The 1153433-nt window shown below is 45.2% G+C and overlaps 11 protein-coding genes and 8 long non-coding RNA genes across 51 annotated transcripts in view; 5 read left to right on the top strand and 14 right to left on the bottom strand.

The window, feature by feature from the left end:
• TBX5 (T-box transcription factor 5) overlaps positions 1–51094 on the bottom strand; it is a 127218-nt gene extending 76124 nt beyond the window's left edge. The window contains exon 1 of the mRNA XM_027470061.3: positions 50999–51094. The gene's annotated coding sequence lies outside the window, so the exon portion shown is untranslated. The remainder of the gene's footprint in view (positions 1–50998) is intronic.
• Positions 51095–54196: 3102 nt separating this feature from the next.
• LOC113845355 (uncharacterized) lies at positions 54197–57924 on the bottom strand. The gene is made up of 2 exons (XR_003500919.3): positions 57236–57924; positions 54197–54766 (listed from the first exon to the last, which is right to left on the bottom strand). It is a non-coding gene; the product is annotated as an uncharacterized lncRNA (long non-coding RNA).
• A 2440-nt stretch (positions 57925–60364) lies between these two features.
• TBX3 (T-box transcription factor 3) lies at positions 60365–73557 on the bottom strand. Of its 3 annotated transcripts, XM_027469957.3 has the most exons (8): positions 73160–73557; positions 72097–72541; positions 69978–70245; positions 68529–68675; positions 66543–66619; positions 65068–65225; positions 63067–63764; positions 60365–62612 (listed from the first exon to the last, which is right to left on the bottom strand). In XM_027469957.3, exons 2-8 carry the CDS (start codon positions 72489–72491, stop codon positions 62166–62168), a joined length of 2190 nt encoding a protein of 729 aa, XP_027325758.1. In that variant the 5' UTR covers positions 72492–72541; positions 73160–73557; the 3' UTR covers positions 60365–62165. The 3 variants fall into 3 exon arrangements, with proteins under 3 accessions (XP_027325758.1, XP_027325759.1, XP_071880797.1); XM_027469958.3 differs by having other exon boundaries at positions 72097–73557; XM_072024696.1 differs by lacking the exons at positions 72097–72541; positions 73160–73557 and adding an exon at positions 70531–71001.
• A 96726-nt stretch (positions 73558–170283) lies between these two features.
• LOC119718486 (uncharacterized) lies at positions 170284–215664 on the bottom strand. Its single transcript, XR_011803858.1, has 2 exons — positions 214977–215664; positions 170284–173220 (listed from the first exon to the last, which is right to left on the bottom strand). It is a non-coding gene; the product is annotated as an uncharacterized lncRNA (long non-coding RNA).
• On the top strand, positions 200584–202397 carry LOC139998837 (uncharacterized). Its single transcript, XR_011803857.1, has 2 exons — positions 200584–200721; positions 201458–202397. It is a non-coding gene; the product is annotated as an uncharacterized lncRNA (long non-coding RNA).
• Positions 215665–216100: 436 nt separating the features above from the next.
• LOC101805192 (uncharacterized) lies at positions 216101–297352 on the bottom strand. 2 transcript variants are annotated; one of them, XR_011803855.1, is made up of 17 exons: positions 294318–297352; positions 265325–265533; positions 257865–264706; positions 254984–255138; positions 250485–250687; positions 243871–243975; positions 239032–242694; positions 238525–238698; positions 237843–237976; positions 236773–237025; positions 235842–235994; positions 232168–232414; positions 231569–231673; positions 230575–230673; positions 225806–225913; positions 225514–225672; positions 216101–219264 (listed from the first exon to the last, which is right to left on the bottom strand). It is a non-coding gene; the product is annotated as an uncharacterized lncRNA (long non-coding RNA). The 2 variants fall into 2 exon arrangements; XR_011803856.1 differs by lacking the exon at positions 216101–219264 and adding an exon at positions 221296–223869.
• Positions 297353–432838: 135486 nt separating this feature from the next.
• LOC106015783 (uncharacterized) lies at positions 432839–554815 on the bottom strand. Of its 2 annotated transcripts, XR_002400253.4 has the most exons (6): positions 554605–554814; positions 485740–485820; positions 482758–482853; positions 441676–441775; positions 441011–441106; positions 432839–433391 (listed from the first exon to the last, which is right to left on the bottom strand). It is a non-coding gene; the product is annotated as an uncharacterized lncRNA (long non-coding RNA). The 2 variants fall into 2 exon arrangements; XR_011803821.1 differs by lacking the exons at positions 432839–433391; positions 441011–441106; positions 441676–441775; positions 482758–482853; positions 485740–485820 and adding an exon at positions 553007–553506 and having other exon boundaries at positions 554605–554815.
• On the top strand, positions 498197–572933 carry LOC139998824 (uncharacterized). 3 transcript variants are annotated; one of them, XR_011803820.1, is made up of 11 exons: positions 498197–498685; positions 501598–501716; positions 543324–543424; positions 545331–545425; positions 545508–545668; positions 557218–560953; positions 562794–562901; positions 563116–563206; positions 571164–571293; positions 571742–571936; positions 572792–572933. It is a non-coding gene; the product is annotated as an uncharacterized lncRNA (long non-coding RNA). The 3 variants fall into 3 exon arrangements; XR_011803818.1 differs by lacking the exons at positions 498197–498685; positions 501598–501716 and adding an exon at positions 542783–542934; XR_011803819.1 differs by lacking the exons at positions 498197–498685; positions 501598–501716; positions 571164–571293 and adding an exon at positions 542783–542934.
• On the bottom strand, positions 565426–777002 carry MED13L (mediator complex subunit 13L). 5 transcript variants are annotated; one of them, XM_038187189.2, is made up of 35 exons: positions 776864–777002; positions 776050–776203; positions 762259–762333; positions 761884–761928; positions 760084–760157; positions 737709–737946; positions 663820–663904; positions 659021–659104; positions 618915–619060; positions 617447–617641; positions 616880–617071; positions 612416–612578; positions 611480–611584; positions 608284–609012; positions 606681–606903; positions 605862–605967; positions 605324–605448; positions 603773–603872; positions 600461–600681; positions 597141–597346; positions 593749–594695; positions 592994–593173; positions 591171–591394; positions 590248–590440; positions 588480–588918; positions 586800–587019; positions 584007–584195; positions 581045–581268; positions 580466–580608; positions 578683–578841; positions 577435–577611; positions 575033–575187; positions 571757–571918; positions 569501–569613; positions 565426–568294 (listed from the first exon to the last, which is right to left on the bottom strand). In XM_038187189.2, coding segments are annotated over exons 6-35 (6339 nt in total). In that variant the 5' UTR covers positions 737710–737946; positions 760084–760157; positions 761884–761928; positions 762259–762333; positions 776050–776203; positions 776864–777002; the 3' UTR covers positions 565426–568161. The 5 variants fall into 5 exon arrangements, with proteins under 5 accessions (XP_038043117.1, XP_027325839.1, XP_027325836.1 ...); XM_027470038.3 differs by lacking the exons at positions 760084–760157; positions 761884–761928; positions 762259–762333; positions 776050–776203; positions 776864–777002 and adding an exon at positions 756708–757327 and having other exon boundaries at positions 737709–737823; positions 737922–737946; XM_027470035.3 differs by lacking the exons at positions 760084–760157; positions 761884–761928; positions 762259–762333; positions 776050–776203; positions 776864–777002 and adding an exon at positions 756470–756504 and having other exon boundaries at positions 737709–737823; positions 737922–737946.
• Positions 777003–781412: 4410 nt separating this feature from the next.
• On the bottom strand, positions 781413–805417 carry LOC106015780 (uncharacterized). Its single transcript, XR_002400257.4, has 4 exons — positions 795131–805417; positions 792997–793104; positions 789100–789221; positions 781413–785517 (listed from the first exon to the last, which is right to left on the bottom strand). It is a non-coding gene; the product is annotated as an uncharacterized lncRNA (long non-coding RNA).
• Positions 805418–815495: 10078 nt separating this feature from the next.
• LOC119718601 (uncharacterized) lies at positions 815496–878122 on the bottom strand. 5 transcript variants are annotated; one of them, XR_005269707.2, is made up of 6 exons: positions 877653–878122; positions 831136–831268; positions 827547–827670; positions 825746–825912; positions 821270–821394; positions 815496–820081 (listed from the first exon to the last, which is right to left on the bottom strand). It is a non-coding gene; the product is annotated as an uncharacterized lncRNA (long non-coding RNA). The 5 variants fall into 5 exon arrangements; XR_005269706.2 differs by having other exon boundaries at positions 821270–821391; XR_005269708.2 differs by having other exon boundaries at positions 821270–821391; positions 825746–825876.
• A 2815-nt stretch (positions 878123–880937) lies between these two features.
• Positions 880938–886884, bottom strand: SPRING1 (SREBF pathway regulator in golgi 1). The gene is made up of 5 exons (XM_027469638.3): positions 886626–886884; positions 885962–886118; positions 884549–884700; positions 883907–884020; positions 880938–883281 (listed from the first exon to the last, which is right to left on the bottom strand). The coding sequence occupies exons 1-5, from the start codon at positions 886734–886736 to the stop codon at positions 883198–883200; spliced, it is 618 nt and encodes a 205-aa protein (XP_027325439.1). The 5' UTR covers positions 886737–886884; the 3' UTR covers positions 880938–883197.
• A 63-nt stretch (positions 886885–886947) lies between these two features.
• Positions 886948–926438, top strand: RNFT2 (ring finger protein, transmembrane 2). 7 transcript variants are annotated; one of them, XR_011803837.1, is made up of 13 exons: positions 886948–887095; positions 887460–887648; positions 889597–890086; positions 892906–893384; positions 894530–894606; positions 896153–896253; positions 898749–898902; positions 909920–910069; positions 914554–914619; positions 915612–915713; positions 917360–917657; positions 919719–919797; positions 923106–926438. XR_011803837.1 is itself a non-coding variant. In XM_027469637.3 (11 exons), the coding sequence occupies exons 3-11, from the start codon at positions 890004–890006 to the stop codon at positions 917492–917494; spliced, it is 1347 nt and encodes a 448-aa protein (XP_027325438.1). In that variant the 5' UTR covers positions 886948–887095; positions 887460–887648; positions 889597–890003; the 3' UTR covers positions 917495–920701. The 7 variants fall into 7 exon arrangements, 1 of the variants encoding a protein (XP_027325438.1); XR_011803833.1 differs by having other exon boundaries at positions 917360–917885; positions 919723–919797; XR_003500796.3 differs by having other exon boundaries at positions 917360–917885.
• An 11275-nt stretch (positions 926439–937713) lies between these two features.
• Positions 937714–989029, top strand: FBXW8 (F-box and WD repeat domain containing 8). The gene is made up of 12 exons (XM_027469921.3): positions 937714–938050; positions 940699–940803; positions 947600–947764; positions 948369–948457; positions 961540–961697; positions 968925–969121; positions 970392–970601; positions 980534–980661; positions 984341–984514; positions 986455–986571; positions 987299–987443; positions 987662–989029. The coding sequence occupies exons 1-11, from the start codon at positions 937748–937750 to the stop codon at positions 987441–987443; spliced, it is 1791 nt and encodes a 596-aa protein (XP_027325722.1). The 5' UTR covers positions 937714–937747; the 3' UTR covers positions 987662–989029.
• Positions 989030–992637: 3608 nt separating this feature from the next.
• Positions 992638–997361, bottom strand: TESC (tescalcin). 2 transcript variants are annotated; one of them, XM_038187250.2, is made up of 8 exons: positions 997202–997361; positions 994486–994555; positions 993976–994056; positions 993555–993616; positions 993407–993468; positions 993217–993324; positions 992992–993039; positions 992638–992922 (listed from the first exon to the last, which is right to left on the bottom strand). In XM_038187250.2, exons 1-8 carry the CDS (start codon positions 997257–997259, stop codon positions 992845–992847), a joined length of 567 nt encoding a protein of 188 aa, XP_038043178.1. In that variant the 5' UTR covers positions 997260–997361; the 3' UTR covers positions 992638–992844. The 2 variants fall into 2 exon arrangements, with proteins under 2 accessions (XP_038043178.1, XP_027325603.1); XM_027469802.3 differs by having other exon boundaries at positions 993555–993694; positions 997202–997360.
• Positions 997362–997826: 465 nt separating this feature from the next.
• FBXO21 (F-box protein 21) lies at positions 997827–1019881 on the bottom strand. 3 transcript variants are annotated; one of them, XM_027469797.3, is made up of 12 exons: positions 1019643–1019881; positions 1016697–1016832; positions 1014918–1015012; positions 1012800–1012921; positions 1011441–1011587; positions 1010474–1010607; positions 1010098–1010234; positions 1009159–1009335; positions 1008238–1008370; positions 1005507–1005697; positions 1004345–1004502; positions 997827–1000965 (listed from the first exon to the last, which is right to left on the bottom strand). In XM_027469797.3, the coding sequence occupies exons 1-12, from the start codon at positions 1019849–1019851 to the stop codon at positions 1000787–1000789; spliced, it is 1818 nt and encodes a 605-aa protein (XP_027325598.1). In that variant the 5' UTR covers positions 1019852–1019881; the 3' UTR covers positions 997827–1000786. The 3 variants fall into 3 exon arrangements, with proteins under 3 accessions (XP_027325598.1, XP_071880753.1, XP_071880754.1); XM_072024652.1 differs by lacking the exon at positions 1019643–1019881 and adding an exon at positions 1018380–1018921; XM_072024653.1 differs by lacking the exon at positions 1019643–1019881 and adding an exon at positions 1017365–1017396.
• Positions 1019882–1021536: 1655 nt separating this feature from the next.
• NOS1 (nitric oxide synthase 1) lies at positions 1021537–1075017 on the bottom strand. 7 transcript variants are annotated; one of them, XM_027469785.3, is made up of 29 exons: positions 1074932–1075017; positions 1060248–1061327; positions 1051444–1051576; positions 1047077–1047214; positions 1046477–1046622; positions 1046207–1046369; positions 1045114–1045205; positions 1044411–1044552; positions 1044159–1044298; positions 1043623–1043797; positions 1043046–1043147; positions 1042232–1042426; positions 1041152–1041237; positions 1039427–1039571; positions 1039203–1039307; positions 1038789–1038847; positions 1036554–1036670; positions 1036185–1036359; positions 1035869–1036007; positions 1035205–1035283; positions 1034533–1034726; positions 1033885–1034054; positions 1033045–1033255; positions 1032273–1032360; positions 1031869–1031990; positions 1031261–1031409; positions 1030750–1030944; positions 1029845–1029963; positions 1021537–1029255 (listed from the first exon to the last, which is right to left on the bottom strand). In XM_027469785.3, exons 2-29 carry the CDS (start codon positions 1060970–1060972, stop codon positions 1029240–1029242), a joined length of 4320 nt encoding a protein of 1439 aa, XP_027325586.1. In that variant the 5' UTR covers positions 1060973–1061327; positions 1074932–1075017; the 3' UTR covers positions 1021537–1029239. The 7 variants fall into 7 exon arrangements, with proteins under 7 accessions (XP_027325586.1, XP_027325592.1, XP_027325593.1 ...); XM_027469791.3 differs by having other exon boundaries at positions 1021537–1028965; XM_027469792.3 differs by having other exon boundaries at positions 1051444–1051570.
• Positions 1075018–1088910: 13893 nt separating this feature from the next.
• Positions 1088911–1145812, bottom strand: KSR2 (kinase suppressor of ras 2). Of its 4 annotated transcripts, none has more exons than XM_072024186.1 (21): positions 1145529–1145811; positions 1139887–1140027; positions 1139087–1139237; positions 1134780–1135284; positions 1126018–1126199; positions 1119153–1119222; positions 1118344–1118427; positions 1116649–1116716; positions 1116378–1116476; positions 1115435–1115553; positions 1113265–1113433; positions 1111366–1111407; positions 1110990–1111056; positions 1110421–1110469; positions 1109486–1109853; positions 1100725–1100821; positions 1097994–1098127; positions 1095065–1095196; positions 1093735–1093864; positions 1093299–1093432; positions 1088911–1092578 (listed from the first exon to the last, which is right to left on the bottom strand). In XM_072024186.1, exons 1-21 carry the CDS (start codon positions 1145706–1145708, stop codon positions 1092572–1092574), a joined length of 2928 nt encoding a protein of 975 aa, XP_071880287.1. In that variant the 5' UTR covers positions 1145709–1145811; the 3' UTR covers positions 1088911–1092571. The 4 variants fall into 4 exon arrangements, with proteins under 4 accessions (XP_071880287.1, XP_071880289.1, XP_071880288.1 ...); XM_072024188.1 differs by lacking the exon at positions 1145529–1145811 and adding an exon at positions 1140394–1145072; XM_072024187.1 differs by lacking the exon at positions 1116378–1116476.
• Positions 1145813–1150342: 4530 nt separating this feature from the next.
• Positions 1150343–1153205, top strand: RFC5 (replication factor C subunit 5). The gene is made up of 11 exons (XM_027469799.3): positions 1150343–1150433; positions 1150564–1150628; positions 1151214–1151350; positions 1151442–1151521; positions 1151680–1151753; positions 1151851–1152010; positions 1152124–1152205; positions 1152298–1152427; positions 1152628–1152705; positions 1152785–1152839; positions 1152923–1153205. Exons 1-11 carry the CDS (start codon positions 1150402–1150404, stop codon positions 1153017–1153019), a joined length of 990 nt encoding a protein of 329 aa, XP_027325600.2. The 5' UTR covers positions 1150343–1150401; the 3' UTR covers positions 1153020–1153205.
• The last annotated feature ends 228 nt before the right edge of the window (positions 1153206–1153433 follow it).

Below are 1153433 nucleotides of genomic sequence, written 5' to 3'. Positions count from 1 at the left end.
CAGTGCTACCTTGTGCTCCTTAAGCAAGCCATAAATTCAGTCACATGGGTTTTCTCTGTCCTCGATTTTTTTTTTTTTTTTTTTGACATCCATTTAATGACTTTTCTCTTTAATATATGGCAGGCATTTTCCTTCTAAAATACCTGAGGTTTAGGACAGGTAGTAAATGGAGACCTCTCACAGAACCACTGGCCCAGAACCCAGTCTTATTGGCGCTTAGAAAAGGAGATCCATTTTTCCTCTCTGCTCTTCAATTAGCTGTAATGTTTGCCTTTAAAACATAAAATTAGAAGCCTTTTTGGAGGCACAAAGCAATATTATACTGCAAAACACATTTTTATTCTCCCCTCCCCACTACAAGTTTAGCACAGCAGATATATTAGACAGCTGGTTTCTAGGCACTGCTCCCTTCTGAAGATTTAGGGTCCAACGCTCAGTTCCTGCAAAAATAATGACCTCCCTTACTTATGGTAGGTCTGTACTTGATCCTACACTTACTAGCAAGACCTTTCAGGTTACATACTACAGGATTTCGTGCTGGAAAGCAGTGGCATTGAGCAGAAAAGCATCTCAAAGTCCATCCAACTGAGCCAATCGTGGAATATATAGGTCACAAGCTCCCACTAAGTACTGTCAGGACTTCTCACATATCCTAGAACTACTTTCACAAGGAAAGGCACAACATACTCCTTCTCACAGCCCACACCCCCAGACACCTCTCTGCAGAGGAATCAAAAAGCCAGGATGGGGAAGGCTCTGGTGGGGCATACTGATGGGGATCCCAGGACTCCATCCTTGAGGAAGGTCATGCTGAATGTGAGGTGGGGCCTCATGCCAGCCCCTCCAGCCCAAACTCCTGCCCAGACCAGGCTTACAGAGCTAACCTCAGCCTCTCCATGACAAAGTCCTGACACAGGAGCCACCTTCAGAGTAGCCGAGAGCTGCCTGCAGCTCACGAATCACAGGTTGGCTGCTCTTGGTTAAAGAGACGAGACCACAATTTAACATTTCTGCTAAACCTGAGCGCACATAAAACCCTTCCCATATGAGTCCCCCGAAAGACACCTTTTGCACCCAGCCTGAAGAGGCTTTGACCCTATCCCCACTCCAGGTAGCATGAGCTACAACAGCTGATGCTTTTCTCTCTGGCAGTCTCTGCTTATATCACCACTGGGCTGTCCGACAGCCACGGCCACCCATATATTTCCACATCTCTCTTTGCGTGGTACAACAGCAAAGCTAACAAAACTCAGGGGAACAACTCAATCAGTTGTGCTTGGTGGGAGTATACAGCTGGCCCATGCCATTCTCTTCCTGGCATTAGTGTTACTGTCACAGATTCATAAACAAACACGTTTAACCAAAAAAAAAAAAAAATTGACATCCATATTTTCTTAAAGTGGTTCAAATCACCCACGCTGTATGAGAAAGAAAAACGCCCCAGGATGGGAGCTATTGATCTCAAAAGGCAGCGAATTGTGCTCCATGTTGGATCAAAGGGGAGTACAAAGCAGAGAATAGCCACTTTCTCCACCACACGCTGATGATTTTCCAGATGTCTTTTATGGAAAATAATGGCACTCAGAGCACTGTTAACAAAAAGCAGCCAAATCACAGGAAAGGGAGCCTTGACTCTTTTATCTCGCCAGTGTTGCTCATCCATCTCTAGAGCTAGCTGATAGCAGAATGATTGATTCAGAAATTACTTTCAGGGAAAAAAAAAAAAAAAAAGCACCAATGAAACCTCTAGAACATATTAGCAGATGTACCTGCCCCAAAAGTTCTACCTGTGCCCCCACCTCCCCTTCACCTTCTGTATCTTGTGGGACAGAGAACACACAGTTGGTGACAATCAGCTAAAAGGAGAGGGGGTTGGACAGGTTAAGGGAGTTTCAGCTGTTGCATATGGACCCCGTATTTTTAGAAAACCCACCAAACCCTAGAAAAAATCATGAGAAATCATGACATAAGTATGACAAGGGAATCCTCAATGTTTGCCAACTCTGAGTAACAGAAAAATCCCTCTTGCCCTTTCCTACAGAATTTGACAGTGAGGATGGAGAAAGAAGGTAGTTTTTCTTGCCTTTTCTCATTTTTACCAGAAATTTCGTTTCCCCACAGTTTTCTGGCCTCTTTAGCCTGAAAAGGTGGGAGGGGAACTTTGGAAAGACAAAATACTGAAACAAAACATACAAAAAAAATTGTGTACATTCAAAATGGCCGAGCCCAAGCTTCAGCAGTGATGCTGGCCCTTGGGGTCCCTGCTCTTGTCCTGGGGTCCTACACGCCTCGTCAGCCTGTCGGTCTGTCCCAGCAGCCCCAAAATGCTTGTTCCCTGCAGCAGAAGGTGTTTTGTGGGGCAACGGTTGTGGATGCTGGGGGAGCCCTTTTGGGGCCCGTTATGGGATTGCCTGGGAGTGCGGGGAAAGGGCTGAGTGGCCGAGGTGGTTGCCTCCAGCCCATCCACACGTCTAACATAAAGCAGGTGTGCTAGCCCCACCACTCTCAAACCTTTTGAAGTTCACCAAGCACTTCAAGTCCTTTATTTCTCTGAACGCAGAAGTACTTTTCCTGCTTCTCCAGGTCTTCTCTAAGAGGAAATGGTAAAGGCAGCTGAACTCAGCAGCCAGCCCGAGCGCCTGAAGTCGCGTTTGGGCAGCAACAGAAAAGGGGACTAGCTTTTAGCAGTGATGAACAAGAGCTGTCTTCCTTGTCTTCACCAAGATTTGTTAGAGCTCAGCACTCCCGAGAACGACTCCATTTATATTTCAATGCCTAAAACCGGCTGGAGATGCATAAATTTAGGTTTGCCCCTCGAAAGTCTTAGCACTAGCTCTACGTTCAAGAGCTCATTGAAAAAACATGGGGGCTTTTTGTGTGTGCGTGTGTGAACAGTGCTCATTGACATGTCTGAAGAGCTCCAAGTTTTCCACTCCCTCTGAGTTGTTTCAAAACTATGCGTTTTCACCAAAACCATTCACCCAAAACAAAACAAAACAAGTGGACTGTTTTCTGTCAAAGTTTCAAAAACACCAACCCTCACCGCTTACAAGACATGGCTTAAGAATAGTCCAATTAATGAAAATGTTAAATCGGAGGGAAAAGAAAAATCTTCAGGAAAACCGAAGAGAAGTTAAAAACAACTCCTTCAGGAAAGAGAATTTTAATTAAAAATAATATCCCCGTGGATAATTTATGATTCTACGTAGGGATTTAAATTGCAGAAGCAGCAAAGTGGATTTTTTTAAATGCCATCAGCATCCAAGAGTGGAAAACACGAGATTTCAAATTCATACATTCTATATTTGAACATCTTGTTTCTATTTAATAGAAAAGGCCTTCTTTCTCCGGGTTTTTCTCTCTCTCCCCCCACCCCCCCTTTTTTTTTTAAACATATAATTCATCCTAATATATTACAAATGGCACACTAAAAGAGCATGCCCGGAAAATATTAATAATTGAATTCAAATGAGTTTTTCCTTAGAGTTGTTCGAATCGAGGGGAGAAATTCCTGGTGCATTTGTGAGGGAAAAGAGGGGGAGAAAACTCGAGACAGTATTTTTATTTTTTTTTTCCAGGCGCTCCACGAAGCGGACCGTGTGCTGTGTGGAGTCTCTCCGAGCATGACAGAAAAGGGATTAAAGCAGGTGACACTTTGAACTTAGCTTAGATAAGTGACCCTCAAAATCAACAGTCCAAAAGTTTAGTACACAGATTCCGCGGACACGTCTAGTCGGGTCTTCGTCAAAACCTTCCCGACTTCAGTAAGGCAAATTAAAATAAAGCAGACAGGTTGCTCGGGTTATCTTCTAATATTGTTTTAGCCACTTATTAGCGCTAATGGACAATTAGTGGCCTGCGTAGATATTTTTTCTAATACGAAGCAGAGAGGAAAATTCTTTGTTTGCTTCTGTGTGCGGGAACCTCTTCTGCGGTTGGATGTATAAAAATAGCAGCCAGAAAAGAAGTGTGAAAGACACTAGTTAAGCAGTCCAATTTCCAAAGAAGAATATAGTTGAAAACAGATCCTTCTACAGAGTTAAGAAATCCTCCTGATGCACTTGAAGCATAAGGAAGTCTGCACTTTATAAACAACCAAATATATGCCCAGGATAAAAGGCGAGGCTTTTTGAACTCCTAGCTGGCGTGTTAGGAAGACCTTTAATGACATTAGCAGTTCTTCAAAACCAGAAAGGCCACGTTATTTCTGATCCTATATGGTCACCACATGTAGCTTTATAAAGAGGAGAAAAAAAAATCCTCTTTTCATGCCAATAAATAACTTGCCAGAAGAGAAAATATTTACCACTGCTTTTCAAAATTCTTTACGCATGCAGTAAAATCCTCCTTGGAGAAAATGAGCCCGTAAAGAAACCCAAGGCGTTTCCTACAGCACTACCGGCGGTGCGGGCCCGCTGCCCTCCGCGGGGCTCCGCATTCCCCGGCGCTAACCGCGCGCTACTTTGCGGGGAGGGTATTTTGCGGGCTTGAGACGGCTTCCCCCAAAGCCGGACCGAAAACCTAGAGAGGCACGGCGGTTCTCTCCCTTCCGAGGCGGGGGTTTGGGAGTTCAAATTTAAATTCCCCTGCCCTGACAGCGAGAGGAGCCCCCTTCCCAGCTCCCCACCCGGCCGGCGGAATAGAGCCGGAGCTCTCCGCAATTCGGGCCGGGGGGAACGGGCTCCGTCCTCGGTTCTCGCCCCTGCACCCTCCCGGCTCGTTGCTGGGCTTCCAGCCGCCTGCAAGAGTATAGAGCACGGCTTTAATTCCCCCAACCCTCCCTGCCGCCTTTGCCTTTCTTGCTCCAAAATGCATTTTCTAATAATTCCTATATTTTTTCCTCAACTAGAGAATATCTGTTCTTATAAAGCTAAAAAAAAATAAAAAGAAAATAAAGAAAAAATAGCCTAAAAGCAGTTTTCCCCCAGCCCCCGGATCGCATCTTTCCCGAGAAGCGCGGTAGTCTCAGGGCGCTCGCTGCCGCCGCACCAAAACACCGAGCCAGAGGTTTCTGGGGGGAAGGAGAACGACGAACAAACCCCAAGGAGGCAGAAAAAATTATCCTGGGGACAAGGCTGCTTCCCGCCTAGGAATTCACCGTATCATTTTAGCATGACTCAAAAAAAATATAAATATATAACGAATTAAGCTAAAGTTTAAGGTGAAGCATGGGATTTCTGTTCGTATAAATGAATGCGGAATGCAGAGAGGGTAACAGCTCAAGCAGAGCGAGCCGGTGCCCCCACGAGCCCTCAAACAACTGCATTTTTCTCTTTCTTTTTTCCCCCCTCAATCCAGCCATGGAGACGCAGCTCCGGTGAGGGGACCCAACGCCAAGGGGACGCAGAGGCGCTGGCACCCTCGGTGGGTGATAGCACCAAGGCGCACACGTCCACGAAAAAGCCTGTATTTTCGGCTTAGTTTGGCTTTTTTTTTTCCCTCCCTTTCCTTGAACTCTTATCCTGCAGTTTGGAAGGGACGGCGCTCTCCTGGCGGTTGGACGGACACAGGTCTGCCTTTAGCCTACGCGCTTTTGGCTCTGCCGTTCCTATAAAATAGGGAGCCGCGATTATTCCCTATCCCCTACTCCATCCAAGACAACTTCCCCCGGAGGAATCCACTTTTCCCGAGCGATTTAGAAATTAAAGCGACCTCTGTGCCGCTCGTTTTGGTTTAATATTAACGCGCCCTAGTCTAAAGAGGGGAATGCCCCAGAGCTTTGCATTGCAAACGCTGCAAGTGTTACATTCCCTAAAGCCGCTTGCAGAAGCACTAAACCGCCCAGATAATAAATACATCTTTTATCCTCACGGCCACCCCCCACGCCTAATTTTTAGGGCGTTCTCATTAATTTCCCGGCTGTGTGCAGGGCGAAAGGAAGAGTTTGTGCGGGGCTCGGGAGCGGGCAAGGGGCTCTCGCCCTCTCCTTCCCCAACACCCGACCCCATCCTGCCCGGCAAACTCTCTCAGCTACTTTCCAGGAACAGGAGGGAGAAAGCTCTTTGCCAAACTATTCGCGAGAGCACTTCAGAATAAATGAGTTGCCTACTAAAACTTAATGTTATACAAGATGTCCATTTGTCTATATTAGATTTTAAGCAGCTGTTCGCATGCTCAAATGCGCCGCCGCCGCCGCCCCCCTCCCGCGAAGGAAAAGTTTGAGCTGAAGAGGGGGAAAGCAAGGAGATAAAACAGGGCATTGTTTATTTTCCTGGCTCCTAGCGCCCCCCCACCCCCGCCCTCCGCGGTGCTGGAGCGGAGCCTCCGCGCTCAGCCTTGCGCGGAGCAGCGCAGCACAAACAACGCCAGCATTGGGCGGGGGGGGGCTGCTGCTTTCCCTACGGCCGGCTTTAAATTGTTCCTTTGTTCGCCGAAGTGCCCTAAAAATAAAAAAAAAAAAAAAAAAAAAACCCAGAGCTGGGATATGGGGAAAAAAAATAGGAGACAAAAGAGGAGAGCGGGGGTCCGCACACATTCTCCCCCCCCCCTCCCGGCTCAGCAGCCTGTGGCTGCGCAGCGCCCGGCCTTATCGGAGCCCAGTGCTAAGAGGAGATAATTTGGGCCGTGAGAAGGGAGGATGATCGGTTTTTTTTTATTTTTTTTCCTCCCCTTCTTCCCAAGCTGCTGCCCGCACGCCCGGAGGGGGGCTGCAGGGAGGCCCTGGCCCCGCATGCGGGCTCCTGCCGCCGCTCCCGGCTCAGGCCGGGAGGATCTGCCGCCAAAGGAGGGGAGAAAAAAAAAAAAAAACGGGGAAAAATAATCGGTAATGAAACAAGGGGAAACGAGTTTTCGCTGGTAGCAACACCGGGAAGCCGCGGCAAGCTGGGATCGGGGAAAGAGGCTCCCACCCCAAAAAAAGCTGTCCCAGAAGGCCGCCCCGGCCTCAGCCCCATCCCCATCCCAAGTCCTTTTCCAGCCCGCTTTCTTTCCCTGCTGCCCCGGCCCATTCCGTTTCTGTGGGACAAACCTCCTGGGAAAGAGCTCCCCAAACCAGACTCCAGCATCCCTCGCACAGCATCAGTGCGAGCCCTACATATTCCATACATCCCCGCCGCACATAGACACGCACACACACTTCCTGCCGCGCCGAGCTATTCCACTACGATTTACTTCACTGTCTACATCCCTCATTAATCTCGCTTGCCAATTTAAACCGTTTCCCTTCTGCTGCACGGATTTCTGCCTTTTTTTTTTTTTTTTTTTAGGGGGATATTTTCCAAACCTCTTGCGCACAAGACCCCGGTCTGGCCGCTCCCATCCCCTCTAGTTTTGCGGGCAGGAGGATGGACCCCAAAAATTCTTTCCCCGCATTGAGTGGCAATAGTTTTTATTAGACCAAATGACATCTCGATGGAGGGGAAGATAAACTCGCCGCCACACAAGCTCTTCTTCAAGTTTTAAATGCTTGCTCGAAGCCAAAATCCGTTGCTCTTTGCTCGAGGAAAAAAAAAAAAAATCTACAAGCAGGAGGTTAACAGCTTAAATGAGAGGCTCGGGCAAGGAATGCAGGATCGGCTCCCTCCCCCCATTAGTAGCCTTAAACGACTTTACGTTTTTATACCCGGAGTCGAGTGCTCAAGAACTCTGAGCGTGTTTGTAAGACTAGAAAGATCTATTGAGAGTCTTTCTTTTTAATAGCGCATTAATGTTTCCCAAGACTTCGTATTAACTCAAGAATCACTGAAGGTCGATTTGTAAGTGTCTGGACACTATAAAAGTGTTTGTAAAGCAAAGTCAGTTGCGTGCATTAAAATAAGGAGGTTCCTTTGTGAGATTTCATGCCAGGCCAGGAGCCCTTTTAAATGCTATTCAACTGCCTCATTAGAAGGAGCTAACAGGAGTCAGGCCTCCTCTTTAACCCCCCATCCCTCCCCCCTTGTCCTCCCCTCAAATCAGCCCTTTAATACATGGGCTGGCAGATTAGGGGCTTTTAAAGCTGGGTCTGTCCCGGATAGCCGGTTTCCTATCCTGCTATTGTGACAGCTCTTCCCTGCTATCAATTACATCCCACCCCACGCCAAACGCCCTCCCTTCCCTCCTAGGAGCACCTCCACCGGCAGGGCGAGGCCGTCCTCCCCTGTACAGGGAGGCTGGCACCGCGCTTGCCCTGGTTCCTGTCCCCAAAACGAAGCGCATCCCTTTCTCTCCCGTTCCAGCCAAAAAAATATACATCTATAATGCATATACGCGCCTGGACCCGAAAATCCGTTTCCGAATAGATTAACAACCCCTCCTGTGTTAACACCAGCTCTGTTCTTTTTCTTATTAGATCGCCGAGATGAATGGGTCGGTGGGGGGAGAAGGAGTGAAGCGGCGGGGGAAGGTTGGTCACCATTATCTGCGCTCCACATGTTCTCTGTGGGTATATATAAAATATAGGAATGGAGTCCCCTTTAAGTAGTTCTTTTATGACTTGTTTTAACAGAAAACACAGAATAAGCCAATGTTTGATATTACAATATAAAACACATTTGTGGTATGCTAGGGGCTGGCTTGTTCCTCCCTCCTTCCCCCAGTTCTGTTCCTCACCCAAATCTGGTCCAGCCCCCCACCCCTCAGAGGGGGGCACAGACCTTCCACCCCCCAAAACACAGCATCCTCCCAGCTCTGCACCCACACAGATTCAGGCCCTTGCAAGAGGATTTGGGCACACAGCTCTTATGAATATGAACCTCCAGTTCTTTACTGTTATTGCTACTAGGCATAATGTTAGAATCATAATTCTCCATTTATATGGGGGCCTGGATTCAAAAAGCCTATTGGAGCATGATAGAACAGAACAACATATAAATCTGAAATCAAAGCCAAGCATGTCTTAATAAAAGCCAAGCCAATGCAGAAATCTGTTGCAGAAACAGCAAGCCCATTCTCACTCCCATGCTCCAAGCCCCCAGTCCTTAAGTACATAACAATAATTAAAGAAAAACCCAAGCCCTCAAGCTGGCCACAAATACCATGCGCAATCTCGGTTGCGTGGGCTGAAACTCCAAGTGCCAACAGAAAAAGCACAATTGAAAACGCACTCAGGGCACTTGCTTCTGCAAGTGCTCACAGGGTCACTACCCAGAAACAGAAGCCATTGTGCCCAGGCTGAGGTCTCATCTCTGCCCCAAATTCAGCCTCCCTTGGAAAGTCTGCATGGTTCTGAATGATTTTAATCGGTACTGCAAGGTCTCCCCTTACACTAGGACTCCCCTTACACTGTGAGGACCTAAGTAGAGCCGATTGCAAGCCAACCCACTGTCATTGAAATGAAATAGGTTCATCTCGTACCATTCTGTGGGGTTAGAGCACAGTACCTCTTCAAGCAAGGGAGGAGGATTTGCTGGAGCTTGGTTCCATAAGGAAGCACTGGGAGGGTCAGCCACCAGAGAGGTAGGACAGAGGGCATCAGGACAAAAAGAAGCTGTGCTCACATTGATTCAGCCTTAAATTCGGACTGCTACTGTAGCAGCAGGGAACCCTGACGCAGGGCATGGCAAACTGTAGCCAACTCTTTAGGATATATACCTGGCTTCAAAAAATAGCATCTGTTATAATTCCCAGCCCTTACAGTGAAGGGATAAAAATATTTGATTTTCAGGGCAAATATTCCTTTCCAGGCGCATGAGCCCAGGCACCCAGCCCTGATGACAGTCATGTCTTAGCCTGGAAGGCCCCAATTTGGAAATGTACCCCATCAGCAAACCACTTCAGCACCTGCTTAACTTTGGGGCTGGATTAAATCGCCCTCCAGAACATGCTTTCAATTTATTAATAGCTTAAAGCAGCAGGAACAGATTGGGGGTGAGAGGGATACTTTAAAAGCCATGCTGTGTTAGGATTTCTGTGTAGAAAGAAACAAAAATAAAAAAATGATTTATTCAGGTGAGGCTAAGAAAAAGGATGAAAGTCTCCTCAAATAGATATATTTTAAAAGAAATGCCTCTGTCTACCCCCCTCCCCCTGCTCTGCTAGCATATTTCAAGCACTTTGGATGTTTGTGTCTGTCTTCCTTTCAAGAAACCCTGAGCACATGAATGGGCAGAGCAGCAGAATGAATGGGACACTTCAAAGAAAATGAAAACCATTACTGGGAAATCTGTTTATAGAGAGAATGAATGATTATGAGAGAAGATGCCAGTGGAGAGAGAACACAAGTGAGCACACTCTCTGCAAAGTGCACAACAAGATGCCGCAGAGGTAGTCAGAGCTTCCCTTAGCAGTTCCCTTGTATAAATTTGGAGTAAAAAGCCCCCCCCCCCCAACTCATCATGGTCAGAGCCCCCCCAATACCATGGGAATGGCAACATTCCCCACGACCCCCATGCACCTGCTCCCGAGCCCCAGGGGGGTGACTCCTCACTCCCTCCCAATGTCAAGATGGGATATTAAAAGAAATTATTTCTATTGCATGGTGTAGATGAGAAATGGATAAACAGCATGTCACTTGTCTTCCTAGTGGGTAAACTCCATTTACCCTTGACACCACCACATGGAGACCCTGCCCTGAGAACTGCTGATTTTATCTGAACCTTACAACATTCTCACAGAGTCTCATCCATCTCCACTCTTGCCTTGCACTCAGTCTGTAGAGAGCTCTCCATTGCACACGCGCTGCCTGGAGACCAGAAAATCTGCACTCGGTCCTCTAAATGCAGATGCATCCTGTCCTGAATCCATCCAACCCAGTTGTTGGCCACCAAACCATCAGCCTGCTATCTTGTAGGGAAATATCCCTTCTTCCCATTTCTTCCCTAACAAGCATTCCCCTCTTGGCACCAATTAGACAACCAACCAGTGCAATCTTCTGCACAGGGAGCCTAGGAGATTTCCATGCCTCCATTCAGCATCTAAAGCATCTAGGCAGATCTACCAAGGCAGAACAAATGGCCCCTTGTCACCCCCAACTCCATCAGCCTTGCTCAGCAGAGCATACATGCCCAGATGCCTGACAGATGGACAGATACATTGGTTACTCCCTAAATCAATGCCACGGCTGGCTCTTGCTTGCTGACAGACAGAAGAGAAAGGCAAGTTGTATGGACCACAGTAATGGTGCTATAAGGCCCTATTTAGGAACCACAGCCTTATGCTAAAGCAGGGAGGTGGCAGCAGAAAATAGCCCTCCAACACCCTTGTTGTTTTTGGCTTAAAGAGGCAGAAAATATTTGTGCTTCCTTAAATACTGGGAATATTTGTACCATGACCAGCATGGGTTTCACAGCACTCTCAGGAGATGCAGAGATGGATGCCGACATCCCTGGGGCCGGGCCAGTGGCATGCAATACTCCAGCACTGCAGCCCTCCAAGAGCTTGAGGAGTAATGCTGATGTAGCATCAGAGCACTTGCTAGTGGAGCTGCCAGTTTTTCCCATGCTGCTGACTTCAGGAGGAGACAAACCTTTCCTAGAAAATAGTAAAGCCACAAAGAAATTTGGTGATTTCACCATAGAAGGTCCCATATTCTCCAGTTACGCTCCATAACTTCAAAACAGCATCACTGTCATAGAAAGGCAGCCATCATGGGTCGCTGATGATTGCAGCTGGGAAACTGTCTTCTCAAGTCCTTCCTCATAGCCTCCACTGACTTGGCATCACTCCACTCCTTTCCTCTCCATAGGAGCTCACTGCCGGCCACCTTGGCAGTGAGCCACTCAGATCCACTGCCCACCCGGCTTCCCCAGCGCAGCCCTATGCTGCTCTGCACGTAGGTGGGCATCGTCAGCCCTTTGCCGCTCTAATCATCTCCCATTACAATTTGGACTTCAATAATCTGAAGTGAAACGTGAAAGTAGGCTGAGCTCCAGCAGAGCGTGAAGGCAGCAGCCGTGCCAACTAGCTTTCAGTGGCTTGCTTCATCCCCTCCTCTCAAGGGAGGGACAGGGAGCTCAAGCCAGTGACGGACCAGCACAGTGTCAGCGACCCAACACAGACACCCACTTTCTGTGCTCATATCTCCCACTTAATCCCCCCAGGATCTTGCCATGGTGACTATCTTTGTTGGCCACATCTATAAAGAGGGACCTGTTCTTACACATTTAACTCCCTGTAATTTAAGTTGCCCATTTCACATGTCAAGCAGGTAAAGCAACCTTCCTCTCTGAGCCTGGACATGGATAGGCACAAGAAAAACCCTACAGAATTAGGGTTTGTGATTGCCTAAAAACCTCTTCACAGCATCCTGATGGCCACTGTCCTCAATTCCTGCCTTAGGAAGCATCTCCAGCTTCTCACAGAGACCCATCAGGTGAACCAAACACTGGCACCCTCAGTGCTAAAGCCAGCTTGGAGGTGCTCCTGGAGAAGAGGGGAAAAAAGCACTTCCCGTTCCTCATTTTCAGGGCAACATCCCACCAGCTTCCCCCAGGGTGGGTGGGTGTCTGCAGGAGAGTAGGGATGTTGCCTGCCTCCTGCCTGATCTCCAGCCCAGCAACACTAGAAAGCACTCAGGCTTCACTCCCATGCTGTCACCAAGACCCCCATCCATGTATTTAAGAAGAATAAGTGACTGGGAACCATAAATTGCAAAGTTATATTGCATTCAGAGAGGTGATATAACAAATGAGACTAGAATAGAGCTCTAGTGACATAAGTCATCACAACCCCTGGATGCATACATACCCTTGGATACAATTTCACCTTTATTTTCTTGGGCTGATTGTGTGGCTTTTCAATTTTAAAGAACAAAAGGCTTCAGTCTTCTTTCTCCCCAGCATGCTTGCCTTCCCACCTGAGGCCCAGCTCTCCTATTTACTACACACATTGTGTTTCAGAGGTATCAAATCTTACCCCCAACACAGTACGCTCTCAAGAACTCAGTATCAATGATACCAGGTAACTATGGGTTGGCTGAGAACCAGAAAAGAATGAGGACATGGCAAAGTTATTAAGGCTTGTTCCAAAGCAGTTTGAAGAGATGGTGGAAGAATGAGAAGGGAAAAAACATTGTGTTAACCGCACATTTTATTTTGAACCTAGCTGACTTTCAGGGATGCTGAGCATCTCAGAGTTTCATTAATTTCCTAGAAGCAATGGGGAGTTCAGGATTACAGGTCACTCTTGAAACAGCAAGGATTGCAGGATAAGTTTCAAAAAACAAGTCCATGACAGATACCAAAGCACCACTGGAAGAAAAAAAAAAGTGGAATTTAGGCTTTGAAGTCACTTCAATTCCTGCAAATTTGCATTTACACCTGAACCTCATGGATAATGCTGAAGTCTCACCTACAACTTAGGTCTCAGAAAAGCAACTTCACAACAAAATTCAACAATATTTGGGGATGCTAAGGTCCATTCCCAGGAAATCCCAGCTCAAAGTCAGGTAAAGTACAACCAACACAGGAAGGGATCCAACAGTAAAATATGCATCAGCAGCAAGTGCCCATGAGCTGGGGCAATTCCTGAACAGGCTGCATGATCCCTGCCAAGCCCTGCAAGGACTTGTCCTGTTGCTTGACTCAGACGTGTTCCCCACAGGACACCTCACCATACTGGTGTACCAGCTCTGGGGTTTCCTCCCCATGCTTTGCACAGATGTTCTCTCAGCATATACAACAGCAGCAGCATCCCCAAGTGGAGATTGAAACTTAATCCCTCTCCCCTTCAAAGCTGGTGTAAGAGGCAGGAATAGGCCCACTGGGTAAAGCGAAGGCTTGAAAGCCTTTGCCCTAAGCTTTCCAAGTCAAAAGAATACAGCTGGATCCACACCGATGCTGGAAAGTGAATTTACTGACATAGGCTTTTGAATTTACTGACATGGGCTTTGCTTTCCCCCACCCCCTGACTGCAGAGCCAGTTCTGCAAGCCACATGCTGGCCCAGGTCTGCATAGGTAGGGAGAGCTATAGCATGGGCTAAACACTGCAGAGATTAACACAAGCCAGGCTCGAGACTGAGCAGCCAATGTGCATGAAAACTTGGAGATCTGCAGCGGGTTCCCGTTCCTCCAGCTGGACAGCACCAAACTTCAGCTCAGCCCTGGCCCAGGGCTTCCCAAACCTGTCACTGGCTCTGACCAGTCAAGGGTTCAAGCTCCTCCAAGCTTCAGCAAAGCCTTGCTCCAAGATGCAAGCACCAGGGCCCAGTTTTTGATGGTGCATTTACTGATGAGGTGAAATATGAATCTGGTTTTGACTTTAAAAAGCCAATTGTATTTTGGGGGCGGAGGGAGGGGGAAGGGGTGCTCTGACCTGACCTGCTAATCTCTTTTTCTTCCTTTAAAGTTGTCTTCTAAATCTGAACATTAAAGGTGATTAGATACCTAAGGGACTTCCCATGTCATTAGTTAATACTTTAGAGCTTGTTTTGGTTCCAGCTAGCAGTAATGCAGAGCCCTTTTGATAATACATCACCCTGCTCAAATATGCCTGCACAGTCTCCAGATGATATACCCCACCAGTGTCTGCCTCTGTACAGCTCGCAGATTGGAAGGGTCGGAGACGAGTTTAATTTAAAGATGAGCCGCCCTTGGGCTGCCAAAGGAAATGGCGTGTCAGCTACGTCAAAAATAGATACTGTTGTGCAGATATATGGAGGGAGAGATGGACGCTGCCAGTGCTATCAATTACCTGGATTGCCTTTAAATGTCAAAGCAAATCCTTACCCATTCCTTCTCTAAAACCTAAATCACTGAGAGAGACAAGGTCAACCCAAGCAGGCTGGAATGCTGGGAGAGGAAAACATGTACATAACGGTGCATGTGTGAGGGGGTAATTTGTGCGCACGCACTGATTGAGCTTTAAAAAGCATATCGACTCACGGATTCAAATTCCAAAATAGGGTTGCTGGGTTTTTCAGATATCATCCAAAACATCAGTCCCCAAAAGCAAGATCACTTCCAAGACAATAAGTGGCCTCCTGAACTAAATATACTTTAAATTCTCATGTCACTCCTATTTTGTATTGTTGCAGTATTTTTTTTCCATGGGGATATAGGTGTCTTTGACAGATTCAAAGGAAGCCACACAAATCTAAACTGCCTCTGGGAAAGACCAGAGTAAACTGCATCTCTGTATATACTTTTCCCTCTCACTGCAGGGCAACTAATATCAACAAAACATATGTGCACCTACACATCAGCATCCTTCAAGGCAGACCTCCTGGGAAACAGCATGAAGTGATCCCTTGGGAAGGGCCCCAGCCCTTTCGGGAACAGGATATGGGGAAATTGAGGAGTGGGGAAAAGGGGAAATCATCAAATCCTACAGGTGGGTAAATAAAAGGAGACAAAGTTTATTACAATAGCAAGGCAAACATAAGGTTTAAGCCTGGTCTCTTAAGCAATGAGGCTTATGCAATCAGTCTGCACGTGGGATACATATATAAAATATAAATAAAATAAACATACTCATCTCCCCTGCCTCCAATAACTTTTGGATTTTTTGGCCAGTTCCAACCCAGCTCAGTGGAGGGGGCAGAGGTCTTACAGTTCCTATAAGTTTTATGAAAATAGGACCCTCTCTCGTATCCTGAGACCTATTAATGCCCACACTGAAAGAAATTTTTGAGCTCACATTGCAGCCTATTAGCAATATTATTAGACACTGGAGAATCCACAGGGGAGGGAGAAATATTAAGAACGCCCCAATGGCAGGAAAAGCTTCAGTTGGAGTTTGCACCTTCTGGGACACTAGAGGATCTGACCACAAGACACCAGCCAGTTGAGACCCCCCCATTTCATTGCATCTCCTGCTAATAACCACTTCTACATAAAGATATTTTGTGTATTCCCAGCCTGGCCTCATAGCAAAACCCACGCCAGCCAATTAAGCCAGGCTGTAATTTACAGCTCCCTGCTTCCTTCGCCGCCTTCCTAGGAGGGATTAGTTAGCAAGGCTGAGACACGCAGAAGAGGAATGTAATCACAGGGGTACATTTATCACCTGCATTTGCACTGGGGACACTGAGCTGATTTCTATTCTCTCTTCTTCCTTCAACGGGATCGTCTCCTCTAGATAACTCCGCACCAGGCCAGTGACCAGATGTACATTAAGCACTGATTTCAGCACAGTGCATCCGAGAGCTCTGCCGCTTCCCATGCACGGGACAAGGGTAAAAATGTAAAGAATTTCAGATAAACGCATTTGGAAAGCCACTTAGGGCTACTGGACAGATGAAGGCGAAGAAGGCAGGGGAATATTTTTGCAATGAGGAGGCAAAGAGGGACACTGATCTTCTGAAACATGTTAGTGAACTGCTCTTAGTTATAGAGTTTTCAGGTTTTGGCTGGCCAGGTGAGCCTCAAGCACCAAAGACTTTTAAAAAAGGCACCCTGTAAAGAGGGGAAGGCAAAAAGGGATGGAATAGGTTTGTGTTAAGGCTGTCCTTGCTTTAGCTCCAGTAGTTTGGCAACACAGGGAAAATACTCAGCACAAGCAGGCACACAGCTGCCTTGGTGCTGTTCGATGTCACAGGTACTGCACAGAAAAAACAAACACCTTTGGTACCACCACAAACACATGAATGAAGACTGCCCCAAGGCAAAAAGCAATCCACCTGGAACATTTCCTTCCTTGATTTCTAAAAGAAAACTGAGAAAGGAGCTGTGGGGCTTTAGAAGGCAGCCCTACAGCACAACAGGGTACAGCACTGAACTGCTCCCAGCCCTACAAGTCCATCTCCAGCATCACTGGGCTTCTGCTGACAGCACATCAGCCTGCTTGTCCCCTTTCCTATCCATTCCTGTAGCGCAATGAAATTCCTACAGCTTCCTCCCTCCCATGGAGGTTTGTCCAGCTGCATCTGCATACAACAGGGAAGATTTTTAGGTTCAGTGCAAAATGAGAGAAAGTGGATGAAGTGATAAACAAAAAAAGTCAAGATAATGCAGGTGCCTGCAGGAACAAGCAAGAGGCACAGCGATGGCCTTAAGCACAGTGAGCAAAAGGCAAGAGCTGCCCACTACCGCTCCTTTACAGAGATCCTCCTCTTCCCCACAGAGTGGAGGATCAAAGGAGTTAGAGGAAGGAGAAACTTGTTACTAGACCAAAGCATCAGGCTGGGAGATACCATGGGAGCCAGGAAGCAATGCCTCTGATTTCCACAGGGCTGGGATCTGTCCTTACCTCAGAGTACACTGAAAAGCCTGGAAGCAACCGCAGCCCACCGGCTCTGCAGAGCAAGTGCCACGAACCCACCTGCCCTGAGCACCCTGGGCTCTGTTCCAGCTTCCAGAAACCAGTGTTGGGGTCAATGGGAAGTTCACCTTGGTCCTCAGGAGAGCAGAACTTGACCATCAATTAACAGCTAAAACACTGCTGCTTCTTATATGTGTAAAGTCCCAACGGTGTTGGGGTCTCTATGAATAATTGATGGCCAGATGGAGCTGTGGTTATCAGGATGACTGCAATACTGTGCTGGGAAGAAATTTCCAGTCCATAAGGAACAGAAAACACCCCATTTCCCCCTCATGCAGCAATGCTAGGGCCCACTGTCATGCTCTTTGCTTATTCAAGCCCACTTCCATGCACCCGACAGGCTCCTGTGATAGTCTACAAGCATCTCACCCGATATGGGCTCGATTCTGCAGCCTCAGAGTTGCAATTTCCCCAAGAATGCCTGGAATTTCCCCCTTTATGCAACACACATTTGGCAGGTTCTCGCTTTGATGAGTGAATATCTTCATTTACTGGTGGAAATATTCCCACACACGTGCTATCTCTTTGAAGAGCTCAAGCCACCAGCTTAAACCCAAGGCAGATGAATTACCCATCTTCTTCCTTTGGGCCTTTAAAAACTGGGATTTTTATTTTTAGGGGGGTGTATGTTTTGATTTAAACATCATATCTCTAACTTGACTCTGCCTTTTCTTCATTTGCTTGTTTGCCACCTTGCAGAAAGCTCTGGGTTTTGCCAACTGGAAAAGAAATCTTACATTACATTATCAAAGCTTCGCCAAACAGAAATCCTTATTTTGTAGGTGAGGTTCCTATTTCCCAGTTTATTATTTGAAAAGGGGGGTTGCTTTAATATTAGACTATTTGGTAAAAAGACTAGATCAAAGAGAGAAATTGCAAGTTGGAAATTGAAGATTTATACCTTGAAAAAAAGCTGAGCAGTACCTGTCCTTAGCATTTTACACAAATTGAATAGTTTGAAGATACAGTTTTATTTTAAAAAGGCACTTGGGTTAGAAGAGTTTAATTTTATTTGTGAATGAAGTCTCAGGGATGACAAAGCTCATTTCTCTCTCCTGGGGCACCCTCTCCTCCTTCCCCAAGCCCCTTAGGGAGGCACAAGCATGTGCTACAGGAATTCCCTTCTCTTTAGGCCCTACTGCTCTCCTGTGGTTTGCTGGTCTCAGGGGATTTTGATTTGAAAAATCTGAGGATCAAGCTCATCATGAAGGGAAATCCCTGGGCCAGATGCTCAGCTCAATCCAGCCACCTCTGCTGTGAAGCCCTTAGAAGTTGGGTGAAAAGGCCAGAAAAAAAAAAAAAGGTTTGTGAGGACAGAGCCACCAGCACCAATTTCATTCCCACAAAGTTCTCTACCAGCACTGCACTTACCTCAACATCAAGCCCTCACAGAAAATTACTGGTCTGAATAATCATCCAGGTAATTTTCCCCCTTTAAAGGTTTGTCCTGGACCATGTCTAAATCCCCAGGCACATCCAAGTCTGGTCCCTGGGCTGCAGAGTCCATCAGCACAGCACCGGGGTTCAGAGTCCGAGCACTGCCATCAGCAGGGGAAGGAGGAGAACTGCTGGGGACCACGCAGGGATTCAGAGTCCACACAGTGCTGGCTTTTTACCTTTTAGCTAGGTCTAGACTGCTATTTTGCTTGGAGAAATCCCCATTTCAGTGCACCTCTCAATACACTTACTGCAGATGTCAAAAATATTGTCTTTCCTTACTTGGACTTTCTGGGCATCATCCCTGCTCTAACCCCAGCTCTTAGGCTTCTTGTAAGAAAAAATGATGGCAGATTATAGCAGTGTCTCCTGAGAGACTTCCCATCTGCAGAACTCAAAGCATGGATTAACGTTCAGTGAGACTCAGATCTGCATCTGGGAGCTTTTGCTGTGACCTTAGTACTAAAAACCAGGCAGAGAACAGAAAGAAGCTGCTTGGGAGGGGGGGTCCCGGTACAGCAAAGCCTTCACCCTAGTTCAACATGCCAGCAAAAGCAGGGAGACAGCATCAGAAAGACCAGAAGACAAGAATTTGTTACCAAAAGATGCAAAGGTTTTGATTTCAGTTTCACTTGATTTTAAGGAGAAAGGAAAAATAGTGATCAAGATCCTGAGATATTTTCCAGAATGCTAACTCTGAAACATTCCAAGGTTGGGTTTTTGATTTTAGCATATGCTCCAAGAGTCAGAACAAACTTGAGTCAAAACAAAAAGTCAAAATAAAAAGTCAAAAGAAATAAACATTTCAATTTCATGTTGTCTGAATGTCTTCTGCAGGCTAGTTGAATTAGGGCAGGACCCCACACCACCTTCTTCTACAGGCACAGTATCTGCTTCATAGAAAAACCTCTTTGTCACTATTTTGGACCAAGAAATTAAGCATTTCCTGCTTGAAATACATTCAGAGAAGCCAGACAAGTTGCAGCCTCGCAACCATGACAAAACACACCTAAATCCTGTAGCAGAAGGATCCTTTTAGATTTGTGTATCCCTTTTCACTCAGCTAGGGGCCCCATCTCCAGCATTCAGGATACAGAAACCAGGATGCTCCCTCAAAGACCTGTACTGCTGCAGCTTAATAGGACTCCCAGACTCTCTGAAAATGACCGAATCCAGGAGGCCTGTGTAAGATGCCAACATTTGGGATGGAAGGAAAATATCCCCGGATGAAAGAAATCAGAACCAGGCAGTGACATTGGAGGATTTCTATTCTGACACGGTTTCGAGCTTCAGCTTGCTGAACTCTGATTTTTAAAATAGTGGGGAAGGGGGACCTTTTGCTCTGTAAATAGAGCCCTCGGAGGTGCTGGGGAAGGCGCAGCCGGCAGCATCGCCCCAAAATCCGCATCCTTTCAGTGCCCTCTCGTGGCCGCCGCCCGGCGCTGCATCCCCGGCCGGCCCTGGCACAGGAGGTGGCCAAGGGGAAAAGCGGAGCCGCAGGGTCATGGGGAGAGGGATTCCCCCCCCCCCATGTTGGTAGTTCCCGCGTGTTGTTTAGGGACAGCGAGATACATGGCTGTGTCCAGGCCGTTGTGTTTATTTGGGCATTTTTTCTGAGCACCCATCATCTCTCCCAGGCTGGGAGTTGGGTCTTCACACCTCCCAGAGCAGTGACTTTCCCATCTTATTAAATCTCCTCACATTTAAAATAAAGCCTCTTTTCCACCTGCTTTCTGCCAGCAGCACCAAGGAGCCAAAGCCCTCAGCATTAATCCCTTCCTGAACAGCAGCATCTTGCAGCAGGCACACAACAGGAGCCTCACCTGGCCTCTGCAGGCGAAACAAGCTGTTCCCTTCAAGAGCATCACCCTGGGGCTGTATCCTTTTGGGCTTGTCAAGTAGTGACATGGCACAGAGCACATCTGGAGCATCAGCTCTCCATCAGGGAGGGGTGCTGGATTGATGCTGAGGGCTGGGAGCATGCCTGGGTACAGAGCACACCCCAGTCCCTCCCCAGAGGTCAGCAGGCTGAGGACCACAAGAGGTGCTGCAGCCAAGTGCAGGCATTGTCATGGCTGTGGGGAGAGGCTTGGGATAGGAGGCAGTGGGGAAAGTCTCCCCACAGACCTGCCAGATCTGATAGCTTGGTGAGAAGCACAGCTTGTACGCGCAGTGGGGTGAATCAATACACAGCTCGAGATGCTTGCTCCAGGCAGGAGGAGGATGGCAGTAAGCACTCAGGACCTGCTTGTTCTGCAAAACCTCTTCCTAAGACCTCAAGACACCATTGTACCACTTTTTAGCAGCGATCTGGGTGCAGGTGGCTGGGTTTTAAACCCCCGGAGTGCTGACATGCCGGTATGACCTTGCCCTTTTTCCAGAGTTAGCAGCATTCAAAGCCTCCCGTGCTGTGCATGATCTTGCATGTTATTCCAGCCTATTTTGATGACTTGCTCTATTTCCACAGCAACAGGCCTGAAAATATACTTTCCCTTTGAATTCCCATGTAATTCTAATAACATCACTGTGTGGTCCCTGGTGAACTCTAAATGATCTGTCTGAAGAGTTTCATTCCTCCAGATTCAAGGCAGATGAATCTCCATGATTAGAAACTTCGGACTAAATTGCAAGAGGACTGAAATTAAATCCAAACCTAATCCCACTGTTGGTGGATGACTCAAGATTTAGCCCCAGGAAGGTCAGACCCATCCTGACCTAACAGGAATTAACACACAAAATCCATCCCATACAGTCCCTCCTGGACATGGCTTTTCACTTACACAAATTAAGATTCCTCTCTACAATTCAACTTTCGTATTCCCAGATACTTCTCATAATTCATGACAACTGCAAATTACTCTTCAAGATCAGTTGATCTAAAATACGTATTGCTGCTGTGTTTGTAAACAAGAGGGAGAGGGGGATGCTCTGGATCAGCTGTACAATGAGGCAGTTTCATCTTAACCTGAATATTCAGGCTTTCCCCTCTCAAATCTGTTAGAAGGATCATTCTTCTCCATTACTTCATTAAGTTTCCCATGAAAAACTATTACAAACAGTTGTGCAAAAAAACTGTGATCTATTTGGAAGATGAGGCAAAATGAGATGGCCTTGTAATTCCCACTTGAGAACAGAACCCTTTTAGGATTTTTATTTTGGATTTTCTTGTTTTAAGTTGTATTTTCTGCAACCCTCTTCACCTCTTTCTCATGAGGAAAGAAATGCTCCTTTTATTTATTTTTCACTTGCAGGGGAAAAAAGGATTCCCATTACACACTGTCAGTCAAGGAGTTTGCATTGCCTCTGAACAGGTGATTTACCAGAACAAAGTGTCCCTTTCCTCCCTCTCTGGCCCAAAGCTAGAACAGGGAAAGAATCACAACTTTGTCCTCTCACTTCACCTGCTGACACTTGGACATCCCCAAATCCTCCACATTCAGCCCAAATCTGGTTATCTGCACTCAGTGGTCAGCAGGGCTGGACAACCACCTTGTTTCATCTGTCCCAAGCATAAGACAAAGCAGGACTCTGGGCCAAAGCATGGCAAAGATTCAGGTTCCTCACCCTTTAAGCTGCTCTGGGGTTCAGAGCAAGCCCAAGAGCCAAGCACAGGTTTATTTCAGAGTGACGTGGGCAGGAGGACGCCCTGACACGAGCCTGTTGGCAGCCAGCAGCAAATCCACGTGGGGAGGAACAGGAGCGAGGAGGCCTTGCAGAGGCAGACCTGTAGCACCAGTTACACAGCGCCTATGCACAGAGCAGAGCCTCAGGCTACACTCTCGCTGCTCTGCAGATTTCCCACTTTTGTGCCTTTCTTCCAAACTTTGAAGAAGGAACTGCTCTTCCAATCCAAATCCCTGCCTGAGGCGTCACAGGACAGAGTGAAAGTTTCTCTCTGAGGATGGATTTCACTGTCTCCAGCCTGTTCCCACTGTCCCACCCACTCCCCAGCCCTTGCCAGGAAGATGGGTTTCTGCAAGCTCATTCATGCATGAGGCAGAGCCCTGGAAGTGTCAGAAAACATGCTTTGTTCCCAAGGTAAGGGCTGGAGGTGGAACAGGAGGATGCATCCAGGAAAACACAGCTTGGTGGAGCAGACCAGGTGCCAGCAGCCCTGCTAAGAGGGACTGAGCTGCCACCTTCTCCAGGCCCTTTCCAGCCACACAAGAGGAATAGGGAGGAGATGAGGTGCTCCCAGGCACTGCTTTAAGCCACCAACCACAGAGGATGATGCTGGGGGCAAGAGCAGGATCCTGGCTTTGCTCTCCTCTGCCACAAAGCCAGCTACGTGACCTCAGACAAGTCCCCACTGTGCCACCAAGCACACAGAGGGTGACAGCAGACCATGCCCTTCAGGACCAGGACTCTCAACTTGGGTTTAAACCAGATTTTAAACACCCCTGGGCCCATCTTGGGATCACTTCCCAGGTGTAACCATGCAAAGCCCAGCTGCACCATGAGCAGAAGCAGCATCCTTTAGGCCCAGAGTGAAGCAATGAGCCAGGGGGTGCTGGGGGTGCTCCCCAGTCTCTGCATCCATCTCTGGCAGCTCGCTGCCATCTGGCACCAGGAGGCTGAGGTGGTTTTCTCCCGCTCCACCCAGCGCTGGAGGAGAGCAGACACTTCCTCGCAGGCAGCACAGGGCCCCGGGCAGGCAGGCGGGTGGGCATGCCGAGCTCACCCACAGCCCTTCCAGCTACACAGCCAGAGACTTCCCAGGTGAGAGATGAAAAGCAGATGCCATAAACCAGCTTGGAATTTCAAGTCCTGTGAAACCAGAGCTCCCCCCCAAAAAAAAAAAGGAGGGCGTTGTGGAAAAGTGGGGGGAGTGCCTTAGGAAAAGCTCTGAGACCAGACATGCTCCCAGCCTCCCCTCAGACCTTGCCTCCAGGTCTCCGCCACTCACCTGGCATCTCTCCAACACAACTGTCCTGATCCCAACAGAGACAGCAAACACAGGTAACATTCTGGCAGAGGCAGCTCCCTGCTGCAGCTACTGCACTCCCTGCAGGCTACATGGTGACAAAGGACAGCCCCAGTAATGAACTGCATCCGAGAAAGAGGAAATCAGGTTGTCCATGGATATAGCCTGAGGAGTTCAAGCAGCAAGACATTGCAATTGAGTTCACATACCCAGCTATTTGAGGCTTCTTTGAACATCCCTTCCTTTAATTACAAGCTTTTCCATGCTTCTCTATTCTCCCCATGCTGTGCTGTGACTCATGGCTGAAGTCCTAAGGAGCCCAGGGATTCCCAGGACTGACTGGGCTGGCAGCAGCACCCCCAGTATCACAGGCCTTCAGCTGTACACCACGCTGGATAGACAGATTGCCTGGCAATGATACAAACACAGGGAGATACTTTCTTTAAAAGGATGGCTTGGATACAATCAGTACTACAATTTGTCTCAAGGCTCTGCTGATAACTCAAGCCACATGAGCTAATTCAGCTATTAAAGTCAGGTTTTTTTTTTTTTTTATTATTCTTCCTCAGTGCCTGGTGAGCACCCCAGCTTGGCAGCATGTTCCCATGCTTCTGAAACAGTTCCTTCTCCTCCTGACCCATCCATGGTACAGGTCCCAGGCTGTACACCACGTGCTGGGAGCCACACAGCACAAAAGCAGATGCACGCTCATCCAGACAGCAACAGCCAGAACCTGAGCTGTGATCTGAACTGGCCTGGCAGGCACTATTTCCAACTCCCAATAATGAGATTTCTTAATGAAGTGCCACTTTACCAGAGGATGCCCAAGAAGCAACATCCATCCCTCCTCTCACCCACTGCTGGGCTGCTCATGACACATTCCCATGTCCTGCAGGTTCCCAGATAGAGATGATGTCTGGCCCATTGATCATAACCTTGGACCTCTTCCCCTAACCACACAGCTTCAAAATAAGCTAAGAGGCAGAAATCCAAGCTATTTTCATTTCAAGCTTCAAAGAGGATGCTCAAAACAAAAGGGAACACTTAAGTAAAGCATGTATAAACAGGGAGCATCTGGTATTTTCCCTGGCAACACCGAGTCCTGAGATATGCATGAAAAAAGTTACCAATAAAGTCAGGTAACAAAAAGGGTGTCTCTTTACTGTTACCAGCTCATACAAGTCAGTGTCTGGGCTGATTCATGCTCTGAAATCCAATTCACATCCATGACCTTAAACAAGAGAAAAGTCAACACATTTCAGCCCACTCAAAGTTAACATCTCCGCTTCAAGTCTCAGTGGGGGGTACAGCCCTTTGGTAGAGCCTGTTGTGTGTTAACCTCCCTTTATAAAGCACCATACAGAGCAACGCACACCTGATTCCACTACTTGCATTTGTTTCAGCAGAGCAGCTCTTTGCTCTCCAGATCCTGTGCTCAGACAAAGGGGGCAGGCAACCATCTGCTTCTCCAGGGCTACGGATACTCAGCAAGATACCACGGCTTAATGCGAGTGTTCCTTTGGGTCAAGTGGCAGAGCTAACTGCTTCCTCCACACAGCAATCTTCACTTCAGAAGAAAAGAGATTCAATTAGCAGCCTGTGAGCAGGGGAAGTCTCCTGGTGAGCAGTCATATCTTCAAGATCATGTCCCACATATGCTCAGAGAGCACAGCTTTTCATGCACCTGGGCGGTCCTCCAAACCAATTTCTGCAAGGGAATCATCGCAGCCTCTGGCTGTATGCTGGAGAAACCAGAAAACTTCTTGGTGGAACTGTAGTCCCACAGAAACATTTACTAAACCAGCAGGAAAAAAAAAAAATAAAACCACTGTGACAAAACAGCCAGTAACAAGACTGTACCTACTATACAAGGATGGGCAACAACATACCCACAGGGTTCTTTCCTCTTTGGAAAAGGAGAGGAAAAAAATCCTATCCTGGATGAAAACTTTGAGTCTCATCACTGAAAGCCTCACTGATCCAGCTTGCTCCCCCCACAGTTCCCATTCCCTCGGCTCAGCTAAAAGCTAGGGAAGAGATGCCACTGCCCTGGTGTACTTGAAATCCTTAAGGGCAAAGCTGACCTGCAACCCAATTCATATTTTGAGGGGCTGTTTGGAAGCATCTTTAGAAATGAGATGCTCTGGCTTTGCTCAAGCCACCTAGAAACTCACTTAATATCTAATTAACCTTATTAGAATACTATAATATTAATTCCTCACAGGACCAGAAGCATTACTGCTTCAGCTCCATCTTAACCAGCAAGCAGTCTGGCCATGTATCTGCAGACTCGTGATTAGATTTCTTTTTAATATCAAGGAGCTTTTGTCCTACTGAAATAAGTTTGGAAACCAGAACATGGCCTGCAGGTCTAAGAGCTTGGGTAACACCTAGGAAATACCAATACACTCTCAACATTACCTTAATAAATAACGAACACAGTATAGGTAAGGTGATTATTACAGACAGTGAGACTTAACTACAGGTGTGTTAAGTACAGCAAACCTGTGAAGTATGATTAAAGGATTTAAAGTTCTGTCTTATTGCTCAAACAATTATTCCAGAGTAGAAGACAGCATCTGTTCAATAGCAGCTGTAGATGCCAGCCTCTTAAGATGAAAAAGACTCCAGCCAAATTGAAAACAAAAGAGTGTTGAATAAAGCAATTACAGATTGCCAACCTGAAGTAGGAAGACTGTTACAACCTCTTGTAAAAGTCAATAAGTGTCTAATTGTTCAGTGGATTCTAGAGTCAAGAAACAGACATCAATTCTGACAGGAATCTGAAGCCCAGGTTTGCCTTTTCCTTTACCTCCAGGAAGGGCCAGCTCAGAAACCTACGTTGATATTTCAGGGGACTCTGTGCAGAGTTGAATCCGTTTCACACATGTTGTGCAAGTATTTACTTCCAAGAAATGCCACTGATTTTAATGTTGCTAATGCCTGGCAAAACCTGACACCCATGGTATAAGGGACACCAACTTGCATTCAGTGCCTCAGATATGTTTTCTGATGCAAAGCTGTGATTATGGTTTTTGGGGTTGCTTTATTGTGGGTTCCCCCCACCAAGGTGAGAAGGGACAGGGAGAAAAGACTAGGCAGACAACAGTGTTTTTCTCTTCCAAGTCAACTACATAAGGATCCCTAAACTGACAGACTCTACCCAGCATGAGCCCCTGGAACAGCTCCCAACTGGGAGACATGGCAGTTCAGTCAGTTGGGCTAAGCTGGAGTCCAAGAGTACATGATCAAAAATTTCACTCATTTTGACTAAGACAGGAAGCACTCTCCACATTTTGGGGGTAAAAAGTAGACAGTCAAGCCTAAGCTGTGAACCAAAAGACATCTTGTTCTGCTGCCACATTAGCCCATGATACTACCCCCTGAAGCTGGAAATATTTCCAGGAGGATTTTCAAAAGCAGAAAAACTTCAATATGGGCAGCCCAGGCCCGTACAAGAGCCAGCAACTACACTGAGGAACAGGAGGCATGTTCCAAAAGACCTAGCCAGAAATCCCAATATACACTGGTGAGCTAGACTTCCACCACACTGCAACAACTGGAATTGTTTTCGTATCATAGCTTGTAGCTAAATTATCCATCCAGTGCATGGGAGACCCAAACCTAATTCCCTTCTAGGAGGCTCCCAGATACCTAGCTGCCAGCACAGAGCTGCAGCCACAGTGTAGGGTCTGGTGGGGAGTTACCCAGCTTATACTGTCCTTCACCCCACTAAAGTCAGCGAGCTTCCAAAGTGGAAAAAAGCTAAGCCAACACCTGTAATTTCAGATCCTGTCTTATGAATAAGCTTTCCTTAGTCTGTTTAAACCTTGTTTCTTTCCCTGTGAAATAACAAAAATACTTTAAAACACTGGAGTCTTGAGTGACAGCCAATGCCATCCAGCTATGGGTGAAAGATTGCTCAAGTCCATCTAAGCCCTATCTACCAGCAGTTTCTGCTGCCAACCTGCATTGCCATTACATGCCCACCACAATTCATCACAGATTTGTGCTTTCAGAAGTGCCAGCTTTCAGGAAGAAGCAGAAGGCTCTGAACCCCCTAGAGCATCTACAGCTGGCCTCAGCCCCTTCAAGGATGTTTTCATTAATCTAGATTAAGAAAATCATCAAATAATGGATTTGATCAGAAACACTGTTAAGCCTCGCCTTTTCTCAATCCCCCCAAGACACACACACAGGAGCAGGAACAGGCACCTTATTCCAACTCCTATTTCTGTTGAAAATGGTCATCAGTTTTGTTTCCACTAAAAATGGAAACCCAGACGTGGGTTTCAGAATAAGCAGCATGTAAAGAAGTCTACTTCTTGCCAGAACTCTGTGCTTCTCTAATAACTTCAAGAAAAGCAAAAATCTAATACAGAGCCAAAACATACCACTTGGTCTCACATGGGATCTGATCAAACATCTAAAGGCAGTCAAAATTCCAGGAAGGGAGAGCTTCCTCATTCTTAAGGAATATTACAGAATGTACAGAAGGAATGAATTTGTTTCATTGAAGTCCCTTATGATTTACCCCCTTGATCAATATAACCCAAAAGCTTTGAAATAGACTGAGTATTCCAAGCATTCACCTGCAGTCAGTGGGAGACACAGGACACCATTCAATTAAGAGATAATAAAACATGCTATGTTCAGCATTTGTTTGTTTGAAAGTCAGAAGGGTTTTCAGATCTGCCTGCTTAGCCTATCTCCTACAAAAGCCATAAATCTCCCTCTTCTCACTAAACCAAACCATATTCTTATGCTTAAATCATATGAACGAGCTCAAAGACCAGAGGAATTTGCAAGCACCAGCCCTTTTCTTCCTTCCCAACTTACCCTGTGGCCTTCAACAAGTCTCTCAAAATCCAACTTTCGGGAGCAGAGACCTCTCATCTTTCATTTGGGGAAATAGTCTCTTTGAAAGACACACACTCTACTGTTGACCTGCCAATATTTGCACAAGAGTGTGCTAGGACTGAGAAGGATATTTCTTGATCCCATAAATGTTATTCAAAGGCAGGGATATGTCATGCTTGCCTTGATGACTGCCAATATACATATGAAAGTCATCCTGAATACACAACTGGGTGGAAGAAAGGAGTCACTGATAAACAATCAACTAATGTGGAACAGACAACTGAGTATCAGATCATGGCAAGAAATATTGAGCATGGGCACAGTGGAAAAACAGGTGAAGCTCCGAACAGCATCGACAACAAGCAGCAGGTATCCATCCTGGCAGTAATTTCCCTGGGGACCCTAGAGCTCCATCATCCACTCTTCCTGGAAGAATACCTTGTGGCATATATATATATATATATATATATATATATATAATACCTTCCTGGAAGAATACAACAACGGTGGTCCCATAACACAGACCCCAACCTCGTGGTGAAGAAGTCTTCCAGAAAAATAAATCTTTCCGCTGCAGCAGGCACCTTTAGTCCTCACAGAAAGTCAAGGTGGAAAACCATGTTCAAACCCAGCAGGCTCAATCAATAACAAGGCCAGAAAGCATCCTTCCACAAGGAGCCTGAAATGTGTTTCATTACACATCTGGCCTGGAGTGCAGGGCTCAGAAGCAGGGCATGGGTTGTCCTGTTAGGGCTGCTGAATCCAATGACTCATCTTTATGTCTAGGAATTAGCTCTGTGAAACTTCATTGGTAACATTAGTCTTCTTATCTCACCTTTTAAAGGAGGGTAGTAACAGCCTTTGCTGTTTAGACTTTAAACATTGAGAGGAAGATAGGGCCTCCTTCTAGGCAATCAGATGCAATCTAAAGGGAGAAAATACCGTCTCCATGATGAAGGGAAGCCACTTGAGCTTGCTTTAGCAGTCTTTAAAACCTCATACCCCACACACTAAAGTAGAGGGGAAGAGAGGGAAAGCAAAGAACAAAGTTGAGAACAAGGCAAAAAAAAGGCCTGTGAACAATTTTGCAATCTTGAGATAGTCTTGCTTCCCTGGGGATTAGTCATACCTCTTCCAGAGGAGCAGCTGTTCACCAAACAAAACCCAGCCCTGAAGCTCAGCAGTGCCAGTGAGAGGTGGTCTCCCCCTTCAGAAAGCTTTGGATGATAACCAGCAAGAACCCTATTTTAAAGCACAGAGGACTGAGTGTTCCCACAGGACTCGTGGATGAGCACTGATGAGCCAGAAGGATGCATTTAACAGTTGCTTAAGTTCTGGCACCCACACATTTCCTTACAATAAAGCCCAACACAGGCAGCCTTCAGATGTTGTGTAAATATTGTCAGTACTCTGGCACAACTTCTTTAAATTTGTTTTGCACAATCCCCAGGAGTTTCATAAACACTAATTACATCTCCTGATTCCTCTAAATGAGCTGTGAGTGCTCTAAATATGAGGAAACTAAAATAGGGATCACTGCTTCCCACCAGTGCATGGGCAGAGGTGAGCAGGCTGAAGGAGCTTCAACCTCCTCCCATGGAAGAGCCCACTACCTGACTTGAGAAGGTGGCAATTTACCAAAAGTCAGTGCTGTTGCCAGTTCAGCTGCATTTCTAGGGTTGAGCAGCAGGCTAGCAGTTTGGTGTTATGAGCTTCTTAATGGCCATGCAATTTAAATCTTCATCTCCCCATAACACTGTAGAGATCTTCAGTTTCACCATCATGTCGTAAGCCGTACCATCTGCTGAACACTTCAAGCTGTTAATGGAGTTCCTAGAAAATGAAACCTATCTCCAACTCCCTAGATATATCTTGCAGATATCTTCAAAGCAGTAACAGTACTACCAGTTCAGTCATGGCACAGGTATTTCACTTTTGCATTTTGCCCCAACACAACCAAACAGGCTGAAGCTATCACCTGGGTCCGCATTTTCTCAAAGACTACTCTATCAATTTTTGTGTGCTTGCCAGGCACTTTTTAGTGCCAGAAAATATCAAAAGAACCAGGAGTACCACATAAATGAGGCTGGAGCCCAGAGAGTTTCCAGGTGAGTGCTACCTATGTGCAAAGTTTTTATGATTAATGGCTTTTGCAAAATAGGAGCAATAAGCCCCAGCACTGAAGATACATTTGACTGGAACTCACTTAGGTGCAGAGCACTCCTCTGTTTTCCATCATCTGCTGCTACTGAATCTACAGCTACGTGTTTTGCAAGGAATGATGGGCGTTAGAGATGAGCTGAGAGATTAAACTCAAAAGCATTTTATGGAAGATAACTGGACACGATATACCTGGCAAGGAGAGGGGCCTCAAGTCTTAACAGTGTTTTCTCATCACCTAGAGAAGGATATTTACACAGATGGAGATAAGTGGAACATGACCAGGTGCCTTTTTCTTCCCCTGTAGGGCAGAGACCATGCAGGGAGTCCTGCAAAGCCATCACATCTCAAACCATGACACACTGCCCAACAAAGGATGGATTTCAAAACCAACAGGGTACAGTTATAGTGCTGGAATCTCTGCATTTTAAATGGAAACCAGCCTTCAAGAGAGTTTTGGTTAGAGTCTCATACATTTTTTCTTTTGACAGAAGAACCTAACTATTGTTTTTTGCTAAGCCTTGGCAATTCCACAAGATTTACCCATCCCTATTCTAGACAATAAAACAGTAACAAGCTGTCACTGATTGGGAACACACCCACAGCTCACACCTCACAGGTGAGCTCCAGTGCCAACACTGCTGTATTTTAAACCAGCACTCTGAGAAAGTGCTCCCTTCAAGCTGAAACAATCCATGCACAAAAGGTTTCACACCAGCCTGGAGAAAGGTTGGGATATCACCTGGGCTCTGCTTTTGCAAAAAGCCTGCAATATACCTTCACAGCCCAAAAGAGAATTTGGGCTTAACCAAGGCTTCACATCTGAACTAATTGCTTTAGCTCTAAGGAAAATGCAATGAGAAATTTCCTGCCAACTCACTCACTCATTTGCACTCCTGATCCCTGTACTCTTGTGATCTCAGAGTTAGAGCAGCATTGCAAATGCTTTCAGCACCCACAGCCATCAGGCAGATATGTTTGTGCCACCGAAGGCTCCAAACAAGGCTGTGCAACAAAGCCAGCAGCTTGTTTGCAGTGTCTGGGACAGCCAGTCCTATTTCAGCAGGAATCTCCATTCTCCACTGTATTTACCAGGTGCCCACCACACAGCTACAGACACCAGCCCACAGCCTCCACAGCTACATTTCTCCACCAAGTGTGCATTTCAGCCTTTCTTCTTCACATAATGTGAAAACCCATGAAGGATCATCATTTATGGTCTTGCAATGTTAGTTAGGGATGTGTGTCTGCCATAACAGGTGGGTTTTGCACCATTATTCTGGGTTGTAAGCTCTTTAAAGAAGGGAGCATTGCCACAACTTCGAGGCGAAACATGCTGCCATGAAATACAAACAGTTCGGTTAATGGAGTGAGTTAAACATTCTAAAGCAAAGAGCAGTATGTAGCATTTCCACCTCTATTCCACACCATATAATTTGGCCTTTATAGAGGTCTTACACTGAGATAAATTCCTTTTCTTTACCGAACATGTTACACCTAATATTACACCTAAAATAAGCATGTGTAAAAGAAAGGGGATAAGCAGCTTCATCCTCATTGAAAGGCAAGCTGACAGTAGTTTAATACCCTGCACAATTTATTTGGGCATCAAAATTCTGCAAACATTAACTGTGCTCTGACATGAATGCAACAGGATTTGGGGCATGGGTCATGCATTTACTATGCCTGGCACAAAACCTCTGCTCTTCAACAGCACCAGAAAGACACAAGATCAAGAGGTCAGGACAGTTTGTATCAGATCCATCTCATAGGCACAATGAACCACTGAAGACAAAGATCTGCACCCTGGATTTATTGATCATTGCTTTATGATTTACCACTGCTGTGTTTGAGCACAGATTTCACTGCTGCTACCAGCACTACTCCAAAATAAAGCAGCCTGTGCCAATGCAGCAGGCAAATTTTGTCTAAGTTTGTGAAAAGCATGTGCATGCCAGTTTGTTTTGTAACTCAGGTGGTTTATTGCATTGCACCTTACATACGGATTAAACACCTAAATTCTGTACTCAGGCAGTTAGCAATCCTTACATGACTTGTGGCACACATTATACATGTCTCCACTCACATTTTACTCTGTGCTCCAGCATTAGCTGGATTTTGGAAAAGGCACCAAGAGGAAGGAAGCAAATCCTGATGCACTATTATACAATAATGCAGTATGGCCCAGAGGAGATCCAGCTACCATAGGAAAACTGAGTGTTCAGCTGTTCCAACCACACATCCAATCTTTCAGTGTTAGCAATACAAGCCGTGGGCTAAAAAACCCTGTTGCAGCTTTAGTCTGACACCTCAGGACATTGCTACATATTCTAGAGATGAACAAGACACATCATCCACTTATTTTCATCTTTGAACCATGTAACAGGAAAAATTTACACCATGTTAATTGAATTGTCTTAGAGATTAAATGGGAGAGGTGTTCAAGGCAGGCAAAACTGGACTTTGACACTCCCTGATCTGAGGGCTACATTGGAAAATCCTTAAGCTATAAAACATGACATCTTACTCTGAACCTAGCCCGACTGGCATGTTGGGCACCTAGATCTTGGTCCAGATGGGAATAAAAATGAAACAAAACCAAGGGAGAAAAACGTTAAGATGGAGGGAGGTGTTTCTAAGCATTTGTCCATTTGTCAAGGGTTACAATCTGAACAGACAATCCTGCAGAGCAGCAGCTAGGGAGCTCCTGACCTAGAGAAGCCACCAAACCCAATTGCATCTCAGAGCAGCATGCAATCAGAGTAATAGCAACCTTCTCAGAGAGGTGCAAGAGTCTACTTTTGCTTCATTCTTCACTCCCTGCAAGTGGTAGTACTTAGTGCTCAATGCTCACATGCAACCTGAGACGGCACCACAACCAGGGCTCAACCTGGGTACAGCGGGGAAAGGAGTCCTTCAGCAGCACAGACCCTAAAAAAAAGTCTTCCACAGCCCAGCTCCATGCTCTTGGTGCAGAGCTTCCAAACAAGCAGAGGGTGTTTTACACCTGCTGCTATTTTCCTCTCTGGAAATGCAAATGGCCATACAGGCTGGGAGGCAGGTCTCCCTCTTCAGAGCAATTTGAGATGCTATTTGTTTTATTTGCCTTTCCTGCAGGACACAAAGTGACATGTGGCTTGTAGCATTACACAGCCTTCAAAAGCTTCCCCACCATTGTAAATTAATCTCAAGGAGGGCAGAGCACACCAAAACAAAGCAGCTTCTAAGCAGAAATGCTGCCTCCGGGGAAGTTACCCTGCCTACTTCTCTCCTGCCTCCTCCATCTTACCCCTTCGTAAAACTCAAGTTCAAGTCTCAACAGGCACCACTTTTAATGCGGAGCTGCACAAAGGAGCAGGGTACACATGCTACTAAGCTTGCTGCCCCAACTCCTCCCACATGTGTACCTTCTGTGCACCTCTTCACCCCAATTTCCAAGACATCAAATTAATGAAGACTAATGGATACCCTCCAAACATGCCCCATAAGCTATTTGTGGAAAAGTATCACCTAATTTCCATATTAAAGGATCATTTTTCCCCACCCTGAGCACATGAAGTTTAAGCAGACAGCAGTGTGTCTGTTCCATTAAGTCATAGAAATCATCCCAAGCTCCAATTATAAATAGCACCAAACTGAGGCCCTGTTTTTCTTTCCCCTAAAAACAGCCAAATGTGCAAGATTGCTCTAGGTAGTCAGTTGTATAGCATCCAGAGGCTGCAAAGGCACAAATAACTTATCACAAATCACCAGTCTACTCAAACAGGGTAAGCACAGTGACTAAAGGACTGATGTTTATCTTTGGCAAGCATTTTATGACTAGCCGCATCATGAGATGGATGGAATCTGCTCCAAAGTCAGCTGATACTGCTCAAACTCAAATCCAAGGCATCCTCAGACATTTCTCTGCATATGGAATAGGGGGAAAAAGACAAAACAACCAAGGCTGATAAAGAAGAGCTGAAATAAATTAACATTTCTGTAAGTAGTAACACTTGTCTAAATAAATTCACATTTGTCTAAGTAGTAACCATTCCTGCACTGGTCACAGAAACAAAGCAGCTTATCTTTCCCTTGCTTAGGGTCTGGAGGGACTGACGCACAGCAGATTCTCACCCTTAAATAGCTGCTAGCACCACTTTTAGGACTATCCTTCCACTTCAGTATCATTTGGGGGTACTCACAGGGAACAAAACAGCTTGGTCATAGCCCTGCCTCCAACTTCAGCCCACTTCCAACAACCTCAAACTGCCCCTGACCTTGCACTAAGGCAGAACAAGACTGAAGCACAGGAGAGCCATTTCCTAGACTTTTCCTTAAATTACACACACTTCTCCTTGCCCTGAAGGCCCTCTGCTCTTTGGCTCATAGTCGCTGGCACAGGACTGGAATTAGCTGGCTGGTTCTGCCTCTTTCTGCTTGGAGTGGTGGGAATTTGCAATCTTACCACAGTTATGGATCAACTCCCTATCTAGCTATAGGAAAGGAGTCTTTGCAATCAGTAACGACCTCATGATTTAGTGCACAAAGCCTTGTTTGACTAACAACCATCACAGAGCAGCCCTGCATGCACCCTTTTGGGAACACGCCAGATTCATATTTCTGTCATTTTCCCCCCATCTTGCATGTCCATATATCTATTTATACTCATTTCATTAGCAAATCACCCCATCTATTTATTTAGCTATTTGTCAGTGTGGCTGTCACTTTAATTACCTCTGTCTACATGGATTGCTATTTATCTGTCTTGTTAGCAATGCACCATCCACCAAATACATTCTTCCCTTAACTATAAGCACTGATGTTATCTGTGAGCCTGACCTAGAGAGCAATGCTCTTAGAAAGACGAGCTGTTTCGAAGCACAGGTTTGTGAATTTTACTGTCTCGTTAAGAACTCACACTGACAGCACTCCAGGAAAGCCAGAGCCATCACCACTCCCCTGGACAAAGGAGCCCTACACCATGGGCATCACCCATCTCTACAGGGACACTGGGCTCGTGGCCACAATAAGAGGGTCTAGCAGAGCTGTGCAAGCCACAAATCTATCACTCATCTCAAGCAACACAGATGGTTGAAAACATGTGAAGTAGGCTAATTTTGGGTCTCCTCCTCCTGTGCATCCCCCTCTTGCTGCACGTTATCTCATGCATCTGCAGGATGGAGCAGGGCTGCACAGTTAACACTGCAAGGATGCCCCTTCCCTGCAGGGCATGGAACTACTCCCCTGCAGGGAATGTAGCAGCCCCTCCAAAATATCACCCTCCTGCACCTAGTCATAACCCCATCTGCTCTGTCTTCACTTTTTACCTAGCCCTTTTTGAAGGATTTTTGAAGCCTCAGACTTATTCCTTAAATGAATAGCTTTCTTGCTCCACTGCTTTTCCTTTTTCACCAAGCAGAAATCAAAGCCAACCAGCATTTGAATTTACCAAGCCCTCAAGTCCTAGAGCATCCAGCCGGAGTCAAGGAGAATAGTAGGCACCTTTTATTACTAAACTCACTGAAGGCCACCTTGCACATCTCCACTTCTCTGCTGCCTATCTCTCCTCAAAGGCTCTCATGAGGGAAGCACGATAGTAAGTGCCATGTGCCCGTGTGCAGATGCACACATCTAGATTCAGGGCACCAGTTGTGAAATCCTACTCCCCTCTCCAGGGAAGGGACCTCTTCCCATCCAGTTTTCATTTGTATGCATGCAAGATGTTCTATGGGAAAGCAGCCCACTGTCCACACAACCTATTCACCAGAATTTGCTTTAGAAGGTAAACCCATGCTTGTGCTGCCTGCCTGGAGTGCTTTTGTCTGCTTCTTTCCCAAATGTGGGCTGACAGACCTACTGGCCTTGGACACCAGCTAGAGAGATTTGTAGACAGGCAGTAGGAGAGCACAACTGCTTTCACCAGATCATCACAGCTGTGGCCAGCCCACATCCCAGCTCCTGCACACAGCTTCCACCCACAGAGCTGTGCACACAGCAGGTGAGCTCTGCAGACCTTGCCACAATCCACTTGGAAGCAGGCATCTCTGCAGAAACCAGTTCTTAACTCCTTGAAACACAGGTTATGAGACAGCACCCTTAAACCCAGCTCTAAGTCAGACTCGAGGTCCTGCCAGACAAGCACCCTGCCTCCAGCCAGGCCAACAGCCCACACCCAGGGGGCATAATGGGCCCACACATCTTTCCCAGTGTTTTCCCAGCCTCCAGCTGTCTGTGGTTACAGCCTTTGAGCTCACATGCACATCCCAGACATTTCAGCAGACCTATTGTTGAAGTTGAGTCAACCAGTTATTCCACCCACATTTTCTTGGTGGCAACAACCAGCTGGATCACTGCCTGCCGGTTTCCATACCAGCCTCACACTTGCAGGGCCATGCTATGAACCAAATTGCATTTTCTAAGCACCCTTTTCTCTTGCCAGGTTATTCCCCCAACCAGATCTGTCCCCTGATGTGCTCCACGACACAGACCCATGGACAGGGAGGTCAGCATGGGATGGACCCCTTCAGCTGCTGCTGCAATATCTCCTCGAATATCAGCAGGTATTGACTTCAAGCCTCTCCTTGTGATCTCCGGAAGGAAAATGCCCCAAACAGAAGGACTCCTAGAAATACCATCCTCTTCACAAGCCAACCCAACGCTCCAGGATAAGCTTAAGGGGTTAGAGGAGACACCAAAGGCCACAAGAACCAGTCTGCCATGGGGAAGGAGCTGCTGAGATCAAGGGCACAGCCAGTGTCTGAGGTCCTTCCGAAGGTGGGAAATTCTCAGTGAAATAAATGCTAACCATGAGCTTTAAGGTATGGAAAAGTGACAGTCTTCTCTAAGGAAGGCAGAGGAGTTAACATGATCTTTCCCTGAGAAGTTACATGCATGGGTGGAGGCTGAGAAAGAAAACCCTCAACCCTGGAACAGTGGAGCACTGCCAGCTGTGATGGGTTTACGATAAGCTCGAAAACATCCATAAGCATTCAACTTCAAAAGCAGGGAAAGGAGGACGGGAGCTGCACGGAGTCAAACGCCCGGGGCATCCCATTTTCAGTCAGCACAGGAGGCTATTTTTAGAAAACCTGCATACACCTACAGGAGTGCTAAGGCTAGAAAGGAATTCGTTTTAATGGTCCCCTTCTTCACACCCCTTGGAAGTGGTATTTCTACAAGAGCAGCCGCTTCACCCTTTATCCCCAAGTTGCCTGCGACATCCTCCCCCAGATCAAAATATCAAGAGAAAAGGCTTCAGCACCAAAAAGCCATTGCAAATGCAGACAGACTTCTAGCCAGGCCTCCACTTTCCTCTGTACACCAGACTCCTGCCCACCTTCCAGCTCCTGTGGCACTTTGCATTAGCCTGTGGGAAAAAACAGCCAGAATACCCAATGGAGACCTACAGCTATGGTCTGCCATGGGAGATGCAGAGCAGGTGGGAAACCTGTTCAAGGAAAGCAAGCACATGAGGCACCTGAACTGCAACTCCTGCACCGGTTGCTTCAGGGGCAGATGAGTATCGTAACCGAACTGACATATTCCAACACCTCATCGCATTAAATAACGGCCGACCCCAAGGGTTACAGCTTGAGAGCACACTGTGCTCATGCCAAAGACAGTACTACAGCTGTCTACGGGCTGAAGGGTATGAGGAGGGACATAGTTGGATTTTTGGAGGTTCAGCTGCTGCACTTTTTTTCCAACTCAGGACATGTCACTATTGAGAAAAAAAGTGGTAAAATATGAAGCCAGGTGATTTACCCCACATTATTTCCAAAGGTCTGAATGAGAAATGGCCAAAGATGAGGGGAGATCTGTAGGGCACATCTGAACTGCACAGACAGCAGCAATGCCCAGGAGTACCTACAGCCTCAGTGACAGATGCATCATCTCATGGTCTTATCATCCCCTCCCTCCTCCATGAGTTGTCCCCCAGAGAGCATGCAGCAAGTGTCCCTACACCTGGCCAGTAACACAGAGCAAACAGCAGGATGCTACAAGTTTACATGAGATGCCACCTTTCTCTCCAAGGAACCAAACACCTTACCTCCCAAAAACACATGCTTGGTTGGTCAATGATCCTTTTTTCTCCACTGCACATAACAACTGTTAGCTAAGTGATGGAGTCCCCCAAATACAAACATTTCCAAAAATGAACCAGTGCATACACTGAACTTGAAGGCCACACTTCCAACCCTTACATTTCTGCTAATCATGAGGTAGCTCAGGTTGGAAGGGACCTCAAAGACCACCTAGTTCCAACCCCCTGCCATGGGCAGAGATGCCACCCACTAAGCCAAGATGCTCTCATCCAACCTTGTCTTGAACACCTCCAGGGACAGGGCACCTGCAGCTTCTCTGGGCAACGTGTTCCAGTGCCTCACCTCTCCCTGAGTGAAGAATGTCCTAACATCTGATTTAAATCTCTACTTTTAGTTTTATACCCAGCCTTTAAGTACTGAAAGAACACAATGTCATCTTCCTGGAGCGTTCTCTTCTTCAGGCTGAACCACCCCAGCTCTCTCAGACTTTCTTCATACAAGTGTTCCAACCAAACATCTCATGGCCCTGTTCTAATCTCTTTGATATCAGGAGAAATCTCACTAGAGCCAGTAAAGCTGCACTCCACACCCCAAAACCAATCCCAACAGATATACTTTACACCTTCAATCTGTGGAATTGCTATGAGACCCCAAAATTTCCAGTTTCCCTACCAAGAAATTACTGTTACATGTTAATGAGCTTCAGAACACATGTAGGTAACTTATGTGAGTCCAGTAATACAGCAAGTTGCTCACAAGAACTACCCACCCCAAACGGTTTGGGTTTATAGCCACCACTTCAGATGCACAGGGAGGAGAATTTATTCAAGAGCTCTCACTGTGGCAGCTTTTTTCAAGGTAATTTATTATTTCTACAGCAGAAGAACCACCAGTTCCTCTGACCCTTGAAGTAGAGCAGTGCAAGGTGTCAGTGCTCCACCCCATGCCTTCAACATTTCTCCTTGTGTTTTTAGTTTCCACAATTTCTACTGTAAAAAACAAACTCACTGAAGAGCGAGTTATTGTTTTGTCCTTGCAGTCATTGAAGGTGTAGGTACAGTGAAAGTGGAGGAGATAAATGAGGAATAGAAACCCATCTCCTCCTCCCACATATCTACCATCATCCCTCAAAACTGATCTGGGACCAGCCCATCTTCCTCTCTCCACTGTCCCTTCCCACCAAAAAAGAAGCAGGCTAGTTTCTTCCCCTCCAAATGACCAGGGAAACACCCTTCAGAAATTCCTGTTTGAATGTTTTAAGACAGCAAAGCGAGCTTTTGTTAAAAAGTTTGGTAGCATCCCTTTAAGTGAGCCTTGTGGTTTCGGCTCAGTGTTTTCTTGTTTGCATGCTAGACACACACTTGGATGGCATCACATTTCCCAGCTGAACCCAACCACATCCCTGCACCTGCATAGCTAGCAGCAACGTGAGAAGTCTTCAGCACGCAATTCAGATAGGGATCTCTCCAAGCAGCTTTATTGATGTTAATGGAGTTACTTGGGATTTACACTCACGTAAATCAGAGCACAGGTGGATGATAAATACTTGCAACTGGCAACAATATAGGGAAGGCCAATTTCACTCCTGGTGTAATGCTGCTCATGTCAAAAGCCATGCACCAAGCAGCAGCTGTGTTCATCACACACCACCTTAATCATGCAAATCAGCTCATTGCAAATAAACCTATATATTCACACAGCATCCCTCACTAGCTCCAGCAGAGCTGCACAGGTTCAGGACTCCACCCAAACAGATTATGTTGCAAGTTTATTGCTTTAAAATATTTTAAAGTGTTTAAGATAACATTTTCAGCAGACTCAAGCAAGCAATAAGCAGCCAACATTTGCTCATAATTGTCTCATCCTTTGAGATGATGTCACCTTTGGTGATAGATAATTCTGCACTGCTTGTTCGAAGCTACAGAAGCTGTTGGGCAAGGTACAACCCTAGCTGGCCTTCAAAAAGGGCCTGACAGTCTGGCATGCAGGCATCATGATTGACATAAGTGCTTTCAATCTGAGGGACAGGTGAGGATGAGCAAAGAGTTGTGGCATTCCTGTGCACACCACTGCCCTTTCTGCTCACACCTTGCCACACAGCTGACCAGAAACAGGATGCTTTTGCATTGTAGTCCTCTGCCTTCTCACATTGGGTTGGCCACCCACCTCCCTGCGGTCCCTGAGGACCTGACAAGCCACTCAGCAGCAGTATTTCAGTTTCAGAGGCATGTAATAAAAACCCATTTTATTCCCTCTTCCCTGGACTTTCATATGACCAGAGCAGCAAGAAAAACACCTCTCAGTGGGAATCATTAGGACACACAAGGAGGTAAGCAGCAGCTAATCAAAGCCCTCCAAGCCATCAGGGCACCCTGAGGGTAGGTAGTGACCTTGGTAGCAGAGGCAGGAAGAGGTGAAGGTCAGATATATGGGGGAGATGGCAAGTGTCCAAACTGCATCTTCATCTCCCTGACACAAGTCTGAGCCTCACAGCAAGGGTCAGAACCACGAAAGTCAGTTGGGATCTGTCTGATTACATCTAACAGGGACAGCTAGGAACACATGTAGGAGCAGATTACAGATTATTGTGGTGGTTTTAGGCTATCAGCCCTCCCAAACACCAACAAATAAATGGGCAGGTGGCCTCACGTAAGGTGTCCTCCCTTCTCTGCCTGGCCACCGGGGTGTATTCACCCCTGAGGGGCCACTGCTCACGCTCCCAGGGCTTAACCTCCCACCCCATTAATTGTTTGCCACCCTGCCATGACTAATCTGGTTTTACAACCCGGAAAGCAGTAGGGAAAAGAATCTGATCAAAAGGACAATCCTCACAGCCAGAAAACAAGAAAGGGCTGTGTAGCCAGTTGTTCCAGGACACTTAATCCATCGAGCCTTTGCTTTTCTACCCTTGGGCTTAGGCTGAGTCAGTTGTGATTTGCTTAAAACCATGAGAATTCCCTCCTCCTCAAAAAAAAAAGAGCCAGTTGTAAAGTTTGACAAGAAAGGAAAACCAGGGGCTCACAGTACACTTGTACATTATGATTCAGTAGCTAATGATCAGCCAATTGGCAGTTTTCCATCTGCAGCATCTCCATGCCTCTGAATGCCAAAGCAAACACTTCATTTTACCTAAAAAGCTTTGCATTCAGCTAGATGTATTTGTTATGCCGACATTTACACTGCAGGTCTAGAACCAGTGTCCCACAAGAACATCCCACTATCTTTTGGAGCCAGCTACTGAAAAAGCACCAGAGTTGAGCCCTGTTGCAGTATCACTTGCCTACTGGGGGAAAAGGAGAGTATGGGGCCCAAATACTTCTTCCTTGAGAGGAAGAAATAGATCTATTGCAGGCCAGTAACAGAAGCCATGAAGCATCAGTCACTAAAGTCCTTTTTTTTTCCTTTTACCTTTGAGGATAAACCAAACCACCCAGAGGAAATGTCCCATTCATAAACTGAAGTACTCCCAGTAGATGAGGCTTTAATTTTCTTCCATCCCCTAAATCCCAACTTCTATCATTTTGGATCACCCTAGCACTAAGATCCAGACTTGCTGATTCTTCTGTACTCTCAGGAGCTGAGAGTTTCCCTTGGCTTCTAGATCTAACACAAGCTGAGCTCAACCTCTCTGCAGTGTTCTCCATGCTTTGGAAATGATCCAATATCCCCTGGACTCAGAGGTTTTCCATTGGTTTTAGTGAGTTCTGGAGAAGGGCCTTAAAGATGTTTTCTTTTTTCCTCCCCCCTGCAGCTTAGCAGAAGTCAGAGCCACTTTGCCTGCAGTTTTACAAGAGGCAGCTGGTGAAAGGTTAGATAACCAGACAACATAGCCAAGCCCAGGGGAGTCTAAAGAAACCCCTATTTGTGGGCTTTCATGCCAAGTTATTGCTTACAGCCTTTTTTTTCAGGAAAGGGTTGTCTATTAAGCCAGAAGTTCCTTTCCACTATATCTGATGATCAAGTACCTTTTACAAGGAAACTCAAAGACACCAACCAGATGTACAAACTATCTGCATCTTAACAGCAAGTTAGGGGGGGCAATAAACCACTTCAGAAACATCAAGTAGGAAAACTGCCTAGCTTGCAAAGTGGGATCGGTCTTTCTTCACTCGCAACCTTCAGGATCATGTTCATCTTGAGCCTGCTTTTTTGCTGAAGATTGGACAAGGATCTGAGATAAGTAGGTTGCATTCTCAGTTGAGATGCTTCCCTGGCTCAGCAGGAAACACGAACACCTCATAACCTCCCCCAGAAGCCCTTCATTCCTTTGCAATATAAGACAAAAAATGCACAGCACCTCTGTACACAGAGCAGGCAGAATTTTAGGATTCTCAAAGCAATTATGCCCACTAGCCTGAAGAGGTAATGTTTTCCAGCAGCTTCCTATAGGAAAAGCCCGTTTTCCCAAGAGGAAAAACTCTTATGGAACTAATTGAGGAGTCCACAAAGCAACAAATTATTTTGGATGCCTTTTCAGGGAAGACACTCAAAGCTCATTTCAAAAATTGGTTATAGAGTCTACATTTGGCACATTGTAGGACAAAAGGGGGGGGACTTCAAAGCCCTTACAGGCATCTCACACAGACACTGTCACAGAGAAAAACAGTAACAAAGAAAAATAAACAAAGTGGGATGAAATGCCAGGCAAGAGATCATCTCACATGACTTCTTTATCAAACTGAATCCTCTTTCTGGAGGACAGGATCTCAAATGGGACACCAGAGATAGTTAGCAAGGCCTTCTCTACAACTTCCTCCACCTTCTGGACAGGCTCACACTCTCCAGTGTAACAGGGAGAGATTTAGAAAACTTACTCTAGGAGTTACAGGCCACTTGAAAAACCTGCCCTAACACAAGTCTATTATTGTACACCCTGTTTACTTAAATTCATTCCACAGCCTGGGAGACTTTGCACAAGGAAATTTACAGCTCAACTTAATAGAGCAAAATGTAAAACTGCTGGCTTTTGGCTGAGGCTGTGAGCAAAGGACAGGCACAGGTTGTGACTGGGGGTGTTTTCACAGGGCCACTGACACAGAATGTGTTTTCAGGGAGTATTTATTTTAAATAAGGAAAGTTTATACAGCTTGAGAAAATTATTGGGAAGGAAATTAAATCTCGTTCTGTTGCTCTTCCGTCTCACCTTGACACTTGCTGTTCTCCTCCCTCCCCCAGGGCTTGGTTAGGGCAGGTTTCACTTGCAGAAAATTGCCTTGCTCGTGCATACTGATTTACAACCAACCCATGGACCAGCTTTCTACACATTTCAGGGAAGAAGGGGCAAGCAAGACCCATTCCTCCCCTACCTTGACCCTAGGCCGGGGTTCAGGAGGACAAGGATGTGTAGCATTAGGTGGAGGTTGCATCCCATCCTGAGCTATCCACAAAGACAGGACCCCTCCCAGGCAAAATTACCCTCAGTTCATGGAGTGGGAGGGGAAAAGCTTTCTCCCCAAGCTCCTCCAGAAGCTGAGCCAATGCTACCCCAGCTTGGGAAGCCACGGCCCCAGCAGTGCTGTTGGCAGAGATCAGCATTCCTTCTTCCAGCCCAGGCACAGCTCAGCCGCATGGGGCCAGCACAGCCTGTTCCTCTCCTGCCCCAGACCTCCCCACCCTGGTGAGCCAAACAAGAAACATCAGCACCAGCTGCACAAGCAGCCATGCAGCAGGGTCCTTTGGTGCAGCCAAGCCAGTATTTACAGGCAACTTTATTATTTTCCATCTTCGCAAGAGTTTCCTCCCTACCTCCCAGTGATATTTCCAAGGGCTCCCAGCAGAGGCTTGGACACTGGGCCCAGTTGCTGTCACGCTGGTTCTAGAAGGTGGGAATGACAAAGCAGAAGGCCACAAGAAGCCATCCAAGGCAACACCATTCCAGTTTCCTCCAGGCACAGACACCCATGCGACTCTCCATCCCAAAGGGCCCACAGAATACCCACTTTCCCCAACACACACCACATAATACTCAATTCCTTGCACTGCTTAGATCTTGAAATTCAAGAGCCTCAGGATGCACCCTACAATTGCAGCTTGGCACATTCATAGCACACATCCCCCTTAGCAAGCAGATCACAAGGATCCCAGCTGACCACCATTGCCACCTAATAAACTCAGCAATCAAGCTAAGAAAGCCTGAGTAAAGTCCTTGCAGCAATGCATTGGCAGGCTCACTTGCCTACTCCCACAAAACCAGGGGTCTAAGCAAACAGTGAAGTGCTGCAGCAGGACCTGCAGCCCACGGAGCAGGTTCAGCCAACCCCAAACACTCAAATCATTGCTCTTCTGCATTTTGCCTTCCAGAATTTCCTCCTCCCACAGGTAAAAATCCTGGCTGAGACCTTCAGCAGGTGGCAGGCAACAAATTTCCCTTCTCATCAACACAACAGCAGCAGGACATCGGTTCAGTAGGTATTTGTCATGGTTCCTTTAGAACTAAACATGCAAAACCCCAAAATAGCAGCTTCATAGGCTCCCTAGCCCCAAAAGGCCCAGTACCAGGTTTGCCTGTCAGAGGAAGTTTATTCAGTGAGCAGCCTTTTTTTTTTTTTAGGATGTTGTCAAGAAACTGCGAGGAAAACAGCCTTGTTGAGAGCAATGTCCTACTGCATTTATCCATGGTTACCCAGGATACTTTCCTTAGTGGGTGTTAATTCAGCTCACTTCTATACTGAGAACAAAAATAGGGCAGATATTTGCCCTGGGGATAAAACATCCCAAAAAGTAAGGGCACCCCTGTGCTTGAACCGGTGTGAATTTCACAGTGGGAAAAGCCATACTTCTCACCAAAAAGACCTGTGCTCTTAGTTTTTTCTACTGACAGCCCACAGCCACATTTGAAGCAGCAGCTTGTCCTGAGGTTTACATCTGAAGGCAGGTTTGCTGTTAGATTGAGCAAGAGGTCTTGTGGAGGAGTAATCATGCTTTCTCTGACCAACTCATAAAACAAACCACACTTACAAGCATAGCTACTCCCTCCTGTGCACCACCAGTTTCTGCTGGCATCAGCAGGTAGACAGCACTTAGGATCTTCTGATGGCCTCAGCTTGCGTCCTTCAACAAGCAAAGTCATTCAAGGTTTCTTGGTCTTTCAAGATTTGTCACTTCTCTGGAAGACAGGAGGCAGCAGCATCTTGGAGACTCAAACAATAGGTTATAGTTTTTTTCAGAGCACTTAAAACCCGGTGACTAATTAACTCTGACACCCTTAGGTGTTATTAATCCCACTAAACATGGGAGGAAACCTAAAAAGGAAACCAGACAAACCCTTGGACCCATTCCAGTTTGCCTCGGGAGCAAAGCTTGGCTTGGAAGAGCAGCACCACTCGCCTGGGGCCCCACAAGAAGTCCATATCAGAGGGAAGAGGGCTGCAACTTCCCTGTCTGCAAGACAGCAGGTACTTCCCCTGCCTGCAGCAAGGCAGGGATGGAGCCATGGCAGCCCCAAGGGGAGGCTGCCCTGCAGCCTTCAGCAGCAGCACCCAACCTGCCTGCAGCACTACAGAGCCTCCGAGAGCTCCTTTCAGTGCAAAATTTTGTGTCAGCACGTCCCAGAAAGCTGGGTTTGTTACAGGTAGACAGCTTATCCTCTGCCTATGCTTCCCCTCTTAAGGGAAGGAGACAGCAGCCCCGCTCTTCCCTGAAGGACCACCACCACCAGGCCAGACACAACAGCACACTCCATGGCAGGGTCCTTTTGCTATTTTATACCTCCCAGGTTCTCCATATCCCCCCTTCTCTCCACCACCAGTGAAGCTCCAGTCATTAAATCCTCAGAGCTCAGCTGTTAGCATTCACAGCTTCAAATCCTTCCTGGTCTCCAGAGGCTGAGGCCTGAAGTATGGACCACAAGCACATGGCAGGCACCACACTCCCCTCCTAGCCTCAGGAGAAGACTATTTGCTCCCTTTTAAATTAGCACAACTACCACCTTCCCCCTCCAGGTGACCTCTAAAACCCAGCCAGGTTCCTGGTCAAAGCAGCAGCCATAACCAGGATTTGGTATTTGGTATCCCCCCATAAGGCCAACCTCCAGCACACCCACACAGTACATGATGGTTTAGGAGCGAAGGACAGCTTACATCAGCATCCCATCTAGGAGACAGTCCCCTGGGCCCAAGCCCCAGCTCTCAGGCCAGCAGACACCAGCAGTTCACACACCACAAGGCTTTGTGCATCACTGACCCTCAAGTGGGATTTCACACAGCTTGTGTTTGAACAGCAGGTGCTGCCTGTGGGTTACTCCAAGAAACCTGGCTAATTCTCCAGCCTGTTTCAGTCTGTGGTGCTTGGATCCACAACCTCCAGGCAGGCTATAGAGACGCCTCACCAGGCAGCCACCCCTTCCACCGATGGCTACGGAGATAGGGCACCAGGCTAGAACAGGCAGCTCACACCATTCCTCTGGGGAAGCACCACACCTGCACGCTCCCGTGATGCAAGACCCAGCAGAAGGTGCTGTGAAAGATAAGGCCATGTGGGAGCCCTCAGCTTTCCTCTTGTTCTTTCCCACCACTCGTGTTTCAGCAATTGGACTCTGCTAGCCCCATCCCTCCCCTGGAGCAGGCCTGCAGCAAGGCCAGGTGCCTGCTTGGAGGCTGCCCTTGCCTTTCAGTCCCTTGGGCCCCGCAGCCTGAACGGGCTTCTTCCTGGGGCCATCTAGTGGCATATTTTAATATAGTTCTTCAAACACAAGCACGCTCACCTGGGGTTTATGCAAACACAGCTCTATGAGAGCCTGAGGTACATCCAAGAGCAAACCGGGCTCTCTGGCACAGCCACCACCTCAGGCTGCAGTGCCCCAGCTGCCTCACCAGCACCGCTGGCAGACCAGGAAGAGCACACACTCCCCATTTCTCCTCTGTTATCTCTAGAGAGGGAGCACACAAGGCTTCTTAGTCCAAAAGATGCTCCCACCAAGAAACGAGGCTGACAGATGAGGCCACCAGCATCACCAGGATTGGCACCACTCAGCCAAGTCAGAAGGACCAGGACTGCTAGCTCCAAGGTGTTGCCTCTTAAACATAAACACCTACAGCACTGAGCCTCTACATCCATTCTTCTGTTAAGGCAGAGATTTTTTCTCCAATTATATTTTGTACAATTCATAAATAGTTGTTTCTTTGCACTGAGCAAAGTGTCAGAAAATCTCCTTTTGCCTAAAGTGGATTTATATTGAACAAGAGATTCCTGCATAAGTCTAGGAAAAAAAAACATTTCCCTCATCCAGATGAGGCTACTCCGGTATGAGACATGAAATCCTGGTGGTTTTCCTCCACGCATCCACAAAGCAAAAGGCTGATGCCTCTAAACCCTGTCCCCAAGAGGAGCCAGGAGGGTGAAGGCAGCCCTGCCCCTGAGCCATGAGGGACCCCAGCAGCTCTTCCCCTGGTGAAGAGATGTCAGCAGGGACTGCAGGTTATTTGCAGAGTGCTGCTGGGCAGCTCTGCATCACTGAGCTCAGGAGACTGATTTCTGAGCCCCAAAGTAGCCAGGGCTGTGGTCTTGGCCTCCTCCCATTGCTCTGTTCCTTGCCTCAGTGCCATTGTTGAGGCCACAAGGCTAATTGCTCCTGGTAAACCATGCAGCTGGCTCTTCAACCTTCAGCTGTGAGACAAACTCCTTCCTCCCTACATGCTGTTCAACCAAATCAGGTGCCCTGATAGTTCACCAGTAAATCATCAGGAGGCCAGCATTTATACAAGGAGAGCAGGGGACATGTATGCTGTTCCCTCCTCATGCCCTTCTGGAGGCAAAACAGGCTTCCAGTGTGAATGTAACGCTAATTTTGCTTCTAGTTTCCACTGAATTGCAGAATTATACTATTGGGAACATTACACAAGCATTTTCCTAGAAGGCTGTTTCACTCCCACACACATCAGATTTTCTAACAAATGAAGAATTAATCCAGACCATTTGCTCCTTCTGGAAGACAGATATTTCCTCAGTGATCAAGGATCTGGTATTGCCATTGCCTTGTAGCAAAGATGAGACAGCTAGTTTTGAAGATTAAATTCTTAAATTTGAGACTGTTCCTGAAACAACACCAAGAACTGCATGTGGTTATAGAAGCCCTGATTTTCCCATGTTGTGTCCAAGTAGCTAATGTGAGCTACAGCAAGAGCTATAGCATGCACCATCCATGTACCTACCCACCAGTCCAACACTGACCTTTGAAGGGTTCCTACTCTTGATGAGGTTGATTTTACCCATCCCTTTCCAGTAAGGGACAACAGGTTAATTGGATGGAGCTGGGATCAGCTCGAAGATCTCTGGTTTGGGGCAGGCCTTCTCCCATTTCCAAGTGGCAGGAGAGGTTTGGTCTAGGCTGCGTGAACTGGGTCTTCCAGATAAAATAGACTTTGTGTTCCCCAATCAATACTATCTCAGTGATCCCCATACCCAAGACAATACAAGTCTGTATAACAGAGCCTAAAGAACAAGACCTGCCTTGTCCTGGAGTGCTGCAGGACATAGCCAAGGGGACAGAGCATATCCCACAGTGTTTCTGTTCATCTTGGACCCATTAAAGGCTAACACCCTCAAGATCTAGCAGGGAGGCCCCCAGATAAAGCCTTTGCCCTTCTATTTGCCATTCAGGCCTGCTTGCAGCTTAAAACTCATGCATTTGTGAAAGCTCCTGCAGCCAGACAGCCACACTGCCAGCAGGAAAGGCGACTTTCTGAAACTCCACAGCTCCTAACACAACCAGCAGCCTTCACAACACCAGTTTCCACTGGCAGGAGGAGAGCTGCCCACACTAAGTAATCTTATGCTCAGCACAGAGAGCTGAGCAAAAAAGCTTAGCCAAGGTCATGGAGACCAGTCTTCACTCCACTCCCTCCTGCTTTTCAACTGCCTAATCCTTAAAGATAAAAGCATTTTCACATTCACCACTGTTTTTCTGCAGTGCTAGAAGAGGAGAGCCTTATGGAGAAGTCAGGAGCTCTCGTGGTTAATTCCCCCATGTTCTGCAAAGCCAGGACAGGGAGCTGGCTGCCCAGTTTTGCAGGACATTGAGCACAGTACAATGAGAAGGAGCCACACCAGTGCAGTGACAATCCAAAATGAAAAGCACAAGCTTCAGTCCAGCTTTGGAGCCCTTGAATCATGTTTCTGTTCTCACACAACTTCCTCCAGCACAAGAGACTTACTGTGACTCAGTTCCCAACCCATTTTTTTAGTTAGCCCTCCTGTCACGGGACAGGTTGATGGCTGACCAAGCTGGACATGGGGAAACCCACCCATACAGAGGTGAACAAGGATATCCATCAACGGTTTGAAGCTACAATGGGGGAATAGCTGGGCGTAACAACATACACCATAAAAAACAGACAGATCCCTCCCACCTTTCTCTCCAAACTCCTCCAAGTTTTAAACACTCTGAAGTTAATTCTCTAGATAGGGCAAAAGGCTGCTTTGAAAATGAAAGAATACATGTTAAGAAGACTCTGTCCAGCACAGCTTCCTAGGAACAGATTTTCAAACTGAGTATTGTAATTGAGTGTTTCTACTCCATTTTAGATCAAATAATATCATAGCATTGATTAACACAAGCTCATGTCCCAACAGCTACCCTATTCCTACATGCTGGTTACTGACAATTGTCCTAGAGAACACGCAGCCCTAAGTGGCACTGGTTATCAGCAGACTGCTGTCCCAGACTGACTAGGTGTGCCTTGCCTGGAATAGAGATTTACATATTGATGCTTTACCTGACTGAGGTCCCTGAAAATAAGGAAACACCACAAGTAGTTTTGGGGCTTCTCACATAAGAAAGCAGGTGTTGAACAGACCAGCCAGGCTGGCAGATGAATGCAGGATGACAAAAGGCTGCCAGGCCAGCTAGAGGGAGCGTGGCACTTGTTTATCAAGTTCCTTCCCCTCCAGCTACACTCCTAACTCTCAGTCTTTGCCACACTCACCCCTAGGTTTCAACATCCTCCCCAAACGCAGGCCGCCCCGTTTGTTCCCCAGCCAAGGAACTCCAAAAATCAAAGAGTACAAGAGACTGATTTCACAGGACCCAACATACACCTCGAGACATTTCACATCTACTTTCAGGGCATTGCCCACAAGCTCTCTGCAAGGACACATTGGCACCTTGGGAACAAAAACCACATCGAGCTCACTCAGACCTACCTCAAATCCCACAGACACAGTGTTAGGTCTAGCAGAGCCCCAGCAGGGAGGGAATGACCTAGGTAGGTGCACATCCACCACAGCTACACACCTGCAAACCAAGGCCCCATTCTATTTTATCTGAAGGGTACTCACAGCCACAAGACAGAATCTAGCAGACACAATCCCTGAAGCCCTCCAAGGACTAAGGAATGCATTTTCAACACATGCTAGACTCCCTCCATGAAAAAAAAAACACCTCACAGCTCCCAAGGCACAGCCAAGAAGCTATACAGCATCTACCACCAGCACTACACCTACACCAAGTCCCTTTTTTTTCCCCCCACAGCCTCCTACCTGCATAGGGAATCCATCACAGGTCCTCTCAGCAGCCTCTTGCACCTTGTAGCTCCTCCAACACCACTGTCTTCAGGAAAAAGCCATTCCTTGGCCCAAGCTCATAAACCCTGCAGTCCCAGCTCTATCAGGCCCAGCTGGGTCCCTCAGATGGTGCTGGGTCACAGCTGGAACTTGTGTAAAGCCTGGGGTCTGCAGCACACAGGTGGCACTGGGCTGAGCAGGCAGCAATAGGTCCTGGGGAGAAGCAGGGTTTAGCCCCAAAATTAATTGTAATTTCCATTCCAGCTCATTTCAGAGCAAGAAAGTGGGGTGAGCCCATGTGCATGGTGTACCCAAGTCCCCAGGCCATTAAAACTTTTGGGAACCATCACCATCCATTGCTGTGTGCTCGGGGCAGGGGCATGAGGGTGCTCTCCCAACCCTAAATGACAAGGCCAAACCCAGCCCTGGCTGCTGTTCCTTCCATCTCCCACTGACACCTAGAAACCTTATGGAAATATTATTTGAAGGGAAAGCTCTGCTCTCAGAGTGGTCTCGCCCCCTGATTTCACCGGGGTGATGTGATTGAAAAGGAAGCAGAAAAAGCAGCGATTGATTACCCATGAAGCAGAGTTGTGATCCAATAAATAAATGATAAATCAACGTGCCTCCTCTCAGTGAGGCGCTGGAGACCCGAAGTTCCCCTGGAAGGATCTGGGCAGAATATCCATTATCCAAACTGATCTCAGCTACTCGAGTGGAAAGAGCAGCTGTGCCTTCATGTTTTTGACACTTTTTTTCTCGTGCATTACACCGTCCTCATTGGGAATTAAGTGATTTGGACTTGAGATAACTCATTAAGGAGTGGCAAGGACTACTGCTTTCCAGATTACCTAACCCCCATGCATCCAGCTCAGAACCCGACACCCAAGTAGCGCAGCGTGAACCCTTTGCTACTTCTCCACCAAATCCTTCCACAGCCAGCAAAACGGCTGCCCTTGGAGTTGTGAATTCCCCCAAAGCCCTGTTCACACAGCTTCACTAAGCGTTTGTGGCAAGACCAGCGCTTCTCTCGCACGACAATCAGCCCATCGCCCCTGCCTGCCGCTCCTGGAAGCATTAACACCAGGCTCCAAGGGTTTAACTCCTTCATAAATCTCCTTCATAAATCTTTCAGGCCGCTGGAACCCGGGAATTACCTTCCACAGAAACCCTGTGCATCACTTGCTGCAAAGCAGCTCTGACGCCTACATGCACATACACAATTCAGGGTCCCTAATGAGAGCGTGCACCGGCGTGGAAAGGGACAATGGGCATCTCTCATCGCTAATCAGAGACAGTCGGAAAGTAGGACAGCAGTTTATTTGGAAGCTCTGCTGGACCTGGAAGGCTCTTCCCTAAAGATCCCTCTGCTCTGGTTCAGAAGTTTCAGTGGATTTTGTCTGCTACCAGTTTCTTAAGAGGACGAGTGTCTTTTTTTTTTGTTTCCCTGGGAAGGCTTTCTTCCCCATTGTGTGACCGCCGCACATTAAAACGCAATCAATATCATTCCCATTGTTTACCCTGAAGTTTGATGCATGTCTTCCTGCTTTTACATCCTTGTTCTCACATTTTAGTGCCCCCAGTTCCACCAAAGCAAGTTGATCTCTCACCCGGAGAGAAGTGTTTCATGCGAAATGGCAGTTTCTGGTGCAGAATAGTTTTGTAATGAGGGAGGAGGCAGAAAACATAAATAAGGTTATAATAAGACAAACTGCTTATGAAGAACAGCTGCATGCGTGTGTAAGAGAGAGCAAAAAGTGTAAGGCAGGAAGAATATGAATCAAACTATGAAACAGAATGTAAAAAGATGTTTTCCGTGCGTGCGTGTTTGAATGTGTGTACAAGTGAGCAAAAGGCAAGGCTAGCACAAAAAAAAAAGATAACACAGAGGCAAAATAGCTCAGTATGTGCATGACACAGGGATATGTGAGGGCGGGCGGCAGAAATGCAAGGAGACGAAGCAAAGGAGGCCTTGTGCTGTGCAAACCAGGGCAGGGAGATGGCTCCTTTCTAGAGCCCTGTCTGCCCTCACCGCACAGCCACTCACACCTGTAAAGCTCTGGGAGGTTTTCTACCAAAATTCCAGGCCTGGTGCCACTTCCGTGGGGATGCCCAGCACTGGGATGCTCATTTGGAGTTCACTGAGATCACCAGGAGCCGTCACATCAGTGCTGATGGGCTCCTTGCACACATTCTCAGCCCCCACAAACACACACGATTACAAGAGCACAGAAGGAAGGCCGGCACGGAGGCTTTCCAGATGAGGCTCTCTTTCCTCGGGCTCCAAAAACGAAAAACCACCTTTTCCACTTTTTCACCTCCCCCCGGAGCAGCCCCGGGGAGCTTCGCGGCCGTGCTGCGGGGCTGCCCCCACCAGGTGGCGCTCCAGGAGCGGGAGAGCGGCGGCTCCGGCTCCGGGCACGGCGGCCCCGGCCACCGGCTCCGCTCCCGCTTTGTGCTCGGGTCCTGCCGCTGCCTCGATGCCCCAGCATTTGGGGATCTGGGGAATTAGGGACGAGGCGTGTGGCAGGGATGGAGCTTCCCCCACTCCTTGCTCTGTGCCCGGAGTCAGCAGGGAGCCGGGAATGAGGCTCTCACACCGCCCATCCCTCCTCCCGGCAGCAGAAATTTGGAGCCGCGGGATGCCGAGGACTCCTAAATTTATATTTTAGCACCCTAAAATAATACCTTTTATCCTCCCCCGACTAAAGATTTGGCAGACGGACCGAACCAGACACCCGGCTCTAAGAGGGCTGCGCGGAGCCAGGGGGGTCCCCAGGGATCTCCGCTCCCCACAAGGGGGTCCCGGCCCTATAGAGCCGGGGGGGGGGGGTCCAGGGGTGGGGGCCACAGAGGGGGAGCCCGGGACTGCTCGGCGAGCTGATGCTCGCAAGTGGCCGGCGGGGATGAATTCCCCCGGGACATGCGATAACGCGACTCTGAGCGAGGCATGGATGCTGAACCCGGCGGATTGAGCCCCCACCCCGGTCCTGGGCTGGGGGCACGGCGGTGCTCGGCCGGGAGGTGCCGAGCCGGGGTGCGCAGCAGCCTCCGGGGGAGCTGGCGCCGGCAGGGCTCGTGTGCGGGCTGCCGGGGCCGGGACACGCGGTGCCCGGTGTCTCGTAGCGTGCACGTCTCCATCAAAGCGAAATAAAGGCGTGCACAGCCCCCATCTCTTCCCAAAATCTTTATATACAAACGTGGATATTTATTTGAACTACGGAAATATTTGAAATACAGGCAGCACTTTATGGACGCCTTCCGTCCAGGGAGAGTTACAGCTAAATCAAGTCACATAAAGCCACGGAGCCGCTCCGGAGCTGTGCCCCGGGCTGGGAGCAGCACAACCCACCCCCAGGGGGGCTGCCCGGGTGCCCCCCGCCGGTTCCCTGCATGCTTCGCTCCGGGGCAGCTCGTCCTGCTCACGGCGGTCCTGCTCCTGCAGTTGGGTTTCTTTATATTTATTTTTCCCCTTCGTAATTGCTAAAAAAAAAAAGGCAAAAATCACCAGGTTCATTCAACAAAGTGTCTACTGGCCCGAGACGCAGCTTTTTCCAAGAGCAAACCCTTCGGGGTGCAAAGCAAAGCCCATTTTATCCAGAAAAAAAAAATAATAATAATAGTGAACCGCCGCATTTTTCTGGGAGGGGGTCCTCGTCGCTGGCTGTGCTCCCACGCGTGTCCCCTGTGTTTCACCTGGAATCCCTGCCGGGACAGGTCAGTGCTTCGCCTCTGGCCGGGTTCCTGTTGAGAAATCATATTTAAAACAAACCAAAGAGCCACAAGACCACCGCCAGCACCGTCGTGCGGCTCTCGGGTTAACCCCCCCCTAATGACTGACGGCTGGTGCCACTGAGACAAATAAATACATCGTAAGGAGGGCAATGGGTCGCGAGTCGTTTTGGCCCTAAGGTGAGATTTAGCAATGACCGCCCATTAAAACAAGCTTTTCACTTTTCCTAGGGGTAGCCCCTGCCCCCATCCGCTGCAGCATGCGAAGCGGGGGAGCCTCCTGACCTGCCTTACATCTATATGTAAGGTTTGGGGTGGGTTCTTGTTCGTTTGCTTGTTGTTGTTCTTTTCATTTTTATTTTTTCCTCTCTTTCTCTTCGTTTTTTAGCTCAAGCTTGGGAGAAATGGAAGCCGGCTAGAGTAGGGCTCGAGAGAGCAGGCGAATTTGAAAAAAAGCCTTTCAAAATCCGCGGGAAAGGGCCCGAATTGACAACGAGGAAGAGCTTAAAACTAGCATTTTTTAAAGAAACCCGTCGGAAAGCAATGCCCGAGCGGCTAGGCGAGGCTGCGCGGCAGAAGGGAACGAGCCCCGGCCAGAAGCGGTGGCGATGCCGCAGCTCCGGGGGCGAGCGAGCAGCAGCGGGGGGGATGCGGGGGCTGCCGGGCCGGGGCCGCTCCGAGCCCCTTCCCCGGGAGCGAACAGAAACGTGGCTCCACGTTTTGTACAAAAGCTTCCAGCTCCCTCCTTCTCCTGCACCTCTTCCCCAAGAAAAGCTCCGTAATTTCCCCGACCCCTCAAGCCGAAGCGGTGGGGGACCCCCCGGGTTTCCCTGGATGGAGCAGGTCGAAGGGAAAACGCACCGCTGTTTATTTTTATTATTTTTTCTCTCGGGCTAATTTCACCGATAATTTTATTTTACTTTATTTGCCAGCGGTGCTTTGGCGGCTTGCAAAGGAATAAACTTCGGAAAGGAGAAAAGAGGGGGGCTGCCCCCGAGGGGGGGTCCGGGTGCCCCTGGGGTCGGGCACTCCGCGGCTGCGTTGGAGCCCGGCGGGGCTCGGCACAGCCCAGCCCGCTCGCGATCGTTTGTTTGTTGCTTTTTTTTTTTTTTTTTTTTAAATGTGTTGAATAGGGTCTTTCGCTGGAAAGGGCTTTATCTGGGGGAGTGATGGAAGCTAAATGTAGTGAGAACACCGTGAGCTTCAGCAGGAATTACGGCCGCGGTTAGATGCGGCAATCTCTTTTTCGGCCGAGAGCTGAAAAATAAAAAATTAGCCTTTTCTCCCAAATCCTCAAATCGTGAAAAATAATTGCTAGGAATGGGAAAAGCCGAAGGTGGTGCCTTGCCCAGCGGTTGTGGGCTGAGCTCGCCGGGGAGGAGCGGTGGTGCCGGGGGGGCCCGCTCTGACCCCCGCGGCGTGGCGAGGAGCTGGAGCCACGAGTTGCAAAAGTGCCTTGAACGGCCACTTCAGGCTGAGGGCTTCGCCTCGCCGTGTTTTTACACGCCTTAATTGTTCCCGAATAATGCGGGGTTTGGGAGAAGCACGTGGGAAGTTTGGGTCTGGAAAAAAAAAAAATACAACAACAACAAAACCCCCCAAAGCATGCATCATCCTCCAGAGCTGCCTCCCTGCGAGCTGTTGGCTTTTCTCTGTGCCCGGAGTCAAAAGGCTTCAGGTGTAAAGGGGCGCTCTTTAAAAGTTCGGGAGATGGAAAAGGGTCTGGCTGCAGGGAGAGGTCGGCGGGTCAGGGAGATAAGGCGATGCCAGCCCCCAGCGCCAGGGGCTGGAATGTCCCTCTGCGGGGCTGCTGCCGTGTGCGGGATGGAAGGAGGCTCGGGGGGGCTTCTGGCAAGACGCCGGAGAGGGGAAATTCGGATTTCCCCGCTCCGGTTCGCCCCAACCCCGCCGTCGCGGCGCCTGCAGCACGAATCCGTCGTGGCCCTGGTGCGCCCAGGGTGCCCGGTCCGTGGTGCCAAAGCAGCAGCTCCCCAATAAGCAATCGCCCCATAAGAGCATCTTCCCCTCCCCGGGACAGCAAACAGCCCATCCGTCTGTCTGTCCGTCCGTCCGTCCCTCGGCAGCCAGGGCCGCTCGGGAGTGAAGCTGAGAGCTTCTTGCAGCCTCTCCCACGGGCACCCCGAGCCCCGCAGTAAAAACCCAGCTGTGGACCCCTGGGGGGGTCCCCCCAGCCCCGCACCCCACGGGGCGGCCGTCGGTGAGCTCCCACCCCGGCTCGGGTGCGCTTCACACGCACACGGCTGCTCGATTTTAAGCAACTCTTTTTTTTTTTTTTTTTCCCCTTTTTTTTCCCCTCTTGTTAATTTTTTTCCTCCTTCCCTTCTCCCGAGCCCTCTCCCTGCCTTCCCAAATGCGCTTCCCGGTGCAACCCCGCAGCCCGAGGCAAGGGCGGAGGCGGGCTCTGGTCCCCGCTTCCAAGACTTTTTTTTTTACGAACAATCGTTGAAAAGAAGGAAAAACCTTTTTCTCTTCCCCTCGTGCGGAGGACGGAGGAGCCGCTTTGATCTGCGAGGCCTGGCGTGCTGCGAGCCCGCACGACGGCGGGGGGCGAGAAGGGGGAGCGCCGTCCGCCGCGGGACCCCCCCAGGCAGGACATGAAAGGCCAAAAAAAAAAAAAAAAAGGGCGGCCAGGGTACAGGGGATCGACCGAAGGGCTTCAATATTTCATATTCCTGGAAGCTGTCGAGGCCAAAACCAACAACCCGCCTCCCTGCCTCCCTCCCGGTGTTTGCAGAGGGCAAGAGCGAGGGGGCCGGAGCGCGCCGTGCACCGCGGCCGGGAGGCGAGGGAAGGGCCGTGGGGGGGGGCAGAGGGAAGAGAAATAAATTTGCGCTTGTAATCAATCAATAATTAACTAATAGCGGAGCTTGGGCCAGGCAGGACGGCGGCGGAGCGGCCGCGCCGTCGGGCTCCGTAGAGGTGGCTCCTGTGCCCCTCCCCGGGCAGCACCAATTCCTTTGGGTCGTGTCCCCGTCCCCTGCCCCCCCGTGCTCCCCCCCTCCCCGCTGCCCCATCCCCGCTTTCCCAGAGACTTTGCACCGGCGGCCAAAGCTCCCCGGGGTGAAACCCAGCTCCGCTCCCAGGAAAGCCATCAGCGAGCTCCGCCCCCCCGGGGAATGGGGTGGGCACCTGTGTTTCTCCCCCCCATCCCCCCGTTTTTCCCCTTCTAGGAGCCCCCCCATCTCTCTGGGTGCCCCCCCTCCACCCCAAGCCCTGTGCCCCCCCGGGGGCCGCCCCGCTCTGCCCGCACTGCCCGAGAGGTGGCGCCGCCGCCCCGCCGGACCCCCCCCGCCGCCTCCCGGTTCCCCCCCCCCCACCCAGCGCCGGGTCGCCTGCATCAGCCATAAAACCATTGAGGATATCAAGACAGGCGCCAGGTGAGTAATAGACAGGATAATCCAGAGAGATTGCTCGCTGTTTACCTCCATCCACAAGCGCCACAAGAGTTACTCATTAACGTTACTATATACAAATAAGATACACAGGAGATAAAGCCATTTGCAAGGCAGAGTTACACCTGCGGTACACGGATTTCTTGCTAGGGCATGGGGAGGGGGAGGTCAGCGTTAGGCCCGTGGAAGGGAGGGGGGGAATCCAGCAGGCTGAGCCCCCAGCACCTAAAAACCAAGAGTGCCCTGCAAAAGCGGCTACCTGATCCCTGTGCCGGCGGGGGGGCTCTGGATCCGCAGTGAATTTCATCTCCTGATAGGAAATTCTCCCCCCAGCACCTTAACCGCCCTCCCTTTGCAGGAATTTTCGGGGGGCAAGCACCTAGGGAGCGAAAAAAAAAAACAGATGTTCCTGACCCCAAATAAGTGGCACCGACCTGGGGGGGGGGAGGGTCCTATGGCACCGAGAGGTGCCCCTGCTCCGGCTCCAAGGCCAGGGCTCGGCGGAGAGGAGAAAGTTGAGCCGGGAGGCTGTGGGGTGGCTTCACCGCCCCGACGGGGGGGCAGCGCCGCTCTGTTACCCCCCCTGCGAATGGCAAACAAGATCCTGCTGCGTGGGGATGCGGCCCGAAGCCCGCAGCTGCTGCCTGATCCTTTATTTTTTTCTTATTTTGGAGGTTTGATTTTTTGTTTTGTTTTGTTTTGCTTCGCTTTTGCCAGCCCCGACGCCAGCACCCCCCTCCACAAACACCCCCCCACACCCTCCGAGGAACATCAGCTTAACGCGACATTTCCAGCAGCCCTCACCTTGGGCCATCCAAGGCGGGGGGGGGGGGAGGCGGTCGGGAGGGGTGGGGAATACAAATCCTGCTCAGCCCAAACCTTCCCCCCCGGCAACCTGGCGGGCTGCATGCCCCGGCGTTTAAATACCCCCCACCCCCTCAGGCTGAAATGGGAAGGGCCCCCCCGACCCGTGAAAGGGCTGAAACCAGCAGGGAAAAGGGGTCGGTGTGCAGGGGGGGTCACTCCGGGGATGGAGGCGATGGGCAGCATCCCCCCAAAAATCTCTGCCCAACCCTGCGGGGCGCCGGGGCTCGGGCAGGAGGCAGCGCTCGGGTGTCCCCCCCCAGGACCCTCCCCAGAGATTGTCGCAGCCCCTCGGAGCCTCTCACAGCAAGCCCGGTGGAGGTGAAAGGCGATGTCCTCACTTTCGGGAGATTCCCCCCGAAAACGAGCGAGGCCCGAAAGTAGAGGCCGGCCGGGGGGACGCAGTCGGGAGCCCCCTGGCACGGCCAGCCCCGGCGGGGGCTGCTCTAAAAAGGGGAAAGTAATGCTCTAAAAAGGGGAAAGCAGCGCCCTAAAAAGGGGAAAGCAGCGCTGCGCCGGCACTTTCACCCACCGGCCCCCTTTATCTCGCTGGAGCAGGAGCCGGAGGCCACGGGCCGAGGGGCAGGCAGAGCATCAAACAGGATACGGGCTGGAAGCACATCCTTATAATATTTATTACTGGCGGAGGATGAATCGCTTTGCAATACATGGGCCGCTAACTGTTGAAGGGGGGAAGATGTCTGCGAGCAGGAGGAATATCCACGTCCCGCTAAAGGATGCGATCGGGTCCGTTCCCACCCAGCATCAGCCCAAGAGCAAGAAGGGGTGGAAAAAAAAACCCACGCGTGTCCATGGGGTCAGTGGGAAGAGGTGCTCTGCCCGGGCGGGAGGGACGAGCCCAGTAACACCATCACCTCTCGAGCACTCTACCTGGAAACTTTTGAGGAGGGCTGCGCATTAAATTTTAACCGATCTATTCTCCGATTCTTCACTTTTGCTTTATTAATTTATGACAGATAAAAGCATAGCTGAGCCATTCTCATTAACTTTTCAAATGCCACTTAATATCGTTCCATTAAAAGAGGTGACTTAGTAGCCTCTGGATCTGCTTGAAAAGAGAGAGGGAGGAAGACGCAAAAGGTGCATTAAACAGCTTGCTTAAAACCTGCACTTCCCAGCCGCAACCCAAAGCACCCGAGCCCGAGCCGACTGGTTCCTACCAGCTCCTTCCCCGAGAAAAAAGCTGAATATTGGGGAGGGGATGGGGTGGAGGAGCCAGGCAGGCGGGGGGAGACGGACCTGGCGGCCCCCCCTCCTGCCTCGCAGGCACTTTCGGGGAGGTTGGGGTGAAGGCATTTCACAGTACGCCCAAGACATTTCAATAAAAATTTATTGAAACTTCAGTGACTTTTAAAAGGGGGGAAAAAATACAGGAGAAAAAAAAAATCTCAACATTTATATAACACAAAATATACCTTCATTTTTTTTCTTTGAACCAGCTCTGAGCACCTGACTTTCAAGCCAAGAAAATATGCACTCACTCAAACAAAGACAACAATAAGCACAGTAGTAAAACTCCATCGTGGTACTATTTTCTTTCCTTTTTTTTCTCTTTTTTTTTCTTTTTTTTTTTTTTTCTTTTTTTGGACACACCAAAGAAATGGGAAAAAATAATACAAAGCAAAGAAAAATCCTAGAATCTTCATCTTTTTCTCTCAAGCTACTGGAGAAGCCTGTTGTCATGTATTAAAAGTATAGAACTTTTTTTTTTTTTTCCTTTTGTGGTTGAAATTTTAAACGGAAAGTAGCACTTTCAACACTGAAGAAATCGAGGATTAAAAGCTACCGTGGCACGTTGGGTTTTCATTTTCTTTTAATTATTTTTTTCAAGGTCTTTGATTATTTTTGTTTGTTTCTTCTTCTCCATTTGCAATCGGCTCCTTTAGAAAAGGACGAGGTCAGGTTTTCTGTGGGGAGCTCCAATTTAAAAAGTGAGCACTCCGAATGGAGGCATTTCTGCTCTCGGTTGTTCTGTGTGGGTCGGGGTAGATGCTTAAAAGAATTACGAACTTGAAATGAAAACGACTACAAATAAAAACAGAAGAAGAAAAAAAAAAAGACAGCTGCAGTCATATTTACAGAGATATGTACAATGTCAATAAATTAAAGTTTAATTTCGAGTATTCATATTCCACGTATTTACAAGAGTTATCAAATAATTACATAAATACTTTGTTTTAATAATAGTGTCCGCTTTTTTCTTCTTCTCAGTATGTTTAAACCTTGTTATTGCATATACAATTAAAGAGGGAAAGCTGTGATAAACCTACAGTCAAGCTACAGAGGTTTTTAGATAAAATAAATTCACTTTTTTTTCTTTCCAACTACACTTCTTATTGTTGTTGCTACAGGGAGGACGTTTAAGGTAGAGGGAAGAGGGTCTTATTTTTGTTTTTATTATTATTATTATTATTTTTCCCTGGGATTTGAAACGAGCATTAGAAATAAACAACAAAACCCCACCGAAATAAAAAAATACCCCCCCCAGAAAAGCAGACTACTATGGAACATGCAAAAAAAGCCACCAACTGGCTCTCAGACATCACAATAATATTTTAAACACACAGCTTCCCTTAATATAGACGAAGAGGGTTATCGTTCACAACCCGTCCAGGAAACAACTGTTGAACCGATATGCGAGTTACTTATACAGTTTTTTTTCGGAAAAAAAAAAATCACTTCTCTTATTTAATTTTTATTCATAAGTTTGTTTGGTGTTTTTTTTTTTTTTCTCTTTATTTCGTTTTTAGGTGTCGGTACTTTTTTTTTTTCTTTCTTTTTTTTTACACAGTGAAGAAAAGGCTGGCGGGAGGCCCCCCCCCAGCCTTGCCGGAGACCTGGCCCGGCCAGCCTCGATGCTGGCAGCCTCCAGCCCAGCGCTGCCTCATCCCAGCCCTCCCACCTCGCCCCCCCGGATACCTTTTTTTTTTTTTTTTTTTTTTTTTTTGCCGATAAACGCGCACGCAACGCCGGGGGATTTTATATTAATAATAAAAAAAAATAATAATAATTAAAAAAAAAAAGGGGGGGGGTTAAAAAGATTTCGCGGGACGGAGGCTGTGGTTTCTGTGGAACAAAGTGCACTGCGAGAGTGATTTGAAATGAGCTGGCGGCTACGGGGAGCCGCTGCGGGATCTGTCCTGCTTGGGGTCGAGGCCGCTGACCAGGCGCTGGATGTTTTGCAGTTCGCTGGTGGCAGCCTCCTTGTCGGCCCCCAGCTTGGGGGAGAGGGAGACGGAGCCGGACGAGAGGGTGGACGAGCGGCTGGTGAGGTCCGAGGCGGAGTCCAGAGGCCCGGCGCCGGGGCTGGAGGCCAAGCCGGCCGCTTTGGCCTCCCCGGAGGCGGAGGCGAGGCCGGGCAGGGCGGTGGTGAGGAGGCTGCTGCCGTCGGGCAGGGGCACGGGCAGCGGGTAGGGGCTGTAGCGCAGCCGGGGCCGCACGGCGTTGAGGAAGGGGTGCCGGTGCACCGAGCTGGAGGCTGCGCTGGAGGCTGCCGCCGCCGCGGCCATGTAGGTGTAGGGGTAGGGGAAGAGGCTGCCGAAAGGAGACATGGCCAGGCCCTGCGGGGTGGGGGGTGGGGGGTGGGAGGAAGGGGGAGAGAGAGGAGAGAAGTGAGAGGGGAGAAAAGTGTTAGCAGCGTGCGCCCCCCCCAACCTCGGACACATACACACAAAGGAGCACTGACACCATCTGTCCCCCAGGCTAAGCTGCAGGTAAAGCCCCCCCCCCCCGCTCCTTCTTGTTCCCCCCCAGCCCCACAGGGCAGCCCGGGGGCTGGGCATCCTCCCCCTATGTCCCCCCGACGGCTCTGCTCCACACCGGGACTGCCCCGGGGAAGCCACCAAGACCTGACAGGGGGGACTTAAGTACCTGAGCCACACCACAAAACTTTCCCAGCCCCCTTCCCAACCTCCCCCCCCCCCAAAAAAAAAAAAAAAAAAAAAAAAGCCCTGCTCCTCTTTGCCCCCTGCTCCTCTTTGCCCCCTGCTCAGGAGCAGCCCCGTCGGGGCGTACCTGCGAGGCCAGGACGTGCTGCTGCAGGTGGAAGGGCAGAGCAGATGCTCCCGAAAGTCCTTGAGCCGCTGCCGTGGCCATCACCGTGTTGTCCAGCCCCGAAACGCCGGCAGAAGCCCCCGAGACGGTAGCGAGCAGGGGGCCCATGCCCGCGGCCATGCCGGAGAAAGCCCCCCCCATGGCGAACTGCCCCGGGTGCAGCAGCAGCGGGTGCCCGTTCCCCAGCGGGTTGAAGAACTGCTGGCCGGCCAGGCCGGGGGGGAAGCCGAGGTTTTGCAAATGTCCCTGGCTCAGGTGAGCCGTGCTGTCGGTTTGCACCGTCAGGGGGGCGAAGGGCTCTTTGCCCAGCAGCCGGGGCTCGTCTCCTTTAGGGCCGTCCCGAAGGGGGCTTTTCAGCTCCTCGCCGCTCAGCCCCCCCCGGGTGCTGGACGAGATGGTGGCCGGGCTGTGGCGAGAGTCAGGGGGGGCTTTCTCCGTCCTCTCTCGGCTCCGGCTCGCCGCAGAGTCGCTGGGGAAGAAGTGGCTTTTAGGGGGGCTGCCCCCCTTCTCCCGGGGGTCGTCTCCCCCCGCGGCCGCGGCGGAGCTGGCGGGCGCTGGGGTGGGGGCCGTGGTCGTGCTGATTTTGCCCGACTCGCTCGCTTCCAGCAAGGGGTCGTCTTTGCTGTCCGCATCGCTGTCTCCCTCGCTGGGGCACAGATCTGCAACACAAAGGGGCTGGGATCCGGAGCAGCACGTCCCTAACCTGCCCCCCCCCAGCCCCGGGGCCGGGAGAGGGGGGCACAGACACCTCCTGGCCAGCCCGAAATTCAGCCCCAAAATAGCTGTTTTTTAGTGAATAACCACCGGCCCCCTCCCCGGCTCCCACCGTCCAGGCGAGCTGAGGTTTCCCAGCGCACCAAAACGGCTGCCACAAAAACTGAGCCCCCCCCAGCGGCTCCGCTCCCCCCCCCCCCCGGGGGCCTGGTCTCCGTCGGGATTTTGTGCCCTTTTCCAGACTTTTCAGCCCTTTCGACGGGCTTCGAAGTTTGAAATCCCCCCCCCACCCCCAGGCCTCCATCTCGCTGCGGACCCCCCCTTTCTCCTCCTCCTCCTCCCCGAAGCGTGCACGGCTTCGCTGGATTCCTCTGCACTTCATCTCCTAATTTCAGCGCCCCAGGTGCGAAGCTCTGGTTTGCTTTTCGGGTCCCCTCCCAGCTCCCCTCCCCTCGGCTCGGCAGGACTTTAAACAAACGAGTAAAGCAACAACAAAAAGAGGTTGTTTCCTCCTCCCTCTGCGCTTCCCCCCCCACCCCCCCCACTCCACCCCCCCCCCGTCCCTGGATGGATTAATACATGTGAAAGAGCTGCAGACAGCTTCCAACCCCGTACGGAGAGAAAGCGAGGGGGGACTTTTCTATAACAAAGTTCGGGATCGTATCCAGGGGAAAGATCCTTCCTCTAATAACAGAATCGGAGAGGAATATTAATGGAGTGACTCCAGTTCTGAACTTTTGCCCCGTGGTCTGTCTTTGCTCCCTTGACTCGGAGCTGGCTCCTTTCTGAGCCGCGGAGGGGGGGGGAACGAGAGGAGGAGAGGGGCCGGGGGGAGAGGGAAGGGGCAGGGGGGACAGGGAGAGAGGGAGAGAGAGAGGGAAGGAAAGGAAGTGTGAGGGGAGATAAGGAAAGAGGGGATGAGGGAAAGAGAGAAGGAAAGGAAGAAAAAAAAAAGAAAAAAAAAAGAAAAAAGGAGAAGAGGGAGAGGAGTGGAGAAGAAAAAAGGGAATGGGAGAAGAGAGAGGAGTGGGAGAAGAGAGTGGGAGAAAAGAGGGAGAAGTTGGAGAAGGGAGTGGGAGAAGAGAAAAAGGATACAGAAAAGAGAAAAAGGAGTAGGAGAAGAGATAAAGAAGTGGGAAAAGAGATAAAAGAGTGGGAGAAGAGAGCCCTGCGAGCAGCCAGGAGCGAGCAGGCAGGCCAGGAGGCAGGGAGGCAGGCTGGCTGGCTGCTCTCGGAGGCCGCTCTCACCTTTGAGGCTGGAGGTACCGACGGCGGGCACGGCGGGGCAGGAGGACTGCGCGAAGCACTTGAAGGCCGTCTGCTCGTTGGACGACTCGTCCGAGGTGGCGTTTTCCTTCTTCTGCCGCTCGTCGTAGACCCGCATGGACTGCAGGGTCAGCTGCTTCCTGCCGGCCACACGGAGCCGCTGGGCGAGCGGTGGGGGCTACGCCCGGCCGCCCCCCCCACACACCCCTCCCGGCGCCTCCAAAATCCATCCCCGGGGGTCTCCAAACCATCCCCGGGGCCTCCACCGCGGAGGCCGGCGCCCGGCTCGGTGCCTCCAGGAGGAGGCCGCCCGGGAGCTGTTAGCAGCGGGCCGGGCCGAGGGCAGATGTTCAAGAAAAAGGGGGGAGATGGGGGGGCTCGGGGAGCCAGGGCACCGTTCCCTGGGGATCAGCTTTTAAATGCGAGGATGTTGCAGAGCTCTGAGCGGTCCTAATGGTCGCTAAGATGGCGAGGAAGCGGTTATTTTGCTAGGCACTTTATGTAATCTTTTCACCAACAATTAACCCGGAGTAAAATCTATTTATATTTAGAGAGAAATTAGAAATCGTTTCCGTCCTGTGGCTCCAGCCTTGGCTTTATTTTCACGCTGACGGACAAGAGGAGCTGGCGTGTGTGTGTGTGTGTGTGTGTGTGTGCTGGGTTCAGTCCTGGGCACAGAGAAAGGCCTCTTGTTTTACATCACATTTCCCTTTTCTTTTTTTTTTCCTTTCAAAAAAATAAATAAATAAAAAGGAACTGACCCATTTATTCATTATCTAAAACCAAGTGCAAATGGCTAAAATATCGTGTCTCCTCTAACTAAACAAAACGAAGACTTAGTCCCCATCAAAGAAAAGAGATATCCCTTTCTCTATTTTATCCAATATTAAAAAAATAAAATTTTCGAGCCGCATTAAAACTAGTGCTGTCCATCCATCTACATTGACAGAAAACGTCCCGTGGCTTTTTGAAAAATAAAAAATTTTCTATCATTAATTACTTCCATATTCGCGGGACACCCCTGTCACAACAGTTTATTTATGTGCTTCTCGTCCACACTTTTCAGCAGTCCCCGGGAAAATGCATGGGGAGACTCAAGCAGCGATCAGCTCTGCCCTCACTTTGCCCCGTTTCCCTGTCCCGGATAGAAATTGTGATGGTGTAAAATATCTGCCTAAAAGAGGAACTTCTTTTTGGGGGATATTCGCCGTCTTTCCCCTAATCTGCCGACATGGCTTTCGCCAGCCATCCCGTGCGACGTAAAAAGTAAACGTGGGAAGCACGCAAGAATTCACATGCAATCAGTTTCGTGTTATTAACGACGAGATCCTTATTAATTTTGGCGGGGGGAAGTGTGGTTTGGAGGAAACGCGAGGTGATTTTGACCTCTGGTCATGTTCGGAGCTTTGCACACGAAAAGCAAACGAGGTGCCCATATATAATCCCTCCAGACTCACCTTTTTTCCCTCCTTCCATTCCCGGTGTCCCGAAAACCTTTGGCAAAGGGGTTGTTGTCAATTTTTAATTGAGTGATCTACAGGGAGGGAGAAAAAAAATAAAGAAAAAAAAAACGGAGGGTTGTTGGGGCAGAAATAAGGAGATTTCGTAGAACAACGAGCGACCCAACCCCTTCTCCCCGGATCCCGCAGCGCAAACAGGAGCAGCACCCCCGGGCATGGGGCAGGGGGCAGCGGGGGCTGGTTTTGGGGTGGATTCCGGCGTTTTCCCCAGCCGGCTCGGGGGCTGGCCGGTGACCCCGGCGGTGGTGGCAATGAAAGAGCCCCGTGTTGCTGCCACCGCATCGGAATGAATTTAGCCGTGCAATGCGATCCATGCGAGTTATGCCCGCGCTTAAACTCTTTAAATGCCATAATTAAACCGCAAAGGAATCATGCCCACCCCCTTGCTATAATAAAATACTTTATATAATCGCATTATGCCCCGCGTCTGTGTGTGCGTTGGGGCGCTGGGGGTGCCAGGAGCGACTTGATTTGGGGGGTGGGAGGGAGGGGAGAGTGGCTGCGTTTTTTGGAGTGGGCTCGGGGTTTTCCTCGGGATTCGGACTGGGGCTGGGAACGGCCGCTTCTCCCTGCCCCCGCGGCCGGAGGAGGGAAGGGCGGGGGATCACAGGGAGGCGGAGGGGGGCTCTCCCCACTGAAAGGATGCGGTGGGGCCGGGGATGCCCGAAGCACCATGACCCCCGACTGGAGAGGGGCAGCGGGACCCCCGCGGGCTGGCTGAGCCCTGCGCTGGGTCCCCGGGCGGCGCAGCTCCCTCGGGACCTCCCCGATCCCCCCCCCTCGGCGTGGGCAGGAGGCAGCGGGGAGAAAGCACGGCTGGAAAGCGGCAGGGCGGTCCCGGCTTTCGGCCCGATTTCATGGCAATGGGACAAACACGCTGCCTTCTGGCCGGCCGCGAGGCCAGAGCGGGGCGCGTAGCCCCGCCGGTAATCCCAAAGCAAAGTCTAACTCCCTGGGCGCGCGTTTTGCTTTCCGTTTCCTCGCCAACGGCCGGCCGCGGCCGCAGGGCAAAGCAGCCCGAGCCTTGTAGTCCCAAGATTTTGGGAGCCAAGGGCTCGGCCCCCCCCTCTCGACCCCTGATTTTGAGCCGCGGAGGAGGCTGCCGCGGCCGGGCGCTGCGCATCCAGAGCCCCTGCCCTTGGCGCACACGCACTCAAAGTTCAAATTTATAGGCAGAAAAATAAAAGGCCCTTCTTGGCTCTTTCGCTTCCTTCCACTTGACTTAATTATCGTAAATTCGCCATTTGCCAGTCTCCCAAATATACCACCTTCGTTGCGAGCGACAATAAACCCGCAGAAATGGGAACGCAGCGTCTGCAGCGCTGCAAACTTTCTCACACTGGCTCTTTTAGACCTTGCAGCTAAATTCAAGCGAGATACCCCTCTCTGATCAGAGCATATTTCTGCACCACAAAAAATAATAAAACACTGCAGGATACAAAAAAAAATCATAATATAATAATAATAGGAACCAGACGTGCGCTCCAGCCTTATTGCCAATTGCTGTTAAAGGAGCTAAAACAGCACAAAGGCCAGGAAGAATTACAAAATCTCCAGCCACGCTGCTCTCCCCCCTCTGTCTTTCGACACACGGATCCGATTCTTTTTCTGATGCGTCTTAGATTAAATCCACACTGAAAGCAGCGATCTCCACCCCATCCTGCCCCCTTTTCTTCCCGAAAGAAGCCCCCCCTGCTCCCCCCCCCCGACCCTCGACCCCCCCCAGCTCCATGCCCTGCCTGGGGGCGGCTGGAGCACAGCGTTAGCAGAGCCCCCGGCCCCCCCACCCGGGGGCTTGGGGGGAACCGAGTCAGGGGGGGAGAGGAGCGGGATGGGCTTCGTGATTTTGAAGGGAACACTGCAGAGTAAAAGCTCTCTTAAAAGCCAAAACACGTAAAACAAATCCTTTCTTAATCTCCTTACCTTATCATTCTGGTATGCGGTCACTGCGATGAATTCGGTCTCCGGGAAAACGTAGGTCCTGAACGTGCTGTAGGGCAGCTTGAGGATATCGTTCGCTCTGACGATGTGGAACCGGGGCTGGTACTTGTGCATGGAGTTTAGGATGGTCTGGAGCGGGGCAGCAGAGGGCGAGGAGGGGGGGGAACGACACAGTCAGAGCGGGCAGCACCCCCGCCTCGATTTTCTCCCCCCCCTCCCCTCCAGCCTCCGCTCCTCTCCCCCTGCTCGCCTCCCCTCCGCTGCCTCCTCCCTGCCGAGAGCATCTCTCCGGGCACCACGCAGCCGCCTCCAGCATCCAGCAAAAAGCACTGACAGCTCCAGCTCGGCGGGGGGAGACCGGCCGCCCGGCAGCGCTACGGGGACTGGGGAAAGCCCTGCAGTGATTTCCCTACGAGCGGAGAGCCGGGGGAGGGGGGAAGCTCGTCCGGGCTCCGGACAAAATGTCTCGTGATTTCAACGTGAAGTGAAATGAAATAAAATAAAATAATCGTAATAAGGAAAGAAAAAAAAAAAAGCAGCATCAGCTACAAAAGCAACAACAACACGAGAGCCTTGGCTAGGTCTAATTGCTCGCCCCAATCCACTTAAGGCCTTCTGCGAGAGGCAAAAATGTATCGTCTAATCAAATCACAGGCAGCAAATGCAATCTTCAGCACATTAGAGATCCCCCGACCGCGGCCACCACCAGCACCCCCGGCTCCGAGACAGAGGCTTTCCCAGGAACAGAAAGAAACGGCAAGGATCGCCAGAGCACTTATCAGCACGTTTGTTTGATTTCACTCTTAGGGGCAGCGTTTTATCTCTGCACACCCAGTAAATGTAAAGGAGTGGATAGACATGAATGGGCAACTTGACCTCTGATTTTGGTTCCTGTTTATTTTCACTCCGGCTTGCTTTACATTATCCAGATTAATATATATTTAAATGTTTGCGTACTTGGGCCTTTAAGCCCTTTCTACACACATGCATATCGTTTTCCTATGCCTAAAAAGTGTGACCGTCTTTATTAAAAAAATATTATATATATATATATTTATAAAGTCAACACAGCTCCGAGAAATATCGAGTTGCACTACGCTGGAAATATACCTCTCAAGTTAATACTGAATGGCACGGATTGGGCTTTGGAAAGGTTACAGAATAAACTCGATTGTTTAATCCTGACCTCGGCAAGAGAAAAAAATCAAGGAATATTAGAAACCGGACACACGCACGTCAGCCGCGAGCGTGGAGAGGGCTATTTATTCCTCATTTTCCACCCATTTATTCCGCCCGAGTTCAAACGCCTGGGAAAGCTCCGGGCCGGGCGGCTGCGCTGCGGGGACAGGGCTGGGGACAGGGCCCGGGGAGCCCCCGCGACACGGGCAGCGGAGGGGAGAGGGGGCTAAGGAAGGGGGAAAAGGCACTCACAAATCCGTGCTTGTCAGAGATATTGTTAGTGAGCTTCAGCTTGTGAAAGGTGACGACTTTGGACATCCATTGTTCTCCGGTGGCCGGGCTGTCCGGGTGGATGTACATTCTCTTTGGCATTTCAGGGTCAGCTTTGCCGGCTACCATCCACCGGGAATTATGGAATTTGTACCTACAATCATCAGCCGCCACAATATCCATCAATAAAATGTACTTGGCCTTTTTATCCAGTCCAGTGCATCTCACTTTAAATGGAGGAAACATTCTCCTAAGGGCAGAGAAGGGGAGAGGGAAGATAAAGACAAGACGAAAAAAAGAAAAAAAAATAAAATAATTACAGCGTTTAAGTAAGCTCCTGGAGCTTGGTAGCACGTCTACCAAAAGCTCATTCAGAAGCAGAAAACTCCCCCCCATTAACACAACATGAAGGTTTTCCCCCCGCCCCCAGCGAAAAGATTTTTCAAACGCTTTAAAAGTTCCAGGAAAAAATCGTCCCTCGGATAAGAGGCGGAGGGGAGCGGGGCGTATTCCCTGGAAGTCAGCAGGCACCTACCCTCTTCCATTCCTAAACAGCAAAGCCTAATTTGGGTCTCTCAGATCTCTCATTATTCTTATTATTTTGCCTGCTGAACAAAGAAATAGGAAGAGAACACGCTCCGGTTAAAAATACTCCTCGCTTCCATAACCCGCTCCATCTATAAAGAGCGGAGAGGGGATTTTTTTATTTTTTTTTTAATCAACAAAGGAGGAGAAAACCCCACGGTGGGGGAGCTGCCGTGGCTCCCGCAAGGCTGCAAGGTCCCAGCGCCTGATATTTGTGCAGAGGGCTCTCTGCAAAGCACGCTCCCCTCTGCTCCTAAGTCCAGCTCGAAACTGCAACAGGATACCACAAATTTGCTGTTTATTATATCGAGTGGTTGGCATTCAGCAATCGCAACTTAAAAGGAAACACATGACTTTGCAACATGTAAGAGCACCTAGCACTCGCCGAGGCTTTTCGCGCAAAACTTTTGACCACAATTAACAGAGAAAACTTAGGAAAGGCAGTAAAATGGGCCGGGGGATTTTTTTTTCCCCCTGCTGATGTATATTTTTTTTTTCCCTGAGCCTGTACCCTGCAAGTGGTGCACTGCGAGGACGTGAAGCTCCTGCAGGGCTGCTAAGGGCGACCTAGGAAGACTTTTCAGGAGTGGCTTCCTCGAGTAATTCTTCTGGCAAATTACACGCGAATTGTTTGCTACCTTTCTAGGGGTGCGTGTTAGAAAAACAGCCGAGTGCGAAGGGTTTGCTCGCTACGTGTCATCACATCAATAGGTAGAGTTGTAAAAGAGCACAGATGTCAATTAGTAGCGAATATAGAGAGGGGTTTCAGACGTGTAAACCTATAAAATGCAGAAATGCAGAGCGTGTACGCGCCGTGTATGTTCATTCATTCACACATGAAGGTTATATAAATACAGAGACACACAGCACGCTCCTGCAGGAGCTGCAAAACCTTTCCCTGCAGCTGAAGCAGCCCCTCTGCAGCCCGTGCGGGAGCGCCGGCTGTTTTTGTCAGCTTTTTGTGCATTTCCACATGTAATTAGTCAGCACAAATGCATGCCTGTATCGCTGCAGAGACAGAGGCACAAGCGAAGCAACTGATAAACTGAATATCTCAGCCCTCCTGCAGCTACCACCTCACCCGCAGAGATACGCCACTGCAAATATATATCTATAATTTTTGCTATATTTCCCCTCTCTCTGTCTTCAGGAAGAAAAACTCCAAGCAGTTAGGCTGCAATCAGGCCGGCGCCTTTTCCAGCCCCAAATTATTTTCCTCCTGCTACCAGAAAGTATTAAGCTGCTGAACCATGAAGAGCCCCCCTCGCCCCCTGCACACGCACCCACTGACCGAGGGGACGGGTCGTGTGGTTCAGCAGCTCAGCCTTTCCCTGCAGCGTGGTGCCCGGAGACAGGCTGAGCACCTCAGCTGCCTACAACTTTTCCTAATTTCAGAGGAACCGAGCTCCACCGAAGCAGCGCCGGAGAAAGAGCCTTGCTCTTGAGCAGGGTGCAGAGACCGAGGGGTGGGGGAGAGGGAAAGAAAAACAGCACGAGCCCCCCGACTCGGACCTACCTTCCCGATTTGGTGATCACCATCTCCGTGCCTCTTTTATGGAATTGTTCCCAAAGCTCTTTGGCCTCCAGATGCACTTTGGGGTCGTCTTCCACCTCTTCTTCTGGCTCCAGAGTTTTTAAAGGCCTCAGATGGGCTGCTGCCTGGTGGCCCAGGGAAGAAAAGGGGATCCCAGTCTCTGCGGCCCCCACTAACTGATCCATGATGGGTTTAGCCAGAGCCCCCGGCAGGGAGAGGGCGGCCGCCCCGTTGGGAGGCAAAGCCAGAGCGGGGAAGAAGGGGGGCTGATGTCCCAGCACAGCGCTCATGGCAAAGTCCGGTGCCCGGTGAGGTAAAAAAGGATGATAAGCCATGCTTGTCCCAGGGATTACTGGATCTCTCATCGGTATATTCATCCACTCCACTCCTCGGTCTTCCTACTGCTGGAGTAGTCCTGGAGTGGGTTCTAACAGCACATCATGAAGAAGAAAAATTAAGATAATAACAATAACAGCGATAAAGCACCAAAAAAATAAAAATAAAAAAAAATAGGGTGGGGGAAACAAGCTCTAGACAGCACAGTACATGGGGGAGAGGCAGAACTTCTACAGCCTACAACTTCCCGAGCCGGGGCACATCCCCAGCCCTCGGGACAGCGGATTAACAGGATTGTTCATTATTAGTCGTGCTCTTTTTTTGTTCTGTCTCTGCCAGTTTTTTTGTTTTGTTTTGGTTTGTTTTTTGTTTTGTTTTTTTCCTGAGTGGAAGTCCTTGCGCTCGAAAAGAAACGCCGAAGAAGGGAAAAAAAAAAAAAATCCACCGGGCTCGCAGGCTGCTCCTGTTGCCGCAGAAGGGCTGGACAAGCCGAGATCCTTTTTTTTCTTCTTCTTCTTTTTTCTCGTGCTCTCAGTCCCCCCTCTCTTCTTTCGTTGCGGAGGGTGACGGCTCCAAGCTGGCTTTTCTTTTTGGGTGGCTGGCTGTGCCCCCCCCCTCCCCCCCACCCCTCCACCTTTCCTCCGTACGGTCAGGCTGCAGAGCAGAGGCTGGCAAGGGAGGGAGAGCAGAAAGAAGCAAACAAACCCACCCCCCCTCGGCGACCGAGGACGGCTCCTCGGCAACCTTCAGGCAGCGGCAGCAGCAAAAACTTGGAGGAAAATCTCGTTTCCGCCTCGCCTTCCCCCCTCTCCGAGCAGGAGCTGGTCAGAGTGCCCTGATTTCCATCAGGATCTCTTCTTTCTTTCACCCTCCTCCTCCTTTTTTTTTTTTTCCCTTTCTCTTTAAAAAAAAAAAAAAAAAAAAAAGGAAATCGGGAAGAATTATACTCTTGTCTCCGCTCCAGCAAAAAGAGAGAGGGAGAAAGAGAGAGGGAAAGAGAGAGAAAGGAGGAGAAAGGGGGAAGGGGGGGGAGAAAGAGAGAAAGAGAAAGGGGGGGAGAGAGAGAGAGAGAGGGAGAGAGAGAGAAGGAGCCTCTCAGCTCTGAGAATTCCCTGTGAGTCTGTGCTCTGCGTGCACCAGATTGTATGGATGTGTTGTGGGTTACAAGGGAGCTGGAGCCTCCTTGATTGGCTCTTTGACGCTTTCGGACCAATTGTGTGGCTCCATAGGCGTGGTTTTGACAGGTCGAGTGGAAGGGGGACAGAGCCGAGTTATAAAAAGAAGGTGTCGGAAACTGTAACGCTGCAGCAAAGCATCACTAGTACTCCGTGCCGTGTGAATATGTCAACATGAGCACGGAGGGGAGGGGAGCAGGCGAGCCGGGAGCCGCCTCTAGGGGGGGTGCTCGGGGCCGCCTCGCCCCCCCCCACCCCCCCCCCCTCGGCCGGCCCCGGCGAGCTGGGCACCGCCGCTCGGCGGCCCCCCCCGGTAGGAGCTTCCACCGCTGCGGAGAGCGGGAGGAAAAGGGAGAGGAGGGGTGGGGGGCACATTGGGGAAAAGGGGGTGGGGGTCCGGCCCCGGGTGCCCCGACCGCAGCTCTGCCAGCACCCGTGGAGAGAGGATTTTTGGGGGTTGGATTGAAGGGAACGTGTCCGCAACCCCCCGTGCCACCCCGCCGCCGCTCAGCGGTGCCCCCCCTAAAATAAATAATTGGAAAAAAGTTGCTTTTTTTGATACGGGAAGCACCCCCCGGGGCTGGGCTCGGGCACTTTGCTCTCCCCAAACCCGCTGTTGTTGTCGTGGGCGGCTGCAGCCAGGCAGGGGCCGCCCGGCTCCGCTCAGCCCCGGCTCCGCTGCCGGTAAAGGCTCCGGGGAGGGGGGGGGGGGAAGGGTAAAAAGAAAACCATGATTTTTTTTTTTAAATTATTTATTATTATTTTATTTTTTTAATTATTTTTTCCCTTTTCTTGGCGGTGGGGAGGAGTGCGGCGGCTCGGCTGCCACCGGCGCCGAGAGGGTTACGCTCCCACACCCCTCCTCTTCCATGAGGTGTGCGGGGAGGAGACGGGAAGTGCGGCTTTCCCTGCGCCCGGCCCGACGGGGGGGCCCGGCCCCGGCCCCCTCCTGGCCCCGGCCCGTTGGGAGCCGCTTCCCCGCGGGAAAACCATCACGCGTGGGTCCCCGCCCGGCTCGGCCCCACGGAGAGGGAAGCTCCAGGCCAGGATGCGCCTGGGAAGTTTTTTTTTAATTTTTTGGAGACATGTTCCCGGGGGGGGTGACAGCGCAGGGCAGAGAGATGGGGGTTGTGAGTGTCAGATTGTGCCCCCCCTTCCTCTCCACACCCCACCCGAAAGCTGCTGCGTGTCCGTGGGTGCGCTCTTGCGGCGTGGGTGTGCGCGTCGGGGTGGGGGGGGGTCCGTGGCGCAGGGGGCGCGCAGGGCACGCGTGGGTCGGACGGGATGTCCCGGCACCGAATCACCCCCGCCCCAACCGGGGTTGGGGGGGCCCTGGTGGCTCCCCCCTCCTTGCTTTAGCGAGGGGCAGAGAATCCTCTGGGAGGGGAGCGGCGGAGCGGGGCCGCGGGGGCTCGGCGCTGACGGCGCGCAGATGGGAGCGGAACCTCTAAAGTGATTAGCTCTTCTAGCATTGCATTTTTGACGCACATGGCTAAGAGCGCTTGGCGCCAGCTTGGTGAAGTCCCTGTAGTAACCAGCGTCTAGGATCGCTTTGCATTCACCAAAATATCTCCCCTTTGGTCGGGGGTGGGGGTGGATGGAGAAAAGAGGAGGAGGGAGGAAAGGAAGCGGGAGTAATGCATTCAAAGAAAACGGGAAGAAAAAAAAAAAAAAAAAAGGAAAAAAAAAAAAGACAAGGGCGGGGGGGTGGGACTGATGTGTTTCAAGAAACCGGGAGCCTGGCTGCCCGCGCAGCGCTCGGCGAACTCTCACCGAAGGGACCGAGCCCCTCCAGCCCCCCTTGCTCCCAACCGAGACTCCGGCTCCTGCCTCCAGCCGCAACCCCGACACCTTCCCCGTAACGGAGCCCACAGCGAAGGCCGGGCGGCTCGGAGAACATCGCCGCGCTTCTCCCCAGCCGGGCCTTCGGGCCGTCGCGGGGAGCAGGAGGGTCTCCCCGGCTCTGGCAGGAGAAGCGCAGCCGCTGCCAGCGCCGCCGAGCCCCGAGCCCCGCAGCCGCCGGCCCGGTGCGCACCCCCGGGGCCGCGGCGGAGGCCGGAGCCGTCGCTGCCCTCCGCGCCCGCACCTTGCGCCGCTTGCTCCGCACCCACCCGCGCGTCGGCCTCGGAAGAAAAAAAAAAAAATAAAATAAAAACGTTTGCCGCTTATGATTCCCAATTTCAGCGTCTGGCTAATGGCGTGCAAACTTCCGCCAGTTCCGAGTGACCTCCCCGACGAAGCCCCCTGGAGACTCGTATTATGAAGGGAGGCTGCACTAATCTAAGATCAAAAGCGGGAAGGTGCGAACAGTCTTTGTCTCCCTTCGGCCGCCTCATTCCCCCTCCTGTGTGTGATAAATCTACCCTGGCGCCGACTGTGCGCTGGATGATTAATTTGCAAGCAAACAAAAGGGACCTGATGGCCAGCCATCTTAGTTAAATATTGGCCAGTGCTTCCAGCTACTTGTTAGCCGCCTCTTCGCCAGAAATAAATAAATAAGCGAGGCGCAGAAATAAATAAATAAGGAGGCCCGCAGAAATGAATAGCAAAGGGGAGGAAAGAGGGTAAGAAAAAAAAAAAAAAGAAAAAAGAAAGAAGAGGAGATCAGAGCGGCCGATGGCGAAGGGCCGGGAGCCCGGTGGAGGTGGGAATGGGGCTGGTGGCGGGGGGAGGCCGGGTGATAGCACGCGGAGATAGCCGGCTCCCCCGCGTCTCCCGGCCGGGCTGCACCAAGGCCGACACTATCTTGGCTCTTCAAAGAGGCATGAAAGGTCCCCGCTGTCTCCCCGGAGAGCGGCCAGGCCTTTGGCTCTCTAATCTCGGAGCGCAAAGAGCCAAAGGCCGGCCCGGGGGGGAGGCCCCCGCCAGCCTCCGCTCCCGGCTGCCTCCTTCGCCGGCTCCTCGCTGCTTTTTTTTCCCCGGTTCAACCCAGGCCGGAGGGAAAGCAGAGCTGGCCGGGCCCTGGGTCTGGCTGCCGAGCGGCTGGGAGAGCCCCGCTCGCTCAGATTTCGCCCTCCTAAGCAACTTTGAGCGTTTGCACGAGACAGCGGGGCGTGCAGCGAGCCTGCCCCGCGCGTGTGTGCTCGAGGTGTGGGAGGAGAGAGGCTCTCGCTCTCTCCCGGTGGCCTGAAGAGCCAGCTGGAGGAAGAAGGCAAGAGGAAAAGAAAGGCTTCCGAGCCCACACGTCCTCTCCCAAGCCTGCGGGAACAGCTCCGAGGCGTGCGTGCGTGCGTGGAGGGCTGGTGTGCGTGCTGCGACGCCCGTGTGCGTGTGCACGGGGAGGCTGTGGGGGTGGGTGAGACCAGGGGGGGCAATGGGGGAATTTGGGAGCTGGGGTACACCACAAAACCCTGCTCCAGCACCAAAACCTAACCGTAACCCTGCACAGCCCCTGTGCTGACACTGGACGGCAACAGGCCCTGCTGCACGGTGAGCAAGGCCAACGCTGCCCTGACACCACTTCAGGGGGGGCTCACACCCTAATCTCAGCCTCTTTTTATCCCACTGCATGTCCCAAGCACCCTGCCTCCTCGCTGCCCCGCACCCTGCAGGATTCACCCACCTCCTCCCTCCTTTCCCCCCCCCGTGCCGCAGCCTCTGCTCCGTCTCCAGCCCTGGGAAGGCGACATGCCGCCGTGGCTGAGCTGTGTTTATCCGAAATAAAACGCACTGGGGCTCGTTTACTTTGGCAGGTTTGCAGTAAATACACTCTCGAGCGCGGGGGGCGGCTGGCGAGCGGTGATTACACGCTTATTCCGAGGGAAACTCTCCCCCCCCCCCGCTTTCGTAGGCCCTTCCCCATCCCAGCAAAAGGTGTTGGAAAATGGGGGCCGGTGTTGACACAGCTCCATCCCGGAGTGGCACTGCAGGCCGCAGGCATAATGAAGTGGGTCCCTGAGGGAGCGAGTCTATATACTTGGACTACATAAACTGCTGCGGGGGAACGGGGAGGGGGGGCACTGCAACAGCTCTCGGCCTTCCCTGCACCACAGCTCTTCCTCCAACTGCTGGCTGAATTTTGCGGAAAGCACGGCCTGAAAAACTTTGCAAAGTAACCTGCCCAGGTCCAAAACAGCATGGTGAGGGATTAGAAATAGTAAGTAGGAAAAAAAAAATAACAGCAACATGTCTCTCTCTGACCAGGCTCGGCCCCACCATGTCCCACCACAATCACCCGGGCTGTGCCCGCGTCTGGGAACTGAAATAGAGGCAGGGAGGGGGGGGATCAGGCCCCTGGGGTTTGCAGGGCTGGGGGGAGCTGGTGGATGGTTTTACAGGCTTTACACACACCTCATTGGGACACCGGGAAATGAAAAGAAAAAAAAAAAAAGTGAAAGCTGTGTGAGGTGAAGGTTTCTCATCAGTCTTCCCTGGGATGTGTCTCTACGGGAAAAGCTGCTGGTGGGGCTGCTGAGCCTCCGGGGCCTGGCTCCTGCAGGTCCCACAACTGCTCAAAGCTCCAGCCCTGTGGCGAGCTCCCTTTTCCCCTATTCCCCCATCCCACTCTGACTCTCTCCAGTCCCAGCTGCTCGGCCATGGACTGGAGCTGGAACAAGCAAGCCCCCAGGTGAGCCCCCCAGGTGCCACCCTGCAGCTCCCTGCGCCCCAGCCAGGCTCTTTGGGGCCGGGGCACAGGAGCACCATGTTCCCTTTGGCCTTTTGGAGCCACTCTGGCCCCACTGGCTTCATCCTCTCCTTGAAGCATCACCACCACCAGGCAGCCCTTTCCCCCCCTGCCTCACTCCTCTCACCAGTGGATTTCCAGCAGAGGCGCAACGAAAGCCCTGCTCCCCCCGTGCTCCCCACCCTGATCCTTCTGCTTCCACCACCGCTAGCTAGGCTGAAATTGTAAATAGAGTTCACTATTTGGATAAGATTTTTTTTTTTTTTTTTTAAATAGCCAGGCGTATACATACAGTTTGCCGCTCAGGAAGTGGAGCTAATTGTCGTTTCCTATAGTCAAACAGATCTATCTTTTCAATGCTGTCTTTGTGCGTGTGTGTGTCTGCGTGCGAGAGAGCGAGCGGGAACGAGTGGCTACGTTTATTCAATTATTTAAACACACACACACCACAACAACAAGACAGAGGAGGGACCAGCCGGCCCGCAGGAGCCCTCCAGATGCGGCGTTGCCCCCCCCACACCCTCCCTCCCCCCGCCTCCAGCAGAACGAGGCACCGGGCGAAAGAAACCCATTTTATCTGCTTTGACCATCAGCCGTGTTCCTCAGCAGCCCAGCCCAGCCCAGCCCAGCAGCCTTTTTCCCCCCCTCCCTAGGGGTCTGCCCTGAGTCCCCCAGCCTGGGGGCGGGCAGGCGGCACCCCCGGGCCCCCGGCAGGCGCCGGGCTGTGGCAGAGCCCGGGGGGGGGAGAGCCAGGAGCCTCTGGCCCCGGCGCTGACACACTTTGCTCCCATTTTCCTCAAGATGCCACGAAGTCACCCGGCGATCGATTGATACCTCGGCCCGGGGGAGAAAAGGGAGGGGGGGGGGGGACCCAGCTGTTGCAAAAGGACATGGTAAATCTAATCGGGGCTACTGTCAATAGAGAAATGACAGGGAAGAAGAATTGGCTTCTTAAAGTCTGCTGAACTAACACTCATCATGGAGCCGCGGACACGTATTCTCAATCGGAGCCTGGTATCCATTACTATTTGCCTTACTAGGTTTCAATTAGGGAGAGATATAACCCCCGCACGGCCCCCCCGGGCAGGAGATAAATGAAAGGGACGAGGAGGCACCGGCCAGGTCCCATCTGAGCGCCACATTTGCCCCCAACGCCCGGCTCCTGCCGTCCCCAAGCCAACCCGCCCGGCCTGGCCCGGCTCCCGGCGGGGGTCCCGCTGCCTCCCCCCTTCTCTCTGCTCCTCGTTTGCCTTCTCCCGTTTTCCCCTATTATCGACCCCCCCCACCTTCCTACCCCCGTTGCTTTCCGTTTTTCTTTTTCTGTCCCCAATTCCCTCGCGGCAGCCCCCGCGCTGCGTGGATGCGGCATCCCGGAGCTGCAGCCGTCGGGGCTCCCCGACCAGCGCTCCCTCTGCTTTCCTGCAAGAGCTCACCCCCCGTTTCCCCTGAAACGCCCCCAGCCATGCAAGACGAGCTCTCCAGCTCGCTGCTACCCCCGCAGCAAGCGGCCACAGGGCTTCAGAGCCCCCAAAGGCAGATGATCGCGCCGCACTCATGCAGCGGAGGCGCTCCGGCGGCGGCCCGGGAAGCTGGGCACGGCTCAGGTGCAGCGGCCGGATGGAAGAGACCCCCCCTTAACCTCCCCACGAGGGTCCCAGCTCGTCGGCTGCGGGACAGACCCAGAGCAGGGGACCCTCGGGGTGACCTTGTGCGCAGAGATTTCATTTCTCTTTTTTCCCTCTCGTGTTAGAGCTCCAAGTGTTCCCAGAGTAGAGAATGAAATGCTAATAATTAAATAAAAATCAAAAGAAGCTGCTGATTGCTGGGGGAGAAGGGAAGAACTTCGCTTTTTCATGCCCCAGTTAGGAGGTTTTTGGGGTGCCTGGGAACGGATTTTTCCTCCCCTGCAATGTTTGACGCCCGGCATTTGCCCGCAGCCCCAGCGCAGGGCGAGGGAAAAACTTCACCCACCCCGCGGTCGAAGAGGGGCTGCAAAAAGCAGCGCAAAATGCCCTCTCGGCCCCAGGAAACTCCTCGGTGGGGGAGAAAATTCTTTGTAAAATGTGGCCACCGCGGCCAGCCTAAAGGTGACACCAGACGGGCGGGAGGGGGGAGCACCCCAAAAGGAGATGCTGGACGGGGAGAGCCCTCTCCTCCTTCCCCTCCGCTTTCCAACTCAAGGGGACGAGACCCCGGGGGCTGAGCCGTCCGGTGGGGCTGGGGGGGGGAGTGATCTGCCAGCACCCCCCAACATTTCGCTGTCCTTGGGGCTCCGGGCAGCCCTGCTGCCAACCCTTTTTCCTCCGGCACGTCGAGGCACCGGTGGGGCTAAGCGCATTTCTCCCCATCCCCATGGATGCATGGCCCAGCAACTTTCCCCCCGGGATAGTTTCCGTGGGGAGCAGCAGAAGCTGGGAACATTTTTTTTTTTTTTTTTTCAAAAGGGCTCTTCTCCGGCTCTAGGGCGTGGGAGGTTTTGCAGCAGCGCCGTTTTAGTTTAGTTTAGTATTTTTGAACAAACTTTAGCTTGATTTCCGGAAAGCGCAAATGCGCACACATGGGAAAAGTGAAAAAACCGGTCCTTCGGGGCCAGCCGAGAAGGGGAGATGAGATCTGAACCCCCCCACCAAAAAAAAAAAAAAAAAAAAAAGGGGGGGGGGGGAAGAAAGAGTAAGAGAGGGGGAAGGATCCCGTGCTTTTATAGTTTGAAACTACTTTGAATTATTTGCTTTTAATGGCACACGTGCCTGCAGAAAAAGACAGGCTCTGCTTTCGATCTTGCACTTGCTCCTGGCTTTTTTACACGCGTGTGTGTGTGTGTACACACGAGAACATTTTAGGGCCCCGCTCCACGGCCGGGTTTCTCTCTCCCCATCACCCCCACTTCCCTTTGGACCCAAACCAAGGCGCAGGCCACTCTTGCTCCTGCCCTCATTACTCCTCTGCTGAGCTTCAGAAACGCGGGCAGAGTGCTCCTCCGGAGCAGCAGGGGTGTTGTGTACATTTATTAAACCCAGATGAGCCGGGAGTTGGGGCATACGGAAAAGATTTCCAATTAAAGCCGAGAGGAGCAGGGCGCAGCCAGGCTCCGCGGCGCAGGTGTAAACAATATTTGGGCAGCTCTCGCTCCGCTTCCCGGAGCGGCTCCTTGCCCTCGCTGGGAGGAGAAGGGAAGGGGCTTTTTGCTCGCCCCCTGGAGCCGCCGGCCGGGGTCCCGCTTGCCCCTGCCCCGGCGCCGCGGAGCTGCCGCGGTCGATGCGCGCCTGGGCGCCTCGGTGCCTGCAGCACCCCCCCGGGGGCCGCCGGCAGCCCCCTACCCCCGAAGCGCCCCCCTCCTCCGCTCACCTGTTGCTGCAGCCGCTGCTTTAATGGCATGGACTTAGAGGAAAACTCAAATGCTGCGGGCTCGGGAAGCGCCGGAGGAAAATTATTACGGTGACACGGGGCAAGGAGAAAACCCCCCGGGGAGAGCGGGCATCGCTTCCGAGCTCCTAGGTAACGCGCTCCCGGCTGGAAGCGGCGCTTTCTGACAGCTTTGGTACCAAATTCGGGGGGATCTGGGATTGTACATGCAGCCGGGGACAGGCTGCCCGGTTCACCGGCTCCCAAATCACCTCGGGGGCCGGGGGAACCCCTCCAAGCACCCCTCGCCTCGTTGGTGAGGGTGGGCGCGCTGTGCGCACGGGGCACCCTCGCTGCTGGGGTTACGGGTTAAATAACGGAGCAAGCCTTCGTGTGTGCTTAAACCACGTTATTTTTTAATAATACCATTAAGGCGATCGTCCGGATCCCGGGTCAGGAGAAAACTGCTCGGTGGAGACAGGAAAGCGACGGGATGGCAGGCGGGGCAGGGGGGGGAGGGATTAAGAGCCACCAAGTGGGTACCCGGTGCAGGGAGCTCATCTCCTGCTAAGCCAAGGTGCGATTTTTGCCGGCCGCTTGCGGAGCCGTTTGCTCCTGCAAACGCCAGGACGGATCCTGCCGGCCCGTCCCCGAGCAGAGCGGAGCGGGAGGCTGTGTGCGCCAGCTGGGACGAGGAAGAGGGGGGAAAAAGGGAAAGAAAACACGAGAAAAGCCCGTCCCAAGAGCTGCAGCAGGCAGAGCATTACACGCACAAACATCCCACTAAGTTCGGAGCGGTACAAAGCGTCGGAAACTCCAGCGCAGCCACATGAAAAGAAAAGCTAAGTAGGAAGCGGTGTAAAAGAGTTGTCATTTAGTTTGCCTCCGCTCGCAGATGGTCCGCATAAAGCCCAAGCTCCTCGGCCGGGGGTCTCTCGCCGCCGGTGCCCCCGCCGGGCCCGGGGGGCGCTGCTCGGGGCTGCGGCCACCGGATGGCGCCGCCGCCGCCCGCAGCCACCTGCGGGAGCGGAGCTCACCTGCGGGATCGGCCGGGGATGGGGGCACAAAGTCCCCGGCACCCCCGGGGCAGGAGCCGGGGGATGGAGGCAGAGTGCGTCCCGCCGGGCAGCAGCACCTCCGCCTGACCCGGGAGGCAAAACAGGCACCGGTGGGGGGAGGATTTTAATTTTTTATTTTATTTTATTTTTTTCCCACGGAGAGGGAGGAGGCAGCCCTAAACTTCGAAGCTCGCCGAGGAATAACGCGGTGAAAGCAGGGAACCGCGGAGCAGAGGGTAGAGAGTGGAAAGACGGAGCCTTGCGAAGCTGCTACGCTAAAAGCACCCATCGTCACCCCGTGCGCTGTAGGTGTGCGAGCTCTGATATTTCAGGGGACAGAAGAAGGGAGCAAACACCCTGCCAAAAGCTTGTCTCGTCCCGCATCGCCCCCCCTTCCAGGCAGGCAGTAGCACCCTCTAATTCCCAAGCCCAAAAATCCCAAATCCAAGCTGCCAGCAAAGAAGAAAGGGAACAAATCACTGCCCGGCCCGACAGAAGCAGAAAAGCACCACCCGCCCCCCCTTTTGCCCCAGACAGGTGCCCTCAGGTGCAATCCCCCCCGGCCAGAAATCCGCAACTCCCCCGCAGACAAGCGCTAAGGACAGTAGCCGGGCTCGAGCAGAGAAAAGAGCCTGTTTGCTTCTTTATTAGTGTTGAGTCTACTCTAATTACGAGAAAAAAAAAATCGCTGCTTTCGGTCTGAAACGACGTGTTGTCTTGTGCTTGTAAAATACATTTCAAGTAACTCTTGTCTGTCTATAAAATACAGTGGGGGGAATATAAATAAACCGCTGTCCATTTGTTTAATGCTATTTTAGCCAAATTGACTGGCCGGATTGGAATTCGACATAAAAGCTTTAGTTTGCAAAACATCCGCACTGTAACGTCTGGGAGACAGGGCTTGCGCTCCAGCGCGACGGGCACGTTAACTGCATTAAAACCTCGCCATACATTTTCGAGCTTTTGCTTTTTTTGCTTTTTTTTTTTTCCCCCCTCTTTTGCAGCACATCCACCCGCTCTCCCCGCCTCCGGGCGCCCGCGCCTGTTTTTCTCCAAATGAAGTATTTTACGTGATCGATGGAAGGAGTCATTTGGCCCATAATTAGGTCAATAAAATCAATGTTTATTCCTCTGATGGCCTGAAAGCTAATAAATTCCTCTTTTATATTCGCTCCCTCCGAAGATTAGAAACGAGCTGCCCGGCCCCAGCGCCGGCGGTGCGGAGCCGGAGCCTGCCCCGGCCGGCAGCGATCGCTCCTCGCCCTCCCCGGCCCGGCGGCTCCCAAAAAGCTGAGTCCCCCCCTTTTCCTCCTGCCCTGTTTATTTTTTCGGCACGGGACATTTCCCAGCGAATCCAGATTTGCTCCCAAATCCCCTTCGAGGCGCCCTCCCCGCCTGCCTCGCAGATCGCTTCATTTCGCTCGGTTCCCTTTGCAGCCCCTAATAAAAAAAAAAAATAAAAAATTTTACAAAGCGAGGCTTCTTTTTTTTTTTTTTTTTTTTTTTTTTTTTTTTTTTCCGAACGCCGAGGGAGGCTTGAAGGCGACTTGAAGAAATCCTATTAGAGAGCGGGAAGGCAAAGCTTTTTTTTTTTTTTTTAAAAAAAAAAAAAGGGAGGGAAAAGAAAAGCCACGCTTTTCTTCTGCGCGCAGCACCAACGAGGAAAAAGCACCCCGGTCCTAATCAGATCAATATAGGGCCACGCAAATCTTTGCAAAGGTTCAGCAGTTTACAGTGGGTCCCAGACCTTTGACATACATTGCGGATTAATTGGGCACTGTCAAGAAGGGGGGGAGTCGGGCGCGGGAGGGAGGTGGGATTCCAGTTAATTAGTCGAGAAATGAATAAAAACTAAACATTATCGGAATTGTCTGCGGGTCCCGGTTTGTTAGTGGGGATTTGGGGATCAGCTTTTGTGCGCCGTAAATTGGATGTGAGTAGCGTGGTGCTGCCTTACACTGTCGTTTTGTGAACTGGCGACAGTTCGGGTCCCTGGGAAAACTTAAAGGGAACCTGGGGCCGGTCACGGAGCCTCATTATCTCATGTCGGACAGCATCTTTCGGGGAGAGCGTTTAATCAGCGGTGGCACACAACCAGCCCCCTGCAACCTGGGCGAAGCGCAGCACCTTTCCCTTCATCCTCCAACCCAAAACTGCGCGTTGGGAGGGCAGGATCCCCCCCCGGACCCTCCTTCTCCATCAAGGGCTGGGCTCCACGCTCCCTCCCTAGGCTCTCCCTTTCCCCAAAGCGGCTGTAGGGCGGCCCCGGCCCCACAGCCCGGCTGCTGCTCCTCGGTCGCCCCGTGCCCGCAGCCCCGCTGGCAGCGGGACCCTCTGGGCTGGGGGGTGGGGGGGGGGGCCTGGCGAGCTGTCCTCCTCGCTGCAGGGAGGGATTTTCCCTGAGCTCTCAGCAAGGTGAATTCCCAGGCACCCTCCCTTCCCTCCGCCCTAAAGGCAGGATGGGGGGAGAAGGGAAAAGGAGATGGGAAGGAGCGAGGCGGCCGGGAGCAGGAGGGGATTCCTTACAGGGGGAATCACTGTTAGCATAGAAGAATTCCCAGAGTAATTCTCCAGCCCCCTGGCCGTGTGGGTTTGGCAGGGACACCCCCTGCCCGTGTGGGTTTGGGGGAGCCGAAAGGCAAAAAGCCCCGTTAGCGGCCGGGCGGCTCTGCCCAGCGGGAGCATCCCCGAGCTGCCCGGAGCATCCCCGCCCCGTCCCAGCCCCGCTCCCCGGGGGGGGACAGAGCCACCCGGTGACACCCGGCCGGGCAGCAGCCTCCTCCGGGCCGGTAATTGCGGGTGCTTAAAATCAACCCCGCTAACAACAAGCCCGTTGTCCTCCTCACCCCACCCCCGCGTGTGAAACATTGTCATTAGGCGTCTAATATCTCCGGCGCTTCCAGGGGGGGAATGGGAAGAGGCTGCTCGGGAAAAAAAAAAAAAAAAAAAAAGAAAAAGGAAAAAAAAAACAACAAGGCGACACAATGGGAAGTGTGTGAACTCCCAGCGCCCGTACGCACAGCACAATGCAAAGCGGGTTAATATCAGTTAGCAGTTCTGCAGTGACCTGTAAAGTTGCCTCTCTGGAAAGATTCTTGATGTATTACTTAACATGGCTACACAGTTATCTGTCTCGGCATTAATGCGTCCATTAAATCACTGTTGAGTAGCATCAACCTACTCCCGAGCCTTTCCGTCCCCTGGGAATATGGTTTCTAAACAGGATCAAACATGTGATGCTGACAAGTCATGAGATAAGTTATAATTAATTAGAGTTTGCTACATCCACAGAACGGGTACTTGGGGGAGCGGGGATGGACCGGGCCATTAAGGACTTCAGCCGGGAGGGAGGATCTATAATATCGAGTTGGGAACCGGGAGAAGTAATAATCAAAGGTGGCCGAAGAAAACTGCAACCCCTTAGCTTTCAGAGCTCAGTCAAGATTAAAGTCGTTCTTGATGGGAAACACACCATCCCCTCCTTAATGAAAACCATGGCGAGCCCGATGCCGAGGATGGCTTCTTAAAAAGGGAGAGAAAAGCCTCGCTCCGGGTTTGAAGACAAAAAAATCCCCGGTGCGACCGGCCAGAGGAAGGGGAGAAGGAGCGGGGACCCGCAGACCCCCATGGGTCGCATCCCCCCAAGGGCCACTTTGGGGTCGTTTCCCAGATGCTCCACATCTCAGGGAGCCCCACAGCACCCTGTGCTGAGAGCAACCGCCGAAAATCGGCCTGCAACAAGTGGATTTGGGGCTGAGCTGCGAGAGCCCTTATTCGCTTTGCTCTAACAGCCGGGGGAGATGCGTAGAGGGGGGGCTGCTTTCAGGTTGGATGAGAAAACCCCAATCGGGTTGGAAAGGCTCAGAAGGCGCGAATATTCATGCCCCGGCTGGGCTTTTCTCCTCGCTTTCTGCAATAAACGGGAGCCCTGCAGGTGAGAAGATGCTGGCAGGGTAGAAGGAGAGGACAGATTTACACCTGTCCTTACAGCTTACTCCGACAACCCCTACAGCCTCCAGAAATGACCACTGGTGCCGCCTAGTCTGGCGAAGCCAGCAGGTTTGCTCTGCTTTTTTGTTGTTTCTTCTATTTTTTATATATTTTTTTTCTCACTTCTTTCTCCCTTTCCCCTTCTTTTTACAGCATGACACACAGCACGGGGACATCGCTCCACCACAGCCGACCCTTTCTCGGCACCTGCTCCTTGGCCGTGCTGGGGGCTCGCGCCCTGCGGCCACCACACCGTGGCCTCCCCTGATTCTCAGCTGTCCCCTCCCAGCCAAGAAAGCAGAGGGGAGATAACCCTCCTCATGTCCTCCCCGCAGCGCTCCCACCTCGATGACAGAGGCTGTCCAGATGCCTCTGGAATCTGGCTGGACCCTGCTGCCATCTTCATCCTTGGAGAGGGCAAAGGCTGCATTCCCCACCTCCCCACCAAGGGCCTGTTGCCACCTCCCGGTGCCTGCTGAAAACCCTCCTCAAAGGCAGCTCTCAAGTGGGGCGTCTGGTGGAGCCAGGACCACTCAGCCCCGCAGTCATCACTCCCGGATGAAGGGCTGGCTGCAGCCATCCAGGCTAAGGGCAACGGGGACGTTGCTGAGGGTCCCGTCCCCTCTTTAGAGAGGGGTGGAAGGAATTCTGATAGCCCCTAACCCAAAAACATCTTGAGGGCAAGTGCCGCAGCTTGACTTCTCATCATCTGACCTCATCCCAAGACCAAGCAGGAGCTTTATTTGCTCTCTTCCAGCTCAGGTGCCTTAAGTTATATCCAAAGAGCCAAACCCGAAGGTGAGGAGGTGGCACAGAGCTGAGCTATCCCAATGGACACCACCGTGCCCACATCAGGCACTGCATTCTCCATGGCAGAGCAGCTGGGCACCGTGGTGCTCAAGCACGGGCTGCACAAGACATAGGGTGCCACACACAGGACAAGCACCAAGCCCTGAGCTGCTCTAAGCATCTTCACCTCCAGTTCAATAGGGGCCAAATGCTGCATCTCTGGCTGTGACCCCTCTCCTGTACCAGGAAGCTGAGCCAAAGTTGCCCCTTTTCACATAAAACCCCCGAGGTTTCTCATCTCCCCGTGCCTCTTGCAGGGCTCATTCCACTGATGATTTCCCAATGACACAAAGTCAAACAATTTCAACAGAAAAGACCGGGAATGCTTCACAGGAGGACTCGCCTCCCCGGGGGCTAGGAAAGTACAGAAAACCTGACCCAAATGAGGCAAGCGTGGGGATTTGCAAACAGGTCCCTCTGCTCACGGCGACAGCCCTAAGCTCTGGGCTGGGGTTATGGCCAGAGGCAAGCACTCGAGATTCCTCTAAAATCTTTGAGAACATCTAAGGGTTCGGCACTTCTGAAAATCTCTTACGGCTTCTTCAGATGCCTGCAGACAGATTTCACAGCTCGCTTTCTCTTAATAGCTGAGTTTCAATTCTCTGGCCAGAAAAATAGGTGCATGACTTTGGCAAGACGTCCTCAGGACACACAGAGAGTTAACAGCTCACCACTCCACCTAGAATACACACCACTATTGCATAGGCATCGGGGGTAGTCTCCTCTTCCACAGAAGCACTCACCCCATGAAGAAAATGGACAAGGACATCAAGAGGGGCCATGGGGGTAGGGGATGGGGTTAAATCCTTTGTAATATGGAAGGAACAGGGGTGGCTCCCTGCTGCGCTCCCTTTTGGGAGAACTCTGCCAATGAAGACATTGCAGGAAGCAACCGGGCCAAGAACACCCTTTGGAAACTTTACGAAAATGGTTTGCGGACAATTTTTGTTTTTCCATTATGTTTTTTGGATGTGTTTTTTGCAGGCTAGGCACCATGAGCGAAACCGAGGCAGGAGTCTGTGCCCAGATAACAGGGCAGGGGGAGCAGCGGGGCAGGGACGTGGCTGGTTCATTCTCTGCAGCACAAATGCTTTGGCTCAGCAGTTTGCATGCGACTACCCTGCGGAGCAAATGCCTTTCAGAGAACAGGCAGAGATGTTCTTTGGGATTGAGGGGAGAGAAGAACAAAACGCTATTTTGAATAGTGGCTTTTCCAGCCACTGATGGGGAGACAGCCCAGGTGTGTGACCAGCCAGGGCTGGACACTGCAGCGCACCCACCTCTCCATGGAGGAGCTAACACAGCCATCGCTGGCCAGAATTTGAGGCAACGCATGCATTAGGCGTGTGTTCGGTGATCTCGGACACGCCACAAGGCCAAGCTCATTCTCTCCTCCTTTCCTGTCTCTGCTTTACGCGGTCTGGATCCTGCCTTTCAGCCAAACCCCTTCCCCCCGGCTGCTGGGATCGCTGGAGGTGCTGCACTTTGTACCGGGGGAGCTTGCTGACAGCAGGCTTTGCTCGGTGAGAGACCCTTAGCAGGACAACCCACTTCTCACCTCCAATTACCAAAGCCTGCATTTGGTTACCTCCTGGCGGAGACTCACTTTTTTCCACCGCAGGTTTCTGAGATGGGAACGCTTGCTCTGCCCCACCACCCCGGGCAAGACGCGCACGCTGGGTCCCAGACACGTTGTATGCCCTTCATCCTGCTGCTCCCCCTCTGCAGAGCACACACAGCACATCCGAGGCATCCCGCAAGTGCTGGGCTCGCTGCCTCTCGCCGAGACACAGCCTATCTGCATATATTCAATGGCCGTGTCTGGGAAGTCTGGAAGTGCTCTGCCTAGACATAATTTCCCGGCGCGGAAAAGGGTGTGCTCAGAAACCTCAGACGTTTTATAGGCCTACCCAAGACCTGCCACAATCAGAGAGTTCGTCCAGCCAAAGAAGCCCTGAAGATGGAGCACATGGCTGAGAAGAAGTGAGGGACATCCAGAAGACACTTCCAAATGTGCAGTTTTTCTTGCGTGACACACAGGGTCACTCTTGTCAACAAATATCCCATTTTAATATTTCATTAAACTTTCATGTTGTACTTGGAGTCCACGATACAGGCACAGTCAACAAAGCTAAAAATCAATTAATAAGTCCCTAAGCTAATACCCACGGAGAGAGTGAAAGGCTCCCATTAATTTCTCTAGACTTTGGGTCAAGCCCTAAGTGGACAAAGATCAAAAGATGTGGAGATTAGCGTCGAGCAAAGTCATCAGCAGTGGGATTTCCAAGGGCCGTGCGCAGCCCCTTGCAAGCAGCTGGGCACAAAATATTTTACCTGCAAGTTTTTGTTTCTTTTTTCTTTGCAGCAAAGCAACTCCCGTTTTTTTTTTTTTTTTCTTAAAGAAAGGGTGAAAGAAGTTGTTTGTACTGTCACTGCGAGTGACAGCTTTCCCAGAGGCACGGCGTGCCTTGCACACACACCTCCGTGCACACACATCACTCCTAAGCTCCCGGGAGGATGAGTGACAGCCCGACTGCCTTGCAGCCCGCGCTCTTTGCACGTTTCCCCTGCCAGGTTTGTGCTGCGAGCAGGTGGCTTTCACACCTAGCGCATACTTCTTGTGGCTGAGTGCTAGCAGTGAAATTAAATCCCTTCCTTTGACCCAGGAATTTTGATGGGAGAGGGAAGGGTGCCGTGTTTGAAGGGGTGTGGCACTTCTTTCCGCAGGAACATTTATCATCTCTCTGCTGAAAAAAAAAGACCAATAACCCATACCCCGTGCCTGTTATTACTCTGCAAATTCAAAGGTGTCTGCTTTTTAATGGGCCCTGAGCAATAACGCCGGCACCTCGCCATTTATCATCTCGCGCTGACATCTTCCTTGATGCAGGAAGCTCCTGAGTGGCACTTCTCAAAGAGCTTTCCGCAGAGTGAGCGAGCCGCCAGGGGTCTCGTAGCTTCCCCTGGAGAAGGAGGGGAAGCAACAGGGGGGCCTGGGGCACGTTTTATGCCTGGGGACGAGCGACAATATCAGAAAACCTCTGTTCCCCTCTCTAGTCTGTCTCCGGTGCCAGGCACAGCACCGGGGATGCAAACCGGCCTCCGAGGGCACCAGCTCCCTCTCCAGCAGTGGGAAGAGGGATGGGACACGGCAGCACCACTGAGACCCTGCTCCCACCTTGTTCCCCTGTCCTGCCACCACACCGTGGCCAGCCTGCAGTGGTGATGGCCCTGCTCAGCCCAGAAGCGACCCCAATTACTTTCCCTCTCTCCTTCAGCAATGGAGAAATGAAGGGGTGAATCACGGCCCTGCCCTACAATTCGGAGCCTGCTTTTTTTCCCAGGGCTTTAAGGAAATCTCATGTTAAATCCATAACCAAGTCCTAAGGGAGACAGGCAAAACATCCTCTGACACAGCTGACCTCCTTTCTCTCTCTCTCTCTCTCTCCGAGAAGATGTTTTTCAAGGAAAGGAGCCAAAAATTCAGCTTAGGGAAATGAGCAGCACTCGGCTGCCTTGGGAGCTCCGTGCTGGCTTCGTCCGGGTAAGGAGCTGCCTCTGAACCTGCTCCTATGCAAATCGCACCGCCACGACCAGCAGGCTCATTTTGCAAGGCTGCTCTCTCCTCCTGGTAGCCAGTTTTGTGCAAATGCAGTCTGGCCACAAATCCATTCGTAATGGCCTTAAATGACAACAGCTGATTTTGACGCTCGCGCACTAAATCTTCCATTTGCCCTCGGAGGGTTTGGCAGCGCAACGTTGATTTTCTTTTCAAAACCTTGCCTGGCAAACGTTTCCCTATCTCATAGCCTCATGCAAGCACAACACTCTGTAATTACCGGGTCCGGAGTCTTTCATTCAAGTGCCTTCAAGGACTTTGAAGCATGAAGAATTTTGACTCGGGGCCCCCTGAGGCAAGAACCCGAGGATTACTTTGCCCAATTTACTTATGAGTAAACTGAGGCACAGCAGAGAGGAACCTCTAATTTTCACGAGTCTGCTCATTCAGGGTTCCTCATTTTCCACACTCCCAACTCAAAAATGCCCTAAGGGCTTCAGTATTCAGGGCTGCTGAGCAGCCAAATATTTGGCAGGAGGATTTTGCAGCGCTCCAGAAAGTCAACTCCGTCATCTTCCAAACACCCACTCAGAAAAAAAAAAATCAGGGCATCCAAAACTGGTGGTTTGTTGCGCTCGGCTGATAATAGGGTGTGCTATTAATGAGCCCCAAATCTCAACCTTTCTGCATTTTCATTGCCGAGATATCTAGAGGGGAAAACAGGCGAGCAGGTAATATCTTCCCCCACTTGTGCCCGAGAGCTCAGTGCGTGGGCACGGGGCGGGAGGAAGGCAGGTGTTCCCAAACGGCTTCGCGGGACAGCAAGCGCCTGCGATGGCCCCGAGATATTCCTGTCGCAAGGAGCACGTAGTGCACCAGGACAGCACTGACGGGGTCTGGCTTCCAGCAGATGGGCATCCATGGCTGACTGCCCTTTCTAAGCATGTTACACGAAGGCTCCACCATGAGCTCGTTGCTTGTTTGTCACCCACGGGACCACACAAGGGGGAAGGACCCCCCAGGGGATGGCTGCTCCCATGTCCAGCAACACACGGACCCCAGTGGCACCCAGTATCACCCCTTCTGGGTGCTGTCCCCAGTGGGGATCCTCAGGCATCTAACCAGAAATGAGTGCTTGCTGTGATACCCACCTCAGTGGGAATTACTGTAGGCTCCTCCTCTATCCCACTGCCAGAAATTTTCACAAAAGTTTTAGGAAACTTCCACCCTTTGGTCAACTTTGACAGAAGCCACTGTTTCTGTTCAGGAGGTACCAGGGAAGAGGATGGAGGGGTAGGAAAAAATCACTCAAACCTCCTTTCCTTGACAACCGCCTGAAGAAAAAGGACAAATTGTGTATTATCCACATGCAGCCAGAAAAGAAGCTACAGGAAAGAATCAATCAAAGAGGAAAAGGAGATTCAGATATTCGAGGAAGAGATTTCAAAGCTGACTTGGGATTTTTCCTCCAGGTTCTCATTGCAATAGGCACTGCACAAACACACAGTGAGAGACAATTTCCTGCACTAGATGTATTAAAATCTAAGCCACTGAGACAGAACGAGTGTAGGAGGGAAAATAGGAGGGTTAAAGAGAATTGAACTGACTCACCCCGGGTTACTTATCTGGTCAAGAACAGAGACAGAAAAAAGCAGTCTGTGGCTCCAGAGTGCCAGTCCAATTCTCTGCCCTTCAGACAAGGTTGCCACCACCTACCCCTTTGATTTGCTCCTAACACCAGGGCACGAGGGCCACCTCGTATCAGCGTGAGAAGCTAGGAAGCAGCCCAAGAGCAGCAAATGGAGAAATACCAAGAAAGGGCTTCTGCTACCACCTGCAAATGCCAAATACTAGTGGAAATAAAGTGTCTGTTGCCAGAAAAAAAAAAAAAAAGTGTAATTTGTGGGCTAGAGTAAATCAGCACCATTCCCAGACCAGGGATCCGGATGTGTTGGGCAGGATGAGGGAGGGGTGATAAAAAGAGAGAATAATGCCAAAATAGCGAGGTAGATTAACCACCAGGAGTAAAGAAACAGAGAGGGGAATCCAGTCCTGCTAAAGGTGAATTAAACCTTCCTTACCCCTGCGACCCCCTGAAAGAGTTAACAAAATAGTAGGAAAAGGAGAACAGAGATTCTAATTTATGGAGAGGTTCAAAGGGCTTTTGATAAAGCCCTTCAGTAGAGTCTCTGAAGGAAATTTTATAATCATGGGGTTGGGAGATAAAGTGCTGTCATAGATTAAAAACTTGTTGAGACAGAAAACAGAGGAGAAGGAAATAAATGGCAAATGACCAGCATGGAAATAATTTAGGAGAGGTGTCCCCAGGATGAATTTGGAAAGTGGTTAACTGTAGAATGACTTTATGACTAATAGCAATTAGACCTGGTGGAATAATAAACAGAAGTGTACTAACAACCCCAGTCCTGCGCCCATTGCCAGCATGTGCTACAGAGAGGTTGATCTACATCAACCCATCAGTCTTTTTTTTTTTTTTTTTGAGGTGAAAACAAGTGTTATTATTCCCAGACGTTCCCCAGAAAAGTAAGACCAGGAACATTTCAGGGACACCCCTTCGTCCCCACGCTCCCTCTGCACGCAGGCGTCTCTGGAGTGCGCTGGCAGAGAATACCTGGCAGCGGGAAAGCAGAGGAGCAGGATTTTTTTTTGCTTTCGATTGCAATAAAGTTTTCGGTGACTCCCTCCCCCTCACTTCTCCTTTCCTTCACCGACTGCCTTCCAGGATCCTGCATGGGCCGTGACCCGCAGGAGTAAGCAAGCATCGCGCTTTGCTGGCAACCAAAAACTCTTTAGCCAAGTTGAGCCTAGGTGAAAATGCTTGCAAGTGCCAGGGGAGTATGGCTGGGTGGGGTAGCAGCAAATAAAGCAAGGAGATCCCCAAATATCAGCCTGAGCTGGAAGAAGAAGATTTTCTTAAGTCAGTCCCCTGAATTTGAAAGTCCTGCTGCTGGTTGCCTCTTGAGGGCAGATCCTGCTGCCCCAAGGAGCCCCCAACGCCCTTGCCCAGCCACAGGTAGCCAGCAAGGAGCCCTCCAGGGGTGAAGAGTGCTTTGTGAGGAGTGAGGAAGGGGATTTATTGGGCAGCAGCTCAGCCAGCTGGGTGCCTAAGCACTTCTCCTGCCTGCGGCGAGGAGGTGCGATGCTGCTGCGGCTGCACGAGGGGCACGAGCAAACATGATGCCTCTCGTGGCATCTTTCCCCAAAGCATGGGCGCAGAGCCGTGGCCATCCCCTTGTCCTCTGGTCACCCCCACTTCCCAAACAGAGGAAAAAGCCGACTACCTGGGATGCCTTTAATGTCGGACCCGGCTTGCTGGGTGCCCCCAGCTCGGCAGCCGCACGCCGCAAGCTTGGCAAAGATCCCGGGCACCTGGCGCAGCCCCTCGCCCTCCGTGGAAAAACACCCGGAGATGAACCAGATCGCACCGCTCAACCGACCTTTCATCGAGCCACGTGATCCCCGGGATAATTTGGAAACGGATGAAAATTGATATGTTTTAGTCACGCCGAGGGCAGGGAAAGGGAAAGGCTGGAGGCAGCCGCCACACGGGGCAGGGACGGCGGTGGGCGACATCGTGCAGGGAGGGGAGCATGGCCATCCCCGTGCCCCCCGGGGAGCAGCAGGGCGGCTGCTCCCAGCGAGATGGTGCTTGGCATTTGAAAAGGCCTGGGCTGGGGGTGAGGAAACAGTTGCAGGGATATGGATTGCGCAAGATGGCTGGGTGCCGGGCCCGTCTTTGCGAGCCTGCCTATTTTTTTTTTTTTGCCTTCCTTCCCCAGCGCACCCACAACGACAGCCCTTTTATGACAGAATGATTTCAGTGAGCCTAAACACAACGTGCCTTACAGCTGTAATTCTGGGACTCCTCGAGCATGAATCATATGATGCACGGAGCTGATAGTGGGGGCAGAGGCATTTGCTTCGTTTCCAGACAGAGGGATGGAGTCAGACTCCAGCCGGCAGAACCAGTGCTGCCACTGCTCCCGCACCTTCTCCCAGCCACCACCACGTCAAAGCAGGGCCAAGCTGCCTCTGCGAGCCCCGGTGCCTAAAAACGCCCTCCCGAGCCGCAGCGCGTCTGGGGAATCAAAGCGCAGCGCTGACGATGAGAGCTCGAGGCGATCCAGCCCCGTGCTCTGTTGCAAAATCTCATGACCTTGTGTGGGCAAGGCCACGAAATTCACTTGTTTGGCTTCATTCTCGGCCTTTTGTCACGCTGGAGGCAGGGGGTGGCGGTGGGGAACCCGCAAAAGTGTCGGGAACGAAAAAGGAGCAAAGGGAGCAGGGGTTTGCGGGGAGGGAAACACCACTGCCCTGTGGCCCGGGGCTGGCGGGGAGCTGGTGGCGGAGCGGCTGCAAACAGACACCACAAGCAGGGGAAAGCAGCAGGGCAGGATCAGGCCAGCCCCATGGAGGTGGGCAGGGGGCTGCAGGGCACTGGGGGCAGCAGGAGGGGGCAAAGTGGGGCTGAAGGCGGCTCACTGAGACCTGGACCTGCCCTTGGGCTTCAGCCAAGGGGCTGTGGTAGTGCAGGCAGCATCCTTCTCTTCTCTTCTCTTCTCTTCTCTTCTCTTCTCTTCTCTTCTCTTCTCTTCTCTTCTCTTCTCTTCTCTTCTCTTCTCTTCTCTTCTCTTCTCTTCTCTTCTCTTCTCTTCTCTTCTCTTCTCTTCTCTTCTCTTCTCTTCTCTTCTCTTCTCTTCTCTTCTCTTCTCTTCTCTTCTCTTCTCTTCTCTTCTCTTCTCTTCTCTTCTCTTCTCTTCTCTTCTCTTCTCTTCTCTTCTCTTCTCTTCTCTTCTCTTCTCTTCTCTTCTCTTCTCTTCTCTTCTCTTCTCTTCTCTTCTCTTCTCTTCTCTTTTCTCTTCTCTCTCCTCTTTTCTCCTCTCCTCCCCTCTCTCTCTTTTTTAAATTTCCACCCATTCTTCTACTCCTTTCTAAGCGTGCCAGCTCTGAACCTATCTACCCAAACCTCCCAGAGGAAAAACAGAGAAGGAACAGATGTGAGGAATGAGGAGCAAGCCCAGGAAAGATCTGCAAGCAGGCTCAGGTCCTTCCTGCTAGTTGGACACCGTGTGTCCTGGCATCCTACCGCCACCTTCATACAAACAATGCCACCTCAGGATCAGATTCATTTTCCCCAAGAAAATGCTCGTGACACTTTTTCCACCCTTGTCGGTGAGAAGCAGCACTGTCCCCACCACCACCCTCCTGTTACGTCTCCGACACTTCGCTTCTGTTTTATTTATGTAGCCTTGCTCAAAAGGTCACGGGCGCAAAAAAATACACAAATTTTACTATTTGTAGGTCATGGGATTTCACAGGTATGAGTGTCCTTTTATAGCATATAAGCAAACAGCTAGGAACATATTTTGATTACCCTTTAAAACTTGCAATAAAGGTGTTAAAAGGAAAGAGTGTTTTTATGTGCCATGTCAAGCTGTAATCTACTCCATATCTCACACGCACACTCTTCCAGCAGAGTGCAGTTGTTTCAAGTCTGTCTCCAATTTTTTTTTTCCTCTTTTCCCGAAACAGCGCTTGTATAACCAGCAAAGGAAAAGCAGAGACCCGTATCTGTGACCAGCTTTTCCAAGCAGCAGCTCAGTGGTGCTGCTCTCCTGCCCCGATGAGCTACGTGCCGTGTTGCTATTGCCTTCCCGGGGGGTGGTAAGGAATTTTGGGTTATTGGTACCAACAGAAACACGGGGCTGGTGACTGTGAACCTTCGTGTCTGGCTGCCAGGGAGCAGTCCTGAGCCCTGGCTGTGTGCTGGAGTCGGGGAGGGCTCAGCCACGGGTCTGCAGGTGGGATATGGGCCCTCATCCTCAGCCCCACGTACAGCACAGGAGGAGAATTAGGGGCCTCCAGCTGGCATTAGAGGGGCCAAAGAGGTGGTGGGAAATGCCTAGGAGATAAGCCCAGGCTTTGTCTCCCTTTCACTGCGAGCTGCAGCGACAGCAGTGCGGGGAAACAGAATACTTCTCTCCCCCTCAGCTATCTGCTGTCAAGTTCGGGGAGGAGGGCGCTGAAATACCACGAAAACACCCGCTAATCCCACTCCCACCGGCAGTGAGCATCCCCTGCCCTCCCAGCCTGCTGACAGCCCACGCGTGGCACCCCCAAGGCACGGTCACCACCAGCTGACATCTCCCAGTGACTCCCAGCATGGTCCTGTCCCCATGCCCACCGCAGCCCTGGTGTCCCCACACACCACCCCAAGGCTGCTCGGAGCCCCCCCGGGATGCTGCTGCCGCCGCCTCGTGAGCCCAGCTCGAAAGCCACAAAGCAAAGGGCTCAGAAAACAAACAAACGGCGACTCTCGGAAAACAGGAGAGCTCAAACAAATAATTATCGCCTCTCCCCCCTCCTCCTCGACTCTGGATACCAGCGCCACGGAAAGAGCCGGCTGCTCTTTCTGCTTCTGTGTGGTCTCCCTTATAGCCAGGCGAACATAAAGGACTAAGTCACTGAAACTTAACGAGTTAGTGCTCGTTAGCTGAACCGCATTAACTGCCTTGCGTGCGCACTCCCCACGGAGAGCTGGGGCAAACTCATTTCAGGAATGGGCTAGGACAGCATTTTCCAGCCCCGGAGTCTGAGGCTTGGTTTTAAGAGGTTTGGGGAAGGTAACTGGCAAACAAACCGCTTGTCACCAGCTAAACCACTGCTCCGGGATCCACGCCCCCGCGGAAAATCAGCGTTCGAGGGCTGGCAAGGCTGGGAAGCATGGGGCCGAGAGCGTGCCAAGAGCATGCCCTTAGCTGGTTACCGCAGCTCCGCTGATAAGTGGTAACTCACGGCGTTTAATTGCATGCAACTACCTGTCCGTGCTCCTGCTGCCCGGGTGTGACGAGCTCCTCGAGACGGAGCCGACTGCAGCAGCTGCTCACGGGGTGCCACGGGTGCAGAGCACAGCACAGGGGAACCCACAGCAAAAAGAAGCCACAGCAAATGACCCACAGCAAATAATGACCGAAATGCCCATTTCAGAAACATGGTCACACACCAGCAGAACCACCAAAGACCAAGGGTTTGTCTACTCTGGAGGAAACCCCCATCCCAGCTATTTTTATCCATCTCCTTCACTGTGCTGCACACCGCGATGCTTGTAAAGCATGTTTTTACATTTCTAGGAAGAGGAAACCAAAACAAATGAAGAGGAAAGGGAAGGAGAAGGATCTGCTGGGGCAATTTCCCTCTGGGATGGGGTAAGAGCCTGGACAGTTAGCGCTGAGCGGCCGGCAGGCTGCGGCTCGTCGGCGTGGCCCTGCCCCTGCGTCAGCAAAGCTGCAGCTGGGTTATTGTGCTGCTCACTCCGGACGTTTACACGGAGGCTAAGCTCGAGGCATAAACCCAAAGCAAGCTGCACGGTGGCATCTGCGTGCTAAGAAGATGCCTCGGTGCTTGTGAGCGTGAGAAATAAGCTGGCTGGGCTTTAAAGAGCAAGCGGCTGAGTACACGCACGACGAATGTTCCCCATCGCAGGGGTGTGCACGTCCAAAACTTTTGGAGAAGCTGCTTATCTGAGAGCATCTGAAAGCTTTGGGCTGCTGATTTCCTACGTAGCCTGCCTCGGTTTGGGTCTCTCGTCCTCTGTAAAATATTAAAGTTTTTTTTTTTTTTCAGGGTGGAAATATCACGTGAAGCCCAAACGCACTTTATGATTCATTTCTGTGGCCAGCTCTTTTATTTTTAATAACTTCAGAGATCAACAAAGCAGCGATGCTTTCTGGAAATGTTTCGTACAACCTGTCCAGATGTTCACATACTAATATAGAAGTATTCCAAGCAAAGAAGGCCCTATCTTCTGTCACTGCAAGAAATGTATTTGCTATGACATTATTGACAGATACCCCCCGTTGGTGATCACCAGGAGTAAATATCAATTTTTATTTGTATTTTCTGCAAGCCTTTCTGTAAGCCATCTGTCTAATGAACTCACCCCAACCAGCATTTCCAACTGCTGCCACACTATCATTTATACTGCCGGGCTAATAATTGAATTTCCAGCGGGGGCTGGGGGAGAAGATGGAGGGACAGAGACGATTTTACTAAATTGCTGCACTTCGGATAATGCCCATCCTCTGGCCGCTTCAGATTTATATCCGCCATTAACATTTCCCGGTCCTTGCAAATTAATTCCCCTGTTTGAAAGAAAAATACCCTGACCCAGGACTGGGTAGGGCTCGATCCAGAAGGCTCAGCAAAGCATCTCCTGAAGGCAGGATGCTCTGTCCCTACCTCAAAGGCACGTTTTGGGGTGCAAGCCCTGGCGGGAGGGCAAGGAGCCGACTGCTCCCCGTCCAGCCCTGCCCTGGGGAAAGGCTGGGAGCACCCTGTGGGGTGCCCGGGGCACAGCAGGGAAGGTCCTGCTGCTGGGGCCTGGCCCCAGGGCTCTTTCTCTTCATCAGCTCCTTGGGGATTGCTGGGGTGAGACCCCAAATCCCTCTCCCCCGTGGCCCAAGAGTGGGGGTGTTCCACCCAGCTGGCCGCGATGCGGTGCACGGGCAGGTAGCGCACTGCGCTCCGGCTCTGGGGGAAAGGAGGAGAGAGAAAAACCCAACCAAGGTGCCATTAAAGTTAATTGTTTTTATTGCTGGTTTAACAGTGTCTTGTAAATCTTTTTACGACCCAGCCCAAGAACACCAGCGAGGCCTAACCTGGAGCTGCAGCACCATGGGTGAAGGAGCAGCTCAGCCTCTCCTCTCCCCGTTTCCCTCGGGGCTGGACAGCCACGAGGCTTTGGGACATGATGCCCAGAAGAGGTTCACAGCGGTGCAGACGGGAGTGAAATAAATCCCCAATAATCAGCATCTCTTCCACACCCAGACAGGACCTGAACCCCCCCTTTTCACCCCAGCAGAAACCTCCCTGGGCGCACCAAAGGTCGCCTCCTGCTGAAACCCCGCAGGGAGGCTGCAGGAACCTACACGAGCCCCGTGCCTCGCAGGGCTGCCCTGAACACGGAGCAGGGACACCTCGATAAGGTCCCCGTAGAGCATGGAAAACCCCTTTGATCTTGTGTACTCGCAAGGAGAAAGCTAATCCCATGTTGCGATATAAGTACCAGATGCTTCTTGGAAGAATTATACTGGGGCACAGGGTTAATGCGTGAGCTTTTCTTTAAAGTGTCCTGTGGATTATTCCCTGATTAAAAGGATTGTTCTCCGACCGGCTGGAGTGTCAGCCCGACTGCTGCTGGTGGCGGGGCGTGGGGAGGGACAGGGGATGGCTGGGGAGCGGGGCGTTGGGATTTATTTTGGCCCCCACTAACCTCTCACCCCCCTCTGCCTGACCCCTCGCAACTCACCGGGGAGGGCACTGCAGGGGCTGCTCACCCGGGAGCGCGGGGATGGAGCTGGGCAAAAAAGATGTTGGGGGGAGTCCCCCCCCCCCCCTTTTTTTTTTCATTTCATTTCCTTTTTTTTTATTTTTTTTTTTTTATTTTTATTTTTTGCATTTGCAGTTTTTTGCATTTTCAAGCATCGTGCACCCACCTCCAACATCAGATGATGACACTTGGGTGCTGGGGCGGTGTTGGGGGGGCACAGGGTGGGTGCCTCTCATCAGGGCCACAAACAAAATCACCAAATCTTTACCGGGGGTGGGGGGGGGCAGCTTCCCCTTAAAGGCTCCCAGGGATCCAGGGGCCTGAACAGGGGAGAGGGCTCTGCCACCCCTGTCCCCCGGTTGTCCCTGCTGTCCCTGCTCCATGGTGGTTACCCTTCTATGGCCCCCCAGGATTGCTATAGCCCCCCCAGGATGAATAATCCCCCCCAAGGACGGCTATTTCCCCCCAGGGATGGTTATTCCCCCCTCCTGCCCCCATCGATAGCTATCGCCCTCCCCAGAGGATGCTATTCCCTCCTAAGGACGGCTATTTCCCCCCAGCCCCCCCCCGTGCCCCTTCTCGTTGATTTTCCGGGCCGAGCCGAGCCGGGCCAACCCCCGGCCCCCCCAGGCCCCCCCGGCCCGGCTCCTGAACCCGCCCCCGTCCGCGGCCGCATTTGGGATGCTCGGAGCCGCCCGGCCGCGCTCCGGGTTTCGCTCTCTGCCTGCTTTTTTGGGGGGGGTTGCGGCTACGAAAGCATCATCCGGGGAAGGGGGAGAGACGGCAAGGGGGGGGACAACGAGGCCTGATAAAAAAGGGAAAAACAAAACCCTAATACATCCTAGCAGAGCGCTTCAAAGGCGGTTTCTCCTCCAGCCGAGCGGGGAAAGGAGCCAGGGCTTCCACACCAGGCGTCGGGAAGGCAAATGCCGGGTCCGTAACTGGGCGATGAGGGAAGGGGATAAATCCTTTCCTGCAAGCCCCTGGAGGTAAATCCTCCCCTGCAAACCCCAGGGGATGCGACTGGAGGGGAGCGATGGGAAGACGCGAAATCAACGCACGGAGCGGGCAGGCGAAAGGGGAGAAATTAAAATAGTAATAATAATTAAAAAATCCCGGCAAATGCGCTTCTGGAAGGGCTCTGGGCAGGGAATAAAACCCGACAGCGAGCTTCTGGAGGGGGCAGTGCGGGCTGCTCGCTCCCCTGCAGCATCCCCGGGGGGTCAAAGGGAGGAGAAATGTCCCCCCCCTTCCTCCCTGCGAGCCCGATACGCGACGTTTCCTACCCAAAAAAAGCCCCTCGCCACCACTCCCGCCACAGGAATTACGGCAAAGCGGGCGTTTTACCCCAAATCTCCCCTCCAGCCGGGGTGCCAAAGGCTCCGGGCATCGGCGTGGGAATTTCTGTTGTAAAGACAGCGGGGAAAAACTGAAAGTACCCAGGTCCACAGGCAACATTTAGCCCCGTTTTCCCCGTTTTTTTATTTTTTATTTTTCGGGACGGAGGCAGGGGAGACAGGAAGGACTGGAGGGACAGGGGCGAAAACATTTGATGCGCTGAAATCCTTCCCCAAAGCCCCTTTTTTTTTTTTCGTAGTATTTATAGCCCAGCTCTGCAAACTTAGGGAAACTCCTTTCGTACCTGCGTTAATTTATTAGTACAGCCCCTAATTAACGCGTGCACACGCGCTGAGCCCTGCACGGCACAGATTTTTCGGCTCTTTCTTAAAAACAACGCATCTCTCGTCGGAATTTCTTATTTTCCCCGCTTCAGCTCATCAGCGTTTCCACCGGGGGAGAAAAACGTGTCAGGATCATCAGCGATTTTCAGCAGCGGCGATTTTTTTCGATTGGGGCAAAAATGAAGGGAAACGAGCAAAGGTACTTCCGAACAAGCAATTATATCACAAGACTTTTGCACAAATGAACTTAATGAGTGAAAAAACAATGCCGTAGTTAAGGGCTCTGCCCCCTCGCTGAACCAGATTAACAGTATTTGTTGCTTTTCTAACGACAACAAAACTGCAGTAATGAAAAATAATCTTGACATCGTGCAACTTCCTCAAGGTATCTTTCCCCCGCAGACGCTCTGAAAGCCATTAGGGAGATGAGACGAGGTTGTGCTCAACTCTTACGGCGCTCACTTTGATCAAAATTAGATGGAATCGCTTAAAATAATAATTAAGGCAAACTCCTTTTGTTTTAATTTTAATTTTTTTCCCTCTGCTTTAATTGGTTCGGAGCAAACTTGAGGGTTACCAGTTCCCCCAGCCCTCCCAGCACCGGGAGCTGGGCACGGGCAGGGGGAAACTGGGGGCCATGAAAGTTTCGAGCCCCCTTGAGGGGACAGCCGGGGGGCTGCAGGGTGCTCCCCCCCCCCAGCCACTGCTCACCCCCACCTTGTCGGATGGAGTAAAAGAGGCTTGGGGTCCGTGCAGGGGGGTGTTGCAGCATCCCACACCAGAGGATTTGCGTGAATTTGGGGAGGGGGTGATGGATGGAGCTGGAGGCAGACGGAGCACACAAACCTGGCTGAGCTCACAGGGGCAAGCCTCGGCTGAATGCTGAGCTCTGGGGGGTTGTCGGGGGTGTGTGGGGGTGGGTAATAGGGCTGGATGTGGAGTAGAGGAGCCCCCCACTGCCTCCCGAGGTGCCGGTGGGCATGGGTGGCAAAAAGGGAGGTGGCAAACCCAGGATGACGGTGAAAACCTCCTTCTGCACATCAAGCAAACAAACCAAAGAAATCCTCCCCTCTCACAGACTTCCCAGCCCTCTACCCATCCGCAGAAACACGGGGATGGAGCCGCCCCCACCCCCGCCGCCTCCTCCTCTGGGAGCAGAAACACAAGGCGAGGGGAGACGAGAGCGCCAGCGGTAACCGCAGCCAGGTCTGCCCCCCCCAGGACAGGCACAAGGTAGCAGTGGGGAGATGGATTTTTCCCTTCTGGGCCTCTGGAAGATGCAAAAGTGCCTTCAGATGAGTTTTGCACGCGTAGCCACCTCCTGCCAAGCACCCTGCCCGGGTACACGTTAGTGGTGTCCGGTGCAGTCCCCGAGGCACGTGTGCCCCAACAGAGCACCCAAGGCACCGAAAGAAATGTCAGCTCCCACTCGGAAAGCGATCTCCTTTCCCCTGGATCACACTTTTGATCTAATTTGTTGCTCTGTCCAAATGACTTGGCTCAGCCTCCCCCCTGAAAATTCGGTGTACGGTTGACATCAATCATGTCTCAGGCTAGGGAGGGATAAGGATAGAATATCAGAGAGGTGACCATGCATGCCACATGATTCAAATCATCTCAGCATTGATTAATTGGGTTCAATCTGAGTTTCAGAATCATAACAACTGTTGTTCCCCTTCACATAACATCAACAGGGCCTTTAAAGCAGAGTATCCATTTACTCCAAGGCATGTGATGCATTAAGACCATCATCTTCTATTAAACCTTAAAGCCTGGATGAATTTTAGACAAACTCAATTAGCTCAAGATGGTTCTGCAGTGATTAGACATTGTTGCCCCTTCCCCTTCATCAGGGGATTTTTCTACCCCCTCTCCTTTTTAATGTAAAGGGCAAAGTATTTTGACATATGAAAGATCAATGCATGCCTTGAGACTGTCCTGGTGCTGCTCTGATTGTGCAGGTAACCCACTGAAACAAAGGCAAATCCATCTAAAACTTGCCTAGGAAATACCTCGTACAGCATGACCTACTTTCCCCTGCATTTAAAGGAAAAATTCTGTAGTGGGGCATGAAGACAAAGCAGGAGCAGCCAGAAAACAGCACGGTTCAGAGGTGGCCAGAAGACTGGAGCCCAGGCTTAGCAGAAAGGAAAAGCCAGCCTTGATTCAACACCTTTAAGAGCCAAATGCCCAGTGCTTCTCTCTGCCTCGATGTTCAGAGAAGAGTTGAGGTTGGGTTAGATAATTGCTCATCAATTAACTACAGGACAGAAACACCGCCTCGGTGGACAGCGGGTGAGCAGGGTTTGAGATGGAGACTACTTCTGCAGTTCGGGTTTCCATATGTTGAGAAAGATGAGCCATATTTGTGTGTGTTTGATTCTTATCTACCAGCTGGGATCACTCATCCGGGTTGTAACTGAAATAATAATGATTAAAGAAAAGCATGCATGCCTTGTAACGTTGCAAGTATGGGCCTCCACATCACATATATTCAGCCACAATTGAGGAATGACCTATCACAAACGCAGCCCTGAGCAATCAGAGGAATATCATTTCTAATTACTGTTTTGCAAGCTGAACCCCTATTAAGTACTTCCCTGTTGTGCCTATTATGACCGGGTCTACACGTAGAACAAAAGCGTCCTTTTTTTAATCGTTCCGCTTTGCGTGGGAGCAACACCACTGCGGCTCCGCTTGGGGACTGCTTCCCTTTTTTCTCTTTATTCCTCAAGAAAAGCACCCCGTGTTTGGAGGCTCTAGCCGAGCGCAAGATGAGCACTGCATTAACGCTCCTCACAGCAGGGACAGTCACCCTTAAATCAGCCCCTCAGATATGAGGCACAAGTATTTTCAAGCAGGGAAGTTCCACAAACAGTTTTTGGAGAGTGTTAAGGTAACTTTACCTTAAAGCTTTATCCACACAAATCACCCTGCCACGAGTATGCCAGCCAGGAAAACAGATACGTGATTTTTTTCATGATATTAGTGGATGCCCCAGAGCAAAACGCACACAATGCAGAAGGGTCCTGCCAAGCTGAGCACCAGGATCACACCCCCAGCCACACTGCTAGCAGAGGTACATTGTCTGGAGCTGTATAGCTGATTTCCCATTTTTCCTGACTTTACCACTAGAAACGGTGCAGTGGAGAATAAAACAAAGCCAAACGAAATGCTGACACTAACTGCGAGACAGAAACATGTTTCGGTGGGGCAGCAGCAAACCCCAAAGGGACACCCAGGTGATGCTAACCCCTGGACCAGGAGCCTGCAGCAGTGGCTGTCTCTGCTCGCACCAATTAATAGCCCGGGAGCAGCCCGACTGCTGCAAGTCCTTGTGCTGACTTCAGACAGGATATCGAGTTGATTTGGTCAAACAACGGAAATTGTTGTCTGGACACTTATCAGGTGCACGTGCGGTTGGCTTGTCAGTCACTAAGGCAGAACCATTTCCCAGGGGAAAAAAAATAATAAAAAAAAGCCACCACACTTTTGCTCCTGTTGGTATTGCTGAAGGCTTTCATGTCTGAAAAGGAAAATTGTACTTCTGCCTTGTCCTGAGCCAGGGGACAAATGGACAAACACCTGAAGGCAGATTTGAAAGCAGCAGTGTATGGAGAGGAGACAAAGACAGACAACCCATAATTTCCAGGCCTTGTGACTTCCAGTTCAGCCAGAGCAGAAGTAGACTGTCTCCATCCCTATATTTGTAGGGATGGGACATCCCATGATTGAGCCCCAAGGGGGAAACCCAGCACAGATCCCTCCCTGACATGGGTCAGCAGCAAGCACTGATGTGAGCGGTGCTGGAAGATGTAAAGATGACAAGAAATGAATTGCTGTGAGAAATGCAGTGGGGTCGCTGTCAGTCATGGGGGGACAGGACCCATGCGGGATTGTAGCGGTAACCCCAAAGGATGTGGTATGGGGTCACGGAGCAGTGGCTCTTCGCTGTGGGGTTAAGTGTGGGGAGAAGGGTCTGCTCTCTCAGAGGGGAGGTGAGAATCAGCACTTTGCTGGCTCAGGGAAGAGGCCTCAGGTGCTGTCAGGACAAACCCCAACAGCAGGGCTTGCTACAAGGACATGCCAAAAAGCAAAACCTTTTTTATTTTCTGTTTTTCCCCCCTGAAACTCCACTTAGGAAGATTTCCAAGCACCGCTGCATGAAGTGGTTCCTCACCGCACTGTAACACAAACCAGCCGTCTGCGTGGAGTGGGTTCCTTGAGGGCTGTTTATTTTCTCTCGCTTCTTTTTCCTCATTTCACATGGGTCTCCCAGTCCCTCCCCCCGGGTCTTACGCAAGTCCTCGGATGGGAAACTGGAGATGGCTGCATCCCTGTGAGCACCGCCGCTACCTCGCCATGTGTGGCTGATAGCAGAGGGCTGGGAGCCGACCTGGGCATCTTGGCTTGGGCCAGCTCGTGGCAGGGACCCTCATGGTCCCCCCCATAAAGACCCCAACTTCCAGCCTCTCCCCCAGCCCCATGGGGATGAGAGAAGGGCTGTCGGCAGCTGAGTGTGGGGAGATGAAAAGAATGCACCGAACCAGCCCCGCACTTGAACTTTTAAGTCTCCTCTCGCCCAGCGTAACTTTTCACTTTGAATTTGCCCAATCCGGTAGCTACGAGCTGCAGAGAAAGAGTGCACATGTACAGACACCTCCATCCTCCAGACTTTATGGAAGCTCCAGGCTGGTGCTGCCCTAGGTTTATTCTGAGCCTGAATTCGGCTGGCGTTCCCTGAGTGAGCTATGCCAAGAATGCACCAGGATCAGTCCCCAAAAGAGCAGAGAGAGAAGGGGGAGGCTGTTCAGCTACACACCATCTCCCCCAGCTTTTTCGAGCACGTTTCTATTCCCTGCCTTCCAGCCAACTCCCCCTGGGTGACCCGAGAAGTTTCACTAATAAAAATATAGATGTAACCTTATCTAAAGTGAGCGCAGCAAATGTACTACGGATAATGCGTAATTAATAACAGAAAAATAATGTTTCCCCGGTTATTAAATCAAGGCCTCCCCTGCCCTTTCACCCCCATATAAGTGTCTCTGGTTTTATGACAGCGCCGGACGAAGTTATCGCGTGTCTGTGTGCGCACGCACATCCTCGCTGGCAAGCGGCTCACCTAGCTGTTGCTGGAGTTGGTTTAGGGATTTTCCTTCTTTAAGGTTAAAAAAAAAGAAAAAGAAAGAAACGTCTCCAGTAGTTTATATGACGCTTGGCCCCCGAATGAACTCAATCAGCGCATGAAACTAATCTGCTTCCACCGAGGACTGATCCTGCCTCCCAGCCCCAGCATAACCCTATCTATTTACACGCGCACATGCGTACACATGCTTCCCGTGGGCTCCCTAGTGCATTTCCAGGGTTAGATGGATGCTCGAGGAATGTATCAATATTTAGACATATATTTACAGCATGCAAGGAGAAAACAAAGAGCAGCCGAATTCCCTGGAAGGGCTCAGCTTTTTTTTTTTTTTTTTCCTTTGGTTGCAATGCTGTAAAATCTTCACTGCTTCCCTGGCTGCTTTTCTTGTTTCAGTACTTGCAGCCGCTCAGCCCCCAGCTATCCCTGCTAATGAAAATATATTTGTGGCCTGGGAGAGATGAACTAGGGAAAATCAGCAAGTTTGGACCTGAAAGTGCATCAAGCCTTCAAAGAAATTAATAAATATGAGTCCAGCCTGGCTTTCTCCATCATTCCCCCTTCCCCAGCGTGCTGACTGTCAGCAATGCTATCTAACTCCAGAGGTCACTGGGCTCGTCTGATGTGGAGGCTTCCCTCCTGATCCATTTTGTTTGATGCGTGCCTCTTCCAGGAATCTACTGGGCAAAACCCTTGGCTTAATGGAAGCCGCACCAGCCCCTAGTCCAGTAGCTTTGAATCTTTGTGTTGCATCGAGAGGCCAAGGCGCTGCGAGAAAGCCTGGTCTCTCCAGGTCAGAGAAGCCCCCGCTGAGCTGCAGCAGTGGGGATGTGAAGCCCCGGTCATGCTTTTTCCCCCAGTCCTCTCTGGGCTCATGCTCACACCAACCCCTGTCAGCCACTGTTGGGGACAGGACGATGTCCCCATCACCACCGAAAGCCACCTGGATGCCAGCCCCCTCCTGTCCCTGTGCCTTAGTCAAGGCGACTACTTCTCCGCTCAGCCCAGAGCCGTGCCTTTCCCCAAACCCCTTTTCTCCTTGTCATTTCCTGAAGTGCTAAAAGAAGCGGAAATATTGCATTTCTCCAACATTCTCAGCTCTATGCTTTTTTTTAAGGAGGTAGAAAACTGTTCACCTTACACACACAAACGTGAGCCAGACAGCATTTACCCACTCCCCTCCCCCCCCCCCCATGTTTTGAGTGTATAAATCTGAGCAGAGAGAAATGTTTTCTTACTGCAAGTACCTTCTAACAGCAGGCACACCAGCAAGTGCTCAGCAGTGCAGACTGCCATACGAGCAGGTACGACCCCATCCTTGCTCGCATGGATGGCTGCAGAAGGGTAAGCACGGACCCAAAAGTCAAGGAAATGCATGCAGAGGTAAGGGGCTTGCTCCTGGGAAGAGGGATGAGCAACATTCGGCTTTTGAGTGATGAGGGCATCTGCAGACAGCCCGTTTGAAGGGAAGCTTTCCCAAAAGGGAAAGAATGCAGATGCACGCGAAGGGTGAGGGAAAACAAGCCTTCCTCCTTTGCTCCATCCTTCCTGGGGGGTACGGGTATTTCAGGAGAATAAATGGCACTGGGGAGCCCCCAGAGACGGGGAGCACAGCGCTGTCCATCAGCAGCAAGAAGGCTTGGCACTGCTCGGGACCCTACCTGGCTCAGGGAGGATGAAATGGGGTCAAGGAGTTGGGGATGTTCCCCCAGATGGCATCGTGCAGGTCATGAAAACAGGTTAACGTGGGATGTACCCCCTCACATGTTGCCCCCCCAGTCAAAAATTGCCATTTATTCACTGCTTTAACAACTCTTCACAGAACTGAATGGCTGCGGCTGCTTTGAGAAAGGCAGAAATTGGAAAAATTTCTGACTTCCAAGTCACCATCAGGTCCCAAACATCTTAAAAATATTTTGTGGAGCAGCAAAACAAACCACACACACACACACACAGACTGAGCTAGCTTATTTCCAAGAACACAAATACTTTCAAGTTCAACAAAATGTTTCATCTCAGTAAGAGCAAGCCCTTTCATCTGGTTTCGGTGCCTCTTGTTCAATTATTTCTCTATGGATTCTCCTCCAAACTACTTCCAAAAATTAATAAAACGTAGCTTTCTCAATCTGAAAACATTCAAATAAGGTATTTTGCAATTCAAAGAAACTCTCTCTTTCTTTTAAAGAAGTTTTGCAAATAGCAGGGCGTTCTGTGAGGGAAGAACACTGCTTCCATCAAAATCGCATTTTCTGATAGCAAACCAATTCTGCTGTTTCCTCTGCTTTCTGCTACGGTGAGAGCAGGGAGCCTGGAACCCCTCCATCACTCCTACGCATCCCTGCCCAACAACTGCGCACAGACGCAGCCAACTCCATTGTAGAAAAAAAAAAACACACCCTACTGTGTTTACTGATAAATATTTATTCAGATTATTTACGGAGAAAACATGAAAGCCATCTGTATTTCTAGTATCAGTGACTGGGGCAGGGCTCCTCCGAGAGCACATCCACATACGAGCTGCAGCCGCTGCCAGCTACAAAATGCCCTCTGCTGCTTTTTTTCTGACTTTAGGTGAGCTCCTGATTTCTGATTTATGCCGGCTAGCAAGCGAGGAGCGTTTGTCTGCATGAGACTGCGCGGCGCTTTTTCATTTGCTAATATTATGGGCAGTTACTGGAAAACAAGAGGTCTAAATAGACCTTTGCTGCAGCTTATTGTATCAAAGCTGCGGTTTCATGTGTATGTAGGAAATCGGTTACAGCAGCAGTGCCCCAAAAACATTATAATGATGCAAATGCAAATTATAAAAGGAAGAAATGCTCCTGAACTAACTGCAGAAATGTTCCTAAGAAATAAAGTCCTGACAATTGCAAGCCTCAAGCCTGCAAAGCTTCATCCCTTCAGTTTAACATCACTTTTCCTATAGTAGAAAACAAATACACAAGCGCATAAAGAGGTAGATCAATAGAGTCAGAAGAAACTAATTCTTTGCTCCTCAAAAATCACTGCATGGGAGTAAGCAGGTATTCTGCTTAAAATTACATACATTTTTACAGGAAAGGGGTTTTGTTTGGTTATTTGTTTTTTTGCAACAAGCTGTAAAATTCTGGAAAACCCAAGTAGATACCCCTGAAGTAGAGGGAAAACTATTACCTTGGGGTTTCTCCGGTACTTTTGGGGGTTATGGAAAAAGAAAAAGAAAAGAAAATTATGAGGTGGCACCTGAAAACCTGCTCGGCTTTCAGCGCAGAGGAATGTAAACACGTTGTTTTGCTTACTTTCATCATTGATTTCAGGAAGCCGGGACGGCTGCTCAGAAAATGGTTCCCCAGCCTCGGCTTCAGCGCAGTTCCAATAATAGACAGCGTAGGCAGATACTTAATCATCTTCAAATCGTGCTTCGCTGTGCCAGATGTAAAGCTCTTGGCCCGCGCTAGGACACAGTTAAGCTCCCGTTCAGCCCGCGAGCTGCAGCAGCGCTGGAGCACGGCTGTCCCACCGCCGGCCCCGACCTCCACGCGCCGGGAGCGCGGGGCTGCCGTCAGCTTGCAGCCCAGGAGGTGTTTTCTGAGGGGGTTGTTAAATGACAAACACCACGCGGATTTGGAAATGTTTTTTTTTCCCCCCACTTTTTGCCTGATTTTTGAGCCTCGAAGTGCTCTGTTCCTACCTCTCCGTGCCCTTGCCACCTCCCCGCAGCACCCAGCTGCTCGGTGCCTCGTTTCTACCCGCTCCCACCTTGAGGCACAGACATGGGGACACCACTCACAGGACTTCCTTTCAGGTTCCCCTATTACATTTACAGTCCCTATCCCCTAATTCTTGCTACAGCTGAAGGAAGGGCTTTGTAGGGTCCAAAACCCACTATTCCTGGTGGAAACTGCACGAGCGAGGCAGAAGGGGTTACACAAGCTGTGGGTCTTGTTATTTAGCTGGAGGCTGGCTGGGAGGCAGGGGCTAACACTGCTCGATGAGGACATGTGCCATGGGATCCCACCTGACCATACAGGATCCCACTTATGGCCGTGGTCATGCATTTCACCCCAGCACAGTGGCCCCACGCCCCTAAGCTGATGTGGCACTGGCGTGTCCCACCGGTTACAAGCTTTGAACGCATCTGGTTGGGCTGAGGTCATTGCATTTTCTTCATGTTCTAGGCTAGCATGCATCTGCCTAGCTCAAAATAAATTTGGGGTAGCCTCAGCTTCGCTGCAAGCATCCCCTGCAGCAAACCCAAGCAAGCAGCAGGAGCAGTCATGCCACTTGGGGTTCGCCAACCCATCTGGGGCTCAGGAAGATGTTTTCAGCGAACAGGTTTTACCTTGTACTTGTCACCAGCCAGGAATACCCACGTGGCTGGTTAATGCGCAGCAGCTGAGCCCCAGTAACTCGATCGTGTGTCTGAACCCTGCTCACGGACTGTCCCATGAGACAGAAAATCCCACACTAACATCACAGCGGGGCGAGAGCACGAGGCTGCCGAGCTGCACACGAGCCCGGTGCTCCCACCCAGCCCTGGGGTCCGGGATTCCCTGACACCACTTTGGGGATGACTTTTGGGGCTTTTTCTAATGCACTTATTCCCAAATTACACCACAGTGGGCAAGGAGAGGGAGGCTTGACCTCGGCACTGGCCGCATCCACCCCTGCGGCAGCCCAAATCTCCGCAGAGCTCTCAGCATCGCAGCCGAGTAGGTGAACCACGGCTCTTCCCCTCCTAGCTCCGACCAGACTACCATAGCTCTGGATTTTCAACAGGCAGGATTTGTTCCAGGATCCGACAGCAGCGCCAAGCATTTCAAAAAGGTGAAAAATATGCGCCAAAAAACCCCGCTCATAAATACCTCCGCTCCGTGCCGCGCGAGCCAAGCAGACGGAAGCGTGACATCGGTGTAGCAAAATATTCTGGGAAACAATTAATGCGGGAGCAGGATCAAGAAAAATACGTTCGCCTAAGTCATTCAAGCGGCGTCCCAGCTGGCAGCCCGGCTTCCCGGCCGATGGCACTTGTCCACCAGGCTGTCAGAGCCGCTCCCAGCTCACCTGAACGGGTGCCAGCAGCCGGCGGGGGATGTGGGGGGGACGCGCGAGCTCTGCTAGAGCCATCGCGGGGCCGCCGGGCTCTTTTTCAGATGAGTGACGAGTGGTGGAAGGAGAGGCAAAACTAACAGGAGAGCAGAGAGGGAGGGGTTCAAGAGTTCAGGATCCTTCATCTATCTTTGGAGAAGGGGCACCGATAACCTCTCCTGTTCAAAACGGTCACCCCGCCAACCTGGAGAAACCGAGCGCGGCCCGGAATCGCCCACCCCGGGATTTCAAGGCTGTTTTGAGCAGTTGATGGAAGGCGCAGAAGTGCAAAGAAAAGCTTTCAGCATCACCAGCGTGGACGAGAAGGGCGCTCCATGCTCTCTGGCATCATGTGGAGAATTGCAAGAAAGCCAAGATCACCTCTGCCACTCTGCCCCTGCCTCCCTCCGGCTTCATTGTTAATATTTGAGATTTCTATGAAATTATTCATTGAGCTGCTTGGGGATTTCGCCTTCCAAGAGAAGCTGTAATAGGATTAGGCAGCCGCATTGCTCACGCCGAATTATTTGCCTGGCTCTTGGAAGGAAAACAGCCATGTTTATTCTGCTTCCTTTGCTTTCGGCGGACTTTGCAAACAGTGACAAGGCTCGCGCTGGCTTTTTGCTGGGAAGGGGGAAAGCAGGCATCACTGGCACGATTCGGAGAAGGGTTTCACCTCCTCTGAAACAAGTCGAAACCAACGCCTTTCGGCCTCTGCCCCCCCACCGGCTCCTCTGTGCCACGGCCGTTGAAGGCAAGCACAGACCGAGCAGCGGCTCCCTCGGGAGCGCGCAGGCGGCTCAACCCGCGCGCGCTTCCAGGGCCGACAAGACGCTACATGCAGCGAGGACGAGGTGTTCCGTGAATCACTTGCAAAGAGGGGGATTTTTAATACCAAAAAAAAAAAATTTTTTTTTTTTTACGTCCCTCTGCAACACCTACAAAACAAACAAACAGACCAAAGGATTTGGCTCGCTGCAGGTTCAAGTTCTGCATGGACTTGGCTCGCCGTGTAAGCACACGCCACTGCGCTCATATAAAACATTGCCTAAGTGGTGAGAACCCCTCGTTTAGTGCCTCGCTGCAATAAATTAGCAGGTGTCTTTATGAAGCGCCGTCTCCCCAAAGTTAATGCAGCCAATGGGTCTCACTTGCGGTCCTTCCCAAGGAGTTGTGGTTAAAACCAATAAAAGACCAAAATGGAAACATGGGCATTTTGCTAAGCTAAAGTAAAATACGCCCCAGTCACCAGCACATTTTCCTAGCATATATAAAAGAACAGGGCCTGAAAGTGGAAGACAAAAGTCACGAAATAAGCTTTAGTATGGGCCAACCTTATCAGATGTGGTAGAAAACCGCTTGAAGAAACAGCACTGGCGAAGGTGAAATAAAGACCAACTTGTGCACCCTTCCATCCCAAGCGACATTCATGGCACCAAACCCACTGAGGAAGGCATAAAACCATCCCTGAAAACTCCCCAAGCTTCTTTCTCAGCCAGTCAACATCGTTAAAGCGGGCCACATCTGCCTCCAGCTCCTTGGGTTGAGGGCAGGGAGGAATGAGTGGGAATTATCTCACTTAGCGTGGAGATAAAGAGGCAGCCGGGCCGCGCGAAGCCACCGCCAGGCGCTTCCCCCGCGGGGCCGCGCGGAGCAGCCCATGCCGCCTTTTAAACCTTTCCAAGTTCCAGCCAGCCCCGCAGATTTACGACGTGTTTCACTTTTTGAACACCCTTGGATCGCACTGGGGCGATGAAAGCCCTCTCGGTTTGCAGATAGCTCTTTTTTTTTTTTTTTTTTTTTTGGTGTGTGGACAAAACCTATAAGAGATGCTGCCCCCCTCCTGCATCCACATCCACGCGTGCGCTCCCCCTCCCACCCCCTCGCTCAAATGCATCTCCTCTACAAGCTTTGGCCAAGCCCATCCATGCCAAGAACCTTCCCACACTCCTCTACAGCCTCCAGCTTTACTTAAAACGAATTCAGAAACACAGTACCAGGGACCACAGCCTTTTTTTTTTTGGTCTTAATAAGACCGCAAGGAATGGGGGGGGGGGAATAAAAAGTTAAAAAAAAAAAGAGAAATTGCAGCAGTTCTTGTAACTAAATCTGTTGGAGTTGTAAGTGTGGTAAATGTGTGTTCCTGCACTCTCTGGACGCCTCTGCTTTGCCTTTAGCAGCTGCTGTAATAAACTTCCCAGAAAGTATTGGATTCACAGAAGTGTTACTAGAAACCCTAGCAGCAACCTAATGGAAAAGATACATCAACGCAGCAAACCAGGGAGATAAGCCCTGCTACAATAAAGAGAGATTTAAACCCGGTTTCCTTGGCTTGAGAGGAAAAATAAAAATTGCCCTCTGCATTTTGAGGGGGGAGGAAGGGGAAGGGGGGGGGGTGAGATCTAATTACAAGTGTCTTGAAATTCCTTCTACATAAAGTTTCCTTAAAGAGCTGCCAAAAAAGCAAACTCTTGGAAATTGCGTTTTAGGTGCCGTTTTCAGCTGAAGTGCATGCGGCTTTGCCCTGCGATGACAAAACATTTAATTACAACGATCCCAATGTCTTCCACATTTGGAAACTGGATTCTTGACACACATAATATACCCCATGCTGACATGACTATTTGGCAAAAGCCGAGCCTGTGATCTCACATTAATTGCTACACAAATATACTTATTGTGGGCATGGGTTTTATACGGCTGAAGCCTCCATTTGCACATGTTCACAATAAAAACACTTCCCCCCCCCCAACAGTAATGATTAACTTTTCTTGGGGAAGTTTTTTCCTTTTTTTTTTTCTCCTGAGATGCAGCTTTAATGGCATGAGAACTGTCTGTCGGCTTCCATTACCCCTTTGTTCTCTTCGTCTCTCACTTTATATGTATTTTTATAAGCCTTTTAAAACCAAGTCTCCCAGTTCTTAATTCTTCCCTCTCTTTACTTTTGTTTTTATTGTAGGGCATCAATAGAAACAGAAAGATTTCGCCGGATTAAAGACACTGCTGTCACTTGAAAGCCATTCCCCTGATAGAGATCTTATAGGATCTCACTATTTCTTCCATCTAAGGCCTTTTGCACGGAGCCGGGGGGACGGGGACACGTTTCCCTTCAGCTCAGCGGCGCTGGAGGTAAGAGATACCCATCAGCAGGCGCGAGCACGGCACCCAGCCCTCGGCGGCAGCGGCGGAGCCGAGCACAAGGCACGCAAGCGCCAGGGTGTCCGCAGCGATGGCTCCTCCGAGACATCACACGCCTGCGAGGTCACGGCTGCTCTGATCCCACGCGCAGGAACATGCAGCAAACAGATGCCGGGGGCCGGCGCTGGGAGAGATGCGAGCATGGTGCAGGATCCGGCCACTTGAGCAGATGCTGGGCGATGTGGTGCTGGGGCTGCGGGCTTGTTTCCATGAGCAGAGGGGCTGGGGAAGCTCGGGGGTATGCTTGTGGTCATGCTGCCCGCATGTATGTGCACGAGCAGCCCCGTCCCATGGGTCAGTGAGCATCCCGAAGCGCATGTTCAGAGGCGTCAGTGCGGTTCCACGTTTGGCACCTCAGCATGGAACGACCTGGGATCTCCACCTGGGTGCTCTGATCCAGTAGGAGAACCTACAGAGGGAACCCGGCTCTACCCTGGGCCAGCAACCTCACCAAAATGGTACCAAAGCATCAACATTTAATGCCCCCCCCCGAACATGGCAGCCACGCGGTGAGCTACCACCCCTGGCTCTGTTGCTGCTTCACGTGGGGACCTTGAGCCTCCTACCAAGTACCTGAGAGCCTTTCTAGACACAGAGGCAAGCCAACAGGTGAACAAAGCCATAAACCCATGTAAGATGGGGGAAAATCCCGATGTGCAGCAGGCTTGGAGAGCCAAAGCTTTTTTAGGCTTGGAGCTATGATTTCAATCAGGGCAGGAGTGCTGGGACACTGCCTTGGGAGCCCTGGCAGGTGGAGAAGCGATGCCCCTGCTTCCCCCAAACCTCTGCTGCCATGGGAGTAATCTCATTTTATTTTATTTTATGCCTTCCTGGTACAAAGAAAAGGTTTCGTCAGATCAGGGAACCCAAAACATGCACAAATCACTCTCTTCTGGTAAGGCAGCAAAGCATGCCCGGCCTCGCTCGTGTTTGCGTGGCTACGCCGTGCACGCCGGCCACAGCCTCCCTCTCTGCCTGCACTGCAACAGTTCTTTCCCTGCTTGTATACTGTCCATCAGCTCTTTCAAACAATGACCAATTTGTTCCCTGGGGTGGCGTTTCCTTGTGATTCATGCAGCGGGCGGGCGGGCGGGGATGCTCGCAGCAGGATCTGCTCACGTGCCAGCCTCCGTGCTGCAGCAAGAGCCACCACGGCCACCAGGTTTTTCTCTCCCAAGTCGCACTGAATGCGATACCCAGCCCTGTGTGGGTGCCGGGACCGCCTGCTCCACAAATTGGAGCTGTTTGTTTTTTTTTTTTCGGTGGAGAACCCGACGTTGCAAAACACAGATTTTGTTTGGGAGCGGAGGGGAGAGTCCCCACTGCAACGGCCTCTCGGAATGGGAATTGCGTAAAGCTGCTATTGGAAAGAAAGAGGAGAAAAAAAAAAAAGGTCGTTTCATTTCAACAAGGCAAAAGTGTCTCCCTTGAACAACAGGATGTCTTCTGTAAACACGAGGCGACCGCAGCTGTCAGAGATAGAAGTGCTGCGTTAAAACGTTTCATTTTGTCACGGCTGAAATGGAGTGAGAAAGCTGGAGCGGCCGGTTGGGCCCTTCCTCCGCCCCACGCTGCCAAAATCCCACCTAGAAGGGCGAAGCCTTTTTACTTTAATGGAAGTTCATTCTCCAAAGGGCAAGTATTCCTCTAAAAAGGTTGCAGGCACTTCCCCCCCACGCACATACACGGTGCTGCCAAGTCATAATTTTAACAGCAAATCTTTTTATTTGCCTTTTTTTTTTTTTTGTCTTAAATCACAAGCACTTGGGATTTATGCTGTGTATGGGAAGCAGCTTTCATGACGGGAGCGAGTTTTCACACGCGATGTTTGTGTGCTATGAGCTTCTCCCCACGAAGAAGCAGCCCGGCCACCAGCACGCAGGCAGGGTGAGCAACGTGAAATATTTTTTGGCCACTCCGATTATTTGGGATTTCATCACCTTTGGCTGGTGTTGGTAGCACGACATGCTTCGAGCGACCGGCGCAGCTCCGACAGCATCTGCAGCCTGGAACCTCACACTTCATCTGCAGCATCCACAGCCCACGAGCACAGGAATATGCTGGGATTTAGATCAAGGAATTATCTTTTGGTGATGGCTTTTTTTAGCCACGTTTATCTACACGAGGCAGACCGAAAACAGCCTCACGGGCTGGAGGTTCACGCGAGGGCATGCGCATTCGCAATTTGACCATACGGTTTTGGGGTTGCAAAGCCAGACGTGAAGCTGGCTGAAAGTCCAGCCCTGCGAAGCATTTGGAGCTGGCAAAGTTGTGCTACTGATTTATGTGGCGCAACAGCCCCGGCCCTGGGATGCGTCCATAACATTCGTTCCATCTGTCGTCAGCGCGGATTCTGCTCTGCACCACTCGCCTTGGCAGGGCTCGGTCCCAGCTCTGCTCAGCACGGGGGGCGAGGGGGGCACCTCCCTTTGGTGCTAACGGCTTCGCAGGAGGCCTCGAGTTCTTGAGATGCCTCCGAGCATTGTCACCGGCGTGATAATCTTTGGCAGCCTGTGTAGGAACGGAAGGGAAAGAGCCACCGTGCTCATTTTCTGTATGGTTTTCAGGATCGACGCTCACCAACAGCCTCATTTCATGCCCTCTCTCCCCACACATGCACTAAATAAAGGAGAAAGGTCCCTAAAACCACGCAGTCCTCTCGCTCTCCTATCATTCGTGCTTCTTCAAGGCAAATCTCTACGATCAATCTGCACCGACTCCTTTCCAAGCAGCTAAGAGCCCGGTAATTTGCGTTATCTTCCGAGGCGATGAGCACTTCAGTCCGAGAAGCAAAGGGCCTGTTTATCTTGGGCAGGACAGAGACATCCAAATCTGCTCTGGGGATCTCTTGGCACGTCCGGGACTCGCTGGAGTTGATGGTGGTGGAAACTCCACACGCGAAAAGCCAGCGCTGAGCCCCGCGCTGGGATTCACCCCGAGCCTTACGAGGCCTCTTCTGCAGATGAAGACAGCTGGAGCAGGAGCTCGGCTGCCAGCCAAGCTGCTCCTCCTCCCCAGAGCTCCCCAATGTTTTGGGAAGGCTGTGGACGGTTCCCCCGTGCCCGAGTGCAGCGCTCGGGGTGGGGCAGCCTCCCCTGGCGAGGTGCTGATGCTGCGATTCACCTCTGAACGTTGCCTTATGGCTCCTCGCCGTTCCAACGCCTCCTACATCTACAAAAAGCTGGAATTTCCTGCCAGCTCAGTGGTGCAATTTCAAATGCTTTTTGGTTTGAGACGGCGCTCTTTAATCTCCAGCCAGCTGGGCCCGTGCGTTAGCGTGAAGGCTGAAAGCTTCAGAGCTTTGGGCAGTTAGTTTTCCAAAGATCTCACCTGTGGGTGGAATGGTTTGCTGCAGCTCTGCATTAAATTAAAAAGGAACCCGCGTGTGTGTGCACACACTCACAAAACCACGTGCCTGAGCTGCCCTGTCCCCGCTGCAGTGTGAAGGGAAGCAGCAGGCCAGCTCTGGGATCTGACTGCTGCCACGGATGGAGAAATGGAGATGGAGAGCGCTGTGCCAAGAAGGGCAAGGGGCAAGCTGCAGGCACGGTGCCACAAAACCCCCCTGCCCTTCGAGCAAGGAAGGACGGAGCTCAAATCTCACTGACTTAACCTGCCTCGTGCAGGCATCCGGAGGATACCCTAAAAGACAACATCTACCACCTTGGCGTTCCTCCCATTAGACAAGTGGGCTTTATTCCCCACCGCTCCATGAGATCTGGGCAAGAAGCGGCCCATCAGGCTCCACCGTGCTGCTCGCAGCCCTTGGCATCACGGGCAGCTTGCAAAGAGGAGGCCAGGGCCCTGTGCTCCTGTGCAAGTCATTTCACAGCCCCAGAAACTGGGACCAGATCCTCAGCTGATGCAAGGAAACATCACTTCCACAATGTCAATAAACTGGGGCTGGTTCACATCAACTGAGCATCTGCTCAGGAAGCAACGACAACTAAAACCAGCACGTGCACCTGCTGGAGCCACAGTATCAGTATTTGAGAATTGATCTTACGCAGATAAGCCAAAAAGGTGTGGGGCAGAGAAGAGAGGGAGGCATGATGAAGTCCTGTTACCCTGCTCACTCCACTGTTTAAGCAAAAAATCTGTTTACACAAAGAGATCTGACAAGAATCACAGCAAATTGGACAAGGAGCTGAATACGTAAAAGGCAAAACCATCACTGAAAATAAATTCAATTACCCGGTTTTGCTTAGAGAAGCAACAAAGTTTTTGACGTGTTTGTTATTCGCTCTGTCATTAGAGCTGAAAGATGTCTCAATAATGTTGAAGTTACATTTTTAACATCCACTCTCCTCCGAGCAGTTTGCATATTTTCCACTACGTTAGCTGATCAAGCCATTAGTTACAGTTACTTAAAAATAAATGAGCTCTATATATTCCTTCCTCTACACTCCCCACTGTGTAGCTAAACAGCGGAGGGGGGGGGGCAGGGAAGAAAAGTATTCAGTTTGCAAGGAAACAACCCAAAAATAATGGCTAAATGCTTAAGTTCGACCGTGGAAAGCGGGTACATCTGAGGAGAAAAAGCAGAAGCTTCTCTCATCAGGCAGGGAACTGATAAGGTCCTAAACAGCGGCAAAACATGGAAAATGAAAAACATATTGGTAAAAGAAAATGCAGTTGGGAGGTTTACGGCATCTGAATAAATCCAGCAAGAACAGAGGCAGAGAGGAATTTTGTCGAGTGTGTTGATACGCATTTACTTGCCAAAATGAGTTTTAACTAGAGCTATTCTTTTTGCTCTTTACCCTAATCCTCCCTCCTCCCCATAAAAAAATACCATCAAGTCAGTCAATTTTCATGAAAAGATTTCTGCTTTCACCCATTAAAGAAGCAGGTAATATTCATTCTTCTATTCCCTCTCTCCCAAAATTCAGCCATAAAAGAAAACCCAAAGCAAGCCTGACAGTTTATGTTTTGACTGTTGGAAAACAGAATCTGAAAGCAATTTCACTTCGTTAATTAAGCTTACAAAACCTGCAGAAGATGAAGATATTTCCTTCCACGCAGAGAACGAAGGCAACACATTTTCCCAACTATCTGTGAACTGCTGAAAAGCACTGAAGAGCTTTCGGGGTAGAGAAAAAACCCGAGCATGCCAGGAAAAAAAAAGCACATTGTACTAATAGGTCATTGGGCAATTCTAACTCAATCCAGATTTGTTTGTGGGATCCAAACTCATCCAATATATTGACCACTGAGTCACAAGAGCAGCCTTCACAGCCAGCACAGAGCAAGTCTCCAACTGCTGCCCTTGGTGCATGGCAATGACCCACTGAGAGGCAGTCAGCAGCGGTGTGCTGCTCTCAGCAGTAGCTTTATCAGAGACATAAAGGAAAAAAAATCCTGCTGCAGTATGTAACCTTAATATTGGCCTCCCACGGTCCTGGTGTTTTAACAATCTATAGCTTTAGGTGATAGAGTAAAGCTCCAGATCCCACAGGGAAGAGTCTCACCTCTCTTCTGGTGATGCTCTCAGCTCTACTACGGTTCACTCAGGTCATTCTCTTGTCCTATCATTACCTGGGCTCCCCAAAATTCACAATCAGCACTGAACCCCAAGCTCCTCTGTCTACCAGTCACTTCCCCACCAGCCTCAACAAACAATTGCTTATGTGAAGAAACGGTACCGAGTGAAAAATCCAACCGCAGCTGCCAAAAGCCCCGCAGCCCCACCGCAGTCCAGACTAGGGCTCAGAGGTCACAGTGTGATGGGCTTCTCCCCGGCTCTGGAGCACGTGCTGCTGCCACGTGCTGCCCAGCTGGGGCCTTCCAGCTTGTTCTTTGCCAGCAAAGGTGATATGATGTCCACTGTAAGAGGCTGGAGGACTGGATCCTAACAGTGCTACGCTGCAAACCCTTTTTAAGATGTCTGAAGGTGCTCACGGACCTTGGAGAAGCCCTTACTTGTAGGGGGAGCTCTTGGCCTTTTCGAAAGTATCCCCCCCTGCAAGTTCTTCTACTGGAGTGCATTGTTCCTTGGACATTTGGCTTTCAGAGAAAAAAACATCCAGGTTTCTTCAGACCCTGCAACCCAGTGAGACGGGGAGGTCTGACAACACCCGCACATCACACGCTCGCCTCCATCCCAGCACAGCCAAACTCAGTCACCGAGCTTTCAGGGTGCCATGGGCACCCGTGGAAATCCGGGGCAGCCCAAAATGCCGTGCTGGGTCCTGACCGGGTGCCCCAATTCCAAAGGGACATTTTGGGGGGTCAGCCTGGCTTAGGCAGTGCACACGGATCCCACGCATGCGTCCTTCGCCTTAACCGCGCCCTCGATGCTGGGGTGTGAGAATGCTCAATCCCCTCCAGCTACAGGGGAATTCCCAAGCAGATGGTTAAACTGGATTTCCAGCTTCGCCGCAGCAGCGGCAGAATGGGGGGAACTCAGCAGGGTGGAGGAGCTGGCTCAGGGTGCCCGGTGCTGTGAGCAAGCCACAGGTCTGCCGGCCACTGGGGTTTCAAAGAGCCCAACCTGGGGCATCTGCAGGGCACCTCGAGACCTTCCTGCAAGCCTATGAGCTAGGCAGAAACGTCATAGAAATAACGAAACGCGTTATGGAAATGAAGGGTGTTTGGGGCTCACTTTTAGGAGCTGGAGATCTGAATTTCCCTCTGATCCCTGGGGAATCAGGCACCTAATTCTCTATGTCTGGCTGCCACTGCTGCGCTCCTGGAGCTTCTCCTTCTACCAGGCAGGAGCAGCAGGCAGTGAGCCGAATGCTGGCGGCTTAAAACAAAGGCCTGCAAGCCAATAAAGTTCAACAAAATCAAGTCCCTCGTTTCTTGCTGTCACTCACGGGCCACTGCAGTGTTGACTCTGAAGGGTGGGAGAAAGGAAGAGGGATGGAAAGGAGGTGAATAGGGAGAATCAGGCACCGGGGAGAGACGGCAGCAGCGAGCGCAGCCCAGCCCTGGCTGATGGGTGCAAAAGGTCGGGGATTTGGGAGTGTTTCCTGCACCAACGGTGTCAGCCAGGGAAAAAAGGATCCGGGACCTCCTGTCTGCCTGCCCCAGCCCTGTGAATCTGCTCCTCACATGCAGGTCTCCAGCAGCTGCTCCTTCCCGAGGCGGGAGGAAGGGGGAGAAAAGAAAATGGACACAGCTAAAGGCACCCAAACCAAAACCGTGCCATCAACATGGCTCTGCTTCAGCTCAGGCTTTTCTGCCAGAGTGCAGGAGCCCAGTTATGAGTGCTTTTCTCCCCGGGGTGGCTGCGTTTTCACAGCTTCATGGGCTTTGTGTAGCAGGACCCTGGGGTGGAGAACGAGGAGAACAGTCCTGGTGCTGTCACCAGCCTCGGTATGCAGGCCTGGGCCCAGCTCCTCCTCTCCCCCTGCACCTCCAAATCCATAACGTGAGACTGGATTTGTCCCTAGGGGGAGAGGGGGAAGCACTTCTGGGCACCTCAGTCTTCGTTCCAGCAGCAGCTCCCTTCCCATGGCCCTGTTCCTACACCTCGAGGCGACGATCCCAGGTAGCTTCTCAGGAGCACCCATCGCTGGAGCCAGCCACACTTTTCCAACTCTCCGCTACTTTTTTTTTGTAGGGACATCTGGAAAGACTATGGAAATATGTTCTCTTGAGCCCCCAGGGCTTTCTGCCTCTATTCTCAGCCCTAAATCCTGGCTCGGAAAGCTTTTCTCACAATATTTTCCATGTTCAGTGTGTAGAAGGGTATAAATATGTAGCACAGAGAGCAGCGATGTCTACAAGAATCCTCAAGGCTGTTTGGTTGGACAGCCGGGAGGCTTCCCACCTCCCCCAGGTCTGATTTGCCCAGGCCAGCCAACAGCAAACACCTCGACAAACCTCACAGCCCACGCCACGTTAAGATATTTACATCTGCTGAGAACAGCCCCCCCAGCTCACTGGGGGTGTCTGCATCTCAGGAGGATCAAACATCTGATTTACTCCTGTGCCGAACCCACGAGTGAGGAGAGATCTCGATCCGCCACCATACCTCGAGCCTAAATCCTCAGCTGGAGTCACTGCCCGATATTGGTTCCTATCAGCAGAGCTTTGCAGCTTTGGTCTAAGCTGAGAATCTGGCCACTTCTGACTTAACTAACTTTCTGAAATGCATCCAACAGGAAATCCTAAATCAAAAACACTCTGCATTTTGAGAAGATTCCTCTCCCTCGGATCCAAACCCAACTAAAAGTTTTGCAACTTTTTCCATTTTAGGAATGAGAGGCTTTCTTCTCATATCTTCCTCTCCTCCCAAACAAATAATCAAGTACACAGGAGCCCAAAATATTTTTCCCCTCTGTTCCCTTTATCCAGCAAGCTGACAGCGAAGCCAACGTGTTCCAAACTGGCCAGCTGTGTTCTGACCAGCTGACATTGGAGGCCACAGCTGGGACAGCCAAACGGGCAAGCCTCCAGCTGCAAACAAATGAGGCAACACCTTCAGAGAAGGGATCGAACTCGTGGAAATGGCCCCGATTCAATTTGGAGCTTCCCTGCTGCTTTTCCAGTGACAGCTGCTGGTGAAGGCCAGATTCTCAGCAGGAAGCAGCTGGCCACGCTGCTTCAGCTTCCCTGGGTCCGTGCCTATTTACACCAACTGAGAGCACGGGACAACCCCATTAATGTTTGCTCTGCCATCTCCCTCTTATCATCCTTCAAGTAGAAATAGATGTGTTATATGAGAGAGAGGAGAGAGAGGGAACAACCACCAAAAGTTGTCTTGTCCAGAAATGGTTTCCTGGAACTTAAGCCTTTTTTTTTTTTTTTTTTTTCCTGAAAGGAGATAAAGTTGTTCATTGTTTGTCTTGGCTGCCTATAAACTCATGCTGCTGAGAGCAGCCTTTGATCACAGGGCTATTGGGAGGCTGACCCTTGACAGCCCATCCACTCCCTGCTCTTTCAGCCTCACCAGCCCAGGCCTGATTTCCTTTTTCATAAAACGCCATGAAAAAAAAAATTATCCACACATTATCCAACAGCACTCGCAGCGGTTTAAGGATCCCAATATAACGAGCTCACAGGCAACTTTGCAATCAGCCTTCAGCTTCCCCAAGGGTTTCTGCGATGGGGATGGGGAGGGAGGTGGTCTGGGATCTCGGGTGTCCTGCCATGAGCAGCAGCAACCCCATCCAAGCCTGCGGTGCATCAAACGTGCACCGGAGCGTGTCTAGCAAATGTGCTCTTTGTAAGGGACAAATCACAGCCCTGCCAAACGCGGCTACAAGCCTGAGTTTATTTTGTGTCCTCCTTTCCCACCGAAAAGCTTTTGGACATTTGTGTAGGATTCGTGGGCTCCTGTGATCTGGTCAGAGCTCCCAGCCCTGGCTGGCTCGCCGCACATCCAGAACAGTTTTACTGCATGTGCTGCCCAACCACAGAGGCTAGAGGCACAAAGCACATTCTCCTCTGACACCTAGCAGGGATTTTTTCTATGTAAGGCAATCCGTGTGATGTGACTCACTGGTCCCATGCTTCATGGAAGTAGCAGGCTTAGTTCATTTGTGCGTTCCCAGGCAAGGACAGCCGTATTCCCAAAGCACTGGATTTACAAAGCTTGTGTAAACGATCTGAAGCGTGAGCACGGTCAGGTTGATGCTTCCCAGCTATCCTGCAGAGAGGTGTGATGGCTCAGGTCCTGCCGTCCTCCCCAGCACATCTGCTTAAGACATGCAAGAGCAGCACAGCGCACCCGTGGGACACAGGGGAGTAAGCAGGGATTTTTAAGAAATTAGAGGCACGCATCTCTAACAGCTTTCTTTCTACCAGTGTGGACAAGTGGGTTTTGTAATCTGGGGTGGAAGAACTGGCATTAGCTAGATGTATTAGACATCCCCTTCTAAAAAATCCAGAGGACTCAGAGGATATCCCTATCTCCTCAGGGTCCCTCCTACTTCTCATCTGGGAGAAAAGGTTCCACATTTTTTCCTCTCGAATTCCTGTATGACATTTAAGCTATTAACATCTCCAGCCCCAAATCAGTGCCACTCACATGTGCTGCAGCACTACTATGTTGGCTTAAAAATAAAATAAAATAAAAAATTCCTCTGGTATAGAAATACGTGACTGCCAAGCTACTGTTTAGACCAGACTCAGAAACAAGTCATATTCGTCTTGCACTCAAGTTGTCTGATATGTTAGCTATGAAAATTATCAGACAAAGCCAATGTTCAGACTAACATCTTGCTATTGCATCTGGCCACATACTTTAAAGTTAAGCTCCAGTTGGTTGTGGTCTGACCAGATGTGACTGTCAAAAAATGGCTAATTATTCCCAATTCACAAATAACAGTACCAGGGCAGAGCGGGGAACTATGCGACTGGTCTGTAGCCTCTCAGAAAACTTGTAGCAAGGCCAGGGAGAGAATCTAGTTCAGCTGTAGCCACAACGTTTTCCCTTCTGCTCCAAATTACCTATAAAACCGGGAAAGACAGGGGTAGGTCCCATTTTGGTTAGTATGAAACCATCGCTGGGGAGTAGGGGGGAGCACGGATAAACTTAGGTGAGCAGCTCAGCTGCTGTTTGAGCAACCTGCCCACAGAAACACATTGGACGGGCTCACATGTTCACAAACCCTGTTCCAGTGATCACAATCATGTATTTTTCCCATATACATCAAAAACTCTTCCCAGCCCACCTAAGACAACTATAAAAGCCACAAAAACTCCAAAATACTGTAGCAGAAATCTAAACCTATCAGTGTCCTAAAGCAGATGCAGAATTACATAAAAATGTCCAGAACGATGAAATACAAATGTAAACCCCTTTCCAGCTCTCCCTTTCCCCCAAAAACCAACGTTTTTTCCTCTATTCTAGGTTATCTACCCCACAGTCTGAGAAGGTCGAATGCCATCCACGGGTTACACATACAGTGTGAATCATTTGGACGTCACAGCCTCATTGCCACCTCTTGGACATCAAAATTAAGGTTTGCAATGCTGAATTTTGTCACTCTTTAACGCTGGGCGCACAGTTAAGAGCGAGACACACCCAAAATCCAGCAAAATAAACACACATGAAGGGTCTGGCTGTGGGGACACTGTGTCTGGAACTTTCATAAACACACGTTTTTCTTGTTAGACGCTTACCAACATATGAAAGGACACATTAAAAAAAGTGTAAATAACGCTCCTTGAAACTCTTCCAGGCTCACAGTGCTGTGACAAAGCACCCTTGGGCCACTCTGCCCATTTGCAATGTCATGGAAGTCCCCCCAAGTGACCACGAGGACAGAGACATAACGAACTGAGCTCTGATCCTTGAGTTCCCCGGCTCCATGTCCAGGACCAGGGGGATGCAGGAGCAGGGCTGCATCCCCCACCAGCTCTAGAGAGAGCTTGGGCTGTTGGCCAAGCTGCAGGGATGCCTTCAGACCCGTGGGATGGAGAGCTGGACCTGCAAGAGCTGGAGGGATAAGGTCCGCTGCAGGAGACCTCACAGCTCCAAAGGGCTAGACGTCAGCTCCCAAAGCAACAAGCATCAGAGCGAGGCACAAAAGCTCGCACACCAAGCTAGAAACTGCCTAAAATAGCCAAAAGGAAACTCAGAAATATTCACGTCAACCACACTGTCCTCTAGAAATTCACACACTACATGACTGTGCATATAAATTGCTCACACCCTAAGAGACTGGGGCTTTGAGCTCCCTTCAGCAGCTTTGGAAACTATTATTCCCTTCTGTCCATAGCAGGAGTTACTCACAGCTGCAACGTTAGTCAGATATTTGGCACCAGCTGGCTTCTCCTTATGAAAAAGAAAGCGGCTATGTTCAAAGCTACTAGAATATTTAACTTTGCCCCTCTGTTATTTAAAGATCATGGCCATGGACATCAGATGGGATGGCCCTGCAGGGGGCTGTGGGACATCCAAGGGACAGGTGGCATTGCTGTGTGGAGTTCAGCAGTTCCTCTACCATCAGTTGGCGGTAGGAAGCCCAAGAGCCAGAAGGATGTCTAATTGTGGGCAGAAATTGCGCAAGTCAAATAAATGTCCTCAAAGATCTGGACCTGGAGCCCATCTTTAGCATCCAACAGTTGGGTTTAGGCATCTTTCTGACAGAAGAATTTAACATTATGTTTACAAGACTGACTTCATTGGAGTCTCCTTCCCTGGAGATATTGAAGACCTGTCTCGATGCCTACCTGTGCAACCTGCCCTAGTGAACCTGCTTTGGCAGGGGAGTTGGACCCGATGATCTCTTGAGGTCCCTTCCGACCCCTACAATTCTGTGATTCATTCCTTCTCTCCAACTCCAAGGCACGGATTCATTGCAATTTTCACTATAAGGTCTCTGGGGCTCCTGCTGGGACAACCAGGATTAGAGGAGGCCATTCAAGGTGTATTTTCAGGATGCCCAAAATTTCAAGGGAGTTGCTTTGCGAAAGCCAGCCAACAATGGAGAGCTGACTGAAGGCACAGCGTGTACAAGCAACTGTAGCACCAACGCCTAAGGGCTTGTGGGCAAGGGCTCCCATGGCCAACTAGTCCAGAAATGCTGATGGAGCAGCTGCATCCCCCCAGCAGCTGACCACAACCTGGCTCTGCCACAGAGCTGCCAGAAGGAAATCACTGTGCTCTACGCTATGGTTTCCTAGTCTGAAAAAGAGGCACTGATCTCAAAATCCAAAAGAAAACCATGCCGCAAGCAGATGGAGAAGGAGATAGCAACGTAGCAGCGTTTTGAGATGCTACATAGTTGTGACACAGAGCAGCAGGATGTCAATGTGATTTTAAAGTGATGGAAAATACATTGACAGAAGCCTTTTAAAGTGTAACCAAGAAGAAAAAGGATAGAAAGTCCAACCAGTTTCACATGAGGGGAAAGCTGGGAATGCTCCCTCCTCCATACCCTCCCCTCTAAGCAAAACAAAACGAGAAGCCAACTACGAGAGGGACCTGTTGCTTCAAATCTGAATGGAAAAATCCACACAACTCTCCCATGGCATTCCCGGAGCAGAGGTTAAGAACGAGGGGCAAAGCAGAAAGGGGAGATGGACGATAAGCTGCTTAGATTCAGATCTCCCCATTTCCTCTGCTTCCTAAGAACTGGGTCATATTATAAACTTATGCAAATGTGTTTACTTTACATTTTATTTTGGTCTTAGCCATGCAGTTGTCAGCCTGTATCAACATGTCAGTCTGTTTGTGCAAACAATCATTCCTTCATGGAACCATTTCAGTAAAAACAGACAAAATGTTATGACATGCAAAAAAACTTCCTAAACATGACAATAAAGGCAAAGCCACTAGAAGAGGATATGTTTTCCCTGCAATTACACAGCTTAAAACAAAAGAAATCACTCGGTACGTTTACAGGGTGGGTGCGAGCAAAAGGAAGTGGAGCCCATCAGCACTGCCCACGTGCAACGCGAGCCACCCTACAAGAGCTTCTCCATCTCTTCTCCATTTAACATCCGTGGATATCAAGGAGCAGTGGAAATGCAGTGATCAGCAGAGGCCACCACGTTTGAAGAAATATTAGTGCCTTCCAGCCTCTCACAGAGAATGCAAGGAATGGGCAGGAGGGGACATGGGAAGGCTGAAGGTGGGCTGACAGTGGGACGGCAGCCACAGGGAGCGGGGGACAGGCTGGGCCAAGATGTCAACATTTTGTTTGCTCTGGGGACAGCTCTCAGCCACTCCGCTTCCCCACTGATGTGGCAACATCTGGCCTTGTGCTATTGTGTTTGCCTTTTGCAGTGTACCATGCAACACCCCTGTGAGCTGAGCTATCAGAATATTAAAAAAATAATAATTCAGGACTACCTTCTCATGCAGTTTGCCCAAACGAGACCAAGTCTGAGTTTTTGTAGGGAAGTGAATCTGTTTCTTCTTTTTTTTTTTTTTTTTTTTTTGTTTGTTTGTTTGTTTGCCTGCTTGGGAGCACTGGTTGGGTTTGCTGATACTTTCTTCCAGGGCAAGAGAAGCAGCAAAGACTCAGTCCCTGGACAAGTACTGACACTGAATGGCTCCCAAGCATCAGTGATTGCATTGTGCAACCAGGAATAACAGCACAGCACAGGGCTGTGGTCTCTGGCTCCACTTGGCAAGCCAAAGCCCTTCATTCCAGAGCTGCACTGCTGCCACCACAGCGGAGACCTCACACCTTCCCTGCAAGGCGAAGCGCATCATGCTGTCATAAGGCAAAACAAAAAGCACTTATTTAGGAGAAGCAGCCACTTGCGCTTGGTGCAAACCCCAACACGCCCAGAGCTGCCAGCCACCGCGACCAGAGCCACCAAGCACCCACCCAGGCACTTGGCACGAGCCCCACTCTCGACGCAAGGCTCACCTATGACTAAGGCAAGGCACCACACATCCATAGACACCTTCAGCTAGGAAAAGCTGACTGAGGCCCCTCCGTTACACCCTACGAGCTCTCACAATCTTTCAGCAAACAATTAAAAACGTTCTGAGTGGGAAAGCTCCCCTGTCTGAGGTAGAAAGCGCGCGGACGGCACCTCCAAGCTTACCTCTGCGCCGTGGAGCTGCCCCGGGTGGCTGGCACAGGCGAGATGGCTACAGGCCCAGCCGTGCTCCCCCTCACACTGGGAGCCTCCTGCTCTGTTCCTCGGGAGCCTACAGAGGGCATTGTGGGAAGGCAGTGGAGGATTCCCAAATTATTTGCGTCTGGGCTGGCGGCTGGGTAGGGTGGACAATGTGGGCGAGCTCCCTTGGCGCTGCCGTAGCCTTCGGGGGCAATTCCCCCGGGTGAGGAATCAGTGTGGGCAGGTGAGAGCTCTCTGCGGGGAGGTGGCCACGCAGAGGTGAGTGCCTGCGGCAAGTCTGTGGTGAAACAGACCCAAAAACATGAAGAGAAAGAGGTTTTATCCCTCCCCTGCTAGGCAGTCTGCGTCTTTGTTGCAAAGGATTTCAGCTAATGTAATGAGAGCGGTAAGGGCACGGAGTCTAGCTTATACAAAGGCTGCAATCTTGTTATTGTCAGCAGGCTGAAGCTGCCTGGGGTCAAGAATCACTAATTAATTACTAAATGAAATGTAGCTTTCGGGGCTCAGGCCTTGCTGCTCTGCACACACAGAACACGAGAGCAGGGATGGCTGGCTCAGGTGCACAGCAGCACCCGCTGAGCCTGGCTCCTCCTGGTGTTCCCTCCTGTCCCACCTGTGTCCCTGTCCTCTCAGCCATGGCACCGGCCCTTGTAGAAGTCACAGCACACGGTTTCTACCCCCTGCTACGGATATTCACATTCAGACACAACACAGATTGGGGTCTGCCTGAGGCTGACACATCCCCAAGGGCAGCTGTGCAGAAGTAAGTTGAACTGTGAGCTGTTCGTTCACTTCTCCACAACCTTATTTGAAACTTCTGCAAGCTTTTGTGAGCACACAAGGTGGGACCTGGTGGTTGACCACACTGCTCCAGGAGGAGAAGCACAGAGAGAGCTCCACAAGCCACAACGAAATGTCCAGGCTGGTGTGACAAGAGCCCAGCAGCAGAATGACAGCACCATGCTTTCAGTGACCAAAACCAAAATGTGGCTTCGCGCACTTGGCTCCAAGGGCCAGCTGGAATTTCAAGCAGTCCAAATTCTCAGAATTTCTCTCTGCAGAGTCCATGCGGCCGCTTTGTAATACCCGGCCTGTCTTCAAAACAGGAACCACTACTGGTGCTTGTGTTCCCAGCCTATTAGAGGGAGAAGGTCTTGGCTTTAGCCCGGGCCCTTGTGATGAGAGAATTTCTTATCACAAGAATCTAAATCAGAAAATTAGAAAAAGACTTAAAAGTTACTGATGAAAGGAATCCAGTGACCTAATGTCATTTGACTTTTCAGGCGATGCATTTCCACAGTCAGAACATCTTTTACATGTTTTGGGAGAAAAATTGTTCTTTTTTTTTTATTTTCCCAAATGAAGTTCTCAGAAGAATATTAACACTTCTCTTCTCGTAATACTCTTATCTCTTCAAGTGTAATTTCAAAATTTCCAGTGAAGTTAGGTGGAGTTTCTCATCAGGCTGGAGTTTCCAACCACTGAAGTCAATGGAAGTGCCTTCATGGGGCAGCTGGAACTAGGAATTGTTGCAACACCACCTCATTTCCCAGCAAGGGTTGGAAAAGTAACTGCAATCCTCATCATTCATCTTCCCACCTCGTTCTGCTCCCAGGGGCTCTGCTGTACCCCGAAGATGTGACAGAGACGAGATGTGAATATCTAGCCAACCTTGTTTCCATTTGCTTTAAAAGAGTCTCCCGTCCCCTTTCCATGCACTACCATCTGACTTTCCAGCCATTAAAAAGTTTGCCTGCTTCCTTAGAAACTAAACACGGTTTGTAGCTTGATCAACTCATCAACTAGGGGTTTGGGCAGACTTGTGAGGGGACAGGCAAACTGTGGGTGGTGCAGAACTGGGCTGGGACTGGACCCCTACAAGCCCACAGGTCCCGATGAAGGATGTACTTGTGTGTCTTTGCTGCAGGTAGGATCCACCTAATCCGTGGCTGGTATAGATTTGCCTTCAGTTCTTTTAGGAAATAAATCCTTAGATTCTGCTGCCAGCTCCCACACAGAAAGTTTCACGGTGCATTGCTCTAAAGGTCTAGATGCCATACATACATGCATAAATAAGGGCCCTTTTTCTCTCTATGGGTCTGTTTACAAACTGTCCCCCTCTGAGTGGCCACTGCAGCAGTCAGAGAGGAGGCTGTGATTAGCCATTAGCAGTTACAATGTCAGACTTGTCTCCTTGACCAAATGGAGTCATCAGGATTTTCTGAGCTGCCTCAGGCTGTGTAATTCCCACCCCTTTGGAAGAGCGAGCATCTTGTGTCTCTGAGTTACAACTGTTGCTTCACCCAAATTAAGGCAAGAGCAATTAAAGCTAACAGATATACCGTAAGGGTCCTGCATTCAGCTTGGCTACCTTTAAAACAAAACAAAACAAACAACAGAAACATCTCAGAATGATCTTACAAAATATTTTAAAAGCAGAGAGCAAAATGCAAGGTAACTCCTAAAAAATTCAGCCTTAGGCATGTTGGAAGAAGGATGCAGCCTGGTGTTTTCTGATATTAACTAGGGTAAGTCATGCATTGCTCCTGCTCCACTGCTTTCTCTAAGCCAGTAGATTATTTAATATCGAAGGGGAAGGCTTCAACCTAGCTGAGAAACTGCAGGAATTCAGAGTGACCTGCAGGGAATTACAAGAATGCTGCTTGCTGATCAGATTAAAGGGAGAAGTGGCGGGGCTCCCAAGGGTCTTCTTATTCAACCTTTGCTGCCTACAATAGCGTGCTTTGTCTCTGATTTCTGCTCTTTAAGATGATTCGGGTTACTGCACTGGAAACGTCTCTGCCTCGGGAGGCTCCTCTCCATCCCCGATTCACTGATTCACTGGGACGGCAGGAACACCTGGCCACAGGGAAACAGGGCTGGATACTCAAGTGCCAGCCCCAGCACATGTTTTTGCTTCCTGTTGCTCCTGATATGATCAAAACTCTGGCAGGCCCTTTTCTTAAAGAACATTTAACAACACTCATTCACCCTCCTCAGGGCCAAAGCTGCAAAACATGCTACAGAGAAGGAAGATAACTCCAATGGCAAAAGCCTGCAGGATTTTTGTACTTGCAACCTGGCTGGCTTCAAGGATGCATTTTAGCAAGAGTACAGATACACTACACTTCCCATTTGGCAGTTCTCCCTCTTTTCTGGGGGGTCAAAGCCTGATTTTGTGCCTCTCCACTGCTACCTGCCTCTCCAAAAGAGAATACTGTCTGTCTTGAGAGCTCCCTCCCAGAAAACTTCACTAAAAGATGCACTGCAATTAGAAAGTCAAAAACAAATCAGCTCAGTAGGTGTGAAGGCAGAGGAAAAGTGTTCCACCATGCAGTTAAAGAGAAATAGGAGACAGGCTGCTAACACAGCTACTGCTCATAAGCTAGATGCTCTGAGAAGAGCCCAGAACAGCAGAGGCTGGTTTGACAGAATAACACGTCTCACAGTTTGAACAATCCCCTCTGGCTTTCTCAGAACACCAAGGGCCATTTAACACACTTGACGGGACCAAATACAGATGTCCAACTGTTCAACCTCAATTGCAACCACCCCCAAAGCAGTTCCACCTCCTGTCCACAGGTCATCGCCTCTTGCTTGTCTCTCCAATGGAATAATTAATTAAAAAGACAACTACATGGTTCTGCTCATTTTCCTATTCAAGAACCAATCCCAGGATCCAAATATATCCCAATTTAAGGGAAACTCCTCAGATTCTCTCGACTGTCTGTGACTCACTCATACCCCTGAGCATCAATCAAAGGCAGGGTACATTCGGCCAAATCCATCTGTCAGCTCCAGTGGTGCTACTTCAGCAGGGTAAATCTGACTCACTCAGCTTGTTGCCAAAGGCAACAAAAATTTGGTGCCCTTTCTGCTCGCCCAAAGCTCCTGCACTGTGCCCAACGCATTTAGGTAGCAACTTTTGGTGGAGAGGCCTTTCATCTCTGAAATTTCTGCTCCGTTCCCGTGGCGACGAGCACAACCCAGGCAATCGTGAATGAAGCCTATTGTGTTCCTCCCATCGCCTTCTTCCCCAAATTACTCGTACCTGCTAGTGCTAGCGAAGTGAGGCCATCTGCACAGCTTCCACCTACCTTGAAAGGAAGATTAACTGTAGAAATCTACCTTCCCCCTCTGCTCCTGGAAAATGAAGTAACTTAATGACTCAGAACAATCCCCTGAAGGAGACCAGGTAATTCTAGGGTTCATCACCAGGACACCCAGGTTTGCCAGCCTCCCCCTCCTGCTGCAAATTAATTCTCGCAAACAAATAGAGGGAATATTTCCCTAATTTCTGTTTTGATCCCTGCGTTTGCACTGGTCCTGAGGCCTTGTTTCAACCATTAGTCTAACGAACAAAAATCAGCCTTGCTCCATCCCTTCCCTGCTCCCGAGAAGAGCTGCCAACGGGGATAAATTGGCACTGAAGCAGGGTGTAAACGGGCTTGAAACACAGAGAGATGAGAACCGCTGGAGAGAAGTGCTGGCTGAAGGGCTATGAGCTTGAGGGGGGCTTGGGGACGGCGCAGGCTCGCTGGCCCTACAGTTCCTGGGGAAGAGCCCTTGGCGAGCAGCACAGCAGGGCTTCATCATTACCCACCATGAAACTCTAGAGGGCTACGGGCAAAATCAAAGGAGAGCGGGAGGTGAAAAGGAGGCAAAAGGGTGCCTTCGGGGCGCCTTTCATGCACCTCCCTGCCCGACCCACCAGTCAAGGCTCCTAGGCAGGAACAGAGACGCCATTCAGGACAAATCTGGATGTTATCCCAGGGCACCAGGGACACCACTAAAGGGAAAGTTTTGACAGGTGAAATGACCTTAATATAATTAGCCCTGCCAGCCCCTCCTTCCTCTGCCTCCTTCACCTTGCCATGAAAACGGTAGTCTTTTAATGAGATCCTTTTTTCCCCCTGTAACGCAATACCGCGGTTTCTCCAATCTTCTGCTCGCACGTCCCAAACGGGACACGCATGATCTCCTCCGCCTTTGCTCCCCCTGCTCACGCGCGGCGAGATGGACATCTCGAGATATTGCCATTGATCCTTCTGCTGCTGATGGGGTCGGGTTTTTTTTTGTTAGAGAAAAGGCTGAAAGGAACCCCGGTAATAGAATGATTTGGCCTGCAAGTCAAATCCCTCTTGATGAACAATCAGACACAAATGTCAATAACAATTAGATTGGCTGAGGGCTCCAGTCACTTAGGACTTCAGTTTTCTGTCTACAGTGCTCGAAATGAAACCCTCAGTACTGTGATCTCCAAATCAGGTTTGGCATCAGGAATGAAAAGACATCAACAATAATATTATTAAAAGGCTGATGGCAGAATAAGAGCAAAAGACAGACAATGGGGTGTGTGTGCGCGCACATGCGCACATATGATGAGGAGGAAGGAAATAAAAAAGTGAGAGCTGATGTAAAAATCCATCAAGATATGAAATCAAGCCTGCCTAAAGAAAGACCGAAAGTGCCTCAGATTCACCTCCCCGACAAGTTTTGTTCCTCTGGGTTTTCAAATTTCCACCTCCCGCTGTCCAAAATATCAAGCACGGGAAGCAAACGAAGGGAAGAAAGCCCTTAAGTGCAGGCTGTATTTTTTCCTGTTCCTAAATTGTAAATATACAGTGGAGGCAAGAAGTGCCCAATCTAATTAGGAGCAGTTGAGAAGTATGGAGACAGGGTCCTCCCAACGGGAATGCTGCAGGTTAAAGAGGTTAAAAAGAGGAATGTTCTGCCTAATGAGGGAAGTTTAACGTTATGAGCACACTTCCCACTGGTGAGGCAGGCTGGGAAGAAGGCGATTAAAGGCATGGAAGGCACGGCTCCATGGCACGAGCAGGTGTGTGCTTAGCCCCGGTGACAACTGAAACGAGGAACAACGCGTGTTATGTTTGCAGCTTGGGGCAGCAGCTCCAAACACCTCTCATGGGGACCCAGGAGCTGCGCTGAAGCTACTGTCCTAAATTAAAAGCCGGCTTCTCCACAAGGCTGGGGCTGTGCCAAATGGGCCACCACACTCCCCACACTGCCTCTACAGGGGGGTCACTGCCCAGTTTGCTGTGTCACATCAGCACAAGCTGGGATGCAGGAGGGTTTACGCCAAGACCCCAAGCTGGGAACTAAAGCAGCTCACACCGAGGTACGTGGTGCTAACTCCGCTAGCAGAGGCTTTGCTGAGCAATATTTTGCTTCTTGGTTCACCATGCACAAGCTGGAGCACACCGTAGCTGAGGCTGGACCGATGGCCACCACGCTGCAAGGCAGGACTGACCCACAGCCCCACTATGTGCCCCAGCCATGAGGATGCTCCATCTTTGACCCCAAATACTGTTTTTTACCTAGGTACACAGGCAGGGAGGGAACCAGCAGGTCCCTCTGGATGGCTGGGGACATGCTCCACGGACTCCAGCTGCCTGCCATGCAGACTCCTGAGGGTGAGGGCAGGAGTGACAAGATACTGTGCGGTGAAAGGAAAAAAAACACACTGGGTGGAGGAAACAAGCTGCAGGCAAGGAGAAAAATTAAGGGCGAGATGCCCTCCAAGGGGATCTGAAGGGATGAAAGCCATCTCCACCAAGACGCATGCAGACTCTCACACAGCACATGGCCATTTCCTTGAAGGCAGTTTTTGGCGACGTGTATTTAGCCCCCGTCCTTGGTGATTTTCTGCACCAGGAAAACAAAGGTGTCCCCCTGCCTCGGCCATGCTTCAGCAGTCACTTACAAACAGGCACAACGCCAAACAGCATGGCTGCGAGGTGCAGCTCCGAGCTTTTGCAGCATCATTCTCCAATGAAACACTTGTCGAACCTTTTCTAACTGAAAGGATCCCTTCCCCTCTTGGTGGAAAACACCATCCATGCCCAAGTCGTAGCTCAGTATTCTTAGGTGGCAGCAAGGCATACAGAGAGAGATGGACTTCATTTACCCTTCTCTGAGCACGAATATTTTTCAATTTTCTAGGCTCATTCTTCCAATGTGACCACAGTAAGCTTTTTAACCCACCACCATGACCTCAAGGTTGGATTTGCCCTGCTCAGATGTCTGGGGCTCCAGATAACCCCGCTGTTGGAGAAGTTACCTGAAGCTGGTGTTTGCAGGGGGGCAAGGATGAGCCCTGCAAGCCAAATCATTTAACAGCTTGGCTGCAATTTCCCTGCACGGGCTTCACTACCAATTCTTCCAAACCATGAGGGGTGTCAGCCCATACTACAGCTGGTTAAAAGCAGAGAAAATGCCATTTATACTTATATTTACTGCTGGAATTAAAACTCTCAGTACTCTGAGGGACGTTCACCTCCTTCTCAAGGCACTGGGAGCGCAAGTTACCTGCCCGCTTGTTGGTTTCACACTAAAGGATTTTATTTGCTGAAGGCAAGGAAGATGGGCAGAGAGCCATGTGGGTTTTGTTCATTGTTTTTAGTTGTATAGCCACTAGGCGAAGAAAAAAAAAGAGGGAGAGAAAAGAAAAAGAGGAAAGCTTCCCCCCCCCTCACTTTTTAGTGGAATTTCATCTTTTTGGAGATCCCAAATCCCAGCTCCCTTTAGATGCTGCTGCCTTGAGCTGATGGAGTGCCCCCATCCCCAACCGCCCTGTATGTCAGAGCATGGACTGGGGGCAGCTGCTCTCCCGGCCACCCCCTGCACGGCCCCAATGTCGTGACTGCCCCTATTGCAGCTGTCCTGCTCCCCAGCACCATCCTGACCCAGCTGTCCTCATGGCCCCCATGACAGAGGCTCTGTCACTCGTCTTGCTCTAGAGATTGGGGATGCAAAGAGCACTGTTAAGCCAGACAGATTTTGGAGCTCCAGCTCGACATCAAATGGCACAATGCGCCTAAATCCCTGGGCCAAACATCCTGCCTAGGGTAATGTCGGAGCCTGTGGCAGCACACAGACCCCAGCCCTGTTCTCTCCTCCTTCCCACTTTGGCATCTCCTGTTATTTTGGCAGCAGCTGGGGACACGAAAGCCACCGGCCCAAGGCACTCTCCAGCCTCGCTAGCCATCATGGGGCTTGCTGGCCATCCCCAGCCCCTTGGCCCACAGTGGCAAAAAAGGGGAGCAGCTCGGCTGTAGGAGAACACCCTTCTGCTTACGGGACAGCTCTGCCCCCATCCCTTCCCCTAGATAATGGCCGCGGCCCAAGAAAGTCAGCGCTGAGTTCTGGGGAAGTGGCTGTTACTGCAAAAATAAAGCATTCGTTATTGCTAAAAACTTTTTTCATCTTTGAGGGGAAAACACATACCACATGATTTCCAAAAAGGAGCTGGTCTGGTTTACAAATACAGTACATTAATAGCTTTGTAAACATTTATTCAGTATGACAGCTGACTGCAACATGTGGCATTAATTAGAAGACTCAGCAATGTAGCATATTAAGAGCTAAGTTAAATCTGAATTAGCTGGGTTTGTTGAGACTAAACACCCGTGGGGGAAGTCCTCGGATCTAATACATTATGACTCACTTGACACGGGAGACCCACAGGCCCGATTCCCAATACACTGGGGGGCCCTTATTCATACTCCGTCTCCACACGAGAGCTGCAAACTCTCAAGATACCATAGATCAGAGGGTGTTGATGTTGGGACGTTGCGACAGAATGGGGCGCGTGAGTCCCTGGCTCCCGGCTGCCTCAACCTTCCCGAGGAGGTACAAGTGGAGAGCACGCAAGCTCGTCCCTCCTTTCCACACTCAAAAAAAAGAGAGCGCAGACAGGAAGGGAAAGGATTTTACAACCCTCTGGGCTGGAGGATCTTGCTCAACACTCCCAGGCGGCCACCTTCCTGGGCATGGGTGACACAGCCTCTGCAGAGGGTTCTGGTTTGATGATGCAGCAGCCCGGGGTGCTCGGTGTCAGCGGGTCCCCAGGGTGCTGTGTGTCAACAGGGCCCCAGGGTGCTGCCCAGCAGCACGATGCATGCCACTGCCGGGCGAGCTCAGATTTGGATCCCGAGCTCACCGCTCTGCTGCCAGCCGAGGGCTTGCATTTTAGCTCAGGGGATGGAGGCACCTCTTGGCTCTTCTCTGCCTTGGCAGGGTTTCAGGGCGGCATGTTTAGGAGCTTTAACAGAGGCTCAAGGAGCTGGGAAATCCTGCGTTGTTCTTGGTTCCTCCCCTAACCTCTCCTGCTGCTCTGGCTCCTGCTGACCTCCATCCCCTTGGTCACTCCATTGGAAAGCAGAAAGAAATCCCGGCCTTTCTATCATCGGGACTGATCACAACTGGCAAAGCATTGCAAAAAGCATGAAAGGTGCCATGCAAGCAAAGCAACATTGGTGAGGTTTTACTGCAGCTGCAAGGCACTGTGATGAGCCCAGCCAGCTTGTAACAGCCACAAAGGATAAAAACTACACTATTTCTACCTTTCAGTCCTATCTCTTATGCCATTTGCATTATTTCAAAACTGAGCAGCTCACAGACAGCCCCTGAACTTCATTCAGAGCAGAGCGGTGTTAATTCCAAGACGAGAAGCAAATTCTTGGTCCCCAATCAAAGCATGAACCAGTGGGGATTATGCAGACCCATAAAGAACAGGGACCAGCACAGCCCAGAGTGTGAGAGCTACCATGTCCCAGCTGGCCTGTGCTAACAAATATACCAAACCCTGGTGCAAATACACAGGCTATCATAGTGGGATGGATAGTTAGGACAAATGCAAGGACAAAAGCATCCTGGTTTGAGTTCAGGTCCCTGCAAGAAGATGTTTTGTGACTTAAGACATTACAGCCCTCAGCAGTCCTCTTCCCCCTTGTGAGTGCTTGGCAGAAGTGGCAAAGCCACTTGCAATCGTCCTGTGGGCAGGTGGAGCCTGAATTTTGCACCTGAGATAGGATTTGAAGTGACAGAGGCAGGGGGGGGGTCCCTTCTGCCAACCCTGAAAAAAGCAGCCAAGAAAGTGTGGGGTCAGGGAATGGGCTAACAAGTAAATGGACTTGAGGACTAAGGGGTTTTGAGTCCACAAGTAAAGTCTGGACAATTTAGCCCACAGGACCACATCCCAGTTACTGGTTCACAGAGGATGATAACAAGGAAAAGAGAGAGGCAATGACAGACAAGCTCATGTCTCACCAGCACCCCATGATTTGCTCTGGCAGTCCCACCAAAGCACAGACATCTTGAGCAATGCAGCTATGAAACATCCAGAGCGCGTCTGTTTTCACCTCGCAGCATTAAAGCAGACATTTCTTGCCCTGGGCTCCTTACGTTGGATTCCTAAAACTTATTTGGTTAGAAGCACCTATGAAGGCACCTTCAGAGGTGCTGAGTCCTCACATCCCCTATTGACTCAAGTCCATGGTATTAGAGCTGGAGAAACCATCTCAAAAGCAATAACATGATTATCTGTGGCAGTTCCAGCTTCCCAGATACAATATTACTGATGCTAATTGCCAAAAGCAAATAAAATAAATCTCTGCATGGATCTGTCTTCTTCATTATCCTGGATCGGATCCTACCACTCTTATCCAACTCTCTCCCCCTTCATCCTTTCACACACAATTTTATCCGCCATAGATCTGCCAAATGGAGAGCAAAGCTACTAACGTGTGACAGACGGCTATTTCTATAATTTAAGCCTCTTTGTTCTTATTAATGTTGCATCAAGGTATGCTCTCCATCGGCCTGCAACAACTGTTTTTGAAACAGGTCAAAAATAAGAGTGAAAAGCAGAGAACAAGAAAATAAAATACATTTATTACCAAATAAATCAGATCTTTGGGTCTCTACTGTCTTCATTTTAACATGAAATAGTAGACAGGGCTCGGCAAAAGTTGAATATTTGTATGGCAACAAAAAATCTGAGATTTCTACATTTCAAATAATTGGCTTGTTTTCAAATTGGCAAGAAATGCCCAAACCCTCAGACTCTGGGAGAGATGAAAACTAATGAAAATAGTTTGTTGTGATTTTTTTTTTTCAAAATCATTCTTTTCAATATGAACTGACTGTCTAATTTCCACTTCAGCTTTTCAAGCAGGGTTCAGATCTTTCATCCTTTATACTATAAATAACATGCAGTGTAATGGAAGACAGAATTAAGTCAAGAGGAAGCTTTTCAACTTTCAACCAAAAAGAAACATTCTGATATGTTCCTAATTTTTTCCAGTAAAACTTTTATCAGAAAAAAAGCTTCCAAGTGCTGCTATAATAGCTGTTAGCAGAACTAACAAACACCAGTGATAATACTCCTTGCGTGTCAATTTCAAAGCCATCTAGGTCTTGTACGTGAATAAAGTCTTCTCTAAAGTAAAATAAAACAGAGTCGCCAACTCATGACTTTAACAGGAATCTCTGGATACTTCGTATTTACTTAAAGGCCCCAACTCCAGGAAACAAGCAATTACATGAGAGTCTAAGCTCTCATTAAAATAAATAAATAAATAAAAAGAAGCAAGTTTCCTTGCCGTCGCAAGGAAAATCTTGAGTGTATGACCCATGCACATCCGAAACGCAGAAGCCAAATAAACATTTTTACTTTTAAAAATCTTATTAGTTTTTGATGCCTATCTCCTGTTTTTAGAGCATTTCACGTTAGCAGATGTGAATCTTAATACAACCCTTTAGATCATTTTCCTTCTCCTCCTCTTTCCTTTTTCCAGTACTTTTACAGAAATTGAGGTCTAAGGTGCAGTACCCGTTGAAAGGTATTTTTTCCAAAAGGAAATCCAATCTTTTACCCATGTTTTTTTTATGAACCAAGAAGAAAAAAATAAGAACATCAGGAGGATGAAGCAATTTCAAGGTCTTATCCAAGAGCTCAGAGCTGAAGACCAAATCCTCCAGTTGCAATTACACGCCTGATGAAGCTGTTCTGGTAATCCAAGGGGGCAGCAGCCGCATGGGACCATCACCTTTCGTCAAGAAGAACCAAACAGCTCTGGTGACTCATGGAAATACAGGGTGAGACGACAACACACCACACATACCTCCTTCCATACCAGGAATTAAACTCCATTTCCAGTCAGAGGAAACAGGCAATGCAGTTATGCAGTTGTTCTTATCCCAATGAAGCTATCTGAAATAAAGCAAATTCAGGCCCTAGAAGTGGCTGTTTCCTTGACCATGGAAGATGGGCTAAAACATCTCTACACCACCGAGGAGATGAAGAACACCTTGGAGGTGTAATCTCTGTGCTCATGTACATGGAGAGGAAACTTCTGAAGTTTGGGAATGTGAATCGTGCAAAAAGCTCCCCCAGTCCCTTAAGACTTGTGTGTGCCAATCTCTCTGCTAAATCTGGAAACTGACACCTATCCTGTAGCTTATGGTAAATGAAATTAAAGGTCTCAAAGTGACTACAAGTTTCATGTAAACAGACAAGTATGAAAAGGAAAACAGGATATGAATATTCACAATTTCCCCCCTAATAATGTTCAGTAGCCAAAGAGCAGAGCCACCAAAATACTCTGGAGGTGTAATACACCAATTGTCCCTTTGTGTAATATCAGATCACTTTAATTGCTGAGACTTTAAACTAAGAGATAACACTGCAAGGCTACCAGCAATAGTTATTGTGAGATCCTCCCTTTGCTGAACGATTTGCCAAGCCTGCTTTAGTTTTAGCCTTTGAGTCACAAAGGACACGTCAGTGCTTTGGAGCATCGCTAGCACAACCCGACCCTCATTCAAGTTTGACATCTTTCACCAAGACCGCTGCGCTATGAATATTCCTGCGGCGCAAGGACTGTTGTGCTAGCACAAAGGGGACTTGGGACATGCTCACATGCGTGTGCCACCCCATTCATTCAGTACATCCGTGTCCTGGGAGAGGAGCAAGTTCTGGGCGCAGCGCTATTCTAACAGCTTCTACATGTGGGAGCAAATATTCTCCGCTTAAATGTCCCCATATGCCATCTCCCTTCCCACTAAAGAAAGAAGCTTCAGTGCAGCCCGATACAATTCTTCTACCAGCCACCGAGCCCATTACTGATCCGTTGTTCTGGTTCTTATGATGTCCCGTAACCCTGCAGGTGATTAACCAGCATCCCAAACTTCCCAGCCCCTCTCCGTCTGCCATCGGCGCGAAGTACTAGCAAAAAACCAGCACAGCACAGAGGCTGTCCTTCCTCTGAAGGCATAGCTGCCCATCACAAATACAGCTCCCGCTCCTCCGTACTCAGAGGGGTAATAGATTCAATATTTCCTATTTGGATGGTCTTTAACACCGCAGTGTGAATCTAAAGATAGGAGCCAGAAGAATGTTACGATCCTCAGATCGCAGAAGACTCGAAACCTAGAGAGTCAGGAGGTCTGGTTCTAATCTTCAGTTTAACACCAGGGTGTAACTTCGGGCAAGCCTGGGTTTCTTTTTTATTCTTTGATTGTTTTCACTGTAAGCTCTTTGGGGCAGGAACTGTGTCCCATTGTGTTGTTACAGGGTGTAGAACAATGGGCCCCTGACCTCAGCTGGGGAATCAAGAGATTACAAGAATTATTTAGAGGAAATCTGCGGTTAAACAAGGAATTGGAATCAGACCTCGAGTCCCTGTCAAGTGCCAGTACCATATGACTATCCTTTTTTTACCCTTCATAAAAAAGAAGTCATAATCCACATTTATTGTTGTCCAACATTGGCCATTTTTCACACGTCTGCTTGCCTGCCTGACATCTAAGAGCCTCGCCTCGCCCGGCTCTGCTCCACGCTGGGGCAGAGCCTCGCGCCTTGACGGCGGCCGCAGTGGCATTGCAGCTCGCTCTGCTTCTGATAAAAAGTTGTATCTGGGGAAGGAAGCACAAAAAGGAAATCAAAAGGAAACGCGAGGGCTCGCTGCGCTTGTGTGTGTGTGCATGGGATTCTTCAGCTGTACATAGGAAATTAATTCCAGCCAGGGTGAGCTCTGTGTGGTCTCACTAGCCATCCAAGTCAAACTCCAGCTCACCCCGGCTGCCAAGCGGAGTTGGGGAAGAGAAAGAGGTTCAAGACGACGTGGAAAAGAAACAAAGCAGCCAAAAAGAGTGAGCTGTTGGTATTTTTCTCCAAGATTTTTCTTTTTTTTTTCCTCCTCCCCCCTCCTCTCTCTCTCTCTCTTTTTTTTTAAACAAACCACCTGGATTTTAAGATCTCCAGAATCCCATTAAAGGGCTTTTACTCCTTCATGAATTGGAGGCGTTTGATGAAAAGGGGCGAGGGGAGAGAAGTGTGTCTGCCTGTGGGAGGGGGAGAAGAGGGGGAGATAATGGGGCATGCGAGGCCTTAATTTCTCCTGTCTCCCCTGCCGGTAATAGCGCTGGATGTAAACACTGCTCTGGTGAATGTTGGAGAGTGATTACAGGATAGCTGGGGAAGGAGGAAGCATTTTGAAACCACAAGTAGGAAAGCAGCTCTTTGATGGAGGGTTAGTCATTGCTTTTTTCTTCGTGCCCTTCTCCCTTGCAGAGCAGCCCCCCTTTCCCTCCGTCCTCCACCTTCTGTAAACACAGGGGCAGGAGTTAGACGTAGGCCAATCTGTTAAACATTTCAAGGCAAAGTGGGCTCCGCAGTCGCTCTCCCTCGGCTGGATGCACAAGAAGAGGCTAGTAACGCTGCGACGGGCCCTCCTGGTCTTGCTCTGGAGTCAGCCTTCCCGGCTGCCAGAGAGGAGGGAAGCCACAGGCTGTGGATGGATGGAGAAACACCATCGAGAGGGATAAAAGTTGAGAAAACGCAGGCTGCACGTTCACTGCAGGCATCACCCAAGCATCCAGGTGCTGGCAGCTGAACAAAGAGCAGCTCCGGGTTGTCCACATACATTGAAGGTCCAGAGGTGACCTTCCTGGAACAGACCCGAAGTTCATCCAAGCTAGCAGCTGCTGTATGGGAATGTCACCAAAACCCTACACCCAGATGGGTTCCTGGAGTCTGATGCTCACTTCTGGCCTGAGAAATACATAGGCAAACCAATCGCCATGCTTGGCATTGCTTTTCCTCATGAGGAAAGAGGGAGGCAATTATTGCTCTGGAAAGTACTTCTGTTCAGTGGCTGAGAAAAGCTGGGAATTACTGATCTGGCTCTGTGTGAATGTACAGTCCTGGAACAAACTGCCCATGGGGGTCGTCTCTCAGCATCAACTAGTTAATCATTTGTCCTCACACACAGGGTTTCTGTCTTCCTAAATGCCAGAGACGTTCTTGCAACTCCTACCTGTTCCCCAGGGGAAGGGCAGACAGAAGAGGATGGATATAGTCTCTCTTTGCTAGAGCTATACAAGATTTGGGGCAAAACCCCCCTCCTTAGCCCTCTTAGTCTTGCTCACTGCTGCTCTGTGCCATGCTCCTCCAGAGCGGAGCCAGCAGGAGCTCGCTGTGCTTCCCAAATACAGTGCCTGCTTTCTAGCATTCATCAGAGAGCAGTTTTCCCTCCCGAGCCAAGTCTATTGCTGGCAAAGGGCAGTAATTTTACAAGATCAGGGATGAATTCAGCCTTCAGATTGATACTAAGCACTCCAGAGGCTTTCATGAGATTTAAATGCCCCCATTCCATAAAAATCCCATAGGTACTGGGTATCTAACTCTCCTAACCTCCACCAATATCTTTTTCATGAATCTCAGATGGTGATTCAGCTCTAATCAGTTTTTAACTGAATATATTCCTTAGCTGGAAGGGATCATGATGGTCCTTTAATTAAATCTCCTGCTTAATATATCCAACCCCCCGACACCTAATACTTTTTGCCCCAGGCTCGCAGCGCTGCTTTGCACGACAGCACCACCACGAAAGCCTTCATTTAAACAACTGTAAATGATGAAGAGTACACATCCTGTACTAAACACGCATGGTTTACAAGCTGGAATACACTAGACAGCTCTGTTGCATGTAACAGAGGAATATCTATAAAAACGTCATTATATTTCTATTGTTTATTCATGTAAGTTTGTTTTAACATATATATTATATATACACACACATAAATACTCACATACATAAATGCACATATATATATATGTATATATATATTAAAAGGTAGTCCAAAAGCAATTTATAAGCAAGTTGTGAGTACTCTTTTTTTTACATCTCCTTTAATGCAAAAGCTTGTGCATTAATTACAGGAAGTGACCAAAATAAAATGGAAACTGATACAGAAAATGAGCCTTTTGAACAAGGTGGCACAACCCAAATTCTTACAAACACCTACCCACTACTCTTCCTGCACACTATTTTCCTTCTCTAGAATTCTTCTGAAGCTCTTTGGTCCATACATCTCTGATAGTCGAGGTTCCAGGCTATAATTAGAGAGTTTCAGCTTCAGTGCAGCTACAACCCTCTTCTGTGACCATCACACAGCTACAGAGTTCAGCGCTGCCTTTGGGTGACTGCCATCCCATGAATAAATTAGCTACCATAAAAAGCATTCTTGAATAATTACTCTGAGACTTTGTTTCAGTTTTCATTTCTACAAAGCTCATTTATCAGTTGTAGGCTCAGCACTAACCTGACTAAATGATGAAGAAGCACAGACTTTTCCTTTCCTTTCAGTCCTTTACCCTCTCACCTCCCCCCTTCTTCTCTCCCTAAATGAAATAGTTCTGTTTCTCTGAATAAGATGGAAACAAAACTTATGGGCAGGTGGAAAATAATTTTTTTTTTTCTTCCCCCAACTGCCTACCTCTCTTTTTGGTTCCTGAATAAACCTCCAGAAGGCAGGAAAGGCAAACAGAAAATCTTATGTACAGTCTGTTCTCCCTGCAAGGCAAATTGACCATATTGCATTCTTTCGGGGGAGCAAGCTCCCTGTTAGACACATCTGAGGACAGATGAGCCCACCAGCCAGAAGCAGGCAGAAAAGGCACCCAGAGACTTGCAGCACCCTCAAGCAGGAAGGCACCACCTTCCAGGCATCAAGAGACCTCATCTACTACTCTTGCTCCAAGTGTTTTCTCGGCCTACAGCTATCTGGGACCAAAACCCAAGTCCTGAGGGTTGCTAATGTCATCTGAACCTCTCCCATCACCAACACCAGAAGAATCGTATCAGTGAGCACCATGGCAGGATCCTCTTCTGGACAGCGAACCAGAAGGGGCAGGGCTCTCCATCACCAGATGTTTTCCCAGCTCACAAGAAGGGCTGGGACCCGTTCCAACGAGTTCCACCTCCTGATGGACACCGGGACCTTCCTTCCCACCCCCAGTCAATGAATGTGGCATTTTCCACCCTGGGACCACCGACCCCATACACCAGAGTCCTTGCAGCTGGGCTGCAGGGGAGGCCACTCTGGAAGGCAGCAAATGATAAGACGGCCACATCGGCAAATGAACCAGCACAAAGTGGAGTGCAAAAGGTGATATGCAGCAGGGCAAAAGCCATTACAATATCAGAGCCTAATGACCAGGGAGTTGATCAAAGCCATGCCTCTTTAGAGTCACAGCATGCTGCGACACTGGCACTTCATTGCTCCTGATGCCAGAGCCCCGTACCAGAGATGCTCTTGCTCTGCCCCAGGTTTGGCAGCAGCAGCTACAGAGCACTGAGGCAGGAGCCAGTGGGATGTTTGCTGCCTGTGCCACCGCACGTACCACCCTCCATCATGCACCTTTTCCTCTGTCAAAAGTTAGCACATGGTCTAATGCTACTTTTGTTAATGAACAATCACGATTTAGCCATAAAACAATAAATGGCGCCATGAGCTCATTAGACATTAACAACACTCTGAAGTTCAAGCATGTTATCTCTACCAGAATATTACAGGGAGCGCTTATCATTTGGGGAAAGCTGAGCCGTGGGCTCCCGGGAGGGTTCAAATGTCATCCATGGATGAGGAGGGCGAGAGGCAGAGTAACTGGAGATGATCAATCTCGAAAAGGCAATAACTGAAATCTCAAGAAGATATGAAAGCGCATTAGTTCCCACAAACGGCTAAGGATTAAACCCAAGCACAGTTATAGCCAGCAGCATACAGTCAGCCAAGGTACTATAAAGGCGTGATGTTATTACTTCCAAGGGATGCCATTAAAATTCTGTTTACAAACCTAATGTGCCAGGGAATGGGTCAAGGAAAGAATTATTAGCAACAAAGCTATTTGATCTCTTTTATGATCCAATGAGTCATATCACTCCATACACAAGAAGGTGAATAATGAAAACCTCAAGCCTGTTGATTTATACATGTGTCCCGAATCCCTGTGTTCTTTAACCTCAGATGCCCTCTTAAGTGTGATTCATCCTAAATCAAATGGAAGATCGGGTGCTATCATCCACACACTCTTCTCCCACACACTAATTGAAATGGTGATTGACGCCCTGGTAGAATAAAATACCAGTGCCCAGTGATGGATGGCCAGGGCGGAGGACAGGGTCAAGACACAGGACTTGCAGCTATAACTGTCTTCCTCCCCATATGGGATGGTCCCAGTTTCACCTAACACTCCCTCTGGAATGCTAGAACACAGAGTCACTGAATAATTTAGGCTGGAAGGGACCTCTGGAGGTCATCTGTCCATCTGGACATACTTTAGTGCGGCAGATCTGAGCGGATAGAAGAGCCTTTCTTTTCGTGACTCCCTCAATGCTACAGCTTCACCAAAGGCATGTAACCACGGTACAAACTGGTCCAGAAATTGTATCGGAAAACTGCAGAACTCAAACATGTCAAACACAGAGATTCTCCTTAGAGACGTGCTAGTCTCAATAACATCCTGACATAAATCACGTGGGTTTCCAATCAAAATCCGTCTCATTATCCATCAGCTCATTCTTCCAGCTTCTCAGCTGTCCACTGCTGGACAAGTCTGGTTTTTAGGTTCCCAGATCCTAGCAGGCTTTATGGCTGTAAGAAAGGTAGATTGCTCTTCCACCAGAGCATCCTGGGTCCCCAGGGTAAGTCTAGAGCAGTAGTTGCAGAGAACTTCAAAGCTTAAATTAATTCCTAGAGTTCTGCAATGGCCCAGTTTCTTCCACAATGAACTGTCTTAACTCAAGACAACTTTGGGGGACATATACATACAACTGTGGGGAGCATCTGAAGTTCAAAATATAACTTAATTTCAGTAACAACAACAAAAAAAAAGGCGGGGGGGAGAATCCAGTTTGTGTGTATATAGATGTTTGGTAATCACTAAGTAAAAATATTTGATATAATGTTGTCATGCCCTTTCCACTGGTGAGTAAATACTGCCCAGCACCACGGCCGCTGTCTCACTAAACTTCCTGGCAGCTGCTACAGAGTTCAGAATTTGCACTTTGCACATACCATCTATTAGTGTCCAGCTAGGGTGCAAAAGAACCCTAGCTTTTTTCCTAGAAAAGCTATTTTGTCCACTTCAGCTATTCAGAATGAGGTTCAAAGAATATTTTTGTCATTGCCCTGGTCATGCAGTTAGAGCAGAGATCTTTCCAAGTTCAAACAGAAACCACTTAGGTCAAATTTCTACTCTTCTTCAGAGGTCAATGTCTCACTAAATGCAAACACGTTCAGAAAGAAGTTAGCTTTTACTCTGAACTACAGGGAAAAACACGCAGAATGTAAGAATCTGTTGTTGCTGTTAGGAAAGTAACTACTATGGCTCAAGGGCAGGAAAATGAACAAGCTGCTTTTCTATGAATATTCTCATTTTCTACCAATATACTATCAAAAAGTTAAATATTCTTGAAATGTTAGATTTTGCAAATTTTCTTCTTTTCCACTCATCCCCAAGATATCCAGGACAAGCCAAGAAAATACCACTGAAATGATCTGAGGGGAACCAAAGGCCTTCCATCTTCTAGCACATACGAATTCCATGCTCCCTCCCCTTCCTAATAGTTTCACAAATATCTGGAGGTGTGTCCAACCCTGGAGGTTTTGAAGGGGTTCCAAGAGGCACAGTGTAACATACCATGTATCCCTGGGCCTTGATCAACTGCTTTGCTGCCCAGCAGAGAAATGATTGCAGGTCATTTGTGGTTTTCTGTTCTGCCTTGCATTATTGTGTCCATTCTGCCAATTTATCACAGTGCTTACAGCTGGACGATGGGTGGGAGGCAGTTTGGGACACTGAGAAGGCTTCCTTCTGCAGACTTGAGTTCTTTGTATGGGATACCACTATGACCAACAATAAAAAAACATCAAACAAACCAACAAACAAACAAACAACCTTCCAGACCCATAGGGTTTGATGATACCCAAGCCCTGGTGCCTATCCAAGATGTAGACCACGATCATGTTTTTCTTGTGATGGGTGAATGCAATCAATCTTGATGTTATGAACATTATAATCTGCATTACAATGCAAAGTTTTATTGTTATTTTTTCCACAACTTATGCCAGGAAGAAAGAGAAGCTGGGCTGAAGGAGCAAGGCCATGTTTAAACTTCAGCAATTTGTTAAGAAAGCTGAGCAACTGAATTGAGAAATCTTTTGCCTTGCCAGTGCTTTTAGTTTCTTTTTCAAACCCTCATAGTCCTTGAAATTCCTCCCTTTGATAAGAAACTTTCACAAATGCAGAAGAACAGAACAAAAAATGTGGATTAGAGGGATGAGAGCTGTACTAAACACCACTTTCAAACAAAGGTGCAAACACAGAGAGATCAAAGAACTGAACTCAACGAACAGATCAGGAACAACGCACCACGTTCCATACTACACCCAGTTATGGCAGGATTGGAACAAATCTCATTTTTTCACTTTTAAAATTTTGATCAGGATCCAAAGTATATGTCTCCTTGAGCTCAACCCTGCCATATTCCATCAGAATGCTGAGGTCAATCTATTTCAATTCATGTTTCAAATACGTAAATCTGCATTTTAGACACACTGCATAAATATATTCCCTACTCATGAAACCATTTTACTGGTTTAGCTGGTCAGATACTGCATATGACCTTCACAGTTTCAAATGGTGCAGTGGGAAACGCATGCGTAGCAGAAATTCAGTCAACAATGAAGCTGGGATCTCAAAGATTTTTGGATTAAAGCTTACTCACAGATCACTTCTGGACAGGAATCCTGTGTTACAATTTAGACCAGACTTAGGGAACTGCAAGGGAAGCTAATCTCGTTCCAATGCTTATAGATAAAACTTTTCCCTAATATCTTGAAAATTAGGTCTTTTAGTTCTTGTCTAGTGCCAGACTTGGAAAATTAATGACTGCTCTCTGTAACACCTCTTAGAAGTTGGCAAGCCTTCACAGTGAGCAGTGGAACCCAGGAATTTCCACGTTCAGTGAGAACCAAAAGCCATGTAGTTCCATTTAAGAGTATTGGACATCAGCCTGCTATCTTCATTCTGTTTGGCAGGACCACACATACATGGGGTTTAAATATTTATTTTCACTTTTTGGCCATCTAACGTCAAACATAACTGCCACGTGTAGTAGTTAACAACTGTGTTGTAAGATATGAGCAAAACCATTCAAAACTGGGTTTTAGATTTAACCCACATACACCACTGATCACTGCAAGTCACAAATTATGTCATTTCAGCAACATAGCTACTGCCAGCAGAAGGATTAGCACCATCAGTTATAACGAGCCACTTCATTTTCAAGTAAAATTTAGAAATTTACAGTGCCTGGAACTGCAATGATTAAATGGAGAACAGAGTAGAATAAACCGGATATGGATCACTTCTGATTTTCCACTTATATCCAGTAACCCATCATAAACTATCCAAAGTCCTTTGGTCTTCATTTCTCTCGCACCAGAATATTTAAACAAAAAAAGATGCTCCGTCATTGAAGTTATAGTAGTGGAAAACCAACGAGAGATAAGAAGCTGGCCACAAATTCCCAGCCTTAGATGTCCTGTTTCCAATTCTGGCTACGTTGGGGAGAATTAAGAGAAATGCCTATGAAGTGACACAAAACTGAAAAATTAAACCAGACCTACAGAACATGAATCTACGACTTTTTCTGATTTAGACAGCCCATACTCACATATCCAGTTTCACAAAATTCATTAACCCCATTCCCATGAGAAAAAACTGGTCACATATCTACAGACCAAGACCTCAGACTGGGAACACGGCTGCTTTAAAATGGTTGAAACAGAGTAATTATCTTTACAGAGCAAAGATCTAAAGAGAAGTATTGATTTTGATGACTTTTTTTTCATGAAAACGTCAGAATGTTTGTTACATTTCCGTATTATATACCACAATAAAGAAGTTCAAGCAACTAATGCCACAGACAGAGTGTTTTGGTAATATTAAATCCATTTTTAAAGTTGGTATGCAGGACACAGTAAGTTTAGCATTTTATTCCAACTGGGAACAATCCCTTCCTCCCTCACAAACTACAGAATCTGAGGGAGTAGAAACCACTCTTCGGTATTTTCTATACTACGTACGGTTACAAGGAGGTCTTCCACATGATGTTCTAAGGTTTCTGTTGCTGATCAGGCCATTTAAGTAACTAAATTCTACTGCCTCTGCTTTTCTTTTTCAATTCCATGCAGAATGGAAGTCAGCAGTCCAGCTTTCATGCCCTTCCTCAAAAAGCTCTTCTTCTTTACCTTTACTTACAATACAGTTTAAATTTTACTTGCACCGAGTTTATTACTTACATCATAGCTCGGGTCAGTTTTAATCCAAATTCACCTACCATAAGTCATGACCTCCCCAAAACAGGCCAATCCACCTGGAAAAATTAATGCTTCTCTGTTTCTTTCCACATTAAAGCAATGAAATAAAATAATCAGATGCTGGAATGTGTCTTGGCATGAACAACAAACACAGGCAGCTAGCTTTATTAGCTGTTTCTCTGGAAGAAAGCTCCAAAGGCCCTACACATATTTACTAATATGCACTGTGAATGACCTCAGATCTTCCAGGCCAGGCCAGGGCAAAAGCTCCTTTAAACATCTTTATAACTGGCTTTATACTTTACTTCATTACTAGCAGGGAAGGACGGAAAAACCTTCCCATTGCCTGGGAAGCTTATGGAAGGAGGGATGATGTATTGCAAATGGGGATTTGGCATCGCGGTGCCTCACAGACCGCCTGCCATGGCGCGTGGGTTATTTTCAGCTGGTAGCATTTAACGGGCCATGCTATTTCAGGGACGGGGAACTGCCTGGGGTCCGTGCAGACGCCTCTGCAGAACTGGAGGCTTAACTGGGAGATAAAAGCATTGCTATAGCCTGCTCTGGGGATAGGGGTACTCCCTTGGGATAAGGTGTTCAGGGGTTTAGAAAGGGTGGCTTGATATTCCAGCAGTGGGAAGCTGCTGCCAATAGCTCAATGGCCTGGTGCAGCTGGGCCTCGCTGCATTGCAAAAGGGATTGTGCACATGAAATTAACTGGGGTTACTAAAAAGCAGAGAGGGTGTGAAATGGGCTGCTCCCATGGGAGTTGTTGTCAGCTCCGCTTTCAGGGTGTCCTGCCGGGGTGTGTTGAGCTGCAAGCAGGGATCTACACCACCACACTCAGGAGCAAAATCTGTTTTGTTCTGACCAGGAGAAGGCCCAGGTGGTGGTAACCTGCTTCCACCAGCCACGTGCTGCCTGATATCTGACCAGCCACAGCTCCATAATAAACTAAGGCAAGACCGAGGGAGGGAGGGATGCAGCAGCACAAAAGGAGGGGAGACAGACCAAGTTTGTATATAGTCCATGCAAAAGGGAGGAAAACAATGATCCGATGGTAAATGGAAGAGCTTGGTCATGGGAGACCATGTCAGCAATGCATCGCGTACACAGAGGCACAGATGAAGGAGGTAGGGTGCAGTTGGATTTTCTCTGCTGAGTTGGGGTCAGCTGCACTGTCCCTACCTAAATCAATCTCACCAAGAACCAATCTTCGTCAAGAACAGGCTCCAATGCCACAATGCTCCAAAGTAGGACCTGGAAAGCTTTCTGCTGGCCACCACGACAACAGACAGCTATCAGCTCTCTGTTTTCCCAGCCTACAGCATTCTTTACCACTAGATCTCAAAACCGCTTTGCAAAAGCAGGCAAATATTCCTGTCTCCACCGTAAAATGACATGGCTACCCCAATTTCCCCAGGTTCACCCCACGGACCCATGCAGAAAGAGCAAATCCAGTGTTCTGACCAAAGGAAACATCTCCTCTATCTCTGGGATGAGTCAGGCTGCTCTTGTTAAACTGCGCATGCTGGAGCATGGATGGCAACTACGGGGTCTTGGAGCAAGGGGTCACTTACCGAAGCAGCTCACTGAAAGACAAAGCCTGAAGAGGGCTTCTGACATTTCAGATGTGCACTTAAACCTTGAGAGCAAAACACTGCAGTCTGAACCTTGAAAGCTTCTCCCAAAGAAACACCACTGCCAGGGCCTGACGGACAGAGTGCCTTACAAAAGATTTATAACCCAGTAACTCCATTCAGTCAACGGCATGGCTCCCAGTGATGTCAGGACAAATAAGAGTAATGACAAGTCTCTCAGTCTCTGGAGAGAGGTTTAGAAGTCTCCTCTTTGAAGACTCCTCATAAATGAAGCCTCAAAGTTCCTTTTTCCCCTCAATTCTCAGTCTGCTGCATACACAATATTAAAAAAAAAATCCAACACTTGCATAAATAAAAATATAAATGGCATCCTGTGTTCTCTCCCACACCCCATTCTTCCTCCCTCCTCTTTCCTCATTGTTTGTTCAACAGGATGTTGGCTTTGCTGCGAGGTACACCAAGCCATCTGTCAAAAACATGGAAATAGTTAACAACGTGTGCGCACACACACAGAGGCTGGAACGACATGTTACGGAGCCTATTTAAGGTCAGAATTATAGACCGTGCCTTCGGAGAGCAATCCAAGCCCCAAAGCTGTGTCTGCTTAAACCAAATTATAGCTTTTCCCTTTTTACAAAGGGAATGGCACTTCGCTTAAGTGGTAGCTCATCTGGGATGCACAAGAGCTGGCAGTACAGTGTTCTGGGAAGAACGGACTATTCACAGGCAGAGCTGGCACACACAGGAGCAACTGAAGTACCGTGGTCTACTAGAACTCAGGAAGAGTCATTCTGCTACAAATGTAAAGATATGGAGGAATGGTAAAGATACAGGGATGATTTTTGGAAGTGTTTCTACTAAAAATAAAGAAGAATAAATTATTACATAATTTTAAATGTTGATCACCTTTTTAAAGCCTTCCCCCTAATATCAGACAGGCTTGTCACAACGTATTCCTCCTCAGCTGCTGCCTGTGAACACCAGGGACGCCTGGTTCAAGATCAAGAGATCTTGAACTGCTCCCAAGGTGGGGAAGACAGATCTGCCTGATTTTGAAATGTGTGGTTTGAAGCCACATCATGGTTCGCTGGACTCTACAAAGGATGGGGGAAAGGAAAAATATCTGGTTCAGAACTGGAATCTCGCAGTAGGTTGATTTGGTTGGCAGAACTTCCAACAGCTCTGTACTTCTCAACCCCAGGCTGAAATATCCCATCTAGAGAGGGACAAGAAGATCGCCCTGTAGTTTTTTCAGTCCTTGACCCCACTGAGGCCATCCAGCAGAGCTGCCAAGTCGCAGAAACAATTGTTCTCACTTTTCAGAAGTGACCCCCCACTCAGTCCGTGGTGGGAGAGAAGAGCCAGATGGCTGGGCCCAAGCAACGCGCATGACACTGGAGGTGGAGATCTAGAGGTGAAAGGTTCCAGAAACCGATTACCAGGAAAACACACAACTGGAAACAAATGCTAATAAAAATTGCAACATTCAAAGATCAAACGCCTTAAATCATCACATTTCTTTAATTTAAAAATGTGGGATAAAAGAAACTAAAAGGGCTCTGCAGCACATTTAAGTCAACTCAGTATTTTCCAAGCGTGTCCCTAATTTATTTCACAGCACAGGTCTGAGAAAGCAGTTATAAATTACCACTAAACACAGATGGAAGACTTGTTTTTATAAAACCACACCTAAAAAGTTGTTCTCTCTTAAAAATGCCGTCAACAAAGACCTTGCAGCGTTAGAAAACATACTTTACCCTAGAGCTTAACTTAAAGGTACTCAAGTTTGCTAGCACTGCCATTTACTTTCAGCAGGTTTCTATTGGCTTCAGACCTAGACATCGCTGAGAACCACCATAATCCTTTGAGTAAGGTGTCATGAAAGAAGCAAGGCCAAAAAATATCAGAAACAGGAACACCAAGTCACCAAGTACTAATCTTCAGGTCATTTTTTTTTTTTTTTTTAAATATCATTATTACAGTCAACACTGTAATAAAGAAAGTAAGCCTTTATGTTTCACTCAGCTTCAGAAAACACTTCTGAGCATTAGCAAGCCATGGAAGTGTTGAAACACCTTGGGCACCTCAGAGTCCCCTCAAGCCCAAGGGCTCTTGTTTTGGAGGCTTTACATGGATGCCCACACTCTGGTCGTACCCTCAGCACACAATGATCACGAACAAAACACCAAGGCAATGCTCTAAACACTAGCACTGAATAGAATTAGTTGAAACAGCTTAACAAACAAAAATACAACTAAATGTACAACAGCATGTGGGGACTTGGGGCTAATCAAAACCAGCTCCCCTTCACTTCCGGCTCCCACTCAGTTTTCAACCACCGAAAATGAAAACCTTTCCCTTTTTAAGAAGCTAGAGTGTTCTGACAACAATTTGACAAAAATCAAAGAGTTTGTTTTTGTTGATTAGTTCCCCCACAAAATTCCAGATTGCTCTTGACTGGTTTACAGAGCACTTCTGTATTCGGAGGAGGAAAAAGGCCCCAGTCAAACCTGATCCTAGCGGCTTCTCTGGTACCTGCAGGACATGGGGTTGGCACCACCTGCTCCAGCCCCATGCTCTCGTGTTCCTACTGGTGGGCTGAATCTAGAGCCCAATGCACGCTACCTGCACAACCTTTCTGTCCCTGCAACAAGACATGTGACAGCCCTTTTAGGATCCTGGAAATATATGGCAATGCCGTAAAGGTACATTTACCCAGAAACTGAGAAGCCAGATGAACCACATCCATAACATCTACTCTGCAGAAATGTATGCATTTGGGCCAGCATTAAGGAACAGATTATGGCCCATTTCTCTTCCCTGCATTTTTCAAGGAGCACACCAAGCCTAGCCTGGTCTTACATCCCCACAAGTCAACAGGAAACAGGGCCAGGTTCCAGCAAGGGCTCAGGTCTGCACTCTATGCACTGTAGATGTAGCTCATACCTTGTTCTGGAACCTATGCCTGGGCTCTCAATCTTTCCCTCTGCTTGTGAGGAGCATTAAGGGAATAGGAAAGGTCACAGTTTCAATATGACTGGAATGAAGGAGGCTCCGCATAACTGCCAAAACCTGCCCAGCTGGTAGCTGCCCGCCGTTATCTCGCCTGCTGGCCTTTGCTTGCAGATGGAGATGATACTTGAGGGCTTCCAAGATATGGTTTGCCAAACCAGTAAATCATTGTCTTTTTCACGTATCCTTCCAGGCCCTTCCACATGCCCCAAGAGGATGGCAGAAGTTACAGGACCCTCATTTGTCATTTTTGTCATTTGTTTTTTTCCTCCAATGGCTCCCCTGCCTCTATCTAATCAGGGGGACGTTTCCTGTCTTTGTTCTCAACCATTCATCCTGCAGGAGTGATTATTATCATCAAACGGTATTAAAATAGAAAGCCTGGAGACAGCACCCAATTAGCATGGAGTTATGGAGTCGCGGAAGGGAGCAACGGAAGGGACCAGGAGCAGCACAAATGGCAAAGATGGACAATGACTTAGGTGCCATTCAAACACAGAACCACCCCATCTTCAGAAATAAACCCGGGCTTCAAAACCAGCACGGGCCATGCTTAAAATCAATAAATGTCATGTACACTTGGCACATTACCAGTAGGCCTGGAGGATGACATGAGTGCCAGCCCATCCACCAATTTAAACCTTAGGCTGGCTGGAAGAGAACGGCTCCATGTCTCACAACCTGGGAAATTATTCAGCTTTCCTCCATGCATCAAACCTCTGCTGCCAGGAAGCGATGGCAATTCTTTCCTGAAGGAACAGCAAGATAACAGACGGGTCCTCAGGGTGGACAAGTTATTTTAAGCCTGGGATCCAAGTTAGGAAAAACTGCCAGTTGCCAGCTCAAGGGATGTCCCCCACACATATCCCATCCTTGTAGTTAGTTGGCGTTCATACTTGTACCGAATTCACAAACAAGTGAAGGACAAGTGACATAAATTGGAAGACCCTCACAGGCTATAGGGAATTATGGATAGTTATAACCCAAAATTGGGCTGACTAGTTAATTTTTCCTCCAAGAGTGTCCCCTTTGGATATATATAAAAAAAAAATCTTCCCGAGAGAATGAAAACCATCATTATGATTTTGCTTTTTGTTTTTGCAGCAAGACCTATCAACTCACCACAAACACTTGCATTGCCTCGATTTTCAGTTGGAAACCAGATTCAGCAAATTAAAGAAAAATATTATTTGAAGTAGGAAATGAACATTTTAAAAATGAGGCCAGGCTTTTAACCCTTTAAAAATAGATTTTTTTCCAACATTTCACCAAGCAGTTGTCATTTAACCCACGCAGAACAGCGCTAAGGAAGAGCTAGGAAAGCCCAGCAGGAGCAGAGTCCCTGCCTCCCTGCGGCCAGGTTATTTCACAGAATCACAGAATTTCTAGGTTGGAAGAGACCTCAAGATCATCGAGTCCAACCTCTAACCTAACACTAACAGTCCCCACTAAACCATATCCCTAAGCTCTACATCTAAACGTCTTTTGAAGACTTCCAGTGATGGTGACTCCACCACCTCCCTGGGCAGCCCGTTCCAGTGCCTAACAACCCTTTCAGTAAAGAAATTCTTCCTAACATCTAAAATGTTTCCTCACCCTGCAGGCACAAAACCACCCCTGGTGCAGCTGATGGGACACGATGCCCTACCTCCTCCCTTCGCATTAGCACAACCTGATCCGCAGCGCACTTGACACGTGCTCCGGGTCATGTACACAAGGACAGGTACAAGGTTGTGCCATCGCTCCTCATCTAAAGCAGCTCTGGTTTGAACTTGTCCCTGATCCCCATTTTCCTCACCTGTTCAATAAGAAAGATTTTTTTTATATATATGTTATAAAATCAGTGATTTTTTTACAAGCATGGCAGTGGTATTCCAGAGGAAGGCTGGAAGCATCAATCTGATGGAAAGAGCAGAGCAGCAGCATGAAAGCCGCCAGACAGGAACAGTTCAGAGTTGGGAATGTGCCCTGACTTTCTGCATTGCTTTGCCGTTAGTAATTTCTTTGTTAGACACCCTGCCTGTAAACCTAAACCCACTTCATACCAACTCATATTGAGGAGATGCTGCTACCTAAGCCTTGAGAACATGGAACACTGTTATAGTAGCCTTGGTTTAGCTGGTCCAATGATTTGCCTCCAAGCATAACATTTCAGACATTTACTGCAGAGATCCCAGGACCCACGGATCACAACTGAACCTTCAAAATACCTTTGGCAGAGACTAAAGCTTCTCCCAGAGTTCTTCATGTCAAAGGCAGTGCAACCTGTACAATCCTCTGCATCACCAGCTATTGGATCTGGACCCTGCATGCTGCTGAAGCTCATTGTAGGAGGAAAACTCCAACCTCTATGAAGTGGGAAATGCAGACCCAAGGGTTTGGCCCATCACATTACTGCTCATTGGAAAAGAACTCGGTTTAAAAATAAAAATATGGTCAGCATTGTAAAGTTTGATCTTGTGATTATGGTCAGCCTATGTGTTTTATTTTTCCATTCATTTCTTCTACTTACTAACTGTAGGATTGTAAGAAGAGCTTGCATGCTTTAAAGGACAAGTCTGCAAAATCAGTTTTCTTTTTTTTTTTCTTCTTGCGCATCTTTATACAGCCTGGCGCCAAACACTACATTGGTGTAAATCATGTAGTTGATGGGAACTTTGCTCATTTATATCCAATAAGCATCCAGTCTCCAGTATCTCCAGATAAGGATCTTGTTGTGTTTAATACTACATAAACACACAGGATGATGCGTTCCCTGTCTTTAAGAAGTTTGTTTAACTTTTTATGTCTCGTCTTCAGTTACAATAGCAAACATCGGGAGGGAAGGGTGGAGAGAGAGTGAGATAGCAGCAATGAGATCATGCAGCACAGAATCCGGTAAACTCAAGGGTGAGAAGTCTTTCAAACAAAACTATCTCTGCAAAATCAATGGGAGAAAAAAAAAAAAAAAGGCTAAATTAAGCCCTCATTCTATTTTAAACCCATATACAGCATCTCACATAATTGCATTATATAAATACAATTGTGTTATATTTACAGTTCAAAACCAAACAAAAACCCCTCGGTTGTAAGACAAAGTCCCACCCTGCTGCGGCATTTGCATGCTGCAAGAGCCCCATCCGTGCACAGGGAGCGGGCCAGAAGTGCCGCGCTGTGCCGGCCACCCAACTCGGCGGCACAGCACATCCAGCCTTCGGGGGCAGACGGCTCCAGCTCGTCGCATGGACCCGGCCATGTCCTGACACCCCTCTGGCACCCAGAGCCCCTCTGCAGGTGCAGCGAGCCCCATGCATTAGACACAAACAGAGTTAACTTGCTTCGAGGGGCCAAAAAAAACCCTGCACCCATCGGCAGCGTGGCACGGGGGAGCGCTAAATAAATACGAAGCACCAGCCTGCAAATGAAGTGCTGGATATGTCTTGCTCAAGCTACTCGGCAGCTTCCAGCCCTTCTGCAAACAGCGCTGGATGTTTCTACAGGAAAATCACCAACCACCCCCCGACAAAATGCTTTGCTGCCCGCCGAAACATCTGCTTGCCAGAGACGTCCGACCCCGCGTGTCCCAGCTTTCTGAGTCACACGGGAGGCCCGTACCAGTTTCTCTGCGTGGGTTGCACAGAATTCAAGCGTACAATGGGGTGGGAACATCCAATACCCAATAGCCTGTGGATGCTGAACCACAGCCAGGGCCCTTCAGATTCGGTGGCAGGGCTGGAGGTCAGCAGGCAAGGGCTTCCTGGCGCGGAGAAGGTTTTGGTTCTGCTGTTGTGCAAGCTGTCGAGCCACCCGCGGCTGTATCAAAATAAACCTTGACCAATGTGATGCAACAGTCTTGGCACGGATCTTGGTGTAAACGCTTGCCCTGCAGGCCACAGAAACATTAACCAGCTGAAGCAGGATCCCTTTTGGTAGAGGTGTACCAGGAAACCCACAAAGCCCTATTTCTCCATCCTGCTGTCCTGGTTTCCCTGCTCCAATTACCTCACGGATCAGGATTCCTCCGGATGCTCTTCTCACCTGCCTCACAGCTATAACTGCACTAAAACTGGAACAATTCAGATTTCGAGAGGATTTTACCTTCCTGCATAGGACAGGGAAGTTCCTCTCTCTGGATCACTGGCATGTGGACAATGGGCTCTTTGCCCTCACTCCTGCTTCTAAGAAGTTCGGCTGTGGCTGATCTATTTACCCAAAAGACTTAAATACGACCTTAACTGTGCAAACACCAAGAACAATTCGCTGCAAGCAGCATTTTGGCTCCCCGGTTGTTCCAAGAAGTAGTAAATAAGTCAGCCTTTCTTTTATTCTCAAGGAATTTGAAATTCTGTTCAGTCCCAGTCCTCTCCCTCTCTTGGAGCAGACAGGACCCCAAAGTCATGTTTACTTCTTTTCAGTTTGCCTCTGCGGTTCCCACTTGAACTAAGTATTTTGCAGCTGATGCTCAGCTCTACTCCAGCTGTTTGGAGGCATAAGAGGTGGCTAATGGGATCAGGGACCGACCTTGGCACGCCAGGCATGCAAGCATTTAATTCTGCCACCCGATTTATAACCTACCAGACACTCCTGTGGTGATACCACTTTGCAGTTGCACGGCAGCCACCGACACGGAGGTGATAGAGACTGCTTTTTAAAAAGACATCAGGTCTTCGGGGAAAAGCAGGAATCCAATTAGAAAGAAAATTAATTTCTTTTTTGCCATCATTAGCCTCAATCTGAAAGAAATCTCAGACAGAATGACTAACCAGGCTCCAGCCAACACAACCTCAGCGGCTGGAAGGGAAAAGCAGGTGGAAGCAAAGCCAAGCGGCCCGGATCCCCCCCGCCAAGCAGGGAGATGCTGCCAGCGCAGGGACTCTGTGCAAACCGCTGGGGGAAAGGGGAGGAACACTGAACCTCGCCCCAGAACACAGAAAAGCAGAATAATTACTGCTTCCACCAGTGGAGAGATCAAGGTAGAGGGTTCCTCGTAGTTACATCACCTTAGAAATACATTCTCCGAGGGGATCTGCATCAGCAGCTGGTGGAAGGCAGTGCGAGTACCAGTGAGGAGCAGGGCACGAGGAGCTGGGCTCAGCACGGGGGGCACAGACAGACAGATGGACAGCCAGAGCCCACGGGTGTTCGGCCACGCACGCGCTAAGTCAGTGAGCTTCGAGAAACGCTGCTCTCTCCTTGACTCGAGGCTCCGGTGAAATAAAGCTGCATTGTTTTGTATCAGGTTCTGCTCTCGCGGCCCCGCTGCGGCTGAGAAACAAAGGGGGCTTCATGCAGGACAAAAGGGGCCTGTTCTACCTAATGAGGACCAGTTGAGAGGTATGGAGACAGCACCCTCTCAGCATCGGCTCCAGGGCTGTGAATGAGCGCGATCCCGCAGCTAATGAAGAGCAGTTGAGAGGTGCCGAGCGGGAGCTGAACAGGGACGGCTCTCAGCAGAAAGGGGGCTGGTCCCCAGGGACCCCAGCTCGGCCACTGTGCGAGGAGCAGCCCCGGAGAGGGGAACACGGTGAGGTTCATCTGTCACCGTGATGGCTGCTGACCCCCCGGCCTCCCAGGCCCTGCTCCCTGACCTCCAAACGCGACCTCGCCGCGGAGGCGCTGGTGCTCGGCCAGAAGTCCCCTATTGACTACCTGTCAGAGGGCACCTGCTTAAGGATCCCCATAGAAATTAAAGTCACAAAATGAGTCACGAGGGACTGTTTGAGCTGGGAAGCTAGCATTAGTCCCTGGCTGGTAAACCAATCTCCCTAATTATCTGTCAGAGGAATCTCTCTTCTTTCTATTTTCCTTTCTTTCCCCTTTCCCCCCGCTGCCCCTTTCCCAGTTCCTCTCTTCTCTTTGCCTCATTATCTTAATTTCACATTAACCGAAGGGATTAAAAGCACCTTGTGAAGGGAATGGGGGCAGGGGGAGGCAGAAAAGTGAAAAAGACATCCAGGCTTCCACACTGAGCCCCTGGGTTTGGTCAGACCTGCTGCACTCGCTGCTCCCATCCCAGAGCATCGCCACATCCAGCCCCAGCGCGCCATCCGACCTTGGATAAAAGAAAACAAACCCTCAACAGAGCCGTGTAAAGCAAGCCCAGTCCGAGGGAGGACGTAAGGCTGTTCTTCATTTCCCCACCCTCCTCCCCTGCAGGGTAATTTTAAGCAGCTGCACCGGAGTGTCTCCGCAGCTCGCTGGTGCTCCTCGTCCTGGGCACGTCACGAAGCCAATGTCTGCTCCTAGGATTTCACTGAATGAAGATTTCTGATCTTTTGTTACTGCTGTTTTCCTCAGATAACAGCAGGAAAGGCACAGGAATGTTGGGATTCGCCAGGTTTGAATCCCTGTTTTTTTTTCTTTATGCAATTTTAACACCCCTCACAGCTTGATCTGTGCAGATAGGGACTGGTTTGTCCTCCCTCGCTTTAACGGGAGCAAACTGGGAGCATTGCTGCTCCCCAGCACACAGCGGGGCTGTAGATGGCAGAGAACAAGCCAAAGGTGGGCTTATCTTCTGCAGCTGCCTCCTACCCCAAGCACATGTAGCCCACTGACATGCAGAGAGCACATCAGCTGGCTAAGCTGGGGATCCTCCCCCCAAAACTCTAGGTCCAGCACCCCCACCCTCAATTAAGTGTTACGGCCTGAAGTTCATCCAACAGCACATTACCAAGATACCTTTGAGACCAATGATAACATTGCGCTTTTTCAAGCAACTATTTTTTCTTCATTTTTTTCCTCGAAGGGAAGGCAAAAAGTTAATGCTACTCCCCCACCCACTCTCCAAGAAGCCGTACTAAAACCCCCACATGGCTTTGGCTTCAGCAAACCCACACAGAATTTGACTGCAGACCTGAACAACGTTCTCCCACAAGTAACACAGCATCACTGTTTGATCCCAAATCCCTTCCTGGGAAGCAGAATCGCATCTCCCACTGCTGCGCCTTCAGCAACCCGTGGTGCCCAACACCAGGCAGCACATCCTGACGCATCCCATGGGCCAGCAATAAAAGTCCTTGCTCTGTAAAGACAACTGCTTATTATGCTCTGAAACACCTTAATTACCACAACAGCAACCAAACGAAACAAGCAAATAAAACCAAATCAATGCCCCCCCTTAACCTGGGATGCAATTTGCTCGGAACTCACCCAGTTGCTCTGAGAAGTGAGGCCAGGTGGGCTCGAGTGCCTCCCCCCGAGGATTACGTCCGAGGGTTTACAGCGGAGCCAGCTAGCAGGGAATTTTCACATGGGTCTAGGTTTCAACATGAAAAATTTTGCCCTGTACTACTCCTGACCCCTCTGACAGCCAGGACTGCATTTCAGTTGTGTTCACAAATCTGGCTGTAACCCATTACCCTGTTAAAAGGCCAAAGATTTAATAGTATATAACTCCACAGCTAGTCCCATTGGATTCCACAGGATTACTTTTGCAGCCAAGTACTAGCATTAAGTGTGAATAAAGACATCAAACTACAGCCTTAAGTGTCAATGATTCATCAGAATTCCTAGAAGAGAGGGAATCCACGCAACGGCCTCATAGCTGCGAAGTGACCTAACTAACATGTTGTCACACGGACAGGAAAGCTGCCTCCACCGAGAGAAGTGGGAAAATATATTACCTAGCAGGGAAGTCACTGAAAGTGAGAATGTTTCTTGCCTTGTTTCTATGTGAGATAGCTGCGGGCTGTCCTAAATCCCCCTGTATTCCTCTGCATGGCTGCCCAAAGACAGAGTCCTGTGGGGAGGTGAGAGCTGTGCTTCCCCATCCATGTGGGGACACGGAGGAGCTCGTGGCTGCTCCTCTCCTTTACCCATGAGCAGAGCTCACACATAGCAAGCAGCTCACCCCAGCAAAGCTGGTTAAAGCAGTAGAAACATGCCTCCCCTTATCCCCAAAATCAGCAGCAAGTAAATCAGTGCTGGCCTAACGCACCAGTCCAGGAGCCAACGCTCCCTTTGTACCTGAGGTTGGGTATCTCTGGCCACCCCATCCACCCTTTGGTGAACCCATGAGGGTTTGGAGTCTGTTTTATTGGGTGAAAACATTTGCTCATGGTCAAATGATAAGGGAAGCTTGATGCAATGGGCAACAAAGGACAAAGAGGAAAAAAAGCAGTGGTAAAAAGACATTTTTCACATATTTTCTTTCTGTCACCTTCCAGGAAACTGAAAAAACTGGTTTCAGATGTAGTTTTCATTCAAAATGCAACCACGTATCTTCTGATTGAATAAAACCAACCCTGTAGGACAGGAGCCGAGGGAAGGCAGCTTGCCTGCTTACTGGCCCCCAGCCAGGAGAAGCATTGCAGGCACGGCCAGCAGAGCGAGCAGCACAGCTCCCACCTCCTGTCCCCACCAGTACCTGTGAGGAAACGAAGCGTCTCCAAAGAACTCTCTGTCCTTGCAAGGGTCTGTGGTTTTACTAGAGGTACCTGCTGAGAACCATTGTTAGCTTGGCAGGAAACAAATGTAGGGAACTGAGGAGCAGGCAGAAGCCATTCAGTGGCATAAGTGGGAAAACCAACCTCTGAGCTGGAGGCTGGAAACCCCGATGGGGCTGAAAACCAAACACCGAGCAAAGACAACTCATCCCACCACAGTATAAAGACTCTTCACCTCCTCTCCACAGTTTAGTCTGATGTTTTTCCCCCACCAAGGACACAGGGGAAAGACTTTTTATCCTCCCATGGAAGCTTCAGGCGTTTAAACCAGTATAATTGAAAAGAAACCCCTTGAAGTGGAGCATTAGGCCAACAAGACAGGACATTGGCATTACTCAGGGTACACTGAACAGGCCCAAAACATCAGAAAGCAGGGAGGGAGCTGTGCTCCTCTAAGCCTTGGAAGTATCTTTCTTTCAAACACATCTCTGAGGATTAAAAACCAAACCAACGCCATTGGCAGCGGTCAAAGGCAGCTTTCCTGAGGCACATTTCCGAGTTTTCAACACCGCCTGTTCTTGGGCGCCGCAGCAGGGCACAAAGCAATGCTTCCTCACCACCTCGATTTCCAGGGGGACAAAACTCACTCACACTCCCATCTGGAGTGAAAAAGCCAAAATCTTAAAAGTTTTCTATGAAGCAAAAAGCCCCAGAGCGTTCCATTAGGGTGAAAACCATTGAGTGCATTCCTGGGAAGGAAACCACATTTATTTTGTTCTGGTAAAAGCCAAAGCCCTGCGATGGATGACAGCTCCTCAGCTGCTGAACCCTGGATGCTGGAACAGCAACCGGCTGGTCCTCCATCCTACAGTCACCGTGGTTGAAAGTCCTGCCTTACCTCCAGACACCCGGACTTGGGCTGTACAGTCCCTTTTGGGGGGGAGGCAGACAGGCATCACCCACTCCTGTTAAGTAAAGGCCTGTTACGCCTCGTATAGGGTCAGTAATCCATCTATTTATCATAACACCAACACGTTTATTAACTATAACCAAGGACTTGAAGTGAAGTGAAAGGGCAGTGCTGAATTTACAAGATTTTCATCCACTGAAGTTGCCCAAACAAAGCATGAAAGCCAAAACAAGCCATGCCAACTTCATCTGCTTGAAAATTTCATTGAAGCTGGCACAACCTTGGAAAACATTAATTTTACCCAAAACGTTTATATTTTTTTTATAGTGTAACCTTTTACACTGCGGACTGGGGGGAGAAGGTTGGACTGGTTTTACTGGGAACACGCAAGACACCTGCTATTGCGTGCTGTGCTGAATTTTGCCATACAAACACTGATACAAACACCTCAGGGGTGACTGCAGAAGAGACAGGGCAGCAGAGACCCAAGCGACACTTCTTCCCTGAATGCACAATAACGAGAAACAAATCCTTGCAGCCTGTTAGGGGTAAGAAAGCAGCTGAGGTGGACAACCTCACCAGCTGAAAGTTTCTGCCAAACCATCCACCCAGACTGGACGTACGTTTTTGGAGCAGGCTAGGTGACAGCTTGGTACAGAACAAAAGTCAGAAATAGCAAAGCTTTGAGTTTTACACGTAACAAGGAAAACAAGTGCAGCTGATACCACGTGTGAGCAAAGCAGCTGAATTAACGATGTCTCAGCCTACTTGCAATGTGAAGCTTCCAGACTATGTGGGTTGGGTTTCCTGGCCTTAATGTTGCAGCTAAACTACTTTTGCAAATGTAACAGGCCAGAACCATCTTCTGTGCTCATCAGAGGACATGCATCCAATTCAGCTTTTGGCTGCGCAGCCTGAGCTGTGAGCTCAAGCTGCAGAGAGAAGTGATCAGGGAAATCCCTGACACGGCACCAGGCGAGCAGAAACTCACTGGAGAGCTGAGCTGCTGAACTGCTGAGGAGCTCCAAGGCTTAAGGATGACCACTGTCCTCTGTCCAAGACCACAACGCTTGGTGCCTCCAGAGTCCTGATTTCTGGGAAAACCTTTAGCAGAGAGAAGTTTCCTGCCCCAGCCATACACTTGCACACACCGTGCTCTGGAGTCTCTTGACTCATGTTCAGCTCTACAACCAGACAGGCAAGTACCGTGTTAGCATCTTCATGGGGCCTTCCTAATCCCTGCTCAGAGGGCTGCAAAAGCAGCTCTCTGCTTCTGGTACCCCGAATAGGTGGAGAATCACATTGCCTTCCCTTCTCCTGGGCCAGGTGCCTCGCCTAGACGGACCCACTGGGGACACTGACCTGGCTCCACACAGGGCAGTGATGGCTCAGGTCAGAGGCGAAACCCCAGGGTATCACTGCAGGCCCCTTCTGCCAGCCACAGAGATGCAATGACACAGTAATGCAAGGAGGAAAAAGGTCCAGATCACCGAGTACTTCTGCTAAGAAACTACTGCTTAAGCACTTGAAGGATGCCACAAGCTGCTGAAGCCCTTAGCTCCAAGTTCTGCTACACGCGTTCCCTTCAGATGTTCATCTGCAACGCTTTTTCCACCCCCCCTCCCCGACTCCTCGGTCATCTCAGAAATGGAATGAATCATTCATGTTAAAACGCTGAACGGAGTTTAAAGCTAACTTGCAATGTAATGGATCCCCTTTCCCTCCTGGCTCGCTGCGCAGTGCTGGCGGCTGCTCCCGGGCTGCTGCTGAGCAGCTGCCGCGCTCCATCTGCGGGGCAGCGCTGCCGCGTCGGGCAAAGCCGTCCCGATGGTGTCCGTGCTTCGCCGGAGCACTCGAATGCATTTTCAGCTTGGGGCAAGCACTTAAATTCCTCCAAAGACTTGCTGAATCAAGGCCACGCAGGGTCCTGCGGCTATCTGCAGTGTGCACGCGGTAGCTAAGTACTGAAAAGGTAAATGGTTAAATGAAAATGTGATTTTTTTTTTTCCTGTGCTCAGTACTAAACGATCGCTGGGCTCCTTAGCAAAAGAAAGGGAAAAAAAACAAAAAAAAACAACCACCAAGAAACCACACCAGGACATGTTCCAAATCAGCCACAGAGCACAGCAAATAAATTCAGATGCACAGGACTACTCCCCCTGACACTATAAATAATAAAAACAATATACCTAGGCTACAGAAACAAAACCGAGAAAGAAACAAACACGCCTTGTGCCGTGGGTTGATCTATATATCTGGATATCTATCATCCCTCTGTTTCTCCCTCTGTCCGCTTTGGCATGTGGCATTAACCAGATTTTTAGAGACGACCTTTAATTTGTTCGCTCCAAAGCGAGCCTGTCTTGCCAGAGACTTAACAGATGATATACTCTGGCTCCAAGGAGTCAGCGCTCCAGAGTCTTTGAGCGTCCCACTGCAGATCCGGGACAAAGCAGGGCTAAGCGCGAGCACGTAATGCTGCCATCGCTTCCCTTTGGTCTCGTGGACTCGGGGGGTTATTTACTACCTGGGCTGGCTGCTGGCAAGTCTGGGGAGGACTTGGAGCCTCCCGCGAGTACCCTCTGGGTTTGTGGTATGCCCCGGGCTATCTCCCGGATTATGGAGTTTCCATTGTGTTTTCTGGGGGAGATTAAGAGGAAAATCGGTGTCGCAAATCTCAGTCGGTGCCGTATGACTCACTGCTTGGCTCAAGCCAGCCCCCGTGTCCCCCACCAAGGCACCAGCCCAGAGGCTCAGCACCGCGCTCTTTGCTGCAATGCTTTGAGATGCCGGGGACAGCCCAGGCTCCCCCAAACCCACCCTTCCTTCATCCCCCTGGCCAGCCCCGGAGGCTTTGTTCTGCCCGCTAGGTAGGAATGGAACTCCTCGCTCTGTCCCGAGACGGAGAGCAAGAACATGACGTCCACCCAAAAAACCCCAACCCTGGGAGTCATCTGTCCTGGCCCTGGATCAAAGGCTCCGTTCCATTTTTAACCGCTGCCCTGCCCCACCTTACTACAGCAGTGCATCCAAGCATGTTTTCCCATCATTTCATTGTGTGCCAAAGCATAAACAAAGCCACCCCCTCGGTCCGAGGGAAGGATGCGTTCTTGAGAACTGCGAACCGTCCTCTACAGATAAGTGCCTTTCCCACTGCGGGCTGCGACGGCTACTGTAAACCTTGACCGAGCCAGCTTTCCTGAGCTTACACGACACGCCGGCAGGCCACGGGAGATGGATGGCTTTATTTTTGTTAAGGACAAATCTACAGATGTTGGTTTTAACCAAAAGGGGGAAAAAAAACATTCCGCGAGTGATTGAGAAGCAGTGGGAGGGGGAAGAAAGAGCAGTCCAGAGATGCATACGGACAAGTAATATATACAAAGCGCTTAAAAATAACGCCAGTGGGAGCTGACATCATTTGTGTACTAACGGCCTGCTTGTGCGTGGCTTTGTGTAGCTGTAGGAGGGGCAGCAGCACACGCTGGTCCCCAGATCCTCACAGGGGAATGCTTTATGTTGGGCTGAACCTGATCCCCCCATCCTATGAGGACAGGATTGGAAATTCCCCCGGTGGGAAGGGTCGGAGGGATGCTCAGCCCGGCCCGGGGAGCGCAGCCAGCCCCGCTGCTCAAACATCTCTGGATCCAGCTTTCATCCCACCGCCACCACCCACCACGGCTTTGAACAGAACCAGCAAAATCCGCACTTGGACATCGTCATTAGGAGTTGCCTTGTTCCAAACTGTGTCCTAATTACAAGCTCTCCAGAGCTCAAAATGGTGCAATAGCAGATCCCGTAAGCAACAGCATTTTTCTATGGCTCCATCGGAGCGGCTGTTTTCAGATCCGTGATGGAAGGAGGCAGGGCAGATGTTCCAACTGAGGGAGAAGCGGAGAGCACTGCTGGTCTAACTCCATTACTGGACCTGGCTCCAGGCCATGATCCACAAACTCCTGAATTTTTCATTTTGGAATATGCACTCCAGTTGTTTCTTCTCTGTTCCTCAGTTTCCCCAGCTGGAAACGGAGACAACAGCGCAGCCCTACGCTAGAGTTGTGCTGCAGATGTGTTAGCAGAGTAACGCTTGCAAAATGCCTTCCAGATTGTACTTCAGACCGCTTGGGGGAAATAAGTGACCTCATTTTACACGGAGTCCCACTCCATAATGTCTTTGCTCTGGTTGCAAAATGCACGTCTGACGTCGCAGCTCTGATCACTGACGGCTGAGCCTCAGGCGAGGGGCTCCTTGCCACGAAGCACCATTCCTCACACATCCCAGCACAGAGGGAGGATGCCTACATAAAACCACCACTGCTCTCCCATCTCACAGGCTGCTCGCGTGCTGCAGACGCCAGCATCCTACCTGACGGAGCCCCCAAATAGACGTGGTGGTGCAGGGCGGCTCTCGCACCCTCCCGGACTCGCCCAGCCATCAGCAGGGGCTGCCAACGAGGCTGGCAAGCAGCCAGGCTCTCTGGTGTGTTTGTGTGCGTCAGCCGCAGATACCTGACTACCAGGAAATGGAGTGAGACCATCAACTCATTACACATAAGCCATCAGATGGTAACAACTTTCAGTCGCTGGTATCGACTTGAGCTGCAGTTGAAAAGGCACTGGTGAGATGAAAGGCTCTGTATCCCATTACTAATCCCCTGAGTTATCCAGTCCCCCAAATTTTGTGGAAGTTTTAAGTTTCACCATGAAATGTTCATAAAATGAAATGCACATTTGTTGCCAGCTCTGCTTATTCCTGTCCAAGCGTTTCCTCGAGCTCCCTCCCTGCAAGCGTTAGCAGCGGAGGCAGTGCCGCCGCTGGAGGCTGCTCCTCCGTGCCCACCTCCGGGGCTCCCCCGGAGCTCCCTCTGGCCTCCTCTTGGGAAACCTTGAGCATTGGGGTGCCCACAGTGACCCCTGTCAGCTTTCCAGAGAGGAGCAAACACTCCTCAAAGGGCTGTTGGAAAGTTAAGGTCTTCCTATATACATGCAAGGGGTCTGGGTCCGGGATCCGCAGAAGCCTGGGGGCCAGCCCCGCTGCCTCCCCACCAGCCCTATGCCCACGTGGTGGCCGTTGCCTCGGCCACGTAAGCTGCCAGCTACAGCTCTGTGCGTCATGTGTTTGGGAATCTTGCTTACATTTTGGAGGCCTGTGTCATACAGCTGGACCCCAGCAAAAAAGCTGGGAACAATGTGGGAACAGCGGCAGAAACATTCATGTCCCACTGGAAGGCCCTTTTTTATCCTTTCCCCAAATCTATCCCACCCCCAAAGAGGAAGGCAAACACAATGCTTATTAGCAGCGGGGAAATCTCTCACACATTTTCTCCAGCTACAGACTAGGGGGCAAAGCCCATTTACATTGCTCACATGGCGCGGAGCATCTTCACACCCATGCAAAGGCTGCTTCTAAATCAGAAACAGCCCCACTACATACGGACATGGCAGAAACCAAGCTAGCCTGGGATATTGTTGCTCAAGAGAACAACCTCTTCCCAGGGAGATAATGAAGAGCAAAACAGCCACAGGAAGAGCAGCAGTTGTACCAGGACCGGATGAGTGTCGCTGCATCCGCTGGGAGTCTTTTTTGGAAGCACAGCGTCCTCCCTCGAGGAAGGGTGAGAAGCCGTCTGACAGTTGCTCAGCGAAGCGTTGTGGTCATCCGGGGGAATTCTGCACATGCCCCAGCGGTGTGTCACTGCCCACAGCCACGTCCCAGCTCTCCAGCTTCTCCCTGCGGACTTGCAGCCGGCTGAGCGCTCACGTGGGGGTTTTCTACCAAGGGACCCCCTCGACAGCGCTCACCAACCAAAACAGCTCCTTGCTTTTCCTCCATCAGGCTTGTTTTTGGTCGTGTTGTGTCCAGAGACACCGATTTTATGGCTAGCACCACCACACCTGCAAATTACGATATTCTGGGTTGCCTGCATGCATGTGGGCAGAGCTGATGACAAGGCTGAGAGTGCTGGCAGGCCGACGGCTGGCACGGTTGTTAGAACGGGCCAGATTTCAGCCTCCTTTTCTTCACAGCTCTCTTGTGGCCTGTCACTCCTCTGGGGAAAGCTCACCAAGCTCACCCTGCAGCACAAAGAACAGGAGGAGGGAGGCAAGGGGAAGCAAGGGCAGGGCAGCTGCCCATGGGCACCCTAAATTGGATGAAGCGTGAAACCCAGTCCTTGGGGTGCCATCTCACCACCAACCAAAGGCAGTCTGCAATCCAGGCTTCTACCCCTCATTCCTCCCATCAGTGCTGCTTCATCGCCCCCTCTTCTTCTGTTGGCATGAGTATGCAACAGGCCTAGTGTCTGCGTGGACCCAGGGATGGATCCATCACCACCAAGAACGGCTGTCTCTCTTTAAAATGGATGGTTTTGGAGTAAAGTCCCAATCCTGTAACATTTTAGATATTTAATGGAGCCCTCTAAGATCTGGCTCAGCACCAAAGCAGCCAAGAGGGTTCTCTGTTTTGATAGCAGAGATGCTTAGGGAAGGGTTGTCCAACAGCTGGGGCTCGTGTCTCCTCCTGTTCAACAGCTCAGCTCCGGGCACGCACATCCATCCAAGGTCAAAGCCAAGCGCAAAGCAGCGCTATCAGCATCTGGCCCCGAGAGGGGAGTTTCACTCCTCCAGTGCTCGTGGCATTTCTCTGCTTCTCCGAGAGACGTGTGGCTCCTTGCGGAGAAGCCGTGGCTCCGCAAACATCTCGCTCAGCGGTAAGGCCAGCTTATCCCATCGCACTCCCCCTCCTTTCCCCGTCGGCAGCCACTCGCTCCCAAATCCCAGTCACCCCTCAATTATGCCAATCCAGCTGTTTACGGAGCCACAGGGTGAATCAGCCAAGGGAGCTGATCCTGCAAAAAATAACCTCGCAAAAAGAAACTAGAAAGAAAAAGAAAACCCATTGAGTAAGAAGGGGCCTTAACAAGAATTGTAAAAATCCATGGGGCAAGCTGGATTTTTAAAGGGTAACTCAGTATTGCAACTACTGCCCTCACATCTGTTTACTGTTATCCCAGCACAAGCGAGGTTCCGGATACCGGCACTACAGGGGCTGAGGCATAATAACACGTGGCACTTGGCTTTTCTGCTCCTATTAGAGCTGATTACCGCTGTCTGAGCTTCAGAGTTGTTGATCATATTGGGGGGTGGGAGGGAGAATAGAATAGAGAGGCTCTCAAATTGTAAAGGGAAAAGACTTGGGAGAGGTTTCCATAAGCAGCTTTCAAGCATCACCTTTTAAATACCTTGCAGCTACATTTTCTAACCCTGATTATCTTTATCTGGTTATCTTTAGGGAGAAGTGCTGTGTTCATGAAACCCTGAACACCCCTGTGTTAATCTTACAGGTAATGGGAGACATTTGGCACTAGAGCGGTGGGGGAAGCGAGGGGAGAAGAACAGAGCTCGTAGGCAAATCACTGAGACGAAGCCACTTAAAAAAATACATTTTTCTTTGCATGGAATAACTTGATATCAACACAAACCTCTGCCCCTCAGCCCCTCCTCTCCATTTCCCCAACACAGACATTACTTTTCTGAAATAAAAATAATGGATTTATGGAGGCATATGGCCAACAACAGCACAAGTTTGCATTTTAGAGGGTGAACTCTTCTCCTACTGAAGACAGTTTTGCTCAGGTGATGGTCCCATAATCACCGTCCCACCCATTCAGGGGGAACACAAGCAGCCCCTCTCCATCGTAGGCAAATCTGCCTTCTGCTCGCAGTTGGCAGCAGGAGTCTGGTTGTGGAAAGACGAGAGCAAAAAGGCGGAAGAAGTGGATTTCTGTGTTGTGGGACACTTTCAATTTACTTAGTTTGATCTCCAAGTTTTCGTGGTCGTGCTGAACAAGATCATGTTTGAGTTTCCCAAATGACTAGAAAGGGAAAGCTTGCTTGTTCTTTTGCTCTGTGCTCACAGGGTTTACCACGGAAATCTATGGCTACAACACAAACATCCAGCAGCCAGAGCAAAGGAACAAGCCGAAAACCACCACCACATATCATCTCCCACAACAAACACTGGTTAACAGGAAGCCACAACAACGGGAAGCAGAGAACAGCGGTGGTCTCCACGGTTACACGATAACCAAGAAATCAGAACATGAAAACACAATGACCACAACAAACAAGTAGCCGGAGACTTGACAAGCACGAAAACAAACCCAACAGGCAGAGAGGATGGCTACAGCCTGCAAGCAGCTCCATCGCTTACAAGCACGTCAAGCCGCAGCCAGCCAAATCCACAGCACATCCAGCACAAAACCCTCCCAATAACCAATCTCAATCCACCAGCTGAGAAGCCATCCAATCTTACGACAAAATTAAAACGAGACTCTAAGATATTTAAAGTCATTACCCTATAAAAGGGGACAAACACATGGCGTATGATAGCAAAGGACTTGATGCAATTGTCTGCATTTCACCAGGACCCTTAGCCATGATTGGCACTGGCTAGCCGAGGAAATTAAGGACACATCAGTCAGTAAGTGGAGGAATGCTCCTTGTTTTCAGCATACGTGCTTTGGATTTTGAGGGGAGCTGGGTGACAGAGGCAGCTGCAAAGCGGGGTCTGACTGCCCCATTTCCTCCTCTCCTTGGGGCTGGGGGGGTGAACACCTCAAGCCTCCCTCAGTCACCACAGGGCTTCCCTCTGCAGGAGACCATCACATGCAGCCACACCAGGTGAATCTGGGCTTCCCAGGGCAGCAGCTCGCTCACAAATCGAGAAAAGGCCACAGCAACCCCCTTGGGTTGTAGCTTGAAGGGAAAGCACAGGCCCCTTTCTGCAGATGAGCTGGGAAAGTTCTCAGCTCCCTTATTCTGCAGTGGTTAGCTTCAAAACAAATAAATCCTGAGTAGTTTAAAGATGAGATTGCATAAAGGCAGCGCCAACCCATGAGAGTTGCCTTCAGCTACTGGCATGGCCGCAGGCCCTCTTCTTAACAGAAGTTGGCCCTCACAGCAGGTCTTGGCTCTCCTGCTGTAAGGAACGGTAAATCTGATTTTCCTCTCATCTAGACAGCCAGGCAGGGCAACCTGGCCAAGACAAAATCCTAATCCAAGTTTATAAACCCAGCTTGGCATCAAGTGAGCCACATCTCGTGCTGCTACCATGTAGCTCGTCCAAGAAGGACGTGGGCTGCTGGAAGTCCAGAACTACAAATAAGAGGTAAAATTATTGCTTCTTCTGAATGACATTTCCAGACTGTAACAGGCTCAATTAGTTAACCAGATTTGTGTAAGTCATTCAAGGGAGGGAATTGGAGCAGGCGCGACAGGGTTTAGATACCTCTACACCTCTTCATAACCGGGACCTACCAACATGGTTGAGCCACACGTCCCAAGAGCTTGGGAAGAGATCCCAGCAAACCAGGGACAAGTCCTCAAAATGAGCAAAACCAGAGATCTGGGACCAAATTCAGTTTAAGGTCCCTGGTTGTTCCACCTCAAAACTGCATCAGAAAAGCCAGGATTACAAACCCTCAGAGGCCCTCTGTGCACAAGCACGGTGGGGCATTCCTACTCCAGGGAGACGCCAACATTGCAGAGCGATGCTTTTCCCTTTGAGGAAGGGGTGCCAGACAAGAACAGCCCACTTGACATGGATTACACACCCGCAGCCCACAGAACCCTGAACTGATCCCATTTCCTCAAGCCCGTAAGGGGAGCCCAGTATGGATCCCCCCAGGGACATGGCCCAGGGACCCTGGCCCAGGGACCTTTTTCAGTTGATTAAAGCTGGACACAAATGACATGACTACAGCATGCAGCACAGCTGTATACCACCTACTTGGGGGAGAACCTATTTCCTATTTCACCTCATTGGGGTTTTTCAGGTTAAATAATGATGCAGAATAAGAACAAGGGAGAAATCTCTCTTCCAGCATCTTTATCTGAACTTTTGGAATGTGCTATTTTTAGCTGTCCTCCTGCCACTTGCAGCTTCACAATATAAATGATTGCTCTGGGCATCTTGGACTAAAACAAATTAATTTTGTAAGGAAAAAAAGTGATTTCCAATGACTTAGTAACAGCATTTGACAGTCAAATAACTCAGGGCTTGGAGTCCCTGAGTGCCTATTGACACAGAAGTCAGAGCTGGCTTCCAGCGCATGAGAACTCTGAAAGGTACAGAATGCCATAAAAACATGTTTTTCAAACTAAATAAATGACATCCTGTAATGCAAAAAACAGTTTTAAAACTCGCACACATCTGTCCCATTCCTCCCCTTGCTCTCACACTCGCTCTCCCTTCCCCAGAATCTATTTATTTCTCCCACTGGTCTCAGGATGTTTTGTTTCTTGTTTATCTATAAGCATATCCACTAATAGCTCTGGGAGATGGTGTGATTAGACCTGTGTGAATTTCTTCGCACTGCTTTTGTGGAAAAGAAGTCTTTCAGAACTGCAATATATCACAAATGCCTGTTGATATTGCTGACTTAGTTTTTTTTTTTTTTCTTTTTTTTTTTTTTTTTCCCTTTTTCTAATTTTCATTTACTGGTAACTCCCAAACCAACAAATTGACAAGTTTCAACACTTCCAAAAATATCATTTCAATTTGAAGAGAGTGCTTCATCCTTTTTTTTTTCTTTTCTTTTCACAGTGTTAAGTAGCATTACAATGTTAATACTATTGCCACTGAACCAGACAAACGCAAATTTGTTCCTCTTTGGACCTTTTAAGCTTTCATTCTGTGTTAGATCACTGCCTTTTTTTTTTTCATCAACAACTTGCTTACTTTGTACAGGACTTCAACTTGCTTACTTTGTACAGAACAGCAGCTGAATGCATTGATGCTGAACTCTGAGTTTGTCTAAAATGGGCAGAAAAATGGAAATTAATGAAGAATGGAGGGCCACGTCCTGCCTTTTGTAAATTAGCTGCAAGCACCACGTCCCAGCAGAACCAGAACAGTCCCGTAAGCAAGAGGAAAACCTAGCCGGTAGCACTGAGCCCTGGTTCACTAAGTCAGTGTATTTAGCTGTGGCAGGCAGAGCTCAACACCCTGGCACAGCCCCACGCACCCGCACAGCAGCCTGCAGACATCAGCCTGAGCACAGCCGCACCGAGCAGGAGGTGAGGGTTGCAGGGGACGCCGGGCTGAACACGAGCCAGCACAACGCTCTCAGCACATCCGATGCAAACCATTTATCCAAAAAAAATGTGGCCAGCAGATCAAAGAAAATCATTATCCACCTCTACTTGGCTCTGGGGGGCCTGTATCTGGACTAGAGGCTTTGGGTCAGGTAGTGAGGAGCTGGAGGGGGCCCAGCCATGCAATGTCCTGGTGATTTCACCATCCTCTCGGACTGGCACAGCGGTGCTGTGCTCGCACAGAGCCCTGCAAGCAAAAGCAGCAACACAGCAAAGGGATGGAGGCCAGGCTCCAAATGTGGAAAGCAGGGGGCGTATGGGGGGGGGGGGAGAAGACACGAAAAAATAAAACACCAAAAAACAAAGAATGTACCATTGCAAACGATGTTTCAATTAGCACCAGTAACGAGGAACTGTGTGACATGCACGGAGCACATGGGCTCCGCACGCAGCTGCGATCGTGGCACACAGGGAGAGAGTCAAGACAACAAGCAGCGTGGCAAACAGCGTGGACCACGACCTCCTCGGGGACACGAGCTTCCCTGTTGCTCCCTGCTCGCACCTAGAGAGGCGAGGCGTGTGTCACTGCATGCCTGACTGCCAGCTGCAGCGAGAAACGGGGAGAAGCTCTCGGGTTTGATTCCTCTGCAGCCTCCCTGCTTGCCCCTTTCTGCAAGAAATCGGGAAATTTGGAAGCAAGAGGTTCTCAGTTGCTGGGCAGGCAATGCTTATTAGTCCTTTTGAATTCTGTCATACTCGTGGACTAGTCCCAAGTCAATACAAATCTTCCTTATTTAAATGCCAGTAGATCAGGGTGTTTGAGATCTTCTACCAGGCAACGTGTTGCTGGGGTGGGGGGGAAGAGCCAGACACAAGAGGGACAAATCATTAACTTTTTTTTTCTAATTTAAAATTGGGAAACTTCAATCAAAACCCAGCTGGTAGAAAAGGAGAGAAGTACACGTGCATTTTATCAAAGAGGTGTCTATTTTCCCTCGGCTTTCCAAATGTCATCAAAATAACAAAAACCCTTCCAATTCAAACCCTCCAGTCCTGCACGCCTTTGATGTAACTGTCCCTTCTGGCCTTACAAATCTGTGGCTTGCTACCTCGTACTTATCTGCCTATCAGTCTTGCTCCTGCATCCAGGTACATACAGATGTTATCTATCTGTCACATACCCTATGTGTCTAAATACATACGATATTCTCTTTCTTCTTTTTCCTTTTCACTGGGAAAGAGATAACAGGTAGACAGACAGACCAACACATGTAGAACATTAGCTATAGGTCCCGTAAAGCTTATCTTATCAGCTTAATTTAAATCTTGACTCACAGCCTTTTGCTCTGAATCACAGGCTAGGCAAAATCTTTAATTCAGAAAATGTGGCACTGCGAGGAGAGCCCTGACATTTGGCTAAAGAGCCGACCGGCAGTGCTATCAGCTCCCCGATGCCTCGCTGCTGAAACCACAGACGAAAGGAAAGCAGCCGTCTGTCCCCCGAAATCTAGAGGCAAAATAAAAGGTTGAAAGGGAAAAGAAACGGCTCGGGATAAAATGGGAAGTTTTAGATCTCACAGGAGGAATGCTGCCGAAAATGAGAACCATTTGAAAGCTCTGGGGGTTATAAAGTGGAATTCCCACTCATACAGTACACAAGAGTTATTAAGTGTGTATATGAGACTCCTGTTTTACTTCATGTACATGATTATTTTATACAGGGAAGTTTGGAAAGAATTATAGACTGAGCCTGAGGCCAAGCCAAGAAGCAAGATGAGCAGCAGCAGCAGCTAAAGGAGAAAGGTTGAGCTGGCAGTGGAGAAGCAGCCGGCCAGACAAGGGTTATTTATAGTGCCTGGAGCATGGGAATGTTAATTGAAATCAATCAGTGGCCATGAGGACACTAAGTTGGAGTGTCAAGCTAGAGCAATTAAAAAGCCCTTCTCAGGGGACAAGCATGTTCTGACTTTTTTTTTCCCCTTTCCATGGAACAGAGATTAACCAGCCATTTACTTCAGAGCGGGGAGGACACAAAGCGGGCGCACTGCACGCATCGAAGGCAGGAGCTGAACCGAGCTACTACTGCTGTGGTCACCCCTGGCAAAGCACAGCCCCTCGTCGGGTGTTTCCATCAGGGGAAATAGTGGGTAGAGGACTCAGTGAAGTAACACACAGGAAAATAGGTGACTTGCCAAAAAAAAAAAAAAAAAAAAAAAAGGGAGAAAAATGTTGATTTAAACATGTATTAAAGCCCCATCCCCTCCTCTTTGGTGACATTGACACTTGGCTGATACCTGACCCGTGGCAGCAAAAGGACAGCCAAGAGTTTCAGGCATCCTTCAGTCATCTGCTGCTGTAACTGAACTGTGTCATAATTAAGCAAAAAATGGATTAAAAAAAGTAGGGACACTGGAGTGCCCTTTGTTAGGCACAGGAGAACAATATTTTGCTGCTCAGGCAAAAGAACTGAAAGTGAAATCTGTTAAGAGGACAGCAAGGGGCTGTACCCCTGGTACTGCCAGCTGTCAGGCAAAGGAAGTAAAGGGAAGTAAAGGGAAAAAATCAGCACCTTCGGGCTCAACACCTTCCTCCTGGCTAAGCCAGCTGTCAAAAACGGCTTTGGTAGCAAGGGGACACGAAAATAGTGCAAGTGAAAAGGGAATCGATACGTATTTTAATTGCATTGTTCCCACTGTTGACAGAACGCTTCCCACGTCTTCGCCTTCAGCGAGGCAAGGAGAGCACTCTGTTAGCTCTCAGATAAGGCACGTGTGTGTTTTGTGTCCTTTTATTTATCCGGAAGATAAGCCCTGACTGAAGAGGTTACAAATATTGGGAAATCCACAAACTGTATTTTAAGTGCTGCTGGAAGAGGAGGCAGAGCTGCAGGTAGTTTGGAAGGAGCACGAGGGACTGCTCTCCCTCGGGAGGACCTGCCGAGCCAAGTGCCGCAGTCCAGAGGGAGGCTGGCCTCCAAACCAAGCCCTCTCCATGCCTCGGAGAGAAATCTCTGCCCACTCTGGCTGAAATACCAGCCATCCGTTATCCACTACAGGAGTCCTACAGTTGTAAAGCATCACCCATTCACACACTAATTAAGAACATTTTTTCCCTTTTTTTTTTTTTTAAAAAAAAAAAAAAAAAAGAATTTCTATACCCAGGAACGGCATTTTCAACCCTCGCACGGTGCTAGAAAGGAAGCAGATTATACCCATGAGGGCTCCAGCTCGGTTCCTGGGAGCACCAATCCCCTACATATATATATGACCTGGGTTCCTTTGAAGCTGGACCTCTGGCAGGAAGGAAAACTGCTCCCAGAGCCTGCCTGCTCGCCCTGCTTTCCCCGAGCTGGTGCTAGGATCGCAGCTGGCCCCGTGTCCCCGGGAACGTGCAAGCCTTGGCCATGACAATCACCTCTGGATCATCTCTCCAGCACAGCTGGGTCCGCACATGCCAGACCTCAGCCCTGGCCAACGCTTTGTACATAATTAACCCTCCTGATGTTGCAACTTTAAGGAAGTTCAGCTGACTGCTGGCAGTAAAACACCCAGAATCTGCTGACACCAACGAATTACACAGCGAAGAAAGCTTCAGGATTTTCGGTTCGGCAACAAAGGGTGATTCTTTTCTTCCACCCACACTTTGGAATTTGGATGATGCCGTTGACTCAGTTGCATTACTCCTGCTCATCAGAGGAGGCTCACACAGGGAGCACTTCCCAAGGTGCCTGCCTTACAAGCAGGTGCACTGACCATGAAATAAAGCAAACAGCAGCAGCAGCCACCAGGCTGGGGCTCAGCTTCTCAGCTCTCTGCTAGAAAAGCGCCATAACCGATTTTTTTTTTTTTTGTACTAAGCAGCGACCAAATCAAGAACAACGGAGTGCAGTTTGGCATCGCTCGTGCAAGGATTCCTAGGACTGAGTCAGCAAAATAGTTTGAGCAACAGGAATAACTCGTGTGCTGCAGCTCACCCTGCTCCTTAAGGAAAGTCTATTTGCCGGAGATAAGTACATGCACGTACATACGTGCATGAGAAAGGAAGAAAACCTCTTTGACAGAGGCTTCTGTAATTAAGCTGGGGTTTGTTTTACCATGGCACCCCCACCTGCTACCCCCGGCCACCCAAGTTGCTAACTGTTTTGTTGACTTTAGGCGTTTCCATTTTTTTTCATAAGCACGGTAAATTACAGAGGAATTTTCATATGAAAATCTTTTATTTGAAGAGATTTCCAGGACCGCAGGGACAGCAAAGTTTGCTGTTTACTGGCAGAACATGGGAGCACACGATTTTGAGGGCATATAAAATAAAAAGTGCATTATTCCCAATGTTTAAGAAGGGGCAGTGGAATTTAAAGGGGAGAAAAGCAACATGCAGCAAGATCAGGGCAGAAAAACTGCATGACTCACTGGGAGTAGTGAGATCACAACTGTGTTAATTTCAGGCCAATTTACTTTCTTGATTCCTTGAATTGCATTTATTTTGCATCAAAGACCACGGAACTGGCACAGAGGCAAAGGAGTGGTGCTGCCTCTGCGTTACTTCCCTGCGAGCATCCTGCAGATGTTCACCAGGGCATCATTTACCAGCAGCACATTTCGCTTTTCTCACTGGTGTTATGGTACAATGAAAAAGGCAAGCCAAAGGCTCTCATCACAGGTTCCTGGGATCATCTGATTAAAATTCTACTATCAAATGCTGGACATTGCCCTGGCCTTTCTGATGCTCCTCCAGCTCTGGACCGGGAGTTTAATTAAGGCCACCACACCACAGATGTCCTTGCACATGTCCTTTTTTTTTTTTTTCCCCAGAGAGAAAAATCAATCTCAGCAAAGAAAGGGGGGATCAGGATATTGGCTTGTGCAGCAGCTCTAACAAAGCACTGAGGTATCTGGAAACACCACAATGACCACCGAGCAGATCCACTCTTTGGCACTTGCCCGACTGCCAGATCCAGAGCACATGCGCCACGCTGTCAGCTCACGTCTGCAGCCAGTGGGTCTTAGTTGGATTTATTACATGCACACAGGCTGATGCATCTGCCTATATAATTCTGCCCAGGAAACCAAGGCAAAAATTTACAGGCGCTAGGGCTCATCACTGCTGCTCTCGGTGACTCAGTGCCAATGGATCAGGGTATGTGGGGAGATTCTACCAGGGGAATTCACCTGCTGGCAGCTGTTTTCTGAAGCTTACTTTCAGGGAAAGACATTACCTTGCAAACACACACAAAGTGACACTTAGAGACACACACTCCCGATTGCACAAGCTGAACTCTGTGCTGCACTATCAATACTCTGTGTGTTTTTCAGAAACAATGTATAAACATTTCCAGCAAAATAGCCTTCATTTCAGCTTGTTTTCCAGGTGACAGCCCCTCCTTCCTTGCATTGACTTCTGAGAAACCTGCATTTAAACAGAAGTTACAGATGCACTTCTCTCCTTCACTGGTGCAACCACCCAACTCGGGATTCGACACCCACTAACAGCAGGGGAATGGTACGAGTCCTTGTGAAAATTACAGGCTCAGAGAAAGGAGCCCGAGGCAGTTGTTCAACCTCTCGTTTATATGCACTTGTTCAGGGATGTCCTTCCTCTACCTTGGCACCAAAATAGGTCCTTTCAAAGCCTTTTTGACTACCGTGCTGATTTGATGCCGCATTTTTTCAAGTGCTTGGGTGCACTCCAGTATACTCATGCTGCGTTGTATCATAAAAAACTACCAGCAACCTTAGTGCAGAAAAGCAGCCTGCACACAGACTGCCTGCTGGCGCCCAGCCTGGACATAGCCTGTTTTGCTGCCCTGGAGGACGAGCTCAGGCCATGAGGAAGGCTGGTGTCAAGGTTTCCTCCTTGGCTGGAGCACCCCGAAGCTCAGCATTCCCCTGTTTTGGAGGGCTGGCTGTGCTCAGAGCACAGGCAGCAAGCTTCATCCACACACAGGTTTGGTCCTGCACACAACATAAACATCACATTCATCCTCAAAGCAATCAGAGGGATTTAACTCCATTATATACTCCTAGGGATGTTATTTAATGCAAATAAAGGGTCTGAACATGACCAAAACCTGCAGATCCTGACCCACATTCAGTTTTTTTTATATGCTCATCCCCTGATGCACAGGGTCAGGTCACGTGAGCCTTTCACTTGGATCACTCCTAAGCAGCACCTTGAAGGTCAAAAGGTTTCAAGCCAAAAAATCACCTTTTAGTACCATCATCTGCCCTGCCACAGACCTCTTTACCTAACTGCATCTCCTCAGTAAGGTGTAACACCCAGTCCTCCCGCCCCAGCTCTTAACTCTGGGCAACCAGTGCCATCACTGGAGTGATAATACTTCCAACAGCACAGATGGAGTAATTCAAATCCACAGCATCAGGCTGCCTGCATTCAACTCATGCTTCTCCACCTGCCATACCAAAACCAGCAGGCTCCCTCGCAGAAGTACATGGGACCACAGCAGAGCTATACCAAAGAAACTTTTGTTTGTTTAAGATCTAAATACAGTTCAGTAGCTACCAGCCCTCAAGTGAGAGGTCTCGTGAAAGTGGCACACCTCCTGCCACGAAAAGTGGCAGGCTTGTCCTTCTGGACTTGCTCCTTCTGCTTAGGAAGCTCTGGAAGGGCAATCAGCTCCCAAGCCTGGCGAGCTAGCATGTGACACCAGAGCATCAAAGGTTTACCTTTCCCACGAGGGCATTTATTGCCCTGTAAGGCTTTGGAAACAAGCCATGAAGCCATAGGTGAAAACTGATAGACTTCAACCATTCTTTTCTTGGGAAGCTCTGCCCCTTCAGCATGGAAAGAGCAGGAGCTGATAGAGACCACCACAGACTTGGTCCTGCAAGGCCACCAAGACCTGCCTGAGCTCTGAAGCAATTAAATGCCCAAGAACAGCACCAAGACAAGTGCAAAATAGGTTTAATAATCTTCTGCAAGGCATTGTTGGGAGCAGAAGGAGATTTCTAAGACTCCGAGCCCCTCCAGCCACTGCTCCCAGCAGCTCTCAGCCCTGCCACGACAGCAGAGGCCCAGCCCCATGCACATGCTGGCTCTCAGCTCCCACACCACAAGCCTGAATCATTACGCTGTTATCTGCCTGTAACTGAGGGTTGAAGGCCCTTTTCTGCCTCCTTTCTGTTAATGGGGCACCGATGGGAGGCACAAATGCATACAAACACACAAAACGTCCCCCCGTGACTGCCTCGGGTTTGTTTTGCTGAGACAGGCCCAGCAGTGCCCATGGCACAGCCCAGCCTACTTGTTAGCACAGACAAGTTTTTGGGACTGCTCTAGAAGCTGTCTAAAAGCAAGTTGGCTTGGGAACATGCTACCTGATGGGACATTCTCACGAGCAATGCTCACCACCAGAAATACCCAACAGGGACCAGGCAAAACGCTGCAAACCTTTCTCAGAGGACAGCCGAAAAGCAAACACAGGTCTTCCGTCCTGGCTGGGGGCCACTCCTGGGACGCTGAAGACTCCCAGAGACACACCGTTGGTCTGGTTGTGGAGTTATTACTTGATTGCAGAGGAGATTTTTTGCTCCAAACAGCACAAAGGCTCCAAGTCCCTTCCCCAGGCCTGCCCTGGCTTGGTCCAGTGGAGGCCAAGACCAGGCCCAGCCTCGGCCTCTCCCAAGCATTTCCCCCTCCTGCCTCCAAGCCAAGAGCAGGATTGAACCCCATGCTAGGAAACAACTGGGTGACCCTTTTGCGGGATAAATCCCTGAATTTTATGCCTGAAGGACAATTCCTTTCCCTCTCCCCACAGTTCCCTCCCACTTCCTCCCTCCTCCCTGAAAGAAAGATAAACGACTTTGCTGGAGGAAAGGGTGAAATTTCATCCCGGATCAAAACCCATGAGCAGAATACCCATGTGACTGCTCGCAGAATGTGTTTTGCATGCAAATATCATACATGCAAAGTGAAAATGAGTCATTTCACAGCAGCTCTGGCTCTAGGCACCGAGTGACTTCTCCTCGGTGACTCCTACACTTGTCTGCTTCCCCTCATTCACCAGCTCCATCCCTGTCATCCCCAGCTCCTGTGGTTTCCTCGGCCTGTTTGCCTGCTTAGGCTCCACTCACTTCAGATAGGATATTAAGTGGGAAGGAAAGAAGGCTTTTTTTTTTCTTTTCTGTTAGACTTGTTTTACATTCTGGTTTTTACAGCTTTGAGGTTTTTGCTCACTGCTTTCACCATCGGCCTCAGTCACTGTGTTGGCTCCCAAAATCCGGAGAGGCCAACAGAGTTTCCAAAACACAGCGGCGGTATTTGTATTGGCTGCTGAACTTGCTTGGGCATGGACATGGCTTGGCTTGCTCTCCCCGTGCACGAGCTGTTTTCTTTCGTTATGGCTCTTATTGTTTGCTTTTGAGCGCTAGACATGGGACAAATCCATTTATAGTAGGAGCAATCAAAACCAGGAGGAAAAAAGCTGAGTTCCCCACCAGGTTTGTCTTTAGCTCATCACACAGGCTTGGAGATCGAGGGGAGGATGAACCCTCTGCACTCTGCATCTGCACACAAGGGAGAGGGGAAGCTGGAGGTTTTGGCTGCCTGGATGGAAAAACAAATCTCCTCCCACCAATGAACTACTCTCACAGCCTCACAAAAGCCACCTAGGAGCAGCTTCAATGATGGCAAAGGGTCTGAAGAGATCAGAGCAGATCTCGGGGCCTCGAAGAAGATCCCTGCTGAAGGTTTGCACAAGATGAGATGCACAAGAGCCGTGGAGGAGATGGAGAAGCACAATGATGAAAAAGGCACATGCACACATTCCCCCTCCTCCCCAAACACCCAAAACCCACAAACCAACCCCAAATCCCACTTCTCTTAAATCAAACAGTAGCTAAAACAGCCAAAGGGAACCCAGGTTTCACTTGGAAAAGCAGAGCTTTAATATCACCCGGCCGTTTTTCTGGCAGCACCGCAAACCCCAAAGCCAGTAAATAGCACAAAGAACAAAAACCGACTGTGAAGAGGAGCGACAAGCCTCAGATCTCAAGCGGGCGCCCAGCCTGCCTGAACACACTGAGGGGTTCAGAGCAGCCATCGCGTTCAACCGAGAAGCTGAAACTACTCTGTCTGTTGTTTACCTCCATATCCCCCCCTTCCTTCCCAATCCTTCCCCACCGCTGACCTCCTCCTCCTGCCCTCGCCGCCAATCCGCCGAGCCTGCCAGCGCAGGGGTTACAGCATGACATAATTGCAACATGCATAAACAACATTTGCCATTAAGGGATACTTTTAATGAGAAACAGAGCTGCGAAGGGGAAGCATCAAAGTGGCTCACGGAAGGAAACCGCCTGGAACAAAATCCTACTTGATGCCCCAATTAATATGTTCCCTAATTCTATTTCCTGCACTTGTGGTCCCGCAGCCTCCTTGCTTTAATTTCTTTGGGAGGATGGAGAGGAAGGAACCTGGAAATGCAGCGTCTTCATGGCTGACTTGATGTGCAGGCAATGCGCATATTAGAACAAATTAGAGAATTAAAAAATAACCGACGACAGACTGAGGAAATGTCATCCCCAGCATAATAGTATTAATTGAGACCTGGGTTTTGCAGGCCAGGCCGGCTTTTGAAAAAAACAAAGCCGAAAGCTGGAGTAATATGACTGGATTAATTACACTGGGAGGTTTTTTTACTCTGCCCAGCTTCGATCTTTAACTCAGTAACACTGTTGTGTGTTTTAGCAGCCTCTTCTCGGCACAAAAGCAAACGTGTTATCGGCTCCCTGGCATGGCAGGGGAGAGGTCCGCAGGGCTTCTGTGCCGAAGGACGAGCAGCAGAGCCCGTCCATCCTGGAGCCTACCCAAACAAGTGCATCCTCAGTCACTCGGAGACATCTCCTGCAGATCCATCGTGTCGAGAACGAAGTGCAGCTGAGCACCTTATGTTCTCCTGACCTTGAGTTCGGCTCCAAAGAAAGGGGAGAATATAATGTTTACGTTAGTGCTTAACATATGTATTTGTACACAGCTGACAGACTCTCTAGTTAGAGATGAACTCTGTCTACACGTCAGACGTCACTACAGCAGATATGTCCAGTGATTCCCCAAACCCGCAGGGATATATTCAGAGTAAAAGAAAAAAATGAAAACAGTTCCTGTTGATTAAATGCTACACAGCTGAGCATGGAAGAGGGAGCAAAAGAAACAAATACCCTCATGAGCAGAGAGATACTTGGGAAGATGGACCATGTGGTGAACATCTCTGCTTAACCTTCACCAACAGCTTGAAGTTAAACAGAGGCAAGGCTCAGAAATGATGTAAGCTTTTTTTTTTTTTTTTGATTCTATAGAGACAAGACCAGTGCGATCAGAGTCTGTCCGCCCACAGTTACCTCATCATCTTTGAGCCCACAGATCTTTATTTAGTTGGAATACTCACTTTTTCAGTAGGGCAGAGAACTCAAGAGTTATGCTGTTCTGATAAGTGTTGTGCAAATAGGAAGCCAGGTGGAAAAGCACTCCCATAGCGGTTCAAAAGAAGGGAAAACCAAACCCTTAGCAGCCACCAGAGAATTCTACAAGGGAGAAATTCACAGCAATTCAGGCTTCATTACTTTGCTCATTGAACAATTCCTTTTACAAAAGCTCTTCCTTCCTCTCCAAGTCTAGGCTACAACGTAGACAAGAGCCGCCAAAATGATCCCAAAGATGATTATTGCCTTTGAAATTCTAGCAGAAAGGGGAAGGAAAATTTCTGAGAAATCTCACACAGAAGCTTGCCTTCTGCAGAATTTCAGTCATCAAAAGAGCTGCAAACAGGCTGAATGACTTCAACTTAAATCCCTATTTATGATCACAGAAACAAAGAACACTCTTCTACCTGTGCAACGCTGCACAAATGACAACCAGCTTGCAGGAGAGCCATAAATTATTTATCAGACAAAATAAGGAGTAATGTGACAGAGAAATTTGTATCTGAGCACGACAGACCAGAGGAGGAAGCTGTGTACAAGCTGTGTAAGCACAATGCAAAATCCTCATTAACATCTGCAGGCTTTGGTCTCAGCACTGTGAGGTAGAGGAGGTTACAGTGCCTCACATCCCAGGGATACCATCAGCTGGGGTAGGCTTCCAGGACTGAGAGCAGGGAGGAAAAAAAAAAAAACAAACATACACAAAGACAAAACACGAAACTTGGACAAAAGAGCTGGAGGAACAAGCTTCTCCTGGTTTCCAGCTGTTGAGAAGTTCCAACAAGACGTCAAAAGCTCTGCTCACACGTCGCAGGGCCCGGTGTCCTTCCCAGCTGGTGCTGTAAGCGCAGGAACTGAAATGTAAATCAGTGCCTGGGTATGGGAACACACCTGCCAGCCTGGCTCGTGCTCTTCAGGTCTAAAGCTGCATCTCCTCTCCCCCTGGATTTGATTCATGGGGTCTGACTTCGTCTCCCAGGCACTCTCGCCAGAGGTGCAGGAATGGAAAGGCTTTGGCAGCTTTCAGTACGTGCTAAGAATTTCACAGAAACAGCCCCAAATCTGCATCAGACTTGCTGACTGCTGGATGGCATATGCGCTGCAGACAAGCAGCCCTTATTTTTCGCATTCTGATTTTACTCATTTGAGATTTGTTAGGGAGACCAAAGCATTTGTTTATGGATACAAAAGACAATGACAGCTGGCTTAAATTCTTGGCATGGGAAGTGTTTTATGTTGAAACCAGTCTTTTCTCGTTTTCAAAAAACAAAATTTTTGGCCAAAATTTTCTTTACTGTCGGCATTTTCCAAAGTATGCTGGATTCTTTTGGTATCATTAATCAATATCTTTATTGAACTTAACAAAACTGTTGGCAAAGTAAGAGTATTTTTAACTCCTTACCCTAGCCACTGTTTTCATAAAATGAAGTTCACGATAGCGATACAGAAGCCGAATCCTAAAATTAGTTTGCCAAAGTGATTTAAGAAAGGTTCTAGCTCTTACAGCATTTCAAACCTTGTAAAGAAGAAACAATCAGAAGTGACAGCTTTTAAAATATTTTTGATAAAATCTGTCACCAGCTCTAACTGGAACTTGTTTCGCTATCAAGAGCTTTCTCCTCGTGGAGTTGCACGTTTTAATCTCTTCCACATTGAAATAGATGGAAATTAAATTTCAAGGTACATTCTACAATCTGAACTCGAGTCTTCGCAGGGAATCTTAGAATACAACACTGAGCATTAGATGTAAAGAAAAAAAGTTATAATACTACACTGAGCGTTAGATGTAAAGAAAAAAGGTATTTTCTGAACATTTGCAGACTCTGTTATCCAGAAATCATTTCAAAATGGCTTTATTATATATCAAGTTCACCAGAATCACTGGATTTCCCACTTACTGAGAAAATATTTAACATATGGGAAGCCATTAAAATGTCTCACGATGAAGCAAGAACCCGTGCAAGTTTTCCCCTTGGTTCAGGTTGAGCTCAGGACTGTTACAGCACACCGTGGATCACACCTGGGTGATCCAGGCTCCCCAGGGACAGCACCAACCAGCAGGCTTGGCTCTGCAGCGCCTTCTGCACCACCACTGTTTAAGATACTTAGGAAGCTTCCAGTCCCTGGTCAGTCTGTTAGGACTCAAGCCCCGAGCAAATTTTGAGAAGCCATCTATTGCTGGCCTGGACCCTGGCAAGGTCAGTTCAAACAGATTAGGGTGAGCTTTGACTTTAAGTAGACTCAAATTTGGAAGACATCAAGTGACATTTTTGCAGACCTCAAAGACCTAAGACAAGACCTGCTGTCATTCCGTCAGCCCCCCAAATCCACCCGTTCATCTAAGTAGAAACATCAGCAAGTTAAAGGCTTTGGATATAGGAAACCAGGTCATGAAGGAGAATAAAAATGTAGGTGCTTCTAACGCTACATCAGCATTTTCCTTAGGTGATTTTCCTGTACCTTGCCTATTGCTTGACACATCATTACCTGGTAATAGGTCTCTCAGCTCTGGGTGGGAACCGGGGTGGAAAGAGCTGCTGGGAACTTACGGACCATGGCAAGCCGTGTGCTTAATAAAACCAGAGATGCATGTCTGGAAAAGGTAGAGCAGACATATAGAATTGCAAAAGAGGCCCTTGCTCGCACAATCTGGGGCTCAGCCCTGCAAAACTGTTGAATACCTCCTGCAATGAGTGGGAGTTAGAGGTGCTCACATGACATTACTGGATCAGTCGCTCATTCAGTGCTTGACTCCTGGTTTTACTATTCTCCTTAATGGACTCAACTTCCTCTCTTTTCCCTCTATGTGTGCGTTAAAAGGATCGGACCTCCACATGTGCTGACTCTCAATTGAAAAACACTCCATATAATCACAGGGAACTTTATCTCATCTGCAGTCCGCGACACCTTCCCACAGAGGATGTGCTTTGTACTGTCCTGCATGGATAAAAAATATTGCAAAACAAAACAAGGACAATCATTTTCCTTGTTTAGATTTCACTGGAGCTGCCAGAAAATCCAGCTGCTTGAAACATACTACATGTGTTTTGCAACTATTTTCCTTAAAGTTTTCTTTTGTAAAGGCTCTTGAATGTTTCCTTTCCACAAACAAAGTCACCAATAATTCTTCAGAGAATTTTGGAAGTTCTTTCTTTCTAAACCTTTTCTTAAGAAAAGAAAATTCAAAAACTTAGAGCAATCCACGATTTACTTTCTTACGCAGATTTTTGCTTCCAGTGAAGGTCAGGGCCTTTTAAAGATTCTTATTCTTCAGGCGAACAAACTTCTAATACTAGCGTCCAGCCAAATATGAACAAATGAAACTGTTTCTTTTATCTGGGTTGAATTTTTTCCAAGATACCAAACCCTCAGTTGAAAAAAGGATGCATCTACCCTACCTCAGTTAGACCAAGCACTGGAGGTAGTGACCTTGGTTGGCTTGGCAGTTGGCAGGGAGAAAGGGACACCTGAGGGCACACAGAGAAATCACCCTCCTGAGCCACCTGCTTCTCTCCACGGGCACCTGTGGGAGCTGACATGACTGGGTGACACACAGCTGCCTACTACCAGAGAAGCCAAGCCTGTCAATCCCATTAAATGTTCCTGGCATGCAGACAACCCAATATTCAATGATTAAAGAGCCTGCCTTGTTCTTTCTTTCCTCAAGACAGAAATTAGCCATCTGAGGTTTCTACATTGCTTTTCACAATCCCCAAACAATCAGAAGGCAAATTTCTAACCTCACAGCGCAGACTTTGGGAGTCACTCCCTAATCTCCCCTATGTTATCAGCCACATCATGAGATGACATCATGGACTGGGCTCACCCAGCCTAGAGCCAGCCAGCAGGCAGCAACACCGCCATTTAGGATTGCTTGTTGCTCTGTTTCCAAGGAATAAATTGAGCCTCCAGCATATGTAGTGAAGCTGCATGATGGCTGGTTATTTTTTTTATTTTATTTTTTATTTTTTTAAATAACCAGCTCATATCTACCCCTCTCCGCCCCTCTTCTCCAGCATGGACTGACTGCTACATCAGCAGAGCTGCATCTTCTCCTGGTGCGTTCGCACTCAGGGCTGCAGCAGGGACTCACGCTGTGCTTCTCAGCCAGGGTTAGCGCTGTTTCATGAAAAGCATTAACATCACCAGCAGTGAACCCACAACATTCAGGTCCAACCAGTTTAATCTGGAAACGCATCAAGATGATGCAGGTTATCAGATTGTACTACATCTGAAGCACAACTCCTAGCACAGGAGCTTGGCTTCTCTATCCCAGTCCAATGGTTTGTAGGAAACACTGTGCTGCCTCCCCCCCAGTCCCCCTTTATCGGCAGTATTTATGCACAAGGTAAAATTGCATCTCAGAGGTACATTTTAGAAGACACTTCACCTGCAAGAGCTCAGCTGTTTTTCTCAGAGTCAAGCAGACCTGGCAAGTCAATGAAAGCACATTTCTGAAATCAACGGGCACAGCACAGACTCCTTCCTCGCTTGAAAGTGAGGGAACTCTTACGAGCTTCCTCCCAGTGCATGTCAAAATTACTTCCAAGTCGTAATGCCATGCCTGGAGATGCTAACAGATCCTTTTTGAATTTCCTGTCTCAGGCCTGGCCTCCCTTTCGGGCTGCCCTCATCACTTGTGGGTTTCAACTGCCAGCTGTTGGAGGCAAAGACTGGGAATACAACAAAAGCCTGAAAACGTGCAGGTGATCTAACCTCAGCTCACACACCTGCACACCTCAGTGAATCAGGAATAACAGGGAAACGAAAGGCTCAGTTCTACGTGACTCGGTTTTCCAATCTGAGCTCACTTTCTTCCTCCACCACTCTCATAAGACTCCATTGGGAAGAGGAGAGGGCTGTGAAGAAATTAAGCCATACGCACGCACACGTATGTTCCTTCACGGTGTTCTGCAGAGCTGAAAGACCCCAGAAAGCCGCCACACAAAGCAGAGCCCAGGGCTGGAGCCACCTCCCCGGCTCCGTGCCTGGCCAGGCCCGCGTGCAGCACAGGAACTTGGCTCCCCACCCGTTTCATTAGTTGTGAATGGCTTTTGCATTACCAGATATCAGGCCTGTTCCTCCACCCCCCCGCCCCCCCGACACCCCATGTACCACCCCTGTCACTTCCTGCAAGCAGCAGCACAAGCCCGGCTTCAACCCTCCAATTTGTCTGTTTAGTGTCTTCATAAAGGAGGTAGAGAATGAAAGAAAGAGGCTGGGGGAAGGGGACGGGATGACTAAATCAGTAACTTGTCTCTTTAATTTCTCTGCCCCCCCCCTCCCCTCCAGTCCCCCCCATACATCCCCTGGGGACACGGGCTTCAAAGTGAGCTACAAATATTTACTAATTCTATTAACAGGATACAAATTGTTTTCAGGGGAGCATCAACCACACAAACCCGTGTCAGCCCCCTCCTGATCACAGACCCCCAGCGCACCCCCCCGCCGCCTGCGCAGCCACATGGACTCCATAGCCAACCGTTCCCTTCCCGCCCCCCCAATTTTTCCTAAGTTCAAGATGAGTTGAAGGGTCAAAAAGGCAAAGGGTGTTTCAGAAGTTTAGCAGACAGCATTTGGTAAAGGGAAGGCAGCGAGGGGCGGGAGGGGGCGGGGGGAGAGGGGAGAGGAGGAATCTGGCATGCATTAGGCTGAGCAGTTCCAAACATCCATCCTCCACAGACTTGTTACTTTCTTTCTTTCTCACAAGAGGTTTTTTTCTTTTTCTTTTTTTGTAATTTGTGGTTTAAGATTTTTTTTTCCTATCAGCCAACAACTGTATTTTCATCTCCTTCCCCCACCCTCTCGTGCTGCCTGCTTGCCTCCAGAAGCACGCGCTCGCCTGCGATATTCAGACACATCCTCCGTGCTTCGCCGAGGAGCCGCTGCAGGGAGTTTGGCACAGTTGCTGGTACCCTCAAAGACAAATAAAATACTCTGTGGTGGATGAGAAAGGAGCCTGAGGTGCACTGTACCCACCGAAACACCAAGGAGGGACAGTGCTTGTACATGGGCCTGTCAAAAGCATCCCAGTGCTCAGCTGTAGGGGCAACGGGGAGCTTGCTAGGAAGGAGAATAAGATTCGTGGTCTTAGTCAAAGGCCACGGGTGCGGCTCCACAGCTCGGTGGAATATAATTAGAGTTAATACCAGCTAAGCCTTCGGCTCCACGAAGTCTTCCAGGATGTAATTTTCCACAGGACTTAAATGTTGACCCATATCTCGTTATGTTTTATGAGCCCAAAATAAGAGCAGTACAAGCGATGTGTTCGGAAGAAATAATACTTCCCAAATGTCCAGCTACCTAAAGAGAAGCCCTCTGGCTGACCAGACAGATGACCAAAGCACTCACAAGCATGTCAAGGTGACAGCAGGCCAGGTCCAACCTCTGGACGCTGCCTCCTCACCCTGAAGGACCACGGAAAACCATCCAGGCATGACAGTGGGATGGGCAGATGTGAAGTGACTTGGGGCATACGTGTCCTCTTACTGTCACCAGGTGGGACACAAGATTATTCTCCTCCCACTGAACAGATGCCATTGGGAGAAAGCAGCTGCACATCACTGTTTTTTAACCTTTTCTGGCATGCCAAATATTTTCACTTTTGTTCTGGGTCGAGGAACACTGAAGATGGAGCAGAGTGTTCAGCACATTGCGGAGGAGCTGCTGAAGGACCTGCCTTCTGCCAACCAGATGGGAGAGCTGGAAGTCGTGGTAGGTGGGGATTAGCACAACTACCCACCTGACCAGAGACCTTCAGTATCACTCCACATCTTCTTTGCTTCCAGTGCAGACAAAGCAGTCAGTCCACCAGAATACTTTCCGTGAACAAATAGATAAATTCCTATGTTTTAGGGGAAATCTCCCAACCTTCAAAAAAAAAAAAAAAAAGGGAATTCCCCCCACTTTTGGAGAGAGGAAAGGGCATGGGCACACAGGAGGGGCGAGCAGAGAGCGTTGATGAGGAACAGGAGAGCACTGCACCCTGCTGCACCTCGCCAGCTTCAGGCACTTCGCAGACACACGCGTTTGAAGTCACGTTGTCCCCCCATTATCAGTGAAAGAAATAGGCACCTCCAGAGGGCAATTCAAGTCTCAGGTGGATCGAAGTGCCCTTTGGCACTGAGCAGTTCAATAGTGTCTGAAATTAGCCCGGACGAATCTGGGCCTTAATCAGCAAATGGACTTTTCATGCCACAACAAGTGTCAAGATTGCAAATTGTTTTTCATTTCAAATAAGGACCAAAAAAACCCCACCACCATTTCATTTTTCCCATGATTTATTTTTAAATTAATTGGAGTTCATCAAAATATGCATTTTAAGTCCTTTTAGAAACATTCCCAGTTAATTTTACAGATCTTTAATTTGTCTAAATATAAACTACATTTTAAAAATTAATATTCCCCCCACACAAGGAAAAAGAACAAACTCCCTTAGCTTGGAACTACTGAAGTCAGACCCCTGACATGATTTCCCCTGTTACATTATTTAAAACAAGAAGTCCTGAAAACATATCCATTTGCACATAGAAAAATAATTAGTTTTCAACCAAGGTGATGACATTTTCCTAGAAGGAGCTGATACACCAGCATTTTCCAAATCACTTATGATTGGCATGACTTAATTACCCCATAGAGAAGGATAAGTCAAGGGCTGGACAGGGCTTTGGTGACTGCCAACTTCTCCCAGTCCACGATCCAGAGAAACTGAACGCTGCTTTTCCTAACAGCAAGTGACAAGGTTCCTAAATTCCTCCTAATATGAGCTATCATGTTTGACTATTCCTTGATATTCCTAACAGATCCACTTCATTCAATATACGACAGAAGTCTTCTAATGCACAGTTTAAGGGGGAAGGAGGGAGGAGAGGGAAAAAAAAAAAATCTACCACCAAATTAGTTCTCTGATAGTTTTCAAATGTTCAAAACGTCAATCTCCTGGCAACACCTGCACATGGCACATAGACCTTGGCTTTCTGGAGTCCCTGCAGCATCTTTTCAAGTAATCTACAGGAGAATAGAAGGATGTGGCCTTGGAAAAAAACTCCTAAGTGCATAAACAGCTGTGGCCACATTTCCTACGTCTGACATCTCAAGGTTGCTGCAGGAGGGGAGAATGAGGACAAACAAGGCTCTGTAACAGGCTCTCCAAAGAGAAGTATTCCCCATGTGTTAGTTATTCTTTAAAGAGTGCAGCAACTGAATTTGTAGGAAGATTTTAGTTGCTTTCTGGTAGCTGCTTCCTGCAATAGCTGTTGGGGAGAAGATTTCTGTGCTGCCTACCTACACATACCTGTGGGCACCTGAATATGCACGGCATACGGATGCTTGGGTAGATAAAGTTATAGATGTGGTAAAACACAGCAATAGAAACATCCTCCCTCATATGAGTGGACTTGCAAGGCTGATGAGCGTTAAAGTGACCACAACAGTCAAAATCATTACCGGAGCGTGGGCATTATGCAAACAGAAGATAATCCTGAGGATAACCTACAGCAGTTTTAGTTACGGTCATATCTACACCATCTGCCAACGCCTGACAACCTACCGCTATGACTGAGGCAGCAAATAATTCCCAAGCTGGGAACCCAACAGCCGCTCTCGGACAGCTCTGATGACACGGGCCTCACCTGCGGGATGGTGCAACGGATCCAAGTGGCTGCTGTAGCCATTAGTGCTTTCTGGTTAGCTCATCACAGCACAGGAGGACGTGAATGTCAATCTAAGGGGGGACGTCTGGGTAATGCGTGCTAGCACCAAATGCAAGTCCGCACGAGGGGCTGGGGGCTCATCTACACCAGGTGTGATCTCTGAAGCTGAAGTCACAGGCTGCAGGGATGGATATTGGCAGGAGGGCAGGGACAGCACTAGGAATAGTGCCTCTGGCTGAGGAAGAGATCTGCCTACTGAAAAGTGAGCTCAGAGTCACTGTATGCCAGGGACATTGCTCCTAAAATGTCTTGCTATGCCCCGTAGAAATCCAAACCCTGTTTTGCTCCCTGTGGGCTGTTTGACTAAACCCAGTGCTCCTCATGCTATCAAACACAGATAACGCTCAATCTAGGATGCAGATCAGAAGCACAAATGGGAATAAGCCATGCGAAGGAGGCATCTTTGAACACTGCTGAGCACTTGGTCAGGGAGCTGAAGAGCTGCTGGGCTGCGGCAGGTGAAGCCAGCTGTTGTGGAAAATGAGCAGAGCGCGAGAGGCTCAGCCTCCATCTATTCCCTTTGCTGAGCTCAACTCTCCATAATCCTTAAAAAGGGAGGAAACAAAGCAAAACAAAGCCCCTCTGCATCAGCCTGTTTTGGCCATACATCCTCCCTACTGCAATGGCACTCAGACCATCGCAGCAACCCAATGAAGTGTTGCTGTAATTAAGGTTTAATGGAGCTGCAAGGCTGTGTCATAGCAAAGAGCCTTATAACGGAGGTGGAATGCAATTTACTACCCACCAGGTATAGAGCAATAAATCTGCAATATTTATTGGCAAGAGAAAGAAATGTGATCCAGAATTCCATATGCTGGGTTGGGGGAGGAGATGAACACTACTTCCAAGGGGGAAAACTTCCTCCGCTGCTTGTAGCCTATTGCTGGTATGCCCTGAAACGGGGACAGCATTTATACGCTGCAGCCATTCCCAAGGATCCCAAAGCAACTTCCAGACTGCACCAACCTGGCTGCTTCAAGGGCAGGGAGTGGCAGCTGGTACCCCGTCAGTCGCGGAGGGGAGGGAATACTGCTGCTAGCACATCTGGCTAGCCCTGCATTCCTGCAATATGAGCCCCAGGATAATGTGAACAGAAAAACCTTGGGGCCAGCCCTACAGCTGGTGTAAGCCAGCAAAGGCATACTGATTTGCACCCACTGGTGCTGGCCTTGGGTCTCCCCCCCCCCACCTCGCCTCTCTTGCTTGAAACTTGTGGGCAAGCAGTAAACTGCATTTTATTCAATTTATTGCCCTCAGAAGGGGGAAAAGGCTGAGCAGGCTGCGGAGCTGAGCCTGCCGTTCCCGAGGAACGAAGGCATTCCTGGCCTGCTGCTCAAGGCCATTAGACCATCCCTTCTACTGAGACCGATTCCCAATGGGGAAGCATCTTTTGTACCCCATGTGCTCTGGCAAATTTGGGTCAAGTCTCATTGCAGTGGCACACTGAGCGCAACGACACCATGGAAGTAGTGGTGAGGGGATGCCACTGACCAGTCCTCGAGTACAGAAGCAGTAACTAGAGAAGTTCCACGTTTCTTAAAGTCTGAAACTGCACAAACATATTGTCAAAATACACATATGTACAAGTAGAGGAGACCATGCCTTCCAGCTTACACAACACACGTTTTATTCTATTAATTAGTTTTAAAGCTAAATGGAGTGCCTGCGTGGGAACGGGGTACAACATTCTTTGTTGTCCAGAAGTGGATGGTCAGATGTCAATAGCTGAGAAACTAATATTTTACTAAAATATTAGTAAAAGCACAATACAGAACTACTGCCAGGTGGAAAAACAACCAGAAAAAAAAGCCCCATTCCTGGGAGGTGCTGAGTACCTGTGCTGAGACAGTGGGAATGACAAACAGCTAGTCCCTCCCATGGGACTGGATTAGTTGTTTCCTATGTGTCCAATAGACGTTTTCTCTGAGAGAAACAACTAGCAGGTGGCTAGTTCTGCCTTCCGAACCGGCTGTGGCAGATGCAGGGCTGTGCTGAAGGGGAAGCTAGGGTTTCACGTCCTTTAATTCCCTGCTAGCTAACTGGGTTGTTGGAGGGTCACCGACATTTGTTTGTCTGCATGTGCGAGTGTCAGAGACTGAGCAATGGACAAGAGGGAGTTTTCCAGCAAGATTAAGCCTCTACCAGAACTGGCTCCGTCCCAAAAGCGACTCTCGGAAACACTGGCATAAATCGGCAACTGATACTACTTGCTTCAATGGAGTTCCTTGGGAAGCAACTGACAGCAGTGTTTGGCCCAGTGGGTGCTGATCCCACGGCTTATGCTCTCATTTTCCCTCTCTGAATTTCCCACATGGATTTCCTATTCATCTCCACAGTTCAAAGGTTTAGGACCACAGAACTACATAGTAGGAGCGATTCCCACTGAAGACCTCAGAGAAGATGCCTTGGCAGCTTGTACCTGGTACCATCTGTTGTAACTCTGCGGTGACGTTAGTGCTCTGGCTCCTCTCAGGCAGGAGGAGGGTGAGGTGACAGGGCCATGGGGCCCTTCATGTGGTTTCAGCATTTCAGCACGAGCGCGTTGTGGACTCTGGCAGCATTTCAAGATAGCGTCCGAGTTCACTGTAGACGTGCCAAGATGATAACCTTGGCCATATCTGCTGAGGCAAAGGTTTCAAAGGCTCCTCACGGGCCTGACTTCCAAGTTGAAAAAGCCCATCATTTATTGACTTAGGGAAAGAGCTTCGTTACCAGCTGGGAGTGCACTTGAGATGAATAACCCTGAGAAACTGTAAATCTACCCAGAATGCAGACTCTTGTCCTAAGAGGTGTTGCATTAGCAGGCAGCTTTTCAGTCCACTTGGCATGGCAGCAGGCCTCTGCGGTGTTGGCAGATGGACCCCAGCCTACAGGGGTAGGAAAACCCAGCAGCTTTCATCCTATGGCTCTTGGACATCTTCACAGAGAAAGAATTCCCCCCTCAGACTGCATGTCTAAAGGTTTCTTGTGGACTTAGTGCATTCACATAACAAATACCAACATGGGACACGGCTGGCCAGATGTCATACTGATGAGGTTCAAAGGGCATGAGTTTTTTTTTCCCTTTTTCTTTTTTTTCTTTTCAGTCTTTAGTTAAAACCATCCTTCTAAGATAGTGCCAGGTCCCATCCAAATGCCACGGTGTGCACCTCTAACCACCATGGGCTGAACCACGTACCTCTGGAAGCCTGAAGCCTTAGTTCTTTGGTATACAGGAAAGAAAGACACAAGGCAGGGAAGACCTATTTCTGCAACATTCTTTCCAAAAGTCTTTCTGATAGCCCCAAGCCTTCCATGGCAACAGGCCTCAGGCCACAGCAAGTGCCTCGGGGATCTCTCCCCAGTTCTCCAAGCTCTGGAGCAAACTGCAAGAAACAGGATTTGGCTTTGGCCTGTTATGCTGTGCTTGACTTCCTTCACACATGACAAGCCAGACACCCTTCTAGAAGGAAAGACCCTTTTTGGAAATGACAAAGGCCACAAGAAGCTAATTTGGGCTTCTCCAGTCTCTTCCCCCAGCCGCCCTGCATTTGCCTTGCTCTACACCATCCATCCCCGCTCTTCTCTTGCTGCCAGTGTTTAAGAGCTATTTTCAGCCTTCAAACCCCTACAACTACAAGGCTAACACCAGAGTGGCTGTATCCATCAGCCCAAAGCCTCAATTTTGTTGGTCTAGATGATGTCTGAGACCTGCTTCATGTGAAACCTTCTCCACCACCCACAGCTCCCACGCTAGGGCCTGGCAGTAAAGCACCAAGGGTTAATCCTCCCCAAACATGCCCTTTCTGCTCCGAGCAAAAACCCGTTTCTGGCTGAGGGCAAACACAGTTCCTCCTTCCCAAAGGCACTGTGAGGCTCTGTACGCTGCCTAAACACGGCAAAGATTGTTATTGGCTTTTTTTTCCACTCCTTCTCACTGCCTACAGAGCCAAAGGGCCTGTTTGCTTTCCTGTTACTTATCAGAAAGGTTTATTTGCAATTGCTTGAGAGGGGAAAAAACCCTCTGCAGCCACAGGCAGACAAGCTCAGTGCTCAGGAACGTAATGGCTGGAGCCCGTGGGCCCATATGCTCGCCATCCTGTGAGGTGGAAGGCCAGCTCTGATCATCTCCAGCTGCTCAGGATACAACTGATCAGGTATGGCTGGACGTCAAAAAACAGGGGTGGGCTGGCTGGGGGCTGTGGCAGGCAGGAGAATGGGCAAGGAGCTATTTAAAGCGTGTTGTAGCACTGGGAACGTTCCTGTTTGGAGACATCAGGGCTGCAAACACAAACACATGCACAGTCCCCGAAGGGAGGGAGGTTGTATTTTCCCTGTCAGCTGCTATAGCATCCTCTGAGCTCCATGAGAGAACGAACTAAGCTTTCATACCGCACTGAATAATTCCTGCATTTTTAGGTTCCTATTTCCTCCTCCCCAATGAATTAAGACCTAGGAATTCAGCTTGTTTGTTGTTGCTTTTGTTACTGAATATCCATGAAAAGCTCAATGTCCCTGGGAACTAATTAGGTATTAACCCTGCATTATTGCTGCCTATCAGCCATGGAAACATGCCATTCAGATAAATCTCCTTGAAACATGGAAATATTGAGTGATCAGGTGGAATGGCTGAAGTTAAAAAATAGAAGATATCTGACACAGGAAAGAAAATAAAGCAGGGAATATTTCAAGTGAAAGCAACTACATGGTATTCTTGTGTACCATTTTACCAAGTGATAAACAAAACTACCAGATAGGGACAAATCTGTGCGCAAAAGAACCGTAAGGTCTCAGCTACCGCTAGGAATTGTGTCTGTTGTGTGGGTGATGTTGGGAGCTATTCCAGGTCCGATTGCAGCCTAACCTGAACTTCTTCACTTGTTTTGTCCTTAGCACCTCACCACACCCTTAATGTTTTTGTGCAAGATAATTTTGGAAGACCACCTCAACCAGGTTGCATCTTCGAGGAGCAGGGCCTTTAGTGATGTTAGGCTCTCTGCAGGCAGTGATTTTGTATTTGGGAGGATCTCTGATGCACTGCAACCTTTCACAGCCCAGTATTGCCTGACACAGAAGCCCAGAACACTAATAGCATGAGATGAATAAGTGCGTGCATATCTACTTCATTTTTTATTACTCAAGCCATTTCAAGAATTCACAGATAATTAACTCTAAATGCTTTTTCATCTGTTTTCCCTCAAAAATCTTCTCATTTGACTTAAAACCCTCATTTGCGGTCCAGGCAGCAACACACTTAATCACACTGAACGGGGCCACAAAGCAGCTCCGAAGATGCCTTTAAGAATCTGAAGAATCTGAAACCAAGCCATAGAAAACAGGATTGCTCTCATCCAGCCTCTCCTTGCCACAACAAGCTATGTGCCCCCCTCCCAGGCCTTAGGAGAGACAGCAGAGATCCCAACGCCTCTGGTGGCAGGGATACAGCACCCTCCAACCTGGATGTTTCTACAACACTGTGGCAGCCTAGACAAACACTGACTCCAGTCAACACACCACTGAACCAAAATATTTTGATTTGATAAAACAAACTCAACAGCTGTTTAGACTTCAGCTGACCAGACTCACAATGGAAGTTTCCTTTCCAACTTCCCCTATTTATTCACACATCCCTGCCATCACGCAGTTTGGCGACAGCACCAAATCTATTCCCTTCTCCTCACCTCCAGATCCCCTCCTTGTCCCTTCAGACGACCAGTTCCCCTGGGTGATCTCCCACTGTTTGCTTGCAGCCAACACAACAGGACTCTGGATTTCTTCAGGGAACACTATGGCATGGCTATAACAATAAATTATTTTAGTTATTTGCTTTTAAGTAGTTGTACAAGCACTTCCCACAACCCACTGTGGAAGCAAAAAGCTTCATTTCAGTTGATAACAGATTTACAGAATGAAGATGTCCCCCCCAAAAATGTCCTCATCTCCCTGCCACAATAAAACAATCCTGCCCCTGATAACAACTACACCCAGCCTGCAAGTCCTCTTACACAAAACACTCTTGGGAGCTCACAGCCATATAGAATCAATTAAAGCAAAAAGGTTGGGGTCTGCCGAAACAACAGTAGGCATCTGGGGGCAAAGTCTCACACCTGAATGCAGGAGAGATGCCACAGCCCAGACTTTGTCTCCTTCATGAAAGCCAAGGCCCAGTAACACCTCTCCGGAGAATGGGAGACCGCCAGCCCTAACATTTTGTGGTGGGGCTCACAATGCTGAATCGCAGTGAAGACTAGAATCTGGGACACTAGAAATCAGATGAGGAGTTTCCTTCCATTACTCAGAGGCAACTAAATCCTGTGGGGGCCCTGAGACAAGAAAACCAAACTCAAAACATTCCCAACAGGTGAAGGTTTCATTCATCTGTAAGACTCATTCTCCACCATATACTCCTCTGCCATCACCAAAAGATCCAGCACACATTTACAGCTGTTCATATAGCCAGCCTCTCAAAAACATCCTCTGATGACCCAAGCCCTGCTTGCTGGGAATAGCAGAGCACTGCAGCCAGTGTCCTCAGGAACAGATGTTGGCTTTGTAATGCCAGCCCCCTTCAGGCCACCCCCCTCCTTCTCTCCCCATGTGGCACTTTCAGCCTGCATGCCATCCAATTTGTTACCTACAAGGCAGGTCAGGGTCCCGCTGGGTGCTGTACATCTCCTCTCAGCTTGGGGCACTTTGTTTCAAAATTCCTCCTCCCCAGCAAGGCTTTAGTTGGAGCAGAGAAAGAACAAGGCAAAGAAAAGACACTGACACAAGCCCTGATTAGTGAAGAAGGATTTTTCTGTGTTGCTCCCCCAGCTCCTCGTAAATTCCCCAGCGTCCTACTAACAGCTCCCTAATTCCCAGATTTCCTGGTGTGTGTCAAATGCCTCCCCAAGATCCTGAGATCTTCAGCTTCCATCGGGAGCAAGCGAGCAGCATTAGCTCTGCTGACTTTGCCTTACCAGGCTGATTTGTGGTGTGAACACACTCTAATTAGTCATTTAACTTAAGAACTAAGACTCCCAAGAGAATAAGATTTCAGAGGGGAATTCAGAGCTCTTCAGACTGAAATTATCATCAAGTGCCTAATGCAATTGTTCTGCTTCTCCTATTCAAGGCCTCTTTTTCTCCTTTTGACTCTTAAAATACACTGCATAAATTCTTCCACATCTTTACCAAACCACATCTTGTGTAGCCTCTCCTGAAGTCAGTTGGGTAAATGCACATCCCATTTTTGTCCTCTGGATTTGCCCTGGGGAAAGGGAAGTGTTTCTCTTCAAGAGTTAAGAGCCGGCCAGCAACAAGCGCTACTTCATGCCTCCCTTACACAGTGGATGGCAACTCACAGAAACCAGTCAAAAACTCCCAAGATTCCTACCATGTAAAGGGATTCTTAAACATTCAGGATGCTATGAACATTAGCCTTGATTTTTAAAGGTGATCAAATCTTAGTTTAAATCCTGATCTGAGCAAACCCGAGCCTGCATCTTGAAAGAAGTCTAGTGTTAGCTGAACATCCTCACTCCTCTGAGATTGTTCAAAAGCTCCTGTAAATAACCACGATGAAGTGCTATCATTTGCAACTTATGTACACCCAGAGGCTGGAGAACTTGTGCTTGTGGCATTCCCAACTCCAGTACTGTCATGCTGAGTAACCCAAACTCAGCACTATAGTTTCCCCAGCTTGTACTCCTCCTGATAGAAGAGACAAGCTGTTGACTTTGTGCACAGTTTGGAAAGTTTCCAACTAGTTTAGCAGGGCTCTGTTCAATGGCATAATCCTCTGAAAAGATGTAGGCTGTGCAATATTTTGGCTTCATATCAGATCATTGCCCAACTTGCTGGCTGTAAAGTAAAACTGACTTCTGGGCAGGCTAGCCTCCTGGAAAAAGCATTGGCCTGGGAAACTTGCAGCAGGGTTCAAATCACCCGATCAGGTACCTAAACCATGACTGTTGAAGCACGTAGAACATCTACTCTCAAACGTTGCCCCATCCAGAAGGGGCCCAAATCTCATCAACACCTACTTCAGACTGCAATACCCTCCCCTGCACCTGTGCAGAAGCTCCTCTAGGTAGATAAGCTGCATCCCTTATTCTGCTACAACCCACACTGTGATGCTCTTGGATGCTTCCAGCTCTGTTAACTCCACAAAGAGCCTGGACACACATATGCCGCTGTCTTTGGAGGAGCATCTATTTCAGCTGCCACAATGCCTAAGCCAGGTATACAAAGTAGGTATTAGGGTATTTGAGAGTGGATTTCCAATCCTGGATGTGCTACTGTCCCGCAAGATGGTTTTGAACCAAACACTTCACCTCTGAGTGCCTATCTCCGAAATGGTAATGCAGGTAACATATAAAGCACGTTGAAGGGAAGACAACAATTAATTCTATGAGCTTGTGAATATACTATGCTTTACTTGAGACACTAAAAGACCCAATACACAGTCTGCTAAATGAAACTGAAGGCTGGAAAGATACTGGATAACTTGGTTAAGCTGTACACTAATATTAGAAGATAAAAACCAAGCAAAAGTCTTGGTCACTATTGTGACACCTCAGAAGTAAATTCTTATTACCAGTAAACAATACCTCTTCCACCCAAACAAGGGAACTTACCTTTAGCCTGGCCCGCACACACAAAAAAACTGTTAAAATCTTTTTGATGTTGTAACAAGCAAAGTGTGAAAAACCTGCCATGGTGTCAGCTCTCCCTATCTTCTGAGCTCAGCTCTGCAGACAGCCAATATCATGTGCACCTACGTGTGATGGATCTGACTTGGGCATGAAATTTTCATTAGTTCTTGCACTGTGCACAGACACAGGGTTTCACTGATCTAATAAGCTTCACATACTACTGCCTGGCTGCCTATAGCTGCGTAAAAGAGGAATGTGATTAGACCTACATCTCTCTTTTTGTGTATTTCCAACCTTACCCCAAAATAGGATCACCAGACCTCCTTCCCAGTTCTTCTAGAATAGAAAATGTTGCAGTACAATACTTGAAAAAGATCTTAATTCCCCCCTATAACTTTTCTAATCACAATAAAAATGGTTTTATTGGTGAGAAGGGTCTGCAATTTCTTCAGCAGGACAGATTCTAAAGGAGCTCCTGCAAAGATGTAAAGCAAACTTGGTTTTGTTTTCTAAACAGAGACTGCCAGACAAGTCCTCAAGCTCTCTAGGTAATCTGTTCTTCCTGTTCAGTACAGTGCCTAAAAGAGCTGAACAGCTGAACTGTGAAAATAATACATTAAAACTAAGTTCTCAAAGCATTCTTCCCCCAAGCACAGCGCTGCATTTAGGGGGAAAAGATAACATCATCTTGCAAGTGGGTACAAAATCCCTTCATATCCTTTGAAACATTCTAATGTCATATTAACATCTCTTATTCTGAGCCCCGGATCCCCCAACATCACATGGAGCTCCTAATAGCAATTCACAAAACACAGAACATTGTTTAGCTCCTTTCACATCATAGCTCTGGACATGACAATTCCTGTTGTTTTCTGAGAAGTCCAGTGAAAAAAGTCACCACCACAAGATAGAATTTCAGCTGATACAGAGATCAAAGGAATCAGCAGATTGAAAAAGAGCAAGCTTTGTCTCCCTAACCTTCTAAGCAAGAATTCCTGTACTAGAACTATCTGAACTCAGAGCTAGGCTGCAGGTTTCCCAATGAGGAATCCTGTCTGTCACTGCTAACCAGGTCCAGGGCTTTCTCCCCCAAAGGTTAGGATAACATTCAGAAGATGATCCAATATATAACAGTCTGGTTTCACTGGACGAGCCTTCACAAAGCTGATACCAACAGCAAGCCACCGAACAAAAGGGGATGAGGCCCCCTAGTACTAGTGAAGACCCTGTGCAGCTCCTTACGGACTCCTCCTTGCTATTGCCATGTGTGCTGGCAAACACTGTATGCGATTTGCAGAAGTGACTCACATTGTTTTACCCATGTAAGAGTGGGAGGAAGTTGCACATTTCCCCAAGCCTGAACCACCTCCTTTGCAAAATCCCAATCTCCAGCGACAGCCACACAGGACCATGGACAGCAGTCCCATGCAAGACGTGCCACATGCTGGTTGTCCACCTTCCACGCTTCAGCAGCCTTGCAGAGCCTGCTGTACGTAACAGATTCCAGCAAGAGGCTTGCTTTTCTTAGTCACCCTGGACTAGAAGATGAAATCACTTGCATAATGTATCTTGAACCAGTTCTGCTCATCCGAAGGTACTGCAGTTCTCCAGTGAGCATGCATTAGTTCAAGGAACGCCACTGGCTCTGCTGAGCAGAAGTCTCTGGGGATCACCTCTGACAGAACTGTGCAGAGACCTTAAAGTTTCTCTGCTCCACTGCAAACAGGAGCCTGCTCCCCAGCCCACAGACTAGCAAGTAGGAGGCAATGACAGCATTTAGAGGAACACCTATTGGCTTTTCCTTAGCTCCCACTGTTACTTGGCTCCAGCTTCCAAGACACATCAAAAAAACCCTTTTGTGTAAAGGCCAAGTTGTTACACCCCCACATACCCCACATCTCCACTTACGCCATATGAATTCACCCAACAAGCAAGAGTGTGATAGCATCTCATTTGTTTATCAACCATTTTACACAGCTGAATTTACAGTTGTGCAACACCGGGCGTATAAATCCTTCCACAAGGAAAAAATAAACGGCACATTCATCTCTGCCATAGCACCGCTGCGAGTGATGTTAAATACCACTGCCTATTTATCACAACCTAATTATTAGTTCCCTCGTTCCCAAACCTACACAGCAGACTAAACATAAGCAGCCTATCAGCCAAGTTTAACTAGCTGCCAGCAGCCACTTTTACTTCAACAAAGAAGCACATCACTAAGACACTACAAGACCAGTGCTCCTATATGGAGGCTTCATTCTCATGCAGCGTCCAAAGTTCAGCTTGGAGGATGAGGAAAATGAGAGAAACGGCTAGTGACAGTAAGCCCTGATGGGGTCACGGGCTTCGCAACGGCTTCAGCGCACAGGCGGGTGAAAACATCACTCACAAAGTAAAGGGACAGAGGAAAGAAATGAAAAAGGGAGGAGGGGAGGGAAGGAAAGAAAAAGGGAAGGGTGATGGACAGTTGGACTTGTTGAGGGTGAAATCAATTAAAGTGCATCAAATCCAGAATTCATGCTTTTTCAAAGTGACAAATATGTGCTGGAAACTGAGAAAGACGAAGGGAAAATAATGTCTTTGACCTCCCAGAGACCGGCTGTTCCTTCCGTCAGAGAAGCCAAAAGTGAAGTGAGATGCGTTCATGATAAATTGTAACAGCCAGGCAGCCACCTTAAAAAAGAACGAGGTGAAAAGGTTACAGAAGGAACCCAAAATGCAAAGAATTCAACCAAACATCAAGATAAATCAACTCAGGCCCTTGTGTATGCGTGCCCAGCCTTCACAGAGCTGCTGCAGCTCATCTCAATTTGTTAGCCTTACTTAAAGTGCAAGAGACACACACAAACATCTTGTTTACAAGAGCTTTTGAAAACATTGTTCCAGTGCAGGCGGAAGCCTTACCAAGCTAAGGGATGCACTGACTGTATTACCTGCTGTCTTATCTGGGCCAACTGCTAAACAACTTGAGCATTTCTTCAGTGCACTCAAATAGCACTGCCACTCCTCTGCTTGGAACAATTCAGCCGTGTTTTAGGTAGAAGTTTCCAAAGAGAGAAATACCTCTTTCCAAAAAAACAGAATGTAAAACAGATACTCACATCTCAAAGATTCAGAAGGCAAAGTCTCAGGTATAACCTTATTTTCTCTTGCATTTAGATATCATTTTCTAGTTTTGAGCTTCAAATCACAATACAAATATTTGGATGCACTGCAGCTTTAGATCTTTTTCCCACTGACAACCAGAAAATATTAAATCTGATCATTACCCCATGCAGGATAGTTCAATGCAAAGCTAGAATATCAGAAAATCAGAAGGTACAAGATACCTGTTAATAGAATTTGTTTGAAACATTCCTCTAAGCATTGTGCCCTACTTGGAAACGTAACTTCACAACAACAGAACACCAATGCAATATGTTTTCAACATGTACTTTTTTAATATATTTTCCTTACATGCACAGCAAACATCAAGGCAAAACTGAACTAAATATTAAAAAAAAAAAAAAAAGATAAGGCTTCCTCAACATTGGCATTTTCCATGTAAAGGAAAACTTGACAGTGGTATGCACAGCCACTTTGGCTAAAGTTCTCCTGAATCAGCTCTAACAAAAAGCTTCCCCAGTGATGCATACAATGCTTTATGTGAACTGCAGCAAGCCAAAGCAGCATTTTAAGGGAACATCTAATGCAGTTCTGCATGCTCATTCACATCAGCAGGGTATGCCCAATACACCTCCCATTCCAATACTCTTGACTTCAGACTGACTCCCTGACATAGCCCATCAAGTTTTCAAACATCATACGATTTTGTGATGCCCATTTCTTCTTGAATTATTAATAGTAATGGATATTGCCATTTGGTCTTGGAGCAAGAGTGGCCCAAGCCATGCTGACTATTCATGACAACAGCAGACAGACCTTTAAAAGGTTACTGAAGAAGGCATGCCTGCTCTCCTCTCGAGCTATTAGTGGCACTGAAGGGACTACACCAGGTAATTCACAACAGTTCAGATATCATCAGCTGAATCTGTTCACACTGCTGACTGTCATGCGGACAGTCTTGCTCCTGTAGCCCTAAGCATGGGAGATGGGGGAGACTCCCAGCTGTGGTGGGGAATTTCTCATGCCTGGGATCCAAGCTGGCATCAAGAGTTTATTGTTGCAAATGCATTGAGGGGAGCGAAGTTCACATTGACATCGTGGCTGCAAGGAAGCACAACTATCAAGTCCTGGCTGGCATCCTCACAGCTCTGCCTTCAGAAAGCACTGGTGATCATCTCGCCAACTCCTCCTGACAGATGCCCACCCCGCTGCTGTTGCATTCTTCTTCACGACAACCTTCTCTGGACTGTCCCTTCCCCGAAACAGCATGATTCTCTCAGGGAGACACGAGTTCACATCAACAAATTCTTCCCGACACTGCCCTGAAGCACTTTCGCTATGATCAGCTATTCGGAGTGATGGGACACACTAGTTAGATCTCTCTGTGTGTTTATCAATCCCTTCTCAGCCATTTTCCTCTGTAAATCCGTCAAGTCTTTTTCTTCAAGCTCTGTGGGAACAGTTAGGAGCTATCTCCTCAGAGGTGCCTGCCCTGCCACTTGGATTTTGTCCCCCTCTTGGAGAAGTTGGCTGTCAGCAGTCAGAGGGCTGGCCTGCATGACACAAGCACAGCAGCAGCGCCGCCACTGCCAGTGCCCTTGGAGTGGAGAGGTCCATATAAGACACCTGTAAGATCTGTCCCTGTGCAGGGGACAGGGAGGAGAGCTGCCTACCTCCTCACAAAGAAGAAAGGGTGGGAAAAGCCCAGGGATGAAGCCAAGGAAGTCAAAATTCTGCAGTCCCCCACACCAGACACAAACACTGTGCCCTGAGCTGAACCAGGGCATGAATGGAGCTGCTGCATGGGACCACTGGATTTTAGAGGATTTGAGGGAGACGGGACATAAAAGCGCATTGGATTCTACATGCATGTCAATATTTTAGCTCTACTGCCATGATCCTTAACCAACATAAGGCAAGACATTTAAACAGCAACAAATCAAGAAACCAACCCATAACATCACTACGACAAGTGTAAATGAAGCCCTGTACACCACCAACAGATTCGGGCCTTATAAGTTTCCTTCTATTCCTGCAGGGAATTTGCTGCCTGAGAAAAGTCACGCATCTTCCCTTCCAAACAGGGAGTATCAGATGGCATTTGCCTTCTACTAACGCTCGCAGCCTTTCTGGATGGCAGTGAATTGCCAGCCAGTCTTAATCATCATAGATGCTGTCCTACGCAACTACAGTACGTAGCTTATATGCACTTTGATTGCACAGATCTAGGTCAGCATCCTGCATCCTGACAAATGTCAGATGAGAACACTTATTTCTCCTTTCACACTTGTCATCGGCCGAGCTGGTTATCAGCCCCATTTTGCAGCCGGGGGAATGAAGCACAAAGCAGCAAAGTGACTTGGCTCTGGCCATTTTGCAGGCCCGTGCCTCCAGGAGCAGCACCCCCAGAAGCAAGTCTTGGGTCCTCTAAGTCACCACCCAGGGCCACACCACATCCATAACACTCAAAATGGTGCTGGGAAGATATACATGTCAGGGGGGCAACAAAACTCACTTGTAGAGAACAGCAGTTAGGTTCCTCAATCATCTACCTGAGTTTACTGCAGTTTCAGGTGGCTCGTGCAGTTTTCCCCATGATGACAGACCGGAACTTAAGACAACACCCAGAGACTTCCAACAAGCTCCACCATATTCTTTCCTTGCTCACCAGCCAGAATAAGCACTTGAGGTTTTGGATCCTTTTCTTTAAGCCCTGCAGAACGGGTCAGGAATCTCACAGAACAACCCTTCATGCTCTGTTTCATCAAATCTGCCGGATGCTAGCAGAGAGACAAACATGAGATTAGATATACGAAACCAATGGAACATTTCACCATCCAAAAAAAGGGCTCTGTCACTATGATTGAATAGCTTCTGCTCCTGCTTCTGATGTCTCATGTCAGAAGGGGCAGATGAGAAAGGGCTGCGTGGCAGAAACAGCTTCACAGAGGAGTCTGGTAACTGGCAACCAGACAGCTCCGTATCAGACATCCACAAGGTTCCCAAGAGCCAGACAGCAACTGTTATCCTTTTAGGACTGAAATCTGTCTGTTTGTCCAAAAATATGTGCTGTCTGAACATCAGCACTTTTTATTTCAGTTTTGGAGTTTTTGTTGACTTTCACTAAATTGCCCTCATTATTCACTGCATGAGACCTTCCATCCACTCAGTGTTTCAGTTGTTTTTTTTTCCATCTCTTCTAAACTCTTTTTCCATTTTTGTGGATTTCAAAGTAATTTGGTGCTAAAATATTTTGGGTGAACTTAGAATAGAGATGATGCTTTTAATTTTGGAAAAAAAAATCTTTAAGCTACGGTTTCATTGCTGCTCATTATACACGTGAGCAAAATTTTAAACTTTTTTTTTTTTTAGAAGGAAAATGCAACCAAATAAAAGCTGCTCTTTGCTGATTCTTGGCATTTGTATTCCCCATAGCTGCTGCCATACAAAGCCAGACCACAGCACTGGGGTTTAGACCCCAGGAAAGGTGAAGTTATATTTTTAGAGGGACAGTACAACAAGAGGGAAGAACCACCCCATACCCCACTTTCCCACAAAGCCCAACAGCAAACCATCCTTTGGCTCTTTGGAGAAGGAACAGAGCTCAGACACCTACTGTCCAGAGCCCACAGCACACTGCTGACACACGCCACTCACCTCCACACATGGTGAGTGAGCATCCCTGGGTCGGAGCCGTGTTGCAGTGACCTTGCACAGTCCCCAAGAGCTGGCAGCTCAGGGTTCCTGCCTCCTGCAGCAGCGCGATAACCAAGTGGCCCTAAGGCACTGCCTGACCTGAGGGGCCTCCTGCCAGAGCTCTTCAAGATCACAGAATTGTGATCACTTGCCGCAAAAATTGTTGTCTTGCTCCAGATTCAAAATGATTTAAGACTTTCTTGGACGCCTTAAGTTCTCCTTTTCCTCCTATGTCATCCCTTTTTTAAGGACAAAGTAGTTATTTGTGTGGGGATGCAAGCAATGCTAGGATGCCAACACAGTCCTGAGACTGTACTACCCTGCTGATACTAACACCGCATGTGTGGCTTGTTGCTGTATTTGTTCCCTTTTGAGCACAGACTAGCTACAAGACCACATTAAACCTTCACCTTAGACCCTTCCACTGCAAGCAGTGGCTTGAGCACAGTATTCAGGTTGGAAGGAACTGGAGCTCTCCACATGTCCCCAGCCCAACACATACAGTGTTTGTACCCAGCACATGGCACAGAAGGGGCAAATCCAGCTCCCCCTTGAGATCCCAACAAACAATGTTTGTTGGTGACACAAACATTGATCTAATGAGATCCCAGAACAAGGTGGGGGAATAAGTGCACGTTGTAGTAAGGGATCACCAAGTGTTCTGTGCCATTAAGTCAGTGGAATCCATCAGTAACTGAAATGGGGCCATGTTGTCCAAAAGTAAATCCTAGAAGCGCTAGTAAAGGAGGGAATTCAGTAAAAATGCTATTACACAGTGCCACACATGCAACTCAGCTGGTTTAATTCACAGCTTTCCAGCCTTTGGAAGCCTTGACATGAACAGATTTGTGAAGGACCTGAAGCACTAACCACCCCCTTCTTCCCTCTGGTACAGCTTCCTACTCAAACCCTCTGGGACATTAAATCTTCCACTTGCCATATTCTCCTAGGCCAAGAGGATATGAATTTCATAACTCCTCAGCTGAGCTGCCATCAGGAGCCATGAAATACGACAGGAAGCCAACAGCATGGACCTGCTGCACTCCACGCACTCACACGAGCCGCAGGGCTGGACAAGCTATTAAAGACAGCACACAGCACAGCTGCCTCGAGCCCAGGGGCACGTACAGAAGGGCACGAGTACACTCGATCAAACTGGAGGAGGATCAGAGCAGGACAGAGCCAACACCTGAGTTGAGGCTGGACTTGCACAAGAAAGCCAGTGCTAGCCAGGAGTCACTCGTTATATTTCTGACTTCAGGGCTTATGCAGGTACCAGCTGACAGCTTGGAAGGGCTGAAGGAGGGAAACAAACCCTTAATTCAAACATTACAGCTACAAAATACTGCAGGTTTCATACTTGAACTTGCACCTCTCTGTTATAACCAAGTTATAGGTGATGTGAACTGGTGAATGGAGCAGACTTCACTGGGCAGGAGAGGTCTTGCTTCCCTCAGCAGGAGCTCTGCTCACGTAGCTGTTTCTCCAGAAAATCACCAAGTCCAAACAGCACAAATTTATTGCCCCCCCCCCCCCCCAAAGTCTATTACAAGCAAGAAGTTCATTCAGCTACCCTCTCTCACCCGAAGGACTGCATTTTGACCCTCCTTTCAGGATGTTCATAATCAACTAAAGTAAAAGCCAAGTATTCTTAATATGCAAAACAAACAAAAAAAATCATGCTTTACACTTACTGCAGCTTTCAGTCTTTTAAATGAAAAGCTTGAATAGGTAAATAAACCCCAGAAGGAAGCCAATCCTATTGCCAGACAGGCCCTTCTGCAGATACTGTAAAGCCCTAAGACAGACAGCAGAGCTCAGTGCTTCCCCTGGACATTTGGGAACAGAGGAGAGGGGGAGACACTTTGCAGCGGGTTACAGGGTTGGTGCTGCAAATACATCTGACACTGTGCAGTAGGCTTTAGATGCCCAATGCACACCACAACTGGAATAATCAGTAACTGGGGAAGCCCCTTAGGGCTTGGCAGGGGTCATGCAGAAGGGAGAGACCAGCACAAAGTCTTATTAACGCACCCTGTGTGGCAGAAGTCAAACCTACATGAAAGCATGCGCATAAAGGGAGCATTAAACAACCACATGAAGTCTTATGCTATGCAGGTGGACCATATCCGCGATACACTGTAAATCAACTGCTGCAAAGCATCTAGAAGGCCCTTAGTACCACAGATCCTGCCTGCTCTTCCAAATCAAGCTTCACCTACACAAAGGACAGTCAGTAGCATTACAGCCACCCATGTGTTCATGCCACACAATACAGAATTACCATAGAATAGTGATAACATTCATTAATCAACCTGTATCAAAAGCTTTTGGGTGCAACAGTAACTTTTTTATTCTCATAGAAATCCCAGCATTAAAACTGATATGCTTAGTTAAGGAGAAGGGAAGAGAAAAAAATAGACAGACTTGGATTTTTTTGCTCACTGCTTGCCCAAAGCCTCTAATTTGAGCAAGGTTGCAGTCAGCTCTCCATCTGAGCATGATTTGGTGCACTATCAAAAGAATCCCATCACATAAAAGCAGCTTTTAAGAACACAAGATTAACAGATGGACCTTGTGACACATGGCATTTTTCCAACCAGGAAAATACTTGAGCCACACGCTACATTTGTCCAGAAAAACACGCAATCAGGCAACTTCAAAACAAGACAAAACAAGCTCAGCAAAAACAAAATGGCTCCTCGCACGCTCCCTCTTCAGGTGCACTCCAACCGGGATTAGTTATACAGCTTTCAATATTTACAAACTCATTACCAAATTCCAACTTTTTTTTTTTTTTTCTCCCCAGAAGAGAACAGTATCTCAAAACAGCCAACTAACTCTTAACACACCCAGTGCTCCATCCTCCCGGGGAACTCGAACACCCCTCTGCAATCTTCCTATCCACCACAGACATTTCTTGTTACGCATACCATATTTCCAGCCACACATAAAGTTTGCTTACTCACAGTCAGGAGTAGATGGCTGCTTTCCTTCAGTCTCTTCTGGTTGGTCTTGTTTCCTCAGGGTCCTTCGCAGCACGGCTGACTTTGAAGCCTGCAGTTTATTTTAGCCAGTCAATCAGTAGACTCAAGTAAAAGCAACTTCGCCCCACAGCGAGTTTTCCTCATGGCACAAGAAATACTTTTCTCATCCTTTGAGGAGGGCCTGCAGTCACTTGCAAACTTCACATTTGCAATATTACATAGGAACTGAGAACAAAAAGGAGTTCACTTATCACAAATCAACTCAGGTCGCCTTTTCTCCTCTTCTCAGAACAGCACAGACACCAGGTAACACCTCATGTACAGAATGATAGGATTTGAGTCCCAGCACACAACTACTGAACTTGAATCCTCCAGGTAAGGCCCACAGGTAGCCCCAGGCTCAAAGAAGGGAAGATGGTGAGGGACTGAGCTGAAATGGAGCAGAGGGGTGGGGAGGGGACCCAGGTGAGGCTCATCAGAGCACTAAGGCTTCACTGGAGCACTCAGCACCCTGGTAATTTTTACTTAATTACTGCCCATAGAAGCCAGCTGGATATGGCCTTGCAACTTCTACCTAGAGAAGATTCTGGACTTCTCTAAGGGAATGGCCCTCTTGGAAAACCAGAGAGAAACAAGTGGATTTCTTTCACTTAAATCTTCAAACCCAGCCTAGGTGTCGTTCAGAAATATGGGGTTGTGATCAAGCCTTGCTGCTATCAGGAGTTCAAAACAGCTAACCAGCCTGGTTTTGAATTTGATGAAGCCTATGAACCAGCACAGCTGCTGGTAACATAAGATACCTCTGTCCCTGAAAGATCCTGACTGCTTTCCCTTCCAGTCAAAGTGTCCTTTGGACTTTTGGCCTTAACTCTGCAAGGTGAAGGGGACCCAGACAGGGGCTGACAAAATAGCCTGACAGAAGGCCCTTGTGTGAAAACCACCCAGGCCATGGCACAAAACCCAAAGGGAGCCACGTCCATGAGGATGAGGAGCACACAGGTTCCTCACCAAGGTGGCAGCTTTCTGAAGCTTTACTCAGCCAGCTCCACCTGGCTGGGATATCCCACTCAGCTGGGCTGTAACCTCGCTCTTCTTTCACTTGCTGTTTGTTTTTGCTTCTCCTCTGCCCTCTCGACTCCCTGGAGTTAAGGGGATGAGTTAAACACAAGTACAAGGAATTGTTTTCTTTTTTCTTTTCAATAGTCTTTTCCTTTCCTTCATGCTCTCCTTACCCCTTCCTGCACCCTGCCATCAGCTGCCTCCAGACAGCTTCTTGGCATGTTGTTCTCCTTGCTTTCCCTTCTAAGTCACCAGTAGCATGCTGCCCCCAACGCCGCTGCCTGCTGTGGCAGCGTTTCTGCACCAAGAAGATAATAAATACATCAAGCCTGTCAAAGCCACGCTGTTTTGGCTGGGAAGAGGTGCCCCCCTGCTGGGTGAGATCACTTCCCGCTGCGATGTATGGCTTTCCCCTCACTGACAGCTCTCCAACAGGGAGTAATCGGTGTCCAACAGAGAGGAGTAGCCAGCTAACGCTGCTAAATGGCACTTAGGGCTGATGAGGGCAAAGAGGAGAAGAAAAGGAACATCAGAGTGATACACACAGCCTCTCTCTTGCTGGTGTGGTATGTTGACAGAGAGACAAACTGGATCTCCTTGCTGGCCCTGCCTGCGGTTTCCCAGGCAGGAGGTGGCAAAGAGAAAGGGGAAACTGATATTCCTGCTTGAGTCTCAGGGCAAGTGTCAGCCTTAATCCTACAAGGGGATGACACCTGTAGGTCTTGGTGCCAAAATCCATTAGTTAATGTGAAATTAGGAGAGGAAGGACATGAAGCAGGACAGACAGACAACACCTGCACCCGTGTGCTTAGTGGAGGCCAGGCCCTCTGCCCCCCATGCAGCAAATGGCAAGGCTCAGCCCTGAGCTGTGCTCCTGGCACAGGACGGATTTCTGGGGCAGGAGCTAGCAGGGAAATGGATTTCCCATGGAAAAATTTCAGAAAGAATTAATTTGGCTTGTTTGCATTTCACAGACATCTAGGATGCTCTGCAGTACCCAGGTACAACAATGGGTTTCTCACCTCTGCGTCACCAGCTCACCTCAGAAAGCTGTCATCCTCACATTGTTTCTGATTAAGACAGATGAATTAGCTCTGTATTCATGGATTTTTTTTTTTTTTTTAATTAAAGAAATATAAAAGAGTAAAACAATGATTGAGACACTGTGGCCAGACTGTGAGATACTAAAATGAGTCATCTGGAGTTTCTTTACCCCTAGACCGGCCTCTTCAAAGACACTTAAGGGAATCAATTGCCCGTATCCCACTAAAATCCTCTCTGTATGTGGTTCATGAAGCTCTGAGACCCTTTCCCGCCCCCACAGCCTCCATCCCTCACCTCTGAAGTCTCTCTAGTCCATTATTCCTGAGGCTGATTTGTGAACAATGTGTTCACTTTCCGTACTGCCTAATGAAGATGTTCCTGTCCCTGAATATTGTATCTGCAGCATGCTTAATGGAAAAAAATAGCTATTATTATCATTGGTGGTTCAGATGAGTTTCTTGGCAGTGCGGGTGGTACAGTTATGTGGACAATCAAACAAGCCAGTGATTATTGCCAATGCATTTTTGAGGAAATCATTGCTGTTTAAACTCCAATCACAACAATACCTCATTTAAAAGCATAAAAGCTTTCACTCAGCAGACCTACCTTTTTTTTTAATAGCGAGACAATTAAATAAATCTCCTGACACTTAACCATCATTTACCCAACAGTAAGAAAATGGATTCAATGCCTTCACATTAGTTAGATTATGATATTAAAGCAAAAACTGAACAAGTACAAGCAGGTGAAGGAAGACCTTTGAGGAGTGCATGCAGCACTACAGGTATGGCATGTTTTTTTTGTGTTTTTTTTTTCTTCTTTTTTTTCAGGGGATAGGAGGGCAATTTTTTCTTTCCATGTTCAGATATCAACTAAATTCTTAGCATTATTACATTTCATAAATTTCACCTTTCTTGGGAAAACAAGGAAGTTGTCCCTCCATTTATAAACTGGAAACTCAACTATAGCACAAATGATGCCATCCTGAAATTCTTTGCCTAAACCAGGAACTGAATCTGGATGTGCTGGACTGTTCCGCACAGTAACCTTTCTACACTTAAAACTGATTCAAGCTTTGTTTTGCTAGCATTTCCATTAAAACTGGTACCTAGAAACTTGAGTGTAAGTATGGATTAAAGCTCAGGAGGCAAAAAAGTCCAGGATCTAGTGCATTTTTGCTAGCATCTTAGGAAAGAATGAATTATCTTAAAAGACAGCCCCCAAACTAACACTGAAGCAACTGTGACCGACCCTGCACTGGTACAAACATCAGCCATTGACAGATTATAGAGCTTTTATTACCCGTGATCCCAATGGTACCCTTAATCCCTGGCTCTAGCACTTTTCCCTCATTAGGCTCCTCGTGTGAAGAGCATGTTCTTCTGATACCATTATTCAGAAGCTGTTGCTAAATAGCTCCTGAATTTATTACCTTCTGCTGGCTGTCAGCTACAGCATCTGTAGTGGGAGTCCCTTTCTCCTCTCCGAGTAACAACAGCAATGGTACAAAATCCTTGTCTTTTAGGCAGTGTTTGAGTTTGACATGTATTATTACATACTCACAAACCTATGCTGAATTTTATGGTCTCCTTTATAATATGCTGTTCAGGAAAAAAAAAAAAAAAAGGAAGAATGGAAGGGTATCAAATTGATCCAGTCTCATTCCTGACTCTAAATAACTGACAACTGCATAGACAGCTAATTGTTTCCTGACCCCTGCTTATTCAATTTTTAAAGAGTTCCCATAGATAAATGTTATATAAGTGGACCTTTGCTTTTGCCTCCCTCCCAACCACCCTTTTTGACAGAAGACAATATCTGTGCTTCAAAAAGATGTTTATGATGGGCTGGAAAGAGTTAAAACCTCATCTTCCACTCCTCCCTCTTTATCGTTTTAATTGGCTGTTCTGATGACCTGACCACCTCTTTGATACGCATCAAATGCCGGCCCGTGAAATACAGAGCATGTCAGCCTGCCGAACAAGGGTCAACCCGATTGTCAATAAGGCCATCAATCAGACCTGGTGGCATGATGGATCCAATCCAGACCAAAAGTCCCAGCTGGAAACGAAAGAGCCTCCCCGCTGATAAGGCGGTGTGCAGCGCAAGGCCCGACAGCTCGCACCAGGGTCACCAGCCTGGAGGCCACGAGGCGGCAAACTTCAAACTGGAAAAAGGCAACAGTGAGCAAACAACAAACCCCCCAAAACCAACAAAAAAAAAGAAGCCCTCTCAGCCAAGCCAGCGGTGGTTCCGAATCAAAGAAGCTCAGTGAGGTGAGAGAGAGACAGGAGGCCATGCAGGGAGGCGACAAGGGAGGCAGCGTGGAGGTGACCTTCAAGGCCGAAATAGCACACGTCTTGGGTAATGCTTTGCACCCTCATGCTTCTCCTCTGGCCTGTCACCACAGATAGGAAAGGGTGGCACTGCCACAAATGAGTGCCACAATTGTACAAAAACGCCTTCACCCCTTCCTCACCCTCCCTCGTTCTCCAGTGAAGCAAATCAAGGAACAGATCCAAGGGAAAGCCAACCATAATGCCTTCTGGAGATTTTTTGGGGACCACCAGGGAGCTGTAAAAATGCCTGTGCTAGCAAGGAGAAAGCAAGAGTTTAGGAATACTGCTGCTTAACTTCCTGGGTGTGATGGCTCCACTAGCTGCAGTGGTGGCTTATTTCTCTCTGGACAGTCATCATCACTGCAATCTACTTAAGATCCTCTGCTTAGGGATGGGATGTAAAACAGGGGTGATATTCCAAATAACTCTGCAAGGAGAAGCATCTCTGAGATGTCAGTCATTCCAGAAGCAGGATGTTCAGGTGCCATGACCACACCATGGACACTGGGGAAAGGCATTCCCTCTTGCAAACCTGAGGAAAGACTTGTTCTTTCCAATGAGGAACTAAATGGCATAGAAAGGCCAAAAGACTTTTTGAGCTTTTTTCTGGCTCCATCATGTCTTGGCCTTCTTTGAAGAGAAAAGGTCTGACCTCTCAACAGATCTAAGGTGTGTCTGTAAGGGCAGAAAACTTGAGACAAAGTGCCTCAGCTCAGCACGTGTCACACGGGTAGTACACACACCCTGTACACCACCATGCCCGTTTCAAACCCACAGAAACACAGAAGCATGCACACATGCCATGTGCTGTATTGAAACACAGGAGCCTGGAAGCAAGATGGATAACGCCAGAAAATACCACTTGGCTTGGAGTACCATCCCTGCTGCTGTTCACGAGAACCTGCTGCCCACGTGCATTCACCAGATGACACCCACCACAGCACATATACAGCCCTTACCACAAACTCACACAGGCATGCACATTTACGCATACACCCCCAAAGACACATCCTCTTTTCCCTGGTGCCCCATCTTTGCTCTGAAGACCAGGCAGTCCCTTGCTAAGTGCTCCACGCCAACTGCCCCAGCTGCCGTGTGCTGGTTTCACACCCTCTGGCTTCCCACCCCTGCCCTCTGCTGCACCTCCTTGTGTGGCTGCTCACGTCTCGTGGCTCAGAGCCTGGTGTGGTGCAAATATTTGCATGCTCTCTGGGAGGAACACAGTGCACTGGCCTCCAGGGGCAGGCTGTCTGCATATTTATTCTGGAATAGCAAACAACGCGGAGAGCAAAGAAGAGAAAAAGCCAGATAAGATAAAAGCGTGTTACCAGGTCTAACATAAAATCAACAAAGACCACAGAGAAAAGTTATCTGCAAAGCCCAGTAAACCCAGCAGCAACTGATTCTAACAGAGGAGCCCTTTTGCAGGTTGGATAACTCAAAGGCTGGGGATACAGAGCTCTTTGTCTGTTGGAGTGCCCAGTATCAGGTCTTTGTAAATCACTGTGTCTTATGACAATTTACATTAAAAAATCTTTTTTGGTCTCTGTCCTGCTCATGCAATGAACCTGCAAATAGCACCTTCATAATGACAGAGCAGAAATAAAAGACTTTCACACATATTATTAGATATGATTGCTCCAGAGCAAGCCGCAGCCTAACATCTGACTGAAGAGTGCTGTGAAACACTGCAGCAGTTCATTTCCAGTATGGTGTGGTACAGGATATTTCTTCTAGAAGATAGATTCACCCAGCTGGAGGGTTTCCTCTGTCATTTAAAAAATATCCACAGTTGATGAAGTTTTAATTCATGTATGTGATTAATTTATAAAGTGAAACAAAGTGTAGTTGTTATACAAACTGCGCAATGATGAATCCACAGGGAAAAAATAGAAGGGAGGTACTAGGAGAACCACATGTGAAAACCATATGGAAGGGTGTTCCACCAGCTTGGAACCAGATGGAAGAAAACATTGTCCCTGGACACTGTACAGAGTCCTACTGATAACACATGATAAATCATTCACTGAGTGTAAGCAGGAGAGTGAACATCACCACATACCAAGCTGCGCAGGGACAACAGGACCACAGGCTGGAGGACGTTAGATAAAAGGCCAGCACTAAATGCTCAGATGTTACCCCTTGTGTAGATCCAATCTCTGCTATTATCAGCAGGGACAACCAGAATAGCTGTAGAAAGAAAAAGCACAGCAGCACGCTTTGAACGCACTGAAAAACCCACAACACAGCTGGGTTTGCAATAATTGGGAGTTGAACATGAATATTGTAGAATTGGGTTGATATTCACCCCTATAAAGAGGACATGAACTTAGCCCTGTACCAACTTCGCTGTATGACCTTTGGCAAGTCATTTAAGGACCTCTGAATTCAAAGGGCATCCTCCCATTTGCTCCAAAGCACTGCTCACCAGCTGCTTTCCAAGCCACACTTCATTTCCCAGGGAAGGAAAATCCTTTCTCCTACACTCCTGCCCACTTGAATTGAGGTTTCTCAGGTACATTGTCTCTCTTCTCAGGAATGACAACTGCTCCCAACAAAAGAGGACTCCAGGTCTGACTGGGTCAGACGAGAGGACAGTAAAAGACACTTAAGTGACACTCAGAGGTAGGTTAGACAGATAATGTGCCTAATATTCAGTAATTTATTTAGCTCATCACTATCAAAAAGCACAGACTTCTGCAGTGGTTCTGCTTGAGCTCAGCGGGCCATTACATTGACGTGGAGTTGCAGATTTCAGACTGACAACTAGTTAAAGCTTTACATCCAGCTCAACTTCCAAATTCTGTTTATGGCCAAGAAGGTCACTCCCGGCCGTCACTCCTCTTCTCTCGCCAGTCTTTCCATTTCTGTTTCGCAGGGAATTTTCTTATTGCGGGGGAGGGAGCCCCATGATAAATATGACTACTTCATGCTCTCAGTAGCTGCCATGTGCACAATTATCTGTATAAGCACCAAATGACTTCTTGCCCTAAGACGGGCCTGAAATTCTCTTCCAAATGCAGTGTTTCTGTTTTGTTTTGTTTTTTAACGGTACACGCCTGTGCAACAGACCCAAGAGCAGGATGGGTCATTGTGCACGGAGACATGCAGACAAGGGAGCTGACCAAAACACATGTAGTATGCGGGACCACCAAAGATGACCCTAAATTAGACCACCCAGTCACTTTGTTGGCTCTATTTTGAGGAGCCCGAATCTCAGAGCAGAAAGCAGTGTCCTCACCCGGGTTCCTTGGCCTGCGTTTTAGACCATCGCGTATCTCCAGTGACTTCCTGCTACTGACCTCTTATAATAAATCATCCTAGCCAGCCTCCCTCCCTCCTGGCAACATCCTGTTCCTTCATCAAAAAAAAACCACCTCCCACTCACAATTCCAAGGTTCGATATCAATCTTAAATAAATGCCTCTCCGGACTCAGCTGCATTCCCTAAGCCACCTTATCTCCTGCCTCTCTAGAATGGCTGCAAATTCAAGATGCATCTGCAGAAGCCTTTCGTGCTTTTTGCATTTCAATTCTACCCTGGTGTTTTCTTTCCTCTCCCCATTTTTTTTTCTTACAGTAAAGAAAATTATGTTCAGGAGAACGTAAACTGCAATATAAATGTGTGCTTATTTTTACTTCAGAAAGGGAAAAAATGGAAGTCCAAAAAGAGAGGGAGCTGGAGTTGTTTTTTTTTTATATATGAAATACAGTGAGAAGAGACCCCACAGGAGAGGTTCTGTTGCATTGTCTCCCTTGCCCTGGCTTCCCTCGCTTCATATCTCGGGTGCAAGAAAACCTGTCAATATATATCTGCCCATCAGAGTACCTTCTTCAGCATCCAGAAGCTGGGGACCAGCTGCGTCCATCACCGGTCTGCTTCCCAGCCAAAGCCTGGCTTGAACTAGGCTTTGCCAACCACAGTGGTGACTGGTTCACGTTGGACTGCATTTATTTTCACTCAGGACCTTTTTCCCTGTATTTTTCATTATTTTATCACTTTCATAACCATTTTTGTTAATAGATTTCCCTCCACCCTCAAAACTTTATGTCCAATCCTTCCAAATGGAAATTACTCAAAAGCAATGACATTTGCCTGCTTACATTTCACATCTGTATCAGGATCTGTGGATACTGGCGCTTACCTGCTCACCTAAGCTTCTCTTTACCTTCCTTTGCTCTTCCCTCATCCTTCCTTGCTTTTACAGACTTCCAAGATGTTTGTGACCAGCTAACCAGCTCCCTGGAGTCCATTTCAATCTTTTTCTCACTTGAGAGGAATTCCTTGGGTCTCCCCAGACTTGCATCTCTCTCTCTTTTTAAAATGTAAGAGTAATTGACTAATTCATTAGCAGTTCACTTGATTAATTAGCCAGTGATCACCTATAAGAAAAGCAGCCATGAGCTAGCAGGCTTCCCAGTTAGAGGAAAAAGCTGGAGAAGAAGCAAAGAAAATGGGCTTTAGTCAGAGAAACAAAAGGGGGTGAATAAGATGGCATGGCAGCCTCCTAAAATGCCCTCAGAGTTTATAAAGTAATCTTATTCCAGCACACACATCCCTCAGATGCCCTCCTTCTCCTTATCATCCAACTCACTCAACCATGTCACTGACATATGTACTTAGCAGCAGTTATCGTCAGTGGCACATAAATAAATGGCAGGTATCAAAGAATCAAGGTCGTCAACTCGTCATGAATATTTCAGAGAGAAGCAACATGAAAAGCTCAAGTGTCCCAGCCTCTCAGATTTCCAACAGAAGGAAAAAAACACAAACCACACGCACACAGGCACGCGCGCACACACATACGCTAGGTCTGCTGGCTTGGCCATCACATGCACGTAGTTCATTTCAAGGCAATACCACATATGTTCCAAGACAATCTGTCACATTTTAAAAATATATAAATATATATTATACATCTCCTCTGTATAATGTGCAAACTCTAAGCAGCTGGCAAGAGGGCAGTGGTGATTTAATGCAAGAAAACTGCACTTTGCTGAAGGGGCTAGGGACTAGATAGCTTGGGCTGTAACAAGAAGCCTCTTTGACAAAGGCACAGAGTGGCATCTTTTCACACAATTATATGTGGGTCACATTAACCTCTGCTGTGCAGGATTCCCTTGAGCTGCTTCTGTCTGCATGGCTCTGCAAAGAAATCAAAGCAGAAATTCCTCTCTCCCTCTCTTTCGCCGTGTAGGGTGATGCAGGGAAGTGATGGAGAGGGAGAAGGGGTTCCCAGCTCACCACACAAGGCAGAAGGCTGTGGGCAGGAGCATGGGCCAGGTCGGAAACACAACGAACTTCCTGGTGAACTCAGGGGCAAAAACTTCACACCTCAGGACCACACAGTTTCATTAATCAGATACATGAATCAGTGGACATATTTGAGATTTTGAGCTGTTTAGAGCGTTATAATATTGGGATATACATGTGTATACAGCTGAAGAAATGTTAAGTTTTGTTTTCAGCATATATGCCAGATGCTCTTTGGAAACTATTTGAATTTTGTTCTGTTGATGCGGAGACAGACAGAAGGAAGAAGGCAGGCAAGACATTTTTTCACAGACTGTGGAGATACAGATTTTCTCCTGTCAAATGAAACTCAGATTTGCAAACGGAAATTTCATCAAAGCCATGGGATTTATTAAACAAAGCAATGGTTTCTTTAACGAAATCATTTGGGCATTCCACTGTGTTCTGGATTATTATTATTTTTTTTGATTTATTTATCAAACAACTCCATTCCTGGGAATGTGTCAGCAAACTTTCAATGAGATTAGTTTTCCACTTTCTAGTGCCTTGAAAGTTTGTTCTTTTTATGTTTTTTTTTTTTTTTTTTTTTTCCTCAGGTACCTCACCATATTCTTCAGTGTACCTCTGTATTTAGATGGTTTGATGTGGTATACAGCAAGTGATCTTTATGTTCCGTGGCAAACTGAATTTAAATGACAAGATCTTCTAGATTTGACAAAGTCACCATGAAATTTGGCTTTCATTTATATTAAAATGGGATCTTTCTCAACAAACTCATTATGGAAATGAAAGATACATTCCTTGAAGTGACAATCAATACTTACACTGTCATTCAGCTCCAATTATTTTGTTAATTCCCACATTTTCAGTACCAGGATGCTGCAAGATTTTGAACTTGCAAAACACAAGAAGCTGGAAAAGTCTTTGAAGATGGCTGGACACTGTGAGATAAGGACACAGACTGGAAGTATCTGCCAAGACACCTAAAAGTGAAGATTAAGACCAACAATTTTAGAGGTATTTGAGCATTTTTTACATGCTGAGATCACTTCCAGATCATGATCTGATATTTTAAAGTGCACAGTCGCATTACCAGAATCTGTAATTACTGCTCACCTTTCACCCTCTGTTGCTCATTTCCCCTCTATGCCAAAGTGCTCTTTCCACTCATTTCTGCCAAAAAAACTGTGTGACCAGGCTCTGAACCAGACTGAGGAAATTTTCCTGCTTTAAACAAACAAACAAACACAACAACCTTTTATTTTATTTTATTTTATTTTATTTTATTTTATTTTATTTTATTTTATTTTATTTTATTTTATTTTATTTTATTTTATTTTATTTTATTTTTTGTGAGGTTGGCTTGCTCCTCCCATCTGGTTCCCAACCACATGAGTAGTTTTGCCAGCATAGCAGTATGAACAAGAGGCCAGGAGACAACATCTTAAACCAATGTTACCACCAAGCAATTTGTAATATCAAACCACAGGCTAAATCTCAACTAAGAGCTTTTTGGGTTTAGAGTGAACACCTCTATTAAGATGAATTAAGCACTTCACAGAGTTCAGAGCTGCAGTTTCAATGTACTTCAAATCTCTATTTTCAACGCTCAGCCCTGAAACAGAAATGGCCTGAAAGAAACCAGATAGGAAGACCATTAATTCCAGGTTTCTGTAGACAAGTGTTTTTGTGCATATGTTGTGTTTAATACAAAAGCACAACCCTGCGCTGCAGTCACTGCCACTGTCACTCCACTGTACAGTAGAGACATCAGAGCTACTTTAAAATTAGCTAGCACAGGTCCTGATAACCATCTAGTCTCAACAGCACAGGCTCAGCATGGGCTAATTTGTCCTGACAAGATTATTTGCAAATTAGGTGAGGAGGTCAGACGACTGCCCTATAACCGCATTAAAATGCAGTAAACATTGGCTCCAAGTTCATACCCTGCCTACATTTTAAATGTTTTTCATGGGGCATTCACTTCTTGTTCCCCCCTCAGTGCCAAGTTTCACCCACTCTCAGGCCTAGTTTCAGCCAAGAATACGTTTAAATGCTCTGCTCAGTCCGATACTACAGGTGTGTGTTGATGCACGTCAGGAGTCTTGTAGTTGAAGGGTATCAGATAGATCCTCAGCTGGGAAGACTCACGAGTGGTGATCTTAAACACCATGTGGAAACTGGATTGCTCGAGTTAAAGACATGTAAGACCAAGGAGGATGGGAACAGGTTTCATCCAGAAATATAAAAAAAAAAAAAAAAAGCCTTTTGGATATTTCTACTTCATATCTCTGCTAGACACATATCCTGCTCCATCTGGAGGGCTAAAGTAGTTGGATGATATTACTGTGAGAACAATTTTGGACTGCAAACAGAACATCCTCCTCTGTTATGCTTTGCAAAGGGTCTGTCTCTGTTTTGTCATGCGGAGGCATGAGCTGCCTGTCAGTGAAAGAAGCAGAGTACTGTGGGATTTCCCAAGCAAAATGATTCAAAACCCACAGACTCACATGAAGCCATCCAGATGTCTCAACAGTTTGTCCTGCCATACAACATGGGCATGCCCAGATGACAGTCTGAGTTGAAAGAGGGCTCACGCTTGTCTTTAATTCTCACCTTTGCAGCCTATTTGGAAAACACGTTTCTGAACTTGTATAGCATTTTTGGAAGGAAAAGACCCTTTGAGTATGAGGAGCCCTAAGAGAGCAAGACTGGCTGGCTGGAGCCATTGCATGTCCTGCAAAAAATAAGGTACAAGGGTAACAGCCCCTTAATCTTAATTGTATGTAGAAATGGTGTCTGACTACTCACACCTGGTCCCATTGCAGTCACGTCCTACATGTTGATATATGTTGACAGGCTGGACACAAAAGCAGGCATACACACTGGACTGACAAAAAACAGTGAAACCTTCCAGTGGAGTCATAAGGGCAGGAGGATGCAAGAAGCACTTAGAACAAGAATAAGAAATGCTGTATAGGGTCAGACCAAAAATCAACCTAGCTCAGTACATGATATATACCAGTAGGCAGGAGCAGACACTTAGAAAAATAAAATAAAACAAACAAACAAACAAACAACACAAAACAAACAAGGTCCACATGAACTGACCTTTCCCTGTTCTACCTGGGCATTGTTTTAATAATGCTTAAAGGCAGCCTACAACAAGTGACTAGTGCAGCCATCAATGGAGCCACCCTCCATTTACACATCTGAATGTGCTCTGGATGTATTTATGCCTTTGGCCATCGTGTAACTTGGCAATGACTTCCCCAATTTATGTAGCCACTAATGTCACAAATTATTTCCTTGTATTTGTTTTCAACTTATTACCTGAAGGGTTCTTTTGGTCCTTGTGACTCCAAAGCCTCCTTATGAGAGCTTCTGCCCTGTTAGTGCAGTGAAGTCACCCTTCCTCTAATCCTGACACCTGTTTTCTTTCCCTGACACACTGGGTGCAGTTCTGACGAAGGAAGATGAACGCTGTATAGATTCCTCCACCTGAGCCAGTATCAGTGGGAAACCTTTAGGGTCGATAATAAGAAATAGAGATTTCTAAGGCCTGATTCACATTATCCTGAAGTGAATCATTAAACAGGAATATGGATGACTAGATCATGTAAGCAACTGCAATGTAAACTCCTAAACTCAGTTAAAAGAAATCCCACCTTCTGTCTTTGCTAAGACTCCTCTTTGATTACAGCTCAGTGTCATGCACTCCAACTAGTTTCTTGTCATTTTGGGTGCTTCAACAGGAGCGAATACTCTCCTCACAATATCCTTACTTTCAATACCACTTTCTTCTCCTTATTTTCCTTCTTCCATCTCTTTTCAGTGGTCTTGTTTTCCACCAGTCACACCAGCTGGTGTGACTCACAAATGTACTTATTTCACAGACTTACTACCCAGCAGTCCTACTACTGAGAGCAATCCTTTTGTCCCCCCCAAAAGTAGTTTTCTAATGCTTCTAACCCTGTCCAGAAGACCTTTTGTGAAAGCCAGGTACGGATGTTCTCAGATAGCTCTGATGAACTAGGTTTAAATGACAAGTAGGGTTGTCTGTACAGAACAAAAGCTTCAGGTGTCCCAAAAATTCATTCAACATTTTAGCATAAACATGACCTCCCAGCACCAAAACATAATGACACACACACAGAAATTAACTTGGCTAGCTGCTACATCAAAGCTGTGAAAGAGCCTTTAACATCACGCAAGGAATAAGCCTCTCTTACAACCTTGTCATATAAATGCCTTTCATTACACTCCTGTTCACCAATTTGGGGCAGTTTCAAAAGGATGTGGGGAAAGAAACAGTGGTAAGATCCCAGTGTGCTCCTTGAGAATATCCCATGACCTTACCCCATCTCATGTATCTGAATAAGAACCTGAATCCCTAACTCATTACTCCGGTGTTAAAAGGGCCTGGGGATGGGGCAGTCCGTCAGGCAGGCAGATCTGAAGCCATTTAGGACTAAATTACAATTCTTAGAGTAGTTCTCCAAGCTTTTTAGGTAAAGTGCTGAATTGGTTTCTGTTTGTGAAAATCTGACATAGGAAGAGTTTGTCCCACCAGAAGGTGACATAACCCAGATGCCACACTGACTTGACACTGGGTTTACAGCACTTTACAGAGAGGAAGCAACTTCCCCTTGATCAGGCAACAGCCAGGACCTCTCCTGCATCACTGAACACTCAGAAGCTCCCCATCCCACTTACCTCCCCTTAGACAAAATGAAATGTTGTCCCTTATGCATCATTCATCAAAGCCATACCCCATAATTAATGGCATCATTTGTTCAGGGGATTTCAGTAGGTACTGAAATCCAAAGCATCAATTCAGCAGTCTCAACCCAGCCTGGGTAGATAAAAATATGCCAGGAAGACTTTCACAGACATGTGACACAGGAATCATTGTCCTTTGAAAAAGTGGTTTAAAGGTGTTTCAGAGCTATGAGATCCTGCAAACTGGGTTCTCAGCTCCAGCAAGATGATACTACAGAGGAATGTTACATGAGGGGGTCACCTTTATGGCATTTTGAGGCAACACCGTGGACTGGGATTATCTTCACAAGAATGGAAACAGCCACAGTTGCAGCAAATACCAAAGCTCCAAACAAGCAAGAAATTAGGAGTAGCCAGGTTCACTGCAGGCCTGGTCATGCTCCCTTTTCCTCTGGAACACCTCCCAGCCCAGCAGCAGAAACAACAGAGTGGCTCTTGTGAAGAGGTTGTTGTCCAAATCAGAGGTTCAACCCAGACCTCACCAAGCCAGTAACACAGGACTCAGCTGGAAACCCTTTCTCCCCAGCACTGCAGCACACAATGGCACCCCAGCGCAAGATCTCAGTCTCCTTCTTACAACTGTGCAGTTTCTCTGGAACAGTTTTTTGGGGCCTGTGGTTTTCAGCAAAGAGGAATTTAAAGAACAAAACCTTGGTTCATTACATCATGGCTCCAGTAATGTCTAGGAACATTTTACATTTGATAAAATCTCCCCAGATTACCTTCTGAAAGCCTGCGGTCAAGTCACATGGCTGGAAACACAAGAATGATGTAAGTAACCACTGAATAGCCCATAGATCAGTTCTCTCATGATGCTAGCACAGAAGCTTGGGAGAGGCATCACATCTCCTTCAAGGGAGCATGGTAATTAGCTGAAGTCAAGGAACTGCTATGTCTATGCAGAGACAGGAAAAATGGCCTGGAGTTATACATGCATAGGTCTCACTTTGCAGAAATATTGGGTCCAAGGTTGTTTGCTGTGCCTGCTCTCTGCACTAGTGTTGTCCATCCTTATCTATCCCTCTGTGTCCCATCTTCCTGGGGGTACATTGTCCCACCTCTTCTCAGTCCAATCCAGGTTCTTAAAACAAGGTCGAACCTACCTTAAAGGTGGGGACTCACATCTGAAGCTTGGATTTATGGGCGGATGAGTGGTCCATCAGAGCAGATGGTCAGAGGGCATCTCTTCCAGGCTGTTAAACCTGGACAAAAATGGCAGAGAAAACAGGGAGATGAAAAATGCCATGGGAAAACCTGAAGTAAACTTTTCCAATAAAGGATTACTCTAAAGGGGATCTCCGTTTCATCCTTGTGCATTCTGCCTTCGGGAGAAAAAACACTTGCACAATCTATTATTTACAGGATAAGCCTGTGCTTTGGTGAGTACTATCCTCTGCCTTTCAGAGACAAAGTGTGAACCTTCAATCTTCAAGTAAAGCCACGGAAGCACAATCTGTACAGTTAACAATGGAAGGGTGGGCAGGAGTCACCTTTAAATTCTGACCTCAGGTGACTTCTCTGATGTCAGAAAGTCAAAGACAAATTGAGGCATAATAATCAAGAATGTTGATTTCCAGACTGTACTTGCAACCACTAGTTCATGCTGCTTCTCATCAGAGCAATGTCACCATGAGACTTTTATTCATCTGAGAAAACAGAAGTGACAGCAGCTCTTTGTTGTGATTGGCCTCTAAGCTTCCCTTGTCACACCATAATTAGTTAGCAGGACTGCTTTATTGCAATTGGGGTATTTCATTTGCAAGTGCATTTGGATGGCTAATTCAAATATAAGTCTCAAAAGCAGAGAATAATACAATGTTACAAGCCCTACAAATGAGATATTTCTCTTAAATAGGTGGCTTATCCATTTTGCCTGCTTTCTGTTATGGACTTGGAGTCTTTATTTTTGCTCTGAAGATTCAAATCAGTTGGAGTTTTTATTGTAAGTGAAAGAGTCAAAGGACAGTACCTGTCCCAAAAAGCTATTCAAAACAGGTAATAGGTAAAAAAAAAAAAAAAAAAAATAAATCAACACTAATACCAGTTCCTCCTCTTTACAAATCAGGAGAAGAACCATGAGGAGATGAAATGACTTGCCTGCTCGCATTTCAGCTGAATCAGGTCTCACAGCTCTGGGTGATGACTCAGCCAGAAGACCACCCTTCCTCTTCAACAGTCACTGGAGGTCTAAATGCAAGTAGCCTGCCAAAGGAGGGAATATATTGTTTACAGAGCTGAAGATTTCTGGATACCCTGAGGCTTTGCCACAAACCACCCCTCCTCCCTGCCTTGGCACAGGATCTTTGTCAAAAGCAGCTAAAGATAAATGCTCGAGCCTGGTGTTGTTCCCAGTGGCCCATCTGCAAGCTTCAGTGCTAACTTCCTGGTAGGTGCCTCCCTTTCAAACTGGAATCCAATTTACAAAGCCTTTAATTTTAAACTTTCTCATCACTGACTTAATAAAACTAAATGACAGGTAATGGTCCCAGAAGCCAGGAACTATTAGATCCTTCTCAACACTAATAAGGGCTGATCAGACGCTTGTGCACTCTTTTTCCAGCTCACAAAAGCCCAGCTCCCCAAGGACTCTGCCACCGGGGGAGAAACAGGAAACCAACGCTCTAACAGGCAGGTGAAGAAGGGCAAGAAAAGAAAGAAGAAAAAAAAATCAGGAAAAAAAAGACGTCAACACGAACACTTTAAACTGGAAATGGGTAGCAGGATCACTGTGGATAATGCCTGCTCTCTTCCTGGAGTTCATTTGGGGCCCACGTGCTCGCTCCATTTCCCCACCAGGGCACTGGGGGCTCTCAGAGGCGCTACAGGCATCGTGGCTACGCAGAGGCATGGAGCAAACCGGCTCTGATTTCTGCCCAAAGGCATCAGTGTCATACCGGTCGGGATGTCAGCTTGGGAGAATGTCAAGGCAGCAGTCACGGTGTGCTGTCACAAAGAGAAATAGATATCATTTCAAACACACAGCTCTGGAGAGAGGAGGGAGAAGCAGAAAAGAGAATCCCATAATGCACTTTTAGGGGGGAAGAAATAGAGGAGGAGGCTTAACTCTGCTTTGGCCACACCAGAGGAGGCAGAAGATGCTCCATATCCTTACAGCCAGCGTGCCCCTAGGCTGGGAGGGGCAGGTGGGATGCTCCAGAATAGGCCTGATTCTTTGCTCTTTATTCACTTTTGGAAGGAAGGAGCTGGAATCAGCCTCTGAGGATTATTTCCTGCTTTGTGGTCTTCCTTGGCAAACTAGAAGCTGTGGGCTTAGCCTGTAGCACAAGGGAGATGGGTAGTGGTGTAGTGGCAATGAACAGGGCTCCAGTGGTTTTCTGTCCTCTTCAACTTACACCTCCACACCTCTGTGATAAAGGAGACTTAAACCCAACCTCATTCCTACTCCAATTGTTTTAGTAAGAATCCAACCATATAGTCTTCACATCCCAGGCCTAAGGCAGCCTTACATAAACTGTGTTACGGCCTTTCAAGGTGAGTGTTACAGTCACATCTTCCCCCATCACAGAAAACCAGCAAGGTTACGTGGGCTTAATTTGAAGACACTCCTCTTCACCTGCCATGAATAGACTACGCTGTTCCTGTAGCCATTAAGTTCTTAGGCCTTGCTTTGCAAAGGGGAAGGTAGAGAGAATCTTCACTTCAGTCCCCTTCCCAGACTACAGAGTATGTAACCCTATTTTCAAAGCAAGAAACGCTTTTGAAAGAAGACCTTTTGGTGCCACAAAAATGCCATCCAAGAGCACAAGTATTTTAACAAAAAGAGTGGATTGAATTACAGTTTGAGATAAACATGACATTTCCAAGACCTGATTATTCCTCCTTCCCCATAAAATATTTGCTTTCTGCCCATACGCACAAAGGGAACAGCACCAAGGAGTCTCAGGCTCCGTCTCTGAAGGCATCCTAGTGGAAGGCTTGGAGATGACACAATGAGCTTATCTTATTACAAACACACACACATGATATCTGTGTAACTTTTTTGATATACAAAGTCAGTATCACAGAAAGCCCTGGAGCCTGTTGCAATATAATTAATGTGATAGGAAATCTTGTACTGGAGCGCAGCCAGGATTTTCATCACACTCAAGCCTCACTCAGTAACCACTGGACTTTCCATTCCTCCCTCAGCCACCCACCTTATTTGTCTTTCCTTCCCAATTCCTCTGAAGCACCTTTTAAACCCTATTGACATGATTGTTAGCTATAGTAGCATGCTGAATCTATGAAGGACTCTGTCTGGAGCGAATTCCTTGCTTGCTGGCTCGTCTCTAGCCTAAATCAAGGCTCTCTTATCCTTGCACATGACACTAGCTCATATAGCCTTGAAACCTCTCACTTCCCTATTCCCAACAGACATTTTTATATTTAAAGTGGTTCCTCCTTCCTCACCCCTGTCCTTTTCCTCCCAGGTTTGGCTTTCCACATACGATTCTTCCAGCATTTCCAAACAGAGAGTAATCTCCCAAGACCCTGCGTTATGCTGGTTACCCTATACTTTGCCCTGTACTCTGGATCTCTCTCTGATAATAAGGTGCATACACTGTATATCACAGCTGTAGAAAGAAAGGGGATGTATACATGTGGCCTCTCCTAAGTGTAATACACAGGTCTGGATCCTCTCCCAACATCTGCTCTTAGTCTGGACAAAGGGAATGAAAGATGTTACAAGGTTTGTGGCTTGTGTAAGAAAGATCTCGTGAAGAATTGCAATAGCATACTCCTAACCCATGGGAAATGGGTATGGACAGGCTCTTGGAACGAGGTGTAACCTTGACAGGGATGCTTCATCTTGCAACACTAGCTTTTTCACGGCGCTTTTTAGTAGTAAATAGCAAATAGCATTTGTATTGCTTCTTACAACACTGCACTGCTGGACAGATGAAAATATCTGTAGCCCGTAACAGACAGGATTACTAAAGGGGCTTTCCACATCCACACAATAAATGGACAGTAGGGTGAAGAAAATAAGCTGGTCGTTGGAGTTACATTGTTTAAAACATTGTTTATCCAAATGTTTTTAATCTCTTGGGAAAACACGAACTATTTTTGCTCTATAACGATCCTATGATTCTATTTCTACCTTTCAGTCACCAGTGGGCTAAACCAAGCTGTCACTCTCATCAAGGTGCTGGTTCATATCATCCAAAATCTGCTTCCACAGCAGAACGTTAGTTACCCCTTGCTGGTAGTTTTGAGTTAACCGGGCTCTGAAGAAACGCAGCTCTTAACGCGAATTATTCTTCCTTGTCCCCTTTATAGGATTTCTGTTCCTAATTAGAATGTGAACATAACTGTAGCTTTTCTAACTGTCCATGTGAAGCCTGATACTTGGGTAAATTCATAGGATTGTATGAAACTGTTTGGAAACACTGAGCTTTATATCCCTGTTTTGGATATTTAAGGCTAGAACAAGGCACACGGTAAATTCCTAAAGCCTGTAAGTCAGCTTTTCACAGGACAAGATGGCAATACAAGGTTCACTGTAAGACCACCAGTTTCAAAACACCCAAATAAAATAAAATAAAAGTTCTAGATCTAGTTCCTACAGAAATTTTTAATATCAGACCTTTGAGGCCCCGGGGCAATGCCCCTAACCAGGGTTACTCTGAATCTGTAACTGAACACTTGGATAACTGTCTTACCCTGTTGGAGCTCTCTCTCCTCTAGCAATGAGCTCTACCCCAGGCTACCATACATCCCTGGATAAGTGCTTTTTATCCAGACCCCAGGTTTGTCTTTCTGGGGTTTCACCACTTCAGACACTCTCCTGGGATTCCATTTTGTTGGAGCTGTATCTGTGCTTGGAGCTGTATTAAAAGTGCAGGCAAACAACTCTCAAATATTAATCTGAGGTGCACTGAAGTTCCTGGGTAGAAAAATGTAAGTCTCCATCACACAATATAGACCATGCAGGAACAGAAGCAAGGCTGGCAGGTTTCCTTTCATTAATAACATTGATTAAAATTCAGGCTAGGTGTTCCACCTGTCATAGAAAATAACACCCTAAAAGGGTGTTTCTGACTTGAATGGAGAAGAGCTGAGTTGCTGTACTGATACTGCTCCCACCTCTTTTTTAGATTCAAGGCAAATTGTTCAAAACCCAGGCTTCAGTTCTGTATCTGCAAAAGGGACACAACAGCTACACATCTCTCTTGGTCTCCTCCTCACCATTTGCTGTCTTGTCTGTTCGAGCATTTCACAAGAAATGGCAAGGCCTAGTGCAGTGACTTCAGCTGGGGTCCAATAGGAGTGGCAAATAACAAATTCTAAGAGAGGAGCTTTTTGTCCCAATAAATTGAGAACAAAAGATGAGATACTGTAATTTGGACAAATACAGAATAACACTCACTTTTGTGCCGTGGGCGATTTGACTTCAGGAGAGCTGTGCAGCATATGCATGATGCAGCTGGATTCTGCTTTGTGAAGCAGGGCCCTGAAAAGTCTTGCAGAGAATATTAGCAGCAGAATCTCACTAGTTGTTACAAGCTGTGATCTCCTTAGACTATTATTTTATTAAGGAAAAGCACATCTCTTGGAAATCATCCTCCCTTCTTCCCTCCTGCGACTTTCCTTCTTCAGTTCCCAGGACTATTTAATAAGGCATAGCTTTCAAAGGAGCAGCAGCATGACCAGATGGTCTAGCGAAATACAGCTTGTAAAAAAACAAATTCTCCACGAGTAGAAAACTTGGGATGCACGTGTCCCCTTGAAACAGCTCTAAATGTGGATTTTGAGGCGCACCATGTAAGGAAACGATGAGGGCCTGGGCTGCTTTCTATCTGGTACCTACCCAGTCCCACATATGACACACACTTATCCTTTTCATTGCTCCTTGTCTTTTCAAACCACACAACAGTGTCATTGTTCAGATGGCAACTTCACAGCAAAAGGCAATCGTCACATCCCTCAGCTGGAATTGGCTGCAGTTCAGATTTCAAAGCCCAGAGCAAGGTTTTTTCACTGAAGCTTTTCTTCTGGGAGCATGCTGACAGGCCGAATGGCTTACCCTCAAATGTGCCAGGCCATAATAAAATCACCAGTCACCCAGGATCTTCTCCAGACCAGACAAAGGTACTGCAAGGGCAGAGAAAACAGATGCCCTGCAAATACCAGAAAATCATGTGGTGTTTACTAGGACTCTCAGCCTTGTTCCTGCCACTCTGCTGGAGCAGCTCCAGGCGTTCAGGGTTCACACTGGACTGACTCCAGATTAAACGACAATGTAATAATTTATGTGCATCTCTATGCTTTGGTTTTAAAACCTACAATTAAAAGGATACAAGGACACAGTAATTTCCTCCATGAATCAGACCTGTGGGCCCGTTAACGCAGGATCCTACTCATTACACTGGTAAGTGGAAAGCTGACAACATAGTTCTCTCTGTCCTAGTATTTGGGAAATTGGTGCTTTAAGAAGGATGACAAAGGAAACCAGCAGAGTCAGAAGTGACGAAAAAGAAAGCTTTGCTGAGAAGAACAGTGAGCTCCTCCTGCAGTACTTCCAGGATATCTGTAAAGCATGCATGGTTCAGCCTGTGGGGAGGAAAAGAATAAATTTCCATTCAATAAAAAATTTTGTATTTTCATTACTTACTTATGGTTTGCTTTGGAAAAGACCCCCAAAAGCTCAGTATTTCCTCCACAACTTTATTTTGAGCCCACTGAAATATGTTGTAAATATTTTATGCTCTACTACGTACTACCAGAAAAAGAAGCAAAAAACAAAACACCACTTGGAAAGAAAAAGAACAACTAAATAAAAACAATGGCTTCAACCCATTCAGGCTCATCTCTGAGCAACAATAATGTTGCCCTGAAGAGAAAAAAAAAAAAAGTCAAATCAATGTAATTTCTTCAACCATTTCATTTTTGCCAGAATGTCATTTTCCAATGGAAAACCACACTGTCAAAATGTTTCTGACCAATTCTATGTATAATAGTTCCTAGAGAGCATCTATGTGAGCAGTGATAATTAGGACAAGATTTTCAAAAAATTACATTGCCATGAGGAAATTCAATGCTTGCACATGGAATATAAGGCCATCCATACCATCGTTTTCACCTTGAGCTTTGGACAACTTCTATTTTACTGTCAACCAAGAGATGTAGCTTATTACAGAGAAAACATATATCAAATAGCATCTGCCATGCAAACCTTATTCTCGTTCTGTCTTGTTTAGTTGTTTTCTCTTAAAAAGTCATTAGACTGAAAGTAAATGGTCACTCTTTATGGACTGAAAACACTGTGTATCCTTAGTTCATCAGCACAAAGAACACAAAACATAATGGATGTTTATCTTGTCTAGATGCCAATTAAACTTCTATAAATGTGACCAGAAATTATTCTTACCAGCTCAGGAGAATCCTTTCTGGGGAAGATATTTCAGTGCTAACAGCTTTTGATTACATGAAAAATACTGTGCAGAAGTACTTTGTCAAGACATCTTGATAATCCAGCTGCCGATGCCAACCAGACAGAGGAATCTGAGAAGGGAATGAACAAATATGTAAGCATTTGTACAAGATGGCGAGCTCACGGACAGCTTGAAAAGCATAACTGTGCAGCTGCCCTGCCTTAGCAGGAGCTTCTCCACAAAATACATCTTCCACAGCTATTTCCTACCAGTGGCAAGTTATTCCTGGCCTACAAGAGCAGTGAATTGCTTCCTCCCTCCTGGCCCCACACTGGCTCAGCTTCTTGGCCAGAAAGCAGAGGCATGAGGCCATCCTCTGTCTCTCTTCACCCTTTTCCCACCCAGAAGCTCTTTTTGAGCATTCCCACCTGCTCCTCCATGCTCAGATACAAGGTTGAGGTAATATATGTAGCGACGTACTTGCTGTTCCAGCTCCCCAGGATAAATGCCCTGCTTGACTCAGGAGGGTGGTCCCAGAGTACAGGGAGATATTAACATAAAAATGTGCAATTCTCACCTCCTCCAACATACGTTTTTATGTCTTCCATGCCCTTTCAAGCCTCTTCAAACATTCAGTTCTGTTTATAACTTGGCTGAGAGATACTGTCAGCTGTTTACCTGCACCAACTCCGCCTGTCCATTCCTCTGTACAACGTGGGCAAACCCAATCCAGCTGCATGACACGTTCCTCTGCTGGGCTGGAAATGGCTTTCAGATATGACTGAAGGCTAGAAAGGTCCTTATCTCCACACTTCAAAGGGCCTCCTCCCATTTGACAAGTTGGTGTCTCCCCTGGATAATTTGAAAATCTTATTCTCAACGGTTTTAAGCCTTTTGATCTTCATAAAAGCCAGGTCACAGAACATCTTATACCGTATGCCTTGAGGAATGCCATAAACTGTGAGCTGTTGCCACATCCAGGCCTCAGTACCTCTAATCTCGCAGTATTTATGAGCTCATATTTTCTTTGAAGGGACACAATCTACTTGAAAATCTTGTATTAAAATCACAAATGTCTGTACCAGTGCCTGCATTTTACATTAGTAAAAGGGGAATAAAATACATAATCTACTCATTTTTCTCCCACCAGTCCAACCTTTAAGACACTTGCATTTACGTACTCACCAGTAACAAAAGCAGATGAGGAAATTTCCAGCCAGTTTTGTTCTCTGGGCAGCGCTGCACATGCCAGTTCCACAGACGTCACATTGTGAATATTGCAGGGGAGTATTTTAATCTCAATAAAGACAATGCCAATCTGGTGTCTTTAAACTACATGCACAAATCCATTTCTTTTAGAAACACTTTGTAAGGCTGTTAAAATTGCAGGATATAAGCTCATTGATGACGTATATTTAAAAAACGCAGAAGATCAAAAGCAGAATGAAAGGGATTTATTTCTACACTCTCTTACAACATCTTCTTTTATCCATCTGTCTATGTGTCAGTATTTCTGAAAGTGCTTTTCATCACCTTGTTATCTTAGGGCCTGATCTCCATCCCTAACACTGAACACCCCAGAGGTGCAGAGGGCCCTCACAACTTCACTCATTACATTCAGAACCAAGAGCATCAACCCTGAACTGATGTCAGCCTTGCCTGGTCTGGCCACAGCGTCATGAATACCGCCCACAGCTATCACCAAACGTACCCTTCTGCATTTTCCAGTCAGGACATGGAGCTAGGCTGGGTTGGAGAAAGTGGTAACATCCTGAACTCAGGACACTCCTGGATTCGCATGGTGCACTGAAGGAACATGCCACAGATATAAAATCAGGCCTCTAAAATCTCAAACATGAAATGGGTCTATCACCAAGCTACCATTTCCACTGCTGCTAGAAGAACTGAAAAACAAGCTTCTTTCCAGCTTTGTTATCAGCGTATTTCAGCATAGACAAAGACAAACTATTTATGTAGCCCTATTTTGAGATGTGGGAAAGCAAGCAAATATCCTTCCTTTTCTGGATCTGCCACCCACGCAAGATGTGTGAACAGTTAATTCCTATTCCTGTCTGCTTGAAGAGGAAGATCAAGCTCTGCCTCTCTTCCTCCCCAAAAGAACAGTGAATCATGACAACTTGTGGCTTTTTTACTATTTAAGTCAAGCACAACACAGATCTTTTTACAAACAATGCCATGGAGTTAGTTGCCTCCTTCCTGCTGTGTCAATACTTGTACAGAGACAGAAGGCTTGATCTGTTTTATGGTGATGCTTCACATGTCATGGAGTGTTCCCCATCCCTCCTCCAAAAAGTGACAACAAGCAAGTACATCCCAAATCATGGGGGAAAAGATGATGAATGTAAAGGGAATCTATTGGAATTATGTTGCATTACAGAGTAAGGGAGAAATGCTTCCAATATCATTAAATTTCTCATTTGTCTAGTGCATTTGTCTAGATCATAACATTGGGGAAAAAAAAATCAACACACAGTCAATAAGAAGGGAAGAAAGACTGATAAAAGTTACACTGCCCCAAAATTAAGAGCACCTCAGATTTTGACATCACCCATTTCTTCCCTGTTTAAGGGTGGGTTAAAGCAAGTAACAAAATTTTATACACACCGCAAAGAAAGATAGGGAAGGAAAATAAAAAAAAAAAAAAAAGGAAAGAAAAGAAAACACAGGGCCTATGGGATGAATTTAGAAATAAATAAATAAATAAATAAAAACAACAAAACAAAATAAAACATAAAAAGGGTATTCCCCCTGCCAGCTGTCAGAGACTTGAAGGCACCTGGTAGAACCTTCATCGATAAAGGCTCAGATCCGTATCATTAGGAGACAGCTCCACAGGTTTGAGGTCTAATTTATGATTTTCAGATTGCCAGCTGTGACATAATTCACTGGGCAGCAAGACTGAGGTCAATATACGTTTAAGTAAAAAGGTTTTTCGTAAGCCTGTGGGGTCAATCAGGAAAAGCTGTCGTTATTGCATGGGAGGGAAGCCGGGGAGAACGGATGGGCTGGCAGGGGGAGAAGTGACCAAGCAGTCAATTCCCGTTAAGTAACCGAGGCTGTTTTATTGCTAAATAGCAGTCTAGCAACAAAGCACATCCTGGAGCATCTGAGCCAAAGGATCTACTCCCTTGGAAAGAAATACTCCACCGAGTCTCCCATCGCTTCTTCCCTGTTACCCTCTAGGCAGCTTCTTCCCAGACACACAGAGGGAAGGTGCACGATTCAGGTAACTACTAAAGCACCTGGACAGAGCTCACTTCAAGCAATTTAAGGTCCCTCTGTATGAGAAAGGCATGATGCAGGCCCTGCCCGCCTCCTGCATCATGGATTCAGCAGCCTGTCCAACTTGAAAGGTAAGGGCTCCCAGACACTGAAGTTCCAGGTTTTGCTTACACCTACCTTACAGCCGCAGTGACGTCATTTATTGTAAGACAAAATGCTTCTGCTTAGTAACCACCTACATATTCATACTTAAGCTGCAAAATTCCTTGTGGACTGTTCTGGAGAAAAAATCATGGCATCTAGACGAACTGACATAGACTAGTTTATGTCCATTCCTTGAACGAGAACGCTCTCTGGTGAAGACAGGCTTAGCTAAGTGTTCCCTGGCCAAGTTTGAAACCTGCAATGCACATTACTGACCCAAGCCAGGCCTATATATGAGAAGAAAACTGGTCTTTGTGGTCAGTCCTCACTTCCTTAGAAAACTGTAGCACTAGCAGTGCATGCTCAAGTTGCCAAGATGAGATTTGGATCATTAAAGCCACACTGAACTGGAGTCCCTGTTCGTGTCTGCACCACTCCAAAGCAACACAACCCTTTTGTTTATCATGACAAACGTCAACAGGAATCAGGCATGGGGTACTGAAGGAAAAGTGCCCCGTTGGAGCACAGAGTGTTGGAAATGCTGCCAAGGTTGAGTAGGTAGTTTCAATAGCTTTTACTATTTGTACAGAAATGCAAAATGGCGAGAAGAGTTGAAACACAATGCCAATCCAGCCTGAAGTATTAATGGGGTGACTACAAACAGAGAAAGTAAGTATAGAAATTAATCTTCTTGTAGACTGTCTATGGTTAGACCTGGTAGCTGGAATCGTTCAACAGGCTCTTGGTAAGATCTTAGCTGGCTGACTGCTCAAAAAAGCCTGGGAAGCTGCTCTCCAGTCAAACTGGCTTGGAAAGCAGAGTTACTCACCAAGATTGTACCCGTGCTGTTCCAGAGAGCATGGATGTGGCCATGCAGTCCAGCTTGGTTTGGCACAAGAAGGTGGCTGCACAAACCATGGTCAGAATGAGGTCCAAAAACAAGACCGTTGCTCCCACAAGTGTAGATGGCATGACACAAAAAAGACAGGCCACCACAGGCAACTAACTGAGGCAGGGCATAACAAATTCAAGTTTGCTTTCTAGGTCCAGGCCATAACTGCTGACAGGGCTGGTATGTCCTAAGAAGTCACTAAAGAAGGAGGCCAGGTTTCACCCACGAGGAGAAATATTATGACTTTTCAGTTCTAATGCAAGACCTCACTCTGACTCACCACATGAGCTGGTTACTGTTCACACTCAGCTTCAAATTTACTTTCCCTTCAGTTTGCTGGAGGGAAAGTATGTTGGCATTCGTTTCTTCTCCTTCTTTGGCTGCTTGCATCCACGTTCTTACAGTACAGAACCGGCCTTTTTTTCCATACTTGGAAGGTTCTCTGCTGTGCATAGGACTTCGGGATGCTGAGAGTGCCTTCCAGAAAACCCCTTGCTGCCCACATTCAAAGGCTTCTGCAGCTCTTTTCTGAGACTCTGAGGTTTCTGTTCCAGGTAGCTGGGTCATTTCTGTTTAAAAACAAAAAAAACAAACAAAAAAAACAAACCAACCAAAAAAAAAAAACAACAGCCTGAAAGCAACACTTTTATAAAACCATTAGGCATATTAAAGAAAAATATGATAGCACATCCATTTCAGACATAAGCTCTCTTGAGAAACAGGTATGAGTTGTTGGTTCAGGCCTCTGCTTTGAATAACTGAAATGTAAAGGAGCACATGGGGGTTTAGAAGCATTTGATTTCAGCGTGGGACTCGGGAACTCAGCTCTTGCACAGCCATGACTGAAGATTAGGTACACCCACCATCTCTGGGCTGAGCACTTCCATTACATAGCATTTAGGATGGACTTTTGAGAACCTCAGTTGCAAGGTGCACACAATATTCAAGTATTTTCCTCATTATTATTGCAGAGGCCGTAAATGGCAAAAGCAGCTCATGTTTTCTCCTGGTTTCTAACTTGCGGGAAAGCTCGTTATCAGCAGGGCATCCTTGAAACAGCAACCAAGAGCATTAACTTTTAATATTTAATGTATTCCTCAGGCTCTGGGAGAGCAATGTGAGAAATATCCCGTAAAAATCTATTAGTGTTAATAAAATACCACCCAACAGGTTGTCCATTATCAGCAATTAAAGTTTTCAAAGCAGGTCAGATAACTCCCTGGAATGATTTGTGTGGCCTTTACATCCGTTCTTTTCCTTCTTCCATTTTTTTTTTTCTTTATTAAACTTTCTCAACTCTTTTTTCCTCCCTCCCACAGCACAGTCTGAGCCCTAACCAGTGAATTATAGCACTAATGAGGTGTTTATACTCTCTGCCCATCAATCACAGATGTGTGTGAGTGAAAGCGCCAGCCGATAGTCGGGAAGTGCTGCAGCCTTTGCTGCAGCCAAAAGAATATTAGACTGTAGCTAGATAAATCCCCTGCTCTTTTTCTTTGTTGCTCATGGCCACAGCGCAAGAGCAAATACACTCCATCTGATTTTCTACCCCCTGAAAAAGTGAGGACATCCCTGTAGTTCACATCTATAACATCCTCCCATCCCCATTTGCCTCACTTTACCCCTTAACCAGAGCAATGCACCCCTACAAAGTGAGAGCCTAACAACTAAAGGAGCAGCTAAATTATGGTGTGGTGAAATAAGGCAATAGCTACCCCCAGTTCCTGTGACCCAGCAGAGCTTACCATTGGCACACCTCTCCTATTTCAGTGCTTTTTTCATCTTTTCGTTGCTGATATCTGGCTAGGAGTTCCCAGAAAAAAATCTGCTAACACGCTGGTGGCAGCACCCTGAAAGATGAACATCAAAACCATAATTAGAAATCAGTTAATTTAAGATTTATGCTTTTTTAATTATTTCTTAAAGCACACTTGGATGTTTAATAGTGAGGCTTTGGCTTTCTCACTGTCTCATCTTACAGAAAATTAACAAATCTAAATGAATGAATACCCATGTTTGCAGAGAACTCAAATACCTCTACACCTACACAAATGAAGTAATGAAATGAGGTCTTTGTGGTCTCAATTTAGCATAAACTGGCAGAGAGTGGGCCAAACCCAGATGGGGTGTTCATGAAGAACTCAAGGTGTGTTTACTGCAGCCTTAGAGGTCCCAGAAGAAGACAAAGAGCTTCTGGCTGGTGCTCCCAGCAGTCTGGCACAGGAGCAGAAAATCTCCGACGTGATCTTTAAGAAAGGGAGTGGTGAGCAAAGAGAGTTCAAGGGATGATGCCATGGCTGCAGAACTAAAATCAGCTCCTCTAAAGCAGCTTTCTGTCCTGGTTTGAGAGTGGGACCCTCGCAAACCTGAGCCCCCCATGCTGCCAAAAAGGGGAGCCAGGAGGCGGGCAGCTGGGTGCCCCCACACTTTGGGAGCCCAGAGCAGGGTGTGCAGCACTGGCAGCCTTCTCCCAAGGAGCTGTGGCTTTAACCTCACCGTAGCTCCTGCGAGGGTGGAGCAAACAGTTTTCCTCATACTGTTGAACGATCAGCAGGTAGGGCTTGTCTATTATTCCTAAAGAAAATTGTATTTTCACTTGGATATGGTTGTTTTCTATGGTGCTTTTTGGAGCAGTATCCCCCAACCCGTGGATTTTACAAAAATAGCCATCAATCAGCCCATTTCCCCCCTTCCCACCATATTTCTCTCTTCCTCTTCTCCCCGGATCCTGTTCCTTCTCTTCTGGTGCATGCTCCATTCCTGTAAATAAAGCTCTCCCCATCTCCTGTACCCTCAGGTGCAGCCCCACACTTAAAGGCAGTCCCTAGGGTGCTGCTTCTCTCCCCTTGCTCTACAGCTGCTTGTCCATTGCTGCATCATCCTTTGGGGACATTTCACTTCATTTGTGACAGTTGGGGTTCTTGTCTTTCCCCAGGTTCATGTCTAGGGCAGAAGTTTTTAACTGTTTTCGATCTGTACCCCCCCAGCATTTTGTTAGGAAGTTACAGGTCCTTGTGCAGCCAACTCACACCTATGGACAGAAACCATATTCTCCTTAGCCACATTTCACAAACCTCTTCCCTGTTATCCACGCCAGGATCATGTTGGAAAACCTGGTGATGTATCCCAACAGGAATAAAAGCCTTACTGCTGGGCCAGACCCCCCCAGGAACCTGCTGCAGACTCTGGAGGGGCACTGCCCCCGCACTCAGGGATAGCTCACCTGGCCCCACAGACACACACATCAGTAAGCAACATCGACAACATCACCCTGGGGCCAAACTGCTTTCAGCACTCACACAAATGCATCTGAAAGTAGCTTGGGTGCCTCCCCTCTCGCTCTGCATGCTGTATGGGCATCTGGCTTTCTGCATTGGTGGCAGGGGGATGAGAAGGGTGGTGAGGGAGACAGACAGACACCGGGTTTGTGGTGAGCAGCGGGGAGGGGAGGCTTGGCAGCTCGTCGTAGCAGAGCAGGAAGCCTTAATACTTGGAGCCAGTTGAGTAACCTCGCTGATGACCTTCCATCATAGGCGCCAGTGCTCTCACACAGGGGGAAAAAAACAAGAGGAGAGAGAGAAACAGAAGCTGAGAGAACGTGGTGCAAACAGCGCAGCACACAGCCAGAAGGGACACCACGCTCCCCAGATGATACCTGCACGTATGGGGAGTGCTAGGAGGGGGGCAGCAGATCCCCTTCCCGGGTGCACCTGGTCAGAGATCTGCTTTCTGCTCTTAAGGGTTAAGTTTATATTTATGCACCAAAACAAGCGGTTGCATTTTCTCAAGAACTTGGTGTGTTGGGAAAATGTGGCTTTGAGCGTCCCAAGGGCTATATGCAAATCATGGGGTAGGTGTGTTGTGCGGTCTCAGCCCTGAATCATTCAGACTGGTGACACGACCAGAGCACGCTACAGCTCCCTGACTCACATGCCCAGGATTCCTTCCTACGGAAACCAGAGCGTGGGAGGGGAGCAAGCAGAAATGGTGCACAGCCACATCTCGCAGCTGGGAAGAGAGGAGACAGTCTTCAACGCAAGAGTTGGGAAACGCTGAATATCCCACAGTTTAGCTAAAGCCCCAGGGAGCTACTGGGTGAGAAGTTCCCCTAAGAACTCAAGTTCTTATAAATCTTGTCCTCTTCTGACATCCCAGGCAACAATAGGACAGAGGGAACAGGGATGCCCTACTTTATCAAGTCCATGAATGAAACAATCTCTTTGGGTACATTTCACATATTTTTCTGTTGCTGGAATTGAGTACTCAAAATATAATTTGTCCCCCAAATATTTTAAATACCTTTTTTTCTCCCACTTTGTCTGGTGTAATGAAGGGGTTTAACAGAGCTTAGCAAATCATTTCCTTCCATCACAGATATGAAGCCACCTCTAAGGAGGAATATAGTACCTGCTTAACGACACAACAGCTTCTACAGTGGAAGAATACATACAGGTGCAAGTGCCCACGTACATTTTGAGACAATGTGTGCAAGCACATGCAAGAGAGCCCCCAAATTCCTCTGGTGAATCCTCCTGCCCACAGCTCCCCACCCTACCTGCATGCCAGAGCATTCTACCTTGCAGCAGGGTCAGCAGAGAAGAACGTGCCGCCATGCACACGACGGAGCCTGGGAAAGAGGGGGGAGAGCGTGGGCAGCACTGTGGTTTATGGGTAAGAATTCCATGTTTAGGACAATACTAGAAGTCAGCTGAAAATCATTAAGTTTGGTCACTTGAGTGCTTTTGAAATCCATGCCCCAGACATGAGTCTGAGGCAGCCCTGCTGCAGGGTGACTCATGCGGTGAGCATGCGAGCATCATACATGCAAAAGGACCCATACAACAGAAGCAGCTGCGTAGGGTGTAAAACAACAACAACAACAAAATTCTAATTAAGGTCACCCTTAAATATGTCCCGGCTGACAGTGGCACTGCTACACTGCACATCAATTTTCCTTGCACTGTAGCCAGGATGGCAAAACACGCACCCTCCAAAGTCAACACAGGCAGTTTGGACAATGCCCAAGAACCCATATGTTGGGCTTACTCCAGCAAGGCTAGGCAGAAATGGCCAGCTCACAGCCAAAAGCTGTATTGCCACAACACGGATAAGCATGGAGCCAGCCTGGGCAAGCTGTTGTGAAAGGCATCGATTCTATGTCACCCATACAAATTCGGTGAGCAACGCTGAGTTTCCCCTGCCCGTAGGATTAGGCTGTATATGGAAATGAGAGCCAGCATGGGAGCAGGGAGAAGAGAACGAGGGGAAAGTCACACCCCATAATTTTAAGCCTCGAAAAGTAGGGATTCGGTCCAAGCTAATTGTTTAAGTTCACTTTATATTTAACAGAGAAAGAAACTCATTGCCAGAATGGAATTTCTCTCATCTTGAATTAGGTGGGATATGAGTTCCTCCCCATCTTTCTCTGTTAAAAAGAAAGGAAACCGAGAAAATTAGTTCAGTCCAAACACTTTGATTAATGCTAACATCAGGTAAGATGAATCCTACCCTAAATCTATCCAGGTGAGAGTGACAAAGCCAGGAGGAGAATGCAGGAGGGCAGCTTCATTTCCTCATGCCCTGACACACTGTCTCCTCTTTCTGCCACCTTTTCTCATGGTGATCATCACCCAGCGCCTCGAGGAACCAAACCAGCTCCTGACACCGGGATGACTGGGTAAGTGGCAAAGTCTGACTTGCAGGAATAAAGGCAGGAAATTTGGGAACACGGGGATGAGAGGTGGTTGGTTATTTCAAACAGCTCATAACAATTGCATGAGCTGGGGACAATTTCCCTTTAAACTGCCTACTTGACATATTTCTAAGCTAGATGAATTATCGGGCCCTGGCAATTCTCCCAGGGCACCGGAGCTTTCTTCCCAGCTTCCTCTCACTAATGGGCACAAGAGCTCAAGCCCCTGAACCCTTTTCTCTCCTCCACCTTCCTTTGCTCTCTGCGCCCCCAGCACACACCCAGACCCGCGCTGAGCACGGCTCAGCCTTTCTGTGATGGAAAACGAAGGCAGCTGCCAACACGCAGGGCTGCCGTCAATTCCTGAGTGCAAAGGAGGTGCAATTCACCTCCTCTGTGCCAGGTTACACCAACTCTGCTATCCGTGACATCCCTGGCCTCACTCAACAGCTCCAAGCAAACTGCACAGACTTGCGCTGATACAATTAGTCTGCCTCAGCCCCAGAAGAGGGGAACCCATAAAAATCTGCACTGAATCCTGCTTTTTCTGATGTTCACAGCTTCTTTCTTTCCCTCCTTTTTTCATTTTTATTTCTGTAATTATTTCCCCCCCTTCCTTTTTTTCCCTCTTCCCCCATTAACAGGGGAAAAACACAAGAAAGAAAACACAGGCAGCCAAAAGCTCATTAACATACTTGACCTTTTGAAAGAAAATTAATTCCAAATTCGCACATACCGGCTGTGTTGCTTGGTTTTGTCAAAACGGTGGCATCATTAGAGAGGAGAAGAGATGGCTCAAGGGGACGGGGTGTCTGCCACCTCAATGGAACTTGCACCGAGTTACTGAGTGCTGGCACAAATAAAGCAATGACATGGGCCATTCTGTCAGCTTTTCACATGAAATTAATCTTCGTTTCGTTGGCTGTGTAAATTTTTATCACCACGGAGTGGGGGGTGATGAATATACCAAAGCATCCTGACAGCTATGGCCTGAAAACTCGAGATTGTCTCTGCATCTTAACCGCAGTGGTGCTGGAACAATTCTCTGCCCCTGATGTTCTCCCTGCGTGTGTGCACGCGGGCGTGCCTGTGCGCGCGGGTGTGCGCCGCTGCCTGGGCGTGCGAGTGCTTCACTGACACTCTTTCGATTCGAATGTGCTGTGGCCTGGGAAATGCTTGGGGTTTGGATTTCCTGGCTTGAGGGCAATGGCAAACGAATTATTGCTTCTCTTTCACTCCCTGAGTCCCAGTCCAAAAGCTGGTTTCGATCCCGGTGTGCTTTGCTGGGGTTGGCATGGTTTCCTAACTGATGAGCAAAAAGAGCAGCTCTGCCTTCTCCTGTGGCTCTGGAGCTTGTTGGTGCTGCTGTTTTTACAGCATGTGTCATGTTGCAGGCCAGGTAGAGACGTGACATTGTTTGCTGCTAGCAAGGATGTGACAATAACACCCACCTCCATGGCGCTGCGTGCAACCTGCCTGTGCCCAGCCAGCTCCAAACAAACACTCGTGCATCCACAAAGGCACCGACACAAACACGCTCGCAGCCTCAGCCCTCCTAGCTGCACACCCACCCCAACACACAGGATAAGCATAAAAGCACCCTCAGTGTACACTTGGATGCACATACACAAACGCAGCACCACGTGAACCTGCAGACATCCTCAGGATTACAGCGCGCACTACGCTCCACATTTTATCTGAGACAGATGGCAGACTTAAACCTTCAGGTCTCTACAGAGCAGAAATACAAATTTCATGAAGAGGCTCATCTCTCCAGCAGTCTGATTGATAATGGCCAGGAACAAAACCGGGAGGGTTGGCTGAGATGAGTGACCAGGCCTGTGGCCACGATCAGACAGGCTGCGCCAGGCGGCGCTTGCTAGTCAAGGGCATCAGCTGCTCTTTTTCAGAGCAAATGAGAGCTAGGCCAACCAAAGTCATCCCTCTACATCCCAGCTGTCAGTCAGAGGCAATATGCTAACTAGGAACTGTGCTGCTGATACTTTTAGCTTCACCTGGAAAGTCAGGATTTGGCCCCTGGGTGTAAAGCATGCATCCCTTCCCGAACCAACCAATGCTTGTTCTGTCCTAAAATGTGCATGCATGAAGTCTGGACAAACCTGCAGCTGCTGGGCAATAATAAAAGCACATCCAGACATGCATGACCACAGCCTGCAACACACACCCTGAACATCCACACAGGACTGGCTGAGTGGAAGGATGCACACACCAAATAAGAAAGAAACCCATCTTGAAATGCGAATGGATGTTCTCAGATGCGTGCACACATGAACACAGAGATACACATTCCCATTCTTGTATATTTGAAGAATCCCCACAAATTACCATTACTAAGGTATTAACAGCAAATGTATGGGGAAACACTTAAAAGAGGCCAACCACTACTTGTAGGTAAGATGTTATCAATCTTAAACCATTCCAATGAATGCGTTACTCGAGCAAATCGTTGGAACCAGAGCTGAGCCTCCCTTACGCTGAGCCACAGGTAGCTAAAAAAAAGTTGTATTTAAATACACATCCACACACATTCATGTCTGAAAGCTTTCAGAGGTCACTTTTCCCTGAACCCCAGGTTAAACACCAATATTCCATGTGCTCGTACACACTGGTGGCCACTTCAATGTCACTTCAGCCTGCTGTGCATACCTTATACGTGGCGACAGCATTCCTGTGCTTTACATGCTTGTGGTGCAGACGAAAGTCTTAAAGCTTGAGCTTCTTCAGTAGCAGTGAAGAGTCCCAGGGGAAGCTCATCGCCCAAGCAGGCTGGCTCGTGGCCAACGAAAAAGAATCAGGAATAGCTGGCCAAGAGGAGTGGCCTGGTCTCCATCCACTATCCTGATTCCCATCTGAAAAATGAGAAAGAATCCCCCTCAGAAACACCAAAACCTACCCCCTGATCCAGACTTCCTCCCAACTTGAAGACAAACAATGTGACAGTCACAAGGCACATCACTAATGTCCACCTTGCAGGTGCTCTCAGTTTACCAGTTAGTGCTGCATGAAATTATCCTCAGAAACAGAACAGAACATGATGTTGGGTGAATTTTTAGCCTGACAAGTGTGAGAAAGAAAGTGGTGTTTTTGCGGTAGAGAATGACTTTTCTGTATTCCAAGGTAGTTGTGTAGTCATAATAAGGAGAAATGCTAAGTAGATAAGTGGACAATAGAAGGCCTCACTGTTCCAAAATAAGGTAGAAGCTTAAGAAAAAGAGGATGAGCAGTGTGTTGGGTGCTTCCACCTCTTCCCTGCTCTGAGTGGCACGGGGGTGGGGGGAGGGAAGGGAGGCAGAAGCGGGGCCTGCAGTCAGTCCCTGGTACTTCATTTCCACTGCTCCTTCACAGTCACTCTCCCCTCTACTCTGTTGTGGGGTGCTGACCTTCTTGGGCTATTCCTAAATGGGCTGCTCCACTGCGGTACACCATGGGCTGTGGGGGTCTGCCTTCCTCACCAGGGAACGCCTCTCTGTGGGCTGCAGGGGGGCTTTGGCTCCGGCGCCTGGAGCACCTCTACACTGCACTCCCCCTGCTCTGCACTCACCTTGGTGTCTGCAGCGAGGTTTCTTGCTCCTCACTCTCCCAGCTGCTGTTGTAGAGCAGTTTTTTTTTTTTTGTTTGTTTGTTTGTTTTTTCCTTTTCTTGGGGTGTGCTCTCAGAGATTTAAACTGCATTGCTCATGGCTTGGCTCATGGGCAGCGGTGGGCCCCTTTGGAGCCAGCTGAAACTGGCCCTTATCTAACATAGGGCAGCTGCTGGATTCTTCTCACAGGGGCTACCACTGCAGCCCCCTCTGCTACCAGAACCTTGCCATGTGAACCCAATACATTGAGGCAGCTAGGTCATTACTGCCATGTGAAATATCAAGGCTGAAATTAACTAATAAAACCCTAAATGTGATGGGGGTAGAAGGGACTGGGATAACAGTGCCACTTTTTGGGGACACCAAGCTGAGACCAGGGATAGAACGATCACTGGGCAATTATTGCATGCACCTGAGGCGGGGACTATCTTGGTAGGAAAGGATTTGATAATGAAATTGGGCATTCAAATAGTAAATTGTTACGCTGGAATAATGGTGTTATTAATGGGGTTTTCTCAGGCCCTGAGAGCAAAGATATATTTGCCTTTGAGTGGAAAGACCTTGAAATGGGGTGGAAGCAACAATCCAGATGGACAGTTTTACCTCAGGGGTTTACAGGGCCACCAGTTTATTTGGGCAAGTTCTAGAACAAATTTTCACCTCCCGAGGAGGTGTTACTGTTACAATATGTAGATGATCTTTTATTGTTAGGACAGGAGAAAACAGCTGTGAAGGAAGCCACTAACAAGCCAGTTGATTTTCTGGAAAAATAGGGCTTGAAAGCATCAGAAAATAAATTTTGTAGAAAGAGAAGTCAAATATTTAGAGCATCTAGTGTCTGAGGGGGAATGAAGAATAAATCCAGAGAGGATTCAGGGAATTGTTGAGCTACCCCTACCCAAAACTAAAAAGAACTTAAAAGTTTTAAGAGAAAGAGGTCTTTAAGGAATTAAGAGTCACGAAGTCCAAAGGAAAACAGATACTCCCTGATGGCAGAGAAATGCTGAAGAAAGTGCTAATGAGACAAATACTGTTTTACATCAAGAGGGTCATTGGGGAATTCAAGCAATGTGTGATGCAGTGCGATGGAAATATGTATGTGTAGGAATATATATATATATATATATATACACTCTGGCTGAACACATATGCAGGAGTTGTGTAGTATGTCAAAAGGTAAACAGGAAAATTAGCTGCAGTCAGCCCAAAGGGGGGCAAGAACCAGGAATTCAACGCTTCCAAAATGTACAGGTAGATTTTACGGAACTCCTTAGAGTAGGTAGATTTAAATACTTGTTAGTCTTGGTAGATCATTTGTCAGGGTGGGTGGAACCTTCCCTTCAGCATCTGCTACTGCGAACATAGTAACTAAAGTAATTCTAGAACAAATAACTCCCAGGTATGAAATTGTTGAAAATATTGACTCTGATCAAAGAAACCACTTTATGTCAGAAATATTGCAAGGGCTAATGTGGACTCTAGGAATTAACTGGAAATTTCACACTCCTTGGCATCCTTTCTCTTCTGGAAGGGTGGAGAGGATCAGACAGTAAGGAAGCAATTGACTAAGTTCTGGAAACTCGGCTTCCCCAGACGAAGTGCTTACCTTTGGCACTTCTCCAAATTCAAACTGCACCAAGAAAAGATGTGGGAGCTTCACCATATGAAATATGAAAAACTGATCTCAAAAATATTTGGGGGAAAAAACACACGAGATCCTACACAGAGTAGCTCAAGATGACACTTCCTGAGGATTTAGAAGCATTTAGGAGAACCTAATTTTGTGATTACCTGAATAGAATTGGCTCAAACAACTGTTTGTTGGTGTATTTGGTGGCTCTGCACAAAGCTGAGAAGTGTCAACAGGGATTCTCCTAATTGGGGTCTGAAAAGAAACTAAAAAAAATACCCCTTTCCCTTCAGTGCACGCCTTACAGGATAATAGGTAGGAGTCTCCGCAGAGTCTGAAGTTCTTCCCCGCATTAAGTACTGCAAGGTTTTTAACCTGTGATTTGTAGGTGATATGGATGAATCACACTGAGCAACCTCTCGGTGCTCAGCTATTTCCTGCACTGGAGGCTATGTCAGTGCAGAAGCACCAGTACTGTAAGAGCACTGTGAGCCCATCATTTGTCCTAGTGCTGTTCAGCAGAGCCAGTGATCATGGATGTCCTTCCCATATTACTTCTGAAAAATGGGACTTGGATGGGGCCTTGTGACCAGTGCAGATACCGGCCACCATGAGGACAGGACTGGAAGATGAGATTTCAAATGGCTGATTCCCTCCAAACAAGAGAAAGGTAAAATTTTTAGTGGATCATCAAGGCCAGAAAGAAGAGCATGGAAGGCCATGATCATGCAGTTATGGAATAGATCTTGTAGGTCATCTTACCCACCCTGTTCTACCCGCTAGCTGGATCAAGTACTGTGATCTCCTGAAGAGGGTCATGGAACTCTTTGAGGTCTCAGATCCACCAGATTTTAGCACAGACTAAGAAGCAAAGCACACTGCTTGGCTTTTGTATTTACTATTTTGTTATCAGTCCAGTTCCAGCCAAGAGCACATGGATACCCAGCTGACAGGTACCTGGCAGCAATGAAAGCTAACAGCATCCTGTGCTGTAACAGGAGCAAAGCCAGTAGCTCAAGGGAAATGACCATTCCTCTGTAAATATCTCTGTATCCAGCTGTGAGTCCACAAGCAGAAGGAAGATGCTGATGAGCAGAGAGCCACCGAGATGGTGAAGGGGCTGAAGCATGGGATCTATAAAGAGAAGTTGAGGGGAGTGAGTTTGTCCAAGCTGCAGAAGGCTTAGGGGACTCCTAACAAGAGCCTTCTGATACCTATGATGTTACAGAGAAGACAGATGCAGGCTCTTTGCTTGTGTGTGTGGCAGGGGAGCAAAAGACATAAATTAATTTCATAATAAAAGTAATAAATTGAAGGAGTAAAGGTTTTGCCTGGATATAAGGACAGAAAATTGCTTTATCAAAACTCTAACCCAGGAGGTTTTTAAACATCTGATAAAGCCCTGAGCCTGTTTGGATGAGGAGGTTGGACTAAATCTTAAGAGGTCCCTTCAGACCTGATTTATTCATCCCTCCCTCCGAATTCTGCAACTTCTTTGCAAGGTGCATAGATGTGCTTGCGTCCTCACATGCATGCTTGTGAGAGAGTGGGAGCGTGCGTACTGGTGGCATTAACATGCACAGCAGCACGTGATGGTGGCTGGGGTTTCCATGAGTGTGATTGTGTGCACAGATAAGAGAATTTCTGCCCGTATTTATGCACAAATACAACAAAGTATTTGTGCATGTGTAAGCAAGCATGTCTGTGTACTTTAACATCACTGAAATTGCTGCATGAGGGAATGTGCTTATGTGCACGCACGTGAGCTCAGGAGAGTGAGAGCATGTTTCCGGCTGCATGGAGTTTACAGAAAAGATCTCTGTGGAAAGCTGCACTAACAGAGCATCCCTCTCCCTCTTGCCAGACCGTTGTGGCTTGTTGAAGTAATGTACTTTTTGAGGAGGGAAGTCTTATATCTTGAGACAAACCACATACCTCCAGGGCGTGCATCCAGCCTGGGAGAGAGCAGAAGTGAGACAAGAGAACAGCCCAAGTCTCTCGGAGGTGTCACTGTGTGCACTCTGAATGCAATGACTCGGTCCCATTGGAGGCGATGGGGTGAGAAGAGTAAGCGAGCTTCCTTGGGAGGCCTTCAGAAATAGAAACAGGACAATCCAAACATGCATCCACTTGAAATCAATCCTCATGTACATTACCAGTGTCAGGGATCCTCTAGTACAATCGCAGTTGGAAAAGTTGTTCACAATCATGCTTAAAGAGAAATGTGAGGTGCAGTATTAAAGCATGGTGTCAGAATACTTGTGTAAAATGATGTGTGGCATCAAGTGCTCTCAGCCTAAATATTCACCAAAGGAGGTGCTGGTTAATCTCTAATGCTTTAATAACCCTTTTGCCAACCTGGGTAGGAGCAGAGAAGCAGCACTCCCAAATTCCAAAGAGATGAATCACTGGGTAACCTGGGGGACCCTGGTCAGGCCGAGGTGAAGGAGAATTGAAACAGACTGCCGAGGAGCAGGAAGGCACACTGCGGGAGGAGGGAGAAGCAGAGGGGATTGCAGCACGTTCAACAGCACACATCCTGCCGCAGCCTGCGACACGCGGTAACTCGAGAGAGAGAAAAACCCCTTCCAAAACCTCCAGCTCCAGCCACCCTGTTTGTCAGAGGAATTTGAATTTCAGCTCTGATTTGACTGAGGCTGCCCCTGACCGAGGAAGGTTACCAGGCAGCCCCGGGAGCCCTTCTGAAGTTCTGGGTTGTTGCAGTTCATCTGCTGGGTTATGAGCAGTGAGCTATGTACACAAGCCAGGGAGCTGTCTATCGAGCTCATTTCATCTGATAGGACGTGTGAGGGGAGACTCATAAGTAGGTGACCAGAATAAATGATTTACCAGGGCACTAAAAGATCAAGGCAGTTGTTTCTAAAGGGGCTTAGAACATCTAAAGCCAAAAGCGTTATGGTGCTTTTAGGTGTACCCTCAGGCTGTCAACCTTGCTCCAGCTTCTTGGAATAAATAATTTGAACTGTTCCCCATTAGCCAAGTAGTAGAAAACCTGTTACAAAAATTGCTTGCACTCTCTCCCAAGGAAGCAGGCATGTGATAAATATCTGCCTCTTAAGTACCCACTGCTGATAAAGAAGGATAAAATTTCAGATTCATATTTAAAATAAGATCCCATTTTGCAGCTCCAGCAGTACAAAAAGAAGAAAAAAGCTTCTGAAAATACCTTTTCAAAATTGACTAACTCTCACTCCACGTTTCATTGTAACTCAACAGCAGATGGTCCTTCTTGATACACCCTTCAATTCATGGCTGTTTCTTTGGGTAAGGGCAGCTGTAACACCAAAACCACCAAGCTTCCCTTAATGGACATGAACCTCTGGGCTTATAGGAGCATAACTGGGGCCATGCCACCACATTAAGATCAGTGTGGACTGTTCCACCCTTAATCCGTGTGAACAGTTTCTGACTGTAGGAAGTCCCAGCAAGTCAGTTACATGGTGCTCCCGAGCAGGTTGCGAGCAATGGGAACAAACTCAGTAGGTCAGGATTTTAAATAGCACTTCTAAATTTTAAGCCATATGTTGCTGGAGTGAAAATGGCTGCTTTGTTTGCTGAAAGGCTGTCTCTCACTCATAAACCTCTATGTGGCCAGTCACTAGAGGGGGCCAGAAAGCCACCTTGTAACAAGAGGGGCTGTAAAATCAATGGCATGGACAAGGACTTGACTTCTACTCCCCAGGTATTCCCCCTGGAACAAGTAAGGCAGGCTCCTGAGCCTTTGCTTACAACAGATGCCATTTACTCCATGTGTAGTTCCATGTAGATGAATGGACGTCTTCAAGGAGCCAAGTACTGGCCCCATGAGTAAATGTGACACAATTCGGCCTTTAAATAGCACTACCCTTTTGATGACCTTCCACAATGACAAAATTAAGTCTAGAAAGACCTGCAGGGTAAAATCAAACTGAATTTGTCAACATGTGTCAGAAAGAACATAGTATGTAGTCATCCTAGATGGAAACTTGTCTCCAAACCAGGAAAAGTTGGAGGTCACGAAGGAAACACAAGAAAAACGGCAGCCAAGTCAAGTCCATGGTGACGTGGGAAGCACACTTTGTAGGTCTTCTCGCTGCTCCCTTAGGGTTCAAGAAATGTATTTGTTTGGTTTCACAATGGCACTGAAAATCTTCAGCCTGACAAAGGGTCTTCCCACAGCAAGTACAAACACTGAGAACATGGCAACTCAAAGATCTGACAGGCCACAAACACAAAAGAAGAAAAAGAGACCAGCATGAGACCTACAAACCCACTGACTCTCCAGATACTGGCACACTGGAGGAAGGAGCATTGCTCTGCCTGCATTAAAGTCCATGAGGGCTTTGGCCAGCAACCTTTATGTTCCTCAACCTTTGGTCCACGCTGACAAAGGAGGCTCCTGGAGGACTTCTACGGCCCCTGTGAAAGGTGACCAAGAAATGCAAGTGTCCTCTGAGGGGCTCCTTAGACAACTTTTAAGAATCCACAAATAGAAAAACTGCTTAAAGGTAGCTCTGAAATCCCTGCTGTAAAGACGTATCTTGTGTTAGGAAAGAAGAGGCTCTTTGCTCTGCTGCTGGACAGCCCTTCAGTTTAGCCATTTATTTGCATAATACCCATCGTGCAAAGCTCTGCCAGAAAAAGGTCTGATTAAAGTTATGAAACGCTGTCAGTGATGAGAAAGGTAAGATTTGCTTTTCAACTCTTTTCTCTTAAACTGTCATTAGAAATGATTCATGATAAAGACAAAATCTAAGCAACTACATGGTTAGAACTGAGACCCTCCATAAATTAAAGCTTTTCTTTCTGTTCTTACCCTGTTGTGCTGGATCAGGTTACCAGAACAGAATAACCGTATGAATCCAGAGACAGCCAAGTCTGACGACTGAAACTCAACTGCTACTTGTTTGAAAGGTAAGCGATATCTCAAGAAACACATGTTGGTTGCATGGCTTAAAACAATGGATCCTTGTAGAAAATAATAAACCCCTAGTTAAAAAAAAAAAATTAAAAAGTTACATTGTAAAATGACATTGACCATAAGCAGCAGACTGTCAGGGCACTGACACCACACGCTGCAATACTTCTTTAGGGCTGCTCAGGGAGGGAAATGAGAAAAGAAGAGCAGAGCATTACAAGCATTCACAGGGTATTGAAAGAGGATGAACAGAGAATGTTTTTCCCCCTCGTTTCTTTCCCAAAGAGAAAATTAATGAAAATAGAAATTGGGAAAGCGTGGAGGAGTAAAGGAGCAGTGGGAGATGGAAAGAGAGATGAAAAGTCTATAGCTTACAGGATTATTTTTTTTTAAAGAAGAAAACAGAAAATCTGGGGCTTGAATAGAAACTTAAGAGTTGGAAAGCAAAACCTTCTTATAAATATGACTTCAGGAAAAAACAACAAATAATAAAAATAATATAATGTTCTATTATGACAACTGCATCACAGACACATACTAATTAAAATGCCAACTGCATGTCCACAACCACTAAACATGTTTGGATGACATTAAATAGTTTGGCAAAATGTATTTTGCCAAAAAGAAAGTTGTGTTTTGTTTTTAGCTTAAGGAACATTATGCCCCAGCAAGACTAAAACTCTAGCTCCTATGAGGCCTTTCAAGGAGGCAAGAGGCAAGAAGAGTTGAGACAGCTCAGCTAAAATAAGACATCTGCTTCTCTTGCCCATTGTACAACTGAATTCAAACCTTAGGTGTAGGAAGTTCAGAATCATTTGTTTCAAGTATCCACAGGTGTGATTTTTCCTACCTGAACTGGAAAAGGAAAAAATAAATAAATAAATGCAGAAGACTTTTTTTACTTAACATCTCTACAAAGAAGCCACGTGTTTTTCCAGAACATCTTTTTCCACAAATGACAGCCGCATTTCTGTAAAGGCGGGTAAAGTCTAGATCCACATCCTAATTTCACAGACTCCACATGACATCCAGTCGTGTACCTGTCTAGCAGTTAATGGATTTTTCTCCTCTTACAGTTCGTCCAGATCTGGCCCTCAGGTTCTCATCCCCCTGAGGCCGGTACACACGCCTTGCTCACTGCGTGCACGGGGCTAACAGCGCTCCTGGTCTGTCTGCATTAGCCACCACGACTGAATCCCTGTTGCCATAGATACTGCTACAGTAACATTATAGTTTCCACAAAGATGCTTCAGCAATTTACTCTGGTGATTAAACTGCAGCCATTTATTGCACAGAATAAATAACAGGGCAACGGTGAATTATGGGGCTACGACTCCATCGATGGGTCCCGGTGACATCATAAACCACAAGAACCAAGCTCGAGTCATCAGAACTCCCGAGATGGAATTATAAGCTCCATCATTCAAACTGTGCTCTTTAAAGATATTTGATATAATATATGGAGCCAACAAAATGAAAGAGAGAGAGGCAGAGACAGACCGTCAGGCTCTCAAGGCCAACCACGTACTCTCCTGGCCACCACGAGTCTGAAGCCAAGATTGGTAACAGCTGCAGCTGCCACCGCGGCCGGGAGCGACAGACTGCCAGGCACTCGGCACAGCCAGGTACGCGGCCGCGTGTTGGCAGAGCTACTTGAGATCGATGCTGCCTGTGGGACCGCATGGCTCAGCACGCAGGGCTCTGAACCCTGCAGCCCATCGGGATAATCTCGATCCCCAACAAAGCATCGGGCGCTGCAGATATAAAGAGAGGAATGAGCACGGATGAAGTATTGGCTTCATTTTCTTTGCTAGTTCCTTTTTGTTCTATTAGACGGAGTGGAGTCACCTTTCTCCTAAGGTCTGATGAACTCCAGAGTGAGTGGGCTCAGGTTTTAAGGAGTCAGAGCAATCTTACATCTAACCGTTGGAGTAGCGTAACGATGTTTGTCTTGTGGCTCTGCCTCCCGGTGGTATCAATGAAGCATCTTTTTTAGAACAGACCAAGACTATTTGCTGGCCAAGAATTTTCTTTTCTCTTAGAAGGGGACGGGGCCACATTCTGAGCCTATTGTAAACTGCTGACATTGATTTAAATGAGCCAAGGCTCTGGCTCCAAGCCTACTGTGCTAGGATAGCATATACCTGCAGCTGATGACTGTGGAAGTTGAAAAACATTGATTGCTTCGTACGTTCTGGCCCATTAGATGTTATTTAAAATACTGAAGTATCAGAGAACAGAACAATCTATAAGATTAGTGATAGCAGATGGATCTTCTCACTCATAAAAGTTGTTTGTTTGACTTCAGTGCTTACCAAAAGTTGTCTTTAGCAGCTAGCCAATGTGAAGATTTTTTTCCCTGTTGTTTTGAGAGCTTGGTGCAGCCAGCTATTCGTTTTTTGATGCATTCAATAACATGAAAGACGTAAAATAGTCATTGCCAGCTCACTTTCCTGCTTGAACAGGTCTTCAGATTACAAAAAGTCCCTGGTGGGAAATCACAAAAGAAATGCCAAAGCAGTACTGATCTGGGACAAATGAAAGGGGGGGGCTCTATCTACCTTTTTCTCCCTCTCATCACCATTTCTCAGACAGAATTTTAGGATCAGGGAACTTAGTCTCACTCTAGCAATTCCTCTTTAAATATATACTTAAGGGTAGTATTTTAAAAATCACTCATCGTTGACCTAAAATGTGATGCTATTTGAGGTCAATGTTATATTTTCCATTGGGGACACTTTGACCAATGTTGAGTACTTTCAAAATTTCCACCCATACACACACACATATATATAGAGAGAAGGGAAGAATGTAGAATGATACATGCATCTTAATGTACCATACTAGACATAGACACAAAACCACATTTTTAATAGCTTTCCATATTGATTTCAGAACTATTTATCATGTGCCTGCAGCAGCATACATTTGCAGACTTTAAAAACTAAAGCTAAGCTTCGAAATATTGGGTTTGATCCTAATCTCACTGTAAAATGACAATGTCTCTGGTGAAAATAATTACCCTAACATAAACACAATCAGAAACGGGTAATTTTGTCTCACTGTGTTTCTCTTTTCACCTTCTTTAGGATGGGAAGTTGTGTGGAGCATTTCAGAAGTGCCCATACCTTTTGCAATTTGGCTGTAATGACTCCTTGGAGCTGTATCTGCCTATACCCTCTCTTCTCTGCAAGGGACCCCACCTGCTTCCAACACTGCAGCTTATTTTTTCTTGGTTATCTTAGACATTGGCAAATTACAACAGGGGATTATTTATCATGTTGATATCCTGATCTTTTTTTTTTTTTTTTAACTCCACTTTCTATGGCTGTTGTAGAAAACAAAAGTGGGGAGGGGGGTGTAAAAAACAAAACAAACAAAAAAAGAAACCCACCACCACCAAAAAACAGAGCACCTCACCCTGCATCCTCCCCAGATAGTACCTGTTTCAGAGTGCTTGAAAAGATGTTAATGAAATGCCACATACTTCACCAGTTTTAACACAAATGTTCCCAAAACCTGAATGGAATAGCAACATTCCCTCTGCTGCTTAGAATGCTTAAGACAGGTGGGCGAAGAAACCAAAATGGTATCATGATACCACAACAGGAACTGTGAACACCAAAAGGTAACACCTGAAAAAAATGTCTGTGCTTGAAAAAACTCGTGTTACTCAGCTAGTAAGCAATCACTGTGCTCCGTAGATATTCGGATTATCAATGTATCTGTTACAATGAATGCATCAACTCCAATTAGCCAAAGATTATAAAGAACAATCTTCCTTTCCTCTGAAGAACTCAAGGGTAGTGAAATGCTTCTCCTATGGCAGAACACTTCTCCTGTGGCACCATCCCCATTAGCCAAAATGTTCCCACATAAGCAGTTTAAACTGACCTGAAGTGCAGGTTGCTGTTTTCAATCTTGCTCTAAGTTTATTTTTATTGCCTTAGAGAACTGGTAGGTTTCTCTAAAAATCTACACAGTAGAAGGATGATGAATTGCTACGGTTAATTAGTAATTTACTGATTGCATACTTAGCAACCAAACAGAATTTATACTCTATCACACCAATCACAGCATACTCTATCTGGGAAAGAAAATGAGGTAAAGAGATGGTATGAAGCAATGCGTTTCATGAAGACAGCACTCAGCTCTCTAACAGAGCTGCAGTGGGCAGTATCTCAGAAACACCACAAAAAGAGTAATTTTACGAATGGCATAAACGCAGATAGCATAATGATGACAAAGATGTTGCCAGTGGACATTTCCCCTTCACATTAGAATGACATAACCATGTGAGTAAGGTGAGACTGTTGTCCTTACCATCACAAAGCACAGACTTTGGAGACATTTCTAAAAAGACTAAAATTACAAAACAACAGTACAACAGCAAGACAATTAAGAGAGCAGCAGACTTTGGCCTTTTTAAGGATCTACTTGGAAGACAGAGAAGGATGTGGGATTTGAAAGATCTGGATCACCTTTCATTCATTCCAGGTAGAAGCAGACTAAAGCCAAGAATGGGTCTAACTGGGTACAAGCTGACGTGTGTGTTTGTACTCACGCACACATTGTGCACTGCAGTGGGAAAGGAAGCAGGAGAAGCTGTGAAATGTGGCATACTCTTTAAAACACAGGGCCTATTGTCTTACCTGATCAAATCTGCCCTAATCAGGTGCTGGCTCCATTTTAGCTCTTGAACACAAGCTTCTAGAGCTGCAAGGCACACAGTGCACTATAAAACCAAGCGAGTATAGGCCTAGCAGAGAAGGGTAAAAAACCAGACAAATACCATTTTGGTTTACCTGAGATCACTTTCACTTTAGTTCCTTTGCCCAGGTGAAAAGACGTTTTCACCTGACCAGAAAACAAAAGAACAGCAACAGAAAAATCAAATGGGAATAGCAGGAAGTGGGAGCAATGTAAACTGCCAGTTATTTTGTGCATGCTTTTTTTTTCTCCTTCTTTAATTTCAATTTGCAAAGACAGTGAAATGGAAAATGTGCCTCTAATTATTACCCCTCTGTGTTTCCTAAAAGCCTTTCTCTGAACTTTCAAGTCTCCTCAAGTTTCAGGTCCTCTCTCTCTCTCCCTGTCTTTTTCTCTCTCCCCCTTTTTTATTTAAACTAATCTAAAAAAGCTATAAAAAGCCTCTGACACTATAAATTTCCTTGTAAACCCTGGTTTTATAGGTTTAATTGCCTCATTTTACTGCCTTGCATGCTTTGTTCCTTCAGTATTTTAGAGAGCTGCCCCAGTATTTAGTATAAGCAGGCAACTTGGGGGAAAGAGAGGCCATCTCCAAGCCCTCTACTAGAATTTGGATGTGGTCAGAGATTTGGCATGGTTAGCACCCTATGGAGACTGAGCCTTGAAATGGCTCCACTCAGACTCACACATGTGGGAAGTTGACCTAGACAAAAATGGAGAAAAACCTCAGCACTGGGAAATTCAAGTGTCACTTGGCATGGGATAAAATCACGCTCACAAGCCTTGAGGGTATGAGAGAAACCACAAAGGATCTCTCACAGGGGAAGGGGTGCTGGGAAGGTTCCTTTTGGTATTTCTATTACATGAATAGTTATTTCTCAGAGTGTTTCCAAAGTATAATACGAGAATCCCAAGGAATCCTAAGCAAGTAGTAAGGGCACTCTTGTGCTAGGTGTTATACAAGCAAGGTAAAAAAATTGAGAACCTTGGCCAAAGAGCTCCCTGTCTCAACAACTATCCTCTTCAAAGAGAAAAAGGGGCGTGTATGAAAATCCTACCAAGATTTCCCCTTTGTTCTTCATAGTCAGCAGGCTGTCTCTTCATCACAATGTTGATCCTAAAGCCTTGATGCCCAAGCAACTGGCAAAATCCACTTTTGCTTCAAACATACACAGTTCCTAATTCTGTCACTATCTGCTAAACTGACTTCCACAGATCTTAACTAGACACCGTGACTGTCCTGTGTGGTGCATCTTAGGGACAATTAGTGGACAGAACAAGCTAGGGCTTATCCTATCCATGTTCCATCCTTAACCCATGTAAAAAAAGAAAAAGAAGTAATTCACTCCAGAGATGGACAGTAATTGCAGGGCACTAAATCACACCAGGAGACACAGTTTTGAATCTCTCCACTGTATGATTTTAGAGGATGAACTCAGTCTAGGTCTTCTAAAGACAAACCTCTCAAGAAATGTCGACACTTGATCTCTAAAATCTTTCTATGTCATAGGACTTCCTTAATATAATCTGCTCTTCTCTGTTCTCCTAATACCGTAACCTGTGGAATAGATGATCACTTTAAATACTACATCAGATTTCTGCTTAGATTTAAGAATAAAAAATTTGACTGATCTTCTATTTGCAGAATTTATCTTTCTGCAATTTGACAGAAGTCTGTCCTCTGCTATAGTATCCTGTAGGTCCCATGGGTTAGATGGACATACTACATGGTAACCCCAAGCTTCTCTGGAAAAGGCAATTTTTTCTCAGTAATGGAACTGTCAAATGGACTTGCACGTTTGTGATTTTTCTCATTAAAGTACAAATAAAGCACCTTTGTGTGTGGTTATTGCATAGGCACAGTCATCCTGCAGCGATGCTGTGGAAGCTTTTCTCACCAGCTTGAGCCTCAGATCCAAGATCTTAACATAAAGTAAAATCAAACAGCACGACCTAATGCAGACATTTCAGCAAAAGGGTAGGGCACTTTTCCCCTCAAGACAAAATCTTCAGAATCCATCTCATGGCTCCTGGAAAACATCAGATGACATCCTTTGTGTTACACCAAGGATTTATTTGATTATCACATCCAAGTGATCTACTAAGAACAACAGACTGTGCTGGATTTTCTTTCCAAACTCCTTCCTTTCTTTATCAGTTCTAGTTCAGGCATGGGAAACAGAAAATACTAGAAAGAAGGGAGAAATAAATGAAAGCCTAAAAGCTTTCAAACAATTTGGTTTTGGCTTAACTGAGGAAATGGTAAAGGGATCCAAATGTGGGTTTTATTGGCAAATGAAGGTTTTTATTTTTTCTGTGTTTCCCTAAAGAAACAAGGCTTGTGAATCATGATGTGTAGGCATCTGTCACTACTTTTTGGTTTACAGTAACTTTAGACAATATTGAGCATTCTTAACCAAGTATGTCAGAGAGAAAGAAGTCTCAAGATTATTAAGTGTGTGTAAGTTTCATAAATGCTGGTCAGCCAGTAAAGGAGCAAGAAACAAATTTGTTTCCCCATGCTTAATCTAAACCATATAGAAACTTAAATTTCTTTATGCTGTTCACCGAGTTAAGGTTCTCTAAAATGGTTCTCCTAGCTGTGGTATAGGGGAAAGAGACATGCACATTGTATGAGGAACTATTACCTTTGGTTTCTTCTGAAACTGCTTTTTCTGGTAACTGAAGTAAAAGAGTAGCAACCAATTCATTTTTCCAGGCCACTCACAATTTTATAGACCTCTACTGGATCCTTCCTCAGCTGCCTCGCAGGCTGAAGATCCCTGGTCTGTTTAATTCCTCGTCATAGCTACGATGCTTTTTCCCTCTCCTCAGGATTTCTTTTGTTAGCTAGCTCCTGTGAAGAAAAAAAAAAGAAACATTCCTTAGTCATGGAAGGGGAATTTAGCAGTGTGTGTTCATACACATGCTATTCCCTGTGAACAAGCAGATCCTGAAAAAATACACTGCTTGTTTTAGCCATTAAATTGCTGGCAGCAGGGCAGGCAAAGGGAACAACGATGGAAGCCTCAAAAGGGAAAGGAAGAGGAGGGAGAGGCACTTAGAGGATCAAAATCTGGAGGAAAAGTATGTTAAAAACAAATGAACTGAAGAAAGAACTTGTTGTTGGTGAAGTTGATCCTTCATGCTGCCCTGCTATCTTGTAAAAGGAGTTTTATTTGCCTTTTTGTGGGAGTCCTGGGAGGAAACTATTAAAGGAACAGGCTTTAGGCAGTTTGTGGGGATGTGTATATAGGCATATTCGTGAGTGTGTGTGCGTGTGTGTGCTTGTGCGTGCATGACTGTGTGTTTTCTCCCTCCCTTTTACAAGGGCCAGTTAGGTCGCAAGGTTAAAGCCAGGGGGGACTTAGTTTGCGTTGTAAGAATTTTTACAAAGTGTAAAGGATCAAAGTAATTAGCTAAGGGTGAGAGCCCAGGACTGTCAGAGAAGTAATGCAGCCCCTGCCCGGAGTCTTGATCGCAGCCGACCAGACTGAAACTCCAGATCCTGGGAATAAGGTAACCAACAGGTCTGAGCAGCACAGGGTGTGTTGCTAGATATGAGACTTGTAAGGAAGAGGAAAGGCAACATTTTGGATGGAGCGACTGGAAAATGTTCCAGGAGTGTGGCCGGATGAAGCACAGGAGCTTTTAGGTGCGAACATTTTAAAGCCAGCTGTCTGCTGCTGTGAGGGCTGCCAAACCACGCTGGCACTCTTCAGGGAGCAGGCCACTGCTTCCTGCTTCCAGCTGGCCTGCAAAGATTATCTGGAAGCGAGTCAGAGCTCTCTGTCCCGCAGCTTGGTCTTTCACAGCAAGGAGACAGGCCCATGGGGTGACGAAGCATCAAGAAAACAGTGGGTCCCAGGGAGCAGGTCACAGCTACCCACAAGTGGCAGCCAAGCTCCTTCACGCTGGACATCTTTATTGCCGTGCCAGCACTCCTGGCTGCCTGTTGCTCTCAGAATGCTCTCCTGATGCCGTCCAAGTCAACAGCACTGTCACCTACAGAAGCTGTGCCAGGGCAAGTCTCCGTAGTGCTGGAGCATGGAAATTTCTCCTATTACACCAGTCCTGAGCTTCCTTGCCAAAACGTATGAGCAAGAAGCAGCTGAGTCACTCTCTTCCAGCTCCCCACAGGAAGGAGCTTTGACTCTCTAAGCCCACATCGCTTTTCTTGAGAAAGAAACTTTGATGACACAGATCTTCTCTGTCTACTGAAGTAACTCTGGTTTTCATTCCTCAAACTACAGCAGTATATCTATATTCACCTCACAGCAAGAAAATTCACTGTTACTTACATTGCACAATCTATCCGGTGATCTAGTGTTCAAGGTCCCCACACACTCTTTTTTTTTTCCTTCCTACTGTAAAGAGAAATATCCAATATTGGGAAATACATGCTTGAGACAAACTGTTATGGAGAAGTACAGGGATAAGAAAAGACCTCTAGCCAGAGGTCTGCCTAGAGACTGCCCTGCCTATGCATGACTTCCTCTGGCCCAGAGGTGGCTTCCATGTGTAAAAAGCCAAACTACAATGCAAATAAACACAGACTGCACCATGCAGAGGCTCCAAGTCCCTGGAGTCACCCTCAGTTGTGTTCGGCACTAGTAATCGAGAAGAACGGATTATTTTGTGTCTTGGAAATAGAGACCAGGGTCTTCCAGACAGCCACAGAAGAACCTGCTGGGCACTGTACGCTTCATCCAGCTAGGCCACCAGACTCTTTACCTTGTTAAACAAAACCATAGAGAAACTTAAATTGCAGGACTTGTTCAACAAAAAGCCTATTAGCTGCCACTATTAGAATTCACAAAAATAGGAAGGCATTACAGAGTGAAACTCCAGCTTGTGAGGAACTGCACGTCCACTTCACCCAGAGCACTGGGATGGCAGGAGGAGGAGGCATTTCTACACCCCAGCTCCAGCTGCTGTTTGAAAGAAAGGTATTTACTCGTGGAAAAGCTTCTTTTTTAAACTACTGCATTAGTTTTATTAACTGTTCATAATCTTCATTTCACCTTTCCTCCCCAAATTATGCTCATCTTTGAGAGAGGAAAAAACATCGATGCCTAACCACAACTTGGCTCAGAGCCGCCTTCTGTCTCCAGTCGCTGTGAGGATGAGTTAGTGCTCTGGAGGTGTTATCGATCTCCAGGCACGGATTGTCTGGCTGCATGCTCCTCGTGTCTCCTACCCTGCACCACTCCACCAACCTGAGATCTTCCCTCCCTTGGCGTCCCTCTGCTTCTGAGCCTGTTTGAGATGCAAAATGTACAGCTGGCAGGTGTGGCTCCATGATGGCCCGCAGCCATTTATCACACAGTTCTCAATAAGCTAATAGCCCTAATGTGTGAAAATTGATTTCTGGGGTGAATGCAAAAGTCCCAGTGATTTACACTCTATTTCCAATTGATGAGGCTCAATTGATTTCAACGAGTACTAAAATATTTACCATAGTGAAAGCAGGGGGAGGGAGCGCGGTGTAGGACCGGGAACAGGCTCATCACTCACAGCAAGGCATCCAGCAGCACTTGTAAACAGCACCGTCAGCCTGTGGAAGGGCCCATCAGGAAATGAAGCATTTGGTGCAAGAGGAAAACTACTTGGTCAGCATTAAGGTACGAGAAGAAGGAAAGCAGTGACAAAAAATGAAGGAAAACGGGATGTGCCGTAAACACAGCCTTCCAGCTTTGGGATGAGCTAAGATTCATGAGGAAAGAGACATCAGCATAGGAATCCTGGAGAAATATCCTTTGGAAAGCACCTTAGCTGCTGTGTGCTGCCAGGACTGGTCTGACCTCCAGGAGGTTTCACCTGTTCATGCAAGCATGCCCCATGAACTCCATGACTGTGAGGCTATGTTTGAGGTTAACGTGGAACCAAGGGCCAGCGAGCTGCCCAAACACCAAACCACAACCACCATCCACTCTGAAGAAACCTCTCCAGAGCCAGCTTCCCGTAAGACCGATGTTTGTGTTGTGCCTCTTCACAGTCTGATGCTCAGGGCACCAGAGGGAAGCCACTGAGTGGGACAACACTGCCCACTACCTAATTCCCAAGCGCCAGCATCCACAAACCAACTGCCCTTGCAAAGCAGATAGCAGAAGGTGGAGAAGGGAATGGAGAAGAACAGAGGTTGGATCATTCTCACAGCCTATGAGCTCACTTGTTTCTATTTTCCTGAGACCTGTAGACTTACTACCCTTTTCCCCAGTCTCTCCTACCTGAACCAACACAGCCAGCTCTCAGCTCCCCCTGCTCTTTCCCAAGCCATCCGATTTATCAATCTGCTCCTCTCCTCCCCTTCCCTTGCCTCTGCAGGGTAAAGTTCCCATTTACCAGATCAAAGGTTAGCTCTTGTCAGACCAAAAGCTTTGATATACATCTCAGCAACTAATCATTTCCAAGTTCAGAGCTGACCCCATATCTTTGTCTTTGTCACTCGGAAGAGATTTCAGAGCCAGAGGCTTGTGAGCATTTCACAGAAAATGATGAAAAGACATCTTTTAGCAATGGGGTCAGATCTAGATCTAGGTGTGAAACAGCTAATAGTCACTGGGTAGAAATTTTTCTAAGAGGTAAGGGACAGCTGGGCAAGGGGGCTTTTGCCCACCACACATCCCCTCGGGACCTTATCACGAGGAAGTGGAGGTGCTGCCCCATTCACCACCCTCAGAACCTGTCCACATGGGACTGCACCTGGAAATCCGGCAGCATTTGGGTCTGCATTTCCAGGTCAGTGCCAGCCCATTGAGCCAATATCGCCACACTCCTTGGGTTTATCATGGCATGATCTATTCTGAGATCATCTCTCAGTAAGTGGTGGTGTATTTCCTGCATTGCTCTGTCTTTGCTGATTTTTTGAAGACGCCTGCATAAGCAGAGTTTCTCTACCTCTTGTCATCCATCTACTCAGGCTGCTATTCTCCCATGATGTCAAAATGCTCTGGGGACTATGAAGTAACAATAAACACAGAAAATAAATTCAGCTAAAAAAAATAATCCTATTTCTACCAACCTCCCAATGCAGCAATGTCAGAAGATCAGGAGCACGATATGCACTGAGCTTAATGTACAGAGTGCAGTGACGTAACCCCTCCCAAATCTACTGCATTACTTGTAGATACAGTGCCAGCTCCTCATCTGGAGAAGATCAGGACAAATTCGTTGAATCACCCAAATGAGAAGCTGCTTCAAAAACATTTGTGAAATCATTAAAGGGAAGAGCCAGGTGATGAGCACTAGGACAACCCCAGCTAACAAAAAGCAAGAAGCCAAAGGGGCTGTATTAGGCTGTAGCAGGCAACTCACTGAAAATTTAAACTTACCATTAGAAATTCTTAGCAAACTCCCAACCTGCCAGCTGCAAAGGAAATTACTGATCACTATTTACGTTATACACCTTTGTCATTCCATTCTTCTTGGAAAGTGCAAATGAAAATACCAGCTTTGCTTCTCAGCAGTTTTGTAGCTTTTTTTTTCAGCCTTCAAATAGTCCAGTCTGACAGCTAAAAGCTTTGGGGTTGAACACTCAGAACACCTCATTGCCATGGAAGTCTTTGTACTAAAACCTTAAACTTAAAACCTCGCCCTTTACTTCTCAGCATACTGAATGGAAACATAATTTTGGCTGCTTTCTTCTCATCCTGGCACTCTGTGGCAGATCCTTCAGCAAGAAGTTATTTGCCCAAGCAAAAATACTTCTGGCTGCTACGAAAAGAGCCTTGCGAGCATGTTTGCTTTTCTCATTTCATTTGAAATAGCAGAAAAGGAGAGAAGTAAAGATATTAACGCTACCACCAAGTGAATATTGGTCAGCTACAGCAGTGATGATTTCCGTATAACAGCTCATCTTCCCTCTAATCCTCTGATTTTTCAGTTCCCCATTTTATGTAACTCTTTACTCTTCTTCTTAGTCTACATGGTTCAAATGATCTCTCCCTTGCAAATTCAGGAGATGAGGATGTGATAAAAAAAAAAAAAAAGAAAAAGCTACACCACCACCTATGTCTAGTAGGCAAAAATAAAGCAATTCCAAGGTTTCTTATTCCTCTACCACTGACCTACTCCGTGACATCCAAAGCAAGTCACTTCATTAGTCCCTGCTTTCTTTCCCCTTTTTGACAAGCTACAAATTTGCAGCACTTTGAAAATTCGGTACAGTAAGGTCTCAGCAGTGTAAAGCAGCACTAATTGTTATTCACCTTCACAAAAAGATGACGTAGTGTTTCATCAGCAAACGTCCCCAAAGACAATTGAGCTCTCTAGGTGAAAAATGATACGCAAGTGCAAAGTGTTTTTTAAAAATACTGGAAATACATTTTATAAATAATAAAAGAGGAGAAACTTCCATTTTAGCCTATGTCTGTTCCTCTGGCCATCCTCATTCCCCCTTCCCCTGCTCACTCTGCATAGCTGTATAGAAAATCAGAATCCAGTCTCAGCAAATCCTATTGACTGTCTCCTGTCACTCACCTGATTAAAGGTTCCACTTACATCCAAATGGTTAGAGCCATGACTCTGAGCCATTCATAAAACTCGTATTGAAGGATTAGCTTTCACAAACTTTGCCTTAATGATTATGCATTCTATTGATCAGTGGGGGAAACTATAAAAATTGACACCAGAATAAACTTTGAAGGACTGCTCTCGCTCAGCAGAACTAGGATCAATTTGAATCGACCGGGATGATAGGGAAGGGGGGAAAAACAACTGCTCTCCATTAGCTGGGTGTAATCCTGATTAGCTAAATGTTTAAGTTTTTTTTTTCTATCTGCCTCTATTTGACTGCTGAAATCTGACAGCATTTTAGCATGATGCAGACTATCAGACCTCGAGGTTAACTCTCTAAAATGCACTGGTGTATGCTCATTCCACCTTTGCTCCCCAGATAAGCCCTCATTCATGACTGCTTTGATGCTGAGATTTTCTTATCCCTGTTCCCCAGTTTAAAACAATCCAACATACCACACTGATTATTTTGTTCACGGAGGGAATAGGTATTAGCTACTGATAACAAAAAGGAAACAGCACGTTAATATGACACTCATTCTTAAAGTCAGCCAGCAATTCTTTAGTTTTTACTCTTGGAATTCTTTTCCAGGGTAAAACCCTTTTTAACCAGCATATGCATGCATTCAGGTATCCAGTTTTGGCTAGCCTGCCCTAAAAGAGGAAATGACTAGACACATGCACCCAGAAGTTTAACTGCTCTCTTAAATATTTCATTTGGTTTAATAAAAGGGGAAAAAAATCTTCTTCCCATAAAACTTTCCTCTTTCAAATTTTAGACCCTCATGGCTGCATCAGAGAAAATGACTTTGCTGCATTTACACATATAGTTTTCTATTGAGCAGACTGTTCTCCAGCTGCCAGCCTGAACATACAAACAGATACACACCTGCCTTTCAACAGGCATCTGCAGGTTAGCTGCGATACCCATTTCCAGTTCCTCTTCTTCTTAGTATTTTACTGCCTAATCCCAATTATCCAATTTCATTTCAACAGTCATCATGAATTTGAAACAGCAGTTGTAAAGATTGGTATATGGCCTTCCCAAGGCATTTCAGCTCCAGCACATGCAGAGGAAGAACAGCAGGAGCTCCCCGAGAGATTTTACAAGAGCTGCATCCAGAACCTGGCTAACATTTCCACGAGTAGCTGTCCTTTTCCAAGGAGTATGGATAAAATCCAGTCCAGCAAAGCAGATGTTTTAAATCACACAATGAACCTTATCTAGAGTCCAGCCTTTGTGGCCATTGGAGTCCAGCTCAAGTTTATATTATGCTAAGATATTTTCCCAGACTCAATTTCCAGGTGGTCACTTGAATCATTTTCAGTGGTCTCCTTTTACAGTGAGATTACTCACAGAACAAGTGATCCATTTTCTCTCGTTTGACACTCCTACCGACTGTTTTACGTGGTACCTCAGACACTTGGGCTAGTCTGAGGGAACAGGTTATCAAAAAAGAGAACCAAGAATGAACCGATAAAAACGGGCGATCTGAAGCAGTAACACCCTACCAGTAAAACAGGATGGCTATTCTTATTCTCCATAAAAAAAAATTCTGGGGTTATAAAAATTAGGTAAAATACAGGTAATGGTGTGCAACTGAGCTGGATTCACGTCAGCTAGTTTTAGCAGTTGGGAAGGGAGGATCTAGCCAAGGCAGTCACCTAGGCTTACCGCTGAACCAATGGCACAGGAATTCCCAGGAGGTAACACAACCCATTCATTCTAGATACCCTTTGGGGGATAAAATGGCTCACCTTCTAAGCAGCATGCACTAGACACCATCTCTGAGCTATCTCTATGGACCCAGGAAGAAGCAAAAAGCATGGTCAAAACAAGCAGCCGAGGTCCATGTGATGAATACAGACAGCATTTAAAAATAATTCTCAGATGTCTTCAAAGATAGAGGCTCAGCAAAAGAACAAAACTGCGTACTCAGTAACAACTTCAAAGGCCCCAAAGATAAACTCAGAAGTAAAGCTGATGTCATGAGAAGGAAGATTGCTGTAGCTTAAAGTAAAACAACAGGTGGATTACGCTGACCAGAAGCTACAGCCAGACATATTCAAATTAGCAGCTAAATACTTAGTCATGGTAATTAACTATTACAACAGACTGCTAGGAGATGTTGGACATTGCCTACTTCTGAAAGTTTGGAAGGTTTTCTGGAAGACGAATCTGCCACTTGTAACTAAATGGATTCCAAAACACTAGCTTGTTTTGCAGAAGAATTCAGACTAGATAATGCATGCCTTTGACCTTTACTGTTATGAATCTATGAAAAGAGGCTTATTCTCATGATTGGAATAAAAAGCCAAGCACGTAAACATATCTTCCAATGAACAGAATTTAAGAAAAGGCATAAAATGAAAATTCTACACTACACTTGAAAGAAATACAAACAAGAACTATCGTAAAAAAATATTCACAATCTTAACTGTATACAAGTTGCAAGTAAAGACCAAGTCAATGTCACCCTTTGAGTGTTATTTAAGTAAGTGCTGTCTACTACTCATTCTACTCCCAAGGTTATCAAACAGTTTCTAAAAGCTCTCAAGGTGATGAATTTAGAGTAGATGACTTTCTCATTTAGATTGGTGGCTTGAAAAAATATGCAGAAAATCTTTAAGTTTTGCAGCAGACTAAAGAAACATATCTATGGTTGAACTTAAAACATAAAATAAAATAATGATATTACTAACAGGAGTGATCCATAATGGATGCAAGTTGAGTAAAGACGACTTAACTGCTGATCTAAGGAAAAGAAAAACCATAGCTAAAGTGTTTCGCTCCACAAGGCAAAGCAGATAGAGATATATGGGGACGATAAACTGATTTGGCAAAATTCATTCCAAATCTATACATGGTCAATAAGTCCTTGTGGAAATTGTTGGAATATGAGGTTGCTGGCATTCAGCAAAAAGACATTAATAGACATCTAAGTGGTTAAGATCATTTATTAACAACGTAGTTTTAAAATATTATGACATGACTAAGCTGGTTGTACTGGAAGCGCTGCTCCATACAGGCACAAAGTATCTGTCAGAGTTTTAAAGTCATTTTCAATACTGCATCTCATCTGAGCTTAATACAGTCCTAAGGGTGGCATGAAAGCATGCTGACACGGCACGCAGCCATCGCTGGGCTAGGGCCTTCTCTTTGGCCTATTCATCCTCAAGAAACAAGAAGGAAGTGCTCTCGGGCACGACTGTCACAGAAAGCCAGACAAGATGGATAACAAAAGTCCTCCTAAAACCAAGTGGTCGTTCTGCTTGAAACTCTTTAGGGAACCTCAAGAGCTCTCCAGCTTTGAACCCCAAACAGATTTTCTGTTCCAAGTAGTTCCTTGGCTAATCCAAGCTCACTACAACTAATACCACTGAGAAATATCCAAGCAATGAATGCTGAACGAAGTGGGAAGCTAACCCCTCCAGACTCTTATCAACACCACTGAATCATTCTGCCCAAGAATGAAAGTTGTTGGGGAACGGTCACAAGGAGAGGCTACGTCTAAGCTTCTGGGACATCACCAGATAGTGGGGTGAATATTTATCTTTCTAAAGAGCAACAAGGAAAAAAAGTACATTCCCTTTGCAGTTGCCAGTGATAATGGATGCTGTGTGAGCTAAAAACCCAGCAGTTAAAAGCTACATTTATTATCACTCTATCTCACACCAGCAAATTTATGATCCCTTCCAGACCTAAAACATCAAAGCAGAGCAGGAGTCAGAGCCTTTTCAGACTGTTATTTTTTTTTCTTCTTCTTTTCACATAGATTGCTTTATTTATTTTTTAAAAGGAGGTGGGCATTAAAACCAAAATCTGACCTTTGATTCCCTGAGGCAACTCATTACTTACAAGGGCAAATAGGGAGCTGAAAGTTTTTCCTGCATGAAACCGTAAATAATTCTTACATACATCCACAAATCACTCTAGGTTGGTAAAGTAAATAGTAATTGGTAGGTTTCTCCCTAGAGGCAGGTCTGAAGGGGGCTGTAGATTAGAGTTAGGGATTTTTTGTTTAAAACCATGTTTCCCTCAGCCCAGGGCTCCAGATGCTCAGGTACTATGTGAAGTTTTGGAGGTTTGTGTACGGTAGGATTGTGGGGAGGGGAAAGATTGGCTGTTTTTCTTATGTTTGGCAATTTCTCATGTTGGAATTTAAGAGATTCACAATTTTAGGGCAAAGGGGAGCATTAAAAAAATTAAATGCCACATATGTACAACAGCCTTTTCCCTGCACAATCAAGGTATAAAGAAGGGACGTTCTTCACACCTCCTGAATAATCAGCCCCATTGATTAGTTTGAAGAAGTAGATTATTGCCTCCTACCTTGTTTTTTAATGTGAATGAGCCACCAGCGTTTAACACAACACGCAGGCAATACACATTATCAGCTTTCAGTGTTTGGTAAATTTTACCCAAAGCACCTAAAGTCTACCAAAGTTCAAATCCTTTTTCAGCCATCACTGTTTTGACTGTTATCCAAATGCTTTTATTCAACATCAGTCATTCAGAGAAATCTAAATAAGATATCTGTACTTGTTACTGGAAGAATGCAGCTATTATAGCTGACCAGCTAATAGAGTGAGAAGGTGCACTAAGATTATCAACACCAGTTGACATCTTCCCATGCTGGACCAATCAGACCTGCCTATCATCAAAATAGGATTACCCAGTGGTGCACCGTCACAGCACAGTGATTTTCTCTGCAGGAAAATTGTTTAAGAGCTTGCTGATAGCGTGTCAAAGAAAAGCCATCAAATGTAGAGGAGCTCTGTGCAAAACACTGTGATCCCAGGAAAAAAAAAAAAAAAAAGGATGTATAACTGTTACACTTTGGTGAGAAAGGTCAGAATCATGAGGATAGTGAGAAAATGGAGCAGGAAAGTGGATGTTTATAAGTGTGACTGACACGTTTCTAACTGCATGGACTGACTACAGGCAAACACAGTTATTTGCAAGGAGAAAACTGGTCCCAAGCGTGGTTCTATTTCCAAGAAAAAACAGGGGCCATAAATCCACATTTAATAATTGAAACAAATGGCCTGACTTCCAGCCAGGCTGAGCACAGTGTACTGAGGAAACCTAAGGTATTGATTAAGACATGGGATTTTTGTACCTGGCCTCTGACGTCTTTGAAAACTTCAACCTCCAACACTAAAGCCATGTGTGGTGTTTCATCTTAGACAACATTATGTTTGAAATTTTTTAGGTTTACCTTTCAGGCCCCTTCAGTCCCAAGACCTAAGACCCTCAGCATGTGCCAGAAGAATTGCCAGCAGTTCTTCTGAGGACCCAGGAGACAACACAGTAAAATATGCAAGAGTTTCACTAACCTTCTAATGCAGCAGCCTCTGTTGTTACATGCCCTCTGTACTAGGCATAGCTGGTATTTAAAATTGCACTAACTCACACTACTGAAAATCAGAGCAGCAGAAACACTTTGTGTTTCCATATCTCTGACCTACAGCTTTCCCCCAAAGGATTTACACCCTGGGGCAGGAACGACAAAGCCATACACAAAGCTGGTCCTGAACTGCTGCAGTTTGCATACAGAATTACTAAGGTAAAACAAAGCACTGGGCTTACTTTTAATAAATCAGGTTGAAAAATATCATCCATTCAGAGTGTGCTTCACAAGAAGTTCAGTCATCCTTCCTGAAATAATGGGAACCCAGGCCTTTATTTAAGTACATAACAAGAAAGTGATTTATTTTCAATCTCCCAGTGAATCAGGAAATTGTTTCTATTCCCAGACAGAGAACAGAGGCAAGGAGAGATTAAACACCCAAATATCACACTAGAAGCCTTTGGCAGAGTAGGAAACCAAACTCACCCCTCCTTTCTGAAACGTAGCTCAGCTTCTTAAACATCAGACCGTCATTCCAACCTCACGTGATGCGGAGACACATACGCCGCCTTCTGTGGGGCTCAGAAGCATGAAGGCAGCAGCTAGTAAAAGATTCCTGCTGGCCCAGACTCAGATCCTGTCTGGACTCAGGGAACAGGTTTCTGGTTTCAAAAAGCGCTGAGCTGAAGTTGGTTTCCATCAGTTGCAACCTTTTTAACAAAACAGGGATTTTTCTCCAGCAAGTAAAGCCATAAATCAGGACATCTCCTGAGGTTCTTTCTTTTGTTTTCCTTTTTTTTTTTTTTTTTCCTTCTAGTTAGTGTGCCCTCCCTCCCCTTTCCATCCCTCCAGACTTACTTCATAAACATTAGCTTTCAAGCATCTCTTCCCCCAGAGGACATATCATAAACATCATGTTAAATATTTAGAACAGGAAACCACCTCACTTTTCTAGCTACATAAAAGCTATCTTGGGAGGGTGCACTTTCTGTTCTTATGTCTTTTATTTATTTATTTCCTTGTGCAGATCATTTCAATAATCAGGGAGCTGACATTTGCCAGGGACATTTGACAACAGTGTTAAAAAGCCCCCCTGAACCTGGCCAAAGGGAAATAATCTGGGATACTTTGGGGTTAGGCAGCTCCTCAGAAGCACCCTGCTCCTTGCAGCGCCTTCGCAGGCCTCAGATAGTCACCGCCAGGTCACCACAGAGCCTCAACAATAACAAGCCAAGGCCACGTGGCAGCACTGGCTGCATCCACATTAATGTCCAGCTTCTGGCTTGCTCACCTTAACTTCCCTGAGCATCCCCTGGAGCCGCTAAGTTCACATGTAGCAACGAGCTTTAATAATGGGCAAGCATTAAACACCACCAAGCCCCCCTCACGCTCAGTTGTAAACACTGGCAGTTCCAGGCCAGATTCAAAGCCAGACGAGTCAAAGGTATACGGCACAAAAGCCTTTTTGATGACTTCAGATGAAGGAGGATTTCTTGTTTCCCTCTCCTGTGATATGCCCCATGCCCTCACCCCACCTGGATTCACACAGTCAGACCAAAGGCTGTAAGCAGAGGGTGCAGTCCCAGCTCTGGGCACCTCTCTGTCCCTCAGGCACCACGTTACCTCAGGACTCCGGCCCCCTCAAACCACTCCGGCTTCACACACTCATGACTGCCCTCGGGTGTTTATGGGGTTGTCCTCTTTCCTGCTCCTTCCCACACGTAGGCAGCAGCCCAAGGCTCTTTGGGCCCATGTACATGCAGGACAAGGGCCCCTCTCGTGTGACAGGGACGTGGCTGGGGCAGTGGCTGCAGGCCGGAAGCCTGCTGTGGTCAGGAGAAAGTTCAGCCCACACACTGTCTGTCACTATGGTACAGTTTAGATCCTACCCAAACACCTGAAGCTTCAGTTACCCCAACCCTTTATATTCTTAAAGATTTCACAAACTAAGCCACAGACAAAGACTATGATTTCCTCCCATTTAGTGTGACCCTGCTGCCATGCTCACCACACCGCCCAGGATTTTGTTCAATCTTCCTTTGAAAAATCCCACCTATTCTGCTGACTCCTCCAGCAGACAAATCCACACCCCCAAAAAACTCCCCTTTGCACCTCCAGTCACTGGTCCCAGCTACTCGTTTGGCTCCCACTTCATCATTCTTCTGTGTACTTTGTGTGTGCCCATCAAATGCTGGCCTCTTACTCTACCCATGCTGCACATCATTCGTATAAACTAAATCTGCTGAACTGAGAACCTTTCCCCATTAAGTTGGTCTCTGGAGACCTTTAATATTAATTTACTTCATTTTAAACTTCCAATTTTTGATAAGAAGTTGGCAAAAACTGAACTTAACAGTCCGAGTAGCCACCAAAAGCACCAAGGCCATGGAGAAAATAAAGCAAAAAATCATACTGCAGCCCCCAAATTACCTTTCTCTTCCACTGCACATTGCAAGGTCACAGTAATTCATTCTCCACCATCTCCCCCTTCATCTGCCTGGCCCAGGGGAAGGCAGTGCGGGAGTTAGGCAAACCATGAAGTCCTGCTTCAGTCCTGTTTTGAAGATTTAAAAGGTGCAAAGGGGTTGATGTTGGCTTCTCAGATGTGGACAAATCTCACCCATTGTACTTAGGTGAACCAAATTCTCAGTGATGCAAACTGAAAATCCTTGCCAAGTATGCACGCAAGAGAAAGAAAAACAAAGACCATAAAGATTTATAGATTGCTTTAAAATGCATTCACCCTAAACCATGAGCTGCTCCTAAAAGCACTACCAACCTGGCTGAAAAGCTGTAGATACCTGAAGGATTCATTCTGCTGGAGTGAGTGCCTTAGTGAAGATCAACAGAATTAACAAGCTAAACTTCAGAGTATTAGTTCAGTACCTCATAAAAACAATAGCATTAAAAGTTTTATGTCTTTGAATTATATGTTTATACTAAAAAGGACTTTTTAGGCCCTAAGGACGTACAGGACCACAGTGGTCCACTTCTTTATACTTAGGCCTAACACTTCTCACTGAGTTACATCAGCTGCTTGCTGCCAGGTCCACAATTGTGACTACTTTGAAATACACCTCTTCAAAAGACAAACCCTGCCATCAGCATAAACATTCAGTTGGTCAAGGGTCTACATCTTCACGCACAGTTTACCAGGCTATGGGAAGTTCTAGCTGGCAAAACAGACCTAAAAATCTCTTTACAAGAACAAATGCCCTTGCACAATCCTAGTGTTTCCTGCCTTTAGTTAGGATAAAAATGAGGAGAAATAGCAGTCTCTATGGCACTAAAAGCACGTCCACTTTCACTATGTCAGAAGTGGGATCATGAATAGAAGTGTGTGAAAATAAAACGCACAAACATCAAAAAATAACAACAGATCATATTTTGTGATCATTTTGTTTCAGGCAGAAAGGCTGAGGCTGGTTCTAATTTGAATCTAACCAGTTGGCCAGGCCCTACCTTATATATTATCTTTGGAATGTGAGTCATTTTGTTGGCTTAGTTATTTCTTCTTCTGTAACATGGCACTCCTGACTGCAGTGGTATGTGGGAGCTATTTTTATTGGGTAGTAGTGAAAGGAAGTGATGGATAGAGCTGGTTGGGAACATTTCAACAAAACATTTTTTCATTAGAATTTCCTAGTTGCTCAAATGTGAAGTTGTTCACACTGAAATGGTTGGTTCCAGCCAATTTTTTGTTTGAAAACAAAACTTGGAAAAAATTTTCAAAATAGCCAGTTCTAGTGTTTCTAAACAAAAAAGTTCAGCTGTTTCAGCCAAAATAATTTTGTTTTGAAATTAAGAGAGAAAAATTAAGTCAAAACAGAAACAAAATGTTATTTGAGAAAGACCAGACAGGCCTGATGAAGGAGCCATCCAAAGCATGCAAAGCCAAGCACGCCCTCTGCATAAGTGCGCACTTGATTTTTTTCCCTTTAGAATTTAAGTTCTTAGATGTTTTCAAGCCTTTGGCTTTTCATCTCAGTTCAGAACAGTAGCTCCTTTTCATGGCCTCTTTGAGAATTTTAAGAACATCAAAACCCTCCTCTTGCTTCTTTGGCAGAACAAGCAGAGCACTGTAGGGGCATGGGCTTGAGAAGGCAGAATCCTTGAAACACCTCCTGGTTGGGGTCATCTTGGTACTGTAGCACACAGTCCCTACGTGATGTGGTGTGGTCAAACGCAGATGGTAAACCACATGTTGGAAACCTACCAGTCCCAGGTGCCCACAAAAGCCAAAAATTAAAAGGGTGTATCCTCAATGGATGACCAGCCACTCCTGAGACCCTGCCTTTCCCTGTGGGGTTTTCGTAACAGCTTTCAAAAGCACGGCCAGCTACATCTTAAGCAAAGCTGGCCAGTGATCTAGGAAACTCTTCAATTATAGATGAGCACCAATAAACAGCCAGTGACTTGCTGGAAATTATGAAGTATAAATAATTGAGAAGCAGGGAGTTGGCCCAGAGGTACCCTTCTCTCTTGCTGATTCGTCTTAATGCATTTCCTTGATGCAACTCCCTGCTGTGTACCTAGCGCTGAAGGGAGCTGCAGGATAATGGCCCTTGAAGAATATGCTGACCTGCTTCTACACGGAGTTATAAATATGTGACCATCTACCAACCTGAAAGGTGCAACAAAGGCAAGGGGGTTAACTCAGGGAGCCCAATTCTCATCCGACTTCCAGCAAGGAAAGCAGTAATTGCATTTGAGTACAAAGGGGTTCTCCTGTCCCAGTGGAGAACGGTGTCTGGCAGCAGCTTGTCTGAAAGGACTGCAGTATTTATTTGCTGCTGCTTTTGCATGGTGTCATTAAACAAGAGACTCGATTACTAGAGTACAGGAAGCTGCCCTCAGTTATTTAATGGGCTGACACCCTGAGTCCTCCTGTGAAATGAAAGAGTTAACTTCAGATATCCTGGGCTTCCAGCCTTGACAGCTGAAGGTCTGCAATGGATTTTCAAATAGATGAATCCCAAAATGAAGGAACTGAGCCTTTCTTGGGGCTGCAACTCTGGGGCAGAACATGAAACAAAACCTGAAAGCTCAGCCCCCCAAAGAAGTTTCTTCATGGGTAAACAGGGCTTTGGCCAGAGCATCTCCCTTACTGCAAAGGAAAAAGAACTTGTGAGTAACACAGACCAAAATTTTCACCTTTGAGACATTTCTGTGGAGTCTGTCAGATGAGAAAATGTTATCAGAGAGGATAATTTCTTCCTGCCCTGCTGGGTCAGAGATGCTGAAAAAAAAACCAACCCAACAGCTGGATGTAGGCAAGGACCACAGAGGCTATTTGTAAAGAATCAGATATAACTAAGATGTCTAAAACTGAGGTGTCTAATTAAGAGCTAATTCTCCTGTAGTTTATTTATAGCTGTGGTAAAAGGGATATGATGTTTGCCTCATTATAAAACAAGCATCTTAGACCAGTCATATGAACTGCCCTCTGGAAGTGTCTGATTGTCACCACTGACTCACATCAAGTGACACTACAATGCTTACTTCCAAATTTTAGACATGTAAAGGAAGGTGACACAAACGGACTGTTTAAATACTCATAAGACACGTTTCCAGTTCTATCACAACCGGCAGGCCTCTGTGAATACTGTGCATCACCCCTTGATGCCAGAAAGCTCATATACACTGGTCAAAATAAAAAACCAAATATTTAAAAAAACAAACCAAACCAAAAAAAAGGTTCAGAAAATTAGCGGGAAAAAAGGCTGGGGATAGCTACTGCTTTGCTTGTGGGGTCCACCTGACCACAACTCTTTTTCAGCCAAGGAGAGCTCAGAAGTGTGGGGATTTCTAGGGACTCCTTCAGGCAGCAGAATGAGGCTGGCATGGAGGGAGGCTGGGTTTCAGCTAAGACGTTTTACTTGGTCTTCTGAAGGGCTTACTTCATTCTGAATTATTCCAATCAAAAATGGCACAATATTCTCTTTTACCTGAAGATAATGATAATTTTAAAATATCTATGTATGTACAGTCATACAAAGGGGGGTTATGATCACCTGAGAGAAGACTTCTTAATCCTTTATCACAGCACAGAGCACACCAACACCTCGCCGTGTGACAAAGATGCATCATAGCTTACCAAGCAAATAATGGAAACATTCACGTAGGGGTAAGTTTAGCTGTTGGCAATACTCAGGGATTTCTTTTTTGGGACTGTTAGTGTTAGGTCAGAGGTTGGACTCGATGATCTTGAGGTCTCTTCCAACCTAGAGATTCTGTGTGATTCTGTGATTCTGTGATTCTTATCAAAGAAAAAAAGCATGTATTCTGCCCTCCAAATACCCGAGCAGTGCCCTCAGCCCCCTCCCGCACAGCAGACACGAGCAGTTTGCAGCAAAGCCAGCTGCAAGAAAGGAGACTTAAAAAAGCATCGGGCGGCCGCAAGACACACAAAATCCTCCTGGACTAATGAGGTGGCTGCAGAAGGAACTTGGAGCTGGCAGTGTCTCCAAGGCCAGCATCAGGGCAGGATGGGCTGATGAAGTTTGAGTAGATGCCACAGCTCGTAGCTTTTAAGGTCTAAGTAAACAGTGTAAAGGGACATGGAACCAGGGCTCAGTATGCAGATTTTGCTCCATTACATTTCTGAGCTGTTTTTTCTCTTTTCACTCCCAGCTATGGAAGACGCCAAAGCTGTTAAATATCAAGCATGTATAATGGGAATCCCATGAGCTGGGGGAATGGCCAGGATTCAAGGATATGTCCAGAGCAGAAAAAAAAAGAAAAGAAAACTAAGAAAGAAAGAAGCATGGAGACGTGGGTGGATGAGGAGGAGGAGGGGTAGAGATCAGACCTACATCTTTTCTTTTGTTGTTCTGTTTTTTCAGGTCATGGCTTAACAGCATCAGAGTTGTTATTATTGCTGCTTTTTCTATTGGTATTATTAATTATAGCTTTTACCCTTGGCCCTAAGAATCCGTAAAGAACACAGACCCTTTTATGCTAGATACTGCAGGTGAGCATGCATGCTGCTGCCCAGAGGTCTCCTCTGCAGCGCTCTGGGCAGAGCACAACGTGTGTCAGCCCAGCAACAAAGGAAGCGGGGGTGCCCCCAGACCTCCCCCCTCCTTACCAGGCCGCTGTCACTGGAAGAGTCTTGCCCCAGCTGCTGGACACTGCCCTACTTTCTTTCAAAGGCAGCCTCCTTCTGGGCACCAGACTGCATCACCAGCACAGAGAGCAAAAACCAGCTCCTGCCTTGAGGTCTGGGGGGTGACACATAGCGGATGATGGCATGGGAGGCTGTGCTGTGCTCCCCATGCATCCTGCCTAAGACTGGGTGTGAAGGTAGGACGTGGTCATAAAATGAGATAGGAGAAGAGAGTGTAATACAGTGGGTTTTGAATGATACCGGAGACTCATAAATCTGATTATCTGCTCGTATTCTCCACACTGGCAAGAAACCCCTTATCACACAAGATTTCTCTTAATGCAGCCTCAAACCTCACAGCCTACACATACAAAATATAAAGGCCATTGCCTTTTTCTCATACTACTTGCATGCTTTTAATATAGGGCACAGGATTTAGTGGAGAATCCCAGCACTGTCCCAGTCCAGTGGAGCTAGGTGTTAAGACCAGTGCAGTCAGTTGGAAAAAAGGGTCCTGCTACTGCCCAGGCTCCAGCAGTGCCTGGGGAAGGCTGTAAAGCGCAAAGGGACCAATGGGGTCCCTCAGGACTAGACACAGTCTCACATTTTAGCAGTGAAATGCTACTAGCACGTGCACCAAATGGAGAACAATAGCAATGAACAAAGCCTTTGTGTTGGCTCCCATTTTAGAGCTGGGTTCGTTCTTTCCATCCCATTCTAACACCATCAGCTGGGATCCTGAGTACCTAATTCTGGTTACTGAAACCATTCCTCAGTATTTTCCAAAAACATACTGTTTTTTTTTGTTTGTTTGTTTTTTTCCCTGCTTTCTTTTTCCCCTGCTGGGAATTTACTAGCAACTTAGGCCCTGGAGAAGCAAAGGTGGCAGGAGGGAATCCTCTGGAAGAGGTAACGGGAGAGTCAGACAAAAAGCTCACAGGAAAGAAAGATAAACTGATGTTAGAGCAGCTCATGTTACCTCACTCAAGATTCAGTTGACCCGTGTGTTATTTTTAAGCATGTTTTGTGAATTAGATACTATTTGCTGCATTTAAGAGATGGAAGAAATGAGGTACATAGCCAACTAAGTCCTTTGTCCAAGATTACAGAAATCTGAGGCAGAACCAGGACTTCAATCCTGATGCTATGTGTGCACATCCTGATAGTACTAATCCCAAGGCAGACTTGTTGAAGTCTTAAGCTTACTTTCAAAAATCATCATATCTGAACTATACTAAGAAATTTGAAGATGCTCTTTGTTCACTGTTTACAGGGAAAATACTCTTGTAACGTGAGCTTACTTCTAAAATGTTTAGTTAAAAAACAAAACCCAACAACAAAAACCACAACCGAAGCCTCCAGACAATAAACGGAGGCTCTGAGGCTCTCACATAACATCGTGATTCCAGAAGCTGGCACTTCACACCAGAGCACACACTTGCTGCATAGTTTGCAAGCTTGCAAAAAAAAAAAATCCTGGCAATGCTGCAGACAGACAAGGCTACCAGAAAAAAGTAGCAGTTCTTCCCTTCCCTTTCCAGTTTGCTTGGGTTTGTGTAGGAAAAATGAAGTAGGAGGAGGGAAGGGGGAAGAAAAGCTATTTTTATTTCCTCAGCCACTTAGCTAAGAAATACATCAGCAAATGCAACTTGGCCCAGGTCTATCGATAGCCATAAAGAGGCTCCTCCTCCTCGCCAGCATTTCTTTCTGCTGGTTTGCTTAGTTTGCACAGGTGAATCTGAAGTACAGTTGCTGCTGAATCCCTGATGAAGCCATTTGATCTCAGCACAGCTCTGATTAAACAAGTGACTGTTTTCAGTCCATCAGTCAATGTCAAATCTCAGACAGAGACAAGCACACTGCGAAACCCCGTGGCTTCAGCCCCGACTCACTGGCCAAGTCCTGAGGATCAGTACGGAGGCGTGTTTCTGGAAGCGGTTTACATCTTGCACAACAAAAGGAGGACAAATGGAAGGAGGAAAATCTCACCGTGCCACTAAGAAACCTGACTTGGAGCTGCCTCACCCCTTACACTCTCAGATTCATTACCAAGATTTGGGAAATAAAGGAACAATTTAATAGGAAGACAAGATGCACTTAAATACACTGAAAAAGAATGGACAAACATAATTAGCACCATGGTAAGAATCATTGCCTCTTCAAAAACATCTCTTTCCTTACCTTCTTGAAACCACTTCCCTCTTTTTGGGCATAAGTCCAGAAGAAGAAAAAGGATATTTTCCCTCCTTCTTTTTGATAAAATAATCCATTTTACTGCTTCAGACAAGCTGTTATTCATCTTGAACCTGTCCATCCCTCCCACTGGGAGCTCCAGATTGATTTACCAGCTAATCCGGTTAGCAGCTCCTGCCAGCCACGGCATTCCAACATCCCCTAATACAAAGCAGAGGAAAAACTGCACATACGTGTGTGTGACAGAGAGCATGTGTATGTTTGTACATGCATGTACATCTGTGTGTTTGGGCCAGAAAATGAGAAAGCAACAAAGAAATTGTTAACTCAGAAGTCCCTTTCTACTTTCAGAGCAGAACTACACTTCCAAGCCGAGGAGCAGAGAAGCTCTAGCAGAAGCTGCTAAATACAGGACAATGATGCTAGCAGCAAAGTAGCACCAACTCTGCAGATCTCCTCCATACCCCCAAGCTTTCTGGTGCTGGTGTGAAAAAAAATCATCTGATAATCCCTGAGATTTCACAAGACAAAATATGGGTGGCCACAACACAGCGTCCTATGAACCCTCATACAGTTTTACCTATATTTGCTGACAGCCCTGGTTCACTCAGCTCTCCAGCCAACTAGCAGTTTCTTTGTCTTTCCCTCAGGTCAGGCAGTTGGTTACATTACAAGAAAAAAAAAAAAAAGTCGCAAAGATCAAAACTGCTATTGCCACATCTGCCACCTATGACTCTGGCAGCAACGTTCAGTGAACAGGGAATAAATGAGGTAAGAAGAAAAAAGAACAGGCTGGTGCTGCCTGAACAGTATCACTGTCCCAGGATTTCTGACTGTACTGCACTTGAGGTTAAAGCCTCACTGGAGTAATACTGCAACATCTGGGGCCGTGCTTCCAAAGAAGCTTCCCTTTTCTAGGAAGACATTTCTGATAGCTCTGCATCCAGATTCCTGTTCCTTGATAGAAGACAAGACTGTTAGAGAGGCTGTGGGAGAAAAGGTGAGTGAGTATTTGGAAGACTAGGTAAGAAGCAGAAGTGTGGGCACACGGAGAGGATGCATGTGCATATACAAGACAGGCCTGAGGATATCTTTGTGAGAAAGCAAGTGGGAGTATGCACCCTTGCTGAGTGTGGAGACATGCCACGCTGTTTGCGCGTTGTTGCAAGCACATGGGATTGTTTGCAAAATGGCTTCAGATCAATGGGTCAACTCTCCAGTTGCTAAGCCCCTGCCACTCTGGGTTCACTATTCTTGTACCACAAGCTGCTGCAGCCGTACCGGGAAGGTACAAGAGCAGAGAGGCACACTAAGTGGGAAATGAGCAAGTGTCACGAAACAAAATCAATAGCCTGGAGCCAAAGCTGTTTCTCTCCCTTTCCTGTCTCTGATTTGTGTGTGTGCATGCCTGTGTGTGTGTGTAACTCCAGGGCTTCTTTACCTCCTCTATTCCCTTCTTTCCCTGCCACTGCAAATGTTGCAGAGCATGATAATGAAAGCTGGTGTCCAAGCCACCAGACAAGCCCATCACTGCAATCAGAACAACTGCACGAGATAGCAGCCTGCGGGCTCATCAAGCTGTCCTGACGCTGGCCAGCCTCATGCACGTGAAGATGCCAATCTCGCCTCTCTCCCATTCCTCCTCCTCCTCTTTGGCAGCCCAGTCTCCTCACCCTCCTCCCGCTGCCACGCTCCCGTCCTCGCCCTCCCCCTCTCCTCCATCCATGCGCAGCACCAGAGGAACGCCAGCCTGGGCCACATCCCAGCCTTGTCTCTTAACGATTCTGATAGGAAATGCCCAGCAGGCTGAATCTTTCCTAGAAAAGCAAGGGGAGGTCGGAAGGCATATGGTTGCTGTCCTCTGAGCTCCGGGTGACAAGGTCTGTGATGCTGCCTCCTTCCCAGGCGGAAAAGGGAAAAAAAGAGAGAGAGAAAGAGAGAAATATCTCCTGCCTGGGCTTTGGGAAATCACAGGCTGCTCCCTGCAGTGAGCAAACCTCTCTGACCCCGTACCACACTGCTGGGCACATATCACACTACCCTGGCATAGCAGAGGCTGGCATTGTCCCAAAATGAGAAGTTAAAAACGCAGAGAGCCTGACATCTCTCAGCTTGTTTGTTTAACACAGTCATGGGGTGCTCCTCTCTTTGCGAGAACAAACATCGGGCTGCCTATCCTCCCTGACCTAGAATCACAAGTTTTGAGGCACATTTGGTACCAAAGGTGAACCTCAAAGAGAGAACAGAAGAATTCCTGTGTCTTTGTGACTTCTATTGTCATTGCTGGCAGATGCTTTGCCCAGTTCCACTCACAGTTACTTAAAATCCTGCTGGAACCAAGAGTTACCTGGCTGTCCAGGCTGTGAGCTGGGCCGAATGTCTAGGCTGTTTGTTATGGCAAGAGCAATGTGATCTCTGGAGAACAAGCTCACCACTACATGGGACAGGGAAGGTGGGCACAGAGCTGGCAATGGGCCACACTCTGCTCAGAGACTTGCTGGACTCTGGACAACCAAATTAAGCAGCTGAAAAGAAGCAGGACAACACTTCTCCCACTTGTTCTATAGAACTTGTTGCAACAACCCCTGTCCTAGTCATCTGTGCCACTGGCACGAAGGGAAGTTAGCAATTTTGCATTTTAACCCTAAGTATAAGTGAGTTTAGGTTATTGCACTGTAGGCCTTCTACAGGGTTGTTTTTCAGCAGCAGCATGTTCTCATAAAACACAGAATGGAACTACACATTTCCCCACTAAACGAGCACAAGGGCTCTTCTTTCATACAAGTGAGTTCTCTCAACATATGAATTCACTGATCTTTCTTATTGAACCTACATAAAGCTTCTTTCCAACATACACCTCACCTTTAATAATCAATATTTCCTTTCCACTTGCTCAGCTTTCAAGGTCGTATGTTGAACAGATTATTCACACTTTTAGGAATCTCCTCTTAGGCTGATGCTACCACTGACATTATGAGGAATTTAAAGCAAAAACACACTGAACCCAGCTTGAGGTTGACTTGCCAATGGAATCTTAGGCCAAAAAAAAAAAAAAAAAAAAGAAGAAAGTGCTGTTTGTCCAAAGTAAAAGGGCAAATAAAATCATTTCCAGGCTTTTAAAGAAGCTATTACATATAGCAAAGTAAAAGAAAGATTACTTGATGACAGTGGCCTTTTAAAATCTTACAGAGAGCAGGAGCACTAAGCAGTTAGCCAAAGGCTATCTATATTCTGCTACTCTTACACGTGCTCCTAGCTCCTGCTTTAGAAAACGTCCTTTCACAGTCATGGCACTGTATTCAGAACACGGAACAATTACCTGTAATCCTACACGCTATCATATCCATTGATTCCATGCAGTAGCTTTTAAAAAATATTTATCTAAATGGGATTCGAGCATGCCGTAATACTAGCCTGCATTTGGAACGCGGTGCTAACTATGAGCAAAATGAAACAGAAGAAAAGTTCAGGAGCTTTTTGCTGTCTTTTCTTTTAAACACAAAATGTCTCCATTATCAAGATGATTTTATCCTAGAAGCAGAGAAATAGATTAGTTACACCAAATGCCAGTGAGCACCATCACCTCTAGGAAGCTGTGGCTAGCCACAGCACTAAACAAGGTATTTGCTGCAGCTGAGCTTGTGCCAGAGTCTCCATACCTGCATAGGGAATGCATTGGTTTGGACAGCGCTGAGTCTAGCAGAAAAACCCAAGAGCTCGCCAAGCACAACAGCCCAGATCTGTGCAGTCTCAGTACAAGACGAACTTCAGATTCAAACATTTCAGCTCTGATATGGAATCAAAAGAGGGCTGTTTCCTGGAAATCATTAAATGAAGCTCACCCCACTTGAAATCTTCAGTGAGATCCTACATCACAACAGGCTGATGCCTCTAAAGACCTCGCTGGATTCCCACCACGATTTGGCCTTAAACCTGAAGTTTCAACACCCCGTTTACCACCCCCACCAGAGTGCTACTCTACCATTAACTACTTTTTTACCTTCAACACCATTTTTACCTTATGACCTGAAAGCGCTCTACCAATATGAGATTTAACAATTCCAGTCATCCCCTGTCTTGGAGGCAACTAAGGCTTCTTGCCCTTCTGTGGCAGACAGATACATTGCTCACAAGGAGTTGACATGAGATGGAGAAGGTCAAACAGTAATGAAGTGGCAGTGGTTTGGAGGAGAACCCAGAAGTCCAGTAGCCCAGACCCCTGTTTAATCTCGTAGACTTCCCTATAACCAGTTTTTATGTTTCAGAAGGAAAAGAAGAGTAACGACTGTGACTTATCAAATGTCTAAACAGAAGCAGGGGGGAAAAAAAGTGTGCTTGGCTGTCTGACTATTACAAAATGGTGAGTACTTCTGCATCCCTTTCTCTTGCCGTGTCACTAAGAATTACAATCTGCCTAAATGCCTAAGCACATTGAGAGCATATAATAATAATTTTAGTGTCAGAAGTCCCTTGGAGATCCAAGCGAGATCTTGTTTCCTAAAGTAGCTCAGGGAGAAGAGACTGTGACTACAATTTGCCCATTCTTTCATCAGCACCACACATTTAGAGTATTTTCATTTCTAGCTGAAGGGGCAGACAGGAGCCACCTGCACAACGCTCCTGATAGTCATGACATGTTTGTGACAACACAGCAAGGGCAAGTGACAATACGCTCTGGCATCACTCCACAACAGAGACTCCTAAGATTTGGAAAGATGAACAAAATTCAAAGCTTCATATACCTGACTGTGTGACCACTGCAGGTCACTGCATCTCCCTTCAGCTTGGCAAGCTCGCGGCTCAGTTCATGCTGAGAGTCTCCCATTTTAATGATTTCTCCATTTTCTGCTCTGCTAGAGTACGATCACATCACTTGCCAAAGAATTTCAGCTCCCCTTACTTTCAGTGGGAAACGCAAGCCCTCTCTGTCCCTACACAAAGCGTACGCTCCCTAGGAGGCCACCAAACGAAGCCTTCGAGCCATGTACAGAGCCTGGCTGCAAGCGTCTTATTTCTGCGCGTTTCCTGGGCCAGGAACGGGTTAAAGCTATCAGGGCAACAACAAAAGCAAAGATCCTGAACATCATTTCATGCAAATGACCTTTCAGTGGCTTCCTGTTCGTTCACTGTGCTCTTGTCTGCCAGGGCCCCGGGGCCTTCAAAACCTGGGGCTAGATTTTAACTCATCTCCCCTTATCTGCTTGACTGACTGTCAGCCTCGCACATCTCCCCGCTTGTGATGAAGGCCTTAATTAGTGCTTGTCTGTTTACCCTTTTCCTATTGCCACCTCTCTTTTCCTCTCCCTCTCGCTATTCTTCTCCTTTCTCTCTCCCATCACCCGCAGGCTTGTTTGCTTAGCTGGGCATCTCTTGTTTACTCAGTAGGGAGGTTATTATATATGTAAATAAAGTAAGCCAAACTCCACAGAAAATAAAAATATATCGCATAAAAGATAATGAAATATCAACACAGAAACATATTCTCACATTCAGAGACATCGTTAGAGCTGGCCTCTCTCTTTTTCCTAACAAACAAAACCATTCTGCTGCCTTCTGAATTCAAAGGCAGTTAGGAAACTGAGCTGCTTCCCCTAAATTCCTTTCCTTGGAGACTTTATTATCATGAAATATGGACAGTGTGTAGTGATCACATCCCATCCACCTGATTTGATGTCTCTGGAGCAGACACCACCTACTTTCAATCAGCCAGTAGCAGCGTGCACTGCCTCACCAGGGCTTCTGCTCTGAGAAAGTATTAAAAAAATGTGAAACCTGCTCAGCTTTTGTATGATGCAAGACCATGGGATGCAGGAAGATCAGGTAGGTCTCTCCTCCTTCAAATTATGTTGGCTACCAATTTGCTGTAAAAATTATCCAAAGAAATCCAAAGTTACAGACAAGAAAGAAGGATTAAAAGTCAGGTTTCTAGTTTTGCCTCTCACATGTTGGTTTTTTTTTTTTTTTGACTTATGTGGCTATCTTAGCGTAGAGGTCTGATTGATACATAACTACAGTCTGAAGACCCTCAGATAAGGTCCCTGTGCTAAGTATGGCAGAGCACACGCACTAAGAAATCACAAACATCTTGAAGATTCCTTGAACAAGCCAAAACACAACATGGAAGGATAAAGCCAATCTCATGCAGCAGTTTACTGCCAGACTCAGAGGCAGAGCCTGCACCTTCTGAATGCCAGGCTAGTTCTTATCCATTGGACCTGACTCTCCTTACTGGCCATGCTGTAAATGACGTGTTAAAACTCGTCTGCTTCCTACAGCTGCTCATCAGTCAGCCCTGGAATGTCTTGTCCTCACGCAGAGCCTCTTTGCCCCATACCCCAGGCTTCAGACATGTCCTCCAGGCTTTCTGTGTGGCACAACAAGAAGCCGTTTGAAAATCCATGTCAAAGATGCCACTCCACTAGGACAGCTTGAAGTTTTACTGTGTCTGCCCCTCTGATGTACCCCTCACAAAACATCTTTCCACAAACAAAATGCTGGGAAGTTTTGATGAAAACAAAGTAAGCCAGTGCCCTTCTGCATACAGGGCAGACACAAAATCAAGAACTTGTGATGTTGAGGGTATGGTGACCACGGTTTCCACGAACTTCCCAATAAGCAGGGAACTAAAGCTAGCCTGGATGGTGAGAATTATATTTTATATCCACTGAAAAAGGGATGCAGCCTGTGTTTCCAAAGTAACATCAGACAGCTGAGGAATCTTACCTGCAGAGCTTCTCTCGACACATTCCTCCCTAATAAAAGCTGCTTCACACCTGTAATACAGCTCATAAAATTTGCTTTGTAGCTAGACGTTTAGTAAAACTTCTGCAAGGCTTACAGGACTGAAGTGTGAACGTGTGTAGGTGTTATGATCAAAAGAGGACTTGTGACTGTTCACTCAAACACACAATGCAGTCTGGAGTCCTGAGCTTTTCGGGTTCTTGCCAGCAGAGTTTCAAGACTTATCAAACCTCACAGGAAATAGCAGAGTTCAGGGGCTGCCAAAGAGCAAAGGACAGAAGAGAACAGTTCTCCCATTAGCAGGTAAAAGCCATTAGCTTGAACAGAATAACACGCTCACGTCATGAGAAAGGGAAAGGGAGAACTGGATGGAGGAAAGCTGGGAAGGAAGCATGATGAAAACTGGGGAGGGAGAGAAAAAAGCAGAACAAAACCTCTTTTTCTCTTTCTGACAGAGGTTTACCAGGATAAAAATCATTCATGTTTCGGAGTAATTCATAAACTATAGCGATGACTGGAATAGGCAGACAGATATAGAGGTTTAAGGCTAGAAAGAAGAGGGAAAGACAGACACACACAGGGAGATGTCAGCATAAAAAAAGAGAAAGGAATGTGGTATTACAAGGATAGATGGAGACGGGGCTGGTGAATGTCCGGAAGACAGTCACAGGCCTGGCCAAACATGTCCTGACCTATACAGCAGTTCAGCTCAATACAGGAGACAGACAGCAGTGCCAGACACCATGCTGGGCAAGGTAAGGCCATCAGTTCAGGCAACACGCTGCTCGCTCCGCTCCCTGCCAGCTGCATACCAGCACTGTTGCTGTTTTCCTGGGACTTACTTGGGATTAGGATCCTCATAAGAGATCCAGTAAAATTCATAACAATAGGGTAGAAATATCAAGGGAAAGAAACTGAGCCAATGTATTTCTTGTGGCAGTTTGTAATAATTCTGGGTTACTTCTTGAAGACTTGACATTTTTACACCTGAACTCAGTGGATCCACTCCCAGCTATGAACGGTTCGTGAATCAGAGACACGAGGTCATTTTTAATTGGGTTGAGAGACATTTCAGGGTCAGTTTGAAAGTATTTGTAAAAGGTGAAATTTTAGAGACTACTTACTCATTACCAGGGTGTGTATGCAGGCACACAATTAACTGCATTTCAGAAGATGATCAGGAGTGCTAGTTGCCTGTTGGGGCCTGAGCTCTAAGATCTCAGTTTGTCTTGATAATATCTTCTAAGACCTGAACGTTGCAAGAGGTTGCGTCACTCCATGGCTTTAAATACTAGTGACACACCAGGTGAGAAACACCACACCTCAATCTCAGCACTCAGTATGAACCAGGGCATTCAATGCAAACAGGAACTTATTTCCCTTTGGCTTCTAAGGTTAAAGGGCTGGAGCCTCCTCAGCCTAAAACCCACGTTCATCAAGACTACCCATGCTCAAAGCACTGACGTCAAAAGAGAAAATAGAGAGTGAGTCCTTAATGCACGTGCCTTTTCTTCAGCCAGGTGCTCAACATACATATGATCCTAAAAGCTGTATCTCAGCACATATGAAACACCAGACTCTATTTTTATAAACACTGAGATCCAGTCTGCATGGCCTGAGAAAAGCTTAGAGAAAAAAAACACAAAAAAAACAAAAAAACAAAACAAAACAAACAAACAAAAAAAAAAACACGAGAAAAAGGCCTGTTCATTCCTCATCTCTGCTCACCTCCCTTAAGAGCGAAGGCAGCTGCTGCGGGCAATCTGAGCGATCGGCAGGAGTCACACAGGAGTTCTTGTGACAGACGAATTATTGCCTGGGCACAATCTCTTGACCTTGGTCAGGGTAACCAGGAATTGCACAAGTAGTCAATAAAGACTGACTCCAAGAGCTGCTTTTACATCTTTCTCCTTCTGAAAAGGTAAAAACGGTCAATTGTCACTAAAACACAGCATACAAAAGCAGCAAACCCAGACTGATGCAGCTAATTAAAAACAGAATTAACAGACATATACATTTACATTATAAACCAAAGCAGTGGTCCTAAACCCCACCATCCTATCTCCTTGACAGATGACAAAATAGCTCAGCCTTTTATTGGGCATCTGCCAATAACTACTACCTCTGAAGCAAACATCGATGACTTTCTGACCACTAAGCCATTTTTAGTTACCAGGTACTGAAATATAGCCCAGGAGCCTGTAATTTCTGAGATGACATGCAGCACTTAATTGTACAGATCGGGGGGCTGTTGTTCCACTCCCTGCCTCCTTCTGTCTGCAAAATGTTCACCAGAAATTAAAAACAAAACAAAACAAAAACTCCACCAAAATTTTCATAAATGACACTTGGGAGTATTAGTTGAAGAGCTAGAAATTGGTTGCCAAGTAAACCCCAGAAGATGCTTGTTTAAGTGCAAGCTTAGACCTTTATCTTTAATTCCTTCAGTGCTCTTGGATGCAATCCATTTAATCCTTCCAGAATACTGCTTCTTGACACCTCAGTGTCTCACCTTTATTATCAGAAAAGAGTAATAAAGCTGCAGTGGTAACTATTGCCAGTGTCTGCTGGAAAAGAAGAAAGATGAACCAAAAGAATATTTAGCTGCTCTGAAGTTTTCCTTTTCTCTTTGACTGCTTCCCTTCCTCTTGCAGAGATCTGAAAGATGCCCGTTAACCCTCAATAAACCTCCTTCTACTTCAAATGCTCAAGGAGTTTAGGGTCATTTTTGTTCTTTCAAATGTATTCCTATGTTATATTCCTTACGTTAGTAAGTATTCCAGACCTAGATCTCTAGGTCTATCTATCTAGATCTCTAGGTCTCTATTCACGTAGCATTTCTGGTAGAACCTTGGTGAGTAACTTTTTTCACTTTCATTTTTCATTTTTCTTTTACAGCTAACATTTTTGATGTTTTCTGTATTGAATGTTCTGGTTTCTCCTACGCATTAGGAATACACCTAACCACAACCATAGTCTCTTAGAAGTGCTTGGGCATGCTTTGCATCTCTCATCTCTACTATGTTTGGTCTAATTATTTCTATTCAAGTGTTAAGAACCTTTACTTGTTTGGGAAACTGACCTACTAGTAATTTCCACACGATGAGTACACATAATACTTTTTCTTAAGAACTAAAGTACAGTTTTTGATGTAATATTTTATTTCCTACCATATTCCCTCTTCAAAGAAAAGAAGGGATAAATCTAACCCCCAAAGCCTCAGAATGCTCAAATTTCACAGATTTAACTACTGTTCAAAAATCTTCTCCTTCTCAACACCCAGCACCAGAAATCTTGACAGAAGGCCTAATCCTTCCCCAGAGGTGGGACATCTGCAATTAATGCTCATCAGGGCAAATGAAAGAGGATGGAGTCATTGGAAAATGCACCACTGTGAACTTCTACTGATGTCTGACATCCATGGAGCACTCCACCAACATACGTCCAACAAGCTTTGCAGCACTCCTGCCAAGTACAGAGCACCACTGCCCAATCTTCTCTGGGAGGAGAGAAATGGCAAAAGAAACAGATGAGTCCATGATTTGGCCAGGAATAAAACGTATATCTACCAGCGCTCAATTCCAACACCTCCACTGCAGTGTCATGCTAGGGATGACATTCCAGCATGCATTAACCTCCTGGCTTCTGCCCAGCAAGCTACACAACAAAAGATAAACCTCACATGTTATTGCTGGGAATGACTGAGAGCAGAGTGGCTGAAGAGAGCAGAGGATCTAAACAAGCACATTGCTACAGTCTACACTCATCTTCCACTGCTCAAAAAGACAGCAACGTACAGATGGCTCCAGCTGTATCTATATTTTGCTCCTATAACAAAAAGAACAAAAAAAAACATGAAAAAAATATGGGTAAATAAAGGCAAAATAGTCTGGACAGTGCTGGAGGCAGATTACATTAAAAAAAAAGGTTTAACCAGTCACAGTTAGGGTGGCGGTGAAGTCTTTGGCATCTTGTAACACCCTGAAAATCCATTACACTTCTCTTGTTGTGAGTTATCAGAAACACTTTCAGAGCAGTAAGCCATGGCACCAAAGCAGCACTGACGGGTCCCTCTGACTCCTCAAATGACCTCAAAATCCCTTGAGTCAATTCTGCTGATCCACAAATCTGAACAAACGAACGTAGATAATTGTGAGGTAGCTTCACTTGCACTCCTAGCTAGCAGGATGGAAACCTCTCCCTTCTAAAGTCCTTTAGACACACCAGAATGGGACTGTACCCCAGTTAACAAACCCCACTGCTCAGCAGGAAACACTGGGTCATGTACGGGCCCATGGTAAATACCAAGTATTTTATACGTAATGTCATGTAGGTCCTCTTATCTAACTGTTCTAAAATACACTGAAAGATTAAACTGTGTATCCACAGTTAAAATGATCTCAGAGCACACCTTGATTAAAGCTGGTCTGCAAACAGTTTCTGTACAAAGTTTCATAATGACAGAAATACTCCCTAACTGTAATGAACCATAACAAGAAACTGAAAATTCAGAATTACCCTAAACCAGTAATGCTGGGGGAACAAAAGCTCGTTTAGTACAGGTTCAAGCTCCTGCTTTCATAGCAACAATTATATTTTTATTGGATTTAATATTTATTTAATTCTTTAGTACATAAGAAAGAAAGACGTACAGCTCAGTTAATATTTTGCCATGTCATAAAAAAACTGAAATGGAATTACTTTCAGCAGATAATGTTTCAACACTGTCAATATTTACATTTTGCTACTTGTAAAAACGAAGGATTTAGGTAGTTCCTGCTGAGCTATCTGACTGAAGCTGACTGCTCCCCAGAACCTCCTGGTGTTCAGAGAACTGCACTTCCACCAACAACTTGGCTCACTGGACTTTTTTTCCCCCAAACACTTTTTACTAGGGCAAACGCTTTTTTCTTCCATCTCCTCTCCTCTCTCACACAGGAGTTGCTCCAAAGGGCGCCTGCAGTCAAGATGCTGAGATTGTTTTGTTTCTGCTTTCATGCCAACCTTGCTGATGCCATTACCTTGGCTTTGGAAATGGAGCATGGGCACGCAGCCAGCTGGCACCGCTTCAGCAGCGTTTTCCTTTCTGGAGCTTGGCATGTACCACACCAAAAAGACACTCTCCTCGATGGGTTGTGCAACACTTTGTGGGAAAAAGCAAATTAGTTGACAATGTCCCTTTCATGTTTGCAATGGCTCATGCTAGAAAATGAATTAAATATTTTCTTCCTGCCACGTGCAACCAAGAATCACAAACTGCCTGCTCCCTTTATGGTTTTGGTTGGCGATGAAGGGAAGATTTGTTTTTCCTTTAATTATTACTTTTTGATAAAAAAGAACCAACCAATGAAACAAAAACCAGAAATAGCAATAAACCAGCAAGAACAGCATATACTGAGAGAGCAGGAGAGAAATGATCCTGGGGACAGGAGCCTCCATCCACATAGACTATAACTCACTGCTAGGTAAAAGTCAGTGTAATACTTAATCCCTGCTTGGAGGTCAGCGGTGAGGGCAAAGCGAGCATAGGGAATTGCTTCTCCTCCACATGGGCTAAATTCACTTATGAAGAATAATAGCTACACCAGCACAGAATACATCCCTGCCTCTCTAAACAGCTCCCCAAGTCATGCTGGCTCCTCTGTTGAAGCTGTCCTAGCGCATGTTACCTCCCATTCCAATCAATAACAGTGATAATCTTCCATCAGACAAGCTTCTTTAGGTATTGGCAATTAAATCAGTGGACCTGTTTCATGCTGGCTTCTTAAATCTATCGGAGAATGACTTTTCTCTTTTAACTGTCACAGCCAGAACTGAACAAGTGGCAGAGACGAGAACTTCTGCAGCCTGTGCCATGGACAAAGGGACACCCATCTCCTTTCTGAACTGAACTTTTCAGTTGGAAACCCGCTACTGGAACACACATCTCAAGCTGTAGAGAAAAACATAGAAAAGAGATATAACGTTCAAATCCTCATTATCTGTTCTTTATCTTACAGCTCTTTGACTTGCCCTATTACTGGGATTATTGCTGCTGCTTTGAATTTTCTTGAGCACAAGCCACTATCTTTTGCCATCTATCCTACAGACACCTGCCAAGACAGAAGCTCCAGAGGAAGAAGCGAGGAGACGCTGATGTGAACATGACCTTTCCTGTTTCTACCTCGAGTTACGTTACACTGCATCTTTGGCACAAGCCCCAGTTAAACATGCTTTTATTTCCCTACAGCTAGCATCATTTCAAAATCAGACGGCCTAAAACAGCAACTGAAGAACAACCCTCAGACAGTGCAAAGACGGGCACACTCCCTAACAGAGGAATTGTCCTATACAGGTTGGAATCTGTTCGGTGTTAGGCTCTTCTGGGTTTATTTTAGTGCTGCCCCTCACCCCACCATCCTCCTCCTGCTGGGCTCCAGGCAAAGGTAACAGAGGAGGAGGGAAGGCTGTGATGAGGGAGTATCAGTGGAGGAAGCGGTACCAGGAATTTTACTCTGCCGGGCGCGATGCACTTGAGTGCAGCTGACAAACCCAACTGCAGGAGACTCCCTTTGATGCTCTCTCCCATTACTGCATCACTCCCTAGAGCAGCAAGTGCCCTATATCTGCAGAGAGCTACAAGCCAGAGGTTTCTGAACACAATGCCAGAGTTACTCAGGAAGAAGAACAACAAAAAAGTCTGACAATGAGAACAGACTCAAAGAGGGCATTTCAAAAATTACACACAAGCAGCCATTTACTGTACTCATGGAAAAGCCCAGCCAGTCTGGTGCTGCAAACCTAAAAAAGCCAAGAGAAGTGAAACCAGATGGTATAAATGTGGGGCTTCATGCCTGTTACCACCACCGTGAACAGGCTGGCATGACCCAAAGCTCTTGCTGTGGCTGAAGCCACGGCTAGCTTTTGGCTCACAAGTTGCCTGCTGCCTCTTGTTTCCAGATAGCTGATCTATATGGTATAAAACCACTGAGGACATGGCTGAATAATAAAAGGAATAATAAAGACAAAAGGAAAAATGCCAAAGGAAAAACAGGAAGAGATCAGGGGTAAGAGGCCACAGCCACCAATGGAGGAATTGCGCATGGGGGAGCTGTCAGATGTACCTAAATCTAGGATAACTCTCTTAATTCCCACTAAGAGGAGTCATACAACTCCCAGGTGATTTTCTAAACCTCCAATTTACTGGAGAAATATTTAATTGACTAGCAGCTACTGGAATACAAGAGACAGAAAATATAAAGAAACTGTGTTATGCACTCTGTCAATAATAAAATCCATAACAAATGTTTTTCACGTCACCCTTCAGCATGTAGCCAGTGACTGTGTTTAGGAATAAATGAATAATTTCTCAGGTGACTTTGATGTAAATTGATCAAATTAAATAATAATTTCATGTTGACTGAATTGACTTAACCATAGAGGTTCTGGTCCAGAGAGCTACTACTGGGCCAGGGCAGTTGCTCAGCATCTGTCGGGATCTGGCTTTACCTTACCTGTTTCATTACCTTGCAAAGCTAGTACCATGATCCATTAAACACGCTCCCTTAAAACATGGGTTAAATAAGCAGCTGCCAGTTTTTGGCACTCTGTCTCTTACTTAACATTTGTCTTTTAACCTTATCCACTGAGATCATTTCCTACAAAGCTGCAATGATTTCGATTTTGATGCTCAACTAGATTTTCATGCTTCCATGTTCATTGTCTAGAATAAGTACAGGAGGTAGCAATGAGAAAGAACAGAAAAAACAAATGTGTAAACTTCCAGAAATGTTCTGGGTGATGAGACATGATGCAAGACACTTCTCATTACCCACTTCCAGCTTGCAAATGCAAATTAACATCACCTGAGTCCATTTCACATTCGGAGGAGGTAGCTAGTCTATCCACCAGCCCACCAGAGCAACATGGGAGACATCAGGACACCATCACAAACACCATGCTCATCTCCAAACAAGGTAAGTTCCTAATTCATGCTTTCGCTTGGGAGATCTGCCTGTCCAAGCCTCAAGAGAATACCTGTACTTTCCTCATTTTTTAATCAAAAGGAGTGTTCTGAGTGCTCAGTCTATTGGTAATTATCAGTCATGGCCACCTTCAGCCATAACTGGGGGGCCATCTCCTGCCCAGGGAGCAGAGGGTCTGTAACACAGCCAGCATTATTCTAACTGCATGGGGGTGGCACTTCCCTGTGCTTCAAATTGCTGTGATCAAAGCTTCTGCACCACTGACACACAGGAGGGCTTCTGTAGGCTGCTTGCACTGCCTGTCCTAAAAAGGTCTGAATTTCACTGCAGGACTCCAACCCCAGCAGCAGGGAGGTGTAAGTCTGCAAATTCATCCTAGGACTCGAGTGTTTGCTCAGCACTGTAAGTCTAGGTCAAACACAGAGCAAAACTGCCTGCCGCCTCATTTAAATATTCAGTGAACACAGCAAAGATTAACATTTCCTCTCCTGAATATCTAAATATTTGCCCACAATCCCCCTGCTAATGAGCAAAGACAAGTGCTGGTAAGTGGCAAGCAGCATTAAGCCTAGAGTCAATCAAATGAGCCCAACAGGCCCTTCAGCACCACCACAAGGCCCAAGCGAGCTAAATTCAAAGCTGGTGGCTTGCAAATGGCCCTTCTCTCCCGCTAACTCTCCCCCCACCATACATCCACACACATTCCTCCCTCTTTCCTCTCCACCCCCTTTTCCGCTCCATAACCCACTCGGGGGCATAAAAAACTGGTACTGAGAAACCTGCCAACTGCTTTAGACTTTGGAACACAGGCTCTGCTCTTGTCAGCTCAGAGCCTTCCACACAATGGAAAACATTACACATTTCACTAGCTAACGACCACGCTGCTCATTTACATGTCGTAGGCAAATACTAACAAGGTCGCAGCCAGAAAAGTGCGGTCAGGAGCTGCTACTGCTCCTGGCAAGGGGTTAGTGCCTGGAAAAGGGCTGCACGGGAAGCTCTTTAAACACCTTGGAACATGTGCTAAGCTGCTGAAGTATGAGGTGTGGTGACAGCAAGGTGTTGAAACAGCACTTTTAAAAGCTGCCAGTCATCATTAACACATCTCCGCAGAGCATTGGCAGCCAAGTCAAAGCCAACACCTAGAGCATCTTCTTGAAGGGTGGGTGGGGAGAACGGAAGAGGAAAGGGAGCAGGTGTGGGGAAGACAAAGGAAGCACACACAAATCATGCAGAGGGGTTTTTCCCTCTTGCTATCGTGCTCAGAGATTCCCATCCTTGTTCACAAAGAGGTAATACAGATTGCTGCTCTTCATCAGCTCCTGCGTCATTTGTCTGGGCAACCCACGAGGGAAATCCTGAGCTACCCCTCCCTGCTTCTCCCTCTGAGAGCTTCTGACACTTTAGGGATCAGGTGGTCCAGTTCTGGTTTTGTGAAGCCCCTACCCCAAGGCTAGGGGCAGCACGATTAACCAAAAGCTGCTGAGACGCCTGCAGAGAGCTGTTGGCTTGAGCAGCAAGGCTACTGGCAGAAACTTCTCTGTGCCATGGAGGAGAAAGGTCCATGAGCACAGGAGAGCCCAAGAGCAGCTGCTAGCTGGAGATGCGGGGTAACAGCAGTGTTCACACCTCCTGCTCTCCTACTGCTCCTAGGTCCCCTGCAAAGAGACACAACCCAAATTGTCACACTTGCCACTTTTTTGTTCAACAGAGTTTGTCCTTTTTTTTTTTTCCTTTTGACAAATTTTTGACCAATTTCCAGTTACACGCTTCCTGAATTAATTTCAACTTTACAGGAAATTCTCCCTTATCTCTGACTTTATATATCCAACCACTTTACAGAAGAGTCAAGCCACCAGTAGAAATGGGCAGAACTGCATCAGCCGTGATGTTTTTCCTAGTACAAACACTAAGAAACAAACAAAAAGAAACCTAAAAACAATAAACAATAAAGTTTCTAACACTACAAAGTAGCTAGATACGAAAACGTGCGTGAATTAAAAGCAAACAGACATAACGAAATATAATTCTATGTTCTAAGAGTCTAAAACTATCATGCATCAAAATCTTAAATATTTATTTGAAATTATGCACCCTACTTATTCCATATTCTAAACCTGTGCAGCAGAGAGGCTGTAATTGTAATGGATTTAATAAAAGCTATCATATTCCATAATTCAGCAGGACGGAATATGCATAGCCCCTAGATGTGACTAAGAATAGCTAAGTTTCTTCTTGTTGGTGATTGTTCTAAAAACTAAAAGAAAAAAAAAAATCCATCTCTCTCCTGCTCCTTTTGCTCCCTCAAGTACTCAAGAAGCCCCATGCCCCACTGCTGGGCAGAATGCTCTGTTCCCCTCTCTTTAATGAGCTTCAGAGCAGTTGATGCATTAACCCTTAGCAAGCACAGGCTTCCTCAATATTAGGCAAATTTCACCCCCAGGTTTCCAGGATGTTGCTGTAAGCGAACATCGGTCCTAGCCTGACTGCCGAAGAAACAAATCTTTTTCTGTGACTGTGTTGCCAGCACATTTGCTGATTTCCCTCCTCATCGTGTAACTTTGGAGACCGTGGTCCAATCTTGGGCAAATCTGACAGGGGGCAGAATTTCAAAGGAGTTTCCCAAATGAAGGCAAGGCAGCTAAAACCCAGAAGCTTACCTGTCACGAGCAGCAGGTCCCTCCCCAAAAGCTCCAGACAATATTTTGTGCTTTGCCCAGCCCAGCACAGTGGGGGACGCTGCAAGGACAGAGATGTTGCCAGCCATCTACGTTGGAAGACACAAGCTACAAGTCCGTGGGGCTTCACTAAATCTGCTGCTCATGAAAAAACTTGTTTCTTTATCCGTTTTTTTCCCCTAAAACTGAAGCACTAAAAGATTAGAGAAAGCCAGATTTTTAAAGAGACATCATGGGGACTGTGTACTTAATTACCTTTAAAAAAAAAAGTCTAAGCTGAAGTGACTTGCTTAAAGATAGAGCAAATGACTGAAACATATCTCTCAGCATCCAGATTTTCAGCAAAATCACTCAAACTTTTTTGATAATTCATTTCTTACCTGTGGATAATCATTACCGGAGAAGAAAGGTGAGGATTAAAAATAATCAAAACCCTTCTTCAGAGCCAGGGAGATGAAAATTACCATCCAACTTTCTCCTTGTCTTGCTGTCTCTCTTACACTTGCACACAGTTACATACCCATCTCGTAAACACGCTCCATCAGCTTGATGGATATATGCCACACCTGTTCCCAGCCCCCTTTAGGGAGGTTTTCCTCATTCATCTTCCAGGCAGGGACTGTCTCTTCATTATATGCCTGTGAAGTCCTTAGCACAACGAGACTGGGGCCTCTAGGCACTATCATCATAATAAATAATCATAATTCAGGAGTGTGATGCTTTCAAATCCCAAACTTACATTCTTCTGAGCTTCCCACCACACTTACATACACCTAACACGCCCTTCTCTCTTTCTGAATTTGACCTCTGCTCTCACTCAAAGCACAAACCCTCTGTTTCTGCAGGGGCTGAAACAGTTTGGTGGGGGATTCCCGGAAAGCCCGCTTGGGCTGCATTTATTCCTGTGAAGCCAGGTGGGACGGGATGGCCATCAATCTGTTCACACCTTGTCAACAAGGGGCCTGCTCTGAGCACATCCCTCCTCTAGCTCTAGGAAATGACTGCAGATGATGGCAAGGAGCGATGAAGAGAAGCCGTGCACAGCTGAAGAGACAGCAAGGAACACCTTGCATGGTAATGGTCCGGTGCACAACTCGCTCAAACACTGGGACAGGCCGGGACTGAGAGGAGACTTCTCCATCTTGGATTTTGGGCCACCCTAAGCATTTGGAGGGGGCTTATTACTGACTCGCAGAAGAATCATCATCTCCTTTTTTCCCCATCAGCAGCTGACAGAGCCTAACAACTTCAGTATGAGTCTGGCCCCATAAATACACTGCCTGTGCCTGCCTCAGTGATGCCTTCACTCCGCCCTGCAAGTCTTCCCCCTTTTCCTCTCTCCCCTTAATTCTAGTGTTGTTCTCCTCCCCTCATCTGGTCTTTTCTCTCTGTGTTAAAACTAATGGGTTTACCACATGTTGGAAGGCAGCAAAAGGAAGTGGTGAAGTGACAAATGGGAATGCTCATACTTTAATTTATTATGACAGTCATGCCCGGGTCCACAAAGTAAACTGAGTCAACAGAGAAGGACTTTGTGCCAAGTTATTTATCCACTTCTCTAACTGGGGGATCTTTTATTTTCCCTAGCCAGCCATGAGACTGGTTAAACTCATCAAATTTATTGATGAACAGAAGCAGCAGGGAATTTTCTCACAAAACATGTTGTTGAAAAACTTGGATTCATCCAAACCCAAACCTTTTTTTTGTAGGAATGGTTTGGTGTCACTACATTTCCAGACCCAAGGGAAAAAAAAGATTGGGGGGAAAATCCAAAATAATCAAAACATGCTGTTTGAACAGTTACTAAAAAGCCATTTGCTTTTTGTTCAAGAGAACTGTCTGTGCAGTTTAATTAAATTTTGAAATCTTTCATTTCGATTTTTTCTCAGCTTTTCATAGAGGCGTCAAGAAAAACATTTCAACTGAGAAAAACTTTTTTTTTTCCTTTTGGTTTGGCAGCATATGACATTTTTCCAGGATTTGCACCCCAGTCTGGCACAACACAATTTTTCAGCATTTCCAAATTTCCCAGCCAGCCGTATCCATAAACACCTTTGATTAACCCCACTGAACATAAGCCCAGGTACAGACAAGTGTCCTATGTGACTGGTGGATAGTTTGGCCCCAAACCTCAATCATTCCTCAAGCCAAAGCTGCTGCCCAGCACCCCAGCAGCAGAGCAAAGCACCTGTTCCTTGCTGTCTCTGTCCCTTTCCTTTCCCAAGTCACACGAACAGCTCAGTGTCCCCTACCCAGCTGTGACAAACAGCCACTGCCAAGGAAAGACAGAAAGGACAGGACATGTAACATCTCTACTGCAGAATGCTCTTCTGACTTCCAATTTGCACTCTGGAAGTTTGCAGAGGCAGGAATGGTTCTTTTGTATTTGTTTACCTGCCCTCAATAGACCTTTTTCCAAGGAATTTATTTTCCTCCCACTTTAGCTCTCTGGCTTTTGTCTCCTCTTAGAGACAGAGCAATCTCCTAGGGATTACCAGGAGCATCGTACCCAACAGAGGTCACGGAACGATTTCTTTCTGGCACAGGTGAGTTCTCAGCTAAGTGCAGCATCTCATTTTCAGATACTGCTTTTCAAGGGAAAGGTAGGCAGACTGCATAAACCCCACCAAAAAGAAAAATGCTGAAGAACTTTGGAAAGCAGCACCTACAAAGAAAGTTAGAAAGATCCGGGTGTCTACAGCATGCGTGGGATGTGAGCACAGTGCCGTGCAGCCTTCCCCTTGTACCCCTGATGCATGCAGCTGAGCAGGGATCTGCACGATACCCCTTTAAAACACTGCCATGTCTTTCACACTGAATCGCATTCCAACATCATGACACAACCTCCAAAGTAGCATTTTAACAACCTACAGTCAAAACAAGCAGGCATTGTTTGCCATCCTGCCTGTATGAACGCCCTTGCCATTGAGCTGGAACGTACCCACATCCGGGTGGAGGACACCAGGACTCCCAATAAATATCAAATCCAATAGAGGAGAATGGAGCTTTGATCCAGCAGGTACATCAATCAACAGCATCTGAGTATGCCAATGCAGACTAGAAATCCCTAAATGATTTCTGTGCTCTCCCACTATTCTTTGTTTGGAGATTAAGAACCTTTCTGCTGTGAAGCCCTTTCTTGCTGCAGTACAAGATGCTGTATTGCATCTTTCCTCACCCTGCAGCACTTTTGAAACTGCACAGAGAGGACCTCTGCAAGGCTGATCCACAGACACAAGGGACATGAGTAGACTTTGTTTCTCGATGAAATAAATTTTGGCTACCAGGCTTCAAATCTCTAATTCATGAGCCCCCAGGACATACAATAATGCATGTTACATATACATAGACAGAAAAATTAGAGGCACACAAGCACAGGTGAACCCTCACTACCTTTCAGCTGAGTGAATTACTCACTAGCTTTGAGACAAACGATGCTGCTATACATCCTGTTACAGGGACAAAACCCTGGGTATTGATACATGCTGCTGGATCAGTTGATGCAGAGATCCCTCTCACTGCTCCTGCTTCCTAGGCTGAAATGAGACAAAACAAAGTTCTAGGCAAAACCTACACGCTCCTCCCATGTCCACATCTCTTACCTTTAAAGGCAGGGAAACAGTTTGCATTTGTTGAAGCTGTTGTTTTTAGATTGCCTGCAGGCTCAGGCAAACACTAGTTAAACTCAGGCGATATTTTCAAACACTTCTTCAGATCTGTGGCAGCTCAAATCTGAGGGTATCTGGGGGGAGGGAAGAACAATGAAAATTGAAGTATTGTTCTGAGATGAGAGGTCAGATGTCTTCCATCTATTATTGGATAGCTATAACTGAGTGTCCTGGTTTTAGCTAGGATAGAGCTGGTTTTCCTCCTAGTAACTGGTAGGGTGCTATGTTTTGAACTTAGGATGAGCAGAATGTTGATAACACACTGATGTTTTGGTTGTTGCAGAGCAGTGCTTACACCGAGCCAAGGACTTTTCATCTTCTTGCTCTGTCCTGCTAGTGGGCAGGCTGGGGGTGCAGCAGGAGCTGGGAAGGGACAGACCCAGGACAGCTGACCCAAACTAGCCAAAGGGGTATTCCACACCATCTGATGTCATGCTAAACAATATATAGGGGTGGCTAGCCGAGGTGGAGGGGGGCAGGCTGCTTGGGGATAGGCTAGGCATCGGTCATCAGGTGGTGAGCAATTGCATTGTGCATCACTTGTTTTGTACATATTATCATTATTATTTTATTTTCTGTCCTAATAAACTGTCTCTAGCTCAACCCACAGGCTTCAGTTTTCTCGTTTCTCTCCCCCATTCCAGAGAGGGGGTGCAGAGGGTGAGCAAGTGGCTGTGTGGTGTTTAGCCACCGGCCGGGTTAAACCACAACACTGAGCCAGCAGCCTCTACCCTTTTTATTAAAAGGTAAGAAATTGGCATTTCCATACCATGGTTCTTCACCTGACCTGTTCTGGATAGCTCCTTTAGGATACATTGCCTCAGAAGTGTCTTTTTCATCACTGTAGTGATGTCAGATGGGATGAAGCCACCTACACTGCTGCTGAACAAATTTGGATGGCTGAAACCCAGCCCACGTGCTGAGGGTCTGGGTCAGGTGGGGCCCCAGCCTGGGCCACCGTTGCTCCTTCTCAACGTCTTCAACACAACTCTGCAGCATCCTTCCAAAAAATAGTCCAGGACCTTTATTAAGTACAATTTTTTTAGTACAACTACGATAAATTTGATCTTAGGCTACACCTTTGCAGAAGGCTTGTGCCACTGCTGCTTCCTGTATTTGCTTTGTTAATGTTATTAATGTCAACATACATCTTGAAAAGATACTAGCTCTTCAAGGGGCTGATGTAATGTGTTTGACCTACTAGGGGTTAAGATGAGGTGTAACAGGGAGGCAGATTGTACAGCAACTAATTAATATGAGCCACACCAGTGGAATAGATAGAACCTGTGTGTGACGACAAGTAAAAATTCCTTTATTCCTAAATGTGGGCCTTTTCCAGTCTTCCTTTGCCATCTGGGTAAACTACAGTCCTCTGGAGGAGATGTTGCACTTTACCTAGTCAATTAACCTGTTGCCCAGTCCTTTATCCTGTTTCTCTGGCCCATGGGTGAAGTTTACCTCTGGTGCAGCTTTCCTGAAGTTGCAGTTAGTATGGTGAAAAAGCAAAACACTGTAATAAGATTTGCCTCCTTCCACTAAGGCTAAAGAGTTATAGTTCATAACTTCCAACTGAATTCATTGTACAGCCAAGCGTTTCTAATAAATTCTCCTAATGATCATGCCCTAACATTTGACTTCATTATGTCACTTTTGCAATAGTTAAGCTACAGAAGAACGTGTCTTTTTTTCAGTAAGGATCAGTCAACACTCACCCTTCTCTCCAGCTGAACAGAAGTGCTGGCCCTGGGGAAGCTTTCTCCTTCCCCAGCCTCTGCCAGGAGACGTGCCGTACAAAACAATATGCCAGAGCTGGGAGTGGAGGAATTCCCAACGGGTCTTGCCCAAGTCTTTTTCCAAAACCTTTATTCACTTCAGCTATCCTAAACAATACCCTTCAGATATCCCAGACAATACCCACAAAACTTCTAGCTCCTCCAGTCCTTGTCTTTCCATCAGGAATGATGTGGAAATACATTTGGAGCTATTTCCAGCTTTAAAGCACTGAGAAAAAAAGCTCTAGGCGCTTAAAGAGTTTCTTTAGAAAAAACAAACAAACAAACAAAACACAAAAAGAAGAAAAGACCATTGTAGGGTTGAGAGACTCAGAATTAAAGATGCTCCTGACATTTTTTCCTGTGCATTACTCAGCCCAATCTGTTTAATGGGTCTTCATCAGTGATTGTGATTGCTGATTTGTGCTGGCGACATCATTCAATTGGACATGGCTCTGAAGCAGAAGAATAATTATTTCCCATCTTCCAAAAGACCATTTAATTCACGCTCCCAATCTCTGGGAATAGATAACCCATAGCCCTTTTAGTTCATTAACTCTCTGGGGCTGTCATCAAAGGATTGTCAGCTGCTCATACAGAGGTTGCACAGTTAGCAATTTGCAGCAAGGAGTGGCTGAGAGCCTGCAGTTTCACTATGGGCTCAGCAAGTGCTTCTCTTACCATGTATCTTGAACCATCCAAACAGCTTCCCATAAAAGAAGGAAAAAAAGGGGGAGAGGGGAATGTTGATTACCTCTCCCTCTTAATTCTATCAGACCAGGACCATGTCAGCACGCAATCCAGCAGCTGTCCTAAGGAAAACTCGATGCCAATGCAAAGAAGTAAAGCAAAACCAGACACTAACAGTGCTGGGGAAAGTGATGCAGTGATGTGATCAGCAGAAGCAACGGCAGTGCTGGAGTTTGGGATTCAGCAGGACTGGCTCAGGGTAGGATCCTCTGCCGCAGCTCACAGGGAAATCCAGCACCCCAACAGGCCATGCCTGAGGCTGTGCAATCAGTACAGACCACAACAGAGGAGGTAGCTGAGCTGGGCCATCTGGGGCAAAGACAGAAGCCAAGTTAAGTAAAATGTGGCAGAAGATGGTTTTCTTATTCCCTTCCCACCACAAATATTGAGATGTCTTGAAAAAAGGAAGCCAATAAATAAATAAAAATGCTGCTTTAAGACAGGAACAGAAGCTACCTCCGTGAGGAGCCAAGGGTTCGAAACCCAGCCCTTATATAGTGCTTTTCAAGACTCGAGTTAAAAGCTCTGCGAAGGAGGTAAGTGCCATCATTCCTCCTTTGTGAAAGGGGGGAACTGAAGCTCCAACCGAGGGGAGCGCGTACACAAACACACCCAACCGCCTAATGGCAGGCCCGGCGCAGGCCTCCTGTGTCCTGCACCCTCATCAACATCCGTCTCTCACCTCAGACACCTCTATCCCAGAATTAATTTCAGGCCCTGAGTGCACTTGGAGCTTTTTCTCTAAGATGGGAAATGTACAGACGTTGCAGCCAAAAAGCTCCACCTCTCTGAGATTATGAGTGGAAAGAATTTAGCTAAGAGGCTTCAGTAAATCAGCCCGAAGCCTCCTTTCCTCAGTTTGTATTATTTATCTCCCCATTCCCTTCACCACACTAAATTCTTAAAGGCATCTTGGCAGTGTACAAACACATAGGGGGAGTTTATTGAAAGTACTAACCATGTTCTAATTGTTTTCTCCTGCATTGCTCTGCTAAAACTTCCAGTGCCATGAGTGGCAGCGGAGGTAGACAATTACTGAGGCACTTCCAAGCATCGTGCCCTTAATGTGTGGAAAGTGGTGAAGTTTAGCAACGCCAGGACCTCTCGAATTCAAACCTTTGCTTTGCGACTCATTTTGCCTTTCAAAAAAGACTTTGTCTCCACTTCTCCAGCAGCAGTGAGAGGACAATAACCTTGTGTCCCTCATCACAGGATACTGTGAGGTTCACTTAAGCAATACTCATTAAAAAGCTTTGAAAATGATAAAGTGCTAAATAAATATTCAGTTGGACTGCAATTAAAGTTTTGGCATGTGGGTTACATGTAAATGCAGAAATGCCATCAATAAAAGTCAGCGCATTCCTTTTTCCCTCTCTCTCATTCTTTCTTCCTTTGACTTTCTTTAGCTATTCCCCAGATCTCTGTCAGTGTTTGCTGAATTTTCATAAGGGAAAAAATTACTTCCTAAAATGTTCAAAAGCTTTTCCTTGGTTTGTTATTAGAGCAATTATCTAGCATAACACAGTGAAATAGCACAAAGTATTCTAATGGGAAACAAATGTGCCAAAGAAGTGACCAAACTTGGAATCTTTATTGAAAAATGAGGGGAAAGCGATTAGCTGAAGAGGCAGCAACGGAAAGATTTTCCACCTGGCCTTGGGCAACACATCAAACAGACCTCAAAAGGGTGCTATTTATAATTGTTGTCTGGCTGTCTATGGACCCCTGTCTGTCTGTCAGTCTGGTCTGTTTTCTCCCTCCACCTCCTCTCTGCCACGTGTCCTGTCTGTGATTTGTTTATACAACGCACTTTCGGTAGGGAGGGAATGGGTAAGCATCTGAACCCGCAGAAAGGATGCCGATCTCACAGCCCGTTTGCTCTGGAGCAGCTCCGAGGGGTTCAGAGGAGTTACAGTGGGTAAACAAGCTGGAAACTATGCCCTAGACACAGTGGTTTCTTTTTTTTTTCCCCCACATCTGCTTAGCCTCTCTCAGGATACAGAGGCTTCTGAACTGTTTGCGTTACTGCAAAAAAAAAGGCAGACACAGGCAGAGGTGAGGGCTCACAGAATCACATACGAAGTACAATATCTTGTCTGGCCATTTCCCTCTAGTAACAGCAGTTCATACTGGAGGAAAAATGTTGCCAGATCAAGAAGGTCCGATTTCACCTCCACTTTGCTCTGGTATAAATAGCTACGCAATTTGTAGGTCAAAGGCCCATCAGGCCCAGTGCGTTTGCTTTGGTGTAATTCAAGAAGCAATTACATTTTGCAAATATTGAGGTGATTTATAAGAATATCCGCACAAGTTTTAGGACCTTTGGTATGACAAACATAGGATGTGAAAGAATCATAATAGTAATTTCTCACTACTCGCTAATGGCCATTTATCATTCTCCCATTTCATTTATTCAATTTAAATTGGGGAATAAAAGAAACATTGAGTGGCCAGATCCTCAGTTAGTATAACTTTTGTAGCTTAATCAAGGCCTTTGGAGCTACATTCTTTTACAGCAACTGAGGGACAGCTCTTGTGAAGGTAACAAACTGCAAGGCACAGATACAAATGGAAAACAACTGACGACGAGGTCAGAATGACTAGTTTGCAAACAACACCACAGGCTTAAAGTCAGTCCCATAAGCTATCTAGGAACTACAAGCAAGGATAACATTAATAGAAAACAGGATCGTTTAGCGATGGATCTGTGAACAAATAATGGGCAGCACACTGGCAACAAGCACTATTATTAGCAAGTGCTACAAGATAGAGGCACACAAAAACCCACAAGCATGCCACAGCTTCATTAACCAAAATGGGGACTTTTGAAGTTCAGACATGAAAAATAAAGTCTGATTTTATCTCTGTTAGATTCCATTTACCCAAAGATGTCCAAACCTCAAAAGGGGTCAGATGTTCAGTGCAGATAATCACACAAAGTTGGGTGTGTAGTTGAAGTCTATCCAAATTATCTCAGGCTCTCGAGGATGAAGGATGGGAAACCTCGTGAGAAGAGTTAAGAGACACCACCAGAAGCTTTCTGGTACATTCTGCTTTCACTCTGATCATAAATACTGCAAGAACAGCCTTCGCTGTGGTATTTTAATGTTTCCAAACTCCACCTTCTCTCGGCTCTACTTAGAGCAATGCATTTATAAGTGCATATAATCCTCAGGTAAAATTCCGTGCTGTAGTTGGAAGAGCACTGTACATCAGGAAGCATCTATCCCCTGATTTACCCTATTTCCCATACACTATGAACCAACCCAAACTGACAAAGCTCAGATAGGCACAAAAAATTCCACGGTGGCAAGGGATGGATTTATCATTCAGTCTCATCTTCCCCTGTCCAGCAAAGGGCCAGATGAGAAGACTTTGGCACTTTTTCTCCTCTGTCCTTGCAAGAATGGGCATGATTTGCTCCATACCTGCATGTGTACACCCAGGGACAGGGAGTTTCTAAACCTGAAGCTCCCTCCGCTGTGCTTTCCAGAACACCACTAGGACTCTGAGAAACTGTCCCACATGGTCTTGTTGATAAACTTACTGGTGGTGAAGGAGAAAACTGCTGTTAACAGCAGCAGATGTTGCAAAACATGGGGATTTTATGTTCCAGTCAAACAGACTATATTCCAGAACTCCAAATTGTGACCAAATTGCCATAAAAGTAATAGTTGTGTTTAGAGTTTAGCACAGAGAAAGAAGAATAGGTTTGCCTCATTAGCTCAGCTTTATGTTTCAGTAGTGCTTGGGACACTAACTCAGGGAAGGACTCTCCTCAGGGAAAGAGGAATCCATGAGAGATTTCTGACTTCAAGAGTCACCAGCTAGAGAAAATGGAAGCAACTTGCCCACCATCACACACAGAAGGTCAGTGGCAAAACCAAGAAGAAAGCTCTTGTTCTATTTCCCAAATGGCGTTCCCCTCACATAAACAAACCGTGTGACACCAAGATGAACCTTCACTTCAACAAATCCCTTACTCAGTGACACTCTCCTCTAACAAACTTGCTCTGTATTTATCCTTGATACACCTTCTGAGGGTACACCCACACCTCCAACAGGCAATCAAAGAGCAGAGCTTAACCAACGATGCCATTCTTTGCAGGAATGACGTTCTGCGTATCTCTCCTTGGGCGGGACAGCAAGCCTCAAATCCACCCTGACACATACGGAGAGCAAATGACCTACAAATTATTTTAACAGGGGTAAACACAGCCCTCAGTGGTATTTGTTGTCCATTTAAGCATTCTAAGAAAGATAAAAACCTGAAACCAGTCTCTGACCTCAAAAAATCACTCTCTGAATAACCCTTTTTCTACAGAAGAGACTCTAGGGGTCAAGATTTCTGGGAAAGAACCACCCTGTGACTGCTCACAATCTTTCTTGTGTTTCAGGCCAAAGCTTTTCCTCATGAATAAGTTCCAACTTTGTCACTGTATTTCCTCCATCCCGCCCAGACGCACCCTAAGCCCCGTGTCCATTCTCTCAAACCAAACTTGGTAGCCTCCAGCCACATATCACACACTGAAATATTTAGCCATTCACATCTTCCACTGAAGTGTGACTGCGTAAGGCAGGGTTTTCCAGGAGACAATGGCTTGATTTTCTCTTCTTCTGACAAAGTTCATAATGAGATATAATATGTCGTGTGAAGCACAAACATCGGCAGCATAAACCCTGTGGAAACCATAATGAGCAATGTGTCTTGAACACATTGTTTGGATTCTTACAGCTGCAGAAAAGCAGCTAGAGCTGTGTCACTGCCTGAGATGCTCAGACTATCTTACTCAGTTTACTGACCACTGCGTGTCCTCAGAGAAACAGTTATATCACACAAAAAAAAAAAAAAAAAAGCCTGTATGTTTTCCAAAATTGCTTTGAAACAAATGAGAATGCTGACAGAAGAGCAATAGCACTCTCAGGCCAGGTGAAATGCTGTGAAAACAGCCCAATGACCAGTCTAGAGTGTTTCCGCAGGTGAAATGGGCATTTCCTACTTCCCTGATCATCTGCTGCTCACGTCAAATATGTTTCATATGAAGCCTTTTTCCTGGCAGATCCACCTTTGAAACTCATGCAAGGCCATCTTATCTATTTACCTGCACTCAAGTCTTCCTAGGCTTGCTGCACTGATGAAATAAATACTCTGTAATGCAGCAGTACTGCACCTATGTGTTAAGACACTTCCTGGGAGCCAGGTGACCCGTATTCACGTCCAAGCTCCACCACAGCCTTGATGAGCATGAGCTGAACAACTTAGCTTCTGTTTTTCTTCAGACTCCCCCTTTGCCTCTAGTCTGTTGGGACTGCAAGCTCTGTGTGACAAGAAAAATGTTTCCCTCAGTGTTTACTCAGCAGCCAGACTTCATCATGGTCAGGCTGAGAGTTACCATCTAATGCAAGGAACTGTTATCTAACCAAGCTGTCTTCAACCTGTTCTGGGTAGTGATTTACTGCCTGCAGGGGAGGTTCTGGTACGGTGAACATATTCTGAAGGGACTTAACATGGAGAGCGTTACCTCATTTACTGGAGTCTGACTAGATCGGGGCTGCAGACAGCAAACGTTAAGAAGGTAACTAACTAAATAAATGAAGGAGCAGAATTTCAGTCACCTGTGAATGTTCATCTTCAAAGAAAATCTAATATTGAAAGTATCTATGTTTTGGAATTATTCACTGGGGGTTTTTTGCTATGTTGAATAAATCTGGCAGCCTCTATGCACGGGTCCCAAACCCTTCACAACACATATTCCTAACGCTTTCATCAACAGAAGTTTCATCTTTGTTTTCATTGAAGAGCTACCACCCAGATTCAGTCCCTGATAAATACTAGTTGTATCAGCACTGGGGTGCTACATGTTTTCACTCTTCCTTTCCACCATCCTTTATTTGAAGCCCCAGAAGAAGCCTCGTCTGGTATGAGACCTGCAGACGCAGCAGAGAGCGGCCTCCCTAACCATTCTTTTCAGCCATCTGAACTCACAGCAGCAGCGATACATGCTATTTCCATCTTTGATGGAAATGAACCCTGCTGGGTTACATAAACATACATAGCTCAAAAGATGTCACAAGTCTGACCTCTGCCTTTCTTTGCTGGATTTCTCAGTCTCTGATGCTGGCTGTCAAACGGAATAAATGACGGGATGCACAGAGAGCAACATCAATGAGACCAGAGGAATTCTGGCCAAAAAGATGACAACAAAAGATGGTGGAAATGATCTAAGGATATCACTTCACAACTTTATGATTGTTGTCCCGTCTTGTATGTATGACTTTTTAAAAATCTGGCTATACAGTTCCCTTGTGCCAGCTGAGATTAGAAAACCATTTGCATTGGTATCAAAGGAGACAAATTCTTTTTGCACTCTTTCCGATAAGACAAGCAACGCCATCTTGCTACTACTGGGCAAAGTCTCATCTCGTGTAACTCCAGTGAAACAACGGAGTTTTATCAGTAATTAATTTGGTCTGTTGTTTGTCACAATGCCAGAAATGCGATAAATGTGCTGCTGTTGCTGGCATCTCTGGTGCGAGTTGCAAGGTAAATACTGCTCTGATATGGTCTCCCTTTAAGACAAACATCTGGATTTCCACTGATCTCAATTTAGCTGCATAGACAATGAAGGCATTATTGTTGCAAAAAGCATTAGAGGTTTCTATAGCACTGGCCATATTCAAGTGACCTTCAGCAGAACCAATTTTAAAAGGCAGTTTTAGCACACACAGGAAAAAAAAGGAGGCACCTCATCATAGCTACTTTCCGTGCCACTTACTGGAGTGAGGTTCTGCTACATCAGCTACCAGACAGTTGTATAGGATTTAGTGGTGAATATAGCAAATCCCCGGAGGATTTTATAGTTCAGATACAGGGAAGAGAACAAAGTCTTACAAGTCCTGATGCCAGTAAACATATAGAAAGAAGTGATGCGCCGGTACGAGGAATGCTGTACAGCTGCCTGATTTGTATGACCGAAACTGACTTCTGGAAGAGGAGCCTCATGGCCTGGCTAACAGCAGAGAAGCCGTTTCATCTCAGGTTGGTGGAGTTCATCCTCCATCAGCTGTTACAACTCCACTGATAACAGCAGCAAGGTCACTGCTGATTTTCTAATGCCGTGAATTCTGATCTAATTAGGATTGCACTGAGACCACCAACTCCTTCCACTCAAGTTACAGAGCAGCATTCATTCATTCTTATCAGGAGTTAGGTCTGTGCTGAAAATCCCACCCAGCAAGTAGCCAGCCACTGTGTTTTCAGCTTCCGAGAGCTCTATTTTTGTTCTTTCCCTATGGAATAACACTGAATCAAAGAACTCTCTTGAACACATCATGTCTGACCCATGCTCAGGCTGTAAACTTTACAAGAGAAATATGTTGGGTTTCAGCTGTTCTCTTTCTTTTCCTTCCTTATTTTGTGGTCTTTGCATAGAGGTCAAAGACTCTGGGCCTCCCATGTGCTAGAGAACGTGCTACTGCAACTGTTGGCAGCTCTCTTCCCTAGGAATGATTCGGCCATTCATGCCCTGGATTAATCCATGGCTGAACAATCTCTAGTGTCTGTATGTTTAGCAACCTCATTTTTCTCACAAGACACTGCTACTTAGCTTCTCAGCTGTTAACAGTTGAGCTATTAGCACTATCCCCACGCTCCTTTCAGCTCAGTGGCTTGCAGATGTTTCTGGCCAAAAAAGGACCTTTGGGGACTTGTGTCTAAACTTCCTGTCAGGGTGAGAAAAAAGAACTGGCTTGATCTGAACTGCTCTAATCTGATTCCCAAAGAGGGAAATCCCTTTTCATTTCAGGCATCCTTCTTGCCCCGAGCAGTGCAGCTGTGCGGTGGGATTAACCCAGGAGGACACTGCCGAGTTACCCAGCCGAGCATCCTGCATGGGACTGCCCATGGCTCTACTTTCCCACTGCGTCTCTCCCACCAGCCACAGGACGTTGCTTCTCCCCTTGACACCGCTTTGAGGTCATTATTGGTTGCAGCATGAAAAGGAAGTGAGTTGTCAGTATTAAAACATAAACCATTTTCGCTTATCGCAGTCGCAGCACGTTGTTAAGTCTTCAGCAAATGTTTTTCAACCTCGCACCAAAGTCGTGAAAGATGTCTTCAGACTTTAAACGGACTATAAAAGGGACTACTCTACCTACACATCCCTTGCATGCTTACCTAAACGTTTTCAGGTTCTGCCTCTAAATGCAGATTTCTGTCAGACTTAAGCCGCTGCTATAATGTCTCAAGTTTTTCTTTATGACATACACTTCAAAATACCATGAAGGCCCATTGAGTGTGTTAGCACACAGAGCCAGATACTTCACACACAGTCTACAGATGTCATTAAAAAGAGAAGTTTAGTCCCCAGAAGCAAATCCAACTCTTCTGGTTTTCATAAACATTATTCTAACCTGTGGGGTGCTTTCCCTCATGATTTTGCTTCTTCCTTCACAGTTCAGTGAAAATCCTGGTTCCCACAGGAAAGCAGTCTTCTTAAAAAAAGAACTGTGTCATCCCGTGGCTCAAGCAGGAGAAACATTTTTTTCTTTCTGTCAGACTTGGTGGCAGTGGTGGTCACAGCTCCTGGACACAGGGTAGGCCATGCACAAGGGAAGGAGGAAGCATTTGGCTGTAGAAATTTGGAGCACTTGGAAACCACGGCTTAGCAGGATCAAGGGTGTTGTGGAAGCACATGACTGAGTACCACAAACAAGGAATGCAAGACACTAAGACGGTAGAGAGCAAAGTGAATTAACTGGCAACGTTTGGCTTAAATTATATTAATGCCACAATGTCAGCCTGACATTTTAAAATATACACAGTCATCTGTTTTGTTATGTCTTTGAAGGAAGCAGAACATGTAGGAACAATAATCGCACCAGGGTCAAGAGTTGAGATTGTTGTCATTCTTTATAGTACGGCACTGTGAAAAGAGGCAACCAGGACAGGAGCCTCCCTGTGCTGGGCATGGGACAGGAGATCGCACCCCAAACAGGCAAGCAGGGACGGGTAATAGGGTAGAAGGACAGAGCACCACCTAGGTCTCCTGACCAAGAACTCGTTAACCACTGCACTGTTCACCTGGTCCACCACCTTTTCAGGACACAAGAATGACAAAAGCACACATCTCTTCCCAGATGAACCTGTTTTGTCATTTTTTTTCCTCTCAGATAGAATACACACAGAGAGCCTTTCTGCTTTAATTGCATTTTTGGAGATGAAAAAAAACACACAGAGTATTTTGTTTCCCGTACGCTGCTGTGTTTTTCCCAGTTGGGGAAAAAAAAATCCACCTTGCGAAAATAACACCTTGTTCCTGCACATATTGGCACTTGCACTGCTTCCGTGTCATGTTTGCTCTGTCAAAACAAGTTTTCCTCGCCCCTCAGGGTCAACCTAGCTTTTGAAAACCAAGCTGTCGTCTCCAGGCATCATCACTAGCAGTAGCCAGATAACAGACTACGAGTTCACATTCCAGAATGGTTATGACTAGTGATGAATGAGCCAGCTCCGAGACAGAAGGAATTTCCTACAGGTTAGACTGCCCTTCCAAGAAACACGTTTGTCTGACTTAGTGAAGGCAGCAAAAAGGACGCAGAAGTCCAGGGGGTAAGAGGAGGAAGGGAGAAAACTCTGATTGCAATAGAGCAACATACAGTACAACACAAATCATTATTGTTCAGTGGCTCTGTGTCCACTCTCAGATTGTTCCAGGTACCTTAGCAAAGCATAGGTAAAATAATAATAATATATTAAAGCACTATAAAGAGAGTAAGTATGTTCTTTCCACTGTCAGTAGAGGAAAACAGAGTAGATTACACAATGACAAGGAACTAAACAGGATGATCTTTTATGACTGTTTGGCCTAAACATCACAAGCATCAGGGTGACAAAGCATCACGCTCCTCTGAGCATACCAGGCTTAGTGTTCTCTCCGTACTGCCACAATGCCAACTCCATAGCGAAACGTAGGTTTACTGCCTGACGTAGGAACCGGACTTCGCTGCCTGGAGACAGCCAGAACCCACATCCCGAGCTAGGTCATCGCTGCCGCAATTGCAGGCTTGGTCTGCTGCTTTGACACCTTCAGTGTATTTGAAGGCACACTGGCCAAACAAGCAATAAATCTACTCCAAATGGTGCATTTCAAACAGTCTGTTCATACAGTGCTGGTTATGAGATTATATAATCCCTCAATTGATTGTATCTACGTTCCCTGAATTTCAGCTGCAGCCCTAAACCGTTCTGCATATCTAATGGGCATTAATTCACCATCTATCACTATCTCTTGTAGCCACTGCATGAGTACAACAAGCACTCCCTCGGCCAGCCTTGCATATATTGCCAGCCCCATCCCTACCTGACTCTGGGCAAAGCCAGCACACAAGCTCCATGTCAGTTTTCCAATGCCCGAAAGGTCCCCAGAAGGCTTTTTGCCATCTTCTGCAGAGCTCTGATGCAGGAGTCCTTTGCGAGAGAAGACGCTATAAAAGACACCACATTAAACCCTAAGATGCTATTAGAATCTCAGGACAAGACATTCAGAGGGAGTCGATCTGCATAGTTTTACCAGCCCTGCATCAGCTAACAGCCTGATCCTTGTCATTCACCAGCTCATTTATTTGAGATGACACCAAAGCAGGAGATGCTGGAGAATGAAAAATTATTGTTAGGACTGGTGAGTTTATAATGCTTTAGGACAGACCGAGTTTTTCCCAAATTAAATTTTCTTATTTAGCTGAAGAGAGAAATGGAGACCTCAAGGAACATGACCTCCCCTAGCCAGCTGTAGCAGTATGTAGTATTTTGAATTCTGCAATTATATTTAAAACTTGTGAGAAATTAGGAAGGAGAAAATTAGGAAAATATTTCACTTACAAGCTGTCTTTTTTTCCTACGTTTTATGAATCAATAATTCTAACTGTTTGCTGAACCAGAAACATGCTGAGAAAAAAAGTTTTGATTGTGCTATTTTAGGATTTCCTTCCACAGCAAGAAAGAAGGAGTGATAAAAACTCCTTGAACTTCAATAATCATTTTGGAGTGAAAGTTCAAGTCAGTTCTCATTGTTTTCTGACCTGCTGCCTGTAACAACTGTTTACAGTTTTATATTAATATATATATCTTTGTTCTTAATCACAAAAAGGCAAAATAACAGATCTTTTGTCATGAGCAAACTTTGTCCTGCAATGCAACAAACCACCTACAGCTCATGAACTTCCTCTCAGAATGAGTAAAAATGATTTTAATGCACATTAATGTACATTTAATGAATGTGTATTCAAGGAACATCACTAATAACTGGTGACTTACATTTGTGTTCATTCTTTAGCTTTTTGTTGCATGCTGAAGAAGGGGCTTTACACAAGGCACCTTCCAGCTGGTTATTCACTGACCCCAGTCCCCCCAGAGCTGCCCATGCTCCACGGAGCCATGGAGAACTCCCCTGCACAGAGCAGCCACTCCAGTATCCTCCACCAGGTTCCTCACAGAGCAGGAGGAACAAACGTGTGTGCTCTGGTTGTGCTTACTCTGCCTTGTTTTCTCTCTAGTTTATGCCACAGTCAACAAATATCCTCTGAAGGACTTCTGCATGCAAGTGAAAGGCTCGTTCCAAGTCTTGCTGAATGAGCCTATGCTTAGCCCCTGCAACAGCTAGGAGGAAGCATCACTTTTGAAGAAGAACAGATGTTTTGACCCCAGTTCAGCAACAGCCCTGCAGGGACTCCTGATCTGAGTTGCTGTGAGCTAGGAGCACTAAATACAGCCATGTCTTGGTCCAGCGGGTAACAGGGAAAAAGACTGCAAAGAATACAGAGATAAAACCATGACCCAAAGTGAGAAAACAGAAAGGATGAAGGGCTAGGATGTTGTCCTTACCCCTAAAAGTCACACTGCAGCTCAGCGTTCAGGTCAGCTATGTTAACATCAATTTTTGGGGCACTGTAACTACTTCCACTCCTCTTAACTCTCCAACCTTCTCCCCCTCCCCGCACACTACATCACATCGTATGACTAATGAGTTTGACCCTTCTTCAACCCCTATCTGCAGTCTCTCATGGCTCCGTCACTGTGTGCTTCCTGCCTTTATTAAATCAGATGGGCTGTGTGTGCTCCGAGTCCCAGAGCCAGAGGAACACAGAGAGACAGAGAAATGAGGGCCATCCTCCCCGAGCCTCCAGGGCTGTGTGCCTTGTATTTCCTCGCTATATTGCTTCGAGGACGTTCCACTCCATCATTTTTTCTCACTCTCATGATAAAATCACTAATTTCTCCTACTAGAAAGAGAAGGAAAGAAATGCAGGCCTCTTCATAATGTCATTCTACACTGCAGGACTGCATTATGGGTTTTCCAGGATATTTATTATTGCACTGCCTCACTTCAGCAAGGGTGTTTCCTTCGGCTGCCGCCCCTTTCCCCACTCCCCGTTTCTCTCTTTCTTTCTCTCTCACTTTCCTGCACCTTTCACCTTTTTATTCCTTCTGCCTGCCTAACACACTGTGACCATTTGACCCTCTCTTAACATCACTTACCCATCTCTTAAAGGGAGACGATCAACACATCTCTTGCGAGCTGAGTATTTCTGATGGTTTTATTCTCATTTTGGGGCACCTTACTTGCCTTTTATCTCTCTGTGCTGGGATGGTTCAGTTTGTCTTGATGAGGTTAAATGGGAACAAGAAAGATGAAGTAGAAAAACTCAAACTAAATGATTCTTTTGGAAATTCAAACTGAAAGATTCAGCGGAGATGGGTTAGCGTACCTCATTTCTGGTATAAGATTTGAGGCAGACCGCTCTGCTTGGAATTCTCCAGAAACAAGGACCCGAGGACTTGTAGCCCAGGTCTCAAAGGAAGCCGATCACCCGTGTTTCCCCTGATGATGGTCACAGTGCCTGTTAGTGAAGATTTTCAACACCTGGGTATTTCATTTCTAATCTGACCAAAACCAAACTTCGAAATATCAATACACTTCACAAAAATATAGGTAGTTCTTTCTGCCTAGCTCCAAGCCAGGCAGCCCAGGATGAATACCACTCGTGGTATTACAGTCCAAGAGCATCATGTACCTGAGGACAGCATTCACCTATCACCGCTCCTGACAGCATCTGACAGTTAAACATACATAAGTGAGAGATTTGCGTCGCCCATTATAGCAAGTGGGACGTGAAAGTAGATCCTGGAATTGAATGCCACACTTTCTAGGGTGGCGGATGTATAAATACTGCATGTAGGATCGATAAATGATTACTAGCTCTGTTAACAAGTGGCTAATGTCTTGCTACAGACTTTTATGAAGTCCAGTTGGTCAATAGGTTGCATTTAACCAAGACTTATGATCACCTATATCACATAATAACTATGCCTGTAATATGCTTACACAGTCTATTCATCACGCATTAATCCTTTTAAATTTATTTATTAATATACTCTTATTCTAATGCTTCACCAAATGGAATAATAACAACTGGCAAAAGAAGGAGAGCTATGCATTTTGCAGCCATGTTTTACCGTGCCCAGGGAGCAAACCCACTCCCAGAGATTAGACGTGAAGCATTAGTTCAGGCTGGAAGCACATTCAGAGACTGCCAGAACTCCGTTAGAAGGAACACAGCTCTGCCATCTCAGAGAACGACAACAAAGGAGGAAAAACACTGAGATGTCTCTGGGGAGAGAACCAGGAAGGGGCAAACGGAGCAGAGACTCCAGTAATGAAAGTAGTAGAAACCATTGCAAAATCTCTGTTTAATCTCTTTGGACTAGATGCTTTGCCTAGAAAGCCATTCATTGCAAATAAGCAGCTCCTAGAAGTGAGGAGCCATGCAATGCACATAATGCACATAATGCACCCATGGCAGTGAGGACAAACAGGAAGACCCCCAGACTGCACATCTGCAGATGAATTCTTTCATACACAAAATCTATTCCTGTTTTCTAAACTCCAGCTTGTACCTGTTGACTTGTTCTTATATTTGTAAGATGTACAGATGGGATCCCAGTAATATATTTACAACATATTATAATAACTCAATGTATGAATATAATTATCATATATTATAAATACAATATGTTATTATGTAACATTATGCTATAGTAAAATACCACCAATTAATATTAATTATTGTATTACTAATTATAACAATTCTCAATTAATATTACAGAATGATATAATATTATATTATAAAATATAATCCTCATGGACAGCACTAAAGAGGTTCAAAACTTCAGCAAGCTCCCACTTAGTCTAACATCACGTCCCCCCACATCCTTCTGACAGCAAAAGCATTAAAACACAAGACTCTACATCTGCTTTCTTCACATTGCCAGAGTGGTGAACGCATGTATCAGGCATTGTGTATATAGTTGTGAAGAGTGTGAAGTTTTGCCTATCATCTTCAAATCAAGCAGTTAAAGGGTATTTCAGAAATACTTAATGGGATTTTCCCACCAGTAAAGCCCGTGCTCAATGGTACATTTTAATAAGAGCAGAATCAAAATCTCATTTATAGACTAAGAAGGTTGTACTGAGGGTAACATTAGGGGAGGCTTTGCCAGAGAAAACAGAAGACTTAATAAGAGCCGGGCTCGAGAGTATTAGTAAGAAAAGTTGTGAGCTGCCTACAGGCTTTTTCTCTTCTGGTATCAGAGTGGAAGAAAAGCCCCTGTGGTTGATTCATTATGCTGCTTCATTTCTTCATATATAATTTACATGCAATGTAAATACGGTAAATTATTATTTCTGGATTGCATTCTTGGGCCCCGATCCAAAGCCCACTGAAGCTGAGAGAAAGTCTTCTAGGTTGCAAAAATCAAATGTTATTGAGAAACAGGCCTATTATCCGCCAACATTCATTAGAAAGGAGTTTATATTCTAGCAAGGGTTAAAGACTCAGGCCCCAGCTCAGCAAAATGTTAAGTACATGCTTAACTTTAAGGTTACACTCAAATCCCAAGTGGATCTAAAGCACATGCTTAATTGCTTTGCTGAATCAAAGCAAGTACAGATTTTTATCTGAATTTAACTGCAGCGGTAATCTGGACTACCGGGTGGCTGATACCACAGCGAACTTTCCTGAAGAGCTTCGGAACTTTCTTATTCTGGATCCAGCCAGACACAAAGAAACGCCACGAGCAATAATCATAATGCTGAGGATTGCTTTGCAGGTTGAGGGGAAGAAAGAAATTAGCCCTCTATCAGTTTAGTTCTTAGACCAAGGCTTGTGTCTGTTTTTATTTCATATGAACCTCTTTGTTCATCGCTGCTGTTTTGATTTTCTCATCTTTCTCCTCCCAGGGCTCTGGGTAAATCCTCCTGCCTCGGGAGCCGAAAAACCTCCTTATTTGGGTGGCAAAGCAAAGCCAAGTGTCTGAAACCTCTGTGCCTTCTGATCCCGGTAATCCAGTGTTGGAACAAGATGACCTCAAAGGTCTTTTCCATTAACATCTTACAGACTTAATCATTCTTTTGGGTAAAAAGCAGTAATTCAGATGCTTATGGCCTATCTCCACCCCCCTAACTTACCTTTGCTGTGGTGGGAGTACTCATGGACGAGGGAATTGTCTTCACCTCCCTGATAACTCCAGTTTCTCCACGACTCCCCTCTCCCCACACCTGAATTTAAAGGCATCCTCAAAACCTTTCATCCCCTCAACACTTTTTGTCAGGTGACGAAGAACAATTAGTCCTGTTCCTGAGCTTGGGAACTGAAAGTCTGGCAGGTTTAACTATGGGCAAACCAGCTGCTGCTCAAGTTACTGAGCAAGTATAAACAGGCTGGCCTGCTCCAGCAGAGTAACCTTTTTTTTTTTTTTTTTTTCAGAACAGTCCTTTTAAAATTTGTATTTCAAAACTCACAACCCTTGTCACAGAAACTTTTCAGGATTCGCCTGGGATCACACAGAAAGTCTGCATCGAAGCTGTGACAATGTTGTGGTTGTAAATCCACCAGCTCATGCCAGTGCTGGGCCATCCAACTCAGCCACGGCCCTCACTTGATTTTAAAGCACTCACAGGGCACCTTCACAGAAGGTAGCTCCAAAACTATCCTTGCCTTTCTCCGTATGGTGCTCTCAGAGTTATTTTAAGGCTTTCTCCCCATTATCTGGTATATAAACAGCAAGTGTGAAAAGCAAGGATGCTGCAAGCAAGGAAAACAACTTTATATGATGAGTGTGAGCACAGATGTGAGTGTGAGCTCAGGCCCTCCTGTCACCCTGGATGTGCAGATTTGTGAACACACAGTGCCACGATCTTTGTGCGCTCTTCAGCTGGCCGTGGCTGCTCCTGCTTTGGGGAATCTCTGGGGAAGCCCCACAGAGCTGTACGGTGATTTGTTAGCGATACCAAGAATGAGGAGAGGTTGCAGGGCAGAACATGTATGTATTAAAAACAGCGAGACAGCTCTGCTATGTGTGTCAGAGGTCTTCCGAGGTCAGCATATACCACTGGGTTAATACCAACAGTCTTAAGGTAGAGGTGAGAAATGCCCGAATTATTTGATAAGCTTCAAAAGGAAAGATTTTAATGCCTCTACTCTTTGGCATCCCTACTCTGTCCCAAGCCAAGAAGAACTAGAAAACTTCCGAGAAAGCCAGCTCCATACCTCTGACCAATAATTCCAAAAAGTGTCGTAATCTTGGCTCACTTAAGCCAATTTCAAGAAAGGAAAAGCTGTGCCAGGTTTACAATAATTGCCTGTCAGGAGCCTCTTTATTGCAAAGAATATTTTTGCTTTTAAGTGGAAATTGTGACAGTCATGGAGAAATATCAAGGCTGTATTTTGCACCAGCGAAAACTTCTGACAAATAGGCAACAGCTAACTCCCTCTGAGTTTACCATGGTCACCATGAGCCAGCAACGTGCCCTTGTGGCCAAGAAAGCCGACGGTAGCCTGGGGTGCGGTGGGAAGAGGGCTGCCAGTGGGGCCAGGGAAGGGATCCTGCCCCTCTGCTCAGCCCTGGGGAGGCTGCACCCGGAGCGCTGTGTCCAGCTCTGGGCTCCCCAGCACCAGGGACATGGAGCTGCTGGAGTGAGTCCAGCTGAGACGAGGGGACGGCAGCATCTGTCCTGCAAGGGGAGGCTGGGAGAGCTGGGCCTGCTCAGCTTGGAGGAGAGAAGTCTGAGAGGGGATCTCATCAATGTGCATAAATATCACAATGGATGGTGTCAAGAGGCTGGGTGGTGCCCAGTGACAGGACAAGAGGCAAGAAGCACAAACCATGACACAGGACATTCCAGATGGATATGAGAGGGCATTTTGTCGCTGTGAGGGTGACAGAGCACTGGAACTGACTGCTGTGGAGCCTCCTTCTCTGGAGATACCCAAAACCCACCTGGATGCCATCCTGTGCAACGTGCTCTGGGTGAGCCTGCTGGGCAGGGGGGGTTGAACCAGGTGATCTCCAGAGGTCCCTGCCAACCTCAGCCATGCTGTGATTGTCTCACACAGTCTCCCCCAAACACATCGCAGCTGTCAGAGCCTGCCCACAGAGAACGACTTGTACTGACTCACTGAAGATGACCAGGAGTCCGAATTTGCCACGAAGTAGCAGAATTACATTGAAAATATTTCCAGTGAATTTCTCTTCTCCCTTTCTGCCCCAAAGCTGTCTCAGCTGCTGCAGACTTCTTCTGTTGGCTCTCAGCCATCAGCACCCCCAGAGGCCAGGCAAACCCCCTGCAGCAGAGCAGCAGCCCCCAGCCCCAGCAAGCTGTGGGCAAAACAATTCCTCCTCCGAGCGTCCCTGCAGAACTGGGAGCCGACAGCCCCGCTCTGCCAGATTAAAGCTCCTCTTGGAAATTTCCCTCTGCTGTGGAGCAATCAGGGACTCCAAGGACTTTAAATCCCCACTGTGTCCAACAGCATGTTTCGGCTCCAAGTTTTAAAGGAGCAGCAATGTCGCTGCAGTTCAGTTTCCAGAGCTGCGCCCTGCCACCAGCCCAGTGCTTGACCTTTCATAGCGATGGGTTCTGCTCTGGCTGCCAGTCAGCAGAGATAGAACAATGGGTATTCCCCTTTTACAGAAATGGAAGATAATACACCATCCCTGAAGGTGCAAGAAGCTCGCACTAATAAATCAGGGAAATTAAATCCAGAGGATTGCGTAGGTGCCTGCTTTATATCCCATCACCCCACTCCAAAGAGAGCTTTCCTGCTGCCACTCCCTAGCAACCCAAGAAAGCAGCTTGTTTTACGACTCCCTTTGAGCCTTCAGGTGTGGATGGCTGCGAGAGGTGCTGTGTGGGCCACCGGAAGATTTACAGCTGTGCAACGTAGCTGAGGGGCTGCGAGTAAAGTCGGGGCAGAGCCACACCCCGAGGAATACCTGTGCTGCCTTCTGGGCCCCGCACCGGCACCAGCAGGCAGACACAGGGCCGACGTGCAGGGCAGGATTAAGGTCGTCTCCAACCCCAACAGCTCCTCATGCTCCCAGGAAGTGATGCCAGGTAGCATGCAGGGTTCCAGCTTTAAAAAGTCAGATAAGGGCCCAAACCGGGGTATTTTAAATTCAGCTGTCCATAGTGTAAGTACTGTTCCATCTGAATGATCATTTTAGTTTTAATGAAAGGTGACAAATTTGTCAGATTGCAATTCTAGCATTTTGTTCTAAGAAACAATAACCAGTTGCTATAAATGTAATATTTTTAATGTAGCAGTGTATTTTTTCCTGAATCTAAACAAAACAAAACACCACAGAAGCCAAGTCAGATGTCTACAAAGGGTTAAGCCAGAAATTGCTATTTAATGACTGGTGCACAACCTGCAGCTCCTTGGAAATAAATTCTTCTTTCTTTATAGGAAAGTATGAAGAGCATGAAAATGAAGGGATTACTGGAATGAGCAAAGATCATACAAAAATGAGAAGTGGAAAACACTCAACCTAGAAATCTAGGAGGCCGGCAAAGACCCTTCCAAATCCACTTTCCCCAGCTGCTCCTCCCTGGCCAGACACAAGTCACAAGAAATTTTGGTGCACCAGCTATGTAAGAAACTGCCCAGAGAAGAAAATACTGGGCTGGAAGCGTTTCTGGGTACCAGACCCAGGCTGATGTTTTTCTTTTGGGCCATCAGAACAGGGTGGTTGTGAGCAGTGATTACAGGGCACCACGCACACCTGCTGCTGCTGCTGCTGTCTCCTCACTGCTGTCCTCTTTTCCCTTGTCTGCTGATCTGACACTCCTTGCTTTCACAAGTTTTGAAAAAAAAAAAAAAAGCAACAGCATGTTCTCTAAGTCATAACTGTGCACTCATTGTTTTTAATGTCCATGCTGCCATTAGCATCATGCGGCTCTAACAGGAAAACCTGGAATCTCCTCCACAGTTTACAGTGCAGATTACTTAAGAACTAAACACCCCATGTGGAGTGTGAGGTCTCACCAACAACAGATCTTAAATGTCTCCAGCAAACCTTAAACAGCAGAATTGTCATACCGTACGGTAAGATGACAAACCAAGAGGCTACAAGCAGGTGGTGATGGTTTCCAGGTTCTCCTGCAGTGGCACAGAGGCCATTCACCTCCGACAGGATCCTGCGTGAAAACCTTGCTCTCAAAACAACCGCTGCCTAACTCACGCTGTCATTTCCTTACGCACTTGGCTCGCACCAAGCCTGCTGGCCGCAGATCCATGCCAGCTGGGTAGGAAATTGCAGTGCACTTCTCGCGTGCCAGCTTTTAGGTGTTGCAGACTTACTCATGCTCGTACCGTCATGTTGACACGCTCTTGATTTGCCCAGACTAGAGCTGGCATGGCTCGGGGAAAGACATTATTGGTCAGCTCCAGTTGACTCATTCCCAGTGGTTTTGCAGTCAACAGAACTGACATACACAACCTACACAGGGCTTACACTTTGTTTTACCTCTGCTGGAACAAAAGTGGTTTCTCATCCCTGTAATTACGCACACTACAGTGATCCTTTCATATTTCTGGAAGACCTGGTTTCTTATGTCACATATTTTAGCAGCTATCCTGCTCTGGGAGATTCTTCTTTTCCTTCAATTTCCTGGCCCCTTAACAAGTGCCTACATAGCTAATGTTTTCTGACATCACTCTGTACTATCTCTAGACTCTTCCCATTCTCTAGCACAGGTCTCTCAATCTTACTCCTACATTTTCTTCATCACAGAAGAGCTCTATCCCCTTAAAAGCCCCACAGGTACATGAGCCATGGACATGCTCATTAGTTAGCCAAACTTCAGAGGGCACTCAAAGGTCACTGGACCTTCTGGCTCCCTTTTGGCAACACCAGTCTTTTGCTAGCTGTGTCTTCAATATAGAACTAGAAGAAAAGAACCCAAACTCACGGAAACGTGGGCCGGCTGCCAGCAGTCACTTTGCTTTTGCTGGGAACACCCTCGGTGCCATTTTTTCCTATATTGGATTTTTAATAACCAACTAGTGAACAAACAGGCATATCCAGATACCTCCCCTCATCCTGCTCAGAGTGGATAAAAGTGCTCAAACTGCACTCAAGCATATACACGCACACAGCTGAGACAGTAGGAAAAAAAAACTAAATTGTGACAGTGACAATTTGGAACCAATGCTGACCCTGGAAGATCAGTTCAATGCCTGCAGAATCAAATCCTAGTTTGAGTATCAATGCTCACAAACACCAACTAAAATTAACAGAAGACAGACTTAGAGTGTATTGCTTGGAAAACTCCATGATGGTGAATTTATATGCAATATACACCTATTTAAAGTGAAATGAGTGTCATTTGCAGTTTCCTAGAATGAAAGTGCCCTTTTTGTAAGTCCTGTTACAATGAAGAATCTGCTAAGTGAAAGCAAATGCTCAGCTATGGGTAAGATTTGTAAGTGCTTAACCAATGTTAACTGAGGCTTCAAAATCTCACAGCTCAGGACTAAGAGTGTTTCACTATGATCAGTATCTCCAAAGATACACATTTCACTTTTGGATACAGGCTCTCCCAGCACAAACATGCCTTTGTGCATCTAGCTTATGTCAGTCTCCCTTCAAAACAAAAGCTAGCAAAGCAAGTTTGAACCTACCCTGCAGAAGTACTAGGTCCTAGCACTTACTGCACATACACACTTCCAGTACCTCCAAGCTGCATGCATGGCAGCTCTGCTCTTTTGCATGGGCAAAGTTTGACTCAGTAATCCCAGCTGAGGTCATGAGAAAGACCAGGGAGTTTCTAACAATACAGACCAAGTGTTGTCTCTGACCATGCTTCATAGTCAAGCCTAAGATGTAACTTTGCAATTCTGCAGCTGTTAAGTGCCTGACATATTGCTCAGATCTGCCTTTTATACTGCAAATGAGTGCAATAAAGGCAGAAGCAAAGTGAAATGTTCAATATGATACATTATTACGTTGTCAGAATTTCCTGCCACAAGGGCAAGAGCGTGCAAGGCGCAAAGAAGAAGAGGTACCCCTCATGTTTGCTGCATTTGCTTCCCTGGAAGGAATTTGATAAAAACATGAATCCTGACGCACCCCTATTCTGTACTTCTGGGGCTAGAACTTGAGCTGAGAAATAAACTTTATCTATGGGCACATAATTGCAGAATTCATCCAGAGGAACTTATGCACTTTCATCTTGAGCACCTGGTATTGACTTCGTATGCCATTGATTGAACCCAGCATGGTGATTCTTTTGCAAATAGCAATCATCTTCTGACATTGTTAAGTGGGAACAAAAAGGGAGAACAGACGGGAAAAGCAAAATGATCAGAGGCCACTACCAATTTCAGTTGCTTGGTTCTGGACACAGCAAAATAACAAACCTAATGTACAAGCTGGACACAGGCACGTTCCCCAGCTCACGGGTCAATTGACAGCAGAGAAAAAGAGATGACTCGCCTGCACAAGTTGATAACAAAGCAAAAAACAGGATCCAGACCAGACCTCCAACACCCAATACTGCATGAACTTGGAGACCAAAAAGCTATTCAAGGTTAATAACCATCACTCTGAACTATATCCAAAAGTGAAATATGGAGTCAGACTATTGAATGAGCTAAGAGTCATATTCTCAAAGTGTTCAAAACCATCAAATCAGCAACAGATTTCAAAGAACTTAACATCTATTGAATCCCTTAGAGAAGGGCAGACTTCCAAGAGAGGTCAGATGCTGGCAGACAAAGCAGTCACAGCAGTCTCTTCACCTGTTCAGATGGCTGAGCAGGTCTAAGGACTTCCAAAAAGGTCCCATTCCCATCCATGGCAGTCATAAAGAGACACCTGTGGAGTAACCCAGCCCGTGACAAGAGCTGCAATGCTGCAACAGCAGCATTAATCAAAGAAATACAAGAAAGCAGACTTGGTAAATGGAAACGGGTAAAGGAGTGATCCCTAACACCAGTACTTGATTCTTTTTCTGATCTGATACACCTAAAAACCTAGCGAAACATCTTACAGCTCAGTTCCAGGTGCTGGCCAATTACATTTTGCTGGTGTTTCAGGCCCAGCCCTAACCTCCTTCACCTCACTTCATCTCCCAGCTCTCTGTGTTCATTCTAGTGGTATTAACTCTGGTTTACTCTCATGCAATAGACAGACAAGTTCAAAGAGTTTTTAAAAACTTCTGACCTACCGTTGAAGAAAGCTGATCTTTGGTGACAAATAAAGAGAAACAAACACTGCCCATTCACTGAGTGCCCTCCCCTTCAGCTGTGCCTCAGAGTTCTCTCTCACCCTCACTGCACTTCAAAGTTCTTCTCAGTGTGTCAGACCAGGCTATTCCAACAAGCTCTGCCCCTATTTAACATTTCAAATACACAGTGTCCAAAATTACGTTTGGCCTTTTCAGGCTTCCAGATCTTTCTCTTAGAGATCCATTTCTTCCTTTGAAACAAGTTCCCCTTTGGACATCCTCAGATCTCTTCCTACAGACAAAAAGCAAACATCTGGATTCATTCAGCTGGTTCATCTGAACAGATGTCCGGGAGAAGACAGACTGGTTGGGTGCAACTTCACACATCCCTCCAACGTCTGCACAAGCATGGCTTGCAGGAGTCTCCTGCTCCATTACAATCAGGGCAGCTATTTCCAGTGACTTGCTGTGCTGGATCCAGAAGCAAAACAGATTTAGTGGGGAAGTCAAGTTCTCCTTGATTTAATGCAGAAAGCAGTATCACATTAAAAGTCTGCACTGCAGAACCAATACCACTGAAGTTTGACTACTTTTGTTTGTTGTTTTCAAAATTTCTGAAAGTACATTTTAAATGTTTTACTGTATTTGGACAAGAATCATCTAAACAAGTCTGCTGCCAAATGGAATTTCTTTAACACTTTTTAAAAATCAATTTGGCCCTTTTTCTTTACATGAAATGCAAGAAATTGTCCAATTCTAGTTTAGATTCAAGTCTGGGATAGTCCAGCACTTTTTCCCAACTACATCTATTTCTTACTAATTTAGCTAAATTGCAAAGAAAGCTGGTCAGCAGAGCACATCAGCTAAAAGTTACAAGATGAGGAAAGCTTCTTTTGCTGTGTTTTTTGTTGTTGTTTGCTTGGGTTTTAACCTTTGAAATCAGAACATGCCTGAAACACCTAGTCAAGGCCAGAGAACTTGTGCTATACAAAAAAAAAAAAAAAAAAGTAGAAAGTGCCTGTATTAAAAATTTCCATTAAAAATTTCCATTTTCAAGAGTTTACTTGTTCATGTAAAAGCTTGTGAAAACTCTGTAATGTTTCAAGTAGTATCAGCTTCCTGATAGCGAAAATCTCAGTAGAAGAGGAAAAAGACATATTTTTTTTTTATTATTCAATTACCAAAATAACATGTAAAGCCATATGCAAGGGCAAATTTCTGGAGCTACAAAGAACAGCAGGCTGTAAGTGTTCTATAATACCACGGCTAATTTTTGGAGGAACCCATGTTTCATGTGTTTGTCTGCTAGATCAGCCCAGTATTAGCTGTAAAGACCTTGGTAGGTAACATTGTGAGACAATCTGATAATACTTGACCAAGGCGATAGGAAGCATCCCCAGAGGTGTGTTGAGGAGCTAAAGTAAAGGCAAATGTGAATTTTTACAGTTGTCCCTCCTGGAGTAATGTCTCTGATGCCAATTGTTACCTGAAAGCAACTGAACTATCCATTTATACGAGGTGTCCTTTTCCCAAAAGATGTATTTCTATTATACACTAGACTTGCAAGGAACAGTTTCCTAAACTGTTAAGTGTTTCCTAAATCCCTCCCTAAACAGACATGTAATAATGAAGAGAGCTGCCATTCAGCTGCAAATCTCTTGCTTTTTTCACGAGATTCCACCAGCTGCAGAGAAGAAGAAAGGGCCAAAACCCCTACTTCAGGCATCTCAGGTAGAGGTCCACAGTTAAAACAAATGCACCTTCCTGCAGCGCAGAACTTTCAGAAATGTGTAAAAGAATCAGGTGGAGAAACTCCTTGAAGTCAATCATCCTCATGTTTGTAAATGCTTTTGACTTTGCCATTACTCACCTGACTTCGGTGCTTTGTGCTCTCCTCAATATATCAATATATAAACCTAGGTCATGGACAGATGGGTGTTATAATGCTTCCCAAAATATTAGTGATTTATTCACAGTCTCTGAGATATTATTTTAATATATCTTACTTTGTCAATATAATTGTGATGGAATGCCCCTTCAGGTGAGTTGTAAAGGTGAAAAGAAAAACACCTCTCTTCAAAGCAGTAAAGAAATGAGGAAAAGCAAATAAGCAAGATGTGTTAGATACTGTCGGAGAAACACCTGCATTTCAACAGTACTTAAATGGATGTAGACACAACATCTATCAGGTGAGGTCTAGATCTCAGACAGCTCTCCCACTACACATCTATAACACACTGTGCTGCACGGCAGCTAATGCAGACTAATAGAGGCTGGGGTATGCTTTACGTGAAAAAAAATCTAGGCGATAAAAATACTTCTCTCACAAATTTCAGAGCAATAGGTAACTGGAAAAGTCCTATGGAAAGTGAAATGAATGCTTCTTACATGCTTAGGGTCAAAGGTGATACATACTAATTTAGATATTACAAAATACATTGTATAAACAGGAATACTCACTACAAAACCACAGAAGAAATAGTGATACAGTTTTACCATTTTTAAAGATTTTTAAAGATCCCAGGAAAGGAAATACAACCACGGATTATTAACTACAACATTCATTCTTTACTAAGGTGGAAGGACAGCCCTGCACATTCCTGCATCTCAGTACGTGTGGGATGTACTGCGCTATTCTTTACATGGAAAGATGTTTATCAAGAGACAGACATGACACACGACCAGCCCGAGTAAACACTGCAGTTCATAATTTGTATTTTTTGACATTTTGTGCAGCCTTAACATTAAATTAATCTTGTTGCATTTATCAGAGCAACATTTGGAGCTGACAGCTAAGTTGCTACTACCATCGGAGCTCTAGGAATTTGGTTTCTTTTCTTCATTTAAGATAACTTTCCACAAGCTTCATTGATTTTGGTAGAAGAACCTCTAGGTCATACCTTGATGATGACAGAAAACAAGGTCCAAAGTCTTTCTGAGAGCTTTTCATCATCTGACAGGTAACTGCTTTCAAACATCCTCTGTGGGAAGTGGGTTAAATACCTTAAAACCTCTCAGGTTCTTTAGGAGCCTCTCTCAGCTCCAAGCACTAAGCACTCTCCCAGCACCTCTGGATCCAAGTAACAGCCATCAACACCAACAGCATCTTACAGGAAGAAAGCCGGGACTGCTTTTATCTACAAATCGGGCCCCAAAATTTACCTACCCCAAGTGTCAGGCTGGATTACCCACAGCTGACCAAGACCAAAACTCCCTGGCAGAGCCTCATTATTAATTTGATTCTTTTAGCAGATTAGTAAAGGACAGAGAAATGCAGGAAGAGATACGAGTATAAAATGTAAATGCAGACGTACAGTTCTTCTATCGCTTTCTCCCTCTCTCTTTCACTGTGTATAAATACAGCCTCTCTCTCTCTAAATATATAACTATGCATCTTTGTGTACTGAAGCCCAGGGCTAATGTTGAGCTGACAATAGTGGCACTAATGCTAATGAATTCTGATTATTCGGATCGGTCATTAAACTAATAAGCCCATCTCCAAATTAGCGTGGCTGCTTCAGCCAGCGAAAATTTAATCAAATCTGCTTCATTATTTCAGACGTGGTGCACTTGGCGAAAGTGACTGCGGGAAAGGAGAATGGGACCCTCATCTGATAATTTTATCACTTGACTGCCAGACCATGAAAAAATCGGTGTGATGAATTTTTTTTTTCTGGGGGGTGAGGGTGTGGAGCAGAGGGTGGGTGTGCGCGCGTGTGTATGTGCTGCTCTGAGCTTTCTCTCGTGTCCTCCTAATTAAACTAAACCCATCCTCCCTTCCTCTGCCCTGTAACTGTTTTGTTTTTTCCACATCTCCCCACCCCCTCAACATCTTCGCTCTCTTCTCTTCCTTCCCCCAGGTCCTACTCTGCCCCCACCTTATAGCCTTTGCACGCATGACCAAGGAACAGCTTTCAGCATCCACGACAGAGGCTGTGCGACTTGGGAGCTACACAGCAAGTCAGGCTCTCTCCTCCCCAACTCCAGGCTCCTTACACACAGATGTGCCCCCCTCCCTTTGCCCTCTCACTCTTATTTTTCTTTAATAATTTCTTTCATAATTTCTGAAGAAAACGGCAGCAACAAACATGTCCCCTGGCAAAAACAATGTAATATATTTTTGGGTTCCATCTTTTACTTGGATTGTTAGTGTTTTAAATGTGATGGGGAACATAAGGCACTACCCACGTTTCTATAACAGGAGCAGGGAGCAAACTGGGGACACACAATACCAGGACATGTAACCAAATACGTAAGCACACCCTTAAATGCAAAGTTGAAATTACCTTTCGTGATCGTATTTTGTAGTACTATTACATCTGTGTGGATATTAGTAGCAAAATTTCTTGTTTTTCAGTTGCAGTGCTGCAAATTACCAACATGTCCAAGATTACATTTTCTGGCCACCCCACTTTCTGCAGCTCTAACACCACTCCAGGGACAAAGATGAGCCCACCTGGGTCATAAAGACTTGTTCTGTACACAGATCTATCCTACTTCTGCATCCATGTCTATAGCACAGAGACTCATTAATTCTTCCAGTTATTGAAGATAAACAAATGTTAAATTTTCCCCCAAACCAGCTACAGATATAAAAACACTGTACTACGAAGCCAGGAAGTGAAAAAATTATGGAAAAGAGCAGGTCTCACAAATGCATGAGCCTCATCAATGTGTGGCCACGCTCAGTAACTGCCTTCAGAAAGCGAAATCTCACACTGCGTTTGGTGCTGGACAGCTGAGCTGAAGCTAAACAGAAGAACACATCCTTTAAGTAGCAGAGCAGTAAAGCACTGACCATCCTACTAGCCAGGAAGAAGAATAAAGGAGTCAAAGCAAAGCACTGCCTCCTCCAGCACTGAGTGACTGTCCAACACCTGGAACATGTGAAGGAACAGCCGTGTGAAGCAGCACCAGCCACTCCTGCTGCAGCACTGGGATTTAGCAGCACTTTGCTGGCAGTGGTATCGAAAGCACCCAAAGATCTTACATTGTTCCCTGAGGTAGTCCCTCTTCAATCTCTATCAGAGATCTACCATCCAAAGCTGGCATTCAGTTCAGTTCCTCATGTCTAATGGCTTTCCAGGTGTAGTTTAGCCATGCAGATTTCCTATTTCTGCAAAAGATGAACCAGTGTTTCCGAAAGGCTACTCCAGGATTTCAGTCACACACCTTACATTTTAAGGTAGGATGAACGCTCCCTAGATAGTTGCCTGTTTTGCCTGTTTTTCTTCACTGATTGTATTGGAAATATAGGCAGCTCCTTTTGACTTGACAATAGTTGCATGTCTAAAATTAGGTAAATTGAGTTCTGGACCAAGGCAAAATTATATGTGATGTATCTTGGCCCGCCAAGGCCCAATGAAGATCACAAACAGCTAGGTGCACAAGATTGATCTGCAACAGAAATTCTTATAACTGAAATCAGACACTGAAGATAAAACTGACTGGCAGCCGACCAGGCTGTCAACAGCATCAAATACATTTGTACAGATGCCTTCTGAAGAAAGGTATCAGAATGATAATCTGCCATCAAACATATGAGCTCTAAACACTAACAGGAAAGCAGAAAGTAAGGCTATGGATCTAATGCCATCAGCTCAATGAGGCAAACGAAATGTGTGCCCTCTTAGTTGAATCTCAGCCTGTTTGCTGCTTACTAGATGTCAGGCTTCGGCACGTTACATTTTCCATTTTGCTATAGTCTTCCTCTCCCCTTCCACACCCTACCTAGGCCCTGCTCACGCTAACCCCAGCCTGCAGACCTCCTAACAGACTGGCTCTCATCTAAATGCTCCTTGATTTTGCACAGAGAGCTCCATACAGACTGGTCTTACTCGCCCAGACAAGCAGCCCGAGCTCTCCAGCAGGATCTTGCTGCAATCTCCTTCCCTTGACCTCGCTGAAGTGGTTCAGATTCTGCTCCTCCTCCCTGCCGCCCGGCAAAGCCTTCAGAGCTCCCTTATTCAGTAAGACATTTTGATCTAAGTTTAGATTTGAAGAACTGAAAAGGTACAAGACAATTAGCCTAACTAAGGCTATATGAGATAGCAGCTAGGAAAGGAACTGAGATCTTGTGACTGATCATTTCAGCTATTAGCCAAGTCTTTCTTCCAAAATTCACATCGATTACACTCACAGAAGGATTTCTCTTGCTGGCCCACATAAAAAAGGTGAAGGCGATAGCACTGACCGGGAGTGGAAACCACAACAGCACTGACTGTGTGTGCCCTGCTCCCCTGGAGAAGAAACTACCGAGAGACAAGCAAGCTTAAAAGTAAACTCAGAGAACGAGTGGTGCAAAACATACCTCAAAAGTTTGGGAAAAACTATTATTGTGGGAACAAAAGAGCTAGAGAGAACATGAGCAAACAGTTCACAGAACAGAATGAGGAGCCAGGCTCTGCTGCTTGCTTTGCTGAGTTTCATGAGAAATGGGAAAAACACTCCTCTGTGCAGCAGCTCTGAACCTCAGACCCAACGGGCCATAAGGCACGCAGCGTGCAGCATCACACAGCAGTGCCACAAAAAGTTCAAGGTATAGCAAAAAAAACGTTCTGGATGCTAAGTACTGATAGCAACGGCATTCTATGATTTAGGACCATCTTTTTCTGTTACCACGGTCTTTTCCAAAACCTTAACAATTCCACCCACCCAAAAAGAAATTAAAATAGCATAAACCTGGAATGAGAACTTAAAAATCATGGTGCACCTGGAAAAAGAAACGCTACCTTCATTGTACAGTGACCTCAGAGCGGAGGTGAAAGCATTCAGCAGCATGCAAAGGAAAGACATAATGCAGCCTTTCAGACATTAGAGGAACCAAGGAACAGCTGATCAGAAATTAAGCTTGAGAACAGCTCTGCAGCCATCGCCCGGCCGCACGCCGCTCATTATCTCCCACTTGTACCCTCTTGTGAGGGACACGCTACAGCAAAGGAGCAAGAAAACACTTTTAAAGCCATAAGCACAGCAAGGCCGTTAGAAAAACACTTCTCCAAGCAAGACTGGCTGACCCTACTATCCCTTTAAAGGAATAAAGCAGAAAGTATTCATTTTCTTTCAGTCCCACAGCCGGTGACAGCGAAGACAGAGGATACACAGAGACGTGCACACCCGCACGCAGAGCAGGTTTGCTATGAGATGGGTTCAAGCTCTCCTGTCCTATTGCCTGGAGGAGGCCGGGACATTTAGATCGTCCTCTGAGAGGGCCAGGGAGACCTTTAAAACTGACACACAGGTTGGGAGTCCTCAGATTCAAAGAGACAGGTATTCCGGTGGCCTTCTCAACTTCTCAACTCCCTTTTCAGTCGTCAAGACAAAACTCCATTGCAGACATGAACTATCCCCTCCTCTGAAAGGCCTCGCAATAGATCTGTGTCAACAGTGATTAGCTGTTGCCTGGCACGTCATCCATTTGCCATTTGTTAGGCCAAACATGCCAACATCGGTAATCTAATCTTTGGCCGGCAACGGCCTCTTCCAGGTTAAATGTATTAAAGGAGTCGAGGAAACCGGGCTTATTTCACAGGCTGTGGCCTGCAGCTTTCTAACATGGCCTGACCCCCCCTCCCGCCCCCTTCCCCTGGAGATTGCAGGGGTCAGGACCTGCACAGCATGGAGCTGAGTAAAACACTAACAGAGAGAGATGAGAGGATATTGGAAACATATTCTCAAGGCCTCAGTGCTTTGGAAATATGAGAAGAACATGAGGCGTTAAGTTAGAGCTTTCACTGCTGGGTTGTGCGTGCGTGTGCGTGTGTGTGTGTTTAAAAACATGTTTCAACAAGAATTTGATGAAGATATCAGGAAGAAGGACAAGGCTGTGGGTTTTTAACACAGGAGCAGCAAAAATGTAGTGCTCTGTTCTTGGGAGAATCCATGTTACAAGACACCTTAACCCGCAGCTCACACAATGGGAAGAGGGATACCTTGAATTTGAAGATGTATGCTAAATATACCAAGTGTATCTTCTCCAGCAACAACTTTCCTTCTGTATTCCACAGATCTCAAAGTATCCAGAGTTCACAGCACTGCTTGGGGGTCTGGCGGGAAGAGATGTTCCTGAGGATTCCTAAAATTGAAAATTATGGACCTGAAACTAAGCAAAATTGCCACCAGGCTTCTCAAGTATTTTCTTCCCTGAGAGGTAAGGGAACTCTCCTACAAAGATGCCACTTAGCTGCTTGTGAGATCCTCTGGAGCTCTGTCTTAGACACAGGAGCAGACAATTCCCTAACAAGATAATTCCACTGAAGTTAGGAGTGAGAAATGAACAAAAGGTTTTAATACAATAAAATGTATACAGGACCAGTACTGAATGCCAGAGCCAGTCTCTGGAGCAGTCTAACATCAAATTACAGATGAAAACACTTACGAAAGATTTCCCAGAAAGTTCCTTGCTTTGAAAACAATATTCAGGATGTTCCAGAAATTACAAAAAAAAAAAAAAAAAAAAAGGATTTCTCTGGCTTTAGCCCATCACAGCAGCCAGGATTATGTTGGTTCCCAAAAAGCTCATGGACACAAGCTGCCCATTCTCATTATCATCATTGCTTTTATGTGCATTTTTCTCTCCAAAGACTAGCTTGGGACATACGTATCCTCTGCCCTGCCAACATCCATGAATGGAAATTGGAGGAAATTTCATACTTACACACACAAAAACCATGTGCACCAAGTCTACAACTTCCATGCGTAGTGTCAGACCCCACAATTACATGATGCGAGACCTTTATTTCAAGTGTCTCAGCACAAAGTTGCATTTGCTTGTTAGAACTGGTTCATTCCTTTGGGAAAAACTCCTGATCAAACTAAAGCATTTATAGCAAAACGTGGTTTGGTGCTAGACACTGAGAGTTCCCAGATGCTTACTGAAAGCTAACTTCAGGAAGCCACTTCCTTCTTTGTACTTTGCTTGGTGGTAATGTGTATTTTTTTATCAGCTATTTCTTTGGTGCTAATTCATTCAACATCAAATAGGCTGCTGACACTACCAGCAGTGGGGGTAGGAGCCAGATACAAAGGTGGAATCAATCAGCAAAGGGAGAGTGATCAGCACTGGACTGTGCTGGCAATTTGGTGCTGCGCACAGACAGAACCTGACACCCAGAAGAAGGCATTTAATACTATGGATGCTAAGTGGAACAGACAGGACATAGCAGCTGCAAGCAAACTTCAATTTCTTTAATCCTGTATTTCTGTTTAACATCCCCTTCGAGAGAAGAATGGACTGGGGGAGATGTCCATGATCTGTCTTCTGAGATGTCAGGCAGGACTAGGGCTTCTGGGGATTGCTAAAGGACAATGACTCTGGGCAGTGCAAGATTAAGTGCCATCTCATCCACCAGTTAAACTTAGCACAGCAGCTGGGTAGCTCAAGCATCCAAAAATCACTGCACAGACTGAATTATTACTGCTAAGGCCTGTCCTCCCAAATGCAAGCGTTATATGAACAAGTCTCTTCAAATGAGATCATCCCATGATACTCAAATGCTACAAGAAACACTGAGTTAGCACTTCCCGATTCAAGCTCAGAAGGAAATGAGGCAGAACTATATCAAAAAAGCGCTTTTACCTCACTTTTCCTAATTGCTTACCTCAAATTTGCAGTAAAAACTCATGGCTGAAGGACCTGATTTACCTGATAAATTCCACCGCAACACAGACATGTAGCAAGATCCCCTAAGAAAGATCTTACACTTGTTTGGGTGTGATTCAAAGACCTGAGAGCTATAGAAAGTATCTTACTTACACTGAAGATGTGAGAGAGCCTGCTGCAGAGCCCAGCTGAAATGCTCCAACCACCAGCCCCTCGAGACAGGTTCTTCCTTAGGTCTGGAATCTGGAAAACACTTCCCTATTTCACATCCCCTTCAAATGACCTGCAAGATCTGGCGACAGAACTTAGCTCTCCCTTAGATTTTATTTCTCCCCCAGAAAGAAAAGTTAAGAGAGTTCAGGAAATGTTTTCTATTTTGGACAAAGGTTCCATTTTCCCATTCACTGTGTGTATTCTCTGTGCAAAGCCAGAGCTGAGTATGACTGCACTTAGAAATATGCTTACTTTAATGAATTTGATGGGATAACTTAACATTTCCTGATCTGGCCCAAGTCCATCCTTCAAAATACCGTTTTTTTCTTGCTGCTCTCTGGGATTTGTTTTGTTTTGTTTCTGTTTTCCAATTGACAAGGGTCAAACACACAAAACCTGAACCAGAGACAAACCTGAGACCTGCTGGTGTCAAACAGGTTTGGTATGAGATATTTATAGAGACTGTTGAAATGCCTACTGACTTCGGTGCATTTTGAATCAGGCCCTTGCACTGCAGGCATAGGTGTGTGGATTTTGTTTGTTTGTTTGACTGCTTGGTTGTTTTTTTGTTTCGTTTTGTTTTTCTGAAGGAAGCTATTTAGGGTTCTTTAGAGCTGTTAAGAAACAGAAAGGGAGCTGCAGTGGTAAATTATTGGCATGACATTACTCTCGGGACCCCAAAAAAGAAATCCTATTAAATAGAGTCCTTGTGATCTCATCGCCGTGTATTTCATGGCTCTTCAAGAGGTTCTGCTAAAGTCATTCACAGAAAATTTCCCCTGGAAAGGCCCAGGGGAGAAAGGGGCTGGATCACCAGTTGGTCTGTTTAGCATTTACTGCCTCTGAAAGCAAGAGTTTTTTTCTACAAGCAGCACCACTGTCTAAAGATGCATGGAGATTCCTAGAGGAAAAAGAAAATGCAGCCAGGATGCAATATTTTACAACATTCTCTCTTTATAGGGAGCCCTCAGGTCACAGTACAACTTCTCATATTAGAAGTATACTACTGACATTGTTCCCACTAATAAAACTTACTTTAGTATACATTAGCTAGCCAAAAGTCACAGTGTGGTAAAACAAGGACACGCCGTGCTAAATGCCTGAAATCTTAAATAATCACAACCCCCAAGCAAGAGGGCCAGAGGTAGCTATCTCTAGGGATACTGAGAATATTTGTTTTTTAGGGAGGAATCCCAAACCAATGTGTTTCCCCTGATAATTAGTGTCAAAGTTTTAATGAAGTCCCCTTTACAAAAGGACCTGTTGGGTAAGAAACCTCTTCAACACTTACTGAATCCCTCTGGATGTTTTCTGTGTTACAGACCAGGTTACCGATTACATAAATTCAGTAATTGTAGAAGATTAATTCTTACCAAGTCGTGATCTGGAATCACTCATCCTTTCTCACTTTCGTTGTCTTTTCTCACTTTTTTAAAAGCACAGCAATCAGGATAACGTCAGAACTTTAAAACTGTTCTCATTGCATGCACAGCCAAACTCAAGCCTGCTGCATTCCCAATATCTACAACTGGAAATAGTGGGGGGAAGATGTAACAACAGCCCCCCCTGAGCCTACCCCAACACTGCTCTGAGGGCTTGGTGTTGCATCTACAAACCCAGTCCCTCTGGGCAGGCTGCATGCAGGATATGAAGGACAGGTTGGTGGGCTGCAACACCCAAATTTAAGCAAGAAGCCAAGGACAAGCTTCAGGGACAAAGCCAGACATACTAGGATGAAAAAGAGGGGGAAAAGTAGTATATTTTGTTTTTAACATATACTTGCAGTCATGTAGAGACATTAGTGCCAGACTCCTGACAGGAGGCAGACACTGGAGTTTCTCCCCGCAGTAGCTGTGCCTGTAAGGACAGAGCAACAAGTCAGGGGCTTCTGAGCACCACTGGATGGTCTGGCTGAGATTTATGTCAGGTACAAAGACGAAAATGGAACTTTTTCAGCTAGGCAGGTATGGAACAGGAGTGACAGCAAGATCTGATGGAAAGCATTCCTCTGCCCAGCACAGGGATGTCAGTGACTGAAATGAAGGAACTAAAGGCAAAACCAAATGAAACCAAACAGGCAGGATTACTCTACAGAATCCCTAAATTTACATAGTTTTTCCAAAAGAGTGAACTCACTGCCAGCTGCTCCGATGTCTAAGCAAGAATACAGCAGAAAATTCTTAGAAGTTTTAACTAGTTTTATGTTTTCTCAGATGAAAAGTAAAATCTCCCACTGAAGGAAGACAGTAGCTACACGGAAAAATATTATGTTATTATATTTCTTCATGTCTAATCAATACTCCATTTAAGAGCTACACAAGAGCTGCAGCTTTACAGACCGCTATCAGCGTCACGCAGGGATGATTCCTCGTTTGCAGGCAGACCTGGCCAGCCTGGTGGCTGCAGTACAGTAGGGTCAGTCTGACACACCATGTCATCCCAAAATCACAGCACTCACTCACAGCAGCACAGCTGGCAGGGGGGTGTCTCCTCCCAGAGCCCCTCAGGCACACACAGACAGCCCCAGGGGTGCTGCTCCAGCTCACGGCACAGCAAACCCTCCTGAGTGCTGTGCACACCTCTGCTGTGAATGGCACAAGGGCTTGGACATTACTTTCCTGTTTCACATACAGGTAGGATGAAGAAATCCAGAAGAAGCATTTTTAGCTGCTCAGTAGAACTGTTTCATCAGATTACTGTTCTGTACATTTGAAGATGAAACTTAGAGGTGAAGGAGAGGGAGCTCTATCATGGATGGTTTTTGTCCAGGTGTCATTAGTAAACATCTGCTTTATGAAGTTCAATGGTTCACACAGCAATGACTGTCACTTAAATGGTGACATCAAGTGACATAAAAGGCTGGAAGGACTTGAAAAGGAAAGGAATTTGGTTACTAACCCTCTAGTGTTCTCTACATTCTGTTTTTGTTTTGTTTTTTTGTTAGTATCTAACACCACTAACATTAACACGTCAGACATAAGTAACCTCTTCTTAAAAATTCTCTCCTCCCTTCAGTACTCAAGAGCACAGCATCTCTGGCAAATGGAAGCAGTCGTCCAGGAAAAAAAACATGAAAGGTAACTTCATATTTCTGATAATTTCAAGACACAATAGTTTTTTGTTTTGTTTGGTTTGGTTTTTTAATATAAAACAAACATATAAACAGAAAACACTTTCAGGCTTTCATTCTAAAGAAGAATACTAAGTCCAACCCTGATTTTTGGAAAGAAAAAGGAAAAAGAAAAAAAAAGAAAAAACAAGAAAAGAAAGTTGGCAAGCCATCTTCAGCCACACATCTGCTTCATGGCTTCAGAAGGCTGCCATAATAAAATTCCTGTTTGCATGTAACCAGCACCATTTGTCTAGAAACTTGATCAATCAAACCCTGTCCTGGATTATAGCTACAACACCCTTGCAGAAATCGAAGGCAGCACTGCAAGCAACTGAGAGATGCTCTCGCCTTGTTTGGAAGTCGCTTTTTTGCAACTTAAAAGAAATGAAAAGGGAAGGGGGAAAAAGAAGGGTTTCACTCTGGGAAGTACTAAGCAAGATACAAAATATATTCAAAACACTCAAATCAGATTGATCTTTAACTGTGAAACATATTTTTTTTTATCTGGATCAACTTAGTATTGGATTTTTCCTTTTGGCTGTGGTGACCCCTCCAAGTGGGAGCTAATGACAGCTCTGTGCTTTTGGGGTGCTATCAGGATAATGAAACTTGGGACTTTCTTCTTTTTTCTCCTCCTTTTCCTTGTCTCTTCAGAGGAGAAAAATTCCTCAGTGCTGCAAGCCTCGGGGGAGAACATGGGGAGAGAAACAGGAAAGAAAGGGTAAGATTATAGTTCACTGGGGTTATGAAGTCTCACAGAACAAACTGTGTTTGTGCTGCTCCATCTTAGGCATTGTCTAAAGGATTTTTTCCTCTGATAATCTGTTCCTTCCGGTGAGAGCGCTCCATACGTGAGCTTTGCCTATAGCTCCCGTCACATCCCGTAAGGAAAGACAATATATCCTAAATACCTTCTTGATATATGGCAAATAGACGCTTTCAATTTCCAATCACTCTCTTCACGTTTGCCCATATGTTGATTGGAATCCCCTCCAAAGATGATGCGTATTTATTTTCTCGTCTAGGTACAAAGGGAGGGAAGCTCACAGAAGTTAACTTTCTGGGGAATTTAAGAAATGGCTCTAAATTATGGCTGAATGGAGGGACCTTCCGATACAAATCTTTCCCCAAACTCAGCAGTAAATCACCTGGCAGACATCTCTCATGCAGCTGTAATAAATGCACATAAGCAAGATGAGAGGAAGGTGGTCTTCCTTATCAGGAATTGAAGTTACAAAAAATTAAGTTGGGATATAAGGCAAAGGACTGAGGAAGCAAATGGAAAATTCAATCTGTTCAGAAGTCAGTGAAAGTGTCATATTTGGGGAACATGAAAGTTTAAGAGAAGGCCGAATGCAGAATCTCCGTACTTGGTACAAGACAGTTTTCAGCAAAGCTTTCTCAGCGTGATGTTTTCTACAGCATTTTGCCTTTCCATGTTATACTGTCTCTTGCAGGAAAACACCACCAGATCTACAGATAGTCCATAGCATTTCACAGCAAGGAAGGTAATAAGGAATTTTCTTCTCAAGCACCAATAGCGGGAGGAGTTTGATGATCTTGGGGTTATTTCAGCAGTTTTGACAGGATCCATGTTGCTCCTAAAAAATTTTCTTTACGCTGTAGCAGGAAACTTCCCAAACTCCCAGTGCTTACACTGACACCATGACCCGATATCCAAAGAGAAAGAATTGATATTGAGACATTTATTCCAGACGAGGCTCCATATCACCTTGAATCTCATCCTAACACAGAGCCTCTTATTTTCTACAAGAGAAAACTGTGCACAGCTCAGTCACCAGACTCACTGCCATAATGAGCCTATAGTGCAGAACAAGGTTATCCCTACGAAATGGGACAAAGCCAAGCAACAAATTGAAATACAAGATCAGAACCTGAGGAAGTGACGAATGTCATCCTAAACACTGTTTCGTTTCAGCTTCACATCCTTTCTTTTTCCAGTGACTCCTGCTCACAGCTGGTCTTATTAGAAACAGTCAGAAGATTTTATTTAAAAAAAAATATTAAAAAAACACTTGAAAAAGACACTGTTTTCTTTCTTCTTTGTTTCTTCATCCTAGTATGCCTGCCTTTAAAAGGTTACAGTCAGAACCTCATTACCAATTTCAATCCAGTTCAAATTAAAAGGTCATTAAAAAACATTAATTTTGTCATTCGTTGCTTTCCCAAGAAGCAAGGGCACTCTCAACAGATCCAACATCCATATTTGCATGAGAAACCAAATTCACTCTTCCTGACCTGTAATACTTAGTTTGCAAGAGCAAATATTGAAATAACTTAAAATTTTGGAGTATGCCCATTTGTTAATTTATTATTTAAAGTCAGTCAAGCAATTTTTATAACCCTTTTCATGACCTCTACCTAACAAATGACTTGTTACTAACCCTTCAAACTTTCCACACAATTAAAAAATGATTAACAACTGATGAATGGGCTACAATTCAAGAAATTAGGTTGCAATTAAGAAGACATTTAAATGAATGCTTAAAACTACTTGGATTATAATTAGAACCAGATCAACTACGAAGGTCACTCGAGAGTGGTGTTCTTGTGGCATCAGAGATAATTCAGCCAAGGCCGAACAGCAAGATTTCAGTGGTCACTACTGCCACAGGATTGTGCATGGCTCAAATCCTCCTCAAAGTATGAGGTGAGGCAGCAAAAGCCAGAGGCTGATGATAAAACGGATCCTGGGCCTCACCCTGTGAGCTGCAGTCTGAGCAGAGTGGCTCTTTCAGAGGGAAATGTTGCTGCGTTTCTCTCTCGATAGCATCTTCAGTGCTTTACCCAGAGAGGATATAAGAAATGTGATGACACAAGGACAGAAGCCATACCGGAATTTACCAACTTTTCTAAGAGCAGCGTTTTCAGTCATGGTGAAAAAGATTTCTTCAGGAGGGTAGGACTGAAAGCAAGGTGACTGCATGTAAAGTAGGTGGAATAGATCACTCATGGCTATTCTGCTAAGCTCAGCCACATCTCAAGGCACTCAAAGGAAAGGATTTTCCATCTTCCAGCGGGGTTTAGACACCCATTTCAAATGGCTTAAGGCAGTTTTGAAAATCTCAGTCAAGAGCTAATACTTACTTAAAAACAAAACAAAAAAACAACCATCAGTATTTATCAGTATTGTTTATCAGTATTTAAGTATTTATCTTATCATCTATGCACACCAAATGTTCTACAGAAAGCCAGTAATTCTTAAAATCAAGTCAAGAAAAAAAGTATAGATTCTCATGACTAACTTCTGCAGTCACACAAGAAACTCCACAAAATAAAAACTAAGAAACACCCGAAAAGGACACCAACAATTTTGGTCATTCATTTCTTTCACAGAAGCAACCAACTACGGTCCTCCTATCAAAGCAGAAGAACTTCTGGAGATAGCTCATGGTCTGTGTTTACCCTAGCAGTCATTCCTTGTGACTCTTCCATCTGGCCCACTGCCACTGACCAAAATATTGCCTTTTACTGCACTCATGTTTCCATCATAATTGTTTCTCCCTCCTCGGTGCCAAAAAGAAATGACATCACATTTTAAATTGAATTATTACTCCAGAATGCTCATCTTCTGTGAATTCTCTCCATTTTTTTGTGCTCTGGGGAACAAGTTATGCCTTTCTTCTGCATTTTGAACAGCATAGAGCTAGGCCTTACCAAACAGCAGAAAATATGGCTGCAGCTACTGTCACACCACATGTGCCTAGGCAGGCTGCTTAGCAGCAGATATTTTCCAGAGGTTTTGCTTCAGAGCCTCAGAGAACATCTTTAAGGAAGACCAAAGACTGCTAGCCATGTTGAGAAACCTCCAGCTGGAGTGAAGCAGCTCTGTACACCCAGAGCTTCTTAGTAACCTCCAATCCCAGTCTGGGGAAAACACGGCTCTTTCCTGCACAGGTCCCATCAATCATTTCATCCCCAATCCAGCTCCTCGCTCAGCATCAAATGTGTAAGGCAGGGTAATGCGGGTGGAAATCCTTGTTTGCTATTAACAGCAGCAGCTGGAGCTTTCACCTTTCTTGTCACCTGACGACCAGGTAAGATTTGCTCCATCTGACTCCCCGCAGGTCAGTTGTTTCTTTTGCCCAGGACACAGGCTGAAAGCTCTTTCAAACCTGTAAGACTGAACCCTTAGTTATCTCAGCTCCTGTGCCTGGTGAGAAAGGAAACTGTGAGTGTTAAACAGAGAGATCTGCAGACACTTGGTGCCTGCACTGAGCAGTACTTCTGAGACAGCTCCTGTCTGTAACCGTCTGACAGTCCTGTGATTGTTCATTTTTAAGACTGAGGCCTGCGTATATGTGATGTAGCAAGGGAACTCCTTAGCCTCACCTGCACAGAACTGCATGCAGTCCCTGATTCGAGCAGCAATTGCCACCCTTGGGCTTGTTCCAGAGAAGTGAAACAACATTCAGCTCAGCTCAGGGGTTTCTGCCCTAACTGGGAAGACCTCTGCAGGGCAGAACAGACAGGGCTCGGCAGATCTGAAATGGGCAGAGAAAGTTACCGAGAGGAACTGCAAGTCAGACGGAGGTTTGATTTGGGGAAGCTTAAAACGTAACACAGCAAAGGGTGACCTACAGACTAGCACTAACAGGTAGTTCCAGAGAAAGAGGACAGCAGTCGGGTCTGGAACCACTATGGATGCCTTCATTCTCTTGTCACACACTGGAGGAGAAGAAAGTACAGACAAGAAAAAAAATTGAACTCTGCCCGTTAGAAGGAAATGAGAAGCTCGGCAAACCCATGTTGTCTCCGACCTCTTCAAACTAGCATCACCAGCCCCTCTCTTTCCAGAGGTTTCAATATTTATTGAGTTCAGTATCAACTTGCAAAAGGTGGGAAGACAAAACAAAACAACCCTTTGAGAGCAAATCCAGAGCTGCTGCAAAACCCGTGGAACAGTTCCAGCCTCCCCTAGGCCTGAACTGAGCTCCCACCACCCCACTGTCCCTTCTGATGTCGAGTTGATGGATTACAACTTCCTAATGCAGGATTGATGCATTATGACATCCTAATGTTGGGACGATTGATTGTGACTCTTTTTTTAAGTATGGCTTACTAGGCAATTATTGACACCATCCATGCATTAGAGCCCTAATTCAGCAAAAAAGGGCTGACAGGCCAGCGCTCTGGGAAAAGATTAACCTATTCCAAATTTTATAGATCAGGGTGAGACAGGGCTTGTTCTGGGACAGGGCCACCCTCTCATTACAGGCCTTTGGAGACAGCGAGAACTAAACAGTTTATGCCACATCTCGAAGAAAATTGCTTTATCCCTTCACCTTTAAGTGGATTCAGACGCTGCCAGTTGACTTGGGAGTGCTTTGGGGTCAGTGCACACACGCCGGAACATGGAGAGAGGAAAAAAAAATCCAAATAAAGGAAAGAGAGAGGTAAAAGCCAATGCTGTCAGCTCCTACCCTCTAACATCTGTGAATAATGGAAGTGCGGAACCAAGGCTGGGAGCAGGGAGGTGAAGGGAGAAAGGGATGGTTGTAACAGTGACAAACAAGTCTAAAGGGACTTCTCTCCTCTCAAATGTCACTGGGGGAAGTAGACAGGAGACGGGGGAGGTAAGGAAGAGAGAAGGTCACGGCAGTAATACCCAGAGCGAGTGGACAATCAAATGTTTGCAGCTGGGCTAGGAAATGGCAATCCAGTTGCAGAGCACATCTGGCTCCCTTGCTGCACGCCATGGGGGCCACCTGGTTTTAATCATGCTGGGATCACCTTTGAAAAACAGAACTTAATCATAGGCCTAGTCCTAGCAATAGTGTTACATCCAGACTTCTCTCCAGGGGAGCAGAGGGCGGGAAGGGGGGAGAAGATGAGTTAAAAAAAAAAAAAAAAAAAGGATTTCTTCTGTGTTTCGCTCAATCAAGACTGGAACTTTGTCAAACAATTTCATCTTTGTCAGGTTAAGCAGAGTCGCTTTTGATTTTCTGCCTCTTTGCCTTTGATTCCTGACTAATTTACACGTTCCTTACTACTATTTAGTCAAGCTGGCATGTGTAGATGCTAAAGAGCAAAGCAAGTAGAGAAGAACCTATTTAAGGAGTCACTGTCCTTCTGCCCTACCTTCTCCCACCACAGATGGGGACAGATGTATCATCCTTTGGACTATTAGGCCGTACACCATTCCTGCATAGTCTTCAAGAACATGAGGAAAGAACATCAGTGGCATGAGGAAAAGCCTTCCTCGACTGAGAAAAGGCCCAAACAGCATGATCCTTCACTGTAATGGCCACACTGGGTCAAACCACAAGTCTACCCCAACCAGACTTTCCTTCCAACACTGGCTGGTAGCAGACAGATACACGAAGATTTGCAAACCTTATTCTTCAAAATTTTAATGACAAGTTTACTCTCCTGGACTACTTACAATCAATACATTTAGATCTGAAAAATGCAAAAGGGAAAAAAAAAAGAATAGATGCTAACCTGACCTGGGACACTTCCTTGAACACCTTGAGAGGATCAAAAACAGTTCAGATGTTGCAAAATATGCACATCATTTACCCTTCTATTACCATCTATGTCAGTATCTTAAGAAAACAAAAACCCAAACCTACCCAACTTTTTCAACCTCACTCTCTTTGCCTTCCTTACATGGGTGCCACTTTCCTCATATCTAATCTCTATTATTTCTCATTTCTAGAAAATAAGCACCTTAGAATACTGGACATGGTAGAATATCATCGTTCACTTTTTTTTTTTTCCTTGTAATACCTTTTCATAGTAATTGGAGTGCCTCAAATGGAGGTAGCAGATGTCAGGTTCAGAATAACAAAGGCAGCACTTCTTCACACAGAACATTGTTAACTGATGGAACTCATTGCCACAGGATGTGACAAATGCCAGAAGTTTACATGGACACAGATGATGAAGTCAAGTCTCAGAAGGAAAAAACATCCACGGAGGGCCATTAAACACGCCCCACCTTTGTCTCAGGAAATGTCCAGGTCACTGGAGTTGGAGGGGTACTTCTTAGAAGTATCGCTCCATAATTCCATTATTGTTATGTCTCTGCTTAAGTCTCTGCTTTTTGTGACAGAGATGTGGGCTAGATGGATCTTTGATGTGACCTAGTGCACATGGGTCATAAAATGTAGTCCTCAATCACCAAAGTAACTGTCCAATCAAACAAGATGACAACTGGAAAACAAAGTAAGGAAAGAGAAACTGGAAAGAGAGATAAGAAAGGAGGGAGAAGAGGCAAGAAAATCATTAAATGAAAGCATCTTAGGGGCAGAGACTGTGGTATTGGAACCACAGCATCCTTAAACAAAAAACAAAACTGCAATTCTTGCTAACTAGTTGCTGGAGCAGCAGTAGGTTGGTTCACAAAGCTGAGCTCTCAGCCCCACCTCTTTCCCCTCAAACAGAGAAGAAAACATAGGTTATTTCTAGGTAACTCTCTCTTGAGCCAACTACTGCAGTAAAAAAATGAGAAACAAAGATCCACTAGTTTAATGGATGTTTTCACAAACAGGAATGCTCAGATTGGTTCTTTACAGATAAAACTGTTTTGTAGGACCAAGGAACACCCTGGATATAAGTGTGTATGAAGACACAACATGACTCAAGATGTGTACTTCACACATTTCTGGTAATAGAAAGGAAACCTCAAACCTTCAGTCCTACTTATCAAATACTTCAAATAACTCATCTTTCCTTTAGAGTTAAGATCAGATCATGAATAATCTTCTATCCATTGAAGTTCACTTTGTCACAGATACTGGGGTTAGACTCACTGGAATGCTTCAGCTGCTTCACACTTGTCATGCTGCAAAGGAGCTTTAAACGCAGCTTAACCACACCAACCACAAGTTGTTTTATATCCCATTAGAAAAACGACTTAATTTCCAGTATAATCTTGTGCAGAAGCTCAAATCTGCAACAGCGAAAGAATCAGTATTGTAATATCATCTAGAAATATTATAATAAAAATAAACATAGCCAAAGAATATTTACAAATGTTAATTATTACTAGGGGAGAAAATCCTGTCAGGCAGGTATGTGATAGTAACAGCTATCTTATTTTACATGCAGGGAAACTGAGCCAGAGATTAAGAAGTTAAGTGGCTCGCCCAAGGACATGAAGAGAAGCAATGTTAGGGCAAGGATTTACAAGCAGGAATTCCCAGCAGCCCTGCAGGCTATAAGGCCCTTTCTATGCACCTTTTTCACCGTTCCCAAATCAATTCCATTTGACTCCAATGGCTTCTCAGGAAATTTTCTGATAAGAATTCCTGCCTGAGAGAGAATACACAAGAAGTATGCAACTAAGACTTGAGAAAGTTATCTTGATTTTCAGGAGTTTGATCGCACATTCTGTCTGAACTTTATCTTGGAAATAGTGCAAGAAAGTCCAAAATGTCTTGACACTGCAGACAGAAAAACTTTTTTCTCCGTACCTGTTCAAAAGCAAACCTCTGGAAACAGCCTGAGAAAAGTCATGATGTTTTGGTAGCCAGCATATCACAGTAGCTTTTTTTTTTTTTTTTTTTTTTTTTTTTTTTTTTTATAATATATATACTAAAAGTCTTTCCCGTCACAGCTGCTTTTGCACTGTAAAATGATAGGAAGCAAAGACAGCAACTGCTAACGTGGCTTGGAAACACAAGGCTCGCTGTGCCACCTGCAGGGCTGGCTTGAAAAAATGCCTGTTGTAGGGATTAACACTGTCTCAGAAATCACGAGCTACTGTTTTCATGCAGGATGGAGTAGCTTTGCAACATCTAATTAGCCTGGTGAGCAAGAACATAAAATGAACTACAGAAAGGTCCTGTCTCATCCCATTGGGATGTTTCACTCCATTCCTGCCTGCGCTCACCTACCTGGGAAATTTATGTTCTGTTGAATGGAGGAACCTACGAAAAAGGAACACAGATGGGAATCTAAAACAGAGTTACAGTTTACATGCAAGTCTGTGGAACCCTCTCCCACCCATATAATACCTCTCCATTTCTCTCTACAATGAGCTGCCCAAGGACTCTTGCATTATGCTTCACTTCTCGTTTAATACAAACGTCACCCTACAATTAGTTACAAATATTTCTTCAACTGTACAATTTTATCTAATATTTTGCTAAACCAAATAAACCAAACAAAGGAGTTCAGGATTTGTCCTAAATATATACCTAAAACTAACATAGAAAAAGATCCAAAGTGTTCGGTATGGTTAAAAACAAATGTTCCACTTTGGATGGGACTTGCTTTACTTTCTTCTTTCCATTGTGAGAACCTACAGTGGAGGACACCGGCAGCCAGAAGCAGGAGGAGTTCTGTTAAGTCATTGCACTTTTGCTCATAGCAATACGTGCTGGACAGGCAGTCCAGAATAAAGAAGTCCTGTGTATTTGGTCCTTCTGCCAACATAGGATTATTCCCCAACATGCTGATTGCTAGTGCTTTCTGCAGTGTGGTGTTAGACGTCCCAGGGGATGGGGTTTCTACCACTTTCATTAGGAAATCGTTTACATAGCCTGGTAGATTTGGCCCCTGGGGAGATTTTTTTTATTGTGTTTGGTTTCACTGAGAGCCTAGGTGTTGGTCAGTGATTGATTATTGTTTGTATTGTGGTAGCACCTAGAGGCACCAGCTGAAATTGCAGACCTGTTGTGCTAGGTACTGTACATGAGCAAAGGATGAAACAGCCTCTTCTCAAACACCTTACACGAAGAAAAGTTCAGCAAAGCAAAGAGGCACAAAGAGACAAAATGATTTACTGAGATCAAACAGTGATGCCTAAACACAATCAGGAGAGGAAACACATCTGAGTCTGAGTTCAGTGCCTTGATGCAATTCCTGCCTTCACACCTATGTACAGCATCCAGAAACACACCTCAAGTGTCCAGGCAATATGTACATACCTGTGGGAGTTTCTTCTTATGAAAGAAGCACAAAAAATGCTAGAGTGAAACAATACTTCCATAAAAACTACAAGCCCATTAGGGATAAGGATTGCTTTACATTATTCCTCTGCTTTAGTAGAAGCCACCTGCAAACAGGTTAAACCTCCACTGCACAATTCCCTTGCAAGCCATGGAGAAAGCAGAGAGAACTCCAAGGACAGTAACAGAAATGAAGAAAAACAAAGGAAATATCAAAGGTTCAGACACTGTATGAGGTTGTGGGAGGTGGTAGATTATGTGATCCTCTTGAATTTTAATTTGATTCTTCTGTCCACACTTTAAACAAATCCTCTCTTTCGGAAGCCAGTAGCCTCCTTCCCACTTGCTCTCAGATGGGGTTTATCAATTCAGAGCTAAAGCAAATCATTTGTTGCCAGGCTGCCTTCGCAAGCAGCATGTGGGACTTAGGTATAAAGAACAAGGTTAACACCTTCTTTCAACCAAGCTCTCCATTCAGTTGGGGAATCGCTCAACAGCTCTGCAAACAGAACCCAACATCTCATGGATTTCATTACTTTCTTCCTTCCTCATGCAATTCCTAATCACAAACCACTGGAGAACAGAAATACAACACCCCATCTGAATAATAATAATAAAAATACTATTCCACAGTGTTGGCTAATCTGATGGATGTTTAAGACAGAATTGAAAACCTGAGATGCATAAATAACTGAGTTTGTATCTTGCTTACATTACAGGAAAATGGAGAAAAATTAGTTGGGTGATAACCCAAAATAAACTTTTTTTCTGATTTTTTCTTTTCAGTGAACTAAAAACAGAAAGAAGTAATACCTCGGTCTCAAGAAAAATATTTAATTTGACCTAAGGAAACAAAAGAAAACTTTTAAAATAACATTGAAGTTAATTTCTAGTTTCTCATTTGAAAGAAAAATACTGGCAGGGTGTTTATGCTTTAACCGAAGTATTTCAGCACCGATTTGGGAGATATTTTATTTGACCCACATCTGTATTTCCTGGAGTATAAAAGAGAAAAGGAAAAAAGAGATAGAAAGCAAGAAAATGGGATTTTGGCCAACCACCGATGGTTTTGGTCACTACAGATTGCACTTGCCTTCCTCACTACTGACACAGCCCCGTGTTTGATTACAATACAGGAAAGCACACGGCTACATTCAAAAGAGCCTTTTATCCTGGGGAACTGAATGCCCATTTGTTGAGTCTCTACATCTGCACTAACCAAACAGCTTTCTGGGTTGCTCCTGATGACACCAGGCAGAACCTGCCCGCTGCTCCTGATGCTCTTCCAGCAGGATTGGTAGGGGCTGGTTGCAGTTTTGCTGGCACCGCACTTCACTGCCTCCAGTCACATTTCTAAACTTTAGGTCCCCCCATTTCCCAAGCACTCCTGTATCTTTCAGATACGAGGATTTCCTCGGAAGTTTAAAGCTCCACTTCTTGTGTCAGTGTTAAGCGAGACACCAAGGCGTACAATGAAATGAGCCACTGCAATTTAGCCTCAAGGTTAGGGCAGGACTGAATTTCGTCCTACCAGCAGCACCTTGGGAGAGTGTGCTCAGTCACAGCATATGCCACCATCACTTGGATCCTCCTGTCTTACTCTCAAGCTCTGTTTATGAGGCTGAGAAAAGCCATCAAGAAGCCCACCATAATCCGTGGTGTGACTGAATATCCACAAGAGCCCCCCTGAGTCACGAAGATGACAAATGTGTATCCAGCAAGGGCTGTTCTCCACTCCTTCGGTTTCAGCAATTCCAAATGAACGTTTAGAGCATCATGACCCTGTGAAGCCAAACCGTGGGTCCCCTGAGACCATTTCATTCCTTTCTCCCTCCCCTTATGGCCCCCTCATCAAATAAAGTCAAGAGTACGTGCGTCATTCTGACACATACCCTTCAGGAAGTGATGGGAATAGGATAGATTTTCTTCCTCCTAATGCCCTGACTGTGTCCCTACAGCACGAGGTCCTTCATTCCCACAGTAACAGGCCTCCTCTTCTACAGAGCTGGGCGGAAACCTGAGGAGCCATGACCAATGTGATGTCGGATTAGCATCGCTCTGTGACACTGTCAGCAGCATTTTGCAGGGCTCTTTAAGAGAATATCCTGCTGTGATTCACAACAAGTCTTGTGTTTGAGAGACACAGAGATCTCATCCAGCAAATTAAAACGCGCTACAGTGAATTTCAGCATTTCTGCTTGGAGGTCTCCCAGGGACCGACCTAAGTGGCGTGTGATGTGACGAGAGCAAGAGCCACCTGCTCCGAAACGCCCAGACCCCGAGCCACCATGACCCACCTGTGACAAAGGAGCACGGCCGATGAAATGAGGGGGCTGGAACGAGGGCTAATTCTCAGCTACAGTTTGGCAAAATAAGAAATAGGTTCGTTGCACTGCAGCAATTTGTCTAAAACGTGTTGGATCACGTATCGGTAACTCTTCAATACATTCTGCATTATTCACTGACATATATTTGTTATCTTAATTACTAATTACAAAAAGTGGCATGACTCATTTACAAGATGGGTTGGAGAGACCACTGGTTTTACCAGACTTGCCTGCTGTATTGCTGGAGTTATGGTAGGTATATGCACAGCTGGCTGTGAATGAATTACAACAGAAGCCTGCAGCTTCAAAACCATCTCATTTCAGTCCATTTTATCTGCTCTGGGACAGGCAGAGCAGTAGGTACCAAATGCAGAACAGATCAGGAAGATGAAACTCACTGAAATATTCATAACATCCTGAATTTGAAAAGACGCTGAGCAGTGTGTGAAGGAATGCAGGAATCATTTGCATTTTTGCATGACAAATACCACAGTGCCAGAGAAAAATGCTGCATCCCAAACAAGCAACAACAGAAGTGCAAGGGCAGGAGGAAATAAGATGTAAATGCTTTCACTGCAACATGCTAAAAATGCAGGCTTTAGTACCTGTTTTCTTGTAAAATGGGCTTTTTTATTTCCACCAAACTGTTAGAACTGTGGGTTGGCATCTCCTTGGGAGGCTAACGCTTAGATCAGCACAGCACGTGCTAAATCCAACACCAGCAGTTGCTTCCCTTTTATCTGAAAGCATGGAGTGCCATCAGTCGCAGTGCCCTCACTGCTTGCCGCAGCAACGTTCCCCTTCGCAAAGCCAGCTGGAAAGTTACCGCAAAGCTGGGCTCTGCATGGTCTGCAGGCAATATCCAAGCCCAAGGTAACATGCCTCCAAACACATTTTGATTACACCAAGAGAACAAAACCACTCAGCTGTGCTGCGGCTCCTCCTTTTATCTCCCTCTGGCCTCCCACATTACAGATTAAAACAGCAGCGCATCTGGCATTTACCGAGCGGCAAATACTTCTCCGAGACCTCCTAGAACAAACAGGCCCCGGCTGCCTTCCTCCGAGCTGCTGATAGGTCTCCAGCATTGTGCAAGGGGTCAGACTTAGGAACTGTCAACAGCTTCCTAATGTATGCTCTTTCTCCGGGAAAGGGGGTCCCAGGTTTTATAGCCTAATAGATTCGTTAATCGGAACACACACAGGCTAGGAAAGCCACTGTTTGTTTTCTCTGACAAGTTTGGCATTTTCCTCCTGGGAGCCAGGAAGCTTTAAAGGCATAAGACTCTCCTACTTAACTGGACAAGAAAACCAGTCTGGACAAACCGAGACATGTCACTGTGTCTGCTTAATTCTGAGCCAGAAGGTGCCATTTTAGAGACTTTACAACAACATCAATGTCAGGGTAAAGGAAATTAAATTCCCCTCCCTCTCCTCCCCTGATGGCTCCATTTTCTTCAGGCTTCCCCTCCTGCCGCCGAGGTCAGGATCTGGTCCTTCGCAGGCACAGGACGTGTGATTGCACCGATGACAGGGATGTTCAATGCAGAAAGCTGCATCCAGAGGGAGCGTATAAAGGAAAGTGAAACTCACTTGTGCAACAACGGCAGCGTGCCCACCAACTGCTTCTGTTCACTCAGGCCAGTGACTTAAAACACAGCAACATGAAATGGGAAACATAGCAAGTAAAACTTCTACATGAAGCTACACACACACCTCCAGATCAGCAGTTCGCAAGATGTGGGGTAGATTCTGCTGTCAGAATAAGGATTTACTATAAATATCAGGTATAATCACAAAGGGGGAATTCAAAGTGTTGCCGAGGTTGTGTAGCCCATCCACTAAAAAATAAAAAAAACCTACAGTAACACCTAGGAGCTGCCACAATTTAATTACTATACTGGAAGAGACATGAAAATAAGATGTTATGCCATCAAGAAGAAAGAATCAACAGGGGGATTTCAGTAAAAATAATTTCAGCCTCTTTCCCTCAAGCCTTGTTGAACAGTGACACTTTCTCTCCTGTGAAATTGTTCCAGCTTTGAGCCCCAATCCTCAGACTGAAGGGCCCCTTTACTATCTCCCTGGCCCAAAACAAACGTTCTGGTCCCCGTGAAGTGTCCAGTTCAGCAAGTCCCCAAGTCACTCACTCGTCAATACTTTGCCTATAACTTAAACTGGCTGCCTAAGCACCTGCTGCAAGGCATTGGCAAAGGCAGCTCCTAGGCCCAAACACATCTTTGCTGTGACTATCAGAGTGCTGACAGGGCTCACGGGCACATTCCCACTCTTCATTCCTGCATTCCTTCCTCTGCCCTCCTTTACTTTAACTGCAATCCCGTGGACTCCACAACCTCTTCTTGCTCTGGTGCTCTAGCTATTGAAGCACGGCATGACACGTACAGACGAGACCAAGGAAGGCCAAGGAGTGTTTAATCCAACAGCGATATCTCACAGCAAGAACATTCAATCATTATTCTTTAGAACGGGAACCAGCTTTATCTTTGATTTTTAAACACCCCCTCCCTCCTCCAAGTCCTCCAGTCACTTCTCCTGTTACTGGTTGAGGCAATGCTTATATCTCACTGAAGTCAAAGCATGTCCCGTTGAAGTTACAATGAAACACTGTGCCTAAGTGCTTTGCTGAATCAGAGCCATCGTAACTATCCATTAGGCTTTGATCTGGTTAATGTTTGTCCAAATATGGCCCCACAACGGGAAAGCAATGAACCATTATTAAAAGAAGGAAGGACAGCTGGAATTATTTTAGTGTGCAACTACATGCACAAACGCACACCAAGTATCAGACTGAAAAGCTGCTCTTGTTATCCCTCAAATTATTCTTCCCCCGTTCTCCTAGTTACAAAACTATTAATTAGGGTCCTATTTTTGTTTCCCCCCCTTTAATGCACTCAGCGCTCACCCAATTTACACACACAGTTTATCTTGGCAAAAAAAGAAAGGGAAGGAGAATCTCTGCGCAGGGGTGGAGGGGGGAGAGGTGTTTGTTTGAGGGGAGTCACCGCAGTCATCACTCAGCCACTGTACAGCTGAAGGAGGAGAAAGACTAAGGAGGCTTAACTCTTCATGCTGTTTATACATGATAGAAATGTGATGTGTACAACTGAAGGGTAATTAAGTAAACACTTGCTGATGCTTCTTCACTCATACACACAGATCTATTCTTTCCATTTCTTAACAGAAAAAAAAAAAGAAAAAAAAACATGGCCTGCTCCAGTCCAGTTTCTTGAAAAGCAGGTTAGCTGCCAGAACATGCAGAAAGAAGACCTCTCAGCACAAAATTCGAAAGAACCGACTCCACCCATGACAGCAAGCTAAAACAAAGGCAAGGTCCATCCTCAGGGAGTTCAGTGACTTTCTTCTTCCTTCTGCGCTGACAAAGCCCTGCTCTATCTGAGGTGACATACGTCTCCTGGCATGTACCTTGCTTACACACTCCCAGTGAGGAGTTAATGGATGTCCACCACTGCACACCCCTGGCCTCTAGGCAGAAAAATGCTGACGAAGAGAGGAGCTGGATCCACCTTCAAGTACGTGGGTGGCTCCTGCACTTTCCTTTGACGGACTGCAGCAGAGTGCCACCATTCTTTTCTAAATCTTCCTGAGCTCCTTCTCACATGACAGGAGTGCAGGACTTCAATTCACCTTTGCCACTGCAAAGATACTATATACTCTATTTAGACAGCAGAGGTTTAAGAGATAAACAAACATTCTTTGTGGTATGTTCTGATTAGAAAACCCAACTAAAAAGGCTCTCTTGATCTACCTGGTTAGGCCACTACAAACACGACAGACACTCTCTTTCAAAAACGCTCTTTCATTCTTCCATAGTTGATGAAGAGGTTTTTAGAGGTACAGAAGACGAGCCATTTCTTCTGACTTCAGTGAGGGCTGTGTGTGTGAGCGAAGACGTATGTGCATCCATGTGTGGACACCTGTGCTCAGTCCCCCAGCGCTCCGTTTCAACGGGACCTGATACGACTGCTCAAAGAAACATAAATATCAAAGGCAGTCTTAACAAGAGCATGAATAAAAGAGCCACTTGCTCTACGTTTGGCATGGACAGGAGGCACCACCCTGCCTGTTTCCTGTTTTCCACCAGAACTAGAGCGAGGAGCTCCTGTTCCCTTGCCCAAACCCATCCCAGCAGCAGCTCTTCGAAGGCATGGCCCCAAGGAGAGGAAGCGCAGCACGTGCATGTGGGGACATCCCACATGAGCTGCATGAAGCCTGTAACAAAACGCATTATGGCATACAACCCTGTACCCAGAGCTTCTAGGTGGTGTTAGCAGACTTGAACTCCATCCTCGGCTTTGCCACTGACACTGGGACACTGGGCAACAACAGCTGCCGAAGCAGCACAGCACTTCTGGCTGCATGTTTCACAAACTTAGAGTCCCCATCTCTAGACTAGAGAAAATAGCATCCCTTACTTGTCTTTGTAAATGCTTCCAAAGCCAGTGATAGAAGTGCTGAACACCTGCATTATCTCACTGAAAGCATGGATCCTACCTTACACCTCCAGGGACAGTCATCTAGTAACACTGGTGGGGCAGACACCAAACCTTTCCACCACACAACTCTCTGGAGGGACACATCTCTGCCCTTCAGCATCGCTGGGTTAGGCACGACTTCAGATGGGAAGGCTACCAGTCATTTCCAGAGGGACAGAACAAATTGCTTCCCCGGATCAGTCCCACAGTTCATTAATTTCAATAGATGCAGTCTAATCTGGCTTGTTTTCCTGGGACTTTTTTTTTTAAGCTTTTTCCCATTCAGATTATAATTCTTCATTTCAAAACAGAGCAATAAAACAAATTGGAAAACCTTTTTCCTCTTTGCTAACACTTTGACTTATTCTATTAACCTATTTTTAGAATTCTGACATGTATATAAAAATATACATTCCCAGAGGAATTTCATACCACTATGTAATGTGAACTTGTTTGAGGACGAATGACACACCCAGATTTATTGCTTCCCATGCTCTGTCTATAGTTTATTTTTTGATGAAAAACAAAATAAAACAAAACTAAACCAAACCATAACAAATAAAAAGGAAAGGATTTGTAGGTTTGGCTAAAAATAATTTTTTATAAGCTGTTCACTGATACAAGATTTATCTTGTTTGGATATAGCTTTTAGACCAAACCTTCTTTTTATGGAGATTCGATAAAAATCTAGACGTGCCAGTATTTTTAAAACATCTTTTTAGCTTCTCTTTGTGTTGATGAAAAATTAGCCTGCGTATAAAACTAAGAATCTCCTCTCAGAAATACTCAGGACTCTCAAAGACATACTGTTTGATTACATCTGGACAGGTCTGAAGATGCTGATAAATCATTTATATGTTAAAGTCGTACAGTTCTGTGACAAAGTATTTTCAAACAATTTACTCCTAATTTAGAGGCTTGGGCACGTCTGTAGGGTAAGCTGTAGCTTTAACTGAAAACTTAGCAACAAGTCTGGTTTCAATGGAAAAAATTGGACAGTTTGGAGGAAACACATCAGGATTTCTCAGGTCTTGAACAGATTTATTAAGATGGACAGATGAAAAGAATGGAAGGCACTTAACGTGAACAGGAGGACGACAGTGTCAGCCTGAACCAACCATTCTTTGGATACCAACAGAACAGGGCACTGAGCTTGGATGAGAGAACTTACTGGTTCCTGAGGTTTTCACAAGCTTCCAGATGTTCCACTTCCACTGAACCAAGAAAGAATGGGCCATTTAAATACTTATTAAAATCTGTCTCAGCAATTACCTCAAATTTGCATATGGGGCTACAGCTTTTATGCACTTCTCAGGTTACTTTTGGCTTTACCTGCAAGACTTGTGCTTCCCATTTCATTTGTAGCTCACTTGAAGTGCTTACTTTCAAAGCGCACTCCTTTGTTCCAGGTACCTGGCCACTAAACAACACTAAATGGCAGGGAACATACAGCTGTAGGCCAATTTAAAAGCCTATTAAATCTTCAGCTCACGTTTAGCACAAAGATGTGTGTCCAAATTGTTAAAACTGCAGATAAGGAAAATCAAAAATTACACCTTTTTCTAGGTGTAAAAACATGAGCAGAGCTTCTCTGCAAACGTTCTTTAAGAACAGCTCTATGAAGTCCTTATAAACTTTGCACAGAGCCTCTCTCATGCTCACTCTGCTTCTCTCTTCCATACATATGAATCAATCCACGACCAACCCATGCTCTCCTCAGTGACAACAGCCACGAAGGGTCCATTCCCCAGAGAGGGAGAGGTCTGGCTTAACAGGGATCTCAAGCCAACTTCCGATCACACAGCATCAGAACTCGTTGTCTTGGACTCTTATACTCAGTCTCACCCACTCGAATCCTCTCCTACAAATACAAAGATATAATCTGTAATCCTTATTACCCTTCAAGGCCTTTGGAGGAGAGAGCTGGAAGTGCTCAGCACATCACTGGCTTTACCCTAATAACAGTATTACTCCGCCAATAGCTACAAGTAAGAGGAGCATCTTTCTAGGAAGCATGAATCTTAATGCAAGATGTTAATTCAAAAGGAATTTGGCACCCTGTTGAACTCCTCCTGGCCAGGTCTGCAGGTCAAGTACTGCGAGCTGTGATAATGAGGCTTGATTCTGACAATTCTGACCAGTAGCTGTTGTCATCCTGACTTCTCCTAAACCATCAAGAAGATGCTGAATGACTTAGGCAGGGTTTATTTTTGGTATACAGATGTAAAGGAAAACGTAATTCAATGTCACCATGTCTGCCACAGTCTCCTAGGAGATCCAATTTCAGAAGCACATGAAGAATCTGCCCACACCAACATGCTCTCTGACCAGATTTCCCTTTCTCATTCACTGAATTTGGATTTTTTGCCTTTTTTTTTTTTTGTCCAGAACCCTTGGAATTCCACCTTTCTTACAAAGGATTTTCTGCCTGTAGGATAACTTTTGTCATGGAGTGATGTGTACGTTACACCTCCATCAGTGAACAGAAACATCTGTCTTTAATGTACCAATAGCAGAGAAAACAGAAAGGTGGGGAGCAGGAGACACAATTGACAACAGTGAGAACGTTAACCCAGGCTCTTTTCTGCTTTACTGTTCTTCTGATGCCCACCATGTCAATTACCCAAATGCATGCTCGCTTCAGATCAGTTACACCCCGTTTACATCGCTTGGCAATGCCGGCAATACCCAGCAGAGCTGTCACTGTCAGCCTCCAGGAGGGATGTGCTTCTAAAGGCTCCGGGCCCAGGAGGCTTTGAAAAGTAGCACACAGTATCCTGTCACAAAGAGTCAAATGAGAGAAGCCTGTGCTAAGCTGGAGTGGTGTGCAAGACTCCAGCAGTTTTGGTAAGGAACAGCCCTGCAAGAGAGAAAGCCGGGACATGAAGGCCTCAAACCTGACATCCAGGTTGATCTCACGTGAGGCACAAAAGTGATCTTGTTGACTGCTCCTCAGTCTTCCTACCTGTGGAATAGCAACAAGAATACTACTTTTGTCTCTTTAAAATGTGAGTTTTCCATTTTTGAGACTGTCACCCATTCTGTGTACATACAACAGGGACTTGATCTCAGTCATGGCTTCCAGTTGCCACTTTAATAACATTGCAGAGTGCTTTAAGATAATGAAGAGACATTTGCCTACACTTATCCAAAGTTTGTGGGGACAGCTGACGGCTACAATTCACAGAGAGCTTTGCAAAGGTTAATACAGACTATAAACGTATGGATCTCTTTGTCAGCTCAGCACTAACAGCTGCATCTTAACACCAGTGAAAATAATGGCCATGGAGTCGTTGTGCTATTCCAACTGTAATCACTAAGTACACCAGCAGAAAAAGCATATAGAAACAAGAGCAAAGCATAAACTTGCCAGGTGCAAAAACTGTAGTCTGGATTCGCATTCTTGTCATTTTTATCTTATTTATATTCCTTTTGAATTATTCTATAGAGGGATTTTTAAAAGCCTAGGAAGGAGAATGCTGCCCATTTATTTCTCTAGGTCATTTTCTTATTTATTTACTTTCAACTGAAAAACTCACTCATTCTACTCAGATAAATCTGACAGAAATGTTTTACACGTATAGAAGTCCAGGAATATAAGCATTAAATGTCTGATAAAATCCTCAGCTGAGGCAAGTCACCTGTAAAGTGCCTTTATGCTAGCAAGAGATCAGGTTCAGGCAAATGAGATCCCTCTTGCTGCTCTGCTGGAGCTTTGCCAGTACAACAGAACCAAGCCTTACCAGAGGCCAGCACTGATGGAGGTCCACCATCACTGTAGGTCCATCCTTCCCCAAGAACTGTACGTGTTCTTACAACACGTCCCGGACAACGAGTACAAAACTAAAAACCATGTGTAAGGCCCAGGGATAAATTAAGCATCATTATGTCAACAGACCTGGGGGACTGAGATTTGTTTCTGTGGCTAAGGCTACAGCAGAACACAAGACCCACACCGCACTGCGTCCTATGCAAAAATCAATCGAGTGTAAGCCTTCATAAACCGCGCCCAAACCCTTGGGCCACCTGTCTCTCTGACGCTAGGCAGATGAACTTCCTTAAGGCAACACAACATTCACCTTCGCTTCTCTCAGCAGTATGGGAAACCCAGGTAACAGCAAAGCGAGGCCAAACACAGGGACCAGCCCTTCAAACAAACTCAGGAACAGGGATACAGGTGTTCACCCAAAATCTGGGTTGATATTATGGAGTTTAGATCCTTTTGAGCACTAAGGGCTCTGCATTACCTAGCTGAAAATGACACACCATTAAAATATTGGTTTCAAGTGATCAAAGTGTGCTGAAGTATTTACTTGTGTTTTCATATTTCTTTAGACTCAGAGGAAGACATTACAGATTCAAACAATACCTCAAAGGAACAAGAACTGCAAGAACAGTTTCTACATCCCCCCAGAAGATATGTTTGGCTACTGGAAGAATTGTTAATTCTGAACAGTGGAATGAATAACGCATGGGAAGCAACAGAGAATGAACCCCTGGAAAGAAAGATAGGCATCCCAGTTAAGTCTGCAGAAATTTTGCTAGAAGGAAAAGGCTCTGGGGCAGTAAACAATTGCACCCTTTTTTCAACCAGTCATCAGGGTTATTATTACTAACTTCAGAGGAACACCAGCAGGCTTACATCCCCAAGCCTACGCTGCGTTTGGTTATACCATTATGCGTTTCACCATAAATCAGCCATTACCAAATTCAAAACAACTCTGAGAGGTGACTGTGGAGCAACGCTGCACAACCACATAAGGAAACACAGACACAGGCAATCTATTGATGCAACTTCTCTTTTATGCAAATGCCTGAGTTAAGACATGCAAAAACTGGAGAAAAAAAAAGTATGATCACAATACTTCTCTTGTCACTGTGGTGGCATTTACTTCCAAACAGCCTTTACGATGGCACCAGAAACTGACTTTGCCCTAGGGTGAGAAGGAAACATCTAATTAAGAAGCCTTAAAAAAATGATTGTCAGGACTTAAACCACGCTTCAGACTGGGCAGACAAATCTGCTCGTTGCCGATGCTGGAACAGGACCTGACTAGTGGAAGATACCAAAAGATACCAACAGGAAAACAGTTTAGTTAAACTATCTTCTTTTTTTTCCTCAACCAAATGTCTCATTGAGACTTCTTTTTAAGTTCCTCCTGGTTCAATACTTGCAGAAATTAAAATGTTATTAGGCTTTGCATCCTGTCTTCCTAAATCTTTCCTGAGCTCTGCCACCTGAAAGAAGAGCTTTGGGGCCTTGTAACCAACAAAGAGCCCTGCACAACCTGTGTGAAAACTACCACCATGGCAGACCAGAGACAGAGAGGGTTGTTCTGCTACTACTAGGAGTATCAGCATTCATTTTTCTCCAGCCTCTGCTGAAACCTCCCAAAATACACAAGCAAAGCCTAAATCCTCTGCATAAACCCGGGATTATTAAGGTCTTTTGCAACACAACCTCTTGTAACTGTGCCTTTCCCTACAAAAGACAGATACTTGGAGATCCAAGACAAGATAGCCACAACCCTCGAAGTGGTATCCAATGCTACCATAAAAGTTTATGGGCCACACCCGCAGAAGCCGCAGTTCTGATCTCTATCCAGTTGACTCCAGGTATTTCACCTCCTAGGTATCTTCAGATCAGAAGCGAAGGGCTTGGGCACTGAGTGGTGCTTAAACTCCCACCCACAGCTGGTGGGTCAGGTCACGGCTCCCCAGCATTGCCCCACAACTTTAACTACTGGAAGGAAGGAAGGATATCAGACCCTGGAGATCTGTTGCCCCGCAGCTTACATACTTGGTCTGTGCGGTAATTCTGCTGGCCATAACTTAAGTACAGTCCCAGGCATAGCAAAATCAAAAATAGTAAGAAAATTAAGAAGTAGCAGGGAGTTATTCTGGATGCTGATAAAAGGGAAATAGGACAGCATGAAGAAGATGGGAAACTGTTAAAAGTCTTGAGGTATCAACTCCAACCCTCCCAACATGGCCTGGTGTTACTAAATTTCTTTTATAGCACTTAGGTCACTGGAATGTGCATTTCAACATGGGACTTGAAACTCTTCTGATACCTTGGCTACCAGCACCTAGAAGCTGAGATGGATCAATTGCAATTGTCCCGTTTATTCTCTCCTGAGACATACAGCATGAGATACTAGGATAGATGGGCCTTAGGATTAACTCATCACAGTAAATTCTTATGAACCCAAATCACAGATATGCACGAATACTAAACATGAGTATTAAAACCTGGAGGCTTGCAGCCAGCAAAAACCTCTCCATTGCAATGCCTGCCTCTGCTCCTCATTATCAAAAACATGTTGGGCTGAGATGTGGACGTGCTTGCAACAGAGGGAGCAGCATGGATTTACACACATTTCACATACTGCCAACCAACTCCATACTCCTTCCTCAGGACACCGTGCTTCTGTAAGACACCACTGAGCCTGCAAAGCCACAGCACTCTGGCCAATACAAATCAGGCCATCTTTTACTTCCTTTTCTGCTCACCACCTTTTTTTTTATCTCACATGTGTATAAACAGCTTGGTGTGAGGTCACAAGCGGACCATTCCTTTCCAAGGCTGTGGGACACACCGCAGTACTGCTGCAGCACTGCTGGACCATGTGTTGAGCAGGCTTCCTGAAGAAATTCCTCCCCCGTATTTGCTGTGAAGGAGGCTGAAGTTACCTGTTGACTCTAAACAAGATAAGTCTATCTAAAGGACCAGTTGCAACATACAAAGCTGTATGAAGCCAAAGGTGCTGTTCTTAGAGGACGGAAGTTAGTTATATAAAGCAAATGGCTTATAAAGATAATCAAGAAGCAGTAAGGTGGCATTAATGTGTTTGTCACGTGGACAATCCCAGAAAGGTCGCTGTCACTGAGCAATTAGCTAATGGACCGTTTCTGGTTACCGAAGATTGTCAAAACTCAGTAGTCAAAGCTGTCCAGAATACCTGAGAACAAAAGCTTATCCAGAGCCTACACAGAAGGCAGATTTAAGAAGCACCGTTCAGTAAAGCACTTCCTATGACAAAGAAAAGGGCAATTTATTTCTGAGTTGAGTATTTCTTCTCCTTTTGAATTATATTTGTTTCCATCTTTTACAGGACTGCCACATGGCAACACTCCTGAAGATGAAGAAATGCTCTTGGTAATAAACCTGGTTCTATGTCACACTGATTAGAACTAGTCAAGCTTTCTGAGATTTCACTAGAATGGTTTTCAGTTCCAGAGTTCTGAATCACACTGAAATGACACCAGTCAGCATTTCTCACCTCATTACTGTTAGAAGATTCTTCCTTCACTTTTTATAGGGACAATTTTTTTCTTTCTTTGACATCAGTTGGCAAAATTAAAATATGTTGCTCAAAACTGTAAAAAGCAAGATCCTTAATTAGCATTAAAATTAAAGTGTGGGGTGTTTTGATGTAAAATAGCTGACTCTTTCAAGACAAGGTTTTCAAAGAAATAGAGAGGATTCAGTCATCTGATGTCACTAAGTCTTCAAATATATTCCCCCAAGATCAGAAAACATAATTCTGCTTGCAGCTCTGCCATTAATTTTCTTTGCATCTCAGTCTTGCAACACAGACAGCTTGATAAACTAAGTTACTGGGCTCCTCATATCTGCGTGGTCACTGCACTGTGAAAAAACAGCTCTAAAAGTTAGACTTACAAAGGCAACCTCAATTCAAATTTAAGTTGAATTTGCTCTCTCTGTACATTACAGTTTGACACAGGTTCTGATTTTCAGATAAGAGTTGGTCTACTGAGCAAGATGACATGTTTCTGTACAGGCCCATTTTAGAGCAAGACATAGGCAGATGCTCCCAAAATGCTTGGGTACTATCAAGTGAAAGATTTTGGGTAAGACACACAGGCCATGGGGAAGAACAACTCTTGGCTTGCTTTGGTTTTTGACAGGAAAAATAGAAAAGGGAGACATAGCAAACAAACAAAAGGTGAAAGTTCATCTCCCCACCATAAATGAGGGCAGGCGACAGCAAGGGCTGGAAATCAATGTGCACGCTGTATGTTGTTTACTCATCCCTGCATACAGATGAGAGGGCCATCTGACTTCAGCACACAGCCGCCTTCCCGGTAGCAGCATGGTGCCTGCCTCTCTCCGCTCCAGCGTGGCCATTGAAACGAGCCGATACAGACTTGACGGCGCCAGCAAACCTGCAATAACTTGTTCGTTGCCACAGAGCTTCCAGGGCCCATCCCATCACCTATCTCCATTCACACTCCTCCTTATTGCTCACCTGATAACGATAGACCTGACTGTAATTACTGGGCTGTGCTGTGGAGTGGCAGAGGAGCGGATAAGGAATATCTATCCCTTCTCTCAGCACAAATGTGTAAAAGTTTGTTCAAGGTTTTATGAGGCACGGAGCAAAACAGCTGCTTTCACTGAGAGTCGAGGTGTTAACTGCTGAGGTATAATGAGATGGCTCCTGCCAGCCCACTATGTCTCTCTGGACAGGTCAACACACAGACTGCTGTGTTGGGCTCAAACAGGTGGTAGGAAGGAAACTATTTCATGGCGGAAGGTGGGACAGAGGTAGGGATTTCTTCAAGTTTTAAAGGGCTGGAAAAAAGTTGCTTTGAGGCTTCAAACAGAAAATACACACCTGGGAAATGAAGGTTTTCCCTGCCACATCTCCAGTTCCCCACCTCTAACCTGGTGTTGCTGACCTGTTTCTGGAACTCTGAGGGGAATTCGTCTGACTCCAGATCTATAGCATCTCCTTGTCCAGGCTGTCACACTGTGGAAGTGGACTCTGTGATGCAGCTGCAAGTCCTGTACTGACCAAATTGAGATTTCTGATTCGTTTTGTATGTAGGCCACAGAACAGCTGTCATGTAGTAAAACGTCTCAGGTGCAGGAGCCAGGCATTAATCGTCTAAGAAAGTTGTGATTCTGAGCACAGGCTCTTATTAGTGAGCTTTTAATAGTCAGTATCCGCATGTGTACACACAGGGGGATACTTCTCATGGTTATTGGACACTTAGTCCTGTCACCTGGGGAAGGCAGGTGTTGCAAACTTGATTAAGAAGAGCCAGAAGGAGGATTTTCACCTCATTTTGTCTGCACATAAGGGTTATTGGAAGGAACAGGCTAATCCCCAGCTTCTGCTGAGGCTGGCTACAAAGCCAAAGGGAAGGTGTGTTTTTGACAGCAGTGGCCAAGCACCAGGTTAAGATCTATGAGAGGCTACCAAACATGTCACTGGGACATTATAAATGGAGGAATCGTGTTGGTTAATGCAGGTTTCCAGCTGTGCAAACAAACTCCTAGAATCTTGCACTGCAAATCCCCAGCTAGTTAGGGAAATAGAGCAAAGAACTCTGAAACCAGCAATTCATCAGGCCCCTTTGCTTTGCAAAGCACCAAAGACACGAAGGCGTACTGAACCACTGGTCAACTCATCGCGTGCTACAACTGCTGGGCTTACTGCTGCCTGGGGATGGTACACATCTATGCCTGGGTAAAAGGGCTTTGGTATCTTGTTCTTCTCTTCTGTCTCCAATTTTAAGAAGTTATGTGTCACATATAAGACACTCTAGCCTTCAATCACAGTCCATTGTTGACATTGAGTTTACTTTTTGCTAGCCCCCACCATATGACCAGACCTAATTTTTCTACATGGGACAAACTAGGTCACAGAAACTTGGGACTGTGGAAAACAGTCACGAGAGAGAGAAAAGGATTGCATATGGCAAAAATGTGAGGAAAAGCTGGAATTTCAAAGCATGCCAAGAGTAGCAGATTGGCTGGAAAAGATGGTGCAAAAGGGGGCCTTGGAAAAGGTGTGGGAGAAGGAGAAAAAAAAGAAAAAAAAAAGTAGAAGAGCAGCAGCATCAGAACTACCCCGTAACAGGAGTACGTAACACCCTAAGACAGGTGCCTCAAACCTCAAATAAGCACCAATACTGCAGGCCTATGAAAGGTCTGCCTTTACCCTGTCATAAACGAAACCAGTTCTGGACCAAGGCTGGAAAATACCACCTCAGGGCAATAAATCTCCCATTGATAGGGTCTGGCAAACACAAGCTTAGAGAAAGGTTGAAGTCAGCTCTGAAGTATATAATGACTCACTTAGGATTGAGGGAATTAGAACGAAAGGCGACACTCAATCTAACAGCGACATTAATAAGTAATCGCTGCCTGCAAATGTCTGGGCAGTTATAAAACATTGGCAAGACAGACCTTCTTAATCTTACAAGCCTGGCTCAACTACATACAGCAAAATGTTCTTTATCACGTAACCCTGGGGAAAGTCCTCCAAAGGATCCGTGCTGATAGATGATCACAGGTATCTGTTACACCTCAGCCCACACCTCCATAAAACCCTGCCATCCAGTAAAGTCAGAACCCTTCCTAAGGTCTCCTTCACAATCTTTCCGAAGATGTTTGTCAGTCCTCCCCCACTTTCACATTTGGTCCCATAAGGGAAAATTATTCCTGGCCAACTCCTGCATTTTGCACTGTATTTTAAACAAACCAAGGTGCTGGGAAGTAACACACAGCATTGGTGTAATCTGAGAAATGAGCTTTTTGGTCATTAGAAACGCAGCTAAAACAAATAATAAATATGGTGCAGTGACATTTATGGTGAAAGCCGCCAGAGCTTAGGAGATTTCCCTGCCTGGTGCCGTAAAGGCCTTCCCTGCACCAAAGGCATTTAAAGCTAAATTAAAATCCTCATTAGCTGCTCTTGAGTGTATTTGCATTGATGAGGTCCCTGGTGGATGTGGTTTTATGGGCATGGAGGTAAACCTGTGTGGCATAACTACAGAGAGAGCTTTCAGCTGCACTGATGTAACCTGCATGTGATATTCCAGTGATTGAGATATTCCATCACGAGCCAACCTAGTGTGAGTGCTCCATGCCACAAAACAAAAATAAACAAACACAAAACCCACAAACAATTGTCACTATGTTATCTGATTCAGAGAGGAAGATGTCGGTTTAAATACAGATTTAAATACAAGCAAGGATGTTTATCTTTATAGCCCGATACAAGAAGATCCCAGAGCTAATGTTTATGTTTACAGTGAAAAGACTGGCCAGGACATTTTGTCCAAGTCTAAAATGAAGGGGATACAACCTGTTTGTATGAAAAACACTGACCATGATCACCCCTTCAGTCTCAAACCAAGCAGGCTAGCATCTAGCCAGATTTTTAATTTAACTTTGCTTGGTGCTTTCATGTCATGGTGATAGTAATACATAAAAGTCTTAAAAGGATAGACTGGCATATTAAACACATCCAACAAGCCGTAACTCACAGTTAAAAGGAAGTTCAAGAAGAGCTCCTGAAGCACCTTTCCAAGAAAAAGAACTTGAAGTGTGAGTTGGGATGAAAGAGGAGTAACACTGTGAGAGGTATTGCACACAGTGCAGAAACTATGGGAAAAACAAGCCCTTTGGGAACCTCTAGATGTGTGGTTTGATACAAAACCCCAAGATAGCTGTTTAAGTGTGGGTGTCTAATTTCATATTAGAAAAGCACTGTATCTCACACATATATCTCCCTTACCATGATGCAATAACCCTCTCAACATCCTGGCCAGGTACTGGAGATGAAACTCCCTGCAGGGGGAATATCCAGTTGATGTTATGCCATTTTGCTCAATGAAGTCTGAGTCAAATTATATAGCAGGCACTGTAGTGCTTCTGCAAGAGAAAGCTAACATTTAAATACAGTTCAGAATAATTACATTCTACTTATTCATGATACTTTGATTCCATGGGATTCAGGACTCTGATTTCTGTCTAAAGAGCTCCTGCACATTTTTATAACTACCGCCGGTTTCCATTCAAATGTGACTGCCTGTCTGCACAGGGTAAGCACCTGTGTGCGAACGTATGTGTGTGCATGTTTTACACACACACTGCTTTATACTGCCGTAAATGGGTTTGCGGATTGCAAAGTGGGTCCCATAAATCATTAATTAACGATAATACAAATATGAATAATGCAGGAGACAGAAGGGCAAGTGTCACCACTCCATCTTCAACACCATCTTGGATGCTTGGATAAGCAATGTGCCCACAACAGTCTTCCCTGCCAAGAGCACCATTACATACAGAAATGCTGAAGAATCACAAAGAGGTTGCAGTATGTTCCATGGGAAATGGAAGGACTTTATCAATAGTATGCTAATGCAGAGATTTAACTCTTTAAATTTTTCTGTCCATTCAAATTCCCCAGTTCCTGTTTCCTCAAAAGTGGCCCATGGAATCAAGAGATAGTGCTGCATCCTGCTGTTAGAAACTGAACTGCAACTTGCGCGCTACTTACAAGTTCACAGAAGGAGTTGTCCAGTCTTATCTTTATTAACTGTGAATTTATCTCTCTTCCCAGATACAATGTTGAGAGAGAAGGTGAGCTGGAGGGGGTCATTCCTGCTGTACAAGGATCAAATGCCATAAACGGCCCGGAGTGTGACTGTGTTTCGCCTGTACCCTTTTAATTGCCCCCGTTAAAGGACACATTAAACACGCAATCCCTGTGACCAAAGGTAAGAGGGAGTTTGGGTGTAAGCAAGCAATCACTCGATAAGACAACAGCATTTCAAAACACCATAAATTAATTCCCTAGGCTAATTTCCCTAAGAGCAATGGAGATAATAAATCTCATTGTTGGCGTTAAGGGTGACTGAAGAATCTGGTTCATGTGCCTGCCAATACGCTACCGGAGCAATGCCACAGAACTGAGGCTTGCTGGCTTCTTCCACAGGGGAAGAAAAAAGAAAACAGTAGACATGTAAAAACGTGCTGCTGCCTTTGCTGCTGGGGCAAGTTACTTTTACCAAGGAGGAAGAGGAAGGAAAATAAAGAAGGAAACAAAGAAAAACGGACAAAGAAAGATTCCACCAAATCGATTCATTCAATGAAACCAAGCAGGGAAACTGTGTGTAGCAGACTGCAGGAGATGCCCTAAAAACTAGGACAGAAAATCATCCTTGAAGGCACAAGACATAAATCTAAATTACTGCAGATTAATGATACAAGGGGAAATTAAGGACACATACTGTCCTTGATCCATGTCTGGAACTGCCATCGAAGTTTAACAGAAAACCCTTTACACGTCAGTTACAGGAGGTTCCTGAAGCCAGTTCACCCTTGCATGTGACGTAGCTCACCACCTTCCTCACAAGTGTACAGGACCTGCCAAGCCTCCCAGCTTCACTCCCATGTTTCTAATATACATCTGCTGTGCATGAAAAGTCAAGGCATAGCAAGACAGTGTTACGACCTGGAAATCAGTCAGACCACCTCCTGTAGGTTTACACTGAAACAATTTTTCCCCTCCTCACCGTGGTTATATAAAAGTCAAAAGAGTTTGCCCAATAAATGCAATGAATGCTTACACAGGTCATCAGTACGAAAAATCTCTACCCACCAAATGAAAGACTAGTCCTTACCTAAATTGTTTTTAATTTAAGCTGTAGTAACAAAAGCCAGTATGACAGAAAGATGGGATCGGTCTGTCTGCATCTCCTTCTGAGTTACAGTAGTTCAAGTTCTGGAGAAGCAGTAAGCAAATATAAAATCTCTCCCTTCAACCCAACACCATCCTGGCTCTATCTGACTTTGCAGAAACAGACCCAGCAGCAGGCTATACTGGTTTGCTGTTACTGAAGTTGCTCAGAAATTCGTTTGAGTATTCGTATAGCACACATAAGTGGAGGGCTGGTAGGAGGGCAGAGGCATGTAAGTAAAACACAACTTGGAGACAAAACATAAATGCTTTCTTCTCAAAAGGGCCCCCAGAAGTCTGAAAACTGGTTCAGATGAGCAGACAAGCTGTTCAGAGGTTTAATCAATCTTTACTTACTGTAGCTCCAGAAAATGTGTTAAAAAAGTTGGGAAGTGACTATGAGAAGTCATCCTGTCCAGCCCTACACCCCAGCGCATGCACAAACAGAACTCTGCCGCTCTGAGCCCACATCAGCAAGGACTTCTGATTTTGAATGCCAGGGTGCTTTTGATTAGATTATTAATGAGGGCTAAACAGCCGGGCGTTTCTGGCAAACATTCAGAGGCTCATCTGTGCAAAAGTGAATAAATAAAGGAACTCAAAAGGAAAAGCAATATATATATATTCCATTTATATATCCATGTATAATATATACATACATTTAGGAGCATATATTTCTCTAACCATATTGCACAAATTATATATATTTATTAGATATGCTATGCTATGTATATATAGCATAATGCACTGAAGATTATTACAAATAATTTAGAAAACTGGCTAGTTTCCCTACTATTTAGCTTACATTGTACAACATAATATGTTTTAAATACCATGGAAGCTGGCCAACTTTCCAATATTTAAATATCTGTGTTGTATCATCACAAACATTTTACAAGAGAAACATATGGCAAGCTTTGCATTCTTTCCAGATAAGTGATAGCCAGATCCTCTGATACATGAATGATCCCCAGAGAGTCCTGCATTTTCACTGTTTTGGATGCATTGCTTCTGATTTGAAGCCTTTCACTGAATCTTTGTCAACTTGAATCAAGGTTTAGAGATTTCAGAGGCCCAACTTTAAGAGCGACAAGCGAGTGGTTCAGCAAGGGCATTTAGGCAGCCCATACGTTCAGTTCAAATTGCAAGAATAACACGTGTTGCAAAGTCTATACGTGACTATTATTTAACTGGATAGGGGGGAATCCCAAACTGGAAGCCGGAAGATTTTACCTAAGGTACTAAAATTGCTTTCCAACAGAGAAGTTTATTAATTTTTGAAGGAAGGAGATGCAGCCTAGAAAATCATTAATTTCAAATTAAATTAATTTTCCTGTGATGGTGAGTCTAATAGATTTTTTTTTTTTTTTTTTTACCAGCCTGGTATTTTCAGTACTCTAATGAAGCAGGCATTAAAACTGCAGAATATTACAGTCTGTAACATCCAAGTAACAGTATTAACTCAATAACACAGACATGAACAAATAAGCTTTGATTCCTCATTTATGCTCCCATCTCTGTGCCAGCAACCCACCAGCAGCTCCCTCCACTTGTCTCCAAAGAACAAGGGTGTGCGTGCACAAGGGAGAGTGGAAAAGATGCTCCTCACAAGAGCCCTCTCTACTGAGGACACACAGACTGGACAGCTGGCAGCTGCACAGGCTGGACTTGATTGCGTGTGACCTGTTTTTGAAGAACTTTTGAACCCTTTAGCTTTCATCAAGAGGTGACTCCAGGATTACCCAACAGTGAGGGAAGAAGCGTGACTGCCAAATTGTGACCAACAAAGGGATGAGTCAGGTATGGTGTATGACAGAAGAAGGATATGAGGGGGGTCAGCAATTGAAACACATTGAAGAACTAAGGTAGGAAAAAGATGACCCGCAAACATGAATTTGAGGTCATTTTGGAATTTCCAAAAAGACCAAGATGCCAATTAGCATAGGAGTCGCCACATGCTCTAACTCGGTAGTTTTCTCCTTATCGCAGGAAGGAAGAACGTATTTGAAGATGTAAGAATGTCAGACAATAGAGAGGCGATTCCATAACTGGAAACTCACCAAGTTCAGAGGGAGGACAAAAGTGCTCTATAATGTTAATTATATCCATCTGCAGGGTAAACAACACAGAGCTGCCAATCTCTCACACATACTCAGCATGCTCCCTGATACCAACACAACCAGGAATCCAAGCACAAACTTCCCAGTTCACTGGATTTGAATTTCATGGCTGCCTCCATGTCTTTTGTTCATAATTTTTAGTAATAATAATAATGGTACCTAAAATTAAACTGCTTCATAACAGAGCTAGAGTCCCAAAATAGGCCCAGATGCTAGATCTATTTGAACTTCTCTGAATTAGTAATGTTTTGCCTATAAGACCACCACCATTACCCAAGTATTTTCCATCAGGATTCTCAATTTGTGCACAAAAATGACCTATTTAGAAGTTTAATCGTGTTTCTGAGGGTGGATTTTAATGCTTGAGGAAGGAAGAGATGGGAAGAGAAGGGAAGGCCATAAGTGGTATAATAAAATGCTGTATCCAACCATGTGCAGGACATAACTGAGCCTAAGACCCTGGATTCTTTGAGTTTTCACTCATGAGGACAAGTCAAATAAGCTGAATTTGGCAGAGCAAGGAAGGCCACAAAAAAACACAGATCCTTGGTACCCCTCTCCTTCCAATAACAAATGAAGTTATATAATTCAGGCCTGACACTTTATAAATCACGCTGATAACTACCTTAATATAAAACTAACCTCTGATTCTATTAATGGGGGTTTCAATCAGGCTCAGAAGCGATTACCATGGAGGACTGCAACACATCTGTAAGTATATTAAACCCCACAGTAAAGGGGTCTAGCAAAACTCCACTGAAAGATGTATCACAGTTTTAAAGACTTGGGGGGGGGAGGGCGAGGAGGGAAGCAACCAACTAAAAAGATTAGAGAAAAGAATTTGAAATAGTCCTTCCTATAGCATTAAAAAGCTCACTCACAGGAATAAAAAGCTCACAATATCTGGCATTGCACCAGGCCTGCAGAGATACAAAATGGAACACTTTGCTCAGGACCAGGGAAAGGATTTAATCTGTCTGAAGAAAAAAACCAAAAAAAAACAAAAAAAAAACCACCAACACAAAAAAACCAACAATGAAACATGAAAGGGAAAGTGTATCTGTTCAAAGAATACTTTTTGCATATACCAAATTCACCCCATTTGGCTCATTGAATCTCTCCTACACCATTGGAGAGCCCACTAGAAGAATGCTGTACACCTGTTGGAAGCACACAGTTTTCAGCCCTCATGGTTATGTCTTTAAACATGGTTTCACCCTGCATCATCTGCAGCAGAGAGACAGATGACACCTGGTATTACAGCTGCTAGCTGCTTTCCATTTGCAGCCATCAGGCCGCTCATCTGTTGCAAGTGTCAGCGTTAAGATGCTGCAGCCCTCCAGTCAACTGAGCTAAGGTCCATTTAGGACGATGGGATGGGATTCCCTCTGCTCGCAGACTCCCAGCTCTTTTATCCCAAGGGACTAAGGATCCTGAAGGCAGCAACTCTAAGGACAGCGGTGCAATTAAGTTTCTCCACAGTGCAGCTAGCAGGCACAGTACCTCTCAGTCTATAGGGAACACCCATTTTCTGTAACAGATTCCGTTCTGAGGAAGTCACTGTCGGTATTGATTTATATATCACTAACACCTTGAACTTTCAGCTAATGTCAAAACTTACTGCACTGGGTGTTACACAAACCTGCAGGGAGGTGCAAAGGACACAAGTGGAAATAGAGGAGCAGAAGTATGACAGGTAACTGGCAGAGAGATACCCAGAGCAAGTACTACATGGAGCAGGACAGCTCGTTACCCGTGTTCACCCACGCTCAATCCCTCGGTAGGATCACAGCTGTCAAGGTGGGAAACCTGTGCACTGATGTTGGATTGCTGCGAGGTTAACAGGTTTGGGTTACAACTGGCAGCAGCTAGTATAATACAAGTTGTGGAAGGGCCCTTATCTATAAAGTCCTCCAGAATTGATTTAAGAGAAACTAAATTTAGAATACACGATAATGATCTCAAACACAAGTCATCACTTCCTGGTTCTGCTAACTTGGACTGAGCACACACAAACCAAACGATATTGCGAATGGCTGGGCAGAACAGCGAACAATACGGCGAACAATACCACAGCGAGATAATGAGGTTTCCAACTCTGTTTTGTATGCGCTATAGGTTTGTGCGAGTGCACAGCTGGTACCCTTCTGCTCATCAGCAAAACAAAGAATGAGTAACCCCACTGACTTCAATAAAATTGTGCTGATGCACAAGACGGTGGCACAAAGTTTGAAAAATCTCAGTTCCTGGGAGACACTGGTTCACTGGTGTACACACTTTGAAGAATTCTTTTTTCCTTTTCTAATAACCACAGTGTAAATGATGAACATTCCAGGTGTAAGGTGAAACTTATCCTGAGCACCTGTAATAGCTGGTTAGAAATAGTATGTAGTGTACTTAAAAGAACAGCGTTTAAGTGGAGCACGACAGGGAATGAGGTCCGATAACTTAAAGGGAGGAGGGTGAAGAAAGGAGAAATGTATTTGTATGCTGTTAACTAAATATCAGTGCTTTTCACCTAAGTTGCCAAGAAGAGTTATCATCTTAGCATGCCATAAACCTTATTGTCAGCATCACTCTATTGACTGAAACAAACCATAAAACACACATCTGAATTTAGAAAGCATTCTTATAACTACTTATAAACATTCTTATAACCACTACATCCACTGTCAAAGGTTTCAGTTTGTAACATGCCTGAATGTCAGACCTAAAAGACTACAAGTCACATTTGCAGCTTATGGGATACCTGATTTAAGCGGCAGCTGTATCTCTCTGTTCTTATGAATTGCATTTCAACCAAACAAACGTATAACAGCATCTGCAAGGGTAGAAATCTAACCTATAGGTGCTGTATTGCCAGGTTCATTTGAGAATAACGTAATAATAAAATAATACTGAAATTGTTGGCCTCATCCTCAAATCTTGCATAGCTATTACCTTTCCATAACATTTCACAAAAGAAAAAGAGAGAACTTTACACTCTATTAAAGGGCAGAGAAGTCTGGGGCAGAAATAGCAGCAGACATTGTTTAATAACGCACATCTTCACAAATATACATTAGTATCCTGCAGGAAGTGACAATGTGTTCGCATAGAGATCAAACAGAAAGGGGAAACAATTTAGGAAAGGGAATTTGCTCAGTCCGATCAAAAAGCACCTTCATCTTTGTGACATAAGCCACGTTTGCTCTAGTAACCACTGCGAACCAGAACCACTAGAACCTCAGTCCTGGAAGACCTGGGGCTGTCTGGTGCTGCCCTGTGATCCCCGAGCTGGGGCACTGACCTGGCTTTGCTGCAAAGAACTGGATGTGGAGCTAGGCAGTGGGGCTTTTTTTCGACCCACTCTCCCAGCAGTCCTGCTAATCAGGGACAGCCCTAATAAGTTTCATGCTACTTGATAACAAGCCACTGTTGATACGGTTGCAGCCCATTTTTTTTAAGGGTCTTGTTAGATACAGCCTTACACACAGTGCAGCTTCCCTAATCCTTCCATCTTCCCAAAGGGTCGGGTTTATTTCCTAAGCCACCTAAGTATCACAGGCCAGGCTCACCAACTGCCTGAGAAATTAGGCAAGTTTCAATGCTTTTGTTCTTTTCCCAGAGAGATATTTTTGCACGGGGGTCACTGAACGAGTGTTGTTGTCCCCTCCGCCCCCCACGCTCCCCAAACCCTAGGGGTTTCTGGGAACCCAACTGCAAATGACACTACCAGCTGAGACGTAATGGGTGTTGGAGCAGCGGCCGCTTCCTGCCGAGCAGGAACCGAATGCACAGGAATGTGGGAAGACTCCAGCGAGCCTCCTTAAGCAGCCAGAGTGGGCTGGGAACTAGAGAAGAGATAAGGGATGCCCTTTCCTCCTCCACCCACTGCAGCAGATAAGCATCATATGCCTCAGACATCTTGTCCACTGATCTGGGCTTTTCAACCGCGTCTCAGTATCTCTGACTCTACCTTCCTTCCTCCGCTGAGAGCACACCCCCTGCTTAATGAGCCAGTCCACCCAGAGGGCAGATAAACGCAGCCCGGTGACCGCAGAGTGACGGGCGAGGGGTGTGGAAGGGCTTCGCACCAGGAGACACCTGTCTTTTCCGGGGAAGGGACACGGATAAGAGACTTAGGCTCCACAGAAAGCAAACCTCTGTGTTTGAGGAGACAGGTGTGCTCTGACAGACGGAGTCAGAGGCTGTTTATTCAGGCACCATCCACAGGCTAGGCTCTAAAAGCAATTGATTTATAGCCTGTTTGGAAAGCAGCGCAACCGCATGCAAATAAAAAGTTAAGATTGCCACGAAATCACAAGACCTTGCTCAGCATATTGCAGCAACGTGCCACTGCCCGGTCAGATGGGTCAGAGAGGCTGAACGGCAAAGGGACAGAGAGGCAAGAGCTCGTGCTGGGTAGCGCTGGGACGCCTTCCTGTCGCCAGAGCTGTGCCCGATGGAGAGACAAGCACCAATTCCATCAGTTTGCTGCCTGGTCTGACAATACAGAACAGGGGCCAGAGGGCAAACAAGGAGGCCCTAAGATAAAAGCGTGCAGAAGTAGAAAAAGCTGATCACAGATTGCACATCTTCTGTCTCTGGAAGGAGGGCACTAAATAACTGACTGTTCTGCCTTGCAAACTCACAGGCTTCAGGCCAAGATAACAACAGTAGGGCAGGCTGCATGTCAGTCCAGAGCATCCCACGATGCTGAGACAGAAGGCAGCAGACAGTTAGGCAGTAGGGAAATTTAAGGCCAGCAGGAGCTAAAGATAAAGGAGTAAAATTCTTAGAAAATGGATCTGTGGAACTTTAGGTTATGTGCGCAAAAAGAAATAACCTTTCCACCTTGCCACCAGCCACCCCCAGTAAAACTAATTCCAGAGTCAGGTGAGATTAAACAACCCTAAATGTATCTGCAGATTCAGAGGACCAGAAAGCCAGTGCTTTTTATTTTCTTTTAAGGTTTACTTGTTACTTATTTAGGTGTTTACCAGGAACATTGTGCAAACGAAAGAATTTTGAGTCCCTGGCTTATCGTCAGCCCTGCTGCAGGAGCCAGAAGATAAGAGCAGGCGGGACTGGTCCCATTGAAAGGGTTCAGCTCTGGTACCGCAGTTTTCCTTGTGGAATGAAGAATTTCATGAAACTAGGGAATGCTGCATTGGTTTGGAAGGCAAAACAAAGAACAGATTCAGTAACATTATAAGGTTTTCCTTCCAATGAGAAGATTTTGTTTTATTACCAACCTTCCACTTTCTTAAGCCTTCCTAGCAGAGAAGGTATAGCATTTCAACCCAAGCCCTCAACTACTTTGGTCTTCAAAGTTTCATTATTACTAAGGTGGGAAAAAAAAAAATCAGCAATCTTCTGGATGTTGCCTTGTTCTTACCATGCCTTGTCTTGCTGTTACCATCCCTCATTTTGAACATTCAGCATGTTCTGAAATGATTACCCAACCTTGTGAATTTCTCCTTGTTTAGGTTTAATCTGATATAAAATCAGAAGAGCTGAAAACTTATTAAAGAGGTGGTGGGTCTTGGAAGCTTTCTAATTCAGTTTTGTACAACCAACTTCAAAGAAAGGCAGTAAAAAGACAATTCTTATCTGAGCAAGTCCTTCCCATCTGCTGTACAAGCTGATGCTGAGCAGATCTCTGGTGACGCACCGAACTATTCAGCTCTCACCAGTCACAAACAAGTGTGTCAGTGAGCACAAAGGCCCCCACGTTTGAATTGGTACCTCCAGAGCTCTCCTCTGAGCAAAACCCAAACCCTTCCAGGACCAGCCACATCTTGGTCCTGTTACAAATTCAGTAATGTGTTTGTATTTCTGCAAAGGGGGCTCACTTACCACTGACTGCCTGTTTGCAGCACCGCCTTGAGAACGAGGGCAGGCAGCAGTCTAGATGACAGTGGCGTTTTGCTGTCTCTGCCTGCCCCCCAGCCCTCCCCAAACACATGCACACCCCCTCCTTTGTCAGCCTCTCATTTGGCTGTGATTGACAGACTCCTGAATTATGAAAAGGTAGAAAGAGCTTTGGTGAAGCACAGAGGTATTTTTATCACAGTTTGTGTCTCTCTTTCCCCCCATCATATATATCAGAGCAAGAATGCTTTTACACAAGGAAAAAAAAATCTATAGAGTCCTCGAAGGAACAGTTTTTATACTCCTCTCAGCATTCTATCCTCAGTCTAGCTCCCTTTTCAATGGGCTGCTGGCTCCTAGCTGTCTGCTGATAGGAAGGATTAGCTACAGAAATGGCATAGGGATAGAGTCAAAACCAGAGGGGCACAGACCGCCAGCCCACCCAAGCAATTTGCTTGCATGCAACCACAGTGCCATAAAAGAAGAAGCTGCAGGTGCTGCAATACTGCCTTTCACTGGCTGTGCCATTCCCCCAAAAAGTCAAGAGTCAAGTATCTGCAAAAGGCTGAAAGGGGTTAAAACAATAAAATACTGAAGTTATTAATGCATGCTTCCCTCTTCTCCCACCATTTTTAGTTTTAAACGCTATGTTCCCATGCTGTTCTTTACAAACACCGACAGGCATTTTAATCTGTTTTCACAGTACACATTGAGAGACAGTTTTCAAATTCAGTTGCAAAGACAGACATTGTAATCTGGGTTAGTCATTATTCCTGAAGTGCTGAGTATTCCCTCCACTGTCTTCCAAGGGAAGCTTGGGTGTCTTAGAAGCCAGATTACTTTCTCTGAGATGCACAAACTGAACTTCGGTTACATTTTAGGCACCAACAACATTGCATAACCCAATCATTTGTCCAGGCTGGTTAAAAACAAGTAATAAACAGACACCAAATATCAGGAGTTTTGAAATGGAATCTGAAGATTTAGCAATGCTTCTACTACACAATCAAACTCTCCCGTGTTATCTAACGCTTCTCCTTCACCCTTCGGTATCCTCTTCTATCTCTTATCATAAGCAGCCATGTGTAAACCTTCTTCCTGAAAGGGAGAAAAGCTTCAAATACTCCACTAACCTCCCCACCCATTGAAAACCTTAATCCTCATTACTTCTGTTTGTGTCTTCAGAAATACATACCATCTTGAGCCGAGCAACTTCTCAGCTGAGGAATCTGGCAACTCCATTAACCAGAAGCAAAACTGAATTTACAGAAAACAAGAGCTATTATCAGTAGGTTCATGAAAGGATGCCCAGTAAGCAGGGGAAAAAAAAAAAAAGAGCATCTTCAACACCAAACACTCAGTGCTCAAGCCGTCGGATTTCATCTATTCCTTCTGCCCACAGGTGAACAGATTCCTGCAAGGAAGATGGCCTGGGGTCCTTCCTAGAAGGACCTTCAAGTGCTGTCAGCAAACTGTGTGGATGCTGAACCCTGTGTAAATATCCTGAACTCTGAATTGAGGCTGTCTATAAGGAAAATATGGGCATCAGATCTAAGGAGTGCCCTGGACTCAAGTACAATGCAAATACCTGCAGTAGAACCTCATCCTGACCTCTTTATTTCATAATTATTTACACCTCCTGCACAGATAACTGTATTTAAACAGGCCTAAAATAACATGAAAATTAGAGGAAAGCCACTTCTCTTCACTCTTTGCTGCAGCCAAAACTCAGTTCACCAGTTTCTCTCTATTTCAGCCAAGCATTTCCCTACCTTTTATCCCCCACCCACTCAGCCACATGAAGAAATGGAGCTCCATGACAAAGGCTCCAGAGTTAGTGGGAGAGGCAGTTAGCTGTTCACATAATAGGATACACAGCAAATTGAAATGGTACCTAAGATCATAATCCTGAGAAGTAGAAGCTGAACTAGGTTCCTCTGCATCCTCAGGAACTAGAATAGGTTGGATCACAGACTCCTGAAGTTCACACTTTTCTCAGGGCAAAGTGGTATCAGCTGTGTATAACAAGCATTTTACTACTTACACAGCACATACTCTGGTTTAGAGGTGCTTTCAGTCTGGCTTAGTGTACCTGGGCTGACAGAGGATTATTTAGATGCTAGGCAATGGACTTACTCATTGGGCATGTATCTGCTTTGGTCCAAGAACAAAAAAAGATCATCCAGGTGCTGATAGTCCTCTGGAGCCTTCCGACAACTGTTCCACATTCACCAGAAAAAGAATACTAATGCATTTGTCAGACAGAATTATGTGATATTCTTCCTACTACACAAGAAAATAGAGAAACAGCACCATAAGCATGGTATTTCTATCGGATGAGCAGAGACAAATCCTTAATAATGTTTCCAAGTCACACATTAAGTCGCTAGCAAAGCCAGAGTTGGAACTTCAGGATTTTTAACTGCACAAGACAGTTCCTTCTCTCCCTAAGTGCTGACTCTTCTGAACTTAAAAAATAAATAAATAGACATTAAAAAATAAATAAATAAAAGTTTGGAATAGTTTCACCTGTCTGTCATGGTGCCCGCCTTTTTAACAAGACCCTCCAAAATGCTTTGAAGAGATCTCTGACACCCAACGCGTGCAGCACCTTGGGAAGGAGCAGGTATCCCTGGTAAACCCGCAATACCCCATTCATCACTCAAACCTTTATGATACTTGCTCTATTACACACCTACTGCATTTCAAAGCTTCAGCGTACACTGCTGAATCAGCTCTCCCTGTGCTACCTAAACAAGAAAATAATTTTTCATTTGACAGAATTATTTCGGGGAAAGAGTTTCCAAAAGGGCACTTACATGCCCCATTTCTGTTGAAGAACTATGAGGCTTAGGAGTTTAGACCTTTGAAATTCTCTCCTGGGTCCTCCGGAACAGTCGTTGTATATACACTGTGAGGTTTTATATTTATTTCCCAGCAGTGTAAAAAGTCATCTTCTCACCCATTTTAAGTACATGAGCACAAGTAGGCCAAGGCCTGCCTTCCTGTTTTAAGAAGTGAAAGCGCTAGGGCAGACTGCCAGAGGACTTAATATAGTCTTAGATCTAAATTTAACAACAATAACATGGCTCCAGTCTGACCCTACAAAGAAAAGTTTGGGGAAAGAAAAAAAAAAAAAGCAATTCTTCACAAATTAAGAAAACAATAAAGGTCCCTTTCAAGTGTCAAGGAATATTCTTAGCCAGCCTACAACACCTAAATCAAGAGAGAGGTTGTTAAAACGGCATAATACCAGGAAATTCGCCTACAGGGTCTACTTCCTCCTTGGAGACTACGGCCTAGAGTGCCGGAGTCAGTGTGCTTGCGATGGGGGAGGCGGGAGGGAGCAACAAGGCTCCGACTAAAGTGACTATAACAAAAAGCCAAAGCTGGATATCAACACCACAGTCTCGAGATCTAAGATGATACAACCAGCCTTCCTGGCCCGAGATTCCGAGTCACATCAATAGCCTCTTTAATCCTTTCCCACCCAACATTTCCTGACACTGACCGCAAAAGTCAACAAGTTCAAACCCGGCACAGAAAATTAGCACTTGCACACAATACAGCCAAGTGATAATGCGCCTGTATTTATAGCACAGAGGCAGCCCCCTCAGAGGAGTTATTAAAGATCCTGGTGGGAAGAAAACACAACTAGAAGAAAGTTATTCAAGTAAGTTAAAGATACACCTGAACCCTCCCTTCCTCTCCCACCCCTCTCTGAGGTCATAACATCACAATATAGTCTCCTAAGCGAAGGACGTTCCTCCGGGACACACTGATAGGGAAAGTGTGAACAACAAAAGCCCATTGTTAGCAGGGAGCGTTGGTGCCACTTAGACCCTCGTTAAGTTCCCTGGGGGGATGTGGTTTGCGTTATGCAGGCTTAAAAATAAAAGGCACTAGGACAAGGGACAAACAAATAATGAAGTCATTTCCATCTACCTAAAGCAGCAAGGGGGTTGCCAAGCAGGGTAACCGGTTATCGCTGGGTGTTAGCAGCATCTCCACCCTGGGACTCCCACCTCCTCTATTCCACACTTCCACTGCAAAAAATTTCACATTGACTTACTTGACGAGTACAACTCTGATCCAGAATTAGATGTGGATGACTCCCTCAGACCAATGCCACTTCTTAAACATCCTTTGTATCCTGAGGTTTTCCTTCTAATGTCAAAATCAACTCAACTGCTTGAGAGTCTACTGACCCTCCTCAGAACAGGAGTATGCTTCTTAAAAGGGTTGTGAGGTTTTCGCTGGGCATCCCTTCTTTGGTCAAGAAAGATTTTTACAAGAATATTGCAGCTGCAAATTGCAGTTAACTTGCCTTCCCATGAATTACAATTCCTGAGCTATAAGGACAAGCGGTTATACCACCTAACAACATTCCAGCTACAGAATCTGAAATTTGCATTAATGACAAATGCCATAACTCTTTGCACTGCCGAGCTGCTCTACTGATTCTTTCCCATTCACCTGCAGGAGAATTTTCCATTAAACCCAACAACGCGTTGTCAAAGTGCTCAGAGTCACCTTGAGTCCCAATTGAAGTAGTTGTGTTCGTAGCTGACAAGGCACATTAAACACCAGCATCTCCTCCTGGATCAAATGCTTTGGACTAACAGCACAGCCACGTTTGACTGGAGAGTTCTTTTGTGTGAGGGGACTCCACGTTGGGTGCAATGCACACCCTATGAACTAATCTCGCAGTGAAGACAAGCCTTTAGGGCTGTATAGGGTCTGACTGTAGCTGACCAGGGCAGTCCTCATTACCCTCTCTCATAAATGCACAGCAGCTGTTAAATTAATTTAGCTTGCTGGAGGTTCATCCAGTAAAGGTAAAGCTTGGGCAGCACTGAATCCACATACCCACCTTCACATCACGCCTCGTCTGGCAGCCTGAGAAGAAGCATTTCTGCATTTACAGTGATTCGTAAATGCCTAAGCAGAGGAGAATAAAGATGGTACAAGTTCATCTTTGGCACTTGCTCAAGTTACAGTGAGTGCTGCTTCAGTTCCTATCAGTAGCAGCCTCATGAAGTGCACGATCATGAGTTTCATCCTAGTTCTGGCTTTATTAAGCTGTGAAACCTGTAATGCCACTGCAAGCTACACACCTGTTGGAAGGAGGTGCATCAATACTATGTATGCTACTTCTTTCCTGCAACTCAATCTTTGGCATGGGTCACCAACCGAAATCCTCCCTCAGGCATACATTGAGGGCTGGGAAACCTCAACCACAGTAGTTTGCATTGATATGCCCTGAAGTTTCGAACACCAGAAAAGAACACTTTCCTGCAGATGCTGTTCTTCCCACTCCAGGCTTACCTTCTCCCAGTCAGGGAAGAAGAGAGAGAAGGTAATATTTGTGTCTGGAGCATTCAAACAAACACAAACTCTCCAGTCTGGAGAGCTGAACAACACCCTCCTACTTCGACTCAGTGCTGGTTGTTCTTCCCTCCTGCACTTTGCATGCTCTAAAGCTGGAGCTAGGATATGGCTCCCATCCTGAGACAAAACGTAAACTTATCCTCACCCAGCAGGGCACCTGAACAGGCAACACAGGAACATGGCTTCCTTAGTGAACTCACAATTCACTTGTACATATGTGCAAAAAGCATTTGGAAGAATCATCTCTTTCCCAATAGCAAATCCTACTTGCAGCTCTGTTTTGATGACCCTTGACATGATCAGCTCATGTATTTAATAAACCAGTAAAAAGTCAAGACTTCAAACCCCACACATTGATTCAAAAGTTGCCCTTCAATGTCAGTGGAGGCAGCACTCAAAATGTTCTTTCAAACTTCTCTTCCTTACACTATTGGTGTGCCTGGAGTCGTGTGATTACACAAGGCTTGTCAAATCTCATTCAGGAAAAAAAAAGAATGTTTCTAATCCTCGTGGTTTCAGGGGACAGTCTGAAGACATAAGACCCAGGAGGAAGAAAAATGAGAAGGCAAATATAAAAAAATAAACAATGTGTCTAGTTTTTTTTAAATCTCATAATTTTTAAGCCAGTCTCCATTTTAGAAGGCCTGATTCATGTTTTCAAAGGCTTGTGGTTTTCAACACTGCGAGGCTGAAATGCCAAAATGGCCTGCTGAATGCTTGTGGGTCTAAGCTGGCTATTGGCTGAGGCTACAGCCGGAAAGTTTCTGCGTGTCAGTTCTGCTGGTAGTCAGTGCACAGCTCGGTGCCTAGACTGTGGGCCCACGCTGGAAGCAGTCACTTTACAGTACAGCATGCATGCTGTTTTCCCACTCATCTGCCTTTAAAACAAAATAAAATGAACACTCACCACAACTGAATATTTTTGAAGCTTATTTAACATTTGATTTCAGTCCAATCACAAACCACCAGCAAATCCCACATGCCATGCCTGTTTGCATCTGACTTATGATTGCATATTTTAACATGTGGTTATTTGTAGCCATAATTGATTATCAGTAATCATGAGAAAGTCACACACTTCAATCCTGAAATAAAATCATAGAAAGTAGCTGTTCTACCCAAAACTACTCCTCTTTTTCCCACCAGCAAGTATCCTCCATAGGAAAGCAACAATGCTTGTATCTACAGTTCCCTGTAATAAAGGACTACCATGAAGGCATACAGCAGACTGAAACTATTCGCAGCTCTGTTTCATCTCCAAAATGCTTTGTGATCCACAGTGATTCATTTATTTCTCCCTCTCCCTCAGTTTCCCCATCTATAAACAGTATTTATTTTCACCTTGGGTGGGCTGAGAAATATAGTTCTAGGACACTTCAGTATGCAAATAAAATATTTATATGTGCTAAGTATTATTTCATTTACTATTATAGTAGTACAAGCAGCTGTGTTGGGATTAAGTCTGCATAGCAATTTTCAATTAGTGGAGATTTCATAATGTGAGAACACCACACTGGGTAATCACTGCCTTTATACAACCTATTACTATAACAAAGACCGAAGGTTTGTTTTGCATTTACACTAAGGCTCCTTTATACATTCTGGCAGTAAAAAAAAAGAAAGGAAAAAAAAAAGATTTAAAGTGTATGCAATACTTCAAGTCTCTCTGGTACTACTTGTAACAAGGTTTTAGCAGGGAGGCAAATTGGGCTCTGAACTTTTGACTGGTTCACAGTAACTGTGTTGAAGATATGGGGAAATGGGAGAGTTTAAAGCTGGCTGGGAACTCACTGGGAACGGAGTTGGGCCTTTAAGGGTTGCTTTAAGTAACAAATGGCTTGCTTCCACCCATCAGAGTAGGAGTCCCTAAAACGAATTTCTCAGAGACAGTTTGCTCCTTTAATAAATTAATTGTAGTCACGTTCTTAACTCCTGACAGCCATTTTCTGCCTAGCCATACTGACAAACACCGTCAGGCTTTTGAAACTCCCTTCCTGGCATCTATATAAATTTCCAAAGCTCTTATACAAATTTAGCAGAAATTTTGAGTGCAGAAGCTTGGAAAACACTGCTGAGCTCCTCTGAACCCTGCGCAAAAGGTCATTCCCTACAGACAACTGTCAAGGGAGACACGATGAAAACCTCTGCACAGGCCCTCTGTGCGTACTGGCCTCTTATGGCCACATTGGCAGCTATGCAAGGGAAATATATGCAGGGACTTGAGGGAGAGGCATTATTTTATCTTTAGTTACGTTGTCATTTCATTTGGGAGCAAGCCTCTGAATTTTGAGGTGCATTTTCTAAGTCAATGGAGCCTTCTGCAGCTTTGCAGTAAGCAATATGGCAGCTACAAAGAGCACTGCGGGGCAGTTCACGGCTCCCATCAGTTCCGGATATGAGGATCAAATGGGCCACACAATGAAATACATTTGCTAAGGAAATTGGCACCGCTAAAAAAGAAATGCTCTACGGAGAGCCAAATAACATCTAAGGCTCCTTAACCCAATTAGCTAAACACTCTGCTGCTGCTAAAAAAAATAATAAAAAACACCTCGTGAAATTGAGATGAGTGAGTTTGGGATGGAAAGTGGGTATCTTGATAAAGTGTTGGTATCTTCGCCTGCCAGAGGTATCTTCGCCTTAGCCAAGAGTCTGCTGAGTCTAGACAAAGGTTTGATTTTGAATTGAAAGGGGAATCATTTGCACAGAGTAAAGCAATTTAGGTTTTGAAAAACAACCATGAATTTTTAACTATTAACCCAAAAGACAGACAAAGAGCCTCTGCAGGCACATAAGGCTTTTAAATATTACCCACTGCCACTGGAGGTCATTGAGATCGGAGTGATTTTAAGATCAGAGAGCTTCATTAGGCCAAAACATTTAATGTACCCAAGGGCTGGAGGGAAGAGATGAGATTGGTGGGGCTAGCAATGTGAAGGGAATACTTCGTATTCACATCAGTTGCTGAAATCATTGGTTCTGCTCCGTATGATACTAACAAGGAGCAGCTGACAGTCATGAATCGCAGGAGAGGTGATAAGCACAAAGTACCAGATTGTCCCTGTTCCCTGTGTGACTGCACAGAAGGCAGGGATAAGGAAACTTGTTGCTTTATTTGAGCCTCTGAGTAGATTCTAGATATGAAATTATTTCCCACGCAAGAACTTCTTCCTCACTAGGCTGGTTTCAAAAAGCAGCAAGAGCTGACTGGGGTTAAAGACCCCTAACTCCAGCTACCCTAGACACAGTGGAAGTGATGACCAGGCAGGGTTCCTCTGCTCTCAGACACCTTGAGAGGGAGAGGAAGGCAGGAGGAGGCGTCTGCATCTCTGAAACAGGCACCACTCAGACTGGAGGCTGGGTGGACTGACTGCTGGGAAAGCCGGAGAGACTTTTTACAAGGGCATGTAGTGACAGGACAAGGGGTAATGGCCTTAAACTGAATGAGGGTAGGTTTAGATTAGATAAGAGGAAGAAATTCTTTCCTATGAGGGCAGTGAGGCTCTGGCCCAGGCTGCCCAGCGAAGCTGTTGCTGCCTCATCCCTGGAGGTGCCCAAGGCCAGGCTGGCTGGGGCTGGGGACAGCCTGGGCTAGTGGGAAGTGTCCCTGCCATAGCAGGGGGGCTGCAACTGGATGGGCTTTGAGGTCCTTTCCAGCTGAAACCATTCCATCATTTTATGATGCTAAATCCTGTTCTTACTGCAGGGATTTCCATCAGGAACTGTAACTCTTCTGGAACAGCATCTTCACCGTGTTCTGTGAGCAGGAGAGAAAACTGCTTTCTACAAGGCAGAGCTTTGCAAACAACAAATGCAAGGCAATAATAACCTAACCCAGGAGGTGCACCTGAGACCCAGAGAAGCCCCAGTCCCTGCCTCAGCATCAACACACACATGGCTGCTGTCAGATCTACTACCTGCACTCAGCAGCACACCTAGTCACCGCTGCGAAAAGGGGTCCCTGACCCCAAAATACCAGACGGGGTGGGTTAGGCAACGCGGGTCCTCTCCGACGTTTTACGTATGAGGAAGCCAAACGAGAACGGGCTCTGTCCCGACCTCCCACACTGTATGCCACAGCCATGTAAGCCTGTAAAATTAGCACATGGCCTTTTGAAAGAGGGGTTGTTTTCTTTCAAGCCCCCCAGCAAAATGTTATAGGAGGCTGCAGGTGAGAGCACGACACAGAATGATGAGAAAACAACAGAATAACAACAAAACAGTCTCTTTACTATCCATGGCTCTGTGTCACATAGAGGAGCCTGGAGGCATCTGATTTGATCCTGGTTCCCTAAAGCAGGGATATGGTTTGATTCCTTTAGAGGTTTAATAACATCTAATCGCTCTACACACCACCACCGAGTCTCAAAACTTCAATCAGTTGGCAGTGGGGAAACTGAGGCACTCAAAGGCCAAGGGACTTCCCTGATGCCACTCAAGAGGCCATTGACCCTGCCCACCCCCTCTGTCCACTGTACAACAGTGCCTTCTAGTGGATGGACACCATTTACGCATGGAGAAAGGGGCAGGCAGGAGACTCCATAAAAGAAAACCAAACAAAAATCTATTTAGGGCTAAGTGGCTGTAGGCATGTGTCTTAACTACCGTCCTCTAGGAATTGTTCTGCACCGGGCAATTTTGCTTCACGTGTTCCAGCCAGACTAATCTGAGACAACAAGGAGTCACTCTGGCCTTTGAGGATCCCTGGTAATCAAGCATCAGGAAGTCTTCATTTTAGTAGCCACCAGCAGATCAAGCCGCATCGTACTCTAAAGGTCACAACAGTGCAATGGGACAAATATATTTTTCAGAAGGCACAAGGCATTCAGTCTCTGCTTTTGTGTTCTCATGACAATGATTGTAATGACGCAGCTGGAGTGGGAAATGGCCCAGCATAAATCCATCCTGGCAACAATACTTTTGTAACAAAAACTGTAAAAGGAGGCAGGCATGTTTAGGATAAGTTGGAGATAGTAATCTGGTTATTATTCAGAGGCACCACTTAGACACTACACTGAGGAGATCCTGATTGTGTCACCTTGGCCCCATACTGCACATATCCTTTGCTGAAGAACAATGTAGCCAGGAGTCTCTTGGACCATATGAAAATCTGGGAGATAATTCTCAAAACAGGAAATGACACCACACGGTGTGTCTGCCACAGTCGCTAATGGGGATGCGTTATGCAGCCAAGTAGTTACAATTACAGCTCCTCTGCCGGCGAGCTCAGGCAGCACTGCTGAAGGCAACAGTTACGAAGATTTGCACCCATGGAAGGAACTAGAAAAGACACTGCCATGAATGAGGGCAAAGAAGAGCTCTGAAAATTTGGTCTTGAGATGACTAAACCAGTGAGGAGCACATATCTAACCCACCGGGAGTTTTCCTATACTGCTGTGTAAGTAGCTCATGTCCACATCTGGCAAGCCAGAGAAAGCTGGTAAAGGCAAAGCAGTGGTCAGCAGAGAGCTGGTCAGGAATTTATTGATGACGGGGTCTTGTGTTGAAAACGTTCATTAACCAAACCAGAAACCTTTTCCTCAGAATGCAGCGGTATGGAAAAAACCGTTGTGGAAACAGCATTCTTAGGTTCAAGAGGGAAATTCCACTCAAAAAAACAAACAAACAGAGTAGCTAATAAGTTGCTGCTTTTGAGCCTTCCTTAAGGTTTAGCAGAGTCAGATGCAGTTTGCCTGCCCCAGCAGAGGACTGGCCTGTTATCTGTTTAGGGGGAGAGCTGAACCTGTTTGTGCCCAAGAAGGCTTTTGCTGATTTGCAAACCTCAGCCAGGACTTGTCAGCACAGGCACCTGGAGCTTTGATCTCTCACCTTCCAGGTGGCCATCCTGGCCACCAGACTTTGGGCTGTTCCACACCTACATCCCTCCTCTAAAATTCTGTCCTGACGCAGGGAAATGGTCCTGTCGGTATTTGGAAGGAGCCTGAGTCACTCTCCTTTCACAACAACACCATCCACACAATTTAAAAGATTCCGGTATGATTATACCAGGAAAAATGGAAACACCTCTTTTGCTGATTGTTGATGGAAAGAGAGCAAAACCAGTTGTGACACATGAAAGAAGGGAGCCTTTTCTTCCGATATGCATGGCATTGCAGAGTGCAATGCTATTTTACTTTAGACAATACGTATCTTTATGCACTATGCAAAATGCAGTTATACAAGAGCATACGGATAGAGCTTTCATCAGTCCTCACTGATGTTTAAGAAAAAGAATTATAATCATAACACAATTCTTACTATACAGTATTTTTCACATACATCTCCCAAGTGACTCTACAAGCAAAAAAGAACTGTATTATTGCTCCTGTCCTAAGGAGAAGGCAGCACAACCTCACAGGGCAGGATTACAGGGACATACAACGTGTCAGCCCCTGGCAGATGCCCCCATGATGTACGTGCACCTGGGGCCCAACTCAGCAGAGGGCACCAACGGCTCTGCCAGCAGCACAGCTGTGAGCTGGGCAAATCCAGCCACTCCACCCCAGGGGAGCCCCAGCTTACCTGGAGCTATAAACGGCAAAGCCACACTTCATACCCATCTCCTGAACGGTCCTGGACCAATCATCATCAAAGGAACAAATGAAATGTGCAGCAGAAATTAAAATACCAAGTTGCTGACACACCGCCAGCAGCAGCGTTAGGGGGATGTGCTGACATACCAGGAATCTCCTTCTTTCACGCCTCTGCTGGCCAAAGGTTTTGTGTAGATCTTGCTTCAGGCCAAGTCCATGTTTCAAGTCAGATCCTAAAATCTGATTCATAATTATGACAATTTCTGATACAGAAATTTTAATGAGAAATATGATTTTCTCCCAAAATAAAAACACGGGTACAAGGCCTCATGCAAACATAAAGACAACTTACAGCAGGCCACTTTACTTCCCGTCCCATATAGGACTAAACAGAGCAACAACATAACTATGCAGAGGGAAGAGTACCCACAACAAAAAGACTTTATCCTTTTAACCATCCCAAAATAACCAGAACAAGGCAGATTTTTAGGTAATTACACGATCCTTGTGTTGTAGCCCCAACATATAGGCTTATTTTCAGAAGCAAACACAAAGTGTCAGCAAATCAAAGAGCACCCACAGAAGGCTCTGTGACCTTCTGGCTGTGTTACACTCGAGGAGCTCAGCTCACTTGGGTATGCAGATTTTGTGATTCTGGTTTCTCGGTCCTCTGGTCCACAAATCAAAAATTCTCTGTTCCCCAAGGAATGTGCTCCTGGGCAGGGGCTAATCCAGCGCAGAACTGAGCCTCCCTGTCCAGCAGCACTCTTGTACAATTTTGAAGAGTGTGGCTGACTGCGCAACCACAGAGAAGTGCTTTCTAACGTGACCAGGTGATTTTTTATGCTCTTGATGCCTGAGCACAAAACAAGAGAAAGCATTCCAAAACCATTCAACTGCCACACCATTCACTCCCCTAACACAGTAACTACAGCCAGTAAACCTTAAGAGCTTGTCCCACACAGCTTACAAGCTGCCAGTGTCTCAGCCTGCCAGAAGCTCTCCCATGAATCACACAAACCTCTGCAAGGGCTTCCTTTGCAAGTACTAGTTTCTATCGTTTTCATTTCAGCTCATCAGTCTACCTACCAGTGGATGTAGTGTAACCCGTCTATTTCAGCACAGATACATGAAGATACTTCTGCTGGTGCAGTTTACATTTAATAAGCTTTTTTAATATCATTATCACTGCAGCCACACGGAATACGTGCTTCATACTAAGATGTAAAATTACAAGAAGCTGAGTATTTGTCCAAAATGAGGAGAAAAAAAAAAAGACTCCACTCCTGCATAACACCTCCAAAAGTCATTAATTTTGCACTCTTTTTTAGACAACGGGTTGAACCCACGATGGAGAAGGTTTCTCTGTTCTTACATTTGGCACTTGTCTATTGCCCCTGGACTAATTCTTCTGGATTTGCATTTTGTGCAGAGTATTGTCAGCTCCTGCTCCTTTGCTGGGTCCACTGTGACACAGAGGAGGTGCTAATCCTCTAGTAATTAGCACCTCATTGGGAGGTCAAGAAGGGGTCACGAAAGTGGGCTTGTTTATTTTTCAGAAGAATTCTGGTTCACTCCTTGTTTTCATTAAGGCTGTGGGATCTTGAGGTGTTCCAGCTCTAAGCATGCTGATGCTTTACAAAGCAAGAATAACATTCACCCTTGATCTAGGCGTGGGCACGGATCAGAGCAGCTAATCTTCAGAGCAGAAGGGATCTCAGAAGAGTATAGCAGCGATGAGTCTCATTTTGACACCCCTAACTCTCATCAGTCTTCACATGACAGGACCCCGACATATTTGGCTTTCATTTCTGGCTGGGCCTGGTCTTTCTCCAACTTCCTGCATGCAAACATTTGCATAAACTCTGTGTTTAGCAGTAGACAAATACATTCACTTGGTCATCATGACTCCTGTTTGTGAGAGCAATGACTTACACAGTGAGCCAAATTTAGGATCCCAGAATGTCTCTACTTTTTTTGTTGTTGTTGTTTTGTTTTGTTTTTAGTAAAGGAATAGGACAATTTAAAGGAATGGGTCAATCCCACATAATTTAAATAACGAAAGAAAACTCCATTCCCCTTCAAACCAGGCAGCAAGATCATCTGAGGGGAACAACAGTCTTCCTTTAAAAGTTGCTCTCTTTACAAGATCTCTGCCTACTTCCCCAGCTGGTAGTCTCTTATATCTTGGATGAGGAACCCAGGCCCTAGCTGATCGCTACCACTGAACTCTCAAGCAGACCCAGCTCATCTCCAAGTTCTCAAAGTGCCCATATGCATTTCTATTGCTTCTAGAATATGCATCAGTAACACAAGGGTCCTAATTTGCTTCCAGTGGCCACCACCATAAATAGAGTTTCACTGGCATCACGTACCAGGTCTATCAGCAAGACAGACCATCCCAAACCTAACAGGAAGCCTACCCACAGCCCGCGTGTGTGTGCTGCATATACAAGGTGTATGTAGAGCTCCTGATGGATCACTGGGGATCTAGCTGCTGATAGATGGTTCAGGGAAAGTCAGAGAAAGCCCTGGGCCTTTTACAGCAAGAAGTTAAGGTGTCCTGCCCTAAGCCCTTAAGGTATATAGTGATACGCATGAAAGCTCTAAAGGATCATTTCAACCCTGACAATCTTCCCAAAAAGGGTGATTGCTGGCATTTAGGGGGGGCAATATGGTAGTGCTGATTTGGAAGGTTATAGCCACCATTTATAGCTATTCTAGATTTACTGGGTATTCAAAGCAGGGCATTAGGGTAAACTCAGCAAACACAAAGGACATGGGAATCCCAGCTGCATTGTGCCTACAGCTCTGCTCTCATCACAGTAACCCGGTCAGGTTATGTGCCATACTGCAAAAGGGCACTTCGCAGAGGATCTAGGGCATCCAGACATCCCTACCCTTACCCACAGGATGCTTATGAATGCCAGCAGGAGCTAACAACAAAAGAGATGCTTATTTTCGTGCAAAGTCCAGGACAACTGCTTTCTCCGAGGGGTCAGATCCCTTCTCTAAAACTCCCTGTTTGAATACTCCATCTCTACAAATTCCACATTTCTCTAGAAACCGCAAGCACTTGCACAATCTTCCACCCAGAGCTGTCTGTCACAACCACTCTCACTCCCACTCCCCCGTCCATTCTCAGGCTAATCCAAAGAGACTGCAGAGGAAGAAATGCTAGGACTTAAATCAGCACCAGCGATGCCAAGGGAGCCGTTACTGCTAGAATCCACTGTTACTGAGTGGTCTCTATTAAGATCAATGAACCCTTGTGCTAGGCCCAGGACACAAATTATTAGCAAGCAGACACGTTAACTGCAGTGTCTATAATGACACAGCATCCATGGTCACTGGTTTCCATCAGGAAAGAATAAAGCCTGGTTAGTATTTCCCACATCTTCGTAGCAAGCTTCCTTGCTATCTATTTGTGAAAATGTTTTTTACATATATATTGTATAAAGCACTGACTGACTTTTTAAAATATATATATTTGGCCAGTTTTCAATATTTCAGCATATATGGAATGGTCCAAATATGTTTTCAATATATTTCAACACATTCAGTTGTCATATACAGGCCTGTGTATTTTACTTATTAGTAAAACTAGCCAAGTATGTGCTATTTTTCAATATATTTGCTCTATCGCCTCATATATTTTAAAGACATGATTGTGCAGCACATTTTAGGAAAGATATTACAAATGAAAAGAGATCATTTTTCTCTTACAGAAAGGATGTGGTTTGCTAAATCACTTGGAAGGCAGAAGAGAGCCTGAACTGGATTGCTGTGTCACCTGGAACGGACTCTGAACACAATGCCAGGAGAAGAACAGGATCAGAGATTTCTGTAGTGCCCAGAATAACCTGTTAGCACACTGCCAAATAGATACTGTACTGGGAAGAGCTTTTAGATGCAAGTCTAAAGAACAGAATAACCTGATCCATCTATTAGAAGTGGAGTTTGGGCTCAAGAAACACAGAAAGATGTATGTTAGAGCTGACATCACCCAATTCTCTTTAAAATTAATAAGTTGGCATCACAGTGTGACTGATCCAATAAAGATATCTGATGCCAGCATTGTCTAGTGACTTCACAGTCACTTCCAAGTCCCCACAGACCTCACATTCACTAAGTAGTGAGAAAAGCAGTAACTTGCTCACTAGTGGAAGAGTCCTACAAGGAAAAAGGTCGACAGGTTGCAAGGAGAAACATCTCCAGACCTCACAAAGCCCTTTGGTCAACAAACATCTTAAAGTATTTAACCAAGTCTGGACGAATAAAGAGCTGACCCAGACTGTCAGTATACTCTTTAGATTTCCAAAGGATTGCTAGTCAAGTCAGCAGGTTTAATTAGATGCAGCAGATCTGTACATCAGTAGCATGAATATAGATTCAACCATGCTTGGTCTACTCATGTCTTGCACTACTGACACAGGGAAAAGAACAGCATTGGAGAAAAATGACTGGCCAGGACATTTTTCGTAAGTACTGCCAGCTTAAAATGTCTCTGCAACTACCCTAAATCCTCTCACTAAATTCCAAGGACTCAGCAACAGTTTTTATAAAGGCCTTGTACAGGAGATGTATAATCAGATTTGTCAACATCTGTAAATCTGAAATAAGTAGGGCTAACCTGTCCTGCATTGTATTAATGGTGTCTTCAGCCTAGGATTTCCACATAACCTATAGCTTGAATGCTGGACACCAATCCTGAAATCAGCAACCAAAGAGTGAAAGCAGTAGCTCACCTATAAAAGCAGTGGTCTTTTGAAAAAATTAAATCACAAAACAACAACAACAAAAAAATAGACTTCTGGCTTGCTTATCCTTGTATCATCCCAGTAACATCACACAAGTATGGCAAGAATTGCATTCTGAGAGGCTCTACTCTCTCCTTTCTTTTCGACAAGTAGCATTTACAGCATGCATCAGAGAAGCCCAGGATTCACACTTCGCAATGTAAAAGCTGCCAACCCAACAGCTGTGGCAGGCTCTGTCCCTTCTGTCTCCTGCTACCTGTTTGGAAGTAAATGGCTTACATACATATATAGGGAGCACTTGGTGTTGCTGGTCACGCTCCACACAGTTAGTAAAAGCTTCTCATTTTTTCTTTGGACTCCTAGACATTTACAGACATTTCATCCACTTAACTGGCTCCTTAAGCTGTCCTTCCAGTGACATCTCACTGTTCATTTAAAAAGGGGTTCTTATGGTTAGAACACAGTGCAGAACCAGGAGAGGTTTGAACTTTGCCACCACACATCCCTCTGTATTTATATGTAAAACAAATCCACCACATCTCTTGTAAAAGCCCAGATGTGTCCAACTTTCAAGTTCAATGCTACACCTAGATGAAAAAAAAAAGCAGTACTAAAATGATGAAGATAGCATTTTGCATAGTACAAAATATTTTCCTTGATTTACTTTCTCTTACCACAATCTGAAGAATGATCCATTGGCTTTCCTAAACAAATTAGAGCACATGCTTGCAAGTAGTTTAAGCACAAAATAACAAAGAAGATTCCTACCCCAAATTCCCAGACTCATGGATGCTGTTAAGCTTTTAAGTTGCAAAGACTGATATAACCATACCACAGGGTTGGCTCTTCCAAATGTGTCTATTTCAAAAGCATTCTAAATCACTTGCAAATTTGGAAAAAGTTTACAAAAAGCATCACCAAGCTGTTGGAAAGAACAGGCTTGCACTGCAAGGCCAACTGTCAACACCTTCTGATAAACTGCCAGGCTACCTTTCACACTTAGATTTCAACTTACATTTCATGGTACTTTGGGATTGGTCACTTTGATCAAAGGGGGCCAAGTTTTCCAAAAGAGCTCACGTCTGGGTTTCCAAGGGCTCAGCAGCCAAAACGAAAGTTGCATGAGTACAGCACCTGACACAGGAAGCTTATTTGGGAGGAGAAAAAAAGGCAAAAACCTCATAACCCAAACCTACAAAACCTGTTTTGTTGCACTGCATAGGTGCTGAGCAATTCTGAAAATCCGGTGCTTGCTATTCATTCCATTTCCCTAACTAATTATCCAGCTCCTTGCATCTGAGGGAACAGATGAATCGTGTGCCACCTCCACAGGAACTGAGACAATTTCCTGCCTTCCACACCACTGTAACAACAAAAAAGGGGAAAGGGGGTGGGGGAAATTCCTATAATCTACTATAATCTAATAAACCTTACAAGATCCATCCTCTCCATAAAAAAAAAAAAAAAAAAAAAAAAAAAGCATTCTCAAACTCTGGAAATTTCAGAGTATGTATGTGTAAGGTACAGTTAAGACATTCACCCTGCAACTTAGGAAAAACAGGACAGATTCTTACTGCGAAGACAGACTGAAAGGGAAGCCGTCACTGGAAGAAATGCTGGCATGGAGTCATAACCCAAAGGTCTTTGCCACACCAGTTGCACAGCCTTTGGGCTTACAGATTTTAATGAACCGAGACTCAAGTCCTCTTTGGATGTCTGAAAATAACACAGGCTGCCTGTCGTCTTCCAGGCTCTCCTCCGATCTGTTTCCTTGCTCGAAGGCTGACAGGAGCAGAGCCGGTCTGACTGCAAGCCCCAGAGCGAGGCGATGACCCACAAGATACCTCTGCACTCTGGAGGCAAATGCTCCTGCACCCCAGGGAGGTGAAGGGTCATTAGAAATCCAGGAGTAATGACTCCCAACAATATCATCTGATTGTGATATGTGATCAAGGAAAGGAATAAGGGTGGAATGCTAGAAAAGAAACATTTTTCTTTTGTTTAATCGCCTTCTAGTCTCATCTTACAGTTTCCCTATAGAATTTGTTAATCTGTAAGAACAAAGAACACATCCTAACAATACAAACAGAGGGATGGATAAGGAAAGTCTATCTGTCCTTCTCTTATCCCTGTCTCTCCCGATTTCTGGGTTGCATTTTATTTAACTGAAATTCACAATTCAAAGTCAGGATTAAGTGTTGACTCCTTCACAAGCAAAACGGTCATGTTCAATACAGTAATTCTGATATAAAAAAAGAAAAAAAAATATGCTTTCTTTTTTATGCTTCTATTTTTCTTTTTTTTGGCTCTTGTGACTATGAGGCTAGCAGAGATCCTTAAATGACCCAGCAGTCACTCCTACAAGGCTATTGATGGCTACAGTAAACATAAGGGTTTTTTTTTGTTTTGTTTTGTTTTTTTAAGACTTTCAAGTTTCTTCTTCAGTGGTTCTCCTGCTGTAATCTCAAAGTGCAGATGAGATTCTGATGCCTACATCTATATTTAACCTAACTGCTAAATCTCCATCTCCTTGCAACAAGTCCTTACAGAAGGACTCAAAATCTCAGGGAAGAAGCTGATAGTAGCTGTTCCCTCTCCTCCTTCACAAGGCTAGCTTGTTGCATTGCAAAAAATAATTGCAGTTCTGCGTGGCACAGTGAGACTTCTGCAGGTTCTTCTTCCACAAGTTAGCATTACCAAGTAACATCCAGTAATACCTTGTGTTTCATTGGTTTTGTCAGCAGCCTGTGTTTGCTGGTCTCTCATTTTATGGTATGTCACTGACACACGGTCACGTTCCTACTTACCACAGTTGCTGGGATTATAATGCAGCTGACAATTCGACTGCCTGTGATTGAACTGGTCATTAACCCAGAAATAAGGCAGGGACTGCAGAAGTTGGATGGCTGGCAGCCTTTTTCAGCAGTGCTTGTAGCCCAGCATATCCAAGGCTCCAAGCTTCCATATGCTGTCTTAGCTCCATTTTGTAACTGTGCCCTTGTTTGCGTCTCCAATACTCTTACTTACTTTGGAGCTCACTGAAATGATGGCTGGGCCATATTTCATGCACTACACACTAGCTAATCTCACTCAAGGACTCTATGCTTGTAAACTTAATCTAGCTCATTAGTAGGAGAATTATTTACAGAAATGTTCTCTGTTCAGAGCAAAGGGCTAACAGTCACTAATTTTGTGGCTTGTAAAATAATTGTTAAAATGAGAATTTATTTCCTGGGAAGCCTTAGCTTGATAGAGCTTGGGAAAAAAATAAGTTAAGGAGAAATTATGTCACCTGCATATAGAAAAGAGTTGCTTGACTGTTCATGAATTTCATGGGGGAATGAATCTAAAAACTCAAAAGCCTACAAAATCTTTTAACAAGCCTACTCAAGAGTGCAAACAGAGAGAAAAAAGGCAAGAAAAGATAAGGAAAAAATAGAGGGACATCCTGTTTCCATCCTATCTTTCAGCAGAAGTCACCTTCAGGACCTGAACCAACCATGTAAAACAGACAGAGAAAATAAACATAAGCCACAAAAACCTCAACCCTCACAGAGACCATTTAGAAGGAGAAACTCACAGGGCTTCTCCATTCCACCTCACCCTGCTCATCAAATATTGATGAGAAACAGCAGTGGCAGTTGTTAGCTGGAGCTAGTAACGGAAGCATGAAAAGCAAAAATCAATGGGATTTTTTATTTTGACCAAGAAGAAAGGAAAAAACATGTGTGGTGTGACTGCACGCTGAGTATGCCTCCTAAGTATTTCTGTTTGCAAATACAGGGAGGGACAGAGGGATATTACTTGGTGCATACACAGACAGTAATTCCTCTGAAGTCGCATTTCTAGATCCAGCCTTAAAACTGGCACGTGTAAGTGATACACTTGGTACATCTGTGCCTGTACCTTGCGAAGGGCACATGTCCTGGCATGGTCACACTGAGTCTGTATCACTCAGTGGGCCTGAAGAAGCCTCTATGTATGTTTTTGTCTGTGGTAGTGTTTCTTGCTCTGAGTACAAAGATGCATTTTAATTTTATTGGTTTGCAAAGACACTCAGGAAACCTCAGACATTCTCTGCTCTGCAAGCGTAGATAATAAGCTCCTTGATCTTTAATGTGCACACGTTTAGCACTAGGTAGCTAGCTAGCTCCTAAGCCCCAGCTTTCAAGGAGAGTGTTTCTGCATACTAACATTAAAGCAGCGGTAATGAATAGCTATTTACCACGTAAAAATTAGCTTATTTCAATACAATGGCAAGTAAACTTTCATAGCAGTGTTGATAACACCAGATCAACTATGCAGTTTGAGCAGCTCAGTAGGAATACGCTTATCTAAAAAGAAAGCCAGAGATAACTTTGGAGCACATTTGATGAGGTCTATGTTTAGTGCCTCGCTTGTATTGCACATGCCACCACACTGAGGGAGCAGATTCTTCCACTCGCTAATGGAAGAGGTCTCAGGTTCAGATACTTCCCGTCTCCACCCCAAGCAAAGTTACAGGAATCACAGCCCTACACACAAGTTGGTGACCCCTCCCCTTTTTCAGACTGGACTGGTTTGAAGTAGGAAGCTGACCAAAACGTGTGAAGCGTCGGGCCTGTCAAATTCATCTCCTTCAGCACCAATAAATTCACTTAAAACGTGAGTGCAGGGCAAGGCATGGGATAGAGGGAGCAGATTTAAAGGCAAAATACTCTGCAATTCAAGCCAGTGGAACTGCCTTTTCCCCTTTATTCTTTGACACGGATGCCTTTCAAAGCAGTGCTGCACAGAAATGTGGAAATCCTCTGAAGGAAGAAAAATAAGACCCAAGTGGACACAATGACTCAGTTCTTCAATTTCCCATGTTTGGCACTGAACCATTGGCACAAATACACAGAAAAGAAAATACTTTGTCCTCTGCTTAAAGCCCTGATTCCAAGTCCGCTGAAGTGCGCAATGACTCTGGATCAGTTTTGTTATGGGACATTAACCCATCAAAAGAGAGGAAGCAGTCTGCTGTTATTTGGATCCCATTAAAGCTGCACGTTTTCTTGTTTTCCCAATCCTGGAAGCAATAAAATGTATCTTCTGTTGGTTTTTTTTGTAGAAATAATGCACCCACCCACACCAAGACTGAAGTAGGGGTGTTCACTTTAGAAAAAATGTTAGTATATTCTCCTTTCTAAAGACAGTTAATAAGATTTAGAAGGTTCAAGAAAGACTCAGCATGGTGCAAAGGGGAGTTTCATGCTTAAGGATGTGAATTATTATTTGCAAGACCTGGGCTTGGTTACTTGTACTACATACTGAAAAGCTGACAGGACAGAAGTGCTAAAGGTCCTGCCCAAGACTCCAGCATTCAATTTTGAACACAGAAGTCTGTCCATCCCTACTCAGCAAAACACCAAAGCGCGTGCCCAACTGTAAGCACATGAATCATCAGCTCAGTGACCACAAGTGCTTTGTTGATTCATATCCAGGTGCTGTAAAGCAAGGAGAGCCCTCAGTGCATTACAAAGTTAAGGAGTTTTCAGTGAGGTAATCTCAGTTCTACAATAGGTTACAAAAGAAATCCGTTCAACTCAAGAAATGAACTCAGTGAATAAAGAGCCCTCTGCGATATTATCTCTATAACCTCTAGAGTGTCATGTGGCCAAGCACGGGGTAGTTTGGTTTAATCCAAATTCATCTGTTGGATTAAGTTTATAGCTAGATTAAACCAAAATACGACCACGAAGGGACAATCTCACTGCTCCTACCTGTTCTTGTTGTTTTCTTTCCACCAGCACCAGTGATGCTGCCACTACAAAATGAGCCAACTCAGCTTTCTGATCTACAAATTAGCATAGCAAATTAAAAAAAAAAAAAAAAGTATCTCATTTTAAAGTGGATCAGAAAGCTGACTTACACGTATGCCTGTAAGATCTCTACTGTTGGCTCAAGGGAAGGCATGAAAACACACTGCGGAATGAAGGAAGATGAAGGAAAGAAGAGAACACAAACACGGTCTTAGAAAAGCTTCCACCAGCCACGCAACTGCATTTTTGGTTAGCTGGGTATGAGCAAGCCTGGGTATCTCGTATCAGAGATGTAGAGTGCATCTCTGCATTGCACTACAGAGATGTATCCAGAGCGACTAGGACAAGAAGTTAATTAGCAAGCAGAATTCAAAGCTCAAAGTATTTTGTACACCCCATAGGATCCAGCAGTAGTTCCAGAGGAAACGCCACATTATCTGAGAAAAGAATGTGAGGAACCTGTGCAAGTCATGAAACCCTTTGACAAGGAAGACAGAACCGAGAAAGTAAAGCTATGTGCACCTTTTTTTTTTTTTTTTTGTACCTGGTGCAAGTCTGGCCCAATATGTCCTTGACCTACAATCATTTGCTTTTCTACCAAGCTTGTAGGCTATCTTAAGGATGCCATATTCTAGAAGTTTGTGTCCGCATGGAAGAGGTAGGCATATTTTGACTGTAAGACAGAACTGATTGTTCATGAACTTTGGATTTGTAACTTAGGTTTTGAAATAAATCACTCCAGAGCTTTCACTCGCTTTCAGCCTTCCTTAGTAAAAGTGACATGCTGTCAAATGAGTTTAAAGGCCTCATACATCAATTCCACGATTACATTTTGAGAGGAAGAAAGAGGCAGAGGACTTTGGATCCTCAATCCTTTCACCCATGAATCTGCTCATTGTGATAATTTATAAAAAGCTTAAAATTGCCCAGATATCAGTACATTAAAATTTAATTTTAGAATGAAACTGTCATTTGAATTCAGTGGCCTGTGATACATTCATCTATTTAGAACATCCCACCAAGAGAACCTATTGAAGTACTTTCTGTAATTATTATTTAATACTGAACATTTTATACCAGCAGTGCCCTGAGGCCAAACAAGCCAAGTTATCACTGTTACATACCACACAAATGTACCATTATTATAACAGTTCAAGGACGACCATTTTGAAGTTTTCTATGCATTGCTTTGTGCAGTGCTGCAAGACCCTGGTGACATCTATGGTTACGGTCCATTTTTAGGAGGGACTAGGGAAATGGAAATGTTCTGATTTCTAGTGACAGTAAGATACTGATCTCCTCATTTCCTCTCTTCTGATCACACCTTCCCATCCTTCTCCTTTGGGATGGAGTGATCCATATTAACTCCCTGATCCAAATGAAAACTAATGGCAAAATAAGAAAGAAAATAATTCTTTCAACAGAATCAGGAGATTCAATTTCAAATCCAATGCAGTCATACAATTACTTGCGCACATTGAAAGGAGGTGACGGGAACACACAGCCAGGGATGAGACTGTACCTCCGGATGACTTACCCTGCTTCATACAATCACACTGTCTTAAGTCAGCCATGAAACTGCATCCCAAGGTTTCTGGGTTCTTTGAAAACCAGACATAGGCACCAAAGTCACTCTACACTGTCACTGAGGGGAAGAAAGCCCAAAACGCATTTGAAAATCTAGGCCTCTTAGCACAGGAAGGATCTTCCCTACATAATCTGGATATGAGGGACAGAATCTGAATTCAAGTGAAATTGGTTGCCACACAATGCCCAAGTCAAGGTTGTAGTAGTGCAATTTCAAGTTTCAATTATTTGAACTTTCTAAACAAACGGTGGTAACCACACAGTGTGGTTTCTAGAGAGATTGCCAGCTTGTTACTAGGTTGTATTAAAGGCTGGTGCACCATATCATCACCGGTAACGTTATTTACCTTGGCTAAATCAGAGTAAATATATCCTACCATATACTAAACTCACACCTTCATCTGACACAGCAAAACAGCTAGGAGATAAACAAGTCGTTTCTCCTCACAGGAACTCTCATCACAGCACAAACTTAATTAGACTTTTCCTGCCTATTTAGAGATTAAAGTTTTAGAAGCAAAGATTATCTGTAACTGCATGCAGACACAATTCACAGCTCCGATCCTGATCTGATTTAGGGGTCCTAGCTCAAGCAATTATTTCTGTATATATCAGCAACTTTGTGCAGTGAGGAGGTTGGGGTTTTCTGGGGAGAGGAAGACTGAGATTTAAAATACACTACTGGCGTAAAATTTGACCTATTCAGCTTAAAAAATTGATATATATGTATTTTTAAATGAGAATTTATAATACATAACAGATGTATGGCAAGGGCAGGAAGTGATATTCTACAAACCTGCATTCTAGAAGAACAGATTATAAGGTAACAGATTTATTTGGGAGTACAAAGAGAACAAAGGTTTCTGGGGAAAAAAAAATCCAAGCAAACAACAAAGAGTTCTGTGATAGCAAGTTGCACAAGGACAAAGAGCTGCTCTTCATGATCTGAGCAGATGAAGACTGAGAACTTTAACATAATCAGCAGGAAAAATTATAGAAATGGAATACGATCAGCTTGGATCAAAGAGCCAAAATACCAAAGTTAACAACTTATCTCCTGCAAACAGAACTCTGGGCTTTGTAACAGACATTTAAAAGATGTCACTGTCAACAGCAGATCTGTTCCTAATGCGGCACAGTATACTGAAACACTTCCAACTTAGGATCAAGCTAAAACTTGTACTTTTGTAAAGCAAGGAGTATGAGTTCTTATCTACGTAGTTATACCAACCTAAGTCTTAATGTGGAAATAACACAGGACAGACAAATTTTGCCATGTCTAGCTGTAAAGTGGAAATAATTAGTGACTCCAGTTCCAGCTTTCTCCACCCCACCCCACCCGCCCATATTTTAGAAACTTAATACCCAAACAGCCATGCTGATTTGAGTAACACAGGTGAAGACTACTCACACAAGCATCTCTGCAGACAAATCTAAAACAGCATTCACCTCCAGCATGAGCTGAGGGGATAAGGAGCTAGAAGAGGGTCAGCACGCAGTAATTTGTTCCACAGATATTGCTATCCACAGAACACACATTTCTCTACAAAGAAAAAAAAAGAGTAGAGCAAAAAGGTATTTCAATATGCGACAGGGTGTAATATGTATGAGAACGAAAAATAAACTGTGTGAAATGTGCAATATTCGTATGACTATACCATTCGGGGGGACAAATAGTTGTTTCAGCATCACCATGTATATCTGCATGCTTAATACATCAACATTGTCTCCATAAACAACTCTTACTAACAGAGGACACGTTTTAGTCTCCATCACCAGAAGTAGGATCAGACCTTTATAAGAAAGCACACTACACGCTGTCACCACTGCTCATCCTGGCCTTGCATATACAAATCAGATTTTACCCAATTTCAGTGTTATGAACACTGTATGGCTAAAATTTCCATGGGATGGAAACATCCGATGGCCCTAGAGCTAGAAAAGTTGAATCTTTGAATTACAGAATCAAGAAGTAGCAATGGCAAAAAGCAGAGAATATATGAAGAGGAATAAAAGATCATTAGCAATTCTCACAATTAATTAAACAAAGCTAAGGAGGAAGAGGAACACAGCACTTCAGATAGCTCAGCGCTGGGACTAGAGGGAGGGGGGTGGTATTCTCCAAGGCCTTTTGCGGGTTACCACAAAGAGAGTTCACAGATCTTCCACTCACTTACTTAAATATTTGATATGAAATTAAAGCCCTGTTCCAACTTTTATGACCACTGTCTCCCTCACTCTCCCCCCCTCCTATTCCCAGCAGACCCCTTCATCCTTCACATGCCTGTCCTCAGACCAAGACATCAGCACAATTAGCACCAGCCCACTGGCGCCAATTAGCAGCCAATAGTGTCTATATTATGGGAGGGGGGGATGGAGGAGCGGGTCCTGTGTCTCCAGCCTGCCTTCACACTCAATTAGATTAAGTGGAGTCTCCTGGCTGTGGTTGGTTGGACAGTTGTTGCAGTAATTGCGTCTTCTCTGTTGCTGCAGGCAACCTCCTCCTAGGCTCTCCTATCCCCCCTTTATTGACTCCCTGTATTGTCCACTTACATCACGGTGCATTTCTGCACAGAGGAAAGCAGAGAGGAGAGCAGAGAGGAGCAGAGGGGGTTGGCGATGAGAGAAAGACCCCAATGTCTTCAGTTAAAACTTCCAAGTCTGAAACTCGAGGGCCATGTTGCTGTGGCCCCCCTAGGGTTCAGCTGTGGCTGCTCACTGTGACTGTCACAACCCCAGCTTCCAAGAGGGACGGAGCAGGACAGAGTCAGCAAAATGCCTCGCTGGTGATCCAACTCGCCTCGCTTGGCATTTCACAGGGGAGCGCCCAACAAACACTAATAACGTGTATTCAACTCACAAGTAAACTCATTAGGAAACGAGCTGGTGGTATCCCAGTCTTGCTCTTGGCCAGTGACAAATGCAGGGAAATGATGGGGATAATTGGAAGAGCAGCCTGAAGTTACACTGCTCCGCAACGCCTGAGCACTGCTCAGCGTCACTGTAACATTTTCATTTTGGTTTTGTTCTCCTTCAGAACAATGCTTTGCAGGTATCTGACAAGAGTGAAATTCCATAATTTTTAATACAGAGGTAAATAGGTACATATTTCTGTTTTTGTGTTCCCTGTTATTTAAAATTCACTTCTTAAATTCTGTAGCTTTGTGCACTGCTTTACAACACCAAGCTGAGACAGCACACTACTACTACCAGTGCTATAACAGAACATACTCTGAGGGAATACTCCTTGCTTTCATTTTATTTTTAAACTCGTGAAGGACAACTGCTACCTAGCACCAATGTAAATATTTGGGCTCCTTTTGTAGATTCAAGTGTCTTCCTGTTTTGAACAGGACAGTGTGACTCTGAATAGGTTTCATTTCTATTTTGACACCTCTTTTAAGATGGGTTGATTTGTGTGCTGGAGCTGCAGATCTTATACTGACCACAGAAGACCTGCGATGAATAGTTTGGATCAGATGGAAGGTTTTCAGATAACTAGACCAGAATTAGATAAATCCCACCCTTGTGCCACATAACCCATCACTGTTACTGTTGTACTGTTACACAATTGGAAAGCAACATGGAAAACACATATGAACCTCTATCTATAAGATACGTGATACTAAGAGGGGAAGAATCAGTTTTCCAAAGTAATTTTTTCAGAGGATTTTAAGAAATACCAGCACACTTACATGTGTTGATAACAAGAAATATCATTTTGGCTGGCTGAGGGTGTTCCAAACCTTATTTTGACAAAAATGTTGAACTTCTATAGTAAATCTGTTCCAGGGAAAGGATAAAGGAGTAGGTTTTCGGGGAATATAAAGCCATAGTTTTATTCCTACATTGGAGGGAGAAGTGATACACTTTGGGCATAACTGCTACCTCAGCTACCTGCTTCTTATCAGTAAATCACAGATGATACTTGCTGTCCCAGCTTGGGACCATGAAGGCTTACTACTCAACTTTGTGCAATACTTAAAACTCTCTTGCTTTGTGGCAAGACTGAAGATTTTCCTTGAGATGCTGGCAAAATCACAGGGTTGATGCAGATTTCCTGAGGGGTCCTTTCCCTGTGCTGTTTTCATTGGTCATTTTACATCAGCCTAACAGACATTTCTGAATTTAAAATTCTTGCTTAAGTATTTCAGCTAAGAGTAAAGAATACACAGCTAGGAATTAAATACAAAGGAAAGAATTACCAACAAACACTTGTTTAATCATAGTTCTGCTGCCTTCCCAAAAGCCTAGGGAACTCTGGAAATTTTTTGAAATTGCTTACTGCAAACCTGCATGGACAGAGAAATGTGCAGAAAGAAAAAAACTGTTTAAGAAGAAAATGAGAGGATGCACAGAGCAATGATGAAGACAGATTGGGGACCAAGATAACTGAGTAGTTCAAGCACTGACCAGTTAGGTCTCTCAGGAAGGAAAGGTTTACATTTAAGCAGGTATGCATGGTAGTTCTATCTCCAAATTTATTTTTTTTTGTGCCAGAGTTTCTCTGAAACATCCTACTGATGTACTTAGTTTGCAGTTAGTATTGTACCAACTTGAGCATAAGATGTGCTAAAAAATACCACTTGAAACTACATACTGTGCTGTATCAACAGCAAATTCTTGGAGTTTTGTTTTAGTTTGTTATTTTACAATCTAATGATTCACATGGCTTTGGTCCAGGACTAAAATGGAATTTGAACTTTATCACTGATTATGCAGCATGTGCTCTGCTTATTCACAGTCAAATGCAGTTCTTCCAAGTTATTTAGATCAAATTCTGCATGATATACCAGTCTATAAAATTCCCTTCAGAATAGTGGTGTCCTCTACTAAGCGCAGAAATACCTGCACAGACCCCAAGCAGTGTGAAAGGATGCAAACATTGGCTCCATTTCTACAAACAGATGGGCGATTTCAGCTCACAAACTAGATTTTCCAAACTGCTCTGCTACTGCGAAGCTTCCCTTAGAAACATATTGTCAGATTTTAGACAGAGGATGCACATGATAATGGGCATCCAAGGCCAAGTCTATATTGAGTTTTAGCAGTCAAACCAAAAACCAGAGCTATCAATCATCTCTGCTGAAAGCCCATCAACTCAGCTTCCAACAGCCTGAGAGCTGCCTGCCTCTCAGCCCTACCCCCTGCCAGGGTGTGTTTAAAGCATACCCATGCTGCAGTTTGTAGCACAGGATGCCCACCAGTGCCTGGTTCAGGTTTCCCATTTGCACTTCTCTTCCTGTCATCTAACTTGATGTAGATGTCTTATTTTTGCTCTCCAGTCAATTGACTACTTCAAGGGTAAGACTAAAAACTTGATATTAATGTCAGAAGGACTTTCCCCCCATCCTTTCCCTTCACTTCTCTACACCCAGAGTTCCTCTTTCAAGCTCTGTCCCATCCTTTGCTGCTCTGGGCTTCTCAAGCTTTTCTGCAAAAAGGATCGGTTAGGTTAAACACTTCTCTCCACCTGTTACTGCTTTCTTCCATTGCTCCTTTACGACTTTTTTATTCTTGTCCATTTCCAACGTGCTTTCAACCTTTCTCACCTTAGGTCCTCTCACATCTGTTTCTCTGTTGCTGTTCCACTCCCTCCAGAAATCCTTTTCTCCTTTTACCATATCATACTTTCTCTTTTCATTCCTCTGTTCTTTCCCCATCTTTTTTTCTCCTCTTTCAAATAACCTCTTTTCACATTCTCCTCTCTCATCTGCATCCTATTCCCCCATTCTTTCACATCTGTCTTCCACCTTCTCTACTTGCCTGTTGTTCATGAGTGCGTTGTGAACACTACTGGCTTTTTGTTGTGATCAGGAAACATTTATTGACATCAGAAACATCCTCATTAGCTCAGGACAGGTGGGAACCATCTTTGTTTCCTGCAGGCACCATCTCCTGTCTGCCCAGTAAGCCAGAATGACAGCTGCACGGCTCTGACGTGGAGATATCTTCCTCTCTCCACCCTTCCGTCTCCACCAGTTAGTAGGGCCCCAGCTCAAACCCCCGCAGGTGGAGAGTAGGAAGAGGCTGATAGGCAGAGACGACCCCAATTAAATCCTGTTAAAACTCTTTCCTCTCCTTTTGACTTTGCTAGGATTGGAAGGTCAGGCTCAAGGGCTAAACATTACAAAACTCTCACTGCTGACTATTGCAGAATGACAGAAGTCAAGCAATTAAGGTTATGAGCAACAAACAAAGGAAGAGAAAATAAGATTCCATTTTTTCCCTCACTTGAGCAGTCAAAATTTCAGTTTTTTACTTTGATTTCATGGAAGCATTGAGCTTGGATCAATAAAAAGGCGAGAACCTGGTTCTGAGCTTGCTCATCATGTTGTAAGTAGGAAAACTGCAGGGAAGTCAAGCACATTTTACTGATTTAAATGGATGTTGGAATCAGACAAGTCATCTCTTTTCAGAAAATGATTAGCTTTGGTTGTATAGTGTGCTTGTGTGCTTCCTGACGAGGCACTGGGAGGTACACGCTCAAATCCACTAAGACATTATTTCCAAAGACCATTTACTATAGGAAATCCATACATTCCTTCCCTTTGCACCACTAGGAACTTCTAGTATTACTTTGGTTCTTAACCGACAGCACATCAGGGGACTGGGCCAGTACCCCCAGTGCACGTGACTGACCATGTCCAAAGCAGACTGGAGTGCCACTGCGCAGATAGCTGAGCTAACTTGGAACAAGCTGACTAGGAAACCCGAGAAAACACGGTACCCATGGCTCGTCAGCTGGGTAAATTGCTTTGCACTGTGCCCATGACAGCCCTGCTATATCACATCCATTCATCACAACTGAAATAGCTTAGTTTCGATGTGCTTTCATTGCTTACAGACGATGCAGCAGGACTAAAAGTACTTACGTTCATCGATTATAAAACCCTGAGCCGGTCGGATTTTTCTGCTACGTGTCAGTACACCAACTAGTACAGCGGGACTGCTTCGGGAATCAGATTCGTCCAATGCTGTCTCCAACCGGATTTGCAACATTCCTGGAAGTAATGTGGGATGCATTTGACCATTGAAAGACACACATTTAAGACAGCTGATTCATCCCATGGATATTTTTCTCAGAAAGTCACGTGTTGGATCAAAGGATTTAGTGATCCACGTATGTTCCTGAGAGAGAAATGACTTCAAAACCTGTTCAGGCAAAATGAGTTTTTCCTGGTTCCAGCTAATTAAGGATCAGACCTATGGATCAAGGCAAGATGGCAGAATTAAATCCCCATCTTCATCTGCCCATGAGTAGAGAAGTGTTATTCCATATTGAAAAATGACTTCTCTCCCCCCACACTGAGCTCTAAGTGCTGCTCATTTCCCTACTACGAACCAGGACAGCAACTTTGCTTCCGAATCGGGAACCACGAGGAAGATTACTCTTATGTACTTAACTGTACTGCGAGGATATCTCAGACACATCTTGTCAGCACTTAAACATCCATGACAGCCTTCCCGCAACATTTTCCAGGTGAGCACCCTCGCTCCTTCTACCGTGTCACACGCTCATCATTCACCACTCAGACACGGCGGGAGCAGCCTGTTGACATGGTTTCTCTCACTCTTCCTGGCCCCTGCAGCTGACCTCCTGTCTCCCCAGCTAGATCAAATCCAGGAGACTGTACTTAGAGCTGGGTCACTGGATGGTGTTAAAAGCCTTTCTCGTCTTCTCTCAGCAACCAAAGTTGGAAGGTGGCAAGTGGGAGAGAAAACACTTCAAGTTGATTTTCCTTCAGGTGATGCATCCTGTCAGATGGGATGGGAAAGGCTCCCAGACACAGGCAAGGGACAGGAGGGATTTGCAGAACCGCATATTCATGGTTTTGGAGGTTTAGGAGCTACAGCTAGACGTGCAGAGGCAAGGACCATATTGCCACATTTTTTCTTTCTCTCAAGTTCAGCACACAGCAAAGACAGAGAGAAATGACGATACGTGGAAAGTTCCCTTATCAGTTCTTCACTGCTGTTTGCAAACAGCTCAAAGAAAACACCTCATCTGAAGTCAGACAAACCAGGAGGTTCTGGCATTGTGAAATTTTGTTTTCCACGCCAGTATGAAACATTACGAGTCTGAAGGGGCTCGAGATTTCATTTTGCCATGTGAAACACGCTAAGTCTGTCTCCAAGTTTAATTTAATGATCTGTCACTGACTACCTAAGAATTTGACAAAATACTCTTGCAATTCAAAGCACACACTCCTTTTGTAGCTCCAGCTAACTCATCAAGTTGGTTCTCATGCAATTTCAAGGGGATGTTGTGTCAAACTGAAAAACTAGTCTTTAGTTCTTTGTGGAGAAAAAGGCTAGGGCACCACTGCAAAGATGCAGACCCCGCTCATCCTCCCCTTTCATGCCCTGAGTGTACTAATGGACCTTAACAGCCCTGGACAGCCTCACTTGGGACCTCCACCCAAGAACCCTCTGCTCCTTGGTCCTGAAGTTTCATTTTAGCCCCACTCCTTGCCTGAGCTATGACACAGAAACATCTGTGTCCTGCCTGTCCTTCGCTGCTCCTCGTTCACCAGCTGGACTTCCCACTTTGACCTCCGACGTGACTCATCACGTTGCATCTGTCTGACTGGGCAAATGAATCTGTGAATGGAAGGTGTCGCTGCCACCACCCCTGTGGCAGACTTCTCGTCCTGGGGGACTGCACCCTAGCTGGCAGGGGCACTAGCCCTGCCTGGATTATGGTCACTCTCAGCTCCCAGCTCAGCATCCCCCACGGAGCAGCCCTGCTCTTGTTACCATTCCCTGCTAACAAGCACCCTCTCTTTTCCCTGGTTATTCTGTTATCGTTCACTATTACAGCACAGACAAACCCAAATGCAATGTTCCTTCTCATGCTCTTCCTGAAGGTTTTCTCCAAGGCCTGTTCTGTTCTTGTTGACTTTATCTCAGCAAGATCCTATCAACACCTCTGCATTGTACTATTTGGAAATAAACGTAACAGCACCGTTTGGGAGCATACAGAGGAGCTTGCAGTCATATGGATGAGCTGAACAGCAATGACCACATCAAAGTGGGCGGCTATAAAATCTCAGCTACTTGAGAGATGATTTTTGCTGTGATTAAAGGCACAATTCTTCACTGAATCTGCTGAATACAAAACCACAATCTCTAGCTAACTTAATGTTGTGATAATGAGCACAGCCTCCCTAATCCCAAGGCAGGATGTTGGAATATTCTGCCCCAGAAGATAGACTGAAAATACTCTCAAAGTATGGAACAATTTCAAATCTGGTCTACAGCTAAGGTGAATATACTTTTTTTTTTTTTTTTGCTTCAATTCTTGATCATGTAAATTTTTTATTTTTATTTTTTATTTTTGCCCACTGTAGGTAGAGGCATTTCCCTTCTTATGACTGAAAGTGACTCAGTAGCTGATCCTCATGTGAGGTGAAGCTCATTCCTTCACCAAGCTCTACCAGAATCTCTGCATCACATAAGCACGCCCATCACAACTCAAGGCCTAAGAACGTAGGCACTGACAAATCTTCTGCTAGCTATCTCAAATTGTGCATGTTGCTGCTTGCTTTCCATGCCAAACACCGGTTTGTAACCACTGAAAGAATGTGCACTAAAAGTAGGCTTCCCCTTCCCAGAAGCGGTAATCAAACAACGCTTCTGTGGAAGCCATCTCCTTAAACGTGGCTTCCTCTCTATTCAAAACAATGTGGTCGGGATGCTTCATCCAGTCCATTGATCTTAGTGCTTTATAGCACAAGCCATAAAGCATATTGGCAAGTGAGCAAAGCTGCAAACACAAGTGTGTGAGCGTCCAGCATGTCAGATCCTTAGTGGGTTGGCATAAACGGGGAGGGTAAAAATATCCCATCATTGCAGCAGGCACAGAGATTTCTCAAGTGGCTTTTTTTAATAGGTCATGTGCCCCATTCAGCAGCTCCAGCTGATGCTTCCAAAAGAAACCCATTAACAGCCTCCCCTATGTGCTCCTTATTGTTTGCACAGCTTTAATGGCCCCATCTGGCATCATCCGAAAGCCTCCTGGTCAGGAGCAAACAGCAGCTTCTGGTTACAATGGCACGGCAAGTTGTACTTCTCAGCCTCCTTTCTTTGCTCAGAAGATATAACTTGCAGAATAAATTTGTTTTCCAAATGAAGCAAGGGTTGGAAGGTGTGTAACCACCTGTAATCCCAGTGACGCTACTGTGACGTCAAACATAAATTCTCGTCCTCTTCACCAGCAATAGGGCAGTGCCCACTTGCCAGGTGTCTGGGCCTCCTCTCTGTCGTGGTATCTGTCAGCTCCGTACCCTAAGAGACTCACAGCACAGAAGGAGAAGAGGGAACCAAAGCATATCCACAGTGATGAGGAATTCAAAGGGCCAGCCTCTTCAACTCCAGCACAATTTGCTAATGTAGGAACAGCCCACGACAGCTGAACAGGACAGATTTAAGCACAGAGAGCTACTGCAATATAAACTACCTCCCAGAAAAACTGGCAAATCCATGTTATCTATTTTATTTGTTGAACAAGGCTGCCCAGATGTGCCACCATGGTACTTTTAGGACAGAAAATGGTCAGGTTACTCTGGGGAACTCCCAATGCTGCTTTTTCGAGGCAGATCCCAGCTAGCCTGGGAAGCAGCAATGTTGAAGATAAGCAGAGTAAGCTTCAGCACAACTGGGAAAAGCAGAGTGTGCGTCCAACAGCACCTGATGTGTTTGCCACTACAAACCAGTGTGACTGCCTTACTGATTTATTTGACTGCACAGACATACTCTAACCTGGTAGAAGTCCCTCTGCTTGGGAGGTCTCAGGATGGCTCCTGGGCTCCCAGACAAACAGCACTTTATCAGTAACAGATGCTGTTTGGATACTCTTCAGAAGGCCACATCCTCTCTAGGTTTGGCCCTAGCTTGTCCCATTACAGGAGCTAGGCACACCTTCTGAGGTAAACCCCAGCCTAGCCAAGCATTAAAAGCACATAAACCCTATTCTACATGTGCATTAATTCCCTTTGAAAGCCTTAAGACCATAGGCACCTTCTGAAAACCGACTTCATGCCATTAGGAGGTTTCCAGTGTGCTTCTGGGAAGTGCAGCCAGACAGGAGGGTTATTATGAGAGCAAGAGCCAAGGCAGGAAGCTGACAGGGTTTGTTTTCTACTCTCTCTCCTTTCTTCTACAAAACAGTGTTGCTGAGAGCTAGCTGAAAGGTCAGAGACAGTCTGCAGTCGGCTGCTCTTTACTAAACAAAAGTTTACTTTCATCCACTGTGCTGCAGCCGCTGGAGTCACTTCCTCCTTCCTCCGGCCTTTCTTGGAGGCGAGAAAACAGTCAGCTCTTTCACCACGTTAAGAAACCCATTACAATCAATTTAGCCAGCGCACAGACAGACTCCGTGTCTACTGTATTCTGTTACCACCGGCCGGGGCGGGGGGAGAGAAGACCTACTGCCCAGCCTCCCCTCGCACTCCCTTCCGTAATGGAAAGGATGCCGGCGCCGCCAGCTATTGGAATCACGCTAACAAATGAAGCTGTCATCAAACACCTCTTGGGGGAAGTGGTGGGCAGCAGGGGAGGGTGCGTTCTTGCGGTGGAGTTGCCTTCGCTGCAGTGGTCCTGCTGGCTAATTGCTCAGCACGGAGAGCACACACTTAAAGCGCTATCGTCCTCGTCAATAATGGGGTATTAGGTGCCTCCTGTTCGGCGTGGCATTGATCTGTTCCAGCTTTCCCCTGTTGTTGTTGTGTTGGTGTGTTTTTTCTTTTTTTTCTCTTTTCCTTTGTAAGTGTTTTCTGAGCCTGTGTTTAGCGTGAGTGCTGCTTAAGTGCTAATTGTTACACCACAGATTGATTGGCGACAAGATGGCTTGCCAAGTTTCTTCTCCCATCTCCCCGGGAGGGGTGGGGAGGAAGGACAGCGGGTGGGGGCCGAGAGGTGGGGAGAGAGGGAATCCTTTTGCACTCGCTGACTTCCTCTCTCACTGTCTTTCTGAGCTGGAAACTTTTGGCCTTTCAGACCTCCTCCTGCCAATTTCCATTCCTGTTTTGTTGCTTTCCTCCCTGCTACAGAAACTGTATACATCTTTCCATTATTTGAAATTTCCTTAAGATACCGTCCTGTGAGCTAGGTGACTTAATGGTTAAGAAGAACGCTGGAACAACACAACAGTCAGCATTCTGCCTTTCCTTATGAAAAGGAAACAAAATAAAAAATGAAACTGTTTAATTCCTCCAGATAGTCCCTTTCTCTACCACATTTATGCTTCCAAAAACCTGCAGTCCTGAGGCCAACAGTGACATACAGTGAGAGCTGCATAACAAATGACACAGCAACTCCATGACTCTCCAGAATCCTGAAACATCTGGGCAGGCCCCGGAGCAAGATTTGAAACCATCCCAGAGAATCTAGAACAAAGATTCAAAACATACAGATACTGGATTCAATACCTATACTATCCTCCTGGGTAATGTAAAACACTGGTAATGTTCCACCTGAGGTTCAAGAAGGTTAAACTCATTTTTTTTTCCCAGTGTGTACAACAGTTGCTCGACTGAAGAAGTCCACTAACTCCAAAACTCCTGACTTCAATCCTTTTTTTTGTTGTTGGTCACCAAACATTTGTAAATTGCTATAATATAAAGAGGAGAAACAGCTTCTCTGTGAAGTGGATGACTACACAGTACAATCCCCAATGCCTTAATGGGAAACTGGGGCAGGACTGATAGCTAACTAGTTTAAAGACACCAAGCTAAAGTCAAAACTGAAAATAGAACTCAGAATTTCCTGAGCATGGTATCTGTACAGCATCCTGTCACCCTGCATGTATTAGTTCCTCACCATCTTTTGTGAAAAGATTGTATTTTCTGCCAGGCACTTTTAACAGTTTTGTATCTAAGCCTTATGCTATACATCAGAGCTGAATAAACAGCGTAGCGCACGCTGTATTCAAACACTATCATTTCTTCCAACTTACCCAGCAAAGCATACAAGTGAATGTAATCATGGTGTTTATTACCCAGTGCCAGCCAGTCATGCTTCTAGGAAACAGAGGTGCCACCGTGTGACTGTACCGTGTTGACAAACAAGCAAGTTGTGAATTGAAAAAATGTCAAAATGAAATGTGTTACTTCTTTTTTTTCTACAAGAAATTTTGAGCACAAGGGTCTGCTCTCTAGAAATATCAATTTGCATTGGCTGAACTAAAATCCTGGATTTTCTTGGAGTTTTGTATAAAAAAGTTCTAACAGAAAACACAGCCTTAAACTTTGCTTTTTAATTAACATGCATGCTACTAGCACTGCTCTACTTGAACATGGCCAGAAAGCAAATGCAAGCTGAAAGCATGCTCCAGTTGTGGTTTGCTTTTGAATTCATGCAAAACATGCTCAGGCATTTTTCTCACTGATGCCTTAGCCCTGCTACAAACACTGGCAGCTAACCTGCCCTGGGAAGGCTGCAAGAACCAGCTGTAGCGTTACCAGCAGGACCCGGCCATCACTCATTTCCCTCAGAAGAAGGACACCCAGGACTAAATTACCCCACCCCTCAGAGACCAGGTTAAACTATTGTGGAGGAATAAAAATGGCCTGTTGTACCCATCCTGGCTTTACCCAAAGCAGCACAAGTAACTCCGCCACCTCTGGCTGCATAATGGGCAACTGGATAAAATGAGAAGTGAGAAACATTCTCAAAAACTTGGCTGGATATCAAAAGAGACACAAGCAAACACATAGAAAAGAGAGAAACAGTAAGTGAGGAACCAAGGAAATGCAACCTTTCCTCATTTGATATCTGGGAGGGTACTTGTGTTCTATTCCTTTCTCATCCTATGACAGAAGGTTACCATAGTATCACTGGTACGACTGAAAATATATGAGCATGACAGCTATGAACTGCTTCTAACCTGCATTTTCAGAAGACACCAAACACAAAGTTTTCCTTCACGTTCAGGAGATCTACAGACCTTCAGTACCTCTAGAAGTAAGTCACAAAAATACTCTGACAAAATCTAAGAGGAGCTTCAACTGGAAGAAGGTCAGAGGGTAGGGATAAGAATGAGAATCTTCTAAACAGCATTTGCTGTACTAAACTTTCACATTTGCAATAGCAAATTTGACCTCATTCAGCTGCTAAACCCATGTGCATATTCCAGCCAAAACTTTCTATTACCATTTGCAAATAGCAACATGCCAACTCTCAGAAAAGCATTTGCTCAGAACTTCTGCAAGACAACACTCGGCACCACGACAAAGAAAGACACCAGAAGGAACAGCTGGTAAATCAGGATTTACAGAAGGCTTTCCATCACACACACACACAAACAACAAAAACCAGCCCAACACCAAGAAAGAAACAAACACACACTAGACAGAAAGGAGAGTCATGCTAGGAGTGCACATGCAAGGAAAACTGTTTTCTGAGCTGCTCTTGTCCAAAAACCACAGAACAAATTGCTGAGGCTTTTCCCCACTGCACAAAGTGCCTTTTAGCATCCAAGGTTTTCTCCTGTGGGACAGGAGAGAAAGGGAAAGACAACTGGCGTCGAGCTGCATATTGTCTGAAGATGCTGTCAAGAACATCATAAGGAAAGAGCTGTGTCTGAGGTCATCAGATTAGAGAAGGAACAAGGAACCGAGCGGGGGCTGGGAATGGAAAGGGAAGGGGGAGGCGCAGCGACCTGTGTGACCTCTACTGCACTAACTTGATATAACAAATAGTTCTGAAAAACCAAATACTGTTAACCCTTTTAAACTGGGTCATTCCCTGCTGTGGATGGCTCATGGAGCCGAGCCTTTAACTCCTTCCTCACCACACACTTAAGAACTTTACAGTTCTTATTACAGACAAATTCTTTTCCAAAAGAATTTCACCTTACCCAAGTAAAAGTATTTTGTGGATTGCAACTCCAAATTTTAGCCTGTTTAAGGCAAAACACCTTTGCAAACATAAAGATGATCCTTTCTTTTGTAGAAAAGCTCACTTTTGGATGAAAAGGCCAGTGTTTATCTGGAGATACTCTTCAGAGTAGAAGAGACATTCTCAAGATGTACAGATCGTATTTAGTGAAAATCTCGTTTCACTTATGAGGGAAGGAGAAAGCAACAATGCTTGCCCACCACCTTGGACTCCATGCAGCACCAACTGCAATCTGAGAAGGGGAAAATCTTGCAGGCCCCAGTCCTGCGCTTACAGGGCCTTACTCACACAGCTCTCCTTGCAAACCTGGCCCTGTGTTTGACCCAAGAACACATTTGGATGTCTGTTGTCTAACTGGAAACTGAAACAAACCTCCTAACTCTGCAAAACTGAGATCCAAACCTTTGAGGAAATTTTTCTCTTCCTTGATTCTACTACATTTTTGAACTTCTGCTCACAGCTCCAACTTCTAGAAGAAATTGGGAGGTATCTTAGCCTCTCTGGTTCTATTCCTAACCACAAATTAAAATGGAAAAAATGATCCAGAAATTTCAGAACCCTAAAGAACAACTTGAAATTCCACTCTGGTTTTGAACATGGATAACTGTTTCAATAGGGATGCTAAATTTTCCATTACCTTTCTTTTATTCCTAATGGAAAAACCTCAGTTTTCTTATGCTGTTATTACCACGACAGTCACTTGTTAGTGCACACACCGTTGTAGCAATGCAGACTTTTCCACTTGGGTGGCTGAAATGGATTTGCAGATTTGAGACACTCAGAGCAAAGGCAGTCCATCACTGTTCTAAGACAGAGGACAGCCTCCCTCTGGCACAGCTAGCATGGGAAGGCCACTCCAGCAGCAAAGGCTGGCAGGGCTGCAGCAGTTCTGACTCTTCCAAACCATAACAGGAAGAGCCAGCTCCTTGTTGGAGGGGACTGAGGATGGACAGCAGTGCCCTGATCTCCTCTTCCCCTCCACTTCGAGTGCAGCATGGATCAGATGACTTCCAGAAGTCCTTTACATCGTGAATTATTTTACAGTTCCGTGAAGAGATGAGGATTGCTTTGAAGAGCTATTTCTCCTATATCAGGTGCCTAAAAACAGAAGGTGAGAGATGTCTTCACAAGTATTTTCCTATGTGCTACTCAACCAGAAAAATGTGATGTTCTCAATAAGCTGTATCCTCCACCCCGTTTAACATCAAATAAGATATAGAAATTACTCCTCGAAAGAAAAATGGCCTTCTTGACCACTGCATGGGATTTTGTCTGTAGAGAGTGTACCCACTACAAAAAAAGTGGATAAGATTCTTCCTCTTTCTAAGCTTAGAAAAAAGTTCAAAAACCTCCAATTCATTATTCCTGAATCTGTAAGGTTATGTGGAAGTCTGCTGAGCTTTTTCCACTTCATATCAATGGTTACAGATGAGATGAAAATCTAGTCTTTGTCCCATCATTTCATTTCAGTAAGAGATAAATTTCACAAAAACCTCTGGCACTTTTTTCTTGGTCAGTTTGCTGTCTACACAGCACTCTCAGGCACATAAACTGACTAGGTGCAGAGCCCTGAATTCCATCCTTCAGGCCAGGGGTACCCAGTGACATGGGGACTAAGCCAAGGGTGGTATTATTGTGCCAAACCAACTGTGCCTTTTTAAAAACTTACACCAGTGGTGTAAGACTGGTGACAAGCAAAAGCTGGTGCTTCCTTGGGTTGTTTGTATACAAGTATTTTCCATGCTGATTATAAACATCCAGATGCTCTCCTCTTCCCCCCAGAGCAAAATACCAAATTAGGCACACAGTGATATAAAGCTGCATACCCCATCCAGAGAATATTGGCAGGATAAGCACTACTGAGGAATGGCATTGGCATACCACCAAGATTGCTATCACAAGTAAATGGGACATCAATCGGTTGTTAAGAAGAATAATTGACTTTAAAAAGGTGATGTTATTGGATAACATACTGGCTCAACTAGCTTTAAAAAATTGCCAATGCCTTTTACATAGAACACCCTACATGCTTCTTGAATAGTTCACTGTTCAAAAGGTCCCAAGTCTTACTGGGGTGTCCAAGCACAGCCCACACAGAAATACTGAATCTGCACAGAAAGGATTTTTGAGTTTAACACAGATTTGTGTTACACTTTGGCTCAATCACACCAGGAAGTCAAACCTAACAGCAAATTTCATCATATGAAGGAGACAATTTAAATCCAGCAGCTTCCTTGAGGAAGGAAAGGATGAGAGTACCACAGCAGTTGGAAGAGTCCCCTAATTATGCAGCAGTAACCATTCTGTCTGCCTGCATGGCCGTAATCCCGTTGTGCCAAATTTGTGGAGTGTCCCCCACACCATGGACGATTCCAGTAAGCTCACCATGATGAAGCTGTGCCGACTTCCATGCATGCAGTAGAGAACTTCGACTTTTCTGCTTCCTTTTTCCTATCCTCCTCTGCGGTTCCCTGGCCATCCTTACCCCAAACACAGCTAGGACCTTCCTCCTGCTGGTTCACTTGCACACCTAGCAGCTACTGCTTTATCTGTGAAGACTGGGAACCCAGGACTTCACAGCCTCTTTTACCACCTATCCTTGCAGTGTAACGGACAAAGCAGAAGTAGGAGGTTGGCTGCTATGGCTTAAACACAACTGCTCTGTCAGAAATGCCCAGTTAAATTCTTTAAGGAATTTAAGCAGTTAACACCTGCTTAAATAAATCTCTCACTGATCTGCTTTTTGGTTAGTTCTCAACTTAAGCAAGCGCCTCAACAGACAGGTAAAATGGGGAACTGCAGCAAATTCAGTGTTCTCATAGATTAATGGTTTCCTCCACAGTAACAGCCAGGAGATACCTGCTTCAGAGCAGCATACACATCCTGCTCCCCTTGCACTTTGGGCTCTAAAACATCCCATAAACACCTTAAAAACAAAACTTTAAATAGGGAGCAAGAGACCAATAGCCACAAGCAGGGCTCCAAGAACAGACTCTGCATAACACACTTGCTCCTTTAGCAAGTAAAAAGCAAACAGGACTTTGCTGCCTTTAACACTGCTGCACCTGCAGGTACCGCTATCTCATTGCACCCCATCTGCAAAAAGGGTTAGGAGCTGTTTCTTTCTGCCTTTCTTCCTCTTCCTCCTCCTCCTGTTTCCATCAAGGAATGTCTCCTAAACCCAGCATGCGAGGAGATCTCCTCAGCACTGCCTTTCTAAATAAATAAAAAACTTCTCTCAGCTGCCTATTACAGGATGATTAAGGGGGAAGGGAGAATCTAAAGCAATCTGATGAGAATTTACAGGTCGTCGGCTCCCTTTCCCGCTGTCAACCAGGGGGCAACCCTTAATGGGGTGAAACGGCTGCAGGAGAGCACAGGGCTCAGCCTTCGGTTCAGCCTCTAATGAGGGGCCATGGGCTCAGCTAGGTCAGCTTGTTAGAAAGGGAAGAACTGCAGCAGAGTGAGAGTCAGGGATGGAGACTTACAATAGCTCTTGAGGGGCCATGAGCCTAAGCACGGGGGCTCCGCAGGAGGGGGAGGGGGCAGCAGCCATGTCGTCTGCCTGCTCCTTGCCTCTTAAAATCCCATTACCTTCCTTTTATTTCACAGCAGAGACCTGGTGGGGAGCGAGGCGGGGGGGTAGATGTCCAGGAGGAACTGCCTCTGTCTAGTGCCTTCCGTCAACAGAGGTCAGGCCCATAGGATCAATTTTTTTCCCTGTGTATGTGATTTTCTTGTCTCTCTCTCTCTCTTCCTCTTCTTCTTTTTTTTTTTTTTTTTTTTTTTTTTTTAACAAGAATACGGGCGCCAGGCTTACAAGAGGTCCTCAAGAGCTGTCAATCAGGGCATGAAATATTCAGAGAGCTTAATCTTCTTAGGGGATCTGTAGAGACCCCCTCATGGGGTCTGAATGCTCTTCATGAACTTGCAAAGAATGGGTAAGGGGAGAGGGGAAAATAAACACAGCTGAAAAGAATGAAAAGAAAGGCATCCTTAGACAGACACCCTCATATCTTGGTGAGGGGCATATTATAAGAATTTAAATAGAATAGAAAAGACCTTTTAAGACCCAATTAGTGCAACAGTCTCCCTTCTGACTGGGAGCCCAGAGAACCACCTTTGGGTATTCTTCATCACGGCTATTTCTTTGTTTTTTACTCAACAGGTAGCCCAGCTTGTTGACATGCCTAGCTCAATTATGACCTAGTTCTTGACCTTACGCAAGTTACTACTTCTCCACAGATTTTGCCTTTTCTGTGGGCCCAGCCAATACACAAGAACTCTACCAATCTGCTTAGTTAATGTTCAGGATCAGGTAGACTGCGCTCTGGGTAGCTTGCAAGCTGCATACGTTTCCTTTAAGGTCTCAGGAATCAGGTGTGCATTTTCCAAGGTACTCACATAGCTGCAAGTAAGCTGGTTTTCAGGTAGTCAATTACTGATTGCACAGCAGGGTTACCAGCATGTACGCATAGTAAAGAAACACTCTCCGAATAAATATATCTTGAGGTGTAACTCGGATATGTAAGCAATAAGAACGCTTACATGTATGCAAGATAGAGATACATTAATTCATTTTAATATAGAAGTGAAATCTTGACCAACTATTTTTCAAAGACTAGCCAGGGGCAGGCTGGCTCCTTCCAAAAGCTGCAAATAGCTCTCTGTAACATGGGTTTTCTATGTTTCTCTCTTGGCTTTCTCACTCAGCTTAAATATCTTAGGGAAATTCTTTGTGAAGGATGCAAGTAAAATAGCTTGTACCGAGTTCTGGTCCTCACAAAGTCAGACGCATCTCTAAAAACTGAGTCTCCCACTTCTGTTGTTTGAAGGACTATGATTAGCATCTGTAACAACTCGCTGCAGTACCCCAAAAAGAGAATCATATCCAGACCCTTCCTCTTTGGTAGCACAGTCCAACCTTTAGGAAAAATTGGTATTAAATTTTTATAATTAATTTCTCTCAGACACAGAGAAACCTATATTTTTCCCTTCCATCAGTATCTACAATGCAGAAAATAGTTGTATTGCTGCTGCAAATTCTATGAGAAGGAACAACTTCAAAGATCTGGAAGAGTGATCCAGCTTTCCAGCATTTAAAGACATTTGTCCTGAATTGGAGGCATACAGGATATCAACATAATCATCTTGTTGACTGCTGGGCCTTCTTTAAGTCAAGAAAAATAAATGACTTTCTTCCTCTAGCTGGTTCAAGAGATCCTGGTTTGGGAAGCAGCTGTGCAGCACAGTGTATGACATCTGAGGATTTGGCTTTTACCTCTCATCCCCATCTCTCATTGACATGTGTAAATGTTGACACAAAGGAGAAAGTGGTTTTCTTTTCAAGAGACACATCCACCAACCTCCATATACCAGAACGAGTCATAGTCAGAGAAGACTTGTTAGTTTCCCCCCTCCTAGCCCTCAGGGGGCAAAACTACCTGGCACCTTACAAGAAGTGTGGTGCAGATGCTCATGCAGCTTTATGTCTGGAAGACACAGGAAGGTTGGAAGTGGTTGCTTATTAATTCAAAGAAGTATCAGTAGGACAGCTACAGCTATGCAGATCACACAAGGCGGATAAAGAGAATTCCAGCAACTAGCCAGTTCAGGCTACAGGGGAAAATATATACATAGCATTTAGGAAGAGAAGACACCAGTGTGGTAGAGAGAAAGGGGGCAGACGGGAGCAAAGGCAAAGTATATATTTTCAGTGGAAGTAACAGATCTAAAAAGAGAGACAGAGAGAGAAGCCTTCTTCCCCCTCCTCCTCTTCTCCTGCACCTGGGGTCATGCTGTGACCTTTTCGAAGATGGGATGTAAAAGTGACCTTTGTCAGAGTGTCACAGAGCACCCAGCCCAGGTTTCAGCGAGGAGACGTGGGAGGCCTACAGGCAGTGCTCCTTCTGCGGGCAGAGGTCCTGACCTGCAGCAGCGCGCTCGCGGAGATGTCAGGGGCAGGCTCCCCATCCCCAGTTCCTCCACACAAGGAAACAATAAGAAGACAGGCTAACAGACAAAGAGCCTGGTCTTAAAACTTTCTCATCCTACCTGTAAGTGGTATTGGTTGGGAGCTTCTTTCTTTCCCCCTCTCTGTCTTCCCTGAGTCTTAAAATAATCTTAAAAAAATGCCACAACTCTTATATGCTTGAGTTGCCTTCAAGGAGCCACAGACACACCTGCAGTACTTTCCAAGACAAGACAGAGGGGAATGGGGCCAGAGCTTCCTTACTGCTTCACTTCCACTGCTTTATAAAACCACAACTCAGCATCCCTAACTGGACGCGTTGATGAGGCAATCAACTAAGGAATGGCTTCACAGGCAGCCTTCCCTGGCTTTGTTCTGAGTGTGCACATTCCTAATCACTCTGTGCCCATAAGCCATACGAGGGTAAAATTCATATAATTTCCACAATCACTTGCATAGTTGCTTGAGAGAGAAAGAATCCAGCACCAGGACAGACACCAGCTTGCTGTAAGGGAGTCAGTTGTGTGCAGCAAACCAAGCAAACGCTGGAGGACACAAAGAGAAAACACACTAGGAGCTGTCTGACACTGGGTCAGCCCCACACAGAACCCAAGAGCTCTGCTGCCACTCACAAAGACAGGCACTTCCTCCTTGCCTCCCCTAGCCCTGTCTTTTGGCTAACACACAGCAGATCTTCTGAATAAACACATCTCTGTTGGATGTGCAGTTCAGGTGCTGGCTGCTCCAGCTGCGAAGCCCCCATCTCCCTGCTATGTCCTGGAGGCACGAGAGGGCAGAGGAAGCAGGGCAATCTCCAACCTCCATCTCCTGCTGCCCCACGACCTCTGGGCTGCCACTGTTGACCCTGCTGGGGTTGCAGGGGGTGGACTAATTTGGACACGTTCAGGCAGTTGCTGTCATCAGCTTCCTGCTTTGTTGATCAGGGAGGTTTTTGCTGTAGGCGGGAGTCAATTATTTGGCAATCTCAGGATGATCGGAAGAGACTATTAGTGTTTGACATTTTAAAGGGAAATGGAAAACAGCCCACCTCTCCCTTTCTGCCAGCTAAACCAACCACTTCATATTAAACTTTGCATAGCTTCTTCCGCATACAAATTAGCTCAACAACTGCTGTTCTTCTACTATGTCAATGGGCCACAAAAAAAAAAAAGAAGCTTGACCATGACTCCTAACCTGCCAGCACAGAACACGGCCATCTGGACTGCAACGGCATCTCAATAAGCCTACATGCAGCAAAAATCCCCTCACGGAAGACATAAAAAAGCAGGTTGAGCCGGGGATTCATGTCTGGAAGTATCCACAAAATTGTCCAAATAAACCAAAACTGAAATGCATGCATGGATGAACTGTGTTTGAAGCTTAAAAATCATATTCCAGAGAAAGATCTGGGCTAAGTGAAAGGTGGTAAATTTAAGAGCTGTTCAATAAACCTTTTTTATTCCTGAGAACAGACTCTGACTTTTAAAAGACTTTTCCAAAGCTTTATCCTAGGCTTCCTTATGTGAGGAGTGGGCTGTCCACTCCTCCTCAAGATCTCTCTCCAGAGATTTGTTAAACATTTGTGCAGAAGAAACGACTTATCTTGAAAGTGTAAAACGGGGAGTATGACAGTCCATTTGGTAAGATAAGCAGTCAGGAGTCATAAACCAGCAGCTTTAGTTCCAACTGCAGTTAAGTAGCCCTTGAGAAAGAAAAAATATAGTGGGGCTCTTGGAAAACAATTTTCTCAGAAAAAAAAGTGTTGTCTCCTGCCTGACAGGTCAGGATTTACAGCTTGGGTGTATATCTCTGTCCTTCCTAACAGCAGAGTATGTAGCACGTTTAGGTTACCAGTACTGTTTTGCAGGCATATGCAGAAATCCCAGTCAGAACCAACCCCTCGTTGCACCTCATGCTATACAAATACACGGAAAACCTTTGATTTTCTTTTTTAATACTATGGGTTAAGATTTGAACAGCTGATTTGCTATTTCCAAAGCCTTAGCTATATTTACACCATTAAACTCACAGAAAATCACTGAGTATTGTGACCTGCTCATACCATACCCCAAAAGGAAAGCTGAAGGTGAAGGCCATGCTTCCCCATAAGAACTGATGCAGGAAAGCGACTGCTCCAAAGCTTACGCAAGCCAGTTCAGCAAGAAAAGGCCTGGAATGACTTACATTCTGTAAAACAGAGAGGAAGAAGACTTTCGAGTTTCAGTAAGTCCAGGTCCTCTGCCGTTACAAGTGCCAACAGTCACCTTAGATAAAGCCCTTTACGCTCTGGAAGAATAACCCATGATGGAGTCTTAACAAGGAGCCTGCTGGTGGCGGCTTGTTCTCCCCCCGGCTCTCTATTACTACCAGTATCCAGTTGGACCAAGCTCCCCTGGGACTGTCCAGGATTTTTCTGTATGCAGACAGCTCTGATGTGGCAGCAGGGCAGACTCTAAGCGGTAGTGTGATTTAATAAACAGACACTTAAGGCAGTTTACGCTGGAGTCAGCCCACTTCGGATGGCCTTCTCTGCTAATTTAACACGGGTTGCAGCCCCCAAGCTGGCGTCTCCCTGCTCATTAGGGAAAAGGGGTGCGTATGCGTGTGTGTGGGGGAGGAATTCTTGTTTCACATTGGTGCTCGAGAGACTTTATTATACAGGGCAGCTCATTTCACTCACTACACTGCAGAGGATTTTTCAACAGAGAGGGGGAGGCAGGGCATGCTAGTTAGGATCCTTCCCTGTTATTTTCATTAATTTTCCTCTTTTTTGTTTTGGTTAGGGGGGATGTGACAAAAAGGGACAATAATTGCCATTTGCCGCAGACTTCGAGGAGTCCTCCTCAGCCATTACAGATTAAATTGCATTCTGTACAAGTGTCCATCAGGCCCCAGCTCCAGACTCCAGGCTGGTTAGAGGGCAGCTGATTCAGCTGCAAGAACATTTTGCTCCACTTCTGATCTGTCCTAATTATAAAAAGGATGCTCTTTCCTTTAACCCCTAGAGTTCTCTCTTTCCTATTCTCATGGTTCAGTCCTTCAGCCAAGTATTCAGCTGGTTTACATGAGTTTTACATGGACTTTCAGCAGCAGAGAAGCTACATAGATCCATACTGCCTGACCATCTCTTTTTTAATTTGTATCCCTCCAACCAACAAAGGATTACAGATTTCAAATAGAGGATGGTAAAACCAGGACACATTAAGGATCCAAAGTATCCACCTGAACAGAATTTAGATTTTGTAAAATCAAATTTAAAACTACAGAAAATACCCACCACTTTCAGTCCAAAGCATAGGTAACTTGAATACACACGGCTGAGCTAGTTTTAAGGTAACAAGCACCAGTACATTTAGCAGTACAGCAATAGGAAAAGTAGAGTCTGTAACACTTTGTTTGAGAAGATAAGCTCATGGGCCCACATGGAGCTTATTATGGTTCTGGCAGTGCAGCCAGCTAGTTAACAGATGTCTCAGCAGAGCTACACAAGCTGTACTGACAGCACTGCAATGTCGATACAGAATAAACATCTGGACTGCAACCAGGAAGCGGTAGGTTGTCATTTTCCCTTCAGCTGGTAAACAGTTCCATTTTAAAAGCTCTTACGGTGGATCTTTCTACATCTTTGGTTACAAAGTGGTGTAACAGGATGAAAAACAAAGAACACAGGCCTGATACTGATCACCGCAAGCTTTGCCTTGACACCTGACTTCAGCTGATTTACTCCTGACTGAAGCTGGTCTAGATACGAAAAGAATAAGTCCCACCTTTGTTGATCTCGCCCCTTATGCCCCACGCAGCAAAGCTTAACCTGCAGCAAACTCCTCCCCTCCTCCCACCAAGCTTTTGTCTTTTCCCAGTCACAGAAAAGTCTTACCCCTTTTGCAGCCCCTCTCCTGGAAGAGGAGTAGGGTTGATACTCTGCATAGTTCTGGAAATTGGCATTGTGTTACCACTGCCCCGGAGTGTCATGGGCAGTTGTGAGCCCACAGCACCACAAACAGGACAAGTCTGTGGCTTAGCACCACGCTTCGGAAAATGGCACTTTCATAGGTTCACAGATTTAACACGAGAATGTACCAATACTGCCATATGGACTGAACTCCTGCAAAACAGACTATTCACAGCTCCTGCAGGGAAAGGAATTATCCTTCCCCACTACACAGACTCAACATTACTAACAGCAATATCTCATGGTTGAAATGCAGAATAGTTTAAGACAGACATGCATTCTCAGTTTGTACGCTCCATGTGATGATGAATCAAACCACATCCTATGGCAGTCTGTTCCAACAGCAGCTTACCCAGCCAAACTGCATTTTGCTTTTCTATTTCCAATATCTCTTTGTCCTGAATACAAGAAAGTGCATTGTTTAGAAACATCTTGCTTTGGGGATACAGACAAAATCAACTGTCCCTGACAGTTAAATGTTGGCTGATAGCGTCTAAATGATTTTTTTCTTCCTTTTAGATGCTCTCCTCTTTGTGTTAATGCCTTTGCTCTTTACCAAAATCCCATTAAATATTCTACCCATTTTGTTTTGTTAAGTTTGTTTGTGTGTTTGTTTGTTTATTTGCTTGTTTTCCGATTATTTCCTGTAGAATATTTCTTAGAATAAACAGCTGCCTAGCTATTGGTATTAATCAAATGGATTAATGGAAAATGAAAAAGAGAAAAGGGAAAAATCATATGGGAAGAGATAAAAAAAAAAAAAAAAAAAAAAAAGAGAGAGAGAGAGAAAAGCAAGCACAATACCTGTCTTCTCCAGCTAGTACTGGACAGCTCCCTCCAACCAGACTTTCATCCTCAATGTGTAGTGGCACTGGGAGCCTTTTAATACCCTTCTGATATAAGATATAAAATTAGCTGTCACCAAACCCATTAGTCAGCTATTAACAATGACTGTCAGCACAGCTTGGTACACGGAGCAAAAAGCTTGCAGCAAACAAGCTAGAGAAATATTCATTATCAAAAAATTTCTCCTTACCTTCAGTAGGTAGCGGGTGACAGTGTTTGATGTATCCACCAGGTAACTTTTAGAAAAAATCCTTACCACTGCACTTGTGGAATTTTTATTATGCCTACCTTCTAAATAGCTTTTTATGGAGAACAAAAGTTCCCAGTGCTCTTTCTCCACATCATTCACTGCAATGACGAGCATATTTATGTCTTTTGGACTTACCCATCCGCATACAAAGCATGTAACATAGCAGCAGATGTGCTGGTCAGTATCAGGTACGTATCTTACAGTGGATGCCATTGCCCGATCCTTTAACACACATCGGGTGATCTCCATTTTCTTCCAATCGCATCTCTGAAAAATGAAAAATTTGCTACTTTAACGGAAAGAAAGCATGGCATTTCATCAATGGAACCTTAATATACTGACAAATAAAGTCTATACAAGATTGCTGTTTTTCCACTAGTTTTTGTCATATGCAGAGCTAAGGAAGGGGCAGAAATCTGTGCAAATTCCAGCGAAGTATTCCATAGAAGTATGCAGGGAAAGGTTTGGTTTCAAACACAAACTTTTTGGCAGAAAAATAAATGCTAAAATAGCAGAGTTCATGTTTGCCTTCTTTTATAAGACAGACGGCTTACTGAGCTGGTTGAGGGTTTGAAAAATACAGATGAAAAAACAACTAACAAGAAACCTTGTAGTCTTCTAGTCAGATCTTCTATAGCTGAAGTCAAGCAGTAACTGATAGTGTTAAATAAAGACACTAAAAACATCTGTAGTTTTCCCAAGTCTTGAAGATCATTTCTTTTTAAAAGGCATTTAATCTTCTCTAGATGTAAACAAGGGTTGGCAAAATAAGTGCTCTGGAAAGCTTCTCCACACATAAGTCTTCTCCTACTCATGTAAGTAGTATTTACTAACTGTAGTAACTTACTAACCTTAAGTTAAAGCAGAATAAACTTGCAGATCCAAATACACACAATTACTTCTTTGTGAAAAGGAAAGAAAGATAATTATATCAATGCAAGCTTATGTTCAAATTAGATGTTGCACTTCAGTAAATAACAATGTAAAAAAATCACATGCCTAAAAAAATATTTATAATGGCATAAATTTTATGAGTGAATGAAGCTGTAGGGATCAAACGCATGATCAATGATCAAATGTAAACAATGGACTAAATTTTACCAAGTTAGTCAGCTGAGCTACTGCAATTGGTCACATACATCTTCAGTTAACCCTAATTTTGAAAAATAGGGAGTTGAAATCAATAATTACTTAATGAGCAAATACTTAATTGCTCGTTTATTATTATTATTTTACATATTGCTGCTAGTGCCAGGAGGTTGGGGAATGAAGAGGTAGAGGGAAGTTTATCATAGTAAGTGTGAGAGAGAGACACGCTTGTTTAGGGAGCTTAAGAGGTGAGAGAAATACTAAAGACTACTAGAGGGGATGTGAACTGACTGAAATTTGCCACCTGAAATCTAATTTTAAAAGGTGAAGATGGTATGAGGAAAGCAATAACACCAACAAAAATTAATTACACTGCAGAACCACCTCAGAATCTGTCACTGACCATCACCCTACTCTGCCAAGAGCTGAGAAAGAGGGTGCCCCGCAGGAAGACAGTAACAGCAATGTGAAGGTCTCCACCTCAGTGAGTTGAAGAAAATAGTTTGACCAAAAAAACAAATGTAATTTATTCTCTCAAGCACTGCCACCACTTACCAACTGCATTCTACAGATTCATATCCTGGCTTAAGGGAAATTACTTTTCCTTAGTTTACCCTGCAAGCATGTTGGAAAGATAAATACCTGTCCTGTCTGGAGAGAAAGACCCCAGTTTAAGAAAAGGAAATAAAGGCCAAGCTTTCAGCCATTTTGTGCTGCAGTTTCCAATGCCCTAGCACCGAGCTGATCGTGTCAGTATCTCAAGGTCCCCAGAGACGGTAATCTTATGTGTTCAGAGAGGCTTTAGTTCATGCAAGGTCAGAGTAATTGTGCATGATTAATGGTTTATCTCTTCCTGAAAGCCTTACACAAAGGCTCCAAACCAAGTTAGCCGTAATTCCATACTCCTTACAGTCTGCTTAAAGGGGCAGCATCCTATTTCCTCTTGGTGGGGCCAAGCCTGTTGACTTTATCAGAATTGGAAGCAGGCCACAAAGCCTTTGAAAGAAGTCTCTCTCCCCCATTCAGCTCCCTAGGTAACGTGAATACATTGTGAAAGAAAAAAAAGAGCCCAAGTTCAGTCTAAAACACCCCCAAAGTCTTAAAAAAAAAGACTGCTCTGTGACAGTCCCCAAACCTTTTGCTACAGGATTCTTTGGTTTTCTACAGAATTGCTCCTTAGCATATTGCCAGAGCAGGGCACATTAGAACCACCTTAGAATCCCATTTTTAGTCTGCAGCCCTATTTTGTTAAGAAAAGGATCATTTTTAATCAATTACAGCTTTGTGACCGTGGGCAGCCACATAAGCTGATTAAATTATTATTTGCAGATAGTGCTCACAGATAATTCCTTAGGGATAGCTGCAAATTTAGCCTTTTTTTTTTTTTTATTTGTTTCACAAAGCATTAACAAAGCTCAATTGCTTTGAATGTGCGCCGTCTTTTGCTGGAGATTTTAACTGGCTGTTTTCAGACTATGGAGCATTTGTGAACTGTTCGGTTCAGCTATTTAGTTATACACAGTGTGTAATTGGGCACATAAGTCATATGCTGTTGTTTCTGCTCTCTGAGTGGATGTCCAAAGCCCTTTACAGAAGAGAATAGTGAATAGTTTTGTTCACATACCAAATCTCTGTGCTCTCCTGTGACTAAGACGTTCATATCAAGCACAACATTCCCCGTGGTTTTCTGCGAATGAAACTCCCTGCATGTCAGGTTTGTTCACTGACAGCAGATGACAAGGGATCACAAACATGGCTGAATCAAAGCAGTCGTTTTCAGTCAATTTTTTTTTGGTAGATGTAGTTCTCACAATCCAATCAGATCGAGCTTTGATTTTATTGGGAACTTGAAATATTTTGTGTTTTGTTGGGGGGAGGAAAAAAGGCATACAGTACAGTTAGAAATTTACACACACACAAAAACAAACAAACAAACAAACAAACAAGAGTCTTCTATAGTGGTCACAGAAAATCAGCTAGTTAGCCATCAGAAATGCAATACAGGCACAGTCTGACTGCCACATTCTTAGGAACAGCTTTTGCTTTTAGAAGGTGGAGGAGTTGAACCATGTCAACAGCTATCTTAAATCTCTTCCTACTGAAAAGGGCCAAACTGGCTGAAAACTGCAACCAAAGGTAACTTGGAGGAAAGAGAATCATGACCGCTAGTGCTTTGTGCTCAAAGAAAAGGTAAGATCAGACAATGAAAAGGACACTGGACTACAAAACAGAAGATGGCAGCAAGCTGAGGGGAACTGGTAGATACAGAATCTCTCAGAAAAACTTCCAATGGGAAGCAATGCAAAGTAGCACTTAATCGAATAGAGTATACAGTACTAAACTGACAGGAGTGTCAAATGGAATGTATCTGATCTTAATTAACCCCCAAAATAAACAGTAATATAGAAATAGCAATACATGAATAAGGGTTAATATCAAAAAAGAACATGTGAGGAAGAAAAAAAATAGAGAAATAATTTCAAAACTAATGATATATACCAAACATGACGAGATGTAAGCAAAAAATAATGAAGTCATCAATGACTTTTTTGCTTCAAAATTCACAGAAATAGATTAATAGTGACTCACAGCAGATTTTCCTATCAAGGAAAGAGAGACAGTCAAGAACAAAGACAGGGCAGGTGAAATAATACTTTTGTCAGTACAGCCCAATTTGGGATCTGTTTGCCAAATCATGTCTTCTCCCAGAGAGAAAGGGAAACATCCTGAACTATCCAAGCTTTCAAATTGCTTCTGTGCTTCCACAAGGCTTGGATCACCGCTTACATGAACAACCAGGTACAGGGGGGGCAGCAGACCTCCCTCTGTAAAAGTGGGGACTGGGATGGAATTCCGAAGCAGTGCTTAGACCCCATGGATGCCACATTCAGGTTGCGCTGAGCTACCTAAACTGAATACAGCCAAGTATTCAGGGCTTGATGAAATCTATCCTAAAGCAGTCCAAGAAGTACCTGAAGCAGTTAATCTGTGAGTAATTAGCACTACTCTTGGTGTGATTTTGAAGAATAAGGGAGGTTCTGTAGAAACTGTGGGCAAACAAAGAACTTCTCTTCAGAAGAAGAACGTAATTAACTGCACTGTCTAGAAAGACACAAGAAAAATTTTAAATAATCAGTTTAGAAGTAACTGGAAGGTAATATGATGATGAAAAATGGTCAATACGAAATGGTCTGGAATAAATTATGTTCCACCTATCATGTTCTATTGAATGGGGCAACAGTTGCAGCAATTATGGGGGAAAGCATTAGAGATGATTTACTTTGAAAAGTAAAGTAAAAATACAATGCTTTTAATCCCTGCCCACCCCATGTTTTCAAAGCATACAAGGGAAAGCAAACATAGCTTAAAACCACTAAAATTTGGGGGTAAAACTGTCTAGAAAATCCTCTTAAATTACCGGTAATTTGCTGTCAAATTGACAGGACACTTCACCTGGAGTTCTACAGGGGACCATATTATCTCCACTTTTATTAGCATAGTCAAGAGCATAGATAGGTCCTCACAGGTATGCAGCAGCCATGTTTGAAGGTATCATAACAAGTCAACAATCTCCATAAATTGGAAAAAAAAAAAAAGAATGGATTGTATCAAGATGGAACAAAATAAAAACAAGTACAAAACGTTATATCCATCAGAAACAAACCCAAACAGATATGGACAAGTGGCAATATACAGAAAAGGATCTTTGACCTTCTAAGTAAAGGCAAACTTAATTTTGATCAACAAATTGATGTCACCAAAAAAGAGAAGTGAGAGAGAGGAGAAAGACATCTCCTCCCAGAACATACTGACAGGTGAGACTTAGAAAGTATTTTTCCTGTTTGTGCTGGACATGGATCAAATTAAGCCAAGACATCCAGGTATGGCCACCTCACTGCAAGACAGATATAGATAAATGAGACTATCAAGACCAATAGGAAGATTCAAAAGCATCACTGAAAGGAAATGACTGATGGAACTGGACATGTGCTTTCCATCCAAAAGAGAGTGGGACATGATTATTCTTTTGCATTATGTATGTAAGTGGTGACTATGAAAAAGATGGTCATTGTTTTTTTCTGTGGCCACTTGGGGCTAGAACAAGATGTAATCGGTGTAGCATAGCTGACAGCAATAATACTTGGGTTTGATATTAACATGACTTTCATGAATTCTTAAAATAAAAATAATAGTTCAACAATGCAACAAACCAGCTACATAGGAAGGAAAGAGAATTCATTTCAAAGAAGGATTTCAGACAGGTTTTCCTCAGGGATACTCTGAGTACGCATTTACAGACGTGAGCAAGCGCATCCTCAAGCTACTGGACGTAAGTGTGTTATGGAAATTTCTACCCACCTGAAAATGGCTGCCCAGCTCTGAGAAGGACCAGCTCAGTATCTCAGGACACAGGCTTGCAGTTAAATAAACAGCTTGTGATACAAGATGCTAATCACCCAGACCTTGCTCATAACTGCATCAAGTTACTATCTGCAGGTTGAAAAGCCTTTTAGATGAAAGACGCAAGAATAATGAAGAACATCCTGACTGCTACTGCTGATAGCAGCAGGAGAGCTCTACCTGGGTAAACCCAGACTCCTGGTGAGACAGCAGGTAAGTTCTGTACTTGGACTGGCCTGAAATAAAACACTGATAAGCCCAGAAAGCTCAGCAGCAGGCAAGCATTCAAGATTTTGATCCGATTAGCAAGATGTAGATTTGTGAGATTCACCAGGAATAGAGAATCGGGAATCTTGAATCAGCTTTCAAGTCCCCCATCAAAGTGCCTTGCACGTTTTGGATCTGACAGCGCCGGACCCAACAGCGCCATACAAGGTCACAGTGCAGCATTTTCTCTAAACATAGTGTTATATCTCAATGTCATAAGGCAGCACTGTCTGGTATGTGGTCAAACCCACAACAAATGGTGACCTGCCATGTCAAATTTCCCTGGTTCGATGGTTATAAAGTTAGCATGTGATGCAGAACAGATTCAAAGAAGAAAAGAATTGCTTGCATCTTCAGTACACATTTTCTGAAGCAGACCTAAAGTCACATCAGCTGGCTACCTTCTATTCTTTGTAACAGGCTTCTGTCCTGTTTTCCTCAGACTATCCCTGCACTGTTCTGAACACTCCCTGTAGCAGCAGGCAACAACCCTGGCTTGGGATGCAATGTCCTTTCCAATATGGTAGCAATATATCTTTCCAAGCCTTTTTTTTTTTTTTTTTTAAACTGTGTTACAGTTACCAACTATTTGAACAATCTACCTCACAGTTGCCATGGAGCCTGGGCCTCAATTTCTTTTTCCTCTTGTCTCTTTGGGCTAAAGTAGATTTTTATGCCAGATTAACCAAAGTGCTACTCTTCTTTGATCTGCAGTTCAGGCCACAGTTCTGACTGGAGAAGGGAAAAATAATTCACCAGGGTGCTCCTAACGTAAGAGCAGCCAAAAATGCTTGGGTTTCCAAGCTTTCCCGTTTCCTTTTCAAAAGGGACATCAAGAAAAGAGTAACAAGTTAAATATGTTGAAAGTGTTTTGCTCTTCATTTCTTACTCATACTTTCTCTACAAATACAACTTGAAGAAATACCAACACTAGGAAAGCCTAAGGGTGCACCACCAGAAAAGCTAAAAGTGGTTTTAAATTATTAAATAACCAAAGCATCCTACCCCTCAATTTCCCTTTTTTACTTGGTCCTTCCCTGCCACCATTTGGGTAGGTAGCCCTTCACAGACCACTGCCATGCAGAACTAGCATGACCCACACCTTAGCAGGCTGTAAAACGATCAGCTTGTATCATGGACCACAAGCACTTTTGTTGTACAGCTTCTCCAACAATTATCTAGTCCAACAAAGCTCACCTTTGAAATCAGTTGAACTCAAGTAAATTTAATTTTAAAATAAAGTCACTTAAACAGAGACACTAGATTTTGTTTTTTGTTTTTGTTTTTTTACTTTTTATATTTCTGGTATCACATGCCAGAACATCTATAAGGGAAACTCCTAGAAAGTTGAATTCAATCTGGAGCAGGAGATGACATATGACAGAGAACTTACAACATTCCTCAGCGCTTACACTTAGCCTCAAACTTTCATTAATGAGCTAACATTTAATAGTCTGTGTATAATTTTAAAAATTGTAATAGTAGTTACAGCTACCGCTTAAATGAAAACTTTCTAAGTTGAGACCTTAACTGTTGGGCAGAATGATGAAGTCCTTCAGATAACAACAGTAAAATCACTTAAAGACGGTAGATTTAATGCTCTTCTTGCAGTGATCTGTGTTATTCCAACACGATGGTGACATCTGCTTACTCATGACAAAATTAACATTAAATTCTGCATAACTCAGACACACAAACAATACCAGGTGCTTAATTACCACTTAGCCTGGTGTTAATTACATCACATGTGAAACCCTCAACTATGTCTTTCAACAGAAAAGCTGCCAAGAAATGAATCTGCAGTGGCACCAGGGGATTTGGAAACAACTCATTAGCACCCTACAGAAAAAAAAGGATTAAGTTGTGCCCCAAAACATCTAGCTCATGCACTTGCAAAGTCATTCCACTAAATTCTGTGCTTTTTAGAATCATAAGGAAGTGGGACCTTTATAAAGATTGATGGGAAAAGTTGAGAAATGAAAAAACAGCTTTCTTCTGTAGCCCCACAAATCCTTTTCTCCCACTATTTTTCCAGTTTCCCTCTATTTAGAGTTACAGAAGTCCTCCATTTGTTGTCTGGCCTGCCACCAAGCTCAGGCAAAATATATTTCCAATTATCCCAGACCTACCTGCAAAATAGCATGGTTGTTTCTGAACTGGTCCTGAGGTAACCTCAATTTTTCTTTTTCCTCAAATGGACTCCCTCAAATGGACTCTGGAACAAACTGATTTCAACCAGGCAGGTTGTTATTTGGCAAGTAGAAAGTGCAATATATGAACCAATATCAATAATCTACAACTACACATAATCACAAATGTCCAAGTCTGGGACTCCATTCAGGACATCACAAGGTAGATTTTTTTCCTGTTACAATATTCAGCATGCAATTAAGGTAGATTAGTTTGTTCTTTTCCATTAAAAGAAGCATCCTTGACAAAACAAAATTTGACATTTTTTTCTGAGCGATATAGGAAGCTGTTGGATTCATCATACAATTTAGGTCTACAGACAATGATATAGAGAGCAATAGACAATGCCAATAGATTTTTTTTTTGCCCCACTGCTGTATGCACTTTGCTAAGAAGAACTCACTAAACTGAAAACCCACTTCACAGTCTTTGAGCTCAGCTGTACTAAATGCATGCAACCCTGCTTTGGAAGTGGTGTGGTGCTGCAGAATGCTAGAAACAAGCAGGGTGACTGGGCCCAGAGACAGCTCATGTCTTCCCAGAGACTGAGTCCTGTCTGAACTTTGTCATCCGGTCTTCCTATTAAAGGAACATTCCTACTTACCCAAAGAGGGACCTCTGCTGTCTTAGAACATCTTTCTTCCACTAGGTCAGCAGGTGATGAGAATCCTTCTGTGCAGAATTGCTCTCCAAAGCAACTGCATCTATCAAAAGAAAACAAACAAACAAACAAAAACAACCAACACAGTATCTCCTAACCCATGTAAAATCATGGAAAACAAAATCATCTTAAACAGTTGCAGCAGCACCTTCCTGAGTTAGTAGAGGGCTAGAAATAATGGTTCTTCAAGATGTAGTTTTCTCAGGAAGCTTCAGTATTTTACTAAGTAGAAAACACACAGACTTCAAATAAATTATTAACTACTTAACTTCTGATTGCTTCTAGTTACTTCCAACTACTTAACTTCTGATAAGTTCTAGTCTGCATGTACACTCACATCCAAACCATTTCCCTAGGTGTTGCAATCGGATAAGCTAAATGGATTGAGCAAAGTAGTTATTTCCTAGTATCTAAAAATAGGAAATCTTTTCTCCAAGTGCATGGAACATTGACATCACCGCACTAGCCACAGTTTGACAGGGTATGATTTTGATGGGATAGCAAATGCCACACAAATACGTTTTGTGCTTTGCCTTAATATATGGTGCAGAAAGGAACTGGTTAACAAGAACACAGGAAACTCCTTACAAATTGGTAGTGTTGGCAATTTCCTGCAATAATTTAGAAGATTTTCACTTGCTTGGTTGGGTTGGTAACTCATATCCTTAGGTTGAAATTCAAGAACTTCAAGTTTTGACACACAATCCAGTGATTAATAATATAGGCTGTATATACAAGACTGTGAAATATACTGGACCAAATCTATCACGTAGCTACATTATATGTAACAAAAATGCTTTTCAGGCCAATTTTTGATTTCAAGACAATTTCAGAAAGTTCATTATTGGAGAACATGCATAGAAATTTGACTCTATTGATGAAAATGTACCACAACGGTCAGTCAATGAGAGTTACGTCTTTGCACTCTTATGCAAAAAATGAGCTTAGTAAAGACTTCAGCAATTAGGATGGGATCAAAATCACTCAAACGACAGGGGACCTACCATATGATTTTTTTTTTGGAGGAAGAGAGAGCATTCAGGCATATCGCTCCTATCAGCTTTCTAAGGTATTAAGTTATTTATGTCCCACTTGTAAAATTTCCCTGCATAAGGCCAAACCACCTAAGCACTTCTAAAAATTCTAATGCTAGCCCCTAGCATGAGAAGATTTAAGTCCTATAGGTAAGTCTTACACTGTTATCAAGAAGCACACACAGTTTTCAAAAGAACCCCCTACACTGATTGTAGGTTAGTGCTGAGCTTTACTGAAAATTCAGTCTTTTTATTCCATTGCCAAAATGTAAGCTAACATGCTGAAAAACATTTGATGTGCAAACAGCTGAAGATCCTTCTCTGACCTCCTCCAAAATCCATCTATTCCTGACTGAAATCTGAGGGGGTTAAAAAAGACACACTTGGTTTAGTAGATTCTTGTAGGAATCTACTTCTGTCCCCAACCTTTTTTTTTTTTTTAAAAATGAGCACAGCTTCAGCTGATTTTTACGAGAGCTTCTGTGTTTAAAAATAGAATATATGGCTACTGTGTAATACAGATAAGGAAAACAGGAGGAGAAAGAAGCTAAGAAAACACCCTGAAACCTCTGTTGTGAACCAGATGCTTCTACCTCACAGCTTGACATGATCCACATGGTCTGATGTCCAAGGGGCAGTATGTCATGCTTTAGTGTTACATTTTTCTCCCCTGTGGCAGCGAGCTGCATTACAATCTGTAAAGTAGGAAACCCACATATGCCATTATAAATAGCCCTGGAATGCCCTGCAGTGACTGCAGCAGAGCTAGGATTGCACTCTGAGCCCCTCAAGGAAACTTCTGCTGTGGCTTAACTCCAGGGGCATCGCTTATCCTATCAGTCGAATATCTATTAGACAGGTAGATGTGGGCCCTCGCACAAGATGTGACAAGGTGTACAGCAGCGTCAGTGAATACACGTTTGCTGTAATGAGGCTTTAGGGGCCTTCAGTCCCTGAAAGCAGCAGTCATTGTTGTGCATTTAATTTCCCAAAGTCTTTCTTCTACAGAAAATCGTCCTTCTTGTTCAAGGGAAGAAGCAGTAGCTGCGGCCCAGCTCAGACCATCCTGAAAATAAACATAACACAGCTTCTTCCCTGGCCAAGGCAGCGATTCCTCATGTGCTCCCTCACTGGAAGTTCCCCCAGTTCCCATAACGGTCCAGGACATACTTACAGTACCTATCTGGCTCCCTGCAAGATGGCTTAGAGAGAAGCCACCAACGCAGGCCATGGCCACCAGCTACAGGGCACTGCTGAACTCCCCAGCTGCTGCCTTCCCTTGGAGCTGCACAGATTCACACACTCTAACATCCAGTTATGCCTGAAACTTCCTCCAGGTGCACATGGAAATATGACTTGTCCCATTAGGTGCCAGGAGTAAAACAGGAGACTCAATAATTCCCAGCTCATGCTCTCTCCGTCATAAACACTTTCAAAAGTAACGCCACAGCCTGAGGAACCCAGCACGTTCCATCAACTGGGAAGGTCCAATAATACAGGCATCCTGTGGGAGGTCTCGTTTCCCTTTTCCTCAATTTCTCCATTTCAATTTCTAACACACACTGCAGTCACCAGAACGGAACAAAGTTCAATTCTTTCTCTCTGCTGTTTGTGTCAGCGAGCATCTTGTCCTGCAAAATCAGCACAGAAACTCCTCCCAAGTCTTTCCTGGTTTTGTGGGTGACAATGGCTATTCAAAAATGGAAAAACCAAGAACTGGAAAACATTCCCATCATCAAAAAATGGTCTCGTATTGTCACAAAACTGGACCTGAGAGTGACCACAGTTTTTTTCTGAAAGTCCACCTGGCTCTTACTCAGAGCTTGCATTATTTGCTGCCAAAACCTGCGTGGTTTGATGCTCTGCCCTAGTCAAAGACTCACAGAACTTATTCACATGCCAGACTTGTTATGAAACCTCAGGCTGTAGACTTCAGGCAGCCCAGCTTTCATCAGGCTTCTGCTTTACCTGCAATGAAAGAAACGTGCTACACAGAGCCTACCTTCCCTCACAAAGGACAAGGATCAGGCTGTCCCAGGAAAGCAGTATGCCCTAGAGAGCAGTAATTCCTCCTACATGGCATAACATACACATGGGTTCTGCTGTGCCTAGCCCAGTACTTGACTGTCACAGGCAGAAGGGGACTGGGCCAAGCTGCGTCTCATCTCTGGTCTCCTGAAGCAAGAGAAAAGCACAGACCCCTCCAATCACCCAGGACTGAACCAATCCCTCCCCGCTGCGTGAACACACAAGCTGAGATGACTCCTTGCCTTTTCTCCCCAGGAACAGCCAGACACTGCCTACCTCGGGCAGATTTGCATTCTCCTACATTTAACTTCTTAAACCCCCTTACGTGTTCGTGTTCAGGACCGGAGCTGTGGCCAGCCCCCAGACAGGAGCCTATTGACACCCGTACCTGGGCAGTCACCCTGCAGCGGCACAGTGCTCGTGCCTCCGCGCGGTATTCAAGTGCCGCAGCCAGCTAATTCTTTACAGCTTGCACTTTTTAGCCCTCGTTATGGCAGACAGTTGGGCGCCCCTGTACAGTTAAAGATCACAGGCCTTGATAACCTGGCTCTTTGATTTATGACAGCCCAGACCTCAGTGATCACCTAATGAGGGGAACCTGGAGTGTCAACCTGTTTATTAAATACCCAGAACCAGCTGTAGACCCAGCCAAGGAAGTAAGTTAATCATATTTCTCATTTATTTTGTGTATCCCTCTCACTCCCTGGCTCTCCCCATTCTCTCCTCCGTTCTGCCTGGCTCCCTCTTTTCATCTCAGAAGGGGAGGGATTTCGGACAGGTCATTTACGGAGACTGTCAGGGGGCCGAAATGTTTGCGATTTCCTACTGATTTCTTAGGTGTTTAGAAGTTAATAATATTCAGCACCTCATGATTCTTTCCTAGATGTCAAACAAAGACATGAAAGGCAAGGAACCCAAGAGGAAAGGAGGGGGAAGGAGAGAAAGGGATGGAGCAGCAGGGGCAGTAGGAGAGTAACTTTCTTCTCCCCTGATGCAGTTTTAAAGAAAGCTGCATCTAAGAAAATCTGGCATTAGTCCTAGCACACACACACACACAAATAATAACCACGTAAGCATTGTGAAAACATCCCTCTGTTGCCTTTAATGAATAAAGAATTTCTTTGCTCATCCTCAGCAAGGCCCTGGGCAATAAAAACTGAAGTTCCAAAAGGCAAGGATTCAACCTGTAAAACTACTTTAGATTTACGAGTTTTCCCTTCTGTCCCTATTTAGGGCTTTTAGTTGCCTAATCCATTCAAGTTTTTATTTTATACTTTAATCCCTCTGAAGAAAGTTATGAAAGACAGGACTTGTTAAAAATCACTGAATCCATCCACCTGATAGGATACAAACATCCAGGGAGAAAAGTTACCAGATTTTATTGCAGTATCAGAAATCACATAAGTAATCTGGGCAACTTAGATATAGACTTAATGCAGAGAAAATGCAGTTATATTTATATTAACATATTGCTAACTTTATAATCATTAAAAATGTAATAAAGCTCTGCTGTCACTTGTCCAAATATTTTCATTTGCCTTTGACCACAACAGTTCACTTTTTGAACCAGAAGAGTTCGGATCAAAGAAGTGTACGTCTTCTCAGTGAGCACAGGTTCTGCTGTCTCACAAGATGAAGCTGCCCCCAGCAACTGCGAATCTGCCTCTGATTCAAGCCTGTCTGCCCTGTCTGTACAAATGAACCTCAGAAACCAAGGGAATAAATGTCCTCATTTGTAAACACCTCAGTGAAACATAAAAGCGCAGAAACCACTCAGATACCTGATCTGATCCCACATGGGACTATGAGTCAAAGCAAATCCTCTGCACTGAACTCAGAAAGGCTGAGCCAGCTGCTACAGAGCACCAGAAAGTCCAATATGTCGTGGTTTTAAGCCAAAGTTTCCTATGTTTTACTTCATCCAAGCCAGCTGCCTGTTATTTGAATTGCAATCAGAACTTTTCTGAAAAGCTGATGAATGTTTCTGCCTACTGTCCTTGAGGTCACTGGGGCTGCATACCACTGAGGGCAGGTCCACAACCGACAGGAACAGTTAAAGCCTCTGGGTTAGCTGTCAGGGAAAAAGGCACTACTGGCTTCCCTTACCACTGGGGAGTACAACAGAAAAGATGCCTACGGGATGAGCCCATGCTTTTGAGTTGCAAATGTCAGGTATGTGTCTTCAGTTCTGCTCCAGCAACAGATACGCTTCCTAAGGCTGGGCTGGTCGCATGGGAGGTTGCTGCTATTCGTACCTTTGCTTCTAACAGGAACTAGGAGGGCAGTAGTTGGCTTTTCAGGAAACAAGAAATGGGCCTGAATATTCCCTTCTTGCTGATTACAATTTTGAACCTTCTAAGGCACTAATAAGTGCCTCCCAGTGATTTTGAGCAAAAAGCTTTCCCATACTTTTCACAGATACAGCTGTGAAAGACAGGCCTTCCATGGCTGAAGTAGGAGAGGGAAGACAAAACAAAACAAAACAAAACAAAAAAAAATAAGATCCCTTGTTCACAGCTGCAGAAAAACAAACCTCCTCACATGCTATGCTAGTCCTGCAAATCTCCCCAGGTGAGCTACCAGGACCTCCAGCAGTCTAGCTTACCAGAAATGGGTGTCTTGTTGGTTCAGGCTCAATATTAACAGAATTAGCCTAAGATACCAAGAGATTCTGTTTGCAGAGGCTCCACCTTCATACAGAGAACGGGATGATTTCCAAGTGTTTCAGACACCTGATCTCAGCTGAACATCTCTCCCATTTCAGCCCTCATATTTCAACGTTGCAACCTCTCCTCAACCTGAGGCAGCACTTAATGGTCACAGGCAGCACTCACCTCAGTACGCACCTTTATTTCCTTCTACACCTTCCCAGCCCTGCCATCACACTGCAAACTGGCTTTTGTAACTCAAAACTGAGGGCCCAGTGGCCCTTTTCTTCTTACCAAGACTGACAGATTTACCAAGCAACCTCACTGCCTGCTCTCACAGATGAGTGCTTCAAGCTGCCAAAGAACAGCACCCTCTGTACCAAGCGCTTGCCTAAAGCTTCCCCACATCTCACTTCCATACGCAGGCCAGAAAAACCCATGAGGGCAGCCCAGAGTAGGCTTCCTCTGGTGCTTTGTCCAGCTTACTTGTAAATGATGGGGAAGCGTTTCCAGTTGCCACAGAACAGCCTGATTTCTAGCTTCAGAAACCTTAACGCTTTGCTTGGTTTCCTTTTATCTGCCTCTTTATCTGTTTAAATTTAGCCTGGTTCCTATATGCTGTTTCCCAAGTCCGAGCCAATATCTGTTACCCAGCACCCAAGGGGGATCTTTCTCTGCCACTTTCCTTCTTCCTTCAGCTTTGCTCATCCTCTCTCAGGAGCTGAGGCTCCCTTGACCCAAAACAGCTATCCTGCTGGCAGCTGCTGCTACCGGAGGAAGATGTCTTCAAGGCATGTTATCAAGGAGTGCGGCAGAAAATAGAAGCACGTCCTAAAGGCTGCCTGTGTCTATGCAATATATTTATTTAATTGATACGCTCTCAGCTTTCCTTAATAGAAATAGTCAGAAGCAGCAGGCAAAATTGCCTCTTGCTATTTATAGGGTCCCCCAGAGCAGGCAGGTAGCAGATGGGGATGGGAGGAAATTGCTAACTGCCCTTATTGTGTGGAAATGAGCCTGCAAGCACTTGCAAAAGGAATATTTCAAGGCTCAACTGAGAAGTAATAATATGGGCATTGCAGCAAGCAGCTAAAGTGGGAAATGGGAGCAAAACAGGTTTGTGTTGAGAAAGGACTTGAAAGGAAGAGAATGTACCAAGTGGCTGCTTGCATCAAGAGGCAGGCCTTGGGGGTGGCTCTCTAGCTGGGGATATTGGAGAGGGGAGGGAACAAAAGAGTTGTTTTCCTTCCCTCTGAAGCCCCTGCAGCCAACATGACTGGCACTTGTCATTCAGGGCCTGTCTGCTGTGCTCTCTTTCACTCAGACGCCCTCGCTGGCATTGAAAAGAGCAGGATGTGTAAGGAAGCCACTCCAGGCAGCTGCCTCGGCTGCTCTCCTCAGCCCTCAAGGCTAGTGGGAGCGAGCAGGCACCACAGAGCTGTCACCGGCCTGCTGTCAGCCGGGCACTGGCAGCTCTGACGGGGCTGTCAGATCTGGGTGGCTCCCCCGGGTCAGCAGGGACGTGCCTCCCCTTCCTCCCTGCCATGCTCCCGACCCGTGATGTTTCTGACCGCGGTGCCGCCGCAGGGGAACAGAAGGAGCCTCGTGGCACTCAGCCCACGCTCTTCCCCCTATCGCGGAGCCACCCGAGGGGAGGAGACCAGTCTAAATCTTTCCTGCATCTATTTCAGTTTGAAGCAAACCCCTGTCACTACTTCACTGCAGGATGGACTTTTCTGTGCAACATGCTACCCAGATCACTGTCCCTTTCAGTTTTAACCCCTCAGCAGATCCATCAGGAAAAAGGATTTTCCACACTAGATGAGGATTTATTTCCACAGCTCTCCAGCGTTCAGATCTAAGATAGCCAGGCCATGGGGCAGGACAAAGAGATCAATTTTTACAACTGAGCACGAAGGAAGCCTGTTAATTTTTTTTTCTTTTCCCCTTCCATCAAACAGAACAGCAAATCTATTCTTCTGTTAACATCCTTTCAGAATAACAGAGTATTATCTTGTGAGAAAGCCTTCAGGGCCAGCTATGTCTGTGGCAATAGCAGTAGGAAAAAGAGCTGCAGAGGTTTGGATGCTTGGTGAAGCAGACTTGCAGTGGTGAACTGGAGCTTCCCTTGCCACAAATGTAGGCATGAAGACTGCGTAAGAAACATCCTCGCAGTGGTACAGACCTGAAGGTTCTCTCTCACACAGCTTTAAGAGCAAGAACATTATCCCTTGTCCTCAAAGCCTCCAGTTACACAGACAGATGAAGAATATCCTTGAAAAAATTGCTGTAGCTTCTCTGGGACAGAAGTTCACTTGGGCTCCGATCTTTCCCATTCTTGTTTTTCTCCCACTCCATCAACTTGTGTTTTCTTTACTCTTCCTCTTGCTCCAAACACATGGCTGTTTTTGCCTTTTCATGTTTCCCTATACTGAACACTTTGTTCTCACATCTCTACTCCAAGGAGAACGCACGAATGCCATTTTAATCCTTCAGCTCTGGTTTTGTTATTGCATAACAAAAGCAAACTGTAAGCTGAGCATGCTGGGTTTCAAGCAAGTCAGTATTTTCAATGCAACAACCCCCTTCTTGATGTTTACTTGTAATTTTGTCAGGCAGCATTTCCAGAAATATCCCAGCACTGACACCTTCAGCGAGACCGAGCTGAGCTCCAAGGTAAGGTGGGCTCCTAAAGACCAGCTGCACAGAGCTCTATTGGCAGCCATAGAATGACGTCTTGGACCAACCTTATCTCTACGAGTCACTTTGAAGTCAAAAGGAGACAGGTCTCACTCATTTGGTGCTTTTGTAAAGATCAGCAGGCATTTCAGATATCTAGACAGCTCTGTAAATTTGGCCTCGAGGCTCAGACCTCCAAAAAGGTGTTTAAAGCTTCCAGCCTCCACTGCCTTCACTAGAAGACAGGCACCTTAATACTTTTGTAAATCCAGTGCTCATGCCTAAATCACCTCGAAAACGGTACACAGTGAAAGTCAATACCGCACAACAGCACACAGGGCAGAGGTCCCTAAGCTGCTAAATCCACCACACAGTAGAGCAGAGTGCTGCCTGGGTGCCGGGCAGCCCAGGAGCAGCCCGGCTACATTAGCAGCATGCTGCATTCCCACTGGTAAGCCCACCTGGTGAAGACATGCCCTGAGGCTCCTCTGTCACTTAGGTGCTTTTAAAATGTTGCCTTTCCACTAAATCCAGCTCCCAAATCAGTCTAATGACAATTCCGCCCCCTTGGCTTCAATTCTCCCCTTCAACATTTATGTCACTGGAATTTGCTCACACAAACATTTCAGTTGTTTTCCTGCTGTAAATACAGACATCCATACATAAATCACGGTGTTTGCTCATGCAACACTCCCCCAAACAACTTGTGTATAAAAATATTATTCCTTGGGAGACTCCTGACAAACAAAAATTCAATGCAACCTTGCTAGGCGGCTAATAAATTTGGCTCATTTCTGTCTTTCTCCCTCAGTCAGGAAGGAACCCAGCTATTTTTAAATCTGGATTCATGTACATAGCCAAATATAATGTTCTTTCTTCTGTGAAAGAGAACAGGAAAAGATTTTAAATGTCCTAACATTTCCTAGGCCGTCTTATCTCTCTGTCACTCTCCCCCAGAGAGACCCACTGTCTGCTTTGTCTGTTTAGACTGACTTTTTTTTTTTTTTTTTTTTTTTTTTTTTTTTAGGCCAAAGACGTCTTTTACTATGTGTTTGTACAAGGCCTGGTACAACAAGACCAGCCCACTCAGGGCACTGCTGTCGTAGGAATAACAAGCCCGTGCTGGGGGTGTATATGGCAACAAGATCCCTGTTTCCCAAAAGGATTAGCATGCAGGTCTATGCCAAGAAAGTATGCCAAAATTAAAAAAAAAAAAAAAAAAAGGCCCCAAGAAATTGAGATGACACTTTCTCAGATATGGGAAGCTTACACGCACTCACATCTAACTTCCTGGGACCCCAGCACGGCAGCCTCCTTTCCTTTGGAGGAATTGTTCCCATGTGAAGTATAAACAAGCACTTTTGTACTTTTCTGGACTGCAGCCCACACTGTCTGGCAGAGTGATAACTACCAAAGCTGATGAGCGGGGTGCGAATGCCTAGACACTAAGGCAGCCAGACGCAGGCCTTTCAAAACACATCATTATTAAAGAGAGGTGTGGGTGGGAGGAGAATTCAGATCAGAAAGACACACCCAAGGTTACCACATTGTGTTCTAATTTTAACACTTATTATGACCCAGCAGCAGTACCTCTCGGGCTCTAGCTCATAATACCTACAAATCCAGGAAGCCATTATGATTCTTTAGGGTCAAAGGTTGCTTGCATTGTAATTCGCTTCCTCCTTTGGAGATTTAATTTTGGAAATATTTCTAATTGCCATTGTACATGACATCGTCTCTCAGATAACCAAGGAATTTTTCTATTTGTCTACTATGACTCAACCAACTGAAGAAAAAAAATACCCCCCTACTTTCTTTGGAACAATTCTTTGATAGTGACACAGCCTTTGCAGAGGCTGTTCAACAGTCTCAGTGCTCAGCTCCAAAAATAGAAGGGTGGTGCCTATCATACCCTGGGTGTAAAGACTAAATACACCGACATGCTATCAGTCCTGAAGCTCATTGTAAACAGCCTCCCCAGTCATCACAATCTCTGGTCCAATTAACGACTGTTCCACAGTCACAGACCAAAATCTTTTCAGTGGCCTTGAGCAATGCCATGACTAGCTGGATCTTTACTGCTTCACCTTCTGGTCCTTAATTACTGTACCTGTCAGCTCTGTCTAGGCACTTCTTCCCCCCAAACTCCCCTGATTTTGCTTTGACCCTGCTTCCTCCCCATTTTAATTTTCCTAACTTGTTCTTTGAACAATTACTTGCTCTATTTTCTTGGCTCTCGACATCGGCCTGACCACAATACCCACTTCCATCTATATTCAGAACACCAAGGACCTTTCAGAAATGCCTGCTCGGGAGGACTTTTAAGAATTCCTAAGTGGATGATGCCACAGAAGTAGAAGATAGAATAGAGACAGAATACGTCATCCAAAAGAAAAGCATCTGAAACTTAACAGAATGTGACTAAGCTTACAGTGGCTGTTCAATTTCTCATTTTCCCCTGATTTCTTCCACCAGTAGCTTGATAGCTTTTGTTACTGGTCATTATTTTTTAGTAGCATCAAGAAGCTTGAGTGCACCGCATAGTATGCATCATGCAAATATACCCAGAGGGTTACAGTTTGTGTCCCAGGAAGCTGGAAGACCACAAAGACAAGATACGAAGAGGGAATAAGAATGAAAGTGACTCAGCCAAGCCCTGTAGTATGGCAATAGCTGATTCACAAACAGAACCAGCTCTTCTAGCGTAGCTGGCTAGTACAGGGGGCCGCAGTTAGTACAATCTCTGAAGCTCTCATGATATGGAGTTTAACAGCACGGCCAAATCACATTGTTTCCAAACATACAAGAACAAACAATATACTTGAATCTCTCTATGACTCAGTTTCCCTAACACGTGCAGGAAATGCATCTTTTTCACTCATTATATTTTTACCTTTATTTAGAGGACAAAATCGCTACGGAAAAGAAACTTTGTTTTCACTAGGTTTAAGACCCACACCTAGCACAGTGGAGTCCAAATATTTTTCAATAGGGCCAGTAGGTGCTATTATAACACTGTAAATAAATAGATTGAAAGACAAGTCAGGATATAATAGATTCGAGCAAACGTGAAGAAAAAATGCATTCGGTACAATTCAGAGATTTACATCCTTCTGCAACTGTAAGTTTTTTGTTCCACCCCCATTCAAGTATTAATGTTTTGCTCACAGAATGTGCTTTATGCCCTGCAAGCTTTCGAGTGCTAAGGCCTAAATCCTTTCAGACCCTCCCCCCAGAAATAAAAATCACCCTCTAGGATTAACAGTTTCCAGCATGCTAACCCCCAGCAGTCCACCCAGTTGTGCTGCTGGCCTGGAGGACTGTAAAGGAATGGAAACACTTTCAGCCCTGTTGACACCATGAACCGAAGAGTGGGGGCAGGGTGGGCTGTGGAGGAAGTGTTAGAAGTCAGACCCTGCTGGAGAAAGTGTGAACAAGCCAATTAAATCCTGACACTTCTGGACAAAGAGGTCTCTTAGGAAGAAAGAGATTAGCACCTCCTATTCATCAACAAACAGCAGCCAGCCTGGGCCGACTGGAGGCACCGAGGCTGCTGAGGCTTTGCAGGGGCTGTAGAACTGCCTAATGTATCTCAAGTAGCAAGGCAAAGGAATGCCTGCCCTGCTGTCAGCGTGGTGTGAATGCACTCACCGCCCCTCCAGCAGAAGGACAGCTGGCACTGCAATCCACTGGAGTTTGCCTTTTTGCAGCTCGAGTGTGTGGAAAGAAAAACAGGCAAGCGAGGCTAGTTTTTGAAATTGCTGCCACGCTGCTGTTCCAGCTTAGTCAAGTCATTCTCTGCTTTACCACTAAGCTTGTATTAATTATGCCTATTACTTTTGCCAATAGCGCAGCTGACTTCATCCACTTATTGCAACATCTTTTCTTCAAGCCTATGATCAAAAGAACAAGCAAAATTAGAGACAGCCACAAGGACCTCGTGTACTTTAATGACTTTGGACCTGGATGTGCATCCTGACCCCTTATGAATCTAGGGACAATCACAAAATTTGAAGCTTGCTCAAAAATCACCATGTCACGTGCAGTAAGACTGCTGGACCAAGAACTGCAGAAAGGCCTTGCAGACCCGCCTGTGTTGGGCTTTTAAAGGCCCAGCTTAAAAACAAAATCATGACAGTAATTGCAGTGGGGTGTTGTATTCCTACAGGATGAAAAACATGCAAACCAACCCACGTACAATTTCTCAGTCAGGACACTGTAAATGAGGCAACAGAAGTACTGGAAATGGCTGAGCTTCTTGGACACGCTTCATTTCCGCTTGGATTGTCATTCCAAGAGTACAATTCCCAACATTATTCACTTGACAGCAAACTGTTGTTCACCACTGCAGCTCCACTGTCTTTTATAAACGGCCACACTTTCCATGTGTTTACATAATGGCAGTTGCAAATTTAGCCTGAAGTTTGACAAGGGTCAGTAAAGCCTATGTCCAGGCCTAAGATGAATGATTTTACCTAACCAAGGCAAGTCGCCAGAACACAAGGAGGTGATGTGGTTATTGGAACAGAAACTGCATACTTTTTTATTAGTGAATAGGGTGCTAACAACCTATCTTTAAAAACATGGTCACTTTTGAGACTTCCCACTCCTCTCTTCTTTGCCTTTTAGTTTCACACTGGCCCTGGTCTACTTAATGCCACCAATACAGGCGGGATTTTAAAGAACCGTTTCCTTACATTCAACTAGTTACCACTGAGCACACACACATCCATAAACAGTCATTGCCCAAGTAGGATTGTGTAAAAATCTGCATCCAAAATTCACACATAGGTCAGCTGAGGTACTTTAAATAAAATGAACTCTCAATTTAGCTCGGTGACAAAATCTGTGAAAAATTATCTTCATGTGCCCTGTATCAGACGCTACATAGATCTGGTTGTGACTAAATCTCTGACTTAGGTCCCAGGTGAACTTTCTACAACCTGAGTTAAAAGGGCATGTGCCATTTCACTGTTTCCTTGAACCTCTCCACACCTCATTCCCTTGCTCTTGAAATAATGCCAGAGAAAGCACAAGGACAGAGAGTTGGGTTATTAATTTGAGTAGTCAGGAGGAAGCAAGAAGCCCAAGCTACCAGCTACTAATGAGAGCTGATCAAATGCTTGACATTTTCTGTGGCTGTTCAACCCATGAATTCATTTTGCCTGTGTTCACGTTCCTTTGGGGTTCACTTTCCATGAGCAGTCCAGCCAGCCAGGTTCTTGGCAAGAAAAATCTCAGAAGAAGCCAAGTTCTAAAGAGACGTTTAGAGAAAACTTGTGGAAAAGGAATTTTCAGATTGTCATACTCAAATTTCATCCAAGCAATCAGGTCCCAAGTTCTATTGTATGTGTTCATCTATTAAGGGTATGAAAAGATGCCACATGATCAAACTATCCACCAAAAATTAGACAAAATTAGTTCTTTTCTGAACTTGGTGCATTCACACCCAGATGCTTAAAATTTGCCAACAAGCTACTAAGAATACTATGTTTTGGAAGACCAGAAGCTATTTACTAAGATGAACAATTTTTAGAAAATCTCACCACTAACCTGAGCCACGTTCCCTCACCCAAAATCCTTTAACTTCCGCACCATGTCTGCAGTGTTAACCAACCAGAATGGCACACCACTGAGGACTAATCAAGGCCTTAAATGCTGAGACAATCTTCCTTAGTATTTTTTAACTATCTACACCATCTCACAGTTCTGCCTGTGTGGCAATGAAGGACAGAAGATCTTTCCCTTAAAACTATGGGAGACTTTCTGAAGTGGTTCTCCTCATGCAGCACAAAGAATTGTGACTACATGCTGGGAGCACAGCTAGAACAGAAAAGCCTACCTCACAGTATGGCTGCTCCTACTTGGCCAACTGGAGAGAAGTATCTTAAGTGTAAAGAACTTCAGTGGCCTTGGGCAGTAAAGCAGATTGGTTTCCCATGTCCAAGCTGAGAAGTTCTTTCAACACCTGTTTCTAAGTTCTTAGAACTTTAAAATTGTCCTGTTAAATCCACACACGTTGAATTCAGTGAGCACAAAGACAGGGAAGAAAGTGTCCTTCAGAAGGACTCCTGTAAAGTAAATTTCTGTCTTTCAGCTGAACCAATGGCTTCCTATATCAGAGATCATTAAGGAAAAATGAGTTAGTTTGGTCTGTTCGGTATTTTGATTTAAAACCTTCGAAGTCTTTCTCCTTAGGGTCACGTGACCACCAGGTCTCACTGCGTTTGGTTCCTTTCCCCTTCTCCTCCCGTATTTAATCACAACATTACTAATGAAAACAAAAAAGAAACTCTAGCTGCGCCTTGCATGATTTAGGGACCAAGTAAACAGTACTTAACAGTTCTAATTGAAGGTCAGTAAATCCCCAAGAGATTAAATGAATCCTGCAGTGAGATGTGTAAATCTCACTGCCTTTTACGGCGTCCCAGCCAAGACCCTGTGTTCGGTTGTGCAAGACTTAATAAACGTGGTATGCACTTAATCAAAACCATTTTGCCACCAAAGGGGCAGCGGGTGTAAATCACAATTACTCTTGGCACTAAACCGCTGGCACAAAGAGGCCCACCGATGCCAAATATCATCAGGGGCTGACTTCTAGCCCCTAGTTAGCTGTCTGGCACTGCTTGCAGGCCTAAACGCCCATTTTGCTGCTCGGCAGGGGGAAATCCAGATGGGGAAAATAAAACACTAAAAAGGATAGCGAATGTATAAGGGTTTTGCTTCTCTCCATCTCACACTCTGCTTGCCCTCTGCCAGCTCTCACCCCAATTTAGTAACTATTAATAAGTTAAAGCATGGAGCTCTGGCAACAGCCTAACTCTTTGCAGCTAAACTTTGTAGATTTAATAATCCCATCCACATTCATGTTCCAAATTGTATTTCCAGGTTTAATAGCTAGTGCACAGAGAATACTCTAGAAAATGTCTTTGTAATCTTCAGAGCTTTTTTAGCCAGTCTGGAATCCAGAGGGGGTAAAGGAAGTGTGACCCACCTGTGGCTCACGATGGTCACCTCTGACCGGTTACCTGTGCCAAGATCAGCTAGTGAAGCAGAATTATGATACAGAGATGCTTGATTCCTCAAGAGCATAACAACATATAGAAATAGGTGACAACAAAGGACAGAGAATCTGACATTCAGCTTCAGTGCTGAAGTAGGTCAGAACTACAGAATGGAAAATCTTGTTTACCTGGGTTCCTATAAAAGAGAAAGTCACAATGATACCAAGCAGCAGGGAAAAGACAAGAGACCCCCAAACAAAGCTGCAGAGGTATGCAGCAGCTGTTGGAGATGGGAAATCCTTAGTATTCAAGCAACAAAACTAGAAAGATAAATGAGATCTAATAATGCTATCAAACAGAAAAACATTTGGGGTTCATAACAAACAAAACTGCTATCTCAAAAGCTCGTATCTCTTGGCACTTTAGTGTCCCAATGGGCTTATCAGGACCCCTATATCTGGTAACTTAGCAAGATTTTTGTCACAGCACAGCAGATGACAGACACGTCAACAAGCTTTCCAAATCTTCATTTTAAGTGTTAATTCTGAGCTAGCCAGTGTGAAACAGGGGTCTTACATGCATCTTAGTTGCTCTTGAAAGCAATTCAATTCTCTCTGTTAATTCTAAAGGAGAATAAGGCAAATTTTGAGGTAGACTAAAAGTGAGATACGTAAATTGGAACAAAATCCCACATGGTCTATTTCTTCCTGTATGCTGCTACTATGATCAGGAAGGGGGTTCATGGGTATTGATTACAGCCTCAAGACCAGAAGTTCTCAAACTCGAGATTACAAGATAAGGGTTGTTATAGAATTGGGGTCCAACAGCCAAAATAGCCGAACAGCCAAAGGTTACGCCAGCACTTTAGTCACATGCATTTCTGAACTGGGGCTTGCTACCGAAAATACTCAAGTGCTACCGTTCTGCACAAAACCACAGCAAGGTACGCTAGGGACTGTTCTGTACTGCAAGGTAGGCTAGCACAGGCAACATCATGAATCAGTAGAAAGAAATTAATGCCATAAATTTGCTGGATTATGTGGCTGTGCTGCACCTTGACCCTAGGGGAGAATGACAGGTTTCATCTGTTACTGCTTTATGCAAATCCTTTGCCCGTCTAATAGCATCCTTTGTACTGAACACAAAGAAATCTTTTATCTGTTCTGCTTCTTAAACATAAAGTCCTTTACATACAGTGTTGGGCCTAACCAGGATATGTCTTGGTTTAAGGCATTTATGCCTTCCAGACATGCAGGGATAGCTCTGCAAGACATTCTCCTCCTCTCGGGTTCTGCTTGTGTACTTTACAATTCTGCAAAGTTTTCCCACTGACAGCAGCTGTAGAACAGCAGCCCATATACATTTTTAGTTCACTGGAAGCCAGCAACAAAGGTGTCCTCCACACCATAGTTGGTGGACTGGGACAATATGCTCTTCTTCCTGCCTGCCAGCAGCAAATTTCTGCACATTGTGCACAAAAAACATGCACAAGTTGCCCTTCCTGCTTTCACTGTTTTCCTTGCCACCTGTCTCATTCTATCACCTTTTCCTTCTTTCACCTCTCATGTAGTCACATGCTCATTTCTTTAGTACTTTCATGCCTCCCCTCTCTTCACCAATCCCCTTTCTAAGCTTCACCATTCCCCCTTCTAAGACATTCTCACTTATTTTTTCCATCTTTCTCCTGACTTGTCCCATGCTGTTCTTATTTCCCACTCTTGCGTTTTAGTTTCCCTTTCCTCCCCCTCTCTACCTTTTGCTTTCTCTCCCTCTCTTTCCCCTTCTCCATTATCTTACTTTTCCCTTATACCTTTTTTCTCTCTTCTCCTCCCCCAGTATGCCTGGAGCTTGAGCAGATAGTCGGCTGGAGCCTTAATTGCTGCTCCCCTGCCTGACATCAATTGGAGATGACATCTCCTGAACACAGAGCTGCAGTCGTCTTTTTGCATATTCCCTCTGTCTGAGTGCATCAGGAGAGATGTCACAACCAGAAAGCTAGAAGCCATAGAAGAAGCAGGGAGCCACAAAGATCATTGTGAAGCTAGCATGAAACATTGAAGAGGTTGGTAAGCCTTGTTTGCACAACGGGTTCTTCCAGCGCTTTCTGCACTGTTGGTCTCAGGCTCAGAGCATTTACAGGAACTGACATTTCAAACTTTGCACAGCAATGTTACACCAGGGCTTTTAAACAAAACAAATGTTTGTGTTCAACTCCATTATGGCTCTGTGGCTCCCTGTGGGAGGGTGACTTTCCAGTAATTGAGCAAAGATGGTATTTCATAGCACAGGGGGAACTGAGTAGTTACAGCATTTTAGACCCAGTCTTTGTGAAAATTAGATGCTCACAACATATGGAAAAGGAACTGTGTAGGCAGCTCTGCCAATGCACTCGATTCCAAGACCTGACACAGGAGCTTCTATGAATATCTTCCTGAGAAGATGCAGACCATTTGCACCTCAGCCCTCATGGCTTTCTCCAAATCACTTCACTAATAGTTATTACAGTACACCTTCCCTTGCTGCTACTTCTGTAGTCTCTCATAATTTGCTAATAAGCTTCTTAAATCCACTTTAATCCTACAAATACACGTTTTCCCAGATCGGCAGTGAAGATCCATGAACTACATAAAGACTTTTATTTTGTTGCTTTTGTTCACATCATTATACCAACGAGAACTTCCAGCAGTGGCTGGAAGTCTTCCCATTGAAATCCCCTGTAGCTCATGCAAAACAGTGCTTGAGTTTGAGCCTCTGAAATAACAGGCCCAGCACTCTAAACTGTGCAGGTAACTAGAAAGAGAACAGAAATCCGGATGTCTGAGTCCTGAGCAGACGCATTTCCTGATCACCGTTTGTCCACCCGCGCAATCAGGCACATCAGCTGCTGTCATATTGGTACCCTAATGTAGCAATTCAAAGTGCTTGCAGAGAAAACCATTTCTCACCAAATGAGCAAGCATTTAGTAGCTGTTATAGATTCTATATTCAGTTTCATGGCTTTGTCTTAATTTAAAACTTCTTGATATATATTCGATTTCTTCTGCTGCTATGAGACCACTAGATATCATCTGCCAAATGCGTGGCTTGAAAAGCTGTCTGTCTTCCATCTTATCTCCATTACAGAACTCAAGTTCAACAACTTAGAGGCCTGTTCTGTCCACAAAAACATAAGCTCAGCCTCTTTCAATTTTTTGTAATATGCGCCACCTCCAAACATGCACACAAACAAATAATGTGCACTCTCGTATGCCTCAGCAACTGCATGTGGTTCACATTACATCAGAGTCAAGAGTGGAGTTTAGAGCAAGAAGTTTGTTTTATTTGGTGCCTCTGAGAGATTTATTTTAAGATTTTACCTGAAATGGACAGTAATTGTCACTTTAAAAAAATAATAATAAAAAACGGATAATTTCACTTTTTATTAAAACCAAGTGTCAAAACGTCCGTGTTTCAGTTAACCACCAGGCTGCAAGCTTTTCTTTCATGATTTTTATTGTGTTCATATATTTTAATCCTTTCACTTTTCTGTGTTTTCTATTTTATTAAACAGAGGCAATATGGTTAAGAAATGGACCACGCTGTGCAGGCATAACAGCACTAAACACATGCAGATCAGAAAGGGCTTCATAGAGCCCGGTAAGTATCCTTAGCACCATACTACATATGAAAACACTGAGACACCAAAAAGGGAAATCAATGTGCTGTATGACCACAGGCGAGTTAAGAACTCATGTTTCCTGGCTCACAAGTCAGTATTAGTTCTCATCACATCGGCACTGAAAATTGCTTCATTGCACAGAGATTTGGGAATGAAGCTGGTGTTTTGAATTGTATACGCTTTTAGTGTTTGCCTACCACTACAATGCACAAGTACGGCTTTATAATAAAAATTAGCCAAATGAAGTTAAAAAAAAGTACATGAAGTGTACCTTCCTCATCTAGATACTAACTAGCTATTCTGTAACTATTCTCTCCCATCTTCACTCTGTTCTGACCGGTTTCAGTTAGATTTTATTAGTATTAATAAAAATCAGCAGCAAATGCATACAGTTCTGTGCTATTAACAGGCTTAGACCCAGTAAGTTATGAATATAAAAGGAAGGAAAAAGGAAATAACTATGATATCAGCTACCTGACACCCAGGCATCTCAGCAAAGCAGGAAGGAAAAAGTAAAACGTCTGAGAGCTACAGCAAATCACCATCTCCAACAGAAGCAATTAAAGAAAGGTATTTACCACACATAGGCTCCACATAGCTCCATGAAGCCATCCAAGATTTAATGAGGCTCCTTCTAAAGAGAGGTAAGGCCCAAACCTCCTACTGGGGTTGAGATGGTGGGTGTTGTTTAGCAGCTCAAATTGCTGGCTGAGAATTCTGTGAGAGTGAACCAGAACTGAAGTTATCTGAACTTTCCACATTGGCTTCATGCTAACCTTTTGTGGGAATCACACCTAACAGTCCTAGGCAGAACTATTTTCTTCGCTGCCTCTTATATGAGAACTTATGTGTTGCTCTGGAGCACAGGTCCTCAGACACCACTGACCTGAATCACATACTCACGCTGCATTACTGAAGAAAAATGCTCTAACAGTAACCTGATGGTATATAGCACTAGCTAATTCAATAAAGAACTGGACACAGTTATTGTAAAGACACAATCTCAAAGGATGCGTACAGCGGTATATAGCCCTAGCTAATTCAATAAAGAACTGGACACAGTTATTGTCTCAACACAATCTCAAAGGATGCATACAGCCTTCAAGGTTTACTAAATCATCCACTAACCTCACTGAACTCAGTGTTCAGGAGCAACTTGTGCAATTTAAAAACTGTGTCATGTGAGTAAGAAATTCAGTCCTGCCTTCCCCATTTTAAGCTGTCATATGGGACAAGGGCTTTCTGATTGCAGGAAAAGTGTCTACTAACACAGTCAGATAGACAGAGAAGGATCTCAATAGCTTGCTTAAGCTAGTGGAATAAAAGCAGACAAGAAAACCAGAACAAAGAAATCCCGAGTAAGTTACCACCATTTCTTGCAAAGAGCCCCAGGTTGGCCTAGGAGAAGTAGCTTCAGGTTTTAGAGATAAGGCAGTCAGGTACAAAGTAAAATGCAACAAACAAATAAACAACAAGGAAAACTCCTTGAGTCCAAGAGTCTATGCCAAATCCAAGGGACAGATAGATATACAGGACAGGCACAAGTAAGGACAGGCTGGTCCTCAAACTAAACCCAAACGTGTGCGTATCTGAGAGCGTGCAATAAGTATGTTATTATGCAGAGGGATCACTTGTGCACACCAGCTAAACCCAACATTTCATCTACACTGAAATTCAGTCTTCTGTGATACTGTGACACGTTATCTGATAGCACAGACACAGCCATTTCAGGCTCTAGCCATACTGAACAGACATACTGAACAATCTGAACAGACTCTTCAGGAAGCTACAGTTTGACTAAAGGCACTGAAGCAAACAAGAGAGAAGATCAAAAAACAAAAAACTGTTTTCCTGAACTGTGGAAAAAAGTGGAAGGTTTCTCCCCCCCCCACCAACAAAGGATGAGAAGTTGAAATTCTGGAAAAAATGTAATCCAATAAATCACCAAAAAATAAAGTTTGCTCAGATCAGTTAAATCATCAATTAGAAATTCTGAAGTATTGAATTTTTAAAACCACAATACAAATTAACTAAAATTTCCAAATAAAATGCTTTCATACTTTGCTCTATAAAGTTCGAACATCAGAAATGGTTGGGAAATTTTATTTTTACATCTTCTCTTAGGATGCAGCATCTGTATCAAAATGAGTAACTAACTCCTTGTCAGCTCCACCTAGAACATCCAAGCAGAGTGAAGCCTGCACAGCTGGACACAGAACTGTATGTATTCCATGAATACATGCTAGGTTAGCATGGACCCTGCCCTTCACAGTTCTATGTTCCTAATAGCTCACATTTTTAATGCTTCACGCAAAGATGTATTTGAAAACTAAACCAAATAAAAGTGGTGCAGTATTTTCCTGACAGTACTTCTGACAAGGAGGAGTCATCTTTATTGACCTGAATTGGTTTGAATCCTTGTGGCTCAAAAGGATAGTCTAAATGTCAGTTATTTGACTTGTTCCCTTCTGGTCATTACACAAATATTTTTGTTGCTCTAGCTGTGAAACACAGATATCAATCACTATGGCTTCACAGGCTGGTATGAAAATTCCATGCAAATTCTAAAATAGAATGGCACCATCCTTTTCCTCTTCCCCCCTCATTTTTTGCCTTGTTACCCTAACACCTTCCTCTAATGTGGCACGGATGTTAAGGCAGTGAACCATGCAAGGGAACTCATCTGGGCTACAGCTAGTCAGGGAAAAAAAAAAAAAAAAAAGAGTGCTGAGCTTTAGCCCTATCGACTCCTTGCTCCAAATCGGTACACACTCTCACCAACAGACAAGCTGGGACAAGGACAAGGGAGGGAGGGTCACGCGCATCTTTCCATGGCATAGTTGGCTTAAAAGGTTTAAAGAACTACTGGTTGTATGCAAGCACGTGAGCACACATGCACACATATATACAACATGTGCATACATCCATCTCAGCATCAGAGCTTTCACAGCACCAGCTGAAGCTTTTCAACAAGAACTTCTGTTCTCGTACTCAGGATGTACACTGTTATTCTGACAGGAGTAACCAAAAAAGGGAAGTGTGAAAACAGCTTAAGAGAAATAGAATTTCATATCACAATTAGTAGGACAGGCTACATTGTGTACATCATACATTTTTTTCCTCAGACTTCTTTCCCTAGTTTCAGTGGAACTGCTACAGAACTCCCTACCTTCCATTCCTACAGAAACGGAACGTTAGTGACAGAAGTACATGTAAGTCAGACAGTAACTGGAATATTTTGGAATCATCAGTATGAAGGAAAAATATCCTCAGGTGGGATAAGGGAAGGAAGCGATTCTTGTAATAAGCCACTTCCACGTCATTGACAAGACAGTTCAAAGACATGAAGCGAAGATCTGTGTATTCAGGAAGGAGGGGTAGGCAGCTGCACACAATAAAACCCAAAAGTGTCTCAGAAATAGAACGAAGCAATTAGCTCAGTCAACTCACTCGGGCTGGAAGACCAAGACCACACAAAGGGATGTTTGTCTGGGATTCAAGTTCAAAAATCCTTGCTTACAGTAATGACAGAAGACAACATGTTAGTTAAAGAAATTGCCCTCACGCTCTCTCTGCAGCAAACCTCTCCAATCATTACGGTAGCACTGAGCAGGATTTGCATCCTGATGGTTGGCAGAATTTGCGTTCCTCAAACCCTCAAAAGGAGGAGAAAAGAATGAAATTAAGAAATCTTTCAGAAAGTAGAGAAATTTATCTGAAAGGCTGTGATTAAGTTAGCCTAATTTTACCTTTTTTGACCAAGAATTGAAAGGGTGTTGGGGAAATTCTGTGCAAACACTGAACAATATTTCTTCAAGAACAAAAAATATCAATGGATTGTAGCCTTTGCTATCCTAGGTCCAAACTCTAGACCACCTAGCAAAGTCTGTGACCTTTAGCAGTACCCAATATCTAGGGAAACAGAAAAAAAGGACAATTAATTAGGTAAAATTACCAGGTTTAAAGTAATTCTAAATAGTAAATGCTAAGGCAGTGCTAATGCACTGCTACAGTAAAATTCTTTGGTTTTAATTATCCTTGGTTTTATTAGTGCATCTCCACTACCACAGCACTGAACACCTTCACCTCAGGAGGAACACGGATATATTAGCAGTTAAAAGTGCCATTAAGTATCAAGTGCTGTTAGCATTAAGGTGGGTTGTGTCATGATGTATTTTAGCACATGGTTAAACTCAGGATTTCTCATTTCAGCTTCTGTACTTGTATCACACTTGAAAGCAAAACAACGTTGCTTAGGCACCCACTGCAATTCTTTCAATTTCCCATTCCTGATCCCCAACTCCTAATTTTATCTCACCACCGTGGTGAGATAAAACTCTGCTGAGGGAAGAGCACAAGACCACAGCACAGATCCTGAGGCTGCTCCTCAGAACACATATCACCTCAGAAACAGAGCAATCTCAGCTCCCTTTCACCCATTAGAGGTATCTGCATCTGTGGCTGGTGGTATTACCGTAAGTGTCGAGGGGAGTGTAGATGTACATCCACGAAGTCACACCTGAGAGAACAGGCAGCATACAGACACAGCACACTTCCATATTCACTCACACTTCTACATGCAAGCTATAACCTTATTCCCTGAAATGGGCTTCTAAAATCCCACTAACCTCCAGCAAAACCAAGACTCTCTACATAAAGGATTCTTGAACTCTTATCTTCTTGAGCAGATATGAGGAAATTTCCACTTTTTTTTTCTTCCGTATTTTGCAATGGGATTCAGGCAGACTTCTTCAAAAATTTCACCTGGTGTGAAATAAAGAGTTTATTGTGTCTCCATCCCCTGGGATCACACAAAATATCAGCCTCCTATCAATCCCCCTCTTCTCTTTCCATCTCTTCTCTTGCACTCCCTTCTTAACCCCTCCCTGGCTCCTCTCTCAGCTCCCACTGTCCCAGACAGAGCAGCTAAAGACGTTAGCTGACAGACACAAAAGGCGGCAGAAATCAAATAAAAGGCAAATGCAGCAGCCGCAGGTCAGCCTTGTATAAATATTTATGCTGGAGGAAGACTCAGTGCCTGAGTAATGACCTTGTGGCTGGTATTAATAGAGATAATGTGAGTCTGTAAAGACATGCTGCCAGAGAGAGGGAGAGTTTGGAGGGTTATAAATCTCCACGTCAGGCTGCAATGCTAGCTGACCTTTACACCGCTCTCTCTCTTGCCTTCCATCTTTCTTTTTCTTTCTTTCAATAAAAGAAAGATTGGTAGACCACATTAGCAAGGGGTGGAGACCCAAAATCCAAAGCACTTGCACAAGAGAATTTGGACTTAAGTCAGAATTCTTACAGCAACAAACATCAGAGCAATGAATCCAATAGGCACACATTCACCTACGTGACACATACAGACCTGGGTAAACTCTTCCAGGTGCATGCTTGTGTGTTGCTCACAAGCCATGCTCAGAAGCATAGTTATATTTCCCATAACTTGTCAGAATGCATACATATTTGCATCTCTATATATGTGAATCTCCATATATATACAGCAACACGCCGGTATCACAAATATAATGCTCACAACAGTAAGATGCACTCTCATGCATATAGAATAAACAGGACAGAGGAGGGAGAACTGCAAATAACAGCTTCAGGGAAAAATTAAGATTATGCTGAGAGAGCTACAAGCCTCTTCTGAATTTCTGCTACATACAGACCTGAAACAGGAGGTTTCAGGAGCTAAGGCGGCAAGGGTTTCATCACTAACAGCTGAAACACCTCTGCAGAGATGTAACGTAGCTATGGATTCCTCACTGAAGTGTTTCCAGCAATGCCAGCATCAGGGCACACAAGCTGTAGTGTATAAAGCTCATGAAACCAAGAAATTAAGCCACACAAACACTGGAAAAGAAAGTAAATCTCAGTAAGAAGTGGGTCCTGGTGCCAGAGGCTGTATGACCGCAGCACAGACAGACCAGGCACACAAGCCATTAAGCGTTGCTGTCGATGGCGTTGCTAGACGTCAGCGCCTACAACTTGCACTGACATTTTCAACCCTGATTTCAGAGATAGAAAGGAACCGAAAGGCACACATATGCAGAGCTGTACTGAAAAGTCTGACTGTGGTAGGCATATCAAGCAAAACTACAGCTGATTACTGCAGTTGCAGAAAGAGGGGAGGTAGGAACAAGGTTTTGATCCAAGACACAGCACATGAACATTAAGCACTGCTGTCCCTTGTTAAGGGCTACTCCTACTGCCACCAAAGTTGTAGTGGAAATTTCCAAATGATTATGAAGTGACTAAGATTGAGCTCCAAAACAGCCACAATTCCCTCTTGGGTGAACATTACTGGGCCATTAGTCTCAAGTCCCTAGAAGATTAACCCTTTGACTTTCATCATGCATCATGGCATCTGTACTTAAATCAGGCATCCAGAAATGCATGCTATAGAAAACAGCAGCATTCAAACTAAAATTTAAGAGCTAAGAGGAGGAGGAGAGAAAATAGTTGCTCTGTGGTTTTCGCTGGCTTTCCTCTGTAACACTTGAGTAAAAAGAAAGCGAGAAACCACAGCAAATGTGCACAAAGTTCCATTTGGTAGGCACTTAGTCTTTAATATAGATTTATGCCTCTTGATATTTTTCTTCTGAAAAAAAAAAAAACAAAAAAACAAAAAACAGCCAAGCTTTATTAATATTTGATGGGGAAAAAAAAGTCATTTGGTAGAAACAGACTCCACAATCTTTTTAATTCAAACATCTAAATGACAATTTTGTTATTTTATTGTACACTGATTCAGAGTTGGAACTGGGTTCTGCTGGGTCACACACAAAACAAGATACAAAATGTCTGAGGTGGGGACAGGCCAAATCATGCTTTTGGTGTGGAGCTAGGCAGCTAGAAAGCTTTGAAACTCGGAAGTGCTACTGGACCAAGAGACTGGGTTTTGTAATGTCATTCTGAGGCCCATCAGTATCAGCTACCCAAGAAAATGTTTCATGAAGGCAGGCTGAAGAGATGCCACTGACTTTCTGAGAGAGGCAACAGAAGGCAGACAGAACCATATGAGGTTCCCTGGGGTCAGGCATCAGAACCAGAATGAGATTGGCACACAGAAGAACATCAATGAACTACTGCTCATTCACTGACAACACCGACATGACACTCCACCTAGACATAACTTAATCCTGGTTCTGTGGTATTTGCAACATGGGTATTTCCGTCAAACTCCACATAAGCCACCTCTGGTACACTTTTCTTGAGTTTCTGTTCACTTCACTTCTACACCAATGGTTTTCCTCGTTACTCTACCGCATTCAGGCACGTTTGATGCATACAGAAATCCTAAGCTACCATGGCAGAAGAGCTCTCAGTCACCCAGAATATTATAAGCTGTTCTGAAGTATTTCTCTGCCTCTTTTTTTTTTTTTTTGATAAAATCTTTTTATCAGAATCTACAAAATCTTACAGCATATGTGCAGTCTTTCTGTTCCTTACTTCATTCTACCTGAGTTCCATTCAAAAATTTGTATTGAAAACAAAAATAATTTCCAATAATCTTGTCCCTTCTGAAACAATATGTCACCACATTTTTGATCCATATTTCACCACTTGCATCATTTGGGATCCTGACTTTTTTCCCTACGAGGCATTCATTCCATGTAAGACTTGTTTTGATTTTTGAGCTATGTTGTGACTACCCTGCAGGCCAGAATTTGCAAGATCTTCCCTAATACACACAGACATTCCTAGCCCAGGGATATTTCAAGTAGTTACTACCTACATAGATGTCTGTGAAAGATCTGATCCTTTGGTTGGTATATAATATACGGTTAATGCCTAATTAGCCCATTCATGGATAATTCATGATTAGTTATTAACAAAAGCAAGAACAAACAAGAGCTATATGTTAAAGCTCTTAAATCATGGAACTAAACATGTCATACAAAAAGGAGAATGCATGATTTATTCAGGAAGGCAAATGTGGAGCCAGGCGACCACTGGGCAGCACAAAGCACCTCCACCCCAACAACCTCAGCTTGTCAGTCACCTGAGATGCACAGAAGTAAAAGCCTGATTAAAAGACAAGCACATACAGCAACTTCAGAAGAAGATCCAGGTTTGTGGCTTACCTCTGACTCTTCTGAATAGGCCTGTACAGAAGAGCATTGGATTGTAATAGAAAAATAAAGTGGCCCCAAGACATTTTGACTGAAAAGCTGACACACCAGTACATCTTAATGGATAGTTTAGGGACTAGGAAATACTACCTATATTTTTTGCCTGAAAAGGAGCTGGATGTCATCAGGCCTGTTACACACTAGTCTGCAAGCAGCAAGATAAACACACAAACACATCATCCAGGGACAAGAAGCATCAGTGGGTGAACACTGCCACCTCCAAACATTACGTCCCCTCTCATCAACATCATTCCCCTGTGTAAGCAATTCCAAATTCATCATAGCAGATACAGCAAAAATATCCCATGACATAGGAGGGTCCCTTGTGTAATTCAAGTATTTTATGCAAACTGGAAGAGCTCCAATCTGAAGAATTTTAGGAGCTCACCCCAAACCACCTTAAACCTTGAGATAAGACTTATTCTGAAAAGCTTGTGTGAATTATTCTGCACCTAACTCAAGTCAGGATCTGAGCAATGGAATAAAGCTCTCCTGTGCCTGTTTCATCATTTCTGAATCACACTTTTCTTTGGACACAGAAGTTTTATAATGTTTTAGATGGATGCTTGAGCAAGTATTGCGGAGGTTACTTCTCTCCTGCACAGCAATTTGCAAAGGGACTGCTCCTCAGGCAAAACAACAAAAAACCCTAAAGATCAAGAAAGGTTTCTCTAACGAGTTTAGGCAATTGCTGCATATCCCTTAACAGTTTTTGTTTGTTTGTTTGTTTGTTTTTTAAATAACATTTCAGGAAATAGAACCGCCATAGTATTTCAGTGACACACCACAGAACACAAATATATGCACATAGTCCCTGAGCAAATAAGCAGAGAGGAACAGAAGCAACCTGTGCAAAGATCACCCTATAGGCAGAAACGTCTCCATATAAAGTGGTTGCTGAGCAATTTCAAACAATGAATACATTCCTAAAATATGTCTACTTGTGCATAATTCATGAACAGAAACAAGCACTAAATCCATTGGATAAATTGTGGACTATGAATCGTTTGCCCTGCTCTAATTATAATTCCATTTCAGCCTACTAATGGTACTATAAACCATTTGAGTTTCACCCTTGTGGTTTATTGCCTCATTAGCTCTCCTTTGAAGTAATTAATGCTTTGTCAATTTACCTGAATAGAGCTCCCATGGTGGCTATGGGTCAGATCCAACCAACTTTATGCACCCAGCAGACCTGGAACTTCGGCTCAAGTGGAAGACTCCAAACTCTTTAGGACAGAGGCTTTCTATTTTCTCATCCATCCAACCCCCACCGCAACAGGCCATACCTACATCACTGATCACTAATTTTGAGTGCTACAATAACACACACTTGAACCTAGATATGAATGACTGCATTTATAGGACAATGATTTCAGGATTAATTACTAGGGGGAGGGGTGTTCACATTTCAGCCAGCACTTTGCAGTGATATGATCACTTTCCCTCATAAACCCTCTTGTGTAAACAACAGGCACTAGATCCTGGATTGGTTAGTCCAAAGTTAATATCATAAGTTCAGCTTCACTGAAAAAAAATCTTCTCATTCTCTATTCCTCTCTCTTACTCAGCTATCCAGAAAGCTCCCTGTTCTGCCCAACAGAGGGGAATCCTAGCCTTGGCACAAAATACACTTTTGAAAACTTAGCAAACCCCATCATTGGATTCAAACGGGACCACACGTGAGAAATTCAATAAACATCATTTGTCAGAAGCCTTTGTCGGCTCACAGCTGTATTTATTTATAGGCTCCCTTGTTATTTATAGGCCCTTGCGCTCTATATAAAAGCTTTGCAAAGGAAAAGTGGTCATGATGCAGGGGGAAGGGAAGGCCAACTGTTTTGCTGCTTATACCAACACCAGAGTCTCTTTTCTAAGGAGAACAACCAGCTGAGCACCTACTTCATTTCCCATCCCCTTCATGTGGGCAGTGGAGCCAATGATCATCAAAGCCAAGTCAAACTACTTGCAATTGAGTTACAAAAAGCATTGTAAGAACTATACTGGCTTAAGAGTTCTCCAAACATGGAATGCTGCAGACTCCTACTGAAGGTAAATAACCTCTGTAGATGATACCTAACATAGGATCTTCTCATTCAATAACAGGAACTTTTGTACCACAAACATCTCTCCTGCCACCCAGTTTAACAACACAAAGCTCAGCTGACTTTATCTTGTGAAGGATGAAGTGCATAGCTCTACACTGAGTCCTGATTATCTGTTTTGTATCAGACCCTTGGGTTCAAGTTTTCAAATGCAGTTTCATAGGATCTCCTCTAAATGTTGTCTCCATTACTATTACTTCCAAGACATTTTAAAATTGCATCCTTGTGTTCATAATACCTACTAAAGATTAAAATTACAGAACAATTCAAATCTACTTAATCTCCTAAGTAGAATTGATGTTACTTAAATTTGTGCACTCTGAACTTTAAAATTAGATTATAACCTCCCTTGATCTGAGGGTTTCATTCTCCCTGTAAAATCCAGATTAGAACACTCAAGTTTCAAGTTCAAAGAATTGTTTTGGCTTTAGAAGATGTTTTATTGAAGGACTCATGTTTTGCTCTCTTGAGGAAGGTTTGTTTGTTTATTTTTAGTGGGGAGACCACAGTATTAAATTATGAAAGTACGTATAACTGATATTGCACATTTGAAAAATGCTTTGTTTCAAACAATGCTTCAAGGCTCATGGATTCACAGCTGAGAATAGCAGCTGGTAAGGATGGCAGCATGAAGCAAGCATTTATGCCTACACTATATTTCTTGGCTTGAAGTCTTGTTAAGCACTTATGCTTTCCTTACTGACTTAGAACAGCTACAGTGGATCAGATCAACAATATACAATTAAAAAAAAAAGTCATATTAAGAATTGTTTGAAACCGAAAGATGATCAACAACAGAGTTTAAGCAAGTCAGAAGCACAATAAAATAGATCCTATTCTGCCAGGCTTCTTATGAGGACTTAATAAGACAATCAAATTACATTTCCAATGTGAACATATGAAACAAGATTTTTTGAAAACACCCTTTTTAAAATAAAAAAAAATAATAAATGTTTATGATATTCAAAGACTGACTTCTTCTTCTAATAAGAAAAGGCCCAAAATTCTACTAGGGTTCTCAGTATGCTCCAGTGATGTTCTGACTTTTTTTCCAAGTCACAGTGTCTTATAATAATGTAAGATGGATGACTTGAAGCAGTACTATCACGTGTTCCATTGCAAGCCTGACAAAAAGAATACAGAGCAAACAAGAAACCAAAAAGAGAATGGGCACCAAGAACTTGTAAATTGCATACACTATACAGAAGCGCCCACCTGCAAAACCTAGCGAACCGCATATGGACACCTGGGAAGGTCATATGGCTGGCAACTTGGGCCAATCAGTGATGTTTTGAAAGGGAAAGGATTAGTAAACATCCCTGTAAGAAAAAAACTGACTTTCTAATGGAACTAAACTTTTAAATATATGGAACCATAAAAAATAATAGTACTTGGGTATGAAGCTCTGGATGTGAATATATTTCAATTCCAATGCTGCATAGATTAGCATTAAATTTAAAGGACATTTATGCCCTTCCTAGCTAGTCAGCATATCTGTACCTAAATATAAAATTTTACATTTCTCAAATTAAGTTTAGGTCTTACAAAGTCCTGTATAAATTGACCTTACATTGCAACAGGGACGTTATTAATGTTTGTCCCATCAGTGCTGTCATTATTTCTGTATTTCCAAATAAATTAATATCTCAAAATGGCAACAAGTCTATGAAAACTTAAAACAAGGAGGCCAAAGGGGAAAAAAAAAAATACCTGTTATTAGACTGAACAGGTAAAACATAAGCAGAGTTCACTGCCTGTTCATCTGAAGTATCTGTAAGACTTGCAGATGATTCTACCACACATGACTAACACAGTCTCTTTAAATTCATGGCAAAAGGTAACAAATTCCATCTTACCATTTGCGACGTGTAAAATAAAGAGTGATGCTGTGATTTGGAATGAAGCAGTCTCCTTAAGGAACAGAGAGAAACAGAGAGGAATGAAAGTATCTAAAACCTATCTGGGAACGAGTGGGGGTTTGTTGCGGTTTAACCCAGCCAGTAGCTAAACACCACACAGCCATTCGCTCACCCTCCCCTCTCCCTCTCTGGGATGGGGGAGAGAAACAGGAAAGTGAAGCCTGTGAGTTGAGATAAAGACAGTTGTTTAAAACAGAAAAATAACAATAATAATAATAACAATAATGATGATAATAGTACTACTAATAAAAATGTGTACAAAACAAATGATGCACAATGCAATTGCTCACCACCCACTGACCGATGCCCAGTTTAACCCCGAGCAGCCCAGCATCCCCCACCCCAGCCAGCCACCCCTATATATTGTTCAGCATGACGCCCTGTGGTGTGGAATACCCCTGCGGCCAGTTTCGGTCAGCTGTCCTGGGTCTGTCCCCTCCTAGCTCTTGCTGCACCCCCAGCCTGCTTGCTGACAGGACAGAGCGAGAAGCTTAAACGTCCTTGGCTTAGTGTAAACACTGCTCTGCAACAATTAAAACATCAGCATGTTATCAGCACTCTTCTCATCCTAATCCAAAACACAGCACCCTACCAGCTACTAGGAGGAAAACTAACCCTGTCCTAACTGAAACCAGGACAGGGTTCTATTTCCAGTGACTTGCCTTTGTATTTCTCACAGTGTTTCACGCCCCTGATCCTTTGTCACACTTTTAATTCAGGCCTTAGTTCAGATCATCAGTAAACGCTGTCAGCTACTGGCTGACACTGTAAGCCTACAGATACTTCGGGGTTACTTGCAGCCAGAGATCCAACCAGAAATTCAAATCTAGACCCACATAAAACTATTCTGAAGCCCAGAAACACAACAACCAACGGGCCTGAACTTTGTTACTGAATTTGCTTGTTCTGTAACTGAATTTCTCTTTGTTGGTTCAAAGAAAACCTAAAGTGATACTGTGTTCCATTTAGAAAAAAAGATGTAAATCTAGTGGATGTTTTTTCCAGCCCAGTATTAGCCATATAATATAAATCCCAAAGTTACTGAACATGCAGAGGTAGGGTAAGAAGGGAAATTCCCAGACCTTCTACTTAAAACATATCACAAGGAAGGTTAGGAGAACAAAAATAAAATAAATTTAAAAATATATATATTAATTTGTATTAATTTTTTTTTAAACACACCCCATGCACAGTATTTAATTCAATATAGCCACGGAGAATTCTCATTACTCTTCAGCTCTTGACTTCATCAAAGAAAAATCAGCATTGTACAAATCAGCACAGCCTTGTTATGGCTCCATTAATAACAAATCATAGCTGATAAGGAACTGAATCATTGATTAATCAAACAATAAATCCATTTTGGGGTTTCCACTAAAGATTATGCAGTTGTTTGAGAAATTAAGAGGACAAAATAAAACAACCATATCATTGCCTCACTGAGCACGCTAAATTCTGGACATCCTTGTCCTTAAGTTCATTTACTGCATATAGGAACTACAGTAGGAAGAGTATTCTTAAAGAAGAAACTCTAGTTCAAGATGTACTCCACAACGTGTACCTTAAAGGATCAATGAGAAATCAGAAACTGCATTGCATGGTAGCTCTACCCAGAGCATCTTGAGTGATGAAGGAATGTCAGTGTCATAGAACAAGAAACTATTTTGCACACATCAATAGATGCATTCTTTCCAGTAGGCAGGTGGCTTGCACTGTAGCATAGTGTTGCCTTGCCTATGGACTGCTCCCTTTTGAAAGGTCATTAAATACTTTTGAAGCAGACGCTGGTTACCCTCAAAAAAGAAAATTTTTTAAAAGACTGTGGTTGGAAATACCCTAACGTCAACATCTAGAGCTGCTCTCAGCGAGGTAGATACTGACCTTAGCTACCATTGGTTGAAGTCAGATGAGCTGCTCCTGTGAGCCAGACTCTGATGTCAGTCTCACAAGGGTAAATCCACAGCAACTCCACTGAAGCAGTTGGCTACACTCCAGATATACCCTAATGGGACTAAAATCACAGAACTGCTTTCTGCTAAGAAACTGTTTTGGCTTACTTTGTATACATCCCATTGAATTAGAATTACATCTCCCTGCCTTTCCCTTCCCATTAGACTGATTTCCATGAAAACAGAATCTTTGTTCCTTAAGGATTACGGATTTCTCTTTGGCCAAAATATGTCAAGCCTTGTTCTTCCAGAAACTTAGTGGCAGTTCCTGCATTCCCTACTGCTTGTAACCGTTGGCAGAAATTGGCAGCAACACACAAACATTCTTTGCTTGGGATGTGGGAGGGTAGGAGCACTGTTTGAAGAAATATTGGCTGGTAAGCCTTCATGCTATTTTTGGCAGGTGTGCATTTTGCTGAAACAAAAGGCTTAAGCAGGCTCTCCTGGAGCAGTGTGGCCTGTGATGTTACATGGTGAGTGAAATATCAGAAGGTCTTGATATGTTTGTTCAACAGTAGAAAGGATTCATTTTATAATGGCTGTTTCTGGGCTTGCAAACAGCATGACAGAGAGTTCTGCATGAGGGGTTGTAAAGCAAATATGTTCCCTCAATGAATTATTGAATCCAAGGCATTTGTAGCCATGCCCCACAGAAAGAGAGTATCTGTACTGATGGCATCTTATGGACATGGCTCGTCCCAGTTTCAATATCCATATTTACATGCACTGCTGCAAATGCCATGTAATATCTCCACTCACCATGGTAAAAATTCTGCTCCCAGACTGAACATTTGAGAGTAAGTGCGGCACTTCCTATCACCATTTCTTTTCCATGCCAGCAGTTTCTCAGCATGATTCTTTACACAAGTTTAAGCAGCCAGAGACTTAAGAGCTTCCTCCCTCCCATTCAGTCCTGAATTGGATGGGCATACTTGGAAAACCAAAGCAGAAATTCACAGTTCCAGGAATCTGAAAGTCAGTCACAGGATCCTAAAGCCGAAAAGACAAACAAACAAAAAGCAGCCAGTAACTTTGAATTCTGAAAAGAAAGAAGTGGGAGTTATATTAATTTGCCTCCTGTTTTCCCATCCATTATCACACTTACGGAGCACATTTTCAGGCTATTCCTTTCAGGCTACAACCAGGAAGACTAGAAATTTGACTCTTTAGTTAACGATAAGATTTTAATAAAATTCCAGAATGCGACACACCCCATATACTGAAAAGATTTGATAACACTAAGACAAATGCAAATCTAACATCACCTTTTCTTGTGAAGTCAGTAGAGATGACAGTAGCTCATGTGGACTCAATTTTCTTTGGTCTGCATACACTACAGGGTAATCAAATCATTCCAGATTCACATCTGGAATCAGACAGAAGTTATTTACTGAGAGATCTGAGTTTGAAGCCTCAGCACTAACCTTGTTACCTAACTTTGTCTTCTCCTCCTCACTTAACCACTGGTAGGAGAAGAAAGAAAACAAGGGGACAACAATGCATGGGGGACTGGAAATAAAAACACTGAAGTAGATGGCAGTATCGTCTCTTTTTCTACCATCCGGATAGAAGGATGGTAGAAATTACCATCCTGGTTTCTACCAGGAGTTGTTGTCTGCACTCTACCCCACCAGGGGAACTAAACATCACCGTTACGGAATTGACAAATAACTCTCCAGTAGAAATTACAAGGGCAAAAGGAGGCAGAATGCAAGAGGAAGAGCTCAAGCTGTATATTTAAGCCACATGCAACTGCCAATGGATTTTTAATGGCCCCCCAAGGAAGTAGCCACTGTCTGAGATCCTTTAATGATAGCAATTGCTGGTCATCCATGCATTTGGTCACGAGTTTGTTTGCCTGTCAAATAAACAACACTATTTTCTGAACCTGCTTCCCCACCCCAGAGATAAAGGATAGAGACTTGGGAAGTACTAACATGCTTGTTATCTAGAGCATCAGATTCGAACAGAAGTTACACCGACATGACTACTGGTTTTCTGAACCTCCTTACCCTGTGCTAATCACATCTGGGGTCTTCAATACTCCTTTACTATCAACTGGACCAATTTCAAGCTTCATCTTTAACCAAAAATTAACAACAAAAAGTCAATTTAATCAGGTACCATAACTTAATAGGGAAGAACAAACAAAGAAAGGGAAGGCAAGACAATCAGCAACATTTTTTGTTTGGAAGGAAAACACTCTTAAGAGGAAAATGAAATTCATAGAGATGTTTAAAAAAAAAAAAAAAGTTGCTTTTCATATGTAACTGACTTTTCTAAAGCACAGGAAACCTCTCCTTCCTAAAGACTTATCTTCTGTCCTTGCTATCTCCAAATCTCTTGTCTTCTCTTGAGCACTTGAGATGAAAAATTAAGAGAATCTGTTGCAAACCATTGCTTACATCATCATTCACAAGAATTTGCTTGCAATACTACACAGCATAATGTCCCCAATCACAGAAATTAAGTTGTAGTGGCAGGAAGAAGCATTATGCAATCAAATGTCTGTACAACTAATTCTAGATTTTGAGATACACTCAAAGCAAAAAATCCAAACCAAGAAGAAGAGAGGGCAAGTAGAGAAAAGACTTAGATTTTAAAAGTTTATCTTGGAAAAGATAAATCACAAATGCCCCACATTATTAAAAAACCATATTAAATACCATTAAAAAAATCTCAAACTGTTTCTGTATTTTGCAGGACAATAGATAAAATACTTTAACATATTGTAGCAGCAACCTCTATTAGGATTACCATTTTAAAAAAAGCATACAGACATCGCATTTGTTTCTTCCTTTTCAGCACGTTACTTCTAAGCTAGCACTTGCTGCTGGAAGAAAGCAGATGAAAGAGTTCATTTACCACCATGTTAAGCCTGCCTCAAATACAATTTCTGGCAAAGGTTCCCTAACAAGAGTGTTCAAGGAAGCTGATCCAACAACACAATGAACTTGCAACCAGTTAGTATCATAACGCCTCAAGTCAGAGTCAGAGACCTCTTTGTCTAAAAAAGCTTAAGCTCCTTTTGTTTGAAGAAAAGACTTATGCATACATTTTCAAAAGTACCAAAGCAATTAAAACACAAGCTCCTTTTAAATTCATCAACCCACACCATGCAAGCCACTTCTTATGCATCTCTTCCCTAAAGCTAGCCACAGTGTTGCTTGCTATTAGCTAAGTAAAATCCTTTCAGACGTAAATTTACAAGCAATCCACCTCTCCTGGGCTCGTTGATAAGGATCAGACCCTTGGAAGAGCACAGAGGAAGCATGCATCTTGAGACACTAAGAGGTGGTTCTGCAGCTGCTATAAGAAATGAGGGAAGAATAACGCAACCAGCAACTTTCTTGGCAAACCTTGACTTTAACCTCTGCTGGTGTGTTTGCTGCGCCAGAGGCAAGGTGGCAATCATACTATTTCCTCACCTTGCAGGGGTGTTGGGCTAGTTAGCTAATGTCTTCATAGTACAAAGTAAATGCTGACTATTATTATTGGCATATTATGTACTACCAAGTCCCTCTGCTCAGTAGGACAGGCAACGCTAAGTGGGAAATTGCAAAAGTAACAGCTAAAAGCTTATTCACTTTACAAGTTACCTCAATGTTTTTCTTTCCAGCTGTCAAACTGCTTTATAAGAAGCAGTTCATCTAAGCAACCCTCACCCTTTACAATTTGGTTTTGTTTGCTTCCTAACCTGGAAACGGGTGTCTCTTGTCTTTATTTCATTTCCAAGTCAAGCCTGAAAAGAAAAATGCTTGCAGAAAATCCTATAATTACCGGATCTGATTTTCATTTGAACTTTGATTCTTTCGTATAGTACCAACAGCTTTCCAAATTCAATGAAACTAATGTAATTACAATTTATATGGAAGAACAAGTGGGAAAGTTTTTGAAGGATATATATTATAGACTCTATGTCCATAAGAGAAAAATGTACTTACAGGATAGGCACACAGTGATTGGATCTGTAATAAATGAACCAGCTTTTCTGAGGAACCCAGACTCTATTTGGGAATTAAAGTAAGTGGCTAGCTTTTCTAACTTCCCTAGCTTCTTCCATGCTGAGCAATTTTGATTATCTGGCCATAAAAATGTCTCAGTGAGAACTGCTGGGTGCCAAGCACTTTTGGAAATCTGGGCTCAATTGTGGGCTCTCAGCATTTAAGAAACCACTAGCTCCAAATGTAAACAGCGGTTGTATGAAGCAGTGGGTGAGGGCTATATAAGAAGCATGTACAGGTCTCAAAGTACGCACATTTTCTCAGTTTCCCTTAAATACTCTGATCTATACCCTCCTTTCTGCACATTACTGCGTAAACAGACATAACCATGTTGCAAATCTTTCTACTGAAATAAAAACAAACCTCAAAATAAGCTAAAATGTGTCCTAAATGCTTTCTGCTTCAATGCATAGTCTCTTAGGAAAAATATGATGATGCTCCTTAATAATGGTCCACCTTCATCTAAACGTTGCAATGCTGGTGCCAGCAGAGGCTGAACTTAATTACCATGACAGGAGGAGCCACAGAGTCAGTAAAAGCTAGATTATGATGGATAGAATCCATCACATAAGCGACATGTCTTTCCAATCCCACTCGAAAAAAAATAATCCTCAGTAAAGTAATCATTTGATTGGAAATAACAAACACTGTCTCTAGCACTAAGTGTGTGTTTATGAGACAACACCAACACCTTTTCCTATTTTATTTTTTTTAAGCAATCATAGGACTGCTTGGATGTTCTCTTCAGAGGAAGTTACTGGGTTGTTTAGACATCTATTCACCACAACCCTAATTCTCTGAACAGATCTGGTAATGCCAAACGATTGGCTCAATGTTGACATTCAAAGACTGTCTCGTCAATCCCCACTCGTGCACTCCCTCCTGCTAGTCTCAGGAAATACACCGTTGCCTGTTGCTTCATGCTGTTTGGGGAGATATTGTACAACACTGCTGTCTTGAGGCCTACAGACACGAGAGCTCCAAGGCTTTACTAAGTATGTCCTAGGATTGCACTTCCCAGAATTTCTGAAAAAAAAAAGGCTGAACAGTTCATAGGACCACTCAGATTAGCAGTGCTTCTCTGGGAACACTGGTATATCTCGATCCCCAGAGAAGAACAAACCACAAAGTCAGTTCAGCAGTAATGACTACCCTTTAGGTCAATCCTCTGCAAACACATGCTAGAAAAATTTTGTTTGTAGGTAAAGAAAATGTTATGAAGTGTTATGCCCCTCCACCTCTGTATAAGTGTCTATTCTGTCAGTGTACACGTAGCCTTGCTGATAAGGCTCTTGTGGCACTGTGAGACATGTAATCAACACACAGAAATGAAACCACATGATCTATAAGACCAACGGCATAAAAATTTGTGAGTAGTCAAGGAAAAAACATCTCAGAAAACTGTTTGTAAGCAACCCACAAGCTGAAATACGTTTATATGCAACATTTTTTGAATATTTTCCAATGACATGTATGCTTGTAAAAACACTTATGGAATATTTACAGACAAAATTTGCCAGCTTTATCACATCATTTTGTTTGCAAGCAGTTTTTCCAGCTCAATTTGCAGCCACATTACAGTAATGTTGGACCTAACTCCACCACCTTTAATCATTTACAAGAAAATGAACAAATTCCAACTGATTCAGAAAGCTGCAAGGTAAACAGTCCCAGTCACTTTATGAAGAGGATACTTTCTACTAATCCTACATGCTAGTTACTTTCATTTTGTAAGAAGAAAACGAGTTTGAACTGTTGCTCAGTGCCCCAAGGGACTTTGTAGCTTTGTACAGATGCTGCTAATCTCAATGGTTAGGCCAGAATCACAAAAAGAAATCAAACACCCCACACAGACACAGCTTCATTAAACATTAAATTAAACTGGCATTAATTAGAAAAGCATTGATTAGTAATTTAATGAGAACGATGGACACACAGAAAACAAGGTGAAACAGGAAGACAAAGAAAAAGGCATGAGTGGCAAAAGAAAGGAAGAGTGGCATAAAACATTTTCTTCAATTGCTTTCCATGCTCTTCAGAAGGGAATACACAATTCAATGAAGTAACATTTGAACAAAGAGGGTATTTTTGTTCCAATAAACGCTTCATTTCCCTCAAATCTGGATGGCAATGCTTCCTCTTTCAAAAGTGCCTCCTATTGATTCATAATAGTTAATCCCCTCATTTTTAGGTGACTCTTGTCTTTGCAAAGAAAAAAAAAAAAAAAAAACAGGAAAAAGGTTTTTGTTTCTTATTTTGCTTCCCGCACTGTTCTCTGAGAGCTTACAGAAAATGCATTCCTATCTGTAACAATATTTCTAACAACTGCAATTTATATGTGCTAATAGAAACACTGGAAACATGCAACTTTTACACATATGACTTTTTCTAAATTAAAACAATGAAACTTCTGTTGTGAAAGCTTTAGCCAAGGTTTGTTTGCTCCCCTCTTCTCCACCCTTGAGCCCCCTGCCTCTCTTCCTCTTCAGGTGCTTAAGAAATCAAGTGGCTGTTTTGTGCTTCAGTGTAGTAGCTTGTAACGCAAATGGATCACATAGTACAGATTATGCCCTTTAGGCCTTTACAACACAAAACATTTTTTCCTTTTTAACTGTATAAACCAAACATTTCTTCGAAGCACAACTATTATTAAGCTACACCAAACCCTTCTAATCTGTATCAGCTAGAAACCAGTCATATGCCAGAAGAGCACTGGTGCACTCCCACTCACCAGCTTTAATTAGTATGAGGAAACTGTCTGAAGTTCAAGTGTACAAAGCGTTTGGAAATTTTCACTTCCTAACACTGCAAGCTGTTCACAACACTGTCTGGTGGATAGAAAGGGCTCCTAGACAGCAATATGCACTTACGTGCAGACTGCAACGAATCTGAATGTGTTCCACAATTGATTACAAGCATGTGCAGTCAGCTTAGGGTGCTGAGAACGCGTCAGGCTTATTCTCTGTCTGTTTAGATCACCCAGTGCGGTACATCCTACCCTGCAGTACAACACAGCAGCTGTGTTTGTGGTGCCCATGGACATTCAGCAACCACAGCAAAAGTAGCATTCCGGCAAGGCTGCTGAATGTCAGGAAATCCTGGGCAAACAGGCAAAGCACAGAGTTCCTTTCTACTTATAAACAAAACTTCTGGGCAAATCACATATACGGTAGCCCACACTTACCTGTTCTAGCTCCCAGCTACAAGTCTTAAGTGGTCACCACTGATGAAAGCAGCACTTTGCAACCCAGGACCTACTGGCCCTTGCACGTAACCTTGGTTTTTGTCAAAAGTTTGCATTCTGCTCCATTTTGCACAAAAGGCCAGATTTTCAGAAAGGCTTAGCTGATATTTAGGTTGCGGGATTACAACATAGATTTTCTGAATGAACTAAACCCATCTGATGAATCCTGGGTGGAGAAAATACACTGAATCCTTACTTTATTTACCTAGATGAGAATTGAAGCCTTCAGAAAATCTGTTTTTCTAAGACAGGATGGCAGTCAGAAAAGTACTTTAGTTCGGTCTAAGACAAAAACAAACTATTCTGAATCAGGTCTGCCTAAGAGCAGTTTAGCTTCCAACTTCTACTAGACCAGAATTTTCAAGTCACCAGCATGAGCTGATTTTACAAACTGATTATTAGAAGAGATTATCTTTTCCCACTTCATTGCATTAAACAGCATAAAATCATTGCAAGTCCCATAAAATTTAAAGGATTAAGAAATAAGACTTTGAACTGCTCTGTATTCTTCCAGTGCAATGTTAACTCCTAGGCTTTACCCTAGAAGTAGCTGCACTTTAGAAGCGACTGGTACCCTACATGATCTTGGTCTACACGGAGTGGCTGCAGTACCTTTTTCTCAGGAACGAAAGCAATGACTCCCACAGTGGCTGGACAGTCCTGAGCAGAAATCTGCTGAGCTCCATACTCCTTCCATTCTGAGAAGACCTATTGATACAAGAAAATTCCCACTATTGTTTCCAGCATTAAACATCACACAGACTTTCAGTAGATTTCTAGGAAGATGAGGACAGAGAATACCACAGGGAACAGAGATTTTCTCTATTCCCCACCTCTCCCTGTGAGCTTTTATCACTAACTTCTCACACAGATAGACTTCCACCGTTCTTAGGCCCACTGCACTCTCTCTCACTTAGCTGTCTGACAGCCCTTTCTGTCCTGCTCAGTTCCCCTTCACATTGCCTAGAAGAACAGTCCATGCAACTACAAGGGTTTAAACCTGCACATACTTTCTATCACAAGCGCAGATGAACACATACCAAATCTTCTTCTTTAAACTTAGAACCATTACAAACAATGGTAATTTTATTAGTAAAGGTTTTTGTTTGTTTTTGCACCATCAGTGCAAGCATGTCTGTATCACTAAAAAGAATCATATGCACAGAAAGTGATATGGTTATTAAAATGTCCTAGTGTTGATTTGTTTGGTTTCATTTAATTTTGTTTGATTGTTATGCCAAGAGAATAAGAAATGCAGCTATCCACTCTGTGCACTTTTTCATCCTAGACATGTTAGGTCAGAGTCATAATCTTGAGAATGGTTCTAGATTTTTAAAATTATATTAATACTTATTAATAATAAATGTTATGGAATTATATGCAGTATTAATTAGAGGCTCATTGTGGGCACAGAAGAGATTTTATGGGATGTGCTATATTTATGTATGGACATTAGTGACAGGCAAAGATAAAAGGCAAGACTATTTTTAGAGCCCACAGAAGATAAAAATTGTGAATGTACATATACATGAGTGTATGTGCCTATACAAGACATGCAGAAGGAATTAGTGACCATCAGCATGATCATCAAGAGACAATTCAGGGCATCTTTGGAATCCTTTACAGCATGAGTTTCACTGTTCAAAAATATAAATTATCCCAAGCCACTAGCAGCCTTCCAAAATTCAATATTACACATTCTTACAGTTTCAGTGTGTAAGACTCCATTTTTTTCCAACCTTTAGTCCTGCACGTCAGAGTACGCTGCTACTCTGCTTATTTTTCATTAAGTACACAATGATAAAAAAAGAGTTCAATCTTGGAAATATTCTGTGTAATGTCTCACAAAAATAAAAATATAAATAAAAACACTTTGCAGGAGATAAAAAGATAAAAATATTTTTCAAGCTGTTTTGCTTCTTTTACTGTAATTGTTCTTACAAAGTACACTGGTTGCTTTGCTGCCGTCTATCACACAATGTTTGTGAAGCTCTTCACAATATTTGAAAAGAAAGAGAATGTGAATGTTTTAAATCAGCCAAAAGATATTTAAATAAATTCTGAAGTATTTTGTCTGTAAAAAATAAAATAAAATATTTTGAAACTGCCCTGAATATCCATGCATTTTTCAGTATCCTCATACACATAGGATTCTCTGGTTTCAACTCTTTTTCGAAGGAAGCAGTATCATCTGCACTTAGTAATTAGCTGCCAGCAGACAGTAACCATGGATTTTTAGTGTATATTTATTTCTATCTATTTTTGAACACGGCAAACATTGATGGTACTTTTGAATTCGATTTCCTCTGTCACTTGCTTTTAACCTGAGAAAGGAATACGAGTCTGTTTCTCTGGTGTACGTTCACAATTTGAGATATATGGAGGCAAAGGGTCTGTTTAATAGGAGATTATTTCTTAGTATTTTCTGCCCTGCTTGGATTTCCTTTCTTTCTAGTATTTTTAGATCCCAAGATAAAAAAAAAAAAAAAACTTGGTTTATTTGTGTTGTAAGACAATCCACCAAATAAAGCACGGATCACTGGGAGACTTTCTTCAATGAAAGGTCCAGTTTAACTGGTTCACTTTTAATTTAATGAATGGCTCTTTCCCTCAGACAAGAAGAAACAGCCACAGACATTTACAAAGACACAAAAGCCAACACTGGGCTGTTTTATGTTAGTTTCTTTTCTTAAAACATTTGTTTTTAACTTGAAATGTTCAAGGCAGAACTTGCAGATACAAATCCTTCCCCTTATAGAAACAAAAGTGTTTATATAGCCCATGGTAAATAAACCCTAATTAAATGTATCCATCAACTATAGTTCTTTTATTTCACTTATTATTTGTATTCAGAATCTACTATGATGTCTGATGGAGACCAAAAATTAAATCTTTATCAGATATTGAATTTAATTTTTCTTTAGAACGTTACACACACTTTTCTTCCTAAGATATAATTTCTCATCTATGCAGCTTCTTACTACTAACTCCAGTACAATTTTCTGCCATTTGGAAGTATTTTGACATAAAACATAACCATTTTATGCCATCAATTGCTGCCTCCACTTTAGTCCAACTGGTAATTACTGTGTATTTCTACAAAAGATTATTTCCTCTTTTCCCTCCTCCTCCAAAATTAAAATGCAAACAGCTCAGTGAGCATAACAAAAAGAAAAAAGAGGAATAAGAAGAAACAAGAAACAGGCCATCTAATATAGACCAGAATTTTTTTTATTGTTTTTACAGAGTTTACAGTGAAAAGAAAAAGGAAAAATTCATATTTTGTTTTTTTTTGTGTTTTTTTTTTTTTTTGCCTTTCTAGTGGTTTGAGCTTGTTGTAGAAATAAAGTATTACAAATAGAAACCAGAGAGAGGCGGGAGGGGGAAAGCTCGTTTAGTTTCCCTTTTTCATTTCCTTTGCTGGAATACTGGTTTGGAACATCTGAAGACAAAAAGGATTTCAAAGTTCGATTTTTTGTTGTCGTTGAAACGAGCCCTTAAACCAGTCCCAGGTTTGGCGAGAGTTCGTGGTGTCACAGTGCCCCCTGGAGGCCAGAGGCGGCAGCGCTGCCTCCCCAGCCTCGCCCTCCTTACCTTGCCTTTCTTTTGCAGCTCTCCAGACAGAACGGAAGGGAAATTTTCAAACGCTCAGGATCTTTGCTGCTCACAGCTGGACTGGGAAGAGGGTAGAGAATAACTGCTTAGTTATTTCAAACAGTTTTAAAAAAATGAAAAATATTCAACTTTAAATCCACTTTAGTCGGGGTCTGACTTTGGCTACTTCAGCAAGACTTACCTCCTATGGGTCTGAACTGCTCAGGTGTGCGAGCGCACAGAGAACTGCATAGACTTGTTTAAAGTTTTCGTGAACAAACTGATTTTTTTTTTTTCCTGACAATTTAACCATTATCATCATAGGCTTCCCACAATTTTTTAAACTCTTTCCTTTAGTGGTATCAATAAACTCAAGCGGGTAAAGAGTTCACATTACATAAAAGTCTGTCATATTTGTGTTTGTTTTTACTCAGTACGAATTTTAGAAAGCTGGTAATTACATACTGATCAAATTATCTTTATTATTAAATTAATTATTTTTGTTTGGTTTCAAAGTGGTGAAAAATAGTTACTTTTTGTGTACTAAGACTATCCAAAGCATGGTAGATTATGGATCTAGTTTTTTGCTTCATTAAAACACACAATTCACTATGGAAAGTATCTCTGTGGATGCACGACAAAACTAATCATGATATTTTGAGACATTAAGATACTTTTGATCCATTTGTTTTTTGTTTTGTTTTTTTCTTTGACAAAAATTGCTACAGAGATGGAAAGACTTCATTATAATGTTTCAACAATTTAAGACATACAACTAATTTCAAATTTGGTCCAACATATTCCACACTTACTATCATTATATAATTTCAAAGTTATTGCCTTCAGTGTTTTTCTTAATATTGTGTGAACTCTCCCATCCCAAACCATTTCTTTCTTTCCCTGTGGAAGTATATACTACAAGTTCACTTCAGCAAGAAGTGTGACTACGTAATTTTTTTCTTTAAACCACCAGCACACAGACATTCATTGTCAATGGTAAAGAGAATACTAGGTTCAGTCACAATGTAGGATATTTTCCTGTGATTTTGATAATTCTAGCAGGTTTTTTCCTCTAGAGCATACTTTTTTTCCTTAAAAAAAAAAAAAAGTGCATTAAATAAGTGATGTTCTTAAGTTTGTTTCATATTTCAACAAAATGCTGTGTAAAATGTATCTGCATAATAATAATGTCTCAGAATGGGAAATACAAATATTGTACAACAAGCTACATAGGAAAGGTCAATGCAAAACATCAATTTACACTTACAGTAACACTTTTTCAATAGTCTGTAGGACTTTAAACAAGGTTTAATATACAATCAATGGATGTCTGTCTTGCAAGTGAAGTTATAAATGTGTGCACGTCACAGTGTTTCAAATTCTGTTGACAAAATCATGCAGTAGAAAGGACCAAGTACGTCAGATAAAAGCCACTACAGTTTGACAATCATTAAGTACATATATACACAAACACCGTCTTGAGAACACTATCCAAATTATTCTTCCATACTAAGCAAGGAACAAGCACCCTGTCCCTTCAGTTCTTGCACAAGTAAAATCCCAATTTCTTGCACACTTCTTCCAAATCATTACAACAGCATCTGGCTCTAACCAAATCATTGCTCTGGTAAGGAGACAACTGATCTTATTCTTATCAAATTCACTCACTCAGACCATCGGACTGCTCAGCTTTCGAGCAAGTTTCCCTACTTCCTAAATCTGCTGTGAGACAAGAAACTGACCCCAGGGGCTCTAAATAGAGCAAAAGCAGGCTGAAATGCCGACCCCTGGAAATAATTTGTAAAGAAGACCTTTATCATGCATTTGAATGAAAATACTGGGCCATCGGGAGAAGAAATTCTTTGATTGCTACCAGTCATTTAAATACTGGTGGGAAATTACAAAGCAGCTTAAAGAGAGCTGACAGGAGATTTTTCTAAGAAATTATTCTCAAGTTCAGGTTCATTTTCCCAATTGCCAGTGTTCTGGTCTTATGTGTAAAAAATGTTTGTATGTGTTACTACTTTCTGGAAAAATCCCCCTCTTTGAGGAAATGAAGATTTTTATTAAGGTTATGATACAAGCCAACAAAACCCAGGAAACAGTCTTAGAACTAATGCTGTGTTCTTACTTCTCTCATCATTGTGCTTCTTCCCACAAAACTGACTTAAAACTGTGTGGAGTAACTAGGGAATACCAACCTTAACTTACATTTCCTGGCTTCCTCCAGCTGCTGTCCAAAACCTTCCTGTTATCTAGACATAACTGAGTTCTTTAGTACTTCAGGTTTGAGTTGTGCATGAAAAGACAAAGTGCATCTAATTATGAAGATGGCAAAGTCTGAATAAGCAACTTCTTTGCGTGGTTAAAAAAAACATAAATCGTTATTATTTCTATGATAAAAAATATGGAAATAACAGGAATAGCTATCAAAGAAAAACAGACAATTTTCTGTCATGTATACTACGCAACACATTATACTACTTAACATCGTTAGCATTTTGGATTACTTTAAATACAAAGGGCACCAATGCAATTCACAAAAGAAGGCCCCGAGTTTCTGATGATATTTGCATAAGAGTACTGTTCAGAAACACTCGGGTACACTTGAAGCATTTCGTCTAAGAGAAAGCACAGTTTTCCAAAAGAAAGAATTGAAAAAAGCAAAAAAAAAAAATAAAAAAGAAAACGAAAGAAAAAGGGAATGGACAGTTTGACTGCTACTACTATTAGTTTAGTGCTTAATAATTCAATAATACTGAGTGATGAAAGACTGAACACACAGGTTTTCTCCGTGTTGATTCTCTGCAAGTTCTTTTGCATATTTTCTTCAGCAAAATGTTTAAACTTTAACTATATTTTAGCATTTGAAGCATGATATATGTCCATGTAAAACTTTCTAGTATGTACATAGTTATTCATTAAAACAAGCTTTATGGCACTTGCAGTTAATTTCTGCATTTTTAATGTGCATGCAAAAAGCCTTTTTTTTTAATGCATTTCAGTCGGATTTCATTGAATGTGTCATACACCTTGACATTTTAGGTACTTTAATGGGGTTTTCTTAGACACAAAAAAGAAGTTCTTGAAAGAGGTTTACAGGGGAGGGGGAAATCCTTTTAGAAGAAGGCTTGGGGCCGGGGTGGGGGGGGAAATGGGTGAAAAGACTTTATTTTCTACAGCTCAAATTCCAAAGGAGAAAGACGGGGAGAAATAGGAACTGAAACTAATTTACCTGCATTCCTTTGTCACTGCTTGGCCCTTGACTAGTAAATGATTCCTTTCACTAGCCAATAAAACCAAATCAAAAGCAGGCTTAGGGAGCAGAGGGGGAAGGAGGGGGATAAAGTAGAAGAGAGAATCAACTTTAACAAAAAAAAAAAAAAAAAAAGTAAGAAAGCAAACTCACTCGTCTTGCTTTCCAGAAGCTCTCAGGAGCTATATGCCTAACTCCTAGGCTAACTTCCCAGCATTAGCACAGCACAAAGACGTCCTCTACCTGCTATCTCGCAGCACTACCTAAGGTTATTCCACTGTTACATGACAGACTGAGTTGCTTTTGTCTCCTTTTAGCACTGGCCCCAGAAGCCCTGCCAATTTAGCTCCAGTTGAAGGCCTGCACAACTGCTTCAGAGATTATGGGCATCCAAGAACAAGTTTGCTCTGCGTGGACTTGGTGCCCAAGCTGCATACCCCAGAGATCTTGTAAAAGGTCAGTTCAAAAGACTGCTGTATAACAACATGACAGGCATTCAAGAACTGAAAAAAAAAATCAAGTCTGGTATTCTTGTACACCATGAAAATATATCTAGTAGTGGCTTCTACTTCTAGAAGAACTTTACATTCTAGAGAAGCAAGACAGAGGATCAGAGAGGTTGTATTGAGAGATCAAATTTTCAAAAGCATCTATACGTTTAAGGCATACACAAGTCCACTAATACATACTCAGAATTCTGAACTTTAATTTTACCCTATTAATTTTTATCCTATTAATCACTTTTAATAAGTCACAGAATCATAGAATGGTTTGAGATGGAAGGGACGATCATCTAGTTCTGAATAATAATTTCTGGTAAAACTAATGAACTGACTTCTTCAAACGTTGAGATTGAATTGAAAAGTGTGCCATGGAAATTCTTTGTTCTCATAACTACCATATCACCTTTTTAGCATCCAAGGGGCTTCCTCAGAGCTGAGCAGATAGCATTTTTCAGGATTGGGCACCAGATTTTTCCTTCTTCCATCCCTCTTTTGAATAGAGAATAACTGGTCAGCCATCAGATAGATGAGGAGGCTAGTAAAGAGCATAATGGACAAAGAAAAAAGCCAAATGTAGACCTCTGAGCTGTAAACGTGTTTTTATCATGTGTTACTAATGATGCCAAATATAAGTCATCAGGCATGATCAGATATGGAAATACAGATCTACCAGGATGGGTAGCTCTATGCCTCTCAAGATCAGGCTCATTTAAAAATTAATGTTTTAATTTTCAAGTATCATCAGTTTATGGAGAAAAGACTCAGGGACTATGACTCACTCTTGTCAGACAGAAACAGAGAACATGCTCTAGCACCCCACACATGCTACCTGATCAATAAACAGTACTCTACATAGCAGCAAATTTGGAATCATTAGGCCTGTGTGTAGCCACACGGTTCAGCAGCAGAAGAGAAATTATATCAGATTTTACTGAAATACCAGACTTAAATGCTCTGCATTTGATTGGAGTATCTCTACAACAGAGGTAAAGACAGGAGGACAGACACTCACCTCCTTTCTTCCTCCCTTGCAGAAGTGCGGAAGAATACACTAATCAGCCTCTTTTGCTGGAACATGTTGTTGGGCTGAGTAAGAATGACACGTTGTCATCCCCATTGTGGAGCAAAACAAGATCAACGTAAACATAGCCATGTTGTGGTGTTATCTGTATCAGTACTGCAAAAGACACAGGTTTCCACGTCAGGGAACTGATGAACTTCCCTCCTACATGAACAGAAGGCTTGTCTTTGGACAGTACACCAGTTTTTCTCATTGTGATATCGTTCCTGCTTAGGGAAACGTTGCCCATTTTATATGCCCATGCATATGGGCTCAGCGTTCAACTTACAGATTAAGACATTTCTTCCCTTTCAACTTGCAGTCCAAGGGAACAGCCAAGATTCCCATTAAACAGCTTTTGGAGTTTCACACAGAATAGAGTAAATGTATTGCTATTCAGTAGCTAATATAACACGTACAGAAAAGAATTCCAGGTCTTTAAAAATTCCCCCTTTCTACTATGCACGTACTTATTTATGTATATACATACACACACGTTTATCAGCACCTACTTTTCTTGCTCTTGTTTCATAAACGCTCAAGCAACACTATCACAGATCATATGCATAGTCTGCATTGTCTTGCTGTGACGCTCAATAGGGAAAGAAGAGAACAGTTAGTATTAGTATGACAGAAGATTTCAGGAGCTCCAAGTAAGATAAATCAAGTGTGCTGTACTGGTAAGGACCAATGGTCTGTAATAAAGAGTTTTCTTTACAATAATGAAATAAAAACCCAATGTCCTGGTGTAAGCAGTCTCCGTATTCTTACAGTCCCACTCTGCTCCAAGATGGTGTACCACCGCATGGTTATACTGTGGACAAAGAACTTGAGCAGAAGGTGAACAATATTACCTGTTCTTCAAAGCTTTCTGTGCACCAGTAGTGCTTGACAAGGACAATACAGTCAGAAAGTTGTGGAAGTTCCCTTATCTCCCCCCCAAAAAATATGGGGAGTTTAAAGTAACAAGAATCTTAACTAACACATATCTGTTGTTTTCGTCTAACGACCAGGTATCTTACTTTGTAAAGTATGTCTATTCCTAGGCTTGAGCAGTGAAGAGCAAAAACCAAGGCAAAAGGACTTGTCCTATGCCATACACAAAGCGCTTGATGAGACAGGATCAGACATCATGGCTCCTGAGCCCCAAACTTGAACTCATTCCTTCAGAGAAAGTTGCCTCAAAATTAGAAAAGGTTCCAACAAAGAACCTTTTTCTCCAAGAGACTTCAGTTTTGCAGTGTCAACCACACTCTTTATAGAGGAATCTGAAAAATTAAAATAAGGACTGAACACCTACTTCACATAAATGATCCACAAAAAAAGCAACTGAAACAATTTTTATAATATATACAGGTGAATAATAGAACCTGCTAACATGTAACAGTCAGTGTAATACCGTTAAATAGATATTTCTTTCCTTCTTTTTCTATCACTTTCCTCCTCCTGTAGCTATAATTTAGAGTTAGAGCTAACCTACAGAGGGTAAAGAACCTCATAAAGCAATTATAACCTGAGATGGTGCTCTTCCACATTCCTTAAATGGAGTTTGTTTCAACTACAGAATGAAAAAGAAAAATTTGAATCCCTTAATATTGTTTTCTTGAATGTCTATGTGCAGATAATATAAGTACATGTATGCTCAAAGGGCTGGCACCAGTCACAAACAATACCACTCCAATCACACTTTCTCCACTGCTCTGAGAACTCTGAAAGCTGTGCAGATAGCACTGTCCTGATTCTTCCTTAATCTGCCTCATGACTACAATCTTTCAAAAGCCACTGAGAGTCAGCTATCCAGCTCACGGTGATTTTCAGTGAAAGATAAGCATTTCATTCTGTATGGCTCATCTGTAAAAATCTGGCACGCGTATTCTAGAGAATCTTTCAAGTGTGGAAAAGCAACTTCTCCTGTAATGCTGGGGACAGCAGAGATAAAGAAAGTACCTCCTGCACTTCCCACGTAGAAGTGTGGCCAGACTCCCCGAGCTAGCATGCCCTGGTGGCACACTTAGTCACATATTAGACAGGATAGGTGTTTGTAATATAGGTCCATTTTACCAAAAGATAAAAGATTTAACAGTCATAAAATACCAGAGATAGTACAGTGAAGTCTATATGCAGATTGATTTTGAAATTGACAACACTGACCAGCTCTGTATTCACTGGGAATTTCAAAACTAAGAGGTAGAAGCTGTGATGTGGTGACTACCTCAGTCAAGTCACCCTGAAGGACAGCTACATACCAGAAACTCCATACTGAGAATGGACTTTGAAGTACTTTAATGGGGGAATTTCAGTGACTTTATTCCCTAGCACTGCTCTCAACCATGCACCTACACAATTACAGGTTGTCTGAGAGCACTTTTAAAGAGAAGAAAAAAAAAAAAAGGCAAAAAAAAAGTTAAAACGGAAGAAAACATAGAGAAGATAAGTAGCATCACACCTCTTCCTGCTAGCTCAAAAAAATACATCACAGTCTTCGCTTCTTCAGTGCAGATGCTAATAAACACACAAGCAACAATTTTTCCTTTTGTCAGAAAACTTTGATCAGACTTATACCTCAGACATTCAGAAACATCTGAAGGAATAATAATGGGAAGTGAAATTAACTACAGAAAAGTAAACTTAATCGGTAGGAGTCTGCGAAGTCTGTCAGCCTACCAGAGGGGAGGTGGTAGGAAGTCAGTTCAAATCAAAATCACTAAGCCCTAAGTCAAGCTGTACAACATGAACAGCCAGAGGAACTACGGAAGTCAAGAAAATCCAGCTGAAACTCCAAGAACATCGTAGACACTTACTCCAACAAAAGAAAATGGCAAAAGATGGATTACACAGGGAACCCCAAAACATTTGTTAGAAATAACAAGTTACTTTGCTTGACAAAGTATTGTCCAGGCAGCCAAATTCAGACCAGACTAAGATGTCACTGTACAAAGTGTAGTAGGAACATAGAAGTCATAGCCCCTGTCTTGAAGTACTTGCATTTACAATGATAAAAGGAATTCATAAAATGTTGAATAGTTAGGATATTCTATGGTCTGTTTGCAGACAAGCCATGAAAATAAACAGGGACTGAAGAGATTAAGGTTATCAGGAGAAAATACTCACTATTACTTTTCCAAGCAGACCTCTACAAAGCCAATAATAGCTTTTTTTTTCCATGTGTCACTGATCACTTCTGAATATTTTTACTGATATGACTGCATAAACACATATTGCTTTCTGTAATCTTGGTTATAACCTGGTAAGGTGGAGCCAATCGTACATCAGTTCTAGCAATAGGAACTTCAGCATAATTAAGGCATCTAGCTTTTCTCACTTAATTCTGTGAAGTTTTTAAGACTAGCAAATTACGATGATATTTTGTTGCATGGAATAATCTTCCTTGCTCTCCCTAATCTCTTTGTCTCCACAGAGTCTATAATTTAATGGAGCAGGATGCTTCAAGATATTGCCAAGGCCATTATCTCTAGATGTATTAATAAACTTGCCTTCAGGACACGCCCATATTAACGTTACCACATACTGTAAGACCCATTTCACACAAAAAGCACACAAAATGCCTTAGCCCCCACAGGCAATGTTTCAAAGTTCTACGCAACAGAAATAGGTAGGGCATCGCAAACAGCCATACATGCATGCAAAAAAATGCTCTCAAATACACAAGAAAGCAGGCTGCGCAACTTATTTGCCAAGCTGTAAGTTTCCTCCAGCAAACAAGTCAGCAGGAAACTCCTCAAACAAGCCAGAGCTGGCCACACAAAGTGTCTGCTGTGAAGTAACCCCTCCCTTTGGTTGTTACATCAATAATGGGGCAATCCCTGGCCAGAGGGCTCAAGAAATAGGAAGGCAGGAACAGAAGATTTCAAGATTCAGCCCATGGAATGTCATAGTGAAGACTGCCTACCAGAGCACTGAAAATAAAAATTAAATAAAAATTAATAACAATAACACAATGAAAACAAAAACCAAACCTATCTCCAGCAAAAACTCCTGCAGTAGATACCTTGATCTAAAAGCATAAAATAGATAGTTCAGTGAGACAGTCTTCCCAAAACAGTACTGAACTGCTTTGTCGGACAGTTGTGATTTCGTAGGTGAGGAATCCATAAGCACAGGTTAATATTGGCACACATACAATCATCTTGAAAGGGCAATGAAGTAAACGTGGAGTATCTCTGTCTGCTTTGGTAGCTAGCCTGCTTGCTACCAGTGTGCTTTCTAGGTACTGCAGAAATAAGAGATGAGGTTGGCCAGCTGTAATCAGACATACAGTGGGAACAAACAATTGATTTCTGCCACACATTTTTGGTCCACATTGCAGTTGTGAATTCTTACCACAGGGGAAAAAAAGAAAAAAAAATATTTATACCAACTTCATATGTTCCTAGACCTTATATTCCTACATTATTTCTCAGATACATTAAGCCAGCCTCAGCTAATATCAGGCTGATTCAGAAACACTCAAGATCTTCTAGCTTCTCTCCTTGTCCTTCTGCTATTCAGATTTGTTCCCTTCGTGGCTACTTATCCAGTAATTCATGTCAGGATACTTTTCCTCTTTTTGATGCTTTCTGAAGCGTATGGTCTGCTAAACCAACACAGAAGGCAATGAGGATTTTTCCCAATTTCATATACTATCTTTTGCCGTTTGAGTAGATCCCCACAAACAGTAGTGGAAGAGATAATCAGGTAGCTTTCCCACCCGTACAACACTGATTTCAGTGATGACAATTACTTCTCTGCTATTTTGTCTGAGTGCTTCATTCCTTTTTCCTCTTACTATTTGTCCCTGTGTTCTTTAGCACCCATATACTCATTCTAACTTTAGATTTTCTGCAGATGCTGTCCAAGATGGCAGAGACATTTTTTCACTTAACAACACCTGCCTGCTAAGAGCTACAGAAGAAAAAAAAAGTTCTTGAATACATATCCCAACAGTCAGATAAACAGAAAGATGTGTTTTTAGTACCTTATATTCCTGAGCTATAAGATATTCCCTCGTGTATTAGTATCACTTGTATCCCATTGCCATCATACGCCCTCCATTTCCCCCATTTTACTCTAGAACAGAGAGAACACAATTGCAGATATTTTTTTTGTCCTCTTAAATCTATCACTCTAGATACCAAAGAGCTGGGGCAAGGCAACATGTTAAAGTAACCAAGCTTCGGTCTCAGCTTCAATCTGGCAAAGGAAGTACCCTCCATACTTTGCCACTTCAAGGTCTTTCTTTGAAAATCCTTTCTTTTCTTTAAGTAACAAGGGGTAGCAGTCAAGTGAAAGCACGGGCTACTTGATCCATTGTTTGGCCCCAAGCCAGGTTCTGCTGGTCCCGCTTTTCCTCTCTGCCACCCGTTTTTCTATCGTTCCTGTAATTTGGGGAGATTAAGATGTATAGCCTGTAAATTGGCTAAACTTTTCCAGGCTGCTTTAATGAGACTTCATATAATAGAGTTGGCTTTTTTTATTTTTTTAATATTTTCCTTAACGTGACCCATATGGAAATAAAAAGATATATTTTTTAATGTATGCTAGATTATGGCCGACATTTTCCTCAAATTAAAATCCATGCTTCAGCAGCAGCATACATTTTCAATGATGTCAAATATATTTTTTCAGCCAACTGGCTGGGGTCACCCTTATAACTCAAAGTTTAAGTGTGCTGGATAATCAGTAGAACATGTGAAACTCTGTAGGGCACTGTGGTTGCCTCAGCACAGCAGCACACAGGACCTATTCTACTCTCAGGCACTCGTGGCAGGAGACACAGTGTAGGAGAGTGGTAAAGCTCTGCCTCCGAATGAGCTGACAGCCACATGGTTCACAGCAAGAGCCATGTGGCAGTAGCCTATGTCAACATCAAACTCTTCCAGCAAAGATCACCAGAATGCAATCATCAGTCTATAAGCTTAGTCTTAGTCTGAGCATAAACTACAAATGCCAGGTGCTCACTCACCTACCAACTGATGTGATGCCCTTCATTTGTGGATGCCATTCAAGCCTAGTCAACCAGCAGTGCTACCATTTAGTTGGGAACAATTCCCAGCAGAGGCCACCAATGGCTGTTGTCAACATTGTGCACAGCCTCTATGTTACGAAAGTACTTATCTCCCTGACATTTTCCATCTTAAAAATAGGAATAAAGCAGGAATTTTAGTTACAGAGTAGCAAATATTTGGGCCAAATTAACACTATTTTTTAAAGGCTTTAAATCAACTCATGCAGTTTGCAACTACACACAAACCAGAATTTAAATGAAATTCTGTTGGCATATCTGGGTAGTCTAAATCTGAACAAATCAGAGAAACGTTTACCAAAAGTTAAAGCACAAGAGAAAACTGTAACAATTTCCATATAGATATTGTTGTGTTTTTCTTTTTTTTAAACTACTGTTTTTGTTAAAAAGCCTCTGATAACAAAACTACATTTGTTTGGGAAACCAGAAGAAAACACCAGGCTTTCAGCAATTTTCATTTCTTTCAGTATTCTCACATTACAGTTTCTCATTGGAAATTGCATTGTTATCCTATTTAGACAAAAATTCCAGTGGCCATAAAAAGAAGGTTAATTTATCTTTTCAAAACAATGTGTTTTGAAAAATTTCAGAGCTTGCACAAGAACTCAGTGATATTTTCGGATGGAAAACTTGCCTACACTTAAGTTTCATGTGCATATTTATAGTGTCTAGGTGTAGACAGCCCCCCCGTCACCCTAATGGGGATGCATTTCAAATGAGAAAAAAAAATTGCTTACGTAGTTTATTTTGGGGAGTGGGAAATTGTTATGAACTATGGCAACAAATGCTTCTTTCACAACAGAAGTTGTGACACACTCCAAAAGTTCAGCGTTACAGCTCTATTAGTTAATTTATAGTGACAAATCCTTTGTGGTTAACACATAAATAGCTACCAAAGCTTCACTCGCCATTCAAATGGTAGATAACTGAGGTATAAACGACGATATTACCTGGACTAGGATTCAAAGAAGATACATGACATGCGTCAGGCTTCTAAGAATAATTTTCTGTCACACCTGTCTTGCCGAACCCCTCAAGCTTCTCATCACCTTCTGCTCCTCTCACCTGGCTCCCACTGTTTAATGTTTCACCATGTGAAATATTCATTTCCAGCCTACGTCTCACAGACACTGAGCCCCTTGGAGCCTCACTCTGTCACTGTACAGCCCTAGAACATATTTACAGTGGTGCATATTCACAGGTTTCCATCTGTGCACAGGCCATGCCAGTCCTGCACACAGCTAGGCAGATGTGTGTCACCAGATGCACTAGCCCTGAAGTAAAACTTTGTCCCAGGACACAGAGCACAGGAAGGGAAACAGGAGCAAAACATGTTACCTGAAAAACATGAACCTGCTGAAAAAAAAAAACAAAAAAACAACATTTTTATAAAAGCTGTCCACCTTCTTAAGTAAAAATATACTTAATATTAGAAATATAGGCTTCAGAGAAAAGGAACCTTAAGTTTTTTTATTGTTTTGTTTTGTTGATTCTGAAATAGCACAACAAAAACCATCAGGTCATTTTTTAACACGCTTCACAGAACAAAACACATAACCCCACCTTCCCCACACCCCTTTCTGAAGTCATCCTTCAGCACATACTCACCGCATGCAGCTCCTCAAGGAAAGCTATGCCCCTTGAAGACCTCCACAGTGCCTCATCCCCACTCCAATCCAGCGGCCCACATCTGTGCGCATCCTTTCTGGCAGCCATCTGCGTACCTAAATGCAGCCCTAAGTGCCTCAGGGCCAGCTCGTGGTCGCCTCAGGGCCACCCCGCCGCCATTTCGTGCCCTCCAGAACCTCGGCGCCTCAGGGCCGCCTCAGGGCTGCCTCACCGCTCTCCGTACCCTTCCGCGCCACAGCTCCTTCGCGCCTCTCACTCAGCGCGTGCCGCTCAGGGTCCCTTCACCTCCACGCGGCGCCGCAGGAATCCCTCCGCCCCTCAGCATCGCACGATGGCCGCTTCGCCCTCGCTTAACGCCTCCGTGTCCTCCCGTCCCTCCCCGCCACCTGCTGGCTCCTAAGCAGCGTGCGGGGATAGAGGGCTCCGGCAGAAAAGAGACGGCTCACCCGGCTCGCTCCTAGGGGTTGTGTGAGTAGGTGAGGGCAGGCTCGCTGCTCCTCGACCGGGTACTTAGCCCCCCACACTGCCAGGAGCCCCTCAGTGCCTGTCCGGGCACCGGGGGTGGTTTGTCCTGTCAGGATGAGGAGCAAATACTCCTTTAAAACACCGTCAGGCTGTCCACCATGCCGGGAGGGGACAAAGTGCCAAGCTGAAGGGGGAAAAAAAGTCACGTAGATGACTTTGTGTGACACAGAGACACTCCCAAGTGTGACCTGTGGGGTTCTGCTGACTTACAGAGCCCTGTACAAGGCTTGGCTCAACCTCAGCTAGGAGCTAGGGGTGGCTCTTGCTGTCCTGCCCTCTCCCTAGGCCAGCTGAGCCGACTGCCTTTGGCTCTGGAGAAGCACAGGCAGCCAAAGGCAGATCCTGAGCCAGCAGCAGTGCATTAACTACTGGCAGCCCCGCTTCTTCCACTGGGGACCGATAGGGACGATTAATTCCAAAAAGCAAATCCAACCTCAAGGCGTTCTGTTAAACTCACTCCTGGCTTGTGGAGTGATCCACCGTGAAGCAGAAAGAACAAGGGCCTGTTTTCTCTCTCTGTTCATTGTTGTGTTGGTTTCAGTGGAGTTCCTCCTCGTCTACACTGGGAAGAGCAAGACTGAAGTATTCAGACCACAATAAGGAGAGAAACTGAGGGGAAAACAATTAAGATGCTTCCTCATGAGATAGTTTGCCAGGACTAAAATCATAGCGGATATTGCCACGTTTGTTGAAATAAAGCAAAAATACAATAGGTAATTGAGGCAATTTCTGTAAAAAATTGGGGGCCATCACTGGGTGCTGCAGTGTATTATCATCAAAACATCTGGATATTCTCTTTTAAGAAATTCCAAGAATCTTTAAAATGTTTAATGTTATGCTAGGATGTGCTAGTGGCTGGCATGGTAGGCATCACCTGTAAGCATTCAGGATGAAAATCCTATGAAGAGATTAATGTATTGTGCAGTGACTGGACCAAGGAAGTGATACAGAATATCATGGGGTAGGTTTTTTCAGTTGATGTAGAACAGCGAGGATGTCTGGTAAGAGACTTCTGTGTGAATTTTTCAAGAGAGACAGAAATGCAAGGTAGCTGCCTTTGGAAACAGTTGAGGTGCCTAGTTTTTGAGTTCTGGATGATTGCTTATGCATTACATACCACTGTGCTGTGCAGTTATCAAGACTTGCAAATATTTTGGAAATAAGCCAATTATGATATGAAAACACCATTCTCAACATTATTAAACAAAAATACTTGTAAAGGCCCAGGAAATAGCCTCTGCTCTGCAGAATAATACTACCTATCAGCTGAAATACAGATTTGCTATCCCAGCTATATAGGATTAACAGTAGAATTTCATCTGTGGAAGCCTCTATTGCAAAGAACAACTCCACAAAATCATTTTCAGTATCGTAACATCAAATCATTTTACTTTGCTAAATCAAATTTGTAGCATGCAACCAAGAAACAGACAGGCTGAGTTCTGAAACCTATTCAGTTGCAAGCGGTCTTTTTTGGGTTGGAGCAAATTCCCTGCCCAAATGATGGTTTGTCAACATATACAATCATATAAAGATGTCAACATATCTGTTTTACGGAAGTTACATACTTCTGCAGATATTCAGAGCTAACTACAAATAACAGTACTTCTATGAACTGTTCCTACTCCCAGTACTTCATTTCCCATATCACAGGGTACGTAATTCTACATTGTTGCAGAGCTGTATCCTCCAAAGAACCAGAGTCACTTAAATGACACAACAAAGCAAAGCGAGACTGCGACTGATTAATGACAAGATGTTATTAAATTTTAGCTGAGCACCAGAAACATTTCTGAACGATGAGATCTGTTAGATAGTGAAACAGTCTTCCAGTGGAACAAGCAGAGGCCCTGTCATTACAGTCATTTGTAATTACATTGTACAAAATTCTCCAAAATATTCTGCAGGGAGCAGTTTCAGGAAGAAGCAAACTGATTTTCTCTCTCCAGGATTTCTGTGGCTCACTGCACGAACCATGCATGTTGGCAGCTATGAGGAAGCTCGTGATTTTCCAGCCTCCTTGCCTATACTATTGACCTGTGTGTGGTTAAATTTTCACTTCTGTAAGCTCTTCAGAACTTCCTGGAAGGTGATAAATAATCTTGACTCCCACTGAAAATTGAAATTATAGAGTTTTCAGTGACACAGAATGGCTGTATCTGCAGAATCAGGCCCAAAGTGAAACATGGGAATGTGCAGGAGCAGCCTTTATTTGAAATTTGAATAGAGCATGGATACTTATGTTCCTTCTGGTCATCAAAATTTTTTCACTGTGTAGTAGTAACAAAGACATTAATTTTGCAGTTAAATCTCCTCATGTCATTAAATAAAAAAAAAAAAAAAAAAAAAAAAAAGACATCTCTTCTGAACTTTAAAAGAGATTTCAGGCTTTTTTTTTTTTTTCAATTCATAAGTAGTTGTTAGGTTCCAGCTTCACTTGGGGATTAAAGGATGAAATAGAACTAAATGACAAATGAAAAGAGGTATTTCTAAATTAGCAAAGACTCAGATATACTAGAAATCTCATGAAAACATTACTTATCTGAGTTCTAGAGAGTGTTCTCAATCAAATGTCCAGAAACAAACAAACAAACAAAAAACTCTAAAGCCATCCATGTAGAATAGAGAAAAGGGTGAGGAGAGAGAGAGGGATGAAGGTTTTCATAGAGGTTGAGAGTTGCCAAACAGAATAAATCTCCAATGAGCACCAGGAAAAAAGAAAAGGGGAGATTCAAGTTACTGCTTTTGCCTTCAGCAATAAGTATTGCAGAAATACCCTGCTTTGGCTGATGATAGGTAGAGAAAGGGATACAGAGGGTCTTTGAATACTCAGCCAAAATGATCATCTCTGTCCTCTTTTTAGGTTTCCCAAGCAATGGAGTGATTTGAAACCCTGTCTGCTCGCAGATACATCTGTATTCAGCCACACAGCCAGATACAGGAAACCTTTCGTCTGGTTGCCAGGACATCCAGAGTGCAAAAGTAAGTAATATAGGCTGGTGTCACCTGCTAGTCTTGTTTGTGTGTGCAACAAGTGTTGCAGGGTCGTTTCTAGCACAGTGTAATCTTGTTTCCCCTGTTTAGGTACTCTGCAGTTTCAAAAAATATATTGTTTCAAGTGGTCATCCAATACTAGCAAGTGTTTTTCACAAAATTGATCTAATGTTCATTATGGCTCTACAGGAATGAAAATAGCTGTGGTCAGACTAGAAGAAGGCTAAATTAAATGAACAAACATCATTCGTACAGGACAACTGTAATAACTTCTAGTTACAGGGCAATGGAGAAACTGACAGCAACATTTCTTTTGGATACAATGATGTCACACTGCACAGCTCTGGTTTGTTGACTGAAGGAGATTTTGTATTCCCATGTATCTTATCGTCAGCACTTTCAAATCAATTTTGTCCTTTAGAGGACTGGAAGTGAGAGTTGGAGGTTGGGTTTTTATTAGACACAGCTGGTCTGAGGGACGTCATTTGTTCCTAAAGCTAGGGCTGTCTTTCATATGAAACCGTTAGCAATGGGGGTAGACGGTGGGCAGGGGGAATCACTTGAAGTAGTTTCAACAGCTGGGGGTCAAATTATAGAGAAAAGTGGAGAGAAGTGAAATTTATAATCTATAATTTGAAACCAAAATAAGAATGAGACAAGCTTATTTGAAGGACTGGAAGGAAAAGGATGTGATATATGGCCTGATACTGCCAAGCAAAATGAACACTGCCATTGCACTATTACTTTGCGGACAATCCAAAAAACCAAAAGGGCCAATTAAGGCTGCCTCTGTGGAAATCTAATTAGGTCATACAAACAATCCCTGTTGTTAATGGGACCCTTGAACTGCACACGGACGCCTTAAGAAGTCTGTAGCAGATATAGGAAAGATTGTGATCCATGAAGGAAATAAGAAGTGAAAGAGAGAAGGAATGATAGATTACGAACTGGCATAGGAGAAAACCTATAAAAACAAGAATGAAAGATGTAGGAGAGGAGCCAAATTGTTTCCCAGGTATGACATTGTCCTGTTGCACAGGTACTTTGAATCTGCTTTCTTGGCTTTATGTTAAGGGAATGGAGAAGAGCAATTGGTAGGCAACACTGCATTTTAGGGAAAAGATAAAGAATTAAGGAAGAGCTTCCATAGACAATAACATGGGAAAGACTATGTTAAAATGATGTGCTTGCCTAGATAGAGGTCTGATATCAGTGATTGCCCATAACATCCTAGTGAAAGAGATATAAAGGAAAGATCAGTATAAATTAAAACAGAAATATACAAAGACCAGTGGGACCACTTCTGGAATGTAGATCTGCATGCAATGCCAACTGAACTTGTTAAGGCAACAGCAACAGAATGGGACCTACCCATCCTTGTACTGAAATCATGGTCCTTCTTTACACTCGTTATCTTGTTTCCTTCCCAGGCTCTCAGGTAGCAAAGAGTTATTTCACACCCATTGCTCCCATTATGTCTCAATAACATTCTGACCACCTCTGTAACAGAGAACCCTGTACTTAATATAACTGTTGAGAAATATTTATTTGAATATAACATAGAATTTTGAACAAATTATGGATTTCAACCTAGCAGGATACTCTACAGACTGATGAATTTTCAAGTTATATAGCACAGTATCTACACAGGGAGAATTTAATATCTGAATGTTTTCAGAAAGCACATGCTGAATGGTACAGTTCATAACATACTTGGAATGTGCTGCTTGGTAACCAGTGAGGGTACGGTATTCACATCACCTGAATCTTGTAACTAACCCACTTTGGGTGAATTTGCAGATGGGATATTCACAGCAGGCAAGTTATGAATTATTTGCAATGAGGAATATTGCACACCGACATTTACAAGTAATAATGCATAATGTGGTATTTCAGAATGTCACAATCCACTTGCAAATAGCTCCTTACTATAAAGGACCCAATTCAGTACTCAGTCATACACAATCTTCCTATAGACTTAAGTCCCCCAGAATCAAATCCCCAAAGAGTAAAAACATGAGAAATAAATACTTCAGGCAGCTTCAGTAATCATATGCATTCTAATCCAGCAAGGCAGAGGTACTACAGCCTTTACTGACAGCATTTAAGCTACTAAATACCCATATGAGAGAGAGGAAATATAGTGCTTTGTTTATGCTGTGTTGAAATAATTTCCTGAAGTTTGTATAAGGAACCTGTAGCTCAGCCTGTAAAAAAACACTACCCTAACCCATTCCTTGACTCCCCATCAAGGAACGCTACAAGTATAAAAGTCCTGTGGCAGGAGATGGTTTAGATGACCTTTTAGGGTTCTTTCCTGCCCTGTTTTCTGTGGTTCTATGCTGTTCTACCAAATAAGCCTGGGATTCTTCACTACTTGGTATTTGGCAAGTCATAACTAGACCAGCTGTAGTGAAGTGATTGTATCTACTTGTTACCTTAGATAGTTTTTACCAATGTGTGTTGCCTCAGAACCAAGAGCAAACTTTGACTGCTGACAGTCTGAGGAGGAAGCCATGAGTTTTAGAAGTAGTTCTGAAAAAGGCCTCAGTAATGGGGCAGAATTTCTTCAAACTCAGCTGCTTCTGGGTAGGGCTTTACAGAAAAATGTCTTATATATGGAGTACTTTCTTGATTCACAGATCTGTCATTTGTATACACAAGGGAAGCAAAGAGTTGCATGGGAGTTCAGCCTGCCATGACTGAGCTGTTTCACTTTGGATCGAGATGGGACTTGTTTACAATAGGCCTTTTTCTGTTGCAAATAAAACTGCAAAAGTTTACTTGCATGGGTTTAAAATAGCCCAACAATAAAGTAACAAAAGTTATTTTTAAGCATTTATAAAATTTAAGCAATATATACGCCAATTATATTCAGGCACCCTGTATATCAGCAGGTGCCACCAGATATAGGAAACTGTAGGCAATGATTTGGTAGCGAACTAACCAAGTTGATATGGTATTTTGCTGGTTCCTATGACATCATCATTGCTGGATGGCTCTCTAGAATAAATAACCTCTTCCACATGTCCCTAAGCACACAGCTCCTGAAATAAATTTCTTGCTGTACGGCTCAAGGACGTCCTAAATCACCTTGGGTTAATAAGCAGCAGAAATAGAGGAGGAGGGGATCCAGGTTTTGTTTTCATTATTCCATCAGAAATATTTCAGATGAAGTCATTGTTAAATGCATTAGATAAAATGCAGCACAATCAGGAAATAAAAATATGAAAGCAGGAGTGATGTTTATATCGGATTTATCTACTGAAAACCTGGAAGGGTGTGATGAGGTAATTCATGTATTCCAAAGCTCTATGTGAAACCCTGGCAGCATTCAAGGCAGGCTGAAGTTCCATAACTGTTTAAAGAGCAGAGTGTTTGTTAGGCATCTCTGCAGAGATATGTTAAGAGATATTTTTCAGAATAGAGAGGAAGTTGAATTCTGCATAATTCATAATTCTGGAGTGTAAATTGTGCCTTTATCTCATATTGTCCCCCTGAACAGAGAAAATTTAAGAAGTCCTGAACAGATGTGCTATGGCTAAATAAGAAAGAAATGGCAGTTTAATTAGAAGTGTCAAGATTAGTTACTTGCTCTTCCAGGAACTAACATGAAAACAACTCCTTGGCCAGTTTATGCTGGATCTCTTCTAAAAGGAGTACAGGTGAATTATTCCTCTGCAGTCTTTGCTTATCTGTCTGTAAGACAGACGAAGTTGTCTTTAGAGATAACTTGTGGCATGCTTGCATATAGCATGACCTATCATTTCAACAAAAGGTAAGCCCTATCCAGGATACTCAGTTTGTTTTTCACTGGATTTTGGAGAGTTTTGGATGCAGCTTCTAGCCTGGCATGTGTGATGCATCATAGAGAATACTAGAATACAATTTTGGGAAGACTGAATGTGAATATGAATATTGATGGAGTTCCAGTCTTTAAAGACATCCAAAGTCTCTTACTACTCTTCATAGCAGCACAAAATAGATTCCTTCCCGGTTAAACCCAGAACCTTTGGACATTGCAGCCTTTCAATACTTAAAGAGGGCTTATAAAAAAAAAAAAAAAAAAGCAACTTTTTACACAGGCAGATAATGATAGGACAAGGGGGAATGGTTTTACACTAAAAGAGGGGAGATTTTGATTAGCTGTTAGGATGAAATTCTTCATTCAGAGGGTGGTGAGGCACTGGTACAGGTTGCCCAGAGAGGTCATGGATGCCTTATCCCTGAAGGTGCTCAAGGTCAGGCTGGATGAAGCCCTGGGCAACCTGATCAACTGGATGGCATCCCAGCAGGGGACTGAAACTGAATGGTCTGTAAGGTCCCTTCCAACACAAGCCATTCTATGATTAAATTACACTACTGGAAAACTGGTTTCCAGAAGCCTGCTGCTCATGAGGAACTCTAGCAAATTTATTGCCCACAGTTTCATGTGCACCTAAGGTATTGATTGCAGAGCTCTATATATTGCTTAGATAATGTAAAACTAAAAATCTTCTTTTCCTTTATCACAACACTCTTAATTCCAGAAATTTTCTAAAATGCATAGGTACTGGTGCCTTCAGGCTGAAGGCACAGTCTTTGCTTCTGGAATTAGCTTCACGTTTGGCCATAAAATCCAAATGCATTAAGACAGAAGAGAAGATAATCCTTTTTTTTTTTTTTTGAATAGAAAAAGAAAGGCCTGTTTTGATGATGGACTTCATCTTGCTAATAAGACTGATTTTGTAAAGTTCATGGGTGATGATCATGTTGTCAAAAGTCATTGTTTGTAACTGTATAACTTACCGCCACAATCAATCACATTGACCATGAGCCTTATGGCATTTGTGTCAAAACAGAAGATATACAGCTTTTCCAAAGTAAGTTAAAACCTTGATATAGAAGGAGGGAAGATAATGCATTTATTTGTATCCAGGCTTACTGTATGTTAAATGTGATCGCATGCTACTGTAATGAAAGGGGTGCAGTAAAAACTGTTGGATAGGTACATGGCTGGATAGAAATGTCATTTCTATCACCTTGTCCAAACTTTAACCTAACACTGCCAAGTCCACCATTAAACCACGTCACTATGCTCTACATCTATGTGTTTTCTGAAGTCCTGTAGGGATGGTGACTCAACCACTTCCCTGGGCAGCCTGTTCTAATACCTCACAACCCTTCCAGTAAAGAAATCTTTCCTAATATCCAACCTAAACCTCCTTTGGTGTAACTTCAGGCCATTTGTTTCATGTATCTTTCTGCTACCTTTCTAATAGATGATTTCTCTCACTGAGTTCACACAGACATTCCACTTGATTTGGTATCATAAGCTTCCTGAATTTCACCTCATCATCTGCAAAAGAGGTATCTTTGCATAAAGGCAATCCTGGCCTTTCAACCCTTTCCCCACTAGCTCCAAACCTCTGTCCTTAACAGCTTTGACCTGTCCAGGCAGGTGACAGCTGGACAGAAACAAAGATTTGACTAGTAAGCAAGAAGAAAAGGGACTAGTGAAAGTATACAGGTGCTGGTAAATTTTAAGTACAAAATACACAAAGATCTTGTCCCTATGGCTAAGGAAGAGATAAGCGATTTCCTGAGGGTAAGGAGAAGGGGCTGAGAAAGACTGATAACATTTTCCAAACGTCAGATTTTCCTTTTCCCTCCCCTCATGTTTTGTTCTCCTTAGACTGGATAATAAAGTATGAAAACATAACAGCTTGACCTGAGAAGCAATCTCCTTTCAAGACCTAAAGGGAGTCCATTTACAAGGAATTGCTACCTCTTTTAAACAAACAAACAAAACAAGAGAAGAAAAGCTTGAGCAATTTATCTGCTTTCTATGAGAAAAAATAGGCTGAGCTTACAAATGCAATGGAAGAAGTACCCAGTGTCCAGAAACAGATTTTTCCGTTCCATTCTTGTACACAGCAATCCTCATACTGAGCTGAAACCAAGTTTCCCCTGAAAGTAATACACACCATATTGCAAAACCTAAAATTGTTCTGAGAGCAAAGTTCCAGGTCCTTTGGCTGGCTTCTGCTAATACACTATTGAGCACAATGCCATTTTGGTTCATGACAGAAAAAGGAAAAACAAACAAACAAACAAAACTTTCTAACCTTTCATTGGTATCATCTGGCAAGTCGAGTGGTGTGCAGCTGACGTGGACTTAGAAGCTGTGTCACGTCTTTCAGTCATAGAAACATAAAAGTCCCATCAGACTACTTTATGTACATCTCTACCATTGCTGAATTGCTCCCCACAGGACAGCGTTTCCCATTGTCCTTCATTCAACACTGCCTTAAACAATCTGAACAGCATGGTTTCACAAATTCCTTGCCGAGTCCATTCATCATCTCACATTTCAGCCCATCACTACTCATTAAACTGCTCTAGAGAAGCTGAGGCAATACCTTCCCCTGCTTGGTGGTTACATGCTGGTGTGTTTGGCTTACCCGCTGCAGCCCTGTCAAAGGTGGAGGTGGTCAGAAAGGAGTGAGTGGGAGACTAGAAGGGAACACCTGGCACTGTGAGATCATACTAGTAAGAGCTAGGTTAAAATTTCTGTCAGTGATGGGCAGTTGAGAGATACTTGACAGTTTTATCACAGGATAGTGGAGCACATGGTAATTTCACTGTTTACATGGTGGCATGTGCTTGCGTTTTACTGGTGTTTGTCTGTCTGTCTCCTCACTTAGCTGCCACACTTCTCCGCATGCAATGACTTGATTCACAACATTGTTTTACATTCAATTCACAAAATTGCTTTATACTCGTTCTCTCTCAGCCTCAAACCACATTACACTAGAAATTCAGTAGGGAGGAGTTTATATACCCCATCTCTCAGAAAATACTGTCAGAGGCTGCATGTTTTGAAATATGTGAACAGCACAGGAGGTTGAGGAACTGTCCACTGATAAAAGTCATTGTTTTAGACTTCTGCCTTAAGTGAGCATTTCGCTAACTATTTGCTATGTGGAAATGGTTCTCCTGTCCTTGGATCTAAATCCCATCCCCCTCCCACATTCCCTTCCTCACCCCCTGTATTTATAGAGCATGTCAAAGTCACACTACACCATCGTTACACCTGTCACAAAGTAGATATGCCTAATCACAGTCTTTCAGGATTGTAGCTACTTGCAGGAACAGCACTGTCTGAGAAAACCACGGTCGTCCTTGTTTCCAGCTGCATGTATTCACATCATACACCTTATGGACCATGTAATGGGACAACTAACAGTGACACAGTTGTGCTTTGGTTGTTCTCATCAGCACTAGCCAAATGTTTCATCTTCAGATTGTAAAACCTTCCAGCTCAGTTAGATCTATATTATGAAGATCCCAAGCCACATTGTACTATCATAACATGCTTGAAATCACACAGGCAACAAGCCTAACCTTGACATTAAATCTTATGAGGCAGAGGGACCTTGACAATCATTTCACAGAAGCAGAAGTACTAAAGATGCCTGCATGAAGCCAGATTTTTCTAAGTCTTAACTTGTTCCACAATCCTTCCACAGCGAGAGTCTCGTGTGGTAAATTTTAAGTACACCCTTCAAGGTTGCTCATAAGATTATTAGCACGTGAAAAAGCCTGCATGCTTTTCTATAAAAGCACGGCACGCTGCCTGATGCATTGAAGTAACCAAGCTAGCAGATGACCGGTGCATGCTCTCTGACCTCCCAAGAAGAGAGCCCAAGTGAGCCTCTGACAAGCCTCGTCCTTCACACTCCTGAGACCTTGCTATAAGCGCTGTTCCTGCAGACCAGTCAGGGTAGCAAGAGGAAGGCTGGGACAGAGGACAGCAAGTCCAGGGAAGTTTAGTTTAGCAGGCTATAAATCCCCCTTCCCCTCCTCCCCTCTTTATTGCCTGTCTTTGGAAAACACAATCCGATATAAACCAGAGAGAGTGGAAGCAGGGCAATAAAACTGTACGGCAGGAGCAGCGAGTGTCGCAGGGGTGTTATATTACTGGCATTCCAAGTGGCTGATGTCAGGCAGTGAGCACGAGGGCCCACAACCCACCGAGGCAAAGAAATTCCCCAACTGTCCCTTGCAGCCCTATGACATCCCTTCTTCTCAGATCTGTTCTCGGCTGTTATGCCATTCATCTCTTCTGCCCTTTGCTACTCCCAAGTCCTTGAATTATGGTTTGAAGGGCTCTGGTTTCAAAGCCATTCAAGCTGAGCACTCAGGCCTTTTGGCAGTGATGTTTTGAGTCAAGATGTTCTTGAAATGCACAGTGTGTTGTCTGATCCATTTGTCACACGATCAGCAGCGTTGCTCAGATAAAGATTATTTCTTAATATTCACACAGCTGGCTTAAAGTGTACATATTTCTATATTATAAAAAAAAAAAATAAAATAATTTGCATGAATGTAACACCTTTTGTATAGGGCCAAGAGTTTCAAACATGATTAGCAGTTTTGAGCACCCTACATAACCTTTAATGAGTTGTTTTTGTGGGTGGTCTCTGAGGACTTTCCAAAACTCAGGTACCTGTAAGGTAGCATAGATTGGGCACTGAAAAGAAGACAGACAGTGTTTCCACTTGTCTTTGCCAAAGCTTGCTGTGAAAAACTGAAGAAAGATGTTTAACCACAGGGCATGAGATATAAATATTGCTCAGAAACTCAGACCTATTTGCATTCATAGGGGCTTGCACAGGTATTTCTTGGGGTTAGGTTTTTCTCTTCAATTGCCTGAAAGTTAGGTGTTTGCTATAAACTATCTGGCAAAGCTCCCTGTTTAATTGGTAGAGTGAAAGAAATATATCTGAAAAACAATTCATCCTGCTTTTTTAGGATATGGTTGCACAATCAAAATTAAGCCTTCCTAAGTCATCGTGTACTGACTCTTCTGTAACTAATCTTTTCTCTCTCTTGTTGTTATTGTTATTCAGATTTGGTTTTACTTGGATCACTTTCCCGACACAATTAGTTACGGAGCTGTATGAATGCCTGCTGGCACAAAGGAGATGGCAAAACATGCAGCTAGGGACAAGGGAATATGAGGTGAACTTTTTGTGGACAGCTTGCTCCTACATTGACTTAAAGCAATTGTATAATGGCAGTGTCAAAGAGGCATACCAGGATGGTTTTATCATCTTTTAGGGCTGCTTATCTCTTTCTATTGACTTAATCTAGGCAACAAAACTAAACTAGAAACCTAACTTTAGACAACTGAAGTTAGATGAAGTGAATCCTACCATTACTTAAGTATACACCAGGAGTACACAGCAGCACTAGTATGCTCGTAGAAGCAGAAAATCCAGGTATTTTCAGAGCTCTTTCCCTTGCTCTAGATTCTGAGCCATCTTATAAAATATGACATATGCACTCTATGGTACTTGTGAGTACATCAGGAAAAAATATCCAAATTAACTTTTGAAGTGGACTAATTAAAGCGTAGTAAATCCTTGTGTAGACACTCTTCCTGAGTATTGAAGAGGCCTTAATTCAGGTCAGCCTAATTTATTTTGAATTGATGTAAAACAAATCAAATAACAGTTGCCTTAATCCTAAATGAGAGTGCCTGTGCAGGCGGGTGGAGGGGGCTTAACGCTATTCAGAATTTAATAGTATTTGATAGCAATTACTTATAAAAGAATAATCTCCTTTATGAGGTTTTTGGACCCTCCTCTAGAATTAAGTAGTACTGTATAACTGTTTGTTAAATTATATGGAATAAAGATAGCACTGACGAGTTACCATTGGAAATTGAATTCCAGAGGGCTTTGCATACGTGAAATGTGGAGGTTTAGAGTGACCGAGGTAGCAGGAAAAGGACATTTGACTATCTCATCATTGTTGATTCTGCACTGCTCTTCCTATCAGTTATTTCTACACGTTTCTGCAAGTCCACGTATCACGTATTTTTAGATCTGAGCTTTTTGGTTCAAATTAACATACCACTTTCAATAGAAAGCTTTTAGATTAATGATCAAGTTTTCTCTAACGTTTATGTTAGGGGAGGTCCAGTTCTGTTCTCTTCTCTGTACATATATATTTAATGAATTTAATATCATACTATTTTGCATTAATATATAACACTTCCTCCTGTCATCCTCAAATGCCCTTTGAATGTCAATGAACAAAGCTTCCCCACTGCCCCTGGGAAAAATTGCTAAGTGCCACTACCACAATTTTACAGATAGGAAAGACAGGATGCTAAGAAGTGAATTGTCTTGCCTGAGGTCATACATAAGGAGAGAATGACTGCATGGAATAAAACAAATTCTTCTAAATCCCTGCCTTGTGACTCAGTCACAAGACTGTCCTTTTCTATTGTTTTATAACAAGCCTTTATTTCTCTGTCTCCCTTTCCAGAAATTCTGCTGTCAATACAGGCCTTCTGTGGTAGCCACGTTGTCTAGCACTATCTCTTATGAAGGATGGAGACGTTAGCGGTCATCTGGTTTAGGGCTGCCCTGACACTTCAATATGGTGGGCTCTTTCTGCTCCTAATCCATTGTATTAGCTTCTGGCAATTCAAGCACCGTCTACTGAATTGCTAGGGGTGAAAGGTCAATGCATTAAGCATAGCAGATTAATACACTGCAGTAAATCCCAGAACCAGCACTTTAAGGAGCCAGTAATATTTCACACGTGATTGTTCTACCAATTGATTGCACCATCTTGTGAGTGCGTGTGTGTATGTGTATTTCTTTTACTCCGTTTACGAGCTTTCCCAAGCTCCCCTGTTTAGTGGAGATTGCTGTGTCCCACACTGGTTGTACTTTGATCAGGGAAATTCAATACCTGAGGTCTGGGCTTTATAGGAAAGCAAGGTCCAGATTAAGGGAATTAGCCACAGTATATCACAACTAATAAAAGAGTGATTGAGCCCCACCACAGTGCTGCCCCAGGGGAAAGGAGGAAAAAGGTGGGGGGGCAGCTTGCAGAGGAGGGGGAGAAAGACTCGCAGATAAAGCCGTGTCCATAATTAGAAATGAACAAACCTGCTATCAGATCATGCCTCTTATAGTCCTAGTAACCAAAACACTTCTTTTCAACAAAATCTTTCAGCTACAGCCTTTGCTTTACTATTTTCCTGATACATGTAAAATTCTTTCATTTTTTTGTTAACTTTCTCCATCCCCAGGTTTTCAGAGCAACTAAATTACTAGTCATTTTTAGGAACTGTATAGGGAAATAAACTACATATTCTACAGATTTTCATGTCCATCTGACACGGTGATTAAATAATTACCAAGAGTAGGATCTGCAGTTTCAGACACTCGACAAAAGCAGGACTGGGAGCTACTGACACTATTGCCATTGTATGAATGTCAGGGCTTCTCTCTAGGTGAACCTGAATCTACCTTTTGTGAAGATCTATTTATCTTTATGATGAACCAGATGAAAATCATCAATCATTCCTTCTCCATGATGCTTGAAAAATCAAACCAGGTCTGAGGATATGGTTTGCTCTATAGCTGTTTTTTGCTGGACTAACTTTGTCTGAAAGTTTTCCCACTGATGTGCCACGACACAGTCTGACATCTTCATATCTAAAATAGGCGTTAATGTTTGTTGTTGTATAGACAGTGATTAAGGAAAGAGTGATGAGCATGCAACCAAAAAGAATCAGATAGCGGCACTATCAACTGTTATTTGGTAACAAATATTTTGTGCAAAGTATTTTTTCTTAAGATCAATGCTCATTTTCTTCATATGGGAACACATTTCCATTTCCCTGACTGTTTTTTTTCCCCGAGTTCATAATTCAGACACAACTTCCATTGGTTTTCTTTTCTTTCTGTTTTTTTTTTTTTTTTTTAAGAGTTTTTTTCATTTCTTGTTCAAGCAAATCAGTAGGAAAAACAGCACATAATCACCATGTCTGGCATGTCCTTTGCCATAAATGTCTGTGGCTGAGTGCACTGTTGTAGGTGTGGTAACACATGGTAACTCTTGATTCTTTCCCAAAGTCTGCGTACTTGGCTTTTCAGTTTTGATGTACTTTGTCCATGATACTTGTTTGGAAAACAAATACAGAAAAATAACTGACTTTATGGTATCAGTTTGCATTTAGACGTCTGTTGTCATAATAGATTTTGTCATTTATTAATTTAAATTTGCCTCTGTAGGGCAAAAGCATTTAAACATATGCCTAATTTGATTGTTGTATGCTTTAGGATCTTACTTGGAGTCAAATACAGGGTTAAGTGCTTTGGTGATTCAGTCACGTTAATTTAAACTGTAGGCATTAGGAAAGAAGGAATGTATTAATTATACTTAACGCTTTACAGAGTTTTATATTTTCTGAGTGCTGAATAAATATCATCATCCTCTTCAATGACAAATACCTCTCTTTTACTAAATCTCTTACTTTTACCATTATCATTACCATTACTAAATCTCTTTTTACCATTACAATATGAACAGTGGTGAATACTGAAGCCAATGGAAAGAATGTGTTGAACTAACTGCTTATTTGATCAGGTTCTGAGATACCATAATAACAAATGGTATGTGAAAATGGTATAAGGTAGATGGGTGTTTCGTATAATTAGGCTGGTCTGCCTGAAATCCCTATTCATTTGCCAGATAATGCATTCTTCACTCATACGGAACAATAATTTTGATTAATTGTAAACCTTTTTTTTTTTTTTTTTTAAGAGCTTCTGACAATGCAAAGTACTTCAAAAGCATATACAATATACAAACATTTTTTCTCCCCTCATGCCCTACTGCTAATTAAATTTGCCCCAGGTTTTCAGAAGTACATAAAGTCAAACTTTTCCAGCACTGGGGCTTTGTGCTTTCTAACGCTTCTGCTTCCTGTAACATGGATCTTCATGCTACCACTGATATTTGTGCTTGTCATGTTCTCCCAGCCTTCTCAGCTTTGATATAATTCCAAGAGGTGACACAAAGAAAAAAAAAAAATAGAAAAAAAAAAGGAGGAAATAATGTTAAATTCAAATGAGAATTTATAGTGAAAATCCATCAGTAACTCATGAACAAATGGTTGGTTGATGAGAGCAGACAATTTTAGTTAAATACCAGTTCCTGACACAACTGAGCCATCTGCTTGATCTGTATCTGTCCAAGGTGAACTAAACTTAAGAACAGGGTTGTACATACTAGTTAAGAGAGACAGTGACAGTGGTGAAACAACAATGACAGCGGCTTGCCTGGCTACAAAAAGACCCACACTGATACATAACATTGAAGCACTCATGCAAATTTAATTATTTTTTAAATGACTTTGGAAATAAGGTAGATAAATTCACAATTCTGAGATCACCTGCTTTTGAGAACTTTAACCTAAATTTCATGTCAGGAAACGGCTTATTAGGCGATTTTCTTATGCAGCTCATTACCTCCCAGTAACTAGAGTCCATTTCCATGGACAGACTGTGTCAGCACAGCTACTGAACCCTAGCTTACTGCAGATGGCGATTTTAGCAGTGATGCTGAGCGGTTTTCCCTGTGCTAACCTTCTGTATCATCTATAATTCTGTCATTGGTTGTAGTACAGACTGGTTCAGATTATCCACATTCATTGTTTTAGTATTTGGAAAAGGAACAGAAAAAAGAAGAAAGAGAAAGAAGAAACTTTCTTTTTTTTTTTTTTTTTTTTTTAAAAAAAAAGGAATGCTGTAGCTGTCATGTCAGACAATACCTTTAAACCCATGCAGGAACAGATCACAAATCGGGGTATCAGTTAGACAAAGTTGCCAAGGGAAATCATGTCAATAAACAAATATGGAAACTTGCTTAAGAAACCCATTTTAAAACATGAAAATTAGAGCAATACATGTACCTCATGCATTTAGGCTTTTCTTAACATCCCTAGACAAGTCCCTGATAACTCTCCAAGCTACCACAAGATTAAGTCTACTTCACAGAGACACTAACATTTGAATTAGGCGAAAATTTTGTCCCACAGAAGCTTATCTCCAGGATATCAGAAATGTCTAGGTAAGAGAAAAAAATACTGTTTTTTTTTTATGTACCCATTAATCTTTCTTTCACACAATACTACCATTGAACTATACAACTAATTTTTTTCATATTAAAAGAAGAAAGTATTATGCACTAGTTTCTAGTTACATGAAATGACTTAAATGCATTTTTTTTTTACATTCATTCAGAAAAAGATTATGAAAAGAGAAGTTTTGCAGTTTTCCTGATATTTTTTCCAATCCACTAGCAACATATGCAGTGAGGTCTGAATTCCCACTCCATTAGTTTTTTCTTCCTGCTACTATTCACATCAATGGTAAAATTTGGATAGATTTGAATGTTGTATGATCAAGGCTGGACGAGCTGATACGAAGTCTGCTGAAGATTCTCAGCAATACCTTAGTTTTTGAAGCAGCCCCCATGAGAGTAAACGTGAAGCAGCTCAGTGGAATTAACTAGAATAACCCAAGACAAGTTTGTGACTGTAAATTAACCCTGTTTTATAAAGTGGCAGGAAATGAAGATGCTGTTGATGGGCAGACCTCAGGAAACTGATTAAGACCCTCAATCTCTGCTTTTGAGATCCATCCCCACAAGCAGTGGATGAATGCTACAAGGGATGATAAAGTACCAGTGAGCAGGGCCAGTCCACATCAACTGCTTAATAGCTGCTTGCCAGATGAACAGATTGGTTGTCAGAGCAGCAGGATAGAAATAATTTGCCAATAACCATAAGCTGAAATTCTGGCAAGGTCAGTTCCTTCCTCACATCCTAAGACTGGGATGTTGACTTGTGATCCCTGCTGAGAATGCGATATAATGCATATAAGTTAAAACTAATTTCAAGTAGTTACACTGGTTAGTAGCTAGGCATTAAAATAGCTGTGTAAAGATATCCTAAACTGTACTGAGCACTTCCTGTATGTTGCTGTACAAAAGCTGTCCTGACGGGACTTTAAAATTATGATGCTGTCATCTCTGCATTGTCATGAAAGATACTTTTATGAGACTTCCGCATCCAGCTCCGTTAGCAGATATTCCCTCTTCCACCTGAACTGTACGTTCCAGCACACTAAGTCCAGTCTCAGTTATCCAATAAAACTCATCTTTCTCTTTCATTTTAACACTTTTTATCCATTTATGTCAATATGTCTTACAAAGGAAGCCCATTTGTCCTTATCATTTCGTAGAAAGGGACAGTGATTTACTCACGAACTCAAAACAGTTTAATGGCAGAGACAGCAATAAATGCAATCAGTTTCCTGACTCAGTGCCCTTTCACTGAACTACTCTCCATCTAATGCTCCGTACCATCTGCAATCTATGCTGTAGTCTATTATCGAAACCGTAATTATCTGGTATTATGCATACCAGTAATGTACTGCTTATAAAGTGTGTTCAATTCTTCTAAGAAAAGAGACATTAACAAATATTAGCTATAATGCCTACTTCTCTGGTTTTGCTTACTGTTTTCCCAACTGCATGGTGTTGCAGTTTCCATCATGCCATCCCTCTCTGCCTACTAATCACTCATTACTAAACAATTTGACTGAAGTACAAACTTCTTTTTACTAACACAGTAGGGGAGATTTTGACATCTCCAGTGCTTATGTCATTCTTCCCTTTTTTCTTCAGAAAGGTCCCTTATTAAAGTGAGAACATCTTCTATTCCAATCCTTTTCTTCATAGCAAATTAGCAGCCTGAGCTACAAGTTCCTCTTACATGCACACCATGTATATTTCTTTGCTGTATTTATAGAATGCTATAAACAGTTGTCACTTGACAGCTCAGAGGAGACTGTTTATCTGTACAACAAATAATTTTGTTCATTCTGTACTTGAGCTGGTATCACTTTATCCTCCTGCAGTTAACATCTACCACATCACAGGGGATACTAATCACAAGCTTGTTCTATATTAACAGACTAATGACTAAGCCATTAGGCCTCCTGTTTTTCCAAAGCAAAGGAGAATAGAACATTCAGGACTACGGGTAATAGAAGGCAAACATAACGCTTCCCTGGTCAGCCTGAAATCAAATGAATCAAGGACTATTTTGTATAAATATGTTCTCACAAGGTATTCAACATGTTTTCAATACTTCCTTATATAATAATGGCAGTATGCAAGGAAGGTAATCCTTGGTTTGGGAAGCTGACAGATCTTATACCATAGAGATGACTATCATTTTATCCTGGCAGCTTCCTATTCTAGGCTGCCACATTTGGCATGGCTTCTGATTACCATTATGCACTAATAGACACTGCACATAACATTTTCTAGTCAGGCTGCTGTGATGAAAAGCCTTCTACACACTGATTCTGGCTGATCTCCTTTTGCCCAGAGGTAATCCTAACAAATGAAGTGCTGCAGTCAGGAGCAGATGTTGGTATACACACATTCAGAAGGGTAGGTTTGTTACTGAAGATAACACAGAAATAATACAGTGAGGTCAGTATCTGAGTACTCTGATGCCTTCAGTACTGACTCCTTCTTGTAACTGTGAAGTCACTTACATAAAACCTGTTCTAACCTCATATCAATTAGCTGCTTTGTTTACATCCATTTTTATAGCCAGTGTATCAATGAGAAGGCATGGGAATATCCACAGATAGCTTTTAGATCTCTTGATTTTCTTATGAGTTTGAGGACAGGCAGTATAATAGATTGTAAGAGATCACAGAAGGGATGTAAGTTGCTTGTCCTGAGTGTCTTTGATCTGATGGAAGGGAGCCTAGTTTGGACTAGAGGCTAAGGCAGCAGTGACTACAATAGAGTATTAGTGTGGGGACAAAGCTCTGCTGCATGGGATCCATGTACCTGGAGAAACTCAGACTTCTATCACACTGTATAAATGAGGAAAATTTTTTCTAGGGAAAATTGGACTGTCACAGAATGCCTCAAGGCAGCAGCAGGAAGACAATACAAAAGTCCAGTGACCTTAAAAAGAAACAAAACAAAATGGATGAGATGTCTAGCACCACGTGAATGGAACTTGGGCCATTGGAAGGAAACAGGCAAGCCTCAAAACTTGGAAAATCTAGGACAACTAGTATTTTACCATTCTCTCCTCGCAAGTGGCTGTGTATCCACCTCTGCCATGGAGCTTGGCAGTTTCACACGGTGTCCCCACACCAAGTTGGTTGCCTAAGAGGAAGACTCTTCAGTGAGCCTGCAAGGCCTACCTGAGATAAAGTGAATGTTTATCCCTTTATTATGATTCCCTTCCCTGATTTTCCAGTAAGCACTCTAAAATGTATATTCACACCACCCTAGAGGCAAGTTCTTAATTTGCTTCCTGCCCTGCACCATGTCTTACTCTTTCTTGTATTTTTCTCTTATTTTGAGGGTAGGGGACTGGGTTTTTATAGTGGCCATGTTAATCGTATCCCTGGTGGTCACAAAGGAGTTTAATAAAAGGGGTGGGTGGCTGGTTTAATTATTTTTTCCATCTGTATCAGGAGAAGAGTGTTTTAAATAAATACAGCTCTGTTGGAGCAGAAGGGTTGCAAGAGTAACCTTGTTTCCCTTCTTTTTTCACCCCATCACCCTCCTTTCCCACCCCCTAGTTTATTTCCTGCTGTGGAGACAAGTGACTTAATAAACTATTATTTATTTGTTAAAGATGTCCCTTTCCAGCACTTACTTTCCTGCTAGGGAGATGAGTGTCTATAAAATATTCCCAAAGGTACCTACTTTAAAGGTTTAGTGAGTTTCCCCATTGCACACTCCAAGTCCCCCTGCTAGAAAGTTGGTGGCAGTTTATTTTGCACATGTAAGGGTGGTTAAGCTAGAGGAAAGTTTAATTCCTCTCCAAATTATTCTATTTTATTTTTTTATTATTATTTTCTATTTTTATCTGCTTCAACTTTCAGTCTATGTTCTGTACAGCATGAACAAACTTCCAAGCCAGCACTAAGCCTTATTTTGTTTAACAAGGCTCTGGTTTAGCTCAGGTTTCTACTGCACAGATTTGCTAAGCAGGACTCAGACCTTAATTTTAAATAACTCAGTGGAACAGTTGCTGAGCAGGGAGTCTGAAGTTGACTTGAAGGCCTTGGGCCACAGTTCTTAATATCAGATGGATCAACTCAGGTTTTTAGTGTTTCAATATAAGAGTTTTATTATTATTATTATTATTATTATTACTGCTACTACTTTGGGTTTTGCTACATTGGTATATTTGGAGGAGACTGTACGCAAATCAGGTCCTTGCTGCTTTGCATAGACTTCTTGCACCACAACACACTGATCCATTTTATAAGAGCAGGCATTAGCTTCTCGCGATTGCTCAAAATTCAGTTTGCCACACTAAATACTGTATCCAGCACCATTCTGCTTTCCTCATAGAGGTGAATACAGTTTACTGCATAAATAACTGCATTCTAATATTTTGTCACTACAAATGGTATTTTTTTCCCTTCCAAAGCTGTAGAATTAGGAGTTACTACTGTACATGGCTAAGTTTATGGAGGGAGTGCACATAGACTGCTACGTTTATCAGTTGTCCTAAAGGTGAGGCCAGTCCAGTTCTGCAGGCCTAGTTTTCATAAAAATGCAAACCAACAGTGTCACTTTGGATGGGAACTCCTGCCTGTAGCAGGTTTGAGCCCAAGTTCTGGTTGTACAACAGTGGTGTTGGACCTGTCACAACTGTTAAGCCTGGAGTCTGATTATGTACGCTTAGCAGCTAGCTTCCTGCTATTCCTGTCTGAAGCAGAAGAGCACTCAGGAACCCTTCCAAAAGGAAGGAGCTCTTTGTGGTTCTCTGCTTCCCCCAGGTGGAGGTAACTGTGCTAGCAATTGGCTGCTGACACTGGCATGCCATTCACAAAGGGCACGTAGGGCTAGAGTGAGGGTAGGGGAAAGGGCAGTTTTACAGAAACAGGGCAGGTGAGAATGCTACTGAGAATTTTCCTGCGACAAAAAATGGAAATAAGTCACTATGGAGAGTCACTGAGACAAATTGGGTGGAATAAATTGGCGGCTCCTGAAGAGAAGGCAGGAGTACTGGCAGAGGCAAGGAAGAGGGAATTCCTAGGTTGGGCAGTGGACAGAATAGGATTTGGATGACCGTGTTGTTAGACTGACCACTGTTTTGTACAAGCTGTACTGGAGACTTCCTGAAGTCTCCAGGGACCAAACCACTACCTTCTCATCGCAGGGAGAGCTCAGCATTGCTTCAGTGTAGGTACACATTACTTCTGAAAGAGTTTTCAGAATATTTGTGTTCACACTTAGATGAACTCAGAGGGAACAAACTATTCAAGGAGGAGATGGAAAGGGAAGAACTAATAGCTTGCCTGGAGATTACTTCTTTGAATTTGTGAAAAGATGGAGAGGTGTTATTCTCCACTGGATAGAAGAGGAAGGAAAGACCCTGAAACGAGGAGTAAAAGATACTTCAGAAGTGTAACTACTGAGAGGTTGCAGTGCTATCTGCTGAGGATGCACAGAACTCAGTGCCACGTGAAGAGAGATTGGCCTTGTGATGAGCAGAAAGAATACAGAGAAGGTTTGGGTAGCGGTGCTTTTTGCCTAGTCAGTTGTCTAATCACAGAAGTCACTGAACAGAGATGAATCAACATGTGATAAGAAATCCAGAGAGTGAATGGTGGAACCTGAGAGTTAGCCAGCAGCAACTGGCAACCATGTAAAACAGACAATTGTAATTGAGATTCAGCCCCACAGCAACAGTGACACAAATTAGAGAGCAGATTTTGCTAGCTTGAATTTTAATAGCCATAAGTACAGGACTCAGTCTGCTTTTTTTGTTTGACACATTTAGGAGTAGGACAGCTGAACGGAAAAAGAAATTAAATATTTAATTTCTGTGTAAGACTGAAAAAGCTAGTAAAGTATATGAAGAGACATCCTATGGACTGTGAATGAAATAATGTGTTATATTTTTCAAAACCTTCAAATTCGAGCTGCTGACATTACACAAGATTATAGCTATGTATTATTATAGTAAAACCAAAGGATGACCCCAGTTTTGTCAGTCAATTAAAAAAAAAGAAAAAAGAAAAACATTAAACCAACAACAGTTGGATCACATGAGCTTAACTGACTTCAAACCAGAGAACTTACAACAGCAGTGTAAGGAACTTTCAGTTCTTGCTCATCCACCACATTTCTCAAAAAAATCTAGCTGATGCACTTTGTTCACTTTGACAGCAATGTTGAAGCCATGCCAGGACTGAATTTAAGATACTGAAGCAACTGTCTCAAGACTGATGATCAAACTAAGTGGGAACTGGCATATTCAAAGCAGCTGAAAGAATTCCAGTTCTGACTTCCCTGTAGCTAAGGTGTAATGCTGTTGGTTTAGGACACCGGCTTAGTGATAAATAGTAAATAGTGCTGCGTGCTGTGACTTGGAAATCCTTGATAAACATCTTGAACATACAGGTTGCCAGTAGGGCTTGGAAGCAGTTACCAGTCATATTAGGTGGAAAGTTATTCAGTCCACTTCAGACTGTTACTTGGCATAGAATCAGAGGTCATGAAAATAATTGATACAGCGCCCACTATCCTGAGTTCAGACAATTTAAAAATGCCATGGCTGTAAAATGAGCAGCAAGGTTTTGACTTCCAGCATCATCTCAGGATAGCCTTTTGTACAAAGGCACCTTACAGTTTCTGGTTTTATCGTTGTCCTAGGTTGGTGTTTTTTTCCCCCACTTACACAGAACTATGCAAATCAGATCCTGGGTCACAGATACAGCGGTGCAGAATTAAAGTATTCTGAAACATCTGAGGATTTGCAACATTGGAATGTGAATTCTGCATCTTCCCATAGATTTAATGACACCCTTCTTTCTCAGTAAGACCCTCACTGATTTCAGTGACAGTCTTGCAAGTGTAATAAAGTAAACACTTCAAACTTTGGCACATAGAAGTAGTCATAAATTATTTTTTTTGTTTGTTTTTGAAGAGCCTGATCCTTCATTCACTAACGTTCATAGAGAAATTCTTATTTGACGTCATTTGGGAGGAACAGATCCCAAGGCGGTTGTTCTCAGGCATATCAAAGCAACTATTTTGTATTGAAAGTGAATTAAAATGCAATATTCTTACGTTTGCCAGGAGTGTAAATTTCAACATCACTAATCAAATCTTAATTGTGTATCTATGTTAAATATTCCTAGTGAAACCTGTGACACAGTCAGACAAGCTGTTGGCTAAACAATCTTTTAAGACTTTTGTCAGAAGTGAGATCATTCATTCAAATGATTACCTAAAATTACTTTTTAGTGGCTGAAGCACAAAGTGATCAAGATACAAACCTTAGGTATAACAGTTTTAATTTGGAGTTTGTCTGTAGTTTCTCAAAGATGCTTGAGAGCAGAATGTTGCCTGAACGAGCTACTCCCTACACTAACCAGAAGGTGACTGGACAATTTACACAAGCATCCTTATTGACGGCAAGACTGAAGAATCTTTTTAGTTGGTGAGTCTTGCATCAATGTTATTATGGGGGAAAACAATCTCTAAGAAGAGTGAAGGAGAGAGAAGAGCAGGAATTTCAGAGTGATTTCAGTTTTCTGTGGCAGAAATGCAGAAAAGAACAAACTGAAATTGTTTTTGATCACATGGAATTTCAGATTAACGCTAGAATATTGAGAGTAATTCTTACTGCAGCATTTAAAGATAATTTTCTTTCCAGTTTAGCAATCATACTTCACCTCATTTTGTTCAACTAAAGTACAAAACATTCCTGACCCTGTAAATTCAATACTTAGTGCTTTGCATCCTTACGTTAAGGAGGAATAATTTTTTTGCTTGTCACACCAGTAGGCAATTTGGCTACCTTGAGTGACTTGCATGATTTACTTGCCACGGAAATCTTAGGGTATATATATGTGTGCATATATGTGCATGTGTACACAAACATGCACACATTTGTAAGAGAAACTGAAATGAGTTGGTTTCTTTTCAGTTTTTCTCCAAAGTTTCTTTCCAGGCAAGGCAACTATTTCTAGGTTTTTATAAGCTGATGGAACAGGCTTGTCAAATAGTCTTTATGAGAGAAGAAACAGGAAGATGGTTTGGTTTGCAGACAGAGGGTTATTGGGCAATTATGTTTTTTATAGAGCTGTTGTAGGACAAATCACGGGCCTGCTTTTGCCTTTGATGCTACAAGGCAGACGGCCCAATAAAGATCAGAACAAGGGAGGGCAAAGGGGGTCAGGGACAGAGCCTTCCCTTGGGGTCCCGCTTCTGCCTCTTGGCTCAGAAACCAGACACCCCTTCCAGATGCACTGTAGCCACTCATCACGAGGCTTCGTTGTGACCCTCCTGATGGGCTGTACTATGAAAAACGGGGACTGCTTCAGAAAGTTTTCACCCTGTATGTTTATTTAGATGCTTGCATGGATGTTTGAGAGTCCACAGCCCTCTACTGTGTTCTCAGAACCAAGCATGTTGTTTGCTACCACGTGTAAAAAGCCATCATACGAACTCTAAAGAAACTCAGTATAACTGTAAGGAAAAAAAACCTTACTCACAGTTGTACAACTGGCATAATCTCTCCCTGCACGTGTTCCTTTTTTTGATATTGATTTCCTTCTGTGCTGTATGAACTCATCTCTCAGTCATCCTCTAACTTCTCGCAACTAGGAAGAATTTTCCTTGGGGCAAGCTGACCTATCAGTTTTTGATTTTGAGTTTATTTCACCTTTATCTTAGCATCTGGTACTGGTCCCTCTCAGAGACAGAATCTTGGCTTAGATAAAATACAAGTCTGTCTCTTTATGCCAATTCTTTTATGTAAAAGCAGCACTTAATAGAATGGTGTTTTTATTTTCATGATGGGGGTTCATCATGTGCCCAGATGGGACACACTGAGGAAGTCACATCTCTGTAGATGGTGTTTCATGCAGTGTTCCTGGTCACACAAACATTTCTGCTGGCATTTATAGATATCCCAGTTGGCCAGTTCATTCCAGGTATAGAATGAGAAATAAACTTGAATAACAGTGGTACAGTTAATATCACCCTTTCGTCGCTATCCGTAGCAGTATGTGATATGAACCTGAGATGCTTCTGTTGTAATTTATTTTTCTTTGAGACGCCTTGATGACAGCAGTAAGGTAGAGATCGTGTCCACATAAAGTTATGACTACAGTGTTAGAGATGTCTGAGAACGAGAGCCTTGCTTTCAGACAGGTGATTGGGATAAGTGTCAGAGCACAGAATTGCCAGGAGGGAAGAGGCTAAATCTTTGGTGCTTGGCTAATCAAAATAGCAAAATGAATATATACATGACAATGCAGGTAGTACCCAGGAAATGCTTTGAGCAGTAGAGCTGTTAGAATAAAATTGTTTCAAAGAGTTAAGACTGTGGCTTAGTTACGTAAGAGACAGCTCCTGTACTGATATTTGGTGGTGGTTTCTAAATTAATCTACTTTGAAAAAAGAAAACATGTTTAAGCACTGAGGTTGAAAAGACCCAGAAGAGGATTTAGGGGTAGGACAACCAGAATCATATGAGTTTATGCAGTGTATATTATGTCTGGGAAAATGGAAATACTCAGAGTAGGGTGTTTTGACCCTTGACTTTCTCTGCTGTGAGTATTGACCTCCTCATCACTCATGCTATCACAAATATCACTGTTTAGTATGAACTGGGCTTAGCTTTTGCACTGTCAGTCAGTTTTGTATTTAAAAAAATCCTTTTATCCCCTCTGCCCCCTTCCAGAGCATAGTGTGCCACTGTGCTAGTTGAATACCAATGGAAAGGGGAATAAATATATTACTTGATGAAGCTTGTGGGTATCTACCGTATAGTTTATTTGATAAATGCTTGATTACTTGCAGAGAAAGTAAAACTGTCAAATTATTACTGGAATATCAGGGAGATTAGGTAATACATAAATGGTATATAGATTGATCAGTTCTGCTTACTATAACTTTAATATATATATATATATTATATATATATAAAACTTACTATAATATAAGTTTTTAATATAACTAATTTTCCTGCTTGACAGACCTGTTACCTTTCTCCTTCCTCTGCCATCAGTCATGGTTAAGCTTTTTCTGAGATACCTGACGCTTCTTTCTGAGACATCCTTCAAATGATAGTTTTCTTATGTCTGATTCCAAGTTTAAACCATAAAAGTAACATGACTGGCAGGTGTTCATTATTGTTATTCAAAACTCAGCTTTAAAAATTAAGTCTCATTTTGACAGTTTAACAAATCTCTGAACTGCAGCACTGGAGCAATCTTTCAGATTCAGACAGAAGCCTACATCAGGGCTCTGTACAGGATGTACAGGATTCATGTTTCTGTGCTTACAAGATGCCTAACTAAATGTTCAAAATGTAAGAAAATGGTCAGTAAATTTTCATGTTTGAGAGAGCAAAGGTTTCAAACCCGGAAGACCCTTCTTAATATGGGTATTGAAAGCCTGGAAGCCTTGAAGATGAGTCACTACAGGGCTTAAATCTTTACCTCCTAGAGCTGAGGAATCCACATGTAACCCATTGCCTGAGCAGTGGGTCCCTGACAGTCTGAAAAATGCCAAGAGCTGTCCCTTAGGCCTCTTGCAGCACTGTCATGGGCAAGAGCCAGACAGAAGCACCAAGCACCATGCCTAAGACATCTTGAACACTTAAAGAAATTATAACTGCATACTCCCTGCCCTCCTATCTGCCTCTGCCCCCAAGTCACGTTTGACTCTGTAATTCACCTACCTTTGGAAATCTGCAAAATCTCACCTGTGACAGCTCTGCTGACAAACAGAGGAGATCAGAGTCTTTCATCTGGGTGATGAACTGCCAGACTGTCAGAACGGTGGAGTATCTGTACTGTGCTGAGACAGGTCAGAGCTGCCGCAGGGCGGTCTCTGCATTCTGACCTTGGAAGGGTTTGGGGAGGACTATCAGCTGTACCTGTTCTAAACTGTCAGGGTCTACAGGACAGTAACTATGTGTGTTCTTGTAAGAGACAGACGCACACTGATATGCAAAAAAGATACATCCCTTAGTGCAAACAAGGCTTGGAGAATTTTAGAGAGATTGCCCCCGCTGCCTACAACTGTACTCCACTTCTCAAATGAGGGCCTCCCACACTGGATGATTAATTGGCAAGTAGGTTCTAGAAACTGATAATGAGGTAATTACATGTAAAATTAGGTCTTTTAAGTACCTGAGTATGAAGCCTAGAGCATGGTATTATTTACCCACAGGACGGTTTGATCCATTTGTAATTTTTTTGTCTTAAAAAGGATCAACAGCAGCAGCTTTGGTTCTGCAGCCTGGTAATTGTACATAAATTCCACTTTTCTGTGTGCAACAGAGTGCTATTAAAAGAAAAATCTCTTAAGTACTGACCCAGGATGAAGGGTAGTAACAGAAAGTTCTCAGCTTTTTATTGCAAATAATGTCGTCTATTTGCTTTCTCCTGCACTAATTGCGCTCGGTGCAGTGACCTGGATAGCCATGCACTCAGCTCTGGATTGCAACTTGTTGATCTTTAATCATTTATTAGAGCAAATTGGAGATTGAATAGGAGGAAGATGACAGCAATGTAAGAGGACAGTAAGAGCACTACTTTTTATTCTGTCACTGGATCACTGCAGCATTTAATTTTTGATTGCATCATGTTTTCAGTCTTGTAGTTAACACTTAATTTGGTCCTTTAGCCCTGTCTAAATTTGGAGTGTGGGGAAGAGATCATAGTCTTTTCTTAGCTACATTCACCATTTCCATTAAGCAGGGACTTGTTCTAACACAGAGTAAATTGTTAATGTTCAGAAGTTGAAGACAGAATGAGAAAATCCTAGACCAGATTTAGAAATGTATGAGGTGCCCAGTACTGAGATTTTTAAACAACAGATTAGTAAGACTTTCAGAAGTGCCCCCCATCTGCAGTTTTAAGCATCTATATACATTTTAAAATAATCTGTATGAAACTGGCTTTTTCTGATTGCCCTCAATCAAAAGGACATCACTTCTATTTTTAAGCCACCATTCCTTTGTAGCATGGTCATACAGTTTGCAAAACAGGACATAACTATAGTCTGCTGGAAATAAAGCAAAGTATCTACATGGATTAAATACTTTACCCTTGATTATCAAAGGCCAAGAACTAATGTTACAAACCTGTTTTTGTTATTGTGCTGGGCTTCAGCTATCTATTCAGCACTTTCTAAAGAAGGAAAAACAACTCACTTGCACAAAATGCTTCCCATCAAAGGAGAAGGAAGTAATTAGCTCTAGCAGATGCAGTGACTGAGGATGGTCACATCCCTTTAAGTGAGCCACCTCTAAGATTGAGAGTCTCTGGAATATGAACTCTGAAATACTGTCCTGTATGACACTGTGTGTGTCAGAGCTGCACACGAATACTTAAGGAATTTCTCAATACATCCTCTTCCAGTTTCACTGGGCCTGATCTTGGAAAGGGGAGGGGTGTTATCTGGATCTTTTGCTAACTACCTTTGAGGATGCATTCTGGATTGGGTTCTCCGCCTGATCATTACTGCTGGGATCAGTTCACTGAATAGCTTGTGGCTGAGTATTAGGACAGAGAAATGAGAAACATGTTGACCGTTCAGCACTTTTTGGCTGGAAATAGCTAAACAATCAATTGAGAAATTTCCATGGTCTCCAGCTCCTGTTAGAAAATATGGTAACTCCCACAATTAAGCCTCTGAATGATTAATTTAATATTTTTTGGTCTGACAGCCAAATCCGAACAAAAAAAGCAGGTTCAGATTACATAGACTAAATTACACATTTTACTACTAAAATGAAACGAAAAGTTTTACATGGTATTTAAAAAATAAACATGCCAACACAAAACAGACCTAGCTACTTCATGGTAGAGGAAGAGTGGACATTTGTAAGAAAAATATAGAAACCAAGGGTTAGATTCATGAGAGTACTTGCCATTGTTCCTTTACCTGTTAACCTCTTACTGAAAAGCATCCACCAAGCAGTTAGAAGGCCCACTTTCATTACCCATTTCTATCTGGAGTAATCTGAACCCACTTCTGATCTCTCTCAATAGAATGGCTTGAACAGTGTACTACAGTTAGTCTTTCTTGTGCCTAGGCTTAACATACCTAATATATATAAAGGATAGAACCAAAATAGAGTGATCAAGAGCATCTCTCTATCCCCAAATATCCCACATCTTTGTGTCAGTGCTTTTGTAAGGAAGATGCAAGATAGAGGCTTAAGTGAATGAATGCCTTTAAGCCGCATTATTAGTTATAAGAATGAAGGCTTCGTCAGGCTGTCAACTTTATTTCAACCCCTCCTTTCAGTTGAAGTTATTTTGTCATCTCATAATTAATTTTTGTCAACACTTTGGAACTTTGTAGAGAAAGTTACCCTGTCTTAACCCATCACAGATGCATTTTTCTACATACATCCTGAATGTAAAATTCCAGTTTAGAACTAGAGCCAGAGGAAGTGGGGAATGTGGCTTTCATTCAGGTGAAAGCCTCCTGTGGGTGCATTGGTCATCTATTGCTAACATCTGTAATTCCTGAGGGGACTGACATGGGATGAGATTGCTTTATATTTGTCCTGCTTCTTATAACCTTTCATTTTGCATCCACTAATAACCATTGCAACAGACTGGGTGCTGCAATAGATGCAGCTGTGATCTAATCTAGTTTGACTTCGCTTGTGCAATTTGATAAGGCTCCAAAACCCTGCCTCCCCAGTGAGAGGATTTAAAAGGTTTACCCAGTTTAAATAGTCTTGATCAGTGAAGGTATGGGGCTGGGTTGCATGTAAACTCTTCACAGGACGGTGGCTTTGTTCATCTAAAGTGGAATCAGGAGGCCTCTCTCTCAATGAAGAGCAAGTGCTATCATTCTTTTTCTCTCTCACTCCCTAAATTTAAGACACTGAATTGTTAAGATCAGTTGCCTCAGGTTAGAATGTTTTTCAGTGATATAACAGGATACTCTTCTCCTGGGGAAAGTACCGTGTCTAACTAGTTAGTACCTCCTTGCTCTTGGTGATTTATTTATAATGGCAGACGCCGGAATTCCCCTTTCAAGCTTTCCACAGTAGAAGAGGAGAAACTTTTTTTTCCTATGATACCGTTTAACACTTTCTACATGTATTTTTGCTCATTCATAGACATTGAAGTCTAGTGCTTCAACAGCTAAATACATTTTCTCCCTTCCCATTTCCTCGAACATGCCAAGAAAGGCCCCTAAGTCCACATATTAAATTGGAACTTAATATGTGGATGCCAAGTTAGCTGGATCAGCAGTAAAATTCAAAATATAAGACACAGCAAGAAGTTTTGGGCGAGTGTTGATCACAGAGAGTCTGCTACAACAGTGGAAGGTAAACCTCAAAAGAGAAATAATCTCTGAATCGCTCTTTTGGACCTCTAGATATTTCAGGATAACCCTAAGTTATAGCTGCTTAAAACATCAGAAATACAGGCTTTGATGCATGTTGAGCCCTCTCTGCTGCTCTCCTAGTACAAAACACCCTTTCAGAACTGGCAGAAACAGACCAGAGAGAAACTGCTTGGGAGGACTTTTCTCATCACTTAGTCCTTAAATCTAGCTCACTGAAAAGTAAGGAGGATGCAACATAAGCACAACATTAGGAAGTAAAAAGGATGTGAATATGCTGGAGTGGTTCTACACTAGTGCTATGAAGGGCTCCCTGGGAAACAGGTATAGTTAAAATGGAATAATGTGAAGGTTGGTATCAAGACCAGTATATAGCATCAGGGAGAATGTACAGTATTCCATATCCATCCCCTCCATTAGCAAAGGAACAAAGAGTTGGCCTAAGATCTTCTTAAAACTTCCCTTATTATAGTCCTTTCTAATTGCCTCTAATTCAGGTCTTAGAGATGTTCCGCAAATTCTGCAGAAAAGGGAAGTTTTATACCTGCAATGTTGCAGAATCAAGAGAAAAGACTGAAGGGAACATACAGTCCTAAAACTCTTCAATTAGCTGCTTTTCCTCCTATCTCCCTCCTTCTTACCTCTGGGAGATATAAATTACACCACATTAAACTCCCTCCATCCATGGGAGTAAAACTGAAGTGCATAAGGGAGAAAGTGGGAAGGAAGAAGGAAGGGAAAGAATATGATATTCATGTCATTAAAAAGGAAGCAGGTTCAAAGAAGTGCAAGTTTTACAAGAAATACATGATGTTATGGGTCACTCATATCCTGCGAGCTGCATGCCAGATGCACGAAGGGCGACCTCTGTGAATGCTCTCTATGGTCACTGTGTTTGACTGAGCTCACTTATCTTGCTTAAGTCAATCCAGCTCAGCTCCTATGTACTTTATTTTCTTCCTCCAAGGTTTTTGTTAAAGCACCCAGCTGTGGGATTTGCAGATACCTTCCCTAGCCATATTCATCTGCCAAAGGAATGGTGTGTGCTCAAGTTTGTTTCACAAAACTGGTAGCTCTGCCTTGCTGCCCTGTCACTTAGGGTTCTGTCACTAGACCCAGGAGCTATTGGGAAGACAACCATCTGGGTTTCAGACTACAGCTTGTTTCACAGAAATTAAAAGATATAGATAGAAGAATCTTAATCTCAAGGCAGCCAGCCCTCTTTTCCCCAAATAAAAGCATCAGAGAGGGGCTTTCCTATACTCTTTGTAGAAATAAAGAACTGAAATCCCATTTCACCCTCCTGTTCAGGATTGCCTGCCTGTACCTGCTCCTCCTGCCTCTGCTGGTCTGGTGTGTGTGTTTGGAATGAAAGATTTTCCCTGCAAGCCACCCTGAACCTCTTCCCTGGCCTGTCTGTCAGATTCTCTTTTATCAGCACAGGTTTCTCTGTGGGCCACAGTGATTTACTGTCCAAATAGTTCTGTTCTTTGTCAGAGATTGTGATCGAAAAGCCTTAGTTTGCAACTAATAAGAATCTCTTCCCTTTCCCTCATGTTATTTTTTTTTTTAACCTTTCTTCAAATATTGTTTTACGAGCCTGTTGCTTGCTATCTGCTTGACACAGAAGCTGCACCTCAGGGCATCATTTTCTCACCTCCAAGCCAGAGGGTTGCTTCTTTGATGCTTGGTTTGAAAAGCTTGGAACAACTCCACATAGGGTATCTACCCTATCTCCCCAGGGCAATCTACTCATCTGAGGAAAGTGTCCTTCATGGTTCAAACTGGCATTCTTGGCTCTGTTTTTTCCAGCTGAGACAAAAGAAGGAACAATTCTTATCCATTTGAACAAGGACATGAGCCTTTCATTCTGGGATCAATCTGTATGAACATTCTGGACATACTCAAAGCAAGGAAGGCATTTCTGGAAAGAATAGACAATCCTGATTTTCCAAGTCCAAAATGAAAGCAGCTGAGAATCTATACAATCTTTTAAATTAAAAGATGTCTCTAAACAGACAGTACTCTAAGTCTTCTTATCAGTGGTCCTAATTCTGTATTCAAATTAAAAATGGTAGTTCAAGTCATGCAACCAGAATTCCCAACAACTTATTTTAAAATATCTTTCAGGATTTTTGCTTCTAAGCTACTAATGCAGAATCCAGGTCCAGATCTGGATTGCAGTCTCTACGCATATCTGGAAGTATGTTAACCTACATCTGGTTTCACCCTATTAGTCTAGATAGATGCTATTTAGAACAGTGGGACCTGCTTGTAAACAACTATTGTTTTCCAAGCTTAGAAATCTGGAGAATTAGAGTAACCTTTACAATTGAGAAGGCTCTAGCTGCTAGATCATCAGTTCAAGCTTTTATGCAAATCTCTAGCACGCACCTGAAGTATGTTTCTGAAGGCTTATTTCACTTTGGCTCTAGTTCAAGTTGAGTACTATCAGCACATGCAAATCCTTAACTGGGTGTGACACCGTCTTTGATGGATACAGTAGCTCACTGCAGCATGCACGTCCTTGAACCTATATCCTTCCCTCTGAAACTCAGTTAATTGGAGGATCCTATGAGAAACTACTTAGATTGCCCTGTTAATTAAGAAATCCTGAAAATAAAAGAAACAAGACAGTAGGTTTCCCTATATTCGTCAACACATCTGCAAGCCTTGTAATTCATTAATTTATCCAGCTTTTAAAGGAGGTTTATGCCCCATGCCTCTCAAGTGTTCAAGAGGCATTTGGGTAATACCCTTTATATGCTTTAATTTAGTTTAGCCCTGAATTTGTCAGGCAGTTGGACTTGATCTTTGTAGATCCCAACTGAACTACTCTGTTCTATATTTGGTCTCCCATGCTGTTTTTGGAAATGCTTTGAATACCTTTGTTGTGTTTGAGTACACAGGCACACAACAAAGATTAAAGAATGAAATAAGAACTGAATGGAATATCAAAACATTTGGAGAGGGAGAGGACTTAACATTTATCAAATGCTAGGAAACTGCAACATCAATAGGAATGGGGAAATGCCTATAGTTCACTACTTGTATCTAAGGTTAAACTTCAAATGGCTGGGCACTTTGTTCTTAAGAGGTCAACACAGCAATCAGGGAAGGGTACTCTGGACTGTGGTATACTTACAAAAAAAAATAAAATAGAAAGACAGATATCCTCTCACTAGCTTACAACTTAGATTACTACCTGTCAAGGTCCTACATGAATAAGAAAGGTGATGTTTTGACATTGATCTCAATGAAACCAGAAGTCATGCTGCTTTGTTTTCATTAACAGTTTCTCACTCAATGCACTATTCTCAAAATGATACCATCCCATTTCTGCCTAGAAATACACATATTGAAACTAGAGCCATAATCTTTATACAAAATCTTGTCTTAAAATTCCTTCAGCTTTGTGAAAGACTTTTGTAACTGCTGATAAATAAATGGAAATTGTAAATGTTTTATATCTTTAATTCAGGTACAAATACTGCATATCAGACACATTCAGTTGATGATATTTCAAGCACAAGGCAATGGAGATGTCTAGACTACTTGTAATTCCACTCTAAATGGATTTTTCTTTTCTTTTTTCCTTATTTTACAATGGGGAATGCAAGTGTGCATTTCACTATTTATCTTCATACTGTAAAAATGTGTATTTTACCTTACCATTTTTCTCAAATGCTTGTTATTATCTTGGTGTACACCTGAATAGTGATTTGACAGCCTATCATTTTCACATGTTAGAACACATTTTAAAATGTCTATTAAAAGAGCCTGTTCTTAACACCAACTACATTCACCCTTCAACAAGGCTGCTTATTAATCATCATTCACATAAAAAGCTGTTTCCTTTGACTGTGCAACAACACAAGAAAAAGAAAAGGGCAAAAAGGTAAAGATGCACAGATTCTTTGAAATTTAGTTAAGTACAATTGTAGATTGCATGCCATCTCAAGATGTGATCTTGTCAAATTCCATACATTTGAGCAGAATTACAGGGCAGTCAACAATATGAGTTCCCAAGTAAATGCAACATTTCAGTTAATGACGTATATTATGCAATAAATAGGGTGGCATCGTTACTAAACATCCTGCGGCACTCTCTGCAAGTATAGAGGTGCTAATCCTGACATCACGTCCAAATTCCAACCATAATTATATTCTCTCCCTTAATGTGTTACTGAATTTTCAATAGTGCATGTTTCTTTGCTTTCTACCCCGTGCTATTGTGTAACATCTGTCCATCACATCGAATGGCTGTCAATTTCTGCCCTGAAGGTGGCTTCATTTGAGCGATGTGTTTGTGATGCTCCTTGTTTAAGCAAAAACAAGCTTAGGTCTTTGCTGAAACAGAACCCTGTTCCAACTACCTCACTGCAGTGCTTGGTTCTCAGAAAGAAAAACAAACCTGGACTTCCCAACTGGCTACAGAGAGTGCCGGTACCAAGAAAGTCAAGAGTACCTGTCTAAAATACGCGTTCTTTGACCAAAGGTCCAGAGACTTCATCTAATTTGAAATGGACAATAGTATGTTACTGATATGCTGTGAAACTTAACAAAAGATCAAATAGCTCTCCATTTATTTTCTTCCTAAAGTCAGGAAACCTGATCTCAAAGTAATAATAATAAAAACACTTAAACTGAATGAAAAATCTTTCAAAGTCATATTGAAGACCATAAAATGCTTTCCAGTTGACTTCAGTGAACTTTGGCTTGTGCCCCGTAGCATCCGGCGCAAATTTGGTTTGTCTCATTCAGTTATGATGTCTTTAAGCTTTGAGATTAGCTTATGGCTGAAGTAAGAATGAGCACGATAAACATATTGTTGCTGCATATAAGCAGAGCAATGAGTTGCCTACCAGTACAAAGGAATAAAATGCTATCTGAAATTCTTGCATCTAAAATGCATTCACCTGTGGCTTGGATGAGTGACTCAGTTTCCCAAGATGCAAGGCCAGGAATTAAGACACTCTGTGAAGTGATGTGCAGGTGAACAAACTTAGATAAATGTTATCACCAGCCAAGCCCAGGAAGGTCACTGTAATGAACTCATATCCAAACTGAAAGATTTAAATTACTGTAAGAGTCAGTGATGTTCAAAAAACTGATCCAAAAGACGAGACTGATGGGAATTTTTCTGTATGACATATTGGTAGGGTGCCTATATTCATTATGAAGAGTTAGGGTGATATATAGTGTAAATCAACCAAATTAAAATACAGTTCTTGATTTGGTACAGGCAGCAAGAGTTCTGATAAGATCTAATACATCACAAAGCAGGACTAACCTCGTCTGATGTGGCAATGGTGTTGTGGGTTTGTGAGGGCTATGAGCCGCAGACTGCTGTGACTAAAGACAAGAATTGGACTTCATGTTCAACCACCTACCTCAGCCATATGGAAAACAGGTCACATAATTAATATTCTGAGACTTACTGTCACATTATTAATATTCCAGAGTAAGAAAAAACAGCCCTTAAAATATACAGAAAGGCAACTGGTAGCTAATTACTCGAATCTAATTGCTGAAGACTGTGGAGTTGAAGGTACTTGGTCACAGTAGATGTCTGGATGTCAAATCAGGATGACCGAACTGCTAAAGTTGTCCCTCTGTACTGACAATTTTATAGAGGGATAGAGACAATGCTTTTTCTGGGCAAAGATAACAGGGCTTCATAAGGAAAACTACTTCACCATAGAAACTGCTGCCTTTTCAGTGCTAACGGCTGTTACTGCTTAGTCCCATTTTGGGGGATTTTGTTTTGATTACCTTAAAAATGTCAACTAACGAAGACTCAGAGTGGCCATGTGCATCTGCTAGAATGAACCCAGCAAAGGGTTTCTCTGGTATAGTGTGACAGTATTGGGTTAGCATCACACTGAGAAAAAGCTATCACACTGAATACTATGCTGAGGGCTTGCTGTCCTTTCCTCATCTAATGCAAAGCCACTTTGACACGGGGTCTTGGAGACAGTTGGCTCTGATTTATGGAAGTCTTTGCAACCTTGATTCACTTCATGTATCTCCATGTGAGGTGTGACTATTGCAGACCTCACATTGGCACTCTCACTTGTAGGCACCTGGCCTACCTAAAAATAGTGAGAGGGTAGTGTGACTTGTGAATTCTCCCAGTCAATGTTCTTTTGAGAATGATCAGTGTATTCTAGTTCTGTAGAAAACAGCTTGCCACCTTCCTTCCCCAAACCTGCACACCCATTTGAGAACAGAGACCCTTCAAAAATGCATTGAAAGAGCACTTACTACATGAAGAAGCGGTTTTTACTGGTAGCCTTATTCTTTATGTTGCTTCTCAACTGAGTAAGCAAGAATTTTTGTTGTAAGTGCAGTTTTGTTTTTCCAAGTCAGATTTGAATTTGTTTTGTAGATGCCAAGTATTTGTGGTATGCATGGAAGCATTCAGCATTAGTGATGACGATTGTGAATACTGCTCTCATGGGCCTCAGACGTGGCATTTCTCACTCTTTTCTAAATCTGAGCAGCATTTGAAAATAAAGCCTTTAATTAACTGAATCTCAGCCGAGGTGGCTGGTCACTGCTGTCTTGGTTCAAAGCAGCATTGCTTGTCCCATTTGACAGCAGGGTGGTGGGGGAAGAGAGAGAGGGAAGACCCACGTGTACAAAATCGCAAACCTATGCTCCTTTTAAAAACTTGTTTTAGCAGTTAGAAGAACTGAACTGTTTAAGCTTTAGGGCTGCTTAATTTTTTAGGCTCTTAATTGTTGAACCAGCACTACATCATTTTAGTCTCTTCTGCAGCTTTCACGTTGCCTGTGTCAGAAGCAATGTCACTCATCAGCCAAGTGCCCACTGGCACAGGCACTGAAAATGTCCAAAATGCCAGCTGCAATTAGGTCCGTCTGTTATGAAGCCCCACAGTTTGCACATGGTGAGAACAACTTCACTGTGATAGCCTTCCCTTCTCAACAGTAAGAAAAACATTTTTTCTCTCTCTTCCCAAGGAGTTTTTCTTTCAGGTACTCATGCTATCTACAAAGATAAGCATGCAATCTACATTTCAGCGTGTAGATTTAAACAACGCATGACCCTTTTGTGCATCCATCCACTGCTTACAGAGAGCAGAAATACAATTAACCTCATTTCTGTCCTCAGGATTCTCTCTAAAATAGCAGCCACTATGTGAGAGAAGTCTGCTTGACTTCTCTCTGGAACAAAAGTGGTTTGTCTTTTTTTAAAAAAACAAAACAGAACACACCACCGTGGTCACCCATCAGAGCTAGTAAAGTCAAGAAAACAAACTGGATCTCAGTGTCTCTTGCTAACGTCACAGAGCTGACATCTTACTTTTGTCCATCACTACTGCACATAGGGAAAATGCAACTGATGTAGTTTACCACAAGATTTGACCTATAAATTGCCTAAATCAATAAGGAGGTGAGGCAACAGGCCCTCCCATTTCAGTATAAACCACTGCCTAAACAGCACTCCCAGGTTTGCAGAGCCAGCAGTTAAAATCACGATCGTTTTACTTGCAGATTAAACACACTTGATCTGAAGTCTTTGTGACACAAGACAGTGCTTCCTTCACAGTTACTTTTAACATAGAATGGCCCAAGAGGCCCTTGCTCTAGTCCTCAGGGTTTATATGGGACTCAGAGTTACCACCTCAGGTGGCTTAATTTATCTGGTTATGACATTCGACTAATGCAGTACTTCATCCTACACAAACAGATTTTTCTCCTTATTACAGAGCAAATAGGTTTAGATAGCGCAGATTTGCTTTCTTCAGGGACTGGGGAGAGAGAAGGCTGGGGCAATAAAATCCATTATATCTATCTTTTTGTATCTCCTTGTCATGAACTTCTAAGAAAAGGAACTAAGAGGATCACTACTGAGAAGAGCACTATAATTGTAGCTCCTGAGCACCGCATGGAGAAGATTGCCAAGGCAACCAATCATTCCACGGCAAGGGCAGAGGTAGTTGAGTTAAGATGAGGTTGTTACAAACCCCTGTTGTGCATAATCATATAGTAAGCAACATTTTTAAAAGGCTCTTGAATAAAATAGGACAGAGGGAAAAGGAATGAGAGAAATTAATTTCCTCTATTTTTCTGCTTGCTCACTGATTGAGGTATAAGAGCAAATTATATGCATGTCCTGCACCTGAGGACACCGGGGGCTGGCAGGGAAAAGCTAGCCACTTTCTTCACAAATGTAATGCAAGAGGCTGTGACAGGTAGGACAATAGGCTAGTTTTATCTGGAAAAGACATAATTTAGTTCATAACATTTTTAAATATGAAGCCTGGAAAGAAAAGTGCTCTGATGCAGAAGCTTAAGTCTTTGCCATTTTTGTTACAAATTGCATTCTCGGGGGAATGTTTGAAGTCAACAAGATCTTTTTGCAAGTAGTATTTCCAGTATGAGATTCGCAGATTGAATTCCTAAAATCTGAAAAGGACAGGTCTTTCCCTAGCTTCCTCTATCCCATCGCTCCTAGTTACTTACAGGAGTACAATAGTTCATGGGACTGGATGGTCAGCTGAAGCAGATAAATTTTTTTGGCTGAGAGTAACCTTTATGGCGGTTATTTCAGTGATTCAGCTTATACTGCTGCCCCACAGCAGTTCATCAGCATAACCGAAAAGGGTGTCCTGCCATGGCATAGGATGTTGCTGAATCAGATTCATTACCAAAGAAAGTCTACTATAATGCTTCACTGAACAGAGCTGGCAATTTATCACCTTGTAGACACTGCTTTCCCCTGCCGACCTTCCATTTTTCTTTTTATTTTTTTAAGAATAATTATTGCTTCACAAATGACTGTTTCCTTTGGGCTTGCTTCTTTCCTGTTTGAGGGACTTTCAGTTGCTGACTCCTTCACTAAATTCTTTACAATCTAGCCTGGCAGCATTCTAGAGCCAGGCTGTAAGGATTCCAATTGCTACAAGTTTAATTGACCCCTACGTTCTGCAGCTAGATCTGCATCCACCAGATTTTCAGTTGCAATGGGAAAGAAAACAACACCCAAATAAGTTCCAACAGGTTATTCAGTGTTACTTGTTGCCAATTTCCTCCATGTAGAGCATTAAGCATCACCCTCACAGCCTAACATAAAAGGCACTGTGTTCAGGAGTACCAAGGGAAGAAGGGTCAGAATGGAATTGCGTTTCTCGTTCTGTCAGTAACTTGTGATATTTTGTACATTGTGATATATTGGACAAATCACTTCTCAGTCCTCTCTTGCTTAATCAAGGGTGGCAGTGGTGTCTAAGCAGTAAAGGTACTAGGTGTGGTGAATTTATATGCACAAATCCACCCCCTCCAGCCCCACAAGAATGCTCTTATATCTAGGGGTTTGGCATGCATGGAAAAGGCCTTTTCTTTTACATTTCCAGGAAGTGCAATTGCTGTGTTCTTTTTTCACCAGCCAACTGTATTTTGTACGCAGGACCATTTCCTTGGTGTACAGCCCTTGCTTGTTGGAGTTAAGACAAAAACTATCCCCATGAAACCAAAAGTGAGTATGGCAGATATCAGAAGTGAGATTCCCCCACTGTTGTCCTGCAGTGATGCTGTGTTGCAAAGTTTATCTGCAGCCATTGCAGGGATTCATTTAAGCAAAAATCAAAACATTCAGGGATGGCATTTTCAGACCTTACCATCTTACATGACCAGGAAGTTTGCTCATCAAGTGTTCTCCCCATCACATAAAACATGGTTGTTAGCATTATTTAACTGAACCTCAGAGTGTACAGGAGTGTTCAAGGGCAATGAGGGCCTGACATGGACTGAAGGTCCTGCAAGTTGCTTTCCCTCTTTTGTTAAAGACCTTTGGTGTAACCCATCTTTGCGGACTTAAGTACTCCTTGCAGAGAAAGAGAAGGCCTTTCTGCTGCTTGTAAAAATTGTTCTTGCTGGTGTTAAGCTTACTGCTCTTTCTTCTGCACCAAGGTTCTTCCTCTATGCTGTAGTAAAGCTAAGGCCAGATACAGGACAGCAGCTTATTTTCTTGGAACATCAGTTGATTAAGTTTTCTTCTGGACAAAGTGAGCTAAGAAGAACAAAGACTAAAATCTTGCTTGGCACTACTAAGTGTCAAAAGGGGCAAAAGGTCATGAAATGGGTTGGAATATGGCTCATTTAAGCAGGTGCACAGAATGGTACAAAGCCCTGACAGGCGTGGTCCATTTCTGAACTCATTAAACTCATTATCCCACTATAATATCTTCATGTATTAAAATGATTTCTTTATATGCCTGAAACTAAGTAATTGTAACCGTAAACTCTGAAATTTCAATATAAAATCCTGTGGAAGAACAAACAGATGTGATCTGAAAAACCATTATTGGTAGAAAAACTGAGGCCCTTTAGCAGCCTGTGACTTGCCTGAAATTTTGCATTAGAAAAGTATTGAAGTGTCACATCTAATAAATAAGGTACAGTTCTTTGCGTTATGGTGATTAATGGAGCTGATAAGCATTTAAATAGATATCTAGCAACAGACCAACTGCAGAGCTGTCCTGCACTGGCAACTGTCTTCATGAAGTTGCAGCTAAATACTCTATATCCCTTAACTGGATGTTTCTTTTACTGAAATTAGGCTACAACCCACCCTTAAACAAGTAAGCTTCCAACTTTCTATATGCTTGCCCATCTGGGTTTTTGGTTTGCTTTCCTGTAAAAAAAAAAAAAAAATATATATATATATATATATATATATATATATGTAACTTGCAAAGAACTGAAAAACAAGTTCTTTGGTCAGCACAGACCACTTGAGGAAATTAGTTCTTCCATGAATGTGAGATGACCAAAGAAACAGATATTTCTCTTACGTAATTCTGAGTCTCTGGGAGCTTAGTTGTTTGACCTGCAGTTCAAGTTCCACCCTCACATTCATGTTCTAATCCTCTTCTTCATATTTTGTGATCCTCAAAGTAAACTGCATGTTTTTCATTGACATTCTGTTCAGCTCTTTTCCCTCCCTTTGTTTTAATACACAAAGGGGTCACAATTTTACTGTTGTCCCACTTTTTCTTTTTTTTTTTTTTTTTTAAAGTATCTTTCCCATTTTATATACCCCCTTCAGCCTGCAGTACCACATCTTTTCCATAAAGAATTCAGGTGTGGGTTTTGTTTGGTTTTGGTGAGGAAGGATGCTTTTATGTTGAGGCAGACAACTTCAGTTCAGGGTATTTAGGTTCTGCCCACAGGGCTTTTTACAATGTTTTAACAGTTTATTTAGCAAGTCATCACTTGACTTCTGTGGCATTGCTAAAAAAGATGGGAATAATACTTCACTATTTCAAGCCAATGCAAAACTAAAATAGTGCTTTTGAAAGTATGCTGAAACAGCCGCTTTCCCCTCAAATAGAAGGTGCATTGGAGGCACTTTGTTAGTGTTATCTACTTACCCAGTCTCATCTGGATTTTACATGTTTTTGCCCTGTGGTTGTTTATGTTGAGTAGGTACAAATGCTGGAAATATGATTATATGCTGTGAAGTAAATTGCTCTTATTTGCTGTTTTGTCCATAAAAGCTTCCCATAGGAGCTCAAAGGTAATTTAAGCCACGTAGGAGTAGTTTTTATGCACCAACGAAAATTTTATCCTCTTCAATGCCCTGATCACTACCTCAATATGACTTGTGTGTCCTCTTCTCAAGAAGTTTAATGAGGGGCCCATGTGCAGTGACAAGACTAACTCATCAACAAAAAATTGTGCCCAAGTATGCAGAAGAAGTGGGAACTGCCTCAAACAAAGCTATAAAAGTCTTGCCTAGTTTTACAGGCTTTACAGCCCCACTCGCACGCATGCTTCTGTAAACCTGTATTGCATACTAGTGGCTTGGACTAAGAGGACAAGACTCTTCTGGTATTATGGCTTTGGTTGTGCTCTGAAGACAGAAGCATTCTTCCTCTGAGGGAGGAACACAGCACTCCCAATCCAGAAAACACAGAGTGGGAAACAAACCAAGGTGTTCTGCGTAGCAACACAGTGTATTTTATCCAGCATACTCCACAGAGGGAGTCTTCTGTTTATGCCAGTGAAACTTCCCCATGAAATGAGAACTTATTTCCCTTCCCCCTAAATTTGAAACAATGCAGATAGGGCTCCAGTTCACCAGGCCCAAGATGTTACAAACCTCTCTCTCACTTCTCACCTGGAAGCTGTGCATTCTGATGTCTCTCAAGTCAACATTTATCTCCCCAAATAAGTTGTAGGAGGAAAAAAGTTATTAAACTCCTGGGATAAACTGGTTCCTTTTCTGAGAGATTTTGTTCCCTTTCCCATTGCCTAAGAATGTCATTGTATCTGCTGTTTGCTGAGCAGGAAATGCATTATTAAAGCAGTTTCTCCTCCATAAACTGCTTTGCATCTGACTGTTTCATTGTAAATCCATAGCCACAAAGTCAGGCCACCTTGGGATAACCCAACGTGAAATCTGACCTGATGAAAATGGTTCATGCCTCCCGGCCTGCATTGCAACCTGCGAGAAGGGCTTTTATTATTTATTCAAAACCTGTTTAAATCCCCCTTTTTCTGAAACAACCATTTTAAAAATATTAAAACGCCACAGCTAAGCTGGGAGATTAAACAAGTTTAAACCTTATCATCGCAGGTGGGATATTAGTTCCAATAAAATGAGGAGAGATGGCAGGCTGCATGGTAACTGGAGCCCCTTCTACTCAGTAACTAATCACTGAGAAAGCATTTGGTGAAGGAGGGGGAGAGCGGATGAGGGAGTGAGACAAACAATGCATCCAAGCTCCTGGCAACCCTAACTGTTTACCATGGTGATGCACAAAAGGAAGAATGCCATGCAGAGTAGCAGACCTGGATCTGTCCCCATAACACTTGCCCTAGATTCAAGTACTCTGAGAAGCTGAAAATGCGACCTTTGGATATATTTTTTGCATGTGTTGGATGCTGCGGCTGGTCAACACTGTTCTGAAGTTGTCAAAAGGGTACACAGTATTTACCTTTATATCTTCTGTTATATATTTTTCTTCTAAATGTTCAGGTTTAAGTGCAGCTCTACCAGATCTCTACTCTTGTACCTATACTTTTTAAATTGAGCCTTTTTGTTTCCTGCCAGTAGTATTAACAGACTTATTGCTTCATTAAAAATAACCGAACTAACAAAAAGGATCAAGTTCTAAATTTTGCAAGGGAAGGGATGACTTTAAGTTCCCCTTCTCTCCCGCCCCCCATGGGAATAACACTTCCTAATGGGCTGGTCCTGTTCAGGGCATCATAGCTCCAGCTTTCAAGTCAGGAGTAGCCCACTGGAACAACTTCACTATCCCACAACTAGGTCAACCCTTATCTTTCTCTTCGCATGGTCCTCCCACAGATGCAAGCTCGTATCTAGTCCTGTGATGCAGAAGGACCACAAGTTGAAGCACAGAAGAAAGCTGGAGCCCCAGCACACAGGTTGGACACCTAACTCTTGAGGTACGTACAGAGGAATCCTGGAAAACCTAATGAAAGTGCAAAGTGAGGCTTTCATCAGTGCAGATACTTCAGCATCTGACTGGTAAGAGGATCATTTACTGCCAAGAGAAATTACATTGGTTGCTTGCAAATATTCACCTCATTTGGTCATTGCACCTTATGTATCTGGTCCATTTCTAGGGCATCTTCCCCTAGGACATGATGTAAAAAAAAGTGCAAGCCAGGTTTTGAAACCTGAGTGAGAGGCAGTAACCATTCAGTCCTATTTCAAGAACTCAAGTACACTGGCCATGAGAATCTTAGGAAAACTCTAATATGTAAAAATTCACTAGGATCCAAGTAGCTGGAGACAAAACAGCTTGGAACTACATTACTCCTGTCCCTCACTGTTGAATCTAACAAAGTTTTGAAGCAGAAACTAAGACCGCCACTCCTCCATATACAAACACACTATAAGGACAGTTGTTCGAAAGGAGAAGGAAAGCTTTGACAGCCTGGAGCTGGCTTATTTGGGCTGAACAGCTTTTGTATGGCCATCGTCGAGGAAAACGCTGGGCATACGTTAGTCTTTTTTTTAAAACACAAACCTGTTTCTAACAGAAGAATTTGTGCTTTTACCATGTATCACAGGCACTTAACTCCTTAGGCAGGCAGGCGGTGTGATTTGTATAAACCCAAATCATTAAATAGCCCTTGGCCTTAAAGTGAGGCAAGTACCTGCCTGAGCTATGTACTTAAATTCTTAAGTGAGAAAACAAGGGGGGCAAGGTTAACAGAAGCCTCAGAGAGGTAAAAAAAAAAAAAAAAAAAAAAAAAAAACACACACACACAAGCAAAACACCCAGGAGAACTCCTGAGTAGTACATCCAGAAAGAAATGGGAGAAAATCTGAGAAGAGCAAACAAGGAGTTTTATCAACTTTGATGTGTCAGTGGGGCCACCAATTGGTGTCAAGGACTGAAACGTAGTTGAAATATTGGTAGAAAACCTTATATGCCTTTGCTATGTCGCTTAAGATCAAGAAATAATAAGACAACCAGACTGCACATCAGGAATAGTTGTGGTACAGAACCAGCTATCAGGGTCTATACAAGCACACCTGCTTGTATACTTGCTGCCTATGTTGCAAAGACCTCAGCGAAGCTCTCTGCCTTCTCTTTTCATGAAAGAGGACTGAAAAGTCTTCTTTCTGACTGAAAGGACACTCCAAGGAGTAGAACAAGGTTGATCATAACAAGTTAGGTATCTCCATGAGATTCCAGTGAGTAGCACATAAGTAAACCCACAGACAGGGCCTGTGTGGGGTGCAAAGCATCCCCATCCGTTTTCTCTTGAAGGATGGACTTCCTACTTGTGAAGTGGTTCAGGTAAGTTTCCTACTGGGAACTTCAAAGGATTAGAGTGATTGCCCCCCCCCCCCTTTTTTTTTTTTTAATTTCCCTTTCTCTTAGTCTTCACAGTCTAGGATATTTCCTTTTTCTGAAAGCATCACAGACAGTTCCTCCATATTCAGTATTCCCATATAGAGTTTAACTTCAGGCAGGGGATAATCATTTCCTATCTCAGCTATATTTGTCTCTTCCTATTTATGCCTATTCCTATGTATCAGCAGCCTATAATTACTGTTCGGGATGTAAAGCATGTTTAAAACTTCAGGTTTAAATATTCATTGTCTGCATCACCATTGTGATGCCTGCATCAAAGAGACATATAGAAAAACCTCTTGATCTGATGTGCATGATTTTAAAACACCTCTATTCAAGGTTACTTGCTGTTGCCTGGTTTGCACTTTGAAAATGTCACAAAACAAGCCCTAAGAACCCATTGTGCTGGATGCCACAAGTAAAATAAATGAATAGCATTAATAGCAACAAATAGAAGTGATACATAATTTTTTTTATTTAAGTGTCATGGCACTCATTAAAACCCTGGAACTACAGAGATCCTCCACAAAACACGCAGTACTGCCTTCTGCTCATGATGTGGTCCCACAATTCTAAGGTAACTGTGTCCTCAGTGGAAGAGTTCCTTAATTTTGCATCTGCTTTAATGTAAAATTATATCAAGTCTCTTCTGCATGCAGAAATTCAATCCCTTACCAGACCGAGCGCAAAGTCCCTCTGTATTTCAAAGTTTCTGAAGCTTTAACACAACGGATGCCGCACAAGGCATCCCAGCTGGCAGCAGGTTCAGCAGCCCACAGGTAGAGACCCACACTTCCAGCCGTGGCCCACAGGCTTGAAGGTAAGATCCCATATGCACTTCTGTTGCACTAACCACTTTGAACGTACAAAAGAAAGATTTGCATGTGGAACTTCACCTCGCTGCTCTCTGAGAGCACTAGAGAGGCAGCACCGCAGATCAGCTAGTTCTGGCATCTAAAATTCAGTTGCTCCACAGCTCTGCTTTTAGAAACCAGGTTTTCAAACATAGGCAAAAGACACCCCCCGAGGCAGCAGAGAAGCCCCTGTCACACCGCAGCAATGCAACAGACTTTTCACGAGTGACCCGTGGAGGCTCCTGGCGCCTCCTGCTCCCCGGCACTCCCCAGCCTTGGTCTGCGGCGACACCTCCCGGATGGCTCGGGGAGCGGCCCCAGAGCAGGCGGCTGTCGGGATCTCTTGTGCCAGAGGAACAGCACATGCGTCCTCTCCTGCCGCGGTCTTTTGTCTGATACTCAAATTCACTACTTGTAAAGATCCTTTTGAATATAGATATTAAGACTGTAAGACTGGGCCCAAGAATTCAACATCCCTTGGCAGCCCTTTCCCAAACTCATTCACACAGGAAGGCTGCACTTTCGCTCTCTCCAGACCCCTAACCCTAGCCAGCACCCCGATCCAACAGCACCCCACCTAGGGCGGATTTGAAATAGTGCTCACATTGGAGAACTTTGGGTAGCTCTCATCATCCTTTGGCAGCCCTTTCTTAAGCACAGCAAACAGAGGCAGCAAACAGAAGCAGCACTTTACACAGCTGTGTCCAGGCTCTGGTTAGAACTTTTGAGGATCTTGGTAGAGGTTGTAGGTAGGGTCTCCTGAGGAACTAGAGGTGATTATTGCCAGTCCTCTGATCAGAGGTGGATTCAGCTGACTTGACTGTGAGGTTCAAACACCCTGTGAGTCAGTGCCAGAAGAGGCCCATATAAGAGCCAGACTCAGAGCACAACAATCAGAGGCAATGGCTTGTGCAGAAGGGTGCAAGAGGTCACCTTTGTTTCCAATCCTTGTAGCACATTCTTCCTCAGATATGGCCATGACACACCACAGAGCATATTCCCCAGCAGCTGCTGGAATCACTGCATCAGCTGTCAGAGGTCTCAACCCAGACAGACCCCTGACAGCAGAGGTGTTTCTTCTTGTCTCAGTGCTTGGGGCCTCTTTGGGAGGCCTGGACTGAGTCAGCCCTCCCGTAGAAGGTGTGCTGTTGTCCATGAGCTGTGCTGTCAGGTAAGGGAGTTACAAGAGGAAGTCAGCATGTTGTGAAGCATCTGAGAAGATGATGAAGAGATGGACAGGGTGTTCATGGAGACCATACAGCTCCAGGAATCCCAACCTTGTCCAGCAGTGGAGTTGTCAGAGGGCTCTGCACAAAGTGGTACATCATAACACCATAGGAGAGGGCTGCAAGCTGGTCACTTCTCACAGGAAGAGAAAGGGTTACTCCTTACTCCTCTTACTCCTTCTGAAGCCTTGCCATTGAGGAACAGGTTCAGTGCCCTGCAGGCTGAGGAAGAGCTGGGCAAGACTTCAAGGGAGGCAACTGCGCCGACAGAGCCTGTGCCCAGCAGCAACACCTGGAAGAAGCAGCAGGTGATTGTGTGACTCCCTGCTGCAGGGTATGGAGGCACCTCTCTGCCGACCTGACCTCGTGTCTAGAGAGGTTTGTTGCCTGCCAGAGGCTTAGATAAGAGATGTCATGGAAAGACTGCCAAAGCCTGTTTGTGAGTCAGACTATTACCCTCTGCTGCTCTTCCATGTGGGTGCTAATGACACCAAGGGTAAATTAGAAGCCATCAAGCTTTAGAGCTCTGGGCATGGTGGTCAAGGGCCTGAGAACCCAAGTCTTTTTTCCTCCATACTTCAAGTAGATGGAGAAAGATACAAAGAGGAAGAGAGATATTCCAAGTCAATGGCTGGCTACGCTGCTGTTGTTGGCGACAGGGTTTTAGTTTCTATAACCACAGAACCCTGTTCGAAGACCAAGAACTGATGGGAAGAGATGATCCTCCTGTGGAGTATCCTCTTGCAGCCCTCCTGGGAAACCTGTAGGCTGTCACCTCCCTGAAATGCTTGTATAGCAATGCATGTAGCATAGGAGATAAACAGGAGGAATTGGATCTGCGTGCAGTTACAAGAGTATGAGCTCATTGCAATTACAGAAACATTGTGGGATAGCTCACATAACTGGAATGCTGTCATGGAGGGCTATATGCTTTTTTTAGGAAAGACAGTCCAGGAAGGTGAGGTGGAGTTGCTCTTAATGTCAGAAAGCAACTGGAGTGCATTGAGTTCTGCCTAGGGGTAGATGAAGAGTGTCTTGAGAGCTTATGGGTAAGGATTAAATCAGCTCCACGCCATGGCTGATGCTGTTATGGGTGTGTTTGCTATGAGCCAGCTGATCAGGAAGTAGATGAAGCCTTCTGCAGACAGCTGGAAGTAGCCTCACAGTCACAAGGCCTGGTTTTCATGGGGAATTTCAACCTCCCTGGTACCTGCAGGAAAGACCACACAGCTAGGCACAAACAGCCGAGAAGCTTCCTGTAGAGCTCCGATGACAACTTTTGGACACAGGTAGTCAAGGAGCTGAGGAGAGGTATGCTGTTAGACCTTGTATTAAGAAACAAAGAGCTGGCTGGAAATGTGATGGTTGGAGGCAGCCTTGGCTGCAGCAACCACAAGATGGAGTTGGGGATCTTGCAAGGAAGAAGCAGGGCAAGAATTAGGATTGTAATCCTGGACTTCAAGAGGGCAAACTTTGGCCTCTTCAGGGACCTCCTTGGAAGAATCCCATCAGCAGGGCCCTAGAAGGGTAGGATTAAAGAGAGATGGTCAATATTCAAGCATCACTTCCTCCAAGCTCAAGATTAATGTATCCCTACAAGTAACAAGGCAAGCAAATGAGGCCGGAGACCTGCATGAATAAGCAAGGAGCTCCTGGCAAAACTCAAACAGAAGACAGCATGTGGAAAAGAGGGACAGGCCACATGGAAGGAATATTGGGAAGAAGAAAGGATGTGGAAGTGGGTCAAGGCCCATTGGGAATTCAATCTCACTGGGGATGTGAAGGACAAGAAGGACTTCTTCAAATACATCAGTAGCAAAATGAAGGCTAAGGAAAATATGGGCCCACTGCTGAATGGGGCAGGTGCCCTGGTGACAAAGGATACAGAGAAGGCAGAGTTACCAAATACTTTCTTTGCTTCAGTCTTCTTCACTGACCCTCAGGAACCTCAGGCCCTAGAAAGGAAAGAGGAGGTCTAGAAAACAGAGGACTTCTTCCCCTTGGTCATGGAGTATCAGGTTACAGTCATTTAAGCAAACTTGGCACCCACAAATTCTTGGGTCCCAATGGGATGCACCCACAAGTGCTGAGGAAGCTGGTGGATGTTATTGCTAGGTCATTCTCCATTATCTGTGAAAGGTCACAGAACAGAAGTCAGAAATACCTGAGGACTGGAAGAAAGCCAGTGTCACGCCAGCCTTCAAAAAGGGCAAGAAGGAGGAGCCAGGAAACTACAGGCCAGTCAGCCTCACCTCCACCCCTGGAAAGGTGATGGAACAGCTCATCCTGGAGGTCATCTCTAAGCACATGGAAGACAAGATAATAAGGAAAGTGTTTTAATAGTGGTTGTGAAGAGCTCTACTGCTTCCTGGCCTGGTGAAGAATTGTCAAAGGCCCAGAGCATATGCCCTGTAGAGACAAATGCAGGCAGTTCCTGACTGTAAGTAGAGAAGAGCACATGTGCACACACTTTGGAATTTAAGTTTCAGTTTAGCCCCAGAACTCTCCCAAATTGTACAAAGCCTTTGTTCTGGCTGTGACGTTTGAAAGGTAATACATGAGAACTTAACATGAGGTGCTGCTTGCGGATCTTTTGTAAAGTCTGTGGTGCAGCTGAGTCATTTCCACATTAGCCCCGTGCAGACATTCTCATTACTGATGCCTGTTGTACTCTAATGGAAGTGGAGAATTTGAGGCCTCTATCAAAGATGGACCCTTCTAAAGTCTGAGCAGCAAGAAAGAGTCCATCACCTTCTTGCAACAATTTGGGCTTCCCCTAGCAAAAGTAAGTGCCTTCCATAGCTCCGAGTCACACATCACCACTGAAACAATTCTTCATACAAGTCCACCAGGTGGAACAGCCTGGTGACTGCAGTGGCTCAGAGGCCATGTGGCCTCAGCTAACTTTGTGGGAACCTGGATACTTGTACATCCTTCAGTCTGTGCTGCTACACAAGTACCCTGCCACATTGCTCTTGGAAGCAAAACTTGGGATTTCATGCAAACTTTAACCTGCAGGTTGTTGAAGCTGGATACTGACAACAGAAAACAACTGACCTCTTCATACTACTGGAGGCAGCTCCTGCAAGCTCGGTCATATCCTCTCAGGTCTCCTCAGCACCACATTTCACTAAGGGACAGTTCTTATTACTCCAGAGACAAACATGCAACAGAATCATGACAGGCAGACACACAAAAGCACACCAAATCTTCTTAATTTAAGAAGTGGGATCCTGAAGTGTTTTGACACCTGCTGTCAGCTGCTATATTGTGAGCAGCACAAGAACACTGGCTACAGGACAGTGTCTCGCTACACTATTTACACCCCTTCCCTGAAATGGGAGTTAGACCTGTAATTGCAGAAGTATTCCTAGATGCTTGCTTTTCAGTCTCAGCTCTTCTCTATAATGTTCCCCACTCTATCCCCCTCCCCCCCAGCCCCTCAACAGAACAGCACATACAACTTAACAGAACATAACAGCTTCTCTAAGGCCTCTTTGCAATTCTACAGGCTTTTGACACATTCCTCAGGAAGCACAAGGCCTCATCTAGTGAATGATTCAGATAAATATCAGCCTGGCAGCTAAAGATGGAGCAAGAGATGAATATAGAACTGGCTCGAGCTTTCTGGAACCTCTTCGCAGTCTTCAGCCTCCTCCCCTGGTTCCCATCTTCTTTGGAAAATAAACAGCTCCGATTGTTGTGCACTTGAGATTATGAAAACATCAAGTCCATTAGTATTTGGCAAAGTGCTCTCTCATTTCCTTCTGATGTAATAATTGAGAGAGAGGGAGAGGAGACTGCAAAGATAGCACAAAGCACAAGTTAATGACCTTCTCGCATGTATGTGTGGGCTCTTTTATAGGGAGCCTTTTCCAATCCCCATCTCGCCTCCACTCATACTGTTTCAGCTGAAACACTGCTTCAATGTGGCTTTTATTATTTGATCTGATGTCCCTTGGCTGGCCTTCAGAGGCAGCTAAATGGCAGGCAGGTGGGGGTCTGAGAGACAAAAAGCAAATGGAGCTAGTGCTTCAACAGGCCTACTGCATACAGTCATCGAAGCTTCACTCTCAGCAGGCAAACGTCACTGTAGCCAAATTCTTCTTTGCTGCTTTCACTTCTGTTACGCATTTAAGTTAATTTGTCAGGGTGTTCTATTCCCCTCTGTGGGAGATTATTTGGAAAACTGTAAGCCCAGTATGATCAGAACATAGGTGGAATGACCAGGTGTAGAGAAGAATCAGCTGTTGAGGGAAAATTAACTGAGGTTATTGGTTGCCACTGTGAAACATTGGACCAGCCACCCACTTACTGTGTTGCCAGATTTGTGGCTTTTCTTTAGGTACCTGGAGGCAAATTAAGGTCAGATAAATTCCACAGAAGGGTGTAGTGTTCCCTATTTCCTTCTAAGGACTTGACTTCTGTCTTTTGAATTGCTCCCAGAAGCCTCCAGAAATGTGTGGCTTTCCACAGTAGCTTAGCTGGAACCTATGCCAAAAATGCCATCTCATTTTGACAAAAAAAAAATCTTAGTTCTGATCATGAGTCTAAGTTCAAGTTTTAAGGAAACGAAAATTACATTTGTCAGAGGTAGTTTTAAGTTTTGGTGATCTACTAGGGAATAGCAAATTACTAGGCTTCCTTAGCAAAAACTGTGATAATGTGGATGTTCATTCTCCATCACAGAAGTCCACTGACAACTGCAGCTCGGTCTAGCTCTGTATCAAGTCTCCTTACCCCTACAGTAGGGAGCATCCTAGAAAGAGGGTGCACATGCAAGATTACAGGAGGTTTCAGTGGAACACCTGCTCCTATAGATAGGGCTTCTGTCAAGACTGCCAGTAGTGCCAGAAGGCAAGTTACATATTTCCTCAGTGCCTGGAGGAGTTCTCCCCCTTTCCCCAAGATAAGGTTGTGCATACATTTGTTCCATTTGTATCCAAGACTGTTTTAATAACAGAATTAAGCAAGTTTTGTCTGATGTCTCAGCAGGGTTTGGACTATTCATTTTTTGGCCAAGGCATACTAGGCTTACATGTTCCTGGGCAAACCACTTCTCCTTTGTACAGCAGCATTAGAAGACCTGGCAACAGGTGGGGAATCAGTTTTACCCTCTCTTAACCTCCAATTCCTAAAAGGAACTGACAAATGGATTACAGGATTGATGTGTCCCAAGAGATGCATGATTTTTGAGAGGCCCTTTAGAAGGGCCACCAGCTAATTTCAGGACTGTAACAATTTCCTTGCCTAATATACCCTCACATTCAATCAAGAGAAATTTCATATCATAGAATAGAGGTCTTTTTACAGACCTGGTTACATGTACAGTCATTTCCTTTTTCCTTTGTACATTTTCTCCCCTGTATTTTGTGTGTGCAGAGATGCATACATTCTTACTCCTTTCTGCCATACTTATGGCTTCAGTTTTGATTTCACTGATTGCACACACCAATGTCTGCAAAGCTGCCTTAACTTGAAACAGTTGGGAATTCAAGGTGATTATGCCTTTTTTGTCCTGCAGATACATTGTTTTAGTTAAAAGCCACTCTGGCTGCTCCATAAGAAAGCCAGACACAGTGGTCCCCATTGTCCAACTCTTGGCCAAGGTAGCGTGTATGGATTAAGTGATGAATTGCAAAAAGGGCCTAAAAGCAAAGCTGCAACTTCACAAAAAGGCCATTAAAGGTGAGCGCTGTCGGTAAAGTGCCCATTTAGAATAAGCTTTTATGACCCTCAGTCTTCGTAAGATGTACACGAGCCACAGATTGTTCAGTCTGCCAGACTCTTACTGCTGCAAAGTGACAGATTCTCATCTGAACTTGGCTGGGAGACCTTGCTGGGACCATGGTTCTCTGACTATAACTATCCACTCCCAGCTGGTGAGAGAACAAAACCTTGGTCCTGGTCAGAGACACAGAAGTTTGACAGTGAAACTTCAAGATAAAAAATTAAAAATTAGGAAAAAAATATAACACCTACTTTCTAGCCTTTCCCTACCTCCCTCCCACACACACACACTTAGCCCCACTCAGTTCTACCAAATACTATCAGAAACAATTCTAAGAACCATTTAGCTCCTTTCATACACTCTTTTATATGGTTCTAAGTCTATAAAGCATCTCAGACTCAGTGCTTTGCAGGTTTCTGGTAATTGGAGAGCCTACAGTTGGTAGGAACAAGGACTAAAGAAGCAAGGCAGGCTTATAAGAGATGCCAGGTAGGACAGAAGTCTTCTTGTCATGGAATTTATGGTTGGTCACCACTGTTGAATAGGCTTTTCAGACTTCCTGAGAAGCTCTTAACAAGGCAGTTCCAATTTGTACGCATCAGTTTCTCACAGAGAGGTTAAGATAATTGCTGGTTTGGAACTGAAGTGCATGACCATCATTCCTTCATTTCAGATTGCTTTTAGGATCTTGACTGGAAGGTGTTATAAAGGACTAACAAACATTCACCATTTAGATGTCCATGGTGTGATCCAAGACACCTCTCATTCTTAATATGTCCATGCCGACTTTTTCCAACCAAAGTTTTCCAGTTCCTTCTGAAAGATTAGAAGCAGTTTCCACAGCCTGCTAAAAAACACCACATCTCAAAGTGTGACCACTTCTACAGTCAAATTCAAACCTAACCTAAATATTCAGTCAAATGACTGCAATGCAATTGGAGCAGATATATGTCCTAGAGCAGACAACATGAAAAGTTTTTGACAGCAGATAGCTCCAAATACTCCTCTTTGGGTAGCCCTTTTTTCCCACCTGAGATGGAACAGCAGAAAACTTGTAGATGTGAGGAGGACAACTCACTGAACTGTGACATGCCCTGCCATTCTCCCAACTGTTCCTGCAACCTTTCCTTTTGTAATTTGGACAAGCACATAGGAACAACAGTCAGAGTCAGACAAAACATCTGAAAAACCTCTTAAATAATAGCGTTGAAGTACAAGGGTAGGCAGCCGGCAAACAGAAGGCTTGTCAGCTTGAGGAAGGAAGGGATGTAACACGTTTATGGTAGCTAAACGGAAGACACAGGGATTCACAGTTAACAGAGAGAATGAATAGACAATGAGCAGGACATGAGCATGTGTAAGGATAGGCAAGAAGTTTCTTATGCAGAGGTCTAGACAACAAACCACTCACCAAGTCACATTACTTCCAACAGCATAGCATATAGTGCATTAGCTTCAGTTACTTTCTCAATTCCTCCATCAGAATTCAGGGAGAGGTTTCATAAACAATTTTATCTGTCAATCCAGGAGATTATTAAGTACTTTTAAAAATAGTTTTATAGGCAAAGCAACTTGGAGGGCACAGGAACAACCTGTTTATTTCCACATATTCCAAAGATTATTTTTAAGAATCCCCAAGAGCCCAAGACTTGCGCTACAAACACTTGATTTTACATCAGAAGAATAAACCCAGGCAGGCTAAGAAGGATGCAACAGTGGCCTAAACCTAAACCAGGCTCCTAACCAGGGAACAACAAGCTATTAGCAACCTGATCTAATTTTACAGTCCTTGTACAGCTAGTGCCCTGTGAGAAAGCAGACCTGATACGTCCTTCCCTGGCACAAGGCCCACCACATAACACTTTGCTACTTAAAAGAGAAAAAAAAACACTAATATAACAACAAATACATGAAAAGCTTATCAGCACATGATGATTATTCTTACCTTGTAGGCTACTTCAGCTAAGTAGTAGATCCAGAGGTCCATAGTAGGTCCTTAAGCACAGACTGCTTGTAAATGCCAAACACCATCTAAAACAAAAGCAACCCCACAAACAAACAGAAAAATCACAGCCTAATCAAGAAGACCCCTTATAATACCTGTAGAGCTGATAAATGTTTAGAGATGCACCTGTGGGCATGCATGTGTGAGTACCTGAAAGCTACATGGGACTGGTCAGCAGGAGGGCCAGAGGGTATTTTAGAATCGGCTGACAGCAGACAGGTGGAAACACTGAATGAATCATGTTCTCTAACAAGTAGATAATTGAAGTGGGTTGAGCCTTGTCTAGATTGGGATGTTTTACTCTAGGAACACATCTACGCGTTGTCACCAATACAGTATTTCTTGGGAAAGCCCAGATGGCATGCTAGATATTTCCAGATTCTTATTATTTTTTTTTTTTCCTGGGGAAAGCAGTTCCAAAAAGTGTAATCTCTTAGTTCAAAGACATTCCATCTCCACCTGCTCATTCTGTTCAGCTGAGTGTTGTAGATGATAAAAAGGTTCAGGGTATAGCTGATTTTTAATTCCTCCGTATCAGCTTGTTTTTTCTAATTTTTAGATGGAGAATTCAGTTCTTACTGTGCTTTTTGCACTTGAGTCAGCCTAAGCTGTATGGATCTTAACTAGGAGTTGGTGATGAAATTGTTGTAATGTGTTAGACACTTTTTTTGAAATTCCATGCCTTTATTAGTTATGTGAAGACTTCTAAGAGCACAAAAAATGCAGTGATTACACTTTTTCCTTTTCTGTATAAACAAATAGTTTTTTGAAGTTTACATTGAATAAGACATTTTAAATATCCCAAAACAATGTACACAACTTTGAAGTTCCCTTTGTTGAAAGCTTCCAGATAGGTCAGATGAGGATACAGTTTGTTACCATTCAGAACAACTCCTGACTTTGAATGCGTCTTAGAAAGGGGGACTTCTACCTCTTGAGTGGCTTTATATGTAGTGAATTATAAAGTACAGCTCAAAGAGTTGTGCCACAACGTCCTCTGTGGTGTCTCCTTTCTGCCTGTCTCAAATAGTCAAATTTGATTTCTCATTCCCCACCTCAAGCAGCAGAAGAGATCACACATAATAGCATACTGTGCCACCAGTCCAAGCCCTTCACCCAATCTTTTTTTTTTGTTTTCTTCTGTGGAAAATTAAAGGTTTTGGTTTCAATAATCAAAGCACCTTCCAACAGTATATTCCACCTGCAGCAATCTCAACCTCTGTGCTTATTTTGGCATGTGGATAAGGGCTGGTCTGTACTGCTGTCCATGTCTGGATATTGTGTAGCTATACGGAGTGATCGGCAGCTAGATAGCACGGGTTCTGAAAGACGTCGTGGCAGTGATTTAGGCTGCATATAGGTGTTACCTGGAGTTGAAGACAAGCTAGTAGAGGGCACACAAGTGGCTCAGCTGGCAACATGCAGTTATCTCGAGAACATCTTCCTGAGCTGTAAGCTCACCTCAGGACTGCAACATACACATGTTTCATGGTGTAGCCTGATACTTTCTGTAAGCTAAACGTGTGTCTGAGTTAAGAATACAGATGAAGGAGATGGGACTGAGCCTAATTCTGACTGTTTCTATGACAATGTGGTGGCCATATCAAGTTTCAAAAAAACACAGAGCAGCAGAATCATTATAGGTATTTTGATTGCTCCCTGAAAGAAAAACATGCATTTCTCTCCTTTGGGGGAAACTGAAAGGACCAGTTCACTAACTTCTGTGCAATGCTTTGAAATCTGTAATGTGGTGAACTTGTGAAAGGTTAGATGATGGATTGGAAAAACGGTGGTCTGAAATAGAGAGGGTTCTGCAAGCCAAACCAAATAACTTTACCTAGAAACTGGAGCATCAGATACCTTGTATAGCTTGAGGAAAAAGTTTTCTTGCTTTGGGATCAATAGCTGGAGGTGTTTCTTGGATGTCTCTAATTTAGCCTGAATTCTATTTCCTGTTTTCTCCAGCTATTGGCTGAATTTATTTCTTCAGACATCAAAGACAACAGTTTTGACAACATTTCTCTCTTCACAGCACAATATCCTCTTCTAGCCCTGCCTTTCTGCCCCAGCTGGCTTTGCAGAGATCCCCTTACTTTGGCCTGCATTAGTGCTTCAAATTTGAGTTCCTGCTTCAGTCAAGGTGCAGCCTGTAATTCTTGCCTGCCTCTGTCATTTCACATTTGACTGGGAAGAATAGCCAAGGCTGTGCCCTGTAACCAGCCAGAAGAAGTCTTATGAATTTGATTGCAGTTATTTGCTTCGATGCAGTTGTTTCTACATGAGCAAGTCCCTCCCCACCACCCTCCCGGACATACAGGCTCTCCTCAGCCCTAATGAAGCCAGTCCTTCTGGCTCGGTGCCTGTGTTTGGGGCTTCACTTTGACATGTCATAGCCTCACACATTGCTGTGAAGGTGTTGGAAAGGCACCGCAGCCTCTCTCAGAGCGGTGCTCTTTAAACTTTCCACTGATTAGGGGCCTTTTAGCACTCAACTGGCTTTTCCTAATGGATTTTTCCTTTTCATTGAGACTTTTTTTTTTTTTTCTCTTGCAGGCGTTGCCAAAGTAAACAGGCCTGGATAGCTATTTGGAAAGCAGGGGAAAGAAGAAAGGGGCAGAGAATCAGAACTGGTCCAAATGTGTCCCGACAAGCACTACGTATCAATTGATATGTGTTGAGGGCCAAGTACTGCCAGAATAAAAACCTCTTGGAAAATGAGGCCATTTGTTGAGAGACAAGCATGAGAGACAACTGCAAGAGCTTCTTTTGGACCAGAGATGCCACGCCTGCATCCCTGGGCCTTGAGGGGGAGAGAGGCATGAGGCTGGCATTAACCAGCCCCCTCTTTCCCCCCGCTTCTGATTTATTTGCAGTTTTGAAGTCAGGGAGCATATGAGTAATTCCAACCTTAAAGATTTCAAGCACATCGGTCCTTCACAGCTCTGAAATAGGTAAACTTTGTTCAGCTTGATGTGTAGGAGCCAATGAGGCACTATCATGAAAGAAACTCTCTTCCTTCTGTGCTGACCTGGTCAGTGGCATCCCCACATCTCCTTTTGGAGCTGTTCAGAATTTGGTCCATGCTGATAAAGAAAATTATGCACAGCAGCTCTGATGTTCCCAGCTGGATAAGCATAGCCATTCACTTTTGTGTAGGCCCTGAATGCACTGCAGACATACTGTGAATGTACCACATTCATGGCCTGCATTTTTATCTATCAGAGCTTGGGGCTAAGAGAAAAATGTCCTGGATTTTACCATTCTCTGATTTGCTGCCACAAGGTATGGGAAGAACATGTCAGACCTATTGAAGTTCTTCCTTCCCTGTCCCAGGTCTGTACTGCTTTTGCCTGTAGCTTGGCCAGCTGCTGAATGCCCAGTCTGCTTCCTGCTCAGATTAGTAGCAAGAATTCCTATTTTTCTTCTTCAGCTGATGTTTGTTTGCTGCTGGAAGCTTCAGCTTTGTTTCCTCATGCAGTGCACTGAGGGTTCACCTGCTTTGTTCTGGTCAAAGACGAGCAAGCTCCCAATGCAAATGGGGTATTCTGCTCCGAGTTCCTCCACCACCCAGCGCAATGGTCATGGACAGTCGGGCTCTGACCGGCATTTTCTGGTGCTCACTACTTCCCCCAGCTCCTCTCCCCACAGCAGATCCTCCTGAATGGCCGGGTGCAGGCTCTCGTACGACGTTGATCCATGCCAGGGCTGGATTCCAGAGGGACACCTCCCCACTGCTGGCCTACGGGCATGTTTCACACAGGATTGATGGGGTGTTAATGATGCTACAATTTCAGCCAAGCTTCTTAGACGTGCTGGGTTGGGAATGGGGAGAGCTCGGTTTTTAATCAAAACCTGATGTAAAATAGAGACCTCTACCTGCAGCGCAGCCAGGGGAGCTACCGACACACCTAAAAGAGGGAAGTGAAGGTGGATACCTGCCCGATAGCACCCTACAAAGGCAGCAGTGGCTCTCTGGATTTTACCAGACTCCAGCTTGAATCATGGCCCAGGATGAAACCGTTTTTGGCAGGAAAGCCCTCACCACGGGAGTGGCCGAGGTTCCCACCTGGCACGCTGCCCTGCGCCGTGGAGGAGCCGCATGGAACTGAGCTGCGCCCCGCTCGGCTCCGGCAACGCCCATGCCTCTCACCCCGACAGCCGCAGGCAGAGCTGGGGGGCAGGATGCAGATGGAGCCCCCCCGAGGTATCCCCTCTGCCTCCTCTTCCTCCGCAGGGCCCTGGGAGCTTCAGGACATGCGCCTCTTCAGGTCAGCCCTGTGTGTCAAGGGGTGTAAGAGTGGTTTCCCCTGCCCTGCAGGCAGTTTCCCAGGGCTTGATGCCACCCTACAAGCAGGAGGGAGTGGAGCTGGTGGGCTCTGTGGCTGTTGGGTGTGCTGTGGTCGTTCTGGGGCTGATTGGTCTTGGCTTTGTTTCACAAGACGGGAGAAACCCAGTTTAGGAGGGAGATTTCTCCTCAGTGGGGCTCATCCCTAGAGCTCATCTGTCCTGGCTTCTGCAGGTTTTACAGGATGCTTCTGGGGCTTGTGTTGTGAGAACGATCCTTGCCCTGTTGGGCTTTCCTTAACTTCAGACAGCTCTCTTTTTTTTTCTTCTTCTTCTTTGTTTTTTTTTTTTTTTTCTTGGTGAAGGACCCCATTGTGTTTAGTCTTTTTTATGGGCGTTCCTTGGTTTTGGTCACATTTGTTATTGTTGCGCCTGTCTTTGTAGTTCTACTGTGTTCTTTCTGAACTGGATGGCTACAAGAGTGTGCAGAGCTGAAGCCACAGGGGAGCAGTGTGTGTATGCTAGGGTTGGATTTAGATTTCTTTTACGCTCTCTTCCCCACCTTTACAGTCATGACAGTCCATTTGGTTTTCCAAAGGCATTGTGCTACTTCCCCTCCCGTGGAAATACCTGCAGTGACTTTGGGACCTTTTGCATATTGCATCCTAATTTATGTTATATCTTCAGGTTGTGTCCTAGCTTAGAGCTGATTCTATACCCATGTGTTTTCTGTGTCTTACCATGCATTTTCTGAAACTGAATCACTTCTACCATTTTATTTACCCCTTACTCAACATTCTGGGATCTTTTTGTAAGTCTTTGCTGGAAGTTTTAGTTTTCATTTACCTGAATGATTTTATATCAAAGTACAATAGTGACTGAAGTTTGCAGACTAATTCTCCGCGTTCTTCTGTCCAGGAGTCTCTCACTTCCAATGAGTCTGACATCCAGACAGTTGTATCAATATCATTATGACTGCTACACAGACAAAGCATAACACAGCCAACAGCTTGCCCAGTATCATCCATCTATTATGGCAGTTTTAGAATTAGGGTTTTGATCTTTCTTGTCTGCCCAATCCTTTTAGCATGTCTTGCTTATTAAATCTGGAGCAGTTCTTCTGTATAACCATGGACTTAATAACTGGAAACACATTGTTCAGGAGGCTGAAATGGTGGGTCGTAGTTGCACAAAAACTTGGAATGGCAGCTCCATTCCACAACTGCTTGGCCTCAGGCATACTGGGATTAGGCATTAATGCTATGTGCCAGTGCCCCTCACCTCTGTCGGTGCTATGGGCTGCCTTGTGCTTGCCCTGGTGGCTGGTTTGGTGGTAATGCCTAGCAAACAGAGCACAATACTCCCCTGCTATCTGCTAGATGTCAAAGCAAAGGGGAGAGGCAGGAGTGGGTAGAGGGCTAGGTGGGGTTGCAGGAGGGGCTGTAGAACCACAAGAGGAAGGTGGACGTGTGGCCTGGTGACTGCAGTGAACAAGATGCAGCTTGGCAGTTCTGCTTTTGTGCACTGAAACACGGAGTTTTCAAGCCATATGAAACAAGAAAAACAGCTCATGAATCTTGCAGTTGCACTGAGATTTTGCTTTCAGGTTATCCTTTGCAATCACATTGACTAGAAACTTTTTTTTTCCCTTTCTTATTTTAAAGCAAAGGGATGTGCATATTCTTTAGCTGGGCCCTGTTTTTTTTTTATGCTGTGGTATTTAGAAAGAACAGAGATCAACAAGTGTGAAAAGCAGTGAGACAGTAATTGCCATGGAGGGCCCTACAGACGAGAATCTTACAAGTGTAACAGAGGTCACCCTAAGTTTTACTCAATGATCAGAAATCTGTAGACTATAAGAAAGGGTTTATGTTGCCTGTGTAGACAGAAGACCAAGTGATCCCAATTGCTTTCAGAACTAAAAAGTGGAGGTGTTCTGGGAAAATGGAGCCTGGCTCGCACAGCTGGTGGAATGGAGCCACTTGCCACACACAGGTGTTCTCAGGTTAGTGGTTGAAACATTTTAATTCAGCCTTCTCCCTAATTTGTCTCTCTCTCTTTTTTTTTTTTTTTCCCCTCTACATTTTTCTTCTGATTAAAACTATTTAGAGAATGAAGGCTTTGCTACTTCAGTGCAAAAATGCACCCGTGGAAATAATAATGTATGTTTACTTGAGTGTGTTAGAAGACTGATTCTTCTAAGTGGAAGTAACATTTTTCTAGCTAAGAAGCCCTGACATCAAAAATAAACCAGCAACAGAGTGGTAACAGAAGGGTGAGCGAATGGTTGGGGTAAAGTCTCCAGTTCTGCTGCCAGCAGCATAGGATGGGTGGCCTATCCTGCCTCTGTCACTGTTCTGCATTATAGCACGACATGGATCTTGTTGCGACAGGCCTGCTACAATGTGTGTGTTGTTTTCCACTTAGACTCCCTGTTATTTATGTTTAAAGTCACCCTGAGACCAGGCTTGGACCCTGCCTAATCAGGGTTCCCCTTCAGGTTTCTTTTCTGCCTCCCGTCCATGGCTTGACGATCCAATTGTGCACCAGTGTGTGTCATTGCAGCAGAATGCCTTCCCCACACGCTCCCAGCTTTTGAAGCAGGAAAGAAATACAAGGGCAATTACTTTTCGCTCCAAAATGCTGCTTAACCCAGGAGCTAGGAGAGTTGCTCCCAGCACCTTTCTTTTAGCACTTCTATGGGTCATTACCCTGCTGGGATTAACAGCCTCCCTTTCCCTGCCATACGCACCTCACCCCGTCACCTGCTTCTCTTGTACTTGTCTTTTCCCCAGGCACTAATGAAATTACCACTGAACCTGATTACAAGTAGGGGTGGAGCACTTTGACCAATGAACCTGCACCTGTGCGCGTGGTTGACCTTTAATGATCGAGCTCTGTGTATGCGTGCAGTTCATTTATTTATTTATTTTAAACCAGTCCCATTAGGAATCTGGAGTTTTATTTGCCATCAAAACGTGACCCCTGCTGGAAGAAAAGGGACATGACTTCAACTTCTTAATACTGTAGACAGCACCTGCACAGAGAATCTAATCGGTGTGATTGATGCGACACTCCACAGCTGTCACTGCAGGAAGTCACAGACAACTGACAGAAGTGGTTGGCTTAGAGAGAGACTTTCTGAAGTATTAATCCAACTACAAAGTTTAAAAAATAAGCGTGATTTTTTTTTTCCCTAATTCTCTGCGATTAGATTTTATACAATTGCAGGAACCTGTGAGCTTTTTGTGCAGGTGTGTGTGGTCCTTTGTTAAGTGGGACTCTGGATATTGGAATCTGTTGGCAGGAAAATCTCAAAAAATGTGAGGGAGCAATGATGCACTTCAGAATGTTGGTTTTTCCTGGATCTATACCAGTTAGACATTTTCTTGTTAGCATAATATTTAAATAAAAACAAAGGGAGCATTAGGCTGGTAGGATAAAAACGTCTAGTTTTCTTTGTAAGAAAAAATTCATTTGTGAAGGGCCTAGGCATGTTGTAGTCACCATGTGGGTTGGACCAGTTTTCTGCTGGCATGCACATGTCTTTTAAAATGAGCCTTCTGAAATGAGTATCACTCTCTGTGACTTTAGATGTTACTGATTTGTAATGACAACTATCTTGTAGAAGCAGGTATTTCTGAAATGAAACATCTCTTGAACAGAAAAAGGTGCCTGTGTATAGGACAGAAACCTGCTCATGGGATGTAAGGATGGAAGAGGTGGCTGGGTACCATAACAACTACAAAAGGAGACTTTTTCTGGGGGTGGAGAAGGTGTTAACAGCAGAGGCTAGAGCCTGGTAATGGTAACCCTCTGTGTAAAGCAGTCTCTGGATGTTACAGGCTCACACTGAAGCAAGCAAAGGCTAGCAGGAGTTTCCCCTGGTTCTTGTTGCAGCACAACAGAAGGTACATCGTCCTTGTTGAACGACTGTGTAGGAAGGTCTGGATGTAAGTTTCCCTGCTTGCTTTCTACAAGGGGCCTTGGAACTAACCAGTTTCATGTTTGATTTTTTTTCTCTCCTTTAATGGTGTCATAATTTCAAAAGGGTTCTAATAAGGAGGAAAAAAAAAAAAAAAAGGTAATGCTTATACAGATATAAAGCATAATTCATATTTCTATCACTTACATAAGCTATATTGTTTATTCTTATCACTTGATCAGCCTGCCTGTTGGCTGCCAAGTCCCCACTTCGAACCTCAGCGAGAGCCAGCGTGCACTGAAGGGTCTCCTAACCCCGGCTGGAGGAAAGGCGGTAAGTTTGGTGGCAGCCGGTGGCAGCCAGGGACACACTGTTCGTCCAGAGCTGGCCTGTCAGAGAAGTGGCCATCTTCATGTTCCATCATTTTGAAGAGTATTTCAGATTTTGTTAAAATAGCACTGAGGTTTATATATCCTCTGGAAAACCTTATGGGACTGCTGCTGGGCAGGTAGGCAAATAGTCAGCTAAGCATAAAATAAGCCGACGTAAACATTTGTTACAGTGTTGAGGTTCAGTTTCAAAATAGGGAAGTGGAAGCAGCATAATTTTATAAATACAGCTTTGTTGCTAAAGACCAAAGACTTCCTGTTTGGGGATCTCAGGGCTGTTTCCATTTCCACTGAAAATGGTGAGACTGAACATAAACCTCATTGTTTACTTTCATGACTTCCAATGCTTTCTACATGTGCTTAAACTGTTTTCAAGTGGCTGTGATATTTTACTAAAAATAGAAATGGCAGTTAGGGAAAAAAATAATTTCAGCCTAATCTTTAGAAAGCTTTTCTGCATTGGTATTAAAGAATCCATCACCACAAAAACACATCAATTTGTTAGAAATATTACATTATTGTTACAAACCAGCTGAGATTAATGTTTTTATTCAATTCTTCCTTGCAGTCCTCAGGGAACAGCATACTAGATTGGCAGATTTTTATTTTTTTTTCTAAAGCCAATGAATTAGCCACAAAGTAGGCTCCATTTAAAAAATACTGCTCTGCAGTAACTCCCTCTAGTTACAGCACTCAGTGGAAGTATAACTTTCTCTAAGAGCCTATGCATGTGAACTCAATGTAATTTTTTAAGAATTTACCAATAGTAAAGAGAACGAAAAGACAAAAATTTCTAAGTGTAAAAGATTAAAACAACTAGAAGTCTATGGGACTGTTTTTGTATATGACATTAAACTTAGAAATAAGATGCATCAAAAATTAATGTAGGCTAGAAACTGCAACTACAGAGGAAATCGCAACTGATCATTAAAACAGCCCTGAAACTGACTGGCAATTCCTCGATGCAGTCGCAAGAGCTGTGAACGTGGGCTCAGTTTGTCTTAATAAACTGTACAGGCTAATTGATGGTGTAGAGAGACCTGGCAAGAAACTAGGGGGCAGGTTGCAGATTGCTTTTGTTTTTCTTATTATTTAAGAGTAAAGCACAGGATATGATATTTAAAAAGTAATTAGCAAGGCCACGGGTTTGTCATCTAAGTACAGAAAAATGTGTTATCTGAAGATTATTTTTTTCCAGAACTGTTCGTACAGGAGATGATGCAAAATAGACCTCACATTTTATATACAAACTTCTTGAAGTGTAGCACTGGGAAAGGGCTTGGGTCTAGTTGTTTGTCAAATTTTGCACTTCTGTGTTTAGAAAGGAACCTGCTAAGTACGGAATGTCTTAGTTTGGAAGGGAGCTGCTGAGGACTAACTGTCCAAACAAATCCCAGGTATAATTAGATGACATTGCTCAGGGACATGTCCAGCTGAGGCTTCAGCACCTCCAGGATGGAGATTGTACAGCTTCTGTGAGCAACCTCAAGTGGCAAATCTGGTTTTGTATTCCTCTCGTCTGGGGCTGACTGCACTTCAGTTATCTTATCTGTAATCCTGCTACAGGGGGAAGGAGCTTCAAGACTTTGATGTGCCATTAAAATCTCCCATTACAGACTTACCTGGTGTATACAGAGAAATTTCATCTGTAATTGGTGAAGCTCTTATGATTAATGTTGCTAACACAAAGCAGCTACTGCTGCTGTGTCACCACATTACCCAAGGTTGCTTCCACCCACCCCATTTGGCAGAATTTTAAATCTCTTCATCTCAACATTAACAGCAGTGGCACCAATTTCCTTCTACCAAAGGCATAATTCTAAATAGAATCACTATTCTATTTTGCATGATAGCAATCTTAAAGAAAAGTACTGTTGCACTGTGAACTTTAAAATTAAAATAAGCCTTAGTGCTGTGAAAGGGCATCTGACAAAGCCATAGCTTTATCAACATGCAGCAAATCTAAAAGGCAAGCAGGCACCGAGTTAATTCATGGAAGGCAGCTGTAGTTCTAAAGTAAATAAATATTAAAGAAACTTTAAAATGAATTTCAGTTCCACTTACATCACGTGGAATCTATACCTTGTAATGCAAACCCTTCTTCACTAGGAATGCTAAAACTTCAGAGTTAAGAAACTACTCGTAAGAATAAAACTCCACCAATTGTTTCAGTAATTCAATAATTTATTCATCTAAAAAAGTGTGTAAAAGTATATAGCTCTCATCCACAAGGTATATATGAATGACATTTAAAATGGAGGTCTTTATTATTATTGTTTCTTTTTATCAAAGTCTTTTTTAGTGTATTGTACCAGCGATATACTGTAGATTTAAAATGAACTTCACATTTTTTTTTGTTTTCTTTCAAATTGTCGGCTATATATAAAAGAAGCTCACTGCAAAATGCTCAGAGAAAAAAAAAAAAAAAAGGAAATTCAGAACTCCCCAGAAATGTACAGCTTTTACATTTAAAAAAGGTTCTGAAATATACATACAAGCATGCTGGACATTCCCCACCCCCCCTCCCTCTCCCTTTAGCTCAAACAACTGTAATAATAATTCCGATTTAGGCATGAATTTCCAAAGTTAGAAATAAAAAAAAAAATAAAATAACTTTCTTCACTCTGTAGGAAAGCCAGGGCTTGTACATTTCAGATTAATTCAGTAAAAAACTCACAAGTAAAATAATGCATATTTAAGGGAAATATTATACAGAACTTTTCACACTGAAGTACATAAGATTTTTCTTTAAAATCTATTGCCATTCATTTATTTTGCACAAAAACGTATAAATATGTCACCAGCTTCTCTTAACTTAAAAAAAATTAAATAAAAGACACCAGATGAAAACTACTCCTTGCTGCCCTTTTTTATTTTTAATTTTTGCTTAGAACCAGGTTTCTGGGGAAGAAATGCCCCTGGATAAAAATGGCCCATTTAAAAAGAACAAACAAAATAATAATCAAGGTTCAGATGATCCTGGGAACAAATAACCCCCAAATGGTAAAAGATTACAAATGTCTACTTTACATTTTTCCTCCCCAAGTTAAATTTTTTATACAAGTTTACAATCTTCATTTTTTTATGCTCTTCAAAAGGCCTTGAGAATTTTCTTTTCTGATTAAGAAAAAATAGTACTGCAATATTTTTAAAGTCAATTTTACACTGTACACATTAGATACAAATGGTTTGATATCAGATTTTTTTTTTTTTTTAAACCTATACATTGCAAAGAAGATACCCACATGGGAGGTTTGGTGCAGAGAATGAGATAATCCATTTACAGGTTACTTCTCTGACTTCACCTTCTCATTACACACGCAATTCTTATTTTTATATAATTTGTTTTAAATGTTACATTATCTCAAGAAAAATACTTTTTAAAATCATAGAATTTTCATTTTTTTTAACCAGAACATGAAAGTCTTTTGGAAGAACTTTAAAATTTGTAGGTTTTTCTCCACAGATAGATAACTAGGTCACACAGCCTGATCAAAGTGCCCGACCCCTCATATAAGGCAGTCCATGCCTGCTGCACAGTGCAACAACATTAGAAAATGGAGTTTAAATATAAACCCCTTGAAGCCTGGAATGAAGGAGTCATAAAAATACTTCAATTAGCCATTAACCTTTGAAATGGCAATCATTTTACTAAACAAAGTAACTTTTCCACCACAGTGGTATAACTTCAAGTACTAATTTAATGATATAATTTTTAAAAATTATTTCTTTGAAATAATATTCCTATAGTCAGAAAAAATACACCAGATTTGTAACTGATTTAGTGTAAACAAAAACCATATTTTTGGATATGTACATGGACGAGTCTGCCCAGAATTAAAGGGCGACTTGGGTTTCAGTAAATAGTTTTCTAGTATCACTAAATTTATTGGAAATATATTTCAATCATAGCTCTACAATAGATTAATTTACCACTTTCCATTTGCCCTTACATTGGGCTTTAAAGTATTTTTCCTCCCTACCTCTCAGTTACTCTTCTTCCACTAGGTAGTGTTATCCTTCATTAAACACTGGCCTTTTCTTGCTTTAACCAGGCTAAATTCAGGTGAGAATTCCTTAAAATACAGGCACATCCTCACCAGGATATGCTCCTCTTCCCAACTTGAACTTTTGATTGTTATTAGCTTCATTTTGATTTCTAGGTCAGAAGAGTGAGAGGTACGTAGATAAATAACCCTACAGTGAGTGGAACGGAGCTGGATTTTTAAGATATTCAACTGTTCCTGGTCCTTTATAATTTAATCCCTCCCCTCCCCAAACCTAAAAATAAATAAAATATCTCCAGACCATTCATATCTACATGGACAGGTAACAAATGCATGCATTCATCCCAATCCACTCTGACAGGAACTCCAGGTAGACAGAAAACTGCAATATTTATACGAGACCACAACTGCATGTTTGTTTTTTTCCTGCCTAGTCCCAGTTTATGATGATCAAACAACAAATAGCTTTTGGACAACCCAAACTGGTCACTACAAGATGTATTTACTCGCAGGGCTGAAACTGCTTATAGCTGTTTAGCAGAGTTCTTAATCCAAAAAGATACTGTAGTCTTCCTTAAAAAAATAAAATAATATTAAAAAAAAAACAAAACACAGACTGACCAGTAGTTACTGGGCCACCAAACTAACACTGGCTTGAGGTTACTCTGTGTTCACTGTTCTTGGATGTTCCCAGAAATTGGACTGAAGCTGCCAGAGATGTTAATGGGTGTTTTACTTTTCAACACTGCAGAATTCACATGTGCTTTTGGAGGAACAGAAGCACAGCACAGGACTGGTCTGAAGAGAAGCAAAATTGTGATCTTTGCAGACTGTGGCACGTTTCTCAGGTTGAGGGGAGAATAAGCCAGAAGAACAAGTGCTTTTCTATCTATTAGAGTATGTTCATGATGGCATTGTACAGCTGGGTGAGCACCACAAAGTGGACAGGAAGGCAGGAGCTGCGATCCTGAGTGGCAGGGTTACACGTAAGCCAGGACAGTGCATTATACTGCTCCAAAACAAACCTGTGGAAGAGAAATGCAGAGAAAATGAAATTGGAATTTTACTGTTCATTTTTTCTAAAAGACTTACTTCAACTTCTCTCTGATTTGTTCTGGTGGTGCCGTGTGGTGAGGACTGCCTGACTACTGATGCTGGTGGTATTGGCAAAGTAGAAAACTGAGCAGAGTGTGTGCCTTAGGGCATGGGGGTAATTTTTGTTTTTAGCTTATTTGAACTGGGTCCATGCTGTTTGAATCCAGGCCCTTCTCCATTACACAGCAGAGATTACAGAATCATAGATTAATTTACACTGGAAGGCACCTCTACAAGTTTAATCCACTACTGTATTAGAAACCTTGAATCTTGAACACCTCTCGGGATGGAGGTTCCACAGCCTCTCTGGGAAATGTTGCGGTATTTGATCACAATTTTTGTAAAAAACGTTTTTCCTTATGTCTGATTTGAATTTCCTTTGTCTTAACATGTGTCTGTTTTGTCTCCTTCTTTCCCTGTTTATCTCCAAGAGCACCATCCTTTTACTCAATGTGAAGATGCGATAGCTCAATCCTCTCTCTAAGAGGACTAAAATTCAGTTCTAGAATGGTACATAACACCACCAAATTGAGTTAAGGAGATTGTTTTTCATGTTTTCTGCCAATACTCTCTACTTGGAAGAAATTTACATGTTTGCGCACTGGTGCGTTCCACCCTACATGCTATGTCACAAAACAGATCTACTTTCAGTCTCCAACAGGTGGCATAGAGGAAACCAGTCCTCAAGTTACCTTCTACAACAGGATAGATACACAATGCTATTGATTTGGGAAGTGTCCCCTTTATACCCCAGCTGCTAAGATAGCGGGTATCAGCAGAGTACCTCTATTTCCTTTGATAATTCTGTTTGGTTTGTTGAGTAAAAATGATTATTTACAGAGGCCAGATTAGACTGCCAGCTAAACTGAATGATCTTTGGAAGGCAAACTTTTTAAGGCACAAGTCATTGCTTTTCATAGCTTTGCAGAGTAGTATGAAAAATTGATGAAGTAACTCTCCAAGTCCTGCTCTTTGGTAGTCACAGGAGCTATATATATATTTTGTTTTGTTTCGTTTAGGTGTAGAGCATAACAGAGATGTAAACTGTTGATACACCCAAGAAAAAGTCCCTCTGAAATTTCGTTCCAGAGCTCCCATAGCCTTATGGAAGCACTACAAAACCTAAAAGACATTACCTCAAGACATCTGATGTAGTTTTAGAGTCAAGGGGGTGAGGAACTCGCTGAGAATTTCTGGCAGGTAGTAGCTCATCTGTCTGTGCTACAGAGATATGATGATGCAATGAGGCCTGTGAAAGCAAAAAAAAAACAAAAACACAATGTAATTCTTCATATAGCAAGTACTTATGAAGATTCACAGTGAACAAATATATTCTGAATTGTCTCTGATGGAAAGTTAGCGATTCTTTGTTGAATCCACCATAAACAAGTGTATTTTGAAGTTCTATACTGATTACATCTTTGAATATAAAAAACATGCTTTTTGACAGGAATCAAGGATCTTTAAAAAGCATGCTGAATTCTATTCTTAGTTTTAGTCATGGAGAATAAGGTAAAACACCTGGCATATGTCACTGCTAGTAAAATACCAAACGAAACAAAGCATTCTAATTCCTCAGACTCTCCCCGTAAGAGACCCAGCACAGAGTACCAGACCCATCAGAGTGAGATGTCCAACCAGAACACTTAGTGCAGCCTTTGTCCTGCTCCGTGCTTTCTGAATAGTTCTCATCTGTTTTCTGGAGTGAGTTTTGTGCATAACTTTACGCAGGAGCAGGAAAGGGATTTCATATTGATGATGTGCCAGGGGTAGAGCCAACCATATAAGCCTTTCAAGTGGATAGCCTAATAGGCCACACAGCCTGCTGAGGCAAAACCTCTAATTTATACTCCTCCAGTTACGGCATGCACTGTAGAGGTGAAATACTTCAACTCAAAAATACTTAATCCAAATCAGACAGAGATGACTTGAATCTGTATGTCTCACATGCCATACAAGTTTCCTAATTGCAGCGCTGTGCAGCATAAAGGCGGCAGCACCACCTGCTCTCTGAACAGCGTACAAGTTACTGCATGAATTCAGCCCCTTGCTTTTATTAAAAATTGTCCAAACCAAAACAGTATGTTCCAAGTCAAATTAAACATTTAATTCAGCCTAGATCTGAGAGAGCAATTGTGTTCGGCTGAGGGGGAGTAGGGGGAAGGGTGGTGGCTCCTCTCTAGAGCAAATCTAGTATAAGCTTATGGAAGGAATTCATGAGGTTGCCTGGAGCTCTTCTGACAGCGTTTTTAATGCTGGAACTGAAACAGAGTCTTCATATTATTCATTCACAAAAAAAAGGTAGTTCTAAGTTTAGGATAAAACTTATCTCTAGCTCCAAAAATATGGTGCCTTATTTTTCACATTATTTTGAGATCTCCATTCCATAGGTTTAGATCAAAGCACATGCTTCTGGGAAATGTCTCCATGAAAATGTAGAGGGTGTAAAGAAGTAGGCAGGTGATCTCATATATCTGAGTACTTTAGTACTTTGCTGGTGAAGATGCTATACTGAATATAAAGCCTGTCTTGCTGACTGCAAGGGACATTCTTAAATGGCTTTTTTGCATGAGGAAAGAACTGAGAAATATCAAACACCTTTACTCTGATAATTGCCTGATAGACATGGATGAGAGAGTTTAGCTAGGAGACTTGCAAAAATGTTTAGCATTTGTTAATTAACATGGGAATAGATAAAGAAAGCGGTACTATCTTAATTAGTTTTTATGTTGCTTGCTCAAGTATTTACATGACACTACTCAAGGCTGATTTTTCACCTTCCTTTTCCATCCTTATTAGTTGGCATCACTGCAATAAGAAGCTGCATGTACTCTACAGAGGTTGGCGAATCTCTAGCTGAAGCAATTCAGCTCTTGCAAGAATGATACCAATACCTCTTGCAAGAAATAGCAATCTTCTGGATCAGCAGGTATCAGATGCACTGACAATGCAGACTATACCATGCAACTTTTACAACTAGGGAAATGGACACTAAGTGCTCTATATGGAAGTGCTACTCCCCTTTCTAGCTTTTAATCTCTGTATCATAACTGGATTATGGCAGAATAGGAGATACATCCCTCCTGGCTTAGGTTAACTGAAATTTAGAAAATGAAAATTGGGACATTTCCGTAACAGTGGATACAGCTCTGATGAATCTGTACTTAGAAGCTGCCAAGCTATTCCATTTTCAGGTAATGGCTTTAGAAACAGAGGAGAGTAAGTTCTATTAGCCAGTTATCTTAAGCAAATTTAAACCTACAATTGTAATTCTGCCGTTCCCAGTACTGTCTGTAGAAGTAACACACAAACCGACCATTTTCAAAGGAAATTTATATGGTTTAAATACAATTCTCTCTCCCTTTCTCCTGTGGAAGGCTACCAAGACAGACCTTCAGGAAGAGGGGACACTGGTTTTGTGCCTGAGGACAGGATGACCAGAACCACTGTGGAAGATTCTCAGCTTTGGCAGTTGATACGAAGTATCCAAGAGCAAGAGGTTGCTGCTTCAGTTCTTCAGGGGCTTCTCTGGAAAGGAGACGTTCTCCTTGGCTCTGAAAGAACATTTAAAGGTACATTTGTTGCTTTATGTTATTACATCCCCCCCAGTAACATTCTTTTTTTTTTTTTTCTTCTTACTAATCACTCAGTCTTTGATCCAGTTGTGTCTTGCTATTAATGAGCTATCCTTCAGTCATTTGTGAATCTTAGTCAAAGATGTCTAATCACTGCCTTAGTTGGGTTCTCCAAGCTGGTGTTGCAGAATCACCTTAGGTACCTCTAACAGCAACATCAGCCTCCTGAACCAAGGTGATTCAGTGTGGAGTTTGATGCTACAGAGTAACTTAAAGGTACTGGGCTCTGGCTATGAATCTGAATAGCTTTTCATGGGTATGCACAGAGTAGAGCAGTGTTGAATTTAACTTTATATAGCCTCACAAAGTTTATATAGCCTCACAGAATTTTCCCATACCTGGAAAAAAATATCTGCTTGAATTGACAATCTTCCCAAATACAGCTGTTCTTCTTCCACTCAAACATGGAAGAAAAAAGAAGACTTTCATCTTCCTTAACTTCATTGTGTTTCCTCTTTTAGCTAGTTACACTGATAGCTTAGAAAAAAAAAATGCTACATTTACTATTTGCTGTGAGAATAAGGTGGGCAGAGGAAACTATGCCTTGTATTTGGACTACCAAGCAGAGGTGAAGCGTGAGGAAAAAAGAAACTACTGTCCTGCGTTTGTTTCTATTCTTATGTATTTGTATACTGCATTTCTGTAGCATTAGTCACTTGTGTTCTTATATGAGGAACAAAGTTATTAGGAGAGGAGAGTTTTAAACAATTTTATAAAAGGCTTTAAAATTAATTTAATCAAATTTGGGGTCACTGCTTTTCAGGATATATGTCTGTGATTTTATTTCTGCAGACTAAAACCAAGACAGATGAACCTTCCATATCTGAGGCTGTCGTACAGGAACACTTGGGTGTGAGCTTGTTTTCCTCATCCTGTCTCTCTCTCTCTCTCCCTCTCTCTCCCCCTCTATAGCCTTGTATACGACGGACCACAATACCATACCTACAAGTATCTCCTCAGGTATCAGAAAAGGTTACTGACATTCCATTCTAGAGTATATTACTTTTTTAAATAAAATAATATTTTGCTTTCACTTTTTAGTTCATAGAGGGTACATTTAATTCATTTAATCCATAACTTAGGCTATTTAACCCATATACATCTTTTAAGTCAATAGGTAAAACAGATTTCACAGAAAGAAACTGGCTTAATCACCAAGCCTTCAATGCTAGCCCCTGAAGCAGGTCTTTCTCCAACAGTAGTATCTTGAACAGGAATCAGAGGAAGTTAAACAGTCCATAAAGCCTGCAGAAGATTGCAGCTCACCTGGCTGTAGGCGCTTGGAAAGCCAAACAGCAGACCTTGAAACTGGCTGCTGAGCAGTCAGGACTTACACTGCTAAGCTGCAGCAATCAATTATGGGTTACATGGACGAAGGCTTGACCTTCCCTGACCCACAAGGTAATGATCACACGCTGTTGCTTTTTTAAAACCAAAAATTACACATCAATTACTAGGCACTTGTTAATGGTTAAACTGAATTACTATGACAGGTTCATCTAGAAATGGCTTGTCCAGGTCTCTAAGCTCTTTGGTCATTAACCTTTCAGTGCTGTTCTTAGGGCCCTTGGATGGAGTTCCATTGAGATTAAGTTTTGTAAATGCATTTTTCTAAAATTGGTACAGAAGAGAGAAAAGTGTAATGAGTGCTGAGTTGTGATTTATGGCTGGAGGGTTTGGTAACTGAATTTAAAACTTTTAATTTGCCCACATACCAGTTCGAAATAACCAAAAGACAGAAACATGCAATTATTTACCCTTTGACAAGTGGGTTGGAGTGTTAACATAAAGGTGAGGTGGTTGCGTACCGCATTCACAAAATACAGTATTAGCATTTTTGTGGCTAATGCAGAAGTGATTTTTCACTCACAGACTGCATTAAGCTGACCACTGAAGCATTTTGTTTGAGGTTACAAAGAAAATACAGGGATGACTTTCTCCTTCCGGTGGTGAAACTGACACATCTCTTAACCTTGAAAATCAGTCATTTTCAGGGTGTGAGAATTCTTAAGAAGATATTTACATTTAGAAAAATTAGCTGTTTTAGTACAGGGGCTGAATGAGCAGCATCATTTGCAGTCAAATATCTTAGCTGCACATACACCTCTAAGTATTTTTGTACTTCCTTCCATACCAGAAGTATCATTTATCTTGACTGTTTCAAGCCACCAGTGATAATCACAGATAGAGACTCAGTTTCTTAAATTACTGCAGAGCACTGAAACAGACCTTTTAAATGCATAGATTTAACCATTTCTTATAAAAAGTTGGCCTATTCATTATTAAAATAGTGAGTTATTTAGAAAAGAAGTAATATGCTACTGCTTTAAATGTACCATTTCTAGAATAAAACTAGACGTACAACTAACTCTCTTACACAACTAAATGCGTGAGTAAGAGTTCCATCAAACTAAAGCTGATTCAAAAAATACCTTGATTTACCAAAAATCATTTGCATTTTAAGTAACCACTGGTGTTGGAACTAGCTTTATAAAAGCCACTTCAAACAAAATAACTTACAAACGCTATGTGCTCTGGGCTAATTTCTACTAAGAAAACAACATTTGCATAAACATGCAGCACCTGTGGAGTTTAAATTGATAGGGTTTTATTAATAAGAGAATTATCTCCCTTCTTGCTTCCCTAGAAATTCACATGATCAGAGCTGCCATGCCTTCTTTTCTCTCAAAGACTTGTCACTTTGAGCCAGGCATATTCCATGTGCTCCTCCAGAGATAAATGGATGAACACATTAAATTTACACAGGGTCATTAAATATGGCTCTGCAACAAGAAGCAAAGCCTCCTCTCTTCCTCTCAATTATCTTGTATGTAACAATTAACTTTAAAGTTGGAGGTGTAAATAGTCACGGCAGAGGCACCTTTTACAATAGCATTTATCCAGTCCCTTCACTTTTAACGTTAATTTCTGCTTACTGTTGAATTAATGTTTCAAAATCAACAGTAAAAAAAAAGTTTTGTTGTGGGATTTGGATTTTTCTGTTTTCAGTAGCATATCTGTTATTGTGCTTACCCTACTATGCTGGAAGTGAGATCCCACTCCAATGCCAGATGGGGATCCAGGGGAAGGAACTGGGGAGGAATTTGGTGAAGAGTGAAGATTCCCTGTTATTAAAATTCTAATGTCATTGTCCATGTCATCTGGGAATGGGAGGTCAAACATATCATCTGAAAAGAATGAAAAAAAATCAATTTTAATTTGCTGTACTCGTTTCTGTCTTGACATTTTTGAAATGTAGTGGCAGTGCCTTTTTTTTTTAATATACACTTGAGACAGATGAAAGCAGTGATGAACATTTTACTATCTTAGTATTTAATCCTTCTTAGTACCTTTGAGTACAACCACACAGACTTGGAAGGAAAAGTTGGCAGACATCTTTTAAAATCACGTATTTTAACAATGGTCATAGAGGGAAGAAAAACCCTGTTATGCCAGCCTGATAACAATCCAAATTGTACTTTGTAGCAGAAAAAAATTACATCTCTCTGCAGCTGTTCAGAGAAATCCATTAAAAAATACTTGAAATACATTTAACAAACCAATGTATGTTACCCTCAGCAGGTGTTGCTCTTCAGACTTCTAGGGCTACAAACCAGCACTTCGGCACATTTGCTCAATACTCTGGGATACTTTAAGGAAGCTGCTCACAGAATCAAGTACTACTCAGCAAAAGAGCAGCAAGGCCTGCTCCTCACTCACATGCAATGTACTTTCATGATAATTTCACATACTGCACCAGGATTTCCTACAGCTCAGCTTTTAACATTTCACTTTCATCTCAAAAATTAAATACAGTTGTATTATCATAACTTGTTCTTTTAATTTGCTATATGTTAATATGTGGGAAAGGAGTAAAGATACAGGGAAAATGCGTTTGCATTCTATGAGAAGTACATTCCATTGCTCAGTCATTTGGAACACAAGTTATGATAATATGGGTAATTTACATGATGGAAAGCTAAGACATTAGAAACACAGAGTAGAAAATCACAAACATCGCAATATAGTTTAAAAGTCTTTTCCTTAACCAGGTTTTTCAGCAAAGATGTTTAAGCAGTAATAATGACATTTAAAGTACAATTTAGGGGACAAAAATGGACATTGGAAGCTGTCTGAATTAGCTGGATTAATTATAATTGCAAGTAGATTAACACAGAGACTTTAAGAGTTGTATGTATCTACATAGTTCAGGAAGTGCTGTGTAATAAATCATTTCTCTTGAAAAAGAACTTGCTTCACATGAAAATAGAGAAGAATGTGTGTCTTGAAGTAATTTATTTCAACTTCAAGTCCTAGTGTTGAAATAGGCAGGTGGTTGTTTTTCATCTTCTGAAGAGCAAGATTGCAGAAGCAATGAATTAACTCTGTTTATTAACTTCTGTCCTACAACCTCAGTAAACAAAACAGAACTAATGTCATGCTCTGCTTAGCCCCCAAAGCATAAATGAAATGGCTAATAGCATAGGAAGCAGTTTAATCATTAAGTAGAACACAGTTAAGAAAATTAAATTTAACACCATTTTGGAAAACGCCAGTTCTTGTACCTGATTCTAATTAGCATCTGAGCAGTAAAGTGCAGGTTAATGCAGGTTAAATATTTGTCAGCACAGCATTCAGTCAGGATTCTGGGGCCTTGAAAGGACAGCTGCTTAAGTATTAAGAGGGGTAACTTCCCTTCTGTGAGGCCCACTGAAATTCCAGGAGGAACAGATCAAAGCAGACTCCTTCATTAAAAATAGTGTGCCTTTCTACCTCTCTATACCATAACTTGCCTCTTAATGACATATTTTTATTGTAAATGGTTGTAGTTACTTTAAATTATTTTATACTCATTTTAAAGACTTGTGACAAAACAGTCCAGTAAATGCTTAATATAAAGTATTAAGCAGAGTCTTGCTGATACAAATTACAGGATTAAATATACTAGGAAAACCACACTGCTGATAGTAAGAACTGTCAAGTTGGTCCATCTATGTTGCTTACTTTTGCATGAGGATTAAAATTCTAAAACAAACACCTCCCCTCCTCACAACCTTTGTACACTATAGAGCATGAAACAAACCCTTATTAACCCATAAAGCAGTTAGACCCGACCAAGTCACAAGTTAGTCACAACGAGAAAAAGCATTTTATAGTCTGTGCCATTTTGCATATTAATTGGCCAATATTGCTTTGGGAGTAAATCAGTAGAATTATCTGAAAACAAAGTTCATAAAAATGTAGTATATTATCCTCTAACCAGCAAGTAGGTGTTGTTCTCTTTAAATTAAATTAGGGTGGCATAGGGTTCATGGGAGAAGACCGGTCCATTCAGTTCTTACCAGTAACCGGTACGGCTTTGCTTCTATTCTAAATAGGCCACTGAGCATTTGCAAGTACCTCACCTCTCACACCAGACATATGTGCTTACTTACCATTAGTAGGGCTGAATCCGTCCTCATTGGGGTAATTTGCAGGTGCTACCTGGATAGTAGCAGAGGTTGGGAAAACCAGGATATGTGTACAGGAGGCATCCTGAGGTGTATTCAGCTGAGATGACTGCAGATTCAGTGCAGTACTTCGGCCAAACACTGATCCCATAGTGACAGCATCTTCCAGAACAGAAACAATGGCAGAGACATTAATTTGCATCGTTTTCAAAATGTATGTTCTGTGTTCAATTAAATTTCTAAACATCTGATCTGGGTTTGCATGCTAATAAAAATGTTTAAAAGGTTCTTATCTTAAAAAGAATAAATTACTAGAAAAGACTGAAATTAAGATCACAAGTCATATAGATAATGTTTAGTGATGTGAATTCCCATACAATGCCCCACCTTTCCTTTCATTCTGCTGCCCCTTGATTTGCTTGTTAAATGAGCAAGGCAAATTTATTTTGGACACGCACATCGGTAGAACTCCGAATTATGCAATAACACCCCACTTTGGTTGGCATTAAAGGAGGGATAACTTGCCATTTACTTTCTCATGTTACAAAAACTTTTGAAAAATTATTCAACTTAGTGAGTAATTTTTAAGTTCATTTACTTCTGTTCCGTGTAGTAATCTTTTCCTTCTAAACTGAAAAACAGAGTAGGTTTGTAAAGATCTCTCATCACCTACACAAGTATGTGTACAACAAATTAGGGAAGGGAAAAAATCCATTATGAAAGAACCTCAAACTTAAAAACCTTCAACTTAAGTCTATAGGTTGCTGTTTATAGTAGAATTCTGTAAAACAAACCAACAAACAAAAAAAGCATATGAAAAGGTAAGCAGGCTTATCCTTACTCTCAACATCCACAACCTCCAACTCTTTCATATTACAGACTTGCGCAGCATTTGCAGTCCTCTTTGCTTAAGGATTTCTACCACATCAGACTTCAGCTGATGAGAACTTGTCTTCCTCAAAACATAACTTCCCCATGGAAAAAGTCATCAGTTTGACAGTGGCAGAAAGCAATCTTTTGCTAGGAGTTAACGCTCCCAACAAAGCACTTCTTCCTGATATTTTGGGGAATTCTGATGGCTCAACCGATTTTCTACTGTAGAACGTATTTTCTACATATTTTCTACCAGACCAGTCACGTCTTCTTGGGCTCTAAAGTCTCCCAAAATTGATTTGCTTTTTATGTGGTAAGTATGATAAAAGAAGAAAATTTAAATAGCTGGATAAAATTTACCTGGCATCACAACAAATGACCCTTGTGGCTCCATGGCAACTAAACAGGCACTGAGGATAGAAGGAGAGTCTGCTGATGAGATGCCGCACATGCGGCACACCTCCTTTAGCTGTTTGCTGATTGTCTGCAGGGAACATTCCCCAAGGAGGATACTCCAGTCTGAAATGAAGAAGTTTAGACAGAACAGGTAATGGGGTTGTGAAAAATCCAGAATTTGCTTGAAATTAGCAGAATATTAATAACACTTTTTATTTCTTTAATACTGGACTATTCTGGACTATTTCGCCATGTAAACTTGTATGACTCTTCAAACTGTGCTTTGAAGCAATTACTGCAAAGCAATGATAGCTTGTTGGTTTTTCCCATGAGCTAACTGCATTACTCTGACAAATCACTCAAAATGATGAGTTTAAAAATGAGTCTTTCATTTACCCATGAGATACGAGATGTGAAACAGGGCAACATACTGTTCTTATTCTTATTTGAAATGTTTTTATTTACATCGAAATCTTTTTCTGAACTGTGCTGATTCTTTTTTTTGAAAAGGGCTATCCATTCTCATCTAACATGCTGCATAATTGGAATACTTGAAATCTAAGCAAATAGACATGAATTCACATCCTTAATGTCAGAGAGATTTTGTTAAACCTCATTATGAATACAATACACTAAATAAAACAAAGTGAAGGTTTCATCAGAAATTTTTCACTGGTGGTGTAGATGTAGATACACAATCAAGAAAATACATTTATCCATTTAACTGGCATTCAAATAATAAAGGAAGGTGTTGCTTGTTGAATTCTAAATTTGTCTTCCAGCCTTTGTTCTGCTTAACTCCCATGTATGTGAAGGATAACGAATTCCCCTACCAGGACAGACAACATATCTTTTTCTCTGCATGTACTATACAGAAGAAGGCATTTAACTGGTGCTTCCCCACCTCTCCTGCCCCCAGAGCATTTCCTTGTGCTCTCAGACTAAATTGTTATTTGTTGTGCACGTTTTCTTTTTTTTTTTTTTTTCCAATTCCATGAAATACAGAATCTCTTACAATAAGCTAACTAGAGGAATTAACGTCACCTTCATTTACTAACAGAAAGTGACAAACACTTCGTGAAGCATCTTCGAATCCTAATTTGTCTTCATGTTCCAACTAAGGAGGTGTGAGAAGACTTGGACCACCCTCTCAGAATACCATTTTCTGCACAGCAGTTACCAACCAAAACCTGAGCAGAGCACTAGAAATTGGAGAGGAGTTGCTGAACGCATCTTAGTGAGAGGAATCGCTGCTGAAGTGAATCAAGGCAGTTCCTACCCTTACTGAGTTAAGGCACTTAATCCTAAATCACTCCAATCCTCCATTTCTGTTCCCACTGAGCTGGTAGGAATGCTAAATCTTCAGACCCCTTTGCAGGCTGCAGGGAGTCTTATTGCTGGCTAATGCCCATTATCAGTTAGTTTCTTGTACCACAGAAAAAAGTTACCTTTTTTCATTCAGTAATTTTATTTGCAAGAATATTTTGTTTGAAGGTTGGGCTTGTTAATATATACTACACTACAAGATGTGCAAGAGGGGTGTCAAGCCTAGTGTACAAAAACAAGGACAGACTGAAGCAAATGACTTATACAAAGCAATACGCAAATCCAGTGCCAGGGCAGGATTAGCATTCTACATTTCTTGGTTGTAAAGGTTCATGATCAACCCTGTAAATCATCCTGCCTTGCAGACTACGGCTCTCTCTCTGTAGCAGAACCCCAGGCAGGACAGCTTGGTACCGTGTACCTTTTAACTCTCCGTGGCCGAGGCGACCGAGGCGGCCGATTACAACTCTCCAGGGCAGCGATGTCATCTGCACAATGCCGATGCACCATTCCCACAGCTTCTGCAGGCCGATTTTACGTGCAGACAACTTGCTCCTCCTTGACCTGGAGATTAGGGGGGAAAAAAAAACTTAGAGAACCAAGGACAACATTCAGATCTGTTACTGTTTCCCATTTATAGCAGTTTTTACATTTCTGTGGAGTGCCCAACTAATGTTTTACTAACAAGCAGAAAAATTACGTCTGCTTTCAGTACCAGCATTGCAATGGTATGTGAGAGGTGTCAAGAAGCAGCATACCAGTTATACTTGAAGGTAAGATCTGTAGGTGTAGGCAGCATTTGTAAAACAAATGTAATACAATAACTTTTCCCCTCTGCAGTTTATAAGTGCCAAATGAAATGTTATCACTGTTAACATTATCGTGGTCACATCAGGAAATACGATTAGAACAGGAGGTGCAAGAAACAAATACAGCGAGGGATGAGAGTGAGGGTTAGCAACTATACACCTAGATTTAATGTAAAATTAAAGGTTTCTACCTGTTTGGTAAATCAATATTAACTATGCAGGTTTCCAACAGTTCACCATGAAGATCAGTGCAAGATGCCAGAAGCCAGCGCTGATCATGAGACAAACAATATCCAACAAAAAGCACATTGTATTTCTGGCTGGCCTCTCCAAATGTTTCTCCCAGCTCTGTCTGTTTGTCTTTGATGGGTGCCAATATGAAAGGAGGTGAGTATAGCTGGATTGGGCTGGGTCTCTGCAATAAAGTAAACACAATAATCAGCAGGCGTATCACAAACTATTCCATGCAAGAAACATACAACATAGACTGTCAGTGAGTACAGAAAATTATGAATTTGAAACAATAGATAAATTGAAGGCATTCATGGTTAAAAGAGATACTAGAAAAAGGGTGGATGTAAACAAATCATTTTTGCTAGTTAAAACTGATGTACTTCAAAATTCATCTAAAGATTTATTTTTATACAGAGAAACAAAGATATGAAACAGTTTCTGCCTAGGGTGCTATCAATTTCTGAAACAAGGAGTAGCTTAAGCCTGTACTTCTATGTATCCTTTTGCTAAAATTGATGGCATCTGGTCACTTTTTCGCATACTGACTGTAGAACAATGGACATCATGATCTAATGCAAAGTTCCAAGGACATGAAGTGGAAAAGGCAGAGCTCAGACTTCACGTACAGATTTCTATCTAGGCATTAGGTGTAACATAATTTCATGAACATCAACCATGATGTTTGAAATGCTTTACATCTCTCTTATCTCACAGTTTAATTTCAGAAATACTCTGGTCTTTGAAACGACTGAACATTGGCCTGCTAATTAATAAGATCCTCTATATGCATTATAGTGCTTATCTTTAAGAAACAAGCCAACCCCAGTCCCTCAGAAAACCAACTTGTAGAAGATCGTAAGAAATCAAGGCCATTTAATGCTATTAAATAATAAGCAGAGGCAAATTAGTATTGTAAAGAATATCATATGCAGTTCTGCTAAGTCTGATAGGAGCAAGTCATTAAATCTTTCTTTTTTTTTTTTTTCTTTTCTTCATAAAATCACAGAAGGCTGAGACTAGAAGGGACGTCTGAACATCTTGTCCCACCCTCCTGCTCACAGCAGGGTCCATTACGTAAGGTCAGCCAGGACTTTATCCGGTCAGAGTGCCTGGGCAACCTTTTCCAGTGTTCAGTCAGCACTACAACATGGATTTTTTTCATTTTAACTGAATTTCCTGCATATAAATGAGTGCTCACTGCATCTTGTCCTATCACCAGATACCACTGAGAAGAGTCTGTCTCCATCTTTACTCTCTCCCATCAGGCTCCCATTAGAGCCCTCCTGGCTGGACCACTCCAGCTCTCAGCCTTTCCTCGTCAAATGCTCCCATTCCATAACCATCTTTGTGGCACTTTGCTGGATTTGCTTCAGACACAGTACTACAGGTGTGGTCTCACCAGTATGAGAAGAGGGGAAAAACCACCTCCCTGGCTCAGCTGCCAGCACCTTTCCTAACGCAGCCCAGCGTGCTGTTGCCTTTCTTTGCTGCAAGGGCACATTGCTGGCACATGTTCAACTTGTACAACAGGGCCTCCAGGTCTTCTGCAAAGTTGCTTTCCAGATGATGGGCCCCAAACCTGTCTTTGTAACACCTCTTTGAAGAAAGAACTATTGGCCTGGCAAGATATGCACAGTAATTTAGAAATAGGTTATTTTCCTAAATTTTCAGGCAAAGTTTGGCAGTCTGCAGTGCAGACTGATAGCAAACGCATGTAAAATAGAGAAAGCAGAAATCTAATGTAATTATGCTAAATGCGAGCAGCTGCTCATGAAAACATTTACAGCCCCTCACCCCCCAGTTTTTGTCTTTTGTCTCTTCAGGAATTTCAACACAAAATGCAAATTGCAAGTTAATCAGCTCACATGAAAAAAGGTTATGGTATTTTCATAGCTGTACTGTGAAATGAAAAAAAAAATCTGCAAGCAGGTTTCTGCTTACGTCACTTTCTAGAAGTGTATCACCTTGGCAGCAGTATAGGGGATGGTCATTAAACAGAGGAAGATGCTTGCAGGGGTCTTGAAATTTTACTGTTCTTCCCCTTATACCTAACTACCCTGAAGTTTAACCATTCTCACTTGCTGCAAAATTCATCCTGTGGAAAAGATATCCTTCTGCGGGAAGGACGAGGACAGAATGCAGAGAAGATATGCCAGGGGTGATGCTGCTTGTAGACATTTTCTGCGAGAGCTTCTGCTTTTATATGAGTAGTGTAACATTCCGGTATTTTGGTTTTATGATTATTTTGAAACTAGGCTTTTATAAACCCTAACAAGCAGATCTTGATCCCAAGGTAAATGTTTAAGTGTTTAGTTGATTCATTAAATTAAATAAATCAGTCATCGTTATCTTTGAAAGAATGAAAAATATTCACAGAAAGTAGGATGGATTATTCTTCTTTTGAAATCCCTGAAATTCCAGAAACAGGGCTTGAATATTTACAGTTTAAAAAAAATCAGATGAAAGATAAGCCCACTGAAGTAGGGGGATTTCTCCATTACCTCAGGGAATTAGTAGAACATACATAATTATGCACAGCAACCTATTTCATATATATGCATATATATGTATATAGTTCATATATATGCATATATACAAGTTAGACATAAACACTTTCTTGTAGGTCTACTATAGACAAATCTAAAATATCTCAGAATCCCAAATAACAACATACATTTTCTCTTTTTTCACTCTGAGCTTAAATTCGACCTTTTACTCTTATTCAAAACCATAAGCTTGACGTGTTTTGAAAGCAAGTAATCTGGCGTTTTTCTTACTACTTTCTGTTCAGTATTATCTTACCTTTTCCGTTTATATTATCTTTGTTTTCTGTACCTTGAAATAATCTTGAAAGAATACTCCTAAAAGTGCTTTCCTTACTTTTTATTTTATGTTTATTTTCTTGACACTGATACTAACCTCTGGATTTTTGAGGGTCATCTCAATGCTGGCAGCTGGCCCAAAGCCTGTGAGAGACTTGATGTGAATCTGCGTGGGCAGTGGCCTTCTGCATTGGCAGTACACTGAAAATGCCAAAGACTTCAAGTGCTGAATGTAGAAAACCTGTTCATCCTTCATTGTCTGCAGCATGTACTGGCAAGGCACAATCTATATAATTCACATAAACAACAAAACATGATTGAACATCTTCAAAGAGCTGTTCATTAATACCAACCCAGATTCACACATTCATTAGTCATTTAACATCCATGACACTTTGTATGTTGTATTCAATTATTTTCATTACATTATCTGTAGTTTCCCATCAGGGCTGCTGCCCTTTTGCATGAATGGCTGCACTATTTGCTGACTACAGTCTGCAATACAAAAGTGCTGTTTCCATTATCACAATATTTAAGGCTGAAAAGTCTCTGAGATAGCTAAGACTTCTATAGTCCAATGTAAACGGAAAAGTCTTCTAACAGGGGCAACTGAATGGTACTCAAAATTCAAGCTATAATAGATGACAAGCATATCTTACTAGAAATTCTAAACAAACTTTACTTTCTATGATTTAAATATCAAGGAATGAAAAACTATATCAACTACACAAAAAAAAGTCCAAAATCAAAAACCCATAGTCAATCACCTTTAATTAAAAAATAAAATAAAATTCTGATCAACCTCTTCATTTCCAGGCTGTCTTTACTAAAATCTTGATATTCTGAATTTTGTGTTTCAGCAGGTTTGTTTCCACAGTCTGTGGTTAGAATCAAGATTTTCTTGCTGTTCATAAAGGAATCAGCACTACAGTGCTGATCTTATTACTGTAGAGAGCAGAATTAAGATACTGCAATGTTTTTTGTGGTTTGAGAGTCTTGCTTCTCCTTTTCAATGTAGTAAACAGTGGAACCTCAGCAAACTTAGGCTGCTACTCAGTTTTATTTGTTTGAAGCAAAATTCTTAAATGTACATGTTCAACCAGCAAGAAGCATAACCATAATAAGGTTTGCCTATAACACTGAAGTTTGGTGGCTAGGACCCACCTGCACAGTAAGAACATGAAGGAAAAATGGAATAACATTCCTTCAGAAGTAAACAAAGCATAATAAAAATAATCTTTTCAATTCAAATCCTCTTTAAAATCAGAATAAAATCCTCATAAACTCATTTTTAACGTACTGCTGAGAAGCACAATGTCCTACACATGGCTGTGGAAACACGGCTTTTCTTTTGAACAGTGAGATCACTGGAGCAGAAACCATCAGTCCAAACTACTTATGCTGTATCTAACCGAAGAAGATTCTTTTTAAAAATATTTTGAGTAGTAAAAGCAAAACAAAACTTAAGTATCAAACAACTTTTATTATTCTGTATTTCTTGCTTGAACCATTGGAACTTCGGTTCAATATTCTAGTTAAGATAATTTCTTTAGCTGAGAATTTCAGGACCTGGGCTCTTCTATTCTACATATCAATCTGTAAACATAATCTGTTTTGGTTTATTTTGAAATAAATGTAGATCTGTATAGACTGTGTACAGCTGTGAGAATATTGTTCTGGTAACTACATCCCTTAGTGAAAATTGTCTACTATTTTGACTTAGACTTGCAAAACGCCACATATTTTGAGAAGTGAACAGTAAGCACCCAGAAAATAACAGCACTTATCAAAAATTCGTAAGCCCATTCATTAGTCATCTTACACAAAGATACAATTTCAGCATACAGTTTGTGTGTTCTTGTTTTTCAGACATGGTGATGTCATTGGCTGTCAATTATTTTAGTATCTTCAGTTCTGAATCAAGTAAATTGCCTGCAGACTACCACAATTTGCAATTGTGAAACTGCTTTTCAGTTCATCCCCAAACCTAAAGTATTTTGGTGACAGTTCCCCATCACTTCAGGGAACAGTAAAATGGCAAATAAGCAAAAGGTCAAGACTACCAAAAATGACAACTGCTTTCCAAGACCAATTTGATACACTTGAAATAGCTTCTAATTCATCTTTTAATTAAAATATATTTAAGCCAAGCTGAGCACACAAGAATAAGGCATTCAGAAATTATTCACATGTTGCTTCTTGCATGTGCTGCATACACACATGCATAGGTTGTAATCTCTGGCTTCCCATTCTTCCCCCTAGTTATTTAATAGGTTGGGTTGCTGTGAAAGAGGCATAGCCAAATGCAGGCAAGTCTGGGCTATAGGCCAAGCTCTGTTTCAGACTACACAAATTCAATACTTAAGTAATTCCATAGTAAGTAATTATTATTATTATTATTATATGCCAAGATACATGGTAAGTTATTTTTAAGAAGCAGATAATAACAATACACTAGTTAAATTATGCATTAAATGTCTGGTTTCACATACCTCTTCTGGATTAAACAGTATAATTCAGAGAGAATATAAAAAGCAAACAACTCAACATACAATGTAATCAAAGGAGAAACTGGACACTTTCTGCTTGGCATTGGCAACCCAAATAGCAAGTTAAATCCTTCTTCAGAAAGCATCTAGCATATGCGATTGCTAGACCCATGCAACAGATTTGTTTTAAGTATACTGTGGCTGCTTTAAATTAATCTCTTAATTAAAATAAAAACATTTATATATATATAGCCACGTGCTTTCAACAATGTACTTGTAACTGCTTTCTAGATTTTATGTATCATCTTGCATTTTGTCTCTTTCAGTATAGCTCACATATACAAAGCATGCTGTGACAGAATGACTCTCCAGTGTGAAGATGCAAAGTGAGGTAGAGTTACCTGGAGAATGAAAGAATTCCTCATATTCTCAGGCAAGTTATCCAACATTTCTGTGTAGCATCTCATCAAACTCAACAGCCAGAAGTTGGTTGAGGCAGATTCTTCATCTGCGGTGTAGGTAAAAGGATCCACCATGTAGATGACAACTGCTGGAGGATAGGCATTGCTGTCCGCAGACTCTGGTTCAGTGGGAATCCCTATTCTCTCCCTCTCTGTAACACTGGAGACATGCATGTTGTTAAATTCAAAGGCAAATTACAGTTGTTAATTATTGGTTTTGCTCTAAAAGGGAGAGATTCTGAAGCAGGGGAGTAGCAACTTACGTTCAGAAACAAAACTAAAAAGCACAAGAACAGTGATTAAAGAGGGATGACTTTTATTCACAGCACTACTTAATCCAAAATACCTGCTAGAAATGATGCATTGAAGACACTTACTGTAAAGTCTGCATTAAATGAAATTATAGTAATCAGAATAGTGTAGATCTAAGCAGTATGGAAAAGCTGACAAATGCTAGGTCTATGAGCTTTCTTCTGATGTTTGCACATGCCTGGTTTTGGTGCTGCTGTTTATGGTTTTCTTTTGGGAGAGGTGGGAGGGAAGAGGGAGAGAAGGAACTGAGAATTGAGGAAAAGTGCCAAAGTAATATTCATGGAGACTGAAGTCCTCTGATTAGTTACAGAAAAGGTTCCCTTAGTAGTGGGAAGAGCAGCTAAACTTTTTTTTTTTTTTTTATCTTGGTAAAATATTCCTCCATGCCTCAACAGTGAATGGGAGGCTCAACATCTGCAAGCGATAAAAAGCAGCTCAGACTCACTTTGTCAGAAACCACAGTGCAATTGATAAAGAGGTATTTTGCATAGATCCAGTGAACAGATGCCTTAAGAATAACCTGAACCAGTACAGGATGTGGGCTTTTCACTTAAGATACAGGAACTTCATAACATACATCATGTCTAATAGCAATATGCATTATTATGAAAGTAATGAAAAGTAATGAAAAACATGTTCGCTCAGGAAGTTACTTACATAAAATATTAAAAAATATTTTCCTAATTTTAATGTTTGATGGATTAATATAATGAGGTCTTTAAAAATGTTTTGCTGCTAAAATTTATTTTAAAGTAACAGGAATATAATCCTGTTTTCTGACCTTGCAATATATCTCTGCACAAAGCAACACTTGTAATACAAGTCAAAAAAAAAATCCATGGCTCTTATTTTGTATCTGTTAATAATACTGGCACGATGGAGTTGCCTGTGTAAGAGGCATTCAGTGCCACATGAGATATACTGCAGTACCTGACGTGAGATGGAGCTAGCAGATATGGCACAGAACCTGAGACACCTTGTGGTTTTCTTGTACTGCAAATGCAGGCCAGGTGGGGTACCCTAAGGCACCTCAAACAGCATGACAACACCCATGTTCATGTGGTTGTATCAAGCTTTGTTTCTTATAATGAAAAGGGGAAATCAGTTTTTTCCAACTCTTGTCAGTAATGACTACAAATGAATAAAAAAGGGCCTCATTCCGTTTATACCTGGACAGTAGTACTGCACACATCAGAGGGTCCTTTCATTTCAAGGATTTACATAAAGCTTAAAGATTATGAGTTGTATGAAAGCAGAACAATGGATTTATTTAGTATTCCAAGTAATTTGAACACTTAAGCGACTTACCCTTCCTGCCCTTCTTGTTGCTGTTGTGGTATGTTTTGACCAGATTCTGTGTCTCCTCCAGGACCTGTGCTTCCTTGTGAACGGTCTGCTGTATTTCCCCCGGCGCTGGCATTTTGCCCTGAACCAATGTTCCCACTAAACCCTGGAGTAGAGGTAGTGGTCATCTGGTTAACGCTGGGTGTTGCAGAAGATGCTGACAGCTGTGGCACAGAGGATCCAGAGGATGAACTGCTTCCTGCAGGAAGGCTCGTAGTCCCACCATTGGGAGTGGAGTTAAAAGAACTGCCTGTTGGTGCTGCCCCAGAAGCTGAAAGACATGTTGAATTCGAGGGTGCAGGTCCAGTGTTCCCAGGTATTGTCTGCGCCTGGCTTGCTGGGGTTTGATACTTCGGTGGTAGCAATAGGCTGCTGTCAAGCTGCAGAGTGGCTAAGTAAGGTGCTGAAATAGCGTGTAAAAAAGAAAGGAGATTAATGACAGTCTTTCACATCAAAGTGAACTGGATTAACCATAAAGTCATACAATACTTTCTGTGCTTTTAGAATATTCTAAGACTGTACAAATGCTAAGTGAATATAATCTCCATTACAAATATTTACTTTGGAGTTCATTCGTCGGGGTTTCAGTTGTAACCGATATGAATCAGATGTCTTCAAAAACAGGACTGACTTTGTGGAGCTTTGTGAATCAGAGTTGGTTCCGACACATCATTACCTCTGGTTAGATTGTGTTGGAATAACACCTTTATACAGTGCTTGGCTTTGCAGTCTGTTACAGGTTATCTTAATCAGACTGAAAATCTCAGTCCTTTTTACCTGAGCTAAATAACAGCAAACTTTAATGTAGTTATTTCTATTCCTGAGCATCAGAAAAACAGATACCACAGTGATCATTTAAAAATAATTTATGAATAACAATAAATGAATTCCTCAATTGGCGGTGCATATGCAACATATTTCTGCCTGTAAGCCTTAAGGATTTATGTTAAGTAGCGTTGTAATAATTCCTCCCTCACAGTTATATGGTAAATTAAAACTAAAAGCAGACTGGATGTGGTAACAGAATCATTTGAGATAGGTACATCCTATCTTTCATCAGACTTTCCTCAAAGGATGGTGTGAGCATTCAGCAGACTGTAGAACTGCCCAGCTATTTCTCATCTCCATATACTTTCCTAAGCTTTTCTCCAGTACCAAATGACCATTCCACACAGCATGCAGACTCAAGAACAGTCAGTTCTTTTTCAGAACAAAGGCAGTAAGTGCCTTTCAAGAAACTACTTACAAGTTCCTACATATTTTTAAACAAAAAGTAGTTTGCATGCTTCAGCTCAATTAGAGATTTACATGGCTTGTTTTCTGTGACCACTGCCTGCCTTGCTGACCAGCACTATCTCAGCAAATGTATTTCCAGTGACATTTTGGATGGGTCTGGGTCTTGTGCTAAGATCCAAGCTGTGTATGCCATGCATGTTAGGTTGCTTCATGATCCCTTCTGTAATGGAACAAACGTGGCTCTCCCCAGATGAATCTCCAACATGACCACCAGACTGATAAAGAACAACAAAACTTTCTAAAATACGCAAATATAACATGGAAGTGATTAAGAAATGATTAAGTGTTACCATACTTTTTTTTCTTTATTTCTAAGCAGATCTTAATCTGTACCTTAACAGAAACTCCTCTGCTCCCACCTGCTGCAAATAACATCTAAAATACCTACAGAAAACAAAAAAAAAAAACAGCCTTGCTAGCACCCTGGTAGACTTACCTAGGTGATGCCGGCAAACTTGCGCATAAAGTTTGAGTCTGGAATGATTGTCACACTCCTCAGTGCCCCACGGCTGGTTAAACCATTCGCTCACGAGCTCATCCGTTAGCTTTTGTGCCACAGTCTTTCCCACCCGCATAATCCCATCACGTAACACTTTGCAGATTGGTTTGTGCTGGCCAAGTCTACACATCTGGTGAGGAAAGAAGAAATGCTTGTAACTAGATGCAAAGTACCTGAAGAAGTTACGCAGCCTAAACCCTTCGTGACCACCATACATCTGGTGACCTCTTAATAAATAGAAAAACAAAAGGCTAGGTTTATCTGACATATTGAATTGCACTTAGAGCAAAACTGAAGTCACAAAGTACTCTTATACATTCAGTAGTACACAATGAGCACTGTTTAAAAACAAAGAAAAAAAGGTTTTATCTCCAGCGTAAGCAAGTTTCTTTAATTGCTCTGTAGGTTTGGTTGGGTGCTAGGTTGCACCTGTATCGATACTAATATTGTATTCCCTGTATAGTTTATCCGCTATAGCTGCTTATAGTTTGTTCATCTGTGTGATGTTTGAGGAACATCTCATGTGGTTATTCCCCATATGACCTTATTCAGACAAGCTAAGAAAAAAACACCAAATGCTTTGCTTTGGCTTTACTGAAACATTAACCAGCACTGCATATGGCCGTATTCTAGGATTAAATTTTGTCTTTCATAGGAAACAGACCAGTCAAGATCCTAACAATATAAGCTCAGCAAGATATCCTTCTTGGCTCTGAAAGTGTAGGAAGTTCTCAAAACAGAAGAAATCCTTATATAAGCAACTGTTACTTTAAAAACCATGGATGTCTCTCAATGAACATGCAGTAAAGCAGAAATGACACATAAAGAAGAAATAATTCAGTGGGGTTCCTCTTTCCAACCTCGTATACAGCACTCAAGTCCCTGAAGAAAGTTTTGGCTCCATCGAGCAAGGCCTCATTTTCTGGACACACCACAATGTAGGCAACATCCCGATGGCCCCCATATGGGTCTAGCAACAGCCTCTCCCAGAATGGCAAGGAGAATGGAGAGATTGTCAGGAAGTCCTTGTCATATCCCACCAGTAAAGTTGGGATTGGAAGAGGCTCAGGAGATTCCTCAGAACCTTTAAAGAGAAGAAAAAGAGAAAGAAAAGATGATGTTAAACATAGCTGGTTTAACTGCAGTGGGCTCGCTGATGTAACAGGAGGTTGGTGGTCTGACAGAAATATTGGAAATCACCCATCCCTTGCTGTGCTGAGTTTCCTGGAAGTTTTACCACAATACAGGAACATATACAGAGACTGTATCATGCCTGATAAACCACATCCTTCCACAGCCTTTTCCATGGAAAAAAAACCTACCTTTAATTAAGGAGAAGACAGATTTACATTGCATATCAGAAATGTCAAGAAACAAGTTCAGCCAACTGAAGCATCACTACAGCTTTCCTAGAAAGCTGCAATAAAACATGTTTCATTGTATTGTAAATAAATCCATTGCCCTCCCTGAGGCTTACTCTCACAGATTTAGGAAGAAGAGCTTTTACTTTGTCATAACCATAACCACAACCACATCTCATGAGTGCCTCTTCAACCAAAAGCAGTAACATGAATAAAATAAAATCTCATTCTATGGTTCATCTACCTCCAGATGGGGGTGCACAATTAATGAATAAAATGGTTAGCCAAAATTTAGGTTTCTAAGGCACATGATAATAACCAAAGTTATCCTCATTCAAAAAAATGCCACTCTCTTCTCCGTACCAACGCACTTGCTGTCACAGCTGAGAGGATTACCATCAAGTTTAACGTGCTATCTCCCAGCCACTGCTCATTAGAAGAATGCTGCTAAAATATTCAAATAAAAATATGCTGATAGTTTCTGCTGAGTATTATACAACTTTACTGAAAAGCCAACATTCAGTAAAAATCACTGCATCTGTATCAAAGGCTGCTTACTATAGGGTAGCTTCGGTTTTATTCTCTGGTAACAGTTGGCAGGTCCTAACTAACTTAAATTTACAAATGATGGATAAAAGTTTAGATAAGAAACACTTTTTGTGAAGCACAACAGCTTTAGACAGGAACTGTTGTTAGCCTAATTGTCCTAGCCTTGAAACAAAGTAGCAATATATCAAATACTAGCCAGAGAAAACAAAACACTGCAGAACCTTGGAAAAAAATACGACTACATCACCTAAGACTGACATAAACCGCAAGCAAGAAATACATATTTAAAGGTAAGTCATGCAGACACAAAATCTATTTTGTAATGTGTATTTTTGAGAAGTATGGCTTATAACCAGGAGGTGCTTGAACTGAAACGGAACTGAACATTAAGACTATGGGAAAGCTCACAAGCAGCACAGCTCTGTGGGGTAGTATATGCATTTTTGTATTTAGAGTGCTGGCTCACAAAGCCACTCTTCCCCATTATGTCTTGGTACCATTTTAACAGCTTCCCCTCTTCACGTTATGCATATAAAGTGCAAGCCAAAGAAGAGATTCATCTTTATACTCACCCAGCAATTCTGCACTCTAAGCATTCATCATCTGGGAGGGTAAAACCTCCACTGTAGTACTGAAGTGTGTACTTCAGAGGCCATTTAAGACCATGAAAGTTATCCGAAGAGCCCGACTGTAATGATGTATTTCCAGAAGGAAGCACGCATTTCTAGAAAACTATACTTTCATTTTAACTGTATGTAACACAATACACATACCATAGGTTCCTCGTCCTGCCATCTTATGGAACTGCTGCCAGGTGAGTGGTCCCTGCACGTGCTGGATGTTCTCCCAGGTCCGTCCTGTTCGCTTTTTCTGGATAGCATCCTGGAGAAAGGGCTGCAGCGACAGCAGCATGCGCACCACATCCTGGGAGGAGAGCATGCTGATGTCCAACACTGCAAGACAAAGGAGCACCCGTCATTTTCAGCGAGGAACAGGAGTTGAATAACTCTAATTAGCTCAATGGAATTTGGTGTGGTACTTGATGAAACCAACAATGAAATAAAGCTGTCATCATAGTCCTTTTCACATACCTTTAAATGTTACCATTGCCCAGCTCAGCTCATCTTCAGCATATAAACACATAGTATTTGAGTACAAAATCACTTTTCTATTTTGAGTAACATGTTCATACAGTGCAGTTCTTTTCTGATGACTACACCCTTCTCCAAAAAAGGGCCATAATTCTGCCCTCCCCCCCAGTACTTGATGCTGCTTTCCATCTGTGATTCAGATTTGTTAAAAGATAAATTCTGAGTAAATTTAGACCACTAAATCTAAATGCTAAGGACAACTGGACTACTGTTATTTTCTGTGTAACTTATAATGCTTACAAAAACTTACTTTAATTCTAGAATGTTTTAATGCATTTATTTCCTGCATAAAGATTAATTAAATCATGATTACCAAGTTTCAAACAAAGTCATAAAGGTTACAAAATTTAAAGAAAAAAACTTGTTCTGATCCCTACCATTGCTGTGAGGCCAAGAATGCACAGTGGCACTTCTTACTAGGGCTTCATCCACTTTTCCACCAGTGGGGTTATCGACATACTGCCTGCCTTGCTCAAGGGCGTTGAAGCATTCTATCCAGGAATCGTTGCTGTCTGCCTGCAGTCTGTCATAGCTCCAGTTCATACACGGGAGTGTCTGACGGTTATTGGAGGACATGTAATCCAAGCAGCTCAGAGATGTGAAAGGCTGTGTGTGCTGATTCTGGAGGAGCAGGAGAAGGCTCATTGGAGGTTCCTGGGTCCTTCTAGCTCCCTCTCCCATCTGAGAGATCAAGTTGCTCTGACATATCATCAGTCGTCTTTCTGCGGCTTGGCCGATGTCTGAGGTCTTGCCAAAAATATCCAACTCATCCTCAATGAAGAGCCCAGAGTTGTAACCTAATTTGCGGTTCATAATAGCACTAAAGCCACAGGTGCAACGGTACTGATCCTCATTAGATGAATCTGGGATGTACAATCCAACATCTGCACCTTTAATATTCATATTACAGGCGCATATACAACAACTGTCAAAGTTACGATCTTTGAAGATGTTCAGCACGGAGTCTGAGAGAATCAAGGTGACGTACAGGCTGTGTGCTTCGGGGATCGGCTGAACAGTGGCTGGCTCCACAGAATTAAGCGGTCGCGTCGTAGACGGGGTAGAAGCAGGTGAACCTTGATCTGTGCTGTCGTATTTTACAGATCCTTGACCGCTTGCAGTACCCCCACCTCTAGGAGTCCTTGGGGTCCTGGGAGTGCGTGGGGTAGGGACAGAGAAGCGGGGAGTTGCTGGTGATGGCAGAACTCCTGCTCCACTGTTGCTGGCCGGAGCAGTACTATTCAGCGTCACTGGTGTATTCATCTGAGGAGTGTTCATCTGAAGATAGTCTTGGTCAGCCAAACTCCCAACACTAGGCACATTGCTACAAGGAGTGTGAGAAAAACAGAGACAAATGCAACAAACTGGTTGGTTGTTAAGACTGAGTTCATCAGAACTCTTTTTAAGTAGAGGGAGATGGTAAAAGCTGAAAGGATTCATTGTAACTGCAGTAAAGAAGGAACACGTTCAGACATGCTGCTCAGAACCTTTTACTTACGTCTCTTTCAACTAAAATTTTAATTCTCATCATGAACATAGTAGTTTCTTATCAGTATGATTAAAAGGAATCCTTTCAGGCACTTAACCCTCCTGAAGATTATTTCTATGGGATAAAATTCAAATTGTGAAAAAGTCTCTTTAAAAGACTCTAGGTAAATTAAGTTTTTAGGGTATTTGTAACTCTTTTATGAAAAAGAGAAGGAAAATTACATTTTGTTTTAAACACAATTACCTGTTAAGAATTATACTATACATCAGTGGAAAATTAAAATATTTCAGAGTCATAGAAATGTTCCTTTATTTTAGAAATTATCTCTTTAAGTATCTTTCAGAAGTAAATGCAGCATGTGGCATTTATATAAGGTATTGCCAAATGGTGGTCTGCTACTGACAATAGCATTTTAGATATTATAAATTCAAAAATACTCATTCATTTAGCATTACATCATCTGCAGCACAAAACGACAGGTACCCTAACAAACTTTTAATCCACTAAAGCTAAGAATCGTATTTTTGGGTTACCTCTTGTCCTCAGTGATTTTTATTACTCTCTTTTTATCATTTGCTGCCAAACTCAAGTGACCAAACCAGATTTTGTATAATCCCGTGCCATCCATCTTCCCTCTGGAATGACTCATTTTATCAAGAAACAGGTAATAGGGAGCCAACCAGAATAAAAAATCTTTACTTCACTCTTTCCAAGTTGCTAATAAGTTGCTCATTTTTCTTGAAATGTCTTCATTACACATTAGGGCAAGGAAAAAGCGTAAGAGCTCAATATGTCTCTTGATAAAGGAATGGATTTTTTTTTCCCTGTCTGTTTTTACTGTGTATTTTGCGTGTTATATAAAATGAGTACTATTTTAATGCTTACATATTATTAGCAGCTTGAAAAGGGAAACAGTGAAGACCTTATTTCTTAGGATCATTTTATTACCTTGAACTCATGTGTGTCCAACTCAAAGCAAGAGGAAAAAAACGAACAAAGGTTTGAAGGAATTCTGAACCTGAAGCACACTGAATGCCTCAGACTAACAAAAAAAGGTGACCTAGAAACCTTGATTGGCAATCACTGCTCTGTCGGAAGCCTGCGCTAATAATCTTCACTCTAATTGGATTATATTGAAAATGAAAGATTTTTTTTTCCCCCAACAAATACTTGAAATTAATAAGCAGCCCAGGCCTGGTGAATCAGTTACTATTATGAAAAAAACTGAGAATTAGATTGCTCCCTAGGCACTATCAATGCTTTACAATTTCTTTTTTGCAATTCTTTTGAGAACACTGAAGGATCCTTTGGAGCTGGAAAGGGACTGATTTAAAGGAGTTATAGACTGATTTAAAGATACAGGCTACTTCCTCTAGAAGCTAGTGCAGTGCAGAAAGAAGACTTTTGTACTACAGTATGCTTTTTAAGAGGATTTATGAACTTTATGGTGGAAATTCTTGATAGCTTTGAAGATGTCCAGCAAAGAACTTCTTCCATAAACATTGCTAATTTCTGAGAACTGAGTAAGGAAGGCTATCTTTAAAGTTTACTAACAGAGATGGCTTATAGGTCACAGCACTGATACTGGAAAGAGGTGTGGCATCTTTTCTTTCAATATTTAGAAAGAAGACGACAGCACACATCCAATCAGCATCTATCCCAGTAGCTTAGTACGTGACCCATTCAGACGAAACCACGGGAACTCAGAAGAGCTAACACTGGGTTCACAGACTCACAGAGAGCTGTCACAGGCTTACTCAAAATTTTAGGAGCCTGCAGAAGGCAAACTGGTATCGGGACCAGCTCTCATCGACTGACTGTAGCTCAAACTGAATATACAGGTACAAATAAGAGCGGAGCCTAGCTGTAGACCAGAGAACTCAGTGCTGAAATGGGAGGACAGAGACCTGAGAGGCTAAGTGCATTCATTTTATTCCCTAGCGCTTCTGTTTTTACGTTGAATTACAATATATTCCTGTATCAGAAATTGCAATTAATTCAAGTACCATTTGTTCCTGTTCTTTTAAAAGCACTAAGAGTGCAGTGGAAACAATGTACTACATTTTCCAAAAACTGTTTTTAATTCAAACGTTCCTACAATCAGAACTTCTCTGATCTGAGGCAATGACAGATTTAAAAGGTTTAAAACACATTTGCAGGCTATTTTATTGTTCTGGTGCTTAGCTAAATACCCTTTAATATATGCAAGAATTTTAATTAACTAGCCCTTTGAAGTGTGGGCATGACAAACTCTGTAATTTCCTGTAAGACTGTACTTACTTGTAGCCATCTCTAATGAAAGGGGCTGCAGGTGGCAAAGGAAGTTGTTCAATTTTAGGAGGAACAGCCCAAGAAGGCCTGAAAATGCAGGCATCTGGTATCTTCAGAGGTAGGAGGCACTGACTTGGCAGTATCTTCAGTGGAGCAAACATGGAGGAGCCCACAAAAGGTTGAAATGATGGAACTTTGTGCACGTACGAAAAATCCTGTAACATCCAAGTGACATTATTTACAACACTGTGGTAAGATGGATTTTTATGTTTACATATTTAATTAAAACCTGTTGTACTGTTTGAACCCTCTATAACCTCATTTTTTTCCCCATAATTAAGGGTATTTATTCATTCTACAAAACATTCAAGAGCAGATCCTTCAAGGAAACTCAGCTGAGGCTCCTTGGTACACTAAGATACCATACAGCTTTAACTAGCGGCAGTAGATTGACAATTAGGCTACACTCATTAAGTCTGTCTGAAAAGCAAATGGTATACTGTGAAATATTCATACTCTGACTTAAAGCACCTAATTTAGGCACTTAAAAGGTTCATGTTCACAAGACTTCTGTACTGATAATGCAGAGATTGAGTCACACTGTGAGGAAAACTTAGGTGCCTTTAAATCAGCCTCTTTGAATAACCCCCACATTGGGGATGAATATAATCCAAATAATAACAGTGGACACTTTACACTAGCACCACTCCTAGTATTAAATATAAATAATATATTATTATAAAATCATTTATTATAATATAGCCAATACAATAAACATAATATTGAATATAAATTAAATCCAGTCAAACTGGACTTCCAATGGCTGTCATGGTTGGTTGCAGATAATGATTACAAGAACTTCAGCCAAGTTTCTAAAACTATTCTGTGTTTCAGAAGAAAAGAACTCATTCTTTTGAGGCATTACTGCAAAGTAAAAATAATTATTAAAACACTAACAGCAATCTTTCTTAGAATTTCAGTATTTAATATCTTAATAGATCTTTCAGTTTTTTTCCCTCACATCTTGTACAGCATTGAGAGATGAGAAATGCGTGAATTACTATCTTCAGCTGCTGAAAATTCAGCACAAGAAATCTACTTACATGTTCTCAAAATGATCAGCAATGGGTTTAGGTGCTTGTTTCCCCCACTGGTGTATATGAGCAGGTGTGACACACTTAAAAGCAGAGTAAACTGTGCTTGTTGGAAATGTTATCAGGCAGCAAATTAAAATGTATATTTTAATACTCCTAAAACTGTTGCAAGGGAGATTCAAGTACCTTCAGTATCAATGACATGCTAAACTCTGTTCCCACTCACAAATTTTCAGCTCATCAAATCACAGTAAAGATTTTCTTACCAAGGCCGAATTATCCTACTGTTAGCAAATAGTTTACTTTGCAAACAGAAGAATTAAACAAAGCAAGGTCCGTGGCAAGGCAAGGCCTTACAAACCTTGTTAAAAATGTATTTCAAGCTTCTATAATGATATCCGAATTGATAGACGCACAAACTATGCAAAGAGAGTGGACAATTGTACATCAGTAAAGCCTTTAAGAAGATGCCTTTTCTCATCATGCCTTCAAGTTACCAAGCTAGGAGAGAAGGAAGAATAGTTTTGCAATAACACAGTAGACTTGCTAAGTGCCTGATTTTCCAGGTGGTTAACTTGTCAGAAGGGGGCCACTGCTAACTAACTTCCTTACACTTCTGCAAAGTTTCTCTTTCTCAACAGCATTGTCTGTTAGCTGGTAACTCCTGGATCTGACTAGACACAATTTATCAGTACATGGAGCTGTGATCTTTGAATGCAACCATCTGTCCAATCTCCTCCCATGGAGGTACCTGAACACTCTTTCAGAGAAAGTCCCCCCATGGCTCGCCTGTACTTTATTTTCAGTCTGCCTTAAGTTACACCAATACTGCCTAGCAGGAAAATTTACTCATTCATAGCTGACTAAATCATTTACACTCAGGCAAGATTATATATCAGTATTCCCATATTGAGTTATAGCCACTTCTTGTCCATGCAACTACAAATTCTTTATGTGCATAGCTCACTCAGCAGTGTGGATAATTACAAATAAGCCCTCAGCTAATTCCTAGGAGCACAAAATGAAAGGGAGGTAGATAGTGTTGGGGAAAGAAATGGCTGCTGAAATAGAAGGAACAGGCTGTGGCATATTAAGGAAAGGGTGGGCCAGAAGGAGAGGACTTGGGCTATAAAATCAAAGGTTAGGGAATAGCAGGAAGACGGAGTTCTTGTGTATATCTGTTTACTTATTACCTTTGTACAAACAAGTTCGCACTGCTGCAGAAAAAGGAAATGTGCATTTTTAAAATAAAAAAAAAATCCCTCAAGCTATACACATGGAAATATGATAAAGATAACTTCCGACAAAAGTGACAAAAATTGGCCAAACAAGTTAAATAATGCAGCATGTACACAATCAGGCAGAATGACTGTAACCTACCTGTTAACCTGGGCTAAAGATGGAACAATGAAATACAGATCAATGTAGACTGGGTGCTTATGTTAAGTCTTTTTATGTGATGCTATGGAAAAATGGATACATCTGGATATGTAAAGCAGGGGAGGTGAGTACTAGTACCCAGTAGCAGAGTCCCCATTTAAAAATACTTCGTTACTCAGATATACTATAGGACTCAATAGAGGAGTAACTATGTGACATTACCTGACCTGTGTTATACAGAAAGTCAGATAAGAATGGTCCCATCTGGCCTTAAAACTTGTGAAGTAACATCAGCTGAAGAAGAAACAGAGCAAGTTCAACCCCTGGGCTTTCTCAGTGATTTTCAACCCTAACCAAAAAAGGCAACATTTCAGAGAGAAAAAGGCAGCCTTTCTACATGCATGATTTTATCCTAGCTGCATCCCCAGAGACTGGCAGCAAGGAGTGGCTATACATAAAAGGTGCTACAGAAAAATTATCTGAAGAAATAAATCATTTAAAAGCCACATAGTCACAAGTACCACGTTTTTCAAATACGTTCATTCTTTCTGTTAGGCAGAGGGCTCATTTCACATACAATACTCTTTGTTTCCTAATAGCACCCAAAAACATTACAAACATAAAATTATACCTATCATATGAGAAGAAAAATGCCTACAGTTAAAATCAGAGAAACAATTAAAAGGTTTTTTACTAGAGAAGTTCTTTTTCCAACTAAAGACCAATACAAACTTTATATGGATCTCATTCACATTTGTTAAAGTAGTCTGCCAGGCACGCTACAAGTAACTTGTTTGTAAAAATCAAAACATACACAGGTGAAATGATGAGAACACCAAACGTGCAGCTTGTTACCTTAATTTCTTCAGGTTTAGGGCTACCTAATCCATCTTCCACCTCCATTTTGAACTCAGCAAGCTGTGTTGGAACCATGTTGACCATGGGACTTTCCATCATTCCCAAGGTGGTCACAGTCTCTGAACTTATTCCATCTTTATAACTCATTACCGGGGAGAAGGCAGGGTGTTGTTCTAAAGAAGGTGGTGTTGGAAACATCCTTTGGAGATCTGCCACAGCTAAATATGATGAAATAATGCACCGTTAGTCATTCAAGTACAAATTCTCACGGAAGTCCAATAAAATAAAGGAGACAACTTAGTACGAGCTCTTATTTTGTCAGCTAAAACCTCGTAAAGATTCTACAGACTTTCTACAGGTCGGATGCCAGACTCTAGACTAGAAGTTAATTCCAAGTGATGCATTTCAAAAACTCCTAGGGACACTTTCCAAACTTACTGTTCAGCAGAAACAGCAAACTGGTAGATACACAACTTTAAATATACAAATTTTAACCAAAAAAATCTTAATAGAAGAGATTAATTGACACTAATGGAAAGTTCACCCCAGCAGCTGTTACTAAGGAGATACAGAATATTTTCTTCCCTTTTTTAGAGCTGACACCGAATCCTAAAGCAGAGACTTTTGGAATTAGCGTGCACTTAGCTCCATTTTTCCACTGACATGCAGTCATTGCAGCCTCATTTGGTCCATAGCAACAAAACTCCTGACAAAAAGACAGGCTACTGTCGCTAACACAAACACGGGTGATTTTGCTTAGGAATCAGCCTGCCAGACATCCAAAAGCGTCAGTTCTCAGAGAAAGCTGCAAAATTATGATTTTGCATCCCAAGACATTAAGCCAGGAAAATCCCTAAATTTCCTCTTGCTATATTAACACACTGTAATCCTCCATCATATATTTTTAATTAAAAACAACAACAACAACAAAAACACAAAACAGAAATGCTTAATAAAATGCATTGTAGTCTGTACAAACAGAAGTCAGAACAAAATTCTGTATGTTCTGCCAGCTACATTCTTTCTCCCTCCAGCTACCAGCTTCCATATTTATTTTGCTTAAAATTCAGAACACGTGCTACCTTTTCCTTATTTGAATTAGGACAGTTATTCTCTGAACATAACAATCACTCTGGTGAATTCATTGTTAAAACACTCAAATTAGAGCAGAATAAATTCCCGCAGGTGTCTATTCTGATGTTCTGTTTTTGACAGACTAAATGCCCAATTCCTTTTCCATACCTATACATACCATCGAGCCGTAGCTGATAGGACACAAGGACATACTTGTATGCAGTCTAAGGATTATGGAAAATGTATTGATAAATATAGATCAATTTCTGACTTGGAAAACAATGAGTTGTGGAAATCAAAACTGGTGAAACAGTACAAGTCTCAAAAACTAATTGGAGAGGAAGGAAATAAGTGATGCAATTAAAATTATATATAGTTTATGAGTACATACACACAAAGAGCAAACAGTATGTTTTTGTAGGATGCTGCGACCTCAAGTTCTGTCTCCCCTCTACCTTAACAGAGCCAAAACATGAATTTTGTTCTTTTTTTGTGCACAGACCTTCTGTCTCCTATATAATTCTTAATACAAAATTAATCAATTTGAACAAGTGAAGTCCTCCCAAAATGGAGTTCTGGTGATTACGACAGTCAAAGCTGAACCCAAGTCTTGCACAACCTGAAGTAGCAAAGTAAATAACTGGCAATGCTAGTATGAAGCATAATCTTCAGGATGCCACTGGGATTAAGTACTGCCTCTGTTTTTCAAAGAGATGAGTGCTTGAGAAAGTAGAGAAAGAGGACAGGAAAGAAGGTTAAAATGCAACATGGTCTGTAGGACTTTACTATGATGTATAAGGCATTTCAGTTCCCTGCATATACTGTTATGCCTCAACAGCTGGTGTCAAGGGGAGATGGCTACACAACAGAAGTGAAGTCTATCTTATTTCATACAGCTCTATACTATATAGCTTGCTCACATTCAAGCCCCAGTTAGCAAAATTCTGCAATGCAGAGTCATAAAAAAAAGTTTAATTACAAAAAATCCCCCAACCCTATAGCAACAGGCTATCATTATTCATTTTCATATGTGTTATGCTTGAAAAAGCTTTGCATATTTAAAAAAGCTATGGATCAACTAAACCTGTCAAAATCCAATCTCTGTATACTTCAGACTTCTACATTTGAGTAAATCAGCCCAGCTTTTATGGGTCCATAAAACTCTGACTCATCTCCTTCACACTGTATTTTTTCCCCTCAATTTGTCCTCATTACCAGCTAAAGTTAATGAGAAGGCATTAAAGAATGATTTGCAGAGAGATTTGATTTCTGCTTATAGCAGCTACAAAAATCAAGTATTCTTCCTTCTCACCACAAAGTAATTTGTAATTCATAACCTGATCAGTTAGTATCACATAAAAAATTCTCACCTTCCTCCTCATACACATGCGAACACAAATACATACACACAACTCTCAGGAGAAATACCACCTACATAAATAATGCAAGAAAACCTATACATCTCAGAAAGTAAAAGTTATCATTCCCAATATTTGCTGGCACAGTCCTTACAAAAAAAGCTCTATTGTTTTAATTTGCTTAACACATTTTCAGTGTACTATTTCTAAATTTCCTACACTTCTATACCCCTTTGTATTACACGTGTAGTGCCTGCACAAGCATCACTTCTACCATGAGCATTTGTAAGAGGTTTACGACGTGTCTGAAATTAGAAGCTAGTAGTTCTATTCTGTTGTATTCTAGATTCTTCCACACCTAGATTAAATCCTGAAAGCGATTTTAGTCTGAATTCATCACATGTTGAATACAGTTTTCTATTGACAGGTTGCACCGTAACGGCCAATTGGTAAGTCACAGCTTTAAATCCTGAACAGACATGTAACAAAAGATTTGTACTTAAAAATGCATATGGTAACGGTGTAAGTGACTAAATGAGTTTAAACACCGAACTGAGGATACAGGGCTAGCTTCCAAATGAACATTTTTAACAACTCCCTTCTGTGCTTCTATTCCAAGACAACAGTGTCAGAAGCAGAGCTTCTTAAATCTCTGTAGGCACATTAAAAATGTATGTCTGTATTACCATCCGCTGTTTTCATTAAAATACACTTATCCTCTTTTAATACTGGCATCCGGCAATTACAGCACAAAATAAGCGCACTAGCTCACAGTTCTGAAAAAGTGACATTACAAACCTCCTACAAAAGAGGGAGTGTGGTCACTATAAGGAGATTCTGACTGTCAACAAAGCGGTGATCAGTTGTTGCTACTTACTTGGTGGGTAAGGTACTGCTGTTCTACCATCCTTCCCTACAGGGCGTTCCTCAGACCCTACTGCAGGCATTTTTGATGACCGAAGAGCTGGTGATACAGCCTACAAGCAGAATAATTATATACCATATTAAAAACATATGAAATATTAAAATTAAAATATTTTAAAAAGCTATTAAAAATTCTTAAAACTCTCTGAATGAGATTTCACAAAAACAGAAGAAACAAAACGGTACTTTTCTGCTCTCTCATCCTCATCCTGCCCCACTAAGGAATTTGGATTTCTTTTCCCCCCTATTTCAATATTAAATCCAAAACAAGTCTTTGAAATATTTATGTGGGTATACACATGCACAGACACATAGAAACACACAAATGTATCTGTATATACACAAATCATTATCACAAACACTGAGCTTGAAATTCATGTGACTACTCTTTCTTCCATGTTTGGATTATTCTAAAGTAATATGAAGAACTGAGGTAATACTGAGGACGTGTCACTAAGAGTAAGAATGCCATCAACAGAGACTACAGGGTACAGCCGAACACATCACAAGTTTTAAGGCAGGAAGAACATGAGGTTCACCCAAGCCAACTTCACAGAAAAACATTATTTTTTTGACAAAATATTTCTCTAGTAGATTGGTATATTAACAGTGACATCTTAAGTGCAGTTTGTGTGAAACCACAGAACAGGGAGAAATGGGAAATATAGAAATAAAGTGGTGTACTTGAAAAGTACTACCAAGAACCAGAAATTACAGTTTTAAGCCGTATTATCTATCATCAGTCAGTTTAGGATCACCTTTTGTAACAACATGGCTATTAAGCTCAAAAAAAGTAATTATTCAAGTTTCCATGAGTCTTGTGGTTGGTTTTGTTTGTTTGTTTATTTCCAGGTTATCAATGTAGATCAGCTTTTCCTTGTCTACTTCCTAATTTGTCGTCTTTGCACAGAATAAACTGCTCATAGACATACAAAGAAACATGCTTCCAAGAATCACTTAAATGAATTTGGATTTATTTTTCCTTTGTGCAGCTTCTCAAACATGGTTAAAGAACAAATCATCAGTCAATGAAACTAAAATCCTTCCCACAGCTCTCAGAAACACGAACTACTGACAAAAATCTAAAGACACTCAACTAGATCTAATGCACTCAAAAGGCAACTGCATTGCTTTTCCTAAGGAATTACTCTTACAGCCTGTCTCTGCGATGACTGTGACAGCAAGTTAGCTGATTTTCCTCACAGTATACAGGTTCTCTTCATGACCAAAAAAATGTCAGATGACACAAGCTTTGACATTACCTAACTCGTCTTCTAATATTCCCGAACTGTACACAGTGATGATTTCTCTTTTGCAGATCTCCTTAAAGGATACGTCTGTTTGCTTTCAATTATTCCTAGTTAAAAAACAAGCCTGCCCTGAAAACTGTCCCTCCTCTCTATTAAGAGATAACTGCTCCCCACTACAATTACAGCATCTTTCTTCCGATTTTTTTTCCATTTGACAGGGTTTAAATTCACAGAACACTCAATTAAAGACTTACACCAAGCTCGTCTTCATCTGAATTATCAAAGATATTATCTAGATCATGAAGTGACGGTGCCAGATCTGTCACCTGTGTAAGGCTACTAGAGCCTACTCGGCTTGCAGCATTGTCTTGCCGGGTATCTATAAAAAAGAATGGAAAAAATAGATGAAAAATAGTAGCAAACTTAAAAACCACAAAATTGCCTTTTTTTTTTGTTTGTTTGTTTTCAGTTTTACTTCTCATTCTAAACAGGGAAGCAGCAAGAATCACTGAGTTCCCTTTTCTATGATGTAGACTAGAAATAGCTTGGCAGTCAAATTTTAAGCAATGGTGATTTGGAAAGAACAAAGGCAGCTACTGTTAAACTTCAATATTTAAAAAAGTATTTATGTTGTCATAAGAAGGACAAGCAGAATCAAGCTCCATATCAGAAGCTGTCTCTAACTTTCATGTTATGGTACTGTGTTCAGTATCCTTTTTTTTTTCTTTGGGATTTTTTGTGTAGCCTTGAGTATTTTTGATTTGCAGAATGAATTAAAGAGATTTTACTCACCAGTCTTAGGTGCAGAACTGAAAATAGACATGGCATCTTTTCCATCAGGAACTGGTGTAGAATGACCTGTTGTGGGGATTTCCTTGGTTCCACTTCCATCTTCTGACTATACAAAAAATCCAAGAATTTTAATGGATATGAATTCAATCTGAATAAGAATGACTGCTGTATTATTGGCTTTCCTATGTCAAGCTAAACTCGGGGCTCTTGATTCAATGTTTTGAGAAGTACAAAACATTTTAAGAAGGAAAAAGAACACAGTTGTCTGACACCTATCTTAGTATCAGGAAAAACATGAAGTACCATAGTATATGATTTACGAAGGATTCCGCACACATCAGATAACTCTGATAGGCAGTACAGAAAGTTAGCCAACTTGATTTCTTTAGAAAACACATATAGAATTTTAAGTGCAAATTTCATTGCAGTGAGGTGATATGTCAAGCTCAAGAAAGTAAGAAAAATGTCCAGCAAATCCTTTTGTCTCTACAAGCGAATATAAGGCTTGAATTATTTTACTTCTTGGCTTAAATCTGGAACATGCTGTGGTCAAGTCGAATATACATAAAGAGTAGGCGTTCCTTGCAACAGCAGTGTTTTCATCTAGACATGGGGTCGGAGGGATGTCAGCAAATGCTGGTTCCAAAATACCACACTGAAACGAACCTTTTTCCTGTGTGCCTGAGCAAGAAAGAATCCCTCTGAGCATGCCCAGTGTAACAGGTTTGTGTCTTTCTGAGAGCTGTAGAGCAAATAGTGCACCACAGTACTATCACCCCAGAGAGAACACTAATGACAAAAACTCTGGATTTATGTTACCTTGTTCTTTTTCAAAGGATCTTTTTCTGCCCCGAGTTTGCATTTTTTATTGCCAGTGAAGCTGTACTTTATGTCACCATCTTCAAAAGTGTAAGGGTCACTAGCATCTCCCAAGCCTTCTCCTGGTTGTTGTATTAGAGGCAAGGGATCAAGATAGTTCAGTGTCTGCACTGGTTTCTGTTCTTCCAAAATTTTAAACCGTTTATTAGGTTGTGCTAAGAGCCTGGAAGTAAAAATAAACAAGCAAACAAAGTCACCATGAAACAAACCAAGCATACCTTTTGCAGCAGAGAAAAACAACAGTTCTTAAGATCTGTAGCTGTCACACACAAATACAGCCCATGTCTCGCCCCATCCTTTTTGATATAGCAGGAATACATGTTTTCTCTAATAAAGGATGCATTTGCCTACATTTAGTATCAAACACTCCACTGTAATAAGAACTTATACTTGGACAATGAGAAAAGAGTGAAACTTGTTACTAAATCAATATTCTTTGAAGTACATACATATAACCTTTTCAGCCTAGCAAGTTTTTATCAAAGTAATTATCAGTAATTATCAAAATCAATGTTGTCATAACTAAAAAAGTGTTCTTTAATTAATTCTAGCTTAGTCATTTTCATTAACTACTCTTTGCTGCATTTCTTCCACGCATTGTCAGAATGCAAAACTCATTTTTAAGCCTGCATGTAATTAATTCAGACACTCAGGCTACAGTTGATATGAAATATCTTTGCATAAAAGGAAACACAAGCTGAAAATTCTGTAACATTAGGTAGCTCACATTCCATACTGAAGGAGACACTATTAGAAGCTGCAGCATTTCTAAGAGATCACATTTACTAATTTCTTTGTAGACAAGGCAGAGTCTGACAGTGTTTGCAGTTTCAACACCACAGAGGCTGAACCAAACAGTAAAGGACCTATCTTGGCTTCACAGTACTGATGCCATTACAAAAAAGCAGGCTCATTCCATAATAAAGAATCAGCTATTACTTCTAGAAAGCGTGGGGTACAGTGCAATTTTAAAACCACACAATTGGAGAAACCGCACTGAAGTGCCTCTCCAGTGCCATAAACAGCGCCTCACTAGCTGAAACCAAACACGTATGTTGCTGTAAAGTTGCAGAACTGAGCACAGATTTTGTTTTTATAAGCTTATTAAATTGCTTCCAATTGCTCAATTATTTTGATATAGGTTACAAAAAAGATTCATCAGTTGTTCCAATGTCCAACAGAAGGCTAGATATGAAAAAACAACGCGTATTACAGCAGCACAATTCTACTTGAGTATTCAATGTTGACTCCAGCACACGTTGCCTATGATGCTACAGTGAAGCCTTCTACCTGTTGCAGAATTTTTATTTGGCCGCAAAGAAATTAGATGAGAAAACTGCTATTAAAAATCTCTTTTCATTGGTTATTTTCCTACCAAATATCCCTGTCACACAAAATTACCAGGGAGAGGTCCCACCTTCTACACCCTCCTTGTCCCTATGCTTTTGGTATCAAAAGTGAATTGCATGCTTACAACCGAAAGCAGAGTTTCATCGTTGTTTAATACAATAAAACCAGCATTCAGATCAATTTTCACTCTTACCTTTTCAGTGCAGTGCTGTCCGAGTTAACTTCCATCTTGGAATCATACCTCTCACATGGAAGATCCGGTGGCCTGAATTCTGGATCATCACTCGGGGGGACGCTATAGGTCCTCCACATATCTAGTGACTCATTGTTCTGAATTAACCCACAATATAATGCTGTCTCACTGACCTCTGCCATCAGAGGTAACCTCGGTCCAACAAGAACTGTCCTATCTTCTAAGCTGGGCAACGGCTGGAGCTCCAGCCCACTGCCGTAGAGTGCTGGGTTTACAGGTACGGAAGGAGGGTCCAGGTTCTCTGCTTCCTGACCTCTTGGCTGGGGACTAAGTGTGGGAGGCAGAGGGGAAGTAGGGGAATGGGGTGAATCCATAGGATTCATATTAATTTGCTTGCTTGGATTTCTAGCAGGTATAGATAGCGGCTTCTCGTATTTTCTGGAATTAGGGACTTCTAAAGAGGGATCCATTCCTGCTAATCCCAGTTTCTGCCCTGACGTGTCCTGCTCCATGCACAGCTCTTCAGTCACAGAGGGCCGATGGTGAAATGGCATCATAGGCCTTTTTTGCAGTTTATCTCCTTTTTCCTGTCTTTCTGTTGTTTTGTGCTTTGAAGAGGCAGGAGGTGGCAACGACGAAGATGACGATGTTCCCACACTGAATCCTGGCTGATTTATCGTTGGGGGACGGCTGGAACCAGCAGCACAACGCTGTTTGAAAACCTTGTGCCTGGAAACAGAGACAAAAACAATTCAGTTGATGGTTTATAAAGTTATGTAATCTAACGGGATAAAAAAAAGGATAGAATCAAGAATCTGAATCTATTCCTGATAATTTAACAGGTTCTGGAAAAGTCATGTGATCTGTACCAGGCTGTTCAACTCAACTTGGCTGCAGCATCTCTGACCTATAAAAGAATGAGAATGACAGTCTCCAGAAAGTAGGATTTGAAGCAAAGAGGATTTAAGGTTTACAAAAGCTCAGTACTGCTCAGATCAGCAGGTAATGAGAAAAATAAAATAAAAATCAGGCTACTGTTTTCATTACCCTAAAGAAAGATAGCCTTTCAATAAAATAACTGCTGTGGAACTATACCACTGCTCTTATACTCTGCTGAGCATCTGTTACTAAAGATACAGATCTGAATTGTTTTAGTCCACAGAGGCAATACAGAGCAGAGTACTTTCATGTCAGTTTCCTCCAGGTCAGGTTAAATAAGTATAACTAGTTAAAAAAAAAAATAATAAATATATATATACACACACACATATATGAAGGAAACATAAATCACTCCATCCCTATTTTTGTTTATAAACTACAATATCTATTAAAGAAAAAAAAACTTCAAAACATGTAATATGCTTCTTATTCACAAAGATGAGATAAACTACATTTTTTCAAATAAGTTAGATTAATAGACTGAAGAAAACCCATTCTGCTTTTATGACTTAGTTATGAAAACATCCAGGTTTTATAGTACACAGTGGCTGTCAAATGGTACAAAGCACATCTACTTGTACTACGTCTTCTTCCTGTTTCCTCAGATTGTTATCTATGTTGTGTGGTATTGTCCTGACTTTATTTGTGTTTGTTTTCTTTGTGTTATCAGGAAATGTTACAAGTTCTCTGTGCCATAGGTGGTCCTTAGATGCAATCACCCATAATGCAGACCTAATGCCCTAGTAACTGAAGATTTGCCTTAAGCACGTGCTTACAGCATTTCCTTGAGCTGATTTCTCTATCATTTGCCACATGAATGTAACCCCAGAACTCAATGACCCCAGAAATTTTTTTTAGATACTCTTGTTATTCTATACACAAAGCTGGTCAACAGAAGATTGCATTTGCTGCTATCTGACAACACTTTATGACTCCATATTTAAGATCACATCTTCATATTTATGCTTGCATTTATACAGTACATGGGCACATATGACTAAACGATTATATTCATATGACCATAGCTGTCCAGCTTCTGCAGCCGTACAGAGAACTGCATGGCACACTTTTACTGCTGTTTGAAATCAGGTTCCTCCTTCACTTCAAACATAATGTTTAAATTTCCCTGTTGCTGTATTTACTACCTTCAGCATGATGTAGTCATCAGCGGAGGTGTTAAGAAACTGTGTGAAATGCAGCTGAACCTATCTATAGATTCAGGCTTCCATTACTGGTTCCCCAAGCTTTCCAGGGAAGTCTGGACTTCAGTTTTCTACCGAAAACACTCGGTATCTCAACAAAACATTTATCTATTCCACATTCTTAAGCATATATACAGCCAATAATAATCAAGAGTAAAGAGCAAGGCTGCAGAAGAGCAACGCTTTCATTTAGAATACATCACAGTCCGTCCAGACTGAACGCTCTGCCCTCTGCATGACACACAGTTCCACTGCATCCCTTTATCTCTTCTTCTAAATACACAAAGAAGAACCTGCTTCATGAGAAGTCAAACACAAAAAGTACAAGGACACAATCATGCTTCATTTCATTTTGTACAATGGAAATTTCTAAACAACAACTCTTCAGAGATCCAGAGAATGCTATATTCCTCAATTTCTCTGACAGCCAAATCTATACTTAAAGCTCTACAGAGACTGCTGTGGCAGGTAACACATTTAAAGATTTGGTGAGACAATACATTAATTTCAATATCACTAACTACAGCACTATTCTCAAGCTTGCCCTGCTATTAAAAGAAAAACAGTAACAATAACAACAACAAAACAGCTATGCCTAAAACAGCCAAAAAGAAGAGAATCATTTCAGCCACATCACTAGCCACTGTATTGACTGTAATTCCAGTGTAGATCCTTCTTGTAGTAGAAAAACAAACAAAACCAAAAAAACAAACAAATCAAACAACCAGATACCAAAGGATTTAATCAGCATGGCAGGATCAGCGTTTCTATTTGAAAAGCCTGAAGGATGAGCTCATTACAAATGAGAAATGTGTGAGTGATTCTAGTCCCCACTCTTTAGTCTGGGATCATTTTTCCACTTAAAGTGGAAAGTGCGGCAAGTGGACAATGACAAGAGATGCTTATTAATCACCTGAATGTGATTGATGTGCACAGTTTTGATATTAGTTTCCTCATTTCGGAGCTAAAACATAACTCACTTTGAAAAGCACGCCGCTGTTTGAATCGAACATGCTCTTTCAATATGAGAAATGCTTACTGTCTTCGAAGCTCACCTGGAACAAGAACAACTGACTCTTTGGACTGGATCCACAAAATCCCAAGAAACAGTATTGTTAGGAACTTCCTCTTCCAAATTTGCAGTTGTAATTTGACTCCTCCTGAAGAATAAACAATTTTAGTAATCATCACCTTGTGTAAAACAGAACTTAAAGAATACACATGCATAAATTCACGTTAGCCTCAAATAAATTACTTTATTCTACTTCACCTTTGAAATAGAATTGCATATTTAACAGTAATTCCCTCTGGTACACCTAGAAACTCACAGTTTGATTTGTATGGGAGGATGTTACCAGCTCTAAAACAGATAGTTTTGTCTGGAGTTTGAACACAAGAAACAAGGGCCAAGCAATTTAAACTGCATCTGAAAATTCTTCTGACGTATCCAATGAGTAAATTGTACAGAAATACTGAAAAAATAAGGATTTTTAGGGCACATCATGCCATGAATAGACTTTAAAATTCAAGGCATACAATACTAACAGAAATACTTTACCATATCCTTATTGATTGGAATTTTAGTCCAGCATATGTAATGTAATGCTTCACAAATATTGCCCATAGGGTTCTAAATATCAAACGTATATTCTTTGTTCTTCATTACTTGTAGTCTAGGAACTAAAACTGGAGCAAGACACTGCAATCGTTAAAACTGAAAATAGTCTAGCTGAAGGCACCTACTATAGATTTTTAACCTCAAAGCCTATCGCAATTAACATATGCAAGTGCAAACACAATGTTAATAGTGTTAGGAGTTTTCAGCTGAATGCAGTAACAAATTTTCTTTGATAATGCTGTTCTGCATCATTAGCTTTGATTAGTGTCAAAAAAACTCTGTCAGAATAGCATTATCTAAGGCACAATTATTAACGTTTCAACTACATATTATGTGTTATTAATAATAAAAAATATCAGGAGTGCTGCCTTACTTGGACTGTGACCTGTTGAGGATGCATTCCTTCCAGACACGGTGAACCATATGATTGTGAAATTTTGGAGTAATCTTGCTTGATTTCTTTGGACTGTGTACACTGACTGTCCCCTCCTGTACAGCTGAATGGCTGATACTGCTCTGAGAACATCCACTTTCTCCTGGAATATAAATTAAGAATTAATGTTAGAGCATAATTTATGTATACTATTTGAAAGCAAGAACCAGTTGTTTATACTCAAGATAAAACCTCAATGAAGAAATGAATGGAATACTGTGACACTATTTCTTTAAGTTATGCTTGAATTGGTATATCAGAATCAAAACTTGCTTCAGTAAAACCTTACAATTTGAATGTGTACATTACAGAAATTGTTCAACAACTGATTAGTATACACTAGCAACGTAATATGTGAGATTCTCAATAATACTGCATGATTATTGAAGAGATAACAAGTGAAAATATAACTCCAACAGTTAATAACCTGAAATTTCCAATTTACATTCCACACTTCATTTCTTTCTGTCTGTGATGCAGAAACTTTATCAGTTATTGATAAATAAGCAGATGTTTCTTTCTCTACTATGAAATGTTTTTGTTCATATTAATGGAAGTCTACTACAGTCATCCTTAAAAACCCAAACTGGAACAGCAGAGGGAGCTTTAGGCTCATTTGGCCTGGCAGCTGAGTAACGCTGTATTCTGTGCTCTGGTTGGAAAACTAAGTAAGGATATGCCGCATTTTAACAAGGTCAAATCAGTGTACAGAACACTTTGTCCTTCTGCCTGACTCAAATTAAAAGCCTTAAGAATGAAACGCTGAAAGTATTCACTGCCATACATCACTGCATCTAACAAGGCAGTTCTGCTGATTTCCACTAGGTCACTTTTTAAAATACACCTTTTAAAATTGCACACAAGCTGCCTAACTCTCTATCTTCTCTCATTCTTCACGCTTACAGTTATTTCCTCCAGTCGGAACTTTCCTGCTTCTCTTTTGGCAAAGAATTCTAATAAAAAGGAGGCAGTCTGAAACACGTTCCCAGACATGCTGAGGCCAGAAGCTCTGACAATTTGTTTCACTGGCTTTCAAATGTTTTACTTTGTTTATGACCATGACATATTGGTAACAAACAGCGCACACACATACACATTGTGTAAGTTAACAGCAGGAGAGGTAGAAGTGGTGGTTAGGAAAAAATAGTGCAATGGACAGGGGGAGATAAGAGGTAAGGGAGGATAACTAATGGGCTACCAGAGCTTTGAAATTACATTTGAATGCATTAACTATTGCTTTCCAAAATTCTGTAGTATGTTTATACACACAGTGCAGCTAGATGTGCCATAGGACGAAATGGCACTTCACAGCAGACACAAACGTTTCATTCTCATACTCTGACACTAATTTCTAGCCCTGAAAATCACTGACCAAGATACGGGAACACAAATGGACATCCAAATAACTGTCATATAATGGTGTAAATAAAACAGGAGGCAAACAGCCACTCACCAGTGGTCACTGGGTAATCCCACTGCTGCACCCTGTTCCTACACGTGAAAAAATCCCATTCCCTAGTTTCAGTGGCAAATTGTTTTGTTCCATACTTTAGACCCAATCATATAAAGTACGCTTGGTAGAGCATACTGCAGAGATACTGAAGTCTATCCCATTTCATCCCTGATCAAATATTGAATTGAAAAAAGGAAAAAGAAAAAAAAAAAAGAAACAACCCCTGCACCTCTCTGCTAATGGTAGTTTCCCAACAGCCAATTTATTCTAACACTTAATTATCCTTACTCAGAGAAAGTTTTTCCCCATATTTAACCTAGATTTGCTTTGCTCTAGTTTAGATTCATTACTTACTGGTTGCAGAGAAAAGATTAGTCTTTTTCCCTTTTATGTCTCTGAAGACTGTTTCACTGTCTCTCCTTCAAATTTCTCTTCTCTAGACTAAACAACCTCAATTCTTTCCATCTTTCCCTGTGGGCCCTGTTTGCAAAATCTATAACCATTCGTACTGCGCTTTTCTGGACTCCATCCAGTGTGTCCACATCTTTGTTTAATAATGATGCTCAAAACTGGACACGGAACTACAACCACATTTTTACCAGTCCAGGGCAGAACTGAAGGATTATTCATGTGCCTCAGATTAACCCAGTTTATGTATCCCATTTACCAATTCCAAACAGCATGCCATATTTTTCCAATCCATTTCTCCAATTTGTTAAGGTCTTTTAAAATCATAAATGATACAATATAATGGAATCCTTTCGTTATTCACTGGGGAGGCACCAGTTTCATATCGCCCTCCTAAACAACAGCAGAGAACTGACAGAAATTGCAGGTGCCAGATCGAATGGTCTGAACATTTTTTAGATGTTAATAGCTTTTAAGCATTGAACTCGCTTGTGATATATGAATTTCTTAGGGATCTGAAAAATTTAAAAATACAATGGCAATTTTGCACATTTTAATCTGCATCAGATACTTTAACAATCCCTAGATTATTTAGAAGTAGATTGTCTTGCTTCAGTTACTAATAAAGTAACTTGCTTTTTGCTTATTTAAACTATCAATTGCCTTGAAAAATACTATTCAAGGTGAGTTTATATCTCAGATTCTACTTGAGTAGAATTATTAGCAGTAGATACTCTGTATTTTTTTTTATTGTATTCACTCACAAGCACTGTTCATGGACAAGTACTTCCATGGCAGTGGAGATGATGATGATTTTCTTGGGTTTTGCATCGAGATTGATCTTCTTCATCTGACAGAGGCATCTATTAAGTACTAAGCCAGCCCAGTAGTTCCCTACACCTCCATGAGGGTATTGAAAGGATTCCTCAGCCCCATCTGGGAGCTTACTCTCCCAGAAACTTGTAGGAACTTCATGTCTCTTGCTCTGTCATGGCAGACACTAATCAACAAGTTCAAAAAAGTGTATTTAGTGTTTTGCAACTGCTTCAAATACTTTCAATAATAAAGTTTAAATGCATTATTCCGCTCATGTACTTTGGGCAGCATGAACAGATGCTCCTTGACAGATGTGTATTGAAGATTCCACTGCAATGAAGGCTGAAATGTTTCTGAGAGGCCTCTGGCAGAAGGCTGTCCAGTGGGGAGTGGTCTCTAACGATTTTGCTAACTGAGACAATCTGAGAACTGAGAACTCTATTCTGAAAAATTTTCATTTGCAAAGCATAAAACATGCCAGTGCTTGTGAAATCATTATTAAGAAAAGTTACAAGGCAATTGCAAGAAAGCTGGGGGAGGAATGTGGATAAATAATACCTGCTGCGGAGAGCAGAGAGGATACAGCCAGTGGTACCCGTTGAAAGGAGACGAGGCAGTGGGCACAAATTGAAATACAGGAAATTGCATTTAAACATGAGAAATAACTTTTTCTTGTGAAAGCAGTCAGCTATTGAAACAGGCTGTCCAGAGAGGCTGTGAAGTGTCTGACATTGAAGATACTCAAAACCTAAGTGGATGATGTCCTGAGCAGCCTGCTCTGCCTGGCCCTGCCTTCTGCAGGCAGACTGGATGAGATATCTCCAGACGTCATTTCCCACCTCAACTATTTTGTGATTCTGTTATTAATTGGTAGGTTCATAAAAAGCATGTTCAGAAGACAATCTATACAGAAAAAAAATAGCTGTAAACATGCCTTGAAAACATTTTTTTGAACAAAAGCCAGTTTATTTTTTTCCCGTATCAGATAGTCCCGTTTTTTCTTTTACTTCTTCATCTTAGATGTCTGCACACAAGCATACATTTTACTCCTCTATTCCAAAGTCCTTGTTTGCACACAAATGTATGACTCCTCTGTTCCTTAGTACTCACTTGAAACTGCAATCCTGAATTTGTTGCAGTATAACTACCTAACAACAACTAATGTGAAGATCTCATCTGTACCCTGGCTGACAACAGACTGTATATATATTTATTTTCATTTCTGAGGAGCAAGAGGATATATTTATTTATTTCTAAGAAGTGAAATACTAAGGATCTAGCACCCTACCTACCAAATATTTGGATAGCTTCCAAGATTACAACTACTATGGATCCAATCGCTTGCAAGGGGCATACTCCACCCAGACAAAATAGGTATAACGCAAGTATAATGCAGCACTATGTGTGCCACTTGCAGATGATGCAAGTCCATATCTGACCACATTTGGGAAGCCCAGCTCTCTGTCACCAGTTCCAGAGACCTGCGCATTTCTTTTGACTGGCCCCTAATTAAAACCCAACTGTCGTGGGTAGCTAGTATTTGCAAATTTTTATTCCACCAACACAAATAACTAGTTAAATGCTCTATTTCTAGCTCTGTACAAAATGAGCTACATATTCCTGTACGTTCACTACACCCTTGTACAACAATGAATCAACACTCTCCTCCCACCATGAGCTACACAAAAATGGAAGAATGACTGCAGCCTGCTGGGTGTATTGCTTACCCATAACAGCCTGCTCTGGAGAAGTGGGTGGAGTGAGTGGCATCCCACAGGTACTAGCAGGATCTTTCATGCTTCCAAGTCCCTGCTGTCCCACATTTATATGGCCTCCAGTATTGGCAGCATTCTGTGACACAGGAATGTCACTCTGGGAGATGAGAACAAAGGCTGAAGGATACACCATCCTTACACCACCTAGAAAGAAATGGAAGAACAAAAGTCTTAAACATACCATATAATATTCAGCAGCCCTAGTCTCTTCTACTTGTTTTCAATGTCAATTAGACAAAACTTATCTGAAATACAAAGAGCTAACAAAATTCACATACTAATAAACATTCAGCCCTCTACAACCAGTACAGGGATGAAACAAGTAGCTTGATAATGTGAATAATAGCATGTGGGATACAGGGAGTAAAGAAGCTTGAGGCAAGATAACTAGTCAGATGTTCCAGTGTCAAGAGAGCTACAAGAGAAGATAGGAAAATTATAATAGCTGTTTCTGATTAATTAGATTTTTTTTAAGCATGTGGAAGAAGAAAATCCTTCAGGCAGAATACTGAAACTTACCAACAATGACTTCAACTGCCACAGGGAAATCGTTGTCATATCCCAGCTCTTCTTCCTCTTTCATCCCTTCTTTTTTCTTCAGCACCATAGGGTAAAAATACTGCCATTCCTCCATCAGCTTACGCGTTGCTGGGTCTGACATCTTATATGACTGGCCCGTGAGTGTACCATTCAAACCATAAGGACTCACCAAAACTGCAAAATAAGAAACAGTAGTGTCTACAGTATGTGTATTCCAATAATATCAGGCATTCTGTGCCTAGCTTGACTCACTATTCCATTTGTGTGCTGATTTAAGGAGCTGTCTTCGGGGAAAAGCCACTGCAAAATCAGGTAAGGGCATGGATTTAAAGCTTCATGTCACTGCATTAGCAAACTTACTGAGCTAAAAAACTTTTTTTTTTTTTTTTCAGTTTAGACTAATGATATCAACACTAAAGTTATCGAGTGTACTGGAATGATACTCACCATGGCAAAGGTATGGCCATATACAGCAATAATGGGAGACAGATACTCAACAACAGGGTTTTGTTTTTTTTTTTTTTTACCAGAACACATGGTACTAGGGCCTTCTCAGCATTAAAAAGGATAGAAACAGTACCTGAAGAATACTACAGCCATGACAAAAAGGGAAAACTAGTTGCTCTATGACAGATACTTCTATTCAGACTCAGTTTTGCTTTTAGTCGTATTTGATTTGAGAGACTAATCAACTTAGCTCACTGAAATAAAATCTTAAATGATTTAAGTGTCTACACTTCTGCCAAAACTTCACATTTTGTAATGAAACATTTTTCAACAAAATTTCTATAAGCACTCATTTTCTAATCTCTGGGTGTTTCTTTAATGTTTAACTTTATAAAGATCTCTTGCTTTGATTACTTTGAAATTACAATTTCAGACTGTAATAACAGTATAACTCAATGACTGAATTATTCTAAACTTGGGGGGTAGAGATTTGCACTGCAATTGCATCATGATTTTAAGAAGCTGTAACTTAGTTCTGTAAAACCCTGATTTCTTACACTGGCAAATATATAATCAGACTTTTCATTCTTTCTGATGTACCTTCAACCCTCAATATTTGTATCCCTGCAGTATTAAAGTCATGGGTTTGAACCCACTGACCTAGACACCATGCAAGAAAATTGAATCAATGCACTCGTGTTTTAAAATAATAAGTCCTTTAACAAAAAATATACACTTCTTTTTATTTACTATATATGCATACTTTCAGAAAACATATTAATGAACAGAAAGCTCTGGAAAATTTGCAGACAATTTATGGCTAGCTATAGTTTTGAGGTCCCAACAACATTTTGCCTCATGTCCACAATTTCCTGAAAAGAAATTTAAGCTATTTGAAGAATTCCTTAATCTTATTTTAATTCATCTCTGAAGATAACATCACCAGGAGTCACACAGCAGTGAGGATAAGCACATGACGTTCCCAAACTACCTCCCTTACCTTGGAATGGCGATGGTGAGGACTGGGCCATATGGATATGCTCCTCGTTGATCAGGTAGATTGGCTGGTGTTGAGCAATCTCCACACTGGTGCACACATTGCTTTCCCCATGAAGAAAGAATGTGAAGGCACATGACAAATGTTCACTGGAGATGTGGGGAGACAAAAAAAGAAACAAATGTAATTAGCATGTTAATGAATTCACAGGAGTGATTTCATAGCCTCAGAGGCCAAACTGGCTCAAAATACACTCTTAGGGTTTGTCACTTGTGGCTACTGAGTGCAGTGTCAAGGACTGACTGATGACCTTGTGCAACAGAACGACCTCTCCCTGGACAGCAATTTAACAGTGCTGGCACCTCTCTCAAAGATGCGTTTTCCAGGCTGGTTCGGTTAATAAGATCATTACATACAAACAGGCCCTTAACCAGGATTTAAGAGGTAAAAATAAGGGTCTTCAGAAAGAAAAGGCAGTTCTTCAAAATTAACTCTGAAACTGATTCTAGCTGAACAAGAATAGGGAAGGAACAGGAAGATGTTTGTACAACACCTCATGAGAACCTCCATTAGAGGAAATAAAAGCATTTGTTACAAGAAGCTGGCAATGGTCTAAAATGAACAACGGATCAGCTACTGATGATGAAATTTGATTTAAAGTGAATGCTATTTAAGCCTTTCCTACTTAATTCCACCCATTAAGTAACTCCCATCATTGCCAACTATTTACCTAAATATCCCTTGCAACAAAGTCACAAGAAAAAAAAAAAAACGCACAACTGTGTTTCATGCTTTTTTATCATTGTGATCAGTGAAAAATGTACAAAGCTGCAGTGGTAATGATGCGGTGACTTTTTGGTCCGATACAATAGCTGCGCGTAGTTTTATAGCTGCTGGCTTTGGAATGGGACCAGCCATCATTTTCAAGCCACCTCTTAACTACCTTGACCAAAACGGATTAATGCAGGCAACTGCATTTAATACGACAACTGCTCAACTACTGCTTCTTTCTGAACAAAGCACTGATGGGCTGGAACAGGAGGCTGTTTGCATCTCACTAAATCCCGGTATGACTCCACACATCGTGTAGAACAAGTTTTCATCCCACAGCACAAGTTAGCCATCTGTAAGCCTCAGACATTTCCAGAGGAAAACAGAAAATGGTCAGCTGAGAAAATCTGGAGGGAAAATGTCCGTTAAGTGAAAGAGAGCAGCGAGACTTCCTTGGTGCTACCATTCTGTACCCAGAGGCACTTTGTGGCATTTATTTAATACTATGAAATAAAAGGGTTTTGTAGATTTCCATTTTCACAAAGAAAAGAAATTTCAAGTTACAGGGAACAAAGGGGCCCAGGTATTCCTACCCGCCCATCTTTCTTGCCCCACATTAAAGGAAAAAGCAACAAACAGGAATGGACTGTGTGCATCCAAGAAACACAAAAATAAAAGACCAACTATACCATCGAAACCCATTACTTCCCTGACATAGGACAATAGCCTTGAATGTAAAGAAGATCATACTAAATACAAAAGGCTGAGAAATCTGGTGTAAGATCAAGCGGGAGGATAATCTCTGCAATGAGTTCTGCGTGCAGCAGGTCAGCCTCTCTAAAGGAGAGAGCAAAGCTATTTGTAAAGGAGTCATTTTCAACTCCTGTCTTTAGGATATTAGACAGAAATCCTCCTGATTCTGCAAGCGTCCTACAGTGTTTGCCTGTGAAAGTCTTGCTTGTCTTCTATTGAACTGCAGGAAAAATAGCCTTCTGGGACCACACAGGGACCCTTTCAAGCCTCTTGCAAAGAGGTCTGGCATGAACAAATCACGTGCCGTCTTATGCAACAGTCACAACCGACCATAAACACTGTCAGAATCAGAAATAGACAAAAGCAGAGTTTGAGAGACAAAAGATTCGTTTGTTTTTCCAGGGAAGGGAATACGTCTCACTATTTTTTTCAGAGAATCAGCTAACACTGAAATTAATGATTAAGTTCAGAAAATGAAATAGCTCCAGATTAAAAAAAAAAAAAGAACATACAACTAATTACAGACCAAAAAAATATGCAAATACAGTACTAGGTCCGGTTTTGTTTCCTGAAATCATGGCACATCACAGAAGAACCACACTAGCGTGGCCAGCAGCACACACTGGAGCAGGGAAGGATGGAGCACGGCCAGCACGAGACACGCACAGAGCATACACGTCGAGCACAGAACCCGCCAGGCACGGCTGCACCCCACTGCCCTTCCTGCTCCTCTTCCTCAGCCTTTCTTCCTCCTCCTGGGGTGGCCCCCAGCACCCACAGGAATGCTATGCTCCCTCCGGTGCCAGCATCGGTGCCACAAGATCAGCTTTCAAGACAAAAATTGTAAAGATCAAGGCCTGGGGACTTCCTGCACTCCCAACAAGCTTCTGGCAGATGCTGAGTAGAATATTTACTTGAGTAACAAATAGGAATTTTATTTCAAGAAAATAGTGTCAGCGCCCGGTGATGTATTCCGCTTAGGCACGTCCACCCCAGCCTGCTGACATTCCTGACTTTAGTACATTTCACACAATTCCTTAAATACCAGGCTGCAGAAATCACCCTGACTGCAGACAGAACACATGGCTGGATGAAATTCATGTAGCAAATTTACCAACAGCCAGATTTCGCAGGCAGACCGAGCTCTCAGACTCTGCTTTTCGGAACCACCTTGGCATACACCAAGACCTACATACTTCAACCTAAAGCTCTAAAACCCACACGTTCCAGTCCTCGCTAGAGCCCTCCAACCACATTTTCTCCATGCCCTGTGCTGCTGACCAACCTACTGCTCTCCTAGGGCTAAGGAAGGTGCCGTACAACAGCTCCACACAGGGTACATCAGGCTGGAGATCTGAAGATGCTCAGCACCATGTTCAGACCGATTTTCTTTTTGAAATTTAAATGCATTCAGAAACAGAAGCTGTCAGGCTTTGGAATCCCACTCCACAATCTCTACAGATTCATAAACCTACCTGTTTCTGTGCCTTCTCTTATCTCTCTGCCATTTGAAGTTATCACAAAGCACCAAGAGGCCTGTGAAATGGCTTCCAGGCCATCTCCCCTGTTCTCTGAAGTCTGCTGCGCCACCTTGAGCTGCCAGTTCATAGCGGCTCAGAACCAGCACAGTAACAGAAGCACTACCACGTTTCAACAGCTGCGTTACACGCTCTCTCTGCACAGATTAAAGGATTGCGCAGGGAACGAGACCAGCTTTACAATCACGCTTTTGAGCTCGTATTGCTATGCAAATGAAAGGAAAAAGGGCCAAAGCGTCCTCAGGTGGAAGGGTGACAGTGAGCAAACTGCCAGGCAGCGCAGCGTGCCACACGGCCCCTGGGAGCTCCCCATCAGGAATCAGGAGGCCCAAGCATCTGATGGATTTAAAAATGTTGGGAGCATTCAAAATTATTTAAGCCTCGGGTGTAGTACGAAGTGGAAATGCTTAGTGATACTTTTATGACCTTACACTTCATATATTCGTGATAAAGACTTCAGCTGGATTTACTCAGCCTGCTACCGTTTAGGGTTTAAGGTTTTTAATTCCTTCCTTTCCTTTTTTTTCTTTTGTCCAGGCATACGAACAGTGCCACCAGAGCCAGTGGTAGTTGCAGTCACAAAACTTCAATACAGATTTTCGTAGGACCTATTCTTTTACCCTCTTTTATAAAAATTGAAAGCATCTTAAAGGAATGCAAATCTATACAGTACCTCTGCTATGCCACTCAGGACTCATCATCCCCTTTTCACAGGTGTTTTTTCCAAAAACCTCTCTTTCCCTGAGAGGTGACTGACAGCTGCCGCAGCTGTGATGTCACATTCCCAAACAGAATATTTTGTGTTATTTCCAGCTGTAGCTGCATTCAGGCCAAGCTCTAAGAATGCTGAGCACTGTGGTCTTGAGCCAGCAAATTCTTCAGCATATACTTTAAGGACTATTTCCAATCTATTTGCTGAAAGAGACTTATTTACTAAAATTAAAGTCATTACTTAAGTAAAAGGCTTCTATTAATAGAAATATAAAGAAAAAAATCACACCGCAATTCCACAGTGACAAATATTGCATGTCATTTCACTTAATTGAACTTTGAATCTGTTCTTTGTGTAGGAAACTAATCCTACTATGCTTTAATAGCAAGGAAATCGATGAGGAAAACCCCAAAAAGAAATAGCAATGTTATCTTTTTTTTTTTTTTTATTGTAACACAAGCAAACATCTGTGTCCTCCTCCTAAGTGTTACAGGTACTTTTGTTTTCTCCTCTATTAGCCATACAAAGCAAACAAGATTTATCACAGAAAATCCTTTCAATAAAGACTATTTTCATTTATCAGACCTTCAGTTTGGCACCTCATCACCTGCAACTGGCAATAACTGTCTTTCAGATACTTCCTCTGGGATCTCCATTCCCTTAAATAACTTCTGAGATACCTAAAAGGTACCTAAATCTCTTTTTAATGTAACATTTAGGACTTCCCATAATCTTTCTGAACACCATTCCCTCCGTTACTATAAATGACTTAAAGGAAATACATGAGTTTAAATTTACGTATATATAAAAATCAGATGAGAACTATGAAAACATGATGAGGTTTATACTACACAACATTGGCAGAGAAAGGAGAACATCTGATGGATTTATTATCTTACTTTTCCCATATGTAGTAGGTTTATATAAATACCTGACGGAAAATGAGCTAGTCTGCATTCAAATTTTAAAGGGCTTATTTCCCTACAACTAATCTCAATGAAAAAAAAATGCTGAAGGATTGCATTTTGTAACTGAGCTCTGAATGCATGTACAAAATGAGAACATGCACACGTGGATTATATGAAGCACTTTGACAAATGTTATTCTCTCTTACTCTAAATTAAGACTGTATGTATTACGTGTTCTAAAACCCTCTCATCACCGGTACAGTTGTTGAAATGGTTGTTTATCATCATAAATATAACCCCCGTCTTGGGTACACTTTTGCTCTCTTGGAGCACACCTCAAAACTTCCCTTCCTCACACAGGCACCAGAACATTGAGCTCAAGCTGCCAGGCTGCTGGCTGTCATGTTTCTCTCCTTTAGTTTGCAAGCTATTGTCAGTAAAGCCACTGACTGCTTTAATAATTTTTGGGTTGTTGTTTAATGAAGAAAAATCTCTATTGCTGTTCTAGTTCCCCTCAAAATTAGGGTTGGGATCTGAAAGTCCCCAAATCACAGTTACCCCAAAACAGCTTTATTAACAAGCTTGATCTAAAAAGAGGCAGCAGTAAGCTGTGAGCATTAGCCTCATTTGTATGATGGTGTGTTTTCCTAATCACTTGGTTGATGCGGTATACAAAAAAGAGCACATGAAAAGGCTTGGCACCAACTGGGAACATAAGAGCAAGAACATAATGATGGTTTCCTCTGGGTTTGTCTCAAGCAGCAGGACAGCTACGAGCGGGTCACAGCGATGGTCCAGGCAGGAGATGGCAGCACCTGGACACCTACAGCCCCCAGCATGCACAAACACATGTCAGGACATCAATAGCACAGTTTGAAAATTACCTCTTTTTAAATAATCTGGATATAAATATCACCAGTGAGGTCTGAATTTGACAAAGCTCCTCCAACTACAGATTGAATGTATTGGGAATGGAGAAGAGAGGCTTTTAATCACACCTTTCCCAGCTCCTATGCTCGTCCTTAAACGAGCAGTGGTACGCTCCCAGAGCACCCGCATCTGCAGGACACTTCTCTATGACATACAATGGTGCAATTTAGGAACTGGTGCTGCAGGGATCTGCCAAGCAGCTGTGTTGAAAGAGGAAGCTTCTCCGCACATACTGCAAGTGCAGAAGAGGACTTGCAACTGAGACTTCATCAATAGCAGCTAATTAAAAAAAAAAAAAGGCTGGGACCCATTTTCTGGCCCTTACAAGAAACAGCACAGCCAGAGGATCATACGGTTAAACCTTCCTCATCTCTCCCCCAAAGGGAGGCATTATCCACACTGATTTACTGGAACCAGCCCTTGGCCCTTGCTAGCCCCAGAACCTCTCCCAGGCTTTGCCTTGGTCGAGTGCTGGCTGCCACTGCCCGGAGCCAAGCAGGGAGCACGCAGCAATTAGGCAGGCGGGATGATTGCAGGCCCCTTCTCAAGACCAGGACCTGTCTGGTCTAATAACTGGTGTACATACAGCCTGAGAAGCAAAACATTTCTGTGCTATTTCTCATGCTCACAAGTAACCCGTAGCATCCCCTGCCTAGCAGATGGACTGCAAGCATTGGCCAGGCTGAAAGAAGACAAAGTGCATTATTCAGAGGTGCGGCTTCAGTAGCCTGCAATATACAAACATTTAAGAAACATAGTGTAATTAGTAACCATTTCTGCAGAAACCACAACAAAACCAGAATGGAAAACAGTGCTAGACATGGACAAACACGTGAGTTCTGTCAATGCAACAGCCTTGCTGCAGGTGGTCGGCAGCCCACCAGAGCCGGTGGTTCCCTGTGCTGTGGCCTCAGACGCAGCCCCTCAGCAGATAGGTGAAACAACCTAGAGCCAGCTCCTTGCTCTCCTGTGCAAGGAAAACTGACCCTGGGAGAAACCCCAGTATGTCGTCTCATATGTTGTGCTGGAATTTTTTTTAAATGTATGAGATGCGCACCCAGAAACTCAGAATAAATATAATCACCTGTAGCGTTTTTCCAGTGCGCTAGCAGTTTCACAATGCAGCAAGCATTTAGATAGCATTATCTAAACACTTTTTGTGTTAGACTTATTATCTCAACACTTCCTCAGTCATCACCGACAAAACCTCTTGGCAAGGCTATCACGCCTCACCACAGAATTGCTCTCCCTGATCCCCTCTCACAGCCTTCGGTCCTTTCCCTCCGCAGCAATGTACGTGGGGTGACACGGGTGTTTATACTTCAAATGGGTACATCAATCTGCAGCACGGCAAGGCTAACGGCGGTACGAACACCTCCACGAAGTCAAGGGGAAACTGCTGCACACTGCATTAGTGAGTGCTTGGACGAGTAATTCTATCAGAGGCTCTGCGTACGAGGTGCACTGCGGGTCTGTGCTGGAGGAAAGGGCACGTACAACATATGTAACCTTAACAGGAACACAGACAAACTGCTCTGTGATTTCTGCACTGGCTGTTTATGATCTCTTAGATTAAGATAGTCCCATGTTTGTTTTCTTTTCTTTCCCCGTGTCCTTAATAAAGATGGATGGGGCTGTACACAGAGCAGCGGCGCAGCGCTCGGCACTGTAAGAATATTGCACTGCGACAGCACTCCAGCTTCGTGGGGTTTTCCCCTGTGCAGACAGAAGACCACTGAGCTTTTGCCACACAAACTGTGGAGGGAAGAACATGTTCTGCAGCACTAGCCCCCCCCAGTTTTCCCTTAAACCTGTACAGAAATAGGCAAACTTTTACGATATAGCTATAGGTAGCTGCACACGTGTGTACCATGCAGTTTGTCAAAAATGTGCTGTTTTGATCAAAAATCTCATTATTACTATTTTGAAGATGAACTGCAGTAATTCCTCGACTGCTGATAGTTACTGAACAAGTAAATAACCCAGGCTAACACAGCACTCCTGAATAATTAGACATTAGGCTGCCTGCCCACTGTTAAGTTTTTCCTTTTGCTACACACAGGGACAAATCCTGCTTTCCATCTTGGTCAATGCCACTTGGAGCAAGAAGGAATACTGAAAGCCCCTGGATCAAGGATGAGGCTTATCCTCGCACCCCCAAGTGGAAATAAAGGACAATGACAGATGGCAAGAAAAGCCTGGTCAATATACCTGCTAATATAAAAACGAACCAGTTAAAAATCAGAGTAAGGCAGCGCTGTTTGTTCAGTTGGCACTTCAGGCCCAGTGGCACAGCTCATTCAGACCAAGCGATGTGACGTCCTGCTCTGCAGCAGCGTGCCACCTGCACATCAAACAGCAGGAAACCAAACGCTGTGGCCAAGCACAGGGAGATTTCGTGCATCTGCCTACCAACAGTTAACATTTAGGAAGCTTTAGGGTGCTGCAGGTTACAAAACACACTGTCTGCAGATAAGAAGGTGAGATAAAAAGATAGTTTCACTCTATCAGAGTGAAATAAACTTAAAAGAGATTCAGCATACTTAAAAAACAAAACAAAAAAAAATACTGATTCTTTAATTAAATCCAATTTTTATTAAATCTATTCAATGCCAAAAGAAAACGACAAAATATGCTACCAAGTAAAACTTCTGCAGTGAAATCCCAAATAATGTTCTCTTGGCAGCAGGTAGATGACAGAGGCAGCACTCCAACCTTGGACTCCCCAAATACCACGATGTACAGCTTGAGGCACCAATAATTACTGAATGCATTTTCTTTTTATTTGTGTTGCAGTTCAAAGTAGTGTTGACTTAGAACTACGGCTGTTTTCAATTATTTCAATTTGCATTATCAAAAAAATGATTCTGCAAGTTTATCACACGCATTATGAATATTAAATCACTGTGATAAGACACTGGATCCTGCCTATTTAGGAAATAAAAATTGTAGCAACCACCCTTCTATTGCAAGAAATGATATATAGTCTTTACAATCAAATCCAAAAACATACCAAAAAAAAAACAAAGGATGTTAAAGGGATATGCAAGTTAATGTTCAAATAAGAACACATTTTCACTGAAAATTCTAAGCTTCTGTAGGGAAAAAAAAAAAAAAAATAAGGAATTTGCTCTTAACAGTACCAGTCCGCCCAGTTATTTTGAAAACAAAAGCCCAGTTGGCAATAATGAATTATAGTTAACTAGAAAATTGTCAGAATGGCTGCAATCTTTCTTGCCCTAGGATACTCAAGAGAACAACATCAGGAAAAGTTGTGCATACAGTTTCTAAGATTGCTGCTATTCCCGTCCTCCTGACCTGCATTATCATCACCCTACCTTCCCTGTTTGACTCTTTCTGTTTGGACAGTTTGAAACAGACTCCATGGGAAAATTCATTTCCACGGAAGATCTCTCTTTAAAACAGGAATGCAGCCAACTCAGCACATATATCCACAGTGACACGTAATACTCATGGTAGCTGAGTAAGTTACATGTTAGGTAACATGGTATCCCGAAAAAGCACTCTTCTTGTGCTATTTCTCTTAGCTTTTTATTAAATACTACGCAGGCATAAGATCACCTCCGAATTGTCATGAACGGTTCTGCTCTGGAGACTGGGACTGAAAAAAATCCTTCTGAATGTTAATAACCTAAAATCAAGAACAAGCCTGACTAATGCTGATGGAGGCTGGCCAACCTTTTTTTTTTTTTTTTAAGCCTAAGGCATAAACTGACCTTTTCTCAACAGCTCAGTACTGCGAAGTTTAAACTCTGGATCTCCCTCAAATTACGCTTCCCTCAGTAATTTTATCACAGATAATACAGCTGTCAATTACTTTGTCTCATGAAGTGAGCTGCAATCAAACCACTGACCAGCGCATCCGTAGGGCAATCCACCGGCGGGTCACGGACCCCCAGGGCAGCGGAAGGAGCCAAGGAGGCTTCCCACTGTCCCCCAGAAAGATGCTTTCAGCAGTCGCACCATGGATTAAACCGACCTTCCTTCCCTTGCCAGCGGCGTCACGCTGCTCTGCCACCGGCAGCTGTGGCACACAGTTATCACCTCACCAAGGCAAGGTAGTGATCTAATCACGTTCAGCTTGTAAAGGAAAAGAATACTTACACACAGGTGCATCGGAGTATCAAGCCACATTTACACTAGGAGCTTTGTTTTCATAAGAGTAAGCGCATTAAGTAGCATTACTACTACTCTAGAAGCAAAGCCATAAGTTATTATCAGTCCTTTGGTATTAGGTGGCAATTCAAAAGCATGTTAGACAGTTTTATTGTTTTTTTAAATGCACCCTTGTGGCACAGATTCACTCAAAGGCACAGCTATGTCTGTAAACCCATCTCTGTTTTGCGTTCCAAAAGATTAAAAATACACATTTTTGAAAAGATTTTTTATATGGGATAATACAAAATATCTTCCAAAGGAAAAAGTAAATAAAACCCAAACACACTTAAATTATATTTGGACAGTTATGTCAAAATTTGCTCTGAAGGCTACAGATTTCAGGTGCACAACTCTCTATTCTGCCCTAAAAAGGCTTTGATCTCAAGAGCAGTTTGTTAACAACCATCACTCACAACAGCTCTGCAACTTGAGTGAATACTAACTATGACATATATAAACACTACTGTATGCATTTTGGGGAGCTACCATATCATTATGTGTGTAAGATCTGAAATACCACAACATATTTTTTTTTTTATATATGTGGCCATCTTTGTACAACATAGCTCTCTGTTTCAGTAACCAAGAAAACATTGTCTTTGTGTGGGAACAGCTAGTTGAAAAAACTGCCCCAGTACTGTTCTAACAAGGCTACAGAGCCTTGATCCTACAGCTACCATAGCAGAAAGCATAAAATATATGGGGAAACAGTGCACGAACATATGATGATTCTCAGATGGCAAATAGCGCAAGGAATGAAAGTGAAGCAGACACGAGACATTGCTACTTCAGCACTCCTCCTTGCAACGTCTTGAAATAGATGGATGGCTTGTGTCCAGCCTTCAATTTATTGTTTTCCAAATCTTCAAAGATTATAAGATTGCTAGAGATAAATCCCAAAACTGGGGCTCAAAAATAATGAAACCTGAGGTCTTGTGGGAAAAAAAAAAAAAAAAACAAAAAAGACAAATGTCCCTAATAATAATGGAAGCTAATTTTCTAAAAAGCATGCAGTCTTCTTCGTCATTGCTTTTTGACTAATTTAAGAAGAGCTGGCACAGTAGTATCAATCCATAGTATTTTACAAGTTAATAGACACTACAATTAATTTGCTGGATCTCAATTGAAATTACTTTTTCAATCACTCACAAATATGCTCTCCAGACATGCACACAGGCTCTGTCACCACAACGAAGATACCAGACCACAAATATGTAGCACACTTGACGTTTAAGTTATAAAAATAAAAACACAGCATCTCAAATACCACTCCCCTTTTCAGCAAGGCTTCTGAACAGACGCTTATTTTTGCTGTCTGCTAATGTAGGTTAATGCACCACTCTTCTCTTCACCCCCACGAAAGCTGAATGCTATTATCCAAAGTAGCATTATATTAGATTAAGGCCATTCAGAAAGAATATTCTTGAGCAAATAGGGCAACTGGAAGGAAAAGAAGGGACATAAGCCTGTACTTTGTTGTCATTAAGTTCATTGAATATGAAATTACATTTAACTGTCTCATTCACACAACTTGTATCAACAATGCTACTTAGTTTCTTCGACATAGAAAAATTAGGAAGAAACCTGAAAACTACTAATGTAGTTTTGATTTATACCTTCAAACAGCTGCTTACAATAGGCACCTCAAGGAAAAAATACAAGTAAATGCATTATATCATAAGGTTATGTGAATCTTTAACATAGAACTGAACAAAAAACCACAAACCCCCATCAGGCATTAAATACATATATCTATTTTTCAGTATTAGCCATATTTTAGTTTATCTAGCAGGTAAACTCCAGCTCTGTGAGCTCCCTGCTGCAGAGGCAGCCATGCTCTCCCCAAGCACACAGCGAGCTACCTTGTGACCATCCCAGATCAATTTCAAAATGACAATGGCAAACGTGAGAAGACGTGACTCCCCTCTGTGTTCGTTTCTCTCCCAGAACAAATCTTCTGATACCTTCATATGATTATAAAGCTAGGACACCAAGCCTGCATTTGAATTACAGAACATGAAGTGATATGAAACTTGACAGAGAGCTTTAATATTCCTAGGACTTGCAGCCAAACTCTCACATTTAGCCAGAGGACAGCACTCCCATAAAATGAATGCCTTTTTTGTCCCCTAAAAGCAAAAAAAAAACAACTACACAGTGACTGAATTAAAAACAACAAGAAAATCCCCAAAGTACTTAAATCTCCCTGCATTTCTTAGTGCTGCACACCTCTGTCAAGAACCAAGGAGCTGAGCACTTTTTTGGCTAAGGGTATGATGTCCTTCACCCTCCTGTTGAAGAGCATAAAGCTTAATGAGCTACACATGATGGGCCTGAGTTTTTGGAGAGACCTGGACCCGACTCATTTTATGGCACGGTTTCAGAGAAAATTTGTCATCCTTTGCTGTATCATCTGTAGAAGAGACTGCAGAAGATGTAAATACCTACTAATATACATTGAACATAATGCTGTAAGCCTGCTGCCAGCTGTGCTTCGAGAAGCTGGCTGTGGAAAATTATTTCACATGCACCCATTATGCAGTATGATCGCAATTCCTGGAATAAATTTTATGATCCAAAACCATATTAAACAACATGTAGAAAATACTAAAACCTTGAAAAATGCATTAATTTATTCATTGCCATGCATTTGTGATCTTTCCACTTTCAGAGTACATTTTAATTGACTAGTTTAGAGACCAATTAATCCCTTTGCATTTAAGTCAATCACTGAATCCTCTCCAAATAATTTAGCGTCTACATGCTGGCTCCCATTTGATGTCCCTGAAGAGTGAATGCAGTTGTAACGGGTGGCACACAACTCGTCTACTAATAGAGAAGGAACTGCATTGACAAGTATAAAACAAACCTTTGCAGTTCAGTCAATTGTATTCCCTATCTCCTACCTCTGCAGCTCTTATTCACCTCCTGAAAGTTTTCTTTTTTTCCATGACAACTTCATTTGTACTAGTGTTTTTTCTCTATGGCACGTGGTCTTCTCTTCTATCTCTTTTATATTTAAACTAACACTAAATTTACTTATTTAAGGTAACACATTGTTTAGCTCTCATTTTTTTTGACTTAATTTCAATTTCTTTAATAACCACTTTCCTTCTAGGTTTACTCTTCCATGACCAGGATTTATTTTCTTATTGCCAAGCTCCCATACCTAGTTTAATGAAATTAGCCCCACTGTGTCACTTCATATTGCTTCACAGAGACCACAACATCTTTAGGAGATACTTGAAAATAATTTGGTATTAAAGAGAGGGAAGAATAGAGGGGGGAAAAAGACTTTTTCCTATTAAAACCACTTGAAATCTCACTGATATTACAACTGGATAGGACATTTGCTTTCCCTCAAAATAACACGCTGAATGGTAATAGAATGAACATGAGATTTCTCTGCTACACCAGTAAAGTACCTTTGAAAATGAGTCACCTTTTCTATAAGCTACCCAACCAAGCACGAAATCTGAAAAGAAAAATTATTTTCAATAATCCGTAGTTAAAAACACCCCCTGAAACTACATGAGGCTCAAATGAATAGAGCTTAAGCAGATGAAAGGAAGATATCATCTCGGTACATCTGTCCAAGATGTACTATAATATTTTTAACATTTACATAGACATATGATAAACAGATCATCTGAAAACCAAAGAACATATGTTCTGAGAACACAATTGAAGAAAATAACGTGAGAAGGAAAAAAATACTCTTCTATCGTTTTAAATGCAAGATTTCTTATTTTCATTTCTACCAAGCAACCTTATAACACAAATTACTTCCTCCTCAGTTTTTCCCTTATATTAAAAAACCAGTCTCTGGCTGAAACTTCTGCTGAAAAGAAAAAAACCACCACACACAAAAACACTTCTGTGGCGAGAACTGTTTTCTATAAATGCCAAGCATACCAGTCATGTGCCTTACAAGAAAGGAACTACAAATCGTGCTGCAGAGCGTGCTGAAGCAAGCAGAAGGCTCTAGTGAGCAGCACCCATCCAGTTGTGACTCCGTGAAGCCCGATGACCCCCAGAGAAAGGGAAGCCAGCATCATTTATTCTGCAACCTTTAGCTGTGGTAATGCCAAAGCAAGCTGAGTGCAGAGAGTTACAGATCTCTCTGCTCTGAAACACATGAGAACTGGGTGTAAGCCCTAAGTAGGCTTTCTCTCTTTCAAACCCAGTGCCTGAGCCTCTACTGCCATCTATACTGCTGACTCAGGACCGCTGCCAGTCCAAACAACTCCGTAGGAAGGAATGTGCTGCAAGCACTCATTTCGTACCGAGTTCTCACCCACGTAGCTAAATGAGACAGTTCAAACTGAGGCTGGTTCTGTGCTACCAGCTATTGTGGTGATGGCACGTGTTTGTTCGCAAGTGTGGAACAACGCTGCTCAGAATGATTACAGTCCAGACGTGGAAGCAAAGTTACAACAACTAAGAGCTAGCTTAGGCCACTCACTCCCCTGCAGAAGACGCGCTGCTCTTGCTTGTATCCAGGCCCTGTGTGCAGAGGCATAAACAGGTAATTCTGAGCTCCAGCACACAACACAAACCCACAGATCAGCAGCATGCTAGGAAAAAAGATGAAGCTTGCCCTCATCTCCAAACCAGCCAGGTAAAGAAATCCAAATCACGGGAACAGCTGAACTCCACAAGCTGTCTGCATGTGCTGTTGGAAGGAAAAGCAGCTAGACTGATGCATACCTATGAAGTGTTTAGATTGTACAAAGTTCATGAAAGCTTTCTGAAAACCCCAAAGACTTCATTATTTGCAACAAGTCACTGAAATTTGGCAGGATTTTCCTCAAGGTCAGAAACTTTCTCTTCACGCGTTCAATTAAATACTGCTGAATTTTGACTGAATTACAGGGTGAAGAAAAAATAAATAACGGCTTCCCAGTTCTGGTTCTTCTTTCCACCTTCCTGCTCCCCCCCCAAAGTATAACTTGACAGCCTGCCAAAATTTCTGAACGTTTCAACTCAAGTCCTTGCTAGAGCTATTACCATTGCCATCCTGTTCCTGAAGAATCCAGAAACAGAGAAAACACAGGTGTTACCAGTAGATGTGGGAGAAGGGAAATGAGTGAGACTGAAATCACGCTGATATCCTTCGGTATAATTTGTGGCTTCACAATCCAAGTTTTTTCAGTCTACTTTACAGAAAATGTCTCCTAACAGAATTAATAAAGGGAACAAAATAAAAGGAATTATACCTCTATTATTTCCTCTACTCCTGCTTTGTAAGCTTTTAGCTTTTGCAAGCCCTACAAAGCAACATGCCATCCCCTATAAAAACACACGTGGTTTATTTACAAAGAAGTGATGCTGAGATTACCAGATGCAGAATTTTTGCTCCCCAGGAATCCCTGCATTGATCCCCACCGGCCCTCCCAAAGAACCTGCCATAAGTTCGCCTAATGCAGGTTTCTCTGCTCAGCGGTACCCAGGCCGTGGCCGATTCAACATGCTTTATACCCCTGTTACTTGCTGTTTCACTGCAGCTCAGAATGAGCAAAGCAGCTTGAAAATATTTTTCTTTGCTGGCTGGTCAGGATTCCTGGAATGGGTCAGGAATCACTCCTGTGAGCATTACCAGCACATATATTACCATGGAAAAGAACGAGTGCTGTAAAGAGCTGACAACTGGAAACAACCCAAGCTACTTAAAGAAATGGTCAAATGTCATCACTACCAGGAAATTCTGCCACAACATCAGCCAGAGCCTCTGCTGCCTCCTTGGACTCCTGTCTTTGTGTTGGCACAGCTGTTTCTTCGTGGTGCAGACAATTACTGTATGCAACGTGCAGTCTCACCAAGCCCTCAGTTTGCTCCCTAGTACTGCCTATCAACCCCGAGCTGTCCGGCACCACTGCATCCCAGTAGCTATAACCTCTCGTCTGCCCTCTGTTCCAGTGGAAAAAGAGCTAACAGCAGAAAATAGAAGTTTCTTGTTAACACCAAACTGCTCTTTCTTCATGCTGACATCTGAAGACAGACGGAGCCTCTGTGATGTGCTGTTTCTACACCAACAAAGGAGGCAGTCGCTTCCTTTTGAAAATATTCTGATAAATGGTGGGGTTGCTCACCAACCTGATTTCTATCAGGGAAAACAAGGCACGCAAGAAGGCTTTTGAAGATGTGAGCACAATAGCCTGCATAATCTTAACACTGTTCCCACAGAGATGTCAGGTTTCCATCACACACTTATATATCTGTCTGCACATATACCTTTATCAAGCTCCTTTCTTCGAGCACAATCAACTAGTGCATGAGATGCATTCAAGTGTTCTAGAGAAAGGGCACGTAAATACGTGTGAGAAGAGCAAAGAGGAAAGGCATAGTGGAGAGCTTAATGTGGGCTTAATGTGGGGTCTTGTGTGTGGAACAGCTTGGTAACACCAACATTGAAAATGACTGAAAGGAACAGAGAACTTAGGCCGTTATTTCACCTTCTTCTTTAGTGTGGATGCTTTTTCTCATTATGCAGGCCACCCACCTGGTTTAACTATTAGAAAGACACAGGCCTTCTTTGCTGGTGGTTAGTGACCTATTCAAAAGTCCCACTGTAAACAGACTGGTGTCAGGTGTTACAGGAGGTTGTGATATTCAGAGATAGCATTTGTTAAAGGCAGCAACAGACACAATGCACAAAACAATACTGAGATTCTTCACTGTGTCATAAAAAATTTTGGGGGCCTTACTGTCACAGGAATGCCAGGATTGCCCTGGGGAATCATCCCTACCTACCGAAAGGCAAGTCCTCCCTTTGCATTTCCCTCCAGAATTTAAATCCAAAACGCAAGAGGATGGTGGTGATGCCTCCCCCAAGGCCACCACTGCTCAGACACCTCCGTACCTGGCCCTCCTCCCCAGCACTGCCCAGGGACTGGGGCACCTCATCCTGCCCACCCCCAAGGAGTTACCCCCCTTTCACAGCGCTCAGAACGAAGGTATCTCATTCCCAAGTGTACCCATACCCATTTTGGTGCCAGGGAACTCTGGAGTTCAGAGAAGATGCTGGCGTTTGCAGTCTCATTCACTGCTAGATTGAAAACGTGCTGTCTTTCATCGCTGGGGTAACACTGGTATGCATGTTTTGGGGTAGTATTTGTGAGTATTATGAATGCAGATTGAAAGTGGATCGACTGATTATTGGTAATGTATTTGCAATGAAAATCACAGGGGTACTTTATGTCCAGGAGCAGCAAACAGATAGGATGTCAGAAGCTATAAAAGATTTTGCTGCATTCCTGCTGAGAATTCAGCTTGTTAGACACAGCATTCATACATTTCTGTCTTCTTTCATTAACTCTCCGATAAGAAACAGACTAAACTAAGCATATCCCTGGTAACACCGCCTTCCTCTCTGACAAAGCAGACAAAAAACAATTCCATTATAATGTCTCTCATGTCACTGAAGAAATTCCCTTTCTGAACTTGAAGCTACATAGGAGTAAAAGAATTAAAAACTGCTCTTAAAATAATTTTCTATAGCCCAGTAATTCCATCATGACTTTAAATAAAACTTTGAGAATACCCTAAGTTGGTGTGTAGCAGGAAAATCTATTTTATTCTGATATATTCCAAAATTACATCTCTTCACAGAGAACTGAGAACTGCCACTTAAAATTAGTAACTTCATGTACTTCCTTAACTGTAATAAATTGTTCCTTAACGGCAATAAATTGACAGAAGGGAAGAATAAAGGAAAATAATACAACTGCAGATTAAGATAAGATGCCATAGGCCAATCAGTTTACAGAAAGCACCTGGGCAATGTTGAAAAAGTGTTGGAACTGTACATTGTACTGATGTAATGACTCAATGTTCACTTCTAATTACTGTAGGATTCCACAAGAATCAATTTTCCACTCAAGACAGAAAATACATGAATGAATGAATTTGAAAGATGTCTGCAAAACCAGAGGACTGCCAATTTAATGAGAGAAAAGGGAGACCTGAAGGGTGCCATGGATGACGATACACTCAAGAGACCAGAGCAGGGGAAGGTATTTATGTTCTCATCATTGTAAGTTTTGGTCCAGCCCACTCACACAGGCTTTATGATGGAACTTAGCTCAACTACATCTACATCTCTCTAGGAAATAAAGCTTATTCAGCTATTTCATAAAGCCCATAAAGAAAAAGAGCAGAACAGTTATGATGCTGAGAAAGGAGCAGATCTTGTGGCATCTCAATCACCTGAGTGAAGCCCAACCCACCTCTAGTTTTAAGTTATTAAATGCTATCTTCCTGCAACTACCGGCAACGCAATTCAATAGGAGTTCTCAATCTTCAAGTAACCACCTCCACCACCCCAAAATAAATAAATAAATGAATAAATGGAGAAAACCCAACACACACACCCCTCTACCCTCCACCAAGCGGAGGAGCTAACAGGACATGAGTGATTTTGTGGCTCTTTGGCACTTGGCTGCTCTGTAAGGCTCTGAGGCCATGCATTTCCTACACATCCCGTAGCCTTTCTCCATCTTTCAGATGCTGTCAGTTTAGTTAAGGCAGGCTTTCAGAGAAAACGTAAAGGCTTCTCTGGAATACAGAAGAATAACTCTGGTCTAAAATGAAGTTTAAAATTAACATTTGAAGTGTTAGATTATTTGTTCCACTGGCCAATACTAAGTACATGACAAAAATTGTGAACATTTTCTGTTTAGACATGGAGCAACTTGCCGTGAGTATCGGTAATGAGACAATTTGTTTTGTCAGTGTGCATGCATTCTTCACAAATTTGTAACACTATGCAAAAAGCTGCACATTTGTATTTTACATAAATATAGCTCCCAACAAGTATCTGCTCAGAGGAAGAAACATTTCAATGATAAAAATGTAAATATATATTCGCAAATGTATTTCATATTCATACATGACAATTATTTTTGTCACACAAGCAGTCAGTTTCAAAATGAGACCCCGGTATGGAGAATTCTGGCTAATTCTGCTGCTGCTTCCTGCCAGCAGCAGTGCTGCGGGAGCTGGAGGGGTTGGCAGCTCTGCAGCGGCTTCCAACTGCCAAGCGAATGTGGTGCAGGCCCTTCTGCGAGAGGTTTCATGGATAAGGAGGGAGCATCGTGCTCTTCTTACTTCAGACCTGGTGGAAGACTGTGTGATTAAGCAGAAGCTGTTTGTTATGGTACTCCTATTAAAGTCGTAAAAAGAGTTAAGAAATGGATACAGCTTCTCTCATTCAAGATGCTTAGTCAGTTCCAATCCATTTTACTGATTTCTTCTTGGGGAGGGGGGGGGGGGGGAAAGAATCACAGAATCACAGAATTTCTAGGTTGGAAGAGACCTCAAGATCATCGAGTCCAACCTCTAACCTAACACTAACAGTCCCCACTAAACCATATCCCTAAGCTCTACATCTAAACGTCTTTTGAAGACTTCCAGGGATGGTGACTCCACCACCTCCCTGGACAGCCCGTTCCAGTGCCTCACAACCCTTTCAGTAAAGAAATTCTTCCTAACATCTAACCTAAAACTCCCCTGGCGTAACTTTAGCCCATTCCCCCTCGTCCTGTCACCAGGCACATGGGAGAACAGGCCAACCCCCACCTCTCTACAGCCTCCTTTAATGTACTTATACAGAGCAATAAGGTCACCCCTGAGCCTCCTCTTCTCTAGGCTGAACAAGCCCAGCTCTTTCAGCCGCTCCTCATAGGACTTGCTCTCCAGGCCCCTCACCAGCTTCGTCGCCCTTCTTTGGACCCACTCAAGCACCTCGATGTCCTTCTTGTAGCGAGGGGCCCAAAAGAAACAGAAGAACCAAGAGAACAAATGCAATTGCTTATCTTAAGCTGAAAAGAGCATGGAACGCTTCGATATGATTTTCAGGTGTAAAAATATGAGTGGGACACAGCCAACACATCAAAGCATTTGCTGCTACGAAGAGGGAAGATCCAATCATCCCCGCTCCTCACAGACGTAATGATGCTGGCAATGGCCCTACCACAGATGAATCTACATAAGCAAAGCACTACCTTCTGCTAGCATGAATTATTTCTGTTCATAACTGCTTTAAGCCATTTTAATACAAATAATTCTTGTGAATGTAAGCTGTAGTAGGATAGGGCAGATTTGTTGGTTCATGTCTTCACATACCAAGTAGAGGAAGACTTTCCAGTATTTGTAGCTGTTCAGTCACTATGGTCAACATTTAGAGGTAGGAATTCTGACATACACAGACTGAAAAAGGAAACATCTTTATCACAAATTCATATTTAGTGACAACTGGAAACGAGACATCCATACTTATCTATTAAAAACAGTCCATAAAAGTACCCATTTAATTATCATAGAGTATACGTGAACTGTAAGCATAAGGTCATCTAGGTGAAAAACCAAAACTGTAGCCAGCTGTGAAACACCATGACTTTCTGGGTTTGGGGAAGAGTAGAAGAACTTATTGCAGTAAAAAACTACTGGAGCAAGACGTGTAATGAAGGAAATGCCTGGTACTAGGAACACTGGCAGTGACTATAAAAACACCACCTTGCAGCAAGTAACAGCCAGCGTTGTAGCTAACTTCTGATGCCTCGGTAGGAAGTAATGTATAACCCTGTTTCGGTACAGTGTACACACTCCAGTTGTTGCCAAAGAATTAAACCATATGAAACTAATTACAGACTGGATTCCATACTGCTTTATTTTTTTCTTAAGCAAACAATGCCAAGATTCTTAAAGCACCTAAACGTCCCTCATGAGAACTTTGTAGTTAACTATGCTTTTCCTTGCAATTTGTTCTTCCATAACCTAACAAAGACTAATCACAAGTCGTGCAATGCTGATCCAAGCTACCCCGAAAATTTCCATTTCTAAACCTTTCTTCATAAAGCAGAAAGGATTTCAATTTTCCAGCAACCACAGCAATTCAAAAGAGCAGACAAGAAAATCAGTTCAGACAGAGGGCAAATTTTATTACATGCAAAAGTGTGAAAGAAATCTATATCTAAGAAAATTATTTAGAAACGAAACATGGTCTGGTTTTGTAAAAACTATGTAGATTTAGTACCAAGGCAAGACACTGCCATCAAATGGCTTTAGCAGGTTCTGTTTTCCTTGTGTTAGGATCAATTCATGAGCTGAGTATGAGAGAAGACTTCCTTCAGGGTTGAAAGGGTAATTTAGTTTCTATGGTCCATTAATTTCTTGGCTTCTTTCCCCAGTCTGCTCATTAGTGTGAAGTGCAGTGATGAGTTTCAGAACATGGAAGTTGAAACTGTATCTACAAAATTCCTTCGCACAATGATTGCAAAACATCTATCAGAATTAATAAAGCTTTGAAATTTCCTGGCCTAGAAGTCATACTGGTGGCCTGCATCAATAACCATATTTACCTTTAAGAACGATTCAAAGTCAGTTAATTGCATTATTCATGGCTTCTCACAGTTATTCATCAGCATTTAAGCCAACAGCCTCCAAACAAACTAGTTCTACTTCTGCTGTATGAGTAACAGATGGAGAAGATACATTACCCTCAATCACAAGGTTAAGCAGATAATTATGAAAAACACGAGCCTTCAATACTATCTGATCCCATTAAATGTTGCACGTGCAATAAGTAACACATAGCTGAGTTGAAGAACAAAGAATTATTTAGGTCACTTGTAGAAACTGGTTGCTCTACGATTCCTTTGTCAGAGCTCTGACTGCAACACTGCGTCGCAGGAACCACGCATGGCACCGTGGAGGCAAACACAAGCCCCAAGCCCCGTGTAAGTTGTAGACTCCTGGAGTTACTGCTCTGCAGTACCAGTAGCTAGGTTTAAACACTAACGTGATTTGACCCTTTTTGTTCCAGAGAATGGGGTAGAAGATGATTACACTTCAATCTGGTAGCCTTTTTACAACAACTGTGTATTACCTTTGTATTCTGTAACACATAAGAAAGAACCATCCCTTCTTCTCATACAGAATTAAGTGGTCTTGATCAAAAAATGATAACAGCATAAAGGCATTAGGGGTGGTAAGAAAAAGATTTAGTAGATTACATTTCCTGCATTCCCACCCTGTATCTCATGGCACGGTCCTTCATTTTTTGTTTTTAAAACAGTGATAAAAAACAGTATAAACATGGGAAAATATTAATTCTTTTGTTAGAGTCCATATTCAATTTCAAAACTTTAAGTAGATTTGCAGCAGAAAATAATCTGAGTTAAAACATACACAGATGTTCAAAAAAAAGTTGAATCCAACCACTTTATGGGATTTGGCTTCACTGAAAACTCTTGACAAGTGAAAAAAAACTTCACTGTAATTCCTGCCATCCAAGATGACTGCAGCAGGACTCCCTGCAAGCCTTAACCCTTGTCAATTCACAGCACTCGGGTGGTTGCACCGCCTGCCATGCCACACCAGTGGGAAGTTTCTGTTCCCTGCAGCGGAACAGAACTATGACTGTTTTTCTCCTTCGGGCAAGTTTTCTATAACAAGCTCCTCCTGACAGAGGTGAGAAAAAAAAAAAAAACACAGATATACCTTTCAACAAACATACCTTTCCAGAACCAGGTGTTTGATCACTGAACTAAACCAACCAGCTCCAGCTATCAAGTGGTGTTACTTCCCAGCGCTGGCTTCCACACAGAACGAGCTATTCAAGGCTAGAGAGGGCACTACAAAGTCAGCAGAGAATTCCTAGCCTACTTTGTCTTTTAGTTTTTAGTTTTACACGTATGGGTAAACTATTGCACAGATGATCCCAGCAAGTGTTACGCTACTGCTTGGAGGTGGTCAACGTACCACCTCTTACGGAGGTCACTACAAGAAGTGCAGGTGTGGGTTTTTTATTATTTATTTATTTGTATCTTGATTCAGCTGCTTCTTTTATTTTTTTTTTTTGTCATTTCAGACTGAGACAGTAAGATGGTTGCTGCATTTTAATTGATTAGCCTTGCAGAATGGGATTTTGGCAAATGAAAAAGTAATAGTGCAGTATACCTGCTTTTGAAGATGCAGACATAAAATAGGAACTCTGCATGAGAAGAACTTAGTTCATGGGAAAGAAATCAGACCACCTGCATTCCTTTCTTACTTTCTACAACAAATATTCTCCCAATATTAAAATGATCTGGGTGGAACAGCTTAGCTAACATTTTTCTACTATTAGGAAATGTTTTCATAATGCTACTGCTGAAAGGCAATGTTTTATCGGGAAGACATTTGAAATGAGCCTAAAAAAAAAGTTGCAATCCACTATGAAGCCTACGATGGATCAAGTTGCAAACAAGAAAAATCTAAATATTAAATTATAAATCACCTGGCCACAGCACTCAAAACTAAAGTTAGACTCCTAAAAATATGATTACATTTTTGAAGTGTTTCTTGAAACACAAATTATACTGTGTGCATTTTGCCAACAAAACAATCCAATGAAATACCATTTTAATTAGAAAAACAGAAAGAATAAAATGATGATGAGGAAATCAAGATATTTTTAAACACACGTACAGGAATACACATCCACACACATTACTGATCTGAAATGATCACTTGTACCAAACCTAAAGGTTCACGTAGAGGGGTGGGGAAGGGAAGCAGATGCCTTTGGTCCTGTGCACAAATACAGGCAAACACACAGTACGCTTCAGAACCTAATCTCACATTGGAGAAGATTCAAGATTTTGTAGGTTTATGACAAGTAGACAATAAATGAAGTTTTCACAAAAACGTGTGAATTCAAAGTATCTAGCAGAAGATACTGCAGCACGAGTAAACAAATCCTGGTTTTGTATGTGTTGCTACCTACAGAGGGGTTTTATTAATACATGTTCAGGATAGCTGGACTGCTTTGGAAACAGAAAGTCCAAAACTGATGTGCCAGTCTAGACTTGTCAGTGTACCAGACAATCTTATAGTCCAAACATAGCTAACATCTCCTTTAGGAAATAGCCCCCAAACTCAATTTAAAATGGAGATTTCAATTTCACATTCAGATCACAAAGCATCACTGGCAGCTACTCAGCTGGGAAAAGAATCTCTTTGAAGCCGTTCATGAGTTAGGAATGTAGAAATGAAGACTGTATCCTAATTCAGCCAGACAAGGAAGTAAGGACATAACTTTAAACAATCATGTGGTTACAATGGCTTCAGTGGAATGTGATACTTTGAAATTATGTGCAGCTCAAGTGTTTTTTTTTTTAAGTAAGAACGTGAAGCAATCAAACTGCAGATGAAGGAGTCAGAATACTATTAAAACCAGCACGCATCAGGCAATATTTTTTACATGTTGTAATGTAACTGAAGTATTAAAGATGCATTTCATTATTTACCCTAGTTCACACACTTTTACCTTGTACAATACAGATGTGTGCCAAGTTTATGCTCACTGTGAGGAGTTCCCCCCCCTCAGTTTGTGTTCCCTGACCACTGCTCTCATTAGTTTATTTCGCTTTCTGTTATTAACAAGACCTACATCACGATAAATCAATTGTATGCTAAATATTTTATTGGCAAGTAACTAATTTAAAGAAAAATATCTAACACTTATCTGGTTAAGTGTTCCTTTATTCTATGATTCTGAATATTTTAGAACAGATTTTTTTTAAATTAAATTACAGGCAGACTAGTGCATTAGGTCTATGGTTGGGGTTTTCCAGCAGTGACATGTGCAAGCATGATTTAATTCCTCAAACACCTTTATATGACTTGGTAAGTAACCCCAGTGGAACTGTTCACATGCAAAATCAAATAATTGTGAAGTGTTTACCACATCTTGATCTTTAAGTGATGCTGTTTGGCTTAGGAATTTTAAATTGATTGCAACTGCTGTTATTTAGTTTTTTACAGAAAAAAAAAAAATCCATAGAAAAACATTCATAACATTCATATATTCAACTACAACACAGAGGAGCAGCTGTGTCTAAGCATTTCATTTTTCTTACTAAAAAAATACCTGAAAAATGTTTTCCCTAGGAAAATAGCTACAAGGAATAGTGGCAATAGGTGTCTGTCTATGGATGCATAGCAAGTCGTAACGTGTGTGTATATGCTGGAATGGTCCCACAAGCAGTGGCTAGGCATCAGTTTTTGGTCCCATTTCTGCAGTGCATTTTAAACTAATAAACAAGCAAAGCAAAAGTCCAAGGGGTTGCTAAGAAAGCTAATCACATACAGCTGTGTCATCTGTATTAAGGCAGAAGTTTAATTTGATCAGTCCCATTTTCTGGGACATAGAAGGAGCCGTCCAGTAGCTAGAAGAGCCATTAGCATAGGAAATCCCTTCTACTTCATGGACAATGCAGATAAAAGCTTCTCACCAAGGGTCAGCTTTGCACAGTCAGCAAAAAGCAAAGTAAAAACAGCTTTCCACTCCCACTTCTCCAGGGAAGGCTGAATATTAGGCTATTAGGTACTCAGATACATTATTTTATAGCTAGCAAAGCCCTTGGGTAATAAAGAATGAGTGCGACTGCCACAGGCAGCTTTACAGGAAATTGTGTGAAACAATGACAGATGCTCCAGAATTGTTTCAAAACAAAGACAGCCATGAAGAGCACTGTATCAGCTGAGGGTTTGGGTTTTGTTTTCTTCTTAGCTCAGACTACATGCTCTAGTACACTGATGGAAACACGCATAAAAATTGCATTTTAAATTAGGCACATATGCGCATACACAACCATATGAATGCAAAGTTAAATGATTCTGCCAATAATTAAAGATGCTAATAAATATTTATTTATATCGCCGTCCTCAAGAACAGCAGAAGACCTTTCCTCACGTGACATGAATCGTTTGAGAAGCTAACTACGAAAGAAAGCCAACAGGAGTAAGTGACAGAATTAAAGTCTTTACAGCACTCCCTTTTGGAAAAACACCCAGGTATTTAAAATACTAAACCTCATAAAACCTTGGCTGGATTAGTATTCTTCACTCACTTCTGAACAGGGGACTTACACCACCTACTAACTTTGGAGGAAGGTTTTTAAAAGATTTACAGAATTGCTTTAAGACAGAAGATGATAACACCAGGCAGAATCTTAACCCATTTTTGCCTAATTCCTGCTGAAAGGAACATGAAATAGGAGCCTAAACAAGTCTGAAGGCCCTACAAGTGGCTACCTGTGCATTAAATCACAGAAATGCAATTAACTGCCCCCCAAAACAAGTTTCTCAAGGTTTTTAACTGAAAGGAAAAAATATCTTACAGACTTAGGACCAGGAAAGAAAGAACTGAGTCTTTCGCACAGTTCAGCTGTGATCTGCTTACTGTTGGCAGGATGACGACTTCTTATTTCGCAGTGCCATCTGACTGTTTAATAAATCAGGCTGACCTGCTCTGATCTTCTAGTTGTTCCATGTGTCGAAGCAGCCACATCTTTTTCTCACTTAATATATGTTTACATTTCCAGTGTACTATTTCCTATAAAATGCTTTAATCTGTTTATTTGCTTTAATATGCTACCTATGCAGTACGTAAAAATTAATTTGACTGGCATTTATAGAGACTTTTATAAGCAGTAATAATATTTAAAAGTTTAACAGTAAAATCATGTCAATAAAATTAAGTTCATATTTTCTGAAACAAAGTACTGGAACTTCAGTAAGGTACACATCTGCAAAGAGCACCGACAGGTGAAATTCCTGCAGCACTGCAAACTGTCTAAGCACTTGGCTTCAGTTGCGATTCCAACTGTTCATTAAGATTTAGCGAAAACCCTGCTATTTTAAAAAGAATTTAGTCAGGAGTATTTCTTCAAATGATCAACTTCTTCATAGAAAATGTAATGCTTAATCCTCTAAAACACATCTGAAATGTTTGAACTGTGTAGCAACTATACCTCGAAACTCTTAATCTGACAAAGTGAAGAAAGCACTACTCGTTTAAAGAAATAATGTTTTTAAAAAGATGATGGAAACCAAGTTTTCTTAGGTTCAACATCCTCAGTTTTGCATCAGGGAAATTGTACACTCAGCTGTATTAGAGAAATCAGCAACAAGACAGGGAGGGAGGGAGCACAACTCCTAGCAGCCATCTCTGCTGTCAGAAAGAATTCTGAAAGTCTAAGGTAAAGCAACACTACTTTTAAATTTCTGTTGCTGTTGATTGCACCACACCATAAATAGATTCTAAAATAAGTATCAGGGGTTGGTGAAGAGTTTATTGGTCCATCTGTTCTCCAGGAATGTTGGATTTTTTTTCTCTAGTGCTGTATAAATGACAAAGCTGCTGTGTATGAAGCTGTTCTTAAAAACAGATACATAAATCAAGAGTACTTTCACAAAAAAACATGTCACTAAAAGTCAGTCCGGTCTCAAAACAGCGGTTTACAGTTTTCAACTTAAAAAAATCACTGAACTAACACTCTTATTGCCACATCTGTTATGACAACATATTGTGAAAGGGCTGACTAGTTTATTTTCAACTCAAAGTAAATAATCTTCTGTCACAGAAAACAGTCACTCAACATTTGAAACTTTTTTTTTTATATATTCTTGTACTAGTCACTTACATCCAAAATACATCTTTAGAGATCATAAATACTACATAAAGGGAAAATGAGAATACAACTGAGATTACCAGCATGTGACACCATTGTGAACGTTCACGTTTTTGCAAGAATGAAAAGATACATCTTAAGAAAGATGAAGTACAACAGAAAATCCTGCTATACTGCACACTTTAATACATATTATGAACATTCACCATACTAGAAAAGATAAATTTAGTCCCATTAATTGTATTAGTGTTATCTCCTGTAAAGAAAAGCAATAGTGATGCATGGGGCGGGGATAATTAAGTCCATTGGCTAGTGGAATTTCAATCAACTGCTTTAAAATATTTAACTCCTTCATTCAGAATAACCTTTTTCTATCCTGAACTCCATCAGTAATACTTCTGTTGATTTTTTTTTTTTTTTATAGCTCCTTTAGTTCTTTCATTTATACAAACCATAGCTACTTGAGTACCTCTCCTGAGGTCACTTAGGTTCCTGTGATTTCCCCACTGTATTGAGACACACTCCTTTCCATATAAAAGAAATGTCACAATTATTTGGGCTAAATAATGAGAATTACAAGACTCCCTATAAAATGAGGAAGAGAAAAAAATAACATTCTGCTACTGCTAGGATACTGAAAAACGTGAAAAAACAGAACTCAAGGCAAAGAATTACAGAACACCTTCACCAGCATTACTGGCACGATGAGAAAACTCACAAATGAAATTCATTAGAAAATCAAAGTAAAGGTGCAGGAGTGGAAAATACAACACACACGTTCTTCCTAAGGGATTCTGGTTTTGAGCAAGATATTGCTGGCCAGGAAAGAGATTACCAGATCTATAGTAAGCATTTTTACAGAGATGCATCAGTTTAAAAATAACAAAAAAATCCTAATCAAACAAAATAAAATACAACAATGCTCAGAATTCAAATATGTATAAAAAACAAACAGAAGATATCATTGCAACAGCCTATAAACCCATGAAAAATAGCAATTGCCCGTTAAACACGTATTAACAGGTTTATTTCTGAATCTCTTTAACCTGAAGAAATGACAGTAGAAGTAAGAAATGCATGAGGAGTTGATTTAAAAGGTAAGTATAGAATGGTACTCATATGGAAACCATACTTAAGTATGTACATTTAAGTACATAAAAGAGTCTTCATTGTGAAGGCAGTAACTAAAGGATTGAGACAAAAAAGGAAATAGTTACATCTTCTACTTAATGCTGGAAGTAGAAGACAAAGCTACACTAGTGTACCGGAACATTAAAATAAAAACAAGAACCAACTTTTTTCATTCATTGCATAGATGAACTATGGTATTAATTACTAACAAATATCTGCACATGCTAAAATTCTGTGTGGGTTCAAACTCAATTAAACAAACTCACATAAGAAAAATTCACCAACAGTTATTAAACACAAAAATATGTCAAGCTGTATTGCCAAAATCAGCAGGAAGCTGACCACGAACACAGAAAATCACTGTATTCTTGGCATGACCTTATACTTTTCCCTAAGCTGTTCCACTTCTGACCACTGCTGGAGACAATTTTTACATTAAGGGATTATTCAAGAAGTGTATCTGGGCATATTTAAGAAACTAAAAGCATATAATAGCAGACAGCTCCCTGAAACATCCACAGAGTCTATATTATGCTGCCTTTTATCTTACTTGGTTAAATGTCATGCCTGTCTCATGACTGTGCCGAAAGCAGACAAGATCTGAAACACTTCAGGCAACATCTCTGCTCCTTCTTAAATTAAATCTTTTTGTAGGAATCGGGTGGGACAGTAAATAATTCCACTACATCTTCCCGTGCTAGAGAACCATTCTTGAAAACATCAGGTCATAAGTATAGCTATGTGTTATAGTTGAAGCAAAACTGTGTATATGCATGGAGGTATGTTTTTACATGATCTGAAGACTAATAAAGAGATAATTCCATACATTAGACATCCAATTCCATCAATTAGACCGTCAGATCCCTCAGCAAGAAGGAATACATTTTAATGTTCTTCCTTCAGATCTCTATCACCCTCAATGGGCATTCTTTCTAGTCAACAGATGGAAATTATAAAATTAAATGCACTGATACCATCGTACAAAAAATACTTGCAGTTCCTCTACTAATTAACAGTTGGTACCAAGAAGAGATTAAAGAGTTGAGAGCCCTCAAAGTAATTTTTAAAGCTTGGTTTATTTAAAATAAAAGGAAAAAACACCAAACAGACAAAAAATCTCAGGGAATGTCTCCAGGAATGCCTGCTCCCCACCAACAGGGAAGAGGAAATTTTAAAATCAAATGTCACCATGACATTCTGACTGATAAAACAGAAAATCAAGGGAGGACAACTGTTTTCCATGCAAGTTTCAATTTGTACCTAAATATTGTGGTATTATTGGTTTGTCTGTCTAGTTATGTGGAACTTAAAGATGACAATTGTTACAGAATATAGCTTAATTAACCAAACTGCTTCTCAGTCCAAACCTGAACTGGTTCTCAGAAATCCACAGAGAACTCGAACCATGAGCCAAGAAGAAGAGGTGGGGAAGGATGGGGAAGCTGATTCTGCAGGCAGAAAACCTCTTGAAAGCCAGATGCTGAAGAGGTTCACTGAGACATTACTAAATCCAACGATGCATGAGGATGACTGGTTTTCTTACAAATTTCCGAGGATCAAAAGGCATTGCCACATGAGTGATGTGAGATTAGAGTATCTTTTATCTGTAACTCCCTGCATAGATGAACTCTGACGAAAATACCAACTGAAATAATTTCACACAAGTACAGTTTTAGGATTTAGAGTGCCTTTTCCCTACCTAATGTAAACGCTTTGTAAAAGACAGAAGCTATTCCAAAAGTAGTACTTTAAATCCTGAAAAACAGCATCCAAATCCAAGTGTTATAATGACAGAGCTGCAGAGGAACAATTATAACAAAGCAGTTTGGACCACACATTACCACAGATGCAAGCCACGACTGGATCCCCTGCAGGAACAACAGAAGGTGAGGTCAGTAGATGGCAGTATGAAGCATCTTATTGGTAAAGAGATCAGTTTGTCAATACTCGAAGAAATGAGCTCTTTGCTGGCTACCTTTGCCAGCAAAAAGAGATTTTCTCCTTAGTGGTTTCTCTTTCTCAGCTTTAGTATCAGGGTGAAGTCCAGTAAGACTAAATGCAGTCTGTATTTAGTATGGGTATTTTTATGAGCACTGATTTTCAGGAAAGAAAAACAAACATAGCATCTGTTGTGACTGACAGTGAAAAAGACGACTGCCTACACTTTAAGTCAGAAGCAAGAATGCCATGCAGGTGGATAAGTCCAACCTGAAGTAAAAGTCAGCTGTGATTCAAACACAGCAATGAGCTCCACTTTTCTTTTCAGAAAATTTATCCACCCCTTGCTCACTTACAAAGTTGAGAAATTCTGGACAAGCGTTTGCACTCAGAACATACAAAGTCACTTCTCTGCCAATCTAAGAGCACTTGAAAATTGCCCAGCATTTATGATTGAGAAATGACCTGCTCCATGCATGCTTTCTTCATCTTGCCTCAGACTTAGACCACATCTTACTTGTCTGAAGTTCAGACTGAAGGAACAAGGTGTACAGTACAAACTCCAAACAGGACAGGAAGATTTTCCTGGTGAAAGGACAGATTAAATTCTCAAGAGGATGGAAAAGGTGACACTCAGCAAGCACTAGTTCTGTACTTTCAACAAGGAACTGTAGAAGTACATGAAGACTTATTTTGCTTTACTCACTTGTCAAGAAAGTTGCAGCTAACAGAGTTCATTAATGCTGATATACTTGAAGATGTATCTTCTCTAATTACTGTACATCAGCAGATGGGTCCTATGCAGTGTTCATTTCAGTCATAAGGATGGCCTACAGCTCACTGGTTCATTATTAAAAGGAAGAATAGAGTTTTATTTATATTACTAGTCCTACACAGAAGAACTACATAGCTTTATTTATATTATTTATGACACAGTGTTCATTTAAGTTCCCTATCCTCTAAACCAGCAGTAAATTAAAACTAAAGACGAGCTATTTTGAATGTGTTTTATTATCTTGAATCTGAAAGCTTAATAAGCCAAAACATTAAAGGGATTCTGAAGACGGTGTAATTCAGCTTTCTCTTCTTTATGTATGTTTCCAGCAAATTATTAAAAAAAAGGCATTTCCATAAACTTTTTTTTTTTTTTGATATAACGTCATTCACAGAATAGACTATTTATATCACATCTCCCAGTGATCTCCTGAACAAGCAACCTGACTGCACAATGTCTGACTAATGGTGCGGTATTGCACGAAGATGCCATTGTGCAGTATTTTAAAATGCTTGTTTCTACGGACTACAGAGATGTGCAGAATACTGTGCTGGTATACTACACCTGCTACAGCTCACATTCAGGAGAGATCCTGGAAGGTATGATCAGGAAATCAGGCTGGGAAAGAAAGACTTCGGGGAAGAAGGTGAGAGAGGAGCCTGAAATTGTGATTGCAACCAGTTAAAACAAACAAGCAAAATGTCATGAGTGCCTGGAGATGTGCAGAAAAGATTACCCATGAATTAAAAGGGAAAAAAACATCAAACACACTGCAGTTGAAATAGCCTACGTCTTTAGAAATTAAAGGTTAGCAGAAAAACATCTAGGTGAACGTAAGTCTCAGAAAACACTTTCAGTATAAATAACCTAGATAATCTTGAAAGAACTTGGTTTCCAAAGGGAGTTTAGTTAATTTTAAAGAGGCATAAAAATGTCAGAAGGATAAATGAAAAAGGTATTATTGTTGACTAAAATAATTCAATGGAATTTCTTTATTTGAATTTTTTTTCCTGTTTGTGAAGAGACTGAACAATTTTTTGGCTTTAGGCACCAATTTGATTTGGGAACACAAAGAGTATATTTCACTTCTGAATTGGACTCAAAACAAATCCTATACAGCGCCAGTGCTTTCCCAGAACTTAAAAGACCACCTGCTGCCTACAAGGATTATAAATCAGTTTAAGCACAAAATACAGCTTGATTTTTCAGAAGTTCAAGAAAGCCGATACCTCTTCTGTTTGTGAAAGATCTTGGAATACAGTAAGCAGAGAGCTGTAGCTGTAACTACAATTATAGTTTCAACAGAATAAGTATTCAAAACTAAGGCCCTCTAAATATCTACAAAAGCCCTTAAGTCAATTCATTACTGATACAGTAAGTGACAACACTTGTGTTTGGCAGACAGTACAACTGGGAGTCCTGACAAATCTAATTAACAGCACATCAGGGGCACTTAGTTTATCCTTTATATACAGTGCCAATAGCGAGTGTATAATGAGAAAAGAAGCTTACACATTAGTGGGACTTCACTAATTGGTCACCAAGTCCTGATTAAGCCAGGCTTCATATATAATTATTGAAGTTCAAAACAGTTAAGCTACTAAATAATTTCTAAACTAGATAAGTATAAATGACTAATAAGATGACGACAATAGAAATACATAACCATGCTTTCCTTGAATTACTTGCTACTTTTATAGCCCTAGTCCAAAACATGTCAACCCTTTAAATAATTATCTTTTAAAAATTGGCAAGTGTGAAAAATAGTGTTTCAATTACATTAAATAATGTAAACATTTGGAGTACATGTAGGCATTCCAGTAACCTTATATGTGCACATATTTGTATACAAAATAAATGTTGCCTGCAAATAAGTACCAGAAGAGAAAGTTTTGCAAAATGCAGCAATTAGAGATGAGAAGAACAGTTTTATATAACTTTGTTTACATTCATCACACCAGTAAAATGATCTTGTATCTATAAAATTCTAGAGAAAACTGATTTGCGTTTTATCTACCGGTGTATTTCACCATATACCCCAAAATGGTCAAACTGGTGACCTAAACAGTACAATTAGATACCCGTGAAAAAACATACCTCCTGCATATCCTGGTTTTCTCAAAATCCTATACAGAAACAGTAGTTATAAACATGATGAAAATGCATGGATTCAGAGTAGTCCAGAGGAGAAAAAAAAATCTAGAGTTTCAGGCACCTCACCAAAAAAAGATCTGTGAAAGCTCCATGATACTCAGTGACAGCACCTTGAATATTTCAGCTGCCTCAAGTACAGAATAGGAAGAAAGGCTATCTTTAGAGGCCAGAGGGTGTATTTCCTTCCCAAGGCAGAAAGGGGTAAGAATTCTGCTAACATTTCATTTTGAACGGGTACAGGCCTGTCAGCAGTGCCTTGCTTCCTTGCTGGAAACTCCTCAGAAGCCAAAGAGGAGATTACAAACGTTCTTTTCCAAGGCTCCTGAATGCCAGGATGCCACCCTCTGCCTCAAAGCCTCCTGCCTTGCACCAAGCTGCCCATATTTTAGAATTGCTCCATGAATTCAGGGACCCACATCTTATATTGTCTCTGCCAGAGATAGGCAGTCACTCCAAAACTTAAAGTGCACTCCAAAACATAGTGCAAATACCACAATACATTTCATTTGGCAAGCAAGCAACAGTCTCATTTTGAGATAACGCTGCATCCACACAAAGAAGCAACTGCAATAATATAAACCCTACTATCAAGACAAGGGTAGACTTGCAAAGATGGAATTTCAAACTCATGTCTATCAGCAAAATGCAAAATATCGCAGAACTGAGCAACAAACAGCACACTTATCAACATCCCTTACATTTTATCTTGGCTGCCTGGCTCAGTTCCATATTTTCAGCAAACAACTGTGTAAGACATTCTCCAGCATCATGAATTAGCTGAAGTGGATACAGGCAGCATACGAGAAGCACTGCTTCTATGACATCTTACCAGTGACCCCACGTTGGGAGTCTTTCTATTGTTCCCAGGACTTTATTTTGATTGGCAAGGGTCAACGATTCCGAGGAATAGGTGCCTGAGGTTGTTTTGCCACTGTTTTTTCCTGCTCTTACCCCAGGGGAGGAAGATGAAAAGGTTGGGTCATTATGAAGAAAGTACAGTGCTCAGCAATGATTGCTACAGGTACACAGCTCTAGATTCTTGTTTCATTTACTGAAGGCCAGCCATAAAACAATGTAGGTGGCTACATGCCAAAACACACAGCAGTGCAGAGATAATGCAAGCTGGGTAGTGTATTTAATACACTCAATGAAAATTTTACTGTATGTGCCGAGACAGTTCTTACTGCCTTTTGCAAAACATTGTTTTATTATTTTCATTATTAAATGAAAAGTATCAAGAGATTGAATAAAGAATACTACTAAATTTATAGCCTATCTAGGAATTACCTTGGTAATAAAACACATGAAGGCTTACAGTCCAAACCACTTTTTTCCTGCACAGTGTGCTAGCACCTTCAATCAAGTTTTACATGCAAGTTTCTTGAAATTTGACACAATCAAAGGTTACCAGTTGCATATATCCACAACAAATAACAGTAATTAGCAATTATTATTTGAATATAGTTTTTCCAAACTATCTTAATTATATCCTTAAGCATCTCTAATTAATTGCTTTACTGTCTATATAAAATATTTATTGTACATATAAATAGTTTGAATAATATACTCGAATATAGTTTAAATATATTAAAATGTTTTAGAACATTATTAATATAAACATATTGATATAAGAGCTTTTGCTTAAAAATGCATGTGAAAACATGTACTTCACATTCTATTTTATATCTTATTCCTTCTGCTAAAATATGAATGCAGACTGCATTCCCATGGCTACATTACCCAATATTTCAGAGCAGGTACAAATGAAGTCAGCTTTAGTACACAAGGTTGCAATATAATTAAAAAACAAACAAACCACACAATATGAGCTTGGCATATGAATTTTGCTGAAACCGTAAGACCGAGAAAAAAAGATTACCACTACTTTTCAGAATTTAAACCTTGGAGGTACAAAAACATTTGTCTGGGAAGTAAGCCTGTTCTTGAACCAAAATAGAAAAGCCTACTTTTTCAAGGGTGGGAACAATTTTTGGAAAATATGCAGTATTTCTTACCACCCAGTAGTTCTATCTCATTAATTTGAGAAGTAAGCAATAATCATACCTGATTTAGAATTAAATCAGGTTGACTTTTATTTTCCTTCCTTGTCTTTTCCTCAGACATAACAGTGTTCATTGGCTATACCGTGAAGATGTATTACTGGAGTACCAGTATCTTCCAGAAATGCATACAATCACATTACTCAAATCTTTTCTTAACACTGTTAAAATACAAGTACATAAATAAGATTATAGAATTAAAACAGTTTAAATAGCTTGGTTTTGCCAAATTGAAGAAAGTAAAAAAACAACCTCCAGTTCTAATTGAAGCACTGTCATTGCACTGGAAGAAACAATACATGCACAATCAATCAATTACCATTTCTCAGCTGAGGAATTCAAATCCTATTAAAAATCTAACTAGATCAGTTAAACTTGTTTTACCATGCTCTTACTGAATTATGTCATCATTTAATGAATCACCTTGATACCATTTGCCAGAAGACATAATCTAGGCAACATTATGTGCCAGAACCAAGCCTCCGTATTAGATTCAGACAAGGTGCTCCAGCCTTAGACAAGCACCAGTTCCACTGGTTTCCAGTTCCTCCCAGCACAGCACTGCAGTTTTTTCTCCAGGGCTCACTAAAATTGATGTTTTCAGATGAAGACACTGACTGACAGGCATTCCTAGCATGGTGAAAAGAGAAAGCAGCTTGCAATGTTATTTGCAAGCAATGCTGAATGTCATCATTGGTATCACTGATCCCCTTATTTCTTGCTAAGTCCTATGAGTACTCCTACAGAACTGAAGGCACTGAAAACTTCCAGGATCTTAAAGAGGAAGCTGTGCTTAAGGTGACTGCAAGTCTTCAGGTTTCAATGGCACTCGATAGCACCCCACTTTGATGTTTGCAAAGAGATGAATACAGCTATTGAGCAAAATGGATATGGATGTACTCTGAACTCCATTAAACTGGTACCAGGGAGTGTATTTATGAAGACACTGCCCATGAGCTCCTAATTTAGACAGTTTCATTCATTTAGAGCATTCACACGAGGATGTCAAGCAGCTGTCTTACGGGACAGTAACAAACCAAAAACCTTCTCTGAAACTTAAATTAAAGAACTATCTTTCATTGCAGCCTAACTGTACTTCCACTCTTCTACCTGCACAGAGGGCAGCGTGGCTACCTAAACATCATCGCTTTCAGACTTCTCATCTCTTAAGGAGAAAAACAGATTTGACTTCAAAATACTTCACTGATATAACTTTTTTCCTCTTAATAAGAAAAACTAACAGACTTAAGGAAAAGGAGTTGACCCATCAGTTATTTAAGCAATTTAAAAATAGCTTCACTTATGTTAAGTTTTTCACACAATTCACTGAAAACTATTTTCTTGCTCAATTTTCTACTACACACCAAGAAAACAGATAATAAAATAACTAGTGAAGATCCTTGCATGAGGTGGTCATAGGATTATTTTTTTTTGTCAGTAACATATTAAAAAATTTATGGCAGTGTTTTCAGATCCCACAACCCCAATACAGTAATTGGGAAGTGATTGTGAATAGATACTGAAGATGAGTTTTCACCACACAGTGCAAAGAGCTATCAATTCCTTGTATCAGACAAATTCTGTAAATTACAAACATTATCTCCTTTAGGAAGTTGTGAAGATAAATAAAGTTTAGTATTTTCCAGCAGTCACTTGGAAACATATTTAGACACATGCTGCTGTAGAACAGATAATAAAACATGTAGTGTTATTTAGGAAGAGACACATAATATTAAATGATGCTACCAACAAAAAGAGAGCTCAGGAAAGAAAACCCACAAGCACTACACTAAGTTTCCTGTCAAAAGCATCTGGTTCCCACTGTAAGCAAAACAATTGCATATGGATCTGCAACTCCCTCTGCTGTTCCCTTGCTTCTGAAAAGAGTGGAAAAACTCATCTTGCCTATTGGTTCTCATGCCTTCTCAGAGGGTCATCTGCTGTTCTTAGACCTCCTTTTCACATCTCAGGACTACGTAGGTCACGGCCACTGCCGTGCTCCACTTCATCTTTGATTCCGTTCTAAAATCACAGAACTCTTCACCATTCTCCTTTAATGCCATTCACGAAAATCACAAGCCCTGAATGATTACTCCTTGAATGATACTTCTTGAAAACCAGCTGTGTGAGTTTTGCTCTTTCCTTATGCCCCGCTCAAGACTTTTCAAGTATATTCCTGTAATAAAGTTAGGAACTCAGGCTGTTCAAAATCTGAGATGACTACCTTTGCCACGAGTATAAGAACAAATTACTGAACCATTTGTATTTCTTTGCCTGAATGACATTTGCTCGTTTTTTCCTCTATTCAAGAAGGGGAAAAAACGTTCATTCTATAAACATATATATAAACATATATATGCTTGTACATATATCTCTTCCCTCTTTCAAGGGCAATATTGCATTCATTTTCAACATACACTACATGTTCTCAGAAACCAACTTAATTAATGTACATAGGTGTAACTTATTTCTAGTATTTCATATATTAACATAGGTTTAGCTATTGTGTTTTCACATACCACTTTTTTGTGGTCATGAAGGCATTATCCACAGTGCTAAAATACCTAGACACCTCCAGCTGGCCTCTGCTTCCTGCAACTGCTATTTATTCTATTATCTACTACAAGCTGCTGCTTAGAACCAAGGTTTCACAAATAATTTATATGGAACCAATGTGAATAAGTTAATTTGTGTAAGATCACTTATTGTGCTGTACTGAGACCGAGTATAAGGAAAAAAGCACAAGAGATTAAATAAAGTCAGGAAAAATTACTCCCCAAAGCCTTCTGATATTTGCTGCTACTGTCTGAAATAGACTCTACTGCCAACCTCTGCAGTCTTTACTGCCATCTTTCAGTAAGATTAGCCAACTCCAATGATACAGATACTGCAGAAAAATCACCGATCTCGAATTAGGCCATAATTATATTGCTAAATAAATGCTCCTAAAAATGTTGTGTATCCGTAGAATCTATAGTGACAGTTACTTAATGAAGAAAACAACAATCAGTATCTTCTTCAAATCAGGAGTCTATCCTTCAGCCCTAGAATTCTGTAGAGAAGTCCCTTTATATACAGTAATAATTCAAACACGGTTTATAAGTTCAATGTTAATTCATTTTTTGTACCATGTTCCAGAGAAGATATACTTATGTGCATATTGTACATACATTTACAAACAAATGTAATGATCCCCTACAGATTACCCAGCTTACAAATGATCTGGTATTTCACAGATGTAAATAAGACACAGAACCTGCGAGGTTACAAAATTCTGAAGTAATGATCCCTTCCATGCCAGTGCTGCTGCTGTTTGACAGACAGTCTACTGTATCAGATGCTTCAGTTTTCAGACTGACGCACGCCAGGAGTAAATATGAGATTCACAAATGCATTAAATTTGTTTTTATCAACTTCATTGCAGCCTTAGAGCGAACAACTTTTGCTGAAAGAAATTGTCTCCCTTTTCCAGGATCTAGTACCAAACCATTTCTGGTGCCACTTTAGGGAACTAATCTTCCAGAAAATTAAACTAGATATTGGTGCGATTAAAAAAAAAAAAAAAAAAAAAAAACAGAAAACATGAGGGGGGAGGGGTTACATACAGTCAGGACATATAAAGGCATGGATAAAACCGGGTGTTTCAACAGCTTCTTGTCATTAGGACAAAAGGGAAATCACAAAGGTTATATATACACAGTGTAAGCCTACTAAGGTACAAAAAGCTTAAGTAGTGCGAAAGAGAATTTCACACGCTAAATTAATGCTTTCAGTTTTTAGAAAGACAAATTCATGTTTAATTACCACATTGTATCTTAAGAGTAACTTCTGCTTAGATGTATCCAGTTAACACAAATTCTGTGACAGAACGAAGCCAATGGTTTGTAATACCTCACTGTAACAGCAGACAGTTCTGTTGTAAGATAATGCAGTGAGATAAAGAGATGAGAAGCAGATGGTATGGCCTACAGAATAATCTCCACCTGTACCTATAGATGCCCTCAGACACACTGTGACCAGCTACGCTGGATGAAGAAGTTGCCACCCCACTTCATCTCCACTTGCTCATTACCTTCAAATCTCCCAGCATAACTGCATGTTTAGTCACTTCCTAACCCAGTTCTGTCAAAATGATTCCCGTTAGAAAATCTGTGTTTCAGCTTAACTCAGATTATTTTTGACAGAAGTTGTTTAGCGGATGACTATAAATGCAAGTACCAGAAGATCTGAGAACATTGTAACCTTTAGAGCTAGGAGAGGAAATAGCAATGAGCAAGTGGAGACAGTTACCCCTTTCCAGGCTTCTGTAGCTGCAAGAGCAGCACATTAATCAGCCATAGAAGTCCAACTTGTCAGTCTGCCTCATCAATGAAAACTGTTTATCAAGGCTGGAAACTGTAAATAAAAGAAGTAAATCTATAAGTAAATCTATAGACTACTTATTTTACTGCTTAAAATTTCAGGTTGGGGTTAATCGTCCAGAAATTCAAAAAAATGTTTAAATAATTATCTGGAATGCTGTTTTACGAGTAACAGACATGCTATGCAAAACCTATCGAGAAGTGTGACCTTTCTGTAAACTTAATGGGCAAATACTATCCTCACCTTCTTATCTCAATTTATCCATCACTAACAAAACCAAAACTAATTATTTTCAGTGAATTATTGAGGTGAATAGTGATTGTGTTTTTCCTTGTTATATGAAAAAGGAAATGGAAAACTACCATCAGAAGGCAACAAATTATCAGTATGTGAAATACAACACTGACAGGAAAAGTACTTGCTACATAGATCACCTTACCTTTTATTAACAGGCTTCTCATCCTTGTCATAGGGTCTTATGAACCATTTTCCAATTCTCACGAAGTTTTTATCCATCAAGCACCTAGAAAATAATTTCATCAACAATTAATAACTGCATCTTAAAATGTAATTAAAAGCAATCTTTGAAGACTGTCAATTTAAGAGATTAAACAGCTGATTTTCCATCATACTGAAATCAACTGTTACTTTTGGGTTCAGAGTTCCATGCAATTTCTCCACTTCCTGTTTTCCCACGAGTCACAGCACAACCACTGTCCAATCTCACCGATGCTGATCTCCACACACACATTCCATCCCATCTTTGACAGAATCCCTTCCGCTCCATGCTACTCTTTTTGCTGAATGATCCATCGCTTTATTTTTCGAACCCCTCTTCCTGAACAAAGATGATTCATAACACATTTTCTACACTGATTTCACGATGAAGAATAATGTATTTTTGGTTTGCAAATGACATAATATAACTTCCTGTAATTCATATGCCATTGTTAGTTTACATTAACCAAAATTAACAAAGAACCATTTTTTATTCACACGATCCACAACATTATTTCAGATAACTTAGATAATTGCTCTTTTCTCTGTCAAAACATTTCTTTAGCAAGCATATTCCTATGTGACTGAATTCAGAACAACAAGTTGTCAGCTTTCTGTGATACTGTTAGAAGTGCACAAGTTCTTTACAGAAACAGCAGGTTCTAACAGGTTCTGTGGCTTTAAAGAGAGCAGTGAGAATCCAAAGCGATCGATAATCATTTTAGGCTGACAAGTTATGGAAGTGCTTGATGACTGCCTAAGTCCACCTGTACCTATCAATCGCACTAGCAATATGCTAAAACAATTTAAATATGCTTTTGTACCTTATATTTGCAGTTGAACATACAACCTAAAGGGATCACATACAGAAATTTGTTAGAAAGGCTTCTTTTTCAGTAAGGTAAATATTATGGTTTGAAAATTTTGAAGAATTGGTTGTTGCCAGTGGTTCATATTACAATATGTTTACAAATGGCAAGCATTACACAAGCTTTCCCTGCGCATTTCATGTCTAAATATTATTTCATTCCCGGGATAGAAGAATTATAAATCTCCATTTACCAAAGTTTTTCAATCATTTATTTCTGTAGCAGTAGCTAGAGAATAACTAAAAAAATAATCATATGAAGTGTTCTGGGAAAGCACATTCTTCAAAACTGAGAAAAAACTGTATGACACATAATTTAAAACTAGCAAATCTAGTATAGATATATAGGAAACAGGCAACAGACAACGTAAGTACCAAAACATTCCGAATTCTTTGGTATAAATTTGGCAGGGTTTTCAAAAATTAAAACTAGGCTGAAGAAAACTCTAAGAGCAGCATTTCTCATTTAAAGCAAAAAGAATCCAGTTCAATTGAATATCCTAATATCTTTAACTGAATTGGGAAGCTAAACCAGGAGAGATCTGAAGACACGGATCTTGTGCTGACAGAAAAGAAAAGCGCTTCAGTAAGTGTTTCTCTAGGAAAGATTTGCTGTCTGAGAAAGTCTTTCACTGTCAGCACACTTTATAAAAACAAAGGAAGTCTGTAGTGCTTACATTAAATGCCTAAAGAAAATAACCTATACTAGCAAAAAAAATGTTATAAACTCCCTGCACATACACACACTTCAATGCCACATCATCATGTCTCAGGACAGCAGGTTTAACTGCCTCCAGCTAATAGTAATTTCCCAGCAAAGAGTCTTCATGTGTAGAGTTGGCCTTAAAAATCAGCCACCCCTTGCATGCTAAGCTAAGTCTCAGGTTATTCAAAGTATAATCCCCTATGAAAGGGGAAGCATGATTGCAGAAGCATGGATCTCAAAGGTTTGTCCAAGTGAACAACTAACGACAGCATTGCTTTTTTTTTTTTTGTGCTACAGAAGTGTCCAGTAGTAACAATAGCAGGAACAGTAAGCAGTAATGATGAGTGTGAGTAAAAAAAAGATGCTGGTCATAAACCCCCAGATATACACTTAAAAGCAGTTATTTAATCATATGAAATAGAAACATAAAATACTTTGAACTCCTTGGCTCATTTCTTTAGTTAAAGCTGAGTTATATTTTCTTCATAAACAGTATAGCTGTTAAAGCATTTCACTGTCAGTTGACCTCTCATATTTCTGATTTTACTTTTCTAAGATAAAATGACCTGAGGCGGCTATACTAATGATTATAAAATAGTACAGTAATATTTTAACTATTATGTCCTCAGATCTTTTAACATTTTCTAAATGGCAAGCCACCAAGACACCAGGGAGAGCAGACAATATACCTCTGGTCTTCACTCAGTTATACTGAATTCAGGGGCAGGCTGAAGGGGACAAAAGTAGCCTGAAATGTTTCTTCGTACCCTGTCACAGCCAACATGGGCTTGATTGAGGGGATTCTTATTTTTATTTATTGCCATTTATCAGGAACTTCTGATCACTAATTTGGGTGCTAAGAAGAAAACAAGCTCCCCTCTCGTTCCTAGCCACAACTCTCCCCTTCGGCCCACAGAGGCCGACGCTCCGTAACAGGCCGAGCAACCCCGAGGAGTTAACGGTGTTAACTGCTTGGAAAGCCCAAACCACACCACTGAGAAACCTATGTCTTAGTTGGACATAAGAGGTTTCAGAGACAGGAAAATCCTGCCCTTCAGTAACTGTAAAATCAACTAAAAAAATTATTTCAAGCTAAGGCCACAGCCCTGTCACTTCCTGATAAGATCAAAAAGAAGTTCAAGACTTCTTGTTGATTAATCAAGCTTTCCCTAAGCACATGATAAAATGGGTCTTTAAGAAAGAGAGAACAGTATTTCACTCTTTAATAAAGCCTGCACGCTTACTGCTGTTATTTTTAATGAAATGATTATGATGTTAAGATTTTGTATGGCAAAGAAAGCCGCCAAAAATGGGATAATTGTAAAATAAACTCAGCCTAAAATTGAGGTAGCTAATTTGATAGATATTTGGCAAACCACCATCCTCAGTCACCTTGCCAACTACTTCATTAGGATTACAAACCAGAGGGCTTCCCACTGGCCTCCACTGCGGCTCCTCTGTAGCACGAGGCTAACGCGGGGTTTCACCTCAGGAGCAGGCCGCCATGTTCTGCCCGCAGCCACCACCAGCCCACAGCAAGGAACAGGGAACTTCATCTTCAACGGCAAGAGGCTGAGCCCAGGGCATGTGTCTGCTCAGCCCAGGGGACACCCAGTACCACTATGAACACCCAGCACTGTGTGCCAGCCCGCACAATTTCAAAAGCTACTGCTGAAAGAGAGCTTGAAGGTGTTCTGCCAGCTGTGACTGAGCAACTTCACTAGCTCTGCCAACTGTTTTCAGTACAGTTTGTAGTTGTGGTTGATGTTTGCTTTAGAAATTCTGCTTCACAAGCTTGAAGTGTTCCAATAAATAAGAATATCCACTAGGAGCCATGCTTTAAAAGCAAGTTGGCTGGGTACCACAGATCAATAAGCGTGTGTAAAATGTATTTTTCACTTACACACTGCAAAGTGACTAACAGAGATAGTGACCATTCCAGACTGGGAATTGAATTCCTGTACTTTTATTCACTTTGTTTTAAAGTAGTCTAGTCTGTTACTTGCATTAAAAATCCCCTAAAAAGACTGATAAACAGAAAAATAGGAAATACAGCACCTAATCCTACACCTGTGTAGGCAACTACTCAACGTGCTAGCAGGCACGAACAGGTAACTGATAGTCATGGGGAAGTTATTATGCTCGTGGAAACACGGCCTCATGAACGTAATGCAAATCTGATTACTAGTAAGTAGATCAAAGCAAGCAGTATACTAAATGAGACAAGATGAAAGTACTTTCAATTAGCTTGCTTTCAGAGAAAAATATTTACTGCTACATTCTGCAAAATTACTCTAACACAGAGATACAAGAGATGCATTACATTTTTTTTTTATTTTTCTTATATATTAAAAGAAAAGCAGGAATAGCCTAGTGACACTTAATTCTGAGAAGATTTCCAAATATGTAACAAGAAGAGCTGAAATAGAACACAGAAAAGATGGTGTAGACCTGAAGAATAGCAACAACAGACACGGAATCAAATGAATAGTCTGGGTGCAGTGTTACACACTGAAGGACTAACAAGCTATTCTTCTGGATGCTTATAATCTGATAGCTAGGTTAAGAAAAAGTCTTAAGTGTATTAATAAATCACAAAATAACTTTGCAGTCAAAGCCATACATATACAGTGATTTAAAAATGATTCAGACAAAAAGCTAGGTTACACTAGGGCAGTAAGACAGAACTGTTAAACTTCACCCTGAATATTGTACACAAAGTTAGTCAGGTTGTAACATGCATGTAATTAGGATGACTGGAAGAATGGAATTAAGATCTTCTAATATCAGCTGCTAAGATACATACTATTCAACCTCAAAGGGGCTAGGGATGTGATATAATAATTCTATGCAAGTATCTTTCTCTGTAAGAAGGTGTAAGTTACACATATTTTTAACCATTTGAAACAGTTCCCCAGCAAGAAGAATCTAAGCAGAAAAATATATTGATATTATTTATCGTACGTTTAATTAATCTGCACAGACTTTTATGATACATTACCAGATTCAGTGACTTATGAGATCCATTTCTACCCTGCATTTCTTGTACTGAAGCTCTACCTCTAAAAAAAACTATTTTAAGATCAGTAATATAAATGGTCTATAAATATTTCATTTTTATATTTAAAATACTGCAGGATTTTGAGTGCGATAGAGAATTTCTTACCTTTCCAGAAGATTATGAATTGCTTTGAAGAGCAGGGTCCTACACTCATAGGAAAGTCCATTCTCCCACAATCCTTCTTCCACCACTACAAAAACATAAATGTCAACATGCTCAGAAGAGGGAAGTACAGACATTTCAATAAACACAACTCCAACATTTCCAACAGCAACACGTTTCATAAAGCTATTTCAATTATTGAACACTGCCAGACTAGATCTAAACGTTACTAGCTGAAGACCCCAACTTTGAATTTAAATCATAGGAAGAAAACATAACTATATAAAAGCAAACACATTTGTTGATAGTAAAAGTACTCAATATTAAAAATGGAGGGGAGGAGTTCATGATCATTCTTTGCTGAAAGATCCTTTAGAATTTATGTGCAGATGCAGATAACATGAATCAAAGGAGTAAAATCAATTCATACAACTTAAGAAATATTAAGAACTCTGCCAAACTCTCACTCATATGCAATTGAAGTTCCTGCATTGTACTGACTGAAACTGCAATGAAAATGCACAGCTGATTTTTATTCCAAAAATCAAAATTGAAAATTTGCTAACAGAGCTGCAAAAATTTATGAGTGTGAAAAAAAAAGCTATTCATCTCCCTCAGTGGAATGCAGCATAAACTAGCCACCTGAATGAGTATCTGAAGGATCTACAAACCTCAGAAATATCTGCTGTCCTCATTCCACTGCTTTCGGATTCTAAAACTACCGACAGTAAAAACATTTTGGGGATACCTGTTCTCGATTCTGTACCTCCTGGCTGCAAAAGATTTAATCTTAGCCACAGTGCAAAAGCAAATGATTAAATATCTTTGTCAAGGAGTATGGATTTGTTAATTGTCTGAAGTTTTGTCATTTCAATTTAAGAGGAATACTCTGCAGATCTTAAGAAATGCAAACACAAAATTCTACAGCATGTTAAGAACTGAATACTTAACACCCCTCCTTGGCCAATTTAAAGGATGAAACCTTCCAACAGCATGTCTACCATGCAGAGATTGTTATCCAAGTATAGTTTACTCTACATTAGGTGTTTAAAGCAAAGCTTCTAAGGAGTTTCTGCTGTATGAAAAATATTAAGATTGTCAACAGTCTTCAAACTGCAGCTTCAAAGCCTCAAAACGCATCATTGTTCATTATTTTGCTTCTTCTCCCAGTAACCTTAAGTCATATACCTCAAACAAGAAGAGGCACATTTTTTTGAACGTGTAATGTTATGATATGCTAACACTGGTAACAGCGTCTCTCTTTTTACAGGATGAATAAGCCAAGGCTTTAGTACCTAAATCACCTTATCAAATACCATAGTTACTTTTTCAGAAGAATGAAAAAGCAGACTTGTGCTTCTTGGCAAAATCATAAGCCAAACATCTTTCCCTATAAAACCATTAAAGTCCTTTTTAATGCTCGCAAAGGCTTACTATTACTAAATATGTAGTATGCCATAGACATCTAACTACACACTTCTTCACATGAACTCAGATTTAACTTTTAAAACAGTATTCTTAAAAAATCATGCATTTTGAGAACTGTTGGTATGTCTATATATTTTGTAGCTACTGAAACCTAAGAAACTGCCTCATGAATGTCTTGCACTCAAAACCAACAGTTGTCAAGTATATACTGTAACATGTAGCTACTCATGAGAGATACCACACCTGATTTCATTCCTATGGAAACCCACACGTCAACACAATTCATTTTTTGTTTAGACAGAGCCACAAATATGGCAGAATTTGTACCAACAGTCACAAGAAACTCACTTACATGGCACTGAGCAATTCTCAAGTTCCACACTTAATCCCATTAGAGCATCTGTGCCAGAAACAAGCATTGCATTTGCATTAAGAACTTCATGCAAAATGAGAAGGACAGGAATCCATTCCACGTTTTCACAGGAAACTTTTCACAGCCAGTTCTGGTGTTCCCAATCATAACTCGCTGTCCATCTTTTCTTCTGTTCCGAAGTATTCACAACAGACTAATGGGCCCCAATTAAAGAACAGCTCTTGGAACCACTTTCTGCCAGTATAATTCTGCCATTTAATCCAGAAGAAATGAGTTCAGATCATACTGCTTTATAATTTCCTATGTAAAACAGTTTTAACCCTACAGAACATCACTACCAAATTCATTAGGTACTTGGCACTGCCTGGATCGTTTTGCCCTGATCAACTATGTGTACTACATCTCCTCTGTAGGCTGTGTGGTCCCACTCTTGTAATTAATACTTCCTTATCCCACTGAAAATGTTCACCTCACAAGTGAGAGCCCATACACGTGCCTGTTACCATGAAAATGGGGGTGAGTGGGATTAGGACTGCAGAATTTCACTTCCTCTCTGCTCTCTGGCTTCCTGATCCAGTTTTCCTAAGAAAAGGGTTTAAATAACTGGAACAAATTACAGCTTCGAGATGCAAATGGTGACCAGTAACAAAACTTGGCAAAACACTAAAGCTTAGACTCTCTGCCATTTGCAAAGTTCCTCCCATTGTAACAATAGATCTAGATTTTAGATGTTGAAGAATATTTTGAATTCCTTACACAAGATTGAAGACTAGGAAATAATCGTTGTTCTCTGTCTGTCTGCACAATGATTTGTAATGCTTTTAACACTCGGTGCTTTCAACTTAAGCCCTTCCCTCCAGTTTTTCAGCACTGCCTGGCAGCATTTTCAGGTACGCAACTAACAGAAAGCAGGTGCTACTCAGGTTCAGAAACAAGCTTGTGCCAAGGACCTATATCCTGTCCTGAAGGCATGCTCTGTTACTCTGGTTGAAACATTTCTCTTTAGAGGCAGCAAAGCTGGCGCTATACTACAGCTGTGAAAGCCATCTTACCTCCCCCCAAAAAATAATTTAGAGCAAGAACCAAGTAAAGACTGAATTTTAATAAGTGAAAAAGGATGAGAGAGCAGGTAAGTACTTTTTCCTCCGTGGAAATCAAGAGTTTGGAGAAGCAACAAAGCAAACAGGACAAAACTGCCAGCTTGTGGCTTTCAGACTGGGCAGACAACAGCAGGCTGGTGGAACAGACCAGTCTCTGAAGCCTGTGTGTCATTTCCTCCACCTTTAATGAATAATGGAGCCACCTTAATTTTTTTTTCCCTCCCAATAGCCTTAAAAAAATAGAATGAGAACAACAGCTAGTGTCCAATCCTCACAGTATCATAAGATTAACTCCTTCTTCCAAAATTAAATATCTACATTGTTTTTAAGTCCATCACTTTCCTTGACCTGAGTAAAGAACCATTATTGATGGGATCTGTTGTTTGCAGCAATCCCATTTTGAGTTGGTCATCAGACTGGGAGTCTTAGCCCCTTCCCACCTGTGTGATCTTGTGAGATCTACTGATACTCTACTGGGATAGACGCAGGTATCCCTATGCTTACGTGTGTCCTTCTGTATGTCTGTATATGCTAACAACCTTATCTCATCCTCTGCATATGTACACTTGTCCTTGGCTACTCTGGAACATGAGCAGCTCATCCTTTCCAGTAAAAACAGGCAGAGGAGTTTATCCCCTTCTCACTGTCAGTCCTGTGAGAGAGGTGGTTTAAACACTACATTTCCCAAAAATACGCAACATCTATTGTTTTGGTTTTTAGCATGAAATAACCTCCCAGAATAAACAACTTAATCTACTATTGCTCAGTAGATTCAGTGGATTCAGGGGCAGGGAGATAACACCGTGGTATCTCTGCCATTAACTGGAACTCTATAAACTGCTTAGTTGAGATACTCAGTCTAACCGTCCTTACTACATCATTCTCACAGTCTTTAAACCCCACAAAGATAAGAGAAAGTCAAAGAAGCATATGGATCTAAAGAGAAGTGTGAAATTTTCAACCTCAAAAAAAGATTCAATAGCCAGTTCCATACAAGAACATTGTGTTCACATCTGAGGAGAACTCATTGCTGTAATCCATACAAGAAAATGAAAATAGCCGCTAGCATTTTCATGTAAAAGGTGATAAAGCACTAAAAACCATGTTTTAATAGTTAAAATGGCAAAAAAAAAATACTTCTGTGTAAATTGTCATGGTGCTCTGTAGCAAAACCAGAAGTTAGTTACAGCTGAGTACCTGCCAATTACCGTTATCCGAGGTATGTGTGCATACAGGATTAAGTTAAAAACCTTTTGCTTGCAACACCTGAAAGAGAACCCAACGCGCTGTTTCTCAAGTGAAGTTCCACAGAAAAATTGCTTTTTTATTTTCTCGTTGCTGAGACATTAACAAGAAAATCCAAAAAGGAAAAATGCGTATTTGACAGTCATCATACTGGGTTATGACTGGGGGGGCTAAGGAACTGCTGCTGGTCTCTACAGGACAGGAATTCATCAGTAGCCCTCAGGTATAAAGCTTTTAAGTATGTTTGTTATTTTGTTTTCACTGGCTCCAAAAATGAACAGAACGTTTGTGCTGGTTTTTAACTTCACCCTTACAGATCAGATGTTACATTAAAGGCATTAAAGGAAACTACAATAATTTAGACTTGTATTGTACATTTATAATTTAAACATGCATTAATGAGCACCTCAGTTGGTTTGGAGTCTCTTTTTACTTTTAAATTATTGGAGTATTAAGGTCTTCAAAGTGTCCAACCATTTTTATGAAGCCAACCGTGTTCTCAAAAAAGCCATTATAAAAATTTCAAGGAGAAAAGTCACAGCAAAATATCAAAGCAAATACTTCAATAATTTTAGGTCTCCCAGCAGAGACACTGGAAAGATAATAAGATCTCTGTTCTGCTTCAGTGACCAAACTGACATATTTTACTTAAAAGAACTAGAGGAAGGAAGGAGAGAAAGCAAGTGGAGACTGTGTGGGCATTGCAGAGATAGTTATACCTTTAAGAAATTCAGCCACCCACATTTTAATAATTCAGGTCACACTGCCTTATGCAGTTAAAAAGTGGAATTAGTTTCAAAGAATACATATTTCCTCAGAGCTATGTTACATATTTCCTTTTAATGTATCGTATTGCAGCAACAGCTGAAATGAACGTCTAGACATCAAAAACAGTCTTTATCCCCACCTACTGCTTTTTTACCTCAGGCATCAAAACTAATGAAACCTATTATCCAGAACATTGAGTTCAGTAACCACATTGGCCACTGCAAATATGAAAAAACACTCTGGGACAAGACCAGTTATTCAGCCATTAAAATTACTGAAAATCAATTTCTTGCTGCACACTGCAGAAATACTGATAGATTAAAGCAGGACACATGGGACAAGGAGATTACTTCGAGGGAAGATTACTATGTCAAACTGCTGAGGATGGGGAGTTACTCGGCTACTTAGGACTCACATTTGGAGTAGTGCGTGTTCCCCTTTACTCTTTGATATTTTGTCCCTTTTACCATGCAACACAAAGAACGTGGCTTCTTTTCCTTCCCTGTGTAGACAACTTTTAAAAACACATCACCAAACAATTCAAACAAAATCAGAAATTCAATTACTAAAAGTAAGCATTTCATTTTAATTTTTATTAACTGTGCTCTGAAAACAATATTTCAGAGACCAACCAACATTTCTTCTAAAGAACCGAGTTAAAAGAGTAACAAAGCAATGCAATGGTACATTAATTCTGAAAAACTATATTACACCCATAAAAATCCAATTAAATGCAATGCTATTGATCGATCATTGTTATACTGCCATTGATCACCTTGTAAAATCTGTGTTTGAAGTCATTAGTGATTAAATTGACTTATTACTAAATCAGATTCAACCCACTTAGAGATCTAATTTCCTTGCACTGGTTATGATCGTAGGGAAATTGTACTGCTAACTCTTACAGGACTGAGAATTCATCTTGTCTCTCCATCTCCCAGTCAATTCATCAGCCAAAAACCAACTCAGAAGAAATGCTCACCGGAATAATCCATTTCTTCTAATTTATTTGCAAACAGAACGTGCAGCTCTGAAAATACGCGCTGCCAATCCACAGCAGCACGTACAACGAACGTCCCAACAAGGCATCCCTGCCAGCCTGAGTCCCGCATCGCGGGGCCGGGGCAATCAGAATCTTAATGAAGGCTCTTGCCAGAGATTGCTGGTCAGACGTGACTCGAGTTTGCATTTCAATAGATCACGAGGTTCTATCTGGGCACTAGAATTTTCTGGCAGAGCTGACTATGAAAGTGAAATTGTAGCACTTCAGAAAAAAAGATAAATAAAATCTTCAAAGGCAACAGCTGTTGAATATCACAGGAATACTACAACGCTTTAATTGTTGCACACTGAAACAAAAATTAGCATAATAGCTATTTATTGAAAAACAGATGGTAGGTAAGTATCTGCACTTAGAGTATGTTGGCGCTACTTGCAGCAGTACTTCCTCATTCCTGTTAGGTTTAAAATCATTTTAACAAATATAGATTAGATCTTGCATTGCCTCCCTTCTTCCTGTCCTGGCCTCTCACATTCTTCTACACCTGCATGGTCTTTTTGCCTTTTTGTTGTCAAACACCACAATTCAGGTATTAATAGAGAATTTTTTGCACTCTCACAATCAGCTACATAACATCTGAAAGGGCACAAGAAACAAACTGGTCACATAAAAATTTCTTTAGTTGACTTCAAAATACTCCAAAAATCACGGGGTAATATCTAACTTCTCCAAAACCAAAATTATTATCCATGAAGTCAGTAAAAACATTTCTGTGTAATTATAGCTCAAGTCTGCTTTCTATGTAGGAATGCAAAATTAGCTATACCAGAGAGCTGAGCAGCTCGCTTCAGAGATGTAAATGTTTCCAAATAAAATAGTTACGCTTGCTGTGTGGTTTTTGCTTTGAATGCCTTTCACAATCACCAGCTCTGTCTCCAGAAAGAGCAAAGTGAACATAAATAGGGCACAATTTTGTATGCAGTTTATGCAGCTTACAGCAAAGTGGGAAGCTGTTTGCAATGTCAATCCTGCCCTTATGCTCCAGAAAATCCCCAAAAAATCCTTGAATTAAAATGTTTCATTTACCTCCTCCCCCTTTTTTAAAAATAGTTTAATTTTCAAGCTACCTTGTATTATCCACAGAAGCCCTTCCTATAGAAGAAAAGCCAAAAACCAAGTTGACCATAGTGAAAACAGACTACAGGTATGGAGAGGTTCTCACCATCCTCCTCTCAAGAGTTCGGGGGTAAGGATGCCACCAAGAAAGCAGCACTCTCATACAGCTACTCCAGAGAATTTCCGGCATTTCCTCCCACATTTCTGAACTTTTGCCTTCCCATTATAGCTCATTTTGCTCTTCAACTCTTTGGTACAAGTGTATTAAGAAGTAGTTACTCAAAAGAATGCAGAAGTAAGCCAAAGTCGTATAAATATATTTTAAAATATGAATATGCTCCCAGGAATTTCATTTGCTCTCTTCTTCTCCCTTCAGATCTCCATGGTTTCTTCATTTCATTCCATTTCACCAACTTCCAGCCAGTGCAACAACCCTTGTTCCCCACACTAGCTGCACCCCTCAATTTCTGCCTTTTGATCTTCCTAGCTTCAAAGAAATAAATCTACCAAATCTGCGTCAGTACAATCTTCTTCTCTCCACTGATAATGGAGAAAATACAGACCTTTATTTGTCTTTTCTAAAGACAAATGTTGTTTTGCATCGCCCAGCAGAGGGGCTCTGCAGGATGCAACAAGACTGAGAGGGCAGCAAACCTTTTCCAGGAGGTATTCGGGCAAGTCCAGCCACCAGAGGAACATGAAGATTGTTCTTAGAAAAAAATACGGTTGGTATTAATCCATACTTGGAAAGGGAAAGGAACCAAAAGCCTTTCCTCATTTGTAAAGTATGTGAGACGTCACTCCTGACAAGCAGATTGAGCGCTTTGGAAAGCAGCACAGGGATGCTCTTTGCCCTCTCCTCGAGCACAGGTTTGTCTTCAATCTGACCACACAGCTCAGGACAGAGAGCTCCATTTTAACCTGCAACCCACCGAGCCCCTGAGAAGCCCTCTCCTCGCCTCCCGTGAGCAATCCCCCTGCAGCCGGAGCGATGCGGGTGCTCATCAGCATTCCTCCCACCCCCTTGCAGCCCGCGTTTGTGCTTCCACAAGAGTCCTAAGGAGTGTTTTCCAGGAGGCTCAGCCTGGCTGAGGGCACCGCGCAGCGTGACCAAGAGAACATGGAAACACGATTCATTAGCCATGCCTGGAGAGATAACAATGGGACCGCTTCTTGCTGCCTTTCATCGCTCGCATTTCGATGGGGTGAATGCATTCCTGCTGCACAACAAGCACACTTACAGGCAGGGGAAATAACGAGCATCTTTAAGACAGCCTTCTTTTTTTGTTGGTTTTCAGCCTTACAATATGCTTGCAGGCTACCACAGTTTTTAATCAATACATTAAGATTATAAATTGAATATACACACAAGATCTCCAAGCCAGCCAGAGAGATATTTAGAGGTGTGATGCTGCCAGGTCCCTCCGTGGCCACTTGTATCTTCCTGCCACCCAGCCAGCCTGGGCCTCGGGGAACAGCCAGCTATAATGTTCCATCTCAGTTGTACGCTTGTGTTTGTAACTGAGGAAATACTTGGATTTCCATTCTCCAAAATCCGAGTTTATTTTTTTGCATAAGAATTAAAATTGCACTCATTTCCTTCTCATTCACACGCCCTTCTGGTACTGCCATCCTGCTCTACCTGAGCTACTTACAGCTCCTGCGCTACCATTTCCTTCTTTTCCTTCATGCTTTTTAATCTAATCATTACAGAAGTTACAATTTCCATCAAAAAGTCTCCTTGAACTTATTTGCAACATATTCCGAGAAGACTGCATTTTGACTTGAGGAATTCCGGAAGGTATTTTGGAGCAGCTTCCCATTTTAAACACCCACCATGTCACACCGACACAGAACTAATGGTTACAGGAGTGGACTACAGCACCAAGCTCAGGATATGCAGAACATCCAAGCTAAGTTCTCTTGGTACTTTTTGAAACCTAGAAAAAGCATTGCTCAAGCACATTTGCTTCTTGTTTATACACCACTTGAAAATAATGTTTCCTGCCTAGCTACTGGAATTCATTATAACAGGGTACACAGGAGTGAAGTACAAAATTGACTCTGCAATTTGTTTACAGAGGAACTTGCTGAAGGAGAAGTTGAAGCAATTTCAACAACAACAGCAAAAAAAAAACCCAACCACATACAAGCACAATAACACAACTCCAAAAACACTGCCTACCAGCCCCAAATATGCAAGTAGAGAGTAAATGCAAACAATAAGACCAAATTTAATACTGCTGGCTCTGCTTTATTTTGTTTGGTTGTTTGTTGTTTTTTGTTTGTTTGTTTTTAATGAAGCACTAAGTTTCAGCTATAATACTGATGTACACTTAAGAAGCAGAGGGTCTTGATTCAGCAGTAGCCTAACAACATCGTGTTTATGGTCAGACTTAGTACTTATATACAAAGTACTGTATCAGAATAAACAGTAAGTTTCCAGAGTCCCAGTTTCGCTACTTTTTTTTTTTTTGGAAAAAAAAAATCAGTATGCATCTTCAGCTCAGGCATTAAGAGCAGGAGAAGTGGTTCAAATAAAACTTCTAAAAAATGTGACAGTACAAACAGTTTCTCTCATACACACATCTTTTTGGAGTGAACAGCAGACACTCAAAACCACAGCCACAGAACAAAAGGCTAAAAAACATTTCAGAAACAACATGACCAGATTTTTGTCATTTTGTTTATTCTGTACTGGATTTTAGTGCTCCCCAAGAAGAATGCCAAAATATTTTGTGCTCTTCTGTGAGCACAAATTTACTGTAGTTTGCCACTATTTAAACTGAGCTAGAGTGAAATGACAGCTTTTTTGCAACAGCATCATGTATCAAGTCCTCCCAGGGAAGGGCTCTGCTCCTGGGGCAGCTTGTGTCAGGTTTTTTAATACGCTTTTGGCATCTCCTGATAAAGAGCCAGCAGAGGGAGCTACGTGTAGCCGGTTCTTGGACTCCAGCAGGATCTGGTTTTCAGATTGAAAAAAAGGGGATGCAAGATCACAGATGCTAAAAATACATCTTCTGACAGAAATGACCGCATTCAACAACAAATATACAAAAAGTACACCAATTTTGAGTAGGAAAAGTTTAATCACTTTTTTTTTTTTTCAAGTGAAACCTTCCATACAAAACAGCTTTCAAAGCAGAGTAACTTGCCTGAAAAAAAAAAAAAAAGACCTAGTCCCAAGTGTCCGGTACCAAATCTGTATAATGGCCCCTTGAGAAAGGCTAGATAGGTTTAGTCAAAAATCCAAAGATACATGAAAATATTCAAATATCTATTAAGCCTTATGGAATTAAGGGCCATGTGGAGTGTGAAAGACCACAGCTTGTGAACCCAGTCTTTCCTGGGAAGTTTCAAGATTTCTGAGTTTTAAGTTCTCAGTTAACCAGGACAACGCAGTAATAGGAGACTGACTTGGAGGTGGTATGTTTCTGTTTTGTGTTTAACTAACACTGAGCCTCACTAAAGCGACCAGTTTTTACCATCGTGATGTTGGCAGCACCTCTCAGCACAGAAAGCTTCAGCTACAAACCTAACTGCTGCAGATGTGCCCAGAGTCTTCCACCTCCTTCCCGGGCTCATTGAGATGGCAAGCACAACACATGGCTGTTTGTACGGCTGGCCTGGCGAAAAGGATGGACAAACACCCCAAACCGCAGTTACCAATAAGCTCCCTAGTGAAAAACAAACCCTCTCCCTCCCCACCCCACCAAGCGCTTCCTTCAAGCTGGGAAAAATACAGATGCTCCTTCTGCCAGAGACAGAAAAACAAATTGGGAGCCCACACGTGATTTTCCTTAAATGGAAGGTTTTACTGTAAAAAAGATAATAAAAGTGACAGAACTTAGCTCCCATAGGGCATACAGCATTGCAGACGAAAAAATGACTGAAGACTCGAAAGCTGTTCTGCAAATATGCAAATCCTTGGAAACATACACAAGTACCAAGATTTTGCAGGCTACGTGACACCATTAGATCCTTGTCATAATCAGCAAGACTGAATGGACTACTTACTTAGTAATTGTTTAAAACCAGTCCTGTTCTGTAGAGACCTCCCCACCTCCTACAGGCATTGGTGCAGTCTGGAGGTGGGACAGGAGGAGGCTCCCCAATGAACACAGGGTCTGGCAGAACCAGAACCTCCTTCCCAGCGAGGAAGGATGGAGGACTTTCTATTCAACCCAAAGCGATGCAACTTCAGACTCCTTTTTGTACTTGGGACTGCTTTTAAAAATTAGTTTAATAACATTTGTGACAACCCATCCCCAAAACAATCCCTTTCCCAGGCGTTTCCTGAGCTCACTGCTGGAGTTGTTTCACACGGCCATGTTTCAATAGGAGCTATCTCCTCACGGCTGGTTCTGCAATGCAAATGTAATATGTTGTTCGCTTTACAGTCTGTTGCCATGGATATTAATGTGATGTCATAAATTGTTATATCTTCATTGCTGAAACAAAATGAAGGGGGTTGCAAGCAGCAGAAAAACAAGAACTCATCTGAGGAACCATATTTAAGAAGCAACTCTTGTACAAGTCAAAAAAGGCACAGATTTATACTTCAGAACTGTTGTACATTTCTTTCACTGCATAAGAATGAATTTGAAGATTACAAATTACCTATTTAATTTTACCTACACGGAGGGGACTCCCCAGCCCCAAATAAAGCAGTATTTCTGCAGTTTACCTGTTCACCTTGTCTGAGAATAGCTGGCTCTGAACTCTCACCTCACATACTGGGCAGTGGCTACACACCCCAGTGATGCCTGTGTGACCTCTTTCCTCTTTTTTCCTTTATTTTAAGCTACTTTTTGGCCCATTCATTACATCTATTGCATAAAATTGGCCACATCGAAAGCAAGAAAACTGCAAGGACCTCACTTCTGAAAAATGAGGGTTGCTGATTGCCCTTAAAAATAATTATCATACAGACATTCCTGCATTTTTGTTCTTCAAGGACTCCAGGAATAAACAAAGATAATATCTGTCTTTGTTTTATTAAAACAGTAGTTAAGATTACAAGTTCATCTATTTTATCTGCACACATACACAAAGAGAGAAGGAAAGAATAATTTAGCTCAGAGAAAAGTATAGTACACCCACTGTTCATAGTCCATTTACATCTTTTAGGATGAAGAGAGAATCCAGGATTTCTCTCATTTTCAATTAGTCAAGCTCTTGTTTAATCTTTTTCCCAAACAGTTTAGCTTTTCTCAAAGTGGATTTAATGAAGTCAAAAGACACACAGCACACAGCAACTGGGGAATGAATGGGCACTTCTGCCTGCTCAGAGCTACTGACCTGCCAAGCAATACACTACGTGGGATTCAGACCCTTCACACGACACAGGGAACATTTTACACCCATTTAGTGCCCCCTCGGTCACCGACACATCCAAGCCCAAATTCAATGACAACAACTTATCTGTTTACAGTGGTATGTAAAGTGTTAAAATGTTCCAACCCTCTTCAAACTTACTTGAATTCTGTATTAGAAAATAAAATAAATCCAAGCCTTTCCATTCAAGTTGGCCATCTGATATATATACAAGATCAGAAAAGAGGACAGATCTGATCTTTCATGATTTAAGATTACTTTCCCTCGTCTAATCTGTAGCTTCTGCTTCCCTGCTCAATCTAATGAGGACTCTTAACCTTTTCCTGTAAGTCTCTCCCTGCTTAGCTCTCCATCATAATTCATTACATACGTTTTTGTTCCCATGCCCACAGCAATTTGTGGGAAAAAAGAACATGGAAAAAAGGGAAATACATGAAGAACCACTTGCCATTCAAATCTCTCCAAACCTCAAATGGCTTCTGAACAGCTGAACAGAGGAAAAACATTTTTTTTCTTAGACATCTTAAAACTGAGAAAGGTGTTCTGCAACTACAACTCCCCTGGTCTTTGGATATTATAACTCCTTCTCTTATCACTTGCTTTTGAGATCTGTTACTGGCAATAAAACACACAACGAGCAGTAATCCTTCCAATTCAACAGAAAGCATGATACTGCACAGTGAGGTGCACTTCTTTGGGAGGTTACCATTGCCATCAGCTCTACAGCAGATGCACACGTGTATCAGGTGTTTTAGAGTTGTATAATAATTAACATATAATGTAGGAATTGTATGTATTAATAATATGAACTAATAATCCATATAATATGTATAATTCTGCACTCAGAAAGGGTCACCTACACACTGTGCTCCTGTCTCTAATTCAGAAGCTTAAAAGGGCAGAACAGCCACAAGCTGCCATCACCCCAGTAGATACAGTCATTTTCCAGCTATTGGAAACAAAGGGCAGAAGCTAAATGTCATACACAAGATTCAAATTGGGGAAAAGCAGGCAGGCCTTGAGGTCTTGTCTTCCACCTGCCAGACTTCACGCACAAGCGGAGGGTTAGTTTAAGACCAAATGCAAGCCAAAGATCATGGACAGCTTTGCCACACTCCCAGATCTGTTTCTGAAGTGCAACCTGAAGGAAACAAGGAGGGTTACCACCCCTCACTTGATTGAACCTTCTTTTCTGCATACTGGGATTGCGTTACCCATTCCCATTTAGTGCAATCAAGGTTACAGACCCACATTAACTTCTCACTTTCAAAACATTTTTGGGTCAGTATGGCTGAGTTAGATTCCTAGGCCCGGCATACTTTAGAAATGTTGCCCCTCTGCTGCAGGACTGACTGCCAGCCAAAACATGGCTGTGTTGACAAGCTCCAAACAGGTAAACAGCAGCTACTGTAACAAGGAATAATATTAAGAATTAACCCTCCCTCAAGGATAAGGCTATCCTTCCTGCAATCCCAAGTCCAGTGTCAAAGAGTAATAAAAAGCAGGCAAGTCTACAAGCCCACCTCCAAACCCCAAGAACACAGTGTAGCACGATGCAGAAACACCAAACAGAAGTGGCACCAAGGACTGCACAGCCACTTGAGGAACGCCTGCAGGACACAACCCGAGATGGAGGTCCCAGACGTGCCTTGGTCACAGTGCCCAGGCTCTGCCAGCTGGCCCCTGGAGCAGACCCAACCAAAGCCACCCGAGGACCCGTGGTGTGGCCACAGCCATGCAGCTCTTCGCCTCCAAGTGCTTCTGTGCATCTGGCTCCGTGCTCCATTGCATAAGGACACAAAAATGCTGCTTTTCCAAAACCATTATTAAAAATGAGGCTTTATTTTATTTAAAATGTACTCCTGTTTAAAAACACTGCTTCAAAGAGATTGTAATTCAGCCCACTTCATTTTTCCTTAATATTTCAGTAAATAACAGCCATCTATTTATGCATCCTGAAAGAAAGACCTTAGCTGTCAAGCAGAAGGACCTACGCACGGAGCTCTTTGCAAAGACTTAATTGAAATTAGAGCTGACACTGTGATCCCAGCAATCTTCGCATGCCCTAAGCCGAAACTCTGTTCTGGCTGACCATGCAGCCCACGTCGCCGTGCATTAGCTTCAGATACCGCTCGCGCAGCAGTGAAGTGTTTCGTCCTTTTGTGCTTGCCTTAGGCCACAGCCTCCTTTCACGTACATCAAACCATCTCCGCTGGACACTCCAGAAATTTAACAAGCAATCCAGGATGCTGACTGACTAAGATGGGGAATCTGTGAGATCATTAACAAATGCAAGAGAAAAACGAAGTAAAAATCTGTTGCCAGGATGTCTTAAACGACAAGTAGATGCTGTAAAGGACATTTTGCCTTTCTGTCAAAGATTTTTGTGACAAAAATACACATTCACCTATATACCCAACAGACTGCCTGCAAGAACTGTGTGTGTTCTTCATGTAGTCAATAATCAGCTGGTTTTATGCATATGATAAATCACTCCCTGAAATCCTCACCTACAGAGGATGGAAGCAAAAATGCTGTACCTTGCTGACTTGGTCATGCTATAGAAGCAAAAAGCAACTCCTGAATTCATACACAAACACTCCCATCATTGCTAAATACCAGTCACAGAGCTCATGTTTAAGCTGTAAATTAACAATGAAAAGTCCCCATCTGAAATACCACATCAAGCTGGCAGCCCTGCTCAGCTTGATCTTTCTTGGCCAAAGCACTCCACTGGCTTGTAACACTTAAACCTAATCTGACAGCAAATGAGGCTTCCAACGGAAAATTACTGAAAGGCTGGGGTTTGCTTATTTTTTCCCCCAAGGAGAAAATGAAGGACCAGAAATGTATCTTGTTGAATATTTACTGAAGTACATATTCCCTACTCTGGTCAAAAGGAATTATCAAACATAATCATAAGATCAATGATAAATGTTACTGACAATCACATTTGTTTTCTTTTACGCCTTCCCCCTTGCTTATTTGATATCCATATAACCTATAAAATGCCTTCACCTTTAAGAAGAGAGCTTTACAATTACTCTAGATATTAGTCTGCTGGCTTAAAAATCCAGATATAATAAATTTAAGTTTCTACAAAACTTAGAGGTTGTTTAAACAGGGTAGCAAATATGGGGATAATCCCCATTTAATAGCTAGATCCATTTGCTCTGAGCCACCATCTGAAGAATTAGCTCTCAATAGGATCACAGCAGTGCCTCTTTCCCATAAACTTAATTCTACAGATGCATGAAGACTTCTCTAGTACTTTGCAGAAAGCGTAGTGAGAAGCAAAATTTATCTTGATTTTACAAGTAAGCAGTATGTAAGCTCTTTTTTCCTTCCATTATTATTATTACATTGAAGCATTACCATATTCAAATTGTAAATACACAGTTTTTTTTCTAACAATTATTACAGAAGATCTACAGCTCTAAAGTAATTGCACCACCTCTGTTTTAGTTAAAAATAAATTTAGGAAGCAAATAAACAAAGCCACTACCACTGCATTTAACCTGAATTTCCAGATCTTATTTTGAGTCATGGAAGCCAGGTTTTACTAGTGACTTCAGAAAGGAATTAAAATTAGGTCGGCATGGATAGTTCTGGAAAATTATGTTTATTTACTCATGCAATATTCAAATCAACCAAATTACAAAACTTACCAGAACCTAAGTAGACAACGCATTAAGTTCCTACCTTTACGCATAAGAAATAATTTCACAACTGGTGATAGTTTTCGAGACAGAACAGTAAGAGAGACAGACAAATTATTTAACAAGTACTTAATTTCCACTGGAATTTTTCTCAACATAAAGCAGAAAGACTCTCATACTGCAATGGGAAAACAAGTTTGGTAAAGCAGCATTTTATACCTAAAATTCTCATCCCTGACAAATTTGCAAAGAATTCTCAGCAAATCTGTAAGGCAATATATACTTTATGTTCTCACTACTGTCATTTTTTTTGCTTTTCACAAGAACTGCTTTGAATGTCTTTTCTTTTGACAAGGTGTCATTGCAATGATATATTTATTCTGTATTTAAGACAAATCTACCCCACTCAACTTACTCCTGGTCTCTATATATTTTAAAATGCCTTTTAACATGCTATCAGTCACAGATTAACTCCAGACTTCACTTACTGCATTGCTTCACTGCACGCTGCCAGCAGTAGCTCAAGCCAGCTATCACAGCCATAGCACTGCTACACCCATGGGTGCCACGGGTGGCTTGTGAGACAAGGTTAAGGACAATATTTAGCACATACATGCACCCAGCAACCTCGCAAACATTCTTCATGCTCAGTGTTTGAAACACTAAGATCCTGATTAACTGATAGCATCTCCTTTCTCGTACTGTTCCAGAAGCTCAGAACTCTCAAGATGTTCTCTCCGTGTCCTGCGTCCTCAGCCAGGGACACCTTACATCAACAACACTCACTCTCAGATATTGACATCAGAGATGGTTAGAAAAGAATCATAACTGTATGAACAATAACATTAAAAAGATCTAACAAGAGGCAGATGTTTATGAAATACAAATAGATTAAATCACCACTTTGGTCTTTAAAGATGCTCCCCAATACATGCGGCCCATTTCTGTTTCAGGATTCCAGGTTCACATCTTGGTTCACACAAGGTGTCATGTCTGCTAGTAGTACTGGGACACCATCCTCCAACCCCAAATTGGACAAGCAAATAAGATGACAATAGCCAAGTACTGACAAGATTAATGAAAATTTCTTTGAACCTACTCCTTGCTTAATTCTCAGCAGCTCTCGCTTACAAGAAGTGAGCAGCTCAAAATAGCAGCGATGCTTTCCTGTAACAAACACAGCCAAATGCCATCTACACGGTGACTGAGGCATTTTTGAGATGACTGAACCCCTTACAAGTAATTATGAAATGAGATACTAAGTGAGAAAAGGATTTAAGTATGTGCTTAAATGATATGCTAAAGAACAGGATTATTTACCTGTTTTGCTAAACGCACTCTGAGGAATATTTTGGAAGCAGAGGCTACTGAAATACGGGAAGCACCAAAGAGTATAGACAGGTACTTGTAAATGAGCTATCTTGGCAAAAGTTACAGAAGCAAATTTACCTAGGCTTAACTAAGGGGAAAAATGAGTTTTCTTTTAGTTTGGTTCATTTTTAAACCACAAGTTGTGAGAAAAGACGTGGAAGTGACAGGCATCATCCTGTAGTTGTTTATTAAATTTACTTCCATGTATCAAAGGAAGATGTAGATATATATACACACATAAACAAGAGTTGTCTTACAGTCTTCACCACCCTTTAAAATATTAAATCAATTTTCAAATAGATTCACTACTCACGGAAATATTACAGAAAGCTCCACAGACCATTTTAAACAAAATGAAAAACTACATTAAGTACTCATAATGCTTAGGAATGATACCTTCCAAACTCCGCGATATTCATGTCAAACAAGTGTGCACTGAAGCCTTGGAACACACAAAGGCTTTTCAGTGGAAGCTGTTAATTTAGTACTGGCTGGCTGCCCAGTGGATACCAGAATACATTTTAATCCAAACAACAGAATGGGAGGGAGGAAGCTCAAAAGCAATTTCAAATCTATCAAGATTGAAATATTACCTCAATACAATAACAACATTTTTACTTTGGGAGTTCTGCCAAAATAGAATAGTTACCCTACAGTAACTATTGCTCTTTGGTATGTTATTTTTAACAGAGGAGTACACCTACCATCTGAGTTGGCTGTCTTCTGAGCAGCTAGAAATACCAAGGAGTGCAGGGGATCCAACACCTACAAGAGCCATAGGCAAATCGGTCGGGAGGATCCCCCTGCAGACTGCTGGCAAGAGGCATCCTTCCATGATCTTACTGGTAAGGAATTGCAGATTCACCAGTCAAAGAGGTACAGCAGTACCATTTGCCTGATTTTGGCACATGACCCAAGAATTACAGTCAAAGAATACAGTCCTCTTTGCTGGCTCACCTCTCCCACATTTTTAGATTCCTGAAACAAGCAGAGCCAATTTTGACATTAGCTGCAAAGTCCTAGTGGTACAGACAGAAGTTGTTTCAAAACCTCTTTGCTATGCCTCGAAATTTAGCAGAACTGTTGACGACACAAGCTCAGCACCCAAAGCTAAGCAGTAAATTGGAGAGAGAAATTCACTGCAGACGTAACGATGGAGCCGCAGAGCACTGCGCAGCGCAGGCTGCACGCACACCCCAGTAGGCACGAGCATCAAATGTTTTGTCACACAAGACCACACAAAGTGCCAATAGCAAAATATCCAGCAAGGAAAAGGTTCATTTAACAACAAAACCAGAGACTACTGCAATTATATTTGCAAGGTACGATTCTTATTTCTACCTCCCAGTTTGACTCAATTTAACTGATTATCATTTTTTATAGTTAAAGTAGCAGGAGAAAAAAAAAAAAAGATCTGAGAGAAAGGTTTAGGATGAGTATGCTGTTGTAGGGGGTGCATTTATCTTTACTTGAGCATTAGAGAGGTTTTGCTGTTCATGGATCAGTTATTTATAGCTCATCTGGGCAGCATCCACATCTTTAATTCCGTAACAGCTTTCCTTGCCTTTTGAATTAAAAATTGAACTTTACTCCAACTGATTCTCAAGGGGAAAGCATTAAATGTGCCACATCCTGTCCTTTGTTTCAAGGCAGCAGTGTGAAATAATGTAAAGAGCTAACACAGCCCTGATGATTACTGCATATTTCATTAAGACTCCAACACTCTTTGTCCCACTTAAAGGCTGACTACATGCTTTTGGCCATATGGAGTTAGTTAAGTAGGCCCTGTGATTACTACTTAGAAAAATCTACAACATATACGGATTCTCATACAATTCTCAGTTTAAAAAAAAACAACTTCAAGTAATCAACCATATATCTAGAGCATCAAAAGGCCCTGACTTCTCAAAACTTATTAAAAGATGTAACAGGACTCACAGCAAGCAACTGAACTGAGGCACCAACGTGCTATGTTTATTTTTGAGCGTTGTTTTTACTGAGTTTAGGGAAACCCAGTCCTTTAAAATCAAAAGCCAGTTATTGCTTATCAGGCCACAATACACGGCTAGTAGGTGTTTCCCATGAGCTGCAGGCCACCCTAACCACCAGCTTCTGTAAATGGAGTTGTTGTCCATTGTCTGAGCAAAGCTTTTAAGCACCTTAATTTCGCTGGATCACTTTTTGGCTCTGTAATGAGTCAGAGATGAATTTGTGACCCAAACCCGTTCACTTGGAGTTGTTAAAGGAGACTGCCTAGGGGGTGCAGACCTTCAGCTGTGAAGAACCCGTGAGTCCTGTCCCAGTGGCATGCTACCCGTGGGTGCCAGCGCCCGGTCCGCAGACAGTGCCCATTTCCTCCTACTCTCTGGACACAGGAGTGGTTAGTTAAAGAGAACTGGGCAGTCAAAATAATTCGGTAATTGTGGTACTGCATCTGGGAAAGGAAGACACAATAACATAATCTTCATTGACGACATTATTTAAATTTACAATGGACGCGTTGAAAGCGATCTTTTCCTTCTGCTTCTGCCATGCAGCCACAGAAGCAGCTCTCCTCCTGCCACGCTGCCTGCCCCGTGCCCATGGACCTTTGCCAAGTGAGCAGAGATGGCACTTACCAGCCAGCAGAGACAGGACACATAGAATCAAGGTGATTTTCTGAGGTCTTTGGCCTGTTAAGTTTCATAACTGAATCCTGACAATTGTTCAAGACACACTAAAACCACTCATCTCCCTGCCCAAAAAACAGACAAAACTAGTATCTGCTGCTGAATTCGGTGCTCGGGTGTTTGCTACATAGGATAACAAAGAAAACTAGAGTGTAAATGATGAAAAAGAAATGGATAGAATTTCTGCAAAGATTAAAGACGACCTTCACCAAATTTTTGCATTTCTTAGCCAGAATTTCTTTTCCAGAACCAGTTCTCTTCTCTCAGCTCGTCCCAAGCACAGACCTACCTATCAGCTCCTAGTGGCTTACCAACAACTCCGCTGGCCAAGCCTTTAACATCAACTGCCCAAAATGCAAATTTTTTCATATGCTCATAACAGCTTCTTCCCAGTGGCCCAAAGTAAAAGCTGTATTTTCACATGGCTGCACATGAGAAAAAAAGAAAAACAAAACTCTCAAGGCAATGGAAAGAGGAGGCAAGGAAAAAGAACAGAGCAGGGATTGGAGTTTTTGCAGGAATCTTTCACCTGCTGCTGCTCCCCAGGGACACTGTGCTTGCCCTCTCCCCACCCTACAGCCCCCATCTGACACAGGGGAGCCAGAGGACAAGCAGAAGGAACAAATCACCCACTTCCTCATGAACCAGTGCAAGGAAAGCCCCAGAAGAGAACAAAACCTAACAGAAGAAAAACATCACCTATAATTGCCCAGATCCAAGTAGTTGAAAAATGTTTTCCTTCTTCTCATTAATTTCAATGTAAATTGCAACACTTTTGAAAAATTAACATTATTACATCCCAGCAGAGTACTGCTGCATACATTCATCAGCATACACAACACAACATCATAATCCAGTAACTTTGATTTAGAAGCAGCCCATTTTCAACAGCTAAAATGAGAATCTGATTATTTAACCACAGAGGATTTCTGCCCTGCTCTCGCTCTGGCAGGTTGTTGGTAATACTAATGGAGGATAATTAAAAGTCTTGAGTTTAGAGTTAAACATCTTTATATCAAGCAAGCCTTGCATCTCTTCTAGCTTGTTCATTCAGGCCAGCAAATGTATAGAAGCAGAAGAAATGTGTTTTATTTATTATTTTTTTTTTAAATAAAAAAGGTGAGCTCTGCAGATGAGTTACACCAAGAGAATTTACATTTTCTGAAATGGAGTGTAACAGAGCTCATTTTCAGAAAAAAGGGTAAGGATTTTTTTTTCTTGACTTTGTTCCTCCAATTCAAAATGGCTGGAAAGGAGAAAGTTCTCCAAAATTATTCCATAAAATCAAAATAATCAGGAGTGATACTGACAACTGTCAGGTGCTATAATAGCATGTGATTTAGAGCAGCATATATGATACTTTAAAGAATTTCCCTGAGGGGGGTTCAGTGCTGTTCTATTACTTTGTGGCTTATTATAGTCCCGGTATTATAATGGATATTTAAAAGCAAAAGTAAAGAATTTTATGCAGAAAAACAACACTTACAGCATATGCAAAAGCTAGTTTAAGAGCAAGCACAGAATTAGCTATACAGATATTTTTTCAAGTTTGACAGTTAAGCCTTCTGTGCTTGTCATGCATATGCCACATTAGAAAAAATAATATTCTTATGTAGTAGTGAACACATGTTTATTTAATGGCATCTGCCCAGAGGGATGATATATTTTCTAGTTAGCATTCACAGAACTGTTTCTATCAAACTAAATCACGTTTGAAATATCTAGGTTAAAAATGATCTGGAACAGTTTGATTTTCAAAAAACAAGACCTTTTTAACTTTTTAGAATTCAAAAACACTTATTTTTAAAGACATAGTTGCAGTTACTGTGCAACAAAATACCCACGTGAAAATTACAGAGTAAATTAAATAAAGAACATTCTTAAAATGTTTTAACATTTACGAACCGAAAACAAGGTTTTGAACAATGTACTGGGAAATTTTACTCTGTTATTCCCCCAAACCACACTGGATATCCTGTTTGATCTACAACTTTAAGCTAGAACCACAAGGAAATAGAAACTAATGCTTCAAATGAAAACAGTTTGGCTTGCTTTTGTTTTTCACTTAAGAGCTTTTTTGTTTGTTTGTTGTGCTTTGGGTCGTGGTTTTGTTTTTATTATTTTTTTTCCTGTAAGGCAATGGAATATTTTCTACTTAGAGTGTTTGTTAAAGTAAATAATAATATTGCAGAAAAAGATTATGGCTCAAGACTTACTACTTAAAAAGATTTAAAATGTTAGGAAGCATTGGGTATGGCTCTAAAAATAAAGAAAAATGAGAAACCCTTTCTTTTGTTCCTTTTCCTCTTGTTCATACGATCGTGACTTTAACAAAAACTTAAGATTTGTAAATCTGCACTAAATCTCACAAAGGCCAAACGGTACAAATTCATTCACCTTAAAAGCAAAACCTAAACCTCTCTCCAAAAACCAACCCCCTCTCCCAAACAAATTTTCAGATATATGAGTAATACACATGCATATAAAAGGTTAGTAATTAAATTAAGTGATGGGATCACTTACAATAAAATAGGGCTTGGCGTCTTAGATTCAAATTTGACTGTAACAAGTGAGAGGAGCCTGAAGAATTATAACCTCTCCTACATTCTCTACCAATGCTCATCTTTCACTCTGTTCAATTAGTAACATGTAACAACACACCCAACGGCATCCACCCAAGCAAGCTGCTAGCCTGCAGCAAATCTAGTTTTATTCTCAATATTTCTGCAATAATTTTCATCCAACTCAAAACCAAGTGAAGGTGCATAGTTATTGCTAGAGCAGAGGGGTTTTGTGTTTAGCAAATTGAGTCCTCAATCAATGAAACTCCACTTCTCCAAATTCTTCTTACAATTCGGAAAACCTGCCGTGACATTTCTGCACAAAACACCACCAATTACTTCAATCTTTGGATGCAATGGAAGTTACAATTAACCTTACAATTTACAAGACTTAGGTCTCTTTTGCTTTCTAACTTTAAAAATATTTGTTTATGTCAGAGAAAGAAAAATAGTTGTGTTTTTTTTTTTTTTATTAAAGCACCCTAAAACATTTGTTGTATCATCAGGCAAAATGACTGATGTTTACCATACTGGAGTCTTTACAGGCATTTCAGACACACCCTGAGTCTATCTACATTCTGGCTGTAATATCAGACAAACGAGAACGCCAATGTGCAGCTGTGTGACCACAGACTCGAACTCTGGCCATTTCTGTCCTGGCTCTCTTTGAGAGGCAGCAAAAAGAAGCAACTACACATAGCTTCTGGATCAGGAGCAGGACAAAATTCCTAGTGAGCAGAATTCACCTACATCCTTATGTGAGCAGACACTATCTGATAATGGCTGCTGTGTATGCCACCCTGCAAGAGCAGGAGCAATTACATACCTTGGTAGAGGCGTGGACTAGGATTTGCTCTCGATTTAATCTGCATGCAGGTCTGCTGAAATTGTGACCGAAGGTCTCAGAGACATGCATAAGCTTCTCCCAGAAGGAAATGTGACCCAGTCATGCTTGCTCAACGCTTAAGGCAGAAGTAAAACGTACTTCAGATTTCAGAGGAGAGAGTTTCTGCCTCACTGATGATCACTTTTACTCTATGGAAGTCTGAACACCTCTGAGATCCTCAGACCATGTGAGGAAAATGCTACAAAAGGCAAACACGGGGTGTGCCTGGGCTGTCAGCATGAACACTATCAGATTAAAATCCAGAACAAGGCAACATGTATGGTGCTACAATCCCATCTCCCTCCATTAGTAAAACCAGCACCAAGGTAGGGGAATACTTGAGGAACCCACCACATAAACACCAGCACAAAAAAGGGAGAAAGCGTTACTGCCATTCTATGCAAACATCCAGGAAAAGAAAAGGCAGTATTTGAGACGGTATCAATGCCTGAACAGAACTGTAATGTTTAATCTACTGCAGGTAAGAACATAAACACGGTTGTATCATCTTCCCTGCTGCATAGCTACAATTTAGTAATGTAATACATTACCACATCTACAGCCTATTACTTGTGGCTGTATTAAGGTCTCTAATAAAAGTCCTAATCTTTAATCAAATGTGTTATCACCTACTCATAGATGCACCGTTCTGTGACGGTACAACTTTAAACAGGTTGTCAGAAAATAAATCAATTCGATTCAGCACTCTGATGTTCTTCCAACATTTATGTTGAAATCACTAATAACAAGGCCCTTCTTTCAACTGCACCACTTCAACTTCCACACAAAAATAAGTAACTCACATGCACATAACCAATACTTAAAGAAAACAAGCAATCATGAAATTTTTATCTGTAACTGCACAGATGACTTTAGTTTGGGCTTTGGAGGGTTTTTGTTTTAAAAACTCTCATCCCTTAGTTAATTTTTACCTAGATTCATTGTTCTTCCTAGACTACACATACAGTGTTTCAAGGTGTTCATCACGTTTATACAGAAACCTCACAGAAATGGCAGAGCAAGTGAACCACAAAAGCAAATAAACACTTATCTAAAAACACCACTTACCTGACAGAATAAAAGCTGAGAATTTGGTTTCTTAAAAATACAGAATAAAGAAATTGCCCAATTCAATTCTCCTGGCTTCTGCAATTTTCTTCAGGACTCAGCCCAGGCATCACCTCCAACAGGTTAGGCCCCAACTTACGCTATATGTGGCTCTCTCTTCAGGATGGCCTGAAATTCCACACTATATGTTTTTAACAATTCGTGTTTAAGGTTGTCTTCCTCATAGAGCACAAAAGCCTTCAATCCAGCCAGGATGAAGGTACTGAAACATGTTGTGGGCAAGCAGAGTGAGGAGGCTCTGTGAGGATGCTGCACAGGCATTTGGCCTCCTGGCGCTGAGAGGCAGCTGCACCGAAGGCCCTCAGGGCATTTTGAGGCCTACACCGTTACGGGTTAATATCCATGTCACAACACAGCCTGCCTATGCGTTCCATCATTGCCGTGACATTTGCTCCTTGCCGCATACAGCCTGACCCCTCTCTCCATCATTTTTTCCTTCCCCTGTGTCTCTTCCCTTGTCACCCCCGCTCTGACACTACTGCTCAGCTTCTGGCAGAAACCACGAGCACGCAGACGTCTGCGACCTGCAGCCGCAGTGACAAAGACAGGGGTAGAAAAGCACATCTGGAGGCAAGGGGGATTTAATTCCCTGTTGCTTTTGGAAAGAGATTAGTTTCAAATTAAGATGATCCTGAAGACGTGGCTGGAAGAATCTCCTTCAGGAGGCAAGGGCACATCAAATTTCCAGCACTGCCTGTGGGAATACAGGTTTAGGGGGAAATAGGTTCACAGAAACAAAATTAATGGCACAATCATTCACTGTTTAAGCAGAATTTCTGAAATATACATGTTGGTAAATTAGGGTTCATGTGCCAGAAATGCCATGTCCTTGTCTAAAAAGTCAACGTAAGCTACATATGTAACACACATTATAATTACCGATGCATTATCTTGTTTCTGTGCAGCCTGAAGGACTCAAAACCAACTGCATTAATATCTAAGGTACTGCAATTCTGCTTTGGCAGCAAAAGGCTGTAACGCATAAAGAACTTTTCCTCCAAACATCCACAGAGACCTTAAAGAGACCATTTTCTGTTGCAATATTTTGTCATGCTTTGCAAGAAACTCCATGTTTGTGCTGTTACAAGGAAGACAACATCCAGTAGCACAGCAGCCTCCCCCGTGCTTGTTTGCTCTGCCTTCCTCCTGAAAAGCAGGGCACAGTGCAGAGGTTGCTAGGAAGACAGTGATTAAGAGCTAAATGCTCTTGATTGGAAAAACAGTACTGCAACTTTGCAACAATTCTTTGTGCCTATATCATTATTAAGCTGGAAATTTTGGAGTTTGTCAATTTTGCATTATTTCATTTCTTTTTATTGCTAATGCTATAATAAATTTATCATGAGCTATAAAATATATCATTTATTTCAGATAGATATGTGAAGCCAAGCTGTTTGTCACCCATTAATTAATCTTGCATGGGTTTTCAGGGACAAAACAGAGAAACAATAAGCTACTGAATAAATGGAGATTTAATTCCCTCACCCTCTCATCTTCCATTACTCGGAGAACACTCAGTATGAGGCAGTCTATTCGACAAGTATCAACATATTAAGCACACACAAAAGCCATCCATCCTAGAAGTGCTTCCTTCAGAAGCATCCATTAACTGTGATTAATTTACACTAATTTGTAGCTTAAAGAAAGAAGAAATTGATAAGATAATGTTTCACTCACCACTAAGATGAAAATGGGGAAAAACATAGAGAAGGCAGCAAAATCTACTGCCTTACAACCATACATAAATCAAGGGCCAAGTTTAAAGACTACGACTTCGGCTTTTTATCATATTCCACCCAAGAATTGTTAGCATTTCAATTGTCAACAGTGATATTTTAAAAATGCGACTACATTCTACACTTCGTGGTTTCACCTCTTTAACCATGCTTTTTGGTTCGTGAACCTTAAGAGAATACTAATTGCTTAAAATGAAGGAGTGCAGCGTACCACTTGCAATGTGCATGCAAACATGCCAATTTATGGAAATCATAGATTTGTCTTTAACTGAATACAGCATCAACTTGATTAGGTGCCTTTTTTTTTTTTTTTTTTTTTTACAACTGCTACAAACTCAGCTAATAAGGAAAAAAATCTTAAATGTTACATTAGGTTAGTTTACTTGCACTTTTGTCTTATAAAGTGTCTTACTTGCTGGAAAACAAAACATCACTTATATTTATTCTCTTTCATTAAGAATATTCTCTTTCCTACCCATCCTGAGGATTAACCTGCATTCGATTAAAGATCATTCAGAACCACCCTCCACACCCAAAAGCTCTAGAGTCAATAGTTAATAGCTGCTGTATACCCTCTTGCCTGCAGAACAATGAATTAACTTTTCAAATTAATTGCTTCCTTGCATCTTCCTATAGAAGTAACTGCATTGTTAGAAAGATCTGAGAACACTGCTTGTCATTTAACCTAAATGTGTACCACTAAAAAAACCAGAATATCAATAAATTCAGAAGCAATCCAAGCATTTCAGATAAACTTAACTCTTGAACTCCATAATGACTTAGAAATGTTATCCTTCCATCTAAACAATAAATTATGAAATTAATTTTCAGTGCTGTCCAGCAAACAAAAATAAATCTATTTGATATACAATCACATCAAGACTGCTTAATTCTTGTGGCCAGATATATGAACGACTCCTATTAATCAAAGGTTTTTGGAAGCTTCAGACAATAAATCGGAACAAATGTTTTCTCCCTGCTTTCACTAGTTAGCTTAAGTTTGCAAGGTATTTGAAGTTTTGCCATCATATTTGCTTTTGTGCTTTCTACTGCCTCAGCTCCAAGTTTTTACAGCCTTTTCTGAAACCAAAAGAAGAGAGACAACAGATACTACCCACAGTTCATAAAACCAACTGCAACAAGTGTCTCAATCTGTAACAGGAACATTCCCTAGATAGTTCATCTAAAGCTTACCTACAGAAAAGAGATAAAGCAAACAATAAATCACCACCACTAACCCCACTGTGTACATTTGGAATTCCTCTAAGTGTGAGACTGAGAAATGTTATTACCCAAACGCACATTTTGAGCTTTTCCCTACCTTAGGTCCTGAAAAACAGGCCCACTGCTCCACATTTTACTATTTTCCACTGGAGTTTCACAATGCTACATTACAGCTATAATGAGAAACCGATTCTGAGAAACAAAATAGCTGAAGAAAGCTGGAACACAGGAAGGAAGAGAGCGAGCCTAAGCCCTCTTCTCTTCTAAATACTGGCCACGCTTACTGTGTTCTGGTTTTGGAATGGAGAAACTGCTTTAAACACTACCCACACCATCACCTGTAAGTATCTTCTGGAAGACAATCAATGCATATTAACAGAAGTAAAAGGAAGGGGTCTTTTCTTATAGTTTATTTTTCCTAAACAGCGTATGATTATTTTGAAGGCTCAGCAGAACTGTTTGAAGTTGTTCTGTGGGTCACAGCAACAAATTTATTTTTTTTTTTTTTAATTTTTTGACCCTTAAATGAATCTAATGAATCAATCTTATTTGAACAAAAAAGAACTATACACATATAACATATAAAGCACCATGATCTTCAAACTTTTCTTTTCCCCTAGTATACACTCATGTTGCTAATCATAGTATTTTCAAATGCACATTCCTTGCAATGGTTTAAGAGGACAAGAAGTATTTGAAGCTCAGGAAGTACCTTCCTTTTTTACTTTTTAATTGCAAGGAGCAACATAAACACAAAGAACGTGACAGCCCACAGGCTCTGCTGGAAGCTGTCTGACAATGAAACCCAATAGCTCTCCAGTTCTAAGTGTCATGCTTTACCAAATGTACCAGTCCAACATCCTCCAAGGCACAGATAATAACCAAGTAATCACAGGTTTTAACAAAAGCATTCTTAAGCTATTTATTTATTTAACAAAGCAATACGGATCCAGACTTGAACCCAGTTTTACTTGCACATTTTGCCTTTAGAAAGCATAATGCCTAATAAAATCAATCCTAGGCACATCACCTTTAGAATATTTCAATTACAGAAAAAGAGATTATGGCCACATCCTCAGATTCTTTCCAGTTCCTTGAACAGAGCTGAAATCAAGCAACAAGAAATCGCAATTCTGGTCACAGCTCCAAGTTTCCTTCTATATAACAAATGATCCAAACAGTTTGAGGTTTTCTTACGGCTCCATTCCAAAGTTGATTCTGCTCATGGCTCCAATTTTCCTGACCCAGCTTCTCTAATATTTTCTCCTGCTTCTCTAAAATAAACACACAATTCACTAATCAGTACTCTTGTTTTTGCAATTGCCACGTTACCTCACAGGAAACCTTTCACCTCCTCGCCTGGTGCAGCTTTTGCTCAGCCTTTCCAAAACGTTTGTGTTTTTGGTAGCTATAGATACAGTTTCATGAACACACAAAAATGGGATTATTCAATTTTGCCTTCACTTAACATACATGGTTGCTATTACACAGACCTAGTCCCACTCCTTTTCTATCATTTCCAAAAACATTTGAACAGACTCAAAAGAACAAAAAGAGCATATTTAGAAGCCACTCAACTTTTTTGTTTTTAACTTACCCTTCAAACATTCTTATTTAATTTGTGTTAATTTGAAATGTTGCATACTTACTTCACTCTGTATTTCATGACTTAAAATGTAAAAGCTATCTCAACCCAGCACTTCCTGCTCAGTTACAAGTTTGTCACCTCTCCCAAACCACTGCTCACTGGCCCCTACTTGAGCCCAAGTTCATGAGCAAGTGGCAAAAATCTTCCTTGGACTGCAGCTCCCAAGGACTCCAGAAGTCTCAAAGTGTGCACCCCGGGACCTTGGCTCTCTCCTCTAACCCCATGGGAGCTTCTCGCAGCAGACAATTATTCCCATCTCAGCTTCACTTAAATGAAGACAAAATAAACATAGAGTTTAAGATGTCTGGTGTTGCTTACCCAGTTGAAAATTGAATTTAGGTCACAACAGGCACACTGCAGTAGCTGAGTAGCAGTGCCCCCCTCCCCTCTCTGGGCCCTGTTCTGGAATAGGGCCTGCTGCTGTGCTCTTGGATCTCATGCTCTGTATGGGAAAACGTGGAAGACTGAGTTGTCATTACAGAGAATTCACAGATGGGAGGAAAAAGGTTGCAGTAAGATGTTTTCAAGGTTTTTCACAGTATAAGGAAGGCAGCAAGCATTTTAAAATATTAAAGTTATGAAGGTTGGCCAACAGCTTATGTCATCATTTCAGTAACTCTTCATGGCCAACACACACATCAAGTAATCTCACTGCAACTAGCAAGTCATTTCTCCTCCAAAACCTGTCCGGTAACATGGAACAACAACAGAAATTGGTGAAAGTGCTGTTCTACTCGACAAAGCCAGGTCCTGACTTTGTGCATTAGAACATGCTACACTTGTGCTTTAACAACTGCATATAAACATGACAGGATGAACTGGCCATTTAAGATAAGACAGGTTAAATCCCATTTGTGCCTAATTAGCCACTTCCCCATGCAACTGGCTTTGGTTTCAGCATACAAAATTGCACGATGGACCTTTATATGATGATAGTTTGGAGGAAATATTTTCCTACGAGAGGAAGCAGATAACACACTAAAAAAAATAGCTTGATTATATCTCACAAAGTATTCACTCCCTCTTACCTACTTCCTCTAATTTTCTAGAACAGAATTCCTAGGTGGAAAATGGATTACTCAGCATGCCAGCCACCCAGGATCTCACACGGGAACAGTCCAGTGCCACCAAAAAAGATACACCTGTCCTTCATTAAGAACAAGGTCCCCTCCAAACAAATATCTCCCTTATTCCAAGGGTTTCACAGAAAGTGATATAATATTGTGATGTTCAAATTACAGTAAAGAAGAGGATAGGCTGGTAGCTGAAACCAACTACAGCACACATTCCCACAGAAAAAAAAAACAAACCACACTCTAAGCTCTAACAAAGAGTTCCTCTAACAATACATTCCTCTCAGGCAAAAGACCAGGTAAAATCCATAAACTAGTATAGAATTGCTCAAGCATTTAATTAAGAAAGATCAATGCCCTGAGTCTTAATTCTGATGTTTTTTGTACAACTTGGCATAAAATACTCTTTTTGTTCAATTGACATCATCTTGAGTCTTGACTGTTATATATCAAGAAATTAGAATACTCAATTCAAATGAAAAGCAACTCTAGCATACAAAAAAAAAAAGAGGAAAAACAAGAATAAAGGATAGATAAAATAGCAAATGTATTCTTCTTTCAGCGCTGTATTACAGAAAGATAACTAAATGTTTTTCAGGATATAAAAAGGGGTCAAAGCATAACGCATCACCATCGATGGATGAAAGTTCAAACTGCTCTAAATACCATTTAGGGCATTTCATTCTGAGAACCTGAATTTCTTTAAGACTGAAATACTATAGAAGGCATTTCTACTTCTGAAAACAAGTCAAGCTGAAAAAAGGGGGTACGTTTCTCAAAGCAAAAGCTGTGTGGCAGAGTGCACTAACTAGAGAAATTAGATTTCTAATATTTATTCAATTTTATCTAATCTCTCAAGATCAACCCCGTATTAAAACAGAAATCAGCAACCTTCTTCCTGTAAAGAAGGCCTGCATCTACAGCAGTTCTGCGTCACTCAAGTCCTCAAGAAAGATGTTAGCTTCAAAACAAACAAAACAAAAAAACAAACAACAACAAAAAAACCCACACACATTAAGCAAAGGAATCACAGCATAATTCAGACTGAAAGCCTCACAAGGCTAACTGCTGTAACCCCCTCGGTCATACCAGGGCCAAACCCGAGGTTAAATCAATTTGCTCCAGACAATTTTTAGCATCTCCAACAAGGCAAATGCCGCCACCTCTCCAGACAACCTGTTCCAGTGTTTAACCATCTTGTTGGAAAAAGAAACAGCTTCTGATGCCTAAGTGAAATTTCACTATTTGTGGTACCTCGTTTCTATTGTCTTTTGCTTTGTTTTGGGGAAAATACAGAGAAATCTGCTTCCTTCTTCCCCGGAACCGCCTGGCAGGTAGCCAGTGGTAGCAGTCAGCCTCCTCCTTACCCCGAGCTCAACCTGAACCCCATCCTCCAGATGGGGTCTCACAAGTTCCTCATCAGAAGCTGTAAGCCATTCCCAGAGCAGCAGGCAGCTACACACATGGGCATTACCACCAACGCTCAACCTGGCATCCATCAGGACCCAGATCACTTCCCCCAGGTGCTTTGCAGGCGGTTGGCCCCAGCCTGCACCAGGCAGCCCATGACGTGACCCCAGGCGCAGCACTTTGCAGTGCCTGTAGTAACTAGCAAGAAACAGCCTTTGTTAATCTGTAACACCAACTGGAGCCTGAACCACTGACCATTTCTGGTGGAACCTAGCAGCTTGGTTCTCCAATACCCGAGATCAAAAATACTCACATAGCAGCTGTAAGTTTATCCAAGCAGAGTCCAGAAGACACCATTGAAATCAGAAGGCTCATTCCATGGTCTTACCAGCTTTTTTTTTTTTTTTTTTCTAATTGGCACAGTCCAGAATTGTCCAGTAAGAACACAAAATCCTTTTGAAAGGTACGTGTATGTTTCGTATCATGCTAGTGCAACAAATAAAATCTCTTCCCACCTTACAGGAAGTGACATTACCTCAAAACAAAATACATTCCTATAAAACAAATAACGTCAATTATTTGTCACCCACTTCAGAAAACTTGTTCAGTAATATTTCCTAGGTTTTTTGCCTTCATCATTCCTTTCTAGGTGAACTCCTGTTTTAATGTAGGAGTTTGGTGATCAAATCATTACCTAATTCTTCTGAAGGTTATCAGCACACCATTTAAACTGCTAACAGTCTATTACATGTAAGGGAAAAAAACCTATTACTTTTAAAGATTAAGAAAATCCTTGCTCGATTTGTCTTTTTGAAGTCATTCAAACTATTTTTAAAAATTCAGCAGAAAACACCAATGTATTACTCTATATTTTGTAGATTTTGTACCTTTTTGGAGTCACATTATCTTATAGGAATGCTATCAGATTATGTGACTTGATTGACCCAGCAGTAGATTTCCAGGTAACTCAAGCACCACTACTCCTTTGTATAACATAACTAAACAGCAAAACAAACGATGTAAAGCTGAACAAACTGCAGGAAGCTATCTTCACCCCAGAAAAGCCCACGGATCAGCACACATGCAAGTCTGCTAACAGTTGTTCTGCTTCATAACTGCAGAGGGTGAAGACAGACTATAAACCCCAGCTAACAAAGCACCTTACTCGTACCTCAACTCGCAGAGCTACATGCTAACAGTGCAGGTAACCTAATCCTCAGAGCTGAAAACTTATTTCAACAAGAGGCAGAGCAAAGCTTCAAAACATTAATCAAAAGCAGCTTTCCATATAAATACACATTCATAGCCTGCGCACAACCGAATGTGCCACAGCACAGTAGAAAATGGCCTGAGCAGAAAACTGAACGAGTGCATCCATTTGTCCATAACAGATGGACATGATGGACTTGTTAAGGAGAAACCCTCTTCTACCACTAAAAAAATAATGAAAACAGACGAACTGCGTCAAAAACATAATACAGTGACAGGCTTCTAGGGAAAAGGAAAGATGTGCCGTTTGATTCTTCTAAAGGTTATTATCAAAACCAACACTTCAGGATTTTACGGAGTTTTTATATATCCTCATTAATAGGTGGCAAATACAAATTATGCCACATTGCAAGTGACAAGTAGCTATCACTGCAGATTCTACTTAGATTTCATACTGGTGGCTTTTTTTGTTATCTCCATAAACATTTTTAAATGTTTTGTGCTCTAAGAAATGAAGAGAAAAACTACTGTAATCTAAATTATGTTGCATTTGTGTATGTGTACAGACAATGCCTATTAGGGCAAAATCTTGTAACTACATATGCATGTGCATGTAGATACACGTGCATAATTCTGGGAATTTGTTCTCATCACAGAGGTTGTGAAGAAGTGAGTATCTGTCATGTAAAATCTGGGATCTGTTACCCATCCAACTGTTCCACTTAATCAAAAGCAAAGAGACCCATAAGAGCTCTCTTGCTACTTCTGACAGCCAATTTCCCAAAGAAAGAGCAACTGGCTGCTAGCAGATCTTAATAATTCACAGGGCCTGGAGAGCTTTACCTTAAAAAAAAAAAAAAAAAAAAGGTGGGGGAGGCTTCTCTCTGACATCAGCCAGCCTCTTAAAAGCAGCAAGAAAAGCATCTGCCCTGGCTGCATGCAAGTCTGCAGGAGCCAGGAGTGCCGACACCAGCATGCCCTGCTCCCCCGCCCCGATGGAGTTAGGAGCTTTCCCGTGCCTAGGCAATGTGCTACACCGCTGCCTCCTGCGTACTGCATTTCACACAAAATACTTACTTTTCAAAAGCACATCCCCTCAGAAGGCTACTGCAATCTTTTGTAGGTGTTATCATTCAATACGTGACCTTGTTAGACAAACTTTTTCTTTTTAAACAAACTTTTTCTTATAGAATCACATAAAGTATCTTGATATTTGTAACAGAGCATAGCTCTAAAGAAGTATTCAACTTTATTCTTCACTATATTAAAAACACATGTTTCTGCAAAAGAAAAGGAAGCCTGACTTGGAATTGAAAAAACCTTGCAAGATCCATTAAGACAATTAGGTATGAAAGTGGTGTTTAATACTGAAGGTAACACAGCTGTTCAAAGTATTTCATTTGAAAATACCATATTTTTGATTTTTTTTCCCTATTTCAGTTGTATTAAGAAAGCCTCCCACTTCTTACCGTACCACGCTGCTGTCTCCGAGGTCACACTCCTCTCACCAGCACAGGCACAAGGGTTTCAGGCTGGTTCGGACTTGCCTGCAGAGCTCCCGTGCATGCACCTCGTACGTATCATGCCGGATTACCAAACCCTATTCAAACTTTAATACCTAAATTATATACACATAACTGCTATGAATTCAATACCTGAAGTGAACTACACCTAGTGCAATAACCAAGCCTTCTAAAATTGTTTGGTTAACAGAACTGGGAATGCAGGATTTGCCCCTTTTTCTGAGTAATGCCACTATCCTGCCTCCTACATCAGTCTCAAATCTGCATAAGGGTGAACCCCGATATGAGCTGACAGTACTGACCTGCAAACAAATCCGTGAGCCCCATCTCTCACTCCACGTTCCCTGCCATGCAGATTCTGAAATGTAAATTCTCATTCACCGGCCACTCTAGTAGGAAAGAGCTCACGGATCAGGCCTCCCAACAGGAAACACTCACGAAGCTGCAGATGCAGATGGCTAAGAGGAGGCACATTCTGTGCCAGAAATATCTCTCCCGAGCTGAACACTTCAAACAATAACGTTTTTCCTTTTTTTTTTTTTTTAAGCACTGCCTGAAGAAAAATAAGTACAAAGACGACTGGAAACACTGGCATACTTACATCACAAAATAAGTCAAAACACAACCAAACCAACAACAGTTGGAAAACATCTCTCACTTTCTTATAAAAAGTAATTCAAGTTTAGGAAGCAAAAGAAAAAAATAGGGTAAAAAAGCTTAATCAAGAATCTACATACAGAAAAAAACATTTTTTTTCAGCTGTTTTCGGAACATACAAAGTAAGGAATAAGAGCATAATGAAAGGGTAATAAATTAGGAATCTAAGAATGGCTGTTACTCCATTTTATACATTAGTATTAAATGTTTTGTTTTCTTGATTTGTAACTTGATTTAAAACCAGAAATATGCTACTGTTTATTTTCTGGCACTTCTGTTCATTTTGTTTTCTTTTATTTCTGGAGGAAGATAAGACCTTTGTTTCCAAGCCCATAAATCATGAACGAATAAATGAATGCCTTCAGGGTTTTATATTGTTTTCATGGCACTTCAAGCATCTACTTTGTCATTCCCTATGAAGACACAATCAAAAAAAGGTGGAAGTGAGGTTAGAAAAGACCAGTTTACTGGAGGCAGGAGAGGTGGGAGCATGTCTGCTCATATTGAAAAAGCCGCATGTGGCAGCTTTACTCAAATAAATAAATTAACAATAAAAATAAAATCAAAATTATAATGAAAATAAAAGCAATACCTCCCCCCCCCAAAAAAAACACAAATCGTATGATAGCTAAAACACTCAAGATCATTTCAAAATCATTTCTAAAATGACAGTCAAGACAATTATTTTAATTTACATGTTAAAAACTCCTCAGCTAAGCTCAAAATCTGTAGAAGTCAAAGGAATGACAGAATTAACAAAGGACATCTCAGCATTGGAAAGCCCATAGCTTCAGAAGTTTCATTAGTACTGTGCTATTAATTGACTGAATTTCACAGATGTCACGCTACTTAACGTGAAGTTTTAAGCTTTCAAGAAAGAATAGTTTAAGCCAAGTAATTACACACAGAACAAGGACTGCAGAGTGTGCGGCACCGGACAATCTCTGCTATTTGACCAAAGAAGGACCTCAGTTCTGGGGACAGCTGCAAGAGAAGAAACTGCAACCTTCCCTGATCAAAATACATGTTCTCTACAGCCGCCTGCTGCTGCCTAGAAAAGGCAGAAGAACTTTGATCAGACACTACGAAGCTTACATTTCTGTCAAGATTCCTGTAAGGGAATTTTTGCTTTCTTCCCGGAGTTCAGCCTCTGGATCCCAGAACAGGTAGCAGCAAACAGGAAAAGTTAGCCCAGCTCCTGCTAGTGCCTGAGGAGCTGCCACTACAGGCAGCAAAGAAGGAAGCATTTTGTGCAAAGAAGCACAAATGACCAGTCAACACATGCCTACATTTCATACAATTCAGGAACTACTACTTTGTCTCCCATTTTCTACATCGCAGACAGAAATTGTACACAAACCAACCCCGATAGGAAAGGCAGTTTCAAATACTTCTACATAGTCTTCCCTGCAAAGAAGAGATGTGTTTAGGACTCTCCTACCTGTTTACAGTTCATATTCCTATTTATGAAATAGGAAATACAAATATACTTTCTCATGTCGCCCCAACAAAGACAAGACAAAATCAGTTCCCAAACTGTGAAACATAGAAGTATGAGATAAAGCAGAAGTGGAATAGTGAAAGTCTCCATAAACCAGTCCTCCTGGGAAATGGCAGGTGTGCCAGTGGCCCCTGCTCCTTCAGCCAAGGCAGGGGACTGACCAGTGACACCTTCAGCCACCCTGTCCCTGGGTCGGTACCACCCAGGTCCAAAGAGTTTGGTTCACCCACCTACAAAAAGGCTTCTCATTAGCAGAACATTAAAGCCAGAGAAGGTTATTATTAAGCAGCAATTAATCTATTGCCCTAATCCAACACCTGCTGTACAGAAGAACTTAGATAAAAAATTGAAATAATTATAACAACATTGAAGTACAACATAACATGCTGGAAGAGATTTTTAGGTTAATTTCTCAAAACGATTCAGGGAATTGTGATGCTATTTCCATTAAATTGCAATTCACAGGCAACTACTTCATTTGGACGCTGCTAATACTCCAACTTTAACCTATTCCTCAATGGAGTTCTGTCAAAGCCTTACTATTAGATGTAATTATGATGTTTGTTCAACACATACCATTGTTTCCAAACACACTGTGGAAGATGTAAACCTTGATAAGTTAACTTGCAAGGAAGCCAAGGATGTCTAAATAAATGCATCTAACATTATACAGCTACACAGAAGAAAAATCTGATTTTGGCAACAAGTCTTAAATGCCATGACTACTCTAATAAAATGCATTTTCAAAAGAACTTAGGAAAGAGTCTCTAAATGGATGCTTGTAAATAGAAACAGCAACACATGACCATAAACTTCTGACACTCACAGAAATCAGGACAGTTTTCCATGAATAGATGGGTATCTCATAATGAGAAAAGGTCACAAACTCAACTTCCACTCAAGTAAAAGCACTGCAAAACCTTTCAGAAGTAACAACTGTATGCCTCTTCTGAGACAAAGCACTGGAAACCACGGGTTGTTTTAACTCAATTTAAAGTCATCAAGTCACATCGTTTGTCTACTAGCATGACACAAGCACACAAGACTCTTAAGAGCGCTAAAGTCTCCATATAATAGTTATAATATAATAGTCAACATATTTTGGTTCACTGCTTAGCACAACACAGGATTTGAAGAGCACTTGAACGTCAGGCTTACAGTTACAGCTCACTACAAAACCCTGCTGTTGCTTGTCCACCTAATGATGCTGTTTCTAGAACTACTAAAAGCAGGGTGGGTTTTATTCACGGTTTCACCTCACTCCCCTCTTCTGAAGCACTAAGCACAACTGCTGTGAAACCCAAAATTCAGTTTAAAAGCACCAACTGACATGTAATAACACTAATAATGAAAGTCGGTCTAATAAAATGCCTAATGCTATACCTTAAAATTCTCACATTGTGAGCCTGTAAGGGCAGGAGAAAGTTAGACAATTAAACATCTTCGCTGTAGAAGGCAAACCCCATCTGGCTGCCGTTTGTTTTCCTAACTGCAGGATCACTGAGCACAATACTTGGCTTTTTGTAAGGATAAACAGAATGGAAAACTGGTTTTGTTCCCTCTCAGCTTTTTTTTTTTTTATTATTATTATTTAAAAAAAAAAAAAAAAAAAACATGATTTGCTATCCATATGGATGCCCTCTCTACTGTGCTGGAGAACAACTGTGACTGAGCTACAGGTGTGCAATATTAAAAGCTACAGGAGGGGGAGGCTGAGAGGCAAGGAGATATTACTCTTTTGTGTATCAAAAACTATCCACAAAGAAAGCATTTTTGCTTCTTATGTTTCACAATTCTCTGCCTGCGTTATTTGATCACAAGCACATCCAACAGGACTTACACAGTATGCCTTTAACAGCTCATTTCATCCTGATTTACATTTTAAAGAGTCCACCTACACATGACCAATATCTGCTAACTCTGAAAGATGATCCAACTGTTTTAATCAAGTTCATTCCTGTTCAAACTGGTCTTCTCAATTTTAACGCCGAGGAACACTTAAAAAAAATTCCTAGTAAGTTATATCACTGTATTTACTAAATTATATCACTGTGTTTACTAAAGGCAACCCAGTCCAAGTTCTCCACATCCCTATTCAGTTAACAGCTCGAGAGTGTACAGGCACATTTGAGACAAATTCTGTTTCTACAAACACTTCCCTCCTCTTAATCCTGAACTCACATGCAAGTTCTGATGAACCTGGGGTATCCCAAAGGATGGCAAGAATGAAGTCAGTGTTATTTCTTTATTTCCATTGCTTTCCAAATGTACCCTGCAGGCCCAGGTCATTCCGAGCTGTTTCTGACTGCCTGAAGCAGGTGAACTAATAGAGAGAAAGAATGTTGGGCACTATCATCTGGTTTAGAGAACCACACACATGTAAATGTGTGCTTTATTCTTCACTACTTTATGCAAACACTAGATATACCTATCCTAATTCTAACTTCTGTAAGAACATACTGACAAGTGATTAGGAATGTCACTTCCAAGGCATGACGTGGTCCATTTACTGAAGCTAACAAGAAGGTCAATTCCAGCATCGATGCTACTGCTTCTACATTTGTTTTATGAACTCACCATAAAGCAGGAAGAACATCCATAGATTACTATGTGGCCTCTCCTGAAATACCACTAATGTTGCATTCATCTTGAACTCCAAGATTTCAAGAGAAATCTTGAATTAATAGCACCAGAGCTTCCCAATTTCTAGAAGTTATGACAGGCACTTCCAGTAGCAACATCTACAGACACTGGTCTCAGGGCCAGGAAAGTAATTTACCATGCTAAAAATCCTTTAAAAATGCTTACCAGAGAAATTAAAAAAAAAAAAAAGTAAATTAGTACATTAAAAAAATAAAAACAGAATAATTAGCTTTACCTTTCCATCACTTACAGAGCAGGAGACAGAGGGTATCTACTGAGTTACTACTGAAGCCAGTTACTACTGAAGCCAGAGGGAAAGCTGTGCATTTCCTTGACTGGTTTCCCAAAACAATGGTATTTGCCCCTCCTCGACACTGCCATATGACATGTTAGCTGAAACCTCACATTATTCCGATACCAGTCTGTATTTGGGAGTTCTGACGGCTTTCAAATGAAACAACTGCTTAAGAAGGAAGCATAGCTGCCTAGATCCCACATCTGCCTAGAAAGCCTGCTGGCGTCCCCAACACCCACAATGACAAGTTTTTCTGGCACCTAGGCTAAATGCAGACCTCTCATGCCAGCCCAAACACAGGTTAACATCAAGCTCAGCACTAGCGTTACCAGTGCCAGTGTCAATATATAAAAAGCTTCATTACAAATCAATAGGATTTCAATTGAAATGAGCTGAAATGCTCTCATAGAGAGCAGCAAACTTCTGAACACAGCACTCTAAGCTAAGACAGATGATGTGATGTCTGTTACAAAGATGCTACAGAGCCTGACAGGATTTTAAGAGCAGCAAGATTCCAGCACCTCTGGTTTATTATTAGACTGAAACACCCCTAAATATGACTTTAAATCTTTAAACTGTCTAAGGTTTTTCAGAGTCTTGAAAAAACGTAAGTAGAAAGGAGACTAGGGGGAAACTTATTTCTCCTTTTCACTATACCGTATCAGATTTTTAGCTCAGGAAATCAAGAACAACCTCAGAGATGTTTGTATTTATGATCTCGTACTTGAAACGAAAAATCCACCATCCTTTCAAATGATTATGGTTTCTTGATTGTTAATTTATCCTATTAAAAAAATAAATCTCTCTTCCAACACTACCTACTCTGCCTCCGCAGAGACTAAATTCTGAGAAAGGTCATAAATTTCTGCATCAAAAACATTTGACTCACGACAGCCTCTAGAAATGCCTCTTCTCATGAATGCAAATGAGGCTATACCTTCCCTCTAAGATGAAAAGAGCACTTCTGTAATTAATTTGAAAATAAATAAACCTGCTTTTTTAATGCATCTTCCTAAACTATGCAGACATCCGTAAACTAGTATATTATGTGTAATACTGAGCCTTAGGCCTGCGTAGAAGTATGTGCAACAACATTTAACAGTAAGAAAAGCAACCCATTTGAAGTAATGAACAAAGAGGCAGCTTTATGGCTTTTCAGGAATCTAAAAATATTCCTTGTAACTTTGATAGACATGCATTTTCCTTTTTCTCTAAGCTATCTAAACCCACAATGGGCCCAGAATAAAATAAATAAGAAAAAAGAGCAAAACAGCAAAAGCAAAGTCACAGCACTGGTTACAATGCGAGCAGTTCAAAAGCTACGCGCAGCTCGTTATGTATCCAAATAAAGCTGGCATGGCCTGTCAAGGGAATAAGTTCCATATGTTTGCACTTACTGTTCACTCTACTAAACAGATCCCATTAAATCGAACAATTGCTTACTGTCTGCAAGATAAGTCCTTGAACAGGTGTTGTGATCAAATCTTGCTTTCACCTTTATTGCCCTTGGCTAGAACACTCCAAACTTCAGCAATTTCACTTAAAATTATGGGCCAAGTTCACCCCAAGAAAGATGGCATCACTTGGTCTGAGCTAATAAAGAGATTCCTTAGACGTACTTAAGCCACTACTTTTTTTCCATCTTATTTTTGCAACAATTTTATCTCCATAGCACAAAGTACCTCCAAAAAGGCAGGTAATAAATAATTACTCCAACATATTCTCAGAAGACAATAATACATACTTCCCTGTAATGTAATACTCCCCTGACCATTGCAGGGTAAAAACACATCCAGGGCTTCCTTTGACTTGAATTTGAAACAAGGGTGTTTATGTCAAGAAATGCTTATTTACTTCAATGATCTTGTCCAGGTGTTTACTTAGTAGGGTCCTTCCGAGAGATATGTTTCAAAACTTGAGTGCACAGCATCAGTGACCCACAAATCTGTTTTCCTGGAGAGAAAAAGACAGCTCCAAGACTGCCATCACAGGTCACCCAAACACACAGCTCCAGTTCCACATAGCTGCTGTCCTTCATCCTCACAGGAGCTGCTTTATTGTCAAAGAGCATCTGAAAGAATTCAGCAGACGTCTGCTGAGTTAAAACTCTGAGATTCACTCAATTATATCTTTAAAAAAAATGAATCGTTAAATTTAACAACAGAATTAGAGATTACAGACATAATGCTTCAACACAGTTCTAGAGACTTATTCAGTAAAAAGATTTTTTTTTCATTTTTTTCAGCTAGAATAACTTACACCACTCATGAGGCTTTACTCCAGGAGTGGAGTTCACAAGTGTCTTAAGAATACAAATAATGGATTTTTCTCATTTTAAGTAGCATACAAAGTTCTCCCTTACATAGTACCTCTGGATTTATACATCAGGGCTGTAACAAGGAGTAGTAACAAGGCGTAACCTTGAACAACGATTGATTAAGAATTTATACTGTTTTCTTTTTTAAAAAAACAGGGTAGTTTAAACCTCTCCCTACTGGCATTTTAAACACAAGCCCTCTCACCCAGGTAGCTCTGTCTTCATTGTGTGATCAAGGACAACTGCGTGTGTACACACAGTACTGGTTAGCTGAAAACTAACAGATACAATCCAGGAGCCCTAAGAGACCAGCCAGTGAAACAGCCAGAGAAAACCTATGAAGACTGATGTTACGCACAGAACCATTTCTCTCTTCTCCTATAAAGTGGGAGAAGCAGCTAAGGGGAAAGAGCAAAGCCTAACACCTTGCAGATTCGAGGTTTTAATTATTTGCCAGAAGTTACCCAGACATATTGAAAGCTGAGTGCACTCAAGACAAACACGATGATCACATAATCCAAAAATTAGTACAAATTACTTAAAAATACAAAGAATAATGCTACCACTTCTGTTTCTGTTCAAGAAGAACACCAGCTTCTCTCTGGAAGATGTCAAGGAAGAGGCAGCACAGGATCTGCACCGGTTTACCGCGGCAGAGAAAGGCAGCAGCTCAGGGAGTCCAGATTAAAGAAAGCCTTGAGAAAGCCCATTAAGCACCCCTGAGTCCCACCCCCAAAATCCAGAATTCAGACCTGGAAGAATATAAACACGTAGGCACACACCAGCACGCATCCCCGAATGCTACCGAGGTTTCACTGCCCTGCAGCAGCCTCACCTCAGCACCACCTCAGCAGGAGTCAGGACCTCGCTGCCTGCTCGAAACAGGGCTCTGTAGCCAGGGGATTCAAAAATAAGACACTGCAACACAGGAACAGGACGTTTATTTCACAGGAAAGAGGGGACCTCAGCAAAACCCACAGGTCTTTTCTATTTTTCGCTTGAAACAAAGAAAAAATAGCCTCCTTGCAATAGACGTTACCCTACAGCTTAAGTAATTAGACTAGATGGTTATTTGAATACATTTTTCTTGTTATCAACGCTAACTCACTAATGTGTCTCCAAAAACCTGTTTTTAACAGCATCCACAAGCTTCATAACCTAAATAACTTAATGTTGGTCTCAGCTAGCACAAATAAAGCCCCCTAATGTGACTGAACACCACGGTGCCCCACTTCCACGCAGCATCTTCCCCTCGGCTTTTTTTTTCCAGTGACAATATTTCTTGGCTTAAACAAATAAACATCTTCTCAGAGCAGTCCAATATTTTTACAGCTGATAGAGCTGTCTCGCCCAACATGAGAAGTGCAGATAAACACTGTGCAGTATTATACCCCCAAAAGAAAAGCACAAAGGCAACAACAGACTGACAAAACACAGATCTGCTTCAAGAAAAAGTAATTCAAAGCAGCGAAGAGCCTGGGCTGACTTCTGAAGAAGAAGTTTAGAGGATTGGTAGAATTTATTGAAGAAAATAAATGCTCATGGGCATGAGAAACACTGCAAGGGCATTCTCTGCGAGCACAGCACCAGCATAGGATTTATTAGCCAGTCAGACCCACGCAGCCTCTGAGCAGCCCCTGACCCCAATGGCTTTGGCTGCAGCACCGTGGCTCCGGATGAGGCCAAGGAATTGCTCCCACACGAGGATATCCGCCAGGAGAGCTGCACGGATCCACTGCAAAACCAATTTACTTACCAGTATTTTGTCATCAGAGAGGTCAGTATTTACGCTGCCCTAGGAATGCCTTTTCATTTCAGAAGCGTCAGGAAAGCTGAACAATGTTGAAACACACAAACACAAATAAAGAGGAGCAGTGGGACTGCACTGGGGTATTTATTGCTCCCAGCTTCCCAACTGTAAATAATCTCCTGCCAGACTCGGGACTTGAAAGCAACTTCTGGAACAATATCCAGCCATCATCTCTTTTTGGTGCGGGATGAGCAAACACCCATCAGCCCACTCCCTAGAAGTGGGAATATTTTAATGGTCCCATTCGGGCTGTTGACTGAAACAAGCTTCTAGAGGGCTTTAAATCCGGCACGCAGGGTGGCCCCATAACTTTACTGGGGAAGAAAGAACTTCCACTGTGGACACTGCAGTCCCAGACACCTTCTCTATCAGCTTAATCCTCAGATGTGACCAGCGAGCACAATTCACCTGTAACACTTTGCACAGCAGAGCACAGAACAGCACGGCTGGAAAATCTGGGCTGAGCCACAGCCTTTCACCAAACGTGAAGGACGTTTTCACTCATTAGAGCCTCCTGAAAAAATCCACCACTTAAAAGGATAACTTCTGAGCCCCAACAAGAGGATTTCTCTGAAATATTTTTTGTGCTTTCTCCGTGGAAAAAAAAAATTACTTGCACTGCTCTAGGCAGTGAGATCTTAGATAACAAGCTCATGAGAGAAAGGGCGCGTATGACTGCAAAGTATATTTTGAAAGTCTAATGCTATGATGTTGGCAATTCAGAATTTTAAGCAGCTCAATCTATATTTTAGATTTATTTAATGCTTCATATGCATTTCCAATAAAGTAAAGGATTAGAAAAAAGGTTAACAATAGCATAGCTGCACTGGTTCTGACAGTTCTCAAAAACTTGCAGCTCTACTTGTTCAAATACATTCAGCAAGCAACAGTGAAGATAATTAGATTAAGTTGTCAAGCCAATTCAAAGATGATGGATTCACAGAAATCTAAAAACAACAGAAATCCAAAGGGATAGTTTATTATCATTATTACAAAAGGCAGTGTACATTGCATTCAATACAAATGCAGGAAGTACTAACAAGGGAAAGCCAAGGGTTCAGAAATGTGGTGAAGTGGAGATGTTTATCTTAAACCTAGCTGTGCCTCTTGCAGATGAAACTGTTACTGCGAAGTAAGTACTGTTCTTCTGCTGGAAAGCAGAAATACAAAGCTCACAGCTCCAGAAGCGCATGTTAAAAAGATTTTTCTACAGAAACTCTTTTACCGTACTACAATCTGAAATGTTGAAGATGAAATAACACAAAACCAAACACTTAATTTTTGTCATACATGTTCATGAAGTCATACTTCAGAGTTCCAGCCGCAAGCAGAAGAGACCCCCTACTATTTATTTTTTAATTTATATTTCTGATATTCAAGTTTCTAGTACTCACTAGGTGAGTGAGAAGTTTATTAATTTTCTAGTGTTATTTTTCAGTATTATTTTCAGTATTATTAATTTTCTAAGACTATTCTAAATTAAATTAAACCATAAAAAGTAGAGATTGCCATTTTTATCCTCCCCCAAATACATACCCTGAAAATTACAGATAATGCCAGCCTCCTAATCATCCCAATCCCTGGATCAATCTTGAACTTCCTCTGAAACAAGTAAGCAAAATAGCTTTTAAAATGATTTATTTTTAACATCACACATCTTTATAGCATGGTCAGGAGAAGAGAGCAACATTAACATGCAGATGTTGCTCATTGCAATGAGAAACAAACAACTACAGCAGTAGATATGGGGAATAATTGAGTGTCCCAGGGAATTCTTCCTCCAGCGAGTTATCTTCCTATCACGGTTCATCTATATTTTTATTTCTTACTATAAAGATATGTGTACAGTGCAGTGCCTTGCAATTACCCCCTTTGTATTTACAAACTTCTACATCTCTCATCTTTATCAGGAGAAAGAATAAACCTATGCTACCTTTCATGAGACCGGGATGTTTCAGGTTTGGACTTAAAACTTACCACTGCTTACCAAAGCTCCTGCAGGTCTTAGGCTTCTGCTTAATAATGTTTTACCTTCTCATATCAACGTTATTTCAGGGCCTTTGTTTTCATTTAACTAGTTAACACCTTTTTATTTTTCTTTTCACTTTTGCTCAATGATTTTGCACACAGCCAGGTGACTGTAGAAATTAAAAGCGCAAAGGCCAGTTAGTGGTTCGACCACTAGACCTGGCTCATAGCAAAGTTTTATTTGCCCCCAGGAACGCTAATTGCTTAAGCAAACTAAACAAATTTGATGCATTTCTGTGTATAAGGATTGGAGTGCAGAGATCTAAGTCACGTCTTGGCAAGGTTTCATGGTTCACAGAGCAGGACACGGCCACAGCCAGCCGAGCCTTCCCCCACCCTGCACTCCACCCTACCCCGCTCTGCCGGGAATAAATTGGACATCTCCAAAAACAAACAGTCCGGATGTCAGCGACACACAAGTCCTTCAAAACAAAGGTCTGTTGCTAAAGCCGAATTATTGCGGTTTATTATTCAAAAGCCATATCATAAATCTTCATCTGGCATAAAGCACTGTGTTATTTTGTTTTATTAGCAGGCTTCTCAACCCAGTTCCAGCTTTCTTTGATAGTTATAACGGGTGAGCCCGTCTGATATTAGTTTCTACAGGACTGCACAGACACAGATAAATTGAGCAACAATCTGTTTGCCTAGAGAGAAAACTATTTTTTCCCCCTACAGATTGAAGTTACTTTCTTGTCACCTGGTTTCGATAAGCTGCTAAAGTTTGGCCTGCTCCAATTTGAACAGCTGCTCCTTGAAGATGAAGGGATGATGCCAGAAGTACTTAATAACTCTCTTAAATGGAAACACTGTTGAATCATTCATTTTCCTTGCAACAGATTGCGCAAAGACTTCTCGGTGCTCAAGTCCACCCAACCTTTTAACTAGAAATAGTTATTCTGGTTGAGATTTTTTCCTGTCCTGGCACTAGTTTCTCTTAGAAGCGTCCACCTGGCCTGCAGCCAAAGCTGTAAAAGGCATCTATTAAAACCAAATTTTGAGAGATGGGGGAAGGGGAGGTAGGGGCAGAAATCCAAGACAAAAAGCTGCACAGATTTCGGTTGTTACCTACAATGCACCACGATCTTTTCCTCTCCCTAGTTCAGAAACATCATTTGTTCCCCCGTTGTTGTTTCCACTCCAGCCTTTGACTTGAGCACTCTCTCAACATCAAAAAAATTGGCAGGAGAGAAGACAGCAGAAAACAAACAAACAGCCATCGACAACAGGAAAAAAAAAAAAAAAGACAACGAAAGGAAAAGCACAACTAAACAAGGCAGATTCAAAGCAAGGTTTTCTACTAGCTTATTTAATTTTCACTTAGAAATGGCAGTTTCCACCTTGAATGCAAAACAATTTGCCTGTCTAAGCCTTCCTCAGTTCTGCCCTCTGTAAGTTCTGCCTCTACAAGCTTCAGGTCAACAACTTGCAAGCAGTATCATTCAAGTTGTGCATTAAGTGAGGAGACAAAAGGACAGCCTCTCTTCACTGAGACGCCTGCAGTCCAAACTTTTCTCACATAACCCCTTTGCACTGCTGTACTGTGCTCCCAACGCCCTTTAAAGAGAATGCTAGCCAACATGGCTACTTGGCTAGCCAACATGGGTATGAGGAGTGTCCCTGCCCTCTGACTCTTCCCTCTGTCCCCAGTCCAGTTTTTCAGTTCCACTCCGCCCATCTCAGCCCAGCCAGTTCTTCAGTCCAACACAAGACTGCGAAGTAGGTTTGCTGGTACAAAGAATGAATTTTCTGTGGCATGCACCACCTAGGGGCAGGGGGACCCCCAGAAATCTATAGGCAGTATGTTCAGAGAGATGTCGGCTTTATGAGTGACCTCACAGGGGAACACTTCACAGCAAGGGAGGTGATGGTGTCAAGTGATTAATGGGGTTTTACTCTGTAGGTCTGACAAATTTATAGAGGGTGGATGGAAAAACAAGAAGATGAACAGAAAAAAAACACTTGAAATACAAAGAAACCATCTCTGGATAAGAGCTGCCATTAAGTTGGAGACTGCTGGAACTTCAGAGACCAATTGCAAGACATTCCACCCATATTCTTGTGCTCCTCTTGCATCCTTTCCTTGGACATTTGCTACGTCATTATCAGCTGCAGGACACTAAACAGATCATTGATCTGAACTCTGTCAGGTTCCCCAAAAAATCTCCCACTGCTGGGGTTTCCAGAACCAGAGCCCCCCCAGGCTCTGCTTCTGCGCCAGGGGCAGCCTTGGGGCTGGCTGTCAGACCCACTTTGCCCAGGGACTTGGCTGCTGCTGCAGACCCCTCTGGCTGGTCACCTCCACAGAACGGTGGTTTCCCTGGTGGGGCTGCTGCCTGGATGCCTTTCTGAGCTGCCTGCTTGCCTGCCTTTCCTGTCACTGCTCCAACAAACACAGCTTTTCCTAGGCTTGTTACTGTTCTAGTCGCTTAGATGTTTCTTAGGGATTAACAAAATAAAGAACAAGGTGAATTAACACAAAATGGTGTGGGAATTTTACAGAGTACATGAATTCAAGACAACAACAGCAACAAGACTCAAAAGCAAAAACAGTATGACAGTCACACTTATGCCTATCAAGAAAAAATGTTCATTAAAACAAAAAAAATATATATATTCCTGGGAAAAGAGATAAACTTAAAACCCTACCAGCTCAAGGTGACATAAATTAATGAGAAGTAATTCACTAGTAGTTTCCCCACATTCGTTTTTTTTTGTTTTGTTTTTTAAGTGTAGTTCTTCCCGTACTTGCTACTCCAATACTGGCACAAAGAAAGTTTAAGCTGAATTTCATCCAATCTCAAAAAACAAACGTTAACTGTAGTTTAAAATAGTTGGGATTGTTCACTCCTCCTCGGCTCTACTGCCAATTCAAATAGTGAAAAAATGATGAAAACAGAGAGGCTGCCAAAGTGAGCACCTCACAAATGTCAAAGCCACAACACAATACAGAAATATTAAGTCCGCTTTAGAACAGAGCAATCTGCAAACACCCAGCATGTTTCAGATTCATGTGCCTACACATATAACATGTGTGTACCTTAATAATATTCTTAAACATGAACAGTCCTGTATATATTTACGAAAATGTCCAGTTGCTAACTGGATTTGAAGCACGAAAGATGCTTAGTATTACATTCAAATGCAATTTAATTTTTATATATGTATGTACACGTATGTACAGACACGTACACAAGCTTGTGTACACACTCTTCATTTATCCAAAGTAACCAGAAAAGATCAGCTTAAGGTGTTCTGGTTCTCACACAGAAGTAGTTAAGCCATAAACTAAAAGTCTCAGTAATTCCATAGGGAAACATTTTACTGAGCCCGTAGTAAACATTTCTGATTAAAACACCTGCATTTATAATGAGAGCTTTTTATAAAGTTGAAAAATATTTGTGTTTTGAGTACAGTTTTACCACAAAAATCCTGTTTTCTGAAAGCCTACCACCTACTACAAAGCCGTACAGAGTATAAGATGATACAGTACATTTCATCTTACTTGCTTTGTGAAGCAAATCTACAAGAATCACCAACTCTTCAAGATCTTTGGGAGATGATGTATTTTAGGCTCCCATCAGTTGCCTAGCAGGATGGATTGCTGTCAACATTGTACGCCTTCTTGTCTATTATTTTCTATCATTATCAACATCTCTTTTGGATTCTCCATCTCTTTTGGACCTGCTATCAGCAGCCACTGATATGATGTATTATAACTTTCATGATCACTTGCTCTGAACAAGAATGACAATGTACTGCTTAAAATGCTCTCAGCAGCCTGCATTCACATCTGAACATATTTGCATTCTTACCATTGAGCCGTACAAGCCAACAAAAACCACCGCACAATTCAGGTCTAAGAATAAAAACCAGCATGGATTTGCTGAGAGCTTTGAAAACAATATTGTCAGGCTGGCTTGTAGCTCTGCAGCTCGATGCTGCAGCTCCCACCTTTCCCTCGTGAACAACCTGAACCAGTGCTCCAGTGCCAGCAGCAGCCAACCTGCTCCTGCTGCACGAGGCCAGGTCCTGTACACATGACACTCAACCACTCACTCAGCACAGGACCCCGCTGCACTGTTTAACTGGATTCAATCCATTGTGCAACCTGTTTGTCTCCAGCGCAAATCAATAATCCCTCAAACTTTCCTGAATAACAACCCAAATCAGAACAAAGCATGTCCATGTGCATCTAACACCAGCAATATGCACAGACCCACTTGGGATGCTTCTGCTGGTGCTTCTGTTCTGCTGCTTCTGTTGACATTTCTCTTCCCTGAAAATGTTTTTCTATCTAAGAGCACAACCTCCAATATTAGATATCAAGCAATACATTTTCTTGATGTTGCAAGGCCTACATATTGCAGATTTTCCTTGCCAGAAGTTTGTAAGAGTTCTTTTCAGGTTTGGTGTTGTTTGTTTTTTTGTTTTTGTTCTGCCATCTGGCTGTTGCCGAATAATTTTCCTCCTGAACTTTCTAAGTGACAGGAATTTGGTTTGGGATCTGCTTTGTAGATACAGAATCACAGCAGCTTTCAGGTACCGAATGGCCTGACACAGCCTCAACAAGGTATTGGGGGAGTACAGAGCAAGCTTTACACAGAAAACAGTAAGATCTTGCAACAGAAGAATCTACGTAGAAGGTGACAGTTCACGCAGTTCACAAAGAAATTTTGGATTGAGTCACTGTAACACCAGCTTGAAATGAGGTTTTCCACAGGGCAGGCGTCTTTTTAATAAAGTAATGGTAAACCAACAGAATCCCTTTCGTATTTTGAAGTGTCTGTTTTATCGTAAACATTCCGTGCGTAAAACCTACCAGCTTCAGCTATTACATGACCGCAGACAGACATACAGATACTGCAGATTCATAAAAACGTCATCTGATCATTTCCTCTGCCGTTCAAACGGTTCGGATTTCCCATGCCACAACCTCAACTCAGTACCAGGAACCCAGGGCTGCTGCTTTGGTTTGTGAAGGTCAGGTGAGAAAACTGCCCTAAGCTACGGCTGCCTTCTGTCCATCGGGGGGTGGCTGCTCGGAGAAGACGGTGAGTGGTGCGTAGCAAACCTGGCTCTGCAATTCAGAAGGCTGGGAGACAGTTATGAGTAAACCCTAGTGGCAATAAAACTGTTAGCATGAGGATGTACTTAAACATCAGAGATGGTACTCTGCTTTTATAAATAAGAAAGATCAAATGAGATATGAAAATAGTCGGTACTTCAATGCATTTATAGAAGCCTTTCATGAATGTCAGGCAAGCTGACAGAAATTAGAAAATACCTTCAGCCAAGGAAAACTGTGCCTTCATTCACTGGAGCTATAGTAACCATCTGCTTTTTGTTGCCTCTGTACTTATACAATAGTATTCAGAGCTACGATGTTCAGAGAAAGTGAACACGGGGCGGAGGGGAGGATTATTTACAGCAGTTCCACAGGCTCCTTTTAGTTCGATGTTCTATTTAAATATTCTGGCTGCCTCAACAGCCTAGTAAAACTGGCTTTTGTGGGCAGCGCACAAAAAGCAAACAGGAGAAAAATTCGGCATTTTTCCCCCCTCAGCCAGAACACACTGAAAAGAATGCTGTGTTTAAGCGAAGGCAGAGAGTAAGCTAATTATCAAGTACACAGCTGCTCATACCTGGCATAAAGCAAAGGGAAAAAAATACTATGAGTCATCAAACGCAGATCCTAAATCTGGAAAACCCTTACAAAAATAAGCTTCTACGAATAAGGGACTCGCTGTAGCGAAAAATGCAGATTAAAAAAATCATTATTTCAAAGTGAGAAACTGTTAACAGTTCAAAAGAGGTTTCGTTTTGTTTTATTGTTTGTTTTTTCTTTTTTTCCCTTTGGCAAGACAACTGTTAAAGGTGTCATTCAGCTTAAACAACAACTCTTGTGGTTTGCCGTAGCAGAGCAGGAAAGCAAAGAGATGTTCTGCAGGGTGCTTTTTGCACACTGAATGCTGAAGGGGAGTGGAGGGGAATCGTCCCTAACCAAATGAAGATGATATTTATTCATCCCCATTATCACCACCAGTTCTTACCATGCACCTCTGCTGACATACATTGCACTCCAGGTACTCGAGCAAGAATTCAGGAGCAACTTAAGACTGAATCTAAGTTCCTCGCAATACACAGCGCCACGAATGACCCAACAGCTTTCCTGGTAGAGTCACTTTTAGGTCCCACTTTAAGCAGGAAGAACAGCCCTCGTTTCCCAGCTTTGTGGACATGCAGGCATACAAATGTACGACTGCTTATGCTGTGGCAAGACAGCACATCTATTTTGCAAAGTCTCTACCTTGTATAACTTCTCATCCATTTTAGGAAAGAGCAAGCGAGATTTATAAATAGATTCAAAACAAGAGAATTTGTAGCAAAGAGAGCCACATTTTTCTCATTTCATCTGGGAGTGCATTGCCTGAAATATCTGTTTTTCCACCCTTGTTGTTGACTTTATAGTAACCTTTACTTCTGTTAGGAGTCACTTCTCGTAACACTGATTACATTAGTTATACTATGGTGGCCTTAAAGTTGAAGATACTTGAACCAACCCTGGTTTTAAGTTTTCAGCTCTGATTTTTTTTTATGCTTTTTGTTTGTTTTTATAGTTTTCTTAAGAGGTAACTAAACTCTAACACACCTACACTCACACAACCAAATACCCACTTAAATACAAGAGCTACTGCTGCCAGTATCTTACTGAGTAATCCAAAACTGAGTTTTCTTAGATCTCCTAATAGAGTTTTTTATCCAAATCTCAAACTTCAAAATTAAAATTGTATCTGAGGAGAAATACAAGAACTTGATCCCATGCAGCAGTTTCATTATAAGTTGCAAAGTATCACCAAAATGCATTAGAAATGCCAGTGGAAAGCCACTGCAGATCTCTAGACTCCCTTAAAACTATTTCAAGCATGATCTAGTCTATCCTCCCACAGCTCTCTCCTCTTTGTAACAGTTGCTAGAATTTGCTTCAGGTTTATTTTAAAAAGAAGTCCTTACATTTAACACAGTTCACATTGCAAAATACTCCTTGTTTAACATTCTCCCATTGCTAACCGCTTACCCAGTAACAAAGCCAGTTCAATTATTTTAAAAGCATTGGGATCTATGCATAGGGAGTGTGCTCAGAAAAACAAGCAATGAGAGAAGCAGCCTGATGGGCTCAAAAAACTTAGCATGCAAGGAAAAAAAGCCATGCTTTGTAGGAAGGTTTTCAAGTTTCCATCTTCCTCTCAGACTGGCCTTGTGTTTCCAAATCTTGTACTTCCAACCAAAATTCGTTTAGCTCAAGGGAGTTTCTTTTTTGATACTTTCTTCACTTGATATCTGGAGAGATTATCAGCAAGAAACAAGTTCCTTCTTTCCTTACTGTCAATCCTGCAAGCATCCCACTACAACAGAATTCCCAGAACACACAACAAGAGACTGATACCCACAGAAGGGAAAAAAACAAAAAGTGAGCAAACACATACTCCATTAGCAAGCACTGCTAGAGACACCATCAGATTAATAGAACTAATTATATATCTCAATAAGTACAATTCTTATTTCATCTCTACTGCATTTTGCAATGTTTTCTTAGTATGTTGATCAAATTTTCCAGAATCTCATTAGTTACTTAAATAATGACATAGATGCTTAATTTGTTAAAAAGAAACAGACTGGATTAAGGTTTGCTTTGACTCATTTGTTAAGCATTAAGTAATTAGATTTTTCTTGTTACACGAGGGATAAACAGGTTGCTCATTTATGATCTAAAACCCAAATTCCTCCCCCTGCTTTTACCCACCAAAATGTTTACTCTGAAGGGGCACTAAGAGGTGGCAGCGTTTTCCAGAACATTTACTCATTCGCTTCTTCAATGCTTTGCAGCAGCAGGGCTAGGAACAACTTCTCAGCTATTGACTAAATAGGACCAGTCTGCACCAGTCCACACCAGTCCCTTCCTACACTGCCCCCATTGGCCTCACTGGTGTAAAGTCGGGGTCATCAGTACAGACCTGAAAAGGGACTGAGGCCTCCACTGCCCCCAAGAATTTTCCAAGTTTAGATCACAGCAAAACAAAGGACAGGGGTAAAACCTGATATATTCCTAGTGAATTACACAACAGACCTAAATTTTACTTGCAAAAGGACAGCAAGAACATCACACCCAGTAGGTTCTCACTAATCACAAAAATCTAAGACATTGGGGCCATTCTTGACCTGTTTCATGTCACTGCAGTTTTTGCAGGTTATTGTCTTTAGACTTATATAGTCTAATAAATAAGTTTCGATAATTAAGCTTGCAGTGTCAGGGTGGGAGTTTTAAACATGCAACATCCCAGGTATTTAGAATGCCACTCAGCACACATCTTATTTCTGACTTTTGAGCCAAAGCTTTAAAATTGCAGTAGGCTCAGAAGATGGCTCACTGCATATTAAGCAAATTTTCAAAGGTACTGAGATACTTTAAGGTGTAGGCAGGCCTCTCAAGATGTCCCAGACATCCGACTTCAACTGAAGCTAAGATAACCATAGAACAATGCCCCAAAATTATTGCTGTGCCAACAAAGGTATCCAAATGATTTTTTCCTCCTTTTTCCCTTCCTAAAGATCCTAGAAGATCTCTGTTACATTAGGTCTAGCAAACAGCAGTAAGTAACTTGGGCTGTCTACAACCCTACAAAAAAATTCTGGCAAAGTCATGAGGATATATGTCAAGTCACATGAACCAAAATAAATTGAGTATTTTCATTTTAAATAGGTAAATAAAATAAACCAAAATAACATTTTGTCATTCTCTTTAAACAGAAATAAAGTCTACACACAGTCAGCTCAAAAATTCCATACTGTAACCTAGCTGTTGTGATTAACAAAACACTATTTTTAAATGTCAGTTTTTCCTTTCTGTCCTTCCTTAGTATGTACTGCTACAAAAATAAAGATGCATCTCTCCACACCCAAACCCCAAAACTGAGTTCTTAGAAACAGCTGGGAAATAGATAGATACAGGCTATAGGATGAACTAACGAATGGTGACAAAGCCTGAAGCTCAGAACATACAAATCACGCTGTATAATCAGAAGCAGCCAATCCTATAAGGAAATACCCTCCAGATCATTCACAAGATACAGCATCTAGAGATACCCCATGTACCATACGTTTGTAGTGTTTAATACTAAAAAGAGAAACACAGGAAAAATAGAGTCTACAAGCCCCTCATTCACAGGGTAGGATTCGACAAAGTTTTTATCGAGTTTAAGCTTGGAAGGGCTTCCACACTCACTGCTTTACACTTCCTGAGAATGTTTACTCAAGTTGGTGTTTTCCATCACTGCTGTGACTCCTGTCCCTCGAAGTATGCCAATAGCCAACACACTGAAGCGTCAGTACAAAACCAGAAAGAAAACAGACAAAGCTTACAAAAAACACAGCTCATTTAGAAATCAGAAGACACCTGTATAAATATCTTTTTAATTTAAGTGAAGAATAACCTCCCAAAAATATAAATTAAACTCAAACAGCCTACATAAAAGCAAGGAAGTTCACATACGCTTATATTGCATAATAAAACAGATCAGTTTGTTATCTACAGTGATTTTCCCTAAGACAACATTCACCAAAAGACAAATATTTAATATTACTCAAAAGCAACAGTCACTGTTTAAAGCTGTTCTGCAAGACCAACAACTCTGCTAACCAGCCAGTGTTTATAACAAAAACGTGCTTTTTATATCAGACAGTTTGTGCTAACTCTGCAACATTTACAGTTCAGTACACTCTGTACTGCTGGTACTTGCCAGAAACTCAGTACTCCAAAAGCATTTTCTTATTTGTTAACTATTTCTTTCAAAATAAGGGAACTGATTGTAGTATTTCGAAATACTCTTCGCAAATATTTAACAAGAAATAATTTGGCTTAACAAAAATAGACAGAAGGATTAATATAAATATAACAATAGTAAAAGAATTTGAACTATGTAAGTCATACAATCTGATGTTCTCGTTTAAATCCAAAACAACATGGAGCTGACCACTGTCGTATTATTTATGAGGCTAAATTTGAGAGAAATCCAGCTGTCAGTAGAAAAGGCTTCTTGTCTTCTCCAAACTCCCAATGCCTACGTAACATCCAAAAACTCCTTTACAATTTGATTTAGTAGTGGTGCACTTTTTTTTCTAGTTCATAAATATTCAGGACATGTTGAAGTATTTCGTAACTTTAAAGGAGAAGGGCACTCAATCCCAGATTTTGTTTGCTTTGCAAGGGCCAGGAACACAGGCACTCCCTCACACAAGCACGATACCAAGGTTTGGAATAGAAAAGCATGTAGAGCATCATGAAGGAAACACATCCATGGTAACAATCTACAAACCTTCACTGGCTACGTTATCTCTTTATAACTAGGAACCATGCCTGACACATAAGGACTTTCAACCTTTGTGTGTAATTTCCAGGCATTTTGCAGCCTTACCCAGATGACCACCATAAGCCAGCACTGCAGCAGACCAGCAGAATAACACAAAATATCAACTCAATGCACCCTGGGTTCCTCGGGTTGTTCACATACATGCAGACATTCCTTACTTGCACACCAAGGTGTGGGTCTCCTACACACTCAAACAACTCAGACACAAATGCACGCCATTACTACAATCGGGGTCTCTTCAGGGAAACTGTCACCAGGACCTAACGCCACCCATGCAATGCACTCGCTGTAGGCAAAAAAAGCCAACGACCACAGTAGCATTTAGGTATAAATACTGATTAACCCTGATCGCCTATTATCACTCTGCCAGTTTTGGGACAAGCAAAATCAATTCCTTCTGGTGGCAACGAAGCCGGGATCTCTGCTCCACATGCATGTTGAAATACACCCAAGCTGCTAATGTGGGCAAGCAAAAAGGACACTTCGTAATTTGAACTGATTTAAAACCGTGCATGGTGAGGTCTTCTGGTGCAGCTGAAATAAAATCCCAGATTTCAAAGCGTGGACTACAGGACCTTCAAAACAGATTGCTTTGATCTATTGAACTGCTTTTATTTCACTGAAATAGTAACACAGATACCACCTCTGAGAAACTGAACATACTTCCAAGAAATCAAACCGTGTAACTTCTGCTGAAGATGACAGTGTCCTAGCACTTCTTTTGCATCTCATCCTTGGACACTGCACAGGGCAGTCCAATTCTGTTTGAAGCTTTCATTAAATAAACTATCCTTACATAAACACAGCTACATTTTCACAGTACATCCATTTTCAAGAACTCCCTTTGTACAACGGGCAGCTGCAACACTGAACAGAAGCTACAATCTAAGTTATGGTAAATGGTATGAAGTTTTGTGAGTCCATAGTTTCTGTATATTTTTATTGGGTTGCAAAATTTATTATTTCTGGCATGTGATAGGGATTTACAACTGGTAATGCATGACAGATTACAGTGACAGAATAATACAATACTAAGTAAGTATTTTGCTATGTATTGACAACCATGGCAAATAAATCTTCTGCAGTCTATTCTGTTCTAATATATTTATACAAAGTATCTCAACTCCTTTGATTTTCTTCAAGCTCCATGTATTCAATGGCTTTTTAAAAGTCACAGTTCATGGGATTTTGGGGTTGTGGTTGGTTTATTTTTTTTAATTTATACTCTCATCCCAGATGTGCCATCAAATGCACACAGCAGGCTGTCTTCCTCAGGCATCACTTCGCAGAGGTCTTTGTGACATTATCCAACATTTTTATCATGTGAGATTCAGCATGAAGACTTCGTTGAGAGCAAGGAGTGCAACTGGCTATCTGCTGCTTTTAAAACAATCCCACAACACCTCTGCCTTTCCCAGTTTGTCCCTGCTACCAGAACACAGTAAGACAAGGCAAAGTGATAAGCAAGCACACCTTAACATTCATTAATCATTTACATTGCCTTCTTGCTTATCATAGCACGTAAAAGCAGCCATGGATCAGAACTCCCTCCTCCTCCTCAGCCCACATCCTGGATACACATCCTGGATAACCTCACAAATTAAAATGCTGAGGAAACTTAGATTATGCTGGTGGGAGGCAGGGGGGAATTGCCAAACAAAAGCAGATACCTTGGCTAGGCTAAGGTACCCTAGGGTGCCTGGTTACTGTCAGTACAGCAGCTATGAGTCCTAAAGCAGAGGTAACCATTAGCATCTCCTGCTCTTACAGTACTCAACTGAAGGGTTTGCAAACCACTGTAAAGGACCAGCTGAGAGTTAGTATAAAGACACAAGAGATTCAATATCCAGGTAGAAATGATCATGTGCTACATTAATACAGGTATCTCTTTAAAAAACGTACAAATAACAAGGATAAGCGTGTTTTGTATACAGTGATTCATTATTCATCTCCATGGCTATTAATTACGTGGCTACCTGTGATGAAATAAAGACAACTCTACAAAATTCAGAAACTGTGCTGTTGAGTATAAAATACAAACTTTGGAAAAGAAACACCGTATCTGCTGACAACAAAACTTGGAGCCACAAGACTGAAACCATAGAGCTTCACGTACAGACTAGCACTAATTGCAATTAATAGAGGCTTGTTCTAGCATGAAATGAGACAGCACAACAGCAAACAATCTTGTTATACGCAGATCACTTCAAAATAGATTAACAGAGAGGACTACAGCACAGTTACTATTAGTTATCATTTTGAATGCATTAAAACCCCAACCAACATTTGTAACGTTTATAACAGGAAGCAACAAGTAAACACAGCCACTTCGGGTAAGTGATTATACAAATTCACGAGGTAAAACTTAAATCAAATTAATAGCAAAGATAAAACTGAATGTAGACAAGCCATACAGAAAGTATATAAACAGAAGTGGACTGATAGCATCACATACCAAGCACACAATTACTTCAGCACAAATGTTCCCCTTCTCATTCACAAGTTCTAATGCATGACTAGCTCTTACACCTGGCAATCAGATGCATATCAAGCTAACAAAGCACTAATTAAAGTATTAACAGCCGTGGGACAGCAGCAGAGATTCTCAAAAGTATTAGGGAAATGTGTATTTAAACCACTACTTACGTAGCAAAAGTGTAGGTGTCAATACCAAATACCATTGCTATGGCTATGAATGAAGAGTTATTCCACTGTTTGGGACAACAGCTGAATAGCCACTCTGGCCACTGCACTAGGTTACATATCCATTATTTCTGCTTTAAAATACTGGGGATTGCTATTTCAGAAGTTCTGTACTGCAGGCTGAGCTCTGCTTTCCCCCAGCCATGTTCCCAAGGGGAGACTCTCAGCCCATTAGTTACATAAACTACTTCTACAGGCTTACCCACCTCAGTAGGTCATCTAAATATATGCACCAAGATTTAAAAACTGTAGTGCAATCAAAGCACTTTTTCTAGAACAGAAGAGCTGACAATTTATAGGCTATTCAGTTTTGCATGCTTTTATCAAGCTAGTTAGTTGAAAGAAAATGCACACATAATTACTTAATCCCATTAAAACAAAGACAAATGACAGCACAAAACCACACAGCTCAGCAGTTCGAGCAGCAAAAGATTCTGAGCTAACATAATAATGAATCATGCAGCCTTATCAGTGTGCAGCTCCTTCCACATTCCTCTGTTATTTCAGCTAAATCAGCATCATGTTTCTTGTATATGCCATTCAGCTATATGAAATAGTATCTTTAATAATGAATAGCTACCATAGATTTTCCAATCTATGACTAATCCAAGGTCTCTGCTTTTTCAGTAGTGATCACACATCAGTTAAACCGAGCAATTAAATTCAGATAAAATGCTTAAAAGTCATTTGCTCCTTCTGACATTTGGGGAAGGCAGGGGAACATAACCAGGAGGCCTCCCCCCATACCTTTCTCTTCAAAGTAAGTTCAATAACTTATTTTTAGCTTCTATTCAGTACATTATGTTAACAGGTAAAGAATAAACCATACCCACTTACTGAAGAGGGAAAGAAAAAGTAAACATGTTTCCTACATATTATGCAACGTAAGTTTGCCGGTAAGCTTACTCTTAAGAATAAGTAAATGCAAAATACTCGTAAGAATACATTTTGTATTGTACATACTGTATTTTGTATAATGTAAGAATGTATTTTGTAAATACAAAGTACTTGTAGGAACCCAAAACCGAGAGCTAAACATATAGATTCCCAATTCAAAAAATATTTCCCCCGAAATGTTTTTTTTGTTTGTTTTAATTTTTATAGGTGTAATACAAATTACTCAGATAAACATATATCATTTTTTACAATTTTTTGGTTACATAATTAACTTCTGAACTTAAAGGCTGAAATTAATTTTGTGTTGCTAAAGCACAGGCTCAGCCATACTAAAAGCGGAGTGTCTCCCTGTGGCACAAAGCTTAATCCTAAAATCTGGGATGGACACTCAAATAAACAATAAGGACTACTTGAGCAGAACGTTTGCTCGCCAGCTATACGCAATTTCATGGGCTTACTGAGAAACTCTTAAAACAAGACCAGGCAGAACTCCAGAAAGGGAGGAGTTAGGAGTCCAAGTACTACAGTGCACTTCTTTTGAAACTAAGCACAGCCTCACAGGCGAAACATTTTTCTTCCCACTTTCCACGCCTTAACTGCAGTTTCCAGCAAGAAGTAATAAAAAATTATGCTTACTAGAATCTGGTTTAGTTTAAGAAGCAGGGGGGATGGAAGGGCATCGTTCAGTCTTTCCAAATGGACTGAGAGCTCAGCGAGAGCTTTACAGACAGCTGGGTCCGTGGGCATCTGTCTGAGGCTGCCCATTTCCAGGGATCGCCTCTCCCAAGAAGCGAACGTCTCCAGAGAGCGCTCTGGAACACGTCGCTGCTCCTTCCTCTCAGCATTACCTCATCTGTTCATTAGCTCCTGAACAAACTGTTTCCCAAAGAATGGGAAAGAAAACAGACAACTGCAAACTCCTCCATTTGGACTGCGAACTCTTCTGAGTATAAAGTGCAGCTCAATGTCTGGGCACAGTCCAAGACAAGATGGATCAGAGACTTGGAGCTGGGAGCACCAGCAAGCAAGCAGATGAGGAAACAAGGATGTAGACAATACTGCAGCAAGGTTTCAAAGTATTTTTAGAGTGTCCTATTAAATAACGCAGCATTTCACGTACCCAAAACCTTTTTTTATATTGCTGAATTACAAAGAAGTCATACCTCCAATACACAGCTCCTGCACACACAACCTAACACTGCGTTACTGCAATCTCCAGGAAGAAATGCAGTTCTTATGGTGACACTCACTGCAATATACAGCACAAAGGTCGAGCTGCACAAACATTCAGAGATCACTAAGAAAAGCAGCGTATGAAAGTCTCTACAGAACTCCAGTTTGGTTTGCAGCATTGCTAGTTCTTCATGAGCACTACACAACATTAAGCAACCTGGAAAACCATGAAGTATCTTTAGGAGAATTAATCTCATACCACTTCTCCTTTAAGCACCTGAAGCATATACATTTGGAATGAAAACCACCATAATTATTATGTTTTTGTTTGGTTGGTTTTTTAAATTCACTAGCAATGACAAAGATGGATGTTAGACCAGAGCAGAGAAGCAGCAGATGTACGTTCAGAAATCTGATGAAGATCGTCCACAGCTGTAGGACTTGAGCAACAAAGCTAGATTAAGATCCTTTCCATCTCAATAAGAACTCTAGTTGGATATTTCATATTCTTCAAAATAATCATCTGCAGATAATGATCTATCTAATAATATTCTCAAATACTACTGTGTTTGAATTGACCTGTTGAACTTAAAATTGAACGAGACTTCCTTTTCCCTGAAGACAGAAGCGTAGCAGCCTCTCAAGTTCTCTATTTATTCTGAAGTGATTTTTTGGTATGAAAAGGAGATAACTGTCCATATTAGCAGTTTAAGAGTAGTAGCATATTCACCAGTTACTTTAACAAACAAGGAATGAAGGGGAACCTTTATATTACAGGTGTTGAATTACTTGCACCTCTTTTGCATCAACAAAAAAAATCTTATTTTCCTAATTGCTCTCATTATGTTACAATAATGAACGTCTTACTTTGCCTTTTAAAGAAAATCAGAGTTGTACTAGCAATTAAGGGCTGCTATGGAGAGCAACAGAATCCTTAACTTAGTTTGAAGGAGCCATTAGCCCTGCCTATATGCAAAATGAAATGCTAGCAAAAAAAATTACATCCAGCACTGAGTCATGAAAATGCAATCTTTCAATAAGCCAACTGCACATTACAAAAAGTCAAAGTAAACACATAAAACTTTTGTCAGACAAATTCCTCTTGATTCCCAGGCACATTTGGGAATACCACTGGAAAAAGCAGGATTTTCAGTTAAGCTTTTCATTATTCTATCCCAACCCAACATAGTCCAGCTCTGTATCCACTACTTCACCAGAGCAGAGAACTTCAATCAAATACAAAAGCCGTACTTGCTTTATAACCACACCGTTTATTACCATGATATTATCAAAAATAGCATCATATTCACATGGGAGAGAAGAAAAAGATGACAGAGGGAGATGCACACTTCCCCCTCATTTATCTTATGGAACAGATTTCAGTGAATCTTGTTAACATATGTTACAAAATATTGCATGGAATAAATCTTATTGAGCTTCGAAGAGACCAAGAGATTCAACTTCCATTCCGCAATTGGCCAACCAACTCCCAGAACCATAAACACATTAAGACTGTAAGCTCTCCCGTTCCCCCTGTAGTCACAGTAATAATCTTCATACTTACCATTTCTTTAGAAATCATTATGAAATATATATAAATGGCTTGAAGAATTACAAGTGAAAAAAAATACAATGCTATGATTGGAACTTCCCCATAGCTGTTAAAAGTGTTATTTACATTTCAGAGGAGAGAAAACAACTACTATGTCATCAAACAAGTCAAATTATTTAAAAAGGATTTTGGGGAAGAAAGACATTTATTTCCAAATAAATTAACAAAAGTGAACATTTCTGTACAGTTACAGAAAATGATTCAACAGCAACGTATGTCACAAATACATGTAAAGGACAAAAATGTTCCTTTGGTAATTCCCCATCTGCAAGCCACTGCTTGTCACAAAGTTTTCTGACAAACAAAAAGTAATCATGCTTTTGAAAAAAAAAAAAAAAAACACTGACTCTTTTTAAGGTGCATTCCAGCCCATCACACAATCATTAAGATCTCAGTAAAAGATTTCTTATTAAGAAATAATAGAAATTAGCCTCCATAGTTGCGGTAAGAAGGGCGTAAGTAAGAGAGAGAAAAGTGAAAACTCCCTCAGACGGAAAGGTCTGCTATATTTTACTTTTCCTGTTATGCTACCTACAATGGGAAAGCCAAACTGCCTTTGGTAAGCTGCTGACAAATGCACCACTTTGCCAGCACATAACAGCACGATGCGCTTCCTAAGGAAGCAACTCAACAGGGAACACGGCCACTGGTAGCTCTGCAGCGCAACCTCAAATTCTCACCAACTTCAATTAAGCTCCCTGACACCAGCAAAGGAGTTCAGACCTGTGAACAATTATTCCCCTCTCTCCAGAAGAGGATCCTCTTACCCTGCACAGATTGATGTCCTCCTGAGCATCACCCACGTGCTGTCATAAATGCCCCAAACCCTTGGGGTGACAGGGAAATAATTAGGTGAGACTTGCCCAGACAACTCCAGCAGGCAGACATCAGCTCGTGCTGTGTGCCAAAGAGGAAAACCCCAAACCTGGTGCCAGCCTGCCCTGGGAAATTTCTCCGTAAGAACCATGTAATATAGGTCCATTTTGAAAAGCAACCCAAAGCATCAAGTTTTATGAGGCTGCTTTTGATTGCTTGTTTTTAAAAACAGGGCATGAATCAGGACACTGAGAGCTATACTATTCTCACCGTTACAAGGCCAGCAGGTACTCGTGATGCTCTCTGCACTCCACGTGGAGTCAGGGTCCACAGAACCCTGGATGAGGAAGGCCCATCACCACTCCTCAACCTTGTCACAGAGCACATATTCAGGAGATCCCAAAAAAATGTGTGTTGACCAGTCTCAGACTTGTAAAACACACAATTTTGCCTACCACGTTCACTGGCAGGATCTTCCAGAACTCTGCAACTCTGACATGAGACCATTTGTTAGCACAGACATTCTCTTCTGTTTCTAGAAGAATTCTGGCCAAATGCAGACACTTTCCCAAATTTCTTTTCCATGTGTAAATGTGTACAGACAATAATCATCACCCCTCACCTTATCTCAGCTCCTTCATAAGACAACAAATCTTTCTGGATTCTGCATCATGGAAGTTTCCACATCTATGATGGCAGCTACCAGGACCGTATGCAATAATCTAGGTGCATTTTTACTAATCTCTGGTCCCGAACACAATAGCATCTAAGTCAACCTGAAACACCTTTTTAATTCACAAGATTACATCAGCCTTTTTCCACAAAGGCATTGCCCCAGCATTCCTGTCAGGGCAATTACCACCACCAACTTTTAATTCCTTCCCAGCGCCCTGCCTTTGAGGAGCACTTTCAACTGTATGAATGCATTACTTCTATTTTATCTCTGGAAATAAAAATGCAGCGTGGTCAAATTAAGGTGCAATTGTGGCCACATTACCATGTTACTCTGCAACATTACAGGCTATTCTGTTTTACTGTCACAGCAATCTTGATTCTTTTTGTAGAATTTATGGAAAATCTGCCTAATGAAACCCTCCATCTTACTTGGTAAAACTCCTCAAAAACTACCTTTTGGGATCACTAAACCTGTTTCTATTCCATTCACTACAGAATTCAATTCCATAAAGAAAAACCCTAATGGTATCGTCCCATTTTTGTCCTAATGACATGATAAATCTCCTCCCATTCAGGTAGTTCCTTCCCTTAGTCACACCTTGCGACCAGTCTGAGATGCACAATGGGGCAAACTGGGAAAGGGATGCTCTCCCATTCAGTAACTAGCTGGCGCTGGAGTGAGCCAAGAGGAATCCAATCATCCCACCAGCTCTTGGCAGAGCTGTTACTGCTCGCTATGAGCTGTTGCACACACGTGCACCAGCACCACTGTGCAAGGATCAGTGAGGATTTACCTCTACACTCCACTGCCCAGCCCTCCCATCTCCAAGACCTTACTGTAAAACTCAAGGCTGGGAATCACAGATTGAACAGCCCCAATCAGTACTTTACTACTTTGTTGCTTCCTCTCCCTCTTATTCTGTATTTCTAATATTCAAATGCACAAGTTCCCAGACCTTCCACTGAACCCTCCTCATTGTGGAAGGGAAATTTATTCTTTTAAATATAAAGTTGCCGTGCACTTGCCACATTGTTTAAAAACACATTGTTTAGAGCACTAAGAATGCAAGCATATCCCAGTAGTGTGCCTTTCCTCTATTGTATGCTTTTCCTTCAAATTATTTAAGTGGTAAGTACTGAAAGCCAATTTAGCATTGTTTTGCTGGAAGTTCCAATTGCCATTATAGGAATGACTGCAACACACAGGTTTTTGGTTTGTTTTTAAACAGGAAGCTTCAACTTCACTAACAGCAGAACTCCACCTATTTGTCTTCCCACTGAAACCCACAATTCTCATGGGCAAGAAACAAAGGTAAGAATTCAGCTTTGTCCTTAAGCTACCTATGTACTACAACTCAACTGTTTTGTGCTTGCTCCTCCCCCTAATTCCATGCAAGAATATTTTTTATTTGTGTATTTATGGCATGCTGGTTTGGAAATGATGTATTATAACCATACCATGCCCTGTAGTTTCAAATAAACCTCAGGAAACAGACTTCACGTTCAAAAACCTTCATTCTCGTTGTACCACATTGCTTCTCAGATTTCAGGGCTGCTCACTGACACGATGAACTATATATCAAATCTTTTACTTTCAAATTGCTATATGTACATGTTTAGGTATCCAATGGACTTTAAGACAGATTACCGTCAAATCCATGGATAAGTAAATGCACGTGTATAATTAAGTCCATTCAAAATGACTTGCCAGCTTGAGGATAAAAATTGTGTATCGAGATTTATAACCTTTAATAGGAGTGTTAAAATAAAGCAAGTAACTTTTATGTAATGGAAAACATACCTCCTTAAAGAGAAAGCAGGGGTTAACTTCAGAAGAGTCATGGTTCCATGTTGTGACTTTGCAATGCAGCGGCATGTATATATCACTAAAAGTTCATTAATTATTCCATGTATTGCTTTGCAATAATGCAAGTGTATGTTTATATGGTTGTTTTCAAAAAAAAGCATTTCTTTTTTTTTTTTTTTTAAAAAAAAAGGATGAGATTTTCCAGTAAAGTTTACCCTGCGTTCTTAGGATTACCCAGTACATGAAAATACAAACATCAGTAATGAGCTCTATTAATGCAGATTTCACTTCAAGCTAACTTAGATTTACTTCACACAGTTAAGTGAGTTCATTTCACTGGAAAAAAAAAAAAAAAAAAAGATTCCCTGAAGCAAAAACCATCAACTACTGTGGATGATATTGCCCAACACATTGCTGAAAAATAAATTCGTCTGATTGGATTTTTCTATTTTCCCCCCTCGAGCAGCACTTTTAAAAATACAATCTTTTAATGATTGTTTAATTTTCATATAACTAGAATATAAATCCTTTACATACTGCTTTGCTGCAGCTGCAGCATAATGTCTCATTTTTCATGGAAAAAAACTAATTACGTGGTTCACTGAGTTGCCTGTGGTAACACATCAATTTTATTTACATTCAAAAGTTGGACTTCAGTTTGGTCTCAACACTCTTGTTAATTCCAAGCACATTTTATACAAAAGTTCGCTCCAATTCCCTAGTAATACCTCACTCCAGCTTTTATTTGAAAGAAGTTCTGAGCTATTATGATCTCGGCTTTGAATTTCCAACACTTTTGGACACTACCAAGTTTGTAGCACCAATTCTGTTCTGCCCCTAGACATACACTATTTCCTATGGAGCCTAGACTCAGTGAAAAAGTCCTGCAAAAGAATCAATGAATGATCACCATGGAATGCAGCTAGTATGGTTTCACAATAAATGCCAATTATTTATTTCCCCAGGAAAAAAAGTTACTTAATAGCAGTTATTTAATAACTGACAATAATTAAAGATTAGTTATTCAGAATTTCAACTATTTCAACTGAATTGAGATTATATTTTGAAAGCAGGAGAACTAAGTAAAGAAAGAAGTTATAATGTCCAGTAGAGAATTTATTGGTTTTACCTTCCTTTATACTTTTTTTTTTTTTGGCTGTTAGCAGTAAAATCACCAAATTCCCAAGTATGAAAATATTTAAAAAGCTAATTCTCAGGACAGAGGGAAAATAGGAAGTGTTCAGCTCTTTTACATAGCCCTTAGGTCAATTTCATTTTTCTCATTACAGTTTAGGCCAAGGTATTGCAGACTGTAAAAAGGGGAAAAAGGTGGAATGTTAAAATGGTATGCTGCTGACTAGAATCGATAATGAATTCATGACTGCCATATGTATTCATTTGATGCTACTCTAAGCACTGAGATTCACTGTTAATGTTCAGAGGAAAACCACAGAAGAAAAGAACTAAAGAAAAATAAAGCGTGATTTGATGTCTAGATGGAAGAGTCAGATCTGATTCCTTCACACAACCCATACGCTGGCTGTCTATAATCATAAACCAATTTTCAAGCAGAAATAAGGAAGAAGCTGGGGTGGAGGAAAGAATATTTGTTTAAAAAAAATAAAACAGACTAAAATGAAGACATTTTGTCCAGACACAATAAGGCTCTTGTCAACTTCTTCTCTATAAAAGGAGTTGACACTTTCCCATGAAGCAATTCCTTAATCCCAAATGATGGCATAATAACCTCATTTCAAATGCCTCCTTAAAAGAAAAAGTTTATTTTGTCTAAGCTAAACTTCAACTGGCAATCACCGGACACCAATTAACAGTGTCAAATATAAGGGTCACAGAACAATTCTGCAAGCTGAGAAAGTTTGAATTCACTCCTAAATCCTATCTTCTTCTCTGAAAGATTTTTTTAAAAGTTTAACTTTGTTTTCCTGTCTCTGGAAATAATCTATGCTAGGCAATTAAGAAAATGCAAATAGCTTACCGTATTGAAAGTAACGAGCCCAGAAACTTTTCAGTAACTTAATATTCCAACAAAGTCTTGTGTCATATGAACCTACTTGTTAATTCCACTCTCAGCTCAAGAGCTGGCAATTAACCATTCTCAGATTTAACTTCAAATTATTAATAAGTGGTACTCAGCTGCTTGATATTAGAAGCTGCCTTTCAAATAAAAAGCCTTCAAAAATACTTCCATGCCAGATTCCTTCTATTCCTTGTTGGTAAGCTGCCTTTCCATGTAGTAGTTGCTCTCCTTCCAAATAATACCGTGCCTGACAACAGTCATGAATTTTATGTGTTTTAGAGTACGCAAAACAACTCACTGTAATACATGTTCCATGCTGGTATGTTCTTCAGCTGAGCCCACCAAAGCAGGGAACAAGGAGATAACCTGTTGGCCATTTCAAAGCAGCATCAAAGCCAGCCATGATGCAGCTGACACTCCCTTCTTTCCCACCTTCAGTTATTTATAAGCTTGCAACACAGTGGAATATTTAAGAGCATTTTCATTAAAAGCGGTATTATTAATCTGTATACCCATTGCACAGGAATTGGTGCTTATTCCCTATTTTATGCATTACTTCACACATTCAGACAGACAGGAATATCTTATTCAATATTTAGCACTACACAGCAGCTAAGAATATATTTCATTATACCCCTGAAAGTCTTCCCCATTCCTTAAAACTATAGTAAGTCACAGTACCTTGAAAGAACCCTAAGTAGGGTTCTAAGTAAATCCAGATTGAGATAGAAAGTAAATGAGACTTCTCACTGCTTCTACATCTTTTTTTACATTAACAGGAACAAAGAAGTTTACAAATTACATGTTTTCCTTTTAATTCCTACTAAACACTGAAAAACACAATGTACTCAAATCCTCTGAAATAGGAGATTTTAAACCTGTACATCTTCACCAATAAAATTAACTTCAAAAACTCTAAGTTAACAAGCCAACATTAAGAATCCTATCCAGCTGCAGTAAAAACACCTGAACTGAGCTCTGACAAGTTATTCCTCTCCAGAGCCACAGGTGGAAACATACAGCTTACATCTACCCATCAACAGCCTGAACACAGAGAAATAGCTGAAATTAAGTCTGGACCCCAGCTGTATGGTCTAATATGGACACCTTAAGAAGTCCTTCCCACAGCTAACGATTTTTCTCTCCACATTTATCAGCACATGGGATTACAACTGTGTCAGTCCAGCACAGCAACAATTCAGGAACCGGAAAAGGCTGAAACACCACATTTTTCCTGTCACAGATCAGATTTTGACTACATTTTCAAACTTAGCAAGCTGTGAATATTCTTTAAAAAATAAAAAATAAAAAAAATTATTCCTTCCTGAAAGATTTACCCAATTTACACCAAGTAATCTTCTTCATAAAAGTTTCCATCAAAATCTTGCCACGTACCTATCCTATTACAAAGGTTAGTGGTATCTTTTGGGGGAATTACCTCCACCCATTAACACATCAAGTGCAAAATATAGAACACATTTGAAAATAAAGGGACTGACAAAAAAAAATTAACCCACAGAAGACTAGTATGTCATATACACTGCCTTCACTTCAAAAGCTCTTCTCCTTGCAAGAGAGCAGTGGCATGGAAAGCAACATCCATCTCATCTAAGGGAAAGAAGTCTCTAAGTAAATCTGAAATGAGAGCAGGTCAACAGCTATTGCAACACTTCCAAGATGACTAACGTCCCAAGAGTAGCAAAATGCTAAAACTGCATTTATTCTCTCTCAACAGGCTTGGTACTGTTGAGCAGCTATTTTGGAGCCGTATGAAGAAGCCCCTAACACAATGTGGTGTTTTCACCCACCGGTGGGTGCCGGGGGTTTCCTCACCGATGCCCCAAGTTCCTCCTATTGGTTTGTCGGCATGGGTAGCTCCACGGAGGAGCACGTTATGGCAATCCCAAATACCTACCAGGATCAAACAGTGATTTTAGGCAAACAAGCTATTAATCTGGAAGTTCTTTAAATGAAACTGCATCCTCTCAAACACCTCGAATCTTAGTTATTCATTTTCATGGGTGCTGCCTAACAATTTGGGAGACTTCCACAGCCCCTCCCTAGGGTCATGCTTACAAGTCCACAGAACTCCTTTCTCATTAGAGAGGCACATCTTAATCTCTGCATTATTTCTGACCTTTCAGGCATTCTCTGCCACAGATGCAACATACAAAACAGAATATATCCATAAGCTCAATATGCAGATTACAAATTTATCGACTAAACTGTCAGACAAAAAGGGTGTTTAAAATGTCAGATGCAAGTACTCTTAGAAAGCAAGCAACTAACAAAGGAACAATTACCACCTGCTTACAATCTAAGTGGAATGCACAGGGTACAAGAAAAAAAAAAAAAACAACAAAAAATAAAAACAGGAGTCAAGTATAAATTCTCTACAGTGCTCCAGATGGCATTTGGTCACCAAATGCAAATGAGAGCACTGCAACTTGCAAATCTACAACTTTGCTGTCAAAAAACGTGCCAACAGTAAGATACTACCTCTCTCCATTTATTTCTCATGTAGAATTTACAAAAAATATTTTAGTGGGAAACAGCACAGCAGCTGTAACACTTGTCAAACCTCTTCAGGCAGTAATACCATTAAACAGCATTTCTCCTTGGGAAAACACTGCTTTCACAAATCAGAACATTTCCAACTTCTTCAAACTTGTAAAATCACTCTGTTTTTTCCTCCACTTGGAGACCCCATACCAATTATCTTCTTTCACTTGGGACAGACTAGAGATCTTCCATCTTCTTTCTACCAATTTAGAATTCAATCAAAATAAACAAAACTGAACAGCTGAGGCTGGCAGGAAAAAGAAGTGTAGGAGTATGTGCAAGACACACCCATGAGCACTATCTACTTCACAGCTGCCTAGCTAATCTAGCTGCTTAACTCATCCAGAGCTGTTCTACAAATAATTGTTTTTACTTAATCTTCCATGACAGTCTTTAATTATCTACACAGTTTTGGAAAGCTGCTGCATAAACAATTGTTGGTAGTCGTGTCTGTTTGTAACTTCTAAAGTTGTCTTCGCTACGACTATTTGGAATTCTTGCTATATTAAAGACAGACTGCTGGTTCCAAAATTATCTTGAATGTTAGATAAGGCAATCCACATGCAGACGCAAAACTAAGAGGCGTTTCTGAAAAAGAAGTCTCAGCATAGACTTCTCATTTGCTAAGCCTAAGTACTGAATGTAATGTATCATTATTTAAGTGTGGGGCTGCTTTCTTCAGATAAATCAGTAATTTCAATCTCTACTTGAATAAACAGAAGTATTAAAGTTGGCACTATATTTTTATTACCCTAATTTCACTTTCGAAAGACAAGTCCTAAGCAGAAAACAAGAAATTCAGAACTGCGAACAACTTCATACTCAGGAAGAATTTGTGATCTTATGAACAACTGTTACATCCTAGAGCTCACATATAATAAAGGCAGGACTGGTAAAGCAGCAAGTTGTAGATAGAGTACAATCTTCCATTGGAATTCAGTTTCAGATTTCTGGGACCTGTGCTCTTAAACGCACACGTGCAATCACAAAAGTAAAGCCCTGCTTACTGAACTAGCAAGTTACTGACCACAGTGACAATCCAACACGTATGAATGAGATTTTAAGCTACTATAGTTTATTTTATGGCTAAGCTATACTAAAAAAACATAATATTCTACTACAGCTCAGCTGACAGGCAAGTCTATTAGTATACTCACTAACTTATTTTCCTTTTGTATGCCAAAATGCAAAAATCTTTTATATTTTCAAGAGCTGAGGAAACTAAACTGTATTTTCAAAATGAGGAAACTAATTTTAACTTTCTAGTATTTCAGTACTGTGATCTACTTATAAAATAATAACCAAAATAGCCTCGTGTATTATGCCTTGCTTTTGCAGGAAATATTCAACAGTGTCCTTTGTCATATTTCAAGGAATCAATGTACATACATGCCTCGTTTTGCCAATCAGTTGTTCAATATTTCATCAATAGGGATGTTTGAATTGTAAAAAAAACCTGCTGAAAAAGAACAGCTCTATCACCAGCAATTTTATTTCAATTATAATGTATTTCATTCCCCTGAATGAATCACGCTTAGTCCTCCTTTCTCTAACTCCAAACTCGACTTCACATCTCTTCACCTCCCTCTACACAGTCCTTCCTCCAGACATTACTTTATCATTGAGCCATCTTTACTTCAATGTTCTTTCAAATTGAAGCCATGCTGTTGTGCAAGGGCAGACATACCTTTTCCAGTACAGCCTGGCTGTGGTGTTTGTGAAATACACCCAGCTCAGACTATTTTTCATTTATGTGGTACTGCTGCAGTTGACACTTCACAAAGCAGTGCTCTGGCAGCCAATTTTCAGCTTTAATTCCATTTATAAGTTTTGTTATTGAAGGCTCCAGCCTTCAAAACATTTTGGATCAGGCAGAAATGAGTCAAAGCGATGCCACTCACCACTTGTTATACTCTGTCCCATGCTATGCTCAAGCAGGTTCAGCTACTCAAACATTTAAATGCTTCACCATACTGTTATTACTGGGTGCAGCATTATATTATTCTAACCAAAATTTTAGATCCAAATAAACTGTATCAATTCACAACAGAAATAGAAGCCACAGCCTCCAACTCCCCTTTAATAAAAAGACACTTCAGTCCCATATACTATATTTGAAATATTAAGTAAACTGGATTTCCCAAAGAGAAAAACATATATTATTAAAGCTTTGCTGGGCGCATAGAAATATTACCCATGCCTTCATTCAAAACAGGTGCCTCATAAAAAATTCACAGCGGTGGAATGGCTTAGTGCAGCACTTCGGAGCCATCTCTTTAATTATACATGAACATGCAGCTACCTGCATGAAATATGCCTAAAGATACATGGAAAGTGTTTCATATCTGATTTCACAGGCTATCTTACCAAACAAACAATCCAGTATTTGTGAAAATATGAAGTCTATAACCATCTGAATATAGGTGGTTAGAGCAGGATTAATGAGGAAGAAAATGAACATACTATCAAGCAGAACCGAAACAGCATGAGGCAGAGGTGGGCAGATAACAGGCAACTAAAGCACACTTGACAAATATGATATGGTATATGCTAGAACTGACAAATCTTTATCACCAAGCAGCCAGAAGGTATGACAGGCTACAAGGATGAAAAGTTTGTTGCAAAACCCAAGGAACTGATCCTTGACCTTATACTATTATTAGTATTATTATTCCAGGACTGGTAAAACTTTGACTGTTTTAATCTCAGACGAGACTAAATGAAAGTACTTATGGAGTCTTGTTAAATACCTTTTCAAAATTAGGAGTTTTCAGACAAACTAGGTCAATTCACAGCAACAATACGTAATTGAAAAGATGGACAGATGGATGGAATATGAATGTAGTCAAAACCAAAAAAGGTTTACATCAGGTGAAGTTAATTTTGTTCAGTCATTTTAAGGCTACATATTCTGGAAACAATGAGGACACTCAAGCATGAAACATACAGTCACGTAAACTTATTGCCACCTTTGTCCTACCTTCCTCTTTCTTTTATTACACTCACTTGTTGCAACTTGCCTCCATTTATGCTCAAACCCTGCAGCATGACCAACATTGCAAATTCTGACCTTGCAGAACCCCAGTGATTTACCTGTGGTGCCACGGAGTTCAGCTGACCCTGTAGGATAGGTATTTTGTTCCATCAACTATTACCTTATGCCAGAAATTTTTGTTGCAATTATTCTTTGAACTAGAATTTACTCTAATTTTACAGTGCATCAGATTTCACGCGAATTTAGGAGAAGAATATCCAATGCCAGTACCTAAGTTCAAGTTCTGTTTTGCATTTTATCAGCAGATCACTTGCACTGGAAAAGTCAATTTTATAAGTACTTTATCCGTTTAGGTCTCAACATACAAGTTGGGACAAAATCGTATATGGTAGCTAGTTAAAGGCTTTAACAAGATTTTGATTTCCACTGAAAAAAATATAAATAAATCAAGAAGAAAGAAAGAACAACTTACTGTGCAGTTCCCGATGTATCACATCTACTAGGTTTGGTTCATCTCCCCACCAGAATATCCACAGTTCCTTACAATCCGGTTTGACGTCACGGCGCCACACACAAAGCAAGTTGGCCTGCAAGCAGCGGATGAAGCTGAGCAGAATTGGATCATCCTGTGCTGGGGCTGAAATGATAGGGCCACAGTCCCCATGACCTTCAAAATTGTACCTACGCCATTTGATGCCTGTGAGTTCAGCCTAAGGAAAGGAGAGAAAAAAAGCCATTAAATCATTTTATTTCAAAACACAGTTATACTACTGGTTTGTTTCATTTCTTTGTTGTTTATTCCTAGAATTAAGCTCTAAGCAGCCAAATTTAAGAACTCCTCCTGTTCCCATATTTTCCCCTTTCTCATCCAAGGAAAAAAAAAAAACACAATTTTAGAAACAGTACTGAATAGAAACCTGGCTTACCCTTTCAGTTAGGTTTTACCACAACCAGACTTATTTTCAGCATTCCTAACCCGACTGTTATTTTACTGTAAAACTGGTTTAAAAAAAACACGAGGAGGAATAAGGCCTGTTCCCTCGTGCTGGTTGGAGGTTAAGTGATTTTGGCATCAGCCTGAAAGCCAGAAACTTGAAGATCACAAATAGCAGGTGTTACAGGACATAACAACTGACTGATAGAAAATAGCATGAAACTAATTTCAGACTGTGATGTTTTACGTGTTTTATCATGCATGCTTTTTATTTTTGTTTTTCTCATGTGAATGGGAGTGGAATAAGGATGGTTGCCATTTACTGTCTCTCGACCTCACAATACTGCATTAGTTATCCAGAAAAAATAAAAAGAACAAGAAAATGGCCACCACACCTTCTGGGGAAGAGGTTCTTCTACAGAGTGTGAAAATCAGAAAGTCCAGAGGTATTCCACTGCCTAGCAAAGTAAAGAATTAACTACCAGAAAGGAAGAAACCGAAGTACTCAAACCATGAAAGAACTGGCAGCTAGAGACAGGTTAGAGCCACAGTTCTTTTTCCCTTCGCATTTTTAGCAGCAGAGACTCATAGCTATCAAACATTGCTTCCCTTTGTTTCTGACTGCCAAACTACCACCTTTTTTTTTTTTTTTTTTTAAATTAATTTCTCTCACCCTGCCCATCACGCCCCTCCTTTTCCTTCCCCAGCCCACTGGCCTGGCTCCCACCCTGCTTTTCCTGCACTCCCCATACAGCCCCACACCGCTGCTGCTCCATCCTTGCTCTCCACCTCCCGCTGCCCCCAAAACCTGCCCAGGACACAAGCAGGAGCACTCACTCCTGTGAGGACCATTGCCAAAGACAGCAGCAGTATGTCTGTGCTCCGTGTCCACAGTGGGCTTGTATTCTCGTTTCTAGCCCATGTTACCTCGTTCTCACTGCTGTTACTACCTTTACTGCTTCATTGAAAGCATTCACACCCTCCACTTTACTGCTCAGAAATAGCCAGTGCACTCAGCTTGCAAATGGTCCTACAGGAAAAGCCAGCTGGTCTGCAGGAGCAAGCTGCAAAAGCTCAAATATAGCAACTACCCCCTGACAAGAGGAGTCATTGCCAGGCAGAAGAGGAGAGGCGCAGCAGTGGAAACACTAGCTGCAGGAATGGAGCGTCCCCCAGCAAGCAGTAAGTTAGGCAAGGAATGCCTGCTATTTAGATGTAGCTTTTCTCTGGGCGGTACATATGGGGAATGTGAACAAGAAAGAGGGCCAAGTTTTAGTCCTAAAGAAAACAAGAGACTTGCAAGTCACATGTGCCTCCTCCGCACAAGGATGCTTTGCCTACTGGTCTACACCACACGCTGTGTATCGCATACACAGAGATCCCTGTTTTCAAGTCCACAAATTTACTTTATTATCCATTTTTAAAAGTCTTTTGCTGCAATAACTGGAAGCAGGCTGTTACCTGTTAACGAGCTGGCTGCTAGTTGGCTGCTGAGGAGCTAAAGGTGACATTCATCGTACCGACAACATAGGCAGAAAGTGCTGAAGTTCCTTTGGCCTTACAGATATATCCAGTAAAAGTTTCCATCATTGTCTGCAAGCTGCCTGGCACAGCAGGGGTCTCATCTGTGACCAAAGTTCCTGGGACTGCACCTCAGGGAAAGTTTTTTGCAAACAGGAGCGCAGCAGTGGCCCTCATGGGGAATGGGACAGCCAACATCAAGTGAAGTTGCCCATATTCTTTGCACATTCCTATCAAATTGGTAATCCTCACCCCCACACTGCTACCACCCTGTATTGGGGTAGCAGAACGCCAACTGGTGTGAAACCACAGCAAGCAGCAGAGTCCCCACGCTGGGGATTTTCCCCAAGCAGCACTGCTACACCAGGCTCACAGAGATGCTGCCCCACTCAGAGAGGTACAGAGTGATGGAAAATCAAATTACAAGAGGGGCACAGCATGCAGGGCACGCTCCTTGCACAAGAAAGGGCACAGGAGAGCAGGAAGAAGATGCAAACAGAAAGGCCAAAAATCTATTTTTTCCACAGTAGGCTGCTGTGTAGTGCTGGAATACCTCACACATTACATAATACTCTAAAAGAAAGTACTCAGGCACGCTTCTCCAAAACATCTGCATCTGTTCTACACAGATCCCTACCTACAGCTTAGAAGAGCAACACACAGCTCCTGAAACACAGCGGTGGCTACTGCCACAAGTCACAAAGCCTCAAAGATCAGTGCCAGAACAGGCAACCCAGGAAAAAAATTACTTCAGATGTTTATGTTGTAATCCTCTAGAAACATACAGTAGGTCACAAAGAACATGGAACAGGAGGATAACAAAAGGAAGAAGTTACTCAACAGCACCACACGCTTGATCAACACAGCAACAACCAGAGATCAGCTGTGTGGAACAGCAGACAAGGTCCTACGCAGCTTTCTGGTAGCTCAGGGGTATCAACCTGTGACTCCCCATCCATGCCGTTGATGAAATACAGTTAAGAGCACAGATGCAGCTCTCATGGCTTCTAATTTAATTCTACACTAACACATTTCTGGAGCATGTAACTCTGCAGACTGAGGGATGACTTTGTGCTGGAGCTAACCAGGACCACTAGCAAGCACCCATGTTAAAAAAAAAAAAAAAAACACGTAAGAAAAGGCAGGCAAGGACTGGGGGTTTGGAAGTTAGCAGCATCAAATATCATCTCAGACATGCCATTTCCTGGTCAAAGCAGCAGAGATGCTGCTTAGTGCATTTATTTGGATACATCTGTTTCTGCTTACATTTTTAATAGGTAAGCACCAATAGTAATCCCTTGAAGCTTACCGATTTTGTCCCTGAGTTTAATTAAAACTGATTTCAAGAGAAGATCTGAATCCAGAAGTAGTACACATTAGGAGATTGCACCAGGCACACACATACAGCCTGTACCTCTACAGACAGTTTCCATTTAATATTAACGCACTGTGTGGAGAATACCGGCACCCACACTGAGGCTTTTGAAATATTCAGTTATTTAAACAAAAATCACTAGTTTTAGAAGCCCTCAACCTGTAGCCGGGTTTCACAGACAAGACAGCCAATCTCCTGCAGTTCTAGTGACCCAATTAAAGAACTAAAAGGTGGCTGCATTCACACGTACCTCAGCAGTGAGCACAGGCTGCAACCCAAATGGCAGCCTCTTCCTCATCGCCAGCCACACATTTCCACCTCCAGCTCTGCACCAGATCCAGCCATCACACAATCGCTGGGTGAGCAGAGTCAGCTCACCAACTGGAAGATGGAAACCAAGAAGAACAGCCCAGCAGCTCAACACACCAAAAGCTTGCCCTGCTCTCAGCAGCCACAGAAAGACTTGCTACAGTACAACGGAGGACAGCAGAGCAGGTCCAGGAGCATCGAGCTGCTGGTTTTAGAACAGCCTGAGCAGTCGCTGACATTGGCAGTCTTGGTTTCTGTTTGAGCACTAAACTGAACACGGTGCTTTCTGCTCACAACTGTTTAGAAATGAATGCAAAATATAGCAAAAGTCTTGCCAGGTGATGCAATCTATTGGGTTTCTTGCATCTTTTTCCATATGCATAGTTTGGGCTTATTTTATCTGCTAAAGCGTTCTAAACACTAAAAATGATGACAATGAAAGAGTTTACAAATACTTACGATTAACTAATATTGTTAGTAAGTCATGCATTATGCAAGGGGCTTTTTGCTTTGATTTATAAAGGAACATACGCTTTGGAGAACTGGGCTATGAAAGGTTCAACTTCACAAACAAAAAAATCTGATTCAGTTAACTGTAGCTGGATACAGAATGAAATGATTCAAAGAAGCCTGCTCTGCATGCGCTGGGCCAAGACTGTAAGGAAACAAAGAAAACTGACCTCTAAGTCTAACAATAATATCTGAAGTCTTTACTAACATTTCACTTCTGACAGAATTCCCAGGACACTGCAGGACTTGGTTCTGACACAACCAAGAGCAGCTATTGAGGTAGAAGAGTGCCAGCATTCAGACCCCAAATTCCATGGAGGCACCTGAACACACCCAAAACATACCCAAGAAATAGGCAGTGATGAACAGAGCCGTACCAGTGCTTTCATTCAGAAACACAGCCTGAGAAAGACGACCACACACCATCCTTTGAAAAGAGGTGAGAACACGGGTTCCTTCCTGACTGCCTTAACCACTGCGCTCTGCAGAGCAAGACAGCTCTCCCCTTAAAAAAAAAAAAAAAAAAGGGAAAAAAATACACCTCAAAAAAAAGAACCAGGAATATTCAGTCCTCTGATATCCCCAATATACACCAGCAAGAAGAGGCAGAGAAAGCAGATTAGCACTTTCTCTTGCAGCCATTCATCTGCTGCCCTAAATGCAGACAACACCATCGCACCCATCCACAACAGCTGGGGGCTGCAGCCATCTTCGCTCCAGGAAGCACTCAGAACCGTAAATTCCCAGTAGAGATAAAACCTAAGCTCTGATTCTTCCCTCCCCGGCTTAAATCCGAATAACTGACAGGCAGGAAGGCTCTTCTGCTGAGCTCATAGCACTCCGCTCAGATTGGCAGAGTTGAGGCTGCTAAAAATCACAATTCCCCAGTAACACCGCCCGACTTGATTCTGGCACGCCACCAGCAGTCCTGAAGATTTAATTAGTGCTGTGTAGCCACTGTGACTGTTCTCCTCTTCTGCAGCCCCTGCAGATGGAACACAAACAAAACAGATCTTCCACCTCTTTTTTTTTTTTTCCTTCTCGTCTCCATCAAATGCTTGTCGGACTACATAAACTGTATGGGAAATCCACAGACCAATTCAAAATTAACTTCTCAGAAGACTCTAGGAAGTCCACTCGTTTTATTACACAAAGCTCCCTTGGAGAGATTACACCAGGATACAGCAAGGACCAGGCAGAGCATCAAAATTGGAGTGCTCGCGTTCAGGCACGCTAAGTGTAAAGCAGAGTTCCTTCTGTATTCCTGCACATTATGTAACTTTGGCCATCATTTTAACATACAGAAGTAACAACCACACACCATTTTTCCTGCTTTATATAGGACAGAAGGGTAGGAAAAGCTATGGCCCCAGAGTGTGGCAGATCAGCACCCCAGCACCTCCAACACAGGACAAACATGCAAACAGGAGGCAAAGATCAACAGAAAAAGCCTGGAGACTTTCATGAATGGACTACCTGGTATCACCCAGGCCCTCAGTTCCAGCCCTGACTTTCTCAAAGACTTCCAACATAGCATTGTTCAGATCATTTCAGCTTACTCAATTCTACCTGGAACCTGTCCAAAATATATGATTCAAAGTCAGGTCCACATAGAGTTTCAAGCTTCCTCTAACTCTCTCGAGAAGCAAGTAATGTTTAAAAAACAAACAAACAAACAAAAACACACCATCATGTCAGTCAGGCACCTTCTACAAACAAATTTCAGTTAACTGGAAGGAGCACAACAAAAGAAAAATATTTCCTGTGGATGAAGAAAACACATCAGCATTTGAAGACGGCACTCTGTATGTAGGTAAATTATCTCAGTTGGTGAGAAAACATTTGCTCCTGTTTAGGACAGCTCATACAGTCAGAACGGGCAAAAAGCCCCCCAAAATCCAATGAGCCCCAGCTCTGAGCATGTGTGGCATGCAGCACCGAGGTGAAGAGGAGCACACACAGCAGCCCCTTCCCTCGCAGCCCACCCAGAGGGAACACAGTGCCATGGTCCAGAGGACAAGACACGATGTGGCACCATGAGAACAGGCTACATCGCACATCCCTCTTGCCAAGGTAAGGATCTTACGCTGCCCGGAGTACTGCCCATCTGTTTGCTGGCCTCTCAAGTTTGGTGCAATCTAAACCCTTGCTCTAGTCTCAACTTTTGTTTGCTTCTGTGTGGGAAACTGTAGTTGCTAAGTAGCTTTAGTCTACAATTTATGCTTTAAATTGGAACATAAAAAAATGTAAGTGCCATATATATATTTGCCAATTTTATTAGTCTCATCTCAGAGAGCTCCATTCAAGTAAGTAGCTATTCCGAAGCCACTAGAGACTCGTACTAAGGACTACTCACAGGAGTAAAAATCTGCATAAGAAAGCCCTTAGTTCATAGTCCAAGAATTTAAACTGTAGTTAAAGGTGCCATGGGAATTACACCACCATTTTAATTAAATGCTGTAAGATCTTGCAGACAGATTCAAGATTAGCACCATCTGTTTTGGTTACAGGGTTTCATTTCACTACATCATCCTCACACGGCAACAAAATACCACTTCACACTCTGCTCGAGCCACTCAAATACCAGACAAAATTTATGCCACCCCGACACACCTCGGTACGAAGGGAGGACAAAAGGATGGAGACAGAGGGACTGAGGAGCACTGCAGACGCGTGCCTCCAGCGGGGCAAACAGCACACGCCGACAGCAACTCACGTCCCCCACTCCCACTGAAATAAAATATTTAGTAACATCTGCCGAAGTCCCTGTCAAGTGAACAGAAAGAACAAAGGCAAGAAAAAATAATGTACACACACACACACACACCCCCCAAGGAACAGAGGAGACGGCTTAGCTCAAAAGATGCTTTTTTGGGTCGTGTGAGTGGCTGCAGCCAGACTGAGGCAGCAGCAAGCAGCTGCAGGCAGACAATGTCTCCTACCTCTCACACTCCCAGCTCTGTAACTCTTCTGGTTTCAAAACAACAATAATAAAACAAATCCTCCCCAGTGCTGTGCAGTCTCCTGAAATCATGCCATTTAATGAAGTACATATCACTCCCCTCTTTACCCTCTTCATTGGAAAGAAGGGGAGTGGTTTGTATTCCCTTCTCTCGGGGCTTACCCCTCCTGTCCCCAGGAAAGGCAGGAACCCCACGGCACCAAAGCAGCCTTGTCCCACGCCACACAAGCTGTGTTGAGCTCCAGAGGGCATTCCTGCAAAGAAACCGGCAGGCCAGTACCAGCTAGAGTGACCGTGCAAACAAAATCCTGCACCAGTCTTTTTCATACTTCGAATACAAGAATGAAAAAAAACAGCAAATTAAAAAAAAAATCTCATATTGAAACGGCCCTCACATGGCCAACAGAAGGTCCATGTAATGCTAAACGCTTCAAAGAGCGGAGCCATCAGCTGGGCTGAGCACCATTCCTAGGTGTGCACCTGATCAGCAACAGAATGATGCCAGAATTCGTTCCCTTCCTTCTCCACACACACTGTCAAGTGGCTGGAAAACAAAGGGGAGCCACTAACAATCATTTAAAAAAAGGATGAACAAGTTACCCCTTTGTTGTTCATTTCTTCTCAAAAGCCAGCAAGCACCTGAGTTCACCCCAGCACGCAGCAGCAGCGTGCCCCAAACTTTCTGCCGGATCCCTCTCCTCGCTCTGCAGCACGATGCCCTCTCCCCCAGAGCAGATTATCTGAGCACTGCTACTTCGGAGCTGTTGGTGACAAGCAGCAGCATCAGGGTACTTGTAGGTCATCTTTTATCTTTGCAAGTCTCGGTGAAGGATTTAGCTGTAAGCAAAATCCTATTATCAGAAGTACTCCTGATGGAGTCCTGTGCCTGAGAACATTTCAGATACTGCATCACGGTCCTGACGACCAGAAAACCAAGATATTTAGAACAAATACCATTGGTAAGAGCCACAAACAGTGGGAGCTGCTATGCCTAAAAACTAACCAGTAGCGACAGAAAAATCTCTTCTCCCCCTCTCCTAGATGTCAGCACAACCCCAAGGAGGGGTATGAGGGAGAAGAGGCAGCTAGGAAGATTAACAAAAACAAAACAAAAAAAAAAACACAGAAGTCACCCCAGTCTCAATAGGAATTGGAGGTGGTTACCAGCTTTCCCAGTGGAGAATATAAACGGGCTCCAGTTTAATGCTCATTTCAGCAGTCCTGGCAGATGGAGAAGCTGCCAATGAAGAATGTTGAGTGGCAATCATAAAAGAAAGTAACCTGATACAAAGGCCCAAACTGCTGATATATACGCCAACAGTCACAGAACTTCAGGGTTAAATAGGAAAATGAGAAGTCTAAAACAAAACACAGCAGAAGGAAGAAGTGCACGATGACATAAAGAACAGCACCTCCCTAGAGTCCAGCATCTCAGACAGCTATAACCCAGAATTTCTTAAACCTTCCATTAGAGAAGGAGAATCTGTGGAAAAGGAAGACCTTAATAAATATTCTCAAACGTTTATTAGAAATCAGCATATACGTTATTAATAAAGAAGCCAAATAAGCACAGGCCATGAGGGAAAAGCACTCCTGCAGGTAGATAGCCACTTGACTTGAAAAGTCTTCCACTTTCACAGCAGAAAACACCTGGAATCAATGCATAGAAAAGTGTTTTTCAACATTTTCACACATGATAAAATGAAGGGGGAGAGGAGGAAACCTGCTAAACAACAAAATCTGCTTACAAAATTAGAGTAGGAAGGATAAGAGCCCACCGAGAAGAGCTTAAAGATTATACACAGTGGAAGAAATCTACACTGAATTAACACACTGACTTAATACGGGTGGCATAAATCAGGAGTGGGGTTTACACAAGCAAGAAAAAAAAGGAATTTTTTGAAGATGACCTTTAGGGTACATCAACATCTTTCTACTGCAGCAAATGGCTTTGCTCAACAGATCTCCAGCACCTTAACTGCACGGTGCCAAACTGATGCCTGGTGCTCCAGCTTTCTTCCTTCCACCATAAAGACTGAGACGAGGTTCACCAGAGATGTACAAGGATAATGTGATAAATGTGGCCAGCAGCCAAAGGACTGAGATTTAGCCACTACTTGAAAAGATGCTTTCAAGTCAAAAATATTCGAGATACACGAGATAAGGAAAATGAAATATGATAGCAACACCTCAGGTAGGCACGTGACCCAGTCTCGCACAGGCATGCACTCGCACGCACCCCTGCTTACCGGTTTGAGTGCAAGAACCAGGACGTTGTCATGTCAGAGCCACAGCATGAGAAAGGGAAATTGAAAGGCCAATTTCAACAACAAAACAGGTAGCGAATAGGTAGGAACCCAGGTTTCACTGGGCGCTAGCTACTAGGTGAGATCAATCTGTCTACACGGATAACATCCCTACCCCATTTAAAAACAAGACATAGTGTGTTTTGATTTTGCTTTGGGCATTTTTATGTGGAATAGGGGAAGGGGAATGCAGCTTACCCGTGTCAAAAGTGAGCAGGGAGAATAAACAAACATCTATCAATGTATGCTTTATAATGTCTGGAAGCACAACGTCTTCTCCAGGTCAACAGACAGAAGGAACTGAATGCTTTATTTACATTTTAACAGACCCTAGGTTTACGTGTTTACTAACCTGTAATCCAGCTCCTAGGATAGCTTGTAAAACTCTCCTTTTGTGGTTGATGCACTTAAACAAGATTTGTGGTAAGGTCTCCCTAATACTCTGTTCACTGAACCTCTGCAGGTCAGGCCATGCCACGATTTTACTGAGCAGGCCAAAAGATAGCACAGAGTTCCACAGCACTCCAGGCAGTTTCTTCACAAAAGGGAACCCATTATATTGTGCTTCCGAGCAGACAGCTGAGAACAGATAATAAAATGAGAACTACCACTGCACTCTGCAGCCACTTCAGATAGCACACAAAAGAAAGCAAACAAATGTGCAACGTACTAACCAAATAATCCTTTCCCTCGCTCTAGAGGGAGTGAAGGATTAGGTTTCCACATTCCCTTCAAAAGGCCATAATCAAACTAAGTAACTGCCCACTTTCCAAATTTTAAAATACGTAAATCCCCTCTCACAGAAAAGAAGTTGTCCAGAAGAAGTTGAAAGAAGAAGACAGAAAGACATGTCAACAGCAACAAGAGAAATTAATAGCAAATCTGCAAGTAAACGAAGGAATCTTCTCTCTTCCCCAACTTTAACTTTTTATTTTTAACTGAAGGAAGGAAATATCAAACATCAGAGTCATACAATGGACTATCAGATGTTTCCCAAACCAAGTAATCTGACATATGGGCAGTAAAAGGGAGGAGAAGGGGGGGAGAGGAAATAACAACCCAAGCAGAGTAAACTTTGGCCTACTGAGTTAAAGACTACAGTTCCTTTTCTTCCCTTATTAAAAAAAAAAAAAAAAAGGCATCTCAGAGCTGAGAACTCGAACATTTTTGAACACCACATCTAAGAGCAGCTGCTTCGTGACCACCAGCAGCAGCTCACGTGGTTGCTTCGCGCTGCCTGCCCCAACCGGCCCTGGCCCAGCCTCCTCGCCGCGGGCTGGGACGGTCGCGGCAGCACATCCGCAGCCGGGCAGCCTCCGTCCTCCAGCACCAACACCAACACCGTCCACCCTCAGCGGGGACAGCAAGGAATGCCTGAACTGGTAGGCAGCCTGCCAAAAGCCCTTAGCCTTATAAAAAAAAAAAAAAAAAAAAAAGCCTACCCCTCTCAAGAATTCTTCCATATGAATCTTCCTTAACATAGAAAGAAGTGCATAAATCCACTACATGACTGGTCATGTAGATTCACTTTGCCAACTTTCTGACTGTCACTCCTGCAAATACAAGGATCCAGCACCTTTTACCAGCAGGAAATTCTGGAAATCCAGAGAACTCAACTTAAAATTGTATTAAAACACACAAACAGAATTAAATAATCAGAAACACCAGGCTTACAATAAAACCAGCAAATTCAGAACAAAGTCATTTAACCAATTAACCTACTCTGCCAGCAGATAAATTATTTTTTTTTGTATAAAAGTGTTTGGCATGGTTACTGCAAGACATTCCTGGAATTGATTTCATAGCTTGTCTAGCCCCAGCTACAAATTCAGTAGCAGTGCGGACCATCTATGACTGTGAACCGAGACTTAGAAAAACCCAACCCTAAGCAAGTGCAGATGTACCAGACGAGATCTGAAAGCTTCCGAGTAAACTAGAGACTCCAAGGAGAAAAAAAAATAAGGTTTGGTACTGTCACAATCCAACACATTTTGAAACTTGTATCTCATACCCGTTAGCTCTGAAAGCACCGTTACCAAAAAACAGAGGACTGCAAATACCTGGATCAGTAGTATAGGGGACTTTACCTCCAAGTTTTCTTCTCGATCCTCTGTCCTGACAAAATGTTGTATTTTATGCACAAACATAGAGCAGTAAGAACAACAAGGCGTTGACTGCAGCGTAACTCCTTTGCAACTAAAGGATGAATTAAGTAGAGTTTTACTGAACAAGCTTTAAGTGTCCTTCTCTGACACACGGCTGGGGTCACAAAGCCACTCAGACTTGGCTGCAACCCATGCTGCTGCCCAACGCTGGCAGGGGGAGGAAGGAGTCAGGGGTACAGGGCACGAGCTCAGAGGAAGAGGTTTTCACCATGTCAGTAGCCTGATCTGGGCTTAAATGCGAGCTCGTGAATCCTTTCACGGTCACTAAGGCATAGAAAAGAATGAAGGGGGAGGGAGAAAAATGAAAGGGTCGAGGGGAAGCACAACTTTTCCCTGTAATTAATATTATTTTCCTTTCATAGAAAGCTGAGAGCAGTACATTACACTGCAACTGTGGTTGGAGAGAGAAGAAAGTACCTAGAAGTGACACAGAAATAAAAGCATGTCATATCTTACACTTAAAAATTAATTTTAGGGGACCAGCCATTTTTCTCCATTTTCATAAGTTAATTATATTCGTTCCTTAGCATGGGGACAAGGCCTTTGTGTATGTTTGACCTCATCTGTGTTAATCACATAAGCATAAATATTGCCTAGAGGCACATTACACAACAGCAACACACAAAATTTCCTGTTTCAAGGAAACAAAGGAGAGAATGCCACTAAAAGCTCAGGTTGTATTTCCATACGCGCCATTGCAATTCAGTTTTGGAAAGTTAATTAAGCCACAAATGAGTCAGTGAGAAATAACACTGTCTGAGGTAGGAAGCAAGTCAGGATTTATCAAAACTAATCAAAAATCCCCAAACAAGCCAACAAAAAGAGCACTTAGACCTCTTAGATCTGTCATCTATGAAAACACAGGCATCACCTCACTGTGTAACAAGCAGAGAAAGCTCCTGACCCAAAAGTTAAACGTACTACAAGGCAAAATGGTCCGTTTTCAGTCGTCATCACCATTTTAGAGCACAGAAACCCCAGACCACACAACCCACTGAAGCCCTGGCAGGAAGCGACACACGCGGCCATTGGGAGCATTGCGTATGCACCTCACAGTGCCTGCGGAGGGAATCTAGCTCAGCACCATGTTTGAGGGGTGCTGTGGGGTTTGGTAGAGGAATGTGTCTTTATTAGCTGGTATCTCTTGGAAACTGCCAGCTGATGGCAGGAAATGCTGGGAGAGAGGAGCTTCAAATGCAAGCAGTAGCGGAACTTGGGCTGAGCAAGAAGGATGCCCCCCGTGTAAATACACGCTCTGTATAAACAAATCAAGAAGGACTGGGATGTGGGAAAACACTCGTGCATTTTAAAAACTGGCAGGATAATACTAAAACAAGCATGCTTCTAATCAGTGCAGTATTTTTTCATATTATTTGTGTTACCATGGCATCACCAAGTCCCAAATCCCACTGTGCTGGACTCTGCGGGAAAACAGCAGCGCACGGCTCATGCAGAGAACGCGAAGGGGGGAAGGAATACGGGGATCGAAAGAGTACAAAGCTGAGCTGGTCGGCCTCAGGACAAGAGCCAGGACAGACCTGCACCTAGCCAGAGCTACTCAGTTGCCTGCAGGCATCACACACACAAGATTAAGAAAGGGTTCAGGACAGCAATGCAGTTAAGTCCATGGACATCGACTAGTAACCTTACTCAAACACCACGAGCTAGAAAAAAACTAGGAAAACAATCAAAAGATGGTAGTTGGTAGTTCACTTTTGATGACAACAGCACCTATGGGAGTTAGGATTCACTTGGTACAAACAAAAAAAAAAAAAATCAAAGGCAGAACAGGGCTGACACCTTTGGAAGAAGTCCCAGTAATGCAGGAGATGTAAGAGCAAGGGAAGACAACGAGAGAAAGCAGGGGCACAACACGGTCCCAGCCACAGGATGGGACAGAAAACTGCAGCAGCGTTCTCGGTAAGAGCAGGGATGGTTTAGGCAAACAGACAAAAGGATGCTGCCACAGCTAAGGGGGTAGAAGTGAAGACAGGGTGGGGATTCCCTGCAGCAACCAAGGCAGAGCAGAGACAGAAGGTTGAGAGCTCTCAGCAGCAACCAGAAAGCTTTCCCCAACAAGCACAAGTGTTCGGCTGGTTACAAAGTATGCCATGCCTGTAACATTGATACCTCCGGGCATTTAAAGAGCAGTCTATCTACACATACACACACCCTTCACCAAGGAATAGCATTTCTGAATAATTAGAGATACAAAGAAAAGGGAAGAACATCCATAAAAATTCCTTTTTCACCTAGTGACCAACCCGATCCAGTTAACAGCCAGCAGCTATCTCACAGAATTTTCTTCCCTGAAGTTTAAAGATTTCAGTTTCTATAGATTTCTTCAAGATAATTGTATTGTAAAGAAGGAAAATAATAGAAGAAAGGTCTACGTATAGGATTAAAGAGTTCCTTCTTTAATCTCTCTCACATGAGGAGGTGCTCTCAGAAGCAGAAGGGAAAGAAAAAAACCCTTGGGATCAAAACGTTGTTGAGAACCGGGGTTCTGATGTCAATGCTGCACCAGTTATGTAGAAACATCCAGAAAGGTTTTTTCAGCTAGTGTTAGAGCAAGTGAAAGTTGTGTTTCCTAAAAAAAAAAAAAAAAAAAAAAATCCTAGATAAGCAGGTCAGCCGCATCACTGCAATGTGAGTATTTTCTGAGTTGTGCTAATGCTGACAGCAGCCCTCTCTGCAAAGGACTCATGCTGCTACAAGAAGCAGGACCTGGTCCTTGGGCAAGGTTTCCCAGCCCCGTGTGCACGCTCAGAACCTCACCAGAGGTCAAGAAATCTTCCCGCAAATATTTCCCACTGGCTAGCTCGGGACCCTTGGGCACGCCTTGTCCTGATCCGCAAATATAACTCCTCCTCATTTTCCTCGTGTGTTATTCAGAAGAGGTCGGTTACCCAACACATCGACTCCATCCCCAAGGGGGGGGCAGGCTGAAGGTAGCACCGCTCCGAAGGCCGCTCTGCCCCAACCTCTTTGGGAACCCACAGCTATTTTCTTTAAGTTCACACCTGGAGGGACACCGTTAAACTCCTGAATACTCTCCAACAGGACAAAAAAAGTCTACCCCTGGAGATTCTTCCAATTCCAAATAAATAATCTCCTGTGAGATTAAAGTGAGCAAGCTTTCTAATGTAGCTTTCCTACTTCTATCCTGTTACCCAATAAAACTCAGAAGAAAAAGTAACTGAAGAATCCAATACTGCTGGGAAATTTCAGAAGTTAATTCCATTTCTTAAAAATATATACATAAAGTCACACCTCCGTAAAATGTGAAACAAGCACGATACCTACCACGGAGAGAGGCAGCATCCTACCTGCCTTGCAGCCCCACGCTTATAACCAAGAGCTAATACGGGTTCATTTCCTACTGCTTATGGATTTGGTTGGGCAACCAACCATTTACAATGAAGTCTTTTACTGATAGTTATGCACCACCAAAGAGAACCAAGAGAACTTCTACAGCAATCTCTGCATTCCTGACCTTCGCTTTCAGATGCCACAAAAAACCTTTAAGCACAAATTTCAAACACCCTCTCGGATCCCCTTGGCCCCTTTCAGTTTCATTATGAAAACAGCCACAAGACCCACTGATCGTAGTCAGCTCCTGTCACTGCTGTTGAGCCAAATGCAGAACCCCCCCAGCAACCCTATAAGTTCGACTTGGAGCACCAACAGAAGCAAAGACCAAATCCCTGTTCTCCAGCCCTTTCTTGCAGCAGGTTTCTGTAAGAATGCATTTAAACAAGTGCTCCTGACCTCTTTGCTAGCAGATGCTATAAAGCGTTACATAAATCCGTATCACTTCCCAAGCACACCATCGTGTTCTCCAGGCTGAAGCCTCCCACAGCACCTAACCTTCCACCACACGAAAGCTGCTCCAGATTTTCGGTCACTCCTGACACCTTGCTGCCCGCTTTCTCCAGCTGCAGCACACAAGTTATTGTGCAACCTCAGCCCCATTTCAGAGAGCGACTCGTGCCTGTTGATCACTACAGCAGCCAAGCCGGACAGGTGAGGAAACGTCTCGGTACCTCATGCAAGCCTTTACCTTCATGTGATTAACCCTTATGCACAGGAAGAATCAAATTAATTTCAGTAAGGCTACCTCTGTGATTCAGGATTATTCAGAGGAGGATGGTATTAAAACTCCAAGCCCAGCATGTTACCTCGCAGCATTTTGTCTGGAGGTAGTTAATAGCCAACTCTTCATTAGGATTTAAATAAGAAAGTGTTAAGGGCCAGTTTATTAAGTAATGTTTTGACAAACAAACAGCCTTTTTTCCAAAACAGCAGCAGACATTTTGACTGCTGCCGAAACAGTTTGGATAAATATCATTTCTTCTCCTGCTGGGCTAGAAGTGCAGCCGCTGGTGTGTTTTAATGAGCCCATCTCTCCACGGAGCGCAGACAAGTTCTCATCCAAGGTGCACTCCGATGACAAATATCCAAAGCGACCCTTGCATCATCTTGCTCAAAGACGCTTGACGTTTACAGCAGAAGCCCAGATGTCTTTGTGCACGCTGCCCTGCCCGGCAGAGCACACACACACACACCACCCCGTTTTCTCGAAGGGCGCTGGATTCCTGCCTCAGCACAGAACAATGCACGGCGCAGGCTGCAGCCCTGCGCATCGCCGTGTCCAGGGGGACACCTCACGACACGCAGCTGCGCAAGCCCGAGAGCTCTTTCGTGGCTGGATGCTCAGAGCTGGGTTTGTCAGACTCACGTCAGGCTACGCCTTCCCCTCACGTGAAATACTGTAAGCTACAAACCTGCGCACGTTCTGGACATCACCAATAAAGCAGAATCGGTTACTAGAAAGCTTTAGGTAATGTTTTTCATACAAACGTAAAATACTTTCAGAAATTATTTCCCCTGAAGAGACTCAAATAAAAAGCAGTGTCTGTCATCTCTCTAAGCTGCCTGCAGCTGACAGAAAAATAAGCTACAATTCCCGAACTGCCAAAGCAACCCAAATCCACGACAGCGACCAGCACAGACTCGCAGCAGAGCCTGGGCTGCTCTGGGCAGGGAAGACACCGCTCCTCAGAAACCAGTGCTCGTGGGATGAAGTGTGCCTCAACACCAGCACGCAGACATCCCATTTCTGAGCTGCAGCTCTCCAGGCGAGAGCATTCCTTCTCGATTCCAGCCCAAAACAAAGCGGGAGATAAACAATGACCTCTAGCAGCCGGCGCCTACCAGCAGGACGGGTTTCAGACAGTCTCACAACACACCTAAAGAAGGGTGATTTCCCATCCCCGGCTGGCAGGGTTGTGCACCCTCTTCTGCTGCTGCACTGTAAAAGTAAATGATTGGCAAAAGCTTCTCTAATTAGTAATCCAGACTACTGTAGCTTTAACACTTCATAAATTTTTAAAAGAATATGACAATCTGAGGTGAAAAGGTCAACTGCTGTCAGCTACAGGTTCCCAGTCAGTATTTCCTTTCCCAGTACCCCGCACTGGTACGTAAACCCCGACAAACAGTGATGTAACTGAAAGTAACTCACACTAACAGTCACCATGTGTTTGTATATATGCATGTATATACATTAAAGATACTATTTAACTGGATACTTTTTGCACATAGGGCCAGGAAACAATAAAAGCATTGCAGTTGGATGCACAGCACCACACACCAGGTATGGAGAGCTCCCACAAAGTCACACAGGAGATTAAAGGGTGGCACATTAAACTCATTATCATTAGTAAGCCCACTCGCAAAAGAATTCAGCTGGATTTATTTTGACAGTGTTACGCACCCGTGTAAAGATTTCACATTTCCCTAGTAGGGTGAAAAAACAAAGCAGACAGACCAAACCACAGCGACTATGAAATAACTCCACATTCTAACGCGCGCTAATTGCACACCGCCAATTAACGTTGGCGGTGACAGATCTGCAGTTTGCAGCTACGTGAAGTTATGCTCCTCAGAAACACGCTAATCGATTTTCCGTGAATAAACGGGGACCTCACAACTCTACACATAAAGGATAAACATTCACTACCTCGCTCTTACAACCTGATCCAATCGTCTCCCTCGTGCTTATGGTTTTTTCTCTGCGTGTATTCAGGATCACTGTAACAATCCCTGCACCTCCACACACGTAGCGCTGCCACACACCGGCATGTCCCAGAAAACTCTGTCAAGCAGAAGCCTACGTACAAGCCTAAGTAACGTAAAAGTTCATCAAAGAGCCAGAAATAAGAACTGCGTTTATTCTCACAGAAGAACCTCTGGGCCAGTTTCCTAGCAGCATAAGTGACGACAGCACTTGTCCCAAATTCTCAGTAGGTATGAGCAAAATACAGTAAGCACACAGACATAAACAAGCCATCAGGAGCAGAATAACAAACATACAGCAACAGAAAAAAAATATTAAACAAAAAGATTGATCATTCACATTTTGAGTTCATTTTCTTCCCCCCTCCCCCTTAATTCCTAGAAAAGCTAACATGAGTCTCTTCCTTTCTGTTGGAAAGGAAAGCAAAACCTAAAAATCAACGTGTTCACCCACCTCCAATTCTCCTAGAGCACCGGCTTAGGGAGATGCTACCCACCAAGAGCTTTTGTATCCTACAGCCAAGCCTGCGTTCCAAGTTTGTGGTAGCTGTACCATGCCACGCACCGTGAGCTCCTCCTTCCCCCTGCCCCAGCAGCAGGAGAAGGCTCGGGCTGATCCAGCAGCCCTCCCACTCACCCGGCTGCTGCCCTGCCACAAGGGACGCAGCTCCTGCAGGTGGCAGGTAAAATAAGGCACAGCAACAACCCCATTTCCAAGCGGCCTTGCCCTGACACGGAACCAGACCGTTTTCTCGCTTTAAATTTAGCTCACGAAGCTGCAGCTGGCTGATAACGTAATTCCTGCAGCGTTAAACCAAGCGAGCCGAGTACAAAGTTGTCGATCGCCAACCAGACGGGAGGATGACATCTCCGCTAGCCGCCCAACCACCAGAGCCCATTTTCAGCTGCTTCCCTCCACCGAAAAAAAAAAACCAAAAAACACAACACAAACAAACAGCGTTTCTGCCCACCCGAGCCCCATACACACAGAGGCAGGGCAGAGGCCCCCAGCCCCGACATGGTGCTTGTCCCTGCCAGGAGGGACCCCCCCAGGGCTGGCAGCGCCTTACCGGGGAGGGGGCCGCTCCATCCAGCTCCTGCCCCCCAGCAGCCGAGCGGGGAGGGCGCAGCAGCACGAAGCAACCCCGGGGCGCCGAGCCGAGGGAGGAGCCAGCGGGAGGAGCAGCCCCACGCTAGCGGGGCTCTGAAAACCCCCCCCCCGGGGGGGGGGGCTGGCCGCGACCCACCTCCCCCCCGGTACCCAAATCATTTGTCTCCCCCCCCCTCCCTCCCCCGGTGCCCACTCACCAGCGAGAAGAGGTTGGAGTGGCAGTCCTCCAGGCTGGCCCCGTTCGCCACCCAGTTGGCCGCCGCCGTCATGATCCTCGGCGAGCCGCGCCGCCGGAGCGGGGCATGTCTGAGGGGCCGGGCCCGGCGGGGCTGGGGGAGCAGCGGGCGCTAAGCCCCGACCCCAGCCCGGGGCAGAGGGGGGGGGGCAGCGCGGCCGGCAGGGGGCGTGAGGCGGCGGAGGAGAGGCCGGGGCGGCGCTGCTTCCAGGGGGCCCCCGGCGGGGAGGTGGAGGGGGGGCGAAGCGAGGAGGAGGAGGAGGAAGAAGAAGGGGGGGGGCCTCCCTCAGCGCCCAGCCGCGGCCCCCCCCCGGCGGCGGGCGGAGCGGCTCCGCGGCCTGCAGGCGGCGGGGAGCGGGGGGGCGCCGCCCGGCGGAGGCCGCGGCTCCTCCGCTCGCTGCTGCGGCCGAAGGAGGCCGGGAGCGGAGGGAGGGGAAGGAAGGGGACGAGGAGAGGCGGCGGCGGCGGCCCCGGGCCCGGGCCCGGCCGCGGGAGCGCTGCTGGCGGCGGCCCCGCTGCGGCCCCGCCCGGCCGCCCTCGCGCACCCGCCGCTGCCTCTCGCCGCTCTGACAGCAATGGCGGCCGCCCGCCGCACCGCGCCTCGCCATTGGGCGCCGCCGGCACACGTGACCCGCGGCGGGAGGGGGCGGGGCGAGGCGGGAGGCTCCGCCCACCCGCTCCCCTCCCTCCCCTCACGGCTCGCGGCCCCGCCCCGCCGGGGGCGCGCAGGCGGGAGCGCGCACGGGGGTTGGGGTGAGGGAAATGGGGGGCTGGGGAGGCCGGTGGGCACCCCGGCAGGGTAGAGGCTGAGGGAGGGGGGGGCACGCCGCAGGGTGAAGCTGTCTCGTGTCGTTATTGTGGATTTTGTTCATAAGAAAGCCCAAAAATTGGGGATTTTCAACGTCCCCAGTGTCCCGCTGCATCCAGCCCGCAGGAACCCACAGGTGCAGGTCACAGCTCAGCGGCCTGAGCCTCACACAGACCGGCTGCTGCGCCCTGCACGGGGGACACAAAGCGACTGTCACTGTCCAAAACACAAAGTTTGTTTAGAAACTCAAGCTTTGGGACAGAAACAGGATCATAGAATCTATAGGAACTGTAGAACCCATAGAATCTGTAGGATCTGTAGGAACTATATAATCATGGAATCTATAATCATAGAATCTGTAAAATGTATAGTACCTATAGAATCTAGAATCATAGAACCTATAGGATCATCAAACCTATAGAACCTATAGGATCTACAGGATCTATAGGATCATAGAATCATAGGACCCATAGAATCATTCTGATTCCGTAGAAAATGTAGCACGTTTCCAGTGCTGTCATTCAGTGGGAAAAGTTTTCCCTCCGTGCCTAATGGCAGCTTTCCTTATCACGATTTTTAATCTTATTTAGGCTTTTTTTTTTCTTTGCAATTTATTTTCTTTGTTATAAATTAAGAAGATTAGCATCTGTTCTAACGACTGAATGGCGTTTGTTTGGACTTACCTCACAGTAACAAACCTCTAAGACAAACAGGCATCACTGCCATTCACCCAACTTACGCACACAGCAAGAGAGAGAATTTGGGCTAAAAGAAAATTTCCACCCAGGCCGGCGTTCTCACGGCGTGCGTTCTGCCACCGACAGATCTATTGTGCCCTGTTCACGTCACTGTCACACCAAACAGGATTCTGTCTTGCAAGGACTGAGGCACTGTGCTGGTGTTTCCAAACACACAATTTAAATATTCACGTTCAGCTACAGGTGCACTTTTTATTTTTGAACATGCTAGATCGCCAAATAAACTCCAAACTCACCCTAGGGAGAGCTTTTTACCCTCCTTCATTTCATGCAGGAGATCAAAGTGCCACAAAGGTGTTGTGAAAGCTCCTAATTGGTAAGGGACAAAGCTGACAAAGTAGTCAAACTGCCAATATTCTAGGAAGCACTTGCTGCAAGCTGGCAGACCACAATCAGCAGAGTACTCTGGTCCATATTACTCCCCTTTGTTTTGGAGACAAGTCTCACAAACAGAGAACACAATGTGACACTTGCAAATTTGTCAAGCAACACGTGTTAACCACAAAGGTTGACAAACACACCCTTCCACATTAATACACTCCAGCCTCAGTTATAAGTCCAATTACTAAGTAATGCCTAGGGTACAACAAACACTTTTATAAAGCATCCGCTCCATTTCTGAAACAAAACATCCATTAACAGGAAAAAATAATGTTTTTCTTATTATAAAAATATTTTGAAATCGAGGATCACTTTATTACCTATCCCAGAGAGCAACAACAGTGTGCAGAATTAGACCCTGCAGACCAGTGTATTCATGTTTCCTCCATGCACTGCTTACCCTCCAAACGGTACACCCACTTGTCAGCATTTCTCTTCTGTATCTCACAAGTAAAATGACCTACTGTGCCTGATTTTCTCCTGATCTTAAGATAACCCCCACTGCGGCCTAACACATAATTCAAATCTGTTTTCAGGGGAGAAATGTTAATATACTCACACTGCTGCTTCTGCCATTTTTTCAGGATTCTTTTGAAAGCTAACAACTCCTTAAACTAAATATCTTTCAGTGTAATTACATTCCCTTTGCGAGTGAATGTTTTAAAGTCGAAGATTTGCTGTTCTGTTTGCATTTGTGCAGAGCTATCAGTTGAAAGTTTTGGCCACGTCTCTGCATTGCAAAGTTCAATTTGTTTTTAAACTGATAAAAAGATACCATCTCTTTAAGTCTTTTACTGGTTACTTGACTTCATATTATGTTCAATTTATCAGACAAGAGAAATCACTATAGCCTAATCATTCACTTCTGTGTACCAAACCAGGAGAGTTCCTTTGCTGTCTTCTGTCAATAGTGTTACTTAGAACAGAAGTTGTTCCACTTAGGGATATCATATACAAGCACAAGTGACACTTGCTCATGCATAATTATCCTAGATGGTATGTGGTGGAACGTGTTTCCCAACTCAGGGTATTCAAGTTTTATTCCCTGTTTTCTTTTACTGCCAACTTATTGATGAACATGCACAACACCATTGGGTTTCCAATCTTAACCAAACAACCATTTTTCTGTAGTAGCAAGGTATAGGAACTTTCTAATTAATTCTGCCAGCATTAAACTGCAAGCAGCAAGACCAAAACTCTGAACTAGAAAGGAGTTTCCAGCCTCCTGGAGATCAGCTGTGTCACACTTACCCCTCACTACTGGTAAGTGCTCTGGAAAGGAGCCAGTTACCTACCCTTCTGGACACCTCCCAGAATTAGAGTCCAAATAGTGATACACAAGATTATTTTATTCTACAACACCTTACTAAAGCCTACAGTAATGATCAAACCTGTTCTTCCAGGAGGATGGCTCAGCAGTTTCGTAGACTTTGTTTTCACCAGCAGGTGTTGCTTCTGCTTCAAACTAAACATGGAGGAAAAAACAAAGATGTCAGGAAGTTAAAGCAAATCTAAAATGTCAAGCAATCGCTTGGGTTTATTGTTATTAAGGTACGTCAACTTTGCTGTGCTTTTAAGCACAGTAGATTTATAACAAAAATATTTACTTGAGCAATACAACTGGCTCAAGCACTGGATTCAGGCAGGGTTATGAGTTTGGCCCTTCTTACACCAGGAGCAGTACTGGAGGTCAGCCAAGTTTCATCAGTATCAAAAAGAAGAAGTGTTTGGCATTTCACGTCAGATAATGCATTTCTAGGCAAAAGACATGCTTAGAAGCCTAAGCTGCCAAAACACCCCCCTCTCAATTGTTGTTTCCAGTACAGTCATTATTGTCAAGATAGGCCCACATGTTTATATGAGAGTAAGTCCAAATCCTAACTGAAATGCAACAGTGGTAGCTATGCTACTGACTTTGTATAATTCTACATCTTGTCATTTTCCAATTTTCTTAGAAATTAGCCTCTTCTCTGACATCCAAATATTACAAAGACACGATCAATACAAATTACTTCAAAATGCAAGGCAACAAAAATCAATAAGAGAAAGATAATCTTGCATTTCTCTGCTCAAATTTTATTTTTGAGTTGTACAGCTTAATAAAGATAAATCTATAAGGATTTTGCTAACTGAAGTCACGCTTAGAAAACTAAGATTTGCAAACTTTTCCTAAGAAAAATGAAAGGTTTATTTTAATGTTATATATACTTGTGTTTGTTTTTTTTAACCTCCATGAATATAAAAGTAAGAGCTTGCTTATTGTGACTCACAGTCTTGATAAAAAGTTTCAGATAAATTCTGGACAATTTTAGTCATTAGCTGGAAGAGCTGCAAATGGATTTTTTTTTTGAAGTGTTCTTAATTTTTCACACATTTGAGATAGACACTATGGCTATTCACTAGCACAACTTCTAGCTTTTGCAGTATAAATAAGGATTGTCTTGTGTCTAATTTAATCAAGCATCGTTTTTACCGTTTCCCACATTTTCCTCTCCAGATGCCTACAATTCCCAGTAATGGAAAGGGTAGGGTAGAGGAAAATGAGGAGAATAAAATTATGAATATAGTACAAGTAAATGGTCTTTAACTTTTCTCCAAGTCAAAAAATAAAAATAAAAATAAATGTTTAGATTCTCCCGCCCACCCATGAGATGCTCTTAAATGAAATCTTCTCAATTTAGTGATTTCAAAACCCCAACAATTTTAGAAGTTCATTGTCCGTGATTCATGTAGTTTGTTACTGCATGTTTTTGCAATACAGTGCAGCTGAACAGGCTAATTTCAAACATGTTTCCAGTAGGCTCATTGTCTACTTTTTATGAGGCTGCATACATTTCTTAAGTGTTTTTTAATTTATCCAGTAATTACATTTTTTGTTCAAGTGGTTATGAATAAGAACACATAATGGTTTTGTTTTTAAACCAAATGTCTTTACTTCCACAAATTGAACACTTAAAAGAAAAGAAAAATAGTTCACTGACATGAATAAATTAACAGCATTTAATTTTAACATAAAAATAAATTTTTAAAAAAATCATACATTAAATCCATACTAAACAGTCCTTTGGGATATTTTTTTAAACATTCATAATCTAGAGATTGCATGTTAAGTAACTTTTTAATATCATTAAGATATGTGACTGGCTATATTAGTAAATTTATTCATTGTATCAATAAAGATAAAAAATTACCTCAGCTTTACAAGACACCGTGTTTCTGAAGGGAGGTACTTTTACCTATGAGGAAAATAAATACATCAATAAAAGATCTGTTTGTAGAGAAGTAGCACATGATGCCCACAGTTTAAGCCCAGCAAGCGATTAGACTGTGGCCTTTGAATTAGTCATCCTCGTTCACCATCGTTATCAATAAACATTGCAAGATAAATCCAGGCGGTCTGTTTATGATCACCCTAAGTATAGGAATAGCTATAGACACTCAGTGTATTTTTAATCAAAACGAGTAGCAGATTATTTTATCGTGCACAAAAGCAATACAACCACATCCCACGTGACCCCAAACCTGCCCAAGAGAGGCTGTCTGAGGTTTTTTGTGTTCTCTGGTACCTGAATATTGTCCTTTCACAATCAACAGCAACAGGGATCATCTGCTGGGACTTCACGGAGTTTCTGTTCCTTCTCCTGGATAAAGAAAAGATGAAATACAGGCTACTGCCAGATGTGATGCCAGACCCCCCCCCGGAGCTGCTATTCTGCAGGAATATTGCAAATGCCCTCAGAAACAAACAGCTTCACCCCACTAAATCTGTTGATGTCCCTGGAATTTCTTAGGTGAACAAACCTCACGTGGCACAGCTGCCACAGGGTCAGGCCCTGGTGGGGTTCAGAAAAGCACACAGGTGGCAGAGGTCAATGTTTCAACACATCTCTGAGAATTATACACCTGAAAATTCCCTGAAATTCACTTTATTTGCTCATAATGAAGACTGTGGTAACAGTGCCTATTAAGGAGTAGTTTGAGGAAAGGTTAATGACCTGGAAAGGCAATTTTGGGAAGTTTTACACACCTGGAAGATAATGTTGAAAGAAATCTTCAAACTGTTTTAGAGGACACAGATTAACTGAAGGTCGTATCATTCGGAAAGTGAAAAGAGAAGAAAAGTCCAGGTTAATAGGAGAGCCATAATTACAATTACCATGAACCATTACACTTACCCTGGTGAAGCAGGAGGAAATCTGCATATGGGGTTACAAGAAAATGCTCCTATATTTTTATCAAAAATCAGAGGCATTATCTTAGTATTTCCTCATTTTCTGGATTGTAAAAGAGAGAAGAGAGGCAGGAAAGGAAGCAGAAGGCAGGCAAGAGGAGCCTAGGTAAGGTCTTCTACCAGCAAGGAAGAGCAAAGGTCGTTTCTTACTATTAGGGATGAAGTAGTAGCAGGAGCAGAGTAAGAGTGGTGACCACTGGTATGAGCAAAGGAATGAACAACGAAAGGCAGGAAGGTGCCAGAGGTGCTTGATTTGTTATAAAGAGCAGTATCAATAACACAGTGCATTTACTAGTGACAGAAGCAAGGGAGTCAGGGACAAAGGATGGCTAACTTTGGTCACATGAAGTTTAAGTTGTCAGCAAACAATTCAAGAAAAAAAAGGAAACTCTTTACAAGGTGGTTTTGGATGGCAGGATAAAACTAATTCAGGAGCAGAGAAGTACACTGATTTCTTTCCCATGTCATGGTGATATTTAGATGACATTTCAGGTGTAACTGGAAGGGATGAATAAAATCATAGCCAAATGCAAACCGTTACACTCAAGAAAACACCGTGCTAAAAATAAAAGTAGTTGAAAATAGTACTAAATAAGATTAATAATTAAAGCTTCAGGCAGTCCTGTGTATGATGTCCAATCTGAAAGTCAAAATGCTATTGGTGTGGTAGAAAGCTTTCACTTAAAAAAATAATATATATATACACACACCACAGGGACCTTTGCAAAGCCGATGTGTAAGTGGTAGAAGTCTCCACATGGGGTGATGGCCAGCAAGGACTTACAAGAAGGGAGCTGCCCAAGGAGTGTGTTTATTTTTAGTTGGAGGTAAAGAACAGTTTTGTGCATCAGCATGCCCTGCTGGTTTCTGTGAGACAATTGTAAATTCTCATTTAAATATTCTGTAGGACTGAGGCAAACGAGCTATTTGGAAAACCAGAAAGGAGAAAACGACAACTGAAAGTACTCCAGAATAAAAGGGGAGTGTGATTTAAGCAGAGCAAAATGGCAAATATTTTTTAATTGTAAATTACTTTTGAACTCAAAAGAGGAAAGAATTGTGATGTCTGCTAGATACCTTGCATTATGAATAAACATACCTGAGTTTCTAAAGGATTTAATAATCTAACATGAAGCTCCTACTAGCCCTCTAGGCAGAGAGTGGGCCTGTTGGGTCATGGTTTCATACCATCAAAGAGATAGATTTCATCTTTCAGATGTTGTTGTGCTCGCTTGGTAAGAATTCAGCTTATTAAAAGGTGTGAAATAAGATACAGGATAAAAATACTACAAGAGAAAAAAATTTAAAAGATTTAAGGCTAAAAGGCAAAGTAAATATGGAAATAACATTTGGCGAACACATTCTGAGAACAAAACTCCAAGTTTATTCATTGGAATAGATCGCAGGGTAGGTCTGGATGGGTGATGTAGCTTGATGTGCTCTGACCTTGGAAGCAGGCAGTCAGGCAACACCCCGTGCTGCACATGTGGAATGTGCAGCTTTTGGCATGGGAGCTCAAATATTAAAATTGGCCCATAAATCTGAGTACAGTTTTTAGTGTTTAAGAAATTTATTTTATCTGGATTAAAGTCCTCTTCCCCTTTGGCATTAGAAGGTGTTTATGGCTGTTAAAACAAGAATTGCAAAATATTGCCCTGAAATACATATGGATTTATCCTGCAAATCTTACAAGGTTTACTCTACAGTTCAGAATTAAAAAAGAAAAGAAAAGAAAAGAAAAGAAAAGAAAAGAAAAGAAAAGAAAAGAAAAGAAAAGAAAAGAAAAGAAAAGAAAAGAAAAGAAAAGAAAAGAAAAGAAAAGAAAAGAAAAGAAAAGAAAAGAAAAGAAAAGAAAAGAAAAGAAAAGAAAAGAAAAGAAAAGAAAAGAAAAGAAAAGAAAAGAAAAGAAAAGAAAAGAAAAGAAAAGAAAAGAAAAGAAAAGAAAAGAAAAGAAAAGAAAAGAAAAGAAAAGAAAAGAAAAGAAAAAAAGTCTGTCAGAGGCAGTGTGGCCTTTCTAGAAAAAATGTGCAGGAAAAATATAAGCAAATGTCTTTTTTTTTTTTTTTTAATTCTAAAAATCATCTTACTTTACTGTATCAGAAGAAGTTAAGATAAAGGTTTTGTTATAAGCCCTGAGAAATCTTTGTTCTTTAAATCATGTCCAAGTTCTGTTACAACAGAGGAATGAAAAATGTGGCTTATGGTCTGTGATCACTGACCACATTAGAGCCTGAACCGATGAAGCTTTCGTGGGTTTCTGCTGCCAGTTTGTCTTTAGTTATCTCCTAACTCATCTCCCTTCAAATATGAATTCTTTCTTTTCTAGAAATACCCTTTCTCTTCTTGCAAATCATGTAACTGTGAATAAAAGCTCTCTGAGAGTTGACTTTAACACATCCTTGTGTAGGGCTATTTTGATTGTACTCTGATGTAAACAATTTCACACACTGTTGAAAGAAAGAAAACCAGGATTCTTTAGAAAACAGCATCACAGTAAAATCACAGTATATGCTCAACTGAAGCGCTGCCTAACGCATTTCTATATGGATATATGGAAAGAGTTGCCACCACCTGAAAACATACAATAAACTACCAGACAACAGCTCCAGAACGTCAGGTCTTTTAGCAATCAATGTGCAGATTCTTTGTAAGGAAGGGATCATTTTTAATATCTCATTGTACATATATCCATCACTCATATTCCAGTTATTACAGGCACTATTAAATTTGAATCGCAGTTTTTCCTCTCCTCTTTCCTCTAGATTTGTTTTTCTTATCATTAAAAGTATACCATATTGTAGCACCCCAGCTTTTTGTACTTCCAGATTTCTCAGGCTAAAAAGTTAGGTGGCAAACTGCTGAGAGAAGAAACCATTGAATAAATTTGGGACCTGAAAAAGGGCGTGCGATTGTTCCTGCTGTATCCTGAACAAAACTGGGGTGAACAGAAACCAGTTTGAAGTAGATACCATTGTCATGGACTTTGCCATTTAAAGAGAGAAGCTCATCTATAAACTAAAGAAGCTAGTGAGTCACAGGCGCATTGACAAAAATGCAAAGGTTATGTCCATGCATTTCATTTTCCTCAGGCACACGCATTTGTATTTCCTCAGGCACACGTATTTGTATTAATTTCTACATTGCTTACTTTTGATGCCTGTTCTCCCCTCTGTCCTTGCTTTCCCCCATCCTGCTCTAAGTCTGGGATTGTGAAAAACTAGGGAGGAACCACTGGAGGCCCATCAGTGATAATGAGATTGAATGAGAAATGTTCTGGTTTACATTCTATTGTTGCTCTCTTACCTCATTAAGGCCTTTTTCTTCTGGACCCCAAGTACCAGGACATCCTTTTGGCCACAAAGCTGTCAAGTTCACTCACAGCTCAGTTGTAAGAAATGTAAATCAGAGCAAATAGTGAATTCTAGCTAAATTCTGTCTTCAAGCCACATATAAACTGTATTTTTATAGAAAACAAAACATACGGAAGATGACGTTTGCTCTGTGAAAGATCCAAGTATTAAAATAATTCATTAGATATCTTTGATGTTCATTTTTTTTCACTTTTAAGCATTCAGTTATCCATCAACTGCAGATAAATGTTGTGCTGAAAGCTTTTGCTGAAATTCAGAGAATGAATAAAAGAATTAGAGGCACAGCATTTCCACAGATGCCTTGTGTTGACATCCCTATTTCCAAGCCTTGTTAAATGAAACAATTCATTTCTCTGTGATTTTAAGGTTTCACGGGCCTTAACCTTAAAAAGGAATTACAGAGGAAATCCTATTTTACTAGGATTTTTACAAGGATACTATTTTACACTCCTACTACTAACAACTTAAAAGATCAGTCTTAAAAGAAATTATACTCATAGGTAATAAAATATTTCAACTGCTTTTGATTTGATTACTCAGGAAACTAGCCATGGCTTGAAATGTTTATTTAACAGGAACCTATCTTTCAGACTGCTGGACAAGCTTAGAGATATCTGTTCATCCTTCTGTTTTTCTGCAGGCCAGCGAATGCTGCTTTACTGCTTTTTTGGATTTTTCTGACAGAAACCACTCATCTCAGGAAGAAACTGAAATGGCTGTCTTTGCATGACATGTGATAAAATGATTTTTACAGTAATATTTATTGTTTTCTTGCACGCAGACTGAAGCCTCTTGGCCTCACTTAAGACATACAACAAAACTAATACTTGCATATCATCTCAGTTAACAATTTGTGCTGAAATTCCTTTGACTGAGATTTTATGCAGAAGAGCATTCAAAATGTGAATGGGTTTGCAAAACCAGATGGAAGGAGTAACATCGACCTGGTTACGACAGCAGCAGGCTTTCTGGCCCAAAGCAGGAATTGTCCTTGCCTTCTTGTTCTTTACCATCCACTGCCTGCTTGGACTAAGAGCAGTTCATATTAGAAACCTTATTTTCTGAAGGCTGGAGATGATTTTGTTCTCGTCTAATCCAGGATGACCTTCGGTTTCCTGGCACATGGATACAACTTGGGCAAAGATCAGCTCTGCTGATTTAAACAAACCCTTCCAGTTATATTAGGAAACAAGTAGTGGTTGCACTCCCTGATTATTTTGCATTTATCCAGGCTTTTTGGGTACAGCCTTATTCTGAGATTAGGGTGGTTTTTTTTTAGTTAGAGGTATAGCAAATGTCGCTAACAGAGATTTTTTAAGACGATTGACAAAGCTACAAGTCAGGCACACAGCAGTGTCTAAATTCTGTTCTAGAACTCCAAGCTAATACAGTGTTTGACAAAACACATTTGGTGTTCCAAATTCATACTTGGAAGAAACATTTTTGGGTAAAATCTAAACTAAAATCACAGCTGTTCAGCTTGAGGAAAATGAGAAAGTTAATCATGCTACTGAATCTCTATTTTGTCTTTTAATGTTAGCCCAGGATGATGGACTGTATGAATGCATGCAAGTCATTATTTTGTTGCTGTTTGGCACAACAGACACAGAAAGTCTTTACTAACATCCAACAGAACACAGACCCCCTGAGTTGCAGGGTGAGCAAATTCCCAGTCTTTGGATCTCTCCTCAGGGTATTAAGAACATGGAAGAGAGCAAAATTGAAGAAAGGAATTGGGAGCGTAAGAGCTGGATAACATTTAAAGCATTATCCCTAATTCCCTTCACGGTTTTAGGGAAGTCAATGGGCTTCTGAATGTCTGTCTGTAATATAGGCCCAGTATTTCAGGTAATTCTTGCAGATTTTAAACAAAGAATTACATCAGCACTGTAAAAAGTTATTCCAGAGCACTATTTTTGAAGTAATGATACCATGTATGTGCCAAAATCCAGTTTGCAACTTCAGAGCCAGGAGTCCATCAGTTCCATCCGTTTGCAGACGCTGTGTCTACAGCATCACGCTTGCTTCTGCCGCAGGCTAATACCTCAGGTCAAACTCTGTCATCACGCCCGCTGCCGGGATGCTGCTGTGTACTTTGGCTCTAGCCTGGGGTCAGGCAGCGATCTCCCTATCAAGGACGTTCTGGCGCAGGGTGGGAATCAATACTCAAGCCCTGCCTCTCGGCAGCAAGGACACAAGTCCCTGGAGAGCATGTAAGCAGGCATTCAGGAGGTACCAAAAGCAACAGAATTCCTTTAAGTTCAGTTTTCAAATACAATACAAGCTGTGGCACTTTAGCCCGTACACAAATGTTGCAGCCCAACAGCTGGGAAATCACTTCATTGTTTGTGTCAATAAACACAAAGCAATCGGGAGATGTATTCTGTAACCATTCTGATGTCCCACCTTACTTCAGGAGAACCCACGGTCACTAAAGCACTTGTAACCTCGCTGCAGAGTCCTGGCGGTCTGTTTAGACAAGGCACAACAGCCCAGGTCGGACGTACTGTACGTATCAAACCCAGTATTTGGTCAACAACATTCCTTCAGATCAAGTTTCGTTAAGTAGTGGTCAGCTAGTCGGGCCGTGCAGAAATAAGTCCCGAACTGTGCTACCAGAACAGTTCCTGTCTCCTATAATTACCTCTACTTGGAGATGGCTGCCAAATTCTTCCCAGTGGACATATGGTCTCAGCAGGTAGGAACAGGCTGAAAGTGCTTTTCTTGCACTGACGTCAGTGGGGGAAGTATGACTGAATTCAGCTCCCACGAAAATTAAATATTACCTGACTAGTGCCTCCTTTTCAAGAGAACAGTAGCTTGGCCTGCTTCTTTCTACAGCTTCCTGAGAGATCCTGATACTTTTTCTTCCAAATAGGAAGTGTCTTTACAGTTAATTAGAAGATAATACCAGTCAGCTTCTGCTAATTATTTGTATTTTCACTTAACGCTTATAAATCTACTTGTTCAGGTATTATTACAAGCTAATATTTGTCTTGTAAGATGCATTACTCATTACAATTAGCAAGTAGAAATAGATTAGTCATGCGCAAACAATCTCATAAATGAAGTATTTATGCCCCCTTTGGGGATGGAAAGGAAGGTAATTTGAGCCCTTTATGATTATCAAGGGAAACCTGAGTTGTCTCCTCTATACACATCATTGTTTCAGGATTTCTTCTGGGGCAAACTAACTGGATGTGGGCTTCCTTTAAAGTCCAGTAGCACCACTAGAAGCTGTGTTAGTGATTTAATGAAAACCATCAGGTGTTACCTTTTCTTAGGATTGCCAGTCTGCATTGTTCAACTGAAAGCCATTTTTTTTCTTCCAAAAATCTTTTCAGTTAATGTGTCTGCTTTTCCTGAGGCTGGAAGAAGCCTTCTCTTCACTTGTATGAAACTAGCAGCGAACAAGACCTTTATCCAGACTTAGTGCTCCTATTACCCCTCACTGAGAAAGGGAGGCTGAAGGTTACAGACCTGGTTTGAAATGATTCAGACTGGGATGTCACCGAAAGCTGTGTGAGTGTGTGACCAGTGGCTTGCAGCTGAGCAGGCAGCTCCCTGTAAGACTACTCTCAAAAAAATCCAAGCTCTGGTCAAGAGCTTCCAGAAGTACCTTCCAAGGTAAGGGCTGTGCAATGAATTGGTTGAACATGTTAGTCCCTGGTATACCTACAGGAAGCATGAAAGGAATGGGTCAATAGAAGCCTATTGCTTTTTATTCCACTCTCCACTGGCTTTTCTTTATGTCACTTCTTCCTTTCCAATTTAATTAGCCACTCAAAAAGCTCTCTTGTTTGTGTGTGGCCAATGTATCCTAAAGAGTAATTTTTAAAACAGACTAAGTCAATACTCGAGACCATTTACAGATTAAAAACCCTAAGTCATTTCACAAAAGTGAATTTAACAGCTGCATTAACCTAATACCTCCTTCGCTGCTTATGCCACTTTCTTGCATGGGGCACAGGTAAGTGCACTACTACTGATAGTGCAACACGTCAGTCTGTTCCTCCTCATGTTTTCTTTTTTTCCTCTTTGCTATTCTTCATTTCCCCTAGTATTTGGAAAAAAAAAAAAAAAAAAAGCAAACACAAACAACTCACATCTCTTCCCAAAGGAAACATTTTCTCCACATAAAAAAGTTGTCAAGCTTCCTGGAAAGGTATCGGGAGCAGGGAAAAAAAGGAATATGTGTTGCTGTGTTTAGCGCAATTACAGAAATAGGTCACATATTGTTTCTGAAAAAAACGGATCACCAGAATACAGCCCCCCCCAACTCATCCTGGTCTCCCTCTCGCCACCCCCGTACACAGAGCTTGAAGCATTCCAATATCCTTGCCAAATTCCCTCACAAATACTTTAATTCTTTACGTGCATGTCTCATTCCATCTGTTCCACATGCTCTTTATGCCATTTACATTCATTGGCAGAGGCTGTGAGATGACACCACACGTTATAAATTTGCCGTGTTTTAAAGTGGCTTAGGTACACCGAAAGGGAAAAGCAGAGCAGCTCAAGGTCTGCGCTTTTCTCCTAGAGACCTGGGTTAATTCAGCTGCAGGGCAAACTGCACGTGAGTGTCACCAGCAGGTTTTCAGATCAGTACGGCTGTGGCTGTGAAACGTGCTACATTATGCCTTCAGGTTCAAAAAAAAGAAAAAAAGGCAATCCTCTGCAGGATTTATGAAGTGACTGCGTGTATAAGAGATTCTGTGCCCAAACAAACAACAAAGAAAAGGCAAGCGTGATGTAAAAGGGGAATAAAGGAAAGCTGTGCTCAGTGGGAAAGGCAGTGCTTAGGCATGTGCGCTTGTGAAGCAAATGCTATCGGTCTGATCCTTTGCCACAGGGGCACACCACAAAAATGGGCCCACAAACTCTGAGTCTTCATCCTTTGCCTTCGGGAAATACGTGGTTGGTTTGGGGGTTTTGCAGTATGGTCACTCCAGCCCACAACGAGCCCTACGTCTGTCGGTGAATGCAGAGGGGCCATCTGTTGGACACAGATTTAAGAGTAGTTTCCAGGATAAGAACAGGAAAAGAAAAGGCTCTTCAGGTTTCGACACAGGGACAACCAAAACACAGATCAGCTGCGTGTTTGGCCATGTGCCTTAAACTCCTTGAACAAGTTATATGAAAACCTCAAGCCATAAAATTTCACTGAAGTGCCGGACACCAAACCTTTTCTTTCACCTGCATAAGAGCAGCTCAGATAAAAGAAACTCCCACTTAAAGGACACAGAAGAGTCCAATGGAGATTCAACTCAAAAGCACCACTGAAGCTGAAGCTCAGAAGCGGCCAGGCTCACGGAAGGCAGCTGCAAGGCATCTGCCAGTCCCCCGCACACCCAAATGTTGGTGTATCCTACTGCACGGAGAGAGGCTTCCTGGCCACCACAATACAAGGCCAGGTGCTAGAAATCAGCGTTAGAAGCATCCATTTCTCAGACCATTGTGCAATCCAATTGCTTCACTACTATTATTAAGATGTTGTGAAAATACATATTGTATCTCATCTGAGGTCAGTCTGCAGTTCTTACAGCTTACTTACCTGGCCAGACAGATTCCTCAACCTTTACCTCTCCATTTTTTCACATTCCTTTCCTCATCTAATTTTTCCTGTGCGCTCTACCCAACACCTTGTTATCTTCCACCCCATCTCTCTCTTTTTTCCCTGCCTGTTATTACTACATTGGCTTTAATGCTTTCCCGCTCCCATTTGTTGCCAAGCTATAGTTTTCAGCCGCTGTGAAAACATTTGATTCATACGCTTCATTGTTTCTCCTGCAAAGGAATCATCATCTAAAATAACCTGCACATGCTTGAGTAAAAGCAGTAAAGGAGAGACTGCCATCCCATGCTTGCTCTCAGTTTGACATCTTGTTGGCTGTTGCATAGCAAACGAGAAATAAGAAAGACAAACAACTGCCAGTGTCTTGAATGGGGAAGGAGCTTAAGATAGTTTTTTCAGCATGGCATTGGATTTGGGATGCAGTTTTTTTCATGTCAAGGAAGAATAAAGGCTAGATTCTGCATTATCCAAGCACGTGCCCCATACAGATGTGCCAAGTCAATGTAGAACATTATGTCTTTGATTCAGGACCACTTCACATCTTCCTGCTAAAAATAGCAGAGAAGAATCAAGAGCTTGAGGTGTTGGCATCATACTTAGTTGGTTTGGTCTACACCTGAGAGCTACCAGACAAGTTAACCTGACAGGAAAATCACTGAGGGCTAGATTTACAAGGAACTAAGGCTGATGCGTGAGCTTGTCTGAAAGAAGGCACTCTTCTTCCAGAAAGGTGTCCACAGGCATGTGTTTAGGACATACAATCGTGAAGAAAGTTTGATTCCTCAGCAAGGCAGTCATGGAAGATAACATGCTGCTGAGAGGACTCTCAGCCCAGCCAGGGGGAAACACTGAAGAGAGCCATGGTACGAAGCTTCTCCCTTCAACAAATCTGTATGCCTCTTGGTCCTCAGAAACAAGATTATGACCTTCACGGCCACCTTTGCTCAACTCTGACACAACTGGATCCCCAGCCAGGAACATTTTTCTCAAGTTTAGGAACCTAAGGTCTTTTTCTATAAAATATTTTCTTAAGATGCTGGGGTAATGTCCCCTTTGAATCCAGTAACAAGGAAGTGGGAGACATCTGCCTGTGGAGGTTCAAACCCGCATCTCCCATGAAAATGACCTAACTGCTAAATTACAGGGTGTTCTAGATGAAGTGTTCTCCACCCATCCTTTGATGATAGTCCAGCGTGTGGCAGAGTGAAAGATACACTGGACAAAAGAGAAGGAGAATTATTAAAGCCTAGTGATTAAGGCACCGACTTATTTTGCCTTGCTTTACCACTTACCGCTTTACCTAATGACATCATGGTAGGCCCCTTGCAAAAGGATGCTCTATGATCCACAGAACCCCCAGTCAATCCTTCAGTGAATTTGCTCATCTCATGAATTCACTTGCCTACAAGTTAATTTCCCTTCTAATTTTGTTATTTCTTTTAGATTTTCTTCTCTTTTTTAGGTGCCTGTTGTCTTTGCTAATTACTGCATTATCTTTACATTTGAATATTTCATCCCTTGCATGTGCTGCTTGCAAGTGCTGGTGGAGAGAAAGAAATCATGTCATAAGTTCATTTAATATTTCCTTGCAAGAAGACCGGGGGATGGGATACAATAAATGACTCAGTAAAACCATCCAGGTAAGTCAGTTCTACTAGCTCCACTTCATCAAATTTAAGCAGTTCTACATTACAAGAGATATTAATTCATTTTACACTTTGCCTTCTTTCCAGGCAGATTTGACATTTCACTTCTTCACATCATAAAGTATTACAGAACAATGTTATACACTGCATGTATCATTTATGGTTTCTTATATTACTTTGTGACCGTATATTTGGGAGCCAGAATGATGTGAGAATGAAAACTATGAGAAATATTTCCTATTCTCTGGTTAAGTTGCCAAGCATCTACATGTAGAAACAGAGAAGTGAGGAAAGTTCCCAACACAAGTGTGTCTGCAAAGTCACAGCCAGTACAGAACGCTCTGCCATGTAATAAACACAGCACCGTGAGCTGTCCTTATTGTAAACGTGATCATACGGAAAAAGTGCGTGCTTTTGTTCTACTGTTAAAAGGTTTTTAAAGGAGAAAAAAAAAATCTTTGTTTAAAAAGTTGTGTTCTCAAAATAATTCTAACAAAAAAGTGGGTATGGAATAAAATCCCTATCCAAAGAGCTTCATTAGTATTTCTGTTTTACAAGTGAAATGTCATGAGCAAAGACATTGGAAACAAAGTTGTTACCTACAACAGTTTAGGGTAAAGTTCAGTGTCTCCTGTGGTTTAGGTATGAAAAAGTATCCTAAACATGGGGGGAAACTGGTCATGTGCACAGCATGTTAGAGAAGAAACAAGAGTACTCGGCTGACACATGAGGAGAAGCAACAGCACAGGAAAGCATGGTATCTATTCACATTAAGCACCAGCCATACAGCGATTTGAATCAAGTAAGTCTGAGTAGTAAGCCCAGTGGGACTTGGGCCAAAAGGGTGAAAGGAAGGGAACAGGAGGGTGGCTGCACATTTCAGTTGTGATTCAGGAAGTCCTGGAATCCTTCCTGACCCTCTAGGTCGGAATTTCTGACTCGACACCCTGCTTTGACTCAGAATAGGAAACTGTATCCTAACTGCGTGTTTCTTTTTATAGAGTAAACTTTATTGCCAACTTCCTTTGGAGCACAAGATTATTCCTCACAGTCTTTAAGCAAGACGCCAATCATAGGACACAAGTGCAAGAAAACGTGATCTCTGTTCCCGAAACATAACACAGGCTTTATCCAAAATGAAAACAACAGAACCAAAGTTTGTCTTTATTACCCATCTCAGTAAATACAGTATGCTCCGATGGTTTTTAAAAGCAGCTGGCTATTTTTTCGCCTCCTCCTTCTCCCCCTTTAAACTTGGCCAACATGAAAGGATAGTGGTATGGTCCAAGAAATGCTTGCCAGGATTAGAGGCTAAATTGGAGATTTCTTGTGTAATGCAGTAATAGGCTGGGGATGGGAAAATGGGCCCTCGTAGAGACAGTGATCACAAGGACTTCCACTAAATTCACTGGAGAAGAGAGAGGCTGTCCTAGAGTATGAGAAGAGACAGCTCAAAGCTGCTTTGGGCACTGGAACTGGTAACTTTGCAAACAGCAGAATAGAATATACCTTCTGCAATGTGTTTAGCTTTTGTGTTGATTACACCTTGAAAAGGAAGAGGTTGAAAATAATTGTTTCCCTTTTTGTATTATTTTATCTTTGAAAAGGGTAATTTGATTCTTTCAGCTTTTCCATTGAATAGAGAAGACCAGAAACACATTAAAAAACAAACCACACATAAATCATGTAAGCAAAGCAATATCTCTCAAAACCTTTTCGAAGCTTGAGCCAGCACCAACTCTTTGAAAAAGATGCACTTCACATATTTAATCAACCTCAATCGTTCCATCCTATTGTCTCTCACATGCTATCTTTTGAGTGAATGAATAATGCCAGATCAAGTGATGTTAATTAATCCTTCACTTTCCTTCTTACTGAGGCTTCTCTTTAAGGCTATGAAGGGGGCAGAGACAGCAGGCAGGCTCCAGCTCTTGGCATCTAATTTGAGCTTGAATGAAACTGAGGTGACTTGTCCAGCATTATGAAAAAATGTATAGAGAAACAACCAGACAGAAACTGTAGAACCAAGTCAAACACTTAAATTAAAAGGTCTTTTGCCCCATCCAAGAATTTTAAAAATAATATATCTTTAAGAATCAGAATTCCAGGCAAAGGTGTTTGTAATACTGCATTTTAAATTGCTTGTTCTGTAAAGGAAAATAGTTTTAGGTAGTAAGCCACTAATTTAAGTAGTAAGCCAGTAGTAAGATGTAAAGAAAGTCTTCCTATTCTTCCTATACAACAAAACTTCTATGAGTTTATGTTCTAATATCTGTTTTCCAGAAAGACTTTTACTCTCCTCAATCCCATCTGGTGTTATTACTGTGGGAAACTGCCAGTCTTTGTTACAAGTAGGTAAAAGAATTTTCTACCGCATCATTAAAACACAGGGAAAATGCGTACATTTTTGATTTTCTATTTTATCATTAACAAATAAATAAATTGCTTTATCTAGAAATTGGACCTGCAAAGACTGTGTCCTCTCGTGCATGGTCTCACTGAAATCAAAGGAGAGTAAAGAGTACAGGACTTACAGTAGGGCGAGTTTCTGTTCCTGGAAATATGCATCCAACTGCACTCAGCAAACATCTGTAGCACATGGATTTAGCCCATTCTTCAGTCTGCAATGCATGAAGATTCCAACTCCTGGGGATTTGTTTCATCAGGTCTCCTGAACTGACTTTTGTCCTTGCAACAGGAGAAATAGTATTTCAAAATTAGTAATGTAATTACTAATGAAATTTGTAATTACCAACAAGATTTCTAACAATTCCAGAATTGATGAAATTATCCAAGCCCCACTGATTTTCAGGACTGTCAGGTGCCCAGGTCCCATTCCAACAAAAATTTTCAAAATTTCACTCTGTATCTTTATCTATTTGCCATACATATCATGGAAATTATACAATGGCTTGGGTTAAAATCTGAACTGGATGCCTTGTCTTATCCTCTATCTTTTCTCACATAAAGTGTTCCAGGCAGGAGCACCCAGATTTCAAAATGGGTACATAAATACTTCTGTTGGAAATTACTACCGAAATACAATTCTATTGCTGTTTGTGATTTTTAATTTGCTTTTCACACTACCGTAGGCATGGACACACACAAATGTATTTGTATGAGTCTGGACAGAAAAAAAAAATTCAACAGAAAATCCAAAATACACCTAGGTGAGATTTAGGATTTTATTCCAATTAATATTCACTGCTGCTATTTCATTGGGTTTATTCATTCTAATTAGCTGCAATTTAAAGAGAAAATCCTGTTTGCATTGCCTCGAGGCATGCAGAAGTAGCAATTGACGTTGGCTTTAACACATTCTTCCTACACAAGGGACGGAAAAGTTACCTTCCCTTGTACAAATAGTGAAAGGATTCAGATCCATTTCATCCTAGGGGTCTCCTCCCTCTGGAATTCTCTGCACGTGACAGAAAGGATGGGTCGGAGGGACAGTGACAGCTTCCCCACCCAACCACTCCAGCCCAGCTGCTAATGAAGGCAACACAGACATCTTTAAGGCAGCACTGTAGGGAAATTAATTCTTCCCACATGCTGGTAACAGCCCTGCCCGTAACCCAGGCTGCAGGGATTTGTCTCTAACGGCAAATTTTAGCTAGCAGGTTTGCAGAGTTATTGCCTCGTGATGAAGTCAGATTAGAGAAGCTAGTCACAGAAGTGTGCAAACCCTCGCCAACTTCTCCAACAGACCACAGACTGTTCACAGTTCCTCCAAGAAAATTTCCCAATCCCGTAAGAACCAACTTAAAATGCTTGCTAGCAGCCTGACTTCAGTCCTGGTCTTAATCTCGGTCCTGGGCATTCAAGGTAAACCAGGGGAATATTCTTCCCCCTGGCCTGTTCTGTGTCATCTGAGCAGAGCTCGTGCATGGAGCTCCTGTAGACGTCAGTGGAAGTTTTATGCATAAAATGAATGCAGAAAGGCAGCTGAAATCTGCTCTGCGGCTAAGGCATCTGCATTGCAGATTGGAGAGGAAAATTTTGCCCTGAGTGCCAAATCTCATCTTTTAAGAGGAAAACTATTTTTGTTTTACACAAGTGCAGAAAATGATCGCTCGGGTAATACGGAACTCAGAAGTTTAAAAGTTAAAAAATGCAACTTTGCTGTCATTTGACCAAGTATTGCAAAAATACTTTTTATTTATTTACTAAAACACTTTTATTTCCACGTTTGTAAGACTGACGGTAACAACACAGGGTATGTGTGTATATATATATTTGCCTGCTAATTTTCAAAACAATTTTGAAAACTTAAGTTGATGTGCCAGGATAACGAGTCACTATTGATGTGGGGAAAGGCAGCGCCTTTAAGGAACAAGCGATAACCACACCGAAGTCAGAGGAGACTGCTTTGATAGCAGCAGTAGATGGTCATAGCGGGATTTCAATGTTTCATGGAAGTTTAAAACATGAAGAAAAGCATGCCATGTAACACATTTTGAAAACATAGTCGAGGATTTAGAAGTGGGTAAGCACTCTTTCAAGTTTGGGGTTACGTTTCAAATTTAACACATTTGGTCATGACTATCATGAGTGCCCTGGGACATTTCTTTCCATCTTCACTGCAACCTCCACTGTTTGAAAAATGAGCGATGAGGAAATAAAAAGCTTCCTTGTTCTTTTACTCATACACTAGACAATGTTATTTCCTTCTCTCCTCCTCTTTGCCCCCCATTAATGATAAATCCAACATGCAATTTTCTGTCATTTCAAAGCCCCATTTAAGTAGGGGTTTAATGAACGCTTACAAAGAGTAGGTACATTTATTGATACACCTGATGATCTGAAAAATGGGTACTTATGCTTACAAAGTAAGTGTAGTGGAAGCTTTGTGTTATATTTCAGCTGGAAATGGGTTTCTTCTCTAGAAACATGTTTTGTAGCAGTGGCATAGAATTAAGAGCGCAGTGATGGAGCAGTAAAACAGACAGGTTCAGCAGTGTCAATGACTGCAGGATGCAAAAAGAAATTGCTTTGACAGATAAACTACTTTTTACAATCAAATATAGTAAGTCCATTCAAGAAGCTCTAGCCTCAACTCCCATATTAATCAGTCTTTGAGAATAATGATAGAGGATTTTATGTGCACATGACAGTGCTTCAAGCACTCCTGCTACTCCTTTTCATTAGCTTGAACATAGTGATGCCTTTAACAGTTACCTGCATCAATGACAGATGAAAGTATTTACATATTTGTAAAATCCTGTATGTGAGCAACCACCTGTGAGCCCTGCCACTCTACCTGATCTCAAGAAATCTCCATCAGTTTTCAGATGAGCAGCTGAGTTTGTGAGTTGCAACTCATGCTGGGATCTCTCCAGTAAAGCAAAGTATCCAGCGAAGAAGTAAAACAGATGTCAAACCCAAACAATGTTGCTTCGTATTAGGGTTCAATAACACTGCTTTTCATAATTTGGCTTTCCTGTCTCTGTTGCCATCTATGTGCTTCAAGGAGATATTCCTCCCAACAGCCCTTACATTAATCCAGACTGTCTCTGTTGGCTTGGATGAGGTAGATAATGACTTAATCTGAGATTTGATGTAATAGTAAATGAAAATTGGCCCTGACATCAAAAGCATTTTGGGAAAGGGACATGGTCTTAATTATTGCCTGTAAACAATCCATCTGTTTCCCTGAAAAAAGGTTTTTAAAAAGGGTTCCGTGTATAATTTCAGAAGATGGGATCCTGTAATGTTTTCTGTTCGAGATGGCTCCTCATAATTCTTACTGTGATTGTCCCTCTTACATATACCAAAAACTGACAATTAATGAGCAAATGAGTAAGACCCACCTATCAGCCAGGCACTGGCTGTACTCATATAGCCAGAGAAACAATTACCTCACTATCTGCTTCAGAAAATGAAAACAAGGAAAAAACCAAACTCTTAGTGACATACTTGTTTTGAACATTGTGTGCATTTCTTTCCCCCTGTATCAATACAGTTAGCTCATGTTCTTTTTTTCATCAGGTTACAGTACATTTCACTCTGTCAGCATGATATAATTTGCAACAGAGGTGATATATCTCCCTTGTTGAAATAAAGGATCTTTTCATACCGCTTAACAAAGCTCTGATTCTAATCACATTCATCACTATTTGGTTCTGAAATTTGCTGGAATATTTACATTAAGGAAAACAAAGCGATCTGAATAGACAATCTGAAAGGGAAAAAAAAGCTTTACAGATTAAGATCCTGGCTATATCCAAATCCTTGAGAAGAGAACCTGGTAGAACTTTAAAAGTTCCCATTAAAACTCTTCACTTAGAGCTAATCTCTCTTTCAAAGATTTAGCAAGGGAAAGAAGGGTTTGAATGAGACAAATCACAATTTAATAACAGTTAAATTACTTAAGAAATACTTACATAGGATTTTGTCTTATCCTTTCACTTGGTCCAGGAATGATGGATTCATTATATGAATTGTGATTCATGAGGGAGGGAATGAGTAAGGAGGTGTGGGGGACATTTCTTTCAGCTAACAGCAATTAACATTTTGAATGGGCTCACTGTATACCTTTCTTACATGGCAATATTCATATTTTAGAATCAAGATAATTTTAGGAGTGTTTTCCATCAAATAATGGTCTTATTTGCCAAAAGTGATGCCTGTAATTGATATTTGTACTTTGTATGAAAAAAAACTTGTGAATGAGAATGACCAAATTTATACTCATGTCACCAGTATGCATACTTGTAAATTAATTTCTAGGTAGTGTTGTGAATGCTGCGATACCTTTTTTATATAATGGTCCTTAAGTTCTTTAAAAGCACCAATTACCTTATCGTGTAAGGAGTATTGTCCTTATTTCACATGCACAGACACTGAGGAGCAGAGCCATGCAAGGACCCTGCAGCAGTGACAAAGTTGTATTAACTGTTTATCTTCAGCTTGGAGAAGGGGTAAAGGAGAGAGATGCAAATCCTGAGTAGGGCAGATAAAGTGGATGTAATATTAATATTTAGCATTTCTCACGTTACAAGGAACAAGGATCCATGGTGAAGAAATGCAGTAATTTAGTTTAAAACCAGACAAAACAAAGATATTCATTCTCTTTTAGACATTTCATAATTGAAACTCGAATTCATTGATGCAGGATTTTGTGGAGGCAACATGACTTGAAAGGGCTTAAAATATTCCATGGAGGACTGATCCACCGCTACTTATTAAGCATGATGACTTAGGTGAGTCCCTCATATAAAGATACACCATAAACTACCAACTGCAAGGGGCCAGGAGGACACGAAAGCAGGACTTTATCCTATGCATAGCCTATATGCAGCTCTAGTTTACCCAGCAGAGCAGTTGGTTGTATATTATTCAGGTGCCATAAATACACAGAAGTCAGGTGAGCTGCCCTGACATCCTCAGAGTTTTCAAAGAGAATTTCTACTTTGACTGGGAGCACGGGGATAAATAGGGGAACATTTAAGCAGCCCTCTGCGGGAGGTCTGGGTTCTGAAAAAAAGGTCACAGCATGGCTTTGGATTCTGGGTCCTCATCCTGGGGCAGGAACAGCCAAAATACCACAAGGATAAGCAATCTGAAATTACAAGATAATTTAACCACTTAAAAAAAAAAAAAGAGGAATAATTATACACAGCTTCTAGCCCCAAATTAATCTTAAGTCATCTTAAAATTCTTGACCCGCATCCAGTCAGCTTTCTCCTTTTCTCCCTGATCCCTTCTTCGAGGAGGAATGAAGAAACCATCACAGAGCTGCGCAGAACCCTGGCACACTTCTGGTATGGGGAAAAGGCACATCAGAAACCAGCCAGCTTCCTCTCCCTGCTTTCTGCTCTGGAGAACTTTGTTCTTCAGAGAGGAAGGAAGAAACCAGGTTCCAGGGATGAGATGAGCCTGTAAACTCTATGTTTGCTGTGGAGCCCAGCCGACGGCTGTCCCTCCTGAGAGCAGCTCCTCCTTCCCGCAGCCCTTCAGAGGGCGCAGGCCGTGTCCAGCGCTCAGGCCGAAGAAACTCTCCGACTGCATTCCCCAGCTCCGCCTGAACTTTCGACCCCATTGTATACTCTGATTACTGGAACCAGCAGGATTATTTCCACGACCTACTTTCTAGTATGTTTTGCTGCTGCAGAGTGATATGGCCCGAGTGCTACTTGATGCTGCAATTTTCGTGTGGCAGGAGCTGTTCAGCTGCCACATTAAAACTTGCATGGAATAAAACAGCGCTCCTCAACTCTCTGCAAATACGTGACTGTTATTTCCAACAAAACAGCTGTTAAAAAAGCAAGCTTTCTCCTGCTGGAAGCGCCCAAGACACTGCAATAAACAGTTTTTGAGTGGTTCCTCAAACTCATCGACCCTGAAGTCAGAAAAACGGAGAGACAAAGCCAAAGAGAGTTTTCTTCATGGCTTTATTAATTAAGCAGCTGCTCCTGAGGGATTAGTAGGTGTACGCCCTGCTCCAGAGGCAGACGTATGTTCTGCCCTTGATGCACAGCAAGGCATTGTCTGTGTCACATCCAGCTACCAGAACAACGGCGCCTCTGCAGCAAGGCATCTTCTGTCCCACCTTCTAATCCTCCAGACTCTAATCCTTCCCCTTGTCTCCCAATACATCTTCTTACATTTAAGTTGTCCTCAAATTGCCCTGGCCTCTGAAGTTTGTCATTTCAGATGAAACACCCTAATAAGCAGTGCCATTCGCATCCTTTGGCAGGATGGATATGAAAGTGGTATGTTTGCTCCTTGTGAGACTGAACCTTCCCAGTTACACACACTGTAAGAAAGGTAACATTTTCACCCTTCCAGATTGCATCCTTTCTGCTGCCCTCAACTCTTGAATTCCTTTCACAGAACTGTAAATAATAGATAGTGTCAAGATTCCCAGCAAAAGACTACAGAAGCCTCTTGTGGTTCAGCCAAAGAGTACGGACCCTTTGACAGAGGGCACGTGTCTGTGCTGCTGTGTAAGCATGGGGCTCTTGAGCCCTGCTAAAATCAGTGGAAGTACCGTGGTAGAAAAGAAAAGCTTATCAGGAACCGACTGTTTTATAGGGGGGCTTGCTTTGGTGACATTATGCAATAAGTGCGTAATTCTTGGCAAAGCCCTACCTTTATTATAAGTTTTACTAGGTCTGCCTAAACCTTAAGTAAGTCAGGCAGGAGGTGACCCAGCAGAGCTCAGCCTTTCCATTTGACTGCCAGGGTTAAACTGATTTCTCTTCTACTTAAAGTTTATTTCCAATATCAATGCAGCTGAATTTTTCCTTGTAATTCTGAGTATAGTTTTAATTGCTGTCTGAAGAGCCGCCACCCAGCAGCTTATCTACATTACTGCTGCTTGACAGGACTGTAAAAGGAGAGATAAACCCAATAGCAGGAGGTCCACTGCCTTAATGGCCATTGGCTTCAATAATTAACAAGCAAGGAAAAGAAAAACAAATACTGAGCACCAGGCCAGTGGTGCTGGCCTCTGAAGAATCGTTGGTGCAAGGACGCCTTCTCACTGGTGCACTGATCAGTCACACAGCTTATTTCTTTTTCATGTGATGCCTCTTTCTTCCCCAGAAATCTCTCTGCTTTCTAATACCACGATGTCCCTGCATCTCCAGTCAGAGTCCCAGACCTTCATCCCAGCCAGAATCCCTGCCCACCTTCCTGCAGCCCACACTCCTCTCCCTGTGCTTTCTTCTGCCAAATTTCCTGCAGCAGACACCACTCACACACAGTCCCTGCAGTTCGGGTCCCTCCGCTGCCACAAGGGCTCTCCAGCTCCCTGTCCTCTCGGAACCAAAATAGCTGTAAGTTGCTCTTCATAGGAGAATAAATCATCTTAGTATCATGTGGAGATCCTGAAAGATTATATGAACATTTAAAATAATAGTTTAAATGATTAAAATAATTGGTTTTGTCCACAGACAGTTACTTTCTGTTGCTTTGTGTTCTAAGTCGAATAATTCCTTAAGCACTACAGGTACGTAAAAAGTTGAAAAAAATGTATGAAATATCTCTTAAAGGAAGCAAAGAAGCAATATCAAACTACACAAGAAAACTCTGAATAAGGCAAACATCCTGGGGTTATGATAAAGCCAAAAATGACTTAGTTATTCCATCAAGTGAAATTCACTCCTTAGTTTACCTTGAGCTTCCTATATCACCCAAGGACAGGGAATTCATACCTCCTCCTGGAGGTACACTGAAATCCTAACACTCTTATTCCAACAAAGAGGTGCAAAAGCTTTCAGGAGGGTTGTGTCCTGAACATAAACTTCCCAGGCTTTGTCCAAAGCAGAAATCACTGGTGAATAACCCTGAAGCACTGCACTGGATTAAGCTCGAGGACATTTGCAGAGTGCGCAGGCTAAATTGCTTCCAAGTTTGGCTATCTCTGCAGTCACACTGCTCTGGAGCAAGTGAGTTGGGATGCTTTCTGCAGACCGCTGCCATACTCCCTGAGGGGCGATTGTGAGATTTTGCAACAACACTGGGGTACCAAGGGAATTAGATGCGTTGTTTTGGGCAGTTTGCATCCACACTGACCCTAACACAGAGTGGGATGAAAGAATGCACAGAAAATGAAACTAATCTAGACGGTATTAGGCAACACTGTGAATAGTTTAAGCACTTCTACGAAGCACAAGGAAACACAGTAGCGGGATCTGTTTGTTCTTCTGGGGTAAATATCTCCGCTGTAGAAATCCATAACAAACACTCTGTAAAGAGTTATAGCCCTGTGTACTCCAGATGGCCCCTGGCCAACATCACTTACTCTGTAGGAGCCTCGTTGGAGATGTTTTTGGAACCAGTCTTGACTGACTGACACTCATCCTTCTCTCTCCTGCTATAAAAAGGAAGGATACATTTGCCTGCGTGTTGTTTTTAAACAAGCTGCTTTTGATAGTGTTATGGAGGAGAAATAACTGTACACATTATTAATAAGCCACTGAAAATAAGGTAGCATATCTGGAGTGTCTACTTTTCAGCCTGTTCATAACTGGAGGGAAATACTTTTATTGCCATGTTGTCAATTCCAGAATTAGTCCCCAGATTTTGGCTTGGGTTGTTCTTCCTCCAAACCTTCAGAGAAGAGAATTCATGCAGCTATTTTCTGGAAGCAGAGCATGGTCAGAACACAGGACCTGGACCCAAGATACGAAGTACAAGAGACTGAGCAGGCACAGGACAAGATGGTGCACTGCCCTTCTTGAAAGTCTTTCCTTTCCAACCCTGCTTTTAAAGCCACTCCATCATCACATTTCCACACATGTATAAGGCTGCTCCTTCATTTGTGAAAGGGATGAAAAGTCATTAAAGTTCTCGTGATGTTATCTTTGTGCTTCTTCTTTCCCCCATACTAACACCAGTAGGATGCTCAGGACCCAGAAACAGGAAACTCTGTCATGAATTAAATGTGTTTAGGCTTAAATGACTTTAAAGCATCCGGTTCCAATAAAGCTATTGCAGTATTTCAGTTTTATGGTACATACAATTAACATGCACTCTAAGTTCACTGAATGCTTCAATAAACACGACGGTTTGATGGGCTTTCTTCTTCCACCCTAGCAATAGTTTAACTCAGAAGTAGCCATTTCCTCATAAAGGGATATGAGACGTTCAGTCTCTGGGGGTGCAGGTGCATGGGAACACGAGAGAACCTTGTGGAAATCACAGAGCAGCGATTGCTGTTTTGTTCAGGAATTTGTCAGGGCTCCAAAATGAATGCTCAGATGATCAAGCTGCCAAGCAAGAGTGGGTAGAGGAAAAGGGTGAAGTAGGAACTCTGAGCTGCACTACAAAATTCCAGAGTGACATAACAAGTGAGCGTACTGAAGTCCGTATATTTTCAGTAAAGCAGCCACAAAATATGTCTCCTTGAAACTCATTTTCATTGCTGGGCTGCAAATAAACTTTGTCTTCCATGTCTGTCTTTGCAACAGGCTTTTCCTTATGAATATAAAGGGCTGAGGTCCTCCCTCTGCTAGGTGTTTCCTTTCTCATGTGCTGGAGAGCTGTTCCCAGGGCTGTGAAACCAAGAGGGAGATGTGAACAAGGATGGCTGGGGACAGAGCAACAATTAGAGGAGAGCCTCCTAATGAGCTAACAGGCTCACATGGATCTGCTTTCCTACGTATGTTGCTACCTTTAGGCTTGAAAATACTATTTTACAAGGAGATTGGACTACAAACACCTGAGCCAAATTCTTGGCCAGGGCTCAAAAAACACAATCTGGAAAAATAATAATAATAAATAAATAAATAAAGATGCATAGAGAGAGAGTTTTCCTTTATCTACCTGCATTCTCCTGGGAATAGGAAAGCCATTCTGAAGTTTTCTTCTCTAAGCTACTGACACCACACTTCTCCTCCCCTTGCTTTTTTTATTTTTTCTTGAATGATGACAATGCCATTGTCATCATTCAAGAAAAGTTAATTTATCCACCCTGAATTTACTTTCTTTCCAAGACAGTAATTTCAGCAGGCATGGCTTAGAACTGGATCCTCCTGCCAGCACTGCTATTGGTCTGCTGTGACCTTAGGCAAGTTATTTAACCTCTGAATGTCTCAATTTGCCAGTCCGATGAATGGCGATGAAAACTGTTTCATGATAATACACTTTCTTAAAAAGTTATTAAATACCTTGCAATTACTGGATAAAGATTATTTTTAGCTGTTCAGCAGAATTCCTTCTCTTACCAGACATTGTAAGCAGCTACTGCCCAAGCCTGGAGCCCAGACACCTCTTGAAGTGACAAGCTAATTTTCTCAGCAGAACACCACCACCTTATGCACATGTCTCAGCTTTGTGTCCTCCTTTCCCAGACACATGGTCTTTTCTGAATTCATTTCTTAAGCACAGTGAAATACATGTTTCTGGCTGCTGAGCCAGACAGTACTTGTTTCTAGGTCAACCAGCCATGATAGCTGATTTGAAACGGGGGTGAAATAAAAGATTGGCGTATTTAATTTTTTAATGTAACAGTGTTCCATTCATTCCCTCTTTCCAATCATTCACCTTCAGGAATCATCTTTGATTCTGCTTGCTCTTGTGTAATGCTCAAATTACCACCAGCTGATCAAATAGCACAGTTTCTAAGCAGTGACCCCAAATTCTTGGAGAGCCACAGAAGACACAGAAATGTGACCTGACCTGCTTAACCCTGTCTGACCTTCCTTGCCACGCAGTCTGACCTGACCTCACTCCTTTTATTCTTCCCAACACACTTTAATAGAATCCACCGGAGGAAAGCAGTGGGGGGAGAAGTAGTCAGCCTGCCTTAACGTCTTACTTCAGAGAAGTGTTTCCTTAGCTAAACATTATAACTCTCAACAGTGATTTCCAAATTGCTGGAACATTACCTCCCACCTCGCCACTGTAATCAGCTCTTTGCTTGGTACATATTCGAGAGTATTCTTGAGCCACCGTGCCTTTGCCAGCAGCAAATTAGAGCAAACAGAACACATTCCTGCGCAAGAATTTCTCGGTATTGCAGAAAACTTCCTTATTCTGTAGATAAGAATATTTGGGAATTTTACCCATCAGTTTGATAGATGCTGCCACTCTGCTCAGATTTTTTGGGAGAGGACTTGGAGGTTTTGGTTTGTCCTACTGCTATATAATCCTTATCATGATATAAGAATAAGTAACCACAAAGAGTTGCAAGAGCACACCACCCCTGGTAAGAAAGGGCCAGGATTAGCAATAACCACACTACTGGAGTTTAGCCACTGATTCCTCATCACTTACTCCTCTCCCCGTTTCAAAAGCAGAGGTACTTCTGCCTTTCCAGGAGACCTGTATTTGCAGGCAAGCCTGAAAACACAGAGACATAACAGATGTCTCCCTTCCCTTTAAATTTTTGCTTTTCTCTCCACTTACATAATGCTAATTAATTTGGGCTGAAGATAGCAGAAATCTCCTATTCGTTGCTTCCACAGCATACATTCCAGCCTTGCTGCTCTCATAAGCAGTCTGATCAGCATTACTCTGTATGTTCCTGCCAAATGCAGAGTGCTATTTTAACTAAACCCCATGTCTCCCCTTGCCCCCATAACATGAAATATCACTGCTTTTGAATGGATTCAGCGTGGGATAATCATTTACACTAAGAAGTGCAAGTTGGTTTCCAGAATATGCACTCAAAAGCATTTCCCAATCACTATAAAGAAAGTTTTCTGTCTTCCCAAGGAGAACAATCTAAAAAATCAGGCACACACAGAAGTGAAATAAAACCATTGAAATGGAAGGCACCTATGCCAAGGAGCTCCAATGTATGGAAATTCACCTGCATGGTGAGGTTCTACCAGAGGGTGGGGAAGAACCCAAGGGAATATTGAAGATTGCATCTGCAAAAATGGGTTATCTCATGTCACTATGTTGATCTGGAAATCAGGACGATTCTGTAATTTTGGTATCACATGATGTGTGGGAAGAGTTGGCAACACAAAGCTCTAGCTCTCTCCAAACTCAGCTGGCATCAGGAAGACCATGCCTGGTTGGCAAAATGGATGCTATAAAAAACCAAGAGCACCCTGACCAGAGACTCCATCACACCCAGAAGAACAACGCTGGACTGAAAGAACCCAACACCCAAAGCTGGAGTCAGCATTGTGAAAAGCCAAGCTAATTTTTAACAGTCCTCATAAAGGGAGGTTTGGAATACAATATCGGTGTCCCAGCAGACTTAGAAATGGACTATTTTTTTTAAGAGCATGAAAAAGCAGACTTTGCTAACCAAAAGACTCCTCTTGTAGGGTGATGAGTTCCAGCTCTCAAGACTTTCACAACATTTCTTCCAATAGCTCCATAACGAAAAAGGAAAAAGTCATGGTGCTGGGCTGGATACCTCATTCTGCAATTTCTAACACGCACCACATCAAGTTTGCCTTGCAACATTTCTAACATCAAGGTAGTCTACAGATCCCTGTATTACCAAGAGCCTAGACATCTGTTTGACAACTGTGTGCTGCCTCCTCTTTTTTCTTCCTGCTCGCTTGTTTCATACTATAAATCCTTCAAGATAGACTCTCTGTTTTTGTTGTTTGGAAAACACATGTCACAGACATAATAACTCCACCACTGCCATCGTGCCACATCACCATGGCTTACTTCTTCAGCTTTTCACCACCAGGAAAAAAAACAGGTCAAAGTATGTATTTTATATATGAGTAGAAACTTTGATTCAAGAGCCTCACCCTAGCTGCACACATCATGCAAAGAGCCCATTGTAGTGAAGGACAAAATCTTACTCAAGACAAGACCTGAGCTGGAAACCAGAATCTGGAAGGGGAGCTGTAACAAGTCAGATGTGATATGCACTGACATAACTTCTCAGGGAAGCCTGCACAGTAAACTCTTCCTCAGTGCCTGCCAAAGGCCAGTGTCATCACTCCTCATGTTAATCTAGGAGCCCACAAAATAGTTACTCTTAATATTAATTATTTTTATTGAGGATTATTCTGAATCAGCCATCAGGTAATGTATAAGTTCCTGAATTGTCTTCATAATGCTCATTTTTTCTTTGCATCTATTGAGATATCCCTTAATGAGCCTAAGAAAGTATGATTGAATATTGGCACAGGAAGAGAACTTATGCAATGAATTACCTCCAGCGAAGGCCTGAGTCTGCTCCTTTTAGCATGCCTCTGCTAATCCAGTGTGCAAGACGTGCAGACCTGGGGATGAGCACACAGCTATGCCACTGTGTTAGCAAAGATCCCCTGTTGGACTGGATGAGAGAATGGAGAGGTTTTGTTATTTTTGATGGTTACAGAAAAGTACCTGGTAAACAGTACACATCCTATCAGCAGTGCAGAAGAAAGACATCAAACATGCAGAGAAACGGCAGAGAAGAATCTATAGAAAGCGGTGGAAAAGTATAGGCAGAAATAAACACAGATAGTATTTCCCAGAGTTTGATCAAGATTTCTTCACGCTGTGTTGTTTGGTCACTCTTTTCACGCCCAGATATTCCCAGTGTTTACACCTCAGGCTCATTTCGTACTTGTTCCTGCCTTCCTTTCCTGTTTATTGCCTTTTCCTACCTCTGATCTAATTCCAGAGTCTCCTATCCAAAAAAGTCATGAGCAAGCATGACTTTTTTTTTGCTGGCCTTACCTTCCCTGTTCATTTTATTTTTAACCATTTGACTTCGTATCAACTGCAGGCTCCTTGGGAAAGACTCCTGTTTTGATTTCATTCAGGGGGCCCAGCTGTGGACTGCTCAGTGCCCCTTCACTATAGCAAATATGTGTCATTAATTAAATACATTCTCAGCACTTCAAATGTTAATAGCACAGGAAAATCCTGTTTGAAATTTCAGGAAAAGAACCTGACCATCCTTGACTACAGATCTGCTTAGTTTGATTGCTCTTAGTCCTACTTCCCCACTTTTATACTTTTTATACTTTTATAACAAAAACTACAGCAGGTATTTCCTGAAGATATTTGCTTTCTCTGCTTCAATGCCTTCCTTGGCAATTTATGATCTTCCGTGCAATATGTTTTTTCCTATTTATTCCCGGTTTCCAAAAAAATATATACATATATATAAACCTTCCTCCATTTATTTTTGTGTCAAAAGCCAGCCTAAATCCCTAAGTCTCAGCTTTCCAGAGTGAGATTTATTTGTCCTGACCCAGGCACCTCTGTCAGGGTGATACAAGGAAGACATCTAAGTTAGATCAAATGACTCTCCCTCTGGAATTGCCCTCTAGCCTTCCCAGACTGCAGGCAGAGCTCCTGGGTTATTGCTCAAGATGGATGCCAAAGCCCTGAGTTACCCAAGTGAAGTCCTCCTTAGCACCCCAAGAACAAGGCAGACAGCGAGGACAAGGACTCTCCATTTTCTGATGCTCGTGACCCAGAGTCAGACTCAAAGCGAAGAAAGGCACTTCCAGGATCTGCAACCTGGCAGCCCCTCTGCTGGACAGGCTCCTCCACCCAATTTGGTTTAAAATCCCAGAATCAGAACAGTTTGGGTTGGAAGGGACCTCAGACCATCCCATTCCTGCCCCCTGCCATGGCAGGGATGCCACACACTAGATCAGGCTGCCCAGGGCCCCATCCAGCCTGGCCCTGAGCACCTCCAAGGATGGGGCATCCACAGCTTCTCTGGGCAACCTGTGCCAGGGCTTCACCACCCTCCGAGTACAGAGTTTATGTCATCTAATCTAGATCTCCTCTCTTTTAGAGTTTTGAAGCTTTTTAATGAAGCAGAGATGACTTTCAGTTCATAACAACACTCAGGAGCTCTGACAGGTAGAACTTACCTTTCTTACAGTAGCCAGCCCCTGCTGCACCTCTGTACAGAAATAATTTGGGATTTATTTGTCCAGAAAGGGCCAGCCTTTTTGTGCATCCTACTCATCCTACTCACCTGGAAAAAGGAGTTTTAAGCTCTGATCCCTGCTTCCAGGACTGTTCTCCAAGTTCACATCAGCCAGTTAGTGAATAGTTTATAAAATCTCTTATCATATCTAGCCCTAGGGAGCAAATTCGCATAGCTTCTAGTTTACTGAAGTCCCTGTACTTACAGATCCTGAGGCTATCTTTAGACAGTTGTTCCCTCACAGCCTCCATGGACCTTTTGAATCTTCTCACAAGTGCTTGTCTCTTTGCAGTAAATAGACATGGGAGCAGAGATGAAAATTATTCTGCTTGAATCATTAAACGGTTTGGCCTCGATACCCTGCAGACAGCTTCCCTCTGCAGGAGCAGTATCCAAGGCTGGTAGCAAATTACACAAATAACCCAGTCAGTTTGGGGAAATTCATCCCTTGTTTTAGACCATCATCGTGCCCCAAAAGAACAGTCATCCCCTCACATTCAAGATGAGGCAACCAGAGGAGAAGAGGAGGATGCATTTTCTTTCTCCATCAACTCTAGTATTTCATCCCCTGTTTCTGCTTGCATATATGTGAATAAACCTAACAGTATAAGCTCTGAGAACGCTTTACACTGCGGTGTACTCCTTTCTAGAGCTGAAACTGATAGATACAGAGAGTTGCAGTATAGTGTTAAAAAGTGATCAGACTGTTCAGGATAGTCAGAGCTGGGCACTCCTTGTACCTGAAGCTGCAGAGGGAATCCAGGCAGGCAAAGCCCAAGAACTGGAACCTGGCCAGCCAACAGTTCTCATCTCTTGCAGAAAGTGCTAACATGCAACGGGAGGTCAGAGCTACAGCCTTAAATCTCACCAAAAAAAAAAAAAATGTCTCTTTCAGCACAAGTCTCCCTAACACACCAGCAAGAAGTGCTGCCTATCTGGTCCCATTATGCAATTCCTATTGCTCTTGCTTTGCCACTCGTACTCCCACGCCAGAACAGCACACACTGCTGGCACCAGCTGAGTTAAGATCTGCCCTTCGCAGGCTCCTGTGGTGTTCGCAGCACACAGGCAAAGATTTCAGGAGCAGTGCTGTAAAATGGAGGGTCAGTCTGTCAGGTGGAGGACGTCGTGCCGATTCCACCCCATACCGATCCGATGTGTAATTAGAGAACAGGGCTTGAGGCAGTGCTGGTCACAAAGAACCCAGTGCATAAGGCTTTCTTCAACGATGAAATTTCCTCCTTACCAAAGCTCACAAATAACTTTTTAAACCTTAAGCAAATAAATTGGCCATTTTTCTTGTCATACAGAACCAGTTTTTCTCAGCATTAAGCTACGGTGGCTCAGCTCATACAAAAATCTTGGGTTTGTACTGCTCTGATTCACAGGTTGCCAATGGGGAAAGAGAAGGAGGACGTTCAACTTTTTGTGTTAGCATGCACGGCACACTTGATCTGTGCCTGCGGTGATCCTGGCACCGTCAGGTATTTCTGATCTGTGGGACAGCCCCCTGAGCAGGTATCTTGCAGCACTCCCCTCAGCCTGACACAGGAGGTACAAAGCTCATTACTAACAACCAGGCAGCTGTTTTTAAAAGACACCACAGCAGACATACGTGGTGCCTCCACAGCCATTCAGTAAGCCTCTATCAGAGCTGGGAACCCATTCTGGGTCACCCAGAAGTCTTAGGCAGCAGCCAGACCATCCTTCCCCCAGCTTCCCGCAAAGCACTTATTGTATCCTCAAAAAATAAAAAAAATAAATTATTAAAAAGCAAAACATGTCTCAGAGTTTAACAGCCATGAAGGGGAATGTTCAGCCACAAAAGGTGTATTTTTAATAATTAATTTCTGCTTTATTTAGCACAGAAGCAACTGTCTTAAATCCTTGTAAGCGAGTTCTCTGAAAAGAGCCACTCAAAGAAAGTGGCATATAAACATTGTCATAGGAAGAAGAAAAGTAAAGAGTTCTATAAAAGCCTAACCTGAATACAATTGGGAAAAGGCTAAAAGGCTGGTGTGTTGTTGTTTTTTTTTTAACCACATTCACATTTTCTTCTCAGTTCCATACCCTGGATGCAACCTCTATGGATTTATCCCACTCCGTGCCACCATTTCCACCACCTGGAAATGTTCTCTGGGCAGCACTGCCGGGAGCCACCAGGCCTGCCTACCTTGGCCACCTCTCCTGACCACGCTGCGACCGCCCTGCTCCTCAGCATCCCTTCCTCTCTCTCCTGCTTCTCACACTGCCACCACCACTGCTGGGCTCTGCTGGGCAGCTACAAGAGAGAAAAAAAACCGAGTTATTTGGCTGAAGGCAGAGCAGGCAGCAGAAGTCGGCAGAGTCAGGTCTGCTGCAGGAAGTTGGAGGGGCGAGAGTGGGGTAGGGTGCACAATAAATAGCATAGAAAGAGGAAGAAAACTTATTTTTCTTGATTACTTTCCAATGCACTAATAAAACCTGCTTACTTCATTTACTCCTGAGAGAAATAACATCTCAGATGTGTTTTGCAACCCAGTTACCATAATGCCACGTTAGTGCAGGGGACTAAGAAAGTGGAAACATGTTAAAAGAAAAGACTGATCAGGCTGTCCGGCTCCATTAACCAGCTCACTGCCTAAACTAGACGATTACAAAGGAGAAATAAACTGCATTAGCTACAGATTTGTAGCGATAATTTAATTTTTGTACCAGCTTGATGCACAGCTACGGATTGCCGGTGTCTATTGCTGGGTACTGCACCTTTTTAGTTTCTCAGAGCTTTGGCTGGGCCTGGAAGCCCCAAAACCTTTTTGTTTCAAGGGTTGCCCTGAACTAAGAGTGAAGATGCACACCCGGTGCTCTCATATGGAGACACGGTGCTCGTTTACTGCAGGCCATGCCAACCTAAAATGGAAAAACACACTCCATAAATAGTAAATTCTTTGAGCCCCCCCAAAAAAATTAAAAAAAAAAAAAGACCAAAAATGTAAACGTGTATTTTCAGGGGTCAGAGTCCCCTACGATAGATTCTCTCATTCGTGAGCCTGGAAGTTACTGCTGACCTTCAAGCTAAAGGATGTTAAGGCAGGAGTGGAGCCATAAAGTGGGATTTACAGTCCAGGGTAGGTGCATTCCTTTCAACCTGCAATTTAATCTCAGCTTTCTTTGAAATAGTTTTATGGCATCTTTGAGTAATTTTATTTGCTTAACCAATCTTCAGAATCTATTTCTGAGGCATGTTTTCTAGTACATTTTCAATTATTTTGAAATCATTAGTTATCTCTTTGCTCTCAAAACCAATTCAGATTTCCACATAGACGATAATAAGGTGGAAAAAGTATTGACAAAATCAAGATGCCCCTCCACACAGGAAAGCTGAAGACCTGTAACTATGCTTTACTATGTAGAAAAAAAAAAAAAAGTTGGCTACTCCCTCCATATGTTGTTCTTTCTCAAGAGCAGCTTAGTAGCTGATATAAAAGGCATGTTGCAAATCAAGCTCAAGGTGCACATGACAGACGTGGGACTGGAATAACAAGGATATCACAGTCTAGGATTCAGATATAAAAGCAGAAGCTGTATGAGAACCATCATCCAGGATTATAAGGAATGAAAAATGTTTGCAGAACTGCAGGCAGCGTTGCAAGCAGAATTAATACTTGGAAAGGCAGAATTTGAGAGCTGCAGACCAACTCGCAGAACGGCATGAGGAGTTTAAGCCTGCTGCAGCCATCCTGTTTCACTAGGTACCCATAAATACAATAACCATAATCTTTTCCTTTGACTGGTCACCTCGTTTGTGGCAGTTGTAAAAGAAGAGGCATGACTAGCTGCAAAGGGGAGTTTTACATATGAGATAATTCTGCTCATGAGAAATAAATTAGAAACATTTGGAAAATAGGGTGTGTAAGTTATTACTGCCTGAGGGCAGCAGGAAATTATGAGAATAATAGTGTATGCATGTCTTTTGCCATTATTTACCTTGGCATTCAATAAGCCATGTGCAGTTGCCAGAGCAACTTCCACAGCACATGGTACAAAAGCTGTATGTACACGCTGCTCCCTCGCACAGACACCCCCAAACCTTGAAACAGGGCGACTTTCAGAAGGAACCTGGAGAGAGCCTGCCTCACTAGAGGTCTTCCTCGGTTTTGGAGTAAATAAATAACTTTAGGGAATCCAGCTTTCAGCTGAAAAACTGTTCACTGCAGACCCTATACTGAAACCTACACAGAGCCTTTAGCTGGAGCCAGAGTATGGCCATGGTGCCCCAGGAAAGATGCATTATCAACACTCTGCTAGCAAATGTTTTCCAGCAGTACCTGTCAGAAGTGAATCCGACGTTGGATATTGAATTCTCGGGGAATCTGGCTTCAGTTTGGACAGCCCCTCACGTCCTCTGCTCTCAGACACCGATGACCTAGGCATTGTCAGAGACCAAAACAGAAAAGAAACTGGAAATCATAAAGAGGGGAAAAGCCTGAGCAATCGAGGCAAGGGGCAGAGCTGAAGTGAGGAGCCCCAGGCTTGCTCTCAACGTCAGGCACCAAAGGACCTGGCACTTCACACTGAAGGCCAGCAGCTGGTTATTAAATTGCTAAGGTAACCAAAGGGATGATCACCACACAACTCATTTTTCATTAACTTATTTAGAAGAGTTGCAGAGAAGAAAAAAAAATATGATGTAGACACGAGACCCTTCCCAAACTTACAAGACGCATACATAATATCTCAAGTTGTCTTTACATAGTACCTGGGCACCAGCAAACTGGTCATGCAGGACAATGCTGCTCTGCAGAGGAACTTCAGAACAAGAGACAAAACCAAGGAAAGATATTAAAAATTAAGTGGGATGCAAGCAGCAAGGCCAAAAGGGAAGGAAGGAGCCAACAAAATCAGTCGCTAGAAATGTTGGTTTTATAACTACTAATTGTATGGGGGTTTTTTGAGGTGGTCTTAGGAAAAGAAAACGCCTTAAGCTGTGAATGGGTTTTATGGTTGTGGATTAAATATCTAACAATACTTAGTGGGTGTACACTGCTGTGCAAAAGGAGACTAACAATTGCAATGCTGCAGTCTCTCTGGTTGTTTACTCTACCATTTACTGAATTGTGGGTTAACGCAAATGGGAGGCATTCAGAGCACATGTGTTTAGGAAAGAACAGCAGAAGATCAGAGCTCTGTAACCTGAAATGACAATGAGATGAGTTACAAGCCTCAGCACAGCATGCTGGATATGAAGTACAGGGGAAGAGGGAACACCAGGGTAGTCCAGCACAGAGTCTGCTAGAGAACAGGGCTTCAGCATCGGTGTGGTGCCAGCGCTGCTGCAGAGCAAGGGTTGTGCACAGGGCCCCTCTGGAAACCTGCATTGGCTTGATAAAACTAGGACAAACCGCAACGTTGTGAAGTTACATCCAATGGAGAAAAATCTCTTCCTTTTCTCTTATAAATAATACCACATAGCGAGGTTATCCTCAGAGTCACATCATTTATTCTAATGAAAACATTCAGATTCTGAAAAGAAAAAGGGACACAGTGTTAAAGATGAGCAGGAGACCAGTGAAAGAGACAAATTAGTTATTGCCAGAATTTTTCATTAGTTATTCTCACACACAGTAAAGTTCTCTTTCCCTGTGCTCTCTGAAATTTATTCCTCATTTTGTGTTTGACCCTAGGATCTCAAAGTAGTTTAGAAAAATTAGCCAGTGGAAAAGCTGCTGGAAGACAATAATATAAATAAATGACTTGGGTTAGGGGTTTTATTTGTGTGTGTGTGTGTGCGTGTGTGAAAAACAGTGAATTTTCAGAATTCATGTGTGGTATTTGATTTTTTCCTTTTCCTGTTGCTTACAACAAAAGCTGTTGTATATGGGTAAGTGCTAGTGCTTTGTCCACTCTCTAGATCTTGTAATGAATCTCAGTTTTATAACTTCTTCTTAAAGCCCCAGTTTCTCTGGCCACAAGACTGTCCAAGAACCTTTGTTTCATGAGAAGGAACTGTAAGTATATTTGTTTTTTTTTTCATTTGTGGAGAACAGTGGAAAAAAATAAAAGAAAAGAAAAAGAACCACGGTTTCATTAATCTCATGTGGGGTTTTGTTGTTGATGTTGTTTTGGTTTGGTTTGGTTTGTTTGTTTTTATAATATTTTTTTTAAATGTCCTGGTAGAAGATTTTTGATTGCTTGAGGTTGAAGTATGGATATTAGCTTATGCATGGTCATGTCTGACACATACAGGGGTATACGTGAATGCTCCTACCCAAGCTACAGCGTTTGCCACAATTCAGTTTAAAAAGTATCACTTGGGAAACACACAAAGCATTATGTAACTTCAGGGGCCTGACAAAGTGCAAAAAAAAAACAAACCAGCATTCCACAAAACAGCCCATATGCCAAAAGCTGCGGGCACAGAGCAATGAATGGGGAGATGTGCAATAGCTGGAATTCGTTCTTAGGAAGAGACAAACCCACAACAAGTAATTCTGCAAGCTGGGGGAACTTCTGGAGTGGTTCTGTGGCAGCTTCGCTCATCTAAGAAATACCGAGCATAGGTGACTTTCACTGACCTCAGTGGAACTGAGCACCAAGAAACCTTCTCCAGTTTGGTCTGTGAGCACTGAAAGCATGAAAGTGGCCCCAAATATTCTGGAAAAGTCTTACCTTCCTCTTTAGAAATGGCAGGATCTCTCCCCGATGGACTCTTTAGGTACATACCAACAGCTTTCAGATAGGAAGAACAAAACCAAGATATCGCAGACACCTTTCTCCTCTGCCTGCAGAAAGGCAGCCTCACAGGCCAGTTGAACAGAGTCTGCTTGCCACAGATAAGCCAGCCTGTGACTTTGTTTCTTCATTTATAAAGTGAAGAGAGTACACATTGACTCTGCAGGATTCCCAGCACATTCCTATAGGAGCTCTGAGATCGTCTGAGCAGGGCATTACAGTCCCAGGACTGCAGCCCCAGGCTCTTCACTTGCAGAGCGAAGGATTTCCTTGCACCAGTCACCTCCTGTTGAGCTCCTTCAGAAAAGGCTCCAGAAAGGTGGTGTCAGAGGATTTCACTAATAAAATCTCCTGCCTTTTTTCAGCAGTCAAGCTGATGCTAGAGTGCTTCTAAGCTGCTTCCTAAGCTGCTTCTGTGAACTTGCAGTGAAACTGATGTTTCATTTCTCTGTCCGAATACCTGCTATGAGCAGAGTCGGGCTTGGCTGTCAGAGTTTTAGCGACCCCAGTTGGAAGATGCCTCTCGTAAAGGCCCATCCATACTTCAGGATGCCTTCAGGCAGAGGCAGCTTCAGAAGAGGTCACTTGCACCAAGGTGTGCAGATGGGAGCTCTGAGAAAAGCCCGGAGGCATCGTGTGGTAACACTGGTACCTACAACAGACCTGCTTGTAGTCTTCTGCTTGCCTTGCGAGTCTGCATTGATACATATAATACAGAATCATGTCAGAGAAGCAAAGAAGTTGAAAACTTTCCTTTCATTTTACAGTCTAACAACAGCCTTGTTAAACTGAGGCAGATTTGAAGCAAAGTCGAACTGACAGCCTCTCTGGAAGGAGCCGAGTAGCAGGGATGTGATGCTCAGCAGGCTCGTCCCAAGCTGCAGGAACACCGTGGGGCTCCTGCGCCCTCCGAGGCAGAAATTACCCTCCACACACCGAGCAAAATCAATGAAAATGCTGCAGGGGCCTGGGGCTGCCAGCTGAGAAACACTCAGAAGTGCTATTTACTGACAGAAAGGGGACATTTTACTGCCTCTAACCTGCAACTAAGGAGGCACACAGGGCTGCTGGTGGAGCCACGCAGCGCAAGGGGAGGGAGCACAGCATCAGCTGCTTCCTATACAGCCCGGAGGAGTTTACCTGCCGGCACAGCCCCTGCTAAAACCAAGTGAGGAAGGAACAGCTAATGGACTTGATGCTCATCTCACATGGCTACTGTGCCTTTACCAAGCCAATACAGAGCTATTCCTGTTGAAATCAACAGAGATAAAGATTGGTGGCTCAGTGGGGAGAGCTGGTGGAGAGCTTTGGCTGGCAGATGGTAGTATTCAGCAAAGGAGAGCTGGTCAGCCCCATAAATTTTCTTCTCTTGCACACATAGTAGTACTTCTGAACAGATTCCTTGCAATTGTCCATGAAGGGAAGGACCTACTATTCACTAGACGTAGGGACTAAGGCAAAATCCTGATGTTGCCCAGTGGGCTGAACTGAATGTAGTGCAAGCAGCTGCAGCCACAACTGAATCTCTCAGGCATGTTGTTTGGGATCACATTCTGTCACTTGCTTTCTCATCTTACCCCTCTCCATGCAGAGGAAGACCTGTCTTTTTCCTCTCCTTCTTCTGAAGTAGTATTCAGTGATCACACACTCACACACATTACAGAGTAGCAGACAGAAGTGGAGAGTAGGCAGGCACTGGCAAGCTTCCCGCAGTCTTCTGGTGTGATTCATGTTCCTGTACTCTGACCTGGAAATCCTAGCGTTCATTCCCCTTTCACAGAAGAGAAGCAGTAAGATAAGGAAGAAAATGTCTAGACTAATTTTACCCAAATTAAATCTAAGGCAAGGTTTCCACTATATCGTACTTGTGTTTTCCTCCCTAGACCCATGTCATCCTGATTGCTGTGATGCGGAAAAAAGGATTATTTTGGATATTCAGATGTGTAAAAGCCAGACCACGGTGAAGAATTTAAGGTGGAGTAAATGGAACAAATTCCGTTTAAGACAGCACAGAACACATTAGACTACAACAACCAAGATAGTTGTAGCACAGATATATATATACAAACATCACATTTTGGAAGCTGGTCTTGCCTTGCAGTATTTTGTATTTTCCACGAAGATCCAGCTCCTGGAATCAGACAATTACAAAGCAGTCATCACTGTCAAATAAGAGAGTTTCTGAAGTGTGTAGAAGAGTCTGGAAAACAGAATCCTTAAGGGCATCTAGTAAGCAGAAAGAAGCCAGGACAATATCTTTGCTTCTGGGATCTGATTTATAACTTTTGTGCACTTTGAACGTTCCATAGTCATATAAAAGAAACATATAAGTCAGATGGAGTTCTTCTCCCTTAAAAATTTGAGATATAAAATAGTATGAAGGAGTGAAACTTCAGTGCTCTAAGTCTTTCCTGCAACAGTTTTAAGCTAAAATGTTCAGCACTTTCCAAAATTCATTCCTACATGCACACAGGGTGCATAAAACTTCTTTTTATTTCTATGCATATTGAATTCAAGCTCTCAGCTGACAATGTAGAAACACATAACCTCGGTCAATATTAATGTATTTTAATTACATATAACATAATACTAACTACACCAACTAGCATTGGAAATCATGTGTCCAAACATCCATGCATTATCAAGCAAAGCACCATAAAAATTAAGATTTATAACATTCTCACAAAAACAAGCCGAGCAACAATAGCATTAGGAGGTAATAATTTAGATGGGTACACCATGAAATTTCATGGAACTAACGGGAACAAAAAGCTCGACTTGAAAACAATGTCAGTGCTGCTTTTCTGTAAGAATTCCTTTGTTTCCTCACCCCATATGAACTACTGCATATGGCAGAACCCCCTGTCCCCTAACAGGATTCCTGTCTTCAGTACTGCTTCAGCCCATGAATCCATTGTGTCCCATCTCCCTCCATGTCTCAGGGCTGTACCAGACCTTAATCTCTTATTCTTGCACCCACATTCATGGTGGTTCTCTTCTCTTTGACGAAAAACCCAATACAGAATCCAAGGGATGCATATTAATGATCAGGAAGAAACAAGTATAACCTTCTCTCCTTAACAGAACCAAACAATTACGCTTGTGCTCATCATGAAGAAAGAGGAAATTGCAGACAGCCACGGGGCATGGAGTGCTTGAATCACCCCAGCTGTTTTCTAATTCTAAGATGAAAGTTTTCAAACCTTTCCCGTTTTAGAATAGTGGCAAAAATGATGGCATGCAGCCACGGGCTGAGAATCACTGCCCCACCCCACAGATGAAAAGCCTGAACATTTACCTCCAGTTTCCTTCTTCAGAAGACAAGACTTTTGTGGGGAAGGGAGGGAATTTAAAATTAAAGTTCCCTGGGGTTGTCTCAGGTATCCTTGTCCTTTGAACAGCAGGGAGATCAATCTGCAGCGCAATGCATAGGCATGCAGCACATACTAATGACTTCCCATACCACACAATTTACTGTTCTCACTTCTTGATAGCAAGGTTTAGCTTTAGTCCTTCTCTGGTAAGTGAACTTTCACAAATCTTCTGTTGACAGTCATATTCCTCTGTGCAGGAAAGAGGGGTTGTCTTCACTGCGAGGATTTGGTAGGCAAAGAAGACCAGAACTTTGTATCTGCTAACGCAAATGTGAAGCTGGGGGACAAGTAGAGGGCTGCTCACGGTGTGAACTATTGGGATGAACTACATGATGAGATACTGCCATGGGTGTGCTTCTCGTTTCTCCTGTTTCTCATCTTTATATTTAATCCTGGGATTTAAACCCCAGCCACTTCTGCCAACATCCTGCAAGTAATTTTGTACAATAGGAGCACATCAGTAGATCAAAGCACACACTAAATGCAATTCCGGAGTTTAGCTTTGGACTACATTTAGCATAGTTCTATGGACCAAGTACTCCTGTCACATATTTGGTTCAGGAATATCTGTAAGAATAATCTTTCTTTTGGATCTTTGTATCCCTGCTGGGGTTGTGCTGTTCCTGGAGCGGAGCTTTTGTGTGGTGACTCCTACAGAACCTGGTTAATGCATTCCAAAACCACTCCGATGCACGGCAAGTAGACACGATATGGGGACTTGCTTCCAAACTGCACTATTGTTCCATATCAAAACACTAATTCAGGCAAAGCCTCTTTCAGATGAAAAATAATCATTGATGCAGGGTCTCAGGCAAGTGGGATTCTGATAAGGGTTCATTACAATACCTACAACCACTACAGTGAGTACTGGAAGCTCTGTATCTTCCAACATGTAGCCATCCTTAATTTACTTAAGTCCCCAGCAAATCTTTCCCCAAACACAGGAAAGCCTCAGATTACATTCAGTGGAAAGATGGAGGGCTTATGGTAAGCCTATGTCTGAACAAATCGTATCATTTTCCTGAACACACCGTATCCCTTGTCTCAACAACGGGAAGAAACATTATTGTTTTGAAAAGTATTTGGTTATGTTCCCATGCTGTGCATAGGACATAAGGACTCAAAATTATTACAGCCTAGGCTGTGGTTGATAAATATCACCTTTAGTAATCTGTATTACATTGAGTGTGGATATGACACACTAAGCTGCCACAAAAGCAGTGATTATCCATTGTAAGGATAATGAGAGATGGAGGTGAAGGAGAACTGTAGTTCTTCTTCCATAATATTGGTGGGTCAAGAAGCTGTCTCTGCTTCCACAGCGTAACTGACCTGATCAGAACTTTCCCTGGGCTTCCAGTGCAGCAGGCCTGCTAGAATCCTACCCAAGTCCATACCTTTAGTCCCTGAATATGAGGAATAACAGCCGTACTGCAAGATGAAGAGCTGAATATACAGATTTTGAGAAAGGTACCAAAGCCCAAAGCCCATTTTGTGACCCACTCAGCAAAGATGCTGAATCCATGAAGGAGCTGGCAGAACTTAGGAACTGAGTCCCCACTGGCTGTGTTTCTAGAACTCATTTGTTGGTTGTGCTTTTTTGTTTTGTTTTGGTTTTTGTACAAATTTACACATATCACAGTACAGATATTACCAGGAGAGCAGAAGCTCCTTCCTTGGCAAAAATCTTCTTTGAGGTTTGTAAAAGGTTGTCAATCTGAAGAGAAGATTTAAACCCATTACCATTTTTCACCATAAGAACACAAAGAATTCCAACCTAGAGAAAAAAAAAAAAAAAAGAAAAAAAAAGAAAAAAAAAGATTATAACATGATATCTGCCCCTAAGAGCACCCAATACCAGCTAAACAGCATAACCTACATAGCTCAGGCTATCTTAGTGATCCTTCAGGATTTTGTACTGCTTAGCATTCTCCCTCTAGCAGCAGCTCTCAAACCACTGAAGGGCAGCAGTCTGGTTTAACACTGGCCTTGCTTAACTGGCTGCATTTGTCAGACATCCCCCACTCGGGTGAAATGAGATGAGATCCTGGATAAGAGCCTTTCAGGACAATTCCTTTCCACTCACCCTTGCTTGCCGCCTACAGATCTGCCTTCGGCAAAGATCTTTTCTGTATTTCTCCTGTCCAACCAAATCAGACACCCTGAGCTCAACGCTCTCTCTTTTTATCCTTCCACATCACACAGGGAAATGGGGAAGTGCCAAGGGGGCAAAGGAATTAGAATACTTTCTTCTATTGCATAGATTAAAAACAAAGGGGAAGAGGGGATGTTCTGCTGCTCTGAGCATATTTTTTTTTCAATCCCTTCATAAACCCCACCTATTTTTTTCACAAATTTAAGAGTCTTTTTTTTCACCTATAAGAAACTCCCACCCACTGTAATCTGTTATTTCTCGTGCATCCAGGTTTTCCATACAAAATGCTCCCCGGGTCTGAACTCCACTACTTCATTTACTTTTACATTTACATTACCTCATTTTCTTCATTTACTTCATTACCCCCTTTGGCACACCAGGAAAAGCATCCCTTTTCTTCAGGTCAGCGATCCAGTGCTACACTTTTTTTTTCCCTAAGAAAATCCCAAACATGTTTCTTTCATGTATCCTTCAATTGCTGACTGACAATTACTACTCCCACTCTTGAATATCAGCCTATTTATTCCTTGCATGTTGTACACAGGATGAGACTGTAAATTCCTCCAGGCAGGCATCTGCTTAACCTACGTGTTCTAAAAAAAATGTAGATTGGGTCAGACTGATTTTTCAGGTGAGGGGGAGTCAGGCGGAAAGAAAGGAGCCCTAGGATAAGGGAAAAAAGGAAAAACAAAGAGCAGTGGAATGAAGGGAAGAAAGGATAAATGAAAAGGGTTGCTGAAGAGTGGGAACAGAGAGGGAGCTAATATATTTGATGAAAATGCAACATTAGCAAGCACAGTGTGATTTGACAAGTGTGAACAAGCCCACACCAATGTTAAAAAGCACTACATCTGGCAATGTGTCAATGTTTAAGGCAGCACTTTGCTTCTCCTTCCCATGCTGGGTTTCTGCATCCTTGATATTCCCTCAGATCCACTTCTAAGCTGCTTAGGTCTATGGGAATACATTTTAGAGGTGGATTGGACAGGGAACAGATATAAATCAGTAGTAATTAAAGGTACTATCATTCTCTCCCTCCCCAGGTTACCTCGTTATAAAAGAAAAGATCAGCAAAACATTTCAAAACACTGATATACACCCAAACGCAGGGAATCATTTAAAACAGAAATGTTGGGGTTAACCATATGGCGTTTAACCTACCTATCCCCTTGTGGATATTACTTTTACTCCAGCAAATATATGGCAATGAGATCACTTGTCTTTCGGAATATTGCAACAGTTCTGGGGCACTAAATTCAGCAGCTGCAGAATCTTAACTAGAGCAGGATACATATGTGAAAGGAATTTTTAAAATTTCCTCTAACAACTTTCTTTGGGGACCCACGTTCATATTTTTTCGTAAGGAAAGCTAGGCTGTCCCCCTGCTACTCTGATTAATTCTGTACGTAGATCTGCATACAGATTTGACTGCAAGACCTATCAGTACATTTTATCTGTATGGTTATACACACGTCATACACACTTGCTATTTTCACGGATATAAAACCACGAGATATGTTAACAGTTAGTTTTTAGCAGGTTTATCCCATGTTGTTTTAGACAGGGTTTAAACATTCTACATTTAAACGTACTCAATCACCTTTTGTTCCTTTTTTACCCACAGGGGCATTGGTGGGAATTCCCTTGTTGCAGAACAGCTCCTATCCCGGTATGATCTAGAGAGCTCTGTATTTAATGACATGAACTACCAAATTGCTCACGGCCTTTGATTTTGATTATGGAAGCAAAATATGATTCCTTGATAGTTCAGTCTGCATGAATTGCACTCAATATTGTACATCATCAATTTAAAATAACCTAAATCACAGCAATACAAACTTCCTATTACTTATCTCTCTTTTGCTCCGGTACAGCTCATACAAGCAGACTGTTGTTTATTCTCATATGGTAAAGCATTTGGAAGCTATCTGTCATTTGGAGGGGGTAGGCAAGAAAGGAAATCCCCAAGATTTTGCATGTAGGGACAAATTCAGTCCTGGATTAACAGGTGCAACAGTTGTTGGTTTTGCCAGATTTATTCTAGTCTTGCAGGACAGAGCTATCATGGGCCGAGTAGAACAGATTTATAATTTAGATAAAAAATAATTTCTTTATACTTTGCATTCTGTGTCCTGTGCTGCTACAGAACTCTTCAGAATTCTTTCCTGTTAGACAATAAAATGGTTCTTGTGGCAACGCCATCTGATGTCACAGAAATGAGGAGTGTGAGGTCATAAATCCTTCAGATTTAAAAATAAAATCACAAAAGATGTCCCGAACTTTATGTATCTGTGATTTGGGGTTAATATTGGCTTCTTTATTCACTCTCTTTCCTTTTTTTTTTAATAATAATAATGTAAAAAAAAAAAAAAAAAAAAAAAAACAGTGGAAAGATTTGTCCCAGGAATTTCCTGTTGGCTGTTGTCCAGAAAACAGAGAATACCAGCAGTAATGTGAACAATGCAAGTTCCTCCTAGGCCTGCTTGAAGAAAGCTTCCAAGTCCTCCTATAACTTGGCTGAAATATGACAGAGCTTTGGGGAGGTTGCTGTGCTCCACAGCCAGAGGTTTGTGCAGCAACATTTCAGCTTCTCTCCTGCTCCTTCCCCCTTCTCCAGGCTCCAAGTTCCAGGAATCCAACAGTTCGTGTGACCGAAATAAACATCTGACTTCTGCACAGCGAGGAATACTTCCACCGACTTGCTTTGCAAGGGGAAAATCCAAGCTTGCATCTGCTGCATTATTTTCTGAAATGCGGTACACAGCCAGTGTGGGTGAGCGGAGAAGAGCAGAGGAGAGGGGAGCGTCAGCCAAACGCTATGGCAGGGGTCAGCGCTGGGCATTGGAAAGGGAAGAGCCAAGAAAACCTGCAGAAAGCAGGTAGCTGTGAAACAACCTGCTCACGGGTACTTATACACCGGTGCTCAACACGCCTTGCAGAAGCAGTATGCCAGCAACTGTGCACACACGCACACCTATGTAGGCATGCAGGCAAACACAGGCATAGTTTTTCCTTTTAATCTCTACACTGTGGTATTTTTCTCTTCTAACTGTCGCCCTTCACTCACTGTACCCTAAGAAGTGAACCCTAATAGTGACAAAAAGGGAAGGTGTCTCAGTAACCAAAGACGATGTGCGGATGGTCTGTACTCCTTAGGCCTACCCACCTGAGAAAACCAGGCAGCCATGAAGTGGCTCTTGGAGTTTCAGTAAGGAATTGGCCAGCTCATTGAGAGTCAAAGAGAGACGTCAGGGGACATCCAGAGCATGTCAATAAGGTTTTAAGAACTGAATTTTTCATTTGTTTTATGTTGATGCATATTTAAGACTATGGGTGGTTTTTCACAGCTTCCACCCAAGGATCTCAAAACATTTTTTTGAATGGGTTTCTAATTTACGCTTTGTTCTTTTACGAGCATTTTGTCAGTAAAGGATACATTCAAACTCTAGAATTGAGTATGACAGCAAAAAATAGACAAATAATTGTGAAGTCCAAGAATCCAAAATTCACGAGCCAGAACTTGGAAATACACCTGCTTAAATTAGAGGCTATATAAAAAGAATACATGTTTAAGTTATTTTTTCCAGACTTAATGGTGCGCTGAGTTTCTAGTTCAAGTTTTGCCTCAGCTGAAAAAACTTAGATTACACCTTTCATGTAATGAAGTCTATTTCACATATTTGCATTACTTCAGGTGCTGGAACTTTTCGAAAACACAACAACTATCCTGAGACTCAATAAAAGCTGAGAGCTGGCAGCACTGTGCTTGGGACGGGAAGTAATGAATGGCAGTGCTTTCATTCAAAACTCCAGGGACAATTTAGGTACAACACGATTCCTAGAGTACGAACTCATACCAGGCTGTGCTTAAATTTGCTCTCAGGAAAAAGAAAAAAAATAGAAGACACAAAACAAAACCCCACCACATCTCTTAATGACCAGAAGAAGCAAAAGTTATCAGTCAGGTATGCAATACATCATCAACCACTACCCCGTGCTTCGGTGTCTCTTCTATGCTGAAGCTACAGGTCACAAGTGGCTTCAGTAATACTTTGCTTTCTGCTTTGTTTGGCATCCAGCCGTGAAAATACTGACTTGGAGCAGGGTATCTGAGGAGATAACATGAGCACAGCACAAACACTATGGCTTTTCTACTGGTGGGATGCAATAGAGTAATAACGAAGCATTTCAATAAACTGTGGATGGAGGCTGCTCCACACACAGCCCTTCACCAGCCCCGTTTGGTAAGCAGAAGTTAAGTTCACTGTCATATGGTGTCGTGCCCACAGGTACACACTGCTTTTCCGTAACAACTGGGCATATTCAGAAGGTGGAAATGGGTGGTGGTGAAGCACTTGGAGGTACCTTTTATGAACGCTTTGTCTGGGGAGTAGAGTTTCAGAAGAGCCTGTTACCATCCTTCAGATGCTGGCAGAACAGGATAATTACCAGTGATGACCTAAGATCTGCGCTATATATACTTATACCACATACGTGGTCATGGAAACCACCACAAAAACTGCTGTATTTTCAAAACCATGATATAAATTTCAAACTATTATATAAAGTGGTTTTATACTTCACTGCCATGGTGCACTAGCCTCTTTCCATACCATTCACAGCATAGTTACTATAGTAACTAATGTATTGCAAAAGGGAAGAAGCTAAAAAGAAGCTAAAATTTTTAAAAAAATGATAGACTAAACAAAGGCAGTGTCTTAAAAAAAAAAAAAAAAAAAAAAAAAAAACAAGAATGCAGGCACAGTTTTATGGTCATGTGTTTGGAAACACCAACACCATCTCACTTGGGATGTTGTCACTTAAACGCACAGAAATGCTTTAGCCAAACAGTTTTATGGCACCCCACATTGCAGTACCTAGGTATATCTAAACTTCATTAAACTGAGATTTTACTGCCTTCCTTTCAATGACTCAACAAAGACCAAATCACCTAAATAACTTCCTCCATCCACCAATTAATATTGCAAAGCTTTAGATTCCTTGAAAACTTCCATAGCTTGTATCAAATGGAATGACCATATGTGGGAGGGGAGATCTATGAAAATCCATGGCAAGTTCAAAGTTCCATGTTCTAAAGTTTCATGTGCAAGGCAACCATCCTGGGCTTTAGGAGAGAAGTGTGGGAGTGACAGAGCCACAAACAAAGTAATAGAAACTGTTACATAATATTGCATACAGAAGAGAAGAAAACCACATCAATGGAAAATACGGCTCTCTCAAGTCAGGGATTAAAAAGGTTTATGTATCATTTTACCTGTGTTCCTGCGTATATACATACAATGCAGGGTCTGATTTTCTACTACTTCCCATATCCAAATCTTCATGTAAAAGTATTACATCAGCTCTATATTCATTCTCATTGTCATTCTACAGCTACACAATGCAAACTAGCTGTGGGACAGGAGAACTAGATATAAAAATAGAAACTCAACAGCTTCAACTAGTTCAACATTTGGTTGCTTAAGGATATGTCTTATAAAGCCTGTAGCTCTCTCTCTGCATCAGTGCTTCTTTTTTCTTCAACCTTCTTTGATACTGTCTTCTTAACAAGAAAGCCATCAGCTTATGATTTTTTGTTGAAATATTATTCTCTTCTCTGGTATCTTCCTGAAAGTGTCAGGAAAGCGACTATCCCCATAATACCCTTAAAAGACTGGACAGTCATTTGAAGGATGCTTTCTGCACCTGACATTTCCCAAACACTTCGTAAAGAATGTGAAAAGGAGTAAAAACAGTTTCCGCTGAATCTCCTGGGACTGGATAGGTTCAGCCATTCAAAGGCTCAGACAGCTGGTCAAAAGTCACATGTCAACCACAATAAGCTAACCCATTTGGCTCAAAAACAAAGAATATACGGAAAATTGCCACCACAGTCAGTTAAATAATAAAAACACAGCAAACCATTTGGAAATTTTGTAAGACCTTTCATTTTGCAAATATTTTGCAAACCTCAGAAAACAATCAAAGTTCAAAAACAAAGGTTTTGCCACCAGTTATTTTTGTTGGCTGCAATAAATGAGGCAACAATAAAGCTTGGCTCCAGCATACTTCAGGCATCAAAAACATGCATCTCACCAACCACTGAACTTAGGACAATTGTAAATAAACCTTGAACAATTTCCAAGGGAAGAAATTTAACTCACATCCCCTTGTTCCCTCCCCTCAGTACCTTATCCAAAATCTCAGTTGTGGATTTGGGAATTTTAGAAAGACAGAAGGAAAGAAATTGAATTTTTTAATCAGCCACACTAAATCATATAAAAAGCATCTTACAAAAAGTTCTAAGCTTTTCCCACTGAACCTGAATTGACAAGTTCACCTGTATTTCTCATTCCTTTTGATTTTTCTCTTTTCCTCAACTCACAGAAAAGATAGCACATACGCTTCAGACAGTCTAATATTTTTTTAATCAAAAGGAAATTAAAGAAGAGGCAATGATGTACATTCCTTCTGGGGAAAGTAGAAGCCTCATTCCTAGCCTGTCTTAAAATAGCCTGATTGAACTACAATATTTGCATTACAATTCTGGGTCAGCTGCACCATGGGATTATGCGTGCAGATCAGAGGGGTGTTTAGTTTTTATTTTCAGCCTTGTAGATTTTTCACATTATATCCATTCTCTGCACATTCCTCCTGACGTTACGTATCAGTGCCGTTTGGAACAATCTGAGAGATTTACTCCCCAGATAGCTCAAGTAGGAAACAGGGCCTACAGCGCTTTTATGCACTGCAAGTGGAAATCTTTGCTGCAGAAATCTCTCTGTATCAGGTGTCAGAGCAGACAAAAGAGCCTTTGCTTCTTTTCAAACACTGACTCAGATTCTGACATTCTCGACTTCTCTAGCAAATCACAGTAGTCCTCACTACACTACTCCGGATTTTACCTGCAGGATGTAAAACGAGCACCAAACAATGCTGAGGGGGTGCTATTTGGTAAAAAGTCATGGAAAAGTCTTGCCTGCCAACCATACCTGAACAAAGATTTCCTACAGCTCAGCACAGGGTCCCAATTCATTTGACTTTCTTCACACATCGGATTTCAAATTGTCCAACACAGTTTTCATAAGAATAACTTGCAAACATTCACTGGATAATTCCTCATCTGCTGGCAAGTCTCGCTGGATACTTCATACATACAGTTCAGGCTGGGCTCCTTCCTCACACGGATCAGATATTTTCCCATTCTTCTTCTGGCAGCAGTCATTCGAAGTAATGCGCAGACCTCGTAAACGCCCACCTACAGAGAGCTGCGTTTCATACTTATCTCCCTTTCCCAGCTCGTGGGTAAGAAGCAGACCACTTGTTGATCTCAAAGAGGAATTTTAACTATTAATTAAAGCTATTAAAAAACAGTCGTTGAAAGGGGCCGCACCAATGTGAAATACTATTATGTGCCATAGGCTGAAAGAGGAAACAAATCCAGGCAATTACAAAAACTAGACACAGAAGACACTACCTAGTCCATAATCCTCATCAGGGCAGCAATTACGCTATTCCACGAATGTCATTCAGTCTTAGTCAGTGACTGTACCTCTGTCATATTTCTTAGAAATGGGCTCCTCTGTACGCTGACTCATCCTCAAGAACAAATTTCATCATCTCATTTCACCTCTACAAGTTACGCTCTTTTGTATTATCTTTAATGGTTCTTCCCTAGGGTTTTATGCTGCATGTTCTGGGGTTCGTTTTGCACAGCATTTGAGACCTTCTGAAACATGTTAGGTTATCAGGCCATTTCCCTCTTAAATTTCTCTTCCAAGATGTACATAAAAACCTCTTCTGATTTGCTTTCACAAATCAAATGTCCAGGTGCTTCATCCATACAGCTGATGCTGATAAGATTTTATCCACATTAAGCAGGAGATCGGTGACATCCACCACGGCTTCAGTAAGGGCAGATTGTGCCTAACAAACTTGGTGGTCTTCTACAACGGGGTTTGGTGGATAGAGGCAGAACAACTGACATCATCTGCCTGGCCTTGTGCAATGTATCTGATGCTGTCCTCTATGCTATCCTTGTCTCTAAGATGGAGAGATGTATTTGATGGATGGACCACTTGGTGGGAAAGGAATCGGCTGGATGGTCGCACGCAAAGAGCTGTGGTCAATGGCTCAATGTCCTGGTGGAGATCTGCAACGAGTGCAGTTCTAACGTCTATGTTAGGGACATGGACAGTGAGATCGAGTGCACATTCTGCAAGTTTGCCAATAACAAAAGGCTGTGCAGTGCGGTCAGTGTGCTGCAGGAGAGGGATCCCATCCAGAGGGACCTGGGCAGGCCTGAGAGGTGGGCCTGTGCAACTTTATAAGGTTCAGCAAGGCCAAGTGCAAACTCCTACACATGGGCCGGTACAATTCCAAGCACAAATCCAGGTTGGACAGAGAATGGATTGAGAGCAGCCCAGAGGAGAAGGACCTGGGGGCGTCGGTTGACGTGAAGCTCCACATGAGCCGGCTGTGTGTGCTTGCAGTCCAGAAAGCCAAACGTATCCTGGGCTGGACCAAAAGCAGCGTGGCCAGCAGGGTGAGGGAAGTGATGCTCCCCTTCTTCTCGTGAGACCCCACCTGGGGCCCTGTGTTCACCTCTGGGGCCCCCAGCACATGATGGGCAGGGACCTTTTCTTTAGTCACACAGTGTGAGAGGGTCCTGACGAGTCAGAGCATTCCAGGACTCAAGGCGAGCGTCCCCCAAAAACGCCATGACTAGCAGCACCCACAGGCACTGCCATGAGCTTCCTTTTGGGTCAGACCAAGACATTGTCTGTGGAACAGTCACGGCTTTTATTGTCCTTTAATTGCAGCCTATGCAAGCCCTCCTAGTGGTGCTGGGGGAGCCCAGAAATATGTGCAGGGGCCGGAGAGCTGCTGGAGAACGTGCTGCAGGTGAGGATGGCCCATTGTGATGTTCCCAGTGATGTCCCCTACTGGGGGGTGGCCATGTGCCTGGCGGCTGTCTGTGACATCTTGCTGAAGCGCTGCGATGTCTCCAGGTGATGCTTTATGATTGCGTGGCCCTCACGGCTTAAATCTGGGCACAGCGGCTCAGCCCAGCAGTTTGTGCCTCCCCTCTATCCGAGCGTCTTTGCGAGGACTGGAGCGAGGAACAAGGCAAGCCTTGGTTCTGGAAGGTGCTCACGTCTCCAGAGCCACTTCTGCTTTTCTCCCAGCCCTGTTCCCAACAGGCAGCTGGGACATCCAGCAGGAGCACCTGCAGCAGCAGAGGTGAGTTGCATGGGGACACCTTGCACAGGCAGCATGAGGTTCCTCCTTGAGGGACCCTCCCCACCCCAGAGATTTACTGTGACCCCTCTCTTCCTCTTCCAGAGTGACACCCGCCGCTGCAGCTCCTGTGCCTGGGAGGAGATTGTCACCTGCTGTTCCTCCCAGCCCACCAGTGGCAAGCATGGCCGCGGCACTGGACACCCGCTGCCCAATATGTCTGGACACCTGGGGCAGCGCCGCGTTCACCATGCCGTGCTGCCACCAGTTCTGCTATCCGTGCATCTGGCGGTGGCAGACAGCAAGCCCGAGTGCCCCCTCTGCAAGAGGAGAATTACATCTCTAGTGCACTCGGTGCAGGCTGATGATCAGTTCGAGGAGCTCGTCATCAGCCCATCGGCAGTGGCATCTGCCAACAGGCCGCCTGTCTGGGCTCCCATCACCTTCGCTGGCGGCCTCCCCGCGGACACCTGGGGACAACTCTTCCGGAAGCACCCTGCTCTCCTCCAGCCCCTGCTCTCCTGGGTGCGCCGGGAGCTGGGGCGCGTCTTCGGGGCACAGCGTTTGGAGGCGCTCATCTTGGAGAACGCCGTCATGGAGAGCCTGCGCCTCTTTGGCCTTGAGGAAGACCTCCTAGTCCAGCTGATGGAGCTCGACCTCGGCCACCACGCGGCGACATTTGTCAGTCAGCTCCTGGAAGTCGCCGCGCAACGGTGCAGCAGGGAGGCCCACCGCCTGCTGCGACTGAACGCTCCACCTGCAGCCCAGCAGCGGGAGGTCAGCCCCGCACCCGGACCATCCGGACACGGAGGGGTGGCTCCTCCACCCGTTCCAGGCCCCTCTCCACAGCCCGCCAGCTCCAGCGGGGATGAGGTGCCTGCAAGTTCCAGGGACAGCCTGCGAGGGACTCCCAGCCACCCTCACTCCATCTCTGCTGCGGTCCCCATGGAACAGGCAGCGCCTCCAGAGGAGCCATAGGAGGCTGCACCAGGTCCCTCCAGCGCCAGGCGGGGCACGGGGTGCCAACCTGGGGGGCCCCGGCGAGTCCCCAAGAGGAAGAACAGCTCCTCCCAGGGTCCTTCGCCACCCAAGAAGAGGCCACCCCGCCGGCAGTAGAGGACCTGCGGAGACCAGGGCCGGACAGCAGCTCGGGGACACGCCGGCCCTAAAGGACCCAAATGTCACCAGGGTCCTATTCCACCACACAGAGTACAAATAAAATCATAAAATCACAGAAAACGTGTCAGTGTTGCAAACAGCACAGTGGTCATTGTCATCCCCACCCCTGCTGCTTGCTCCTCCCTTTCCTGATGCCGTGACCACTCTTAGTACAAACTTGCCTAATTTTCCTTAGCTTCCACTTATGTCTTCAACCCGAACTTGAGTATTTTCCCCTCTCACCTTGCTTGACATGGTCTTTACACTGAGTGCTTCTTTGGTAAATAATATACATTCTACAAGAAGAGAAAAGAGATTTTTTCTTAAAGGTACCTATCTTCCTAATGGGGAAAGGCTGAGAGACCTGGGTCTGTTCAGCCTGGAGTTTAAAAGAAGACCAAGGGGGGATCTCATCAATGTGTATAAATTGCTGAGGTATGGGAGACAGAGGGATTTGGCCAACCTCTTTTCAGTGGTTTGCGGGGACAGGACAAGGAGTAATGGTCACAAGATAGAGCCCGGGAAGTTCCGCACCAACATGCAAAAGAACTTCTTCACGGTGAGGGTGATGGAGCACTGGGACAGGCTGCCCAGGGAGGTTGTGGAGTCTCCTTCTCTGGAGATATTCAAGGCCCATCTGGACACCTACCTGGGCAACCTGCTGTAAGGAACCTGCTTTGTCAGGGGGGTTGGACCCAATGATCTTTTGAGGTCCCTTCCAACCCCTTCAATTCTGTGATTCTGTGATTCTGTGATATGTACACAAAACAACTCTCTTTTCTATTTCCTCTGTTTCTCTTTCTGTCTTTCTCACTCTTGTACCCACAGCTACTATGCTAAGACCAAAGATGGAAAAGCCACAGTTAACTCCCCAGCAGATAACAGTAACAGCATTTCATGTATATTAATGAAGATTCATTAAACATCTTTCACTGTGACTGAGCAAAACAGTGTTTGAAACCCATAAGTTATTTAGAGAGACAGAGAGCAATATAGAAATAAACACAACAACAATCTGAACAAGCCAAGGGCAACAGAGAGATTTTTCACTTCCTTTCTGCTAGCATCTGTAATGGAGAGAATGTATCAGAAGTCTCATCAGGTTCTACATGCTGACTGTGAATAGGATACTCTTGAGTACTTTTTTATCGTTTAATTGTCTTCAGTGTTATTGTTGCTAATACCCACTTAGAAGCATGGAATTAAAATGTTTTTTCTGTTACCACTATCATATTTTTCTGTTTGCCAGACTGATTATTTAGTCTTCATTTCTAATGGGACTTGAAAGGAATATGATGTGCAATTTGTTTGTGCACAAGCTTTTTCCTCAGTGTCTCAATTGAGCGTTGCCCAAGGTGGTTTAGTAGTTAACTTTCACTCCCTCTGCTGGCTCTCAGGCATCAGAGCAGAAGATATTGTTTTGTTTAGGTCCTACAAAAACAAAATGTGTTTACTATTGATTTTATATAAATATAATGGTAGCATTTGAAGGAAATTCCTGACACATTAAAACAGATGTGCATATACACTGTGTTCATGTATTTTGCAAGTTCTTTGAATCTTTTGGTCTCCCTGGGCCTTACAATTCACTCTTTGGTTGTCCTAAACAGCCATACGGACAGCCAAAGTCTCGCAGCCCAACAGTCAACCTTTAACACAGAATCAAGTAGTACAACATCCCGAGTTGGAAGGTACCCACAAAGATCACTGAGTCCTACTCAATAATCCACAAAGCTCCACAAAGAACCACCCAAAAAGCAGACCATGTGTATCTGAGCACTGTCCATACACTCCTTGAACCCAAGCAGGCTCGGTGCCATGAGTACATCCCTGGGGAGCCTGTTCCAGTGCCTGACCATCCTCTCGGTGCAGAACCTTTTCCTAACACCCAGCCTAATCCTCCTGTCCAGCTCCATGCCATTCCCTTGGGTCCTGTCAGTGTCGCCACAGAGCAGAGCTCAGAGCCTGCCCCTCTCATTCCCTCATGAGGAGGCTGCAGGCCGCCATGAGGCCTCCCCTCAGCCGCCTTTTCCCCCATCTGAGCAAACCAAGGAACTTCAGCCACTCCTTGTGCATCTTGTCCTCCAGATCCTTCACCACCTTCGTGACCATCCCTTGGGCACTAATTGTTTTATGCTCTTCTTATATTGTGGCACCAAAACTGCAGAGTGCTCAAGGTGAGGCTGTCCCAGGCAGAGCAGGGTGGGACAATCCCTTCCCTCGACCAGCTGGCAGTGCTGTACCTGAGGACCCCATGACACAGTTAGCCCTTTTGGCAGCCAAGGCACGCTGCTGACTGCTTTTCAACTTCCCATCAGCCAAAACCCCCAGATCCATGAGCCAGCAATGGGCCCTTGTGGCCGAGAAGGCTGACGGTAGCCTGGGGTGCAGTGGGAAGAGGGCTGCCAGTGGGGCCAGGGAGGGGATCCTGCCCCTCTGCTCAGCCCTGGGGAGGCCGCACCTGGAGCGCTGCGTCCAGTTCTGGGCTCCCCAGCACCATGGACATGGAGCTGCTGGAGTGAGTCCAGCTGAGATAAGGGGACTGCAGCATCTGTCCTGCGAGGGGAGGCTGGGAGAGCTGGGCCTGCTCAGCTTGGAGGATAGAAGACCGAGAGGGGATCTCATCAATATGTACAAGTATCACAAGGGAAGGTGTCAAGAGGCTGGAGCCAGACTCCTTTTGGTGGTGCCGAGTAACAAGACAAGAGGCAATGACCACAAACAGAGACGCAGGAAGTTCCAGCTGAATATGAGAGGGCATTTGGTTACCGTGACGGTAACAGAGCACTGGAACTGGCTGCATTATATCCATTCTCTGCACATTCCTCCTGACGTTACGTATCAGTGCCGTTTGGAACAATCTGAGAGATTTACTCCCCAGATAGCTCAAGTAGGAAACAGGGCCTACAGCGCTTTTATGCACTGCAAGTGGAAATCTTTGCTGCAGAAATCTCTCTGTATCAGGTGTCAGAGCAGACAAAAGAGCCTTTGCTTCTTTTCAAACACTGACTCAGATTCTGACATTCTCGACTTCTCTAGCAAATCACAGTAGTCCTCACTACACTACTCCGGATTTTACCTGCAGGATGTAAAACGAGCACCAAACAATGCTGAGGGGGTGCTATTTGGTAAAAAGTCATGGAAAAGTCTTGCCTGCCAACCATACCTGAACAAAGATTTCCTACAGCTCAGCACAGGGTCCCAATTCATTTGACTTTCTTCACACATCGGATTTCAAATTGTCCAACACAGTTTTCATAAGAATAACTTGCAAACATTCACTGGATAATTCCTCATCTGCTGGCAAGTCTCGCTGGATACTTCATACATACAGTTCAGGCTGGGCTCCTTCCTCACACGGATCAGATATTTTCCCATTCTTCTTCTGGCAGCAGTCATTCGAAGTAATGCGCAGACCTCGTAAACGCCCACCTACAGAGAGCTGCGTTTCATACTTATCTCCCTTTCCCAGCTCGTGGGTAAGAAGCAGACCACTTGTTGATCTCAAAGAGGAATTTTAACTATTAATTAAAGCTATTAAAAAACAGTCGTTGAAAGGGGCCGCACCAATGTGAAATACTATTATGTGCCATAGGCTGAAAGAGGAAACAAATCCAGGCAATTACAAAAACTAGACACAGAAGACACTACCTAGTCCATAATCCTCATCAGGGCAGCAATTACGCTATTCCACGAATGTCATTCAGTCTTAGTCAGTGACTGTACCTCTGTCATATTTCTTAGAAATGGGCTCCTCTGTACGCTGACTCATCCTCAAGAACAAATTTCATCATCTCATTTCACCTCTACAAGTTACGCTCTTTTGTATCATCTTTAATGGTTCTTCCCTAGGGCTTTATGCTGCATGTTCTGGGGTTCGTTTTGCACAGCATGTGAGACCTTCTGAAACATGTTAGGTTATCAGGCCATTTCCCTCTTAAATTTCTCTTCCAAGATGTACATAAAAAACTCTTCTGATTTGCTTTCACGAATCAAATGTCCAGGAGGACAAGGAGGAGATCAGTAAGGAAATCGGTGACACCCACCATGGCTGCACTGAGGGCAGACTGTGCCTTAAAAATTTGGTGGTCTTCTACGATGGGGTTTCTGCACTGGCGGATAGAGGAAGAGCAATTGACATCATCTGCCTGGACTTGTGCAATGTATCTGATGCTGTCCTCCAGGCTATCCATGTATCTAAACTGGAGAAACAGATTTCATGGATGGACCACACATTGGATAAGGAATCGGCTGGATGGTCTCACTCAAAGAGCTGTGGTCAACACCTCAATGTCCTGGTGGAGATCAGCAACAAGTGGAGTTCTTCAGGGCTCGTGATTGGGACCAGCGCAGTCTAACATCTTTGTTGGAGACATGGACAGTGAGATCGAGTGCACCTTCTGCAAGTTTGCCAATAACGCCAGGCTGTGCGTTGTGGTCAGTGTGCTGCAGGGGAGTGTACTGGGTCTGGATGGAATGGTAACTTTCCCTGCAGCAGCCCACACAGAGAGGGATCCCATCCAGAAGGACCTGGGCAGGCCTGAGAGGTGGGCCTGTGCAACCTTATAAGGTTCAGCAAGGCCAAGTTCAAACTCCTACACATGGGCCAGTACAATTCCAAGCACAAACACAGGCTGGGCAGAGAATGGATTGAGAGCAGCCCAGAGGAGAAGGACCTGGGGGGGTTGGTTGATGAGAAGCTCCACATGAGCCGGCTGTGTGTGCTTGCAGCCTAGAAAGCCAACCGTATCCTGGGCTGGACCAAAAGCAGCGTGGCCAGCAGGGCAAGGGAGGTGATTCTCCCCTTCTGCTCTGCTCTCGTGAGACCCCACCTGGGGCCCTGCGTTCAGCTCTGGGGCCCCCAGCACATGATGGGCAGGGACCTTTTCTTTAGGCACAAAGTGTTAGAGCGTCCAGCAGGAGCACCTGCAGCAGCAGAGGTGAGTTGCATGGGGACACCTTGCACAGGCAGCATGAGGTTCCTCCTTGAGGGACCCTCCCCACCCCAGAGATTTACTGTGACCCCTCTCTTCCTCTTCCAGAGTGACACCCGCCGCTGCAGCTCCTGTGCCTGGGAGGAGATTGTCACCTGCTGTTCCTCCCAGCCCACCAGTGGCAAGCATGGCCGCGGCACTGGACACCCGCTGCCCAATATGTCTGGACACCTGGGGCAGCGCCGCGTTCACCATGCCGTGTTGCCACCAGTTCTGCTATCCGTGCATCCGGCAGTGGCAGACAGCAAGCCCGAGTGCCCCCTCTGCAAGAGGAGAATTACATCTCTAGTGCATTCGGTGCAGGCTGATGATCAGTTCGAGGAGCTCGTCATCAGCCCATCGGCAGTGGCATCTGCCAACAGGCCGCCTGTCTGGGCTCCCATCACCTTCGCTGGCGGCCTCCACTGCGGACACCTGGGGACAACTCTTCCGGAAGCACCCTGCTCTCCTCCGGCCCCTGCTCTCCTGGGTGCGCCGGGAGCTGGGGCGCGTCTTCGGGGCACAGCGTTTGGAGGCGCTCATCTTGGAGAACGCCATCATGGAGAGCCTGCGCCTCTTTGGCCTTGAGGAAGACCTCCTAGTCCAGCTGATGGAGCTCGACCTCGGCCACCACGCGGCGACATTTGTCAGTCAGCTCCTGGAAGTCGCCGCGCAACGGTGCAGCAGGGAGGCCCACCGCCTGCTGCGACTGAACGCTCCACCTGCAGCCCAGCAGCGGGAGGCCAGCCCCGCACCCGGACCATCCGGACACAGAGGGGTGGCTCCTCCACCTGTTCCAGGCCCCTCTCCACAGCCCGCCAGCTCCAGCGGGGATGAGGTGCCTGCAAGTTCCAGGGACAGCCTGCAAGGGACTCCCAGCCACCCTCACTCCATCTCTGCTGCGGTCCCCATGGAACAGGCAGCGCCTCCAGAGGAGCCATAGGAGGCTGCACCAGGTCCCTCCAGCGCCAGGCGGGGCACGGGGTGCCAACCTGGGGGGCCCCGGAGAGCCCCCAAGAGGAAGAACAGCTCCTCCCAGGGTCCTTCGCCACCCAAGAAGAGGCCACCCCGCCGGCAGTAGAGGACCTGCGGAGACCAGGGCCGGACAGCAGCTCGGGGACACGCCGGCCCTAAAGGACCCAAATGTCACCAGGGTCCTATTCCACCACACAGAGTACAAATAAAATCATAAAATCACAGAAAACGTGTCAGTGTTGCAAACAGCACAGTGGTCATTGTCATCCCCACCCCTGCTGCTTGCTCCTCCCTTTCCTGATGCCATGACCACTCTTAGTACAAACTTGCCTAATTTTCCTTAGGCCAATGGTATTTACAGTTTCACAGGCTGACAGTAGCCTGGGGTGCAGTGGGAAGAGGGCTGCCAGTGGGGCCAGGGAGGGGATCCTGCCCCTCTGCTCAGCCCTGGGGAGGCCGCACCTGGAGCACTGCGTCCAGCTCTGGGCTCCCAAGCACGACGGACATGGAGCTGCTGCAGCGAGTCCAGCTGAGACGAGGGGACGGCAGCATCTGTCCTGCTTGGAGGAGAGCTTGGAGAAGACCGAGAGGGGATCTCATCAATATGTACAAATATCACAAGGGAGGGTGTCAAGAGGCTGGGACCAGACTCCTTTTGGCAACGGGCAGAATCTGAAACAGGAATTTCCAGATGGATATGAGAGGGCATTTTGTTACTGAGAGGTGACATAGCACTGGAACTGGCTGCCTAGAGAGGCCGTGGAGCTTCCTTCTCTGGAGATATTCCAAACCCACCTGGATGTCATCCAGTGCAACACGCTCTGGGTGAGCCTACTGGGCGGGGGTTTGGACCAGGTGATCTCCAGAGGTCACTTCCCATATCAGCCATGCTGTGATTCTGTGATCCCTTCCCACAGAGCTGCTCTCCAGCCTCGTGTGCCCACATTTGTACATACAGACAGGGTTGCACTGTCCTAAGTGCAGAATCTGGCACTTGCACTTGTTAAACTTCATGTAGCTGGTGATTGCCCAGCCCTATAATTTGTCAATATCTCTCTGCAAGGCCATCCTCAAGGGAATCAACAGCTCGTGCTAATTTAGTATCATCTGAAAACTTACTTGGTGTGCATTCAAGTCCCTCATTTATAAAAACATTAAAGAGAATGGGCCCTAAAACTGAGAGCCCTGGGGAACCTCACTGGTGACTGGCCACCCGTATTCACTGACAGTCTCAAGTTTAATGTCAGAGTGGGAATCTTAATCAGAACTTAACAAAAGAAAGAATATATTTGACATAGTTATCAGCCAAGACTATGAAGATTCTTTGGAGAAAATCAGCAAAGATTTTTAAGTGTGAAATGTGGACGATGGGAAACTAACAGCAGGTAGAAGCAGTAGACCAATTAATCCCCTAAACAAGAAGGGGAACCCAAATTGAAAGACTCAGTTATGCACACCAACAAAAATGTGTTGCCAACAGCAAACATTATTTATGGTGATAATACCAGGAACCCTTAGCTCATCATCCACAGCTCTTTACAGCTCTTTTTTTTTTTTTTTCTTCTGTAATATCTGTGGAATTAGTGCATATAGAAACAAGGGTACTCTCAACCACTTTGCAGCATTATGGAAAAACAACCTCCCTATCTGCATCTAAAATACAAAGGTCTTTTTCAACCTTACAGCTGGCCTTTCTGCTCTTCCATCATCACAGTTGACACAGCTGACAAGTTTATCTATCTTAACAGTACTCTCCCTAGCTCAGCAGTAATTGCTGACAAGTATCTCTCTGCTTTCAAAACAAGCTGAATACTGGGTTTTCTGCAAAATCATGTCTGGAGCAATCACAGGATCACTCACCCTGAATCTGTGTTTGAAGAGTCTGGTTTTGTTTCTGTTCTCCTTTATGGTCCTCCACAGAACTCCCACCTCTGACGATGAAGCCTGTTCCCCCAGTGCTGCCTGCGCACGAGTCTGGGAATCTGCTGACGAGACCATGCAAGTAGCATTGAACTTCCATCTCACAGCACGATCTCACCTTGTATTGAAACTTTCCTAAAACCTTATAGACACTGAAAGCCCTCCCCAGAATTCGTCAGGTCAGTACCAGTAACACCACTAAAAAAGACTTCACTTCAAGAGATGTGAACAGAAATCTATTACAATATTCTCTCAGTATCTATGGCAAAATGCAGACAACCTGGTGGCTAACAGAGAGAAAAGAAAGCTGAAAAAGAATCAATTAGCACCTTCTCAACACTTAAAATTCACATCTGTTCCTCCTAGGTGGTCTGTTTCCAAATGGCAGTACGCAGAGATTGTGGAAGTAAAAATTGTTTAGTCGCATTGAAAGTGCGATCACCGCCAGCTACAACAATCAATAATAACAGAAAAGCTTCCAGTAGCTACGAAAGCTGAGTGCCATAAAGAGATGCCTAGAGACAAAGGTTATGATAATGACAAATAGACCTAATGCATTCTGTTCAGAGCAAAGTGAAATCCAAGCCTGACACATACACATTTTGAAGAATGGCATGAAGCATTACTGAAAGATTACAAAGAGTCAGCAAATGAAAAATAATTCTAAGGAGACCGTTAATATTAAAAATGTTTTTCAGCTCTATAGGTGATACTATCAGAAGTCAGCTTTGCTCAGGATTTCTGAGCTTCTTCTGAGAAAGTCTAGAAAATATTTTGGGCTGGAAGAAAACAAACATTATTTGACTACAGGTCTCTCAATGATACTCTGAGAGAGACGTCTTCAGAGAACTTCTACGTGCATCCAGGAATGATCCCTGTTATTGTTCCCTGTGTTGAGTGGCTTTATAAGAAAGACATGCATGCAGTGAGATATGGTTTAGAAATGCCAGTAACATTTCTAATATTAGTGTCACCTGGCAGGCCAGTGTCCCCTGCCTGCAGTGGCTGCTCCTGCAAGGTGACCTTCTGCTCTTGTGAAGTAGAAGTAACATGATCTCTGCGAAAACGCACAGCACAGCTGAGAAAGTCATTAGAGAGCTAGAACTGCAACTACCAAGAGTTGAAGAGCTTTTTGTTTAATATATTAAATGAAGCCTCCTTGAGGTAAAAAAATAAAAAAATCAAACTACCTCCCGTATGAACCAAATGGGACTCTATGGGTATGTAAACAGGTAGAAAGTGCCTATCATTTCTTTGGGCCAAACACAGACCCAAAGGTCACATATTCATCAGACCCTAGGGTCTATGACACTGACAAGCATGCATTAATTGTGCCTGAAAGGAAGTGCAATTAAATGCACTGCTGTTTTACCCAAGTATGGAGTGCAACCTGAATTAGCTGGTACATTCTGGCAATCTAATGCATTTGTACAGGTGATGTTCCACTGAAGACAATACACTGAGTCCCGTGTATTGGCATAAATGCTGGGAAAGTCGTGCTCAGCATTTACCTTGGCTCCACAGGATCCATACAGAAGCATGTGCCAACATGGGAACAGGCCAAATTTGTAATCTAAGCAGTTTAGAAACAGTCCTTTCTACATTTCAGTCATTTTAATCACATTGAACTGTACTTTGTTTCCACCTTGGAGTAAGAACTCCTTCTGCATCTAACTGGACAGACAGGAGTAAGAAAGACGCGTAAGGATAAACTTTTCAAGCCTTCTCCTACTCTGTCTATAGCAGATGGATAGAGTTGGGGCATAACAAATTATGCACCACCACAATAAACCCAGGACTTTACCCAAAGGTATAACCTCGTCTAAAATCTGCATTTTGATCCCCTGCTCTTTCAGGTATCCTCTCAGTTGCCTGCTACAGTTGGAAACTTTGTGGAGTCCAGGACGCAGGCTTTATGTTCTCCAGAATTCTGCAGTTTTCTGCAACTAAATTGAACGTGTATGAACTTTTTGATCTTTCTCCTTCTCTTTAATGAAACAAGGCATGGTCCCTGCGAAGACTCTGGACACCAGTCTCAAGTCTTTTTTACTATACACTGTAAAGCCCACTGAGAAGATAAGATGTGGACAGCTGGGAAAGACTTTCTCAGTTCCATTTTCCATGTATTGTATCATTCCAAACACTGCATGTCACAGCTTCACTCTAGCAGAATAAACTCTAACGAGGAAGAGATTTCAGTTAATTATTCTGCTTTTTCAATACTGGATTTGTGCTGAAAATAATGTTAGAGACATTGAATGTATGGATTTTTCTGATATAGGTAACAAACATAGCTGGAAAACTCAGCAAAACCTTAAGCCCCACAAATCAGAAACCAGAAACAGGACTGCAGTGCTTAACAGCAGGTCTGGCCAATAATTTCAGTGGAAAAACAAATTTGCAAGGATCAAATTACAGAGTCAAAAAAAAAAATCCAAATCCACATTTTCAGGCTAGCTACTCCATCCTGCACTCTTAATTTGAAATCTTCTAGACTTTGTAATTATTGAAATGGACACTTTTTTTATGACTCACAACAGAACAATAAAGGGTTAACAGGCAAAGATTTAAGGGCCTACCTAAGTAACCAGGGGAACATTGGAATTCCCAACCTGAGAGAAAATGTAAAGCATGGATTACTTCCTGAAATCTGCTCAAAATAAAATAAAAATAGCAGTAATTTTGATGAAAAAAAAAAAAGGAAAAAAAAAAAAGTGTTGTTCCTTCCCAGTGATCCTTGAAGAGCAGAGCAGTGCAGTGGAAGGGAAGGGAAGCCAGCACTTGGCTTGTAGTGCATTAGTGCTCTATCACCTCTACTGCCAAAGTGAACCATTACTTACTAAAAGTGCTCTCTAGACAGGCCCCTTCTGGGACAGTGTACCCATCACTTTCTGAAGGGTAGTTTGGAGGATTCCTCCCTTTTTGTTGGACAGTCCCCTGGGTTTCTAAACCTCATGCATTATGGATAGGATCTTAATGGAGACTGGCTGCATAAGCACTGCTTGCTGAGCCTCTCAGCTCAAGACAGCCATTGCTGCGCTGTGCTTTCCACTTTCTTTCCATCTTCTGTATGCCAATTAGGCTCTAATTTGATTTCTGTTCTATCTGTATGAACCCCATTAAAACCCAATTCTGCTTATTACCAACAGCTTTCTTTAAATGAAACTACTTTCCCTCTAAGGATTCTCCCAGATTCAGAGGCAAATCAATCCGCAATTACCCGATGTGTTGCCAGCCCATGCCACTTGGACTGTACGCTCGCTTTGCATTAAAAGCGAGCCTCCAGCTCACCGCCACCTCCTTGGCACTTTGCAACCTGCCACGATGCCATCCATCTTTGCCTTGCCAGATCAATAACGACAATTCTTGTACATAAATACCCTCAAATTACTTCTCTCTACAGTAACACAACACCAGTGTATTCTCTGTAGTACTGGCCACACAGACATTAGCTCTAATGGTGGTCTCTGCAAATGCACCGATGATTTAACTTCTGAGGGAAAAGAAACTTGCTTATAAAATATTTGTCAGTATCAATAGGCAATTAATATCAAATAGCCTCTTAATGAAGAGTCTCCCAGATTATAATGAAGCTTTGTAGCTGCGTCCTAATGTTCTTTAGCTAAGAAACTTGGGGTATTATAAACATTATGGAATCTCGCTGTTGCTACAGACATAGAAGAATGTGAGTGGGTGCGTGTCTTCTCTTAACAGAAAAGGAAGGAGCAGAATAGAAATAATTTTCTCTCCGAACACAAATAACCACAGTCTTTTATGACTTCTTGGAAAAGAAATAGCTTCAGGAGGGTGCACTGAAGCTCTCTTCTTCATGTCTTTTCCCTGTGAAGATTATAGCTGTTAAAAACAGGAAGCTGGTGTTTTGAAAATTTTATCAATGTAGCTTGATAATAGACAACAAAATTTTCTACCCTCCATGAACAGAAGATCTACTCCTTCCTCTTTTCTGGTTAGCCATCCCTGTTCTTTACTTCAAGTGGATATGAAAACTCTATCAAAAGGTTGTACATTTCTACAAACAATTGCTAACAGAAGGTACTTCAGATTTGGGGAAGATTTTACAATGACAGAACTGTCTTTAAAATCAGGGAGGTTTAAGTAACACTTGAATTCCAATACATTGATGCTAAGGTTGTTTCAAAAGACTATAAGGACTGATGTCGACATGAGGTTTTCTCTCCCAGGGAAGGCTCTACTGAGAGGATGCTGATTCCCTAACACCTTCCCGTGTTGAAGCTGGAAGAAGCAGGGGCTTCACAGAATGAGCTTGGATGGAAGTGGTTTTGCTGACATATTACCTGCTGACGGGGGTATTTTACTCATAATATTCTTGTCACAAGTAAAGTAGGTGCAGAAAAAGCATAATGTGGTATTTTCCTTTTCCTTACTAGTTCTCACCTGAAGGTTTCATCAAGGAGAGATGACCCTCGTAAGCATCCCCATATAAGGCGCAGTTGAAACATTCCAGGCTGTTATGTACAAGTGATATCTAGTTTCTCCTGATAGCTGCTCTGATTTTTTGTCTGGAACTTATCCAAGAAGAAGGAGCAGTCAGACTAAAATTACTAAGAAGACACAACAGAGATATAAAAAGTAATTAAAACTTATTTCATATCTAGAAACAGTGAACAGTGAACAGAGCAAGAATGTATCTGGCTATTTTAAGAATTGTAGCAGGCCTTTGTTGAGCTGCCTAAATGAGTAACACTTGTATATACAACAGATAATAATAATAAATATAATGATATTTTATAAAGTATGCACATAAAATGGTAGCATGATAAACTGCAAAAACAGGCAATAAATCCTATTTTTCATTCAACCCTTGCCACCTCACCTGTGCTCTGTATGCTAACTCTCCTCTCCAAGGATTTATCCTATTCCAGAATCTAGAAACAGTTTGAAAAACAACTGCTGCTTCAAATATAGAATGTGAAAAGCTGCCAGAAGAGTGGTTTCCTTTCTTCTTTTTTTTTTTTATCTTCCTCTAGTTACACAGTTACAGGTTCAGAGTGTAAGATGGATAGCAGTCACTCTTGCATTTATGTTAAAGATCTGTTGCTCTAGTCTACCAGGGCTGGAAATGGGTGCTGTAAACCAGCTGCCCACTGGTGTCAGGTTTGGGGAAAGGTGTAATTCCTGAGAAAAGAGAAACAAAGCAATCACAAAGCACTTCCTTTTAGCCGCTGGTTCTAGCTAAACAAAACTTCCTGCTCGCATGTTGCAGAAACACAGGACTGCTGCTTTTTTCCACTTATGAACAACAAAACTTGGTTTTAACTGTGGCTTCAGCCTCTGGGCATCAGAAAAGTTCATCTGAGTTCAAAACAGGGTAGGAAGCTGTATTTACTGTTGGGAAATCCTGGGTAGAAATACACTGTTTGTGTGCTCTGTAACGCATACACACAGAGCTTAATATATCTGGGACATGGAAAACCTTCTCTGCAGCTTGTTGGAAGCAGTACCCACTGCTCTGGCCAGGCTGCTGGACTGCCCAAAATCCAGGATAAAATCCTCAAATACCATCCAAATAATATATTTTGGGGGAAAAAAAAAATAGACATAGCCAAGATGATACACATACATGGTTGTTCTGAGATGAGGAGGTAATACTGTAGGTACTCTTCAGCTTAGGCAAGGTCAACTCAATGAGTCTGAGTTTCCCTAGAGTCACGGATTTTTTTTCTTATTTCTCTTCACTGGCCATCATAACTGTTTCTTTCTTAAATCTTTTGACAGTTAAAGACCTTATATCCTCATGGATATGTATGGCACAGACTTCCTACTATAATAGTATAGCTCCCTGGGTGAGTGTTTTTACACTGGAACAAACATATCCACACGGTGAGATACGCTGGAAGAGCCAGAGCAAAAGAATTACACCCCTGGCGGCAGGTAGCTCTGTGGAAGTTTCTGTGTGGACAAGGCCAGGAAGAGAGACTGGCTTCACCACCCAGCCTAATAAAAACACAGTTAACTCACTCTTATCTCTATAGCTGGCAGCAAAGGAAGTCTTTCCGTGTTACCTTCTTAAAAACCTTCAGAAGCATAGTGTCTGCCTGAACTACACCAGCAAACACCACCACAGAGTCAACCAAGTTCTAATGAAATCTACAATACCAGTTTCTACATCTGATGGATTTTCAGGTAACATCCTTACGATTAAACACAATGGTACACTTAATGTAAATAAACATACATTTTGGTACCTCTGTGCACTATTCCCTGGCAATGTGGATGAGTCACCTCGGAATGAGGAGGCTGCAGAAGAGAAGGGTTGGATAGCACAGTTTGTTGGAGAGCACAGCACGGCTTGGGAAGTTCTGTAGGCACAAAAGGCAAACAGTAATGTCAAGCAGATGGTAAAAACAGGAACCAAACGAGAAAGAAAAAGAAAAAGAAAAAGAAAAAAAAATAAGTTGCTTGAGCTACACACACACATATTTATAAGGTCTCACCGGCAAACCAGGACAATGAGTCTTTGTACAAGGGAAATATATTACACAACATAAAGCCATATCACTCGCCACATAAAGCTGCATTAAATGAATTCACTGATTAATAAATCAGACATCAAGAACTACAAAAAATTGTCCAGGAACTCTTAATGCTGTATCCTTCAGCTGTGCACATAAATGACATACTATTGTTTCAAGTGGTCAGAATCATATCATATGTAAATATCATAAGCCCTTTATAGCAAAGAGCCTCTGCAGATTCTTTTTTTAGCCTAAATGGTAAGAGCCTTTGCTTTTGGAACAGGACAGTTCAAATTCTATCTCCAGTTAACCACAAAGCCCCAAGTGACTATAAAATGCAGTAGTGACATCTGTACAGTTTCAGAGGCCACAGATTGTTTCCATATTCTAATTACTACATCTCATTACAATGAAGAAAAATCACTTCTTTTTTTGAGTCGCAGATGTGAAAGGAAGATCTTGTGGTTAAAGGACTCACAGAACTCAGAGGCCTAGATTTTTTCTCTTTCCAACTAAATTGCAGACTTCCAGCACAAGAACACTCACTTTCTTCCACTGTGTCTTGGAAGACTTAACATACCCATGTTCACTAAGTGTTTTGATGTCTTCATTTAAGTGACTCATATGGTCACAAAATACTTAAAATACCTTGCATGCAAAATTTTGATTATCACAGATCAGAAAGTTTGGAAAGACAAGATAATTAATTCTTTATGGACAATTTTCTTGTCTTAATTTTGTTTTTAGAACACTAGACAATTAGGAGATACTATACAATAGTTGACTTTCTCAAAACATAGTCTGTGATTAAATCATTGTTATGTGAAAAAAGCCTGTACATGGTAGTGTTCAATTCACGTAGTACTGCTGACCTTTTAGCTTTTCTAAGGCATCCATACACATGACAACTACAAACACTGGTTTAACCAGAAAAGACACACCGCTGCTATGATCAACTGCACCTTGATGTTGTTTTCAACCCAGTGCCACACACTACTGATGTATCTAAATTTAAGGCAGCAATTGGCTGGGTGGGTGATATTGTCACCAATCCGCAATTCTTCACCAGCTTTTATAGACTGCAGCGTCTTCTTTGGAAACTCTGAGTTTCATGTGAATGCTTGAGCAACAGCTGGCATGATAAGGCATGCATACTTGTGTCCAAAAATATGCACTCTGGGTGCGGTGCAAGGAACAAGGTCAAGGGACATGAGCCTTCAGGCCTAGGTCCTAGCTGAAGAGCTCACACGGTGCAGGAGCACTCACCTGGTGAGGCACAGTCAGGCAGCACTCCTTTATAAGGGGTTTTCATGACACATGAATGGGAGTCAACAATGGATTGCTAAAGAATGTAATGAGATTTACGTTTACAGGTTTTTAATGGCACAAAAAATCACCAAGCTTGAATCTCCTACTGAACCTCTAAAGCCAGAATACCTAAAAGGCTACGAAAAAGAAACTTGTGATTTTTAGTGAAACACAAGCAAATTTATTCAGAGGGCACTGTGCTCACTCTCCTCTAACCCAGAAAACTTGTCCCATGAAGTAAGGTAGCTCTGCAGACCTGCAGAAGGTCCTGTGAGCCACTGTCTGGAAATGTAGGTGTTTTCCAAAAATGCAGACTCAATGTGTTGTGGTGGGGGATCCCCAAAGTGTGAGTTACCTGAACGAAGATGTCATTTTTCACCTAAGTAGCACGCCTAACTTGTTTTTGTCGGCAACAGATGCAAAATCAGAACTCTGGGGTTTCAGTCCCTGTTCAATCTAAGTTATCCATTCTTTCTCTCCAATTGAGCTCGCATTGACATTTTGCAACACACAGTTAACTGCAGAGTGAGTGACATTACGGTGGTGACACCAGATCTTTGCAACCTGAACTCTCCAGTATAAACAAAAAGCAGAAATGAATCCCCTGTCTCCTGAGCATTAGCAGTTCCTGAAAAGAGCAAATGCAGAATTGCTTTCCTTATGGTCAAAAATGAATACTGCGAGGAAGTGACTGGAGGGCATTTTAGATTTCATGTTAAAGAAACAAAGCACAAATTGACTTTTTATAAAGGTCAAGTGAAAAATTGGATATCTTAAGGCTGCAGAGAATTTCTACTCTGTGTTCAGTTCTGTTTATACACAAAAATGAGGAGAAAAATATTGTCATGGCCAGCTTAACAGATGATCTGGCTTGGGACAAAGGAAAGAAAAAAGGAGAAAAAAAGACCATTTTTTCATGAAAGCCTGGTATTATACACAATATCATTTACAATAATTTTCCTCAATGGAAGTTATTACATTGCCCTTTCACAAACCATCTCGGCATTAACAAAATCTATCCAGCACGGCTTGCACATAACCTGCAGGTTCCAGCATTTGCCACTGGTTTGTGAATTAGTTGGTTATGTGCTGAAAGAGGTATTTAGGATACATAATTCATCCTCTATACTAAAAATACACAAAATAACAAATAATACCCATACTTAAAATGATATTTTCACATTGCTTTCACATGGGCTAAATCGTGTCCCATGTGAACTGACTAAACAACTTTGTAGTAATTAAAAAAAAAAAAAAAAAAAAAAGAACTCCTGAAGCTGATTATTTTAACCCGAACCAGTTTTAACCATTACACATCTGGTGACATTCATCCCACAGTTTGCTTTGTTCATGCCATTGCTCAATCCACTGCAGTCTCAGTACACTGCGGTTCACCTCCTACATGGGAGAGGAGCACTCGGACCAAGGACACCACAGCCTGCCGAAAAGGAAGCAAGAGGGCAGCCTGGGGGCAACAACAGCAGCACTAATGGAAACAACAAAAATCAGAATGGTAAGAAACACACAACCTAAAAAAGGTTTTGCTGCTTCCTTCCCTACAGCCTCCCAGTGCTTTCTTCTCCCTGCACAAATACTGCACATTTTGTGTGCTTGCTTGGGGAGGAGGCTACTCCCTTTCCAGAGATCACAAGCATATTTCACACAGGGCTGAGCAAGCTCTTCAGAATAGAAGCCACTGCCCCCAAATGTTCATCTCCTTCCTTCTGTACGCAAGCCCTCCCTTCCAGCCCCCTTTAAATTTTCTACTCAGGGAGATCAGGGTTGTTGGGTCTTTAATCTCCTCCTCACAGTTTCACATACAAACCTTGGCTTCAATATTTGGATACGTTTCCTCCTTCTTTTTTTTTTAATTCTCTTTTGAAGCCAAGTCGCTGAGTGAATCGTAAAGAGAGAGAATTCCAAGAGCGTTAGCTTCTCTGCTGTTCCCAGGGCAGGTCTGGGCCAAAATAAACCCCTGCCGTGCCAGCAGCAGTTACTTACAGTCAAACACCAGGCAGCACAGCACTCTGCAGCTTCCCAGTTCGAACTGTCTCCCATTGCCTTGTTAGAGATAGCCTCCTTAGAGATCCTGTCTCCAGCTGCACCCCTTCCCATGTTCGTCTTGACTCACAAACTAACAAGCAGAAAAGAAAGCAGAGAGAAGGTAAATAGTCTGCCTTGGATCCCGAAAGTCTCTGCCCAGAGCACAACCTGCTTCGCTCCAAAGCTTTTCCATCCCCACCCTCATTTCTGCTTCGTAGCAAAGGTTTTAGAAACTGGTTACAGAAAGTGGTGGTTTACGGTGTGCCTTCCCTCCACCACCTCTGTTCACGCAGTGAAGTTGGATGCCGAAACCAAATTCCTGTTAAAGGATTCAAGGAGCAAACGGCCGCTGCTTCACGGGTCTCCAGTATGCCAGCCGGGACCAAACCTGACAACTGGGCAGAGAAGTCGCAGTCAGAGATCTGTCATCCAAGTCAGTCATTGCACAGAAAGATGCAATTATTTTTACCTTCGGGAAAGAAGCTTAACCTTAAAGCTCAAGCCATGCTATGGAGCCTGTCACTACAGCTATTTGATCATGTTAATATTGATTTAAAGAATTTAATATCATTTCCTCATAAATTTCATAACAATGATGTGAAGAATTTTCCCCGTAGTTGTTTTCAGTCTTCTACACAAGTAGGTGAATTTGCACCAGCTCTGTTCACACCCTTTTTGCATAAACATTTATCCCACAAATTCTGGTCACTGTCGTGTTTGTACAGAGTAAATTTCAGATGTTTATTGGCAAAAGGCTGTACAGGAAATGCCTGAGCATTTGATCAACCAGCCAATGCAAACAATACCATGACAATTGCAGTTTGGGTGATTGTCAAATAATGGCAAAAAACTGTCCATGAGCAAGCCTCGGACATGCAATATTTCATAAATTTATAAAATGATGTCCGATCACTCATTCTGTATAGACAACAAGTATAACCAAGGAAACCAGGGATATTGAAGTGGCAAATTATTGCCATAGGTGCTGTCATCTTCAGAGTGGAGCACTGGAAAGCCTCACACTCTAATTTGCATGAGGAATGCTTCAGGAAAATACCAGCCCAATCTATCGCCCGATCTATTCAGAGGAACTATTTCCTCATTTTTTTCAAGACGTCTTTGCACTCCTCTCCAAGACCAGTAAGCTCCCTGCTCACAGGGCTGGCCCAGGAGACAAACAGCTGAACCGCTCGCACCTCCACACCCTGCTTTAGGGAAGAGCCATCCTTCAGGTCACTTTGAGACGGCATCACTGTAAAACCACAGGCTTTTACAACATTAAGGCATCAGGGACAGCATTCTCTTTAGTATGATCATAAAAAGCTGAGAGTGTTTTTGCAGTCACAGATTGAAGTGCCTAAGCCTGAACAAGGAGGCAAAGCTGGGAGTCCTCGTTCTCTCACACATACACACACACACACACACAAACGCACTTTTTGTAATTGGTTCTGCTCTAATCACAGCTCCTCCTTCCTGCTTTCCTCTTCTTTGTATTTATTTCTTAGCATTCCTAGCTCCAAATAGCAGCCACTGCAGCAAATCCTCCAGTTCTCAAGGGCAGTAATAGTAGAAGGGATTTTTTAATTCAATCAAATGCCTAACAAATCACAGGAATTAATTAGTCTCTTTCATTTGTCTTGTTTTTCTCCTGGTTGCAGTCCCCTCTCACTTCCACCCCGATCCTTTTTTCTGTTCCCCCCTCTTTTCTGTTTCCATATGAATCCGACTTTTCATTTTCCCCGTCCGCGTTCCAGCTCTCTCTCTCCCCCTCTCACAGTGCTGCTGGAACATGCAGCAGGAAAATGATGGATGATCACCTGTCACAGCTTGTTTATTATAATTCAGACAATCAATTACACATCCCTAATGCTGGTTGTCCCGCTGGAAATTTACATGCTCGGCACAGACCAATGTGAAAATGGAATCTCATTTGCCAAATGTCTTTCTGTGGGTACGGCGTGATGATTACAGTCTGGTTGTTTCAACAGTTGTGTGTGTCTGACAATGTCATCGCTTACTGCCTGCCACAGGTCACATTGCTCTGAGGCATTATTTATTGCGTTCTGCAGGCTGAGGCTTTCAGAGGACAAAGATGTTGCTAAAGCCACCGTGCTCAGGGCAAGCAGGCAAGGTAGATCAGAGAGCAGGCACACAGCTCCAGCGCCCATCACCTGCCTTTGTTTCCACTGGTGTGAATCCTTGTACCCCCTCCACCTTCTTTTCTTTTATGGATGACTGCCTTGTATGAAAGGGCTCCTGCATTGACAGGCAGGGCTCTGGCAGGGGGAAAAGCTGCTCATGCAGCTAAATAATCCCAGGACAGCTAGCGATTTAATAAGGAGCAAAGAATTGCAGATAAATGAGACAAAGGGGAAAACCAAAAAGAGCTTGTAAGCGTTAAGCTAAAACGCAACACAGGAGTCTGTGCTGAACCTGCTGGGAAAGGGTTACGTGGATTTCACTGACTGATTTGAGTGGTAGGGTTCATTCTTCCACCTAATTAGGAAGAAGGTGGGAGATCCTGCAGGGAAAAGGATGTAGAGAATGGACTGAGCAGCCCGTCCTGGGAAGGTTTTGATCTGAGGGAGCCACGACTTCAGGAAAAGGAGGGAAGATATTTATATCACGTGTGAACTGTGTTAATGAGCAAATTTAAAAACACACAAATTTCTGTAAATGTAGGTTTTAGAAATTCTAGGCATGGGACGCTTCAACAATATGCCCATCTATCAATAGGGACACATACACATGCAACCATGCATAATATACAAAGAAAATTTCCTCTGCCTTAGCAGGTGAGAAAGGCAGGGAAAGGAAGGTACCTTTCTTGTCTAGAAGCCAAGTTTCTAACATCTCCCTCTTAATTGGAGAGAAGGACATAAGAATTGTCCCATTAATTCATCTTACTGCCTTAGGCTTGCCGTTCTCCGGCACAGAAGTCAGCTGCTTCCCTCCACCTTTCTGCTGGACACAGCCTGGTTTGGATTTTGTATCTAAAGAGCCTGATCCATAAAGCACCCACAAAGTCATTCCCAGGAGGCTCAGGTGGAAGATGGGGAGTAAAATTGTTATACCCACCTTCTCAACATCAGTCTCAGTCATGCATGTGGTTGTACTTCTCCATACAGTGGTTAATCTGCCGGATTAGTTACTTCACTTGGTTAAAATTATGTTTGAGTATTCAACATCTAAATGGTGCACTTCAATTTCACGCTGTGCACTCATTTGTTTTTCTGCTTTTTGACTTCTTAGAAAATCCTTCTGTTCTATGGTATTATTACATATTTATACTTGTATCGATATCAAGTGCACTTCCAAAAATTTCGAATTTCGTATAATTAACGGCTTTCTTTTCTTTTCTTTTCTTTTCTTTTCTTTTCTTTTCTTTTCTTTTCTTTTCTTTTCTTTTCTTTTCTTTTCTTTTCTTTTCTTTTCTTTTCTTTTCTTTTTTCTTTTCTTTTCTTTTCTTTTCTTTTCTTCTCTTTTCTTTTCTTTTTTCTTTTCTTTTTTCTTTTCTTTTCTTTTCTTTTTTTCCTTTCCCTCCATTTCTTTCTCAGTAAAGTTACACCTTTCTTCTTAGAACTAATTTCTGACCAGTGTGATTCCATGCCAGATTGTGCCAGCACAAAATATTCAAGGAAGTGCAACAACTGTCTTACTGTCACCGACTACAGAGCTCAGGTGCAAAACTGGAACGGGGCACTAGGGGAGCAGGCCTCATCAAGCATCCCAGTTGTCACTGTGGGGCACTTGCAGAAGGATGGATACCTGCTGATTTGAAAGACCTTCACAAGAATTCACAGGAACCGGAACTATCCCCGGGAGTAGTCTTGCCTGTTATAAATGCCTCAGCACTGAACAGGATGGTCTCAAAGCAATTCAAATATTTCTACATTCTCTCTCCTCAAGGCATTCACCACTGGCTCAGAGTTCGGGGACTCTGGAAGGCTTACGTGCCACAGGGGGAAGTTGAGGAAGGACACATCCACATCATTTAAAGAGCAGATGTGGAGCAACAGCTCACACACTGGCCTGTAAATATTCAGATACAGGCACACCAAAGCGTGCACAAAACACTCAAGAGCCAAACACAAATTCTGTTGAGCTGTGCATGCATGTAGCTCTACAGGCACACATTTTGATAGAAAATTTCAGGCTTGGGTATATTCTGATTACAACCGTACATGTACAACCATGCAGGTTCTTAGAGCATCCATGAAGCCAGGCTGGATGCCCATATAAGAGATGTTTCATGGGATTTAAATATTTGTGTGCTGGCTTTGTGAATGGTAAACTGTTTGTTTCTGCATTTCTCATCCATATTCTGCATTCTATTTTCATTTATTTACATGCAGTGCAATCTCTTATTCACTGAGGTTTTATCAGTTATACACACACAACGTATGCATGGACGCAGAATTTGGCCTACTGTGAATGACAAAGAGAGGAAAATATCTGAGGGCTTTTGCTCCCTCTTTTCTTTCTGAGCACATTAAGCTTCTTAAGTTTGAACGTTCCTACTGAGTCAGATATTGACAGACATATTTGCCTTTTAGTGCTTTCAGGTTCATTGGTTGTGTGAACTTGAAAACACAGCTGGTAAACATGGAAAACATCCTCAATTTCAAACAAGAACATTGAGGCATTTGGAATTAGAACCAAAATACAGATAAAAAAATACATTCAGTACATGAAACATTGTCCAAAAAGAAAGATCTGCCCATGGCATTTGAGAAAAATGCAAAAACTAATTGAATTTGTATCATTTTGGACATTCTCAAACACAATCAGAAGCTTTAACATGGGTTTTTGCAACAATAGCCAGTGTCAAAGCCTGAACAGAAAACTAATCTCAAAGCCTGAACAGAAAACTTTATACAGAGAGGCATTATCTTGGTTGGATTCCAGTGTTTGGAAGTGATGACCTCTCTCCATGAGATTTAAATGTATTTTCCCCAGTTATTTTAATATTTCCATCTAATTAATATTTTATAGCAGACAAATACAATACAATCTGCTTGAATGCAATACCACGAGCCAGTGCTTGTCATAAACGAGACAGCCTCAGTGCACTGCATCGGAAGATTCAATAGAGTAAACTCTGACCTTTGAGTGATGGAGAAGAGGACTGGTAGATAGGAAAGATAACATAGGATACTCCTAATCTACATCTTTTCCCACTTAAAATAATCAGAGAGAAGTTCTATTATCTTACTTCAGATTCCTTTGATATCCAAATTTAACTGCAAAACTCAAGAATTCAGCCCAATGGATAAAGCAATTGTCACACACTACAATAAAACCTCTGATTCTCGTACAAGAAGCCTCCAGTGAAGGTTTAGATCTATGAGAGCGAGAACAAAGAAGTTCTTGTCTGTCCAAGTTACTTTTCTTCCCTTGCATTTTCTCCTTCCTAAAACAGCATATTGATGTCTTTGCTTAATCAGTAGCAGTATATTTTTTTTTCAAAAATAAGTATATGAATTTTAATCTGTGAGCACAAAAATATTAGCACTGTCTGCAGAAAAAAAAACATGACATCCATACACCCCCCCAAAAAAAATAGATTAAATAACGAGTTTCTACTTCAATAAGCAGGACTAACCCTAAGGAGGGGTGTCCTGCTGTTCAGAACAGTTGTCTTCCCAAGGTGGAGGATGAGTGGCGAGTCTTTCCAGGCAGTGAAATGGTGATGTACTAATGACACCTTTAATGATCTTATGAACCATCTACTGGTGTTTTCTCAGTTCTGTGTGCACATACGTCAGAAAACATGCCCTTTTTTCTTCCTTACAAAATACAGGCAGAAGAAAGTACACAGCTTGGGATGACAGCTACGTATGTTCCCTGAGCGAACAGATGTATGAGATGTAGTTGTGTGCGACAGCAGAGGACCGGAGCAGATAAATTTAGAAGAACCTCTGAGACCTTTGTTCCTATTGAGACCATGTGTGATATCCGTGGTACTGGGTTCAGCAAGTCTGTGTGCAGCAGATCATGTTGGTTAGTTATTCATACGTTAAATCTCTGTCTCGGCAGCCCTGTGAAAAGTAATATTGGTTGCAAATCCCACTGAGTCAACTCAAACCATAACAAAGCACTCTCTCTCTGCATATACATACACCCACATGTGTACACAGATCTGTTGACCACAGTGGTTTTGTTTTTAACTAACCTGTTGCTAGAGGACCAGCACGCTTAGCATTTCGGCTACATGTGCATCTAATTTCACAAACGAGGCAAGAGCATGTGAAAGGGCTTGAGTCCTTCTTACATAGCAAAAGGCTTCCTGTGCTCCTGAGAGTTCTGTATGAGTTGGCATAAAACAAAGTCTGCTGAGGGGGTTAGGGAGGAAATGGAGCAATCAAGTGTGTAAGGAGTCACTGCTACCCACAGAGGGAAATGTCATTCTGAAGCCGGCTGAAGTGAATCATATTGAGCCCTCAGCCTCTTCTTTTTTTTTTTTTCTTTTTCTTTTTCCTTTTCTTTTTCTTTTTCTTTTTTTCCTACTCCTATCTTCAGAAAGATGCAATAGTTACTAATAGGAAGAAATGTAAACAAATGCTAGTTCATATTGCTATAAAATCCTAATTGCATATGGGAGAGCATTTGGGATGAGGAAGGCCACCTTTGTCGTTACCTGTGGAATGTGAAGCTGAGCTGAAGGAGGAGGGAGTGCTGCGGCATCATTACCACTTGGCTCGGTATATTAGCCAGGCTGTGAGGATCAAAATAGTGCCAGCTGTCTGCAGGTGCTTAGTGAAGTAAGATCTCAAGAGGGACCTGTAAAACAAGGCGTGCTCTGGGATACTTTGAGTGAGGACACAGTGCTTCCCGAGCCTGGTGCTAGCTGCGGAATGACTGCCCTGAACAACTGCAGGACTGTTTGCAGCCTGGGCTGCTGACGTAGGCAGCCAACCCTGATGCCTTCTGTGCCAGGCTCATAATTCGGTCAATTCTACCCAGAACGTGAAGTACACCTTGCCTCCACAACAGGCTAGAGGCACACACAGATACATGAGTCAGGGAAGGTTTCTGTGTTCCTAGGGGAGAAGTTTTCTCACTCTTCTTCATCAGCTTGGGAGCTGCCAGAAGACTCACTTCCAAACTGAGGTGCGGCCAGAAAATCTAATCCATTAAAGAAGCTTTTTTCCTCCTCAACTGCTACCTTGTGAAACAGCCGAATTCTCACACTTACAAGGAAAGTTCCTTTTACTGCTGCCCCCAACAAACTTGCTGCAACTGGAATTTGAGTTTGCTTATTACGGTGGACTCAAGTTACACCAGACGTCTCATTCCTCCTCGCTCTAACTGGTATTTTGCTGCTCGTGCAAGTCCCGCTGTTTTACAAAACAGATCCATTTCTACATTATTTTTGTTACTTATTCATAGCGTAGGAGCACCGAAAGGTTCTCCACCAACTCAGTTTTTGACTGTTAGGCACTACACAATCACATGCAGAGGGACCACCTTTCTATCAAAGAATTATAGTCTAAGCAGGCGATGCAGACAAAGGGCAGAAAACCAAGAGGCAGAGAGAGTTTACTTGTCCAAGGTCAAAAGCACAGCTGGTAATACAATCTTCCTATTCTTATTCCATTACTCAAACACTAGGCAAAAGTGTCTTCCTAGCCTCCTCTCTCTCCGGTTCTTATCCACCCGCTCAAAATCCCCCAACTGTGGCGTGTAAACACTGCGCAAATCAGTAACACATGTGGAGAGCTCAGATGCTACCCCATGCACGGGGTATGCTGAACCTGTCTGGAAAGTGTGACTCAGGACACGTCCGGGACGTTGTGTATTGTCACAAGGCCGAGGTGCAAAAAGGGCTCGGATCATTCTGCAGCGCTACCTGGCAAGCACCGAATGTCTCTGCTCCTACTGACGGAAGCTTTCGGTTCCCTGCAGCAGCCCAGCCTCGTGTCAGCTCCTCTCTTTCTACACCATCGAGCACTTCTACAGACATTGCCAACTGATGCATGCAACATATTTCTGAAATAAAGACCAGGTACTTGTTCCTTCTTTGCAGGCATGCTCCCCAGAGCAAATGATTCATGTTGCTCGAGTCGGAGCACCTCCATCTGCGCGAGTGAACGCCTTGCTCTTCACGGGTTGCAGGAGGTAGCAGAGAGGACCCCACTACTTCGCCCGCAGCATTCCTAGTCTTGCTTGAGTGCACTTTTTGACAGTTAAGACCGGAGTTTTGCTGAGTCAGGCAGCTCCCCCAGCTGCTCACCGGAAACACAGCTGTTATGCAAAAATAACCATGAAGGCGAGAACTTGGGCTTTTTTAGAGAAAACGAAAAGCAAAACACAGTGACCCTCAAACTCAATAACAGGCTCCTGAAGCTCTTCAGTTAGATGCAATCCTACTTCGTGCACCTCTTCTGTTTGGGGCTAGGACCCGTGCTGATCACTGTCCTGTTCTTTTTAGGCTGTGTCTGGGTGATAGGGCAGGAGCCAGAGCCATCTCCCCTCCCGATTTTGTTGATCCAGACTGGGAAATCTGAGCTCACTGTTTAATTAGGAAAGGATGGGGGAGGGTGACAGGCAGGTGGACAGCTAATAAGTGGAACCCCACATTGCAGCCCATTGCCTGTATCAGGTTATGGAACAATATCAAACCCGGGCTGGCCAAGCTGCTGTTTCCTTGCGCCTGTGTCCGCGCCGTCCCCAGTTGTGCGGTGGCACCTGTTCCTCTGAATGTGAGCACAAGCTGTTCCCTCGGCGCTCCAGCACATACGAGTCACGACTCTCAGATTCAGCAGCTACTTGGATAATGCCCTCATTTCTTAAAGGGCTCCGTCTCCACTGCTGTTGGCCAGCTCGGTATCACCCTGCACAGAAACTGCTCCAACAAGAGCTGAAGTCTGGGAGAAGGCGGAATCACAACACAGCCGTGGGAAATGGGGGAAGCTGAGCGCTCACAAGAAAAAAAATAAAAAAGAAAAAAAGAAAGAAAGAAAGGAATTGGCTTCTTTAGGTAGCCAGAACTGCAGTGGTTTGTTGATCCTGAATGTGGCCAGCACCGAGGCATCTGCTATATGACCTCATTTATCAAGGTCCCCTAGGTTCCAAAAAGAGTAGCAATACGTAGGGAAACACACAGCACCCTGACCCGTTGGCTGGGTGAAGAGGAGGAAGGAGCAATGGGGAGTGCCTCTCTGTCCTTCTTTAAAACCCCACGGTTTTGTTCTACACAGCATGTGCTGTAGATGGGCTAAACCCACCAGGCTTCTCACCATCTCTGCCATGGATCTGCTGAGATGCTCTTCAAGCCCTGGGCACAGCGCTCATTTTGCCTCCAAATGGGCCAATTAAAGGTCAGTCCTGAACAACCTTAATCTCATTTCACCTCTCCCCAGCCGCTGAGAGAAGTGAGCTGCCCTTTCCCTCCCCCTACAGCTGCTGCCCGGGGAATTACACCTAGCAGTCCCCATCCCTTAGCACTGCAGCAGATTAATTTGGAGAGGCCCAAAGTGGCAAATAAGCAAAGAGGATCCTGTGGCATTAAGGCCCCAGAAATCAAAATGAAGAGGATAATTAAACGTAGGCTGGGAAAGAGGGAGTAGATGGGGGCAAGAGAAGAAGAAAAGTTATAGTGGACATTCAAAAGAGGCAGCAAGCAGGTATTAATTCACACAGTAGTTCCATGAACAACAACGGGTGCCCAGAAATTCTATTTGAAGGCTGTAATATTAATTTAATGGGGAGGAAAATCTAATACAATTCCCGCAGAATTTTTCAATTAAATTAATGTGATGGGCTTTAATGGATATCTTAAGTAGCAAGCATGATTAACAGAAATGCTGCATAAATTACACTTATATATTTCATTTAAAAAAACCCTGGCACACAGCCTTGCCATGCAGGGGACCTTATTCTTTTAAATACAGTTACAGCTGGACGCCAGGGTTTAGAATTCCCCTGCTCGGAGATGAACCGTTTCCTCTTGGGATTTTTCTTCCTCCCATAGTCTTGACCAGCAGCAATGCAATTCCAGAGAACCAGGAGGAGCTGAAGCTGTGAACCTTGTTTTTATCCCTGTTTGTAGTGTCTGGGGAATGCGGGTCTGGTCTGGGCACAGGACTTTGGAGTTGTTGCAGTACACCTGATGCATTATTAACAGCAGCCTCCTGTGGGAGGAACACACCCTGCCACGGCTCAACACTGGGTAAGACAAGGCAATGTAGCGAGGAAGAATTTTAATGACATACTGCCCCCACCCTAACCACAGTGCCAGTGCCACGAGCACAAAACCCAAGGCTCCAGGAATGGTACAGATGTAACCACAGCATCCATCTCCGTCCTCCACAAGATAGACTTAAAGGGCTTTCAGATAAGCTGCCCAGGTCGCGTAGCCCAAACTGTACGGAAAATAGTAAGCTGTTCAGTCAACATCCCATCTCCAGCGTCGTTCCCCTTCTCACCCTCTGACACCTCCCTGTTGCCATCCACAGCCCACACAACTGCACCCTCATGCAGGAGAGCCTCGGTGCCGACCGTTTTGAGCACTGATGCCTCATGTGGTGTTGGTGAGGCCCTCCTAAAGTCACGCTGCATTTCTCCCCCGTTTCCTGTGCTAGTACAAAGCAGGAAGCAATGCAGAGGTGTCTAGTAGCAGATGTTGGCCATGAGTTACATGTAGTGACTTTTAATTCAGGCAAGAATTGCAGGGCTAGAAGAGGTCCATGTATGTACCAGTGTGGTGGGGCAGTGCCCGCAGTCAGCATCCATTGCTCAGGAGCAGCTCTGCAGTGCGCCTGGACAGGAGCCATTGCTCTTGTGGTTTCAGATGGCTCAACGCCGTATTAATTAGTGAGTGCTGTCACATAGCTGGCTTACAGATTTTAACATTTGTCATGCAGAGGTAGGAAGAGTTTTGGTGGAAGCTCAAGGCATTGGTTGTTGCAGTAAAACCACTTTTAGAAGCTGCGTATATCATTCATCAGATGAGCTCAGCGTAGTTGTACCCCATATCTACTGTTTTTTTAGGTTATACCCACACATGGAGCTAAATTTTATCACAGAGATACCACACATACATTTCATACTTCCACCCACACAATCCGCACAGAGATGTATTCAACAAGCTTTACAAATACTTGAATGAGAAGAGGATCCTGCAGATAAAATAGATCCAAGTTTTATTCTCAGCTTAACTACTACACGAACCTGCCACCCCTCTGAGCAATTACTAGGCACTAATTTTCAGCAGCAGTGTCTCTCACCTCACTCTTAGTTTTGGAGAACTGAGGCTCCAACTCTCCTCTTGCTTAGCCATTAACTCTTCCTGAAGTAAGCAGGGACTGATATGCCCTGAACATCAGGACTCGGTTCCTTCAAGTCAAGCCTTCAAAAACGCTGATTTTCTGAATTAGCAGTAATTTTGAGTACTAAAGACACAATTAACTTTCTAATTTGCAAACCTAGTTCAATAAATTTTTACAATTTTCATAATCATGAATCCTAAATAAATATTTCACCCAAGCACTTTAAGGCTGCTGGACAGCAGGTGCTAGTGAATGCTAGGTGTTACTATTTTTCTTGTGAAAATCCTATCAGCAGCTCCACACTGTGCTATCCAGAGCAGCTTCCAATGAAGAAAAATTGCTTGTCACTTGCTGCCTCAAGATGCGAGATAGTTAAAGTTAAGCAGAAGCCATATTGCTGTGTTTTCTCTTTCTTTCATAAAACACAAATAAAGTACCCTCTGGAAATATGTGAGCTGAAGTGACAGGCATCTCTTGAATGCTTTTAATTGCTGCCAAAAATAGTCTGAAGCTTTTACCAAAGTTAACACAGACAAAATTTCCATGGAAAGCATCATCTCCATGTGAAAAGAAGCTAGCTATTTCATCAGTTAAAATAAAAACAGCAATTACACACTTTAGCTCTTCCCAAAATTCCATTTTACCTTACAACAGCGAGGGACATTTTAAACACAGTGGAGAATGCGTGACACTTGGCACACCAGCTCACTTCTATCAGTGCACAGTAACACCATTCCCTGCCACTAGTAGGCAGATTTTAATCATCTTCTTTTCATTATTGTTACAATAGTCCCTAATAATGCCAGTCAAGGACTAGAATCTCATTTGCTAAACTCAGCATAAAGACAAAACGCTCCCAGCATGTTCAACAACAGACGTATTTAGATCGTGCATTCCGAGCTTCTGTAACCTTGTATCGCTGATAAAAATTCAAGCTGAGATAAGGGAAGATTCGCTCCTGGGTTACAAAAAATAGTATCCTTCTCTCATTATAAATGCAACCCCTAAATGCTCCCCAGGCCAGCAGGAGGGTCTCTCATTGCCCGAAGTCCTGTGCACTATAGGGTCAGCCATACACAACCACTTTGGACAAAGACGTCGGTAGCGCTGTGACTGCCCCGTCCCACCAGTGCTACCAGATGGCAGCGTGTAGCTCATGTTAGAGCCAGGCACTTTGCTTCTCTCCCCAAATGTTGCAATTTCTTTCCTCTTCCTGTCTCATTTATCATCCGGAGGAGCTAAGAGGTCTCCTAGGCTGTATTTTTGATTGTTTCCCCCATTTTCCATGAAACAGAAAGACTAAGATGTCCGCGTACTCAAGGCACTCATGTGGAAAATTGTCAGTCTGCCTGCTCCAGACCTCTGACCTGACCTAGATCTGCACCACCGCAGGTAAATTCTCTCAACATGAGGCTTTTATTATTATGGGATAGCGTTCTGGGACAGGTTTTCCTTCTAGCTAAAGCTAGAAGGGTCTGGACCCAAGGGACTACCCTGACAGTGTTCCCCAGTCACATTCTTGACAAAGAAAACCCATTAATGGGTGTTTTCTGAAACATAACCTTACTTTTTTTTTTTTTTTTTTTTTTTTTTAACATCCTGGCCAGATGTAGCCTAAAACCTGTATTTCCTGAACACTGACACCTCCCAGTGAAGCCAATGCACTCACAAGATGTACACGATGCAGGAGCAGGCTCCTTGTGGTTAAATTTACTATTTTTCCAGTTTGTGTTATTTAAGTTTTGCTTCTCTGGTATCCAGAACAAACATACATCAGCATGAAAAGAACCCATTAATATGTCTAATGCTTTCCCCCTAAAACTACCATGATCTCACCACTTCCAAAGCCCAAAGGAAATTAAAGCACGGCTCAAGAGGATGGCGCTGAAGGATACAACTTAAAACCCACAAAAGCTGGGAAATTTCTGTGCAAAGGCTGCAAATCCGGGCTTGGATAGACGCTTCTAATGAGCTGTAATAAAATTATTCCAGTCTGTAACCTGAAAAAAAAAGAAAGCTTGCCATGTAGCAAACAGGAAATCCCAGAATTTATAGATGACCCTGTTACAAAGCAAATGTTTTGGAACAAATCGTTCTTTCCCTAGCGCCTGTTTTCCACTGTTTTCTCTCCTGCACTTTCCCCTATAATCCAAGGGCCAGAGCAGCACCGTCTGGCTGCCGCTGGTAGTGGCACTGCTTGGGCCCACACCCACCGGCACAAGATGTGAGCAACCGAGCAAGGGACTCAGCCTGAAAGCGTGCCTGGGTCTTTTCAGCTGTATCAGTGAGCATAATACAAGGTATTACCCTCTCCCTGTAAAACTTGCCTTTTTCTGTTCCCGTTGATCATCGTAACCAGAGTGCAATTACTTCTCCTACTATAAAATTGAAGTTTAAAAAGCCTGTGCGTAGGTGTGTGACATGGAACTTCTCAGCCAATCCTAAATTTCACCTGCTCCTTGTACGTGCAGTAACAGGGACTGCAAGGAGAAGAGAAGCAGCAGCAGAGAAAACACCCACCGCCAGCTTCCCTCCTTTTCTCCTGCTGCTCACTGTGGGTCAAAGACCCAAAGGACTGCTGAGAGCAGATGCTAAAGGAAAAGGAGGAACTCTCACTACAGCAACCCAGGTAAAGGTGATCAGAAAGGAGAAGCACGGCTGGGTGCCAGCCTCACCAAGACAAGGAGGAGCCTCTTACCTGCCTTCCTACCACCACAGTCCTTCTCTCTCCTTTGGGACAGAGGGACATGAGGTCAGGAAATGCTGCAAAGAGCCATGCTCAGCCTTTGCATCACCTCCCAGAGGCGTGCAGGACAGCTGGAGTGGCTCTGCAGGACTGCAAAAGGCTGTGTCCCTAAATGCCTGGCTCGGGAAAGCCTGCTGCCCCACTGGTCTTACCCCAGTAGCTGGCAGGGCTGACAGCTCTGCCCTGCGGGCACAGCAAGCATGTGTCTGCACTTGTTCCAGGTAACAGGGTCACCCAGCAGAGACTCTCTATTACCTGTGCTTTTACAAAAAAACAGGCGTGCCAAGGAGGGCTGGGCTCAGTTACACCTGAAAGAGCAAAGCCTGTGCTCCCAAAGGACAGTGTTCGCTGCTAGGCATGACCCAAGGACTTGACTCTTGAAGGTACAGAAACCATTTATCAGAGAAAATCTCTCTTTCCATTTATTTCCATTACTTTTCTTGCTCTCATCCTATACTAGGACTGTTTAAAGTAACAAATAGACATTAAAAAAAAACAAAAAATACACACATTTTTCCTCTGCAGCTATCAAATTGCCTGGGTTCCTAAACACTTTAAGAAAACAGATATTGAATGTGTCTCTCCTTAGCGAATTTACTCTGTAGCATAAAGCATTTCCCACAGGAAGTCTGTGAGGCTCAATCACTATGACACAGTCAAGGGAAATTTAGACAGTCAAGGGAAATTTAGACTGATGTTTGAGAAGCCAGGACAAAAAGGATCAGCCCTTCTCAGGATGAAGAGAAGGTGCCTCAGCTAAGTGGGGCTGGCAGAGCAGCTCTGAAATTCTCTTTAGATATGCAATTACAGTTATCCCTAGGGGTTTTGCTTTTGTGATGTTGCTTTTTAAAACCCTTCTCCAGAGTCAACAATTTGCCTGAATCGCTTCTTATTCATTTCATCTTCATGACTTCTGAAGGCATCTAATGAGCCACTTTGAAGTTTGCCTGAAAACAAAACAGAAAAAAAAAAAAAAAGGCAACCACCCTGAGATGACATTAAATCTTTCTCCTGAAACTATAATCTTCAGGATTAGAGCTCAGCTCAGCTTTGTTTTAACACTCTGCTATCTTTGGATTAATGGACTTTGTCCTTATTAAGTTGAAGTATCTTGGGGAGCAAATCCAAAATATGGCAGCTATGATAGAGTTATGCAGCCTTGATGGGCTACACAAACTCAGAGCTGGGTCTGAAATTAAACATTTGAGGAAAGCAGTTTGTTATCTCAGCTTCTGTTCAGAATACCATCTTGGCCTAGTCAGTTCTTAGAACGCTGCAGGTGCAGTTGTGAGCAATTTAAAATGAGATAAATCTGGAGTTGCTCATGTTTTTCAGCAGAAAGTTTTAGATTTACAGTGGTTCGAGTGCTTAATCTGGCCTCATATCTCTTGGTCAACCCCGCATATGCACACTCATAAAGCTACAGAAGCAAACATAATTAAAAACACTATTTAACTTTATTGCCCGACTCCCTTCTCAATATCCCTCCACAAAGATGCATATTTTTGGTAATTTAAGAAGAAATCAAAAGAGTGGAAGATCTATGGAGATATGACCAGTCTCCGCTGAGGTTGCAGCCTGCCAAATCAATCAGCTGTGTGGTTTACGTGGTTATTGCCATCAGTTGAAGAATTTCTTTCTTCATTTTAAGAAGAAGAAAAAAAGAAAAAAAAAAAGCTTTTCTATTTTTGAAGACAGCTATCAACACTTTGTTATACAAAAGCATTTGAACTGTCTTGTAAAGGGCCCAATTGTACTGTGAGCTAGTTCTTCCTGAAGGGAGTCTGCAGGCTTCAGCCAGTTTATTCAATCATCTGTGCAAAGACTGATAATGTCGATGTGAGAGAGGCTGGAATTGTCAGCCTGTCTGAACGCTGACAGCTAGGGACAGATTTTCAAGCAGCTCAGCTCCCACATATAAACGGCCACCTCTTAAAAAATGCCTCATACATAAGAAGCCATCAGCATGCTGTTTGCTGAGCAGCTTTTGAAATCCAGCCACACGATGGATATGCAGAGATGGCCAGCCTGCACGGAGGAATCCGTTTCGGAATCTCGTGGGGTATTGTGCCATCAGCACATGTGTTACCAGAGGAGATTGTTTTTTCACTCTGCATTTTGTTAAAGCCAAATCCTAGGAAGGAAGTGGGTCTTGGCACTAATCAGAAGGTCCACGTTGTTCCAAAATAAGGGCAGGAATGGTGACAACTTATTTCACTATTTGCCTGCATTTTTCTTTCTGCAGCCATGCACAGAAGGTAAGTTTGCAAAGTTCTCTATTAGAGCCACACACAGATTCTCTTATTTTAACAGATCAACATCTGATGGAACAGCTGATGGTGGGACATCATCCTGTGTCCAGCCTGACACATGGATGGGATTAAATTTGGTTTAGGCCCTTTTAGCTGAGACTCCCACCTAAATTTAACCAAAAAGGTCCTCTCTTTGTCAGCCCCTGCTCTTTTTGCTGAGGTTTTAGACTGAAACTCCTTGATTTTTGTACAGAGATTCCTAACTAGAAGGTTCATTTCAGCAGAGGTCTCATCATAACCTGACAGTTAATTTGCCACGAACTGCAAGTTTTAGTCAGCATTGTGTGGTTTTTGAGAGCAGTTTAGATGTGAGCAGCAATACACATAACTAGTGAGTCACATAATGAAGCTTCAGTGCTTGGAGGCAAGGAGGACACAGCAAGCCACACCTTTGACATTTTGCCCATTCCTCTCTGCTGCTCGCACCAAAACATCATTAGCTGTGCAGCTGCTGGTTGGAAAGGTTTCCGTAACTCCATGCTGCACCAGCACAGTATTTGAGACAGGCCATACACAGCAGTCCCTGATGGCATGTGCAGCATCAGAATGCCTTTCTGCAGCCACTAGACACCTTCAGGTTTCTCTTAATTTTGTCAACCCTGAAGAAGCTGTACAACATTAAGCAGAAGTCTTACTGTAATTAAAATATCTTTCAGACTATATAGGCCACAGTACTGAAAGATGGAATAGGGACAAATTAAAAAAAAAAAAAAAAAAAAAAAAAAACAGAGTAATTGTTTGCAAATGTGCATGAAAGATGAGATGCTTTATGACAGCTCTCTTACCTGAAAGTAGCATTTTGGGGAGAGAAAACTTCTTTCTTCTTCAATGCCTTGAGAGTCAAGCACATAAATATAAGCTACGAATTCATTGTTCTGATGTTGATAAGCAGGAATCCAAACTACCAGATTATTTATGTGCTTTAGATAGCTAATTTTGCTCTAAAAGCCTGCTAAAGAAGTAGCTCTTTTACTTTCACAGCTGCTAGAGCCTTTTCTAAGGAAGACACACATACATTGAACTCTCTCATGGGAATTTTGTTACTATTTAACCTTAAATTAGAATTAAGCTTTTAACAAGCATTTCTGAACTGAAAACATATGTCTGTCCTTCGAATATTTGAAATATAGCGTCCAATAAGCAACATTGACTACAGTGCAAAGCAACTTCAGCTACAAGAACACTTGTTCCAGTACCACAAAGAAACTCAGCCCAGAGCCTTACAAGTTGGGAAATCAGGTATCAATATTCTCCATTGGGTAAAGATGTGCTCCCAGCCCTAGTTAAGATCAAAGTGGAAGATGAGGTTTGGTCACCAAGGATCACACAACTGTTGGTAGATCTGTTTGCAAGGGGGGTAAAACGTAAAAGACACAGAATAGGTAAATAGTGAGCTCGTTTGCTATCTTTGTGAAGTAGCAGCCTTTGGTTAAAAACAGCTGAATAGCAGGCTTTAGATCCAAGAAACTAAAGGATTTGTAGAGGAAATTCATCTTTCAATTGAGTTATTGCAATAAATAATAAATGGGAACTTAAGAAGCTGATTGTATTGTGGAAGCCCAAATCACAGCCGAGACAGAAACTTCTAGGAGTGTATCAGGGTGACAAGACTCCTTTGTATGTTGATTAAGCTCTAGAAACAGCAGGTACATTGAATGTGAAGCTTCAAAAAACAAGTCTGATTAAAGTCTCTTATGAGGATATACTCAACTATTTTTTCTCTGTGTTGCAGTGTTACCAGCAAGGCCAATTCAATTCTGTATCTCTGCTGCTCCTTTGTAAACTTAATGAAGTAGCAAAAAAATTCTGGCTGTCAGCCTAAAAGGCTTTGGGTAACCATGAGTATCTTCTGTTAATATAAATAAAGCCTAGATCTGCATAAAATCATGGCCCTTGAACATTTTCTCTGGTAAAAGATAAAATTAAGATAGTCTTACTTCCCTTAGGCCCATGTTAATCAGGCAAAAATCCTCCAGTATAAACGAACAAACTCAGCTCAGTTTGGAGTGTTTTTTTTAACTACACAGCAAACCCCACTGACAAGCGGTCTTGGTGGGATCACCATGCTGGTCAGAAGAGGTTCTTGAGATCTTGCAGGAGATTCACGCAGACCTGAACTCTGTCATCTAGTCAAAACACAACCTCAGAGCATCACAAGATTCACCTGTCAGCAGAACCTGAATTCTTGGGCTTTTCCTTGCATTTTCTGTTAGTATGGCTGAAAGACAACTCCCAAAGATCTGAATGTGCAGCTGCATGGCAACTACCTTTTCCTGTTTATACTGAACGTAGACAAATGGTGACCTAACATCATCCCATAAAGTGGTATATACTTCAGGGAGACTAGTAAAATAAATAAAAATGCACACAACAATGACACTCTTAATTCCATGGCATTTGCTTCATTCGCTTCCTCCTGCTAGCAACTGAGAATTTGCAGATACACAAATCCTGAAAAACGCATACGATACCTTTATTCTTGCACTTTGTTGGCATGGTCTTCAAGACGACTGAGTGCATTTGGCCTTGTTTTCACTCACAGCTGCATTGATTTAAGTGAAGAGTGACTTCAAATCCATTTATTCAAATGCTGGCAAAGGCCTGCATGATATGTTTAGTTTGGTTTAGCTAACACAGATTCAGAATATGCAGTAAACCAAAATTAAACATGAGTAAGGCCCTCTTAAGTTGAAATAAAGTTGTCTGCATAGTGGATGTTTAAGTAATGCTAGGTTCAAGTTTTTATCCAATTGAATTACCCTCACTTTCACATCTAGAAGAGGCCCCTGTTTCAAATACCCCCTTTTTTTTTTGCCAGAAAAGTACAAGGTAGCTTTGTGGGCTGGTAAATATTCTGTTGAATGCTTCTGAGACAACTGCAGGCCACTTTGGAGAAAATATCTGTTAAGTACCCAAAAAAGAAACTAACCTTCCTTTTCTGCTTGAAAGAAAAATGGTTTATAAACTGTAGATGAACCTCTAATCTGGTAAATCTCAGAATCTATGAAATGGCTTGGAAAACAGCAGTGCAGAGGAGGAAGACATTATAAATCATCTAGAAGAAGAAATACAGACCCCAGGCCCACCTCCTTCTTGCTGGGCAGAGCACATACAAGTTTTTCTGGCTACTGAGTAGTGCCATTTTTTTAACTTTTATATAGGCAATCAGCACCGTCTGTACTACAGCGATCTATTACCAGGAGAGAGGAGTTGTAAGGGAAGGGGGGCAGAGAGAGAGAGAAAGAAGCTGCCAGCGTTGGGCTGCAGCTCAGCCAATGCTTGATTGCAGGTATAAACATTACACGCTGTATCAGCAAAGCTGTAGAGAGTCAGCCATAAACCTCCCAGGAGGGGCTTTACAGGGAAGGCTGACAATGCAAGTTCAGAGTCTGTGTGTTATTTGGAGACATCCTGAACAGCTAAAAATACATAGCAGTCTTCAGAGAGAAAGCAAAAGGGAAATATTTTCCTCTTTCCAGTGCAAAAGGGTTGGGGGGAAGGAAGGAAAGAAGGCGTTATCAAAAAAACACATGGAACATCTAGCTTAGGGAAATCCTACAGGAGTGTATGTAAGCAGGTAAGCCACCTGTGCTGCCAGTCGTAGGTTCCTGATGCTTGAACTGACTTTAAATGTAGGGAAGACTGCAGCCAGGGGCTTGCTCTAATCATCACTGCACTATCACCTTTAATAACTTGTCTCTGCTTGAGCAGATCCAGCAGTCACACAGCAGCTATTAAAACTAAATTACATTCATTAATAGAATTTCCACATTCCTTCCGTGCATGTATCCGAATGTCGTCTGTAAACGAACACTGAGCTTCACCAGAAGAACCCACAGCATAAAAACACTGGTACTTTGTAAGGTGTGACGGATGCAAGAGATGTGCAGTGATGGGCACAGAACACGTAATCAGGGGTATTAGCTCTTGTTTTATCATACTGCCTTCCTCTCATAAGCAGAAAGCATTCTGCTGAGACCCATGGCTAGAGTATTCAAAATGGTTCTTAAAACCATGGCTTTTCAAACATTATCCTCTGGGTAGGACCAATTTGGAAAAACTGTTGGCGATGGACAGTTCTGCAATCAGCCTATATGACTTCAATCACCTGCCCTTAGATAAGAGGTCTCTTCCTAACCTGGCACGGGACTAGAAATGTTCTCTAACAGAAAAAAAAAAAAGAAAAAAAAAAAGGAAAAATAGAAGAAATACAAGAAGAAAAGAAGAAGAAATAGAAGAAAGTTTTAAGCTGTTCCATCTGATCAAATAGGAGCTACCTTTTCTAACCTTCTTGCTCTAATGCAGACACCCCATAGAACACAAAGCTGTCCCAACTTTTCCTTTAGATCTGCCCACTGTAAGACCTCAGTCACTCTGGGAACTCAGGCCATGACTCAGAAAAGCTGTTTTTTCCTGTTACTTGAACTAGAGGTCCTCTCATCAGTAGCAACTGGGGAGACACGTCCCAGGTAGCATTTCGTATTCAATGTGTGCAAATTTCTCAGAATGATACTGTGAGGATAGACCTTGATTATAGGTAATGACCAAGTGAGGTTATGTAAGTTCAGACTGAAATTATCTGTGTTATTTTGAAAGACTCTAAGATGTAGGATAAAGGTAGTGAGTAACTAGGCTACAAACAACCAAGAAAAGAGTAATTTCCCAGAGTAAAGACTCTGCAGCACTGTAACTACTACAGAGAGATAAACTACAATCTTGATACAGAGGATGACTTGCACTGTGGCTCATGTTGCCACGTTGTCCTGGAAATAAGTTTAGAGCAGTTCCTAGTGTCAGGAAGGGCTGCTGCCTCTGCCGTAGTTGTTAAGTGACCCTGAATAAATCGCTTAGACTTCCAGTTTATCAGCCTATACCACAAGGCTGACATGCATCTCAAAGTTGTTTAAGGAATTAACTCCTTAATGTTTGTAAAATGATTGGAAATCCCTCTGTAGAGGGTGCTGTAGAAGGGCAGACACATTATTGCCATCACAGATTTTAACTAGGATAAGAAAAGCTCCTGCAGGAATACACTGCTAGGGAGCTTAACGCGGCTGTTAATCCTGCAAGGCTCTGATTTGCAGAACTAAGTGCAGGAGGTGCAAAGAGTTGGGTTGTGAATAAAAATGATCCTTTACACCTCTAAAGCTTTTACTACTATAAAACTATAGAGCATCACATATATTTCAAGCACAAAAGGAGTATTTATGCTCCCAGAGGGCCAGCAGGCCACCCCACCAATTTGACAGGCTCAGAAATGAGGCAAAAGGAGTTCTAATACAGCAAAAGGCAGGCTTACTGGCAGGCAGGGCAAGGGAAGGACCCAGAAATGGAAGTGCAGAGGTCTTTGCAGAACAAGATGGGGATACCTTAGCGAATGAAGCACAGGTAATAGCTAACAACAACATGAGAGACCTCCATTTTCAGAAGCAATAAACCTGATGAAGAGCTGTACTGACAACCTGAATCTGCATCTCTCTTCCCCTTTTCTCCTTCCTGCCTAATATCATTTCCTTGGGGAAGATTTCAGTTCTTGTTCACCTCTGCTGCGATTCCCTTGAAGTCTCAGCTGTTCCAGGGAAAGTAAATAGGGTTTAAAATTAATTATCAATTAAAATGAGGTTAATCAGCACCAGACGTGTCATCTATTATCCTTGTAAGTGAGACAATCCTGTCCCCCTGCAAAACCCCTACAAGGAACAAGGCCAATAAGACTCAGCAACAAAGCCTGTTCCCTCGTGACCTTTGCTATGTTTAGGAAGAACAGCTAAAATAAGCTCTAATCCTCAGCCAGGCCAAACACTGGCGAGAACAACTGTGTTTAACCCTTTTGATGCACTGTGTAAGCACAGTGTCTGGAGAGCAGAACGTGTTTATTATCCTATGCAGCCTGTTAGTTATAATATATTTGCTGGATACAGACTTCCAGCAGCCTAGCATGGAAGCAGTTAACATCTCCAAAGCCCTCAGCCACTCCATCAGAATATTTCCTACTCCAGATTTTAGGTCCTAATGGAATATGCTGGCTTCTACAATTACTTATACAAGCCCTTTGTTTCCAATGCCCTCTGCGTTTACTGTGGCGATATCCCCAGCCACATGACCAGGTCTATGCAGGGAACTTGCTAGGAAACCAGAGCCTGAACACGCTTACCTGCAACCTTAAATTGATAGAAAGCAAGAAATCTCACCGCTGACATGTGCAAAGTATGAAACCCCAAACTTTGCCAGACATATAGCAGACACATAGCATGCCTGAGCTCTGACCCGTACCAATGATTTATATGTCTTCATACTCAAGAAATCTTTTAAGAATGGCTTAAGGATTTTACCCATCAGTTTCCACATCTGTAATGTGGGAACGTATTTAGCAAGGTAAAAAAGTTTGTTATCATTCAATAGGAGATCTCCATGGATGCAGAACATATCTGCATCTGAGGGTTCAGATTTACATGTATTAACCGGAGAATAGGCACAGACCTGTGACAGGATGCCTGATGCAGGCCCAGGGCTGCTTGAGAAGCACCCTTGCCTAATAATTTCTGCGAGTCTCCAAAACTTTTCTTAGAATTTTATTTCTTGCTACAAACCTGGAAAAGGAGACTTCGAGAGACACAAGCGAGTTAAGAAAACTCAAATCCTACTGAGTTAAAAAGACAACGTGAGCACTCAGCTCCTCTTTGTGTGTCTAAAATCTCCCAGAATCAGACTTGAATCTCAGACCTTTAACACGGGATTAGAAGAGAACACAGATTTTTTTTATGAATCTGATTGCTGCCTGCTCTTCCTTGCACTCAAAGCCATAGAGCAGAATTGTGTGTCCCTTTTCTAGCATCTCTTTGGCCTCTGTTTTCATTTGTTTGGTTTTTTTTCCTGCTCCTATTGAAAATAATTCAGTAGTGTTTGTGTGTGTGTGTGCATGCACTAAACTTCACTCCCAAAATACATATTAAAAAAAAAAAAAAAAAAAGCACAAACCACAAGAACAATTTGTTCCAATCTGCTTCTGCAAGTTGTTAAGGGGGAAGCTCAGCTGTTGCTGCCCTAATGGGCTTTATGCAAAGAGCTTCCTGCCAAGAACTGCCACAGAGCTAGAGCCTTTGCCTGTGCTAAGGCTTGGTGTGGGTCTTGAAATAAATGGAGCTGATCTAGAGGATCTGGAGAGCAGCATCCCAGAGGGTGCAAAAGACTAAAAGACTAAAAAATCTTGCTGCTCAGCTATGCACAAGATGAGCCTGGCCCCTACTTGTGCTGAGCAGATGCCATGAGAAGCCCCAAGGAGCAGAGTACCAATGCAGAGGGTACACCACGGGTACGGATAGAGTCGGATGGAGTCAATTAACAGCATGGGAAAGCGACAGATTCTCCAGATTCCTCCAGTGCAGTGCTTTAACCCTGATACAACGATGGCAAAGGCAGCAAAGAAAGGAAATATCGCTGTGGTGAGGCCCCATGTGAGAACTAAATGTGGGTGAAGCCTCATGTGAAAACATGTTTGCCTGCTGTCATTTGTTCTCTCATGGAGGTATCTTCGATATGACACGGAAACACGTGTTATCGGAAAATAGCCTTGCTGTTTGACTAAGCTTTGTTAAAAGAAAACTTTTCCTTAACAGAAGCTTTGGCACGATAACATAAGGTTACTTGGTAGGAAAGAAAAAAAATTGATTTTGCAGGGATTTACAGCAGAGAAATTCTGGAGAGCCCAGGATTTCAGCATCAAGGCTTTCCCTCAGACAGGTCTCTCAGCTGACAGATTCCAGTCTAGGACCAGCTCACAGCTAACTTTTGCATGGGACATGTGAAATGTCATTTCCTGAACCTCTACTGAAGATCCTCTATTCTTACCCTTTTTTTCCAGTGACTAGCTGCTTTCATGGCCAGTAAGCCCCACCTGGCTGTCTCACTGGAGCCAGAGCTGTACTGTGTGTCTTTGTAGAGCACGCCTTAGTGAAGTTAGGTGTTAGAAGTTAAATTAGTACCTCTCTTCTAGAGGAGATACAGAAACAGGTCCAGACTGGAGGCTGGTCTGCTCAATATCTGCTAAAAAGACATTATGTTTTTTGGGGCACCCAAAAGTGGCCCTCAAAATCCACCCCAGAGGCAGACCCCAATAACCACCTTCTGAAGATCTCAGCTAATCACCACTGCTCTGGGAAGCACAAGGGCTGGAAGGCAGATGTGCACGCTCGAAATCCCACTGCGACTTGGATTTCTGTATCCAGTTACTGTCTCAACAAAGACATTTGTAAAATGAAGCTGTCTTCACCCTCCCCCTTCTCTCTCGCTGCATTACTGGTATCTATTTTTGGTTGTTGTTGGGTTGTTGTTTTTTTCTTTAGTGTTCCACTTAGAACATTCTGCTGTGTTCCTTGCCACCGTGCTTGAGAGCTCAGGATGCAGGCAGGGTGTACCTGACTTCTGTCACGGAAAGCTGGGATCAGAAAGGAGTTCTCTTCGGCTTACAAATTCATGTCTTTTATGTCTTAGCACACTGAATAAAAGCAGGGGAATAAATCCCTGCTGATCTGTATGCTTTTGTGTAGTCTTTTCTAAAACACCAAATATTAGAGTGCTTTATTCTAGTCTAGTTAAAATAATTCCTACCCACCTATGCATCTGTACATATATACAGATCTATTTCCAGTGGTATGATATGGAAGATTTATGCCAACAATTGATCTTGAAACAGTCTGGTACACTTTGGTACTGGTGAAATAGAACTTAAAATACCAATTGTATACATTTCTTACTATTTTGTAAGGAAAAATTCACCCTTCTTCAATCACTTTTATGGGCAGAAAGAATCCTAGGGAGCAGAAGGGAGTTGAGGGACCCAGCCTGCCTGCCCCTCTGCCACCCTGGGATTTGCTGCTGGCCATGATGAGGCGTGGGATGCCCTCTAGTGATGCAATGTTCGTATCTTGAGAAATGCATTTTTGCTTAACGTGTGGCTTTTGAGGTCTCTGGACAGAAGAGGAGTTTGTGGCCTAGGCAGTTAAAAACAGCAGCAATAACACCACTGCATCCTGAGCCTTGGGGAAGAAGAGGTCCTGGGCACGTCCCTCAGCTGTGGTGCCTCCTGCTTTTTGGACAGGACTGTGTGGAGCTGATTTTGGCAGGATGCAGAAAGAGCCTCACACAGAGCACCTCTGTCAGAAAGAATATTGCTATGATAGCTACCTAGCAGAAAGGAACAAAACTAAGGAAAGGGTGGCTTGAGTCAGCTTAACCTTTGGTTAATGACTGGCTCTGGCAGAAGCTGCATCTCGGAAGGTGGATTTGAAAGGGCCTCTAACAGGCAGGAACGTAAGAGCAGAGGAATATGGTAAAGGTAAGAAGGTTGTAGAGAATCTTACAAGGGACAAGGAAGCAGTCTTGAGCGGTCAGTGGGGCACATGCTCTAACTTCAGATCAGTCTTCAGTCTTTTAGGAATTTATGTACACATGACTATAATTTCTACTTGTTTACTATGCCTCCAACTTCCATTAGACAGGTGATGATTCACATGCACTGATTAATGCCAGTCGAAGGACCTACCTCATGTTGAAACCTATTTACTAAATTCCAATTTCTTCTGGCTTTTGAGGATCACAGGGCAATACCTGCCCAACTTAGGTAAACCTGGCCAATTTAGAGTCGCCAGAATAATATCTGTCTTCATGTTCAGCAGAATATTTTCTTTTCAAGAGGTTTTACAGCCACTTAGAAGAGCCAGGAGCAAGGGGAATGGAGTGTGCCCTTGTATGACTGGATCAGCTCCATCACAATTATTTGATTCCACAAGAGGTCACTCAATCTGTGCCCTGCGTTTCTGCCAGGACACAGCAGAGAGAGGCCGCTGCCTCCTCCTTGGCACCAGAAGCAGCATCACTGTGCCAGCCATGGAGCAGAAGAACTTCCTCAGAGGCGAGCAATAGCCAAGTGTCCAGCTGCACGGCCTTCAAAATGTATGAAAAACACATAGCATTAGAAAAGCACTGTGGAAGATGGCAACTAAGGCTCATCTATGCACAAATTGGAATTAAGGCAATTTTAAGATACTACAGCCAAAAGAGGCATGTACACACAGACCTGCACTGAAATAAATGTCAGAATAAATGAAAACACATTTTTGTTATTTTAGTTCAAGGTGCAAGTAGACAAGCTCTTGTTTTTGGAACCACAGTAGAAGAAATAAATTAAACATGCCTCAAAGTAAGATAAGCAGTAAATATTTTGATGTGCTCAAGATCCCACTAATCTATAAGATCTGAAATTCATCAAGCAAATTCTCTTACATCATACAAATAATGGCAAAAAACTTAGTGACATTCATCATTTTCTTTTAAAATGTCAAACAAGAGTGCAAGACTGAAAGCGCAGCAACGCTGCTGCTGCTGTCAGCAACTCATTTAATCAATGTAGATGTTAATTCTAATAATGTCCTGGACTCCATTTAATTTCAGTTACATCATTGTTTTTTTCTCAGTAAAATTGTGCACTGCTCAGGTCTGCAAATAAGTGCTTTGTATTTGATATTTTCTTTCTCTATCTTGCATCTTTTTCTCTGCCACTTACACTTTTGTTTAGCATATAGATTATTTGGCTGAGATCTAAAAAGCCAAAGCTCCATCTGCTCTGATACTGGAGATTGGACAGTACATTTAATTTTGAGTAGCCATTTGCCCCAGATTCATGGTTAAGATTCTGCCCACGGATCACATTCACAGCACACTACTTCCACTGTCACCTGCTTTCCCCTAGACACTGGTGCATTTCAGTGACACTATCCAATAGAGATGTTGCTGATCTTGACACATCTCATTCTTTCATGTCTTTTCCTACCATTTACATAGCTTCATTACTTTAACACCAATAATCCAAGCTAAACTACAGCATAAACCAATAAGAAAATCATTCCAGACTTGGTATATTAAGAGCGAAACGACAGATTTTTAAAAACAGAAGATAGACAAATCCAATAATTTATCTTGATTGTATCAGTAGAATCATCCTCCAACATAAACACACAGATATGCTAAATACAAGTTGAATGTGGTCAGAAGAGATGTAAACAGAGAAAGAATTACAATAAACAAAGACAAATGAGAAACTAGCAAATAATACCGTGGTGGTTGCAGGGCTTGAAAACCTCTCAGATCAGACCAGAATATTTCTCACCTCTGAAGAAGTAAGCTTATGAAACTTAGACCTTGTAGTCAGATTGCTGCGTGCTTTTTTTTTTTTTTAAATATCAAATCTGTAATTAGAAGCCCATTTGTCTTCCATAGGAGCAGACTAAATGGATTTCCATCCTTGCTGTTCTGCTTCTAAAGCCATGAGAGCCCTATCAAAACCAGGTGCTATTGCAACAGCCATTCTAGATTTCACTTGGACTGAAAAATTGACAGCTGTTTTAATGTTAGCAATTTCTCAGTTTTGCTAAAGACCCATACAATTTTTATGTGATTCCCCACACCCATGAACGTGTGGAAGTGGTCCTGAGGCTGAAATTCTCTATAATTGCCTCTGTGGCAGAGTTCATCCTTCTTACTCAGGTAGCACAACTAATTTATTATATGAGTTTTATGTCTGAGCTTGTCAGCACTTAATTAATTATATCTTAGAGAACCGGCCGGTCTGTCCTGACGAACTACTCCTCTTCATGCTGCTAGTCTTACTAGGCCATGGAACACTTGTAGCTTAACATTACATAACCAGCAATTCAATCACAAACCAGTGCACAGTGGACTGCAGCCTTATATAAGCCAGAGCAAGGCCCTCTAAATGGAGCACGAGAACCTGCAGCACTGCTGAGGGGGACCCAAACCCTCACTTTAAGCAACCACGCAGCTAAAGAGGCTACAACACCACCCACCCATCAGATGGGGAACTGTGTGCAGCCAGAAACCTACTTATACACATAAGCTCTCGTGTTTAAGACACTCAGCCTTGCCAGAATTCATGTAGTTTAAGGCCAGAAAAATACTGTTAGATAACTTTATCTGACCTTTAAAATCAGAGACAGTTATGTTCCAGCCACTTACCTCATATGTGAACCCAGTACCTTGTGTTTGGCAAAGGATGTCTTTCCAGAAAGCTTTGTAGTTTATATTTGTATCAAATTGCCAGCACTGGGACCTTGAGAACAAATACAAGGCAACTTTCTTTGATTTATGTTAAGTTTTCGGTGGCTGCAACAATGCAATTTAACACCTGTCTGCCATTGTGCAGAACGATTCTAGTTCATTTTGTTTCATCTTTCCAGCGGTACCTATTTCACTTCACTTTCAGCAGTTTGTATATGTAGGGTCAATCTGTCCATTACAAAATGCATTTGCTTTAAATTAGACATAGGAAAGCACTCTGTCCAGGGCAGGACTACTTAAATTATTAATCACTAAATATATTTCCTCCCACCATTTTTTTTCTTTTTAATATTTAGTCATTCCGTTTTGTTTAATATCACACCACTGCCGCTACGGACACACTGCTCTGCCATCTTCCCCAGAAACAGACCCATCCTTTGCTCTCTAATTAGTGCTCCCCGTAATGTCACATTCTTCTGTTTCTTCCTCTTCCGATGAACCACTGAGATTGTGGGGAGGATCCACATGTTTGGGCTTGGATACTCTGCATTACGGGAAGAAAGGAAGTGGATGTCCCTTCTTCCTGTGAAAAGCCCTCGACAGGCCACAGACACACAGGAACAGATGCAAGAATATCTGCCGCATAAACTCCTATACACAGCACAGCACTGAAGCTTTGCATAGCTCACACGGCCTGAAAGTGGCATAGAGAAAGCACTTCTGGATGGTTTTATGTCTGTGCCAATAGAGCCATTGGCTGCGTTGGTCTGCTCGGTGCTCTGTGTGCCTTGGAACACACTTTTACTACACGCAGTTGTGTATCTTTGAAGGCAGCAAGGCTTTTGGATTGGCTCAGTAATAGTGCTGGGTGAATTGTAACATCCTGGAAAATCCCTTTTAAATGCCAGAGCAGAACTTGGAACACATCCAAGCATTTGCAGCAGGCACAGCAAAAACAGCTTTTGGAATTTAACTTTTGTACTGTGCAGACACTTAAGACGGCAGAGGCACGTTCAGTAAAGCTAAGAGCACTTGAAGTCAAGCAGCATAAAATAACCCAGGACACTGGATTAACTGCTGGAAGATTCTGTACAGGGAAATTATGTGCTTGCCTGCCGGCTGAACAGGAGAGGGGAAGATTGCTCAGGAAGCTAAGCCTTGCATTCGTAATAAACACACTTACAGCAAGATCACTTCTCATGCAGTGGCTGGATACGGATTGCTGGAAGAAGACTTTTTATCTAGGAGGAGTTCCAGCTGTTTGTGGGGACTGCCGGTCTGAGCATCCCAAGTGCTGAGTGATAACGAGAGCAGATCTCGCTCCACAAAGTGCTTGCTACTTGTGCTAGCGAGAGAGCCCTCCTTTCTGGCTGGAGTCTGCTGGCTGCTCAGCAGAGGAGCTGTCTCAGCTTCAGGCTGCCAGCTGGTAGGGAACTTTTGGATGATCCCCTGCTGTCAGCCATGGCCTGAGCAGAAACCCCTACAGCTAGGTACTCATTTTGGGATCTTTTCCCCCAAGCCTGGAGCTATCAGTTTTCCAGATCCCCTAACCAGATCTGGCTGGCAATAAGCAGCTCATTTTCTTTTAGGTGAAGAGTGGCTATAAAACTTCAAGCCAAATCCCTCAATCACATTTCCAAAATTAGCTGGTTTGCAGCAATTAAAACTAATCCTACTTCTACTGTATTTCTGGGTCCTGCAAATGACTGGTTCACAAGCTGGGCACTGCAAAACTGGCTCACTTTTTGTTAAGGGTAGCTACGTACCTTCAGAGCAACCTGTATCCCAGGACTGCCTCACCCTTGCTATTATATGTTGCTGTACCATCACTAGCTGACCCAGGGCTTTAAAGCAGTATCATCACCCCGGCAATTTTTACCAGCATTCCGAACATTTTGTTTGTTTGTTTTTACAGGTACTTCTGACTCTTACTGTTTGAAGAATTCTCTTTCTAAGCACTAAGGAATCGCTTTACCACAAATAGTTTGAATTTAGAGGACTACTAGTGCCATTCTCATTGCAAGACAAATTTACCTATAAAAGAACACGTGCTCTGGTTTCAGACTCTATCTTCTCACTCATCTTGCAAAATTAGTATCAAAAGTGAAATCAATCTTAAAGTATCCTTTACTGTTCTTAGCTGTTTGGTGGTTCAGGCCCTGCCATGCTTACTTTAGTACAGCTCAGTGCCTGTCACCGTGGAACTTCTGTTACTGCTGCTCTTCTGAGACTAAAAAAGACCTAGACTGCTTTAAGCCAGGGCAGCACAAACTAATGGAACTGAGGAAGCCCCAGAGCTTCAAGGGCTTTGTTTAATATTCACAAGAAGTAGATCGCTAGCTATGAAGCCTTAGTAGTTTGTGGTATTGGTACACAAATACATTTTCTTAAACAAATATTTCATCATCCATGACAAAGTAACCTAAGAATAGCACTAAGGAAAAAAAAAAAGGAAGTTGTTATATAAAATGAAAGGAAACTTCTGTGTTTACTACAAATTTTCAACAAACTGCCTATGGAACATGCTGCAAGTTTGTATTTAAGGCAGTGTTAATTGCTTTAGGATTGTATCTTGTACAATTTTCATGTCCCTAAAAGGCTAAAATGCCAGGGTTTCAGCAGCATATGAGGGCAAAAGAGGAAAAGCAAATGTGTATTTGGCAGTGTGATGAGCAGTTGACAACAAACTGAGCAATGTAAACCAGTTTTTTATAACTTGGTTCTAAAAATGGAAAGCTCAGAATCATCATCTCACCAGGAACAAATCTGTTTTTCCCCAGCTCTAGGGAAAGTTTGTTTTCCTATACGACTCTAGAACAGCTGTGTACCGCTGGGACAGGGAGATTCTGTGAACCTATAAAGATGATGCCCAGTGGCTAAGGCATAAAAAAAAGACATGATGCATACGAAGAAGAGAGCTTGAGCTCTGTTGGTGAACCTGGGAAATCAACATAGTGAGGCAGTGAGATGCTGTGTTGGTAGATAAACAGCTTTTTATACCCAAGGCAGGAACTGATGGTCATGAATTCATGTATCAAAGCTCCACTTGTTGTAACATGTATTTTTCCTCACAAATTAAATTTTCATGCCATCTATAGCTATTTAGGTGCCAAAAGCACTGGCAGTGTAAATGATGAGAGAGAAGGCAGAGCAGTAGCAGTAGTACTTTAAAACACAGGTTTGGTAAGACAGAAGTAAATCCCAGACTAAAGGGAAACCAGAGGTCGCAAAAGAGGGAAGTGAGAACATGATGTGATGACACAGTGCCCACCTGTTCAAACTATCCTAGAGTCATTAAGGTTGGAAAAGAGCTCCAAGATCATCTGGTCCAGCCATCCCCTACCACCGATGTCATCCACTAAACTATGTCCCTAAGCACCATGTCCAACCTTTCCTTGAACACCCTCAGGGACTGTGACTCCACCACCTCCCTGGGCAACCCTTTCCAACACGTGCCTGCTCTTTCTGAGCAGTAGTTTGTCTCTGTCCCACGTACAATGCTCCTAGGTGTCCTGTTATGCTACAATTTCTGCTCATTTGGGAGACATCTTTTGGAATAAAATATCCACAAGGACTGCTCAGTATTTTCTTCTGAAGTCCATCAGCATACCACACGTAAAACGCTCAGATCATTTTTATCTGCATGTGGCACTCAACATGTAGCCAAATTAAATTTCATCTACTATCATAGTCATCATCCCCATGATTTACTTATCTTTGCATGATATTACAAGCTCCATAGCTTTTATCCACAAATTTTGAAAGCTTATGGTCCATTTTTTCCAGGCCATTAATAGATTTAGCATGTTAATCTCAACAGCAAATTCTAGAATACCCAGTTATTATTTTTGTTTCACTGCAAGATGCAGTCATTCTCAACAACTAGTTTCCTTAACACTGCATTTTGTGCAGAAATCACACATTTAACCTCCTTTTCCAGACGCTATCATGTAGGTGTTATCTTTGTGTCAAAACAGTGAAGATTCCAGACGAGGTGTAAATTCATATGATATAGTCCTCCTCAGTATCTGTTGAGATTCTGACTCCAAGAAGCCATCCAAAAAATGTGTTCTCAAGAAGATACTGTTGGTCAAACTTGGAAACCATTCTAAAAAAAGAAAGCCTATTTTTGTTTGTTTGTTTTATCTAACAAGGGAGGATTAGCAGGAAATTTTCTGTGGAAAATAATTTATGTGAGTGGTCTGCTTACATTCTTACATCAGAAAATCTTCACTGGCTGTGGTTAGAGTAAGGTGTTTGCAGCGGCTTATGTGATGTTAAAACTCCCAATAACCCTTGGTGGCTGCCCAGCTTTCCCTCCAAAATTTTTCAGAGCCCTGAACTGAATGTCTGCTGTGAAGTCGGAAGAACAGACCCAGTCGGCGCTGAAAGACACAACCATCCATGTTGGCAGCCTCTCCTGGTTTTATGCCGCTATGCAGCCAGTTGACAAAGTCATTTTATGGGGTCTTGGGCTTTAACTGGAAGCCTTTACTTTTGAGGTAACGTAAAGGAAATCCTCCTGGGTTTTCCCCTTCCACTCCAAAAGGATTTTTAGGTCTTGCCTAGCATACACAAACATAAGATGATTGATGAGAATATTCATCCTCTGCTGCCTGTTTCATTTGCTAAGCACTTGGGAAGCAGAGAATAATGTAAACCAAAACTAATTCATAATTTTTCTTGTACAAGAGAGGAAAATTCTTCTATAGAGTGCTCTAAGAGACCTAAAAAAAAAAAAAGTTTTATCTGGAAAATAACAGCAGCCCTTTGGGAAAGGGATTTGTTGTTAAGATGACTGACCTCCCAAATCCTTCTTCAGAGTTCATGATTCATTTCTGTGAGCCCTCAGCTGGAAACTGAAGACAATCAGACAAGTAGTTCAATTACTAGCACACCACTAGCAGGATATTACCAAGGTATTTCATGGAGCAAGCTGGGTCTGCTGATGGCAGCGGTTAGCCAAATAAGACATGCTGACAGACAACACTTCACTTCTCTTTCTTCACATCACTGAGAAAGAGATTCCCACAAGGAAACTCTTGATACCTGATGCCATGAAGTCACAAGTAAACGGTCAATTTCTATAACCCCAAAATCAATTTGATTCTCTTACAGTCCATCATCCTAAGCTGCCAATGCTCTCCCATGCACCAGCACACCCACTCACTCATACAAATCTGCATCTAAGGTACAGTTTTTGTTGATGTAGAATTAACTATATTGTCCTATATAGAATTAACTATATGTCCTCAGCAAGAGGACAATATTAGAACTTACTCAAATATCATGCCACTTTGAAAGATGCATTCTTGTTTGCTTTCACTGCACTAGCAGCTAACCTCCAACTGCCCTAGATGGAGCAGATTAATTTTGATGCATTCCTTCTCTCTCAATGTCATTCCCTGACCATGGCTCTGCAGTCCAAAAGCTTCATTTGTAATTCTATCTTGTGTTAGAAATTACAGTATTTATTAAGTCTCATTCTACATTTAAGACTGGTGATGGTTTAAAGAGGGTGATATCTGTTACAATGTCAAAGAGTCATAAAAGAGCATATACAATAAACTTGGCTGTCTGTGCTCATCTTAAATCATGTGTCACCAGGGAAAAGCGTTCCCCAGAAGGGAAGGACAAACGAAGTGTATGGAAGGCAGAAAGTGGACAGACCATTGCAACACAAACCTATTCTATTTTCCCTTTAGAGGCCTCCCATCTGGAACGGTACAGAGAAGAGGAACATTTCATATTGTTTGTGGCCCATTGCTAGCAGTAGTCTGCCATCTGCTGATCCACGCAGCTGTGTTTATAGCCTTCAAGGTAAAGCAGTCATCCATCTTTTCTCACAGTCTGCTCTTATTTCAGCGTATGCTGGTACATGAGAATATGAAATGCAGTGTCTGCTCATCTATGCTACAGGCAAGCAGAAGCCAAAGCCAAAACCACAGGATATCAAAGTGCAGCTGACCATTACATTAAGATGCTTGGATCTCTGTCAAAAAGCTATTCCCCATGCTTAAAGCTTTGAACCATAACTTCAAAAGGAGAAGAGGAAAAAAGGGGGAGGAGGGGAAGAAGAGGAGGGTGGAAAAAAAAAAAAAAAAAAAGAAAAAAAAGACAGTTTACCTGAAGTACCTTCCTGCAACCAACAGAAAGTGGTTCTTAACACAGGCCAGCAAATTGCTGCCTTTCTGAGTAATGCTGGAGCTGCCAAGGAGCTCCATAGCTGAGTACGGTTAACCCCTTCCTCCTGTCCCTACCTCTGCAACGTGCAGTTGTTTACTTTCCCCTGCTCAAAGCCAGCATCCTTCCACCTATTTTCCCCATGCATGAGTACTGACAGAGCATGTGGTAACTCCATTCTCTGCACGTGGCCAGCTGTACAATTCCATTATGCAAATGACAGTGCTGATAATTAAAAGTGTTCATCAAGTAACCGCAGAGGAACAGGAGTCTCCTTCATGACCAAGCCACACTCTTCATCATCGTGGGACCATAACAGCACCTATCCATCACCTTTACTATGCTTGCCTTAGTAGTTATCCAAGGCACTGACAAAATACTGTATTTTTCTAGGAGATGACTGACTTTCATAGGAGGCTGACTGTACCAGGGGTCTTATAATTAGAGATTTGGGTATTAACATCTGGAAATGAACTTTGAAAATACAGCCTGTTCTACCCTCCTTTTCTAAAGGAATTCACTTTTGAAAGATGAGACGTTCAGCCAGAAAAATAGAAGTGCATGCCTGGTGCATATCCAGGTCATACGCAGAAAAGAGGTTTCAATGGGACCTATTGTAATGTTCATGTTTTCTCAGACCTCTTTAAAGAAAAAAGAAGAAACACAGAAAATCGTAAATCGAGATGGCTTTGAGCACCCACCAGCACCATGAAGTACTAAATGAATTCTGAGGCTCTCTGACTTTCACACAGCAATACAAAATCAAAGATTTTTCACTCTCAATGACTTTCCATTAATGCATTTCAAGGGCAAAATGTGGAATTCATCTGAAAGTATAAATCTGAGTGAAAACAAAAATGGGAATGGGCTCAGAAATCCTCGAGTAAAGAAACCAAAGCAGGACAATAGGCAGAGAAGTCCTGAGAGGGAGGAACCAGTTGGGGTGTCTGATAAACTCGTGTTCTGTTTGTCCATATTGCTCATGCAGCCTGAGCAGTAACAGCATTCATTTCACCAAGTGACTTAACCTTATCCCTGATGAGCCAGCCACCTTTGGAAGGAGACATTTTATTTTACATATCTGTGAAGAACTAGTTCTAATTTCTTTAATTAGCCTGATGGTTCCAGCTGGGATTTGACCAGCTGTTTCTTCGAGGACAAAACTCTAACCCACCAAGTGACTATCAGACACACCAAAAAGCTATCAGAGTCTAAAACTTATTATTCGTTACTTGGACTGCATTTAAGCTGACACCTCTTAAGTTCATCAAATTGATTTTCTCAGAAGTGTCACAATCCATTAACAATTTGCCAAAATCAAAACAAATCTAGTAATGCTTTTTATGTCCCTGATAAGACTTCTTAAAGCAAAACAGAAAAAAATGTTATGGTGAACATTTGCCAGTTGCTAGCACTTAGAAAATAACGAAGATAAAGAACGTTGTTTTGTTTTGCTTTTTACTGTAGTGATGTTCTTTTACTCCTTTCTTAGTACAGATATGGTATGGTGTCCCCTATATTCACACTGGAATCTTTTAGGGGGTAAGATCAGTGACAATATCAGCATAACAATGAAGTGGTAAACAATCAGGAACAGATTTAGAGTGGATATTAAGAAAAGGTTCCCTGACCATCAGACAGATGAGATAACTTTAACAGCTTTTCAGTTCTGAAGTGATTACAAAAGAGCAAAACTATTTGTAAATGGAGGTTGGTAAGCGTACAGAAAACACATCGGGTGCCTGAACTTGATGATGTGGGTTCACAAGGCTGGAGGAAACAACTGATGATTCTCCTTCACAGCCCTACCATGGGTCTATCATCTGATATGGAGCAACTCTCCTAACTTCTGTATGGTTCATAGGAATCTTGGAGACTTTCACTGGATAATACTATAAGGAGCCTAGGACTTGAGTATATACAAGTAAATACGTTGAATGTATACAAGGTAGGGAAAGGAAAAAAAAAGATTTACTTGCATCTACAAAGACCCTCGACCAGTGCTGACAGTTGTTAATTGTCACCCTGTTATTTTTTCCCTCCCATTAGAAAACACGGTCCGCTACAAGCAAAGTGCTCCAGTTATTGAACGGGGAGGGCAGGCAGTGGAGAACATTGCAGCCACTTGCAACTGCTAAAATGTGTCTTGCTGGCAGCTTCATTTGGAGGAAAAATATAATCTCAAGTAAAAGTGATTTATCACAATGACACATCTCAACACAAAGCTCAGCTAGAGCCACTTAATACACACACAGAAATGAGAATGAGAGGCAGACACAAGAGTAAAAAAAAAAAAAAAACAAAAAAACAGCTTTTCTGATACTTTCAGAAATGACAGTCCTTCTCATCCATTCCCCACAGAAAGGGCAGCTTTCTTACCAGGCCCCCAATCCAATCCTCTCTCAAGTGCATATTATCTATTTAACTGAAAATTCTTCATTGAAAAAAAGACTTTTTTTTGTTATTATCCGTGGTAATTTTAAAAATTTTGTATCATGGAAAAAATTTAGGAAGAAAAAAAAAATCTTCTAATGGTTTAGTCTTCTAATCAAATCAAAATTAAAACATTTGGCTACCTTTTTTCCAGAAGCTAATATTCTTAAATCAAAACTTATTTTTTATTTTTTCTTAGCTTTTTAATTTCATCAAAAAGCAATTTTGTAGGGGAAAAAATGATAGGTGTTAATGAGACATTTTTATATTAAACAATTAAATTAGTAAGTACTTATGAACTTCCTGGTTAACACTGTATTTGTCATGGTAGCAATAACAGAATTTTGGTATGCCTGCTCTAAAAAGCCAAACTTTGCTCTCCTGTGCAGCAGCCAATTTTCATGAGGTGTTAGCGGAGGAGCAGCAGATGCAGCTGAAGAAGTCTGACAGCATGCAGGAGGTTGAGGCACGCATACCCACAGCTCCATTCGCTCCTTCACACCACATCTTCTGGTCACACTGTCCCAGCCTAAAGGCAGTGAGAGTAACAATATACAAGAACTAATCCTTTTACCTCTTCTTAGAACTGAACAGTTGCACGGGAAGCACAACTTTTCCTTGGGAGCTAGCCCAGGCTTGTAGAAGTTGCCATTCCTACTTCAGAGGGCAGCACAGTTCACACAGCTCCTGCCTCCCAGTGCCATGACCTGCACAGAGTGCAGTGCTGGAGTGCTACAACAACCTGAAAGCGTGAGATGAAAACACACCCACAGCTCCTTTCCCCTCTGTAAAGAAGTTCATTACGGAAGCCATTAAAATACTTTTCAATGCAGGATGAGAACTGGACAGATGACAAATAAGATTTAAGTCATCAGATATTGTCAAGGCTTTTTACGAGGAAAGAAACCACAACACACAGGTGTAGCATTTATAAGCACAGCATCTTGCCAGCAACAAGATCCACTTGTATCCAACCGTCTGCTACACCACGGCTCCGTTGGCTCACCTGCAGCACAATCCTTACAACAAGGCCAACCATTCAGGCTGGTGCCCGAAGCAAAATCCTACAAAGGAAGACAGTTTTATTTGGCATCAGTTGCTATGGGTATCAGTGCATCTTGCTTTTAAATTAGCTCAGGTGTGGTTTGAACAGGAGAAATAAGGGATGCTGTAGAATTTTAGGAAGCCTGAGGACATTTCCCTTCAGAGATCAAATTTACCAGTGTCATATTCAACAGCTTCTCGTAAATAAAATAAAAATTCCTCAATAACCATGAATTGCTACCGGTTGTATTGGGATAACATTACAGTAATTTCACCACCTTAAAAGTTCTCAATTTAAATCACCAAGAAGAGGCAGAATTTATGCGGCTTGGCTCCAGATTTTCAATTCTGTCAAGAAAGCTGGGGAAAGAATAAAAATAGCAGCAAAGCTATGCAGTGAACACTGTCTTTGTCTACTGAATCATCAGAGTGCCCTAGTACAAAACAACAGAACCAGCAATAAGCAATCACACAGCAGCAGTTTGTGGGAATTAACTAAAATAAAGCACATGTATTCAGCAAGGAGATCAGTAAAGTGTCAGAAAAAGCTGCTAATTTGAATACTGCATTTGTTTACATAGTAAGTACTTTTAATATAGTAATATACATCTATTTCTTCAAAGAAATCATAACTGACCACCAATAAAATAAATATCGATACAGACCATAATGGTAAGCAACTGAAAATGACTGCAGTTGTATCTTTTGCTGCCTAGTATACAAAACACCAAAAAAAAATTGCCCAACAGATGCAAAACCAAACAAACTAACAAAGGATTAAACAGCTCCCTGGCTAGGCTTTGCCTGCCAAATCTCTGCCTGGAGAGGACTTTTATGTCCACGTAATAAACCCTCAAAATTATGGACTTACAAAGGAAACAGCTGCTTAACCATAATGGCAATTACTCTGGTCAGATCGCAGAGCACCCAACCTTGCGGCTGTGGCTCCGGGTACCCGCCTCGCACACCATGAGACAATGCAGAGCTGAAACTGAGTTAGCGTCACCGCACAGAGCTTGCAGCTGACCCACCCGCATCGCTCGCCATGAGACAGGGTGAGGAGCACGACAAGGCAGTGCGGTCGGCTTGCTCTGGGGCAGGCCCTCCCAGGAAGAATTAGACCATGCCTCGTACACACAGGCCAGGTGGCTTCATCCTAAACTGTTTGGGAGTATTTGGAAGTATCCCATCATGGCACAGCCAAACCCAGCTCATACATCCTACATCTTGGGGCAGCTTTTAACCTGCACTAGGTTAGCGGGGCCAAGCTCCTCTCCCACTCCGAGGCCCACCCAAAAGCCACACTGAGACACTGTCTTAGGCTCCAAAAGCAGAGAGCTACCCCCTAGTACCTGCAGTATTAAGGTACTAGTATTAACTATCACAAAGCACTGCTGTCATCCCACTGGCCTGCAAACCGTAAAACTCCGGGTGCATGGCTGTTCATCTTATTGAACCTTGTAGAAGGTGGTGCAGGCCCACCTGCTTTGGTACAATTGGTTATTTCAGGAGAGACAGGAACTTGTCATAAGACTGTTCTCTAGCAGACAACATTATAGCTGGGGCAAACCTAGATACAAACTAGTGGTGCATCTTTCTCGTGGTCATTGGGTAGTTGGGAGTGTCCCAACTACCTGACTCGGTGTTATACATACCATAAAAACACTGCTTCCCTCAAGTGCTGTTTTCCATTATTATCTTGATTGCCTACATAAATATGAATAATCTCATATACAACATGCCCTAAACTCTCCTTCTGTTCATGTCATCCCATAGATGGAGGCTGATTCTCCCATCACTACAGAACCCACACTAAGTGGTGACACCAAACTGAAATGGTGCTCTGGCTTGCACAGAAACGATCAGCATGAAATGTATGTACCTGTATCACCAGCTATTTATTCAGCAGCTGACAAAGGATACCAGTATCTAATGATACCTGCCCTGTAATTTCATACTGGCATGAGCATTTTTGGCTCAGTGACCTGCAGCGGTAACTGCACAGCACAAACTATGAAATGCATCCATGGTACTGGGAAGTATTTATGTATAAACTGCCCATTCCAATTAAAACAGGACATAAAAGTTACTTCAATACGTAAGTGCACAATAGGATGCTGTTGAATGTCTCATCTGCCAAATACATTTTTGATGGAAAGTGATTGCTGATATTATACAAGATAATTTCTCTATGAATTAAGTTAAACATGGCTTGTAAGAGACCTGGACAGCAGTATTTCAAGAAACAGCCTGCAGATTAGAGACAAGTGACAAGACTGATCTCTGCAGCTGCAATTAACTGTCTTTCCTTCGGTCTCTCCTGCACAGTTCTAAGAAGGGCTACGTTTTTCTCCTGCTGATGAAGGTTGATTAGCAGTCAGGTGGGGAGAGGCTCCGGGGATGGCATGACGCATTAATTAAATCACTTCTACCAGCTAAGTGATGACACTTTGATTTATAGCAGAGCTCATTCAACCAGACACTGGCATTTCCTGGGCACCGAGATGAGGAAAAGCCAAGCTGGGAAGCAGGTGGGAGAAGAGGGGGATGTGCACATAAAGGAAAAGAAAGCAAACCGAAGTGAATACCTGCAGCTGATAGAGACTATTTTCAAAACAAAGTGCTTGCTGGAGCAGTAGGAATGACCATGAAACAAGCTGAAAATGATTTAATCCACCTTTCTTACAAAGAAGCTATTTCATTTTGTTTGTGTCTATATCAAAAGCTGGTTTAGGATAGGGTCTTATAAAAATCTCTCCAATTAAATACGATACAAATTACTTCATAAGTCACATTTGAACCTGATACACTCCAAAACAGCTTGCGGTGTTGTGCCTGGAGATAGCACTGACTCATGTCTACAGTTAGAAGCTCAGAAAGAGAACGTAGAAATCTCCAGAAAGCAGAGCAGGACAGCATTCCAGGGGCCAGGTTTAAATGCTATGCTCAAACCCGCACATGCTCCATCGCCTGTCAAGAACGATGTCTCCTAAACACCGTGTTTCAATTTCTCCCTCTGCCAAAGGGCGATAATGTTATTTCACAACCTTTGTAAAGGGTTACCTTTATCCAACTTTATCTATTTTGTTTAGGATTCTGACATTTGAAAAGGCTAACTTAAACAACCTTCCTATTAGAAAGCTGCTCTTTCGGCGACAAGGCTACATACACTGCCTTGTGAACTCTGGTAAAAATCACAAACCTGTACGAGAGAGAAAATACTTCTACACCCTGGAATCTGAAATAGGTCAAAACATGATTATCACTACAGCACTGTATTTCATTCCCTCTTCTCAGTCACCAGGCTTTGGTGATTCTTGGATTATTTTTTCTTTAAAAGCCTGAAGCAAGCATTTGTGAACATTCTGGGGTCTAAAATATGCTACTCACTGTACAGTCCTGGGGTATTTATTTAGCAAGACATATCTTTATCCTTTTGAAAACAAGAGGTTTGTCTGTTCACAACATTGTCTTGGGCAAACAACATGTTGCCTTTTTGATAAAAACTCTGTAATATACATGCAAATTTTCTGCAAGAACCACTTTGGACATCTTAAACTACATCAGGCTCAGTTCAGTTTAATACATGAGGAGAAGACATATAAGGAAAAAATTAAACAATAAGTTTGATTCAGAGGATGTGTTCTTTTTAGTCAATATTACCATCTTTCTCGTTAACCTCTGCTACTGCAGCAGACAGGACTGGAACCATGTCATGGTAGCTGCTTGTATGAGGATTTAATGAAAAGAGAATTCTTGTTCTCTAGTATTTCACAAAAAAAAACCAAGCAAAACAAACAAAAAGACCCACCTCTACTGAGTGGCTTTCCTAGCACCGAGCAGTGGTAAAATGACTGCTCTTGTAAATCTAAATTCTGATCAGAAAAAGATCTCATGAGCCTCTTTGCTTAGCACATGCATCATGCACATTTGTCTCATCTCATTAACTTTTGCTTATCTAGATATATTTCTCCTTTTAGCTCAAAGCCTTGTTGTGTTTGTTGTAAACAATTTCTATCTCTCCCTCAATGCTACATCTCATTTATAGGTGCAATTACTGTTACACAAGATAATATCTTCAGCTTTCCTAGCATACCCCCTAGAATCTCCAAGTGCCTGATAGCTAATTCATTGTGGGAGGCTGATATGAGAAAGCCTTTACAGACACAGCAGCAACACAGAAATTTGGGTCATAAAAGAATTCTGCAGCAGACCAGTACATAGATCAGTGCTTAACCAATATCATTTGTCACTAATCTTCTATAATGCATTTGGATTCTTTTGCATCATCTGCACTTAGTAACAAAATACTTTATTTAACACCAGACTTGGTAGGCAGCTAGATGGGGGTGGGGAAAAAAAGCCAGCTCGCTTTTCAACAGATCTACATGCATCTCCTTTTCATCATTAGAATAAATTTCCAGAGAGGTGAGCAAAGGTTTAGCTGCATGACTCTCATTAACGTTAACTTTATTTCAGTAATGAGGTGAAAGCACAATCACTGGAGCTAATATAATCACAGTGATGAGACACAAAGTATGCTGCAGTAAATACGGCTGAAGAAGATGACATTGACAGTCCTGATAGGTTGCATCGAGGATGGAAAAGCAGGAATCAGGAGCAAAATGATGCAGTGAGGGTAAAGACCTTGCCTTTGCACCTAGAAAACTAACAGGAACAAGCCCACTGATGTGAATGAGAGGACTGACACCGGTCAAAGGACTGTCCTTCGAGGTATTCAGCACACCAATGCTCACTCAGCTTTGCTAGTTCCTAGCAAGAACTGAGGAAGCAAAGGGCTAACAGTACTGTGCCCTTAAAAGTCATTTAGGAAAGATAAGGAAGATTACTGTAGCAGCTAAAAAGGAACACTGAGATAAAACGAAAACAGCAGGTGTGGAAAATCAAAAGCTATTGGTGACAGCCCTTGAAGACAATCCCAGTAATATATTGCACCAGCAAAACCTCATATAATGAAAAGCGTGAGAGTCATCATGCCATTGCACTCCATTACTTTAGCTAATAGTATGATCTGAACAGAACAAGGCTGGGAAGAATTTTATAGTAATTAGCAAACCTGTTGGTGTCCATTTTTCTTCTGCACAACATATGAACAAAAGAAAAGTACCTACAGCTATTAAGGGAAACGGGCAAGAAGAAAAAGCGGGAAGACGGACAGCAATTTAGGTACCCCTGCAGAAATAAAAACAGTAATTACAGTTTTTATTACAAAACCAGCGTACAAGGATTTTTAGCTTTGCCTTAAAAAAAACGCACTGCAATACAAAAACTACTAAATATGTAGCACATAAACATCCCCATCCAAGTACTACTAGTACAGAAGGAGCAGAGGAAACATAATGTATACATCCACCCCATATAATTCTTGCAACATCCAGTACCTCTGTAAGCAGCTCAGTTAACTTCATCCAGATGCCATAAACAGTTGTTTTTTTCTTTTTTACAATCACATGGAACTGATCCACTGCAAGCTGTTTATACAGAATCCATGAGATTAACCCTATAGCTACAAATGAAGCATACTTATAATGACATGTAAAACCCGTGTCATTTTCACTTGATTTTAGTTATCTTACAGACCCTCTGAAGGCTGGCACAGAACCACTCAAGAGCTGCCGATGTTCACTGAAGCTACGTGATAAGCCCTCTCACCTTCAGTATTAAGACAATGCATATTTGGTTTTGCCATCCCAGCTTGTTGCACTGTCCTAGCCACTGCTATTGCAGATATCCAACCACTGCAAGGAGAGCCCTGATCAATACATCTTTGTTGTGTAGACCTGAATTAACTACATCTCACTTTCCTTTGACAGCAACACAGATCACATGCAGCTGCTACTTCCACTATGAGAAACACGAATTCTGGAAAGCATATTCATTATCTGGTTGTTAAAAGCAATGGAGCGTGCAAGCCTCACCCTGCCTGGGTTACCTGAAAAATCAAGATTTCTGTTTGATTAAGTGACTGCCAGCTAGTCACCTTCCCACTCTAACCTTGATGTGGCAGAACTGTGACAAGTGCATATAGTGTAACATCACAAAATGTTTCACTGATGCTCACAAATAGATAGCTTAATTTGTTTAAATAGCCTGGTTCCTTGCAGCATTTTCACTGCAAGCCCTGTTTTGAGGACAGAATATATCGTCTCTTCATATGGAACCTACCTGCGTGCCAGCTGGCAGGAAGTCAAGGAGAATCCTGATGAGGTCCAAAGCTCTCGGACTTTACCCAACTTACAGCACATATTAAATGTCAAAGGAATTCCACCTGCCACCATCATTCTCTGAGTTGTAGGACTCAGGATCAGAAAATTTGACTTTATAAAAATTATAGCTCCTTAACAGATTTTTTGTAGCTGAATAGAACCTGTATATGACCAAAAAACAAAGAAAACCACCACTAAAGGATTTTCCATTTGATGTACAGAAAAAAAATAAGGCCTTATAGGTTTGATTTCTATTTCACAAAATAAACAAACAAAAAACACTAAAGGAATTTCCATTTACTGTACAGAAAAAAGTCCTTATAGGTTTGATTTCTATTTCACTCATAATGCAGAAATAATAGGGCTGTCATTGGTGCTAACTCTCACATTTTTTTTTCCATGGTTTTCATTTGTTGCTTCTTTTCCAGTAGCAGCTGCTGAAGTGAGGTGGCCACAGAAACCTATTTTTTTTACATAAGAAGGGAAAATGAGACCTCTACAGCTGTAGAGAAGAACTTAGAACTCTGCAACTTCAGTACTCCATCTTCAGACAATAAACAAATACAATTTCTCCCTTATTTTTAAATTGATTACGGTGTGAGAAGCAGACCACACTTGCAACTGCTGAACACTTGGGGTTAGAACTTGCAGCATTTAATGCTGCTGTTTGTGATCACATATCATCACTAAATCATCTCACTTCCAACTGCAAATCTTTCATCAGTAGGAACGTGTGTAATCCAGACAGAGCCCAGCTTCAATTTACAGACTAGTAAGACAGGAAAAAAAGCGTGTTGAGTACTAAGAACTAGTCTTTATAAGTGTCACTAAGCAAAGGAGGAGATCATTGTTTATAAATTTTTATGGAATTACATTTCAGCATAGGGCTGGACTTTCATGCAATGAGACGAAGGTCCATGAGTTCAATTCATCAGGGTTCACTTTGAGATAACTGAAAAAAATTAAGTAACTACTAAAACAAACGTATTACCAATGCTGGTGACATTTTGGCATTGCAACAAATGCTAAATATAAGCCTTTCGTGATGAAAGATTGAGACCAGATAGCATGTACACTTTCCTTTTTCATAAGCCATATTTATCCTGTAAACAAGCCTCACATGCTGTTGGCAGCAACCTAGGATATCATAATTAGGCCAAATGATTTCTTCAGTGAAGCTTTCTACCAGTTTTCAGTAACTTTCAAATAGAGTGATGCTAAAAAAAAAGTAACCATATGCTTACTAAAGCAAAACCCCATATAATAGAGATGGGTTTGCCGAGTTCCTAGGGACAAACGCAGCAAAGTTCAGGCTCTGCTTCCTAGACCAGCTGACAGCATGGGTACCAGGGAGAGTACCAGTTTTCTCACACAAAACTCAGGTTAGGTGTTGGTATGCTTTTTAATGTGTATTGCAACTGCGATACTTTGAAATTTTGTATAAATACTCAACGCAAAGGCAGACCAAGAGAGTTGAAAGCTATAGCTAGCACCAGATTAAAGCTGGGTGAAGAGAAATTGAAAACGGAGCAAAATAATAGATACCCTTTTGCCTCAAAAGTAAGGGGGAGTACTACAATACCTTTTCTGATTTAGAAAAGCAACATTTCCTCTAGGAGTGAGGATTTCTGCTATTCTATTGCAACCTTCAATAACTGCATCTGAGACAGACCCAAGGCAACACAGGGGACAGGAGAAAAGATACAAAGGCCTTGAGGAAAAAAAAAAAAAATCATGAGAAACCAGAGCAGCCAGTGAGCTGATTGAAGAAAAATGGAAGCGGGTTTAGGGCGGTGGGAAGTTAAAAAGCAGAAACAGAGCTCTCTGTGGTGAGCGGATGGGAAAAGGGAGGAAGAAAACAGAGCTGTGAGGGGCCGAGCTGCCTGCCTCACCCTGCAGCATGCGGCCTGCTCCCGGTGTACCAGGGATTCAATAGGAGACCAGTGAGGTCAGCACTTAATTCCACCTCAAAATACGGGCTTATAGGCTTGTTTTAACCGAAACACCACAGCAGGCTAGTTCAGCTGTAGTCAGTCACTCTGGGGAAGCCTCCAAGTGAGCGTACACAAAATATTTTTGAAATAAAACAGCACCTCAGTGTTGACACAGGTTAGAGCACTGCTGGTGTGTGTCTCTGTGAGACCTCAAGCTGCCGAGACACCGCTGAAAGGGCACGCTGCCTTACCTTGTTTTTTTCCAGTCAGAGCTGCCATGGAGGAGCCAGCCGGCCGCACCATCGCGCAGAGGGGGAAAGGACACTCGGTGCTCTGGAGCTGGTTACAGAGCTCCTTGAGTAACAGAAAGCTGGTCAGAGGAGACCCCGTCCTGCCTCACAACCTCCACCTGGGGCCCGGTTCGCCTCGCCCTGCCCGTCAGCCTCCATGGCGGGGCCCGGCTCGCCTCATGCTGCCCGCGAAGGAGGGGGAAAAAGGCGGGAAGCGGGCGGGGCGGGGCAGGGCTCTGTGGTGCCTCCGTGACAGGACCACGGCCCGGCGCCTGCCTCCAGCTGCCCCTGCTCTGACGGTCAGATGTTTTTTTTTATTATTATTTAGCACAGTGGAAATCAGTCAGGTTGCCCCTATTACCATAGGTGTTTTCCTGCACAGCACACAGCAAAAACACACCAGGCCAACGGGGCAGAAACGCAGGCAGCCCTCCCAGGTGAGTCCATTTTGTGGGTTTGGCTGCCCACGACCCGAGATGCAGGAGTGGTTCCAGGCTGGTCACACCACGCGTTTTCCTGGAGCACTGTAGTGACTTTTGTTCTAAGCTTTCCTGCCTCATACCGAGTGAAATGCAGCTCTAAAGGGCCATCTGCCAGCCTGACGCCAGCTTTTATCCAAATGCTGTGGTAACCTCTGCTGGCTGGTCCTCGCCGTTACACTGGTTGAGGCGAGCTGGGAGGCTGACAGAAGCACTTAAGCATAAACCAGAAATAAAGAAATCAAGAGGTGTGTTACCTTTGCTTACTCATAACTACCACAGAGAAATGCTTTTTTTTTTTTTTTTTTTAATTTAATGAGCCTCTTTCAGGCGTTAGGGATTTAGATAGATTAGTACCATGTATGAACACGTTTACTTTCTCAGCACAACTTTGAGAGTTATTACTAAGCAGCTCTATAACTGTAATTTGAAAATCATTTGCATTTTTCACTGTGAAGATGTGGATGCAGCATAACTACTGTCACCTTACACAGATAATGGATGAGTTTTTATGCATATGACACCATCAACAGCTTAGGATGCTACACAGGCTAGACACATGGGACTTTTACCCCACTGTAACCCACTTCTCCCAACAGTGATAATTCATATGTATATGGAAGACAGTACTACTCATTTCAATAGTTACATTAAATGTTTCATGCAAAGCCATCACCAGAAGTAGTAGCATCTACAAGAGCAGTCTTCTTGCTCCAAGAAATTTAAGATCTTTAAGATCTGAGCAGATCTTGAGTGGAACAGGAACAGAATGCAGCCACTTGGCACCTAATTTGCATTCACCTTGATTCCCACTAGTCTTACACTGTAGGTGCATGCAGAAAGACAGAAAACATACTGGATAAATTGGAGCTGGATTTTATTGGAGTATTAATTAAACTGGCAGGAAATCAGGTGCTAGTCCTGAATTCAACCACTACTAACAGCAACTGCTTAATTGTAATCTCACTCATGCAAAACCACAGGTGAACTAACACCTGCCTCCAAACCCTTTTGCAACTCTGATTTGTGATCATTTTAACTGAAATACACACTAGAAGAGTTTCTACAATACAACCTTTTCAGACAGAATTAATTTCATTATATTCCCTACTCTGTAACCTTGTGTTGTTTTACTGATGGTAAAAAAGCAGATCACAGCAATAAATGTGCTTCAATTTGAAGGAACCCTGAGAATTCTCAACTAAAAGATCTATATTTCTAAACTACTAAGGACAATGATTTCTAAGAAAACAGTCTATTGTCACCTGACTGCCTCAGAAATGTAGATCATGTAGACAACGTGCATGTTGCTACAAGTCAGACTTCTTTGACTGAAAATATTAGATGGAACTGCCTTTTTAATCAGATGTGGATCAAAAATTAAGAACTAAGTACTTTCCCATTGCTCCCTGCAGGTTTTAAAGCTGGCACTTTTCCCTTCTGCTATGGGCAGTTGTTTGCCTCGGGTTGTAAAGAAATACATAGGACTCTTATTAAAGCACCAATAATTTGCTGAACTCCTTTTCTGTGTAACTTGCTGAGTTCAGGAATTCCTTTTCATCTCCTCCCCCACCTCTCCTTGACTAGAATAACTGAAGAACAAATATCACATTATGGTGCTAGGTTAAAGGAACTAGCGTGCTTGCAGTTTAAGTGACAAGCACAAGACAAAACAAATCCTAAAGCTCAAACTTGTCCAGCTAAATGACAAGGGCAGTCAGAAAAACATTTGCTTTTTGAAAGCGCATCAGAACTAAGACTCTTGTTCAGGATTTGCCGTGCTTAGTGCTTTATGTTCAGGAGACTGACAATTCATTAATCCTCACATAGTTTGTAAGAAACTCCTCCAAGTGATTAGAGCCCGAACACTTGCAGGAGATAAAGTGATGAATTGCAACTACAGTGACTGAGATTGAGGATATAGAAACCATGATCCTAATTCAACTGTTTAGCGTTGGCCTCAAGCCAGAAGTTTTCTTTTACCTTTTCAAAACTGCAGTTCACCACAACAGGAATTTTTAATCCAGCTCTCCATATACCACCCTCATGGAGCAGTACAGCAGGTTTTTTCAAGGCCAATGGCTCACATTCAAGTTTAGCTAAAATAGCCAAAGCAGAGAGTGCTGTGCCCCTTTGCCATAGCTTACTGTTTCCAAATTGGTACAGCCAAATGCTATACCAGCTCCTTATCAGATGTGAGCTGCTACCATTTTTCACTAGCATTATTATTCTTGTAAACTACAGAAATGGACTACACAACCCATTCAATTATCCCCAGCATTGACCCCAGTGCAGATAAGTAGAGCTAGTCACTCCATCAAGTGCTCTCATTAAATCTGCTGCCAAAGATAAGTGAACGACCTGGATCTCTTAGCTGACAAACAGAAAGGAGATGCCAGTCACTGACAACCACAGAATCACCAGGCTTTTTTTTTTTTTTTTTTTTTGCAAGAGGGATGGGCATCACTTAAAACCACAAAAGTATTACTAGGAAGTACAGATTTGACATTTTTCACCATATCTTCAAGGCATGAAGCAATCCTTTGAGTTCCATTCCCTGCTTGGTCCAGTTTTGTGATGACCCAGGTTTTTCTGTGCACCATGGAGAGAAGCATGCTCTTTTCTGAAATTGAAGTGAGAAGTTTGCCATTTGCCTTTACTCCACTTATTCAAGTTCAGTGTCCCTCTCTACTCCACTGCATTTTTCAAGTCTCCATTTTAGTACAGGCGCATTGTAGCTTGAGAAAAGAAATGAGAACAGACACTATTTGGACCACATACATTTTTAATGATTTAACATATAGCACAGACAATTTGAGCAGCTTGACAACCAGGGAGAGAAAATGCAGTTTGTCCCAGTCAATGGACAATGGTCACAATGCATTTCTGATCACATCCTGTTTCTCTGAAAGAGAAAGGGGCCAGGAATTCCTACTAACATTCCCTGAATCAGGTTGGTTTCTATGATTTCTCACAATTACTGCTTCAAGCAGTGGTATCACCAGCTAAAGAATTAATAACAAGTTGGAAAAGAATGAAAGAACAAGCCATCAGGATCTTGATCTTGGTGCAACAACGTGAAGTGCTGGCATACTTCTCAGTAGGAAAAATACACCAGACCAACCTGATGGTCTTTCCTGAGAAAGCCAGTTATAGAATGCTGGAACAGGGGTGAAGAATCCGTTTAACACTGAAAAGATAAGTAAGTAACCTCTGCTACCTTCTCAAGACAGTTTTTCACACTGTGCCTTCACGCTGCACCATGCCTGCTGCAGCAAGTTGCCATAGGATGGCAGCAAAGGGGAGACATTTCCAGCTGGATAAACTGCTAACACTAAAGCTTTTGCAGAAACAGGATTTTCAAGAGAATCTGCTGATGGGAATCGTTATCTCACTTGATGACTTTTGGGAAAGAACAATGAAAACAATGCAAGTGTATTTTATCAGATGGCTGATAACACTTGTTTATATCACATCTAATTTTAACTAGATGCACATGAGAATATCCTGCAATAGCATTGTACGGATATCTTTTGCCACTGTGCTTGTTTTTTCTTAATAAAGCCTCTGTAGATTGTTTTATTTCAGTCAGGGAACAGGAAGTATCAGTTTAAACAAGCATACACAAAGTCAAAATCAGAAGTGCCCTAGCTGGACAGAGATGGCTAGGGCAAAAACAAGGGAAATGACTCTCTGCATCGAAAAGAGCAGCCCAGTTTTGTCTAGCACTTGGGCTTCACATAGGAACATGTGGGGAGAGCACAACTTTAGTCAACATCTTACAGGTTTTCTACCTGTATTGAGCAAGCAGCATTACTTATGAGGGAAACAAACAGATTCTAGAGCTATAGGAAATTGGGAGAACCAATCCTGCTCTACTGCCATTCTGATCACGCTGAAATTTCAGAGTAGCAAGTATGTCAAACAGCAAATCAAAATACCCTGATGGTTTAACTGAACTCATGCAACACAGTTGTCCTCAGAGGGCTTGCACCACGTTCTGACATTCTAGCATAATTACTTCGTGTACAAGGAGATCATTAAACTGGGATCCTAGAACAACTCCACCCTTTTGCCTCCTGCACAACCAGGAGTGAAGTATAATTGAGCTACCAAGGCCTGAACAAGTTCAAGCAACTAAATTTTCAGTGCTTCCTGTGAGAAACTGGACTAGCAGAGAGCTGTTCACAAGGCTAAGACTCCTCTTCGAGGAAACCTTTGCAGAGTACTAAAGAAAGCACTTACAGACAAACGTCCCATCCTGGGCAGATCCCTGCTCTTCTCCTGTGCTATGGGACTTTGACAGAGTAACAACTCCATTGGAGTTCTGAATGCTTTAAATTCACTAAGAGGAACATAAGCTCTATAAGCAATGAATCCCAATAAAAATCCTTTTGACTAAGGAGGAAAAACACCAACCGATTTTAGTCAGGATGTAAAATACCCTTTCTACCTGATAGAAAGAAACAGGGACTGAAAGGCATCAACAACTAGCTATGCAAAGCATCAATACTTTCAGCTAGTAATCCGTATAAATTGAATAAATAATTCATATTTGCCTATGTAGCATACACCATGCATATCAGAAAAGTACTCCAGAGAAAGAAGCACAACAGGCATGCTTTTTTTACCCTCTAAAAGCAAGAATCCTCTCATTATTACCGTAATTCTGGAAAGTCTCTGGACTGCAGAGACAACTCAACCTACAGGTACAGCTGCAAAGCTACATTAGATTTTTCTTATGTTTTATAGATCCACTCCATGCATCTGAAAACACTAGCTGTTGTAAGAATTACTCAAAGAATGCCCTTCCAGTGCTCTAAAGCAGGTGCATAACATCAACTGAAAAAAGCAAGATTCAAGTCCACAGAACTTAAGTCCCTTGCTTACACTGTACACCTCCTGGGTTTGCTGCCAGAAACATCATAAACCATTTACACCAAGGCTCTTGTAAAGCAACAGCTGTTGTCTTCCTTTTGGATTCCAGTCTCCAGTTCCTTCCCCTTGTCGTTTACATCATGCAGCTTTCAAACAGGCAGCAGCTCTGGGGGATATTCGCCATAGCAGTATTTTGCAATTGGATCTCTATAGGTGTTTTCATGCTGCACGCTCTGTTGGGAAGAGGAGGAGAAACCTTACCAATACACGTATATTGAAACAATACAACCCTTTGTCGAGGGTCAAAACCCAGAGTGCTTATGTGCATGCAAAAAAGCTCTCAAATTCTTCTGGAATTCTTCTTTAAGAGGCCCAATGCTCACTTAGACCAAAACTTCTGATAAAAATCACTGCATCTTTAACGGCTAAGAGAAGTTCACCTCTTCTCAAAAGCAAGAAAATACTGCAACATACTTTTTGAGTGACTATGCAGATGGTAAATCTAAAAGCACAGCATAAGGTAAATAGCATCTCTGAAGCTACGGGGAACAAGTCACGCTGGTCTCATCCTTATGAGATCTTCCCAGTCATTAAACTCAGCTGGTCTTCTCAGTTTATCACCTCTTTTCTAAAGAGATGCTAACCAACTCATCCTGATGTAAACCTATGCTTTGCTCTTCACTTACTATTGTTACAATTTCACCTTACAAATCAGAAAGTTGCCCTCAGATGAGCTCTCAGCTATAATGTCAGAGTCTGAGAAAGTACCCATATGCAAGCAAGCAAAACAGACCAACTATTCTTAGAACCAAGGGTACTTTTCCTTTTTTGAGCCCTAGACGTGTGCTAGTGGCTTACCTGTGATGAAGTCCTACATTTCGCCAGGCACAACTCAAAACGATCTTCAACTGCCATGAAGAGGTTTTGGAAAGCAATAGCTGCCCGGTTCAAGAAACGCTCCAGAAGATGTTGCTAATATAGCAGAAAAAAAAAAAAAAAGACTTTATTTCACAAAGAGTAATCAAAACCCACCTTAATCTACGCAGCTCAAATTTCAGAGGAATAGCAAGTAACTCCCCTTAGATGTTTTAAGGAGCACCGAAAGGTTAACATCATGAAACTCTAGTAGTAAGAGAATCTAGAGGAGCCTTACACTGTGCTTGGCTAACAGAATACACAAAGTGCTAACCACAAAACTGATACTGTCTGGAATAGCTATTCTACAATCACTTCCCTTCAGCAAATGCAATTCCACTGAAGCTGAAATACTCTACAAAGCACTCAATATATTCTCCTCTCAGAAGTAGGAAGGATGAATTATTATTTTTTTTTTTAAGCTTTCGTTTATAGCTCGCCACATACTCCTTGCAAGCTTTCTCATCCTTCCAAGAAAAGGAATTTTCCCCTCTAAGGAAAAAGCTCCTGACAAACAAGTGCTTTTAGCCACAAAGGAACCTATCCAACTGAGAACACCTGAAAGGCCAAAGAAAGTCTGTGCACCTTGTTGGGCTGCAGGCAACAGGAAACACAGTACTCATACACACTGCAGCAGCCATTGGGAAGGCAGCTATCACAGCTGTACAGCTTCGTGCTGGGCACGTTGACATTACAACAGCCATTGACCAGCAAGTCCTTCCTCTCACAGATGTAGCCTGAAAAACAAAAACAACAGTAAGAACTGTGAAGACTTACTCCTTTATACGTTCCATAGACATGGTGTAGGAAGAGACACATTACTGACAGTTTTATCATTAAGTTTGTGATCCTCCTTAATTTGATTCAAGTCCTAATTAGCAATTCTTTGACATGGCATGTGGACACAGAGCTGAGTTTTACAACAGCCTGGTGTTATCTGCACAACTGTTATGTACCTACATCAGCATAGCATATACAGCATCATTATTTAAATGCCTAATATTCTAGTTATTTCTTTTTAGTATAGTTTATTGTCATGACTGGAAAGGACAAATATAGTGATTGTACTGGAAAAAAAAAAAAAAAAGAAACTTTGACATGTTCTTTTAACTGGTCTGTTATCTGGATAACTCTTTACCGTTGACTATGATGAAGAAACTTATTTATCCACACAGAGGAGCTGTAATACTCACTGTTTATAGGAATCTTTAATAATATAACCAGAGCATTTCCTTACAGAAGCTGTACTACTACCACAGAGTTTGATTGTGAAAGATATCACTGATTTTAGAGACCTTGGTGAATCATCAGTGAGCGTTAACTCAGGCAGTGCTCAATTTTAGTATTTATGTAAGTCACAAAAGATGTGATGATTTCTTTACAGCCTTTCATTTCTGGTCGAGAACAGCCCAGTGCTTGAGCAACAAGAAGCACTTGTCCATGGCAGGAAAGGTTCCACACACTGAAAACAGGTAGTTAATTTGAGAAACTACAGCAGAGATATCCTTGGGTTTACAAGGGTTAGATGAGCTTGTTAGCTGTGACTGAGCACTAATTATACCAATCCTGACCTGCCTGCGTACAAGACCAGTCAGGTCTCCCCAACACACCTTCCAGTAGGAACACACTGCAGGGAAATACAAACAGCTCTGCAAGCAACCACGCTGAGTTCAGCGGGACCCAACGTTTAGGTGCAGTATAAAGGCAGATGGGTTTTGCTAAACCTGAAGTGGTCCTGCAAACAGTACAGTCACGCTCAGGAGGTACTGTGCCTCAGCTGAGCCCAGCTGGACCCAAGCCTGCTGTGCACAGAATCAGATCAGCAGTGCCTGCAGCCACAGCAAAACACAGTCTGACCATAGCAATGCCAACAGCTGAGGTTCTACAGTAACAAAGCAGTAATAAGCAGCAGTTGTTGCTCAGAAGCCCCATCAGCAGAGAGGCAACAGAGCGTTCAGCACCGCAATATGCAGAACCAGTCCTTGGTGCTAAGCATACCCAGTTCGTCTGTGATGAGGAGCTTCCCCTGAACAGAATTCCGGCACTGGTTGCTCAGATGGCTGCTGTTCCCTGAGCTGAACTGGTCCTTCCACAGGATCGGCTGCTCATGCTCTTGCACTTGGAGGAGGTTCCGATCTCTCACCGTCCTTTCTTCCTGCAGGGAAAGGCAGCAATGCAACCAAACACACAAGCTCCTTAAAAATACCCAACAGTTTTAAATTCTGCAGCGCAGGAAACTCAAACATCAGTGGAGCACACAACATACTACTTGCAATAGCTTTATTTTTGCTACACGCAGCATATAAACAACATAACCCAGTAAAACAAGGGGATGCAAGTTCACCACAGGCTCAGCCCACTGTAAAGGGGCACGTAGCGTATTAAATAGTTGTAGACGCACACATTTCTTTGCGGAATATTTGCTACGGGAATTACAGCTTACAAACCAGAGAGCAGCAGACCAAGTCCCTGCAAGATTTTCTTCCAGGTCAGGTTCCAAAACCCCGTTGCTTTTAACCTCAGCACTTCGTTAAACGTTTGGTTGAACCCCGAGCTTTTCAAAGCCCCCCTCTTCAGCAATCCCCCCGTACTTAGGGCACCGCTGCGGGGGGCTCCGTCCCGCACGCCCAAGCAGGACACGGCTGGGGAGAGAAGCACTGACCTGCTTGAAGGTGCTGCTGAGGAAATAAACGAGGGAGAGCCCCAGGACGACGCCGAGCACCCAACGCTTCCGCAGCAGCCGCCGCCACAGCAGCGCCCCGCAGGGCACCATGGCGCTCAGCCGCCCGCGGGCCACGGCAGCACCGGGCCGGGCCCCGCATCCCCGGCTGCGGCTCGGGGAAGGAGGGAAGCGAGGACGGGAGCGGGGGAGGGCACCGGGGCTGGCGGAGCCCCCCGCTGAGGCCCAGCCGCTTCCGCCGGCGGAGAGGCGGAAGCCGCGGCCGGGCGTGCGCTGAGGGGGCGCGGCCGCAGCGCCAGGGCGGCCCCGGGCCCGCTCGGCTGGGAGCCGGCTGCGGCCTGCGGGGCACGGAGCTCAGCCCCCCCCCCCCGGTTCCTGCCTCCTCAGCCCCCCGGTACCTGCCTGCTCAGCCCCCGGGTAGCTGCCTCCTCGACTCCCGGCCCAGCTGGGAGGTAAAGGCCTGGCCTGTGGATATGTGTGCATGCATACAGCTGTATTTATAGGCATCTGTCTGTGGGTGTTATATACTATAGCGTTTATAGTGGTTTAATCTCTCTATATACGTGCTTGTGGAAATATATTAATTTATTTCTTACACACACGGCTGTGTACATGCATGCCATGAAGGCTGATCGCAGCCCAGCAGGTGCCCTGGGAATGGCAGTGCGCTGATCCCCGAGGAGAGGGGCCGTGTTGGGTGGTGTGTCTGCAGGGACTCGGCACCGAGGTGCTGCTCCTCGCTGCCTTTCCTGAGGAGACAAAAAAATGAAACGCTGTGCTGTGGTGAGAATGATTCTGTGTGTGTGCTTCTTACAGGTGCGCCTGTATGAGCGACGTGATCCAGGTGCTTTACGCTCAGCTGGCTTGGAGGCCCTGTGATGAGTTTGCAAGTTGGACCGTGTTTGGATTATCTGAAGGACTCCGTGTGGAAGGTGTTTGCACCCTCTTGAGCTGCCCTGTCTCCCACTGTGGCACCTTACACCCCTAGTTAAACCTGTTGTTCAGGTACTGTCAACGTGTCCAACTGGTGCAAGATGAAAACCCCTAATCTGGAGAAAATGTAATCATTTGGTACTGAAGCTGAGTGCCTTTTGGAACAATGTCCACTTAAATTGTATCTGAATTTAAATCTGTGGGACTTCTGGATGTAATACATAAGTTCACATCTGACGAAGTCCCACGTCTTCAATACTAAACATTAATGTCACAGTAATAATAATAAAAAAAAAAGTGTAGTAGCTGATGACAAAAGAACAAGTCTTTCCCCACATAGTTATGTGACATTTCAAAAGCTGTTTTCACCCTATATCGCAGTCTAGTAGACTTCTAATGGTTTGGAAGGGAGTGAAGGATTGTCCAAGTTTCAAAGTTACCTACACACTGACTTCAGCTCAGCTTGTAGCCTGGGAAGACTGGCAGATTTCTTTATAAGCAGTGACCCCGGCATTGTTCATAGGTAGGACAGCTTTGCCTGCATGGGTGAGCCTGGGGCCTTGACTGATTAATCATATCTTAATTATTGTTTTGGTTAAAAGGGGGATAAAATTATATACTGAGTCAACAGAGATACTGTCAGGTCAGGATTAGATAACACCGCAGGGAAAATGTAAAAGCTCCCTGGAGAACTATGTGTTGTCAATACAAAGGCAGCTTTAAAAAAATCTGGGAGAGAAGTCTCATATGTATTTTTTATTTTATGAAACTTACAAATACATGTAAAACAAAATTCAGCCCTGAGAACACAACCTAAATACAAACATATATCTAGAGATTAAAATACAGTTTCAAGTTACAGGATCAAAATTTGTATTTAGGAGAGTGTTGGTAACTTATGGTATCTGAAAACTTTGGTGAGAAGTAGATTTCTGGTACTCTTGGTGGCTACCTGTATCTTCTCCATAAAATGTGTTAAAAGTTACGTTCTTCCTGCCATATGTGATTGTCCCAATTTTTTATTTGCTTGTGTGTATTTTATTTACATGTGTATATTTGTATTACCTATCAAAGGGATGTCTAAAGTTGGTGTCTCATATTAAAGCCTTGACATTTTTGGTCATCTATGACTCAAATCCTGTGTTGTCCCAGTTCAGCCCACTTGATGGGGGTCTTGAAGACTGGATGGTGCAAGCCAAGTGTCTTTCTCTTTTTTGTAAACATTGATGTTTCTTCCCATCCTTTTAAAAGTTCAATACAATTTAGCTGTGTGATTTATGGATACAGGGCTGCACACTTATTTATGTATACATGTACTCTTGTATACATGAATTACATGGATTCATGCCATATATAAAATGCTATAAATAATGTTATCGCTTTTGATATCTATAAGTATTTAAAGTCTTTTACATTTTTATTCAGTAGTTATTTTAGTGTAAAGCTGAGTAGGATCAGATTTATGTATTTAAATGATCTCTTTCTAAATCTTCTATGATGTGCCTGTAGGAATGTGCACAAATCACTTGCAAAAATTGCCTGTGCCTCAGGTTTTATATAAGTGAGATACCTTTACACTGTGTAAGATTATTTGCCAGGTACTGTGTGCTATGCCTTGATGATTTTCTGTTCTTTTTCACTTTTGAATGATCTTGATTTTAAAAAATGTAATGTGTTTGAGGTTGTTGCCCTAAAATTAGCCACTTGAAAGCAGAGCTTTAAATAACTAAATAATTTCTCTCCTTGTCCTAGTAAAAGATCCTGAAGTTAATACAATTTCAAAGCCTTTTTATTTCCTGTTCCAGACCTTACTTTATTTATGCTGGCAGTTCCAGAATGAATGGGACAAGAACATGTGATCTTTTGCACATGTGGATATCATTTGTGGCCATTGTGCAGTTTGCTAATGGCAATCCGTGGTTTAAAAGGAAGGGGTTGCCTGTTTAAAAGAATATTGTCATGCCTTGATTGTATTTTTTTCATTAAAAATGTTTACACATTTTCTTTTTTTTCCCCTCAGTTTTGCTTTTTATTGCTCGGGAAGTTTCTTCAGAAGAAGAGGAATGCATTTCATTTGCAGAGAGCATATGTTGATTCACATGTCACATCTAGAGCTACTCTGTCAGATGTTCTGAAGTTCCTGTTGGAGACCATGCCATCATACCTGTGTACTCTCTTTGTGACTGCACCATGCTGCAGAAGGGGATCTGACTCATGCCTGCCCTGCTTGGAGACCTGTTTGTGAGCACTCCTGTTTGCCATTTGAAAGTTGCTTCTTCACAAGTGTACCACATAACAATTGCAAGCTTCTCTTCCAGAGAAGCCAGTGATTTATTCCAGCCATGTCACTAGCTGAAGGGGTTTCACAGCCCTCTGACTCTGTGGACCTTTGTTAGTCACACTGAGAACTGGTGACCTACAACGTTAATGTTGAGCGTGTTGTGTTTTAAGGTTTTGAGGAAAATGCAGAGACGGCATAGCAGCAACACTGACAACGCTCCTCCTGAAAGGTAAATCTTTTCCCTTCCTTTCTCCTGAAAGGTAAATCTTTTCCCTTCCTTTTTCCTACCTTTTCCTCTCCAGGTGGCAAAGTTCTGATTTAAGCATGTGGTGTGTTTCATGGTAAGTTTTAGAAGACAAAAGCTCGGAAGTAAGAAAAACAGACTTCCTCATCCAGTGCATGTAATGTGGCCAGGCTTTCTGCTTGGGTTTAGGGACAGATTTACTTTTCTCCTTCATGTCAGTTATTGACTGCTGCCAACAACAGTGTTACAGGTTTGATGATCCAGTATGGCACATATGGAGACAGCCGGCTTAGTAAAGGCAGGATGTTTTAGAGCTCTAAGAGCTCTCGAAGAGCAATCCATGGCACAGTCCTGCGGGGATACTGAGTGCTATCAGTCTGAAAGGGTCAATCAGTACGAACAGAGCCTGTATATACTTCTGTTAAACAGTATTTTCTAGAGATTTAGGATGATTCTTTATGACATCCTAGAATCTGTATCTAGGTTGATGTGTGTGAATAGTTAGAAGTAGAATACTGCTAATTCATTTCTGTAATTATAACATCAGCAAGGGAGGCTTGCCACTCTTGTTGTTCTGGTACTAAACACTCCCTTGTGCTTTCCCAGAGTTAGTGCTTGACTTTTTTTCTTTCTATTTTTTTTTTCTTCTAAAGAAGAAACTAATCTAATTACTAAGACAAAGATGGAACTAACAAATTTCATTGCTCTGGCTCAGCTGATATTATAAGTGAAAGATCTGGATCATAAGCAGTCACTTAATATTTCTTAGTGGTTTTGCAGGTAGAGGGGAAGCTTGATGTCGTGACCACTTTTACCACAGATCCATTCTTAATTTGAGGGCAAAAGAAAAGCATCTTCAACTTGTTCTGTGTGATGCCACCCAAGCCTCAGTGCAGTCTATGGGTTTTTATCAGCAGGCAAGTCTGGGCCCTGAGAAGCACATAAAATGCATTGTGCACCTGTCATATGCAATGTAGAGCTTCTTGAGACTACAAACTTGTAAGACACTTTGGTATCTATTTGAAGAGTTAAAAATATTCAGGGTAGGTATCTGTTATTAAGTGCAAAAGATGCACAGGGTAATATCAACTGGTCTTTTTAAATACTTATTTTTCTTAGCAGAGTAGATACATGTCAGTAACATCAACTGAAGGTTTTCTAACTGTGCAATGAAATTCTTTCGCCACTGACATTGTGGTCTTCACTTTGGTTGACTTCATCAGACTCAGAATTTCATCTGTGTATATTTATTTTTAAATATGTGCCTGATTAATTCCTTCCTGCTGAAAGCATAGTCGTGTATCCTGGTAGTATTGTTGCAAACAATACTTTTGTATTTGTCTGTAACACTCAGTTCCACCCAATGTGTTTGTTATGTTCCCAGACGTAAGTACAGATCTGTCACATTATGTCCCTGTCTTGTGTATACATCCCTGAGTTGTAATGTTAGGTGTAAAATTCAAAATCTGTTGATGAATATTTTGAACCAAAGAAAGGTGTGCCAAATCTTGTTGACTTGATTCCTTGCTGGAGCCTGTGGAGAGACGTTGGGAATGGGGTGTAGCTATAAAAAGCCTTATTAGGAGTTTACCTAGTGGGAAGGTCTCTCTAGAGAGGTTTGAAGCTATCTCCAGAGTCAGATGAAAGGCAGTGCTCTGTGCCCTGTAAGATGCCTGGGGAGGTTTTTGAGCCCACGGGAGAGGGTGGGTTAAGGGCCCTGTATGTGCCTGCATGTGCTGTCTCAGCTTGTGACCACTGTTTCTAAAGTTAGACATCTCCAAGGCTTAAAACCAAGAGAGACTGGAGCTCTGCAGCATGCCCTATTTGCGGGCTATGACTCTCACTGCACATTATTTATTCTTTACTCTTCTTTTGCAAGTTAGAGAGGTATTTTATGTCTGCCAGGCATTTACTCCCTAATGGTTGTTTCTACCTGTTACATATATTGTTGCCTTTCATCCAGACTTTCCACGTGTTCATTTCAGTACCACAGGGTTGAGTTCAAGTGAAGAAAGCATATATTCTTCTGGTATTAGGATGAAGATATTTAAGACTTTCTGTTGGAATCTGGCTGTAATTTATCCAACAAGCTTAGTAAAGAATCAGTGCCAGACCTAATTCTGCCCAGTGCCCAGTAAACTGAGTACCTCCATGCCCATTTTGCTGAGAATATCAAAATAAAACAATTTCTCTGTGATCCATGAACACATCCTTATTAATATTTGTTGGAACAGGGACACACAGGCAGCTTGCAACACTTCTCTTCCCCAGATGACTCTCTCATTTGTGTTATTCATCACTGGGCAAGTATTGATCATCTCTAAATAGAAGATCTTGGGGGTAGATCATTTCCCTAAGGTAGTCTGATTAATTTGTATGTATATAATGTGTCCTGGCTTGGTTGCACTGTTTAAATTTACATGTTTTTATCTATGTTTTTCTTGAAATATTGAAATCATTATTGAAGATGTTGAATTTAATGCTAGATGTGTTATATGTATGTCTCCTCCAAAAGTAAAGGGAGCGTTTGGGAACTCTGATCCTCAGATGAAGGAACTGGTGCATCTTGATCAGTGCTTTAGAAATACTCTGATCTTATTTCAGGAGTCTGGTTACTGGTCTCCATTTCTGCAGCTGTGACTTTCCAACAGCAAACAGAGTGAAAAGCATCTGTTATCTGGAGACCTACATATTCTGGCAGTGCATGAAGAACTCTTAAATGATACAGTCGGGAGTGGTCTAAAAGACCAAGAAGTTCTGTGGCATTCATTTAATCACTTTTCTTTAATCTCCTTCCACTGCAGAAACCGGAGCCAAACAGTCAGTTCTGAAACAAGCGTGGATGAAAGTGGAGTTTTTGAAAGTCTCAAGGCTGAAACTTCCTCTCCACAACAGCTGTTCTCGGGCCTGGCAGGTATCCCGTCGGGTACCATCACAGCCACGCCATTCCAGTCAGGTTTGGTTCTGGGCTCTTCAGCGGGAGGTGGGGAAGTATTCATTCAGATGCCAACCCCGAGGGAGGAAGGAAGCAGTCGTACGGAAGGAGCCCCGTTTCACCACCGGCAACAGTCCCATCATTTCCACCATGGCCATCACCGGGGTTCGTCCCTGCTGCACATGGCTGGTGGGGACCGCCACGGGCATGCCGAGGAAGGCAGTGATGAACAGGCCGGGACTCCAGCCCCAGCTCTTTCAGAGTTAAAAGCTGTGATCGGTTGGCTGCAGAAGGGACTTCCCTTCATCTTGATCCTCACGGCTAAAGTTTGTTTCCAGCATAAGCTTGGTAAGCACTTATCCTTTTCGGATTGTAAATGTATTAAAGGGTGGTTAGGAAGCTTTATCATGCTGTGATGCCTGATGCATATACCTCTGTGACAGCATCTAGAGCTGGAGGTGTTCTAGCATGAAGGGGGCATACTAAAATGCATGGGATAACCAGCTCCACATCCTTTCGGCTGACTTTCAATGCAAGCTGTTTTCATCTGTGTTAGTCCCATCTGTTTCCTATTCTGACAAGTAGGAGATCATTTCTGTACCTTTTCCTAATCTCTCCATGACATTCCTTTAGGGGCTGAGGATGTTACCAAGGCTTCCCACTCAGATGTCTCTCTCTGAGAGACAGAGAACTTACATTAGTGACTAGCAAAGGCTTCTGTGTAGCACAGAAGGTCCCAGGGGGATGAGACACTTGTACAGCTGGAACAAGGGTAGTTGTGAGAACAAGCCAAACAGCATCAGCTGTTACATCTTACAGTTGAGATCTTCAGTGTTCCTTAAAGTGTATGTCTATCCCAGATTCTTTCATGGGACTTTCAGACCCTCAGAGGTCAAGTAAAATCCACTCATCTAATCCTTCTCTTACTGTGAAGTTTTATGTGTGGCATGTCTGAGGATCCTTACTCATTTGGGGAGTAGTATGCTGAGATTATTGTCACAGGGAAGCCAATAATGCCTAAGTTTACACTGGTTATAGCTGCTGGTATTCCCCAAAAGAGGAATTGATTCATTTCTGCAACATCTTGCTCTTTAAATCTGATATCCTGATATGGTTTTGATAGTGTGCCCTGTCATCTAGGATATGCTGAACTGCTGCTGTAATACTGTCTTCTAGTTGACTTCTGTTTGCACAGTGCAGCCACAGCTTGCAGCACTTCTGTTCTTTTTCAGCACAGAACCTGCTGTTAGGACAGAGTTTCTGTATTTGGCTGGGTGAGTGCTCACTGCAGCAGCTTCATTTCAGTTTAGCTTGTTATTTGAATTTTGAGTCCAGTCTACCAGTTTTAGTCATTTATTTATTTTTAATTCCTAGTGCATCCAGAATATCACCCAGTAATATTATTCAAAGCTCAAGATGCTCTTACCCAATAACTTAGGACTGAAGATCCTCCTACCTGGCCTTTTGTACTCTGACAGTGTCTTTTCCTGCAGGGATTGCTGTGTGCATTGGTATGGCCAGCACGTTCGCATATGCCAACTCAACACTCCGAGAACAGGTTGCTCTGAAGGTGAGTACAGCATCTTACTCTCTTTTACTTCCAAGCGATGTTGCTCTTCGTATACAAAATAATGTTTTTCCTGAAAATTCTTTTGCAATCTAGGGTTGAACACCATTGTATGTATACAGATCTGTCAGAACAAGAGTACTGCGACAAAATCCTCACTTCCTCTGCCTCGTTCTCCCCACTGATGCTCTCCCACAGTTTCCATTCTGCACTTTTGTGAAAATATGTTATAATAAATGCAAGGGAGAAAAAGTTGGGAAGATTGTAATCTGCCTCTGGCATTGCACTGGCAGCTTCCCTATGCCTCAGTTTCCCAATGCATATAGCAGAGGTGCTGAAACCAATTTCACTAGTTAATAATGATATTTAATTTATTAGCATTTAGATGTTCAGCTAAAGGAGTTTGTAAATGTGTTACTTGTTAATGTCTTTTAAATTCTTATGATATGTTTAGAATGTGAAGAAACCAGATCCTCTGATCTATCGTGATCCTCTTCAGTGTCAGCAGGATACTTCAACAGCACTAAAAGCATAAAACAAGAATTGCTTTTTTGACAAAATGACATGGGTGGCACGAGCATATAAGTACATGTACCAGCAGCAGTAAAATAAATGTGATACGATGCTAAATGAACAGATGAACTGCACAATTGTGTAATAGATTGCTGTTGGCTTTCACTTTTCACCTCTGTCTTTCTAGCAGCATGCCCATTAATCCTCTGCTTTAAATCTCAACCTAACATCCCTGGCTGTTGAATAGCTACAAAGAGCTATATTCTTAATAAATCAGCCTGCAAAAAAAAAAAAAGCTTTTTTTTTTTTTCCTCCCAAGAGTAAAATTTACTCTTCAAAATTACACAGGACCAAGACCCAGGACAAGGTCATCTGTCTTCCAGCTTCCATCTATAACATTCCTTGTGCTTTGAAATGTAAAATTCTCACTTCTTCTGACCTTTAATTATTTATTGAATCAAAAATGCATGTCATGTCATGGAACCTTCATGTATTCAGATAACATTCACGTGCTGCATATAGTGATGGGTTATGTTACATATGATTTAGCTAAGCCATCTTCTAAGTGACTGTGGATCTATCTGTAAAATTCCCATTTCACAAAGTGTCATTCCAGACAGGTGAAAGCTCAGAATTGTAGTACAATTGTATACAACATATGGAACTGACTTTTTTAACCTGTTTGTCAAGCTGTATTTAAAATATCAGGAGAACTTAGTTGTCCCAAGAAAAATCCCAACCTTGAGCATTGTGCTATGCAAGCAAGGCTATCATCTTCGCCAGTGCATTTCCATTAATTTCTCTGAAATTGCTTTATTTGAAAAGGTTAGGTGAGTGAAAGCCATTTCTGCTTTTGTTTATAATCTTTACTTCACAGCCTATTTGTGAGTCTTAGTCCTGTGTAAATAACTAATTACTGAATGCTTAATTGCATATTTGTGTCTCCTGGGTCGGTCGTGCATTTTTCAGCAGTTAGAGGCTCAGTACAACCCTTGAGACTTTGAATTTATCTTCTCTGCTTCTTTTTGTTGCTCAGGAGAAAAGATCAGTATTGGTTGTCTTCTGGATCCTGGCCTTTCTCACCGGAAACACCTTCTACTTGCTTTACACATTCAGCTCCCAGCAGCTGTACAACAGGTGAGCAAAATTTACGTTGTACACGGGAGGAAAAAGGACTTCAGGTGTCTGCTGTCTTTGTTAGATTTTTGTAAAAGCTTTCAATGGAGGAAAAGAATGTGCGTCACTTTTACCAGTGGACTGTACTCCTGTCAATAAATGACATAACCAGGTCTGAATGGGTCAGCTGTGATGATATGCTACAGTTTCTGGTTGAAACATGTACACTTGCCACTTTCTCATGTATCAAAGCAGGATGGATAGTTTTGTATAATGGGACTTCTAAATTCACATTTTGACCACTGTGACTGAAGGTAAAGAGCAGGTGTTGGAAGCAGATGAGAAATTGATCCACTGTTTTGACTTTTCATATAATGTTTTTCCTTTTCAGTCTATCCAGCTTTTAGTATGTTACTGGAGATAAAGTAGTAGTATTTTACCTCATTGTACTCAGGCTTGGGGACATTTGAGTCTGGTGTAACTAAGATAGTCTCCACTTTAAAATGCTGACTGAAGCAGTTCTCTGGTACAGAAAAGTTAGTGTCCATGGCTATGGTTTGGTGCTGTCCCTGCTCATTGTAAAGGAGGGATTAAATGACAAATAAGGAAGCAAGGATACTTAAGCAAAGGGACCTTAGCAGAATAAATAAAAAGAAACAGAGTAATTATCAAACATAGTTACTTGATAACTAGTAGTATCCAAACTACTTTAAAACCATATTGATTATCTTCCCAATTAAAATTGAAGGTGACTTAGAAATTCAGACTGAAAATATTTACTGGAAAATACACTGTGCATAATATACATCAGTTGGGCTGTGGCTAGATGTCTCTTGAGCATTTTTTTTCTCTCATTTATTTCATTGCTTCTCAGCTTCTTCCCATAAGTGCTGTCTGTGCAGTGAAAGAGTCAAGGGCCCACAGCCCTGGTACTTTTTGGAATTGTCCCTAACGATTTTGGGTTTGATCACTGGAAAGCATTGCATGTAAATGCTTTCAGGAAAAGGAAGAGATGAAAAGTCTTGTATGCGTGGGTTAGAATGAGAGATGGTGAGCTGTGGGATAATCTGTACATGTATGTGGTTTGTGGGAGGGAGTGGAAGAGAAGAAAGAGGTATGGCAGAAAGGCATTAAGAAATTTATTTACACCACAGGAAAACAGTGGCTTTGGGAAGTAGGTTAAGGTTAAAGGGATGAATAAGCACAGTTTAAAATAAAAGATAGGTCTCCTAAAATAAAAGATTTGCAGCAATTTGGGGCCATCCTACGCACTGGTTAGGGCATAGTTTATTAACTGTGAACAGTCTGAGCAATGGCTTCACTGAAGAGCCCCATTCCTGCAAGTGATGTAGTGGTGCATGGAGTGCCATGCTCCCGCTAGTGGATCTGTTGCTCTCTGTGTGGGCACCTCTGCCTGTGCACAAGGCAGGCCTGTGGAAATAGCTGCTTTGGTTTTGTTTCTTTCTCATCTGTTTTTCATTTCCTAATTTATTTACTTTTTGCTTGTTTCTAGTGCACGAATAGTAGTAAAGTCTCTGATTCTGTTTCTGTTTTTAGGATTTAATTTTACCTGTTGTGCTGTGCCAGTGTTGTGAGTATTTTAAATTCATGCTCAGGCTTTTCATTCTGGGTTGGCTATCTTACCTTTCCATTTTTATGTCTTAAGTTTTTGCTTTCTGCCATTAGGCTTTGGTAGGTAAATATCCTGAACAGGAATCCTGTATTTTCAGTCTGAGTAGGGCCCAGACCTCATGCTGCTCAGGTCAGTAGCTTCTGCTACATGAAGTTGTGCTGTCCTGGACTCCCCTTCTTTAAAGGCCAAACGTTCAGCGTAGTCAATAGCATTAAGTAAGGGATGCTACCTTTCTGGAGATTTGGTTCAGGTAAGAGTTGCTAACTAACACAGGCCAGTGAGCCACTTTTGGAGCACGACCCTCCTGAAGTTCTGACCTTTCTGCCAGAGTTCTGTCTAATACAATGCTTCCTTTGTCACCCGCTTGTTTCACATGCACGAGTAGCTTTAGAGATTGCTGCCCCTGAAGTAGCTCTAGTCAGCCAGCCTCGGTGGAGAAGGACATGGTGGTCTTAAGTTGTCCATGACTTTCCTCTTCAAAGACAACTGATGACTGGGACTTCAAGAGAAGAACCTTCACACTCAGGCCTGAAAGAGCAAGCCTATGTACTGAAGGTGCTGTGGTTAGACCAGATGCTCTTTTCTGGTGTAGATTGTGGTTTTGAAGACTGCAGTCTCAAAAACAGATTTTGTACGTGTTTGGGTCCTGTTTTCTGATAGTGAGCAAAACTCAGTAGAAATGGGCAAGAACAGACAAAGTCAAGAGGCCCAGAGGAACTGTGGGACTAATTTGCTTGTCTTATTCCTGTTGCCCTTGAGGACTTCACTGAGGTTCAGTGGATTTTCTAGGCCTTCTTTGGCCAGCAGTGGATAGAGCTGGTATCAAGAAGCCTAAGCGACATTATCCTCATTGGTATTTGAACCTTGTTGTCATGCCTTTTAGCCTTATATTTCTGAAACCCAACCTTGAGAGACTGGACTTCTTTGACCTGATGTGGATTGTGGGGATTACGGACTTTGTGCTGAAGTATCTCACCATTGCATTGAAATGCCTAATTGTTGCCTTGCCTAAGATCATCCTAGCTGTCAAGTCAAAGGTAAGGACCTCTTCTCTTCTGAATGTGTGGATGTTTTTCTTTGTTAATCTGATACCTTTACAACATGTACAGACAGAAATGCATGTGGAAGGACAAAAATAAGAGAATATCTGCTAAAACTTTAGGAGAGAGTCACCTGGGTAAGTTTTGGTTTTTGATCAATTGCAGACCTGAACAGGGATTTGGTAATGCCAGCAAGTGATTGAAGTCTAGAAAGAGAGAAGTAAACATTATTTGAGAAGGAACGAGTGTTAGCAGTGAGATAACTGCTTTGCTGGTTGACGCTGTTGTAAGTCTTGTTTTCTAAGCAGTCTTTGTCAATAGATGATTGAAGAACTATTTTAAGTAAACAGTTAAAATGTTTAAATACATACAAAATCATACATAGACCACGCCTAAATTTTGAAACTTTCTCTCTACACTTTCTCTCAAGTTACCGTTTCATATATATATATATATATTTTATTTATTTATTTATTTTTTTTTTTTTTTTTTACTCTTCACAGACCTGTCATGCTATCCCTTCTTCCACTTAGTAGTGTCTCCATTTCAGTGGCAAAGGTAGCAATGTATACTTGCATTTGATAAAGAAACTTTCTGGCAAGTGTTTGGATGAAAGGCACTGTATAGATGCAAGATACTATCATTAATTGCAGAAAGTCTCAGGCAGGGCACTTAAGGGGATATCTAAACTGGGAATAGTTTTGCTTACAAATGACATGGGTGGCAGGGGAGTTGAGCAGTTTGTTCCTGCACAGCAGGGCTATTTGAGATGGTTATTAATTTATTTCTGGCGAATGTCCAGGTGCTTTTTTTCTTCTATTATTATTATTTTATTTTGGGAGATTAATGTGCTAGGTCAGAGCATAATCCAGCCTGGGGAGGGGAGGAAAAAGTGATGTGAATAGTCTTCCCAAGATAAATTGCAGCATTGGAAAAGGTTCACAGCCTTTGCTTGCTTGTCTGAGAGCTATCCCAAGTACTCATTAATCCTTGTCGGGAGAGAAGAAAGAGAAGGGGTCTTTATTTGCAGCTACAGTGGGAGGCTGGTAAGATCACATCTGTCACGGGCCTATAATGACTCAGAGCACAGATGCTTCATTTTTAATACCTTTTTCTGGATAGCAATATTTCTCACTTTTTTTAAGTCTCTTTTTGTCTTAGGATGTTGTTGATGGTCTCACTGTCCCTTGACATCTGAGACTGTTGTTACCTACTGCTATGGATCTGGATTTATTTTTTATCCCACCCTCCACAATGCATCCATTAAGCCAACTAGGGATGAGATCTGGTGTAACAAATTAAGTAAGATCAAACTAGGATGGGAGAGCTCCAAGAGAACCCCAGGATGCCATGGAAATTGTAATTGGTAACCATGTAGCTGAGCTCTTTCCCTGAGTCTGATGACCTACCTTACTTCTACAGGCTAGCACAATGCTACACACGATTTTTCAGATGATTAGTTTTTTTTAAAAATATATATATATTTTTTTTTTTGAGTTTAAACAGTTCTGTTGCACTTCAGACATTAACTTGACCAAATTCTTACCAAGGTATTTGCCATCTGCTGTCTTAATGTTTGCCAAAGTTCCTGTTTTCCTCCCCAAATACTTGTAGTAGCATTTCTGCTTGAAGCCTTGTCTGTAGCTTTTGAATTTCTGGGTGCCTGTTGCTTAATCATAGCAGGTAACAAGCTTTTGGAGAAATAAATTTAATTTGTAGGGTAGAGATATAAGTTTTTTTTTTTCCAGGAAATATTTTTGTTGTTGTTTTTCCTGTGGATAAAACTAGTTGGAACAGCAACCTCTAGCTCCTTATAATACAGGTCCTGAAGAGGAGCCTGGTGCTCTGCCAGGGACAGAGTTCTTCACAGCTGTGAAGGGCTTAGGGGTATTTAATCTTGAATTTCCTTGCAGTACCTTCTTGCTGGCAGTAGATGATAAAACTTGCCAATGGCTGGGATATCAGGGTCTCTGATCAACTCTGAGTAGGCCAAGATATTCCTTGTTTGGGAAGTTCAAAGGCACTTCCAAAGCTAGTCTGGATTTTCATACTGCTACTTGAGATTCTAGTCTTCTCTATTACATGGCTTTCACTGATGCTTGTGTAGTCTTTCTAGTGTGAAGCGTCACCTCAGAATGGCCTTCTCTTATAGCTCATAACTCACCATATCCATTGTGATTGAAGCAAGATCAGATTCTTTCTTTTAAACATTGAAGCCTTCATATATCCAGTCTTCTGTGTAGAAGAAACAAACCCAAATGAGTCTTTTCTCAGATACTCATTCATTCCAGAACTTTGATTTTATTATTGTTCTCTGCTGGGCTGTCTTTGGTGTTTCTTTAATTGCACCCTCAGGTTTTCCAGACCATTTCTCTAGTCTGTCAAGATGATTTTTGAATTATAATTCTTCTTCTCAATGTGTTTCCTACTTCACTGTGAACTGCACATTTAATAATGATGGAACAGAGTAGGCTTAAGGTCATTCATGAAAATAGTGAGTAGCATGGAACTCCACTTAGCTCAGATGCCTTTTTTCATTTTGACAGTGAACACATGAAAAACGTGGGCTAGCACACTCAGTTCTCCCAGACTGAAGTACCGGTGTCATGTACTTTTAGTATGGCCCCATCACATCAAGAGCCATCTTGTATCCAGTACACATTTAAAAGGAAAAAGCAAAGAGGCTTCCCATCAGCAATGGAAGTGAGGTTTACTAAAGCCTGATCTGATGCTGTAACTGAGAAAAAAGCAAGCTAATATTAAAAGGTAGAATGTCTTTGATTTGCTTTTTCAGTCTGAATACAGGCAGCAGTACACGTCGTTTGGGGCCAAAAAATGGTTGTCAGGAACCAAAATTATACTCAGTGCTGGAATATGAAGCATGAAGACTGCTATGTCTACCCATAGTTCTCCAAGCTTGAATAGCTCAGAAATGGAATATCTTTGCAGGCAGCCCAACCAACGAATGAGGGAAGATCAAAAATTTAAGAAAATCCCAGAGTTTCTTAGGTTCTAAACTAGCCTGGAAAAACAGAGGTGCCAAGAGAATCTGAGACTGCAATCAGGATGGAAGGCAGGGAAAGAGCGGCTTGTGCATTGGGGGAGAAAAGCAGCAGAAAAAGGAAGGCAACCCAAATCAGTGTGATCTTGTACCTTTGCAGTCAGAGGGAGACTGTGGGAGAAGGAGCATGCCTGTGGCTAAAGATGTCCCTTCCTCCCCCATGAGCTTCAGCATACCCTTCAAAGCTGGGTACAAGTCTTAATAGCAGCTGGGCTCATAATTTCTTTGGTAGAGGGGCTTGGCTCCCACCCTGCATGTTGAAGGCTCTCCATCAAAAACAGCAAATAAGATCATTTGGTTCAATATAAAATGAATTAAAGTAAATTAAACTGCAGGAGCCATGTGGCCTGCAGAGGCCTCCATTGTTGTGCACACATAAATGGCAGCTTTTCATTTTCACTGCTAAGAAATGACAGCTTGAGAGGGGTGGAATTAAAAATAAGGAAATAAATAATAAAAAGACATTTGCCAAAGATTTCCCTTTAGGAAATCCCAGGTGCCTGTAAGTCTCCCATCCCCTCCTCATGCTGCTGTCAGTAATCTAAGCTGATATCCTGAGGAATGGAGTGAGACATGGGGGAGGGAGTAGAGAAGGAAAACCAAAAGAACTATGTAAGAACCTTGGATATACAGGAGAGAAAGGCACATACCAAGGACACACTTTTCCAGTAATCTTAATGGTTGGTGCGTAAAAAAAGCCCTGAGTAAGAATTTTCTTTGCGTACTCAGTACAGGTGTGCAGCCAAGCTACAACACCAAGGAATCCCAGAGCTCCATTCCTAGAAAGTTGAAAATTTGTAAGGCAAATATCATTTGTTGAAAATGTAGCATGAAGTTGCTATTTGAATAAATACTCAAGAGTTTTTGTTTGAAAAGTGGATCTAGACATTGCAAATTAGTTTTTCTGAAGTCTGCAGTGATACTGGCATTACTCATGAAGTTTTTTCTAAATGCTGTGAAGTTGCATCAGTAGCAAGTGTACAAATTAGCATTATTGACTGCTCACTGCATCTATGGGAATAGTTGCTTGTTCTCTTATTTGTTTTGGTTTTAGTACTATCTCAGCAAATCCAGTTGGGGAGTACTTCATTTGTATGTGACAGCCATTCTTTACACTTGGACTTAAGACTAAATACTGTTTTCAGGTGCACCCCATGTTTTCTAGCATGGAATGCTTACAGCTCTACCATGGAAACTAGCACATTAAGCTTTCCATATTCCTTCTGAAGCTTCATTTTGGACATGACAGAAATATCGGATTATCTTCTGAACAAGAGAATATGATCATTCAACTGAATTAAATCTTAAAGAATCTTAAAGCAATATATAACCATGCAGCTGATCTGTAGTAACTTCATTCTGAGTCTGAAGCTAGTAAGGCTTAATTCTAAGTAGCCCCATTGTTCTTCCACATTAGAACGGTGCATGAGCATGAGTTACTTCAGTTATCATGTTTCTTTCTCAGTGCACAGACAGTTACTGTAAGGAGAATGAGCACCTACCTTACAGAGTTTAGGAATTTTCTGCAGCCTGCCTCCATCTTCTGTCAGAGCTCAGCATCACAGGATACCACAGTTCAAAATCACGGGACCCTGCCTCTCTCACTGGTCAGACTGACCCATCCTTCATCACACAGTAAGTTAGACAAACAACTTGCACGTGCAGAGGTTTTATGTTCCTTGAGCAACCAGCTCATCTTGCACACAGTATTCATGTAGAACAATCCATCGCATAGAACGGGTCCATCATGATGGCTCATGGAGGAGGGCATGCTGGAGCAGCTTGCAATTCCTGTAGGCTTCAGCCTCTTCCAGAAGGCTTATATTAAGAGAAGATACCAGAAGGGGGTTGAGTTAGTTGCAACGGTGATAGCAACAGCCTTCTCCTAATGTCCTGGCAGCCCTTCTTTCATCATAGCACCGGATATGTATCAGTCATTTAACAAGAAGGTGATTAGTATATGTTTTCATCCTGAGGTGGAAAAAAAAAAGTCACTTGGAGTATTTGAGGCCTCCAAATGCTGCTAATGAAAAATATGGGAGCATTAAAACAAGGCACATGAGCACTGGGAATTGGTACATAAATGATGTATTACAAAAAATGTCAGTAAGATTTATTAATTAATCCTAATCTTCTCCAACAGTGTAGGTAAATTGGTGTTTCTAGACAGGTGACAATAGATAGGCCTATCCTCTTGGATGATCTTTGGGGGAAACTCACTCAGAAGTGATTCACTTTTCTTGTAGAATAATCTGAGCCTTGATCCTCTAGACCATAGAAACTGTGTGAGGGTTCTGTAGAGGCTTTTCGCTCTTTAAGCCTACAGCAGGTGTGGCATCCTGGAGATGAAAGTAAGGGATTAAAGAAGAACTAACTAAAGCATACAGCTAAGTTCTGAAGAACTGGGGCTCTTTCCCATCCCTCTCCCTAGCGGGCATTGAAATTCATAGCTACTAATATTTTTTTAAAAAAGGAACACTGCTCTTAACTGCCTTCAGATTTTAACTTTCCAGTGTAAGCGATCTAAGGTATGACTTTCAGAAGCACTGCACTAACTATAACATCTCACAGTCCCTCTAGTCCCACCTTTAAATTGCTTCTCAGTTTGCAGACAGCACACTGGAGGGAAGGGATCCCATCCAGAGGGACCTGGACAGGCCCGAGAGGTGGGCCTGTGCAACCTTATTAGGTTCAGCAAGGTGCCACATCTGGGCCAGGTCATCCCAAGCACAAATCCAGGCTGGGCAGAGAATGGATTGAGAGAAGCCCAGAGGAGAAGGACCTGGGCGTGTTGGTTGATGAGAAGCTCCACGTGAGCCAGGTCTGTGTGCTTGCAGCCCAGAAAGCCAACCGTATCCTGGGCTGGACCAAAAGCAGCGTGGCCAGCAGGGTGAGGGATGTGATTCTCCCCTTCTGCTCTGCTCTCGTGAGACCCCACCTGGAGCCCTGCGTTCAGTCCAGGGCCCCCAGCACAAGAAGGACATGGACCTGTTGAAGAGAGCCCAGAGGAGGCCACAAGCATGATTAAAGGGCTGGAGCAGCTCTCCTACAGAAACAGGCTGAGGGAGCTAGGGTTGTTCAGCCTGGAAAAGAAGAGGTTCCAGGGAGGCCTTACAGTGGCCTTCCAGTACCTAAAAGGGGCTACAGGAAAGCTGGGGAGGAACTCTTTGTCAGGGGATATTGAGACAGGACAAGGAGTAATGGCCTTAAACTGAAAGAGGATAGATTTAGATGAGATATAATGAAGAAACTCTTTCCTATGAGGGCGGTGAGGCACTGGAACAGGCTGCCCAGAGAAGCTGTGGATGCCCCATTCCTGGAAGTGTTCAAGGCCAAGCTGGATGGGGCTTTGGGCAACCTGACCTAATGGGTGACATTCCTGCCCTTGGCAGGAAAGGTCAGAACTGGATGGACTTCAAGGTTTTTCCAACCCAAGCTATTCCATGATTCAATGATTTCCACCAGCACCCTCTGTGCCACAGTGCAGTTTATTGCTCCTACCCAACACTTTCTGATATTGGCAGTATGACCTGAAATCTCAGCAGAGCCTGCTCTCCTCTGATCCAAATTGCCAGCAGGTCTCAGTTTTTCTAGCATCTTCCTGTTTCAGTATATGTCCTAATGCTGCTGGCAGCAGAACAAGTGAGACTTGGAACTTCCCTTGAGTGCTAATCACAACTTACAGTTGCCTCATTGCAACTTGTCTCACTTCTTACATCCCATTTTAATTCTGCTGTGTAAAACCTTATCATGCCGTTCTCCATTTCCTTCTGTGAGGCACATGCATGCTTTTACAAAGCTTTATGTTAAATAAGACTACAACATCAATACTCAGGCTTTGTGGAAATTAGCATTGCTTCTGCAGCTGTAATTTGCCCCCTTTTGGTGTTGCATATGTTGCAATTCATTTTTTAATTACGTGATTTTATGTTATTTTTCTGTAAGACCTCTTCATCCATCACCAAACATGATATACTGTGCCCCACAGATGGAGCAAGGTGGTATATTGAAAGAAGCTGGTGTAGAAACTGGAAAGCACGTAGAGAACAAAGAGACCATTGGAAGAAGAAAAACACTCTATAGGTTAAAGTTGAATGCTACACTGGAGAATTAAATTCCATCTTTTTCTTTGCCAAGTAATTCCTATGTGATTGTAGGAAAGCCATGTACAGCTGCAAACTGAAGTCAGTGGTTTTAAAGGTAATGTGATCTATTAAATTGAATATATTAAAAACTCTAATCCCAGACATCTCAGGTTGAACACCAAAACCAACCTTACCCTTCCTGTGTCTCAAGTTTTCATTTAGAAAATGCAAATAAAGCTGTCCCTTATGTCAGCCAACGATGCAAAAAAAAGTTTTTGAAAGTCTTGTACTATAGTGGTAATGTCATAAAAAAAGACTCAGGGATCTTTAGTAATGCTCTCCTTAGAGCTTGAATAGCATGAAGTGATAAGATGCAATTTGCCATCATCTAATGTGTGTATAGCAAAACAGTAAAGTCACGTGCTTAATGAGTACCACTCACCTTCTGTGAAAATGGTGGTCACATTGTTAAAGACTGTAACACTGTATCTACAGAAGGAAGATTGAGATTATATGAAAATCCTGAATTCTGCTCTTCCAAAATAAGTGCTAGATTTAAAGTACGGAAATTGTCTTTTAATATGATTAAGGTAGATGAAAAAGGAGGGTTACGCAAGTCACTGACTTAGTTTTTAAACAAAGCATTCTGGAAAAAAAACACAAATCTCACCATGTGGCATCACATGGCTCATCAGCAGCATTGGTAATAATTAGATCCACAGCACAGTCCTTCGCTGCTTGTGATAATGAAGTGTTTGACAGCAGTAAGCTGACAGCTTTTGCAGTAACTGACCCTACAGAGGTTCAGCAGTGTACTTTCATTTTACTCCGGCTTAATTCCAACCTGTTGCAATGGCTTAATGAGACCAAAGCCAAGGCTTGTTCTGGTATCTGACTCTACCCAACAGAGAACTATAGTTTCAGTTAATACCCTGTTTAGTCTGTGTAGTCCAGTGTGATGAAATGCTTGCTCAAGGACTGGGACCTACGCAAATCAGACATGCATCACACTCTGCAGAGTGCCTAGGTTTGCATTGATTTTTATGAAATACGAAAAGTCACCCAACAGAAGCAGCCCTTGACTTATCTCAAGTTGTTCCAAATCAGAGGTCCACAGGAGAAATAATTGTAGTCATGCTTAATATGAAAGTTCTTCCAAATGTGGATGAGAACTAGCTGAAATGCTTTAGGCTGAAGCTCTTGAATGCAGTTGAAAGCAGGTTAAAACAAGTATTTAGCTTGAAAAACTTCAGTCTAGGAAGCCAAGATACAGTAAAGCTGGAGAACAGAAGACAGAAAGGAGTATAGGGTGCATTTACAAATGATGGGTGCTGCTAACAGTGAGTTACTGCTGTTAGAAAGCTAAATTCTGCTGATGAAATTGTAGGTTACAACCTTGTTTTCTAAGCTTCTGGCTCAGAAGACCCCATTTATTCCTGGCACAGCCCTTTGCAGAATTACTTCTGATTTTCTAGGCACTTTTCCTAGCTTAAAAAAGGGCTGGTGTTGCACTGACATGCCTGACAAGCCTTATTTTTGTAAGCATTTACTGGAGCTCTAGTTCTCTTTTAAATGATGCTCAGCTGTCCTTGTATTGCTTCCTTCCTCCTGGCTGTAATCACTCTAAGGTTATCAAAAGACCTCTCCTAAATGGTCAAGTGGGTGGTGGTAATAGACTGGATGGAAGGATGCCTCAACTGAAAGGTTTAGCTGCACTCCTGTGAGGGTGTTAATTATCTAGCTGCTAAGAAATCCCAGTATCTTGCAGTTACCAATGAAAACAAGATTTGCATCATAACAAAAAGGAATTTGGAAAGCTCCATAAAGGTGGGAAAATTTTGTGGCTAAAAAGAATTGAAATTTGTTACTTGCTGCATGTTCATTTTAGAGCCCCCACTTTTCCACTGCTGATTCTGCAGCCTGTGACCCACCTTTCCTTACACTGTGCTGTGGGCTCCAGTGTTTCAGTGTGTCAGTGCTTTGAGTTAGAAAGGTTTCAGCATTTGCCCTGATTTCAGGCTTCAGAGGAAGGAGCTCACAGACACCCCGCATGCTGGATCCAGAAGTTCCATCTGATGCAATGAGAGAGTAAGCACTGACCTGTCCTAGCCCAGCCTGCTGGGGAAGAGAGGCTAAGTAAAAGCTGAGTGAGAGCCTGTTGGGAGGAAGGAGTCAGAAAGCAAGCAGCTTGCTGCCTCTAGCTTGCTGGTAGCTTTCATCAGAGCTGGCTGAGGAGGGGGAGGTGGAGAGCTGCCTGTGTGAAGGGAAGGAAGTGACAGCGTAGTCATTAGCAGACTGCGACCCTCTGTCACAAGGGCTCCAGAAATAAACGATGATTGTATTGAAGCACGAGGCTGGATAGAGCCCTCTGTGCTAATTTAATAAATTGCTTGCATTTAGGACCCCAGATTGGTGCTGTTACATTTTTGCTATGTGATGCCACCTGGGATTAGCAAGGAGGAGGGGATTGGGGGGGAGAGGAAGAAAGCAGCCCAGGTCCGTTAGCAACTGCTGGTGTGACCTCACTCCTTGTCCCGGGGGGGATATGAGATCATGAGAATGCCAGAGCTCTCTGAAGGATTCGATTTGCTCGGTACGGCAGGATGGCCTGCCGAGTGATCTCATCTCTGAGACCCAGGGGAAGGGCGCTGGCTGCCGCTAGCCTCGCGGACCGGGGAGGACTTAATCCCCTCTCCAAATCTCACCAATTAACAACTGACCCGTGATGACATCACTGATGACAAAGCTAACTAGGACAACACAGCAAAATTCCAGGGGAATTTCCCCTTCTCCCTGATCTTATCAAATAAAAGAATTTTGACATATCAAAAAAAAATCAGTCTGGATAATGTCATTGCAGTTTAAGTATAGTTCTGACTCACAGCTTGCCCTGACCTACTCCACTGTCACTGTTCTCCTTTTAAACCATGTGGGGCAGAACAAATACCTTCCTTGACCTTAGATTAGGTAGCCTTATTTAGCCAGTTTGTTGATCCTAGTTTTAGGCGCCTTCTTGTAGGAAAATTTCAGTTGTACCCCATGGTTGTGGTAAGTCAGGAGGGATTTTACTACCTCGCAGGTGGCCTTCAAGGAAAGCAAGCTTTCTAATTGGAGTGAACACCAGAATGGCAAGAACAGCTTTGGCAAGGATTCGCAAAGGATGTGATCACATCTTTGAGTCTTTTGCAGGAAACATTCCCACCAGTGTGCTTCACACAAACACTTTTCTTCCATAAGGTCCTCAGAAAGGTTTGGCATCTCTGAGTTTAAAATGCCCTGATGGTTTTTCAGAGCCAGCCTTATCTGTGTACAGTAAACACTCCAACACCAGAGTAGAAGGGGAAGGACGTTGGGAAATAGGTAATTAATTTGATTTCTTGGGTGATCTACAATGTTGTCAGGAATACCAGTGTCATCTTACATTTAAATCCCTGTACCTTCAGAAGATGTATAGCATGTGAAAGACCTCATTTGCATTCCCTTCCTCGTTATTTACAGTATCTACATATTAATCCCTGAAAATCTTAACCTCTACTGCTAACACGCTGCAGCGCTGTACGGATATGCAAAGAGGTATGTATCCATAACCTGCTCTAAAAGTTTGTGACTCAGAAGTTTAAAACAATGGCTGGATAAGGTAAAGAACAAGAGGAACACAGTGACAGCAAAGAAACAGTGATATGGGTTATCCTTTCCAGGTACTGAATGGCTGCAAAGAAAAATGCATCTTATGAATACACTGGTCTTTGCACCATTTAACAGAGTGCATAGATAGACAGTGAACACAAGTCCTATAAACTTCAAGCCCTACACCTGTTAAATGCTCTTTTGATTTCCTGATAATAACCATCTATCACTTTTTTTAAAGGGAAAGTTTTATTTGGTTATTGAAGAGCTGAGCCAGTTGTTCCGATCCCTTGTCCCCATCCAGTTGTGGTATAAATACATCATGGGAGATGACCCATCCAGCAGCTACTTCCTAGGAGGGATTCTGATCATCCTGTATAGCCTCTGCAAGGTGAGTACCACCTCAGTTAATATCTGTAGCAAGATCAGAGCAAGAAGCACAGCTGAGGGGAATAAATACACCTTTAAATTGTTGCCATCACTACTTAGGAAGGAAAGCTGCAGCTGCTGAGGACACCCTGTGCTTCAGTTGTCAAAATATTTTGCTTTACCACTATGTGGGCATTGGTGAGCTAGAGAAAGATGTGTGATTGCTCATGCAGTGTTGCATCAGGCTGATGAAGTCATTGCTGTTTTCTAATCCCTTTCTATAAAGGCTAGAAGAGAATGGGAGTGGAGCCTTGGGGGACCAGTATCAGAAGAGAGGTTAGCTATCTCCAGACTTCTAGAGTCAGCACTAAAAGGAGGGTTGCAACAGTTATATGTTTCTAAGTCTCTATCTTTTGAGGCAGAATAGGTACTCTGTCATTCACAGTACTGAGTGCAGCAGGCAGAGTAAGGGACTTCCAAGTCCTGCCTAGATAAAACAGGTAGTTCTGGCCCCAGTTTAGGTCCTGCTGTGGCTGAGACAAGTCCAGGATCTCAGTGACAAATACCGTTGACATTTGCTCAAAAGCAAGAGTTTAAAAAAAAACAGAGTCTGCCTGTAAAATTGTAAATGAATAGGTGTGACTGACTAAGACAAGTCACAAATGTGAGCTCTAGAAACAGCTGTATTGCTAATTATGTGTATTCGGCTCTGCCTAGGGTTGCTATCTTTTGTTTAGTTATGGCTGAACTGGAAACTAATATTCCTGCCCTAGGCAGAGCAGTAGCTGAAGCAAAAGATAGATCTGTTATCCATTCCTCTGATAAAGCTCTGAGAAAGGCCAAGTGAGTCTAGCTTGCTGCACCTCTGATGCTTGTCTCACCCTAGGAGAAAGGGACTGGGGGGACTGAAGAACTGAGAGAAAATATCTCAGCTGAAAAAAGCTCCAAGAGGCTAATGGGTTACCAAAGCAAGTAAAGTCAAACTACAGTTCTTATCTGAGATATGCCTGTATATGTACGGAAATGGGGCATATAAACCCTGCTGAAGAGGAATTTAGAGCTTTTGTAAAGATAAGCAGAGGAGGTCATGGGAAGCAAGATGGTCACAGACCCATTACAGCCAAGTCAAGCCAGAAACAGAGCACTGCCAGAATAACAGACATATGAAACTAGTGTGGTTCCCCACACAATCATCCTGACTCTTAGCTACACGTTTCCTGTTCTGAGATACAGGAGAGGATTTTTGCCCTTTCAAAAGTATTATTGTCTGAATCTCTTCTGGAGAACAGTATCCCACCCTTGCATGCCCTTCTGGCCTTGTGGGGATCAGGCAGGCAGATCACAAATCAAGGGCAGACTTCAGGTGATCTTTCTGTCATTCTTTCTTGTGAAAAGGAAGGAACACCTGCAGAAGGGATGCTTACCTGCAGTTCTATGTGCTGTCTGTTGCTTCTGGAGAAGTCACCATAGTGCTAAGGAGCAGTGGAGGGCCAGCTGCTCCCTGGGAGAAAGGGAGCTGAGCAGAACACAGGTGGCAGGACAATGGCCTCACTGGCCAGGGCTGAAGAGCCCAAACCTTCAGGTAAATAGTTTGCAGTGAAGCAGGTACAAGATAGCAGGAAGTTAATCCACAGGCCATGATCAGAGGAAGGCAACCAGGGTCAGACATAGTCTCATGACTGCCTCGTGTAGCCATAGTAATGAGACAAGCCCATGGTCAAAGTTGGAAGCTACTCTATGGGTTGATAAGCCAAGATAATTAGAACCTGTAGGTAAATACACTTACAGCTAAACTGGAAATTAACATTCCTATAGCACAGCTTAAAGAGAAACTGAAGTTACAGAGCTGAGCTTAAATAGAGCTCCTGAGCCCATGGGCAGGGTATGTGGGGTGGAGACCCCAGGTGAAGTTCATCAGAACCATGAAGGCATATTAATGCACTCAGGACCCTTATGCACAGGTACAAGCAGTCCTGTATGGATTGGTTTGGTGCTTTCTATATTGTCTAGGAATATTACTGTCCTATGCTGGTGTGTAGCAGTAACTTGGCAGCACAGCTGTGTTTGGGTTAGGGTTAGACCTGTCCCTGTTGGAGACTTTGCTTGGAAGTGAGAGAGAGAAAAGCAGGAGTAACGGGAGCTCACTCTTCCAAAGCAGGTCATGAAATACTAGGTATGAGCACCCCATCTACTATCACAAGAGCTGCAGGTCTAATTCCTTGCCTGAGACATAGAAAATATACCCAAAGGAGTCCACATTAGCAAAGCCACAAACCACATTAGAAAAACCACAGAAGCCAATTTGGCACTTAGACCTTCTGTGCTTCTGGCAAACATCCAGGGCTTAGCTAGGGCTGCGTCCCCTCTCCCCACACAAAGAGCAGACTTGGCTTTCCGAAGATTGCGTATAGTGCAGCTGGTGGGAGCTGTCTTGGTGTCTCTGGCGTGAAATTCTGATTTCGGCAAAGAAATCCCAGATGTTCGTAAGTAGGGGCATCCAGGTCTTATACTTCCCTGTCCTGGACAGAAGCCTTTGACTGAGGATAGGAGTGGTAATGATGGGGAGAAAATGACTGAGTGGGGTAACAGTAGGTGTTTGCTTTGTTCAGGCTGTGAGTTGAACCCTACCTCAGACACATGCTCTTCAGCATAGTTAGAAGGGGGGTGATGGCAATTAATTCTACAGTAGCTCTTCCATTGACAAGAGAGCAGGCACTGAACCCAGCTGTTGCAGTCCTATTGCTAGAAAGACAACTGATGCAATGTAGTCTTCAGTGCATGGGGAGATAAAGGGATGTTAAAGGAACTAGTGAAACGTGCATTTAGGGGGGTACAGGAAAGTCCAGGGGAAATAAAGTTGAAGGGGGGGAATGGGCTGGGAGAATCAGAGATATCAGAACCAGGGGAAAGGTGTTAAAAGTCCTGTTATAAGCAAAGCAACCAGAAAAAGCTGTGAACTGTACTGTGGGAGAGAGCTGATCCCTGCCCGTGTTAGAAGATAAAAAGTCTGTAGCAGTCGGCAGCCTCAAGTGCTAGTTGCTGACTGGAAGCATTACTGGAAGGACCCTGGGAGCCTTTTACATGCTGACTGGAAGCATTATTGGTGCCTTCATTTGATTCCACGTCTATTGCACGATGATCTCATTGGCATTCCCTGCAGTGAGCCCACTTAATCATGCTAGAAAAAAAAATAGAAAGCCAACCCCAGGCATTTTGGTGCCTCTGTACTGTAAGTCCACTACAACTCTGTGTATTCTGCACCGCGTCTTCCCCTGCCCTCCAGGCTGCTCCTCACTCAGGTTAGAAATGGAAAGGTCCCGTTATGTCATCTGGCCCTTTTCCCAACTAATGCAGGGCTGTTCTTTGCCCAATCATTTCTTTCTATCTTGTCTAGTTCATAGTATCTTTCTCTCTGCATCCTGCCAGCAGACAGGGAAGATGGCAAATTGGATTAGGTTTCCAAGCCGTTTTCCCTTTTAGTAGTATTACTCTGTCCTCACTTTAAGGATGCTGCGTGTCTGCTCTCTTGCTGAGCCCCCAGATATTTGGAGGAAGTTTATCATCTTTTCCCCACGCTTTGGTATTGCTTCGCCAAGCTGTAAATATTTATGTATTTCAGTCTCTTTTCAGAAATCATTTTCTGCAGGCTCATTTTCTGCCCTTCTCTGAACTGCTTTTAGTCTGTAATGAGGAGCACTGCTCTCCAGATGCAGTTACATCATGTTTGCTGGGCAGTGGAGGGAGGGGGAAGGAGAAGGACCTGGTGCTGTCCCCATCTTTGGCTGTGTGCAAGCACCAAGGTGCTGGTAACTCGTTCCCTTCCAGGCATTTAAAGTTCCTCACTCTTTAGGCAGATGGGAGCAAGCCAGCCTCCTTCCTGCTTCACATTCCTCAGGCTTTTCTTCTCTTGGTAGTATTTAATCACTAAATCTGTCCCTGCAGCAGGACGGGCAATTCCCACTCCTTCTCTCTTAATATCATCTGGGCCCTGAAGTATCAAAGTGTGTGGCAGAGCCTCACAGCCCTGGAAATCCTCCTTCTCCCCAGAGGCTGTGGAAAGCAATTTCTTACTTCTTCCATGTAAAGAGGTAGCCTCTCCTTCCCTCACTCTCAGGATAACCACAATGTCCTCTAGCCTTATTTCTGGACTTCTCAGGGACTCAGGGTGGGAATGGGTCCATTTTAGCCCTTTCATACCTAGGGAGGGTGGGCAATTTACCCCACCACTACCCCATAATCTCTTTTTTGTACTTTAAAGTTACTGATTTGCAACCCGTTTTTGCCAGAGGTTTTTTGTTGGCTACCTTGCTGCACCATCGATTCACCTTTACTATATATTTCACAATCACCATGAAATATTTTTGGCACCATTGTTATTGAGGATCTTTGTTCCCACTGAGAATCCATTTGCAGAAACTCTGCCACGTGTGTCCTGAGTTTCTGAACTGTATGCACACATACACGTGTTTTGTGAAAAATATCTAAAATTTAACGTCTTTATTGCAGTCTTTTGACATCTGTGGTCGTGTGGGAAGTGTCCGGAAGGCACTGAAAGTCCTTTGCACCCCACAGGTAAGTAGCCATAGGTTTCACAGAACAGTTTCCTAGGTGAAACCACGTTACTAATGAATGATGGAGTTGAAAATTGTTCAGCGTATCAGGATCATAGCATAAAATAACTTCTTGTCCCATGGCTCGATAAGCTGGTATCTCCTGTCAGGGGTGTTAGGAACTTTTTCTGATATCTGCCCTGTCCTAGCTATGGTAAATAGGTTGTTGCAAGTCTGGCCTTCCTAGTCTGATTGGAAGCCTTGTGTAATATGGATTAATACGTTGACATGAAAGCCACATGCACTGGCAAAACTTTGAGCTGCAGAGTGTGAGAAGGATTTTAAATAAATGTACATAATGCCTGATGTGCAGTGCCATTAAAAGAGATGCTACATTGCCTGGCACTGACATTCAGATCTGTTGCAGTGAAACACTGTGATTTGTATTTTACAATGGTAAAACCACAGACTGTATAGGAAGAGAACATAACATCATACGAGTCTGTTAGAGTTTGCCTTGCTTATTCTGGGGGTTTGGGCTGGTCATTCTTCCTCAGCATGTTTCCATTTCCCCTATTATTGTTACAGTAGGAGAAGCAACATTTACTTTACAGTATTTAAGAAGAAAAGAGGGAAGCGTGTGGGTGCTGCTGCTGTTATTCTTTCTTCTATTGTCTAACTTGCTAATAATAATACCTCCCACTATCTAAACACCTCTGCAAATGATGCTGAATTAATCCTTTCAGCTCCCTGTTGAGCTCATTAAATTTCATTATCATTGCTCCGTAAGTGGAAACACTAAAAGATGGAGTCAGCTCGAGGGGGTAACAAGACAGAGAACACACACAACTGCAGTTTCCCTGTGTTCTGCATGCTGATCCCTAAATCTCCCTTCTCTGTACATACACATACATATCTGTGTATGAAAAACATGATCTGTGTGTATTCTCAGACACAAACCAGGTTATCTTCAAACCTCTTGACAATGGCTTTTTTTCCCCTTCTTCCTAACAGACCTATGGAGTTCGTGCCACCAGCCAGCAGTGCAGTGAGGCAGGTGACATCTGTGCCATTTGCCAAGCAGAGTTCAGGGAACCTTTGATCCTTATGTGCCAGGTAAGACCCCAAGCTTCCCCCGTCAGGTTCCCCTGTTGGCATTTCTAGGCACAGTTAGCCTAGGTAATTCTAAAAGCTCTTGCTGGGTCTTGGTCTAGGCCCTAGTGGATATTTATCGCCCTCTTCCAGATAGCCAGTGATTCATGAGAGCTGAGCCATATGAACTCCACTCTGTAGGGTCTGATTATAGCAGTTGAGATGGAAAAGATCAGCCTTGTAGTCCAGGGACTGCCAGTTGGCAGTCCAGACCTTGGCTCTGGAATGCAAGACATTTTTATCTGACCCTTGGGGAGACTGGCTAGTCAATAGGCCAGCTGAATTATGAGCAAGAGCTCTGAGAGGGGAACAGATCCAGAATGAGCCTGATAGGGAGCATTAATACTGGTGCAGCACTGTGTAACTGTGGTGTCTGAACACCTGGCCAGGAATACAAGTAGTTTTGCCTATAGAAGTTGGTCACCCCTGCCAGTACGTGGGAATTGTTCTCATTTGGTAAACACTGGAAAAACCTAAAGCTTAAGAATGTCATGCTCTGAGTAATGCAGCAGTCCTAACCCGGTGTTGTTAAAACACTGTGAACACACCACGCTGACGTGTTTTGGTCATCTGTCAGAGGCCAGCTGAAGGCATTACCTAGTGGTGAGATCGCTGGTGCTTCCCCAAGGTTTTCTCTCGCCTGTTGGGGTTGAAATTCTGCATCCTGCAGATCGTCTCCAGGTGAGGTGTGGGTATGTGCGGGAAAACCTTGATGGAGTCACCTGCTCTCTTGTGATGTCAAAATAAAACTTTAGAGCCCTTGTTTGAAGAGCTCTAGCATTCTCATCCTTTGCAAGAGGGAGTTCAGAATCAATCAAGTAGGTCACCTATGCATCAAGCATGCCTCTTACTATTCCTGTGAACATCTGTGCAGATGTTATCAAGCTGTAAGCCCCAGAGGAAGCCACTTTTGCATGTGCTTGTCAGAGCTGAGATTTTGATGAGCAATATTTCTGCTGACTCCACATGTGTTGAGGAGGTCTGAGCTTCTTACTGCTTCTAGAAATCCCTTCCCCCTTCCTGCTCTTCCAGTCTGGGTCTAGCTGAGGTTGTGTCCTGGACAGCAATCCCTCCTTATCTCTGTTTCAAATCCATGGTAGGCTGGAGGGAGAATCCTGTCGTGGCTCAGGATGGAAATGGGAGAAGATGAGGGGCAAAAACTGACTCTTATAGAGAAGGGGAAATTGGGACTATGGAAGCTACCGACTGGGACTGGGTGACATGAGCAGAAACAAATGCCATAAGTTGTTTGACTTGTAAAATAACCCAGGGATCTGCGGGTTGAAACAGGGTAAAGAAAAGTTAGAAAGAAAACCTGTTTCTGCTCTCAGTTACTTCATTAGCCCAAATATTCGAGGCTTTTTTTTAGTGTTTCTTTCTATTGATATACTAAGAAACAGAGTAATATCTCATTAGCTTTGGCAAACTGATGTATTAATAATGCTGGGCTTTATTTTTCATATCACTTGAGTATTGCTAGTTGGCTGCACTGTCCATGTGAACCTGAATGGTTCCGTGGTCCCACGGCTGTGCTGTGGAGTGTGCATGCTGCTTAGTGACAAGACTGGACCTCCTGCCTGCATCATGATGTTGCCCTTTTGTCTCCACAGCATGTGTTTTGTGAAGAATGCCTCTGCCTCTGGTTTGACAGGGAGAAGACCTGTCCGCTTTGTCGTTCTGTCACAGTAGAAACCCTGCGTTGCTGGAAAGATGGCACCACCTCTGCTCATTTCCAGGTGTATTAAAACCAACACATACCAATAAATGGACTGACACGTGGAGAGAAGGAAGAGACAGAAATCTGCTGATCCTATGCCCCTGTTTTATTGCCTAGTGTTTCTTCCAGCTCTGTTTCTCCAAGAACCAATGAACAACAATTGTTACTAGCCAGAAGTTTTACCCTCAAAGGCAAGTGAGATGTGTTTTGTGTTGTGGCAACCTCCATGGCTAAGCTACAGCCAGGGTTTTTTCCTGAACTTACACGGTTATAAACTGCTTGGTGTGTTTCCTTTTTTTCTGTCCTTTTAGTGTATGTAAATACTGCATGTATAAGGAGAGTGTACTGTCAATTCACCACTGCACGTGTATAACCTGGTGTACTAGAAAAAGGCTGTTGTTCTCTGGCTCAAACCATGGGTGAGATTTTTCACATTAAATGTCTCTAACTTCCCTGTATCTGTAGCTTCATAGAATTACACAGTTGCTGCTACATTACCTGTTCAGAACTCTTCCAAAATACCACTTCAGAATTGCATGCCCAAAGATTATTTGGGGGTTGGAGAAATGTAATTTCTCAACAGCCCTGTTTTTATATTAATTCCACAAATTGTGTGTTGTCACCTTCATGAAAAGACCATGCTAGTGACGCTGGAATTGACACTTGCTTTTCTTGGGAGTGTTTTTCCTCTTTAATTTTCATGATCAGACTTTCTGATTTCCTAGCATCTGGGGAGAACCGTGGGAGGCAAGGAGAGATTAAAGTTGGTTGATTGGACTATGTGAGAAGTTAAGGTCCTAAGCAAGACCATCTCACAACTTAAAGTATCTCAGTATAGCCACTTGGGGCAAGGCTTACTGGCTTTAAAATCCAGCACCCCTCAGCATCCAGAACCTGTGTGGGTCCAAAACCAGAAGTGTACTCATGCAGCACTGAGGCCACATAGCGCTGTTGCTACCAGAAAGGCTGGGGCACCAGGATACAGGGCCCCCTGGAGAGACAGGATTTAGTGAGACTTAGTAGCTGGAGGGCAGAATTATACAGAAGCAGCTGCATTGCTTCAGGAGCCAGCCTGGTTTATACACAAGCTGGATAATCCACCTGTGAGGTGGAGACTTGATTGTAACACCTCCTCTTCAGAAAAAGCTCTTTGAGGAGATGCCTTGTATTGTTAACAGGAGAATTAACATACTTGGTAGCTGAGAAAGAAGAGATTGCTGCAATTTCCATCTCTACTGAGGGTGCTGCAGGAGCACTTGCATGCAAATTGAGTTGCTGTTCCTTTGCTGGAGCTTTCTCCATCACTAAACAACCTCTGCTTTTTGCTGCATGCCCAGAGAAAGTGCCTCATTAGGCAACTGTGGCATCTTCCAGTGCTCATTGCTATGGAAATGGCCGTAAGGTTACAATCCCACTTGAGTGGATAATCAGGAAGAACTGTACCTGGGGGAAATGAGCCTGTGTGTGCATACCGACTGCCTTCCCCTCCTGCCGTGAAACTCCACAGGGAGAAGAATTAAAGCAAACAGGAGCTAATGGTAACAGGATTAAGGCTCAACATTTCTTTGGAAATAATAGTTAAGTATGGCTAGAGGAGAAATGATGAGAGGCAGAGCCTGAGCGGGGAAGATAGTCCAAATCTGGTCTGAGAGATACAGGGAAATAGAGAAGGAATAGCTTTACTTTTCATAACAAAGCAATTTGATTCTTGTCAAATGGATCCCATGACAGTGGAGAACTGAGCCAAGGAATCCAGTGGCTGTCTCCAGTGGTAATAGACATTCTGGGATGGAGAAAGAGAGTTCGGGAAGGAAGAAAGTGAGGTTTTCAGTGGGCATAAAAATGTTGTTCTGCATGATAGTCTGGTATATTCACCGGGAAAAGGGAAAATTCCTGTGTCTGCCAGCAGACTAATTTAATATGAAAGTCTTCGGCTTCAGTTCTCAGTGCTATGCCAATTAATTAAAAGGTTGGTAGTGTCTGCTTTTGAAATGTTTGAAAAGCTACCTCTAATTCTGATGTTTTTCTAAATGCTCCTGGAAAATGTATTTGGAGAGAGTATGAAAAGGTCAGTATGAGCCTAAAACTACAAGTAGCATTTGTAGCACTGGTTCAACATTATTTATTTATTTATTTTAGTTTAGTGATAAAGAAGGAAGGTAATCAACAAGAACACATGGGGAATATGTTTTGCCATTCTTATAGTCCTTCTCTTTTTTTATATTTTTTCTTTATTGGCCACTTTTTCCCAGTCAGCAATCTGAGTAAGAGAGGACTGTCACATACTTCAAACCCTTTGCTACAGCCCAAGGACTCGGAAAAGATCTTGTGGTAAGACATGATACTAATACACAGGGGAAGAATTGCCCTGTACCTTGCATGCTTGTGGTACCCATGTAAGAATCCCTGCACTGGCACCACAATTTTTTGAAGAACTTCTACTGCTTTTCATTTTCTTCATCTCAGAGATTCTTGATTTTTGCTTTCCCCTCTATCATAAAGCAGCATTCTGGTTCCCATACAGATGGCTGGCTCCTCTGGTGACTTGTTTCAGTGGTATCTGACACCTGTGTGCATGTAACTCATTGCAGGGCCCCATTTTCTTAATACAACAGAAACTCAGGAAAGCTGCTGTTTGGCTAACCTTTCAGACAGAAGGCTTCTGTTGCTATTTAGTGCGCTGTATCAGTGACAAAATGGAGCACTGTGATCTGTATGTGAGGCCTTCAGTCTGGGAAGAGCCTGTATCTGAGAGGGCATGAGTGCCTGAGACTCTGTGGACCATCAAGAACTCCACCTCTCTATTAAGATTAATTAGTGTTAAATGTAAGGTGAAACTTTATGCTGTGGATATTTATTCTGGTGGAAGTTCAACAAAGATCAAATCTAAGTCCCACAAAATTGAAGAATTCACTATAAGCCACTATTATGTAGCTGTTAAATTAAAACAACATCCTTCTGTCCCTATTTTGGGGCCTGGACACTGTGGAAATGACAGCTCTGTGGGGTCAGCAGTCTGCCAAACTCTCCCTCCTCAGCTAAGTTACGGTGATGGTTTTGTCGGGCAGGATAATTCTACCCTCCTAAAACATGACATATGACGTTAAGATGTACAGGGGTGACAACTGATGAGAAACTTCTGTTGATTTCCATGGGAAGACAGGGTTGTGAAAGGAAATTATTCTGTCAAATTTTAGAGTGGAAAATAAAAGCCGGAGCCTTTTTTGCCATTTAACAGTAGTTTTTCTTTTTTTTAATAAAGTCATTATAAATATGTACAAAGAGTCTCAACATATGAAATTCCTTTTACAAAAGAGAAGCCACATCCAACTATAAACAGGAGACTTTGTGGATTTGTATCAACAGTAAGCATAGGCTTTGCTCTTGCTTTTATGAGGGTGGAAACTTGCACAGTGACTCTGCAAGAGTTTACATCCAAATAGTACTAAATCAGTAATGTGCAAGGAATTGTGTATTCACTGCATTTCATCAATTTTATTCTGTTAGAAATGCATCTGGGAGCAGACTGGAATTTTTTCAGATGTCCTAAGGATTTAAGGTGATGGGGAGATTTCTTCTTGCAATAAACTGCAGTTTTCAAATTGTTTGGAAAGTTTATGCTGTGAATATCCATGAAAACTAAATCCCATTGTAGTTAGGTGGCATCTGTAACCAATAATGCATGGAGATTGACAGTTCAATACCCAGAAGCTTTCAGTGAATATTTGTCAAGCTCCAAAGTCACTTCCTTTAAATATTTAAAAACTTGTGAAATTCAAGTACTCAAGTATTTATGCAGAGTGAACGCTGAAGAAGCGTGATTGGAGTTAAGTGAAAATTCACTCTTGTTTTCAAATAAATATTGTCAGAAAAAATATTCACCTTTTTTTTTCAATTTTGTAGTTTTGAATTTATCTTGCAGATGGGGAATGCAAATTCTGTACCTTTGGAACAGTCAGCTTTTTCCCAAAACTGCTAAGGGCAGAGCTGTTGTTTGGAAGACCCAAATTTGGGAGTGCATTTGGAGTACATACTGATGGAGATTCTTTTTATGCAGGTGGAATGTGGTTCAAGCCAGTAGGATAGGCAGAGGGAAGAAGCACAGAAGTGTCTTATGCCAGGCACAGGAATAAAGCTGTACTGTGAGCAAAGATAGCCCTTTGAATTAAAATGTCTTGCACATTCAGACCAGCATGGAATTAGAAGAGCAAGGTAGAAGCATCATGTGAGGATTCCTCTCCTCCACTCAGACTAGTGTTTTCCTAAGATCAAGTCCTACCTTATTTAGACTTCCCTAGGTTTTTGGATTTTGAGTTCATGTGGCCAGTGTCTCCTAACCTGTTGTACAGAGAGAGAGGAACAATTTTAACTCAGCATACAGAAAGCAGTGAACTTTCACAGTGTTACACTGAGGCAGAGAATGAGGCTGAGTTTTGAAGCTTGGATTCAAAATCAAATTTGCTCTAAGAACAGTTGTTAAGGTATTGTTCAACCAGTTGTGGAGGTAGAATATAACCAGGAAGTTTTGGTGTGCCTACAAAAAATGTGGGTTTCATTTGGAGCCACAGGTAGTTTGTTACATACACCCAGGCTTCTGCTACGATTATGGGCAGCTGTTTTCTCAAAACCATTTGTAGAAAAATGAAAAATACATATTAAGGTAGATGTGTTATCCTGTCCTCACTGTTAGCCATTTTGTACATGGTACGGCAAAATTTCAGAAAGGATCCCCTTTGGTTTTGCTTCCCTTTTCTCCACTGCCTCCCAGAGGGAGATTCTCCTCTGCCTGTTCAACCTCCAAGGGCTAATGGCAATAGCAGCATCGAACAAATTGTTTCATCTTACGAGGCAGCAGGGAAAGTGCCTGGTGCCAAGGTGTTTGTGGATATAGAATCTGCACCAGTTTAACTAAATCTGCTTCTAATCATTTCCAGCAGAAGATACAGCTTCTGCTTTTGCACTGAAGTTATAATTTTAGCATGGTATAGAAAAAAAAAAAACAAATTCACAAATCAGATTAAACTGATTTAACAAGTGTTTCTGATTTTAGTAAATTGCTTTAGTAATGGGCTTAGCTAAATTAGGATAATTTCTGCATGCCTACATGCTCTAAAACAGAAGCATGATGGGTTTCTCATTCCTCATCACTAGCAACTCATTGATTTGGGTGATTTGCTCTATGTTTTTATTGGGTAATGCTTGTCCTAGGAGGCATTGCTGTTCTTGTACAACATAAGGGGTAGAACTGGTCCCATTCCATATTTTCTTACCTACAGAAAATAATTCTAAGAAGGAATCTGGAATCAATAGACTAAATTCTGTCCTGGGTGTAACGCAGCTGTCTGTAATCAGACAGTGGTGATAGCCTAGAATTAATTTGGCCAAGTGACTTCTTTAACAGTCAGGGGAGAGGAACTGATTAGTGGTCCATGCTGTACTGCTTTTTTAACTTGAAATATGAAATTCCAATATGTGATAGGAGCTATCTTGGTGGAGTGCTGCTTTAAAAATTAATAAAGACTTTCCTCACAGCCACATTATGCAGTGTTCTATATAGACTATGATCTCATAACCTCCTCCTCTGGCTTGCACACGCACCGTCTGCTGAAACCTAAGATGAGGTCTTTTTTTTCATTTAGAGAGCACTCCCCAGTCTTCACCGAGGCACAACTGTGAAGCTAATCAAAATCAATGACTTCTTGGCTGCTGAAAAAAAAAAAAAAAAAAAGGAGAGAGAAAGAGAGGAACTGTGCTGGTTTCCTACCCATGAGGAAGGTACAGAAACCCCCCACCACCTCACACAGCTGTTGCGATGCAGTATGAACAGCACTAGGGGAGTATACAGCATGCTTTCTTTTCTAGTACAAACATCAACCAGGGTTAAATCAGGTATTTTAAAAAGGATAAAAACACCCCTTTTCAAAAAATGGAGGCATTCAAGAATAGCAATTATACCAGAAAATGTAAGGCTTTGACAAATACATACCCTCTATTAAGTAATTCCATTTATGTACAGTGAATGCTAGCTATAAAGTGCTGGTAAGCTGTTTCTCTAGCAAAGCTTGCTTGACCCAGCAACTAATAGATGAAAGTCTCCAAAAGTTAACCCTTGGTTCACATCAAACATCCCATTTAGAACTACAAAAGTGAAGCAAATCAGGATTAAAGCAGGATCTGGAGTCTGTTCCTGCTCTTGTTTATACTTGGGAAGCACCATAGATTTGGTTCTTATTTCATGAGAGTAACAACAGGCATCATGCCTTCTGCCATTGTGGTGAATGTTGGGAACAACCAAGGAAGAGGCTGGTTCCCTGGGAGTTCTGTTTTGTTTTGTTTGGTTTTGGTTTGGTTCGGTTGCTTGTTTTTCAGAAAAGCTTGTCCATGGTGAGTTAGGACTCAGGAAGATTAGCCAATCACTTCGTGCTCAGGTTGGTCACTGATTTAAGGGGCTTTCCCAAAGGGATAAGAACAGAACTTTCTTTTTTCTTTCCTTTGCTGTGTGCTGTAGTGTTTCAGGGGAACTGCCTCTTTGGGAAAAAATGCTGCAAGAAGTCTCAAGGCTGCAAGCCCAAATAGCCAGCATTGCAGGAAAAAACAGTGGTAGTGCAAACCGTATGCACAGAAGATGCAAGGGAAAAGTAATGCACATTCTAGGTTAGTAGTTTATTAAAACATTCAGATCTCAGGAGCTAACAGTAATTGTTAAGGGTGAGGAAATGTGGGAGAGCCCTCATACTTGAAACTGAGAAATGTAAGCTAGCTCCTCTGTTGGCTGCGTTGTCAAAAGGCTACCTCCGTGTATGGGGTACACACACAGGGTGAGAGAAGGGGTAAAGGGAAGGCCCCCTTCAGGTTATGTGTCCTCTATAGCAAAATTATGCATCCAGTCTTCCCAATCAATTATTTTCTGTTCAAATTTGACTATTGTGCAATACAGGAACACACAAGTTCGCTTCCTTGTTTGAGTGATTTGCGGAAGATTGTATTTTTAAGACTATGCCTGATCCAGCAGTCACTAATCCAGCACTTGCAACCCTGCTGAAATCAGCTGAGGCTCCTCCATTTGCTAGAAGAATTCTTATTCTGATCAGAGACTGAGCCAGGAAGGAATACAGGATGCCTAGTATTAGTGAGCATCAGGCCAAAAATGGTAGAAAAATGTTTTATCGGTGGATGTAGTCCCTGTGGTTCTGAGGCCATCCAAACTCTATCAATAGACAAAATACACTTAGCTACATGATCCCTCCCACCACTGCACATAAAATAAAGTAGGGCAAGGTTATTCATTAGCAACAATTTGCTCTTTCAGCGTAGCCCTTTCTGCTGTTTGTGAATTGACTTGGATCAATAATTCCCATGAATATGTGTGCAGGTGCCCAAAACACATTGGTGAATATTTGATAAAGAGAGAATTTAGCTTTTAGATTGCTTAGAAACATTTCTCCTGCAGTAGTCAAAAATGCGAAGTTTGACTGGGACATAGCAACTGCTCGGTTTGTTCCTTGATTGGGCAGGGGTTAGAAAGTATTTTTAAAAGACAAGGAGCCAAACTTTGGAAACTGGAATCTTGACATCCCTTTATGCCTTTGAAAATTCACCCCTGCCATGTGAAAGTTAATTTTGTGCTGCAAATATCTGAAGCCAGGAAAAATGTTTCTAAAACATGTGCCTAAGAATTACCGTAAATAGCTTCTGGAAGGTATCCTGAATCTGACAGGTAGTTTTGGCTGCAAGAAAAAAAGTGCTCAGTACTAGGCTGGGAAAAGCCTCTTGATTTCTAAGGACAAGTTCTCCTATTATCCTCTAGTCTCTTGATTAGTCTAGATATAGTTCTTTTCTATAGGTCTTTTCTTCAAATCCTGGTTGACAGGATTTGAGACCACTTCAGTCAGCATCCAGGAGAACACCCAGCTCCAGAGCTGTAGAAGATTCTGCATTAGCAGATCTGACATGTACACTGCAGTGAAAGGAGCTGGTGTGTCTTTGCCACCTCAGCGAATGCTGCTTCCCAAGCTCGGAACTGACAAAAGAAAAAGAACTGCCCCAAAGAAAATTAGTTTTATATAGTTCTGGGCTAAATTACTTTTCTGTCTTAATTTATGCAGAGGTTGAAAGAAAGAAAAAAAAATAGCACCTTCTTGAACAAGTATTATTTTTTGCTATCTTGTGTATAAATATCAATAACCAAAATAGATTTCTCCTTGTCCCATGTTTCAGAACATCCTCTTGGGGAAACTGTAGCACCACAAAGAGGCAGTTTAGCCCCAGACAAATAGTAAATGTAGCACCAGAGAAACAAAAGTCTTAAGAAAAGCTTATCTCACCTGGTGCTATAGCGCTTAATATATACACACACAAACTGTCTGTTGTCCAAGCTGCTAAGCACCTCTTCCTCCGCCACCAAGGCTAGAACATGCCCGCTTTGCAGCGAGTTTGGTCAAGGTATTACTTAACTCTGGATGTATAGATAATTTTTCATCCTGCTGCATTGAAAGGGACATTTATGTCACCACAAACAAGGTGCAGTGGAGAAAATGCTAGCATTACAGCAAGGACATCACTAATCTTTTGACTCAGACTGCAGGAGCACGAATGCTCAGACCACCATCATCTACAAGGAATGTTGCTTACGTTCTCAACAAGGCATGCACGTTTTAACGTATGCATACAGGAGGGTTTACATTCTTCTATATATAAGCATGTATGTGTCTCTGTTTTGCTGCTGGGCCCTTGAACAGCTCCTTCAGTGCAAATCCTTCTTCACGTTGCCCAAAGCACTTCCAACATCTTCCACTTCTTTCTTTATCTCCACTCTTCACAGCTGCTGCTCAGGCTCTGGATTCCCTGTAGGAAAAGGGGAAACAATTTCTCCAAGGGCACAGGGTTTCCTCCAGCCTAAGAAAGCAAAAGAATTGTGTTTGGTTTTAATTATATTGATGCATTGGTTACAATAAAAGCTTCTTTTAAATTTATGCTTGAACCCTCCTGCTAAATTTACTGACTAGAAGAGGTATATAATTTATGGGGAAGACGGTTTTGTGGTTCAACACAAGAGATGACGCCTTTATCTGCGCTGCTGCAGGAATTCTGGTGAGCTCTCACTTTGTGAGGCTCATTCTTTTGGGCGATCCATCTTCATTTACATCACGTTAACAAAAATGTTAACTTTTAGGGAAGCCATTAATTTTGTTTCAGGTAGGCAATGGGGTGCACTGAGTATCACAAGAGACTGGAAGAGCTCGCTCGCTCCTGGTTCCACCACTGATTAGATTTGTGGCCCTGGGCAAACCACTTCTTGCAGTTGCTGCTGTAAAATGAGGGCAGTAATAACTTATTTGCCTCATAGGTGGGCTGCAAGCCTTAATTAATAAAGTGCTCAGAGAAAGGCACCCATCTAAGTGCAAATTAGCAGGAGAGGTGCCCAAGGGGCATCGACTGTGAAATTCCCATTTCCTGCATTTATACCTAGGTTTGTTGATACCAGCATTTGCTGGGGCAGATCCCAACTTTCAGGCTGTGTTGTCTAGCTTGCAGAGACTGTGGCAAGGAGTGATCTTACAGAAACCTCAGCGGAGAAATCTCCGCTGGCCTTCGGGATGAGGTGACTTCAGCCGGGCGGGAGGAGGGAGGGGGGAGCAGCTGACTCTGCGACTGCATCAGCCATGAAGTCAGAGCGTAATTAGGGCTGGCAAACAGCTTGGGGGCAGATTCGGATCAGCGTTAATGTAAACCCAGATGTAAACCCAGAGTCACTTCCCTCCCTTCTGTAGTACTGCTCCGCATACACCACTGCAGAGGTTATCACGATACAGCAGCACTGCCCCGAGGTTAACTGAAACCTCTGCGGTGAAGAAGGTGGGCAAAAGCTGGTACTGCAACGGGCTCCGAGTAACCTAGAACGTCCCTGGATCAGCCTCCTAAGATTTATCCCTATCTGCTTTATCCCAGGTACTGCCAGCTGCCTGGTGTGTGCAGGATGTGGCAAATACAACCTCTCCCGCTCTCAGTTTACGGCTTTTGCTTTCTAGTTTTGAGGCAGCTAAAGCAACAGTGAAAATAGCATGAAGGACAAAAGCCAGAATGAATCATCTCGACTTGAAGCACATTTTCACTTGTCTTGCTGTGATCAAGGCTACCAGCTAGCCACATGGTTTTTATGGCTTCTATATCTGCATGTGCACAGACTTCACACACACACCCACTCTGGAATTACTGGAGACAGTTTTTCGTTTTCTTTTTGCAAAGCTACTTTTTTTTTTGGCTGTAGGTAAATGGGAAAGGTGTTTACAACGTGAAGAAGTGTGAACATGATAATACCAGCCACACAAAAACAGCCCACGGAGCACAGTCTGCCAATAAACAGCTGCCAAGAAATAGCCCAAAAGTTGACTCGTGTCCCCGTCTGGCCCCTTGGACTGGCTGCCTGAAGTCACGCACCCTCCTGCCACCCAGGCTCACACACACATCTCCCTGGCATCTCATCCTGGCCTTCCACACCGCACAGCCAGGTCGCAGCCAACGCTGAGCACAGACATACAGACAGACAGACAGCGCCACGGCTCTCTCCAGCCTCCTCACGTTTCACAAGGAGGAGATTCTCACCATCTACATTTTTCACAGGTTGTCTTTATAGAGAGGTCTCCAAAATTAACCACATCAGCTAGGATGGGAAGGGAAGGCACAACCTGAGCTGCCCGTAGGGTGCTGAGAAGGGCTGGCGATGCTGAGGAAGAGCCCATGATGTCATTGCTTAGAGAGGTGAACTATTTACTCAGGTTACCTCTGAATAAAGACTTCGGGATTTGACTCAATGATTTCTTCCAAAGCAAAGCCGCTTAATCCTTATTTATTGTTTCTCCTGTAGTAGCACTTCCAAATGTCAGCTATGAACCCTTGCCCTGCTGTGCCATACCCGGCCTGCAACAGATCATCCACGGTGTCAGAAGGTTTTACAAACGGTCTCGCTCTGTCACTTAACATACAGAAAATCTTTAAAAACCCGTAAAAGTTGATAAATCCTAGAACATCTTGAACTCCGAGTGATAAATCTGCTCTGGGGCAGGCAGAGAGCTCAGCGCGATGTTTATGCATCTCACAAGCCCTATTTCTGAGAGCTTAAATGGCTCTTAAGTTCTGCATCGGCCTCGTGCTGGCCGTCTGCATAAAGGTGAATTTCATGGAAAGAATAAAAGAGAACCCCAGAATCCTGGCCTTCAGCCCGCCTTTCAATAAAACAATTTTGAATATCCTAGGCTGTGTTAAAGCCATTTCTGGGTGCACATTGGCTGCATTGCCAGTATCTGACTCATTAATGGAATATACTTTGAGCCAAATTCTGATCTCATTTACAGCACTGTAAATCCAGGGCAGCCCAATTGACTTCAGTGGAGTTACTCCAAATTTCCCACAATAGGCACTCAGCAGATAGATCAAAATTTGGTACTTTGGGTCTGAAAAAGGCTCAGCAAAGCCAAACTACATCCTACTTGTAATACTGGGGTGGATAGTAAGTTGAGAAGAGTGCCAGCATAGAGCTGCTGAGAATTTGTTTATTTTAGGTGTCATTTGTACAGCGTTGAAACTTTCTTGGGAGATTGTCCACTATTACAGAAAAAATTCACTTATTCCTGAAAAGAAGGAATTACAGCTGACTTCCTATAAGAAAAAGAGTCTACTGAGAACAAGGATTGAAAAAAAAGATAAAATAAAAATCATCTGCTTTGGAATTTTTCATGGTAACTAACGTTCCCTTTGGTGATGTATCCCCTTCTTCCTGGTCACTTGAGGAGATGCAGCCTCTGCTCAGAAAGTTGCCCTTACTCGTTTCATCGATGAAACGATAAGTTGTGAGATGACAAATTTTGGTGGCCGATACTTGCAAAACCATCTCAGTCAGCCTTGACGCATCCCATTGCTTTTAATAATTTGGACATCTAGGCTTCTCCATTATTTTGAACTCTCCAGCCTTAAATTCTACAATTTTATCACACAGCCTGCTAAGGTGGTGTTTATGGAAAAAAGAAAGGCAGAAAGGTGCTCTTCTCCGGGATGCTGCATAGGTTGGCCATGAAACAACTCAGGCAGGGGGTCCCTGGTCTGATCTCAGCACTTCTTTAACTAATCTTCATTCAGAGGCAGGGCGCAGCGCCACGGTTGGGTACCACCTGCACAAAGCCATAGGAAAACCTGAGCTCGTGTCCCCTAAAGCAGTTGGCAAAAGGAGCTCTGCTCACGGCTAACGTGCCAGCATGTCACTTCTTGATCTAAACGGCTTACACAGGCAATTCAGCTGGCACCTGTTCCACTCCTAATAAACAAAATAACAGTTATGAGTATATTTAAGGAAAAAAAATATCCGAGGGCTTGGGAAAGCTGGAGGTAGAGACGAAGCTCTTGCTTCCTCGTGCAGCAGAAGGTTAACGAGGAAACAAGGGCTGGGCAAGAGCCCTGTCAAATTCCCCAGCAGCCCGCATCCATGTACACTCACACTTCATTAGCATCTCTGTGGGAGACAGAAGGGTAACTTGGAAGACAAAAAAAAAAAAAAAAAAAAGAAAAAAAACAATTAGGAGGGGGCTCGGGAGGTAAGAGGAAAGAAGAGCTGATCTACTCGAGAAGAACATGAAGAACAGAGCGTCTGGGAGGTCTTAGTATGGGAAGATTTAGGAAGCCAGAGAGGGTAAAGAAATATCAGGGGCTCACCTCTTCCCATGGAGGAGTGGGCTGCCTGGCCACAGCCTGCCTGGGGAGAGGCATTTCTGGGCTGCTGCTTATTTTTGAAAACTCTCGCTGCTTGTTCAGCATGAAAGTTCGCGTTTAAGGTTTTTCTTGCACAATTTAACCGGGGCGAGGGGTGAGGGTGCCCTGTGGGATTTGTGAGCAGGACGCTTGCCAGCAGGACGAGCAGGCTCCCTCACCCTCCTGGCGTCGCAGGAGGACAAACGGCAGCACTGGGCTCTTTGTGTCAGGGAGGCAGACAGGGTGCGACACGCTGAATGTTTGTCCTCCTGCAAAGCCGCAGCTCGCTGCTGAGCCAGCCGGCTTCCCCCTGTATTAGCAGCACTGCCTCTGGTCCTTAATTTTCTCTGCACTCCTGCACAGCTCAGTGTGACATCTCCAGAAATCTTATCAACCCAATTTTAATACAGATAATTAACTGCACTGAGACTTTGGACAGAGTGGCTCTGCGTGAACCTAGCAGCAAACAGCGGGGGGAATTACTGGCAACGCAGTGGGCGCAGAACCAGGCTGGCGAGGCTGGCAGGGACATGTAGGGTTTGATTTTAATACACTGCCACTTCTGAACTAATAGAGCAAAATACAAGTGACATCCCATGCCAAACTGGCACATGACAACTATACTTCATGCCCTGGCTGGATATTTGAAGGTGATGTCAGATTATATATTATAAAACTGCCATTTGCAAAGCATTCATCCCCAAATCCCAGGCATGGTCCACAGATACAGAAGTCGGTCACATGCTGCAGCCTAATCCCACTTCCAGTGGCACCATCACCTGGGGGCTGTGCGAGCAGAGGTTCCCCAGCATACAGGATTATTTCCTGAGCCGCACAGCTGCGTAAAGCCACGAGGAGCTGTGGGAACAACCACCACCCCTCTCCCTCACAAACAGTCCGTGCGCTCCCGTTTGCTAAGGACAAACGCTGTTACTGCTTGAAAAAGCAGGAGGGGAGCTCAAGTCGTTAACCAAGTTGAAAGTGGCCCTTTCCCCTAACTAACTTCTCTATTCCTTCCGTGGCCACTAGATCGCAAGCCAAATGCTGACTTGGCAGCACGCTCATTAGGTGCACAAGTTACTCTCCTCGTACGACCCATTCTGTGAAATCCCAGGATCACAAGCCTGGGCTTTCCATCCTGTTGCAGAACAAAGTTATTATCACCACAGTGTCTCTGAGGATGCCCTAATTTTGTTCAGAAATACTCTGCTGAGTTAATAACACGCTGCTGTCTAACAACATCTCTTCTAAATCTAACCCATCCTCACTTGAGCGCTGAGGCGCTGCAGATGATCAGCTGTCTCCACTGGAGCGAGCAAAGCGCTATCCAGGAAGACTCCTAATGAAAATAAAACAGCAAAAACAACACAGAAACTGAGCTGCAGAGGATATATTTATTACTCTGGGGTTGCACTGTGTTTCCATCTGCAGCTTGGTCACTTGTGCCTAGAAGCTTGCCGGGAGTCGGACAGGTCTGCGCACGGGGCAGCCAGGGGACTTATTCTTCCTCTCCCACCCCTGCCTGCTGTATCCCCGAGACTGCTTCACCTCGCACACAAGGACCTCTGCAGGGACTGACATTTGTATTTGCGTTCACGAAGCCCCAGAGCACTTGGAGGCAGCTCAGCACGTCCTGTCTGCGGCAGCCTTTGAAGCTGCGAGGAAGGGCAGTGCATGCTGAAGGAGCCTCAGCTGCGCTGAGGATAACGCTTCGCTCCTCCACGGCGCCTTCATCAAAGCACCCTACCAGCAACTGGTTAATGCTGGGCCTGAAGTGCAGAAAGCCAGACAGAGGTGAGGGCTCCACAGCACGAGATCAGGGGGAAAAAAAATCATCTGCCTAACCAAAGCTACACAAACCTTCACAGAAACTTATAATCCAAACAGGCGCAGGCTGCTCTGCCAGCCCTTCTCACCTGCCACCTCTCTGCGTGGGATCAATTCCCAGCCTGGGCAGGGAATTCCCCAGGCTGGTAAGAAAGAAAAGGCCACTTGAGATGTGAGACAGGGGAGATCGAGACACTAGATAAGGGAGATTGCTGCAGGTCCCGTCGGATTTCAACTTTTTTTGAGCAGACAAACAAGCGAGACGGGGGGGTTTATTCCAAACACTACAACCACGCTTGCCACAAAGTGATGGGAAGGGAAGGCAGAGCCCACGGCCCCACTGCCCCACACTGCTGGCACTGCTTTGGTTCACCAAAAATAACTAAAAACTGGGTTTGTTTTCAAAGAAATCTTTGCAAGCAGCTGAACCCGCTGACAGCCACAGGAGCCGTGGCTCAGCCCGACAAACAACAAGCCCCGTGCACACGCACGCCGTGCACACACACACACCTGCTGGAAATCCTTACTTTTAAACTCTCCAGATGACCACACTTTTCCCCACATTATGCAGACATTTTTGACTACATTTCATGCACCTAAAAAGCACACGATATTTTGCAGTATACGCAAAGCCCTGACTCCTGCCAGACGAGGTCTGGCCCATGACCACAAACAGCCCAGCTAAAACTAACTGTAGGAGGTCGGCCACAGCACTGGTGGCATTATTTGGCCGCTTTATTTTAGGGTCTTGTCTAAGTCCTTCCTGAGCCGACACCGGGAGGCATTCAGAGATGTAATTTAATGCACCCAAAACAGGAGCCCCTGCTCCTCATGTCTGCAGGGGGAGGTCCATGTCCCAAAGAGCACTTCAGAGCCCCCCAGCTGCCCCGGGCTGCACCTTACAGTTTATGGCACCTGGGACCAGCTCCCTGCATCCCTGTGGGATCCCTGGGTCTCCCGGGGCTGAGGGTGCAGAGCTGTCCCCCCCCAGCCTAGGGAGATGACGAGGGTTACGGGACTAGGCACCTCCCTCCTGGTTTGCCCAGTGGCTCCAGGGCACAGAGGGGGCTCTGGGAACCAGAGGTAACTGCACTCAAATGCTTTTTTCCCTGGCTTGTGGTTTGGGACTGCCCTTGGGGAGAGCCTCCAGCACCGGGTGAGGCATTAACCAAAACACAGAGCCAGGGGGAGCCGGGCAGAGCCCCAGGCTGCCCCTCCGGGTGGTCCTGCAAGGAAATCCCAACACCCAGGGACCTCAGTGGTGGGTGTCCTGCAGCACCCGTGGCTCTAAAGCCCAGAGGGGATGGCAGGACATGGGGAAGTTCCTCCACTCACAAGAGGGCTGGGGGCTCACAGGCACGGGGCAGAGGGCTACAAGCATCCTCTGTGCCCCTGGGCTGGCACAGGACCTGCTCCAATCCCCACTGGGATCTCAGGGCGGGCATGGGGACAAAACTGCCCAGCGAGAACACGGGGGGATGCTGGGGGGGAAGGCATGGGGCTGGAAGCTGTGAAAGTTCGGGGAAGGGGAAAGGGGTCGTTTGGGGACTGATGGGAGAGGGGAACGGGGGGGAGAGGAGAGAGGGGTGAGAAGGGAGAGAGGAACAAGGGGAGAGAGAGGGGAGAGGGGAGAAAGGGAAGAGGGACGGGGAGGAAGGAAAGGGGAGGGAGGAATGAGAGGGACGGGGGGAGAGGGACGAGGGGAGAAGGGAGCGGAGGAGATCGGTGCTACCACCACCCGTGCCCGCAGCCCGGGGCTCCGCGCGCTGCCGGGGCCGCGCTCAGCCGCCGCAGCCGGTACCGCGGACAGCGCGCCGGGCAGTGCGGGGCCGGACCTCCCGTGCCGAGCAGTGCCGTCCCCATCCCATCTCCAGCATCATCCCATCCCCATCCCCAACATCATCATCACTCCATCCCCATCCTGCCCCATCCCTGTCCCCATCCCCATCATCATCCCAATCCCATCCTAACCCTGTCCCCATCCCATCCCCATCATCACCCCATCCCTATCCCATCCCAACCCCATCCCAATCCCATCCTAACCCTGTCCCCATCCCATCCCCATCATCACCCCATCCCTATCCCATCCCAACCCCATCCCAATCCCATCCTAACCCTGTCCCCATCCCATCCCCATCATCATCCTATCCCTGTCCCATCCCAACCCCGGCTCCATCCCCATCCCATCCCCATCCCATCCCCATCCCAACCCCATCCCCATCATCACTCCATCCCCATCCTCATCCCACCCCCATCCCACCCTCACCCCCATCCCATGCCCACCTGCCCCCCGTCCCCCACCTGCTGCTCATCCCGCCAGCTCCCCCGCTCCTTTCCAGCGGGGGGCCCCGCTCCCCATCCTCAGAGGCTCCTCCTGCGGATCAGCCAGGCCAGCGCGGCGGCGGGCGGCAGGGCGCACAGCAGGCAGACGACGGCGGCCAGGCGGCGGCGGGCGGCCGAGGGACCCCTGCCCCGCGCCTTGCGGCGCTCTGCCCGCTGCTGGAGCCCATCGGCCAGGCGGCGGAGGCGAGCGGCCACCAGGCGAGCGGCGGCCGAGGGCCGCTCGCCACGGCCGGGGCTGCAAGGGCAGGGCGCGGGGGGGCCGCCGTGCAGGGCGCACGGGCACATGGCGGGGCCGCCGCTCGGCGCCGAGTGCCGCGGGAGTGTGCGGAGGGAGGGGAAGGGAGAGGGGAGGGGAAGGGGAAAGGGGGAGGGAGGGAGGGGAAGGGGGAAGGAAGGGGGAGGAGGTGGGGGGGGAGGGGGGAGGGCCGGGGGGGTTACATCATCCCCCGCGGGGCGGCGCTAGGGTGGGGGGAGAGGGGGTGGGGGTGGGGATGGGGATGGGGATGGGGGGGGGGAGAGGGGTAGGGGGGAGAAATGGGGGGGTAGAGGGGTAGAGGAGGATGGGGGGCAGTGAGGGATGGGGGGTAGAGAGGGGTGGGGGGACTGAGAGGGATGGGGGGCAGAGGGAATTGAGGGATGGGGGGACCAGAGTGGGATGGGGGTGCAGTGAGAGACAGGGGGCAAGGAGGGATGGGGAAACAGAGTAAGATGGGGAGGTCAGGGAGAGACGGGGGGGGCAAAGGGAATTGAGGGATGGGGTCACAGTGGGGTGTGGGGACAGTGAGGGACAGAATACAGAAAGGGAATGGAGCAGAGAGGGAATGAGGGTCAGGAGGAATTAAGGGGTTGGGGGACCAGAGTGGGATGGGGGGATAGTGAGGGACAGGGGGGCAGAGAGGAAGTGGGGGGACAGAGAGGGATGGGGGGCAGAGGGAATTGAGGGACCACAGTGGGATGGGGGTCAGAATGGGACAGGAAGGCAGGGAGGGACAGGGAGGGCAGTGGGGATTGAGGGACAGGGGAGCAGAGTGGGATGACGGGGCAGAAAGGAAATTGAGGGACGGGGGTAGAGTGGGACAGGGGGGAAGAGATGGATAGGGAGCAGTGGGAATTGAGGGATGGGGCAGCAGAGTGGGACTGGGGGCAAAAAGAGGGATGGGGGGCAGAGAGGGAATTGAAAGACAAGGGGGACAGAGTGGGACGGGGAGCAGAGTGGTAATTGAAGGATGGGGAAAGCGGGGGGGCAGAGAGGGATGGGGCAGAGAGGATTGAGGGACAGGGTGTCAGAAGGGGACATGGGGCAGAGAGGGAATTGCACTAAGGGGACAGAATGGAATGGGGAGGGCAGAGAAGGATGGGGCAGAGAAGGAATTAAGGTACGGGGCGGGCAGAATGGGATAGAGTGGTAATTGGGGGACAGTGAAAACAGTGGGATGGGGAGGGCAGAGAGGGAATTGAGGAGTGGGGAGGGGGTCAGAGCAGGATGGGGACACTGGGAGGGTGCTGTGAGGACTGAGGGACAGCGGCTGTGGGGTGAGCGGGCAGGATGGGAGGTATGGAGGGGAACCAAAGGACGGGGGGGGCATTGCGGGATGGGGGGCAGTGTGAGGACAGAGGGACAGCACGGGGATGGGTTGGACAGCGTAGGGGTTCAGGGGCAGTGTTTGTGTAGCAGGACATTCAGGGACCTGGGGACAGTGCGGGAGTTTCCCGAGACAGTGCGGGAATGGCGAGGACAGCAGGGGGGGATTACACAGGGCTGGAGGGGATTTCATCACCCGGAGCATTACTGATTCTGACCACAGTTCGTGTGGCTGAGGAGGAGCCATGCACGGCGTCCTCACCCGCCCCCAGGGACTGACCAGGGGGATGCAGAGCCCCCCAGCAGGACACCCTATTATAACACATCAGCTGTGGGGATGGCAGCGGGGGCTCCCTGCAGCTCCCCATGGGGCAGCAGCCTCCCTGTAGGGGCCCATTCCCCATCAGGGAGCCTGCTGCCACCCCCCAGCAGAGCAGCCAGGTATAGCACAGGGGTCTGTGGAGACCCTCCTGGGGGTCTTCTTCCCCCCAGTGTCCTCCCCAGAGCAGTCCTGCTGCAGAGGCAGCTCTTCCTCCGCAGTCCCTCCACGGCGGGGCTCCCCAAGTCAGAGTATGTACCCCACAGAGATCCTCCTCCAAGCCCAACTGGGAGTTTTATAGGCAATTTTATTTTTTTTAATTTTTTTTTGTGAAGGGTGGGTGTCTAAATACAGCATTTCCAGGATGAGGTAATCCACATGAAAAAAAATAAAATAAAATCCAGAACTAAAATGCCCCTCTGCTCGTGTAGATTATCTTTAAGCTGCTCCTCTGGACTTGCTGAGGCAACGGCAGCACCTTGACCAATGTTTCTGCAGTCGCTTTTAGTCATCACCTGAATCGTCTTCAAGCAAAGCAGGCTGATACCGGGGAGACTCGGCTGGACACTGTCTCCTCCCCGAACACCCTTTCCTCCAAAAACCACCTCAAAAGTCTCATGCTGGTGGGGTGTGAAGGTGGCTGAAGCCTCCCAGCTGCAGGTTTGTGCAGACTGATGTGTTGGACCTCAGTGTGGAGTGCTGAATTCACTGCTCCACAGGTGTGAGCGCGACCCCAGACACCAAAGGGAATCTAAGGGGCACGGGGCGCCTGGTGAAACCTTGGTGGGAGAAGTGGGGGGCGTGGAGGCAGCGCAAAGCTCCCTGAGAGACCCCTGTGAGACCCTTTAAGTCCCATGTGAGACCCCTGCGAGACCCTGATAGAGCCCTGGGAGCCCCCTGTTAGACCTGCAGAGACCCCTGTGAGCCCAACTAAGACCCTGCGAGACCCTTTCAGACCCCTGCAAGCCCCCGAGACCCTGTGAGACCCCCGTGAGCCTTCTGTGAGACACTTTGAGCCCCCTGCAAGCCTCTGAGACCCTGTGAGACCCCCGTGAGACCTCTATGAGACCCCCATGAGACCCCTATGAGACTCCTATGAGACCCCCGTGAGACCCCATGAGACCCCCATGAGACCCCTGAGACCCCCTTGGGCCCCTTTTGAGCCCCTTTGAGCCCCTTCGGAGCCCCTCTGAGCCCCCTCACGCCGAGCCCCTCAGCCTCGCACCCTCCCTCATGCCCACAAAATGGCGGCGCCCCTCAGCCCGCTCCCAGCCCCGTCCCGGGGGGCTCAGCCCCTCTCCCACCGCCCATCTCCCACCGCCCGCCCGGCTCTGCGGGAACGACCCCGGCCGCCCCCAAAACACCGACAGAGGAGGCGGCGGTAGGAACCATGGCGCTGCGGAACGGGCGGGCGCGGGGGGCGGTTTCCACGCCGGGCCGGCGGGAGGCTGGGCCGGGCCGGCCCCGCCGCCATGGCCGGGGGCTCGGCGGAGCTGGAGCTGTTCCGCCGCCGCTGGCGGGAGGAGCTGGCGGGGGGCGGCAAGCGGCGGCGCAGGGAGGAGGCCGAGCCCAGCGGGGGGGAGCCGAGGGAAGCGGGGGAGCCCAAGGAACCGGGGGAACCGGGCTACTTGGTGCTGGCCCGCGGCCTGCTGGATGGCGGCGAAGCCCCGGCCCGCTGCCGCAGCAGCCCTCCGCCCGGCCGCCCCGTTGAGGAGGCCGCGGGGGACGCAGGAGGGGATGGCGACGACCTCCTGGGGCAGCTCATCCGAGACCTGGTAGGACGGGGAGAGCCGGGGCTGAGGGGAGGCGGTGGGGGGAGAGCTCCCGGAGGGACCCCCGAGCGGCCCCCAGTGTGGGGCCAGCCCCTGAAGGGTCTCAGAGTCTCCCTCTCAGCCCTCCTGAGTTTGCCTTCCAGCCTTTGAGGCGGTATCGGGGCCTTTTATTCGTTTAAAATAGGTTATATTGTGTGGTTTTTTGCTTATTCAAGCTGTCTGATGTGCATGCTGTAATTAAGGGTGTCCTGCCCTGTGACGCTGCAGCGTAGTAGGAGCATGAGTATGGATTCTTTGCGTCGAGGAGTTAATTGGGGAATAGTCTTAAACACAGTTCTGAACCGGTTAAAAGTTATTTTGGTAAATCCTCTAAATGCAATAGAGATTTTATTTACAGCGTAGGAAAACTAGGGGGGAAACCCATCTTCTTGCTTCTCGCTAACCTAGCTGTGACTAATTACTCTTTGCTTAAAAAAAAAAAAATTAAAAGGAACAGATTAAATTTCTGTCTGCAAGGCACAAATTAATCCATTTAAAGAATTAGCGCTCCATTAGTACACAGGAGCCCAAATCTGTCTCAGAGGGGATGGCAGTATCTGAGATTTGGATTCATTCCAGTAGACTTGGAGTCGGGCTGCTGCTGACTTAACATCACTGAGCGCTGTGCTATTAACGGGCTGGGGGGGATTTGGGGTGTAGGAAGGGAAGATCTGGATCTCTCCCTAGCATTGAGATTGCTTTAGGAAGGAGTTGGCGTGAGCTTGTGCTTTGTCACAAGCCTGTGCTTACAGTTTGACTTATGAGCACCATGCTTACAGTTTGACTATAAGCCACTCCTACAAGTCAGTTTAAAAATCTGTATAGCAGCTTTTTTCTTTCTTTCTTTTTTTTTTTTTTTTAACTTTTCCATGAAGGAGCTGTCAGTCTTGAGCGCTGTGCCTATACCGGCCTGTCTGTAGGCAGCCTGGATCCAATGATGTCTTTTGGTACGTGCAGCCAGAGCAGGTTCTGCTGGTTGGAAGCGAGTCAAGTCCAATTTGGAAGCAGCACGTTCATAGTGGTGCTGTGCCTGGGCTCCTACGCCTAGAGCTAATAAGCCTTGCCGAATGGCTCATCTTATTTGTTTGGGCAGCGCGTTGCTCAAAAATGGTTGTGTGGCTCCTGGACCCGGGCTGGTTCGCATCTGGCCAGCTCGGGGTCTGCCTGCGTGTGGCCGTGGAAACGCACTCCTAGAGCCCCTTTTATTTATTTAATGCTGCTTTGTGTCCCCTCTGGAAATAGGTGCAGTTTAAGCCATGTGAAAACAGCGTTTGTGGAAATCCACAGCAGGGAGTGGAGCCAGCGGTTCTCGTTCGGAGGGCATTGAGAAGGAAGGGAGAGGAGAAGGGGCCGTTTGTGCAGGAGGCTGATGTGTGAGAAGGGACAGGAGCAGGAGGTTTAGCAGCAAGTCTGTCTTCAAGCAACTACAGAACAAGTGCAAAGTTCCAGTGTTTATTATAGACTGAGGCTGTCTTGCTAAAAAGGCCTAAGGGGAGCTTTGCTGATCTTTCTGCTGTCTGTACACCTGTCTTTAGTGTGGAAAAAGCTTTACATTAACATCTTTCACTTTATTATACAATAGTTTTTTTGTGTAATTGTACTGTAAGTAAACGCATTATTGCCAGTTTATTGGCACTGCAAAGAATCTATGTTTAAACAAGCAAGGAGCTGTTATAGAAGATAATTACTTAAAGAAAACATAAAGGTATCAGGGCTAGAGAAGCACTAAGAAGCAGAACGTGGTCCTGGTTTGGAGTCTGTCTGACTTCCCGTGGAGGCTGATGGAGAACAGTTGGGAGCTCTGACATACCTGAGGGGTGGGATGCAGACACCAGGAAAAAAAACTCTGGAGCATACAACTTCAGAGTGACTTAAGGAAATGCTCACAATGGGCTGATTTTGCTGTCTCTGTATTAGGTAGTATAGGAAAATTGGAGTCGCCAGATAGAAATGCAGGAGAGGACAATTCTTGATGCAGCAATCTCAAGAAGATTTAATAATGAGGTAGTTAAGGAAAAAAAGCTCCTCTAGGGCATGTGTGTTTTATTTTGGTAGTTAGGTAAGTGATGGATTATTTGGTGTAGAAGTGTTTTTGTGATAATTAGCTAAAGCAGCAGCTTTTTCAATACATTTCCTATTAAAAATTGATGTTTCTGACGAAGGACAGAAACAGACAGTAATGCCATCTCCGTTCAGTTTTAAGATCAAAATGGTACTTAGTTTTCCATCATCTGTTTCTGGTCTTTTTGACTCTGAAACCTCAGAGCAATAGTTTTATTAGAACTTGTCTTGCCTTCCTGCGCCATCTGACAACAGACAAGCCTTGCAGTCCTCTTCAATTTGCTTTTTAGCTCCAGTTAGCAATATGACTCCCGTTTACCTCATATGATTCAGGGAGAACAGGGAGTAGCTCGAATATCTTTGTGCCAGCGTCATCTGTCTGATGTTGTGCCATTATGGGATGGAGAAGGAGAATTACTTCTGCCTTTTTGTGGACCTGTGATGGTTCCGAGTATACAATGCCCTTTATTAATACCATGGTAACTTTTAGTGGTATCTAGTTGTGCAGTAAAGAAGCCTAACGGATATTTTTTTATTTTTTTCCTTTTCAGAACGAAATAAATGAGGTTCCCTTCTTTGATGTCCAGCTGCCTTATGAACTGGCATTGAAGATCTTTCAGTATCTGGGCAAGGCTGAATTGGGAAGGTGTGCTCAGGTAAGCGCTGCTGGCAGTTTGCTTCCCTTATTCCGCACACAATGGGCAGACGTTCAAGGCACTTTGATGCAAGGGAGGTGTGTTAGCCCTAGTGGCTCAGCTGATTGTGCTTTTGGAAATGCTTCCAAAACTGCATATTGAAAAGCAGTCATAACTGAGCTACATTTATGGCCTCCAATTGAGTATAGTTAACCAAAGCATTTGTGACTTGCGCATAAGTGAAACCTTAACATTTAAAAGAAATGCTTCCAAAGATCTTTTGATTCAAGCAAATGTAGTCAGAAGCAAGTGACTGTCTTGCTGTAATATTTAGAGCTTAGCACTTTACAGTGAGAAGGGAATGGCAACAAAGCTGCTTCTCCCGCATAGTAGCGTGAGGCTTGAGCCATGGAAAGCTGACAAGTATTGCAGAGAAAAGTGGAGTAGCAACTTTTTGTCTTTTGTCTAAGACTTTTGTCTTAGATAATTTCACGTAAGGCTAATTCCTGATCCCCCCCTAGTTTGTTATTCTCTGGCAATGCTTTAAGATAATGCTTTCAGCAGTCTGTTCTCAGACGTACATGTAGTTCTTGCATTGTTGTCAACTGCCTTTCTCTTCACGTGGCCTTACTACCATACACACAACGTGCACGTGTTTATACTTAGGAGTGTTCAGCCCATGTTACTGAGTCCCTGCCTTGTTTCTCCACACACTGAACGATGAACCTCCTCTCTGAACGAGTCTCCAAAGCAAACTTAATCAGCACGGGCTGATTACCCTGTGAAATAGAGTAGAATGTTGTGGATATGCGTTGCCAACTTCTCCCATGATTGCTGTTTAGTGTTTCCGGCTGGTGTTTATTGAACTGTGATGTGCAAAGCACATCTTGCAACTTCACAAAATCCGATCAGAATGGTTCTTTGTGTTATACTCGAATATTCCCTGGACTGTTTGTAAGATAAAGAAATGTTACTGTGTAAAAATCCAGAAGTGACATGGGACATCTGTAGTGGATGGTAAACTAGACAAAATATTAACCAAATTGCACACGCACTGAAATTAAAATGGGATTTTACCCTTCAGTATGAGTAAGTCATGGTTTTAAATAGCTAGAGGTCTTTATTCCTTTATTCTTTGACTTGCTAATGCCTTTTAGGATTGCAGACTGGTAGAAGAGAAATACTCTTGCCAGGCTTCTGTTGCAGAGGAGAAAAAATCTCTAGAACTATTTTTGGTACTGTCTAGAATAAAAGAGAAGCTTTCAGATATGCTTGAGTTTCTGCCATTTAACATAGAGAGGCACAACCTGTAAAGGCCACATTCCACAAAAAGGGGCAGGATTGCGTTTTTGGAGTGGATTACTTTAAGATTATTCTCTCTTTCTTTCTCTCAGGCATGATCAGGTTACCTTATGGCATAGTAAAAGATTGGCTGCTGAGGGGCTGCTCCTTTTTTCTGCACTTGAGCTGCGTTTGATTTCTCTCTCTCACGTTTGTTTTAACTTGAACCTGCTCTCATAAGATGTGTTTAACACTTAGGAATTTTTCCACATTTCTCGTTTGCCTTCTAAGGCTGAGTCAGTTGGACCTAAGTAGCAGCTGACAGGTAGCTGAGCAAATGCCCGGTGTTTTACAAGGTTTTCCGAATGAGATGAATATCCAATGCTTTTAGTGGGGAGCGTGCTTCTTGTTAGGTGTTTAAATAAAAAGCAGAGCAATAAAAATAAATACCATTTTCATTTTTCTCTTGCTGATTTTGTTTTTGAAGGGGAGGGAGGAAGCCCTCTTCTGTTAAATGGAAAGCCCTGCTGCTTTACAGTGTTATCGTAGAAATGTTTTTTTATTAAAGTGCCTTGGGATTTTAGTGAAATTGGGCCAGTTAGTGGAATTGGCATCATGAACTATGTGAGTGCCTTTGGAGAAAACCTGTTTGCTTAGTTCTTTATGCCAAATTGGTAACCGACTAACAGTAAAGTAGCCCGACTGCGGAGTGTCTTTGAGATTTAATCACACCACAGACTGCTCTGGAGAACTTTAATTTCACCCTGATATTTCCCCCTCCCCCTCTTCCCTGCAGCTTTTCTTTGATTTTTGGAATTAGTACCATAAAACACAAGCTATCCGTATGGCACTTGAAATGCTAATGCCATGTGCAGCCCATAAATTAATGGTGTCACCAGTTCCTGAGCTCTGGTGGGTTTGCAGTAGCTGTGTCATATTCAGTAGTACCCAGCAGACCAGCCCCAGCAGGTATCCCCTCTATACAGTCGGAGGAAAAAAGTGTCTGGGACTTAATGTCTCAGCAGAGTAGCAGCACTTCTTTTCCTCAGCTTTGTGTTGCCCCTACAGACTATTAAGAGCATCTTTTGATTTCCCTTCTGACCACTGGAGGAAGGATCCGTGTTATGAGCAGCTGTTCTGTGACTCCTGCGATGAAGATTTGAGAACAGCCTCTCCTTCCTCATGGTCGTGATGTAGAGGAAAAAGGACAACAATCACTGGGGACACCACAAGCAGGACACATTGAAACACACTAGAACCTCTTGTGGTATTTGGGGCTGATGCTGCAGGCACCAGGGATAGAATTCACTAATGGCCTTAGGATGTGACCTTCAAACTGCCAGCTTTGTGGTAAGGTGACATGTTCCATCTGGGAAGTTGTGTGTTCTTAGTTGTGTTACTGCTTTATAGTAAATACCAAAAGCTGCATAAATGACATGTTGTGGTGTGAAATACTCCTGGAGAGCGTGTATTGAATTATAGCAGTGCTAGGGTAGAGGTGTGAGCGTTTTCATCTCGAGATGATTTAGAAACGTTTCCCAACACGACAACTGTGTGTGTGTCTAGGCCCAGGGAGACTCATTCTAGGAATTTAAGAATGAATTGCATGAATCAAGAATTACAGATGCTTGCTGTTAAAGCTTCTGGAACTGTTAAACTGGTAGTGTTTAGACATTTGAAAAATAAAATCTCAGTTATTTTATGAATGTGCTTTTTATTGTGGTTGTGTGTGGGTAAAAATAATCACCCATCCTCCTAGTTTGGAGAGGAAGAGCAGAGAAATGGATGGATAAGGATTTCCTGATTCAGGGGCTCAGAATGAGACTTAAAATAACATTATGGCTGTGAATTGAAAAGATGAGCAGCTTCCACCTGGTAAATGTGCATCTGAATGGCTTTGGCTTAAATACTATTTGGCGCCAAGCATTGTACTGAATTGAAGGTCCAGATATTTCTAATTGAGGCCCCTGGATTCAGCAAATGAACCTTGAATATATCTTTGTGTGACCAGGGAAGAAAACAAACCTAACGAAACAAAGACAGTTATCAGATGGGGAAGGATGAATAAACCTTCATTAGGACTTCAGCCAGTTGATTAAGACAGGATTAGAAGAATTTTGGATTTGTTGGAAGAGGTGGGTTCATTTTAGTTTCTTTGTTTTGCTTGTTTTTGCAAAGAAAAACAAAAAAAAGAATCCTCCAAACACAAAACCACACAGCAAAACCTATGTCAGCAAAAGCCTTTGAAGACCTTCTGAGCATTACTGCTTGCCGAACTAGAGATATAAAATTGTTCCCGTGTAGAGCCCAAGGGAAAACGAAGTTTCTGTACTGAGAACAGTTGAGAACTGTAGTAAAAGGATAATAGGAAAGCTAACGACAAAATTTAATTGGAGACTCTAAATCTATAAACAACCCTGTAAGATGTTGTCATTGATCGTTGTCGGAGTTTGTATGTAGTGTAGATTTGGAAATAATTATGCTCATAGTTTAATAAGAGCTTTGCGTGCCTCAGCTCCTCTCCAACAAGCAGGATGTATGGGTGCATATAAATAAAGCTGTAATACTCTGGCTTTCAGTGCCTCACCTGAAACTCGAAGTCAAGCAGATATAATAAAGCTGACTTCAAGCCAATGGCTGGTTTTAATGCAGCAGCTCACAGTGGTGCTGTAAAGTGAAATGCTTGAGACACTTTTATTAGAGATTTCTTGCAGCTGAGGCTCGCTCAGTGGGGCTTTTACAAAGGATTGTCATGCCAGTTTTGGTGCATTAAGAAAAGGCTGTGTTAGGGACCCTTTGGAAATTCATGCTTGTAAAGCAGCAGGATTCAATGTAATTTGATTTAAAAAAAAAATCATAATAGGATAGGATCTCTATTCCCCTTAAATGTTTATTCCTGAAAGTTGAATAGGCAGTCTAAATTTTATGTAGTCGTCCTCCCCTCTTCTTTTTTTAATGTCTTTATAAAACGCTTTTAAGACCTTGAAACCAGAAAGGTTTGTACAAACACCGTCTGTTTTGGCAAACCCCAAAGGTTTATGTTTTCTTTTTTTCTTTGCTTTTTTTTTTTTTTCCTTTCTTTTAAAGCACGTGGGCATAGTTGGGCTTTGTTCGCTTCTGTTTGTGCATTCACCTCCTCCACGTCAGCAGAAACGTGCCCCTGCTTTGGGGGCAGAGAGAGGTGCCTGTACTGTTCACCAAGCTTGGCCAGGGTGCTCAACTACTGCACAACAGCTGCTTTTTTGTGTGTCAGCAAAAAGCTCATATTTTTTTTCCTTTGAGCAATACTATGTGGGTTTATATTGCGTTACAATCAAATCATGAGCAAATTCCCCATTAAACTGCAGCAGGTTTTTTTTTTTTCCCTTCTGAACTTTGGGAGAGTGTCCCTATAGTTGTAGGAACATCAAGCACTGAAGTCCCTGATTTTTTTGCTGCAGAATGCCATATAATGCTAGAGAATACTTGGTGCTGTTTTGGTAATTTGGAAGGCAGTTGTTATTGCCCTATCCAGGTTGTTTTCTTCGATGATGGGAAAGGGTTGTGTGTCCTCTCTGAGGTCTCTTGGTGACTAACTAGAATGCCAGCTCGGCTGGACTTGGATATTCCTCTTCAAGAACTGCTGTCCTGTACGGATAGAAAATAACAATATCCAAGTTGGAAGGGACCCACAGGATCACTGAGTCCAACTCCTGGCTCCACACGGACCACCTAAAAATCAGACCACATGTCTGAGAGCATTGTACAAGCACTCTTTGAAATCCAGCAGGCTTGGTGCCGTGACCACGACCCTGGGGAGCCCGTCCCAGTGCCCGACCACCCTCTCAGTGGAGAACCTTCTCCTGATACCCAGCCTGAACTGCCCCTGTGACAGCTCCAAGCCATGCTAAAAATATCTGTATGTTGCTTAGTCTTCCTTAAAGCTTTCCCTTGTATCAAACCCTCTACTTGTCTCTTGAAAGAAATAGGTCATGAGATGTGATGCAATTCCTGATTCCTAATGAGACACTGGCTTTTGAAAGCAGAAATGTCACACGTGCTTCCTTACAAGAAGACCAACACAGAGAGCACAATGTAAATAAAACAGCTAGAAGCTTCATAAAGGTTCCAAGGAGAGATCTGTTTATATACAGTGTTTTTGCACTCCTGTGACTCAAGGAGACCTGTAAGACAGGGTCACATTAATGGGACCGAGTGGTCTTCTTTACCTCAACCTCTCTGCAAGCCACAGCAAACACTTGGGCACTCCAGTGGCTTGTGCTCTGTGGCCTTACTGCATATCTGTAGCAGCTAAAAGGATCTCACATTTTCAGTGGTCCTCGTAGTATAGATGATTTTGTGAAGCTGTGCTTCATAGCTAAAAGCTGTGTTTTTAACAAGTCTGATGCAATGCATGCATGCAGATAACAAAATATAAAAGGAATTCATCTCAAAAATACAGAACAAGTGATGGTTTATTTTTCTCTCCACTGTGCTTTGTTTTTACCTGTGTGTAAACGTGGAATGAATGGCAAGTAAACGTGAGGAGGTGGTCCTGTGAGTTCCCTATGAACAGGGGACCTAGATTTTTAGGTGCAATCCTGGGAGTGAGACACAGCAGCTTCCAATTAAGCATCCAGAAAGTGATGTCAGACTGAGAAGGTTTTTTTAATCTTCCGGAAACAGTGTGTGATTGGTTGCTGCTCTCTCTGGTAACAGCTTTCATTGGTTAAACCTGTTGTTTTTTTTAGATTAAGAATTACAAATGCTACCTAAATAGCCTATTACCTCTTGAATCTTTAAATCTAAGCCTGCAATTAATTATGAAGCTGCAGCCTCTGAAATGAACAGCAACTTGAGGCTACTTGATAACCTGAATAATTCATTTCTATTTATGCAGGCTGTAATACAAGAGGTGCACACCTTGCAAAAAGGTGCTTTCTCTCTCTCCTAACCCCAGCCAGCACCCAGGTCTGACAGCACCCCACCTAGGGCTGCCATGAAATAGTGCTCACAACGGAGAACTTTGGGTAGCCCTCATCCTTTGGCAGCCCTTTCCCAACCACACTCACAAAGGAGTCTGCGCTTTCTCTCTCTCCAAATCCTAAACCTGACCCTGCTTAACCAATCTGCTGGGCAGGGGGGTTGGACCCAGATGATCTCCAGAGGTCCCTTCCAACCTCAGCCGTGCTGTGAAATCACTGTCACCACCTAATCAGGCATTGTCAGTAGGATGGTGGTGTGATCTGCAAGGTTTTCTTAGCTACAAATAAGAAAATAAATTCATACTTTTGCTTACAGTGCTGCCTTAATAATTTTTTTTGCTTCTTTTGCCTTACAGATTTTCTGTGACGCGCATATTTCAGGTTAGGATTGTGGCCACTGAATGCTGGTGTGGAGTATTAATGGATCAGAAACCAAGTGTTTTGAGTCAGTTATTCTCAAAAGAATGAACAGAAATGTTATATTGTTTTATGTAAAACTGAACTTCTACTAATAATTTAACATATAATAATTCTGTATACATATATATAGAAAATATATATTTGATTTCTAGGTCAGCAGAACATGGAAAATACTTGCAGAAGATGAAGTGTTGTGGTACCGGCTGTGCCAACAGGAAGGATACCTGTTAGATACGAGCATCTCTGACCATTCCTGTTGGAAGCTCGCCCTTAAGGACTGTCGTGCCAAAGAGCACACTTTGAGAACCAACTGGAAGGTAAAAAGGGAAAGATTGGTTTAATGGGATCCAGATGCTGTGGAAAAGTGGGAACCACGTTCAAACAAGTGGCGGTGAAAAGTTGGTCTTTTGTATTGCAGCTTCTTTTTGCTAGTTAAAAGGGAAAAGCTGCTGGGGGATTTATGAGACTTTGCCCCAGCTGTAATTTTTTTTTTCCTCCTCTGTGACTGATTACTTTGGGGAATGAGTCTTTCTGTTTGCCATGCTACTCCCTTGACTTTGGTGAAAGAGCGATGATTTTACTTCAGCGTCCTTTGGTAACGACAGTCAGTCCTTAAGATGAAGGCTCCTTCTCAGTTCATTACATATCTTAGCAGAAAGCAAGCTCCATGTCTTTGTTGTAGTAGATACATTTCTCTACTTAATGATTATGAATGATAACGGAGAATGATAGCTTCTTTCTCCTTCGTTTTCCATCTGTAAAAAATTCCAGGAAGCAAGCATAAAATATATCAGTCTCTCTCAGCTGCACTGCAGCTTGTCAGGAGCAATAGAAAAGCTTGGAGTTTGCTGTGAGGAAGCAAATGAACCTGGTAGATGAATGCATTGCAATACCAACACCGTGTCTCATCTTTCTGCACAGAACCGCATCGGTGCTGTGAGTCAGCTGCAGTATGAGCTGGGGAAAGTTCTCTGTGATGTACATTCTTCTGATGGAGTCGTTATTGCTGGGTGAGTATGTTGTGTGATGCTCATTTGTCTTTCACCGAAGTCTCAGGCTGCTTCTTAACAAATTCAAAAGAAGCATCAGTTCAAAGCAACAAGGGTGAATTTTGACTGCAGTTCCCTTGTGGGTGAGAAACTTTGGCCCTAAGGTAAGTGATAATTCTACATATCTACAAATCACTTCACCAGTGCAAGTTTTTATTGTAATGCTAGCTTACAGTAGTCCCTGTAGAGACTGCAGTACTTTCCAACGAACTTTCCAATTTCCAGTGAACTATACCTACTGCTTTGCTGCAGAAGCGCACAGAATTAAGTACACACATATTGAAAAAGTTTATGACTTTTTTTTCCCCGAAAAACTTCTCATTTCAAAGATAGGTGTGTCCTGTGGCAAGATAAATTTAGGCCTATCGCTGTTCTACCCCATTTTTAAAAGACAATTAGGAAGAAAAACATGGAGAAACTCAACCTTCTCTTCTCGTAATATCAGACTTTGTCAGGACTGTGATTTAGTATTAGTTATTCACTTGTCTTACACTTTTAAAACGCCATCTTAAGAACCTCCCAAACTCTTGGCAGAGATTTTTGCGTCTTGCCTCAGTAGAGGTAAGTTTTTACTGTATTCTGCTCGAATTTTACAGGTTTGGTAATGGCCAGCCTTCCAGAAGAAGTCACACTAGTAAATAAAAATGATATCATCTTGGGGCAGAGGACATTGTCCTCTAATATGCCAGAGTCCTGTATTTTATAGCACTCCAAGTTAATGGTTTGCTTACACATTGTGGTATGAGAGAAAACTGCCTATAAAATACTGTAAAATTGACTTGTCAGTTAAAGGAAAGGTGGCTTGAAATATAGTGAGTGTAGGTAACTCCCATATACGCTGAAATGCTTTTGCACACTGTTGGGCAAGTGAAAGCTCAAGTGTGAACTAGGAAACAGCAGGAGTGAAAGGGGGATTTCAAGCTTTTCCTATGATTACTGTTTACTAGGTTCTCTCCCACTTGTTTTACTTCTCCCTTTGGAGGTCTCACTTTGTTTTTTTGCTGTCCTATCGTCTCATTGACTATTGCTGCTCTTTCTCAGCTTTCCATGCAATGTTTTTGCTGCTGCAATCGGTTACATTAATATGGTGAAAATGCTTCTGCGGAAGACTCGGGTAACGTGTGACCTCTGGAGGGGCAGTGCCACACAGTGGTTAACCTAAACAGTGGCCGTGGGAAGAGACATGAAGAACTCGTGCCGCTGGAGTACGGCAGCTCTTGCATTGCTCCTGCCTGATGCTGAAGTTTCCTTGGGCTGCAGAGGCTCCTGTAGGACATGGCAGGTCCCAGGCTGCTGTGAGCTGCAGCTGGGTTCCAGCTCTGCAGATTGCAGCCTGCATTCTTTTGTGCCCTTCAGCCTGGGCACTGCGTTTCCTGGCCTTGGCTAGGGGTCCATGCTACTGTGTCTGTTCCACTGTCTCTAATGAAACCTCCTGTACTTTTCTGGGAGCCAGAAACCCCAGTTGTCTCCATGTTGCTGCCAAAATCTCCAGCTCTTCTTTTTCTTCATTTTCTCCATTGTGTTTTTATCCAAACATGCAGTACATAGAAGGTAGGCAGAATAATTTCTAAAGGATTAATAAACAAAGGAGGTTTGTTCTGTATGTTAAACTCATTAGTCCATTTTCTAGCTTGGTGTATCACAGAAGCTAGGCTTATGCATGGTTTCGGATGATCTTTTCGTACTGATTCCCAGTTCTTCCAGTGCTCTTGATTCTTTTGGTGAGTTCACCTGCGTTGGCACAGTGAAAGGAAATGTGCTCTTGAGGAATTGAGGTTCACAAAAATAAGTGAGCAGGTGAGAAACAACTGAGGGAAAAGCTGCATGTGCACTTCCACTGGGAAAAGTGATATTAAGGTTTTCACTCAAATTAATCTTCAATAATTTCCCTTCAGTGAGAAAATGAATTTTAAGAATGAAGTGCCCTTTTATGGAGCTGTGTGCGCACATTTGATAAAACAACATGAGGAAATCAAATTCAGCTGTTTGACTTTACCTGTTCAGTAAATTAAATGTTTAGGATAGTAGGACACAAAAATTGTATTACTTCCTTTGCTGTTTACCTCTTGCCACTCCCTCTGCTCTGATAGCTTGAGATCTCTGCAGGCATCTCGCAAATTGCTGAGAGCCAAAAACAATTCTGTATCTTACTCCAAAGAAGGTAAATTTGTTGTTTTGCCAATGATGATCAAAGTCTACAAGACAATAGCACACTGCTCTCCTCCCGGTAATATCTCAAAAACTATCCAACTAATTTAGGAACATACAACAATAAGAAAACATGACTTCTGGTACTGTTAGAAAAGCTGGATGTGTCTGCTGCCTCAGGTGTCTTCAGCATCATACACAGGTCATTGTTTCCCAACTGTTTCTCTTTTCTCATCTTTTGATTTTTCACTACCTGAGAGAATTAAGTCTTGAAGACTAAAATTTCCAGTTCATCCCCCTATAAAAAATAAAACAAAACACTTTTTTTTTTGGCAGATCTCTGGCAGGGCATACAGATCTTTTCAAATTTGTTGTTCGTTGCATTATTTTTGTATAAATGTTTTTATTCCATTTGTAGTAGTGTAGATCAAAGAAGACAGGCTTATAGTTAAAACTTACGAGGATATTAGTTTACCGTACAGGGAATTGCTTTGTCCATTATGCACATTTGGTAAGTATTGAGGTAGATTGAAGGTTTTTTTGTTTAAATCCAAACATAACCCACCCCTTTCTCTCCCAGCTTATAGTACTGTACTTAATGGCATTGTGCTTTCAAATTTGTCATAAAAGTGTAATGAATCTAGTGATCAATAGTTAGCTGTTGCATTCTTTCAGTACTGAAGAAGTAATTTAATAGCTGAGGTTAACAGAAGTCAATTTTCTTCTCAGTATAAATATCAATTATCTGTTACATTTAATGATTATATCTCTAGTTTCACAAACACTTATGTGCTTAGCTTTACATGTGAATAATCATAGTTTACAGCAAGGCTTGCCATGTGCATACAGCTAAACAACAGCCTGTGACTTTGCAAGGCTGGAGAAGTTGGCGATGATCTTAAAGCTAATTTTGGGTGTTGAATTTTGTGTGTGCGTTTTTTTTTTGTTTGTTTTTGTAAGCAGTGGCTTGTGGCATCATTTACCTTTTTTTTTTTTTTTTCCCTCTGTATTCAGGTTGCTGCACTGGAGACAAATAGGGCCACTCAGTTTTGAGCAGGTTTTTGATGCCTGACTTTGGGGAGCAGCTGCAGCGCTCTGGCTCAGCTTGGTCAGGCCAGCCAGGCATTACGTTCTGCCTTTATGGCTGGAAACTGTGGCAGTGCGTAGCAGCTGCTCCCTGGTTTCAGGAGGTTCAGCTCAGGATCTTGGGAGATCAGAGAACGGTTATAAAAATAAAATAAATAAAAAGGAGGGGAGAATAAAGTTCTCCAGCAGCATATTTGTGTATTTTGGATCTTAGAGCAAGCCTGGGAAGAATGGTGTTTGATTTGAACCTGTGCTCTGATAGACCTCATCTTGCATGCTTCATTATACTGCTTCAGACTCTGCTGGAAAGTGGAATGATGCAGCTTTATTTTAGTTGCTGTAGAGGTTTTGTTTTTGTTCTAATCGTTCCAAAAAGGAATTTGTACAGGTTGTGGACAGGGTGATTTATAACAGTGGCTATGAGTGTAATCCACAGAGGCATAGCTTGCCTGAGCTGGTCCAGGAGTGGATCTCTTTATTAATTTCTTGTAAAGAGGCAAAGATGAGCTATACAGGGTTGGCTCTTCCTTAGAGAAATGTCCCTATTTTCTTGCACTCTCTTGTACTTTCCCTGTGCTGCTGCCAAAGCTCAAGCCAGAAGATGGCAGAATATCAAGGATTGATTAAGTGCAACCTGAGCTGCGAGTCGAAGGTGGCTGCTAGCAGCTCTTCTTTCTCAGAGCGCCTCGCATTTACTGGCTGACATCAGATAATTCAATCTGGCCTGCATGCAGAGCATCTTGTGTTTATCATTAAAATTTTATCCCAGCGGTTACGATGCTTGTTTTCTGGGTCAGACCTTGAATCCCTTTTCATTTGAGACAGCGGTGTTTGTGGTTACCTCACTCCCAATCAATGTTGTATTCGCCAGCCTTTCTACAGTTACATGTCTCGAAGGATTTTCTTTAAAGAGATGTTGTCCTCCCCCCTCTCCCTATTCAATTCAAATGTAGTTTCTTCCTTAAGTCAGAGTTTACTTAAAGCAATTATGTCTGCTTACTTGGCTCTTATAAATTACTACTGATGCTTATGTTTGCTTTACCTGATACCATTGTGTGTTTGGTTTCAATACAGAATGCCTGGATTCACTCACTTTCTGTTAATAAAATCTTAAATCTGGGTTCTTTAAGCAGGAGCATATTTGGATGGTAAAATCAGTATTCATTTTTTTTCTTGGTGGTGTTGACAGACACGCTGACAGGCATATGTAGTCAGAGGTCAGGTCCTCCTTGAGATACAGATCTCAGTGTGAACCTGGGGCTTGCTGGTGGTGTCACTACGCAATGGATTTTGTGGTGTAACAGGTCAGTAGTGTGTTGTGAGGCTCTCTGGCTCTGTGAAACACTCACCTGTGGGTATCCTTGCACTGCGTGGTAAACCTGCCCTGTGTTGGTGGTTGTCATCTCACCTCGCATTGCACAGTGTACAACCACACCACGGCTGCGTCAGTCCCAAGGCTGATGTTTTGTTGAGCGTTGTGTTGGCTATTTTTATGCTTGCAGAGAGGGCACTTTGGCTTTGCTGGTGCCGTTTGTAGCTCTGACAGCTTTCCAGGTGAAAGCAACAGAAGAGATCTGTAGTAAGATCACTGTTCCAAAGGCCTGGAAATACAAAGGTGTCTGATGCTTTTTCTTTTCTTTTTTTTTTTCTTTTTTTTTTTTCTTAAGAACGTGTGGTACATAGTTAAGAGCTTGCATAAATGGAGATTTAAGTGGCATGTGCCTGCACTGTGCCACAGAGACACATTAGTGGATGCATGGAGCCTCAGCACCCCTTACAGATAGGCTGGGAGTCAGCCCTGGGTTCTTCTCTCTACATTTTAACTTCAGAGGTTTTCCTCTTTCTCCTTTCCTAGATACTTTTTTTTTTTTTTTTTTTTTTTTTGAGGTAAGGGCCAGTGAGGTCCATCTGCTGAATGCCCTCCATGAATCTGCAGGTTAACACTTCTCCTTTCAGGGTGGAGCTACCTGGCACAGATGGTGTTTCTCCTTTATTTGGGCAGTGTTGCTTAATAAAGGCAATGAGAGGCAACAGAGGAACTCGCTAAATATCCTGCGTGGTTAGGGGAATCGTCTGTTCTAGAGGTAATGATACCTTTTGACTCCGCCATACTGAGAAGCTAAGTGCACCGAGATAACTTTATTAATAAAGTTGTCTTCATTCTGGAGTCTTATGGGAGTTAGAGTTTAAACACTGCAGTGTCTTTGAACATTGTGGGCCTTGCAGTTTAAGTCACTATAAGCAACATACAGACTTAAAGCAGTTGCTGGTATATGGCGGATTTCTTTGTTCTCCAAGATCACCTTCCACACTGCTTTCCTCTTGCTCAAAGGTGACCTGCAAATGACTTTTTAGCAAATGGGCTTGCCACCCTTTTTAGCTTCATTATGATGTGTGAAACTAGCCCGAAAGGCTTGAAAACACTTTTCTGCACTTTTAAAAACTTCATGTCAACTCTCATCTAATTTGTTTTTTTGCTATAGGGCTTGTGGGCTATTCTCTAGGTATTTATTATTAGCTCTTGCATCTTAATTCAGTATGCAGACCTGAGGAAACCAAAATATTAATTAGTAATGAAAATGAATAAAAGTTAACAAACCAAAGTCTTAAACAGCCTGAGCAAACCCCTTCCTTATTTAATTGCTTAAATTTCACCGGCATAATGATGCAACTTTGAGAGGTTTCTCCCTCGCCTCCCGGTGGCTGAGAGCCCGGATGTAAAACAAAGCAGGAAGGAAGGATGCAAAAACACTTGCCTTCTTCCTTCAACCTCCCCCAAACCCTTTGTGCTCTCTTCATTCCTTCTTGTCATTGTTAAGAAGTAATAAGTGTCAGACCTGTTTTTTCATGTGAGTCACCTTTAGGAGGTTGCAAACGGGATGACATCACGAGTTCAGAGGGGTCAGATGACAAACTCCGGGAGTTAGGTAAGGTTGTGTTAAGTGACAAGCACATCGGCTTCTCTGTCATCTGCAGAAAAAAGAGCCTTTCAGGTGAAACCAATAGCAGGAGCTTGATACTGACTCTGTGAGACAGCTCCCTTTCCAGCCTGGCCCACCATTAAGCTATTGGTTTACTTACAGGTTTGATTGGATGCAGAAGAACGCGTTGCCGCAGCGGGATTTGCTGTATTGAAGTGATGCCTGCTGTTCTGAAGTCACAGCAGTTATTTGCGAGCTTGTAAAACCCAGCTTTGTGCCGAGGCTGGGCCAGCCCATCGTTCTTCTTTTGTGAATTTCTTGGACAGTTCATTTTTACAGTTTTCATGACCTACCAGACTCTGTTGCCATCAGTGCCTTAAAGTTCAGGTGATGCTTTTCCTCTCTGCTATTGCAGTGTGTTGCAGTTTGCATCCCTTCTGACACACAAACAGATCAATTTACATCATCCTCAAATGGTCTTTTCTGTCCCGTGTCTGAAACCGGAGCCACTGTGTTATTTGTTCCATTATAGGGTTGTCCTTTTATCAAATAATATGGCTGATGTACCAGATTCTTCCCAAATTACATTGTAATTCCTCCTGAGTTCTCTTGAAAAAAACGTATATTTCCCCTCCCACGGCAGCAGCCATAGGCAGTACACACTGTGCTATGTTTCCTTGGTCAGAGCAGCTGTTTTCGTTAATGGAGCCTTGTTCTTAATGATGGGAGGTTCTTGGCCTTAAAAAAGAAATAGCTAGAGACAGTTTGGCTTTCTCTAACTTCTTTTTAAAGTGTTCATTAAAATGTTTTGCCTGCCATATAACCCTTTGGCTTGTTTCTGTTCCCTTGGTATGGCATTTGCATGTGCTTAAAATTAATAAGAAAGTAAGGCACGCAGAAGAACTTGGTGAAATGTTAATTTTGTTACAGATAACAGAAGAATTTCATGTTCTCTCCAGCAGCTTAACCCACTTTCTAGAGCTATGATTTCCTAAATAAGGCCATGAGAATGAAGGTGTAAGCTCTTTTCCAGCTTAGTTTCTGTAAGTGTTCAGGAACTGATGGGAGGGATGCTCAGAATATACTTCTATGTGTTAAGCCTTAAACTGTTTCCAAACCAGTTTTGGTACAATTTCAGTCACTTTTTTCATTGCTGCTCTTGTGCAGCAACCCAAAGTAATGTTAGGATCGAATCACAGACATCAAGTTGTTCTACCAGTGTTATGATGGTTTCAAGTGCTGGTTTTGTTTACCTCCATCTGTTTTTTCTTGTGTTTTTTGTTGTAACTTTCCACCACTCTGTGTAATAGCAGAAAAAAAAATGTATCCCACTTGTATTTCATTTTTTGTCATCATGTTAACATTTATATTCCTTTCTGCCATACAAAGTAGCTCTCTTTACTCCGTCATTGTATTCTGTAACTGCTACTAGACTTTTTTCCTGAATCTCTCTTAAGAAATCCCTTAGCCAAGCTATCTGCTGGTTTTATTTGTAGTGGCAAAATCAATATCTCTAACTGTAAATGAGAGCACAGGAAAGCTGGGGGACTGCTACATCTTTCATCCAGCCTTATTTGTGAGGTGTCTCTGACTCTTATAAGTAAGCTGTGTATCGTTCTCGCTCACTTCAGGGAAAAGCTGTGGGTCTTAATGTTGAGTATAAAGAAGGTGGCAGAATTTATTTAATAATTTCAGCATTGTGTGTTGCAACGGAGGCATTTTGTAACTTGCAAAATGTTTGATGAAGAGGTTTTTGAAAATAAAAAAGAGGTTTTTGAAATTGAACGTTATGAATTACCACTTTCTCACTTGAGCCTTAGTGAAAAACGAAGCTTTAAGAGCAGATTGAACCAACTAACAAAGGTGTTTGGACTCAATTTGCATAGCTAATTGAACTCTATTCTTAAGTCTGCTGAGGGGGGTCATTGACTAGGTACCTTAATTAACCACATGAAGGACTGGTTAGGTGCTTTTGGTGGAATACGGATGAAAGGTCTGAGATCCTTGTTGCAGCAAGACAGTGCAAAATACTCATTATTTTACTTGCTTATCAACAGGCATCCGTTTAAACAGAGCTATAGCTGGAGATTGTTACTTGAGCGAAATTCCTACTGACTTCAATAAAATGCATTGACATTGTAAGGACTTCATAATAAGATCTTTTGAGTATTAACAGATGGTCACTGACTGCCTGAAACAAAGTTGTTGGATTTTTTTGTTTTGTTTTGTTGATCACCGCAGGTATCTGGAAACTGAACAGACTTTGCCTTCTGGAAATCAAACCTGACTGTGAAACAAAGGCTTTTCTTTCTCCTCCTTTTTTATTTTCTTGCTATGATTTCTTTGGAGAAAAATATGAAAAATATAAACTGATTTGTGAAGTGTCTTACCAAAAGTCGTTGGCGTTCAGACCAACTCAGTGCAGTGAGACTTGCCCTGGAGTGGTGTGCTTGAGGCAGCCTCCGGAACGGACTTACACCAACATCCTTTTTCAACAGAAAGCCAGTGATGGTCTGGTTGACCTGCTTGTTTGAAGTGAAATTCTGCAGTGCCAGCAGTAAGTGGGCCATGAAGGAAAGCGGTTTGTCTTTGCTGCTGCCATGGACTGAATGAGTAGAGTCTACTGTTTTGAAAATGTTCCTGTTAACAGTTTTTCTTTTGTGTATTTGTCAGTTTATATATTAGTTGCAGTTGTACTTTGCACAAACACTAATTAGACAGCCATCAACACTCAGGGCCAAAGGCTTACTAACAATGCAACTGTGATAGCAGTGTCTTAATTGGTTGAGTATAATTGTCATTAGGCAACGATAAAGACATCTGGGGCTCTGGAGAGAGATCAGCCTCCCCCTCCTCCTCTTCCCCAAATTTGTTCTGGCTATTGCTATCCAACACAGTTGAGCTTTTTCAGATGAGATTCTGTGTTTTGACCAGTTTCCTGATGTTTTTCTCCTTATGAAATCGTCTGCCTCTTCAGCACCACTTCATTAGAGCAGTGCCCAGCCTCCATCTCTGCTTCCTCCCACATGTGCTCTGCACTTCACCACCTGCTTCCCAGCCATTGTGGGACAGCAGCATTTAACCCCCATCTCCTTCTCCTTCGGTCTTCTGCTTTCACTCATGTGAGAGGACACGAGGAAATTGTTCATCTCATTATGACATTACTGTCAGTAAAGAGATGCTGAAATGCTTTTGATTAGTGAGCAGGTATTTTTATTGTAGTACATTTGTAGATAACGTATGAATTTAATTTTTATCATTTTCTCTATACCATATGCATTCCACTTCTTACTCTGTTTCAGCAAGTTTATTTTACTCCTCTGTAAAGCTTAAGTTGAATTTGCAGGCTCCCTTACAGATGTATATACGTATCTGTCTAGAGTTACAGTACTGACTTGTCAGAGTAAAGAAGAAAAGTATAGTAAGAAAAATGTTATCTCTTCTTTCTCCAGCTGCTTCTACTCACGTGGATACACTGAGATGTTTAAAAGAACAAGAGCAAAGTGAAATGTAGGTCCATCAAAAAAGCTGAGTGACTTGGGTGGGCAGTGTCTGTCAAACACTAAGAGAAGGGCGGCTGCATCTGGTGAATTGGGAGAAGAGCATGCGGCCCCAGAGCTGAAAGCCAGGCACTGGAGCAAGTTTGAAGGCATCAGGTCAGAGGGTATCTAGAGAGGGAAAAACTTGGGACATTAAACAATAGTCTTGCATTGCTCCCTGTTGTGCTTAGGAAAGCAAGATTTGGAATAACCTTTCTTGATGAAATACATCAGGTCTTAACAGTTTTATTTTTGTTTCAACTTGAGAACACGGATTTTTAGGTTTGGGGTTTTGTTTGTGTTCTTTTTTTGTTTGTTTTGTTTTTGCAGCTGGCTTGTATTAGATATCAGAGTGTGTATGTGCCACTGGAATAATCATTTCAGTATACCCAGCGTGGTAGGCTGTGGAGGAAAACAGCAGCTGAATGCTGTTGGTTATTTCAAACAATAGTACGTATTTGTTGTTGTATTAAAAATATTTTATTCTGTCTCCAGCAGAAAGCTCTGTGGGCTTTTCATAGCCTTTGTGGTAGAAAAATCAGTAACTGAATGAGTTTGGAGCGCTCTGCCTGTTCTGTGGCAGCAGTCTTCAATCTGGGGTTCTTTCATTCAGTAGCTGGTAGCCCAGGCAAAATTTTCATGGGGAAATGTAAAGGAAAAAAAAATGTTGTGGTAGGAAATAAATAGAAATACTGAAGTTATCTAGGAATAGGTTCTGTGCAGTGCAGCGTGTTCTTCAGCCATCTATATTGATATGGCAGATTTGTCAATTATCTGCAATAAAGCAGCCTTTTTATTTTTTTACAGCGAGGCATTGCTTTAATAGTTTAAAAGCCTTTTGTTGTGGTTACAAATTGAAAGTGTGTTGCTCTTTACAACAGCATTAAAAGCAGGGAGTTGAACCATTAAATTTTTTAGGTCGGAATTGGACTCATCTGCGTTTGAAACTCTTCCAGTTCCGTTCTGGTATGGGCCCACCATGCTCTGGGAACCGGTGGCGATGGCCAGCGGGGTGTGCTGTCAGCTGAGGAGGTGCTTTATGTCTCCCATTTCCCCATTCTGATTCAGTGCCCAAACCCAAACCTCCATTTAGCTTTCCAGTGTGGTCTTGGAACGCCTCTCTGTTGGTGAGGTTTGCTGAATGGGACTGAGGTGGTGCCATGCTGCACTGGGAAGGAGGTGAGTGGTGGGGCTGAGCGAAACGGGGCAGGAGGGATGCTGGAGGGATGGGGGCAGAGATTCCTTACTGCCCTCCTCCCTTCTCTTCCTGATGAACCTAAGGCACTTGTCGTGGCCTGTAGTGCACCGGTGGGATGTCTGGACCAAAATGCATGAAGACAGAGTTTGGTAGGCACTGTGTGCTTCTCCTGGCAAATAAAATGCTCCACTCCGATGGTATTCATTAGGTCAGGTTGATTATTGAACCTGGTCATCTTGAAAGTCTTTTCTAATCTGGGGGATTCTGTGGTTCTCTCTCCCGGCAGAACGGGAATGAGCATTATGGCTGGGATCCTCTTTTGTGGTATTCTGTAGTATCTGCCCCAAACCCACCAGGGAATACCTGAGGTACACCTAGGAAGTTTTTGTATTCAGCAGGTCCTTGCTGAGGGTGGGAGAGCAGCACAGCTTCATGGTTTGGAAGTGAAAGCTCTTCAGCATGTGCCAGTCATCATTGGTGAGGGAGTGAGGATAGGAATGCAACCACAACAGATACGTGCAATTACCCATTCCAGATACAATTTTTGTTGTGCTTCATCTCCAAAGTTTAAAACCTGTCTGAAATGAGAGCTTTTCCATATTGCAAATTGGTGATATTTCCTGTGGACTGGTCTGGACAGCTTGTCTAGAGTAAAACATCTTGCTTTGCTTTGGGGAAGCTTCTTTCTTGCGCTATTCTTTTCAAATAGCGCTACTGTAAATGGGAAACAAAAGCAAAATTTATGGGGAGACCTGGGCCTTATCTGCAGGAGGAGGAGGATGGAGAAGTGCCATTCCTCACAATTCTCTCATTTTCTTTTGTGGCGTAAAGTACTGAAAAGTAAGCCAGGTCACAAGGACAGGGGTCCCATCTCCTCCCAGTGCAGTGCAGGGAATTAATGTGCATCTCTTTTTTTTGCTTAACAGTTTCTGGCAGGTGCATAAAGTGGAGCATTTCCACCCAGAGATGCTGGGTAACCTGTCCTGAAGTCCAGCGTCTTCTGAACCTTTAATAAGCACCTTCCTTTGCTACCTTTGTAAACAACTCCTTTCTTATTTTCATCATAAATATGGGACAGGCAAGTTTGTGCCCTGTAGACCTTTGAGGTTAAGAAACACTCTTGAAATGTTCTGCTCCTAAAAAGCAAGGTATAGCAACAAAGCAGACAGAGCAGGAAACACCCTTCATTTCCAACAGAATCCACATCTCAGGTATGGCAGAAAAAGACATCTGAGACTTGTCACAGTAGTGTCAGAACTTGTCTTTAGCTACTGAGCTGTTCCAAATTGACCATATTTTTTGACCAGTCATAGAGGGAGCTTCTCTTCTACTTTGCCTGCAGGACACAGGAGTTATTTTTTTCCTTTAATAGTACGTTGTGTGGCACAGAACAGTTTTTATGTTGCTGTGTTACAGCCTTCACTCCATTAAATATATTCAGTATTATCTGAGAAGCTTATTTCTGTTTTTTGATTTTCTCATTAGCAAAGTGTAGTTTGTCTGATGTTAAGCTTCTTTTTTTCTGATATTTTGGTAGGGGAGTCTTCTGTGAAGAAAGAAGCATTGCTTTAATTCTAAAGACAACACTTGATGCTAGGAATAAATTAATTAGTCTTCAGAGATGTAGGCAAGTGATCTGTTGGTGAGGCACTGAGGAGCTTAGTTCTATGAAGAGCAGTAGGTTGGATGGGTGTATGCATGTGAATGCTTGTATGTATGTACATAAATACTCTGATTAAACAGCCTTTCTTTGGCACAACCACAATCATACATTTTTAAAGACTAAAAGGAAACAGATTGAAGTTTTGCCATGATGTAATTTAGACTCATTACTGATTAACTTCTTTTTTTTCCCGAAGCCCTGCTCTCATTGCATTTTATCTGTAAAGCTAACATTGATAGTTGGTAAACTGTGGTAGCTCAGTGGTGTCGTTCTTGTAGCTCCAATTTACCTGTCTTAGTAGACTCAGTGCTGCATTCAATAAATGGGAATAAAATGAACAAAGTTGATAGGGTTGTAAACACGAGGAGAATCAGTCTAGGAGCTGTAAATGGCGTTGAGTTTCCAGACACTTCTTGTTCCTTCCTCTCTTCTCTTGCGGCTACCTCTTTTGAGATGTTTTTGGAATGAATAATAGCTTTCCTTTCCAGATACACATCAGGGGAAGTGAGGTTGTGGGACACGCGCACCTGGGACTACACAGCCCCCATCCTGGAACCAATGCACGGTCCTGGTGATGCTGGACCTCAGCCACATGTCTCCTTTGTGAGGATAAACAGCTCTCTGGCTGTAGCAGCTTACGAGGACGGTAAGTAACCACAACTCTCCTCCCTATTTAGGGGAGAAAAAAAAAAAAGCTTTACAAAAATGAAGCAGCTGTGCTCAGCTTTTTGTGTGTCTGTAATCCTGTATATACACACACACGCACACACTTGCTTTTATGTGAGAAAGTTGGCCAATAACCCTAAATGCATTAGGAGGCATTGGAACATAGCACCCATTAAAACTGATGTTTAATTCCTACTGGAACTGCTACACAAAGCTTGAGTGCCAGGCTGTAGTCCAGCCAAAGTATCTTAAGCAAATAACTTGTTTGGCTATAAAAATATTAAATATTCTTCCACCAGCATTCTCCTCTGTCCAAAACTCCCTCAGGGTAGTGTGGGGCTTTGTTATGGGAATAGTGGTAAACTTGCATGTCTGATTAGTCTGTGTCCTCTTATGTTCCCTGTGCAGTTTATGGATGCACATTTTCTTAACTAAAATAGTGGTTTGCATTGTTGGATTATTATGTACTTTGATACAGAGAAATAAAAACTGTGACCTAATATTTAATGAAACTAATAAAATCCTGGTTATAGGCATTGTTTTAAATATCCTTAGATGTTTGTATAAAGGGTAAGAAGAGGCATAAGCCAACTACACATCTATTGGACTTGGGGTCAGCGAATAAAAAAAAAAAGTCAGGGTTGAACAGTGCTTGACAACTGGAGTTCCAGGTTGAGTTGCCCAGGCAGAGCTCAGCTTTTAGCATCTTTCTTTAGGTTGTGTGATTTGGCACTTACACCTTTTCTTAAGTGTGAATAAAGACAGTGGGGTTTTCGTTTTTTTTTTTCCTTTTGTGTGCTTTTGTTTTGTTTTGTTTTTTAAGATAGAGATCATTGCACACATACTACAATCTTGGCATTTTTGCATGTGGAAGCAAAACCAAAAATGGGCAATCCAAACAAAATCTCTAATCCTTATGTTTTATTTTATAAGTAAATTATATGTTTTATATCTGAAAAATAAATGTTTAAGATGCTCAGCTTTCGTAGTGTTGTTTCTAGTCAGGGTTGTGCTATTACTGTTTTCTGGGGCTAAGAATTGTTGATAGGAAACATTTTCTGACAACAGCGAGTCTGGTATTACAAAACAGTCATTAATATTATTTACTTGAGACATAGGAAATTATAACAGTGAGGGTTTTAAGTGTTGGCTTTTCGTCCAATGTGCAAAACAATGAATATAGCAGAGGTTCTTTTGTTTGTTTTCTAGTCTCCCACTGACTAATCTAATAATCTGTCTCGGGTTTTTTTCTGTCACACTCCTTGTCGTCAGTCCTGTGTGTGCTGTGACTATGTTAGTTTGCATAAAGCTCTGCATCTTTTATTCTTTTGGGTAGAAATTTTAATGGGCTCTGTGATATGGCAGTTACTCTGATTTGAGAACCCTGGTCAGAATAGATTAGTTTCTATGTGAACAGGGAATTGTAAAAACTGTTTTTAGAAATGTTTACTAACGGGAATCTGAAAGCACATATTTACAGTTTGGTGGAGAGAATTATTTTCAACTTGGGGGGGGAGGGCGGCTTTGAAGATAATGTGTTTGATTGTTCTTTGTTGTACTTTTCCAGCTCCCTTTTCTCTTTGTTTGTAAGTTTGACTAACACAGAGAAACCATCTGCTAGTGTTGGAGGTGGTGCTGTCAGGCAAAGAGTCTAGACTTCTCTGTCGAATCCCTGGCTAGCAGACTCGTTCAGATAACATCAGTTTCTCCCAGTTCAACAGAGCTCACGCAGTGATGTCCTTGGCATCTGATCACAGGGAAGAGCTAACAGGCAGATTCTGCTTGTGCCGTGCCTGCCTTGCAGCACTGCTTTCTGGTTCGGTAGTAGCAAACACTTCCCAAGGCATAGGAAATACAGCAAGGAAAAAGGTTTGTCTTACTGGGATGCCTGCATCCAAGGTGAATTGTAACTCCGCGATGGCACTAAAGAAAAATTGAATTGTGACTTTTGGTGAACGTTTCCGACGGTGTCATCCTCCAAGGAACAAGCTGCAAGGAGAGGTAAATGAGAGAGAAATGTATGGGGAGAAAATGAAGTTTCCTCTGCCCATGCCAATACTCAGTGGGGGCACTGCATGTACACCTGGGGCAACGGGACTTGGCAACTTGATCCACAGTTGTGATTTTTGAATTCCAACCCACTGGCCTCATATTTCTTCTGCCTTGTTTCCTATTGTCAGCACTGGCAGCCCTCCAGTTTGATTTTACCACTAATTGTGTTGCACGTTACTGAACTGAAATGAATCAAATCAAAATGCTTTTCCTGGAGCATTAGATAAAGCAGGCGAGGGTTCTGGGTAATGAGCAGATGCTGCTAATGCAGGGACAGTAGGGGCCTTGCCAGGACTCCATCTGCTCCATGCTTGCCTGCCTTTGGCTGCGAGCCACAGCTTTTGGGAAACAGCAGTCTACTTTAGCCATCACCCTCCCCCCGCCCTCCGGAGTCTCATAGTTTGACTTGAAAACAATGTGGTGCGACAAGAGAACATACTTGGGTGTTGGGTTTGGGGTTTTGGTCTTTTTGGGGTTTTTGAATGCAGCGCTTCATACTCGTGTAGGCAAGACGGGGTGGTGCTCCTGCTTACGGGAGTGCGCTGAGACGTGTGGGGAGGACGTGGGGGCCCTTTGCAAGACACAAAGCATCCTGGAGAAGGGGAAGGTGGCTTCTGCAGGGATCAGAAGTGGCGCTTGCTTGTTGGCAGGCTCCAGGAAGGGAATTTTGGCAGTGCCGCTTTCTGGGACTGGAAATCTGCTGTCTTGTCCGTTCCGATGCCCTTAGAGCTGCTTGCGGGTGTTGTCCCTTCTGTACCCTGTTTGCAGAGACAGAAATGAAGTAATATGTTTGGAGTCCTCCCCTAAGTGCCAGGACCTGCTGTGAAATAGCTCCAGCAGGAAACAGGCTGCATCAAACTAAGGAAAGCGAGTGTTTTGGGTTTCTTTGAAGAAAACTGCACATAGCACGCAGCAGTATAATTATTTACGTAAGATGTACACAGGTGTGCAAGTGGCTGTCAATACAAAACCCTTGGCCTGGCTAAATGGTGTGTGATTTTACACCTAGGTCAGAGAATTCTGCCTCTCGAGTCACCGAGTTGGGAATGAAGTACAGGCTTTGTCATCTGCACCTCCAAATCATAAGGAAATAGATTTATGCTCCCAGCTTGGAGGAAAAAAAATACAAATAGGAACTGTTTTCAGAGGTGGGGAACAGATTTGTTTTGTTTATTTTTTGACGAGCTTCAATCAAAATAGGAAGTGGCAGGACTGCGACCTACAAAAAGGAAAAACGTCACGTAGATGATGGGAATTAAGCGGCTCCTGGCCTTTCCTTGCAGCTGGGCTGAGCTGGAGTGAGTGAAAATGAAAACCAGGAGCATGTCCAGAGCCCCTGCTCTCGCATACGTATCGCTCTGTATTCGCTGTGGTTTGTTTTGTTTTTAGGTAACAGCAGCATCGTAACGTGGGAGAGCTGATGTAATGTGTGGCTGGGAGCTGAGCGCAGGATGCTGTGCACCAGGACGTGGCCCTCCCTCGGCTCAGCCGAGGGCAGCAGCTAGCTGCAGGTAGCTTTTAGGAGCGTGGACATGCTGGGCCACCCTGTCATGATGGTTGTAAACCTGATTTAATGTTTTTTTTTGCCTCTGTGTTTATGCAGCCTTTTTCCCGTTAGAGGATTAGGCTAGTTTATAGGAGAAGAGGTGCTTTGTTTTGTGGCAGAGGTGTTGGGTTATTATACCGGTGAGAAACCTAGGTGAGGACAGGTGGAAAAACCAGCTGCTTTTGCAGGATGGCTTTGTGCTTCCAGCTGTCAGGAGGGCACTGCACTGGAGCCCAGCACTGTTGATGTTGATGGAGAGCAGCTTCCAGCCGTTCACCTTTGATAAAGCAGGAGCGGGTGTGATGCTCGCTGAGGCTAGTGAAAATTGGACCACACAGCAGCACGCTGCGTAAGGCACGACGGACTCCTAGTTAAATGTTTTATCCAAATATCCTGCAATCGAGAGTGAATTGCAATAGGTGGATCTTTCATGAGATCACATCTCAACAATGTGTTGGGTTAGAAGTTACAGACCTCGATTCTTTGTGCAGCCTGGGCTGAAGGGACAGTCCAGGACGTCAGCACAACAATTGTAACGTCAGGTGTGGGCAGTCACACCACCTTCATCAGCCTCTTGCCCTTAACTTGTTTCCTTGAACTGATAACCTTGAAGCTGTAATTTCCAAATCAATTTCAGGAGTTACTGTTAGAGTTCAATGGGATAATCACAATGGTGGTGCAGATTTTAGCATGCTGTGCAAGTGTTACTTGTAACTTTGACTGAATGACTTTCTAAAGTGTTTAAGATCACAGTATTCACACGGAAAAAGACATGGTATGCTTGCAACCTTAACTTCACCTTAGCAAAGATTTTTGCTTTGGAAATGAACTGGTCACTGCTGGAGGCAGGAAGATAGACTATGTAAAGCAGTGATCTCATCTGCACTGGTAAATCTTATGCCTAATTTTTTTTTATGTTGCCACACCAATATCTTTAACTATAATGGTGACATTTTAGTGCTATTACACAAACAAGATTAACTGTTACAAAGGCTTACACACCAATAAATATATTTTGCTGTTTCTGCAATGAAATGGAGAAGAAAGAACATTGGAGGTAGCACTTTTAGAACTAGTAATAGCTTTACCTATTGATAAATACAGTGGAGTGTTTTCTTTTTCTGCATAAAAATATACATAAATAAATTTTTCCTGCTGTCATATGCAAATGAATAAACTTGTTTTGACTGGAAGTGAGGATGGAGGATGTACATACAGAACAGAACACTGTTTTGGAGGAGAGGAGAAGTAATCTTTTTGTGAGAAAATAGTTGTTCATCCTAATAAAAGGAATGCAAAGAGAAATAACACTTCGCAATTCTTCTTTTTGCTCCTTATGTTGTGCTGCCTCATTAAACAGATGTTAACTTGTGACCTTACAAGTAATTAGTTTTGTTGGTCGTACTAGGGATATTTTCACACCATATTGTGCATCAGGTGTTGCACACGCTGTATTTGCCTGATAAAATGTTTAGGTGTCCTGGACAGATTTTGCTATTGAACATTTGGTAGGAAGCCACGTACCTGTCTTGAACAGATTGTATTATTGCGTGCTCCATTTTCACTGTCTTCTCTTTGTGATGTTTGAGATGCAATAACAGTGGCTTTGCTGCCTGGTTCTGGAGAGCAGAACTCTAAATTCCAGGTTTCCCAGTTTGCTTATGTGGTCAGAAGGGGGTTGTGTAACTAGAATGTTTTTTGGAATTTTGCAGAACTTTGTGTGTAAAAAACAAGCAAGAAAACAAACTGTGAAAATACTTATTGCAGAGGTGTGTAAACAAAAGACCCCCCAAAAGCAAAGCAGCTTCCTCTTTCCCTCCACAAAAGTGATCTTTATTTGGGATAAACCTTCTGCAAAAACAAAGTTGAAAGTACCCTGCCTGGAGGAGCTTAGCAGTGACATTCCCTGTCTGAGGAAAAGATCCGTGTCTAACATCCGTGACCTGATGCCACCAAAATTTTGGATCATCCTTTTTGTTTGCTTGTTTAAAACAGCTGTCCTGAGCTCAGGCTTGACCTGTCCCCTCTGCCGTGGCGAGGAGCTGAGGACTGGCAGTGCAGGGACTGAGGTGTGCTGCGAAGCCTGCGCCTCGGGCAGAGGAGACTGCAGCCTGTGCCATCCGTTTGTATTTGTTAACTTGTTTTAAGTGTAAGTCTGCGTGATGCAGGCCAGCGTTCTGTTTTTCAAAACCAGTTCAGCAGTTATTTACCTTTCAAGCAATTAACATAATTACCATTATGCTAAGAAGTAATTTTGGGAAGTTCTGCTCTGAGCTCTTATGACTCCATTGGGACAGTTTTAGTCGGGACTTATCTTTTTGATGGAAGCCTAATTGCAGTTTTGGCTTTGTGTAAACAAACAGAGGCAGCTAATTGTTTAGGCAAATAGCAGATTAATTTAAATATGCATCCCTAATAAAACAAAAATGGTCCCCATTATGGTACTCATTCCCATGGCGAGGAATATAAATATTCAGTGGGAGTGCCATTAGACAGGGATCTTAAGGATTATCTGCATTATTTCACATCGGTAGCACTTTCCAGATACCAAATAATCTTTACAAAAGCAAACATAAATCAATTTAAACTCATTTAGATACCATTTCACTATGTGCAGTTTCATTACCACACTCTTGCTTCACCTCCTTTGGGACGCGGGAGGAGTGTTTGCAAACTGGCATTGGTGCCCGTCCACAGCTGTCTGTCAGAGCTTTTATGTCTCCTTTTGAAGGAATGGCTATCATTAATCATTTCATCATTAATGGCCGTACTTGAGTAGAAGGAAGGCTCCTCCAGCTCCAGTCCTGTCTATCATGTCTGAAGATTGCTTCTCAGTTAATTCAGTGCAAAGGTGGCCCAGGAGTCTCCAATTCTGTCTGGCCCTTCTGGTCTGTAATACGCTCCTAATTGCTTAAGGTTGCTTTTATTCAGATTATTGCTTTAATGTACCATGCTTTTAAATAGAGTATCAGTGATCTATGCAGGGAAAATGTGCGATTGCAAATGCATCGTCTCTCGACTAGCACTTCTGTATTCCTCGAGGTTTGCGCTTTTTGGCTTTCTGAGAGAATTGAACTCTTGCTTTTTCAGTTTTCCAGAGTATCAGGATTGGGAGCTTTGCTGCTGGTTGCAAACTAACTGTAAAGAATGACTGCTGTGTGTGTAGAGCTTCAGGTCTTTCACTCTAAAACTTTTATGTGTGCAACAGAAGGACTTAAGTTTGGATGTGGGTTCTTCCTCACTATTTCTGTGGTACTTGAGATCAAGTATGTGTGTAGTAGAGTAAGAATTTAGGTCCCTCCTTAAGTCTGATCTTCTCCAAATGTGGAAAAGGGAGAGAAGTCGAGCAGGTTTCCTCAATGTTATCCGAAAGTCAGTGTTGTATAGAAAGCAACACAGCCTGTAATGCCTGCACCCATAATTTTGGAAAGTTTTCTCTGAAGCTATTATTTGTTATGTAGCATCCTGAAATTCTGTTCTGCTCTGAACTCTTTTCTGTATACATGCTTTTTAATTAAAATGTTTATAAGCTTATATCATCAGGTGATCTTTCAAGGTTTTCTTAAATTCTAAGATAACACGAGTGTTTACTTTTTTTTTTATTATAAGGAACTGTTAGTGTTTGGAGCCTGATGACAGGGCGAGAGCCAATCCACCGTTACCAGCACAATCAGAGGATACAAGCCTTAGCTCTTGGTTCAGAGGGTGCAACGGTAGCAACAGCATCTGGCTTCGAGGTCAAAGTGGAAAGCCCTGATGACAAGGGATTCTGGCAAACTACAGGAACATTTGAAATCCAGAAATTGGTGAGTCTCCAGGCTACTCAGCTTCGTTCCAAGAGCTCCTGATCTGCTAATTATTTTTGATATGGTTTAGAGGAATCTTATAAAAATCTTACAAGAGTGTTGCATGAAATAGATAACAGCATTATCAGTTAGAGGCTACGATTTTTTAGCAGGTTAATGGATGAACCTTTCATTACTGAAGAGCAAGGGTGAAATGCTGGCTTAAGCTACAAGTGAAAATGAATAGAAGTCCATATGGTGCAGGAGGTTGGCTGTTTTTAATTATTTTTTTTGTCAACATTAAACTAAGTTGGCTCATCTTGTAAATCAGTTTTCTCGCATAGAATTGGAGCTAAAACTCAAGGTCTCATTCCAGATCAACGCTATCTGATTAATTCTGAGGCAGGATACTGCAGATGAGCTAATAGTATCACTTGTGAAGCTGTAAGTAGTCGTGCAGCTTCTTTAGGTTGCACCTTCTGTCACTAAAGTTTTGAGACTATTTTAATTAAAAATCAAAAGCAATCCCATTCTCTGAAGTTCTACTGTGGCTCAGAGTATCAACATTTTTTGGAAAGGGGAAAGAAGTGTGGTAAGAATAAATTGTCTTGCAACTTCTTTTCTATTGAAAAAAAAAAAAAGACTGCATAGCTAATGGATATGAAGTTGGGATCTAAGCCATTCCTGATTTATCCCCACTTTCAAAGCTAAGTCAATCTTATGGTACTCAAAAATAAACAAAATCCCCAAACATTTTAAGAAGTATCACAGTAAAAATGTTAAAACAACACTGTGCTCCATCATAGTTGGATCCATTGTATGCCTGCATTTGCTGACTGTGAGATGTCAGTTTGCCACACACAAAAGAAACACTCAAGATACCACTCTTCTAAGGCTGGGTTAGAAATCGGTTGTGCTGTTATGGAATTTCAACCCTTCCCATGGTAAGACTTTTCTGTGGTGTCTTAACCATGTACTGAAATGGGAAGGGCCGCATAAATCTGGCCAATGTCACACTGGAGGCCTAAGAGAAGATGGGTTTAAATTTGGGTTGTCTTGTAGTCAAGTCCTGACTTCTCTCTTGGTTTAGGACATAAATACATGATTTCATAAGAGCTAAACTTGTTTCTGAAGCAAAATCGATACTCAGACTTCATCTGAAATGAATTTGGGATGACTCAGGGTTCCTGATAACCAATAGTTATCAATAGCTTTGCTAGTTCAGCATATGGCAGTAGAGATGTAAAAGAATTTTAGCCTGAAATAAGAATAAAAAGTCTGCTCTTTTTAGGTCAACTTCCTTAATCTGGTTCCAGATGTTCTGGGGAGTCCAGTGGCAGTGGCAGCTGCAGAAGACATCGTCTATGTCCTGAAAGGAGAAGATCCTGGTAAAATTCTCCATTCTGTCTATGGTCAGCCTGTCACGTGTCTCGATGTGTCTGCTCATGAAGCAGCCTTTGGGGTCAAAGGCTTTGGCTGGTTATTGAATGAGCCCAATCAGGTATTTATCTTTTATAATAATTTTACACCTTCATAATTAACAAAAGAACCTTTCATGCTAATGACTGTTTCTTCCCTGCTATTCACTGTAAATATTTTGCATTCTCTGCTCCTGAGTCCCAGCTCTGTGCTGCACCAGTGATCCTCTAGGGGGAACTAGTCTCAAAAAAAAAAAAAAAAAACAAAAAAAAAACCAACACAACCAAAAGCAAGCCAAACACCCCCCCCCACCACCAAAAAACAAACAAAACAGCAAAAAACAACAGAATAATACCCTCCCTGAACCTCTGAAATGAGGACATCCTGAGCAGTGTGTCAAGCCTTGCACATGTCTGTGTGCAGTCCTAGGAGGATGTTTTTTCAGTGTGTGCACTTGGGTGTTTGAACTAAGCTACTTCCAAACTGGTGAGAGTGGTGTGACTCTTGTATTAGAGGAAGCTAAATAATAATCGTAGGTCTGAAGCCCCAGTGACACAGGTGGCTTCTTTCATCAGCACATCTTAGCAGTGGCAAGGTAAGTCAAAACCACACTGTTCTGGTAACCCTGCTGAAAACTCATGGCTTCTAATACAGCTGCTCTCAAACATACTTTCTTGTAGGAAGGGCTTTTTGGGGAGTTTCCAGACTCACACAGGTAACAGAAATAACTGATGTGTGACATTCCACCGGAGATCACAATTGGCAGCAGCCTCCTCCTGGATGCAGCAACCCCACCATGATGCCCCACTCCAGGGCAGGGACCAGGCTGCAGACAGACGTGTTTCCAGGCACCTCGAGAAGAGTATCTATCCCTTTCCTGCATCTTTCCTATTTTGCCCGTCCCCTAATTTCATTCTGTTTGTTTGTGGTTATACTTCAGGCATGTGATAAGCTAATAACTAATTGGGAAGGAGAGTGCTTCGGGCTGCTGGAGTAGGAAGCAGGAGGTGAGCAACCAGATGAAAGGAGCTGTGGTCTGTGGTGTAAAAACACGGTGTTTTCCCTGGCAAGCAACTAGACCAGGAATGCTTTATTTAGGACTACCTCTGTGTTATGAATAAATCTGTCCAGCTGCATCTAATTTACCCTCGAAATTCACATTCACCAGGGAAATGCAGAGGCCACCATAAATACCTCTAGGGTTGAGAGATGCTGCGAGGCCACGCTGTCTTTATTAATTCCTTTGCTGTCCTAATCCAATTCCTTTTTCCCCCAGAGGTGGGAGGTTAGAAGGTAAAATTGCGTCATTCAGGAGCATTACATCGGTGATCGCCTTTGTGCCTTGTAAAGGAAGAGAGAAACCTCCTTAGGCCCCGGAGTGCCGCTCTGTAAAGCCGGACATATTTCCTCATTTAGTTCGGAAGTATTTGCTGTTTGATGGCAGGTTGCATTAAGCAGCACATCAGCACGCATCCTAATCAGGGAGACGGGGCTGAAGCCGTGCAGACGGCTGGGCTGTGTTAGACAAGGACGCTTATTTGGCATTGCTGCACCAGCTGACATCACGCCGGAAATTAATTACTAATGTCTATTATGATAATTACTCACCTCGCACAGACGTGAAGGGACTTTGCCTGGGTTGATTACGCTGGTCACAGGTTGACAATCTGTCTTTGGGAGAGCAGTTGATCTCAGAAATGTATTCATGAAGAATTCCAGCCCCGTTTGGTTCTGGCGATGTAGCTGTGATGGAAAAGCCGGGTTTCTTCTGTTTGGGGTTTTCTTTGTTTTCCCCAAGGGATTTTATTTTTCTACTTGAGTGTAGGCACGCAGTCCTACAGTTACTGACTGGTAACCTGCTTTCTGAAGAAAATATAGTTAGGGAAACCATCTTTGTCCCCCTTTTTTAAAATCTTTGTCTAATTTTAACCAAATTTGACAGCAGAGTAGAGATCTGAGGCATAAATTTTGTAGGCACTTTTATGTTGGAGAGGAGAAAAATATCAAATCTGTGGCATAGACTTGCCTCTTACTAGATGACAGGCATCCATGCAGGAAAGAGGGGGAATATAAATGCTTCATCTATAGGAAAAGTTCAATTTCCACTTTGGTAAGCATCTGAAAACCCAAGGATGCTGCATTGTCTTGAAAGCTAGTCTGCTGAGTGGTCCTCCAACTCTTTTGTGTTAGCTGAACATAAAAGTAAATAAATCTTTAGTAAGGCTTGTTTCAGCTATATTAACTGAACACACAACGTATTATTTTCTTAAATATCAGATTCAAATACTGAGATCTCTGTTTCCATCCTGGCTCATAAATGGGTAATAATATAGAGCAGGTAAATACCACAAGATAAGGTAAGATACTAAATCCTAAACTTTCCTTTTCAACCTTGAGCGGTGTTCATGACATCCAACAGACGTACCTTGAGGGATGGTGTCCAGAAGTCTTAATGTTCCCCTGAGTCATGCAGCTGGGAGACCCGTGATCCCAAATCTGCATCAGCATCACCAAGTGTGGTGTTCACGTGTTTGAATTCGGGTTTTGCATATTGTATGCAAAACCAATTTCGAACTCCACAGGCATCGACAGTTTTAAACTAGAGCTGGCTTTGGTCCTCTTCATGTCAGGATATAAATCTCCGAAGAAGGTAGTGCTGTGGCTGTCAGGATTAACATTATCTCATTGCTGATGCTTTTGTCTCACTGATGGGGAGATCTCACTGAAGCTTTCCTCCTAGTTGGTATGTTTATAAGCATCCCTGAATGGACCTTCTGCTGTCAAGTAAGTCTGGGCTCCTACTGTAACCTCATGTGAGCTCTCTCTTGATGTGGATTATTTCTGTGAAATTTATAGGTAATTCATTCTTTTGAGGGGGCAAAAATACTTTTATCTAAAATTTAGCTGAAATCATCTTATGTTTTCAGCAGTTATTGGTGATTACCTCCTGTTGTGATGGAAGGTTGTGGTTTTTGTTTTCTTTTTGCAGCAAAGAAACTTCACAGTATGCAAGGGAATTTCAAACTTGTAACTTTGAACTGCTTGTGTTGCATGCATAAGACACTTCAGAGTGTGTCTATTTTTTTTTTTTTTTTTTTGCACAGACGTATCCAATATTTCAGAACTGGTAGATGGGGTGAAAGGAGGACAGTAATTGGTTTAGATCCTCCATCTTAAAAACAAAAGGCAAGATATGTTGAGATCAGATGCCTGATCTCAGGGAGTTGTTTGTTTGTTATGCTGTCACTTTTTCTTCTTTTTTGAGCTCATGATTAGCTTCTACTTGATGAATGCTGTTCAATATTACCTGTCTTTTCTCATCAGTGATGGAAATACTGCCTCCCTGTACCTCTATTTAACATTTCCACAGAGTTCTTCAGCTGCCTGCTAACATGAGTTATCTGAACTGATATTAACTGAAAAAAAATGAAATCACAAATTTTAAAATAATCCTTTAAATTGAATCTCGTACTTCACAGTTTCTCCTAGATGATATTTTTAGGTCAGAGCTGTTCTATGTGAACCTTTACATCTTGTACTTAATTTTAACTGAATTCCTCTTCTTTGTGTACTGGTAAGCTTGCATGGTCTCTTTCGGTGTCATAATGTTTCCAGTTCCAAAGATTTCAATATTCTGTAAGTGCTTTTCAGTTTTCTTAACCACCGTGAACCTTGTAAATCGTCTCATTTTCACTAAATTGATCTTCATGAACTCTTGTTTTCATACCCGTAGCAGGGCAGGTCTTGCTGGTGAGTGATTTTGAACATGTGGGGTTTGCCCGTAAGTCAGGCACTGCAAGGAATACCGTCCAGCAGAGAGACCAGAAGTTTTCCTTGCATAAATTTTACAGGATGATTTTGCATTGGTTAACCTCTGCCTAGCTGGAAAGTAGCAGTTATCCATCTTGATTTTTCTATGCTTGTAAATGACCAAAAATAATTTTGCAAGTTTAAAAAAAAAAAAAAAAAAAAAAAGCCCTTTTCTACTGACTGCTGTCAATGACATTCTGCTTTCTTTTTCATTATTTGTACATTAATATGAATACCTCAAAATTGGCACAGTTTCCTAGGTGGCAAGTATCTCAGGTTTTGAAAATGTAGCTGCTAGGATGTGCTGTGTATATTTAAGGTACTAATCTGTGAAACCAAGAGAATTTATTAGTTTTTAAGGGCTACTTTGCCTTCCTTTCACCTACCTTATTCTTAGGTTAGGGAAAGAGCGTTTCTGGGCTAGGGCTTGCATCTTAATGGGTGGGTGGTTTGATGTGTAAACATAATACTCATTCATCTCAGGGTACCTGACTCTTACATCAGTCTTCAGCCACAAGTTAAATGAGTCTGGTGCCCTCATTCCAGGTCCTAGCAGACATCTGTCCACATCAGAAACCCATCAGGTTTGGCACAGTGCTGGGGGCTGGCAGCCCATGCCCACAAAGTGTCCAGTGCTGGAACAGCAGGGGTTGCAGGTGCATTGGCAGAATTGCACTGCCCAAGCTTGTGCAGTGCTTGCCTGCACGGTGCTTGGCTCCGCTGCTTGCCACCAGCGTGGAGTCTTACTTTCGGCTCCAGTCAAAGGAAGACTTAAAGGGAAAAGCTGTATTCTGCTTGCTTTTAGCTTTATACGTGACTTTCTGGCAGGTGTGGGCATTTGGAGGAACAGGTAGCTGGCATCTGAGCTGCTGGATTTGCTGCAAACTGCTCAGACTGTTATTTTTGCAATTCTCTGTGCGGGTTTTTAAGTATTGCTTAAGGCTGCTTGCTGCAGCTAAGCTCACGTGAAATAAGAGTGCTTGTTTGCCAGCATAAAGTCACCTTTAGGATGGCATGAAAGTCAATTTTCCACATGCTCGGAGAAATGGTTGTGTTACCAGCTTTACACAATGACTTATATCTGGCAAGAACTTGCAAAATAGTCTCTCTGGCTGATTGTCAAAAATTACATCATATTGGAGTAAACTGCTTTTAAATCAAACATCCATTATTCATGTATATTAACTGCTTTTTTTATTTTTTTTTTTTACTGGCTGTTTTGTGTATGATTTACTCTTTTTCTTTCTCTCTGATTGTCTGTCTGTCTCCCTCATCTGCTCCTTTTAAATCTTAGCTCATCTTTAAATTTATGGAGCCAGAACACTTATCTCTGTATACAAGTATCAATATGCTGACCTTGCATTTGTTAATAGTCAAATTTTTTTGTTGTTGTTGCAGTGTTATGTGCCTTATTTACAGTAGGCAATTCAATACAGTTGCAGTGGGAAACTGTGCCCCCGAGGCTTGTAAACTTTGAAAACATTTTTTTTCCACATCCCTTTAGAAATAAAATTCATACTTGCAGCGGTGTGTGCCATATGTTGTACTTAATTTGATGACTTCTCCTGCAAATGCGTATGAAGTAGCCTTATCACTTTTGTAGATATTCTCTGGATTGAATGGTATTAACCTGAGCAAAAAACAGTTCCCTTTTTATTGACGCTGGACTTGAAATTTCATGACCCCTTCTTTTGTTGGCAGTATTAGTGTGTACTCAGGCAATGTTTTCTGTGGTTGGCAGAGGGATGGACAGAAGGAAAGGAGGAGAATGATAATCTGAAAATAAATGCAAATTTTGTTCCCGGTCTTGCTGCTTGTTCCTCTACATCTTTGGGGATCTCAGATTTTGAAGATTTTGATGTTGTTTTGATCAACTGCTTACTGCTCTTTGTAGTCACAGCTAAAAACCTCTGTCCTAGACAGCTCTTTCTGAGAAAGTAGTTCTTGAATGTATCGTGTGTTACTCAATAAGGAAAGGGATGTAGGCTTTGTGGGCACGGTTTCCTGGCATATATTTTGCCAGTGCTTATGATATTCTGTTTAATACTTCATCTGAAGAAGAATTAAGTATATTATATATATAAAAAGTGCTTCACCCAGTTGTGAGACAGCGTTTTACTAGCCCTGAGATGCGGTAAGTCAGGACAAGAAGCAGAAGCGTGATTGCAGGGGAAGCTTGCGATTTCACAAAGCAGTTGTCTGCTGGCTGTCAGCCAGGACGGTGGGTTGAACACCCCTGCTCTTGCTGAAAGTACCACAGGCTCTTTGATAACAAGTGCTTGGGGATTTGTTGTTTTAATGTTCCATCCAAAAAAGACATCTCCAACGACGCAGGATCCCGAAACACCTGCTGGGGTATTGGACATGCATGGAAGAGTTCCATCAACAGCATTTCCTTCAGTTCCTTGGTTTTTCTTGGAAATATCTCAACCAGAGTACATAGACCATGCTTGACCTCACTTAGCTGCGAGATGTAACAAAGCTCACAGCTTAGCTCTTCTGGCTACGGAGATTTAATTCTTTGTGAATTAATTTAGTCTTCTTTCTCGAGTTCTTGGACGGCATTTAAAGAGTTCCCCGTACCCACCGATCTGCAGTTTCCTGGAGTACAGTGAGTTTGCCTTTCTTCCTCTGCCTCTCCTAAGGAACTCGCCAGTTTCTCAGCGTGTCTACCAGGATGGTGACCACGGGTTGAGACTTGCCCAACGTAGGCAGTAAAGAGGGAAATTAGTCTAATGCACTGCCTTAACAAAAGAGAGTACGAGCATGAATAATTAATACCACCAGTCTGTGGCAATCGGATAAAATGAAGTCCCATTTGCTCAGCCTTATTAAAAGAGAGAGAGAGAGAGGGAGAGATGGTAAAGGTCGTTAAGGGACTTGTAACATGGAAAGAATCGCCTCTGAGATGGATAATGTGTTTTCTAATCTCTGTGGTCTTTAACTAAACATAATGGTAAAGGTACTCTAGCTATTTCTGGCTTGTTGAATTATTAAGCATTCTGGGAGATTGCCTGGCTCTCAGCCAATAACTTAGACTTTTTCATTTGAGCAATGTTAATAGGTAACGCTTTTTATTTTGTGTGTTAGATCCTGATACATCTGCACGGAGTATTTAATGCTTTTCCTCCTCTGTGTCCCAGAAGTCCCGGGGGGGGCAGGGATGCTCGTTAGTGTGTTATCCCAGGGTACTTCATTTCACACCCAAGTGCTCTTGGTTCGCTTACCTTCGGTCCTGTACCTATTAGGTCACTGGTCTTGGGTGTCCATTATAGGATTATAAATGTCTTTAAAAGGGTAATCCCCTTGCAGTGTGCATTATAGGATTATAAACCTCCTAAAGATCTTATGCTTTATCTGCCCTTTAACATACAGGCCCTTATTTCAAGTCCCTATTGACCAGGTATTTTCATTCTTTTTCCTTGGCCTTTGTAAAGAAAATCCTTGTTGCCTCGGGATATTAGAGAAGAGCTCATCAGAAGTGTTCTAGCAACTTCAAAATTGTCATCAGTATGCTTTTAAAACCCTTGTCTTCAAGAAATTATTATTCAGACCTTAAAATGCATTCTGAGTTCCTTTTGTTTCTTTACCTATCAGGTTGTCAGCATAAGGTTTTGAAATTCATTTACAGACCATAAAATTGTTCAAGACAGAAGTTCAATTTAAAGACGGGAGAAGCTTGAATGCTGAAAACCACAAAGAGCACCTTCCTTCCAAATGGTAGGGCTAATTGGCTAGAAATACACAGGTGCGTTATAAAAAAAATAAATTTAAAAGCAATCTTCCAAAGAAGGAAGGCTGACATGAGAAGAGAAGGAATTGGAAGGGGTAGAAGAAGGTGATGAAGACAAAAGCTTTTCCCCCCATTTCATGGATCTGAACCGTTACTTTTATAGATTCTCTTTCTTACAGATGCAAACATTTTTAAAGTGATGGGCATCTACGAGTTAGGTGGAGAGGAGTCATTTTTCAGCTGCTGCTGCCTGCATGTAAGGGTTGTCACAAGTCTAAATTGAGACTGCAACAGGGAGAGTATGGGACATCTGCTCAGACTGAAAACAGTGGAAACTTTAAATGCTGTGTGGAAGCAATTTTTCATTATAGTCTTTCATGCTCATAACTGCATGTTCAAGTATGTATTGTATGTTTATGGGGTGGATGGGAGCTCTGGTCATTTAGAGAAATTAATAGTTTATGGATGCTCACTTTAAGTATTAGCCCCAGGGGACTTTGGAGGAAGAAGCAGTTGGCCCTCTCTTCTCCAGAGTTGTAATGTACAGCTGGGAAGGGCTGGTTCAGGGGCACAAATTGGGAGCTGGAATATATTGCTGTTGACCCCATCCTTTATTGTTTATAAGTTGAATTCAGCAGTTTATTGACTTTGTCTTTTGTTCAAAACTTTCCAAGGAGAAATTTGGTTGCCAGGCAGAGATATTAATTTCCTTTGCACTGAAAACTCTGCAAAGCATCTTTGCCAGAATGTCATTCTCCCTGGTTTTGGTTAGTGAGCTGTTGGAAACTGCTCTGCAAGTGAGAAAAGGCTGCGTGTTGCTCTGCACCTTAATGACTAACATTTTCAATCAATTTGTAGCCGCCTTTTTAGTAGGTATGGAAGTTCAAGTTAATTTTTAGCAACTTTTACATCCCAAGTATCCATGCAAAGGTAGTGTCTCTTGCTGTACAGAGCTTGGCTAAAGTTGCTTTGTTTTGGGGGGTTTCAGGGATGAAAAAACATTGAAAACCCATATTCAAGGCAAGTAATTTGAACAGCAGTAAAACGGCAGATAACTTAATGAAGACAAGGCTGGGAATTGGAACTGGTTAGGAGATAATAAATGTAAGCAACTGAGCAAATTGGATATGAATGTGCTGATTCTGGTAGGAAGCTGATAATATCCATGTATAAAACTAAGCCTTCCTTTTAGCTTGGAGAAATGGGGGCAGGAGGAGGAAACCTGCAAAGTTTCTGCCCATCTTTGCAGTATTCCTAGAGATTTATAAAGGTTTGTTTTTGTAGCCTGGAGGCATCCATCACAAAATGATCTCCTGCTCTCTTAATTCAACCTTTCAGATGCATGTTAAAATTGCACAGCTAGGAAGTAAAAGGCCAGACAGCATCACAATCGCTGTTCTGGCAAATGTTGAAATAATGTGCACAGACAGTGTAATATTTATTAAGCTGCGTGCTTTTTCTACAGAAAAGTAGAAGTTAAGAGTATTCAAGTGACATTGACATAGCCATGCTGATGTTGCCATGGAAACCATAGGGATTTTTTCTGTTGTTTTAAATACTGTTACTCTTCTCATGGTCATAGGGTTTGTTTTTTTTTTATTCCTTTGGTTTTTAATTAAAGGAGTATCACCATGAAATCTAATAATTTTTCCAAGTTCATGTAAAACCAGGAACTGAGCTGAGCTTCACTGGGATTTGCCCAGTATGTTTTTCTGTTTCTAAAAATACTTCTTCCCTCTCGCTGAAAGGCCCAAATAGATAAATCTCATCTGCCCCCCAGGAAAGACAGCGAATGTGATTAAACCGACGGACAGGAGGGTGAACAGAAGGGAAACAAGGCGTACCTCTCTTCCAGTCTTTGGCGGCATCATCTTGGATATTGCTTAAAATCCGAGATGTTTTTATTCCTTTCCCATCTGATCTGCCATTTCAGATGTTATATGTCTCTGAATCTGTTTGTTGAGTGCTCTGCACAAAGCCTATCGCAGGGCCTGTCAGCGCTGAGTCAGTGCTCGGTTCTGCTCTGTAATTTTCGCTCTAGTTGATTGAGTCTGTCTTGAACAGTCCATCTGTCTAAACTTACCAAATGTTGATGCTGTTTACTTTTGCTATTCTTTCCAATATTCAAGTTGGTAAAGAAATGATTTGCTTTTCCATGTAAACCTTAAAAAAAAAAAAAAAAAAGAGAGAGAGAGAGAAAATCTGTATGGCTTTCTCTGACTGCCTGAGACCTAAATCTATCTGTTGCTGGTTGACATGAGCCCTGAATCCCTGCTTTGCAGTGGTTTCCACTGTGAAACTTTCTCCTTTTTTTTAAATATATGTTGTTGCCCATCTCGATAGGGATAGATGTGTGTGTTAGCTACTTGTTAGAGCATTGAGACAATGCTAACTCTGCTCTACTTCCCGCTGCAGCAATATCTAGTTGGGCTCATGCTACATTTAGCCGGTGTTTGTTCTCTTTCTGCCAGGTTCTTCTTTACAACCTGGAAACAAGCCAGTGTCTAAAGAAGCTGGGCAACTCGATGGGTGACTTCACATGCGTCAACCTCCAGGACAGTCCTCCAAACATGCTCGTTACAGGCAATAAAGACAGAAGGTAGGTACTACCAAGAGCTGTAACCCTTCTCAAATTAGCTTACTTCCTGTCCTGCTGTCCTACATCTGGACCTGCTAGAATTTGTTTCTCCTCTAATGTTTCAAATGCAGCCTGCGTGAACTTCAGGAACAAAATATTAGGTAATAGTTGGATGTGGCTGCCAGTTTGCTTTGTTTCAGAAAGCTCCATGGGAAGACTTTCTTTTTAAGCCATTTGGTGGACACAGTTGGTGTACAGCCCAGCGAGACCACTTGGAATATCTTCCACTTCCCCACCACCACCCGCAAAATTAGTTTGGCATTTAAAAGCTCACTTTCTGATATTAAAAAAATAACCTAAGGGATGAATCATGTAGGATGAGATGGGTCCGTCTGCCAAATGATGTCAAGAGTGTATTTCGGAACACTGTGATGTCCCTCAGGTGACAAAAAAAAAAAGAGAGACTTTCATATGAACAGATTCCAGCTTCTATTTAGCTGATTAGCAGCTTTCTCTTTAACTCCTTGGCTTGGGGAGTAGGATTTTCCCTGCACAATATCTGGTGCCAGGAATGGACGCGCTGGGAACAGTCAGTGCGAAAGGATTAAAGTGCTTAAAAAGACCCTTTGAGTCCAATTTTTAGGTTTTCTTTTTTGGCTAGTTATTTGTGGGGTCTGATCCAGTGCACCAAAGGAGATGTGGGATGGCGAGGAGCCAGTCTCTAATGGCTCCCTGTTCCTTCCCTCCTCCTTTCTGCACTGGGCATCAGGCTGCAGGTGGTGGTCTGGTGTGACGGTGGGTATCAGATTGTAAGGCGGATACTTCCCTTTGCCAAATCCCAGACCTCTGTCCCGCCAGTGCAGCAGCTTGCAAAAATGATTATTTTGTCAAACAGCTTTTTTCCTTCTCGGTGAATAGGCAGTGGAATCAAACCTCACACTTCCTCAGCAAAGAGGATAAAGGAAATATCTGAAGTTTGATAGGTGTAATTGACTCCTTGAGAGTTTTTTTTTCCCCCCTCTAAAAGCAGATAATTGATTTTTCAAAGCACCCTGGTAAAACTACCTGCGATTTTAATCTTTCCCACATGGATGAGAGAGTAGATAAAGTTAATATCCTTTAAGTGAGATTTAAAATTTACTCCCTTTATATCAGAGTAAATGTCTTGCCCTTTCCCCTCCAGAAAGCTTTTTTGTTGTTCAGCTCAAGCATTGACTGAGTTCAGGGGCTGACCATCACTAAAATAACAAGAGGTTAGGAATCAATAGTTCAGCAAATAAGTTTGGCATCCAGGAGACAGGACCATGTGTATGTCAAAGGTCAGTTTCTCCTGCAGTGCTGCATGAAAGGTATTAATATGTGGGATAATTTACCTACAGGTGGGATGTGACTGGAAGCTCCATAGCCCTGTTATGTAGCAAGTGTACTAAATAGAGACCTTGCCACATGGCCACTGGGAAGATGTCTTGTTGTAATTAAATAAAGCACTTCCAAAATGTTGCTGACGTATGCTGTTCTGTTAGTCAAAGCTATGATTTTGAAAAGTATGATGGATGATCCCACTGAAGTAACATGTTTTTGGTAGGACCTGTGAAACTCTCAAAAATTACTCCTGATTATTGGTGATTTTATTTGATTACTTCGCTGTGCTTCACGCCGGTACAAGATCTGGTAGTAGGGAGTGTGTGCTGATGCACTGCACGACAGCAGCCTTTTTTTTGGTGGGACCCGAGATAGTGAGTAAATAGCATTGGGAGAGCAAGTGTGGCAAACCCAGTGTTACACCATTACTGAAAAGTGTGGATCAAAACACGTATTCCGCCTTCTCCTAAAGGCAAGTGAGCTTACTGCACAAGCACTCAAACAGGAGAGTCAAAGCCTGGGCACAAGAAGGCTTTCCTTACAGCTCCCTTGAACTAGGATGCATCTGATGTGCTCCCACTGAGCCCAGCTGCTGAGGCAGGAGATGGAGGGCCATGCCAGGTCTGCATCAGAGCATCACATTAGATTTGCAAAATGCTTTCCCTTTTTTTAAAAAACAAAACAAAAAAACATCTGAGCAACTCAAGTGTGCCTGTAATTCTTCCAGGGGTGTGCCAGAATGGACACCTGCCTGAAACCTGGGTCCTTGCTAATGAAATAACCAGGACACAATCAGATCTTTGTTTCCAACTGTGCTTACCAAACAGAAGAAGCTTTGATTGTCACACAGAACACATGCAGGAAGACAGGGAGAGCGCTGAGTGTGAACGCTTCCAAACCGCTCCGTCCTTACCCAAAGCACAGCTCTAATGTGTAGCCAAAGCCTTTCTCTGCTGGATTTGGAGAAAGCAAGAAGTCCTTTTTGCCATCAGCAACTGTTGTGAGGGGGTTTTCCTAAGGGTGAGTGCAGAGCCACACAAAGCGTGCTCCTCGCTCTGTTCCAGCATGTTTTTCTGCGTGTCAGATGGATGTTGCTCTGTTGGAGTTTTGGACTGTTCCGCGGCCTTTTATTTCAGTTGCCGAAATGTGTTATTTGTAAAATCATATGATGCAATCTCCATTTGAGAAAGGAAAGGGAAAGACTTGCAACACCATTAGGATCATAGCGGGGGTATTGAACAAAATACAGTTAATGTATTGGAACAAGTGTGTTTTGGCCTTTTTTTGAATTAATGTGTACCTGATGGTTTCATTCTTGATAGCCCTCAGCTGGGAGGAACTTTCTCTGGCTTCTTTTCAGCTGAGATCAGTATTTCCCCTTTACTTCTGTTTTCACTCACTGCATTTTTTTTATTCTCTCATGCACTTTGCTTTATCTCTTAGTCTTGATACATAAGGATCAGAAAACATACTCTTTGTGACATGAACTGGATTTAAAACTTAACACCTTTAGCTTTATTCTTGTGGACTTGGTGCACTGGTTGAAATCGTAAGCTCTTTTTCTAACATTCTGCTTCATTAAACATAGTCTTATCTTCAATAAGTCTCTCTTCAAACTCTTCATTCAATAACTTTTGAAAGTCAGATGTACCTAAAAGGTGCCCAAATTCACTAGGAGTGTTTTTGAAACCTTTTCCGGAAGAGATACTGTCTGCTGGGTACTTGTGGATAGCTCTGTTTCAGTATTGGTGATTAACTCAAGTGTAGAAACCTTGATTTGTCTCATGATTTGCTGCATGTTTTCACTTCCTCGATCTTCATAATAATAGCTTGTCCTTTCCTTGATATTTGTAATATTATTATCTCTAGGCCTTAGCAGACATGGGTTGGGTACAGAGGGGTAGGGTATGTTAGCGCTATGCCAAATACGCGATCCTTTATGCCTCACAGCATTGCTAACGGTTTGAGGGGAACAGATTTAGGGGAGCTTTCTCCAAATTTCACTTATTGTTTCTTTCGCTTATGGCTTACAAAGAAGACAACAAGAGCCTGAAGGTTGGGAGAAGTCTGCATTAAAAAATCTTTGATAATAGCTGGCCGAGTGAAAATACAGTGGCACAAAGAAGTGTCAAGCCGCTACTGAGTGAGCTGGTGCTGTGGAAGGACCTCAGCCAGGACCTCATCTCCTACTCTGTATTTCAAGTGATTCCTGTGATCTTTTATCTGCAAAAGGCTGGGTGAATTGCTGGTGGTTCGGTTTGGTTGAAAATATACTTAATATCTGCGGCTGCATATCCACAGTCACTTTTATCTCTGTCCTTAATCTGCTTTCATTTAGGGTCAGGGTGTATGACCTCCGCAAAAGCGAATCGCTGTGCTCCCTCTACGCCCACCGGTTAGGGGTGTCTGCGGTACAGATGGATGACTGGAAGATTGTCAGCGGAGGAGAAGAGGGCATGGTGTGTGTGTGGGATCAGCGGATGGGCACCAAGCTCTGGGAAACGCATGCCAGGTAACTTTGTCTACATGGGATCTTACGCAAGGGCTTTTGTCAGGTCTGGCAGCCAGGAGGAATGTGGGAATGGGATGATCCAGGACCAAAATAACAACATGCCCACATCTAAAGCTTTCTGTTCTGTTTGTTTTCCTGTGATTTGAGAACCAGCCTGGATTCATGTGTGTGTTTCTGTGCACCATGAGCTTTCAGAGGCTTTTTACTTCATAGTTAAAGAGTGCTTCAGCTAGGGAATGGAGAATGAAAGCTTTTTCACCCCTAGATTTTCCATAGAGCTCAGCTGGCATCTTTGTGGAGTCATAGAGTGGCTTGGGCTGGAAGGGACCTGAAAGATCATCTAGTTCTAACCCCCAAAGAAAAAAACTTCCACCAGAGGACTGATTTCCCCCCAAAATCTCCCCTGCCTTTTCTGTGTTACTTCCAAGGACTTGCTGCTGCTGCTTTTCCCCTGCTCCTTCTCTGACCCATCCACCCCCCTGGAACCTTTAGACCTCAGCTTCTCTCTGCCCTATCTTCAACAAGTATTTTACTTTATCAGTGTCAACCAGTATTTACTTTATACTTGGATTTAAAATGCTGGACTTCTGGCTGTTGGCTTCAGTGTAACTGGTTGTGTCTGTCTCTGTCCTCTGCACCCTGGTACAGTACCTGAGCTTCTGTTCACCTCCTTTGTGCATTCCCTTAGCAGTGACGAGCGAAGCCAGATTGGGATTTAAACTCGGGGACGCTGATAAGGGAGTAACAGTTTGTACTGAAAGCACAAAATGTTCAGTGCTGAAAGTACAAGCTGAGATCAGTACCCTGGAATTGACAGAAGACTGTTAGTTGCTACAAATCACAATTTTCTGATCAAGGTAAAATTCCCAGTGAGTCTGCTTTGTCTGAATGAAGACCTCAAGGATTTAGCCACTGAGTGATGCCCTGTTCTTAATAAAATGAACAGATACATCCTGATTTTTTTTTCTTTTAATGCCTCTTCCCCACAGAGGAGGCAGATGAGGTATTTACAGTCAGAGAAGTTCATGTTGGAGTTGTCATTGATTAATAGCAGGTATCTCCTTCTCTTTTGACCCCGTGAATTACAAAGCCCAATGTGATGCAGCCGATGCATTAAGGACAATATTGCATTGATTATCTCCTGGAGCAGCACTAATGAGCATGCCAAGAAGGAGGGCAAGCAGGGCAGATCTGCTGAGCTTTGGTGTGGAGGGGAAAATGTACTCAAAGTGAAACCATTAGGTTAAATGTTTAAAATACTGTTTAATCTATATAGGACTTGGAAAGGAGCACTTCAATCAAAAAGGCCTTCGTAGACCAAAGAGGTGTGCGAGTTGTTATCCCTGCCAAGAGCCAGTGTCATGAATGGAAAGCGAGGGCAGAAGCAGGGGAGAGGACAGGAGAAAGGTTAGGGCCGTGGAGATGAGCGCCCTTAACCTGATGAGTTACCCCTGCTTGAACAGCAAACACTGGTTCAGGGTCGGTTTATTCACCATTGAGGGGGAAACACCAGCCCTTGTAGCCTGTTCCACAGAGTGGATTTCTAAATCATCCCTCGCTCAGTGCTTGGGAGGGGGTTGCGAGGTCCTGGCTGAGCAGCTGGCTTTGGGAAGCATCCTGCTCATCCCTCAGATGCGGTCCTTACAGCAGAGAGGCAAGCAGGCAGCCCGGATCCGGCAGGGCTTGTGTGCTGCCAAGTGTCTGAAATATTTTCTGGCCTGTATTCTGGTAATAGTCCACTAGATGGTGATAAAAGCTGTGTTTATCTACTTCAGACAGAAGGAGAGGAGCCAAAGGTGCAGCTTCCCAGCTTCTGACCATAGAGGGGGCACTGAAGGAGATGAATTCTTGTTTAATCCGGAGCAAACCCTTTACCGCGCTTGGATTTTAAGAGTCTAATGCAAGTGGCATCTCACTCAGTGCTGTGGTTTATTTTTCAGACATCCAGTCCGCTATATCTGGTTTAATTCCCATAGCCTCATCACTGCAAACATCCCCGATGAGAAGACTCCCCGAGGCAGCAGCATCATGGATGATGACCTTACTGCGCACCGCAAGTGAGTAAGGCAGCTCTGAAGGGTAGGAGTTTTGGCACTGCGAAGATCAGCTCTATTAGATGTTTAAAAATGGCACAATAAGCACCTGACTCATCATCCAGAGCAGTAACAGAGAGGCATGGCATGTTTAAAAAAAAAAGAGAGAGAGAGAAAGAGAGAGAGAAGACTTTCAGAACAGCTGATGAATTGGCTGTTTACTTCTGAACACACACCAAAAAAATGCATTTCATATTTCAGCAGGTGAATCTAAAGGCCACTGAAGCCAGACAGGGAATACAGCTCTTCCCTTGCTTGACTAATATTAGTAATGATGTCTCCTCCTGAAGGAAAGCTGCTGGTATTTAAACTCCAGGTTTTGATATTTGCATCTCAGATGGATGTTAGCATGTCTAATTGAACTATCAAACTACAATGTACTTCCTTCCCCCTTCCTGAATAGATTAGAAATGTTTCAGCAGATGACAGTTATGTCTCTGCGTTGCTAAATTCAGCCCTGTTTGTTGCCAGGGCTTGGTGGGGTCCATGGAAGGAGGCAGGTGGGAGTTTTCTCATGTCGAATCTGCACAGATAGCCCCAGTGCAGAGGGGATGGGTTTTTATATTCATCTTCCGAAGCACTGAATTTTGGTCTTTTCTGGCAATTTCTAACTCTAATCTAATCTAATCTAATTTGCCCTGCTAAAATATATGATTAAGCTAGCGTGCTGCCCTGGTTGTGTTTTGCACAGGCATCGAGGAATCATCTATGCCTACGAGTTCTCAGTGGACCAGCTGGCTGTAGAAAGTGTCCTTCCTATTTGCCGCTCCTCCTACGACGAAGTGACTGGCTACAACTACAACATTGGCCTCGCAGTTCCCTACGATAACATTTAGGTAACTCACTTTACTTGGCTTCAGTGGTCCAGCTCTCTGCCAAGTCCGTGGCTGTAGGCAAAAAGGAGGTTCACGAGGGACGAATGCCAAAAAGATTGCAGGAGCTGCAGGCGCATCAAAAGGGCTGAGTTTTACCCAAAAAGCTGGGGTTGTGAACCAGAGCAGAGTATGACTGCCCTCAAGCATACCACTAAAACATGTTGCTGTGCTGTTCAAAGGTCTGCTTGGAACAGAGACCGACAAATGAAGGGGAGCAGCACGCTTCGGTGCAAACAGACGTTCATTCCCACTGCTTGCGGGGAAAAATGCCGCTGATCCGAGCTTGGCAGGGAACGTGGGCTGGTCAGGAAGCAAGAACCCAGAGTGGCAGACTGCTGAGATGGTGGCAGGCTGGGAGCGCATCGAGGAGTTCCTAGCCTGCAGATGCCTGCCCGTCCCGAGGGGAAAGGACAGGCATCTTGCTGAGCCCTACGTGATTGAAGTTTCTTTCCTTATAATGAGCTGTTCATTCTTCTTTTCCTTTAAGTGCACCAGAATGTGTCTAGAAATAGGAATATGATCAGAGGGTTACGGTGTTTGGGAGAGCAAGGCTGATGGAGAGAAACGTGAAGGTTGGTCTCGTCCAGACTGGGTGCCTGGAAACTCAGCAGGCCACACATATCAAAATTATTTTAAAATACGTAATATTTTTTTTAAGTCTCTAAAATCCTAGATTAAATGTTTTCTGATTGTATATATGTCCATGTGTGTGTGACTTTTTGTTCTTAGGTCTGTTAGGGTGGAATAACCCCTGTGCACTGAAACACAAGGCCATCATGTCTCAGGTTAGTTCTAAGGTACTTTATTTGTTGGCTCACGCATTTCGTGCCACCTGATGGTCACCAGGCCAAGCCAAAGCCTTCCTCACTGCTGAGCTGGCAATTGATCGTGTCAGTTTAATAAGCAGAGGGGATGAACTGCCTGCAGTCCCCCTGCATTGCTAATTTGTGCTTATTTTACAAAGAATCTGAGGGCTAAGATGCGATTCCTCAGGTGAAAGAGGGAGTAAGGATTTACCTTAATCACAGGCTGCACAGAAATAGGTAGAGCCAGTTAGGCTGACCGAGAGCTCAAGTCCTGTATGGATACATTTTACTGTTGTAAAATTATTTTTTGTTTGTCCTCTGCCATTGTGAATGTCCTGCTGCAAGCCAAGGTGATGTAAACCATGTTTAAATTGAGTTAAGTTTTAACAACTTTTTGCTGGCTTAATGGAATCAGTTTGTAAGTACGTTCTGTTAAATCAGCCTTCGCAAGAGAGGGGCTGGCTGCACTGTCAAACAGAAATTGCTTCAGTGCTTCCTCTGGTCACTGAGGCAGCCCCTGGAGAGCTTTGTTCTGCCTCCTCCTGCCTGGAAGAAGTATTTCACAGCTCTTTGTTGTGTTTGGCTTGGGGTGGTTCTCCATGACCCCTAGGCCAACCTTCATGGGTGTGTTTGTGCTTTAACAGTGAGTTTGTTCGTGGTGATGGACTAATGTAAGAAGTGCAAGGAGGGAAGTCATTCTGGTCATTCTGTCTGACGAATAAATTTTTATCTTTTCAAGAAGCCTTTGGTCTCTTATTTTATTTTTTCCCTCCACCATTCTGGGAAGCCAGCTCCCCCCCCTTTATTCCTGGAACAGCCAGAAGTGTCACGAATGCGTAGCTGGGACAAGAGCTTAGTTGAAACCTGTCAAATAAATAACAGTTCCTGTAGTACAAGTAAGTTCTGGGGTTGCTCAAGCCTTGTGTCTTTTGATGTGGCCGAACACAGAAAGCTTCCGCCTTCATTGTTCTCCTTGCCTCAGTGCCGTGACCCTGTGCCCCATCTCACTTTAATACATCCTCAGCTCGTTAAGCTGCTGACTCTCCTCATCTGGCCTCGTTATCTCAGGGCAGCTTTGGTCTTTCTTCATCTCCCTGCTGCAAGCAGCAGATAAGTTTGCCTTGGGCCAGCGTGGGTTGAGACCTTTTCCGGGCATCTACCTCCTGACTTCCCTCTCCTTCTGCACTGCCAGGGGCGAGGACGTGTCCGTCTCCCTGTGCTGCTCCCTGGCAGCTGCTAGAAAATGGATGCACCTGAATTGATGGAGGTATCCGCTGGCTTACACGGAGAAGACCTCCTAGTCATCAATTTGAGACCAAACAACAACCCAGTTGGGGTACTGGAAGACTTGGGGTAACATCTAGTGGGGAAAGAGGCCCTGTCCTGCCCGCTCTGGATGCAGTCCCTCGGGGTGGGTCGCAGGGTGGTCCATTTCTCATGTCACTGGAATTTGTTTAGGAAAGTTGTACCACAGCAGAGGATTGTGTATATATTTAACTGGCATTCGTAATGCAAATGAGGGCACTTAGGCTGTTGGAGAGTATCCGTGATGGGAGTTTAATTTTCGATTCTGAAAAGGGATGATGTCCTACTTCAGTGGGTAGTCATTAATACTGTGCTGAAGTGTGTGCTGGAGTGCAGCAAATGCCTCTGCAACTGTTTAAATGTCAGCTAACCCTGGAGAAGATGCAAATGAAGTCTGTTCCTTAATAACTTCGAGAACGGCGTCGCCATCCAGTCTTTAGCAGAGAGAGCTGATGAATTTGGCTTTCCCAGCCGGGGCCTCCCTCGGACTTGGTGCTACCGGTATATGATCAGCAGAGCCCTGCTGTGTCCCCTGGGCACAGGTTCTCCCTCAACAAGGGGGCATCTCAGGTGGGTGAATCTGAGGCAAGGTTCAGGAGCTGCAGTTGGGGCACTTGGACCAGTGCTGTTGGCTATTCAGGGGCTGAAGGCTGACGTTGCAGCAGGGGATGGAGCAAGGCACCGGGCTGGTGGCTTGGGCAGCTGGGGACAGCTGAAGGAGGCATGCAAGGAGAACGTGTGGTTCTTCCTCCCTGGACATGAGAAGTGCTGGAGCACGAGTTTCTTCCCTCTTTTATCCAAAGGGAATGCATGATCAAAGGGGGTGGCTGTGGCTGTATCACAGCCGCCAGCTGCTTCTAGGAGCCAGAGCTCTGCTTCAAGAAAAAAGGAGACGGGTGGTGTGGAGCAGAGCAGCCTTGCAGCAGAGGACAGAGGTAGGGCACCCACAGCTCTAGTGCTGTGCTGACAGAACAGCTCCCCTTCCACATACTATGGGCCCAGGGCACCACCAAAGACCCCATGGAAGTGTTTTGTGTCCTTGGCTGCGATGTGGTACACTGTCCTTCCCTGTCCTGGTGGAGAAGCACATAGTGTTGATGTGCTGTGATGGTGAAGAAGAAAAAAAAATAAAAACAACACTTTTTTTCCACTCTCTGCAGCCCTGTTTCCTTTCAATGACATTTGGCTGCTGCTTTCCCTCTTCAGTGTCCCCTAAAACCTTCAGCTGCTGATTTTTCATTGCATATTTCTAATGGCTCAGTGCATCTGAGCCAGTGCTGGCGTCCTCCCAGCCCCTGGGACCTCGGAGCCTTCCCTGCTGCCGAAGGGGAGATGAGGCAGAGGCAGTCAGACAGCTGAAGTGCTGGTGGCTCAAGTGGTAGAAACTAATGGGGAAAGTGCCTGTCCTGGACCAGAAATGGTGACATGGGCCCTTTATCCTCATCCCCTGCTAGCAGCAAGGCTCAGGCTTGTCAGCCCGAGTCCTGCTGTCCCTTTCATCTGCTCCCTGTAACTTCCCTCCTGCACACTCCTCATCCCGTTTCCCATAGAGGAGACAAACAGGAGAGAAGCAAAGCTGCAGTCGAGGTGCCCTGGGCTGCCCCACGCTGCCCTTTTGTGCCCTAACAAAGCAGCCGGGTGCAGATAATTAGCTCAAGGGCTATAAATAACCCTGCGGTCCTGCCCCCTTCTTTTTGCATGCTGCTTGCAGCCTGTGCTGGCTGCAAGAAATGCTGATGCTCCAAGAAAACTGCTAGGGAGTTTGCTCCTGGGGCTGCAGGTTTGTTGGGTTTTTTTTTGGTCACACTTTGCAGTGGTGCTGCACCCGCTGCGTGGGTCCCGGAGGAAAAGGACGGGGCATGGGTCTGTGGCTGGGTGGGGGCAGCAGGGCTCATCACAGCATTTCTGCAGGAATTCCTGTAAGAGGAGGGGGAACGGAGCTGTGGTTGCTCCTGAGACCTGGGGGATCGGGGCTGGACAGTGGGCTCTTGGATTCCTGCGGAGGGAAGGGAGCAGTGAGGGTCTGGTGCAGTGAGGATGATGATGATGAGGAGGGGCTCAGTCCCAGCTCCTGCAGCTGGGAGGTCAAGCACTGAGGCTCTGCAGGGTCTGGTGCTGATGCAGCCAGGGGTGAGCCCAGGAGGGGTCTGGAGGAGGATGGGGCTTGAGTCCTGCAGCCCTACAAGCGGAACCAAGGATTTGGCTGCCACCGGGGAGCACTGGGTGACCCCAAACGCTGTGCTGGAATCACTGGGAGCTCCATCACTGCCAGCCCAATGCTCCCCAGCCCTTGTACCCAGGGCGAGCCCCCGGGCTGGGGCTGCATTGCAGGGGGAGGCTGCGCCTGCTCCTGCTGCTGCCTCCCCTTGCTGCAAGGGGGGATCCCCCAGCTCCAGGGGCTGCCCGTGCTCCAATGTGGTTTCCTTCCAGAGGGGCAAAGCTGCAAAAAAAGCCTCCAGTGGGGACAGACCGCCCAGCTGGACAGACGGATGCCGGCCGGGGCTGGGGCTGGCTCCGGGTGCGTGGCCGAGCCTGCAGGGTTTGCTCCTGGGCTGCTGGCTGCTTGCTGGGGGGGGGGGGGGGCTATTTCCATGTCACTGGGGAAGCTATTTTTGAAAATAATAATAATAATAATAAAACAACAACCAAAACCAAATCTTTCCAGCTTTTCTAAAAATAACCACTGCCCTTTCCTCTCCCCCCCCCCCGCCCGCTGCCTTCCCATCTCGGGCTGCCTTAGAGCCAGCAATCCGCCTGGAGCCACCCGGTTATTAATACCAGTAAACAACCCGGTATCTCCGGTGGCTTGTAGGAGCGGGAACATGTGGGGGCGGCAGCGCCAGGCTGCTGGGAACCCTCCTCCTGCATCCTCGTGTGCCCACATCCCCGCATCCCCTGCTCTGCAGGGGGGACCGGAGCTGGGGTAATTCCTGGTGGAAAAAGTCACACAGGTTTAAGGGGAGAGCAGGGTTTTGGGGAGGCTTCCTGCACAGGGAGAAGTCCGTCAGGCACCGGGCGCTGGCAGAGTATTTCTCAGCAAAGAGTAAAAAGAGAAATATCTTTTATTACAGATAAAAGCCTCTTATGTTTCTAGAGAGCAGAACGCGGCCCCGCTCGGGACAGGCACGCAGGCGGCTGCACCGCGCTCGGTGCTGCTGTGGAGGCTTCGTCCTCCTCCTCCTCCTCTTCCTTGTCCTCCTCGCCCTCCTGCTTCAGCCTCCTCTTCCTCCTCCTCCTCCTGCCCCTCAGGGTCAGTAGCAGTGCGCGATGGTCTCCATGTTGAGGAAGCGGACGTGCATCTTGGTCTCGATGTCGATCCCCTGCCACATCTGCAAGGGGCCGGGGGTGAGCGGGGCCGGGCTCGGGCTCCTGGCGGGGAGCTGAGCCCGGCCACCAACCTTCAGGAAGTCTTCGAAGGTGATGCCCTCGTACACCTGGTCTGGGCCCTGTGTGCAGCAAGAGAGAACGCGTTATGGATGCGCCCACGGTGCCAGATCCCCTGCGGGCTGGTCCCTTGGGGCCACGGGACGTGTCCCCATGGGTGCACAGCCCCATGACCAGCCCAAGAGCAGCTCCCAGCCAGCGCAGCATCCCTCTCAGTACAGCAAGGATCCCTCTCCCACCATTTGTCCCACGCAGATGCTGGCTGCCTCCATCATGGCCCCGTCGGCGATGGAGCGCGCCGACTCCTTCTCCAGGTGGGGGTTCCCGGACAGCAGCTCCTCCACCACCTGCGGGGCAGCGGGTGAGGAAGGGGCTGGCACCAATGGGTCCCAGTGGGTCCCAGCCACGTCCCCCCCCTTTCCACGTTACATTTCGGTACTCCTGCAGCGTGATCTTCCCGTCGTGGTCCGAGTCGTACATGTGGAAGAGGACTGGCAAGGACAGGAGGGGGGTGGCAGGGTCAGACCCCTCCGTCCCACCACCCCGCGGCTGCCCCGCGCTCGCAGCCGAGCCTCACATTTGAGTTTCTCCTTCCGGAAGCGATCCAGCTGCTCCTCGTCCATGTTCATCTCGATGGGTCTGAAGTAGGACATGATGGTCAGGAAGTCCTCGAAGTTTATCTCATCCGCCAGCCCCGATGACTCCTGCCGCAGGTTCCTGCCGAGAGCGGAGCCACTGGGGACGGGCGAAGCCGTGAGCCCCTCACCCCATCCCGCCCCAAAGCTTTTGGGTCCCTGTGGCCCCGGTGCCACTCAGCCATGGTATCGTGTTGCTCAGAGCTGGCACCAGCTTTTTCCCCAAGACTCAGCTTCAGTTTCCATAATTTCCAGCCTGGCTCCATCTCAGCCCTCGGGAACGGGAGCTTTAAAACCTGCCCTCAGCATCCCTCACGCAGGAGCTGGCCCCAGCCCTCCCCGCGGGGCCAGGGGTGCTCTTACCGCTTGTCAAAAAAGGCATGGACGATTTTGGCCCTGATGGGGTTGAACTCCAGGTCGGGGATGCTGTCGAAGTTCTCCTTGCTGCAAAGAACAAGGCAGAGACAGCAGAGGAGGGGGCAGCGCTGCAGCAGCCCCTGACGGGCTGGGACAGAAATCCTGGCCCCGTCCTTCCAAAGCAATCACAACAAGAATGATTTTGCATGAATTTGCCCCAGTTCAGCATGAAAGCAATTTGAAACTGGGGAGAATACAGTTGCCAAACCCACTGGGGCTGCTATTGAGCAACCTCATCTCCTCCCTCCCCAAACTGATTTTTAGGGCTGGGCTAAAGGGGAAGTTTGGCAGGGGCGATCTTGCTCCCAGACCACTGCTTCACCACCTCTTTCTTCTTGTTTGCAATGCTGCAGCCTTCCTGGGATGGCTGGGAAGGATGGCACGGCCGGGCACCCCCCCATGGCAGCCTAAAAGTGTGTGGGGGGTCTCCCTGCAGCAGGGAGGGGGACGCCGTACCGGATCGTCAGCTGGTCCCGGCTCAGCTGCCTGAATCGCCGGTGCAGGTGCTCGATCTGCTCCGAGGTGACTGCCGATGGAAAAAGCAGAGGAGAACGGGGCTGAGCTCCCCACGGGACACCTGGGGACACCCAGCTCGTGTCCTGCCAGGGGGCACAGCCCCACTGCCACCAGGAGACCGCTGGGCACCAAAACTTGCTGCAAAGCCTGGGGACAACACCAAAGCCCCCCCAGCCCCAGCAAGAGCCAAAGACCCTCCTGCTCCTGCCCCTGTTCCTGCTCCTGTCCCAGCAAACTGTCCCCAAGCATTTGCAGCCTGGGGTCGGTGCTGTTTCTTTGCTGCATGCTGGGAGGCTGATGGGACACAGAAAACAACACAAAAAGAAGAAACCCCCCCCAAACTGACAGCAGCCACCTGTGTACCATCGGGGAGGAGGAAAGGCTGGGTGGGGGGAGCTGCACTGGAACCCAAAAAACAAAGGCAAGCTTCAAACCACTGATCCCCGAGGGCTGTCCCACAGCCGCCTCGCTTCACCGCGGGGTTTTATTTTATTTTGTTCTCCCAGCTGCTCCCCACGGGCTCCCCAGCCCCACAACCCCCCGAGGCGGCACCAGGCTGGCGCTCTGCTGCAAATATTGACAGTGACAATTCCCAGGAGCCCAGGAGCCAACAGCCCGGGGCTGTTTGCGGAGCCGGCACCGCCGTCAGCCTCCCCTGGCTGCGTGGAGAAAGAGAAAAAAGCATCCGAAACTACAGAGAAAAGCATCCTGAAATACAGCTGGGGGGCTGCGAGTGGTTAACTCCGGCAGCTGGGCGACAACAGGTCAATACCAAGCCCACGCTGGCTGGCTCTCTCTCTCCCTCTCTCTCTTTTATTATGTTTAAATACCGTCCCTCGCTGCTTTTTTTTTTTTGCTGTTGTTTCGCAGCCTTGAAATAGAAACCGTATTGATCCTGCCGAGCATTTCCAGAGCCCTATTAATGCTCTGGAAACCCACCTGCGCCTCGCGGCGGCTCCCTGCCTGCCCGCGCTGGCAGCTCGCCCTTTCCCCTCCATGGGATGGGGCTGGGGGGCTCTGAGCCCCCCCCCCACTACAGCCCCCAACCCCATCCCTGGCTCCCCAGTGATGCGTGGGCAGCCCCATTCACCCTTATGAGTTGTTTTTTTTTTTTCCCCCTAACTCCTTCTCCCCCCCTGCAGTCCCCAATCCCAACCCTGGCTTTGCGGTGACGCACGGGCAGCCCCATTCACCCATAAGAGGTTATTTTTTTTTTATTTTTTTATTTTTTCCTAAATCCCTCTCGTGCCTTGCTGCTGTCCACGCACATGGAAACTTTCTCTGGCCTCCACTTTCCAATTTTGGCTGTGGTGCCGTGACCTTTCCCAGCGCCCCGTGCCAGCATCGCCGGCGCCGTGGGAGCAGCCGGGCCACGGAGCCGCCGGCATCGGGGCTGTGGGTGCATCCCCAAAGCTTTCATGTCCCAGAAAACACCTCTGGGACAAAAACTTGGACCACCGGACGGATGCTTGTGGGTCCATCCCCGCGTCTCCCCCTGCTCCAAGGCAAAGGGAGGGATTTTCCTCCCTTTTTCCCCAAACCCAGGCTCCTGGGAAGGGCGAAAGCGCTGCACCTGCCCAAAAAGGGCAGAGGCTGCCCGGCAGGAGGACGGCCTCAAGGGCAGCAGCGGCTGCTGGCACCGCTGCGAAGCATCCTCAGCGCTCTGATACAGCGGGCCTGTGTCCAAGCAGGTGGGGGGAAACATAAATATATATATTAAAAGGAAGGTTTGCTGCTTCCCAGCATGCGGCTGTTTGTGCTGCTTGAGCTAAAGGGGATGCTCCGGGGAGGGGATGCTCCAGGGAGGCTCTGTCCTGCCCCTGTGGCCTCTCACCATGGCCAGGAGTGGGCATGGTCCCCAAAAAAGGGCTCCCAGCACCATGGGGACACCTGCAGCCTCTGGGCCTCGAGGCACAAGGGTGCACGGCCCCGTCCCTGAGCCCTCCCCAGCAGCCGGACCAGTTGATGCAATCCCCCATCCCCTGCCCTCTTGTTTTAACGGGACTTTTTTGGGAGCTGCTTTCTGTACGCCCTGCTCTAGGACTGACCCGTGATGTGGGTGCCGCCCTCGGGCATCCTGGCAGCACCCCCAAGCCGGGACATTCCCCAAAACCCACCCTACGGCCCCCTCCTGTCTGCCTGCAGGCAGGGCTGGGCTCACCCTGGGGTCCCCGGTGGGTGCTGCGGTGCCCGGCCCTTGGCCAGGGAGGAGGAAGAGGAGGAGGGGGAGGAAGGCGCAGGAAGGGCGATGTGCCGGACCCCTGCACCCAACCCCAGCAGAGCCCCCTCGCCCCCAGCCCAGCCCGCTCTGAGCATCCTGAGGCAATGCCATCCCCCGAGGTGCCACAGAGCCCCCTCCAGTGCCATGTCCCCCCTCCCCATGTGCCACATTCCCCCCAGGTGACACGCAGCCCCCCCCCCCAGCCAGGTACCATGTCCCCATCCCCACACAGCCCCCCCATATCACACACCCCCTCCGCTGCCATGCCACCCCCCCCAAAGGTGCCGCATCCCCCTCCCCATCCCATATCCCCCCCCAGGTGCCATGCGCCCCTCGGTGCCATGCGCCCCCCAACGTCCCCTACCCCCTCTCCATCCCATTCCCCCCCAGGTGCCGTGTCCCCCCCCTCGGTGTCCCCCCCCCGGTGGCACTCACAGCCGGTCCTGTCGGCCAGCGCCCGCATCTCGGCGGGCACCGAGTGCGCGGAGCCCATCCCGGGCCGTGCCGGGCCGAGCCGGGCCGGGAGGCGGCGCGCCGGGGGCCGCAGCACCGGGCTCCGCCGCCGCTAAGGGCGGGCGCACGGGGAAGGGAGGCGGCGGCGGCGGCTGCTGCGGGGCTCCCCCGGGTCCCTGAGCTCCCCGCCGCCTCGCCGTCGTTAGGTTTCAGAGTTAACAGCCCCCTGCCGGGGAGAGGAGAGGCCGGGGGATCGGGGGTGGCTGAAGGCAGGGGGGTAAAAGGGGGTCCCCCGGCCGTGCCGTGCGCCTGTGACCTGTGGAGGGTGGGGAGATGGAGGGAGAAAAATGTGGGAGGGGGAGGCAAAAGTGGTAGGGGACCCCCCCCCAAAAAAAAATAAAGGGCTGAAATCCTTCCCCTGAGGCTATGAGCCCAGCCGGGGGGGCTGCAGCAGGGAGCAGGGGGGTTCTGGCACCCTCAGCCTCCGCCAGGCCCCACCACGACTGCCTTCCCCCAGTGCAGGGGGAGAGAAAAACACCCTGGGGAAGTGAGGAAGGGTTTTAGGAGCGGGGCGGCGCAGCAAAGCAGCACACTCCGGCAGCAGGTACCAAGGGGGGATGGTTTGCTTTATTTTATTTGAAGCCACGCACAAAGAGGAAAGGAACCGCATCGCTTCCAGGCTGCCCCACGCTGCCAGGGGGACCTGCAGCTCCCCGGCCTCCCTCCGGAGCAGCAGCACCAGGATGGACCTCTCGAGGAGGCTGCAGCCCCCAGCCCTTGCTCCCTGCCCGAGGGGCTCTGCCCCATGGCACAGGGGAGCCACAAGCCCCCTGCCCTGCTCTAACCCAGCCCACAGCCCGTCTCCCTGTACAGTTATTTTCCCTTTTCCCCCAGGTCAGGCACCTCCTGCTACTGCCTGCCTCCCCCCTGCTGCCTCCACGCCTCCTCTTCCCCCTCCACCCTCTATTATTTTTTCCTTCACTCCCCAGAAAGCTATTTTGAGGTGACAGCACCTGCCCTGCCCCAGCTTATGGCACAAAAAGGCGAGGGAGAAAAGGGGCATCAGCTGCACCCCCTGCCCCAGGGGAGCCAGGGGCTGCTGGTGCCACCCCACGCCCACCAGGCTGGGCTTTTTTGGGAGCTCATGCAGTAATTCCACCTCCTCCTGGAAGCAAAACAGCCCCTTTTCCAAGTGAGCTCTGCACAGACACAAGAGAGGACAGGTGGTGAGGCGTGACACACATCTCGAGCACACGGACATCGCTCATGGGGACCCAGACCCTACGCACGGACCACAGGGAGGGAACTTTTGGGATCCTCTCCTGCCTTCTTGGGAAAACGGCGGCTGCATGGCCAGGAGAGGAGATGGGGACAGGGGAGCCACCGGGTGCATAGGAAAACACACGGTGGGACCAAAGCTGCACAAACTCACGGGGCAATTCCCCCTCCCCAAGACTAGTTACAGACTGAGCCCACATCAAGCAACACCGCCATCCCCCAGGCTGCAGGAGGAACACAGGAGTTTTCAGAGCAGCTTTGGGCAGCTCTGTTAGGCTTTGTTATGGCACGGTTCTACTTGGCATTCAGACAGGAGCTCGGGGCGTGGTAACTGGGTGTGCTTGTGAGGGGCAAGGTGCCACCAGACTGGCAGAGGGACACACAGAGCCCCAGGAAATGCTCTGACACGGACACTGCCCCAGGGCACCATCAGAGCCGAGGCTGGGAACGGGGAGCCCTGCTCCTGTTCCAAACCACCAGCATTGACCTCGTGTTGCATTCCCTACCTTGCATCCCTGTCAGGATGCTTTGGGATCTGCTTTCAACCCTCAGAAAGGGTTGTAGGATCAAAGTCTATCTACTCCAACCCTCAAAACCAAGAGGGATGGATTTTAAGGTTTTGCCTGATGATTTCCTGCCCTGCTTTCACTTGGATCCATTCAGCTTCTGAGGAAATTCGTCCCCCCAACTCCAAATTCATTTCAGTACACAGCTACTGAAAGATGCAGTGGTACCCGGAGCACAGCACCCTCACCACGCAGGGCTGTTGTAAAGCACCACGGCTCCTGCAGACCACCACCACCGCTCCCCTGGGAAAAGCGCTGGGCTGCCAGTATTTATTTCTCCTATTTAACCGGTGCTCTGTACTTCAGCAGGGTGGCATGCAGGTCAAGCATTCTCTCAGGAGGAGGGGTGTGGGATGGCACGTGGTGATATTTGAAGTGCTATAATAGACTAAGAGCCTCCACCTAACAGGGCACGGTGCCTAACTCTCTGACAGAGCTACGGTGTAACTGCGAAGTGACAGGGCACGCTGCTGCAGCCAGCCTGCAGGCTTTGCTTCAGGAACCAGAGCTCTGCAAGCTCTGGATATGTCATTCTGCACCCCATAATACCTGAATGCAGAGGAAAACCTTCTCTGCAGTGACTCTGTTTGGGCCTTTAAGCCGTGTGGAAATTCACGTGCACGGAGCTGCTAAGCCTCTTCCCTTCTGGGCACTGCAGTGCGTGTCCCTGCTCCACCCCCACCAAAATCCGCTCTCCTTTGGCAAAAAGGAAAAAGGCCTCGAGCTGCAGGAATTAACATCTCTCTTCCACACGCTGCTGGGCTGTCTCCAGGGCTGGCCCGTTTCCAGTCCCGATCCCACTGTATTGCATAAATACCCACAGCCCAGAGGCAGCGGTGACCAGCAGCTCCCCATGGGCCGTGGGGTTGTTCCGACAGCGACCTCCGAGCTGCCCCGAAGCGGTGCCGAGGGGCTCAGGGTCATCCTGGGAGCACTCAGGTCACAAGAACACACACAGTGAACAAAGAACAAGGTAAGAACACGGGCTGGGTGGGTTTGGCAGGCGCAGGAAAGGGCTGGCAGCTCGTCTTCTGCTTTAGGAGAGTCTGTGTCAGGTGTGAGGTGGCCGGCTGGACCTCGGTGTTACCACGGTGCTTGGCACCCCTGGAAACCTTGCTGCTGCTCCTGGTTTTGCTGCAGGGGCTCCTTCCCAGCCCGTAAGGATGCTCAGAATGGGAAGAGTAGCTCTGTGAACAATCAGACTACAGAGGTGAAGCACAATCCGACCAAAGATTCAGACCGGAGGAGACACAGTCAGACGGAGGAGGCTTTAAAAACTATCACCTGCATGAGATATACATAAAAACCCAACAACGAAAACAACCAAACAAAAACCCCACAACATTGCAAGGACAAGCAACTTCTCTGGAAGTTGGAGTTTCTTCCAATATTCCACACCAGGGGTCTCACTGAGCCAACCTCCTAGGCAAGACGACCACGGAACGAGCAGTAGGGGCAAATCTTTCCGTAGGACAAGGCGCTTCCCTAGCACGACTGTCCCTGCGAGATCCTTATGCCTGGCCTCAGCTACCGACGTGTCCCCGTGGGCCAGAATGGGCAGGCAGGCAACGGAAAGATGCTATAGCACCGGTTATGAAGTTTAATGCAGTTTTCAATGCATTAAAGCCAAAGGATTGTCACCAAACTTGCCTTCCAGGCAAGTTTTGCAGAAGAGGGCAAAGCTACACTCTGGCTGCTTCTGTCCTCACAACGCCTTTTGCGCTCACTCCTTGCCTGAACTGTAGATCTTCTGAGCTGTGGCGCGCGTCAGCTCCAAATCCTCTGGGTACCGAATTTCTAGCTCGGTATTTGCTAGGTAGTGAACGCCGGTAAACTCGGAAAAATAGCGGCCGATGTCAGGGTGAGGAATCTCCCGAGGCTCAGAGTTGTATTCCAGGTTCTCTGTTAGGAGAGGAAACAAATCAGTTATTCCCCCACGAAAGCCATACATCCTGCGCCTCTCTCAACTCCTGTTCGTGTCTCTGAGCTCTACAAACACTGCCTCCTGATGCTTTCAACAAAAAACAAACCCTAACCCAGGAAAACAGGCAGAGAATATCCCAGTAGGCTCACTTACAGAACCTATTCTCCTAGCTGATGCTGACCCCATTTACCAGTGCCACCAAAATATTTCCTGCCTGAGACCCCCTGGCCTGACGTTAGGCTGGAGCACAGGATGCTGACCTGCTGTCACGCTGCGGACCGCAGGTCTTGTTTGTAAATGCAAGGAGAAGCTGCAGCACTGAGCTCTGCTCCCTCAGGTCCCGTGGGAGATCAGTTTCCAGGAGCTCCAAACGCTCCAAGGTGTGGGTGACTGCACAAGGATGCCCTCTGCAGGTCTACCAGGGACACCCAGTGCACTCCAGCTCCCCTGGAAAGCCTCCCAGTGACCCCCAGTTTCCTCTAGGATGCCCGAGAGACCTCCCCAGGAAACACAGGAGGCAAAATAAGGGCTCTTCCTGGAATCTAGAGGCCTCTGGAGGCCTTGCAGGGCTCTCTAGTGCACTGTCACACACACTGGAGGCCTCCTGTGGTCCTCCCCTGCACTCTAGATCCTCCGCAGGTTTACCAGGGCCCCCCAGTGCCCTCTAGCTCCCCCTAAAAGCCTCCCAGTGACCCCCAGTTTCCTCTAGGATGCCCTAGAGGCCTCGCAGGGCAAAACCCTAAACTTAATAATATACCTAACCCTAATTAGGACCCTAAAAAACACATATGGCACCAGCTTCTCCTATCAGAAAGTCTCAAATGCCTTGCAGCTCTAAGGCACCAGCCTGCTTTCCAAACATGTCTTACGCAGCAAATTTCACTTTTCTAAATCCCAGGCTCCCGAAGTAAGAAGTCTCCAGAGCGAGCACATTAATTGTTTCCCAGAGCACCCCATTTCCTCCTTTGTAGTAAACGCTAGCCTGATAAAGCACAACAGGTAAACAAAGCACTAGCGTTAAAACACAGCGGTGACCCGAGCTGAGGGCCTGTTTGCTCCCTGATTATTTGCTTAAATCAGGGTGACGAGGAGGCAGCCCAGCAATAAATCACCTGTGCAGGTGCCCTGCAGCAGTCCCCAGATGATGTCATTTTTTCCAGCATAGTGCCAGACACACAGGTAGGAAAAAAAAACACACAAACACAACACTGCCTATGTCCCAAAGTACCTTATCTGCAAGGTAAGGGGGGCAACATGTTGGGATGCTGAGAACGTGGTTCAGGAATAATCCATCTGCCTCTGAAACACGCTCAGTTCACTTCAGAGAGCACATACAAGTGGTATTCATCCATGCGGGCTCTGCGAAGCAAGCTGGACTTTGGTAAGAGCTACCATATGTCACTGTGTGCAGCCAAGAGCACGAGAGCTTTCTGCACCCCAGCGGGCTGCTGCGGTCCCGTGGGCTGCGAGGCCCCTTCTTGTCCCATACAGCCACGGGGGAACGATTTGCACTGCGATACGCCCTGCAGAAACAGGGCTGAACAGCGAGCTGTGCACAAATGGACAGACACAATGATGAAACAGAAGCTGGCAGGGGGGAGAATGAGAGAAGTGGATTCGAAAAGGTGGGGAGCCTGAGAAACGTGCTGACGAGCAGTTTTGGAACAGCAGGCACCTGGCCCGTGCTGCCAGCAAGCAAACAAAGGGAGGACAAGAGCAGACAGGTAGACACCAAGCCTGCTGTACAAGGCAGGTGTTTTGGAATTAGCGACAGCTCAACCTGCAGATTTACAGGAAGGACTCAAACTGAGCACACCTATAATAAGCTTGGTGTTATTTCTGGTTGAATCTACAAAGACTCAGTTAAAAAAAATAAATTACCATTCCCTCCTTAAAGCCAGGTCACTAGGTTATGAAATACTCCCTTCCCAAGTGATCTGAGGTTGTATTTTAGAGGGGATACTCAACAGACAGGCAGCAAGACTTCAGCAAGCAAAGACAACCCCCTGGTTTTCTCAAGCAGTATCAAAACTCTTGGATGCCACTGACAGCAGTTTCAAACTACAGCCTGGCTAAAACACAAAGTGCTCAGGAACCAGCTGTAATCAGAGCTGATTATACTTGTTTATAAACAATTAGAGAATAAGAAATGAGATGACTCAACCCCAGAAGCGCTGTGGAAAAATACCACATTAGTTTCCACTGAGGTGCATATTTGAAAATTAATCCATGGCACAAAATAGTTTTTTTTTTCAGACTATTTAAGAGGTAAAATACTGTTCAATATGAACCACAAAGTTGTGCTGCAATGTCCTGCGTCCCTACTCCATCCCTTTTTTTTTTTTTTGTTAGTTCTACTGAATATAATGTGACTCTCAGGAAGGTGAGAAACACCTGCACTCGAAGTGTTTCAGGCTACAAAGGTAGGAGTGTCCCCTTGTGTAAAACCACCTCTTGCTCGTAGGTATGGGATCAGAACATGCTAGGAGCACACCCTAGCAAGAGCTGAACTGCATTTTGGCCATAGTTTCCTGCTCAACAACTTCTGCATCTTCTCTTAACAAAATATGATCAGGTTGTGCAACTGCCCTGCCAGCTGGATGCGATGCCTCTGTGTCACAGGGAGAAAAACAGGAGATAAAGAAACACCCTGATTGCAATGTACAGAGTTAAAGACTTTTTTAACCCGAGTTCAACACTTCTTCCCTTATCCTAACCTCATATTCTGACCATGAGATAAGAATTTTGCTCATGGTACTGTGTATAAAGAACACACAACTGAAATTTCTGCACCTCTTGGCGTTTGTGAAGAGGCATTCATTTTAGTCCCTTTCTTACCAGAGATGGCACCAAAAGCCACGCTATTCGTGTTCTCTGGGATCTTAGCACACTAAGTCTCTCAGTGAAAGGTGTTCAGAACCATGCTCTAAAAACGAGCAAGGTTTGGGTGTTCTCTCACTAGACCCTACTTTGAGGTCCTTCCGAAAGCATGACCATCATTTCACAAAGCAAGAGTTGCTGACAGAACTTTGAACTTCAGAAAAAGTTGAATTAGCTCTTCCAAAAGCAGTAATCCTGGTTTATACCATAAAACCAATCGTGTCCAACACACACTTGTTTCTAGGGCAAGAGGAGATTGTAACAAATTGAACATTGATTGGTCCTCAATGTTCATCCCTAGCAGGACTGATTTCACAGAAATCAAACAAAATATGTCTGTGAATTCAAGACAATTCTCCTTCCTACCCCAACTTTAACTTACACTTCATGCCTCCTACTAAAGAGCTGATCACTTAAGCGTCGCCTTCTCCTACTGCACTTTTTAACAGACAGCAAACTGAGGAGACTCCTGCTCACCTTGAGCAGCGTATCTGCAAGAGCCATCTTCCACTAGCACGTTGTAGAAAGGCTGGTGGGGGCCATGTGGGAGGCTGTGGACATTCATGTTTCGGATCCATTCATGTCCCATCATGCAGGCAGGATCCCAGCCGTAGATGACGCAGTTGTAGCCATATCTAATTAAAAAGAATACACAACACAGGCTATGAAAACTCCAGAGCCAGCTCTTTTCGTCAAGGCTAATAGAGCACAAACAGAACAGAAGCCTCCTGTGAGCAGGCACAAGGAGGAGAGGAGAAGAACATCATTATAAAAAAACTTGTGTGCGTACGTGTCTGTGTTCTGAGGTGGGTGGGAAATGACTAGAAGTAACTGGGCAAACAGACAGGAACAAACAGCTGAGGACAAAGGAAAGCCAAATTTGAACAAGAAATGAGAGCGGGGAAGAGACTGGGATGTCAGCAACAGGGAGAACAGGAAACAAGAAACAGGGAGGGGAATCAAGCACTCTACCGTGCTGTGCAATTACTTCTGTTCCCATCACACAGACACGGTAATCCCAGTGCTAATTCCCAGAAACAAAGCCAGCATTATTGTCAGAGTATTTATGAGATTAATTGTGAGGTATCATAACTGACACTGCTGACACTTAAAATATGCTTCAGATGTCTTGCTGAGTTGTTTGGAGGAATGGCCACAGCCACAGAGTGCCAGCACGTCGTTCTGGCAGGGCTGTGCAGACAGGAACACAAAGCCCCTGCGCAATGCAGGAAGAGGCAGTAATAACAGCGCAGGGTAAGATTCATAAGCTGTCTTTGCCATCTCATCTCTTCTGAAACCAGCTCTGTTCCACAGTCCCTCATTAACCGATTACAAATGTTTCTTCGAGAGCTCTGGACTGTGGAAATTTTATCTGTGATACATGATGACTCACAGGAGGCACCTCGCAAACCTCTCTGCAAACAAGCAGCAGCAAAAACGCTTGCTCTCAAAGGAGAGACAGAGCTGCCCCCATTTTTCTAAGAGGTATGCAGCACAGATGCATGTGCCTGACATTTTCTGTTCCAGGTACCTCCTTGGCAGATAAAACCCTGTCTCATTACGGCCAGAACAAACACTTCTGCACTCGTCATTACAGTACAGCCTCCTGCTAGCACAGGGAAGGTTTTGAAGAGCTCACCTCTTGTGTTTCATAATCAGCCCAATGGAAAAGCAGACCTCTTTGTGTTTCTCATCCGAGCGGTGCTTCACCTCGGGTCCCACCTCCTCCTTCCGACGCTCAATATGCTCTAGGGTATGCTGAACCAAGTACCCGACCGCCCCATGCTGGGATGGATCCAAGGCCTGAATGTGCTGCAAGATGTCCAGAACCTTCAGCAAGCAAAACAAGATTGACAGATTCAGAACAAGCCTCCACAGCAGTCAAACACAAACAGATACACTTCCCGTGTTAGCTGGGTCTACGTGCCCAGGCCTAGAAGTCTGCCACACAAGTTTTCCACACAGAACTGAGAACCTTTGCTCTAACTACACGGTTCCAAGGAGTTGACACTTGCTTATCCTGTAGAAATTGCAAACATTGCTCTCCTCTATTTTTAAAGCTCCCTATTCCTAAGGAAGGGCACTGCTGAACAAAGTAACTCCCTAAAACTAAGTCATACAAGCTAATGGCATCACGTGTTTCAGCTACAGGGCATCAAAGACACTGCTTCAAGGTTTCTGAGATGTTAGAAGAATTCTGAAGCTAGTCTGCTGAACCCCTGCTGTGAAGTGATTTCAGATGATTTCTGCTGTACTCCAGAACAAACATTTTAGCTTTAAAAAGTTCCTCAGCACAGAAGGAAATGCAAATAACCTGTACGATGCTGTAACATGAAATAGTGAACAGGAGACAGAGAACCTGCTTGACTCAGGATAACTAAAGGGCACTGACTTCAAAAGTGTTCCCAAAGTAGCAGACTCTGTAGATCTCAAGTACCAGCCTACCAACACCCTCTGGCATGTCATTGGAGCATCAAGACAGAACAGCTGCCACCAGCTTTGTTACAGGCAGGCAACGCAGGTTTTTATCTTCTTGCATCTTGTTCCTAACAAAAATGTTGTCTAAACAGATTTGGAAAAAGCAGTCACATCCATCTCAACATCAAACACCTCAAGTGCTGCCTCACTTCCAAAATCTGACACCCCTCAGCAGCTGGCAAGAGATCAAAGATTGTCTCCTTGATCACATGCTGCAAGTTTTGGTGAACCTGAATTTAGAGTGGGGCAGAAGAGGAGACCTCAGGCTACTCAGCATGAGCATCAGTCCAGCACTGAAAAAAATAAACTCAAAAAAAAAACCAGAAGAAAAGAAGAAATACTGCTCAGGCTTCTCAGCACTTTAAATTGCTGGCAGGCATCTTACTGCCTTAAGAAGGGTGTGAAAACTGAAAAATCCTGCAGAAAGGGGAAGGCCTAGCACAGTGACCATGGCTGCCAGAGATTCTTGGCAATTTCATTTACTCTTATTTGCAAACATTCAGGACAACATTCTGGACAGCTTTGCTTGAGTTTTAAGATTTCATGCCACTTTCCGTAAGTTTGGCAGACCTCTCTGAAATCTGGTATGTTCTGTTCTGTCAGGCATACAGGCTTCTCTGGCTAACTGTAATCCTATATGATAGCCTGGCAGGACTGGATGCATGTGAGGATGCCACAGGAGAAGTCTGGAGCTGTACATTTTCATTGTGTCTGGCAAAGTGGTGCAGAGAACTACATGCAAGAGTCAGCCACGGGGGGCATTATCTGTCCTGAGGGGCAGCAAAATGCAAGTACGTAAAGCCCACGTGCCTCACGAACACAAAGCTGAGTGCCAGAAAGGGGAAATCTTCCAGTATTTCATTTAGCTCTCCTCTATTTATGTACACTCTTCATTTCAGCTCAGTGGGCCCCCCAATAATTTCTTACTTTGGGCTGATTTTTCCGTGGCAACCCTAAAACTTGCTGCCCTAAGAAAGGAACAGCAAACTTAGCACAATTTGTTCTTCAAAAGGAAGGCACGTTCTCCAGCAGTCGCATGTTTCAGTTAATTTAGTGGGAAGAGCTTTGCCTCCTGCCCAGCTGTCCAGCCAATCCTTCTGCCGAATCACCCAAACCTAACGTTTGGATATGGCACAGGCAGTGCCCAAGGGAGTGAATTCCACTAAAGCACAGGCAGTTTCAACAAAGAAACCTCTCTTTGCTGCAGTGACGTTCTAAAGAAATACTTTTTTGTTTGTTTGTTGAGTTACGTGTTTTCTCCCTGTGCCTCCTCCAAATTCAGTTAAAGACACGGATGACTTAGACAACTTGCTGTCTGTCTGTACTGTCCTTCCCACACTCACAGGATTCTTCAAGGCTGAAGGTGATGTTAGCAGCCCTGTCCTTGGGATTCTTTTTTAAGTTGCTTTTTCACAAGAGCCGCTGATTGTGTACCTAAAGTTTCAGAGAACAGCTTTGTTGTTTGCAAAAGATAATTTCCTACAGGTTTCCTGATATGGTAATTGTTCCTTTCCTGTGACTCCAGCCAGACTCCTATCACCACCACCTCAATCTAGGCATACCGAGTCCTTACCTCTTACACTTTACAGCTAGCTACAAGTCCACAGTATTGGTTTTAAGACAAATTGTCAGACCGGGGCTGTAAATCATAAATTATGACTCAGACTTGAGGCTGCTCACGAGTTTCCCCTAGAGCAAGCAAGAGTCATCCTCTTTCCTCGCTTCACGTAGTAGAAATTGATTCACCGAAATGTGATAACTCGTTCAATTGCGTTTATTAGAGAAACAACTTGTGGCAGACTGTAATGCAAGTTGATGTAGTCCAAAAATCAATAGACTAGTGTTAATAATGCTTAGCCTATCAGAAAACATATGACCGAGTGGCGAGGTACCTTTTCTGGCCAGATTCCCAGGTGGAAGTATAACCTAGCCTGGAGCATTAGATGCTGCACATTGTCCGGATACATGGCCAGGTACAGATCCAACGAGTCTCTCAAGAGTTGATAAGACTGATCAGTGCTTTCTCTGCCAGCAAAAAAGAAACTCAATTGTAAGGCTAGCTCTTCAGTTCCTATCCCTAATACGCCAGTGTACAGGGATAGCCACCAAAAGCAGTGCTGCAGGTACAGGCATGCTCACTCCATGTAAGTGACAGTCAGCCCTGGAGTCACTCATCACATCCAACAGCCTGCTGGAAAGGGAAAATGCTACACAATTGAAAACCGGCCTCTACCCTCCCACTTCACCAGTATTCTACTTGGTCAAATGATCATACTCATAAAATTCACTCTGTCACTTCCTTCTGAAATTTGCTTTTGTTCCCCTTGCTTAATTACACCTAAAGCGATGCTTTTACTCTCTGATTTCTGTCTGTTGCTACTTGGGAAAGTGATTAGCAGGACATTTGAAAACAAAAGCAGATTGTTAACAATCCAACACCACCATCTACTCATTTAAGCATATGGTTTATGCCTACCTGGTCATCATAAAGGTCTCTGCCCTCAAGGGAACAGTTCCTATCTGCTTTTCACATAGTAAAAAAAAAAAAAACACAACACAGTTGTGTCCATTTTCTTGAGTGAAAACTATCTATTCTTGCTTCCAAGCAATACTGTTGCAGGAGGTGATCAAAAGCAACTAGACACTGCGATGTGACATCCAGAGCTTTCAAGACTGCCTGGTGTGACTGATGCCTTTTTAAAGCACTCACTCCAGTACTGCGAAGAGGCAGTATCAGACAGGCAGACAGCACACCATGGGCCCTTTTTTCCCCCACAGCACTTACGGGCCAGATGACTTCAGTTACAACTCACCGCTTGCCCAGGTTTAAGAGGTTTCCCACCATGCGCTGCAGGACCTCCTTCGAAGTCACCACCCCATAGAACTCCTCCGTCACGTGGTGGCCTATAAGGTACTCGCACTCCTTCACGGTCAGCTGCTTCCCCTTCCCAAAGGCGTCAATGTAAGTGTAGTCAAAAATATCTGTGCTTCTAATAAGACATCAAGGAAACCAAGCTGTGATGCTGGGCCTTGTGGTAAAGCAGGATTACCTATTTCTGTTCTCCTAGCACTTTCAAGCTTGTTTCTAAAAATGCGCCATTCATACCTCAGCTCCCTCCCTCGTACAAAGAGATCACCTGCTACCTTCTCTCTCGTTTTTCACTCCATTGTGCCAGTTCTTTCCTTCACATATTTTCAGGTTTGCTGTATTTATTGCTACATTACATGATGCTGCTGCACTGTAAAGTGTAACAGAGCCCACACATATGGCATCTGAAGCCTACTGCCAGAAGCGGTATATATAGACAAAAACATGGCTCTGAATTGGACTGCTGATGTCATTCACAAAATATACATTTCTGTAAATTGATCACAATCTGGTCAAAGGTTTGGCCTGCACTGACTCAGAGAATTGAAAGAGTGCACAGTACAACCGCAATGGCCTCTAAGAGCTGTTCTGTGTGAAAGGTCAAGTGAAATAAGCACTTTTTTTCTTTTTTTTTTCTTTTTTTTTTTTTTTTTGTAATCTTATTAAACAGGAGAACAATCACCTCATACTACTATTTCACACTCAGGAAATCTGTTATATTTCCTTAACAGAAGAACTGAGTTCTGGGAAAGTTTATCTAGACAGCTGATCTTTTCCTTATAATTATGGATGGAAAATAATTAAATTCTGGAGCTGTAAATTCCTTGTGGCTTTTATAAAAAAAATAAAATGATAAAACTTCAAAACACAGCAGATCACTTACCCTTCTTTTCCTTGACACCATCGCAGCAGAAAATGACTAGGGAAGTTGACTGGCTCAAGTTTGACTCCCAGCTGCCTGGCAATTGTTAAATAAAGCACGGACAAACTGATGGGAATTCCTGTCCTGCGGATCAAAACCTGGACAGATAGAAAAGTGGGGGATATTAAGAAAGAAAAAAAAAAGAAACTCCAAGGTTTTAATTCACAAATGAAAACACACCAACTTAACTGAATATGCACTAAAAGATGACAGGAAATTTACAGGAAATTACTCTTCAGAGACAGATTTTTTTTTTGACTACATTTTGTCACATGAAACACCACAAGTAGCGTTTCAAGCCTTGCAGCCTCCTAGGTTCTGCCTAACATGCACGTACCTGGTGAATGTATGAATTCAGGGAGTTATAGTAATCCAGCTCATTTCCTTTGTATTTTAACTGCTCATACAGGACACAATTCATAGCATCAAGTACCTGCCGCTGAAGCTCCACTTCTGGAATCAGGACCTCTCCTGAAAACACGCAAAGAGCAATAAAGACAGAGAAGACAAGCATACTTAACCTTCATGCACTGAACCTCATAGCAAAATTCCTTTATGTACAAAGAACATAAAGACATCTTGATTCAAATAGTCAAGAGATTGGCTGGAGCACACAGCCCTAGTGCTCTGCTTACGGTGTGGCCTGGCTCAGCGGATTGCCACACACCTCAGCTGTGTATCAGTTCTGCCTTGCTTCCTCCTGCAGCTGCAGGACCTGACCCTGACCACCCCGTGCCAGCACAGCACTGTAGCTGGACAGTCTCACCGGCCAGGCATGGGAAGTGGGCTTTCACTGCTCGAGTCCCAGTTTGACCACTCTAGATATACAGACACAGACAGACCAGTCATTCCCTCTTTGAAAAACAGCAAAGATTAGACTAATGCTTATAAAAACACAAGAAGTAAGATGCTGCCTGACCTTTGGAGATGGTAAAACCTATACCTTTTCTATTGCTGCTGACTTGCCAAGACTTGCTGAGGAAAGGACCTGTCCCACGGCTCTGCTACACACATCAGGACTGCTTAAGACTTCAGGGACAAACGAAAAAAAAATAACACCACCACAAACCAATCCTTTTTGCCTAGACAGCATCAGATGGACAACCTTGGGCTATCGAGCTTCTGCGGCTGAACAAACAGCTGCTGCCTGAATGATAGTTTAAGCAAATGTCAGAACATGCTTCAATGGGATGAAGGACAATAATGCTTTAAGCTGCAATAATTCAACAGCTGTTTCACCTTATCTGCCTCTGTTGAGACCTGCAGAAATGGTCTGCAGTAAAGCATATGCTTTTATACAGTACCTGCCTTGGAAGCCAAGCTGGGGTGCCTCGCATTTTTCGTCCGAAGGACTTTGCGCACTTTATCAGTGATATCATCCACCTGTGCCTGGACACTTTTTAAGCAGATGTCTGACAGCGGGTTACAATATTGGTCAATTAAAACGGCACCTGGAAAAAACAAACTACATAAGAAACAGGACTTCAGTTGTTTTTTGTTTTGTTTTTGTTTTGTTTTGTTTTTTGCTTATTTTTGTCTACTCTAAATTCCAAATCTATGGCATACAGCAAGCAATTGCAGCACAACACAACAACTTTCTTCTCAAAACTCTAATTTGTATATTGGATTTATCACAAAATGCAGAGAACAAGCTGACAATGATAAATGCCAGTTAGATTCTGTACTTCCCACCCCACCTTTCTGAAAAGGAAAGCAATAGATTTGTACATTGAGCAAGTATGCTGCTGGACAAGTCTTACTTAACCAGCCAACTCCTGTCACACTGCATCTCCTGGCATCCTCCCAGCTCATGTTTCTTGTTCAGATCCTCAAACAACCTCAACTTCACTTCTGCGTCAGTTCTGATTTCTTCCTGCCACATCCTCAATCGCCATCATTCTTGCTCAATGCTCCCTCTTCTGCTACATTCATCCTTCCATGCCTGCCCTCCATCTTCCTGTCAGAAACCCGCTATAACAGATTTTCATTTTTCTTCTGCCCAACCCTCTCCTGTCAAACTTCTGCAGAAAAAAAATAGCCCTTTCTCAGAATAATCTCCTTGTCATCTTGTCAACCATGCTCTTTCCAAAGCCTCCATATTGCCCAACCTTTGGAATCAACTATATTCACCTGCAATCAATTCACCTGCACTGATTCACCCTGCCTGCAGCATGCTCCTTGCTCTTGTCCAAGGAGAAAGGAGAGAGATTTTTCCCCTTTCTGGGGAAAGGAGATGGTAGGGAGCTGACCTGAAATCAGATCACGCGGTCTAATAGGCCCTGTTCAGCCCCTAGGCCACAGTTAAAATGCTTCTGCAATGTCAGCTGGTCAGGATGCTGAACTACTGCTGATCTCTTCACTGCACTGTTCAAATCCAAGTATTTTAACTTTTTTCCATTGCTTCTCTGTTTACCTGTCCATGCACAACTACTTGAGCATAAAGCAGAGAAAGAAACGAGTGGAATGCTGATTTTTTGATGTAATGCTATGCAATTACCATAATTTTTTAAGGATTTTAGGTACAGCAAAAATCCTAACTTAATTCTGAGTCGCTGTCCAGGGGCTAGTTGATATGTAAGCAAGGAAGCTTCTCTTCAAGTAAAGCAACAATGATGGAAAGCTGTCATTAACTGCTCTGCATCGGACTTCTGCTAAGGACTTACCCTCTAAAAATGACTGCTGATCAGTAGGGCGTTGAAGATACTCCTTCAGATTTTTTAATATGTTCTGTTGCCGTAGGAAGTAGAGAATTTTCTTTGCATAATACTTCCAGGTGAGGCCTTTCCTGCACAATGAAACACAAGAAGTTGTATTAGACAAGCACTTCAAGAGTGAACATTCCATTTAACTTTTCCAGTGAAGACATCTGCATTTTAGACATTGCTTTTCTGAACAAGACCAATGACACCACAGAGTCAGCCAAAGAGGTAAATATTAAGAGCATACTTATCATCAAAAGAAACAACTTACAACGCTTGCAAAATATTGTCCCCATCATCTTCAGTTTTTATCTTGCCACTAAGATAGCATTTTGAGAAGATATAGTATCACAGGAAACAACACAGATCCTGCTTAAAGTAGTTCAGGAATATCTGAATGAAATACAATATTTTATTCACAAAATGTCCTCTGACTGTGTCCCCCCAGAATATTAAAATATCATTTCACCAATTAAAAAAAAGTGATGAGAGACAGGAATGTACGTCCAATAATATTCAGAACAAAATTGCCAGAGAAAAATGTCTTTTTTACTCAAAAAAGGCTGGAAGGGACCAATAGTTGGCCTGTAGATCACACAATCCAAAACCTTACAGTTTTCATAGTAAAATCCCTTACATTTTCTATATTAAGAAGTGAAGGCAGAGTGCCCAAAAAGCAGCAGAGAGCTGATTTGAAGAGGTCACTGGAAATATGACAGCCCAACGTAGAGGCATTCAAATCACATGCATCTGAGCAAGCCCTGGCCTTCAGCAATGGGTTACCCATTGCTTCAGCACACACTTTTACACCAAATAGTTAGGAATGGTGCCCCCCAAAACCAAAAATCAAAAAATAAAAACAGACACAAACACAAGAGAGGATTCTGCTGACATCCTGGCTCTGTCTTTGCCATATTTTTAAAATAAGTCCAGCTCTTTTCTTCATGAAAAAACCTTTTTCCCGCTTGCCTGTTCTCTCCTCCAGATTGCAGGTCAAATCAGTCTTCTCCATCCTAATGAACAGGAGAACAATCAAACCTCATAACACTTCATCCTCTTCCAATACGTTGGGAAGCTCAATAGGGACAACTGCTTTATTGGGATATCTTCCAGGGAAATGATTTAGCCTAATGCTCCTGAATGGCAAAGACTACAGCTTAATCAGGGTGTAATTAGCATCAATTCTGCTTTATTGGGAGGCATTTGGCCAGTGCGAAGGCTCAAAAGCTTTTTAACCAGTTGTCAAATGAGAGATGTTTAGTCCCAGTTCAAATAGAGAAGGTAATAAAATGGATGTGAAAAAGCAAAAATGAGATGATTGTCATTCCAGTTATGTTTTTCCAAGCTCCACTAACAGTCCCTTTAATCAAGGCTATTAGACCCCATTAAGACAAATGTATTGCTGCTTTGTATCACAGCAAAAACAGCATTGTTTATATGGTACCAGCAGAAAAGCCTTTAAGCAAGCCTGTGATCTATTCATCTTGCTCAGTGTTACCCATGGTAATGAGAACACCCAGGCAGATGTGAACCAAAAATTTTATTTACCCACTTGGCATTTCACCTGTCCAAAGAATTTACCAAGCTGCAAATTTTGCAGTGGTTCAATTAAACTCAGATGCTTATTTGGGGACAAAAAACGTACCTATCTACTACAGCTAAGAAAGGCAACAGAAGAGGTTAAAAAAAAAAAAAAAAAAAAGGCTGTGGTTTCATGATGTGGGGAGGGATTTACGGTGGCAATCCACAGTGAAGTACTGCTGTTCCCTCCTGTGTTGTAGGCCCATACTGAGAGAACTGTTGTGAACTTGCAAGGAAACAAGCAAGCAACAAACAGCAACACGAAGCCAGGGGACCTCCTTCTTGTAGAATGGTTTACACGGGTTCTTCTGGGAGTATTAAACGTGTTCTGCAATTAAACGCACAGTAATTCTCCCCAGCCTCAGTAAGGCTGGGGTTGTTGGTTTTTGGGGTGACAAAAGGAGTGAAGCTGACATCAGGCACCCATCACAGTACCATTCTTCTTTAGCCACTGAAAGGAGAAAATCCCTTCCACTTCTAATACTTCGTGTTCTTTCTTACCTTCCTTCCATGTTAAGGATACACATCAGCTCATCCTCAAAGAAGTGACTTGGGCATCCAAGAGTCTCGATGTCACTGAATCCATCACAGGGGACCTGCCAAATCAGACGCTGAATTATGCAGAGCACAAGAGATTGTTTCCTGAAGAACGTGATTTCATAGAAAGTCTCAAAACCCTACAGCAATCTGAGCTAACTACTACAGCATTTGGGGCTCCTGCAGAGGTGTATGGACCAGCCCTGGCATATCAGATCACACGCAGGTTGGGCCCAAGCTTTAAGGTGGAAACAACTGCCTGTGGTTGACTAAACCTCTCCATACCCTCCCTAGAGTAGCAGATTGCTCCTGGAGAAATGAACGAAGGAGCAGGAGCTTTAATTTCAGTCTCAAACCTCAACTGTTTAAGCAATATTGACAAGGGCCAAACTGGAGCTATCAGGTTGTTAATCTAAAAAAATATCTGAAACAATCATTTGTGTGTCTATATTCGTAACATTTTCTTGCAAAAATTGGAATTTTTAAACTCTGGTTGAACTGTAAAAAATCTTATTTGCTTTCAAGCTTTTCAATACAGGAGATTAACAAAATTTAAGGAAAAAAATGGGATTCCTATTATACTGTATCTTAGTGGCACTCCACTGGATCTAGCAGAATTGGGTTGAAAAGTCTCCTCCCTGCACTTCTAAGCAGAGAAGCAAGCTGCAGTTTCTAGCCCCACAGGAGACAGTCCTAATTTTTAGGAATTCGGGTATTGCTGAGTAATGGTCTCTCAACAGTTCTTGCATACGTGATTGAAACAGTAGGAAGCCAGGAGGCTCTGCGGTCGGTTAATGCCCTGACACACATTTCACCACATTAAAATGTCTAGCTGCTGCAACCACAGTGGAATAGGTCAAAAAGAAGAGCCAAGACATATGCATCTCCTAATTTTCTACTGGCCTCATGGCCTTTCTCTCTGGGGGAAAAAAAAAAAAAACAAAAAACAGTTGCCAGCATAAAATCAGACTTCAATGTGGGTCTCCAATGCCTCCAGGGATTTCTTCACTGGACCACAATGTATTTGCAAAGGAGATAGAGAGGAGTGGCCATTTACTGGCTCTAGCATGAACTTTTTAATTCAGCTTTAGTTATGTGCAGCTTTTAAGTTTATTTCACAGAATTTCAGGTTGACCCAAACCTTATAGGTAGCCAAAACCCACAGCCACCAACTGAGCAAACAATGAAACTGATGTTCCATGCTTAAGTAAGTTTTTCTGAGAGACTAAATTTTCACTTTTTACACAAGACACGTAAGTGTGGTGTCATGGTTAGGTAAAGAGTTTGAATAATATGCTTTCCAATTCAGTGAACCTATTGCGTCTCAGTCCTGCTTTCAAATTACTCCTGACAACTCTCAGAGGAGCATATCCTTGCATGAGGCCTGCAGGGAGATGAATTGATAGGCTGTGGTATGTGCAGAGAAACTATCGGTCCTTAGAAGTCGCTGAGCTCCTAGAGCCAGGTCTGAACATGCAGTGATGAGCAAAGAGCTCATAAAGACACAATGAGGATCTCAGCAACAGCCATGTGGTCTGCAGAATGTGCCTTGGACTCTGCGCAGTTTGTACCTTTGGATTTTGGACCATCTCTCATTTTGGCCGGCAGTCTAGCATTCTCACATAAAGTGAGGCAACAGGAATTTTGACCGCACAGCTGAAAAATACGTGGGGAGAGACCTGAAACTGCTACAAAGTACTAACCAAACAGCTAGGCTACTGCACATGCACAGGGATGACTTACGTGCTCTGAAAAGAACCTTTTGGAGAACGAAGCTACAATTCTCTGGGCTTCTAGTCCAGCATTGTGCCGCGCTTTGTATTCTTCAAGCCAGCTAACACCGTCTGTGTGGCTGTAGTATTTCAGCAGCGATGGCCACCTACACAACAAGACAGAAGCGAACAGGTTCATTAATATTTCAGCATCGCTGAGGATCTCCAGAACTGTGAAAAGTTGTAACCATATGGCTTGAGGAGCTGAGCCACTGACAAGAGACAATACAACCTCAGATGTAATCGTACAAATTAATCCAATGACTGACTCGGGCATCAAAGCATAAATCCAACTGATTTCAACTCAATATTACTGGTTATTTTAAAAGTAAGCTCTCCTGTGGCCTGTCAACAGCAAATGTTAACAGGAAACCTTCAAAAGGTTCGTACACCAGGTATTTCAATATCTATACCTGCTGAACACTTCTGAAATTTCCTTTAGAGCTTTCCAAGATAAACACAGGTATTGCATCAGTAAAACAAATAAGAGTTTTATAATAGAAAAGTTTGCCATTCTGAAGATGTACCACGTTCAAGCTAACTTGCCAACTAACAATGAGAATTCATTGTCTTGTGTTCTTCCTCCTACCCTTGTGGGTCTAATTAAAAGGATGCACAAACCAGAGCTTCCTCTACTACCTTGCTGGTGGCAGCATCTGCTGTAGGGAGACAGAGTTCTGAAGTCAAATCGTGACAGCTAGATGACTTTGCAGGTCATTTTTAATATAAGAAATATTAAAAAATAAACCCCAAACCAAACCCCTTTCATGTAAAAGAAAGCTGGACCTGCTTTACCAAGCCTAAAAGCTAACACACGATTTATAGCTTAATAAGAAGCATTTCAAGGTATGCGAACAGAAAGCCTAACTTAAAGGCAGTGTTTTGGGGTCAATTACCCCCAACAGCACCTTTCCTAGTGAAGTGGGAACGTGCTGTCATTACACAGCCCTACGCAATAAAATATATGCCAGTGCAGCTATACCCGTGACTCTTCTGAAGGTACAAAGACCATTTGGGTATGAATGTGAGGCAGGATGAGCATAGGTGGAAATATTTTGGACAGCATGGGACAGAAAGACAAGAGAAAAGCCTCCTGTAATTTGCATGGGGGCTTTTTTTCCCCACATTTTGACATTCTGTTGGTTAACATTGTTTTTTTACAGTGTTATCTTTCTTCAACTACATGAATTGCCTTAGGTTCTTTTCAGGTTATTTATATAAATATATAAAAATAGTAATTTACATGTGTTAAGTATGTATTTATATATATAATAATACATATATACACACACAATAATTCTTATATCCCTACCTGCATACTTACAGACAAATATTTAAATCACTACTTCCATATAATAATTTTTAGCAACAGACCAAAAGGCACTGTTCTGTCCATCCACACCCTGCAGATATTTTACTGCCTGTTAAAAATAAAACTACACTGCCATCGCAGTTACACAATAAAGTCAAAGACTAACCAAATAGCTTCACATCACACAGTAACCTTTCTCCTAATGGATCCCTGGCTGTTCATCTATCGCTGAAATGCAGCCACGTCGTAATAACAGTTACGATCATTTATTGTAGCAGGAGAAACAATGATTTCTTGGGTTGAAATTACATTGATGATTTTTGGAAAATAAAACATAATTACGCAAGGTGGAATCCTGCCAGGAGGACGAGGTCAACATGCACACTCCTGCCAAAAGCTCTATTATCAGAGACAGAGGAGGACTGCAGCATGTGCTAATCGCCCACCACACTCAATTTCAACTGTCGGATCTGAAGCACTTGTAGAAGTTCAGGTTCACTTCAGAAATTAGAACCGCTGAACTGGTGAAAATACTTGGCCAGCCATGCCAAGCTCTAGCTTGCTGAAAAGGGGAGGCTGTAATTGTCAGGCAGCCTTTTTTCAAGGGAGGAGAGGGAATAACCCCCTCGTTTAACTCTGCTGAGTTCTCCAAGCCAAGTGTTTACAGGCATACTGCTGCTTTTCCTGTGCCAAAACACGGACAAAAGCAGGCAGCAGATGAGCGTGCCCTGCTCTAGACAGGCTGGTGGCCCCAGCGAACGCCTGGTGCTCCTGCAGCCATGAAAGGAAGCAACGCAACCAATTCAACAGCTCCAGGGGTTTCGGCAGGGCTGTGCCCCCTGCAAGGCACACTGAGACCACCCTGGGGCTAAATGAAACCCCAAGCAGCAAACATTAACCCAAAGCCTCCTCCTGGGACAGGACAAACCTCTGTGGCTGCAAAAAAACGAGAGCACAGCGCAGTCGGGCCGGGAGGCCAGCAGACAGCCACAGTGCGTGCACCCTGTCCCCCTCCCTTCTTCCTCCTCTTCCACCTCCATTTCTTCCTCCTTCTCCTCTTTTATCTTCTCTTCTTCCTCACCCCCACTTCTCCTCCTCCTATTCCACCTACCCCTCCTCCTTTCTTCTTCCTCCTGTTCCTCCCCCTTCTCCTCTACTTCCTCCTCTTCTACTTCCTCCTATCCCTCCTCATCCTCTTCTTCATCGTATTCTTCTCCTCCTCTTCCTCTTTTTCCTCCTCTTCCTTTTCCTTCTCATCCTCCACCTCCTATTCCTCTACTTCCTTTTTATCCTCTTCTTCCTCCTATTCCTCTACCTCCTCCTCTTCCTCCTGTTATTCCTCCTCCTCCTCCTCCTCCTCTTCCTCCTCCTCCTCCTTTTCCTCCTCTTCCTTCTCCTCTTTTCCCTCTTCTTCTTCCTCCTCCTCCTCCTCTACCTCCTGCTCTTCCTCCTCCTCCTCTTCCTCCCCCCTCCTCCCGTTCTACTTCCTCCCCTCCTCTCCCTCCTCCCCCTTCTCCTCCTCTTCCTCCTCCTCCCTCTTCCTCCCCTCCTCCTCCTCCTCCTCCTCCTCTCCCTCCCGCCGCCCGCCCCCCGGGCGCTGCCCACCTGAGGCGGAAGCATTCCCGCCACACCTTGCCGCGGGGCTGGCAGGCGTCCCGCAGGCGGCGGCAGGTGCAGGCCACCCTCCCGATGTCGGCGGCGCCCAGCACCCCGCAGCACAGGATCAGCTCCAGCAGCTCCCCGGGCAGCTCCGCCAGGCCCGGCCGCCCGCCGCCGCCACCGCCTCCTCCTCCTCCTCCCGCCGCCGCCGCCATCTTGGGTGTTTACCTGAGCGGCTCCCACCCCCCTCCTCCCTTCCCCTGCGGGCAGGGCTTAGGGAGCGTCGCTTCCTTCCTCGGCCGGCAATGCGGGCGCTAGGGAGCGTCTGTAAAGTTCACGCTGGAGAGGGGAGTTGTATGGCTGCCCCCCCTTCCCCCGAGCGCTGCCCGTCCCTACCAGCTTTGGGCTGTCTGCATCGTGCCAACGGGGCTGGCCGGGCAGGGGGGAGGATTGCTGGGGGTGGCGCTGCCGCCGCCGCCGCCATGGCTGTGGGGGTGCCGCTGCTGTGGCTGTGGTAGTATCTGAGGTAACGCCGCCATGGCTGTGGGAGTACCTGAGGGAATACCACTGCCATGGCTGCGGGAATACCTGAAGTAACGCTGCCATGGCTGTGGTAATGCCTGAGGGAATGCCACTGCTATGGCTGTGGTGATACCTGAGGTAATGCTGCCATGACTGTGGTAATTCCTGAGGTAACACTGCCATGGCTGCGGTAATACTTGAGGGAATGCCACTAGCATGGCCCTAGTAATACCTGAGGTAACACCACCTCTATGGCTCTGGTAACGTCTGAGGGAATGCCACCACCATGGCTCTGGTAAAACACTGCTGCCAGCATGGCTCTGATAATGCTCAAGGGAATGCTGCCAGCACATACATGGTGGTACTTGAGGTAACCCCATCTCCATGGCTGCAGTAATATCTGAGGGAATGCCACTGCTGTGGCTCTGGTAATACCAGAGGTAACCCCATCTTCATGGCTGCAGTAATACCTGAGGTAACGCTGTTACCTCCGTGGCTGTGGTAACACCTGGGGTAACACTGTACCAACGTGGCTGTGATAATACTTGAGGGAATGCTGCCAGCACCTATATGGTGGTACCTGAGGTAACGCCATCTCCATGGCTGCAGTAATACCTGAGGTTACACTGCCACTGATGTGGCTGTGGTAATACCTGAGGGAATGCCACCACCGTGGCTGTGTTATCATAGAATCATTAAGTCTGGAAAAGAGCTCCAATATCATATGGTCTAACCACCCCCCTACCACCAATATCACCCGCTAAACCACGTCCCTAAAATACTAAGGGAATGCAGACACCAGATATGTGGCAACACCTGAGGTAACGCCACCTCCATGGCTGCGGTAATACCTGAGGTGACACTGCGATGTCTGAGGTAACGCACTTGCTGTGGTAACACCACCGTAGGGACTGAGGTGACACCACGGCATCTGCTGCTGTGGCTGCTATTACGACCTGGCGATGTCTAACGCATCGTATCTGCCATCACATCTGAGGTAACACCACCGCCATGTCTGAGGCAGCACCACGGCGGTCTCTGAGGTAACTGGTGATGTCCAAGGTAACGCTGCTGCTGAATCTGAGGTGTTTTACCTGGGGTAAAACTGCTGAACGCCCCTATCTGCCCTCCTTGCTCAGCTATGCTGTTTTCCCAGTGGACGTGGTATAAGTGATGTGAAACATGTAATGCTGTGAAGTCGAACAACCTTACAAGAAAGTGTTTGTGTCTTGCAGATAAGTGTATATCGCCGATTGATGCTACTGTCCTATTTATAGCGCTCTGACATTATGCAGGTAGCGGGAAGGAGCAAGGCCAAGTTATCAGAGGAGGCCTTTGAGCATTAAAAACACACAGATAAGAGAAGAACGATGTCTGCTGTATTTTAGTTCACTTTTTTATTTTGACTGTAATGCAAACAGGCATAAGTATTCCATAAAATCAGAAGATCGGAACTATACAGAAAGAGGTGCATGCTTTAGAACAATGTGGATATCTTGCAAACAGAGCCAGAGTCAGTCCGAGAGAGGGGGCTGGAGTACATTGTACGAATGGCAGAGATTTTAGCAGCATCGAGAGCTCAGAGGTAGGGGAAAACCATGTTTCTGACCGCTTAAAGCACTGGTATGATCAAATACAACACCGGCTCATCCCTGCTCCCACTGTCCCCACCCCTTCACTCCTCAGAAGAAACCTACCTTAGAATCACATGAGAAGCACGTTTACAAAATAAACACCCCCCTCCACACATACCTGTCTTATGGGATGGGAAGTGAGAGTGAAGTCAATGTGCCAGTCTTAAATCATGGCATCACTTTACAAACCAAATGAAGGCACAGTGACATGAGGAGGCGCTCAGGGGAGGGAGGAAGGAGCAGGAGGACCAGAGAGTAAAGAGAAATTGGAGTCCCATCTAGCAGAGCAGAATTTACCCACGTCTGAAGAGTTTAGAAAACCTCTGCAGTGGAAATCTTGGGAGTTGCCTGCCCCAAAGCTCCTACCTTCACAGAGTGGTCTCCTTTCTCAGCTTGGAACCACTGCTCTTCAGGAAAAAGGCCACCAGAAAAACAAAACAAAACAAAACAAAAACAAAACACCTACAAACCAACCTTTGATGCTTATGCTTTTCAAAGGTGCCTAAGGAAATCAAGGGAATAAATCCCTGTTCCTATTACAAAAATTAATTGGCACTGAATATCAAGTTCCCTGGGTGGCTGGCAGAACTCATGTTTCTAACTACATGCAATCTAAAAAGCAATGAGTCCTGGCTGAAAGTCATCTCACTCTATTCATCTACCGCCTGGGGAATTGTGTACAATCTAGAACAACTTGGGATGTTGCTACAGACTAAGGAACCTGTTCTCAAGCTCTTTTTAGCATATAGATCCCAGGGTTTCTGAAGGCATCTCAAGGCAGCAGAGCACATTTAACCTTGGGCATTCTGGACATACAGCTGTTTTATAGAATTCTAGCAAAGCAGACATCTTGCATTGAATTTCATTGGCTTTGAAGCCATCACTTCGATGCTGGGCACAGGAAGATTCTGAAACATCTATTTCTGGCCATCCTGTTGGGTTCTGTAAAGTGTATCTTCTTAAGACATGATTCCATACCATGATCACACAAGAGAAAAATAAAAAACAGGGTTGTCAGCAAGCAGTACTAATGCCTCTTGTTGGAGCTGAATATGTATTAAGGCAGTTGTGTTGCCTGTGGAATATTATAAAATCTCCATTAGCAATTATTGTGGGGATAAAATACTCAATTTCATCCAAAAATTTTTTTGATTTACATTCTTTTGCTTTCCCCACTCAAAGCCAACACATGAAAACAAAGCAACAAAAAGAAGCCCCCAAATCAGTTGGTCTTTTAGGTTGACTTTTTAAGTATCTCATCTTTTTATTTTTGAAGTACTAAGAATGCCCCCAGAAGAAAACCACTTTGTCCAGCATTATTCACTGGCAGATTTCTGAACCAGCTCTACAGAGAGCCGTGTCCCAACACTGCAGTCAGGCCATGCAGAAGAACACCTGCGGCTCAGCTCTGTACTGCACTCCTCAGCCCCAGAAATACTTCTGCAAGCCTTGGCTCCTGCAGGTCCCAGAGAAACCCCCGGTGTCTTCCCCACTTCCCTGCCCTGGCAATGAAGAGTGGCTGCAAAGCCTTGGCCTGCCAGCTCCTGTTAAATGAGAGATGCTGAGGGCAAGGCTCACACATCCATTTTTCTTGCTTTTGAAGTGTTTCCTCCCTCCTTCCATCCTGAAATCAGGCCAGGTAGGTACATGAATGAGTAGGCAGGGAAACAGCAGCCCTCGCAGTGAGGTGCCCTCACTGGTAAACAAGCCACGGCTGCTCAGCTATGAACTCTCAGTCTGGTTTTGTTGCTGTTGTTGGTTTTTCCCCCTATCGTTCTGATGGCTCAAACTTCCATCACAGACTTCACTGGCAACATCTGTAGGGGTGGAAGCCAAGACTTTCCAGCCTGCTTTATTCCTGACACAGCAGGAAAAAGGTAAGACTGCATTACAGTGCTTAAATCTTTCATGAGTTGCCCTTGTAGCCATGCCAGAATCAAGCCAATTTCAACCTCTGGTAAGATCTATTTTACTTCTGGAACCAAGTGCTTTAAAGCAGCAATCTCATTAGCTTTCTCCAGCTCCCCTGAATTCCTATTAAATACACATGGCCATATGGAAGAAGCTAGAGCTCAGATCTCCCCGTCAAGGGTAGATTTCAAATGGAGTACTAGAGTCATGCATTGCAGGCAAGTGCAAGTGCAGATCGACACACGCGAAAACACTGCCGTCATGAAATTGCTGCTGCTGCTGCTGTGAAAGCCTTATCCTGCAAGCTGCTGAACATCCCCAGCGCCACAGAAAGCCGGTGGTTGTGGAGGGCATTTTGTACCTGGGAGGACTCGGACGCTGGGCAGACTTTGTCCGAGTTCGGGAATACAGTTTTCAAGAGCATTCAGCACTGGCCAAATTTTGCTCCTCCCATTATAGCAGAAATTGTTCTAACAAAAGACAGAGCGACAACAAAGTTGAATGGTCCTGAAAGCGTGTCTCCATCTGTTCTGTAAAGGGACTGCGCTCCCCTCTGGAACGATCAAAGCAATTGCAAAGTTATCAGAGCAATTCTGAAGCCGAGAATTGGTCCCCAGTGAAGGCAGGAACAAAATTTAGTTTTGAGCATAGAATTTTTCCTTCCAAAAATGCCAGGAACTCTCTGCAGCTTCCCTGTAGGTATAAATCAGAGGACTGGAATGGCTTCAGTGACAGTGTGCTGGGAGGCGGCAGCTTTGGCTCGGGCTTGGTGCAGGTCCCCGTGGCTGCAGCACAAACACAGCCCCCAAAGCAGCTCAATAAATACGTGGTCTCCAGCCCGTGGCAGGTTCACAGAGCAGTGTGTGTGCAGAAGGTGGTGTCTGGTCTGCACCCACACCTAACCCTGCAACACCTCTGAACCTCCGCAAAGCCCCAGCAGCAGCAGGTTAATGGCAGAGCACAGCTGAGCAGGGCTGTCAGCTTGCTCTCGGTTATCCCGGGGGAAATTTGCACACTGAGAATGTCTCTTGTGAAATGAATGCATCTGTTCCTCTCAGCCCCCAGCCTCTGTGTGCTCGGAGCAGATCTGGAGGAAGCAGGAACCGGAGGGCACCCCCAGGGTCTCTTCCCAGCACAAGGCACTGCAAGTCCATCGCCACCCCCAGGTCCTGCCCTGGCCCAGCAGCTCCCTGCGCCTCTCGGGCACAACAGCAGGGCTGAGGAGGAGAGAGGAGAGATCTCCAGAGGGAGGTGGTGGAGGGAGCTCAGGGCAGGCGAGAGGCATCGCATGCCAACAAAGGAACCAGCAGAGTGCTTGGAGCTGGACTGGACACACGGCTCCTGCCTCGTCTCACCTCCTTTTCTGCATTGGTGCAGTCTCGTTTGCTCAGGACACAGCTGTGAATTTTCCAGTCCTGCACAGATACATTGGCTCAGACTGATTGGAGCATGGACTGAGCCCCGTGCCCACCACTGGGGACTTATAGGCCCAGGACAGGGCAAGGAGCGTGGCTGCCCAAACTCAAACCCCATTTTTCTGGCCAGTGTGGCTGCAGCTGGCTCAGTTCCTCCCGCGCAGTGAGCTCAGGTCTACCCAGCAATGATCGCGGAGGTGTTGTCTTTGCAAGTCTGCTCCTGATGGGAGAAGTCTCATTATTTTCCCGCTGTCTCTTATAGATAGCAATAGAAAGAAGAGCAGCAGACTCCCAAGCAGTCCTTCTGGGGAGATGAAACCTTTGAAGTCATCAACAACACAGGCAGCAGGTACCCTTGCACTGAATGAACAACTTATTTTCCCCTGCTAGTGGACACAGCAGGTCGGGAAAACACAGAACCGTTTCCCACGAGTTTTCAAGTTCGTACACAGCTTTCTGTGGACATGGGAAAAACTTACAAATTAAAACCTTTGAGAAAAAAAACAAAAACAAAAAAACTCATAGCATCTTTGTAACATCTTGAAAATCCAATCTCCTGTTTGGACAAGAGCCTCTTTGTGTTTAATCCTTGGGGAGCGAAAAGGAGCTGAGCTGCTGCAAAAGGGGCAGTGGTGGCGGATGTCCTCCAGGAGAGGGACTGGGGCACTGGGGCAGGACCGGTGTCCTTCAGGTCCTGGATCCCCGTGCTGCAGGAGCCGCGTGGGGCTGTGCAGGAGCCTGGGTGTGCAGCAGGCACCCATGGGTGATGAATTCATGAGCTGAGTGTGCAAGGGGCTTGGTTCCTCCATGCGTGATGCCCCCGGGCAGCTCTGGGCACCCATCCTCGGCAGAGCCCACCCCGCTCTCTGCCATTTATGCATGCTGGAGATATTGTGGCTGCAGCCACGCGTCAGACGTGTCACACCGAGACGAGCAGAGTCTAGACAAGCGGCGGAAGAGCCGCATTTGCGGAATGATAAAGCAGATCCACAGGTTTATTTCCCCCTCCGCCGTGGGAGAAAATTAAGCGCGAGGGGAGTGCGAAGCCCCTGCAGGTTAGGGGGATGAAGGGGGAGTTAAGACGTCGGAGACTGACTCAACGAAAAACAATCAGAAGTCCCAGTGGTGTGGCTTGCGAGGAGCAAATAGTCCTACTGAGACAGAGGGAGCAGGGACGAAGCTTGGAGCCCTGGGGACATAAAACCTCATGGACTTCGTGGCAGGGAGCACCGTCCTTCTGTAGGGCATTTCCCTCCCAAAGGGCTCTAAGGGACTCACCTACCCCACGCCCGCTGAGCTCCAGCCGGCGTTGGCTGCCTGCCCCGTTGGAAATCCCACGGAAGGCAAGGCACACAGCCGTGTGCTGCCCGGTGTCCCCACAGGCATCTGGGGTGGAAGCGGGGAGGCGGAGATGGCAGGCTTTGGGGCGCAGGGAGAGCATGCCAGTTCATCTCAGGCACAGACTGCAGCAGCAATAGGACTTCCACGTGAGAAGTTCCAGCAATACAGGCAGAAGGCGGGACAGGAAAAACCTAATTGCCAGCAACGCAGGATGAGCTAGAAAGAGGACGAAGACAAGGACGTTTCTTTGGGCACTCGCTCTTTTTCAGGCTGCGTTGCTGCTTCTACTAACAGGAGGAGCAGAGCACGACGTCTAGAGCCAGAATCATTTTTCCCAAAAGGCAGGGATGAGACATGAATTTGGTCTTTAGTTCTGTTTTTGCAGTCACAGGGCTGGGGGTTAGGGCCAGCCTTGCTGTACGTACACAGGGCCAAAGATTTGGCTCCCAGCAGCAGGACCTCTGCCCGAATTCACACATCCCAGCACCAAAGGGACCCCGCTCTGCCCTGCTGCCTGCCCTGGGGCTGGGGCACAACCCCCAGGGGAGGTCAGGGGGTGCCCTTTGTCCCATCCTGTCCAGCTTTCATCTCCCCGTGAGGAAGTCCCCAGGGGGTGACACGAACCCAGCCTTGCACCTCGCTGCAGCCCCAGCCCTGCCAGCCCTACGAGCTCGGCTGCGGCCACACCGTGGCAGCATTCCTTCGCATTTCGTGCCCTGCCAAGTGCTCTGCAGGGAGCAGCAAAACTGAGACCTTGATCTTGAATTCTCCAGCACCTGCTGGCCTTTAGCTCCGGGATCTTGGGCTGGAGCTGCTCCGAGCACCCAGGGAGTTGAGGCTGATGAAGGCGGTGACAGCACGAGGAGACGGGGCTGAGCGTGTGACATCTGTGCTGCCAGGGGAGCCAGCGCACCTTGCACCACGAGGCTGGGGGAGCAGCAAACCTCCTGCAGCTCTTTTTGTTCTGGATTCGTGTTAGGGCAGCTAATCCTTGCCCTCTGACTGCAAAGCTCATTGTTACAGCTCCCGGACAAACCCTCTGCTGTCGCCGGTGTGGGTGCTTTGCTCCATGCCGGCGCACAGTGCAGCAGAGGGGGGACAGCAGGGGTACAGCAGCTCCAACCTCCAGCCCCGTGTCCCTGCTTCCAACAGGGGCTGCAGCCGTGCCCTGCAGAGAAGGAGGACAAAAACCTTCCCGAGGGGGAGGAAGGGAGGAGAGGGAGGAAGGACGCACAAGGTCGCGTGTGCTTCACCTTGCGGACAGCTTTCCTCTGCTAAGGGGACTGATAGCTCCCCGCGACGGTGTTAACACATTGCTTGTGGGGCCAGGCTTTTGCAGCCGGGCTGAGGTGTGAGCACGGCAGGACCCAGAGTCACGCAGCAGCTTTGCAGCTGCTCTCACCTCCCTTCTCACACGAGACATCCCGTGCCGCTGGGACAGAGCCTGCGAGAGGGGACGGGCTTTGCCACCAAGGTGCCGCGTGTTTCTTTTGGCAAGTAGGTTGCTCCCTGCTGGCACTTTCTGCTCCCGAAGCCATGGATGGGGTTGGGGTCTGCTGTCCCAGAGCTGCTCGTGAGCCTGCACTAAGGTGGAAGCGATGCTCTCCAGGCTGCCAAGAGCCCTCGGTCGGGACCAGGCGATGGGAGCCTCTGTAGCCCTCCGAGCGCTGCCTTCCCAAGAGAATCCGTCACCGGGAGGTGCCTCCTGCACCCGGGGTTGGAGCTGCTTCTCTCCCAGCCTGGTGGCTTTCCAGTCTCACCTGGGAGAGGGTTCAAGCGTTCACAGCGTGCAAAGCTCTAGGATGCAGCCGGTCCCTGATCCTCTCCCCCCAGCGTCACGGCAGCAGGTCGCGCATCTCCTGCAAAGCCTCTCAGAGGACAGCCTGGCCAAGCAGCAGTCATTGCCGTGAGTTTCTCCCCAGCACAGACATCAGCCTGTGTGTTCGGTGCTTGCTCCCCTGCGGGAGGGCTTTCATGCCAGCAGAAGTGGGGATTGAGCAAAAGGAGAGACTGGTGGGGAGCAGAGGAGGAGGCAAACATAGCACGGGGGGCGTTTAGGAGGAACCGTGACACGTGAATCGGAGACGTCCCACCCTTTGGATCAACACAAAAACATTTGCACCCAGGCTGCTCGGGGATGAACAAAGTCCACAGGCACGAGGACATGGCACATTGACTGCCCCCAGCCTTGGGCGTGTGCCCAGGCCTGAACAAGTCCAAAATAATTAAAAAATTAAAAAAAAAAAAAAAAAAAAAGCAAAGAAAATGCAAGGATTCAGCCAAGGGCTAAGCTGGGGAAAGCGGGGCTGAGGGAATGATCCCAGCTCAGGTCAAGCAACAAGATCCAGCTATCGCCCAGCCCCAGCCACCTCTGCTTGCCCCCAAAACACTAAAACGCAGATGGTCACAAAGGTGGTGGTTTCATGCAGCTGCAAAATGCCCTCAGGAGAGGATGGGGAAATGGGAAGTTCTGTTAAGAGCCACTGCGGATTAGAAAGCCATCATACTTCAGTGGGAAAATCCAGGGAAGGGGGTGAAAAGAAACCGCCACAGGACAAGAGAGAGAGAGAGCAAGAGAAAGAGGAAGAAAAGGCAATAAAAATTATCATCATCATCATCAGGACACAACAACAGGACGAGAGACAGAGCGCTTTCCATGGGCAGTTCCCCGCGGAAAAGGAGCCACCGTGTCCATGAAATACAAAACCCAGAGCCCTCCGGCGGGAGGGGGCAGCAGGTGCTGGGACTGCTTGGGCATCCCCTTGGGGCGAAGGGTCCAGTTAGGAGCAGAAAACCCTGCAAGGGAAAGGGCAGAAAGGCCGGCCTCAGAGGGAGCGGTGAGCACCCTTGCTAATTAACACGGCTCTAACGAGGGGGAGGAGGATGGATGGAGCTGATGCTTGTTTTCACAGCAGTGGACAGACAGGAAAGCCTTTGGATCATTCTCCACTGGAGAATGTGGCCCAGAGACCCTCCTGCTGCGGGTCCCCACTGCCTGCATCCCCGGAGCCAGCCAGGGGGTGCTGGGGACAGCCACCCCTCACCCTGGGTCCCCCCAAAACCCTCCAGCCTGTCACTTGTGGGCTGGGCAGTGAAGGGTTTGGGTTTGCATCCGCGTTTGGATGGGATTGTCAGGTCTGAGCGCGTCGCTGTGACGGGTGCAATAGCCCGGGAAGGCCGGGGGGACTTGTCCTGGTGAGGTGACAGCTATTTCAGAGAGCCTGCCGTGCAGCAGCCTCTGCTCCCCGTGCAAAAATTAAATGCCTTTTCCAGCCGCTGCTACAAAAAGGGCCAAGATGTGCAGAAGTTAAAGCTCCCTTCCCCACCCCGCGGCCCACGCGCCGGGGGGACATGAGCAGGGGTTAAAATAAACGTGTCAACTCACTCATCCGTATCTTTTTTGCTCTCCTCAATGAATGCAATAGACTCGGATCTAAGGCGGTTAGTCACTTCGTACGTGCGCAGGGTGACTCCAAAAATATCCTCGTGGTACCGGCTGTCATCCTGGAAGCGAGGATGGGAGAGGGATGGGGGGAAAAGCGGAGGGTTTGCAGGCTGTGGTGCTCCTGGGGCACCAGAAGGCTGTGGTGGTGCCGTGGGCAGGTACCAAACACACACCGAGAGATGTGGGGCCGGTGAGATGATGGGACAGGGAGGGCAGAGACAAGCCGGGAGGGGAAACAACCTCCCCAAGGTCACGCTGTGGCAGTGGTGGGGCTGCTCGGGGTGTTGGACCTCCTTGGCTGGGTAACCCCAGGGCCATGTGGTCTTCAGGGACAAGTAGCTCGGGGTCAGCTCGTGTGTGAGTGCTTTGGCTTGCAAAGCAGCCAGAAAAGTCTTTGGGGGCTTCCTGGGTGTGTTCAGAAGGGGTAGTCCCATAGGGATAGGGCTGAGGTGTCCCCATGGGCAGAAGGTCCTGAGCTGATCTCACTTCTGCTTCAGCTGACCAGGACAGCACCCAAACAAACAGAGATTTTGGGAGGGGAGCCCACAACCCCCCCGCTGTGACAGAGTGGCAGTGGGGACTTGGCAAGGCGAATGAGCCCTGCCTGGGCTACCAAGGGTACCCCAAAAAGCCCTCACCCTGGGTATTAACACAACCCCAGAGCTCCTGCAGTGCAGGACAACTTCCACCACGTCCCCAAAACTCGGACAGCCCTCGGCTGGGTGCAGGCAGAGTGGGGGGGAGCCACAGCCCCCCTGGCACCCATCTCCTGGGTGCTGCCCCTCGTGCAGGAGGAGGCAGCAGGTGCAGCGCCCGCAGCAGGAGCGGGCACGGCCGCCACTCACCCGCAGCTTGCTGATGAAGGCGCCCGCCTCCTCCACCGACAGCTGGCCCTGCTGCCTCACGATGCGCTGCACGGTCTTCAGGACGTCCCCAGCCATGGTGACGTCCCCGCAGACGTAGATGTGGCCTCCCTGCTCCTTCAGTGCTTTGTACACGGTTTGGGCCAGCTGCTCCTGCAACACGTCCTGCACGTATTTCTTGGGGAGGGAGGAAGAGGTGGGAGATGAGGTTAATTATGGATTCTCAGCCCCATCCTGTGGACATGCTTTAGGGGCTGCCTCCAGCAACACCACCACCTCCTTGGGGGGGCTGGAAACGCATTGCTGCACCACCCACAGTGATGGGGAAGATTTGGGGCCAGCAGCAAAGCTTCATTTGGCTCCTGTTTGTGCTGCTTCTGGACCACCCTGCCTGCTGACATCCTCCTTGCCCACCTGCTGCCCTCAGCACGGGGCTGAATCCCCCCCAGGACCCTCCTCCAGCATCCCCAGCCGGGCTCGGAGCAGCGCCCACCTTTGGTTTGTCCGGCTCCCGGGAGTAGGCTGTGTACAGCTCTCTGAAGACACCTTGGGTTTTGGCAAAAAGCGTCTCCTCTTTGTAAATGTGGTCGATCCTGGACTGTCGGCACCCAAACACCAAGACCATTGGACAAGGCTTCAGGCCTGGGGGATAGATGGGGGAAGCTGTCACAGCCCACCGTGCCCTCCCCGCTGCAAAACGCACCCCTGCTGGCAGCCCCAGCGCCCCGTGCCAGGAGCCTGCCCTGGCCAAATGAGCAGGGGGAACACCAGCAAGGAGGAGGTGCTGAGTCTGGGGTCACCTAGGAGGGGGATGAGATTTTGGAGAAAAAAAAAAAATAAATTTCCATTTTTCACTGCTCATGTAGGGAAAAAATATTTTACATAAATTCCAATTTTACATAAAATGTCCTTAAGCAAGCCCAACACTATATAGTTCTACCACAAAACCTTATAGTTTTACAGGGAGATTTTCATGGAGTTTGGGCTGAAGAGCAGCCCCTTCGAGGAGGTCCAGCAGGAGGCTGAGCCCCCCCACGGCACCATCCTGGGGCTCCTGGGTGCTGCTGGAGCTGAGAGGCAGGAGGAGCAGCCTGGACCCACCTTTGTGCTGGATTTCAAAAAGCCGCTGCTGCCAGAAGCTGCGGAACGGGGCGATGCCGGTGCCGGGGCCGATGAGGATGCAGGGCACCTGGGGGTCCTGGGGCAGGTGGAAACTGGGAGCCCTGCAGGTGGGGAAGATGCTTGGTTAAAGCCAGGCACAATGCTCCCTCCCTCGCCTTGCCCACGGCAAGCTGAGATGCTGCCCGGAGAAGCAGGGTAGAAAAAGAGGTGAAATCCCCCAAAGTGACATTTTAGGGCAGAAGAGAGGAGCTGCGAGGGATTCAGGTGTTCGCAAAGCCAGCCTTGTTTTCTCTGCACCCTTGGTGCTGTGCAAAGAAGGACGAAGGGGAAAGGACTCATCCTCTCCCCCCATCCTCACGGCTCACCCCTGGCGGGCCACTCACCCCCTCACGAAGCAGGGCACTACTTCCTCGGGCTGTATCCGATTGAGCCAAGAGGAGCAGACTCCGTGGTGGATCGGGCCTTCTCCATCTAGGAGGGAAGAGGAAGGTGTGTGCTCGCCACGCCAGCCAGCTGCTCCAGTTGCTCTCCTTCCTGAAACCCTCTGAGACCTGGAGCCTGCCAGCATCTCTGCCTCCATCCCCATGAACTTGGCAGGATTTTGGCACTTGTGTCCCTCTGTGGGGCTACCCAACTGCCCCCAGCACCAGCCCTGACAGAGCTGGGCCTCTGTGGTACTTGGGAGGCCCCCAACTTTTCTTGGTCCTTCATGGCAGAAGCAGCAGCATTCCGTGATGCTTGCAGCTCAGCCCCAGCCGAATGGCCAGCATCTTCCCCCATGTCCCACCCGCTGCAGGGCCAGAGGGGCTCTGGCCAGCCACACCACAACCAGGGCTGCTCGGGCACTCAGTGCTTGCACAGGTACAGCAACCTGGCTGGTAGTGACAGTGTGAGCAATAAAATGATCCCACACAGAGCCATCGGGGTCTCTATAACACTGTTACACGTGCCAAGTCCGGCACCCCTGCGATATGCTGCCCCATGACGGATGCAGGACAGCAGTGCCGTGGGCTGAAGGAACCCACCCCCCGCAGGTAGAAAAGCTTTGAAATCACACCTCTGCCAGACACCCGGTGGTGTTTCCCACCTGCTACTACTTTTCCCCTGCTCCCCACCCCAAGCCCGTCTCCGAAGCCCCCTGCAGCGGCGCGGTACCTCTAGTGCGGTACGAGACCACCGCCACGGTGAGGTGCACCTCGCCGGGGTACATCTCCGGGGAGGAGCTGATGGAGTAGTAGCGGGGCTGGAGCAGGGGCAGCTGCGTGAGCAGCAGCGTGGAGGGCATCTGCACCGAGGGGAACTCCTCCAGCACCTCCACGATGGTGGGGTTCTTGGACCACTTCCACTCCTCGTACTCCTGCAAGCCCTGCAGCCGGGGAAAGAGCGGGGAGAGGGCTGCAGCATCAGCTTCTTCTGAGCTGGGAACCTCTACCAATATCCCACGGGGTCTGTGGGGAAGCTGGGGTGGGTGGCGGTGGAGGAAGGCAGGAGGAGCCCTGCTGTAACCGGTACAGACCCAGCCAAATCACAGCATGTGCAGCACGGGATGAAAATGTCCTGGTTGTCCCCAGGGTCCTGAGGAACTTGGGGCTCAGTCACAGCGTTCAGTGATAGAACATCTGGCTTCAGCACCTGTTTCTGCTACAATCCCCTGCCTGGCTTCAAGCCACTTGGCTTCAAACCCTTCGCTTGTGCTGGAGAGTTCAGGTTATACCCAGAAAGTTATTTTATCTGGAGCCAAAAGGGCTGGACTACGAAACAGAGTGAATGGTCCCGAGAAAAGGAGCCACTTGGAAGTGATGCTGAAGAGAAGGGGCTGCACCCTGGGGCATGCCACGAACTATTTCTGGGCTCACAAGGAGCCACTTGAGGGAATTCTGCTCTCACCTCTGGGAAAGAGAATCGATGGCAATGGCCTTCCAGGTCTGCCACGTGTAAAGGAGGAGGAAAAAAAACAGCCCTACAAGTCCCTGCTCATGGCATTTGAGGCTTTACCTTGCTGAGGACCTGCAGACGTTTCTTCTCCTTGTCACTGGTGGCCAACAAAGCAAACTGCTGCAGCAGCAGGGGGGTGGGAGGGGTGGTGATGTCCAAATAGTACTTAAAGGCCTGGAAGATGGTGCACGGTGGGATTCGGTTCTCATCTGTCCAGTTACTGATGACACCTGCCGGGAGGGAACCCAGCACAACCAGGGGATCAGCTGAGCATAAGGACACCTCCTGGCTTCCATCCCCACTGCTGGGCTCGTTTATGGAGGCTGATACTCCACCACCCTCAGCTTTGGTCATTGAGTTGAGGTGGTTTTCCACCTCCTCTCACACCATGCATCAGGGCATTGGACTCATCCCCAAAATATAATGCTGGAGGGGACCATCAAGATCCCTTAACTCCTCTCCAGTCCCAGACATTGCTCATTCCATGAGAACATAAACACCTGTAATTGTCTGAAGAGCAAGGAAACCTTTCCCCAGGGCCCTGCTCAGCCTCCCAGTGCAGGTGAGCCATGGCTTTGGGCAGCAGGAGGTGAAAGAAGGAGCTTCCAATCCAGACAACTGCACCGCTGAGATGGGAAACAATCTCTCCTGGAGGCCACCGACCCCTTCGGGAGCTATAAGGACCACTTGTAGGGTGGCCCTGCTTACCCAGAGCTGTATTCCTCTCCTCCAGGAGCTCCACCTTCACCAGCTGGTTGGCCGGGGGGGCATCTTCAAGCCTGTCGATCAGGGCATTGACCAAGCCTTCGTGGTTCCCTGGAAAGACGCCCAGGTGGTCCCCAGGCAGGTACTGCAGCTCCTGGTGCCCGTTGGTGTGGAGGCGCAGGAAAATGGTCGAGCGACTGCAAGGAGACAAAGCAGGACGTGTTTTGGGGACATCCTTCAGGGAGCTGTGGAGCTCTGCTCTCGAGAGATGCTGGTGGCAAATCCGAACCCTGGTGTCCCACTGAGCTTGTCCCCAGAGTCACAGCAGGGAGCTGGAAAGGACACGGCAGCGCCCACCTCCCCCTGCCACTGACCCACCCTCAGGGGCTTTCTAAAAGGGAGAAACAATTTAGCCTCTTGCTTCCACAACTTCATCCTTCCTGGGAATTAGCCCAATAAGTACAGCAACCCTTCCTCCCATCCTCCTGGGCAGGAGGCCACACCGTGGCTGGGGTCTCGTTGGACAGAAAGGCAAGAAAACCCCTTGCCAGGCTCACATCGGCCGTGGTTTGCACAAACATGGTATGCACGGGACATTTGGGGTCACAGACACATGCAGCACCATGTGCACAGGTGCTTGGCTCCTGCACACCCTAGGATGTCCATGCCTCCTACCTGGACTTGGGGCTCTGCAGGTTCTGGCGTGTGATCAGCCGGGCTGCGTAGACGCGTTTTTTGTGGATGCTGTACAGCCCTGCGGAGGAAAAGCACCCGTGAAGAGATGCAGCAGAGCGTGGCCAAGGCAATCCCTTGGGATTGGGAGCCCTGGGGGGGGAACCAAGCACGGGACCCTTCCTCTAAGGATGGAGGAGGGTTTGGAAACCACCCTCAGGAGGTGCGGGGACATGGCCTCATGCAGCGGGGCTGAGCGGTGCAGCAGACCGTCCGCTGCGGGAGCGGTGCCGAGGGGCCAGGTGTCAGGGGGCCGGACCTGCCATTGCACCGCAACGCTCGGCGGAGCAGCATTTGGACAGGGCGAGCTTGGAAAGCTCCCAGGTTTCCAGCTCAAAAAAAAAAAAATAAAGGGTCAGGAGGAAGGGAGAGCAGCTCGGATCCCAACATCTCTGCTGCAGATACAGGCGGGGACCTGTTGGAGGGGCCTGAGACCCACACGAATTCCCCCTCGGGCATGTGATGGGGGGCAGAAGCAATGCTGAAATGCTGAGGATTTAATACAGAAGGATGGGGAATAAGCACGGAGGTCTGGCCCCTTTCCCCCCACTGCGTCTTCTCTCCTCCACCTGCCCCTGAGCCCTCTGGGGTGGCTCCGTCTCTGCACCTTGTGTGAGCTCCGGTGCCTCGGCCACGTAGGTCAGGCGAAATTTGCTCCTCTTCCAGCTGCGGTCGTTGCTGATGAGGGAGTTGTTGGCCTTCTCGATGTTCACGTCATCCCCCACGCAGAAGACATCGCACGCTGCCTGCAGCACACACCGGGCTCTCAGGCAGCTCCCTGGCTTCTGCCACATCCCACCGAGCCCCAAACCTCCCCTTGTCCCCTAGGAAACCCCAGTGGCCCTGGGCTGTCCCAGGGGCATTTACAGGCTCTGACCCCATGCCCTCCTCATTCCTGGAGCCCGAGGGTTGAGGATCATCACCTTGAAGACCTTCTTGGCCCAGGTCCTGAAGGACTCCTCCTGGCCGCAGAGCTCGTCCCCTTCTCCCATGCGGAGGATGCGCTCCCCGCCCAGCTCCTCCAGGAGGGTGTCCACCGCCCGGGCAAAGGCGCAGAAGTGGGGGTAAGCACGCGAGCCCAGTCCAAAGACGGAGAACCTGCAGAGGGAGAGGTGATGTGGCTGTGGCTGCAAGGCTGGGAAGGACATCGGGGTCTCCCCGTGCTGCGCCACCACAGCCCAAGAGCATCCCCATCCCTCAGCAGGGGGGAGCAAAGGGGCTCCGAGCAGCTCCAGCTCTGTCCATCCCAAGGACCTGCAAGAACTCCTCGCCTCCCTCCCCATCCCGTTTACCTGACATTTGCCAGGGGCCCCGTGCTTTCGAAGTTGTCCCTGGAGTCGGGGCCGTCGCTCGAGGATTTCCGTGCGTCCGAGTAGGAGGAGACGCTGTTGAAACGGACCTTGTAGCTCCTGCAAACAGCAACATCAGGCATTACAGTGGGGACCCATCAGGCTGCGTGCTCAGAGGGGACCAGACATTGGAAAAGACCGAGCCAGAGCAGGCTCAAGCTCAGGGCTCAATATTTCATGGGCAGATAGCGCGATCAGCAGCCGGAGCAGAGAAATGCTGCGTCCCCCCAGCTGGATCTGGTTTGCTGCGTGGGGTCCTGCGGTCACCTCCCGATGGGTTGACCCACCTGTTGGTCCCCACCTTGTCACCAGACAGGGGCTTGGGCTTTACCTGTCCTTCCCTGGCTGTGCACAAGGTCGGGCACACGTCTGAGTGTTTTTTTCTTTTTTTCCAATTTGTAGGAAGTGAAAAAAGGGAGTGAGAGAAGAGGGGACGAGGAGGGGGAAGGGGAGCAGAGAAAAAAAAAAATCTGACAACAGCAGAAGTATTTCTGAATTGAAACATCTTCAGAAATTGCTCTACACAAGGGTTTCTAAATATACTGCCCGAGCAGCGAAGCAGTAGTGTGTGGATGAGTCACAGCAGCCCTCCGGCACCCGACACCACACGGAGGAGACAGCCCCCGAAGGAAACAGCGGGGTTGGGGTCACAGAGCCCAGTGCTCCAGCCCTGCCCCACAGCCTCCTCCTGCCTGCCCAGACCTCTTCTGCCCTGCTCCCTGGGGCTCCTCTCTGCTCCCCTGCCCCTCTCCGGCTGGATGGAGCCACCTCTTTCTCCCCTGGGGTTTTTTGGGGAAGGCAGGAGGGCACAGCCCGCAGGGTTAGACGGGCACGAAGCCCAAATTCCCCGCTTGGGTGCTGGGACCGAGCTGCTCTCTCCATCCCCTTCCTACAGACACCAGGCTGCCGCTTGTCTCCAGACGGTCTCCTCCAGGCTGCCTTTTCTCATTGCAATTTTTTTTTTTTTCCATGCTTAACGTCAGCATCTCTGCTGCCATCCAGAGCCACGACCTCTCGGCCTGTCCCGGGGGGGCCATTGGGAGTAATTTATTCCCTCCCCCTCTGCAGTCACCTTTTTTCCGTATGTGAAATCTGCTACCACGCTGCATTTCTCTCTTCTCCAGAGAAAATAGCTCTCACCCTTTAATCTGTCCTCATAGGTCACCGTTTGCAGCGCTCCCACCACTTCTGCTGTCAGGTAACCGAGCCACGGGCTGCTCTGGCTCTCAGAAACTCCTGCCAGTCCCTTAAATTACGTTTAGAGGTGACTGGGACGGCTGAGACCAAGCTCAGGAGCTTTTGTCCTCCTCAAATCCGCCTGGCTTGCTGCGGGTGGCACCTCCACACCCAACCCTGCGTTGCACCAACCCAGCCCCAAGGAGAGAAGAACCACGGGCAAAATGCTTCTTCTCCATCCAGGCACCTCCAGGGCGTCCTGTTTTTGTCAGCTGCCCCCGTTGAGGGGTGAGGCTATCAGAAAAATAGTGGGGTTTTGGCTCCTGAGCCCTGTGGGGTCACTCGGCGAGAATAATCCAGGGCTGCAGCATCGCTAGCAGAGGAGAGGCTCAAATTGGTGGGCAGGGGTGGAAGCATCACCGTGCCCTGCAGTGCTCTCCAGCCCCACCAGCACTGCTCTGCGCTGCTCAGGCAGAAAGTCAGGGCTTTGGTGCCCCTTTAAATCCCACTCCATCACCAACCGGGGCTAATTCTACCTTAATTAAGAAGCAGTCGTGAGCATCGCTGTGATAACTCAGGAGAGGCCCCACCGCGGAGCAGTGTCCCGGTTAAGCAAAATATATTGTGGCTTAGTGGCTGAAGAAAGAGGAGGCTGCAGAAGATGAACACCTTGCCAGCAGCCCTCACTTCCCAGCCTCTGGGACAGGCACTGAGATTCTCGAGCCTCCTCTTCCACCAGCGAAGGATTTTCTAAAACCCCAATTACCAGCCTGAGCCCACAGGTACGCCTGACTCGGTGCTCTTGTCCTCCCTGGGACCTTCACCTGCTCCATCCCCGGCTCTCCAGGCAGGTCCCATCCCTTGGACCTTTGCAAACTTGCAGCTGGGATTTCTCACCCCCTCCCACGAGGAGACAGACAGAGAAATAGCCTGTCCTGGCTGTGGGGCTGCAGGTTTGCAGGGGTTGGGAGTGGGAACAGAAGGGTTTTGGGGTGCTCTTACTTCCTCTCCTCCAGGTTGGAGTTGGGGTTCTTCATCTCCATAAGCGCACAGCCAAATTTCTACAGAAAAAAAAAAGAACAAATGAACAACAAAAAAAGGCTGTCAGCTTTTCCAGTCCCCCTGCAGGAGGTGAAGCAGCGACCCGGGCTGGGGCTCTGCCCGCTGTCTGCCTGCGGTGCTGCTGCACGGGGCAGCTTTAGCACAGCATTAGCTGTGTGTCTCCCTAGGGATCGCACAGATATCCCCACTCCAGATCAGGCTGGAGGCAGAGGCAGGCGGAACACCAGCTATCACACAGCACCCAGACCTTTTTGTGGCCATCTGAGGTCAGGACGATGTTTCTCCACCCATCCCCAGGCCCCTCTCCTCTGCCATGCCCCTGCTGCAGCCCCCAGCCCCCGTGCTCCATCCTACCTCCCCGTTCTCAGGTGGGTCTCCATTGCCAAAGGTGCTGGTGACCACCAGGACCATGGTTTCATGCTCCAGGTGCACGATGTCGTACTCGTCCATGGACATCACCTGGGAGCAACAGAGGTGTTAACAAGAGGCCCTGGGTGGGAAATCCACCTCCAGGGGTTTCCTCGGGCCACCTGGACGCACACATAATAATCTTCCAGGGGCCGGGGGCTAGCAAATACCTTGGCATCGAAAGCGTGCTTGAAGATTTCGCAGAGGGTTTTAGCGTAGACCTGTGACTTCCCCGTTTCCGTGGCGTACAGGATGGTGGCTTTCACCCTCTTGGCCATGGCCTGTCCCATCAGCTTGGCTGAGAACTTCACAGCTCTACGGAGCACGAATAAATTGTGGTAAGAGAGCCTGCTGCCTTGTCGGCACCTCTAGCCCAGGCTATTCACACCATTTTATTTAGGATTAAGTGAACAGCCCGCCCTAAAAACTGCAGCAACACTTTCGTTGCTGTTAGGTGCCAAACAGAGGCTATGGGAGAGCCTTGAAGGTTGAACGAGGGGCTCGAACAGAGCTGGAGTGTCCCCTCCACCTGCTATTCCCTCGCTCCTTGGTGTACTTCTGCACATTAAAGCCACTTCGCTTTCCCACCACGGCAGTGTCCCCAGGGCTTACCCCGGCCTCAGGGGCAGGGCAGGGAGGGACTGCAGATCTGAGCGCTGCAGTGTGGCCAGCACCAGCCTTCCCTGTCTGAACAGGCATCAAAATCTCACTGCAGCCGGTGCCAAGTGCCACTGGTTCAGCCGATTAGCTCAGATCCAGGATTAATGGTGAATTGCAAAAAAAAATTTCTTTCCCCCCCACATCGGGAACAATAGAGATTTTTTTTTAAATTACCTGCCGCGCTCACATTTTTACAAAATCATTTATCAGCCGCACACACACAAATAAAGCTTTGCTTCTCCTAACTCAATGGCTCAATTAATCTTCCTGCGCTCTCCTCCAGCCCCGGGCTGCAGCGCAGACCCAGGCACCGGTGTCGGCCTCGGGAGTATATTCATCAGCTGCTGATCATGGTTATGGATGCACCACGGAAAAGAAAAAAAAAGCTTACAGAAGGTGACAGCTGAAGAGTGGGAACAAGCTGATAGGAGAGACACGGGAAACTGAAGCGTGGGGAGATGCTGTGAGCAGCACGAGGCCACCTGGCAGCCTGGCCCTCTCCAGCCTTGGTCCAGGGCTCTGCTTCCTCAGAGCCCACTGTTCCAACCCAAACCCCCTGCTCCAACCCAAAGCCCCCTGCTGATGGCCCCCGGGAGTGGCATTTGGGCCAGGATCAGCCGAAGCATCCAAACAACCCTTCATTTCTGCATCCCTGCTGACTCGCTGCTTTGGCAGGGCAGGGGTGGCCCATTGCCAGGGGTCAACCGGCCGTGAAGAGCAAATCTCAGCTTGGCCCCAATCCCTCTGCTACCTGCAGGATGATTCCTCAGTCCCACCACCCCCTCCTTGCCGCAGGGATATCCAGAGACTTAGACATGCACTGGAGATAAGTGGCTAAAGAAAGGGGGACACGAGTTCCTCGTCACTCCTGCCTGCTTGGCCCTGAACCAGGAGGAGTGATCTCTGCCCCAGGAGGCTGTGAAAGCGGAGACAGGTAATAAAGCCTCAAGACAAGATAAAGCCATTCCTGAGTACTCCAGTACATCTTACTGAGGAGTGAACCAGCCTGGGAGGAGAGATGAGATGCAACTCCCGGTATTCAGCTGGCCACACGAATCTGAAGGTCTAACGGGATGTTCCAAGGGCTGCTGGTTTCTCCAGGCATCCCTCCTGGCAGCTAAACCTTCGGCAGCCTGGGACCCAGGCTCACAACCCATCAGTTTGTACATACCCAAACCCAAACCCAGGACCAGCCCAACGCGTTGTAGGGCTTTTCAGATCCCGCTGGTACTTACTTTGCTAACTTCTTAAAGCCAATGGCCCTCTTCTTGGTGGGCGTCCCGTTGACCCCTTTCCAGACGTGGGTGTTCCAGGGGTCCGGCTAGGAGGGAGAAGAGAGCAGCAGCTGATGGGCAGCGCTCAGGGCTTGGAGAAATGCTCTAACCCCAGCTGAATCCCTCTGGCTGTGAACAGGAGGACTGGCTGGCATCTTCCCAGCCCTTCATCTCTCCTACAGGTCCCTGGAGACCCATGGGTTTTCTCGGGGCACTTGGACAGAAAATTGTGGTGTATAATAAAACCCCTGTGGCTTCCAACAGCATCTGGTCAAACGCCCTCTCACCTCTGTGACGAGCATTAACAGGCCACGAGGAACAAGAAGGGGAGAGGCGATGCGAGCACATCCTCCCCTCCCAGCCCACAGGTTTCTCTTTCTAAGAGGCCCTCTGGGAAGGGGAGGCAGCTGAAGCAAGAAACAAGAGCACAGAAGCTAATTCAGTGCCCTCGCAGGCGGCTGGCTGTAATCAGGGCCAGGAATCATCGGGGTTCCTGCTGGATTGGTTATAGAAATGAACAGACTGCTCCCGTTTGGTGATTGTTCCTTAAGGGCTCTTGACTAAAGGTCACATTGTGTGACAACCACCGGCGCAGGGGCGGGTGGCTAACGAGGGTGTGTTTGCTCAGGGCCCTTTTCCCCGTGGTCTGAAGTGTTAAATACTCCAGCACCAGCATCTCAGCCTGCTGGGCAGGAGCCCCCCTCATCAAATTGTTGGATCCCCGGGCTCGCAAGAGGCAGTCAGGCAAATCTGTAAGCTGGGGAGAGGAGGGACGTGGTGGCTGGCAGGGCATTTCCCCAACTACAAAGCAAAGAGCAGAATGAGGCCCTTGCAGAGGGATGAGCTTTGCTTAGTCCTGCTTGACCCAAGGGTTGGGCCCCATAATTCCAAGGATGAGCAAAAAAACATCATTCTGGGAAAAATGGGAATATCGAGGGGGTCCTTATGCCGTGCTAGAGGAGACCATCAGTTGGACTCATTCCAACTGATTCCTCGAGGGGCAGCTTGTTGAAGGTGTTGGGTGATGGGCACAGAGGGTACCTGGTACTCGAAGGAGGGTGTGAGACGGTAGTTGAGCATCTCCTGATGGAAGACGGGGGTGATGCTGCCCGACATCGGCGGGACGATCCACACCCAGTCGGCAGGGCAGCCCCCGCGGCACCGGTACTCGTTCTCCATGTGCTTGATGAAGGACTCGGTGGCCGAGTGGTGATCCACGATGGTCACCTTGTCGCTCTGTCGGAGGGAGAAGGGAGCCAAGAGCTGCAGGTTAACCCTCTCCAGGAGGTGAAAGCCTTCCCAAGTAGCACAGTCATCAAGCAGTGATTGTGGGGCTGATCGGCTGCCCTTGTCCTTCCTGGGGGCATGCTAGGGGATGGGCATTCCTCCTGTTACTTGGTAAGGACCAAGAGGGCACGGATGAGCTGGATCCATCCCCTGAGGAGCTTGTTCAGGGCTTGCAGGACTGAGGGATCAGTGCTGATCCTGCTCTGGGAAGGACTGCCACCTGCAGAAGCTGTGCTTCCAAGGACTCCTTTTGCTACTCAGCATTTAAGTGCAAGAGTGGGGAGAACCTGGGCCAATTTGTGCCTCACAGGTGGGACAGAAGGGCTGGATCCTGCCCCCCAGGCACTCCCGCTGGCCCAGCAGAGCTCAGACACCGGTAGCGCCGTCTTTCCAACATCCAGGGCAGAGACATCATTAAATCTCCCTGCAGGCTCCTGGAACAGCTCAGGAGGAGGAAGGCAGGGCACAATTTCAGCTGAGTGCAGCAGCAGCTGCCGTCGTCCTTGTGCAGAAGTCTCCATCGCTGTCCCACCCGGTCCCGGTGACCCAGACCCTGCAGCTCACCTACCTGGAAGCTGTACAGCACGGCGATGTTGATCTCCACCAGGGCTTGGTCCTTCCACAGCGAGGAGGTTTTCCTCATATCCAGATTCATTTTCTTGGCCACTTGCTGTGACAAAACGAGGCAGCAGGTGAAGATTTTACTGGCCGAGAACCAAGAATTGAAGATCTCTGCTTGGGGAGGGGGACCCAAAGGAGGGACCCAGGCTGGCACAAGACACGTGCAGGGCAGGGCAGCTGACGTTTTGCCTTCCTCTGTGAATACGGGGCCTGCCTCTTCCTCTCCTCGATGGATGTGGGCCCTCCACCTCCTGCACCCGCAGCTCCCCTCGTAGTGCTGCTTTCCCAACATTTTGAGAAGTCTCAGGGGTGCTAAATAGGCACCACGCTGGCTTGTTAGCTACCAGCTAACCCCTTAGCACCCAAAAAACCCTTGCCAGCCCACCGCACCCTTGGCTGTGTGGCTCCAGGAGAACATAGCTGCTATCTATATGGGAAACCTGGGCATCCCCATTGCTGTCCCCGTGTCCTGCCCTGTTCCCCAGCACCTTCACTCACTGCCCGCCTCGAGGAGACGGATTTACCTCCAGAATGTTGTAGCGAGAGTTGTCACAGTAGTCCCGGACCCCGATCTCTGTGCCCATGTACCAGCCGCTGAAGGGGCAGGCGGAGAACTCCAAGCCGCCGATCTCGAGGAGCATGTTGGACACGGCTGGCAAACCGTACCACTTCAGGCCCAGCTCCTTAAACCATTCAAACCTGCCAGGATATAACTGGGTCAGGCAATCTGCCAGCCCCCCCAGACCATCTAGAGGGCAGGTAACCCTGCTGCTGACCACCGGGACAAAGGACGTGTGAGAAGAAAGTTTCCTGAAGGTAATATCTCATATCTTATGGGGAGAGGGTGCTACATCAGGAATGTAACAGGGAAAAATCCTGGGAGACTTCAAGCAAAGGGAAACCAGCCCAGGGACAAGAACACAAGTTGATTTCCATCGCAGGGGAAGGAAGGTCTGGAAGTGGAAGGGTAAAGCACCCGATACATGACAGGGAAGTCTAAGCAGAGATGGTTTAAGGTGAACCCAGAGGAGCTGATCCCCGCCGATCCCCTCTGACTTACTTGGGATGCCGGATGGGCACTTCCAGCACGAGCTCGGGGGGGATTTCAAAGAGCTCGGGGTCGTTGCCGTTGGCTTGGAGGAGCAGGGGCAGGATGTCAAAGCGCCCGTGCGGTGCCTTCCAACCTTGCTGGATGCAGATCTACAGCCAAAACAACAGCGGGGTTAGAGGTCCCTGCAGGCCACCTGCCCTTTGGGTGCCGAGCAGTGTCTCCTAACAGCATCCCTGCTCAGCCCAGCCCCACGGCTGGTACCTCTGTCAGCTCCACGTTGGCAGGGTCTCCGAGGATGGAGCCGTCGGGCTGCTTGTAGCCGGCGTAGCGGATGAGCTGCGCGTTCCAGATGCGGAAGTCGTGCTTGCTGTCTGTCCGCTGCGGGAAGATGGTGATGGCAGATCTGCAAGGACGGGGCAGCACCGTGAGCACCCAGGCTGTGACAGCATGGGGCAGGGGTCTTCAGAGGGATGGAGATGTGTTTTGGGGAAATGTGCAGCCCCTGCCTGCTGCCACCCTGAGCTCCTGACCGTCTGCTCGTGTCCTGGGCAAGACCCTAATACTTATTTTATTTTCTTCACTGGGAGGAATTTTGGCCAGGTGTACTCCAGCTCTTTTTTGGAAGGAGCTGGGGAGTTTGCAGCAGTTTGGCTCCAGGCAGAAGCTGGCAACATAGGGTATCAGAGAGAGAAAGGGAGCCGCCTGTGCTCTGCTTTTTAAGTAGAATGCAGGAAGAGTGAAATAATCAGAATATCTGCTCTTTGAGGTCCCACAGAGAGCGAGAACAGATATACTCGGACCAGCAGGACACCTTCCCTGGGCATCAGGTCCCTCTCGTGCTCCTCAGGACAGGGGCTGGTTACAGTGACCCCGCCGGAGGAGACAATGCCAGCAGGACCCAGAGCCAGACCGACACATCCACGGCACTTTGGGCAGAAACCCTGGGGACTCCCCGGTGGCTCACCTGAGGTTCCCTTTGTTGGTGGCATATTTGATGTGGTTGCAGATGTAATTGAACATCCCGTGGGCTGTGGTGCAGTCTCGGGCATCAAACACCTGGAACAACAGAAGGGATGGTGGTGATGCTACAGGATTTGTGCTCCAGCTCCTAAGGCAGAGCCTGGCAGCAGGAACACAGCACAGGGAAAGTCCTAGAGGTCACCTTGATCTGTTTGGGACCTAGAGCTCTATAATTATATGTTCCCTGCCTTTACAACATGTGGACATCTAATCCAGCTGCTCCTTCTGCTTTGGAGTGGGGATTGGTCTCCTGCCCAGGCAAAAACTTCCCGAGCCCAGTGCTAACAACTGGCTGCTGCTGTTTCTGGCTCCTCCACCAGCAGTTCTGATTTCTCCTCTTCTGTGCAGACTGAAGGTTGGAATGTGAGAGGTGTCAGCCAGGTCTGAGGGACACTGAGAAGGTGTGGAAATCAGGAAAAAGGCTCAGCAGGAGGCTTGAAGCCAGCTTCTTGCAGAAATGGCTCCCCCAAGGCTCAGATGTGCCAAAAGAAGAGCTGAAGGCTGAGCTGGGAGCGAAGGAGGCCCAGCCTCCTGGCCCTGCACGGTGCCCATGCCCAGCGTGAAGCAGCCCCAAGAACTGCTGAGCAGCACTTGAGCCATGCTCTGGGCTACAAAGGGACCTGTCACCTCCACACCACGGGATTCCACTAGAGACCCCTAATTCAGATCCTACACACAGCCTTCCAGCTAGTCAAAAAGGTACCAAATCAAATTATCTCCTGCCCTAGCATCTCTGTACCAAAGCTGTGTCCTGCTGCTGTTCTCCAAAGCTGCAGCTTTGGAAGCAGCGTGTGAGATACTGGAGCAGCGTCTGGTTTGGGGAAATGTTCCCTAGGGCAGCAGATTCCAGCTGGCCCCGTTTCAGACACAGACACCTCTGTACACCTTCCCTCACAGATGCTTTTCCATCTCCTGCTGCCTTCCCAAAGCTGTTGAGATGAGTGTGGTTGCCGTGTGCCGCGTTCCCTCAGGTGTCTGAAAAGCGAAATTTGCCTTTCCAAATCCCCAGGGCATCCTTTGGCAGCTCCGGCGCTCACCTGCAGCTTGGACCACTGAATCCTGCCCACGCAGCGGGCTGCGTTTCGCCAGGCGTGCTTTGCTCCGTAGATCAGCTCCGTGTCCCGCAGCTGGTAGGTGTCGGTGGCTTCAATCTCCTTGGTCACCTCCTCCAGCCTTTCCATATGCGCCTTGGAGCCAGATCTGCAAGGGTGGGGAGCGGGGGAGATGGCATTCACCAACCTGGGTGGAGGGCAGGAAATCCTGAGGAAGCAGCCTGACTTTCTGTGACCTTCTCTGGCCGTTCTTACCTCTTTATGGAGGAGTAGTACTGGTCAATGAAGTCCTTAGCCAAGAGGAGCACCTCCTCTTTCGTCCTGGTATCCTCTGACTTGCGGACGTGCTGGCTGGGGGTCATTACGGAGCCCATGCAGATCTGCTCGGTGCACGCAGTGGTCTGGTGGGACAGAAGGAGGCAAAGCTGTGTGAGCAGGGCTGGGGAAAGTCAGAGATTAGCTGCCCAGGAGTTGGTGGTGTCTTTGACAAACCGGGATATTTCCAGCCCTGTTCGTTTTCACACCTATCAGTACTGTTGTGTAAGACACCTCGAGCGTGTGCAGTCACCTCCTGCAACACCTAATGCAGATGATTGAGGCTCATTAAATCTCATCCCAGCTCAACATAAAGCCCTATATGCCTTTTTTTGCTCCTCCCAGGGGGGACTCCCCTCTCACCCAGCTTATCGCGCCAGAGGTCTGAAATTCAGACACTACAGGAGATGAGGAGGTTGGCCTGAACTCATCCAGATCTGCATTTCTAAATTTCTAATTTTCTAAAACCATCTTGGAAACACCGTGATCGGCTCAGTTACACCCAGACAACTTTCAGACAGCCCTACCAACCCCACTCACCATCGCCGTCTTGAGGTGCAGAGTGTCGTGAAGCACGGCGCCCGTCTCCCAGTTCTTGATTTTGACGAACCGCGGGCACTTGGAAGGGCTCCCGTTCACCGCGCTCTTGGTCGGGGACTGCCGCCCCGACGGCGGCGGCTGGAGGACAGAGGAGGTTAGCATTTGTCAATGAAATACACACAAGGTTAACGTTTGTCAATTAAATACAGGAAAAGGGACACAACAAGCAGCAGCATCTTCCGCTAGTGAGTTAAAAACCAGACAGCAGTGACTTAGGAGAACGCCGCGTTCAAGCTTCCCAGCGGAAGACTTATCTCTCGAAAATGGATTGGATGTATCTTTTTCAGGAGCATCACCTGCTCGGGTTTTACACATGCCAAGCTCAGCCTCACCAGTATGAGCCCTCTGAGACAGAGCTAACAGCCGAGCGTTCCTCTGAGCAAGCCAAAGGCACGTCTCCTTCGATAACTACATTGGAAGAATGTCGGAATAAGGACGGATGCATTACACGGGTGGGAGGGCTACTGAATTATGCATACTCGGATCACTTCAGGCTCAGCTCCGAGCCTCCAGCCCACCCCAATATCCTGCGTCAGGCTGGGCTCATCCAGCACGTCTTGAAGGATATGGCAGCATACGGGAGAGGCTCGGCCAGCTTGTGCCGAGCAGAGCTGACTGCACCTTCTGTCTGCAAGCTCTGCTATTTGCACATGTTTTCAGAAATGTTTTCAGATACCATCAGATCCAATATGTGTGCTGCAACCCGCATTCCTCCACGCACTGGGAAGTTTCACGAGCAGCCGGTATCTGATGGTGTGCCACGGGGCATGAGATCCACGGTGGCCCTGGTAAACAGAGGCACTTCTGGAATTACAGCCTGTGTTTGGGTGTGCTTCATCCGCTGCCACTACAAAGGTATTGCTGGAGGTTTGGGGGGAATCCTGATCCCACACCGGAGCACCTTGTCAAAACCCACTTGGATTTGATGCTGCTTAAAGGTTTGCATCTCTGCAGCATAGATCCTGACTTGGACGGGGTTTGGGTGTAACCTGCCTAAGGGAACCTTGTAGCCTTTGAACCTTTCCTTCAGTTTCGCACTCCTTTGTGGTAGTCCTGCTTTGGGTCCTTGTCACCGTCGCAGCTCACAGAGCAGCAGCACCAGTGTAAATGTGGCATTGCAGCCTTCCTCCCTGAAGGACCAGGTGGAGAACAGCCACATGGTGGAAGAGCCTCTTGTTTCAGAACAAGCTGCTTTGCTGATGGGCAAACACAGGAGGGAAAGCCACAGGGGCCAGAAGGATGACAAAAAGAGATGAAATACAAGCACCACCACCAAACTTGCTCTTCCTCAACAGGAAGCCGATCCTGAACCACCAGGACAAATTTTTCCATCCTCCCTCCCCAGATGCACCCAAATCCCTTGCCAGTGTGATGCCTGGGCTGACACCGACTCCTCTGTAGGACCTTCTTTGGTCCTCACAGTTCCCAAAAGCTTACCTCCTCACCTTGCCTCCCCCAGACAGAAACCAGAAGTACCAGCTAAGGCAGCAAGTGCTGGCTGCATCCAGAAAGAGCGCGTTATGGACCCAGATGTAGGAATGACCCCATCTGTGGGGCAAGCACGCACAGGGTGCAAGCTCCTGGAGGATGGATACTTAACAGATGGTCTACCTTCAAGCTCCCTGAAAGCTGCTCCCTGGCCTTTTTGGCTCTTCCCTGCAGGCACTGATGGAGTTTGCATCCTTGCTGAAACAAGGCCACAGTGCTGGGGCAGGATGAAGCCCCAGGTGCCAGGGGCAGCCGAGGTGACACCACCTACGAGAAGCAGAAGCACCAAAACCCCACTGCAGCTGCACGGAGAGCAACACCCAGAAAAAAAACTGGGAAGGAGCCGCATGTGCGTATGTATGCCTTCCTTGCACGGCATTGCCGGAGCCAAATATTACCCCTGCTTCTCTCAGGGAGGCTGTGAGAGCTGCTTTCATGTTTTAATTAGGCAGCTGTGATATTAGTGACTCAAGAGTGGGACAAATGGAGGAGAGACTAACGGAGCAGTCGGGGCGTGTGCGTAAGATGCAGGCATCTACAAGGCACTTATCGGTGGTGTGCAGCTTGAGAGATGTCTCCGACTCTTACAGAGGGAGGGGAGAAAGGCACCCAGCCCTGCCTGGGGGCAAGGTGCCTGGACTGCAGGTCCTCAGCCCTCCTCCTGCATCCCCAGGTGCCAAATACCACCCTGCTGAGATGCATTGGCTATGGGGGACCCATTTTGGAGCACTTTGCTGGGTCGCAGGTCTGTTAGCATGCTGACATTTCCTTCCAGACTGCCTGAACTCCAAACCATGCTTTTTTTTTTTTTTTTTTTTTGTTTTCTTTTTTTGTTTTTATAAAGCTGTAAATCGTCCTTAAAGGCATGGAACTGCTGCGAGTCCCTTGCCCCGCTGCAGATGCACGCGCCCGCCCGCGTCGCCAACAAATCAATCCGTGCGGACTGAAATACGGCTGCAGGACGCGGGCTGGTGAAGTCACAGCATCTCCACATGGACCAGGTCTGGGGCTCCTGGGAAACCAGCAGAGCACACTGTGTGATTTTGGAAAAAAAAATAATTATAAAAAGAAAAACAAAACCAGACCCTGAGGAGCGATTGAAGCCCAACCGGTCTTTCAGCACCTTATTACAAGCCTCGGTGAGCACTCCCCACCTGGCCAAGCGACTCCACCAAATCCTGCTTTAGAGAACAAGGTGTATAAAGAGCTGCTGTTTGGCTTGGCTCGCCGCCGTGCTAGCAGTATTTATTGCAGCTTGCGGGGAGTTCAGCGAAACACCCGCTGCCCTTTCTTTCCTCCCGGCCGCAGGCATCCCCGGGGAAGGGCTGCGGGGAGCTGGGGAACCAGCCCTGCCTCCAGGGCTGGTGTGGGGATAAGAGGGATCAAAAGAAAGCCTGCACATCTAGCAGGGGGGGGTGGGGGGAAATAAAGAGTTTAATAACAGCTTAAGACCAGGGATTTTGGCAGCCCTAACACAGAGAGAAATTAAGCTCTGAACACAGAAGGTTATAAAGTGCTTATAGTAACAGACACGTACACGCACGGAGCTTAGCGAGGAGGCAGAAAGTCTGCAGCTATCCAGGAAGGGACCAGAGCAGCGACCTGTCCCTGCTGGGGTGGGATCCGGAGAGCTGCTGCAGAGCTCTAACCTTGTGCAGGGATGTGGGGCTGCCCAGGATGGCTCACTGTGAGCTGCACCCATTTACATGTGCCAGCATGGGGCAGTGACAGGTAATGCTGTCTGTACTGGCAGGATGGAGATTGTCCCTGGCCACATCGGAGCACCCAGCCGGGTGGGTTACAGCCGTGCAGCAAGCCTGGCACGATCAGCATCACCTTATGTGACCTCGCACCCTGCTCCTGGCTTTGCATCTTTCCAGTGCCTCTGAAATGGGAGAACTGGAAGAGCCACGACCCTGGAGGTGCTGCTGGGGATCGAGGTCGGGCTCAGCACCTGTGTGCCCGCTGCACTGGCTGCTGTGGTAGTCTGCATGTGGCAGGCAACGAGGAGCACTGCGTGGGGTGGCAGCTCCTTGGGAAGAGGCGTCAGCCCGAGGGATCTGCTGAGGGTGCTCCTGAGCTGAGAAAATATTGATTTTCTCGGAAATCTTCATGTGACCATGAAATCACTTTTCTCCCCTCCCCTGAAGAGTACAGCTTGATCCCGACAAGTAAGGTGGGGAGATGCATGCAAGAAGAACATGTAGTCCCTGGATCGGTCCCCCATGTCCTGACCCGCTGCTGGTTAATCCCATTGGGGCGACGCATTTGGCCGCCCAGGCAGGGCCACGGTCACGGGTATCGTGTTTTCCCCAGGGGGATCCTGCCTTGTGTCTCTGGCTTGGCTGCAAACAGGGAGCTAATCCATTTCTGGCAAGGAAGCCTGAGAATTTATGTCTGTGGAGCGTGAGGAGATGAAAAGGCGCAGTACAACATGTTATCTGAAGTGCTATGTTGAATTACCATCACATAAATCAAAACGACCTTAACGAGGCGGCTCAGATTTTTGCCACCTAAAGGGCCAACGGTCTCAAGGGAGGTTTTGGAGACGTGGTCCCTGGCTACGCTCCCGTTCCACCTTGGCTCCTTGGATGAGGAGCATCCTTCTCCAGTAATACGTGCCCTGTCTGAGCCCTGGGGAATTCAGCTCCTGGACCACATGGGCTCTGGGCACCACTGACCCCAGGTCTTGGGACCATGGGTCCTCAGGACAACCCGGGCAGTCCTTGCAGCCTCTCTGCAGTGTGAGAGCCCCCCAGGAGGGCTCCACACCCCACAACCCGTCCCCACCCAATGCAGCACAAGCAACGGGCTCTTACCTGCTCCGCTTCGGAGTAGGGGTTGTTGAGGACCACGGGCGCGTTGCTCTTCCCCCACAGGTCACCCACAACACGGTCGTTCTCCATCCGAGCCGGCAAGGCTTTCTGCAGCTTGTTTTCCCCTTCCCTGAAACTGAAGGGTTAAGAAGCACTGGGGTGGGCGGGCTGGGGACACGCGGTGGTGCCAGCCGCCGTCACTCCGGGTTCTGCTGGAGTCACTTCCCACGGGAGCGAAAACCCAGGCGTCCCACCAGGGGAGGGGAGGGAACGCTCTGCCTTGGCCAAGGCGATGAATCACTCCTGCGAGGGCAACCCAAGCACGACGGGCATTTTGTTGCGTGGGGGAGCACTGTGCTGGCACAACAACAGGAGCCCTGTGCCCCGCGTTCGGCCAGGGGACGTTGGCGTGCCTGGCTCCCAACCTGGCACCCCAAAGCGAGACCACACCACCCCTGGTGCTTGCTCTGTGGGGGTGACGTGCCAGGCTCCCTGCCCCCCAAAATCAAGCTGGCTCCATCCAGAGCCCTGCAAAAGCAAGCAGAGAGGGGGGTGAAGGAGAGCCGTGCGCATTTCTAGCTGCAAAGCCTCACGGCAAAACCGGCTGGGTTTGCAGAGAGCAGGTTGGTGTTGATGAGTGGAGGAGAAGAATAAAAAAAAAATAAAACACAAGGAAAAGTAGGCGCTCCCAGGAGGCAGAGGCAGCGCTCTCTCCTCTTCCTGACCTTTACAGATGCTGCAAATGCCGCCGTGTGCGAGCGGTTTTACCCGGGCGAGTCTGTTCAAGCAAACAGACGGCTCGCCTACACGGAGTACATCTGTAAGGCTGGGGGACGAGGGTGTCCCTGGTGCTGGCTGCCCCTGCCTGCACAGTAAGACGGATGTAACGCAGGGAGCACAGTGTGTGCCGCACACCTTGTGTCTGGGGAGCGTCCGCGGGATGTTAGCGAGGCTGCTAAATGCCATCCAAACAGGTGATGGAAAACCACTGCCATAAAAACCCGCACAAAGGAGAAAAACAAATGGGGTTTGGAGACTTGACACCCAGCGCACGCAGGCTGCAGCATCCAGGCTGACGAGAAGGCTCCAAAAGCCCTGTGGATACCCCAGACCGGGTCCGGCACAGCAGCACCACTGCTTTGCCCTTGCTCAACAGCCCATCATCGAGCTAACGTGCTCTGGCAATGGCTTTGCTCCGGCTGCCACTTCTTAAAACTCTTCCAGATGCCCACTGGAGTTACTAACGAGCCTCCTCATTAACAACGGCAGGCTCTGGGCACTGACCAAAGCAGGACGCTCACGCTCGGGACATAACTCACAGCAGCACGGTGTTCCTGACACCATCTCAAGGAGACACATACGTACAAACAAATCCAGCTTCAGGACCTCCCTCACCCTCAGCTCACGTCTTTAGGTGAAGCTCAAGCAAAATACTTCATTTAAGGGCTCTCTCTCTATGCTCTAACTTTTTATCACTTTTTTCCTGCATTCACAGAGCGATGCTCAGCTGCCACAGTATCACACCCAGGTCCTGGACATCTTCCCAACATTGGCTGCCTTAGGGTGGCCAACGTGGTGCAAGATAAGGGGTACAGGTGCCACAGGGCAGCTTGTACCCAGAGTTGTACCCCCTGCTGCTTGGAGAAGAAAGCAATTCTTCTGCACCGTGGCTGGTATGTGAAAGGCTGCCCATCAGATAAGGCACAGGGAAGCACAAACCATGCAGCCACAGCAGGTGTTGGGACCTTACTGCATGGCAGAGCACCTGGCGGCCACACTGGGGTGCAAGGTGTGGGGATGTACACCCCATCAGCCCCATGCTTGCTTGCTGAGGGAGAAGAGGAAGAGCTCTGCTAGATGTCCTCCAACCCGTGTGTAGGCTGCTCTAGATGCTCGGCTTTGGTGCCATCCATGGGATGTGCACCACAGATTTGGGCATTGCATCAGGGCCCATGTCACTGCTTTCCCCTGCTGGCTGCCAGCCGAAACCAGGTCCTCAGGAGACAAAGCTGCTGAGACCCCGCTCACGTCCCTGCCCTGGGGAGCCACGGCAGCCCCAGGAGATACAGCCCTGCTTTGCTCCACACAGTACTGGCACCAGTTTTGCCTTGGCCACTCTTGGTGTTGCTGGGGACCCCCACGAACCACACGCCCTGCCCTCTGCCAGCCCACCAGGGGCTCCGGATGCATTCAGCCTGCCTCCATCCCAGCAGCAAGGCAGAAACATGAAAACGCAGCTCTTCCCCCCAAGACAATCCCAAGACAAATCTGGCTCATCCCCCCAAGACAAGCCCAGCTACTGAACCTCCTGGAGAACACTTTTATTCCCACAGCTGTACGTTCCTGCCCTCTTGCCTTAAGCCCCATCATACCAAGGAGCACGGAGCTGGCCAACACAGAGCCCATGGGCACCAAAAAATGATGGGCATGCACAACGCATCTCTTACAGCTGATGAGCATCCATGTCCTGCTCTGTAACTGGCCCAAAACCCGAGGCACAAGCCCGAAATCTGTAAGGTGATGGAAGAAATCCCTCAGAGCCTGGGGCTGAGCAGAGGGAACCAGCCCCATGAGGGGCCACGATGCCCCTCCAGCAGCACAGACTTTGCCTCTGTGCAAAGAGGCTTGGGCAGGCAGACCCCAGCGTGCCAGATATCCAGCAGGCACCTCCAAAATGACACCGAACGCATGCCTGCATGCGCCTGGCACGACTCGCTGCTTGCAGAAAGGTGTCTGCAAACCCGTCTCAATGGGTGCCTGCCGGCACGAGGGAACCTCGGGGAGGAATCCATCAATCGGCAGCGGCCGCCGGAGGACGCGGCTGGGAGGCTGCAGGCGTAATCTCATTGTCTGCACCACCAGCAAAGCTGTGAACGCTGGTACCTGTGCCAACGGCACAGAAAAAGACCAGATGCTCGAATTAAGTCATCGCCATCGTCGGCAGCTTCGTGCATTAGAAGTAGGACGGGTTTGCTGGAGCCAGCCCCAAAAGCAAGAGGCACCGTCCCTGGGCACGGTGAGGTCCGGGCGGGCACCGGGGGTGGATGCTCAGGACCTGGATGCTCAGGACCTGGCACGTTTGCAAGTGGGACAGCACTGGGTTGCACGGTGCTATTTAGGCTCGGCAGCAATATTGTGCACAAGGCAGCGAGGTGCTGCCCCCAGACAAAAAAAAATAAAATAAAAAATTAAGTGAAAGTGCAGCTTCAGCAAAGCCATCAGCCGAAGCTGGGGGCGCATTGCCTGCCTCTGCCCCGTGCAAGGAAGGCTCTGTCCCTGCAGCACTGCTGAGCTAGAGCAGACCTCCTTCGGATGCACACAAGTATCCGGCTCTTTCAGAGACAGAGGAGAGAAAAGCCCATTCAGAGCCACCACAGCCTCACCCCATCCTAGCCCAGATGGGGGGGAGAAAAAATAAAAATAAAATCAATTGCTTCATTATACAAATATTTCCTGCCCATTTCTTGCAACTGCCTTGTGTGAGAGCTCAGGCAGGAATGGGGTCTTTTGGGCCCGTCCTTTTCCTCTCTTGGCCCGGCTTCACAGCCAGCAGCAGAGCCGTGGGGCGAGCCGCCCACGCGCGCACAGGATGGTCCTGGCGGGGCAGCCAAAATCCTACAGCCAGGCTCAGCCTCCGGACGTGTCCAAAAGCATTTAGCGATGGGTGAGCCGATGGGGCTGCTCCTCCTGCTGCTTCCTTCGGAGAAACCCTCCCAACTTACCCTCCAACCTGACCTGCACGCGTGGATCCAGAGCAGGTTTTTCGGAAGGGACCCCGCCTGTTTGTTCTGAAAGCAAAATTTGTTGCTTAAAAAAAAGGCAGAGGAATCCTGTCCTCCCCCACCCATGCAGCTTGCTGTCTCACCTCGGAAAGAGCATCTGGCTGTTTGGGAAAATGAGAGGCACCACTGTTTTCTTTTGACTAATTTGATGATGTTGCAGTGCTCACAGTGATGAAGCAGAAAGGAAGTTGCTGAGAACAGCCCTTTGAGAAACGTCTCCAAAAGCTTTTCCGAAAAGGAAGGGGGGGGGGAAATAATAAATAAATATATGAGCAAAAAGAAATTCGTCACTCCACTCCTTTGAATTTGCTTGGCAGAAGGATCTCTCTGATTTCCCAGGCAGAGGAGAGAGGCACAACTGGCTGCTGCCATCCCCGGGGGCAGTTTGGATGGAGCGAGGAAGACGCGGATGTCCACTGCTGCCAGGCTCCTCCAAGCCCTCATCCCAGCCCCTGGAAACCCTAGGCTGTGCTTGGGACCCTCGTGTGAAGCTCACCCATCAGCTGTAGGAGGGAAACACCTTGCTTTCTTTGCTTCCTCCCTCCTGGGTTGTCCTTGGGGATTGCAAGCATGAGCCAAAAGCAGAAGGAATCGCTTTGAAAGGCGGTTTGTGCTCCCCGCAGCAGGTGGCTGCAGGAGCAGCAAGGCAAGAAGTTCCTTCCTAAATGAGAAAGATGAATTCTGGCTGCACCGAAAAGAAGGGACAAAGCCAAACCGACAAGGATGTGGCGTGGCAGGAGTGTGGGGCTCAGCCTCACAAGGCCAGGGGCATCGCTGCGCTGTGCCCTCTGCAGGAACCGGGGATGGACGAGCCAAGCAGCCCCGGAGCGAGGCCGTGCTATGAAACACGAGGGTGCTAAATGTGATGGAAGGGGCGCTGGCAGATAAAGACCTGGGAACAGCTCCCGGTGTCCCAGCTGGTCCCAGCATCATTCGAGATGCTGCCAGTGTCAGATCCGACCCGCAGCTGCTGTCCTTGCCCCTTCCCAGCCATGCCCAAAGAGCACCAAAAGGATTTCAGCACCCAAAGGGCTGAAAAAGCTTGAGCCCAGCCCAGGTCTGCCAGTTGGGCTTGCTGGCTAGGACCAGGCACAAGGACAGGGTCTGTCCCCAGTGCTCACATGGCATTGGGGTGCAGCCCTCTAATCCCCAAAACACAAGTTGCCACCCCCACGTCGGTGCTGTCCCCACTGTTACACCTCGGTGCAGAGTCCCCGAAGCGGTGCTGGGTCTCAGAGGGACAAGGACAGAAACCTGACACCCCGCTAGAAGGATGTTGAGGGGTCTCCAACGGGGTATTTTGGGGTGGAATTTGCTGTTTTCAGGCACTAAACACCGCTCTGGCTGAGCCTGATGGAGTCAGGGTGGTGAGGAGGAAGAATCCGCGGAGGGAGAAGGGGAGGAAGAAGAGGGTTACTCACTGCCAAAGCTTCCTGCCTCAACGCTTTGAAAAATAACATGATAGATCCAGGGAACCTTTTCATTTCAGAGGTTTTAAAGTTTTGTGTCCAAGTACAGAATAATGAAGACATCAGAAATGCAAATGAAATGTTTTGAGCAACACAAAGAGATTTTGGCGGCGGCGAGGGAGGTGGGAGGAAGAGAATTTTCTCCTCGAGAACTGCAAAATTATGGGGTTTGTTCCAATGCAGGATGGAGCCTGAAACCCTGAAACCCTTCATAAACAGAACTCCTGCTCTCAGCACACTTCTCCCTCTCAGGGCTGCTGATGCTGCTTTTTGGCCCCCAAAGTGCCATGCTTCCATCACGCCGCTCATGTTACGGAACAGACCTGGGAAGAAAAACAAATACTGGCAACTTGGTGGGGGGAGAGGGAGGGAAAGATGGGACATGACAATCTCCCTAGAGCTCAGAGGGAAAAACAGACCTAGGTTAGCTGGTGGGGAGTGAATCAAACTCTATTTTTATTTTCTAGCCCACGGTGAGCCTCATGGCAGAAATGCCAGTTCTCATCATACCTTGCTCCCCACTTCCGTGCTCTGTCTTATGATCAACCTCTTGGCAGATGGTTTGAGCCATGGAGCAGACATTCAGCTGTGGTCATGGCCCGTCCCATGGGCATGCACCGTGTCCGCGGGGCACCTCACAGGCAGAAATCAGCAGGGAGCAAAAGCCAGGCCATGCAGGGGCAACATCCCCAGGGAGCACAGCCCCCGGGCACAGGGGATGGGGATGAAATGATTTTTTTTTTTTCCCCCAATGTAAACTTCACAGCTTCCAGTTTTTCTTGCAGGAAGCAACACGGGCACCAGGTGCAATTTGAATCCCTTTCGGCCCACCTTGACCGAGAAGTGTTCGGCTGCTTGCGAATAACCTCAGCCTTGCGCCATCCCTTCGTGCCCTGGGAAAGCTGTCAAAGCTCTGCGAGCCCGACTGGCTTTGACAAATGCTGCTGGCGGTGAAGGTCAGCACCAGGCAAAGACGGAGACAGAGCGGGGTTGGACCCAAGACCAGCATCTTCACCTGGATCATGGTCAAGTGATCCGGGCTGGAGGTGTAAGGCTCAGCCCTGAGCGAGGATTTGAGCCCTCCTGCTATTTAGGCAGAGCTCTGTTCCTGTTTTGATTGACCTCAGCTCTGCTTGGTCCCTCCAGCCTGGAGAAGTCCCAGCCTAGGGCACCAGAGCTGCATCAATCCGTCAAGGCTTGCTTATTTTTTTGGGCATTTCTTTGGCATCGAGCACCGCGGTCTCCGCGGTGATCCGCTCCCTGTCGCTCCCTGACCTTCCTGCACTTCTCCAGACCAAGCAAACTCTCCCTCTAGAAGACCTTCACCATGCCCCAGCTCTGTCTGAGACCAAGCAGAGGAAATAAACCATCTGCAGCACGTCTCAGGAGCAGGAGAGGCAGCCGAGCCGTGCCCTTTCCCCTGCAGAGCAGCCTCCAACACATCCTCCCGCAGCGCATCCCCTTCCCCGCTCCCCCCGAGCACCCCGGTCCTCTCCCTCACGGAGCCCTACTCCAAGAGCTGGGCTGCAGCTTTTCATCGGGCAGAAGATTGAAGGCTAATTTTGCTCAAAAAGTGGATTTTCAATTCCAAGCCACTTTTATAAATATATATCTAAGATATTGAAAAATAAAGTGAGTCGAGCTTTGGTGAAGTACCCACTTCGCTGATTTTTTTTTTGTTGTTGGTTTGAGATCCTTCAGTTTAAGTGAATTTAAACTGTTTCTGTGTAATCTCTTGAAGAGCAGAAGAGATCCCTCTAAGGAAAAAACACCTTTTTCATCTCTCCTCAAGCCAGAACAGAATTTCCTTGGCGAGCCTGCAGCTGCTGGGCTGGGAAGAGGGACAGGATGGTGAGGCTGCACCTTGTGGCAGGGCTTGGGACCGTGCCCCCCAGGGCTTCTGAGCTTCTTGCAATGCACAATGAGCACTCCAGGGAGTGTATTTATGGGGTGAGAGGGAGAGCACTGGCCAGAAATGCTCAGATGGCCACAAAAATATTTTCTCCCCAGTTTTTGCATAGCAAAAAACGCACGTCTCTGGTGCTGGGTGCAGCGTGCGGGGCCCCAAAATGTGCGTGGCGGGGGGATGCTGCCCTGTCCCATTGCCCATCCCAAAACTCTGCTGGCATGGGGCAGAGCAGATGTGTCCTGCCTCACTGTGACAGCCCCAACACGCTTTGAGCAGCCGCGTCCTCCGCATGGAAAACGCACGATGTGGGTGAGCAGAAGCAACAACAAAACAACCACAAATAAAGAAGGAGATGAAAAGCCTACATTGGATGTGGTGGGAGCAACCTCCTTCTTCTGATTAAAAAAAAAAAAAAACGAATCCCTTTTCAAAATCTGTTTTGTAAACAGCTTTTTTCCCCTCCCCAAAGAAGCAAGGAAACTTGAAGCTACAAATCCTACTGCCACCAAACCTAGGGCACCAGCTCCAGCAAACCCTCCTGCCTGTCCCTTCCCGTCAATAAACGAGGGCAGGCACCGCATGCTGCGGCACTTGGCACGGCCCTAACGTGTTCAGGGACTCGGGGAAAGTGACAGGAAAAAGCAAAGTATCATTGTTAATACGTGGCCAGGAGGCAAGAGAGCTGTTATGGAAAAATCACGATTGAGAACCCGAAGCACCATGGGGAGACGCACCGTGTCCCCCCATAAACACCCCTGGGGAAACGCCGAGGAGGGGAAGGATGTCACTGTGTGCACAGCCCCGTGCAGGGCAGGCAGCAAAGATGCAGCCCCCAGCTCCATCCCCCCGACTTCACCCTCCTCAAGAAGCCATGGGGTGAGCGTCCGAATGTCCCCACCCTTGTCACGCACATACACGTACTGAAATTATTAACTAGATTGAGAAGCAGGGGCAGAACACGCAGCTCTGCTGTCATGTTTCAGCAACTGGTGGTGGTTTCTGAGCGCTCAGAGGGAAACCTGTCCCCTTCCCTCTGCCCCGAGCACGGCTGAACCCGGGGCAGGTCCCGCTGCCTGCATGGGGCTGCCCCTGGCTTCAGCAGGAGCCGGGATGGAGCTCTCCGTATCCCTCCCGAAGCCAGAACCCCGTTGACAAATGACACAGAAGGTGCTGAGAGCCATTTCTCTCCTCCTGCTGCTCTGACCTTCCCTCTCCCTGCCGTTAATCAATAGCAGATTTAAACCGGAGGGCTCCGGAGCAGAGCAGCCAGGACAGCCTGTGCCACGAGTCTTATTTTCCAAGGGGAAACCGAGGCACAGGGTCTCGTTTAACACTTGCAACCTCTGAGACTGAGAAAACAGAACAGAAAAAAATCCCCAGCCCATGGTCCCCACATCGCACATCAGATCAGCTTTTCCATTCCTGACCTGCTCCCAAATTTTCCTTTCTTTTGTCTTCCCCTCACCAACCTCACCCTACTCTTCTCATGCCCCTTCCTCTCCCGTCTCCATCCTGCCCCGTTACGCAGCAATTTCTGGACAGATGCTCCCTGGCCCCGCAACATGCCATGGTGAGTGACCAAAACCGGCACATTTCAACAAAGCTTTAAAAAAAATATATGAATTATATATATATGTAGGGACCTACCAGTCTACCTGGACTTCTATATCTCTTGTCTCTACCTTGCAGGGCGCATCTCCATCGCCGTCCTTACTGCTGCTCTTCAGGAGATCCAGGACGGGCTCGATCTCCTTGAGCAGCTCGTTGTCTTCCACGCCGCCGTTGAGGCACAGGTGGCTGCAGGCACTGTCCTTCCCCTTGCCACCGTCCTGCCCCTTGGGGCTGGGAACGACGCCGTTCACGTGGACCATCGGCTCCTCTCGCCCCGTCTCCCTGGCCCACAGGGAGCCCATGGTGCGGGCGGCTGCTGGCAGTGGCTGCTCCTTGCCCTGGAGGTTTGGGTTGGATAGGTCGACCCCTTTCGGCGTCGGGCACAGGGGTCTGGTGACACGGATGGTTTTCGGCGTCCCGTCGCCGGTGAAAGTGGTCTCCAGGTGCGTGGTGAAGCCCTCGGGGCCCCGCAGGATGAGGACCACGTAGGTCTCGGAGGCGATGCTTCTCAGTATCTCCAGCGCAGCCTCATAGCTCACGTCCACCAGGGGCCTGCCATTGACGGCTAAAATGATGTCCCCAGCCTGGATGAGGCCGCTCTGCTCGGCGGCTCCTCCCCGGATCAGGTCGGAGACGATGACGGGCGGCTTGCTGACGCGCTCCTTCACCAGGAAGCCCAGGCCCCCCACTTTGCGTTTGAAGAGCCTCACCGAGATGACGTTGGGCTGTATCTGCTGCACGCTGAACGTGCCCTCTTCCATGGCAGCCTGCGTCACCAGCCGGCAGGCCAGGAGCTCGACACTCGCTGAGTGCTGAGATTTGGGGAGCTGGGGGTCGGTTAGGCTCTTACGTGCCTCGTCTCACTGCAAAACACCTCTGGGCTTCAGCTCCAGGCTGGATTTTTGCAGCATCCTCATCCCGGTCTCACCGGGAGAAAGAAGCAAGGCGAAGGGCAGGGTGGGCAGCTCCAGGCATCGCTCACCGAGCAGGGGCCGGGGGGTTCGACATGCCGGCTTCGAGTCAGCCTCTGGTCCTGGGGGCTTGGAGGCAGCCCACACGCCACACGAGCATCCCCACGGGTTATTCAGCCTGCAGGCGGGCCACGAGCTGCTTTATCTAGAGGAGGAAAAGACAACAAAGGAGAGAGAAAGAAGTGACGTGGGGTGGGCGCAAAGTGCCACGGGTGCCCACGTGCATCAGCCCGTCCCCGCAGATGTCACCCCCCGGGTGCCTTCGGAGCCAGGCTTCAGCCTCGCGTGGCCCCAGGCTCCCTTTCCTCCACTCCCCCTGCAAAAATATAAAAAAAAAATCAGCACCATCTGTTCAGCAGGGGATGCAAAAGGCATTGAGAAAGGGAGTGCTGGGAAGGGGCCGTGGGACAGCCCTGCTCCAACCTCTCCCTGCTTTGGTTTGAGCACAAATGCCCGAGTGAGTTGCATGAGCCAGAGCAGCGTGGTGCTCAGCGTGGTGCTCAGCAGGGCATCCTGCTGCTCTCTGCCTGCACTTTGCACAGTCCCCAATGCTTGAGATGGGTCGGGGTGAGCTGGATGCTCCCTGCCCAGGACGAACCCAGTTCCATGGGCACCTTCCCATCGAGCCCCTTTCACTGCGTCGGGGGAATGAGCAGCAGCCAGCAGCAGACCGAGGCAGGAGAAGACAGCCAGCTCCTCTTACCGGGGTTGCTCCGAGTTATTTACACTGACAAGTGCTTTTAAGCCTGGCTGAAGGGCTCACAGCCTCAGCTCCTCCTCTCCCACATCCCAGCCCCAACACGGGGGTGCAGATGCTCAGCTGGGCTCCCCCCGTGCCCAGTTCTGCACAGCTCCCAAACCAACCGGTGGGAAGTCATCCGGAGGCGAAGCAGGGAGTTCAGCCGGCCCTCGGGGGACCCGAAGCATCTGGGCATGACTTTCTACAGCACCCGGGAGGCTTGGGGAGCCGCGGGTCGTTGCCTCCTGATGGGGCTGTGTGTTTGCACCGGGTAACGTCAGCTCCCAAACCCTCTCTGCATTCCCTGCACACTTCTGAGGTGCCCTGGGGAACGTTTTGCTGTGGGGCTGTGCGTTTAGCAGCAAGCTGAAATGCAGATGCCTTCTTTTTTTTCTTTTTCAATCTGAATTTTGGGGAGAAAATGGAGGGTACTAGGTCTGCGATTGAAAGCACCAACATGCCAAATCAGTCCAAATCAGTCTGCTGTCCCCCAGAGTATCACATTCAGGGGGTTTGCACGTTCGAGCACCCCACACCAAGCACCCCGTGCCCCATGGGGACCCCAGGACGCAGCTGCAGGCTCAGCAGGGCTGATCTCCACAAAGCCATGGGCTCAACTCCAGCACCCGGCTGGGAAAAAACAGGGATCTGAGCGGCAGGGCAGTGCCACCAGCCCCGGCACTAACTCACTCGGGCATTTTAATCCGCGTGTGACGAAGGCTGCTGACCCCAGAGCAGCTCTTTACAGGCAGGCAGAGAACAAAGCAGAGACCCGTAACCCCATGTGAAGGATTTAATCCCCATTGCCCGTCTGATATTGCCCAGCCCCTCCATCCCATTTCCATCAGCACCACTGAGGGTGCCCGATGAACCAGCCGAGTGTCCCTCAAGGGGCTGCTTGTCCCCATGCAGGTTCTTGTTCTCCATCCTCCCACTGCCACCAGCACGCAGTAGGGTCCCTGCACCCCCCAGCCCCACATCCCCTGTGCAGAGGAGGTCACCACGACCCCACCACCGCGCAGGATTTGTTCCCTATGCGATGCAAGAACAAACAAGGCTTTGGGAGCCACGTGAGTACCACGCGATGTGGGACCACCAGCTTCCCTGGCAGGGGAAAACCCTGTTATTTGCTCTGCATTAGTCACTGCCTCCACGATGCTCATGAACCCGATGCAGCCGGCTGTGTCCGTGTTTGCAACAAGCCCAGCACCAGACCCATGGTGCCATACCCTCTGCGAGCAGACCTGTTGCAGCTGAGCCCCCCCAGACCCAGCACACACTGCTGACAGCCCCCAGGGCACCCGGCAGCCCCGAGGACCTTTCCAGCACTCCCAGGAGCCAGAGCAAGGGGAAAAGTCACCGTGCTGCAAGTCAGCCTGTCAGCACGCACACAGTGCCAGTGTTTTCCTGGACACCCAGTAGAGGCTGTGTCTCATCTGAGTGTTTGTGCTGCCAGCTGCAAACCAGCATCGCCAGCGATCCCAGCCAGCACCGGCTGCCTCCAGCCTGCAAACCCCCCCGGGAGCGATGGCACTGCTGGGCGCACAGCTCTCCCCACCCAGCAGCCCCCCGACGGCATTCCTTGATAATAGGAAGAGAAGGAAAAAAGGAGATGAAAGGAGAGACCTTTCAGCCAGCTCGGAGTGAGCACCAGCGTGCCCTGTACCTGTCTGTACACCCCCAACTCTCCAGCTCCCCTGGGGAGGAGGTGGAGGAGCATTTCCCAGCTACAACACCTTGCACCATATCAAAGCTGCGGGGAGATGCTGTCTGCTGGCAGTGCGGGTGCCTGGGCGCAGCTCTCCCTACAAGCATCATTAGCAGCCTGATTTATGAACCCAAGGGCAAGCAGCACGTTCGTCAGGTTGTAGATTTAAAGCTACCGGCTGTCACGTCCTACTCCTTAGAACTGGTGCAGCGAGCAGCGTGTCGCTGCGGGTGAGCACTGCTCGCCTGGAAATGCTTATTTCAGCCTGGAAAGGGAGCTGAGAAGGGGATGATGCCACAGGCAGAGCCAGGCTCACCCCCTGCTGAGCCAGCCCCGTGTATTAAGCACCCACAGCCAGTGTGGTCCAGCTCTCTGCCTCAGTTTCCCTCCCCTTCCAAAACATAAAGCAGAGGGAAACCAACCCAAATTACCGAAGAGCAGCAAACCCTGCAGAGCTGCAAGCTTCCCCAAGTCCGACCAGCATCACCCAAGCACTCTCTCCTGTCTCAACCTGCTCCCATGCTGATGAGATTTGTTTCACCAGTGTGACCCAGCGCAGGACGTGGCACAGCACGTGTGCCCCCACGGTGGCACTGATGGCACTTGGCAGCTCCGAGGGCATTCGCTTAAGGACCAACAATCCTCATGCCAATAGAGAAAAATGTTCTGAGCCGCCAGACAAGGTTCCAAGCAAGAAACCGCATTACACGTACATTAATTGGGTGATTCGATTTCAGAAGATGGGCAGAGGAGAAATCCATCCTCTGCCCTTAGCACAATCTCTCCTCCATCGCAGGCACAGGCAGCCCCCAGGTGTGGGCACCGGCGTGCCCCTGCCCTCACAATTCGATTCCGAGCCTTGTCTCTCGTAGATCTTCACCGCAGTAATGGCTTACATTTCTACGTGCCAGCTTTAAATGGACACCATTGTCTTATTTAATTAGTTTTCGTGGGATTTATGCCGCTCCACGAAGAACCCCAGGGCTGATGGATTTATGCCCATTTAATTTTTACAACCCGTGGAGCGTCAGTGACTCTGATGAGGAGCAATGGGACGCAACATATGCACAGTTACTGTAAACCGGCATGTTTGTGCATCTGAAAATGGAGCATTAAAGTGATTCACTGGCAGGCAGCTCGCTCATGCCAGCACTTCTGCGCTCGACTCCCGTTCGGCTCAGACCGGCGCCGCGATGTATGTATGTGCGCGGCCTCTCCATCCCCAGCACGCAGGCGGTTTCCCCCAGCTATCTCCATTTATCCACCTCCCACCGACCTGGCTGATGACCTCCCGGGAAGGAGTGAGCCCTCCCTCCTGCCCAGCTCCACTTATCCTTCCCGTGCTTCTCCTTCCCAACCTGTGCACGAGGCTGGGAAGTGGCCGTTTCGCCTGGGTCACCATATTTCCTTCACCTACCCGACAAAGTTGATTTACACCTAGGTGTGAATTGAATAAAAGAAGCCTTTTGACACCTGCACGACGACTTCGTGGTAGTGCCCAGCTCCAGGTGATGCTGCAGGGCTTTGTTACGGGGAAAGCAAAATGTTATGTTTGCTCATCAGCCAGGCTGACGCTCACAGCCTTCGGGCAGCACAGCCCCAAATCCTCCTGACCCACCCATTTACGTGGCAGCTGGCACAAGGTTTTGTGCCCGTATGAATTTCCATTCTCATCCCAACCATATGGGGGAATTCAGCAGCCGAGCAAAGCCCGGTCCTGCCTGCACATCATCCTCATGGTGGTCATCTCGGTGCCGAAACTTCACCGGGATTCAGCACTGCACCCGTGTCCCTGCCCCACCTGGAGCCGACCACAGCCTGCAAGGCAAGCGGTTTTAATGTTGCCAAGACAACTGTGTTGACAAAATTCCCTTTTTTTAGATGACGGAAACAGGGTTTTGTTTTAATTTAGAGTTCAAGGCTGAGCATATTTCAGCAACACGACTGCCGCTTCTATTTTACTGTTTGGTGCAATATTTTCTCGGCGCCTGCGGTGTGCGCTGAAACAAGAGTTTAGATAAAACCGTCAGTCCTGCCACTAACCCCGTCTGAAACTGATGTTCCTATTAGGGCTCGGCCCATCTGTAAAACATAAATTTCACTGCGATCAATTTGCCGAGGGGACTGGAGTTACACCAGCGATTCCGCTTTGACAAATGAGAGCCGCGTTAACACAACGACGCTTCGCCCCAAATGACAAAATAGGTAGATGGGAAATAAATGAGAAAACGCCGTGTGATGGATGGCCTTGAAACCCAATCCCAGCACGAGAGAGGAGTCGCGGCTCCATTTAGAAAAAGAGAAAAAGGGAATTTAAGATCGCAGCAGGTTGGCTCGAGCTGTAATAGCTCCGGAGCCGCCAGCCGGCATCAATAACGCCCGTGGCAGAGCGCGCGCCTCGGAGGCATTGCAGGAGTTCGGCTCCAGGCTCGGCGCAGCTCTGCTCCCATCCCCTCCTTCACTGCTCCCCCAAATCCCTCCAGCACCACGTTACGTTTCCCTGCTGTACCGAGGGAAGCAGCCCGATCAGGGCGATAAATGGCAATAAGCCTGATCGTCACCGACTTCCACCACCAGTGACTCACGTCACTATTTAAGACTCTCAGAAAATACCAGGCTCCTCAGTCCTGCTGCTTCTTTCCAGCAGCCAGAGGTGCAGGAGATCCAGGGGTGAAGCTCCCTGATGCCTTTTAGCCCCTTTGAGGAGCCGAGGCCGATCTCTTGCTCCTGCTCTGTGCCAGCATCCCCCGTGCCCACACCAAGGCAGAGCGTTCCCGCATTCCCAGCCACTTTCCTGCGGGTTTTGCCTTCGCACTTGTTGCCATAGCACCACCAGCAGCGACAAAGTTCTCCTGGGACCCGTTCCTTGTCCCACGGAGGGCTCTGGCTCTAATTCGGGCAGGAGCAGGGTGAGGGGAAGTGGAGTTTTTGGCTTCCTAATTTTTGGTGCAGGTGCTGCTGGAGGGAGCACCTCCGGCTGTTTGATAGAGGCAGTGACAGCCCCACGCTGCTCGCTGTGCTGGGGCTCCTGGATAGAGCCCCGCTTGGGGCAGGTCACAAGTGCACGAGGAGAGGGTAGAAATGGCCCCGATGCTCCTCAGCCCCTGATGCTTCTCTCATGGGGCAGCCCTGTGCCGGTGATGCTGCTTTTGGCTGAAGCACCCCAGCAGGACCAGGGCCCCCAGCTGAGACCTGCCACTGCTGCTCTGATGGTTTTGGTGAGTCCTGCTCTGCAAACACGACTCTCCCGGCAAGAACGGGCTGTGTGCTTCCAGCAGGTCTGAAATCATAAGCCCGAGAGCCTGCAAAATGGGATTAAGACAAGCCTGCCCTGAAAGGGTACTGCAGGATCTCGTAAGGCATTTCTGAATTGTCATGTAAAAGAGGCGCTATAGAAGGAGTTGCATTAGCATAAATACCTCCAGTTTTATCTACACGCATGCAGTGCTTGCAGGCTTCCACGCTCTGTGTGTGTGACACACGGATAACATACGGGCTACACAAACCTATATCCGCACGGCATGCTGCTGCTTCCCACAGCCAGATCCCGAGCCCTTGGGTGCTGCGGGACCGGGATTTATCACCACTCACCCTACAGCTGCTGTGCCGGGCACTGGGTGCCCACAGCCTAACGCCGAGCTCGTTTGGAGCAAAGGGAAGGACGCAAACCTGCTTCCATCCAGCTGCAGCCAGACAGTGGCTGACAGAGCCTTGGCTCCTCAGGACACAATGCGTTTATTTTTGGATGCTCACGAGAGATCGGATCACGTCTATAGGTTTCATGTAAGACACAGATACAATCGGAGCAGCGGGAGCAGAGCGCAGGCTTTTCAGTTTCATTTGTAGTCTTTCCGAACCGGTCCCTCGCTGTCGGGGTTATTTCTTTAGTAAAAACTGATGGTATCAACAAGTATCAGACAATATCCTCGTTACTCGGGAAAGGTAAATGCTAATCTATGCGAGCTGAGCTCATGTGACTTATCGGTTACTAAATATAGTTGTTTTCAGGCGCCGATTTCGGCAATCTGGCAGATTTCCTAAGCCTTTGTACAGATCCACTACGGAAACACAAAACGCACGAGCAAAGCCGTGGGGGGGGAAAACCCCCGGCAGGGGCCAAACGGTCCCTGAGGGGCTGTTTTTGAGGTCCCCAACCCGGCAGCAGGCAGGGTGGTGAGGATGGAGCCCAGACCCCGTGCATAAGATGGCCTCTCCGGTCCTGGCTGGCGGAGGGAACGCACACAACTCGAGGGGCGCGGGGACTCGTCGCTCTCCTCTGCTTCGGGGGGAGCGCAGCGCTTCTCCCGCTGCAGGCGTCTCGTTGGAGAAACCTCCCCACACCTTGCCTGCGCACCAAGAGGCTCCGTGCCGTGAGTTTGTTTGCAAACACAGGCACGTTTCGGAGCCAGAGAGTACACGACTGAGTTTGGGGCGTCTTTAGGAAAAGATTGTGGGTGATACAAGCTAGGAAGAAACAGAGGAAGAAATTGCCGACGCAAAAACCAAACTCTTTAAGATAAGATTTCCCCATCTGAGATCTTTAACCAAAAAGGCACAGCCAACGAGAGGTGAGGCAGAAATCTGGCAGGGTGATGTTTTGTTGGCCCCCCCAGAATCCTCCCCACAGCTCCCCATCCACGTAGGTCCAGTTTTGTGCCGCCTGCCTGAGCCGCCAGCACTTGGGGCTGCAGAAGACGACGCAGCAAAGGGAAGCATGCTGGCATTTACAGCAGCCGAGACCCCAGCCCCCCAAAAACACCCCCTGCCATCTCCCCCCGTGGCACACAGCCCCTGCGCCCACCAGAAGGAAGGAGACGCTTCCCCTCCAGCTCGGTGAGAGGCGGAGCGGCTCCTCGGGGACTCGGCGGATAATTGTCAAGTTGCCTGCCAGAATTTCCTCCTGACAGCCAGAACTTGAAAGCGTTGGAAGAAAATGTCTGCACCTGGGCTGCGGAGTCAGCGCGCCTCGTTAAGGGAGGGGGGGGCACGGAGCAGAGGCAGGGGAAGCGATGCCCGCTTGCACCCTGGCATCGAGGGGTCCAGATGTGCATGCACGGGGGTCTCTTGCCCTCTTTTTCGCCTCGCCAAAAAATATTCCCACCAGCCCCCAGCTGTTAGTGCAACCCTCACCAAGAGCCAGACCCCAAGCAGGGCTCATCTCCATCACTCCCCGCTCCAGGGACTTGTGTCCCACGGGATCCTCGAGTCCTTGGTGGGCAGAGGTGGGGGGCAAGGTGTGAGCTGCCCCCCTCCCAAGGGCAGGAGCCAGCTGTGAGCCCCACATTGAGGGGCTCTGCTGGGTGCTGGGGCACCTTTGGGTGCCCCTTCCCCGCCGTGACCGATCAGGATCCGGCCCCCTGCCCACCCCAGTGCCCTGGGGACAGAGGGGCACAGTGGGGCGGTGGGAACAGCACTGCTCACGTTGATGTCGGGTTTTTTTTTGGGGGGGTTCTCCTGCAGTGTCCCCCCCACTCAGTACCCAGAGGGGCCCGGCGGGTGCGCGTTCAGCACCCGGGACAGCTCCGGCACCGCCCGCGGCCGGGGGGGGGGGGACACGACGCTGCCCCCCCCCCCAACACCAACACCCCCCCCTTCATCTCAGGATGCCGGACAGATCTCAGCTGTCCCATTCCTGCCCCTCTCTCCCTTCTCGCCCTCCAGCTCCCCAAAAATTGTCCCCAGCCAAATTGCCCCCCCCACACCACCCCGCCCGTCTGCCCCCGCCTTCCCTCCCCCGGGAAGGGAACCCCCCCTTTAAAAAGCCCCCCCCTCAGCAAACCGCCCCCCCGGCCCCATACAAACTTGCTGCAAAGAGTCGCGGGGGAGGGAGACGAGAGCAGGCTGCGCCCCCCCACGAAGCTGGCTCAGCTCCCCCCTACAGCCCGGGGGGGCACACGGAAGGAAGCCCCCCGGGGGGGGGGGCACAAACCGCTCTGCCCCCACGAGGACCAAAAAGCGGCTTTGGCCGGGCACATCCCACGCGTGTGCCCCCCCCTTCCAGTGGCTGATAACCACGGGGGGGGTCGGGGGACACCCCCTTCCCCCCCCCCAAAAAAAAAATAATAAATAAAGGCACGGCGGAGGGGCCCCGGTGCCTCCCCGGAAAGTTTCCCGGAGAAGCGGAGCGGGGCTGGGGGCTGCCCCGACGCCCCCCCGTGTGTGTCCCCCCCCCACCCCCCCGGCTCCTACCTGGCGGCGGAGAGGAGCCGGCCCCGGCCCCGGCCCTGCCCGGAGCATCCCGGAGCGGCGCTGGGCTCGGCTGGGCTGCCGGGGGGGGGAGCCAGCCCTCGCTGCGCCCCTTTATCCCCGGCAGCACCGAAACGAATCCGCTTTGACGTCCAAGCGGGGTTTTTATGGGTGTGGAGCGAGCCGGTGCAGCCCTCATTAGGAGCCACTCCGCTCTCCAAATCATACATCTTTTATATAACCTCATTTCCAGCCTGCCTTGTCTACCCCCCCCCCCACCTCCCCTCGGTGAAAAGCCCCCCCCCCTCCTCCTCCTCATCTCCCCCCCTTGCCACCCCCGCTAATTAAAAAGCCGGGAGACCCCCCCCCGGCCCCCACTTGTTGCCAAAAAGCTGCGCTCGCATCCCGCGGGCCCTCCGCAGCCTGCCTGGGGCAGTGGGGGCTCAGCCCTCCCCGGCCCCCCACCCAGCCCCAAACCCCCAGCGGCCCCCTCCGTGCCCCTAGAGAGCCGCAGCCCCCCTGATCCTACACCCTACTGATCAAAGGAGCTGTAAAAAAGCCCCCTCTTTCCCCAAAAGCAAGTGCCCCCCCCTCCACACCAGCTTGTCCCTGCACCTCTGCGCCCAGGGCAGGTGGCACCAGCCCCACTGGGGTCCCCCCCAGTGCCCCCAGCCTGGAGCCTTGCACTGCACTGGGATCCTGCAGCTGAGGGCTGGGGCAGCCCCCGAGCCTCTGCCATGGTGGGGGTGCACGGGGGGGGCTCCCCTTCGCCCCGGCTCCCCTCCTGGCTCTGTACCTGCCCCTGCTACGGCCCGGTGCAGACCCAGGCTTGACATCAGTCTTCAGGCTTTGCAATTGTGCTCATTCCCATGGCAACAACAAACACCGAATTATAGATATATAATATTATATAAACCCCACCGGGCTCGCGGGCAGGAGCAGGAGGCTCACCTGCTTGCAGCTTTCCCCCCCCGCCCCCCCTAGACCCCAGAGGCTGCTCCCCTGGGAGCGTGGCCACAAAGCTCCAGCCTGGCCCCGGCTCGCTGCCACGGCTGCCCCAGGAGCCAGCCACTGGCCCCGCTGCCTCTTGGGGGGCTCCTGTGTGAATCCCAGCACATCACAGGGGGCAGCTCGATTGCAAAAATTCCCCCCGGGGAGAGGGGAGCAGCAGCCCCCTTCCTCCCCCGGGGACTCCTTGCGGAGGTGGCGCAGGGGAGAAGGCAGCGGGAAGGGGGCTGTGCCCCCTGCTCCTCACACTACACATCTATCAAGCTGTAACGCGCTGTCTGGGGCTAATGAAAACATAATTATGCCTGTTTAGATGCAGGAGGACTAATTTAATAGCAAGCTACCAAACGATGCCTGCTCTGCTCCATCGGGTAGGGAAACCTGCCCCGCGGAGGGATGAGCGGCACGGGGTGGGCGCACACAGATGAAGAAAGGCTTCACGACCCGGTCCCAGGCTGAAAATTGTCACCTTCAGCCCAGGCTGAGAGAAGCCCAAGGGATTCTCCTTTTTGGGCTCACATCATTGAGCCTGGTGCTGGAGATGCTCAGGGAAACTGGACGGGGCTGTGCCACGCAGCCACCCGTGGGCACGCTCTGGAGCTGCTCCGTGGCAGGACCCCAGAACCTCTCCACCAGCCCCAAACCCCGAGGCTCACGGCTGCTTTTAGGGCTGGAGGAAGGAGCTGTGCTCATCCACGGGCCACCACCTCGCCAGGGCATGGCAGCACGTGCTTCTCCTGCGTAAAACTTAACGGAGTGATGCTCACTTCTGTATCAGCCGGGGCTTTGCAGGAGCCCGTGAAACCAGGAGCACAGCACCAGTGTCAGAAGGGGGCTGCCAGCCTGTGCGTGTCCCACCGTCCCCCTGAGACCAAGAGCAGCCCCAGGCAGCCTTTTCTTCTAATTAGGAGGTTCACCAACAGCCCACGGGCCAGAGCTTGACCTGGGGGTGGAGAAGGTTTCTCGCCACCTCCTCCAGCCCCTCTGCACCCAGGGAGCCCATTCCTGGCTCCTGGCTCGCCAACAAATATTTGCACCTCCCTTCCTCCAGCAAAGAGCACTCGTACACACGATTTCTCCATAGGGAGCACGTTCCTGTAATCCTGCCTCATCCTGCCCGGGGAGCTCAGAGTCACGGAGAAGACATCCGTGCCCCCACACCTCATCCATGGAAGTCACGTCCCTTTTTACAGCAAGGACCAAACACTGGTGGTGCCACCGAGAGAGTTACCCCCAAAAGCATCTCAGGAGGGGGGCGCAGCCCCTGCCCTGCCCCTCGCCCAGCTCCCCCTCTGTCTGAAATCAGCTCAGTGCTGTTTGCCTCCAGCCATATGCTCCCGGCGCTTATAGAAGCCAAATATAAACCAAGCAGCTCGTGCTCCCCCAAGTTTCCTTTCCCCCCTCTGCTCTGGGCTCACCTCCCCTCCGCTCGCCCTCACCCACCTCTGCCTGGAGCCTTGGGCTCGGGGGGGTGCCAAAAATGCTGCTCCTGGAGCTCGGAGGTGCTGGGGAGCCGGCAGGGATCAGGCACACACACACAGCAGCCGCCGCCGCGCTGGAGTTATTCGGCTGCTATTTCTATGCCACCCGAAACGCGTTCGAGGGATTACGGCGGCGGGAATAAAGAAAGGGCTAAACATATTTATACCGAAGCTTAAGGAGCCGATGTAACGGCACGCACACACACACACACACACACACACCAGCTGAGAGGGGGGTCTGGCACCGAGGCTGCAGCGATTTGGGACAAATCCCAGGATTGTCTGTCTGTGCGTGCTCCAGTTTAGAGCGAGTGCGGATGCTGGCGCTTGCCTATGGGTGGCAGTGAGCCTTCACGGTTGCTGCCCTCCCCGAGCAAAGAGGCTCCGGAGGGCCTGGGAAGTCCCCCAGCTGGGCAAGCTGCTGGACACGTTTTGGGGAAAAAGCTGGGGAAACCCACCCGAGAGCCAACCACCCGCCTTCAGCCTCCCTGCACCGTGGGCTGTGTTGTTAAACGTGCTGCTGGGAAGCCTTCCCGAGCGCATCTCGCCGCCTCCGACAGTGTAAAGTGGGTTATAAAGGGTGATCTCTCTCTCACACGTACGCGTGGGCACGCACACACACACAAAATCTAATAAAAAGATATTAGTCGAAGAGTATTTGGCTTCTGGCATTAAACTCCAGCTTCACACAGACACCAAAGAAATGAAATTATGGGAGCTCACAAACAAGAAATTCCAGGGGGATGAATTAATGTTTCATCACTATTACAGGGCAGAGAAGTACCTGTCTGTCTTCCCTCGCCTTTCTTTCCCTTGTACTTCAAAACGCGAGGCTCCTGCCTTTCAGAGCCCCAGCATCACGTCTCCCACAGCACCATCCCCACCTCCCCATCAAACCCGGGATTGTTTTCATCGCCGCTTTAAGGACGCGCTGGAGGTCTGACAAACGCACCACAGCTCAAGGACGCCTTGTAAATCCAGGGTCTAATTTGAACAGATGAAAAACCTGCTTTGAGCCCTCGCTTCGCATGCTGGAACCGGCTCGAGTCACTTCTGGGTTATTCAGATGCAAACACTGTTTTTAAACACAAGTGTCTGAGGCATCCGCGAGCAGCTGGAAGTTTGGGGGCAGATGCTCAGCAGCAGCGGCAGAGCTACACGACTCCACCGAAATCAGCAGAATTGAGATCATTAAAGCTAGAGAAAAGCAGCCAGCCCTCAGTGTTTTATACCCTCCGAGCCCCTGTCTCCAGCCCCTTCCCTTCTAGGAGCCCCCCGACGCTGCCTTTTCCCCTTCAGATCAGCAATCGGGGTGACCCCAAACTGGAAAATCACTTAGTGCCAACCCTTGTTCAGAGTGTTGTTTCTATTAAGCCACACGTCGCAGAGGGCTGTGGGTTAAAGGCTCTTTCTAAAAGCCCCAAATCCCTAATCTCAAGCTCAAAGTTATCGCCGGGGGACCTCGGGGTGGGTAGTGACAAACACAGGAAAGGGCCCTGCCCCAGCCAGCGCCCTGGGGAAATAGGCGAGGGGCGGGGAGCGGAGGGGCTGAAGCAGGCTGACAAGGCTGATAAGCCAAATCTGCAAAGCATTCACAGCAAAAAGAACACAAAGCGAAACCCAAAAGCGGAGAAACAGCTGCTGTTGAGTCCTTAATTTCCAAAAAAGACCCCGCTAGCAGAAAAAGAGCAGCGAGGGAAAATGGCAGAAATATTCCGCTACCCACCCAGCAAAGCCCCTGGTGGGATACGGAGATGGGTGGGGGGGGAGCAGGGATGCTGCAGGCTCCCTCTCCACCCTCACTGGAATAAAGCAGAGCATTTCAAGCCTCCCACGAGGAGAAGTGTTGCCCCTTCATCCCGCCCACCCCTAAAAGCAGGGCAACCCCACTGCAGAGACCAGGGGGAAGGTGCCAATGTGAAAGGCTGGTCCCAGCCCCCAAATCACAGCTCCAACAAATGCACGCCAGGGCATGCACCTGGACACGCACGTCGGTCACGTACATCTGAATCAGCATCCTCCAGCCCCAGCCAAGCAGTGCCCAAGGATCTGCCCCAGCCCAAATGCGTGAGTCAGAAGCTCCCCAAAAAAAGGGAGAAAAACAACAACAGGGGACACAGAGCTGGGCCTTTTTCCTTTCTCCTTTTCTCCCCACAAACAAAAGAAAAACGGCGCTCAGCCTTCCCACCAACTGGTGAGAAGTTTGCAGAAGCAATGCCAGGAATTCAGATTTATTTCGGGAATGACTTTAATGGGATATTGAAAGGCTGCTGTAATTTAGAGGTATTAAGTAGCTTCCCCCAGTTAAACCAAAGCAAAGTTAAACACTGCTTGCTGGAGAGGAGCTGGCTGCCCTAAAAAACAGCACGACTGCAACACTTCACCTCCACTGTAGGCAATTTGTTCCCCTTGCCACCAAATCACTCCTCAAGAGCAGGAAAAGGAGGAAACGGAGCCTCCCAAACCCAACCAAGGCCAGATCCTGCCAGCCCTCCTGCGCCCTGCATCGCTTCGAGCCAGCGAACCTAATGCAGGATTTAACGTGCCGAGCCCCGAGCTCACGGCTTTGGGGAGATTTTAGAGCAATTTACGGCTTTTTGGCTACCCCAGCCTGGTGATTCACTTACCCACAAGCCATCCAGGTCCTGCTGCAGAAGGCTCCCCACGGACAGATCCCGGCTCAGCTCAGCACCTCTACTTGCAGGCTCCCCAGGCCAACCCCAGTAATTAGAGGGAAGCAGCTCTGCGGTGTCACCTGCTTCGTTAGCACAGGTGTCACTGGCCCCGACGAGGTGTGGGACCCTCCCTGGGGCTGAGATGTTTCCTGATGTTCCCCTTCCCCATGGATTTCAGCCCAAACTCCAGCCCCTGCTGTGCCCCCCTCCCTGGGGCCATGTACTGGGGACAAGTGCATGGTCCCATCATGGTCACACTGTCAGCAGAAGCCCTTTGGCAGCAGAAATTGGGTTGTTGGTGTGACTCCTCTAGATATATGTCCCCTGCCACATGTCCCATCTCGGCTTTGGACCAGGGCAGCCCAACCTGCTGCTCCCTCCCCATCCCAACCCACTTTTTCTGCCCTGCAGAGACCACTATGGGACAATTTGGGGCCCAGAGGTGCTCAGAAGATACCAGGAGAGCTGGCATCCTACAAACATTCAGGAGTTTGTTTTATTTTTAGCAGCATCACCTTCCCCCCCCTCGTGTGAGTTTTTTTTTGCAGCAAGAGCAGGGCTGGTGTGCTGGGAACAGGCTCTGGGTTCAGAGCCGGAGGCACCCACCCACACAGCCTGAGGGGGAATTTTGAGGCCAAAACCACTGCAAACAGAAAAAATAGCCTAAGGAACAGAGAGGCCACCTTGGTCCCATGAAGCACTACCTTATGTAATGCCAGAAAGATGACCCCCATCTCCCCAGCCCCTCTTTTACAGATGGGGAAACTGAGGCACGCGAAGGGACAGGGGTCAGATGAAATACCTGTATCACCCTCATTTAAAAAAAAAAAAAAAAAAAAAAAAACAGAGAAAAAGCCTCAGGGCCTCTCTTTTCCCTCACCAGACTTCTGGGTGAGGGACAGGGCTCAGGGTTTTCCCCACGAGGCTGGAGGAACATCGTGCCTCCCAAGCAGGGGGAGGCTGGAAAGCGCTCACCCCGAGACGCCGGCCGCAGCCGGAGCAGCCCAGCCCAACATTTGGCAGAGCAAAAGCTTCTGTTTGCCATTTAGCAATAAATCAGCATCAGCCACTCCAAAAGAAAGACCAGAAAGAAAGGAAAAACCCCCGAAGTAAGGTCACGATTGAGAAAGAAGTGTTCCAAAACGCCCCGTGGCAGCAGGGGGATCGCTGCCTGCCCTGCACGGGCAGCTCCCAGCCCCAAAACGCCCCCCAGCAGTGCCCACCCCCGGGCACTGAAGCAAGAAGCCAGCCCTGCCCCATGCTGGTTCCTCTCCTGGGGGAGGAAATGAGGGCAATTTGGGAAGTTTGGGGACACCTCCCATTTGGCAGCTTCCCAGGTGGGGTGTCCGGAGGTGGCACGGGGCAGGTGGCCCCTGCGCATCCCTCCCCAGACCTGGGCACTGCAGACATCCCCCAGGGACCCCGTGGGGAAGAGCAGGAGCCCGCTTGCTCTCCCCCTTGTAGCTGTAAGGCAGAACAAAACCCACTTTGGACGCTTTTTCGCGCGATTCAGCTTTCTCACAAAGAAATCACTGTTTTTTTTTTCCCGGGGAATGTTTTCTCCTCACTAGCTCCGCAGCCTGCTTCCCCTTCCCTCTCCAGCTTCCTGCTGGCTCATAAAGCAGCCTCTCTCGCCCGTGCAGAATTTTGGAGAGATATCACAACCTCGAATGTGTTTTTCTTGCTCCCGGGGTCCTATCAACCCCCTGCGGAGGAGCACACGGGGCAATCTACGGCCCTTGCCGCTGCGCTGACGGGGCGCAGAAGTGAGCTGCAATAAACAGCCACATCCGAGAGCTCTTCGCTTCCTTGATACCATCAAGATTGACAGGGCCTTGGACAGGCTTCCCCCTCCCCATGTTTTGTGTTTTTTTTTTTCTTTTTTTTTTTTTTTTTTCAGCCTTTTATTCCCAGTGGCCAAGAACATTTAGTCTGGCCGGGAAAAGGAAATCACATTAGAGAATTACGGCTCATTTAGCAGGTCCCACTGGAAGCCCTGCAATAACCACTGCCTTCCTAACAGGATTAGCCAGCGTCTGAACCTCCCGATCGCGCTGCAGTCGTCTCCACTCCCAACATCTCGAGGACCCCAGAAAACACCAAGCGACCGCAGAAACCCCAAATTGAGGTGGACCCGAAGAAGGGAAGATGGAGAGGGTGCAGGGGACCGAGCCCTGCCTGCCTGCAGCTGCAGACCCCTCTCTGCCTTGATGATTTGGCTTTTCCCAGCTTTAGGGCTCTGCACCCAGCAGTGTGAGCTGGATCCTGGGGAGGATCCAGGGGTATCAGCCTCAGAAATACATCGGGACACATTCTGCTACACACCAGCAGCAGCTTCTGATGCATGAAGGTTACCACCTGGGACATTCATATGGTTGAGAGTCCCCTGACATCAGTTTTGGAGGCTACGGGAACACAGGTTTGGGGTTGGCATCACACTTAGCATGGTTACTGGGATCAGCTCTCTGTCTTTAAAAGGGTAGGAGGGTTTAGGAAAAAAAATAGTCAGAGGAGAAGATCAAGAAAGAAGCCAAAAGGTGCCACCAGAACAGCCAAGATCAGGTTTTGCCTTCGGTGGTGCTGAAACCTCGTCGCTTCTCCCATCCCTGTCCCCACTCGGTATGAGGAAGAGGCAGTGAAAGGGCAATAAATCAGGCGCAGCACCATGTCTGAAAGCACACCTCTGTGATTTCACGGGGGCTGAACATCTGCCTGTCGCCGCAAAGCAGCTCCCAGCGCTTCATCACACGGAGAGAAAAGCCAGCGCGGTCCCAGCAGCTCGGGGCACACAGCACGGCAGGAGCGCTGCGAAACGCAGCCCACAGCAACTGGCAAAGACACCACAAATCATCCCAGTGGCATCCCTCCACGGGGCTCCACCACGTCCCGCTGCACCTCGCGAGGAAGGGTGCAAAGTCTGGGCAGGATTTGCTCAGAAGAGCTTTTGGGGGTGCAACAAACCCTTGCCTTCCTCCTGCACCTTGTTTGCTTCAGCCAAAGCAATTCACCGGGATCATTTTCTCACCAGTTCCTGACTCCACTGCACACCTGCTACGGGCAGCTTTTGGCATCGCAGAGCCCCACCACATGCAGGTACAGGGCCCCAGGACCTCAGCCTGGTCCCACTGCGGTCCCTCCCCAGCCAGATGTGGGGGGCTGGGAGGTGTTGGAGCCCCTCCAGCCCCACCACAAGGAGCTCAGAGAATCAGCTCCCGACTCGGATGCTCCAAGGGAGCTGGGGTGGCTGAGAAACCTCATTACTGCTGCAGATAAAAAGGCCAGGCAGGGCTGGTTTTATTTTAACAGAGCACCGCATCGCCGTCCCCGCAGCTCCCACGCTGTTCCAGCTCCTCCACGAGATGCTTCCATCATTAGCAAGACTTTTGTCTGCAGGTGGAGGGACCTTCGCAGGGCTGCTAACGAAGCTGCGTGGGCAGGGTTAATTGCCAGGGGTCTGAGCCATGAGCCCAGCAAAGGATGCTCCAGGGAAGGCTTGGGGACCTCAGGGGCTTTGCATTAACCCCAACGACAAGGTGAGGGGTGAGGAGGGAGGGATGATGCAGAGCCCAGAGCAGGGAGAGCTTTGCTCACACACACAGGGTGTAATTCAGTCTGCAGGGTCTCAGCCAAGCCAAAAATTGAGCAAGAGGCTGAAAGGGCAGAAGTGCTGATGTGGCTAACGAGTGTGCATGGGCTGTGAGCATCCCTGCTGGTGAGAGCACCGGAGGGGGGTTGCAAAGAGCTGTGTTGGCCTCCCACCAACCTCAAGCTGTGGGGAGCAGGAGGATGCTCCTGGGCGAGTGAGGGCTGATCTCCCTCCTCTCAGTGCTCCCAGCCTGTCTGTCTGTCTGTCTGTCCCACAGAGGATGGGCAGTGACAGCCTGCATCATGCCATCATGCCATGGCAAGGATGCTCTTGCTCGCTTGGTGCAGAAATCACCATTATCCCCATCACTTTGTGCTTTGGGAAGGTTTTTACCCTCTGTGGCTGCAGCCTGAGCCAGAGCAGTGCTTTGCTCTCCTCTGGGTCTTCTGCAGGGACTCCTGAGCACCATCACCCAGCATCGCTCCGATCAGCGCCCTATGGGACAGAAGCACTGCTTGGCAAGCTGGGAATGCACAAATCTGACCTAGCACAACCAAGTACAGCATCCAAGAGCACCAGCCACGGCAGAGGAGGCGACGTGGGGCTTGTCCCAGGACATCTGGCCAGCAGCGAGGCCTGGAGATGCAATTAGAGGAACCCAGCAGGAAGGAATAAATATTCCTGTGCATTTATCCCTATGCCATAACAGCTGCTTCTGCCACAGAAGTGACCTTTCCAGCTTGATTTTTTTTTTTTTTTTCACAATACAGTTTGGAGATGGGTTAAAGGCCAAAAACCATCCCTAAGGTAAGTGCCACAAACCACCAGGGCTTCAGTCCTGGACCTGCTTCATGGGCACAAGGCAGCTTTTCCCAAGTCCTCTTGTGCAGGTTCTTGTATTTTAGAGAAGCCAGCGGCTCCACGTGATGCCTGAGAGCAGGACAAGAAGGAGCTCCAAGGCATCCCTGCCTTCCCCGACCCCTTATGCCCAGCCCATACATCTCCCACCACCCGAGGCAGGCGCACAGCTGCCCCCCACCCTCCCTCCCGTCCTCTCTCGCCTCCTGCTTGTTTGTTTGTTTTGCCATCCAAGCATTCACCAGGAGCAGCGGGGTCTGGCAGCCCGAACTTCCCTGGGGAAGAAGTTCTGGCATCCAGCATCCAAGTGGAAAGTTGCTCAGAGCCTGTCTCATCTCACTTTTGACATATCACCGCTGTCCATTTCCCTTCCCAAGGAAATCTGATTTGTTCCAAAGTTTATAGTTTCAGTGACCTAATCCCAGCATAGTTGTTCCTGTTTCCCTTTAATTTACTGCCTCAGCTTGTATTAATTGATGTATTGCAGAGGGCATGAGCCAAGCTAATTGTTTTAGAAAAAGAAAAAAAGAAGAAAGAAAGGGAGATGTGAGGTCCCTCGGCGGATTATTGAGGTATTTGAGTGGGGAAGCAGCAGCCACCAGCACACAGCAGAAGCTCCAAACAGAAGCAGCTCCAGGAGAGGTGGGGGCTCTCCAGCTGGCGTCACGCAGACAGAAATACCTGCCCTGGGGTGACCCGGGGGAGCCAGGAGAGGTGGCGGCTGGGATGTTTGCCCTTCCCTGCTGGGCTGCTTCTGTCTGATTTTGGGGATCAGGGCAGTTTCCAGAGGACTGGATAAATGCGGATGATGATGGGTGATACCCAGAGCAAGGAGGATCTCGGGAAGCACAAGCTGCTTGCCTCGCCTGTGAAGGTGATGGAGCAAATCCTCCTGGCAGCTGTTTCCACCCACGATGGATGAGAGCGGTTGGGAAGTGCCAGCAGGGATTTATCAGGTGTAAGTCACGGCCAGCAGACCCGATCGCCTTCAGGGCGAGAGAACTGGCTCCGTGGACAGGGGAAGAGCCGTGCCAATTGTATAACTTCCCCTGGGCAAGGCTTTTGATTGTCTCCCATAACATTCTTGTGGTCAAACTGGTGGAATGAAGATTGGGTAAGTAAATTAACTGAGGACAGGGTGCAGTCTCGGAACGCTTTCAGATGGTATCAGAAGGCAGGGCTGGAGAAACAGCCCCATGGAGCTCGGGGAGCCAAAAGGCAAAGCCCCCATCTGGCTGCTAGGAGAGGAGACCCCAGTATCTGGGCAGGCTGGGCACAAAAGGCTGGAGAGCAGCTCTGGGGAAAAGGACCTGGAGGCCCTGGCGGACCAGAGGATGAACCATGGTTTAGCTTGGCCAAAGTCTACAGCTTCCTGGGCTGGACGAGCAAAAGCAACGGCAAAAGGGACGATTCCCCTCTAGTTAACACTTGCAGGGACAAATAGTGTCCAGACACGGCCACACAGGAGCTCATCCAGAGGAGACCACCAAGCTCCCAAGCTGTGGAGCTGGGCTCCTGCTGCCCAAAAGCGAGCAGGGGAAGAGGAGCTCCCACGGGGATGCCAGGAGAAGCAGGAACATGGGAAATTTGGGCTCGCTCTAGGCAAGAAGAGGCAGCTTGCACAGCTTAGTGTCATTTTTGGAGACCTCACACTCGGCTTTGCTGGCTGAAGGGGAGGAGAGGCATCACCTCCAGCAGCTCCAGCTGACCACACCATGCAACACCTCTGGGACCCGACGAGTGAGCAGCACTGCTCCATTCCCACATGTCCCCAGTCCCTCCGAACCCCAGCACCATCCTGTTAAAGTTTCCCAGAAAACAAACTTGCTCCTTGCTGTTTTCCATACCGAAAGCCTTCCCCCCTGCCCTTCGCATAAATCAGCACGGGCTCTTTCAGCACGGCCCTCACTGAGAGGTTGATTTATTCGGGAGCAACACAGGGAGTTTCCAGATTAACACTAATTGCTCTCCCAAATTACTTAATAGTTTAAATTGCAGCCCTCTCTTTGGAAATCATCTCAGACAGTTCAATAAAAAAAAAAAACAAAAACAACTATCATCGGAGAGACAACTGCAAATTGATAAAGTCTTTGAGACCGGGCTAATATCATTGCTGTCTGGCAAATTTATTCATCTGAAACAAGACGAGAAGGATAAACACTCTCGCTCGGCAAGGAGGACACCGCCTGCTACCGAGCTGCTCAATTTTCTCTTCCAGAGACACTCTTATTGCTCCGAGAGGGCCACAACACGGCTGAAACAACTCAGCCGGCTGCAGTGCCTGCAAACGAGCAGCACTAAAGGAAAAAAAAAAATAAACAGAAATGCAATAATGATAATAGGGCGAGCGCTCGTGCTTGTGGCAGCAGGAGCTCGACCTTCGCGGGCGCTCCTGGCCGGGGCTGCGGGAGTTGGCGGCCGCAGAGCTCCCGCGGGGCTGAAATTGTCACCCAGGAGGGGAGGGGAAAACTTGTTTCATTTTGGCCGCTTCCCAATTTCCCAGCCCCTCCGGGGGCAGGAGGTGCAATGTCGCTCTCGCAGGGGAGGCCAAGGGAGGGAGGGGAGGGAGAGCAGCGAAGCCGGGGGCCCCGCATCCTTCTGCTGTGGGCAGAGGGGGCACCAGGGCAAATCCAACACACCCGGTTCAGAAGCTTGAAACAGCCCTAAAATGAACCCAAAGGGGCAAAAATCCACGGGCAGGGGTGCAGAGGGAGTCCTGGTGTTGTGGGGCGATGCTAACCTGGGCAGACACCTCCGGGATAACTGGGCACTGCAATACTCCGTGGTGTGCCCGTGCTGATGGTGCAGACCATGAAAACTCGTGCCTGGCACCCCCCAGAAAATCCCCGGCAGAAAACTCCCCCCAGATCCATCCCCGGCTCGGCAGCGAGGGGGTTACGGGCGGCTGCTGCCCAGCGCCGTGCCGGGAGCAGCGGGGGCTTGAGAGCCAGCCCGGCCGATGGCTGCCATCTGCTCCTGGCACCTCGGGCCACCGCCGGAGCCCAGAAGCACGGCAAAAAAACAAAACCCCAGCCGGCAGGCTCGGGGCGGGACGAGGTCTGCTCCAGCCAAGCCAGCAAAAAGCCCTTTGGGGGTATTTAAAGGGATGCGAAATGCCACCTACATCAGTCCCCATCGTCCCCCACGAAGGGTTGGTGGGGGACCCGCCCTGCTTCTGCTGCTCAAAGCTGCCCCGGTGGCATCATTTCTCTGCACCACGGTGGCAGAAACACCGATCCCGAGGGATCTCCCTGGGATCACCCTCCCAGGGACGCAAGGAAGCTCCCGGGGTTGCCGTGCTAAAGGGCACCGGCCCCATGGGGCTGCAGCTTTCTTGCCCCCCTCCCAGCAATTCACGGATCTGTCCCCATTCCTCGCCTGCTCTGGGAAGGCGTCCAAGGGAGCCGGCTCCGAGAGGCAGCCAATTTAAGCAAGAAACGGGAAAAACGCAAGCGCTGCCGGGTGCCCGCCGGGTGCCCTCCGAGCCACCGGCCAGCGAGCGCCGGGGGAAAGAGGCCAAATTCCCTGCCCCATGGCCTGAACCCCCCCGGGGCTCGGGGAGGCAAAACCCTGCAGCAAAAAAAAGTCTCATTCATCATTCAGCCTCTGTTTGTTTTCTGCGCTCCGCTAAGCTCAAACAAGCAAAACAGATTAGCTGGTCTCATTTGTTTCCTACTTAATTACACCTCTTCGGCGCTGATGTAATATTTCAAGATTTGGGTTGCTAAGGATGAAAATCCACCTTCCCCCTCCCACACCCACCTTGGCTTTTCATTCCCATAATGAAAAAGCCCAGATGGGTTTGTGTTTCTTTTTTTCTTTTTTTTTTTTTTCTTTTTCTCCCCAAAAAAGTCTAATTATTGAGGAATTCAACAACTCTGAATTCGGAAGCTGCCAAAGAGCGCTCAGGTTGTCAGAAGCAGATGGACTTCGGCTCCAGCTTTTCATCACGTTATCCAACGCCCCCCTCAAATGAGATGGAGGGGAGGGGTAAGAGCCCTGCATCTGCAGCCGCACGCGGCCCCGGATAACTTCAGCTGTCCCCCCCCCCTCCCCTAAGAATTGCTTCGCCATCAATAGGACTTCCCAGGAAGCCGGCGCAGCTGCGTGCAGGCGCAGTTGCAGGATGAGCTCGGGGAAGGAGCAGCCGCCTCCCCACGGGTTGGAAATGCCTCCCGCCGAGCTTCGCTCTCCGCACGAGGCCCCTGCCGCCGTGCCTTTGTGCTGCTCGGTTTTCTCCAACCCTAGCTCGAGCTCACGAGTCAGCACAGAGCTGGCTTGGGATGGGTATTGAGAGCTGAAGGTCCCAAAAAAAAAAAAAAAGAGCAACAGCCACCCCGCAAGGAGCAGAGGGACCCACGGCTCGAAGAGCCAGGGGTGCTGCGATGTCCTGCGCCGGCCGAAGCGATGCTGAGGGCAGCCCCCTGTGCCAACAGCAAGCTTGAATGCAAGGGTGGAAAAAGCCACGCAGCCAGAGGGTTGGAGATGAGAAGCGGCCACAGCACAGCTCCTGGGCTAAGGGATCAGCAGGGGACAGGGGGCTTGGGACATCCGACCGCGGCCACCCCATAGCCCTGACATCACCACCTCTGCGAGTCCCCTGGAAACCTCCCAGCTCAGTCACAGCTCAGACATCTGTCCCTGTTCCCCCCCTTCCCAGCCACGCAGGGACAACGGGGACACCCCACGGACGGGCTCGCCACACCGCCACGGCCACCCCACCCTTACTTGTGCGCCGGCATCGTGCCCCCGCACGCGGGGCTCCGTCGCGGGGAGGACGAGCGAACAAAAGCCACGCACCGGCTCCACGGCTCCGGCTGCATCCTGGGGCTGTCCAGATGGGGACAGAAAGCTCCCGGCGGCTCCACGAACCGCGCTTGCTTGCAGAAGAGCCGCGGGAGGGCTGGCTGAGCCGTGCCGAGCCGGCTGCGCAGCCCCAGCCAGCTTTCCCACGGTGGCATTCGCCCTCGCCGGGGCCCAGCCACGTCCCCTCCCCGTGCCCAGCTCCACGCAGCCCTCCCGGGGACCCCGATCTGCCCGACAGCCCCTCGGGGCCCCCAAAGGTGGGAGCAGGGGGCATCGCCTGCGATTTGGGGTAAAACAAGCACCCGTGGGGCGTCACAGCCCCGAGGGGTCCCGGTGGTGGAGGCGCTGGTTATTCAGTAACTTTAACCTCCCCAGGTGCAGGCTGCTCTGCTCCTTCCCAAATCACACAAGCTGCATTTTTCCAGCTTGTTTTCAAGGCGTTTGGTGGTTTCAGGTCTCGCCCAGGTGCGTTTTGGAGGAGACAGGGTGAAGATGAGAGGGCGTTGGATTTGTGTTCCAAACACCCCACTAAGGAGGGGAAAAAAGAAAAAAAAGAGGACGAAGCCCTGCAGGCAGTGCCGGGCTGCAGCCCATGGCACCAGCTGGGTGCTGTGCAGGGCCCTGAGACCCTCCACACTGCAAAACCCTTTCCCCAAAGCCAAACCAGCCCCACTCCCAGGAAAAAGCCTGTTTCCACACCACAGTGAGCAAGGCTCTCGTTTTGCCCAAGGAATTTTACCTACGAGGAAGCAGGCTTTGGTTTTAGTCTGCCCCTAAAGAGCATGCAAGGAGCATTCTTGTCCTTGGTGGTGGGGTTTCATCTGAAGGCCACCCCCAGCTCAGTCAGGAGATAACAGCCCCTTGCAGGCACCTCAGAGGGCTTTGCACTGATTTTTCTCCTCGCCATGGCTTCAGCCCCTGCAAAGCCTGAGAATTAGGACGTGGCCCAGGGCTCCACATTAATTACAACGGGGCTTTGAGATCAGATCATCACCAGGGTCCCTCCTGTCGCCTCCTATCCAGGCTTTCCCCATGCAAAAACTTCCCACCTGCACCTTTAGGAGCCTGAGCACGATCCCAAGGCCAGGATCCAAGCCCCATGAGGCACGCACAGCCCCTGGTCTTCTCCTCCTCCTCCTCCTCCTGCACCACCAAAGCCCTTCCCGAGCCCCCAGCCCCACTCACCGGTGTCCCCTGGGTGCTGCAGCAGCGCTGCCCGGAGGCAGCACGGCCCCACGGGTGATGGGGTGGGGGTGGGTGGGTGCTCCCCGGGAGGCCAGGGCTGCTGCGTTGTATTTAAGGTGTCCCTTAAAATGGGGCAATCCATTTTCCTCCAGCCCAGGGGAAGGAGCAGGTGGAAATCACCCAGCCAAAAAGCGAGGGCTTCCCCACGACCGGCTCCTACCCTGCACATTCCCAGCAAACCTCCTGGATGGCATCGGGGTGTTGGGTACGGCGCCCAAAAACCGCGCCGCTGGAAAGGCAAAACTCAAACAGCCCCCAGAGGGTTTGGTTTTGTGGGGCTGGGCTGGGAGCAAGGTTTGGGCACCACAGAGGAGAAGGGGTGAGCATGGACCCGTGCCCACAAGGGTGCTGGGGAAAAGGTTGCAGCCAAAAATAAGAGAAAACGAGAGAGGAAATGAGAGCGCAGGGAGCAGAGGCAGCAAGCAGATGCAGCACTTCGCACAGCTGTGCCTGGGCTCTGCTTGGGATGTTTGGGGACAGCTTGGGGCAGCCCTTTCCCGACCCCACTCACAAAGGGGCCTGTGCTTTCTCTCTCCTAGCCCCTAGGCAGTGCCCAGGCTCTGGGAAATAAATCGCTTTGGCCACGGAGGGGCCAGGTTCACCCTGCAGGACGCTTTTCCTGCAAGTGGAGGGGAAGAGCCTGGTGGGATCTGCCCTGTTCCCACTGCTGCCCCCATGGGGGGCAACCTGTGCCCCCTCCCAGCTTCAGGATGCTCTGCTCCTGCCAGACCCATGGAGAAAAAGGTTTCTGGTGTCCCCCCTGCAGCTCCCCAGGGACACAGAGCCAGCAGGTACCGCAGAGCATCCCTGCCTGACACCCCCAGGCTCACAGCTTGCCATACAAACACAGAAAGCCACCCTGCTCCCCACCCCCAAGAAAAAACAAGGAATAAACAGCTGCTAGGCACTGGAAAGCCTTTAGCTGGTCTTTCTACCTGTGCTGCCCAGGGCATGGTGTGGCTCTTCGCCCCTCAAAGGAAGCTGCAGCTGCGGCGGTTAGCGCACAAAGCTGGGAACTGCAAATCTCTGCTCCTTCCCGGGGCAGGAGGGGTCCCCAGGGTGCCGGAGTCGGGCAGAGCCTTGCAAGGTCCCTGGGCACGGGGCAAGGCAGCGGGGCTCAGATTTCGGGAGACGGGCACCCAAGGGCAGGGTAAAAATAGAGGTGAGGAAAGGGAATCTGCTGAGCAACGGGAGCACCGAGACGTGTGGGGAGGGCGGGCAGGCACCAAGGGGTGGGGGGGACCGAGGCACCCCCTTCCCCTCCAGGTGGGTAGGGCAGGATGGAAACCTAAGGGCAGCTCCCTTGCGAGCTCTGGCTGGCGTTAATCTCTGCAAGCAGCAAAGCAGGAGCAGCCCTGCCCCAGCTGGGAGCAGCAATCCTGTTAGAGGGTGGGCGGCCGTGGCGCAAGCAGCCAATTAGTTGGAGCATCGTCAGCCGCCTGCCCGGGGCTCCCCACGTTGCTCTCTGGAACATCAGTGATGGAGAGGGTTTGGGTTGTCCCAGCTCCTGGGCAGGATGGCCCCTGACAAGATACCTGACCCTAACGAAGGGCTCACGGATCCCCAGCCCATGCCAGGACCCCCCCGGGTCCCTTGGTGCCCAGCAGGGACCGGCCCAGGGCACCCCAGCAGCGAGAGCTCGTTGCAGGTTCCTGAGAAAGCACAAGGAGGAAACATAAATCAGGGCGGGCGAACAATGCCCCATTGTGCCAGGCAGGATCCAGCACGGCCACGGGCACCGATCCGATCCGGGCACCCCCAGCCCTGGCTCCCCACGGCCGCATCCTGGTGCTGGGGTGGGTGGAGGCGCTGCGCGGGGGCCACCCACGGTTTCTCACCCTCTGGGCTCACGATCTGGCTCCCAGCCAGGCTTTTTTCTCCTTTTTCTGCCAATCCAGAGCAGAAAGGGGGGAAAACGAGCCCGTTCTGCCGTGCTACCAGGGGGAGAAGCAGTGCCTGGAGCCACCCGTCCGGTGACAGCGCGGTCCCCTCTGTGGTGGCATCCAGGTCTAGCAGCTGCACGGGTTTGGCACTTGCACATCTGATTATTATTATTATTTTTTTTAAGTTCATGCCAATAAATGGCGTCAGCATACGTTTAATTCTTGGGGAAGATGTGCACGGATAAACCCCCTGTGTCTTGGAGGGAGGGGGCTGATCCGAGTAGCCACGGGGACACGGGGACGCCGTGCCACCACCACGTCCCCAGCCCTGTCCCCAGCTGGCAGCGGGCGCGTTTCAGCTCCTCTTTGCGCCTGTCCTCCGCTGTGAAATATTAATGGCTCATGATTCATCGGCAGGGAGACGGAGATGACGGACACGTGCGTGCGTTCGTGTGGCTCTGCAACACATCCACACGCAGATCCGGGTCCTGGGGAGCCTCAAATCCCCCAAACACCGCTGTTGGGGCTGCTCCGGGGGACGCAGCGTGGATTTATCCCCATAGCGGTGCTGGCACCTCGTTAGGCACGAGAGCTCAGCACCCCCTGCCCTGGGCTTGGCAGGGGGATCAATCGGTGGCTCTGCCCCCGTGGTGCTGCCCAGTCCCCCACCAGTGTCAACCAGTTACAATCCAGGCCAGTGGGACCCCCCCAGTTCACATGGGGGAACCCACAGGGTTATGGCACAGGTACGGTGATGCTGTGGTGAACCCAGCATCCCCATCAGCTTCTGGGGGGACAAAGCCTTGAGCACACGAAGGTTTCACGTGGTGGCTCTTTGCCCCCAGTCCCCAACACCTCTCCCGTCCCTCCCAGTCTCACTTTCCCCATCCATCCTACAAAAATCCCCCCCAGCCGGCCCCGCTGCCCCCCCAGGATGCGCCTGCCCTAATTGCTTACCGCCTCCTGCAGGCTTTGAAAGATGAAAAGCCCTCGACAGGGGAACGTGTTGCGGGTTCATGGTTTATTAATGGCGAGCCATCATTATTTTACCTTTCAAGCACCCGGGCGATGGCGATGCGGGAAGGGGCCGGAGAAGGAAGGGGAGGGGGGGGGTGGAAATCATGAACCCGCCGCGATTTTCTTCCCCGTCACCTACCAGAAGGGCCCCCGCCGCTGCTTTCCGACGGGCGTTTTGGCAGATGGATGGTGGCCCCCCGGTAAAACAGCGTGGGAGAAGCGAGCAAACAGAGCAGCAGATGCACGGCGCCCCCAGCGCTCCATCACGGGGCTCAGCCGTCCCGGGGGGGCCCCGGCTGGGGACGAGCACCCCCGGCAGCACCCGGCACAGCCCGGCTGAGATTTATTCTCCTGCTTGCTCTACCCTTCACCATCTCCCCGTGCTCCCCTCCCAGGTATTCACCGTGAATTATCGGCCCTAATTACAAGCCCCAGGTCAGCGGGATGTTGGTGAGGATGAGGAGGGTCTGTGGGGGGGGGTGTTAGATGCGGTGTATGTCCCCCCCCGAGCACCAAAGGTGGGCACACGGGGCGCGCTGGTTTTCCAAGTGTTTTTTTTTATTGGCATAAATAATTCATACACTGTCACCTCACCAAACACTGCACGACAAACCACGGGAACGAAGGGCTAACCAGTTCTGCAGGTCACGGAGATTCGCACTCAGTCAGACAGCGGAAATTATAAATACTTTCTTAAAGTGTAGAAAACGTTATAAATGTTACTGTACAAATTTACATCGGGGAGATCCATCGTGCCTTTCTCAGCTTTTTTTTTTTGTGTGTGTGTGTTTTCTTTTTTTATTTTTTTGCACCAGAAACAATTGTTCTTTTCCAGTGACGAGAGTCTTGCAACGACAACAACAAAATATATATATATATATTTATGTATATATTTATAAAAAGAAAACAGAAAGAGGGAGAAACGGGAAATTAAACCCAGCTCATTCTGCAACGGTCAGAACTAACACGGAGAAAACAAAGCAGCCATCGAGTTCAGTTTGAAACTGTACAGGATTCAGAGCTCGTTAGATATGTATATATCTATATACATACATATAGAGATATGTATATATATTTATATATACCTTATGTACAAGGAAATGTAACAGCGTACTTTACAGGGAACGGAAATCAAGAAGGCTGACAAAGCTTCCCGAGAAATCACTTCTTTGCAAACCAAGTTAAATTAAAATAAATTAAAGGGAAGGGAGGCAAAGTGTGCCCGCTGCCCTGTCGGATCCCACCCTGCGCCACCCCACAGCCTGGCACAGCTTGGGGGGCTGGTGGTCCCCGGGGGACGGGAGGTGCCCGGTGGGGTGGGGACACGTGTCCCACTGTCCCCAGATGTCGAGACTGAGCTGTTTGCACCGAGCCTGCAGCAGCACCTGCCAAACCCAAAGGCTGAGCAGCTCCAAGCCACAGGCACCCGATCCAGCTCTAATTCAGCCACCCAAGAAGGGCGCTGAGTTTGGGGACGTCCCCTGGGTTTGGGGACGGTTCCCTACGCATCGAGTTGTTGCTTAAAACATCACTGAAACCGTCTTGGCTCCCACCCAGAGCATCCCCAAATAAATCCCTGCCTCCCCTCTGGCTCGTGCCGCTCGATGGAGCGGGCGGAGGAAGCTCCTCGCGCCGTCGGATGTCCTATTAGGGGGCATTGTGGAGAGCGGCTCCCACATCCCCTCCGTGCTGATGGGCTGGATATTTTTAAACCAGAGGAAAAATAAAAACCCCACGCACGAAGCTGGAGTCAAAAAAAAAAAATAAAAAACAATGATAAATAAATAAATAAGATTTGCTTTTTTTTTTTTTTAAATAATTAAGACTTTCAGAAATCAGAAGGCATGATGCAAATAACGCGGCTGCACAAACAGCCGCTGCTGCGCTGAATGGAAGGGAGGGAGCTGCTCTTCTGGGCTCGCTTATGGTAAGTAGAGGGCAGCTATTTTTTTTGTTGGTGCCACTGTGCGACGGCTCCCTCTGCTCGTGGCCTGGGGGAGATGCCCCCAGGAAGAAAAAATGGGGCAGAAAAAGCAGAGCTGGGTCGGGTGAGACCTGTTGGCTGCAGCACCCCTCAGCTCCCTTCAGACTCCCAAAGCACAGCAGCTCTTCAGAAAGTCTTTCAAGTACCTCCACCACAAATCTGCACGGTGCCCACCAGGCCAGAGGACCTTGCTACCCCTGATGCTGAGCATCAGCCATGGCATCACCTCCTTGAGCTTTCCAACATGGAGACAAAGTGCCCGTGCTGTGGATTCCCCCTCGTGCCCATCCCAGGGCGCACAGAGCTGTGGGTGCTCAGCCTGCCGGCACGAGCAACAGGGACAGGACCGGTGGGGACAGGACATGGGGACCAGTCCCCATCCCCAGAGCCCCACAGTCCCCGGGGCTGCTGCAAGCAAAGGCATTGGTGAGAACTCAGAGAGGCTCCGAGCTTTAGTGCAACACTTATGGCACGCGCACAGAGGATGGGGAGTGCAAGAGGAGGCTTTGGGAGGGGAGGGCAGGCAGCAGAGGACACCGTCGTGGTGGCCCAGGCTGAGATGAAGCTGGTTTGTGTGAGGGAGGGAAGAGGAGGGAAGGAGGGACGTGGAGGAGGCAGAGAGCGAGCAGATGTTGAGCATCCTACATCAGCAGGATGGGGAGATGCTCACCAGCTGCGCCAAGCTCTGCTGCATCGTGCAGAGGGACCACGAAGGGCCGGTGCTGCCCGGTGCAGGGGGAATTGGCACAGCCTGGCATGCACCCTACGCTCACCTAGGCTCACCCCGTGCACGGCCAAACACAGACCTGGTCCCGCTGCCTCCTCCTCGCTTTGTGCAAAGCAGCAGGGACGCGACAGCACGGCACAGGACGTGCCCCAAAAGCACCAGCCTGAGCCCCGTCCAGAACAGCCTTTTCCCAGGACCTGCTTAAGGAAGGAGCCTCCGGGACCTCTCTGTTCCCACGGCTCTCCCCACCTCCAGCGCTCAGCAGAGGCTTCTGATCCTCATCGATTTCAGCCACAGCAGCAGCAAACACCAGCAAGAGCCAGTCGGAGGAGCAGCAAACACCACAGGGCCGGTTAGTTTGCAGAGCTGTGTAACAGCTCCGAATTAAAACCAACTCACACCACGACTGAATTATTCAGGGCAGCTCCTGTCAAGCAATTACGCTCGGTTAGAGCCTGAGAACGCAATTTGCTCTCTGCTGTCACTTGACAGCTCATCTAATGGGCTCGGGGACCCAGCCGAGCCAGCAGGGAGAGGGAAACACCGGCACGAGACGGGGCACCGGCCCCAAGATGCTGCCCAAGAGCAGCGAGCTCGGGGCTTTGGCTGATGGATGGTGGGTGTCCGGGGTGCTGGGACAGCTATGGGGCCAGGAAGGGGATGCGAGCTCTGTACAACCAGAGCCTGCTCCCGCTGCTCTATAGACAAGCCCAAAAAAAGAACCCACAAGCTTGTCCAGCCCTCGAGCATCCGAATAACAGCCCTTGGCACGGCGCAGCTATTTCTGGAGAGAGCCCGAAGCAAAGGGGAGAGGCGAGGCGGAGAGGTCGGCTGATTAGCTCCGCGCTGGGGCCAAGGGCTAATTTAGCGGGGCCGCGGAGCTGTGCCCTGCTGAGAGGGAGAGCCGGGGGGAGCCTAAGTGGGCACGGCCGGGAGCGGAGAAGCCACTTGTGAAAGGTCACCGCTGCCCACCACAGGGTGCCGAGGAGCGGGACGCTGTGGATGCATTTCCCGGCGGGGGGCAGCTAATAGCAGCGGCACGGAACTCGTGAATCAGCAGCGCTTCCCCCCTTATCCCCCTCTCCTCCCCCCGATTATTATTATTTTTTTTTTTTCATGAAAAAGAAAATTAAATAAAAGCCCTAAGAACCAAAAAGCGAGCCGGCCCCAAAGGAGCGACGTGAGCACTGACCATGCTGATTGGGATCAGAGAAGCCCTGGTGTTAAATTGCAGCCGCCCAGCCCTGCTCGGCAGGGTGCTGGCCACGCAGCCGCCGTGCACGCGGCCACTGTCACCCCCCTGCCGTGGCGGTGTCCCCACAGGTCCCCGGCCACCGGCCCCTCTCCATCGGGGAGGAAGGCTGCGAGGAGCAGGCAGCGCTCCCATCCTGCAGCGCCCGCTGCTCTGCCACGGCGCCGGGAGGAGAAGCGGTGAGGACGAGGAGAAGCGCAGGGGGAGGAAGGCACCGTCCCTCAGCTCCTCCGGTCACAGCCTGGAAAGGGGACAAAATGGCAGAGTCAGGGTGGTTTTGCAGAAACCACCCCAAAATCCCTCCGCACCCATCCTGCCGACGTGTTCCCAGGGGCTTTTTGTGCCTTGTCCCCACACACTTTGTGCAGGGATGCTCCTGCACCAGAGAGCTCCCAGGAGCCATCTGTGGCCCCCAGCACCAGACACTAGGGTGGGAGCCAGCTGTGAGCAGGTTATGGGGCCGGGAATGAAGGGGAAGCTGCCGGGCAGCCCGAGTGTGGCTCGGTGATTGCAAAACCTGCTCAGAGCTGACGGAGCAATTGCACAGCCTGCTGCTTTGGGGTTCATCAACCTTCAGCTTTCCTTGCCCGGCTGCAGGAGCCATCCTGGTGCCTGCTTGGAGCATGGGCTGGCAATTAACTTCCATCCTGATTAATGGCTTCAAGTCTGAGTGATGGTGGGGCCGTCTGACTGCTGGCTTCGTGCTGCTCCCGGGAGCACCGAGCACACGGCGACACGCAGGTGGCACAGGGGACATTCAAGCCCCCGGCTTTGGGGCACAGGGAAGGAAGGGAGGTTTGGTTATCAGGGGCAGGAGGAAAAATCTGTGCCTCAGAGCCCTCGGTGAGGCACAAGCAGGACCTGCAGCAGCCAGAATTGCCCTCGCTGCTCTCCCTTAGCTCACCCTAGGGGACCCCCACACCTCTCCCCTAGGTCCCGGGGGGCGCGGGCAGGGACTTACTCTGCCGACTTCCAGAAGTGCCCCGGGTGGGAGAGGCGGCGGTTGCGCTTTGGCAGTTTCTCCAGCATGTCCATGAGCTTGGTGAAGGTGGGGCGCTCCTCCTGCTCGTAGGCCCAGCAGAAGAGCAGGATGTCCTGCAGCCACACGGGGCGAGCGCGTGAGCACCCAGAGCCATTCCCTCACCCACCACCAGCCATGCACCCCATACCCACCCCACATCCCCTGCAAGGAGCCCCGTTCCCGTCCCCACATCCTTGTGAAGGGCTGAGGTGCAAGCTGGCACAGTGGCAGCAGGACCAAACCTCACCCGAGGGACCCTTTGATTTATTTTATTTTATTTTTTTGCTTGTGGATCGCAGGTAGCGCAGAGCATTTCCCGGAGCACGTCCCCCCTCCGCGCACGCATGCAGGGATCCGCCTGCCCCACAGCACGTACCGAGATCTCCTTGCCCATCCCGATCTGGCTGAGGTTGGGCTTCATCCCCCGTCCCACCTGCCATATGATTGCCTCCGCCGGCTGCGTCTTGAAGGGCCACTCCCGCGCGTGCAGCTCGTACCAGATGGTGCTGGTGGGAGACAGGGGGATCAGGGGCAGAAAGGAGCCACCCCGAGGGGGCACGGCTCAATGTCCCACACCCGCAGCCACCTCTCCCTGCCCCAAACCCATCCACAGGGAGAGCCCACCGCAGGATTTTGGTGGTGCCTGAATGCATTAAATGCTGCAAAATTCAGGTTTCTATCTGGGAGCTTGAGTGCTGGCTTTTCGCCTTCCGCAGAGTCTCTAAAAGCTCTTTCCCTGTTACTGTCCCCAAGTCACGGGAAGGGAATTATCTCCAAGGGGAGCTGTGACAGTGACAGCCCACAGGGACCGTCCGGCATCCTGCCCAGCTCGCAGGAGGGCACAGAAACATGAAAGAGTGAAATTATGAGAAAATCTTTAAAGGAAACTGCTGGCTCCTTTACTGAATTGCTCATTCTCGAATTAAAAAGACAAAGTAACCAGCTTTCACTTAGCCTGACCAGATCCCTTAATTACTTCTTTTTTCTCTTTCTTTTTTTTTTTTTCTTTGTGTTTAAGTTCTACCTCGGGGGGAGGAGAGCTCCAAACCCTTTCAGCTTTAATTACGGCGGTTTTGATGGAGATATTGCCTCAGATAAGAGCTTCACGTAAAGTAACCACCATGGCCTGCAGTCCTCAAGGTGTGCACGGGAAAATTAATCCTCCAGATAAAACCTCCCGCCTATCTCGGGAAAGGTTTTATTGGGGCGTGATGGGGCTCCTGCCATAAGGGATGCTTTCTGCTAGACAAATAGCCGGAGCGATGAGCCGGGCGGCTGAAGGCTCCCACTGAAGGAGACTCATCAATTCTCCTCTGCTCAGCCTCTTGGCATCTCCTCCCCCTGCGCGTTCAGCCCCCGCCGCTCAGACCAGCAGGCATCCAGCTGGGAGAATAGGGGGGGTTTGGTGGCTTTGGGATCTGCGGTCCCTTCCCACGGCATCCCCATCCCACTGCAACCCCATCCCATCACATCCCCATCCCATCACATCCCCTTCCCGTGCCATCCGCATCCCACCACATCCCCATCCCATTCCAGGAGCTTCCTCATCGGTACCCATACTGGGAAGAGGCAATTTCCCCAAGTCACCCTTGTCTACACGTGAAACAGGAGGACTCAGTGATCGAGGGGGTTGCACCCAAGCTCTCTGGAAGCAGGATGATGCCCCGAGCCCAGTGATGGTCTCAGGCCACGCCGCAGGGACTCACCCCAGCGCAAAAACATCCGAGTGCTTGGAGAAGGGCAGCTTGTCCTCCTCGGTGTCGGGTGAGAGCTGGCGGATGATCTCGGGGGCCAGGTGGCACAACCACCCGTTCTGGATCCGCAGCTTGTTCTCCCTCCTGCCAAAACACGGAGACAAGACCATGGGTACCGCGGGGCAGGCATCGCCACCAGCAGCCCCCAGCCCCTGCTTCTTCTGCCCATTTACACCTGGTTTTCCCCAGGGCATCCTCGCAAGGCTGGGCTTTAACCCCGCTGGGATAAATGCCAGCTGGCATGGTGGGTTCGTGCCTGTCCCTGCCAGGTGACTGGGGCTGGCACCTTGCTCAGTCGTGGCCCTCACTGTGACCATTGTGCCAAAATGCCTTGGAAGAGCAGGGCAAAGCATTATCTTGGGTAAATCCCATCAGCACAAACACCTGCACTGGTCCTGCTTTGATCTGAGCAGGGGCTAGGGACCTCCGAGAGTCTCTTCCAACCCAAATCACCCTATAGCAGTCCAGAAATGAGTGTTTTCAGGTGTTCGACCCCAAAGAGCCCCTCCAGGCCATCATTTCTGTACCTCCTCAAGATCCCTCCCAGCCAGTACAAATACATTTGGCCAGCAGCTGAGGATGATGCTGGTGGCTTCCTCACTTCATCCTCCCACAGCACCTAGGATGCACCAGTGGCACATCTCTTGCCTCTCTCTGCTCACTTCTGCTCCTTCACCAAATTAATGCTTCTCCCCTGACAGCAGCAAGGAGGTGGCCACAGCAGGGACACGTTTCTGACCACGGTGGTGGGACACAGGAGGGCTGGAAAGGAGCCGGTGTCACCTTGGCGCTACAGTGGGCAGGGAGCGCAGAGCAGCCGGTGGGTGGTAAGATGTTAAGCAGCTTCATTGCATGTCAATGAAGAATTTGGCAGCGTCATTCTTCAGGAGGTAATAGAACTGCCCCGTGAGAAGGAAGAGCTCGCTGCCTCCCATGGAGGAAGTTTTCCCAGTTTGTGCCTCGACGCCTTCCCAAGGATGTGTGGGGACGCACACAGAGCGCACGACCACTGAAGGAGCCCTGGGACTCGATGGCTCCTCTCCTTAGTGCACCACCATGAGGACAGTGCAATCCCAAATTTGGTGAAATTACGACAATTTGAGGTTTTGTAACAAAAGCTCGCCTGCCTTCATAACTGGCCTGCCCGCTTTGACTACCAGAGGAGCACCACCAGCTGAGTGCCGAGCACCACTGCGAAACGGCAGAGCAAGAGTGAGAGCAGAAGAGCTCTTCAGCCTACTCCAAGCCACCCCGCGCCTCTCCTAATTACAGAGCAGCCCTACTGAGCCCTGCGATGCTTAAATACAGGAAAAAATAAAGACAAGATCACCAGGATGAGATAGTTTCAACAGCCTCACATCAAGCAGGGTGAGCGCCTCGCTGTGCCGGGTGCTCGCATGAACTCCAGGCAGCCTTGTGCTGGGTGGGTCAGGAGGAATTGGAAACCCCAGCATTTTTTAGCTCTTGGGAAAACCAGCCAGGCTGTAGTCCTCAGTCACATAAAGTGACATCCCTGACCTGCAAACATTTGCTCACAGGCATGTGGGGAGCCTCCAGGGAACCCAGGTTGGGCTCGATTCCTGCTCCTCATCTGCCAGAGAGCATAGCCAGCCGTAAGGAGCCACCCTGAGCAGGGAAACCAGACCTGCAGGCACTTTCTGCTTCAGAACCTGTGGCAAATGATGAGTGCAGATCCCAGCCTTCCCCCAGCTCTCCACCAGCAGAAGACACACGGTGGGGGCCAGCAGTCCAGGGCAGCCACCCCCGAAGCTCCTCCTGAAGGATTTCCATTTTCCTAGCAAAATGTTGCTTGTTCCTGTTAGACCTCGTATTTCTGCCCAGCCCCGTGTGCCTTCCTTCCTCTCCTGAGCAGTCTTTGTGGCTTCATCCCCCAATGTCATCCCGATCTTGGGCAGAGACAGCCGTGCATCACCCACAGCACCAGGTTCCCATTTCCCCGATGCCTCACCTTGCTTTTTATCTCCAGAGCTTTGCTGATGGAAATATCATGGGAATATCGTAGGCTCTGACCAACCGTGGGACACATCCACAACACATTAATTCCTGAAAAATCTTTGCCCCCTGGCAAAATCTGCCCATTTTTACCCAAAGCCTATTGCTGCTGTTGCGGTGAGCTGCAGCCTCGTACAGGCAGGAGCAAAGTCCCCCCAGCCACAACCTCTCCAGCAGCACCATGTGCAGTGAGTGAGGCCAAAAGCAGCCCCAGAAGGCCAGCTGGGCACCACACAACCAGCAAGATATTTTGTTCAGTATTACCCAAACCAGAAAATAAAACCTCTATTCTTTTTTTTCCCTCATTTCCTTTCCCCCACCCATCTCTGCTTCTCTTCCTTTGAACGACTGCTGAAACTCTCTGCGCTGCCGTGCATACAGCTTGCAAACCTACCAAAACACTTAAAAAAAAATAAAAAAAAATTAATAGGGAACATTTACTAAATATGCTTGACTTCAAACCGAAAGAGATAAGGAAACGTTGTGATGCTGTAAATGTCCCGAGCTTGGCTCTCTGCTTGCTGTGCTCTGCTCCATGCCCTGGCTTGGTGCAGACACCACGGCCAGATGTCTGTAGCATCCAAAAGGTCACCAGCACGGCATCGTTCAGCAGCCAAGGAGCAGGGAATGGAGCAGATGCCATCGGATTATAGCAATATCACTGGGGAAAGGACAGGGAATTAAAGCAGCTTTCCTGGCCCTGGTGAAACGGACACCCAAAGGCCCCCTTGTCCTGGTGTCCACCAAGGCTGCAGACCCAGGCAGCCACGTGCAGATTAGCTTTTGGGGTCCCACCCCATGTCCCCAGCTCAAAGGGGAGCTCCAGGACTGGGGACAAACCCAGGATTGCCATCGCGCCGTGTCCTACCTGCCTGCTTGGAGAACACCCGAGATGCTGAAGAGGCCGAAGTCCGTGATCACCACCTTCCCGTTGTCATAGAAAACATTTTTGGACTTGAGGTCCTTGTGAAGGATCCCCTTGGCATGCAGGTACCCCATCCCCTAGGGCAGAAGGGAGAGAAAAACAAAACAAAACAAAAAAAAGAACTGAACAAGAAGCACAAACGAAGAGGATAACGCCAGAAAAGGGGCAACCCCACGGCTGCTCCCTGATTAATTGATTACACGGAGAAAGAAACGGCAACGCAGAGCAGCATCCCTGAAATCCTCCGCTGGGAAATTGATGGTGATGTTTTCGCCTTCCTTCTCTTTTGGGGTTGGGAGCAGAGGGGGAACAAGGCAACGCTCTCCATCCCACTACTGCATCCCCTGCCGGAGCCATTAGGGCTTCCCACGTGCGCACCGGCATGGTTAGACTTGGAACAAGAGCCTCGCAGGAGTCCTGCCTTAATTCCCTTCCCCTAGGAAAAACTACTTGCCGGTTAATTAAAATTATTGCTAATGAGGCAAAAAAAAAGGCCGCGGGTGGGAAATCCAAACTCGGCTGCACCGGGCTTGTTACGCGTCATCTGATGGAGCAGCCTGCGGGCTGACACGTAGCTCAACGGGACGGCGCTGGGGACATTTATCCTGGCTGCAAGGCTCGTGGTGCTGCCCCACTTTTCATCCTCCTAAGCAGGCTGGGGAAACTTGTTCCAGATGGAAGGACCCAAGGATTAATGCCGAAGGGGCTACTGAACTGTTGCTTGAGAGCAATTATCAGCTCACCACTGGCATGGGAGGGTTGAAGTGGGTTTCCACAAGGCACCATCTGAGCTCTGATCATTTCACGTATGGCCATGGACCACGTGCGAACCCGCCCTGGGTAACCAGGGGGGCTGCAGGTGCCCGAGGTGCCACAGCCGGAGCTGGATTCGTTAGGGATCTGCAAGTCCCAGCACGTGGAGCAAGGATAAGGTTTAAAAATCTGCTGTAAGACACCGCCAGTGCCTTTGTGCCTCATGCTCTTCATGTGGCAGCTATACAGTGCTGCATCTACCGTGCAATTATTTCCTGGCATTTTGGGGCTGTCAATCACCCTGCAATCAGCTCGGGAATGCTGCCCATCCTGAGGCCAAGCACCACGCCGAAATCCGGGTGCGCACCCAGACCCTGCACCCCAGGAGGAGGGTGCAGCCTCCACGACCTCCTGCTGAGGGTCTTGGGAAGAGACCGGGTTTGGGGGCTGAGTTTCAGAGCCGGGATGCAGTGGTTAGAATGGGGAAGGTTAGAATGGGGAAGGGATGCTTCCTGAAGGGGCTGTGGGTGCCAAGGTTGGGGCACCCTCCAGCCGTGCCACCGAGCCTCCTGCGAGCTGATGACTGCCGCGATTGCTCTGCTCCGCGATGCATTTAGAGACCAGGGAGCACGGGCAAAACTTTGCTGCAGGCATTCCAGGAGGAGCAATCAGCCCCTCTGATGAAGCTGGTGACTCCACAGGGGATACCACAGATCCCACAGCAAATTCCATCTGAGACAAGGCACACGGCAGCAGCGCCGTCATTTGCTCCGATGCCCCGCGTGAGCGAAAAGCCAGCTCCCTCTGCCGGCTTCGCTCCTTAAACAAATTAACTTTCGGCTCCCGAGGATGGCAGCGGAACAAGAGCCCTTGCACCCGGTAATCCAATAAGCTTAAAGGATCTCTTGTCTCATGCGGAGAATCAAAAGATAAAGTCACTCCAGCGCTGGGCTGGGTGGCGGAGCCAAAGCTCCCCGCGTCGCCCGACCCGCACCTCCTCGGGGCGCTGCTCCCCAGCCCTGCCAAAGCCCACCCCACGCAATTAGACCTCTGCTAATTGCAGCTCCACCAGCTCCTCAGGGCAGAGCCAGCATCCCCTGCCCGGTGCGGGTTTCAGGGGGCACCCAACCGAGCCCTGCCATAGAGGAGAGGGTGCAGGAGAGGTTTGCCATCGGGGATGAAGCTGGGTCTATGGCATTTTTGCTGATTTGCTTCGGCAAATGTCATGGGTGAATTTTTCACAGTGATGCTCCCTTCTCATGGGTCCAGCCCTGCTCAGTTCTCCTGTGCTGGTGTTTCCCTGCAAAGCCATGAAGGGCTTCAGGTCCCCAACCCACGCCAAATACAGGGGCAGCCGCAGGAGACAGCAGCCTCCCAGCCCACTCCTTGAAACCCCAACCAGTGGGAGGAAACAACTGGTACAGAGAGAGGGGCCGGCCCGAGCCATCAGCTCCTGCTGTGAGCATTTGGGAGGCAAGAACATATTTGATGCTTGAGATGTTTGCTCAGCAGGAAAAATCCTTCTTTTAAAAATAGAAAATACAGAGCAGGAAAAAAAAAAAAAAAAAAAAAAAACAGAAAGAAAGAAAGAAAAAAAGCGGACACCCCAAATCCAATCCAGAGCTTTGCCGTAAGGTGCCACCACCCAGGCTGGGGCACGCGTGGGGTGGATGGTGTAACCCAAGGGGCTGGGAGCACCCATGGGATGGGCATGGAGCCCCATGGGGTGGGCCAGGAGCACCCATGACCAGCCGTGTGTCCCAGCGTGGTGCCCTTGGATCCCCTGGGAGCTGCAGGGATCTCTGCCAGCCCCGTGTTTTGGACCCAGAAGGTGCTGTGGGTGCTGGGCCAGTTTGGCTGGGTGCTGACATGCACACGGGGGGGTCTCGTGGTGCCACCATCTCCCCCCAGCACACCGTACCTTCACGATCTCTTGCGCTATCTGCCTCGTCTTGTTGACGTCCAGGACGATTTTGGCGTCTCTCACCACCGAGTAGAGAGTCCGTCCTTTGCACAGGCTGGAAGGACAGGAGAAGGGAGAAGATAACAGCACGGCTGATAAACCCCCTGCCCAGCAACATCCCCCAGTGACAAGGGCAGGGGTGGCAGACAGCCACCGGGGGTGGCACACCTTGGGGTGCACTGGGGGCTCAGCAGCGATACTGGGAGCACTGGGAGGGAGGGAGCCAGCTCTGCCACCTCCAGTGCCATCGCTGGGGCTTGCCCCCATCTTGTCCCCATGTCCCGGCCAGCAGCAGCCCAGCTGGCCCTCTCACCAGCAAGCATCTTTTTTTTATTTATTTTTTATTTTTTTTGGTGCAAAACTGTCCGCGTCTCCTCCCCGCCTCTTCCCCTGTGGGATACAATGCTCACAGATGTAACATGAGTCAAAAGAGGAAAGACAGGGAGAAAAAAAAAATAAAAAACACACAAAAAACCCCAATGCACTGTACAATGTCCTCCAATTTTCCTTCTCGTACCAATTACAGTAAAATCTATTTACAGAGCCTTAATTACCAAAGGCAGCTGTAGGGGGAGGGGGGGCATATAAACCAATTAAAAATATATTGACATTTGAATATCATAATGGAGTACGTGGGTGGATGCTGCCTCGACTCCCGCCCACAAAAAAGGGGCTTTTTTTTGCTTTTCTACATCCACCCACGCTCATTACAGGCAACTTTGGAAGGATGGGACTGGGTACCTGTGCCTGAGAAACAAAGCGCCAGGCAGGCGCGCGTCTCGTTAAAGAGGCTTCAGGAAGCGCAGACGTTAATTGATCTTGTTCTCGTTAACGAACACGAAGTTGCAGGATTTAACTCCTGTCCACGCTCCCCTCCTCCTGCCCGCTGCCATCCCCTGGGATGCAAAGCAAAGGCAGGTGTGGATGTCCCCAAATTTCCACCCAACTGCAGGGGCTCGCCTCCAGAAAGTGGGGGAACGCTGAGCTCCTGGCAGCACTTTTGGGGATTAAATTGGTTGGGTTGGGATAAATCCTTGCTTGCTCCCCTCAAATGGGCTTGCAGCACCTCGTGCCCCAAAACCCAAATCTCCACGTGTCTAACGAGCACCATTCCCAAATTGCACTAACGAGCACCATGCCCAGGTCGAGCAGCGAAGCAGGAACAAGAGCGAGACAAAATTTCACATCTTTGGGGAAGATGACAGCACCTTTCAAAGCACATTCCTGCAGATCATGTTGGAAATAACCTTGCCCCACGCACACGAGCCAGGAAGACACCGCAGGGCTCGGGGCATCCTCGCACCCACCCCTGCAGCTGCCTGCTCGCCCCTGCCCAGCCGCCAGCACCTGCAGGAGCCACACTTGTAACCGCACGAGCTGCAGCATCCGCAGTCACAAACGTCAGCTTTCTCTAGCTAAACCAGCTGCTTTATCTGCCGGAATAGTTTGACTGCAGTCGGGGACAAACACGAGTTTTTCTGAAGATTAGGATGCCAGTGCTCTCAATATTGCTTGGGAATGAGTGATAAAGGCAAGCCATGCCCCTGGCTTTCTGCAGCTGGAATTGAAGGGGGCAGAATAATAACGGACACGAATTCTGTCTCCACCATGAAGTTTTCTGCATTGATTTGCTAAATAGACTTGTAGAGCTTAAGCCCCACGAGGCAACAGGTTAACAGCTTCAGCCCCAGCTCGCCGTCCCTGGCCGCACACAGACACACACATTATGCACACACACACACGTTATCACAACTCTCCCCAACCCCCAGCAAACGCTGATTTCCCTCCGGAGCAAACTGTTACCAGAAGTTGCTTATGGGCTGGATTAGTTATGAATCAACGCTACAAATTCAACTTAAGAGCTTAGCTTTGATTTCAGCCCCGAAGTGAGTTAACATCAGATGTTTTCCTAGAATAAAAAGGACTGGTTTAGGAGGAGAAAAGAAAAAAAAAACAACCACCGATTGCTGCCTCTCCAAAGTGCAGCGATAAACCCTTTCCGAGGAGATTCCCATCTCTGCTGCCTTCCCAGCCATGGGGGCTCGACGAAGGGAGGCAGCGGCCACAGCAGCCCCAATGCTTGGGGACACGCAGCCACTGCTGGTCTGTCCCTGGGGACACAGCCCCGTGACTTGCTCCCTGCTGCTGAATAGCTCCTCGGTGTGAATTCAGCCAGCCGCACCGGGTGTTTGCTAGCGATTTCTCGCTGGATACGGAGCTGCCAACGCAGCCACAAAGCCCTGTTTGCACCTATTATGCAGCACCTGAGTCTATTTAGCAAGCACCTGCGGAACCTTTTCATGGCAGCCCCCGGCAATTTGGGGCCCTCTCGCTCCTCGCCCGCTGTGAATTGTCCCCATCCGGGCGGGAGGAGCGGGCACGGAGCGCTCAAAGCGCACAAAGCGAGGTGCCGGGGGCGCACGCACGCATCCCTGCCTCGAGCGGTCGGTGCTGGGAGGTGGCACCCACCCCGCTTCGGATCACGCGGCGTGACACCTGAAACGAAGGCGAAATAAACCTCTCTGCACCCGGGCAAGGTGGTGACAAGAGACCAAACCCAACCAAAGCAACAGGGAGATGCTCAAATCCCTCCAAAGCCGGGGTCCCCTGGTCCGCACGTCGACCCCAAATGTTCCCTCACCGCCTCCCCAGCCCCAGGACAGCCCCGGCCCCATCCCACTGCAGATGCTTGCTATTCAAGATGAGTTTTTGAAGTGTTCAGCCAAGCAAGCCAAATCCCAAATTGCTTTATAAACACTCTGCATTTCACCAGCGTGGGCTGGAGACATCAGCAACGGGAGCAAAGCCAAAGTGACTTGCAGAGGAACAATTCGGGAGGGATGAGTTAGGAAGAGCAGGAGCACTGCCTCTTGATATTTCTGCCATTTGATGGGGGGAGCAGCCTCGTCCTCATTGCAGTACCGATGGCCATCACCTCCATAGGGTTTAAGACCTCAGCCTGGCTCCTGCTCACTCGTGCTGGAACAAATTCCGCACCCGATGGCACCTCGGCGGCCGTGCTCAGCTCGTGAGGCTGTCACTTCAGCAGGTTTTGTGCGCTTTTCTTCGCCCTGCCCAACCATCCATATAAATGTGACGGTGGGCCATTAAATAGGATCTAAATAGGATCGTTGTGAACACCCCAAAGTGATAAATGCCAGACTTCGGGCAGCTCATCGCTCGCTGCTGAATTGATGTATGGGGAACGGGCTCAGATGCCATGGTGATAGCCGGCATCATCCGCCCAGGGGAGAGACAGGAGGAAAGAGTGGGAATTACTAATAAGTGCTTTAATATAAAGCTACCCCTGCCAGCAGGTCACATCTGAGCTCGGGCAAAGCCGGAGCAACGAAAGGGCTCTGCAGAGGCTGCTTGGATGCTTCCAGATCCACCATCAGTTTACTGCTTATTAGCATTTTGCCAAAAAGGAGCGGTTTGGGGGCAATATGAAGAAAGATGCCGTCACAGCAAGCAGAGGCACATCGCTGGGACTCGCTGCTTGGCAGGCAGGACCAGCACAGGCACAGCTGGCACGTGTCGGGTGCCGTGCAGGAACCCAGAGCTGCACGATCCCCAGCTGGGATGCCAGCAGCACCCGCTGTGAGCGGGGGCTGAGAAATCCCAGCCCTGCCAGGACTGGTTTCAGCGGGATGCTCCGCTGCTGAAATCTCTGCATGAAGCCCAGCAGCTCTTCCCTTAGCCACTAACACCCCGAGACCGAGTGGGGGAAGTTCCCAGCCCCGGGAACTTCAGCTTTAACTTCATTTTCCACCTCATCGCTATGCCCTCTGGCAGGCAGGGAGCTGCCTTCCCTCCTCGCTCCCAGTGCTGGTGACAAGCGCCACGTGGGGTTTCCTTCCTCCTGGGCACTGAGGGAACACAATCCTTCCTTGCTGGGCCACAAATACAAAAACAATGAGTGCATCAGCCCAAGGCACTGCCGAGCAGCAGCAGCATCCTTGAGCCTGGACCTTCCTGAAGCATCCCTGGGGAGGTAAAACACTTCCCAGGACAAACTCCACCTCCCGCCCAAAGCCAGGCTCTCCCTGGCTTTATCAAGCAGCAAACACTTGTTTCCATACAAAAATCTCCCAAAGCTCCAGCAGCAAGGGAAGGAGGACGCTCAGCACCCTCCAGGAGCGAGCAGTTCAGTCCCAGAGCCTGCTGTGTGCCGAGCAAAACCAGCACGGGGCACAGGAGGCACAAAGACACGTTGCTGTGCTCAGCCCTCGCTTGCTGCCCCATGGAAACATCCTCAGACAGACACGAGGCAGGCAGCTGGATTTACCTCCCTGATAGCACAGAGCCGGCAGGGCTGGGGAAGGAGGAGGAGGAGGAGGAGGAGGGCAATCAGTCCCCGCAAACAGCAGCCGCAGCCCCGGCACGGCTTTGGAAGAAAATAGTTATTTGGAAAAAGCCAACTCTATGCATTTTTATTTCAAGGAGATAGTGGCGGAGGAGGCGAGCTCTTCTACGGCTGCTTTGAAAACAGCCACGAGACAGGTGAATGCAAAGCAGCCATGGTCCCCAGAGGCTTATCTAAAGCCCTGGTGGCAAACAAGTCGCCCCAGAATATTTGATACGTGGTGCCTTCGGAAAGGGTGCGCTCGTAATCGGCTCGGGGAGGGCTGGCTGGGTGCACAGGGACATGCGAGGATGCTTTCACCCCTCCTGGTAGCCTGTGTTCCCTGCTCCCTGACCCCCCTGCTACTCAGGATGCCAAAGAAATAGAGAAACCCCTGCTTTTGAAGAAGCAGCAAGCCTTGTGATCGAGACGGCAGCTTCCCTAGAACCCAACTCTGCTCTGGAATAGCCATCGTAATAATTGTTAACAACAAAAAAAAAACACTTGTGTTCGCTCCCTTAATGTGCTGCCCACAAGGAGCTGGCCACAGGGATGGATCAGATGCTGCCAGCCAGGACGTGGACTCCAGACTCAGCCCCAAGCTCTCTCTCGGGCACAAAGCACACCCCAAAGCACCGTGCCGATGCCTTTCCCCATCCCCAAACCCTCCTCACCCCGAATATTTCGGTCTCCTCCCGCTGCCACGAGCACGGCTGTCTCCAGGCGGAAGATATATGCCCGCTTAATGTATATATTAATACACGTATTGACTTTCCCGTTGTCAGTCGTTATCAAGATTTATCCAGCCTGATGGCCTCCTATTGATCGGAAAGAAGTGTATTCCCACGGGTCAATCAATTCTGATCCAGCCCGTGGCAAGAAGTCAATACCTATTTATTATGTGATCTATGGGCTTCATTACTTTAAATGCTATGGAAGGAGAAGCGCAGCAGAAGCTGGAGGAGAAAAACAACCGAAAAGGTAGGAAAGATGCTGCTCCTTCAGCCCCAAAGCAGGTGCTGGAGGACTCCAGTGCACGAGGAGGTTCACGGGAGGCAAAACCCCGCTGATTCTGCTCTCCGACAAAGCGCCCGAGGGAGAGAACCCCCTGTCCTTTGAATCCCATAAATATTCATCCCCCAGCTCCCTAAGCAATAAGGTCTACAAGCCCCAAATCCTGCGCAGCTGAGCTGGGACGCTGTAAATGTCAGGAGGAGAGGAGCTCCCCTAACCGCAGAAACAGGGGGCCAGAGCTCCCGGGTGCTGCAGCGCCATCCCTTTACCCCAGCACCATGCTGTTCGGGTCATTTAAACCTCAAAGTTTTGGGTGTTTTCCTCCTTCCACTCCTTTTCCAGTTGGACCACGGATGGAGTGAGAGGAGCACATCCCTGCAGCTTCCCCAACCCCAGAGGCTTCACTGGGACAGGAGGCGATGCAGGGAACGCGGGGAGGACCAACAGCACCCACCCTGCATTTAAAAACCCCATGATAAAGCAGCCAAAAATGGGACCTTTGAGTTAGACGTCACCAAAAGGGCACTTTTCATCTTCGATGTCTGGCTCGCGAGCAGCCTCACTGGGCAGTGCAGATGTTTTGCTACGCCAAGCCAGCTGCCAGCCCTCTGCCGAGTGGCTGCTCTGCACAGAGATGCCTTCAAATCTCACGTCTCAAACACCTTATTGCCCAGAGCAGAGCTGGGAATATTTTCCCTTGGTTTATGCTCATCCCCAGCACTCAGCTCCCCCCCGTCCATGGGCCGGCCGTGGAGAGCCGCTGGGAGCTGCTCCCTCTCCAGCACAAGAACCCAACGTTCCCCTGCTGAAAGGCACCTTCGGCAAATTAATCCTCCTTATGCGGAGCTGGCCTTGTCAAGCTTAATTCTTTATGTTCTTCACCGTTCTCCTTGGTCTTCCTGGAGGGTTACACCGGGGACATCAATCAGAGCGCTCCCGGCGGCTCCTCTGCCCAGGCAGGAGGCTCGCAGCGATGGACCTGGCTCCTGGTTGCACCCCGGTAAATTTGGGGTCCCTCCAGCACCGCACCATGAGGAGCAAGAGTCAAAAACTCAGCCAGGAGCATCCCAGGCTGCTGGGTGCACAGCCCCTGCTGAGCTTTCCCATCCTTTTTTCCTGCTTGCAAGCAACTTTCCCATCCCACATGAGCCCTCTGCAAAAAGCCCCAAGCTGCTGAGCCCCTCTCCCAGACCTCAGAGTGCCAGAAAGGATCGATAAGCACTAAAATTTGGGTCTTTTTTAGCGCTGTCCATTAAGCGCTCCTCGCGGCACCACGGCTCCCACCCGCTCTTGCTCGAGACTAATTAAGATGAATGCTAACTGTCCCCACCGCTCATTACCCAGGAGAAAATCCATTAGCGACTCCGGCGGAGCCGCCACCGTGCAAACCACCGCTGCATTCCTCCGAGCAGCTGAATTTCTCTCCCTTTTCCCAACTTGTGGGCTCATGCTGGGAGGAGACACCTCGGGATGCTCGGGCTGGAGCAAAGGTTATCACACAAGAAGGCAAAGGGCAGCCCTGCCTCAGTTTCCCCTCGGCCGTGATGATGTTTCCACATCAGGAAGCTGCACGCGGGCTGCGGGGTTTGGAGGGGGAGATCGCTGCCTGCTGATGAGCGGCCTGGAATAACACGATTGAGCAGGAAGGAAGACGTGGGGATGTGGAAAAGCAAAAATAAACCCTCCTATAAATAACCCCTGCGGGCTGCACGGCGCGGTGAAGCCCCTTGCAGGCAGAGGCAGCTGCTCGGAGCTTGCCGCAGGATGCCGGGGGGGGGCTGCAATAGCTGCCAGGGGTTTCGCTTCCCTCGGTGGGGAAAATTCTCCCTGTCCTTGCGTGGGCATCTCTGGGCACCCCCAAAGAGCAGATGTGCTGCTGAGGATGCAGCAGCAGAATAAAGCCCCACAGAAAGCCCCAAAGGGAACAAAATGTGCCTGGAAATCACCTCGGGGCTAAGGGCTGTGCAGTCTGGGGCTTCCCAAAAATCCACTCTCTGAGCCTCCATCCACCACCCTCCTCCTCCTCAGCTCTCCAGCACCCTCGTAGCCAGCCCAGCACCAGCACCGGCCACGAGCAGATCGTGCAGGGAGCACAAGCACAGCAGGAGGAGGCTGAACAGCCCCCGGCTGAAACCGAAAAACCACAGCAAGGCTGCTCCAGCCTTCGAAGAACAGGGATAAAAGTGAGTTCGTGGCTGTAGGCGAAGAGCACGCAACGCTCAGCGATGCTGTGAGTGCAGATTGTTTTTCCAGCAATCCCGTAATGCCGTGTTTTGACCTTAAAAAGGACCGGGTGCAGCTGGGGAGGAAAAGAAAGCGGAGCGGCGTGCTTGGCAGCCCCATTAATGCATCAAGCGGCTGCGGCGCACGTATTTATTTTGTCAAAGCTGTCAAGAGCAGCACCTGAGCGGTTTTATATAAAGAGGCGTTAGAATAGGAAATACTTCAGAGCTAAATAAAATAAAATAAAATAAATTGCTCCGCTCCTGGGGTTGAATAGGACTGGAGAGGCGAACAGACCCGCGCCGCAAAGGGCTCGTGGCTCCGCGTCCCAAAACGCTGCCGGGAGAGGGATGGAAATTCAGCCTCACCTCGGGGAAACTCGGCTGCACTCATCACCTGGAGGTGGGGGAGCAGCTGAATATTCAGGGAGAGATGGATTTTACATGATGGCAGGTCAAGGCTCGGTGATCAGGAGAGACACGGGGGGATTCAACACCTCTCTGCAGCACGGTGCCTCCGCTTCTGTGCCCGAAGGCCATGTCTCCCTCTCCTGGCACTGTCCCATGCACAATTTTGGGGGTACCACAGGGACAAATACTTTGGGAAAGGATAGGGAACGCTCCAGGAGACCGTGACTCATCTTGTAGGGTCTTGGGAGTGAGGAGCCCCCATGGACAAGCCTCTTGGAGCACCAGCCCTCCTTGAGTGTGCCCAGATTCCCACAGCTCCGCTGCCCTTCTGGCTGTACTGAGGACAATCTGACGCCGCACTCACGCCCTGCTAAGCCTGCAGACAGATGCCTGAGCCATTTCCACACCAGCAGGCCACTTGTGGGGTTTGCTGCCCCACTGCTTCACACCCCCCAGACCCCATCACTCATCCAAGCACCAGCCAGGGGACCACACAAAAACCCCCTCTGGGCCAGAAGCTGCTGGGACAGCACCGTGCTGCGCTCCTCCTGGTTAAAACAAACCCCCAGGCTCCATGTTTCCAGGAGATGAAACTGCCTGGCCCCACGTAGGCCCCACGTAGGCCCCACGTACTGCCTGGCCTCCTGGCACCTTATCAAGAGGTACCGTTGGCCTTCAGGAGGACTTTTTGGAAAGCAAACCATGCACACGAGATGCCGGACCCTACCTGGTGATGATGGCGAGGTGCGGGGGGCTCATGCAGGCCCCCATGAAGAGCACCACGTTCTCGTGGCGCGTCTGCCGGTAGGCCATCACCTCCCTCTTGAAGGCCTTGAGCTGGTCCTCGTTGTCCCGCTCGATGTCGATGAGGCGGATGGCCACCTCCCCGTGCCAGCGGCCGTGGAAGACCTGCCCGAAGCGGCCCTTGCCGATGAGCTCGCCGATCTCCAGCTGCTCGAAGGGGATGTCCCACTCCTGGAGGAAGATGCTGGTCTGGCTGGCCTTGCGGGGGAAGTTGCGGGCGGAGAGGAGCGAGAGGTTCATCTCCTCGAAGTCGTCCTCCGACTCCTGCGCCTCCTCGGCGCCTTCCTCGTTCTGCAGGAGAGGGGACGGGGAGGTGACCGCGTGCGGGTACCGGCACCCACCTGCCACCCTTGGGTGCTCAACGGGGCTGCACCACGCCATGCGACACAAATTGGGGAACTGTTGCTGAGGGGATGCTTGCCCTGTGCCAAATTTTCTGTGCATCTCACCAAATTTCACTGAATATAAAGCTGAGGGCAGACACGAAGCTCGTGAGGGACCCACACAGAGCCAGCTGGGTTGGGAAGGTCCTCCAAAATCACCAAGCCCAGCCATCAGCCTGCCCAGCCCCATCACCAAACCACGTCCCTTGGTCCATGGCCTGGCTGTTAACTCATTTATCTGCAGCTTTGCTGCAGCGATGCTGATCTCACCAGGTGCCTTGAAACACACCTCGAAATGTCCGTGACTTGGGTGCCCACAGAGCCCCACACTGACCCAAACCGTTCTGTGCAATCGTTTCTGGAGATGCACAGACGATGAAGGCACCAAATGCCCAAATCCCCAAACCCTGGCTTAACCAACTTCAGTTTGGGGACTTTCCCTTTCACCCCACAAGCAAAACCCACAGCAGCTCACCTCTGACGTGGGCTCCACTTCAATTTGAAGTAATGGATTTCCTTCCAGGCTGTTAAAAAAAAAAAAAAACAAAAAACAACCACCACGGTGTGAAAACAACGCTAGGTACGTCACTCTCACCCAGGGGATGAGTGAGGAGAAGTGCTGGCTAATTAGCCTTGCTGCTAATTGGGGAGAGGCACCCCTTCCCTACAAGTCGCAGCCACCCGAGGGGCTGATGGAGCACAGGAGGGGGATGGATGGGATCCATCACTGAGGTCCCAGGAGGGGTTGGTGACAAGAAGCCCCGTGGGACCTCACAGCTTAGACCATGTTACAAGTCTGGCCAGGTGCTCGTGGCACATTGAGGTGGTTTCTCAGGTTTGATTTGTTTCTGACATCAGGACCTGGGGGGTCAAATTGTCCCCATCTCAGAGGCAGGGCTGCATCAGCAGGAAGAAAATGATGTAAAAAAAATCCCCATCTACCTCCTTGCAACCACTTTTGGTTCCCACATGCTCCTATGGCACATAAACCCCCCGCTGCCACCAGCCCCCCAAAAGGGGTTTTCCATAGGGCCAGGCACTCACATGGGGTTGGAGGTCACGGGGTGCAGGACCACCTGCGGGGCTCGGGTCGGCGTCTCGGGTACCACATCTGGGGAGGAGAGAGCACAGTGAGAGCCTGTGGGGTGCCCCCGGGGAGCCCAGCCCTCCCTCCTGCCCCCAAAACCCTTGGATCAGAGCCGGGTGCAATTCTGGGGATAATTTGGGGCCACCCAGCCCTGTAGTATCTTCATAGCACATGCGGTCCTAGAGCAACGTATGGGTTTGGGGGAGCATATATGGCTTTGGGGGACCCAGCTCCACCTCCCTGCACGAACCCAGCCACGCACCCACCCCCAGAGGGACCCTGCCCCTCTCCGAGGGGTGCAGCTCAGCAGCCGGCCTCGTAGGAGAGCCTTACCTGGGAAAATGAACTGCTGCTTGTACTTGTAGTAATGGGAGGCTGCAAAAGAGAGAGGGGGGTAAGTGCCAGCCAGGTAGGGTCCCCCCTACAAAACTCCAGCCCCAAGCCTGGTCCCTGCCCCACATCCCAGGGAGGACCTGATCCATCGCACACACACTCCCTCCTTGGCTCCCTAAACCCATTTGATGTGCACAGAGGTATTTTCCCTCCCGTGCTTCCAGCGTAGCCTCCGTACACACTTTTATTGTAAGCTCTACATCGCTCGAGGGACAAGAGCCACCGCAGTTGGGTTGGCTGCACATCAGCCCTTAAAACTTCCCTCCTCTTTTTGCTGGCATCAGCAACCCCTTCACACCCGTAATTAAAAATCGGGGAGTGCTGATGCTGCCTGTGGGGTTTGGATGCCCAGTCTGCAAGCAAAACCCCGCGGGGTTTGAGCGGTGTGATCAGCCCGGCAGCACCAAGCGATGAATTTCCAGCTGCTTGCACCCGTTTTTGCCTGCTCCAGCCCAGCAGCTCTGGAGCAGGACCTGAGCACACCTGAGCTGAGATCAAAGGAGACCCAAAGGTAATTTGGGGCAAAAAAAGGTCACCGTGCTGCAATCCCCGAGCTCAAATCCTAATCCCCTAGATGAGCATCTTGGTGAGGCCGCTCTGAACTTCCCACAAGGGAAGATGAAAGCGCGGTGAGCCCCGCTTTGTGCTCGGCCAGATCCTCTTCTCCCCGGGGCACAGGGCAGGGGTGAGCCCCTCTGAGCTCTGTGGGGCTGATCCTGCCCCGCTCCATCCCCGATAGCTCGATGGGAGCCCCAGCTCCGGGTCAGGAGGTGCTGCTGCCAGCTGCGGGCTTCCTCCTGCAGTTTGCACTTCAAAGGACGTGAAATAACAGCCTGGGGGGAGAGGTCTCTGTTCCAGAAATAAAGTGTGATGGGGGCACCAAATGTTCTGGGGGACCCCGAGACCCCTGCAGGGCCCAGGGCTCATTCAGGGCTCATTTGGGGATGTTTTGGGCCATGCTCCCCGGACATTGGGATGCTTCAGCCCTATAGGGTGGGAGCAGAGGTGGCTCTGCAGGTGGCTCACATCCCCCCCATCTTCCTCTGCTGTCTTCTTTGTCCCCCCCAGCACCCTGCCCAGCCCCTGGTTTGCTCCATCCGGAGGGACCCAACCTCCTGGCTGCCCACCCAAGAAGGGACATGGACCAAAAGGGGTCACCAGTGCCAGGCTGGCCACAAGCGTCTCAGTGTCTTGGAGCTGCGTCACAGCTGAGAGTCCCCCTTGTCACCCCTTTTTGGGACTGCTAGAGTGCACGGGAGGGGAAGGTCATGGCCAGGGACGGCTGAGCCCCTGCGTTTTGGGGCATTTAGCGCACCTCCTGCATCCTGCAGCCACCAGGGACCAGCACCCTGTGACCATATGTCCTTTTCCACCTTCCCTCGCAGTGGGACGAGCCATGTCAGATCCCCCCAGCACCAACAACGCCCCATGTGCACCCCGACCTGGCCCTACAAACAGGAGGTGCATTGCCCCAAAGCACGGGGATGTCCCCCCCAGGCACCCCAGCAGAGGGACAAGACCTTGTTTCCCCACTAAGACCAGGCACTGGGCACACATTAAGGGATGTCTGGAAAGGTTTTAGCAGCCTCGAGCCTCCGAGGTTGCTCACAGAGGTCCTGCTTCAGAGCTGGATAAAGCCCTGCGCTCTGCCCCTGCTTTGAGCAGCAGCTTGGGCAAGAGACTCCCGAGGTCCCTCCTGAATTATCCAAAACTCATTTCTGCTTCCTTTTCCCCCTTTCCCAGCCTGGAGCAGCCCCTCACCCGGAGGACACCTTCAGCAGACCCCTCCCGAACACGTGCCTGGGGGCCTGACGTGGAGGTGCGGAGCGCGGCACGTACCCGGCAGGTTGAACTGCTTCTGCTGGCGCGGGCACTGCGGCGAGGGGTGCAGCGGGGACGGCGGCGTGGCGCTGGGTGGCAGCGGCGGGGCCGGCGAGGACGGCGTGGAGGAGGTGGTGGAGGACGGGTTGCTGCTGGAGTCGGGCTGGTAGGGCACTGGGATGTGGTCCTGCTCGACACGGAGGGGGGAAAAGGAGAGGGGAGATGGTGAGAGCGGTGCCGGGTGGTGCCACGGTGCCGTGCTGCAGCGCGGAGGATGCCAGGTGACAAGTGGCAGCGACACGAGTCACCCTACTCCCATGTCTTCAGGAGTTCTGGGGAACAACCAGAGCCCCAGCACAGCCAGGGGGGTGATTTCAGGCAGGATTGGGAGGACCACACAAGGTTCCTGCAGTCCAGGCAGCACCCGAGCATCCCAGGACATCTCCCAGTGCCAGCTGACCTTGCCCTTCAGTAATTGTTCCTAATCAAGGTAAGGACACACATGACGGGACACACTGGGATGGGTTATTTAGGGCCACCTGGGACAAAACAAGGCTGAGGACCTGAAGGATTTGAGGGTTTGGAAAGGAAAACTGGGGACAGAGTTCCCCACATTGCCCACACCTATGCTGTCCAGTTTGGAGACACATTACAGGGTCCGATTTCCCCACTGGAGATGGGAGCTCCCCCTTGGCAAACCCCCAGAAATCTGCACCAGCCTCCCAATTTAGTCCCATTTAATGAGGTTTTAAATGAGCTGGGCTTTCCAGGAAACCCACGTGTGCTTTGTACAGTCCACCCTGACACAGATGACAGCCTTGGCTGGGCAAAATATTTTTTAAACCAACACCGAGCGCCACGAACAATGAGATTTCTACGCTGTGCACGGGGTACAGGATATCTCTGAAGAAAAGCTTTTAGAAACACCAACAAAAGAAGGGGCCCTGATGGATAAAGCACGTTTGTAGAGGACACTGTAACAGGAACAGGAGCACTCGGGTCACAGCCTGGGAGAAGCACGAGGACAATTTCCTAGCGGCTGCTGATCCAGCGGTCTCTATCAGTCCTCCTTAGAAAAGCCCCATTACATCCTCAGAGCCGGGTACAGCTCGGTGATCTGCACTTGCACGTATTAGGACACACAGATTTATGTATCAGCACGGGCACGAGTTTCATTTGTAGCTTTCAAAGCATGAGATAGGTCTACAAATATACAGTGTGCGTCGTTACACCCTGCTTAGGGGAAAGCTACGACAGGAGCGCGGTGGCAGGAGGAGCCCGGTGCTGCTGCCCTTCCTGTCCCAGCCCGTACCAGCGGGCTGAATCACTTCCCCAGTGCCCTCTAATAAAATAAAGGAGCGTGGCGGCAACATGAAAAAAAAAAATCACTGGAAGGACCCACGCTTGAAAGAAAAATGCACCTGGGTTTCTTTTTGCTTCCCGCGGCAGCTCCGCAGCCTCCCCAGGTGCCACCGAAGCCATTTGCACCACGCCATAACCGCAACAACAACAAGGCAGATAATTACTCTGAGGATCTCCTCAGAGCCTGGGGTGTAAAAACTCTAAATTTCCTCCAAAATAAACCCATGCTGGTTTATTGCAATTAATGTAGCGCAGAGAAAACAGCCAGGTGCACTGCCCGCTCTGCCTCGACCGGCGGGGCCAGGGACACGAGCAGAGTCCTCAGGGCTTGTCTGACTTGGAACAGTTTTCCTGAACTTTCAGGCAGCAGCTCCAATCCCACATGATTTTTGAGCTATTTGAAAAAAAAAATAAGCTTGGAGGACGCAGAATGCAAGGAGAAACCCACCCGGTGGGTGTGCCTGGAAAGCCAAGGAGCCACAGGAGCAGGAGATGCTCCATCCAGGGGAAAACGAACCTGTCCCAAGCATAGGGCACATGGGAACAGGAATTTAATTAATTCCTCCCTTTAAGAATGACTTTCAGAGCTGCATAGCAGAGGGGTCTGATGCTCCAGGAGAGGACACAGACCGGAGCAAGTTGTGGCAGCAAGGGGATGGCTCTGGGATGGATCCAGACAAGGGGTGGCTGAAGATCCAGCAAAAGCCACCAAGATTTTGGAGATTCCCCTTTTGGGGGTGTGTAGGAGGGATGTGGGGCATCGAGGCAGGAACAGAACCTCGGTGGCTGCTGGGCAGGGGTCTGGGGACCACGCCGCGCTGCTCACCTTGTTGAGCTTGTTGGTTTTGGGGAGCGTCTGGCTGACGTGCAGGTCCGAATACCTGGGGGGCTTCCGCAGGGGGTTGTTGATATCGCAGGGCACCGACTCTGTCCGGACTAACCTCGCTGCGGGGAGAGGGGACAGGGGGGGACAGGGGTGGAGGGGGGGGAAAAAGAGAAAGGGGGAGGCTGTAAAGGCGCACGTCGGAGAGCATCAGCAGCCACCAGGAGCCCCGGGATTCGGCCAGCACGAGCATTTTCCCACCCAGTGCCACCATCCTCTTCCTCGCAGCAGGCCAAGGAGCCGGCTCAGAGCCTCCCACTCGCAGCAGGGACCTTTTAGGAGCGTTTAGGGGGGGGTTAATTCATTAACGCTGAACACCGGCTGCAGGGGCTGCCCCCAAGCCACATCACTCCTTGCTCCTGCCCTAAAACGTGCAGCAGGCAGCTCCGGCTCCGGCAATTTCTCAGCCCGCAGCCGTGACCCCAATTTCTGGGAGTCGCCCACTGCCGAGCGCAATGCATTTCCCTGGGACGGAACTGCTGAGCAGGCTTTTGGTGATCGGGTGGTGTTTAGCGCTCACGGGCAGCCTTATTAGCTCAAAATTAAACTCAGAGCTGGAATTGGCTTTGAAAGCATTTCCCCTAAGTGATCTCAGCCCTTCGTCCTCCGCCGTTGGAGCACTCGGCCAAAAACTGGAAGAAAAGAGGTGGGAAGCGGCGCCCGTCTTCCAGCCACAAAATCTCCCTTTCCAGGCTTGCAAAAGTGCCCAAATTTCCAAATTTCTCTGTATTTCCAATGGATTCTCAGGGCAGGCAGCTCCGGAAACACCAGGAGAGCATCCGGAGGGGCACGGCCGGGACCCGCATGCACCGAGAGCCGCGGTGGGTCCGGGTGCCACGCGTGCGCCCTGAGGTAGCGAAAGGCTGAAACCTTTTTTGGCACTTACCCCGTGCGGTGGGGAATCTGAAAAGAAAAGGTGGCAGGGGGAGGGTGGGTGGAAGCGGTTTGCAATGCAAATCTGCCTCGCCCCGCACGGCTCGTCTCCCTACAAGCGGAAAAGACGGTCGGTAAAATTTTCACAGAGCGCCCAAAGCGGTTTCGGGAGCCTCGGGGGATGGGGGGCAAGGGCTCGGGCTCCCGAAAGTCGCCCGGGGGCTTCTGAAAGTTTTACCTGGAGGCAGCATCCCGGGAGGCAGAAGCGGAAGAAAGGCCCTTACCTCCGCGGTGGATGATCAGCAGGTGGCACGGAGGGGCCTCTTTGGTGCATTTGTTGTGGCACTTGAGCCTAAAGGGGGGGACACGGAGAAACCCGTAAGGAATGGGGATGGACACGGCCCCGGCGCATCGCCCTGCACCCAGGGCTCGTGGCCACATGGTGGGGAAAGCCTCCTTCCCCACTCCTGCAGACCCAAATCGTCATTTCTGACTTTTAACCAAAATAACAGCAATGTTCGTGGGACTTTTGGTGAATATTCTGCAATATTTGGGGGGGATGGAGCCCACGGAGGGCTGCACCCCACGGGCAGGCACGTAGGCACCAACAGGCTCCTGCCCCAAAATGTTACTAATTAGGGATGGGAAAGAGTCCACAGCCTGTGGATGGGGAGAGCCAGGGGAAAAGGGAAAAAAAATAAAATAAAACACAGGAAAGAACTCAAAAACCAAGGGCAAAGGAGGAAAAAACGGCAGCAGCTACAAGTCAATGAGCTGGGTAATGAAAATTCAGGAGTCTTGCATGTTGGCTTTTATTACAAAGCCATTCCTAGAGGGAAAGGTAGAGATTAATTCAGTCGTTGAGGCTTGGGGGCTTTTTTGCTCTGTTTGGTTGGTTTACCTGCTTTTTCCCTCCCCCTCTTTTGGGTAAGGGAACATAGCACGGGGCCAAGCAGCTCCGGCAAAGTCAGCAAACACAAACATTTTGTGTTCACCCCAACTTTTTAAAATGCTTGGGATTCATTTGCTCTTTTCTGAGCAAAGGCAGGAAGCAGGAGTAGGACAGATCCTGGCCGTTTTTCAGCCCTTGCACACACGGGGAAAAGGGGGAGAGCTCCCAGGGGAACGGGGTGATGCGTGCAGGAGGTGGCCTTCAACGCTCAAGCGCAAAAAAAGCTGAAGAATCACCACTTAAAAAAAAAAAAAAAAAGGTTTTTTAGTATTATCGCTTCCAGAAAACCTCCACCACCACCCAGAACTGCACAATAGCTCTGCATTCCTTGCCCGGGTTTAAATCCCACTTTGCTAACTCATCAGCATTTAATCAACGGCCCCAGCGATCGTTATCGCTTGATAGCCCCGGCTAACTCAGTTACCAGCAGACAATCAGCAAATTCCCAGCACTGATCCCTAGCAGAGGCAATTGCGCCTCCAGAAGCAGTTTCACTAAGTGCTGATGCCTGCACGATACGGCGCAGGAGACGGGCGACCCTGGATTTTAAGTGGCATTAGCATCCTCCTCGCCGTCTTTTCCCAGCCTTGCCCAAAAAATGGAAATGGCCCCTCCGCCGCCGTCCCTTCTCCTTTGCAAAGCATCTTAATTGTGCTCGTGGGTGGGCTGGCTGCTTGCCGCCACGTGCCTGCCAGGAAATAGAAGCCCCTGCGACTTTTGCTGGGGAAGAAAAGGAAGGATTTGGGCCAAAGCTGGGCGCGAAGCCCCCGTGCTGCCTGCAGGTGCACAGCTCCGCACGGCACCCTGCCAGGCAGCATCCTCCCCAGGGACCCTGCTCTGCTCCCTGCATGCAGACCTGACCATGCCTCAGCCCCATTTTGGGGCTATTTTCACCCAATCTCATGTCTCATTAAGGCTTCCTACAAGGTGGTGGGGTGCTGGCTGCTTGCACGTTCCCTGAGCCCCTGCCTGGCTCCGCCACCGAAGCCCTCGGGATCCCCCGGGAGCCGCACGCGGAGCTCCGTACTTGCAGTTTTTGCACTTCAAGCCAAACAACATTCCTTTCCCGCAGACGGTGCAGGTCTGAGACATCCAGTACTTGGTGGAAAACCTGCGGGGAGAAGAGCAGAGGGTGGCTGGGGCCAGGCGTGGTGGCACTGCCCCGTCCCAGCACCCTCCTCCAGCACCAGCACCTGCGGGTGTCTGCTGAGCCGTGATTTATCCCTCCCGTGCTGCGCTCAGCGCTGCTACAGATGGGGAGGCGTCGCCCTAAGGATGCCAAAACACCCCTCTGAATCTCCCTCTGGTTTGTGCAGCCTGCTCCCAAGGAGGTCCGAGCAAGCCACCAAGGAGGGCTCCTTGCAGCTCTCCAGTTTTACCCACCCAACGTTGAGCCCAGGGCTCCAAAAATTCCCCCTTGCCCCAGGGCTCGGCTTCCCAGCCCGCACTGAAGAGCAGCCCCGAGGCAATTTCCCATCTTTCGCCTTCCTGCCGCAGGTACAGAAGGGCAATAAACCAGAGATAGGAAATTTGCTGAAGGTTGGCGGGGTCGCGGGTAATACACGGCTTTTATTGATAGAGGCTCCAGCCTTATCTAACCCAAATCGGAGCTGAAATGGAATTTAAATGGGCTGCCAGGACAGTGCAGCCAAGCGTGGCAAACTGGGAATCCAACACAGAGCCCCCGTCCTGGACAAGAGGAGGAAAAGGAGATGCTCATCGCATCCCATGCGCTTTGCTGAGGCTGCTGCGTGTCCCCAGGGGGCACGAGGAGAGGCCAAGGATGGCTCCGGCGTCCCCATTGCTCGTTCCCATCCCACACCAGGGCCAGCGTACCTGTGCTTTATGGAGTTTCCCAGGTCTCGTCGGGGGATCTGTGGGGACCAGCGAGGCACTGACAGCGTATCTGCAGGGGACGAGACAAGGAAACCATCGGGGTTAACACAGGCGAAAGCCAGAGGTGACATTTTCATGGGGGGAGGAGCAGAGGACGCACCCAAAAATGAGGTTTTGCCAAACTTTTCCCCCGGGGACACGCCGGTAGTTTGTCTTTTTCCAAAGGAAGACGCATCGAGCTTTGGGTCTGGGGGGCATCGGGGTGCCTCCAGCACCCATTTTGGGGCAGGAGGGGGGTGGGAGCCGCTGCACCCCCCTGTGCACACGTGGGTGTGCGAAAGCTGCTGGAGCCACTTAGCGGTTTCCAAACAAGAAAAGGGAAAACGAAGCATAAACGGCAGCGGCACCGTTTATTAATAAGACATCACGTCTTGGGGTTGCATTTCTGGCTGAACAAAAAGCTGAGCGTCAGCCGCTTGTGAGCCAATTTAACTCTTATTCAAGCTGCTGATTAAAAGGAGAAAGCAGCCTCCGTGTGCTTCTGCTGGGGGAAAAGGAAGGAGAAAGGGCAACGGGACCTTGGCTGGGTGAGGGAAACGAGATCTGGGGATTCGGAGCGCTCAACGAGGGGCTCACCAGGGGGCCCGAACCAAGCGAGCCGGCCCCAGCTGCAGCGCCGGCCGTTTGCTCGGCGTGCCAGCAAATCCCTGGCTAAACACACTGCCAATATCCCCCCTCCTAGCGGGGAGAGCCGCTGTTTGCTTTAATATCCCATTTTAATAATTGCGCTCCGGCTGAAGGTTACATTTCCATGCCTGCGCCCATCGCCGCTGCGGCTGGAGCCCCAGCATCCCCCAAACCAGCCCAGCACCAGCAGCATCCCCAGCACGGCTTCTCCAGCCCCGACAGACCCTAAAGCGCAGTCAGCAATTAAGATGTTTGAGGACTACAAAGCCAATTAAGGTAATTGCTGCCCCTGTTTTATACCGGTGGCACTTCTGCTTCTCCGGCATCAGCACTCCCAACCCCAGCGCCTGCAGCAGCATCCCTCCTGCTGCCCCTACACCCACAACCTGCAGGGGACGGAGAGATTTTGGGGACCTCCCTCAAAGCCCAGGCTCGATGCGGGAAGCAGCCGGCCCGCTCTGCACCCAGCCCTGCAGCACCAAGCCCTATTCTCCCCTAAATGCCATTTTCTCATCCGTAAATCACATTAAACAAATAAAATCCACCACCAACCCCCCCCCACCAACTGGTCCTCAATGAACCAAACAGGCAAGAACAGCTCCTCTCCCCGAATTAAATTACAACCTCCGCTTCAGCATCCACAATTTATTTCCACTAACTTTCAGCTGGCCTCAATTAAATCCTGCCATCCCGGGGAGGGGGAGAGGGGCGAGGCAGAAAGCTGGCCGAGGCTTTTAATTACTTTCTAAATGCGCTCGCTGCAAAATTTATTAAAGTGTATCGGGGATTTTAACCTCCGAACAAAAATGAGACCGACGTGATTCACAGTTAATTATTTCCATTACGGGGGATGAGACACGCAAAGCAGAGGCCTCCAACAATAGGGCTGCTGTTTGCAGGGTCGGGACACGCTGAGCAGCGTGCGGGAGGGCAGGGGGAGCGCCCCGTTGCCACCCCAAGGATTTGGGGGGCTTTTCGAGTTAATTGGCAATTCCCCCTTTTAACCTGTGAGTTGAGTTGTGCATCTAGGGGAAAGCTTTTTCTTTTTTTCCCCATGGGTGATATTAATCGAGGGTTAACCCCAAAGGGAAGGTCCTGGGGATGCTTCCATGCAGGCAGCGGCATCCTCCCAGCACGGCACAAATAACCCCATCAAAACCCCAAAATCACCAGCATGAGGGGTAATTGCAAGACAAAGCCTCGTGGCCACGGGATGGGAGCAGCACATCACACTGCCACAAAGGGGATGAGCCGCTTTTGGGGTAGATCCCTGCCAATTTGGCACCCCTGTTGCAGTGGGCACCTCCAAGCATCCGCACTGCGCCCCAGCTGCACCGGGGAGATTTTGTTCACCTGGTGAGAAGAGAGGGCAGGGAAAACCAATTGCAGGGAGTCAAAGAGCTCGGCAGGGACCTCGCCGTGACACCCTGACCCCACTGTGACCCCCTGCCCCTGCATTTTGGCAGCACGGAGCCTGATCACCAAACCCAAACCGCCCCGTGACCATTGGTGTCTCCTCACCTCCCCTGCCCCACCGTCATTCATTCCTGCACCACCTGCAGCCTCACTCATGGCCCGAAAATCAGAACTTTTTAACCATAATTCCCCTTGCACCGGTGTGTGAGGACTTTTTTAGGGTGGTGTTTTATCCCCCTTCCCTCCCAGGTGCATGGGGCCAATTTCAGAGGAGGACACAGCAGGGACCCCCCCATCCCCCTATCCCCCATCACCTGCTGGACCCGTTGCCCCCAGGATGCAAACCCCTCATCATGAAACATCACCACCCCCCCCAGCTGGGGGGTACCAGCGCTGTCCCACCCCAAAACCTCTGCGCTTTCACCACCACCACTGCATTGCGCTCGCAAGCGGCTCCTCGCTCGGCACGGGACGCTTTATCCCCGATCAACAGCCCACGTTTGACGGGGATCAAATGTGCCAAGAGACATCGGGGGGGGGGGACGGTGACAGCCGCGTCCGGTGCAGCAGTGACAGCGGGGACAGGAGCGAGGAGCCCCTGTCACCTCGTGGCGGTGACAGGCGGCGGTGACGGGTCCCTGAGTGGCACCCGTGCGCGGCGCAGGTGACGGGGCCGGGATGCGGGTGACGGGGCCGTGACGCCCTCCTGGCCCCCGCCTGCTGTGGGAGGAGGATGCCTGAGGGATGCTTTGCATGGAAAAGGGTGGCCACAGCCCCCCCCGGGTCCTTTATTTGGGGTTTCCCCCCTCCCTGGGGGCAGGTGCCCTTCCCAAACGTGCCAGGAGCACCGCGCAGGGATGGGGTGCGCTGAGCTCAGCCACGGGTGGGGGTGTTTTGGCTCGCTGTCAGCCTTACCCATCTCCTGCCACCCCTCTGGGTGCCTGGAGAATTTGGGTGGATTTTGCTGTCCATCACGGCAGCAGCCCGATAAACAAAGCCTCCCTCCTGGTACAGCAAACAACACGGGGCTGTTTTCATAACACGAGCAGGAGGGATAAGATGGATGGAAGGGGACAAGGAAGGTGGCTTTGTTGGGGATGAGATAGAGGTGGGAGGGATAAGGGAGTTCCTTCTTTCCCAGGGCACCGTGTGCCAAAAACGGGACGTTTCTCCCCACTTTGATGGGGGACGCTGGCAGAGGTCGCTGCCCGCAGGGAGCCGAGCCAAGCTCCCCAGCAAACTGCTCCATGGCAAAGGGTCTGGGGGCACCTGAGGGTGCAAATCCCCTCTGCAAGGCACCTCCGCACCTCGTGCCGGTTGGTTTTGAGGCCAAAAGAGGATGCGAGACCTCCCCAAACAGCAAAGGATGGTGCAGCGACGCTCCGAGCAGCATCCCTGGCAGCTTTCCCCAAAAAACATGTACTCTGTGCAGAATTCAGGCTCAAAAGGGGTTCAGCCCCCCTCCTCCCCTAGAGCACACGGGGTGCAAACGTGTCACCCCGGCCACACCTGGGAGCAGGCAGCAAGAACCCAGGTCCCCAGGGCAGCATGCTGCGCCGTGCCACGGCGCGGGGACGTCCCCGCTGCAGCTGGAAGGATGCTCCACGATCCCGCGGGCCAAGACGAAACCTCGGCTCATCAAAAGCAGCCGAGGAGAACAAGGCAGAGCTATTTCCAGAGCGTCTCTGCTAGGAAAACAGAAGTCACTTCATCATAACGGCAGTTCCTCTCTGCGGCGTGACAATCCTATTTATACAGCCGGAACGTCGCCTTCAGTCACTTCACCGGCTCAAATGCCTCCCTTGGGATTTTTCTCCCCATTCAGAGCCTACGGAGAGCATTCAGAGGGTAGGAAGTGCTTCAAGAGGAAGATTTTGAGGGGCTGCTGCTCAAAGCTTCACGTGCCAGGGGATGCTCCGTGCTCCCAGGCTAGGGAAGAGCCTCTGCTGTGCGCCGTGCATTCGGCAAGGTGCCCGCACGTGGAGGCATCGCAAGCAGCCTGGGCTTGCTGGGGGCTGATGCTGGGGTTTTCCCTCCTGGGACATGCAGGGTGTTGGGTGGTGTTGGGTTGTACTGGTTTGCACTGGTTGCACTGGGTGCTCCTTGTCTTCAGCAGATGAGGAAGGGCAGCAGCGAGGATGATCCCTGCACACCAAGAGCCACGTCCCCAGGTCCTCAGCGTCCCCCTGGCCACCAAACCCAGGTGTGGGAGGGTGCCTGGTCCCCATTTAGCTCCCACAGCATCTCCAGCGAGGGGCCGCGCTCCCAGCAGGTCCCTACCACTCCCTTCCCCTGCCCTCAGCACCACATCGGTGCCCTAAAGGCGCTGGAAATATTCAGAATAACTGCACCTGCAGGTGGCTTTTTCCAGGTGAGGACACCCAGCTAACAGAGGACCTGCAGCCATCAGTCTTTACAACCAAAAGGAGATCCATCCTGATTTTTGGGTGCTCAAAGCAAAGCCACAGGGTGGTGACTCCTAAATCCTATCTCCCCATAGCGAGACAAACCTGGCTGCTGCTTATTTGTAGGGACACCCAGCGACAGCCCTGGGTGCAGCCAGACAGAGCATCTTTTACCCCTCAGCTGCAAGTCTGAGCTCCCCCAGGAGCTCCCCAAATGATTCCTTCCTCTCTGCTGCTTCCCCTCCCAGTGAAAATCGATTCAAAGCAAAATTCCTGGGGGTCCTTTGCCCCTCCGTGGGGATGTGCCGGAGGAAAGGCTCCTCCTGCAGCTCGGTGCCAGCCCTCTCCCTCACGCCCCAGCTGTGCAAACCCATCCCAATCAGGGCAAATCCGCTGATTAAAAATAAAAAAAAGCTTCAAACCCCGCATCCGATTGGGAAAGGGGATGATTCAGACCAGAGCACGCTCCTGCCAGGAGCAACGAGAGGAGCTGGGCGGTGGGAAAAAATGATGGGGAGATCACAGATCTTCACCTTCAGCCTGAGAGAGGGGCTGGAGAGCAGCCCTGTGAGCCCCCCATCAACCCAACAGGACCAACACTGATTGTTCCAGTGCTTGGACAAGTAAATCTGCATCGACCCACACCAAACTGGGCAGGGAAGAGGTGTTTCTGCCAGCCATGCTCTGAGGGAAGGGAATATTGGGGAGAGCTTGGCTCAAAGGCAAGGATGGGGATGGGGTGCTTCTTGGGGACCACGAGGTGGCCAGGCATTAGGGAAAGAAAGCTCCTGCACCTCGGCATGGAGAGGCTGCAGAGACATTCACTCCTCCCCAGAAATAAACGGGTTTCTGCGCCGCTCGCCGTAACTCATCTTCTCGCCGCGCCGTAACGAGCCCTGGCTTCAAGCTCCATTAAGCCCCAGAAAATTATCATCCCTCTGCAGAGCCAGCACCGTGCTCAGCACCTGCTGGCCTGTGCAGGATGCTCCTGCTTATTTTTCCTTTCATCGCGTTTCCCCACAGCCTGCTCAGCGCCCGGGACCGATGGGTGCTGAGCGCACGGATGCTGCTCCTGCAAGGAGCTCGCTCTGTAGCTGATGCTAAAACCTCTCACCATGGATCAGCCTCTCTCCACGGCTCACTTCCAGCTCCAGAAACAAACATTCGCGGCAGCCAAGGAAGTCAGAGGGCCGAGGGGAGGGAAATGCGAGAGGACACCTCTCCGGCAGCGCTAGCCGTTTGCTGGTCCATCACTTCTCATTGTCTCGCGCTCCTGCTCTGCCACATTACATCAGGTCATCATGCCACGGGACGCAATCCCACGCTGATGCACGAGGAAGCCTAACGCAAGCAGACACATCAGCAGTCTGCTGAGAACGGGGCTTTATTTCTTGGTTTCTGGGCCGCTACTCCCCGTCGGGCCGGGCTGCAAGGCGAAATCAGCCGGTGCTGCGGGGTGGGGGGGGAGAGAGATGCAAAAATACCCTCGCCCCAGGCCAATCTGCTGGCCGTGCCAGCCCGAGTCAGGTAGCCGGGCGTCTCTCTGGAAATAGCAGCGCCTGCCCTCCGAGCTGCTGCCAGGTCCCATTGTCCCCAGAGCCCGAGAAGCAGGAGGTGCGGGATGCCAGGCGCAGCTCGGAGACTCTTCCATGCTGCCAAACGGCAGCTGATGCGGGGGAAAAAAGAAAGGAAGAAGTGGAACTAGGTGATCTTCCAGGCCCTTTCCAACCCAAAGAGTTTGGTGACTCTGTGAAATGATGAGATCTTTGCTGGCAGGGCACTGGGTGAAGCAGCAGCCCCGTGATAGCGGCACGGGGCAAGGAGCGAACCCACAGGAGTTTTGGGGCTGAGCATCACTCCTGGATCCTAAAAGCTTCAGGCCCTACAGAATGCACAGGGATGTGAGCATCAGGCTGCCCCTCCTGGCCAGCAACGCGCTGGCTCAGCTCCTCAGACCAACCCCCAAAAAAGCACCTCCAGGAACAAGGATGAGCAGCCCCGTGCAGCCCCATAGGCAGGATCTGAGCCGGCTGCTGTGCTCCAGCACCGTGGGGCTTGCAGCAGGCTCAGCACCTTGCACAAAGGCAGAACCACGGCTGCAACCACAAAGGATCCCTTGAGAAACACCCACCAGCAGTGCAAGGCAGCATCACTGACCCATCCAGCACGGGGAGAGCTCACGGATCTCCCACCTCCAAGCAGCCGAGCTCCCGCACCTGCTGCCGTACCCTAAATCCGTTTGCACATCTCCGCATCCCTCGCGGTGCTTTTGCACCTACCCAGACTGACGGCCTCCAGTCTGCAGGTTCTGCACGGCACAGCCGTGTGCCTGTCGGCGGTGCCGTGCCGGGACTTACTTGCTGAGAAGGTGGCGTCGGTGTGGACGGGAGGCGTGGAGGGGAGGAACGGCGGGTACCCCACGAAGAAGGACCGCAGGGAGCGCTCGGAGAGCAGCGGGGAGCGCTGCGAGGGGATGTTCTCGCAGCTGCCCACGCTGTTGTGGATCTTGAGGTTCAAGGGCTTGTTCTTCTTCTTCACCCTGGGAGAGAAAGGAGAGGAGAGTGAGGGGCAAGGGACTGGGGGGGGGTTGCTCGCACGATGCTCCCCGGGGAGCGATGCTCGCCCAGTGAGGCGCTGCACCGCCCTGTAAATTTAGTGATAATTCTACCCACAGCCCTGGGAGAAGTCTTAATCCCTCCCTAACATCCAAAAAACAAAGGGAATTTTCATAAAGTGTTAAGTGTTAACTGCACTGGAGAGCTCTGGCTGGGAAGGGTCAGCTGGTCCCAAAATGTCCCTGAAACCTCAGTGGCCCAGCAGCTCCCATCCCCATCACATTGCAATAACCAAATGTGGAGAGCAGCACCAGCTGCTGTGCCCAAAGCTACTTCTGGGAAAGACAGCTCAGCCCTGGTGGAGGATTTGGGGCAGAAAGACCCTTTCTGAGCAACTGCCCTTGGTTATCACGGTCCAACTGTGGACAAGGGACCTCCTGTGCTCGTCACAGCGCCGGTACCGATGGCACAGTTAGCATCGACTTGCAGCTGAATTTCATCCTCTTATTCAGTCTGCTGCCTTTGATTCCTGGCCACATCGTTATCATTTTAATTAGACTAAAACCAATGTGGGAGCAGAACGAACCGTGGCACCTCTGCAACAGCAACAGCTGGGCGCATCCAGCCGCAGCCCGGGAGGGAAACCCACAGCAGCTGGCCCCGGAGCTAAACCAGGCACCGTGCAATGCCAAGAAATACTGTGCCACGCCAAGAAATGCTGTGCCACGCCAAGAAATGCTGTGCCACGCCAAGAAATGCTGTGCCACGCCGTGCTGTACCGTGCTATATCACTAAATGTGCCATGCCGTGCCATCCCACGCCACGCTGCGCAATGCTGCAAGCTCTGCTGCAGCAGAGGACAGGAGAGCATAACCCCCTGCACTGCTCTCTCCAGAAACTTTCCTCTTTGTGCCCGTCGGCTGCTGCCCTGCGAGCACCTGCACGCTCCTCCACGCGCCCCAGGCCCTGCTCTGCCCTTTTGCTCCAGCAGCGCTGACCGAAGCCGCCCCCCCGGCCGCGCATCCCCCTGCGCAGCACCGGGGCATCTGGCCCTGCCAATTGGTAGGAAATGACCACGCTGCGCTCGCCAGCCCGCGTTAGCATCTGAGAATTAACCCGCCCTCTAATAAGCTAATTGTTTCCTTGCACAGGAAAAAGCTGCTGCTGCTTTTAGGGGCTCTCTAATGACTTCTTCGGGTGCACCGCGCGCACAACTGCTGCGGCGATGCGATGCACCAGCGGTCAGTGCTGGCCGTGCCCTGCACTGATCCTGACCCTAAAACCCCGTCCCTTAAAGCAAATCCACAAAGCACCAAGGTCAGAGCCGGTCTGACCCCTGCACCTGATCCCACCCAACCTCCCCACGGGGACCCAGAGGTCCAAGCACCCCCGGTGCGGCTCCCCCCAAGCCCCCCTGCGCTCGGCCCAAAAAGCTTCCTGCAGCACGGTGATTAGCCACTAATCTCATTTTTTTCCACCCATAAATCAGTTCCAGACCAAATATTTACCGAGAGCATCATTTCCTCGCCAAGCAGGGCTGGTGACAGCTCTCATTATTAGGAAGGATGAGTGATTTTGGACAGAGAGAGATTTTTTCCTCTCTCCCTGCTTCTTCAGAAGAAAGAATAATAAAAACACGCAAAATCCCTGACCCCGCACGGAGACCCACAAGGCTCCTGCCCCACCAGATGGACCACAGCCTCGGTCCCCTTCCCCATCCCAAAGAAGGGGGTCAGGGAGCAAAGTCGAGGAGAGGAGCGGGGTGCTGCAGCAGGGGCATCCTCACAGGGGTGTTCACAGGGACAAGTTTCCCCTGCAGGTGCTCCGGTGACCCCCCCAAGCACCCAAAAACTGGGGACAGCACGATCCTGCCCATTAGGGACCCCCACAGTGCCCCTGGGTTCTGGGGGATGGGTTTGTAGGATGGAGCAGGAGGCAGCACGGCGCACGGCCACCCCATCCTCCTGGGGAAAGCGGCACAAACCCCCGGCACCCCGAGGAGCAGCGTGGTTCCTCTGCTTCCCCACCACCTCCTCCTGGCCCCTCAGGGCTGGCCGAGCCGGGGAGCTGACAGCCTGACAGCCGCAGACAGACAGACAGACACAGACACACCGACCTTTGCGGGTCAGCAGCGCCGTGCCGAGGATACGGAGCGGCTCCGTTCCGGCTGCGACTTGTTTACCCCAAACACCCTTCCCTGCCGGGGGAGATGCTGAGATCCCGCTCATCCTGATACCAGGCACGGGGTGAGGGTGGCCGACCCCAAACCAACCCCACGGGAGGGGTAAGAGAGCCCTGAAGCCACCTCCACCCTCGTGGGGACGTGGCCCCCGGGTTCCTTTTGGGGCCGCTCGTGCCAAAAGCAAGCGCCCTCGCTGTCGGGGCACAGCCCCCGATGCTGGTGCAAGGCGAGGTGTACGGCTCCTGGGATAAGAGCCCGGTGGTTATAGGGCCGTGCTGCTGGAGGAGCAAACACGGCGTGACGGGAAGCGTGGCGGAGGCTATTTAGATGGCAGAGATAGCGCCCGGCCCGCGGCCGTCACACCACGAGGACACTTGTCCTCCGGTCACAGCTGGACAGCCTCCGAAATGAGACTCCAGCCGCACTTGGGGAGGTTGGAAAGGCACAGAGAAGGGGCTCAGGGAGCTTTCAGTATCCCCGTTTGGGTTTGGGAGGGTGGCTTAAAGGCTTTGTAGGATACAAACAGGAGCACCAAGCGCTCCCCTCTCGGCTCAAAGTCCCCAAAATCTGGGGAGAAACCCTGGGGTGACACCATGGCATCACCCAGGGACAGCCACCACCATGGGGACAACGGCTTCCTCCCCAAACCACCCCAAAACCAGGAGGAGAACCCCAAATCTGAACACCAAAACTATTTCTTCTGCCAATTCAGCTCCATTACCTGTCCCCCACCCATCACCGCCCCAGTTTGTCCCCAAACCCTCGGCTTCACCCTGGCAGGGAGATGAACACCGACCATCGGGGACATCATTCCCTGCAAGAATTTGCTAAACACGGGCTCGTTTTCCAAAAGGAAAAAAGGAGGCAGGCGGCGCTCGGTGCGCATCCCTCCAGGTGTCAGTCCCCACTGAATGGCGCGTCCCCGCCCGCCGCGCGCCATCCGTCAACCGCTCGTCACCGGCTGCGGGGAGAAAATAGAGGGTTTCGGCAGGCGGTGACAAACGGGAGCAGACACGCGGGACAAAAGGCCCGTCACGGCTTTCTGAAGGGTTTGACAGGTGCTCAGGGATGGGATCTATAGGGCCCCGACAAAGGGACGGGGCGAGGATGCGCGGAGCGAGGACGCACGGTGGCACGGAGCAGCAGGTGCTGGGAAAGCTCCCAGGGCACCCTGAAAAGGGACAGGGACGAGGACAGGTCCCCCCCTTCTTATGAGCAACACCCCCAGCTCCTCTCTGCCCCTCCTCCGAAATGAAAGAGGGAGAGAATAGCTGCGTAAACGCGCTGGATAAATAGGGTGGATAAATACCTGCTCCGTCAGCGTGCCGCCGTTATTATTTTAATACAAAGATTAAAAGAGGCGATTTAGCAGAAACAGGTGATTTGCCCCTGCAGCTGGCTGCACCAGGCTGTGTTTTATTCACCGCTTTGCTCCTCTCCAGCACACTCCAATTTCAACAGGAGCGATGCTTTTAAAGGAAAGGAAATAGGGGGGGGGAAAGAAAATCATCGGCATTTCGGTGAGCTCTCTGCAAAGGATTAAAGCTCGCTGCCGTCTGGGCTGAAGCGCACGGCCTCAGTCAGGATTCAGCCTGGAAGATTTATGGCCTTTTGACTGGCTTAATTGCACGATATTCTGTATTAAATCAGAGCGGGGAGCTCGGCAGGCACTGCCTGGGCATGCGGCCGCCTCCAACCCAGGCAGCAGCGTGGATGGGCAACAGCAAAAAAAAAAAAAAAAAAAAAAAAGGGGAGGGGGAGAGCCCCTTTTTATTGCTCCTGCATTAAAAATTGCAATAAGTGCTCCTTCTGCTCCGTCCCTGAGCCTTGCTAGCAAAAAGCAAGCCCCCTAAAAATGCAGGGATGAGGAGTGGGGTCCAGCGACTGCAGCGGGACAGGCAGTGGGGTTATTTGGACCTGCCTGGGCTGGCTGAGCAGAAGGATTTCTCCATCACACACCCAGAACCTAGCTAGCACTACGCAATAGTAGCTCGATATCGCCAAAAAATGACTGTCTACCAGATGTTACATTTATCCTCCTCGTTACTGTAAGAGGCAACAAAAATCTCCTCCTCCGGCCAGAGGAAAAGCCGGTTCCTCATATCAAAGCCCTGCCGGTTAAATATTTATCCGAGTGCCCGTCCCCACTTCCCCAGGACGCATGGATTTTGAGGTTCGAGTCTTACTGATCTATTATTCTCTTTTTGGAGCACAAAGCAGAACTTTTTCGTGCAGCATAAAGCCGGGAAATTCTTTGAAGGGAGCTGGAGCCCAACGCGCCCCCCCTGGGACTGGCGCTCGGCAGTGCGGGTGCTGCGGGAGCGGCACGGGGAGCTAATTGCCAAGCTCCTCGAGGAGCTCCTGCTGCTCGTTAAGCCCTTCTGGTTCCTTCATTTCCACCTTTAGGTTTCTCAGAGGATCACACGAGGACCACGGTCCGTCAGCCGATGGACTCGGGCACACAGCCGGCGCTGGGTGGCTTCGCCCCCGCCAGACGAGATGGACCCATTCTGGGGGGCGATTCCCAAAAAAAGAAGCAGAGGAAGGGCAAAAAGCTGGGCAGCCCTAGGTAGAGGCTCGTTACGCTAATTACAGAGCTGCAAACCTTTCATCTCAGATGAAGCTAGGGGCAGTTTTCCTCTGCGGGCCTCTTGCAGGCTGCCTCGGGGTGTGGTGAGCCGGAGAACACTCGGGGCACAGAGAGTTTGGGGAGCTCTGGTTCAAAAGGAGGAGTCAGAGCAGAGCTGATGGCATTTTGGGAAGCCTGCTCTCCTTCCCACCTCAGTCCCATCTCCTAACTTCCAAGGAAGCCACCAGAGCACTCGGGTACATGTGAGCTACACGGGGTAGAGGCTAGGGAACTTCATGCCCTCCCCACGGAGCCACATTTTGGAGACGGAGAGCACAGAGGAGCTCGAGCGTGGCCCCCAGGAGCCTCACAGCTGATGGTCGGCACATCTCCTGCTCACCACCCACAGCCTCCGGCTCTCCGTGTCCTCCACGAGGCCAGGAGGCTGCGTATCACATCACGGTGCCTGCAGCTTGAGCTCTGCTGCCTCCCCTCCGTCCCCCAGGCGCTAATTCTTATCTAAATTCAGCATCACGCTCCTCGCTCCCGAAGTGGCAAAAGGAGGCTCAACTTCTCATTAAAGGACACGGTGAGAAGTTTCTCTCCCAAGCACGTTAACGCTCCTGCCCCTTTTGATGGAGCACCGCAGCAGTAATTAACATTAATGACATACCTGAGGAGCGCCACAGCCCAGAGCAGGGGGATAATTGCAGCAGAGCGCCAGTTTGTTACGGAGGCTACCCGTCACTGTCAAGACGCGGTGTGCAAGCCGTACTTCGAGAAGGCTGGAGACAATCCAGAACCCGTACACGGCTCCACAGCCCTGACTCATCAAAGGCACCGAGATTGATCAGAAAGATGATTTGGGAGCAGAGAGGTGCTGCTCGCTTTGCTCCCCCAGCTCCTGCAGCGCAACGCTCTCCGTGTTGCGGGAGCAGCAGGCGGGTCCCTGTGTTTTGGGGCAGCACACCAGGTGAGAAAAAACACCTAAAATACCACAAAGGAATGGTTTGCATGGTTTGGCAGAGTCCCTGCTCTGTATGGAGGGGATTGTGGGGAAGACCCTGGCCCTAAATTTCTGCAGGACCGGGATGAGTTGGGTCCTTCCTCTGTGCCCAAGGGGCCCAGGTAGGTGGGATCTGCTTCACCCCATGCCCACAAAGAGCTGCAGCCGGGTCAGCGTGCAGCCAGGATGGGAACAGAGGGTCCTTTTTCCAAGCAAAACGTGGCCAATGTGGGGACAGCCAAGGTGGTGCAGGTCCTGGGTGAGTTTGCAGGTGAAAGCCCTGGCCTTGCGCTCAGCAGTAATGATGCTGAGCACAGGAGAGCCTTTGGAGAAGCTCGTTCAGGGACAAGTGGCACAGGAGATGCCCTGTTCAGGGGGATTTCTGTGACATGGGACGGAGAAACCACCACGCACAGCCCAGGAGGTGCTGAGCTTGAGTGCTGGGTGGCACTAGATGCTACAGAAGGAAACGACAGGGCTAGAGCTGGAAATAACACAAGGGAGAGAGAAAATGGATGTGTGCTCTGTCACCAACTACGAGGCAGATCTTCACCCACCCAGGTTAATAAAAACAGCCTTGAAAACTATCTCAGCATCCACAGAGCTACCAGCAATGAGCATCCAGCCACCAGAACACCAAACCCTACCCAAAGCGATGCCCTGAATGAAATCACAAAGACAGAGCACGAGGAGACCTCCCCAAATGAACACACCAACTCCTTACCCCGCATAAAGCTGCCCCGAGCCGTACCAGCCTCCTCCCAGCCTCACACACCCCAAAAACCACACTGCTTTAATCCCCTACAGACACGTCTCCATCCTCCCCCCCTGCTGAAGGTTGCAGAGGCACCGTGGCTGGGAAGCAGAGGCAGATTTGGGGTCACCTCCCCTTCCCATGGATTTAGGAGCAGGCAGCCTTGGGGCAGGACACCCCAGGAAGGACACCCCGGGGCAGAGGCTGCCTCCAAAAACCTCCAAGGTTTGGCACAGGGGCTCTGCTGCTCTCCTTTAGCCATATTGCCTCGTGCTCCCCAACTCATGGGTTTTTAAGACCTTCCACTCCGAGTTTGTTTGGTGTTGGGTGTTTTTTTTTTTTTCCCTTGACTCCTGGCTGATGAATAATCATTAACTATCCATGGAAGATTTAAATGGCCCGTGGAATTCATGGGGTATTAAATGGGCATTATATTATCAGCCACTCTAAATGTTTTGTTTCCGTTTCGAGCCCGTTCATGAGATGTTTATGGGTTGTGGATTTATGGAAGCCAGGGGATCTTTTTAGGAGTAATGTTCCGTACCCCAGCGTTACGGTCAACAGCTGGAGGCTCCGCGCAGGAAAATCTGAGGCTGTAAGCTCAGGAAGTTTAACCCCTGCTTCAGGAGGCTTCAGAATAAGAGAAGGGTTGAGCCCTAGAAATAAGCTCCGAAACACAAACTGCAAGGAACCTCGCGAGGTTGCTTGGAACCTCCCCCTGGGCACCCCAGGTGAGGAGATACCGACCCCAAAGGACACCAGCATCCCTCTCGGGGGGTTGGATGGGTCCCACCAGACAGCGGTCTGCATGGACGCTGCCATAAGATAAAAATTGGCTGATAAAAGACCCCCAAAAAAGCCACTTCTTGCCCTGGGTCAGTAAAACAGCATCCATTGCACCCAGGGTACGAAACGGCTCCAACTTCGGCACTCCTCTGCTAGAGGAAAGGGTGAAAAAGCAAGAAGCTGCCTCTTTAATGTGCTAATTGCTATCCTCAAATGCTAATGGGATTAGAAAGCAGGATTTACTGGTTGCATCCTGAAAATCATTAAGTGCCATTAGAGAAAATTAACCTCCCCGGCTCTCCGAGCAGCTTTGGGGAGCCCGGGTCCTTCCGCACCGACACGATGAGCCACCCATCGGACACCAGCACTACAGAGCCCTATTAACACTTGCTCCCTTTCCTCTATTAATTGAGTTTAATAATTCCCCTGGGCTGCGGCTGGTGGCCAGGGGCTGGGAATTAAAGTCACATCACCGGGGTGGCAGCGGGCAGGGGACACCAGAGAGGCCAGGCAGGGACCGGTGAGGGCAGCAGGGACAGGGACATCACGGGGATGGGGACATCAAAACCCATGCAAAAAACTGATTTCCTTCCACAACTAATACGGGCGACACGCTGCTCTCCAGAGTAGCTTCTTCTTGGGGAGAAGGTGCAGGGCTCCCCCCTAAAAAAAAAAACGAGCAGCCCACGGTGCCCTTTATGGCACGGAGCAGTGGGGTTTGGGCACGGCCACCAGAAGTCCCCAAAGGGCCAGGGAGGGAGCGCGAAGGAGGGAGCCCCTTTCCCTGCACTGCAGCAGCCTCTGCAGGCACCGAGGCGCAGAGCAGGAGCTGGTGCTGCGACAGCACCGGGCATGGAAAAATTGAAAAGGCCCTGGGGAGGGTGATAGGAAGGGGTGTAGAAAGCGTGCACATCTCGGCCAAAAGAGGATTTTTCCCATTTCTCTCTCACAGCCATGAGCAGCTCTGACAGATCCCACACTGCAGGGCAGAACCCCACAGCACCCAGAGCCATGCAGTGGCACGGGGGAGCTTCACCCCTGCAGCCCCTGGGTGCTCCCCAGCTGCCCCACGAGAGCTGCCCCACAGCACCCCGCTCAGCAAATCCATCCCCACCACGTGCCGCATCCACAAAGCGCTCCCCAACCTCATGCTCCAAACCCTGCCTCGATGGGACGCCCAACCAGGAGCACCCCAAATCCCAACATTTTAAGCCCCAGGCTGCTTTTTCGCACCCCCCGGCCCCGCTCCCCCAGGACACCCACTTACTTGGGGGTGTGCGCCTCGTCCACGCGGTGCCCCAGCTGGAACTCGTGCGACTTGCTGCGGTGCAGGGCGGTGAAGCCGGGCAGGAGATGGATGAGCTTGCGCGACGCCGGCGGCGGCGTCCCGGGGGGCTTCAGCTTGTTCCTGCGCCGCAGGGGGGGCGTGCCGGGGGGCGTCATGGTGGTCACAATGTTGGGGGTGCGCGGCGGGGTGTGAGCCGCGTGCCGCTGGCGCGGGGAGGGCGGCAGGGAGCGGTGGCCGGATTCCACGGGCGGGCACAGCCCCGGGTGGCCCTCCACGGTCAGGCGGTCCACATGGGTGTAGAGGGGGCCGTGGGACGAGCCGGCGTGGCAGTGGTGCTGCGCGCACTTGGGGGGGGGCTTGGGGCTCTGCGAGAGGTGCGTGCGGATCCACTGCACGGGCTCTGGTGGGCAGCCCGGCTGGTTCTCCTTCCCCGGCTCCGCCGTGGGCCACTGGATGGTCCAATCCTGCTTGGAGAGGCTGCCTCCTGTGACAGAGCACACGCAGAGCCATGCGGGGGATGCGCAGTGACACCCGGACCCCCCTCCCCATCCCGGTGGGACTCAATGAACCCCAAGTCCTTGGGGATAAGGGGGGATCTGGGTGCATCCCCCTAGCACCGAGCCCCACCACCCCAAAGCACCGCTGGGGATGGGGGACCCATGGCAGCGCTACCACCCCTTCCCAGTCACTCAATTTACAGAAAGGGGGGGGAAATACAAAAAAAATATTAAGTGTGGCTCCTCTCAGCTCCTAATTATTAGTCTGCACCGGTGCAGAGATGAGTAAAGACCTGTCGGCGCCGACTTCAGAGCGCCAAGGTGATGGAGCGGATGCAAGCTCCCCGCCCCGGCTTCTTTTGATCGCCACCTCTAAGAAAACCAGCATAAAAAATGTAATCGCTTTATTTTAAAAAGGCTCCTTCCCCCATCCCTTTTTGGGTTATTAATTGCCTGTCCTGTTATCTACCCGTGCCTTTTCAAGGGGGGGATGCTTTATTTCGAGCTCGCGAGGATGAAAAATAAAAGAGGAGCAGGCTTTTGAATGGGAAGCTTTGGGATTAGATTGATAAAGCTCCAGGGGAAAAGGGGCTGAGGAGGTTTGGTGTTTTGGGTTTTATTTTGAATTGTCCTCCTGAAGCAGAAAATAAAGCCAGCAAAAGTGGCAATCCTATAGGAAAGCCTCACCCTGCAGCCCCTTGGGACAGCGTGCACCGAAAGCCGGAGGAATTGCAAGATCCCTGGGGGTGCAAGGCCTTGGAATTAATCCTCCTGCGAGCTCCCGACCCCCCCGTCCCCATTAAACACCCTGCAACACGGCACTTTGCAATCCTGCGTGCATGTGTGCAAATCAGGGAGCCCCCCATCGGCTGCTCCCCGTGCATGGATTTCCATAACTCCGCGCTGCCCGCATGCTGCAGCCCTGCACCGCCACCTCCAGCAGCAATTAGTGCTAATTAAGGAAGGAGAAAGGAAGCCTACCCGGGGTCCCGCTCCCGCATCCCCCCCTGGCTCCGGCTGCCCTTTCTCTCTCGCTGGCTGCCCGTGTCGGAGCATGGATGATGCTCCCGAGAGCAAAAATAGCCAATTTTTGGGTGCGTCAGGGCTAAAAATACCACGGATCAGCTCGGGAAGGGTATTTTCAACAGCGGCTTCCACACACGCCACAGGTACCAAGCACGCTGCTCGACGGGATACGGCTCAACCAAGAGCGTGCTTCAGAGGCAAAAATCCCCAAATCCCCGAGCCCTTATTCCTGCAGTGCATGAAGCCCTCCTGGGTCCTCCGAGGAACCCCACTTCCTCCGGGGGCTCCCTCGGGTGTTATTGCCACTCTGTCCGACGGGGGGGGTTCCACGTGGGATATCAGCGAGCACAAAAATCACATTTTTCCTCCCCATATGTCCCCGCCAGTCTCCTCACCCCATGGCAAACAGCACCGAGATGTTCACCCAGACCCCATAAGTGCAGCACCAGCCAGCAGCCGAGCATCCCCTTTGGGATGTTCTGGATGCACGAGCCTACCTAGCGAGGGGTTTTCTGTCCCCACCTCTGTCCCCATCACTCGATGCCGGGCATCCCAAGGAGGGCACGGGCTGCAGGTGAGCAGAGAGGCTCATATGGGGCAGACCCAGTCAGCCCCGTGCACGCTCACTGCACCCCACACCCTCGTGCTCTGCCCTCAGACCCCACGGGATCCTTCTGTGGCAATGCAAGACCCAGGGAATAATTCTTCCCGAGGGACAGAGCTGTCCCCAAAGCCCTCACCCTGCCCTTTTCCCTCCCCCAGATCAGCAGTCCTACAACCAAATGGGAAGCCAAAACCCACAAAACTGCGACCTGGTGCCACCCCCGTGGTCCCACCAGCTCTGCACACCCACACACCGATGGGTGCTGCGGCTTTCCAAGGGGGCAGCCCTCAGCTTCGCCCCAAAACAAGGATGCTCACCGCTTTATTTCACACCCCCTTCTCCTCTCTGCACCTGATTTATTTCTTTTTACGAGTTGCACTCTTCAAGCCAAAGCTTCCCCCGCAAGCAGCAGGTTTCAGGCAGAATTTTGGACCGATCCCCACGGCCCCTTCCCCATCCCCAACCCGATCTGTCCCTGCCTGACCCCGCTTCCCGAGGCCAGCAGGACCCACGGATGCCCAGCACGGGATCATTTTTCCCCGTAGGACCATCAATCACCTCCTCGAGCCACGGGGGCACCGCTGGGCTCTTCCTTAATATTAAATTAATCCTGCTCAGCCCGAGCGCGACGCCTCGGCTGCTAATAAAATCCTGCTGCCGGCGCGCGGCTTCGCAGCAGAGAAAAATCCAATCCGGGCTTGTTAACACCATAAAGCCGGGGTTTAATATAGGGTTGCTGCTCGCTGTACTCAATACAGTAACTCCTGTGGCCTGTGAGCTTTTTTAGGGGGTTTTCCAACACGTGCGGAGCTGCCCAAAGGGTCCCCATTACCAAACCCCGTCGCGATTCCCGCGCTCGCCCAGCGACCTGCTTCCTCCCTCCCTCCTTCCCCAGCCCCCATGCCCACAGAGAATTGGCCTGGGAAATTAGCTGTCCCTAATTAACAACTCAATAAATAGAGATTGATGGAAAAGGTTAATACCGTGCCTTATTCCTGCTTTATTAATACTAATCTCGGCTCCTCCAAATCGACCACCGGCGCACTCGCAAAGAAATGACATGATGTTTTAAAGAGGCAGCGACCTGCCTGCTAATTATATTTCCAGGCTGGGCCTGTCCCTGGCTTTGCTCGGGGCTAAGACAGACACAGGGAGCCGAGAGCTCAGCACCACTTTCACCCACTGGTCCCCAGTGAGCATCCCCAGCCCCTTGGCTACCAAAACCCCAAAGCTTGACCCGGTCCCAAAACCCCAAAGCGTGGGGCTTGATGCTGCTGACCCCTCTGTTTCCCTCCCCATTGGGTTTTACACCCGGACAGGGGTAAAACCCACAGATTTTTGGTGGTCTCCCCATCCCTGCTGCCCCTCGGATGGGCTGGGGGACAAAAACGCTGCCTGGGGACAAAACCTGGGACCTGCCAAAAAATCAGGGCCATCAGGACCTGGCTTGTGCCATCCACTGGATGATGCAGCAGGGATTTCTAAGGGCTCACGTGCATTTCCCAGGGGGGGAATTCCCTCAGCAGTCAGGGATTATTGGGGAGATTATCAGAATATCAGAGAGATTTGGTGAAGATGCCAAAGGGAACAGAGCAGGAGGAGAGGTGGGAGCCGGATTTGGGGAGCGCAGCGGGGGGGCTGTGCAGACCGGGTTCATCCCCCAGGGATGCCTTATGAAATGATGAACCGGAGGGGTGGAAGCAGCTGCGGAGGGGGGCCTGGGGGGCTCCAAACCCCCCCAGGACAGAAGGATGGACGGACAGACACATCCCACCCGCACCCTGCCTGCAGCCGGCTGCCAGCCCCGAGGATGCTCAGCGCCTCCCGCAGAGCTCTGCTGCCACCGCCCGGGCACCCGCCGGCCTCGCACCCCGGCTGCCTGCTGCTGTTGGGGGGGGGGCAGCCCTCAAACCCTCCCCAAATCCTTCCAAAAATTAAAAAAATAATAGAAATAAAATAACCCTGCTTGGAGCAGGGGCGCTGCGGGGAGCCTGGGGGGGTCTCAGCCTCCCTCTCCAGCAGCCCCCATGAGGGTGCGGGTGATGCCCGCTGCTGGCGCCCAGATTTGGGGGCACAAATGGGGGCTCCCGGCCCTATTTAGGATCACAAACCCGAGCGGTGCCCCCAGGACATGATCATGGGGTGCGGAGCCCACTCACCAGACTTGTGGACGCTGCGCAGGCAGGACAGGGAGGCGTTGAGGCGGGCGCACTCCTCGCTGTTGGCCCCAAATTTCTCCACGGTCTCACAGACCTGGTCGTCGGTCATCTCCAGCAGCTCCTCCAGGCTCAGCTGCCCAGGGGCTATTTCCTGCCAGGAGTGAGGAAAAAAAAAAAAAAAAAAAGGGAAAAAAAAAAACGTCCTGGGGCATCTGTTGATAAATCAGCGCCTTGGGGCGCACAGGGAAGAAGCCAGACCCTCCTCTTGGGGATTTATTTGGAGTTTCCCTCTGTCCTATATGCACGGGAGATGCTACAGCCTGAGCCTCAGGATGGTCTCAGGCATGTCCAGACCCCGCTCAGCACCGGGACATTGGGGTTTGCCACCAAATCCTGCCCCATCACCCCCAGCTTCCTCTGAGCGCATCGGGGTGCCAGCCTCCAGCTGCACCCATTGCTCGAAGTGACCCCGGGCATGGCCAGAGCTTTTTTGGGGGACCTGGTGGATGCATCCTTCATGAGAAGCAGCAGGGAGACGTCCCCAGCTTCAAGGGACAGCCACGGGGACACCCAGCCAGCACCTCCCTCACAGCACCTTCCCATGCAGAGAAGGGATTTGGTCCCCCTGCCTCCCCACCCCGTTCTCTACCACCAACCCCAACCTGCTACAGGGGTCCCGTGGCCCAAAAAATATTGCTCCAAGACAGTTTCCACCCTGGGAAACGCTGCCCTCTTGCCAAACTTCACTCGAGGATCCCACAGCAAGCCTCCCAGCCGCGCACCCTGTGCCTGTGCCTCACCTCCATCACCTCCTTGCGGATGTCGACGATGCGGAACCAGTGCAGGAGCTGGGGGAAGCCTTCCAGCTTGGCATTGCGCTCCTGCAACGCCACCTTCCTCTTGCAGGAGAGCTGCCGGCTGAAGTACTTGACCAGCTTGCTCTGGAAGAGGAGGGGAAAGCCCCGTGGAAGCTTTTTTTTCTCCCCCTCGCCAAGCTGGGTCTCCAAGGGGGCCGTTTCCCACCTTTCCCAGCTCCTTTTTCCCCCAACCCTGCGTGTCTCCGCTCTGCAGGCTGCCAGCCCTCACCCCTGGAGACCCCATTGCAGGGGGCGAGGGGACAGGAGGGACAGGGACATCCCTTCTCCCACACTGCCCACCCACCACCCAAAGGATGCGCTCCCCTCCGCCGTACCCAACCCTGGCACAGAGACCACCCAAAGCACCCCACATTTTGGGTCCAAGCGTTCGCTCCCTGTTCCTACAAACACCCAGCCCCGTCAGCCCCTTCCTCCCGCCCCATTGCGCACCCCACAGCCACCGGGACCCCTTTGCCCGGCCGAGCATCCCCACAGCTCTCCCAGGACAGGGACGAAGCCACCGCCGTGTGTGCGAGCGCAGGCTGACAGCTCCCGAAATAAAGCCTCTGAGCGGCTGGCCTGGTTTCTTGGAGATGTGGAGCAGAGCCCTGCTCGCTGGAAACCTGCTGGGATTTCCCCCTCCTGCTCTCCAGCTGGGAGATTCCCCGCCACCGGCAGCGCTAGATGGTGCTGTGCCCATGCCCAGCGCCCGCAAACGCGGCCTCGCCACCCCAAAAATAGATGAGCCAAAAGCAAAACATCGCAACGGCCTGGAACAGAGGGAGCCCCGGCCCTGGGGAGGGATTCACAGCAACAGCTGGGGGGAAAAAGCAAAATTCAGGACCCTGCTGGGACCCAGCCCCCTGTGCCAGGGGCTCCTCCCCTGGGTGCACCGAGTGCCAAAGCCCAACGGGTCTGACGGCCCCAAAAATGGGGTTTTATCGCCAAAAATTAACGCCTGAAGCAAAGCCACGGAGAGGTCACCAAGAATCATAGGGGAAGCTGTACAGAGTCCTGCCGGGGCTCAGCATGGCCCGGAGGAGCTGGAGGCATCACCTTTGGGTCCCCTCGGGTGGCTTTTTAACAAAACTGCTCTCCTAGCAGGGAGCATGAAGGGTTTGGGAGGCACCCTGCCCCTTTTTCCCCCCCCTCAGTGGGGCTCAAGCAGTTTGGGGGCACAGAGGCACACCCCAAAGCTGCCCTGAGCCTACAGGAGGGCTCAAAGGCACACGGGGAAAGGATGGGGTGAGGCTCCCACATAAAACAGCATAAAGCTACAGCTCTCCTGCAGGCACGCTTTTATTTCAAGCTCCAGGTAGGGGAAATTAGCACCACCTGCCCCTTGAGAGAGAGCAGAGGCACCTTCGTTAGCGCAAACGAGGGCGCAGGTGGCACCCCGTGCCCCAGGCACATGCAGACGCTGCGGGAGCATCCCATGGGGATTTCCACATGGGCAAACAAGCTCAGCACACCTCCGTGCCGCATCCCAGGTGTCCAAAAGCACTTCTCGTGCTGGCGAGCTGGGATGGGAAGGGAAGGGGCTGGAAGGGACAGCACGCCACGCTCGCCTCTCGCTCCCGGTGCCACCAAGCCACAGCTCGGCCATCCCCGCGCCCTGCCAGGCAGGGAGGTGCTAAACACACCTCTGCCAAAAAAAAAAAAAAAAAACAGATCCTGCCTTGCAATCCTGGTGCTGTGTGGCCCCCTCCAGCCTTCCTGTGCCTCGTTTTGCCCACCTGTGGAAGGGGAAGCTGGGAGAGGAGGGCACCCGGGGAGAAGTGTTGGGGTGCTGCTAGCCGCGGGGTGCGAGCCCCAGGTGGTCGGGGGACACCAGAGCCTGTAATGCCCCGTGAGCACCTGGTAGATGGGAAAATACGGGTGTATACATGGTGCTTGCATGTAGCTGTATCTATCCACGTGCATTTTATTTGTGTGCATTTTATATATACATGCGTACCTGCGTGGGGGCTGTACGTGCCCACTGGCCGCCTCTCCCGCTGCAGCAGGACCCAAAAGCAAAGCTGGGGCAGGCAGCAGCGGTGTCCCCACTCATGTCACTCCCTTGGGACCTGGGTGACAGCAGCCAGGCTGCGACCACCCCTGCTGCTCGCAGAGCTTCCCTGAGCTGCACTGGGGACTTCCAGCCCTTTTGGGATCACCCCGCAGCATCACCCCAAAACATAAGGAGCGAAGGCACCCAGCGGGTGCCAGCACCCAGAGGGAGGGCGGCTCAGCAGTGGGGACAGAGGTGGCACTGACCCCACCTGGGGGCTGGGAAAGGTGGCAGAAAATCCACCTGTGGGAGCACGAGGTCAATGTCAAGCCCTTTCCTTGTGGGGTCTGGCTGTGCCAAACATCACCATGCCCATGGAGCGCACGCGTTTTGGACACACGCAGGGCTCAGCAGGGAAAATACTCCCAAATTCAGAGGCTTTGGGATGGGACAGCCCCAGCCCAATGGAAAAAGGCTCCCACGGGATAGGAACTGGGACCCTCGCTCTCCGGGTGCCTGGCAGCGGGAGCAGATGCTGTCCCAAACCCAATGGCTCCTCCCTGATTCCCCCGAGGGCTTGTTACTGCAGATGTGCCGGGCAGCACCGGGGAACACCTCGCCACCGGGTGTTTGCCAAGAGCTTTCCCTCTCCAGGCTCTTTGGAGCCCTGCAAGGTTTGCACGCCACCCCGGGCTCTGCGCATCATTTATTTCCAGCACTGCTCAACGCTCCCTGGGGCTCTCCCACAAATAAACCCGAGCTGCCCCGAGTTCCCACCAACAAACCCCCAAGCAGTGCATGGAGCTGAGCCCTGCTCCAGCTCGGTGCACCGGGGTTTAATTAATGGCAAAAGGGGTCTTGGCATCTGCTCCGAGATGGGACACATCGGGCTTCAAATGCTCCGAGCACCGGCAGGATTTCTGCCCCCAGCACCCGGCCACTTTGTGGTCACTTGAGCAAAACTTCCCTGTGAAGCCAAACACTCGTTCTTCCTCTCCCCTGGTTTGTTTTTGCCCTCTCTCCTTTGCTCTTGGCCCAAATCATTGAATGCCCAAGCTTCGCCCACCCCACAGCATCCCCTCTCCATGGGGACGATGCTCTCCCCCACTCAAACACCGCGGCGGGGCGTTAAACCCAAACACAACGATTTGCATCCATCAGCACCAGGGCCGGACCCTTTCAGTCAGATCCCACGAGCTCCAGCTCACGCCACGGCCCTGCAGCACCCCAAAACCCAAATATAAGGGTGCAAAGCCAGAGTGCCAAGCTCGGGAAGGGGAACAGAGCCGCTCACTCCCAGCCAGCGCTCCCTGCTCCGATGCTGCTCGGACCCAGGTGTGCGCAGTGCGGCGTTGGGCAGCATTTTGGTTGCAGCCACTGCCTTGGTTTTGGCTGGAGCCTGTCCCAAGGTGCAGGCAGGACCTAAAAACCTCCTGGCACCGAGCGCTGTCACCGAGCCCAGGCCACGGGCACCGGTACCCATCCAGGAGGGACGCTGCATCCCGGGGAGTTACCAGCTCCCCGCACAACCGCGGCGCAGGGAAGATGGGCACTCGCATGTACCCCAAAATTATTTAAAATAAACGAGCAGAAGCACCGCTCTGAATGCTCCAAAAACAGGATTTGGCAAAAAATACGGCGGTGGCTTTGCCCCTGCGTTGTTGCAGCTGGGTTGGAAGGGAAGCAGCGCCGAGCGGTGCCTCCGCACCTGCGTCACGTCCTTGGGACGCGGTGGTGGCGACGGCTCAGGGCCACGCTCGGCTCCTGCTTACGCTGGTGGAAACCCAGGACAACGTGGCCGGGGTCCCTGGGGTCCCCAGAGCTGGGCCGGACCCACGCCAACGTGCCCAAACTGGGAACCCGGCCCCGGATCCATCCGTTGTCGCTGCCCTCCTGGAAATTGCCTGATTTCTGTGCAAGGGGTAGAAGAGCCGAGCCCAGGACAAGGCGCTGAAGGGAACGAGGTGCTGGGGTTCCTGGGGCTCCTGTCCCTCGGTGCGGGCTGATGCTGGGCAGACACCTCCCTGTCAGTGCCCAGAATTTAGGGGGCAGCTCCCAGGGTTTTCCCCCGGCCACCTCCAAACCTGTGTCGTCCACACACAGGAGGTGGGGACACAGCATCCCTGCAGGGGATGGTTTCGCCACGCTCTTCATCTCCATCATCTTCATCGGTCCAGTCCGCAAGAAGCAGGTGGGAACTCGTGAGCGGTGCCAACCCACACGTGGAGCAGGAGGAACACGGGGCGCTCACTGGGCCTCCGAGCAGGACCACGTGGGTGCGACCACACAGGATGAAATCCCGCTGTCCTGCATCATCCAAATCCTCCTGCACACCCCAAAACTGCTGCTTGCTGTCCCCAGGAGGCAGCTGGGGACACTGCCTGGCTTGGAAAGGTCCGGGAGCGCAGTGCATCCCACCCCACAGCGCATACATGGGACACGGAGCCCACTAGGGAGGCACATGGGGGGGATCCCCCTGCTGCAGAGCACCCCAAGAAGCTGCAGCACCCCACAGGAGGAGGTGGCACCGCAGCCCCAGCCACCGCGGTGCCTGGCCCTGCGCCCTCAGAGCCGCGATATTTCGGTTCTGCACCAGGATGGAAAGCAACAGCCAAAAAAAAAAAACAAGCGAAATCCCCCCGGCCGCAGCCTCCCTGCTTCCCCAGCTCTGAAAATCAGCAGCTGGAGTAAATAAATCCCCTCCTCTGCTCCCAGGGGCTGCACCTGCACAGGGGGAGGCCTTGGGGCTGCGCAGGATCCGGCCCCAAGGCCTGTGTGTGGGGTACAGGGAGCCGGGATGCTTCCAGCCTTCAGAAACCCCTTTCAAACCCCTCTCACCGCAGAGAGGGATGGGGTCCCCCTGCTGCAAATTCTGGGACCCCTCTGGCCCAGGGGGCCGCCGGAGCCGTGCAGGATTTCCCCCTGGGTGCCTCCGGGGGAGGCCGGAGGCTGCGGCAGAGGAGCCGGGGGCGAGGATGCTGGTGAGGATGGAGGATGCTGGAGAGGATGCTGGTGGGGATGGGGGATACTGGGGGGGATACTGGTGAGGATGCTGGCCTCCCGCAGCCAGGCAGGACACGGGGGCAGGCTGCAGGTGGGCAGGGGGCTGCTGCTCGCCGGGATGGAGGCGGTTTTGGGGGAAAAAAGAGGATCCGGGGGGGGGCCGAGGCCAGGCCGGGGGGATGCGGGCCGGGAGGCTGCGGGGCGCTGCGGCCAGGCCGGGGGCTGCTGGAAGGAGCTCGGAGGGGGCTGGGGGATGCGGGGAGGGGGGATGCGGAGGCCGGGGGCCGCTCCCGGCGAGCAGCGCTCGGCTCCCACCGGTCCCACCTCGGGCCACCTGCAGAGCGCGCAGCCTCACTCGGCCGCTCCGCACCAAAAAAAAAAAAGGCTCCGCACCCAAAAAAAAGGCTCCGCACCCCGCTCCGCACCGCAGCGCAGCGCCGCGGGGGAGCCCCGCTGCGATGCCCGGGGGTGGTGCGGGGAAAGGGGGGGGGAGAGAGAACGGGGAGGAAAAACAGAGCAGGGGAAGGACCGGGGGCTCGGTGCCGGTGCTGCAGGGGTGTGGGGGGGGGGATGCTCGCCGGGCCCCTACCTCCAGGGTGCGGATCTCCTTCTGCGTGAGGTCGTTGGAGGCGGCGCACTTGGTGCGGAGCCCCTCCAGGTTGGAGATGCTGATGTCGATCATGTTCTGGACGAGCTCGCACTGCTGCAGCGCCTTCTGCAAACTCAGCTGCTGCTGCTCCTCGCTCCTCGTCATGTTTTCCTCATCCATCGCTCGCCGCGCCCCCCACCCACCCCCCCCCCGACCCCACCCCACCCCTCCGCCGATGCTCGGCCCCCCCCCCCCTCCCCGTCCCCCGGCCCCCTCCCTTCCCCGCCCCCCACCCCCCCCCGCCCCGCAGCTCAGCCCCGCTCCGCCGCCCGCAGCATCGCGGCTCCGCGGCGCGCACTCCCCCCCCCACCCCCCCCAACCCAAACCCCGAAGCCCTGAGCGCGGCCCCGCGGCGCCCCCCCCCCCCCGAGCCCCGAGCGCGGCCCCGCGGCGCCCACCGAGCCCTCAGCGCGCCGCCGCGGCCGCCTCCCCCCGGGCGCGGCGGGGCGGGGGCGGGGGCGGCGCGCTCCCGACACCGCGGGGCCGCGCTCGCTGCGCGCCGCTCCGCGCGCGACCCCCCCCCGGCACCCCCCCCCTCCCCGCACCCCCTCTCCGCACACGCGCGCCCCCGCGCACGGACGCGCGCGGAGACGCGCGCACCGCACCGGCACCGCGGAGCTGCGGGGAAATTGGGGAGGGGGCGCGGTTGGGGGAGTGGGGGGATATGGGGGGGGAATGGGGGGGGAATGGGGGCTGTGGTGTAATGGGGGGCACGGGGAAATGGGGGGGCAATGGGGGGCAATGGGGGGGAATGGGGGCTGTGATGCAATGGGGGGGCATGGGGAAATGGGGGGCAATGGGGGGCAATGGGGGGGAAATGGGGGCTGTGGTGCACTGGGGGGCACGGGGAAATGGGGGGCAATGTGGGGCAATGGGGGGGAATGGGGGCTGTGGTGCACTGGGGGGCACGGGGTAATGGGGGGGCAATGTGGGGCAATGGGGGGAAATGGGGGCTGTGATGGAATGGGGGGCACAGGGAAATGGGGGGCAATGGGGGGCTAATGGTGCAATGGGGGTCATGGGGAAATGGGGGGGCAATGGGGGAAAATGGGGGGGAAATGGGGGCTGTGATGGAATGGGGGGCATGGGGAAATGGGGGGGCAATGGGGGGAAATGGTGCAATGGGGAGCATGGGGAAATGGGGTATGGGGAAATGGGGGGGCAGTGGGAGAGGCAATGGGGGGCTATGGTGCAAGAGGGGGGGCATGGGGTAATGGGAGAGCAAGGGGGGGCTGTGGTGTAAAGGGGGGGCATGGGGCAATGGGGAGCACGGGGCTGTGGGGGGTATGGGGCACTGGGGGGCTACAGGGGGTTATGGTGCAATGGGGGGGCATGGGGTAATGGGGGGCCAAGGGGGGTTGTGGTGGAATGGGGGGGCATGGTGCATTTGGAGGATGGAGTAATGGGGGGCACAGGGCAATTGGGGGGGCATTGGGGGGGCACAGGGCAATGGGGAGCAATGGGGAGCAATGGGGAGCAATGGTGCAAAGGGGAGGGCATGGTGCAATGGGGTCTTGGTTCAATAGTGGGGCACGGGGCAATGGGGGGGGCACAGGACACTGGGAGAGCACAATGCAGTGGGGGGGGCAAGGTACAACGGGGGGCTATGGTGCAAGGAGGGGACCACCAGTGGGTGATATTGGTGGTAGGGGGGTGGGCGGACCCTTCTTGGAGGGCTTTTCCAACCTTAATGTTTATAGGATTCTGCAAAAGGGGGGGGGCATGGTGTGATGCAGGGGGCACGGTGCAACGGGGGCTGCAGTGCCATGGGGGGGGCCGTGGGGCAAGAGGGGGCCGTGTTGCAAAGGGAGGGGGGCATATTCTAAAGGAGGGGGTCATGGTGCAATGGGGGGGGGCATGGTCTAAAGGTGGGCTGTAATGAAAAGGGGGGGGCACGGTCTAAAGGGGGGGGCACAGTGCAATTGGCGGCTATGGTGCAATGGGGGCACAGGTGCACTGGGAGCTCCTCCCATACTGGGGGCCCTAATACAATGGGGGGGGTCCTGCTGCAATGGTGGGGTCCTGCTGCAACAAGGGGGGAGATATTGCTGCAGTGTGGGCCCTGGCACAGCGGGGGGGGTCCGTTTCAGAGACCCCCAGGCCAGCAGCACCGTGCATCGCTGCGGGCAGGAGCAGCAGGTGCAGCAGCGGGGGGGCGCAGGGGATGCGCACCCCCAAAAGCCCAAGGAGATGGGTGCCACGGGGGGGCTGTGCTGCGGGATGGGGCAGGGGGAGAGGCACCCCAGGGCTCCTGCCCTCCTGGAGGGGAGTTTGGGGGGGGGCGTGGAGGGGATTTGGCCCAAATCTGAGCAGAATCAATTCAAAATAATTCACCTGCACAGGGCTTCCACTTTCCGGGTACGTATTTCACTTTCTGGGGTACCCGCGCCTGATGTCTCCAGCCCGTGGGGAGCACAGAGCTAACCCCAAAGGGCTCTGTGCAGCAATTACACCTGCTGCCACCCCTAGCAGGAGTTAGGGTGAAGGTTACGAGGTCCGAAATGGGCCGGTCGGCACTTTGTTCGAGGAGAAGCTTTAATTTAGATGCTCACCCGAGGAGCCCGTGCTGGGACGAGCACACGCGTCCCCTTTCCTCCTCCTCATGGGCAAGCTGGTCCCTTGCAAGCAGCGATTCTGCCTTTAGGGGTGGCAATAAACGGGTCGGAGGGATTTTATGGGAACCCCGAGATAGGAGCGATGAAAACACAACCCCCCAGCACCGCAGCTCGGATGTATGGGGCTGTCCAGGAGACCCTACAGGTGGGCACACATCCTATGGATCAGCTCTTTCACGAGCTGGGTGAGCACGCCAGAACCGCGGGCAGAGCTGCACCACCCCGGGGCAGATATTTGGATATTTGGCACCACGAGGTGCCAATATCAGCTCTGGGGGGGTTCCCTCTGGGATTAGGGGATTGTTCCCCCGGCTGCGGGCAGCCTCTGAAGGCAGCAACAGCCAGAGATGTAAATACCGCCCGAGCTCGAACTGCAGCGCAATTCCTGGCATTTACGGGGCACGGGTTAAAAAATAAATAAACCCCGCTGAAATTTTCCCTCCTGATGGCTTCTGTGGCTAGACACGCCTTTCGATAACCAAAACGGTTTGCAGCAGCAGATGTTTTTTTCCTAAAACACCCCGGCCAGCAGCTTGGCCATTTTTGTGCCCCCAGCGCCGAGCGCAAGGGAGGGGAGGGCAGGAGGGTCCCATGGGGCTCTAAACGCCCCCCTGCACCCACTGCCCTTCCTTCCACCCTCATTTCGGTGGCTTCCAGAGCAGGAAATTACCCACAGTCCTGGTAGATGTCCCTTAAAAAATAATAATAAAATAATAAAGTGGAATAAAATAAAGAAGAATAAAGAAAGTAATAAAATGAAGAAGGAAAGAGCGAAGAAGGAAAGAGGAAAAGAAAGAAGGAAAGAAGAAAATATAATACAACACATAACAAAATAAAATATGAATAAAATAGAAATAAAATAGGAATAAAATAAAATGCAGGGAGGCAAAAAGGTAAGCAGGTGCCGAGCCGCCCCGGCACACCCCACACCAGGTTTCCCCAGGTAAAAGCAGGCCTGACACCAGGGCTGAGGCGTGTTTTCCCCTGGCACGGCCTCGGACAGCTGGAATTATTCATTTCCTTCTCGATCGGGGTCTGGATTTCGTAAACGGGCGAGCTGTGAGCGTTGTTACTGGGCAACCCCAACCGCTTCATTTCTTAACCAGGAGTCGCTCCCAGCAGGACCCGCTCGTCCCAAAGCACCTCATGCTCACCTGTGCCCCCTTCTCCTGCCCCCCTGTGAGCCCGGACCCTATTGGCACCGGCTCCATCCCCGCTGCCCCCCTGGAATCGCCCCGGGACCCCCACCCACTGGTTCCCTTCCCGAAGCAGCGTCCTTGGGGAGTCAGAGGGGCAGCCATCAATTACAAAATAAATGTAAAAATATGGGTACGTATTGTGGATTCGATCCGGTCAGCCCACAGCTGAGGTTACCCACGAGAAATATGGTGGGGAAATAGGGGAATACCACGGGGGGGCTGCAAGCTGTGCCCCCCACAGCAAACTGTGCCTGCCCCCTCCAGGGCTCAGCCTGGGCTGTGGGTGTAGTGTTAGTGGGGTGGGGGGAGGAATGCCTGGAAAATTGGGGTTTGAAGGGCCAGAAGCCCCCCAGGTGAACACCAGCTCCACATTTCACACCCCATGTCCAGCTGCCAACCCACACGTGTTTGGGGTTTTCTATAGGATTAGACCTGGAGCTCTTCCATGGGGGGCAACAAGATGTCCCTGGTATATTTTTGTCCCTCAATACACACCCCAGTGCTTCTGCGGGGGGGTTGCCTTCTTGAAACCCGGTCTCCCCCCACCAGAACATCTCCTTTTCCTCCTCCACCCACCCCAAAACGCCACCCGAGCACCCCACCAGCCACTTTAGGCTGTTCCCCGTGGCCCCCCACCCCACAGACATGGGGGCCAGGCAGCCGCAGGAGCTGAGGGGGGCCCATCCTGGCACCCCCCACGGCCGATCCAGCCGGCTTTAAGCCCCCTGGACCCCAAACCACCCCCCGGTAGCCCCCACCCCACCCCACAGCCGGCCCCTGGCACCCATGGGTGCTGCCGACTAGGGGGGGGGGGGTGAGGAGGGGCCTTCCCCATCCCCTCTAGATACCCAGCAGCGGGGGGCAGCCCCCCAGCAGCGACCCCCGGGGCCGTGTCCCTGTCCTTGTCCCTGTCCCCAGCCCTGTCCCTGTCCCCGACCCCCCCGGCCCCACACGCGGCCCCCCCCCCAGGCCCCGCTCTCGCGAGGCGCCGCGGGGAAGATGGCGGCGGCGGGCGGGAGGAACCTGCCCTGGTGAGGGCGGGCGGCGGGCTTGGGGATGGGTTTTTGGGGGGGTTTTGAGGGGTTTTTAGGGGACTGAGGGGTGTGTGGAGGGGATATGGGGGGGTCGGGGCACCGGGTTGATCCCCGCTGCCCCCCGCAGGGTGGAGAAGTACCGGCCAAGGGAGCTCTCCGAGCTGGTGTCGCACCGGGACATCCTCAGCACCAGTGAGTAGCGGGGGGACAACAGCACCCCCAGTACCCCCCCGGCCCCAGCAGCACCCCCATCCTCACCAGCACCCTCCTACCAGCACCCCCAACCCCTCCCAGCACCTCACCACCACCCCCCAGCAACCCCCATTCCCCCAGCACCCCCACCAGCAACCCCCATTCCCCCCAGCACCCCCCCCAGCACCCCCCCAGCAACCCCCCGATTCCTACCAACACCCCCCATTCCCCTTATTCCCCCCAGCACCACCCCATTCCCCCCAGCACCCCCCCAGCAACCTCCCCATTTCCCCCAGCATCCCCCCAGCACCCTCCTACCAGCACCCCCAACCCCTCCCAGCACCCCACCACCACCCCCAAGTAACCCCCCCATTCCCCCCAGCCTCTTCGCATTCCCCCCAGATCCCCTCCAACACCCCCTCATTCCCCCCAGCACCCTCCCACCACCCCCACCATCCCCCCAGCACCCCCCCATTCCCCCCACCACCCCCACCAGTACCCCCCAGGGATGCTGTGGCCGCACCTCGCGCTCAGGCCATCCCCAAACCCCCCCCCCTCACCCACCCCCCTGCACCCCTTCCCCAGTCCAGCGGTTCATCAGCGAGGACCGCCTGCCCCACCTCCTCCTCTATGGCCCCCCCGGCACCGGCAAGACCTCCACCATCCTGGCGTGTGCCCGGCAGCTCTACCGGGACCGAGAGTTCAGCTCCATGGTGCTGGAGGTAAAGGGAGGGGTATCCTGGGGGGGGCACCCAGCTTTGGGGTGAGAGGGAGAGCCCCCCTGCACCCCCGCTGCTACCTCTGTCCCCCCAGCTGAACGCCTCGGACGACCGGGGAATCGACATCGTCAGGGGGCCCATCCTGAGCTTCGCCAGCACCAGGACCATCTTCAAGTAGGCTTCTCTGTGCCTTCAGGGGGTGGTTTTGGGGTGGGTGGTGGGGATTTGGGAGCTGGGAGTGTTCCTGGGGGCCATGCTAAGAGGAGGCACCTCCAGCCCCAGCTCCTGAAGGGGGGTTGGGACCAAATCCATCCCTTTCTGCCCCATCTCAGGAAAGGCTTCAAGCTCGTCATCCTGGACGAAGCCGATGCCATGACTCAGGACGCCCAGAACGCCCTGAGGCGAGGTGAGGGGCACCCAGGGGGGGTTTGGCAGCACCCTTTGAGCCTTCCCCATTGTACGAGGCTGCGGGGGCTCCATCCAGCTCCTCTCCTCCTTTGCAGTGATCGAGAAGTTCACCGAAAACACCCGCTTCTGCCTCATCTGCAACTACCTCTCCAAGATCATCCCCGCGCTGCAGTCCCGCTGCACCCGATTCCGCTTCGGGCCCCTCACCCCGGAGCTGATGGTGCCCCGGCTGCAGCACGTCATACAGGAGGAGGGGTGAGCCGGGGGGGCTCTGCCATACACCCCCTTTCCCCCTGCTCCTGCCGCAGGGGCTGGAGACCACGGGGGCGCTGAGCCGGTCCCGCTGCAGCCCCCACCTCGCCTTGCAGGGTGGATGTGAGCGAGGACGGGATGAAGGCGCTGGTGACCCTCTCGAGTGGTGACATGCGCCGAGCCCTGAACATCCTGCAGGTAAGCGAGCGTGGCACCTCGTGTAAGCTGGCACCTCGGTGGGCCCTGCAAACTGGGAGCCCTTCATCCTTCCTCCACCTCCTCTTCCTCAGAGCACCGCCATGGCCTTCGGGAAGGTGACGGAGGAGAACGTCTACACCTGCACGGGGCATCCCCTCAAGTCCGACATCGCCAACATCCTCGACTGGATGCTCAACCTGGACTTCTCCACCGCCTATCGCAGTATCCTTTTCCTTCTGCTGTGGGTTTAATCCCCGTTGCCATAAATCCTCCTTTTTTTTGCCATGGGTTCCCACCCTCCTGCTCCGGCCGGGGTAGGGCTGGCTTCATGCCACTCGCTGGGGAGGGTCCCACTCCCATGGGGGTTGTTGGATCCTGCAAGGAACGTGTTTAAGGATCCCCTTCACTCGCTGCCATCTCAGAAATCACCGAGCTGAAGACGCTGAAGGGCTTGGCCCTGCAGGACATCCTGACCGAGATCCACCTGTTTGTGCACAGAGGTAGAGGTCTGCGGGGCCGGCTCCTGGCTCACCGCCCCAAAAAAACACCCGAACTCACGCCACCTCCTTCTTCCCGCAGTCGATTTCCCACCCTCGGTCCGCATCCAGCTGCTGATCAAGATGGCAGATATCGAGTGAGTCTGCCTGTTCTTGGCTCGCTGCATCGGGGCGCTGGTGCTGCTGCAAGCATTTAATCTCCCCGTGCCTCCTGCTGCAGGTACCGGCTGGCTGCAGGAACAAGCGAGAAGGTTCAGCTGAGCTCCCTCGTCGCGGCTTTCCAAGTCACCAGGGACCTGATCGTGGCCGAAGCCTGAGCCTGGCGGGGTGGCTGCGAGCGTCCTGGCCTGCAGGGTGTCCTGAGCAGAAAGCCGAGGCACCCGGAGGCAGCTCCGCGCGGCTTCGTGGTTCCTCTTTGCACGCCCTGGGCCCCCACCTGGGGCGTGCCAGAGCAGGCTGTTTTTATACGCTTCACCGGGAAATGCAAACATCTCTAAAGCCAAGCAGGTTGTGTGGTTGTTTGCTTTTTTCTCCCCTACAGCCACGGCTGAAGGGAGGTGATCGAGCCTTACCCCCTGCCTGCGTCCCATTGCAAAGGCCCCTGTGGCAGCTCCGGCTTCTCCAGGGCTTTGGTGCCTGTAGCCTTCAGCAGCACAGCTCTGATGTTCTTTGGCCGAGGGGAAGAGCTCAAAGCACAACCCTGCCGACCTTGGGGAGCTCAGCAGAGCTTA

This window comes from Anas platyrhynchos, chromosome 16, assembly GCF_047663525.1.
Source record: "Anas platyrhynchos isolate ZD024472 breed Pekin duck chromosome 16, IASCAAS_PekinDuck_T2T, whole genome shotgun sequence".
NCBI lineage: Eukaryota > Metazoa > Chordata > Aves > Anseriformes > Anatidae > Anas > Anas platyrhynchos.
The sequence above is the reverse complement of the archived record's forward strand: the minus strand, read 5'-3'. Positions and strand labels throughout refer to the sequence as shown.

What these genes read in the sequence shown, in the direction of transcription:
- TBX3 (XM_027469958.3), bottom strand. Translation starts at nt 72,491, where the DNA reads ATGAATATACCGATGAGAGATCCAGTAATCCCTGGGACAAGCATGGCT. An exon ending in AATGGAAGGAGGGAAAAAAG is followed by an intron (nt 65,226 to 66,542) that starts GTGAGTCTGGAG and finishes TGTGGCCGGCAG; the next exon opens with GAAGCAGCTGACCCTGCAGT. An exon ending in CGGTACCTCCAGCCTCAAAG is followed by an intron (nt 63,765 to 65,067) that starts GTGAGAGCGGCC and finishes TTTGTGTTGCAG; the next exon opens with ATCTGTGCCCCAGCGAGGGA.
- MED13L (XM_027470033.3), bottom strand. Translation starts at nt 756,779, where the DNA reads ATGACGGCGGCGGCCAACTGGGTGGCGAACGGGGCCAGCCTGGAGGAC. An exon ending in TCCAGAGCAGGCTGTTATGG is followed by an intron (nt 612,579 to 616,879) that starts GTAAGCAATACA and finishes TTTATATTCCAG; the next exon opens with GAGAAAGTGGATGTTCTCAG. An exon ending in AATATTGATTTACCAAACAG is followed by an intron (nt 580,609 to 581,044) that starts GTAGAAACCTTT and finishes CCTAATCTCCAG; the next exon opens with GTCAAGGAGGAGCAAGTTGT.
- SPRING1 (XM_027469638.3), bottom strand. Translation starts at nt 886,736, where the DNA reads ATGGTGCCCTGCGGGGCGCTGCTGTGGCGGCGGCTGCTGCGGAAGCGT. An exon ending in TCAGCAGCACCTTCAAGCAG is followed by an intron (nt 886,119 to 886,625) that starts GTCAGTGCTTCT and finishes CTTTCCCTGCAG; the next exon opens with GAAGAAAGGACGGTGAGAGA. An exon ending in AATGTAGGACTTCATCACAG is followed by an intron (nt 883,282 to 883,906) that starts GTAAGCCACTAG and finishes TCTTCCCAACAG; the next exon opens with AGCGTGCAGCATGAAAACAC.
- RNFT2 (XM_027469637.3), top strand. Translation starts at nt 890,004, where the DNA reads ATGTTGAGCGTGTTGTGTTTTAAGGTTTTGAGGAAAATGCAGAGACGG. An exon ending in TCCCAGCAGCTGTACAACAG is followed by an intron (nt 896,254 to 898,748) that starts GTGAGCAAAATT and finishes CATGCCTTTTAG; the next exon opens with CCTTATATTTCTGAAACCCA. An exon ending in TCCTAGCTGTCAAGTCAAAG is followed by an intron (nt 898,903 to 909,919) that starts GTAAGGACCTCT and finishes CTTTTTTTAAAG; the next exon opens with GGAAAGTTTTATTTGGTTAT.
- FBXW8 (XM_027469921.3), top strand. Translation starts at nt 937,748, where the DNA reads ATGGCCGGGGGCTCGGCGGAGCTGGAGCTGTTCCGCCGCCGCTGGCGG. An exon ending in AATTGGGAAGGTGTGCTCAG is followed by an intron (nt 940,804 to 947,599) that starts GTAAGCGCTGCT and finishes TTTGATTTCTAG; the next exon opens with GTCAGCAGAACATGGAAAAT. An exon ending in CTTTGAGAACCAACTGGAAG is followed by an intron (nt 947,765 to 948,368) that starts GTAAAAAGGGAA and finishes CTTTCTGCACAG; the next exon opens with AACCGCATCGGTGCTGTGAG.
- TESC (XM_027469802.3), bottom strand. Translation starts at nt 997,259, where the DNA reads ATGGGCTCCGCGCACTCGGTGCCCGCCGAGATGCGGGCGCTGGCCGAC. An exon ending in CGGGACCAGCTGACGATCCG is followed by an intron (nt 994,057 to 994,485) that starts GTACGGCGTCCC and finishes TGTTCTTTGCAG; the next exon opens with CAAGGAGAACTTCGACAGCA. An exon ending in CCTTCGAAGACTTCCTGAAG is followed by an intron (nt 992,923 to 992,991) that starts GTTGGTGGCCGG and finishes GGCCCCTTGCAG; the next exon opens with ATGTGGCAGGGGATCGACAT.
- FBXO21 (XM_027469797.3), bottom strand. Translation starts at nt 1,019,851, where the DNA reads ATGGCGGCGGCGGCGGGAGGAGGAGGAGGAGGCGGTGGCGGCGGCGGG. An exon ending in CTGATTATGAAACACAAGAG is followed by an intron (nt 1,004,503 to 1,005,506) that starts GTGAGCTCTTCA and finishes CTTTTTAATTAG; the next exon opens with ATATGGCTACAACTGCGTCA. An exon ending in TTGCAGATACGCTGCTCAAG is followed by an intron (nt 1,000,966 to 1,004,344) that starts GTGAGCAGGAGT and finishes CTCTCCTAACAG; the next exon opens with AGAACCTGGAATACAACTCT.
- NOS1 (XM_027469785.3), bottom strand. Translation starts at nt 1,060,972, where the DNA reads ATGGAAGAGGGCACGTTCAGCGTGCAGCAGATACAGCCCAACGTCATC. An exon ending in ACCAACAAAGGGAACCTCAG is followed by an intron (nt 1,044,553 to 1,045,113) that starts GTGAGCCACCGG and finishes CCGTCCTTGCAG; the next exon opens with ATCTGCCATCACCATCTTCC. An exon ending in CCGTGCTGTACAGCTTCCAG is followed by an intron (nt 1,042,427 to 1,043,045) that starts GTAGGTGAGCTG and finishes TCCCTCCGACAG; the next exon opens with AGCGACAAGGTGACCATCGT.
- KSR2 (XM_072024186.1), bottom strand. Translation starts at nt 1,145,708, where the DNA reads ATGGATGAGGAAAACATGACGAGGAGCGAGGAGCAGCAGCAGCTGAGT. An exon ending in AGGAGATCCGCACCCTGGAG is followed by an intron (nt 1,140,028 to 1,145,528) that starts GTAGGGGCCCGG and finishes CTCCTCTTCCAG; the next exon opens with AGCAAGCTGGTCAAGTACTT. An exon ending in GCTGATCATCCACCGCGGAG is followed by an intron (nt 1,116,477 to 1,116,648) that starts GTAAGGGCCTTT and finishes TTCCGCTTGTAG; the next exon opens with GGAGACGAGCCGTGCGGGGC.
- RFC5 (XM_027469799.3), top strand. Translation starts at nt 1,150,402, where the DNA reads ATGGCGGCGGCGGGCGGGAGGAACCTGCCCTG. An exon ending in TCAGCTCCATGGTGCTGGAG is followed by an intron (nt 1,151,351 to 1,151,441) that starts GTAAAGGGAGGG and finishes CTGTCCCCCCAG; the next exon opens with CTGAACGCCTCGGACGACCG. An exon ending in ATCAAGATGGCAGATATCGA is followed by an intron (nt 1,152,840 to 1,152,922) that starts GTGAGTCTGCCT and finishes CTCCTGCTGCAG; the next exon opens with GTACCGGCTGGCTGCAGGAA.